We start from the raw sequence: 1116543 nt of genomic DNA, 5'->3' as shown, positions 1-1116543 counted from the left end.
GATGAATCCAAGCGATCGGTATGAAGGCAAGGATTTGGCAAAATAGAAGAAAGGTACCTAAAAGATATCCCTTAGGTTATTTGGTAGGGTTGAGCCGATGTGTCGGAAAGTGTAGGTTGTGTTATATTTACCGATACTCTTCTGGCGTTTTGATCTTTCGCTGGGTCAATAAAAATGCCGCGAGTTTAATTATCCTGGAAGTTATGAAAGGTCAGATTTTCAATTGAACCACCTATGTGGAAAAAAATCTATTTTGTAATTACATGAGAGTTTCTTTTAATATTTGAAAGCAAAGCTCTGGTAAAGTGATGCTTCTAATTGAAGTAGATTACCCACTCACTAATGTTAATCCATATTTTGAACAGTTTTCAATTGTTACAATTGAAGCATCGTGGTGGGAATCGATAAGAGTACTGGTATTGGTTTCGGTTCAAACTGGTTATCAGCTCAGCCTTAGAGTTTAGACAAACTGTAAGAAGAGAAATAAGATTATCCAGAAAATTGGAGGAAAGGAAAACTAAGATGAGGAAAAGGAAAACGTTATAAAACAGAATTCCTTCGAATGTACAATTAGACGAAAACGGAAAATGTACAATGAAAGGAAAACCAAAAAAAGGATTGTGAAATGGGAACAAAAAAAAAAGGATTGTGAAAAGGAAACAAAAAAAAAAGGATTGTGAAAAGGAAACAAAAAAAAAAGGATTGTGAAAGGAAACCAAAAAAAAAAAAAAAGATTGTGAAAGGAAACAAAAAAAAAAGATTGTGAAAGGAAACCAAAAAAAAAAAGGATTGTGAAAGGAAACCAAAAAAAAAAGGATTGTGAAAGGAAACAAAAAGAAAAGGATTGTGAAAGGAAACCAAAAAAAAAAGGATTGTGAAAGGAAACAAAAAAAAAAGGATTGTGAAAGGAAACAAAAAAAAAAGGATTGTGAAAGGAAACCAAAAAAAAAAAAAGGATTGCGAAAAGGAAAACCCCCAAAAAAAAAGGATTGCAAAAAGGAAAACCAAAAAGAAAAAAAGGATTGTGAAAAGGAAAACCAAAAAAAGGTTTGTGAAAAGGAAAACCAAAAAAAGGATTGTGAAAAGGAAAACCAAAAAAAAGGTTTGTGAAAAGGAAAACCAAAAAAAGGATTGTGAAAAGGAAAACCAAAAAAAGGATTGTGAAAAGGAAAACCAAAAAAGGATTGTGAAAGGAAAGAGAAAAATTGACGATGAAAGGAGAAAAACCTAAATAGACAATAAAGGAAAAACGAAAGTGTACGATTAAAGGAAAAACGAAAAATTTAGGAAAAAATGTAAAATAAAGAAAAAGAGGAAACCACTAAAAAGTGATGAAGAAGCAAATTTCATAGCTGAAACATGAGAAATTGGAAGAAATAATCCGCGATGAAAGCAATGTAATTGAAACAATAGACATTGATAAGCAATCTTCAAAGTTAAGAATAGGTATATCCAAAAACCTCACCTGGCTGTCGAGTCCTAGCGTGAAGAGCATGAGGAAGAAGAGAATGGCCCACAGTTGCGGAAAGGGCATCCTCAGCACAGCCTCCGGGTAAGCGATGAAGGCCAATCCGGGGCCCGACTTCACCACCTCGTCCACGGGGACCCCGAGCTGCAGAGCCATGAAGCCCAGGATGGAGAAGATGACGAAGCCAGCGAATACCGACGTGCAGCAGTTGGCCATGGACACGATCAGCGCATCCCTGCGAAGAAAGACAGGAGAATTAGGGGTGTTGGAAATCATCGTCATTTTAGCCAAAGGTTTCATGGTTTCATATTTGCACATTGCTTAGTGAGGGCAGTGGTCCTTCAGTCTGTTATGCGTCCGACTGTTACAAGGGAGAGTCGGGTTCGATTCTCGGGGTGACTGATTTCAGGTAGGGATACTTCCAGTAATATTCCTCCATAGAGCGACTCTAGGGTTCATCCAGCCTCTGCTAAATGTGTACCTGGAGGCGTAAAGGCGGCGACATTGTGACATGTGTGACATTGTGAATGTGTCGAGCTCGTACCTCCAACCCCATATGCCTTCACGAAAAACAATTGTGCAAGGGGTAATGATTTACCTTCTTAGTTTAGTGCTTACCAAATCTTTCAGGTCACCATTTTGCGACTATGGAAATCTCATTCTTATAAATATACCAGGTGGTTATAATAAAAGTGACGGTGTTCAGAGTGGTACAGCACGGGCTGTAATGAGAGTAGCAGTCTGAAACTTCGTAGATATGCTAATGAAGCAATGCGCTCGCGAATTATGAAAAAAAAAAAAAATAGTTCCAATTCTCGCCACCAGGGTAAAAAATGGCGCTGTAAGCAGTCAAAACTTGGTATAGTTACAGGAAAAACACTATAAATCGCAGAAAACAATACTCCTTGTAATAAAATATTGCTACAATTTCACTATTCGAATTACATGAACATTACTAAAGGAAAAAGCAACAAGCGTCACCAACAACAACCAGGGAGCTCACACAATGGTTAGGCAATTTCACCGACTTTGACGTCAGAGTTATGGAAAATTCCACGTTTTGACTGCTTACAGCGCCGTTTTTTACCCTGGTGGCGAGAATTGGAACTTTTTTTTTTTTTTTTTTTTTCATAATTCGCGAGCGCATTGCTTCATTAGCATATCTACGAAGTTTGAGACTGCTACTCTCATTACAGCCCGTGCTGTACCACTCTGAACACCGTCACTTTAATTATAACCACCTGATACATTTTGCAGGTTATTTTGAATTATCTTCCTAGCAGGAGCAAAGATTTTGATGTTATCGGATTATTCAGGCACAAGCAATTTCCATTGTATCTATTCGGCCAGTAGCGGCGATTACGGGGGGGGGGGGGTCAGTTGTCCCCCACATTTCGCCACTTTTGACCCCGCACTATGCTAAACCTTATCTACAAAGGGAAATATACTGTCTTTGCCCCCCCCCCAGTTTTGGCACCTTGCCCACCCGGTTTTGGAATCCAATCGCCGCCACTGTATTTGACTAATCAATTTTGTACTTAGTTCGTTGATCGGAACTGACAATTGAGTGTCAGGGAATACACAGAAAGACAACCACAGGCACCAACCTGGATTCCTAACTAATATTTGTAGGTTAATATCTAGAGTATACGAGTTGTATCTTTGTTGGTGACCTTTGCTACCTCACGCAGAGGGAGAGAAATGTAACAGGAAAATGACGCGCAGTGCCTGTATCTTCTCTCCTCGCTATTGTGCAGCCGGGCTTAGTCATGGTTCACCACAGGCCCGTAGCCAGAATTGATCTCCAGAGGAGGCTCACGAGATATCAGAGGAAGGTGCCTTTGTAAGCCAAATCCATTTTTCAAAAGTTTAACATTATTAAATGAGGATCAATTATCTGTGTGTGTGGGTCATTAAGTAAACATAGAATTTAGTTTTTACAGGTTTTATTCCATATCTTTTAAAACATCTCTTGAAGTGTTACTTGACTGCGACTGACATCTCTTACTATACATTCCATACTACTTTTCATAGTACAGATATTTATATCACACAAGAAACAAATCGCAATATTCAATAATAGTGCCTACTGTACATTCCACCCCTTACCGAAGCATTAAAACGTCTCCTAGTTCCCAAAACTTGGGGAGCTGTTGGCCTTTGACGCATTTGGAAGTCACAGATTTCTGCCTAAACAGGAGGCCGCAACAGGGGGCAGCGAAGGTACAGGTAAAGGAGCACCCATATTAAAGAACTTTCTTAAGTCTTGAGAATCTTCTAAATATTTTCCGCTATTTAGACCGGCTCAAACAAGGTGAACGGATGAAATAGCTACTGTTCATGTTCTGTGGATTTATCCTTCACCAAGTTGTGAGCAAAATAATATCTGCTGTCTACATTTTCACTCTTCACTGCAAACAAATTATACAAAATAGTTTTATCTAATATTAAGGTGGCTGACGGTACTGCCGAGAGGGCATGGACCCTGCTTGGCTAAGGGCCTGATTCACCAGCAAAGATACAGCTTGCCATCTCTAATCAAATTGTACTAGTTCCACTTTCGAACATTGTAGCATGAGGTATGGGACAGTTTTTAGAGCCATTTGCTTAGCCAAAAGTTACTTACTTCTTGATAATAACATGCGCAAAATAACAATAGTGATTCCATGACATTTAAAAAAAGTCGTTTACATTTAATACCTGTTAGACGTTACTGTAAAATTTAACAGTCTACCTCTTAATTTACAAAACGGGATGCAACCAGAAGCAGCACAGGTGCATACATGTAGTCACCTCTCTGTGCTATGGGTAGAGAACATGGCGTCGGTAACCTAATTTATCTTGCAAGAAAAAGGGACAATGATTATAAATTTCAGTCGTGGGCACCATGAACATATTATTTTTAAAACCGAATAACTAAATTTACATAAATTATGGTTAACTATGTGATAGTAGCAAATAGTACTTCAAAAAGGGTTAGTCATTTTTACGGTAATTGAGTAACAATAGAAATTGTCGATCTCCCATTTCTCCAGTAAATATTTACAGTTTGTGGCTCAGTATTAAGTATGATTATTATATTGCTGCTTGGGGGAGGAGGTACAGCTAAGTTTGTCCATACTCCATGCTTTTTAAGATGACATTTGTATCATCTGCATAAAGTATTGTTTGAGAAACTGATAAAAGTTTCTGATAATTTATGTAAAGTAGAAATAGAACTGGCCCCAAAATTGAACCTTGTGGTACATACACCTGCTTTAGGACCAGTTTATCGGATTTAATTGTATTAATATTTACATACTCACTCGTGGCAGGGAGAATCGCAGACAATGACGACACTGAAACCTAAAAGGGACATTCCGAAAGTAAGTTTCGTCATTTTTTCACAGGGAAGATGTATTACAAAGTGAGAGAACAAAATACAATTTTTCCTGAATTCACGACGGGAGGAGCGAGGGCAGAGAAGCGATGGCGCATGCGCAGAGTGCCGAAGAATAGAGATAAACAGCAGACCGACGTGCCCGAGCTCATTCGAGTGCAAACCAGTCTGGCAGAAAGACGTGTGCTGGAAACGTGGTCACAAATGGAAGTGCGTTCTGTCATTGCCAGTCCAGAGGCCTGCACAAGACCTGTAGCAGACCCGTTCGCGAGACATCGCTTCTGAAATGCCATGCACCCTGCGCAACACCCTCGCTTGAGCACCTTGCCTGACCATCTGCCCAGATCGTTCTTGGCAGGTATTGAAAACCCGCCGGGTACCCGCAGTCGTAAGATACCTAGTAGGTCTCAGTGCGTTCATTCAATCAACTGCACGCCCCTCCCTCTGCATGACGTAGTTGCTTCGAGTAGAAACTGCACCGGGCCCACACCGTTCTGCAGTGTTGCCAACTGCAATAGATTTTCACTACTTAAAAAAGGGAACTCAATGCTTCGTAAGCCACATCACCAATGAAATTAGATTTACGAATGTTGGTACCCTCCCCCCGCACACACACATTGAAATAGGTTTTCCGTGGCACAGGATCCATAAGTATATGTCGTAAACAACCAATATACGTATATATAGTGATATAGGGCAGGGCTGAAACATGTCACGTTCGACGCTGAGGTCGCGAGTGGAACAACACACTGTTCTACTGCGAACACCAGGGCCGTAGCCAGCCAGGGGCATTGCCGTTACCATCGTTTGGGGGGGGGGCAAGTACTTGGATAAACGTGCCAACAACAACAATCACAATAATAGTAATAAAGTAGCATGAAAGGCATTATTATCCTCATAAATCATGCAAAAAGGGGGTAGAAGTCGGTTCTCACGCATTTGTGTTGAAACAGAGGATTAGAAATATTTTTTTTTTTCTACACGTCAATTTCACATTAGCTAATAATGGAAGACAAGCACACAAACTGTTTTTGAAAGAAAGAAAGTGCATGATAAATGCATTCCGAATGTACATACAAATGGCATGTAAAATTTCCATCTACAATATTTTCTTTTCACATGGAGCGACGTAATACATAATCAATTCACCCAAGTCGTAACAAACCAACATTAATAGCAAATAATATCACGGGCCGCCATAGCATTCTCTGTTTTAAAACTTTTCTCACTTAGATCGGTCGGAGCTCAGGGCCGACTCCCGCTACCCCTTTGCTACGGCATTGAACTTGATGAGACTGTATAATATTTTATAATATATTTCTACTTTCATAAAATTTGAAATCAAGAGGTTGCAATTACCCCTCCATTCCCCCTCTGCAGGTGCCCTTGGCCGTCTGGAAGGAAAATGCAAGAAAAATATGAAAATTAATTCCATCTTGAGTACCCTTTAGCCTTGCTACTCTTAAATTCTGCCAGCCTGTTTTTTCTTGTATTTTAATGTTTGACCCCCACCCTGACCCCTCCGCTAGACTTAATTTCCGTCCAAGGTTGTGAGCAATGCACCCTGCCCCCTCTGGTTGCGCCACTGCGTGCCTGGTTAAGGCACCATGCAATGAAAAACAATTAGTTTTCAGTGAGGAGATTTTTGTTTGCTCGATCATTCATTTAGATAAATGAAGCTGTAATATTGCGTGCATTTCCTGGCAATAAGATAAAAACTGCTTACGCTGAACTGAAATCGCTAAGTATATAAATTCTCCTTGGAGGAGAGAGCTCCTCCTAGGACTTCGTAGGATTTAGGAGCTACGTAAGTAGGCAACACTGGCTGCAGCCGTCCACGTGGTGATGAAACACCTGGAGCGACACGCTGCCGGAGGGCTGTTTCCTTCCAGCAGGTTTTGCAGGCGCCCGGGTCTTGTTGAATGCCCAGTTATCTGGTAAGCGCAGAGCGCCTTGAATACCAAGAACCCGGGTAAAGACGCAAGTCGACTCGTTGCCGTGGGCAGGCGAGCAGGTATACCAGTCCTCGCGGGCTAGCGGGCAGTGGGTAGGTAAAAGGCAGACTATGCAGGCCTCTAATTGCCACACACTAAGCAAACTGAAGTCCGCCATTCGACGCAAGAGACCAGGGCTCTTGAGTCGAGGGGTTTTGTTCTTGGACGACAATGGAAGACCCCACACAGCAAGGGTCACTGCAAAACACATTCGTCGTCTGGGATGGGAGAGATTGAATCACCCGGCCTACAGCCCCGATCTTGCCACATCAGACTTCCACCTTTTTCCTACGTTGAAGTGAGCACTATCGGGACGTCACAACAAAGCAACAAACAAGTGCAACAGGCTGTGAACAACTTCCTAGATCGCTGGGCACCGATTTTTACCAGGAGGATTTCTTCAAATTGATTTCACAGTACGACAAATTTATCAATGTCAGTGGCGACTATATGGAAAAATAGCCAAAGGACTGTATTTTATTATGACATTGTATTCTTCAGTTTGTAATAAAGCTTCCCTGTGGAAAAAATGACGAAACGTACTTTCGGAACGTCCCTCGTACATACCTATTGGTAACTGGAAGAACATTGAACAAAGAACGTTCAAAACTGTATAATTGCAGTGCATACCTGTGGCAGTTGTTGTTGAACTTGCTGTAGCTGGAGAGGGTGATGAGAGACCCGCAGGCGAGACCCAGAGAGTAGAAGATCTGAGAGGCCGCGTCTCCCCACACCTTAGCGTCCTTCAGCGTCTCCCACTTGGGCGTGATGTAGAAGAGAATGCCGTCGTAGGCTCCTTCTAACGTGGCCCCTGAAAGTTTAATGCACATTACTAAGTGTTAAGACTAACAATATTCTAACGTTAAAATTTAACATCATGCCTGCTAAATTAAAAAAAGAAAGAATGCATCCGTTTTTGTCGAGAGCGTAGGCTCATTCATGACGTCATTTCTCTGTGTTAGAATGAGAAGTGAAGATGGCGCTTGGATTATTAAGCACATGTTTAATATAAAACACACATTTTGAAGCCTACAGAATTCAAATTTACTTTCGAGTATTTTGTCTTACATACAGACTAGTAAAATGCCTTAAGTAGGACCCCTTAATGCCTAAAATTACAATTGTAATTGAAGCAAAGGGTCGTTACTCTTTAGTAAAGTCCTTTTACATATTGTTTCAGGTGTTCAAGGGAAAAGCAATGCAGGTGGGAGAAGGTGGGATGTCCAACAAATGGGGCGATTGATGCAGTTAGGATATTGGTAGTTTATATTACATTACTTTTGTACATCTATATTAATTATGCAAGCTCAATAAATGTAATGTATTTACTACATATCATATATTTACATTTCTTTGCGTGTTTTCCAAATTTTGGAACTTGTTAATGGAGGGGTCCGCGTTTGGTCATTTTTTCTCCGTTGTTACGTTTCGTCCCTTTTTACAGAAATGCTTACTGGCAAAGCATCATGCGCTTTGAGGTGGATTAAGTTACTAAAAACGTTAGCAAACATATCAAAGAACCCATTTTATTAAATGTCTAATAGAAATAATATGCCATAATGACACCAGGGATGAAAAACAAAACAAGAGTCCTACCTTGGTCACTTTCCTCTACTTTTCAGTAGTTTGTAGTTGGATGGTAATTGAAATTGACGGTCTTTTACAGTCAGTCATTTTTCACTTACTTTTACAGCGCGAGTATGTAGAGGGACTAGTCATGAATTGGGGGAAATATTTCCAAAATCAACGAACAACCAAAAGCGAAGCGTCAAGTGGGACACAGTTGGGTCGCCAGAACTACCGCGAAAGGGATTCAGCGCGAAAGCTAAATTTTCGCTGTTAATCCGTTTCGTGTTTGTACCTGTTGCGCTTATTCCTTCGCGGTTATTCTGTTCGCGTTTAATCCGTTTCGCGCTTAATCTTTTCGCTCTTATTCCGTTCGCACTTAATCAGTTTCGCGGTTGTTCCTTTCGCGTTTAATCAGTTTCGCGGTTGTTCCTTTCGCGCTTATTCCAGTTTTCAATTTTGGTTTCGCGATTAATCAGTTTCGCTGTTATTCCTTTCGCGCTTATTCCAGTGTTCAATTTTGGTTTCGCGATTAATCCGTTTCGCGGTTGTTTCTTTCGCGCTTATTTCATTTCGCGCTTAAACCTTTCGCGCTTATTCCGTTCGCGCTTAATCCCTTTCGCAGTTTTTCTACGGCTCCACACAGTTCACTGTACAAGTGTGGTATAAAGTAACTTGTCTGTGGTAACACCAGGCTGGTCCTCCAAATCTTCTGACTTGGTGTGACAAAACAATCTTTTCACTGTTAATACAAAATTCCGAATTCCATTTTCAATACGCTTCTCTCTAATTGCAGTCAGTAGAAAGTAAACCATCCTTGCCCTCCCCCCCCCCCCGCACAGTAAAGACACCTAATCGCCGCTAATGTGTGCATACATTCTTAAACAACAAAAATAACATTAACAAACGCCACGTGAACGAAACACTGCATAAAACAATGTATTACGTTCTCATCAATATCATAATCGCGCTACGATACCATGGGTCTCCGATTCGAATCCCGGCCCGAGCATGGATGTTTGTGAGTGTCCATTCATCAATTTTATCATATCATCACTCATTCCCATCTTCGCAAGTTAGCCAAAAGTGGCACAAAAATGAAGTTAAAAAAATCAAATCATTCAATCAATTAAACAATATCATAGGAAATGGAACACGTAAATTTAGGGAGACACATGACTCTGCATTAAACTACATATCACCTCAACCCCTGGCTCTAAAGGCACGAAACAAAAACCAATATCTAGAGAAAATCATAAGTTATGAATTTGGTTCAGTGACTTTAGGACGTAAATGACATAGTTTCTTACGTATTTGCTGTTTTGTGTGTCAGAAATCAACTTTTACGCTAATTCTCAAAAATAAGGAAAATATTTGAATCTTTCTAATGCAGTTAAGATTTATGGTAGCTCTATCAAACAAAAACCATGATTTAGCACATTTTCTTTCATTTTGGTTATCGTCACTTTTTGTGTACAATGCACAGTTTTCGAGATTTTTTAAAAATTTTCAAGTTGATCTTCTGTCGCCATTTTCCAAGATGGCGGATTTCCCCCAAACATTTGAATGGCAGATTTTTAATATATTATTCACTATACCATTCCGCACAATCTGGCACAAAAAACATTTGTGTTGCAATTATTTCCGGGTGAAACCGTATATTTCCTCTACTATATAACTAGTTGTTGCAATAGAAATAATTCGGGGGCACAGAGCGCATTTGATGTAAATGATGATATTACAAAAACATTGGTAATTACGTGTCCGCTCAGGGTGAATTTGGGAGACAGGGATATTTGAAAACAAAAGTCTTCCAACAACAACCCCCTCCCCCTCAAGGGACTTAATTGCGTAACATCCCTGCTCGATATCGTGCATAATCTTGTCCAGACCTGTAGCTGGATTTTGCCCAGAAAGGTAGTTTTACACAGGAAGCGGAAAGACACTACCTGGGGAAGAGGTGAGTGAAGGCCAGGCAAAACCAGGAGAATCGAGGGGCAAGGGGCTTTTTGATTGTTGATCGCTACGAGGTGAAGACCGAGGGTGACAAGGTGTGCGGGATATCGAACAGGGTGAGTTATCATTATCCATCTATCTGCCATTCTCAGTCAGAAGGGTTGGGATAAATACATCTGCAATGTTATTTATTTAAGCTAGATCAGTTACGATGGGCCCCGGGAAGAGGTGGCTCAAATTCCTGTGTCCATGCTGCAATGTGATATGTAACCTACCAAAAGGACAGTATGTGGAACGAAATGGAGGTCATCTTAGGAATGTTATATTTAAATAAATCCAAATGAAAAGATTGTTTTTTTCTTTGGTATTTCTTCAATGAAAAATGTAGTTAATGTTGTCTTAATTATGTATGATTGATTGTTTGAGTTGGTGTTTTAAGTACAGTTTATGCACAGTAAGGATAATCGGGACTGGACCTACAGTTTAAAGTGGGGTTCGAACCACCGGATATAGAACCCGGGACCCCTTGATTGTAAGGCGACGACGCAGCCACTGCGCCATCGGAGAGGATAATTAATTGTGCGTGTGTTCTTGTATATTATGTATTATTTTGTTTTCTGTCAGGAGTATTTAAAATCGCCCGATTCATTGCCTCACCCTGTATAATTGGGATGAATCAATACCGAGAGCATTGTTGCCTCATCCAAACGTATATAACGCCGTTTTCATAATTTAAGACACCCCTGCACATACGAGTGTGGGAACATAAGTCATGGCAACTATTTTTCTTTTTCGAGAGAATATAGGACCGGCACAAAAATTCGAAATTACACGTGGAAGAGGACACTTCATTCAACTGAAGAATGTACGAACAAGACAGGACATGTGTATACCAGGGATTAGTATAGGAAAGTACAAAAAAAATTGCAAAAAGTTTCGTTCTACATGCGTGTATTAGTAACAAGCTCTATTTCTTTGCAAGTTGGCAATAATATTGCTTTAATAGGACCTAATACTTTCACACAGAGAGCCGCGACGTTTTGCTCTTGACCAACTTTTTTCTCTTTGGGTTCCCAGGACAACTCCACTCCACCCAATAGCTACGGGTCCACCTAGCTCAAAGTACAAAGTCCAGGTGCGAAAAACTGATTTAGAAGAGGAAGAGCCAACAAGTAGTGATTATTATTTTAATTAATAATAATAATAAGCTTACTTCACGAACTAGTTGACATAATTTTCTCTGCTTTAGGCAGATATACGTAAAATTAGTCCAACGTTCAGCAGCAACAATAATGATAATAATAAATTACAGTAATATTGTCAAGTTCAATAACTCACTCAATTAGTCGTTGCTAGTGCTTTAAGTCGGAAAGAATAGAGCAAAGTTTTTGTCTTGACCTGTCATAAAAATTTCTGTACTACACTGAACTGTTAGTTGTTATATTTTAAGCATATACTTATAAAAGTAGCAAGGAATGTAAAATTACCAAACATACTTATTAAAACCCTCATTTAGTGATTCCATGTAACTATTAATATTTATGTAACAACATAAGTTAAAAAGAAAGAAAAAAAAATTGTTGCAGTATCTCTTGCTTGCGATATACATAAGCAAGCATTCAGTCAGAAATCTGAGTTTATGAAAAAGCAGTTCCTTACTGCCATCTAGCGACAAGAATTTGTACTTCTTCCATGCTCAGACGCTGTTCTCGGTCAGTCGCGCTTTATATATCTTACACATGAATACGAATAATGTATAAAACAATTTATAAATCTACAGAATAGACTTGGTGAATTGAGTGACCTTGTATTTTCAGTGTTAACCAAGTGGCGTGTATCGGAAGGGCGAGGAAAAGGGGCAAATTCGATTGATTAAAATCACTTTAAATAAATAATTCAGAGTATAATGTACGTAAGGATTTTAAATATAGGAATCACTTTTTGTGTAAGTACATTAATCTCGTATTCCTTTAATAGTGTTTATTAGGCTCTAAGAAATGAAACAAAATATATGTTCTGATGGGAGTGAAGCTCATATGAAAGAAAATGTAATATGTAAACTGTAAACACACATACATTTCTCAATTTAAAATTCAATAACAACTTCTATAGGCAAGGAATAAAACTTCTTGTGCAGAAAAGTATGCAGTATCAGAAGCAGAAAAATGTGCATTTACAAACTTTATATTTGTTTTAATCAAATTGTTCAAATATTTTACAGGGCCATTTACTAGAAAAAGCCTTTCTATACACACACACACTCATGTATATATGTTTGTGTATGTATGGTGCCAAAAGCATAAGAGCAATTTTTAGTGTTTTTTAATCAAGAAAATCGATTTATATCAGAAGATACGATTGAAGTAAAAAATAATCAAAAATATCTTTTAAAATAAATATTATGATTTTTATCCACCCTGAGAGGGGTGATTCTTAAATTCCTCCATTGCCCGACTGTTTTAAACCACACACGAAATAGACAAAATGTAACTAACTACCTCAACCCTGAGTTCTAAAATTCTTGTGCATACAAATGACATGTACAAACAATAGGCCTTATTAATGTAATCTATGGGATGGGGCGGAGACAAGGCAGCCTTTAGGGGGCCCTCAGCCATTGGCATATTATAGTAATGGGTTCGTATATGCGCATGTAAAAAAATAAAAGTAGGTACTCAGGGGTACAGAAAATAATACAATATATGCGGTACAGGTAAAAAGGTAAAGTTCCCTATGCATATAGCGCCGTGCCAGGAAGGTACATTTAGGTACATATTTTACATGTCGGATATCTTGAAGGTGATGTTATCTGCACCACGATGCGGCCGGCTTTGCCACCCGACGGGTATCATTTAATTTGAGGCTGGGTGGGCCCTAGAGCCGCTTTATGCTGGGACAAAGCCGGAAGAATTCCGACCTTATATCACCCACCCTGGCTTTCCCGCGTGGCAGTCAGACTAGAATCATATCAGGGTAGAATTTCACGAGAAATGCAGTGGTGAAGGTTTCTTCAACCTATCTTTCATTAGGGAAAAGTTACGACTGCATGATTGTAACAAATCTACCATTTTCCAGGTGTGATAAAAAAGTGTCACATATACATCACATCACCCCTTCCCATTTAAAATTTTTGAGTTGAATTCAATATGGCGGAACACACCAATGTGGTTCCCCCTAAGCCTAATCTGTTTCTATCATGACCAATTGTACACAGCTTAACTCATTTACTTTTTATAGGGGTGTTAAGGGACTTTTGAATCACCCTCTAGGCCATTATATGTGACTTTGTCAACATGAGATCAAGAACTACACACACCCACCCACACCCATAATATGTATGTGTGTGTGTGTAAAGGTAAGTAGGTAGAGGGGGGCATTTGGATTTTGGCCTTTGGGGGCAAGATTTGTAGATCCGGCACTGCAGTCATGCATTGTTCCCATTGTCTGTGCCGAAGCAACATTTAGGATGACAATTGTTGCACAAGACCCATGTCAAACTTTAAGATGATTCGCAACATTTTGGATAATACGTGTATCTATAATTTTTACTGCGGAGGGGAATACAAACGTTTTGGAAGTATCTTGATCAGATTGTAATATTAACATTAAATGGTACTTCACAAATAGGACCAAATGTAGGACTTATTTTAAAACAGAAGGTACAATCCCTCATTACAGCCACTCCCCTTGACGAAATTCCTGGGGATGAGGGTGAGTTCTAGTCCACCACAAAATAATGCTAGCTCAGCCTCCTGTCTACATGAATGTGCTACATGATCAACAACGACAATTGATTCGAAAACGACAATTAATCGCTTAACATAAATTTATAAAAAAGGCACAGGGAATGCGAAGAGGAGGAAGTGAGAGATGAAATCAGAGAGAAAGGGAAGAGGAGTTGAAGGGTGCACAACATAGAGGCAAGAGGAGTTGAAGGATGCACAACAGAGAGGGAAGAGGAGTTGAAGGATGCACAACAGAGAGGGAAGAGGAAGTGAAGGGTGAAAGACAGAGAGGGAAGAGGAGTGAAGGGTGAAAGACAGAGAGGGAAGAGGAAGTGAAGGGTGAAAGACAGAGAGGGAAGAGGAAGTGAAGGGTGAAAGACAGAGAGGGAAGAGGAAGTGAAGGGTGAAAGACAGAGAGAAGAGGAATTGAAGGGTGAAAGAGAGGGTGAGGAAGATGCAAGAGAAGAGGAGGTAAGGGAAGGAGGAGCGAGAAAGGAGGATGTTAAGGAAGAAAGAGCGAGAGAAGAGGAGGTGAAGCAATAAGGAGCGAGTCAAGAGGAGGTGAAGGAAGAAAGAGAGAGAGAAGAGGTGAAGGAAGAAAAAGCGAGAGAAGAGGAGGTGAAGGAAGAAAGAGCGAGAAGAGGTGGAAGTTAAAAAAAGAGAGGGAGAGTAGAGAAGGTGAAGGGCGAAAGATGGAGGTCAATTGTAAAAGAGCGAGAAGAAAACCGTAAAAGCAAAATGATAGAACGAGAGAAAACTAAAAAGTAAAAGTTTAGAGCGAGAGAAGGAGATAAAGGATATAGCACGAGAATGAGCGGAAAGAAAGTTAGAGAAAGCAAGACGACACATGAGAAAACGATATAGATAGATATATATCAGAAGAGATCTTAGTATACAGACGACCGAAATAGATCTTAGCTAGTGTTCTGTACACTTTTAACCCCACCCAAACGAATTATTGTAGGTGCCATTGAAACATAGTCACTACGCTTGATAAATTAAAGAGGATTAAAGGTACTAACCTCTGACAAGCAATGCTACGAGAACGACATATGGAAACACTGCTGTGAAGTAAACCACCTTTCCCGAGGACTGCACTCCTTTGATGATGCATAGGGCTACAAGGATCCAGGCTAGTAACAGACACAGGACCATCTGCCACCGGATTCCTCCCCATTTCTCCCACGTCGAGTTTCCTATACCAAGCATGTACTGACTGAAAGAAAGTAAGATCATTAATGGACAGGCCACTGCAAGGATTCAGAGAATATTTTAAAATGAACACATTTCACCATGGCAACGCTATAACAACATTCTCGAGCCCAAATGATTGATATTCCAAATTCAAGTAAAAATTTCCAAGCATTTTTAGAAAGAAGCAAACTAAATTTTGAATGTAATTAATTTACTTGCTCGCCGAAAGTCGTGACACTTCTGGAACTATTTCGTCCCAACTAACGCAATCAAAGAAACTTATTTTTCGTTGAAGGTGCGCATCGAGTCTAATCACCGCTGTTTTCTGGCTTTCGATACAGGAGCTCGCTACTTCTTTTCAATTAGCTTCCAAATTGTCTTCACGATGAAACTCTTTTTTTTCTTTTAGCTCCCACCGGAAATCAAACCCGGGTTATCTCGCACCAAAAGTGAGAGCACTAATCAATTGGATATACCGGAGCCTTTTCTCTCTCTCTCTCTCTCTCTCTCTCTCTCTCTCTCTCTCTCTCTCACACACACACACACACACACACACACACACACACACACAAAAATGTATCCTTGTTGATTTTTAATATGCAATTTAACATAATTTACTTACTACTTGATTTCGTCACCATAATAACAAGCAGTGGCGGCTCGTGGTCTGGCTCTATGGGTGTGCACTTCAGTCTCGCGTCCAGAAGTCTTCCTACCACCCGTGTGAAATACTCGCACCCGTTTTTGCGTACATAATGCTGCTTGATATATTGGCAACCCAAATTTTGATCACCTTTCTCTGAAAATGAGGCTACGACAGTGTTACATTTTATGATTTTTTAAACACGAATTTTTTTTTACAAATTTCAAATATTTCGGAAATTATCCACCCAATCACGAGAAGAGCGATGTTATTGTGCAATATATAATTCAGCATTCGATAACCTGATAAAATCACTCAAAACATAGAAATACCGATCTACAATATCAATACCATTGTCGATTTGCAAAATATTTCGTGAAAACTTCCTCCCCTCTCCGCTGATATTAATGAACACGGAGAATTGGCGTCACCAAGGAAGCAAATCCAACTACCACATGGAGGAAATCAGTTGTGATCTATCTAGCAGTGTTTTATTTCTAATGACAGATTGATCGAACCAAGCAAATCAAGCGAAATCAAGAGAATAAGAAATCTTAAAGAAAATTACAGTACTCACTCAGTCCATAATGCTCTGCTTCGTACTTCAGAATTTTTCCTTCCCTTCCGCCGTATCGATATATGTATTACTTCAGTTGCTACAGACTTTGTAGCTAACTTCCCTCCAAAAATTCAACAACGTTAAATATTAAGTCTCCGCTTTTGCTATGTACAGTTTCCCTATTCATCATGAAATCAAACACTTTGCACTGAAATAGGGACGACCTTTTGACAGCACTAAACAATTTTGCAACGCAGTAACAGACGACATACAATGCAAAACAGCTGACTGATTTATGCACGCTCCCTCCGCGCCGGTTGATAATTCGGCTACTGCGCCACAGAGACCGTTTATTTTGGTCAAGATGCACGAAGCAAAGGCATGCTTAAAACACCCGTTTCGGTTTCAGTTGCCCTCCCCCTCTTTCCTCCTTTTCTTCCCCTGCCATGCTCGGGACAGAATGGGAGGGTCAATATACAATCGAAATTTCCCTTTTCTAAAAAATATCCCTCAATTTACAATGATGTATGGGTTGCCTCGACTCCGTCACACGATCTCCAATGGAATTTGTTTGCAACACTGCATTTGCTAACACACCGATCGCTGCGTTCATGGCTTTCCTAAATGATGCAACCTCCCCCGACACGGCGCTCAAGCAAAAAGACCCAATCAGCGTCCTCTACGCGACTGCTGCAACAGCGTTGTAACGGTCCGCCCTGGATCGTACTTGGTTCGATGGGTGTATTGAGCCTCGGCTTCACGCTCAGTATCTCTTCGGGGCTTGAGTCTCCTCGGCTCAAGGTTCGGGTTATTCCGGCTTCTTCAATCCTCGATGTAAGGTCCCTCGTAATTCTAGGTCATTCTAGGTCAAAGGTTCTCAATGTACTTATAGATCTTGACCAAGATTCTATAAGCAATCAACAATCCTTTTTCCCACTAGGTTCTGTCGATATTCGATTAAGTATCCAACTTCCTTTTCTCTTTTCAGCCTCTGACCAGAGAACTGAAAATTAATCCGTGACCACAGAATAAGAAAAGGTGTTCCCTGACCAGGGACACAAACGTTGACTACTAACAGTCTATCGACCGATCCCGAATTCTGGTATATCCTACGACAATCACAATCCTCTCAATTATATCTCCTGACCAGGAGCATAGAATCGAGAGAACATAAGCCTTCTGATCAGAAGAGCTAAGTAATTGTCCTAACGATAATCCAGAATAACCTAATTCCTAGTAGCGACGTGGAAGTAAGCGCAGAAATACGGGTATGAAAAGAAAAGACGGTAATGCGAGTTCCGTATTTATCTGGAATTCGAATGCAAAAGGCCACGGACCACCGAGCTTCGCTGCTTATATAGGATTTCTCGGTGCCGTGAAGGATTTTCCAACTTTTATCTTAACATCAATTTTACATTACAATAAAATACATATTAATAAAATATCAATGAGGAACATAATTAGCTACATGCAGAAATTACTATTTTTAACCTTTTGTGAATATTAAATATGCAATATAATTTTAATTGTTACACTCAGCATTTAATTTGACTAGGGAGTATGGCTTCTTCCAACTCCCCTCTCTCCCTGCATCGGCCACGCGAAAAGACAACAAAGAAAAGAAAGAAAGTTTACAACGTTAAAATGTTAAGCAAAATTTCTTTAAATACAGGTTTTGTCTTGCGCGGGCATAACTTTCGTTTACCTTAACATAACTAAATTCTGATTACACCGTCTTGCAGTAAAAGAATCAGGGATTAATATGATATTAGTTAAATTATTGTCCGCCAAGGGACACGACAGATATAGCGTGGGGAAGACAGCCTAATCTTTCGTCTTTTCCCCGGTTTCAACGTTTACATAAAGTTGAGTCTGCCTGGCTTCTACACAATAGCGATTGCTTTCTCGCATTGTTGTCCCCGATAATGAAATTCCAGCTCAGCTTGCTGGCAGAAAGAAACAAACTTATATTTATACCTGCCGCAAAATTAGTTTGGTATTGAGAGCTGAAGGAACAAGCGTGACGGTGTTGCCATATCATGCGGTACAGTACGCAATGCAGCCGTCTGACGCTGTGTCGAGGAAAACGTGTTATGAAAAGGAACAACAATGATGAAATGTGTTATTGTTTTTCGAGGAAAATGGAATAACAATGATGACAACAATGATGGATGTGTTATTGTTTTTTCTGTTCATTTCCATCTCCCTTACAACATGAACGAATTAATGAAACGAGCATTGTTTACAGGTTACCTTTTCAATCCATTCTGTATATACACTTTCAATAATCATTTCTTTCCGAAGTCGCCGTTAAAGTCTGCCCGTCTTTCAATTATACCGCAACTGATGTGCACAAAGTCCAGTTGGTGGGGCGTCTGACTTTCACGCGTGAGACCCACGGTGGTTTGTGGAACTTTTTCAAATATCCCGAGCGGCTCCGGGGTCGACTCAGCCCAAGTGAGTGCCTGGGGCAAACCCGTGGTAAAGGCGGTTGGTGAACCACATCACCTCCATAATATGGCCTAGGTCGAGAATGTGTGGAGATTTACCTCCACATCCCCATATGCCTCCATACTTTACTTTATTTTGCGTCCATTATTTTATTTTTTTTTGTATGAGAATCCAAGATATTGTATGACTATCCTTAAAGATGTTTCCCCACCTTGAAAAAATGCCGAATCTTTCAACGAAACGCGCAGTTTCCCAACAGTGGGATGATCTTTCCTCCTATAATAAGAGTAAATATGGCGAGAATAGCATCTTGCTGAAAAGTATCTAAATTTGTCACGCGTTTTCTTCTTTCCTGGGGTTTCCAATTTTGAAGCCTCGCATTAATGTATTTATTCATTTCTACCACATTATATTTTTCTTTCCCTGTGGTAACAATAGTGTTCTTAGACACGCCGAAAGCAGCAGCAGTCCTGTCCAGAACTTTGTTTACAGAAATGATTCGACCCCCATTGTTTTTCTCTTGCTCAAATTATTTGCGCTCAGAACAAACCATCTCTCGCGTTTGGCCTTTGAGAAGAATTCCTTTTTCTTTTAGTGCATGGCCTCTTTGGTACAAAAAATAACACACTAAAACAACACGCTATATACAACAAAGAATACTCTAAATTCAATAAACACTAAACAAACGGACTGGTTAAAATATCACAGTAACGCAACACAACAAACAATCAACACGTCCTCTCCCAAAAACATGAAATCTGATCGCAGGAAGAATCGCCCGATAAGCGGCAACAACGAGAAAAACGTTTTCTGTTGCTAGGTAACCAGGGCCTGGGTGAAGCACTGGGAAGATTTTGATTGGCTCGCATGCCAGCAACCCACCCTCTCGCAGTGACGTAGACCCGATTTCAACACGTGGTTCACAAGTGTCAATACCAAACTAATTTTGCGGCAGGTATAACATCTGGATGTATACTCTATATACGAGGTGGGTTCCACTTTTCTTGGTAATTAACCAATAACACCCAAAAATTATAAATACCAAACAAAGGAAAGTATTAAGTTTATATACATCCTTGTAACGTGAACACTGCTACACGTTACAGCGTCATAGGGAGCGAAAGTAACATTGTGTTCAAGCCCGGAGAGAAGCTCGGTCTACGCGGGTTGATCTCACTGATCGCAGACTTCTCCACCATCTCTCTTGGTGGAGCGGCATGAGAACAATTGAAGTTTTAGAAGGAGAGTGTGTTCAATAAATAAGTATAATAATAATGATTTGCATTACCGATTTATTTGGGTGTGCACGTGCCGCTACTGATAACAAGTAGTAAAAACTTGTAGGTAAAAAATCAGGAATCTCCTGCACAACTCGAGCATAAAAGTAGTCTGCTTTTAGAACTTACTTTTAATTATATATATATATATATATATATATATATATATATATATATATATATATATATATATATATATAAATGGATGCGTGTGTGTTTGTTCCAGCATAACTCTCGAACACCTGGAGCGATTTCAACCAATCTTGGTACACATATCACTTACAATCAGGAAAGAAATACTGTGGGGGCAAGACACCCCTGGCACCCCTAGGGGTGGGAAGGAGTGACATGTAAATATAATCGAAAACGACCGATATTAGTGTGGAATAAATAGTTCTCGCGGTCGCTAAGATAAATAGTGATACTCCCAATGTCGTTCAACTCCTAGACACCACTGGCACCCTTAGGGGTGATGGTGGGAAGGGGTGACATGTAAAACGACCGATATTCGTGTGGAATTCATAGTTTTCGGGGTCGCTAAGATGAATAGTGACACTCCCAGTGCCGTTCAACGCGAAGACACCCCTGGCACACCTAGGGGTGGGAAGGGGTGACGTAAAAATAATCGAAAACGACCGATATTGGTGTGGAATTCAAAGTTTCGGGTTCGCCAAGATGAATAGTGACACACCCAATGTAGTTCAACTCCCAAGTTCATTTTACACTATAGTTAGAATTCATTATTTTCCTGTCTAATAGAGCCTCCTCGATGGCGCAGTGGTAGCATCGTCGCCTTGTAATCAAGGGGTCCCGGGTTCGATACCCGGTGGAGGCACAAGTGGTTCGGATCCCACTTTAAACTATAGGTCCAGTCCCAATTAGCCTTACTGTGCATAAAGTGGACTTAAAACACCAAATCAATCCAGAATCCAATCCTGTCTAATAGTAGATTGGGATAAATAAATACCCAGGCAATGCCGGGCAATCAGCTAGTATAATAAAAATCAAAGGTATACGATTTTAAAAATTGAACAAGCCGTTATACGAATAACAACAATATTACTTAATACACAAAAAGTTGTAGGAATTTATTATCTCGTGAATGTATTCTGCAAAAATGTTTGCTGTATGTATAATAAATATAAATATAGTGCATTTTACTATACATGGATGTATAAGCACGTTGTCCTAAAAATATATCACTACATTTTTATGTCGTAATTATGGCTTGGAAGTTGATGAAGAATCATGTTTCTTTCTGAACCTTGAAAACAATGCTAAACCTTATATAGGTCCGTTTCACATAAGCTAGAACCAGAAAATATTGCTTTTATTTTGAGTTTTTTTTCAGGCCATTTTCAGTATTTTTTGTCGTCTTTATTGCATTTTCTTCATTTTTGAGGTTAATTTTTCTTCTCCCCTGTTGTTTCGTGAGTATACTTAACAGTTATGTATTTAAATTTCCTGACATGGTATTTTTAACACATTCGACATACGGGCAATGGAAATGCACAATATTATTTTCAACTCAAAGTTTGGTAGTGGGTTAAATAATTAATTGTGGTACATTAATTTTTCCTCGAGCACTTAAAATACTTTGTGTGAAGCCTATACTTTGAGGTTCCCTTGATGGTCACTATAATCGCTTTAATCTTGGGGTTTTTAGTCACAATATAAAAAAATTATAATTTTGATGTAAGCGAATCGCAACTGTATTTCAGATGCTGACTGACTACCGTATCGTGTAAAGGCCCACTTTGAAAGGAGGTGAATTACTTGCACAGAAAATGCTTTAAGTGAAAATAAAGAAAAGTACATTAGCACTTAATTGCTTCCCCCCCCTTTTTGCTTGTGCTTCAGTACTTTAAAACACTAAACAATTACTCTGTTACGTAGATTTTTCAGCGAAAAATGCAGGCTCGACCAGGACTCGAACCCGGGTCTCTGGTATTTTCAGCATTTTTCGCTGAAAAATCTACGTAGTACATCTCCTGTTGTGCCTAATTTAAGTAACTACTCTGTTGTAATATATGAAAAAAAATTAAGCTTTCATTCTAAATTACTTTCGGGTCACTTTTTACCAATTTTAAGGCTTAAATAATTTTAAGGTCAATCTTATAGGTAATTGTTTAAAAGGTTTTTAAGGTCATCAACTTCCGAGCCCTAGTCATAATCCTCAAAACACGCCAAGGTTTTTCTTTAATAGAGAGGATATGCACCATACTGAGAATGAGAAAGCTACGATTCTTTAATGATAAACATATGTTCACCTTACTTAAAGTAGTCTTCGCTGGCCAGGATCCTGCTGAGAAGGGTCTTGAGGGCCATGGGTTTCTGAGTGCCGAAGGGCGACCCGCAATAGCTGGCGTTGATCATCGCGAGGCCCTTCGAGTTGCAAAGGTCCTCCACGTAGTGGCAGCTGCGGTTGAAATATGTGACCGGGTTCTCTGTCGTTCCGTTCAGGTTTGCTATGCACTCGTTTTTCTGCTCTTCGCTGTAGCAATCTGCGGAAAGGAACAAGGATGAAAATGTAATCCAGGGTGCGAAATCATCAAAGACTGGTGGATATATACATAATCAGTAAATATTTAAAAACACATTATTATTTTTATTATTAAATACATAGAAATAAATTTGTTACTTTATATATATAATCAGATATTTATGAATAAGCAAACTAATTCCTTTACTAACTGGTTAAGGATGTCAATAAATTACAAAACAGTTGAAATTGTTTTATTATGTAATAGTTGAAATGAAATAGATTTTGTTTAGTTTTTGCTTTTTATTAATATAAATCTATTATAGTTCATACGTAAATTTGTTTTGCATTCTTGTTTTCCTTCTATTGGTGTAGATCTGTTAACGATATTTTGAAAGAGATAGTGTGCGTTTTCAATATTATTCTTAATGAAGTATATTTGAAGTTAAAACTAATTGCTCATCTTTCATTGTTGCAACGGAACTTTTTGGTGGGGAGATTTTTGAGGCCAAGCTTATTCGTGGGCGGGGAGGGGGGTCGTCTACCTTAATAGTTACCCCGTTTTATACCTAAAGCAAAGGTTTTCAAAGCAAACAAACGATAAGTTGTGTTCATTGTACGTAGCAAGTGGTGGGCATAACTAGGTAGGTAAATATGTACCAATGATGAAAACTAACCATAGAAGAAAATGGGAAAGATAAAACGATGATAAAGATGTGGAAAGTAAACAAACGTTGCAAAAAGAGGAAAAAAGAAATTAACACTAAAAGGCAAGGGGAATAAAAACGAAATGCCGGACAAACTAAAGTACACGCAGAAAATGTGGTGGAAACTTATAAATATGCAACGAAAAAAATGGAAAACTGTGAAAAGGGGAAAATAGAGAATAAATGATAGAAAATTGAAAGTCCAATCTTTGACCCCTAAAACAAAAAAAATATGAGGAAAAGATTACATACAAAAAAGGGTGGAAGAAAAAATACAGGAGAATATATAAACTGGACAAAAGATGAAAGAATGCCTTCACATGAAAGGAAACTGGACTTTAAGGAAAGGCTAGCCTCGTCAGAGAATAAATTTACATATACAATATTCTAATTCAAGACAACCTGTATTATTACCAATTCTTGCTTTTTATATGATTCTTCATTATAACATATACTTACAGTCCGTGTTCCATTCGTGGTCGCATCTTGCCCAACCCAATTCGCTGCTGAACGAGGCGAAAGTGTAGAAAAGCGTCCACGCAACTATCACGTTGTAGTACAAAGATACGATGAATATCACCCACACGCAGGCATATCCGACTCCTGGAAAGTAACAAGGAAACAAGTTTTATGCAACTTAAATGTAGCTATTAATCGAATAACTTACTTGAAATTGTCTTATTGGGAAGCGAAGAAATGTAAGACTACGTTACCACAAGAATTTTATGTTTGTCTCCAAGTTTTGATCAGCTTTATATTAATGTTTCAATTGTTGCTTTACACGTCAATCTACGGATATTAGTAATCTATTCGCGTGCATAAGCCATCTTTTTCTTCACTATGAACTACTAACATAAAATTCTTTCTATTTTACAAATCAAAGATATATGATTTAAAAATTTATAGTGTGAAATGAAACACTGAAAAAATCTGAAGAATTGGTAGACTTGCTTATTATGTAGGGAGGTAAAAATGCCTTAATATGAATAACACTGGGATCATTTAATAAACAAAAAGGTTGTGCCAATTTATAAACTAGTGAATTTATTCTGCAAGAATGTTTTCTGTAGATATAATCAATACCAATATAGTAGATTTTGCCATTTACAAACAAATTTGTACATTTTGAATCTCTTAATTTTGAAGTTTAATTTTGCAGTTACAGTCTATTAAGGTATAATTCGTATTATTGTGCATTAAAACGCTAATATACATAAACATACTATATTGTGAAATAGTTAATGATACTATTTGAGAATAACTATATCTACAATCTTTGGAAGGTCACACCTATAGCAATTTATGCGAAAAATATGGAATTTTCCATTTATTTTATTTATTCAAATAACGACGGTGTAACAGGTACTAAATATCACTTAATAGTGAAACTTTGTATTCATTTTCGAAGAGGAACAAATTAAACTCATTAGGTTTTGGTTATTGAAAAACCATATTCACATTTAAAAAAAAAAATCACATTTAATTCAACAATTATATATTATACAGGATCGTTTGTTATAATAATTTATTTCTCGATTCAAAAACACATGTCTACCAATCTTCTTAGAGAAATGTTAATTTCAACTCACCATGAAACACAGGAGCCATTTTCTGGAAAATTTTGTTTGGCCCGAGGCTTGCATATTGCCCAATTGCCAGTTCTACGAAGAACAGAGGCAGACCTGTTGTGAAGAGCATGATGGCGTAGGGAATGAGAAATGCACCTGAAAAGGAAGACACGAATTAGAAATCAATTGGTTTTTCAGTATTATTCAAATAAATAAGACAGTATTTTGCTTTATAGTTACTCGTTGACGTCTGAAAGCAAATATTAATTTCCACAATTTACTATATCAATGTTGCACAGTCTGACAATTAAGTAGATAATGAGACAGTCGCTATCAAATGAAAAGGAAACAAAATATTTGAACATTGTCTGATTATATTACTCATATACTCATTACTCATATTACACCTGTATCAATACAGCAATTGGCATAGTTGGCCAACGATTGATACGATATCTACCAAGTCTTCAAGTGGTATGACTTGAAGATAGAAAGTCACAACCAGTTGGATGTTCCTTTGTTCATCAAAAGCGCATAATTTCAGCAGTAGCCTCACTTTTGAGAACATGAAATAATCACAGATGTTAAATATGGGAAGTAGAAATGATTCAACATACTAACGTTTTTATGGACTAGGAATACTTAAGACAACTTCTTTTCGCTGCCACTGTACATTATCGTGGAGCGGAACTCAACTGCTCTGTGCAGGATACTAAGGTCAGATGCATTCAGTTCTCTTTCATAATTATTCAGAACACTGCGATAGTAATAGCCAATTACAGTTTCACCCTATGGATGAATAATGCCTTTACGTTTGCAAAGAACACTGTCTTCATTTTTGTTTTTTTGGTAAATTTAGCAACTTCCATTGTGCAATTTGTCGTTTCGCACATAGACCGTAGTAAAAATGATATGTATTGTCCTCCACAACAATGGAATTCAAGAAATGTTTATTCCTGCAAGCAGTCTTCCGAATATATTTAATCAAACTTGATGTTCACTCGTTGCTCCATGGCGATTACATAACGACACCCTTACACCTCCATCACGACATGGCGGCATGCACATCGCAAGTTTATGAGGTGTTACCAGGTTGTAGATTATGCACGACACTACACCATGAACACTTTACTTCATGGATAAAATCCACACGTGAGTCAACATAAAATTTATTTAATTGTCAGACTGTGCATTTGTACTTTGATTTGATAAATAAGTTATTCGTGATGGTGAAAATAACTAACTATGAAATTAAAGAATAAAAAATCACAAATAAGCATATATGTCGAACTCATGATTCGAACCAAGGATTATCTATTTAGCTATTACACCCCGGAGGTCGATATGTTATTTCAGATTCTTGTTTTATCTACTTAATAAGATTACGTACAAATAGATTAAGACCTTCAAAATTTTAATTAAAAGAAAAGTATGATTATTTTTACTCCTCTTTATGATTCATTGGTAAGAAAAAATTACAAAAGCAGCAACAGTGAAGAGCAAAAGGTGGAACGAAATAGATTTCAACAGGACAGGAGGAGAGTAGCTATTAGACCAATTTACTCCTCTCCTGTGACATGATCTCATTTGCTCTACTCCACCCTCAAATCCGTGTTTACATAATTTCATATACATTTGGAGAGTTTATGGTTAAAGGCCCCATTACATACACAGAAAGTAACGTTATACACCTGTATATGGACAGCAGATAAATCAAAATTTGTGTAAATTCCATGCCATTTAGACCAATCCGGTGTATTTGTGAAAGAGTTCTCTAGTACGCATGTCTGGACTGCAGAGCGAGCAGCGGTACTGTAGCGTTGAATGAGGCAGGAGGCTTCGTCGGTCCCGTCATCTGATTCATGAGTAACAGTGTTACAGAAACAGTAGGTTAGTTCTTCAGCAGTACATTTTACTTTTCAACGGAAGCGGCTCCAGCACTCGTGCTCTGCTGCATACTGGCCTTAAGTGCAGAGTGCAGGCCGGAAACTTACTCTGAATCAGAAAGCTCACCACTTCACGAAGCAGGCTAGTTTGCATCTTGCTCCGTATCTGAATATATTTACTTGTGCGCACGATAATTCTGGAGAAGCAATTTCAATTTAACTCAACTTCCATAACTTTATCAAATATTGCAGGAACGTGTGTACAGTCACCATCGATATAAATGGGACACGTCGATCCTAAAATACTCGCTTCCCTGCAAGACGTTGTGTGTGTTGCCTAACTCTACGGCGATAGGTGGATTTTAATAGCAAATTTTCAATGGCAACTTCTACCACAGCCTTAGATTTAGGTAACCCACATAACACCTTGCAAGGAAGAGAGTATTTCAGGATCTAGGTGACCCATTTCTATTGACGGTGACTGTACATAACTTACCGTTAGAATTTAGTTAAAATTACGGAAATAGGTTATACAATCAGCTAACGGCTAGAACTTTAGCTTTTTTAAAAACATTCAAGTGCGTTTACGAACAGTAAGATGTCTTTGACACAGCATGATGTTGACACTTGTTCTAGCCATCTATCTTATTTTTAAGTGCGTCCATAAATTGGTGTTGCAAGCAAGTAATTGCAGATAATAGAAAACGTTGCGAAATAAACTTAACATCGTGTTTGAGTTTCACTTTCAGTTGCTGGAAGGCCTTGGAACTGTACAGGGAAACTATAACTTTCACGTCAAAGAATTTGTCATACGTATTCTGATAGGGGAAAGCGAATAAACAGCATTTAAATAAATTGTTAAAGAAATAGTATTATGAAAGAAATAGAACTAATTTTAAGTTATATGGAATATGTTCTGGATTAGAATAATAGATGCGTATTACACAGGTAGTTTTCCAAATAGAAATAAAAGATACTTCAAGCGTGAAATGAAACAATTTCAAAACATGATTGAAAGCATAGTGACTTTTAGTAGTATTGCAATAAAATCTTTACATTGGCAATAGTACAACCGTATAATCGTTGGCACTGTGTTGCAATAATTAGTTTGTATAATTAAAACAAGAACTGCAAAGCTGAGTCGGTGGCAGACTTTCGATTCCGACACCAAAGTTGCCGGATTTGAGTCCCGCTCTGGATAGGGATGTTCATTGCGAGCATTCCTTCCTAACTTATATCTAATTATCACTTATCTTCATCTTTGCGATTATCCTAAGTATTAGAAAGACGACATAGTATAGCAAAAATGCTTCAGTGGACATACTTGCAATTTAGCACATACCACACTTCGAAAACAAATGACAAACAATTCAATAAGCTATGTAACCTAATATAATTATTGAACAAATATATAAATTCTGAATATAAAGTTTGTTCAAGTTTTTATTGTAAGTACATGTTGGGCGCGACTGGGACTTAAAAGTTGAATCCAAACCACTGCGAAATTTACGTACCTACACCGAGAGTCGACCGCGGGATCCCTTGATCACAAGGCGATAGAGATACTGGTACGTCATTGCCAAAATATATAGGTAAAGTTAGGGCAATAAGGCCTTGTCCTCACTTCTTTGAATTTTTAAGATTTTGCTGGTCAATCCTAGTTTCCTTTATTTCTTATATGGACTATTCATCCTCATTGTTTCAATCAACCAGAGGTAGAAAAACGACAGTGATTAATCCTACACAAACAATTTCCTTTCGAAGGTCACATTATATGTTACATATATACTAGGGCTGAGCCGATACCAATGACGATGTATCGGTATCGGTGTCGAAAGAATGTGTTAGAATTTATTTGCCGATATGGTCAGATAATTTTTAATCATTTAACTTTTTCACGGATTCCGAAAAAAATGTCTTGCAACAATTTCAATGAGTCTAATTATGCTACAAATTATGCAAGATTGTAAGTTTATTTTATTTTGCACCAGTTTTGTCTGAAAAGCTGAATTTGTGATTACATAATATTTAATTAGATAATTTGATTAAATTCTCGATTATTTTAATTCAAAAGTGCTAGTAAATTGATTAGTTTTTTGCATAGAGTGGAATACTTACACATAAATATTAACCAATATTTTGAACAACTCAATTATTTCAATTTATAGAATCGGTATCGGTGGGAATCGGTTCGATTATCGGCATATGTATTGGTCCAAAGTGGTATTGGCTCACCCCTAATATAAGCTGCGGTGGGTAGGGCGTCTTAAGTGCCACTTGGGAAAGCCGGGTTCGATTCCCGGGATGCTTGATTTCAGTCGGGAATTTTTTTTCTGAGTGGTGCGGATCTGTGGCTCGCCCAGCCTCTATCTAATTAATCTATAGGTAACCGAGATCATTAAAGACGGCCGGAGCGTGTTGTTAATCACGTCTTCATTATAGCCAAGATCAATAATGTGGGGTACCTACTTCTTCCCACCCTCCTATGTAGCCTCATGACACTGTGCAATGAGGGAGTATAGCTTTACACATACAAATGTGTGCGAGTATAGCAATCACAAGTTGCTAAATTGCATGCTAATAAAGCGATAAAATACATCTGACACAAACAGTCATGCTTTGCCAAGATTCGAACTCTCAACTTTCAACGGGATGGCGAGTAGATCCAGAGTCGGTAAGCTTCTGTATTGAAAGTTGGCAGAGTTCAGTCCGTTGGAGTGGAGGGAAGAGTCCTGCGGGAGAATTTCCCTTTCGAGGCCTCGAAGCGTGAAAAAGTGCATCTTGCGAAGACTCGGGAATTTCTTGTCACCTTCCCCCGTGTAATCATCCGAAGGACAAAGCGTGGGATTCTGTGGAGACGAGGCGGGGGAGGTGAAAGACCCGTCTGAGAATCTCCTTGCAAACGTTCACTTTCGGATTACGTCAGGGGTCCAAGTGGCACCTTTGAGTTCCCTCAGCTTAAAATCTTTCTGCAAGGATTGTCAAGTTAGCCTTGGGATGTTACTGGATTAGCTCCAGATCATCGTGAAATAGTCAAAATATTTTGAGTAGAGCAAAATTCACACACTAATAAATGAACAAAGAAAGAAGAGAAGGAAAGAGAGAAGATGACAGAAAGCGAAAGGGTGAAGGTGACAGAAAGGGAAAGGGAGAAGGTGACAGAAAAGGAAAGAGAGAAGGTGACAGAAAAGGAAAGAGAGAAGGTGACAGCAAAGGAAAGAAAGAAGGTGACAGCAAAGGAAAGAAAGAAGGTGACAGCAAAGGAAAGAAAGAAGGTGACAGCAAAGGAAAGAGAGAAGGTGACAGCAAAGGAAAGAGAGAAGGTGACAGAAAAGGAAAGAGAGAAGGTGAGAGAAAAGGAAAGAAAGAAGGTGACAGCAAAGGAAAGAGAGAAGGTGGCAAAGGGAAAGAGAGAAGGTGGCAAAGGGAAAGAGAGAAGGTGACAAAGGGAAAGAGAGAAGGTGACAAAGGGAAAGAGAGAAGGTGACAAAGGGAAAGAGAGAAGGTGACAAAAGGAAAGAGAGAAGGTGACAAAGGGAAAGAGAGAAGGCGACAAAGGGAAAGAGAGAAGGTGACAGAAAAGGAAAGAGAGAAGGTGACAGAAAAGGAAAGAGAGAAGGTGACAGAAAAGGAAAGAGAGAAGGTGACAGAAAAGGAAAGAGAGAAGGTGACAGAAAAGGAAAGAGAGAAGGTGGCAAAGGGAAGGAGAGAAGGTGACAGAAAAGGAAAGAGAGAAGGTGACAGAAAAGGAAAGAGAGAAGGTGACAAAGGGAAAGAGAGAAGGCGACAAAGGGAAAGAGAGAAGGTGACAGAAAAGGAAAGAGAGAAGGTGACAGAAAAGGAAAGAGAGAAGGTGACAGAAAAGGAAAGAGAGAAGGTGACAGAAAAGGAAAGAGAGAAGGTGACAAAGAGAGGGACAGAGAAAAGGAAAGAGAGGAACAGAGAAAAGGAAAGAGAGGGACAGAGAAAAGGAAAGAGAGGGACAGAGAAAAGGAAAGAGAGGGACAGAGAAAAGGAAAGAGAGGGACAGAGAAAAGGAAAAAGAGGGACAGAGAAAAGGAAAAAGAGGGACAGAGAAAAGGAAAAAGAGGGACAGAGAAAAGGAAAAAGAGGGACAGAGAAAAGGAAAAAGAGGGACAGAGAAAAGGAAAAAGAGGGACAGAGAAAAGAAGTGAGAAAGAAACAGAAGAGAGTGAGAACGACACGGAAGAGGGAGAGAGAAGAAGAAGGATTTGATTGAAGTTGAAAGTAAGAGAGAGAAATAGAGTATTAAAAATTATGGCCCATAAGGATGTTCACAAGTATCCGTGATTATAATGTGAGAGAGCATGACTGTAGCTGGTCATGTGCCCATGGAACTGAAAGAGTAATTCGGACATTTTTGTGCTTATCTCACAGGTACTAAATACGTGATCCTTGTTACATGGTGCAGCCAAGGTTTTAATTCCAACTCCCGTAGAGCACTCCAGAACGTACTCAATGGTTATAGGCAGGGGAGATTTGAACAAGTCAAGGAAAAGACAACTAGCTGATTACCCGGCGTTGACCGAGTGTTTAATGAATTCTAACTATAGCGTAAAATGTAACTAATTTTATTTACAGGTATTTAAAAGTATAAGTACAGTATACAAATTATAAAGTCATATATTTTACAAATTCACTATAATATAAATTTAACAACAATGTATGAACAACATTTTTAATTCCACCTCCAAGAGCAAGAATAAATAAATTGAACGGCATTGGGAGTGTCACTATTTATCTTATCGACCCCGAAAACTATTGATTCCCCACTAAAATCGGTCGTTTTACGTCACCCCTTCCCACCCCACCCCTAGGGGCGCCAGGAGTGTCTTATCCCCACAGTATTTCTTTCGAGATTGCAACTGATACGTGTTCCAAGTTTGCTTGAAATCGCTCCAGGCGTTTGAGAGTTATGCGGGAACAAACACATATCCATCCATTATTATATATCAGAAGAAGATAATAGTTCAGTTAATTTAGAGTTCCAACAGAATAAACAAAGTTCGATTTTAAAAATTTAGTGTAAAACGTAGGAACCAGAATTGACCTAAACGTTTTCATATTCTACCACTAAATCCAAAGATAATTCCACGAGTTTTCAAAAGTCCATAAAAATTATACGAGTTGCGTGAGAAGTCATGTAAACTTATGAATAAATATAAACTTTTCTCGCGAAAAGAAAAGCAGTTGTGCTATATAATCATTCATCTTCCCAAGAATATAAACAAGACTAACAATGAAAATAGTATATTATTAGGTTATGTATAATTCTTTGATAATTATTATATATCATATATTCAAGTTTATGACAACGGCCCTATATCAACATTCCTGGCAACGCTCGTGTGCACCATTTACTACTTTATCAGCTTGTCACAAACAGCGCAATCTATGGTCACTGAAGTCCGTAAACATTTGAAAATGAAAAAAAAGAAGAAAAAAGGTCTTACCTCCTCCATTCCTGTAGCACAAGTATGGAAACCTCCACACGTTGCCTAAGCCCACAGCAAACCCTATACAGGAGAGCAGGAACTCGCATGGGTTAGCCCAGGTACCGCGGGATGGGTGCTGATCGGATGGCATTGTGGTGCTTCTGCAGGATCTTCCTGGATTGCCTGTTTGAAAAACAAGAATAGATACATGTTATGAATGCTGCAACGGAACATTTAGTGGAAAGGATTTCAAGATATATATTTTTGTAATTTCTATCATGATGGATAAATAACCCACAGCGCGACAGCCCTTGAGAGCCTTGGCTTACCTACCGACTGCTGGTCTCCCTCCCTCCGTCACCTGTTATAGCGTGGTGATCTTAGACCAGTATTGGGGTGTCGGGTGGTCAGCCCGACGAACCCCCAGCCGTTGTAGGTCTTCTCGACCGGGTTACCGCTCACTCATTCGGAGCTCCCCAATTTCCTCACGATGGTGGGTTGCCACCGGCCCTATACGTAGGCCGAATAAATTCCGACCAGAGCCGGATTCGAACCTACGCCGTCCCGCAGCGAACGATATCAAGACGAGTGAACGCCTTAACCCGCTCGGCTACGGAGGAGGACATCATGATAGATTGAAAATTATAAGAAGTGCGTTCGCAATGGATGAATTTCCAATCTTCCTATACAGAGCTTTCCGAGTTCAAGGATACCAACTTTATGTTTTCATATTCAATATATATCATAAAGCAAGGCAGTGAAAACTGATTAAATGCCAATCAAAAATTCATACTTAGGTTTAAAGAGCATTTATTTATGCATAGGAGTATCCAGCTTGGGACAAAGGAGCACTTGCCACCCACCCCCTATCCGAAAAAGGAGTGGTGAAAATAGTCATTTCATTCACTGAGTTTTTTACGTTGGAAAGTGAAATATATGTTATTCCCTTTAAAAGAAAAGCATTGCCTCAATTCCTTGACCCCCCACCACTGGAAAAAAATGTTTTGTTACCCCTTTGAAAAAACTCTGGGTGCGCCCACATATTTATGTGGTTTTCAAGTTTGTCAAGGTGAGTGATAAGAGGGGGAGCCATAGTCGATCAGGAGTTTCAGCCCCCTGTCCCCCTCTGGCGTCATCACTGTCTCAAATGTAAGTGATTCGATTAGGAATATTCTGCAAATACTATTACAAGACGCCAGAAGGAGACCCCAGACTTTCTGAACAATAACAGTTTTATATAATTCATTTTTAACGTCAAATCGTTGACTTATTCTTAAAACGCCCTAATTGGACTAAAAGGCAGTACGGAACTGCTTCGTGCAACTTCGTGCGAGGCGCTGTCGTACGCCACACGAAAATTCCCGAACACAAGTGCCCTTTGAGCCATCCTGTATGTATTCAATCTTGGAGTTACTGTGCACGTTCTGGAAATTATTTTCATTATAGCTATCTGAATATGTTACACAATAATTTCTTTCGACGTTTTCGTCACGGAAACTGAGTACAATAATTCTGATATCCTCTTCCAACTTCTGACCTTCGTGGTAGTGGCTTTGATGAAATAAATCCATTGGTCAAGTTCACTTCTAACAAAAACAGTAACCCCGAAGCAATCATAGCTCTGAGCGTGATATCTAATTATACTGGACCAGGTATAGAGCTTATATGTTGTTGAAGTATGCCTAAAATGTTTTTGCTCGTTAAGAGTATGTACTACTTCAATGACTAACTCTGATGACTTCCGCTCTTCAAAGAAAATGCACATATGTTTCGCAATTATCTTTCAAGATTCTACAGCGAAGACTCTATAATTGTACAGTCCAGTGGCAGTTTGAAAGTTTTAATCGGAAGAGCTATTGTGGAAATTTTCATTCAAGGAGTTACTATTATTATTACAAGGACTACTTTTTTGTTATAGATGAGTGGCAACCTTGTTTCCATCGTATAGCTGTGGTATCGTACTCCTTAGAAAATCTCACGGCAGAGGTCCATTAGGTCTGCAGGATGGTGGTGCTTTAAACATATGTTAAGGACTTGTCGACACGCACATTTACCATTTCGGTCTCACACATGTGAACAGTTTCAGGAGGGAAATAGATTTGAAACACTAAAACTTTCTCATGTTCTAACCCTCCATGGCTTTTACCGTCCATTGGAATTGCCAAAAACGGCAACTTCCATAGTTTTGTGTGTTCAAAATCAAATCAGAATCCTGATGTGTCTTTTTTCTGAAACTTAAATTCATAAGCCCAGATATGATTCTAATCTTCATAAGGATTTTGCAGAAGCAAAACTTTTATTACGGACTATTATGTTAAAACTAAATATTTCTAAACAATATGAATATATATGTAGAGAAATAAAATAGTTAATATAAAGAAGATACATAACCAAGATTATAAAAATAAATGTACTAACGCAAAGGTTGATACATATAAAATTAATATGAAGACAAAAATGAAAAGTTCCGAGGAGAACTAAGCTAAAGATGAAAAGGATAAATGGAAATATAGCATAGCCGCCGACTTTGAGAGAGCAAGGTTCCTTCTGCCCCCCCCCCCCCCCAATTTCACGTTAAAGGACACACATTATGCATATTTACATATATACAGGGTGACTGGTAATTAGATGTATTCCCTGAAAGGGGTTAAAGTAGAGACAATTTGCAATAAATTTGACCATATGATACCCCGTCCGAAAATTAGTAGTTTTCGAGATAATCGAGTTTCAATTGTTTTTTTAAAAAATGACAATTTTCCACATAAAAAGATGAATTGAGAAAAAACTGCTCATTGTATGGAACTTATTTCAGCGTTTTCTGATAGCTAACAAATAAGTGGTTCATTGAAAAAAAAGTTTTTCCCAAATAATCACATGTAAGTAACGGGTGGGTCTAAACTTACAAGTGATGATAAAAAAATGCACTCTTAGTTTACTTGGCAACATATTAATAACAAAAATGGTATGACACGAAGCGTACAAATTACGTAAATTACTTCCTTGTGACATCTGCTATCCAACAAGGTACAAATGTTGCTAACATACACATTTGTGTACAAGAAATAATACTTCATTCATCTTCATGTGAATGGAATCAATGAACAATACAATTAAAGAACATTACACGTCTTGCTCAAAGTGGGCACCTCCGTTACGAATGCAGGCACGCAGGTTTTTACGGACATTTGTTCTCTTAACTCGTGATGTGATGGTGTCCTTGATGTGTTGACCAACTGTTAAGATCCTCTCCCTGAACTCTTCTTGCGAGTTTACCGGTGTCTTGTCATGTGGCTCCAAATGTAAAAGTTCCAAGGCGTCAAATCGATAGAGGGATCGAGCTGGGCAGTCACCATGATGATAAATCATATCACGTCTTGTAGCTAGAGGCACATCCTCCAACAACATTGCCATCCCGTTCCTCAAAAAATGTTCATAAGTGATGCCATTTAAGATTTTGGGCAGGAAAAATGGCTCGATGAAATGATTGTTGATTACGCCCATCCATACTTCTGCTTGGGCGTGCAACAGTGGCTGCATGAAAATTACCCAAAGAAATGGATTGGCCGAGGCGGTCCGATTCTCTGGCCGGCTCGATCCCCCGATTTGAAGCCTTGCGACTTTTACATTTGGAGCCACATGGCAAGACACCGGTAAACTCGCAAGAAGAGCTCAGGGAGAGGATCTTAACAGTTGGTCAACACATCAAGGACACCATCACATCACGAGTTAAGAGAACAAATGTCCGTAAAAACCTGCGTGCCTGCATTCGTAACGGAGGTACCCACTTTGAGCAAGACGTGTAATGTTCTTTAATTGTATTGTTCATTGATTCCGTTCACATGAAGATGAATGAAGTATTATTTCTTGTACACAAATGTGTATGTTAGCAACATTTGTACCTTGTTGGATAGCAGATGTCACAAGGAAGTAATTTACGTAATTTGTACGCTTCGTGTCATACCATTTTTGTTATTAATACGTTGCCAAGTAAACTAAGAGTGCATTTTTTGATCATCACTTGTAAGTTTAGACCCACCCGTTACTTACATGTGATTGTTATTTGGGAAAAACTTTTTTCAATGAACCACTTATTTATTAGCTATCAGAAAACGCTGAAATAAGTTCCATACAATGAGCAGTTTTTTCTCAATTCATCTTTTTATGTGGAAAATTGTCGTTTTTTAAAAAAACAATTGAAACTCGATTATCTCGAAAACTACTAATTTTCGGACGGGGTATCATATGGTCAAATTTATTGCAAATTGTCTCTACTTTAACCCCTTTCAGGGAATACATCTAATTACAAGTCACCCTGTATATAAAGTATTGTTTATGCCGATCTTGCTCCCCCCAAAATATCTTAAGTTGGCGCCTCTGGAATATAGTATTACATCTAAGATGTTATTTTCGGAAAATACCGAAGCTTTAAACTCTTTCCTCGCAATGGGCCATAAGATAAATATTCATGCAGGCTAGAGTCTCTCTGACGTCCGAAAGCACGGCCGGAATAATTACGAGGTTTTCCTTTGTGATGTCCTTTATTTCGTTTCTAGTTCCTTTACAGCCTGGAGTGTAAAGTTTCCTTTTAGTTCTTCGTATGTATTCATCTCCATAAGATTAGATTTACTACGTACATGCTACAAACAACATTTTGTTTCTTAAGCTGAAAGTAGCCTTCAAAAGTTTAGTATTTCTTTTTCAAATTTTTGCAAAAGTTTGTTTCAAGCCAGCTTCACGCTGAGATAGATTAATCGAGACTGGGCCTACAGTTTAAAGTATGACCTGAAACACTGTGCAATATGTTTTCACCCAGAATTGAACCCTGAATCCCCATGTTTTCAAGGCGACGGTGTTAACCATAAGGTGCTGGGGAGGCCTTTAACCTTAAAATACAACGACCATTCGCTGGTTATATATTAACAAGTATCACGATAGTAAATCTTCCAAACAAGTAGCACAGAATAATTCTCTACGCCTTCGTGTCTTTGGTAGCTGTGCCAGATCTTGAAAGAAGAAGTGGTTGTCCTTAAAATTGCAAATCTTTCCCTTGCGCTCTCTGAAGAAGTGTTTCTTCTCTTCTCACTGCATCTAGGATAATGGCTTGGCAAGAAAATGAGGAAAGGATAATGGCTTCATGGATGGGGCAACAACGACATCATTACGGAGACCATCAGTGTGTCTCTCAAGGACATACCGATTTGGCGGTGTCTTTTTCTCAGTGCTATTTTTTTGGAATTGTACGAAACGCTTTTTTGTATATAGAAAAAAGCTAATGTCAATTTGTTTCGCAGCCTAGAATTACAATGTTGTATCATTATTTCCGGATATCGAAGCGAGTTTCCGCAGAGGCGTCGCCAAAAGATGAGCAAGGGGAGGGGGGGCTCTAGACCCCGTGAAATGATCCACCGTATATGAAGAAATTTTGTAATTAGTTACGGCAGAGAAAGAATCACACAGAGTGATAAAGAAAGATAAAGAAAGGATAAATATGGAAATATCAAGTTAAATTATTAAAAAGGTTAGAAAAGAGAAATGTAGAAGGAAGTGATAGAGGAAGAAATAACGAAAAAGATGAAAGAAAAACTGAAGAAAGGGAGACAAAAAGAGGAAGAAGTAAATGCAGAAGTAAAGAGAAACATGAGGACAGAAGTTTATCCGGAGTTTTCGTTTTGGAGGTGTTAAATTCGTGTTTAGGGGGTGTAAGGGTATATTTAGAGCCAAAATGACCATAAATTGGGCCTTTGTGAAAAATTTTAGAAATATTTAGAAAAACTAGTACAAATTCGCAAATCTCATGTTCATAACACTGTCAGGTAAATTTATATGTAACTAATTGCTATTAAGTCTGTTGCAAGATTATCGTTCTAAATAATCAATTTGACGATCTGACGGTAAAATATCAATCTCCGGGAAACTTATTTCTTCAAATTTACAGGAGGAAGTACTTACGGAACTGAGTTTCTGTAGACTTTTGAAAGGTCGTGGAAGTGTTTTCTCCCTTCGTTCAATTTATTCAGCCGGTAAAGCATGTATTTTTCAAGATTAATGTCTCTCCGATTCACAAAAGCTGTTGCCTCTATGTCCTTCCACTACGTGAACCCAATGTTGAGTGCGTTTGATTATGTAACCCCCGGTCAGTGTTTCCAACCAAGCCGTTCTTTTGCAAGAACATGACAATTTTGAAGATGACAATTTTAACTATGTTTGCCTAACGTAACGTACCTAACCTTACCGTGCCGTGCATGGTTCGTGGGGCTATTTAAGAATGGTTTGTATGGCTACGTGCATGGCTCGTGGGGATAACCGTGCATGGTTCGTGGGGATAACCGTGCATGGTTCGTGGAGTTTTCGAACCCGAAAAAAAATACGAAATCAGTAACACCAAAGTAGTATTTTTCGGTGAAGAGGGTTGGAAACACTGCATACCCACTGATTATGGACAACGCTAGTCAAGATTGCAAGCGAAAAACGAATGAACATTAATTACTCGATATGTGGAAAATTGAAATTGTTTTCGGGAAAAAAAAGCGAAATCCAACTTCAAGAATCCTTAGCCATGCAGAATACGTAAGTACGAATGTGAAAAATAACAAAATAAACAAATTTGAGACGTTTCGCGGAGATTGAAATGTTAATGTATCCACTTCCGGTTGCTAGACTTTGGTAACAAACAACGCCGTAGAGCCAAAAATATTTAACAGACCTTTAGGTTCATTGGTTTATTTTACTCCCCTTTCCTGCCACCTTCGTCTAATCGCGAAGATGAGGGTGAGCGATGATATGGTGAAGTTGATGATGAAGGGGCACTCTAAAAGAACTCCCATGCCAAGGCCGGGATTCGAACTCGATACCACTGGCGTCGTAGCTTCGCGCTAACCACTCCGCCACGTTTATGAGTTTTTGATGATTCTGTGGCTGCTCCTTATAAGCCTACAAAATTCATGGCGACACTCATGTTTGATCATCACCATGCTTGCTATTTGATCTGGCTATTTTAACAATATCTTAACGGTGTCGTCGTTGAAGACGATTTGCAATGTTTATTTTCTTTGCAGCGCTGCTGTAAAGGCAGTCAAGTAGGTTCTGGTGTTGGGTTCAAATTATGGGTCATTTGTACCGAAGGCACGGAACAATTATTTCTCGAAACAATGAATCATTATCTCATTGTGATTGATTCCGTGCATAAACTGGAAGAGAAAATCTTAATTGTAGTGAAAAGGAATTTAATTCAGTCAGTAGTTGCATTGCGTTCAAGAATTTCGTACTGAAGAGAAATTACTCATTATGGGTGTTTGAAAGTAACAACAGGTTACTTGTATCAAAATTACAAGTATCCATTACTTTTCTCGAGTAACGCAAGGAGCGCGTCATTTTTCAGTACTTAAGTTAGCAGCACGTTACTGAAAGCACACTAGTAATTGTAACTGTACTTGCTACTTTGCATTACTTTCGGCGTCTTCATAAGTTCAGAAGAATTTATTTGTCAAGACGAAACATGCTTTGTTGATGTTTTTAACTTGTGCACGTTAAGTTGCACCATATAGGAAACAGTGTAAACACTTGTGTAAACATCTGAAGGTCTTTATTGTGTGACAAAGTAACGGTAACGCGTTACGTTTCGAAACAAAGTAACGGTAACGCATTACGTTTTTGAAACACGGTAACGTTAACGCATTACGTTTTGAGACAATGTAACGGTAACGTGTTACGTTTTGAAACAAGATAATGGTAACGCGTTACGTTTTTTGGTAACAAAACTTCGGCACGTTACTTTTTGTAAGTTTCAACTGTAAGGTACAAAATTAAAACTATATTAAACAAATTTTCACTTTGCTATACACTTTCTACAAACAATTGTCATTTGTCACGCAATTTTTTCAAGTAAGACTTTAGTTTGGATTTTCTTACCTCCATATTTCCATATATAAACAGTGTGTTAAAACTTCAGTTAGTGTTAATTTGAGATTGACACCAAGGGAAAGGGCAGCCCGCTCGGAGTTCATACACGCAACATATTCTACTAGTTCTAGAGATTCTACAAGAAAGTAACTCAGTTACTGTCAAAAATACCTTTCTAATGCCTGCCTATTATTTAGCAAACCATGATTTGTTTCACCTTTTCGTAGATTTTTTAACAAACAATGTCAGTTTGCTTCAACTAACCTTTGTGCACAGATAGGTAAATTACAGTAATTTTTTAATAACAAATGAGAAAACCGAAAATAAACCCATGATCTTTCCTAGAAGGTCAAATTTTGTCTTAAATCCATTTTATGCACAGATAGGCTAATCGAGACTGGACCTACACTTTCAAGTAAAATCTGAACCACGGTGGGGGCCGTTGACCCACTGTGACCCCCTCGAGAATTATGTTGATTTTTTTTAATCAATAGATTTCGATGTTTTACTTAATGTCAAACTGGTAACATCACGTGAAATAAACTACAGAGATATTTGATTCCAAAATATGACCCGCATAAGTAAAAACCTGAATTTCGGAGTACTTTCCCAGCTTTTTATTAGTAAAATCGTATGTACTCAGATAGCAAACGAACATATCTAAAATAACTATCAGACCCAATCCTAACATAGCGACGTAAAATTAAAGCTGTTGGTGTTGTGCGATGTTGTGTTTGGGTGCTATATTCACTTGCGCGAAGCCTTCGAGTTGTTCTGCTTCACAGTAACGTAACACGCGAAGGTAACAGACTTACTGTTTTTCAAAATTACCGAGATCTAAAAACAATGTACAATATTCATAAACAACAGAATCTTCATTAACTATGCAAAATATTTCACTTTCTCGAGGGAGTACAGAGGGTCTTCCTCCGGGAATCTAATTTTGATTACAAGCCGACAGCGTTAATACTATGCCATCGGGAAATCCATCTCGCTAAAATGTGTAGCCTTAATCACCACGCTCCCAAATTTCTGTGGCGATTCACTGTGAGGATAATTGGGTAGCTACCCAAAACCAAGGGACTCGTTAAGCTGACCTCACGTCATCTAGTGCTTGGTAGTCCTTGTTCAAAAAAGACAAAGGGCTGTTCAATACATATCTACATCGTAAACGCATAAATTCACTTCACGCACCTATGGACTAATCCAACTTGACCGCTTTAACGGGAAACCGAAAACTGAAATGAGTCTATTAAATGCAGAGATTCTTGATTATGTGAATATACGTTACTTTGCATATTTAAAAAATACCAAAAAGTTTGTCAAAGTTGGTGTTTATTTCGTTGCAATCTGGACGAGACCTACAATTTAAAATGACATCATAGCTACTCAATCAAAAAACGAACCTGCGACTTCAGATTGCGTTCCATTGTTAATACAAAAGCAAGGGATCTGAAACTTATAAACTTACCTCGTAGATGCAAAGTAATACAATTGAAATCACAATATACGATGAAATTCAGAGGCGGCCTTTTCTTGAGGTAAGGACAAATGTGTGCTTCCTGACATAATCATGTCCATATATAAACTTCCTCATCGTTGTCATTAGCCAAAAGTGGCAGAAAAGCGACGGTAAATAAATATACACAACACCAAGTCAACTATCCCAAGAGCTTTCACCAACTGTGGTCAGGAGAGAATTACCGTTATGAAAACTATTTCCTATAATTTATATTCTTGACCAACAACTCAGGTAATGGTAAAAATCAAGAGGCAAGGGTGCAACACTGTGCAAGGGTGTTCTTCAGGATAGGGTGTCAGTTGTAGAAATGTCGGCGTCCATTTAGTACGAGTTCGAACGATGGCAATTCCCCACCGCCGAGATCGTACAGGACGGTTGCGTGACCTTCCTTTCACCAACACGAATTTTTGCCCTTTTTTACCGAAATGGAGAGGAAGTAGGCGTCCAGGAAATAGACGGAAAATAGGTTAGGCAAGTCAGATCTGACCTTGCTTCCAAAATATTCCTTTACCTCATTATTTTCTGTACTATGGTGGCCAGATTGAGATATCTCAAAATACTGTTACATTTTCTGTTACGACAGTGCGTTAAATAGAACAATAACTGCAAGAAAATTACGTAAAACCTCGTTCTCCGGAATCGGTACTTCAGTGGTAACCATGTACCCTTCGTATCTCGTAACACAGAAAAGGGACCCCCCCCCCCCCAAATCCATCCGTACATATTGTTCCTACTGGAAAATTAGTTTGGCAATTGTAAAGTTGTCACAGTTCTTCGAAGCAGATATTAGTAATATAAAACATTTTTATCGTCCGTATCTCCGAATGCAGAAAATTCAAATTTTTTAAATATATATTCTGGCATATTTTCAATAGTGTGAGAGGTTTGAAGGAATCGGTTTCCGAAGCACGTTAAGCCAGAACACATTCTGAGCTCATTCCAAAGCCAAAGAAACTAAAAAGTCAAATGAACCAAGGACATGCTCTATTTGTTCAGAGATTACATCACTAATTTTGAAAAATAGCAATTTTTCACAATGTCCATAGTGGTTTGTTAGTGGAAGCAAAGATATTTTGACAATTTCATGAACATTTCAATAAAAGGAGATAGAGAGCCAATCGTAAGCTGAATCTCAATTCGTCCTCTAGTTTCATTACATAAGCACACGCACGAGATTTTTTAAAATAATCTTTGGTACCCCCACAAATCAGTTTCTGGATCACTGGTCGGTAAAAACAAGTCCATAATCCCTCAAGCTACAACCAAATAATCGAAGACCGAAAGTATTATTTTAATTTCTTACCTTATATTTCCCCCGGAATCCCGGCGACACGGTAAAAATATCCACGGAAAAATTGTGTCGCTTAATTTCACCACCAAACCACGATGCTATCTGCACTGCAGACATGAGCTCCAGGAAATATCACTTTTGACGTTTCGCTGCTAGGTGTCGCTGAAACAACTCGCGCGCGCAATATCTTGTATGGCACCAACTGCAGGCGGACAGACACTGACCACAACAGACCTGGATAGAGTGAAAGATTACTCACTCCGTTGAGGAAACACGGTGGATGTTCCACCAATGGCAGCCTAAGAGGTCTGCACCGGGTAACTCCCTCGGAAAGAAAAAGGTGTAGCGGTGAAAGTTTCTCCAGTGCCACTTAACAATGCACTGGATGAAGGTGGAAAGGTTGAAGTACGTCACGAAGTTATTTCCCCATTCTTGTTTTTGCTGGGAGTCCCCGGCTTAGTCAATCGCAAGGTGCTGTAGGCGTCGTGATGTAAGGTGGTTGGGGATTCACGTACCAATTTATGCAGGGACAGACGCTAAATCCAGTATTCTGAATCTGATTCAGCGCGTTGGTTGACTTTAGGTCTCGCCAACGAAGTTTCTGAGATTGAGTACCGGCCTGTGCATCAATTTTGTCAATCATCATCATCGCTGCGACTAGCCCAAAATGGCAGAAAAGCGACTCCAAATAACAGAAATTCAAATTCAAGATCCGATCTCCGGGCGGAGTCGTTAGCATAACGCGCTGCGGCACCAGGGGTCCTGGTTTCGAATCCTGGCCTTGGTATGGTTGTTCTTTGTGAGAGCCTCTTTATCAATTTCATCATATCATCACTCATCCTCATTTCGCGATTAGCCAAGAAGTGCCAGATAAGGGAAGTAAAATAAGATAAATCAATCAATCAATTTCTGAACAGTACAATCAATGTCTCCTAAATAGGGCGCTGATTGAAATATTTTTATGCTTACAAATATTGGCTCGCAACCGATTCGCAAATGCTCATCAAGATTTCACAAAAAATTTCATTTTCCATTTTTTACATATAAATACATATTTCTTAATATTTGCTCATAGGTGTACAAAACACATGTTTTGTCTAGAAAATTCCAAATAAATTTTATAATTGGGTAAAATTTTCTTAATTTTTGTCAAGAATTATCAGAACGCAGACGAATTATTACAATTCTAATGGCCTGATGCTTGATTGGGGATATAACAGTGCTAAGATTTGAGCCAGTTTGTCAGATATTCAAATTCAACCTACTATATGCCAGACTGAAATTTGTTATGTAAATTTGCTCCCTTTTTTGTTACATGCCGTTTTCTGCTAAAATTGTGTATCTATAGGTGAAAATGTAAAGATATTCTAATTAGGTTAGCGCCTATTTTAGCTTTCCTAGAAACAAATGTATCTGCAAATAAATGAATATGATTGACGTGAACAAGGAAAATCCTGCTTTTATGTGAATTACGTAGTTTAATTCTTTATTATCATTTTGCGGTGGCAGGAAGTATGAAATAAGCATATTTCGCGTTTACAAAGAAGTGAGGACACTGTGTCATCCACTTTAATTACGTTTGTATGAACATTGCCAAAGATGGTGAAAGTTCTGGAAGATATCAACGAAACAGTAGCCAATCATCTAACACATTGCAACACTTGACAGTGAAACCTTTCTAATAATAAAGTTTGGTTTGTATTTGATTATTTAATGTAGCTTGTCCACTTCCGCTTGTGACGCGTGACAGAGTCCTATTGCCGCTGTCTTCTGGCTCTAAATACCAGAATCTATTTTCAATTTCAGAATGTGCTTAGGAAGTTTAGTATATGCCGGGGTTGGGCCTGTAAAAAGTTAAGTCACAATGAAAGAATAACAGCAACTAAAAACACAACATTCACATGCATCATTATACAGGGTGATTCAAAAGTCCCTTATGAGTTAGAGTGGGCACAATTGGTCATGATGAGGGCTGGCAATGTAATTTACTCTTTACGTTCTTTACATAAATTACGCGTAATTTACTAGTAATATTCTTCGCGTAGGAAACCAGTTTTTTGCGCAGATGTAAAAAACTAATTTTCTTTTGTAAATTATTAATATAAGAACTACATTAATTATATTATACTTTAAACTTTAATTTTCTTAAATATTTCAACATAAAATCAATATTTTCTCAAGATTGTTTATACAGCCATGTCACACCCTCACCGCACCAACAGATTTTTAAATAATAGAACTGTTCTTTTACATATTTTAGAAAAATTGAACAACCTGCTCATATACGCCTTGCACATGAAATATCGATTAACGACAATTTATTTGAATTGGATTTCAAAGTTTTAGTAACAGCTTCAAACGCCTTTTTCATGCCATATTGTTCACTTGCATAGGATAATTATGATGTGAATGTGAACATGGTAGTTTGTTAAATTACGATACAAGAGCACATACACATTCGGAAGGATAGTGTTTTGAAGCCTTTTTTTCTACCACTGCCAACTGCTATACATAACAATAACCATCACAAAAATAAATTATTTCTTCTAATTTTTGTTTTATTCTAGTTTTTTACGTACTTTATGTTTTTTACGTATTTTACGCGTTTTTACCCGTAGTTTACGTGTCACGTAGAAAGCCTTATTTTACGAGTAATTGCACAATCCTGCTTATGATAGAAACAGGTTAGGTCTAGGGGGAACCATATTGGTGTGTTCCAAGCGGACGTCCGCCATATTGAATTCAACTCAAAAATTTTAAATGGGAAGGAAGTGATGTGATATATCAAATCAGGTTAGAATTTCAGGAGAAATGCAATGGTAAGAATTTTCAACCTGTATTTTATCAGGAAAAATATGACCGTGATTGTAACAAGTGTCTCAATTTCAAGGTGCGAGAAAACAGTGCGAGAATGCTCCTGATGCGTGAAGAACGCGTCGAGATCTTACTGCTGCCTGGAAAGAGAAGTTCACGTTCCATTGCAAATGATTTTAATCAACGACACCCCCAACGAGATCCAGTGTCGCATGTGACAGCTGCACAATTACTTCAAAAGTTCAGGGAGACAAGATCAGTCAACGACAGGCAACGATCAGGACGTCCCAGAACTTCCACCGACGCCTTAGGAGCATTCTGGCACTTTTTTCTCGCACCTGGAAAACGAGATATTTGTTGCAGTCATGGAGTCGAACCTTTTCCCTGATTAAAGATAGGTTGAATAAAACTTACCATTGCATTTCTTGTAAAATTCTAACCTGATTTAATATATCACATCACACCCTTCCCATTTAAAAATTTTGAGTTTAATTCAATATGGCAGCCACCAATATGGCGGACGTCCGCTTGGAACACCATGACCAATTATATCCAGCCTAACTCCTTTACATTTTATAGGGGGAGGGTCACGGGTGCCCATAGGGGGGTTTTATGGCGCAGGCTGCGCCATCGAGATTTTTTTGGGGGGGGATTTTTTCTCTTCAAATAATATAAATTCAACATTTATATCTCTTCCAAAATATATGTAAAAATTTTACACCTTAAATGCACCATATTTAATCCATTAGATGAAGAAATGAAAGTGTTTAGGGCATTATCGAAAGGGGGGGGGGATATCGAACTCGTACATATTAGCCCTTAATTGACACGTGAGTCCTGAGGGGGATTCTGAATTAAACTTTTGGGGGGGACAGTATCCAACTCTTGGTCTTAGCTTATGGCGAGTACTTTAGTTAGAGGGGGATTGAGCATTAATTTGAAGGGGTACCCAATTCTTGTGTATTACTATTGTCTTAGAGTGTTGTGGAAATTCTGGTGTGGAGACTGAGAATTAATTGTTTGAAGGAGGCAATATCCACTGTTCAATATTAACAGTAAGTCTAAAATTGGCATGAAAATTTTGGTGGTATAGGATTGAGTACGAAATTTAAAGGTGGCGATTTATCTTGATAAAGTGTTAAATCTTAGATTGTCAAGGGATTTTTGTAGTGGAGAGAGAGTTCGAACATTACATTTTGGAGACTGTATTTAGCGATAAGGCATCCACACGTTTTCGACCCCGAATGTGCCAAAGGAAATGCTGGCAAGGGAAAAGACTAAATATACTTATGAAAGTATTGACACCCCATTAAATTAATATTCTTCAAAGGTGTGAAGAAATGGATGTAAAAATTTTCTTGCCCGCATCGCTCTCAATAATTTGTTGCTACGATGTGTGTTTGGCGCTTTAATGAGATGAATATGAAATTTTTATACTAAAACTGCATTACAAGACAACCGATATTCTCGATTGATTGATTGATTTATTGATTGATTTGGTGTTTTAAGTTCACTTTATGCACTCTATGGCTAATCGGGACTGAACCTACAGTTTAAAGTGGGATCCACGCGATATTCTCGATTATGATTGATTGATTGACTTAAAATTTCTGGGTGCGTCGGCACTTAAGGCCATTTCGCACCCTTCTATGTATACGGGGAAATATCCCCTTATCTAAAATTCTGACTTAAAATTTAAAAAAGGGGTGTAAATAGCCTCTTGGGAAAAACTAAAAGTGCAAGGTTGTAAAAAGACCTGCACGAGACAAACACAACACATTAAAAAGTCAGAACAAACAAACTAAAAACCTCCTTACAGACGGTGGAAGAGTCCAGCTCTTCGCAAAAAACTAAAAACATTTGTTAAAATACTGCTGTCATCACCCAAGAGGGATGACAAACAGCCGGAAAGGTTAAAAGTCTGCCGGAGGTAAGCAAGATCGACACATTCAACGAGAATGTGTCGAATGCTTAATACAACATTGCAAACACGACATAACGGAGGGTCCAGCCCTTGCAGTAGGTGACCATGCGTTAGACCAGGGGTTTCCAACTGGCGGCCCGCGGGCCGCATGCGGCCCCCGTTGCCTCTTTTGCGGCCCGCAAAGCCAGTTTGCAAAAAACATTAATTTTATTAATTTTTATTAAAATACGTTCTATTTTTACTGAAGGAACGAAATCTCTGTGAAGAAAGACAATATCACAGGTAGAATTGATTTGGCAGTCAATAATGATCATCAAAAGAATTTAAAGTGACTTTCTCTTTACACCATGCATTCCACCCCTTCGCTATGCGAAATGAACTCCACAGCTTCCGCGAATGCTTCATTCACTCTTTGTGTTTAGAAACAAACTGCAGAGCGGCGCTATAGAGATCTGTTTTACTATGCACAAAATACGAAGAGATTTCCAGTGTTCCAACTCGGATTGTACTGCGACTGATTGTTCAAGTTTGTGCAAATATTGAAATGAGCAATATCTCCAAAAAACGTAAGATTGAAAATGAAAATAGCTTCTCTCCAACTTGAATTGTGTGATTTCCTTCAAACTAGGCAAGAAAAGGGGCCAGAGATTTTCAAATACCTTTCAAAGGAACGCTTTGCAAACCTTCGTAGTTTTGGACAAAAAATGACATCGATGTTCGGCAGCACATACACGTGTGAAAGCGTTTTTTTCTTCAATGAAGTTCATCGCTACAGAAGCCGACTGGCATATTCTTCACTGCTTCACCTTCTGAGACTTCCAAATACAGAAATTGAAGTGGACATTCCAACTCTAATAGGAGAAGCAGATCGGCCTCAATTTTCACATTGAACACTTACTATGAAGGATTCTTATTTGTATGGTGTGTTTTTCATTTCTTTCAATTCATCCATAAGTATTGGGTTTTTGTGAAATAAATTGTAATTATACAATTTTGATTTGTGATTCCATTGTTTTTATTGCCTCATTTTAGAAATTCAGGTCATGCGAAAGTACTACATTTTCAGTTCAGTACTTACAATTTTTGTAATTTTTAATCCCCCCAAAACAAATGCGGCCCGCCGACCAACTGCTGGATATAATTTTGGCCCTCGGAACTTTTGAAGTTGGAAACCACTGCGTTAGACGGCTGTGTCCTAGACGCATGCGGGTAAGAATAACTTCTTCTCGCCGAGAGGGACGGGACGAGGAACGCCAAGCACCTATGGTGGGCTTAACAGCGTGAAGCTTGTTCCCCGTTTCCGCATCCCACTCGGCCTGCCAAGTGTCAAGAAGGCAACAACGGAACACATTCCGCAGGTCGCTAGCTGGCAAAAGGTGGACGAGAACGCCGCCATCTGCATCAGCAGACTTGGCGGCAGCATCAGCTGCTTCGTTCCCCTGGATGCCCACGTGGCTAGGGACCGAACAGAAGTGTACATCCGCGCTGGCAGATAAGGACACAAGCCGTCTTAATATGCGTTGCACTACCGGATCCCGGGAATACGGCGAATTCAGAGACTGCAACACGCTGGTCGAATCGCAGCACACAAGGTCTTTCTTCAGCCCATTGATGTTTGCAAAGTCCAGTGCCTTTAGAATGGCGTACAACTCTGCCGTATAGATGGAACAGGCAGGATGTAGTGAGTAACTGGAATTGAGAGTCTAGGACGAAGGCGAAACCAACTGATTCGACTGTCTTGGACCCATCCGTGTATGATAAACGATTTTAGGGGTGATCTTGAGTGATGGCACCCATGTTTAGGGAGGAGGGGCAGATCAATTATAATGTTCAGTAAAGCTAAGAAACAGTTACTTTCGGTAGACACGCTGTTGTAATTAAATATTTTTTAAAGATTACGATGTGGTTTAAGGGCTCGAATGATATGATTTGGGGGACGCATGACATGATTTTGGGGAGGATGCGCCATTGGCCTTGGGGGGATGGGCACCCCTGAGGAGGGAGTTTGTTAATGGAATTTTGAATTATACCCTGTATTGTGGCACCTAACGACAGCAGACCGATATAAGAGCAAGCAAAGAACAGTTATTCTCCAGAAGATACTGCAGCCTAGTACCATACTTGCTTTGAACAGAAGCGTTAAGGTATGTTGTAAACAATGCTGTACGTATCGCATCACTTATTTATGCCTTCAGTAATTTATTATGTTCAAGTTTATCCCCATAAACCTGTTGGGTGTTGTTTTCTAAGTAAAAAAAAGTAGTTTTTATATAAGTAACTTACTCGGAGTGCGATAAGATTAGAAAAACATTTTGTGAACTACAAAAACAAAGTGAAACTTCACAGCTGGAAATATCTTGCTGGCGTAAAATAACTTACACACACACACATTATCAAGAGGCGTCTGTTACTATGTAATTTGTTGAAACGTAGCCACTCATAAGATGATTAAAACCGGGTTTGTCAATGGGAATAAAAATTAGCAATAATTGTGTAAAATACCGATAAAATATACATTATGTTCATTAGTAGGACTCGGATAATTATGTAATTACAGGTTTTTCCTGTTAACGTTTCATATCAAACGTCGGTGTTCCATGCCAAATTGAGCCTAAAGGCGTGCATTTTAGACACTTATAGGTTGTATCAAAAAGTAAGGTGAATTTGTCTGTAAAACACAGAGTTTTTTGTGTAGCTAATTAATTTTTTTGTATGTGTGAGATATCAAGGTTATGCAAGTCTGACGGCAATTATAGTCTTCTACGTCAACCCGTCTGGTACCTAGAGCAATTCAAAGATGGCGCAACGACATATTTATTCCATCATCACAAATATTTACACATTTCCTGACATTTGCATATTTAATGCATTTATTTAACACATTTAATGCACATATTTACCGAAACTTTTATATTTAATACACTATATACACGACAGAAGTTGCGGCAATTAGGGGGTTGAAGGAGGGAAGTTGCCCCCCACTTTTGCCCCTACACTACAGCATCTTAATGCTAAGCCATGTCTACCAAGAAGGTAAACTCTCCTTGCACCTAACGTTTTGGCACCCAATCGCCACTACTACACTAAAAAGAGACAGCCTTGAAATTCTTCAAACAGTCGCTTCTCCAGAATGTATGAAAGGATCAGTTGGGGACGCAGTGAAGAAAAAAATACCTTACGTTTTGGAGGAAAACTCAGGTGCAAAACAATTTTAGCTATTGACAGTGTGCTAAGTGGAAGCAATGATTCCAATGCCTTAGCAACTGAGTACACAGCAGACGATTTGTGCAAGTTTAAATATTCAGCATTGCTTCGGGCGAAGTGGAAAAAAACATTTATTCAACACGAAGTTCTGTTACGTGACAACAGAAGTTTCATATTTGAACATTTGAAACACGTTTGTTGTTCTTTGCTCTTAAGAGCATAGGCGTCGCCAGAAATTTTGTAGCTCATTGATAAAAGTTCATTAACAGAAATAATAACAATGATAATTAATACCACGGTTGCAATTGTTATATTGCAATAGTTATTACATAGATGGTGAGACTTTGCCACTTAAGCCACCAGATGAGTGAACCAGCGCTACTGTTTTCCATTATTTCTTTACTTTCAATACAATTATTGTACTGAAGTTCATAGTTATTGTATTTTCTTATTAACTTTTGCACACCTCGTTAAAGAGAAGCCATTAAAATTAATGGGGAAATTTTCTTCATAAAGTTTAATCTTGTGTGACCTCTCACATAAAACTATATATTTTTAAAATTTTAGAAACTGTAAAATCATTATTTGGATTCAATGGTAGAAGAGGATAATAGAGCCTGGTTCCTGTACTTTACACTAAATTATTTCGATCTAAAGAAATTTTTACTTTGGTTATTCTGTTCGAATACTAAATAAATGAATTTATTCTTGTAATTAACAATGAAAATAACAAGCTTCTGCATTCTTTGTAACTTGGAATGAATGGTGCCACTTTCCGGGGGATGGGAGGTCGATGGACCCGTTCGACTCTCCCCTTTCCGACGCCCATGCTTACGGGGATCGTGTATTCGAAAAGCAAAAGAAAAAATGAATTTCTCTTGGCTTGACTTGAACAACTGTTTAAAAGAAATAGGATGGTAATACTGGTAAGACAATGTTTTTGATGGTTGATATTTCCTACTTTTTGAATGGTTTCAGTACATACATTGTCCCAAAATAGTGTTTACGCTTTTTGAACGTTAATAATAGAAAAACTATTAAAATTAACTTGACTGTACTTCTTTTTGCCGCTGCAATGTCTACGTTGAGTGTGTGTGAGCACATAGACATTCTGTTGCTTTCGGTTGTCACAGCACACAAGGTAGTAGGCATTAGTGAACACAAAGTGTCAGAGGTGAGCAATTTTTCTTTCGAGCAACGTAAGAAGTGCCGAATATCCTTCCAGATCTCTCGTGAATTAACGCCATTAGATTTCTACCTGTGGGGAACTTTGAACAACGTAACGTAAGCCACAAAGCTACGCACACTGGATTACAAGAACATGCGATTGAGACTACTTGTGCTTCAGTGGTGTATGGTGACGTCAAGATCTGGACTATCTCATTACGACACCTGGTTCTAGAATATGTAGGAAGAGAGAAGACTAGGCCATGTATAAGTGGTTAGACACTCCCATATCGCTTGTTCTCGGCGTCACGTTACCATGTCAACGCCAATCAGGTTGCAAACTCCTAAGAAATGAGGTTGCCAACTCCAGAATAGCGATCATCTTCCTATTGAAATCAGTAATTTTATTCACAATTTCTAATCGATTTTTCTTCTGCATTATACTCTATAGGCTTCAGGCTTTGCAGATGGCCTAACTAGCCTAGAATATACGCCCCTGTTGTGCTCCCCTTTACGTGAAAACCAGCTTGTAACACCGCCGTTGAGTTCAGCAACAGACATAATGCCTTGCAGGCATTAAACCAATAAATTGAATGATGTGCCAATTCAATGATTAGTAGAGGAAATGTACCAAATGCGGGCCCCGTCCTTAAAGCGGGTCCCCTGTATTTCTGCTCTTGATGATGCTGGTAGTTTACGTTATTTGTCGCATGCAGTGCTTGCGCCCATGTTCATTACTGCCTGTGTTGTTCTCCAATCAGCTCGTGTATGATTTTGTGCAAGTGGAAAGTTTTGTTACTCCCACGTTCAATTGCAGTACTTCGGTCATTGCGTCAACTCATCTACATACTTAATCCTAAGTATATGAGCTATCTTTGCTTGTAATTCGTAAGTAATGAACGGGAATGCGCGAGGAAAAATTAGCATGAAAAAATAATCACGCGTGGTCCTAAAGTGGGCCCCCACGTTGTCCCTGTGTGTTCTGTGCTCTTTTTGGCCCCATGTGGATTGTGCAGGGGCTAACAAAGACATTTGGGTTTGTGATTTCTTTGTGGAACATGTCTTTGATTTTTTTAAAGTTTTCTTTGAAGATTCCATTCTTCTCTTTATTTGAGGTTATTTTCTTTAAAGTTTCTTGTGGTACAATGTGCTTAACATTCAGAATACTTTTTATTTTATTTCAGAGCCTTCCATGTATTGTATTTCAGCTTACAGCTTATATCACTATAATTTATGCTGTTGCTCTTTTTAATTGTACTAAATTTAAGGGGAGCCCACTTTAGGAATGTTTTTTTTTTCCAATGTTGCATCTATTCGAAAAAATAGGATTTTCACAATGAAGCCATTTTTTCTCACTATGGGAGCAGACATGCTACATAAGTACATAACGAACTATTTCAGGTTCAAGTTTCAATTATTTTGGCTTGATGGTTTCTTTGATATGCGGCAAGAACAAAATGGGGGGCCACATTTGGTTTACTTTCTCTACCAATGGAGCATATCGCAGTTACATAGTACTTACCTGAGGCTCCAACTTATTTGGTCATCTGATATTCGTGAGAGAAGCATGAACATGCACAGAAATCGAGAATCCTTTTAGAATAAATATCGTAGGGAGCATCTATATATGAATGAAAAGGTGCGCAGAGTGCGTAACGGAATATGATGACGTCAATGAGCAACTTTCTCCGTGCGAAATTCAGCAGGAAGGTTATGGAGAACGCCACGAGAGATGGCAGGATGGAAGAAAAAGCCGGTCAACGACCAACAACACGAGAGCCTCGCGGGCTGTGCAGAAAATCGCCCGTAACGGTTCATTGCCACCGAAATGCACACGTGTCTCAACAAGGGAAAGGTTCGGAAGAGTTGGTGTTGAACCAAAACAAGGTGCAGTTACTGTTTTCTTGCTTGATGCTGCAAATTTTGTTGACCTCCGTATCTTTAGTTTTCTCATTTTCTGCCATTTTCCCTCCACTTTTATTTAGGAAGAGAAATGATTAAGGGACCAAAGTCACCCAAATATCGGGATTCGAACCAAGAACGACTATCTCCGTGGCGGAGTGGTTAGCACAATACGACGTGTAGCAGCTTCTACGTCATAAAGGTCAATTCTTCGAAAAACAAAACAAAATCTTTAGTTTCCCAGAAGTAAAGAGAGAGGGCGTCCTGACAGTACAGAATGGGAGTGACGTCACTGGACTTGCAGGTGCGGAAGTAATCTCCTCTGATGGAGACTCTTGGTCTCCCACTCTCTCGTCTTTGGATTTCCTTACATTTACGAGGACTTGGTAATGTATGGTGGGGGTGAAGTGTCTTGTGTGCGTGACACTTCCTTCTTTTCTAATTATTGTAATTAGATGGGGTTTCTAGTTTCCTTCATATACTTTTCTTTACGCTAACATTGGTTACTTCATCTTACTTGCATTACTGAATCAGTAATTTGTCCCCCCACCTACATTTTATTGAGATGTCTTAAACGAGATAAATAAAATTGTAATGGTGTCTTTGTTTTAATTTAAATTGTGGTAAAGTTGATTTGAGACGTCACGGGTTCGAATCCCGGTCTAGGCATGGGTGTTCTTTGTGAGTGTCCATTCATCTTCGTGAATATTATGTAAAATCAATTGTTTATCTATCATGTGATTAGCGCGATCTCCATAAATATCAGCCTCTGTCTTGGTTGCAGTAAAAATAAATATTGTACAGTCAAGGACACTGCCGGCTTGTAATGGATACATTGACTTTCAATGGAATCGTTACAAGCCGGCAGTGTCCGTGACTGTACAATTAATGGCGGGTGTGTCTGCCCAGTTTTTGAGGTGACCAATATGATCACCTTAACAATACTCACACTCACATGCATGTGCTCACGAATTTGTCGATGACGCGTGAGGGGGTGACCCCTTTCGGAAGGAATTCAAATGTCGAATGTCAATTTCACTTACATCGTACGCAGGGGGCAGTTGAGAGAGCTACAGTCTCTCCCAAAAATTTTAGAAGATCAATTTTTTCAAATGAAAGTAGTAAAGAACTCGAGAATAGCCAAAGTGGTAAATGTAAACTCTCGTTTAAATTACTCTCGATTACCATTTGTTTCAGAACAACTTTTAAAGCGAAGGTTAAAAATGATAACTGAGAAATATTTTATAGTGTATACTCCCTCCCCCCAGAACGCAGCTATGTACAATATTCACCTTTATAAATCCAGCCCCTCCGGAATAAATTCCTGCGTACGCCAGTGCTTCCACGTACGTGGATGGATCAGAAAAGAAGGTTACAACAACAAAATAAACAACACAGTATGACCTGGTATGAATTGAACCACTTCGTGGCAGCATGGCTGGACGTCATCGTCAGACGAAAATCGTGTTTCAGACAAATGCGCTTCTAGTTTCAGCTTCGATAAAAGGAAAAATTCACTGGTGTCCAATTCCGGGATGTATGAGGGGTGGTTCCACACTTCCCACCTGAAACATTCCAGCAACTGTCGAGTCTCGCTAGCCGTGTGGGCTCTTGCATTGTCATGAAAGAAGAAAACACTCTCATCATACACTTCCATGAGTTGACGATGAATATCAGCTACCGGAACATTACTCACCCACAAGAAGCGTAAGACACTTCGTACTTCTACGACAGACCAATTCTGCAAGTGTCTCGTCATTGCATTGGCTACTACGCCACTGACGGTAAACGTAAAATTGTCGAAACTCGCCACACGTATATGACGCCATCTGTTGCATCTCCGGGTAAACCAATTACTTATCTCCTATTTCGTGCATTCACAGAATGCTTGTTGTAACCTTTTTTTCTGATCCATCCACGTAGTACATCCTGGACTGCATTTTGCAGACTAACGGGGCTCTGGCGCCTGGACCTGCAACCAAGATAATCCTCTGTAGGATTCGTGTTGTTCATATGTGTTTGTGATTGTTCCTTCATCCATCTGATCGTATCAACATTCATTCCCATAGCCGCGATTATCGAAAAGTGGCAGAAATGCGAAGTAAAATACATAAAATCAACAATGAAAGTTTCCATGTTCGAGTCCTCATATAATCACTAGTTCATCCTCATGGTCACGATTAGGCAAAATTGTACGAAAAGCGACGCTGAACGAGAAAAAGACAACGGGGAAGCAAAACAAGATAATGACTTATCTATAACGAAGACAACACGTCATCTGTTTTTTGCTGACGTTCTTTTCGGTTTCTTTTCGCACGTGCGGTGGGCAGAGGAGGAAAAAGGCCAGGAAGAGGATGCGGGTAACCTTGGCGCGAGTTTGGCTCCCTCTGCATTTCGCCCTCTAACCACGAAACAATCGGATGACTCGCTCTGGAAGGATCGGAACTTGAAAGGTGTTCTGAGCGGAACTTCCTTCTCGCTTCCTACGCTCGTGGGCGAACGTATGCATTGTTTTACACTCCCTTGTTGAAGAAAACAACTAATCGTATTTTCCTCTTTCAAGTTGAGGAAACAGGGTGCAACCTATCGTCTTCAATTCTGGGAAGGAGGAAAAAAAAGCGCATAAGTGATAGGGAAGAGTGAGTTATTGTTTCTTCAAGGTTTGATTTTTTCTTTACTTCCGTTTTCTGCCACTTTTGGCTAATCGCGAAGATGAGGGAGAGTGATGATATGATGAATGGACACTCATATAGAACACCAATGCCCTGACCGGGATTCGATCCCGGGATCCCCTGAAGTCGTAGTGCGCTGTGATAACTACTCCACCACGGAGATCGGTCCGCATGCGACTACTTGTTGTAACTTGTTTCCGTGTAAAACTGCCCTTACTCCGATACTTTTACTGCTCGCGGACAAGGTACAGTCATGGAAAGTAGTTCTTGGGCCACGAGACCTACGATATCGTAACATCTTAAAGCCTGTTGTCTATGCAACCCAAATAACAAAATTGTCGCTTGGGTTTGCCTGGCGGACCTCCATTCTCGGGAATGATTGAGTATTGACAGCAGCGTGAGTCATACCCCCAGGCCCAGCCATAAAAAATAACAGCTGGGTGCCGTGAGACCACCAGAAAAAGTTTCAGGAATTGGTTTCTTAACAACAGCTATTCGTAAGAATTTTTTTCTCTTTACTCATATTAGAGTCATTGTCAAGAAAGTTCACTGAAATGGTGGTTTTCGTCGAATCATCATCGCGCAACACACATGCTGTCAACCCAGAAGTCCTTGAAAAAGATTGGAGTTAAAAACAACTACTTGACTAATGATAAGACGAATCGCTATTCATTAGTCCCAACTTAGAATTTTGTGTAAGACATGGATCATCATGTCCTATCATCCATTTCATAACTTCATTAATCATCCTCATCGCCTTTGTTGACGCCAAGTGCTAGAAAAGCAATATAAAATAAGCGAAATTAATAAATGACACAATCCACAAAGTGCACCAAAGCGGCGCATATTATGAATAGGTAAACTATGTGATATTATGCTAATTTAGAATTTAGTAATAAAATGTGAATTTTGGGGGCTTCAGTTAAGTGGCTGCACATCCATTACGTAATCGCGATATCATCAAATTTTACGAAGCGTGTCTACATCTACGTAAAGTGTCAGTCCCCGTCATAGGCGTGCGCAGACCCTCTGATTAGGGAGGATAGCCTTGATTATATTTCATATTATATAAATACATACATACATATATATATATATATATACAACACACACACACACACACACACACACACACACACACACATATATATATATATATATATATACCAACAGTAAAAATCATATAAATTGTCTCTCAAATCTGCGAGTTCGTTTTCCTCCCAACAATTGTTCATGCACTTAAGAGAAAACCTTTTAGCAGCAGTACTTCTCTCCTTGGTAATACAATACAAAATGCATTACAGAAAACAAATTGCGAGCGAAGCGACCAATAAATTTTCAGATCCAAATTTTTGCAAAATAAAAACAATGTCGATTTAATATGGGGGAAAAAATTCATGGAGCGCCATATTATTCTCTTTTACAATTTTTTTCATTTAGATCGTTTGGCGTCTAGGGTTAACTCCCGCCGACCCCTAGCTACGGCTCTGAACTTGACTAGACTGCAAGAAAAGCAGACATTGCGAGCGAAGCGAGCAAGAACATTTTACAAAAGGTATTTATATTTTATAAAATTTGAAATCAAGGGGGCAATTGCATCTCTGTCCCTCCCCCCTCCCGCAGGTGCTCTTGGCAGTCTGGAAGAAATAATGCAAGAAAGACGTGAAAACAAAATCCATCTTGAGTATTCTTTTGTCCTGCTACTCTTAGATTCTGCTACTCTTGCTTTGCTTTACTTCCATGTTTGCCCCCTAAAATTGATTTCCGTTCAAGGTTGTGGGGGACTGTGGTTTCGCCACTGCACGCCCTTTCCCCGTAGTTGCCTTGAACTTTCATCGGTTTGAAAATACTTAATTTTCTTTAAGAGTATAATATAGTTTAATAACGGCGATAGGATTCATCTATCCTAAATTTCTAGGTGAAAATATAATAATATAGGGGCATAGATTTCTAAAAGGGAGGCAAGGATTGCCACATCTTCCCCTTAGAAAACGAATGTCAACCAAAAAGTACGTTTTCACATGTATAATTTGTTTTCAGTCATAATAATTTACATTAATTATTATAACGAGGATGCAGGAATGCGATAATGCAACACAATTATCGGGGTAATATGCCCCATGGAAAAATACCTTGCTTGTCTCCTCGTGGAAAAAATCTGCAGACGTCCATGATTAGGGGTGCATTTGCCCTCCCCCTGGCCTATGATCCCCGTGATGGAATATCTAGCTCAAAGCCAGGGCTTTCAGATCAAATTTGTTTTGATATTGTTTTTATTAGTAATTACCTCAGTTTTCTTCCTCTGAAGTTAAATTATTCATGACGACGATTTATGATTACATTAAAGACATGAATGAACATACACAATGGATCCATTTTGGTCGGAACTCGAACTCGGAACCTTGTTCGGCAAGAAATAAAAATATCCATAAGGCATGAGTGTTTCATTGGAGATGTTCCTCTACTCCCGTCATTTTATCACTAATATATTTCTTTAATATACAATAATAAGTCACAACTACCTAAAAATAAATATTATTTTGCATTTTCACATGCATATGTTTTTTTTACGGTTAGAGTGTGAACTGGCACCTGTTTATTTAGATTGTTCTTTATGTTTCGTGCGTAGTTAAAGATAGGAAAAATGCTTGAGGAACGATTAGGGCTATAAGAATTCCGTCCGTGACAGAGTGGTTAGCACAGTGCGCTACGATGTCTGATGTCCTGGGTTCGAATCCCGTCGTGCGTATGGGTGTTCTTTGTGAGTGCCCCTTCATCCTTCATCAATTTCATCATATCACTCATCCTCGTCGTCGCGATTATCAAGAGGTGAAAAAAACGACGCTAAATAAGGAAATAAAAAGACTTATAAGAATCATTCTTATTTCCGGACGTGTCCTACATTTTATATTTGTGTCTGGCCTCCGGAAGGAATTTGAAATAAATCTCAAATGTCTTATACGTATTTTGAGCATCACGTAACCTCAAATTAGATGGAGAAACAGAAAAACTGAGGGCCCTCCCCGATGGCGCAGTGGTAGCGTCGTCGCCTTGTAATCAAGGGGTCCCGGGTTCGATACCCGGTGGAGGCACAAGTGGTTCGGATCCCACTTTAAACTGTAGGTCCAGTCCCAATTAGCCGTACTGTGCATAAAGTGGACTTAAAACAACAAATCAACAACAACAACAGAAAAACTGAGGGAAGTCTAAGATAACGTGGTTCCTTGGAGAACTATGCTTAAATCAAAGAGTGTGCATGGTTGCTACTGGATGTTCGGAAAAACAATTACAATCCCAGCTCAGAAATTACTTCACGATTTTCTAGATCCGAAAAAGTCCGGATATATGTATAAAAATGCTTACTTTGTGAAGTTTTATCGATATAAGTGTCGGTAATTTGTTCGAAGTAACAAGTAATTTTTCTCCTTATTGGAGAAATAAGGCACACAATTCTGTTTTTCCCCAGTGTATAGTAGTTTTTTTTACATATTAATAAACAAGAACTTCAGACTTCGTTTACGAAATTGTGAATTTTTTCCTTTCCGAATTCATGGGTTGTTTTCTCTTCCTGGCCCCACATCGACGAAAAACGTTCTGTCTTACATACACAAGTTGAAATGACATACAGCCGTGCTATTAATTAGCAGTTGAGGAATTTTAAACTCAAGCGTTCACTTAAACATTAAGTTTTGAGCTGAAGATGTGTCATATTCTCGTTATATGCTAAGATGTCCTAGTAAGCTATTATATATTCACTGCAAATGCCTTCGTGTCCAACATTTTGAGACAATTTGTCCTACTTTGCGCTGAAGAGTGATCTGATAGCCCTATGTGTGATGAAAACTGTTTTTACTCAATTTCTGATAAAATTTATTTCAGCATTTTCTTCAACCTCCAATACCTTGTTATTACCTCCACTGCTTACACAACTTTTCCTTCGTGCTCGACCTTTGGGTTCAGAAATGTTTACAACACCCCCATCTCCCACGTGTAAATAGCAGGCAACAACACTCTAGAAAACCACAATATATACAACTTGTTTACTACATATTTTACGAAAATATTAGAATGTTAGCTTGATATAACTGTGAATTGGAACGAACGAAATAAAATACCTGTTTCATACGCACACTGGAACGAGCGCAGGCCTGCTGTGAGTCACTCTGGCAGTGAAGGTCACTGATCGAAGCAGTTGGTGCTTCCTCGCTACAAGCAGGCGCCCTTATCTTTCCTCAAGGAAACACGGAAATCTTAGTTACTTTCTTTCGCCAGACTAATGGTGAACATTTACAGGAACGTAAGGAGTAGTATCGTATTCTATTGGAATTAGATTTCGTGGTGTTTAAAATATATCATAACAATATGTAAATCTCTTTTGTGACCTACACTGAACTTATTTTAAAGTTTCATTGACATGTGAAAGCGGAAATTTAGAGATCCTTCTTCCTTACGATTTTTAAACAACCGAAGAGTGTGGTGAACGTGAAACTACTTATTGTTCGCATCAACGATATGCATTATACAAATGATCCTTAATCAAAAACCCTATTACATCACAGGAAGTGATATTTAAAACAATTCTACCACGTATCCAATGTAACCAATATTCAGATTGATTCCAAGCTTCTGTTTGGGTTATTTTGTGTCGCATTTTTACCTCTTGCGATAATCGCGACGACGAATATGATGGGTACTGATACGAATGCAATGCTACATCTAAGCCTTAACAGGTTTCAAAAATGGATCCTCTGGCTTTGTAGAGAGTTACGGTGATTTTTATTTTTATTTTCATTTGGTATTTTAAGTCCACTTTATGCACACAAAGGCTAATCGAGATTGCATCTACAATAAAGGGGGAACCCCCGAATGTTACCAAACCTCCATCCGTATGCATTCGAGGGCATACGCTTTGTCCCAGTGCCTCTGTGAATAAACTGGGACGTCTTTTGCTTGAATTACGGTTCCCCCGTTATTGTTTTGCTCTACCACTTTATTAAATTTCCCATTACAATATTTGAAAGTATACAAGAAAATAACATTACTACATACATGAAATTATTACATAAAATAGTGTATGGACACAGTATTACAGTACACAATTATTTCTTCGTGAGATGGAGATTCTGTATGAAAGTGTTTGCAGTTTATTGTAGTTTGGTATGGCTGTAAGTACCGGATTCTGTGGTACCAGAATCTAAGAAATTGAGGATTTGTATGGCTCGAGTGCTCTATTTAATATAATTGGTTTTTAAAGGTATGATTAGGCTCCTGGACCAGCCACCGAGAGAGGGTGAGTTGATGGTTGAAGACCATTTTAGTTTGTATTGTTTCGTCGTTTGCTCCACCCCAGAGGCTAGGTGTTCCGCCCTCGGTGTCCCGTCCCGTTTCCTTTAGGAGGAAGTGGACAAGGTATAGAGCACTCGAGTTCCATCACTATAGTGGAGTATTGCAATTTGTAGTGAGAAAGGAAAAAAAAAAAAAAAACAGAAGTTGTAGATAAAAGAAAAGATCGTCGCCATGTTGTGTATGTGTAGGCCGAAATGTGTGCACTTCAGCTAATTCATGGCGACGTGTATGATTACAATCAGATAAGTAGTAAATGTAAAGTAAAATAACTTTTAATAAAATATTAATGATAATACAAAAATAAGATACTATATTATTATGAGTATTAATAATGAATACAATGGTTTATGAAGCTCCGGATTTCCGGTGCTATGTTCTTACTGGCGTACCAGTACGTGTATCTACAGAGGGGTTTTATTTGATAATTTTATGAATTTGGGTTGTGTTGTTTTGAGGCTGTCTCCCTCAGAAGGTAGTCCTTGTGTATTTCTCCTTGCATTCACATGAGACGAAATCTTCTTCTTTCGGCTGCTTCACTTCTGCCTGTAGATGTCACGAAGAATTTCCTTCTGGGGGCATTTACTGGTGCGTCCTCCTTATCGCTCTTCTCCCCGGGAACTACTGTGGGTGATCTCTACGCGTCGAGAGAGCATTTTGGGACCTCGTCACCCTTCTATCTTGAGGCTGGCTGGGAGTAATGAGAGGTGTAGTAGGTCGAGTCTGCAGCTGTGAGTTGAACCGTTTCATTTCCTCCAAGGAAACTGCGTTTGTCAAGCATTTCAATTTGTCTATTTGTTGCTGACAGAGAAGGATTTTGATATTCGTCGTTGGTAGTTCCTTCCTCAGATTCTTGATGTAGTCTCCAGCTGCCGGGCAGAAGAAGACCTTATGTTCTGGAGTATCCTCTGTCTCTCCGCATGTGGCGCATACTGTTGTTTGCCTGCTGCCAATTCGGTGCAAGTGAACTCCATAAGGACCATGGCCTGTCAGCAGGTGAATAAGTCCTCTTATGGGGAGATCACCAGTAGGAATTTTGGCTCTTATGTTCGGGATGAATTCATATGTTCTTCTCCCGTTTTTCGCTCTTTCCCATTCTCGTTGCCAGTCCGTGGTTATTTTGTCGTGAATTTCTTGGAGTGTCGGGTGGAAGGTCCCTATAGTTCTTATTATGTCTCTTTCATTGCCCTTCTTGAAATGGTATTTAGTGGCTCTCCATCTCGCTTCCAGATCCATTGGCAGGTGTCCTGTGACAGCCAGAAGCGCCTCAGTCGATGTTGTACCAAAGGCACCTGTCGTTCTTAAAAGTATCCTTCGTTGTGAGCCTCTTAGTGTCCTTAAATTTTTTTGGTTGTTTAGGCCATCTACCCACGTTGAAGCCGCATATGTTACTATTTGTGCATATATGGATTTAATGTAAGATTGTATAATGCTAGGATGTAGATTAAAATTCTGGGAGGCCAACCTTGTCAGTTTATTCATGGCTAGCTCCCCTTTACTTGTAATAGATTGTATATGAGCTCCAAATTTTAGCCCCTCTTCCAATGTTACTCCCAGATATTCTACTGCATTTGCTCGCTGTATAGATTTTCCTGTATAGATTGCATCTACAGTTTAAAGTGGGATCCTAACCACTGTGTCTCCACCGGGTATCGAACAGGGGACTCCTTGATTACAAGGCGACTCCTCTACTACAGCGCCATCGGGAAAGGATGAGAGAGAGAGAGAGAGAGAGAGAGAGAGAGAGAGAGAGAGAGAGAGAGAGAGAGAGAGAGAGTTACGGTGACTACGATAATGAAGAATTGAAAGTAGCAGAACGCCTAAGATATTCTTTTGTCAATATTGGAATTGTTAATGAATGTTATGAATGTCAGTTCAAATTGAAAAAAAATAAACAAAGATTTCCAGAGTGCCGTTACAAATCGTTAATTTTTCTCTTTCCACACATTACTTTGCTACTATGTAGACATTTGCATGCTAAGATGTAGAAATTGCTGCATTTTCAGTGTTTGGAATTGCGATTTATTTCTGAGAATGGAGTGAGAAGTGGGAAAAGGATCACCTCACATGTTTGGATTATACCTCCCCACCAAAAAAAGACACAAAATATATATCGTCTGTTGTTCTTATAAGGAAATATAACATGTATGAATTGTGTCAAGAAATATTGGAGCCTATTCACATCCCTACGGAACTTGGAAGAGCCCACGTAGAGATTGGGAAGTTTTGTTACGACAAAATTGGGATGTATAGTAAATTAAAATTCAAAGTCCTACCTTGTGCTTTGCACCAAGCCATGAAGGCGTATAGGGGGTGTGGAGTTAGTGGAGTTAGGGTCCCACGCTTTCTTCATCAGGCGGAAGGTGGGAATGATGTGATCAGCACCACGCCCCTGGCCGCCATACCCCCTCCCCCTTCCCCAGAGTTTCCTCCAGGTACCGACTTTATACGACGCTGGGTGGGCACCGAAGCAGCTTGAACAGGTGGACAAAATCCCGATTATCCCCCGTCGAGGATCGAACCCAGATCTCTCGCATTGTAATAAAACGCTCTAACGACTGTGCTACTGCGGCACATACAGTAATTAAGGCAAGAATTGTTTTAGCGTTTCGTTCATCGTTTTTAGGGGAATCATTTTCGGAGATTTAACGTGTAGCTCTTGTCGGTTCTGCGACCTGGGTTGAGAAAAGGCGATTTTCTGACGAACAACATTCCACCTGACAAGTCACGTGACTTTCCTACATTTCCTGTGCCTGTTGGCTTTTGCATGAAAGACGAGTTGCTCTTGAGACAGACAGACAATCACCCGATCACCTAATGGTGCAATGTGTGTTGCCTACCCTTCCGGCATTATTTACTGCCATTAAAGTCTTATGGGGAAGAACTTTTTTCCACCACTGTACAGAGCTACTGAAGAGAGTGCCGACTCAAGAAAGGAAGCGAATTAGCAAAAATGACATAAACGCGGCAGTTCCTGTTAAGGTATAGGCGGCCCTTTTACCATTTTTGCAAAGAAATAGATACAAAATGTAAAAGACACATTTTATTTTATACCTATTGCTTAAAAAAAATGTTGTTGTACAGAACTTGTTCATGATCGTGTAACATACAAACGTCTTAGCGATTAATAAAGGTTGCGTAGGGGCGCGTTGGAAAATGTGAAACACATATTTGGAGCATTGGCTAGATATATAAAAAAAATAGATCTCCCCGATGACGCAGTTATAACACCGTCGCATTGTAATCAAGCGGTCACGGGCTCGGAATCTAGTGGAGGCACATAATGATTCGAATCCCATTTTAACTGTAGATCTGGTCTCGATTAGCCTACCTGTTCGTACAAATGAACTTAAAGAAAACGCAAATAAAAATATTCTCATTATTGACGAATGTCACTTAGGAAACAAAATAGACTTCTTTCAGGTATTGTTCGTTATATTATATTCAAAGCACGTTCGTATCATTTTTACAATGTTAAAAGTTATCAAAGAATCTTCACCCATTTAGGTTACCAAATTCATTAAGACATTTTGAGAAATTTGCACAGCTAGCATCATCATCTATGAACCCAACGTGTTTTTTTTTTCTCTCGTGAAATTGTACTCCATTTTGATGTCACATGACCCCCTTTCTATTCCAAATAATGAAGTTAACTCCAAGATGGCGGGCATAAAGATGGCCGCCATGTTGATTACTTATTCCAAGGTTTCCCTCTTTTGATTCGTATCTTTATTTTTGTTCTTTCGTGGCTCTTTTCTTCTGTTTTGGCTAATCGCAACGATGGTGATATTACATGAAATTGATGAGGAGACACTCACAAGAAACACCCATGTCCGGGATTCAAAATCGAGATTGAAAGAGGATATTTAACGCTCTCGGGTGTGTTTGAGAGGAGGCCCGTACCCAAGGGGAGCCAGGGGGCCATGCCCCCCCGAGCCATGAAAATTTTTAATTTGAACGTATAAAAACTACAAAAATTACGTTGTTGGTTTTTCAAACTTAGCATGAATTTCGATTTTGTCCTTCCACAAATTAATAGTTTGTTTCTTGACAGAGGAAGGATTTAGAAGTCTTCAGTTTGCAATATTGGGCTATTTTAGTTCTATGCAAGGCTATCAGACGTTCCGATTTAGTCGGGACAGTCCATTACTTTTAATCCAAGTCCCGACCTTTTCGCCTCGGTTCTGTCACAAATGTTTCACATAATTGGAATAGAGGAGAATTTTCTATACTCCTTACATTATGGAAGAAAGGTTCCTCAATGACTGCAATACACAACCAACCATATAAGGGCATTTGCTCTCCACCCGCACCGCAAGGTCTGTGGTCCCTTTTCGCCACCACTGAGCAGAAGGATAAAAAAAAACTTCGATTTCTTTCTCCAACATCAGGGTTTTTCTGCAACTGATGTCCATTCTGCCACTCAATGGCTTGGGTTAATTAATATTATGTAAATAAAAGAATCCACTTCCCAGCAGAATCGTTGCTAGATTTTTGGGGCAAAAAAATTGCCTGAAATACTTTTAACATATGCGTTTTGTAATTTGTCCAAGACACTCAAGAAATTAAGTACATTATTATTTACGAAATTCTGTCAATCAGAATTTGTTTTACTGCAACTTGTCTTCCTTTCTACTTGTAATTGTCTTGAACATGAATAGGGGAAGGGAGGGTAAAGTGGCCAGTGCGGGCAAAGTGGCCATGTGAGTTTTCTTCGCTGTATAGCGCTTCCGCCACGCGGGAGCCGGCCGAAACAGTCGCCACGGATGTTGTCAGTGTTGCCTGTGACTTTGAAGTGGGACGCTGCACTTTTGTAGATGTGAACTGGTTTTATTGTTTTTTCGCAAGTCTGATTTTAGCTAAGTGGTAAAAAATGTTGATTATAGCTAAATAATAGTAAGTGTTATAATTATATGCTCTTGTGCTGTTTGATCAGCGTGAAATAACCTTTTAAATTATGTGTGTTTGAAAACGCTAAGTCATTTAGGTTAGACCACAGTTTTTGTAATGGCGTCATTCCGGGTAAAGTGGCCACGAAACATACAGACTCGAAAGGCAATGAAGGATGGATTAGATTTTTAAAATGTAAGAAGTGGGCACATGAAGAGAGCGCCGGTTGTGACGAAGAAGATGATGAGTTTGAGTGCGAATTTTGCAAATAGGCCTATACCTAATCCTTTATTGATAAACTATTGATTACGAATTACTGTTTGCTTTATCTTGTAAAGATTTCATACTTAAGATAATACTTAAAAAACATAATGCTTATTCTTACTGTGTATTACTTCAGTTTGTGTTGATTAAATACACACTCTGAATCAATGTGATTTGTTAATTTACCTATGAAGGTAAAATGGGAAGGAGCTGGCCACTTTACCCAACCTAGGCGGGCTAAGTGGTCACTTCGTACTTTTTTTAAAAAAAGTAACGTGTACATTTCTAAACAACAAGAATTTAAAAAAATGGAAATTGGAAGTAAAGTTATTATACTTACTATTGGTCTATGTTTCTATAACTTTGGTGATTAAAAAGGTATGATAAGAATTCATCAAACCTTAGAGTGGTCACTGTACCTTTCCTTCCCCTACACAGTGGTGTGACCGGACAACAGACAACTTTCACAGTGTGCAGAAGACATCATAGCCAAATAATTCGATGCTACGAGCCGTTGATGGCATTTTCTATCCCACATGTATGCATCCCCATTTAATAGCTTCTTGCTTGCCACTGGCATTTATTTTTACTGTCGAATAAGATCCTAAAAGCAAAAACACGCCATGGAAACAATATTATGCCAGGAGACACACTGCCAGGGTGAAGTCACTTAGCCGTTCCCTTCAGATAATTTATTTACAGGATTCGCACTGACTCCAAAGTCCTGGACATGTGGAGGAGTCAGGAAAACAAGGCTAAGGTCATTGGAAACAAATGATTTTTTAAAATAGGTTTCGAAACCTGGAAAAGTCAGGGGAATTAAATGATTTTTGCTTGGCAGAGTTTGTAACCGGAAACAGGTTTCGTTTTATTTTCCAAACAATCCTCCTTCTTAGTTAATATTGCTTATATAAAGGTTCTTTCATTTTATTTTTCATTTATTTTCAAAAATGTTCAACAAACATGATTCATTTGATTAACTTACAAAGTTGAAGTGCTCTTATTTTTTAGCATGTTAAATCATTACACAGTTATGTAAAATACCTGGAAAAGTCAGGGACTTTGCAAAGTGGGCGTAAACCCTCATCTATCAACCCCACACACATATGTTGCTTTTCGTACGCTTTTTGAATTGTTTGCATTATGTACACATGTAGTCTACCCCTATCATACATTTTTTCCCCTCTCTGACAGAAACAAATGTCAGTGTTAACTGCAAATTGGTTGTCACGTGGTTGCATGCATATAGGTTGGAAAATGCTGTTCTTCAACATTTCGTAAGAAAATGAGCAAATTTCTCTACCCAGCTATCGTCTCCTCCTCCACATTTTCACATAATCCACCATGTGTGGACCTGAAAGAAGAATTGAGACTTCTCATTTCCAGTGTCCAGTAACTATATGCCTGGGTGGACAAAACTAAGGATAAAACTCAATTATTACAAAAAGCCAGGAACTTGACCCCCCCCTTATTAGAATAAAATAAGAACATGGTAAACAAATGACTTCATTAGAGAACAAATGCCACTAGACCTAGCCATGTTGCATAATCAGATTTGGAAACAACGATACATGCTCAAACTCAGCTGGCTTGAAGGTCAACAATTAAAAGGTGTACGGAGGTAAACAAGAAGCATGGTTTATGACGGCGCCGTGTCATGTCGTGATACTCTGTGATGTAACGTCGACATTGACGGACACGCTTTGTCTCCTGTGGATATTGTTATCTGGCACGGACACGTATGGCCAGCCTTGCAGCTCCGCAGGCTACGAAACCAAGAAACGTGGTTCGAATCTCGACTCTTATCGATACGAAGTCCACGAGCATAGTCGTAAGAACACTCAGGAGTTATTCAAGAGGAGTGTTTAACGGCTGAAAAGGCATTTTGAGAATTCTACTATGAATAGAAAGGCATGGATTCGAGTCCGCCTGGGTTCAATCTCTGGATTTTCGGCCTATGTATGGGACCGGTGGCAACCCACCAACGTGAGGAAATTGGGGAGATACGAGTGGGTAGCGTAACCCAGTCACGGATATCTCCTATAACGCCTGGGGGTTCGACGTGCTGACCCCACGTCACCCCATTACTGGTTGAAGATCTCCACACCTCTGGGTAGGATTGTGGGAGGGAGACTGGCAGTCGGGAGATAGGCCAAGGCCCTTCTGGGCTGTATAGCCGCGGGTTATTATTAATTATATCGGTCTACTTTTTCCTGTAAAATGTGTTATTGTTAATACCGCCTAATAATTGGATCACTCCATAATAAAACATTTCAATCTACTCATCAAAATGCCCTTTTCTCCGTGACTAAGTGAGTACTCCCCTGTTTGCGTGCTGGCCTAGCGCCTTAAGTGGTTTACTTTCGATCTCGTCATCGAAGGGCCTGGGTTCGAGTCCACGTCTGGGTATGGATGTTCTTTGTAAGTGGGACACTCATACAATTTCATTTCATCCAGTCGTCACTCATTCTTATAGCCGATCAGCCAAAAGTGGCAGAAAAGTGACCAAAAATAAATAAATAAATAAGAAAGCACACATTCACTACGCCTCTGGACGTCTTAAGACAATTTTTATTACGAGTAACTACACATGAAAGCGAATGTAATACATAAATGACACATCTCCCAAACCGTTTAGAAAGAACTGTAAATAGGATTTATACAGTATGGAAATTTTAGCGAAAAATGCAGGATCGACCAGGACTCAACACGGGTCTCTAGCATACCGAACCACGCTCCAAAGCAGTGGCTCCCAAACTTTTTCGTTTCACGTCCCTTAGTGTTTCAAGTTTTTTACGCTGCGCCCAGGTCAGAATGTAGGCCTATCGAACACTGGCAACGCTCAGTTAGTGTGGTTAGATTGCTTGCTTCAAGTTAAAAAATAAACAAATATTTCAAATTTAGAAACATTTTGTATAAAAAGTACTAAAACCATGTGTATAGACCAGTGGCGTAGCATGGACATTTCGGGTGGGAACGCCAAGTAATTTACTTATGGTATTAGTCGCCACAGGTATTGTTTATTTGCCTGAAGTCAGCTGGGTTTTCAATAAAATATCATCCATGCATGTTTTAGCTAGACAATTAGATGCCTCACTATGCCACAAACGTTTTGAACTCTGGTGTTTTATACCTTTTTTTATACCTTTCTGCATGACGCAAGTCATTACAAACCTACCTGAATCATAAGCGCCTCTGCACAACAGTAGACGTCATTGTTGTGGATGATCCAACTACTGACTGATTTGGTTTATTTTATTTCGCTTTTCTACCACTTCTGGTTAATTGCGAATATGAATATGAGTGATGATATTGATGAAGGGACACTGACAAAGAACACCCGTGTTCACGCCGGGATTCGAACCAGGGACCTCTGTCGTCTTGGTGCACTGTGCAAAGCAGAGTGGATGATCCAAATATCGTACACTCTACTGACGTAACAGTGCCGATTAGTAATTCAGACCAGTGTTTATTACATCTTGAGAATGCTGATAAACATTTTAAAATAATTTTGTCCAGAGACCATTCGATGTTAAGAGTTTTCAAATGAATGCTAAACATTTCCATTGACACAATATTAAGTAGTTAGATAATAACGAAAAAAATACAATAAAAAAATTAATAGTTTTGCGAGTTAAGTGGTAGAGCAGCCACAGGCTGAATTTCTACCACGAGGACTTCACCAACTTACTTGACAAAAACTGTGTTGATCTTTTAGTTTCTAATGCACATCGCTGTTCGTGCGATAAATCATACAATGCAGTGGCCATTAAGAAGCAGTATATTTGAGATTGGTAAAGTTACGTCAGTCAATATTGCGTATTGTAGCATCACATAGCACGAGTTGCATGAGGGCGAAGAGCGAAGAACCGGGTAGGAATTCTACCGCTGTCGTCTGCTTCAGAAGGCAGGAAGGGTCACATGAACCAATCACGGTAGACCTCTCTTCTCCTCCGTACGCTGGCGTAAGAGAGAGCACTTACGCGCTTGCTGTAGAAATCGAAGCTTTCCCTCCAGAAAGGCAGCAAGGAATATAGAGTCCTGTACGCCGAACCTGCTCGGCGTCCGGCCGGGAAAGGCATTGAAAAGAGATGCTAGAACGAGTGTTGAGAGTGGAGCGTTGCAAGCGGATCGCGAAAAATAGCTATTATAATGCCATGAAGGTCAAACATATATGAAATTAGTCACGTTTTACTTTATAATCACAGCATTTAATCATTTTTTAAATTTTAAATCTGGGATCGCCGGGCGTACGGGCGTACTATAACGCTACGCCACTGGTATAGACCAACAAGTAAGTGAGATTTCAGTGAAAATATTGGAACATTTCTCGGCGCTCGTGCAAGCCAGCCACGGTGAATCAGGGCGGCGCGGTGCACACTTTGGGAACCACTGCTCTAAAGTACCCACTCTCTTTCTGAAACTCATTTCATATATTATTTTTAATTTCTTGTTTTCTATTATTTACTTTTACTCTTTAATTTTCAACAAGACAGGCAAACACAAACATCTGTATCTTACTCGGGATTCGAAACCGGAAACCATGGCGTCTTAGCGCGCTGCGCTGACCACTGACCACTGACCGCATGGATGTCAACTATTGAGCTACCGAACCAGCTCTGGCTTCTTTTCATTTTTCACTTCCGCTGTTTTACCTCTGTAGGAAAGGGCTCAACAGGATTTATGTATTTGAAGCACTGTTGACGTCTATCTTGTCCAGTATTTCCCAGACTGGGGACGTAGAAATTGGTTGGCAGAGCAATTGCACGGTATGCCATATTTCGAGTCTGCGTGGTCTATATCCTGTGTGTGCCAAATTATAAGGATTTAGAATGTCAAACAGTTCCAACAGAAGATCCATTAAAAAAAAAAAAAATGCTGTCACGCTTAGTTTAAGACCACCAGACGTGGCATAGTAGCCGAACAGTCCCTCTTTTTAGTATCTCTCCCGATTACTTTGGGACTTAAAACGGGAGGTAGCCGGACATTTGCGATGAACACATTTAGAAGTGAAAGAGCTGGTGGACAATTACGATGACATCTTAAATCTGCTATCAATTGAAGGCTGACTTAACACCCCGTACAATACCTCTTGCAAGAGAATTATGTGAAATATTGATATTTTCGAATAGAACACCGATTCCTCTAACACTTCCTCCAGGCTTGAGACTGGCAAGGTAGCTTGTAAACGTCTGCGGCGCCTTTGGTTAGGTTAGGTTAGGTTAGGTTCTGATCGTCGCAGTTGTCTTACCATTAATTTGTAAAATGACCTTCACCGTTAAAATCATCGCAATTGTCCGTGACTTTGCCTTCATCGCAATTGTTCTAGATTCAAACGAGACGCCAAAATGTGCAATTTTTGTGAATTACTGCAAGAATACATCTTCTCTACTATTACTATGAACTATGGCATAGTATCATTCATTCACATCTGGCTACAGTGCGGTTTACATTAGAGGTCTGTGTCGCTGCAACTACGTGGGAGCATAAGGACTTCCGACGCTCTGCTCAGTGGTAAGGAGAAACCGAGGCAGGTCTGTTTTGAAAACACACTTAGCTAACGTGTAGTGCTTTGGAGTGCATATCACTGTATTATGTAAGTTCTATTCACAGTATTTATTTATTTAATTAGTTTCCAAACGTAAATATTTATGACGTTTCTATATTAAAATATGTACATTTTGCATCCAGTTTTGTCAGTGGCGGATCCAGAAATTGCAGTTGGGAAGGGCGAATTCCAGTCGGGTACCTCACCTCACCGCTAATCAATTCTTGTGGGAATCACGAACCTTACGACCTTCTGTAAACAAACCGTCTCACTTCGAGTAACGTATCACTCCACGTCAGCTGTTCGTGAATGGCGTGGTCATCATAAGCTGTTCACTCCAACTTCACCCGCCCTATAATTTTACGTAATCGAAAAACGTATTCCTATTTTAATTGATAGATCTACACATTGAAGTATAAGAAATTTTCCAGAAGTGATTAAATACGTGTTCTTTTTCAAGAATGGACATATTTTTCTACGCCGAAATTTCCATTTATCTGACACTGGGTTAACGGATCAGCCTTCCCCCTCCTCTCTCAGTATGGCAGACCAGGGGGTGCTCGTTCGGCGGCGCAGATCGTATGCGCAATTGTCCGTGGATGAATTACGTCATCATCGGAACGCTCGGCACGGGAAAGGCTGGTTCCTTATGAAAATATTGAGACATTTGACAATGAATATCTTCTAAAATATAGTAGCAGGGGAAAAGTTACAACTTTTACTGTTAAGGTTCATCTTTTCTAATCAATTTATCACAAAGTTGATTCAAATGTGTAAAATGGTTTTGAAGAAATCGTGTTACGAAGGAACTCCTGTTTTGTTCTCTCCAGGCTTCCAATGTAAGGGAGTTTTAACTTAAGCGCGTTGGATTTCTTTTTGCTCTATGTTTTGAAATAAGATTATTTTGTTCTTGTCAACTGAAATCATGCCTAAATGCTATGAAAAGCTGTGAAAACTATTATCAGAAAACTAACGGAAGAAATCTAAAATATCACAGCTTAATTGATATAAATAATGCGGGATTGCCCATTTTTGTGAAAAAGGCATTGTGCGAGATCTAAAAGCAGAACTTTTTAATATTGTATATAAATGTAAGGGTGTAATAAACGTGACTGTTTCCCGTAAAATATCACTGCACTCTCCAAGTTTCTCTTATGTCTTTTCTTTGGCGCCGTCAATAGATTCAACACGTTGTTTTTTATATATATTTGTCACATATTTGTTTCAATTAGTATTCTGCTCGTTCCGCCACCTGAACGCAGCAGCTAGGGCTCAAAGGGCAGTGCAGTTACACCGGAAGAAGTCTCGGAAATGGCAGGCTTCAGAAGTTAACTCATCCAAATTAAATTAAACAGGTATGTGCTCTCTAAATTTAAATCATAGTTCACAAATAATTTGTTTAAAAGTTTTAAAAGTATCTGTTTTATTTAATAGCGTATTAATTGGTGCATTCTTCTCCAGCATAGCTATAGGCATTGACCACACTACAGGGGGGGGGGGCAGGAACGCCCCCCTATTCTCGTTCGACAATTTCTCCCTCTCTCTCTTATCTGCCCCCAATAAATCGACAAAAATAAATAAATGAGTGAATGCTCTTTTAGCCAAAATATGCATTTTTGTGTCGTATGTAACGGAATAATAAACATGATTGCCTTGGAAAATATGATTTACCCCTCCATCTTTTCTATTGCGCCGTCACTAGCTACAACATGTTTTGATTTCTATTGTTCCCACATATTTATTTTAATTTTAGTATTGTGAATCATAGTCCACTGTGTTACCTCACGTAGCCCCCCCCCCCACACACACACACGTACGATTTCAGTTGTAAGTTTTAGACTAAGCTTGTAAAATGTCCACTTATATCTTTGTATTCTTGAGTCATTTAAAATAAATCGCCCCTTCTTCTGGACTATTTCATAGCAATGTTTTCCCACTGGAAGCCCCTTTGCAGATCGAGATCCGGGGCTATAGCCTTCCCAAGTCACCGTCCCCTCCAAATACCCTCTTGGCCTCATGAAAGAAAAATATATGTATTTCTACGAAATATTAATTTGACTTTGCAGTTTCTTTTTTCGAAGAAGTTTTTTCTAAGTTTTAAATTTTAATAGCTTATAAATTTACACTAGCAATTTTGAGTAAAAGTTTTGCGTAACCCTAAAAGTACATTTAGAGACTGCAAGGTCACTCTCGATATTTCAGATATCTTAATAATTTTCGTCACAACGTCTTGTAATAATTATTTGTTACTTCAATAACCTCCTCGCAAATGTTTCTCGCATATTAAAACATAGATGCCATTTTATGTGTATTTCCTTGTAATGCTGACCTCCGTGGCGAAGTGGTTAGCACAACGCTTTACGATGCCAAGGGCCCCCAGGTTCGAATCCCCGCCCGGGCATGGGTCTACTTTCCTTTCTTCAATTTCATCATATCATCACGTATCCTCATCTTTGCGATTAGCCATATGTGACAGATAAGCGAAGTAAAATAAACTAAATCTATTAATCAATTATTTTTTTAAACTCTTTAGTTCTTCTTTAGCATGCCACGTTTTTTGTTAAAATTATATTACGATTTGTAAAATGACGAAATTCTAAAGGAGAACACGCAACTTTCTTTGTAGCGCATCGGTCAGAAAGTTTCAGGAATATGGATTTTCAAAATACATTTTTTCACATGTACTTTGCCCCCTTTTAAAAGTAGCGCGTTTTCAATTATGTTACTAATCATTAAAAGGATGCCTCAATACCATCTTGGAGGATGACAATTATTATTTTCCCCCTCCTAAAAGTAATAATATACTTTCGCTCCTTGAATCTCCCATATAAATGCTAGGGGACGTCTGCTTCAGCTGAGCTCACTGCTTCTCCGGTGACGTCACGCGTTCGTGCAAGATCGGCAAACTTCGGATGGCTTTACCTAATCTCTATGTACCTTGATGGCAGACAGCGTCAAAGAAAAACTTACAAGAGAATCAGAGAATCGTTTCAGTAAATTCAAGCCTTTTGGTTTTGTTGCTGCCCCTTCCACCAAATTACTGCCCCACATTGTTGACATACAGAGTTTTTTTTTCTCCTTTGCGCAACAAATATACCGCCAGTTTTAACGGAAGCCAAACAAAGATAAGCCGAGGAATAAATGAGATTGTTTACCTTTCTTTCTGTTTCTCGTGCACTGGAAAACGAGAAGACGTTAATAAGCACATTCCCACGTTTCATGCAAGTAATGTATTTTGCTTGATTCAGCAGTTCCTTTTTGAACTGGAAGCATTTTCGCCGCTAAACAACAATATCATCCCTGTCAATGAATGCCGCCTGTAAAATTTGCTTCTCCGAAACGAACTCAACGTGCAACGTCGACCGCTAAAATTGGAGAGATCCTCATCATCACTATTAACATCCGCCAATATCTTCCCCACAGTGGACAGCTCTTTGAAAAAATACGAATTTACCTTGCGCCGTATTACGCTTATCTCAAAATCGATGTACTTGTTTATACGAGCAACAACGTGTTGTTTCTCCACGAGATACAACTTGACCGGTCCTTTTCCTTTTTCACCACACCGAAAACACAAGACGCAGACACACAACTACACTCGCACACTAACTTCATTGCTTTCTCAGGATACCACACCGACACAACGTCACATAAACGTTAAGAACAACCTGCTTCTCGCCACTTTTCAAACGGCTGTATTTCCGAAAGAAACTCGGAGAACACGGTGACCTTCCTGCATGCATGGAAGTCGCCATGTTCGAAACTGGCGCTATTTTCTTGCTGCTCTCGTGATCGATTGTAAGTTATACAATCATCACGTATTATTATTATAAACAAAAACCTTTAATGAAAATATATTTTAAAATGTTTGACCCAATGTAATTTACACATTTTTCTTGCATTAGCGTACTTCTATAGAACGGACTACATTCTGCGGAAGAAATCCGTTATTAGGCTGTTGCCAACCCCAATACTTCTCACTAAGTCAAGTACAGAAACGGAAGAGGTAATGTTGAATGTTGACATATGATAGTGTGATTACACATTGTCAGTGAGGATAATGCTGCGGTGTGTGAGGGGATGAGGGACGCAGAGTAGCTGATCTATAATCCAGAGGTGATCACCATGCGGAGGGTAACATCATGAAGGCATCCTCACACTCCGGAATAATGCGGTTGAAGGAGGGCGAGTCATGACGATGAGGGCGAGGGCAGGCCGTGAGGGTGAGGGAGGTTGATTTAAAATGAACGCCTCTCAACAAGAGAAGAAAAATGTGACAATATTTAAAAATTCACCCCCAAATATTCATTTTATTTTGTATGTAGGGTACAATAAACTGTGACTGCCTCAAAATATTTCTACACGTTACCGCCTACTTTCCCCACTTTTTTGACAGCGACATTGCTTCACTAAGTTGAGGTTTTAGTTTCCCTCGGTGTTTTTGTTGCATAACCCAGTATTTTCGAACGGGGTGAAAAGAACTTACGAGTGTGTTTTTGGATGATGTAACTTTAGAGACGTGAAGTACACTCTGGAGGAAAAATAGCGTGGCATTGAGGCGTAGATCGACCACGTTGTGACATGCACATTTGTCATTAGGTACCGAGACGATGAAGACGATTCAAGGGTAGACAATATTTGAATTCCAAATTAGTTATTTTCATTCTTTTTCTCTAATTAAAAATTATTAATTAAGTCAATCAAATCATAGAATATTAGCTTACTTTCATTATCACTAATAATAAATCATAACATTTTCAAACACCAAATACATTTAATCAAGAACCCTCGGTTTTAAAACGTAATTTATTTCAATGTGTCACATTCTTCTAGCAAGAGTTTTTTTTTTGTTTTTTTATTAGAAAAAGATGAGAGAGAAATCCTTTAGCAAGTAACCATCTTACCTCCTGGGGGAAAAGATGTAAATTTTGTATTTGATTTTCGTTATTTGGCGTCGCTTTTTTTTTTTTTCCACTTTTGGTTATTCCCGTCAATGAGGTTGAGTGATCATTAGATGCAATTGATGAAGGGACACTCACAAATAACACCCATGCCGGAATTCGAACCAGGGAACTTCTGGGGCGAGTCCGAAAGTCGGTCACCAAAGGAATGTCTTTGCACCTTGTAGGCCGTGGATTGTTTTATTTTCATAAGTTGGTAACACTGTTAAGGTACACGTGCTTTTGTTCACAGAAGGTCTTAAGTTATATATATATATAAACAATATTTGGTTCTTAGGGACCGACTATGCTCTAATGCTCTACAGATTAGCGTGGCGAAGGACTGGAATCGGTGGCGGCGATTAGGGGGAGCGAAGGGCGGGCCGTTGGTTGCCCCCATACTTTTTGGCCACTTTGCCACTTTTGATCCCGCACTATGCTAATACTTATATACCGAGGGAAAGTAAACTGTTCTCCCCCCAGTATTGGAACCCAATCGCCGTCACTGACTGGAATAGATGTTTATTAGCCGTATTACATGTCGTTATCGTCACAATTCCATTGTCCTGGTAACTGAACTTTCAGATATGAGGAATAAAATGAATAAACAAAGAAACAAAACCCCAATCTAAACAGTGGTCGCAGGTTCTATCCCTTTTGAGATTTCTTGCAAAGTGGTTAGGATCCAAAGTGTAGGTTCAGTTCCGATTAGCCTAGCATGTGGGCTAAAATCAGTCTTATATAAAAATATTCTAGAGCCTGTTAAACTTGGTGATTAAAGGTAGAACAGATGAGTCTTCAAAAATATGAGGGTTGGGGAGTAAGTGATGGCAACCCAGTAATAATTCGACAATCGAAGGATGTATTAAAAATGTGTTGTATACAACTGAAAGAGTATCCATTATGGATATTTTGTTGGTAGGAATTGTGAAAGAAAACCCAAGCAACCCTGTGACATACACATGTATTAATGTACAAGATACAAAAACCTGTCTGACCCTGTGACATACACATGTGCACTGTTACAAAAACTTGTCTGATTATGACAAACCTTCCAAATAATCTCCCGCATTGTCCATTGCACTATCGTGGAGTATGATTGCATTATCCAGTAGATCTGGACGCTTCTCCCTAACAGCACGTCGTAGATCACAAAAACGTCAGGCATGGTGAAGAGGATGGTGCTGCCGATGGTATTCGACGTCTTCCACATCGATGGCAGGGTGCTGTAGACAATGTGGGAGATTATTTGGAAGGTTTGTCATAATCAGACAAGTTTTTGTAACATGTGCACATGTGTACGTCACAGGATCAGACAGGTTTTTGTAACTTGTACATTAATACATTTGTATGTCACAGGGTTGCTTGGGTTTTTTTTCATGATTCCTACCAACAAAATATCCATAATGGATATAACAAATTTTTAATACATCCTTCGATTGTCGATTTATTACTGGGTTGCCATCACTTACTCCCCAACCCTCGTATTACACATAATAATATATCCAAAAACCTAGGAGTTAGGAGAGGGGAGATCGCCCCAATCGCCCTCCCCGTGGATCCTCACCTGCGTTTTGTCACCTTAGCTTAGTTATGCCAAATTTACTGATGGTCAAATAGATTAATAAACAGCGACAAATCCTGACTGCAAAAGCGAAAGCAGCGATTACCTTTTGGTTCTGCCAACCACCCATAAAGCAGTGCTTCGAGGTCAAGAACCTTGGTCTTGACGTCATCTCGTGACGTGAAGTGTATTCATTTGGTGCATGCCTTATGCCTGCAGCGTCGTCCAAGTACGCAACTCCCTGAAGACGTTGCTTTCCAGCTGTTACGCTTATCCCCGAAGGTCACACGACCTGTGATTTCTCATCGTTCCAGCGATTGCTCGTATCTAGTCCACTGCACGAGGTTGCAACTTTCCCCCATCTGGAACGCCCCACGTGCAGTCGCAAAGTTGCGTAGCGAAAGGCAGTGATGTGCGTCTATCAGAGTTTGCATTTTTTTTTTTTCGAAAGGCACAAAACTTCTTTATGATTAAGCTTGTTTAAAACAAAGAAAACGTTTACTTATTTTCTAAGGAGAGTGGTTGACAATTATTCTCTTAAGATTAAGAGTTTCGTACCAGTTGCGCATTTATTTCAATATCGTCGGAATGGGCACTGTTACCAAGAAAAACCTCCGCTGGACAAGAAAGTATGAATTTCTCTCCATGTTGCATGTGGAAGCGATTTTTTAAGTTCATTATTAAGCTAGACACGATGCTTGAAAAATATAAAAATAAATAATTACAGAATCCCATGCATTCCTTATGAGGAATGGCTAATCAAATGGGAGTTTCGACTTTTCCGACGACGAAGAAATTGTACATCGTGTCCTTTATCCGCCCTTGTACTTTTCTACGCCATTGGATGTTGGATATCCCCGAAAGAAAAAAAAAATAATGCTCCCATAAGCATAAAGCATTTCTCCTTGCCTCCTACAGCCATCCTGGCAGTGCTGCCAAACCCAATGCGCATAAAAGAGCTAAATTTCATGTTAAATGGAGCTAAAGTTAACTTTCAAGGAGCTAGATTTACGCAGGCTGGATAGAGTGCCTCCTAGGGTACTTTCAATTGTCAAAGAGGTGGGCGGCGCTGCTATTACCGTTAATTTTAAAGTGATGGAAATGTATTCTTAGTTTTTACCGTCTAGATCCGGCGGCATCACACATCTCAATAATTCACCGATGGTCGTATGAAATCGAAAATAAAGTATTCCTGGTTAACAATATTATGTGATCCTCACGTCAGCCACGGCGCTATAAAAAAAAATAGCTGAAGAGATAAGAGAGGTGTGGCGACGCGGCCAATATAACAATATCACGTGAGGTGCGAAATGTATGCTCAGGGCAAAAGTTGGTCTACGTGGGCAGTAGCCAGTAATGGCATCATATATATAGTGGAACATGGGGGCGAGCGCCCCAGTTCACAGCCAGACGAGTGCACGAGAGAGCCAGATGGCTCCCAAAGATCTAAGTTGGCACGAGGGAAGAGCCTCGCGAAAACTGTTCCTCATGCCGGGTTCGGGGATACATAGACTCATCAAAGGATTGTGTTTGTCGTTATATCGTACACTAATTTGTTAAAATGCCCATTTGCGTATTTTGAAAATATCTTATGAAGAAGGTGTGCGCTGTGCTAACTACTCCGCCAGGGAATTCCCAAAGCTCATGAAAGGTGCTCCTGAAGGTTCCATTGAAAGATGTCATCCATCTGGTTGGATACAGAGTAATCCAGACCCATCTATAGACTACCGTTTTCTGCTTATACTTGATGGCCACTGCACCCACTTCAGGGCGAAAATAAACATCGGGGATACATAGATTCCAGTTACTCCCATACAGATGACCACTGCCACCAATTGACCCCCTTCTGCTGAGCTGATTGCAGCCACCTTCTTTTTTTATGCCGAAGAACCCGGTTACGACTGCACAAATGCTAGTCCTGTCACATCGACGTTGAAGATGCGACCGGATTGGATGTTATTTTTATATTCGTCGGAGTGTCATATATCAAAGAAGTATTTGACCCTATCTCTGCAAAATCCAACTGTGCAGTTGTAATACGTTAAGCTTGGTTTTCCCCAGTGGCGGCGATTGGAGGGGGAGCAAGGGGGGCAGGTGCCATCACACTTTTCGCCACTTTTGTCTCTGCACTATGCTAAACTTTACCTACTAAGGGAAATATACTGCCTTTGTCCCCCCAGTTTTGGCACTTTGACCCCCCCCCTCGGTTTTGGAACCCAATCGCTGTAACTGGTTTTCCTAAATGAAAGCGTGTTTTTCACTCGTGACAAAAATAACTTAAGCAATGTCCTCTCTACAAACTGGTGATTTTTTGGCAGACAAGACCATTGGCTTCCGCTATCTGATACGCCATGGTTCGGACATCCTTCCTTGTTAAACCAAAACATTTTCTTTCCATAAGAAGTAAATACTACATTTTTCAGCTTATGCAAAACTTATTCCTATGGTGCCTGGTTTGAAGAAACGAAACTAAATAATGTTGTTCTGGGGTCGCTATGAAATTTTGTTGCCATTAGGTGCTGCATTTTGAAACATTTCTTACATCTTGAATTGCAGCTATCGTATTTCATTCTTCTCATACCTTTCGCTTCTTAGTTATCTGTAAGTAAAATGGCAAGACTCTACAGCTATATCTTTATGGAATACTATTCTATATTGCAACCCTTTATGGTATTGCATATTATGAACCTGGCTAATAGCTATCTTTGTTTTCATATCTCCAACAGTCTGTCTTTACTAAGAAAGAGCCATTGATAACTACAGAACAAAACCTCACGTGTATATATACATATACACACAAAACCCTTCGTTATGTTTATATTACGTCAGAAAAAGAACCATCAGAAAAACTCAAGTCCCATATAATCCACCAAACACAAATTAATGTGTCACCTATTCCACAATTATTTCACAACTGACTGAATAGTTATGCGCTACTCTACAGCTTGGTCATTAATTCCCACTACCACCGCATGGTTACAGCGCCATACAGGAAAGATATTCTATTGAAATAACCTATTCCATAATTGTGCCGGCCCCGTGGCGGAGTGGTTAGCACATCGCGCTACGACGCCAGGAGTCCCGGGTTCGAATCCCGGCCTGGGCATGGATGTTTGTCTGTCCATTCATCAATTTCACTCATTCCCATCTTCGCAAATTAGCCAAAAGAGACATAAGCGAAGTAAAATAAAGCAAATCAATAACAATAAAAATATTCCATAATTGGGTAGTACTCTCATCTATTATTTCTCCATTAAGTTCTATCTGCCCACATAAATTAAATGAACAATTTAACATAAAGGGAGTTGCTATATTTGAGCGTGCGCGTCAAAAGATGTGTGGGGGGGATCGGCCCCTTGCTCACTCTGTCCCCCTGCTGGCAACACCACTGATGTGTACCTCCATCACAGTCGCGTGGGACTCGCTGACACCATCCTGCGTTACAAAATCAAATATAATTTTCAGGAAGAGGGAATCACCTAATAGCCCCTTCCCCATTTTTTGTCGCATTGTAATTTTCGTCATCGCATGCTTACTCGTGTCCTTGGTGACAGGAAATACGAAACCGGGTGACAAAAAATAAGGTGTGAACTGTTGGTTGTGTCAGGAATTGCCACTCTCCAAACATGACGCGCAGTCAGAGCTAGGAAGCAACGCAAATATATTACTCGCCTAATTTTTTCTCTAACAGTACCTGGCGCTACTGCTTTACGTAAATAAACTCCAGGTACAGTCATGATTAGCCTATCTGTCCATAAAAGTGGACTTTTACAAGCTTTATATTCTTAAAGTTAACATACACAGTGAATTTTGACCAGACACATGTCCATATTGGTAGATTCTAATTTTCGTCACTTTACCAACTGATTGGGTGGACAGAATGTGTAACTGGCCCAACCCATTTTAATCTGGCCAAAATTTAGCGTGATGTTTTAAACTGGTCAAGTCCCGATCAGCTTATCATAGCATGAACGAACTTTTTTTTTATCTCTGCCAATAAACTTCTTACATGATGAATGTAAGTGATTTTATACAATTATTAGTTTATTACAATTTACAAGGTTCAGTCTCGCTTGAAATAGAAAGTGCAATCACTGTTCATTGAGCATGTAGTTTATCCTTTCGCCGCAGATGCCTCTGTCAGCTGCTCTGTGGCGTCCTCTTACGAGATCTCTCCGAACTACTTCCAGACAGTTAACTTCAATGGGTAACATTCGACAAGAAATTCCATGGTCTCCCATCTGAGCCAAATTGCTTGCTTGTTTCACTCTTTGGCTTGTTTCTTGTTTTCATCCCGCTTCGTCGATGGAGATGAGTGACGATTGGTTTAGATGAATTTATGAAGGTTGATTTAATTTGAGACACTCACGAAGACATGCTCAGGCTGGGACTTGAAAACTGAAACTTTGATGACGGAATACAAAGGATCTGCAAAAAAAAAATAAAAAAAAATCCGGGAACTTTTCTAACGGTGGAAGCAGCCCCGGCGCCTACCCAGCGTCGAATAACATGGGTACCTGGGGGGAAACCCTGGGGGGTAAAGGCGGTCAGGGGCGTGATGCTGATCACATCACCCCCACTCACGACCGGATCAAGAAAGTGTGGGGCGTTACCCCCACACCCCCTATACGCCTTCATGGCGTGGTGCTATGCACAGGGGAACACTTTACTTTTTTTTTACATGTTTATAACTTTTTATGAATATATAATTATTTATTTTATGAAAAATATGTATATAGAAGGTAATTAGAGGTACTAAACGCTATGCATATGGTTTTATATTTATTACTGCAAAGTATGTAATGTATAAAATGTTAATATTAATGTTTATAATATTGAAAATAAGTTTTCTATGGTTTATGAACCGCTATGAACGGTGGTAATGGGTGTAGGTACAGGTCCAATTACGATTGGGGACGGTCCCGGTACTCGAACCCGCGATATGTAATATTATTAATTAGTACTATGCAATAATTTCATTAAGTTATGAAACACGATGATCTCAGACGCTAGACAGAATACTGTCTCAGAATCTGAACTCCGCGCAGGTAGAGGAGAAAGGAATTTGGGGGAAGTGCGTTCAAGGTCAAATGACGTCACAACGTCAGAACAAACAAAGAACCCGATTGACCAATCAGAACCGGTTTTTTCAAGGTTAACCAGTACGCAAGAACAGGGGAAAGCTATGCAATACTGTAGGGCAGGGGAGGGATTCAACCAGACAACAAAGGATGTCTGGAAATGCGCAGCAAGGGTCAAATCTCTGAAGCTATGCGTCGCTTGTAGAACCGGTTTCCGCCGCCAATTAATATTCCGCTCAGGTTTGCCTTCAAGGCACAGGACGCTTTAGCGCAGGTTTTTTTATCTGTACTATGAAGAAGGGAGAGCTATTAGGGACGGGGCCTACAGTTTTCACCATTTGCTTTTATCACGGGGTAACGAACCTAGGACCCTTTTATTATTGATTTAGGTAGTAAATGTATGTTACTGTGTGCTATTTAACTTAATTTTGAGTTTATTTTTTACCAAACTTTGACTTTATGTCAAACATTTTCACAGCTTATCCTTATTTTTACAAAAATAACACTATTTGTACTATTCAGGCAACATTTTTTATTAAATTTTGGACTCACAAAGATATTTTTACAACTTTTTAACTTATTATTTTACAATTTTATGTTAATTTTTTACCAAAATAACACTATTTGTACTATTCAGGCAACACTTTTATTAAATTTTGGACTCAAAGACATTTTTTAAAATTTTAACTTATTATTTTACAACTTTAAGTTAATTTTTTACCAAAATAACACTATTTGTACTATTCAAGCAACATTTTTTATTAAATTTTGGACTCAGAAAGACATTTTTTTCTACGTTTAACTTATTATTTTACAACTTTATAAAATTATTTTTTACCAAAATAACACTATTTGTACTAATCAGGCAACATTTTTTTATTAAATTTTGGACTCACAAAGACATTTTTTCAACTTTTAACTTATTATTTTACAACTTTATGTTAATTTTTACCAAAATAACACTATTTGTACTATTCAGGCAACATTTTTTATTAAATTTTGTATTTACAAAGAGATTTTTTCAACTTTTAATTTATTATTTACAAGTTTATGCCTATTTTTTTACTCAAATAACACAATTCTATCTGTTCAGGAAAGACTTTTAGTTACATTTTCGACACACAAAGTGTGTGTTCTCAACTTCTATCTGTTTATTTCACAAGTTTAGGCTTATTATTACTCAAATAACACAATTCTATCTGTTCAGGAAAGATTTTTAGTTACATTTTCGACACACAAAGTGTGTGTTCTCAACTTTTATTTGTTTATTTTACAAGTTCAGCCTAATATTTACTCAAATGACACTATTTATATTATTCAGGCACCATTTTTATTACATTTTGGACTCTCAAAGACACACACACACACACACACACAGAGAGAGAGAGAGAGAGAGAGATTTTTTCCAAGTTTACAGGATTATTCTCTAGTTTACTCAAATAACACAATTTAGATGTGTTTTGAATTATATTTTGGATGCAAAAGTATGTTTTGACAAGTTCTACCCTTTTATTTTACAAGTTTAGGCTTATTATTACTCAAATAACACAATTTAATCAGTCAGGAAGGATTTCTTATTATATTTTGGATGCACAAAGAGAGGTTTTCAACTTTTTTATTGATTTTTGCAGGGTATGTATTAATTTTTATTTATTTTGTTTTGTATCATATATACATTTACAAATTTTTAATTTAGAGTTTAGTATTTATTTAATTTTTTCAAAAACACTAAAAAAAAGTAATTTTTGCTAAAATGTAAGCCACAGAATATATTATTATTATTATTATTATTAGGGTTTACTGATTTCCACTATGCTATTTTTGGTTCTGTATTTCTATATGTATTTATTTAGGGCAGGTTACGCCTGCCACGTAGGAAAGTTTGTTTCTTTTAGAGTTTGCTGAGTATTTTGTTACTGCTATACTAGGTAAAAGTTTTCTAAATATACCAGATAGAGCTCTATATACTTTTGTTTTTGCTATTTTGGAGATGATGCGATCAGCACCACTCTCCATCTGCTTTTTATTTTATGTACCCAATATTATTTTGAGGCTTAGTGAATTCTAGAGCCTATTTATGCAGGAGAGAGGAGAGAGGACTTGAAAATTTTGATCTCAGACAACCCACAACTATTTGTCAGTGTATTTTAAAGGATATTTTATACTTATTATGTGCCACTAGAATATCAAAGCTTGCTTAATTTTTATGTCTGTAACGCATTTATTGTATTTCTAGCTAAGGCTTACTGGATAAAGTACACGAAATGTTTAACATTTCAACTATTTGCTTTTATACGAGGGCAATTTTTTAGTGTAACGAAAATTATGATGTGTCTATGAGGTCTGAAACCCCTTTACCGAGGGTCCATATTTGGACGCTTACTAATATTGTTTTTTCCCCTTACATATAACAATTTAACAATATAATTACAATACGAAGTTAACAGACGGCTTAGGGGCCTAGGTCCACTTTCCAAACTTTTTTACTATTCTAGAAGAATTATTTAGCTTTATAGCCTTTTTCAAGGTATTTTTGAAGTATTACTGGCTTCTTTGGGTGCATCAACACTTGGGTTATTTCCATTTGGTTTATTATACGAGGTTTATTTTTTACTCTAAGATCAATATATGTCTCCGAGGACTAAAATACATTTATTGAAGCTAAAAGCTTAGGCTGTAACTAGGGACTTAGCATGTATATCGACAATTTATAGGACAACACGAACCTTACAAAGGATTATAGGTGACGTACGACCACACGCCAGAGCTTTGTTAATCTGCAAGAAGCAGTTGCAACTAATGCTATGAAGATATAATGTTAATTTTTCATTGTTTCACAAGGAGGCTATTTTTTACACAACCAATATTTGCTTTTTCAAGTAACTACATGTACCAGAAGCACACATGCCAACACTAACTAGATTTTGATTTATACTATCTCAGGTGCTAAATGTATCAAGAACACTGATTGTATATATTTTTGAGAATCCAACTATATCAGGATTTTTCTATGTAAGTATATTTTTATTGACTGGCTTATTTAACAGATCAAACAGAAAGACGGCAAAATTCACTAAATGTAGGTGATTGCATGAAAATAACTAGATCAAGGGGTGACCAACAGTGAGCTGAATGTATATATAGAGGGTTGCGATCTATTATTCTCACCTTCGCTGGATTGGCGAAGGAACGCACTTGTGGGCGGTAGAACCTGAACGGGCTCCACCATGGCATCGGAGACTCGAAGCAGATGTTTTGGAGGATGAACCCAAGTAGGGTCATAGGCGCTACGACCAATTTGGTCATTGCTTTTTATATGAGGAACCAATTTGGCCCACTCCCAAAATTAACTTAGATTGCTTATAACTTATGAAATTTGAAGTCTGCACAAGATCCGATGACAAAATCTAAAATTGTAACAACCCTGCCAGGGACTTGAACCCTGGACAGATAGGTTAAAAGCCTAGCGCTATACAAACTAAGCTACCTGCATTTTTAAAAAGTTAGTTATGTTAAGAAATATATTGAAACACCTGAGAACACTCTTGGTCTGGTTCGACAGAGAAGGAGACAACATTTCCAAATTTTTACAGACTGGGTGTATTTTTCCACTATAGAGGCCTTCACTATATGTAATTCGAAACGCTAAAGTTCAGCTAGCTTCCAAAATTGAGGTAAAAATTGTGTTTGGCGAGATTAACAAGTTACAATTATATCCAGTTACGGACAAATAAAGCTAAAAGTCTAAGATTTGCTGTACTAGCCAAGTTTTAGTAACATTTTCTTCACTTTAGTACAAATATCAAAGAAATAGGTATATTTTATTTATAATTTGACAAAATGTACTAGAATTTAATTCACAAAGTTAGGTAAAAAACAGTATTTTTTTAAAAATATTGTTACTGCCTTCAAATTTTATGTTATTTAGCCACTATCAACTGGTTTACACTGCTTGGCATTCTTTAAATAGGAAAAGAAGAAATTATTTGTTTAGTATTTTTACTACTTTATATTTATTTAAGAAAACAATTCTACACTTTAACTAATTTTAACAAATTGTTACTAATTTATATATCAAAGTTATGTTATTTAGAGTGCATAAAGGCGTATAAAGTTAATATTTGTACTTATCAGTTCAACTAACAATTATATTTTACACACAAAAGATACAGTTAAATTACTTGAATCAGAGAATAATATTTTACAGTAATTGATTCATTCAGCACTAGTCAGTACTTTTATGCATCAGAAAGTTTTCTTAATTTTCTATTACGCATGCTATTTTGGGCTATTCTTAAAATGTATTTCTAGGGCAAACTGGTTTAATTTTCTGCTTATAATGCAAAGTTGACAGTTTTCGCACAATGCATTGTACATTTGTTATATTCTCTACGTACAGTGGGATCCATGAGTATTACCTTGCAAATTGTCCATGACTATTTTCATTAATTTTTCTCTTACATCCTGTGTGTTTTTAAGCGATGGATTTTTATGTATACTGGTACAGAAGTTGTCAACAGCTTGTTTTCAGTTTTGTTTCAATGATTGAAGCTCTTGTTGGGTCAAATAAAGGGAACGAACATGGTGATGGACAATTTGCACTGTAATACTCATGGATCCCACTGTACAATCCAAATATTATGCTTATTTAATGTATAACTAACTAACTCTCTACCCTTCTTAAACCCGAAGTTTCATGGCTGCAGCAACACATGCCTTTCATCTGTCCCTGTTCTGAGCAAGATCTATATACTCCTTTCCTTCCCCACCAATTTCCTTTAGGTCCATCTCTACATTATCCCTCCATCTTTGTTTTGGTCTTCCTATTGATTTTTTACCATCAGGTTTCCCAACAAGAATCCTGTATACTCTTCTTTCCTCTCCCATTTGTACCACATGATCTACACACCTAAGTCTTTTTGATTTAATCATTCTAATAATATCTGGACATGAATACAAATTATGTACTTCTAATTTATGTAACCTTCTCCACTCATTTGTCTCCTCATCTGTTTTAGGCCCAAATATTTTCCTAAGGATTTTATTTTCAAATAGTCTCAATTTATGTTCCTTTTTCAATCTAAGGGACCAGGTTTATTTACTGTATTTAACTTTTATTTTTTGTAATTAACAAAAATTAAAAGCTTATACTGTAGTTATTATATCTTTTTCTATCAGCTTATTTTGAAATTAATATTATTAGTTATAGTCTTTGATTTATAACTATATTGCTTTTTTATCAATTTATCTAAGAGTACACGCAGACAAACACATGTGTACACACGTTTATGTAAATAGATATGCCTTTTTTCAATATTTTAGTATGAAGATTGCACTTCAGCTATTTAAGCAAGGGTAGGAAAGGTAGGATTTCTGAGAATTTGTTGCAGGATTTTGTTGTCCAAGTATAGATGAGAACTGAGCTGGGAGACTGTTTTGAACATTTTCATGAGAGTTTGCATGTGAACTGTATGCAAATTGAGCACTATTGACTGTGCATGCTTCTAAGTTTTGCTCTTATTTCACATCAACTTTGTGAGACTGTAGACAGTTTTCCTATTTCAAGTAGTTTTTATTGATTGTAAATGTTCAAAACAGTCTCCCAGCTCAGTTCTCATCTATACTTGGACAACAAAATCCTGCAACAAATTCTCAGAAATCCTACCTTTCCTACCCTTGCTTAAATAGCTGAAGTGCAATCTTCATACTAAAATATTGAAAAAAGGCATATCTATTTACATAAACGTGTGTACACATGTGTTTGTCTGCGTGTACTCTTAGATAAATTGATAAAAAAGCAATATAGTTATAAATCAAAGACTATAACTAATAATATTAATTTCAAAATAAGCTGATAGAAAAAGATATAATAACTACAGTATAAGCTTTTAATTTTTGTTAATTACAAAAAATAAAAGTTAAATACAGTAAATAAACCTGGTCCCTTAGATTGAAAAAGGAACATAAATTGAGACTATTTGAAAATAAAATCCTTAGGAAAATATTTGGGCCTAAAACAGATGAGGAGACAAATGAGTGGAGAAGGTTACATAAATTAGAAGTACATAATTTGTATTCATGTCCAGATATTATTAGAATGATTAAATCAAAAAGACTTAGGTGTGTAGATCATGTGGTACAAATGGGAGAGGAAAGAAGAGTATACAGGATTCTTGTTGGGAAACCTGATGGTAAAAAATCAATAGGAAGACCAAAACAAAGATGGAGGGATAATGTAGAGATGGACCTAAAGGAAATTGGTGGGGAAGGAAAGGAGTATATAGATCTTGCTCAGAACAGGGACAGATGAAAGGCATGTGTTGCTGCAGCCATGAAACTTCGGGTTTAAGAAGGGTAGAGAGTTAGTTAGTTATACATTAAATAAGCATAATATTTGGATTGTACAGTGGGATCCATGAGTATTACCGTGCAAATTGTCCATGACTATTTTCATTAATTTTTCTCTTACATCCTATGTGTTTTTAAGTGATGGATTTTTAGGTATGCTGGTATAGTGGAACCACAAGCAAAAAATCCTGCGCAGAAGCACATCGCGCCGGCGGGTGCAAGAAAGAGCAGGGGGAAGCAACATTCGCGCTGGCTCACGTCAGCGTTGCCAGGCCTTTTGATTTCTCGGGAGAATTCCTTAATAAACTATTGCTATGGAACCTCCAACGGCCAGCTTAAAAACACGTTTACTGCTCATCTTACTTGAACATGAAGGGGAGATGTGGAGTGGAACTCCACTCAGCCGTGAAAAGTGCTGTTTGAACTGTGAAATTATGTCAAACGCTATTCAATTGCACTAGGACATTATTTTATTACTTGTATTATATTACTATTTTAGATGGCTGTATTTTATCCCACCCTAAACTCTATTACTATTTTAGTTATTTTACGTCGCTTTTGTGCCTCTACGGGTAAGTACGACAATATGGATGAATGAAAAACTGATGAAATGGATGAAGTGACGCAAACACAGTGAAACGTCCTTTCCTTACGAGGTAGAAACACTGACTTCTTAGCGTGGGCAACTTATGTTATACATGTATGTGTTTTGGGTGTGTGTGTGTGTGTATATATATCTAGGATGAGTGGCACCCTAGCATAAGCGTTGCTATCTTGAATTATTGAGGAAGACATGCTGTCTACTTCACCAAATATATTTCACATACGTAATGCATTTTCTCATTATGGTGCAGGACGCGTGCCCACCCCTATCGATAGCTGTACGTGTACACCGAACACCAGCAGAAGGCAAACTGATTTGTTATTGTTAGCATTCGACTTGAAAGATTATGGAAAATCGGCGGCACGTTAGCTTCATCTGTGAACACAACTTTCTAACATTTGCTGTCATAAAAATTCCTCGCGATAATAGAGGCATCGCAAACCCCTTGTGTCGGTGCTGAGAAAGGGCAAATTTGAGGGTCTTTCCACGCACCCTCTAACCGGAAAATGCGGAAGAGGTGAAAGATGTTGGTCGGTTCCCTCGGGCGGTTTACTTTCTTTTGTTTGAAACATGTCCACTCCTGAAATGGAGATCTTCGGTTTATTTTCGCCAAACACAGGGTGCTGGGTTTAGCACCATTGTTACAAAAGTATCTGTGACGTTTACACCGTAAACAATGCGCGCCACTCGCCTTCACCCCCCCAAGAACGTCCTTCATCCGCTACTATTAGATCAACGGATTTTGTAGCAGATCTTCTGGTTTCCCAAGGAACAATCTCCCAAATTTTTCAAATCTTACCTGGCAACACTGCGCCGAACACCGATAACTGCAGGGAAGTTGCGCGAACGCTTTGGACGGAAGGTTTTTTTCCTTGTGGTCGAGCTATACAGAAGTTGTCAACAGCTTGTTTTGAGTTTTCTTTTAATTCTTGAAGCTCTTATTGGGTCAAATAAAGTGCACGAACATGGTGATGGACAATTTGCAAGGTAATACTCATGGATCCCACTGTACGTAGAGAATATAACAAATGTGCAATGCATTGTGCGAAAACTGTCAACTTTGCATTATAAGCAGAAAATTAAACCAGTTTGCCCTAGAAATACATTTTAAGAATAGCCCAAAATAGCATGCGTAATAGAAAATTAAGAAAACTTTCTGATGCATAAAAGTACTGACTAGTGCTGAATGAATCAATTACTGTAAAATATTATTCTCTGATTCAAGTAATTTAACTGTATCTTTTGTGTGTAAAATATAATTGTTAGTTGAACTGATAAGTACACATATTAACTTTATACGCCTTTATGCACTCTAAATAACATAACTTTGATATATAAATTAGTAACAATTTGTTAAAATTAAGTTAAAGTGTAGAATTGTTTTCTTAAATAAATATAAAGTAGTAAAAATACTAAACAAATAATTTCTTCTTTTCCTATTTAAAGAATGCCAAGCAGTGTAAACCAGTTGATAGTGGCTAAATAACATAAAATTTGAAGGCAGTAACAATATTTTTAAAAAAATACTGTTTTTTACCTAACTTTGTGAATTAAATTCTAGTACATTTTGTCAAATTATAAATAAAATATACCTATTTCTTTGATATTTGTACTAAAGTGAAGAAAATGTTACTAAAACTTGGCTAGTACAGCAAATCTTAGACTTTTAGCTTTATTTGTCCGTAACTGGATATAATTGTAACTTGTTAATCTCGCCAAACACAATTTTTACCTCAATTTTGGAAGCTAGCTGAACTTTAGCGTTTCGAATTACATATAGTGAAGGCCTCTATAGTGGAAAAATACACCCAGTCTGTAAAAATTTGGAAATGTTGTCTCCTTCTCTGTCGAACCAGACCAAGAGTGTTCTCAGGTGTTTCAATATATTTCTTAACATAACTAACTTTTTAAAAATGCAGGTAGCTTAGTTTGTATAGCGCTAGGCTTTTAACCTATCTGTCCAGGGTTCAAGTCCCTGGCAGGGTTGTTACAATTTTAGATTTTGTCATCGGATCTTGTGCAGACTTCAAATTTCATAAGTTATAAGCAATCTAAGTTAATTTTGGGAGTGGGCCAAATTGGTTCCTCATATAAAAAGCAATGACCAAATTGGTCGTAGCGCCTATGACCCTACTTGGGTTCATCCTCCAAAACATCTGCTTCGAGTCTCCGATGCCATGGTGGAGCCCGTTCAGGTTCTACCGCCCACAAGTGCGTTCCTTCGCCAATCCAGCGAAGGTGAGAATAATAGATCGCAACCCTCTATATATACATTCAGCTCACTGTTGGTCACCCCTTGATCTAGTTATTTTCATGCAATCACCTACATTTAGTGAATTTTGCCGTCTTTCTGTTTGATCTGTTAAATAAGCCAGTCAATAAAAATATACTTACATAGAAAAATCCTGATATAGTTGGATTCTCAAAAATATATACAATCAGTGTTCTTGATACATTTAGCACCTGAGATAGTATAAATCAAAATCTAGTTAGTGTTGGCATGTGTGCTTCTGGTACATGTAGTTACTTGAAAAAGCAAATATTGGTTGTGTAAAAAATAGCCTCCTTGTGAAACAATGAAAAATTAACATTATATCTTCATAGCATTAGTTGCAACTGCTTCTTGCAGATTAACAAAGCTATGGCGTGTGGTCGTACGTCACCTATAATCCTTTGTAAGGTTCGTGTTGTCCTATAAATTGTCGATATACATGCTAAGTCCCTAGTTACAGCCTAAGCTTTTAGCTTCAATAAATGTATTTTAGTCCTCGGAGACATATATTGATCTTAGAGTAAAAAATAAACCTCGTATAATAAACCAAATGGAAATAACCCAAGTGTTGATGCACCCAAAGAAGCCAGTAATACTTCAAAAATACCTTGAAAAAGGCTATAAAGCTAAATAATTCTTCTAGAATAGTAAAAAAGTTTGGAAAGTGGACCTAGGCCCCTAAGCCGTCTGTTAACTTCGTATTGTAATTATATTGTTAAATTGTTATATGTAAGGGGAAAAAACAATATTAGTAAGCGTCCAAATATGGACCCTCGGTAAAGGGGTTTCAGACCTCATAGACACATCATAATTTTCGTTACACTAAAAAATTGCCCTCGTATAAAAGCAAATAGTTGAAATGTTAAACATTTCGTGTACTTTATCCAGTAAGCCTTAGCTAGAAATACAATAAATGCGTTACAGACATAAAAATTAAGCAAGCTTTGATATTCTAGTGGCACATAATAAGTATAAAATATCCTTTAAAATACACTGACAAATAGTTGTGGGTTGTCTGAGATCAAAATTTTCAAGTCCTCTCTCCTCTCTCCTGCATAAATAGGCTCTAGAATTCACTAAGCCTCAAAATAATATTGGGTACATAAAATAAAAAGCAGATGGAGAGTGGTGCTGATCGCATCATCTCCAAAATAGCAAAAACAAAAGTATATAGAGCTCTATCTGGTATATTTAGAAAACTTTTACCTAGTATAGCAGTAACAAAATACTCAGCAAACTCTAAAAGAAACAAACTTTCCTACGTGGCAGGCGTAACCTGCCCTGAATAAATACATATAGAAATACAGAACCAAAAATAGCATAGTGGAAATCAGTAAACCCTAATAATAATAATAATAATAATATATTCTGTGGCTTACATTTTAGCAAAAATTACTTTTTTTTTAGTGTTTTTGAAAAAATTAAATAAATACTAAACTCTAAGTTAAAAATTTGTAAATGTATATATGATACAAAACAAAATAAATAAAAATTAATACATACCCTGCAAAAATCAATAAAAAAGTTGAAAACCTCTCTTTGTGCATCCAAAATATAATAAGAAATCCTTCCTGACTGATTAAATTGTGTTATTTGAGTAATAATAAGCCTAAACTTGTAAAATAAAAGGGTAGAACTTGTCAAAACATACTTTTGCATCCAAAATATAATTCAAAACACATCTAAATTGTGTTATTTGAGTAAACTAGAGAATAATCCTGTAAACTTGGAAAAAATCTCTCTCTCTCTCTCTCTCTCTCTGTGTGTGTGTGTGTGTGTGTGTGTCTTTGAGAGTCCAAAATGTAATAAAAATGGTGCCTGAATAATATAAATAGTGTCATTTGAGTAAATATTAGGCTAAACTTGTAAAATAAACAAATAAAAGTTGAGAACACACACTTTGTGTGTCAAAAATGTAACTAAAAATCTTTCCTGAACAGATAGAATTGTGTTATTTGAGTAATAATAAGCCTAAACTTGTGAAATAAACAGATAGAAGTTGAGAACACACACTTTGTGTGTCGAAAATGTAACTAAAAGTCTTTCCTGAACAGATAGAATTGTGTTATTTGAGTAAAAAAATAGGCATAAACTTGTAAATAATAAATTAAAAGTTGAAAAAATCTCTTTGTAAATACAAAATTTAATAAAAAATGTTGCCTGAATAGTACAAATAGTGTTATTTTGGTAAAAATTAACATAAAGTTGTAAAATAATAAGTTAAAAGTTGAAAAAATGTCTTTGTGAGTCCAAAATTTAATAAAAAATGTTGCCTGATTAGTACAAATAGTGTTATTTTGGTAAAAAATAATTTTATAAAGTTGTAAAATAATAAGTTAAACGTAGAAAAAAATGTCTTTCTGAGTCCAAAATTTAATAAAAAATGTTGCTTGAATAGTACAAATAGTGTTATTTTGGTAAAAAATTAACTTAAAGTTGTAAAATAATAAGTTAAAATTTTAAAAAATGTCTTTGAGTCCAAAATTTAATAAAAGTGTTGCCTGAATAGTACAAATAGTGTTATTTTGGTAAAAAATTAACATAAAATTGTAAAATAATAAGTTAAAAAGTTGTAAAAATATCTTTGCGAGTCCAAAATTTAATAAAAAATGTTGCCTGAATAGTACAAATAGTGTTATTTTTGTAAAAATAAGGATAAGCTGTGAAAATGTTTGACATAAAGTCAAAGTTTGGTAAAAAATAAACTCAAAATTAAGTTAAATAGCACACAGTAACATGCATTTACTACCTAAATCAATAATCAAAGGGTCCTAGGTTCGTTACCCCGTGATAAAAGCAAATGGTGAAAACTGTAGGCCCCGTCCCTAATAGCTCTCCCTTCTTCATAGTACAGATAAAAAAACCTGCGCTAAAGCGTCCTGTGCCTTGAAGGCAAACCTGAGCGGAATATTAATTGGCGGCGGAAACCGGTTCTACAAGCGACGCATAGCTTCAGAGATTTGACCCTTGCTGCGCATTTCCAGACATCCTTTGTTGTCTGGTTGAATCCCTCCCCTGCCCTACAGTATTGCATAGCTTTCCCCTGTTCTTGCGTACTGGTTAACCTTGAAAAAACCGGTTCTGATTGGTCAATCGGGTTCTTTGTTTGTTCTGACGTTGTGACGTCATTTGACCTTGAACGCACTTCCCCCAAATTCCTTTCTCCTCTACCTGCGCGGAGTTCAGATTCTGAGACAGTATTCTGTCTAGCGTCTGAGATCATCGTGTTTCATAACTTAATGAAATTATTGCATAGTACTAATTAATAATATTACATATCGCGGGTTCGAGTACCGGGACCGTCCCCAATCGTAATTGGACCTGTACCTACACCCATTACCACCGTTCATAGCGGTTCATAAACCATAGAAAACTTATTTTCAATATTATAAACATTAATATTAACATTTTATACATTACATACTTTGCAGTAATAAATATAAAACCATATGCATAGCGTTTAGTACCTCTAATTACCTTCTATATACATATTTTTCATAAAATAAATAATTATATATTCATAAAAAGTTATAAACATGCAAATACATAAATGTAAAATATTCTAAGTACTTGCAAATAAATTCTAAGTACGTGCAAATTAATTAAAACCCGTGCAAATTAGTTCTAAGTACGTGCAAATTAATTGCGAATATTAAATAGCGACCGTCCTTATCTAATTTCTATACTACTTTGGCTTTATGTAAAATTCGAAGATACAGATGTATACAATGAGGATTATATGGGGAGACCCTGAGGTCCTCCAATGACTCAATTTTTCTTTTTTAAAAAGTTGAATACATTGAGAATTCTGTACTGATTGCCTTTCCCAAAATAGGAGTTCTATGCTCAATTTACGATCATATATTCTCCTTTACAAACGGTGTAGTATTTAATAAATTTCCTGAGTAGGTGGTGTGAGAGAAATTCCAACAGCTACTCTTAAATCATTAGGATATTATAAACAAAAACATCGAGTTTCCCCACCACAGTACGAAGAACTATAAGGAAGGATGATGTAACTTGAGGGGGAGGGGGATTCCCCTTTCTCCTTGCATACTTAAGGGGCCTCAAATTTGACTCTTTGTGAGAGCACTGTCAGTAATTCGGACACCACTGTAAATCGAATCCAGAGTGCCGACGCCCACAAGAAAGCAAGTAAAAATATTCCAAATATGCATTTTGTATGATATTTAGGAATGTCAAATGTGGTTATCCTTCAAATAATATTCCACCTTTGCCTCTCCACTTGCCGTTGCTAGTCCAGTAACCACACCAATGGAGTGTGAGATCACGGACCCCGCCACAAAATGGCAAATACGCCACTATGATGTAGTGTTTATTTTCAAACACTTTCCTTTCAGAAGCCGGAGGAATGTTTTAGTCGTGTAGTCCAGTTTCGCCTAATTGATTATCAGCATAAGACGTGATTTACCACATGTCCTCCATTTTAGACAAAACAGGATATTTTTTCATAAGAAGGAAGAAGACTGATTATATGAATTGCATATGTATTAGAAGGTTTGATGCAGATGGCGTTAATATCGAGCAAACTGTATTTTTAGGATTTTTTACCTCAGCAGCTTCTTTATGCTTTATTGTATAAAATTTTTGAAAGTCTTATATAATTTCACTTTTTATGTATACCCTAATAAAATTTGCTTTTTTTCCTTGAAAATCGGCATAAGCAGCTAGTTTATTCGTTTCTGCTCAACGTGCTCTGTTTTGTTACGTTAATTCATCCTCAATTAGCACTTAAGGTTAGGTTAGGTAAGGTTAATAATATAATAACGTAAACTAATCTTACCTTAATTAGCGCTATCGGCGGTTATATTGCTGACTATTTCGATCATGTGACTGTTTATAATTAGCATAGGCACATGTTCCGATTTGTTTGATGTTTACGTTGATCACCGTCAAAATTTCCCTTACTTGCAATATTTCCGTCCCAACAGGTTTAGACGAAATGGGATTAAGCGAAACGGTTTGATTTGGTGTTTTAAGTCCACTTTGTGCACAGTAAAGCTAATCGGGACTGGACCTACAGTTCATAGTGGGATCCGAACCACTATGTGCCTCCACCGGGTATTGAACCCGGGACCTCTAGATTACAAGTCAACGACGCTACCACTGCGCCATCGGGGAGGATATCCCATTTCGCCTAAAATGGTAAACAGCTGTCAGATCTGATTGACAGGTGATGATAAGCCATTAGGTGAAACTGGATTAGACGAAATGGGATGCAGTCGTTTTAGTACATGTTGAGCTAGTACTGATGATAATAAAGACAACATTTAAAGCATTAATATTTTTAATATTGTCTCCGAAATAAAAAAAACGCTCACTAGTATGAATCCTATATATGGTCCGGCCTCAGAAAATGCCATCATAAGAATCTTCATCGTTGTCTTCTTTTAACACGATGGTTATAGGGGTAAGGGAGAATATGTCTAGAAAGGCTCTCTGTATCTCATGACCCTCGTCCATTTTCGCCACTGGCTTCCGCTTCATACGCTCCTTATTAATCTGCAATATTTCGGATTCGAAGAAGCCCAGTCCTTCCTGAAAATATATACAAGTTTAGTTGAAGTTTGGGAGAAAAGGTTGTATTTGTATTGCAATCTCTTCCATCGCCTTAGGCGCGTGCCAGGTGTTACGAAAGGGGATATTTATTTTTATTTATTTATTTATTTATGCTTTGCACTTCTACAGAGGATTGAACCTCCAATTACAGAAGGCGTACACTGTGTTTGATTAATACAATAGACATTACATGGAAATATACAAACACATATTCATTCATTCACGTACAATACATATAACATACAACATACGTAACGCATGAGATATATATACACTTATCTACATACATTTAGGCAAGATGTTTATACGTAATTCACAAATATTGCACACTGTAAATGGTAACATTTATATTAAACAATCTATATTCTATCAGAGTTTCTATAGCACTGAATCTATTATTCTTTTATATCTGTCAAATGGAAGTGAAAAATCTACACATTGGTTGTTTGCAACAAGGATATTGTAAGTGTGATACATTGTTTTTATTGGTGAGTTTCTATATTTCTGAGTTTTTGAAATTTTAGAAATTAGAATATTTCTATTACGCAGATTATTTTTTCTTATATTGAATTGTATTTGACCGAGAAAGGAGCTGTTGTCTAAGACACCGTTAATTGTTTTATACAAGTACAATTGTTCTAATATTTTCCTCCTATTACTAAGACTCTTAAATCCAAATATGTCAAGCAGATTATTATAATTCACGTTATTTTGTCGTGGGGACATATCATATTTTTTGTAAAAGAGATACCTTAGGAACCTTTTCTGAATTCTTTCTATGCTATTTTCGTATGATCTATACATTGGAGACCAAATAACGGATGCGTATTCAAGTCTACTTCTTACTATGCTATTATATAGAGTTGTAATACAATGTATACTATTAAAATCTCTAGAATTCCTTATAACAAAACCTAATGATCTGTAGGCCTTATTTACCATATATGATATGTGTTCTTTGAAGGTCAAAGCAGAATAAATGAAAACACCAAGATATTTGATTAGATTCACCTTTGGTAGTAATTTACCACAAAATTGAATATGTACACCTCAAATTATTTATTTTATTCGTTAGTTGCATAAAGTAGCATTTATTTGTATTAAATGTGAGATCATTTAAGCAGCTCCAATCATATAGTTTCTCTATATCTTTTTTGAGATCTATTGTATCGTCTAGACCATTAATTACTTTGTACAATTTAATATCATCAGCATACAAAAGAACTTGTGAGTTTTTAACACAAGTTGGTAGATCGTTTACATACAAAATAAATAAGAGAGGTCCTAGATTAGATTCTTGTGGGACACCGGAGTTTACAGTATATTCACATCATTTTGATTCTTTGTAAGTTACATATTGTCTCCTACCCTGAAGATATGATTTCAGTAAATTCAACATATTATTTGTCAAACCAAAGCCCGATATGTGGTCTTTAGGAGGAGTATACCTTCTTTCTTGGAAGTCAGATTGAAAATGAAAAGGATAATTTTTTACGTAGCACCAGTTTTTACCGTATTCTCTAGAAAAATTGTCATTTATTATTGTCATGAGTAGGGAGCGGATTATTAGATAAAACATAAGATGCCTGAGCCCAATATGGCCTACTTAAGGTTTGAGGTTGTTTCTATTGGTGTACAAAGTCAGAAAGGTAAAGCTAATTGCAAGATTCAAGGGAGGGAACATTTTTGGACATTTACCGAAAATTAGAGTCAATTCCAAATAATAACATAGGCTCAGGCAAGATTTTAGTAAAAAGTTACGTTTAGGCCATATTGGGTACATATGTACCCAAAATGGCCTAGTCATATATTTTATTCTTTCACATCAAAATATGCAACAGAAATTGTAAATAAAGTATTCACAATGTTGTTTTATAGGTATATTGACACACTTGCTCTTTGTTTAAATAATAACATGCGAGATTTGCACAAAGAAATGAAATTATTTAGAAACCAACAAACAAGGGAGTGACATGTCACAATTTGTTACCACAAGACCATGGATTACACATCACAATCTGGGTAAATGAAAGGTCCTTCATCATCCTGAGTTCCGCACACACTACGTGAACATAAGAGTAACAAATGTCACGTTTGCGCATGTCTTTCAAGGTATATTCATATGTAGGCCATTTTGAGTTCACCTTACATAGTGTTCTTTTTTCCTTCGTTACAAACAGTACTTTAGATTAAAGTCTAAACTAAGTATTTTGTTGTAAAGTACAAATTATGAGCTATCATAATATGTACTAGAGATACAAACACCTATCACTGGAAAGATGTAGTAAGTAATAACTTAACTATGCAATATTAGATTACGTAGAACACAATCACGAGGTTCAGCTATTTTGTTTCTTTGTCTTCAAGTTACTGCACTATAGGTACAGCCAACAGGTTCAATCAAGTCATTCAGACAGTCTAAATGACATACTAACGTCATCTGTTGAATTAACCATGTAACTACCTGAAAACAGCAAATAGGCTGTATTGGGTACTAGACCATATTGGGTTCAGCTACCTTATTTTTTCCTGTTGCTTCGGAAGTCGGCCAAACTCTATAGGAGTTCCGACCATATGATTGCAATGTAATCTTCGAATTCTTGTTTCACATAAAGATATATCATTTTTACCTTTAGCACGTAAAGCACATATTTCTATGAAACTAACATAAAATGTACATATTTTATACATTCCAGACAAAATCAAGTTTTTGGAACTCTTTGTGTAAACGCATATTTTGAAGTTAATGTGTAAAGTAGACTAAGCACACGGTAAATTAGTTAATTACTATCCTATTCGGGACTCCACAATAAATATATTTGAATCTTTTGCCTGTGCTGTGAATGAGTTATTGAAAGATTGATGTTTGCAAAACAATTTGAGGTTCCTGTCTGCAAATCTAAGATTTTTTGTGTGGCGTGACAGAAAACCTTTATGAGTTTGCCATTCTATCGGAATGAGAATTACCAATATTCGGTTAATTTCTATAACTTCTAAAATGTACGAGGGCGTACTGAAAAGTAACGCCTCCTATTTTTTTGTGACGGTGTAAAGACATTTTGGATTTTGAACAACCATGCATTGTACTCTTCAGACTTTCCCCCTTCTCCATTCCAAGTTTCAAATTTCTATCACCAGGGGTTGCTGAACTAGAGCGAGGAAAATGGCAGCCTGTAACCATACTATGTCTGTGCACCTGAAACTGCGTGTGGTGACCGAGTTTCTAACTGCAGAAAACGAGTCCCCCTATTGACATTCATCAGAGAATGAAGGCTTTTTATGGCAATGAATGTGTAACGTCAGTACTGTATGATGTTGTAGGCCTATTGGGCTGTTCATTCTCACAATGAAAACCCCTGCCGAGGAACTCTCAATGTGTGTGACAAAGAACTTCTTGAGAGTACAATGCATGGTTGCTCAAAATCCAAAATGTCCTTACACCGTCACAACAAAATAGGAGACATTACTTTTCAGCACGCCCTTGTATAATGTTTTATGGACTTGTGAATTACAGGGTATTAGAAACTTAATTTACAGGGACGTACCTGTTTTGACCTGATACCGTTGTAAATGAAAAATACTGGTATGGGCATCAGGGTAGACCATGCTACTAGCCACCCAACAACGTCCACCCACTTTGGAAATATGTAGTCTCCATAAGAAGCTGGTCGGAAATCTATGAAGTTCATGATCACCACAGCCTATTGAAGAAACAACCGTGTACAGTATTATATTTACATTATACAGGGTGTCCACAAAGGTCTATAACAAAGAACTTTTACAGTTACAGTTGCATGGATCGTGGCAAAAGAAAGAGTGTATTTGGAAAAATGGTAAACAATAAACATTAGAATCCTAGGCTTATTATTTTATTGCCTGTTCTTATTAGTAGTTACAATATGAAAATATGAAGCACATGCATGCTAAGAAGTTTATAAATAACTTTAATATTCATTTTTTCCCCCAGAGTTATTGGGAGAAATGAAGAACAAAAATAAATTTGTAAATAAACTGTCAAGCACAATTTTGATGTTTTTATTGTAAATCGTCAGGGTTTCTAGTGAGAAGGATGTGCCTGCATAGTCTGACACAGTTTCTTGATATCTGGTTGCGCATTTGAAACTTTCAGGCGCAAATTCGGCTACATATTTAGTTTATTATAGATTTTGAACGATTATTTTATTTCAACACATACGTATGAAACAAATCAGTGTCAGTGACAAAATCAGCCTTATTTTCCTGTTGAGTGTCAAAGTTATGAAGTCTGCTCTACAGACCTGCAGAAAAATTGTTGTCTTGGAATTCTCGACTTTTCTCTTCCGAGCTGATCGCATACCACCTTCAAGTCGTTCATGTACCCCTGGGGGTACGCGTACCACAGTTTGAGAATCACTGGCTTAGACATTCTGTGGACGACAAAGGGCGCGCATATGGAAGTATGATGACATTGTACAGTGTCTCTCAAAAGTTTTAGGACAACGACATTTTAAACTAGGCAACCCAATTTACACAAGGTGTTGGTGGGTTGCGTGTAGAGTTAGGCTCAATTTCAGGGTTGCCACATGCACAATAAATATTTTTAAAATACGCGAAAGAAATAAAAACAAGTATTAGTGTATAAAAAGTATTAAAAATATCAATATTATATCGCAAGTGACAAAATTCTTTCTGAAAGAAAAATAATAGGTTTTCTAGCATTTCATCGCTGATGAGTGTACACAAAGGAGAAGAGGTGAGAGAAAACGAGAGGTGACAAATGACAGGAGAAAGAGAAAGCGAGAGGAGAAGAGGAAAAGTAGAGGAGAGAAGAAAAAGAGGATAGACGAGGAGAGGAGATGTAGTGAGGAGAATGGAAAACAGATTCTAGGAGAGATGAGGAAAATGGAGCAAAGAAGAGAAAAGAGAAGGAAAACGAGATGAAAGAAGAGTGGAGAGTAGAGTAAAGGAGAGAAAAAGAGAAGAACGAAAAGAAGAGGAGAAAAGTGCGTGGAGTCGGAAATCTAAGACAGGAAAGGAGATACGGGGAGTGGAGATGAGTGGGATGGAGATAAGATGCGAAAAAAGTAGGGAAGGCGATATGAGATAATAGCAGAGCAGAAGGAGGGGAGAGAAGAAGGAGAAGGAGAAGAGAAGAACAGAAGGGACTGAAGAGAAGAGGTAGTTGCAGAAAATATCGTCTCAGCGTCAAGAATTGATGCATTGGTCAAATTATCGACATGAAACATTCAATAACATTTTGAAATGTATTGGAGAATGTATTAAATCGGTGCGAAATGCCTTTTGGCTTAGTTCAGAGCAAGGTAAAATCTTCCATGTAAGATCTTTGATTTTACCTGCGATTATACCACTAAAACATGAATGTAATTTGAATATTTATAAGAATTATCCAATTTTCGTCCAATTCTCGGTTCGTTGAAATGGAGATTTTGTAATTTTAATATTTCCCCTGCCCCCATCGTTAATTCCAAACTGAATCATTCCGTCTCACAAGGGGTGAACAATGAACACAATGGGATAAGTCTAAAACTTACGAAAATGTTCTGCCACAGGAAGGGTTTGAACCTACGACCATCAGAGTGACAGTCCTGAACGTTAAACACTACACTACAAGCTTTCGCTCCTGAAAGTAAGTAGAAGGAGCTGACCAATGTGAAATGTAGATGCAACTCTCCTCCTACGTGTAATGTGCAAACAATACTTGTTTGTAACAAAGAAAACGAAGGTAGTACGACTCGGAGAAAACATTTAATGGAGAATTGCACATGATGAGAACTATTCATTCGATTTTTGCGGAGGTATCCTTGCATTGAACTAGAGTGGGAAAGGGGTAAAATTAGTATGTCCTGAATTGCCACAAATATAAATAGTTATTTCATTAATATTTGTCAATGTCTTTGAAGCAGTACACAATTATCGTTAAAGTATTATAATTCACGATCTTATACTTAAAAATATCCCTTTGAACGTGTGTCAATTCATTTATTTGTTTATTTTTTTATAAATTCCATTTGCAGAACAATGTAGCTACTATACACTGCTATTCCAATTAATGTTACCATGCTCTTGTTTGTAATAAAAGGAGAATTAAAAAAAGAACACCTCCTAAGGAGGATCGAACCTGGGACCACAATCAATGCTTTCAAGAACTCTAACCAATACACTACGCCCTTTGCTTCCCTTGGAGAAACAGTTTTTAATTATTCTGTCGCGTCAATATTGTAAACGTTATCCTGCAAAAAAGAAGTTAAATACTCTGATATAGCTCTGTACTTCTAGAATTACTCTATACACATGCATTTGAAAATTAACTCTGAGTTTATTTCTTCGTTGTTAGTATATCTAAGCTTGTGAATATATTTTATTTGTAATTTTATAACGGTTGCATGAATATCTAGGAAATAGTTCCTTATAATAACCTCAGGTTGACCAACTTGCCAATACAAACAAATAGAATACAGATTGTCTTCGAGCTTACATTGTTAAAAAGGAGCGGGTACGCGTATTACTATCCTAATACTTATTCAATAAGGTTTCTTGGTTGTCAGAAATTATCACTTAAACTATTGCATGTTGAGCTAGTGCCCACCTAGCCGCCTCTGATGAAATCTATCATTCTTCAGATTCTCTTTAAAATTCGACTCTGCTCACTCGTAACTTGCTGGGTGCATCGACGGACAATGTTTTGCGATAAGAAGCGGCCTTAAATAGCGTGAGTCACTTGAACGCGAGCAAGCTACGCTACCAAGGTTGTCTGCCTTTGAAAACCAAGTCATTTTTTTTCACCGTTTCCGAACGCGATTGCTATTCGCGATTAGAATTACCACCTGAGCGCTAGTGTCGCTTCCAATATGGCCGCTCTAAGTAGGATAGATCTTTGTTTACATTCAGCAGTAGTACAAAAGAGCAGCGTGTTGTCATGACTGGTATGGTAGAAAACGTTTAAATTACGCATTATTTTTAAATATTGCGAATGCGATGTGAATTCCAGGTACTCTAACAAACGTGAAGCTGTACTGAGAACGAAGCATTTAATTATGATAGGCAAAAATAACACGGAAAATGCAGACGAAGCTATGTATACGCACTGGTTGTCCAAAGCAGTGCTGTATCATCTGCACGTCATGTAACTGGGGTTCTCGGAAATTATTTGAAAATAAAGGAATTGAAATTGACCTGTACTTGAAAAGCTGGGACAGGAGAAAATTGCGAACATATCGTTGCAGTTCTTTCTCGAAAGAGAAAGGCTGGTTTAATAATAATATTCACGATTTCATGACCAGGCTATACTCACTGAAAAAGGACATCGTACTGAATGAAACAGTAACATTAGCATATCCACTTTTTTTTCTAGTTATATTTGACATTAATTCATTCTCAAACTATTTTCATCTTCCCTCTTAATCGACTTGCACTTGTTCCAAATTTCACACATACGTAACACCGGTAATACATGGACGCATTGGTTAAGACGCTTCATGATTTTTCGGAAAAAAAAACTTTATTTATAAAGTACAATTTAAAACTTTACTTTCATGGAAATATATATTTATCTCTCGATAAATAAAGTAAGCAGACTCGTGCATTCTTCGTAATTTCCTTGCCGAATTGCAGTGTTATATCCCCCATACCAATCTTCTGTCAATTACGTTTTCCCTGATTTATTAACAAATTTCATTTTGTTGATTCCACGGGGTGGAAACACATGAAAACTTTTAATTTGTTCTGACCCATAAAACTATTTAGAGCAAAATAAACAAAAAAAAACCTGAACAGTAGACCTTACTTTCTCGCATATTCACCATGCTTTAAACGACTTCAACACAACGTATCCTACTTAGAGTACTTCCTGAAAATCCCGGCAGATGGCATATCGGTTAATTTTAATCGCGAATTGTAGAAGTATATATTCTCACAAAAGAGCAAGAAAGAAAATTAGACCAATGTTCTCCCGTCGTTTAAAACCAAATATTATCTATTAAACAAAAAGTTCACGATTGTCAATAAACCTATCTGAGCATAAGGTGGATGTAAATAATAAATTTAATACAAAGATTCTCCAAAATTTCTCTCCCACTGTCTACGTCACTAACGTCAGGCCAGTATCCAAGTGGAGGGGGCATGGGGGCCATGCCGCCCTCGAACCCGGAAATATTTAAATGTGAACCTATCAGTGTTGCCCACGAGACGAGACTTTGGCCTGTCTCGTCTCGTGGAGCCTCGTGGAAATGCTGTCTCGTCTCGAAAATATTCGTTTGTCTTATGACACATGGTCAATCTCGTCTCGTCTCGAATTTTTAAAAGCCTGTCCCGTCTCGTCCCGTGGGCAACACTAGAACCTATCAATAACTACGAAAATAACATCGTCGATTTTAGAAATGTGTAAACATTTCAATTTTGTTCTTACATAAATGAATCTGTTTCTTGCGGAAATGTCTTCAGGCTGCATATTGGATGGTTTTAGTTTTATAATGCAAGGCTAGCAGACGTCCGATTCACCGATTTAGTCAGGACAGTGCGCTACTTTCAATCCCTGACCCGACTTTTTCGAACTGCAATCGTGATGCGAGAATGTCTCTTTGTTATTGTTGTTTTCTTAACTCACAATTAGACATGTTCTTTATTGTAATAATAATTCCTAGTACGCAACATTTAATTTATAAATATATTATTTTCTAAACATAGAATTATCATGACTTTTGAATCGCGCTCTCACTATTTGAACTATTTTGTAATATCTGTCTCTCTCTCTCTCTCTTATCTATATATCTATATATATATATATATATATATATATATATATATATATATATATACATACACACACACACATTATGGTCTGGCCACTCCCTCAAAGAAATCCTGCGTACTGGCCTGGTCTACGTCAATGACAGAAATGCAAGCAATACTTTTATTTATATTTAACCAAATGAAAGGAATGTGGAAGAATTTAAAAGAAATAAGAAAGAGCGGAACTACTGTTGCTCTACTATAAAAATTGTTGTCCTTCGAGGAAGAAAAATAAGAAGGATTTACTCCAGCACCTTAACACAGTGTCCCACGAGTCTCTCTTGACTAATACTGTCAAGTGTGAAGAATAAAATTTTCCGCCTGTTTACGTCTAACGTTGCGCAGATTTGGTAGTTCGCAAACGGTGTAATTATTTCGTGTTACCTTACGCAACAGCAAATACATTTCATAAGACTGTTCTGAACACCAGACTTGCCTCAGTAAACAAGCATTTCGTCTGTTGCAGTATCACAGGAAAAGAACATCGTCCTGCAATGTTCAAACCTCTAGATATTTTTCATTAATAATGTCTAATCACAATAATAAGTTAGAAGAAATAACTCGCATTTTCACAACTACCAATATTCTCGTTTTTCTTCATCGCTTCGAAAATTATTTCTCGAAGATATCTGCTGTACTACAAGAAAGCAATCCAAAATTAAAGTAAAAGTTCAACCACATGTATACCCAACTTCATTTACAATATTGGAGAGACAGAATACTTAAAAATTGTTGTTTCAATCGAAAGTAAGGGCGTGATGTAATGGTTAGAGTTCTTGAAAGCATTGATTGTGGTCCTATGTTCGATCCTCCTTAGGAGGTGTTCTTTTTTTAATTCTCCTTTTATTACAAACAAGAGCATGGTAACATTAATTGGAATAGCAGTGTATAGTAGCTACATTGTTCTGCAAATGGAATTTATAAAAAAATAAACAAATAAATGAATTGACACACGTTCAAAGGGATATTTTTAAGTATAAGATCGTGAATTATAATACTTTAACGATAATTGTGTACTGCTTCAAAGACATTGATAAATATTAATGAAATAACTATTTATATTTGTGGCAATTCAGGACATACTAATTTTACATTTCCCACTATAGTTAAATGCAAGGATACCTCCGCAAATATCGAATGAAAAGTTCTCATCATGTGCAATTCTCCATTAAATGTTTTCTCCGAGTCGTACTACCTTCGTTTTCTTTGTTACAAACAAGTATTGTTTGAACATTACATGTAGGAGGAGAGTTACATCTACATTTCACATTGGTCAGCTCCTTCTACTTACTTTCAGGAGGGAAAGCTTGTAGTGTAGTGTTTAACGTTCAGGACTGTCACTCTGATGGTCGTAGGTTCAAACCCTTCCTGTGGCAGAACATTTTCGTAAGTTTTAGACTTATCCCATTGTGTTCATTGTTCACCCCTTGTGAGACGGAATGATTCAGTTTGGAATTAACGATGGGGGCAGGGGAAATATTAAATTACAAAATCTCCATTTCAACGAACCGAGAATTGGACAAAAATTGGATAATTCTTATAAATATTAAAATTACATTCATGTTTTTAGTGGTATAATCGCAGGTAAAATCAAAGATCTTACATGGAAGATTTTACCTTGCTCTGAACTAAGCCAAAAGGCATTTCGCACCGATTTAATACATTCTCCAATACATTTCAAAATGTTATTGAATGTTTCATGTCGATAATTTGACCAATGCATCAATTCTTGACGCTGAGACGATATTTTCTGCAACTACCTCTTCTCTTCAGTCCCTTCTGTTCTTCTCTTCTCCTTCTCCTTCTTCTCTCCCCTCCTTCTGCTCTGCTATTATCTCATATCGCCTTCCCTACTTTTCTCGCATCTTATCTCCATCCCACTCATCTCCACTCCTCGTATCTCCTTTCCTGGCTTAGATTTCCGACTCCACGCACATTTCTCCTCTTCTTTTCGTTCTTCTCTTTTCTCTTCTTTGCTCCATTTTCCTCATCTCTCCTAGAATCTTTTTCCATTCTCCTCACTACATCTCCTCTTCTCGTCTTCTCCTGTCATTTGTCACCTCTCGTTTTCTCTCACCTCTTCTCCTTTCTGTACACTCATCAGCGATGAAATGCTAGAAAACTTATTATTTTTCTTTCAGAAAGAATTTTGACACTTGCGATATAATATTTATATTTTTAATACTTTTTATACACTAATACTTGTTTTTATTTCTTTCGCGTATTTTATAAATATTTATTGTGCATGTGGCAACCCTGAAATTGAGCCTAACTCTACACGCAACCCACCAACACCTTGTGTAAATTGGGTTGCATAGTTTAAAATGTCGTTGTCCTAAAACTTTTGAGAGACACTGTACATAAACTTTATGCGTGTCTCTTTCTTTTGCCACAAGCTATGCAGCTGCAAACTGTAATATTTGTTTCAATGTAATAAATCTTTGAAAGACTTTATGGCCACCCTGTACTTCTAAGAGTCGCTGTGGTCCAGTCGGTAGCGCGTCTGAGTCACACACTGTCAATATAATGGAGCAGCTCAGGGTTGATTCAGGCTCCAATAAATGGAGCAAACCTGAGGGGTAAAGTTAATGTATGGGGACCTACCTCCCCACCCCCACCTCCATAAGCCTTCAGAGCATATTACAGAGCTCTACCCTTTTCATTACCTTATAATTATTGTTATTTTGCAATGCTAACTATTATAAGTTATTAAAATATACCAATTTCCATCCAAATTTATTGTTATTATCACATAAATTGAGATACTTTGCTACTCAATTCACCGTATCAGTGAATATCTAAAACAATTATTGTCCATTAATTTTCTTATATTTTGTACAGTTAGTGTAGTGAAAATCATAGTTATTGTATTTTGTTATTAACTTTTACACAATCGTTCAAAAAAAGGCTTTAACAGTTTGTGGTAAATTTTACTCATAAAGTTTATATTCTGTGACCTGTCACAAAGAAAACTATAAGTTTTGGAAGTTCTGGATACATTTATTCTTTGGATTAAATGATAAACTATAAAAATTTATTGGGTTCCTCTATTATACACTAAACTTTTTTGCAGTTTTTACTGTGGTTATAACTTTATTTATGTTATTAACAATAAAAATAGCATTTAAATTAGATATTTGTAGGATTTCGGGGGGGGGGGTGCTTCAGCCTCTTTAGCACTCCCCATGGCTACTTGCCAGGTTCCTGGCATGATCAAATTTGGTCACATATAGAGGGTGGATAATAATCGTGATATTTATCGATTTTTTTATTATCTTAAAACACACACTTAAAATTGCTTGTATGTTTTTTCACCATACACATCGATAATTGTTATTTAATAGAAAAGATTATCTAGTAAAGAATACTGTAACATATTTGAACCGTTTGATTAAGCAAATAAAAAATTATACGTAAACATACATTTTTCTGTTCGATACTGTATATATGAACCTACTATAAAAATGTTCGTTGAGTATGTGAATGAAATCACAATACAATAATTTCATTAACTTTTCTTCCAGTGAAAATAGAACGTTCTGGATGCACTGTTTAATTGTAACTTGAAATATTTTTACAGCCTTTGTAGCTGAATTTTGGCATTTCTTTAATGCTTGTTTGCAAAATATCAGCTGCCATGTACAAGTATATTTACAGTTTAATGATAATGACACATTTACGGTGTAACATGATTAGTATCTTCTATATTATTCTGCACAAAATATTTGCTTCTTTCTTTGGCCTATGAAAATTATTGAATTTTAAATCAAGATAAATTTAAGCATGTTTACAGTTTACATATTACATTTCCTTTCGTATGAGCTTCACCCAATCAGTACATATACTTTATTTCCTTTCTTTTCCTTTCTTAGAGCCTAATAAACACCATTAAGTGATCACAAGATTAATGTAGTTTCACCAAAAGGGATTCAACGTGATTTAAATCAATGCGCCTTGCTCATATATCTGTTCCTTCGTTTTCTTAGCTTTGATTAGTCTTCTATCTCCTGGCTCCTCCTCTATGGTACCGTCTTCCTGCTACGGAGGACCACAAAATCCGGATAACGGATATCCAGATTTCAAATTATCCAATATCCGTTTCGGATGCAACGGATAATCCGGATATAGAAACAAACCGGACATCCAATTACCAAGATAATGCGGATATCCAAATACCCTAATAATCCGAAATACTGATATCCAAATGGTCCGTATACGCTCTTTACTTTCAATTCTGGTAAGAATAGTTTCTGAAATTAAGGAAATATTTACAATACAAAGTAAAGGTTTAAAAAAAATCCTTGATAAATGATCAGCATTGAAAAACAAGAAACATGATAAAGCAACATAAACTCTACACTAAAAGACTTCACCTCATTTACATTTCTTTCCCTGCCTTCTGCCATGTTGAATATCCTCTTTATCAATATGAAACCACCGAAGCCGTCTTTCTTTAATTGTTATGACCAGCAGTGTGCCTGTCACCTGGTCATTCTGACAAGGAATGTCCTAAATATCCGATACTGTCATACAATAAGCGAAATCTTACCATTAGTGTCAGTGGAGAAATATACTTCCAGGTGTAGTACCAATAGTTTCTGGTCACCCCTGAGATCTCCATTCCCATCTCGTTTATGTCAAGGAAAATGTTCTCCTCACCTGGAAATATATTGAGGAATTACTGTCACTCGCAATGGCGAAACGAGGATTTTCGTACACCCCGCAGTTACAATAATCCAAGGACTTGATAAATGAAAACAGTTGGCAGATGAACCGTTATAAAGCCTCATGTAATTACCAAATTATTGTTATACTATGCAGTATTATGGTTTGCTCAAAGAAAGTAGAAATACAATACTCTTCATGTACACACATTAGTTTATGCAGATGTCTTGTAATGTTGTCAAGTATAAAGGCTCACTTCGACATTTGTTACCACTATATTTTCATATTTTAACTTGTAGTGAGAGATTTTTTTGAAAGATACATTATCATTATTACTGATATATGCAGGGGGAGCTGATGGGGCTTAAGCTCCTTCTGAAATTTTGAAAAACTAAAAATTTTCAAACAAAAGCAGCAAAGAACTCTGGAAAGACCTAAGTTGAAAATGCAAAATTTCTTAAAATGACCTTCAATTCCCATATTTGTCTTTGAACATCTTTCACAACGAAGGTTAAAAATTATAATTTCGAAATATTTTATTGTGTACCCTACCCTCTCTAGAAAGCAACTACGTATGTAATGGCCTCCTCTACAATTCCAGCACCCTTCGAAAACAAAAATTCTGGACCAGTACAAGAAATAATATAGATTTGGAAAAAACACATATGTGGAGCTCATATTTTGCGATATATTAAAACCCAAAGAAGAAATTGTATAGGTTTTAATTCATATCACAAGCACGGGCTAATTCTCTTATATGAAAATATGAGAAAACTTATTTCTTTAGCCTATTGTTTAAGACTGTATGCGAGTAAGACATTTCAGTTAGCCTACTCAGGCATACGCATTTGTATAATTCAGTAGTGTGTCCAAACGTGTTACCATTATTGTATATACTATGTCAACTGCATTAAAGGATGTGTATTAAACCACAATGGATGATATTCAGCGAACAACTTGCCCCACAATTCATTGGGCGAAAGCACACCCGCGACCATGATTCCAGCAAACGTTTCGCAGCACAGAAAACACGTCTGATAAGCATTGCACTCACAGCTTTTGTGGCAGTGATTCAAGGTACAAATATAACGATTATAAACCAAATGTACACTTTCACATTAGATTATACCAAACGTAGACTTCAACAATGACCAGAGTATGTAAAAATCTGCTATTTGCCACAAAACAACGTTGTATAAAGCTATGTAACGTACGAAAGAGATACAGGACTGTGGAGCCTGTTTCTCATGGAACCGATAGTGCAGTGGTTAATGCTATCTCCTTGTAATCGAAGGATCCGAAATTAGATTCCCGCTGGAGGGAATTTTAAAGAAAATGAAAAATATATTTTTAAAAAATGTGAATTAGCACAAATTTTGTCTCGTGAAAATGATAATTTATAGAAAGGCTCAGAAGTACAAAATTATGTACTATATTTTTTAAGGCTGTAACGTATCATTTTCACTTTTCGTGTGTGTATTGAGACAGCCATAGAAGATATGCTGAAAAGTGTATACAAATATACGCATACTTCGAACGCACCCGCTGATTGATAAGCAGTTTTTCAAATTTTATGTGAACATTATTAGAGATCGTACAGCAACTACACGCGTTGCAAAGCATGCGGATGTAAAGCTTGACGTAAAAATCATATAACGCTAGCCATAAACACAGTACCTGCCTTTCAAATACGATTCATATTTCACCACGGATTGGAAAAATCACACCATCTTAACCACCGACGAAACTGTATAAAGATATAATGTTCTCTCACAATTATTACATAAACAATGGAACACACACATAAACAACGCATTAATTCACCAAAAGGAAACTTCATTTGAAAATATACAATAATAGTAATACAATTTAAGATGTTAAACATCGGGTCATTTTCATGCGCGCAGCATTTGCTTCTCTTCACGCTTGCCGGACTGTGTGCAGGAGCACGTGCGAGTTGGTCAGATTTCCCATCATGCTCGGCGCCGCTGATCACATTGAATATCATCCATTGTTACTGTGTCCGTAGTTCCAGCTCCTTCGTAAAGCGTCCAATATGGCGCAAGCCCCAGAGTGAATCGCTACATTTCTTGCCCGACCCTGTGGCCGAGTGGTTAGCACATCGCGCTGCGACGCCAAGGGTCCCGGGTTCGAATCCCGGTCGGGCTTGGTTGTTTGTGAATGTCCATTCATCAATTTCATCATTTCATCACTCATCCCCATCTTCGCAAATTAGCCAAGAGGCACAAAACGCGAAGTAAAATAAACTAACTCAATCAATCAAAAACGCTACATTTCTTGGACCTACGGGACGGATTCTACAATCACCTATCGCTTTCGGCAACTCACTATTATATGTATATTATTGACAGAAGGATATTCATTGTCATTTAATTGTAACCAACACTGTATGATTGTAGAACTACAGAGTATCAGAGTCATCCAGGAAAAATACAAGAGAACATAAAATAAACAAACGGCAGAATCAGGACTCTCCCAACACATTTATTGTCATCTCTCTCAGCTCGCCGTGGTGTAGGACCGGGCGATATCAACACCGTGTTTCTAAGGAAAACGATGGAATCCCTGACTATCCATTCTGCATTCATTTGAACAGATGTTTCTAGGAAGGTGCCTTTCCTCACACTTGGAAACAAGCTAACATCACACCCATTCACAAAAGTGGTAACAAAAAATCTTGTTTCTTCTTACAGGCCAATCTCCTTACTCTCTCCTCTGTCCATCATCTGTGAAAAAATAATCATGGACAGGCTATATAAATTTCTTTCTACATACTTAAGCTCAAATCAATGTGGTTTTCTTTCTGGTAGCTTCTGTCTTACGAACCTCACTGTTTTTCTCTAACATGCTATGAAATGTATTTCAAACAATTCACAATTAGATGTAATATTCTTTGATCTGGCTAAAGCTTTTGATACTGTTAGTCAACATCTTCTGATTCACAAAGTTTGCAATAGATTCAACATTCATGGCGAATTTCTAACCCTACTCACAGATTACCTTAGCGATCGCCAACAATGTGTCGTTTCAGGGTACTGTATCTAACTTTCATCCTGCCCCCTCTGCAGTTCCACAGGGTAGTGTTCTAGGACCTCTCTTATTCATATTATTCGTCGACGACATTGACGACCATCTCACAGCTCCCTCTAGTAATTACCTTCTTTTCGCAGATGACTGTAAAAGTTTCAGAGAATCTCCACTCCCAACGATTCTCATCTTCTCAAGAATGACATAACAACATTTACTTCCTGGTGTCTGACATGGAACCTTACATTACATCCTGAAAAGTGCACTACTCTAACTATCTCTCTCAAAAAGAATCTGTTAAAGTCATCTTACTCCATCTCTGGCAATAACATCAAAGCAGTATCCTCTCACAAAGATCTTGGCATTGTCTTCGACCAAAATCTAACATTTGAGGAACATATTACAGGCACCAGAGAAGAGGCCATGCGTCTCTAAGGTTTACTGTATCATTTCGCTAAAATTAGTGGTATCTCAACCCTCACCTTGTACTTCAAGTCATAATTTTCTCCAATAATAGAATACTGCTCCCCAGTCTGGTCCATGGCATGTACCACGCAGCTCTCTAGAATCGCTTGAGCCTTCCACTTTTCCTAGCTATAGTTCGTTACAGGGTTACCTCATTAGACTACGCAATTTTTCAACTTGGCATCTCCTGTCCTATCTACACTTGCAGACTCTCTACCAGCGCCGTTTGCAGAATGACTTCAATTATCTATACGAAATTGTCAATGGCAAAATCCCCTGCAACACTCTCCTTCAGGAATTACACTTTCGAGTACCTATGCGCACAGCACGTAACATAAACCTATTTTACACAGAAAAATCTAGATTGGAAATTCAAAAAAGATCTCTCTTCTACAGACTTCCCACGCAATACAATGACCTCCCATCAAGTGTTAACATATTCAATACCGAGTACACCTTTCGGTCTTCCATTAGGAAAAAATGTTTGTAAATAATATAATGTGTAATAGTACAATCTTGACTTACTTTTGTTAATATTTTTGTGTTGTTTTGTTATTTTTAATTATTTTTTTCATTGTTGACAATTTCAGCGTAAAATGACCATTCGTGCTGTATCTAAAAGTTTCTCAATAAATTTTCTCAATAGATAAATAAATAAGGTATCGGGACATAACATCAATAACGTAAATTTTACATAAGTGTAAAGAAAGTGTGATAAAAGAAAACTATGAAATTCATCGCAACAGCCCAACACTAAATACAGAGCAACTGTGGCAACCAATTTTCAACGAAATCTCAAACTAATAACAAAAGAATAACAACGTAGATGCAAGTGACATCTGGCGAACCAGCCTGAAATACAGAAAAACACAATCCTAGGGGCAATAATGGTCATACATATAGTATTTAGTTGGACTGTTATGAAATCATTGAATGTCAACCAACAGTATTTTGTGTTATTTCTCTTGGAGTTTACGGTTATTACAAGCATAAGAACACAGTTTTTCGTTGTGACGTTTCAGGAGAACACACACTCCCTTCATCAAACTAAAAATAAATGTAATTGTAACTCAGTAACTTACAAAAAGTAATTTCCCAAAGACTGTCAAAAACTAATTATCCAGTCTTATAGAATATTAAACACTTGCCGTAAATCCAAGCGGCGACTATGAATTCCAGGCATCCAATGAATAGCATGTTCCAGGACAGTGTGTTCCAGTCTATAAGTGTGATCATATAAATACCTCCTTGGCAACACATAGGTATTCCCAGGAGAAAACACAGTATCGCAATTCCAACGAGTATGTAATTCTTCTGGGTTCTGAAGTTCCCTCTGATGTCAATGAATGCGGTCACCACGGCATCCACACCGGGACACTGGTAAGGAGAGTAAAGAAATGCCGTAAGATAATTCAGACAGCATATTTGGGCATCAATATAGTTGTAAAGATAACCATGTCAACGGGGTGGTTGGTTGATTTTCAACCTCCTTGTATCTATCTCTCTTTCTCATTTCACCCTCCCTCTCGCTCTCTCTCTCCCTCTCTGTCTCTCTCACTCTTCTTACTCCCTTTGTCTCTCTTGCTCCTTCTCTTTCTCACACACTCTCTCTCTGTCCCCTGCCTCTCTCTCCCTCTCGTTTCCTATTAGTATTGCCCACGAGACGAGACTTTGGCCTGTCTCGTCTCGTGGAGTCTCGTGGAAATGCTGTCTCGTCTCGAAAATATTCGTTTGTCTTATGACACATGGTCAATCTCGTCTCGTCTCGAATTTTTAAAAGCCTGTCCCGTCTCGTCCCGTGGGCAACACTATTTCCTATTCTCTCTTGATTCCTATTTCTCTCTCTCTCTCTCTCTCTCTCTCTCTCGTTTTCTATTCCTCTCTTTCTCTCTGTCTCCCTGCCGCCTCTATCTATTTTTCTGTCATTCTCTCATCTCTTCTATTTCTATTGTTTTTATTCCTCTCGTTTCCTAGTTCTCTCTCATTTCCTTTTCCCCTATCTTATTTCCTCTTCCTCTCTGTCTCTTTCTCTTTGTTCTCTCTTGTCCCTATGCGTCTCTCTCTCTCTCCCTCTATCTCTCTATTATTCTCTTTCTCATATTTTCTCCTCTTTTATATTTCTATTGTGTTCCTTACTCTTTCCGTCTCTACTTTTCTTTCTCTCTCGCTCTCTGTCTATCTCTCAGACTCTCTTTCATGAGAGAAAACTTTAACTAACCTACCTTAACTTCTAACATGATTTCCACAAAAAGCAAAGATGTAGCTAGCGTCCTCTAAAATGTCTCATATCCGTAATCATTACAATGCATTCTCTCTGCCTACCTGGCTGTTGATGCCCAGAATGAGAAGCATCAAGTATATCACGAACGTCCAGAAATTTGGGTTTGATCTGTGCAGCACGGTTTCCGAGTAGGCCACGTAGGGGAACGCCACCTTCTCTTCGACCACCGTGTCCACGCTGGCGCCTAGCTCGTTCGCTATGAATCCCGAGGTCCCGAAGACAGCGATCGCCGAAATCATGGACGTGAACCCACTGAAGAGAGCTACGAAAATGGCGTCTCTGCGAAAGAAGAAAAAATGGGGGGGAGTACTACAGTGGAACTGTTACAGGGTGGACCAAAAGTCACGATCGGATATTGATAGAATACAGGGCTACTATAAATGATTCATCGGATTTCAAAACACTATTTTCCAAAATATTCCACGCACGTGTGAAAAGAACAGAAACTCACCAGGTTTTCATGAGACACGTACCAGGTGGCAGCACGAGTGCAGTGCCGTTACAAAATGGCTATGGAATCCTTAACGGTTGGAATGTGTAAGGTGTTCATCAGTTACGGCAGTGCAAAGTGCATATATTTGGGGTACTTTAAGGACCGTGTTTGCATATCCCCACTGCCAACAACACTGGTATATCTCAGGGAACGCATCAATCTGCTGTGATGTCCATTGATGTGCTACAAAAGGTATGGACCGAACTGGACTACACATTGAACGTGTGTCGTGTGACCAACAGGGTACACAGCACATTTGTCATGTGTCAGGACAACTTGATGAGTTTCCGATTCTTTTCATGTATCAATCATTATTGCACTTGTAATACTTTTTTTTATTAAAATACAGTGTCTTGAAATTTAATTAATGTGAAATGTGGTTCCTCACACTAAAATAAAAACGTAAAGGCTCGGCTGGACTCTTGGCCGACGCCAGGTCAGCCTTTTTCAAATTTTTCTTTCCTTTCGGAAAACAGAGCTGTTTTCATAGCTGTTTCATAGCTCTATGATATTTTAAAATCTGAAAAATTACATCAGCTTAGAATTCCTTCAAGAACATATTCACGTGGATCTTCATGTGGATTTGCTTTCGTTCTTGTCTAGATAAAGGGTCTACCAATTTGAACTTCAGAACTTTGAAAGAGTGTTGTGGCAACACTGACTGGAATGACGAGATGGAACTGTGACATGTGTGTGCAGTAGTCTGTGGCAAGTTGTCATGGAGAGATACACAATGCAACAACGCATAGAAATTATTCGAATTTATTATCAAAATTCGTGTTCAGACATTTCATGCATTGAGAGGAATATATGGTCAATATAATCGACCGACAGAAGAAACAAAACTGTAGGATTTGGGCAGATTAAAATCCGCAAGTGATTCTGGACGTACCCCTTCATCCTAAGAAAGTGACTGTATGGTGTGGGTTTTGGACCAATGGCGTGATCGGGCCTATTTTTTTTAGGACCAACATGGAAATCACGTGACTCCATGGGGAGCGATACAGGAATATTGTGGTGCAGTTTTTGTGGCCTAAACTGGCAAATCTTGACATCAACAATGTGTTTTTCCGACAGGACAGTGCAACATGCCACACAGCTCGCCAAACAATGGAATTATTGTAGGAAAAGTTCCCCGGACGAGTTCTGTCCAGAAAGGGTGATGTGAACTGGCCACCAAGATCATGTGACCTAACCCCCCTGGATTATTTTCTATGGGGCTATGTTAAATCTAAGGTCTATGAGACTAAGCCACGCCCAGTTCGTGACCTGAAACGGAACGAACCATTAAGGCTATACCGCTCAATATGTGTGCAGACGTGCTGGAAAATTGAACATTCATAATCCATTCCACTCACCGAAGCAGAGGAGGACATTTGAATGACATATTGTTCAAAACATAATGCCATTGTTTGCTCTTCAAGATAAAAATATATATATGTCATTATCACTTGTGGTTTTCATTCTATCTAATTTTAAACACCTGACGTTCAAATTGGTAGACCCTATATTATCAATAGTTTTATGGACTTATAGACACGAAACTGTTGATAATATCTATGCAACAGCGAAAGCAAAACACATGAAGATTCACATGAAAGCTCTTGAAGGAATTGTAAGCTGACGTAATTTTTCAGATTTTAAAATATCGTTTGGTGTCCCGGGCACATAGCTACACATAAAATTCGAAATGCATCAAATCAAACATGATGAATTTTTTGTGCATCAATTGAGACATTAAACGTGTAATTTTTGTTTCGTTGAAATAAGAGTCTGATCTTCTGAATTCATGCATTTTAATGCATCATCATACGGAACAACTGTTGATAAAAGTATACGTTGATACATTTTTGTGTGTATTTTGATGCACTAAAGTTGCAGCATCAGCACTTGATGCACTTTAATCTGCCACTGGAGTCAACATACTTGTGTAAATTGACACGTTTTATGTTTTGTATATAGATTAACTCCCCCGGGTCCAACCAGCGTGCGAAACAAGGATTCGTCGACTCGAGTGCCTTAAAGCCGTCTTCACAATCTCGTCACTGAAGGTTCCGGTTCGAATCCCGGCGGGCACGGGTGTTTTTGAGAGTCCCTCTCTAATTTGATCCAGTCATTAGATAAAAGTGGCAGAAAAGCTACGTAATAATGGAGGTCATTCCAGGCAATTGGCCTAGGGGTCCCTGCTCAACGCTGCTGAACCTTCTACAGGTTGTGCATACGTATCCCACATGAAGACCTGCAAAGTTTCAGATTCAGAAATAGTTTGGTTGGGACGCCAGGGCTGCTTCTGTGAAGGTCACTTTTTCAATGCCGCGGCAAACAAGAAATTAGCTCCAAATTTGTGCATGCTGTAACTACTGAAAACAATGCTTTGAGAGACTGACCTTCTCCTCCAAAATTTAGTTCATGAATTTGAACCCATTTTCATAAGCTAATATCTCAAAACTAACATGTTTATAATTTGATCATTGTTGTCATTACTGGAAATTAAGCATCCAAGTTGTCCAGAAACCTTGTTTCATTTTGGCATTTAGCCGCCATATTTTTATACCCATTGTTTCTCGGCTATTTATCAACCAATCTCAATTTTCTTTTTGTAAGTTGAATGGTCTGAATAAGATCTTCAATTGTTGTTCTTATCATGTTTTCGCTCAAATCAGCAATACTGCTAGACATTTGAAAAATAAATATTATGTAGAAAATTTATAGTATTTTATCAATTTATGCTTTATGGGAGAAATTCACCTGTAATGCAAGTTATCTGGTTTCTTACCGCGGAAGGAAGCCGTTTATGGTGCAGGGTGCCCCTCGTTCTGATTTCGGATCTGGCCTGTTTCGGTTCTAACGATGGCGAAATCGGTCGTTTCCAGTTTATACCCACCGGATTATGTCGGCACAATGAAAATGTGGGATTAGGACATATACTCTATGCAGGGCCGCCGAAACTACGGTCCGAAGGCCATACCGTAAAAGGCAACTATTCTTAAATTCGGACAAGCATGATTTACCTCATCTATGAAACTATATAACCTTGCTTCGATTCTCACCTGTGGCAGTTATTGTGGAACTTATTGTAGCTGGAATGGAGAAACAAGGAACCACATGAAACGCTCAACGTGAAGAACACCTGCGATGCTGCGTCTGCCCACAAGGACAAACGAGCTAGGTCTTCCCATTTGGCTCTTAAATAATACTTAATACCAACGGACGATCCTTCCAATGTGATAGCTGGAATAATAATAATTGCAACAATACAGTGCTTAACTTTAAATACTGAGCATAAAAACAGTAAAGATATACGTAAGATATCCAATCCCGGTGGAGAGACATAGTGGTTCGGATCCCACTTTAAACTGTAGGTCCAGTCCGGATTATCCTTACTGTCCATAAAGTGGACTTAAAATACCAAATGAATCTAATCCAATAAGATATCCAACTGTCTCATAATACTGAAGATAATGTAAATGCATTATTTTCGACCTCCGCTAAGCTACGACGCCACGTGTCCTGGTACGAATCCCGGCCTGGGCATGGTGTTCCTTGTGAATGTATCCTCATGAGTTTCATCATATCTTCACTCATCATCATCGTCGCGATTAGCCAAAAGTGGCAGGAAAACAACGCTAAATAACAAAAATTAAATCAAATCAAATGCAAATGCATTTTTATTGAATACACATATTTCAAAAAAATAGTACTATTGCATGTAAGAATTGCTTATATTGTAAAATTCTTCCAGTGTACGGTTGTTGCAAGCATTGAAACACATTCTTTGATGTCACGCTTCAGGAAGACACACGCTCTCTTCATCTGACATTTTTCCTATGTTAGAGTTATAACAATAGCATCGTATTGTTATGTATTATTGTTATAATTATATCAATGGGGTTCTAATGTTATAACTGTAGCATTGATGAAACTACAGGGTGTAAATTTTCATAAGCATTTGCTTTCCCATGGTATTCATAGCCTCAATACTACATTTCACCGCAATCCATTGCTTCGACCGAGCTCCAGAGGGCTATGAGGAAGGCAACTTTTAATTGTGGCTACCCAGCACAAGTTGGTACACTATGTACAGTCACGGACACTTGTGGATAGTAACAATTCTATTGACTTTGAAAGGATTGTTACAACCCAGAAGTATCCGTGACTATATTAGGCAAGGTGGATTAATGTAAATCACGTTGATTTAAATCGCGATTTAAATCAAGATTTAATAGTGGTTATTATGCTCTAAGAAAGGAAAAGAAAGGAAACAATATATATGTTTTAATGAGGTGAAGCTCATACAAAAGGAAATGTAATGTGTAAACTGTAAACACAAATAAATTTATCTTGATTTTAAAATTCAATGATTTTATAGGCAAAAATAGCAAACATTTTGTGTAGAAAAATGTACAAAATATTAATGATGTTAAACCGTAAATAGTGTTAGTATTTGCAAACTATCGTTTAAAAAATACCAAAATTCAGTTACAAAGACTTTAAAAAATATTTTAAGTTACAATTGTAGAGTACATCCAGAATATTATATTTTACTGGAAGAAAAATTACTGAAATTATGTATTATAGTTTCATTAACACACTCAACAATCATTTCCATAATATGTTCGTTCATATGTAGACAGAAACAGAAATATGCACATTTACATATAATTTGTTTTTTATTTGCTTTAATCAAACTGTTCAAAAAATTTACAGAGCCGTTTACTAGAAAAAGAACTTGCTGTCAAAAACATATCTATATGTATGGTGCCAAAAAGCATACCTTCAATTTTCAGCATTGTTTTAAAAAAATAATTATTATAATATCGATTTAATTTTAAAAAATATGATTTAAATAAAAATCATCAAAATAGATTTTTTTAAATAAAAATCATGATTTTTTTCCACCCTGGTATTAGGTAAGAAATTTAGTAAAGCGTAAGTCGCTTCTTTGTGGATAAAATACACATCGCACCCCTTTCCTTTGAAACACTCATCCCGTTGTGATAGCATTGCCAGTGACAACTCCACACAGGTAAAACAGCGACATCGAAAAATCAGGCGAAGCAAGAGCTGGCTCGGTAGCTCATTTGGACCAGGGGTCCCGGCTTCCAGATCACGACGTGGATATTTGTGTTTGTCTGTCCTGAGGCGAAAAGTAGAGAACTGAGTTTTATTGATATGTGGTTGATGTGGAGAAAGCTGCCGCTTAGGTTTGTTTTTTAATTTACAAAATAAAAAAATTAAAAAAATTGATATAGAAAAGGCATAATATGCCAGAGGTCCGGGTTTGAGTTCCCGTCGAATCTGCATTTTTCGCTAAAATTTCTACATTTATTGTAATGTTTGTCATTTTCCAGCCGAAATATATGATTCAGTCTAACATCTCCAATATCATCATGAAATTCCTCCCTGTTACGCCTTGTAACCTTCCTCAGACTACAGAGTAGGTCGTAGCCTACAGATAAACGTAGTAAATTTACTGTTATTTTTCTTCTATGTACGCATTGGTTGCATTGTAGAATTTTCGTAGTCTACCGTTATTACAAGCAGAAAAACAGTTTTTCGTTGTCACATTTCAAGAGAACACACGCTCCCTTCATCAGACATTTATTTTTAGTTTGATTAAAGATACAGTTATGACAATGGTTGCAAATTTTTAACAAGAAAAGAATCAGTCATACAATGGATGTTAATGTTACATTGTTGTAATATAGCAACGTAACTGTGAAACAAGCAGTCTGTTTATTTTTATTTCAGATTTAAATTTTGATCACGTTTATTATGAATTCCAAATATCATGACGCAATTCAAAATCATCATTGCTTTCCCAGAGTTTCTGGAACCATTATTATAACTGTATCTTTAATCAAACTAAAAATAAATGTCTGCATGTAATAACCGTAGATTACAAGAGAAATAAATTTACTGTTGCCAGTGTAGGAAAAACTTAGTTGAATATTTCAACATTAAGTATTGCAATTCTAATTGGGCACTGTCTTTATTTAACAGCATGCATCTCAACATGTTATTTATGCTTGCACACTCCGTGTCGGATTGTATTGTATTGAAGTGAACTTGCTTACCTTGGAGAACAGAAAGCACGATGACGACAAGAGGAAAGACGGTTGACACGAAGTAATTCATTTTAAACGCAGTGTTCAGGCCTTTGACAATGCAAACCGTAACCAGGAACCACATCGCGCAGTTCGACAGTATTATCTGCACTTGCACTTTACCGAAGCTATCCCAGTCTGAGTCCCCCAAGCCTAGAAGATATTGCCTGAAAAGGAATATATATATAAATTACATTTTATTTCATTCGTGCTTGTCTGAAGTGGTAACGTGGTGAAAATTTTCTTTAAGCAAGGCATTTTGTTCCAAACAATGCAGGCCTAAATAAACACTCTTCAATTTCAAATTATAGAATTCCTGAGATGACCTGTATTAGTCCCTTTCAATAATTTCCCCAAATTAAGTTATACCTATGTTAGTATGAAATCAGGCACGTAGCCAGGCAGGGGCCAGGGGGGGGGGGGCTCAGCCCATCCCCCTGGCACGGCTATCAGCCCCCTTGACATTAGGTAAAACTATTTTGTATAATTTGTTTGCAGTGAAGAGTGAAAATGTAGACAGCTCACAACTTTAAGGATAAATCCACAGAACATGAACAGCAGCTATTACATTCGCTTATTTGCGTTATGAGCTGAAGTCTAAGTAGCTGCAAGTATTTAGAAGATTATCTAGACTTTGTAAGTTCTTTCACAGGGGAGCTTCTTTATCTGTACCTTCGCTGCCCCTGTTGCGACCTCCCGTTTAGACAGAAATCTGTGACTTTGATGTCATCATGCAAATTCCCTTCTCATCTGCATCAAAGGTCAACAACAGCTCCCAAGTTTTGGGAACGAAGGAGAGTTTCATTGCTTCGGCCGGGGTGGAATGTACTGTAGGCAGTGTGATTGAATATTGTGCATTTTTTGTGTGATATAAATATCTGTAACATCTAAAGTAGTATGCAATGTGTAAGGGATGATTTCAGTATCAACCAGTTAACACTTCAAGAGATGTTTTAAAAGACGGAGGAGAATGTAGTATTTGTATGATATTTATAAATTTTGTTTAACAATGACCCCCCCCCCCGACACACATAATTTACCTTCATTTAATACTGTTCAATTTTTAAAAAATGGACTTGGTTTATAAAGCCCCCTGATAACCCATGAGCCACCCCTAATAACCCGTGAGCCCCCCCTGGAGATCAGTTCTAGCTACGGGCCTGTATGAAATTTATAATTGAGGACTAAAAGTGGTAAACGTTGTAAGTGCCAAAAGCGAAAGTGTTGGGAAATCGCATCGTTCCGCACATCAGCCCGTAAGAACGTGCACGCTAGTGACCTCTTTACACGCCCTTTGAACTACTTAGAGGGCTACCAGCCACATTTCACATTTACCACATTATAAAGCATGGCACATTTCACAGTTTAACGTGGAAAACGGTGTTTGAATTCTTGTGGCACTTACAGCGTTTACCAATTTTAGTCTTCAATTACTGTCTAACTTTCGTTTTCCGGGGAGGGCGGAGTGTACTAAAAGAGGTAGTACGCTACTGCTGTGGAAGCATGATTGTGCCTGTGTTGTAGACTAGGGATAGCCAAATCCGGATATCGGATAATTTTTAAACGTATATCGAATAATCTGATATCCGGATTATCCGAAATGTACAGATATCCGAATGTGTGCATTATTCGGACAGTTTTATGGTTTTTCCGTTTTACGGACTGTACACATATTCTTTTATTTGTCATGCTCGTATTTCACTGTACGGATTTTCGACAAGTCCTTTATCAAATCTGTACTATTCGGATATCCGGATCATATGTTGCATTTCAAAACGGATATCGATTATCTCTAGCATGGACGGAGGCAGAGTCATAAGGTTCAACCCATTGTTGAACACACACACACACACACACACACACACACACAAACACGCACGCACATATATTAACTAAATAATGAGTTTGGAAATCTTGAATCGGGATTATACATCGGTGTAGCATTCTAATGTTAAAATGAGTGAATAATCTCACGAAATGTAAAATGCGAGTGTTGATACAGAATGAAACTCACTGAAAATATTCCTCGCTGGACATAACCCTGGGGAGAATTGTCTGCAGGCTGGTAACATAGTTGGAGCTGTTTCTGCAATGGGTGAAGTTCACGGCTTGAAAGTCCTCGTACCCTTCTTTCTTCTTGCACAATTCATCCACGAGATAGCAGGTATGGTTCCAAAAACTAAGTGTCACGTTTTCAACAAGGGACTGGTTTCTGCAGTCCGCGTTCGACCTAGTGTTGAAACAATCTGGAACAAAGACAATAAATTATTGTTGCGGCAGGGTACGAATTATAACAGTGAGCCCCCCTCCGCCCTTCAGTAAACCAAACATCTCTGACAACAAGGTGAGATCCCTGTGATATTGATCATAGCTGATTTCATCCCCTACCCGACCATAACAGTACAATTTGTAATACAAGTACCTCGAAGAGGTTCTTGAAGTAAATAAGTTCTCGTAGTTTCAAAGGCCACAAATACAATCACTGACATAACATTAAAATCTTGTGAAACTGTCAGTTTATTATAGGGTGACCAGATCCTTACCAGCAAAAAACAGTACACACACATACCATGACAAATTTTCTTCAAAAAAGGAAAGACGTAAAGGACAAAAGTTTTAAAAATATTTATTCTTTTAATTGATGAATCCCCAAAGTATATGAGTGGCATAAAACAAAAATGAAAACTAAATGTATTTAAAATTTGACATATTAAACAAACTACAGTTGTGAGCAAAATTTTGTTGAGAACATGTCACTTACACTTTAAGTCTTTAAAACAATTCCAATAACTTCAAATTAACAAATATTTCATAATCAAATGTACCAATATTTAAGTATTATCCTTAATGGTTCTGTACGTTTGCTTCGAGTGAATAGCATGTAATAAAATTTGTATTTTCCATAACCATATCATGGAATTCACTACAGGTACAACTGAAATTATATTTAGTTATTATTAGGAGTTTCAGAGTTTGTTTTCAATTGAGATTTCTCAGCAGTCCACATGTTATTCATTAATGAAAAAACTCTCTCAGTGGGTGCATTTGTGGCTGGAAGGCACAAACTGAACTCTACAATATCAAATACCTGATAAAAGGAAATACATTTTTCCTGAAAATATTTGAATATCTCAACCCATCTTAAATCTACTCTCATTTGAGCAGTGTTCCATGCTTTCAGTTTTTCAAGAGTAGCATACGCTCTTACATTTGAAATTTCATCAAAGACATAAGAATCATTAAGTTGCTTTCCTGACCATTAGTTGAAAAATTCGACGCTATTTTGCACCCTGTTCCATTCGATTATCGAATCCAGTTTTACCCAATCCAACACAGTCATTTCAGAAAAGGGAGAGGACCACTGCTTAATATATTCAATACAAGTTGAATAAAATGAACGGACATGTTCCTTAAAACTTGACATACCAACAAACCCATTTTCCTCCAGACTTTTCAGTTTTGACTGCACTATAAGAGGCAAAAAAAGGCAGTTATATCTGTCAACTAAATTTTGTTTAAGTTCTGCAATCAATGCAGAACCTTCTATCATAGAAACATATTGACCCTCTAGAAAGTGAACAAAGTCATTAAAAAGTGCTGCATTGGAATGGATAAAATAAAGCCATATTTCAGATAGGGGGTCCTCAAAGAACATTTTAATGGTTGTGGGCACTTATCCCGTGATAGAAAGTATGATTTCAATGCTGGATAGAGTTTAAGTATGCGCTCTACGGCTGGCAACAAAGAGAGACACCTAGTTTTGCTATAAGAAACAAGCTTTGAGAACTCTATCTCCACGAAGTCACAAAATTCACGTAAAGCATGTTCACGTACTGTATATATGTAAAAATATGAGTATATTTTGTGCACCACACTTTCTATGCAAATCAGTAGCGGCTCGTGCCTAAAATAACAGGTGAAGAAGTATATTTATAGGCAATGAAAACAAATAGTAAGTGCCAGTGCCCCCCCCCCCCCATTTAAAACGTCTTTTTTGTCTTCATCCGTCCATCTGGAAAATGGTGTCTGCAACAAATTACACACTAAGTCATTTACTGGGTTCATTGTAGAAACCACAGCTCAACACATGAACACAACACACGATAGGAAACGCGAAACACACACGCGGAACAAGATCTCGCGAGAACGCGAAGATTTTGCCACAAGCACTGGATGCGATGTTTTCTCCGACGAGAGAACTGATTCACGTAGAGGGCGACACCATGTTCAAGGCCAACGCTAGGTGACGTCACCGTTGCCATGACAACCGGCTAAGTCTTCCGCACCCTGGCGAGGTTTGCTCTTCGACGAACTCACGTGCGTAGCGCAGAGCGGCGTAATTTGAGTATTATCGCGTACGTTCTGCTGAGAAATAGTTTAATTTAACAAGCAAATGAAAAATGACAATATTAATTTGAAAATTAGGGGAAAACATCTGCACTTGTTGCACTTGGCCAGCCGCCACTGATGCAAATCGGTAAACAGTCCATCGCAGTTTGTACACAATTTATTCACTATATGTGCAGAACAACATACACCCACAATTGGTTTGTTTAAGCATTCCTGAACAATACTGAAAACATTTTTTTTACCTTTTCTTGCTGATCCTCCAAAGTTGCAGTTGGTGTTGTCAGCACATAATCCAACAACTTTAGTTTCAATGTTGTATTCATTTAATGTCTTCAGGATATACGAAGACACAATATCGTACGTTTCACCACCCACACTGATCTTGAAAATCCAGAACTTTAACGTGCACTCCGCTCAAAGGAAGGAAGTAGCGCACCAACGATGGAAACAATTTCGTAGCTTTATGGTTCGACGAATCTGTGTAAACTGTAATGTAATTTACCTGATCCAACTCTTTCTGAAGCTCTGCAATTGCATAGGGGCTTATCACATTTGTCACGATCGCTTCACATTTTGTTCTTGCACAAGCATATTGTGGTTCGAAGCACTTCTTAACAAGTTTCGAACTACAGTCTGTAGAACGAAACGATTGATTATGTTGCACTGTATGAAATGCAAAACATGCTTCTGCTGCTGCCAATTTTTGTTCTTTACGCCCAAAATTCTTGTTTCGAAAAAATATAGAAAGAGTAGCACTAGATGCGGCAGCAGCGTCGGCAGATTTGTGTTTTGCCGTTTTCAGATGTCGTGTTATTTCAGACCTTTCACTGTTTGCAATTGAAAACTCACCTGAACATTTTTCATAGTGAACATCACTATCGCTATTGCCTCTCTTAAGAAATGGATAAAGAGATTTCAGTTCTGAATTAAATGCACATTTCCTCCTAGGAGGCATCTTCACCCGACAGTGTTGAAATACTTGACTTGCACTTCAGGAACGAGACTTCCACTTTACGCACCCCACAATAACTAGACAGATCGGCGCCACCTGACACTTTTGTTCGCAACTGTCTACAACCCGCTCTCTGCGGTGGTAACTACGCATTGTTCTAACCGGATGTCCATTCTCTCCATCCCGACCACAACAGAACAGTATGTACTGCATAAACTGTTGACATGGAAAAAACAAAAGAAAATATAAATAGAAAATAAATATTTTGACTTTGGAAACCGGAGTAGAAATCAGGACATTTCGCAGGACATGTGTGAAAGAAAGGACATATCTTAATTTTTTACATGGCTTTGCATTGTGCAGGACAGCCCATCAAAAAAAAGGACTGTACTGCGAAAATCAGTACGGATGGTCACCCTAGTTTATTATCAATAAATATTTAAAGAAGATTACGTATACCCTTTGCCGCGGTGATGTTTGAATTACTATTTCAAGCCAGACTGTCTGAAAGACAGCTAATCAAGCGGACCGTCTCAACAAGACTGAAATACTACTTAAACGAACTAGCGGCAATCAGTATACGTTTGCCTACTTTGAAAAGAAAATAAGATTTCAAAACGAATTCTCGTAACTTTTTGACACACTCTCGTAGAATTCTCTGTTCTTTCATACTTACTGACGCTGTTAAAATCGTTGTCACAGGAACTCCATGCAACTTCGTAGTCTATCGCTGCATACATGAAATTCAAAGACCATGCTGAGAGTATGCTGTAATATATGTTGATAAAAAATGTAATACTCAATGCAGCATAGCCCACACCTGTAACGAAATATACAATAATGATAACACTGCATGCGTAATACTAACTCGGTAACGTTTTGCTTTTGAAGAGTTCGTTTCGCTGCTTCGCATTCGAAAAGCAACATTTTCTTCCCTGTATGTATGCAGTCATGCGACACAGATCCACGGTTGCCACTGGCATTTATTTTTTCTATCGAATAATATACAAAACGTTATATTCAGATACGACAAAACGAATTTCATAACAGCAGTGACTGACAATTTGAAGGAGGTTTAGTGGGTTGAGTTATTGTTTTAGGTCCACTTTATGCACAGATAGGCTATAGGGACTGGACCTACAGTTTAAAGTGGGATCCGTACCACTGTGTGCTTTCAGCGGGATCAGCCATCGGGAAGGTCCTTAACTGGTTTGGTTCGAGGTAATGACTGAAATCAGTTTAAATTTTGAGGGAAATAACTTTTTTCATAAAGTGATGCTGAAAGAGCTATAGAGTGTCTCAACCTTAAAAGTCAGTATGGAAGTAAATGGAGTACTTCCCTCTCTCTCTAATACATGAGTTTTGCCAATAGCTCTGTCCTTCTCTACCACCGCTGCGTTGCCAGATGTTACAAAATTTACAAAATGTAAAAGTCATCAATTTCAAACAGTGAAATCATTATCCTGTAGAGTTTTTATGCTCTATTTCTGACGAACGACATTATATAACCTGTCACAAATTCATGTGATCTGAAATTTCCATAATTATGCAATTTTGCATAACATTTGATTTTGTTCTAGTAAATACTTCAAAAGCCATAAATATCAAACCACTTGAAATATATATATATATATATAAACACACACACACACACATTGGATATTTTGTATAAATCATCATACCGTAACACGAAAAAGTTGGTTAGCGAGAAACTACACGTGCAGACCAAGCGAGAAAAGTGTTGGCCATTGTTTGAAGTTATTTTTAGAATGCATTGTTACTTCACAGCATCGTTATTTATTCCGCAATCGTAGTTTGTTTATGCGGGCTGTCTCGCGTATCAAATTCATTCCGCACCAACGAGGTTACAATTCAGTTGCACGCAGGTGCCCCGGTTCGTAGGAAGTGCAGTGTACTTTATTTTCCGTAAAAAATATATCACAATGTTTATTTTTCTATTTATTAATTCTGTTTATGTAAAAGATACAACATTCAACGAAAGAAGTAACAATAGTTGCGCGTGTTACAAATATAATGCAAATGTAAAATAGTAAATAGTTACATCGAAATATAAACATTTACATGCAAATCTTGAGGTAACTATGTTTTTTTCCAAAATGCATCAAATACGTAGATTTTGAAGATTTCCTATACGATATTAAGGAAGTAAATTTGTCGCAATCATTAGCGATTAACAGCGACTCGATGCGCCTCCGTTTGATGATCTGGCAACGGCGCGCTCCATTTAACCCATACTGACTTTTAAGGTTGAGACGCTCATAAGCGAAGTGCAAAAGCAGTTTGGCAAGGAGTGTCAAAGAGATACACTGACACACCATTACTCGAAATAGAAATGAGTTTGAAGCTGGTGGGATTGTTTAAAGATGCCAAGATACAGTATTCCGGAAGACTAAGGCCGTATCCGAAAGTTGCAAGACCGTACTTGAAGAGAGCATACTTCGAGAATGGTCTCGCAGTCTTGAAGCCTTGTGCTCGAAGTGAAAATCTTCCGAATTGCACTTCGACTGCAACGCCAAATGCGATCAGTAGATAGAACTAAGAACACATTGTTTTTCCCGCGTTATAAACATTTGCTTCTCACTATAGAAATCACATAGCCTTTTTTAAAAATCTTATAATTAAATTCCACGCATTAGAAGAAGTACAACCAACATCTGGCTGACTTTCAATTTTCATTATTTCAAACAAATGAACATCAAATGCACGAGTCAAGTATTCAAGCCTGCAACCTCGCGTGCTCCACACTATGGTCTCGAATGCTCGTTTCATTGGCGTTTTCGAACTGCACTAGATGACGTCACTTCCAAGAAGACCGTACTTCATTTCAAGACTGCCCTTTGGACCTTTTGGACAGAGCCTAAGAAGGTCCACAACATCAAGAGGGACATTAAGCTACTAGAAACGTACTCCAATCCCCCCTCCCTCGCCCCAATGTGTTCGACAAGTAGCTCTTGAACATTCATCGAATATTGAAACACATCGCATGAATCAACCATGCCATATATCACTGAGAAGTTTGGGGGAAAGTTTTATTTCCAGTAGAACTGACCATCTTTCCGTGATGTGAGGATTTATCTTTGTAGAAATCAAACAAACAGCCATTGAAAAATAATATACTAAAATTGCAAGCAAAACTATTCATGGTGTTTGTAAGCTCAATGTTCCGTATTATGATCAGTGCCTGGATCAGCTCGAACGCCTTGGATAACTTCATAAATGTTATTTAGACCATAAATTTGGATGTATCTTTATACACCTTGTCTCTAAAATAATTCAAATTGGGTATACAGTGTTCGGACTCCCTGTTTAAGCCATTCAATATTCCATTAAATCTGAGCTTGCCTTACCGTTAAATATAGGCGCCATATTGTTAAAGATGCTGTTTGCGCCCATGCTCATGTATTGCCCCAGAACCATCTCCAAAAAGAACAGAGGCAATCCAACGATAAACAACATCAAAACGTAAGGAACAAGGAATGTACCTGCAAATAGATAATCAACAAATCCATTGAATATATGTATCTATATCTACTGTACATAGCTATACACGCGCGGGGAAGTCTTTAATAAAGAGGAATTTTATTCAAAGGTGCATGGAAAAATATGCACAACGGAAGCACCCGTCATCTCTGGCCACGTAAAAATTCAAGATAGGTCTCTGCTTTCCCTTTCTCTTCTTCTTCTATATGCGACTCCTACTCTACTATGAATGAATTTATGAATTTATTTATGAATAATTTTGAACACAATGTATTTACAGTAACATTCACACACTACCTCAAGAAGTAATTGGCATAAAGATAACGTAACCAAACTCCTAACGTCTAGTCTAGACTCACTTCCAACGGTGACGCCAACAGAAGGGGAGGAAGGGCTCTAGCCCACCGAGGAATAGTCTTAGTTAATTTCTAATGTAAGCTAATTGGGTTAACTAAGATAGGGGGAGAGAAAGAAATAGTAGGCGAATTACCCACCACCATTTTCGTTCAGTCTGTTTTCCACATTGACAATGAATTGAAATACAAACGTCAATAGGCAGAGGACATGTTCAATAAAAAGCAATGAAAAATGGTGATGTGCAATTTTCCTACTTATTTGTACAGTGGTATCCATGAGTATTACCGTGCAAATTGTCCATCACCGGTTCGTTCACTTTATTTGATCCAATAAGAGCTTCAAGAATTAAAAGAAAACTCAAAATAATCTGTTGACAACTTCTGCACCAGCATACATAAAAATCCGTCGCTTAAAAACACATAGGACGTAAGAGAAAAATTAATGAAAATAGTCATGGATAATTTGCATGGCAATACTCATGTATCCCACTGTCCAGTAAAACCTTTTTGGTCAGTGTAAAATTCTAAAACCTACATTGACAGTACAAACACAAATTGATTGTTTCAGTCGCGTTCTGCAAATTGGTGACACAAATTTCGAACGTTGTAAGTTACACGTATAGAGACTAAAATTAACAACATTATCGCCTACCTCCACCATTTTTGTAACACAAGTACGGAAATCGCCAGATGTTGGCGAGACCAAGCGAAAAAGTGAGACAAGATGCAATGAACCGGAATGGGCTGATTTGTAGATGAGATTTCTCGTGACCAATAGAGAACCGAGATTGGAGCCTGTCTTGACGTCCAAGAATAAGATCTTCGGGTAAATCTGATTGCATCATCTTGTCTGAATCTGGAAAATAAATTATTACTATTATTAATAATAATAATAATAATAATAATAAAGTCGATTTTTTCATGGAAAAAGAACCTGTCTTAATAATAAAATATACGTATATTCCTCACCATTCGACCACAATGTATGTAATCTTTTTCAGTGTCGGCTCCAAAAGCATGGAATTCACTGCAAACCAATTTAAAATCAGCGACGAATAACGATAGTTTCAAATGTAAATTAAGATAGATGCTTCTGCGCGAGCAAAGACTGAATAGTAGCATATACTAACACAAAACTGGCATACTACCTTGAAATGCATTTCTTTCTTTTACCCTACCACACAAATAATATTAATACCGGGTGTTTCATAAATAATTGAGGGGTTACAAAAATTATTGCATGTAAAGTATTGGACTTACGGTAATGAAACCAGTCCAGAACGAACGACATGATAGTATTGTTCTTGCCACACTCGCATCGGCATGGGCCTATCGATAGTGCCTATCGCTGCGATGATACGCTCCCTTAGGGTTGCGATATCACGCGACATTGGTGAGACGAATACCCTGTCTTTGATGAATCCCCACAAAAGAAGTCACACGGTGATCTTGGGGACCAAAACATTGCACAAAACAATGTGAGTGATGTGGGTGATTTGAGTGTCGCCGGCAGGGATGTGAACCCTTGATTTCATTAACGCAAGTTCAATACTTAATTGCAATAATTTTTGTAACCCTCAATTATTTATGAAACACCCGGTATTAATGCTACACTGTTATAAGCGTATATGTCTTTAAACAGTGGCGTCGTATAAGGGGGGGCAGTTGCCATCCCACTTTTTGCCACTTTTGCCCCCTTACCTTATCTAACAAGGTAAACTGTCCTTGCCCCACCTCCAAGATTTAGAACCTTGTCCCCCGTAGTTTTGAGACCCAATCGCCGCCACTGCTTATAAATATGTTTATGTAAACCTCGTGTTGATACTTGCAAGAGTTAAGTGGTAACTAATTCTCTCTCTCTCCCTCCCCCTCTCTCTCTGGCATTACTAAACTTTAAAGTTTGTCTCCATATATCTTCCACCCGTCTCCTTTCGTGGACAAGATCGATCCGCCGACCACCGTGGGGGACTGGTTAATACAGCGAGTTACGACGGCAGGGGTCCCGGGTTCGAATCCCTGCCTAGGTGTGAGTGTGCCTTCATCATTTGCATCATATCGTTACTGATCCTCATCTTTTCGATTAGTCAAGTGTGGTAGAGAAGGGAAGTGAAATAAACCAAATGAATCATTCGAAACGATCAATACACTCTTGGCCATACCATTTGATTATATAAAATATTCCTAGTGAAACTAATTAAAGTCCATAAAATTTATCAATAAATTCAGACTGGTCAAACTTGCCAGAATTTTAAACATTACTTATATAATATTAAAATATGCAAGATATATAAAAGGTTGTGGGATAGAGATGCAGATAATGAAATCGAAATATAAATTGTTTGCATATTTTCTGTGAGGTTATAAATTGGTTCAATTTACTAATGGTATTAAGAGCACCAATAATAATAAATTACTACAATAGCCTGCTTTTTACTGATTGCTTGTACCTTTGAGTTTTCACCTCTTCTGTTCCTAAATAATTAGTAAAAGCAATTAAATGTTGTCCAGATTCGAAATCATGCAGAACGTTACGTACAATGATTTCCAATGCTCCAGATTCAAGTAGGGGCGGTTTCAGCACATTTCTGGATAAAACGTGTATACAGAGAATTAACCTTTGAACTCTATGGCTGTGTCCGAAAGGTACCAAGTACAGACTTGAGGCATCGTCTCCACGGAAGTGACCTTCTGTAAACAAAACCACCTGCATGCAGAAAGCATTGCAAACTCATAGAAGTAAAATCAGCCCTGGCCCAAAACCATGGTAACGGTTGAAGTTTTTGCGTGCGATGACGTGTGACCGGCCAAGTGAATGCATCACTTCAATGTGAAGTCACGTGAAATGACAAAACGACAGTGTTGCAGTATGCAGATATTAAACACCAGAACAAGAACAATGTCTAGATGAGGATGTGTACTACAGGCTATGGAAAAGGAGATGCGATAACCACTAACGCCGTCAAACGGTTGGGCGGGAACTTTACGTCACATACCATGAAGAAGTAATAGGATCTGAGCTGATTATGTCCTTTGCGATTAGTCCACTCAGAATTAGTTCACTTCATCAAATGATGTACTAAATCTCATCAATTTACATTGTCGAGTTCATTATTTGAGTTTCTTTTGGTTTAGGTACAACATCTTCACCGAAGAGAAAATTATGCTCATTTCTTTGTTTTCCTTGACCCTGTAAATCCAGGGTCAAGGAAGTCAGTAATAAGGTGTGTTATATACAGTGTACGTACAACTATAGATTGAATTGTATCTTCTCCAAATATGATGTATAAAGAAACAAACTGCCGGAGAACTAAGAAAGGTGAGTGTACAATTTTATATTACTATTATAGTGGAACCACAAGCAAAGAAACCTGCGCAGACTCGCGACTCCTGTGCACCGTACTCCAGTGTGGAGGGGAGGGGGAGAGTGGAGCATGCTCTCTTATAGCCCGAGTTGAACGGAAGAGGAGGAAGGTTATTTTTCTTGTGGTCGCTCTTGTAAGTAAGGGGAACTGTGATTGGCCATTCATCTATTTTATCACTTCTTCATAATCTCAATTGACTTAAATGGCCGGAAGAGCAAAGTAAATTTATCAAATATAAATATAAAACACGTACCGTTTAATAAATAACCAAAATGGAATGAAAAGTTAGCAGTTTGTATTTTTATTGCTTTATGTGAATATGTAGGGAAAAAGCGAGAGAGAATTGTACACCAATGGCAAAGAAATGGTAGGTGAAGTATTTATCAGGATTATACTCCCTACATTCCTGCTCATAATAAGGAGTCGAAGGTATCTTGCTTAAGGATCTTTCTTCGATGTAAACCTAAAAGTTGACTTTTCAGATTACGTACATAATCTTCTGGGCAGAAATGCGCACTGCAGATTCTAGCATTTACATGATTCACGTTAGCGTTTCCACACGAATCCAAAGCTCGGTGACCGAAGAATCCTTTTGAAAAACGTATATATTATGTTCAACGTACTTGGAAGATGTATCTTGTGCTGAACTAAAATAAATAATAATAACAAGTGGTGTGCGGTATCTCGGAAAGTCGGGACCGGGATAGGAAAGAAAAATTCCGTCCCTATCACGACTTCAGCAAATGACTTCCCTAAATTTCTGGATCCCGAGCAGTCGAGAAATACCGAATGGTCATTTTAAAACGGTATTAATTCTTGACGTTTTCTACATTGCAAGTGTCTGGAACTTATCGGAATTTGTTAGTTTTCATTCCAGAAATGCAAAGAAAATAACTTAAGGTGAAAATGAGAATTTGAGATTTCCCGACTAGTCGAGAAATTGCGAATATTTCCCGTCCCGAATGTCGGGATTTAAAAAAAATTCCCGTTCCGATCAAAAATATTCTGTCCCGCATAACAATAAGTACCTATCTATATTTATTTTCTATTTGTCTGAAGCCACAAAATGTAAATGGGTGGAAATGCTCATTTGTGTACTCGATTTCGTGTGTTCAGTTTCTGGCATGGTTTCCTATCTGCATAGTGCAACACTAGCGCATAGATTTGGAATTCATTTCATGGATACATTCACCTCTTACCGTCGTTTCGTCATTACGAGTAAACAACGGATTGGCCCAACCTATACTTCTAATAACCTTGAGTTATTAAATGTTCTGCAACACATATAAATGGTTTGCAGAACATTCACAAAACAAACCTTGGTACTACCCATATAATTTTCCAAGATCAGTTATTACTTTTATAATACGTCTACGTACAGGTCATGTTCACACTAATGATCATTTATCACGACTACATATTACAACAAAACAAGCCTGCGCATGTGGAGAAGATAATCAAGATGCTACACATCTCTTTTTACAATGTCCCAATTTCGACAGAGAACGAGATAAATTATATAGTGGTTTACGTCGAAATAGAATTCCATTCCCTACATCTCTTACTGCCCTGCTCACGGACCCTACTCCTCCCACCATATGGCTTCTTTATGGATATGCAAGAAGATGTAATTTGACGATCTAACAAACAGTATAAATAAATATCAATAGATGTTGTTTTTTTTTTTCATTCTTGTGAAATATAAGTGAATAGCGAACTAAATACATAAAAAAAATAAAAAAAAAACTCAGGAAGATGACTAAAATCGACTACCAGTTGATAGGGTCAGAAAAAGAAGAAGAAGAAGAATTGAGTAAAATAATCCACACGAAAATCCAGCGTTGTTACAGGATTCATTACGTAAGGTAAAACAACGGCCAATTTGTAGTATGGGATACGCTGCCGCAAATGACGTCTCACTTTAAACCCAATGCTCTTTCTCTTGTACTTATTGCTTCACCTTTATGGTTAACTCTTTGCACCAGTAATTATTTCCCATAAATTTGGCTTCTTTCTTGCATGGGAATTGAATATATTTTACTTGCATTTTTTTAGACAAAATGATATAACATGGTAATGTATATTTCTAAGGTTTGATATAGATAGAAGTGTATTTGAAATTTGTTTGTAGATTTTATGTAAATTGTATCTTATGTAAATAAAATGTATGGTAAATTTCTCGTATCGGACAAACGGATTTCTTCAAATTTACAGGAGAAATTACTTACCGAATGCAGTTTCTTTATACTTGTGGAACTTCGGGGAAGTATTTTCTCGCATCGTTCATTGAATTTTGCCGGTAAATCATCTATTTTTCGATATAAATGTGTGACCGATGCACGAAAGCTCTTGCATCCATTTACTTCCAGGTGGATGTAGCCTGTGTGTGATGACGTAATCCCGGTCAGTGTGTCCAAACACGTGTTTTTGTAACTGAAGAAGGTACGTTTCTGCAAATGGTTTGTGGGGCTATGTGTCAATGGTTCGTGGGGCTATGTGTCAATGGTTTGTGGGGCTATGTGTCAATGGTTCGTGGGGCTATGCGAGAATGGTGTGTGGGGCTACGCATATTTTTTATTTTCAGCATGACAAAAATAAATTTGCTATGTACATTTCTATTGCATATCATATGTATATACATATATATTCTCAAGAGAAGCGAATGTACATTTGCATCTACAAAATGTTATGTGAACCTTTAACATGTATTATGTGAACATGTATTTTTAAGAGATTAAACATTAGTACTCAGGCAGTTCTTTGAAATGCAAAATGAATTCCTGTTCTGCCAGATTCAACTTCAGAAACACGAGATTTGGAAGCACTTCAGGAAGTAACCTACTTCTCTTATCTCAAATCTGTTCAGCAACACTGAACACTCAATCACTGAATACTGATGCAGCAGGTATGCCCAAGTATTTTCTCAGGACTTGCTTCAGGTTTGAATATCCAATACAACAGCAGATCCTGGTTCAGCAATGTACTGTTTTATTTCCGATTTATAGTTAGGTTGATCCTCTGAATCAGTTTGCAATAATTTTATTACAAAAACTCTACAATAATGACGAATGATAACCAAATTTTCAATAAATCTTACAAAACTAGAATATAAAACTTATTATAAGGTAAAACTCTAGTATAATCTGTACCGGTTTAAATATCGGACTTTTGCCGATTCCGATACCGATGCCGATGTGTCAATCTCGGCCGATTTTCATACATCTGTAATCGGCTTCGGCACATCCCTATTTGAAATCAAGGAGAGTTGTTGGTTGAAGTTCTTCTAATGTGTGTGAAATGCATGTATAAGAACATTTGAAAATTCTGTGTGATTTATTTAGTGCAAACAAGTGTTTAAAACGCGGGGAAAACAACGAGTCCTCTGTTTTATCTACTGATCGGATTTGGTGTTGCAGTCGAAGTGCAATTCGAAAGACATTCACGTCCAGTCCACCCCTTCAAGACCGCACTGCAAGACCATAGTCGGAGGATGCTCGTTTCAAGTACGGTCTTGCACCGTTCGGACACGGTCTATAATAAAGGAGAATTATCTCACAATTAGCCCAATATTACTGGTGAATTATATTGAAATATAATGTTGGGTACAATATTTCAGCAAATAGAAATGACGTGCGTCTGATAGAGAGTAATCGTAAAGGTAGTTTCACCTTTGTTCCGTGCATATTGTGTTCAATGCCGTATACTTAAAAAATCGTCCAAGCACATTTCTGTCCAAGAGCCATACAGTAATTTCATTCATTTGCGTTCGAAATAAAAATCTCTACACTGACGCTAGAATTATTTTGGTCCCCTGTAGAAATGTGTGTCTCAAAACAATGATCTGTTTCCATCTGTTTTTGATGATCATTACTTGATGAAAATTATAATTATTTGAAGTAGAGATTGCATAGTTTTGTTAGTGAAATATAAGACGGGGTTTGATATGGCTACTTTCTGTGCTACAGTTTAGTTATTAATTTTTAAATATTTCTCACCTACTATAACTGAACAAAGGATTGATTTAAAGTACTTCAGTTCCCTTTAAATGCACAATGTATTTATCCCAAAATGGAAGATATTTAACACTTTTATTTCCACTCATTCGGAATGCATATGATTTCTGTGTCTTACGTGAACTTATCAGGAATTGAAGTCTGCAATACACACACGCACACACACACACAAGGATACAAACACATTAATAAATTTATTTTTTATTCTGTATATATTTCTGTACAACAAGGTAAAATAACACATTTAAAAAGTATGTATTTTTCTTCAATTATTTCTGTATATACAAAACATCATAATATTTACAATAAAATATGTTTAAAATTTCCCTGTACAAAATATACTGTATTTCTTCTGATTGTAACCTAAAATATTTTTGTTCAACGCAACAGTTAAAAAGCATAATTACATAATTTAGCACTATGATTACATTTGTCAATATACATATTAAGGTTGCTTCGGTATAACCACCCATTGGGCGGAGAGCATATACTAAGACTAGGACGGGAAATATATGTTCCCAAATGTTAAGAATGGTACAAACTTGATTCCTAAATGTAAAGTGGAGTCTAAAAATGTCAGCAGATTTCACTTGCAAGAAAATATAGCGGAAAGGGGAGAGGGAGTGCTAAACTTCAAAACTTTCTCGTCTCATTTCGAAACTATTTAGAGCACTTTGCAAATTAGCTGTGGGCCTTTAACAAACATTTTGAGAGAATTAATACGGAAATGATAAATCTTAGATTCTATAACAGTACAAATTTCTAGATAATGTAGAAAGATATGAAATTTACACACTGGAATCTTATGATTCAAAATTAATACATCCATACGTGTGTGTGTGTGTATGTATGTACGTATTTAAGGCGCTTTGAAAATTATTTCTTTATTATATCTCTTGTTTCATACGATGTAGGGCAAATGACCCTCTTGCCCCTCCCCCCTTTATGGCCGGCTCTAGAGGGTGTAAATTATCTGAAAATACTATTCGAGTAAATTAAAGTGCTTCATTATTTAACGTATATTATCCTGTTTATTTCATACTTATTTAATTATGTTTTTCAATATGTACTTTTATCAGTTGTGATGATTATTTAGTATGTGATGTTGTGATGATGTTTGCCATGATTTTCGCAAACATTTGAAATACCAAGATTATATGAGCATGGAATCTAGTTCTGAGTTGAGTCTGAGTTTCATTTTTAAGTCCATTTTGTGCACAAAATGACTACGGAACTGGACCTGCAGTTTAAAGTGGGATGCGATTCTAGTTTTATGTGAGCGTAAAGTCAGTACTAATACTTACAACCTTTCAGGAATAATATGAAAAACAATGGCAGAAACATTCTTTCCTCAATCAGGAACCAATTTCAAAAATGTCGAACTTGAGAGAATAATTATTCTCCATATTTCTAACAGTGACAACATATGATGTAATTTCTTACGACAAAATAGTCTTGTTGTAACTCCTGTCAATTTGTTCTTTTTTTTTCAATGCACATACATTCAATATAGCTACAGTCTTTACAACTGTCTTTAATATTGCTTTTAGTTGTAATCAAATATAAGAAATGACCTATTAATAATATAGCTTATTTAAAAAAAAATATAAACCATGATTTTTTAAATTATGATGAAATGGTAATAATTTTCCACGAAGGGTAGTAATATGAAAGTCTTTATATTCTGGAGATCTTTCTAAGTAATATCATATTTGTACACATTACAATTAAATTCAATAATTCCTCATGCCATTGATGCACACATGACAAAAGGTTTAAAAACTTATCAGATTCCATTTTCATTGCGTTTACTTCATACATAAATGAAGAATCTAAGTATATCTATTAGCAGGTGTATAAATATCTCTTCATGTTCAAAATATAGGTTTGCAAGCTTCGTCATATGCACTTATTGAAATGGTTGTTTAAAAATTACATCTGTTCAAACAAATAATAATACTGGCGTCAGGGATTATCAAAAAATATTCACACATATAAATACCAACTCGAAGTTAAAAGAAATAGACATTTCCAAAATAAAATCTTGAAATATTTAAACTCAACAACTTGAATTATGTAAAACTCAACACATGATTTTGTATTAAAATGCATTAATAATGCCTCATACAATTTTGCCAGTTGTTTACAAAATACAGCTTATAGCATACTCATTTTTATGCAACGCTCTGGTGTTATATTTCAATAGCAATTATTTACACATGATATCAACAAACAATGGTGTTTAGTTGAATATGATTTGATAGAATGCATGAAACAAACAAAATGCATGCAAATTAGAGATGTTCAAATCGGGGACGTGCTGACCATAAGGACAAAGGGGTATGTGCCCTCGGGGTCCAACCTCGACTCACCATACCCATCTGAATAAACAGAACAATAGCTACTGCTAATACTGAAATATTTTAAATAACGTGTAACAGTAATTATACGCTATGAAATCTTCTGTATTTGTACTAGTATTACAAGTTATAATTATACATTTTATCTGTCTCTTATATGCTAGTTTTAGCCTATTTATGATTAGTACATAAGTTGTTGTAAACCGAGTTTATAAATTCAAAGAACAACAATGTATTGAAAAACTCAATATGCTGACCAAGGCAGAATTTATTTTATATTATTTTATTTTAAAACATAAACGTAGGTAACGTTTAGTTTATGTTTTAAAATAAAATAAATTCTGCCTTGGTCAGCATAATGAGTTTTTGGTTATCATGGAAACAAGGCTTAATGGTGTTAACAATGAACTGTCAAAACATAGGTGCGCTGTATTAGGCTGTTTTTAGAGCACACAATGTAGAAATTTCACATAATTTTTAAGGTTTGAATTTTCTTTCGTCTTTTAAATTGGGGGTCGCTGTTGCAATTTACCTGAGCCAGTACGAGGTTGAATGTTATAACTGGGGCTAGGGTTTTCAAGACTTAGCATATTTTTTTTCGGTAAGGGTGATGAGTTGCCTAAATATTTAGAAATTCATATTATAAAGAAACTAATTGAATTAATACGCTTTTTAGGGCATATTTTGGCTTATTAGGCCATTTCTACGTGATAGAGCATATTTTGATGGATTTTCCGTCATATTCATCATATTTTTGCTTTTTCAAGAAATATAGTCATTTTCGAAGTGAATTCATTTTTTCTCCCATGTTCACTCGAGGGTTTCTTTTTTTGACAGCAGCAATTTTTTTTTTATTTCTATTTGAAAATTTATAGAAAGTATTCACTGTGCATTGCAACTCAGGGTCCATAGAGTGAACTAAAAATAGTACGTATGGGAAAATATCTCAGGTTATGTTAGATATTGGTGTTTGAAACAGTCCAGTTATAAGGGCATATTTTTCAAATTATAGTGCATATTTTGGTGATTTTTAGGTCATAAAAATCCTAGCCATAGTTATAACCTACTTCATAGAACAAACCATTTGGTGAACAGTTATTAAAATTCTCAGATTTTATTTTAGAGACGTATACGTACACTTCTTTCCATCTGTTTTTATTTTGTTTGACTTTATAGTAATCCAATTGTAACTGATTCTTCGTGAAATTAAGTTTCATTACTGCAGATTCTTGATGAATAGCAAGAAAACAATGATTGCAGAACATAAATTCCAGAGAGAACACGTAGAGCCTGTAAAAAATCCATAATGGAAAATCCTTGGCTTCCTCCCCCTATAATATGAACACTGTTGATTAGTTCATACTGTCAGCTAGTTTATTTATCCAGTTCATCCATTCGCTAATCACCTGTTTAGTTTTCACTAATTCCACTTCAATCCTCCTCATATCCTGGATTGATTTTTCCTTCATTTTGAAGCTCGATGCCTTCCTTTGTTTGTCCCAGTTCGTCCTGTTTGTCGAGTCCTTGATTTTGATAACCGTTCCTCGTGAACTGAACCCCATCGTATTCAAATTCGGGGTTTCCTGACTTATATTTCTCTACACTGATCTGAATATCACTGAATGTAGTGCTTGGTGATTTCGTGTTTCGTCTCCACTCTGGAGCCCACTCTTGCGTTGGACGGAGAAGATCTAGCCCCTTCTGAAATCCCAAATAAACAGTAAATAAGAAACATACTTTTAATTAAGAAACTATGCTATTGTTATGGTGAATTTGTAACCTTCAGACTTACAGGATAAATAAAATGTATGGACTCTTTTGATGCATATGAATTGTGTGCGTGTGTTAAATGTATTGTCTTATATTAAGAATATCATCATAATAATAAACGAATTATAATTTCCTTTTTGCTAACTTATTTATTGTTTCAGTCTATCTTCATACAAATTGGGTTATCTGAGTCATTGATTTGTTTTTGATATTTTGATTATTTAACATCGTTTTTCTAACTGTGAGTTAATCATAACGATGGAAATGATTGAAAAAATGGTGGACTTACACAAATATTCATGCTTTACCTGGAATTCGAACCTAGAAGGAGTAAATTTTCACTGCAACTGAAATGACTCTTACATTTCAGATAATCGTTTAGAGGTAATTGGATGAGGGGGAGACTGATTCAGATTCCGCATGATACTATAAATCTAATCCCTATTAAAGTAACTCAAAATTTTCATTTACAAATCATTTTCTTTAAAATTTAGTCTAAAATAACTTACGAAATTAACATGGGGTTAGTGCGTTATAGACTTAGGATTGAGGAGACACCTCTGAGTGCAGCAAACAAAAATGTGGTGTAAAATATATGTGCATAATGGCAGAGCAAATGTCTTCTGGATAAATAGAGTTCAGACCTCAAGCAATCATTTGAATATTCGATTTTATAAATGTGCATACATCTCGTTGCTAGCTACCATAAATTCGATAATATTTGAACTTTTAACTTTACATATAAGTACACATTTTTTAAAGTAGGAATCCATAAAACAACTACTTAATGGTCAAAATAGTGTGTGAACCAGGATATACCTATTTATTGTGATCTGATGACCCCATTTTGCTATTCATCTATGAATATTTTTTTTCTAAATGATGTATTCCTGCACAATGTTTCAAGTAAACTGCAAATGTTAATAGATGAACAAATGAATGCTCATTATTAAAAATGATCAAAAATATAACGTTTGTGATAAAGCAAGAAGCAAATCTTCTTCTCTATCTTACCTGCTTTCCCCTGGATAATCTGTACACTGCAAACACAGGCATCAGTATAACTGATGCAATTCCTAGCAGCCAACCAAGACCATCCACCCAATCAGGAAATACGTACTTCCCATAATAAGCGGGAGTGAAATTGTAAAAATTGAACCCAAGGATTGCCTGAAAGAAAAAGGAAATTCAATTAGTTACTCATGTAACTTATAATTGTATCATACCAATATAAATAAACTTAAATATTTTTTTCACTAGAAAACTCATTTTATTCTATTCTATTTAACTTATTACACAGTAAATTAACTTTGGGTTCAGAATTTTTACGAACTTGTCATCAGTAAGGTTTTTCTCTAAGTTATATTTTAGAATTCAAAATTATCTACAGTACTACTTCTCAATTGACGACCATATCATGCATCTATATAGTGTGACAGTAGTTATGCACCCGCGTAGAGTCCGATAAATCAATTGATTGGAAAAGATCGATCAAAGATCAATTGATGACCAAGCAGTGTGGGCAAGCAAGGGTGGGTGTTTTGAGCGTTGTGATTGGTTGTTGGGAAAAAGTGGGAGGGGCTTAATGATATGGACTTCCTGTTGTGAATGAGGAGATTGATAAGTGGGGGGGCGTTTTCGGGACTTTGATAAGATTGCGGGTTTCCTGTTGTTATTGAGGACTTGATAAGGGTTTCCGGTGTTGATGAGATAGGTGTCTATTTTTGGGGGCGTTTCCCGTTTGAGACCGTTGATGAGTCTGAGATTTCTGGAAATGTGTGTAACGGTTTTCTGTCTGAATAGAACATGTCCGCAGGAGGAGTGGACAGGTATTCCCGAAGAGTCCCCAGGCCCCCCATCGACACCTGATCCTGTATCCCGAGTAACCAAGGAGACGCAGGCATTCGACACAGGAACTAACGCTGCATCCAGATCACACCCGGAGCCTTTGCCAGGACCGTCATGGAGACCGGACCCACCAGCAGAACAGCCATCAAATGGGAAAGGTAAGAAAAGGAAACGTGCTTCAGTGTGTCGTGAACAGATAGGGAATATAACATTACATAACATTCAAGAACGTGAATATCCTAAATTCCGTTCCAAGGGACGACGTGTTGAATTCAGTTTCTCACAGCCACCAGAAAATGTCGATCCTCACACTTGGATTCGCGAAGGTGTTGAAAACCTTCTCATCTACGTTAAAAAAGACACCAAGGATGAAGACAAAATAGGTTTAACTTTGTCTAACATATCTGACCCAACTGTGAAAGATATTTACATCGGGTGGCATAGATGTGATCAGTTGCATAGTGATATGGTGTGGAACATTATGTACAAAATACTACAAAGTGCGAAAACCTTCACTGCTACAGATCGTTTAATTTTACGAGCAGACCATGTCAATATACCTGTTGGAGGTGGTGGGGGTAATCGAACATATTGTTTACCTAATTATATGTTAAGTACACAGAAAAGAAGTATCGTCGGTGTGCCAAATAGAAAAAAACCACTCTGTTTAGCTGAAGCGCTGGTCATAGGGAAAGCCTATGCTGATAACGATCCTTCCTATACTCAATACAGAAAAAACAGAAATCTTCTCAAACCTGTTTTCGAAATTATGCGAAAAGCAGATGTAGATCTGACAGACAATACGTGTGCCGGAAGTGGAATTCCCGAACTGAGAAAATTTCAGCAAGTTCTCCCAGAATATAAGATTATTGTATACAACAATCTTCGTGACGTTAAAGATGTTTTGTTTGAAGGACTGGTTGAAAACGCTTCCAAATTTATATACCTTCTCTACGATAACCTCAGACAGCATTATGATGTGATAGTGAACCGTGTTGGAGCATTTGCGGCAAAACAAGAATGTCGCGGGTGTAACGAACTCATATTTCAGAAAGCTCATAACCATCTGTGTAAACAGTTGTGTTCTATGTGCCGTTCAACTCCACCGTGTGTGCCTGAACACGGTGTTCGTAGAATATGTTAAACATGTAACAGAAATTTCAAAAATGAGAACTGCTTCACAAATCATGTTTCTACACCGTTCCGAAAAGGTACTGTCTGCAGCGAAATCCAACAGTGTCCCCGATGTTTCAGAATTATTCTCACGAACAATAGATATGAGAAAGTACATAGATGCAACATGAAATATTGTACGGTATGTAATTGTGTGAAACCTGTAAATCATTTCTGTTACATGTCTATACCGAAACCTAAACAGAACTCAAAATTTCTATTTGTGTTTTACGACTTTGAATGCTACACTGACATTCCTTATTTTGAGAAAGAAAAAACTTTTCTTCACGTTCCGAATCTTATTGTGGTGCAGACTGCCTGTCACGCATGTTACAAAAAAGAGGATTTAACAGTTCCGTGTTCTGTTTGTGGAACAAGAGAGTTTATATTCTGGGATGACCCTGTAGACACATTTCTGTCCTATTTGGAATTGCAGCATAAGTTTTCCGACATAATTATCTGTGCACATAATGCACGAGGTTACGATTGTACATTTTTATTACGGAGAATGTTGGAGAGAGAAATGAAACCTCGTGTCATCTTAGATGGTACCAAAATCATCAGCATGACATACCAAAATCTTCATTTTGTGGACAGTCTCAACTACGTTCAGACAAATCTTGCAGGCTTTTCGAAACTTTTCGGTTTGCCTGTTCAGAAAGGATATTATCCGCATTTGTGGAACACCTACAAGAACAGAAATTACATTGGACCGATGCCTCCTCCTTCTGCATACGGTTATGAATACATGAAAACAGTTGAAGATCAACACCGTTTCATGTCTTGGTATGACGTCGAATGCATGCGAAACGTACCTTTCAACAACAGAAACCAACTTCTCCAATACTGCATCAAGGATGTTACCCTGTTGAGACAAGGATGTCTGAAGCTGAGACAGAATTTCCTAGACATATGCAAAATAGACATTTTCAAGGATTGCCTCACAATAGCATCTGCCTGTTCACTAATTTACAGACAGAAATTTATGCCTGCTAACACTATAGGAATAATTCCTAAAGGAGGTTACCATCATGCAGATCAGATGTCGAAGTTTGCATTGAAATGGCTAACCTACGTTGAAGAACAGAATGATGTAATACTTCTTCACGGCGGACGTACTCGTGAAAAATATGTCATAGGAGGACGTTACAGAGTGGACGGTTATCACGAGGAGACGAAAACAGTGTATGAGGCCCTGGGCTGTTACTGGCATGGTTGTCAACGTTGCATATCCGTTAACAGGGATATGTATCCGAAAGATGACGATGAAACCGATCAGGATAGTAACAGTCAAAAACACAGTGACATGTTGAACACTGCAGCCTTCAGATACGAGACAACATGTCGTAAACTTGCGGCTTTACGTTCTGAAGGATACCATGTCGTCACTATGTGGGAATGCGATTTCAACAAAATATTGAAAGCAGATCCTGAACTGAATAGATATCTATCGACACATCCTATTGTTTGCTGCATTCCTTTGAATCCACGAGACGCCTTATATGGAGGAAGAGTTGAAACAGTCAGGACTTATTACAAGATCAAGGAAAACGAGAAATTGCAGTACAACGATTTTACAAGTTTGTACCCTTATGTGAACAAATACTGTGCCTATCCTGCCGGACATCCTACAATATTTCTAGGAAATTCTATTCCTCCGGTAAATGAGGTTTTGAACATGGAGGGACTCATCAAATGTACTATTCTGCCACCGAAAACCCTTTTACATCCTGTTTTACCTACAAAAATGCACGGAAAACTGATGTTTGTATTGTGCAAGGAATGTGCTTTTAGATTAAAATGTGAAGGTACATGCAGCCATTCCGATGATCAGCGTATACTTTCAGGAACTTGGGTCATAGCCGAGGTGCGTAAAGCTTGCAGTTTAGGCTACAAAGTACTGTCAGTGTCGGAAGTGTGGAAGTATGAAACATCGATGTACGACCCTGTCACAAAGACTGGAGGACTTTTTTCTGGTTATGTCAACACCTTCTTGAAAATAAAACAGGAAGCGAGCGGGTGGCCTTCATGGTGTGAGAACGACGAGGATAAGCAGAAATACCTACAGGAATATTTCGATAAGGAGGGTATTCTGTTGGAAGAAAACAGTATCGAAGTCAATCCCGGGAAACGTACTCTGGCTAAACTCTGCCTTAATTCTTTATGGGGCAAGTTCTGCCAACGGGACAATCTTTCCCAAACAACCATCATCAAGGAATCGAAGGATTTCCTCGATAAAATGACTGACCCAAATATCGTAATCGGAGGAGTCGTATTCATCAATCAGGACACCGTTTTAGTGAACTGGAAATATGTTGAAGAGGCAGTCAGTCAGAACAGGAAAGTAAACATTCCTATCGCTGCCTTCACAACATGTCATGCTCGTCTGAAACTTTATGAACTTCTAGAAAAATTGGGTGACAGGGTATGTTATTTTGATACAGATTCAGTAATTTACATAGATAGTCCTGAAATGGAATACCATCCCCAGACAGGTGACGCACTAGGAGAACTCACCGATGAATTGGCAGATTTCGGCACCGATGCGGTTTGTGAACAGTTTGTTTCAACGGGACCGAAAAGTTACAGCATGAAAATAACAAAACCGTTCTCCGAAGCACAGTATATCTGTAAAGTGAAAGGGATTACATTGAATACCTCCACATCAGAATTGATTAATTTCGATACCATGTGCGACATGATAAACAATGAGAAACCTGAAGTTATGGTCGAAAATATTTTCAGAATCAGAAGAACAAAACAGTTCCAAGTCATCAGTACAAATGAAAAAAAGCTGTTTCAGCCAGTATTGTTGAAACGACAATTGGACCATGAACATTTATCGTTTCCTTTCGGATACTGTGCAGACTAAAATATGTCTGTAACGGTCCAGAGTTCGAACCCTTCGGGGCTGATATAAAACGTGTTCGCAGACTGACAGACCTTCATTTTTCTTCAGAATCTGTAAGACGTTTCTTCAGCATGATTCCTAAACTTTCTCATCCTTTCACCATGATGGTTTGCGGAGCATCAGGAAGCGGAAAAACTACTTTTGTGACAAACATGGTCGATTCCATCGTTCATCTTGTAGAAGGATCCGTCAAGAAAATCATATGGTGTTACGATCAGGAGAACAGTATTCCACAAAGTCTTCGAGATGTGCAATATCATAAAGGTATCGTCGACTGGCAGTCGTGGAACGGAAAAACTCCTACACTCATAATCCTGGATGATCTTATGATGGTTGCACAAGGGGAAAAAGTCGCCGACCTTTTCACAAAAGGCAGCCATCACAAAAACATTTCGGTGGTGTTCATAACACACACCCCCTATACGCCTTCATGGCGTAGTGCAATGCACAGGGGAACACACTTTTTACTTTGACATTACCCCGTAATACACGTCATCAGTTACAGAATATCATCGATGAGTACCAATCCACGGCACAACATTTGATAGACGAACGTCAGGAAAAAACACTTCCGGATCCGAAAACATTGAACTTCTCAACGTCGTCAACGGAAAGCCCTGGACCGTCTCATCGACAGAAGAAGAAGAAGAAGAAAGTGACCGTCCGTGTTTCCAGGAAAACTACACCTTTTCTGAGAACACCTGACGCTTACAAACTGGTTCCTCTGAGAAAAAGCCGTAGACAGAGAGATCGGTCATGGGAGTCTCTAAGTTGAAACACGATAAAATTCTCACCAAAATATATTACGATCCCCGACACCATGCTTCATTCTCATCTGTAGATCGTCTGTGGAAAGCGGTACGGGATAAAAATATATCCCGCGATACGGTGAAAAAATGGTTGATGCATCAGGAAACCTACACTCTCCACAAACCTGCGAGAAAAAGGTTTCCTCGAAATCATTACAATGTATGGAACATAGACATGCTTTGGGAAGCCGATCTCAACGACATGACATCGATACAAAAACATAACGACGGATACAAATATCTTCTGACAGTGATCGACGTATTTTCAAAATATGCCTTTGCATTACCGCTAAAAAATAAAACAAGCAATTCGGTAACCGAAGCTTTCAAAACTATTTTCGAAGAAAACAGACGGAAACCTGTTACACTACAGACCGACCAAGGAACGGAATTTACAAATTCTACATTCCAGAAATTTTTAAAAAATGAACATGTACAGTTCTCGACAGCAACAAATTATCCTGTGAAAGCGAGTGTAGTGAACGTTTCAACAGAACATTAAAAGAACGGATGTGGAAATATTTCACCTCAAAACAGACAAGACGTTATGTAGATATTTTACCGCAACTTCTCGAAGGTTACAATACAGCAATCCACAGTTCCATAGGAATGGCCCCTCGAGATGTCAACGAAACAAACGTTTACATTGTGTGGAAACGTCTTAACAAACCTGACAAACATGTTTCACAACCTTCTTCAGATCTTAATGTAGGTGATATTGTACGAATTTCTGTCGTCAAAGGACATTTTGAGAAAGGATACGAACAAACGTGGTCACGAGAACTTTTCAAAATCCATTCCCTTGTTCAGCGAACACCTGTACCTGTATACATATTAGACGACTTAAATGAAGAACCAGTAAAAGGTACATTTTACAAACATGAACTGCAGAAAGTTTATTCGGATCCTGACGAAGAGTATAAAATTGATAAAATTTTGAACACCCGGGGAAAAGGAAAAAAATTGGAATACCTGGTTCGTTGGCTCGGATATCCGCCTAGTTTCGATTCATGGATCAAGGCATCTTCCGTAAAACAGTTATCGGGAAAATAATTTCCAAAACATATTTATATCAAAATATAAAGGTACTGCGATCCAGTGAGTCCTCTGTGTTCGGCGAGAATGGATGATAATTTCTACGTTTACCTCCTATCATCTGCATCGGAGGAATATTTTCCAGACAACACACTCACCCATTTCACCGTAAAACTTGCTAAACGGATCGATCTGTCTCCAGAATTGTGGGAAGTCGGATTGGCAGAACTACATTATTCAACTCTATACGACAATATTTTGGAAACTGATTCTGGAATGTTAACTCTTCCTGTTCGGACATATGCAAGTGCTGAGGACCTAGTCTCTACCATCATCGAATCTCTCCCCGACGACCTGGAAATAAGGAGATCCGTTCTCGAAAAAATTCTGGCATTTTTTGACGGAACCGCAATGGGGAACATTTGGATCTACTACCTGTACGGATAACACACTCTATATTAACGAACAACCATTTTATTTTCCTGCAACAACATATACGATAGAGGATCTGATTTATTTCCTGAAAACAGACCCTGCTAATGTAGCTGTTCCTACTCATCTCAGGTTTTTCTTCAAGCAGGCCGTGTACAAACATCTATCCGTGATAGGGGTTCCGAAGCCTGAACCTGACGATGCTCCAACAAATACCGTTACACTCATAGACGAAACTGATGACTATGCTAAATTTCGATATGACATATTGAAATCTATTTATTCTACGCACGCAATGTCCAATAGTGTTGTGGATAAAAACCCATACATATTTATTTACTCTGATCTGGTGAAACAACAATTGGTCGGGGGAGAAATGGTACGTCTCTTGCGTCTTACCCGAAAACAGTGTTCGGACACAAATACGTCTTGCACAGTACCCGTAGCCCATCAAACATTCGACCCGATTCATTACGTTCCTCTGGATAAAGCCTCTTTCGAAACAATAGAAATTGCGTTGTACGATAGAAAAGGAAATTTCTTACCTTTGAGAACTGGGTCCGTACCCACAATCGCTGTTTTACATTTTCGTAGAAAAGCAAAGTCCTTTTAAAAAACAGTAGACAGCTATTTCTCTCAGTCTTTGTCGAAAAGCGAATGAATCACCATGAATTCGCAGACCGAATATTATAGTAACCAAATCCGTGGAGGAATTGGGCCCATCTACCGTTCAACTAGAAATCAAAAAGGGAGAGGATTGGGGTCACTTTTCGCAGGACTGTTTAGAATGGTGAAACCTCTACTCTGGAGCGGTGCAAAGACGATCGGAAGAGAAGCTTTAAAAACAGGAGCTAACATTATCACCGACATTGCAACAACCCAACAAACTCCGAAAACTATTGTTCGTCAACGGGTACGTGAAGCAGGTCAAAATCTTCAAAGTAAAGCACAACGGAAAATCGACTCTCTGGTAGGTTCTGGTATAAGAACCAAACCTGCAACAAGAATTGCTCAGTTGATGTTAAAACGTTCAGCCACCCGTATTAGAACATCTACGATCCGTAAAAAACGAGCATCCAAAAAACGAAGGAAAACATCCGCAAAATCTAGGAGAACACGTAAAAGAAAAATCAAACAGAAGGTCTCAGGGAAAGATATTTTTGGATAATGATGGAGGATAACATGTGCATGATCTCGCAGTTCGACCTCTTCCGGAAAAAACCTATTCAGCAAAATGTGGAAAAAAACGTACACAGCCACCTACAAACCTATCGCTTCCATCGATAATCAGAATATAATTCAGTTTGTCATACCGGCGGCAGGAACTGATTTTCTCCATCTTTCATCTGCCTATCTTCGTCTGCAAACGCAAATGGTTAAACAGGATGGAAGTCCCATGAGTGCTTCCGAAACAGAAAATGCCCTCACAAAAAACTGCGGGGTCGTGAATTATCTTCTCCATTCACTCTTTTCCCAATGTACAGTGACTCTCAACGGCATTGCTGTAACAACCGCCGATAACAATTACGCATATAAAGCAATCTTCGAAGCAGCTATCAATTACGGAAGCGATGCCGCAAACACGCATCTCACGAATGCCCTGTGGTATTTGGACACACCTGAACATCAAGATCAAATCACTGCCGACAACACAGGTTTCACCACAAGAAAAAAAATTTTCCAGTATGTTCCGACGATCGGTAATCCTACGGAAGTGACAGCCGTGGTCGACCTTATGGGAAAACTTCACATAGATTTCTTCCACCAGTCTAAATACCTGATCAACGGTGTTGAAGTACGCATCGATCTAGCTAGATCACGTGACGCTTTTTACATCTGGGGAGACCAGACATCACCTACAGTAAGAATAAAAATTTTAAAGGCTGTTCTCGAAATAAATCACATCATTCCTACTCCTACCACCAGTTTGGCCATAGACAGAGCACTCACTTACGCTCCTGCCCATTATCCGTTTACCAGAAGCGTCATCAAAGCTTATTCTTACGTCGCCGGAACGCAGCAGATTTCGATCGATAATGCTTTTCAAGGTCCTTTTCCGAATGTTGTTCTTTTTGCTATGGTATCCACCGCCAGCTTTCTCGGAGACAGTAAGAAAAATCCGTTCGACTTTAGAAGTTTTAACCTATCTTCTTTCCATCTTGTGAAAAATGGAGAACTCGTACCTTCCGAACCTTTACAAATCACCACAGGAGGAAACAGCGGATTGATAACACGTGCCTATCAAACTCTATTTTCCGGTACAGGCATTCACCACGCCAATTACGGACACCAGATCACACGGAAAATGTTCGAGAACGGATTCTTTTTCCTGATTTACGACATAACACCAGACTCTTCAGGAAACGACACGCACACCAGTCTCCAGGAACAAGGCATCATCGGAGCCGAGATGCAGTTTTCTCCTCAGCTGTCGGAAAATATAACATGCCTTTTGTATGCTGAATTTGAATCTGCAGTAGATATACCTAAAGATAGAAGTGTCATCCTCCATCAGTGAGACCGAATTTTCCATAAATATGTGTGCCTGTGTTTCTGACTCCCAGTGTTACCGAAATAGCTCTTATGTAAACATTATACTGCTTGTGATGGAAAAACCCACCAAAGTGATAACCCGTACTATTAAGCATAGTAGTGTTTCTTCGAAAGTGACAACTTCAAAACCTGTGAACATACAATTGTTTCCCGAACTATTTGACAACAGCCCAGGAAGCATAGAAATGACCAAAGACAGACACATTATTATACATTATTGAAAACATAAGCAGCATGAACACGTCGCAGATCAGACAGATTCTATCTCGAAACTGTTCCACCAGAAACATTTTTTACGGTGTTTACCCGAGAGATCTTTTACCTCGGACGTTTCCTAAGCCGGCCTTGGTCATTGCAAACACTGACAAGTCCGACTCCCGGGGTACACACTGGGTGGCCTTCTATTTCGACAAAAACAATGTGACCGAGTATTTCGATTCATACGGATTTCATCCTTTCTATCAAGAATTCGTAACTTTCCTGAACAGTCATTCCTCGGTCTGGACTTACAACAGCATTCCCTTACAGGGGATATTGGCCACAACATGCGGTCATTACTGTTGCGTGTATGCTTATTACAAAGCACGTCACGTTACAACCAAGGATTTCATCCAGACATTTCCACCAGGTATCAGTAAAGATGGATATATCCTGCACCGTTTTCGTCAGATCTTCAAATGTTTACCACATTCCAAGTGTCCCAGAGGGGAACAAACGTGTTGTTCTATCCACACGATCCAGGCTCGTGTCATGAAGAAATCTATTTAAAATGTGTGCTGCGTATCTTTCTCTCAGTGCCATCGAGACAGTTCTAGTGAACACATCATGGAACCTCCTGCTGTTTCTATAATGGAGAAACACGACAAACTTGTGACGCGCATGACTAATCAGGATGATGTTTCCAAACGTAAACCTCGAAAACGTGTGCAACCCATTAAATTAGAAACCATTACTATCAAGAACGAGGCGGCTGACGAAGGAATGGATGTGACTACGGACTGTGATTTCATAAAGAGACGTAGAGAAATTGGTTTTTCCACAGACAAAATCGAGTGTCCTAAACTACATGACGTAGATGCATGTTTAGATCTCTATCTTGCAAACACATATTTTCTGAACAAGGAAAAAAACAAGTACGTAGCCATAGGATTCGAAAAGGAATCCCCTTTCAATTTGGTGTGGGAGTTTTCGCAACAGGGGAGATCACCCGTACGCATCCATTCTAAACAGATTAGAGAACTGTGTGCTTCAAAATCTGACTTACTGAATTACGTCGACACTGGTCGACGATTCAATTATTTGGTTACTGGAAATATCACCGTTAGTGCTGTAAATTTTTTCGGGAAACGTTGCATCTCGATGTATCAACATCATTCACCGGATGCTTTCATTTTCACAGCCTCTGAACTACATTTATTTATGTGTAATCTTTTCAGACCTCTGCAAAAATTAATGAACGAACGTTATCATAAATTACAACCCGAAATGGAGGCTTTTGTATATTGTATAAAAAAGAATATGGTTTCAGAAAAAAAAGAAGTACCCGATGTATTGAACTATTTTTATGTACTTTGGTACAACGAACTGATGATTGAAATATATCTTGAGAACAATCTTGGACACACATTGGTATTGTAAATAAAATCTGTTATATATTTGCTGTTGTAAACTATCCATTGTATTTCATATTGTAAATAAACCATTGTTACTTTTATGTATTATGTAAAATTACCATTATCGATGTCCATATGTAAATATATTTCACATCGTGATCGAATCATATTGTTAACCTATATCTACAATTATAAATAAAACATTTGTAAATGTTCAAAAAATCTTTTATTTCTTGTATTTATTACAATAGAAACTGTACATCTTCCAGACATTTTCAACTGCACAATTTTTTTTCACGTTCTCACATTTACTATGTTCTCTGCATTTTCCTGCAGTCTTTTTCACACTATCCAACTTTGGACATTCAAGTTCTTCGATGTTGCGCACAGATATTTTACCCATACGTTTTTCTCCAAGTAATTTTTCCAACCATTTAATTTTCTCCATACCTTTGACGTACACTTCCTGATTCACAAGCATAAAATATAAAACGTCTCCTAATTTCTCATACGGTAGCCACCCATCTCCCCAGTTCAGACCGTGTTTGTTGGTACGGAGCCAGTAATTCACCCGGCGATACTTTTCACTCAACAAGTGAAAACCATATGGAGATTTCACTAAACAGTCAAATGCGCTGTCGAAAGGAAATTTTAAAATCCCTACTTCTTTCCACACAAATTCTCCTCCTGCTCCGCGAAGACCTTGAATGTCCAAAAAACAGGCATCCATTTTGTTCAACAGGTGAAAACAGTTAAGGTATCTTCAATGCTGCCCCGGCATACGGCACACTTGTCCAATTGAGAGGCACAGAGACCACAGGCTACAAAATGTCGACACGGAAGAATTACCACACTGCAAGAGTTTTCAAAACATATTTTACAGAGTAGCACAGAATCCACACTCTGATTATCGGATGTTTTTTCAGTAGTTTCCACACTGTCGCAATATTTGCAACTTTTCGAATCACTGTGTAACGCTGCAACACTCTGTATGTAACTACAGTCTGGTATTGCCCGGTAATGTTCTAGAATCGGGCAATCTTCGGATGTCCAATCACACACTCCGTACCCACAATGGAAACATATTACCCTATCACTGAATCCTGAATAATAAAAACCTGCAGTGACTAATTCTTCAGCAGTCTGACGTAATCCTATTGGCCACTTTCTGTAAGTCTTGTATCTCGCATTCACCGACATATAATCGGTGGTAAAAGGACCGCCTGCTATCAGACGAGTATGGTAAGTATACACTCTCATATGTCGAACAAAGAAAACTCGTATGATACTGTAGGTGACGGCGTTGTAGGTATCGGCGATAAATGTTCAATCTGGTTATCCTCACCATCAACAGGAAACAGTGATCTGCGAACACCGGAAGAAAACACAGGGAAACACGGTGCGAGTCCAGCAATCGTGGTGAGTAAACACTCTCATACGAGGTAAAAACGAATTAAATCGGGTTCCGTAGGTGACAGGGTCCTTGGCATCGGGTATGAAGGTTCAGCCAGAATATTCTCAAAATCAGGTACTGTAGGTGACGGGGTCCTCGGTATCGGCGATAAAGGTTCAGCCAGAATATCCTCAGGATCGTCGGGGAACAGCCGTCTGCGAAAATCGAAACCTTCGGGAGGAACCACAGGGAAACAAGGATGACCTTCTAAGTTAAGTAACAATGGACGATCACAGCCAGAACACCACACGGAATTTCTGTCTGCCAGCAAAGAAAGCCACTCTTTCACTCTCTTCTTCAAAGCTTCGCCCAACTCTTCCTTCCTGCGACGTAGTTCGCAGATACACCCGTGACTCGGAAATCCTGTTCTCTCGTCAACTCTTCTTTTCCTCTCTTCTATTTCCTTCAAAGTCTCGCAGCGACGGTGAAGTCTTTTTCCTGAGCCGTTTACCACGTGACATCCACACCAGGGAGATTCAGGTATCGCTACATACATAAACGGGAAATAACTCAGCAACCGATCCAGGGCCGTTCGATCGCTGTCCAGATCGCCGCAAGACCGAACAAGTTCCCAGAACTCTTCGTAGCTGATCTCGTAGAAATTCACACCATTATCAGACAAACGTGTACCGCTTACATCCATCCTCACATGATACTAAGATCCTCTTTCCTTTCTATTTATACCATTTTCCCTCCTACGTCACCATTTCCGTTAAACAGATTTAAAACTACAAGGGTACGCCCAAAACATGTTCGGGCATGTTCACACAGAACCGTTACACCACCCAGAAATTGCAAATTCATCCAAACCTACGCCCAAAACATGTTCGGACATGTTCTATTCAGACAGAAAACCGTTACACCCATTTCCAGGAATCTCAGACTCATCAACGGTCTCAAACGGGAAACGCCCCCCAAAAATAGCCACCCATCTCATCAACAACCGGAAACCCATATCAATCACTCATTAACAACACATCAACGCCATCTGTTTTCAAACACCGGAAACACGTACTCCAATTTATATATGACGTCACACGCCAAAATAGCGTAACAAAAACAAAATGGCGTCAAAGAAATTAAAACAATTCATAATAATAATATTATAATATTTAAATTAATAATAATTTAATAATATAATCTGGTCACGTGACTTCCATTTTGTGACGTCACAGTCACGTGACTCTCAGAAATTGCAAATTCATCCAAACCTACGCCCAAAACATGTTCGGACATGTTCTATTCAGACAGAAAACCGTTACACACATTTCCAGAAATCTCAGACTCATCAACGGTCTCAAACGGGAAACGCCCCCAAAAATAGACACCTATCTCATCAACACCGGAAACCCTTATCAAGTCCTCAATAACAACAGGAAACCCGCAATCTTATCAAAGTCCCGAAAACGCCCCCCCACTTATCAATCTCCTCATTCACAACAGGATGTCCATATCATTAAGCCCCTCCCACTTTTTCCCAACAACCAATCAAAACGCTCAAAACACCCACCCTTGCTTGCCCACACTGCTTGGTCATCAATTGATCTTTGATCGATCTTTTCCAATCAATTGATTTATCGGACTCTACGCGGGTGCATAACTACTGTGACATTCAATACAGTAAATTACTGTGTATATCAACGCTGATTTCGCATAATAATTACAATTGAATAAAAATTTCAATTCAAAGAAAGCGTTTGCTCAATTGATGAAATGGAATTCTATATTTTAATTGAAGGAAAGAAAATATATATAACAATAAACTATGTTACAGAAAATACATTTCGATAAAAGAAAATATTGTGAAATAACGTACCATGTGTTTCAATTAGGATATTTATTGAAAATTATCCTGGAAAAATTCTCAATAGCGTAAATACTTGAACAAATATGAATTGACAACTTCTTTGCACATGGTAATGGTGTTGAATGCTTAAAGCCAACAACTTAACAATACGTAATACAGGTGATGAAACAAACCATTTTGAGTTGATTTTATCTTTGTTTTTTAGGAGAATATCAACTTACCAGTAAAACAGCTGGCGAAATAAATGACCATGAACATAGCCAGTACCATCTAACCACTCCTGTTAACTTCATTTTCATCTCTGCAATATCATCTAGGAATCTAGTGCATCCTACGAAAGACAAATTCTCTAAGAATATTGATATACAAATTTAGCTAAAGCATCATGTACGCTAAATTTTCACACGTCAATATTCTAATAAAAACACATTATTTTGCCACATTCCATAATTATTAATAGGGATTTTCTGAAGGAAATTTCTATTACTAAATAACAAATTTGGAAAAAACTTATATTATCATAGAACAATATTATTTGATCATTGATTATGATAAAAGGATTCTGATCTGTAGAGAGATTAGAGAGGTTATCACTTCATTGTATATTCATGATTAATAAAATGTTTTTAGTATTGAAAACTTTGTTATAAACGTATTCAGAGTTCGTTAGTTTTTTCTAAAAAATGACAAGGAAATACTTTTAAATTAAGATGATTAAAATATGTATAAGTGATTTTTGTTCAGGAATATAATATATCTTATCACATCGCGTGAAAAAATCCAGTTTGTAAATCTGGTTGGTTGAAAGTCATGCAGTAGAGCATGAAGTTCACGTGTTTGCTATAGATGTCTCTGTCCGATGCTGCTCAGTTGCGTCCTCTTATGCGAACTTTCGGAGCTTCTTCCAGACTGTTGACTTGGTAAGAAGAGGTGACCATGAACAGTCACGGCAGGCCCGTAGCCAGGCAGCCCCTTTGACATAGGTAAAACTATTTTGTATAATTTGTGAAAATGTAGACATCACATATTACATATTTCGCTTATAACTTTGGTGAAGTATAAATTCACATAACATGAACAACAGCTATTACATTATTTATCTGTACCTTCGCTACCCCTGTTGCGAACTCCCTTTTAGACAAAAATCTGTGACTTTGATGTCATCATGCAAATTTCCTCCGCATCTGCGTCAACGGTCAACAGATCCCAAGTTTTGGGAACGAATGGGAGTTTCCTTGCTTCGGCCGGGGGTGGAATGTACTGTAGGCACTATGATTGAATATTGTACATCTTTTTTGTGTGATTATAAATATCTGTATCATCAAAAGTAGTATAGATTGTCTAGTAAGGGATGATTTTCATAGCAGTCAATTAACACTTCAAGCGATGTTTTTGTATATTTCTAAATTTTATGTAACTTAATGCCGCCCCCCACTCACACACGCACATAATTTACATTCATTTAACACTGTTACATTTTGAAAAATGGACTTTGTTTACAAAGCCCCGCCTGATGACCTGTGAGCCCCCTCGAGATCAATTCTAGCTACGGGTCTGAGTCACTTCTGGGTTGTAACGATTCCACTGAAAGTCAATGTATTAATTACATATAACAAATACGAATAACCCCCTCCTGACCCCTTTAATTCGGATCCTGACCAGAAGACGTTGCTAATTCTTAGAAGTTATGGGAGAATTTGTCAATATTGACCGTGGGAATGAAACCATTTTCGTCCACACATAAACTAAGCAGAATTACTTACCGTACACCCAAGCCACCAGGCCTAGCTCTGCCAGTCCTATGAGGAGTATGGACCACGACGCAGAATTCCAGTCAAGGAGCGTGAACATGTAGACACCGCCATTGAAGCACATGGAAAGCCCCATCACGAAGCAGAGGAAACCCATACCAATCACCACCTTGTACTTATGTTCCCTGAGGGATGGCCACTGGTCCTCCACGGCGGTCACTAGTGTCTCCAATCCAGCGAACTAGAAGGGAGAAATAATATAATATCGGTGCCTAGCTCTATTGAGATTATCAAAGTACACAGGGACGTCGTTAGGGGAGGGGCCAGGGGGGCAGTTGCAATTATGCCCCCCCCCAAACAAAATGTTGATCTAATAAAAGTTATCCTAAATTAATACTATATATACTTTTCCGGTACCACTACGCGGGGAACACATTTCTTATTTTGAAGAAAATCGTCAAAGCAAATATAGAACACCAAAATGTCCACCCTTTCGTTGCTTACCGTTTTATAAAGAAAATCATGTAATCTTCCTGCCTTGCCCCAAGTTTCTATCAACCAGAGATTCGAACCTTTGTTGTAAATTACTCTTCCTTTATCGATGGAATCAAAGTCCCCGCCGAACGGTCAACAGTACGGGGCTCGTGAGATACACGGGGTTCTCCTAATTGATAATGTTCTGAGATTTAAAATTTCTCTCGAGTTGCTGTGAGTGCGGTCAAAGTGTATTTGCTGGTGTGTCGGAAGAGTTCTAAAGTGTTGTAGTGCGTTTCCATTTTTAAAAGATCAATTCATATTTTTATGATGAATTTTACATGTGAATCAATGAAATTCGACCTGGCCAAAATAAACCGCACTAACGCCTATGCAGGATTGATTGATTGATTTTACTTCGCTTCTTGTGCCACTTTTGGCCAATTTGCGAAAATGGGGATGAGTGATGATATGATGAAATTGATGAATGGAAACTCACAAACATCCATGCCCAGGCTAGGATTCGAACCCGGGACCCCTGGCGTCGTAGCGCGATGTGCTAACCACTCTGCTACGGGGGACGGCAAATAACGCCTATGCATTTGTCCGTTAATATATATATATATATATATATATATATATATATATATATATATATATATATTGAATCTATCCTCATTAATATTCGTTACAGTGCAAATACAAAGCATGGTCATTATTTAATAATGGACAACCAGGGTATAATTATTATGATATAACATTGCAACAATCGAATACACGATAGTATCAGATCCTTACATTTTTATCTTTAACGAACATGTTACTATATATATATATATATATATATATATATATATATATATATATATATATATATATATATATACTGGTGTGTGTGTGTGTAATTTCATAGGCCCAAATTTCAGATCCCCCCCAACAAAATGAATATCCTAACCATGTTCCTGAAAGTACACGTAAATAGAAAAATCTGGGAGATTCCCTATCCAATACTTTGTGTTTGAAGTTCGAAATGAGACCAATAGGTGGCAGACTCGTCAATGAATGTATTGCATGGAAATTTGTTGAAATACTTAATTTCTGACTCCTCTTTGTATTAACAGTTTGTACAAATTTTAATTCTAGGAAGAATTAGTTATTCAATGTCCGTAGGCTTGTAATCAGTTAATTCGGGTTTGACTCCTGTTTCGGATCCCACTATAAACTTTTCCTCCCGCTTATATTAACTCAAATTTCGTTCTTTGCTCCAAAAGAGAATTCCTTCCATTTATTTTATACAGTTTATTTTACTTCGTTTTTCTGTCACTTTTGGCTAAATGTGAAGATGGTAATCAATGACGATGAGATCTCTTGCATTGGTGGATTTAGCCCCCTCCCAAAATGGAGATGAGATGGATGAAAGGACGATCACAAACAGATATGGACAGCACACAACACAAGTCCCACAGGGGATTACACTGGCCATGGGTCTAGACGCCAGAGCCTCGTTAGTCTGCAAACTGCAGTTCATGGTGTACTACGTGGAAGTGAGGTTGACATTTTGGTGTCTTCAGAAAGGGTCCCCCTTACACCCAAGAAAATCACATGTTAAATTATGATTGATTCTTAATTGCATTCCTTTTCAACCGTGATTTCTGTGATTGCAATTTTTCACTCATTATGTATCAGAAACTAGGGAAAGGATTTTAAGGTGCAAAATTATGGTTGGGAAAAGGAAGGAAAGGTTCTGAAAGTGTTTTCAAAAAGATGCCGATAAAATGCCTTTATTCGGGTCTAAACCAGTTACATTAACATTCTTTATTCAATACTGTAGCATATAACATAATTAGTAATCATTAAATAAAGTAACCAGTATTCAGGAAGCAAACGTGGCATTTACTGGGTTTCAAACAACTTGTTATACTGGATTACGCTCAATATTTCTGTTTTCCAATGTGCTGACGCTTTGAGCTCAGGAGATTCTTATAATATGTGGAGAAACTACATTATCTTGGCAACTATTGGGGCGGCAATGATTACATTACCCCATTCTATAGCTCTCGTTCTGTTCTACAAAGTGAAACTATAGGGTTTTATATAGCTGCTCAAGAAGAGCGAAAATTATTATTTTTTCTCTCCAATTTTTTTAACAAAACGTGAAAGAAAAGGAAGGAAAACTTTCATATGATTCTTTCAAAGTAATAGAATAAGCAACTCGTACAGATCCAAGAACATTGCCATTGTGCAGTAAAACCCCTTTCAGGCTCGTTGCAGAAGAATCTATGAAAAGCCTCCATTCAGAAGTTGCATACTTCACACCAAGCCACGTTACAAGGTTCGGTATGTCATTGCAGAAGATCATAGACCTTTCTTCTGAAAATAAAGAAACTATTTCTTGTTCCCGGGATCTGTAACATGAAATTTTAGTGCCAGGTAACAATAAATGTCTGTCTTTCAGTTCAGAACTTTCCTTTGGTAACGTAAGATCACGTACCAAGTCATTCACTGCGGTCTGACTAAATAAGTGTGGGGTATTATCACTTATACTGATCCACTGATGTCCGTTGTATCGCTTACAACTTCCTTTCGAGGCAATGTACAGCTTGAAGATGGACGAGAAGGAATATAGGTAGACTTTCGTCATGTTTGATTGGTCTCATTGCAGATTGCAAATGTGTATACACTATGTCACTTTTGTTCTTGGCACTGAAACGTTGCACTTGAACTTGACAAAAATAATATTCATCCATATGGTTTAATTGTTCCCTCCATACCATTGGCAGAGCAAAATAGAATTTCTCTCTTTGTCCGTTCATCCAGAACCTCAAACATTCCACACAAGTCTTACATACTTTCTGGGGTGCCCATGGTTTATTTTCATCGCCAAGCACAAGTCCAAAATATGCAAGGTAGGTTTCTTTGGCGAATGGCGTTATCTTTAGTCTTTGTTTACACAACATGTACTTCCCACATATGTAACAGAAAGTGTTCGGGTCGTTCACAATTTAACTCTAAATACTCTGCATGCCCTCCTATGTATGGTATATAAACGGGATTTTAAGAAACACAAATTCCTGATTTTCTCGAAAACCTGACGTGATAGGAAAATACTGATTGCACCGTTGAACTCAGCGTGAAAATTCCATTTAGGAACACTCATTCATTTGAAAACCTCATTTTTGCTGCAGAGCAGTGTAATAGCCTAAGGTTTAATCTATCTATTTTCATAGTCATAACAGTGACGAAATAATTTAAACTGGATGTAAATAAATCTAACTAAAGATTTCTCTACACTCTTTGAGTTGAATATTACACTTAGTGCAATTCCAGTTCCAAATAATAGTTTGCGAATTCTAATATTTGTATAACTTTCAGTTTAAGTAACATTATAGCTAGGGATATACGCTTTAGATGTGACCATAAGAGTGATATGATATTGCTCAGGATTGTTCTAGCTTTCTTAATTATTTGTAACACGTTCAAACAGGGTTTTATACAGAATTTTCAATCTAGGGGCTGTAAGTTCGTGTTTAAGTGGTGCAAGGGTAAATTTAGAGCCAAAAATTGGTATAAATTGGTCATTTGTTGAACATTTTAGGGTGTTTTGAAGTGTTGGGGGTGTGTGGAATGCAAATTGATTTAACTGAGAATGAAATATATACCTGGCTTCCAAGACCCAGAGTGAACAGCATGAGGAAGAAAAGCACCGCCCACAGCTGAGGAACCGGCATGTGCAGAACAGCCTCCGGGTAGGCTATGAAGGCCAGTCCAGGTCCCGACTGCACGACATCCTTCACTGGGACGTCCATCTGATGCGCCATGAAACCTGTGATGGAGAATATCACGAACCCTGCAAACACCGACGTTAAACAGTTGGCCACTGCAACAATGACCGCGTCCCTGAAACAAAATGGTTTTGTTAGTTGTTGGAGTTGTAGGAGCGTAGAGCCAAACTATTTTCGGAACGTCTCCGGCTGACTGCCAAAATGTAGCGAGCGAGCCTATCTACAATGCCCAGCTCCAACAAGATGGTTAGTGATAGATACTGGGTCGAAGTGACGTCACCGGCTCGCTTGTTGATTGGAGCCTTCTGGAGCTGTAACTCGCTCCAAAGCTTCCAATGCAGAATAGCCAGATATGTTATGAAAATAATCTCACTTAACCAGGACCGGATTAAGGTGGGCGCTATTAATGCTGCAGCATTAGGCCCATTCCTGAAATAGGCCCAGATGAAAACAGACGAGAATTTTCCGAAAGCTGAACAGTTTTCTTTTGCTATATTGACCTGGGTAACGGTGCGATTTCGCACAAACGAATTTGTTCATTTTTACAGTTTCGATAGATTGTTGAAAGCCCGTGGATGTATTTTTTTAACATCGTTCAATATATTTGACCGCAAATACATGTATATTTCAAGAAAACTATACTTGCCTAACCTAACCTAACCTAACCTAACCTTGCCGGAAATGGTTTTTGGGGCTATCCGTCAATGGTTTTCGGGGCTATCAGTCAATGGTTTTTGGAGCTATCCGTCAATGGTTTTTTGGTGTTCGAACCCGGGAAAAATCCGAAATCAGTAACACCAAAGTCGTACTGTTAATGTGATAAATTGAAGCTATTTTCTTCACAAGAGCAAAATCTCACCTTCAAGAACCTTTCGCAATGCATAATCGGTAAGTACGATTGTTAAAAATGACGAAAGAAACGAGTGAAAAGTGTTTGTGCGAGATTGCACCAGTTACTTAACCTGAAAATTAATCTTAGAATGAAATTTGCGGCCCCAATTTCGGACGCCTAGACACAGGTAGTAAATTTTTCACCTTGAAAGTTCGTTGTACAGAAAAATTCGACGGTATGCAGCATTAGGCCCAATTTCGTCTTACTCCGGCTCTGCACTTAACAGTTTAATGAAATTATACTTTGGTTTAACTATAGATACACCAATTCACTACTAGTAAATACCTGCGGAGTGATTAACACAGCGCGCTACGACGCCAGGGGTCCCGAGTTGTAAGTGCACCTTTATCAATTTCATCATATCATCACTCATCCTTATCTTCACGATCAGCCAAAAGTGGCAGAAAAGTGAAATAAAATAAACCAAATCAAGTCAAAAGCAACGCCGGAGTGGGTATACCAGATACTTCAAAAGGTTGTGCATAAACTGAAGGAACACACAGAGAGGTCGAAATATAACAATTTTATAATAGGAATCCTTGAACTAGAAAGTATATATGAGCCAGTGCAGGGCTTTGATGGTCAGAAACCACATGAATGCAGGAATTAAGGCCCGACCACGTTTTATTTTTTTATTATTATTTTGATTTGCTTTATTTTACTTCGCTTTTTGTGCCACTTTTGCCTAATTTGTGAAGATGGAGATGAGTGATGACATGATAAAATTGATGAATGAATACTCACAAACATCCACGCCCAGGGCAGGATTCGAACCCGGGACCCCTAGCGTCGTAGCGCGATGTGCTAACCACTTTTTTTCTATATAATTTACATTACACTATATCAATAATCAAAACTTCACTCAAGTAATTAAGAGATATTACAAATTGGTACATAGTGAATTATACAATTTTTCAATGTGTATAGAATTTTACATAAGAGATTATGTTAATTACGTGAGTAATTCAATTTTTGTAATTCTACCTAGTAAGTTCACCATCATTTTCTTTTTCAGTATGTTCAGTTTACATATGAAATTTCATTATGAAGTAGCTACATTAGTCAATAATTATTAAGATACAATCTTACCAAAATTGCGCTATTTTTTACATTAGTACAATTTGTAAAAAGTTTGCATACAAACTTCTCTTGTCGTAATTGTTCAGCTGGAAGTATTCATTTTTTACATAATTCTGTAATGATTCTTCACATTTGGCTGGTTTCTTCTTTAAGGTTTGGGAAATAATCACCAAAACAAAGGATGTTGGCTTACCTTCTTGTTTATTCTAGACGAACACTACAGCTACACTACAAACACTGAGTAATACCGAAGGAAAACACTGAGTAATAACGAAGGAGACCGCTCCAGTCGTTGTCCTCGCGATGCCTGGAAATCTCCCTCTCTCTGTTTTTCGTCCCCAGTCTTTCACCCCTGCTTCCAGGGGTCAAATCACCTCGCGTCTGGTAAGGCGGTTCCTTCTCCCCCCGTTAGGTGGCAGCAAAAGTCAGCGGCTTTCGGTGGCTGTCGCTACACCAGCCCCCCACGGAGAAAAAGGGTTACACCTTGTGTGGGAGGCGAAATGTTACGCGTCGACCAGAACGGGTGACGTAGTCACCTCTTGGTGACGGACTCTCTTGACGTTGCGCCGATGGTGGTTGGTTGGTGGGGGGGTGCGTTGGTGTCTCTGAGGAATCCTTGGTGTGTGGGACGTCCTCCGTCCAGGTGTAGGCAGGTTTGACCCGGTCAATGCTGACGCGGGTCTCACGACCGTTGAGACGCAGGGTGAAGGTCTTGCCGTCTTTGCTTAGGACTTGGTGTGGTCCGGAATACGGTGGTTGGAGGCTGCCTCGTACGGAGTCGTCACGGAGAAAGACGTGGGTGCAGGTTGACAGGTCCTTGAATACGAAGGTGCTGGGTTGATAATGACGGGAACCGGATTGTGGTCGCAAGCGAGCCATGTGTTGCCGAAGTCTGGAAATCAGGTCGGAAGGGTCTTCCATCCGGGTGGCTGTTGGTGGCACGATGAGCTCTCCTGGGAGTCGGAGCGGTTCGCCGTACACCAGTTCGGCAGGCGATGCTGCGAGGTCATCCTTGATGGCTGCGCGAATCCCAAGGAGCACGAGGGGCAGGGCTTCTATCCAGGTGGAGCCAGGGTGGCACATGAGTGCTGCCTTGAGGTGGCGGTGAAAGCGCTCGACCATGCCGTTGGCGCACGGGTGGTAGCTGGTGGTGCGATGGCGCTCGGAGCCGATGGTCCGTCCTAGTTCGCGGAAGAGTTCTGATTCAAATTGCCGCCCTTGATCTGTTGTGATGCGGGCGGGGGAACCGAATCGCGAGATCCAACACGATGTGAAGGCCGTCGCGACGTCCGCCGCGGTGATGCGTTCCAAGGGGAAGGCTTCGGGCCAACGGGTGAAACGGTCCACGGCTGTCAGGCAGTACTTATAGGGTCCCGCTGATGGGAGAGGCCCGATCAGATCGATGTGCACGTGCTGAAACCTTGCGGACGGAGGAACGAAATTGCCCAATGGAGCGTGCACGTGTCGGGAAACTTTGGTGCGCTGGCAGTCTTGGCACGATCGGGCCCAAGCGCGACAGTCTTGCTGGACTCTGGGCCAGACAAAACGCGACGCGATTAGGCGCGCGGATGCTCGGGTACCGGGATGACTGAGGCCGTGCAAGGCATCAAATATGCGTCGGCGGTGCGCGGCGGGTACATACGGCCGGGGTTTCGCGGTGGAGGTGTCGCAGTAGAGCTTGACTTCGGTGCCAGGTATGTCCATGAGCTGGAGGTGGAGGTCGCAATCGCCGTTCAGGAGCTCACGGAGCTCATCGTCCTCTTCTTGGGCGGAGGCGAGGGAGCGCAGATCGGGGGAGGGGGTGTTCCCGCGAACTGCATCCACCCGCGATAGCGCGTCCGCCACCACGTTAGAGGTGCCTTCAATGTAGCGGATGTCCGTGGTGAACTGAGCGATGAAGGAAAGTTGGTTGAGTTGCACTGGAGGTAGTTTGTCACGCCGCTGCTGGAAGGCGTAGGTGATGGGCTTGTGATCCACGTATATGGTGCAGTGTTGCGCTTCCAGGATGTGACGAAAGTGCTGAACGGCTGCGTAGACTGCGAGAAGTTCGCGGTAGTACGGTGGCCACTCGGACTGCTTGGTGGTGAGTTTCCGGGAGAAAAAGGCGAGGGGTTGCCACGAGCCGTTGGCGAACTGTTGCAGGCATGCACCGACGGAGGTGGCGGAGGCATCGGTGAAAAGTCCAAGCGGGGCCTCGGGATGCGGATGGGCCAGGAGCGTGGCGTTGGCAAGGCTGGTCTTGCAGGCCTCGAAAGCTTGTTCTAGGTCCGGCGTCCATGGGAATGGCTGGGATCCTCGGAGGGTGGTGACGGCAGCATGCAGAGGAGCTTGGTGTTTGGCAGAGGATGGTAGGAAACGACGGTAGAAGTTGATCATGCCGAGGAAGCGACGCACGCCGCGAGCCGTGGCTGGTCGTTTGAAGTCCTGTAGGTCTGCGATGCGGTCGGGAAGCGGTCGTGTGCCGGCAGCGGAGACTTCGTACCCAAGGAACGTGACGCAGGGGGTCCCAATCACACACTTCTGGGTGTTAATCAGGATGCCGTGGTCCGAGAGACGTCCGAAGAGGGCGCGTAGGTGTTCGCGGTGTTCCTCGTGGTTGCGTGATGAGACGAGTATATCGTCGATGAATGGAAAGCAGAAATCCAGTCCTGAGAGCACTTCGTCGATGAAACGCTGGAACGTCTGCCCGGCGTTGCGTAGTCCGAAGGTCATGTATGGGAACTCGAACAACCCGAATGGCGTGGTGATCGCTGTCTTCGGGATGTCGTCTGGGTTGACAGGAATTTGTGTGTACGCCTTGACCAAGTCGATGACCGAGAAGACGGTGCATCCGTGGAGGTGGTTGCTGAAATCGTGGATGTGCCTCACTGGATAGCTGTCCGGAATCGTCCGGGCATTGAGGCCACGGTAGTCCCCGCACGGTCTCCAGCCCTCCGTTTTCTTGGGTACCATGTGCAGCGGCGAAGACCAAGGGCTGTCGGAGCGACGTGCGGTGCCTTCGCGCAACATGGAGTCAAATTCGGCCTTGGCTATTTGTAGGCGATCTGGAGCGAGGCGGCGAGGTCGGCTAGACACGGGGGGGCCCGGGGTCGTCCGGATGTAGTGAACCGTGGAGTGACGAACTTCTCGCGGCGTGCCGGCGGGACGCGTGAGCGTCGGGAAATCGGCTAGGACGTCGCTGTATGAAGAATCGTTCGACAAGGCCTTGATGCTGGGTTGCATAGTGTTCGTTGGCTGGCAGGGAGCCGAGAGTCCCGTTCGTCCATCGAGCAGGCGCTTGTTGCGACAATCCGGCAGCAGCTCAAAGTGGTCCAGGAAGTCCGATCCGATGATGGGCACGGAAACGTCCGCGACGACGAAACGCCATGAAAACTCGCGACGCAGGCCGAGTTTGAGGCAGAGGGGCAGAATTCCGTACGTCTTGATCGTCGAGTCGTTTGCGGCACTGAGCACGTAGTCGGTCGGATGGCGTCGGTCCGGGAGCAAACGTCTCGGGAAACAACAAATATCCGACCCTGTGTCGACGAGGAAGCGGTGGCGGCTATAGCGGTCGGTCACGTACAGGCGGCTTCCACCAGGACGGCAGCCGTTTGCCGCGACTAGCGGCTGCCGTTGGTGTTTGTTGTCGCGGGCGCGTACGTGCATGGGTCGTTGCACCTCTGAGCCTGGTCGCCGAAGCGGTGGTGATACCAGCATATTCCCTCATCTCTTCCTCTTGACGGCGATCTGCGGCCGTAGCGGCGCGGGCTGGTACGGTCACGCGATTGCGAGCGGCCACGGAAGGCGCGAAAGTCGCTTTGCAGGGACGCGACTTGACGAGTTAGCTCCTCGACGCGTTGGAGAAGCCGAACCGTGTCGGAGGCGGGCGCGAGTGGCGTCGCGGTCGCGGTCGCGCAGATAGCCGGCGGGTTGGGCGAGACGAACTGTGCGGCGATGTTGCTTGTCGCGGGGGTGAGCATGGGGGGGCTCACCTCCACGATGCGGTCCGCGAGCGTGGCAAGTTGGTCCAGCGGAAGTTCCGAAGACTGCACCTGCAGAATCGCTTGAACTTGAGCGGGCAGGCGTTGGAGCCACAACGTGCGCAGCAAGTCGTCACGCATGGGAGTGGTGCCTGCGAGTGACTGGAGGTGACGTAGGAACTGGGACGGTTTGCGACTGCCCATTTCTTCTTCCATCAGGATCTGCCGCAATCGTTGATTTTCAGACAGGGAAAATCTTCGCGTGAGTTCTGTCCGCAGCCGGGTGTAAGGGTCGGTTGCCGGTGGTGTACGTATAATGTCTCTCACTTCGAACGCGTACCGACCTTCTAACTGTCCCACGACGTATGCGAACTTCGTCTCCTCCCGGGTGATGTGGGCGATGGTGAACTGGGCCTCCACTTGGGAGAACCACAATTCCATGTCCTCGGGCCAGAATGGGGGGAGCTTCACACTCACTCGATGTACGGAGTCCTGTTGCGATTGTACTGCGTGCGGTGCTGGAGTCCTCGGTTGAAGTGCTTGCTGTCTGAGTTGCTCGTTTTCCCGCCTGAGTTGGTCGAGCTGCGCTTGAAGTTCCTCTGTCATCGCGGTGTAGTTGGTGCGTCCAGAACAAAGGGGGATTGGGCGCGTCGTCTAGCGTGAACTTGTTCGATCCGGCTGGTATGGTACACAAAGGGGGTAATCACAATTCACGGCCCCCAAAAAAAACGATCACGTCGGGGTCACCAGTTTGGGAAATAATCACCAAAACAAAGGATGTTGGCTTACCTTCTTGTTTATTCTAGACGAACACTACAGCTACACTACAAACACTGAGTAATACCGAAGGAAAACACTGAGTAATAACGAAGGAGACCGCTCCAGTCGTTGTCCTCGCGATGCCTGGAAATCTCCCTCTCTCTGTTTTTCGTCCCCAGTCTTTCACCCCTGCTTCCAGGGGTCAAATCACCTCGCGTCTGGTAAGGCGGTTCCTTCTCCCCCCGTTAGGTGGCAGCAAAAGTCAGCGGCTTTCGGTGGCTGTCGCTACAAAGGCATAATGCACATACTGAGCTATGATCCACTGCACAGCCTGTCATTTGGTTCTTGGGTAAAAATTAAAGTCTGAAAGTAGGATATGGTGTATTGTAATGTGGTTGGCAGGAAGTCGGCACATTTTCCCTAGTCTTTGGCAAAGGTATTGCCAATCATCACGTACTGAGTCTATGTTTCAAACTATCACTTTAACTGCAAAATCCGCATTCTTCGTTCCCTTCCAATTGTAGCCGGAGCGCCATCTGTTTTGTCAAGACTTTATCATGCACTGCTAGGTACCACATAGATCGCACAGGTGCAGGTATGTGTCGTGCAGTTACGCCATGCTTGATTTTTGATTTGATTTGATTTAGTTTATTTTACTTCGCGTTTTGTGCCTCTTGGCTAATTTACAAAGATGGGGATGATTGATGAAATTGATGAATGAACATTCACAAACAACCAAGACCGACCAGGATTCGAACCCGGGACCCTTGGCGTCGCAGCGCGATGTGCTAACCACTCGGCCACAGGGTCGGGCTAGTTACGCCATGCGTTTGACCATTTGATAGTAGGGTGAACGGCTAGAATTCTTGTCATCACTCGTCGACTTTGTAACTGCATTCGATATATGAATTTGCCAGTAATTGTTTCACTTTGTAATTGCGGCCATGCTATGAGTAAATACGTAAATTCCAACATCGTTGTTTGAAAATAGTTGAGAGTACTGGTTAATTTTGGCACTGAGACAGGGGCTGTAAGTTCTACATCTCTTAAGTAAGAATGTAGCACATGCCCTGTCAGGTTCTGTGTTGTACTTAATAACTGTTTTATGTTTCGGTGTATTAGAAGTGACTGTGCTTTTATTTTAACATTCATCAGGTTGAGTCCTCCAACTCGTTCAGGTAGACACAGTGTCTCATACGCGACCCGTAATACCTAGGTACATGTGCTTGCCAAATAATCTGTGTTGCTATACGACGTATTTCAGCAGCTTTTGGTTTGGGGAGTTCTAAGACTTGCGCTACATACCACATTTTAGAGAAAAGAAACATATTAACGTAGGTTACTCTGGCTATTATTGATATTTCCCGTCGCCGATCTAGAAAAGTTGCATGTCGGAGGCGTGTCACCACTTGATTATATGTTTTTACTTTGGTTTCTGTTAAGGTGGTGTCAAAAACTATTCCAATATCGTCACGTTCTTTACATTCTCATAGACAGAGCATCTATAACAATGTGCTGGGTCCTTTTCCAGTTGTAGAATTTTCGATTTTTGGTGATTCACCGTCAAGCCCGTTGTGTTGTATTTTTTGTGCTGATTTCAGATCATGTTCATCTTGAAGTATTATTGTCACATCGTCTGCATATGCAAGGATTCAATGTGTTTGAGAATATAGTTCTATTCCTTTTACCTCATCCTGTAGTCAGTTTATGATAGGTGTTACAGCTAAACAAAAGGCGAGAAGTGATTATGGACATCCCTGTCGGAGGCCTTGTTGCAAAGGAAAGTGTTTCGTCAGCATTCCATTTACGTTAAGTTTTACTCTTGCTTGGAAATAGAGACCTTGGATCGCCTCGATCATTTTGTCTCCTAGACCAATTTTGCGTAATAATGCAAATAGATGATCATGTTTTATTGAATCAAATGCACTTGCAAAATCTAATGCTAAAATTGCTGTTGTAGATTCCTTTTCATCTTGGGTTAAGGCTACTATTTCTCTCAATTGATTGATTGATTGATTTGTTGTTTTAAGTCCACTTATGCACAATAAGGCTAATCGGGACTGGACCTACAGTTTAAAGTGGGACCCTAACCACTTGTGCCTCCACCGGGTATCGAACCCAGGACCCCTTGATTACAAGGCGACGACGCTACCGCTGCGCCGTCGGGGAGGCCCTCTATTTCTCTCAAGGTAGTTAATATTTCAAATATTCTTCCTTTGGTTCTAATACATGTTGTTGTTTTCCAATTATTTTATCTGTATATAGCTGCAAACGGCTAGTAAGAAGGCGTGCGTAAATGTTATAGTCTACACTTAAGAACGTTATTGGCCGGTAATGTTGTGCAGATTGACAGCGGCCAGGTTTCGGTACCAATACCATAACTCCTAACAAGCTTGAGGGACCCATCCGTTGTCGCCGAAAAAAGTCATTTACCCATCTTGTCATTACGTCTTTCATCAGGGGCCAAAAGGTTTAAAATAGTTCCATGGGGAGGCCATCAATTCCACCCGCTCTATTCTTTTTTCCTGTAATTACCGCTTGCTTTACTTCGTCCATTGTAAAGGGTTGCACCAGCGTTTCGTTGTCTTCCTTTGTTATCTTCGGAATGTAATTGGCGAGAATCGATAAGATCTGGAGGTTCTGTGTTAGACTGGGCCCTAAATTTACTGGAAAAGAGATCGACAAGATATCGGTATATATCCGCTGAATTTGTATGTTTACACCCATTCTCGTCTTCTATTTCTGTGATTCATTTTCGTTCTTCTCTTCTTCTCTCTTTTAACATGTGGGATAATGTTAGTAGTTCCGTAGGATCGAACATACGTAATTGACTACGATAATTTTTCCCAGTAAATGTTGATTATACATCTTCAAGACAACAGCTTCAATTTTCTTGTATTCGGACAATTAAGAGGAATAACTTTCTATTTTATGGGCTAATTCACATAATACAGCATAATAAAAATTATATTTCTCTTAGAAGTCAGACATTCGTTGTTTACTGTATTGTTGACAAAAATATTTTATGGACCGTTTGAGGAAAGAGTCCCACCACTGAATCAAATCTTTCTGACGCAAACTCATGGATTCCCATTTCTTCCACTGACGTTCAAATTCCATACGGAATGTGGAATCTTGCAATAGTTGTATATTAAAATGCCAGTATCCTCGACCTTTCCTAACGTAAGCTATATTTAACTGAATGTCCATGTTTACTCCAAGGTGATCACTAAAACATGTTGGTTGTACAGTTATTATTTTAGTCTGTGAAAGTAAACTGTTGGGTTACGTAAAATCGATCCAGTCTACTTGCCGAGTCGGCTCTTATACCGCGTGAGGCACCTAAAAGTACCACCTGAAATAGCGAAGAAACCAGAAACAGTAGCGATGTGAGGTTTGCGGGAAACAATAATATCAAATGGGGCTCGTAAATCGGAGGTATGGGGTGGGTCGAAAAATATCGACAAATGGGGCATCTGGAGCAAAGTCATATTTTTTTAAATGGAACGATATACAATAACATGCATAATATAAAAGAGCACACGCAGAGAAACACAACGCCGTTGGTCTCATGCATCTACTGCACATAGGAACGAAGATATGGCCATGTGAAAATATGTAAACAAACTAACAAGTGGCCCACTTGACCGTCAGTACCACGGCATGTAAGACTTCTCAGGTGCCTGACAGAACTGCCTTTACGCAGAGCAAGTTTCGATAGCAGGTCCACGAGATCGTGTTAGTTCATAGCAAGCAGTCGTAGTGGTAAGAGCGAAGATTATGGTGTTCACAAACATAGAAAAAGCGGACATGATCCTGATTTATGGGGAATGTCGAAAGAATGCCTCAGAAGCCTACCGTGTGTACGCAGAGAGATATCCGGACAGACGACAGCAATCTCGACGTCTGTTTGGTAAGTTATTTATTAAATTAAGAGAGACCGGAAGTGTAACACCACGAGCACGTGTGCGGAACAAGCCAACTACAGGTGAGGCAGGTGCAACAAATGTTCTCGCCGCTGTTGCTGTGAATCCGCACGTTAGCTCCCGTGAAATTGCCAGGGATGCTGGGATGAGTCAGCGAAGTGTATTGCGCATTCTGCACACACAAAAGTTTCACCCATATCATATCTCCCTCCATCAGGAACTTCACGGGAATGATTTTGTGGACCGTGTTCGGTTTTGCACATGGATGTTACGACACGACACACCCGATTTGTCACGTATCCTCTTCACTGACGAGGCAACTTTTACCAATCATGGAAATGTCAACCTAAGGAACATGCACTATTGGTCGGTGACAAATTCACATTGGCTTCGCCAAGTGGAACGCCAGCGCCCATGGAGTGTGAACGTGTGGTGTGGTATAGTGGGTGAACATCTCATTGGCCCTTTTTTATACAAGGGACACTGAATGCTGACCGATACATACAGTTTTTACAACATGAACTGCCTGTACTATTGGAGGACATACCACTTCTGACAAGGAGGGAAATGTGGTACCAACATGACGGGTGCCCAGGTCACAGTGCAAGACGCGCTACAGCATGTGTGGAAAATACATTTCCAAATCGTTGGATTGGACGTGGAGGGCCTGTCAAATGGCCGGCTCGTTCCCCAGATTTGACACCGTTAGACTTTTTCCTGTGGGGAAAGCTGAAGGACATTGTCTACCGGGATGTGCCAACAACTCCAGAGGATATGCAACACCGCATTACTGCAGCCTATAGGAACATTCCCTACGAGATGCTACATTCTGTGCAACGATCTTTGCGTGGACGCCTCGTTGCCTGTATCGCAGCTGACGGCCACCACTTTGAACACACACTTTGACAGGTTTTCGCTCCTTACGCAGTGGTTCTTCGACATACTGTCATAGTCATTTTCATTATGCTGTAACACTGTCAAATACATGGTGCTGACGATGTCTACTGTATTTTTTCTTCCTTTAACACGTTCTGTCTTCATCTTGTCCAATGGCTTCCGACATCTCATACTTGTACATGCCGTGGTACTGACGGTCAAGTGGGCCACTTGTTAGTTTGTTTACATATTTTCACATGGCCATATCTTCGTTCCTATGTGCAGTAGATGCATGAGACCAACGGCGTTGTGTTTCTCTGCGTGTGCTCTTTTATATTATGCATGTTATTGTATATCGTTCCATTTAAAAAAATATGATTTTGCTCCAGATGCCCCATTTGTCGATATTTTTCGACCCACCCCATACCTCCGATTTACGAGCCCCATTTGATATTATTGTTTCCCGCAAACCTCACATCGCTACTGTTTCAGGTTTCTTCGCTATTTCAGGTGGTACTTTTAGGTGCCTCACGCGGTATATGTGAAGCCCGGCTCGTGAGGGTGGTTTTCCTCCCATACATCACTTAACTTAAACCCATTCACTAGAGCTTGCAAACTGTGGCAGGGATTAAATCCGGGGTTTTGGTCATCTTTCCGGAAGGTACAGTGTCTCTCAAAAGTTTTAGGACAACGACATTTTAAACTAGGCAACCCAATTTACACAAGGCGTTGGTGGGTTGCGTGTAGAGTTAGGCTCAATTTCGGGGTTGCCACATGCACAATAGATATTTATAAAATACGCGAAAGAAATAAAAATAAGTAATATTCTATAAAATTATTAAAAATATCACTATTATATCGCAAGTGAGAAAATTCATTCTGAAAGAAAAAAATAGGTTTTCTAGTATTTCATCGCTGATGAGTGTACAGAAAGGAAAGGAGGTGAGACAAAACGAAAGGTGACAAAGGAGAGGAGAAAGAGGAAGTGGAAGGAGAAGAGGAAAAGTAGAGGAGAGAAGAAAGATAGGATAGACGAGGAGAGGAGATGTAGTGAGGAGAATGGAAAAAGATTCTAGGAGAGATGAGGAAAATGTAGCAAAGAAGAGAGAAGAGGAGACGAGAAGAGGGGAGTGGAGAGTAAAGTAAAGGATAGAAAAAGAGAAGAACGAAAAGAAGAGGAGAAGAGTGCAGTGGAGTCGGAAATCTAAGACAGGAAATACGAGGAGTGGAGATGAGTGGGATGGAGATAAGATGCAAGAAAAGTAGGGAAGGCGATATGAGATAAAAGCAGAGCGAGCAGAAGGAGGGGAGAGAAGAAGGAGAAGGAGAAGGGACTGAAGAGAAGAGGTAGTTGCAGAAAATATCGTCTCAGCGTCAAGAATTGATGCATTTGTCAAATTATCAACATGAAACATTCAATAACATTTTGAAATATATTGGAGAATGTATTAGATCGGTCCGAAATGCCTTTTGGCTTAGTTCAGAGCAAGGTAAAACTCTTCCATGTAAGATCTTTGATTTTACCTGCGATTATACCACTAAAAACATGAATGTAATTTGAATATTTATAAGAATTATCCAATTTTTGTCCACTTCTCGGTTCGTTGAAATGGAGATTTTGTAATTTAATATTTCCCCTCCCCCCATCGTTAATTCCAAACTGAATCATTCCGTTTCACACGACGTGGACAATGAACACAATGCGATAGGTCTAAAACTTACGAAAATTTTCTGCCACCCGGAGGGTTTGAACCTACGACCATCAGATTGACAGTCCTGAACGGTAAACACTACCCTACAAGCTTTCGCTCCTGACAGTAAGTAGAAGGAGCTGACCAATGTGAAATGTAGATGCAACTCTCCTCCTACATGTAATGTGCAAACAATATTTGGTTGTAACAAAGAAAACGAAGGTAGTACGACTCGGCGAAAACATTTAATGGAGAATTGCACATGATGAAAACTTTTCATTCGATATTTGCAGAGGTATCCTTGCATTGAACTCGAGTGGGAAAAGGGGTAACATTTGTATGTCCTGAATTGCCACAAATATAAATAGTTATTTCATTAATATTTGCCAATGTCTTTGAACCAGTACACAACGATCGTTAGAGTATCATATCCCACTCGAGTTCAATGCAAGGATACCTCTGCAAATATCGAATGAAAAGTTTTCATCATGTGCAATTCTCCATTAAATGTTTTCGCCGAGTCGTACTACCTTCGTTTTCTTTGTTACAACCAAATATTGTTTGCACATTACATGTAGGAGGAGAGTTGCATCTACATTTCACATTGGTCAGCTCCTTCTACTTACTGTCAGGAGCGAAAGCTTGTAGGGTAGTGTTTACCGTTCAGGACTGTCAATCTGATGGTCGTAGGTTCAAACCCTTCGGGTGGCAGAAAATTTTCGTAAGTTTTAGACCTATCCCATTGTGTTCATTGTCCACGTCGTGTGAAACGGAATGATTCAGTTTGGAATTAACGATGGGCGGAGGGGAAATATTAAATTACAAAATCTCCATTTCAACGAACCGAGAAGTGGACAAAAATTGGATAATTCTTATAAATATTCAAATTACATTCATGTTTTTAGTGGTATAATCGCAGGTAAAATCAAAGATCTTACATGGAAGAGCTTTACCTTGCTCTGAACTAAGCCAAAAGGCATTTCGGACCGATCTAATACATTCTCCAATATATTTCAAAATGTTATTGAATGTTTCATGTCGATAATTTGACAAATGCATCAATTCTTGACGCTAAGACGATATTTTCTGCAACTACCTCTTCTCTTCAGTCCCTTCTCCTTCTCCTTCTTCTCTCCCCTCCTTCTGCTCGCTCTGCTTTTATCTCATATCGCCTTCCCTACTTTTCTTGCATCTTATCTCCATCCCACTCATCTCCACTCCTCGCATTTCCTGTCTTAAATTTCCGACTCCACTGCACTCTTCTCCTCTTCTTTTCGTTCTTCTCTTTTTCTCTCCTTTACTTTACTCTCCACTCCCCTCTTCTCGTCTCCTCTTCTCTCTTCTTTGCTACATTTTCCTCATCTCTCCTAGAATCTTTTTCCATTCTCCTCACTACATCTCCTCTCCTCGTTTATACTCTCTTTCTTCTCTCCTCTACTTTTCCTCTTCTCCTTTCGCTTTTTCTTTCTGCTCTCCTTTGTCACCTTTCGTTTTCTCTCACATATTTTCCTTTCTGTAGACTCATCAGCGATGAAATACTAGAAAACCTATTTTTTTTTCTTTCAGAATGAATTTTCTCACTTGCGATATAATAGTGATATTTTTAATAATTTTATAGAATATTACTTGTTTTTATTTCTTTCGCGTATTTTATAAATATCTATTGTGCATGTGGCAACCCTGAAATTGAGCCTAACTCTACACGCAACCCACCAACGCCTTGTGTAAATTGGGTTGCCTAGTTTAAAATGTCGTTGTCCTAAAACTTTTGAGAGACACTGTACAATTAAATTCACCCGCACAGATCAAGTGTTGGCGATTTCCCCCTAATGCTGTCGTTACAGGGGTATTAAAAAAGTCTGCGCGTTCCTTCCTTGCTGCAGTACCCGAGGGTGCATATACATTACATATTCACACCGCTCCCACAAACACTGAAGTGTGGTATAATACCTTTGACCACTCCGCCACGGGGGCCTGATCACGTGATTGCCGATAACACCTGACCATATATCACAGCAAACCTCTGTTAGTGGCAGTGGCAGCGATTAGGGGGTGTGGGGGCATTTCCTCCACTTCTTGCCCCCGCACTATGGCCTCTTAATGCTAAGCCTAGTCTGCCAAGAGAAAGTAAACTGTCCTTACCCCCAAGTTTTAGCACCCAATCGTCGGTACTGGTTAGTTGTGTTCTAATGTAGCACTGATTGTGATCCGTACACATATGGCTGTTATGGTAGTTAAAGAAACCATGTTTTGTGAATGATGTCTCAACCGTGAAAAATTCCCTACTCAAAAAGTTAGATCATTCACACAATCCCCAATTTCACATTAGAACACCGCCACCAATAGAGGTTTGCAATGAACATTTGGGCAGGTGTTATTAGCGATCACGTGGTCGAACCTTGTAGTTCCTGACTTTCATATAGCTGTGCTGACTCAGGTTAGCATCCTAGCCCACGAGTTCCTATTGTAGAATCGTTATAATCCACGATACTCTGCGCATGTTGTTCATACTAAATATTTCGAGACGACCGTGACGGAGTGCTTAGAACATCGTGCTACGACGCCAGGGATCCCGGGTTCGAATCCCAGCCTCGGCATGGGTGTTTTATGCCCCTTCATTAATTTCATCACTCATCCTCATCTTCGCGATTAGCCAAAAGTGGCGGAAAAGCTAGATAAAACCAAATCAATAACAATATTTCGAAACATCGAAACGGATGTTTATAAATCGAGACGAGAACGAGACAGGAATTGACAACTCGAGAAAAGACCGAGAAACTGTCAAGTCTCGATGACATCATACTCTGGAGGTAGTCGTTTCCTGTAAAACGATACGAGGGTCACTATTTATATTTTGAGCCTTGGCAACACTGATTGAAGTTAGGTGTGATTTGACGTTTGCACGGAATCGTCTGGCATTATTGACCATAACGTACCTTAAATGTTTTGTCAATAGCTTCATTTGTGTTGTTTATGTTGCCTTGGAGATTGCGCGACAACAATAAAATTGAATTAACTCGTGAACATTTTCATGCGATGATTTTTTACGATTTTCGACGTGGATTATCAAGACAAGAGTGCATCGATCAACTTACTTCCACATTTGGGGATGAAGCCCCATGCTTTGCCACTGTGAAACGCTGGCATAACGAATTTAATAGTGGCCGCCATTTGCTCACCGACGAGATTCGCGAAGGTCCTCCAAAATCAGTTGTTGTTCAAGAAAACATTGATGCTGTGCAAAACCTAATACTGCAAGATCGTCACGTGACATACTGTGAGATTGAGGCAACCATAGGCATTAGTTCCACCAGCATATATAAAATATTACATGATCATTTAGCTGTGAGAAAGGTATGTTCTCGTTGGATCCCACACAATTTGACAAAATCTCAAAAGACGCTCGCGTCAATTGGTGCAAACAAATGCTCAATAACATCAATCGTGGTGCTTCAAAAGATGAATATAAGATTGTAACAGGTGACGAATCATGGATATATGCATATGAGCCGGAACGTAAACAGCAGTCGACTGTATGGGTGTTTCAAGAAGAACCCAATCCAACAAAAGTTGTTTGCGCTCGCAGCACATCGAAACAAATGGTCGTCTGTTTTTTCGGGAAAACTGGTCATGAGGCAACTGTGCCTTTAGAGTAACGTAGAACAGTCAACTCTGAATTGTACACAACAATTTGTTTGCCAGAGGTCTTGGGTCAAATACGGAAAACAAACAAACGCTGTTGGATCATTCTTCATCAAGACAATGCCAGCTGTCACACATCTAGTCTAACAACCGACTTTATGAACAGTCAAAAAATCGAATTGATGGGTCATCCACCGTACAGTCCTGATTTGGCACCCAATGACTTCTCCTTGTTCCCGAATGTCAAGAACAAATTGCATGGACAACGATTTTCGTCGGCGGAAGACGCCGTTGATGCGTTCAAAAACCATATTATGGAGGTGTCTCAAGAAGATTGGAAAAACTGCTTTGACAAATGGTTCGAACGAATGCAAAAGTATATTGACCATAAAGGAGATTACTTCGAAAAGCAATAAAGCAGTTTTCAATGCCAAATTCCTGTTTTTTCATTGTTAGGCTCAAAATATAAATAGTGACCCTCGTATTAGGTACAAAAAGGCGCTGCTAAAATATACATACTACGTATATAACGTATACAGTACACGTATGAAAGCGTATTTTAGTTGTTTCAATTGTGAACACCGTGCACTCACCGTAGATGGTGTAACTCGACGTGCCTTTCATGCTGTCTATATTATAGTACATTGCAATCGCAAAAGGTAACCGAAATGTTTCCGTGTAAAATACTATCTGCTGTAAGATTTTTGAAGCATTTACATAGCATTTATGGGAGCGAAAATGTCAAAGGAAATGCTTCCGTTTAAAGCGTGCCTTAGACAAGAATAGGAAAAGCAATTCCTAATGTAACCGTGGTTGAAATAATTGTTCCTGTAAATCTATTGTCCGATATAGTTCATATTCATCTTACTGCTAGCATTTAAAGTACCTTTCTTGTTATTAAGTATTAGTATGATAGATTTCGATATTCTAAGTTTGAATTATGTACAAGGAAGATTCTTACTTGTGGCAGTTGTTTTCGAACTTGTTGTAGCTGGACAATGTTATGAGAGAGCCGCAGGCGATGCCCAAAGAGTAAAAGATCTGCGATGCTGCATCCCCCCAGACGTTGGGATCAAGGAGCGTCTCCCACTGGGGTGTTATGTAGAAGTAAATGCCGTCTATAGCTCCCTCTAATGTTGCTCCTGCAAAGGAAAATCATTGAAATCCGAGAGACTGATTTGAGCAAGGTGGGATTTACACAGGTGGGGTCAGTGCCTTCTAATATAACAAGGCCCTGGCCCGTATATGCTATGTTTGGTGACGTCATCACTGGTAGGTCGGGAATCGCACCAAGATAACACCATATTGGAATAATTACATTTTGTTCTCATATGCTGAGAAGGCCACGTTGAAACTATAGAATTTTTCCGTCTATTGAACATACTTTTACGACAATGATACTGATATATTGTTGTAATCCATGACCTACCAGTGATTACGTCGCGTGTAAATGAAACGTCCCTGCACAAGCTTTGTTATAAGACGGTATTGGAAAAACCTTTCGAGGTTAACGAACTCCTTAGATAACATAGCGTAGTGATGCACAGCTATATATTAATATTTGAAAAGCTTTGCTTCAATTAATGTTCTATATATGCGTTAATTTATGTTGAATTATGCTTGCAGGGCCATAATTGGAAATAATAATTCCAAAATTGTCGTTTCGTGCAAGTTTCTACGTCACATACCAAACAATTATGCCAAAAATTGCCGAACACAATGTGCTCACCTTTAACATTTCCCCTTGAATTTGAGGCTTAAATACACTGTTATATACCATAACATGTATTACTATGCATAGTGAACTGCCAGCTATGGTCAATTATAATCTATACTTCTAATTATGTAATGGTCTTTGCATAGCAAATACATTGAACTTTGTTTATGTGTATCTTTATGTGTTCAAATGTAAATCCATCTTGTTGTAAGTTAATATATATTTTATGAAGTTCCACTCTTGACATGTGTATTTCTGTTTATGTCATGAAGATTAAGACATAAGATGCACACATAAAAGTTTGATGACAAGATATCGTACTTAATCGTACTAAATACCAAGAACATCAACATCGTTTAGAGAAAATTATCAAAATAACAGTGATCGTCCCATTTATGCAATATAGGCATACCCAATAATTGTTACCACTATACATAAGATGCACTGTAGCTTAATAGATGATTAAATTTACGTCTTCAACTAATTTAATTTCAAATGTGGTTTCCGCAGGATGTGCAATAGTGGCCTACAATGCATTTTGTAAAGAATTTTCGTATTGTTTGACTGGAGAGAAAGGATTTTTGTATATACCAGATTAGCAATAACCCGTAGCGCAACAGCCCGTGAGGGCCAGAGCCTACGTACTGACCACCGGCCTCTGGGAAATCAACCAACCAGTTACGGTTTGACGTGTGGTCAGCACGACGAACCCCCAGTCGTTGTTGTAGATTTCCATGACCAGCTTGCGCTACTCATTCGTAGCTTCCCAATTTTCTCACAATGGTGGGTGGCCACCGGTACCGTACACAGACCGAAATCTCGAGGGGAAAAATTGTTACACTTTCCTCAGTTCGAACCTGCGTGTGTTCAGTCGGATCCAAAAGCTTGCACCTTAGAAGGCACAGACACGGTTCGGGACATATATAAGATTACTATTATTATTATTTGCATTGTACGTACATGGATTATATTGATAAATAATATGTAAACTATTCCATCACCTACCTCTGATAAGAAGAGCAACCAGCACCACGTACGGGAAGATAGCTGTGAAGTAGACCGCCTTCCCTGATGACTGAACACCCTTGATCAGGCACCCGACGATCAGCGCCCAGGAGAGGAAGTTGCAGAGGACTATCTGCCATCGCAGTCCTCCCCAATTCTCCCAGGTGGCGTCTCCAACCCCAAGAACATACTCACTGGAAAGATAATGAAAGTACTGATAAAATGTTGATGAAACAAGATTAGAAATGTTAGCATGCATGTTTGATTCGATTTATTAGTTTTCGTTCAACTTTCTACAACATCTTGTCATATTTACTGAATACAACTGAATAGAGCATACATCTAAAGTACAATGTAATGTGCTCTGCATGTTAGTGACAACTTTCTTAACATTACGTTTCGAGACAACACCTCTTCTCTCGTCTTTACGTAAATAATTTCTGTTTACCGAAGATTGGGATCGAATCTACGATAGGCCTATGATTTTGCTACAAATCCGGTACGCTAAGGAACATTAGGCAATGTCCAATTGACATTAGTGGCTACAATATGCTTAAAACTTACTGACACGGGTCATCTATCATTTATAGCCAAATATTTACGAATCTGTTATGTTGTACAGTTCTGGACATTATGAAAGAGACTCGTTCTTTGTCTTCTTCCCTATCTTGTCTATGCGTGAAGTGACACTTGTCCACCACTAGAGACACCGATGTTGCCAATTCCTGTAATAAAGGCGTCCAACAAAGTCTGTCGGTTACTTGTTTCCTTTGATTCTGCTTAAATCTCCTCAACCGTTTTATCCAGGGATTTAAGGAACTGAAGCACAAATGTACGGAAATTCTGAAAGCATAGCTCCACGCAATTCCCTTTTCCCCTCATCACCCTCTTGGGACCTGGAGAAGTAATGGATGAGAAGCTCTGATCTCCAGAAAAGATAAAGTTTCTTTCTGGATGTCCACAAGATGTCATTCTTCACTAATTTCATCAAATCATTATCGCTATTGGCGTTTTCTGAGAATTCGCAGCGTAGAAATGAGACCTCAACGAGCAGAACGTTAAGAAAAGTTGCTCGTTTTCATGTCCACTATTGCCTGTGCAAGTTTTTCCATTCTGTGCTTGTATTGCATACATGTGCGGAAACACTCTTTTGAAACGAATAGTTGATGGGTAAACAGGAATCAATTATCCTGATACATGATATAGGAAAGTTGGAAATCTTTTTCGGATGTGTTATCAGCATGGCGGCCATCTAGAAGTAAACTTAATTTTTTTAAATGGAAGTGTGTCACATATCATAATGGACTAGAGCAGTGATTCCCAAAATGCCCTAGGTCGCCGCGAGATGTTCAAGTATTTCACATCCTATGTACATTGTGAAATACAATCGTAAATTAAATCAGTGATATGATTGTGATTATTTAGTACTTTTTGCATACACGTACAATATGTATTCTGAATTTGAAATATGTGTTTATTTTTTAACTTAAGTGAAGCAACCTAACCACACTAACTGAGCATTGCAAGCGAGGCCTACATTCTGACTTGGATACAGCGGGAAAATCTTGAAACACTAAGGGCGCCGTGAAACGAAAACGTTTAGGAATCCCTGGACTAGAGTTTCGAGAGAAACATGAAGATGTCCTCAATTTCAAAGTAACTCTAACCCTTACGAAGTTTGAACCCCAAATGGACCAGTCTCTACATAAAGAGCCTTGGCGAGTCGAATATTATACAGGGTGTCATTTTAATGGCGCACACATATCACAGATTCGTATAGAGGACATCAAAACAAACAACCTTTCTCAGTAACACTTTTCTCATTGGTGCGGCGATTCGACGCTACAGCCGTTCAAAACCGTTTTGCCGCCTGGATGCTGGCAACAAAACAACATTTCATCGTATCTGTGACGTCATTTCCTGCGGCGAAACAGCGCACGGCAGGGTTGCAAGGAACACACAAATTTTGTGAAAATTGACAAACTACCAACCACACGATTAAGTGTAAAATGAATCGAGAAACGCGTACAGTAGACCGAACATCATAGCCTACCAGCCAGATGATCAGCAGTCATCTCAGGGGAAGGGGAAAGTGAACCAACGATATGAGAAATGGTAAAAACGTATTCAAAATGAAATGTCAATATCGGATTTTGTCTCAGCCTACATGTCAAATATCAACAACAATACATTTTATTGGACTTACAGCTTACATGTGGCTGTTTACGCCCGGCTACATGTCAAATATTTGCAAATCTCGTTGCAAGGTTGATATCTACAGGTTTGTGTCCAAATGCCTTGTGGTACTTTTGTGCTGATAACGAAAGCATCCAAGGTTCACGTTGTTACATTACGGCTAAAACACGTACAACCACAGTAACAATCTAATTATGAATCAGTAGCGAATATACTGCCCTGTTCACAGTTGCAAACTATTACATGTGCATCCGTGCATAGATAAACACAGTCGTCGGATAGCATGTATTACTACCTCTTAAATCCCTGTTTTTTCAACCATTTTTGTCACTTACCTCATAATGCCCTGAATATGCATTATACCTGTATTATGTGTTGCTTACCTCTGGAATTTTGAGTTCTTTCATTTCCATTTTGTCATCTGTTCAGTGTGTCACAGACAACTAGTATCAGAAGGACGAAGTGGATAGACTAAATTGTAGATGCCAACTTGGTAACTAGATTTGCAAATATTTGACATGTAAGCTGACAAATTTCGATATGACAACTTTCACTAGAATTCTATTTTCTTTCTACCATTTTTCGTATCGTTTGTTTACTTCCTGTTAGGTTAAAGAACGTGTTTTCTCGTTTTCTTTTACGATACATAATGTGGCTGATTGTAGCTATGTCATTTTTCACAGAATATGAGTGTTCCTGGCAACCCTGGAACTCATCGCTTCACGACGGGATATGACGTCACAAATGCAATCAAATGTTGTGTGTGGTTGTCAACATTCAGGCGGCAAAACGGGCTTTTTTGAACAACTGTGGCGCCGAAATGATGCACCAACGAGAAAAATGTTACCGATAAATGTTGTTTGTTTTGATGTTCTCTATACGTTTCCGTGGTCTGTGGGCGCCATTAAAATGACACCCTGTAAATGGTTTTCACGTATATTCAGATATACGGTACTTCTGCACAAAAAAATGAAAAGAAGAAATAGTTACGTAGATAGCTCACTTGTAATAATCCTCACTAGCCAAGACCCGTTCCAGAAGCACCTGCAGGCTCATAGCCTTCGAGGAGTTGTCCGTCGTCCCACAGTGGGTGTAGTTGATGGCCTCGTAATTGCTGCGACCCTTTAACTTGCATAACGTATCCACCTCGTAGCAAGAGTGGTTCCAATAGCTCACGTACGTTCCGTTGAATTTTGCGATGCACTCCTCGTTCTGTGATTGGCTGTAGCAATCTGCAATAATGATAATAATAATAAGGTAAAGGTTCTGAATGTTGAATGATTTTCGCAAAATTTGTAGGAGAATTCGAAAGTATGACAGAATACTGCAAATGATTGTGACACTACATTTGAAGCTTCTAGAGCAATTAGAGTTTTGAAAATACTGTTACAGGAGAAAAAGCTTCCGTAAGCATCCGCTAGGGAAGAGCTATTCTTCCTTGTTAGAAATATTTGGTTCTGAAAATTCTCATACTTAAATGTTCAAGGAATTTTTTTATACATGTTATAGTCTGTGATTTGACGCAATTCTTTCTTCTTCTTCTTCTTCTTCTTGGTTTCCGTCTTCTGAAATAAAACATGTAGTTTGCAGTTCGGCGTATTCTTTTCTCCATAAAGAAATGGAAAGTATTCAGTTTAGGATAATACCATAAATCTTAACATTCCTTCACTGTTGTCTTGGACACAGACTACCGCCATATTTTCATGCAAGTCTCGAAGGGATGTTGTGCTATTTAAAGTATTTTGGGACGTTATTTTAAAGCTAAGATGGCTGAACCTGGCCCGCCTAACCTAGCAATGCAAGCATGCGTTATTTTAATGCTAAGTCAGAAAATCCCTTCTCTCCTCACTTGAAGAAATGACAGCAGCAGTCCGTATCCAAGACAACTATAAACGAATGGCTGCTAGTGAGCAATTGATATCATTGGTTTGGTTTAGTTTACTTAGTTTTCACTTTTGGCTAATCGCGAAGATGAGGATTAGTGATGATATGATGAAATTGATGAATGCACACTCACAATGAACACCTAAGTCCAGATCGTGATTCAAACCTGGGATCCCTGATGTCATAGCGCGCTGTGCTAACCACTCAGCCGCGGATGTTGGCGGCTTCTCTACACTATTTCGAGTGAAAATATTAGGAGAAGGGTAAATGCACCCCCCTCCCTTAACTCCAGTGCACGCTCCTATAATGCATGTATTAGTCTCCAGTGTATATTTCACATGTACGCCATTTTTCAAGAATGTCACAGACAAATTACTATTTTATACTTTACTTTATAAGGTTACAAATTACATCGTTGCATGCAATAATAGTTACATCTACAGTAAAATCACAAGTTAAACTATTTGATATTGTTTACTAGTAAAGCTAATAAAAGTTAAATCCTGTCATTAGAACTGTGGCTACTTGTGAAGTATCCAATTGCAGACAACAATTGGATGTTTGTTTAAAAATGCATGTAAATAAGTGTTACTGCTAACGTGCAAAAATGCAAAAACCGGATTAGCAAGATCTACTTTTTGATTGTCCACTACTATGTTGTATGTTATCTTGACAAGACAGGAAAGTTGTTTCATCAACACAAAAAAGTGGACCGATTTGGGTGAACAGGTAGTACAGTGCAGTAATATGTCAAATAGAAATTGAAAAAATGGTGCATGTTCTGAATGCAAAGTTAATCTTTTAAGAAAGAATTTATGCACAAAGACAACATCGGTTTGATTTCTGTTATCTGTTCTTGTGTTACTTTCCCTTCAAGCAGTGGCGACGATTAGGGGGCAACTCCCCCCGCCCCACTTTTCGCCACTTTTGCCCCCGCACTATGCTAAACCTTATATACAAATGGAAATATACTGTGTTTGCTCCCCCGGTTTTGGAACCCAATCGCCGCCACTGGGGCATCAAGTTTATGTCGGAAGAATATTATTAAAACTTGATGCCAGGGTTAATGACAAAAGTGGCATACTTACTCGTCTTGATTTGCATAAGAATTAACTTTTGTGAGAGGGCAATATGACCTTGATCCAGAAAAGCATCATAAAGAGCATGCACGTGTTACGATTTTACGTGCACTGGTGCAGAAGTTGGCAACAGCTCGTTTGACTTTTTTTGTTTCAAGAGTATTTTTACAACAATTGGGGTACGCTATAGGTAAAAAGCTCGCGCCATACACGCTTACATCGAATTCTCTCAAATGTAATTCTGTATCACTACTCCAAGGTTCTGATTGTTGCAAGAATGTCAACTCAATACAGACACACACACACATATTAACATAATTCGGAGCACGTGTAATACATGAATACTCGTCTTTTTCTTCCCCCCCCCCTTTTGGCCAGTTCTGCAAAGTATCTAACTGCCATAACACTAGCCATTCTTCCTAGACTATGCACTAAATGTTTATTGCAAAATTACCCCACGTGATGCCTTAGAACTACTAGCTATAAGTTTCGTTTCTTAAGAGTGGCCTGGAGGTTGGCATGAAAAGAGTTTTCCTGCCCCGGCGCGATACAGAGACACCTAGCGACATATCAGGGAACTAGCAATTCTTCTCGCTTGTGTCCTAAACTAGAGGAAGAGCACAGGCCGGGGGCAGAGGATCTCCCCCCATGGTGGAAAGACTTGCCACCATGTCTCCCCCCTGCCTTCACCAACCCCTCCTCTGCGTGACCGCTGCGAAAGGGCACCACCTGTTTCATTTCATTCTGGTTCCGGCTTCTTTCAAGATTTCTCCATCGCAAAATATTCACTGCTGGCTGGCCACAGCAGATAGTCAGGACCTTCAAAAATGAGATTTGGATTGAATAAATTTTGTTGATTACAGTGGCTGCTATAATTATGTAGAATTTCTCTTTGAGTGATTGAGATTATAAATTGAGAGTAAAGAAGGAGGTAGAGATTATCAGTTGAAAGTAACGACGAATCAAGTAAGAATAACTAATTGAAAGTACGCTGTAAATGTATAGCATACCAGTGGCAGTGATAACAAGGCAGAGGCATACTGATCGCCATTTTCTTTTTTCTTTTTGTAGGGGGTTTCGTGTTGATACAAAATTTGTATCTAATCGTAATAAGCACAAAAAATAGTAACAGTTATTATTTTAACTACTATGAACAGTGCTGATAATAATTCGAGATGGACGGGAGCGAGACTATTTCGAATTTAAAGGAAAAAGTCTCGGATATGTGGAATGACCTAGGGATAATCAGAAGACGCGAAAGAAACCAATGGAACAAAATGTACAACTACAGTAGTAGCAATGATGTAAGATAACGAATAGGTAAACATTGAACTTACACTTTATGTATTACCCATCTTAAAAACAGCTTAAAAACTTTATTAATAATAATAATAATAATAACCCACAGCGCGACAGCCCTTGAGAGCCTTGGCTTACCTACCGACTGCTGGTCTCCCTCCCACACTGTTCCTCCGTCACCTGTTATAGCGTGGAGATCTTAGACCAGTATTGGGGTGAAGGGTGGTCAGCCGTTGTAGGTCTTCTCGACCGGGTTACCGCTCACTCATTCGGAGCTCCCCAATTTCCTCACAATGGTGGATTGCCACCGGCCCTATACGTAGGCCGAATAAATTCCGACCAGAGCCGGATTCGAACCTACGCCGTCCCGCAGCGAACGATCTCAAGACGAGTGAACGCCTTAACCCGCTTTTTTTTTTTTTAATTTTTTTTTAAAAAGGAAAGCCCCTATGCGGAAGCTTCCCCCATCACACTTCATTCACTCATATAATTTCATTCATATTTCAATTTCAAGACTTTTCAGGACAGACAATCACAAACATCCATGGCCGAGCCGGGAATCGAACCCGGGACCCCTGGCGTCGTAGCGCGATGTGCTAACCACTCCGCCACAGGGGCCGCCAACCCGCTCGGCTACGGAGGAGGACAATTATAACTTTATTAAAAAGTTTTAATATAACGGAAGACTGTAACTTTGCAAAATGGCCTCCACTTCCTTCAAAATATCAGCCCTTGTGTCACGGGGAGGAATCATTCAAGTAGTTTTACTGTCATATCGATATGAGAATCGCATCCACTAATGAAGGGAGCTAACCGAGCTAGCTCGCAGACGTTCGTAATTTCACATATTGTGAGAGAAAAGGCAATAACACGAACAATTTTTCTTTTCAATTGTTCGTTTACTAAGTCATCAATCCTCTCCTCAACTGTGTTTCTGATTTTTTTTTGATTTTTTATATTAGCGTTGCTTTTCTGCCACGTTTGGATAATGGCGACGATGAGGATGAGTAATGGTATGATGAAATTGATGAAGAGACACATACAAAGAACACCCATGCTCAGGCCAGGATTCGAACCCGCAACCTCTGGTGTCGCAACGGGCTGTGCTAACCACTCTGCCACAGAGGTTGGCAAATTTATTTCGTGATATAGAAATACTTCTGAATGAATAAACTTTATCAGGGTACAAATTTTCTACGCTTTTCACTATTCACTTCACAACAAAAGTAAGCATTTCACTTGAAAAATCTACATTCCTCTTCTATAGTCCTTTTCTTACTCCCACGAAGTTTGGGCAGCCATATGGTTCTCTGAAACTTTTACAGAAACTGACTTTTCTTCCAGGTAAATCCTTGAAAATCAAGAAACAGACTCATAGGCGACAGAAAGTATGCACGCTGCCCTCCCCCAGCTGGCAAGATATTTTCGTACTTCAGAGTAACATGTCCACCAGCTTGCTTAGTTGACACAACACCTACTCTATAATGGAATGTATACCTGTGTAGGGAAAATTGGTCAATGTGTTGAAGTTTGGATGAGTCTGGTCTTGTATCACGAGAAAAGAGAAAACGGGATAACTACAAATGTATAGATAATTTCAAGCATGAAGTGTTAACTGGGGCCAAGGCGGGCCGCATTAACGGATGCTGGGGCCTACATGCGGCCCGCGAGTTTGACTGGCCGAAATATCAGGAGAAAAGTTGTTACGCTTCTTCCAGGAGACTCGAACCTGCGCGCGTCCCGTAGCTGGAGAGCCCAAAGCATAACGCCTTAGACTGGCCCGTAGGCAGAATTTTATTTTGGGGGGGGGGGATGCTCATCCCTTATCAGCAGCTGCCATCTAAGGGCGAAAAAGTGAGGGAACCCCTGAAGATGAGTTTTTGTTTCCTAATTTTGATTTGGCAAACGGGATCTCTCTCACTGCACCAAGCGCCGTCAACCCTATGCCGGTTGTTTGAGTATCTTGAGTTTGAGTTTCTGTAAGTCTTCTTTATGTATAGATAGACTAATCAGGACTGGACCTACATTTATAGTGGGATTGAACTATTGGGCGTCCACCAGGTACCAAACTCGGGACCTTTTGACATTACGAGGGTCATCTTTACCATTACGCTATAGGGGAGGCAAAAATATCTGAAACTAAGAAGACATTTTGAATGGACATGTAGAATGTAGGAGGCAGGGTTCGCGCTGAAGAGGAAGAAGACGGAATTCTCCCTCCCCTTTCCTAACCTGTACAACTCTAATGTAATTCTCAACCAAGCCAAGAGTCTTGTCTAGTGTTGCCCACGAGACGAGACTTTGGCCTGTCTCGTCTCGTGTAAATGCTGTGAAATGCTGTCTCGTCTCGAAAATATTCGTTTGTCTCGGGACACATGATCAATCTCGTCTCGTCTCGAATTTTTAAAAGCCTGTCCCGTCTCGTCCCGTGGGCAACACTAGTCTTGTCCTTCTACATTTTATGTCGCTTTTGTTATTGTTAATGAAGAATTCAAATTAATAATTTGTCTTTAAATCTCAAGTTAGCAAGTCAGCCAAAATTATGTTTTTATACTAAATTTTAGATTAATTGAAGATTTGCAAAGAAACAGTAGACCTTTTCATGATCCTTCCACTCCAAAAACAAATGTTTTGTAAGAGTCACATCAAGTTTATGTTTGGAAATAGTGAAGTTTTAGGAACCACACACACACACACACACACATATATATATATGTAAGCAACAACGATAGTAGGCTATTGTAATTTGGAGAGGATATGATTTGTGAGCGGAACAAGCATGGGAATTTAACGAAGTTCCTTTGCGAATCATCAATTATGTGTGTCTGTGTGTGTACACGTATTTCCTATCTTCACCGTTGACTCGCAAAGTACTACATGTGAGGTAAAACTATCGAAATGTAAAAAGAGGAAGCGTTACCACCCTCCCCGCCTTTTCTACATTTTATTCAAATCGAACACCAGGCACGTATCGAGATATATATTTCGGAGGGGCGTCCTAACGTAATGTCTCAAAATAATAATATTAATAATGTTAAATTAAAATAAGTATAATTATATTAAATTAATTTATATATTTTTATTACATTAATAGATAAGAAGGCGATATAACAACAGTGATACAGTATAACATCACGTATTCATTATCTAGCTTACGTGTAGTTAAGGTCTGCAAAATTTTTAAATAAATAGAAACTGCCCTGGCAAGGAAATTAATGCCAAATAGATAAAGAATATAATATTTATTGAGTATGAAAAAATGATGTTAGATCCAGTTGACGAAAGTAAAATTCCTGGTAATATTTTGCATGTTATTATAAGTAGTAATAATTCTTGCATAAATCTTCTTTGGTACTGTCATTCAAAGTCGTATTGCTTTCCAATATGTTTGCGGAAATAAACAAATTGCGATTAGACAACAACCTTATTTTCATTACTTAATTGAAGTTATTTTATGATCTCATTATTTAATTTTTGTACTTGGTAAGTTTTTCGGGGGGAGGTTGGGACTCCTGGACCCCCCTGAATACGTCCTTTGCGGTAGGGATCGAGATAAAGTTACTGTGTCACTGGTTCCAATTCACGGTAAATATGCTCGGTTTCTCTACACTCAAACATACACAAACTCATGGCCTTCCTGCTTTCTTGGTTTCTTGCCTGGGAAAGAGGCAATAAATCAAGCAGTGACAGCTACGGGACCTTCTGACGAGGGGACGGAACCCAGCTGTGCAGAAGATTCAAACACCCGCGCGAACTAGCCCTCCCCGTCACCCTGGGGCAATTTTCGAACAGAGACATCTAGTGGCCAAGTGGCGAACTATGATGAATGAAATTCGCCAGAAGCGGCCGTATCTTTCGCCGTCGATAATACATGACATTTTTAAACAATCATTTTGAGCTGTGCAAGTGACTTTTGAAAGAAAAGCCCTCCCTAGCTTAGTCATAGAAGGATTGAGCATTACGTTAGTATGCATCATAATGGCCATTTTCGTTGGTGCTACCCACAAATCCTATAACCATTCTGTGCTTATTTACGTATTTCCTTATGGGAAATTGAAAAAAAATAATGGAATTTGTGCACATTTAACGAACTGAAATTGCATAAATGTGTCATGTACTCAAAGTTTCATAAACTAAGTTCACATCCACTGCGTGTTTTCCGGCAAATTTTTGTCCTAAAACGTTATATTCAACAAAATGCAAAAAAGCCCATGTTAAATTTAAGCGCTTTCCACGGCGACCTTCGCCAAACTCCACCTCCCTCTTAAGCTTTAAGACTGTAGTCTAGGCAGAGGCATGAAATTTCAAGAATGAGTAAAAATTGGAAATATGTTCTACATTAGTTCTTCCTATGCCTTAAGACGTCAGAGTCAAATGCATTCCTTGTTAGGTAAAGGGTCTTCTTCGTGGTAGCTCTACCAACTGAGATACCGCTGCCCATGGTTAGAGTATTAACACATTGAAATTGTTATGACGTCACAAGTCGAAGGACAGGGTAGAGCTCAACAGCGTGTGCTTAAATTGAGACCTATATAATATGATTCGGGGCTCAGGACTTACAATGCGGGTCTCCTTTGAAAAATACACTAAAAGGCGAATATTTAGATCGCGTGTGCCATTTACCAATAAAACTTTGAGACTTTTTTTAGCAGAGTTACAGCAGCACCTGATCCACGACAACATTTGTGTACGAGCGGCTAGCGACAGCATTGCCAACTTCCAAATAAATGCTAACAGCACCAAACCTGACCTGCCTAACCTATGCATATAATAGCTTAAATAAACAAAACTTAACTTGCCTAACTTATTTACATGCTTATTTATGATATTATATGTCTACATGGATAGGTTTGGAAGGTCAGGTTTGGTGCTGTTAGCATTTATCTCCCAAATTGTTTAGTCTGTCACTAAAAGCTAATCATTTGTGTACCTTTGGTCTGTAAGCAGGGCCTTAGTGTTGGAGATTTACCCGATAAAAGTAATTTACACTTGTAATTGCCTTAGTGGTAACTTGTTACTCTGATGGACTGTCAAGGACAAACATGAATCCACTCACTGAGCGTGTTGAAGTCGTGGTCGCACGTTCCCCATCCGAGTTCGCTGCTAAAGGAGGCGAAGATGTAGAACATGGTCCACGCCACAATGATGTTGTAGTATACTGTGATGAAGAAGATGACGACTAGTGATGAGTAACCGAGACCTGGAAGAATGAAAGAGGAATAAATCATTAAAAACGCCAATAGTTGACACTATATACTAACACTAAATAGAGGTACGTGGATTTCGCATTGTGCGGAATTTGTAGTTTGGACGTCGTATCGGTGACGATGAACTCCTTTGTCTTAACAAGCATTCAAAGATACACTGAAAATCGTTGACTGGAGAAATGAAGCTTAAAGGCAGTCAATTTCCGCTGCCATTCAACTATCATTAATAAAATGACCATGTCCGTTTTAAATGTATTAAAGATTAAGCCTGGGGGAAACCCTGGGGGGTAAAGGCGATCAGGGGCGTGATGCTGATCACATCACCCCCACTCACGACCGGATCAAGAAAGTGTGGGGCGTTACCCCCACACCCCCTGTACGCTTTCATGGCGTGGTGCTAAGCACAGGGGAGCACTTTTTTTATAGTTACCTTAATTAATGTAATTTAATGATTCAGTTTTTAAGACATTCCGTGACTGTCGCTACAGCAGAACGATCTTTCTCAAAATTGACAGTTACAAAGAACTACCTCCGGAGTGTATGACTCAGTATTCTCAGTGTTGAGATGGAACATAAATTGTAATCTACACATTATAATTCATAGGTACATGTTCGTCTTGAATAATTATTTAATCAAACTAATTACTTACATTTCTAGAAAGAAACTTTTGTTAGTGTCTGAACATGAGCCGGGGCCTTAATTTTGGTGCACCAGTGATTTTAACGTCAAAGTATTGTAAAATTGACGGCAACTTCCTCACAGTAGGATCAATGGCTTCGTATTGTCTTACACTAGCTACTATGTAGGCTCCGGATACAATGGGAATGCCTTCAGGTTGAAAAGGACCATTCAAATCAGTTGCGCAAACCAATTTTGTACAATTCTATGTATTTGAAAAAAAAAAACATTTAGTTGAACATTTTGGAAAACAAAAACCAAATTCGCCCTTATCACAGGGGAAAATTATTGGAGTGAAGAATTTCAAATCTTGAACCAATTACTTGGAAATGGTTTACAAGGTCATGTTCGACAACAGTCATTGACACTAATCCTATTATGTTATTTACCTCCACTTTTCTTCTTGGAAATATACCTTGAGCAATTACATTGCACCCAATGAGGAAGAACAGTAGGGTTTGCATAATTTGAAATAAACAAAGGAAATATAGCCATCGTAAAACTTACTTACACGTTATTTATATATAGAAAATAAAATTTACAAATTTGGAAAAAGTTTAGTTTTATTCTGTTAACTAGTAAAAACAATTTTGTAAAGTTATTATTTTTATTATAACTTCGCAATAGAAGCATGCTGGATAGTTCTGAGGTATTTTATCACTTAGCCTGAAGGCCATTAACTTTGCACATGACTTCTTCAGCGACCTTTCCAGCCGCTTTCAATCAAGTTCACAGATTTTACGCGTGACATTCAACAAAAGGCTCTGAATTCAATTTCGTCACATTAATCACGACATCCGGTGTCGCAAAATTGCTCAAGGTTGCCTTTATTATTTCCCAGCGGCTTTTTTTTAGCGCCTCTGTGGCGAATTTCATGGTTCGCTGGAGCTGGAGAAAAACCTGGAGTAATTCCGATTATCCACGCTGTTGTCATCCGGTCGTTGATGGAGAGTTCGGGTTCCAGGAGATTGATTGCTCCCCCAAGAGGATGATGGTGCACTTATAAAGATTTAGAGGACACCTGAGTATATGCTGTATTTCGATTCCTAATGGGGATAATAGTGTATCCTGCAACACTGTTGCTGTCTTATTTTGACTTGGTGATAGAAATTTGGTCAAGTTACTAGTTCGATAGTTCTTTTTGTATATGAGTTTGGATTTTCTTAGAATGTAAATATACTGTTTCTAAATTACGTGTAAATGTTATCAAAAAATGTATAGGCCCAGGCTAGAACCACTGCAAGACAATAGTTTCGTTTATTGACTGGTAACATACACAAATTTGCTATATATATATATATATATATATCCCTAAATGAAATCACAAGTGGGCATCCTTCCCAAAGCAAAAAGCTTAAGGCTCGGCTGGACCTTTGGCATGCAAATGAGCGATTTTTTTTAAATTTTCCTCTCCATTCGAAAAACTTCTTGGATATTTCAAAATATGAAACATTACATCAGCTTAGAATTCCTTCTAGAGCATTGACGTGAAATTTCGTGTAGTTTTCTTTCACTGTTGTCTAGATATTATCAATAGTTTTGTGATTACATAAGTCTATTAAACTATTGATAATATCTAGACAACAATGAAAGAAAACTACACGAAATTTCACGTCAATGCTCTAGAAGGAATTCTAAGCTGATGTAATGTTTCATATTTTGAAATATCCAAGAAGTTTTTCGAATGGACAGGAAAATTTGAAAAAATTCGCCCATTTGCATGCCAAAGGTCTAGCCGAGCCTTAATTCGCACAGTGCCAATATGGATATTTATCAGAATTGAAAAATGGAACCTGGACGCACTGGCGTACGCAGGGGGAACTGATGGGGCTACAGCCTCCAGAAATTTTGAGAAAATCGAAAATTTTTCAATTAAAGCAGTAAAGAACTCTGGAAAATCCATGGTGGTAAATGCAAACTTAGAGAGTCCCCCGTTTACCATTTTTGTTTTCAAACTTTTAAAATGAAAGTTAAAGATGGTAATTCTGAAATATTTGATAGTGTATCCCGATTCTACCTAGAACGTAACTTTGTGTTATCCACTTTGACAATTCCAGCCTACTCGGAAACAACATTATTCGTGCGGTAGCCGCTGGGTCTCTGTCTGTGCTGTCTTCACGTGATCTGGGCGTAGATTTCATTGACTTATTGTCTGCATAGACACGGTAAACTGCACTAGACATTATTTTGCAGTACTTGTTTAAAGGAAAATTGTATCCGAATGAAAACAATCATATTTACAACAGAAAATTCACACGTTTTCGTTTTGAGCGTCAGCTCTTGGGTAGACTATAAACAACATATAAAGTGTACCATTCTACATACATACTTTCGCTGTGTGTAGAAGTAAATTGGGGAAGCTATTTTTGTTACTCCCATTTTTCTGTTGGACACCTTCTTTCGACGCTACGAACCCTCGAAAAACAGCATTCTTATTCTGAGCCTATGCAACGAGACCGTACAGTTCACAATTCTCATTAACTTTGCAATTAAAATAAACAAAATATACGACTCGTGTATGAATAATGAGGTAGATATCCCATATCTCTTGATATCTTCTAAGAAGTCGCACAGTAAAAAAAAAAATTCAAATATCGTGAAAATTCTCGAACCAGACCGACAGTCTTGTAAGTTTTGTCTCGTCTCGTCACGATTCTACAGATACCTGTCTCGCTTTCGTATCGATTTATGAAAGACGACGTCGTCTCGATACCATCACTCTACATGACAAATGTACCTTACCCTTTTATTCTTCGTTCCACATGACGAAAAACACTGACATAGTGGTATCTTACTTCGGATCAAATTATTTGAGAAGGTGTCCCATTTTGAATTGAAAAAAATAATATGCTCATCCCATCATTATGCGAACGTATTTTGGATGTTCCTATGTAGTTGAACGACAATGATATGGTATGGACACACACACACGTGCCTGTCATGAGAACGCTATCTTGCTTGACCTCTCCAGATGAGGAAGGGCACACATGTGACCTTCGGAAAATGTCGGATGACCTCACATAATGGATACCTATCGTTCAACCAGAGGACGTCTGCAGATGGGGAGTGTGGCCGTGCGGATGTTCATTGCTGGTCGTACCCATCAACTGCTGCCCGATGTGCACGGATGATTAATGGTTTGCGATCTACAGCCGATTTGGATTCTGGTCATGTATGTCTGTGAGCTTTGCCCGAGGCTTTCGATAGATGTTACCATTGCTTTCAGAACTCGAGCACGCTGAGCGCATTTTAACATGGTTTTGTTAGTTGGTTAGCCAAAGAATTTCAGAATCATATTCCTAACACATTACAGTTGTTGTTTTTTTATCTTTTACGCTCTTCCTCACATCCGGTCTCCATCTTTGTGGTATATTTTTTGCTTCTTCTTTTTGTGAACGACCACAGAAAGTGCCAAGAGGGTCACTTCACCGACTACCCCCTAGGATAAGGAACAATTGACTACCTCTTCTTCCAGTATTCTAATATTTGTAAATCCCTTTCTTTTTCTTTTATTGTATTTTCTAGCTAGCTTTCGTTCTTCTTTTCTATTTTTTTTTGCTTTTTTTTTTGCTTTTTTTTGCTCTTGTTCATTTTCTCTCATTTCTGATAATCTCTTTTTTCTATATGTCGTTTTAATATTTTCCTTTCTTTCTCTCTCTCTCTCTCTCTCTCTCTCTCTCTCTCTCTCCATCTTCAACTTTTCCCTTCTCTCTCTATCCATATTCTACGTTTCGCTTCTCTCCTATCCTTCTCTCACTCTATTCATCTTCTACTTTTCCCTCCCCCCACTCTCTCTCTCTCTCCATTTAACTTCTTTATTTTTCTCATTCTCTCCGCTACTTCCTTGTTTCTTCCCTAAAAAACAGTTTCTTTCTTCTGATGGTATGAAAACGTCACGTCAATATGTCTCCCACAATAAACGCAACTTCACGATTCCCCCCTCCCTCTCGCGGACGATCATTATCTTTTACCTTTCATCTTCTTCTTTGTTCCCTGTCGCAGTTGACCGAACGGTATAAATAAGCATCATCAACTAACTCAAACACTCAAGTTGCCATGATTGCTAGCTACAGGAAGGGACCGGACAATTTCTGTTTTTCCAACAGTGTTTATCCCACAATTAGCACTCAATGGAACTATAATTTTAAACATTCGTATGAGACAAAATATCATATTTTTCTGTAGTTGTAGAATAAACGTAATATATTGTGATCGATGCTCAGCAGGAATTTTTGTGACTGCAAAAGAAAGTTAAACACTTCCCACCTTCTGTCATTAATTTTTTATGTGGGGTAAAATTGCGCAGTTTTTTCACAGGGGGTAAGTGGGGCCAGATCAGCAGGTGGGAGTACATATAAATTATCTCGCAAGATATTACTTAACAACACTTATTAAGTTTTTACACGTGTGTGGCCTCCTGATGGAGCAGCGTTAAGTCTATTGACTTCAAAACAAGGATTCCAGGATTCGATTCCCCGTGGAGGCGAATTGCACAGTGGTTCGTGTCCCTTGCATTATACATATAATATATGTTGTTTTTAGATGACAAGTTAATGCAGAATATATACATGGTAATATTTTGAAATGACTATTTTATCTGTAACTGGGGGCACATAGGAAATGATGCCGCCAGCGGGGGGGACAGAGGTGTGGCGGACCCCTTCCGGACCATCCTCCATTACTAGCAAACAAGATAAAGGGCTAGATAGGGGGGCCTCCCCGATGGCGCATTGTAATCAAGAGGTCCCAGGGGGCACATAGTGGTTCGGATTCCACTTTGAACTGTAGGTCCAGTCCCGATTAGCCTTACTGGGCATAAAGTGGACTTCAAACACCAACTCAATCAATCAATCAAGAGACTAGATAAATAAATCTACAAGCAGCCAGCGACAGCCTTAGAAACTTAGAAATATATGCTAACAGCACAAAATCTGACGTGCCTAACCTATCCACGTACGCATCTAATAGCTTAAATAAACATAACTTAACCTGCCTACGTTGATATGTTAGGCAGGTCAGGTTTGGTGCTGTTAACATTTATCTCCAAAGTTGTTAAGGCTGTCGCTAGCCGCTGGTAATAAATCTTCTTTTACCTAACTATAGTATTTAGGAATATAATGTGACAGCCTCTCAGAAAATATTTCCTGCCCCCTTGCCTCCCTGCTTTTCACTGCATGGCAGTGGCCAGCCAATATTTCGGTCATGACTCCCGACCCTACCCCCAACATCAGTGTCGCCACTGGTGAGGTAAAAATAATTTTTAAATATCTCATGAAGTCTCGTGTTACTTAAACGATCCTGGAAAAACCGTGTCCCCCCGCTTGCAACACCCGTATGCTCAACAACCCATTGCAAAAACGTACACATGCCTCCCCAAGGCGCATAACAAGATTGCGACTCGTCTGCAATAACTCTGTCATAGCGGTTTCTGTGCGGCGAACGTTGTCACGCCAGCTCTCGCACTCACTTCCGCACCCATTCGTCGCGACCGTTTACGCTCTCGGAAAAAAAAGGAACGGAAAAAAGCTCACTGGACTAGTTGGAGCAAGTGAGCAGCTGAAAGAGAACGGACCAGAAAGACAAACGGCTGTCTGAAATCGTAACGGATGCTGATGTAATTATTAAACCCTCATACAAGTCTTCATGCCAGGTCATCAACTTTTAACAGTAAAGTGACAAATGCCTGGTTATGGGCTTGCATTGGAAACGCCAGCAAGCTGCACCACCTTGCGTGGAATTATAAAATTACGGAGCAGCCTTCTAATGCAGGGTTCCCAAAACTTTTTCGTTTCAAGTTACCCTTTGTGTTTCAAGATTTTTCCACGGCGGCCAAGTCAGAATGTAGGCCTATTTAACACTTGCAATGCTCTGTTAGTGTGGTTAGGTTGCTTGGCTTAAGTTAAAAAATAAACACATACTTTAAATTCAGAAACAATTTATGTGTAAAAGGTACTAAATAAGCACATATTTGGAACAATCATATCATTTCAGTGAAAATATTGGAACATATCGCAGCGCCCCTATAAGCTAGCTAGGCACTTTGGGAACTACAGTTTTAATGTTTCGAGAAAACTAGAGGAGAACAGCGGGTTGCAACTAAACTCAAGTGAATTAATGTTGTATCAGAATATTCTATCTACACTTCTTCCTGTAGATATGCCTAAAAAGAAATTCCGTGGCTACATTATGATGATAATGAATAGTCTCCATACGAATTTAAGTAGGGCTCGCCTTACAACAAATATCCATAGGCGTGCAAAGACCCTCTCATTAGGAGGGGGTGGCAAAAGCCTTGATAAAAGTTCAATCGGAGAAAGAGAAAACACATTTCATCTCACTGTTTATAGTATTAATGGGTATGGAACAGGAGCGTATGTAGAATGTGTCCGGATTCGCCGAAAATCATTGAATTGCAGAATTCAAACTTCCGTGGGACCAATGTTCTCTGCCCTCCTTCTTTATATCCCTTCTCTATGGTTCGAGACTATTTTGCATATCAACATGGTTTCGTACAACAGATTCAAATCAACTACACATATTTTTTTTCATTTCCTACAGTGGCGGCAATTAGGGGGCGGTCGGCAGTTGCCCAACCCCCCCCCCCCTTTTTGCCACGTTTCGTTCCCTCACGATCGCCTCTTAATGCTAAACCTTGCCTACAAAGATAAAAGGAAACTGTCCTTGCTCCCTCTCCCCACATTTGTCACCCAAACGCCGCCACTGATTTCCAATGTATTCTGCAAAAGCATAGAGGTAACACAACTAACGAACAAAATGTGTGGTAATGTTAATAACAAGAAATTTGCTGGAGAACGGCGTTGGATAGGTCAATTTCATAGCAAATAATGCTCCTTCCTCCCCCTCCGTAGCTGCTTGGAACTTCCGTCGGCATTAAAATACTTTTTTTTTTAATAATATAATATTGTTTAATAACGGTTATAAGATTCATATACACTAAATTTTTAAATGAGCGTATTAGGGAGCAATTGTCCCCTCTTGCTCCCACCTCCGTGCACACACCTTTTTTCCATAAGGAAAAAAGAAAACCATCCACATTACTATTGCAAAATGCTGATTTCCTACCGTGGAATAGTGGAGCCATCTTCTGGAATATTTTTGTTGGTCCCAGGCTGACATACTGCCCCAGAGCGAACTCCATGAAGAACAGGGGAAGCCCCGTGGTGAACAACATGATCGCGTACGGTATAAGAAAGGCACCTGGAAGAGAAATATACGTTATATACACAAACACGATGCTAGAAGAGACAGGGGTTGCCGAGGGGAAGGATGGTATCCCCCAGCTAGCAATATTTTCACATTCCCGTCATGTTCAACCATGCCCCTCTCATAGTCCAATTCTAGTAATTAAAATTATATTTAAATTATTAATTACGTAGCTAAATAGTGTTGATGGAGCAATTTTTTGAATGGTTGTTATTATTAAACAATTGATTCATACTATTCCGTATATGACTTCTGGTATTCAAATGTGGAATGGAGCAGCTTTTATTTTTATCAATAATGCTATCCTTACGCTCGACAAACAACATCCTCCAGTTAATATGTCCCACTTCAAGCGTACACTCATACATACATACATACATATTATATAAGTATATTTATATATAATGGAAGTGAAGTATGTTTGCAGCAAATCTTTCAGAATTATTCCTTGTAGTCAAATCTGAAGGCTATATCCAAAATTATACATCACTATATTTTATTATCCATGCAAATTTCTTGCAACATTAATTATTTTCTCAATTTCATCAACTTTATGAAAAAATAGCGCAAAAGCAGAAAATACTGTGAAAATAACTGACTCATATGCAGGGTGGGCGGAAAGTAACTCCCTATTTTTAATTTTGTATTTCTATTGAAGTTATGTACATATTGCAATGAAAGTTATCTTCTTTTATAGACTAAAGTATGCCATTTGTTGCATATTTTTTCCAGATCTTCTGACGCCTTTGAAGTGCCCTTGAAGATAGAGATAGCAGTACGATTGAGCATTGAAGAGAGAGCCAAAATTGCATCAAGATTTGAGTTGTGGCAATCTGTAATTCAGGTGCAACGATGGTGGAGGGGTCAACATGGAAGGCAAGCTGTTCTGGATGCAAAAACAATTAAAAATTGCCACAGAAAATTAATGACTACCGGAAGTGTCGTGGATATTAAGAGATCAGGTAGACCAGTAGAGGAAGGTCAGTAAGGAAAAGGTTGTCACAGTGAGGGAGATGTTCGAGCGAAGCCCTTCAAAATCAACAAGACAGGCTGCAAGAGAGAGTGGCTTTACACGCTATTCTGTGCGTTCAATTCTCCACAAAGAGTTACATTACAGACCATGGAAGCTGGATAGGTCGCCGAGGTCCCACAGAATGGCCAGCGCGAAGTCCAGACCTCACCCCATGTGATTTTTTTTTATGGGGGTGGGTTAAGGAAGAAGTGTATCGCAGCAAACCTCAAACTCTTGGTGAACTTGAGAACAAGATCCGTGAGGTCATAAATGGTGTTCCTGCCGAGTTCTTGTGGAAGGTCTTAGCAAACCTACCTGTTCGTTTAATATAGTGTTTAGAAAATACTGGAGCACACATTGAGTTGTAACTTGAAGGAAGATAATGGTATACAATAAACTACATGTGTACAAAAAAGTAAGTTTCTACCTTCAATATCTTAGGAGGAAAAAAAATTAAAATAGGGAGTTAATTTCCTCCCACCCTTAGAAGTGCCCAGCTTACGATTATACAAAACTTCTGGACACGTCACTGAGAAGAAAGATGTGTGTAAAAACAAAGAGACAACATGGAAAAGTTCTAAATGTTCTAGATAAACTCAAAAATTGAAAATAGCCAAAATATAAAAACTGTCCAGAACGAGAAATCCGACAGCAATATTGTTTCAAGATAAAAATGCAATACTTGCCACCTCCATTTCTGTAGCATAAATATGGAAACCTCCAAACATTTCCCAAACCAACTGCGTAGCTCAAACAGGAAAGGACGAACTCGATAGGATTTGACCATGCACCTCGACTAGGATCTGCAACACTGTCAGTTGGTCCATTTTTCTGGGCAACGGTTCCATTTGATCCCATTTCTCCTGGGTCTTTCATCTATAAAGAATCAAAAAGTTAGATTGTTAGATTTTCAATAGAAATAAGTTTACAATGTTTAGCGTGGAAAATGCGCTTCAAAACATTATTATCATCTAAAATACATGTTCAGTGGAATGCATAAGTATTACCAATCAAATTGTCAATCACCACGTTTATTCTGTTTATTTTACAAAATGAGAGCCACAAGAATTGAAACAAAACACCAAACAAGCAGATGATAATCTCTGCACTAGCACACATAAAAATCTATTCCTTAAATACACTTAAGATGCAAGAAAAAAATAATGAAAATAGTCAACAACAATTTGCCGAGCAATACTTGTGCATCCCACTGCACGTAGAATTGAATATTATAATTTTAAATTGGTAAAATTGATAAGTATGATTCAGTATAATGACTCCCTCAAAATAATTGATTCGTATGATTCATTGCAATGGATTGAACAAGGGAATGAATTCAAATAATTGCTCAAAGGAATCGATTTACATGATTCATTACAAAAAAAAATGGCTCAAAATAGATACACTGCAAAATAACCAATTCATAAGATTCATTGCAATGACTCGCTCCTAAGAACAATTCATTCCACTAGTACGGAGATCAATGATGCAAGAAGTGGTTCATATTTCCTCGATGCAGTAGCAGTACGCAACAGTTGTTTTAAATGATCGAATTCTATCAGACACTTTCGCTCCGTGGCGTTCAAGGTGCAGAAAAGACAGGTTTCCCTGGAGTTGACTCGACAGGAAATTCTCTTTCCTCTAGACTTCACGGTAAAAAGCTGGACAGAACAAAGCAACTACCTGATCTGTGAAGATGTTAAGTCAACCTATTACGTAAGATTGTTTTGATCTTCCTACATCCTGGAAGTCACCAAACAAGATAGAATCGACGAACTTGCAGTATGAGATTTAGAAAATATATGTACTTCCTTTTAAGCAAATGCAAAAGTAAACGACATGCGTTTTATCTCGAACGAAAAGCGAATGTTTAGCAAAGCAACATATGTGATGAATGGACAATCGTTCGAGTTGGTATTCTAGAAACACGTAAATACAGCGTAATGTGATACATGTAGGCCTATATTTCTATTGTAAAGTAAACATATGTGTACATATATAAGGGTTGTTTGATAAATAAATGGACTGGGCTTGTGCTTTCGGTGTGTGTAGAAATAAGGAAACACGGATTGTGTTTATTCATACCCTTGTGTATTGCACATGTTACATGCACATTGGTCAGCTGTTTATTCGCAGGTAGACGTTCAACCCTAAAATGTGAATGAGTGTAGGGATAGATTCCTCCAGAAATGCGCAACTGCTTCTTCTCCCTTCCCGAAATTCTTTGCACCAATTAAACTCTGTTGTAATCGGCAAATCTTCATCCCTGTACACCGCATTTAACCGGCGAACAATCTCCGCTGGCTGCACACCTTCAGCATACAAGAACTGAATCACACATAGTTGCGCACATCTGGAGGAATCCATCCTTGCACTTCATTCACTTTTGAGGGTTGAACATCTACCTGCGAATAAAGCAGATGACTAACAATGTGAATGTAACATGCGCAATGGCCAAGTGTATCAATAAACACAATAGCTTTTTGCTTATTTATACATACACCGAAAGCACAGGCCCAGTCACAAATTTATCAAACAACCCTTATATTACGTATGCCGAAGTATACCAAAGTTAAGCCTACTTTATGCTCAGATAGGCTAATTAATTGTGACTGGTCATTCAGTTTGAAGTATGATTCAGAGAACTGTGAAATGTGTACCAGCCGTGAATCGAACTTGGAACACCTTGATTACATGTGCATTTCTTTCCCAATTATAGTGGCATCCCTCGCTCAAAGCGAGGAATTTTGATTCTGATGCACTATCATTATCTGACGGTTGTGTGTAGGTCAACACTTTCACAATTTTATACCGAAAGCATCTGCAATCTGTGGGAAAAAATAACCGTGATGAATTATATTATTATCTGACAGTTTGAAGACGAATTCCACATCAAACTTTAAATTCTACACGCTAATTTAGTAGGTTAGAACCTTCCATTATCAAGTCAAGCGATTGATGTTCACTTATATTCTATTTGCTAATCCAAATCTTCGCTCAGTTGTTTATGAGTATAGGACATTCGTGTGAAAGAGTTTGACAACGTCGCCCTTACCATTACACATACAGTATATATCTTATATATCTTAATAGAACAACACATATCAATAGCAAAGTAATGATTAAGTTGTAATTTGGCAAGGAGAATACGCTAAAACAGTTTGCTCTCCAACGAAGTGTGAAAAATTATGTTCGTCTGTATGGCCGTACATTTTCATTTACGTCCCAATATCATTTTTTTATTGTCTGGTTCGCTATGAAAACTTCCAAGAAACGTTTATGATAGTCAAGTTTCTTGCTCATTAAATAATCATGTCACGAAACCCGAGCCCACTTATAAACCTTGTTTCTTTTCAGAAAACGCAGATAGGTAAGGGAGACAATAAACAATGCTGTAATTACATTCTTCATCTCACGAAGTGGGTAACAAAATTTGGCCAGGCGAGTTTAGAGTTTGTGTTCCTTCTTACTGCCGGTGGCATCGCTAGTTGTTCATCCTAGTAAGACAGCAGTGTCACGTCTGCTTCTTTGATGTTCTTTGCTGGTGAATATTATCTTCAGTTCATCTTCCTTGTCATATTTTGAATTTAATGACGGTAAGATGTGTAAGAATTTTAAAATTTAGCACCAATCATGTAATTTTCACTTATATTTCCTTATACGTATATATCTTCGCCGTCTTGCGGAAAATCGTTTTTAAGGTAAAACTCATGATTTTTATATTTATACTCTTTATACAGAAAATATGTGTATACCGATTGTGTGTGTGTTTATGTGTGTGGGGGGACTTATTATTATGGTAATTGGTTGTCAAACTGGTAGTAGAATAATTGTCACAGTAGTTAGTACTCATGTATTTTGAACATTGTATAGAATTATCCCTTCCTACACGGGCCCAGGTCTTAGTAGAAGGTCTACTGAGAAGAATTTGCCCGCAATGAATGAGGTTGCTACAAATCAAGTAAACATGTTTACTCCATGTTGTGTGCTTGTGCTTTTATCACTAATTAATTTATTGCGTGATCGTGTTCCGCATGGAAAGTGTATATCCATTTACGGTACAATTAGCTTCTTGGCGCTTTCGAAAGTGCTTTAAGCATTGACAGAACTTCCAAATCAACAACACGCGTTTCCTCAATTTTGCATGAGAAACTATCTTAATGCCAGAAGCCTTGGGTCGTCGTTTAAGATAGCGTGTTAGCTGCAGCATGAACTTCGGCGCCAAGGGCGATGGTGGCGACGTGAGATGCAGCGGAGGCAACTGAAACTTAACGGTTCTGCTGCACTCGACCTCCCGAGATGACTACCGACTTATCGGAATGCAGCACGAGTTCTCTAGACCAATCAGCAGCTAGCCCTGTACCTGTTTTGTGCGAAGCATTGTTTAAATTATTAATTGAAGTTGAAATGAAGGAACAAATCTCTGTGACAACGGAGCTAACTAAATAAAAACTTGATGCAAGTGCAGTTAACAGTTGGTACAAAACATACTCTCTCTCTCTCTCTCTCTCTCTCGTACTTTGTCACTGTCAGATCGGACGGTGTATAATTAAAAGTCTCTCTACACTCTGTGACGTCACTGCTCAGAGTGGATTTATATGATGGGCCGGTTGGTTGCAGACGTGCCCTAAGTTTACGCTAAAAAAAATCCTGATAATTTGAATAAAATTAGTATTATTAAGACCCTGGTTACATTTCCAGTATGGTATATCACGTGGGGCAATCCAGGAAAATGGAAGCAGTCAGAGCATGGTGCTGATCGCATCACTTGGCCATGGCTGAAATCGAGAATATGTTAAACTCCACCTCCCTATTACCAGTGGCGTAGCATGGACATTTCGGGTAGGAACGCCAAGTCCGAAGGAAGAGTCGGCCCTTTCTTGCTTAATAATTTACTTATGGTATTAGTCGCCACAGGTATTATTTGCCTGAAGTAAGCTGGGTTTTCAATAAAACATCATCATTGCATGTTTTAGCTAGAAAATTAGATGCCTCACTATGCCACAGATGTTTTGAACTCTGGTGTTCTATACCTTTTTTTATATCTTTCTGCATGACGCAAGGCATTAAAAACCTACCTGAATCACAAGCGCCTCTGCACAACAGTAGACGTCATTGTTGTGGGCGATCCAACTACTGATTGATTTTGTTTATTTTACTTCGCTTTTCTACCACTTTTGGTTAATTGCGAATATGAATATGAGTGATGATATTGATGAAAGGACACTGACAAAGAACACCCGTGCTCACGCCGGGAATCGAACCAGGGACCTCTGTCGTCTTGGCGCACTGTGAAAAGCAGAGTGGATGATCCAAATATCGTACACTCTACTGACGTAACAGTGCCGATTAGTAATTCAGACCACTGTTTATTACATCTTGAGAATGCTGATAAACATTTTAAAATAATTTTCTACAGAGACCATTCGATGTTAAGAGTTTTCAAATGAATGCTAAACATTTCCATTCACACAATATTAAGTAGTTAGATAATAACGAAAAAATACAATAAAAAATAATAGTTTTGCGGGTTAAGTGTTAGAGCAGCCACAGGCTGAATTTCTATCACGAGGACTTCACCAACTTATTTCACAAAAACTGTGTTGATCTTTTAGTTTCTAATACACATCGCTGTTCGTGCGATAAATTATACAATGCAGTGGCCATTAAGAAGCAGTATATTTGAGATTTGTAAAGTTACGTCAGTCAATATTGCGTATTGTAGCATCACATAGCACGCGTTGCATGAGCGCGAAGAGCGAAGAACGGGTAGGAATTCTGCCGCTGTCGTCTGGTTCAGAAGGCAGGAAGGGTCACATGAACCAATCACGGTAGACCTCTCGTACGCGGGCGTAAGAGAGGCCATTTACGCACGTGCTGTAGAAATGGAAGCTTTCCCTCCAGAAAGGCAGCAAGGAATATAGAGTTCTGTACGCCGAACCTGCTCGGCGTCCGGCCGGGATAGGCATTGAAAAGAGATGCTAGAACGAGTGTTGATAGTGGAGCGTTGCAAGGGGATCGCGGAAAATAGCTATTATAATGCCATGAAGGTTAAACATATATGAAATTAGTCACGTTTTACTTTATAATCACAGCATTTAAGCATTTTTGAAATTTTAAATCTGGGAACGCCGGGCGTACGGGCGTACTATAACGCTACGCCACTGCCCATTACCTACATGCCTTCATGGGGATAGGTTTACCTTTTTCACCTGCCTATTTAATTCGTCGGGAGTTCAGAAGCAAATGACAGTATAGAGACCCCCTTTGGCAGAATATTCGTATATAGACTCCTACAAGAAGAAGCACTATTCTTGTATGTACAGTGAGCAGCAATAAATATAGGGCAACTAGATCCTGAAGTAATCCTTGCATGATTTACATGTGTTTCCTAGCTCTACGGAGATGGGTGAACTTCGGTGGTAAGTTCGGCCGCTGTCACACAGTTGAGCATTGTAACACGTTTTGGAAAAAATGTGGGTGACTTCCTGATCCATCGCTTCTCGAAAAGTGGGCGTGGTTTGTCCCGATCCATCGCTCCTGATAACAAAGTGGGTTTTTTTTCCCCGGATGAGGTGTTCCTGATCCATCGCCCCAGCCAAACAGAGTAAAAGACATTTTATGTTAGGTTAGGTTAGATGATAGGTTTTGAAAGTGCAATGATAACAGCTGTTCGCGAGATGTTCCCTGCGTGTAAGTTGCAAGGTTTCAACTTTCACTTTAATTAGTGTTTGTGGAGAAAAGTGCAGGATCTCGGGATGGTAACACTGTACAGAGATAATGAGGAGTTAAGGCAACATGTAAGGATGACGGCAGCTTTGGCTTTCTTGCCATCTTCGGATCAGACCCGTAGCCAGGCAGGGTCAGGGGGGGCTGAGCACCCCTGGAACTGCCGGCAGTCCTCCTGGCACTGAGGTCAGACCCCTTGACATTAGTAAAACTATTTTGTGTAATTTTGTTTGCAGCGAAGAGTGAAAAAGTAGACAGCAGATATTATTTTGCTCACAACTTAGGTGAAAGATACAGTCACAGAACATGAACAGCAGCTATACCTATTCGTTCATCTTATTTATAAGAAAAAGTCTAAATAGTGGCAAGTATTTAGAAGATTCTTTAGGCTTTAGAAAGTTCTTCCATAGGGGCACTTCTTTATTTGTACCTTCGTTGCCCCTGTTGCGACCTCCCATTTATACAGAAATCTGTGACCTTGACGTCATTATGCAAATTCCAGACGAAATTCCCTCCGCATCTGCGTCAAAGGTGAACAGCTCCCAAGTTTTGGGAACGAAGTTGAGTTTTATTGTTTCTGCCGGCGAGTGGAATGTACGGTAGGCACTATGATTGAATATTGTCCATTTTTCCTTGTGTGATAAAAATATCTGTATCATAAAACGTGGTATGAAGTGTGTAGTAAGGGATGGTTTCAGTAGCAGCCAATTGACACTTCCAGTGATATTATAAAATATAGGAGAAATGTAGTATTTGTGTGATATTTCTAAACTTTATGTAACTTAATGACCTCCCACCTCCGCACACACACACAACCTTCATTTAACACTGTTAAACTTTTGAAAATGGACTTGGTTTACCAAGCCCCCCTCTGATAACCCACGAGCCCCCCCCTGGAGATCAATTGTAGCTACGGGCCTGCTTCGGATGTAGACGATGGTTGGTTAAAAATAATGGAAACCTCACCGGATATAGAATTACTGCAAGACTTGTATGACTACTTTGTGCAACAGTGGTTTGACACTGTTAATGACATGTGGAATTGTTATGGACAGAAGCACAAAACCATAAATATGGTAGAAGGGTGGCACAGTAGATTAAGCAGGAAACTTACAAAATGTCATCCCAATGCTGTCGAACTCACCACTGTTCTAAAATAAGATGCTATACATTACGATGCACTGCAATTACGAGCGGAATTACACATGAATGACAAACAGAAGAAAAAGAAACATATGCATCTTGATAGAAGAATTGCTGCTGCTGTAAGTGATTATGAACTACATAGAGACTTAGGCCGAGTCTTTCGATACCTTGGATATATGGTTATTTGAATTTATTATTGCGAAATGCTCAGTTGTTTATTTACTTCTTTTTACATATTTATGTGTGTAACAACGTTTGTTAGTTTTTTTGTGCGTGTGGCAAAGATTTTTATATACATTCTGTGACTGTTCATTTCCCGGGAGTAAATCAAAAAGAAGTATTTGCTACGCAAAGATATTTTTAAAATCCATAATCATACACATAACTAATATCTTCTTGCTAGCTTTTCCTTGAGGAATTATTTAATTTTGTTTCTATAACTTTATTTAATCTGAGTCAGTAATAGCATTTCATTTTGAAATCTTAATCACTGATAAAACGTATAATGCGGGATTTACTGCTCAGTGTCTAATCTACTGACAGTAAATTATAAATATTTTTATTTTATAATTCTTCCCTATGTCAGCTAATGACAGCAGTTTCAACGATTGTGAACATTTGGGGTATGGCATAACAGTTTAGAAGTATGGAAAGGTACTCTCAGGCATGGAGAATTCATTTGTCATTTCAAAACAGCAAAAAATAAATAATTATATTGTCCGAAATGTAGGAGTAGAGTGAATTCTTTATTCGCCCTTTTGGATCAATAATTAAGTTATTGTAATGTCTATAGCAGTAGGTAAAGTTATGCATTAGCGTAGCCCTAAAATGTCACCCGTGATTTATTGTGTATTCACTAAATGAGTCAATTAACCATGTTTACAATTAAGGGGGTGCGACGTTGGTGAATGATCGTGGAAGTAAGGAGAATAAAATAGAATAGGCTTATGCAGGATTTGTGATACATGCTTAATTGGAAGAGAAGGGATTAATTGAAGACTAAAATTGGTAAACGCTGTAAGTGCCACAATAATTCAAACACAGTTTTCCACGTTAAACTTTGAAATGTGCCATGCTTTATAATGTGGTAAACGTGAAATGTGGCTGGTAGCCCTCTAAGTAGTTCAAAGGGCGTGTAAAGAGGTCACTAGTGTGCACGTTCTTACGGGCTGATGTGCGGAACGATGCGATTTCCCAACACTTTCGCTTTTGGCACTTTTAGTCCTCAATTGTTTTACCTGACCCCTGCAGGGAGCCCATACCTGCATGATACTGTTTGTCTTTGCATAGCTTATATCACTTTTAATACACACCCACACATACATATGTTCGTTTGTTGACCTTGCTTATTTTAAGTCACTTTGCTGCTATCTCCTTTTTGTACCGCATCTGTTGTATATGTTTATGAGACAACATAATAATAATAACTTTACTTACAAATCTTTAGAGAAGTCTATGCAGACCCACGCATTGCACAAACAATATATTTTTTAAAAAAGTGAAATTTTGAAGGATAATAATTTATTAAGTACTGGAAATACCACTCTGTATAGTTATTAATTCCATAACCACAATATGTATGTTTATTTGTCCTTAAAATATTAATGTTTGAAATTTGAGAACGTTTCGCATCTTGGTAGGCCTTATATTTTCTACACGGATATTTGCATATACACCACAAAATTGCAGGGAATTAGGTAAGGGAATGTGAAGTCTTGATCTGGTTGCAGAACTTTACTTTCTACTTTATGAGCTAACGCCAGTTTCCCTTCAGTTGTTTATACTTGTAAGTTTTAACGATCACCATAAACAGCCCAGTAGCTTCTCACTTGTTTCTACAATCAGTTTATAATGTTAAGTTCTACGCCCATGCCTACACGTGCACGACAGACCTTAAACACAATTTCGCGTCATCAGAGAAATCCCTCCATTTCAGAAAGTAATTACTTAATTTTTGCATTTGACCTGAGTTTTGGACTGGCAAGGTTATTCAGGGACGACACATTTCCTGACAACAAGAACGAGCGAACTGCTAGCAGGCTTGTGGAATTCACTTGTGTATGGAGCTTGCTTACTACGCATGACTGGCTCTCGTCATAAATTACCAAACAAAATGCTGTCTGGCGGCTACGTTTATATATGACGCTGTTCATTTAACACGAATTGGAAAGGTGTATTACGAGTTTCAGTACATTTTGCTCCACATGGGAGCTATTTATTTTTGCTAAACTTCTACCTGCTGCTCGTGAATTTGGTCTTGTTTCTTTCTATCGTGGTGTCAAGTTCTACGAAGATTAGACTTTTCGTGTGGTTCACAGTTGCGTTGGAAAATAATTTTGATCTCGTCACTGAAGTTCAAGGGTGCTAGACCGAGCCCGGACATGGATGTTCTTTGTCTCCTTTCATCGATTTTATCTAATCATCACCAAATTCTCACCGTCGCGATTAGCCAAAAGTGGCAGAAATAGCGCCGTAAACTACTTTCATGTATACGTCAACGTCAAGAGAATTTGATTCAAGGGTGAACGAAATATTTTGGGATGAGATCTGGTTCGTGGGCGTGGTTACCAAAATTATCTTTCTCTTGCTTCCCACTCTTCCCACCCCAGTCTCTCAACTTCTTTCTTCTCTTTCTTCCTTTTTCTCTCTGTTTTCCTTGTGTTTTCTTTCATTCTTTCTTCAACAGTTCTTTCTTTATGTATATGTTTCTCTTTCTATCTTCCTACCTGCTTTCCTTGCTTTTTCCTTTATTTTCATCTTTCTTTCGAATCGGTGTTTCTGCATCTATTTAATCAACTAGCCATTCACAGATTCTCATCATAGTGATTAACCTACAGAGGTAAAAAATTGCCACAATTAAAAAAACATACAAATCGTCCACTCAGAATGCAAATTATAAACAAAAATGATATATTTTTCCTGTAGCCTGTAAATTGTATTCGTTAATGCTATCGTTTGATATCCACATACAAGCTATACTGATATTTTGAGAGTGTGTTTGGTTTAGCTTCGAAATTTAGCAGCTGCAAATATTATGCCCCTTTCATAATTGACAAAATTCTTAGTGTGTATATATTTCATTTTTATTAAATTGTGGTCCCATTGACAGTGGTTAAGCCGCCGTTTTATATCCGCCGGCCGACCATCGTGACTGGTCTTCCCATCAATCCAGACTGTGATGTTACCTTTAAAAAAGACCATTGGCTTTTCTACACCTTTCTCCTTTTATATTCCATCGTTATCTAATTTTCTGATCGCAGATACAGCCAACGGCAAAGATAGTACGTAGTAAGCAAATTGTCAATCGTTATTTTCTTATTATTCTGTCCTGTGTTGTTTTAAGGAACGGTAATTCGAAGAAGATGTTGTTCTCTACTCATGGATGTATTTTTTCAATTCATGATCATCACATTGTGGAAAACAGACTGAAAGAAAATTGTGATGGACAATTCGTCTACCATTTCTGTTGCCGTTTGGTGTACATTCAGAAAAACATTTCCGTTGTTGGGTATATTTTAAAAACATTCTGAAATTCTTACAACTGACACCCCATCCAGAAATAACATCTTGCATCATGTATTACATCTTGGTTTTTACCATTATACAAATTATGAGAATTGTAGGGTTTCTTTTTAATGATAAACCACACTACAGAGCGATTTTCTCTTGACGCAGAGGTGATCAAAGAAGCAATTACATGAATTTCAATCATGGCCAAATAACAGTTGCTTGTGTCGACAGGCACACCTAGCGGACGGCTCACATTGCATTCTGTAACTTGCCAAACTAGGCAATGGGAGCTGTCGAACGCGATCTTCTAAATCTTCCTTCTACAACTTCGTAACGTCTTGGCAAGTTCAATAAATTCGGTCAACACCCAGATCCGTGTATAGAAAATTCACTTTCCCCGAGGCAACATTTTACGACACTGAGATATTCAGAACATAAAAACATCGCCTCGCCCACAGTGTAATGGCCTCATTTATTGGAGCGTTTAATAAGCACCATAAAGCCAAACAAAACTGGGCCAAGTTTACGGAAGAAAGGGGAAAAAGAGAAGTACATGCCAAAAGAAAAAGACGAAAAATTCCTGCGGAAACTGTGCTACACGATAATCTCACGTCAAGGAATATATTAACTTTGAGAAATTGTCACCCTGTTCGAACGAATGTGTTGAAATTGAGTTGCCCTAAATCAATATGTACAAATATTTGCGTGACATTTCATGTATTGTTAAGCTGTGATGATGTAAACTGAATTAAAATCACATTTTTAAAAAAGAGATAAGAAGATAACAGCATACACGGCATCTTAAACTGTAAAGGTGTGTTTCCCCGATAAGGGTGAAAATGTAATCTCTCTTTCTGACAATATTTTCCTTGCTGAACCTTCATTCCTTACTATTTAAAATTCTCCTTCTACAGTCGATAATCTTCATTGTCTTTAATCCTGGTTTTTACAAGCGTGTTACGAAAACCACCCCACTACAGGTAAAAAAAGGTAAAGTGCTCCCTTGTGCATAGCACCACGCCATGAAGGCGTATAGGGGGTGTGGGGGTAACGCCCCACACTTTCATGATCCGGTCGTGAGTGGGGATGATGTGATCAGCATCACGCCCCTGACCGCCTTTACCCCCCAGGGTTTCCCCCAGGTACCCATGTTATTCGACGCTGGGTGGGCGCCGGAGCCGCTTCCATCGTTAGAAATGTTCCCGAATTTGAACCGGCCGGGGATCGAACCCGGGACCTTTAGCATGGTAGTCAGACGCGTTACCGACTTTTTCTTTTTTTTTTTAAAAGGAAAGCCCCCTAAGCGGAAGCTTCCCCCATCACATTCACTCATATCATTTCATTCACATTTCTATTTCAGGACTTTTTCAGGACAGACAATCACAAATACCCATGCCTTACCCGGGAGTCGAACCCGGAATCCCTGGCGTTGTAGCGCGCTCTGCTAACCACTTTTTTTTTTTTTTTTTTTTTAAGGAAATACCCCCTACACGGAGGTATCCCCCACCATTCACTCTTTTTATCACTTTTTACACTTTTCAATTCTTACATTTTTCTTTGTTTCTTATCAACTGGACGAACACAAATACCCATGCCTTACCCGGGACTCGAACCCAGAACCCCTGGCGTTGTAGCGCGCTCTGCTAACCACTTCGCCACGGAGGTCGACTCCACTTCGCCACGGAGGTCGACATTGAGCCACCGCGGCCACAGACGTTTGCTATTCTGTTTTGGGGAAGGAGTTGGTCCCTTTCTAAATTACGCCTTTGCGTAATTCACGCCGTGTTTAGAGAAATTTCGAAATGAACAAATAATAATAATAATAAATATTGTGTTTCTTTCATGGCTAAAATTATTTAATTTTTAGAGCTTTTAAGTGTCTTAATTATTTCAATTTTCTTCATTAAAAGTTAAAGTGTCACTAGAATCATTACATGGTTATAGGCAAGTAGTCGTAGTAAAAAAGATTTTGTGTTAATTTTCTCATTAATAACTCAACACATTTGCTTCGCAATCCTTCAGAAATCACCCACATGAACGTTATTTAACGTCGTATTTCTTCGACGTTTGGCTAATCGCGCGGATGGAGATGAATGGTGAAAATATTGAATGGATGAATATATGGGCGACACAACGCAAGCCCCGCAGAGGATTATATTGGCTGCGAGCCCAGACGCCAAAGACTCGTTAGCCTGAAACGTTTTGGTTACCGGGTATACTAAGAAAGAGGATCCCATGGTTATGGAGAACCAGTGTGTAAAATATGTGAAATGGAATTATCCACGTTATACATTGCGAATTTGTTATGTGTTTGATCAATCTGCTTAATACAAGATACTTCACAATGATTTTTTATAGAGTCGTGTTCAAACTCGCCATTTTATTGTCTTTCAGAAAGAATCCACGGTTGCAGTCCGTAATCCTAGACCATAACTGGATATCCCATCAAGTTGTCATTCAATCCTCATCAGTGAAGTAAGAACATTAAATGGGGCAGATATCTATTGTATGCATTCTTTAGTGACAATGTATGATTGCGCAGGTTCCTTTTGTAATTTCTGCTGAATTAGTGGCGGCGGCAGGGTAAACCAGCCCCGCTTCAACCCCACAAGAAAATCTAGATTGCTCTTTGAGCTCATATATGTAATTTTCTGTAGTATTTTGGGGTATGTGAAATTTGAGTGTCGCATCAGAAAGCTTTTCCTCCCTATCTGCGTACTGCAACACCCCCTCCCTAACTTAACACAGACGACACTGTCCTATCAGGACAGAGCTTCAAATATGGTAACAGTGGATCAGCAGGAAAAACCATATCTTACTACCACAACACTAACGTAAGTCAATTTTCATAGGCTACAAGTTGCCTGTTAGTATCGCGTAACGAAATTAAATTGCCAGGAAGTAGCGGGTGGATATGATAACCCTCCCATCATGTTTGACGAGCACGAAGCAAGTAGCCCCTCAACCGTAACTCCCATTTGCTTCTTTGTAGTCTCATTCATATTGTGGGCTCCCATCCAGTTCCGTTGTTTCCCAGAGAACTGAGACATACACCAGCGCGCTTTACTGTTAAAGGCAAGTGGAAGATTTCGCACGTGCCCGTTATTTGGGTGAATGCGGCCAAGGAAGACCGACTCTGCTGGAAAAGTAAATATCAGTTCGTGACTCGGGTAAAAGGAAGAGAGTTCGTGGTGAAATCTTACAAAATTGTATCTCAGGTGCGGTCTGTAAGCAATTGTTGTCAATCCCGTTATAAGTTTAGTACAGCTATGGGGTTTGTTTCTGTATTTGTGTGAGCAAATGAGTGTTTTAGTGTTCATGAGAAAACATGATAATTTTGTTGCTCGTTTCCATTACATTGAATATTTCAGAAACAAAGATGACGTTGGATGACCAAAATTATATATATGTACTAGGAATGACAACGAGACGAGACCAGAACATGCGAGAATTGTCGAGACAAGACCGAGTCCTGGTGTCCTAAACTTTCTGTCTCGTTCGAGACTTTGGTACGATAATGAAAATGTACCTAAACCAAATTTACTTTACTATTCGACTTCATAAGACATACCTACCAACTGGATACCTACCTCATTATTTAAAGATAAATCATATATTTTGTTTATAGTAAATTGTGTGGATGTGATACAATTCTTTCGGAGGGATCGTAGTATCGAAAGGAGGCGTTATTAAAAAAAACTATTATGAAAAGTTGTTATCCTCTATACGCTGTGTGTGTTTGTGCGTGTGTATTTTTGTACACGTAATGTACGAAGCACATTATATGACCACCGCAGCTCCATTTCGTGGGGTTATATCTTTCCTTGTTTACTCAGATTTCCTTTTAAAAATACATCAAATGCAGAAAAATAGAACAAAATATAGGATCGAGTGCTAAAACGAAGGGTATAAACCATCCGCTTTACAGTTGCATAGCTTTTAGTGTGCGAAGTGGAAATTGTTAGTTAAGGGCGGGGGTGTTTGTTTGAGCCTTGGGGTTATCTTGTAGATGGTATTACGTTTTAATATGGGAGATCTGGGAACACTTTGCGTAATTTTTACTAGCTGTGGGATTATATTCCCCGCATCTTCCTCTACTTCGAGCACTCATAACTACAGCACGCCACTGGGTCAAACAAATCGGATGGGGTAAACGGATCTCTAAACTGAAGGATGAGGAAGCGTATTGAAGAAACTCTTATCTTAGTAGTCCATAAAATTAACATGATCATTTATCTATTCACTCACTCATTCTTTAAGAGATCTTTACAGCGTTTTCGCGTGGAGACAAAAGCTTGGAAGATTCTGAACTAAAAAGAAGATATCACCTAAACTAATAATTTCCTAGGGCTATCTACAGTGCAGTTACTCTCGTGACTTGCCCAACCTAAAAATGAACGACGGCTTTGTTTCAACGACACGACCAACTATTCTAATTCCCTGTTTCCTTTAATGAAGGACCCTTCAGACATCGCAAGACAACACGGTTGAAAACAGCACACACTCAGGTTGTCACTTTTCGTATGCTGTGGCACAGTTGACACAGTTCGAGGTGTTGAATATGCCTGTTGTTTGCAAACGTCGCCCACGGCAATCCAACATCAAACAGATGGCCATGCGCCAGACATTCACGCATGCATGTCACAAAATGTGAACAAATCATGCTGTCTCACGTACATAAATTGGACGAACGCTGGCCTTAGCGTCCCTTGCCTTACCGAAAAGTAGCCCATGTCTGATCTTGATATGTGTTTGCTCGATCACCACCTGAGGTAGCTCCTCACCGTATTTGTGCACCATAACTATGAACGTCGGCGTTGAGGTGCTTGGATCAACGAAGTTCGAAAGATTTCCAGATGTCTGGCGAATTTCTAACTGACAGAGTTCCACTAGGTTCTCAACAATATCCTTACTTCTTGTTTACAGTTTCGTATTTGTTTTATTTTACGTTTCCTTTCTGTCACTTAGGGTCAACTGTAACAATGAGGGTGAATAGTGATTAGACGAACGGACAAATGCACACACACACACGAGGAGAAAATAAAGAACGTTCAATTCGATTCCATCAGGGAAAAACTTTTCCATGAAATTAAATCTCCGACTCCAATTAGCATCTGTCCATACAGTTCAAACACTTAAAGTATACCTATGTAGGGTCATTTACAAACGATATTATACTCTGACGTTCACTTTTCTTCTACTTCCTTGAATGTAGTCCGGGTTATTAAAGTACTAAAATGACATTCATTATCCTTGGTATAATTGCATATATCCTGTTCACCCATGTTGAACATGGGTTCCTGATATTAGATAGTTAATGCTTGTGAAGAAGCAATTTTCATCACATACGATGTTCACCAACTCAGCAGGTTCTGTGACGCCTCTGTTTCCAAGATTTCCACTACATTTTTTTACTCTAATGTAATGCCATAGTGTGGTTCAGCACATTTCTTCATTGAATATGCTTGGTATAATTGCATGTTTCCTCTTTGCAAACTGTGTGATGAACATAAGTTCCTCGTAATTAGTTAATGCTTGTGAAGAAGCAATTTTCATCACGTACAATATTCACTAACTCAACAGATTCTGTCATGTGTCTCCAAGATTTCCAGTATATTTTTACTCTAATACCATAGTGTGTTTCAACACTTAATCTTCCAATCATAAACCACGAAATCTACTTTCCGAGATTCATTCGTAATTGTAATTTTGACACTAGCTTCAAAGTTAAAGAAAGCATTATTCACCAATTTCCTACATCTCTCTAGATTAACTGACTCGTTCATTGTTCATTCCCCCTTCCACACTAACGCTGCCTTTTCGTGTTCCAGGTTCATCATGTGGTTCTTCCTTTTGTGATTTATGTGGTTTAATAAGCATTGCATTAATATTTGCTTAAAAAATTAACATATTCTTCATCCTTGAGACGGTATGAACCTTTCTCATGTACTACCACATATGGTTCGATCCTACTCTCCTCTAACTTGCCTCACTTTTTGTAAGTTTTCCGATATTCTCCTTCAACACAATATCGCCTATCCCATACAAAAGTCCTTGTTGTAGAATGTCCACCGGAATAAGTACTATTGTACTACTGTAAAATGCTTCTGAGATGATTTTAGGGCCACGAGGAGAAAGAAAGGGAAGAAATGTATATTACGCTCAACCTTTTCCATAGCGTTTTCTGTATACCTGAATGTAGAAGATAGTGAAGCATTAATCTATTTCAATTTCTCTTTTAATAATAACCTCGGTCTGCATGGGTTTGGATGTCTCGCAGATGACTTGTCTCTGAATAATTTCAGCATGCTGATTCCAAAAATGAAATCCTTTTTTACGCATCACGTCAGTTTTTTTTTCGGAAAACAGCAATATATTAACTGCCTTATTTTCACAATTAGATGTGCAGTTCCATCATTTCCTCAATAGATGGCTCTGTTTAGATAGTGGTAAAATATTTGTTTTCCACAATACAAATACTCAATTTAGAACTGTAAATGCACTAAAATAATAATCATTTAATCTGCTTTCTAACTTCGCAGGACACATTGGCATAAAAATTTTGTGAACTTTGATTATGTAAGTTTCATTTTCGATATGGCTCATAAAAAATTCCTCCACAAAATGTCCAAAACTCAATGTTATAATATGGCGGACTAATTGAACTTGGTGACGTGGAGAAAAATTCTGACTTGATGGAAATAAATTTGTCATTTTCGCGATCAGCATTCAAAATTGTACTTCCAGAACCGCCTATTGGTTTGTAAACAACCGAAATTTCCCTTGTATAAATTTCCTTTGTTGCGTTCTGTAGACATAATGGAATGGCGAATATAAGAATTTTGATTCTGAAATTGTGAAAAATCCTGATGTGATGGGGGAATGTCATGTACGTGATCAGCATTCAAAATACTTCCAGAATCACCTACTAATTTGAAAACATCCGATTTTTTTTTAAAAAAAATGCAAGGCCGTGTAATTTTACCTAGTCTTTCTATATGTTATTCGTCTTATCATATATCTATTAATAGTTACTAGGTAATTATATTTAATGCAGCTTTTAATCGCGACGATCAAAGATGCGTGCCTTGAACATAAGGAAATTAAAGGGGGAAAGGTTCGAACCCGCAACCTCTGCTTTCGTGACATATTATGCTATCGCCAATTAATTATTATCCACAGAACAAGAGACCACAGCAACACAGGCTCCTTACCATGTTAGCCAAGAAATGACAGAAAATTAAAGGTTAATGCATGACAATATGTTATTATCTTGTCTCTTTGACCCTCTCCCTCTTCACGAGAAATGGCACGACCAATAAATCAGATGACAGTGTGGTAGTATGTTAATGTTCGTAATGCACAATTAACTGTCTCCTTTCCGAACGAGCAAAACATATTTAGCTAAGCACGGGAAACTGGAAATTCACCCCATCTGGTGAGCAATACGCCAAGCTTCCTCTCGGGGTCATTGAGCATTTAACCGTTCCTAATTGGAAACTAAACTCCTTACCAGCTAACTATAGACCAGGCGAACGAGAACAAGTATCTGCGCAAGTAGTGACGCGAGACGGCTCCACCAAAGAAACAGTGAGAGAAACGGGATTGTGTAATGGTAGACGGGAGTTACCCGATTTCGTCGAGGAAATCTGTAAGCGTTGCCAACTTTTGAAAAGGATAATACCGAACGCACATGGCAAACGGACCGTATTTTTGTCTCCAGGTCCGTACGATTGGTTTAAGAGTTTCTTAGGGAAATATTAGGGATAGAACTGCAAGAGCAAATTTTGACAAGCCGTGCATTTAGCGTACGGACTATGGTTTGGACCGTACGGTTGGCAACGCTGCGCTTTCACCACTCGATTTCCCTCCTCCTCCTCTGCCGATATGCGCGGCCCTGCTCTACAGTTCGCTGGGACAGGGTATATATGAAGATGCTCGCAATCTACGCGATACTTTTCCTTCCTAGAATCATGTTCAGCACATCGCGCTACGACGCCAGTGGTCCTGGATTCGAATCCCGGTCTGAGCATGGGTGTTCTTTGTGAGTGTTCCTTCATTAATTTCATATCATCACTCATTCCCATCTTCGCGATTATCCAAATGGCAGAAAAGCCTAAAATAAACCAAATAAATAAATCATTCGTGTCCAATAATGGTCCAGTCACCAAAGATTTCCATGCCGAAAAGTACGCAACCTTGTGGATTAATCAAGACAATTATGCAACTGACCAACCTCAGCGAATATGTATTAAAGTGTTCGCAAGAAACTTGTATAGGTAGGGAATGGAAATTTGGATGTTTTCGGTGTTACTAGTTCGATAGCTCTTTTTTGGAACGAGTTTTGGTTTTTCTTAGAATGAAAATACACTGTTTCTAAATTACGTCATAAATGAACTAGATTAGAACCAATCAATGTTCTGAGGTACTTAGAACCGAAAAGCAAAAGTTTTGTTTACTGAATGGGTAACATGTATACAAATTTGCATACCCAAAAAATCTACTTCCTAAAATGAAATCACAAATTCGTCACTGTGTGGGCCAACTGCGCCCCGTCCCCCTTCGAGATATCTAGAAATTCATGTAATTCGAATGGCGAAATTGTGGCGATATTTTATTGTTTTCTGTAATTTACAGGCTGTCAGTTACAGCAATTAACTGCCATGTCCAACAAAATAACGAGAGACCGTTTTCACATGAGACATTAGAGTCATGTTGACTGGCGTAACTATGAATGAGCGGGTTGGAAAATTTTGGGTCGAGACGGAATTAGGAAGGAAATATTAATAATTCGGACTGACGAAATTCTCCATTTCCAGACCAGGTCAGAAAATGTTCGGGCTGGGAAATTTTCGAAATTTCAAAACATTTGAGACACGTATAGACTAGCGGAGAAATTATCAAGAATTAGTCTAGTTTAAATAAGATCCTTTGGAATTTCTCGGCTGTTCGGGATTACGATTTGAATAGGGATTTGTAATGTAAAAATTATAATAATAATATAGAAATAATAATATTATAATAGTAGCAATAATAATAATAACAACAACAACAATACATGTTTTTATGACTGAAGGGCACGATATGAAATATTACCATGCTCCCCTGAGAAAAATCCTTCGGGCGGGCTTGAGTGGGGATCCCCACAAAGCAAAAAGTTTAATTCGCACAGTGCCTACAATTGGATCACTTGGCAATTTCAGAATTAGATTGAACAAGAAATTTTTCAATAAAAATTTACATTCGTACAAGAGAATATTTGTTTTTCTTGGCAGAGTATTACCATGGTGAATTTGTGTCACGTGTTAATGACAATATGTAGGTTGTTTATGTAGACTCGCTCCGATTGATTTATGTGTTTTATTTTACTCCGCATTTCTTCCACTTCTGTCTAATCGCGAAGATTAGGATGAGTGATGATAACCTATAATGAAATTTGTGAAGGAAGACTGACATGGAACACCCACGCCTAGGCAGGGATTCGAACCCGCTACCCACGGAGGTCGGCAGACTCGCTTCGAGTAGATATACTCATATATTAGCCTTCTTGGGTGGAAGAGGAACGCACTCTGGGATAGAAAAATCCAGGGATATCTCGGAAATACGAACAAATCTGCATAAGACGAGTAAAATCATAATTTGCAGACCCTCGATTTTAACTACAAGAAGAAGTTGGATTTTTTTTTTTACGTGGAACGAATAATCTGCATTGATTTGAGCCAGTATTTGGCTCAAGAACAGTCGGAATCCAATCAAAAAGTTATATTATTTAGTATATATATATATATATATATATATATATATATATAAAACCTTTTGAAATTGATAGCGGGGTTGGTCGGCGAAATATGTATAGCATCTAATCACATGTAAAATCTGGGATCCTATATTCAACCAAAAGCATCATCATCGGGTTGCCGAGGGTCGGCTCCAGCCCACCGTGATGTTATAAATTATCCTAGTCACTCAAGTAGCATGCCTGAGAAATTTTCAGAATCATTTATAGTAGAGTAGGAGCGATAAAGAGGGGAACGATACACTGAGAAACAGAAAGAGAAAAGTTATACAAGAAAACAAAGGAAGGTCAGATAAAAAGAAATGCAGAACATCTGGAGAAACGGAGAAAGAAAGAGAACAAGAGAATGAAAAACACAGGAACAAAAGAGAAAGAGAAGCAGGAAGAAAGATGGTGGCAGAAAGAGAGAGGAAGAGAAACAGGAAGAATGAGATAAAGAGAAACGGTGGAGGGAAGAGAAAGTAGAAGAACGAGGATGGCGGCAGAAGGAGGAACAGAGTGAGAAAGAGAGACACAGAGGAAAAGGAGCAAGAGAAATATAGGAAGTCAGAAAATGAAAGAAATAAAAGAATAAAAAAAAGATCAAAACTTTGTTACTGGCAGCCATGGCCAGTGAAACAGAGTCGTACATTGTGTTGCTTTTTTCGATTTATATCCTGCTTCCTGGTGCGTCGAAATGTCCTTGGGATCCAAAAAAAATGCTTGGATATTTGATAACATAGAATTGTCCATAAGAACCCAGCGTTAACGTGATTCCTATAGAGTGACGTCACATGCAAGAATTTCAACCTTGATCACAGAAGTCAATGGTGCCCTGGCAAACCATACTTACATAACAATAGAAGAGGGAGAGGAGACATGATTGACATTTCAAGGAGAAAGAGGTTCTGAATTACTAAGCCTGTTCGTGTAATGGTTAAGATGGCATTTCTTTAATTGTAATTATAAAGAATTAACATATAAAATTTTAAACAGCTCTAAATCTTGAGAGTTAATTTTATCTTGCACATTATTTCTCACACTCAGCCTCCTCTGTCATATGTTTGGGGAGGGGGATTCCTATATGGATCAAATTCCTAGGTGTGGTTATTACAGCGCTGCGACGCCAGAGGTCTCGGGTTCGAATCCCGACCTGAGCATGGGTGCTCTTTGTGAGTGTGCCTTCATCCATTTCATTATATCATCATTCATTATAATCTTGGCGATTAACCAAAAATTACAGAAAAACAACCCAAATTAATCAATAAAAACGAATTCCTAGCTAGGAGAATGGCATCTCCACGTTCTCTCCGCTTCGAGCTACTTCTCAACATTTGTCTCAGTTTTTTCTGAAAATTATATTTCATCGCTGATTGATCTTGAGTACACGCTTGCCTTTTTGCCCTCTCTGGAAAAAACAGTGTGCGCAGCCCTATTGGTATCAGTTGTTATTCTGGAGAACAATAGGATGTAATCCTCGAACAAAGCTAAAAACCTTTAGGGACATCTTGGGCAAAGTCCTGGATTTTAGGACACTGAGCTAAAAACATTTGTTTTGACATCGACGATAACATATCGGTTAAAGGTATTATCCTGTCATCAAGTTCAGGGTGTATCGAAGGCGGGCCGGGTTGGAAGTTCGACATTCCCCCCCCCCACTTACCCCCCACTGAATTATCTTTGAAATAGCAGTACTAATAATAACATGTGAACACTTGCTTTCCTTGCCCATCTTTTAAATATTACACTTTGTAAATAACGCTTTCTTACATAGAAATGTTATGTGAACAGCTGACTGTGCTATATTGTAATGAGAGCTTTTGTTAACTCTAAATCAGGCAAGGCTCGTGCATTATTTACCCGGGGGTTCACTGAAGTCATGTGACATATATTCAGTTTCCGCAAAATAAACTTCCTTCGCCTAACAAAAGGATTGGGGGCGGGCTTAAAAGATTTGTCCAGAATTTTTTTTATATGGGAGTATAAGGTTTTGTATTAGGGGTGTGCGAATAAATTTAGGGCTGAAACTAGAATAAATTGTGCCTTTATGAAAAAAGTTGAGTTTTGTTGGAATGGACGTCCTCAAGTAGGGGCAAGTAATATTTTTTTTCCTCAGGAGGAGCAAAAAACACTCCTTCAGTCTGAAGTTACTGCAACGCTTTTATAATAATTACCAAAAATTACTGTGACTGAAATTAAATTATATGCGTGTAATATATAATTTTTGGTTTTGCCCCCTTTTCCCCTTCCGGACGTCCATGCCGACTAATCAGAACTGGTCCTACATTTATTAAAGGGAAATGGCAACTAATGGCATGTGCATACTAGAAATCGAACCTGAGACCCTTTCATTGATACAAGATAGCTTTGTTCAAATTTGGGGCTGGTCGACCAGCACACGTTTTTTTTCAGTGGACAAGGAAGTTCGTTTACGTTAATTACGTGCATTTCTATCGGTCATTTCTTACCTGCGCGGACAGCAACGCCTACACTGCATCATGTGACATAACCTAGGTAAAGTCCATCCCTCGCTTCACTCGCAGCATCACTTAATACTTTCCAACAAGTATCCAAGCACTTCAAAAACTAACAAACTTGAGACGATTCATACCGAGCGACAGCGAGTCACGTCTTCGCGCCATTCTTTCTCTTTCGCGAACCCGAAGTGTTTCCACCTTTAAGGAAAAACCTCTGAATTCCTGCACGAGCTATTTTGGTAATGTATCTCCTTTACTTTAATTCATCGCATCTAATTCCAGCTTTTATTTGTTTCCACTCATCCATCTCTGCCACAATTTTGCATTTATTCCAAGAAGTTCAGTACAAAAATGATACAAAGAGAATATTGAATATGTAATGTGTGCGCTTCAAACTTGAACCGCACACAGCAACACTGGAAGGGAGGAAGCAGCGAGATCGGAGCCTTGTCCCGCGCCTTCTGCGAGAGAACGAACTGCGCATGACCGTTGGGTTGAACATAGGTTCTGCAAATCTCATCTTCCATGTATTTTGTCCTATACCCTCCTCGAGCTTCTGCTCCCGCACGAAGCTTTCACAATGGCAAGAGCTGTCCTGTGGGGGTTCAACTGAGGGTCTGTATCAGGGCGGCCGAATCGCGGTTTCTTCTTCTCAGCAAAAGAGTTCACCGTATTACGGGCACAAATACATGACTTATTGTGTAGAATTTTTAGCGAAATAATGTGAAAATGTAAAGACATTGTTTATTGTTCATTCTCGAGGTGATTATCGTATATTACTGGGGGTTCACTGATCCTGTGCGCTATAGGGCCAACCGCGCCTGCTCTAATCCACTCAAGTAATATGAATATGTGTACTTCTCTTGCGAAGTGAGAACGAATTTTGTATTTCCTACAAGTGTTACAGCAGATTATAGATTTCTTGAAAATCAATACGCTAACCACTTGATCTCCCCATCAAAGTTCTCGGATTAGAATCCTGACCTGGCATGTATATTCTTTGTGAATGTCCCTTCATCAATTTCACTTAATCCTCACTCAACCTCATCGTAGCAGAAAGTAAAGCGAAGTAACAAAATAATTGGCTACTTCTCAATCCACACTTTATACTTCTCCACATTGACGATAGTCCAAGAAGAACCAGAATATTGTTCCAGATAGTGCTGAAATAATAATGATGATGAGGTATGACGTATAAGATTTTTGCGATTTTTTTTCTGTTTTGAAAATATAGCATGTTAGAATGATACAGACTGATTCATTGTAAATTACGTATTTTTGGATCACTCATTCGGAAACCTTTGACCAAATCATTTTTTCCCTACAAAAGTCGTTTGAAATTGTTCATTAAAAATTAATTTACAACATTTGTTTGAGATGCAAGCGACGTTTTTAAATCACATTAGTTTGTAGTTGAAAACAATCATTTAAAGAAAATACGTCATTGGACCTGCTAACCTCTCTCCCCCTTTTCTAGTGGGACACCATATGTTTAGAATACAACCCCTCGCCTCGTTTCATGCGTTTTGGTAAATTTATTGACAGATTCTGCAATCCATTCATAAACCATTAGCCTGTCACGGAAGTTTCAGACTCGCTCATTACATGAATAGTGTTGTGACATTGCATTGCAACTTATCGCATTCCTTTGCACTCTGCTTTTGATAAGAACTCGGTTAATATCCCAGCCATAAAAATATTATACTTTGAAATATTTCAACCACCTCCTCCGAACACTGCCACTATCTCTCTCTCAGGTATTGAATATCATTTAGCATAAGTGCCAACTTCACATTAGGGGTCAGTTATGTCGAGTATTAGACCTTTACATTACAATGGCTATAAGTGAAGTTGTTTATGTGTTAGAAAATAGCAAAATATCAGAGTGCAGGTGTAGGCAGCTGGAATGTCAAACTTCTCGGATAGAAGCTATAAGGAAACTAATCTGTATAAACATGAGCGTTGTTACATTTGACATAGGTTATAGAGCTAGTCCTGGGTAGACGCGAGGTCTAAAACAAATAAAAATCACTAGACATATAACTAATATCAAATAGATCGATTCTAGGGAAAAATTGGAAATTTTAATTTGTAAATACCAGGCAACGGTGTTCATCGATTGATTGATTGATTTGGTGTTTCAAGTCCACTTTATGCACAGTAAGGCTAATCAGGACTGGTCCTACAGTTTAAAATGGTATCCGAACCGCTATGTGCCTCCACCGGGTATCGAACCCGGAACCCCTTGATTACAAGCCGATAACGCCATCGAGGAGGCCCTACAACGGTGTCCAACTCATTACATTATTATAATGTACAATAATTAATCAATTAATTTGTCTTAGATTTTATTGCCCTAATACAATTTTGTTTACATTTCTTCTTAATTCTTGCTGAATCACATGAAATATTCCCTGCAACACAAACAAGGCTTTCAATTAGAAATTATTTCGATTTTCTATTCCTTTTCTGTGCATAAGATATTAATCAGCCTGTAAGCTAATTTGAAATATTAGTTTCACTTAATATTTACATTCCTTACAAATAAACATATTTACATTTCTTACAAATGAACGGGGTGTAAGGGGTTCCCTTCCACGTAGGCGCCCAAGAGTCAACCTCACTTCAACGTAGTGCACCCTGGACTAAAGACTAACGAGGCTCTGGCGACTGGCACTATGGCCAGTATAATTTTGTGTGTGTTGTCCTGTTTGTTGTCCTTGTGTGTGCTGAGTGCCCGTTTACGGCCTCAGCTTTTAACAGAAGTCAGAACATTTTAACATTTTTAGTTATGCAACGCTAGAGTTGTTATTTGTAATGATAAGGGGCTGGCCCCCGTATAATGTGACGGGAGCAAAATAGCCTAAGTGCTGACACTCCCAAAATTTTAAATTCAAAATCAAATCAAATCTTACAAATGAACATACTTACATATTGTATATATCCATACTTTTATTAATATTAGAATATTTAGTTAATATGCTAGGAATATGACGATTTTGTTGCGCAATTTCCTAAACTGCTTCAAAGCTCCTTGTGTTATCGTGTTTTCACATCCTTGTGGAAAAGAGCAAAGTCTAAGGCGAGTGCCCTCTGTCGCTCCTCCCTAAGGCCGGCTGAACATCATCATACATGAGCTATTGGAAGAGACATGTCCTCTCCCACAGCCTTTAAACTTTCGCCACCTGTGTGTTTGCAAATACCCATATTTATGGCAAGATGCAAGGGAGTCTCGAGGGGGAAATGGAAGGTTTAATATCCCCGAAATATAATCGAGTAAAAATGAAGCATAACTGCTTGAAAATTTACCTTTAGTTGTTACTTCTTTTATATCGCAATATTTAAATGGAAATGTTATCAATATCTTGCCTGGAGATGGAGCAGAATTGCTATGTAAAGAGCTGACTTACAGTCTTGTGAAAACGTTCTAAAACTCTAAATCCACTAATCTAAAAGGTTATCTCTCGTGCAGAAAAAGTTAAAAGTAAGTTTGAATTTGCTGGAAGTGGCCTAGAAATTGTCATCGCACAGTTCAAGCTTTTGCAAATCCAGATGGGGAATCCAGAAATTTCGTAGGGGACAATTCGTGTCCCGATCCCTGTTCTGGGAAACCATTTACAGATTGTTGGTATCTCGAACAGTTGCAGAATTTTAAGAGTTTTCTGCAATATGAGTGTCCGGAATTTTTTTGGAAACGTGCAAATTTCATTCCAGAATTTCTAAAACGGTTACTTCCGGGAAAATAATATTGATTTTTATGTAGATAGGATACACCACATATATGTTATGAATTTCATGCTGAAATAATTTTATATATAGAGGGTATAACGAAAATGCGGGAGAAATCTTCAGGTATGGAAGAAATTAAGGTTATATCAATATGGATTCAGAAATGCGTAATCTCTGAGTTGAGTTGGTGTTGTAAGTCCACTTTATGCACAGTAAGGCTAATCGGGACTGAACCTACAGTTTAAAGGGGGATCCGAACTACTATGTGCCTCCACCGGGTATCGAACCCGAGACCTCTTGATTACAAGGCGACGACGCCATCGGAGAGGCCGGTGTAATCTCTGACCCTGTCAGAATATTTTTCCTGGTCACTCCCCTGAGAAGATGCTAGGCATGAGACGGGAATGGAAATTAATAATCATCCATAAACTTTTACACCATTTAAAATATTTATCCCCTCTGAACTCGAAAGAAACGACGCACTGAATAGTTTTTGTAAATATGCACAGCATTTCCTAACTAGCACAAATTTTCAGAAAACAAAAAATTCAATTTGTTTATTCAGTTATGGAGAAATTGTCAAATAATTCCATTCGTCGTCCCGCTGAATTGTAAGGAAAAGCTTATCAACTTTGAGATTCATGGAAGTAAATAGTCTAAACGTTCTGACGAATATTTGCTGAGACCATTACAAGCGGTTAGATCAGAAAAAACATTGTATTTTAGAATGTGTGAACAACACTTGTTTCAGCTGTGCGCAAGATTAACAGGTATAGTTCAACTGATGCGTTACTAATTGAAACTTCTGTTTAACGAACAAAACAACAATAAATGCTCTTCAAACTAAAGTTATTGTTGTTTCAACCGAGCGGAATGTAGTTTTAACGAACGAAAAAGTGATTTCCATTTTGTATTTATTTGACAACTTTCACGACAAAGACAAAATTCATGTTCCATTATCTTCTTGCAAAGCAGTTAAGATCGAGTTATATCATGTAACACTTGTTTTTCTCTCGCTGCCCAATGCCTACAATCAATTGAGGGTCTTGATTTTGGCTTTCAGGAAGTTGTCAGACACACTAATGAACTGCATATCTAATAACTTGAAACCAGGGGCGGTGATAGGGAGGGCGATGGGGGGCAATTCCCCCCATTTTCTCCCACACTATGCTAAACCCTATCTACCAGGGGAAAGTAAACTGCCTTTGCCCCCCTCCCCCCACTTTTGGAATCCAATTGCCAAACTGCTTGAAACTTGTTAATATTCAGTGCGGTTCATATCGACCTCAGAGGCTCCCCGATGAAGCAGTGGTAGCGTCGTTGCCTTGTAATTAAGGGATCCCGGGTTCGATAGCCGGTGGAGGCACATAGTGCTTTGGATACCACTTTAAACTGTAGGTCCAGTCTCTTTTAGCCTTACTGTGCATAAAGTGGACTTAAAACACTAAATCAATCAATCAAACATCGACCTCAGAGTATTGAAAACTCAATTTTATACCTTTTCTGGGGGACTCGAAACGCTTCACGTGTCACATGTCGAATTAACAAACCAGTTAAAGCAACTTTTCACACCAGAGTGTTGTGGCACTCAGAATGCGCCTCCATTTGATTGAAACGACCCGAAAGCTCCCTAACTTGTCTTAGGTAGAATACATTGAGGTCTGATTTTAGGGTCCTTTCTATAAATGTCACGTAGTTTGGAAATCCACACCACTTCAAGAGTTCTTTTCCCAAATTAATCTTCCCAGGAATAGTTCAGTGCATATATTTATTACATACACTTGTAATTTTCCATATTCTGTACATTTATAAAGAATTATCATAATTGTACGGCTTAACAAATTGATTCATGTAAAAGAAAAAGCTTTTTATTTATAGTTAGAGGCAGGGACGGCGCTACAGGGGGCTACGAAGGACTGAAGCCCCCCAAAACAGGCCTCAGCCCTCTGTAGCTCCCTTAGATTTTTATAGTACGTTAGACGAATTTCGACCGAGAAATAACAAAAATAGAAGTTTACGTACATAATGTTTTCCATTATAAAACTTGCATTGAGACAAGGTCATTGCAATGTTCAAGTGCATTTTGCTACTTCAGTTACTTTATTACGATGTCTTCTAAAATCCTAAGTAATTGGCCAATCATTAGTAGCCAAACTCACGAACTTGGCATGATACTCTGCTGCCTGTGTGGTAGGTGGATATATTCAGAGGCCGTGAAATTCTTCGTTGGTTGTTGGTAGTCCAAACAGCTACAACAATTAAATGGAACATTCCACGAAAAGTGGTCCGACTCCACTTAAATAACAAAATGAAGTAATAAGGAAATTATTATTGTTTTTAATTGCATTAAGGTTTAGATATTTTTGAATGCATGTAATTTGTACATTTCACCAATAAAAATTGCTAGCACCTGCAGCCTATATGCTTCACAGACAAATGAAGTCAAAATTTGCTACATTAAAGCGTCCCACGTAAAACATTTTCGTTAATGCTTTTCATGCATTTAGCCAATGTCATCAGTGTCATGTTTTTGTCATTTGTCAGCAGACACGACAAAGTACTTCCTAATTCCATAATATCAGTTCATTATGAATATTTTAATTCAATCTCACTGCTAGAACCTTAAATTTTTGTGCGTAAAATGTCACACACGTAACGCTGGAATGTCCCAAATGCATTTACAGGGTATTCCTCTAAGTCGTAGAAACTGCTGGGGGGAAAAATGTTAAATTAACTCCAATAAAAATTTAAATGAATTGTTTTTTTAATCAGGTTGAGTATATTGTTATTCCTGTAAATAATGGGGATCAGTGAATTAGCCCTGCCATAATGGGGAATACTGCCCCTACAGTTAAATGTGCACAATTAATAGCCACTATAAATCGTATCACTATATTTCGGAATAGGTCTAAGAAGTGTGAAAAATAAGTTGTTATAAGTAGGACGACGTTCAAAATCTAAAGAATTGATTAGTTTCTGTTTGTTAGCTCCTCATTCGAGTATCGACAATGGCATGAGTTTTGGCGATGTTCGTTCATTGGTTTCATCGTTATATCTATCCTTATCGTTGCAAATATTCGAGAGGTAGAAATACGACGTTAAGGAATCAAAGAGTACACACATTACTGATTCTTAAATGTTAAGAATTGGAAATATTAAAATTGGACTCCCAGCCCCGGTAGTCTAGCGGTAAGAAATCAATGGCTCCAGGATTCGATCCCGTTGGAGGCACATTTCATTAAATAGTCCGGATTCCACTACAAGTTATAGCTCTCGTCCCGATTAGCCAATATGCAATACGGTGCAAAAATCAGCACCCTTGGCTAATTTTATTGCTCGCAGGCTTACTCCTACATGTTAATTAATTATCTTGTTTTAGGTTAAAAATAATTTCTGCAGCACCGTCATAGTGGCAAAATTTGATTATTTCCAGGAAAATCAATCTTTTAATCACATTCATCCAATTCTGATCAGCCTTTATGCATACTACATTCTGCAATAAAATTATAATCTTCAGCAGGTATTTTCATTAATCAAGATGCCCAGTGAAAGAGTTGCAACTATATTCATTTCTTTTCTATCAATGTATTTGTCTCCTAGAAGAGGTGAATTTGTAGTGAAAATATGTTTGTTCTTTGCGTGTGGTACCTCATTTCTTCAGAAATGTTATCTGCGATATTTTTCGGATCCTCCCCATCTTTAGTAGTAAATTCTTAATTCCAAGAAAACGATGGATTCAAGTGTGGAATTGTTTATTTCATGCCTACTTTACTAAGTTAGTGCCGATTTTCTGAAGCACGAAAAGTTACAATCTTTCGCCGTCTCCTACTGCTGTGATTCAGACAGTTTAGAGTCCGAGCTAAAGCTGATGGCAGCTACGAGGCAGAAAGTGAACTCAAAGTAAGGACCATTCATCAGCTACTTGCAATAGTTGAAACATACAAAATTGCCTTTTACAAACTTTAAAAGCTTTGTGTTATTGAAATGTGCATATCCCATCAACAGCTGCTTGTGGTAAATCAAGTGTTACCTTCGTAATCCAGTTGGTAACGAGAGATTGAGTGCCCTAGCTATTCTGTCCTTTGAGAAAAAGATTGCAAATCTTTGGATTTAAATTAATTGTTAATAAAAAAACAGACTTATCTTATTGTAGTGTCTTGCTATGATTCATTTTCTCACTGATTTATCTTTGCATATGACTGTAAAATATATCATTGGTAAGGGCATGCATATTTCGTTTTTGACGAAAAAACGAAATGTGAAAAAATACATTGTAGTGTTAATTTTTCATGTATTTGAAAGGTGTGAGATGCATTTTGTGACCATGTTTTGTCACGAAACAATGCGAAATGAACTGCAAAAAACGAAATTAACTCTTAAACACGAAATTTACCGTTTATATACCGACGCGACACTTTCTGAAGTCTGAAGTATCCTGTGAGTTATGCAATTCACGGAAAATTGATTAATTCTGCTGTAAATATTTGAGAAGCAAAACTAAACCCCTTTACACAGGAATAAACTTAATACTCTGGTAACTTCATAAATGTGCTATTAGAAGGGATAAGTTTATATTGTATAATAAGTGCAGTTTTTAAATCAAACTTAGGATTATATTCACAATTTTAAAACCAAAATGTCATTTTATATAGCATTTTCATGTGATTATTCACCGCTATAACACCGAAATTTCATTTTATTTACCGCTTTTGAATCCGAAATCGACTCTGTTTTTGTACCGAAATTTTGCTTTTTTAATTACCAAAAATATGTGCCTCTAATCATTGGTAAAATTATACCGCAGTAAAGTAGTAAGTAAATATCTTCAAGCCGATAAAAGTTAGCCCCCCTAGAATTTGAAACCGAAATCTGTAGCCCCCCCCCCCCCACACTTATTTCAGGCTGGTTGGAGGATCAGTTTAAAGTAAACTGTAAGCTTAACTGTAACCCTACTTCACATAATAAAATTATAATAATCTACATATTCACATTGATTGAATATTCCGAATAGAATTTTTGAGTTATACTTTGTTTTTAAGTCTACTCTATGCACAAAAAGGCTTGTCGGTACAGGGCCTGCAGTTTAAAGTGTTATCCGAACCGCTTTGTGCTTCATCGAACGCGGAACACTTTGATTACAAGGAGTCGCAGGATCCCAATTGTGGAATTCCTGCTTGTGGTTTTATGACAACGTCAAGTCTTGCTCAGTAAGGAGTGCATATACTGTAGTCTGCAGTAGGGCGATCATTACACGAAATGAAATTACATCAGCAGGTTAGTATTTCCCACTAGCCACTATCTGGTAGGACTCACTGTTAAATCATACTGCATATTCTATATTGTTGAATATGAAATGTTACTTTCATATTTTAGGAATGGATTTGTAACGGAAAGAAAGCTTACTTGAAGATTGAAACACCTGAATGTAGGTAAGTGTAGTTCATTACTCATTCTGTAAGGAGTGCCGGGTTCAATTCCTGAAGAAGGTACATTAGACAGTGTCCCGATTAGCTCTTCTGAATATAAACAGATTTATGACAAACTTTTTGTCGCACCTTCTTGATAACTACAGTTGAACGTTCAGTTTATCTTGTCAGTAAAGTTAGTTTTAAATTTACTTCATGCAAATAGGTACACCAGGACTAGATCTATAGATGGTTCCAAACCAATACGTGCCATCACGTGGAAAGTAGTTAGTTACCTCTTGATTAAAAACGCTGTTTTGCTTCTGCATATCCTGCTCAATAACGAACAAGATGTCACGTTCACAGTGTAGAGTACAAAATAATATGATTATGAAACATGTTATGGAGCCGTTTCAGAATCGGTGCATTGAGACACCGATCAACCTGTGATCTGGTTTACAACATGCCTACACGAAGACTGCTGCCCCTGGGCAACCACAACAGACACCTCCTTCATGCTCTGAGGTGTTCCACTCCCTGATGTTGGGCACCATGATGGATTTGCAAAGTGCAAGGTGAGGTTCGCTATTTCCTCTCTTGCCTGTATGGGGCGGATGAATCAGCACTTCGCAAATGTAATTATTCTCCAGCCTTGATCACCCGGGGGACCGTATCAACTGGGCGCGTGTTGGGATGTCTTCGATGGCTCTTCGCTTTGTTCGCGAAGAGGGCTTGACGTGGAAGGTTCATCATTCATCTTTTCTTCGAGAGGAGCGTTCTTTCCACATGGCATCATCATCTATCTCGCTGTTGTTGTCTTATTTGGTTGTTTTAAGTTCACTTTAAGCTCAGATATGCTAATCGGGACCAAGGGCGCCAACATAGGGGGCCAGGTGGGGAATTTGCCCCCTTGAGATATTGGGAAAACTTCATTTAAGTCCAATAGCGAAATGAAAGCGTGAAGACATGGAGTACCATGAACGACAGCAGATTAAGTGGTCTCTGATATGTGCATGGTAAAAATGTACAAGAAGACAAAGAACTGTTGATCAACAAGTTGACAGATGTTTATGGAAAGGGAGCATATGTAAATAGTTGACTCAAGTCTCAACTTGACAATAACTTCACGGTATTTTCAATTCAATTTTTGTAAAACAATCATAATAATAATATGTAAAATGTGAGTTATTATGGCTGAATGGTAAGATATGAAATCTTACTCTGACTCCAGTGCTCGAAGTGGAAATTCCTAGCTGGAAGGGGGGGATGCTTTGCCCAGTTTGAGGGAAGGTATGAGGATGCATGTGTGGAGTATATGCAGTGGGTGAAGGGATGCCTAAGCAAATTATTCTAGTGTTAAATGAGAGAATGAGAATTTTCTTAACTGGGTGGATAGTATCATTCCCACTTTCCCCCCACTTTGATCACTGCTGCCCCCTGCGGGCTGCCTTGATCGGGACTGAACCTATACTTTAAAGTGGGATCCAAATGGCTCTGCATTTGTCCCAGTTAATGTATCTGTGCATAAAGTATACAAACTAAAACAAGCCTAGGAATTGCTGGTGTTTATAATCATTATAATGGGGGGTGAGGGGTGTGGTGAGAATTCCTTCTCTGATTTCAAATGTTTACCCCTTAGGGAATGGTATACTAATTATACATAATCCCTAGAAAGAATAGACCGAAATTCCCTTTTCAATATAAATTCTTCATTGATCTGACATTTTCAGAACGACTGATCCAATGATTTTCTACACCGGATTTCCTCGTAAAAGCAACGTTTGTGTATTTTAACCTTTCCTTTTTATCTTGCTTAAATGCCCTAAAAGTCAACAAAAAGCAAGAAGAATGTGTTCATATCTCGATCCTCTAATCTTGGCAAATAAAGTATGTTTTGTACGTTATGAATTAAGGAAGAAGAGAAAGCTTACCTCTATCTTTCGATGTCGACAGCGATAGAAGATATTGCTTCTGTCAATTCAAATCTATGAATGTGGCACGCTTTCCTACGGATCGGTTGAGGTAAAGTACACTGCGACAGTGTGATTTCCGGTTGCGGTTTCCTTGCTGCTAGAAGTAAGATTCCTAGTACAAGATGTCCACAAAGTCACGCTCTAATTTGAGAATTAAGGTGGATGAAAAATCGGCATACCGATCAATAACGTATAAACTAATCGATTTAGCTTTAGAACTGCACAATAATTATTCACATTTTCTATAATTACACTGGTCGACAATTGCTAAGGAACAAACACATATTGACCCATATCTTTTTTAAAAACAACTCCGTGTAAGTTTGTTTCCAGAAGAGACCAGTAGAGGGCAGCAAGGAATTGTTGCGCCCATTCTGCCCTCTACTGGTCTCTTTCTGGCAACAAACTGTCGCGGAGTTGTTTTTGAAAAAGATATGTTTGAATATGTGTTTGTTCCTTAGCAATTGTCGACCAGTATATTTTTTCAAACCATGTGGTTTCAAAAGCATCAAAAATGTTAGAAATATCAGAAGCAAGAGACATGTAACAAAATATGGAATAGACAAAGTACGTGTTTTTTTTTTCTCAGACACTGAAACTAATGTAAGTTTCTGTTCTTTAAAATTTAAGAGAAAAGTACTTTTTGGTATTCATATTCTGTTGTTATTTCATTCAACCTTCCTCACTGACAAAATGAAATTAATATAGGCTGTGAAAATTTGTCCTTGTATTCGTGAGTGTGTGTGTGTGGTTAGGTGTTCAAGAAAAACCCGCTTTCTGTCGAAATATTCAAGGTAGAATAATTGTACAGTCAAGGACAGTTATGGGTTGCAATGCCTCCATTTAATTTCAACAGGACCGTTACAACCCAGAAGTGTCCCTGATTGTACGATGATGTTTTTGTGTTTTGACCTTTAGCGCCACCAACGCTTCCTCTTCCCTTGGTTCGGAACGTCCTTGCCAGGAATTTTTGTCCATATCGAGCACACGTGTGCAGTCCGTTTGGAGGTAGGCGCACGCCCTGTAGCCAAGCTGAAGCACCCACGTGTAGAATCTTATAACGTGACTGCTCATAAATATTACAGTAGAAAAAAATAGCTATATAGTTATCCTGACAAACTCCCATAAGTGCCAATGAAAACTCCTGTGTATACAAGACACATTTATATTATTTGTGTTGTTTGAACTTACTTAAAATCACAGTATGATATTTTGATGTGTCCATACCATTTTCTAAGTTATTGAAAATTGACGCGCTACTGGTGATCGAAGTTATCTGGAAAATTCCTTGTGTGTGCGGATGAGAGGGGGGGAGCAGGTTCTCCTTGGATGTGTGCAGAAGCATCTTCCAGTGATGGGAAAAGTGAATAGCGAAACAGCCAACTCTTCCATGTCCCCCATTCCTGTAGGTTAACAGATGTGAAATTCATATTGCCTCCCTGATGACGCAGTGGTAGCGTCGTCGCCTTGTAATCAAGTGGTCACGGGTTCAAAACTCGGTGGATGCATATAGTGGTTCGGATTCCACCTTAAACTGTAGGCCCAGTCCCGATTAGCCTTACTGTGCATAAAGTGGACTTAAAACACCAACTCAATCAATCAGATGTGAAGTTCAGTTGAGTAGTGACATGGTGAAGTTAAGAGGCTGCAACCATGTGGTACATGTATTTGCACACTCACACACACACACGCGCGCGCGCACACAGACACACACACACACACACACACGCACACACACACGCACGCACGCACACAAACAGGAATGAATGTTAGCCAACTGAGTGTCACCGCCAGGTGAGAGTGTCTGGACTGTAGTCCACGTGAATTAGCTCATCCTACCTAGGTATAGTCTACTTCAGAAATTTTCAGAACCATTCACATGCTCACACACGCTATAAAACTATGTCTTAGAGCGACACGAGATGTGATCCCAGGTGATCCACACCACATTTTGGTCACGTCTACCCTTAGTGGTGGTAAAATAAGTGACAAATGGTTGTAATCGAAATACTTTTTTAACACCACTCAAGGTTAAACGTTAAACCAAAATATGGGGTGAGCTACGTGGGACCACTCTTTGTGTAGCTAATGTTTCTTCAGCGTACACATACACGTGCATAGAGGAAAATAAAGTAGGAAGGAATGAAAGAGAAATTGAAAAATATAGAGAGAACAAGAGAAGGATAGAAAATAGAGAATCAGAGGAAGACAGAAACTTGAAATGAAATGAAAAAGGGAGGAAGAGTAGATAGATATGGGCGAAGAAAGAAAGAAAGTAATAGATAAACAGAGGAAGGAAGATAAAAAAAGAGAGAAAGAAGGGGTTGGGACAAGAGGCCTAGCGCACAAGCCACCCAAGCAGAAATCTATGGTGACGTCAAGCGTATGTAAATGCTTCTTTTTTATTCTTCGAAAACATAAATTAGTTAAATTCTGAGGAATTAATTAGTAAAAATATATCGATTTTGGCTCAATATTTCCCTGATTTTCTCATAACGTTTGAAGGAGAGGAGTTCACACAACAGTAGGCACAAGATAGTCGAATCTGTGTCTCTTTGGAAAGGAGTACCGCAACTGAACGTGTGCCATTGAACTGCAGTTCAAGAGACAGGAAGTATACGGCGACCTAAAGGGTGAACCATCTTATGTCAGAGCGTGTCACTGACATACCGATAGTCAATCTTCTTTAGACGATTGAGGAGGATATTCGTGGGCACACCCAAAAGAATGCCAAATCACTTGGGACTTCAAAGAAATGTTTTTTCAAGCACCATATACTATATGTACATACTCAGACACGATTGCAAGAGACTCTCAAGGGTGTGTGCGACCTTTGTGTACCGAAGTAGCATTGTAAATAAGAGCCTGCTGAATTATTCAAAGGACAAAACCTTTTGTTTCTTGTGCTTCGAACCGCTGCACCAGATGTCAGTAGGAGTGTTCTGTTATATTTATATACTGTTTCGAACTTCATGTTACTGATATTCATAACTTGTTTCGATAATTCTTATTGCTGCATTTCTCGTAATTTCTCTCTGTGGTCGTCTGAAAGAACCTGATAGGAATTATAACATAAACAATTTCTCAGCTTACACATATGAAAGAGAGATACTCGAAATCATGTTTGTTTATTTGAGTTCTTTTAAGTCCACTTTATGCACAGATAGGCTAATCGGGACTGGACCTACAGTTGAAGTTATGTCCGTACCACTATGTACTTCCGCCGGTTAGAGAGCCCGAGGCCACTTGATTACATGGCGACGACGTTACCACTACGCCATCGGGGAGGCCCCTCGGAAACATGGAATCCTTATAACACTGTCTACATAAACTGTCATATCCGTCGGATATATTGTTATGGCATGACGTAATAATGTAATCAAAGAACTATGACACACTTGATCTTAGGATGGATAACGACTAACCTTGAATATAATCACCTGTGTGTTGTTGTTGGTGATTTACTCAATGCTTAGATGTGGTTATGCGATAACTTATCATCATTTATTTGAAATACACAATATATACTGAAATCTCCAAACTGTATTTGTGGTAATTCAAGAGACGATTCTCAATATATTATCTTGGAACGCCATATTTCCGCAACGAAACGAGTGATTTTATGAAAGCCTTATCAAAAATCAATTTGCACTCATTGTTCTACAGAACAGATATTTGCATTGAAAACGTTGTGCCTATACTTTCATTTCTGAGACAAATTAATTTGAAATTATAAGAAGATATAATCGAACAGAGCTGCATGAGTGAATAACCTATGTATGCAAACTTGTTATTTATAAGAACTAAATATGCTGACCAAGGCAGAAATTTATTTTATTATAAAACATAAACTAAACGTTTAGGTTTTATATCATGGAAACAAGGCTTAATTGTGTTATAATTGTTATTTATGAATATATTCGACTTATGTGTAGAAATTTGCAGCAAAAAAGTGTTTGTTAATGTATTCACAATGTATGCTGGGCCGGTCCTCGTGACGGAGTCGTTAGCACATCGCGCTACGACGCCAAGGGTCTCGGGTTCGAAACCCAGCCTGGAAATGGATGTTTGTGAGTGTCCATTCATTAATTTCATCACGTCATCGCTCATCCCCATATTCGCAAATTAGCCTAAAGTGGCACAAAAGGCGAAGTAAAATAAAGCAAATCAATGTATGCTGGGTATGAAATACAAATCTGTGAGTCCCATACGTATAAATGATGATGATTATGATGAGCAGTAGTGGGCTGAAGAACTGAAATTATGTTATAGTGCCAATTAACGATAATTTGGTTGATATTTTATGCTATCAGTGCTTCTGTGTTTTTTATAGGCCTATTAGCTATTTGTAATATTTATTGTAACCGTTAAATATGTTTAATGACAATAAGAGATGTTATGCTACTGACCTAACAGGTAGATGTTGTTTCATTCCAGCCTTGAGGGCAAAAAAGTTATAAAAAGGAGAGGAATTATAAGATGTAGTTTAAAATCTATTCTAGACGAGTGAAAGGGGATAGGATGGCTTGAGAAGTCTGATTTATAGGGAAAATAAAACAATATGTGTAATTTATTTCCCTTCCCATTCCTCATCTTACGACTCCAGGGGTTCGAGGTTCGAATCCCGGCCTGGGCATGGGTGTTCTTTTTATTCCTTCAACAACTTCATCACTCACCTTTATTTTCGCTACGATATAAAAGTATCAGAAAAACCCAAGTAAAATAAACCAAGTCAATCAATCAAATAAAAGTAGCTGTCCCCAAGAATAAAATCCTCCTCCTCTCTGCCAGCGTTTCTTCGTTTTTCTTGCCTTAGTAGCCTCATGTTCGCATTAATTTCCCGGGTTCGAGTCGCGATTAGACAAAAGTGGCAGAAAAGGGACGTAAGATAACACAATTACAAATAAACTATGCATTTCTTATTCCATTATTTTACATTCTGCAGTTCTAGAAGCTAACCATATCACTAAACGATCTGTTGCATTGTCACGGCGTTCTTGCTATGAAAACACGTACGATACACATGTGCTGCTCACACGGGTTATCAAAGCGACCTCTCAGTATACCCAATCCGTCCGACAACCCTTCCTCGGATTCGTGTAATTTCACGCCCCATGACTGTCCATTGTGAAGGGCGAATTAATGCCCGGATACCGTGAGCTTATGGTGCACTTCCGCTTTAAACATTTCACCTTACTTTCACGTCATCTGCATATTTTTCCCTCTCTGTTCTCGTTCCGTGACCATATATCACCACGCCAGTGAAGTAACAATACGGCCCATGCTTTACTATCTATTCGCGTTATATTGTATTGTTGATGCCTGAGTATTTCAACAACAGAAAGGACAGAATGAAAAGCGAACAAGGAAACAAAGTAAAATGAAGTAAAAATAAAGATAGACAAAAGCACAGATAATACGCTTATCTGTGACAAAATAAATTAAAGATGTGGAGACGGAAGTTGTGGCGCAACAATTCTTGGAAGACCAAAAAAAAAATTGAGATTGTCTATTTTATGCACAGAAAAGCTAATCGGACCTAGAGTTTAGAGTGATCCGAACCTCCACCGGATATCGAACCCGGGAGTCCTTGATTTCAAAGCGACGACGTTACCACTACGCCATGCGTAATGTCCTTAGAAGGAAGTCAAGAAAGATAATGGAAATGGTAAATTTGAGAGATGATGGGTGAGAAAAAAGAGAAATATGTTTGCATGTGTGCTTCTGTTTGTGTGTGAGAGAGAGATGGGGTGGGGGGGGGGTAAAAGGTCCCTTACATTGAAAGAGGAACATGAATTAAGAGTATTTGAAAATAAGATCCTTAGGAAAATATTTGGACCTAAAAGGGATGAGGAGACAGGTGAGTGGAGAAGGTTACATAATTTAGAACTACATCATTTGTATTCGTCCAGATATTATTAGAATAATTAAATCAAGAAGACTTAGGTGGCAGGCCATGTGGCACGAATGGGAGAGGAAAGAGGAGTTTACAGGATTCTTGTTGGCAAACCTGATGGTAAGAGACCTGTAGGAAGACCAAGACGAAGATGGAGGGACAACGTTGAGATGGATCTAAAGGAAATCGGTAGGGATGGAAAAGAGTATATAGATCTTGCTGAAGATAGGGAAAGATGGAAGGCCTATGTTGCTGCAGCCATGAACCTTCGGGGTTAAGAAGGCTAGAAAGTTAGTTAGTTAGGCATAGACAAGACAGTGTACAATGCACTCAGAAGCGGAGACAATTAGTTGATTGCAGTCAGTGGCGGCGATTGACTTTCAAAACTAGGGGCAAGATGCAAAAAGTGTATGTGGGGGGAGTACAAGGACAGTTTACTTTCCCTTGGTACATAAGGTTTAGCATAGTGCGGGGGCAAAAGTAGCAAAATGTGGGGGCCACTGCACCCTCTCGATCCCCGTAATCGACGCCACTGATCGCAGTATTAGTCTATTGCTCTTTCACTGCGTATGGTTAAAAGGAGGTGTACGTACTTTTTTCTGTTTTAGTTTGGTTTCCATTTGAGTTTTAAGTCCATTTTAAGCACAGTAAGGCTAATCGGGACTGGACCTACAGCTTAAAGTGGGATTCGAATCACTATGTGGCTCCACCGGGTTTGTTTCCTTTAGTGCGTTCTTATTCTGTGGCTTCGTAAGTGTTGTGTAGTAGCGTAACCAGCAACCGAGTCTCAACTGTTGTTACAAAAGATGATTATTTTTCTATACAATTTCCAGACCTAGTGTAGAGATATAGCTACATATTTCACTATTTTTTCTTTAGAAACTCTGCGGGACTGAGATAAAATATATTTTTGAACATATCTACAATAAAAGTAAAATTATAACCAAATGGGAAATTATGGTTGGAAGAGAGTAATAAAAAGAGAGAAGGGAAAGGATCTTGGAAAGAGAGGGAGGAGAAGAGGAGAAGAGATGAAGAAATGGAGGCAGAGAAGAAAATGGGATAAGCAGACACAGAGAAAGAAGCCAAAGAAGGAAGAAAACGAGTGATAAATAAAAATGAAGGATGTCAACCAGTGATCTTCCATGATCGCATAAGATATCCGAAATATTGCTGATAAGTGTCAGTATAAGAATCGTTAGTTTATCAATAAAGAAGCTGAATACTTAAGGTTACGGGATACATCTTTAGGGCATCCCTGCAGCTGGGATGAGCATTCAAAGTGAAAACGCCTGTTGCCCTTGACATATAAAATACCAGAGAAACTGGTCTGCGAGTCGCAACAGATCTCAGCTGATTTTCAAATCGTGTTGCGCAAGAATTAAATCCTGCAATTTTCCTCATTGGTGAACCGCAGGAGGACTGTTTATTTATCTTGGCATTTGCATCGCCCGTGCCCGAAACGCATGGAACCTTCGGAAAAAAACAGAAAACAAGGTAACAATTCTTGGAAACCTTTGAGAAAATTGATATTTATCTTTGTTGTTCTCTCGTGCACTTTCGGTTTTTACTTGTATACTAGTTGTTCTAGGAAACGTCCACTCAGCACCTGGTTACAATGTGGTATCTTTAAAACGACCACAAAAGAACTTCGGCCAAAAACCTTCGCGTATCTTCCCCTCCATCCGTTCAACTGGGCCCATACGGAAACGTGCTGCTCGCTATTCCTCCCCTCCACGCGCAAGTGTGATGCACAAGACACGAGGATCTTCGCAGATCCTTTTGCCTGTGGTCCCATCTATGACCTCTTCTCTTCTATTTGTTATTAGAGAATTTGCCTTCACTCACTTCATTAGGATGTCAGAGGTGACATTTCAGAAGGTACTTTACTATATCTCTTCCTCGCAGTACAGCCAGTGATGGCACTAGAGGAGGGACAGGGTTGGCTAACCCCCCACCCCCAGCAAACAAGAAAAACTAGATACATAAATGCTCTTTTAGCCAAAATGGGTTTTAGTGCAAATAGTTTTTAGGAACAGCGAGGAAAATCATCTATAGTATTTCGTGTTTGAGTCGTGTATTAAACTGTGCACTTAACTGTTCTGAACAATCTCAGCCTTAGATATGTTTTCTCAGCTTGTCTCTTGATAAGGAATTTATCTCTAACCGCAGTTTAAATATAAATAGACTACAGTTACTTTATCCCGCGTATTAGCCGTGTATTAAAATGACGGTTGCAATTGTATTTGATCGATCGTTTGATTTGGTTTTTAATTGTCACATTTCTGCCTCTTTGGCTAATCGCGGCGATGGGGAGAATAAGATGACACACGATGAAGGGAAAACCACAAACACGACAAAACACAATTCCTACATAGGATTATCCTGGCTGCAGATTCAGGCGCCAGAGCATCGTTATGTTGCATTTTTTTAATAAAATTTTTCACTATTTGTAAAGGAAGGAAAGTAGATTTATTTTACACGAATGAACGTTGCATTTATACTTATTTGTAAAATTTTGTTTCCAGGAAACCAAATAGCTATGGTGGAGGCAGTGGAGTTGACACTTGTCCACAGAGTACTTGCCAAATGAAACGGAGATGGGACTTCACTTTTACTTGCAAAATTCCCCTTGCTTATTTGCCACATATGCCACCACATGTTTGCCAATTGAAGGAAGTGTGGCATTTGCGAATACAAAATTGTAAAGGAATTGACAACTTCATCTGCTACGAAATTTGAAAAGAGACAGTTCAGGTGTTGCGGCGACGAAGCAAATATCATTGCTTCTTCATTAACACCATCTGCTACCTTGACACCGAGCAGGTGGGTGATGTTTCACACTGGTATCCGTAAAGGTAAACAACCTCTCCTTTTCATATCTTCAATCCAAAGACCCTGGTCTTTTTAGGCACCAGGACATAAGAACATACCCTCGAGTGTACGTGGGTGGAGGCTGGGCATTCTTCTGGGGTTTCACTCCCACCCCCTCTGTTGTACATTTGTTATTTTACGTCACATTTCTGCCACTTTGGACAAATCACACGGCGATGAAGACGAGAGAATTTCGATGGTGAGATCAAAAGTTGACCACTAAACGCTTTAGTGCTCTAGTAGAACCACACAACCACATAGAGACGTTGCGGAAATAACTAGAATCTTCTAACTAGACGACTAAGGCCGTCGCAGATGTAAGTAGCGAAACAAAATACATTTTGTAAAATATATATATATATATATATATATATATATATATATATATATGTAAACGTCTGCTCCACTGATTGCTTGCCGATTGACACTCAGGTGCTACACTGCAGTCTGAAGAACCTGAAAACTGCATTTTTTTCACCTCAGAGTGGTGGAGTGAGGACTTTATCTCGTGGAGAAAGGGGCGGGTGATATTTTCCTTAGCTGTTACTGCTAAATTGTTTCAAAGTTTATGTTCGTTTAGACATCAGCTGACAGCAACGTTCACTGTGTTGCCATATAGCACAAACACAAGCAAGTATCTGTAGTGTTTCACTATACACTTTTTATTTTTTTGGTTTCAATATATTTCGAAAACAAATCATAATTCTTAGTGCATATTTTGGTACCTTCAAGGTGATTGTTGGGTACAATACTTTTCAGTGAGAACATATAGAGAAGAGACTCAAAGTGCATACATCCACCCAAACTCTTGCGCAAAAACAGCTATCGAACTACTAACACCGAAAACTTGAACACATTTCTATTGCCCACGTACCTACACGTTTCTTGTGAACTTTACTACATGTAAAATATTAACACTATGCCATGAAAACAACCTGCTGTTGGCTAGGTGAGTTGTTCCGTTGCAAAATTGTGTTCTTTTTTAATTTACAAGGCTGCATACTCTTCAACAAGAAAATCTTTCATAACTGGACTATAAATTCACACGAATGACTTTGAATTGTGTTTGTTATATAGTTAAAAAATGATATACTACATGATTTAAATTTAATTTTCTTTGAGGAGGTAGAAACATCCTGGCAGGGATAATAATAATTGTTTTTTTTCCCGGGGATAACATTTTTTGTGTGGGGGAATCCCCGGAATTTCCCCATTAATGAACACACTGGATTTACATGTTATTAACTATTGAAATTCTGGTGGCGCATTTTTGGTGACAAACTCTACAACTCCCTACTGTTTTTTTAAACATAAATTGTACTTTTTTTTCATCTACAGATGTGCTTGCTCACTTTCAATATCAATTTAGTCCAGAAATTTGTAAGGTGGAGGATTGACCTTAAGGGAGAGGTTATTATTATTATTAGTATTATTATTATTTTTTTAATTTTTTTTACAGCTGGCAATGCTATAAGTTACCATCTTTCTTAGGCGTCTAAGACTGAATGAAAGATGGATGAAGACTGTTATAGCTCACCTCAGCCTTTCCTTAGGGCCTGCACTGTTGGTTTTGTGTGTGACTCTCACACGAAGGCTACATTATCACTCAAGACTTAGCGAAGCTGTCGGCAAACTTTGTATTTCTTGTGATTGTAAGAATGAGTGTAATAATTCAGAATATAATCCTCCTATCTCACTGTACTAAATAAGAACTGTTTCTGCGACTAGGTTTTCCCCTTCTCAGTTTCCAACCAAGATTCAATGGATTACACTTATCACATGTTTCTGCAGTATAAGTTAGTTTATCGACGTCTTTTCTCACGTGAGTTTATACAATTTTATTGTGACCTATATATAACCTGCATATATTCCCTATGAAGGCTTCTCTTGATAAATACACACTGTATATCCGAAATTTCGTATTTTACGGCGCGACTATGAGGGATATGAAGTGATGAACATTTGATATGGATGATGACGTGATAAACGCAATTCAATCGCCGATGTCTCCAACAAGGTTCGAACTGCATTACTTTGACCATTTCCCCACGGAGATCTGCAATCCAGGTTGGATCTATAATCTAGAGTGTGAACCTCCGTGCGATGTGCCTCCGAAAATCTTTGTCATCTTCTTTCCTGGAGGTGCATTCTTGCAGGCCTGCGAAGCCCTGGCGACTGGACACACAGGCAGTGCAGTCCTCTGCGTTCTGTCTGTGATTGTTCCGTTATCCGTCTCATCATTATTCATGCTTATCGTCAGGATTAGTCAAACTGGCAGAAAAGCGACGAAAACGATGTGTGATAGTAGGCTTTACTTATAAACAATTTACATAAGTTAGTCCCCGGAAGTGTGCACTATTGCTTATACTCGATTTTAGGCATGTTTACTCCTTCCTAGTTTTGCATTAATAATCAAGTTAGTTATTTATGGATAATGTATTGTAAAGTCGGTTATGTATAAGACTGTTGATAACCCATTTCAAGATATTGTGATCGTCCAGGGTACCGAGGTACAGATTTTTCCCGGACCTCAGCTTTTTGAATGTTGCCACATTTTTTCAGGCATTATCACACTTAATTCCTTAAAAATCCCGTAATGTTTTGTAATTTTCTTGTCTTGCGTTAGTTTTCTGTCACTTTTGGTTAATCTTCACGATGAGTCATCGAAGATGAGTGATGAAAGGACACTCGCAAAGGACATCCATATCCAGTCGGGGACGATGGTTACGTTCAGGGAAGTGTGGACTTCGAACTGGAGGTTCCAGGTTCGAGTCCTAGCCTGGATATGGGTGGTCCTGTATTCAGTTTGATATAATAACCGATCCATCCTCAAATTTAGCAGAAAAGTGCAGATTATGTCAGATGAAAACAACGAAGCAACAGCAGCCATGCAAGGACCGGGACTCGAACAGGAAATCTTCTGTAGTGATATCGTTGAATTGAGTTGAGTTGGTGTTTTAAATCCACTTTATGCACAGTAAAGCTAATCGGGTTTAAAATTGGATCAGAACCACTTGTGACCCCACCAGGTATCGAACCCGGGACCCCTTGTAGTGATATTGTAAGTCAACCCCTGAATGTGTATCTCCAAGAAAACAGGTGTGTATTGTAAAGGAGGTTTTGGGACGCCGTAGGATATATCTCTCGCCTAGTTCATTGAACGCTCGATACACCGAAAGATCCTGGTTCGAGTACCGAACTGTTTGGGCACCTTTATGTGTGTTGCTTACTGGACACCCGTACAAAATTTTCCAGTGGGGGTCAAAAAGGAAGGAAGTCAGGCACGTATCCAGAGGGGGGGCTTAGGGGGCTCGAGCCCCCCCCGAAAGTTTTAGGTTTACACTAGATAAAATGAGGTTTTTGATTTCTTGTGGTGTGAAATAAAATAATGTGACAATAATTTAAGGAGAGAAATAATTATCGAGACAAGACGGAGAATGTTACGTAACCCTGTTATTGATAATAGCACGTATCCAAGATGGGGCACAGGGGGCTCGCCCCTTACCCCAGGAAATTTTTCAGTTTACGTTAGATAAAATTAGGTTTTTGGCTTCTTAAATAATGTGAAAATACTGTAAGAAGAGAAATAATTATCGAGGCAAGACGGAGCATGTTTTTTACCCCTGTTATTGTTAATGGCTCGAGCCCCCACCCCCTCCCTCAGGAAATTTTTCAATTTACACTAGATAAAATTAGATTGTTGGCGTCTTGAATAATGTGAAGATAATAAATTTATAAATCTGAGAGAAATAATTATCCAGACAAAACGGAGAGTGTTCTATAACCCTATTATTATCAATAGCACGTATCCAAGGTGGGAATCAGGTGGCTCGAGCCCCCTTCAGGAATTTTTTCTGTTTACACTAGATAAAATTAGGATTTTGGCTTCTTGAAAAATGTGATTATAATTTGGGAGAAATAATTATCGAGACAAGATGGAGAATGTTCTATAACCCTGTCATTGTTAATAGCACGTATCCAAGCTGGGGTTGAGGTGGCTCGAGCCCCCCCCCCATGATTTTTTTATTTTACACTAGATAAAATAAGGTTTTTGGCTTTTTGAATAATGTGACGATGATTTAAGGAGATAGACAATTATCGAGGCAAGACTGAGAATGTTCTATAAAACTGTTGTTGATAATATTGCACGTACACTTTTCTTGAGCTTTCGGTGTTGTCGCAGCGCACTTGAGCACTATGTAGAAACTTGTCAGCATTTGGAAGCTGCACAACAAAGGTAGCGCCACACGTAGGGCGATTCGTTGTAATTTCTAATCTCTGGAAGGCGGGAGAGGGTACGTTATTGAATGAGAGAAGGAGTCAACTACTGGCGATATTAACGAATCGTTTTATCTGAGGAACGTTCTAGAATATAATGATGTAAATATGCGGATTCAATTTTTCGGTTGATATGTACAAAGAATCGGTTAATGAGATTTCAGAGGTAAGTGTGACAATTCACACAGTCGATTAGTGATCAGTCAGCGTCCTCTGGTTGCTTTATAAGATATAGTGATACGAAAATGAAGACATTGACGACAGCGAAACTTCCGGGGCCTCAGTGTAGCGCTAGTACGGTTCGAGGGCCGAAGAGATCAAAGGTCTCTCTCAAAAGTGAATATTTCAGCATTACCGGATATTGGAGTGGTTTATTAAAACAGAAATAAGCTGCATAGATCAACTGAAAGTCGAAGTTTTGAGTGATGATTTAGTTTTGCCAGAACAAAATTTCGTATATGCAGTCCGAGAATTTCATGGTATTAAGAAATAGATTTGTTTAAGCCTACTGGGTTCGAAACACATTCAAACACTTAACTACTATAAAGAAAGAGCCGAAAATTTTATGAATGTCGAGAAGAGAAAGCAAGATGATGTTGCATATGTAGACATTTTAGGCGGTAATTGCAGGCTCTGCCAGGACCCAAATTAGGACTCTACCAACTGAGCCACCTAGCCATCCTTGACTTCAACCGATTTTTCGTTAAAATGTCTACATAGTACATGTCCCGTTTATATCAAATTGTAAGGTGTTGCCTGTATAGTGAACAAGCATAGAAAATATAGGAGAGAGAAGAAAACTGAGGAGCATTATCACCGGTTGAGGATAATTTTTTCTGTGGTCCACAAGAGCTACTACTTCGAGGTGACAATGACAGTGGCCTAATAAGGGAGATTTCACACCGTGTCGCCTGAAGCTTAGGTTTGTGCGGCCTTTTGTGTCGCTACGGTGTGAAACGTTGCTGTTGATTGGCCCATTCCAATCGACATGTATCGCGTGTTCCTTCGGTCTGAAACCTTCCTAAGTCTTGAAAATCCAAGTCACAAGGATTTTTTTTTTTTTTAAGAATACTGGGTCAAATGGGGTTATTACCTCACCAAACCTCCCTTGGGCACGTCGCTACAGATAAATGAGTAAGCATTTCATCATACTGGGAGACGAAACATTAGATGTGTTGGGAACGGAAGGGTTTTCACTGTGCATTAATTGTTTCGTGATCCACCTGTATTCGAGAAGACTTCCTTTGTTTCGTGCCGATATATGACAAGACTCCGGAAGCTGTGAGAGGCATTTTTGAACACTTGTGAGTGCTAAGGCCTGAATCTGAACAATTTGTTGGGTTTCGGCTTTAATAAGAGCTGAAAAAATGGGAGGACAAGACACGTTAGTGGTGTTCAGGCTCGAATCAGAGATAAATATTCGAGAGCTGTCTGCGTCCAGTTCGCAGCCCACAATTTGAATCTCGCGTTGTCGAGTGGATTGTTCATTCCGTGCATGTGTAACACCTTCGTAAAAACACTCAAAGACACCATAGATGATTTTATGCCTGATGAGAAGAAATGGACAAACCCACATACTGAGATGGTTCCGGCACAGAGGAGTCGAGTGGTAAAAAATGTTCCGATTTCACGTTCTGATTAAAATGATAGCCTTACAGTGGCAACGATTTAAGGGATAGTTGCTCCCCATTTTTAATTTTTTTGCCTGAACATTATGACCTCTTAATGTTAAGCCTTGGCTACCAAGAGAAAGTAAACTTTCCTTGCAACGCCTTCCGCACCCCCCCCCCCCCCCGTTTTGGAACCCAATTGCCACCTCTGGTCTTAAACACACAATTGTGAGGTTCTTACTATACCCCTTTAAAAAATGGTGTTGAGCCCCCCCCGAAAGGAATTCCTGGATACGTGCCTGAAGTATGATATAGTTACTGACGTCAGTTTACGTGTTGTCAGAATAGAAAGAAAAGAGAAGAGAAATTAAAGAGAGAAAGATAAAGAAACGAGACAGGTAGAGAAGGGTTTGGGAAAAGGGGATAAATAAAAGCAATGTAGTGAAGAAAGTGAGAGTGGTGTGGTGGAGGAAAATGAATGAAATTAAGAGAAAGAGGGTGTGGGGGAAAGAATAGAAGTAAAGAAGAAAGAGAGATATACAGATACAGACATTAACAAGCATGACAGATAAATATGGAAAGAAAGGAGGAGAAGGCAAAGAGAAATTGAGGAAGAAAACGGGATGAGAGTGACGGAGAGAGGAGAAACACAGAAACGAGAAATCTAGATTAAACACGTCGTCCCCTGTTTCTTCCTGCGCGCCCTCACCGTTCCTTCATCATTATTCATCCTCATCGTCGCGATTAACTCAACAGACCAAAATTACAAATAAGACACACTTCACTTACCATTTCGGCAGCGCTTGATCCAAGATGCAATTCGCGAACGGTTCCGGAACTGTGCGAGAAAGAAAAAAAACACAAGCACGGCGCAGCACTCGGAGCTGTCAAAGCAACCTGCCGACTCGGAACATCAGCTGTGTGACTGACCCAAGCGAGCGGCTCACCTCTTCACATCACACTCCGCTTTCCCGCTTCACACTACATCACGAGTCCACACATTCAGTTCACCTGGAACGATGACGTCACCTCATGCTCGGCACACCTCGAAGAGACGACCAGGTGTTCGCGTTACGTAGTGTCAATCTCACGGACCATCTTGATTCAAATGTACGTCCCTTTGGTGAACATCAGATTATTTATTTTAAAAGTCACCTATAATCAGGGCTGTAATCCCAAAATTTTCAAAGGTTATACGCTGTTTCACGACCATGTTTACATTAACTTTGGATTCTTTTTTTAAAATTCGAGTTTTTAAAAAAAATCGTATTATGAGTCAGAACATGAAAGTTTTCGTGTGTTTCCACCCTGAGTGAATACATCAGAGAAAACAGAATTTCTTGACACAGGTGGCAAGAAAATTACGAAGAATACAAGAGTCTGCTCACTTCATTTTTTAAAATAAGATTATATATACATTACCAGGATAGTAAAGTTTTAAATTGTACTTTATAAATAAAACTTTTTTGTTTATAAAAGCCATGAAGCGTCTTGCCCAATGCATCCAGATAAATAATGCATTACGTATGAAATTTGAAATAAGTGTAAGTCGATTAAGTGCGAAAATTAAAACAGTTTGAGAATTAAATAATGTATTAAGTTATATGTAACTATAAAAAGAAAAGGGGAATGTTAATATTACTGTTTCATTCAGTATGATAGCCTGTTCATGAAATTGTGAATATTATTTTTAAACGGCATCGATATGTTTGCATTTTTCTCCTGCCCTAGCTTTGCAAGTACAGATGAATTAATGTATTTTCAAATCATCTCCGAGAGCACCAGTTACAACATGAGGTGCAGATGATACAGCACTACCCTAAATAAAAGGATCAGTACGTAAATATTAGTTTCGTCTGCGTTTCTTCGTTATACGCATTCGCAATAGTTAAAAAATATGGCGTAACTTCAATGTTTCTTCCACAACAGCTATGACAACAAGCCACTACTCGCTGTGCGAATTAAGCTTTTTGCTTGGGGGGCACTCAGTGGAGTGATTTCATTTTCGAAGGTAGGTTTTTAGGAGTATAATTTGTATATATGCTACCAGCGGGGGGGGGGGGGATCCAGAAATAAAATTTGGGCGGGGTCCATCTTGGGGTATCCATCCCCCAAGGCCAATGGCACGTCTCCTTCTAGGAAAGTTATCTCGTTTGTTTGTTTTTTACCATAATTTCAGAATTGAATGTATTTTGAAGCTTTTCAGAAGCATTTTGAAATACTTGGCTGTACTCTTCATCTGAAATCTCCCGAAGTTTCTGAAGCAGTTCTGTGACGTCGCTTGGGTAAGAAAGAGCAGAGGTTAAATTGTAATGGGGGCTCTAAATACTTTGACAACTGTACAGTGAAACTGCAAAACTTTTCACAAATAAAGAGTACGAGAATTAAGAAAGTCTCCATTTCAACTGTGGCTAGAAGATCACTTGATTGGGATGGTTCACTCGGACAGCTCCACTTAACTCGCAAGGTTGAAGAAATTTAGCAAAAACGTGAAGTGAATCATGTTCTTCTAGAAATCAAGTTTCACACACTGAAAATAGTTTGTTTTTACTCTCTGGTACATAATGCAATATATTTGTTTATTGTATGTCATCTCTGCATGTATTATTTATAAAGAAACACAAACTTCATTTACTGTACCAAAACAGGTTCTCACTGAAGCCAGATTTTCAGCTGATATATCACTACCCAGTGTAAAAAAAAAAAAATAGTGGGTCTTATTATCGGAATCAACAAATCGTGCAAACACAGAGAATGTTGTATAACTGCAACATCGAGTGTCTCACAGGAAAGTATGCTGAATCCACCCTAGTCTTTTAAAAAAGAAGTAGGGAATTTGGGGGTCCGGACCCCCTGGATACGCCCTTTGCTACCAGTCAGTAAACGCAACTATTGCCTTGAGTTCTAAGTACACCTTTGAATAATCTAAGTCATTAAATCTTATGATAACTTCTAGACGAAATTTAGAAACACTATATTTATATTTCTAAGAAAACCTAAACTTATTCACAAAGAGAACTATCGAAATAATAACAGAAAATTTGACCAAATGTCTATTGCCAAGTTCAAACCTAACGTCAATCTAATCTACCTCCAAGCTTATTGTGAACATTTTAATACATGCGAAATATCATCACTATGCCGTGGAAAACACAGCCTCCTGTTGTCTCTGCTCGGTGAGGTTGGTCAATTTGAGAATGGTGTCCTTCTTTAATCCTGCATTCTTTTCAGCAAGAAAATCTTTGCTGAATGGACCATTAATGAGTACTAATGATTTTTCCAGTTGTATTTTTTCCATAGTTAAGAAATTGTATACTCTATGTTATCAATCACAATTGTCTTTAGGGGGATAAAGATAAACATATCTGGAAAGCTAGAAAGGATAACAACAATTTTCTTTTGCCGTGTATATTTATACACTATCTACCAAAAAGTAATTGGGCACCTATGATGGTGGTTAATTTAGTATTTAATTTGAATTATTTAGTATCTAATTTGATTCGTGTGGCCTTCATGTTGTCCCGTGAGCAAGAGAACCACTTGTGAAAGAGATGGCGCGTAGTGCAGAGCTATCAGACTTTGATAAGGGCATAATTGTGGGCTGCCACCTCAGTGGGCTGTCTAGCAGTGCCATAGCCGCAAAGTTAAACAGGCTCAAATCAACAATGGCATTTGTGCTTCGTAAGTGGAAGGTACATGGCCATTGTGACAATGGTGAATGTCCCAGGCGACCAAAAAAACTGACTAACAGAGATCGAAGAACCCTAAAACGTGAAATTGACAAAAACAGGACACAGCCGATGGCTACCATCAGACAGTAGTTTACGGCAGCAACAGGGGTGTCAATTTCCATTGGAACATTGCGAACAGAGGCCCACCAACTCGGATATTCCGGAAGAGCAGCGGCACATAAGCAGCATATCACCAAGGTGAATAACGTCGAGTGATGAGTCGAGATTCACATTGTTTCGGTCTGATGGACGTGTATGGGTGTGACGGCTACCCGGGGAGCAGCTTCTACCAGAGTGTATAGTGCCTACCAGGAAATTTGGTGGTGGTGGAGTAATGGTGTGGGGTTGTTTCTCGTACTACGGTGTGGGACCACTGGTGGTTGTTCGTGGCACAATGAACTTACAGGCATACTGTAGAATACTAGACAATGAAATGCTCCCAACCTTGTGGCGTTTTTACGGAATGGACCCCTGTTACTTCCAGGATGACAATGCTAGGTGCCATGTTTCGGAGGCTACTATGCAGTGGTATGCCGACAACAATGTTCACCGATTGCACAGAGTCCTCGTCTCAATCCCATAGAACTCCTTTGGGATGCATTGGACTGGCGGGTGAGGTCTCGGAAGATGCGGCCAAATTCCGTTGTCCAACTGAGTGAGATCTTGCAAGAGGAATGGCGACACATTCCAATGGACGTCCTCCACAAACTAGTCGAGAGCATGCCTGACAGAGTGGCTGCTGTTATAGCAGCAAGAGGTGACTTCACGAGTTTCTAACAGGGTTCGCACCATCAGACAACCATTTTGTACACGTGCCCAATTACTTTTTGGAAGATAGTGTATATGCGGAGGCAAATCTCCGGCATCCCCCCTCCCCCCGTTAATTCGCACACTGATACTACTACTAACTGAACGTAAACAAACAAAGGATGTATACTACATGCAGCAGCCGTATTGGAAGCGACACTAGCGCTCGTCTAGTGCTAAAGTAGTAATTTTAATCGGGAATAGGGAAAATTGTTTTTTCGTTCGACACTAATAGCTCACGTAGTTTGTACTTTTGCCGTAGATGTCTCTGTCCGTAGATGCTTGGCAGTGTCCTCTTACGGAAATCCGCAGAACTACCTGCAAGATTCGTTTCGGTCACCTAAAGGAATTGATTCCTCCAACTCGTTCGTTCCTTCGTTCCTTTCGTTCCACTGGAAGTCGGTCTGGAATAATTTCCTCTCGTTCCGAGGAACGAGGCTCATGTTTCATTCCTCCTTGCCAGGAAGGGGAGGTGGGGGAAATTGAAAATAATGTAGGATGGAGTTTTGTGCTGACTGACCTGGTAATATGTGTGTGTGCAGGCGCGGAGCGTCCATGTAAGCCGTGTAAGCCGGGCTTACACTTTATTAGTTCTAGTAAAATGTATGTAATTATATGGCAAAATTCGTAAAAAGTTCAAAGTTCAACTCGGCCCGATACCAGTCTTCGAGATCCTGTTTGTTAGATTGCAACACTTCAGCACCAGGGGGCACATGGGAACTCCCGCCTTCTGCTTGCGGAAAGTTGTAAGCCGTCTGAATGTTGCCTTACAAATTTCTGACCGCGAAGGAGCAGTGCCTACCGTATCTGGATGGAGAAGAGCAAGGAATATAGGGAGAAGAGCGGGCCAAACCCTAGGTTTGTAAACTACGGCCACAAGCTTACAAAAGCGTTGCAAACCTCATGTTTAGAAAAAGTGTTGTTCATGGACGTCCGTAGTATTTCTTTCCACCTGGGAGGATTAAGCAAAGTATTTTTTTCAGGGGTTGGGATAAACTAGTTATTTTTCCCTTCTCAGTTTGACTGAAATGAAATTGTATGTGTGAAAATGGTTGACATTCATTTTTCAGGAAGTGTCTCCTTGCCTTCCCCTTCTGGACATCCATGGTGTCGTTTAAACTCCGAAATTATGCTACATACTACTAAATTGTTCTGTGATTTTCATATTATTAATATTAATTTATAACAAAAACATAAATATAAATTCGAATGGTTCAATCAACGGCATGGGTTCGACGTTATACGTGAAAAGTTTGAGAAAATTCAGCCACAATGAAAAGTGGCCCTCTTGTTTTATTTATATCCTCAACTTACAAACGACTTTTTAAACTTGTGCGAGATTTAGCACCATTATGCTTGGGTTGGCTTCACTGAATACGTGCCAGCGAGACACAGGTCCTGCAAGAGGAGGGGCTCCAGGGTTGTCGAGTATGAATGGTTGACTGCAAAGGAAATTTGATCCGGTGGTGCTTCGAGGAGGTTTTTTTCCATGAACATGAAGCAAAAATCTAACAGGAAGGGGAAAAAGGAGAAACCTAAAAATGAGCGGGATACGGGAAAACTAGATACACATTGATCTGCTAAATTCTTGTTTCTGTTTTTACCTTGTAGGAGAGCATAAACATCATAAATATTAAGATCTCTGTTTTCCGTTTATGTATGAACTCAGCTGGTAATAATTGAGCTAAAAAGTGCAAAAATAAATAAATGTTAATGAAAGCTGAAGATTGAACCAATATTACAAATCTCATGTCAAATGTGAACCAAATATTATTAATTACGTAGTCTGTGATTCAAACACTCTTCGAACAGCGTTCGAAAAGCCTGTTTATGATCTTTTAGGGGCTAGATTTGCTTTTACAGTATCCAGTGGCGTAGCGTTATAATACGCCCGGCGTTCCCAGATTTAAAATTTCAAAAATGCGTAAATGCTGTGAATATAAAGTAAAACTTGACTGATTTCATATATGTTTAACCTTCATGGCATTATAATGGCTATTTTTCGCGATCCGCTTGCAACGCTCCACTCTCAACACTCGTTCTAGTATCTTTTTTCAGTGCCTTTCCTGGCCGGACGCGGAGCAGGTTCGGCGTAAAGAACTCTATATTCCTTGCTGCCTTTCTGGAGGGAAAGCTTCGATGTCTACAGCACGCGCGTAAATGCTCTCTCATACGCCAGCGTATGGAGCAGCAGAGGTCTACCGTAATTGGTTCATGTGACCCTTCCTGCCTTCTGAAGCAGACGACAGCGGTAGAATTCCTATCTGTTTCTTCGCGCTCGTGCCACTCGTGCCATGTGATGCTACAATACGCAATATTGACTGACGTAACTTTACCGAACTCAAATATACCACTTCATAATGGCCACGGCATTGTATAATTTATCGCACGAACAGCGATGTGCATTCAAAACTAAAAGATCAACACAGTTTTTGTCAAATAAGTTGGTGAAGTCCTCGTGGTAGAAATTCAGCCTGTGCCTGCTCTACCACTTAACCCGCAAAACTATTATTATTTCTTTTTTTTTTATTATTTTTTCGATATTATCTAACTGCTTAATATTGTGTCAATGGAAATGTTTAGCATTCATTTGAAAACTCTTAACATCGACTTGCCTCTGGACAAAATTATTTTAAAATGTTTATCAGCATTCTCAAAATGTAATAAACAGTGGTCTGAATTACTAATCGGCACTGTTACGTCAGTAGAGTGTACGATATTAGGATCATCCACCCACCTCCGTGTCAGAGTACTTTGCACAGTGCGCCAAGACGACAGAGGTCCCTGGTTCGAATCCCGGCGTGAGCACGGGTGTTCTTTGTCAGTGTCCCTTCATCAATATAATCACTCATATTCATATTCGCAATTAACCAAAAGTAGAAAAGCGAAGTAAAATAAACAAAATCAATCAGTAGTTGGATCATCCACAACAATGACGTCTACTGTTGTGCAGAGGCACTTGTGATTCAGGTAGGTTTCTTAATGACTTACGTCATGCTGAAAGGTATAAACAAAAGGTATAAAACACCAGAGTTCAAAACATTTGTGGCATACTGAGGCATCTAATTTTCTAGCTAACACATGCATGGATGATGTTTTATTGAAAACCCAGCTGACTTCAGGCAAATAAACAAAACCTGTGGCGACTCATACCATAAGTAAATTATTATGCAAGAAAGGGCCAACCCTTCCTTCGGACTTGACGTTCCCACCCGAAATGTCCATGCTACGCCACTGACAGTATCCTAAGAAAGCACTTACATGTCCTTTGATATAAATTTCTGGATATGTCACTACAATTAGTGAGCATTTCTTTTATAATTAATATTGTATTTTTTTTTACTAAATATAGGGAATGTTAAGGCAAGAGAGGGAATTTATTTATATCCGAAAGGGATATTCCCCTCATAGTCCGAAAGATCACTGCTTAGAGCAGTGACCAATTTTGGATCTGGTATCTTTTTGTTTCCCCGTTCTTGTTGTCGAGGTATTGAGGTAATGCTTTTGCGAATTCCATCTATTAAAAGCGGACTGTGGGCCCTGTGCTGTGGTGTGATAGTGAAGTGCATTATAGAATAAAATGAGTGTGATTGTGCGGTGGGGTGGATAACTTGTTGAAGACGCCGTTTTCCAGCAAGGATTTTGCTGCCAAGAAGAAACTTGTGGATGTAGGTAGTAGGCCCACCCCTTCTCTAGCAGGCATAGTAACAGAAACGAAAAATAAAGTGCGCCGATTTTGTGATTCAGGGTACGAAGCGGTCGTAAAAAGTATTCAGCACTTTTCTGTTTCCTTTTCATTGTTATTGTTATTATTATTATTATTCATTTTATCTAACATTGCATATTTTTTATCGTTACGTTAGTCATTGTGATAGGAATAAGACTGACTTAATTATCAGTTGAAATGTAGGAGATACACAGCCTAGCAAAGAAAAAAACAATCCCAGGGATTTATCCAGAATTTTTAATTTGGTGAAAAATTCCAGGGAAGCGTTCTGAAAAAATGGGGGGGGGGGTTGATGTGTGTGGATAAATCACTAACCATGTCAGCCCAAAAATAAGCACAACGGGAAATAACCATCATGATAGGCTTACACTGTTGGAAAGGTCACGCTCCGCCACTGTGTGTGTGTTAATTACACGCGACTAAAGGGTGGGCTCATTCAATGTTGTTTTGCAGCGTTTAAACTTCGCGGTTGCACTGCTTAACAATGTGAAATTATACTTTACTTTGAAAGGAGAAAATTATCATCATGCATTTTATTCCCAGCCCATTTATTATTGATATTAGCTATAAAAATAGTAAATACACTAAAAGCGATGGAAATAAAGCAAAGAAAAATATGCCATGTGGTAAAACAAAATCTATCAAAGACATGGCCGTATTTAGAGGGGGGGTTTCTAGGGTTCAAACCCCCCCCGAAACTTCTGACATGTTGGATTAATGGAAGTTCAGAAACCAAAATGGTAACAAATTTTTAATTTTTTTTTCGAAGCATCACAAAAATACATGGAGACAATGTTGAAACGATCGAGCTAGAATTTTCATACATTTGGAATTCTTAAACTTGAGTGAAACAGGATTTATTCTCAGAATCATAGCCCACCCGCGAACCCACCATTATCACTTCTGCTGTCATCTTTCCAGTGTTGCTCCCGCGTCACAAGGAATATAGACTGAAGATTCCCTTATGATTGTCCCAAAATTCCCTTTCCAGCTTTGAAATTCCCTGTCCGATAAAGTCGAAAATCCCCCTTGATAGGAGTTCAAACCTAGGATCTCCAGTTTTGTAGCGCATTACGTTCGCGATTGAGGTTACAATCCATGCACCAGGCTAAGTTGTTAAGAAGAATATCTGGTTCCACACTTTTCAAAATTCCAAAAATTTAATTTTAAAGTCAAACAACAAAAACTTTATGACTAAAATTTCCATCTAACTTTTAAAGCTTTTCTCTTGAAGGTATCTAAAGTTTAATGACGAAGTATAATAATTGTGCATTTCAGTACACACTGTATGAAACGTAAAAAAAGAAAAAAAAGAAAATTGTGCTGGATATTCACTCATCTGTTGGATTGAGTAAGCTCCCTCAAGGATATAACAATAATATAATAATTATTATTAGTAGTATTATTATTATGGAATAAAATTGTTTTATTATTATGAAATTTTAATTATTATTGTGCAATTATTGTTATTATTTATATTATTTAAAATTTCTGGCGACGCCCATGGGAACAATTATGAATGAACCCCTCCCGAAATTTTTTCCTGCCTACGGCCATGATCAAAGAGGCCGATTGCGTGTAATTGATTCGTCGACGTAAATATGTCAATACCGGGTTTTTAAAAATGCACGTTTCTTTTATGTCGACAAGAATGGTTCATAATTCATATTTTCTTTTTATCTTGTATCACTTCTTGATAAAGGTTGTGTAATGAGAGGGAAAGGGGGGGGGGAGAATAATGAAAAATATAACCGTCGAATGTAATTAATAAATTAAATTGTTATGTATGCCAAATTATTACTGCGCTCTTCTCTCAATGTAAATGTATTTTTATCAACTTCAAATACATAGTTACGTCCGTTTCTTTTTACAATTCGATGTTCGTATGATTCAGATTTCAGCGAACAATTGATTTTACGAAGCGCAGGTGCATTTCAAACACACCCACACCCTCGCCACTCTTCAGGGTCCAGGCTGTTTTGTCGGAACGCTTTGTTTTGGTTCCATCACAGTTGCCAGGTCGACGTCTTCGATATGCCCAGTTTCCTACATAAAATTTCTCATATCACTTGACAAGAAAATGTATGTATGTTGGTTCTGTTTTTCTGAAAGAAACTTGTTCAAATAAAGCAGAAAAAAGACCCGTAGTAAAGCTCACAATTATTCAGACACAATAATCGAATCGATGTTGAAAAAAGAATATTTCGTAAATTTAGAATAATCAAAAAAACTATTATCGCTATTATTGATTATTTTATTTCGATTTTGCCCATTACTCTACCGATAGCGACAAACGGTGATAAACATTATTTTCATCCTTTGATTGAGTGTGTTTCATCTATGGTTTCATTAAACATGCATTCTATGGCATAACTACAGCGCCTAGAATAACGTAGTGTGGAAAACGGCATGCTTCTGCGCTCTCAGGCTGGTTCCACTCGAAAATGATCCGCTAGAGGCGCTGGTGTTGACCCCGGTGCTTGGTGTTCGACTGCTTATAATGGAAGTAAATGGTTTTTTTTTGCTGCAACGTCTGATTCTTTTACATGAAGCATTTCTATGAATGTGATATTTGCTATGATATTTGGTACACTGGTCGCGAAGATATTAACGAACATTCTAGACAGTCGACCACCTCCTGTTATCGTCATACTTTCGTTAATAATACGGGAGAAAAAATACGCGTGGAATGTTCTTGGCAACTAAATTTTTGTGTATGAATTAGGTTCATTATTATTATCATCATCATCATCATTTCTTTTAAAGATATACACACTGAAGCATTTGTATTTTGGATATTTATTGTCTCTTTTCTTCCGCTTTAAACTAATCGCGGCGATGATGATAATGATGATTGCATGAAACGACAAGGGGAACCCCACAAAACTTTCTTAGTGCCATCGACATGAGTGTAAGGCAACTTTCAAACCAATGGGAAAAGCGACACGGGATGTTCACACTGTCACACTAGTGACACACACTTCCAGACTGTAAAATAGCATTCGCCCGACCCTGTGGCCGAGTGGTTAGCACATCGCGCTGCGACGCCAAGGGTCCCGGGTTCGAATCCCGGTCGGGCTTGGTTGTTTGTGAATGTCCATTCATCAATTTCATCATTTCATCACTCATCCCCATCTTCGCAAATTAGCCAAGAGGCACAAAACGCGAAGTAAAATAAACTAAATCAATCAATCAATCAATCAATGTAAAATAGCATTCATTGCACATGAGGGTCCAAACAGCAAACGACAAGTTCATATGGCGTATTCGCGTGCTACTTGTTACTTCGGTCGGAAAGCTCCTTAAAGGAAGGGTGCTCAGACCGAAGCGACGCGCTACAGGGGGAGTTCCCAACTTAGTGACAAGCGACATGGTGCCTTCAGTCTATTAGCAAGCGTTGCTTGCGAACAACAGATAGGCGACACGATAAACCGCACAATACAACTACAGATCTAGGCGACACGATAAGCCACACGTGTCGTTTTGTCGCTTCTGCGTCGCTCAAACTGGGCCATTTCCTCAATAGCTTGCAACATGTTGCCGTGGTTTGTTGTTCGCGCATACGCGATGCAATGAGTGTCTTGCTTTAGTGAGATTGCGCACCAAAGCGACAAGCGGCACGCGACACTTATCGCTTGAGGATTTCACCAACCGAACGCTGGCCTGTGCTTCCCGTCATGCCGCTACGATGTGAAATGTTGCTCTTGATTGGCTCCTTTCCAAGCAACATGTGTCACTTCGGTATGAAAGTTGCCTTGGACCGAATGACCCGTGTCGCTTTGGTGTGAAATCCTCGTATCGTTTGTCGCGTGTCGCTTTGGTGTAAAATCTCCTTGAGGAAACGGTGCAGTCAGAGCTTTTGTCACTACGGTTCGAAAGGTTGCATTGATTTCCGACTGCTCGCTTTCAAGCGACATTTGTGGTTTGTCGCCTCGGTATGAAATATCTCTCTGGATACTATTTATATTCTAATAACATAGAAAAATAAACTCTAATACACAGTCCAAGACCTGACGTCCGGAATCACATTACGATGTTTCTTCTTGTGTTACGCATGCTATTTATTTATTAATTTTATTTTACTTTTCTTTCCAAATTAATGCCATTTCGTGACTGCAAATCACTCCACAAATATAACTGTTTCCATCAATTCACTTACCGCCTTTCTAGAGAAACAAATCTACACAATATATTCCAAAAACTAACTAAGCCGCATTACTTTCATAACAAAATTAGCACCTGGGTCGATCGCACTGCCATCTACTTGTCATCGTCTCGGGAACCAGTTTCTTGGGTCGTTTTCCACACTACGTTATTCAAGGCGCTGTAGCATAACTAACCACATATGTTATGTAATTTTTACACCACAGGCGCTGATTTCGGGGCGGGACAAGGCACTTTCCGCCCTCCTAAATTCACGTAGAAGGTCAAAAAATTATATTTTAATTTACCACCTATGATTTGCACATGATTTATGATTCTTAACTTGCATGAAGCACAGCACAGGTGAATGAATCAATCACGATGTAATATATACACAACCTTCATGACTAACATTAGGTTTGCATTTGTTCGTACTGTAATCATTATTCAGCAATTTAAATGAAGTTTATAAAGAGTGGTGTATTAACGTTTGTAGTGTTGTGTAGGTGTTACACCACGTTCACACAAAGTACCAAGGTCCATTTGACTGAACATTTGTGATACAATTGCATGATAGAGCAAAGGGGTAAGTTCTCTAAGTAAGTACAAGGGCCATGTGTAATATAATAGAAAAAATTGAAATTGTAGTGGATTGTAAAATAAAAAACAGTATTTTTTTCCATAATTGTTCAGGAAGCGAGAGAAGAACGAACAATAATTACTCGATATGTAGACAATAGATACTAATTTCGTTAAAAAAAAAGTGAAATCCCTTGTTAAACAATCGGTATACCAAACAATCTTTCGCAATGCAGAATAAGTAAGTACGAATGTCAACAATTACAGAATAAACAAGTTATAGCCGATGGTAAGACACTAGTTTACGTCCTTTTCCTAAGGAATGCGTGTCATATATCGTTGGAAAGTTTTATTTTATAAGGAATTCAACAACGTAAATCCCAAAGCGAGGAGAAATTTCCTGGAGGAGTAAATCGTGTAAAACCGATGTTGTCCGGATATGCGTAATTGAACGTACTGAGGATTTTTTTCGATGATGAAGCACATATTTAGGAACCTAACCTAACCTCGTAGGTATACCTCGTCCCGTGAATGGTTAGTGGGGCTATCGTGAACAGAAAGTGTAAAAGGTACTTACCCGAAGAGATGCCGGCTGCCGCACCACAAACAGAAAGAAGCAATCACCATGCAGATAAGGACGTAAAGTAGAGTCTAGCCCAGCCGATTCCCGGCTTTGACAGTTTTACCAAAAAAAAGGGGGGTTGAAACACTGACAGGGGCTTACGTCATGAAAGGTACGCAGCATCCGGTTGTCGTAGGGCAAGCAAATGAAAGCAATGGCAGTTGTGCTTCGGTGAGATATTTCTCTTGAAAATACATGATTTCCCAGTTAAATATATTCCACGATGAAAGAAAATACCTCGACGAACGTTGTAAACATTGGAGAAACTCATTTTCGTAAACATTGGAGAAACTCATTTTCGTAAGTAGTTTCTTGTGTAAAATTGAAGAAATGTGTCTCCAATGTATGAAACTGTTACCCATTTGTGATACAATTGCATGATAGAGCACAGGGGTAAGTTCTCTCAGTAAGTACAAGGACCGGTAAAATTTCAGTAACCGCCTAATGTCTGAAATCCCTTTATTTTCTTCTTATTCACATTGGTACTTACGTATTCTGCATTCCTAAGGATTCTTCAAGGTACCATTTCAGTTTTTTCTCCCAAATAATCGCAACTTTCGACATATCGAGTAATTCTTGTTTGTTCGTTTTCGCTTGCATTACACGCAATATGGTGGAGAAATCTTGACTAGCGTTGTCCATGATCAGTGTTTATGCAGTGTTGCAACCTTCTTCATCGAAAAATACCTACTTTCGTGTTACTGATTTTGTATTTTTTCCAGGTTCGAAAACCCCACATACCATGCACAGATAGCCCCACAAACCATGCATGGAGAGCCCCACAAACCATGCATGGAGAGCCCCACAAACCATGCATGGAGAGCCCCACAAACCATGCATGGAGAGCCCCACAAACCATGCATGGATAGCCCCACAAACCATGCATGGAGAGCCCCACAAACCATGCACGGATAGCCCCACGAACCATGCACGGAAAGCCCCACGAACCATGCATGGACAGCCCCACGAACCATGCATGGACAGCCCCACGAACCATGCATGGACAGCCCCACGAACCATTCATAAATAGCCCCAGGAACAATGCACGGATAGCCCCACGAACCATGCATGGATAGCCCCACGAACCATGAACGGATAGACCCACGAACCATGCACGGACAGCCCCACGAACCATGCACGGACAGCCCCACGAACCATGCACGGACAGCCCCACGAACCATGCACGGACAGCCCCACGAACCATGCACGGACAGCCCCACAAACCATGCACGGACAGCCCCACGAACCATGCACGGACAGCCCCACGAACCATGCACGGACAGCCCCACGGACCATGCACGGACAGCCCCACGAACCATGCATGGACAGCCCCACGAACCATGCATGGACAGCCCCACGAACCATGCATGGACAGCCCCACGAACCATGCATGGACAGCCCCACGAACCATTCACGGATAGCCCCAGGGATCATTCATAAATAGCCCCACGAACCATGTACGGCAAGGTTAGGTTAGGCAAACATAGTTAAAATTGTCATGTTCTTGGAAAACAACAGTGTGGTTGGAAACACTGACCGGGGGTTACATCATCGAACGCACGCAACATTTGATTCACGTAGTGGAAGGACATAGAGGCAACAGCTTTCGTGCATCGGAGAGACATTAATGTTGAAAAATACATGATTTACCGGCAAAATATATTAAGCGAGGGGGGGAAAAAACACTTCCTAGACCTTCATAAAGTATACAGAAACTCATTTCGGTAAGTACTTTCTCCTGTAAAATTGAAGAAATACGAAAATTTTACAGTTTATTTAATTCTTACATAATAACAGTAATCTCTCAACTTAAATTCCAACATGATCTTGCAACATACGTTTATGTTTCCAAACTTCAGGTTTGTGTGACTTACACACTTTTATATATATTCTTTTGTATTTCTAGAATAAAAATACAAAGTTATTTATTACTTAAGTAAAATGAGTATCTATGTTGTACACCGACAACGTTTCGGGAACCACTGTTCCCTTCTTCAGGTCCTATATCTCGGCTATCCGAAAATGGCCATAGCCTCGTCAGATCATACACTCATCAGGAAAAGGAATGGGGGGGTACTACTTTACTATAGGGGTGACACTTATAAATCATTTATTTTGCACTTTTTTACATTGCTAATGTACTATTCTGGAATGCAGAAGATTTCTTTAGGTGAAATAATGAATTTCTAATAAAAATAATGTCTATTTCTTACATTTACGAGTACTTACTGTTACTCGTTATTTCGATTGTGTAACACACATTATGGCGATAGCGTACTGATTCAGAGTGTGTTTTGTCGATTTATGCAGTGTTGCAACCTTGTTCACTGGAAAATACCTACTTTCGTGCCCGGATTTGAAAGTATGCTAATACCTAGTAAACATTAGCCCCACAAACCATCGATGTTAGCCCCACAAACCATTGATTTTAGCCCCAAAAACCATTCACGTGAGCCCCACAAACCATTTCTGTAAGGTTAAGTATTATATGTAAAAAAAAAAAAAAAAAAAATACTCGACACGTCATGTTATAGTGAAAATACAGCGAGTTTGAAACACTGACTATGGGACAGAGATTTTCACAGAAAACAGCATGAATTTGCATTAAAATGGATCAAAACTACATTTACGAACTTCCAAAACGCTAAAGAAAATGATTTGCGTAAGTACTTTCTCCTGTAAAAAATAAGAAATCCGTCACCCCTATAGTAAAGTGTTATCGGAATTGGTACAATATGGTCAAGGTAAAACTTGGAAAATGCTAAAATCTTTGCTAGATCCATGTACACTGTTATTTGTTAAAATAAACACTATAAAACCTTGCGTTAAAAGAATCCAGTGCAAGTTAAAACTTTTAAAACAAGAAAAACTGCCCTCTTATTGCACCATTCCCATGCGGTCTGCCTGTGCTATCCTTATCGTATCTTGTTTTAAAAGTTTTAACTTTCACTGGGTTTTTTAACGGAAGGTTTTATAGTGTTTATTTTTTTACTAATAACACTGAAAGTGGATCTAGCAAATAATTTTTTTCCAAGTTTTACGTTGACCATATTGTACCAATTCCTTTTCCTGACGAGGCTATGGCCATTTTCGGATAGCCGAGATATAGGACCTGAAGAAGGGAACAGTGGTTCCCGAAACGTTGTCGGTGTACAAAATAGATACTCGTTTTGCATAAGTAATAAATAACATTGTATTTTTAATCTAGAAATACAAAAGAATATACATATATGTTATGTAACAATTAATTCTTGTCTTACACAAATCCAACTATATTTAAAAACAAGGAACCACACTTATACAATCAGAAATCATGTTTTGGCACTACTCAAGGGTGATAACCAGGTGTTTGGCCCTTAAGCCACCCTTGGTTGAGGATCTTGTAAAAATTATAGTGCACAAAATGTTGTGTACCTAGTGTACATATGTACTGGAAACACAATGCCGTGAGAATCCACACCCAATACTTTATAAGGTAACGGTGCCGATTATTTTATGATTTCTCCTAGCACAAAGACTAATTATCGTAGAATTTTGGGAATCATTGTCACATGAAATTTCAACCTTCCTTAAAGTAATGAGCACTCTTTGGACTCGAAAAAGAGTTACTTATGTTAAAAAAAAAAAGTCAACATTACCTTAAGCACTTCTCATGGACAAGATATTCTCTGTCGACAAGCGACAGTAAATATCATAGAAGCGTGGGAATGAATGTAGAAGTAAATTGGAACCTTAGTAGAATGTATTTAGGGACTTTATTTTAATGCTAAAGAAACCAAACCTAACCACGAGAGCATATATTGAACAAAACCTTAAGTAATCGCTAAAACTCCACAGTGTGTGTTAACAGACATACATCGAAATCGAACCATGTAAAAATTGCATTTGTAGCATGATGAAATCACAATAAAACAAAAGGAACTTGGGCCCTTTGGGATAATGTGATAGTTGGAATAACACCACTGTTCATGGGCATCCTCTGCAATTTATGTTATTGATTGGAAGGATATTGCAAGAGCACGATAAATTCAAACTGATGATTTGTTTTTTGAGGGGCCTTACATGTGAATTTACATTTGCTGTTGTGTTGATGTCTTAACAGATTTAAAACTTTGGCTGATAACCACCATAAAAATGCTACTTCAAATCTAACATATTTCTTTGTATATTTTGTAGGGAGTTAATCCAGAATTGTGCAACTGGAAACACCTGAAGTGTATGTAAATTGCTACTCTATCGCAATGCAACCTGTTGAAATGAAAATTCCTGTTCCATGGGGATACGTAGCTGGTGAGTACACAAGTCTTTTGAAGCTTAGCTATATGAAGGTTGGCGTGAAGAACAATCCCCTTCTGGTTGCTAATTTGTAGCACTTGAGGGAGGAGTACATATATAATTTTTATAATACCATAAAAAGAGTATTTCGATTCCCTCTCACTGGCAGTATGGAAATGCTTGTTGTACATAACTTGCTATCATCCAAATATGTGGCTTAAGAAAAATTTCACTTAGGGTGTAATTTCTATTTCATTATTATGCACACATTTTTCACATGAATCAAATTATGTCTATAAGTACATATTAAACAGACTTACTGATTAAACTTACTTATTGAATCTTTTATTCAGTACAATTTTTTGATTCTGCTCTTATAAGATACACAACTTGCATTTGGTACTGGTAATCATCGTAATTAATAATGTTAATATTTATACATTTAGAGCAGGTTAGAATTATTGTTAACTTTGATTTTCTTATTATTTTTACTCTTTTGCATGTGTGTGTACAAAAATAAAAGGCCACTTAAAAATGTAATCACCTACACAACCTACCTTTTAGTACATAATTTCTCACAATATAATACTTGATGACTTTAAAAGCGGTAGGAATATTAAAAGCTTTCATTATCTTCCAGTAGAAGCTTGTAAAAATTATTATGTTGATTCAAAAAACACACTACTTGTGTTAATTTCAGTGTTCTGAACTATTTTTGTATTTGACATTTCCTGCAAGATCTCTATAAAGTGTTATATATACAGAGTGTCCGAAAAGTCATGCAACGCAGTGTTTACAACCGTATAACGGAATAGCGAAACGGAATGAGAAGAAACGCTTTCTGCCTAGAGAATGCCCTGTATATTGGGAAAATTTAGAGACACAAACATATGTAAGAACATGCATGTTTTAATAACAAGTAAGCAAAATGTTGCCAATGGCGGAAAAAAAATATTTGCAAATCGTGTGTATTGATGCACAGAACCCGTTGAGGTAAATTATCGCAACGTTTCACAATACCAACGAACAATTTGGATGGCCATCTAATGAATTTGACAGAAAAAGAACTTTGACGAAGTTTCAAAAACATTGCAGAAGAGAATAAATGGGCTGTTCCAAAAATCGATGTTTTCACAATATTACGAGGGACACTGGCAACACTGTTGGTGTCACGTGTCACTAACAGACGTGTTTCACCTCAGGCTATCACACTAAGGCACTTTTAACGACAAAGGAGAAAGTTGGTTATTCTCGAACATATGCAATAAATTACATACACCTTGCAACCCTGAAATGTGGGTACAGAAGAACGTGTATGTGTTCTGTGCCTTAAACGGCAGTCTACTTATGCTGACACATCGTGTGTGTGTTTTCAAAATGCCATATTCTACACAGAAAAGAGTGTTTATTGTTGATGAATATATCGGAACATCCTCAAAAAAAAAAAAAAGTGTGTTTATTGTTGATGAATATATCCGAACATCGTCATATTCTTGGGTAAGAGATGCATTTAGGGATACCCACATTTCAGGGTTGCAAGGTGTATGTAATTTATTGCATATGTTCGAGAATAACAAACTTTCTCCTTTGTTATTAAAAGTGCCTTAGTGTGATAGCCTGAGGTGAAACACATCTGTTAGTGACACGTGACAGCAACAGTGTTGCCAGTGTCCTGCGTAATATTGTGAAAACATCGATTTTTGGAACAGCCCATTTATTCTCTTCTGCAATGTTTTTGAAACTTCGTCAAAGTTCTTTTTCTGTCAAATTCATTAGATGCCCATCCAAATTGTTCGTTGGTATTGTGAAACGTTGCGATAATTTACCTCAATGGATTCTGTGCATCAATACACACGATTTGCAAATTTTTTTTTTCCGCCTTTGGCAACACTTTGCTTATTTGTTATTAAAACATGCATGTTCTTACATATGTTTGTGTCTCTAAATTTTCCCAATATACAGGGCATTCTCTTGGCAGAAAGCATTTCTTCTCATTCCGTTTTGCTATTCCGTTATACGGTCCTAAACACCTGGTTGGGTGACTTTTCGGACACACTGTAGTATTCATTATTTCCCTTCCAATTCTTTGTGCTTTTTATTTGAATGCCTTGGAGTAGAATTGCAATTCTAAGAGCACCTACTCTTCTGGCTACCTTCAAAGTCTACTGTTGGTACACTGGTTTAGTGTTGTTAAATTTACCCTTTCTGTTTCAGCTAAAGCATGGGGTGACCCACAGAAACCTCCAGTGTTGGCTGTCCATGGTCTTCAGGACAATGCAGCAACGTTTGACAGACTGATGCAAATGCTTCCTAAACAGTTCTACTATGTGTGCATCGATCTTCCAGGCCATGGCTTCTCATCACATTTGCCTGTTGGAGTCCCATACTACTTCACTGACTTTATAACAACAATAAAAAGGGTTATAGATCACTTTCAGTGGGAGGAAATATATTACATGGGTCACAGTTTGGGTGGACAGATCGGAACGTATGTTGCATTACTCTATCCAGATCACATAAAGAAACTAATTTTACTGGATGCGATATCACCAATTGTGCTACCTAGTAAATATTTTGCCGAAACATACAGAGCTAATTTCAGCACGTTAGTAGGCATAGAAAAGAAGCTGGCAAAAAACTCTGCCCCATGTTACTCATATGAAGAGGCTCTCCGACGACTGACGAGGGGACGGGTAAGTGAATTGACAGATGAAGCTGCTAAGAATTTGCTGGACAGATCCATTGAAAAGTACCAATCTGGGTACAGGTTTTTAGCCGATCAGAGACTGAAAGCATATCATATATTGCCTCTAAGTACAGAGTCTCACCTTGAAGCAATTAAAGGTATACGATGCCAGCTACTCATCATCGTGGCGAGTCAGTCCAGACGATACATGATGTTACGTGCAAGGGGAGAAACAGTTAAGGTGTACAAAAAAACATGTCCTGTGTTCAGATTAGTTCACGTTGAGGGCAATCATGATGTACATAATAATAGTCCAGAGAGCGTGGCCCAACATGTATCAAAGTTCCTTCTTTTTCAGAAAAGTTCTTTGTAATACATGGTTTGATCTGGAAGCTGAAAAGTAATCTGGCATTACTACACAACCATATTGTTGAAAGCGGAATGCAGGGTGTTGAACATCCCACCTTGGGGATTAGCTCTTATTGTTGAATTTATATTTACCAGTGTTTGCAAAAATACAATATTAAAAGTGACATCTTGGTATGGACCTTTATACTTTGGTTGATCTGTCTTTCTTTGGGGGCCACTCAAATAGCATGTCTGATAGTCATCATAAAAACATCACAGTTATCGAAATACACTACACTAAATATATTGGATAAAGTAATTTCAGAGGGCACAAACGAAATATTTTTGCTGCAGTACTTTTGTTTTATATATATATTGTTGATTAGTTAATAACAAATTCTGTTCATTTTTATAAGGGTTTGCATGAGAGCTTAGAATGTTATTTTTAAATTAAATGTTACTTATGTATTTGTCATTATTATTTTAATGTGTAATGAGGGGAGAAATAACACAATTTTACACAAAAATGCTAGAAATAAGTTGTTCTTTGTAACTAATTGGTGGTTACATTTTAATGAATTGTTTGGACTTTTATAACCACTGTGCTTGGCTTTTTATATACATGCCAACTTTTCACAGACTTGTTCTGCCTCAGTCCTCCGAGAAGTGTGGAGGGAGTTTCCAACTACTAGACAGTTTGGAGCATCAGGCACCACCAAATAGTCATCCCAGGTGTTGCTGCACATTTGACTGCATTGCAAAGGCACATCCTTTGTTCAGGGACTAACTACATGTAACCACATAGCGCTAGCCTGTAGACAGGGACTGAACCAATCTCTGAAACATTTGACATGAAAAATGAAGTTCAGTTTGTTAAAAGCCCCAATAATTCATAAGAAAAACTTTCAAAACATGTGTTATGGTGGAAAAAATGGTCCAAGATGGCATCTTTTGTATTTAACAGGATAATTAACTGATAAACTTACTTTTCATTTTTCTGCGTAAATTTTTCTCTCGCGATCGATTTCGCCACCCGTCTGGTGGCTTCGTCAGGCATGTACTGCCTTGTTGCGGGTGGCATGGTTCCTTATTACGTTTGTGCGGTGCTAGTTGACGCAGTTTTATTAATCAATATAGATCATATTAAATAGTTAATTTCAGTGAGAATTTTTCAAAGGCAACATTCCGTATTTTAATCGGGATATTTGAATCTAAAAAAAAGGGACAAAAAACGTGTCAAAATAACCAGAGGTAAACCACATATTTTTTTCAATCTATATTAAAAATGTGTCAGGAGTCTTTCCTTGTCTCAAATAGTTACATTTTTTTCAGGATATCGAGGAGTTTGAGTTTTCTTAAGTCCACTTTGTGCACAGATAGGTTAATCAGAACAGAATTTAGTTTAAAGTGGGATCCGAACAACTATGTGCCTCCACCAGGTATCAAACCTTGGACCTAGGATATCAAGAAAATATATATATATACGTACATATAATATATGTGTTATAACACCATTAAGCCTTGTTTCCATGATATGAAAAACTCAATATGCTGACCAAGGCAGAAATTTATTTTATTATAAAACATAAACTAAACGTAAAGTTTCAACCTTCTAAGAAGGTCTTCTTCAGACTATGTACCAAGTACAAATGTAACAAGGTACAAGAACAGGACGATATATATATATATATACACACAAAAATACTCCCCTCCAGACTATTAGAAAGTTGTTCTGGAACATTCTAGCAGGTGGCTTTCCCTTGTCAACTTTACTTTTACCTGAAAGTGAATGTGGTTGGACTCTTTATCTCACGCTCTATTCTTCTTCCTTCTTCTCTCCTCTTTCTCTTGTCCTTTCCACTCTTTCTAACACCTTCTTCCATTCTTTGTTTATCACCAGTCCCCCATTCCAGTTCATTGTGTCTTCTTCACCTTTCTTCTCTATTTCCTTGGCCTCTTTCCATTTTCTCACTAGCATTCTCTTCTCCCTTCCTATCTGCTTAGCCTCATCCCACTCTGTCATGTCCTGTTTCTCTTGTGTTTAAATATCTCATTTCTCTCTCTCTTAAGTCGTACATCATCCCTATGTTGTTTCGACCTGTCTTTCAGCCTCTTTTTCGTTTCTCCTATGTACATACTCTGACATTCTTTACATTTCACTTCGTAGATAATCCCTTCCTCTTCTCTCTTTTCCTTTTTCTTGTTAGCATTCTTCGCTATTCTTAAGATGCTTCTCCCTCCCTTCCTGCAAGTTTTAATGCCCGCTTTTCTAAGCACTTTGCATATCTTTTCTGTGGTCTTCCCCATACAAAGTAGTATATAGTTTATATAGTTAAATCCAAACACATCACTACACTTTCCTTGTTAGAAGGTTGAAATGTTACGTTTAGTTTGTTTTATAATAAAATAAATTTCTGCCTTGGTCATCATATTGAGTTTTTTAGTATATGTGTGAGTCTGCGTAACTATTTTTATTACATTTTATACATATGCATTTCTGACGAGGGGCGATGAATAAATTAACTCCCCAAACGATGCTCTGTTGCAACGATGCATCTCAACTTTACATTTTTTAAGTGACAATCGATCAGCTGTTTTAAATAGAGAAATATTAAGTGAAGGGCAATCTTGTGGTGGTCGTAGTCCTCTCCCCCAATGTTGAAAAATTAGACCATGTCTCTTCAACCTCCTCTAAAACTAAAGGATCACTATTCCCAAACTAACATTAAATCATCCATGAACACAAGAATAATTGGGGATGTACCAGCCCCGGACATGATGCCTAAAACTAACAGTAAAACTGTAATGTGAAACCAATCTAGTCTCTTTTTTGTCCTTTAACAAAGAGAATAAATATTAGTAAACTAAATGTAAGGGGAGAATGAAAACTTACCAATATCTTGCTTCTAATCAGGCAATTGACTTCAGTAGAGTGATATTCCGAAGTAACTTTGCTTTCAATATACTTTCAGCAAATGATTTCTAAGAAAATTATATGCATAGTTCTATCGCTCGACGTAGGAGAAAATCCAAACCACTCACTACACTTTCCAGAAACTAACTGCAGTCATCTGTCGTTCAAATTATTTCCCTGCCATGTTCCTTGTGCCGAAACATGCATGCTGAAACCCAGTCAGGACAAACAAAAGTTGGAAAGGAAAAGGGGGATTAGCCCAGGTATTTGAATTTCCATGAAAATGCTATGTACTGTGTCCGAGACACGTCCACCACTTTCATGGGCGATGACCTTTTCGACTGCGGGAAGTCACTAAAGAGAGGGATGTCCGCAAACACCAAAGAAAGTGGAAGGATTACCAACAGGTGCATCATTGGCTTTCGGGACTTCATTGGGGTTATTGTTACATGAGACCGCATCTGTACAAACAAAGCCTGGTAGACTTCGAAGAGAACTAAACAGAAGCAGCCAACTCCTATGGTGATAATTTCACGTTACGCTTGATTTGCAAGATACTTGACCTAGAGTCTTATCTGCGTACAGATCCTTGTCTTACACACTTGCTGTTCCCGGAAACTTGAATACAGGTTCATTTAACAAATGCACAACTGTTTTATATTTTTTCAAAACCAAAGGTAAGTTGGAAAAGGTGAACGAAACTTTGGAATGGAAAAAGACAATTTGTTTTGGCTGTGCCTCTAGCAACTCAAAAACAATGGTATCAACTCAGCCCTAGTAATTTACTTGAATATTCTTAGGGGCATAGTAGCATGGTGTGTATGATCGACAGAAAACAAAACTGACAAAGTTTTGCTTACAGTTCTAAATATATTCAAGAATTTTACCTGTTTTCATGTTGAGGGAAATAAACAACGCGATTGATAATATAAGATCTAAGCGAGTTACTAAAGATACACAGTGCAGCAATTTGAAATCGAGACTGGTGCTGTAAAAATAAACAAGTCTTCATAGAAAGTTACTTACCTTGGAACATTCAAAGTAGGACCCTCCTGCATCCACACACCGTAGTGCAATGCCTACCAGTTCATAGGAGGATTGCTGGAATTAGTTTTGTGTAACACTTTAAAATCAATGTCGTATCCTCCTTGATTGTTGGTACATCATAAAAGTAGGAACCTTTCAGTGCAGATTTTGGTGTAGGAAATAAAAAATAATCACAACCAGATCCAGTAAGTAGGCAGGGTGTGACAACACAAGCGTCGATTTAGGGTCAAAAAGTTCTTCGCAATCACAGTATTGTGACTTGGGGCGCTGTCATGAAGCAGACGCCAGCTGCCATCATCCCGATACTCGGTCCTCACAGTGTTATTCCTTGCACCAAACGTTTCAGTACCTCAAGATAAAATGCAGCAGTAAGTGAAATTTCAGTCTTCAGTAATTATTATCCTCACTTTCTCAACCAATTTTGGTGTTCTCACCGTCCCTGCTACACCTGGATGCTCGTCGTGTTCAATTGGCTCCCGACCTTTACTGAAATGACTGAGCCATTCAAATACACACATACAGAATAAACAATTGTCCCTATAGACTTGCTACAACATGTCAAACATTTCCGCAGCAGTTTTACCCAAGAGCACACAAAACGTGATGTTTGCTCTTTGTCCCATGTTGAAATCACGATGCACTTTCACGACACGTGCCCACATTCAACAACGCCACAAGAGGCAGTGTCGTTCAAGGTCGAGATCTGTGTTGATTGTTCGTGATATACCAGTTACTTGTTCCCACCACAGAAAGCTTGCAGAGTGGCGCCACCTATCGAGAAAAAAAATCTGTCTCTATTTCACATTGCCGCACTGTGTATATCCACGAAACTTACTTGTAAATGTTCTATTAATATAACATATATTAAACTTAATGGGAGAAAAGATCATACCTGATTATGCCAGAGGGACTGCCAGGGTCTCATCACTCCAACTGCAGTCGTTGTCCTCATAGTCACTGACCGCACTACTATCGCCCTCTGTGTCGTCCTTCAACTTTATTATAATTGGGTCCAAAATTTCATCCCGATCTATCTCCCTTACAAAATCGTTTTCCTGTAATTGTTGTACATGTTTAACACAAGTGGCCCATTGTTCTTGTGTTACATTGTCAAGTTCTTCGTTAACAAGTTAACAACACATTTTTATGTGTGGTTCTGTTTTACCCATGTCTCATCAAGATAAAAGATTGGTCTCGAATCACCAGAATTTCGTGCATTGTACGGAGGAATTTTACCCTTGACATAACAATGTCACTTCTCTCCATCGGAAATTTACGACCGTCGTTGATTTTCCTGTTGGCACTTCTTACAGTTAATTTTACTTCTCTATTCTTCACTCGAACATTATTTTAAAAACAGGAACGAAGGGAGAGCAAAAAGGATACAATGCAAATACGTTTATAATAACATTGCTTCTACAGAGGGAACAGTATAAGCTACAATCACGCTTGTTTTTCGTACATACTCGCAAATTCATTATCTTTCCATCTGTTGAACTACTGACACTTGAAATAATCTATTCATATCCGAGCGCCAGGTACACGATTTAGTAGCGAGGTGAAACAGGTTCTGAACTAGGCAACGCCGCACGTCTGTGATTCGCTGGTGCTGTTCAGCCGTTCAAGGCCATATGCAGGAGATTTGACGCGCACTCTAATAGAACATTTACAAATAAGTTTCACGGATATATCTTTAGTAACTCGCTTACGTCTTATATTAGCTTTTTCTTTGCAAAATTAAACTTGTCCATTTGTACCAACGCCAGCTCTTAAGGCAGTCTCATTTCCTAGTTACTTCACAGAATACCTAATCTCTGGATATGATAAAGAATTAAGCACCAACAACTATAAAATTTATCATTTCACTACAGCAACATGACAATGAGAAAAGGAATCAAGTCAATGTGGGTACACACTAATTAACAAGTTTACAAGTGGACAAATTCAAGTTTTTATTACACTTTTCTTTTTCAAAAATAAATATGAATCTGCTATAACACATTCCTAATTACAAAAAAAAAAACCTATGTACAACTGGTGCTTGTACACTTAACATGACAATGGTAACATTTCATATGGCATCACACAAATGTTAACAAGACAGCGGGAAGTTTTTATATACAAAAACTATGTACCAATGCTTATCGACATCTACACAGCATAGTAAATACGAAAAGTATTATTTATTTAACAACTGACAGTATGTCTGAAGTAACTGTTCATAACTTTTTAAGTTTTCAAAATTCCTTTCACAAGTTTCAAATAATCTGATCATAGGTTCTAAACAGTTTGGTTCCATTTTCTATCACAGATCAGAAGTACTAAAGGTTCAACAAGTGAATCTTCACATCCAGATAATCTATTCAGAACTAAATAATTACCATATCACAGTTGATTTCTTAAATATCCAATTTAATGTGTATTTCCTATTTTTTTAATTGCCAATGGTATGTTATATGTCCTCATTTAGAGAGAGGAGAAAATACTTTGAAGAGAATGCATATAAAGGTACACACGTGCTTACAACCCTTCCATGACATCACATGCAGAAATATAAGGCTCCACACCATATCAAAAAATAGAGGTATGTGTATATGGGCCACTATTTTGCATTTTAAATGTAGCATTCAAGCTTACATTTGTGGGTATATGAAGAAATAATATTTTTCTATCAGAGCACTATACATTTAAAGGAATGAAATAATGAGGAGGAGGAACGATCGAATATAATATTCTTACTATGCTTCATTTATCGCAGAATTTCAACCAAATAATTGCACACACATTACCTCCGAAAGTCATCAGCACCAAACTCTACTGTTTAAAGTGGTATCCAAACCAATGCAATGTGCTCCCATTAAAAATAACAGTCTGCGAGCTTTTGATTAAAAAGTTTTAGTAAAACAGGTAACTATCATAGTGCCCACTTGAGAAACATAATTTGTACTTCAAATGTACTATGAAACAAAACATATTTCTTTATCAATGTTACATAATAAATTAATGTAATTTTTTCAAATTAGAAAACAACAGACTTTCCAGAAAACTGAAATTACACCATTCGGATTACCAAAACAAGATTGCTACAGCCTTTGTACAGACATCCACAATAACAATGAGACACCTAAATCCTTAATTACTTGCCTTATTGCAATGCATTGTGCATCTTGCCTAAATCTGCGGCGATGGCCGAACCTGCTATTGAAGTTAGCTCATGGCTGTAGAATTCAGCAACACACATAATCCACTGCAGCGTGTCAGGACCTAGGTGTCCCATTTTTATTTAACTGTACATTAAATTAATTACTTGAAGCTATTACTCATTTAAACATTAAAATCATGACATAACCTGAAAAAATTCGAAGGAATAATCTGTACTCTTCGAGATGAACTGTCTTAGAAAGAGCGAAAAATGTATGAATATAACACACAACAATTAACAGTAGCAGATAAGGCCAGTAATGAATGTACTGTACTGTATTGTAGAATGCAATAAGTGTTCATCTACATAATACTGTATCTAATAACAAGTTGCAAGAATTGAACAACTTCGAGCCAAGAAACTAGTTGTTTTTAATTCATTCTTTTTCTTTTACATCCTATGCTATTTTAAGATAAAGAACTGCATTGATACAGTAGCAGATAATACCCTCCACTCCAATGGCGATTCCTCTCAATTTTATAATTCTGCATTCTTTAAAACAAAAGTGAATGAACATAATTTACCTACTACTATCTCTGTAACTGACTGTACAAGATATCTGACTAGCATAATAAAATATTTTCACAATTGTAAAACACAATGTTGCTGAATTGTGATTAATACTTAATAATGAGTATGTTTCTGAGCTCATGTTCAAAAAATTGTTTTGGGAGACAAATTTGATTTTCTTACAATGAGAGCATTACCACATACATAAGGAAAGGGCCTCTTCAACTTCTTTTTACATTTCAATAATCTGAGTGTGCAATTTGAAAACACGAACAATTTTCAAACTTAGAGAAGGGCTTTGAAAGTATACATAATTATGTGAGTTTACTGCCAAACTATCACGGTCTTTGTTTAAAATTATTGTTATTAATAAAGAGCAAATGCAAAATTATATGTTGTTATGCCACACATGTGAGAACTATCCTGTTAATTCTATATCCAAGATATAGAATGAATAACATTGATCAATTAAAAAGCAATCATACAATGGCTCTTTCTTAACTTCCTAACGAGAAAGAAAGCTGAAAACTCTTAGGAATGTACTATTTGGAACATCAGAAAAAACTACAGAATGAGGTGGTATGGAATTTGAGGAAGATGGGGAAAAACAGGCGAGCAAGGAAGGATTTGCACTAGACCAAAGTGTCGATGGCAACAATGTTAAATTATACCCCTCCCACCACATAGCAATTTAACAGGTATTTCCATTAAATTTTTTGATGTAAACTTGTTCATGATACAGTTTTGTCCTTTGAAATGCCACCAGTGTAACCATTGATAAAACTTCATTCCCAAGAAATACCTGACAATATTTTAGGTATTTTCTTACTGTTGACTAGAGAAAGAGTAATGGGAAAGCCATTGTAAGGCTTCTTATTTTGTCAATCTCACATTAAATCTTTGCATAAAAAGATTGAGCTGATGATCTGTTTTCAAATGGTCTCCCTCTCTATCTCTCTCTCTCACACACACATACAGACAGAGAGAATATCTGGAGATAATCTATGGCAGAATATAATAAGTCATGACGTAGCAGCCATCCCTGGAACAGTGAATGCCAGGAGAGAGTGCAAATATAAACCCATCCACTATATTGAAACCCAAATGCAATACCTTAGCAGTTATCAAATGTAGCTAGCAATTTTTGAATATCCAATTGAAAATCTCTAAATTTAGAGCAGTCACCTTGGTCACAAAATTGGTGTCTTTTTCCCCCTTGGCTTCCTGTTCCATCTTAAACCATTCACTACATTTCAAAAGTTTGAACTGCCAAACTGTAGTGCAAGTTACGTATTAACAATTCTACAATATATTCAACTGAAACTTAATTAATCACAAATGGGTTAAATTTTATCCTCAGAAACTGAACTTTCAATTTTAGTCATACAAAAAGAGTCCCCTTCAAATTATGCTTGGGCTTCCAGTTTCTGATTGGATGAAAAGAAAATGGAAGGGAAGAGATCCAGAAGAAAATCATGGGCAAGATGATGGAACAACTTGTAAAAGAAGTTGGTAAAAATTGAATTGGGAGGGTGGGGGGTGAAAGGTGGGGCCTGATCTCTATCTCAATCTGAACACACAACATGTAACACTGATGACTTTTACATTAAAATATATAAATATATTTATCTTGCAAAATGTTTTAAATTATTCTGTGTGTACTCAAGGTCAAACAGTTAAAAGAATACAATCTATTCTAATTCAAAACAACACCATTCATGGCTTGAGTCATCAACTTGTTAAAAAATGCTAAATATCAAACATGTAACTTATTAAGATACATTGTAATGCCATGTCCTGGAATGAACATGTTTATTATATCTTCAATAACTAAACAGCACATTGAAAGGCTTGTCCGATGTTTCAAAAAGATCACGTTTGACTAATATTCACAATCAAGAAAATGGCCAACTTTAATTAAAAGTACTATTTATTAGCTGAAGATATAATAAACATGTAACTTATTTCTAATACAGTAATTTATTCACATTCCCCTTACCCCCTCCCAAAAAGTTTGCACAAAGGCCTAATTTGCAATTATTTAGTATTTCAATTACCTTTATACCACCACCCCTTCTCAATATTCAAAATGCTGGATAAATCTATACCTCTAGCACATTTATCAAAAGTGTAATAGTCCGAGATGAACCAGCATTTGACAAATATAACATTATTTACACAAAATTAAGCATTTTTTATTTTATCTTTGGTGCAAGATACTTAACATAACACCTGAGCAAACAATGGTCGGTAATACAAAAATCTAACTTTCTACCCACTCTCTCCCCTCTTAGGCCCTCTAATCACAGACAAAATACATTGGGATGGCACAGTTAGCGTACAATAAAAGCACCCATAACACATTTTTATTAAATTAAATTATTTCTATTAATAAGCAACAAGTACTGGCCGCTTGTATGACCTGTGCCTGTGGCAAGGTCACAATTTGTACTCCTTTAAATTTGATGACTAATATCTACGACTTCCCTTCCAATAATATTGCTCTATTCCTCTGGCAATCCAAACCCTAGATGCAGACATACGGAAGGCATCAGGTTTTTGTGAAGTAAGCCTCAATGCTAGGAATAACATCATCTCTTTTCATCTGCAGTTCTTCAATGTTCTGATATGATGGCTGAAACCGTAACATGGTTGCTAAACGGTAAAGGGTCTCACTTCCCTGACTTAACATTAGTGAGTACTTCCTGTTCAAGTTCTTCATCTGAGAGGAAATCTACCGAGAGAAGTTGTTCAGGAAACCTCTCTTTGAAGATGCCCTGTGCTTCCTGCCAGCATCTTCTGTTGAGCTGCACAGCTTGCAGCAAGCAGTCTGCTGCCGGAAACAGGCCTGCCAGAATGCTGGAATATCGAAAAAACTCATAACACCCCTGTGACAATAATTGGAATGTAGAGAAATATATGTTGCAAAAATATCCATTGAAAGAACTGCCACAAAACCCAAAATCTATAACTTCATCTTCCAGAACTTGAAAATCCTTATAGAAGGTATTACTGGCAACAAAGCTCAATTCTTACACCCTAAAAATTAAATATTTCTTTCCATACTAATTTATTTATCTGTAAGGACAATAAGCTACCTACGTGTAAACAGGCATCACGATATGATCAAGGAACTGTAACTGCAGAGATGCAATGCAAGCCTTTTCCCTGTCCATCATCTCCAGTGGATCTCTGCCCATTGCTCTCTCCAGGTCACCTTGCGAGAAAAATTCCATGTAGACTAGTTTCTGAAAAGAAAGAGTGTGCTCACAATTGATCGAAATTATTACATTTGTCACACTCAGAAAAAAACTTCTGCTCAATTATTTTTATAGAATGCAAGATATGAATTCAACAGGTTTTACAAGCATACTACACTGACAAACTTTCACAGCAAGTATATATTAAGGGTAAACAACTATTCGTAATTCCTTACATGAGTATGATATGTACATGTAGATTTTACATTTTCCTGCATTATACATTTGATCTTGAAGGTTCCAATATAGCAAAATTTTACGAGATTTTCCATGCTTTTATATTTTCACACACTTTACATTTTTATCAGGTTGGTCCCCTGGAAACATAAAACCAAGCATCCATACTCCCTCTCACCTTCAGTACATTGTGGTGTAATGTACAACCATGCTGTTAAGCAATCTCTGGGTGTAAAAAGGTCCAGTCAAAGTTGCAACTCTAGGGCTGAGCCATTACGGATGCCAATATCACAAACATCGGTTGGAATTTTTGACGAATAATACGTATAAATAACCCGTAGCACAACAGCCTGCCTATAAACTGCTATGGCTTTATCTAAATTTCTCCTCACTCCCACCTGATCCTACTCACTCTCTCACCCAAGCTGAGAGATCATTCAACCCATTACAGGCAGTTACGGAGTGATGTGTGGTCAACATGACGGACACCTAGTCATTGTTATAGTTTTTCATGACGGGGTTACGCTACTCATTCGTATTTCTCCAATTTCCTCAATATGCTGGGTGGCTATCGGGCCATAAACAGGCCGAAATCTCAGGAGAAAAGTTAAGTTTCCCCCAGAAGAAGGGTGACCATATTATTTTGACCCAAAAACGGGACATCCGATTTTACCCCATCCTGAAAAATTGGTTAGGCCTATATATAAAATTATTATTATTATTTATTAAAGTATGGATCACATAAATTAGAAATCATACACAATAAATGAAATATGATCTGCTGACAACTGGTATTATTATAATCTCTGAATAACTTACATACTGTATCCCTTCTGATTAACCTTTAGTCCTATGCTGAAGTTGAGAAGTGCCACAAGTATTTATCAGAAGAACCCATCTTCTTGAGTATAGTTTTATTCTTCACCAACCATTCATAAAACTCCCCAAATGCCTGGCACATAACGCGAGATTTGTCTTTTGAGTTTGTGTCAAGATACATGAATTTAAAATCTTGTTGCAGGTCCGTATTGATACTACATATATGCTTGTTGGCCAATCTTATTCATTGCTCTACAAATAACGGAATACACACAAATAAATACAACTCGCAACGTGAGCTAAGTTAAACAGTAAACTGCTGTCTGCTCGAACATTCTCGACAATAATGGATAATTTAGATTCTATAAAACAGGACAAATGATGGGTTTTAATAATATCAACGGGATGACCGGGACATGCCTCTGAAACAGGACTGTCCCGGTCAAAACAGGACATATGGTCACCTTTCCCAGAAGACTCAAACCTGCATGCGTTTCACAGCCTAAAGCATGATGTCTTAGACTGCATGGCAATGGTGCAGGACTATTTTTCACCAATACCAGATATTTGTTGAGAGTTTTGGTCTTTAGCAAGGTGGAATACTTAATATCAATAATATCTTGAACAACTTTTAAATTATTACAATCTTCAAGTATCACTTAAAATGAGGAAGAGTATTGGTATTAGTAATGGTTGCAGACCAAAATGGTATCGACTTAACCTCTCACAGTCACAACTCATCAGAGATATCTCTTGTTTTCTTTCCAAATACCACACAAATATTAACTGTACTTACAGCTATCTTCTTTGAAACCGTCCAGTCCTTGGTTTGGTCACTAAGATCTGAGCATGTCATAAGAAGGGAAAGAAGCAAGTTCTTGTGCTGGTCATCCTCATTGTTGAACCCTGTTTCCACCATATTCCTTTGTTCACTGACTATATTAAGGTGATGAGCCAAATCTGTTGCTAAAGTTAATAAACAAAGGTACTATACATCCAACATCAAATGTGCATCGTAATAATTATTACCAAACACACACTGAAAGCTTTAACATAAATTTCGTGTGTTAGTGCTTCAGTATGAAGGGTGTGAATCAGTTGTGGAAGCTAAGGACCCCTTCCCCCACAAGACAAAGTGTCATTGAATATTTCATTATATTTTGGCACACACTATTGTTGTTACATGGTGAAAACTATATGGTCAGTTTGGAAGCACAGTTGGTTGATTGATGCCATAGCCACATGACATTAGTTTTTAAAAATTGTAACCAGCCATGAGTACAACAATTATGGCAATTAAATGTTATCATCTCCACACCCGACCCTCCAGTAGTCTTCGATCTGGGTTTTTGTTCATTTCGTAGTTCGGTGATGAGATCAATGGTCGACTACTTAACTCGATCAGCTGCCAAGTTGGCAACTTATACCATGTCCTCTTTTCTAGAGGACATCCAGATTCTATTATGTAAGTCTGTCTGCATTCATATGATATGTTGTATGTGCAATTTTTATTAGCTTGTTTCAGGATAGAATAGGTTGGTTGGTTGAGTTGGGGTTTTAAGTCCACTTTATGTACAGTAAGGCTAATCGAGACTGGACCTACAGTTTAAAGTGGGATCTGAACCACTATGTGCCTCAACTGGGTATCGAACCCAGAACCCCTTGAATAGAAGGTGACAATGTGCCATCGGGGAGGCCCCAGGATAGAATAGGCATGGGTATGTTAGAAAACTCTAAAGTAGAAGCACTAAACGCATGGCCATGAAATTAGGCAGGTTCACACTGTTGTCACGTCGGAGCACAACCCGTGTGTTTGGAGGTTTAAGAGAAACCAGCAACTTTTGTCCCCCTCTTGCTTTGCTTTCCCCATATGTGGCACCAGCGCAATTTCGCCGAGCTGCCTATTTTCATGGCCGTAAGTTTAGACAATGGATAAAGTCCAATTAACATAGCATGTTAATGAAATTTGGCGAGACATTGATTTGACTAAAATGCCATAATGAGTGTGAACATTTTTAGCCAATGTAAAAGTGTTATTATCTTCTTACAACAATCATTGTCCTGTGTTAGTTTTTTTTCTTCTTGAAAGCAGGCTTACTTACTTACTTTAGTGTTAACAAAAGATTAAAAAAAATCATAACTCCAGAGATATTTGGATGCTTTCTTTTTTAAATATTTAAATTCCCTCATGTTTAAAAGTATAGGGGCATATCAAAAAGTGAAATATATTAGTGTCTCCAAACTTTGGCAACACTGCATATAAAATTTTTCAAATGCCCTTACCTAAAATAATATCGCGCAGGAGGTCTAAGCATCTTGTATATTCCTTCTTGGAGAGGCTTTCAAATATATTGCAGCCTTCAGTATTTAATACACACATTGCTTGAGACAGATGATGCCTCTGTAAGAACAAAATACATGAATGAAATATAAACAGGAAACAAATTCATGGTTATGATGCCCTCTGTGTACATTTAAAAGGTAAGCTGTGTACAGAGATATTCTGCACATAACAAACATGTCAGCATGGTCATGATAAAGTGATAAAAGCTATAACAGTATGATATTGATTAGTACCATCTCCACTAGTAGATATATATTGTGAATTTCGAATGGACACACTGTGTCGTCTTACCTCCATAACGGAGCCTTCTGAAGAGTAGAGACTCGCAAGAACGGAGTTTGATGCAAGTTGATATGAATTCGTTGTTCCTCGATGGTCGAGATCATGGCACATACAAGCCACTAGAAATGCTAAACCTTCTAATTCCCTGCAAGACAAATAACAGAGATTCATATATGCTTGTAATTATGAAACGTAATCATTTTTCTGCCTTTACTACTGTATATATGTATTTTTTAATAATAATATATATATATATATAAACAAATATTCAATATAGTGTGGTGGTAGGTTGCAACAAGAAAGTAAAGAGAGATAAATGTGGAAAAATTATGTCACAGTCAGGTTTTGACTTGGAATACTGATATTCGGGTGAATACTCTAGTCAACTGAACTACAAACACAAGCTTGGGCAACTCAACTCTTTAATCTTTAAGCTTAAATAGTGAGGAAAAGTTAGATGAAATCTAAGACTAACTGCATACTGAAGTTGTGGGTGATCTTGAAATGCCATGCCAAATAACTATCACTGAGTTACACAGCAAATTTTCCCCATAACTTCCTCGACTGAGATCTAAGTTGTGAAAATTGTGGAGAGGCCAGTGTTGACTTCATAGCTCAGTGGTAAAGCACGTACCAAAGCCTAGGCTTGATTCCCAGCTGAGGCACAGTTTCACATAATTTTTCGAAGAAGTTACATTTTATTTATTTGCCATATTTATTCTAGAACAATTACACTTCTGTTGGTTGAGATACTGCAAAGAAGCAGTCGAGGATGCATCATTGGAACCTTGACCCCATCTTCTGCGCTGTCTCTTGACCAGCCCTGATGACAACTCCAAGATGGATTCAAAAGCTTGGACAGACTTTTAAAGTATCATGCTGTTTATTTGTTTAGTGTGGTTATTACCAAGAATGTTGCCGGCACGTGACTTTAAGAAATTTTAAATGTCAAAATAAAAATAAATGTAACTTCCATTCCACAATTTTGAAATTTGCTGTTTTACTACTAGTCCATGGTGCAACAGCACTCTGCGAGTCAAGGCCAACCATGCAGCTTTTCGTTGGGTTGTGTGCCTTCAATGCATCAAACCCCATGACTGCTGTTTTCTGGTTTTAAAGAGCATAACCTGATACTTCTTTTCAAGTAGTTCTCCCAGTCCTCACTAAATTGTCAACACCAAAATTTTGGAACCCCAACCAGGAATTGGAACGGGGACCACTCCCACCAAGGCAAAAATCAGTAACCATTTGCTTATGCATAACTCAATGAAATCTACACACATAAATCTAGAAAGCAACGATCATAAAAACCCACTTACGTCAAATGGCCATCCTTCAGCAACCTGAGATTTCGTAACAGAAGATAGGCAAAGTGAGTTGCTGAGAAAGCATGCATCCAATTATGATATGGAGGATCCCTGTAGCCTTTCTTCACAAACAGTATAAACCTGCAAAATAGAGGTAAAAAATATTACACCTCCTTCAAAACTCAACGTAGTAATTTTCTATATACCAGGTGCGTATATTCTAGGCCAGCGAGGCTATCTCCGAAACCCAGATTAAATACAGGAATATAATAGACTAGCAAATGTGACTGATGCTTCACTCTCAAATAACAACCGTGGGAGAAAACGATAGTACATGGGGATGGGCTTCTTTCCTTTAAAGCTACCACCAGGTTTCATTGGTTAAATTCTTCTCCAACCAGCACCTGGAGGCGATCGGTGACATACTTGTAGTAGCTTCCAAACCCAAGCGTGGACAGGAAAGTCTTTATTTTATAAAGGATGCCAATTCGCTAACCAACATGGAATTTTTCCCAGGTAAGGGAAATTTTTAAACAAAAATACTATTACAGGAACGGGAAAAGAGTGGCTGGCATGTGATAGGGAATTTGTCCTCTAGGCCAAAACAACACTGTCCCATCGAACACAGGGAATTTGTCCTCTAGGCTAAAACAACACTGTCCCATCGAACACATGCCACTGACCTTCAACCAACCACGCTTTACAATGCTGGTGCTTTGTTTATGACTCTCTGGGGGTAGACTGACTGACTGGAGATGACAAAGGGCATTTTGCAAGTGAAAATCACGTTGAAGGAAGTTTTAGACAATTAGGTTTCTTACTGCGTGGATTTTCTTAAGTGTGTTGAGTGAGTGAATTACGTATATATGTTTTGAATGATCTGTGCTGCGTCATGTAGTGAACGAAAATGAGTGACATAATTAACGAACTATTGATGAAACAATTTACTCGGTTTTTGCATGAGGATATGCTTCAAATTGTGAAGATATGCAGGCCTCTGGCATCACCAAGAAGATAAGAATGGATTTGATTTGTTATTTTGCATTTCTTTTCTGCCACTTTAGCTAATCGCGACAATGAGGATGAGTGACGATACGATGAAATTCATGAAGGGACATTCACAAAGAATACCCTTGTCCATGCCTGCATTTGAATCCGGGACCCCTGGCATCGTAGGGGGCTGTGCTAATAACCATTTTTCCACAGAGATCGCCACGAGAACAATGGAGTTCATGTTCAAATTAAATATTCAAGATAAGAAGTTTATTATACACGTATATTTTATTCTTGCACGTAGGCCTACATAAATATTTCACAATATGGGCCTCTATATTTTATAAATAGCCATGAAATATTTGAATGTTTTCCTTAGTGTTTCTATATTAATGAAAGTGATATTTCTATAATTATTAGTAAATTATAATGTATGTATTTTTAATCGCAATGTCACATCACCTTAAAATCCAAGATATTGAACGAAAAAGAGCCTCCCATTTGAACATTATGATATGAAGAGATAGCCCAGGTTTTGAACCCAGCGTACATCACTGCTATATACATATTCATGATAGTTGTTACCACCAAAACAACACAACAGACTGATTTTTTTTTATGCCTGCAAAAACCTTGTCCTTCCGCTATATTGTATACCTGAAACCCATAGTTATAGTATATGGCTATTGAGAGAAAAACATTTTACAGTAAGCCACATTTTCTGAAAAAGAAAACTGTATTGAAACTCTGTGTGGTATTAAAAAAATATGCGCAGCTTGTAAGATTGTGTTGCATTTTTTGCAACTACATGTTATTTTCTCTGCTATACTTGAAATGGCAATAACAGGGCGATTCAAAGATGCTGAATCAAAGGTGCTGAACAGGCTTTGTGAACAGCTGTTTTAAAAATATGTTTACCTGTTTACAATATATTTCATGTGCACTTCGCAAATTACATATTTGGAGTTTCGCAAACCTAAAAAATTGACAAATTTCTCTCTCATTGGGCATTATGAACTGACTGTCTCCATCCCAATTTTCGAGCAAAGAAATTCATATGAAGGAGGGAAAGTTTCATACAGTAACATATATTCTGCCCATTAAATGTTCCATCAAAACCAATAATACTTTTGATAGTACGTTTTTATTTTTTTATATAAGCTTGACTGATTGATCTATTTTAATTTGCTTTTCTGCCACTTTTGACTAATCGTGAAGTTCAGAGTAAGTGGCAATGATATGAAATGGATGAAGGGACAATCCCTAAACAACACAGGACACAAAATAAGAACCACAGAGGATTATACCAGACACTCGTTTTTCTGCAATATGCAGTCCAGAGTGTACTGTGCGAAAGAGAGGTTGACATTTGCGTGTCTTCTGAAAAGGTCACCCTTTACACCCCATTTTTTATACGCAGTAGTATCTGTGAATAATATTTTCCAAAACATATCAAGAATGCTTGAAACAGTGAAAAACAAACACCGTACACAAGTGGTTTTTTGGTTTGCACGCATATCAGTGCTTTTTTTCTGGCTGGGGCTGAGTCAATACCACTTTGAAACGACACCGATACTCTTATCGATTTCCACCGATACCAATACTTGGAACTTGCAAAAATTAAAATTTGTTCAAAACATTGATCAATATTGGTGTGTAAATATTCTTCTCCAATTATATGCATTAATTTACCAAAAAAATTGTTTTAGAATATTAAGAATTATATCAGGATATTAAAATAGATATTATGCAATCACAAAATATAGTTTTTCGTGCAAAATAAACAGACAGTTTGCATAATTTACAGGATAATTAGACTCTGCGAAAGTGTCGCGTGGCATTTTTGCGGGCCAAAGTGAAAGACCAATATGCCGTAAAAGTATCGGCTGGTATCGGTAGATGAATTCAAGCCGATACTTTCCGATAAATAATACTGGTATCGGCGGATACCGATACATCGACGTCGGTATCGGCTCAGCCCTATTTCTGGCGGTGCACAACAATATGCCACACTGGCACCTTTTTTGTAGGTGAGAATAAAACTAACGATATTTTATTGTAGCAAGAGAAATGTGTGTGTAACTACATATATGCACAATCATTTACAAACACATAGCACAGTATTTTGAGTAATTCTTTTAATGAATGGAGCAGTAATAATAAACCAAATTGAAGGGTACTGGAACCTTTCTTCCTAGAAAAAAGTAATGGTTATAATAAAAGGTTAAAAAGTAATTTACACACAATAAAACACAGTGCTTCCCACACCCATAGAAAAACTACTTTACTTTTGTACTTTGGGACCATTATATAAGAAAAAATTAATGGTTATATTTGCAACAAATGCTATGATAATATGAGGTCTGAATTATCCTGAGAGTTATGCTAATCACAGAAAATTGATTCTAGGGCTGAGCCGATGCTCATGCTGATGTATCGGTATCGAGCAATACCAGTGGTATCAGTATCGGAAAGTATCGGTTGGAATTCATCTTCCGATACCAGCCAATACTTTTCCGGAATTTTGGTCTCTAACGGAGTCTGCAAAAAATGTCATGCGACACTCTTGGCAGAGTCTGGTTATTCTGGAAATTACACAAAATTTAGACTTTATTTTTATTTTGCACTTATTTTGCACAAAAAATTATATTTTGTAAAGACATAACATCTATTTTAATATTCTGATGCAATTCTAGAACATTCTAAAGCAAATTTCTTGGTAATTTGATGCATATAATTGCAGAAGAATATTTACACACCAAATCAATATTTTGAACACTTTTTTTTAGTTTTTCAATTTTCAAGTATCGGTATCGGTGGGAATCAGTAAGAGTATCAGCATTGGTATCAGTTCAAAGTGGTATTGGCTCAGCCCTAATTAATTCTGCTGTAAAAATTTCAGAACCTTTACACAGGAATAAACTTAATACTCTAAGTATAGTTTTTAAATCAAATTTAGGTTTATATTCACCATGTTAACACCGAAATGCAATTGCTCTTGATCCCGAAATATGCTCAGTTTCTATATCGAAATCTTGATCTTTTGTTCAACATAAATATGTGGCTCTACCTACTGTTGTACCTAACTGTACATGATGTGATCTGATTTTATTATGTGAATTCACAACTAAGTATGCAATCAAATTAAAACAAAGCAGCTGAATAACAACACTTTAGCACAAATCTCTTATTAACATAAGACACCTGTTACAGCTCAGCAGTCCATTATAAATTAGTTGAATTATAATTTTACACTTTGAAGTATGCAATTGATTACCTCGCCAAACTCTGCCTTGTAATCCGCCAGCGGTCTACAAGGCCCAGATCTTCGAACATCATCATCAGAAAGCTCGGAGTTTTGCTGTCTGATATGTTGCGTGGAGTGTAACTGAACTCCAGGAATTCTTTGTTAAAATGTGCTTTGGGTGAAGCGATCAGACTTTCAACATCTTCTTCAGAAACCTGGTAATAAACAGTGAATATCTGTAAACTATGTGGATAAACAGTCAACATTTATTGATAGACATGTATTTGTTTCCTATAAATGATGATTTTTTTAAAAATCACTATTTAATATATAAACAGCACATCGGTTGTTTTTGTAGCAGGTAAAGTTTTCTTGATTCACAATTTTCTCACCTATCCATCACATTGTAACTTTTAACTTGGGTTCTGTAAACATAAAAAGAAAAGCAGAAAGGCTAGAAATAAAACCTGAAACATTTGGTGGCAAGAATGAAAGTAGATCATTTCAGGTACAGTAAAACCTCGTTAATCTGGATCCCGATAAGCTGGACTTCGCTTAATCCGGACAAAGAAAAAAAAAAGCAGAATGCAAGGTTTTAAATGTGGCTAGAAGTTAACAAGAGAACTTCCCAAAGAAAAGGCAGTCAACCACCGATGAAATTCTCTTTCCTGCAGACTTTGTACTGTACTGTATAGCGTATTTAGGCCTATGCCCTTTAAATACACCATACTAAACGTGTTTTGTTGCTATAAACAGAGTTTTAATGCACTTTCTACTGTTCTTTTAGGTTATTTAAGTTAATCAGGACTTTCGTTAAACCGGTCAACTTACCCGCCCCCCCCATTAGTCCTGATTAATGAGGTTTTACTGTACTTGGTCACCAAGATGGCATATTTTGCCTGTAAGAAATTTTAAGGAGTGAACAAACCATAAATCACTTCGTTCCAGTTTCAAAACATTCATATGTCACCTGTGACCAGGCATATTGACCAGGCCACTCACAATCATGATCTGCACCAGGTCGTGTAGTCTAACGCATCAAGTTTTGTGATCAGGCTGAGGGATGTGTGCTGATTTCAGTCTCCTTGGGGCGGAGAAGTGTAACAAATATTCTCCTGAGTTTTCACCCAGTCTATGGAACTAATGGCCACCCACCAGCATGAGGAAATTGGGGAGCTATAAATAAGTAGCGTAACCCAGTCATGGAAACCTACAACAATGACTGGGAGTTTGTCACACTGACCATGGGTTTTTACTATTTATTCACAATCTTGCTGATTTGATTGTGTTTATTTTACTTTGCTTTTCTACCACATTTGGCTAATCATGACAATGAGGATGAGTGGAAATACGATGAGAAAATCACAACGAACAACATAAAAACAAGGGCCTCCCCGATGGCGCAGCGGTTGCGTCATTGCCTTGTAATCAAGGGGTCCCGCGTTCGATGCCTGGTGCAGGCACATAGTGGTTTGGATTCCACTTTAGACCGTAGGCCCAGTACCGATTAGCCTTACTGTGCACAAAGTGGACTTAAAACGCCAACTCGCCCACACACAACATAAAAACAAACCCGCACAGAGGATTATGTCATAAGTCTAGGCACCAGCTTCGTTAGCCTGCAAAAATGCAGCCAAGGATGTGCTGGTAGTAGAGAGGATGACATTTGTAAGGTCACCGCTACACCCCACACATGATATTGAAACCAAAGTTTCTGGCTTTAAGCCTTGGCCTGGGTGATATTTTGTTGGTGTTCCTTTATCAATTTCATCTAATTATAATTGGTCCTAATCATCAAGATCAACCTAAACATGTAGAAAAGCAATGATTGTTTCATTTTCACTTCACTTTCCTTCCACTTTTTCCAATCGAAACATGAGGTGAAACTGATGAAAGAACAATCACAGACACATGAACACAACACAATGCAACCAAGATTCCGAAAGACGTGCATCTCTGCATCACCAAAAGACCAGGGTTTTCAACTGGGGTATAACTAATAGGTTTCGACCTACAAGTTATGTTGGGTAAATTGCCTGTTTGGAAGTTTATGTATATCGTCAGAAGCTTGAATAAGGCTCTAAAGAAGATATAATAATAATATTTTATTCCAAATAACTCTATATAAAAACCAATAAATCCTACATCACAGACCACGTAGGGGTTTGGTCCTACAAACTCATTGATACCCCATGAGAAGTCCAATAAGAGGTTTTATACAGACTAACCTAAAGCCCCATAGACAGAAGGTGCGTGACAAACGTGTACATTTTATGCCTTCCAAAAATGTCATCCATTTCATTCCAGGAAAGCAGTGAAAAATAAATAAATAAATAACAATCTGGTTCAATACATACCTGCATGTGATACATCATCAATTCATTAGATAGCTTATTTCTTATCTGCGAATCTTGCACCTTTTTGTACATTAAACTGTGCATAATGCTTATACCACAATAAATACTGAATGCAACAGCTATCTCTTCGTCAAACGAGTTGAAATGAAGACCATTCAATTTGTTGCACAATTCAGCAACTCCAATCACTTCCTTCTCATCTTTGATTGGTATGCAGAGGATATTCCTGGGGAAAAAAAAGGAAATTTTGTAATAAGAAAAGTTAACATGTATGACAAACAGATGTTCCAACTCTGCATAAAATTATGTGCCTATTTCTTTCCCTCTGTGTCACCACCGTATGGAGAGACATGTATCAAGAACCATTTGCAACTAACTGCAAAAGTCTCCTTGAAATAGTCACTGTGCACATGCACAAAGTTTTTGCAAAATGGAGCCAACCAAAGACAATGCATTTTGATTGGAAGAGTATGTAAACAATAGTGTTGACCAGATCTCCCTTCTAAGGTTCACAGGTCGAAACTCTCTATTGGGTTGGAGTGATCTGAAATCTATCCTGGGTTCCAGTGGGATCCTTTTTAATATATCTCCTTTTAAACTAGAGTACATTCATGTACAATTATTATGTCATAACATTTTAGCATAAACAGAAGACTTACGAAAGGAGCTCATCACTTGTGGAGAAATATTGCATACGGAAAACAAGAAAGCACTGAAGTCATGTGGAAAATTAATTTCATAAGCAATAATTGTACATGATGGAACAAAATAGGGCAAAAAAAATGTTCTGCTTCATGATAATAGTGGTTTCATTTGCCATAAGAAAACATGAATGTCTAAACACTGGTGTTGATGTTATTTTAATATCCTATACCTATCTTAACACCGCAGTGCACACACTAAATTCTGAAACATAACTACATGCACGGGCGGCATTGCGCTCATAGATATATAATCTCAAATAATGTATTAATATTTCAGCATCAATATTTTATTTTCTCATTTTACACACCACTGAACATTTGAATATACATCTGTAATCATTGTTTGGTATTTTTGTAATAATTTCCGTTGATATTTTCACAAAATGAATGTTGTGTGGTTTTGTGCTACTGTGCCTTCTTTTTCCGTAATCCTATTACATGCACAGGTGGCGCTGCGCTCACTGAAATATTTTGCTTAAAAATTATTAATTTTCAGCAATACATGTATGATTATGTTTTTGCTTGGTCACTCAGCTCATTTATCAGGTCCAAAATTTGCCTCTGCTCTGGCTCGCAATCCATTTTCACAGCAACAACTCAGGCAGGAAATCTTGGCACTATACATCCCAAAAAAAAAAAAAAAAAAATACCAATGCTTGCATACCGCATGGAGCCACATGCAAAGAAAACCTGATGTTTTGACAATAGCACAGGTCGAGGCAACTGGGCATTGTAACAAGATGGAGATGGCACTTGCACAAGAGAATTCCTGCAAGGACAGATCCATCCAACAAGAAAGTGCAATAATATCACAATTAGTTCTCTCCGAGCGGAGTTGCGTCGCCTGCGCATTCACTGCTGTGTTAATAACAGATATAAAGGGCTCCTTGCAACCAAGGATCACGACTGAAATTCATTTCAGTTCGAGTTCTGGTTCAACGATGCAGACCAAAATCGGATAGATAATTCAGACTCGAACTGTAATTGACGCTCGAAATTTCTACTCCAGCCCAGACAAACCAAAACTCGAAGCTTCTCATGCAAAATCATTCTGGTTCACACCACTTCAAAAACCAGTTTCGGGGAAAACAGTTCGACATATTGGTTTGAGAATACAGTCCACGCCACTGCAGAGTTGAGATTTAGTCTGGAATAATGGTTCGAACGAATGAAATTGGCCAAACTACTGCAGAGGAACAGTGATTTAATGTGTACAAAGTATAAAAGACCAAGACGTTTCATTCGAAAAACTCGCTGGTGTCATGGTTTTCTTTTATTTTTTTTTTAAAATTTTCAAGATAGAAACTTGAAAATAACATGCTGGTTATATGTGCTACTTTGAATATAGTTAAAGGGGAGAGTTTAAAGTAATTGGAAATGCAGGGTTGTCATATCTAACCTTATTTTTTTTTAAACAAGTACATTGTAAATCTGTATGCTGGATATTAATGCTACTATACATATAAAAATATAAAAATAGGGATGCTTTACAACACCAAAAATGCAGGACTGCCAAATTTTGTTTTAATTTTTGACGACATAAACTTGAAAAGTGGTATGCTGGTTATAGGGCTATGTCCTACTTTGAATACAGCAGATTTGAAAATTATAAATGATATACCATCATGGGCGTCCGGAAAGGGGGTTATAAACCAATAAATCCTACATCACAGACCACGTAGGGGTTTGGTCCTACAAACTCATTGATACCCCATGAGAAGTCCAATAAGAGGTTTTATACAGACTAACCTAAAGCCCCATAGACATAATTTCATTTCAATCACAGTAATGTATGTAAATTATTATAAATTCGTTGATGAAACATGATAATTTCAGACTGAAACAGTATTTTTTGAGGGTACATCACTATTTTTGAGGAAATATGTGTCCTTTGCCCCCCCCCCCTGGAAAAACAATTACCTTGCTAGCCCCTCCCTGGAAAAAATCCTGCGGACGTCCATGTATACCATGTTAATTTTATATTTTTAAAGCTATGAAGTAAAATCAGTATTTAATGGTTATTTATGCTACTGCGGAAACGATTTAATGATTTTATTAATTGATTGTTGTTATTTAGCGTCACTATTCTGCCACTTTTGGCTAATCGCGACAATGAGGATGAGTAATGATGAGATGAAGGAACACTTCCAAAGAATATCCATGCCTAGGCCAGGATTCGAACCTGGGGCCCTAACGTCGTAGCATGCTGTGATATCCACTCCGCAAGGGAGACAAAAACAATGAAAGAGCAAAGCTAAAGTACAGAAATGACGGGTTGCCATATTTAGCATTTTCATTTCTTAAGCAGAAACCTGGAAATTTATATGCTGCTTCCTTATGGTAATGTGGTTTTAAGATTATTGGGACAATTTGGAAAAAAGACAAATACAGTGTTACTGTATGTTTAACGTTCTTAATCCAGGAAACTGCAAACGGGGTATTGCTTAGCTATCAGAAATCTAACAAAATTGTGAAATGTTAAAAAAAAGAAAAATGGTTATGGTGGTTATGACTAACTTACTTGAAAAGTAGAAAGCCGAAATATTCATGCTGCTAGAATATGGCCTCCCCGATAGTGAAGAGGTAAGGTCGCCACCTTGTAATCAAGGGGTCACAGGTTTGATACCCAGTCGAGGCACATTGTACAGTGGTTTGGATTCCACTTAAAACTGTAGGTTTTAATTAGCCTGTCTGTGCATAAAATGGACTTTTAACAAAAACTCAAAACATGAACAGGAAAAGTGAAAGTGAAATTTATACTTAGAAGAATGGACAATTGATCAATGTTTCTACAATTACATGCAGAAATGAAATACGTGGTTTTGCTTTACATATATTTTTGTAATTCTATTTCTGTACTTCTCAATTCTCTTCTTGAAGAGGTTTAAATGAAAACTCGGTATGATTTCTTTTGTTTAATTATTTCTTCTATAAGCCTCCCATGATTTTCAACGGTTTTGATACACAGAACTAATGATATGGAGTTTTTGTTCTTTTATGTTGTTTGCAATAATTCTGGACATTTTGTAATTAAGATAAACCGAGAGTGGTTCGAAATTATTTCTCCATTCATTTTATTTTTTTCATCTCATACGTCACAGTTCACAGGACGCACAATACGGATGTACCTATGTAAGAGAACAAATCTTTTCAAAAGTCTTCTTGTTATGACAGAAAGAACGGTACTGCAAGCATTAAGTTTAAAAATGATTACCCTAGCCAGAGTTGATATACCATAATTTGAATACAATTGGCAACACTGGATCTGATTGAAAATGCAACAAGCAACAATTTGCCTGTCCGGATGAGAGATCATGCCGGGGTGTAACACACATTACCACGCAGCGAACCTTGCTTGCGATTGTCAAGACATTCCATTGCAGTTTCCTCCACTTTCCCTCTTGCAAGCAGCACACCACCACTCCATTAGCCGATAGCACTGACGTCAGTAACCTACAAGCTACAGATCACAAAACAAAACAGTGATCTTGTGGGAGAGGTTTGAAAACGGTCAACCTCGTCATGCAGGAAAACTGATTTCTTGAACTGGTTTACATTCCATTCCACATTGATCAAACCCGAATTAAATGTGCTGTGATTAATTTCACGAAGACTGGAACTACAACCTGAACCTAAACATTTCGGTACTTTCAAACTGAATCTTCCTCTCAAAAATTTCATTTCAGTGAACTGTTAATGTTCCTTGCAATAAACCAGTTCGAGGTACCGAAACTGAAATTATGTAGATGCCAATTTTAGTCGGAACCAAAATTCAACCAAAACTCCGCACTCACACGAGACTGAAACTTGCCTCTGCGTTTTAAGTACGTCGGAATCAGTTTTTATATTTGGGCTTAGTTTCAGTTGCAATCCCTGCTTGCAACTTTTATATGAGGAGAAATACATACTCTAGAATACTTAAGAGGAATATGTTTTCATTATTTTCAAGTAAATGCATTTTGAAATAAATATGCATCATATGTGTACCTACACCCTTACACCCACAGCATAAAGTATGTCGTTTACACAGTGGAATCCTGAATGACAGTATCACTGCAGTCCCAATAAGATATAATGCTATGCTTTCTTACCTACATATGTGCAACACATCAAACAACTTTCTTTCAATTTTGCAATTTGGTGCAAAACGACATTTCGCTGCCATATAAAAAATATATATCACTCCTGTATCACTTACCTTGTTTTGAAGCCAGTATTCTCATCCACTCCTTTATAAAACCATGGATGAGAGTATGCATCTCGTATGTTCAACAATTCACCTGTCATTGCCACATGGCCGACTATCCCCTTATCTGCAGATATTCTTATCTCTGAAGAAACCTGAACACAGAAAAGGAAAATACATTGTAAAAGTATAATGCATAATGCAAAAGCAAGATACAAAAAGACATTAACTTCCTCTTAGTATATCATAACTATGAGAGTTGAAAACTGAAAACAGGACTTATTTAGAGCTTTTTGCAAAGCTTAGAGAAATAGCAGAAACACTGGACAAAATGTAGAATATGAAATTGATGAAGGGACACTCGCAGGGACCACCCATGCCCAGACCAGGACTCAAACTCAGGAACTTTGATGGCATATACTAAAAGAGCTTGACCTTTGAGGCAGCTTACAGAAATATTGGTAACAATCTAGAACGATTGGTTTTCAAAAAAAGTCTTTACATTCAGAAACACAACTGATGATTGTGCAAGTTAACAAAGCAGTGTACATATTATTATAACTATCTATCTACAAGTTAGATCAAGATACCCCTCATTTCATTTACAATATCCAAGCTTACAAGCCTATGTTAGCCTTCATGTGAAGAAGGTTCTTTTTTGCTGTTGGTTGGTGTTGGTAACTAACCATCTACCAATCACCAGAATTAACCGAAAGCAGTAGAAAAGCAATGTTTAACAACCAAATACACAAATAAGTTGCATAATACCTGAAACTAAGAAACTTACACCAAATCCATTATTATCTGTTGATGAAGGGATTCCATCAAACACTTTGGCCACCAACTCCCAACGATCTCTATCTAATAAAAACAGGGAGCATCTCTCGGCCTGAGTCAGTTTCCGGGCTTCCATCATAATTTCCCTCAAGAGATCCGTAATGTTATCTGAAAGGAAGGATTTATATGTAATAATAAATTTGTTGCCTACATAAAATAAAATTTTGAATTAAAATTTTCGAGTGATTTTTACTGATAATTACCATTTTGTATGTGATGTATAGAGACCAACTTTTAAAGGGAAGTCCTTTTTTATTCTTCGGCATGAATCATGGAATAAATAACAATATTGATAATAATCTTCCACCAACAAGATTACATGGTTTCTGACTTCCCTTTTTTAAAACATTTTCCTTTCTGGTCCTGTGGCGATTAGATAATTGCTTTATTAAAATCTACCTACCACAGCTTCACTCTCCCTTTTTGTAGTGCGAGTGAAGTATATAAGTCACCATAAAAGTTCAGTATTTCCTATACATAATGGTTACTTTCCACTTGCACAAGAATCTCTGTAGAGGTCTCCCCTTTGGCCGATATTCTTGACCGCACATGCATGATTTCAATTCTGTCGATCAAGCTGCGCTTGTAACGGCACAGGCCAGACAGTACCAGCTAGAGAGGTCAAGTTCACCCACAAAAGTTCTCTAAGTAGCAGCCTGACTCTTTCCATTCATTCCCTCTTGTTGTGTAATTGGCAAGGCACCGAAGTGGCTGGCAAATGCCTTTTGCTTGAGCAGCATTTCTTCCATCTGTAAGTGGAATCTGCCAAACTTACGTAATGGGGACGGAAACAGTTAGTATGGGTTTTGGTCAATTTCTTTTTTTAAAAAAAAGTGATAATGCCCTGAAGCAAGATTTCTTGGTTGCGATATTGAATTGGGAGTATCGGGAATTTATTCATTTGTTAAAGAAGTCAATTAGCTTTTGTGGACTATTTTCTTCCTCCGAGGCTATGGAACAGTTAACATGGATTCAAAAATTCATAACAGTTGGTGACTTATTTACGTTATTGGTGTGTGTGTTGACTGTAAGTAAGGTTGATTTTCTTTCTCTGCATAACATGTACATAGATCTTCTTCGATGTTTTAGCTATTGCAAGAAATGGTGTGTAAATGAGTGAGTTAGTGTTAAGGTTTATATTGTTAAGAATAAAATCACTATTATTACCAGGCAGCATAAAAAAAAAAAGATACAAAAAGAAATGGGAGCGGCGTTGATAATTTTGAAGTGAGTTTAAATGTTTCTATATACGGATATTTTTATTGCTTAAGACTTTTTGTGGGAATTAACGTAAGTGTCATATATTATGATTCGAAATTTACTGTTATTAGTCAGAAGTGTAATGTACTTTGTCATTAATGTAAAGACCAAAGAAAAGAGGAACAGAGAGAGTCCTCATGAATTGGTGTTTATTTACTACTGTTATCTATCTGTGTTATTCAGTTTTCATAGTTTACAATAAAATCCTGTTAAGATTGGATTTTTTTAATCAATTAAGAAATTCTTCCTGGTAAAAAAATAGTTAAAATAATTAAGCAAGTTGAACAGTGGGTAATTAGGAATGTCTGTGGTTACTGTGGGCATACGCAAGTTGTCAGAAAGGAGAACTAGACGATTCCCCAATTTTCCAACAAGTTTGCATTAACCCAGATTCCAGACATTCGTGCAATAGGGTTCTGTTCTTCTGCAGGTGAACATTACTTTCATTGGGGCCTCAGTAAGGGTAAACAATGGGCACGCAGCATTATTACTGTAGCAGGTTTTTTTTCCCTACATAATCGCTTCCACTACTCCTGATAGTGACATTCAATAAATCAAGGTAGCATACTTCTGAATACGTAATTGTCACATATAGGAGTAGGTTTGCAAATAAAACTACATACTCGTTACAAATGATGGTAGCATAGCATACAAAAAAGAACTTGTTACTTTATTGACTAGTTTTTCAGCCTACATTCCTTTTTTCCTCGTTTTGAAAAAAACATCTTCCTTGGTCCCTTCATTGACAAGATATAAAATATTTTGTACAACTGTTTTTTTCCGTGCAAAACATTCAACAATTGTGTTTGGTATAGTTTGGAGGAAAGGAAGAACAAGCATCTTCTACTTTACAGTTTCTCCACGAGTGTTGGGAGTACGCTGCAACAAACGCGTTGTAAGCGGCACACCTGTTGGGTTGAAAGTGTACTTGTCTGCTACATTTAGACGATTAATGTGAAGTTTTTTAGAATAGTTTTAACTTAACTATGTGACAGTATTGAGTGTCAGTGAAATGGCAAAGCCAGACACAAGTGTCAGCAAGCTATGATATGTGGTAAGTTGTTGTAAGGAAGATTTCATCGAAATGGATGGTAAAATTATTTGCTGTACGTTACCTTCAAAAAAAGGAAATGAAGGACTATTGCTTATTTTAGCACTCCACTAAAAATACTATTTTTAAATGAAATCACAATATATACCATTCATATATTGCACTTTCATTTAAAATAGTATTTTTAGTGGAGTGCCCTTTCCTCCCCTTTTTTTGGGCAAAAATTTTCCCTTTCTTGTCCTTTTTAGATGAAAATTTTCCCCTTCAAAATCCTGTCTCTAGTGATGTATCAGAAAAAACAACAATATTAATAAACTTACTTCATTCATCGGCAATCAAAGTTGAAACTTTTCTACACGGCCACTGTCACACACCTCACTAATTTTGTACATGCCTGCAAATTGGTCCCTCAATCACATGGTAACTGTAAAGCCACAGGCACTTCTGAGTTCTAACGATTCCATTGAAAGCCAATGGGATTGTTACAATCCAGAAGTCTCCATAACTGTACATATGACTCCATTGTCACCTTTGGAAAAGAGTTCCACCAAGATTAAATTTTCGTTAGTTCCAAATCCAGAATCAATAGAGGCAATTAAAGATAAAATAAAGTTACCTAAGTGAGTGAATATATTCCTGGCTACATTGAGCAAAGACTGACACTGTATTTTGAGCCTTTTTTCTTCTTCGTAGGCCAAGGTATTGAGCAGCAAGCAAAGTGTGTACCTGAAAAATAAAGTAAATGTATCACAAGACTACACAGGGCAATTCAAAATTATTCAACAGATTTCATGGATCTTGAGTTCGCAATGTCAGTCAAGGAAAACTTCTGAAATTGTATATCATACTTTAAAAGTGCTCCATGCGACTTCCTGTAGTAACACAAGTTTCTAATGATATGGTTTTTGAGTTCATCCATAGTTGTTGGCAATCATGGTATGTATACAGTATCATTACCATAACTCAAAAGTAGACCTCGGATTTTAGGTTTTTAACCTATTTTTTCCTTTACAGGTATGTAAGAAATAATAAGTTATGTCAGTGTTTCGTTAAAAAATGCAACAACTGATGAAGTTTTATAGTGCCTAAAAAACCTATTTTGGTTTTTAGAACCTATTTTACGTTTATGCACCCAAATCAAGCCTTCTTTTAGGTTTTTATATATTTTTAAAGGTTTTACAGGATTTTTATATCATACAGAGGCATTTGCTTTGATCACGAAAGAATTCAATTCTATGTTTATTTCCCTTCCTCCAACCCCATGCTGATTTTTCAAGGCTTTAAACAAAGCAAAACGTCTGGTGCCACTGTTACCTGTACAATCCAAAGTAGTCTGATCTGTGTGGTCTTCCTCACTTTCACGTCACTTCGGTGCTTTGTGGCATTCACACCTTGCAAACTAACATTTCAGCATTGAAGTGTGACTTTGTCGTTGTTGAAAGATTGTTTTCGTCATATAAGATGATCCACACAGACAAAATTGCGGAATTTGACTGTGGATGACATGAAAAAAGATTGTTGCCTAACTATGTGGCGAAGAGTTGATTTTAATACCAAATTTCCGAAGGTAAGTTCTGCCATTGCTGTAGGGTTACGCAACACACATAACGTTATGCAAGGCAGTGCATATTTCAGGATATAGGTGTCCCATTTTCATTGCCGGTTTCATTTTTCAGGAATTTTGAGCCTCCCCAATGGCATCGTAATCAAGGGGTTCCGGGTTCGATACCAGTGGAGGGTTACTGAGCATACAGTGGACTTAAAACACCAACTCAACTCAGGAATTTTGAACTATTTTAAGTATTTTTTTAACCTACTTCAGGATTTTTCGAGCCTAACAAGATATTTAGGACCTATTTTAGGATTTCTAGAAACTATTTTAGGGTTTTTCGAACCTATTTTAGAATTTTTAGAGCCTATTTTAAGAACCTAAAAGTACACTCTTTAGAACCTAAAAATCCGAGGTCTACTCATAAGATACGAGTCTCATGGCATTGTACGAGGGTCACTATTTATATTTTGAGCCTAACAATGAAAAAACAGGAATTTGGCATTGAAAAATGCTTTATTGTTTTTCGAAGTATTCTTCTTTATGGTCAATACACTTTTGCATTCGTTCGAACCATTTGTCAAAGCAGTTTTACCAATCTTCTTCAGACACCTCCATAATATGGTTTTTGAACGCATCAATGGCATCTTCCACCGACAAAAATCGTTGTCCACGCAATTTGTTCTTGACATTCTGGAACAAGAAGAAGTCATTGGGTGCCAAATCAGGACTGTACGGCGGATGACCCATCAATTCGATTTTTTGACTGTTCATAAAGTCGGTTGTTAGACGAGATGTGTGACAGCTGGCATTGTCTTGATGAAGAATGATCCGACGGCGTTTGTTTGTTTTCCGTATTTGACCGAAGACCTCTGGCAAACAAATTGTTGTGTACCATTCAGAGTTGACCGTTCTACGTTCCTCTAAAGGCACAGTTGCCACATGACCAGTTTTCCCGAAAAAACAGGCGACTATTTGTTTCGATGTGCTTCGAGCGCGAACAACTTTTGTTGATTGGGTTCATCTTGAAACACCCATAAAATCGACTGCTGTTTACGTTCCGGCTCATATGCATATATCCATGATTCGTCACCTGTTACAATCTTATATACGTCTTTTGAAGCACCATGATTGTATTTATTGAGCATTTGTTTGCACCAATTGACGCGAGCGTCTTTTTGACTTTTTGTCAAATTGTGTGGGATCCAACGAGAACATACCTTTCTCACAGCTAAATGATCATGTAATACTTTATATATGCTGGTGGAACTAATGCCTATGGTTGCCTCAATCTCACAGTATGTCACATGACGATCTTGCAGTATTAGGTTTTGCACAGCATCAATGTTTTCTTGAACAACAACTGATTTTGGACGACCTTCGCGAATCTCGTCGGTGAGCGAATGGGGGCCACGATTAAATTCGTTATACCAGTGTTTCACAGTGGCAAAGGATGGGGCTTCATCGCCAAATGTGGAAGTAAGTTGATCGATGCACTCTTGTCTTGATAATCCACGTCGAAAATCGTAAAAAATCATCGCACGAAAATGTTCACGAGTTAATTCCATTTTATTGTTGTCGCGCAATCTCCAAGGCAACATAAACAACACAAATCAAGCTATTGACAAAACATTTGAAGTATGTTATGGTCAATAATGCCAGACGATTCCGTGCAAACGTCAAATCGCGCCTAACTTCAATCAGTGTTGCCAAGCCTCAAAATATAAATAGTGACCCTCGTATCAGGTTACCTGGGAAGCCAATTGGAACAAACAAATACACTCACCATTTGGGTATCTAGCAGCATAAGATGATATTTTACAAGTTTTCCCTTATACTGACATATCACTTGCTACCTTACTGTTGTACAAACAAAGAATGTGACCATTTGAAATCTGAGGAATTATTTCAAATTACCCTGTACATGTTTGGAATTACCTATTAAAAATGTTTGTGAAAATTTGGGACCTAGGAATCTAGCATTCAGTGTCAGAAATCTAATGAACTGAGCTAAGAAATCAAACTTGGTATCACCATAATTTTCTTTAGTTCAATTACACCTTTCTTTCCCATATGTAATAAATTTGACAAATTTAGAAAGAAGCCAATATGCAATTAACAGCCACGAACCTGGTATTTGATACAATCATGTGCTATTACACCTTTTCAATCAACTTCTGTATGTGATACATCTGTTTTCTTTTAAGCTCAAATATTCTCTAAAACACAATTAAAGTGCTCTTACATTGTGAAAGTAACCATACAATGTAATATAATTTCCACTCCTGGTTATTGTCATTAGTTAACACAATAAGTAGCTAATTTTTTTCTTACTTCATTATGATTTACAAAGAAATATAATCCTATCAAATACTTATATCTACATTCCAGAAAGAGGCTTTAATTCAGAAATAACTATTTACATTAAAATATCTTAAAACCCAAATTTAATAATCAGTCACAATTGTCAAATTAATTTCTATAAATAAAAACAAATTCAATATTTGTAAAAAATTGACAAACACATTTATGTTCTCAGCCTGTTTTAATGAAAATACACTTGTTTTGCATTATAAACTTACTGAAAACACTCCTCGACAGTTTGTACACAATGCGACACTATATCATCACTTTCAGGGTAGTCCACTATGCACACCAGAAGAGGAATGTGATCGAGGCTTGGATGCGTAATGGGAACATTTAAGAACGTAGATGGAGTGAAGCTTACAATGGCTGACAGTCTCTCCTGCAGTTCCGGCTGCATGCTATCCAGGGTGACGAAGGATTTCTTCTCAAGAGGTAGTCCCAAAGCATGCTGGTTAATCTGAAAATCAGATGTCATAGTTTAAGCACTTTTAGGTGAAGTATTTATTGAAGTTAAGTTTCAGGAATCTCAAGACTGATGTGCAGTATTGATCAAAAGTCAATCCTGGAAGATAAGTGGAATTAAAAATTCCCCTATTCAGAGTCGTCTGGAGCTCCATCAAAGCATGGGTGGGATTGTGGTGAAATTTGGTATAGAGGCTATAGAGACCATGGAGAAGCGAATGCTGATGAAAGACATAGTTCAAATTTTCACCACCAGATGGAATTTACATTTTTGGTATTTTCATCACAGCCTGTAAACATTATTGGGATATGATTTTCGTTTTTCTTACATGCGTATATTGGCATTTGCTCTTTCTTTCCTACTTCTACATAGATTGTGATGAAGACCTGCTGTTGTCCACTCGGTAGGGCATCTGACTGCAAGGCAGAGACCCCTGGGGGGGAAGGGGGGTTAAGGCAACCAGACGATGGTGATCACATCCTTGAAAAATATTTGCCAGTTTTCCCTGTTGTGTACCCTAGTTAAATTCTGATATGAATCTCTGCAGGTTTGTCTCCCCTTCACAAATGTCATCCGAAATCATGAATGTGTATCACTCTCCAACTCACCCCTCCCCCTCACATACCTTCACTGAAGGTTGCAATGTATGTAGATTGTAATGAGTACTGATGAGTAACGCTTTCAGCGTAAATGCACAGAAATGGTGACATCAGAACCAACTTGCAATTTTCTGATAATTAATTACTCTGTTACTATGTGCTGTACAGACCTCAAATTTTGAACACCTACACACAACGTTGGCAAACCCACGTTATAGAGGAGTGGGTGGAGGATGCATATTCTGTTTAAATTACTGAATAATTCAAAATATTCAAGTTCGAATTAAAATATTATGTGCATATTCATAAAAATAATAACACAATGGTAGAATCTTTGCATTAAACTACATGCTATTTATAGATATACCAGATTGGTAAAATTAACGCTAATATTATCAATAAATCAATATGCAATATCAATCGATAACAAGAGTGTACCAATTAATCTGTCTCATCCTTACTTTTCAGTGCTCAAAACAATGCAATCTGCACATTTGGAAAGTTCCATTACAGTTTGGCAATTATACTATTTTACATTTTGGTTGATTGATTTGCTTTATTTTACTTCGCATTTGTGCCACTTTTGGCTAATTTGCGAAGATGGGTGATGATATGATGAATGGACACTCACAAACATCCATGCCCGGGCTGGGATTCAAATCTGGGACCCCTGGCATCATAGCATGATGTGCTATTTTATATTTTGGAAATGACTGCTTGTTGCTAATCTGGAATCTTCCTATTTTTAAACTTTTTACTTCTGAACCAATTTATTGACTCCATTCTAAGGTTTCCAATGACTGGGAAAAGATTAAGAAGGTCCTGGAAGTGGGACTAAAATATCAGAACAAAGCCCACTAAGTATATTTTACTTTTTTACTCCTCTCTGTTAAATAACAATACAGAAACATACAGGTATACAGGAAATATAGACTTACGGGAAACCTCAGCTCATGTTCCAACTCCTTATCACCCAGCACATGAATGACACCTGCTTCCAAAGTGGCCAGAACCCTCACAAGGAACACTAACTTCGCTCCAGTCTGCTCCTGCAACTAAAGAACAAAATGTCAAATCTTCCAGAAATAGAAAAATAAATGTACTCTCCAAATGCATGTTACTGCCCACCAAAAGATGTGCAAAGCGACAGCTATCTACTGGAGATTAAGAAAAATATTTAAAAATCTTGTTTCTCAGGGTGGACACTAGAAGACAGGAGTTGCACGAATATAGGTCTTACTAATTGTTTGTATTACTACAGTGGATTACATGTAATAAGAATTTTAAGTCAACCACCTTGACAGAGTATTTAGCAAAGCATGCTACAACACCAGGGGTCCAGGTTAAAATCCCAACATGGGCACAGTTGTCCTGTGTGAGTGCTCCTTCACCAGTTTTATCACATCATCACTTTTCCTCATCACAATTAGCCAAAAGTAGCAGAAAAGTGATGCCAAATAAAAATACAAGATAAGGATTTGGAAGAGGAGGAGAGACGAAGGGAGAAAGAGATGATGATGATGTACAAATATGCCACAGTATCTTGAATTTTTCTGTTAAAAAGAGCAATGTACATATGTGTTTGGGGGAGTGGTAAATTTCTTACTCAGTGGTGCAAAAAATATACAATCCTCAAAATGTTATCTTACTAACTGACCCTCTGTACACCCGTGAGAAATTTGAAAATTTGTAGTGGGTTGGGAAGATTGTCATTCATATGAACATTTCTCATTGTTATTAGCTCACAGATGTGTTATAAGTGAACAATTAGCAATTTTATGTGGTATGATTTATGACGTCGCATACAAGGAACGCCTATGTTATTAGGTTTGGTTCTCTTCACATAAATATCGTTAAGGTGAATGTCATGAGTGGAAAGTTTGCTACCAAACATGTTCTCACGTTGTTCTACAATTTATTCTATAGAGAGCCTGCCGTGAGTTGCAGGCAGAAGGTTTAGTGGTCCAGAACAAGAAATGTGTGTACCAGACGTCATTTTTAAAAATTTACACATTTCTTTCTTTTTCGTTCGTGGATAATGAAAATTGATTACAATAAAAGGTGAAAGCGATAACATTTTTTATATGTTAGGACAGTTTCCTTTCATGGTGATAGTAATTATGCTTTATCTTTCGATATCCGGTGTTCATTTCTTGAGTGTATGACAAAAATTTCTTCAAATAAGTGGCAAAAGTGGTCCAGGATGCGAAGGATTGGACATGTATCGGTCATATTCCAAGAATCAATATCTCATTTATTTGTGGTTTCCGCATGTTAAAATCACTTTCAGGCAACTTAAAACATCAAAATGTGCAAATTGGAAATAAAAAAGTTGGAAATTTCGAGAGTGTACGGTTAGTCATCAGTCCCATATTTTCATTATTTTGTGTTGCTTTCCTGCTATTGTGATAATGTGGATGACATTTGTTTTACTGCAAGACTATAAGTTGACCACTCAGGATGTGCAGTACAGTATAAAAATTAGTGACTGAAGGATGAAACTTATGTTTGCTTAAAATTAATGTTTGCTTAAAATTAATGGCCTAAATTGTAAACTATAATGGTATTGTAAATGAAAATATCAGCTGCTTACTTTCTTCCCGGAGTTCCTGAAAGGTAAAGACATCATTTCTGTACAGTCAAAAAGTGCAAAATTTCTTGCAATTCAAAATTGGACATATATATATCATGCTAGCAGTATTTCTAGCTGTAAATTAGATTACTCAACTTACATAATTATTAAGTTTAATCTGAAGGGCAGATGCATTTGAGTCAGTCAAACTTGAGAAAAGGGTGAAAATTTTCCTTGTGCATTCACATACTTTTGCCTCGCATTTGGTGCAATTCTCCGTTGCAGATGTAGTGAACATTGTTTGTTATTTCTTCTACTGCATTAAGGCATCCAGATCATAATGATCTGTCATTTTTCATTGTTTAGTAATCTGCAAAATACAAAAATAACAAGGGTAAGTATAACTGCAACTATGAAATCACTTTTATATAAAATGTTTTGTTATCAAAACCATATGTTTCAAATCTGCCCCTTATGAGGACAGTTGGAGCGAATTTACAATACCAGACCCCTCCCCGATTTTTGTAATATTTCGTTTACTCACTAATTGAGACCTCCTAATCATCAATTTGAAATTAAAATGTGGGGATCACGTGTAGAAAATACAAAATAAGCGAAATTGAGCAGCGAATTTTAACGTCAGATTCATCATTAGCAGGCCTCAATTAGTAAGTATGCCAAATATGAAGAAACTCGGAGAGGGGTCCGGTCATCTTCAGTCATACCATCTAGTCATATGTACTGAAGCTCTGTCCCTGCTCATCAAGAAGTACTTTGATCACTACTGCTGCACACAACACATGAAGTGGTAGTATGTTCGGTAAATGTTTACTATCCTTCGGACACCTATAACTTCTGAGTTTCGTCAATTTTTGACATTTGTACTTACCTATCTGCTTCGCGGATCATTTTTTAACGTGTATTCACGTTTTTTTGATCATTTTTTTTATTTTTAAAAAAGTGTTTTTGTAACTGAAGAACGTACGTTTCCGCAAATGGTTTGTGGGGCTGTGTGTCAATGGTTCGTGGGGCTATGCGAGAATGGTGTGTGGGGCTACGCATGTTTTTTTCTAATCCAATTTTTGGTACTAGTTTACTATCCTTCGGACAGATTTCTTCATTTCTACAGAAGAAACTACTTACCGTAATAAGTTCCTGTAGTATTGTCTAACATCTGGAAGGTATTTTGTGTGATGTGGGAATGTTTCATAGCGGAAATTCAACCATTGACGCATAGCCCCACGAACCATTCATACATAGTCCCATGAACCATTTCCGGTAAGGTTAGGTTAGGTAGGGTCACAATAGGTTACAATAGTTAAAAATTGGGTAACAGTAGTATAAGCCGGAGACACATTAAACTGCAGCTCTAAGGTCTTATTTGAAATTAACCACAATAATACTAAGTTATAATTAATTAGTTCTATCATAATATGTCCAAATAACTGCATGCACACATTCTTATAAAAGAAATAAAAAGCCATACATAGATGTCTATATATTTAAAAAACAAAGTGATCCCTTTACATTTAATTTATAATCTAAAATACAATTTCGATAGATCAAATGTTATTAATATCATAATTGAGCTGAGCGGCGCACTTAGGAATTTTGTAAGGAGAGGAGGTATTATGTTATTTTTTAACAAGCAGTACAGTATTCAAATGTATTTTTAATTTATGAAAAGTTGGGCCAGAGAGGGAAAAAGGTGTATGCCCCAATCAGAGTCCCTCTGGGCATGGCACTTCACGAGATAGTATAATTAATTATAAGAAAGCTAAAAGCAATAGTAGGGCGTTGGTCACTTGCAAAATAGGGTGCATATTTGACCCAGTTCCTAAAACTTGGCACTACTCCATAAACGCACGAAATATAAAATAAATTTTGTAATCATTCAGTATTAATTAGTTAACTAACAAAAGAAAATTACAAAATAAAAAAATAACTTGCGTATGATGGAAAGAGGGCGTGCAGTATCACGAGTTTATCATTGAAGGTTAGAAGCTATTTTTTCAAATTATTACGACATACATTTTTAGGTTGAGAAGAAGCAGCGTAATTGCATTCAAATTAATATCGTATGAAATAATATTACCTGTCTTCAGTACAACAAACACACAACAGCATCACAGTGTTGAGTAATGATGCAGTACTCAGCTTAGTTAACACTGTACGTTATATTGCAACGTATAAATGTGTTTACTTACGGGTTAATAATGATATTCAATGCAGAAGCTTCTGTTGGAGAAAATTACACACTATCTTACTACTGTAAATACTTCAGAAAAAGATTCAGTCACGCATCCCGCCTCTTATAGTTTATCTACAATTGATAGGCACCCAGCTGATAGCGCTCAGCGGAACCGCAGCACGTCGTCAGAAAAAAGAGACAAAACACAAGCGATGGCCGTATTTGTCAACAGTACTGGATTGCCTAGTGTTGCCAACTTTTCAGAATGTTCGTCTTACTTTGGTGTTTTGAATAGAATTTCAAAAAATAGGAAAAGACAGGATTTTTAAATATAAAATGATAAAGATGTTATATTTCTAAGTAAAAAGAACTTATTGATAATTTCTGTTGTTACAAGAGAATGAAATATGAAATTCCCTTCTTATCTTCCTAATCATTACCTGCTATTAACTTAAAAAAAAGAGGCCTAACTCACATCACAGGTCTGACTAGGAGGGGAACGGAAGTCTGGATACACCAGAAGAGACTATTTTCAATTTATAGGTTTTGAAATTTATCAAATGTGATATACGTAAATAATTGGAATACTAGCTGACGTCAGGAAATTCAAAACATACGGGTCACAACATTTCAAAAGAGTGGGTTGAAGTTCAATAGCAGTTACCCCCAGTAAATACGCTGCTGTTATATTAATATTTTATTTCGATATAGATAACCTCCATCAATACAACCAAGTATTTAAGTTAAAGTAATTTTAACAAAGCATGTTGCAGGATTCAAGAGTTTTTTTTCCACATAAATTATTGTGATTTTTAAAATTGAAATTGAAGTTATAAATTATATAATTTTCAAATTATAATACCAATTTCTGTCACTAACTTGAATTTGAATGTTTAAGTCCACCTTATGCACCTGAAATAGGTTAATCGGGACTGGAACTACAGTTTAAAGTGAGATCTGAACCACTAGGGGCCTCCACTGGGTATCCCGGGGCGGCGGGGCCCCTTGATTACACGGCGACGTGGTAAAAATAATTATTGGGTTATATAATTCCTCATTTTCCACGGAATTTCAGGGCCGTGCGTTAATGTAGAGCTGAACAGGTTTATCTCTGTATGTAACGTTTCTTATCTTTTTATTGTTCACAAAGATAATTGTTGGATTCGTGTGTTTCAAAAACGCATCACTTCACACATGTGTTTTTGGGTTACATTACATCTTTCTTATTCTCAAAGTGTTGCATAAGTATTCGTGAAAATTTCTCAAAGAAGATGCGCCGGGATGGAAAAACCTTAGCTTTTCCTGCATTACGATATGTAACGCGAAATGGGGGAAGGAAATTACCCATGGAAATTACAATCGTTTATTTCAAATTATATAAAAAGAAAAAAATATTGTCTATTATTTTGATATTCGATAACAAAATATTCAATCGATCAGTATTCGAGCTGAGTAATCTAAGGTCACACAACGTAAGAACTTCATGACTAAAATCCCTCCCCAACTTTCGAACGCATTTCTTGGATGAGGAATGTAAAAGTTAATAACAATGCATTCCGATAGATTAGCTTATGAAATGTGAAAAGACAAATAGTTTTCCGGATATATTCAATCATCTGTTGTATCGTGTAGTTGAAGTAGAGTCTCTTGAAGGACATAATGATAGAGTAATTGTAAATAAAAATAGTAAATTGGCAATATTCTTTATTGCTGGTTTGTAATAGAGACGCGGTTGCCAAATCGATAGGACGTCTGACTGCCACGCAGGAGACACGGATTCGATTCCCGGGATAGGTGATCTCAGGTGGGAATTTTACTTGTATTTTCTACGACTTCAATGCATAATGCTGCTCTGGAGCTCACCCAGCTTCTAATCAATGTGTAATTTGGGGAAATCCTGGCAAGGTGCGTAGTGCTGATCACATATCCGCCAGTATGAAGAACGAGATAAAGTCTGGAACATATGTCTCAGACTTTCATGGCACGGTGCATTGAAATGGTGATACTTTAGCTTTACTAGTTAACAAAGAGAAAACTAAATATATGCTTACAGGCCGAAACCAAGTGTTAGGTAATAATCAAAATCTAATTATTGATAACAACTCGTTTGAACCAGTTTCCAAATTCAAATACTTGGGAGTAATATTAACAAATGAAAATTATATTAAAGAGGAAATAAAAAGTAGACTTAATTCAGGAAATGCATGTTACTTCTCTCTTCATAAACTTTTGTCTTCTCGTTTAATATCTAAGAAACTAAAAGTTAAGATATACAAAACCGTAATTTCGCCTGTAGTATTATATGGATGTGAAACTTGGTCCCTTACATTGAAAGAGGAACATAAATTGAGAGTATTTGAAAATAAGATCCTTAGGAAAATCTTTGGACCTAAAAGGGATGAGGAGACAGGTGAGTGGAGAAGGTTAAATAATTTAGAACTACATAATTTGTATTCATGTCCAGATATTATTAGAATAATTAAATCAAGAAGACTTAGGTGGGCAGGCCATGTGGCACGAATGGGAGAGGAAAGAGGAGTTTACAGGATTCTTGTTGGGAAACCTGATGGTAAGAGACCTGTAGGAAGGCCAAGACGAAGATGAAGGGACAACGTTGAGATGGACCTAAGGGAAATCGGTAGGGATGGAAAAGAGTATATAGAACTTGCTCAAGATAGGGAAAGATGGAAGGCCTGCAGCCATGAACCTTCGGGTTTAAGAAGGCTAGGGAGTTAGTTAGTTAGTTAGTTTATAAATATTACTTAATTTACTATTATTTGCACTATTAATCAATTAATATTGTATCAACAGCCTGACTCCTGACATCCCTCTCCCACTTCCCACAAAAATTACTCACTACGCTAATAATTACGATGCATCTTCATCTTCAATTTAAATCGATGAGCTTCGAAACCTCAGCATTTGGAGATGTTCAGTGACTACAGGTAGATCACTGCAAAGGATAAAGACCGGGGAGGCGTAAAACAACGTTATCACGCGCAATGAAATTCCAATTGCTTAATCGCGCGAACAAAATTAAATCCCCATCGATTGGCTATTGTCTCCTGTAGGCGCATTCACTTATACCCACGTTAATATTCGTTCATCCAGTCTACCACTTGCGCAATCCTAACGTCGAACACTTGCTTGTTTTGTTCGACAGCCAGCCTGTGTTGTGGAGATGCTTAGTGTGCCACGCTGTAAAGTCAGGGGTCATAAGCTCGAATTCTGGCATGGATGATTCGGTATGTTTTATCCACCTAATGATTAGTTTCCTTCACTCACCATGTAACATAACAGGGCATAAATATGCATGAAAGCTCACAAGCAAGGTCAGTCAAGAGGAGTTCACTTGCGCCCTCTTCCCTCGCCCCAAGAAAATATAAAAATGCTTACTTGTTATTCATTTCTTACTTATATTTATTCATTTTCCTTTTTTGTTGTTGTTGTTTCTATAAATTTTCGCCTTACTTCCTTCATTTTGATGAGCAGGCACAGAGCCTCAGTACATATGACTAGATTAAGTTTACTTGCGTTGAAATCAAAAGAAAATATATCAGGGGGCCTTCCTTCCTTCCTATTTTTTAGACTCTACTTCTTGCTTTCCCCCCCTTCCTTTCTCTCTATATACTATGCTAGAGAAAGAGTCGTGATTGTCCAGTAGGTAGGGTGTTTGACAATGAAATGTCCATGTTTCACCCGGATTCGAACCTTTCGGCTTTAGAGAAACAATACAATTTTAACAATGCAAATAAGAATAACGCATGCATCAACTTACGTTCAACCTAGAAAGCCTTATTTTTGGATGCACGGCATTCAAGAAATGTCGTTTTGTGGATATTTAAAAGACTGTCCAATCGATGTAAAATGAAAATTAAGAAAACCAATAAAATTGCCGACTTAATTACTCCAATAGAATATGCCATACTCTATTCTGCTAATTGGTCAAGTACAAACGGATATCAGAACCAAATCAAATCAACCGAGGCGACATCTGGGAGCCGGTTTCATTTCTGAGATCCAATATTCACTGTGTTCGGCACTGTTAGCAGATCATAGCTGGAAGAGGAAAATGATAACATGGCTTTCAACTTGATGCTTATTCTTCTCTTTTTATTGGCCTATCCTTGGTTACCTTCGTTGGACACAGGGGAAAAGAAACAGTTAACTTTCTCTTCAAGTTACTACCTACTCAGCAATGCTTTTAACAATTCGTATTGCCTTCTCGTTCCTGACGTCACTAGCCCAGCGGGAAATTGATGGGGAGCCGTGGGGGGTTCACCGTATGTAAGCTTGCAACCTAATTTGTTTTGGCTGGAACAATAAAAATCCTTCTCCTGCTTGAGCTAAATGGTTGCCCATTTATATATACATGTATGTTCCCTTTTTCCAATTCGTAGGTCCGGACAACAATCTGCTATTTCATTTATATTAAAAAAATCCGGACCAAAGTGCTCAATGTGATGGACTAAAAACGATAAATCTTATAATGATCATAATCAACAAAACTGAAAATGGGGTACTACCCCATTCTGGCCCCCATTGCCTTCGGACACTACCTACACTACTCTGGTTGTGCTACTGAGTTCAATATTAATGTTCAATGTTTTGGTAGGCTACAACATTTTGTGTTCTTGTTGTTTGTGTTCGTTGCTCCGCTTGTGCGCGATGTGCACATAACTCTAGTACAGGAACAGACACTGTTCTATTCATGCATGCGTGTTTTGAGATAAATAAGTACAAATGGATGATGTACCATTGCCTTAACTATCATAAACATTTCATTTCTCTATTTAGCTTTTCAATGTTAAAATTACATTTTAGAGAGGGTAAATGCAATTCTTGCCTATGGAGAAAACCAGGTCAAAATATATTTTTTCAAATGTTGGTTTTTAAACCAATTATTTTGTTAGTTTGAATCATCCTTGCATGTAAAGAAGTGTTCAATAAAGGAATTTCTATTTTAAAAGCTTTCTGTGAGTGATTTTGTTCTACATTTAGACCTGAAGTTTTACATTTTAGGACAGTAATCTGGTAACCCCATATAACGATACACACAAACACACACACTGCTTTTGCCTTCCTCCGTGGCGGAGTGGTTAGCACAGCGCGCTACGACGCTAGAGGTCCCTGGGCATGCGTGTTTGTGAGAGTCCCTTCATCAATTTCATCACATAAATCACGCATCTTCATCTTCGCGATTAGCCAAAAGTGGCAGAAAAGCAATGTAAAATAAACGAAATCAATCAATCAAACACAATGCTTTCTATCCTGGCAGTACGCAACAGTACGCCAACAGTACGCCGTACCGGTACCTTTTTACAAATGTTAATAACACTAATAAAGTTTGTTTTAAGAGAAGAAGTGTGTGTGTGTGTGTGCGTGTGTGTGACTACGTGGATTCAGGATCATTTAAGAATATACTACAATATTTTTAATAATTCCTACGGTGAACACAATAACAATAACAAATCAACTTGAAGAGTACCTTCTTCCCCAGAAAAATGCACTGTATATGTACGATATTGATTTATTGATTCGTTTGGTTTATTTTACTTCGCATTTCTGCCACTTTTGGCTAATCGCGAAGATGAGGGATGATATGATGAAATTGATGAAAGGACACACAAAGAACACCCATGCCTAAGCCGGGATTCGAGCCCAGGACCTCTGGCTGTGTATATATATACACTGCAGTGGCGTAGCTTTATAGTACGCCCATACGCCCGGCGTTCTCAGATTTAAAATTTCAAAAATGCGTAAATGCTGTAAATGTAAAGTGAAACCTGACTAATTTCATATATGTTTGACCTTCATGGCATTATAATAGCTATTTTTTTGCGATCCGCTTGCAACGCTCCACTAACAACACTCGTTCTAGCATTTTGTTTTTTCAATTCCTTTCTTGGCCGGACGCCGAGCAGATTAGGCGTAAAGGACTGAATATTCCTTGCTGCTCTTCTGGAGGGAAAGCTTGGATCTCTAATCACCAGCGCAATGCTCTATCGTACGCCAACGCACGGAGCAGAGAGCTACGTGATTGGTTTTAGGGTTCACGTGACCCTTCCTGCCTTCTGAAGCAGACGACAGCGGTAGAATTCCTACCCGGTTCTTCGCGCTCGTGCCATTCGTGCTATGTGATGCTACAATACGCAATATTGACTGACGTAACTTTACCAAACTCAAATATACCATTTCTTAATGCATAATTTATCGCACGAATAGAGCTGTGCATTAAAAACTAAAAGATCAACACAGTTTTTGTCAAATAAGTTGGTGAAGTCCTCGTGGTAGAAGTTCAGCCTGTGGCTGCTCCACCATTTAATAAAAAAAGAATAGTTTTGTGGGTTATTATTATTTTTTCGTTAGTATCTAACTGCTTAATATTGTGTCAATGGAAATGTTTAGCATTCATTTGAAAACTCTTAACATCGAATGGTCTGTGGACAAAATTATTTTAAAATGTTTATCACCATTCCAAGATGCAATAAACAGTGGTCTGAATTACTAATCGGCACTGTTACGTCAGTAGAGTATACGATAGTTGGATCATCCACCCACCTCCGTGTCAGAGTGTTTTGCACAGCTTGCCAAGACGACAGAGGTCCCTGTTTCGAATCCCGGCGTGAGCACTGGTGTTCTTTATGAGTGTCCCTTTATCAACTTCATAAATATCATCACTCATATTCATATTCGCGATTAACCAAAAGTGGAAGAAAAGCGAAGTAAAATAAACCAAATCAATAAGTAATTGGATCATACAAAACAATGACGCGTACTGTTGTTCAGAGGCGCTTGTGATTCAGGTAGGTTTCTTAATGACTTGCGTCATGCTGAAAGGTATAAAAAAAGGTATAAAACACCAGAGTTCAAAACATTTGTGTCGTAGTGAGGCATCTAATTTTCTAGCTAAAAATGCATGGATGATGTTTTATTGAAAACCCAGCTGACTTCAGGCAAATAAACAATACCTGTGGCGACTAATACCATAAGTAAATTATTAAGCAAGAAAGGGCCAACCCTTCCTTCGGACTTGGCGTTCCCACCCGAAATGTCCATGCTACGCCACTGATACGTGTATATATACGATATATATGTGTGTGTGTGTGTGGCTATATGTATATACACACACACAGGCGCGTGCCCAGGATTTTCGTAAGGGGGGGATATGAATCTAACACATTTTCCAGTTCACAGGTCAAATTTCTTGTAATAAATTAGATAATTAATATACTTGGATTTTACCCCAATGAACGCAATCAATGTATTTGCTATGGATGCTTCATGTTTTTATTGCATCATATAAAAGCACCTGCCTGAATATTTCCAAATTATTAATATTTTATATTTAATTGCTCAAATATAATTTTTAAACAAAAAGTATGTGCACTCAACATTGTAACAACATTAAAGAGATTAAGACTACTTGATGTCTTAAAGACAGTAATAAATAAGGTACCACAGTTCAACAATTTAAATTCTGAAATTTAGGCATCGAGGTTTCTGTGCGAGTTCTGACAGTATGTCGTCACAAGTAACTTTTATATCACGGTGAATGTTCAGAGCAGCTAACCCATTTAATCTTTCTTCGCAAATGGTATTTCGAAGATAGGTCTTCAACCGCCTCAAAGTTGAGAATGATTTCTCATTTGATGTTGTTGTTACCGGGATTGTACATAATATGAGCAAACGTGTGTTTACCCAGGGAAATATTACTTCACTGCACATATCAATTGCTTCAAGAGCATTTACTAGACGTCTTTGCATTGCTGTAAGATGACGATACCACAGTTTCATTTCAGTGTGAGCGTCGTCGCCTTGTAATCAAGGTGTCCCGGGTTCAATACCCGGTGGAGGCTAATAGTGGTTCGGATCTCACTTTAAACTTTAGGCCCAGTTCCGATTAGCCTTACTGTGCATAAAGTGGATTTAAAACATCAATTCAATCAACATTGTACTTGTTGTGGAGATGGTTTTGCTAAATATTGTGTACATTTTTGGCATTGTATTATTATATTATTGGTCAAAACATTTGTTTGACAGTCGACAAACAAATACGAACCGCTTCAGTAATTAACATTTTCTACTACAGTGTCATTAATGTGTCATATTCATTTTCATATTAGGTCTATGGAGAGGAATTTTGTATAATGTTAACGTTATGGAACTGCGAAACCAACTGTTGAAGGGGCCACTCCCCCCTTCCGCTCCGAAGCCCAGTACCGCACCACAAGATCTGTCACTGAGCCCGACAAAATCTTGCCAGACAGTGCTCGAAATGCAAATTCGTAGCCGAAAAGGGAGGGGATGTTTGATCGATTTTGGAAATACGAGGGGGTACATCCTTGTATGGATCAACATGGAGACAATACAGTAGGTGGAGGATGCTCAATATGAAAATTATTCTAATTGGGGGTATGATTTCTGAAACTTTCTTAACTGAAGGCAGCATCCCCTACTTCAACCACTGATGCCAGAAAAGATGCTTTCAGAAAATGAATTTATTACTGCACACGTATATTACTTATTGTATTTGTTGCGTTTGTACAAGAGAAATATTCAGAAGATTTGTAAGGAATATTTACAGTTAATAGGATGCCTATCTAGTCTATCCCGTGTCGTAATACAAACTTTATCCCTTTCCTACAAAATAATAAAACTGTCCATGCCAACCGTGATTTTATAATGTGGTTGCATACATATACACTAGCGACATTAGTGCCACTGCTCCGACGCCAGGGTTTCAAATACCTTGGTGGATCTATAAGATAGGTAATATCGTTTTTCGAGGGTTCGTGAACAAAACAAAAAGTAAATGATTTTAAAGTCCATTTTATATTCAGATACGTTAATCGGGACTGGTCTTAAAGTTTAAATCGGGATACGTACCACTGTGCAATGCACCTTCACAGGGGATCAAACCCAGGACCTCTTTGATTACACCACCATCGGTGAGGCCCCTGAAATCATTGAGGAAACTTGTTCATCATAATGTTCTCTCGCCCTGCGAAAGTTTATTGGTGATATAGGGTGACATCCTACACGCGTCTTCCAGACATACACACGCGGGCACACCCCTCCCCTGCACACACACGATTGTATGCTTACAGCACATGCTGTGCCCTCCCAGAAAAACAATTCTAAATCCGCCTATGGATATATCTGCTATCAAATAATGAACGTCACTTACCTCGACAGTTCCTTGACATAATTTTCCAACAAGGTTTGCAATATCTTCTGTTATGCATTCTTGTTGAATATCAAGAGTCTGAAAGTTCGCACGTTTCACTCTCGCAATTCGGATGGAATTCCTCTGAACTTAAATCGACCTTTTCTGACGTTCTATTTGTGGAAGGTGAAGCTTCAACTTCCATTTTTTGTTTCTTTTTGAAATAATCTAATAATGTATTTCTCCTCTTTTTTCTATCCATCTTTAGTTCCACCTCAAAAATCTATTACACATGCAGAAACGTAACACACAACACGACCACTTCGACTTGCTACCTTGCAGACTGCAACTCGCTACAACCCCAGTGAACACCAGGACTTGGGAGAAAGATACCGGGCGGTCGAATGTCTGAACCATGCATCCAGCTTGGTCCAGCTCAAATTACGTCACCAGTGTTGACAGCAACCAGTAGTGTCAGTGTCAGTAGTGTTGGCAACTGCTAAATTATTTACGCACAAATTCAAGCGAGATCTTTCACACATGTTACAAGAAAATTCAATAAACTGAAGGCTGGAAATTGGTTGCGAAAAAAATATCTAATTTGTAAAGAGCACAAGAGTAAAACGTATAATATTTTGGCATATTAATTGCTTTTATTTTGTTTATGAAACTGACTGGGCCAGTTGCGCTATATAACGCATCCCTCCCTTCCTCCCGGCATGCTATTGTACAAAACATCGATTGCCTACTTCGTAAAACCATGCCTCACTACTGCCTGCAACAATTATTATTATTATTATAATTATTGATATTTTGAAATAAATATGCATCCAGGTGCGAAATAAGATTTTGACTTACTTTGCTACTAATTGTAGTGATTCAAATCTCACAGAACTTTGCTCTGCTGGTATAAATGGTATAAGAAGGGGAAAGAAAGAAAAGGGAAGTTAGCAGCACTGTCGTAACAGGAAAGGGAGGGTCATTCTCCTAAGAGGGTCATCGTGGGTGAAAGAAAGGGAAGGAGGGATTCCTTCAGTTCGCATTCCAAGGGTTGCGGCTCTTTTCTTGACCATACTGAGAAGGAAATTCTACTTCCTTTTCAGTGACTAAGGAATGAATGAATGCTTGTGCATTGCTGTAACTCAACTCCAATATTATCAAAAGTAATTGAAGAAGCAATACATTTCTCATTGCCAAATGTAAACATTTTACAATATTGGCAATTTATGAAATAAAATGTATTTCTGCTTTGAATTTTTTTAAATGACGAAACCAATGGGGGGTTTTAACCCCCACCAACCCCCCCCTGGGCACGCCACTGCACACACACACACGCACACACACACACCCTATACACACTCACTCTCTCTGTGCCAAAATCTCTCGCTTTTTCTTGGGCACACCTTTGTCCCAAGAACGGCGATGGTTCAATATTGCTAGTAGATACAAAAGAAAACTGTCGATGCTCAAGATTAGCTGTTCACCAAAAGAAGACAGTTTCCGAGTTGAGATTAAAGGCAAAAGTTGTGACTGCCAGCATATTTGCAGAGCTAATGAACGCTCGAGCATCAGGCCGTGAAATGAAGGAAGCAAATGAAAGGGAAAATCAAGCATTCAAAGGGGTAATTGAAAAGCTGAATGAATATTAAGAAAAAGGAAAACGGACTTCCCGATTTACTAGCTGCGCTAGATCCAATTTGATACGTTCTTGTGTGAAAAGTGGAAAATAGAAAGTTTTTGCAAGCAGTGAATAAAAATTGTGAAAGCCAGACAGTTCTGCGTAAAAGTTAGAGAAAGATATTTTAATTAAACGAAAAGTTACGGTAAAAGAAAAACATGCTGTGGAAGGGTGAGATAATCAAATTTCGCTGACACAAAAGACCCACCAACTAGCGCTTTACTTTGAATGGAAAGTGAGCCGATGAAAAGAAGCGATTGAAATGAAATTCGAAACCAGATATTTTACGACAAATTGCACCTCCTACTGTCGGCGGCAGAGATTTTCTGAAAAGGAAGACGGAGCTTTGTACGTCCAAAGAAAAGCCCGACGTTTCCTTAGAACTTACGAGACGGGGGGGGGGGGGCACCCTAAGTAGGAGAAACATGTATTGAGCTCATGAAACAATCATTATGAACTTTGTTAAAATTACCAGGGTAAAATATAATACGTACATTAGTTTTGGGATAACATTACTGAGAATGGAAAACAAGGCATTCTTGAATATTTAAAACAGGATAGTCTAAAAGCATCCCCCCTCCCATCCGCATCCTTTTTGAGGATAGGGAAATGCATATCATTATAAACAACGATCATAAATAAAATAAGAAAAACACAATGAATCATTGATTTTCCCATACAAAATATCTTTCCCTAGTATTGAAGGTATCTTCTGAATTTTTGCGAATTGATACTTTATTAGCCATTTTCCCGTTTTAGAAAAAAAATAACTGTTTTAATATGACCAGTATTGAAAATAAAATAACATTTGTTGTAACTTCATAAGGGAATTACCAAGAACAATTCACCTACCTCCTGGAAAATATTTAATGGGAGGATAAAGGTTATTACCCCTTCTGATTCTTCTTTTTGCCAAATTTTAGCCTGTGCTTTATGTAATAATATCCCATTATTTAGAAACAAGTTGCTGGAATCCCCCGCTGCTTCCCCACGGGAAAATTTACAAATAGCAAAACAGTATCTCTTCTGTCTTCTTCACGAATGACGGAATAAAAAGCTTTGCAATTGTAGAGTTCTCGTCTTAAAAGTTTTTTGCCACAAATTTATTATATATTACTCTCTTTTCAGTAAACAAATAAGTATTAAGGATCCCCATCACGCGCTCTTCTGTTAATTCGCACCGTGCCGTGCCTTTATGCTCATACTCTACACGGCCATAGCACAGATAAACTTCATGATCTAGTAGGCTCGCTCGCTGGGCCAGTCTGATGATGTTCTGATTAGGGTTGTACAGGTCCAGGAATTTTAAATAAATTCAATTCCGGTCCAGGATAGAAAATCAGCAAGCGTAAATGGGTTCTGGACCGTAAATGGGTTCCAGGAACCTTTTTTCCGGATCAATTTAAATACGGTCCAAGTTCCGTTTTGAAGTGAAACCGAAAACTTGGACCGAATTTAAATTGTGCGAAAGTTCCGGTCCGGTCCCAACAGAACCCTTTAGAATGTATGCGTTTCTGGACCTTTAACAATCCTGGTTCTGATAATAGCCTGACTTTACCAACACACACAAACATCAACTTGTTTAACAAGTCAAAAATGTTGTGAAGGTGAAACTTAAGTTCTTTCACGCGATAACGTGCTGTTTGGACATAATTTAACAGACAGTTCTTGGTTTAAAGAAATATTTCAATGTTGGCTTATCATCCCAAGATCGACAAACAGATAACCACGAGTTAACATGGTGTGCTAAGAAAATACAAGGTCAGGCACAAGAGTGTTCTGTTTGTGTGTTTTCTTTTCTTATAAAATGGATAAACTTTCACAATGTTGGAAAAAATTAGCCTTGTAGAAGGAGCTGAAGTGTTTATTTGTGATAAACCTATTAAGAGTGACTGTGCTAGCAAGTCTCATCAACCTAAAAGCCTGTTTGCGGATCATGAAGTCACGGTAGCCGAGTCTAATCCGTGAAATAAAATTGCCTCGCAGGCCGGATAAGTAGAATACGTGCGAATAGATGGCGTTCCCTTCGACCTTTGGTTTTTAACGCGAAGGGAGCAACTGTGTTTGTTTACTTCCGCTCCAATACGCCAGTCTTTGAGGTCATTTTGATCTCCGTTTCGCCTTTAAAGGCGATGTACGCTTCCTTCTCATTTATACGACTTAGGAAGAAAATCTCAGCTAGTTACTGAAGCCTGACGTTCATTTCCCACTTAATGATTCAATAGCTGGTATGCATACAGGTAGGTTCATAATTAGCAGCAAACGGCAATTGGTTGCGGAAAAATGACGTTACGCGGTGGGAGCCTTAAGGGGCATGCGGGACTTTCATGACATAAGATACAGTGGCCCCTAGCAGCCAAAATAATCATATATCAACTTTTAAAAGTAGAAAGGTATGACATTATTAATATTTTTAAAATTAATGTTTCTTTCGACTAAAAAACAACATAAGTATTAAATTGTCCAGGTAGGTATATTCAATACAGTAAGCCAATAGTTCGATATGTTTGAAGTGGTTTGAAGTGTTCGCGACATACCGTAGTGGGTCATTTATAATTTTAATCTTGTTGATTTAATCACACACAATGACAAGGGTGATGGGGAAAGACACAATGAAACATCCAAGATTTAACCTAACACCCCTGCCCTCCAATTGTGTTACTGCAAAATGTCTCTCAGATAATTAATTACATTCATCATTCTATATTCATTCTTATTCATGGAAGAAGCAATATGAAAATTTTAATTTTTATCAAAAAAAAACTTTTCCCACATAGTGTAAATATACATGGACGTTCGGAGGATTTTTTCCAGGGAGGGGCAAGCAAGGTATTTTTTCCAGGGGGGCAAAGGACACATATTTTCCTCCAAAATAGTGATGCCCCCTCAAAAAACACTATTTCAGTCTGAAATTATCATGTTTCTTCAACGAATTTATAATAATTAACATAAATTACTGTGATTGAAATGAAATTATGTGTGAAATATATAATTTTCAGGTACACATTCATTTTCCAGGAGGGGGGGGGGGCGTGGCTCTCTTGCCTCCTTCCGGACGCCCATGTAAATATATCAGCTAACTGACAATTTTAAACTTTAAAACATGGACGCAACTTGAAAGTTTACATTTAAGATGTAGATTATAGCTTTAAAAATAAATCAGCATGCAGTTTTTACTATTCAACCGTATTATTTCACAGCAAAATGGTCAAGATTTCAATATTTCGCTGGTTCACGTTGTATATATTCAGCACACTTTGCTTATAGTGTGGAGACACTAAGAACTGATATGAATGTGTCACATCAGTGTGAAACATTGCAGAATATTCCGCTGTTTGCTTTTCTAGCGGCAACAGCAAAGGGGAAAATGTCTCCCATGTTTGCAAAGTTTCAATACAAGACCTTAGGGACAGTGTTTACATTGGATACTGTTCAAAACACAATTCCCTCAGATTTACGAGCCCTTCCTGGCTTGCATGTTTACCCTTTACATGCAGGCTTCGCTCCCAAAAGCACATTACCATAGACCTCTGCCATGTCAGTCATGTGGGAACGTGAAGCATAAATTCTTGGCATAAATTTCTTTATGATGGCTTCCACGTTTCAGCCCAGAGGTATCTTGCCAAGTTATATCAAGGTCTGCGTAAGAACGGCGAGTCAATATATGGATCGTACCCACAGGCTATTCCACCATCTACTTTCTTTCTTCCTCCTCTTTCCTTTTTTCAGCGCTCAGACATGGAGCTTGTAACGAACACAAAAGGCTTGGGAATGTTCGAAAGGAGGGAGATAAGAAGAGCATGTTGAAAGGGACATCGAGGGACTTTGCAGACAAAGGGTTTGCAGATAAAAGGTTTCATGTTTACCCCTCCACCCTAGATGTTACTACAACAAAAACATGCAAACGATATTTACATTCAAGAAGCTTGTATTTTTTTTCTTCTTTCGTTCTGTTTTATTTTTCATTTGCTGTTTTCCCTTTGACTTCGACTTCTTCCAAGGTTTAGCAGCTTTTCTCTTTTCACTATGAAAATGTTTTTGTAGGTATATATTTTACTTACGCATTCATTTTGTAGATCAGCTTTCGTAAGCCTCTTTTGACTTGCAAGTCAACAAGCTACAAGCACATGAAACAATTCCCCAAATATTTCCCTTTAGATGATATAATAATAATAGTTATAATATTTAAATACCCTGCTGAAGATGAACCTAAAGGTAAGTTATAAAATATAGACATCACATTCTTACAGCAAGACAAGATCAGCCAATGCTATTGTTGTGATGTCAAGAAGCAGTGGCGTAGATGACACGCCGCAACCTTCCTTTCGGCGTTAAAATATATTTTCAACCGAACACATTGTATTTCTACGCCCCTACAATTGCAAACTGAAAATGTTAATCACTGGAAAAGTAGAAAGTAAATCACCAGATTAGAAGAAAACCTTCATTAGCTGAATAGTTCAAGTCACTGTTTATTGTGAACCGTGCTGTTGTTTGCCGATAGGTTTGAATGGTGTAAAAGGAAATCTAATGATTGGAAAGGTTTAAGTAAAAAAAAATTAAAGAACACGAAATGTTCCGAAATCACATGTTAAATGCATGCATGCTTCACATATAGTGCCTGTAAAAATCATAAAGATGTTCAAACAATGTTGCAATAAGGCAGGGGCGCCGAATTGTCAAAATTATTGGGGGTGGGCCTCTGATCACTGAAATAAATTAATGAATCCCTCCCTCCCTTCTTTAAGTTTTGACCTTAGTGTTCGGAATCTCGTAAAAGCCCATGAATTCCACAAAAATATTAAAATTTTCATTTACAGTTCGAATGCAAAAATGTCAATTGTTCACGGATGGATATGTCACAAGTTTCGTCAACCATAATAGCAAAATATTCCCGACTTTTAATATCTGCTACCACGGAGCGCAAAACAGATCTCCCTAATATATCAATGATCACGTTCTGAATGTCATGCGAGAGCCATTTGTAGCCCGAACGTCCCATCCACTCTCCTAGTTCATGCACATCTTATTTTGAAACTCTTTTTAGTAAAGATGTTAACAATACTCATAATTATATTCTTAGTCATGTGTTTTGCTGTCTCTGATCATAGCCCCCCCCCCCCCCAAGTTGATGGTCTAGAACATTTCAAATGTGTATTTAAAGTTAAGTTCATGTGGCACAATTCAGAGTAAACTTTACAAGAGAAGCAAAATAATACATTAGTTTCTCTTAAGCAAAATTATTTGGGGCGGCTCTGCCCCCACATCGATAACATTGGGGGGCTCGAGCCCCACCCCCCCCAAGCCCCATGGAGTCGGCGCCTATGCAACAAGGTCTGTATAAGTGGCGCGAAGTTATTAGAAGAATTTTAGATGTAATAATAACATTATCCACCTGTAGTTTGGCTGTCAGGGGACATAGATGTGAAAAACGTACACGTATAAGTGGTTCTGCGAATTTTCTGAGCTTCATAGACATGTTACCGAGGTATGATCCACTTCTTAAAACGCATGTATTTTCATACATAATATGTAATATCCTACAGTTTGTCTTTTGTCTTGACCTTTCGTGCCAGTTTTTACATATGTATGTATTTTCATATTTGTATGAGCCTAATACAAAAGGAAGGCGTGTGTTAATATTTTAGAAAGGAAAGCTTTTGTTTTTAAAGGATTGGGGGCGCTCAACTGAAAGTTGCGGGGGGAGGGGGTACAGAGCGTGTTAGTTACGCCACTGTCAAAAAGGTAAATTTTGTGTATTATAAAGTGAAATTCATGTATGTATCGTGTAGGAAATTTGTTATTGCCACCTGGTGACAAGTTTCAAATTTCACAAAATATTCATATCAAACTACTGACCATAACAACAGAATGGTACGTAATCAGTGATTCATCATGCAATTTCATATAATATACATGAAATAATTATTGACTTTACAACTCAGTCAAAATAGGATTTATTAACAAATAATAAAGTGTTTACTTGCTTGTTTTCAATGCAATGTTTAATCCATTTAATCGACAGTGATGCCAGCTGAGACGAGAGAGGAGAGAACTATGTTCTCTCCTGGTCAAAGTGAAACATCAAGTTCTGACGTTAGTGGTATCTACTATGTATGGAAATTCAACGTATTATAAGGAGATGGAATGTTGGCAGAAGTTCTCAAAATTGTACTCATACGAAATGGATGATATTCAACTTGACGTCATCACGGAGTGAAATTTGGGCAGACAGTTTAATATGCATGAAGTCCTGTAAGCAGATTCGCGGGTATTAAGGAAAGCGTATGAGAAGCCTAGTAGCGAGAAAGTTTTCGATATTTTATACATAGCCTACACATTCTTATATGAACATGACAATCATACGTTAAATCACTTCGGCAAAACCAATGTTTCATGTTTTCAACGCAGGATCTGATCTGTTTGCCGGAAATATAGAGGCGGGCAGGATTTGAATTGAGGAGGATGTTGTTCGCTGAATATCATCCATTAAAATAAATATATCAAAACACCATATTTTACAATGTTCTTCTTCCTTACAATGTTGTTTTACATGTCAAACATGCATTTTAAGGCAAATAAACTTGTCAAAGTACAGTACTTGGCATGAATGCTGGAGTTGGGAGAGGGTGCTGGGGGCAATAATTGCCACTTACTAATATAGAAACATTGTATGATATTGGTGCATTACGCTACGCTCTCCAACAATTCAAAGGTAGTGACATAAGGAGAAGAGTTTGAGTCCAATTTATGTAGAAATATGCTAATCAGGAATGGAAGTACAGATTAAAGTGGAGACCTAACAACTGAAATGTGCCACTTAACTCGACATGATACAGAGACAAGTCCGACATACAAAGCCGGTATTGACCCGATTATTTATATATAAGTTGTATATTTTGTTAGTGGCCGTGCGGTCTAAGGTGCTGTGCTTTGGACTCCGACTGCGGGACGGCATGGGTTCGAGTCCGCCAGGGTTCAGTCTATGGGTTCTCGGCCTGTACATAGGACCGCTTGCAACCCACCATCATGAGGAAAGTGGGGAGCTACGAGTGAGTAGCGTAACCCGGTCTGGGATATCTCCTAAAGCGGCTGAGGGTGCGATGTGTTGACCCCACGTCACTTCATTACCGGTTGAAGAAATCCACGCCTCTAGGTAGGATTGAAGGAGGGAGACTGGCAGTCGGGAGATAGGCCAAGGCCCATCGAGGGCTTTCACGCCATAGGTTATTGTTATTAAATATTCCGTTTCTGCAATTGCAATTGCAAAGTTAACACTTTAAAGAGAAATTCGAAGATGTTCCTATGTGAACCTATGTTTGCAGTCAGGATAAAATTCCACTTTTCGAGAGCTCGTAGCGTCGAAGCGAAGCATCAAACAGAAGAAACGTTAAGAAAAATTGTTTGCCTTAATAATCTCTATGCGCTGGAATGTTTGTGCAATGACAAGCTTTGTATGTTGCTTATACTACATATTTCGAGACTAGAGACCAGCCCGAGACATAGACATGGGTATCGAGATGGAGACGGTTGTTTACAAATCGAAACCAGAATGAGAACTAGACCGGAGCGTGTTGCTGGTCACATCACTCCTACTATGGCCAACATCGAGAATGTATGAGGTAATTCCCACACCTCCATGGTACGGTGCAATGGACAGGAAGTTCCTTTATTCTTATTTTTATATCTTACTCCATGATTCGCTCTCTCTCTCTCTCTCGTTTCTCTATTTTCATTTTCTTCACTTCGCTTCTTTTCCTCCATTCCTCTCTCTCTCTCTCTCTCTCTCTCTCTCTTGTTTTGTATTTCCCTTTCTTTAGCTCCTATCCTCTCTCTCTCTTTCCCCTCTTTCTACCTCTCTCATTCTCTTTCATTTTCCCTTTCTCTCTGTCAGTCTGTCTGTCTGTCTGTCTCTCTCTCTCTCTCTCTCTCTCTGTCTCTCTCTCTCTCTTGCCGCCACCCGTGGCAAAGTGGTTAGCACATCGCGCTACGACGCCAGGGGTCCCGGGTTCGAATCCCAGCCTGGGTATGGATGTTTATGAATGTCCATTCATCAGTTTCATGTCATCCATTACTCATCCCCATCTTCGCAAATTTGCCAAAAGTGGCACACAAAGCGAAGTAAAATAAAGCAAATCAATCTCTCTCTCTTATTTTGTATTTTGCTTTCTTTCGCTTCTTTTCCTCTCTCTCTCTCTCTCTCTCTCTCTCTCTCTCTTATCCCTTATTTTGCTTTCTCACTGTATTTCTTTCCCTCGGTGAGTTCCTAATTACTTGATTTCCCTTCATTCATGTTTCCTTTCTCTTCCCTTAAATGTATTTTCCTTCTGATAACACAAACATGACGTTAATATGTTCCATGAAAGGATACAGCTTTTGAACTATGATCCCCCTCCCCATTTTTGGAAAATTTTCTATGGGTGCCCATGGGTGTATATAAACTAGGAGATAAACTTCGGTAGTGATATAATGATCACATTTGAGGCACTTATATTAAAAACGCGTGCTCGAACACTTACTACATTAACCACACTTCGCATAGAATTACACGGCTCGGCAACATTAACTATGCGTTTGGAACTGGAAGATCGTAATATGCAAATGTCTTGTCTGCAATTCAAACGATATTTAACACATAAGCTGCACTTGCGCAGAATAGAAAGATGTAACGAGTTAGAAACTCGTTAATTGGATGCTAGGAGCGCCTCAGGTGGCAGAACCATGAACAAAAGCTGTTCATAAAGTCTCTTTGATGAACAAACCCTTGAAGCATTTGTTCTCTGGGGGTGTGAAAGAACTTTAGAGATGATTAAAATGCTGTTGTGAGGGTTTTGCATTTCCAAAAAGCGTCAATGGCGGCTGGATGAATTCCTAATTAGCTGTCTTCCACAGAGACAAATGTGCAAATCTTGTGCCAGGGAAGTGACGAAGAGTGGGTAGAAGAGGGAGTGGGGGAGTGGAATTCCTTCCAGGTTGAGCAGTCTGTCCCGCAGCAAACTCATGTATGCATTTCTGCATGGTATTTAGGTCTCTCACTCACCTTTTTCTGGTGTCGTTGCATGTTGAATAATTTTTCGATTGTACAGACACAATAGCACCTTTGTCTGTGGTTAAAGAACAACTTCTAAGATTTCTCTGTGTAATTACGGAAGGTGACGAGACTAGACTTACGAGTGTCTCGGTCTCGTCTCGATTTGCAAATGCCTGTCTCGTTCTCGTCTCGAAATACGTAGTCTAAACAACATATACAGTGTGTCACCGCATAAACTTTCACAGTGTATAAAGGTCATTAGGACAAACATCTTTTCCTAACGTTTTTTTCTGTTTGACGCCTCGTTTTGACGCTACAAGCCCTCGGAAAAAATGGCATCTTATCCTGGATATATATGTTCAAACCATGCACACAAGCTTGCATACCAATGGATTGATTTTATAATCACTAAGGCAAGGCATTTGATGAATTTGCATCTTTTTTTTAAAAAAAGTTGAAAGATTGTTTGAATATATAAAAATGAGTATTATGAAATAGGCAATTTCTTTCCACATTTTTCATTTTTTGGCAATTTTTAGGTCATTTTAAGCATTTTTAATAGTTTTCTAAAGGGCAAAGTTATTTTTTGTTATTTTTTAAGATTCTATTTATTATTGAATATTTCTGCTTGTTAATGCTTGTCCACACATAAGGAAACAACTTTTCCAGGAAACAAAGTGAACCTAGCAATAGCTCCTACCGATATTTATCTTCTTGTCAGGTGAAAATTTTTCTCTTGCTGACTGAATTAAATCCAGGAGACATTATTTGCTTTCAGTATGCTCATGGAAGTAAAGAGGAACTTCTCCAAGTATAAGTCTTTACTAGCAGACAATAGACAATCTCTTTTAATTTGAGATTTCTCGCCAACTGTTTATTGTTCCTTTTAATTCAGATTCATTATGAAAAGCACCTCCATTAACAATAAGGAATCAATTACTCGTTCTAATTCAATTTTAAATTGCATATATTTGCCTGTTCTGCAGTAGTCAGCGTGTTTTTTTTACAGGGGGTGTTCAGGGGGCATAACCCTTCTCTCCCAAACGAGTTATAGAAAACACACATTTTCCTACTGTCATCTATTAAATTATTCTCTGAAATTAGCTAATTACATGTTAATGAACTAATAATAGGGAACCGGTTTTAAAAAATATTGGTCACTTTGGTAAAATGTGGGTCTATTTAGGTCATATTTGCATTTATTTATTTGGCACTTTTCTCATAACAATTATAGATCATTAAATATAAACAAAATATGACTTAAGGTACCTGAACCCAATATGGCCTAGTATCCAATATGACCTACTGTCGGATTAAAAATTATAGATACTCGAGTTTGAACTCCAATTAAAAATTAACCAGTAGAGCAACATAAAAACGAGTTACGTCAAAATTTAGCTTATTCAATTCTGCGTTAATCTACCTGTATGGTAACCATTTTTTTCCGAGTATGTCTTCTATTTTTGATCGTTGTGAGAACAAAAAAGTGCCGCTTTTTTCGGGTTTTGTAAACGATTGCTCTCTTTGAAATTCTATAAATAAAAAAAAGCGGGTGAGGGCCTCCCCGATGGCGCGGTGGTAGCGTCGTCGCCTTGTAATCAAGGGTTTCCAGGTACTGGTTCGGATCGCACTTTAAACTGTAGGTCCAGTCTCGATTAGCCGTACTGTGCATAAAGTGAACTTAAAACCCAAAAAAATCAATCAATCAATCAATCAAAAAAAAATGCGAAACAACTTTCTCTTGGTATTGAGTAGTCCTACAAATACAATATTAGTCTTGTTTTGAATATCTTTACATCTGTTTTTAAAACCCATTGTCATTGTCAATTCACATTGCGAAACCGATTTTATACATATTTTTACTCCGTTGAATGCGACGATTACGTGATGAAAGGTTACAAACCACAGAGTGGAACGATTATGCGGTGGCGATGATTATGCAGTAAAACACGGAATTCCCGCTCCCAAGACCTCCCCCCTTTCTTTTTCAGGCGCTGTCTCTGTACCGACTATTATGTGTGATATTTATAAAAAAAATTGAGACTGTTCGTTTGTTTGAATTTGTGTTTAAGTCCACTTTATGCACATATAGGCTAACTGGGTCTGGACCCTCAGTTTGAAGTGGGATCCGAACCACTGTACAATGTGCCTCCACCGGGTATCGAACTCGGGATCCCTTGATTACAAGGCAACGACGTTACCACTCGCTATCGGGGAAGCACTCCGTGACTTGATGTAGACATACCTGATTTTTTACAGATAGGTCATGTAATTTTCTCATCGTAATTGCAAAGTTAATCCGGTAGTGGCGACAGTGAACTTGTGCAGCATGGTTGTATATATTCAGGATGGAGATCAAAGTTTGCGAGGTATCGTAGCGTCCAATCGAGGCGTCTGGCAGAAAAATGTTATTAAGAAAAGTTGTTTGCCTCAATGACCTATGCACACTGTGAAATTCTGTGGAGTGGCAGTCTGCATATATTGCTTATATATGAGACGAGACCGAGAACGTGACAGACCTCCTCCCACTCCCTAGTAAGTCTCGCCTTTTATCGTCTCGTCTGGATGCCAGCTCTATAGGTCTATCACATGAATTCTAAGCGGGGCTGAACGTGCAGAGATTGGTTATGGACCCATACAAAATATTGAAACACATAAATGTATCACACTATGTACTGTTGAGTGCATAAGCATTACAAAGCAAATTATCCATCACCATATTCATGCACTGTACTTTATCCAGTGAGAACGTCAATAATTAAAACAAAATGCCAAGCTGCTGACATCCTCTGTATCAGCATATTTAAAGAAAAGCCCTTCCTTAAAAACACACAGAATGCATGAAAAAATTGCCAAGCAATACTTATTCATCCCACTGTACTACATAATTTCTTACATTACGTGCTGTTATTAGTTCGGAAGAAATCTGAGGGTACGGAATTTAAAATACTCTCTGCGTAAGAGGGTTGGGATAAACTATCGATTTAGAAATACAGACGAAGACGGGTGGGCGTCGGAAAGCTTGTATCAAATGACAACATGCTCCAAGTGTGCGAGGACGATTTCGCCTCACGATATAATAATTAGGCTGAAGTTTCCGCCGCACATTCACAATCAAGCACCGCCACGGCATTTGCCAACCGAACGTGTTACTGCTGCAACTCACCGCAACACTCGAAGCGCAACGACCCAAGGCGTTAACTTGCCAATTAGAACTAACGAGGCAATAACCGTGATGTCAAGTCAGGATGAAAAAGGCAAAGAAAAGCAGCACTCACCTAATATCGAACGTCGATGTTTATCTCGCCTATTCTCCTTCCTTAACGATGTATTCTTCTTGTGCAATTCACAGATGACAATCACTATAGATCGCACTGAAGGATAGAGCACCCCTTATCGCTGAAGCAGCGAAACGGATTGTACCAACAGGTGTGAAGGGACTTCGCTTCCCCGACCTAGCACAGCCGCGGTAGAGACGGAAAGTGTTGCATACCTGCTAGAGAAAGAAAGCACCAGAATTTAATGGATTGCGTGTTGTTCTTAAAAGAGAAAGATAAAGTCGTGACCTTCCAAGCGACGAGAGTTACGTCATGCTTAAACAATACTACTCAAGTTCGCAGCAAAACATTACATAGAAGGCAACCCTGAGTTTAATCTACATACACTGTTTATCACTCAATGTCTAAAGATATGGAAACCTCGGACTACTATACAATGAATTGTGCAGTGTTTTTGTTACTGTGCGTCGCATTGATTTGATTGAATTCGTGTTTTAAGTCCACTTTATGCACAGTAAGGCTAATCGGGACTGGACCTACAGTTTAAAGTAGGATCCGAACCACTATGTGCCTCCACCGGGCATCGAACCCGGGACCCCTCGATTACAAGGCGGCGACGCTACCACTGCGCCATCGGGGAGGTCACTGCGCGTCGCATGAATAAGGAATTGATGAAATGGACCAGAGAATGAGCAAAGAATCTTCGAATTAAGAAAGATCACTGGCTTCTAAGTTCATTAACTCTGTTCTTGCGAGTAGATAATTGGACACTACTACTACTACTACTATGTAATAGTACCGTGCGTCCAATTCCTTGCGAGGCCGAGAGATTGGGAGAAGTGTGACGGGCGGCGCTAGCGGAGATGCCGACATTTTCGACCCGCTTATTTTTATGGTCATATCTTTAGCATGCAGATATTTATATAAATATTTCAAAACGAGCACTAACCTGTGTTATAAGAGTTGTTCAAAGTGATGTCCACTCTATTTTGACACACCCACTTCCTGTGAAACGCGGTGTAGAGGTTTGTTTGGAGACCGTTCTAACGCTGCAAATTTCGTCGAGTTTTTTTTCGGTTAGAATCCGTCGTTTTTGCTTAGGAATTTAACGATCCAGTTTCTCGTAATGTAAGGACAAGGCGTATAACCGTTTCTCTACCTGGAGGTGAAACGCCAGGGAATTTTTATGTAAATTGCCTACACATGTCTCAACACGAGTCTGTTTTCACATAAGTGTCAGTGGCGGCGATTGGGTTCCAAAGCCGGGGGTTGGGGCAAGGTACCAAAATTGGTAGGGCAAAGACAGTATATTTCCCTTTGTAGATAGGGTTTAGCATAGTGCGGGGGCAAAAGTGGCGAAAAGTGGGGGCAACTGCCTCCTCGCCCCCCTAATCGCCGTCACTGGTAAGTGTCATACATAAAAAATATTTTGTTCGAAATTAACACGCCCTTGGCTCAAGGTCTGTTCCTCACTCCATTCGCAGCCCTGTCCAAGGTACCTGTACTCGCGAAGGAAAGAACAACTCAAGCTCGGAGCTATCAGATTGCAAAAAATGCTCACGAAAACCATTGACTTTGAACGGTTTAGTCTGCAACGTAATCTTGACACAGTGTTGCACATTCGAAACCTCCAAACGATTCCGAGCGAAGCAAAATGCTTTCGAGGTTAAACTTAAGCGGGGCGTTACTGGTCGAAAATGTCGGCATCTCCGCTTGCGCCGCCCGCCACACTCCTCCTGATCTGTGTATGTGTGTGATCTTAAGTTACCTCCACAACTCCCATATGTCTTCGCTGCATGCTGCAATGTGCACCGTGTAGCTTTACTTTTTAGTACCAGTAATAATAAGTATAACAAACCATTCAAATAATTATGCACAATGTTTAGCATCTTGCCCTGTGAAGGCAAATATGGGCTCAAATGGGCATTCACTTTTCTTCATTTCTTTCATTTTATTTATCATGGAATCCCATTTTTGCATTAAACCTCAATAAGCAGAAAAGTGAAGTACTTTCGTTGTGTCCTTGTGTCTTTCTTTGTGAGCTTGTAACAAACACTGTTAACAAATCATGAGAAAAAACAATCTTTTATTTTTGGCCATGTGTCATGTGGTCCTTCAACATATATTTTTTTTCAGCTGATTTCGAAATTCAAAGGTGACACATTAATTTCTTGCCTGTATGATTTGAGATGAAATGGCCCAGTAACAAAAATGAAAATACACAAAACAGTTCTTTATAATACAACTGGTGCCTTTAAAAATAAAGAATTGTTGACAATCCCATCAAACATATTCACTAGAATGAAATCACGTTAAAATGGACATATTTCTTGAATTGGCGATGTTTCAATACTTTTATCAAGTTATATGTCTGACTGATGTATGCTACAAGTAACAAGAAACATTGTTTAAGATGTCTCCCAAACAATGGGCTCTTGATGATATTTGGCGTTTAAACAAAATTTGTTTTGACTTTTAAAGTTCACTTCCTGCTCAGATAGGTTACTCTGGGCTAAAGTGGAATCGAAACTGTGCATTCTGCCTCCACCCGGGATCTAACCTAGGACTGTTTGACCGGAAGGCAATAACCTGACTGTTACCATATTTTTGGAGGCTCTGGCATTTAAGAATTTTATATTGTAATTAGTGGACTTTTAAAAAATCTGATTCCAATAAAGACACACATGTATATTTGCGTTCTCAAAGATTAGGCTGTAAGAACTACATACGGCAAGTATATACACTGTATTATCGAAAAAAAATGGTAAGATATCTTGTGAAGTGGCAACACTGCCACTCAGGCTCCGCCCCTGCGAATCTGCAAATGATGCTCCCGACATACTAGAAGCTGCTACCGTTGGAAGCCGATAGCCCTCGTCATCCGAACGCAGCTGAAGCCAACTAAATTGAAGCAACCCAATCACGCTCCGGCTAATTGAATAATTACTATTATCAGAATTGTGTTTAACTTAATGAGTAGCCACTAGGGCGATGTGCGTCATTTTTCGTACCATCATGCTTAGCTTGCACTTTTAACGAAAATATTACACTTCCTGACGCTGATGTCAATTTGTCGGGCTTTGACAAGGGTTATCACGTTTCCACTTTCATCATTCACCTTTCAAGAGGTAATGCTTTCGGCTTGTATTAAATGAAGCTTGCCTTTGAAATTGGAAGTACTTTCAAATTTCAATTTCAATCGCCCTTTGTAATTACCTTAGTCTCAATGTAATTATATTCGGTTATGTTTGGATTTGAACAGTTTCTCAAATGCACCTCTCTTTTAACTGAACTACATCTCTTTTCCCTTACTTTCAATCCAGCTTAGGAAGTTTTATTATTTTTTCCCAGTAGGATAGCATAAGAATGTGTGTGACTGCGGTGATAAGTTGTGGTTATCGAGAGAGATTTTCATTGGTTGCATTTGTGGGAAGGGAGTTGTATTACCCAAATGTACTGACGAAGTAGCCAGAGAATTTAATTTGGAAGGCTTAAAGATGGGATCTGCTTTTCTCTTTTTATCACTTTCTTTCACCTCTCTCTTCCTTATTTCCGCTTTATCAAGCTCTTTTTCTCTGCTTCATCATTTTTTCTTTCTCTCCTTCTTCTCCTATTTTTCGTCGTTTTCATTCTTTTTTTTTACTTAATCCTTTTCTCTTGTCTTTCTGCATTCTACTTCTTTGGGTTCTCTATTTATGTCTCATTTTTCCTCTCTTTCTCTCTCTCTTGTTGTATGTGTGCATGCGTGTGTGAGAATTCTACCATAAATGTAGCCTATTCGGCTGGGCAGAATGCTGGACTCTTTCAGGTCGGTCTGTGATGCCTACTGCCACCTACCCAGTGTCAGTTCTGTTTTATCTGACAACATCATTTTGTAGTTCCGTGTCACTTTGAAACAAGGAAACAATATAGAATAATCGCGACGCTCTCCAAAAAGAAGGCACCAGAAAAAAAATAATATGTGCATATCTTAACGTGAAACTATTCGATGAGGTTGCTGGAGTTCCTTGACGAGTATAATATGGAACGTTACTCGCATGGCAAGCAGTGAAATACGAAACTTTACTTCCGTAGATAATGTACGACATCATATCCATATCTTATTCAATTCAAAAACTAAAAGGCAGAGCAATGCTCGTATGATAACTCAATATACAAAACTGGATAGACTTCTAGATCCACTTATTTGAAAAAATAACAACAGTATAAACACGGTAGACTTCTGTGCTTGAAAATTTAACAACTTCAATTACAAACCATCAATAGATATCGTCTAGCAGAAACAATAACTGTAATAATAAAGAAAGGTGTGAGAAATGATTTGCATTACAAGCATGATTTCCACCAATATAGTTTCCCTGCATAAAAATATATTATGAAATTACAGTTGAGACGTAATTCAGCTCTGAGTAATTCTGTATTTATACATAAATTACTGTAGTTCCCGGCAAAATATAATTAAAAACTGTGTTAATTAAACCTTATTTGTACGTAATGCATTTATACTTAATTCGGTTTTAGACGATTTTTTCAAATTGAGTAGCAAAACCACAGTGTCTACTGTAATATTTCAGTATCAAATGTTCACTAATGAAGTCTTCCTATAAAGAGATACAATGGCAGTATTTTAATATTGATATGACATGGTATCTAAATCTGATTTGTAAGTAATTCTCAGTTATACGTATTATCTTTTATTCACCCTGACATACGTATAACTCTGGTTCAATTGTATTACTATTGTATTCTTTTACCTTATTAGGCACTATTTTCTGCTCCATCAGACAACTCTTCTTCGTCAAATGCTCAGATTGTCACGAGTGTAGTGATAATAATTCATAGGAAGCTGTGAATAGATGGCGCATCTATGTCTATTTACATTGTCCACTTGCACCATATTCCAAAATTGTGTTTTCTTAGTTACAATTAATGCAAAATTCTGTTTAATTAATGTAAAATTAATTATTGGCGTTACGAGTGATATAACAATTTAAGTGCGACACCATTGCGATCACAATTACGAGGTGAACTGTCAAAAGAAGTAGGTATTACTTTCAAAATCACAGAACTCAGAGCAAAGGTAATAGGAAATGTCCATAGTCTTTTTTTATTATTATTCACTCTATATTCTGCTATTTACTGTGTAAGAGTTGAAACACCAATAAGTAGACAATACTTCCATTCCATAAAAACTTAATATAGGATGTATAGTAGAAGAGAAAGGAACGACAGGAGCGATGGACAGTTAATCTTTTCCGACCAATTATGCCCTTATACATTTAAAAAGGGGGCGGCGCAGGGAACAAGCACTTCAAGTCCAACCAGACACCCCCCCCCCCCACACACACACACACAGAAACTGTATTGAGTAAATTAACCATTTCTTCAAATATGCATTTAAAAATGGAATTTCGAGGTGTAATTAAAACGACTCCATCCCACCAATTTCCCCCTTCTCCTCGGGGGTCTTTCTAACAATCTTTCACTGATGGTGTTACTGAAGGATAACCGTAAATAAATCAGTAAGGAGTATCCATATTTAATGATTATCCATAATTGCATTTCATATAAATCAGTTGTTAATAATATACATTCACTCCCAGTCATGGCAGTATATAAGGGGAGGGTTTAACGGATCCAAACGTCTCCCATTGGTTTAGTAAACATTTTACACTAATTATATAATCAAATCAAGAAGTAATGATTTCAGTATTATTACAATAATGTTATTTTCTTCATAGCATAAATATGTTTCAGAATTTGTCAAAGGAAAATATACTGTAATTTGCAATAATAAATTGTATGTAGTCTCCAATAGTGAAAATTCAGACATATTTTGATAGATTTTTCAAAAGTTGAAAATAGAAATCTGAATGCACTCCTACAATAAGCATAAATAATAATAATAATAATAATAATAATAATAAAAATATTAATAATGTTGTTAATAGGTTCACATTGATATGAGAATGTTTAAAAGGAAATATACGTATTATTGATTAATATTGTAAACTTTTCATTGATAATAATCATAATATTTAGTGACCCATTTACAAATATAATCATTACTATTACTGTTATTAACGGTCTATAAATGCTAAAATCTTAGTCTCCTTGGGCTGCTGAAAGTTAAACACCTCTCATTACTTCTCTATTTACACGACAATAGTAATAATGCCGTCCCCTTGAACATTTTAATTTAAAAGTAATAGGACACTTTCTTCATTTTCTTCTTCATCTTGAATGGAAAAGTTGGCCTTTTTTAGTTTATTTTTAAAAAGACGATTACCGGTAGTTTACACATCATTGCTATTTTATATACATGGTGAGATTGAATTAATAAAGAACTGAGAGATTCTTTACCTTAACCGCGCTTCTAGTTTGGCGACAGAATTCTTAAACAGAAGAGTGTCTCATAGTTGTAGTAGGATCAGAGGTCGGGTCGAACTCTGGTCGTTCTCTTGAATCGTCGATGCCGCCCCGAAGTCTGCCGCTGGCGCTACCACAACGGCAAGTGCCCTCAACTCAAAACGTATAGCTTGCCGCGGCTGAACGCGTAAAATCGATAACGAAGGCCTCATTATACAAATTGCAGGCTGGCATCCCGTGGAGACGATACAAGAAGAAAGGTTGGTCCTTTTTCACCTTTCGTCGATTCTAGCAAAATTGAGATTACGTGTCGTTAGCTCCTTCTTTTTAACCTTTTTCTTCTTCTCGTCTTCTTATCTTAATTTCCCCAGTGTTTCCTTTTCTCGAGCAGGGAAGTAGCAGGAAGGAAAGTGGAATCACGAAATATCGGCTAAAAGTTTTGGAGTTGTTTGCATATAAATGGAAAACTTGTCAAAGCATTAACATAGGTCGCAGAGGTTGATATCTGTGTACAATTACCTTGAACAGGCAGTAAACAGAGAGAATGAAACATTGTATTCCATTCATGAAACGGCAGACTCAAGATACTGTACTATATATATTATACAAGGTATAATAGAACTGAGATCTTACTGCTGAATGATATCTATGTAAATAAAGGAAATCATGTCCTTTTTTATTTTTATTTTATGACATTTTTACCTTCAGGTAAAGTTTGTTTTTTGGTTTAGTTTGAATTTAAAGTCCACTTTATACACATAAGGCTAATCGGGACTGAACCTACAGTTTGAAGTGAGATCCGAGAAAAGTCTATTTTTTTGTAAATTGGCTGAAGAACGTTAAATTTGAATTCTTGACAACATTGGACTGCAAAACAACGAGTCAAAAATGTCACTACGCGGTATGGTTATGGACTGAACAGTTCTGCAAGCGACATCTGAAAACTTGATTTCAAGCTCTCTCTGCAATCTCACTCCTGCAGAGCCTAAGCCTTACAAGCAGAGCCGTATCAAGGTGTGAGCGAAGTGAGCGAACTCCCGGAGCCTCGCGTCCCATTGGGCTTATTTTTTGTAAAATATAATGAAGAGAAGTGAGAAAAATATATAGAAAATATTAATGGTTGTGGGCAATACAACTAAAATAGTATGTTTTACCGGCTTTAAATTCTAGTTAACAGCTGCATTTTGAATCAAATATTTGGTATTTTAAATATACCGAGCGTTAGCTGCCTAACTTTAGTATATTCAGGAAGAAAAATAAAAAAACAATAGCGGGATCTCTTAGAAAGGTTGATAAACGTAACACAATTTTCTCATGACTTGGCGGTTCGAGAATATAGAGAAACATTATCCGCAGGAGGAACAACAGGAAATTCATAGATTTGGTTAAATTGATTTCGAAATATAACCAAATACTTAATTATGACCAATTATTATCTAAGATCTGAAATGGTATTGTTAATATAAAGTCAAATTAGCTACGTCCAATTTACGAAGTGAACGTTCAGTCAATAAGAATTGGCACCTCTGCTGGCATGGTGGATTCTAGTTGCTGACTACTTCGTCTCGCTTTGGAACAAGATTAGCAATGCCATGTTTGATCTGTGGATTTCATACATTTTAAGTCTGTTTCTTTTAACCGTACACATTTTAAATGGGATAACTTAATATGCTCACAACACTGCACTTTCACTTTCTGCCTTGATACGACTCTAACATATTCCACGTAGGACCTCATTGCTCATTACGATATATCGAAAGGGTAGCAACTTGATCCAAATAACACTTTGTAGTGGTTGGTAATAATGTTTGTTTACATTTTGCGTAGGTCAGTGAAACAAGTTAAATTGATCGAATTTCTATATCGGGGCTGCATTTTAGAGAGTAATTCTTAATCTGCATATAGTGCTATAGTACTTACAGTTCTCCATGTCTTAGAATATTCGCCATAACTCACTAAAAACTCTATCAATTACACAAAATTGCGGAGCACAGTAAAGCTACATCGTCCGTTCATTTGCCAAGGTTGCCAGGTTCTCAGTTATCCATAGAGATAGCCTCATCTCTAGACTCGTTAAAAGTCGCGATCGAATTCAGCTCGAGGAAAAGCAGAGAAATAAATTATTAGGATGAGTTGAAGTATTAAATATAATTGTAATCAGTAATTTAATTTATTATTATTATTATGTAAGTTTGATAATACTTTCTCTTACATATGCCTAATGATTTTGTAAGTATAGATTCACATTGAGATTTCAAATTTAAAGAACGTATTAGGGTCTCGCATTCTAATCTCGTCGAGGGCCCCGCGATATGTTACTGTGCCAATGATGACAAGATCGGTACAGACAATCTGCAGCGTAAAGTTGCAAATGTGTATTGAATAGAGAGGAAATTGGCGAAGTTCGATACAGCGATTCTGTGTGTATGAGAAAAAACAATGATGATGATATACATATTTCGATCCATGACCTACCAATGATGAAGTTTGCATGTAAATCAAGAGAGACTGCACAGGCTGTTACCAACATATTTTTTTCCCCCGTGCAAGGGAATGCATTCCTTTATTGAATGTCTACGTCAGTAGGTTATGTAGGTCAGGTTTGTTCTTGCATTCGGTTTCTGTCCCGTGAAGCATCGAAGCTTGTGTTTCGAGACCCCAGATAAGGCACAGAATCAAGTTTTCAGACATGTCTTGAAGTTTTTTTTTTCCAATAGATACTTTTACTTTTAATTACCTTTGTCTTACATACATCAATCGTGGCCATTTTTTTTAACGGGTATGACTAATCCCACAAAACTCGAACACCTCTTTGGTCAAGCGCCGTATTTTATCTTCTGACGTACTCTCGTAATGTTTACGTTGTTAAGTTTAAATCTCCTAGAATAAATCAGGATTGTTCAAGGTCCAAGAATTTTAAATAAATTCAATTCCGGTCCAGGGGAGAAAATCAGCAAGCGTAAATGGGTTCTGGACCGTAAAGAACCTTTTTATCTGTAAAGTATTTCAATTCGGTCCAGGATCCTTTCTTCCGGATCAATTTAACTACGGTCCAGGAACCTGAACCTTTTTCCGGATCAATTTAAGTTCGGTCCAGGAACCTTTCTTCAATGAAACAATACGTAATTTGGACCGAATTTAAATTGTGCGAGGAAATTCGGTCCTGTTGCGGAACCCAATAGAACCCATTAGAATTTATGGGTTCCTTGACGATTAACAAACCTCTTATAAATACAATACATTTAGCCTAACAACGAAAGCATTTAGGCTGACGTCAGAAAACGAAATACGCCGCTTGACCAAGAAGGTGTTTGAGTTTGGTGCGATAAATAAGATCCACAGGTTAACCACAAAGTCGGAAATAGGTGAATGAAAGGCAAATACAACTTATTGATTCAAGCGCAGACTCCTGCTTTCTCAATCTTCTCTATTATCTCTATTTGAAAAATAGAATTTCAAACAGATGAGACAAATAAGTACAAGAACATTTGATGTAAATCACAGTTTATTGTCTTTGTACAAATAGCAAAATATTTGTTTCTTAATCTTGTACACGATAGTTAACATGCAAGTATTCTAAGGCCACTAACATCAAAGATAACACGAACATAATTATAAATTATTTCGGAAACAGTAATTGTTCAATATATCTATCACAAGCAGTAGCATCGTTTACAAAAATCTATTGTCCACGAGATCAAACGTAGAATTTTTAATTCGTATAAAATACACTCGAACTTTAGGAAATTTTAGGATAAGAAATAGGATGATTGTACAGAAAAATATCTTTCCATGTAAAATTAAGCTTTACACATCCAACTGAATATTGTTAATGACAATCAGAACTTTTATCATAAGTTCGAAAACAATCGTGTTACATTATGACAAAGTTTAAATTATATCTCTGCGACAAGTAATACAAGGTACATCTTACATTACAAGAATTGTTATTTGGAATTTATACTCAAAATTATTACTATTTAATACATGTTATTGCATGAGAGGCTCAAAACAAACTATCGTTCTGTTAATACAAAATCACACTATTTCTATAACACCCACTGTATATACTTGAAAACCTGAATTATTATTATTATATGAATCGTTTACAATGGTTATTCTTTCATAAGAATATAAATATAAATGTAGTTTCTAGAAATCCAATGATTGAAACATGTCTACGTTAGAAAGTATAATTATTAAATATTATTGTAAATGTTGTTCAGTAATATCAACATACACATTAAACTTTGTAATTATTCCTAACTTTAATACATAGAACACGTTATGAAGTCTTCAATAAATATTTTATAATATTAATTTTACATTAGATTTAGATCCATATCAAATTGAATTAATGTCTTACAATCTCAATTTCAAAAAATAAAATGATATATAATATTATTCACCGAACAATAAAAATTCTTAACGCACTCCGTTCACTAAATCAATTTCCATAGAATTGAGATAATGCTAAATATAATCGAAGACTCAGTCTGCAGAAGACATTTAGCTAGGCAAGTTCAATGTAAATGTGTATTGAAGAATAATTTAATTAGTGAAATCCCTGTTGTAGGCGAGCACCTGCAGGGAGTTAAAAACCATCCGCCTAATTAAAGAAGAGGCAAAACTTTTAATTAAATCGCTTGTTAATGGAACGTTCAATTCTAGGACAAATTTTAAGCAAGGACAAATTTTAATCAAGGACAGAATCACTAAAAAGGTTGAATATATTGTACATGCGAATTAAGGTTTTGTAAAGGATATGCTGAGCACAGTACTACGAGGGGTCAATAGGAATATTTTTTGGGGGGTTGTGAGCATTAAAAAGGGAAATATCGACTATGAACCTACATATGTGGGGTATGACCCCTCTAGGTTAATTATCTTACCTTTTTATCATATTTTGGTGTATGATGCACTATGGGGTTTGAAACCATTGGTAAAAGTTTAATTCTTTCAATTATAGGATCTTGTATAATGCATCGACACTGCTACAGTTCCTCTCACGTCAGACTCAGTGTAAAATATGACAAATTACAATCTATATTGAATGGAGACATATGTTTGAAGCTACTTCGTGGCAGAAAGTAGATTATAGCTATATTAATGGCGACTATTATTCACTATAAAGAAATTTGATAGGGATGAATCCGAAAGGATAAAATGGTATTCTGAATGACTAATAAAACTGAACATGATGAGGTTTTTCTTTGTTGTCGACAAGCTCACTCAGATTCGTGAGTTCCTTAATCTTGTATCCACTTGGATGTTTTCCAAGAAATGAAAATAAAAAGAAGTTGATTTATCTCCTTCCTTCTCAGCGAGAACACTTCTTTCTACAGATGACGTGAAAGGAATCGCTAGTGATTGATTCTCTTCAATAGATTTGAAGGCCAACTCTTGATATAAAAATTGTAGCAAAGAAACAGCAACAGAAGTGAAGCTTTTGATGTCCCTCTCTTCTTGTATATCTTTGCTCTGCCAATTTATATTCTGTAGAAGTTTTTTTTTTAATAAATCAATTATTTTGTGTATAATTTACACAAAAATGTAGAAGCAAAATTTTAAATGTTTCTCTAGCACAATAACAACAATACGAAAATAATATTTAACATATACTAGGAACTCTTTCACTGATATACTTGAACTGATAAGTCAATTTTCACTATAAAAATATTCCAACAAAAAAGGTAAAGTGCTCCCCTGCGCTTTGCACGACGCCATGAAGGCGTATAGGGGGTGTTGAGTTAGGTCACCATACTTTCTTGATCACGGCCGAAGGTGGGTGTGCACCACGCCCCTGGCCGCCTTTACCCCCCCCCCAGTTTCCTCCAGGTACCCACTTTATACGACGCTGGGTGGGCGCCGGAGCCGCTTGAACAGGTGGATCGCTGCCGGGATCGAACCCGGGTCTCTCGCATGGCAGTCAGATGCCCTAATGACTGAGCTACCGCGGCTTACTATTCCAACTTAATTGCCGAAAATGCAACTTGACTCATTTAATAAGTATATTTGCAGGTGGGAAGGGAAAGATTTGACTAAGATATTATAATTTGTTTGCGTCCAAATATTCTTCAAATACTAAAACTAGTTTTCCATTCTAAGTTGCCGTTAACGTTACATACAAATTTGTCTTGTAGATAAAAGAAATTTTAGAGTATCAAATTTATTTTTGCCATAATGATTTTCTTTTGTTGATTGCAGTATCTATAACTTTTAAATTTTGAATTTCCAAATAGAGAAATGTATAGAAATCCTGCATTAATTATGTAGACTAAATATTTTTTAAACTGTAGGTACAATAATTTCAATATTTTTCACAGAACTTACAAATTTACTAAAAGAAACGTAGAGCTTTTGATTTTTTTTAAATGTCTCCTTTATATTTTTAGTTCGACCATCATTTAGAAAATTAGTAAATAAAGGAATTAGGTTTAGATTTTAAGAAAGCATTATTAGATATACAATATATTCTTATAAAATTTCAAACTTCTATATATATAACCATTAAACCATGCTTCTAATCTATCGAAAAAACGTACATATATGCATTTATAAACAAACATCTCTGTATACAAATAATCTACGACAAACATATTATTAGAAATATATAACTATTTGGTTATAATAATGTAACGTATTATATATATATATATATATATATATATATATATATATATATGGAACTCTTATGTACAAAAAACAACACAAACTCGTCATCACACAATATAAACAATTTATATACGATCATATATATAAGACAGCTTATTTTTACGTACACAAGCAGGAAAACTGCATTAATTTTGAAGAAGATACGAAAAGCACTTATATTTATGTACATCTTATAAGAACACACACATAGGGGCCTACAAGTATTATTTTCGTAATGAAAATATCGGGTCATTCCCTCGCTAGAGGTCCCAAACTTTTGTCTATAAAACTGCAATTTACTTAAAGTTTGTCTTGAAATTTTGTATGCACATACCTTGAAGAATGTAAAACAGGATCTAACCCCTCGCAATAGGTTTGAACTCTTCCAGTGACCTTCATTTGTTTTGTTCCGCGGCAATGCATCTCGGTAGTGCTGGCTAGAATGTATAGGGATTACAAATGTACACAATCTAAGAGCGTGTGTTCCTCGCTCGTAAATAGTGGCAAACTGGTTCATTTAAAGCATGTCAAAAGGAATTTCAGACTGAATTTCATGTGAGACATGTACCTTCAAAGTGTTGTATCCAGAAATTAGTAAGAAAGTTAGAGACAACGGGAAATCTTGTCACACAGCATTCAGGAAGCCGGAAAATGTCTGAAGAGACAAAACAGGATGTAAAGGAGCGATTACTGGCTTCACCAACAAAATCATTGCGAAGACTTTCCCAAGAAACTAATCTCCCATATTCCACGTGTCGAAAAGCTGCAAAATAATCAAAACTACACGCTTACCGTGTGTCATGTGTTCAAGAATTGCAACCGACAGACAATGAAAATCGTGGGCTGTTTTGTTTATGGTTTCAGAATTTTCTTACTCAGAATCCCGGGATTTTAGACCTCACTTGGTTTACGGATGAAGCATGGTTTCATCTGAGTGGCTATATAAACTCTCAAAACATGCGTAGATGGGCAGAAGAAAATCCTCGTGCAATACATGAACAGCCTTTGCATTCTCAGAAAATTGGAGTGTGGTGTGGAGTGTCTCGTAGGCGAATTATAGACCCTATTTTTTTTTAACAAAGGGATAACACGGAAGTCTACCTGCGAATATTAACTGAGTTTGTCAATCAGTTAACAGATGATGAACTAACTGATGGATATTTCCAACAAGACGGTGCGACATGTCACACTTTTAATGTCAGTATGAGAGAAATTAAAAGTTTTTTTGGAGGCCGAATTATCTCAAAAAATCTTTGGGCACCAAGATCTCACCCTCACGCGACTTCTTTCTTTGGGGCTTATTGAAGGGAAAAGTATACAGAAATAAACCGCGCACAATCGCAGCCCTGAAAGAAGCTAAACGTCAAGGGATTGAAGCAATTACCGACGCCACTTTAAGAAAATTATTCCATAATTTGGAGAGACGTGTACAAGAGTGCTTGCATGTGGAAGGGGACCATTTTCAGCATCGGATATGAGCAGATCCTGTTTTGCATTGTTCAAGATATGTGCCTACAAATTTTCAATACAAACTTTAAGTAAATGGCAGTTTTATAGACAGAAGTTTGAGGCCTCTAGCGAGGGAATCACCCTGTATTATTGAGCAAACAATGTTATCTTAACAGTTGCTATATGTACACAACCCGCTCTCTATTGTAATACTGTAATACATTCCTCGATGGATAGAGGACTTTACAATAAAAAAGTTTTTGTGTATCTATTTACATATATAAATTATTTATATACATTTTTAAGTATTCTAGTAGATTTTGAATTTTAAAAGAAGGTTCATGATATCAAAGTATTGTTAAAATTTTTAATGTTAATGTAAGTACTGTACTGTATTGGTTACAATCGTATTTTGACTCATTAACAATTCTTGAGAAATATGCTTATGTTCAATCTATTATTAACAAATAACAACTTTCCAAGAAAATTTTGCGTTTGCTTTGACGTGTTGTTTCATTATTAACACTAACTAAATGCTTAATACAATTCTATCACTGTAACTAAGTATCCAAATCTACATACTTAAATATATATCAACTGACACTCACCATCACAAACAAGTTGAAACACACAGACAAATAAAAATAATAAACACACGCTTGTATACAAGTATAATGGATCGACAGGAACAAATAGGAAAAACAGTAGTTTTGGTTACACAAGAATAATGCCAAATAGTGACATGTCCGAACTAATTAATCTCGCCTTGGTCCTCCTCGCTGCTATGAGTGGTGCTGTGTTCAGACTCTCCCATGAGAACTTTGTATTTCTTGGTGATATTGGCCCAGTCGGTCACATTCTCAATTCTCTGGCTGTTATTGAAGCTCATCTGAGATCCCAGTGGACTTAGATGGACCACACTCAAGGCCACAGAATCTGTTCAGGAAAAAAATTACAAACTGATCAAGTACACAAAAACAGCGAGCAGTAGAAAACATGACTACACATGAGGAAAGATGGTAGGTGTGGCACGTCCACGTTATTGTTGTGACTACCATAGATGGTTTTCGGCCTAAAAAAATATTACGTGAATGCTATAGAATTGACATAAATTCTATATAATCGTCTGAATATTGAATTTATTAAAGTTTTATTGTTTTCAAGTATAATTGAAATATCATCTCTGCCACAATATTAATATGAACATAACCTGAAGCCTAGACAAAGTTCGAATTGAATACTCTCGGCTCACATTTGTAAACAGTAGTTAATCCCAATGATTTCATTATTATAACATTAGCAACCAGTGACGGGCCCAAGATTTTGGAAAGGGTGGCTGCGAGTTATGTATATTTTGATTTTAGTAGTCAGTACTCATTTTGCCTGCCTTAGATGTTCTTTTCTTTTAGAAATACTCGGCCAAAGGAGGGGGGGGGGGGTCATGTAACATTAAAAACGCATTTATAAAAAGAAGCTGTTCATTCTTGAAAGAAAAATACTTACTAGTAACTACAGTTCCCGGAAAGATTTGGCATGTTAGTAATTCGATCATTTTCCTTACAATTCTTAATATTCTTACACAAATTTCTTTGGTTATTAAAGATTTTTCTGTTAGAACGAGACCCGTAGCTACGGGAGAAGGTGGGCGAGCGAGGTGGCTTTGTTCTTTGTACTCAGGCTGAAAGTCTCATTCATAGTTACCAATCGTGATACAAAACCATTTGGATCCCCCTAAAAAATCTCCACATTTTGTTTGGAGATCTCCACCCCTTGTTGCTTTTGATCAATGGATAGCAATCTGGTCACCCGGTATGATGAGACCATATGCATACCGAGAAATTTATTGAGGATGTGCTGAACACGTTCTTGGGTTGTCTTCAAAGCGTCAATAAATGGCCTGTTAGTGAGACACCGACCTTAAACTATATATCGCGAACTTTATCAACAATCTCATTGGATGTTGAGGTGCGATGTAGTCCTGCCCGAGGATCATCTTCAAGTTTGTTTATGCCATGCTTAAAGTTAACTACCAAGCGCACAACTTTTGTATATGAAGGTGCATCTGTCTCCAGCGTAGCCAGCCAGTCTTCATGAGTCTCATGCGTCATCATCTCCTTTTTGCGGAGGTATTGAAACACAGCTCGGTTGGCGATTCTCTCCATTTTGATAAAGATGCTGCGCTTGCCTCTATTCAATTAGTACAAAATAAAGAAAAGGCAACTGTAGGACACGTAGTTCATGGTATCTTCACATGAAAGCTGTGTAAAATATACACCATCTTCTTTTTCAGAATCAAAAGTTTTCAGTTACCTTTCGTAAAACGTATGCTGATGAACGGCGATTTCAAAAAAGAAATCAAGGTCTAAAAGAATAAGAATCGCCTTTAACTAAAAAAAACAACATAATCTCAAAGCATACCTTTTGGAGCCACTGAGCTTCCCTTCTTAACCTTCGACAACCACTTCGCTCCCATCTTTGTTCTGGCACTGACTCGAGTTCTCTGGATGCCCATCATTTGAACAAGGCTAGGCCTCTTTCTCGATTTCACTGTAAAAACAAAGGAAAATTGAATTTCTTTAGTTTATAAAAATCACCAGTAAATATACACAGCAAACATATATCAATACTAAAGGATGCAAAAGCACACCAGACCTAACCTAAACAATATGACCTAAGTGACCAGTGTCTTTTGAAGCACGGTTCAAGGCTTTACATATTCACAAATCCATACTAAGTCACCACACAGTAATTTCTCCACATTATAATCTAAATCTATGGATAACAACAATTATATTTGATATCAACTTCTTAGTGATATTCCACATGGCCAGAAGCAACAGTAATACGTATATACTGAAGCACAACGTTCAATAAATGCGGATAGAAAATTTAAAATTCACTTATCCTCCAATTTCCAAAAAACTTTTGTTTTTTAAAGAAGTACATTGGTGCAGTGCCACAGTTTAGAGCATTACAACATTCTCACACATTTTCTGTATTAATGCCCTTTTTTTATAATATAAAGAATTGATATGAAGTTTACGATCATATTGAAAAAAGTCTCTGTTGGATTAGTAGTATTTTCAATACTTTAGCAAAGTGGGAAGATATTCCATATCTTATTTTAGTCGTGTCCTATTTGACTATGTTATCGTGTTAATTTGAACCTCCTTCAATCCCTACTGACCACACGCCAATTTGGAGCAGGGTTTTTTCCTTCAAAGAGAGATTGAATTTCAAAATATCAGTGTACATACCTTTAGCATGGCAGGCTTTCAAGAAGTACATCAACCACGTCATCACAAGATTGAGTGGAGAAGGTGTCGTCGTTGTTCTGTGCATATTTCGAATAAGTTTCGCCAAGCCATACTTCCATTCGATGTCTGATTGAGCCTGGAATAGAAGATGCATGCTATTAAAAATAGAAACGAACTTAATCTAAAACTAATAGTTTTTCTTATCCAATAGTTCTTCCTGACAAATAACATTATTATTAATAATAATGTTAATTATAATATAATATGTAGATTTACAACAGAAATTATATTTAAACATATACGTAAGCTTACATCTTCCGGTACCGATGTCTGTCTGGTTTGTTAGCTTGCAAATGAATGATAATCTAGCAAAGTTATTCACAAAAGCCGGTAAAAATACTGTTATATTGACAAAGGATCATTGAGTTTTTAAGTCCATTTTAAGCACAGACAAGCTGATCGGGACTGGCAGTTTAAAGTGAGATGCATGCGAACCACTCCGGATATTGAACCCGAAACTCCTTGATTACAAGGCGACGCCAAAGGGTCATTATTTTCACATGTAGTTAAGTACTTTTTTGTTAACACAAACGATTGATAGTTTTACAGGGTGACAATTAATGAACTATATGAAATAAAACTGAAATTAGTGACAAACCACGTAGTAGACAAACTGTATTGCACATGTAAACGGCACTACAGACATTCGGATTTAGGTTACGACATGTTCGATATGTCTGCCATCTCTGGCGATGATGTGGGGCAGACGAACAGCAAAATTCTGCATGACCCGCTGAAGTGTCGAAACATCGATGACCTCCTGAATGGCAGGTTTCAGTTCACCAATGGTTTTGGGGTTATTTCTGTACACCTTGTCCTTAACATAGCCCCCTTCCAGTGGCCTCTGGGTACCCCCGAGCCAGAATACGGTCCCCAAAATACTCCTCCAGGACATTTTCACTTGCAAATGGCAGACATCAACACGTTGCGTGCGCATACGCATACGAATTCCCATCATGCCCTGTGGCCGGCCACGCAGTTTGGACGTCATCACGCGAACCGTTCAGAAAATATGACGGTTTTATTTCATATAGTTCATTAATTGTCACCCTGTATGTAGGGCAGTGCAAGCTGATTGTAACGTAGACCAAGCCCCATCAAGGTGTGTAGCGCCGAGTGATGCGTAAGTAATGGAAGTGGGACATTTCAAGAATGGGATTAATGATCAAGGAAGGTACGGTGTATTCCTTAGCAACGGAAAATTAAGATTTATAATGGCAAATGCGAAGAAAGAGGATTAAAGAAAACATGGAGATAACAAAATATATGATAATTTAACAAGAGTCAAGAGATTTAAAGTTAGTCACCTTTCAGACCGAAGTGACAAGCGACAGGCGACAAGCAACACTTGGAAACGAACTTTCAGAAATAAATGCAACATTTTGTATCGAGTGACACAGTAAACTATACATGTAGCTTTTTCGCTTGTGACATGCCAAAAATAAACAGAGGGTGAGGCCGAGGTCGACTTGTGAGGGTGAGGACCAGGGCGGGCAGAGAGAGTGAGGAAGGGAAAGGACAGAGTAAGGACTTGGGCGAGGTAAAGCGGTAAGGTAGTGTGAGGGCGAGGGCAAGTGGTGAGAGTGAGGGCGGGTGAGGGTTGGGGCAAGGGCGAGCCTGCAGGGCGAAGACGAACCTTACGGGTGACATATATGGGACATTCCATTGTCATGAGTGGGACGCCCACCAGTATACTTTTTACTTTAAAGTAACCATTCTACTGAGAGTTAAGTAACATTTTTCTTACAGTTTCTGTGCAATGAACTATATGAAACTTAACATCGTTCATTAAACATAACTACTCTTAAAATACTTTTCCCAATTTATAGCTATAAGTAGACAATTTTGTGTCACGGGCGAGAGATAAAACACTTCCTCTTTACTTAATAAGAAATTTATTTTTATTTTTATTTCCGTGAATTTTCAAATTATGAAAAATAATATAAATGGTTTAAGACACAGAGATAAGGTACAGGGTTTGTCCGGAAAGTAATAGGACTGATTTTTTTTCGCCGCGACTGTACTTCAGAGCGCGCGCGCACTGACTGTATTCGGTAGAGGGGGGCTCCTACCTAACCTACAAGCGGCTAGTCAGTTGTCTCCGACCACCCGGAGAGTCAGGACAGGCTTTTTCGCGCGACGTGTTTCTGTGAGTGGTGCAAGCCGAAAATGCAGCGTTCGTTAGAGCAGAGGTACGCGATTAAATTCTGTGTGAAACTCGGTAAATCTGCGACAGAGACGTTTGATATGATCAAGCAGGCTTACCCAGATGATACTTTAGCAAGAAGTGGTGTGTCACAGGTGACGAGTCATGGATCTTTGAGTATGATCCCGAGACAAAGAGGCAATCTTCCGAGTGGCACACGACGGCGTCTCCTCGCCCAAAAAAGGCAAGAATGAGCAAATCCAAAGTGAAAACGATGCTCATTGTCTTTTTTGACATCAAAGGCATCGTCCACCATGAATTTGTTCCTCCTGGACAAACCGTCAACGCCAAGTTTTATGTGGAAGTGCTCAAGAGACTCAAACGAAGGGTCAATCGGGTCCGACAAGACATCGCAGCCGACTGGAAGTTGCACCACGACAACGCCTCGGCTCACACCGCCTTTCTTGTGACCAGCTACCTGACCAAGGCAGGCATCCCAACGCTTCCGCAGCCGGCCTACAGCCCAGATGTGGCCCCCCCGGACTTCTTTTTGTTTCCTCGCCTGAAAAGGCCGATGAAAGGCAAGCATTTTGAGACGACAGAGGGGATCCAAGCATCTTGGACCGCGGCTCTAAAGGCTATTCCGGAGAATGCCTTCCGTGACGCCTTCAATGATTGGAAATCGCGCTGGCAGCGCTGTATCGACGCAGAAGGAGACTACTTTGAAAGTTTTTAAAGAATTGTAACGATTGGCTCAATAATTTTTTTTAAATCGACTCAGTCCTATTACTTTCCGGACAAACCCTGTAATTGACCTTTGAAAATTCTAGTCGAGTTGAAGGGGAAATGTAACAGTTAATTGTTTGTTTTCTTGGTGTCACAGGTGGGACACACTACAAAACAAAAGCAAATCAAAAAGTCAAAACAAACGAACAATATATAAATAAATTCAACCTTCTAACTTAATTATGGATAATACCTGAATTTTTATCAAAATGACAATTTTAAACTGTTCGATCACAAGATAGGATAAAGTTACAGCCTTTCATCAAATTTCAAAAATTGACATTGAGGGCTGGCTACTTTCATTGATTGATTGGTTCATTTGTTCTTTTAAGTCAACTTTATGCGCATTAAGGCTAATCGGGACTGGACCTACAGTATAAAGTGGGATCCTGAGGACCACTTTTACATGGAATGTCTCATATATACAAATAACACAGAAAATCTTCATCGAAGTTGTCTAGCAACGATGCCGTCTCTTCATCAGCTAAAGATTCAGTTGTTGCGCTTGGAACAGCCATACTCTTATGAGACATAGGCATCATGGCAGACGGACAGATTAGGTACGAAATTTTACCATTATTTCTTCCTTAAATACAGAGACACATCGTAGAAGTGTTCACCAACTTGAGAGTGACTTTCATGAGGGCAGACCTCGCCCTCCAGAAGACTTGTGAGGGTGAGTGAGGCTTTGGCGAGTCATGAGGGTGAGGGCGAGAGCTGACCGTGAGGGTCAGGCCGTGTGAGTGTGAGGACGAGGGTGGGCAGTGAGGGTAAAAGAATGTGAGGACGAGGGCGGAGGAGGTTCAATTAAAATGACCACTCTGGACTTGAAGTTTCTCTGTCAGTTGCATTGTCGCCGGTGTGAAGTTTTCATCGACTTTCGGACCTTTCGTTATTTCCAAGAACAAGCAGTGCGCAGTGGAAGCGACGTACCTGTATCCGCTGGTAGGTGTCGCTCATCATAGCAATGAGCAGGTTGATAAGCACGACGACTGACACCAACATGTAGATTCCGAAGACGAGTTTGAACATGTTGATCGTCCACTCGGGCTGGAACTTCTCCACCTTGAGGTCCTTGGCTCCAGCGAGGCCGAAGATGGCGAAGAAGAGATTCTCGAAGGCAGTGATTGGTGTCATGGACACTGGAAGACAAAGAGTACATTGTTGAGTGTAATTGTCGGCAGTTGAAATTGTCGTTATTTCCATAGATAGCGCTAAGAGTTTCGGCACTGACACACAGGAAATGATTAGATAATGTTATCCAGCACCAAAACGTCAATATTTGAGTGCCAGACGATATCTCAAATTACATTGACTGGCATCAAAGAGTGGAGCTGGCCAGTGAGCAATGAGTGCAGAAGGAGTAGAGTGGTGCAAAGATTGAAATCAATCGTCTTGGTTGAGGCAAATTAAACTGGAAATTTTGCCTTACTGCACATGCTAGCAGCCGACGTTGTTAAATGAGAGAGGCAATTTCCAACTTGCAGCTGCGCAAGAAACGTGGTTTCTTCCCCGTCAACAACTGGCTCCCTTACAGCCGATAATAAGTCACAACTTCGCACTGAATTTGCTTCAGGAAAAAACTGCTTCAGCCACTCTAGAAATTCTACAGTATTGGGTAGCAGACCAAGTAGAGCAGCGGAAAGCCTGCAATCGATCGTCTTTTGTTTAGGCAAATAGAATGTAAAGCCAGAAGTTGGAAGCAACCACAGAGAGGAAACTTGCAGCTGCTCGAGCAGGTTCCTTCCAGGCCTCCATGTCAAAGGACAGCAGGCTGTGTTCATAGTTAGTGAATCTTCTAGTCTTATTAAACTATTTGGTTCAATTATTTGCCTATGTATTTTGAGGGGGAAATGGGTCACTAGGTGCCTGGGCCTGACTATTGTTGATGGCGGCCTGGAAAATGGGTTTTGCTGAGAGGTTTAAATACAGATAGAGACAGAAATAGAGATATGAATAACAGAGAGAGAAGAAAAGAGAAGATAATTGAAGAAAGGATAAAAGAAGAAAAAGAGATTTGGAGAAAGGGAAAGAAAGGAAGAAGTAGAAACGAGCAGAGAAGAAAAGGGAATTATAGAAAGGGTGGGAAGAGAAATGAAGAGAAGAGAATTGATCAAAGGATTGGGGAGAGGAAAGGAGAAGACAAGGAATGAAAAAGATATCAGAGGAAAGGAGAAGAGAAGACATAAAAATGAAATGAGAGGAAAGGAGAAGAGATGAAAACAAATTTGATCAAAGAAAAATGGATGAGTCGAAAGGAGAACAGAAGACATAAAATAAAATAGATGAGAGGAAAGCAAAGGAGGAGAGAAGAAAACAAATTTGATCAAAAAGATATGAGAGGCAAGGAGAAGGGATGGAAATTGAAGAAATAAAAGAAAAGAGAAGAGATGGGAGAAAGAAAAAGGAGAAGGAAAGGAACGAGAAGTTAAGTTAACAAATGAGAAAAGAAAGAGGGCTAAAGATGATTGAGAGAATTTGAAGAGAGATAGAAAGGATAGAAAGAGAGGAAGAAGAAAGAGGAATCGATATTTTGTATTTTTTTTTGTACGTCACTTTCTTGCTTCTCTTGACATGAGAATGAATCAATTAACGAAGGGACACTGATACCCAGGTCAGGACCTTTCGGTGACGAGTTCGTGAGTGGAAAAGAGAACTAGAAGGGAGTTGGGTGAAGAGATAGAGTGAGAGAAAAGAGAATGATACAGACAAATGAACGAAGAGGGGGAGAAAGTTGCATCGGTAGATGCAGCTTCTGAGTTTCCAGTGTCATTAACTGAAAACGATTTGTGTAGGCAGGCACCTAATAAACTTAATGCAGAACTGCGGCTTGTGTTTTTTTTGTTTACCAACAGCCTGTCATCTAATCAATTTAAACTACGTACCTTACTTCTCATCAAGTAAATTAGATCCCATCTGCTGAATCTATACGAAACATGACGCTTCCATCCTGTATATTGGAACCATCTGATCACATTACATAATTTAGAGTTTCAGTCATCTACTTTTGTTTTAAACAAGAAATGTGTGAGAAATTAAAACATAAATTGAAGAAAGCGGTGATGTTAGAATATTTTGTGGATGTAATCCTACAAGTCACTTGTAAAAATTAATCTTTCTGTGAGGGGCAACAGTCTGCCGGGTGAAAAATATCCATTATTTCTAAGCCACAAGCAAGCTGAAGTTCAAAGATCGCCAACGATTAGCGATACAAGCGCCATGGCGCGGCGAAGCTCGTAAACTAACAGTCACGATGAAGGGAAAGACAGTGGGATAAAGAGGACGGCCTTCGTTAAGGTACCACCCGAGCATTCAGTGCCTGTGGAGGACCACGGAGGAATTTCAGTCGGGATGTCCGTTAGCGGGATTGAATCCGTGACTTCCAGAACACAAGTTCATCATTTTAACCATTCAGATGGTTACTGAGAGAACCTCAGGACCAAAAGAAACCTTAACGTTATTTGTAAATAGTAATGAGTGCAGGTTGACGAAGCCGTGGCGAATTGTAACACGTTCAGCCTTGGCGCTTGTTACTGTTTAAATAACTTCGCAATAGGCTTCCTTCCTATTTCAGCTGGCCTGTGACTGACTTGGAACGAGATCCTCTGTTGCACCCCTCCCCTTTAAGGCTGCCGCTGCAATACTCCCGTATGTTCCTACTGCAACATAGCACGGAAAGGTGGCAAGTATAGAAGCTAGGAGTGGAGTTGAGATTCTCATCTGGTGTAGAGATGCTGGAAGCCAATGGCGTACCCAAGGGTGGTTGATTGATTGATTTGCTTTATTTTACTTCGCTTCTTGTGCCACTTATGACTAATTTGCGAAGATGAGGATGAGTGATGATATGATGAAATTGATGAATGGACAGTCACAAACATCCATGCCAAGGCCAGGATTCGAACCCAGGACCCCTGGCGTCGTAGCGCGATATGCTAACCACTCTGCCACGGGGGCCGGCCCCAAGGGTGGTTGGTGGGAGTCATAATCCCCTGTTTGACACAGAATTCTTAAAATAATAATAATAAATATAGAGAACATCAAAGGGAGGAAATGATAGCTGAAGCCATCTTTTGTATTCCATAGGTTGTCTCCTGAGCCATAAAGGAAGAGGAGAGGGAGGAGAATGGACCCGGACAAGTAAAGAAATATAGAAGTGGAAAATAGTAAACGTTGACGTGCCCATGAAATTACTGCCGTCCTATAAATTAGTGTTACATTGTCAGTGACATCAAATTAATACTTATTGCTTAAAACAGTCTTTCATGGTCGTGATGATGTGGTGTACAAAGTACTGAGTAAGTACTAAGTATGTGCAGGGATATGTTGAAAGTTGGAAACTGTCAAAATCTGAAAGTAATGCGTTTCGATGAAGTTATGACGACATATACATACTGTAGTTACATTGCGAGGCATAAAACTATTTTCTATATTTTAAAATAACCTTAAAGATCCGCCTTTTGTGGAAACAATCGTACTGTACAGTAACCGCTGTAGCTGTAAATTACCCATAAAACAGAGTAACAGATTCGGTCGTACCAAAAAGAGAAAGACCGTGGTCAACTCGCGAACTAAAGTGGACAGTCATTTGTTTATTCATGTAGCACGGCAGACAGGTATTGCATAGTTATAACTTCCTTGCTTCGTTGTCAAAAAAATCAACAACGTTATGTACCTAGGTAGCTGGTACGTCTCTACTTTTTCTGTCTACGGTTTTTCTTACTCGTATTATCATACCAGCACTTGGCACTGAATAAAGATGACAACGATATGCTGAAGAACGCCGCACATTTTAACCACATAAGGGCAGGATTGCACGGCAAGCAGCTGATTGCATCGCCCAGTCTCCCTTCGTAGAAAATTCGACGAAAGCGCCGGAGAGTTTTTTTTCCTTAATAGAGCAGTACTGCCAAATGCACATTTCGAACTTTCCGTCGCAGAACAATTTTCACTTATAGTAAGTGAACTTTGCTACAGCTAAAGATACAAAATAATTTTGTTACAGAGAAACACACACACACTTAAAAACAAAGTAATGAAATTTTCATAACTCTGAGAGTTGCTGTGTGAGCGCGATTATTAAAAAAGAGTTGCAAACTATTGAGGCAAACAGGGAAAGGAAAGATGTCGAATTCAGTTCTCTCTAGATATCTCTAGTTACGTCACTCTTTGTCTCATGTGGCTTTCTTTTCCATCAGATACAAATCCTTTCAAGCTCCTTGAAATTACGTCCATAGATGGTCCTAGATCCACCGTTTCCTCATTTCTTCATCTTATCCCTTCCCTCTTTCACGCACTTCACCTACGCCGTTGTACTCCAAGCTCTTGAGCTTGCTTTTAGATGGTGCAATATCTTCTTCTCCAATATTCCTCATCATCCCATAAATTATTAACGAATTCCGATATTTCTTTAAAAAAATTATTTTACACAGATTATATTAATGGTTTTCGAGAATATTACAGCAATACTGTAATCTTTCCAAGGACAACATATTAACAAATAATATTTTTTGTAAAATAATGATGTCGTGACTCTTAAGTACATTACGGAAAATGCTATGCTCCGTGCTTTCTTTGTTTGCTCAGTAGATTATGCATCTGCAATACAACAGCCGCTTAGAAGTTTTTTTTATTATTATTATCTCAAAACTCATTATTGCAGTAAGTTTCATCAGCATAGGGGAAAAACCTCAAATGGAAAATAATTAAATATAACATTGTGGATACTTCAACCTGAAAGGTATGTTTACGGCTAGCTTGAATCTGAAAAATTTGAAAGGAAATTGAATTGCTCCGCGACAGACAATATCTCCTCCGCGCACTAACTGCATCAAGTGTATTTTACGAAGCTTGATTACGCTAGATATAGAGTTCGCCATATTGAAGCAAATCGAGCAATTTCACTCATCATTACGCCAAGATATTTAACTGTCGTACAAAATTCAGCTCAATATTCCTTCATTTCCATAATTTGGAACGTACATCGCCCGCCATGTTGAAGCATGTTCCTTCAATATATCTAGCTGGATTTGCCGAAGTTAAGATGATCACAAAATTAACGTCTAACTCCCCGCTTTGCACCCTTGACCCTCCTAAACCAGACATTACTTTTACTAGCCCTTTGTAACTCATGTGATGCTCTACAACTCCTATGACTTCTGTTCCGTAAGTTTAAATAATCTCTGAGTGATTGATTTACTGATTTGCTTTCCCTTACTTCGCTTCTTGTACAACTTTTGGCTAATTTGCGAAGGTGATGATGGGTGATGATATGATGAAATTGATGAACTCAAAAACATCCATGTCCAGTCCGGGATTTGATCCACGGTGCAGATTCCACCACGAGAATATCCACAATAGTACCAAAGAAGCTGTCAAAATATCTAGTACGTACAAAAATACGAAAACCAAAGAAGGGATCGTGTGAAATGTACGGAAAAAACAAAATGTCATGCAAAAGGCAGGGTTTTCTCAATCTGAATAGCTCACACGTGCAGCACAGCAAAACCATTCCTTGTGCTTGAAGAAACACACTCGTAAAGATCGAAGTTGTGATGTTATAGAATAAGACAAACGTGCATTTTCACACCACTCAAACGTGTCTCTCACAGAAGAATCAACTCTTCAAACAGTCGATCAGAGTTGTCAGGCCATATCTGAGCAACACTCTCGCTTGAGTAACTTACTAGGTCTGGTTCCGTTGAAAGTGGCATTATAGTAATCAAAATCGTCGTCGATGTTGTCTTTCTTATCGTTTGCTGGACGGTAGAAACCGCCAAATTTCAAGGTCCTAGAACGGAATGTTTCATTCCCATCTTCTCCTAGCAAGAGTAGAGCGGATTCTGCTTCAGACATGGCTTTAATTGTAACGTTTACATAAAAAATGCATGTTAATTCAATTGAGTGTGCTATCAAAATTAATAATATTAAGAGTGTACTAAAATATATGTAAGAGTATCTACTATGTACCATATACACACATATACATATGTGTATATGTGTGTGTGTGTGTGTGTGTGTGTGCGTGCGCGCTAAATATATGTAAGTATGTATGATTTTGTACGCATGATCGAACACAGTGAAATATTTGTTGCATTTTAAGCCAAATGTAATTTATTATGTTTATGTATTATTGTGTTAAATTATGAATTCTAAAGTTGTGACACTTGCAGGATGTCAGAGGCGTTGTACATTATTTCTACGTCTTGTCAAATTATCCATTTTTTTGTTTTCTTGAATTTATTGGTCAGTATTAGTAGGTGATAGCCAAAAGTGAGAGACTTCGCACATATATTTATATACTTATGTTGTCAGTGTTATGCTAACATATGATATATTTTTATATAAACAAAGATTTTAATAATATTTTTAGAAAACTTATGGTTCTACTTTAATAGAGCTTGATTGTAGTAATTGTTAGTAAAGTACTAAACACTGAGCAACCGTAATGTAATATTTAATACTGCAAAATTGTTGTCCCCAACAACAATTATTTTTCAAAACTTCCAATGATTATAGGGAATTATTGAATATAAAGATAAGTAATAAGTGTATGGTCAGTTTAGAATTCTGTAAGCGAATGGAACTTACCTTCAGCGAAGATGCTTGTGTCGTTTAGCACGGGTTTGTTCTTAGCGACTTGCTCCGGCGTCTGGTTCCGAAAGGGCTGGTTAAGGGCCACAACGTGCATTGAAAATCCGAACACAAAGATGGCCAACACGGCCAGAAACCTGGCCAAGTCCTTCATGAGATCACCGATGATGATGGCCCACGGACCGAAGAGATGATGGAACGAAAGGAAGTCCAATATCTGCACGCAGGCAAGGAGGAAGGCGATGGCGAACAGCTGGTTCCTCAAGTACATCAACGTCGGCCAGTACACACGCTCTATCACGAGTCCCAGGAGGTGCAACCCGACACCAAAGACACCAAACATCAGCAGGGCAACTTTGATCCAACCCAGTCCGCTTTTGTCACTAGGATCCGTCAATTCCGAGAGCAGAAGTCCGGACAACCACACCAGCAGCGCCCATTCGTACCAGTAAGGTACGACGCTCGGTCTCACGACGGGATACAAAGGCGTGATGCCCGTCAGCATCAGCAAGATCATGAGGTATATGTGCGAGGTAAGGTACGACATGAATTTGATGATGGGGACCTTGTTGAACTTGTGGCCCAGGGGAAGCGTGAAGACCACCCACACGGGGGGACAAACCAGGAACCCCATGAAGAGCAGGAGGGTCCTCCAAGCGGCCCACGTCAGTGTCCCTCGCCACAGTTCTTGCAAGTAGCGTTGAACGACCGTGTGGGCAATTACCTCTTTCTGTTCGCACTCGATGAGGACGTCGAGGAACTCGATGTTGCGACGGTCGATGGACGTCAGGATTCGACCTGCAGAATCCGCGCCTGCAGCCAGGGTTAGGAGCTCTGTCGCCATGGCCTCGCACTGCTTTCCTGCCGAGATGAGGTCCTTGGCGCGTTCTTTTTCCTGAAACAAGAAGAACACTGTAACCGAAGTCTATTCTTTTAAAAAATAGTTTCGTAAAGGTATATACAAATATTACTACACATAATAAAGATGCTTCCACGTAATAAAACCACATATATGTTGCGTAAACAAACATTTTTTCTTGAATTGGTGACATTTCAATACATTCAAAGAATTCTATCAGGCCATGTATATCACTTTTTCTACAAGTAACAATGTTTATCTCTTACACATGTTAATTAAAATACATCTTAGTAAGGATAGTCATTGGCGTAAGCAGGATTCTTCTCGGGACGGGCTGGAATTGTAAAGACAGAGTACGTAGCTGCTCACTAGGGGGACGGTATACAAAATATTTGATATATTTAAAACTTTTTACTCTAAAAAAAAAGCAGTCGGTTGTCATTTTAAGGGGGTTTTCATTTGCCACTCTGGTTTTTTCCAAGTTCTTCACTGCTTTTATTTGAAAACGTTGATTTTTCTCAAACTTTCGGAGGGGGCTTTAGCCCCATCAGCCCCCATGTTCGTACGCCAGTGATGATAGTTGAAATACAAAGTGGTTGTTGCTACAGATAAAAAAAACTGTTTGGAGTTTATGATTGGAATATTTAAAGAAAAATTTAATATTCATGTAAAAAATATAGTGTGTTTCAAAAATATAATTTGCACTTTCTAACTGACGTTTCACTTATCATAATTAACGTGTGTGAATGTGAATTGCACGTACTGACAGAGCAACATATATTTTTTTATTTTACTTTTTTGCTTGTAGTTCACTGCTGTAACACCAGGAGACCAGCCGTTGCCAAATGCCTACATCTCACATTGAGAAAGCTTTTTGTGTCATGGAATTTGAGAAAAGAAACGATACAAGTGTAATCCAGCCTATGATTACAATACGTTGTCAATTATTGCAAATATATCAAATTTCAATGCAAAACATACGTTACCTTTGTAGAAAGGATTATGAGAATGTTGGAAAGTTTAGCAGCCGTATCAACGGGAGCTGGGGAAACCAAGATGAACTCCTCGATCGGTTTGTTGTTATGGTTCTTGCTGCAGATCATCAAGTTGTACACGAACTGTAACGAAACAAAACTATTTAGTATATGCATAAGAAAACTCATTGAATACACTAAGTCAGTGGTTCTCAAACTGTGCTACGCGTACCCCCAGGGGTACATGAACTACTTGAAGGGAGTTCGCAATCAGCTCGGCAGAGAAATGTCGAGAATACCCACAAGACAACATTTTTTGCTTCATAGTTTTAACGCTCAACAGGAAAATAAGGCTGTATTGTCACTGACACTCTTCGTTTCATATGTTTTGTAATAAAAAACTCGTTCAAAATCTCTACCCATTGGATTTTGCAACTCAAAAACACACAAACATTTTATAAAGTATAAAAACGTCACGATTACGACAGGGATAATAATATACATTTGGAGACGAATCACTGCTTGCAAGTTTCAAGTGCACAACCAGCCATCAAGAAACTGTGTCACGCTATGCAGGCACATCCTTCTCACTAGAAACTGAGGATTTACAACAAAACTCCAAAATTGTGCTTGACAGTTTGTTTACAAACTTATTTTTGTTTTTAACTTTTTCAATAACTCTGGAAAAATATATGAAAATTAAAGTTTTTTTTATATATTTCTTAGCATACATGTTTCATATTTTAATTTTTGTAACTAAGCATAAAGATTGTAAACGTAGGAACCAATTATGCTCCACCAATTAAGCAGCCAAAAGAAATCCACAAAACCCACTGTTCGGAGGAAACCTATGGAGGGGTACAACAGATGTTTGGTTACGACTAAAGGGTACAATGAGAAAATAGTTTTAGAACCGCTGAAACATTCAGAGTTCCCTCATGTATTAATATCTTACCTTCACCAATAAACTTCATAGTATCTGAATTTACGTCCCCCTTCGGGTAGCGCAACAAAATAATTTTCGACAGTAAACTGACCTTCGGCCACGAAAAACATTACATCAGTTCTAAAACTATGAAAGTTGGATTTATTTACAGATTTACAGTTATCTACCCTCCAAACTAATTTACACCTTGCTTTATTTTTAACCATTCTAGAGTAACGTTCATGTATTTGATTTATAACTTCTGGAAGTTTAAAAAAGTAAAGGTAAAGTACTCCCCTGTGCATAGCACCACGCGTATAGGGAATGTGGGGGTAACGCCCCACACTTTCGTGATCCGGTCGTGAGTGGGGGTGATGTGATCAGCATCACGCCCCTGACCGCCTTTACCCCCCAGGGTTTCCCCCAGGTACCCATGTTATTCGACGCTGGGTGGGCGTCTGGAAGTTTACTACTGTTTTTTTATAAATTACTGCCTATTAAGTTTGTTAGTGTTTATTTACCTTATTTTAATAATTTAGTGCATATTTCAATATATTAACATATAATTTCCTGTTGATTTTATTAGTGCTGTTCAATAGTTTATTTGGAATTTGCGATAACAGAAATTCACCAAGAGGCATGTTGTGTAGATTACAAATTATAACATATTGACCAGTGGCGGCGATTAGGGGGATCGAGGGGTGCAGTTGCCCCCACTTTTGTTACCGCACTATGCTAAACCTTGTGTATGAAGTGAAAATAAAGTGTTCCCCGCCAGTTTTGGCACCTTGCTCCCCCCTCTCCCCAGTTTTGGATCCAAATCGCCGCCACTGATATTGACAGTGCACATATTACATTGAGACTCATTGTTCGTTGATCAGAATATAATAATAATAATAATAACAATAATACAGTTCCTCAACTTTGTTCAACATATTGAAAATGTTAAATTTTCCACAATTTTGAAGCGAATATAAGGCGGGTTTACTTTTAAACAATATTTCATAATTATTTGGTAACGAATTATATAATTAGATGTGTGTGTATGGTCTTTTCTGTTAAGCAGGTAAACACCCTTCATGTTTTGGATTTTTTTTATCATCGCTTTTCTTCCATTTTCGGTTAATCACGACGATGAGGGTGAACGTCAATTAGATTAATGAAGAGATACGCACAAAGTAATACCCATACCGAGGTCAGGACTCGAACACGGAACTTTCAAAGGCGAGTAAAATATTCAATGCTTTCTATAATCGAGACGATACTTTATCTGGTATTGCCAGCTAAATTTGGAATTCTAGCTATTATTATGCAAATTGACATAATAAACCAGTAACTTACCCTCCTGTCTTCCATGAGCGCATACGTGTCGTGCTCTTTGTGCATGAGATATGTGAGGACCTCGTAATGTCCCTCCGAAGCGGCGAACCATATGGGAGCCATGCCGTAGTTGGTCTCTGATTTCGGGGTGGCCCCACTCTCGACCAGAAGCTTCACCACATCAAAGTGGCCGGCCCTGGACGCGCAGTGGAGGGCCGTCCACCCGTTCTGTAACAGACAAAGAAAAAAAAACATCAGCCCACAGTTAAAAAAAAACGCACAAAAAATGTCCAATACCAAATGTGCTTCCGTTTGATTTGAAAACCAAACCTGGTTTTCCTTCCCCATCTCTTTTTTTTATTACTGTCCTCACCGGATCTGTTGATGGATACTGACGGTAGATTTTAAAATTGGAAATTATTTCGGAACGTGTTTTTATCAAGAGCGTCGCAAATTGTGACTTTCCCAGCTACGTTTGTAGTCGTTTAAAGCCATTTTGAACTAGAAGCGGCTTCGGATTAACGACCTTCGCTCGTCTACTGTAAAAAGTGTGGTGCAAAGTACACCACACAATAACAGTTATTACATAGCCGTAATTAAATAAAATTTAAAATATAATTATGGTTCACACAACTGCAATTATATCTTCATGCAAGATAAATTATTGAAATTTAAATCTTAAAAAAATTCGTAGGCTAAATGTCTCAGTTCCTAGACACACACCGATATATGTAACACGTATGAGTGTGTAATTTCAAGCGGATACCAACACCATGTTTATTTAACAGTCTAGTCACAGCACAGAGAGGGATGTCATGAATGCGGCTGTGCTCACGAAATAAACAGTTGCATAGGCCTCCCGTATTTTTTAAAAAATTAACATGCAAACTGTTAAATTTTAACGGTAGAATATTGTAAAATTTACGGTGACATCCAACGATTTATGAAGAAGGAGGCCCAACCTTCTTTCCTTGTAAGACCACGAAACAAGTGTGGTCTTACAAATCATCTACAAGACTTGGTGAAATAAACACTCTTTATGATGTTTGGTAGTAGTAACGCCAAAACCTTGAAATCGAGGGGTCTACCTAGTGGAGCCACATAGTGGTTCGAACTGTAGGTCCACTCCCGATTAGCCTTTCTGTACATACAGTGGATGTAAAATAAAACTAAAATCAAATCCAACGCCATGGTGTTAATGCGAAATTGGCGTTGTTAACCACAATCTTTGGTGTCTTTCTACACCATTGGCCTTGAAACGACACCAAGTACAGGTCGTCGCCTTGTAATCAAGGGGTCCCGGTTTCGATACCCGGTAGAGGAACATAGTGGTTCGGATCCAACTTTAAACTGTAGTCCAGTCCCGATTAGCCTTCCTGTGCATAAAGTGGACTTAAAACACCAAGAACAGTGGTTTTTAACTTCCTGTTAGATGTTGGGTTACAGTCAATTGTGGTGGATGCTACGTAGTAGCAGTTCAGTCGCCCTCCAATTTCATTCAACATTTAGTTTTAGATTTAGATGTTTTCCGGGGCTGATTGCTTAATTTTAGCTGAATGGACGAATTATTGTTAGCCTTGATTGTTACCAGCGCAAGAAGTTCAGAGCGTAATGATTCTTCCAGTTGCTTACACTGCAGATTACAGTCTCATACTGTGGCGTGACGCTGGCTACCAATGAGCAATGAACGCTGTCGTATCTGGTCGGAGAGGCAAGTGCGTTGCTTATATGTGTTTTACCACATCTGTTGCCATTATTGAATAGTAGGTCCACAACAAGCTAACTACGCTGATTAACACTTGAATATGTTAAATTTTGCCTTGTAAGATTACGTGCGGGATTAAATAATAATTTTTATTTGTCGACATTGCTTACAGTGCCATTATTGTAAGGTCATGTAGAAAAGTACCAAATGTGATATGTATTTTTAGAGCTCGTCTAGCATATAATGAATAAGTACCGTCGGGTGTAAGATATTGGTCACATCACCTCCACCATGGTCGAGATCGAGGGCGTATGGGAGCCTACTTCTGCATCCCTATGAGCTTTCATATCACGATTCAATACACATGGGGGCCTCCCTATGGCGCAGTGGTAGCGTCATTGCCTTGTAATCAAGGGGTCCCGGGTTCGATACCCGGTGGAGGCACATAGTGGTTCGGATCCGACTTTAAACCGTAGGTCCAGTCCCGATTAGCCTTACTGTGCATAAAGTGGACTTAAAACACCAATTCAATCAATCAATACACATGGATAACTTTATCTTTTTTTCAACACATCCTTCCAAATATCGAGGATTCGAGAGCAGAGTCTAATTACCATAGAAACTGAGAAATTAGGTTGGAAAAAAAATGTGTAAAATCATCTTTTGGGAAGGCCATCGACAATTTTCACTTTACAATAAAGTAACTTAATACGTGACTCACGAGAGAAAAGAATGAAAGGAAGCAAATTTAGGGGGCTTGGATAAAATACCAGGACCAGAATTTTTTGAACGTACCTCGTATTTTGAAACTGCAACATTACCTTATCTTTGGCATCAATCTCTGCTCCCTGGCCCAAGAGCACTTCCACCATCTGGTATCTTCCGTGCGTGGCAGCGATGTGGAGACCAGTTTTCCCGTGATTATCAGCGCTCTGCAAGAGATCTGCCGATCGACTGAGCAGGAGACCAACCACCGAGATGTGTCCCCCGTAACAAGCCAGATGGAACGAGTTGTAACCCTGGAAAAAACAAACATAAAATCGATACTCATTTAACACAACAGGACTGGACAAAGCAATGCCAATGTGTGTAGGGACAGAACGATTATATATATTAGAAATGAAGGTGAAATGCACGAACATAAATATTAAGCACACATAAAATGGTACTTGTAACGAAAATTAATATTGTAATGAAGGGTGACGTTTTGCATATTTTATCTATCCCTTTATGATCATTTTCGGATAACAGTCATCATTTGTGGACGTTGTCGTGACTTTGAAGAGTTATGGTCTCTAGATTATCAGTCTGGAACAAGATCGAGAGTTTCGGATAATAAGCAGTGGCATAGCTAGGGTGACGCTTTCAGGAGACCAAATGTAAAACGTAACATGGCTTAAAAATTAGATGTTGCTTTCTATATACCCTAGGTACAGTGCGTCCATTTCCTTCCGAGAACGAAAGATCGGGGAAGTGTGGCGGGCGGCGCTAGCGGAGATGCAGACATTTTCGACCACAAGTAACCAAAGACCACACTTTTTAACACGCTCTTGGTTCAAGGTCTGTTCCTCACTCCATTCGCAGCTCTGTCCAGGGTACCTGTAGTGACGAAGTATAGAACAACTCAAGCTCTGAGCTTTCAGATTGCAAACAGTGCTCACGAAAACCATTGACGCTTAACGGTTTAGTCTGCAACGTAATCTTGATACAGTGTTGCACATTCGAAACCTCCAAACGCTTTCGAGGGTAAACTTAAGCGGGACGCTACTGGTCGAAAATGTCGGCATCTCCGCTAGCGCCGCCCACCAAACTTCTCCCGATCTCTCGGCCTCGCAAGGAATTGGACACACGGTGTTAATATTATTTATTACATAATACATTAACCACACACACACCTAAATTGTTGTACCATTGTAAGTTTTCATTAATATATAGCAATAGTTTCTTTTAATATAGGCTATATAACTTAAATTATTATACATTATATATTTATTAGTCTATAACCCAACAAGTATAATAACTGAAAATATGAAGCCGATTGTGATATACATACAACTTTTCCAATATATCTATATCTATATATATATATATATATATATTTTTTTCAAGAAAAATTTCCTCTAAGTCATGAAAAATGAGGAGGGGGCACGTGGAAGTTTCAGAGGCCTTTTAAGAACTATGCTCAATAAGTTTCGTCTGGATCTCTAATATTAATAGGCCATCACGTCACCATCCTCAATCGGTAGATATTAGCAAAAATTAGGTGCGCAGTTGAAAAATCGTTTCCTGCACAGATTAACTTCCCTTTTGTGGTTGGCAACACTTACATTTTCGTTCGTCTTGGCTTCCACTTGCACTCCCGCCGAGTTCAGCAACAGACGGACGACATTTTCGTTGCCGGAGAACGAGGCGAAGTGCAGCGGCGTGAGGCCAGACTCGTTCCCGAGCTCGTCTGCGAGCCCGTTCCCCTGCGGAGCATCGGATTTCACCGTGCCCGGGACGTTCACCAGGAGCTCACGACATGTATCTGCAAAGAAGGAGGAAAATATACAGTAGACTATTCTTAATGCGAACTCAAAAGGAACACGAAAAACTTCGAATTATCCAAAATTCGAATTAACAAAAACGAGCATTTTTAAAGAAAATATAAAACTTGGACCTTATTGTAAATATTGCCGTATTTTGTGCGAGATCCTATTGTGCAAGCTAAAAACAATTCCTCTCACAATAGTAATTAACGCTACCAGTAAATGGAAAACACGTTTAAGTAAGTATAAGTACACTCTATTAACACACACGTGAGACATCATTAGCTACATGTTGTCATTTAAAGAATTTCTTGTTTTTTATTTTCTTCTTTTATTATTTTATTTTATTTTTACACGGCGTGAAACTAGTCATCAGTAACATTTGCTTGCGATTCAAAATGCCACGTAACGCAGCCTGACTAATCACAAGAGCTTAGGATGTTTCCCTTCTCTTTCGCTATATTTTCTTTCTTCTTTCATCATCTGTTTCTGTATCTCTATCCTTCTATTCTTTTTCTCTCCAATTTTCTTTCGATCTCCTGCCTCTCATTCTCCTCTATATATCTACTTCTATCTTTCTTTCTGCTTCTATATCCTTTTCATTCTATTTTTATCATATTCTTTTTTTCTATATTTATTTCTGGCTTTCCTTCTACATCTATCTCTTTCTATCACTTTATCTGTCTTTTCGTATCCCGCTCATTCTCTCTCTTCCTTTCTTCATCCCTCCATCTGTGTGATTCTTCCTCTGCTCTAAAGGATTCTGATAATTTCTAATGTAGGCTATTTGGCTGGGCTCAGATTAATTTACTGTGGACCAGAGCTCTTTAACGTTTCGAAATATAGCAACCCTATGAGTAGGCATCACGGATATACTATCGCGGATATACGAGCGAGACGAAAAGACAAATCTACACGTGAAAGGGGGAAACAAGGTTTCAGGTCAGTATTTTATTTGCATGTGGATCCCTCTTTAAAATGTAGGTCTAGTCCCGATTAACCTTACTGTGCATAAAATGGATTTATTTGCATATTATCGCTCGCTTTGTTGTTTTTGTGATTTTCGCTGGTTGTTACAACTCGTAACGTTCATCTTAACATATTTTACCGGAGACGTTACTCTGTCAAGGAATCTGCTTCCATCTGTGTTCCACTTGCAGCCGTCGCCCCCTATTTTGCCACTGGACTCTTCCATTTTGGCGCATGCGCACTTGCGTCAATGCTCTAGACCAGCGCAGACACTCTTCGCACCCAACTTGAAGTCTACTCGTGTTATGACGTCATTGCGGTGTCTTCGTTGTTAGGCTAGGCTTGTTAGGCTTATTTCTCTTTGCAAAAATAATAACTTTTTCGTCAATCCTCGAAATACTGCATTGTACAGGGTGGCCCAAAAAAGATAACCGAACACATAAGGTAACGGCACATTTCGGTTACCTTATTTTGGGCCACCCTGTATAAGTATTTTCCTAAAATAACTAAACCCAACAAGCCTAATTTAACAACGAAGGTATATCGCAATGAAGTCAGACCACATGTTGGGTGTGATGAGTGAGACCAGTAGTGAACAATTCCTGGTCTCACGTTGACATCACTGCTGTCACTTCTGACGTCATGATCCACCCCTTTCCTTTTTTTGTCAAATATACACGTCCGTTTCTCTTTGCCAGCGGTAACAAGCGTCACCAAACGACAACAAAGTGAACAGTTTTTCTATTACACCGTGGGAAAAACGACTGCAAATATTCCTATTTGCGAAATGTTGACTTAGCCTGCATTTCAAATGAAGCATGCCCTGACTGCTCCTCCTATGCGATGAAGGGGCCACGCACGGTGCTGGTGTTTGTGAAAGTAATTTGCCTCCTGTCGGGCGGAATTTCTGATCGATGAAGCGTTCAGCGAGAGGGCTCTAGTCGCTTTGTCGCGGCGGTAAACAATTATCACGAGAATCTCAGGCCATTTGCAATCTACATAACAGCGAGCAAATATTGCCCTTGTAACTCAGCGAGCAAAAGATCTAATTGGTGAGCGCCTAAAAATAGAGAGGTTCTGCCATAGGCGCACCGAAGGAAGAGTATGGGGTGAGAACAGCCCCCTTGGGACTTCATCTGTCACCATATTCATATTCGTACGCACAGAACTCGAAATAGGTAGTCACCGGCATTGAAAATGGGACACCTGGATCCTGAAATACTGACTTCTCTGCAAGGAGTTATGTGTGTTGCCTAACTCTACGGCGACGGAATAACTTTGTCGTGGTATGTTTGTTCTGTAGGAAAAATGAAAATGTGTAGTTTTGACTTGCTAAACTAGTAGACGTAATTATTTCACTGTTAGGTTTCATTCAACACGATATAACACTCAACACATAATACTTACTGCGTTGAATTTACGCTCATTATAATACACATTATATACACACTTGAATAATATATATTTTCACTAAAATGTTTCCGTTATGGTAATATAGATTACATAATGTCTTGCATACACTTCGCGCACATCTTCCCCGAGTTTTGCTTTTCTCACGAAATAACGCTCCCAGCGGGAGTAAAAGGAAATAAAACAAAAACAAATTAAAAACAGAATACGAATCTGCTGAATCTTGAACAAACTTCCTATTGAAGAGTTGCTATTGGAGTCGACTTACCGCCGTACAGTGAGGCAACTTCCTATTGAAGAGTTGCTATTGGAGTCTGCTTATCGCCTAGAGTTAAGCAACTTCCTATTGAAGAGTTGACATTGGAGTCGGCTTATCGACGTAGTGTTAAGCAACTTCCTATTAAAGAGTTGCTATTGGAGTCGACTTATCGCCGTATAGTTAGGAAACTTCCTATTGAAGAGTTGCTATTTGAGTCGGCTTATCGCCGTACAGTTAGGTAACTTCCTATTGAAGAGTTGCTATTGGAGTCGGCTTATTGCCGTAGAGTTAGGCAACTTCCTATTGAAGAGTTGACATTGGAGTCGGCTTATCGACGTACTGTTAGGCAACTTCCTATTGAAGAGTTGCTATTGGAGTCGACTTATCGCCGTACAGTTAAGTAACTTCCTATTGTAGAGTTGCTATTGGAGTCGACTAATCGCCGTAGAGTGAGGCAACTTCCTATTGAAGAGTTGCAATTGGAGTCTGCTTATCGACCTAGAGTTAGGTAACTTCCTATTGAAGAGTTGACATTGGAGTCGACTTATCGCCGTACTGTTAAGCAACTTCCTATTGAAGAGTTGCTATTGGATTCTGCTTATCGCCGTACAGTTAGGTAACTTCCTATTGAAGAGTTGACATTGGAGTCGACTTAACGCCGTAGAGTTAGGTAACTTCCTATTGAAGAGTTGCTATTGGAGTCGGCTTATTGCCGTAGAGTTAGGCAACTTCCTATTGAAGAGTTGACATTGGAGTCGGCTTATCGACGTAGTGTTAAGCAACTTCCTATTGAAGAGTTGCTATTGGAGTCTGCTTATCGCCGTACAGTTAGGTAACTTCCTATTGAAGAGTTGACATTGGAGTCGACTTATCGCCGTAGAGTTAGGCAACTTCCTATTGAAGAGTTGCTATTGGAGTCTGCTTATCGCCCTAGAGTTCGGTAATTTCCTATTGAAGAGTTGACATTGGAGTCGACTTATCGCCGTAGTGTTAAGTAACTTCCTATTGAAGAGTTGACATTGGAGTCGACTTATCGCCGTAGAGGGAGGCAACTTCCTATTGAAGAGTTGCTATTTGAGTCGGCTTATCGCCGTACAGTTAGGTAACTTCCTATTGAAGAGTTGCTATTGGAGTCGGCTTATTGCCGTAGAGTGAGGCAACTTCCTATTGAAGAGTTGCTATTGGAGTCTGCTTATCGCCCTAGAGTTAGGTAACTTCCTATAGAAGAGTTGACATTGGAGTCGACTTATCGCCGTAGTGTTAAGCAACTTCCTATTGAAGAGTTGCTTTTAGAGTCTGCTTATTGCCGTAGAGTTAGGCAACTTCCTCTTGAAGAGTTGCTATTAGAGTCGGCTTATCGCCGTACAGTTAGGTAAATTCCTATTGAAGAGTTGCTATTGGAGTCTGCTTATTGCCGTAGAGTTAGGCTACTTCCTATTGAAGAGTTGCTATTAGAGTCGGCTTATCGCCGTACAGTTAGGTAACTTCCTATTGAAGAGTTGCTATTGGAGTCTGCTTACCGCCGTAGAGTTAGGCAACTTCCTATTGAAGAGTTGCTATTGGAGTCTGCTTATCGCCGTAGAGTTAGGCAACTTCCTATTGAAGAGTTGACATTGGAGTCTGCTTATCGCCGTAGTGTTAAGCAACTTCCTATTGAAGAGTTGCTATTGGAGTCGACTTATCGCCGTAGAGTTAGGCAACTTCCTATTGAAGAGTTGCTATTGGAGTCGGCTTATCGCCGTACAGTTAGGCAACTTCCTATTGAAGAGTTGCTATTTGAGTCGACTTATCGCCGTAGATTTAGGCAACTTCCTATTGAAGAGTTGACATTGGAGTCGGCTTATCGCCGTAGTTAGGCAACTTCCTATTGAAGAGTTGCTTTTGGAGTCGACTTATCGCCGTAGAGTTAGGCAACTTCCTATTGAAGAGTTGCTATTGGAGTCTGCTTATCGCCGTAGAGTTAGGCAACTTCCTATTGAAGAGTTGACATTGGAGTCGGCTTATCGACGTAGTGTTAAGCAACTTCCTATTGAAGAGTTGCTATTGGAGTCGACTTATCGCCGTAGAGTTAGGCAACTTCCTATTGAGGAGTTGCTATTGGAGTTAGCTTATCGCCGTACAGTTAGGCAACTTCCTATTGAAGAGTTTCTATTGGAGTCGGCTTATCGCCGTAGAGTTAGGCAACTTCCTATTGAAGAGTTGCTATTTTAGTCGGCTTATCGCCGTAGTTAGGCAACGGTGCGTAACATCCGCAGATCTCCAAATACTGTCGGATTTCTACGTTGCGTGCAAAATTTAATGTGTTCACCCGACCCATTATCACATTGAAGGGGCTCCCAAGCCGCATTACACAAGCCGCTGCCGCCATAATACCGGCAATGCTCCAGAACGTATTTTGTGCCACTGACTACACATGGGGAGTGTGTCGTGATGTGGATGGTGCACATCTTGAAAGTAATGTGTAACGAACATATACCATGAAAAACATTACGAGTGAAAACACTATTTCAACAAAATAGATACTTAATTTATGGACACCCTGTATTATTTTCGGACAGAGTGCGCGAGTCTAGCTAGCAAATCTACCAACAGTGTAGAGCTTGACCAAGAAGGTGAACGATAGGTGCGCGAGATGACGTCATCGGCTCGCATGTTAATTGGAGGCTTCTAGAGTATTGACTCGTTCCCAAGCTCCAAATGCGTAACACTCAGAGATGTTACAGAAATTATCCCACTCTACACTCTTTGACAATCTATCTTTGCAGTGACGTAAGCTTGTGAAAAATGAAGGTTTACGGGAATGCAATTACATACTCGTGGTAGACCTTGACTGAAATCTCATGAAACACTGTCCGATAACAGATGGCGTATGATAACATTTATGCACTTAACACGGCTGGTTTAATTTCAAATACAAAATTACGCATACAAAGGCCTATTCGGCTTTAACTTTTGAAAATTTCTCACAAAAGCGTACAGAAATGCGTCTTGAAGCAGGGATTAATAGCGAAATATTTACTTATCGCTTCTCTCTCGAGGTAAAATGGGGTGGGTTTACTCTTAAATTTGTTGAAGAAATAAAATTATGAATTTTGTTTTCTTTTACTATTTGCGGCAGTTTGAAATTTTCAATTTGGTTTCGTTTACAAGAAAATATTAGTGTCTGTTATAGTGAACAATTAACGTTATAGTGTATATCACTTCACTTACCATGTTCCATGTATGCAAAAAATCTGCACCAAGAATGCTATGCAATTAGTTTCTTTTTTTAAATGAAACTATACATTTGGCGCAAGGCAAACATTTCCACCACGCGATAAATTATCGCATCACATTGTATAACAGGATATCTTATAAATACTTCACCCACATACGAGAGAACTACAGGAAAAATTTATAATGAACAATTTTAAAAGTGGGGTTGGTAATTCTGCTCTTACATCACTCCCAGGTAAGCATAGCTTCAGACAATTCATCAGGGATATTTCAAATTTATACGTGGGCCGGCTCCAAAGTAATGCATCTTTCTGTTTGTGAAGCATCAGTAGATGTGTGCTGCTATCTGTTCGGTAATGGAGAGCAAGTTTTATTGCTTTGTATTTGCAAATTGTTTATCTGACATAACGCGTATATATTCTGTAACATTCTGTTCAGTATATGAACTTTATTTTCGATTAACGTTGCAGAAAGCAATCCATAAATCTTAATATTGGATATTAGTTTGATGCTGACCTGACAACAGCCACAACGTCTATTAGCTGCACTTGCTAATACACAATAGCAAAACATCTTATAAATGCATGCATACATATACAATACTTTTGGCATTATTGACAATAATAATCAAACTGCAAACCTATTCTTCCAGTTGTGAGAATGTAAAATCATATGAGCTTTCTCCACATGTCATTTTGAAACATCCTGCATGTTGTGTTACTCTATGAAGAGACATTGCCAAGTGGCTCTGGGGTTGGAATTCGGTAGAGATATATGTTCATTGGTTTAAACTGTAGATCCAGTCAAAAGTTATTTATGAACTTAAAGTAAAAAATTACATTATTTAATGCATTAAATGCCATTATTTAGCTTGGGATAAAATTGTGGTAAGGAGTGAAACGTCGCAAAGAGAATATAGAACTTGCTAACATAAATACAATGGAAGTGTTAATGCGGTTTACAATGGGCACAGTCAGTGCCCTATTGGAGGGTGTGAGGGTGCTTTAAATAATACCACGGTGATTCGACATAAGTTATCGAGATAGGCTGTACTGGGAAATTTTCAAATACAGGGTGATCATGCATTGAGTGTACACATTTTAAGAGCACAACGGGTACTCACCTGCTTGTCCGAAGTATGCAGCTACGTGAAGCGCTGTGACTCCAAGCTTTTTACTGGTGATTCGGAGTGACTGGGATGTCCGCAGGACATCGAGCACCGTACCGTGGCCATTCTGGGCTGCCAAGTGAACAGCCGTGAACCCTGCCTGGAAGAAAAAGAGATTATGTTTTCAGATATATATAAAACCTAACTTGCAGCAGTTTTAGACCATAATTCGAGCTCCGATCTGACAATAAAACTTTGAAACGCTGCCTATGCTTGAAGTAGGTCGAACTACAAAATAAAATATGGTATATCACCAATGTTTTAATCACTCCAGCTGGCGTAAAAAATGGCATTTTGAACCGAAAATTTTAGCTGGATATCCGAAAGATCTGGTTTGGTATATATTTGAGAAAATAATCTGTCAAAGCGTCTCAAGATGGTGGTCTTTGGATCTACAATCCAATCTAAGTCCACTTTATGCACATTAAGGCTAATTGGGACTGGACCTACAGTTTAAAGTGGGATCCGAACCACTATGTGCCTCTACCGGGTATCGAACTCGGGACCCCTTGATTACAAGGCGGCGACGCTACCACTGCGTCATCAGGGAGGCCCTACAGACGAATCAGTTTCAGTTATAAAGTGCGTAGTAGACTAGGCCGACATATGTATCGAAAGCTTGGAAAGTACTCCTGATGCGCGGAAGGAATCCTTTACATTGTTATGGTTGGGTTTTTAATATTTCTAGCTTTGAAATCGTGCTCTGAAAAAGGTAACGTGTTAACTGCTGAAGCGTCACCCGAAATAGAAGTGTCAAACGGTGATTGGCGAAGCCGTTTCCGTAAAAATGGAAATAAGAGTTCCGTTTTTCCATCTGCGGACGTTTACATAATTGACGAAGGCGAGGTTCAACTTTTTTTTCTTTTTTTACTGAAATCGCAAATCCGCAAAAAGAGAATACGACCGGGGACGTAGTAATGTGTTTTCAATGTAATGTCAATCACAAATGAATTAGGAATGCCGCTGTCCAACTTTTCCCGGTTTTATCTAAGATTCTGATGCGATTGATTCGGGCCTCATTTCTATCATTGGGAGTTATTCAGCTCCATGTGACAAAATAATAATCAAGGGAAAGGTATTTTGATGTCAAGACAGGAAAAGCGAAGTATCTTCATAAATTTCCTCTACTTATTGTTCATCTTCATTTATTTATTTTTAACAGAGCCCAACAGGCCGAGCCCAGTTCATTGCAATTGTTACTGAGATTAATTTAGTAAATAATTTAACTAAGGCCTTTTCAATCTTTATTCCGAGTCGTAGCCAAAATATGGACAGTTTTGTTTTGACTACATTTATGTTAAAAAGATGTGCACGCTCTCTATAACGAAGATGTTGGCCCAATTGAGGTTTTCACGATCCAGCCGCGTCCGAATTCGCAAGCGTACGCTTACGTCCATCCCCGTCGCTTTGGAAGTTATCCGATTCGTAAAGCTCCCGAGTAATACAGTTGCCATTTTAGCCGCCAGGTGTCAGTTCGGACATCGCCTATTTTATTTAATAAATTATTGAAATAAAATTTTATTACATTTTTTGGGGGAAGTCCCTTTAAATGTTTATCCAATTTTATTTATGAAAATGATTATTTCACGATACTTTTTTTCAATTTTCTCAAATATGCAAACATTTGCATATTTAATTATCCACTAGCATATTCGACAAAATAATGTTTATAGCGAAGGGTATATGTTCTTTTTTTGGAGAAAACATACCTTTCCAGAAGCGAAACCCAAGAATACTATTTACACTTTTATTTTGTGCACGATCCAGAGTGGTAATTATCATAAAAGCATGGAAAACAAAATTTCTCAACAATTCGCATATCAAGTAAAGGCAAATTTTATCAATAAATATAGAATGCATTAAATAGCTGCTCGAGATAATAGAAGAAAGCAGGGTCAATGGAAACGAGAATCGAACCCAGAACCTTCGGCGCGTGAAACTCGTATGCTACCACGGAGCCATTTGGAAGTCCGACAACATCTTCACCTTCCGAGACCACTTGGAATCCTTTGAAACTTTGAAGCGCTTTTTTTTTAGTAAATCGCTGGATAGTGCGCTCTAGTTCCTTGCCATATCAATACCTATGGGTACCCTACCACTACACGAAGTCCCGTCCCAAACTGAAGTTTCTCAAGCCGCCTCTACTTGTTAGATTGGCAATGTGGCATTTGAGATCTTCTTTTACGTTTTCTAAATTCGGTGGTATCAATAAAATGTGTTTTAGATTATTCATTTAATAAAGGTTAGTTCTACAAGGTGATAATTGTAATATTGCCGCCGAAAGTAGCACTACAGCAAGTTGAAAAATGCACTTGTCCCCGGAGTTGTATTATAACGGTGAGAGATTCAGCGGGAAAAATTGTGCTCTTGGCGTCAACAGCTGCTTATCCGAACACTGTCTTTGACAATGAAATGCTTTATGTTTGAGGCGTGCTTTAGAAAAGGGACCATTAAATATTAACTGATAATATAGTGAAGTCATCCATCATACCGTTGTTTACTTTGTAGAGGAAGACCGACCAAAACCTTGTCGTCAGAGTCAAGAGGGCAGAGTAAGATTTAACATCTTGTCTTCAGTCATATAAACTTATATTTTACCTTTTAATATTAACGTTATTCTTATTAATTTATAAATCAGAAAACTGAAATCGAATTGTAAATACTTTGGCACTGTTGACAAGTTCAGACTTGAGTCCACTATTTAGGCTAAATAGAAACTGTATTCGCTTTGTTTCCTTTCCATAAACATCTATCATTTTATTCATGAACAGTTCTGTTTCTATTGTACGTTTTCACTATGCACACATATCAAACATACAATATTAGGACAATTATTCACGAAAGAATTGCTTCGAATAATCTTTTCCGACAGGCAGAAAACCATTATTCTTTGAAGTACAGTTACACTTATTGATATCAATCTATCGCTTTTTCAATTTTACAAATATAGTTTTACCATCACAAAAAAATTTCGCGATTACATTTCATCACAATTAGAATGACCAGGCGTTCTATTTTCTCAAGACAGACTGTGTCCTGCGGTCTACGATGAGACTCCAAAGGTCAAATATGGATTTTTTTCCAAGAGTATCCTGTGAAAACACGCTTCTGATCTGGACGATTATTTTTTTACCAAAACAAAGGGATGACATTTTATTAACGTGTTAAAGAAAGAAACACTTCAAACATCTGTTTAAAGAAAAATGTGTGTATGTAATTGTAGTGTTTGTGTCCAGTCACAAATACGTAATTAACGTTGTGGTAACGCCCTTGCCTTGTAATAAAGGGATGCAGGGTTCCATACCCGATGAAGTCATATAGTCGATGGGATCCCACTCTACACTGTAGGCCTTTCTGTGCATAAGTTAGGCTTAAAAGAAAACTCAAACAAATCAAGCACTTGAAATACATAAAATAAATTACATGCATTTTATTTTCCGTGTGAGGAGCAGACTACGAAGTTGGTTCAGCACAACGGACGGATTGACGGATCCGAAAGACCAGCACTTGGTCGTTAAGAGAGACGCGCGGACCATTTCCAAAGAGCATACAGTTTGATGGAAGCTTGGGCGTTACGAACGAGCCATTAATTCTAGGAGAGGGAGGGAGAGAGAGGTTTATAGCTAGCGAAGGAGCAGGTTTAGTGGTTCCCTCATTCACGGCACCAAAGCTTCAGGTAACGAACGCCCATTTCGCTGAGTTTGGGAAGTAAACGCTGTCTAAAAGAGAAGGGGGATCGCGATGTAAAAGTGACCTCTGCTTGGAGGTTTGAAGGAGGGCGTCGTTCTCTGTCTAGAGTTCCATTTTCAAAACACTGAAATGCTTGAAGCTCTGTAATAATCCTCTGGCAGGAGCTGGGGAAACCATGGCCTTATCTTTTGCCTCGCTCGTTTCCTTTTGCGTCATCGATCTGGTGCTGCCAGCTTCCAAAAAGAGAACGTTTGAGAGAGGAGGAAGGAGAGAAGGGGAGAGAGATAGAAAAAGAATACGGAAGAAGAAAAGAGGGAGAGAAGGAAACGGATAGAGAAGAAGAGAAAAGACAGTCAAACTGAGAGAACATTCAAGCAGAAAGAAGAGACAGACAAAGACAGGCTGATGAATGGGAGAATGGAAGCGATAGCGATCGACGGAAAGGAAGAGAGGATTGTTGCAAAGAGAGTGAAATAAAAATAGAGAGAAAGAGAATTAGAAAGAAAAATAAACAGAAAGAGAGGGAGATATAACAGTTAATGGAGGATGAGGAGAGACAGAAAAAGAGAGAGAGGTAAATAGAAATAGAAAGTGGAAGTTTGAAAAGAGAGAAGAGAAGCAGAGAGGGGAGGGAGCGAGAAGAAAAATAGAGATAGAAAGTGGGAGACGCAATGAGAAAGAAAGAGCAAAAGAGAGAAAATGAGAATAAAATTAAGAAAAAATGAAAAAGAAAAGAACTAGGCAGAAAAAGGAAGTGGAGAGAGAGAGGTGGGGGGAAGGAAGAAAGAAATAAAGAAGAATAGATAAAAAAGAGAATGAGATAGAAAGAGAGAGAGAAAATAAAAGATAAAAACTGGGCGTAAAGATCACGGTGTAAACAGGCTCCACCAATTTCTCTCATTTATCTTCTTCCAGTCATTAACGGCTTTATTTCCTTTTGTTAACATTTCTTCATATCTCACCAAAACAGAAGTATTGGCCTTCTTCTCCATGTGTCTTTCTTTCTCTAGATGTCCTTCTCTATCCCCGTCTCTCTCTCTCTCTCTCTCTCTCTCTCTCTCTTTATTCCCACCTTTTTCTCCCTCTTTTCCCCGTATTATCCCTTCTCCCACGCCTCTCTTTCCCCACCATTTCTCTTTCTATAACCCTCCCTCTCTACACATATTCCTATCGTCCCGTCTCCCCATCCCACTGCCCCTATTCTCGTTACCTTAAAACTCCTTCGTTAAAAGTCCCTTTTATCTCCCGTGTAAGAGACGCCGCCTGTCGGCTTTGTGGCCATTGCATATTCGAAAAAGAGACTTTAATATACTGTTTGTATTACAAACAAAGCATCTTTTACCCATAATACACAGCGTTCTATTAAGCTAAGTTAAAGAGGTGAAATTGTCTTCTAGAAAAAATAACCTCATGGGAATAAAGGGGGACTTTCTCATATCAAAACCAGCCTGTGTTGTACCAAATTAATTTAGGGAGAGGAAAGATAATAAAATATGGAAAAAATAACCTGAATATTTATATGACAAAATTGCACCATGCATTGCAACCAAAACAAATTAACTCGTTCAGAAAATTATATTCACGATTCCTATACGCAAAGCAATCTACAACCCACAAATTAAACATCGGGAAATTTTTACTGTCCAAGCAATAGTACCTACCTTTGTCTTTGTTTATTCTTGTAAGTACATATATGTTAATTATAAATTGTAATCATTTATGATTTTTTTAGAAACAGTCTAATGTAAAACATCCATTGCAATATGTATATTCCACTTTCGCAAAGGTTGATTGTAAAATTGGCATTTGAGACTGAAATATGCCCACTCAATAAAGGAACATTTTATTTATTTGTTTTACATCACAAAATTTCATGGAAATACTTCAGTGTTGCTAGCATTAATTTCTATCTATTTTCAAACTTTGAGAACTCTAGTTCAGAAATTTCTTGGTGAAAGCATGTTTGAAAATACACCAGATTAATCATTATCTGCTACATTTCACAACTATTAATCCTTCTAATTTCGAAATGCAATGGGATATATATTTTATTTTAAACACAATATACGAGTAGCCAGTTTACTTAACGAATTCCGAGAACTTTTGGCACAAGCTTCACAGTTCATTTTCTGAATGGCTGAAATAAATTGAACTGCGTCTCATTTCCCAATTCATACTCGGCGCAGCGGTAATTCCCTGATAAAAGGACTGAAATTAATCCATTTCCAGATTACTCTCGTAATTATCTTGTGCCCTTGGGCTGATGTACGGATGTTTTGTGATATTACGAATAGAAGCTCTAAAATACCAGGCTCTGAAAACAATATATTCTCAACTTACTTCGCGGAAGAGCACTTTTTCCCTCACTAAAATTCAACACACGCCCGCAGTATCCATGGAGATGCTTGTATTGATTATGACCAAGCGGTAGTTCCATTTAAGGACACCCCCTGATTAGTGTTCTATGGAACGTTTTTCTAGCAATTCCTAGAAAAAGGTAATTCGGTTCGCAGAGTAGGTTAACTTTCGGCAAGTGGGATGTGTTGGCGATATGCGCCACAGGTATTATTTAGGGGTAGGAAATATTTGAAAAGGATAAATCCTTCAATAACATAGGAAGATCAATAAGATCAATTAAAGAAGTGGTGGAAACACTAGACGAAAAAGAGAAGGAAATTGGATTACAAATTAACACAAATAAAACAAAAATAGTAGTCGAAACGAAGAAAGCAAAGTCAAAGGAAAACCATATAAAGATTGATGAACATGAATTGGAAGTGGTACCAATTTTTCCTTATCTAGGAGTATTCATCACCGACAAAAATGATGAGATAATATAAGTAAGAAATAGAATACAAAGAGCCAATAAAGCATACTTTGCATTACTACCATTGATTAAATATCATGGAGTAAACCGTAGAGCCAAATATCGAGGAAAATATTTGGACCAATAAAAGTGCAAGACATTTAAAGAATAAGAACCAATCAGGAATTTTTTGAACTTTACAAAGGTGTCCCCATCTCAACTTATATAAGAGCTGAAAGGTTAGAGTGGGCAGGACATGTAATCAGGACGGATGAAAGCCGATTTCCCAAGACGGTGATGCAAGGAAGTTTTAGGGGAAAAGATCAGTGGGAAGACTCAGAAACATATGGGAAGAAGCAATTGGAGCAGACGCAGTACAACTACTGAGAACTAGGAACTGGAAGAGAGCAGCCTTGGATAGGACAGGATGGAAGAGGAAGCTTAAGGAGGCCATGGACCGAATACGGACCGGAGCGTCATAGAAGAAGAAGAAATATATCCCCCGTCATGAAGATACGAGGGGAGAGTGGAAAGTTTTGAGCCTCACATGGAAGGAGTGATGCTAGGTAGTGATGAAGGAGGATGTAAGATTTCAGTTTTAGGACACTCTGTGCGAACGTTTATGAAATTCGCATCTTTTCTTCTATTTTTTTGGTAGGTTGAAAATGAATGAAGTGTCAAAGAAGAAAGTGGCCGACAGGGCCGTCGGTAAGGCCTCACTGCACAGGCTGCTTTGGTCGAGTGTGGCTTCACCGCACTTCCCCATCCACCTTATTCCCCCGACCTGTCCCGTCAGTTTTTCATCTTTCCCTGCTATGAAGAATTCACTTCGAGGACGTCACTTCCACACGAACGAAGGCGGTCATTCAGTGGTGTGTGACTCAGGAAAAATCCTTCTACCAGATGACTGTAAACAAATTGCAGCACAGAATGCATAAGTGCATTGATCTGGGGGGTGATTATAGAGATTATGTGTTTATGTAGAGAAATCAATGATAAACTGTAGCTCAAACACCCCTTCCCTGTGAAGCTCGAAACTTTTCACTCTCCCCTCGTATATAGGGGGTGTAGAAATAGAGCCCTGCACATTCGTGATCGTGGCCTTGGATGTGACGTGTTCAGCAACCCTATATTGCATTGAACTCGCCATACCTATATCAATGCGTCCTCTAGGAACAAAATTTAGAAAACAAGAAACTAAAGAATGAAATTGCTTTAAATACCGGATGTTTTCTGATTCCGATATACTACTTTCGACTGATATTCTTATTCGGTAATTTTCATATCATATTTGAAATGAAATAGCTTTAAGAAACTTGTATAAATTACTGAATTGTAAAATAAACCAACTCCAGATGTTTCTTTCTCAGAAGCAAAAAAAAGTGGGTAAACAATCTCATGTTAATTGGTTTTAATTTAACTAGCAGCAGAACCAGTCGGAGGACTTACAGCTAGATATTAATTTGATTTTCCTCATGTCGATGAAAATGATAGTGCTGATAATCTGCCTATATTATATTAGTTTTTAATTACTATTTTTCGTATTTCAAAATTATTTTTAGCTGCATTACTTTGAATGCCTATTTCTCATATTGTAAATATTTTCTACCTGTCTATTCTTCTTGTTAGTGCTTATTCTTCATGTATTAATTGCCTCGTTTTCCTGTATATCATCCTTTTTAGCGCTTACTGTTCATAGTTTAAATGCCTTTTTCTCCTGCCTATTTTTCTGTGCCCATATTTTAAATGTATTTTTGCCTATTCTTTTCATATTTGTGCTCATTTTTCATGCTTCTTTTATATTTTGAATGTTTTTCCTATTTTTAATATGTATATGCCTTTTTCTGCCTACTTACCATTTTAGTGCATATTTTTATATAAAAAAGGTAAAGTGCTCCCCTGTGCATAGCACCACGCCATGAAGGCGTATAGGGGGTGTGGGGGTAACGCCCCACACTTTCTTGATCCGGTCGTGAGTGGGGGTGATGTGATCAGCATCACGCCCCTGACCGCCTTTACCCCCCAGGGTCTCCCCCAGGTACCCATGTTATTCGACATGCCGGCGCCGGGGCCCCTTCCATCGTTAGAAAAGTTCCCGGATTTGAACCGGCCGGGGATCGAACCCGGGACCCTTAGCATGGTAGTCAGACGCGTTACCGACTGAGCCACCAATATGCTAGATGTCTTTTTTTTATATTTTCCTTATTGGTGCCTATTTTTTAAATATTTTCTCTTATTAGCTCCTCAATTTCATATTTTAAATGCCGTTTTTAACTGACTATCTTTTCCATCTTAGAGCCTGTTATTGGTATTTTAAATGCGTTTTCTGCTTGCCTATTTTTCCCCTTTTTAGTGTCCACATTTGATATTTTAAATGCCTTTTCTCATGCCCATTTTTCCTATTTGAAATTAGTCCATGACTTATGTTAGCCAACATAATGACTCAATATCCGGAATTTTGTTATACCATTTGAGTAAAATGCGTGTAATACGGTTCCCAAGGACCATTGCTGAAGTTATCTTTTGGTAATGATCCGTGTAATATAGCCATTAGAACATATCTATTTTTAAAATGTTTTTACATATTTTATTTCATTTATGCATTGTAACTTAAAAGTTTCATAGACGCTCATGAAGATAGTAGAGGATAAATGTATTTCAATATATATATATATATATATATATATATATATATATATATATATATTCAGGATCTAATTCATTCTGCAGGTTATATCTGAGGCTGAAAAGTTACTAGAAAGCAGTTCTATAATGTACGTGGAAGCCTTACCTTGTTCTCCTCGGTGCACGAAGCCCCAGCTCGAACCAAGGCCTTCACGACGTCCGCATGACCACCTTCAGCCGCCAATTGCAAAGGGGTCGCTTCGGTGATTCTGTTCCTTGCCGATATGACACCGTTCCTGTCGAATTTCATCAGCTCCTCTATCACCTTTATGGAACCCCTCATGGCTGCTATGTGAGCGCAAGTGTTGCCATCCTGAGGAAGAAGGAACAAAAGTTAGACATGAATTTAAGTGTGACTTCTTAGCTTGCTTCTAACATAGGCTTTCCTGTTGCTTTGAACTTCACTAATAAACACATCCTAGACTATTTGTAGTATTGAAGTACCGCTGGATTTTCGGCATGTGCAAACAATGAGTTCTGGAAAAGCAACGATACATTACGAAAGAAATAAAGTTATTGAGAATTATACTAGGGTGTTGCAGAATAAACTGAATACTATTAACGATTACGTCACTCAAGATGAACAAACTCTTAATATCATCCAAATGATCCAAATCGAACTTTCTGATCAAGAAATGGAAAATATTTAAGTTAAAAATGCTTCAATTTTCTTTTTGTCTGATTTAAATAATAAGAATTGAATATATACATGTATTATGTTCCTAAAATGATTATATCAATCAGTTATACATTTCTTACTTTAACTTTTCTAACGCCTGAGTACTAATCTTGCAATCTTCACAAATAAAAATTACTATTTTATCACTTTTGAAATATACGCTTTTATTTTATTTATATCTTCTAGGAATTCATGCGTAAATTTGGTCTTGAAAAGCAAAATTATTATTAAATCTTAAATCATGTCATTCTTTTCAAAGTTTATCACATGAATAGACTTTAATTTGAGTTTATACCGAATTGTGGCTTTTAGCTAGTTCACACTGCAACATCTCAACAGTTTATGTCGAGTAGGTTTAGAGCGAGTCTTTTTCGTGACGTTGTCAGTATGCTCCTCCCACAATATACTTTTTTTCCACTGCGCATGCGTGGAACTTTACTACGCACGGAACTGCCCAACTCCTCGCTTACCGAGCGTTCTGCTATGAGATCATAGGCTCGCTGACTCTCTGTACATGGTGAAAACTCAGAGAGATTGATCGTCTAAGCTAGCTCAAAGCACTAAACAGGATGTTTACATCCTACTTACCTTGGTACACGCCATCACAAGCGACGGATGCTGCTGTAGGAAGAGCTGGACCACTTCGGAGAAGTTGTTTTGTGCCGCCACGTGCACTGGCTTCTGCCCCATTTCATCCGTGGCGTCGATACTTGCTCCCAACTCCAACAACGTCTTGCACACTTGAAGCTGGCCATTGCCTGCAGCCAAATGTAACGGGGTTTGCTTTTTCTGGAAAGAAAAGTAGAACAATATTTACTTTTAAGATCGTGGAAGAAAATTGAGGTAACATACAACATTCACACACTGGTTTTAAGCAAGCAAATACAAAATTCTCAACAAATTTTTCGGTGCACAAGATTTGTACAACGCTTCCATGGTGCCATTGGTAGGAACAAAAAAAATCTGGATAGTACTTTCATTAAATGTGAAGATATTATGGATTATTCAATACATCATTCATTCTCATTCTCGCGATTAATGTAAAGAGATTGTTTCAATGACATGTTGCTTGGATAAATTAGGTAAGTGCATTTCTGCAGGCAAACGAAACTCTGATATCCGAACCTACAGTCAGTATAATCCTTTGTGGAGCTCTGTATTCTTGTGTTTTGCCCTTACATATGATGGGCTCCCTTTAACGGTCTCAACTTTTAAAGTAAGCAACTATTTGAGTGCTCACAGATCCGTTTTGAATTTAACTATGGTAAGGGACTTGACCTCGTATAATGTGGCGGGTTCAAGTGTTGACTTGCCAAAAGTTTTATTTCCAGCAATCAATGCATAAACATACTCGTATTCTAAACAGAGAACAGAGGCTCTAGAATGTCACGTATTAGAGTACAGATTTAGCCACATACATACTTACACAGGTGGTTCCGGGCCCGAATCTCGGCCCAGACATGGGCGTTCTTTTTGAGTGTCCCTTCATCAATTTCATCACATCATCACTCATCCTCATCGTCGCGATTTGCCAAAAGTGAAAGAAAAGCGATGCTAAATAACAAAAATGAATCAACCAATCAATACTTACTCGTGCACACACGTGAATTGTTGTTTTTAGTCAACTTCATGCACAGATTGGCTGATTGAGACTGGGCCTACAGTTTAAAGTGGGATCCGAACCACTATCGGGAATCGACCCCGGGACCTTTCTGCACACACACACATGTACAAAACATGTATAAGTTACACAGCACACCCGCACACACTTATACCTACAGATGGGCGAAGACATCCCCATGCGTACACAAAAATCAATATATAACAATATAACATTAATATACAGAGTGTCCCACAAAAGGGTTTACACTATTTGAATGTTAATAACAGAAAGTATTACAGATAACCTGATGGAACTTTTTGTATCTGGATCTGTCATGATTAGTGCTTGTTGCCATTTATTTGTTTTTCTTTAATTTCAGTTCAGTTGCCAGTAGTGACAAGTAATTGACAAGATGGCTTGGAACCTTTCCGTTGAGCAACAGAAGTGGATTTTAAAGTGCTTTTGGAAATGTGAGAACATGAATGAAGTGCAGAGACGATGGCGGGCAGAATTGGATACTGCGCCACCGTCACGTGTAACAATTATGAAATTACGCGACAAGTTTGAGAGGGAAGGAACTGTGTGTGATCTGGGACGGTGTGGCAGGAAGAAATCAGTATCGGACGAAAGAGAGATGGAAGCAGTGGTACAAACTTTCACAAGCCCCCCCCCCCCCCCCCAGAAGTCCATACATCAAATTCTGCCCGCCATCGTCTCGGCATGTATATTGCATGAATCTTGAATTTTCCGCTGGTTGCAACAACTATGCTACAATGGGGAAAGTCCTGGAAAGTCAGTCAGGTTGAACTCATTGGAGAAGACACTTAACAGTCTTCCCAAATCAAGTCACTCCTCATGGAACAATTAACAACCGCAGCGCGCTCTTGAAACCAGATCCTCTCCAGCGCCATAGAGCGTTTTGAGCAAACTCCAGTCTTCCAGGGGTTGGCAATTAGCAGAGCCGAGACGCAATAATAAACGCTCCTCCGTGAAATCATAACAGGAAGATTAATTAGCCTTCTTACGTACTCCAATGCGCATAGTCGCCTGCTTGTATGTCCAAACCAATTAGACCACATTGTCGATTTAACGAGGCAAGTTTCTACTATCTGTCATATCCTCCTACTTAGGCAACGTGCTTCACTTTCAAGCACACGGTTGCATGCATACCAGGATACTCAAGTGTCTGTTCCGACTTTGGTGGTTAGCCAGATGAAAAATCTATAGTGGCCATATCCAACTGACGGTTGGGCCATTATTATTATTATTATTATTATCATTATTATTATTATTATTATCATTATTATTATTATCATTATTATTATTATGTAACTATTATTTGTATTTTAGTAAAGAGCTGCCAACTTCAAGAGATGTCAAACGCTCTTAGCTTGAGACCCTGTGACCTGTGCGCTTATTGCCAATGCCGAACTAAGTTATGGCGCTGGAATTCGATAAAAGTCTATCTCCGCTTCTGATTGGATTTTGTGGTTGGGGCCAATATTGAGAGAATCTCTCAGGACTTCTCACAGCGGAAATCCAGGCCTGGAATGGAAGACGTTCAAATGACGTAACATATCTTGAAAGATGCCGATTGAAGATTTTTACAGAGAAGTGAAAAATTATTACTATTTAGGAAGTCCTAGCAACATTGTGCTCGTTGATGCCTCTTTTCGAAGCTATGAGTTGGCGAAAACTGCCATTTATATCCTGCACGTACACAACTATGCGATACAAAATCATGGTTGCCACTGACATATTTTTCTGTATGAAGACGACAAAAATTTTAGTATTTATGAACTAAATGCCCAGAGCCTTTCTTTAATGAAAAAGCACACAAAGTTCAATGCCAATATATACGGGGGTTAAGTCATAAGTCATGACAATTATTTTTTTCTCGCGAACAGGAAACAACACGAAAAATCTAAGATATACTTTTGAAAGTGTATGGAATGAAGCCACCAGATGAAGTCTGGATGCAGGAGACTCTCATAGGGAAGAGGCAGAACACAGGACATTGGACAACAGTGTTTTATTATGGCATGAACAACAAGTATACAAGACCAGACTGTTTAACAACCTTCAAAGTATTCACCCTGGTTATCCACTGTTCCTTGCCAGCGATCGGCCAGGCGCTGAATAAAATCCGCTTCAAGTGCAGCGCTAACGTGTGTCATCTCTCGTCGAAATATTGTTACAATCTCTTCTTTGTTGGCAAACCGTTTCCCACGCAATGGCTTCTTCACTTTGGGGATGAGATCATAGTCACATGAACTTAGATCAGGAGAATAAGGTGGGTGTGGAAGAACCTTCCATCCCCACCGTTGTAAGCGACGCCTAACAATGTCCGCCGTGTGAGCTGTCGCGTTATCGTGTAGGATAATTTTCGAACGCTGTCACTCACCGACTGAAATTGCGCGCGTGCCTACTACCCCACCGTTGTTCACATACACCATCTGGTGGCTTCTTTCGAAAGTACATTCCATACACTTTCAAACGTATATCTTAGATTTTTCGTGTTGTCTGCTGTTCGCCATGAGTTATGACTTAACCCAAGTGTGTTTATATATATATATATATATATATATATATATATATATATACCGGGTGGTCCAAAAGTCCCGGAACGGTCACATATCGTGAAAAATACACATCGCATAGAAAAACGAAGAAATACGTGTTTAATAAGTGAAAGAAATCTATTCAATGATATCATACTTGATTCTCCACCCCACCCCCCCTGGGGTTGGGCGGGGTCAACTGTACAATTTTAAACGGAAACTCCCATTTTGTATTGTAGAATCGGAAAGAGGACTTCATTTTGAGTCCAACGAGCTATCAACCATTCTTCTAGCTCAATTAGGAACGGAGATATGGCGATTTTAAATTTTCGGGAAGAAGAGAAGAAGAAAAAAGTTAAAATTTCATAAAAATCAAAAACATTTCAAATGGACGTATCTCTGCCCCTAATTGAGCTAGAGTGAAAGCAATTGCAGATTGGGAATCTGCATGTGATCGTAGACTTCCCCTTCCATATACTGTATTGAAAGGTCTTGACGAGGGAATGGCGGTGGTCGGTCTCGAGTTGCGAGAAAGACGTGTCACAGAGAAGGCAAGAAGAAGCAGGGCGCGGCATTAAGTCTGAGGGTAAAGATTTGCCGCAGTTGCTCAGAACATGAGACGCATTTTCTATTGTACACGTTAAAAATATGCCGATAGCTGACGTCAGTGTTCCATAATAAAAGCAGAACAGCGGTTCCTTCAGTGAACGTTTTCAGTTGCTACTGGTCGGCCATGGAGATCAGAAAGAGGAAGAGTTACCAGAAACTAAAATTTATACGAGAAGTGGGCGCTAATCCACATAAAACTTAAGAATCAAACTTTTAGATTCGTTAATTTACCACTTTATCATTGAAATAACCTGTGTTACATATATGTTGTTCCTCAAAATATATACAATTAAGTATTTTAATAATGATATGGCATGGTATCTAAATCTGATCTGTAAGTAATTCTCAGTTATACGTATTATTTTCTCTTCACCTTGACATAAGTATAATTCAGATTCAACTGTACTCGTAGATGGATAGATGGTAGTGACAGATGTGTGAATTCAAACCTTCAACTTCCGTATCTGCTGGGATAATGCTGTTTGCGTAACATACTCGTAGCATCGCTTTTAGTATGTTATCTCACAGAAGAAATACATGCCAGTGGCAACCAAGGTTACCAGAAGTGAAGAGGGTTGGTAAATTCCACGTTTCTTTGTGATGACGTAATCTCGGTAGGTAAATTTAGTCATGAAACTAAAGAGGAAAATCTTATCCGCCAAGTCTTACACTGTGCAGACAGGAAAATGTCTGACAAGAACCAAATACACGAAACCGAGTGCAAAACTTTAAATTTTCTCTTTCATTATTAATATCTACACTTAATTTTTTTCATAAATGATAAACGAGTTATGTACTCGTAATAGTGGTGTTGACTTTGGTGGTTTAAATCACTAAATCTAAGGAAAGCATACGAAATGACCTGTTATTGTACCTAACATTGTAATTGTTGTTTATACCTTGTTGTCTACAACGTTAAGTATTGGATTTACCCCTGTCTCCGTAAATGTCTGCTACCAGGCTCCAAGAAGATGCCTGTATTCTCTCCTCAAAATTGAACCCAAGAAAAAACGTAGAATTTGGGAGAAGCAAATACGACTAAAAACGACCATGAATTAACCAAATGCGGTAACAAAATTATTAAAAATGCAATAAAAACCTGAAGAAATTTTGAAAACTAAAGAATTAACTAAAAATTCTTATAAATGTCAAGATATAAACAATAGTTTCTGGTTCTAACTGAACGGTAAAGAACTAGTATTATGTTTATCATTGTCTTAAGATACCTCTATAACTTGTCGTCGATTTCAGTCTTGATTAAATAAACAAGTTTAACATCAGTCTGGGAACATCTTAATCACCCCACGGTGAAACCTGTGCGTAGATAGAATAGAAAATTCGATTGGTGGTAATTGGGGATCCCGTGAGCTTTAAGTCCACGTACCGCGTTCGTGAATATTTTATTAAGAGGCGGATCAACGACTGGAACTCAGGTGGAGAGCTCTCTCTGCTTTCAACGCTGCATTAAAGATTTATGCTTCGGCAACAAGTTTTCGCGTCGTCCGCAATCTTGCAACAAACTTTGCTCTTCACAATCGCTCCTTCAACAACAGAAGGGAACAGCAGTGGGAGGGGAGAAGGGCGTGGGGGAGAATAGCAAAAGCAGTTTTTCTCCTCTGAAAGACTTCTGGTGTAGACAAATCGTGGGAATGTATGCAGCATGCTAGTAAGATTTTTTTGGCCAGAAAGCATTATAGCGATTGTGGAAAGAACAGGTTAATTGTTGACTTGCTTAATGCTGCGGGTAGTGGAAAGAAGAAATTGCATTCCTTTGACCAGTAGCGGCGATTGAGTGTCAAAACTGGGGAGGGGTGGGGGCAAGGACCAGGGGTGCCCATCCCCCTCCCCCAAAGCCTATTACGCACTCCTCCCAAAAAGGTAGAACATCCCCGCCTCGCCGAATTATTTACTAAATTAATTTTGGTCAGACAGAATTTGCCGGACAATATAATACAGACATATTTAAGCAATATATGCTTACTTAAAGTACTTTAGGCTCATTTTCATGTTTGTTAACATAAAAAGTACAAAAATGCTCAGGCTCACTGCCATTATTAGTGTACTGAACCTTATTCTTAGCAGTTTGTCTGCATGACTAACCTTGTATTAATGCGAACAGCACATCGCCCCCTTTCCAAACCGATTCTAAAGACATAAGAAGTGGTGTTTCATTTCAACTCCATCGCAGCGGTCACCCACAGGTAGGTAGAGAAACTATACATAACAACCATAACTAAAAATCAATAACAAGTAAATCAAAGAAACGATCGCCCCATTTTTGTGTGGAGATATATAGAACTTGTATACAATTTTGTCCTCCCCCCCAAAATTCCTATAACGCAGGCGCGCCATGAATCCCCCTGTGGGCACCCCTGGCAAGGAAGGTTTACTTCTCTTGGTAGACAAGGTTTAGCAATAGGAAGCCATAGTGTGGGAGCAAAAGTATCGAAATGTGGGGGGTTGTCCCTCGAATCGCCGCCACTGTCTCACACGCTTCTTAAACTTTCCATACAAGCGACCGCGAAATCAAGGCGTCTGGGCAGAAGTGGACTGTAAAGACAAAACGAGCAAGGACCAAGAATCGCGGCGTCTTTGCGTCATGATGCAAGCGTGAACTCTCTCTCCAAAGGAAACCAACCTGGGGTAAGGCACTGTATCCCTCAATTTTCACAGAGTTTACACACACACGTACACACACAACACAAATCATTGCATAAGCTTTATTTCTCCAAAACAGATCTGCTCAACCCAGCTTATTTGTGAAAGAGCTCTCGTATGCACGTGTCACTGCAGAGCGAGCAGCGGTACTGTAGCATCGTAAGAGGGTGCTGAAAGAAGGGACTAAGTGACGCAGGAGGCTTCGTTGGTTGCGTTTGTGCAGTGAGAAACCTCTTGGCACCTGATTCGTGAGTGTTACAGTGCAGTGTGTTATTGTAATCATGGCGAAAGAAACCGGAAGTGGCTGGGCCTTCCCGCACAGTACCTATTTTTTTAACATCTCAACACAAGCGATTCCTTCACTCCTGCTCTGTTGCTTATTGGCCTTTAGGTGCAGTGTACAGGCGGGAAGCTCACAATGCACGGAGTCCTCGATGGCCTCCACAAGTGTTAGCGAAATGCTGTAGTCTGCTCTACAGAAAGTAGTAGAACACTTTCATTAGGCACCTTATTCGATTAACATATGAGCCCTAGGTACGTGTCTAGCGTACTCGTTGTCACATTTTTTGCCTAGTACATAGCACGAATGAAACAAACCACAGTAATGTGTGTTTATAATATTAACAATCTTTCACAAAAGAAAATAAGCAACGAATTACAGATAATTGCCGTTTTTCAAAGAATCCAATTTCATAGCTGAAGTCTAAAAGTGCTGATTTCTGAGTCAAACTACACTGGAACAATAATTCTTTGTATTTGCAGTATATGTCATTGCGGTGGATGACCCCTTCCAGCGTCACGTTCCTTCAGTGTGATCCTTTGGCCTCACTTCTTTACTTGTATTATTTCTATTTAGCTTGCTTTATCACTTTTGGCTAATCGCGACAACGAGCATGAGTGATAATGATTGATACTTCGATTTTGTGCCACAATTGGCTAATTTGCGAAGATGGGGATAAGCGATAACATGATGAAATTGATGAATGGACACTTACAAACATCCATGCCCAGGCCGGGATTCGAACCCGAGACCCCTGGCGTCATGGCGCTGTGTTAATCACTCAGCCACAGATGTCTGTGATTGTTGTGTTAAATCTGTGTAATTTGCTGTTTGTTTCGTACAACCTTGTTAGTGTGGCCGTTTCAATTTATATTAGGTTTTTTTATGCTAGGACTTGTATGTTTGCAGGGATAATGGCAATAAATGTGAGTTAACAGAAGAAACTGAGTTCAATATAGATTCACCTTATATTACAACGCGTTTATTTCTCCAATTTATATACCATTTTCGCTATCCTAAAGTTTCCATTACTGTGGTTTCGTTTTACCTGGAAATATTTCCAGTCTATTTCCGCCGCCCTCTGGAAAAATCTGTTTCTCCAGACTCCGGAATCTTCCGGAAACCAAAAAAAAAAAAAAAATCTCTTGTCATTTCCCCTCCCATCCACATCTTCGATCGCCAGATCCGTTACCATGGAGAAGGCAGCATGAGACACGCACACGCTGGAAACCGATCCCCGTCCATGCATTTTCCAAAAGGATAAGAGATTCTTCTCTCGCTGGAACTGAAAGGGAAGGAGGTGTCTAAACGCTGCCGCTTCAACGGAAAAGTGAGAGAGGTACTAACAAGTGAAAGCATTTTCAATTTCAGGAGATGTAATCGGGTTCGAAGTAAGGGATTGCTACATCAATTATCATGCTGCTGGTGTCAGAGGATGCTGTGAATGATAAATGAGGCCCTTTCAGTTTAAAGTAGCATTGGGTCAACATTTAGGTGGACATTTCACGTACAGTTTACACAATATTGTGTTTATTTCGAGGAAAAATATAACTTTTTAACAATGTTTTAATCAAGACCAAAACTCTTCGAAGGCGTAGTGGTAACGTCCTCGCCTTGTAACCAAGAGGCCCTGGGTTCGATACCCGGAGGAGGCACATAGTGGTTCAGATCCCACTTTAAACTGTAGGTCCAGTCCCGATTAGGTTTTCTGTTCATAAAGTAGACTCAAGAACAAATTCAAGTCACGGATAATTTTACGAGCAATACTTGTGTATCTTATCTTGAATTTTTGAAATGGCTGCCATGTTGGAATTTTGAGATGATTCTTTCAGGTTTATTCGCTTTTCTCTCCCCCGTGTTGATGGACATCTCAAACGGAGCGAACGACTGGACTTTGGACCTAGGTTGGGTGCAGTGGCCAGGGCGCGTTCGGGGCCCACGGGGGCCCAAAGCGTTTTGCACAGCCACGAAGGCTGTATCGGGGCCATCGTTACGGGACACCAACCGAAATTACAGACAGGGTCGGGCTCTCATCCGCCGGACCACAAAAGTCGCCCAAATGGTGCTACCTGCAACCTCCAGGGTGCCATATTGGAAAAACGAAAAATCAAGATGGCGGCCACCACGTTTGAGGTAAGAGTACGGCACGGTAAATAGTAGGCGAATTGTCAATCAGCATGGTTATTCACTGGATAGATTGAAACAAATAAGCAGAAGACAAGCGTACTCCTGAATCAGCACAATTCCATTTCTTTAAACAAGATAGAATGTGGAATAAAAATGATTGAAAATAGCAATAATGTACAATTTGCCTACAGTTATTTTCGCCACGAAATGTGTTACACAGATTTTCATATAGGTCTATTTTGATCCCCTCCCCCTTTTAAATTATTTTCCTGAAACTCATGTAACTAAGCTGCTGCAAATATATTTTTATTACACCAAGTATAGCTATGAATTTAGAAAATTTAGAGCAGCCATCCGACTACACCACAAGGATAAAGGTCACTGCTACTTTTGTGAGCATATAGGACAGTAAGCGACGACTTACACGCGTGGCAGAAAATTCGCAAAAGACCACAGTTGAAGGTCATACTCTTCGTGACCAATTGTCCAACACCTTGACATGCATTCCTCCCTCGAAATGCAGCGATAGCGTCTAAGCCTTGCGGACGGGACGGTACGGCACCTTGCTTCTGAGTCAATGGGCATCTCGTGAGGTGCATTACGTGGCTTACAAGAGCGAGCATGACGTTACCTACGAGTAATGTTCGGACACCTTCATCGGTTTCTTTGCAGGATATGCATCGATCATGCTTTGAGGAAAAATGTTCCGCAAAAATCTCACGAGACATGAAATCATTTCCTGTCGTATATATAAAGAGGGGGGTCAGACGAAGAGAGACAGACAAGAGGCAGAAAGATATATATATATAGGAAAAAGAGTTGGAGAAAAGAGGGAGCGAGAGAGACAGGACAGAGAAAGAGGAATAGGGGAAAAGAAAGAGGGGGATGTAGGAAGAAAGGTAGATACACAGAGAAAAGATAAGGAGAAAGAGAGAGAAGTAGAAAGAGATAGAAGGATATAAACAAAGACAGTGAGAGCTAGAAAGAACCAAAAGAGAGAGAGAGAGAGAGAGAGAGATAAACGGAGCAAAGGGAGAGGAAAAAAGAGAATCTCATAAACAGAGAGCAAGTCAGGAGAGATAAAGCAAGAGGAAGATATATATATATATATATAAACGGAGCGAAGGGAGAGGAAAAAAGAGAATATCATAAACAGAGAGCACGTCAGGAGAGATAAAGCAAGAGAAAGAAACACAAAGAAAATAAAAGGAGGGAGAAACAGAAAGAAGGATATGATCAGATAAAAGAGAACCAGGTGGCCAGTCAGAAGACAAGGACTTAATCAGAGAGTGAAGAAAGCAAGGGGGGAAAGAGAGAGAGAGAGAGAGAGAGAGAGAGAAACAATACAGAAACAAGAAGATAAGAAAAAGATGTAGAGAGACAACCAGAAAGCCAAAAAGTGAGTAAGCTATATGAAAAATGTTGAGCGAGTGAGGCAGAGAGATATGCTGATATGACCTACTGTTTTGAAAACCAGAAAAAACAGCGGGGATGGGACACGTATCGTTTGCCGCTTCGTTTTGAAAGCTACCTTAGGGAGAATATAACTTTTATCTTTACTTTAAATCGCTGGTAGGTAGATGAATATATAATCATAGGCGCACCCAGGAATTTTCTATGGGGGAGGGAGGTTCAACCAAATTAACAATGTGAAAAGTAAAAAAAAAGCCTTGTGTGGTTCTTATTCTCAACCAACAACATTGGTACAGGAAAAATTTGAAAGTCCTACAAAAGGGTGCAACGGTAATAAATGCAGTGATTCCTGTTATTTGAAAATAACACAAAGATGTGTAATTTTCCATTACAAAATTGTAGGAAAATGTTATTTTCTGCATAACATGATAGCCCAAGAAGGGAGGTGGGGTCTGACTCAATAACCTCCTCTTCCCCTTCGGTGCGCCCATGTATATACGTGTAATAATATTAAAACCAGCAAAAGAAAGCGGATTGATTCCATTTTAGAACATTTTCAATTATAACATTTTTGCCGACCCAAACTCGTGCACCCCTTATTATCCGTATATTTATGTGTCTCTGTATTTTTGTTATTTGTGTAAAAGTCAATGTGCATTCGTTTTCTTCTCACATTGGATCTGGTTTCCGTTGAACTATAACACTGCTTTGCCGAGTTAGAGTAACTGTTCTCTCGATGTGGTGGTCACGTTGTATCAGGAAAGCGTCATTGCGCTGGTAGAGTTTGATGTGCATAATGTAGCGAAATAACCGACGAGTTGGTACTGTTAGAAAAACTCATGGCTACAAATGTAGAGTACCTTTGGGAGATTATTTCCCTCTACAGCAAATGCTGAAAATGTCCTCCCTGCTGCTCCAAGCACAACGCAACACGTCGTTCCATGTTACTGGCCGCTCGTTGGAGAACGCTGTCGTCAATACCATTCATCTCGTGTACAATGTTCTGCTTCAAATCGTGCAAAGTATGGGAGCGTGTGGCGTAAACCCTGTCTTTTAAGTAACCCCATTGGAAGAAGTCCGGGGTTGTTAAATCCGGAGATCTCGGTGGCCACAGGTTCTTGAAAATTATCCGGTCGTCAAGAAAAATTCAATGAGTTCCATGTATTTGTTCGGTGTATGGCATGTGGCGCCGTCTTGTTGAAATTATCCTTGACTCGGCTCTAGCCTTTACGCAGAGCTCTGTCATTCAGTTGCTCAACAAGAAGCACGATATGAAGCACGTACTGTATCCTTGCAAAGACTGAGTCAGTTTCAGCGACGAAAGCTACCAGATTCTGCACAGCTGCGTACTCTCTTGAGGATGTATGAATCTCCTAGATGTCCTGCGTTATGTGAAACTAAGTTGGAGAATTACGAGGTGTTCTTGTTTCTATAAAACGGCAAAGAAATGTGTTAGTTTTATATGAATCACCCTTTACAAGCCATAGTTTCCTGGTTCCCAATTGTGATTCTTAATTGATGTACAGTCACCAACAAAAAAAATAGGACAACTACATCCTGAAATACTCGCTTCCATCCAAGACGTTATGTGTGTTGCCTAACTCTACGGCGATAAATGGATTTGAATAGCAAATTTTCAATGGCAACTTCAACCACCACCGTACAGTTCTGCAACACGCATAACAACTTGCAAGGAAGTGCATATTTCAGTATCTAGGGGTCCAATTTTTATTGCCGGTGTACCTTTAATGCTGTACATTCGTGATTGATTGATTGGTTGGTTTGGTTTATTTTACTTCACTTTTCCACCACTTTTGGCGAAGATGAGGATGATATGATGAAATTGATTAAGGGACACTCACCAAGAACACTATGCCCATGCCGGTATTCGAACCCGGAATCTCGGGCGTCGTAGCTCACTGTGGTAACAACTTCACCACGGAGACCGGCTGCGTTCGTAAACGTAACGTCAATAAAGATATCACGACACTACTGACGAATTCGCCCGAGAGAATCAAAATGATTTTGTTTCATTCGATGGCGGGTGAAACACGCCAGAGTACATCGGCGTCCACACTCGTGAGAAATCAAAGATGGACTTACCAAAGTGAGGACGTCCCTAACGGCGTTGTGGTCCTGGATGAGGAACTTGACGAGATGAGTGTAACCGTTCATCGCGGCCAGATGAAGCGCCGTCTGACCCACTCGAGACTTGCTGTTGATGAAGGCCTTGTGGGCGAGCAGCGAATCGCAGACCTCCAGGTAGCCCTTCTCGGCCGCCAGGTGGAGGGCCGAGCGACCCTCGTGGTCGAAGACGTCCACCCGGGCGTGGTTGGTCAGCAGCGTGTTGATCAGCTCCATGTGGCCGTTGTGGCAGGCGATCAGCAGCGGCGTCCATCCGATGTTGTTTTGTTTGTTCAGGGCCTTCTGGATCTCGGTGGCCGTCATGTGGGTCAGGATCTCCGCCAGGACGTCGTTGTTGCCGGCCAAGGCGGAGTAGTGGAAGGCTGTCTCTTGCGTCTGTGAAAAAAATATTGGTTCTTTATACGCTGATTAGGCCGCACCAGAACTGTAGGGAGCCAAGTTGCTGATGGAGCAATCCAGCGTTACGTGTGTGACATTTTAAGGTTCTAGACATGAGATTCGATTAAAATATTGATAAGGAACTGATTTCATATAATTATGACGTACTTTGTGGTGTCTGCTAACAAATTAGAAAATAAACTTGAGTATAATGGCACAGGCTGAATGAATGAAGAGTATTAAGAAAAAGTGCGTTACGTGCGTGACGCTTTTAAAATGTAGCAAATTTTGACTTCATTTGTCTGTGAAGCATGTAGGCTGCAGATGCTAGTAACTTTTACTGGTGAAATGTGTAAATTATATGCATTCACAAGCATCTAAACTTCAATACAATTATAAAAAAAAAATCCATATTAATTCATTTGTTATTGACATGGAGTAGGACCACTTTTCGTGCAATACCCCTGACAGAAGATTTGTTATATTATAACAATTTTAATAAAATACAACAATAATGAAATTTACTTAAACTAAAATTAAATAAACCTACAAATTTTCCTTGTAATGACCAAACCTCTTTACTCGAAGTTTTGACACAATTTTACATGTCTGTTTTTCAAGTTATAAAGAATGAATTGCAATGTGAGTTACAATAGATTAGATAATAATAACGAAAGGCTACACACTTCAAAACTAACTTCAATACTAACAATAGATCTCTTCGAATTTACATTTTACATAACAACTTAGTTTGCATGCGCAGTAATCTGACAAGTAGTTTCTGATTTGATTGTTTTTGCCATGTGGCATTGAGCTGCAGAACTGTACAATTCACGACAGTATTCATGCATTGGCCATACAATTGTTACATATAAATAACTGAAAGTTTGCAATTTGTGAATAGAAGTCTAATGAAAAAAAATTTAAAGACCAGTATTTTTAAAGTACGAGTATTAGTTACAAGTTTATTTTCTGTGCCCTTCAAATAAACAAGATGGATAATTTTTCCTATTTCCTACATCGTCATAATTCGAACACACTAGAACCTCAACCTTTAATAAAATAATAGGAAACAATGTATAATAACAATAAAAATAAATGAATATTATGATATCGATTTCAATTTGTTTGAAACGATAGGGAAATTTTGTGCATACGAAAAGTTATTTGATACATACTCATGTTTCATAATTTGCCTTAAAAATTATTAATGAATTTGTATACAATTGAAAGGGGCTGAGGGCCTGCTACTCTACTCCTTCAAGTAGTTCCCATATACTTGCCGTGTTGGTGGATTGAGAGACTTTGGCCCCAGCCTCCAGCAGGTACCGCGTGACCTCCTTGTCGGCGTTCGGTTTCACCACCTCGTTCTTGGTCACTTGCGTCGCATAATGCAGCGCCGTCGCTCCGTCCTTGTTCACCTGGTTGACGTACGACGTCATCACATCCTTCCCCTTGTTATCCTTCACGAAGGTGATGAGGTATTTCACGACTTCATCCTGGCAGCTCCTGCACGCCAAGTGGAGAGGTGTTTCGCCTTTCTGAAAGATGGAGATTGGATTACCCCAACTCACATTGCAGTGTGCAAGTTGTGACGTTCACAAGTCAATCATTTGCACGATTACATTTCGTTCATAAATATTTGAAACTAAAAAGCGAAGGTGTAGATACAACTTCTATGGGTCTATTCTATTAGTGAAATAACTGAACAATATGCAGTTCACTATTACCTATATTTCCATTTTTTTGTCACACACATTACCACATAATGACTATTGATTCTCGTTGCTATAGCAACGTTTGAATTCCAAATATCTCGTTTATACAGCGTATAGTGCAATGAATAACATAAAACATAATTAACGTTGTGCAAAGTAATAATTATACATTTTTTTGAACCGTTAATATAAAGTGATTTGTATAATATGAAATTAATAATTTCAATAAACATATAGTTAATTATATTGTGAGGATCCACAGGCCCGACACAAAGTAAAATGCAAGAAAAATATAAATGCTGAAAGATATATTTCAAGTGTCTAAATATGCTTTTGGGAATACATCAAGTGCCTAAATATGCTTCTGGGAATACATCAAGTGTCTAAATATGCTTTTGGGAATATATCAAATGTATAAATATGAATCGGTGGATACATTAGGTGTCTAAATATTCTTCAGAGGATACACCAAGGGACTAAATATGATTGAGTAGACAAAAGAGCATGGGCGCCCGCAGGGGAGAGCCAGGGAGCCACTTGCCCTCCTGAGATTTCTGGAAAGAGTTAATGTAATTCGAATGGTGAAATAGTAGATATATTTTATAACAAAAAGTATTGTTTTCTGTGACTAACAGGCCAGAAGTTAAAGCAACAATTATTATTATTATTATTATTATTATTATTATTATTATTATTATTATTATTATTATTATTAGAAATAGGGGTACATTTAAGCTTACAATCTCTTTTACACCGAGTATCCAACTATAAAAAACAGCTTTTTGTCCTACATGAATTAATGTTAAGTATACAGTTATGCAAATGATATATAGATATACAGAATATGAAAATTACAAATGTATGTAATTAAAAAACATAAGTAGTGGTAGCAGTAGTAATAGTAATCTAATAACAATAATAATAACAACAAAAATAAAAACAATAATAGCAGTAATAGTAGCAATATTATTATTATTAATAGTAGTAGTAGTAGTAGTAGTAGTAGTAGTAGTAGTAGTAGTAACAATATTAATAATAATTAAGGAGTTTCTGTGACTCTGCCCCCCTGAGAAAAATCCTGCCGGCCCCCTTGCAAAAGAGACGACTAAAATGCTTTAGAGAATACATCTAGTGACTAAATGTGATTCAGCAAATACATGAGCTGTCTAAAATGCTTTACAGGACACATCTAGTGACTAAATATGATTCAGCAAATACATGAGCTGTCTAAAATGCTTTAGAGGACACATCTAGTGACTAAATATGATTCAGCAAATACATGAGCTGTCTAAAATGCTTTAGAGGACACATCTAGTGACTAAATATGATTTGGCAAATACATGAGGTGGCTAAAATGCTTTAGAGGACATATCTAGTGGCTAAATATGATTCGGCAAATACATGAGCTGTCTAAAATGCTTTAGAGGACACATCTAGTGGCTAAATATGATTCAGAAATACATGAGGTGGCTAAAATGCTTTAGAGGACACATCTAGTGACTAAATATGATTCAGCAAATACATGAGCTGTCTAAAATGCTTTACAGGACACATCTAGTGACTAAATATGATTTGGCAAATACATGAGCTGTCTAAAATGCTTTAGAGGACACATCTAGTGACAAAATATGATTCAGAAATACATGAGGTGGCTAAAATGCTTTAGAGGACATATCTAGTGGCTAAATATGATTCGGCAAATACATGAGCTGTCTAAAATGCTTTAGAGGACACATCTAGTGACTAAATATGATTCAGCAAATACATGAGCTGTCTAAAATGCTTTAGAGGACACATCTAGTGACTAAATATGATTTGGCAAATACATGAGCTGTCTAAAATGCTTTAGAGGACACATCTAGTGACTAAATATGATTCAGCAAATACATGAGGTGGCTAAAATGCTTTAGAGGACATATCTAGTGGCTAAATATGATTCAGCAAACACAAATGCTTTAAAGGACACATTAACTGACTAAATAGTAGATACATGACATCACCGCGCACTATCGCAAGTTGTATGAGGTGATGTTATGATTTTCTCTTGCAGTTAGAAGGTGTTCCTTTCCATGTACCTAATTTGTAGTGGCTAGATGTGCTCAGTTTTGTGTGCCTCACATGACATTCAATCAATACAGCTTTAGCATGAATAAATGTCACATTCTTAGCTAATTTATACTTGTAGACAAATATCTCCCTTGAATTACATGCATTGTAGTTAAAGGAAGCAGGACCAAGTATTAACAGGCGTTTCTGATAATGAATGTCATTATCTCTAGAATGAATTATTATACAGTTCGGTTAAAGAAATGACAATTGTAATTTAAGATTGTTCTTGTTTAAGATTCTTTATTAGAAATCAAGCCATGCCTTCAGTAATTCATGAAACTGCACTAAATTTTCTACTGAGATTGCGTAATTTACAACTGAATCTTGTTAATATAATACATTATTAGAGCTTCTATATTTACGCGTATATTCTGACAGTATATCGTGTAAACAGGAATCTCTAGGTGTTACGGCTGATTTGATTCCGGTATGTAACCACCTTTTATTTGAACACATTTTAAAGTTAAGATGGAGATGCCTATAGCTCGAATCATGTAGAAATAGCTAAATGTGCATGTGCCCTTATAAATTTAACTACTTCTTCATAATATGATTTTCTGTATTTCAGGAGCATATAACCCTTACCGAAAACTAAAAATACAGTATTCATGAAAATCCTAGATCTACAGATAACCAACCTTATTTTGGTAGAGAGGGTCTCCTCTGTCTTCTAGGAGTAGAATAAGCGTCTGAATGTTCCCAAACTTGGCCGCCACGTGGACTGGAGTGTTGCCATCCTCCGTCGGGATGTTGGGGCTGGCGCCCGATTTGACCAGCATGAGGGCGCACTTGTCGCCATCCTTTACACGCGCCGCTATGTGGAGGGGAGACTCTCGATTGGCCCCACCTGCAGGAATTAGAATTAAACTAAATGTTATTTATGCACTGAAACCTGTTGATTGTAAAATATGAAATATAGTGTCAACAGTGAAATGTTCTAACTACATATAGTGTCATTTTGAGCTGTACAAATAAAAGTATACAGAAAGTCATAAGTCATAACTAATAATGCATTTACAAGGTCAAACTAAATATTAAGTAAAAAGAAAACCTATTTATAGGTAGTAATTCATGTTCTCAGTTTATGAATATGTACCTTAAGAGTTTGAAACGGTCGGCTATATCTTCCTGCTTGTACGTTCCATCAGCCCTCCCCCCACCCGAACAGAAAGACTGAATCCAAGAAAGAAGCTTTAACGATGTCCGTATCCCTTTCGTTTCATTAGCTTTGTTATTGTGTTACAGATTTTAAGAATTTGAAGTATTATCCACGTGAAGTAGGTCATGTACCAGTTGCCTATACGACCCCGTTAAAGCAGAACTCTACAAAGAAAAATATTAATGAATAAATACTAACGTAATTTTGCACAAAAGATGCAAATTCCCAGATCTCATCAAACAATAGACATTACACTGTTTTACCAATACGGCTTTGTTCTAGTTATTGTTAATGTACATTAGCAAGGTGCTGAAAAATTTAAAATACGTACGGCATTATATTGTTAGTGCATTGTTATCTTCATGAATGGCCTGCTGTCTAGAATTTTATGGAAAATATGTTTACAGCAGAGTGGCAACGTCAGAAGAAAATGAATTGGGAGCCTTGGAGGGCGGGAATATTTTCTAGTGGAGTAGCTATATTTAATATACTTCCATAAATCAAACAAAAGAATGTGTAGTCTATTTGGATTAATAGAACAATTTTATTGTAGTCTTTCATCTCTTGTTTACTCACGGACTTGTCCACCCTCTCTGATACGGCCTCACAAAAATGAGACGCTGAAGGAGCAGAAGTGACAAAATTCCATAATACGGTATACGCCAAAATATACAGTACTGAAACTCGCGCATTTCGAACACGTGGTTGCGTTTGTCGACGGGGCATAGCTCCAGCTGCACGTGTTCGCAGTAGTGAAAAGAAAGTTGTGTTGTGCAGTTGTTGTTCGAAATGGGTCTCTCGACGGAGGAAAAAGTATTCATAGTTGAGCATTATTTCCGCTCATACGGAAGCGGTCGTGAAGGTGGGCCGAGTTTGAAAAAGGTGACTGGTCTATATGCAACCCAAATGACAATCGTCCACTCCACATGCCCTAACCTAACTTAACCTTAGGTTTCCTGACAGTTATGCAACCCAAAAAGCACGATTGTTATTTGGGTTGCATATAGGCCAGTCACTATATTGTAACATGTCTTATACTTTTGTTCATCTTTTCATTTCAGTACTGTATATTTTGGCGCATACTGTATTGTGATGATAGCAAAATAACCATGTCAAGTTCTTTTGCTTGTTTATTTCATGACAGAAGCTATAAGGAACGGTTTTCTAGCGCTTGCAAGTGTTATTAATACAGACTGTGAAGTTAGTAGAAGTGAAGTATCATGATAACTAAACACCGTTAATAATAATAATAATAATAATAATAATAATAATAATAATAATAATAGGGTCCCGGGTTCGATATCCAATGCAGGCACATAGTGGTTCGGATCCCACTTCAAATTGTACGTCCAGTCCCAATTAGCCTATCTGTGTATAAAATAAACTTAAGACGAAACTCATACTCAATAATAATAATGTCAGCCCCATCCCAAAAAGAAATATCCTAGAGGCCCAAATATTATAAACCCCCCACTCTGCTGGTTAACGACATATCTTGAGAGAACATTCGATATAACTGTTAAAGTGTGCATTTTCTCGTCCCCTATATACATGTGTGTGTCTGATATGATCGTTATACTCTGTACGTACCCTGTACATGAACGTCAGCTCCATAACCGAGCAAAGTTTCCACGACGGCCGGTTTCCCTGATTCCGCTGCAATATGCAGAGCTGTGTAATTATCCTGCGAAGAAAGCAATGAAATAGCAAATTACGACTTGCGTGGTTGGTACCACAGAGATATAAATCTGAACACTCATCCTGTATTTTAAAGGTCAAAATTAATTAAAATAATAAATACTTTTCTATTAGGGGAATTAATATTACATGAACAGGAGCGATACAGAAACTGGATTCATTAAGTTTGTTACATCTACTATTTTAGATAAATGCCTCATCTCCAAAATACATTAACTATGTCGTTAACGAAGTCTGGAAAACATAATAATATAGTACAAATTAGCTACATAATCTAACAGCGACATCTGTAGTTCAAATTTCGTATAATTTCGTGCTGAACCGAATATAATAGAAATACACTCGCGTGCAAAGTAATAGACCCACCTCACACTTTTGACATAAGATATTATTAACATCATACGTATTTATTACTGAACTTTATCTACTTATAAGTAGGATTAGACGCTTCCATTTGGATTAACATTTTATGTGCCTCCAAACAGTTGGAAGAAGAAGTAAGAACAAATAAACATTTTATGCCAAAAGTGTGAGGTGGGTCTATTTCTATGCACGCAAGTGTACAACAAATTTAAAAGTAGGAAATAATTTATACGTAAATCATGAATTAGCTTTAGTTTTTCAAAGGAATCCTTGCTTCATGGCACGATTACCATTCTAATGTCTTCCCCTAAGGTGACAAGACAGTCCAGTAGATAGACAATAACAACCAGTGGCGGCGATTAGGACATTCCCTCCCCCCGAACTTTTTTCCACTTTTGCCGCCGCACTGTCTAAATCTGATCTACCAATGGAAAGTAAACTACTCTTGCCCCCCCCGCCCAGTTTAGGAACCCAATCGCCGCCACTGACAATAACAGAATATGCGTTGGGAAAGGGCTTTGATTAGATTTGATTTCCTAATAGCTTAATTTCATCACCAGCGTTAGGGATTTTTCAGACCAAGGTGTCAAGGGACACGGCCTCCTCCAGTCTATAAAATATTGATATTGTGTGTGACGCTGCGATCGTTCAGAGTGTAAGTGATCCGTACAATTTATAACACCTTTGGAAACTGAAATATGTTTGTACTGACAAATTGTGTTTTGTCTTTTATATGTGGAGTTCGTTTTATGTTTAGTGGCATTTTGGTGTTGAATAAATAATGTTAGATTATGCGGTGCACATCTATTAAAATCAACTCGATACCTTGAGTGCAACACAAAAGTATTAAATATATTCACTGCGCATGCGCGACTAATAGACGGACGCGACATGCTACTGTGAAAACGACCTAGTCCGAGTGACATAAAAGCAGCACGTGGACCTTGTGTTATACTGTGGCTTAAACATCGCGCTGCGAAGCCAAGGGTCCCGGGTTCGAATCGCGCTCGGGCTTGGTTGTTTGTGAATGTCCATTCATCAATTTCATCATTTCATCACTCATCCCCATCTTCGCAAATTAGGCAAGAGGCACAAAACGCGAAGTAAAATAAACTAAATCAATCAATAGTGTGGCTTAATATGGCACCACAAAAGTTTACATTGCAACAAAGGATTTATCTTGTCGAGTGTTACTTCGGAAAAAGGAATTGTGAAGAAGTGCGACGACGTTTTGCAACGAAATTTCCTGGTATTCCCGTTCCACATAGGACCACTATATTAAACCTTGTAAAAAGGTTTAGAGTAACAGGGTCAGTTCTGAATAAAAGTGGCAAGAAAAATGGGGAAATCTAAAAAATAAAGTATACAAAGACAATCCGCACACTATCCGTGAGTTAAAAGAGAGTATTGTACTAGAAATCGGGAGAATTACAGTAGACGAACTTGTATGTGTAAATGCCAATTTCCTTGGGAGATGCCAGGAATGTGTTACAGCAGAGGGACATCATTTTCAACACCTTCTGTAGTCAAGGTTAGTACACAATATGAAAACTGTAATTTTAATAGCCGACTCTACCGACTGTCGCGGACCCTTTCACTGGGAAAGACAAGCGCTGATGCCGGGCAGCTTTCCGCCGAGTCTCGTAGCGAATGTCAGGGAATGCTCTGTAGTATGGTACAAATAGATGCATTTACTTACGAAAATTCGTTTCCGAATGACATATGTCTCTTGTGGCTTGTCGCTTCGGTCTGAAACTCACTTTAACTCCCCTGACTCCCCTCCTCCAATATAAACATACACAAGGGCCTAATTCATTGTCCTGTTGTACGTAAACTTATTTTTAAACCGCAGAGATTACAAAAAAAAAGTTATGAACCCTGTTAAAAGTCATTGAGTCAGTAAAATTAGTTACTTCACAGTTATGCACTTATTAGTAGATCGTCAATGTAGTGGCTCGGACAATTGCAAACAATTTGAATACCAAAATCAGCTTGGGTTAATGCATATCACTCACAGCCAATAAACGCGCAAGTCAACCACTTGCACGTTGCTCTGCGGGTGTAAACATCGGTCCTAATGTGTTGTGCAGGTTAATTTGCGTGTCAAGGGGAATACCTTTGGCCGAATGGACTCCACGGATGCAATTCCACTATCATGATGCACTGGTAATTAAGTGGCTGCGTAGCCCGGAACGTGGAAACCTAGCAGGCGTTGATTTAGCACTAAAGCAAGGTCAACACAACCTTGTATCTCTGTAATCGAAATATTAACTATTCTCCATCCATTGTAAAAACGAAGCTAATGCAAACAGAAACAATTGACGTGACGTGTTAGTTCCTATGTTATCCTGAATATATTATGAATATGAGCTGTACATCTCATTATGCAATGTTCCACAACTTTGCTATCGTATCTGGGCTGAGTGGTATGGCTTTATCATTCGCACATCCTACACGCAAAATTCGGGCACAGCTGTCATCTCAATATCCAGTGGTTTTTCCACAAGTCGAGTGTACTTGTGAACATTGACTTCATTCTTACAACGGATAGAGAATAGGCCTAGTATAATCGTGAGAGCCATGTGTATAGCAAAGCTTAATATCGCCTTAAGCAAAAAAGAGGACCCACTGTGTAAAAATATGTAAAGAAATCTCATTTACAGTAAAGAATATGAGATTGACACATTGCCAGTTCGAATTTGCTTTCTTTTTTTAAATGAATGCATGCAGTCTAAGGAGTGTCCTTCTCTGATGGCACTCAAATGTCAATCTCCATTTGTGTTTGTGATTGTTCCTTCGTTCATCTTGTCTTATCACGATTCACCCTCATCGTCGCGATTAGTCAAAAATGTCAGAAAAGCAATATTAAAATCACCTAAACTAAATGAAATTAATACCAGAGCCCAAAATGTCCCAACTTCTAATGAATAACTATCACATGCGTGTTTGGTCAGGTGTATTGGACGATAAATTTTCAACATTTGCAGACAAATTGGGAAGTTTCGGTGCGACAACATTTCAAGATTTCCAGATAATGTGAAAATCTCGAATTCCATACATTATTTCTCCCTGAAGTGATCGTTTTAGCAATTTCTGGAATGAAACTTGCATTTTTACTCACAGACTCGAGAGGACTTGGAGAATATAGCACTTTTATTACACGACCCATCAAGGTATCCCAACTATTCACGATCCCGAAAATCGGAAAGGCGTTTCCCGAAGTCTGCATCGCGACAGTAATTTTTTCCCAGATCCCGCTAATGACTTCACACACTCCTACAAGCATACTTCTCGCAGCAGCCAGTTATTCCCAAATATTTTCTGAGATTTTCTCCTGACATTTGGTTTCCCCATTGGAACATCTATTTACTTTGATTAAATTATCTGATGTCCAAGTGAAGGATAGGATTAACATACAGGATATATAGGGCGCCTGGCAGCCCTAAGCAAGAGGGACTACCACTCTTTTCCCCCAAGATGTATAAAATTAACTATAAATCGTCAATAACATTAGAAATACACACATTTCTTCACGTTCAAAATAAAATGATCTCCCCAAGGACGAACCGAGAGAGCGCAGATAGTGCTGCAGCTCCCCCTCAAATGCATGACCAAAAGAGAAAAAAATGAGTAAATCCCAGATGACGTTACATGTAATTTTTAGGACTATATTCAGTGGCGCCAGGTTTTGAAAAACCAGGAGTTTAATGTAAGGTCTTGTTTAATAATTATATACAAAATAACATCTTACCTCCCTTGAATTTGTAGTGATTTCAATAAGCATTCGATAACAAGTATAATAATAATGATAATAGGAAGGAATATCAGTTGATGCCACTGAAAATATGTATCATGAATAGTTTACACAACTTATACAAAGAAATAGTCCAAGCAGAAATGTGTCTATCGAAAGCAATGTGTACATGTGTGTGTGCATATAGCAATTTGATTTCGAGTATTTTCACATATGGCATTTTGAGCACGTCTTTAAGTGCCTCTGCTAAAATTACTACCTACTTATCAACAATGATTTCCGAAGCTGAGATCACGTAACGTTTATCCAAATATATCATTGCATTTGCATCATTTGGAAGGGGTTGTGTATAATACGGCAATATTATATATGCATTCTTCTGGATTATTTACTGTGCCTTCGCCTATCACGCATCAAACAGTTCTAACACCTTCTGTCACATTCCAAATTCTGGATTTTCGAAATTTTACACCTGGGCAGGTGGTCTGAGATCTCTTCTTGTTCTGAAGTTACTATATTGAGTTCAGAATGTGTACGCACACACACATAAGTAATGTGTCATATCCACTGTACGTACTTTTATAAATCTTACCAACTTCCGAGTTCAGTCCTCAAAATAAAGATCTGAACACGTTAAGTACTCCTATTTAAAGTAATAACAAACCTTCAATAAACATAGTGGGTTGATTAAAATAACTGTCATCTGATCCCCCCCTTTCCCGAATGAAGGACCTTAAACCGCCACTAGTACCAGTAATGTTTTAGTTTTTTCGAATTTCGTGTGGTTTGGTACGAGCACTGGCTTCAGAAAAAGGATAGGAGGAGGCACCCAATATAGGAGTGCATATATGATACTGCTCTATTGAACATAATGACCCTCTCTAAATAATGCAATGACAATGATATATTTGAGTAAATGTTACGTGAACTCTGCTTCGAAAAGCATTGTTGATAATTAGGTAGTAATTGTAGCACAGACACTTCAAGAATCTCTAATTGCCATGTGTGAAAATGTCACATACGAGTGAGGAAGAGTAGCTCACAACCCAAACCTCCCCGTGGCATACGGAGCAAGAAATACCTTGAAATAATATTCAGAGTGTCGTTTATATTTTTGAAATGTCATAAGTTAAACCAGAAGATTTCATAAAACAGAGAGAGAAAGAAAGACAGGGAATATGTATACACTCACGAATATTACATTTCTTCCTGCCATTTCAAATATGACACCAGACGCATTTCACAAGTTTTCCTGAACTACAAAATGTCAGCGTATATATTGCTAGAGACCTTGAGGAGAGTTTATGGCCATCTATACGTTTCTTCATTACTTAGGAAAAATATGTCTGGGAGACTTTGTAGAGTACTTTAAACCTACCCACATACTTTCAGATTTTCGAGCAAGGGTTATTCTCTGGAAAACCATCAATACTTGGCCCAATGACTAAAACTGTAATACTCAATATTATGGCATATTTTACACGTGATTTTCTCAGTATCTATTCTGTTTTTGGCTCGCAAGAAAGATTCACTTAAATATACCAGGTGTATAAGCTTAAATCTGCTGTTTTGTAGTCAGAAAAACACATGGTTTGTTCATAGAAAGCAACAAGAAATTTATTCAAAGTACTTGCCCTCGCGAGCTACACATTTTGCCCATCTCTCGGGCAATTTGTGGATACCACGCCAAAAAAAGTCCTTCTCTTTCGAGGCAAACCACTCATCAAGCCATTTTCGGACGTCTGCATACGAATCGAAGTGCTGCTCAGCGAGGGCGTGGCCCATCGACGAAAACAGATGGTAGTCGGAAGGGGCCAGGTCTGGTGAATATGCGGGATGGGGTAGCACCTCCCAGTTGCGTGTCTCCAAGTAGTTTTGGACCCGTCTTGACGTGTGTGATGGGGCGTTGTCGTGGAGGAAAATCAGCTTGTCATGTCTTTCTTGATAATCCGGTCTTTTGTCACACAGAGCACGGTGCAATTTGATCAGTTGTTGGTGGTAGCGGTGGGCAGTGACAGTTTCACCAGGTTTCAACAGCTCAAAGTAGACGATGCCCTGTTGATCCCACCAAACACACAGCATCGTCTTCCGGCCGAAGCGATTTGGTCTCGAGGAAGATGTTGATGGTTGGCCGGGATCAACCCACGATTTCTTGCGTTTAGGATTCTCGAAATATATCCACTTTTCATCACCAGTCACAATCCGATGCAGGAAAGACTTTCTTTTTTGTCTGGCAAGCAAGATTTCGCATGTGTTTTGGCGTCTCTCCAGCTGCCGATCGGTCAATTCATGCGGCACCCATTTTCCGATCTTTTGAACCTTTCCCATGGCACGTAGACGCATGGAAATGGCTGCTTGAGTAACACCCAATTGCTCGGCAAGCATCTTTTGCGTTTGGGTATCGTCCTCGTCCAAAAGAGCCTGCAATTGATGGTCCTCAACCTTCCTGGGCCGATTTTCACGCTTCTTGTCGCTCAGGTCAAAATTGCCGTCTTTGAACCGACGAAACCAATCCCTGCACGTTGTTTCCGATACAGCACTGTCACCGTAGGCCTCCACAAGCATTCGATGCGATTCGGCAGCCGATTTCTTCAAATGGAAGCAGAAAAGCAGAGCTTCCCGCATATGCTCTTTTTCTGGCACAAAACTAGACATGCTTACCACAGGAACACTGTCTGTTGTTGTCTGCACCTGCTAACGATGTGCACTGATTTGTGTTGGCAGATGTCCAACTCATAAAAACACCAGGTATGGCGTGCTCATGGTAGCTTCATACGCTCACTAACGCCATCTATGAGCAAACAGCAGATTTAAGCTTATACACCTGGTAAGTAATGAAAAGGCTCAGTCGTACCAAATAGAGGAAGATTGTGGCCAATTCGCGAAGTATGGTGTAGAGTCATTCGTTTATTCCTCTCAAAGTCACAGCAGACGAAAATTTTCCACTTCGCTTGTGCCCAAGTGTCCCCACGTTGTCATATTTATAACTTCTCTCCCTTGCTATGTTCTCAAAATAATCAACAAGGTTAAATATCACGTCACGATAACTGGCGTACGTAGGGGAGAGCTCATGGTGCTACAGACCTTCCAGAAATTTTGAAGTCATCAATATTTTCAAAGAAAGCAGTGAAGAACTAGGGAAAGCCCGAGTGGGGAATTCAACCCCTTCCTTAAAATGACCCTATATTGTGATTTTTTTCTTGTACAACTTTTAAAACTGATGTTAAAAATGTGAATTACTAATATCTTTGGTCTATTCCGCCAACCCTTACCCTTGAAGGCAGCTATGCAATATCTACCTTTACAATTCCGACACCCTCCAGAAAAATATTTCGTACGCTAGTGATGACGATACAAACACTTGGCACTGCATAAATATGACGATGATGTGTTGAAGGACACAGCACATTTTGGCAACACAGGGGCAGGATTACACGGCAAGCAGCTGATGGCTCACTCACGCTCTCCTTTGCTCGCTTAGGATTGAAAATTCTACGACAGCACTATAGGATTACTCTTTTCTTGATACAGCAGTATGCTTTTTATTGCTGGCTCCTTACTGATATCATTCAATAGAACATTTGAGAAATTTACGCTGTACTAAGCCAATGGGAACAATACTTATTTAGCAATCCAACCTCTACCAAAGTTTCAGCCAAATACTTACATGAGTCTTGACGTCCACCTGCTCCCCTTTCTGCAGCAGCGTACTAATGATACCCACGTGACCATACCTTGCAGCTGTGTGAATACTCCTCGCACCTCCCTATAAGAAGAACAAGAAAATGTGTTACTTCATTGTTAATGAAATCTAAATTTCTATTATCTGTTTGAGAAAGTACGGACATTTCAAATTCTGAAGAATTACATGCGTTTAGAATTAATTCTAGAGCATTAAAGAGATTCGTATGATTTGCTTTCTGTTGTCTACATATATTTTTAATAGTTTCGTAGTGCCGGAGGCTATTTTCTATCATAGATAGAAAAGAGTGGAAAGCAATCATCATAAAGATTCTCTCGAATAATGTAGAAGGAATTTGGAATACGATAGCTGTTTTTCGAATGGAGAGAAATTATAGAAAACGACTTTTTCTGGCACCCTGTACGGTTTTAAAATTCGAACGAAGAATTTAATAAAAATCCGGAACGTGTATTTATTTTTTTAAAGGTATCTAAAAATCAGTGAGGAACTTTCCTTAGGAAGACAATTAAGAGAAGTAGTTTACAATATTAATCTGTTAAAAATCAATAGAATACTATATTAATATAGTTATTTAGTACGATATTTCATTAGAGTTTAATTTAATTTCAGAAGGATGTACATGAACCATTCAAATAAGCATTCAAGTTTCCATACCTTATTTGGCATGTGTAAGTAGACGCCTTTCTTGAAGAGCATCATGGCGCAGTCCGCATGTCCGTTTAGTGACGCAATGTGCATCAACGTGCTGCCATCTTTCGTCCTTTCGAAGATGGAAGCTTTGAATTTGTCAGCGAGCAACTCGATGATGTTGGCATGACCATATTCGGCGGCCAAATGCATGGGCGTGCGATCTGAAATGAGAAAACAGAAAAAAAACATTACCCATTTAAATGTTTATAAAACCTAGTAATAAAATTTAGTTTTCTCATCCAGTCTTCCGACTTTGCGAAACATCTGCAAATATTTACTATAGATGTCACTAGTGTCCTGCTTGAAAATGTTCCAAAATTGGATGGAGGGATTCCAGTCCACTCTTGGAAACATTGAGATATTATCTATATGTAAAACATGCTTCGAAGCAGTGGCGGCTTTGGGGGGGGGGGCGTGGAGGGCAGTTCCCCCCCCCCAAAAAAATGCCTCACACTATGGTCTTTTAATGCTAAGTCTTGTATACCAAGAAAAAGTAAACTGTCCTTGCCCCCCCCCCCCCAGTCTTGGTATCCAATCGCCGCTACACCTTCCAAGCAATAAAAATAATCAACAAAATTAGGCACAGGGGATGTGAAAGTAGGGTTCCCCACATTCTCTATCTCGGCCATAATTATGATGATAGGTAAACGTTCCGGTACCCATTGATTAGATGCCAGGATAACCCTAGAGCCACTTCATGTAAGACTATTGTCCGAAAAATTCCCCTATGTAGTATGTTATCCTCTTACCTCTTTAAAGTAGTATATCTATCACCTTTAGTAATCATGACAAACATCACGTCACGTCTTCTCATAATTGGATAGTTCGACTTTTAAGATCCTAAAATTAAAACAAAATATCCTTTCTGTGTTATGGCGTCAATTCTAGTACGTAACACAGTTTCAGTGGCGGTTATTCAGGTGAAGTAGGTGCAGTGCCACTTCACTACATTTTAATGTACAAAAGGTTTTTATTAAATTATCCTCATCACGTATAACTATTGGTATTAGAAGAAAAGTATTTGTGTATTGTAGTCTGTTGTGGTCTCTTACCCTCGGCAACAGCTTTTGATCCATCCCAAGTGCAGAGCTCTAGCTGGGGAAGGGATATCTATGCACACAAAAATAGCTGCATTACGTTGGTTGCAATGACAACCGTGACGTCACTGCACGCTTTGCCATTACGAGACTGAAGAGCTATGGGCAGAGAAAGCAAGCTCTGCACTTGGCCTTCGAGAAGTTGAACTGACTGCATACGTTACCTTTGCCGTTCCCTTTCGTGCAGTTTTAAGAGAAATATCAGTCCTGTTCATGATTTACTATGTGTTTTGTTTAAAAAAAATCTCGTTTGAAAGATGAAGATAAGAAGGCTAGTTTACAGTGTGTTTTACAGTGTTCAACTTTTTCTACTAGCCTTTCACCTAACTCCAGAGCCTCCAGAGCCACCAGCTGCACAATTTTTTAATTTCACGAAGTGGTTATGGATTAACCTGGATATTTTCGGTAACTGAGAGATTATTGTTTTAACGTTGATGCTTGGGGATGCTGGTCCAGGGTTGTTTTGTATTTTATGTGGAAAAGAGGCAACAATAAATGAAGAAAGGGAGTTCAATAATAATATTATTATTTACGTTAGTGTTTCCTTCAATGCGTGGGATATTTAGAACGAATATTAGTGTTTAGTGAAAATGGGATTGAATCATATATTCTATAGTTTTCGCACGTCTGAGGAGGTCTCAGAGTAGACTCATTTATGTCTCGGTAGCCGGTAAGGGAGCGAACCGTCACTTATATTACACAATATATATACATATTTATGTGAGTGTGTGTGTGTGTTGACTAATGGCAGGAAAAACATGGTAGCCATCATGCAATGCACTGGATTCGAACTCGGGACCGAGGTCGACTATTGGATACCGACTGGACCACCAAAGCTTCTTTGATTAATGATCGCTTTAATTTATCCACCCATTTACGCGAACGAATAAGGTGCTATTTTGCAATCCGCAAAGTGTAATTTCCATTCTCTCGAATACTAACAGATCATCCTACACGCAGTGTAGAACTATTGCGGTGTATTCTAATCAATAGCTGCACGGATTAGATGATTCGATTAATACCGCCATTTGCAGGCAAAGGTAATTCCAGAAGTAAATTGGCAACGGAATTAACGATAGTCATTTGTCGGTAAACCAATGTTAGCTAATTACATTAGCTCAGTTGTCAGTACATGGCTCCCTGCAAACGTAATAAGCCAGGCAGGGAAATGCACATACGAGTTGAATGTTGATCAATATCTGTAACAAAATTTATTAGCAAAGCGATATGAAAATTATCTTATTAACTGAGATCGGTAAATATTTAATATAGATAATGTTAATTTCAGGGTAGTGCCCAATAAAAAAAAATATCGAGGCGGGGTGTTCATTCTATTATATTTTGGTTATTTTACGTCGTTTTCCTTCCCTTTGGATGAGTCTCGACGATGAGGATGAGTTATGAACTAGTGAGATGATTAAGGGGCAACCACAATGCTTGACCAGGGTTCGAACCTGGGACCTTTAACATCATAGCGCAGGACTCAGATCTTTCCGCAGCGGAGACACACGCATAGTTATATTGTGTGTAAGTATTTGTATGAGTGTGTGTGAGAGAGAGAGAGAGAGAGAGAGAGAGAGAGAACGTTTTTGTTTTAGGTACATTTGTACACAAATAAGTTAATCGGTACTATAGACCTGCAATTTAATGTGGCTCCACTGGGTATCAAAGCCGGGACAACTTGATTACAATGCGACGCCGTTACCACTGTGCCACAGGACACCCTGTGCGTGCGACTGTGTGTGCATGTTTGTGTTATTATTTCAAAACGCACACACAATTTCAAATACACACACATGCATCAATTTCAGATAAGAAACCCTAGTCCGGAAACGACTTAGTCGAAAGTTATAAGCGAAAATCGGTGCATGAAGATGTAATACTTTTATTACCTGCACAAGTTTCTCAAGCTGCTACATTCACAACAGTTGTTCAAAGTGGCGTCTTCCAGCTTCGCTGCAGGCATGACATCGTCGCACAAAGTTCTAGCATACCCGTTGGAACAACCCGGGGTCGTTCGAACAATGTCACAGGAAGCGAGAATTCTTGCCAGGAGATCCTCTTTAGTCTCGACAGGTGTCTCGTACACAAGACTTTTCACATTACCCCACAAGAAGAAATCAAGTGGGGTCAGATCAGGTGACCAAGCTGGCCACGAAAGAGCTCGTGAAACTTGTGCAGGTAATAAAAGTATTACGAGTCATTCCATGCCAAATCAACACAGCTCTCAACCTGACCATCTCCGATTTTCATAAAATTTGGGGAGTTGAAACTATGCATGGAACTTAGTAACTTGAAAATTTTTAGTTTCGTTTGTCTTGTAATTGTTAAATTATTCAAGGTCAAAGTAGGCAGAAATTTCTCTTTTTGAGCCCGCTTAGCTATACTAAATGTGCTGTAACTCCGCCCCAATTTCGTCTAGGAAGCTCAAATAGAGCTTATTGTACAGGGAATTGAACAAGCTTTCCAGTGATATAACAAGCGTACCTTTGGATAAAAATATAATTGTATCACGTGACCTTGACTTTTGACCTTGAATATCTCAAAACATGTCATCACCAAAAATCGTGAAAAAAATATATTTGGTCCCTCATACCATACTCTAAAACATATCAAAAAATCATTTTGGGACTGCAATGGGATCAGAAGATACAAAATAATATGTGTAACTATGTGACTGATAAAAGCCTCATTACATGAACTATGACGAGTAAAAAGTCCCTTAACACCCCCTACAAAATGTAAAGGAGTTATCCTGGTCATGAAAGACATAGGTTAGGCACAGGGAGATCTCTAGCTGTGTGTGTCAAGCGCAGGTCCGGCTAAAGATAAGTTGAAAAAACCTTCGCTGCTTCATTTCTCGTAAAATTCTAGCCTGATTTGATATATCAGATCACACCCTTTCCTTTGAAATTTTTGCGTTGAATTCAATATGGCGGTCAACACTATGCCGGACCTGCGTAACTCCTTTACATTTTGTAGTGGGTGTTAAAAGACTTTTGACTCGTCATAGTTCATGTAATGAGGCTTTTATCAGTCACATAGTTACACATATTATTTTGTATCTTCTGATCCCATTGCAGTCCCAAAATGATTTTTTGATATGTTTTAGAGTATGGTATGAGGGACCAAATATATTTTTTTTCACGATTTTTGGTGATGACATGTTTTGAGATATTCAAGGTCAAAAGTCAAGGTCACGTGATACAATTATATTTTTATCCAAAGGTACGCTTGTTATATCACTGGTAATCTTGTTCAATTTCCTGTACAATAAGCTTTATTTGAGCTTCCTAGACGAAATTGGGGCGGAGTTACAGCACATTTAGTATAGCTAAGCGGGCTCAAAAAGGGAAATTTCTGCTAACTTTGACCTTGAATAATTTAACAATTACAAGACAAACGAAACTAAAAATTTTCATAGTTACTAAGTTCCATGCATAGTTTCAACGCCCCAAATTTCATGATAATCGGAAATGGTCAGGTTGGAAATTACACATATCTGTGTTGATTTGGCATGGAATGACTACATCTTCATACACCGATTTTCGCTTATAACTTTCGACTAAGTCGTTTAAGGACCAGGGTTCCTTATAAAAAATTGATACATGTGCCCTTCTCCATCATCACTGAAAGTTTGTATCATCAGCCCGGAAACACCCTATATAGGTACTGCTGAATGTATATATTTATTTATATGTATTACACACAGTTTATGCCAATCTCCCCCCCCCCCAAAGGAAAGAACCATTTGAAGTGTGTGCAATCTCCCTGGTATTATTGGTTTTGCGTTTCTGGAAAGAAAATTGCTATTTCTCATAAATTTTCGACTCTCTTAGTGAAAAAAGAACAGGGAGCATTAGGCACTTTTAATACACGACTATTAAAAAAATCGCAGCACTTCAGATTGTACCAAAAAAAGCAACGGGAACGTAGTGCTGATCGCATCCCCTCAAAAAAAAATGCCGAGATTACGAATGTGTGGGGCCCTACCATCACATTCCACCACTTACTTGCATGGAACGTTCAGGGATAGCTTGCGAAGGCAAGAAACAAAGACCATTGAGATTTAAATATTACAATGTAGAAGAAGCAATGACAGCTAATTTTTTTTTGCATTTTTAATTCCACCATGACGAGATATTGCTGAGCGTTGAGCCTCGAAACCCTCTCGGCACTCCCTTCACTAAATTGAAATTAGCAGTCTGAGTGACCGAGGGCGTTGAGTGGCATCACCCACTCACAATCCCGCCATTTGAAAATTCCGAGTTTGAGATTCGGCCTGTGCACCGATGTTCCTTTGTGTGATTTATCACTCTCATTGTCACGATTAGTCAGAAGTGGCATGAAGGCGACAGTAGTACAAAAAAGTGTTGCCAAACCAACCCTATGCTCAGATAGGTTAATCGTGACTGAACCTACACTTTAAAGTGGTACTCGGACCAATGTGCAATCAATAATGTAATGAGAATGGGACATCTACGTAGTTACTGAAATACTCACTTATTACCTAACGCTACCCGGTGGTAGAATTTTGAAAATTTTCTATTAAAATCTACTTACCGCCGTAGAGTTAGGCAACACACACAACGCCTTGCAGGGAAGCGAGCATTTCAGGATATAGGTGTCCCATTTTTATTGCCGGTTACCGTACCTCCAAGAAGACAGCGTTACCACTGAACTAAACGGAAGGCATTATGTTAAATAAGAAAATACAAATAAAATCGGAATTAATTGCAAAACTAGCGACATACACATCAAATTTGCAAAACATTATCACGATTACATTTTAAAAGTCCCTGAAAACTCTTAATAAAAACTTTAAAATTTTAATAAGTCCGTAACATTGAACTTTTTACGGGAAAAAACAACAAGCTACAATTTAAAATGATAACTTTTTCGTACAAAATATTCACTTTTACTGTGATACAATTTGGGTACCCACAAGTCCAAGTTTCCCTTAAAAACTGACGTAACGTAGCGTAAGTAGAAGTAAACAGTCTAGTACTCACCATGTGCGTCGATGAGCGAGGCGTTGGCTCGAACTCCGTAGAAATACTTGACCATGTGATCGTCGCCATTTTGCGATGCGATGTGTAATGCGGTTTGGCCTTCATTCTGAAATGTATAAAGAGGAGCATTATATATATATATATATATATTATATATATATATATATATATATATAATATATATATAAATATATATTGATACGCATTCCTGCTATAGTCGACAGTTTTCCCAATTGTCCCAGAAAGCTTGAAAATATAATGGGTAAAATATATGAAACATTCTATCGTTGCTAGTATCAATGCCACGCATAGAGAACCAGAGCCAAATTTAGATGGATATAGGAATTAGGACATATAATATAATAAGACAAGTGGCAAAAAAATATATTTTCTTTATCAACTGAATCGTATATTTCAGAAATCCCATCTCCACAAATCCGTATGTTGAGAAAACACAAAAAAACTATCATGCTCCTTCGAGTAAATTTAGATAAAAAAAAAAATATCAGTTTAAATAATAAAATTAGAAACATTACTATTGTGTTATTGCAAGTAGATGTCTATAAATCTGCAGATTTTCAATCGAGGAAAAACTAAAATGCATCTATATGGTCGATATGGGGTTATGAAATAAATGATTCGATTGAATAATGCAATATTCCAGAATATTGATAATCATCGGCTGATAATTTTACTCTATGATCTTATTAACCTTTTCTAGAGGTCCTTCAGGAACGCCTTCACCAAAACACTAAAGACAGCACCTCCTTCCGGACCCGCATGGATTGCAAATTCTGTTCTCTTGTCTTATTTCTCGATGTGAAGAAAGCTTTGTCATAGTTTTCACACCCATACAAGTTACAACTGCACCTCCCTACTAGATACTGTAAGCTGATCGCCAGTTATCACCTAGAAATAAGATGTGTGGCTTCTATCAATGGACGCACCTCCACGACAAGCCGTATGAACGCAGGGATTCTACAAGGATCACAAATCTTGTACGCCTTCGTCAATGATCTTGTCAATGACTTCTCGTTATTAAAAATATACACATAAAACACAATTCATCCAAAATGTCATCAACCCACTCCATTTTTATTTCAACAGATGGTCATCCAACATTAACATCTCGTCGGCCATTTTGATCAAACTCTACACACACACTAACCATTTTCCTGGTACAGTGTGAACACCTCCTCGTCAGAACGTCCGTCAGTCGAAATCGGTAGAACACGGCAGAGTAAAAGTTCTACCAAAACCGAATGTAACCATATTGAAAGAGGGTGCCTATAGTCTTCAACAGAATCCTGACTTCTGGAAAGATCTGTTTGGTCAATCGTCTGATTCCAGAAAGTGCAAAGGCTGCATATTTAGGAGCTATTTTAAAGAGGGAACTGCATCATTACACACATAGATGCCAAATGCAACAAGGCTAGAAAAAGGATTTCCCATGTCTCGCTCTCTGAACCTTTCACTAACCACAGGATTACATCTCTATCAAATGAGATGTAGTCAATCCTTTTATACGCTACTCCAGCCTGGTCGCAGACATCACTCTCCAACCTTCTGAAGATCCAACTCATACAAAATAGAGCTGCTCGTCTAATAGGAAATTGGCCACGTTCAACTTCTATCTCCCAGATACATCAAGATTTTTTATTTTTTTTATTTGATTTTTTAAATTTTTCTTCGCCTTTTGTGCCTCTTGGCTAATTTGCGAAGATGGGGATGATTGATGAAATGATGAAATTGATGATTGGACATTCACAAACAACTAAACCGGAGCTGGATTCGAACCCGGGACCCTTGGCGTTGCAGCGCGATGTGCTAACCACTCGGCCACAGGGTCCGGCACAGCAAGATTTTGAAATTGGAGATGATTTAGGATGTCTCTGCAAGGAATAAATATACCCTTTGGGCCAAGATCAAAGATCACAGCAACCCGCTTATCAAGAAGATCAACTCAGCCGCTTTCTCACCGTTGGTAATAATTGTTTACTGAACTTTATTTATCGACCATCAATAATAAGATTTTTGGCTTTTCTCTAATTTGAAATAAACGATACCAACTTCCGGGGAAGGGGAGGAGGGTCGACTTACTCGATGCATTGACCGGCCCTCAAAGGGATGTTATATCTTGGCGTTAATCTAAACACAAGTTTAAAAAAATACTTTATAATAATTTGTTAACTTATGTTCTGCGTTCAACATTACATGATTATGAATGAAGTTGCACCATTATGAGTTTTATACTGTGAAAGCAAATTATACTAATTGCACGGTATTTCCAGTTTTTTGACATTTTAATTGAAACTATATTTGTGGTAAACTTTAAATTTTAACCTGATATACCTTGCTTTTGAGATCCAGTTTCCTTTTTCGTAACTGAAAGACTACACGTATATTTAATTAAACATCCACTCTAGAGACCCTTAGGCTTGAATTTGTTAACAAGAGAACGTCTTAAGTGAGAGAGATCAGAGTTCACTTGAAACTCATCTGGGGCCAATTCATATGAAAGCAAGTGCGATATTTTCAGAAATTGCGCATACATGGAATTGTTCGACGAATGCCAATGTCTATAAATAGACTTCACTGCCTTTATAAGTTCCACCTACGTACATTATGGTCGTTGAGGACTGGAGTACTGCATCGGACCACTTGCGCTCGCTCAAACTCGTTCGAATCTCCCACGCTCGAGCGTGCTACGATCGAACGTAACGCATTCGTAGTGGAATGATTGGCAACGTCCAAATTTCGGACCCTAATAAGCAGCACTGTCAACCTAAAGTCCATACATGGAAGGAAACCACTTTATGCAATTACAATTCTAAATAATAATTCCGTATATGAGTTTTTGAACATAAGTTATTGTCGCTTGTGTGTATTTTTATTGTATATTAGGAACAATCCCTGAGAGACAGATGCTGGAGGTTGTACTATGTTATGTACCTTAGAATTATACTGTATTATTAAATATGCTCAGCATAGATTGGAGCCAGACAATGTGATGTTCAGGTTCAGACAGAAAAAACAACCTGCACCTGCAAATAATATAAGATAAATCCTAACTTGAGTATAGAATTCGCATTGAATAAGTATCCTGTTTGAGCTAGAACTTGCATAACTTTCCTTTCAAAAAGTTATAATATATTCTCTTTGCGTATGATCATTGTAGTGCTAGTTCCAAGATTTGAGCCTTGATTTATGTTCTTTCTCTCTACCCTCTCTATCCTCTGTCTTTAACATTCATCTGCCTTTTCTACCCTTCTCCTCCTTCTCTTTTCATTCTTCATGTCCTTTGTCATTTTCCCTTCCTATCTCGCTCTTTCCCTATTTCCTCGTCTTTCGCTCTCTCTATATCTTCCTCTTTATGTTCTCACTACCTGGTTTCTCTACTCTTTAGCATGCGTTCTCTCCTGTCTCTTTGCCTCATTCTATGTGTGAGTGTCTCCATTTCTCTGTTCCATCTTTCTGCCCTATTAAATCTCTCCTCGTCTCTTTAGATCTGTCTCTAGATCTCTCTCATTGGAGAAAGAGACCCCTACGAGAATTCGTGTTGACGTAATGCTTACGTGGAACTAAATCAAGCCGCCCGACCTTCATGGTCAATCAATACGTTCAGGAGCAGGGGAATCCGATGGCCCGGTGCAAGACCGTGTCATCTCCCATCTTGCGATTATCTTTCCCTAATCTCCCTTCTTTTCCTCTCGCAACTTCGTCTGCAATAACTTTCGTTTCCCCTCGCAACGGCTTCGGGGCAAAACCTTCGATTCCGCCTAGGCCCAGCGTATCGAAGACGCCTATCGTTTTACAACGTCCTATAGTTTTATACTGCCCGTAAAATCAATCGAAGCGCAGACATGAAAGGGGATTGGATTTTATTCATTGTCTGACAATGCAGCATAAACGTGTTCAAGGCACTGATAACATTGACTGCGAATCTTTTAATGGAAATTCGAATTACTTTTAGCAGTATCGATATTTAAATCAGCAATTGCAATTATTGTTATTGATGGTATCTACGAGCTATAGTGAATTTCTTGCATCGATCTAGAAATGTAAAAATCTCGATCATATCGTGAAACAATATATGTAAAATAAAAAGCTTCTGACAAGAGCTACCTGAATTAAATATGGGTTTGGTTTCCTCTTTAATATCATTTTCATTTCTTAATATTACTCAGAAATAAATGTTACGCTTTACTTTTTCGGTACTTTGGTTACTAACTAGTTACACCGACCTACGTGGTGGAGTAGTTATCACAGCGCGCTATGACGCCGGGGGTCCCAGGTTCGAATCCCGACATTAACATGGGTTGTGTTTGTGAGTGTCCCTCATCAATTTAATCATACAATCAATCACCCTCGTCGGCGCGATTAGCCAAAAGTGGCAGAAAATCGACGTAAAATAATCTAATAAATATTTGCTATACCTTAAAAAATGCAGATCTGGAAGTTTTACTTGTCACAACGAAACATATGTTGTTTTGTTTTAAACTTTGATTTCATTACGTTTGCTTTATTTTACTTCGCTTTTGTGCCACTTTTGGCTAATTTCGAAGATGGGGATGAGTGATGATATGATGAAATTGATGAATGGACACTCACAAACATCCATGCCCAGGGCGGGATTCGAACCCGGGACCGCTGCCGTCGCAGCGCGATGTGCCAACCACTCCGCCACGGAGGGTGGCTTGTTTTAAGATGCACCAGGAAAATACATGTACACAGAAAGGATGTGATACTTGTTTGAGTTTTTTATAGTCCACTTTAGGCACAGATAAGCTAATCGGGACTGGACCTACAATTTAAAGTGGGATCCGAACCACTATGTGCCTCTACCGGGTATCGAACCCGGAACCCCTTTATTATCAGGTGAGGGCATTCCTACTACGCCACCGGGAAGGCTCTATATACTGGGTGAGTCTTTTAAAAGAGGCCCCGTGGAAAATGTGCTCCTTGCATGTAGGCAAACCTGGTACACGGAGGAGAAGAGCGGGGTAGAGAACAGTCCAGGATATCGGTGCCAAGCAGTTTAGACAACTTGACATAAACGTAAATGAATGAAACATCTCTTCTGTAAATACAGTACAGCGTGACAACAACCTACCTAGAAGAGGTGCTGGAAGTGTCCTCCGTTGACCTCGAGGCACGTGTGCAGACGATACCACATGTTCTGAAAAGCACGGGCGAGGATATCCTGCGGGATGTCCTGGATAGCTGTGAAAATATTGTTTTGGAGTTCTTCGAGTGTGTGAGGGTTGTTGCTATACACCTGTCCCTTTAAAGCTCCCCACAAGAAGAAATCACAGGGTGAGAAATCTGGAGAACGAGGTGGCCAAGGTTGGTTCGTGCCACGGCTGATGACGCGATCAGGCGGGAACACTGACTCAATGCGCGTGATCGTTGCACATGTTGTATGCGCCGTGGCTCCATCCAGCTGAAAGTAAGCGTTCCTTCGCTCATCCTCAGTCAGTTGTTCAACAAACACGTTGAATATGTTACTGATGTAACGAGCCGAGTTCACAGTCTCATGGAAGAACACGGGGATGATGCGGCGTTACGACACGGCACACCAGACACCGAGTTTCTGGGCGTGCAGTGGAACCTCCATGAACATGTGTGGATTGTCACCTGACCAGTGTCGCGTGTTCTGGGAGTTTATGTAGCCTGACAGATAGAACCTTTCATCGGAAAGGAACAAGTAACCATCCTGCAGCACCTCTGGAGCAATATTGGACAGAAACCACTCACAAAACTGCACGCGAGCTGCCTTGTCCACATCCCGCACCTGATGCAAGTTCAAGTCCTGCTTCAGGATCCGCATAGCGGTTGACTGGGTCACCTGCAACTGTCGTGCCAAACGCCGAGATTATTTTCGTGGACTGCGCATCATTAGCTGCGCTGCGTCGCCCACCTTTGCCTCAGTGCGGACAGTCTTTGGACGCACTTTTGGCCTATTCAGCACGGATCCGGTTTCCCGCCATTTTGCAATCAGTTTTTGCATTACTGATTTGGTTGGGGCCTTCGCTGGAACTCCATTCACCGCGAACTCCGTCGTAAACAAATCTGCACACTGTTTCCAAGAACCGAGGCGTGCATACGTCTCGACAACAAAGATACGCTGCTGCACCGTTAACACCATGCTGACCCACGGAACCACACTCACAACTTTCCTCGCCGCTCAACTACACTCAACTGACCTGCACGCTGCCTGCCTCAAGGTTATCATTGGACACTTTCTTTTCAATCCCCCTCTATGTCATGTTGTCGTAACTACTTGGCACCGATATCCTGGACTGTTCACTACCCCGCTCTTCTCTTCGATGTACCAGTGTTGCCTACATGCAAGGAGCACATTTTCCACGGGGCCTCTTTTAAAAGACCCACCCAGTACTTGTGTATGCATTTGAATGCATTTCTTGTGTGAAAAGGCGAGGGTAACAAATTTTCTCGAGTACCATGCTTTTATCGTATTACGAAGTTATCATACTTGTACGCTTAACAGCACTGGGACGTGATTTCGTTTTGATACCACCCGTATTTGTTGTAATTATCAACAATGTTCAAACTTGTTACTATTAACACTCCATGGTGTCTTTCTGTGTGGAAACACAACTCAATACTCTTACCAGATGCATGTTATGAACGCTTATTTTGTGTACATGAATTAATAGCTTAACAAAACCTTTTTCAAGCAGACCTCATCTCCGGAAAGGTATCAAGTCGGGACAGGCCCCGGCACCTACTGACCTGTTTGGTGAGAATGATTGATTTGGTGTTTTTAAGTCCACTTTATGCACAGTAAGGCTAATTGGGACTGGACATACAGTTTAAAGTGGGTTCCGAACCACTATGTGCTTCCACCGGGAATCGAACCCGGGTCCCCTTGATTACAAGGCAACGACGCTACCACTGCGCCATCGGGGAGGCCGGGTGAGAATGAGTCAAGGCAAGAACTTAATAAACTTTTTCCTGCTCTCCCTAAAATAAGCAATAATTAGACTGGATAGTTTGATGAACTAACCGATCTCTAACTACATACTGGTAATGTTTAGGCCAGAGTTCAATCATGGGAGTAACTTGAGACCTAACTTTGGGGGATGGGGGGCAGAGTCGAACTTGGGGCTTACATTTGTAGTGGGGCAGAATCGAAAATTTTTCTATCCCATAAAAATAGCGTCCATGACTATTTTGCTAACTTTTACATTTGTGAAATCATAAAAATTGTTCATTACTTCGCTCCTCGGGTCCAAGGAGGTTAACAAAAGTACCATTAAAGTATACGTTTTAATAAACCTGAAGATTTGTGGGGGGGTCAGTGCCCCCCCCCCCAAGTTACGCGTATGAGTTCAATGACCTAACTGATCTCTAACCTGAGTACCTTTTGTCCGAATGAGGTTATATTTTGTGTATATGCACCCCTTGGCAAAGGTAGATAAAATAATATTATTAACCGAGATCTTAGAGAATTCTTCTCTTTCAGTTCCGCATCTTCGTGGAGAACAGATTCGTCGAAAATTCTTTCTCCAGCGTTGTCTGCCTAAAGCCTCTTGCTCTCATATTCTTTCAATCTTCCTTAACTTAGTCAGCCATCTCAGGAGACTCTTCCCAAAGTAGAAGCACCATCTGGTTTCAAGAATTTCAATTTTCCACTTGCGCCATCCTCTTACGTTCGACACAGGTGTTGGACATCCCTTTCTTATTCCTTCGGTCCTTTACTTACTGCCGCTGCCTCTCACATATCCATTTAGTTCACAGAGCTTCCGTCTTCTCCTCTAGAGACAGCAATAGGAAGTCTAGTTTATATCTATTTGAGGCTCATATGACACCAGATTTTTAGGTGCTAAAACTATATTAAATATGTTGTCATGTGCTAAGAATATGGAAAAATTTGCACTAAAATTTCCAAACTTTATTCATTTGGTTCATTTTATATTGCATACTGAATGTTGAATTAAAGTATCAGGTTGGATCAGAATTTGTAAATCGGTTTCGAGTACATATTTACACGCAGAAAAGATATTTGTTTAATTAAAAGGAAAGTAAGGAAGGAAAGGATAGAGAAGGAAGGGTGGAAGAAAGAGATAGTGACAAAAGATGAAAGAGATAAATATTGGAAGTGAAGAAACGTTAGAAATAAATAAGAGCAAGAGAGGAACAATGAAACAGAAAATAGGGTAACAGAAATAGAAATAGAAAGAGATAAAGAGATAAAAACTTAGGAAGAAAGACGGAGAGAAAAGAACTAAAGATGGAAGAAAAAAGAGGGAGAGAAAATGAAAAATGGAGAGAGATGTATGTCAGGAGGAAGGAGATAAATTAGAATGAAAAGAGAGAGAAGGAACCTGAATACTGAGGGTCGAGGGAAGAAATAAGGAGAGATAAAATGAACAAACGCAGAGAAACAGAAGAATGTGGGAAATCGAGAAAAGAAGAGGAAGGAGGGGAACCATGAAAAGGAAGAGAGAGAATGTGTGTGAAGGCTAGAAAATAAGAATCTTATTAGCCAGATCCACCGAAGCCAAGCATTCCTGAATTTCGCCTACCCGAGCGAAATTGCATAGGGACGTCATCGCACATCAAATCCTTGACAGATGCTTCACTGACGGGGGCATTTCTGATTAACCGCCCGATTAGCTCGTCCCTCCGGAGGCAGCGCGATCGATTCCCGACTCGGGTTCCACATTTATAGCCCAAAGGTGTTTGCCTCGCTTAATGACTTGTGTGTCTGTCGCCACCGAGTACACAATAGCTGTGTGTTTAATTTGAAGGCGCGGAAAGCGATCGCGATGTATTCATCGAGTTAAAGCAGGCGGAACGGTGATCGCTGCTGCCACCTGGTAGTAGATTTTGCAAATAGACCCGATATTTTGTATTTTGATGATTTATAGGCACTACAAACTTGGTGAGTATAACGGTCAAATATTGAGTAACAGGTAATTAACCTAATTGCCCGTTATTAAGAATTAATTACAATTGGTAATATTATAATCCGTCACGAATAACTGCCTTAGCCAACGGTAACTTACTCAACCACAGTTTTTCGCCCAAATCCGGATTTACATGCATTCATATAGGGAATAGCAGGAAAAGAGCAACTTCTAAACCAATGGACCGAATTGGATGAGATTTTAACCAGCGGAAGACCACATCATTAAAGTACTGATTCCAAGATTTGAGCCTAATCAGAACAGAACTACGGGAGTTATTAATTATTAAATATCCATCGCTGGATTCAATGGGAGACTGTATCCCTGTGGAGATAGCGCTCTCTGTCCGTGCCTGACACAATAGCGGAGGATTTAGCCTAATCTCTGCACGAAGGGTTGCTACCAGAGGTTAAGGACCGGACTGAGCGTTGACCAGGATAGGAGGACAACGGTCAAAGCACCAGAAACAATAAATAGGTACCTAAACACAGAGACTAGAGCGTCACCACGTTCAAATCTTGAATAAAAGGGATGATAAGGAACAGCGAAGAAACAGTTTGCCTAGAATCGCCACCGGAGTGTGAGCTACGCGCGACCTAGCTCCGAGTCGCGATCAGACCCGTGGTCTGGATTTGTCTTTTACTCGCGTGAGTGTTTAGAGCCATGGAGTAGAACAGAGTAGACCCAGGGGGATAGTTTCCCCCTCGCCGTCAACGCATCCGTGCACATACGTGTTGTACGTGAGAATAACGCCAGACACGTCCACCTGTGTTAATCGTCCGAAACAACGTCCTAAGTAGTAGAAGTTAATAACAATTGATAGCAAAGTTAATACCGAAGTGCATAACAGTCAATACGAAAGTTAATAACATTTAATATCCATGTGTGTCCATGGGAACCCGCAAATGGCTCATTACGTATGTTCGGCTCATCTCCCAAGCCACGTATCTCTACGTACGAGTGACCGCGAAGGACTGACCTATTACTGCGCTAGTTGTCGTATGGAGTCGACAGTGTACGTGTACCGTCATGGACGTGCCAGTGAAGTGAACAAGTAAAGCCAGGATCCGATGATGCCAGGCACGTATCCAGAGGGGGGCTTAGGGGGCTCGAGCCCCCCCCGAAAGTTTTAGGTTTACACTAGATAGAATGAGTTTTTTTTGTTTCTTGTGGTGTGAAATAAAATAATCTGACAATAATTTAAGGAAAGAAATAATTATCGAGGCAAGACGGAGAATGTTCCGTAACCCTGTAATTGATAATAGCACGTATCCAAGATGGGGCACAGGGGGCTCGACCCTCTCCCCAGGAAAGTTTTCACTTTACGTTAGATAAAATTTGGTTTTTCGCTTCTTAAATAATGTGAAAATAATGTAAGGAGAGAGATAATTACCGAGGCAAGACGGAGCATGTTTTATACCCCTGTTATTATTAAAAGCACGTAGCCAAGGTGGGGATGAGGTGGCTCGAGCCCCCCCCCCCTCTCAGGAAATTTTTAAATTTACACTAGATAAAATTAGATTTTTGGCGTCTTGAATAATGTGAAGATAATAAATTTATAAATCTGAGAGAAATAATTATCGAGACAAGACTGAGAGTGTTCTATAACCCTATTATTGCCAATAGCACGTATCCAAGGTGGGAATCAGGAGGCTTGAGCCCCCTTCAGGATTTTTTTTCTGTTTACACTAGATAAAATTAGGATTTTGGCTTCTTGAATAATGTCATGATAATTTGGGAGAAATAATTATCGAGACAAGATGGAGAATGTTCTATAACCCTGTTATTGTTAATAGCACGTATCCAAGGTGGGGTTGATGTGGCTCGAGGCCCCCTTCCCAGGATTTTTTTTATTTTACACTAGATAAAATCAGGTTTTTGGCTTTTTGAATAATGTGAGGATGATTTAAGGAGATAGACAAGTATCGAGGCAAGACGAAGAATGTTTTATAACCCTGTTGTTGGTAATATTGCACGTACACTTTTCTTGCGCTTTCGGTGATGTCTCAGCAAACTTGAGGACTATGTAGAGACTTGCCAGCATTTGGAAGCTGCACAACAAAGGTAGAGCCGCACGTAGGGCGATTCGTTGTAATTTCTAATCTCTGGAAGGCGGGAGAGGGTACGTTCTTGAATGAGAGAAGGAGTCAATTACTGGCGATATTAACGAATCGTTTTATCTGCGGAACGTTCTACAATATAATGAGGATATAAATACGCCGATTCAATTTTTCGATTGATGTGTACAAAGAATCGGTTAATGAGATTTCAGAGGTAATTGTGACAATTCATACAGTCGATTGGTGATCAGATCAGTCAGCGTCCTCTGGTTGCTTTATAAGATATAGTGATTCGAAAATGAAGACATTGACGACAGCAGAACATCCGGGGCCTCAGAGAAGTGCTAGCTCGGTTCGAGGGCCGAAGAGATCAAGGCCTCTCTCTCTCTTTCTCTCTCTCTCTCTCTCTCTCTCTCTAAAGTGAATATTTCATCAGTACCGGATATTAAACTGCATAGAACTGAAAATCAAAGTTTTGAGTGATGATTTAGTTTTGCCAGAACTAAACTTCGTATATGCAGTCTGAGAATTTCATGATATAAAAAAATACTTTTGTTTAAGCCTACTGGGTTCGAAACACATTCAAACACTTAACTACCATAAAGAGACAGCCGAAAATTTTATGAATGTCGAGAAGAGAAAGCAATGTAGACATTTTAGGCGGAAATTGCACGCTCTACCAGGACCCAAATCAGGACTCTACCAACTGAGCCACCTAGTCATCCTTGACTTCAACCGATTTTTCGTTACAATGTCTACATAGTACATGTCCTGTGTATATCAAATCGTAAGGTGTTGCCTGTATAGTGAACAAGCACAGAAAATATAGGAGAGAAGAAAACTGAGGAGCATTATCACCGGTTGAGGATATTTTTTCTGTAGTCAACAAGAGCTACTACTTCAAGGTGACAATGACAGTGGCCTAATAAGGGAGATTTCACACCATGTCGCCTGAAGATTAGGTTTGTGCGGCCTTTTGTGTCGCTACGGTGTGAAACGTTGCTGTTGATTGGCCCATTCCTATCGACATGTATCGCGTGTCCCTTCGGTCTGAAACCTTCCTAAGTCTTGAAAATCCAAGTCACAAGGATGGAAAATTAGGGCCTTGTTAAGGTTAGGTGGGAAGGCAGGCAGACGACAGCACCCTAAAGGATCATATTCAAACCTGCAGGAAGAACGCATCTTACTTCAATCTCCAATACGATGATAAAAACTTCTGGTGAGTTCATTTTTAAAAATGTGTCCGAGATAAAAAGAGGCGTGCCCAGGATTTTCGGAAGGGAGAGGGGTTACGCATACTATTGTTGGTGGTCAGTCCTGATTTTGCCATTTTATCACTGTCTTTGACGTTCCTCTTTTTTTTTTTTTTTTTAAAAAAAAAAAAAAGGAATACTGGGTCAAATGGGGTTATTACCTCACCAACCCTCCCTTGGGCACGTCACTGGAGATAAATGAGTAAGCATTTGATCATACTGGGAGACGAAACATTAGATGTGTTGGGAACGGAAGGGTTTTCATTATGCGTTAATTGTTTAGTGATCCACCTGTATTCGACAAGACTTCCTTTGTTTCGTGCCGATGTATAACAAGACTACGGAAGCTGTGACAGGCATTTTTGAACACTTGTGAGTGCTAAGGCCTGAATCTGAACAATTTGGTGGGTTTCGGCTTTTATAAGAGCTGAAAAAATGGGAGGACAAGACACGTTAGTGGTGTTCAGGCTCGAATCGGAGATAAATATTCGAGAGCTGTCTGCGTCCAGTTCGCAACCCACAATTTGGATCTCGCGTTGTCGAGTGGATTGTTCATCCCGTGCATCCATCGTAAAAACACTCAAAGATACCATATATGTTTTTATACCTGATGAGAAGAAATGGACAAACACACATACTGAGATGGTTCCGGCACACATTATTAATGCATGGAAACAGAGGAGTCGAGTGGTAAAAAATGTTCCGATTTCACGTTCTGATTAAAATGATAGCCTTACAGTGGCAACGATTTAAGGGATAGTTGCTCCCCATTTTTTATTTTTCTGCTTCAAAATTTTCTGCCTCTTAATGTTAAGCCTTGGCTACCAAGAGAAAGTAAACTTTCCTTGCAACGCCCTCCGCATACCCCCCCCCCCGCCCCGTTTTGGAACCCAATTGCCACGACTGGTCTTAAACATACAATTGTGAGGTTCTTACTATACCCCTTAAAAAAATGGTGTTGAGCCCCCCCCGAAAGGAATTCCTGGATACGTGCCTGGATGATGCCAGATGGAGCTGCCGACTGATCCACTTTCGCCAACCAGGATAACAGCGAAGTACAACGCTGGAGTGTGGACGTCTTCCAAAACTGTAGGACCACTTTCACCCGGCCCTGGTCAGAGGGAATGCAGCGAAGGTAAGATCCAACCATGTGCGTGTGTGAGAGAGATGACACCAATCTACCGCGAATCTGCATAAATCAAATCATTGCATAACTTAAATCAGTGCTATGGCATAACTAGACATCGTTATTCCGGCGGACTATTCAACGTTATAGATCAGAGTTTATGTTAACAGCAAACAATAGTTCATTGAAATATATTTGTACCTTCAGAAAAGATAAAAGGGTTCGCACAAATAACAATTATTCACATTATACTTAAAATCCTAAACGGTAAATGGTAAAAGGCAATGTAGCCAAGAAATAGCATGAGTATGGTCAAAGTATTAATTAGTCTAACCTTTGTAATTGTTATATTGTCACAATATGCCATGGAATGTGTGTATGAATGAGAGATCGAGTGAAAGAGGGCAAGATGTACTGTTTATTTATCTGTGTTCTAATATATGTGTATATTCTGAACCACCGTAGTACTAAGACGTCATTTCAGGTTCTTGAAAGCAAATCCTCCTAGGTTTATTCTCGGTAACTCCGACTGTAGGCAGGTGTCACGGGGAGCGATTCTGCGGTGTTGCGTTGCTTTGTCGTCGTCGCTCAGTTTAGTTTAGCTCAGTTAGTTTTGTTTTTTAAAAAAAGCACGTAACAAAGAGTTAGGCATTTTTCGACTTTAATATTTGGTATTCTATTATTTTTTCTTTATTTAGAGTCGCTTTCTGTTAGTTTTGGCAAATGGCGACAATGGTGATGAATGATAGGTAAACTAGTGAAAGAAATTACCTTCTGCCGCAAAGGTGACCAACCCACGGCACGAGTGGCACTAGTGGCCTTGTAAGTGACACGTGCAATGTAGCCACGCATATAAAGTTAATAATATATTAGACAATGAATGAAGTATGTGGATAATGAATTTAAATTATTTGTAAAAAGAAAAAGTCATTTAATTTCCAGGGGGAACAACCCCTCCCTCCTTTCCTATCTTTTCTGACAACCATGGCAGCTTCGCAAACTCCATGACCTTCCTTCATCCTCCACTACTCTCATTGCTGTATATTTCCGATTGCCCGTGACACACAGTCGTAAGATATAAAATTATTTTCCCCTTCTTCCAACAGTTAACGTTTGGAGGGGGAGTTACGCTAAGGTGGAGTGGCACTTCAAGACTGTGCACATAATAGTAGTATTGATTGATTGATTTGGAGTATTAAGTCTACTTTATGCACAGTAAGGCTAATCGGGACTGGACCTACAGTTTAAAGTGGGATCCGAACCACTGTGTGCCTACACCAGATATCGAACCCGGGACCCATTGATTACAAGGCTACGACGCTTCTACTGCGCCATAGGGGAGGCCCTCTGTGTACTGTAATCGAGCTAAAGTGGGGAAAGAGAGTGGGTTTATGCAAGAAAAATATAAAAAATGCATTTTTAGGCAAAATTTATTACCAGTCTCGATACAACATGGAATGAATATGAAACATTCATGCAAAGGAATAAAATAGGCAGACAAAAACATGATGACTGAATGAAATTTATGAAAGCACACACAGAGAATCAGGGACCCGAACGCGGAACCTTCTGTAGCGAGTTTGTGAATCGATAACTGAACGCAGTCGGCTGTTTGAGATTGTGACTGATACAATAATATAGAGCGGACCCAGACGTTTCCGTGTGAAGCGAACTGAACCTCGACCCAATAAAAATAAGCAGGCATAAGAGTGAAGGAGAGAGAAAGAAAACAAGAGACAAAATGGATTGAAAGAAAAGATAACGAAAAGGAAAAGAGATATGAAGGAATTTTAAAAAGCAGAGATGAAATGAACAATATCACTTGCTGTTAAGTCACTTTCAATTCCATGGCAAAATGTCCGATACAGAGCACAAAACATTGTACCCCTTGTTTCTTTTAACAATAATCCGTCCGCCGACAATGTATTTTCTGATAGGGGGAAATCACATTGTTTGAGCTGAATTGTTACACAACAGCTTGTATCAACAATACTGCACAGAATTTCTTTGTTTCTTCGAACACAGTCGTTCAGAACTGCGCTGAAGGCAATGAGAGCCGGGAACCTTACTGCTTCAAAGGGTTACATTTGCATGTAAAATGCCCCTTCTTTCACCAAAATTTAGAAAAATGCATAATATGACTTCTAAAAGGCCGAAAAATTTCGGTCAAAAATGCAAAAAAATGCCCCAACAAAGGCATCCCAATTTATTCAGTTACGTGTAAAACACGTTCCTATCTACTTATGCAATGTTTCAGCCTTAACAAAAAAAAGATACATTTGCATCAAAATCCTAGCCCTAGTGATAACCACTCAGCAGCGGAGCCCGACACTCTCTCGTGAAGAAACGTGTTATGAAAATCTATTGGAAATATTGTGAGCAGCCGATCCCCGTGGTGGAGTGGTTAGAACAATGTACTACGACACCAGCCTGGACATTGGTGTTCTTTGCGAATGTCCGTTCATCAATTTCATCATATAAATCGTCCTCAGCTTCGCGATTAACCAAAAGTGACAGAAAAGCGAAGTAAAACAAACAAAACAAAGCAATACTGTAACCACTTTGGTGGTGGTAGGGGGAGGTAAACTCAGCCCTGGCAGGGATGAAACTTTATATCTCTTGCTCCCCCGTGAATTCGTACCTTAATAATACCTGTTGAATTCATCTGAGCAGCTTTTGTTTGATATAGTCCCCCCTCGGGAGTCAATGTGCGTAGCGTGAAGTAAAGGAAGCCCATAGATCAGTCATGACGGAGAAGATGAACTGGCGGTATTTATTAGGAGCGAAAGCCACTCTATGACGCAGCCAATCGGGGTGCAGCCTCCAGGCATTGGGTTTCAATCAACGCAAGAAGCCCTCTCTCTCACCGACACTCCACACTCCACGGATTCTTCACATGAAAGGTTTCCCGGGAGCCTACAATCAAGTTCGATTAAGTTTCCGCGCCGTTCGGTGCCTTTAATGGAAAAACTTTGCAGGGCTATTCACGGAAGAATCCACCCGTGCCATGCTCTTATCCCCTTTCTGTCGTTTTTTTTGTTTTTATGTAGAGAAAATAATACTCGTGTTTAGTACTTTTCGATTACAAAGTTGCAGAAGGGGATTTACCGGGTGTAGGATCTGGCAACACTTTCTACAGCAGCAAATATCTTGTCTCGTACAAATACCTTAAAATCGGAGACCGTGGAAACTTTGGAAACATTGCTTGGTCAAGAATTATACAGGCTGATTCTCTCTCTAAGAGACCTAAATACTTCATACACTTACCTTGTTACAAAACGATGTCTGTATAGAGCAGTGGTTCTCAAACTTCGTGATATAGCGCCCCGATCAAAGCAATTTTACTCATAAATACCTTTCTAATTTTTAAACTTTATCCATTGATTTATATGTATATCCTCTTTCCTCTCCTACACTCCATCCTTCGTCTTTTTTCAGCCTCATTCTCTTTGCCTCTTTCTTTCCATATCCCTCCTCTCCATTTCTTCCTATGTCATTCTTTCTCACTTCCTACATATATTCGTTATATATTGTAGATGGCTAGGGATGCGGGTGCAGAACGATTGCTTCCTAGTGTACTTCTCGTCCGGTTTCCTCCGTCTCCTGGAATGCTCCGACTTGCAGAGGAGAATTCCACAGGAAACGGAGGTTGCAAAGTACAGCGGAACTGGCTACTATTTAAGCGAAGGGTGCCCTGTCACCAGGGCTTATTTCAGTTGTAATCAGTTGGTGGATCATTGATAGTAGCAGCCAGTGCCGCCGTCAGGAAGCAGAGGTAAGTGCTGGCGCATCCCTCAGCCACCTACCCTTCTCCTCCTAATCTTAATTGGTTAGCTCAGTAAACGATAAAACATCATCTGACCTTATCTCATTTCTCGCTTGGCTTGCGAGAGGTACTGGGATTGTTGCCCAGCATCTCCACCACTTAAATCGTCTACTTTACCATATTGATAGAGCACTTATTTCGGGAGAAATGAGACAAGGTCAGATGATGTTTTACCGTTTACTGAGCTAACCAAATAAGATTAGGAGGAGAAGGGTAGGTGGCTGAGGGATGCGCCAGCACTTACCTCTGCTTCCTGACGGCGGCACTGGCTGCTACTATCAATGATTCACCAACTAATTACAACTGAAATAAGCCCTGGTGACAAGGCACCCTTCGCTTAAATAGTAGCCAGTTCCGCTGTACTTTGCAACCTCCGTTTCCTGTGGAATTCTCCTCTGCAAGTCGGAGCATTCCAGGAGACGGAGGAAACCGGACGAGAAGTACACTAGGAAGCAATCGTTCTGCACCCGCATCCCTAGCCATCTACAATATACTTCTCTTCTTCTTCTTTATTCTATCCTATATTTCTTTCGATGTCTCTGCCTCTCTCACTCTCTAACCTATCTTTCTCTTGATCTCTCTTTCCTATCGTTTTTCGATTTCCCTCTCTGTCTATCCTATCCTCCTTTCGTTCTTTCTATCCTATCTTTCTTTCGTTTTTCTCTCTATCCTATCTTTCTTTAGTTCTTTCTCTCTATATATACTGTATTTCGTTCTTTCTCTCTCTCTCTTTCTCTATCTATCTACCTATCTTTTCTTTCTTTCGATCTTTCTTACCTCTTTCTTTTTCCTTCTCACCCCCTCTTGATCCTTAATTGCATTTTCTCTTTCCCTCCGCTCTATTATCTTTCTTTCTCCCATCATATCTTACTTTCTACGACATTATCTCTATCCTCCCCTCTGTTCTTTCTCTTACTATCCCTCTCACCCGGCTCAGGAGGAACCTCTCCCCCGAGCATCGTAGCAAATACGAACTATAAGAAAAGCAGTAAGTACTTATGCTTCTACTTACATTCTGGCAGTCAATGTCGGCGCCGTATTCAATGAGGATCTTGGTCATGTCGACATCGCGGCGCCTGGCCGCCAGGTGGAGCGCTGTGTCGCCCTTGTCCGTCTTTGACTTGAGTTGTTCCTGAGGGTCCACGGTCAGAAGCTCCCTGCACATGGACTGGTTCCCAGCCTCGACGGCCAGCAGCAAAGGGATCTTCCCTGACTGGAAGGACAAAAAGGTAAAACAGTCACTAGCGACATCTCTACCAGATAGAGAGAACTAATGTGAACATTTTATATCATCGAATTGCATTATATCTCTTCAGAAGGAGAAATTGACGAGGAACATTTGTTTTCATGTCTGGTACCAATAAATAACCAAAGAAAGAAGACCAAGCGGTATATATTTGTTCAAGTTATTGCTACTACAAGAAATGACGGTGAAACGTTGTTTTTTTTATCATGAATTTAACCCAGAATAACTCTTCCGTGCATCAACCACGTCAACTATATTTTCCAAAGTTTTTGTTTTGAAGTCTGCTGTTTTGACACACGCTGGCCGATTTCGATCAATTACAGTCGCTGACCAGTTTTTCGAGGTATCTAGCTGCTATGAGAAATTTCAATATCAAAAGTTCACGATTTACGACAGTTAAATTGATCGAAATAAATGTTTTAGGTGCGTCAACACATAGCTTATTTTGCACCCCTTAAATTGTACGGGGTCCAACCCATTATCGTAACTAAAATGAACACTTTTCTCTGAGGACTTGCTTATCCATGTTAAAAATTGAGGCTGTAAATGGGCACTCGGCAGATATAAGGACAAAACACAGGACAACACAGCCCTACAAAAGATTTTACTGGCTTCAGGTCCAGTCGCCAGAACCTCGTTGACCTGCACAAAGTAGTTACCTGGATGTACTACGGGGAAGTGAGGTTGACTCTTGGGTCCGTTACCAGAAGGCCTTACACGCCCTACAACAGTAAAAGTCTCCAATGTACGCAACCTCCTTAACCAAACTTTCATTGACAAGTTGCAGACCAAATGATGCGCTAAAATTGCTAGGAGTTTATCCAAAAACGCTGTCTGTGCCAGTGAAGCTAAACCTTCGTGAGACGCAGGTTAAATGTTATTTTCAAAGTCGATGCCCAATACCAATTTTACTCCTAAATACCCTCCTAATTGTTTTATACATTAATTAATATGTACCAATGAAATTATATATTATTAAATAAATTATAGCGCAATCATCAAGAGTAATCGTTCGATTATGTCTAGGCTTCTTGGCAAATATAAAATGAGGTTTAAACTATGTCAACCAATGCATCTAGTGAAATTTGTAGTTTGCTCAGGCCGGCATCATTAAATGAATTTGTTCAGTGCTGATTTTTATTGCCATGTTGTATTTTGAAATACTGTAGGACAAAATTTTTATGCATTGCTACTCACCAATTCTGTCAGAGAAGCAGGGTTAGTGTCAGAACGACACCAAATTGTCGACGAAATATTATGAAATTTACAGGCCAAGTATGTATATGTGGAAAGTGTTTTGGATTTTTTCATTTTTATTGTAAGTTGCAAAGCGACGCTAACTAACTAACTAACTCTCTAGCCTTCTTAAACCCGAAGGTTCATGGCTGCAGCAACACAGGCCTTCCAACTGTCCCTATCTTGAGCAAAATCTATATACACTTTTCCATCCCTACCGATTTCCTTTAGGTCTATCTCAACGTTGTCCCTCCATCTCCGTCTTGGCCTTCCTACAGGTTTCTTACCATCAGGTTTCCCATCGAGAATCCTGTAAACTCCTCTTTCCTCTCCCATTCGTGCCACATGGCCTGCCCACCTAAGTCTTCTTGATTTAATTATTCTAATAATATCAGGACATGAATACAAATTATGTAGTTCTAAATTATGCAACCTTCTCCACTCACCTGTCTCCTCATCCCTTTTAGGTCCAAATATTCCCCTAAGGATTATATTTTCAAATACTCTCAATTTATGTTCCTCTTTCAATGTAAGGGACCAAGTTTCACACCCATATAATACTACAGGCAAAATTACTGTTTTGTATATTTTAACTTTTAGTTTCTTGGATATTAAAGGAGAAGACAAAAGTTTATGAAGAGAGAAGTAACATGCATTTCCTGAATTAAGCCTACTTTTTATTTCCTCTTTAATATAATTTTCAAACTGGTTCAAATGAGTTGTTATCAATAATTAGATTTTGATTATTACCTAACCTAGATAGCGATTTACGTACACAATACTCCAATAAATATGATAAATTAAATGGCAATTTACTTACATTATTATACTTCATTTACATGACGAAACGCCCAACAATGATGTTTTTGTGAACTATAAAGTAAATAAACACTATACTACTAAAAGACGTAATAAAAATAAAATTGTTTTACTTATACGCGTAGTTCATGGTAGTAAAGGGAAATGCATATCTTGTGTCTCAAAATTTGTGTACTTTTTCCTTCAGCAGTTCCTGTCATCTATCCACACTTTTATGAACTAAAAGAAATAATTTAAAGGAGTCAAAAGAACCGCTGTGCCAATTGCTCGCTTCCTATTTGCAGAACCGTAAGCAGTACGTGACGTATAAAGACCACACATCCTCCGAGATAAGAGTCACCTCTGGAGTAGCTCAGGGGCCTAACCTGGGGCCACTTCTTTTCACATTAGCCTACTTATTAACGACTTGCCTGATTCATTTGAAAATTCACACAAATTGCTGTTTGCAGATGACCTGAAATTTTACAGGAAAATAAGCAAATAAGATGACTGTGTTCAACTTCAAAATGATATTACAAAGTTAGAAACGTGGACAATAAACAATGATTTAACACTAAATATCAATAAATGCCATTTTGTAACATATACTCGAGAGAAAAACCCAGTTGATTTTCAGTATCAAATATACAACCATACTCTAGCAAGACATTTTATAGTCAAGGATTTAGGGGTTATTTTTTATTCAAATCTTACTTTTAATAAACACGTAGAACAAATAATTAGTGAAGCGTTCAAGAACCTTGGGTTTATTCTTAGAATGGGGAGGGACTTCAAGAGTATAGAGGCACTAAAAGTTTTGTATTATTCATATGTAAGACCAAAACTCGAATATGCATCTGTTGTATGGAATACAGACACAGCAAAGTACAGTGTAGCAATTGAAAGAGTCCAATCGAGATTTCTTAGATTTTTAAAATACAAATTTCAGAAAGTTTACCTCTCATTTGAACACTACGACAACCTAATATATGAATGTCGGTTTACAAAGCTGCGTCGTAGACGAACGTTACAGGAAATAGTATTCTTGTGGAAGTTGTTAAATCACGAAGTAGATGCTGAACATCTACTCTGCCAGATAATTTTTCGAATCCCGTCGTCGAAAACTAGACTCAAGAATGAAGTTTTTCTTATAAAGAAGGCTAGATCGGAAATTAAAAAGAAATCTCCATTGTGGAGAATGTGCACCAGTTACAATAAATTGCTAATCAAGAATAATACCATTGACATTTTTTCTATGAACCTAATGGACCTCAGTGAAGCCACTATTAACACAATGGCCTAAGCTTAAACACATAATTTCCTAATAAAATTATGTGATAAAGTATATATATATATATATATATATATATATATATATGTGTGTGTGTGTGTGTGTGTGTGTGTGTGTGTGGTGTGTGTTTATATATATATATATATATATATCATTTCGCTATATATATTACAGAAATATATGTAATTGTATTCACTATGTATCCTTCATATGGGCTCTGTAATTAGGTATGTACCTGTTGATTTCAATAAATAAGTAAATAAATATTTCTCCAATAAGCACGTGCGTCGAGGATTCCGCATAGAGGCAAGAAATAGAAAGGAAATTTAGGGTGTGTACAGAATTAAAATTTTTACATGAAACCAATAAATAACTCGGGGAAAACCATAGTCGTAACTGAAACCCCGCCTAAAAATGACCCACGATTACATTTTTTTGGGTTTGAAGAATCTCTAACACGAAGGTTATGAATTGTAATTATGAAATATTTTATAGTTTATTATTCCGCCCCCTAAATTAAATTATGAAATATCCATCTTTACAATTCCAGCGCCCTCCTTAAAATAAAACCTGCGTACGCCTGTGGCACAGAAGGGTACTTTCATCGGCTGATATTCCGTGTGATACTCTAAAAATGCGTAAATTGAGAAGATGAGACACGATCGCCTCAAAGAAAGCAAAATTATTCATTTAACTGTGTCAATTGATATACGAAAAGCGCATCAACCTCAAGTCGATGCATTTCGAGTTCTGCGTGTGCATTTTTAACACTCGACTCGGTAAGTTGGTTATGTCTATGTAAAAATAAGAAAACACAATTTTGTCGCTTTGGGTCTAAATGTATGTGTAGTCATCGGGAGATGCGGCGATGACAAAGGAAAAATAATATAAACATTGCATTTTAAATATTTTAGAGAAGAAGTGAAAAAATTAGTCAGAATTATTCGCGTATTTGCGCGAAATTAGTCACGTGACACCATGAAACCGCTAGAAATACGCAAGAGATTCCCTAAGTTTAGCGTATCGAAAGGAGAGCCCAGTTCTACCCCCTGTGACCAACCCCCCCCCCGCTACGTTTCCTATTGAGTGCAATGGTGTCAGGCGGCGCAAGTCCTCGCAGAAGGTCTGTGAATCTAAGGTCCCGCCGCTCCCAAGTGTCTGTTATTCCCAGTATTGTAAACTTACACAGAATACATGAAAGTAATGGTGCATAGAAAAGAAATTATAAGTAAGCAAAAGCATCAATTTACCCACGGTTAGTGCTGGAAAGAACTGGAAAAAGAGCAGTTCCGGATCCAATACATTTCCTTCATAGTATTTCCCTTATTTTGTTTCGATCCTGCGGTTCAATTTTATCGATTTCGAAAAAAAAAACGTTCTTGCTTTACAAAACACGGAGTACTTTCTATTGTTGTGAGTAATTCGGATTTTAAATCACGTTCGTAATATTATAGTAAAAAATGTTAGAAACCTAAAATTTTGTATTTTCGATAGAATTTTGTTTTCCAATTTCGGAACTTCTCATCGGACGGAAATGTATGGTAAACAAACTCAGAATTTGTCATTTTCTTTGAGTGTGGACATACGCTTGCAGCACCCTGAGATATTATTATCACTCAGATACTAGAATATGAATCGCATCGCATTACTTTGGCGTATACCGTGGAGAAATGTTGCCCCCTTTCTCTGGTTGAAAGATTTACCATTACGTGTGGCAAGTCTTGCGATGACTACGTAAAAATGTCACACTTCGCCATTGGTGTACACCCAATAAAAACATCATCACGCACTCCTCGGTATAAAATTATTGGTTCAACAGAGCGCTATTAAACTATTTCTAAAGACGGAGATCCTATTGCATATACTTACGCAAAACTATTCAAACTTCGCTTTTTCGCTTCGGTACCACACAGATACGTCGCATGGAATGTCTGATGCTAGTCACAAGGCAGTGGACCTCTTATCGTGACTGATCTCCATCGAAGAGGGCGTAATTTTCGATCCAATAGGATACCACGAGTGTCGTGTCAGCCAATGGGAATTCGAGAACAGAAGTTTTCCCACACCGTGCGACCATGGACTCAAAAGTCATCAAACTGATAAAATTTTGACAGAATTGAAATCTTGGAAAGGCGTATTATAGAAATGTCATAATTTAGAACAACCTACTTATTTCTCTTATGCAATTTAAATATCGGGCTCTTTCTCGTTTTTTATACGTCAGAAATTGCTCGAAACTCTATTTCTATTATCAATTTGAGAGCTGCATATATACACATTGCACTGATAATTATAGAATAGAATAATAATAGAATACGCGTTGATTCCACGCATTTTAGATCAGGCCTTGTCAACACACTGTAATCGTGCACATATGGTCTGCAGAAGGTTTCGTCGCTTGCGTTCATGCAAGTACAGGCGGGAAGCTTACGGAGCACGGAAACGTTTGCTGACCTCCACAAATGCAAGTTTTTGGCTGCAGCCATTTTTAGACATTAAAAATGTGAAGTATCTGTAAGAGAAAACTTCTACTTTAGAAAATTCAATTTCGTTTATGTACGAATTTCTTCAATTATTTTCACTCGCATAAAACTAAATATAATAAACTCATTTAATGAACAAGACTATTTTAAATTATGTTTTCATTTCTTAGCAATGTTTGTGATGGAACTAATCTTGTAATATTGTGCCACCTAATATCAGAAAATACGTGTAGGAGTGTCCTAAAAGACTACAGAAACGTACTACGTATATGGATAATATTGGTGTAATAAGCACTGTATCATACCCGAATGATTGAAAGTTAATAATAACGCACATTCATTTGAAGACAAATTTACGATATTTTTGTTATTTTTTAAAGTGCACTCAGAGGAAGAAAACAAGAAGCCTTGGAAATGTGGTTCTACCAAAGAAGTTCATCTTGAGTTTTTGGACTTTTATCTACTGCATAAAATATTTAAATACGTACCTACGTTTCGGAGGCTAATTCTGCCTCCGTCCTCAGGGTAGTGTGTATATCTAATGAATCATTGTTCAGTCCCTGGGCATATGATGTGTTGGGGGACGGCATCTACTATGGGGTGTAAGATCTGCTGCCTTGGAATATTATTTCCAGTGGCCAAGGCTTCACCTCGTTTGCTGGTCATAAAGACCTGTTGTTAGTGAGGGTGCCGGGGTGAGGGCAAATTTATCTTAAGTCAACTTCATACACACATGCGGAAGGCTAATCGGGACTGGACCTACATTTTAAAATGTGCCTCCACAGGGATCGAACAGGGTACCCTTTGACTATGTGCCGACAGTTCTACTACTACGCCATCGGGGAGGCCCCTACGTGTACATTGGAAAATCTACGGAGAAATTGAAACATTTGCAGAAGGTAGAAGAAATTTAGAAATACAACAAAGTAAGAGTAAGATAATGATAAAAAAGACAAAAGCAGGGAAGAGAAGAAAGAATTGCTCGTATGAAGGGTTGAAAGAAGAAAGTAGAATCATAAAGAGTTGTTGTTGAGTTGGTGTTTTAAGTCCACTTTATGCACTGTAAGGCTAATCTGGACTGGACCTACAGTTTAAAGTGGGATCCAAACCACTGTGTGCCTCCACCGGGAATCGAACCCGGGACCCCTTAAAGAGATAAAGAAGAGAATGATTCATTGACTTGATTATTTCTTCTTCTCTTTTCTGCCATTTTGCGAAGATGAGGATGAATGACGATAAGATGATGGATGAGGAGACAATCATAAATATTCATGGACGACACAAAACGAGCCCCAGAGAATATTATATTGGCTATGAGCCTAGGCACCAGAGCCTCGTTAGTCTCCAAAATACAATCCAGAGTATAGAAGGGAGGTTGATATTGGATGTCTGCAGAAAGGATCACCCCCTTACAACTCAATAAAAGAGAAGAAACGATGTCCGACAAAGAGAGAAGTGACGAAACGAAAGAAAGAGGTGAAGAGGAGGAGGGCGTACGTTTCATGAGGGAAAACGAAAAGCTAAGATCTTGTGCTCCTTGGGGTTGAGCCTTTCAGGCATACTGATACAAACCAATAAGTTATTGAAGCATTAGAACAGATAAGATATTCACAAATCGCAGTTTAAGCATCTTGGCGAAGCTAGGATGTAGCAAAATGTTTCTGGACCAAATGACTTACGGTTTTGACCAATCGCGCGGCGGCTACTTCCGGCGTAATCTTCTTCTTAAGCTTCTTCCACATCCTGGCGGGCAAATCCCTGAAGCGCCGTCAGCCGGGCTCCATCGCACAGAGGCAGACGCGGCCATTAAAAAAACACGAACCCAACCTCAGTTCCCAAACCCTCGCGTTTCATACAGGCAGCGCCATGAGACCCACATCACCTGACAAGTGATGGAGAAGCAACTGGGGGAAGTCTCTTCCCGGGCGCCATCATTGTCCGCCATATTGGGAAATAAGAAAAAAAGACTCGCGCCAGGCGTGCAGAGCTAGCGTGACCTCGCTCTGATTTTATGACAAGCCCTCGTCTGTTTCTGGAACTTTCGCAGTGTGTGTGCTTGGCGGTGTAAGCCTTCTTCTTCTATGGAACCACGTGACAGTATATCTCTATTTCCGCTGAGCAAGAGGGAGGGAGGACAATTGACAATGTTAAGAGCTTTGGAATTGGGGATGGATCATTGTGTCGTGATATATAGCACGGATTCCATGTTTTAACAAAGTAAATCACGATATTTTATTACTAAGTTCAGACCGACAATTTTGGATTGCTGGACTATGATATTAGAGCAGCCAATTTATAAATTCCACTTCTCAGAATATGACCAAATCACAAAACATTTCATTTCTCTCTTTCTGCTTGGGTATCTTCCACCTTTTGCTAATCGCGATGATGAGGACGAATGATGAGTACTGTAGATAATAATGGTGAAAGGACACTTACAAAGGAACCCCAAGTCAAGGGCATGAACCTAAAACCTTGAATACCGAAGTACCAATTTTTCAATTCATAGGAGCAAGGAACATGTTATTCATACACACATACGGAAGGCTAATCGGGACTGGACCTACATTTTAAAATGTGCCTCCACAGGGATCGAACAGGGGACCCTTTGTTAAATGCTGTTAAATGCATGGCTGTTAAAGGATAAAGGTCCAATACCCATTAATTCTACATTGATCCGGAAAAAAGGTTCGTGGAACATACTTAAATGCATACGCAAAAAAGGTTCCTGGACCGTATTAAAATCACACGGAGAAAAGGTTCCCGGACCGTATTTAAATTGATCCAGAAAAAATGCTCCTGGACCGAATTAAAATACTTTACAAATAGAAAAGTTCTTTACTGTCCAGAACCCATTTACGCTTGCTGATTCTCTCTCCTGAACCTTTGACAACACTGGTACGGATGACGGTTGCTGCTTTGATCAAACTCCTCTCAAACAAGTAACGTCAAACGTTACTCGACGTGCTCCATGCATAGATGTCGCCAGGAACTTTTGTAGGGAGATCAGACTGTTGACATAAAATAGTGAAATAATACTAATAATAAAAGTACTATTATTACGAACTAATAACTAAAAGTCTTATTGCCTATTAGTATTAATATTATTATTTCGGGGGGATATACTTATACGCTGTGAGCTATTGTTTGATAGGTCTAGCCGTCTACCAAATTTTGATTTTATCGTTCTTGTAGTTTCTGGGCTATAGCTAGTTGACACAGACGGACACGATCTCAGCATAACGATACTTTCTTCCATATTTTAGTAATTAGTATTCTATAGAAAACGGGGAGCGTTCTGATTATTTTCTTACACGTATAGGCTATGATAGTGAGTTTAATAGAGGTTATTGACATTGGTATCGGTGTTGTAGCTGCTGGTGTAACGTAATTTCCAAAATTGTTTCAACTCGACTCAGAACAAAGTTACAACTAACATACATCAAATTTCACAGATTAAGCATAATATTCAGCTATATTGTTTTCTTTACACGATATGCTTCCAAACAAAAATTTATGGTGTAGAACAGGATGCCATCTGTTTATAAAATTTACCAGTAATATCACGCCCATATTCTCAAAATTAGAACACCGTTTTTCCATATCTGCCACCATAAACGGTGGTTGCAATGTTATTCGGTAGATGACCTCAATCGGTTAATAGGAACCGAATATGGTATATGCTAATTGCATATAAGGCCTTAATAGCTTCCTCCCCGTATTGTCCCAGTTATCTTTCATTTAAGATACAAAGCATCATCAATATATAATCATAATTTTGCAATAAATCTCTGTGGTGATGGCAATAATCTTGTTAACGGCGAACCTATAGCAAAATGGCACCGCGGTGTGGAGATGCGATCAGTGATTTGTTTCCCGCATGCCGAAGGGGTTAAACCGACTCACCATTGTTAACTTACGAATAGGATTATCCAACATCCCTCCTTACTCTCCAGACTTAGCACACATCCTCCTTATTTTCCAGACTTAACCCACATCCTCCTTACCCTCCAGACTTTTGATTTTGATTTGATTTGATTTAGTTTATTTTACTTCGCGTTTTGTGCCTCTTGGCTAATTTGCGAAGATGGGGATGAGTGATGAAATGATGAAATTGATGAATGGACATTCACAAACAACCAAGCCCGACCGGGATTCGAACCCGGACCCTTGGCGTCGCAGCGCACTCTCCAGACTTAGCCTACATGCTCCTTACTCTTCAGAGTTAGCCCACATTCTCCTTACTCTCCAGATTTAGCGCCTAGCGACTATTGGCTCAACATACCTCTTAAGGAGGCTCTCTCTGGAAAACATTTCACATCAGAAGATACACTCCTGGTTCAGACAGCAAACATAAGAATTTCTTTTCCAAGGACATCGACTCACTGGTGTCGCGTTGGCAGAAGTGCGTCGATAGACAATACAACTGCATTGAAAAACAATATCACTGACGCAAAAATTCAACTATGAGTAACGATATTGCAAAACTCTGGTTATATATTGAATATGCATCGTATGTTAGTCAAGAAGAATTGCTGCAGCCGTTCTGAGAAGAAGTTAAGGAGAAATTTCAATATTTCAACATCGACTTCCAAATATTTATACGGTCATCGGCATATAGGATGTTTTTATTGCCTTCGGGCATTGCCGGATATATATTGATGTGGAGCAAGGATGCGCGTATATTGTACCACTCTCTACCCAGCGCTGCCTGGCGGTGATGGGATGAATCAACACGCAAAGTAGCCGGGATCCAGCCTAAGGGTTGGATAACCAACCGGAAGAAGGACGAACAATCACGTGACGGTGACGGGGATTGATCGGCCGTAAAAGGTAGCAGTGCGTACGGTTCTTATGGGTATTTCATCATTCTGCGTAATTTAAATTTTGAAATGTGTCGGCTCTTTAAAAAATTCTAACTTCAATGAGGACGGCAGGAAAGTGGGTTGTTATTTGGTACGAAATTGTAGCAGCGTTCTTCTTTTTAAAAATCCGGTGTGGTTTTAACGAGAAATTCTGGAATGTGTCCACACTGAGAATCGAACTTGGGATCGGATCCTTGATTTCAAGGAGACATTAAACACTTTATTATCGGGGATGATACACAGACACACACTACCAGCTTGTAACAAAGAGGTCCCATGATAGTTCGAACCATGGGCGTAACTTGGGACCTAACTTTGGTGGGGGGGAGAGCAGAGTCGAACTTTGGGGCTTAAATTTCGAAGACAGGGGGCAGAATCGAATTTTTTTCTGCACCATAAAGATATCATCCAGGACTATTTTGCTAACTATTGCATTTGTGAAACCATGAAAATTACTCATTATATCGCTGCTCGGGTCCAGGAGGTTAACAAAAGTACATTAACTTCTAAATTTTTTAAAAAAACGCAAAATTTGGGTTAAATTACGCCTATGGTTCAATCAACAGTGGAGATACAGTACCATCCAATTTAAACTGTAGATCGAGTCTTGATTAGCCTATCTGAGCATAATGGACTCAAAACTTTCAGAAGGGAGAAATGCCCCTTATCCATGCCGGGAACGAATTTAGAAATGTGGCAGAGCCTAGCAAAGAACTCATAGCATGCACTCTCCATCCTATAGACTTCGGTTAAGCCACGTACGCGAAGACAATCGGGAAATTACCTGGCTTAGAAAGCCAGGTAACACTGGAGTTGAGACTCGATGCGCTGACCACGTAATCATACAACGGAAAACCCGCTTGGCACGTCCTTACCCTCAAAAGGCTTTGCTGCCGTGGCGTTCATTGGGGAAACCCTCTGATGGTTGTGCACCATATGATATGCATCGATCACGAGGTCTAGAGCACGAACTGACATCAGTAAAAACCTTTCCATCTTTTGCACATTTGACGTTTGTATTTTTAAAAAATATACGTGGCATTGGTAAGCTAATCGCTGTGATGAGGATGAACCATGAATTTGATGAAACTGGTAAGGGAACACTCGCAAAGGAACATCCATGCTAAGGACAGGGCGTAACTCGTAATCTTCGATAACCATAATCGATATATTTTCAAAGAATTTTTTTAGGAACTTAAGAAACTAAAGACACTGACAGTTTAGACTTCACTTACGCCTCAATTTGGTAATTCAAAAGCCTTTGTTTGTTTAGGAGGGAAGGTGATCTGAAGGGGGGTATCACCAGTTTTGTGACAGCAATAGAGACTTCTAAGAAAATGTCTTTCCTGTGTGTTAGTTCTTCACTGTAAAAAATGACTGGAGAAACACTAACACAATCAACTTACGCTACCATTCAACTACCATAAAACTACCACCATGAACGTTTTTGAAGTATTAACAGCCAATTCATAGTTACCCTAATTAACATAATTTTTATGTTTCAGTTTATTAAAACATATTTATAGTGCATGCTAATGTAATTTATAATCATTATCTTTATTTTATGCACGATAAAATAATGAAATTTAAATAAAAAACATAAGTTTGTAAATTAAATTTTAACTGTAAAATATTGTAAATGCTTCGGTGACTTCTAACATTGTTGATTTGGTTTATTTTACTTTGCATTTCTGCCAATTTTGGATAATCGCGAAGATGGTATGATGAAATTGAAGAAGGTACACTTTCAAAGAAACCGGGACTCCTGGCGATGTAGCGCGCTGTGCTAACCACAACCCCACGGAGACCAGCGGTAACTTCTTAACATTGTGGTGTTATTTCTGTACAGCTCATAATATAAGATCCCATAACTTCAATACAGCCAGGTCGAATGGTATGGCTATATGACATTAACTGTATTCTTACGCTCTAGATCCCTGCAAAACTGCCACTGGAACAACCAATGGGATTTCTGAGAAGCAACGTGCATTTGCTTACATAGGCTTCGTTCTTACAGCAGACAGGGAATGAATGTTTTGAGGGCGGTTGATTGATGTATTTTATTTCATTCGCTTTTCTACCACTTTTGGCTAATCGCAAATGAGAGGATGAATGGTGAGAAGATGAAAATGATGAAGAGACAATAGCAAACATATATACACGACACAATTCCTGCACAGGATTATCCTGGTTGCAGGCCCAGGCGTCTAGCTTCGATAGTGTGCAAAATGCAGCCCAGAGTGTGCTACATGGAAGAGAGATTGATATTCCGGGTGTGTTCGAAAAGGGTCATGTTTTAAACCCCTTTTCTACAACAGGTATATTGCTTGGAACTAACTGTCTTTGAACGAAATCTGTCAACACGCTTCAAGATGACATTAAATGTACCGAAACCAAGCTTTGGACAACGCAATGGGCGATGTCAAAGGACGCACTGTAAAAAAAATGCTGTTAAAGTGACACAGGCGGTAGTCCCAGAAGGTAGTCTCAGTGTCGTTAAAATACCACAGAAAAATGTCTGTAACCAACACCAGTTTAACACTACTGTGGTTAAGCCTTGACGAAAATGATGTGGACCTCCTGGACTATAGTCTGTGTTGCTATAGCACCACAGTTTTTTCAGTGATAACTTTTATACTTTATTCTTATGCTGTAAGGTGGAGAGAAGCACAAACGGAATATTTCCATTTACCTTGTTTCCTCTTACGGTTCTCTTGATGGCGGCCCCAGGCCTTATGGGTGGCAAGATGTCGGTCTTCTGCCTCCTCATCTTAAGAGGAGCTTTTGGAGACTTCTTGGGCGACGCTGTCTCCTTCCGAGATTTCTTGGGCGATTCTGTCTCCGGCGTTTCCTTTGCCTCATCCTTCGGCACCGGCTGAAACTCATCATCCTCTTCCTCTCTTTCCCGCTCTTTATCGACGCACGTTTGGCATGTCCTGGGAGCCTTCCTCATCGTGACAAACCAAGCGTCCGAATACCTCTGGTACGTAGAGAGTGTCACACTCCCCTTTTGATGACTAAGCGTCGACCAATCTCTGCTATTAATCGCACTCAAAACGCACTTGCACATGGAATCGAAATTCTTAATGGAAGTACATTGTACCATGAAAGTGGAGCAGAGGATCAACAACCAAACCAAATAAAAATACATAAATCGATGTCTTTGTCGTTTCGGTTTACCATCACATGACTTATTCATCCACAGTACACATATCGCTGTCATAAAGGTGCTTTGGAAACCTAAGCAATTATAAAGAAGAACTGCTTAAAGCCTAATGTCGAAGTTACAGTCCATTATCTGCACACACTTCTTTTATAAGTACCAACCGTCTTAATCAGATAGCACAAGTCACGAAAAAGCCCATCAGAAACCAAACAATCAAAGCTGTTAAAAGTTACCGTGAAACTTCGAATATTCTGCAGTTAAAGTTTAACAGCTTACCTGGTAATTTACAAAAACATGACGCAACAGTCTTTTTTTTAATGAACATTTTATCATGTATAAGGGTAGATAATTATTATAAATTGTAGTTGAATCACGTGAGTGTAAGTGTCCCTTAATTAAATTCAACATATCATCACTCATCTTCATCGTCGCAGTGACAGAAAAGCGGCGCTAAATAAAAATCAAATGAATCTTTGAAAATTTCATTAAGTTAGAATTATGTAATAGTCGTTAATGTTTTAAATATTGTCATAGTAAACTTTTTACGGTATGGTAACTATAACTAACGGTCTTGGAGCATCATTTCTCCAGGCAACTTTTAAGTGTACCCTTTTTAATTTGAAGAAACATTTTTTCATGAATTCTAGCATTTGCGAGAACGCCATGGGTTCTCTCTTGATAACTTCTCCTACCAAACAACCTTCCTGTTCCTACACGACGTAAAATCCTTCCACAATTCTGCTAGAAGGTTAATAGCAAGGGCGGTGCCATGATCTGGAATCTAGAGATGCGGAGCTGAGCCACTCTTGTTTTATCGAAAACATACTATGTATTTATTTTGATGGAAACATAACTTACATTATAATTAGTACTCTTATCATATTATATGCTCGTTTTTAGAATATAGCGGAGTGGTTCTTAATCTTTGTAAGCCTGCGTTCCGGTAAATTCGTTTTTTAAAAGTCGATGACCGGATACCAACAATTTTACTCGTAAATAGCTTTGTTAACTTTATACATTAAACTAACATGTAACGTTAAAATTTAATATTAATAAGTAAATTATGGCATAATCATATATAGTAGTTTGATTATGTATAGGTTTAAATTAGTCGACAACGACCGGATGTTATTAAATCTTTTAGTTTGCTCAGGCCAATATGATTAAATTAATTTGCTAAGCGCTGATTTTCATTGGCATGTTCCATTTTGGACACCGGACAAATTCCAATTAATCAGAATATTTCTAAGTAAATATATTTATTAATGAAAATTGCTGCGAAAACTAAATTGACGGTAGTGTCCGTCCGTCAACCTCCAAATTTATAGCAGTGGAAATCCGAAGGAATATCATATCTTTCCAGGTGGTTGCCAGATCGGGCTGCAAGTCACAAACTTCAGGAGAACCTCTATCGGCCCGGTATAATTGACGCCAGAGCCCGGTACTGGGCCGCGCCCTGGAAGTTGAGAAACACTGATATATCGGGTTTTGCCATGCATTCGATGCAGTCAGTCTCGTTTAGTCGCGAACATTGGCGCAATATGCGCATGCGCTAACTGAACGAGCCCAGTGACAAAATAGTGGAACAAACAAGGAAACAGGTTCTCTGAAAATCGCCAGCTGCAGAAACAGGATTGAAGTTTCACACATAGTAATGTCACATGCATAATACATAACAGAGGATGTTACGAGTTCTAACTACGCTTGCTAACCTTCCCGGAAGGGCCCCGAGTCTCCCCGAATCGAATTCCTCTCCCGGTCCCCCGGACAAACTTTGTCATCACCCTGAATTATGAGAGTTTGTATTATTATATTTTTATTACCTTCTTATTCTGTTTCGGTATGCATTTGCCGAGCGAAGAAATTTGTTCTTGCCAACCAAACAATTAAACTTCACAATATTATTATGAAGATCGTGACAAATGAGTCATTGTTTAAGTAAATGGGAGGGAGAGAAATATGAAGTTTATACTCATTGTTGAACCATACACAAAGAGCTACAAAAAACTAAAACAAAGGCATTGTTGCGTCAAAGTCTTTAGATTTCTCTATTTCCCTCCACCCAGTTTTGCTTCATTAGATCCATAGCTCTAGTCGTAGTATGTTACAGTGAGATTAAGTGCGTTTCAAATGCTAATTTTTCAATTTAGTTTTTGGTAAAAATAAATTTAGGTATTTATTTTCAGGAATTCTGTTATAGTATTACGGCCTCAGAACAGGCCCGTAGCCATGCAGGGGCCAGGAGGACTCAGCCCCCCTCCCTCGCACTCACTTCTGCCCTCTTGACATTAGGTAAAACTATTTTGTATTCTAATTTGTTTTGCAGTGAAAAAATGAAAATGTACAAAAAAGGTAAAGTTTTCCCCTGTGCATAGCACCACGCCATGAAGGTAACGCCCCACACTTTCTTCATCCGGTCGTGAGTGGGGTGATGTGATCAGCATCACGCCCCTGACCGCCTTTACCCCCCAGGGTTTCCCCCAGGTACCCATGTTATTCGACGCTGGGTGGACGCCGGGGCCGCTTCCATCGTTAGAAAATTTCCCGGATTTGAACCGGCCGGGGATCGAACCCGGGACCTTTAGCATGGTAGTCAGACGCGTTACCGACTGAGCCACCGCGGCCACTATGAAAATGTATACAGTAGCTATTATTTTGCTCACAACTTGGTGAGGCATAAATTCACAGAACATGAACAGCAGCTTTATCTTGTTTATGTCTAAGTAGCAGCAAGTATTTAGAACATTTTCTAGACTTTAGAAAAGTTCATAGTGGAGCTTCTTTATCTGCACCTTTGCTGCCCCTGTTTTGGCATCCCGTTTAGACAGAAATCTGTGAGTTTGGCGACATCATCCACATTCATTCCACATCTGCGTCATAGGATAACAGGTTTATTTTTTTCTTCGGCCGGGGGTGGAATGTACGGTAGGCACTATGATTTAATATTGTACATATTTTCTTCAATGATATAAAAAATATCTGTCCCAACAAAAGTAGTAGGGAGTGTGTAGTAAGGGATGATGTCAGTAACAATGAATTAACACTTCAGGTGTTTTAGAAGGTGTAGAAAAAAGACTGAAATATTTATTTGTATGATATTTCTAAATTTTATATTTTATATTAGCTTAATGACACCCACTCACATGCACATAATTTACCCCCATTTAATACTGTTAAACTTTTGAAAAATGGACTTGGTTTTCAAATCCCCCACTGATAACCCGTGAGCCTCCCCCCGCCCCGGATATCAATTCTTGCTACAGGTCTGCTTCAGAGGAATCTGTATCAGTATATTGATTTTGTTTTGTTTACTTGCACATTGTGGTTGATAGGTTGCAGTGGCGGTGAATGGGTTCCAAAACTGGGGGGCAAGGGCAGTTTACTTTCCCTTGGTAAATAAGGTTTATTACAGTGCGGGAGCAACTGAAGGTTGTTTTGATCAAGTTGATTCGATTTTGCATTTACAGTAGCAAGACCACAAACAGGTAACAGCTGATATTCAGGAAATAAGTCTTTCCGAACATTTAATCTATAGGGTTTGGAGGCTGTAGAGAAAAGCTCCCGGAATCGTTCGTATTCCTTAAAGTTGGCAAGCCTTGTTGTAACAGCCATTGCCAACACAAACACAACAAAACGAGCGATAATAAACAAAATAACCCTGTGTACAAGCAAATAATGTTCTGAAACCTACAGCATTCTTTCGCAATATAGGCGGAAATATAACCAAAATAGATAATAGAATGTTAAACGAGACAGAAGCATTAATATCAAGGAAAATATAAATAATTTTGTAACTAATTTACACAGAAAGCTACAACAGAAAGAAAGAGATCGTTTGCGCAGTTCCTGATTGTGAATGTAGCCGTTACTAGACCAGTGTAGAAAAAGTCGTCCTTCCACAATTCTTTCTATGGAGGTATTGTGCATACACATTATTACTATCAGATCTAAATGCATTTTATATTAATAAAAAAAAATCAACAATCATGCGTCACATGTTTCCTTCAGTTTTATGAATACCAGAAGGTTAGGTAATTAATAGGGAATGTAGTGCAGCTTACCGCATCTGTGCGTAGGCGAATGTCCTTGTTGGACGCGTTGAGAAGACATCTTAGAATACTGGTAGCAGTTCCCGTCTGTCGACTCGACACCATGTGAACAGGAGTCTGGACCTTTTTCTGAAATTGAAGTATACGCCTTTATTTCAAAATGGTCATTTTTACACTGTTTACTAATATCTATAACAAAGTATGTTTTTCCGGTTCTAGTAACGTCTCAAGGATCACGTGACGATGAGGACGGATTATAAAGTAATGAAAAAGATGAGAGAATAATTGAATATTTATTCTTTTCACAATGGAAATTAATAAATGATTTCCTTCATTCTCAAACCACTATAGTCCTGGTGAGGAGAAGAGAGATGTAAACCGTTCACAAGGGGAGAGAGAGAGAGAGAGAGCAGGAAACACACAAAGAGAGGGAGAGAAATTGGGAGTAAAGACTCACACGAAGAGTAATATAGAAGTAGTGTGAGAAAACACAGAAAAAGAAAGAGGGAAATAGATATTAAGACATACCCAGTAAAAACGAGAGAATAAAAGAAAGAGTAGTAAAGAAGCACAGAAAAGATAGAGGATAGAGGATAGATAGAAAAGAAGAGAGATTAAGAGATGCCAAAATAAAGACAGAGAGAAGTAAATGTATACAGGAGAAGAGAGGCAAGATTAAAGTTATTAAGTGATACGACAGAGAGAGAGAAATTAATTGAAACATGCAGCGAATGCGAGAAAGAAGAAGTAAAACACACACACATACATGCATACATACATATATGTATATGTGCGTTTAACTTCTTTCTCTGTCTCACTTAATCTGTCTCTCTCTCTCTCCCATATTTTTGACGTATCAGTTACCATTTTTCTCTTTCTCTCTCCTTCTGTACACATTGATTTCCCCATTTCTCACTCTCGCTCTGTCTTGTAACTCTTACATACTTGTGTCAGTGTGTAAGCTTATACGCACGTTTATACAAGCATGTTAACATGTAATAAACATTCATAACAGTTCTTACCATTTCTTTGCCACTAATATACAAACACACATTTGAAATACAGTTTATGATCATAATGTTGCTCATTTATTTGCACGTACAATCACAGGCAATAAAAATGAGCTACCTAGATCCTGAAATACCCTGCGAGGCGTTGTGTGTGTTGCCTAACTCTACGGCGATAAGTGGATTTTAATAGAAAATTTTCAATGGTAACTTCTACCGCAGAATATGCGACGGGGAATAAATAATTATCTGAGATCGTTAATTGGCCAGGAGAGGCTAAATAATCTCTCAATATTTTCAATTGAAAAATTACAAAAATGGTAAATTTTGATAAGATAATTGACGATTTGCTTCATTCAAAACAAGGAAAGTTAAATTCTAATTCTAATTATTATTCTTAACCGTTTTTTTTGTTTCACTTGTAGGCTTATATTCTGGCAAGGCACTGCTGAAATTTTCGGTTTCTGAAATTAGTACTAACAGTACGTTTTTAAAGATGTTCTTCAGACACTGACATAACTGAAATATTCTTAAATATGCCAAACTTTATGTGAATCAGATATGGAAATCTCGAATCTTTAAATATTATAACTAGGGCTCGGAATTTGAAGACCTACACATTGCCAAAAGAAAGACCTATAAAAAACCTAAAAATGTCAAAAAAGGACCAAAAAACGGAAAAAAAGACGTATAAATGTGATCCAAATTAATTAATAACTTCAGTTTTAATTCCATATTTAATGAATAAAGAAATACAAAATTCTGGTGGTATGGAGCACACAGTGCGAAAAAGCTGAAACCTTCAAAACAAGAGACAGTTGCCACTTGCAGCGCGACCTTCCAGACAAGTTACGGTTAAAGGACCTTGTACCGTACCTGCTTCAGTCGTCCAAAAATGATTTTCTCTCGTTTCAGGGATGGTTCAAATACATTTCTTTCTTTTTTTATTTCTTTACTACAGAAAGGATGTTTAAGAAGTGGTGAACTGATGATGATTCGAATTGAGAATGGGCAGTAAAAACGTAGTCGAAAGAGGGTGAAGTTGAAGAAAAAAAAGGCGTTAAGACCTAAAAAAGGGTAAAAAGGGACCAATAAGCCGAAAAAGGCAAAAAAGGACAAATAAAACCCACCTTTTTCTGGCCTACAATGACCCAAAATGAATATATATTATGTTGGGCCTCGTCTTCGGACACTAAAAAAAAAAAAGATTTTTCCTCAACTAACGAGACCTAATTATAACCTATATTAATTTTAAGGGTTTTTCCTTTGTTTCCTCATTTCAACATTTGTAGGATGTAAATGAACATGACATAAGAAGCAAATATTCAAGGACACACATAAAGTCGCTGCTTGGTAGTGCGGAGGGAGGAAGGAGGCAAGGGACCGAAGCTCACTTCTGGCTAGGACGCCACGGGACTGCTTTTTACACTTGGCGTCTTGCAATGGCGTGCGTAGGATTTATTTGGAGAGGGGCTGGTATTGCAAAGGTAGATAGTACATAGTTTCGTTCTAGGGGGGCGGAATACATAATAAATATTTCGTGTGTTTGGAACCTTATACTCTATTAAAATTGTGCTCAAGAACAGGTGGTAACCGGGAGTCATTTTAAGGGGGTTAACATTACATATTTTCTTTTTTCGTGTTCTTAACGAATTTTCATTTGAAAATTTTAATTTTTCTCAAAATTTCTAGAGGGGCTGTAGCCCCATCAGCTCCCCTTCTGCGTACGCTAGTGGCGTCTTGCGTTGTTTTTGGTGACAACAGTGGACAATAAATGTTTTACTTACGAACCATCAAGAGATATTACAATCAGAAGCCAGGAAACAAAAATAACAGGGGGACTGCAATGCACTAAGGATATTTCTTCATATAAAAAATGTGTACGAATAATAAAAATTTCCCAAAATCTCATTAAAGCATTCCGATCACCCTCTCCGATATTTATTTTCCACAGGGTATTTTCCAATGCAGCATGTCAAACTCTACCAGCACACTGACGATTATCCAGATGCCATGTGAGTACCGCGTCTGCCGAAAACGGAAAAGTAATAGTTTGGCCGTAACCGAATCCAATGTCAGCATAGTGTAAGTGAAAGTCACTTGCACGGAGTACACTTGCACCGTACACGTGGATACTCTCATTAGCGATCTGAATCTAGGCACAAATTTCCAATGAAATGCATTAATGCTGAAGCACCATAGAGCTCCGATAAGAGCTAGGCCTATTAAGAGCGGATATATGCTTTGTGTGACCTCCGGGAAACATATTCATTAACTCTTTTACCCATTGGTGTTTCTGCGGGCAAAAAATTGTAAGGGTGGGAAGGGGGTTAAACAGCAGTATTCCCTTAAGGGTTAAGGTTATTCATAGCGTAATCACATTCATCGTTTCTTCTCTGTGTGTTTGTGTGGAAAGAGAGACGTTTTCTCTCTGACTAGATATATATCTCTCCCGTTCCTACCACTTTTTCTATCTATGTCTGTTCGTGTCCTTCTATCTATCTACCTACCTACCTATCGTGTATATATTTTAATTTCTGTCTTCCTCTCTGTGGCTAAATTTTTCTCTCTTGTCTTTCTATAATATAGATATTATCTTCCTTTCTTAATTCCTTTCTCTCTCTCTCTCTCTCTCTCTCTCTCTCTCTCTCTCTCTCTCTCTCTCTCCTTTGATTGATTTGGTGTTTTGAGTCCACTTTATGCACAGTAAGGCTAATTGGGACTGGACCTACAGTTTAAAGTGGGATCCGAACCACTATGTGCCTCCACCGGGTATCGAACCTGGGACTCTCTCTCTCTTTGAAACTTCTCTTATAATAAAGAATATAATTAAAGTAAACCTGAAGGGATATCACATTACAATTACAAATAAAAATACATAAAATCAAATAATACGAGGGGGTATCAAAAAGTTTTGCCTGTTGAAGTATAATTTTTTTAATAATGGAAAGATTGAAACAATGAACATACATATAGTTTGCCTGTAGTGTCCTCTACTCAGAGTTACCCTTATACATAGTTCCCATCACGCTTGATGCATTTTGGCCAGCGTTTTATCCAGCCCTCAAAACCAGTTTGGAAAAATTCCACAGAACACTCAACAAGCAAAACTTTTTGATACCTCCTCATATAAACTATCAAAAATAATTAAACCAGGTGGGAACACTCGACTTGTTCTAAATCTTAATTTACATTATTTTCTTAGATACGTAAACAAGAATTATCACTTTCTTATTTTTGATAATATAGTTACAACCATTTTTGTTATAATAACAATTTAGGATTTGCGTTTACAAAAATAACAAATACTTTAACTTCTCCAATATTACTTGGCTCGAGCCAGTTACTTTAAGTAGTCTGAATCCATCTTCTGCCCTTTTGTTGGTTGTTACCAGAACGTTATTAGATAGTCTTCCTTAAGGAATTATTTGAAGTTCTATAACAATAAACACTGTAAATGCAAACATTGTGAACAACCATGTACTTACTCCTCCTGTTGCATAGACATCGGCATTCTTTTTTGACAGAATTAGCTTCACAACATCCTCTCTCGAACTTGTAGCTGCTATGTGCAAGGCGTTCAAATTGTCCTGCAAAATAAGCAAACAAGATCAAATTAATTTCATACACACAAAACAATTGCTATGAATTAAAAGTAAGTGCTACCCGACATAAAACATAGATGATAATACCAATAATATGACAGTATAAATTTATGAAACCTTAATCATAAAATTTCAATGGCCAGAAGACGAGATGATGTTTAAGGTTCATATATAAGCTCGAATGCATGAAAAACAGAAACTACTGGTTAGTTTACCCTATACCACGATAATGGCGGATTAACTACCTTCTCTCGTGGATTTAGTTGGTCTTTATTTTAGCTGTCGTCCACTAAACCACTAGGTTCGTTCTTATATTAGACGTCGTTTCAGAGTGATAGTTTCATTTTAGACGTCAAAGGCGAGGTGGAAATGTAGAACGAGATGGTCAACGTCACAGACACATACTAACCATAATATCCCCCACCCCTCTCTGTAAGCTTGTGTGTGTGTGCCTGGCTCTCTTTAGGCCTCCCGGATTGTGCAGTGGTAGCGTCGCCTTGCAATGAAGGGATCACGGGTTCGATACCCGGTGGAGGCACATAGTGGTTCGGATCCCACTTTAAACTGTAAGTCCAGTCCCTATTAGCGTTTTTGTGCATAAAGTGGACTTAAAACAACAAATCAATCAAATCAAGTCTGGCTCTCTTTAATTGTTCTAGTTTTATTTCTTGCTCTCTTGTTCCCTTTGCCTGTTAACATCTCAATTCCATCTCCTCTCTCGCTCACTCTTTCTTCTCGCTTCCTTTATATGATTATATTTCCATCTTCTTCCCTCGGCCACTCTCTATCTCTCTGACTTTTTCCCCATTCATCTTCATCTTTCTCTCTTTCTCCCCTCTTCCCCTTTCTCATATTCTTATTCTCTCCCTCTCTCTCTCTCTCTTTCTCCCCTCTTCCACTTTCTCATATTCTTATTCTCTCTCTCTCTCTTTCTCTCCTCTTCCACTTTCTCATATTCTTATTCTCTCTCTCTCTCTCTCTCTCTCTCTCTTTCCCTTCTTCCCCTTTCTCATATTCTTATTCTCTCTCTCTCTCTCTTTCTCCCCTATTCCACTTTCTCATATTCTTATTCTCTCTCTCTCTCTCTCTCTCTCTCTCTCTTTCCCTTCTTCCCCTTTCTCATATTCTTATTCTCTCTCTCTCTCTCTCTGTCCCAATTTCAAGTCTAAACCATGCCCATGTATGAGAATCGATCAATCGATCTTCATTTGTCCGTATGCAGATACATCCCTATAATGGTTGCTTGATTGTCGCCACCAAAATTTGCCATTAACCTTGATGCGAGGGGAAAAATCGTGTGTTATTTGCACACGTGTTGCGTATTAATGTCGGTCCTTACAACAGTATGTACATAAATCAAAGTCACGTCAAAACACCATTATACACAAGTCTCTCAGCGCAACTGAGTGATTGATGGTGTATACCAAATCTGTACGAAGCCCTTTGGCTTTGCTGGTGCACCGAGAATCTTGTCAGACATGCGATGGAACACAAAGAACTGATGGTGTGATCCTTGATTTACGATCAGCACAAAGAGCTTGTAAGCAAGCAATGAGGGCATTATAGAAAAGGTCTAGAACCTAAGGCTCGCGGATCGATACTCAGCACTTCGAATCCATACATGTGTAACCAGACATGTGTAGACCTCGGATTTTAGTTTTTTATCCTATTTTTTTTCCTATGCAGGTAAATAGGAAATAACAAGTTGAGTCAGCAAAAACGAAACAACTGACGAAGTTTTATAGTGCCTAAAATAACCTATTTTGCTTGTTAAAACCTATTTTAGGTTTATGCGCCTAAGTGAAACCTTTTTTAGGTTTTTATATATATTTTAAGGTTTTTCAGGATTTCTATGTCACACAGAGGCATTTTCTCGTGTTTGAAACATATTTTCTGTCGATTTTCCTCCCTTTATTTTCCACGCAGATTTCTTTTCCTTTCCTTCTTCGATAAAAATAAATGCTAAACTGTGAAAAGCGTCAGGGCATTTATAAATATGTACAAATTCAATGAGATTTGGATTAATAAAAGTTGGACAATTTCCGGAATTCAAGGAATTCCCAGTGACTAGCCACCCTTGTATTGTGCAGCAAATCATAGATACTTAATTCATTCTTCAGATCATCAAGTAACTTTTGCTAACACTACATATATAGGATTTCAATAATTCATGGATAATTTTGAAAATAATGTATGCAAATGAAAATTTGGTTAGAAAATTAATATTTGGTTGTTACATATAGGTATTAAAATTTCTTAAGGTTCAGTTGAAATTTTGTTTTCGAAAATGTACCAAATCAGTATTATTCAGGAATTTTGAAGCATTTTAAGTTTCTTTTGGAACTTACTTCAGGATTTTTCTCGCCTAATTTAAGACTTTTAGAATCTATTTTAGGATTTTTAGAATCTATTTTAGGATTTTTAGAATCTATTTTAGGATTTTTTAAATCTATTTTGGGAATTTTAGAGCATATTTTAGGACCTAAAAATCGAGGTCTAGTAATCAGACACGCATTAAAAGAAATAAATGGCGTGCCAGATAATTAGTAAGTCCTGTTAGCGAACAATAAAGCGCATGGTATCTACATCGTTCGTTTGTTCCCACATTTTGAATTGAGCCATCTTGAAATACGACACCATGTTGAATTTTTAGGAGCCAACGTCTTCAAGCTCATCATCTCGGGAACCAGTTGACCGATTTTTACATATTCTGGTTTAAATTAAAGAACGAAGAATTCTATAAATGTGTTACATATAGTTTTCTAAATTTTGATTATATTCTACATTTATTCTTCCTGTTTTAGATCTCCTGGCAGTTGAATTCTGTTAAGTGTGATAAAGTGGCTTGCACATGGATCTATTTTTTTTTCAGACAAAACTATGGCGTAATAAGATATAAGTTGGTTGACATGCTCAACACCACTTTCGTGTATGCCACGTCTGTGCATATATTAAAGTGAACTTATGCTCTCGATCGGCAAATTTTATGTTTGTCAAGCTGTTTGTTGAAGATATGTTGACAGAAGGACGGGTTTGTCTCTAGTAGCTTAAACACATTTGCGTCTCAAGAGGGAAATCACGAGACCGGTCTTTTCTGAATTTGTCGAGTTGCGAACGAGACGACAAGGTGTAAAATCGAGACGAAATTTACACTTAATGTCCCAGAGTGTAATCTAGTTCGAAACTTCATTAAAGTATAATGTAAAAAGATACACACACACATTACAAAAAAATATGCAACTGAGGTTTCAACAAAAGTGGTGGCGACAGCCAATTGCTTTTAGTGTTAATGTGGAGTTAGTTCGCTGTGATAACCACTCAAAAGGTGCGCGCGCGCGCACACACACACACACACACACACACACACACACACACACACACACACACACACACACAAAATGGTTTGGTTTCATTATTATTATTATTCAAGCATATCATAAAAAATTGCCAGTTTATTTGTAAGGGTAAATCAAAATTATTCATTCGATTGTAAATGGCCACATATATTTTTTCGTTTGTAACGTTGCAGTAGTAAAATCGGATGAATTGCATATAAGTTATTCTCTTTGATGAACCAATCTTTGTCAACTTTTTTTAAAAAATGCCTTTGAACATTTATGTACCAGGTGGTTATAATTAAAGTGACGGTGTTCAGAGTGGTACAGCACGGGCTGTAATGAGAGTAGCAGTCTGAAACTTCATAGATATGCTAATGAAGCAATGCGCTCGCGAATTATGCAAAAAAAAAAAAATAGTTTCAATTCTCGCCACCAGGGTAAAAAATGGCGCTGTAAGTAGTCAAAACGTGGAATTTTCCGTAACTCTGTCGTCAAAGTCGGTGACATTGCCTAACCATTGTGTGAGCTCCCTGGTTGTGGTTGCTGACGCTTGTTGCTTTTTCCTTTAGTAATGTTCATGTAATTCGAATAGTGAAATTGTAGCGATATTTTATTACGAAGAGTATTGTTTTCTGCGATTTATAGTGTTTTTCCTGTAACTATACCAAGTTTTGACTGCTTACGGCGCCATTTTTACCCTGGTGGCGAGAATTGGAACTATTTTTTTTTTTTTTTTTTTTTTTGCATAATTCGCGAGCGCATTGCTTCATTAGCATATTTACGAAGTTTCAGACTGCTACTCTCATTACAGCCCGTGCTGTACCACTCTGAACACCGTCACTTTAATTATAACCACCTGGTACAATATGTCCCGGGAGTCTGTGGGGCAGCGCCACGCATAACGGTAGAGAAAGGTTAAAAGAGAGCGGGGAGAGAAAAGCAGTGCCCGCCGATGCAAACGGCTGGTAGCTGCAATCTCGTTCCCCCCCTTCCCATGCAATTCCCTTCCCTCTCGAGTCACTAATTGAGGAGAGCGCTTGTTTTCATTCGCTTGCTCCACATACTCCTAGGACAGTCGAGATTAGAGAACGAGTTTCAACTCGAGCGAGGCCGAGAACGAGATACGTTTCCTAATGAGACGAGAAGGCACCAAGTCTCGTTCGTCTCGCCTCCGTAACACAATCCCAAAATAGATGGCAGCAGCAGTAGCAGTATCTCAGCTGCCATCTATTGTAGGAAATATGAAACAACTAGCGGTACTTTCAAATTCACATGAAGGGACTACTGCACTTTATAAATATGGATGCACGTTTCATAATCTCAACTTGTAAGTCTCCAGGTGAGATATAACCTTCACGCTGACAGATCAACATAAAAACAAGAGACTAAATGTAAGGCGCTGAATATTTTTACCTTCATCTTTAAAAATAGCAACGGAACTTGTCGCTTGCGTCGATGCAAATTGCGAGCGCGAATGTTCGCATGACCCGCATCTGTTTGCGCGATAAATAGAAAATGGCGAACGTATGCTATCAGCTCAGTGTTCCACCTTAACGACCCCTGCTTTACTTCCTTACGATTTGTCAAATCGAAGCAAGGGTAAATAATTAAGTTAGGACGCACACTGGTAAGTTACTGGATGTCCATATTTCAACTCGGTTCGTTACGCAGTGTTTCCATCCGTAGATATTAATTTGCCACGGAAGTGACGAATGTTGTGCTAAAGTCTGTGTTATATATCTACTGTGCTAGGCTAATTCGGACTGACCGTACGATTTGAAATACATACGAACTACTGTACAATATACCACCACCTGACTTGCCTAACTATCCCGGCTGAGTTACCTAAATTATCATCGGAAATATTTCGTGAACAACAATGAATATTGAAAAACTTCTTTCGCAGATATATAGGTATGAGAGGGGCTCATGAAATTAGTTGACACAATATATTAAACTACGTAAGGAAGTACGATTTTCAACACAAACTTAGTTTTTTTAAATGGAAACCCCATTTTATTTTCAGCTCATTTGAAAGTACGGAAAAAAATAATAAAAATGGCATTTGTTACATTGTAATACGTCAAGTAGTTCTCAAGTAATTGTAACGTGAAGTTTACGCTTGAAAGAAACATTCTTACAAGTTGATTCGTGTCTCGTAACATACATATCCCCCTTTGACGCCATTCGTGTATCGTAAGAAACATGTTACTCTTCTGGATACTATGTGCTGTGCTTAGGAAATTTGTTACGTTCCAACAACTGCGGATTACAATAAAATATGTAGTTTGTAAATTCTCAAATATCTAAAAGGTTCTGATGCATCTATCTGAGTTAACAAATATTTGTTAATTAAAAAGTATAAAATTTAAACATTATGCCATCAGTTACATACATAATAAACGTTAGTACATTAACATCTTTCTAATTTTTATTTGGTGTTCATTCATTTACGTCATAATTTTTAGTACATTGGAACAATAAACTCTTCTCGTCAAGTTTTTCAACTATCAAACTTTGCACCTTATACATTTTTCATTCTTTCTTTCTTGATTTACAAAATTTATCAAATAAAGCAAGATACACTGTTTAACCAAACGTTTGTGATAGTGTACTTACATCAGAACTGTTGCTGAGAAAATAGTATTTTCAAACTCTGAAAAGGCCGAGATGATACTTATATATGGCGAGTGTAGAAAAATGCAGCACAAGCATGCAGGCTGTATGCAAAACGGTATATAAAGGCTCTGCCGACAGGCATAGTGGGAATGCACCTTCACGCTCAACTTCACGTTACAATTATCTGAGAACTACTTGACATATTACAATGCAACAAACGCCATTCTTAATGAATTTTTCCGTACTTTCAAATGAGCTAAAAATAAAATGGGGTTTCCATTTAAAAAAACTAAGGTTTGTGTTGAAAATCGTACTTCCTTACGTAGTTTAATATATTGTGTCAACTAATTTCATGAGCCCCTCTCATACCTATATATCTGCGAAAGCAGTTTTTCAATATCCATTGTTGTTCACGAAATATTTCCGATGGTAATTTTAGGTGACTCACACTGTACCTATATCAACATTCTCAAAGTCCACATGACTTGGTTATGTATTATTCCTAGTATTCTTAGGTGTAATATTAGTTCTATTTATTTATGCATCAAGCCTTACACCAAATGAAATATTTAAATTAACAGTAAAAATATTAATTCCAATAATATTAGCGACACTATATATACTTAGACTCATTATTAATTCCATCTATTTTACAAAATATAGATACTACCATAACATGAAATATTATAACGCCCCCTTCAGGAATAAAATTATATTATGAATGCATAATAACGTCCCTGGGTTATAAAGAGACAGTGTTAACCACTATACTATCTGAGAGTCCACCGTGACGAATAGCAAATCGAAATGATACAAAGTTTATGCAGAAATTTCCATCGGTGGAGGGGTATATTGACCATCAAAATCAAATTTAAGTGAGCGTAGTAAAAAGCATTAATAATTGGGGTGGTTGGGAGATTGTGGTGAAGGTTGCAACTTTCTGCCTTTTGGGCAGGATGCGCTATAAAGAAAACGCCACAGATTAGTGATGGGCGAACCCGAATCGAATTCTAATGTATTGGGATAATGAAGATTGGTGTATATATATGTATAATCCAGGGATGATGTTTTAACGAGACTGTGACGTTCCTCTTCGAGTCAATATTACTACGTCACGGTAATCTGCCCAATCTCCTTCCACGGCAGGGTTATAAGAGTCTCCTTAAATTTATGGCTGCCCCGAGTCTTCTCAGAAAGTGATGGAAAAAATAAAAGCTTAATCTCTTTCTTTACTGCCAAGGTTAATTGAGGTCGTATCACTATTAACTCTCGTATATCGTATCTTATTCTGTCTCTACGAAAAAGAAAAAAAAAGAAGAAAAAGAAAAAGAAGCTGCTGCACTTGGACACTGATCCCAACATAAGAATGTCTCGTTCCTAGTCTCAGAGGGTCTTGTGTTATTCTTGTTACAAGACCGTCTCGGTATAATCCCTACCAGGATTCATGTTGTCGCTTTGTACTCAAGAGGTCCCGGGTTCGATACCAGGATCCCACTTTAAACTGTAGGTCCAGTCCCAATTAGCCTGTCTGTGCATATAGTGGACTTAAAACTCAAGTCAACAACAACTCAAGGAGGCCTGGGTTCGATACAAAGTGGAGGCATTTAGTGGTTCAGATCAGAGTTGCTTTATTTCATAAGTGAAAATGCTGGACGTTGCTGGCCGGAAGCTTCTTTGGGGAACGAAGGGGGAGGGGGCTAGACTGAACGAAGTAGTATGTAAGTACACCATAATTATTATGTACAGTCCCATTATCATATTCTTTACCTTCTTTAAAAGGAAAAAGACAGAAATTCACTTCGAACTCTATTAAACTTGCAATTCCTATTCGGTGCCAGAATGAACCAAGTTGCTATCTCACAATGTCGAAACTTTATTCCAAAACTAAACTGCGGACCCAAGTACTGACTGTTTACAGCAAGCAGCTTACCATATAATGGTAGACAATCTTAACTGACATTCAGCGCTACAAGCAGACGGAAATGAAAGTAACATTATTACTAATTGTTGTCGGCGAATGCAAACAAACACTTACCAGGATTCCAGACAAATTTCGAATCCAACACTAGATCACACGCTCATTAATGTAAAATGCAGAGCGCTATAAGAAAGTCGTAACATAATCTTTAGTTGTAATATCTTGTAACGAAATGTCTGTCCACGTCAGAGGGTTGTTTTAACAGGCAATAAGTTGGTTAAGTTCAAGTTCAGAAGTAGTACACGCGGCGGTAAATAACCAAGTACAAGCCATTTCTTTAGACGCTGGACCCAGCGACGTAGTTGCAGAGTTGGCAACAATTTCATACGCAAATCCCCCTTCCCTTTCTCCCGCAAGATCTCGGCACGCATGCTTTTTCTCCTGCTGACGCATTTCACAACACGAATTCGGTTCTTTAAAGCCTACCGTCTTCGCTGCTTCTAGTAATTTATTTGTTCCCGTCTGTAGTCTTCTTCTCGGTATTTTCTCATTCTTCTCGTTCTTTCTCCCGTCTCTTCTCACTTGTCTTCATTCTGTTTGTCTTTGTTTTTCTTTTCCCCCATTCTCTCTTTCCCTTTATCTGCTTTAGCTCTTACGTTTAATATCTCTCTCTCTCTCTCTCGTCGCCTTGTAATCAAGGGGTCCCGGGTTCGATACCCGGTGGAGGCACATAGTGGTTCACTTCCCACTCTAAACTGTAGGTCCAGTCCCGATTAGCCTTAATGCGCATAAGGTGTAACAAAACATCAAATCTCTCTCTCTCTCTCTCTTTCTCTCTTTCAGAAAAACACACACACTTTTTACTACATCCTATTTCTCTCTCTCTCCTCTATTTCTCTTCCGATCTATATTTTCTCTTTGTCCCGCATATCTCTCCTTTCACTTTTCTTCTCCTCTCTTTCTTATTCTTTCCTTGTCTTCACTCTGTTTCTCTTAGTGTTCTCTCACTTTAAAATTTTCTCTATCTTTTTTCTTCCTTTCAGTCACATGCTTTTCCCTTTTTGTTTCCTATTTCTATCTATTCCTCATTCTTTGTCTTCTGTTTTTCTATTTCTTTGTTGCCTCTTGTATTTTCGTCCTCACTCCTCGCTTATCTTTCCTCTATGTTTCTTCATTTTCCAATCTTTGTTGATTCTTGTATTTTCGTTCCCTCTCTTCTCTTTCCTCTTAATTCTTCATTTTCCTTTCTTTGTTACCTCTCTTTCCTAACCTTTTGGGACAAGAAAGTCGTCAAGATATGACTCAATTAATCTTCCATCACATTTGCAAGCTATTTAAAATTATAAACTGAACTTTGACTCTTAATGGTGCCTTATAGTTTCGCCCTTCTGTTCTTTGTTGCCGCTGACGTTCTTCTACATACCCATGACAGATAAAGATGCAAAAAAATCTGAAGAATTCAATTAGAAAACATTTCTAACTCGCATGAACTCATGAATTACCCATTGCTTCCACCACACTTAGCTAATTGCTAACTTAAACAGCAATTATAGTCACGCCAATGGCTTAATTTTTGCATGTGAATGGGGAGGAGATGTAGATAAGGTAGTTAATTGAATTGTCCTTGTTACGTGAGAAAAATTGACGTCATAATTGATTATCAACATTCATTTGTTTGTAAAGTTCATTATAGGAAAAGTTGAAGTTCAGACAGTGTCAAGTTGTGTACTAAATTGCTTTCATTGAATCCTCGCAATGATCAATATTTTTAAAATATAAACGTCTGATATGGGCTGTTAGAATCTGTACGGAGTGATCAAAAAGCATCCGGAATGGCGGAATATGCATGTATGCTAGGGATTCACATACTTATATAAACTAAGCCACGTGCCGCGACAGCCCTCTTAAGACCAGGGCATGCTAAGCGGCTTTTCATTGGGTGACGCATGGTCCGTGGATCGAGTCCCATCGCCGCTGTTTTCTGGCTTCCGAGACTGAAGATCCGCTACTCATTATTTTTCAAGTACCTCCCCAATTGTTCTACCGATGCTGGGTGAAAACTGAAATTTTGGGAGCTCACAAAGGGAATCGAACCCAGAATCGATTTTACCAAAATCGAAAGCGCTATCCATTTGGCTGCGAGAAAGCCCTCACATACATATTTACACACTTAAAATATATATTAGTGTGTCTGTGTGTGTGTGTGTGTGTGTACAGAGACAAGCGCGCCAGCACGACACACGGGGTGTTTCCGTGCAACACTTAGGGAGAATTCACACCGAAGAGAGACATAGTTACATATATAAACTAAGCCACATGCATGTCGCGTCTCTCTTCGGTGTATATTCTCCCTTAGACTTTCACAGCGTGTACACTACGGTAAGGCAAAGAAGTTCTGCTCACGTTTAGCTCGCAGAAGCCTTGCTTGCTGCGAGCCCACGAGAGATGGAAATGTTTATCCTATATATTTACAGCCATATATCAGATATTCGTGGTTGCGACTGTCGTGTAATTCTTCCGCCAGAAGACATATGAAAGAGGTTGAAATGCTATTTAGAAATATTTAATTATCGTGCTATCAGAGAATATCTTTATGACTTCATATAGATGGGAGAGAAAATTGAGTTCATCTAGGCCTCGTAGAGAGAAAGGCCACAAATAAATCAATAGTGAGAATAGTTGTTCCCACTTGATATGTGTGCGGCATTAATATGTGTATACGTACTGACTTTTTAATTGGACGGACTACTACAATTTAATGGGGAGATTATACATGGTTATTATTGTTGAATAAACTAAAATGTTGTTCTTAGGTTGAATGAATATTAAGCTTTACATTAAATAGATTAATTACCTACTGAATGATAATTAACTTCCACTGCGCCGATAATATAATCCACGTCTCCCTTCTTTATTATTTATAAAGGGGAAATAAGAGACGTACAGGATTATAGTGTGTGTGTGTGTATGTTTGTTTGTGTGTGTAAGCGAGTACGAACATGTAAAGTGGCACTGCAAGATCCGCTTAATCTTATAACTCTGGAAGTGTAAACTTATTGAGATTACACAAATACCGTAGATACTTCAATTTAAAAATAGAGACGGCTACAAAATCGGATAACGGATATCCGGATTTCAAATTATCCGCTTTCGTTTCTGATGTATCGGATAATACGAATATCCGGTTAATTCGGATATCCAAGTAGTACTGATTTGATGAAGGATTTGTAAAATACGTACATTGAAATACGAACATGACAAATAAAGGAATATGTGGATAGCCCGTAAAACGGACATGAGATAAAACTGTCTGGATAATGCACACATCGGATATCCGGACATTTCGGATAATCCAAATATCCGGCTATAGGATATCCGGAAAACTGGGATATAAAAATATTCGATATCCGGATAGAAAATCATCCGGATTTGGCCCTCCGTGAAAGTGTATAAAAGGGGGAAAGGATGGGTTGGAAATGCCTCCCCACCAATGTAAGCTCCTATGATATAAACAGTGAGAGTGAGAAGCCAACGACAGTAAATATCTATAAGTTATGAATTCCCATTGAAGGAGTTGTCAGTGTAGATCGCCACGAAATCAAGGATATTAGGTTCAAATCTTGGTTAAGACATGGCATTCCATCATGTTTGATATTTCACCTGTTTCATCAATTCACCATTCCTTCTCATCGTCGCCTTAACCTGAAATGGTAAGGGAAGCGACATAAACTAATCCATTACAGCGTGTTCCGTTCAAACCTCCCACATTTCAATTCATCATTTCTAAAATATTATGAAACAAAATGGAATGCGAGTGGTACTAGACGAAAGAGAAACTCAAAGAATTTTATTGCATGACCTCGCAGTTCACCGTTCTCTCACTATGCAGCGCCACAATCGCATAAAACACAATGGCGACTCCGCAGCAGCGCGCAATCTGTATTCTGGTGTGCAGAGACCAAATCAATCATTACAGTGACAAGAAATTACCGGAGAGATTGATTGATTGATTGAATTGTTGTTTTAAGTTCACTTTATGCACAGAAAGGCTAATCGGGTCTGGACCTACAGTTTAAAGTGGGATGCGAACCACTATGTGCCTCCACCGGGTATCGAAACCGGGACCTCTTAAATTACAGGACAGAATATGGAGGTGAAGCACCTGATGGGAAAACCATTATGGCATGGTGTGCGAAGTTGACTGGAAGTGTTAAATAAACAATCCGGAGGTTCTCGTCGACGTGTTTCGGAGGAGAAGGTGGAAGAAATTCGAGCGGGATTTCAGAGAAGCCTGCGTAAATCACTTCGCCAAGAGTCCAAGCAGTTCAAAGTTCAAACTTCGCACACCATGCATAATGGTTTTTCATCAGGTGCTTCACCTCCATATTCTCTCCGGTAATTTATTTGAACTGTAATTATTGATTTGGTCCGTGCATGTCAGAATACATATTGCGCGCTGCTGCGGAGTCGCCATTGTGTTTTATGCGATTGTGGCGCTGCATAGTGAGAGAACGGTGAACTGCGAGGTCATGCAATAAAATTCTTTTAGTTTCTCTTTCGTCTAGTAGCACTCGCATTCCATTAAGTTTCATAACCTTTTAGCAATGATGAATTGAAATGTGGGAGGTTTGAACGGAACACGCTGTATATATGTATATAGGCACACACATTACCACATCTGCTATTCCTTTTTTGCAGGAGACTAGGATGAAGAATTCACAGTCCGAAATTAATGTAAAAGCAGGGAACGTTAAATCGGGATTTCACTGTAGTTAGCGCTACAATCCCATGACTTCATTGTAGATTGCGAATCGTCTCTCAGAGATTGGAGACCCCGCAGCTTGAAATCATCACCACGCACGGCTGCAACTTGATGCGCGACCAATATTTGATGGATTAATGGGAGAAAATTGAAAATCCCGTTTAATTAGGTTCTTTATCAGAGCGGAATAATATGCATGAATAACAAAGAGAGTAGCCATGGACAGTGAACTATGTTTGTTCAGCAACGAACAGAACTCCAGAGCTTGTTTATTGGGAACCTGGGACTCGACGATTCAAAAATGGCGTTTTTATTACTGTTGTCATTGTGGAAGTATGTCAAGAGAGTGCACGTACATATTCTTCGTGTGTGTGAAAGAAGAGGGTACAAAAGCGTGTGGAAGATGTGGGAGCATATAGAGATAGATAGAATGGTGTAAAAGATAGACAAACGGAGAAACAGAGAGATAAATGCAGAGATAAGAAGACAGACAGAAAGAGACAAGGGGGATTTGCCACTAGGCTATCCTAGGCTCGCAGGTCCAGGGGGCCGCACAAAAATGAAACACTGAAGGGGCCCAAGTGTCAAAGACCATCGACAATTAAATTCCATAATATTGTGATAATACGTAACAAAATAAAATAACATGTCAAGTTCTTTTGCTTGCTTATTTCTTGAAACTAATGAATAATTTTTAATCAGATGTGTAGAAGTACCCATGATATCAAAACTGTCAGTAATAATAACAATATCCAGGGATTCCAGTTTCGAATCCCGGCCTGGGCATGGGTGTTTGTGAGTGTTCATTCATACTTTCATCATATCATCACTCATCCCCATCTTCGCGATTATCCAAAATTAGTAGAAAAGCAAAGTAAAATAAACCAAATCAATCGATGATAATAATAATAATAATAATAATAATAATAATAATAATAATAATGTCGGCAGGGCCCAAAACAAAGGATAGTTTAAGGGCCCAAACTGTATAAATCCACGCCGGGAAAGAGAGAAAGGTAGACAGACTAACAAACGGACGCCATGATTGAAAAGAGGAAATATCGTCGAGAGATGTGTACTCAGAAAGAGATACTCCTAGGGAGATCGCACAAACAGATAGACGGAAAGATAATAGGAAAAGAGAAAAGAAGGGAGAGGGAGAAATGGAAGAGGGGGAAAAGACAAGGGAACAAACAAAGAAACAGAAAGACTGAAGAAGACGGACACAAACAGACAAAGACAGAGACTGGTAGAGTTGTAAAGGAAGAATGAAAATAAAGCCTAGAGAAAGGGGGAGTCAGAGAGAGAAAGAAAGAACAAGACAAATGTGTGAGCAAAAAGAGATACTCTTAGGAAGACAGGTAGTGAAAGAGAAATGGGTAAAGGAAATGAAAGGAAAACAGGAGAAAGAGATAAGGAAAAGGAGAGAGAAAGAGAGAGAGAGGTGGGTAAAATATAGGGAACAATTCAAAAATCTTTACTTCAGATTAACATAAGAAAAACTATGAACTTGGAACTTGGAACTTCTGTTCGAAATATTGCCATTAGCAATTATGCTGTATGCACATATCCGGCGAAGTTTGCGGCCATGGTTATTCTTTTGTAAGTGTCCCTTCATCACTTTCATGTAATCATTACTTATTCTCATCGTCGTGATTGTCAAATATGATAGAAAAGCGATATCTGCTTTTACCAAGTTTGCTGGTAAACTATCGAGACTTATCATGCAGTGGTGCAACATACCGTGAAAGCATATGGGGCATGTGCAGGTGAGGCTCCACGCATTCACGATCCTGGCCATTTACGGAGATGATGTGATCAGCACCACTAACCGGCCTCCTTCACCCCCATGGTTGCTTACAGGTACCTAAGCTGGTTAATCCCCAGCACGTAGGAGAAATATTCCCATCTGATATCGCCCAGGCCAGGAATCTAACTTGGGTGTCCCGCGTGTCAGTCAATCGTCCTATCGACTGGATAACCACGGCTTCATATAATGCAGAGGACCAACTCTAATTAGCAGAAATAGTGCAGTTCCTCTCAATGTTTCATTAGCAATAAATTCTAAATAGGTCGTTATAATCCCCATTCTATAAAAAGTGAGTTAAATGCCCATTAAAACAGCTCCCATGGACACGCCACTGCCTATAAGGAAGAAGATGATCCATCATCATTCTGCAGCAGCATCATTTTCGAAACTCTGAGCTGGAAGAAGGATCACTGTAATCTCCGCGGGCGTGGGCCACAGATAACAAGTGCTGTTCGTATCTTGTTAATGCAGCGAAGAATCCCCTGGTATAAATATAAGCAAAGTTGCGCCTGTTGACTGACACGTGAAGGGATCAGTGAGATTAAAAAAACGGAGGCAATTTCCGATTGGAGCTAAAAGGTCCGCAAAGGGAGATGGGTGGTCGCTGGTCAGGGTAAGCCGCGCCCAAATTTGAAGGAGTAATATTTCATGACTTGATGTTGACGTCTGTCCGTCGTCATCATTCATGAGATGCGGAGAAAAGGATAAAGAGCTAATCTCAAAGGTACAGAACTAACAAGACCTTGCCTGATCCGTGGCAGTAAAGCAATGAGGAAATTTGACACTAGACACGATACGTTATTAATCCACTCCCTGTAACCAACTAAAGCTGGTAGAACAAACCTAACAGAACCAGAAAGGCTAGAGTACACATCACTGGAATACATTCAGCATACGCCATCTTTGAAAATCACTGGTTCTCAGAAGAACTGCTGTCTAATTTTCAATTCTACAAAGAGTGACAAGCTGTAGTTAGAAGAGATTCGCCGTAGACATCTGCGAACAGCATAATAAAAGTCTGCCGTGAGCAAACATGGCAATAAAACGAGTAGATGGACAAAGTAGGGGGGAAGGAATATATTTTAAGGGTGCAGCTTCATTAAATATACGAGGGGAAGTCAGTAAATAGGTCACAAACTGATGTGGGATAAATGAAAATAGCAGTAAGCAGTTTCTAAAGGTGTCACTAGGTGGCAGCACAATCCAGCTTGATGATATTCAGCAGTTGCTAGATAACAGTTGCACGCATGGGAAGATCAGTTTTAACCGTACTCGAGGACTGTACGTGGAAATAGTACAGGTGGAGGAGGTGATTCGAGCTGACAGGCGAGTGACGATAGACAGGACAGTAACTGAAATAGGGTGCCCACATGGTTTATCCTACAGCATAATGCATGATCGTTTGAATTCCCGGAAAGTGTGCGCACGGTGGCAGCAAACGTTTCGCGGATGATGAAGATGTTGAACGTGAGGTGTGAATGTAGCTGGGACAGCAGCCCAAAGACTTTAATGCAGCAGATTTCGGTTGACTGATAAAGCTATGTAATAAGTGTATCAATGTTGGTGGAAATTCTGATGAAAAAGTAAAACTGTTATTTTTATATGTATATATATATATATATATATATATATATATATATATATATACACACACACATACATACATACATACATACATACATACATACATACATACATACATATGGGCCTTCCTGATAGTGTTGTGGTTACGTCTTCACCTTGTAATGAAGGGGTCCCAGGTTCGACACTCGGTGTAGGTCAGTCCCAATTAACTCAGCTGTCTGTGCATAAAGCGGACTTATAACAAAATCTCAGTCGGTAATGCATCTGACTACCATGCTAAAGGTCCCGGGTTCGATCCCCGGCCGGTTCAAATCCGGGAACCTTTCTAATGATGGAAGCGGCCCCGCCGCCCACCCAGCGTCGAATAACATGGGTACCTGGGGAAACCTGGGGGGTAAAGGCCGTCAGGGGCGTGGTGCTGATCACATCAACCCCACTCACGACCGGATCAAGAAAGTGTGGGTCGTTACCCCTTAAACCCCCTATACGCCTTCATGGCGTGGTGCTAAGCACAGGGGAACACTTTACTTTTTACTTTATATATATATATATATATATATATATATATATATATAAGCCTATAGGCCGACCCCGTGGCGGAGTAGTTAGCACATCGCGCTACGATGCCAGGGGTGTCCCGGGATCGAATCCCGGCCTGGGCATGAATGTTCTTGAGTGTTCATTTGATCATGTCATCAGTCATCCACATCTTCGCAAATTAACCAAAAGTGACAGAAAAGCGAAGTAAAATAAAGCAAATCCATCAACATAGGCCTATATAGTATAATTTATGTGTATTCAACTGTGTGTGTGTGTGTGTGTGTGTGTGTGTGTTTATATATATATATATACATATGCGTGTGTATGTGTGTAAGTACGTATGTATCGAAGGCTTATGTACACACATAACAGCAATCCCTAAAATATAGTGCACGGTCCTGGAAACAAAAATACTGTCCGTTTGACATGCATGTACGGTTTTGGCGGGCTGAGAGGTTGATAACGTCACAAACATATTTCTTCTCTAAGAAGACAAGTAAGTGGAGTGGGATAAATAGGAGTGAGATGAAAGACGGCAAACAGATAAGAAGACATTGGTCGATAACTTTTACTTCTTTTTAAAACAAAATTGCCTTCGACCAGTGATACCAGCAGGAGACATGCAAGTAGAATATATCCCTTGAAAGGGTCATAATCCGTCAAAAACATCAACGACGGTGTGGGAGTCTACACAAGCAGTTCTCCCTTGAAAATATGATCCGCTTGACTTCCCTTTGTTGCTGCGGAGACTGACATGAAAGAAGCTCTTTGAAAGCAGTGGCCATGATGGATGGACAATTCGCGAGACCACATACAATGCAATTATGATTAACCTATCAGAAACCTTGTGTTGACGGAAATCACACGCCATGCATTTGTCTGTTAAGACCAGGCAACTTTGCACAAGGTCACCTTTTGATGGTCCTTCATGTCCATCACTGCGAGAGAAAATTTTAGAGTTTTCGTGCCAACTTAAATGCTGAAGAATTAACGTGACGTATGCAGAGATTAATGTTATTTTCTAGCGCAAATTTTGCAGTTCGTAAAGTCCACCGTTGCATTTCAGTTTTACCTCATGTACTGCTTATAATAGCTCAACAGAAGCTTAAGAAAAGATTCGAAAAGTTGTCCTTAAGTTAGCTGTGTTGTCAAGTTTATGTAAACAAATGATAGAAACATTTTAAAAGGGAGAATAGTGGACTGTAAAAAACGGTAGAGAATGAAAGAAAGAAGCAAAATGAAATCCAGAGAGAGAGAAGGAAATAGGAGATATAGAAAGAGCGGAGAAACAGAAAGAGGAAAATAGGCAACACAGACAAAGAGAGAAGGGGAAAAGCTCAAGGAAAAGAAAGAAATGAGAGAGAAAGCGATAAAAGAAGTAATCGAGAAAAAGAAGTAAGACAGGCAGAAGACGGGAGAAAACAGAAAAGAAGAAAAAAAAAGAATATATAAAATAGAACAGAAAATATGAGGAAACAAAGAATATCAAAAGGATAGATACTACAACAAAGAAGATCAGAACCTAACAAAATTAAACAAGAACATTAAAAGCGAAAAAGGAAGAAGAGAAGAATGAGTAGCTAAATCTTGCTGCGGGAGTCCACGAAAGGGGTTATATTAAATTTTCAAATTCAAATTTAATTTATAAATACAAGTTCAGATTGCATATTTTCATTATTTACCACCATTTCCCTAGATCTCAAAGTTTAATTTGCTTAATATATTCTTGTCACTTAGAAAAGGACGTCAAAGAAATATACGAGAGCAGTGAAGGGGAGGGGGGATGAGCAAGTTTTTAGGGGAGACTTGTCATGTACTTTACAATCTCAAATATGTATGTGAAACAATAAACACTGTGATTTGTTCAGCATCGTATAGCAGAACAGAGAAGTAAATACCACCTAATTAATGCAAGGTGAAAGATTTTATTATTCATTTCAGAGTGGGCTAAGATGCAGTAGTTTTACATTAATAACTTCTGTTGAATGCTCCACACCACAAACTAAAGATTAATTTATTTCTACCCGCGAGATTTTTCTTCCATAGCTCTGTGGTGTGGGACTACTAGTTGTGATTCTACTGTACGTAATGAGTTAAGAGGTGAAATGGGACTTAAACCCGCGGATAGAACGAAATTGCAATTTACTTTGGGGTCCATCAAACCTGATTTGCTTACTTAATCAACACTGCATACGCAACCCAGCGCATGACAAACTGATAGCATAAGCAGAGCAAATGAAGAACTATTATCAAACAGGTATTGGTCAGTCATTCCCAACTGAATTGTCTCTTTAAACAGCTCTCAAAATTGACATCAATTTCATCTGTACATGATTTTGCAAAATTATGCATGAGAAGCACAATACTAAAACTACCTTTCTCTTCACAGGTATACCGGGTGGAGGAACCTAGTGGTTCGGATACCACTTTAAAACTGTAGGTCCAGTCCCAATGAGCATATCTGTTCATAAAAGTGGACTTTATAAAACTATAGAGTTATACCGACCTCCGTATGTAGTGGTTAGCATAGAACTTTAAGACACCAGGAGTAAAGGTTTCGAATCTCCGCCTTGCCATAGGTGTTCTTTGTAAGTATTGCATCATCGATTTCATAGCTTCATCCTATCATCACTCATCCTGATCATTGCTATTATGCAAAAGTGACAGAAAAGCGACCGTAAGTGACAAAAATCAAATCAATTCTTTCACACACACACATACATGTTGAAGAAACTGAATAACATCAAAGTTTTGACATTTCCTTTCACAAGTATGTGTATCTTATACTGAAGGGCCTTAAGTAATACTTTGTTCGAGGGTCCAAATTTTGTAGCTCCGGCACTGACCAGAGGAGGGCAGAAGAATACCTGAGTGGGTTGTCACATTCAATGTGTGCAAATATCAAGCAGAAATGTATATTTGGGACAAAAAATGTTTTTGGGGTGCGAAGGGGTTAAACTGATGAAACTGAAAAATTATCCATCCCGCTTGACGTCAGAATAGAGCCTTGGTTATAGAATACTTCCTACACACACAAAAGCAAGTCTGCCCACAGATCCGAGAGCATTGATTTCAAAAGACTAACACGCGATCCACCATTGCATTGCAATACACAAGCATATTCTGATAGCTTCCTGTCCGTTCATGCTCAACATGCAAAAAGCATTAATATCCATTTAGAAACAATGCTCCTTTATTGTTCAAATCGCAACAAAAGACCTTCAGCAAGCAACCCAAATCCAACAGAGTATTTGTTGCACCATTGTTGTGATTCTGTAAGGAAAGAAATCCGGCATCAATGTTCATTGTTGAAAGCCTGTTTGTTCGCTAACCTTCAGGATCTCGAGAAAGGTACAAAGGCGAGCATCGGTTACGATGTGGGAGTTTTAGAAAAATGACCGCTGGAGAGGAAATGGGGAGTCGTTAGCATCCGGCGTTATGGCAGGAAATTCCAAGGCCAGAAACTGGGAATCAGTGTTGCTAACCCAGTAGACTAGAAATAACCTAAAATGAAAATAATTCTTGTACAGCTACAGGTCCGGGTTTTGAATTAAGCTGGAGGCTAAGGTTAAATCAAAATTTTGAGATAACGTAAACGTTTGACGCAAGATAAAAGTTTTTTGAGCTGAAAATTTCCAAATCGTTCGATAAGAAAGAAAATTAAAATGTTCAAGAATGTCACAACTTGGATATTTACCAAATAGCGCAGGGTTCCGTGACTGATTAGTTAGCGTCAAGAGCTGGGAAGCCAGAGGTCCCGTGTTCGATGCTGGTTAGTGCATGCGTGCATCATTGTGTTTGTCCATTTTGACTGTTCATTCTCATCGCTGCGATTAACCCAGGAGATAGAGAAGGGACGTTATAGAAATGATACAGAATTATCCTGAGTTTCAATTGTTGAAGAAGTGAACGTACTATGTGCTCTTCTTCACAATTACAAACAATTTTCCACCAAATATCAAACAGAATGTATGAAACATTGTTGTGATTAATTGAAAAACAAATACTACTTTCTTCTCACGATTGCCACGAATTTGTTGTCTGCATTTTATTCTTTCCAAACAGTTGATGGTTGGAAGAGAATGTTAGAAGTGTTTGTTGTAAATAGAATTGTTTTCAGATAGTCATGAACAAACAAGATTAAAAAATAGCTCTTAATTTTAAAAAAGTGTAATTAATTAATTAATGTTTATTGAAGTTTAAATTGTCTACGTAGACTGTGTAAACTATAAACTATCGTAATCTGCATGTGGATTACGTGTAGTCAACGCATATAGACTTAGGATTATAGTCTAAGTCACATCTCTGGTGTGTACGCATACGCACATGATATGCATCGGTTATTTGGCTGTTGTGTCGCTAGAACGCGCCCGTGTAGCGACTGGAATCACGCCACTTGCCGGCGAAATTACGTATCCCATCAACTCAAGCACATAGAGCATTTTGTAGCATTTCAATGCGAGTTTCGTCAAATTGCTTCCGGTAAGCACACTGTGGTACACCGCAATGGAGATAACTCTCATCAACAACATGTTTTCGAAGCTTTCATATGGGCGACGTGTCGTATGGGAGAATATAGATTCACTTATGTGTAGTTTCCTAAGCTGATAACTGATAAACCGATAAGTGTTGAGTGTTGATTAATGTTATTAGTGATGTTAAAATGTCGCCTCATAAGTGCACTTCTTGGATACGACCTCATGCAGAACTAATGCTCGCTTGACTGCATCAAGTCATTTTACGTAACATTTCTACAACCTTTGGCTAAGCAAGACGATGAGGATGAGTAATGATATGATTAAATTGATGAAGGGACACTCACAAAGAGCACCCTTGCCTAGGCCGGGATTGAAACCAGACCCCTGGCGCTGTGCTAACCACTTCGCCACGGAGGTGGACAGAAAACTAATGCGTGTGAATCAGATCCTAGCCAGGATTTTATTTCTGTGGGGGCTCATCCCTTATAAGCAGCCGTCATCTAAAGACGAAAAAGTGAGCGACAGAAGCCCTGAAGATGAATTTCTCAGTATATTGCAAATTATTATTCAAGATGTTTAATCCTGGTAAGGAAGTAAAATTATTTACTACTGTACACTATTTAAATTATATATTTGTAGGATTTCAGAGGAGTTACAGCCCCCTTAGCCCGTCACCTGGCTACGTGCCTGGCGTGAATGCAAAGTTTCTCAATGGGTGCGAAACGTGTGTGGCAGGACAAGAACATTCATCTTCTGTGACGAAATTCACGTGTTATTTTGAATTATTTTAATTTAAATAATGAAAATAAATCTACACGGGACGCGTTATAGCGGCTCAACAACCAAATAAAACACTTACAGTGACTTTTCTGCAAGACTGTGGTAAAAAAAAGTAAATGTTCCCTTTCTAAGACAGAAAACCCAAAGTAGAATAGACGTAAGAGAAAAGCTAGATTTAGGACCAGAATAGGCAAGATGGCAACCATGCGTTGATTATCCAGAACGGGGAGTGGTACCACCAGGCAGAAATTCCTACCAAAGTCTCGAACTTTGTCAATAATTTGAAAGAAATAGGAACCGAGGGAGAGAAAGAAAGCAGTTAAGTCTTTCAGAATGTGAATTCGCAAGCAAGGAATTTGCTACGGTTGTCAAGCCATATTATTGCAATATGTTCTCGCTGTGCATAGTGTTCCCTTCCCTGAATTTTCCTACGTACACTGCACGATAAGAATGATACATGGACAATTAATTTTAAAGACATGTTGAATTATTCCATGTCTTCTCATTCGTGATATAAGACATAAAATCAGCTTGTCACGAGTATACATGTAAGACCAATGCACTGCCAAAGGGTATAGATGGAAAGTATGAGCAATAAAAAATGTAAGTAATTTTACAGGCTTGTGCAGATGTATATATGGGATGCACAATTGTATATTTTAACTTTGCGTCCGTATATGTGTATGCGTACAAAAGTACGAGAAAAAGAATGGAATGGTGGGCAGGCGATTTTGATCAATCAGAATAGCGCCTGAATCTCTGCAACCAGGTTGAACGTTAGATCGTGAGGGTTGCATAACAAACAGGTTAAAATATGCGACACAGTCTTCCTTCCTTTTCTCTCTCCCTTCTTTCTAAAGAAGAGAGAGGATGAAGAGGAGAAATAGAGAGAGAGGAAACTGTTTTCTTATTTGCTGGCATCTAATGAAATTTGGTTCAAATTATGCCATTATTATGACTATTTAACATACTGAACTATTTAAGACAAATTTATTCAAAACCATAGGACATTTATAAGATTCAAATCGTTAAAAATTTTAAATAAATAGAGAAGATTGAAAGAAGATATGCGATAAGGACATAATATAAGAAAGAACTGGGGAGTTGAGAGAGACAAAAATAAATACTCAAAGTATAACTGATTAGAATTAGGTAAGACGAAGACGTAGTTTTATAGTTTGTTTTTTAAAGTTTGTAAAAGCAGGCGGCAGAATGATGGTCCTCGTGATTACGTATCACGTGACAAAAGAAGACTGTGCTCATATAGGGATAGTAATTGTACATTTCCACTGAACAAGAGTCATTATTTGTGATTTATTCTGTACATTTGCAAGAACTCAAGACAATAAAACTGATACCTACGTCTCCCCTGGAAATGTGCTGTTAAGACGTGACCTTGCAGCAAGAGTACAAGATGTTAAAACGCGATATTGTAATCAAAGCCGACGACCCCCTCCCCTTTCCATTCCTCCATGAAGGTTCGCGGCAATGACCGGGGATGCCGTGTCGAAGGTTCTGACCCAATGCTTGCTCGGGGCGAAGAGGGAAAAGTGGGTCAAGCAAGTCCCCCTATTCCGAAAACAAACCTCAAGGCAAATGTGGCATTAAGATGATAAACCATATAGTTTCAGAGTGCCACGAAGTCTGAGAACTCCATTATAATGCATTGTTGAATTTCGCCTTCGCATGTATAAACGTTTAAGTTTTCAGGTAAGGGGCGAGCAAAGTTGTTGGAGGAGAAGGTAATGATGTTAGGGCCATGCTCGTAACGCCCTACTCGTTTCAAGTGTCTATGGCGTGGAATGGACTTCGATCAACAAAGAATAAGGAGTCGATTCAGATGTGCTCTAACGGTAAGACTGAGAAAAAAGGTAATAAGACACTGAAGTTTGGAGACATAAATGCGCTAGAGCACTAGAAAATCAAAATGACACTAAAACACTTTTGTCAAGAAATAAAATGGACTAAAACATTGACGTTTGAGAATAAGATTACGATAAGGATAAGAATAAAAGACAAATAGAATAAGCAAAATAAATAAGGAGAAGATATAGAAAATGGAGAAATAGAATACAGAGTAAAGATAGACAAAAGAAGAGAACCAAAAAAGAGAGAAAAGAAACCACACGTGAAATAAAGGAAAATAGCCAGAATGTAGTAAATAAAGAAATCCCTAAGAATGCCTATTTTTAGAGCATTGACGTTTCAGAATTAAAATGTACTAAAACACAAGAGGCCAAAAGGTTGTAGAACAGTGTTTCTAAACCGCCCTGTACCGGGCCCTGGCGTCAATTATACCAGGCCTCGAGGGGGTCTCCTGAAGTTTGCTACTTACAGCCCGATCTGGCAACCACCTGGACAGATGACCTTTCACCAGCTATTATGCCATAATTTATTTATTAATATTAATTTTCTCGCGGGTACGTGTTAATTAATAAATTAAGTTTAAAATATTATTAAGCTATTTAGAAGCAACATTGTTGGGATCGGCTAATCGACTTTTAACAAACTAATTTCCCAGGCCGCGGGTTTACGAAGAGTTGAGTTGTTGTTTTAAGTCCACTTTATGCACAGTAAGGCTAATCGGGACTGGACCTACAGTTTAAAGTGGGATCCGAACCACTTGTGCCTCCACCGGGTATCGAACCCGGGACCCCTTGATTACAGCGGGTTTACGAAGAGAATCACTGCTTTAAAACACTTACGTAGAAAGGTAGTAGAACACTTACGTCGAGACGTAAATAGAACTAGAACATTTAGACAGAGACGCAAAAATATACTGCCACACTTAAGTAAAGAAAGAAATGAGGCATAATTCTTAAGTTAGAACACTGATGTTGAGACTCTAAACTGTACTAAAATGACAGGTACGTAAGAAGGCAGTAAAACACTTACGTAATTAATCAAAAATTGCAGCAGAACACTTAAGTAGAGAAAAAAGGCACTAGAACACTAATGTTGAGAGCCATAACGACACTAGAACACCAGGTAGGTAAAAAGACACAAACACTTAATTAGAAGAACAACAACATAAGAAGAGAAACATAAACCTATGCAAGGAAGACAAAATATACTAAAACACTAAAATATTTAGTAACAATTAAACATTACGATAAGAAACCGAAAGCCAATAAACATTACTGAAGATAGTAAAAAACACTAATCATAAGTAGGATGAAGAAAATAGACGTAAACATCACATAACTATGCTTACAAGTTGTTACTAGTTCGCCGTGTAGAAAACAAGCTTCAGAAATAATTATAAATTCACTGTTCTTTTATCTATTAGTAAACGTTCCATACATAGTCATCTCCAAACTAATCGACTACAATGAAATGGAGATAAACACACGATTTTGTGATTACGTAAATAATGAGTGTTAAACAGATAGAAAGCGGAAAATAGTACGGAATTATCATCTCCTAATTAGAAATTATAATCTGGAAAGAAGAGGCGATTTCATATTACTGTATCCTGTTCTACCTTTCTCGGATCAAATCAGAAAAGAATATAGAAGGGATTTCCCTTGCAAAAATAGAAAATTATGTTATGCAGTTTAACTACTCCTATTTTGCTGTTTGTTTATTTTCTACATATTCTTTCTAGCTTCATATCTTCTTTTGTTAGTTCTCCTATCACTTTCTTTGAGCTCATTTCCTCTTGTTGTTTTAATTCTCTTCCTTCTCTCTCTCTCTCTCACTCTCTCTCTCTCTCTCTCTCTCTCTCTCTCTCTCTCTCTCTCTCTCTCTCTCTCTCTCTCTCTCTCTCTCTAGGGTATTCTTATATTTGTTTTATTTATTTCTCTTCCATTTCCTCTTTCTTTCTCTGCATCTGATTTCTTAATTTTTCTCTCTTTCTCAGTCTCTTCGCCCTTTCTCTCCCTGTATGTCTTTTTTATTTTCTTCTTTCCCTCTTTCCTCTTTCTCTCTCTCTCTCTCTCGCTTTTGGACCTTTTCAACATCTGGTACACGTAAACATGACAATATATTCCACTTATGGGTATACATTTTCGATTTTGATCCCTTTCTTTAAAGAAAAGTTGTCTTGGCGCTTATGATAGTCAGCTTCAAAATATAATGGAAAGTAAAACGTCGAAATAAAGTTCTCGTATATGCACTTACAAAAATTATAAAGCATAATTTAAGAATTCAACTCATTAAGTATGGATATCTTAACTGTATACCAGTGCGTGCTGATTGCATTTGCAGCGATTGGTGGAAAGGATGAAACCGGAGCGTAAATTCCGTAGTAGCAGCAATAACACCTCTCGAAAGGCGTTCCCATGCACTGAGATAGGAACCTTCTCTTCTGCTTGCGAGAGGAAACGCAATTTCGCCTCCAGGATGCGGTTCCCAGAGGACCCAGATGTGCTCCTGATCCTGCATTAAGCCTCTACGTGATGTTCCTCCAGGGCAGAGAAATGATCCAGGAGTTCGGGCACGGAAGACGGAGGGTAAACACATACAGAGAGAAGAAATAGAAAGGATTACAAGACACGGGGAGAGAGGCAAAAGAGGACAAATAGAGACGCAAAGGGCGATGGAGAGATAGAATAAGAAAGAGAAAAGTCGAGAGAAGATAATGATAGCTATACAGGGTGTCCAAAAAATGTATGCGCAATTTGAATAAATATAGAGGCTGATATTATTAGATGGAGCCGCGATGGTCTAGTCAGTAGGGCGTCTGACTGTCACGCAGGAGACTCGGGTCGATTCCTGGGGTGGGTGATCTAAAGGTTGGGAGTTTTTCCCGGCCTTGTCTTTGCATAAGTGCCTCTGAGGTTCGCCCAGACTCTAATGAATGAGTACTTGAGGGGAGGGGAGAGGCGGACTAAGCGTGGTGATGATCACGTCACCTCCAACTCTACAAATAGCCGAGATCACTATCTCCTCTGAGAGCCTTAAAAATGACACTGAGTAATAAAGACACAAAGAGAGATGGAGTTAAGAGCGAAGAGAAATAATTTAAGAGGAATTGAAGAAAGAAGAAATATATACAAGACAGAGAGAAGAGAGACAACGGGTGGAGAGAATAAAGAGAGGGGTGGGCGTTCTAGTTTAGCGAGACCAGCAGAGTCCCAACCAAAATGCTGAATACCACATATCGATGAACGATATTTTCAGTGCCCTCGTGAGGATGTAACTCTCTCTCTCTCTCTCTCTCTCTCTCTCTCTATATATATATATATATATATATATATATATATATATATATATATATATATATCTGTGTGTGTGTGTGTGTTTTTCACATATTTCTGATAACATATTGTTATAGGAAATACTAGTACCATGTTCTTATATCGTTACAATTACCTTCTTTTCGAAAATATATCTAATATACTTTACTATCGTAAAGTTTTGACAATCACCATGAAGTTTTTTAGATATAAGCGTGAATTTTTGTCTGTAAACTTTTAAACCCTATGTAGCTAATGGTGCAAAAACCAAGTGATTGTGTTTTTTTGTTTCTCTAGAAATCGCTTGAGTTAAGAGGAAAGTGTGAGATGGATAAAATTGAAGCCCGAAGTGTGATAAAGTTCCTGCATTTGAAGGGGAATAATGCCCGGCAGATCCATGTTGAAATGAAAGCTGTCTATGGTGATGATTGCCCATCATATGAGACTATTGCGAGGTGGAAAAGGAATTTCCAAACTGGCCACATGTCACTCACAGACGAGTCAAGAAGTGGGAGACCGTCATGCACAGACGACGCTGTCAATGTGAAGAAAGTGGAGTGTCTTATTCTGGAATTTCGACGTGCAACCATCCAAACACTAATGAACAAACGGGGGTTAGTTATGGTAGTGTGTCAAAAATAGTTCACGAAAAATTGCACATGACAAAGGTGTCTGCACGCTGGGTTCCACGCTACCTGACTCCTTTTCAAAAACACACACGATGCGAACTTTAGAGGCAGATGTTGACCCTTTTGGAGCAGGATGAAGATGATTTCTTTGGTCGTCTGGTAACCATGGACGAATTTTGGGTCTACCAGTACGATCCAGAAACCAAAACCATGAGTAAGGAGGGAAAGCATTCCCATTTCCCCCCCACCCAAGAAGGCAAAAGGTGCAGAAGTCGGCAGGGAAGGTCATGCTCTCAGTTTTCTGGGATTGTCGCGGGGACGTATTCACAGACTACCTTGCGAAGGGTCAGACGATATCTGGCGACTACTACTACACACTTCTGGACAAGTTGCGAGGTGCTCTGAAAGAAAAACGGCGCGGCATGCTCACGAAAGGCGTTCGTCTCCTGGTCGAAATGCACCCGCTCACTCTTCGCAAGTTGCGATCGAGAAGGAAAGGCAATGTGGCTAGGAAATCTTGCAGCATCCATCCTATTCTCCCGATCTCGCACCAAGTGACTTTTTCTTATTCCCTGAAATGAAAACCCGTTGCGAGGTCGGCGATTTGACACCACAGATGACGTCATTGTGGAGGTTGAGCAATGGTTTTCGTCGCAATCCAGGGAGTTTTACAAAGAGGGCCTTCGGAAGTTCAAGAAACGATGGGAGAAATGTGTGGCTATGGATGGTTACTATGTACAGAAGTCCTAAGTACCTCAATATAAAACACCAATTCTAGCTCGTTTAGAACAGGGTGATTGTCAAAACTTTACGATACCCCTCGTATGATTTACTTCTTAAAACTATGTCTTTTTAGTTATGAATTTTTTTGTCAATAGTTTTAATATTTTTGTTGTTTTAAGTCCACTTTATGGACAGATAGGCTAATCGGGACTTGGCCTACAGTTTAATGTGGGTTCCAAACCACTATGTGCCTCAATCAGTTTTTGAACCCGGAACCTCTTGAGTGCAAGGCGATGACGTTACCACTACGTCATCGGGCAAGCCCCAATAGATGTAACATGTTGTGCTTTCTACCAATATTTACAATGATAGTGCATTGTGTCTACATTGTATTTCTACTATTTTGAATAATGTCGATTTAAGGAAGACACAAAATATTATCACGAAGTGGGCCTAAATGGCAAATTCCCGTTGCTTTAAGTGCCAGTTCGCTTCTGAAGAGAGGGAAGAGGAGGAAAGACTGCTATGTCTCATCTCTAGAGCAGGGTTTTCATCAATTCCCGCTGTATATTTACTATTTCTACTGCTTCTTTGTTTGTGGCATCGTTCGTCTAGGATATTCTTTATCTTGGCCAAAAAAAGACTCCAGTTCTTCCATTATCTCTGTTGTTGCAATGGTCCATGCCTCCTACCTCGACTCGTAATCTCTAAAGGTCAAAGTTCGAATCGCGACACAGTCATGGATGTTCATTGTGAGTATTCTTTCATGTAACCACCATCCATCATCATCGTCACGATTAGCCTAAATAAGTTGTAAAAGCAGCGTCACTTTGATTTGAAATGCTCTGTTTCATGATTTCTCATGTCCCTTCCCCCATCCTGCCATAACAGCATAATGGAAGACTGATAAAACGTGCAAATTATAATTCGGCGAGAGCTCGCACTTAAGGTGTGGACGCTAAGTATTACGCAGTGATGGGAACTTTTCGGCCAATAGCAAAATTACTATAATTATGTCTGACGCTTTGCACGTACAGATACCTGTTACTCCACTTCAGGCTTCGAGTGGAGAATTAAAATTACCAGATACCGTGCCTACAGACACCTTAACCCTAATTATATGAAGCTTTTTACGACTATTTATAAAGCCCTATTATGCAATAACAATTACTCTCGTGATTTATCACTCCTTGAAAGATGCAAGGCGTTATAGCCTTTTAATATATAAATTACAACCTTGGCTTACATCCCTCCTTTTGTTCGTCTAATGGGAGTCTATTTCTGGAGCAGAAAAGCCTTTTCGAAAATTATTGCATCTGCACTCTTTGGATCTGGGCAAATTTAGTTACCCGCTCGCCCCTATTTGAATACCAAGTGTTTTACGGGTAGGTTAAAATAACGCATTGCGGAGACGCTGAAGCACGAACTTCGACACGCGAACTCCCCTCCTCATCAACTGCTTCTTCGTAAGCGCCGAGTCTCAACCTGATGACGCGTGTTCCGCGGTGTCTGAAGCGGTGTAATCATGTTGTGACGCGGGCTGGGGGCTCCCAGGATAAACGTATGGCTCTTTTGTGTGACCAGCCGGCACGCGATTGGTATAAGGTCAATAGGTGGTGCTTCCAACTTTAGAGCTGAAATCTGTCTAGTTGGAACGTAATTTCTCTCAAGACTAATGTATTTTCTGTGACATTTTTGCTTAGAATATACCCGGTTATTAACAATTCTTGTTTCGGATTAAATTTCTATTATGCTCCTCTTGTAACTAATGAATAGCACTAAAAGCACCTAAAATGCAATTACCTGCGTTCTATATCTCTAGTTTGTGCCTTTTGGCGTGAGGAAAAGAAATGATAATACATTAATAATCGCAATTACAGGACGAGGCATGTTTCTTGCATTGTTAAAAGGTAAACAACGTTAAAACTACTCCCTGCACATTGCGACATGCCGTGAAGCCCTATGGAGGAGGAGAGGAGGAATTTCCCACATATTTACAATCTCGGCTATTTCGTGAAGATGATGAATAGAGCCACGATCTGACGACCTTTACCCGCCAGGGTTGACCCCAGGTACCCACTTATTACAGGCTGGGTAAACTCCAGAGCCGCACTATGCAGGGCAATCGAACCCGGATCACCCACGTGGCATTCAGTCGCAGTACCGACTGGTCCAACGCGGCTCTTTTTTCTTGTATTCTTGCTGCATAATAATAGTAGTAAAACAAAAACTGTGCCTAATTTACGAGTTCGAAGGTACCGTGTCCCTATCTAGAGGTTAAGGCCATGGCATAAAATAATTTACATTATTAATTATAAAATATTAACAGCATGAATTGCGAAAAAAAATAGTTGTCGGCTATTTACGTATTTTTCTGGTGTATCGGGTACAATGCTGCACAATAATATTAATAGTTTATAATAATAATTATTATTGCTTTTTTATTATTATTATTTCTGCGATTCAATTTCATATTTACAGCCTGGCCACACCCCAGCTTCATAAAATTTTCTGGTGGCGACCATTCAAACAAGAAGAAACTACATTTTTAGGAAAGATTTTGAAAAGTTGTCATTAACCTTTGCTGTGTGGTTTTTACGCACACCGCTGGAAATTGGAAAGTATGTATGTAAAAGTGCATTTCTTTGTAAATGCTTTGGCCTAGGTTGCTTTTTGCTTGGTAGTCGGGGAAGCCAACGGTTGTGTTCCCCGTTTGAAAGGTAACAATAGGACCTTGCCCCGGCGGTTTGGGGGCGGTTCGTTTGTCGGGAGGTATAAATACCGGTTCCGACTTGTTACGATCTCTCTTATGCTCTCAGAGTTTCAAAGTAACAACGAAATTAATTAAAATCGTTAAATCCTATGTTTTAGTACAAGGCATGAAAAATATAATGAGGAAAACATCCAGCCTTAGCAATATGCACAAGTTATTGCGTGTATTGGAAGAGTCACACACAGAAAAATCACAAAGGTATTTGAAACGCACATGTAATCACTTATTAGTGGCAATAATATTGATAGAGCATATTTCAGTGTGAGGTTCTGACTTTGTAACAGGCTCCCATATAGAGATAGAAACTATTTCAAATAGTGTATTATGAGATGCTCATCTATCAGGATTCGTTACTTGATTCAAATTTTCCAGATAGTCCAGGGTAAGCAAGGTGGAACATTTCCTACAATGCCCCTGCAGGACTGGATGATATAGCTACCTGGAGGATAAAAGCTGCCAGAGTGTGGTGCTGTTCACATCACCTCAATTATGATAGAGAATGGGAAGAAACGGAGCTCTATCTTCACATCGTCATGTATGTGTCTTTCTTTCTTCCCTACAGTTTCAGTTATTTTACGTCCTACTTTTCTACCTCTTGAATTTAATCGCGACGATAGAAGATGAATTGAATCTGTGGGACGAAGAGAGATAAATAAATAGAAGAGAAATAAAAGAGCGAGGGAGACAGAGGTAGATAAATAAAAAAATGGAGAGAGAGAGAGAGAGAAAATAAAGACACCTGGGAGTGAGAAGAAATTAAGGATAAATAAAGAAGTGAGAGAAAGAAAGAAAGATATAAAAGGGATGGCGCGAATAAGATAGGAGAAAGAGAAAATCGCGAAAGAAAAAGAATCAAGAGAGAAAATTGAATGAGAAAGAAAAGAGAAAATAGAGAGAAAAATAAAGTGAAAAAGAAAAGAGAAAGATAAGAGAAAAATAGGGAGAGAAATGAAAGAAAGAAAGGAAAATAGATAGAGGAAGGAGCGAGAGAGCGATAAGAAATAAAATCTAAATAACAAAACGACAGAGAGAGAGAGAGCGCGAGAGATAGAGAGCGCATGAAATAGAGAAAAGAATGGAGCGAAAAATACAGAAAGAGAAAGAAGATAAAGTATAAGGCAAAGAAGCGAAAGAAAGATAGAAGCGAGAGATACGTAAAGAAAGAGATTAGAGAAGCAAGAGACGGTGAGAAAGAGAAGTAAAGAAGAAGAGACAGAATGTGACATTTTCCTCATTGTTTTACAAACAGCAATTACGTATACTAACATGATGTAAATGCGCAAAAGGCGTGATGTCCTGTGTTGTTTTGAGGAAATGTGTCATTTGATGAATTCAGCCAATCGGATGTTTCGTGGTCGATCTAAGCTTTCAGGCAACGAAGTGCCGGAGGCGTTTTCGAGATAAAGTGGTTGATATAGTGATTTCTAGCCAGGCGCGTGCATAAAGGGTGAGCACCGTAATTACCCCATCCACCTTCATATCCTTTCCAGGCTCGCAAAAAAAGCGTCGGGCATTTGTCCGAGCGTCTGAGGGGAATTTGTCTCTGGCTTGTGTTTCTGACGCAACAATTTGTCATTCCTACAGGCAGATGTTTCGCGTTACAAGTAGAGGACCAACTTTCTTGCCGTGTGATATGACGACAAATTGCATTTTCCGTTATAGTAGATCTTTTTGGCAAATTTCAAAACACTCTCCTTGTCTAACAAGTTGCGTTTCTATTTATGTAATACCATAGAGGCAATGCCCCAAATTTTGCCCATTTTCATTTATATAATACCATATAAAAAATGTCCCAAATTTTGACCATTTCTATTTCTTTAACACCATAAAGAGATTTCCTAAAATTTCGTTCCACGATATACGTATATCAACATCAAGTACGGAGAGATTTGACACTGGGTTTGGTATTGTGTTATACTACCACTTTTAGTGGTAACTCGGTAGCATTTTTTGAGTGTGCAGGTGCTGCATGCATCCCATCCTTCATTCTCTCATCGTCACGATGGTTTCAAGAGATGCAAAAGCGTAAAATAACCAAAATATAGATAGTATCATTTCTTTGTAAAAAATGTTCTGCATTATTACGCATTCAAAATAAAGATATGAACGTTGCTATTAGTAATATTAACAATTTTGTGTCATAGTGCTATAATAACACCATTAAGCCTTGTTTCCATGATTATGAAAAACTAAATATGCTGACCAAGGCAGTAATTTATTTTATTAAAAACATAAACTAAACGTAACGTTTCAACCTTCTAGCAAGGTCTTCTTCAGACTCTGTATCAAGTACAAAAGTGACAAGATACAAAAACAGGGCATTATATATACACAAACATTACTCCCTCCAGACTATTTAGAAAGTTGTTTGGAACTTTCTAGCAGGTGACTTTCACTTGCCAACTTTACTTTCACCTAAAAGGCTAAACACAATTACTTCCATATAGAATGTGGTTGGACTTTTAATCTCACGCCCTTTTCCCTTCATTTTTCTTCCTTCTCCTCTCCTCTTTCTCTCTTGTCCTTTCCACTCTTTCTAACATCTTCTTCCATTCTTTGTTTAACTTCAATCCCCCATTCCAGTTCATTGTGTCTTCTTCACCTTTCTTCTCTATTTCCTTGGCTTCCTTCCATTTTCTCACTAGCATTCTCTTCTCCCTTCCTATCTGCTTAGCCTCATCCCACTATGTCATATCCTGTTTCTCTCGTGTGTTTAAATATTGCATTTCTTTCTCTCTTAAGTCGTAATGACCTGTTTTTGTATCTTGTTACTTTTGTACTTGATACATAGTCTGAAGAAGACCTTGCTAGAAGGTTGAAACGTTACGTTTAAGTTTTTAATAAAATAAATTACTGCCTTGGTCAGCATATTTAGTTTTTCATAGTGCTTTAATATTATCGATTAGCTTTATTACCCTCCAAAGAGAGAAATTGCGTTTTTCGCTATTTATACTTCTGAAACCTAACAGAATGGGGAGCGCGATTCTTACCCTATTTCATGATGCTCCTATAAATTTTACTTTATTTACAAAAAATATGTAATTTAGGAATGCTGTCTGAATCCAAGACACAAATCAGTGAATATTTAATCATATTAAATAAAGTCTTCAGTTAAGAAATATACACACTGCAAGAATTATTAATCCATGTTCGTCTGGTAAAAAGAATTGGCTACCAGCATTTCTTCTGTGGATTCAGTGGTCGAAGTGACGCGGGAGGGAGGCAGGTTAGATAAATTTTCGAAAGAATCACCCAGTGAGGATAATATGCATAAGCATTCACCACCTACCATATTATCTCCGTGTTGATCCATACAAGCAATCCCCTCTAACCTACCCTCAAACTCCTCAAACATTCACAAATTTTCAATTTCCACTTCGAGCACTATGTGGTGCTGTTGAGAAATGTATAATTTTACAACAATGACGTCGCAGATGAAGCAGAGAGAGTCAGCTACTTAGCTCCTCTAAAGGCAAGAAAAAATTTATATGTAAACGTAGAGATTTGATTACACATCTCATATTTCCTCCATATCTTGATGTTGTCTCGCGTCTTTTTATCATTTTAGGAGAGGTGTTTGACCCCCACAATCCCCCTTAGGCACATCCTTGTACGAATACACGTTCAAATACCCCATCTTCACGACTGAAGTTGCCTTAAGGGGACAGAGCTCGTTCAAGTAGTTCTCAATTCTGCCCATGGATGTCGCCACCGTTCAGCAGATAAAGTAGGCGTATGGGAGAGCTCACGCGGCTATCGTTTCCGATTTCCCCCGACAGGAACAGACTCCGGATATTAACCGTTGTTGGCCTTCATCGGCTGAGCGGAATTTCTAGATCTGTGGCTCGCAAGGTCTATATTTATACAGCGAAGGCCGTGCCGGGACGGATTATTGACTGGAATGGTGTGAATTTCCCAAAGTTTCTGTACGATTAGGAATATGTAAATTGAATGTATCCTCTCCTATCCAGAAGTTAGCGTCTCTCTACAAATTACATCTCTGCATGCCTATATTTAAAATATCATATCTGCTCATCACCAAGTTAAGTTTCCAGTTTTCTTACGGAGAGTTTAAAGAGTTAAAACTTGCGGACCGCATTGATGAAACGTGCAAAGTAGTATTTTATTTTGAAAAACAAGAGAAACGATGAAGATTCCCTTACTGCAGAAATTCTGCTCGGTTTAAACAAATTAAATGTAATTTTGTGCGAAGTTTCGACACAATTCAACTGAATCAATTAGCATATTTTTTTTCCTTTTCAGTAGGCAGGGAAAAAATTCTACCAAGAGTGAGACAAGCTGCAGATTGTGCAATCATGAAACTGTACTCACTTTCTAAACATTATAAATACAAAAATAATTTAGCATTACTTTTTGTAACTATTTGAAAAGAATTCATACTACACAAGAATCTTAGAAGAAAGATAATTTCTTAAGCAATAATTGGGATATGACTCTGCCATCTATTTTGAATAGTAGAGATTTTTTCCCACCACATTTAGTCAAATTGATTTTAGCAGTGGTTTTCTCAGGGGAGGTTTGCGAGCAGTGGCGTGAGGAGATACATAGAATGATTTACAAACGATTTGGATGCAATTCGACTTTCTATATTTTAAGAAAAGAATGCATTGAAAAATTGTTAGGGGAAAATAGTACTGAAATAACTATGTGTAACAATTGTGGTTACTGTTTTCATAGAATCATAGGCGTAGCTAGAACTTTATATTTGGGTGTGCACAAAGGCAAAAATGAGGTCTTGTACCTTTTTAATAGCATATTTTGCAACACAATCACTTGGCTCTTTAACTGCACTGATGTTTGTAAAGAAATATAAATTCACTAAATGACAGTGTTGAAAATTTCTGAATATATGTAGTAGAAAAATCGAATTGCATAGAATTTACACACACACCAAATGTTCATAAATGTTACAAACAAATACATCAAAATACAAGTCATCTATAACAAGAGACGTCTGTCAAAAGGTACAATTTTCTTAAACCCATCAATAACTTCATTTACATCAATAGACTAAGCTTTTTCCTGTTCCTCAAATAGCAAGAGCAGGGTTTCCAATCTATCCTGCTTCTGAGTTGCTCTTAATTTAGTTTTAACTTGGGTAAGGTTGGAGAAAACTCTCTCTCACACGTGCAGCTTGTGACAGGTATAGAAGAAAAGCGCTGTAGTGCAGAGTAGAATGCAGTAAATATCTTCTTTCTCCAATGACATGGAAAATCTATAGATACCCGTTTCATCAGCGATAATGCACACGTTTGTACCAAGTAATGACATTTTCAACTTCTTACAAACTGCCGCTTGTTTTCTCTCTTATTGAAATATCTGTCTTTAATTCTCTTTGATAAAGCAGCCATTAGGGTGTGCCTAGGCATACCCGGCACACCCCGTAGCTACGCCTATGAATAGAATACCATACGAGAATATCCATAAAACGTTGTGAAATCGGCGAGGAACACTTTAAATCATGTAAAATGTTAAATGTACAAGATTTTGCATGCCACGTCATCCACTTTTAAGAAATTTGGGAGAACGGTTCAAGTTTCTCGGTACTATTTCAATTGTTATCTAGATCAGTTCTCCCAAATTACTTATAAGTGGAGGACATGCCTTGCATTTGGAAATGATTTCAGTTACGTTCTGTCATTGCATGAAAACAAGTCACTTAACAAAATGTAATGTAATGACTATTCAGCACCGTAAGATCTAAAAAATGAATTCATACTTTTGTTTCCATTAAATATTAATCCTAGAGTAGAGGAGGCCGGGGTTGGTTATGACGGGGACTGGTTGTAACAAGCACTGTTCCGTGAAAACTATTAGTGATATTTGTTTGCTGTTGACAGTGGTGGCTCATCGGCACGCGAATTTCTTATCCATTGTTTGCCAGTTGTGTGCTTCTCCCCATAGAAGAGCTAGGTGGGTGTTTTCTTGCATTATTTATAGTCAGTATGTAAGAGGTTTTGATTCAAGTAAATTTAAACTTGAAGTTGAGATTGAAGGGTTAGAAGTGAAAAACTACATATGGAGCTAGTTGTGACAAGGATTAGATGTGAAATAGTGCATATGGGGCTAGTCGTGACAAAAGTAAGGGGTTGGTTGTGACAGGTGTCAAATTACATATGTTTATTTATTTATTTATTCCTTGTTTTGGATGGCGAAGTTAAGGCACAAGCCTTTTCTTCCACTTAACCATCTCTATTTTACATTTTATAAATTGATTTTTATAGCTAACTGTTTGTGAAATATATAAAAAACCAAAAACCTTAAGATACCAAATAATGAAATATATAAAAACTAACAACATTAAGATACCAAAAAAATAAAAAAAATAAAAATAAAAGAAAAACACGCAAAAAGACATACAAAATAAAAACAGAAAAATACATACACACTAAGAAAAGTAAAAAAAATACACGTAAAACATAAACACACACACAACAAACATACTCAAATTACAGAAAAGGTCGCTGGGTGTTGATCCTACAAGTTTACACAAAGCTTTTATTTTATTTCCCTGAAAAGAGGAAAAGTAATGAAAATGAGCAAAGTTCAGATAATGATGATGATTGTTTTTTTTACTTGTGTGTACGGAACCATTTTCCAATTCTAAATCTCAAGAGAAGTGGGTCCAGTGCCTTGAGCGTAAACAGTGGGTGATTGATGTTTGTACGTACTGAGGAAAAATCTGTTTATATCCGTCAAAATTGTGACTCGGATGGTGATACATAAAGCATCTTGAATTTCACAATTCATTTTTTCATTGTATTATTATGTTGTTAACAATTATTACATTTTTATATTAGACTAGAACTACATCATACTTTTCCTGGCATGGTATTATAGATATCAATAATTAGAAAATCAGATGGCGAGGCAACATTTTCATCCTAGCGGTGTAATTAATGAATCATCTAACAATTGAAATTATTTTTACTGCACAGTGATGATACCCAGTTTGTCTGTACTATAGAATTCAGAAGTGCTAGATACTGTCATAACTTGCCCCCGGCATGTCACAAGTAACCCCATACCGGGGCATGTTGTGACAAAACACTCCTCCTTCTGTTCTTGCAAATACTGTCCTTATGCTGTAACTTGAACAAATATAAAAAGAAGATCATGGTAGTGCTAAATGTATACACTTCCGTTTAAGACGAAAACATTGCGAAAATAAAAAAAAATGTTAGGAAAAGAAAAAAAACTATCCTCATTTTGTCACAACGAACCCCATTTTCCTCTAGCGTAATTTAACAAAATTTCTCTCCACATAAAAATGTCTTGATATTTACATTTTACAAAGAATGTTCCCACTATATTTGTTATTATCTACACACTATTGTTGAACTTTTATTACGAAATTTGTCTATTACATTTTGAAAGGGTGGATCATGACCCGCACTGTCCCACCTGTGGCGTCGCCCGTGTTGGTGAGGGCATTGGCGTAGCAACATATCGCGGTGCCCTGGGCGAGATTAGAATGCGAGGCCCCCCATCTGTTCTTTAAATTTCAAATCTCAATGTGAATAGATACAAAATCTTCAATCATACGTCAGAAAAAGTATTGTCAAATTTGAATCATAATAATAATAAAGATTAAACATACTTAATAATTTCACTCGCCCTACAAATGTATTGTTCTCCTTTTCTTGGAGCTCAATTTGATCACGACTTCTAACAAATCTAGAGATGAGGCAATGTCGTTTTCTATGAATAACAGAGAACCTGACAACATTGGTCTTGGCAAATGGATGGGTGACGTAGCTTTACAGAGGGTTTTAACCCCTCATTTCGGCCCAACATTACAAAACAAAGAACGTCGAATTCACGAAAATATGGTTAAATATAAATAACACTGACTACGTAAAAGAAACGAAATTACGTATACCCCGGCGCCATCTTTAAGGAATTTCTGCGACTGGCACAGATCAGCCGAAGAGCCAGAAGTAATCATACAGAAGTGCGGAATGCAATTTAGTGGGCACGGTGTTGAAAATAAAGTATACATGAAACAAGGTGTAGTAACTACATCAAATATCCATCAACTTCTTAGAGGCTTCTTTGAAACTATACCAAGGAAGCTGAAAACTACTTGCGACCTGCATCATCTTTTGACCAAAACAAGCACATGTACAGGAAAGTAAATTCAGCGTTGCTTGGTTTGAACAGTAATAACGGTTTCACTTCAATACCTAAAATTCTACGCAAAATATGACGACACTGCAAGGGTTATTGTGTTTTCGGTTCAAAATAGGTTATTGAAAAGGTGGTACGAAAGACGGCACTGAAGAAAATTGAGCTTAAGCTCTCTAGCTTAGTCGCTACTATGAGGATGACTAACAAATTGATGAGGTGCATGATGGGATAAACGCAATGAGAAACCAACATTCGAATGTGAAACCCCCTCTAACCTGAACAACTTCTACAAAGATATGTAAAATATAAAGAATGAGCAGTTCAAAAAATTAACCAACAGTGGACAGGAAATTAGAATTAAAAAAGAAAATCCCATATCCATCGATTAACAATCTCTTTAAACTCTATATTCATGAAATTTGAACCTAAAAATTACTTTTCTATTATAGTAACTGATACAAAAGTATTCAACACGAAATTTGTAATTTGCGCCCCCTTTTATTTATTATTCTTGAAATATATAACTTATACAACGTTCTCAATAACAAGCCATATAACTAAGGACAGTTTTCTACCTACATATGAGGGATCATTAACCAATAATTACCTTTATTCAACATGAATATTGGTAAATGAGATATTCTAATTATAGGGCATGCCCTGTGAAATGAATTTCAATCTTCTCTCAGTAATATGAACACCTCAATTGAATTTGTGTTTACAATTAATGAACATTCCACATGCAGTAGTCGATGCTGGAGAGAAAGCACCTCCTCGTTAATGTTTACATCGTGCATTACATCCTTCATTGTATCTCGACAAGGAATATAATATACTGAAATTATAGATTTGCGTACCAGTGTTGATTGTTTACGAATATGAAGTGGTTTATTTTTTAAATTCAGATAATATAGGGTGCCCTACTTAAAATCTCCGTATTTTATTGTTAGAATAAATCGTCAAGTTGAGACCTCTTTTCAATGTTACTACAATAAATTGTGTGTGTGTGTGTGTGTGTGTGTGTATGTATATATATATATATATAGATATATATATAAGGTAATTCAAAATGAATGGTGCAACTTTACACAGTTATGACGTTACTATTTATGGTAGAAAATCAGACAAGGCATCAATAAAAAGGGAAACTCTGGAAGTTTTATTTCCACTTAGCGGGCTTATTATGCTTAGCCGATGCTCCACCAGGATCGCCAGTGTCGCAAAATGGCTAATGACCAGTAGACGGCGTATTGTGTGATGGAGCTATCGAGAACTGATTCAATCACAATGGTGCAAAGACATTTCCGCATGCGTTCCGGTAGTAATGCATATGTTTCACTCTTCCGAAAGATTTGCCGAAAATTACAACTGCGTATTGTTATAAGTATTTTCAGTACTTACGGCGGGCGCTCTAGAAGCTGGCAAGGGAAGTGGAGAGCGTGAAATTCGCCGCAGACCAACCAGACAACAGCGGTGGAGCCGAGAGATATGACGTGGCGGAAATAAGTACTACGTGTACCTCGTTCTACAGGCTGCTGCGTTTCTTATCGCGCTGAATTGGTCGCTTCCCCGCTCCCCATTTCCCTTGCCAGCTTCTAGAGCGCCCGCCGTAAGAACTGAAAATGTCTATAGTGCCTTCGAACGGTGGCGGACGAATAATCAATTTATCTTATCTTGCGGTAATTCCACATTCCAACCTCTATTTGGGCTCTATTGATGGAACCTATGAAAATAAAGTAATAGTAATCTTAGAGCATTGTTTGTTGCATCGTGGTTAATAAAATTTAAAAATATAATAGCATAGTTTTGTAGAGGAGTTCGGGCACTATAATTCACGTTGTAAATATATAACTTTTACGCTGAAATTCTTAGAGCATCTAAAGACCTTAGACACTTGTTCTTGTGTTGCACTTGATGAAAATCGATCATACTTTCCAAGATGGCGGACGAAAGAAGAAACGAAAATTCCAGCAGATTTAGGGGCAGCACTCAAGGTAAAAGCTTTTAAATAAGAAATTTGATTTCTGAGGGGCATCGCACAATTTTGTGAACACAATTACTATAGCAACAATAGAAGCAAAGCTTAAGCTGAAATTCATATAGGTATTGGACACCATTAATTGTTATTACATTTCAGCAAAATCACTCGAAGCGTTTCAAGATGATGAGCGAAAAATTGATTTTTCCTGTCTTACGGGTATTTCAAATTCTCCTATTTTTCAATCTCTACCCAGTCTGCATTTTTAGAGAGTAAGTAACATGTCTTGAAAAAAATATGGCATCAGTAAAGTGTTAATTTCGTAATGGAAGCTTTTTTTAACTAAAGTACATTGTTGGTGAGAATCGGACAACAAATTTGGAACCACAAATCACAAGTGTTTTCACTATTTCTTGTTCTAAACAATTTTCACAGAAGCCAAAAACTTTTAAAAATAGTTCTGAAAACCAGTAAGGCGATTACACACGTCGGGCTGTACCAAAAGTCGCGGTCGATGGCCGGATGATATTGTGGGCGAGGGGCAAGTGTGTAAAGTTTTAGTTCTTGTTCAATTGTTTAGCTGCTGATTTGAATGTCAAAGACATAGAAGTAGACATTTTAAAGTTTGTAAATGTCTTTCTTAGGGTTGTTTGTCTGGAAAAAAGTCTGCGCACGCCCATGGAAGAAGTACTGACTCATCATGACAATGAGAATAAGATGCTGATTACATTGATTGATTGGTTTTATTTTACTGCGCTTTTCTTCAAGTTTTGGCCAATCGCGAAGATGATGAGTGATGATATGATGAAATTGATGAAGGGACACTCACAAAGAACACCCATGCAGACGCCCGTAGCCAGGCAGGAACTACCGTCAGCCCCCCCCTGGCACTGTGTCATCAAACGTAGTATGGAGTGTGTAGTAAGGGATGATTTCAGTAGCAGCCAATTAACACTTCAAGTGAGATTTTAAATGATATAGAAAAATGTAGTATTTGTGTGATATTTCTAAACTTTATGTAACTTAATGACCCCCCCCACACACACACACATAATTTACCTTCATTTAACACTGTTCAACTTTTGAAAAATGAACTTGATTGATGAACTGATAACCCGTGAGCCCCCCCTCCACCTGGAGATCAATTCTGGCTACGGGCCTGCACCATGCCGGGATTCTAACCCGGAACCCCTTGAATCTAAACACGTCGATCTAACCACTTGAAGCAAGTCTTTCACACACACTTCAACGAAACATCCTAGTATTTATCTTTATCCAAATCTACTTACAGTTTGTTAAATTCAAAGAAAACTCGGACGTCACTATATATAATTTCAATATATTTTTCACTTATTGATCTACTGTGTTTTGTTTCTTTTTCGTTGCTATGGTCAAAAATAATATAGAAATGTATACATCGTAATTTTACATTATGAAGAATGTGATTATAATTAATTATACATCATATAATGCAACAACATTTTCCAAAATATAACAAAACAGAAATTGATAACATAGATATATCATCGTGCGTATTAAGCACAAAATTAAACAAAACATAATAAATGAAATAAACGAACATCTTTGGGTCAGTCACAATACGCACCCCTTCCGGGTGAAAATTTTCGACTTATTTAAGTTCTGTAAATATCGAAAATTTTAAACACATTTAGTTGCAAACTTATGAACATTGCATTTTTAAATTACAACATAAATTCCTTTTATTGAACAATATTAATTCAGTTCATTATGAACTCCATGAATCAAACATGACTGACACATTTTGTATCGCACTTTGTTGTAATTCCATTCATTCATTACACTAAACGAAAGAACAATATTATTGACTATGCAAATATCCAACATTTTTCATTGTAGAAGTGTCCGTAGTTACCTAAACATAACTACATACAAGAATAATTTAGGCAAATTTAAGCAACTCTGTTTTCCTGTCGGCTGAACAATTAAACTTCTTTACATTAGACAAATTTTGCTTATGTACAGATTTCTTCCCATCTAGAGACATAAGTTCCACATAATTGTTCTTAACATTTTTAACTAAGTAAGGACCTAACCATAAATCCAGAAATTTGTGAATTTTCTTATTAAGAAAGCTGCTCTTCTCGTGGTTTTTAACAAGAACAATATCGTTGACTGCGATTGTGATACTCCTTCCATCCTCTTTCTTCGTTTTGGTTATAGCCCTTTTCTTCATTCTTGTTTTTGCCATTAGACATTTATTCTGCCATGTCACCTTCTCCAGTTAAGATGGCCAACGAATTTGATGAAATACTGTATTCTTGACATTATCATGAAGAAACAATTCATTCGGCGTAAATCCTGTAACCTCAGATACCGAACTGTTTAAAAGTCCAATGATTACACTTAAGTGTTTAAACCAATGCTGATGATTATCCTTTGTGTATAGTCTTAGTAGCCTGATTATTTCCTTATTGTATCGCTCAATTGGGTTGGCGAAAGGTGAATACACTGATGTTGTTACATGTTTTATTCCATTCGATTCCACAAAACTCTTCCACTCAGCTGATCGAAATTGAGATCCATTGTCAGACAAAATTACTTTAGAAAGTGGATAGTGATAAAAATATTGCAGTTGGAACTTATTTATAATTTCCTTGGTTGTAGCTTTTCTCAAAGGGTAGGCCATTATAAATTTCGACATAACGTTCACTATTGTTATAATAAAGCTATAACCTTGTGATTTCGGTAAAGGTCCAATAAGGTCTATAGAAAGCATACTGTGAGGGGTTGTAGTATGTACATGCAAAATTTCTTTATCAATTTTTAAGACTGCCTGCTAAGTCTTTGCACATGTTAAGCAGTTTCTGAGATATTCCTTAATAGTATCTTTCATTTTTGGCCAATAAAAACAATCTTTGCATTTATTATGAACCTTAAAATATCCAAAATGTCCTTGCTTATCGTGAAGTTGATGTAAAATTTTAGGTACCAACTCCCTTGGAACTACCAGTTTCCACTTATCGTCTGGAAAGTGCTTCAGAAACAGAAGACCGTCATGGAATGTGTAAATCTCTTTTGATCCTTTCGGAGTATTGACTTCCTTTAAATGCCATATAATTTCAGAACAGCATTGATCCAGTCTTTGACTCTCCTTCCAAAAGTCAACCGTGTTCTCATCAACAATATCTAGATTCAAATAATTAATGTATAATTCATTGATGAGAGGAACGCCTGTAGATAAATCAGGATACCTACTAAGAGTATCGGCAGCTTGGTTCCAAGTTCCAGGTATATGATGCACGGAATAATCAAATCCTTGTAGTTTTAAGGACCATCTGTCAAGTCTCTGATTTAATGACTTTGCAGACTCCAGCCATGATAATGATTTGTGATCAGTATACAAATGAACTTTGGTTCCAGCAACATATATATAAAATTTTTCAAAAGCAAAAAGAATTGCCAAACATTCGATCTCGTGCGTACTGTAAGTCACCTCATTACCGCGAAGAACTCTGCTTGCATATTGTATAATTTTGAGATCCTCTCCTGAAGTGTCGCCATTTTGCCATAAAACCGCACCGACCCTCTTCTTCGAGCCATCTACATTTATGTTGAAAGGTTTTGAAAAATCAGGTTGTGCTAAACCCTCGGGAGATATAACTAACTCACGTAACTTCTCAAATGCCTTTGAATGCAATTCCTTCCACATCCAAGGAACAAATTTTCGTCTCCAGTTGACCAAGCCAAGGAATTTACGAAGAGCTCTTTTGTTATTAGGTGTCGGAAAATTTATTATTGCAGAATTCTTGCTTGAATCAACTTTAATTTGGCTTCCAGAAACTATATGGCCAAGAAAAGAAATTTCCTTACATGAAAATTTGAACTTCGAAAACTTAATTGACATATTAGCCTCCTTGAGTTTCTGAATAACAGCTTCTATATGCCGTAAATGTTCCTGCCAAGTTTTACTGAAGATCAAGAGGTCATCCAAGTAGCAAACAACATAATCATTAAATTGCCTTGTGAATATCTTATTCATTCTGTCTTGGAAAACAGGAACTGCAGATTTTATACCAAAAGGAAGATATCGAAAAAGATACTGCCTTCCACGATATGAGAAAGCAGTATAAATATATGAATCCGGACTTAACGGGATCTGAAAATATCCACAAGATAAGTCAATAGAAGAAAAATACTGCGCTCCTAAAAAGCGTTGCAACATTTCATTGATTGGTTCCACTCTAACTTGCGGACTAATAACATGCTTATTTAAATTCCTAAAATCCACAACTGGCCTCCACAGACCCCCCTGTTTCGGTACTATGTGCAAAGGATTTAAATATGGCGAAGATTCTTGGTAAATTATGCCCCAACTTTCCCATTTGGCAAGTTCTTCTTCCAAAGGTTTTCTTCTAGAAATCGGAATGGGATATGGTGCAGTATATACAGGTATTTCTGTGTCCAATTGTATCTTATATACCTCTACATTTGCATGTCTTGGTCTATCGGAAAATTGGTTATGATACTTCCATAAAAGTGAAAGTAAATCTTGTTTTTGTACTTCATTTATGTCATTAATTTCAAAAACTTTATTGTAAATGTCGCTCTTAGAAGGCATGTATTCGATATCTGATACAGGCACATAATTTAACAATCCACAACACTTCAATTTATTTGCTTTGGATTGAGGTTCATTCTTAATCGTAGAGCTACAATATTCATCACATTTAGAGTGTAACAAATTAGAATCTTCATTATTTAATGAAGCACAAATTTCCTTACCTGAAGAACTTACTAAACTTATCTGCTGTGACCTGAGATCTACTATAGCCTTATATTTTCGTAAGAATGGAACTCCCAAAATAACATCAGCGTTAAGTTCCTTTGTAATAAAGAATTCCATAGGAAAATATTCAACATCGATTTGAAGGCTTATCGTTTTGCAACCAGCAATCTTGCACCTTTTACTTCCAACAAATCCAGACAATCCGTCGTTGCCTTGTAATCAAGGGGTTCCGGGTTCGAACCCGGTGGAGGCACATAGTGGTTCGGATCCCACTTTAAACTGCAGGTCCAGTCCCGATTAGCCTTACTGTGCATAAAGTGGACTTAAAACACCAAATCAATCAATCAATCAATCAAATCCAGACAATCTGATATCTTCAACCTCGTCTAATCTAAGATTACCAATCAATGATGTTATTTTGCACCAAACTTCGTAATTTAAAACATTTGCTTGACTTCCAGAGTCTATTATACAAGTAATAGGTAATTTACATATGAGTCCATGTATGATTGGAACTTCCGTTACAGGAATAAGAACACCATCCTCATTAAAAGTCCAATCGGGTTCATCGTCGAACCACTCTAACAGAAAGTTTATTTCAAAAGTTTTGAAAGATGAACTCGCATTATTTACAACATTAATACGATCTTCCTCACTAACACTATCATCAATTGAACGTTGCCTCTTAACAGGACAGCAGAGGGACTGAGGCACTTCCTTCTGCGCAACTAATTTAAAGATGCTGAGTTAGGAATTTGTTGCTGTATCGATCCTTGTACTTGATCTATTCGCGAAGTATTTTGTTCACGTGCCATTCTTGTAGAATCAGAATTAATTTGTGATACCAAACCTGCTGCTTCATTTTGAGAATTTAATGAATTTGAATTTGCAGGAAAACTCTGATATGGCATTGTATTATTACTAGCACTGCGATTTTCATTCCTGTAATAGAATCGCGATTGATTGAGCAAATTTTCATCATTAAATTGTCCTGTAGGTGAACGAGAATTATTTTGCCTGTAATTATTTCGGAATTGTCCTCCGTTTCTAGATCTCAAGCCATTATAATTGTTTCGTGCAGTAAAATTTCCATGATATCCATTATTATTAGAGGTTCGCCTAAAATTGTTGAAATATCGACCTGGAAGATTGTTTCCCTGTCGATTTTCGTAACCTTGATTGATAACAGCATTGGCATCTACCTCACTACTAGTTGGAGTCTGAGTACAAACACTAGTGGTCTTTGAATGTCGAACATTAACTTGCCGCACATTTAACTTGCCTCTATTTTGTTCAGAGTTCTTAAAAATCTTTGGAATATTTTCACGTTCGTTGTCTTCATTAGGAAGGACAACAAGCCCCTTTCTACTAAATTTTATTACATCTAATCTTCTTAACATGCTGGTCAGTTGATCTACTGAACGAATTTCGTGACAAGTAATGTGATTGGCAATATTATCAGGTAATTGGCTAAGTATTAACTGCACATCTATATCTTGAGGATTTTCTACCAAATGACAATAACTAGAGTGAGTTTTTAAAGCAAAAGTCTCTAAACTGCCATGTACACTGGGATCGTATTTGCGATTCCTCAATACGGAGAGTTGTGATTGGATAACTTCCGAAGAAGCAAACTGATTAATGAATTCTTGTACAAACTGATCATAAGAATTAAAATAATATTTATGAGTCCGAAACCAATAACCAGCTCTCCCAGTGAAGCATTGTTGGATACTTTGCAGTTTCATTTCTGTTGGCACTCCTACAACATTTAATATGTTATCCAGCTGCTCAATATATTCTCTCGCTGATTGTTGCTCTATCTTTCCCGAGAACTTAGGCAATTGAGATAATTCACTTAATTTTAAACGTCCACTTCTTGCATTTCCTTCTCCATTGGATGTATTTCTAGTTATATGATGATCACTACTTCCTCTCAAACTATACGGTCGATTATAGCAAATATGATTTGGTCCGTTTAACCCTGTGTTACTACAGTTATGCAATCTCGAACCATTTACAGAAGAATGAGGATCATCGTGATTGTTCGAAACTGAACATGGTACACTTGCATCACGATAGATATTACTAACACAATCATTTTGTGGGTTAGGTTCTGATATTTATGGGTTTAAAATCACACCACATACAAGGAGAATTACCGCTTTGATCCAGATGACAATGTGGATTATTATGTACATTACTAACATTGTCATTATTCTTTGTAAGCACAAAACTAGAAGTAGGATGTGAATTTGTACCAAACAGCCGATAGCAAGCGTTAGTGTAGTTATATTTCTCAGCACCTAACTCTCGTTTTTGGAATGGACCTTCTGAGTCGTCACTTCGGAATTTCTTTACGGAAGTTTCTTCAGAGCTAGATCTTACAGATTTATTATACTTGTGCTTCCAACGGACATGTTTACGAGCACGAGTGTTAGTAACATTCTTCTTACCGGAAACTGTCCTAGAAGAATCATCTGATACATCACTAGACGAAGTACTGAGTACAACATCACACTGAGTTTTTCCATTCCTACATGTATTAGATTCTGTATTATCCACAACAATTGATTTTGTTCTACTATTACTATTTGTAACAACAGAATTATGAGCAGAGGAATTATGTGTAAGGGCTACGCTACCTTCATCATTGTCGTTAACCTTGGCTGTTAAATCCTTGCCATCAGCTTGAAGCTTTATGATATTTTGTTCTATACCTTCAATATGGGAATTAAACTGTTGGAACCTTTCTGTACAATGAGAAATATGCTTATGTACATCAGCATTAACATCGCTTTTACTTTCTAAAATAGTGACTCTAGATATAAGATCAACTATATTAGCAGAGCATTCATTACAATTTGAATTGAGATTATCTAAACGTTGGTCATAATCAAGAACGTGTTCTTTCAATGATAATTGTACATTTTCAAATTCAGATAGTTTGACATCAACATTACGACATTTATTATCAAACACAGATTCAAGACTTGTAGTTGATTTTAAACACGCTGTACTAAACGCATCTATTTTGTCCTTAAATTCAGACATTAAAATATTGAGCCGATTGTTAACATGACTAATATCATGATTAACAGCTTCAAATTTGACATCAAGCTGTGAAGATAACTGTGTATGTGCACTAGATAATTCAGCTTGTTTTAAAGATATAACGTCAAGTTTAACCTGAATATTTTCATTAGACAGATTTAATTCTGATCTAAGTTCCTGATTAGACTGTTTGAGATCCTGATTAGACTGTTTAAGTTCCTGATTAGACTGTTCAAACTGAGTCTTAAGTTCCTGATTAGACTGTTCAAACTGAGTCTTAAGTTCCTGGTTAGACTGCTTAAGTTCCTGATTAGACTGTTCAAACTGAGTCCTAAGTTCTTGGTTAGAACTTACAACAGCTAATTGTATGCTTCTAATGCTGTTTAGTATGTCATTTAAATTAGGATTTATACTTTCCAAATAAGCTGGCAATTGATAAGGATCGTAACTGGGATCACATTTCTTACAACAATATTTTTCCTTAGTGGTAGAATAAATTGTCCAATGTGTGACGGAAAGCTTCAAACATGAAACATGATACCACGAATGACAGTCGAAACATTGCACATACCTCAGGTCATTATCAAGTTTATCACAACACGCCACTCCTTCAATCTTACCTGACTGTACATCACAAATGTCCCCATCGTGAGAATTACTACTATTTAAGTAGGTTCCTTCATATGTAACATTAGACTTTAGCCTACGTGAATGTCTAGACTTAGTTTCTTTAGTTTTATCTACCATGACTGCACAGAATAATAATAAACATAAATAAAATATTTAGGGTCGCCAATTTTGCCTTCGCAACATGTTCAACAAATTGCAACTCGAAGACAAAATAAAATTTTAAAAGTCTGTAACAACCATTGCGCAAACCTCAAACCACGCATCAGAAGATTGTCCTTTTCTTCTTGAATCCTGGCTGTAGGCGCCAGATTATTGAAGCAAGTCTTTCACACACACTTCAACGAAACATCCTAGTATTTATCTTTATCCAAATCTACTTACAGTTTGTTAAATTCAAAGAAAACTCGGACGTCACTATATATAATTTCAATATATTTTTCACTTATTGATCTACTGTGTTTTGTTTCTTTTTCGTTGCTATGGTCAAAAATAATATAGAAATGTATACATCGTAATTTTACATTATGAAGAATGTGATTATAATTAATTATACATCATATAATGCAACAACATTTTCCAAAATATAACAAAACAGAAATTGATAACATAGATATATCATCGTGCGTATTAAGCACAAAATTAAACAAAACATAATAAATGAAATAAACGAACATCTTTGGGTCAGTCACACACTACGACACGGAGACTGGTTACATGACATATTCCCTCACAAAGGATCTGATCACATTTTTATAGCTATATATTTTTAACTGAGATCGATTGGCCACCACAGTTTATTTCCAGTACTGAGATTGGTGCAGTGTACTTCCCTATGATTCTGCGTGCCTCCTAACGTTAGTGATAAAGATAAAAAGAAGAGGAAGAAGAAGTTTGTCCTTGAATTGAGGCTGTGGCTGCTACTTGTTGCAAGAGTCAGATAAGCCGAGGGGAGGCCGTTAAAAAGAAACTGCGATATGTTGATAAGGTCCACAGCCACGGAGCGAAATCAAGTCAAGGTGCGCCTGCAAGGTCAGTCGGCGCAGTCACGGCATCTACAGGAGCTCACACAAGGCGTCTCGCTGCGGCGGGATTTTCAGTCTATTTTCTCCACGTGGGTCTGTGCTGCTAAGCAGCCCCGAATTTATATGCATAGAGACCCGGAGCTAACATCATCGTGAGCCTCTCTCTCTCTTAAGGAATTTCAGTTAAAATTTTATCGCCAAATTAGCCAGACGGTTACCATATTTGCCGGCGTATAAGTTGAACTCTTTTCCTTTAAAAATAGGACTTCATTTCTGGAAATTTTCTCTGTTCTGAGTTAGACGGTTTATTTGTTGCTTCCTTGCGGTGTGTGAGAGCATTCCAGTCACGTAGAGTTCATATGCATGTATGCGCTGTCAACGACAATGGATGAAAATACATTCTTTCATAGTTAGATTACATATTACTTTATATTTGAAATATTGTAAATTCATTATAACATTTAGTGACAAATCTTTTTCCTCAAAAATATTTACAAAAAATAGAGTGCGTCTCATATGCCGTCAAATATTTTTACCACACATCAAATTTTAGCAATATTTCTCCAGTGGAGGTCCCTTTACTCAAGAAGGCCTGTTGCCCCAACCACCTTTCCTCTCCTAAATATGGCACTGAAAAATGTTCGAAATCTTTCAATGTGTTTCATATACAGTAGAGTCTCAATAAACCCACATTCTGTATAATCCGAGTTTTAAAAAATTAAAAAAATAAAAACAAAAATTATTCATTCCGTTCTAAGTGTCAATGGTCTACGACAGGTAACACTAGCGACAATCTGTTATTCACAATAATACTGTGTATCCCATTTTTCACATACTGCATGCTTTTGTTACATCGTTTCTTCTTTCGGCTCTTCCGATTTTTCCTAGGTCAGTGATTCTCAACCTCGGGGTCGCGGCCAAAAACCGGGTCCTGGCATGAATTTTAGGCTGTTAAGTCAAAGAATGCAATTTTACAGCAGACATTTATTTATGTTTTTCTCTTTTAATAGCAAATATTACAGACATGTAATAAATGTTGGATCATATTTTACACATGTCCAATATAAATTTATACTTATAATATTTTCTTTAATTGATACAGTGCGACTTAATTGAAAGAAACAGTTTGTGACTTATGTGCCTTTTCTCGAACACCCTAGAATTATTATATTGGGTCGTGAGACGCTCTCAGAGACAGCTTCTCTACAACCAACATTATTGAAATCAAAATAATGATAATAGTCGTAGTTATTAGTTTTCCGATAATATAATCATCGATTTAATAATTCTCTGAATATTAGTGACAATGGTTCATTATTAGCATTCATCGTTAATTGGACATTATTAGAAGAGCGAAAAGTACTGGACAATGGTTATTCAATTAACATTTACATACTAATCATCGATTTCTGAATGAGTATTAATTAGAATTTTTTGATGTTCAAAATGTGACATGTCAATGAAAATCAGCAGTTACTAAATTAACTTAATGATGTTGAGCTGAGGGAGCTGCAAGATTTTATTATTAGATCCAATGAATGACAAACTAATTCAAACCTAATTTATATTTGACAACAACACTGGGTATAATCAAATTATTAATCTTTACGATTGTGTCATAATTTAGTTATTATTTAATTCAAAAGTACGAGGCCAATTTTGAATATGACTTAAGGAAAATTATTTCGCTATCTACATTAAGACATTAATTCATAAAGTTCAATAATTAGAGAGATGTTTACGAGCAAAATTGTTGGGATCAGCACATCGAGTTTTTGAAAAGAGAATTTACCGGACCGCGGTCTCACCCAGCAATGCCAATTTCGTTGCCTGTATCCTCACTGACGCAACAACCTAGGTGAAAGGGGAGGGTTCACGATGAAAACTACAACAGCTCTGATATAGGGGACGAAATTTTATGACGTCATATTTTTTATCCCGCTTTTTTATTAATTTAAACATATTTCTAGCCCTTACGACGCTGGTTTTATTGGTCATATAAATTCACTTTAAACATATTTTTGCTTTAGGTCATATTTTGACCAAAACATGTACATACAAAACAAAACAATAATAAATGCACGTTATTGGTTAGTGCTTTTTTTTCTGGCGGTACGTAACGTGTCAACAAATTAATGGTATCTCGATGTTATATTGTTCAAATCAGCTTACATTTTATCTGCACAGAATCAACATTAATACGATTTATGAGCACTTTATTAAGAAAATTATTTCTTACAACAATTTAAAAAATGTATAATTTGTAATTTTTAGCAACTTCATTAGGTTATATTTTTAAGTTTTAGGTCATATTTTAATAATATGTAGGTAACATTTGTAGGAAATTCGAGGAGGAAATATACTATTGCGGAGAGCATTGTGGTTGAATGTGAGGCATGGGCAACGTCTAATGCATTGATATCCGGGTAGAACACAAATATATGTGGAAAAATCAAGAAGTTGTCTTTTTACAAGTTATAAAATAATTCCATGTTATCGTGTTATCAGAAGGAGGGAACGTTTTAAGGGAAAGGCAGAAAAGAAGTTATGAAAGAAGCGACAAAGAACGTGAGAGAGGAAGAGGATGAAAAGAAGCGAGGTACAGAGAGAAGAAGAAACTAGAGGAAAAGAGAGATAATGATGTTAGAACAAGATAGAGAGAAGGAAATATTAGTAAAGAAACGAGAAGGGTAAAGATAGAGAAGAATTAGGAGAGTAGGGAAATAAAGAAATGAGAGAAAGAAATATAAAGAAGCAAGAAGGAGAAAGAGGAAGAAAGAAATTAGAAGAAAAAGTAATTGGTCTTTGATTCATTCATTGAGTTGGGGTTTTAGTCGCACTTTATGCACAGTAAGGCTAATCGGGACTGGGCCTACAGTTTAAAGTCGGATGAGAACCAGTATGTTAGAAGAGAAGAGAAATATGAAATGAGAGGAGGGCAATGTAAATATAGAAGCAAGAAAGAGAAATGAATTAGAAGAGACGTAAAGAAATGAGAGTATAAGAAAGGAAGAGATATATAGAAGTGACACAGAGAGAGAGGAAGAGAGAAAGAGAGAGGGAAACACGAAGAGAAAATTTGACACAAAACTGGAGGAAAAATATATGAAAAAAATAATCATCGAGAAGAAAAGAAGGTTACCCAAACATATCTTAAGACTCAGAAAGGAAGAAGGAAAGTTAGATAAAGGCAAAGATAAGCAGTATATAAATACAAATATAATGAAGGGAAGAATATGTATTTATTCATAATTTCTTATTTCACGTCACTTCGTTTGACCACCTGACTAACAATGTCCATGAAGATTGTGAGTATTGAAGAAATGGACTGCTGTAGGAATGCATATATAAAACCCACTCTCCTGCCAGTCATTTGCTGAACGCGGAAGAATACTGGACCGACTATTGAACAGTTCAGAAGTAAAGAAGCAGGAGCTATAAAAATGCTATGTTAATATCGCCCTCGTTGTTGAGATGAAACCATATCCCAATGCCTTCCGGGAGGCAGAAAGACTGAGTTTACTTATAAAACGAAGGCCCCCTTTTGATTTCGTGCCTATCACGTGGATCTCGTGACCCGCGGGGAATATCGGAAAGATGAGCCCAATATGGTTCAGGGAAGGAGGAAGAATCGGGAAGGGTTCGTGAATGGAAGGATACACGGGTTGTGGGCCCTTAGAAGTAGGACGGCGGTGCACGCCTGTCCACGGATCAAAGTTTCCGATTTATTGGAGAACAGCGGCGTCTCCACTGGGTGAAGGGACGACTACACTCCTTTTGTGAAATCCCCTTAGAGCACCTTTTGACATATCGTTTCTTGCAGAGCAAAAATCACACACACAAATTGCGAGATAAAGAGTGGGAGGGGAAGATAGAAAGAAAAAGAGATAAGTGATACGATGAAATACAGAAAGGGAGAGAAAAAAAGAAACAAAGAGACAGAGAAATCGACGAAGATAGAAAGACACGATAGAGACAGAGGAGAAGACAGAGTACGAAGAAAAATAGAGAGAAGTGAATAGAAAAAATAGAAAGGAATATATAAAAACCGAAGAAGAAATAAAGAAATAGACGAAGAGCGGAAGAAAAAAAAGAGGAAGGAAAAATTAGATAAGAAACTGGTGAATAAAAAGGAAGAGAAAAATGAAAAAGAACCCAAGGAAGAAAAGTAAGAGGAAGATAAGAAAATAGAGAAAGAGAAAGGATGAATTAGAGAGAGAAAGATTCTGAGCGGAAGAAAGAAAGAGGCAGAGATAAAGATTCTATGGAAGACAGAAAGAGAAAGATTTCGTTAACCATTGAGCCCACTACCCTCCCTTCAAAAATTCTCTGGCGACGCTACGTCCATGGCTCCAATACGTAGCAAATTATTTATGTTAGGTCTGGATTATTCCGTTAATCGTGTAACTAGTTCTCCATCTTGAAGAACTGTCCATGTAACAATTTTCTCTCAAACATTCTCAATTTTTCGAGAGGAATTATTAGCAATGCTTTCTTTCAAGAACAGTTATTTTTATAAAGAACAGATGTGGAATGTTCATATTCCCCTAATAATAGTTAACTTTTATAAGAACGAATTTACAATGCTTAATTTTTTCAGAGTGAATCCAGAATGTTAGATATAATTCCATCCAAAAATTGTTGTTGATAAAATATGTGGAACGCTTTATTTTTCACCCAAAATAGTTATTGTTTTTTTTTCAAAAAGAAAAAGTCCAGAAAGCTTTAGTTCTAATCCAAAGTAGGTAACGTTCTAACGAGTGGATCTAGATATCTCTATTTCTAAGAAAAATATGTAGTCATTTTGGAAAATAAAGATTGGATCCAGAACGCTGTTTTCTCTTCAAAGCAGTTAAATTCTATAAGAACTGACGCGTTGACTTAAACCCCAATGCAGTCGTATAGGTGGTATTCATGGATTGAAATACATAGCATTTGGTGTTCCTACGAGATTTTATTTGATTTGTTTTCTTGTTACTGAGAGTAGCTTTTCTGCCTCTTTTTGCTATCGCGACGATGAAGATGAGTGATGATATGATGGTCTTGATGAAGGGCTACCCACAAAAAGCATCCATTTCCAGGTTGGGATTCGAACCCGGGACCCCTGAGGTATTTGCGCGCTGTGCTAACCACTCCGCCACGAAGGTTGGCTATTCCTATAAGAACGTGGTACCAGTTGACAGTTGAATTTTCTTGAAGTTTTTCTGTAGAAGCATCGTTTCCTTGACTCCCATCTGTTTTATAGTTTTGGTAATGGCGTAGTGCGATGAATTGGTTTCTGTTACCTCTGCAACTGTCGCTCGAGGTTCGGTCTGTGATGGCAGTTCAGTTACGAACTGAGTGTTGTGGTCCTCAAAAGGGCCGACAGAATTTTGGTCCTCAAAAGGGCCGTCAGGATTTTGGTCCTAAGAAGGGCCTATCATTAATTGTTGGTCCTAAAAGGGCCGTTTTGCTATGACATTTCGTGTTATATCTGAGTTGTTTTGGTTGTCTATTTAGACCAATTCTGTGACGATGTTGACTAGTGCCTGTAGGACTATGAGTGTTCTTTCTTTGTCGATCTTTGAGTTTTCGATCTTGTCTTTCGCCGTTTTGATGAGCGTTCTTATTTTCTTGTCTTGTAGTTTTTCCAGCAACCATTTGATGCTTTCATTTGCCTCTTCTTGCTCTTCAGTTGGAGTCTGGAGTGTCTGGCTATAATTCATGGTAGTCGGTGGTGTAGTTTTCGCAGGTGGCTTCTCTTGTGGTAATCTGAATGGTAGTTGTTTCTGTTGTTCCTTCCCATCATCTGGCTTGGGTTTTGGATTCATCTGATGTACTGATTGGAACATTTTACAGCCCCTGTAGTTGGCCGGATGGTTTCCTCCACAGTTGCAGCATCTTGCAGGGAGTTTTCGGTCTTTCTTTTGGCATTCTGCTGTGAAATGGTTGTTCGCACATTTCACACATCTTGGTTGAGCCTTGCATTGGCTCTGGGAATGCCCTATCCTCTGGCATCTGTGGCATTGCAGTATACCTGGAGAGCGGTATGATTCCACTTTCATCTCATAGTTCAGAAGGTGATCTTGGCTGTAGATATTTCTTGTTGACTCGCCTTTCTTCAATGTAACTAAGTACAGTGGCATCGGTGCTTTGATGAAGGTTTTCGGATCTCTTCTCTTCATCTGTTGAACTTGTTCTACTTGGTAGTGCTGCGCTGCTAGCTCTGTCTGTATTTCTTTTGTGGGTAGGTCGATTGGCAGATGTCGGAGTAGGTACCAATATGAATCACTAGCTTATGAAACAAAAGGGACAACTTCCTGGAATTGAGTCCGAGTCCGTGTGGGTATCATCACTCTTTTAGACCCTTTTTCTCCCGACCAAAGTGAAAAGCGTTATAAATGTTCTTCCTCTATTATTTCGCAAGATGTCTCCACTCCACCTGCATTTCGCTATTTTAACTTTGCACGCCATTCCATCCCACGTAAAAATAGCAAATTTTCAATATCATTGTCACGATGTATAAAAATACCATTCACTTTCATTTTCAACGAGCTATCTTCTGCCACACACACCGTGCACATTGCAACTTGAAGGCATGTGGGAGAGTGTGAAGGCAGGACACGACACATTCACAATTTTGGCCATTTCGTGGAGGTGATGTGATCAGCACCACCGTCTGGCAGCCCTTACCCCCAGGAACCCATTTATTAGAGGATGGCTGAACCCCAGAGCCGCTCAACGCAGGGACTTTGCTATAAAAACTTTCACTTGAAATCCCTCACCCCAAGAATCGAACCAGGGTCTCCCGCGTGACAGTCAGACGCCCTACCGACAAGACCCCTACAGCTCTCATATACGTATGTATGTATATCCAGAGATAGAGTATTAAATATATGGAAGCTTGATAAACCAAAAGTTAGTATGTATATAGGGCAAGTACAATTTTATCTACATAAGTAAAGGGTCTAACACAGAGCAAAGAGGTATTACTGAACATGAGTTCCCAGAGAGAGGGCACAAATACATAGTTCAGTTTGATTTAATCCTTACGTTTTAATTCCATCTCCCCTATTAAAGGTTTGTTTGTATGCTGGGAAAGGGAATAACGAAAAAGATACAACTTTAATAAGTTATAACCCGTCAGTTTTCCTTTTAACATGGCAACGAATCTTCAAAGGATATAACATGAGAAGATTTATATGTAGCTGGGAGTATGTAGGAATGTATATGTAACTATATAGTTATAGATAGTCACCTAGAAGCATAGGCTAACGCAGTAATTTGTAAAGAGGGCGAGTTCAAATTCGGAAAAAAACATTTTGAATGTAAATATGAACAGATGATTGGAGCGAAGCAATTATATTGCCCTATTTACTTTAGAGAAACGAAGTTGGTGGGGGAGGTGGCTCCTTAACCTTCTGTATGATGTAGCCAAAAATTCTCATAAAGTTGGTATACTATAGAAATAAGAATTATTAATATCCATTACGTAATGAAAGTGTTAATTATATTGGCATATGTGAAATACGGATGTTGTCGGAATTTGCTCTCACCAAAAAACATCAACCCTTTAAAAAGGAGCTCTGTGATACCAGTTGATGGCCCTGTGTAATGCATTAGCTTTTAATTAAATAACTGGTGACAGAATTCTACAATAAACATCACATTTTTATGTCCATACAGCTTTGGATATTATTTTGTCCGAATGATCAGAATTCTATTGTAGAATATTAACTACAGTGTTAGAAGTTGTCGGTAAAAGTTTCAATATTCTACCGTTAAAAGTTAACAGCCTGTCTATCTTTACAGACTCAACCTTTCTTTGTGGGTGTGAGCTCAAATATATTCATGACATCAGTCAGCTCTGTGGTGTGGCTACAAGGACAAGTCAACAAGGTGCCGGGAGCCACTGGGTATATTAAACACACAGACACTCATACATGTTATGTATATATAGTACATACAGCAACTAGAGCCCTATATAGCCTAAGAAAACATTCACATTGAATTTGACTTATTTACCTTCCATAAAGATATATAAATTGCAGATGTATGCACCATACATAAAAACCAAATCACATTACATTAATTATTCTTAACTGTATAATAGCTGTTAATACTTTAAAAGTAGTTATTGTAATTTCTTTGCGGAATTTGACGGCCTTAGTTTTTAGTGTACACTTATTATGGATTATAAATTTATATAACGTGAGTCAAACTTTATAAAGTTTGATTATTATATAGGGTGTCTACCTGGTTGAGACAAGAAAGGTGCTTGCTAAAATCTTCGTGCAAAAATTACGACAGGGGGAACATTAATTTTTGATCATCCCTTCCATTTTAAATTCACTGATGTTAATCGTTTTGAGCTGACTAAGTTTCCCAAGCTTGGGTATATTATGAATTCATTATAATTTTAAAGTGGCTAAGTCGTTAAGGAAGTTTTAATTGAACGATCACGCAAGTTTCTGCAGTGTTTCAAACTTCCGCAGATGTACTGGAAATCAATACAGTAGAAAGAAGTTTCAATGTCGTCTCTCGTAGTTGCTCTGAGGTGTGTGAAGTCTTCTAGCTTGCTGGTTCAGAGTAGCATTCTTGAAACAGTTTTCCGCAGTACAGCAGCAGGGAAGCATTTTTTTAGATCGTTCGGAAAGTAAGGTAATATTAGTCACAAGATGATGAGTTTCTTTGTAAGTCCACTTTATGCGCATATGTGCCTCCACCAAGTATTGAATCAGGGACCATTTGATTACAAGGCAACCTTACCACTACGCCATCGCTAAGGCCAGGCACAAAATGACAGGATTCTGAACTTTAGAGCGTAATGAGCTCGTACATTGACATTTTTCACCATTATTAGTTAATTTTCGAAAGCATCGAATGCTAGGAATTGGATATGTCATAGAAGAAATGTATAATCTCTTGATATATACGAAGGCTTACAAGAAAAACAAATGCTGCAGAAAAGAGTTTCAATGCACCCAGGAATCGTCAGTACCAAGATTGTTACTGGAATTGCATTTTCCTATAACAATTTATCCTATGAAAGTACTGGAAACCTACGAACTATGAATAATTATTGCGAATTCAATAATCGTCATATAATGGACAGTTAAGAAACATTACTTCTTTCAAAGTTGAATATAATATTGAAACAATCACTTCATTCTACGATGAATTTTACTGGGTTACCAGTACAAGTAAATTTCATATTGGTACCGGTAAATATATATTGTTTCATCTTGATAATTACTAATAATTAAACTTTGGTCCTCGTTAGACGGCAAGTCTCGAGTTTCAAATGCTCCTTGTCCGTCTCGTCTCGATGTCCAACGTTCAGCCTTTGTCTTCTCGACTTCGAAAAACAAATTTCGATATGGGGAATTCCATTGTCACGGGTGGGACGCCCAAACTACATGTTTGGCATTAAATTAACTATTCTACTGATAGTTAAGCAACATTTTTCAGCTTCTGTGCAATGATATATGAAACTGAACACTGTTAGTTAAACATAACTACCCCCGAGATTTATAGCAACAAGTGGACAATTTTGTGTCATGGGTGGAACAGGAAAATACTGTCTCTCTACTTAATAAGAAATGTATTTCAATTTCTTGAATTTTCAAATGATTAAAAGTAAATAACTTAAGACAAAAAGAGAAGGTATTTGACCTTTTAATATTCTAGTGGAGTTGAACCGGATATTTAACAGTTAAAGGAGTCGCGGTGTCACGGGTAGGACAACACAAAACAAAATTAAATCAAAAAGTTAAAATAAACGAACACTACATAAAATACATTCTACCTTCTAACTTCATTATGTTTAATACTTACTTGAACTTTTATCCAAATGTCATGTCTAGCTGGTTGACTTACAAGATGGATTAAAGTGGCAGCATTTTATTTTATTTAAAAATTAGATTCAGAGTCACTTCGACATGGCTTGAAATAATGTTCAAGAATTTAAATAAAATACTAATTAAAACAAATAATTTTAGCTCATTAAATAATACCTACAATCGGGCAGTCAAAATAAAACGGCATACATTACACCCCGACTTGGTAAAGAGAGAAATTAAAGAATACTCTCGGACAGTATGTCTCGGTCTTGTATTGTTGTTACGGGTGTCTCGTTCTCGTATCGACAAGTATGGAAGAGTCTGATCTCGTACCCGTCTGGATAATTAGATTTATTGATTGATTGATTTGGTTTCTTTTACTTCGCTTTTCTGTCCCTTTTGGCTAATCGCGAAGATGAGGATGAGTGATGATATGATGAAATTCATGAAGGGACCCTCACATGAACACCCATGCCCAGGCCGGGATTCGAACCCGGGACCCCTGGCGTCATAGGGCGGTGTGCTAACCACTCCGCCACAGAGGCCGGCATCATAATTAAAATTAGGCCATGGTCTCTGTCTCATCTCGATACATCTCTACCTCAAAACCGTTTGCTTCCATGAAATCTGCCAAGTTTCTGCTACAAGCCAGATAGCCACTAAAGACGGTTCCTTAGCAAATCATTTAAGATGATTGCTTCACTCAGTGACAGCAATGAAGGTATTCGTTACCACTGCGGTCTACTTGCCCCACCACCCCCTTCCTCTCTCCCTGCCAGAAAACAAAACAACGACCAAACCGCAGGAAAACCAATTAAGTAGCTGCCTCAATACACAAGCACAAAGCCACCTCTGCTACGTCACTCATTCCAAGTTTTCAGCAGCTGTATTCTTACCCCACTCCTCTCACTCTTTCCACCCCTGCAGTCTAATAACCTTCCGCCTCCACACGGTGCCGTGCCGTGCTGGTCACGGAGATGCAAGGGGCAGATATCGCCTGACCTCATTCAGAGGAGTTGATGGCTTGCTGCTGGGCGAGCCACAACAGTCAAAGCGGCTTGGGTTAGCACGGGCCGTATGAACCAGCAGAAACAAGCCAAAGAGCTGTCACGTTATGTACATTATCAAACGCTTTCGTAAAGTCTAAAATAAGGGTTACAGCATAAGATGTATACTTGGATATTCGAAGATTTATTACATTGGATTTGGTGTTTACTGTCAGCATGTGAAAGTTAAGTCCGTTTTTGCCACTTTATACACAGATAGGCTAATGTGGACTGCCTGCCTACGGTTTAAAACGGGATCCGTACCAGATTGAGTCTCTACCTGGTGTCGAACTCGCGCATCCTGGATTACAAGGCGACAGCATTACGCCATAGGGGAGGCCCAACATGTAAATAAAGAGTCCAGTGGATTAGCGTCTACTTTAAAGTATAGACCCAGTCTCCATTAGTGTGACTTTAAAAATAAAGTTTAAAATGTTGTTTGTTACATAACATTGTTTTCTACCTTTTTAAGTTTAAGTAACAATCGACATACATATATTTTATAAACGTTTAGCACTCTCGCATATGGTGCTAATGGCCCTGAGCTCAATTCCCATTGATAGGCCCAAAAGGTCAGTGTTGATCCAGTATCTGGGATGACTGAGGAGCTACTTGAAAAGGAGACTTAATCTACTCTTGCCTAGATAACCAGATAACAGCGGTTATGGGATTCGACACGCTGATCAGGAGTATTCGTGTTCGATAACCAAAAGTTTAACATAATTAGCTAAAGGAAAGATCGTGAAACAGAACAACTCAGGAAGAGTGAATGAACGTGTGAGTTAGGTTATTTTATGTTGCTTTTCTGCCACTTCTGGCTAATCTTGATGAGGATGAGAAATGATACGATTTAATTGATGAACACTCACAAAGAACACTTATGCCGGGATTCGAACCCGAACCCCCGGCATCGTAGCGCGCGGAGCTAATCACTGCGCCACAGATAGAGACCTGCTCAAGTGTGTTGAAATCGATAGACGAAATTAAAATGTCGTACTTGCAAAACTAAACCCTTAAATTAATATTTTAAACACATTTTTACAAAATGGAGGGAAAATGTGTACTGTTGACTAAGGCTTTTTTAGTATCAAATTCTATGAAATTGTGACCGAATAATGTGAGAACTTAGGAAAATTAGAAATATAATTACAATTCAGGGAACTTCTGGTAGAGAACATTTGTCTGTACTTGTGTATAATGCCTAAAAATTCAATTCCGACATGTTCACAAGAGAAAGATAAGATTCCAATACTCGAAGTATTCTATACTGACTCGGCACCTTGAGTGGATTGGAGAAAATTCCTGAACACACATAAAAGATAAACAAATGGACACGAACAAAATAAATTCCAAGGATTCATGAAAATAGAGAATTTTAAGTGGGATATTTACGTGCAGTAATAGCGAAAGAGACAGATGAGAAGTGAAAGAAATGATGGGGAATGAGAGAAAAGATATAGCAAGATAACACAGAGAGAGAGAGGGGGGAGAGAAAGAGAACGAGAAATAAAATGTGCGAAAGAAAGGAAGTAAAGAAACAAGATTGAGATAAAGAGCAAGGAAAAAAGAAGAGACGTGGAGAAAGAGGGAGAAAGAAAATAGGACAAAAATGAAATGGAAATATGGAAGAGAAAATATTGGGAAAGCTAAAGAGAGAGGAAGAGTAAATGAACAAGAGAGAGAGAAGAAGAGAAGGAAGATAGAACAAGAAGGAATAGGCCGCTCGGTTGCCGTTAAATGGTCGATTTCCGACCTCGCCACCGAAACTTCCAGGATTGAGTCTCGTGTGAGTGTTCCTTCATTAGTTACATCTAATTATCATTTATGAGATAAGGGGATGTTTCCCGCATTCATTGAATGGTGCAAAATGACCTGATGTACCGACGGACCCAAGAATTTCAATTCAATCATTCAATCAATTGTCACTTATAGTCACGATTGGCAAAAAAGTGGCAGAAAAACGTAAAATAACAAAAATACATACAAATACAAGGAGATATTTTTAAGACAAAAGAACATTGAAAAGAAGATGCACGAAAGAGAGATACAAATGTGTGGAAGAAAAGATTGGACATTATTTACTTCTTACAGAGGGGACGCTGATGACGCTAATGTACTCCAGTCGTGAAAGCTCGAAAAGGAAATTGAATGTACTGACCATGCTGGCATAGCCCTTGGTCCCCAAAAATCTATTACATTGTGAGGTTTCAGTTTCATTTTTCAGCATCCAGTTAAAACCTGAAATTCCTATCGCAAAGCCAATTCTGAACCGAAGACCTTCTGCGCCTTCAAGAGGCTACCCTTGACTTATCAACTCCCCATTTGTGTGCCAAGGGTACTCAAGCGCAAATCCTCCACCAAATGTAATCGCTGAATATTTATTAGATGCTCGAATTTCGTGACGCAAGCGGTTTATCCGAAACCTTCATCTCCAAACACGAATATTTGGGGAGTGAAATTCGTTGTATGTCGATGCTACATTCCAGATAGCATTTTCTCGCATTCTCTACGCCATATGTTCAATTTCTGTCAGCTTTCACGATTGCATTCTTGATATGCACTTGTTTTCTACACTGAGGCTGTTAAATGGAGCATGATTTTTAATAGAAAGTGTGCCAATGACGTTTTGTATGTCAAAAACATATTAGATTTGCCTTATTTCAGTAACATAGAGGAAAAGAAATATGATGCAGATGATATTTCAGGAACATAGAAGATATGCTGATAGCATAGCAAAAGCTTTGTGGGACGTAGAAAATCAAGGGAGAGATGGTCTGAAAGGAGATACAGGACTGTTGTTGAAGTCCAAATCTAAGTAGGTTGCTATCTGCAAGGTTAACAAAACCATTCCATTTTGCCAGGCTTTTAATGGTTCATTATGAAGAAAATCTTCAAATTGAGCAGGAATGCGGTGGATCATATTTGAAGATGTTCTCTAATTTGTTAGCCCGTCGCGAGTCCATCTCTGACGTCACTGAAGATGCTTCAACCCACACAACGTTATTTTTTTTTTCGATTTTCCGCGCATGCGTTTGCGCAAGCGCATTTGATATAATGTAATATAGGCTCACGGAAGCAAGAAACAAATATACGTACATGTGTAGACAACAGTGGAAATACTACACACCGATTCTCATGCTCTAAGAATTCCAATAAGATTTAATTTTTCAGGATTCTTCTCCTAAACTAGATTCCCGGTAAAAATAATCTTTGCTCCGTCAAGCCCAAGACTCAGAGGGAAAGTAATAAAATAAATTGTTTTCAATAAAACATCCATCTTTGAGCGTAAAACGCATCGTTCTCCCGTAACTCCTTACTCATGCTTATTAATTCTCTGGAGTAAAAGTACTAAAAAGCGATCACATATAGCCTAACAGGTTTGCCTCGTGACTGAAAGTTGGTTCTGATTGGCTGATTTTCAGTAGAGAAACCAAAATCAATTTCGCATAAATTGTGCTCCAGAAAAAGAGTAAATAGTTGCTCGACTATTTTGTAAAAAAAAATATTCTTTGTATATTCTTACTTGATCAGACCTTTTTCAGGCCTTTTATGTGTGTATGCATATACATGCATAATATATGCATTTTTGATATTATAGAGCTTTGCGGACATTGTATTATGTCAACCACTGTTGCTCGTCGAGACATAGGGTAAAACTGTTCTTTTCAGTAACGTTTACTCGTGTTATAGTTTCAGTACTTTACAACTAATCAAACGTTCATCATAATTTAAAATATCTATTTTTAAAAAGACGGCATTTTGGGGCAAATTTTTTTCAGTACAATTCGGCACTTAAAACGACAGGATCCTGCAATAGAGCTTAAATGAAGGGTCTGCGATTACATATTTTGATACATTAAGAATCCCTAATTTGTCAGTTCTTCACTCATATAAATTTGGGTTCTAATAGTAATTGTAGACTCAATGGAGGAATGAGATAAAGTAGGTAGTTCAATTTAACACTAACTTAGTTACCTTCCGAATTACTGGACAAGTGTAATGCAAAATGGTGTGTTTGGAATAAAGTATGTACTTACCGCGTTCCTCGCTGCTATGTCACATCCCATCTCGATCAGCCGATCCAGAAGATTTGTTCGGTTCTCCTTGATGGCGTACATCAAGGGGGTCATCCCCGTCACCTGGAAACAAAGACCAATGGTGGAGTTAGTCATGTTACTATACAGTACGATGTGGGGCTGACTTCGAAAAAAATAGAGCGAGATAAGATTTACATAAAGTTTGTAAATATCGATGAAGGGGGGGGGGGGGTAAGTGAGTGAGAAAAAGAAAAATACTTCACATGCTAGAAGTATGAAGTAAGTTCAAAAAATGAAAATTACTTTTTTTTTAAATGTGTTCTATGAGAAGCATATAAAAATATACACTATTCATTTCCAGCGATGAAATAATATGCCTGCTGCAAAAATATACTCTCAGAAACATAATATACTCTGGAATTGGTATTCTCTACTAAACAAATATTAAACTCGCCAATATACATACACACACTCAATTAAAATGCAAATTGGTAACACAGTAAATATTAGGGACAGGAAAATATCTTACAGTCTCTGAGGTATTGCTTGTTGGATTCTATACATCAAAATTGACAATATTTTTGTCTTCCGCTTGTGGTTAAATAATGTATGAGATCTATAAAATATTTCCAAACGTTTTATGGGTCTGCGAGTTATTTGATGTGATTAGATTGGATTTTTGTTCTGTAACATCGCTTTTCTTCCATTTGTGGCTAATCGCGAAATGAGTGATATGATATGATATGATATTCATAAAGGGGCACTCACAAAGAACACCCGGGATTCGACCTCTGGCGTCGTGTAATTCCAATAATTTTAACACTGTACATATGCGGAAAGGAGGGATTGTCTTAAATGTATTAAATATTTTGGTGTATAAATATGTGTGTGGGAGGGGAGAGAAAGAGAATATGTCACACAGCTTGGCTGGAAAATATGTGTCCAGTTTATGGTCAGATTGGCTAAGGAGAATTGGAAGCCAAATCAAGCCAGGATACCTAGATTACTAAAGTTAATAGTGTAAAACACTATGCAATAAGAGAAGCCACTACCACACCAATGTAGTTGAGATGTCAGATTTAGAGTAGTAACAACAAACAGAATTATTAACTCAAGGGATAACTGCCTCCAACATGGCGCAGTGGTGGTGTCATTGCCTTGTAATCAAGGGGTCCCGGGTTCGATACCCGGTGGAGGCACACGTGGTTCGGATCCCACTTTAAACTGTAGGTCCAGTCCCGATTAGCCTTACTGTGCATAAAGTGGACTTAAAACATCAAACCAATCAAGGGATAACTTTTGTCTCTGCACTCGATACAAGCTGAAACGCATACACTACGCAGAACCGCTTGAAGGGGTCAAAGCTCCATCAATGGGTCATTATCGTGCGACCACACAGGGGGAAATTGTTTTTGTGCCAGGAACTGTCCGGTACCTCTTTCATTGATGCAATACGACACGATATGGTCCACTTATCCTAGGTTCGGACTGAACGAGTTCAGCAATTTTATACTGTTCTCGTTTTCCGTTCATTAGCCTCGTGGTTTTTCAGCTAGAAGTGTATAATTACGTTCTCTATTAAGTGGAATGTCAAAGCATACGAAGGACGTTCATGCCAAACCAGGACTTTTAGTTCCATAGGCATAAAACCATAGGCGGTCCTTGCTTTTGGGTTCGTGCCACCTTGTGTACAACAACAATAACAAATAAAACATAAAGCAAGTGCGTTGTATTAGATATTGCAATATTGCTACCCCCCTGCACTCTGCAACATGCCCTGAAGGCTAATGAGAAGATATGGAAGTGATGCGATCAGCAGCATTTACCAGCAGCCTTTGTCCAAGTTGGGTGAACCCCGGAGACGCTCCTTCCAGGAACGTTTCCACAGAAAATCATCCACCAACGAATCAAACCCGGATCTCCTGCGTGGCAGTCATACACCCTAACAACTGGAGCAGCGCGGCTCTGAATTAAGTGATATTCTCCTCCACTTCATGGCAATAGGCAAGTCTGAAGTATGGACTAGTTCCCAATAAATGAGTAACTATTGTTTTTCAACTAAAATCCAAAACAATTCATTTGAAAGTAAAAAAGAGCAATTTGTATAGGTTGTAAGTTTCATATTTCTGTTATTGTTTCGTTTCATTATCTATAGTTTCGTTTTACAATATACTAGCAACTAGTCAGCGACTTCGCCCGTCAAAATTTTATAATGCACACATCATCATCTGCTGAGGACTTTTTTCATATTTAGATTCAAGGGTTTGGGCTGTAAATGTATCAAAATAAAGAAAGTTTAGCATCTCTCATTTTTCTCAGATGGCCTGCATGTCCGTAGTGAATACCATAGTGAATCATTAAAAATGGCGGAACACTGTGTCAAGAGGTCTCTTGTGAAAGATGGTGAGAAACCGGTGGACATTTCGAGCCCAATACGATAATAAGACAATAACCTGCAGCTAATCATTTGAACAGTCCATATCTTGTAAAGAGCGATTATCTCGCTAGGAAAATGATTCCTCATTAATTTCTAAATATTTTGTATGGTTCCGTATCCAGGGGAGGGCCCATGGGTGCCATGCACCCCCTCCCCCTCGAACTACGAAATATTTAAATGTGAACCTACAAAAAGCTACGAAAATAACCGATGATTTTTCAAATTTTTAAACATTTCATTTTTGTCCTTGCATAAATTAATGTGTTTGTTGTGTAGAGAGGCAGGCTTAACAAGTCTGTAATATTGGGTAGCTTTAATTGTATAAGTATTGCAAAGCCTTGATACAAAATATGATCAAAATTAGAAAAAAATATTGCAGAAATGCTCAAATTTTTACTGAAAAATGAATAAAATGGCTCGAAATCCGATCACAACAAGTGCAATAATTGCAGAAAAGGTAACATCCTTGCAGAAAAATAAAGGATGCAAGGCTACCAGACATCCCGTTTTGGTCGGGCAGTACATTACTTTCAATCCCTGTTCCGACTTCTTTTTAACTGCATTCGTGATGCGAAAATATCTCTTTATTTAGACTTGTTCTTCATTATAATAAAAATAGCTAATACGAATCATTTTCTAAATATAGAATTATCATGACCGTACAATGGTGCTGGTATAAGAAAATTAAAGGAAATTTGAGAACATAGTTAATTTGTGGATCACAGAACTATTTGAATACTTGGGAGAATTGAATGTACACAATAAGCACTAAGCTGTACGCCGTGTGACACCTTTATCTGTAAGCGACTGTGTGGCTCATTGTTGGTATGGGGAGGGACGGTTTAATTTTTTCCCGCTACTTTGGACCATAATGTTGCAACTCTGCAATTGTACCTTTAGCTCTAACTGTAATATTACCATAGCATTGGTGACAACATATAATACTCCAATAGCCTATCATTTCTCCGACCACCGTGGTGGAGTGGTTTCCACAGCGCGCTGCGATACCAGGGGTTCCGGGTTCGAATCCCAGCCTGTGCATAGGTGTTCTTTGTGTGTTCCTTCATCAATTTCACCATATCATCGCTCATACTCATCATCGCGATTAGACAAACTTACAGAAAAGTAACGCAAAATAACCTAATTCAATCATCCTCACAGCGATCTTCTCTTTGTTCCTCATTTTCGGATCTTCCCCCTCCCCCCTTAAAAAAATTCTGAGTACGGACCCTATATTAACATGTAGAACTATTTTGTAATAAAACATTTTCGGATGTGGCCCCTCCCTCAAAAAAATCCCAAGTACAGGCCTGGTCCCATATAAAACTTACAGTGTAAGCACGTATCAATGAAATGAATTGACCCTGTGACCTTGAGACGAGATTCTGTGTAGAGTTGCCGCGTGTGGCACAAACATGTACTCGGTTCAACAGCTCGTGTATATTGGTCGTGAATACTGGCGAATGAGTTCTTTATACAATGTCAAAGAGCATTTCGAAACACGTATAAATACATATAAATGGAGACACAAGTATGATAGGGATACGTGAAATGTTCCCAAAATGTAGTGAACTCTTTGTTTGTAGTTTCATTATCTACGTTGTTTTTTGCCTCTTATAGTTAATTGTGACGACGAGGCCGGGATTCGAACCGTAACCTTCAGTGGCGAGAACGCGAGTAGACCGTTCAACATCTTCGGTCATTGAAGCAGTTAGGTGAATGCTTCGTCAAATAAGTCTCGCGCATCTTCAGAATGCTGTTTCGGTGGCCGAGCACGCTGAGGATCGCCACCAAAGTGAAGCTGATTGAAGGGCATTCACGAAGCAACACCCTTGCTGCACAGACCAAGATTCGAACTCTGAACCTTTCATTTCCATTCTTTCCGATTCGCCGTGATTAGCCTAACAAGAAGAAAAACCGACGTAAAATAAGGCAATTGACAAATGCAACATCATGGGGAATCCCCATGGCGAAACGGCTTCGGTCTAGCATTCAGTCAACTTGGGCAGTAAAATGCAAATTCGAGCGAATGGCCGCGCAATAACATTGCTATTCCGTGTTTTCCGTGATTTGTCTGCTCCAAGAAGGTGGACGTCGCAACCAGGAATTCTGGCACCACTGTTGCCATCTAACAAGCCTTGCACGCGCAGTGATACAGACCGGCTATCAAGATTGCTTCAAGGAATTTTTTTTCTCCACAATTTGAGCATATACTCCCTGACCTTGACTTTTGTAAGTATAGTTCGAGCCTCGAATGCAGTTCTATCTTCTCTGGCGATCGCGATTTTATAACATCCGGGGGAGTGGAAATATGGTGAATATTCGCGTTTATCAGCGCCACCCTTTCGTGTTGCGTGTGAAGTGAGCAGCAGGCTACCACCTTTCCTATTTACATGTATAGATGTCGCAAACGTCACTTTATATTACTACAAAATATATGTAAGGGTAGTAATCAGGGTTGCTAAAGGCCAGGAACCCATAAATTTTAATGGGTTCTATTGGGTTCGGTATGGTTCGAGTTCTTATTCGAACGCCAGTTCAGTATCTTTGACATAGCTCGAGAGGAAGCCGACCAGACGCGCATCTGGTTTCGAGCCAGCACCTGTTTTTCCTGAGAAGCGCTGTTGTACCTTTTACCTGCAGTGTTTAGACATCCAACATGAACTACGACGACGTTACACTCCCAAGGTCTCCACATAGTATAAAAATAACACAACCTAGAAAACATAACCGCAACCTCACGTTAAGTAATCTAAAGAAGCTGAATTGGAAACATCTCATTTATTCCACGTGAACTTGACAAGTACTGTCACTTCCTAAAACGGACGCTATTGGTGGGAAAGATTTGAGGGGAGGATTTACTGGGCTCCGCGTGGACTTGACATGTGGTTGCAGAGGAAAACTGATCTTTCGGAACATTCTTCGAAGTAAAGTGGCGTTCCAATGAGGACTGGAACTTGAACAGAGACCGGAACCTTTTTCCTCTCACAATTCAAATACGGTTCAAGTTAGATATTATTTCTTTTCGGTACCGAACTTTGACCGTTTTTAAATGGATAAATCTGTTCTGATCTAGGATAATTTCGGTTTAGAATAGAATATAATGGTCTTTATTTAAGCAGGCTTGTTTCGGCCTCATGGGCCGTTCTTACAACCAACCCTTGTCAAAGGTACAATAAATGAATAAAAACAAAAAGAAAGGGAAAAAACACATAATGATCATGATAATACAATAAAGATAATATAAAGATTATACAATGATAAAATAATACATTGAATAGATTAGTATATACTGTGGAGTAAAGATAAGTAATAAGTCTTCGGTAGTTCAATGTGTGTGCGGGGGGAGGGGGGTAGGTTAGGTATGCATTATATGATGTATAAGTGTAGGTGCAATTGTTAACATATGAAGGTTAATGAAGTTGTTGGGACAATAGTAAGTTCTTCAGATTTTTCTTAAAACTTTGATGGCAAATAATGTTAGTCAATGGTGCAGGCAGTTTGTTCCGAATTGATTCTCTTCTCTACATGGTCGCGATATATGAATTGGCGTTCTAAGTAGGTCCGCGAGTATATTTTGTGCTGGAATAGCACACACTGTGGTTTTAGATAGACGTATAATGTAAGGAAGTAATGACTGTCAACTCGTGAGCCACATTCATAAACTCCCTTGGTGAAGTTATAGCCCAATGTGTAAATCTGATAAAGAATGAAATGTGAAAAATGGGTGTTAAATCCGCTTACCTGAAGTACAGCATTGCAGCCGCGAACTAAGCATCTTCATTGGAGTCGTACTCAAAATATACTTCCGCACGAAATCCAAAGGTCTTCGATCACGTTTCGCTACTGGTTCCCATCTTGGTGCGAATTTATGGGTGATGAAGGATTGACGATAAAATGGGACAGCTAATATAACATGCCCGAGCGAGGCGAACTTCCACTGTCGGTGGTAAACCTTTACCTATCCACACATCCCTCAAACAAATTTCCTCGTGCGTGTTGCCAACTGCGGTCTCGAAAACCAGAAAACCGCGGTGATGTGACTCGATGCGTTGACTACGTGTCGCCCAATGAAAAGGCACTTGGTAGGGTTTGGCCCTCAGAGGGCAATTCCGTCATGTAGTTTAGTTGAGTTTTAGTGTTGCCAACTGTCGTACCATCCTGGTTGAAAGCAAGTCTCCAACACAACCTCCAGTACAAAAACTTCAAACGCGTTCGCGAAATCACAATTAATATTCTGTAACTCAGAGGTCTAACAGTTCTGCACCACCACTCGGCTTCTCGATGATAGCAAGCGACCCAGAATCCGAATGACGGCTAATTATTATTATTATTATTATTATTATTATTATTATTATTATTTTATGTTAACTATCGCTCACACTCGCTGCTTTAGAAAACAACAAAACAAGTCAGGTTTAGGGTATATTGCAAAACAAGAATAAAAATAAAGTATTTATCCTTATGGGCAAATAAAACATTAAAATACTTGTAATAACTTTGTCTCACATTTACAATGCATTAAGGTGCATTACTACGGGGTATGTCTCAAGACGAATTAGGCAAGCATTACGTCGGAAGAAAGAGTTAATGCACTGTCAATTCTCTCCCTTTAGAGAAAGAGTTTCCTCGTCTCTAGATTACGGGGAGCTCATTGAAAACTTTGCATCAGAGAAGACCAGAAAAGTTGAGTTCTGGTATACAAACTAATATAATGCCAATAAAGGCAGTTGAAAGCGAAAGTGGAAGTCATAAATGATACTAATTTCACATTATACAAAGTATGTAATACATAAGTATTTATAATTAAGGAATCGACTTTCAAAATGAGAAAGAGTTCATCCAGTATTTTCAATTTTGACGGGTGTATGTACGATTTTAGGGGAGGAAAATTATCAAATTCGCACCAAAATGTTAATAGATTATTCCCTGTAAAAGAGTTTATGGAGGTGTATAAAAGTCACCGATATCTCTGATTTTTCAAAATAATCTGAACAATTTTCGTTGTAAGGCCCGTGCACGTTATGTGCCCTAGACCCCGCACCCACCTATGGCCGGCCCTGTTGCAAAATATCATACTATGTGCTGGCGTCTCCTCAGCCGACAACTGAAGCAGTCGACCTTGCTCACGAGTGAATATTTCTTTTTCGTCAGGCCCATACTGATGTTCAATATATCGTCAACCCAAAATGTCCCAGTTACGGTTTTCACGAACATGGACCAATTGATTGATTGATTGAGTTGGTGTTTTAAGTTTGGTTTATGAACAGTAAGGCTAATCGGGACTGGATCTACAGTTGAAAGTGGCATTCGAACAACTATGTGCCTCCACCGGCGACGACGCTACCATTACTCCATCGTGGAGGCTCGAACATGGATCAAAATAATATCTCTTTCCAGAATTATGGTACCACTTGCCGCAGAGAAACAAGTTAGAATTGATTTTGATGGAACCTTTTCTTTGGAACATTTTTAAATTGCTGTGTGTGATTTCGGTTCCGGGACCGAATTTATATATTTTAAAGAGAAATCTGTTTTTAGCGGCCGCGAACCCATTTACACTTGCTGATTTTGTCTTCCGCACCGAAAGAAAAGCTCCAAGACCTTTATTAACAGCTCTGGTAGAAACAAACACTTATAATTTGGCCCCAGAATTTTACTATTGGCGTTTGTTGCTAATGCTATCACTAATAACGGAGATTTTGCTGGTTGTTTCTACAGAGCATTCCCTGACATTTGCTACGAGACTCGGCGGCAAGCGGCCCGGCATGAGCGCTTGCCTTTCCCGGTGAACGGGCGCGCGACAGTCGGTAGAGTCGACTATTAAAATTACAGTTTTCATATTGTGTACTAACCTTGACTACAGAAGGTGTTGAAAATGATGTCCCTCTGCTGCAACACATTCCTGGCATCTCCGAAGGAAATTGGCATTTACACGTGCAAGTTCGTCTTCTGTAATTCTCCCGATTTCTCGTACAATACTCTCTTTTAACTCACGGATGGTGTGCGGATTGTCTTTGTATACTTTATTTTTTAGATTTCCCCATTTTTCTTTCCACTCCTTTTCAGAACTGACCCTGTTACTCTAAACTTTTTTGCGAGGTTGAATATAGTGGTTCTATGTGGAACGGAAACACATGGAAATTTCGTTGTGAAACGTCGTCTCACTTCTCCACAATTCCTCTTTTCGAAGTAACACTCGACAAGATAAATCCTTTGTTGTAATGTAAACTTTTGTGGTGCCATATTAAAAAACCATCTTCAACACACTGACACGACACAACACAACTTCCGAGGGAGGATTATACTGGCGTCAGTCTGCAACGTCAACAGAAGAGGAAAGAGAGCGAAGGCAGGGAGGGCGAAAAAAACAGACTAGCGAGCGACTGTCGCGGACCCGTTCACCGGGAAAGACAAGCGCTGAAGCCGGGCCGCTTGCCGCCGAGTCTAGTAGCGAATGTCGGGGAATGCTCTGTAGTACACGGATTCGTAAAGAAACAAAAGACTGTCGCCGAACGTAGCAGTTCAGTTCATTTTCCTCTATTGTTAGTGTTCTTTACATGATGTTAGCCAAAGAAGAAATAATTTTCGCTTTCTTTCTTCAATATCTTAACCAGGGATCGAACCTGGAACCTCTGACTCGTTTGCGGATAACCATGGCCGTTCCGTCATGCAGGTTTGCATGTCTGTGTGTGTAGAAAATTTATCATGTGGGCAGTTTATGTGGGCAAGACGCCGTCGTCTTGTAATCAAGAGGTCCCGGGTTGGATACCCGCTGGTTCGGATACCATTTCAAATTGTAGATCCATTCCCGATTAGCCTATCTGTGCATAAAGTGCACTTACAACAAAAACTCTAAAAATGGTGGGCAGGAGCAATGGTGGGCCAAGATTGTTTCACGATGGACCAGAGCCCATTCCGTTGTGACGTTGCAACCGCTCATCGCCTTTCTGTCATCTATGTAGGACACTTTAAGTCGAAACGGAAGCGCAGTAAATTATACAGCCATTCTCGGCAAGCTTCTCATACTTAACTTTATCTCGCCTGGAATGAAGTTACGATTTCCATCACACCTTTACAACGTACACACGTACACTGCACTTTACACAACAATGAAGTAGTTTTCTATCGAGTGATTCTTAGAAGGTATGAAATTTACATGAGTATCGTGCTTCAGTTTTTATTATTGAGTGACCTTTTTCGGTATGCACCTGAAGTTTGCGAGAAAGCGCCTGGTATAATGATTGACATATTCTCGATTTTTATGTAATATCAGCCGATAAATGGTAAAATACAATTCACACGCTCTATGTTTATCTGTGTGTGTTGGGGGGTGTGTGTGTGATGGTGTGTGTGTGTGTGATGGTGTGTGTGTGTGATGGTGTGTGTGTGTGTGTGAGAGAGAGAGAGAGAGAGAGAGAGAGAGAGAGAGAGAGAAATATTGGCGGAAGGAAATTTTGGTTAGAGGTTTTCCTTTTAAAGAGGAAAAAATAAAATAAAAAGTCGGTAGGATGTCTAACTGCCACGCGACAGACTCGTAATCGATACCCTGGATGACTTATTTCAGGTGACAATTTCTCTCCGTGGAGCAGCAATGGGGCTCACCCAGCCTCTGATAAATGTGTATATCGGGGGTAGAAGGAGCCGGAGCGTAGTGCTGATCACATCACACCCCACCCACCCAAACACATAAATGGCCGATACTGTGTGTGTAAGGGACAGTATCGTCAAATCTCTCCCATACGCCTCCGACGCATTTTTCAATATACACAGGGTAGCTTTACCTATTGCCTTTTCATATTGTGAATTCAGCAAACTGCTGCAGAGAGGACAGAAATACAGCTGAAATCTAGAGAAATAGAGGAAAAAGTATAACGTAAAAGCGACAAGGGGGGAAGAGTAGCATTTAGGCACGACGGCAGATAGAAACTGAAGAAAAATATTGGTGTTTTTATTTTGTAACGCTTTCTAACTACAATTGGCAATAAGCAAGTCAGGTGTTCTGGAGTAAAGAAAGAATGTCAATTCCATGTTTTAAGGCAAGAAATAGATGCTTTAAACTCAGAACGGGTACATTGAAACCTAAATTTTCAGCATTCGGGAAGCAAGTTAGTTCTCTTAAGCAGATAATTCTCAAGCCGAAGCTACACAGTAAAAAAAAATACACCATTTCAACACTTTTGGTTCATTTTCTTCCATGCAATGTGTACAAAATTTGTACTGAAAGCAAACTAAAAGCGCACCAGATGGGTACGACCGGATGGAAACGATTTAAAGTACACTTGTACACTTTTAGAACGCATTTGAACTTAGGTACACATTTGGAACACTCTCTGCACAATTTTTAAAAAGTAAATCGGTACACTTTTGTAACACTTTCGGTATACTTCGTATCTCAGGAAAGATGACCGTATTTGGTAATTAGAAACCTTTTGAACGAAATACTAGGGAGAGTCAAAAATTATCCACACTTTTCACAATAACTTTCTTTAGGTTGGCCACACTGTCTACAGCTCTGGCATGCTGATAAGTGGTTCTCTGTCCTGCGTTGGTGCACACTGCCAGAAGAGCGGCCATGTTTACTCTGTTACAAAAGAAAGAAAAATGGAGTGATTAATATGAAACCTCGGCCACGTAACCATAACAGTACCACCTTTCAGCATGCGAGCTCTGAAGGCAGTGTGGCCAACCTAAAGGAAGTTATGGTGAAAGTTCGGATAATTGTGACTTCTCCTCGTAGAATTTGAATTGCACTTGATATCCTGATGTTATAAAAAAATGTTTAAAAGGGAAAGGCATCAAAACATCCACTATTGCAAATTAAATAAGTCTTAGATTAATATAGATCTATTATAATGATTTGTAATGCAAAAACTTGGACTGGAATTTGCAGTAATATTATATTGACCGCATTCTCATTGAGATATATTACGAATTTCAAGTTTTAACAGGATTTTTTGTCACTCCTGCATTACTACAATTTATATTGTTCCAACTGAAAGTTGTGGTTTCATGGATTATTCTGATTTAATCTGCATGTAAATGGCAATTTGCTTAAACATAGAATAGCCAGTAAGAAAGGTCAAATCAGATTTTATTTTTCAAACCCAGAAAGTTATTGATTACAATGTCTTATTGTCAGTAAATAGGAGTCTCTTGAGAACACATTTGTCCACTTTTGGAACACATTTGAATTGAGATCACTTTTAGTGCACCTTTTGTGTACTAAAAGTGGTCAAAACGTAGTTTCTAGAATGTGTGCAAAAGGTGTATTTTTTTACAGTGCAAACATCGGCTTGAGAACTATCTGCTAATAGCGTATAGCTGCTCTATTGAAGTTGTGGGATAATATATTATGAGCTGCACAGCTACGACCAGATGGGCAAAATAATACCATAGCTGGCGAGTAGGAACTATTTCTCAGTCGTCACATAGTTTTGCTTACATTAACTTCATGCTTACAGTGGACGGAGAACAGATACGCTCCATGTAGGTCACGAAGTCATTTACCGTAAAAAGCTCCATATTTCAGGCAAGGAAGAACAGTGTCACAATGTAATTTGCATGTTAACAAAAGAAGGATTAGTGCGCGTAATGCATATGTAGAACCCTCTCATAACAGCAGAAGCCGCTCGCATCAACATATTAGGTCAACGACACGATGGTCCACAAGATTACCCCTACCTTGTAAATCATGTACAAATACATTGCAAAATCCTTTCGAATCCACGTAAACCTATCTCAAGGTCAGCGTTCGGGAGCAACACGGCCCAGATATGTCCAACATGGAGATCCCGGTTGCGATTACGCGGCCATTACTATTCCTGGATCTGTTCTTGACCCCAATTGGCCGGCGAAGGCCTCTGAACTTGCAGGTGGCGTGACGTCACAACCGGACGTTGGGGGCGAGTGTAGATGGGAGGCTCACGAAACGTACGGAGGGGAGCTTTATCTCGGAACCATTCTCCCTTTGCCTGGTGCTATCGGCAAAGCGTTCGTCTTCGTCCGCCTGACCCCTAATTACGGTTGCTCAGGCTCAGTGATTCTGCAATGCCTTGGGTTAGTTCCATGGCCTTATTTGCGGAAAGTTATGAAAAGAATAGGTTGAACGGCGTTTCCATACCGCAGAATCGATTATCGAAAACCCCTAATGTGACTTCCGGTTTTTGATGTGAACAGGCTTATTAAGGTCCGGATTCTTTTGTAGCAAGAACATGCGAAATATATAGAATAAATCACTAGAATATTTAACATATACTGAATATGCATTTTGACTTCGCATTTTAGTATATAGCGCCGAATTTAAACCACTTTTGGATGCGTATTATGAAAATTAGACTTGGTTTACTGCAACAATTATTATTTAAAGTAATATTTATTACTTATTAATTAGATACAATAGAAATAAAACACCATGCAGGTTTGCAAGTAAAACATAATCAGAAGTGTGACAGCTTCAATTTTTATATATACAGGGTGTATCATAAGTAATAGCGCAAACTGACACAGTTGAAAGTACACGATAATAGAAGCAAAAAAGTCTCCGTAAACATGGGTCTGCAAACGAGCCGTTTTCGAGATAATTGCGAATGTGTGATTACGTGGGCCGTTCAAGTCAATCGGGGACTTTTTTTTCCAGGTTTAAATAGACGCCTAGGCTGGAGGTTTTGTATGCAGTAGAAACTGGCAACTGTGTGCTGTTACTGGTAGGCGGCGCTCATTTCCCGCGTTTCTGCATAGATCGTTATTCAAGATGGCGGACAACAGTGTGAATGTCTACATGGAACAGCGTGTTGTGATGAAGTTTTTAGTGAACGAGGACAGAAAACCTGCAGAAATTTACAGAATACTTCAGGCTCAGTACGGTGATGAGACACTCTGTCGCAGTAAGACATTTGAATGGTGTAAGCGCTTCAAAGATGGCCGTATCTCTATTACTGACGATCCCGGTCGTGGTGGATCACAGCCCACGGCAATCATTCCTGGAAACATTCAGCGCGTGGAGCAGCTGATCCTGGACAATCGTCGCATAACCTGTCGTGAAATTGCAAGGGTGTGTAATCTGTCGTTAGGAACAGTGAACACAATAATTCATGATCATTTGTTGTTCCGAAAAGTGAGTGCACGGTGGGTCCCAAAGCAGCTGTCCGCTTTTGACCGACACAGAAGAGTTGAAGTCTGCAGATAACTCAAGGACCGCTATGACATGAAAGGCCAGGATTTTCTGAATCGCATCATGACATGTGATGAAACATGGGTTCACCATTTCACTCCAGAATCCAAAAGAGCATCGATGCAGTGGAAGCATACGGAATCACCACCTCCCAAGAAATTTCGAACAGTTGCGTCTGCTGGTAAAGTGATGGCAAGTGTCTTTTGGGATAAACAGGGGATTATTCACGTTGATTTTTTACCCCATGGTGTCACTATCAACAGTGAGTATTACTGCCGTGTTCTGCGTGATGTGCATAAGAGTTTACGGAAGAAACGTCCGGGTTTCATCACAAAGGGTGTTCTCTTTTTGCAAGACAATGCACGACCGCATACCGCTCAACACACATTCCAAACATTCCAGGAAATCGGCTGGGAGATATTACCACACACCCCCTATAGTCCTGACTTAGCGCCAAGTGATTTTCACCTGTTTGGACCCCTGAAGGAATTCCTTGGAGGAAAACATTTCAACACTGATGATGAAGTGGAGAATGCTGTCCTACAATGGTTCCGCCGTAATGATAAATCCTTCTATGCGGAAGCATTCCAGGCGTTAGTTAAACGCTGGGATAAGTGTATAACTGTAGCAGGAGGTTATGTGGAAAAATAAATCCAGTTACCACACTTTGAAATTTGTTCTTCTATTTTTTTTAAAAAAAAGTCCCCGATTGACTTGAACGACCTAGTACAAGCCGCCACTGACTTCATTGTTTGTAAACGTCGTCCTAGTTAGTAAAATGCTAATAATGTGTGTAAATGTGTGGTTACAAGCCGTCACTAGTGTTGCCCACTGGACGAGACGGGACTGGCTTTTAAAAATTCGAGACGAGACGAGATTGATCATGTGTCCCGAGACAAGCGAATATTTTCGAGACGAGACAGCATTTCACAGCATTTCCACGAGACGAGACAGGCCAAAGTCTCGTCTCGTGGGCAACACTAGCCGTCACTCATTGCAATTTGTAAACACCGAGTGCTTTACTCTTTGCGCGTTCCGAGGTTTGCTCTTTGTTTACAAAACAGAACATTTCCGAGAGGTGGCGTTGTAATCAAACAGGATAAATACAATCAGTACACAGTCTAATCGTACTGTGGGAGTCACGTCAGTTGTGCTGGACTGCGTAGTGAAAACGGAACCTTACAGCAACGAAGAGTAAATTTTACCAACTAGGACGACGTTTACAAACAATGAAGTCGGTGGCGGCTTGTAACCACACATTCGCAATTATCTCGAAAACGGCTCGTTTGGAGATCCATGTTTACTGAGATTTTTTTGCTTCTATTATTGTGTACTTTCAACTGTGTAAGTTTGCGCTATTACTTACGATACACCCTGTATATAAGTTGGTTTACCGGCGGTGTACCAGATAACATGGAAGAATACGCCACTGAATAATCGCAACGATGTGGATGAGTGATTCTTTGGTTTAATTTACTTATCTTTTCTGCCAGTTTTGACTAATCGTAAAGATAGGGATGAGTGATGATATTATGAAATATATGAAGGGGACACTCACAAGGAACACCTATGCCAAGACCGGGATTCGAACCCCTAGCCGACCCTAGCATATCGCGCTACGACGCCAGAGATCCCGGGTTCGAATCCCGACCTGTGCATAGATGTTTCTGAGTGTCCATTCATCCGAAGTAAAATAAAGCAAATCAATAAATCACACCCGGAAGCCCTGGATGTGGATGAGTGATGATTAGGAAAAAATGACGAATTTATACTAACAAGAACACCTATGTCCAGGCTGACATTCGTCATTTCGTATCAATCCATAAGATTATATTTTATTTAAAGCCTCTCTGGATGCTTCATGTTGACCAGGGCATTCACTTGTTTACTTCAGTTGTCTCAACCTCTGTGGTATGTAAATAATGCACAGTGTTGTGCTATGCAAACCTCCTGATTCAGGATATAGGAAGTTCCATCAGCCTATGGAGTCAGCGGTTTGCAACAGAGGTAGTAAAAATCGCGATTCGGCATGGAGGAAGGCAGGGACGTCGTTAGGGGGGGCCTGCGGGGGCTTTGGCCCCGGCAGTTGTAACTCTGGCCCCCGCAAACAAAATTTTGATCGATTAAAAATTATCCTAAATTAATACTACATATTATTTTCTGGTAAATTTGCAGCAGAGTTGGAAACACTGTTCCGAAGAAAATCTTCGGAAGCAAATGTAGGACAGCAAAATTCCACCCTTTCCTTGCTTACCAGATTATAACCAAGGTCATAAAATCTGCCTGCTTAGAGGTTATTACCCTTGCCCTAAGTTCCTGGAAACCAGAGATCCGACCCTTTTGTTGCAAATGACCCTTCCAATACAGATGGAATCAAAGACTCCGCCGTGGCCGAGCGGTCAACAGTAGGTGGTCGAGCGACATAGGCTATGGAGAGAGTTCTCCAGTACTGACATTGTTCTGAGATTTAAAATTGCTCTATGCTTCAGCTTCAGAGCCACAGATTAGCTTTGTGTTCTTGCTTGCGAGGAAGGTCTCGGGTTCCTACGGTCACTGTGTATTTGTTCTTGTGTGGGAAGAGTTCTAGCGTTGTTGTGCATTTCCATCTTGAATGGATAAATTTATCAAAACCGGATATTTTAAAACTATCTCAAAACATGTGGAAGATGACGGCAATGAAGAGGGTGTTGGTCCAAGTTCTGACGTTCCAAAGTTAGACAAAACAAGTGAATGTACTAATGTGAAAACAATTACTGATCTTGGGGTAGATAATCCTAGGCAACCACTTTTGCAAAACTATCCAAATACTACGTTTCAAAAACACTGGTTTGCATCTGCGCCGTGGCTAGAATGTAGTGTGGAACTTGACGCATGCTTTTGTTTTCCATGCCGTAAATTTGGCACAGATTCAGGATATGCAGAACCAAATTTCAGGAAAATAGGGATGCGCAACTGAAAGAAAGCATGTGAAAAAATCAAGGAACACAAAGGAACGTCATACTATCTAAAATGCATGGAACTGTGGGCGAATTACAAAGTGAGTACCAATCAGTTTTGTAAAACAATTATATGTGTGTGTGGGGGGGGGGTGTATGTTCGTAGATTAAATTTAAAAAATGAAATATGTGTATGTCTGTATCCAGTGTTCAAATTGAAAAAATGGTGAGGGAAAAATTTCACAGCTTCCCTATTCTAATTTTGAGAATTGTACCTGATAGAAAGCCAACTGTGTTGGGCAGAAATTTCTCTAGGGGAGGGGTTTCAAGAATCCCGTATCTAAAACATACGGACTGATTTATATAAATTTCTTGGGTTCAAAGTAAATAACACAAATTTTCCAATTAGTGTACAAGGTTTCAGTAATCACTGATCTCGTCTCAGTGGACTTTTATTTAATATCAGAATTATTTTTCTTAGAGGAAGGCAAATTAATCAGGAAATATTTTCTCATTAAATATATATTATAATTTGCAAACCAACAACAGGATTAATTTTAATGTAAAATTTAGTTCAGAAACTGACAATATATATGTTGATATTAATGTAACATTTACTTGAAATTGAAAGAAATGATTGCGTCAAATTCTGAGCAATGGCAAAATATGATCTAGAATATACTTATGAGGGTAAATTCTTTACATGGTCAGGAGTTAAATTAAAAACTCCCCCCCCATTTTAATTCGAACACTGGATGTACTTTGATTTTCGTCAAAGATATGCAACGGTGATACAAGAAATTAATGAATGGACAGTAACAAAAGACACGCCTGCCTGTCCAGGGGAGGACATCGCGTAGTGGTAATGTCGTCACCATATAATTCCATATATATCCTTGGTTCGATATCTAGTGGACGCACATAGTGGTTCGGATCAAACTTTAAACTGTACGTCCAGTCCCGATTGGCCTCCTATTTGTGCATGAAGAGGACCTAGAACATTTGGGGACAAAATCGTAATTCGGGAGCTAACGTGCTCAGCCACTGAGGCGGCTAAAATTCAATAGGTTTCCATTTTGGCTATTTTACCTTTTTTCCTACCTCGTAGATTAATTTTTACGACAAGTCGATGTGGATTGATGAATGATGGACGGATGGAAAAGTGATGGGAGCATAGACAAACAGAATGAGTCACCAATGACTGGTGGAGGTTTGAACATGGGATCTCTGATTTCGTAGCCCTTTACGCTTACCACTCCGCCACGAACACTGGAATAAATTAAATAAGTAATGCCATGGTTTAGAATGAATGTCGGAGAGAGTGGAAGCCGAGATAATAACATGTACACTAATGCATTGTTGACATTGCTAGCAGATGTTAACTTTCTACCGATACCTCGCAGAACGGAGAAATAATTTTTACCTATATTTGCATTGTTTTAAAAAATATATACAGCACTGACGAACGAAGGAACAAAGCTAATCTCCATTGTCTAGAGCAGGGGTTCCCAAACATTTTCGTTTCACGGCGCCCTTCGTGTTTCAAGATTTTTCCACAGCGCCTACGTCATGAATGTAGGCCTATCTAGTACTTGCTTTGATTGACTGAATTGATGTTTTAAGTCCATACGTAGTAAGGCTAATTGGGACTGGACCTACAGTTTAAAGTGGGATCCGAACCACTATGTGACTCCACCGGGTAACGAACCCGGGACCCCTTAATTACAAGGTGGCGAACTCTAACACTACGCCACCGGGGAGGCCCTATCTAACACTTGTAACGCTCTGTTAGTGTGCTTACGTTGCTTGCCTTAAGTTAAAAAATAAACATATTTAAAATTCAGAAACATTTTTTATGCAACAAGTACAAAATAAGAACATGTATTTGGAACAATCATATCGATGACTGAATTTCATTGAAAATATTGGAACATCACGCGGCGGCCCCGTAAGCCTACCAGGGCGCCGCGGCGCACACTTTGGGAACCACTGGCCTAGAGATTACAATTTCTGTAAAACTGAGTCCTAGGTTTGAATCCTGAAGGAGATATTATTTTCTTTCATTATTACAATAACTTGTCATCGTAATTAAAAATAGTTTAAAGTCCATTTTATGCTCAAATATATTAATTGGAACTGGATTTATAATGTCAATTGGACTCCGACCCATTGTGTAATGTGCCTCCACCGGGACTTGAACCTGGCACTCTTTGGTTATAAGGGAACGTGGTAAACCACACCTGGGAGGCCCGCCGTGGTGAACGTGTCGTTATAAGAAATATGCAATATAAAGCAAAAATGTGAATTTATTCTTGAGAATGTTAAAAAACAACAAGAAAAACCAGAATATTTGAGTCGCTAATAATATTCTGCATATTACATATAATTGTGATGGCCGGTTGCGAGTTTTCCTTCATTAATTGCCATTCATAATCGTCAACATTGCGATTAACTAAAAGTAACAAAAAAGCGGTACAAAATTTGAAAAATAAAATATACATAGAATAAAAGTAAATGGCAATTAATGAAGGAAAACTCACAAATGAACTGAAAAGAAAAGTAATAACAAGTTGATATTTACTACCTACTTTTGGGCTTTTTGAAGTTGTCATTTTTGGCGCCAATTTACCTATCTATTTAGCATGGTTTGTGGCTATTATAAACGCGCTCCCTACTGATAACACGAACTGAGACAGAAATAAACAAAGTGTGAAAATACCTAAGTCAGTGTCTTCATGACACTTGTACAAACCACCAACGTCGTTTTGCGATAATGCAGGGTGCAAGTTTAGAGGTGCACAATTTTCGAAAGAAAAGTGGCACGCGTCCTATTTTTCCTATTACATCTCGAGGCATTGGTGTACATATGGGGGAGCTGATGAGGCTACAACTCTCCCGAAACTTTGAGAAAAACAAAATTTTGAAATGAAATCTGTAAAGAACTCGGGGAAAAAAACAAATTGGTAAGTGCAACCCCCACACCCCCTAAAATGACCCTAGATACCATTTCTCTCTTTGAACAACTTTAAAAAGGAATCCCAAAAGTGGTAATTTCCAAATATTTTATATTGTCTCTCTCCACCTCCCCTCCGAAATAAAATCCTGCGTACGTTTGTGTCTGGAGGAGAGTTACAAATCACTCGCGTAATGTACAGTGCTGCTTGCGATGGAATACTGCTAGAATTTAAATTTGAAAATAATTTCTTCAATGTTAAAGGCGTCATCATTATTACTATTATTAATATGATTTTGTAACGTCCTATTATTGTTATCATTACGTCCCTGCCTAAATTCGCAGCCAGAAATACGATTGATTGATTGAGTTATTGTTTTAAGTCCACTTTATGCACAGTAAGGCTAATGGGGACTGGACCTACAGTTTAAAGTGGGGTCCGAACCACTATGTGCCTCCACCGGGTATCGAACCCGGGACCCCTTAATTACAAGGCAACGACGCTACCACTGCGCCATCGAGGAGGCCCAGAAATACGAATAAAACGCGATCTTCTATCTTCAGGAAAGCAACGTCTTGACAAGGCACAAGGCGGTCCTAAGACCAGCACAAAGCTTGAATGGAGACAATACAACAAGCTTGTTCAACAAATGTTGGCGCGAAGGTTGCGGACAACCAAAGGCGGCACTGCGTCCCAAATACTCTCTGAACTTCCTGTCATAAAATATTCCTGCGAGAGGACAGTCGTCACCTGTCGAACCTGACAAATTGCAAGGAGCGGTCTTTCTTGCTTTAAGGGAACAAGGGAAAGATGGAGAAGATAAAGGGAAGGAAATGACAATCAAATGGTAGAGAAGACTTATCCCTGGGTTGTACCCCTGCTGTAAGAGAGCACAGTTTCTGAAAGGCAATACGCAAATATGGTTAAATTTTCCCTTCCCCAGTAAATCTTTGTTTCCGATTCATTTTGTTCATTCTGCTAGATTTTGCTTCTATCCAGGGTGCCAAGTACCAGAACGGTCCAATGACCTCGGTGCCCTCGAGCAAGGAATAACTTGAGTGAGGAGGCAGGAGGGCTTTGGGGGAGGGAGGCGGGGCAGATGCAAGAGGACGAAGAAAATGTAGCAGTTTACTTACATGATGACTCGTGAAAGTAAAATTGTTATTGCTTGCTTGAAAGAATGAATCGTTGTACTGATTTTTGCATGTCTCAGCAGAGAGGAATTTTCTAAAACATCTTTCCTCTGAAAGTGCTAAGCAGATTTCGTAAATTCTGAAAAATGAATATGTAAGATTTCATCTGTAGGTTTGTTTGTTTGATTTGTTGTCTTCACTTTATGCACAGAAAGGCTAATCAGGACTGGACCTACAGTTTAAAGTGGGATCCGAACCACTGTGCCATTATCTCCACCGGATATCGAACCCGGGACCCCTTGATTACAAGGCGACGACCTTACCACTACACCATCGGCGAGGCCCTTTCACCTGTAGGTTTGGAAGAATCCTCATGATGGTTACATTTGTAGCTGTGTTGAAAATAAATGTAGTAGTTTTGTCTTTCCGGAAACTTAATATCAAATATCTTGACAGACAATAATGCAATCCATAGGACGATTCTCCAGAATAGCTAAATAGGAAAAATCCTGCACAGAATAATTTATCAGATTTCAAGAAATCAGCTTAGCACTTCCACAGTAGTTTCGTGGCCGCTGTGGCTCAGTCGGTAACGCGTCTGACTACCATGCTCAAGGTCCCGGGTTCGATCCCCGGCCGGTTCAAATCCGGGAACTTTTCTAACGGTGGAAGCGGCCCCGGCGCCTACCCAGCGTCGAATAGCATGGGTACCTGGGGGAAACCCTGGGGGGTAAAGGCGGTCAGGGGCGTGATGCTGATCACATCACCCCCACTCACGACCGGATCACACCCCCTATACGCCTTCATGGCGTGGTGCTATGCACAGGGGAGCACTTTACCTTGCTGATATTATACCTTTACCTTTTACAGTAGTTTCGATAAAAAAGAAGAAGTTGTCATTGAGACAGGCAGAAAGTAAAATACATTAAGAAAACTGTAAAGTAATAGTTTAATAGTAGTACTTTCATAAATTGATTTGCTTCCTGAAAATTCTTGAACTCTAATGTTTATTTGACCTCCAGTATTAACATATATATTATATACACTTCGTAGTAGTTTTATATACCAATGCACTATATATGTAGCAATATTATAATGTAATATAATGTACATATAAACATTATATATGTGTGTGTGGATGTGTGTGTGTGTGTGTGTGTGCATCACACAGAGTTGTTTAACTCTTTACTGTCGGGTAATATTTGCATAGGAACAAATTTTAGATTTGCCCCCCCCGAACTGATCAACCTAGCTACGTCCCTGGAGGAAGGTCTCCATGGCCTGGGTGATATAGAGGTGAGACAGACTTTTGATTTGGATTGAGGAGAGAGAGGAGCTTGGAGAAAGGAGTTGAGGGAAAGTGAGGAGAGTCCTGGTCAACCTGCAACGAAGCTTACAGAGGACTTTAAATAAAATATAATCTTATGAATTGACACGATTTCTTGCTTGCTTCATAAAAAAGGGGAAAATATGTATACCTAAAAATCCGAACCCTAATGGTCATGGCCGTCGCAATGGGAGGGGTGTTGAACCTCGTTCATTCCGAATAAGCAGAACAAAGAAAAAACAAAAAAAATATTATTTTGATAATTGAATCATAGAAATAAAGTTCAAATAATCAGTGTTACAACAGAATAACTCCCCCAAAAAAAAATATATTGTAAAATGTAAGGACCAGGAACTTATTCCAAAGTAGGTTCCACGAGTTCTAAAAATTCCAAAAATTAAATTTTTATGTTAAAGGTCACACAACGTAAACATCGTAACTTCATCAGTAAAACACCATAATTTACAATGTCTTTCTTGAACAAGTGTGAAACTTAATGAACAGTAGAAAAATTATAAATTTCTGTATAATAACAGTATGAAATGTGAAGTAATAAAGAAAACAGCTGTCTCCGCAACGATAGAATAATAATTATAACAATCTGCAATTATTGAAGAACAAATACGTATGGATAGGAAACTGTTCCTTAAACAGAATCATGCAAGACCACTCTTAAATGATTGGAATATAAAATATTAGATAAGACCACTATATTATTAACTAGATAAGGGCTAGATTGATTTACAGGAACATATTGAAGAGGGCAACATGTAGTTAGTTGCATAAAGGCGCAACATGGTAGTAGATAGGACAAGTAGAGAGAGGATAGAGGAAGCCAAGATTCATGAAAGAGTATTGACAGAAATATAGATCAAGGAAGAAGAAGATCAAGACTGAGATGGGTGGATGTTGTTCAAGAATTGAAGATAAACGGAGAGAGGCTACAAAAGAATTGGAAATAATAAATATTGGAGGTTGGTTGGATACCAAGACTACCAATGGCTGTATTTTATGTGAGAGAAATATAAAGAGTAGAGGCTGGAAAAGGATGGTCGTAGATAGAAAGGTTTGAATAGGGGTTGTAAAGAAGGCCAGGGGTTGATAAGAATTGTAGTACCAATGCACACAGAGAAAAAGAGAGAGAAGAGGGATGAAGATTGTAAACAACACTGCAAGTTGATTGTTGATATGGATGAACATGCTGTGAAGGCATATTCGAAATATGTGAATGTGATGAGCACAACGCTTCGGTAGCTTTTGTCCCCATTCATTAGAGATCGGTCGATCACCAGAAATGCTTCATGGAGAGATATTGCTAGAATTCTCCATCTAAAGTCACTCACCGCGGGAATCGAAACAGTTTCTCTTTCGTGACAGTCATACACGCTACGGAATGGGTCGCCAATGGAGAGACACTAAATAGAAATTTCGGCGAATACTGCAGACTTGACCAGGACTCGAAACCGTGACATATCGTGCCATTGCTCAACCAACTCTGATTTTTCCTATGAAAATTCTACATAGTAGATACACTGTGTGTGCCAAGCGTCTCTACGCTGGAAGAAACTAGGCAACGTCGACGTCATCGGTGCTTCAAAGGCAACAGACGTTGAGGTAGCACACACAGATAAAACCGCAACAGCTAAAAATCAGGGGAAATCAGGACTGTCCCAGAGAAAAGGCGAAAGAGATGAAGACTTACATCTTCTACGCATCATTCCAACTGATTTATGTCCTCCTGACTTATTAATACATATTAAACGTGCCATTTTGACATTTCTCTCTGCACAATACCAAAGTCATGTTGATCCCTCCAAAAGCAGGTTCCGCCAGTGCAAAGTCCAGTTCATCAAAGACAAACAAACATTTCCTCTTCGATGCAACTTGAATCACATTGCGACGACGTTCGCCGACGAATACGCTCTTTTTATATGAATAATAAACCTAACCATTGTCGCGCTTGCAGATAGCGTCTGCATAAACACGGCCAATGTCAGTTGCAGTTTTTGTTTTAAATCAAAGTCGTTTATGACTGAAATAGCGGCCATGTGGTGTGTCAAGAGCTGGTGCCTGGTGGGCCATGAAATGAGTAAAATTAAACTACACGTCCTTGGATTAATCAAACAACGCCATTAGATAGTATATAGTATCTCAATTGATCCCTTTGATACCTCATTTATAAAATAACCATGTGTTACAAGTATACAACGTGTAACAATTGCTTCACAAATCACACCAACAAAGTCACAGTATAAAAACCTCAATTTATCAAATCTGCCCTCGCTTCCTAAAGCATTTAGCCATCTTTAATCCTGACAGTAGGCAAATCGTGGAAATTTCGAGGGGCAATTTTGGATTTTCAAGGACAGACCTTTTGTGTTTTGACAAAATTCATCTTATAAGTAAATAGTGAGAATCAAGTTTGTTCTTAGCAATTCTAAACGTATATATATTTCAGCCCTGTCACACTGGGATGCCATGGTATAGTCAGAGGCGCTCCTCATATCGGGTTTTCCTATTGGACTTTCCATCAGCTTTGGGAACATTTAAGCTGATAGAGGTTTAGGCATTCCACATTTTGTCTAATACAGAGTTGGTCAGGAGTTGATGGTTTATCCATGAAAGCTTTCTTCTTTAAATAGCCACACTAAAGGAAGTCTGAACTGTTAAATCTGGTGGTTTTTGAAGCCAACACAAATCAGCTAAACAACAAATCAACTGACCTGGGGATAGGTTATGACAAAGTCCCTATTGTTTCTTTGTGCCTTCCTGTAAGAATACATACTGACCAAATCCTGTTCTTGAATTTCTCGCATAAAAAAAGTCTTGAAACATAATCGATAATTTTCACCACTAACAGATGTTTCTCTATACTTATACAATTATATAATAATTTCTTCAATTCTTTTATTTTTTACTTTATTCGCCCATAGAATGCAGTGACTCGTTGTCAGTATGCCCAAAAGGCTGCTCTCTGATAAATATAACTATTGTAGTCCAAGTAGACCCTATAACAGGGTATATGACAATTTTTGTCCAAAGCCGTGTTTCTCCATTTCAGGGTGGTTCAGGCCTCCCGATGGCGCAGTGTTAGCGCCGTCGCCTTGTAATCACGGTAGAGGAACATAGTGGTTTGGATTCCACTTTAAACTGTAGGTCCAGTCCCGATTAGCCTTACTGTGCATAAAGTGGACTTAAACCACCAAATCAATCAATCACAGGGTAGTTCACTAGATTTACTTCTGTCTTAGATACACATATTATTTGTTTGTTTGAGTTGGGTTATAAGTTCACTTTTTGCACAGACAGGCTAATCGGGACTGAACCTACAGTTTTAAAGTACAGGGTGATCAAAAAGAGACGCAGCCTTTTGGGTAAATGATTTATTGTACAATATTTACAATAAGTGTTGTGAGATTCCCACAAGTGAGTACGGTGAATCGTGTATTCAAAGGCTGTTCTTGAAGTTAGCTCTGAACTTGCATCAACACTTTTTTATTAATATTTGCTTGCAATTCCAGAATAGTGTGCAACAATTTTGCCTTATCAGTTGTTGATGCAGTTAACATCCTCAATTAATGCAGTTTTCACTGTTACTCCAAACCTGAAACGCAAAAATATAGTAAAAATAATAATCAACTACATTTCCCCATAAGGTTGCGTCTCTTCTTGATCACCCTGTAGGATCCAAACCACTGTGCAATGTGCCTCCACCGGATATCGAAAATGGGAACAAGACGACAACGTTACCACTACCTCATCTAGGAGGCTTCTTAGACACACATATGCGTATATAGAAATAGAGAACGAGAGAGAGGCAGATATATGTATATCTGGGGTTTATTTCGGTCCGATAGAATAATGCTGTTTCATGGTGTTTTATGTCCCCGGAATTGCGCATTTTGTTTACTGACACTGATCGATTGCGACTGATTGTTTGCAATGTCTTCGATATTCACGTTCACACAACTAACATAGCTTTTAAAATAAAAAAAATCACAATTTCTGAACATTATTGTGTTGTGTGTCGATGCATGGCGAATTTCTCGCTATTATATTTGACACATGTAAAAATAGTTTTAAAATTAACATCAAAATACAAAATGACAGCAGCTCCAAGTAGAAGCATTAATTTTTGTTCTAACCTGTATTAATGAAAAATAAAGGGAAAACAGTTAGCTATGTCACGTATTGGTTAACTTGATGTTTTGACTGATTGACCTGTTTTTTCCTTTATTTAGCTTTTCTGTCACTTTTGGCTAATCGCGAAGATGAGGACGAATGATGATATGATGAATATTATTACTACATAATCACTTTTTGGATCAGCGATCTGCCCCCACACTGACGTATTTAGAGACGCCAGTGGATATAGATATTTACTATTTTTCACAAATAGCATAATTATTGGCATTTTATGGGAATGCAACAATTTTCTCACCTCTCAGTTTTCCCACGAAAAGTTTACTTCGCATAAATATTCATATACATTCTTGGTATTTAACAGTAAAAATTATATTTATTACTACTTCTTGAGTGTTGACAACAATTATAGCCTCAGAATATCGTACAACGTTTAATTTATGTTATTTCTGGATATTATAATAAAAATATAGGTACAGTGGGATCCACTAGTATTGCTCGGCAAATTGTCCATGACTATTTTCATTAATTTCTCTCTTACATCCTATGTGTTTGTAAGCGATGGTTTTTAATGTATACTGGTGCAGAATTTGTCAACAGCTTGTTTTGCGTTTTCTTTTAATTCTTGAAGCTCTTAGTGAGTCAAATAAAGTGCACGAACATGGTGATGGACAATTTGCACCGTAATCCTCATGGGTCCCACTGTACAAACTATACTACATTCATACTGCATACAATTTGCCATTCCTGTGCAGTCTTTTTAATTTCGTTCACGTAAATTCTCGCCTAAACCATCCATTTTATTAAAACCTGCTTCGTTTTCTTAATTAAGAAATCGATTTTTGCTTCATTTGGAGGTCAATCTGCTAATGCGGCCCCCGCTGAAAAACACCGTGGTGGGGGGAAAGAAAACGCCGAGACCTAGACCCAATAATCTCGTGACTTAAACTGTAAGATGCATGACGGGAGATTATGACGTCACGCGTCGTGAAAACCTCAAATAACCTTAGCACATGTGAGGAGATCGACACGCCGAGTAATAACCTGGTGATTATTAAAAAATCAATAAACAAAAAGCGATGTTTACTCTTGTCAGCAAAATATGCAACTAAAAATCTATATTTATTGGGCAATTGAGAATCAATTTTGAAGTTGCTTTTATGCAGCAGCAAGAAGTACAAGGTCACTAGTTCTTGATATAAATAACAATTTCTCGATAAAAAAAAGTAAAAGTTTCTGGGAGGACATAGCCTTCTCGTTGTAGGAAGAAACTTTAGTTTGGTATAGATTATATCGCAACCTAACTTAGATAGTTAAATGTATAAATTGAAAAATGTCACACAACCTAGGAAGCTTAAAAGACCGAAGCGACAGGCCACAAGTAAAATGGGTCACTTGCAAAAGAAACCTTCACTTTTCTGTAACGAAGGAACGCGACAAGTTGTGCGTGTCGCTTGTCGCTTGTCGCTTGTGTGTTGCTCAGACTGCGCCGTTTCTTTCAATATCGTGCATCCTGTCCCCTCGGTTTGATAGTCGCGCATGCGCAGTGAATTTGTTTTTACGGACTGAAGGTGCCTGTGTCGCTTGTCACTTCGGAGTGAAACTCCCGTGTCGTGTTTCACCTGTCTCTTCCCGCTTTGGTTTGAAAGCTCCTTTAAGCTATCTACAAAACAAAGACTGGTGGTTAAAAATAAGTGCAAATATACGATATATTTATGACTATGTTAGTATTGGCATACATGTGTGGAGGTCGCAAACGGAGGGTGAGAGGGAGAGTGTGCCCCATGTATATGATGTAATATTTACTTTACATAATACCTCAAAGTTTTCAAAAGTAACTACGATTATGTGAATATATAAGCGTGTGTCGGAAAAATATCTTAAACCTTGCTTTTCTACCACCTTTAGCTAATCATGCATGGTGATTAGATGAAACTGATAATGCGAAATTCACAAAGAAACAAACACTCATGTCCAAGTCAGGCAGCCAGGCACTCGGTCTCTCTCTCTCTCTCTCTCTCTCATAAAGATCATCGTCTGCAATAGTACTAATCCCTCATTGAATAATTTCTCAGTCATATTTAGCTTATTGTATTTCTCACCAGAAGGGTATGACATGATATAAATGTCATGTCACATTCACACATGCACAAATACTTTCAACTCATATTGGCTGCACGTTTATTGTTCAGTAACAAAATTTTCCTGAATTCAGTTCCCGGGAGAGACACATTTCGAATGCTTGGGATCGCAAATTTAAAAAATATACTTCTTGATATGTTCTGTCCACAAATAAAATATATAACAAACTTTTTGCACGGCTATATTGATTTCTGGTTTTAAACAGTTTCCAAATTCAATTTCTATTTTATTTACATAAAAATAAAACATGGTATGTTATGTTTCAAAATTAACTATATCAAATTAGGCCTTAAAGAATAGTATTTTAACATGAAACACAGGAGATGTCTTTTGCTACTGAAACATAACGTTTTGAATCCAAATCTAATATTAAAATATCGATAAATAGGAACATATTGATGTTTCAAATGAATCTATTTATTCAAATCTAGAACATTGTCTGATATAGCGCTTGCATTGAGGATTCACACAAGTAGTTACTTTGACTTTTATTTGTATTTCTGTAATTCTTAGAAATAATATAAAAATTGTTAACAGTTGCTACACAATTGAGTTGGCAATTGGTGGTGATTTTTATCAAGCGTATTTATCAGAATTCCTTGTTATTGATTTCCTAGTATGGTTTATTTATTTCAATATATATCGTAAACATGCCTATCATGTCTTTGTTTAATTAATAAAGATGATAGTGACAGTTTATGCTGATAAAGTTTTATTTATCTCTGATATTATTATTAACAGATTCAAAGCTTCTGAACTTTTCCCTATAAACTTTACAGTTAAAAATATATTCCCAATACTGTATTGTGTTAAACTGGAAATATAATCTGTTCATCACCAGAAGTAATTATTAGTGAATAAACATTATTTACAAGCAGTTAGATTCTTGGAATATCCTAAGATATTAGAAAATAGATTCGTTTTAATAGGTTCGTTTATTTGTCTGCTTAAGTAAATCAAGTTATTGGCGAAATTTCTTGATATCTTAAGAAACCACTGAATAATGGCCAGGCACCATTCCAATTCCTTAATTATGTAATATATTAACAAAAAATATTCCCCATTAGAAGATACAACGTGCTTTTCCGATGACGTAGAGGCAACGTTGTAGCCTTGTAATCAAAGGTTGCCGAGTTCGATACCTGGTGGAGGCACATAGTGGTTTCGATCCCACTTTAAACTGTAGGTACAGTCGCGATTAGCCTTTCTGTGCATAAAGTGAACTTAATCAAAAATCAAACTCAAGGGAAAACAATGAAGTGAGGCATCTAGAGAAACACAGTAATGGATATCCATGAAGCAATTCAGAATCAGTACATTGTATACGTATATCCTGATCCTAAATTTCACGCTGCAACGGCCCTCTTCATACATATCATGTGTGTGTGTAGCTATTAGCCTGTTGTCCGAATGTATATCATCAGCCAACCAGGATTACTGCCTCTAGTTACAAAATTTAGCACTATATAAACAATGTTAAGAGCAAACTGTATCGTTCCTATAGACACCCTATCCTTAACATGCTTTATTTTGCTTCATAATTTCCAGTTTTAAGTAGCTTCAAACATGTTATAAATTTGTCAAATAATTAAACTCAGTGGCGGCGACTGGGTTCCAAAACTGGGGGAGAGGGCAAGGACAGGTTACTTTCATTTGGTAGATAAGTTTTAGCATAGTGCTGGGTCAAAAGTGGGAGAAACTGCCCCACTAATCGCCGCCACTGACTAAAATTAAACAATTTTATGCTCCTTGTACCTTTTTACAACTAACATTCTATTCCAACGTCTCTTTCCAAACTCTTTAGGCTAATGGAGACTATGACGATAAATGATGAATTGATTAAATATACATCATGCCTTACCAAGATCCGAACCAAGAAACTCGGTACACCACGATAACAACTCAGCCACAGAGGCGATTTGATTGATTGAGTTGGTGTCTTAAGTCCACTGTATGTACAGTAAGGCTAATCTGGACTGGACCTACAGTTTAAAGTGGGATCCGAACCACTATGTGCCTCCACCGGGTATAGAACCCGGGACCCACCACTTCTATATTAAATATGAATATATGAACATAACTTGTAGCAACAATTTTTTGTACGTTTTGGCCTCGGTGTTAAGTTTTTCCTTGCTACTTATTGTAGGTGTTTACACATTAAAATACAATCATATCACTTAATTTATTATTAATAATAATTATTATTATTATTATTATAGTGCGAAAATAACCTACTTGGTTTTATGTTTACAATTTATTATCATGAATTAATGTGACTGCAAATTAATATAGTTCTCTTAGTTGCATTCTTTATTGAACGCTGACGTAGATATCTAATGTTATTCACTTCCCGTAGTATACCCCAATAATCTGCATTTGTGCAGGCCAACGAAGCTCTGGTGTCTGGACAGTCAGTATAATCCTATGTATGACTGTATGTTGTCCTGTTTTTTTTTTTGTTTTTTTTTTTGCCTTGTATGTCCTGAGTACTCTTTTACAGCCTTGACTTTTAACCTAGTAAGAAGGTTTTTAGTCCTCAATCACGTGTTTATTTTAGTTATGATAAGGGACTTGGTGCAAATAACCCAAGTGCTGACGCACCCAAAGTATTCATTTCAATCAATCAATCAAAAAATAAATATAATCTTTTAAGTTTTTAACAAAATATTTTAAAAAATGACAGTTTATTTACAATTCAACTTGTGCAATCCATTAGGTTTTATAATACTGAAATTTTTCAATTAGTTCTGGGTAAATTGTCTAGTTTATTGAGCCAGTTAGGACAGTGGATCTACAATGCAATAGATGAGGCCCTGTCTAGTATCCAAGTTTCATATTTCGTGTTCTTACTGTTGCCTAAAGGATTAACTGTTGATATGGGGGATAGACCTTTTCTTCGGTGATGAACATTTCATGTTCAGGTTTGCACATATTGGTAATTCAAGGTTAGACATGCAGTTTAATGTGAGATTCCCAACAATGAGCTCAACACCATTATGATGTTGGATGTTGGTTTTGCTTTTTTAAAAAAATTGCCAACTAGTATCTCTCTCTCTCTCTCTCTCTCTCTCTCTCTTTACATAAAATTGTGCAGAAATCATTTGGAGTTATTCAAAGTGCTAATGCATGCCTTCAGTGCGGTGCAACTAAAACTCACCGGATCACATATACCATTGAGGGGGTTGGGGGGTATATCCTCCAAACCACTGGCCACTATCTTCTCTAGAAACCTCAGAGCAGGGTCCATAGGGGGCCAGTCCCCCTTTTGGGCTATCAGAAGCACCTTAAGGGCCCCTTCCCTCCAGTTCGGACCCGCACTGCTGGTCCTTTCGCCCTTCGCAGAAGAATCCTTTTCACCCTTTTCTCCCTTCTCGCCCTTCTCACCCTTTTCGCCCTTTGCGGAATCTTTCGAGCCCTTCGCGGAATCTTTCGAGCCCTTTGCGGAGTCCTTTGTTGGGGGCTTCTTCTTGTCATCGTCCTTTTCTCCGGGGTCCTTGGCTCCCTTCCCGTTGGCCCCATCCGCCGGCGTCTTCTTTGCATTAGAAGACATTGTTGTTTATTGTTGTCACTTTAAAACACTAACAAACTCCTGCACCACCACCGGATAAAAGAGAAAACGCGCCGATATGACTACATCGTTGTCTTCCAGTAAATCCTGAGGACCAGGACAAAGATATGGGCAACTTCTTCGCAGGGAACGTAGTCTCGACAGCACCCTTCGCGCATCGTCAACCGCAAAGCCCGTTCACGGCCAAATCTTGGTAACTGACTGATGTGTTTTGGTCTCAAGGATTCAAATCTTACGGTTTATTACGGCCAGGAGTCATGCAAAATGCTTTTTCGGCTGTTGGGGCCGGCGAGCCAATGAGAAACGTGCTGGGAGGGGCTTACGGCGGCACGCGACTTCCGGCGCTGGATGTTGGGTACAGATTAATCCCCCCTCCCCTCCTCTTGTTGCCATTGATCTTATTTTCTCTCCCCCCTTCATTCTAAGGAAAATAAAAAGTAAGCCAAGTCAATCTCAGCCAAGTTCACACGCGCGGACAAACGCCCACTGACCGAGCGTAGGGTAAGGTGTGAATCAGGAGGTGCTTACGGGAATTCATGTTGACTCACATCCTGCCTTTGAAAAATACACTGTGAGACTTTCCATTACACTTACTCGCAATGTGCTAATAAAAACAGCGATCGTAGCGATACGGAATTCTGAGCAAGACGAGGCCATTCCACCTCTAACCACTCGCACTGATCAGGAAAGGAACGAAATAATTGTCCCCATGGTATCCAATCTCCTCTTATCTTTCGAGTCCCATTAATACCAAAGCTGTAATCATGGGCAAAAGAGAGACAAAAGATATAGAAGAAAAAAAGAGTAAAATAGATAAAAATAGAAAGAAAGGGAAGCGAGGTAAAGAAATGGAAGCAATGATAAAAGGAAAATAGAGAAGAGAATGCAATATACAAGTGAAGAAAGGGGGAAAAGATGCGAGAGTAAAAGAAACAGAGAAAGATAGAAACAAGAGGACGACAAAGTTAGAATGAAAGAAATAAAGCAAGAAAAGAGAGAGAAAAAGAAAGACAACGAAAGAGACACAGAAAATTAAATAAGAGGAACAGAGAAAGAAAAATCGAGTTAGAAAGAGAGAGAAGGTAGCAAAATTCATAGAAAAATAGAGAAGAGATAGAAATATAGAAAGCAAGAAAGAGAAAGATGAAGAACGTTAAGAGAAAATAGAAAACAAGAAATAAGGAGAGAGAGAAAATAGATAACGGAGGAAGAAAAAGAGAGGAAAAGAAATAAAAAGAGAAAGAAAGAGGACAGAGCGAACTGAAGAAAGAGAACAAGGGACAGACAGAAAGGGGAGAGAGAATATTACCGAAACAGAACCCACTATGCTCAGAAAGGAAAAAAAGGTTCCATGGCTTGCTCTCGAGAGCTAAGACCTTGACTACTAATATGTTAGGACATCGCAATCTTATCGCATACGTTGTGTTACGTAACAACACAATTTAGATAAATGTGAAAGTTTTCGAGAGCTCTTTGCTTGCATGATCTGGCAAAGCTGAGAAACCATTTCCAGCGTGTTGGTGATGGCGAACAGCAGCTCGCTCCTACATTGCATTGTTCGGAGGTAAGGATCTGACGTTTTCTGTTGACTTATACACAAAACAGTGTGGTTCACGAACTTATTGTCTTTTAAATTTAGTTAACATTTTGAACGAGAGCCAAATAAGCTTTTGGAACACTTCCTTGTCGCTACACTCAAAGAGATACGAGTACATAAACACCAGGAAACTCAAACAGCAGCCATGTTGGAGCCATTTTGAGCTCCCAGCCAGGGGCGGACGGATCGTTTAGACCCCGCATGTAATTTTGAAAGTGTTACAAGGCAAATTTTAAATTGTAGGACCGGTTTTTAAGAATAAAAAAGAAGTGACCCGAGATGGTCTAGTCGATATGATGTCTGACTGCCACAACAGAGACCCGGATGCGATTTCTTTGTCAGGTCATCTCAAGGGGGGAACTTTTCAGACCAAGTCCCTGCATGCAGCAACTCTGGGGTTCACCCAGCCTCTCATGAAATAGGTACCTGGGTGAAACCCTGGCACAAGACGGCCATAGCGTGGTGCTGATCACACAATCTCCACAAAAGTTGTGAATGTGTGAAAGATACCTGTCCTTTAACTAATATTGAGCGGATTCGAGGAGTTTGAAGATTTCGGAGATCGTACAGTTTGACCAAGATAAGAAAACCCATGCGGCGCTGTCGTCGAATTTTCAACAGTAAGCGAGCGGAGGGAGTGAAGGATAATGCAATCACATGTTTGCCATTCAATCTAGCCCTTCTGTTGCCCAAATGTGCTACGTTCTTTTACACATCGTCATCACTTTTATTCAGTGTCAAGTGTTCATGTGATCATGAAGGAAACCGTACACAGCGAAAGCAGAGAAAAAACTGCCCACTTCAGTTCGACAGTTTACCGATGTTCGTATCTTGCTTGAGCTGTGCTTTCTAAGTCTGATGCATTGTATCTGTATTTAAATGTTTTAATTTTACGGCCCTCCCCGATGTAGCGTCGTAACTTTGTAATCAAGAGGTCCGAGTTTCGTTACCCGATGGAGGCACATAGTGGTTCGGATCCCACTTTAAACTGTAGGTCCAGTCCCGATTAGCCTTATTATGCATAAAGTGGACTTAAAGCACCAACCCAATAAAAAATTACATCTCATTTCTGCCATTTTGGCTAATCACGAAGATGATGATGAGGCTGTTCAGGCCGAGACTCGAATTCGGGAACTTCAGCAACGAGATCGAAAGTTTGCCGCAGAGCTGGCGTAGGTTTATAGTTTCCGAAATGTGCAGAGGGATTCATATGTTAATAACAAATGTATCAAAGTAAAGTACGAATTAGATTTTTTAAAAGACGTTTTAGCTTCCAATTAAGGTACTACACCCAAATACCCACAGGTGTTTATTCACTATTATTATTCGCCATGCACTGCATTTTGCAGACTAACGAGGCTCTGGTGTCTGGACCTACGGCCAGTATAATCCTCTGTAGGGTTGCTGTGTTCTTATTTGAACTATGCAAGCGTATCTTATAACTAACTTTCTCGTCCTCGTGTGAGCTGACTGCCCCTTTACAGCCTCAGCCTCAGCCAAGTAAGAATATTTTAATCCTCCGACATTAGAGTTATGTTATATTAGTTATGGTAAGGGGCTGGACCTTGTATAATGTGACGGGTGCAAAATAGCCTAAGTGCTGACGCAACCAAAATTTCAAATTCAATGAATTAATCAGCATTATTATGTTATTATTGTTTTTGTTGTTGTTATTATTATTATTACTATTATCTTAGGTTTGCAACATGCAGCGTTCTCCCATCGCAAACGAAATGGAGTTACTGGCATTGCCCGGGTAACGAACCACTGACCTCGCTGACCATCGGTCAGCTGGTGGATGTAGCGGCCGATCGTTGGGGAGACAGAGAAGCCCTTGTCTCCCTACACCAAGGGCAGCGGCTGACCTTCAGTCAAATCAGAGAGAAGGTACGTTTCATCTAATATCCACAACAATAGGATAAACAAGGTGCCATGCACGAAACTTACAGACAGATGTATCATGATTTAAGGGTGAGAGGTTAAACATTGTGACTCAACTTGCAAGCATCGCTGTTGCACAATGTCAAATTTCATGATTATGTTTTGTAACTGAAAGAAATAAGTAACAGTGGCAATCATGAACTTGTCCAGCATAGCTTAATGCATACAGGATACGAAATGCCGTTTTTCGTGGCCTCAGCGCCAGAAACAGGCCAAAACATTATTCGTCTTCATGCCCTCTAAAAGCTGTGGAAGTTTGTGGATGTTGTTTGGTAGCATCCTGTATGCAAGAAATATAATTTAATTACTAAGAAGTTGGAATACAAGTGCAATTTTCTAGATTTATCGCCATGTTCCTTTGAACGGTGGGCCACAGTAACAGCTTTCTCACCCGAGGAATTTGCAGCACTTATCTCATTATGAGTTTTGCTATCCAAGCAACGTAATCCAAATTTCTTGTCACCCTGTAGTGACCTCACACTATTCATCAGGGAAGTGCCTAGGAAAACTATCTGGAGAGGGATGCGTGCAAACATTTTCATCATCCTCCTAACAGAACAAGCAATTGCTTGACAAACAACAACTAGTTAGTAAGAACCTTTCAAACGTCATGTTAGGCACGATAAACAGGTTGTACGTCACGTCAAAAAGATCCTATCCAGGTATTATAACTTCTTTATTCCACAGGTAAACCGTATAGCAGGAGGCCTATTGCGTCTGGGGCTACGTCACGGCGACCGTATTGGACTTTGGGCCCCTAATTCGTCGGAATGGTACCTCACCCAGTTGGCGGCTGCAAGAGCTGGCCTTGTATTGGTAAGCTATCAACATTTTCTATTATACAGGGTGAGGCAGTCAAACGGGAAGATTTAAAAAAAATCGCAGAAAATAGAGAGAGCAAATATTAGTTATTTTTTGAACATGAATGTACTGTACATGAGTGGAAATTACTAGTGTACCTGAAAAATGTTCATTTTTTGAATATGGTGTCAGTAAGATGGCGTCCTTGGTTTGGCACACATTTTCGGAGTCTCAGAGTAAATCCGCCCATCCGAAATTAATCCACACACTCTCCGTGAAACGCCTTTCCATTCAGAAAAAGTAACAGTGTGTTGTGCATTATCATCTTGTGGACTCATCGAAAATTAAAACGGTAACACGGTGACGGTAAACGCTGGACGTTATGCTGACATGTGGTAACCTTTTTCCTGCCTGCCCTCGATGGCTATGGCCCAGTTGAAGAAACACTCTTCCAGCAATATGGTACAACTAGCCATACTGCCAGAGTGTCTATGGATGTGCTTAGACTCGCTTTTCCTGGTTGTCTCATCAGCAGATTCGGCAATATTCCGTGACCTGCCCGTTCACCCGATTTGGCGGCTCTTGACTTTTTTCTTTGGGGTTACCTCAAATCCAAAGTATTCAAGGACAAACCTCCAAGAACCAGGGATGATTTGAAGGAGTGAATTCGGCAAGAGATCCACAACATTCTGTTGGAGATGCTACGAAGCGTCATGGGCGGATTTACTCTGAGACTCCGACAATGTGTACAAAACCAAGGACGCCATCTTACTGACACCATATTAAAAAAATGAACATTTTTCAGGTACACTAGTAATTTCCACTCATGTACAGTACATTCATGTTCAAAAAAATAACTAATATTTGCTCTCTCTATTTTTTGTGAATTTTTTAAATCTTCCCGTTTGACTGACTCACCCTGTTCAAGTTTGAAGGATCAACAAGAGTGTAGTATAATTTGTATTTCGACATTGTGCATCACAATCTCCATGGTACCCAGATAAAGCTACCATATCCTGTGGTTTCCTATAATTCAGGGGCGTCGGGACAAGGTGGATAACGGTGGGCCCAAACCCATATTAGAATTTTAAAAAAGGAACAATACAATTCTTTCTTATGTTGCGTTTATCGTGACTGGACCTACAATTTGACGTAGAAATCGAACTGCTGTGCAGCATGCTCCCGCCAGGGATCGAACTCAAGACAATAGCAATAAGAATCGTAACAGTATTGAGATAATTACTAACTATACTCGTCCCCCTCCGCGTCGCGCTACGACGCCAGTGGTCCTGGGTTCGAATCCTGGCTGGGTATGGATGTTTGTGAGTGTCCATTTATCAATTTCATTATATCATCACTCATCCCCATCTTCGTAAATTAGCCAAAAATGGCACAAAAAGCGAAGTAAAATAAAGCAATTCAATCAATCAATTGTCCTCCTCCGTGGCCGTGCGGTTTAAGGCGCTGTGCTTTGGGCTCCGACTTCGGAACGGCATGGGTTGGAGTCCGCCTATATTCAGTCTCTGGGTTCTCGGCTTGTGTATAGGACGGGTAGCAACCCACCGTCGTGAGGAAATCGGGGAGCTACGAGTGAGTAGCATTACCCGGTCACGGATATCTCATATAACGGCTGGGAGTTCGATGTGCTGACCACACGACACCCCATTACCGGTTGAAGATCTCCACACCTCTAGGTAGGATTGTGGGAGAGGGGGAGACTGGCAGTCGGGAGATCGGCCAAGGCCGTTACGGGCTGTAGAGCCACGGGTTATTATTATTAACTATACTCTGTCCCAGGAGTCTGTGGAGCAAGGAAACGAAAACAAATACTCTGAGCATTGGTAACCCGACGGGGTGAACGCGTGAAAGGGAAAGAGATTGCATGGAGGGGACAACGCGGCTACCGCTATCATCCGTTTGCAGAAGCACGTACCATTTTGCTACACCCACTCGATTCTCCTTAGCTCTACCGTTATGCGTGGCGTTGCTCCAGCCTCGTGGGACATAGTATACAGGGTGGAACCGAACTCTACCCACAAACTTTCACAGGTTGTTCAGGGATGTTGGCTGAGTGTTTGGTATGAGGAACCTATGGTATACGGTACCTTATTACAGAGTAAGGTGATCTTGATGTGTTATACTTGTATTATGATTTGATTTGAATTTTATTTGAATTTAAAATGTTGGGTGCGTCAGCACTCAGGCTATTTTGCACCCGTCACATTATACGGGGTCCAGCCCCTTATCGTTACACAGAACAACTCTAACGTTGCATAACTAAAATCATAAAACATTAAAATCTTCTGACTTTCGTTAAAAGCCGAGGCTGTAAAGGAGCACTCAGCACAAATAAGGACAAAACACAGGACAACACAAACAAAATTATACTGGCCATGGGTCCAGTCGCCAGAGCCTCGTTAGTCTGCAGTCCAGGGTGTACTACGTGGAAGTGAGGTTGACTATTGGGTGCACTACGTGGAAGGAGCACCCCTTACACCCCACTTGTATTATGTTCTTTGGACCGTGATAGATGGGTTATGATAGATTACAAAGAAAAAATAATCAATTACTCATCATCTTCTGTAATACATCATTAATAGCAATACAAACAATACAAAAAAATACATGAATAAAGAAACAAACCTAGGACAAAACTCGTAATAGTTTGTTAAGTAACTGCACTGTACGTACAGTACAATACACTGTGAATTATTCAATAGTACGAGCCCCATTCGGCAAGCCAGACAACAGCAAGATGCATCTGAGAGGAAACACGTGATTACCAACTTCCGGCTTAAGATCATCTGAGCTGAATCGCCGAACGACAAAAAAAAAAAAGTCACACGCGGTTTGTGGATGAAACTAGTCAATGCAACAACTAGCATACAAGCTGCAAAGGGGAAAATTACGGAGAATATATATATTTAGGAAAGAATTAAAAAAGTTGCTACTATTCTCTGAAAGGGGGTAAATATGAAATATCATCTTTGGTCATACGATTAATTGCATTTAAGTAATTAAAATCGATTTTTGAGTTCATTTTCATATTCAGCTTCATAATATTTCTAGTTCAATCAAAATATTTGTTCTGGATGGAAAAGAATGTTACCACGTTAGGTCTCATTATGGATATATACTTGTGCAGACGAAACGAGTCAACTTTTAACTTTTCCTTGACTTCCTCCGGCTGCAAGATGGCTGTAAGCCGTCTGAATGGCCGAAGCTTTCACTCTGCAAGACGTGACGTCAACTTCCGCCCGCCGAACGCTAAACGTGCAAGATCTTAGAGCCGACTTGAAGTCGTCTCGCCCGCCGAACGGGGCTTCTGTTTCTTTAAAGCAACTGTTCAAAATGTCGACCGCCATGATCACGACAATCTGCACAGCGATGCAGCATTGACTGTCGCACACGCTCTAGCCTCCCAGGAGATTGAAGCACATCTTCAGCGGCTGCGATAATCCTAATACCTTGGCAATCAGTCAAATTGGTAATGTGCCGAGTAAGCATACGCAAAGGTAGTTTAACTCGAGAAACAAAGGAAATTCCGTGCAAACATACACAAAGGTAGTAGAGTTTGAACAAACGAAAGAAATGCAATTACTCTGTAATATAGGACCATGGGTTCCTCGTATCAAAACACTCAACCAACATCCCTGAACAACCTGTGAAAGTTTGCCGGTAGAGTTCGGGTCCACCCTGTATATGCAGTAGGCAGAAATAAGGATAGAGAAAAGATGGCAGTAAGAGAGAAAGAAATAAATGAAAAGGGAAGATACAAATAGAAATATAAAGCAAGAGAAAGATAGATTCTAAGGGAAAAGCAAAAGAGATAGAGAGAAATGGAAAGAAGTGGAGGTAAAACTAATGAAAAATAAATTGATATAAAGTAAGAGAAAAAGATATATAAATAGAAAAGAAGAGATAGAAGTGGCAAGAAAGAGAGAAATAATATTAGTAGCATTAAAATGTTTCTTCTGCCCGTCCAGCCAAACAAGATTCTAAGGAGACGCCATTGTGTAAGCCTACTGCAATTATCTACAGTTTAACATATTTTCCCTGTATGTTTATTTTTCTTGCAGATATTTATATCACCATTTCCTGTACATATTTAGGTGAACATCAACCCAGCGTATCAACCAGCAGAGCTCGAGTTCTGCATCAACAAGGTTGGGATGCGAGCGTTGATAGCGGCAGATTCCTTCAAGACGCAAGACTACCACAAGATAGTTGGGTCCATAGCCCCTGAACTACAAGAAGCAAAGCCTAGTCAGTTGAAAAGCAGTCGAATTCCGAGCCTCTCCACTTTGATCATCATGTCCGACTGCGACCTGCCGTAAGTTTCAAATTACACAAGGAAATTAATTATAGACTAGGGTTCGAATCTCAACTTTTGGTACCATTTAGTGACTAACGTACAACGGCACTTGAAAAATTGTTTACTTCTGGGCTAGTTTTTGAAGACTCGGATTGTAAAACGCTCAAAATGCTGACCAAGGCAGAATTCATTGTTAAATAAACACACTTTATATAAACGTCTCGTTTCAAGCTCTTCTCTAGACTCTTCTCCTCAGAGTCTGAGGAAGACCTTTGCTATAAAATTGAAACGTCACGTTTATATAGTGTGTTTATTTAACAATAAATTCTGCCTTGGTCAGCATTTTGAGTGTTTTATTAAACATGGAAATAAGGCTTAATAGCGTAACACTCAGATTGTGATTATCTTTTTACATAGTGTTTCAGATGCTTGAAGCAGAAGTGTAGTATTTTACATACCTACATTTCTTCCCTGTAGAATCCATATTACTAATCGGGTTTTGCATGGGAATTTGAACCTATGCGTATGCTACCATTGGTGAATTTATTAAAAATAAACGTTTACTTTGCCGATAAATGTTTTCAAAAGTGAAACAGCTTTCTCAAAAAATAGATACTAAAGCTGTGATTACCGGATTTAAAAACTGAAGTAAAGCATTCCTTCTGCTTTGTTCTCAAGCATTTCAGCTAACTGCCAGTAACACTCATTATCTTGACCAAGTTTGGGAGGCCTAAAAACGAAAATACAATGAGATGTAATACAAAATGCTTGGAATCCCGAATTACCCACTGACTATAAATATGCCTATTCAAATTCGTTCGTTTGAGTTTAGAACATTGTTTTGAGATGTTGTATATATTTCAAATTAGTCAAAATTTTTAATTAAATCATTCATATTTCTTTTTGTTTCGGATCTTCCTTATAGTTTATAGTTGTCTTTGTAATCCATTTCTTTCAATTATATATGTTTCTCATTGTGAAACTTTTCACCAATCTACCAATTGCAATTATTTCTCCAATCTATATAACTAACTCTCTCTTCCCAAATTTTGATAATTTCCAATTATTTTATGTATATTATAATCACGCGAATCATTCTAACTTAAACCCTCTTGTCTTTTTTTTCTTTCTTCTGCGTCCATACAGAGTTTGTAGGCCTTCTGCCTCTGCCTGTCATACGGGGGATATTGATTCGATTCCCGGGGTACATTATCCCAGTTAGGGGACCAGAGGAATAAAGATTGTCGGAGCGTGGTGTCGATCACGCCACCTCTAAAATTGCAGAGATCGAGACTGTACACGACTCTCCCTCTGTAGTCTGTAGTAACAGAAGATCAAACATTATAAATAAATCACCTATCAGGAGAATGTGTGAACTGTACAACAGATGTTCCGAAAGGGAACCAAAATTAGATATATTTCACATGCCTATTCAGACATTCAAAAAAGCTATTCAAAGGATGGAAGAATAAATGTCAACCATGTAAATATGAACGTATTTTTTTACAAATCTATATTTCTTTCGTAGTTTGTATTCAATTATTTAGAACAGTGTAATTGGACATTAGCCTGTTGTGTTCAATGAATAAATAAATAAAATAAATAAATATTACTGTAAATTGTTGCTCTTAGATTTATAAAATTAATAAAAAGGAACTGTAAAATTATGCTAATATTAATTAATAATTTACCTAATGTTTTGTTTTAAATATTAACTCATTCAAATACTCAGAAAGAATGAGGACCTCAGTTCCAAAATGAATTTTTATTTCATTCACTATAGTTCAAAATGTAATAAAGACAAGCCCCTAGGTTATATCTTCCATCCTTGAATTCTACTGTGTTTATATCAATTTCATATTCCATGTAAATTATAATGCATTATGTAAGTATTGGGTTGGTGCGAATGAAATGTCCGGCCCAGATGCGTCATTGCCAAAGGCCAAAAAAATCAAAACTACAATACCTGGTTAATTAAAATAGTCGCCGTCTGCAGCCACACACTTTTGTCATCGCTCAGCCAACAATTGGATTCCATGGCGAAAGAAGTCTGGAGTCTGCGACGCAAAGATCTCCTCAACGGCATGTTGCACCGCCCGATCATCAGCGAAGGTCTTCCCTGTCAGGAAGTGATCGAGATGCCGGAAGTGATGGTAGTCAATGGAAGAGAGGTCGGGAGAATATGCTGGATGAGGAAGGGTTTCATATTGCAACTCATGGAGAGCCTGCACCGTCCTTTGCGCGACATGTGGGCGAGCATTGTCGTGCAACACGAGGACACCATGTCTGTGGACCATTGCTGGATGCTTGTGGAGAAGTTTGTGGTGCATTTCATGGAGTTCAGCACTGTAACAATTTGCATTGATGGTTTCACCTCGCCTGAGAAAGACATTATGGATCACACCCACCATAGACCACCATACCAGCAACAACACCTTCCGTGGGTAGAGAGGTGGTTTCGGAAACCGCCCTGGACGTTGATCACGATCCAACCGTTGTCCTGATCGTTTATGATTGTCATAGCAGATCCATTTTTCATCTGAAGTGACAATCCGATGCAGGAAACCATCCAGGTTATTCCTTACACTCAGAGAACTGCACACCTCCAGACGGCGAGTCTTGTTGACCGGTGTCAAATCATGTGGTACCCATGAGTCCAACTTTTTCATTTTACTGATCGCAGGGAGCCGCCAAACGACAGTGGTATGGTGTATGCCTAACTCGTCTGCAATGGCACGAACACTTTTCCGAGGGTCCGCTTCCACGGGGTTCCTGAGGAACGCACCCGAACATGATGTTGGTCGATGGCCACTGGGTTCATTTTGCAATGCTGTGTCACCGGAACGAAATTTGACAAACCAACGGCGAATGGTGCGTTCATTTACCATTCCTGGCCCAAATGCACTGTTAGTGTCTTTAGCGGCTTGCTGAGCAGAATGTCCAAGTTTGAATTCATAAAGACAAATCACTCGCAATTGTGTGTTCTCCATGGTGCACTTTCAGATGACCCTGTTCAGCAACACACTGCCTCCTGACTGTCTGGGTGCTCCAGCCTGTTTGCTGGACGTATACAGAGTTTATGACGTTAGACCTGTGACCTCAGTCAATCCCTGTGTTGTGTGGTTGAGCTGAGTTTCCGACCAGACGTCAAAGCGGACATTTCATTCGCACCAACCCAATATCTCTTTATATTTTGTTTTGTCCGTGGTGGTACAGATCTGAAACATTGAGTGTAAAGGTATTATTTGTACATTGTAATATTCAAAATTTTGTGTACATCTAGGCAATTCTTGTATTGGATAGTTACGTCTGACATTTTATGTTACTCTTTCAATCATACTTATATTATTATTTTAATGTTTTTGTTTTTAGTAACTATACTTTCTTTTGTGTACATTTACAATGTACTTTAGCGTTGACATACTTCATGTTTATCAGAAAATATGGAACACTGTAATTGGGCATTCGCCTATTGTTTTCAAGTACTATAAATAAATACCTATTTATACTGGCACGATACGTTGCACAGAAGATAACTTTATATTTTCTTTTTCGGTTTCAAGTTAATTTATAAATAAAGGGATACCTATTATTTCTTCTCTCTGAGATGTTGCCAAAATCGTTATAATATATTTTCACAGGGGAGCATATCGTTTCAAAGATCTCGAAGATTGGGGCAGAAAAGACATCGACAACGTTCTTGACCTCCAAGGAAAGATCCAATGCGACGATCCAGCTAACATACAGTTTACATCAGTAAGTACTGGGAAATTTTGTATTATTTCCTACACAAAGTCTCATCACTTCTTTGCAGTGCACACTGCAGTGAATATATTAAACATTTTGCTGGCTTGGATGCCATCTGTTGCTGAGTTTTATTTCTAAGGAAATACACTTCCGGGTTCCCATTGAATTAACTAAAAAAAATAAACTCAAATAGACTAAAAATAGACTTAATTCAAGTAATCGTAAACGTTTATCCTCTCAACTAATAACAAAGATTGATTGATTGATTGATTTGATGTTTTTAAGTCCACTTTATGAACAGTAAGGCTAATCGGGACTGGACCTACAGTTTCAAGTGGGATCCGAACCACTGTGTGTCTCTACCGAGTATCGAACCCGGGATCACTTCATTACAAGGCAGCGACGCTACGAATGTACGTGACAATAATGATGCTAAAAGTGGTACATAAGCGTTTTTCAAAATAAAAAATTAAGAAAGATATTCCATCATGAAACAACAGGAGAGTGGAGAAGCTACATAATCAATGTCTGTAACCTGATTTTATGAGAATAATTAAATCTGGAAGACTATGGTGTGTATTCCATATAGCATAAGCGGGAGAGAATAGAATAGTTTGCAAGGTTATTTTGGGAAAACCTGATGGTAAGAGGCCTGTGGGAAGGCCAAGAAAAAGATGAAATTACAATATTAAGATGAACGTGAAGGAAATTGGGGTCGAGTGAATTGATGTCATCTAAGATACGGACAGGTAGAAGACATGTTGTTGCGTCAATGAATCTTCGAGTTTAGGAATGCCAGTGAAAAATATGTTTCATTTATAATGTCTTAAAGTATAAATAATTATATTATCTTCCTGTACCACACTGAATTGTGACGTATATTTCAGTGACTGTGACATTGCAGGGAACAACAGGAAAGCCTAAAGGTACGACCCTCAGCCACCACAACATTGTGAACAACGCTTTCTGGATGGGGAAGAGGATAGGTTTCCATGAACAGGTAATGAGCAATTTCTGTAACTTTTTTAAAAGGTTATTGCTATGTTAGCATTGGAAATTAAACGATACATTCGCCGGAAATACAAACGTACGGATTGTACAAAATTTCACTTAGAATTTTCCAAATTTACCATAGAAGTAGTAACGTTACGGATGTCAGTACGTACAGGATTATTTTGAAAAAATTAAACAATTCCATCAGGCTTGACCAACTCGCGTGCTTTGTGGAGGCCAACAACGGTTACGCCTGCACACTACTCCTCAAGTCCAGTAAGCAGCAGAGGAGTTGCCACTTGCGTTCAGAGGTAAAAAAAAATACTGCGGGTGAAGGCGCCCTCCTTCCATGCTTATAATGCCACACGCCCTGTTACTACGAATCAGATGAGACGTTTCCTACTCCACGAACGCGACCGACGAAGCCTCCTGTCTCGTTGACTCCCTCTTACAACACTACAGTAACGCTGCTCGCTCTGAAGTCCACATGTGCATGCAAGAACGCTCTTTCACAAATATGGCTGGTTGACCAGGCCTGAATTATATGATTCTCCAAAATATTAAATACAGTAGTTAAAAAGGAAGTAGGTAGTAAGTAAGAAAAGAATGAAGTTAAGTATTGGTATCAATATTAAAGACTGTGCAGGTATGCACTGATATATTAACGAATTACTTAAACAAACCATCAGTTTACTTCAGATTCGCCAAAATTTGAGAAATAAAATATATTTGTTTTCATAAAAAATTTAAATGCAACAGAAATACTTATAATACTGCCACTTCAGTCTTTATTCATAATTGACTTCCAGCACCACAAGCTCTGCATGCAGCCCCCGTTTTTTCACTGCATGGGCAGTGTGTGCGGTAATTTGGGCGCTCTCCACCATGGCGCTACTGTCGTACTGCCTGGACCAAGTTTCAAGAGTAGCTTATCCATAGAAGCCATTGAAAAGGAAAGGTAAGTTGACTCCCCTAGTCAGGTTAGATTAACTATTCTCTATGTGTCAGTAACTATCTCTCTTTTTATATTCTTTATTACCTGAATTTCTCTCTTTGTTTTGCTATTTGTCTTTTTACCACTCTGCAACACTCGAGCCCCACGTTATGGCGCCAAAAACTTGCAACATTCACGCATGCCTCACGCTCGAGGGAGGATCAATAGCTTAGTTAGCTAAGTGTTTCAAGTCTACCCATAATGCTAACCTTTATCTCCAGCATGAGAATCTATTTTACTCAGGGTTAGGGAAAAACAAGCACTTAGTGGGCTATGACCTAACTGACCAGTTAAGTTCATTGACAACTCAAAATTAACTAAACATATAAAGGTTTATTTCACCACAAACTTAAGCAAGAACTGAACTTAGACCCTTTTACAGTAGGTTTATACATCCAACTTATAGTTTCACAGATGAAGATATATATATATATATATATATATATATATATATATATATATATACAGGGTGATTGGTAATTCGACCTATTCCTGGAAAGGGGTAATACTATAGCAAATTTGCAACAAATTTGACCCTATGCACCGGGGGTCGGAAATCAATGGGTTTCGAGTTATTGCAGTTTGTAGATTTTCGTGACTTATTCCGACTTGCGGCCAAAAAACTACTACTCCCTGGGCACTTAATCGACACGTTGCTAACAGCTGACGAATGAGTGACTACTGGGAAAAAAATTCATGCCCAAAATTCCCATACCCACAGAAAGAAACACTCATTGGAGCACACGTCATGAAGAAATTTGGATATTATCGTTTAAATCGAAAAGGATTAGGTACTCAAAAAAATGGTAACACACTTAGCGTTAAAATTATAGAAAAAACTTCCTCGTTTCATAAGCTCTCCAAAAAGATACAAATGTTGTCAACTTGCACAAGGGTTGGTAGAAAAATCTGAATATATATATTCATATTTGGACCTCCCTATATAGTTATGGCCTCTTGTAGTTGAACTATAAAACTTTTAACCCTTAAAGAAAAGGGAACAGGTAAACCCATACAACTTCGTATATGATACCTAGTACTCTTGTTAGAAAACAATCACAAAGGGTTTATAAACAAAGCATCTAAAAGAGAAAGATTAGTGTAACCTTAGAAATGGCTCTTTGTTTCCATGTAGGAGTAACAGGCCAAAAACGAAAGAATAGATTCTACGAAGCGAATTTCCCAACATCGGGGAGACGGGGTTTCGCTGTTACCATCCCCAATGTCGAGATGACGGGGTTTTATGAAAGAGAAAGGTCTGGTTACCTAAATATATCTTGCCCGAAAGCGGAGTGGGTTTCTCTCACACTAAAGTGGAGTAAATTTCTCTCACCAGAAGGTGGAGTGGGATATCTTTTTCTCTCTCCTGTTAGGAGGAGTTTACCTCTTGCCCGTAAGCAGAGCTCTGCTTCTCTCGTCCGCAGACGGAGTCAAACCACAGATTAATGTCAAACTGAGATGCTAGCCCCGCTCTCGCCTTTATATTGAGTCGGCGACGCTAGCGTAAGCAAGTGGAGGAAATATAAACTATTAAAAGTATATTCTTACATTAAATATTAAGAAAGTTTACCAAATTAGAGGTGTAATTTGGTTTTAAATTGGTACATTTCTTATTACATATTTTTATCAGAAAGGTCACAAAAATAGAGGTGCGACTCGTACACATTGTGACGAGACGGGTTTGTTACAACTCTTTCTTGCCTATGCATCCCTTCATTCACTCTTTTTCGTATTATTGTAAAACAAACTGCAGTATTTGGTTTAGAGAAATGAAATTTCGAAAAAAGTACAAGATATTTTTCGTAATAGTAAACAAATGTGTATTATAAACACGCTGTATTAAACAATGTGATATATGCGAATAATTAAAAGGCTTTTCAGTGAATTTTAAAGTAAAAATATTTTTTCCTTCAAATTCTCTCTATTTTTTATCGCTCAATTTCCTTCCCTACAGCTCTATCACCTTCTATTTCGCTCTTCTCACCTCAGATTTCTGGATATTTGCTACCATTATCTAATTATGCTCGGTATACGAAAATAACGTCAAGAAACAGTTTGTTTGATTGATTTGGTGTTTTAAGTCCACTTTATACAAAGTGAGACTAATCGAGACTGGACCTACAATACAATAAGGGAGGAACCCCCGTATACAACCAAACCTCCACCCGTATGCATTCGAGGGCATACGCTTGTCCCAATGCCTCTGCAATAAACTGGGACGTCTTTTGCTCGAATTACGGTTCCCCCGTTATCGTTGTGCACTACTATTTTATTGATAATTGCAGATACATAAGACTGAAAATAAAAAGAAAACAATACAAGATTAAATAACATAGTTAATAAATTGAGTTACATTACATTACATTTGTAGACAGTACAATGCTATACATTTTTCCACGTGAATAAGTATCTTCCGTTACATATTGTTTGTATTACAATTTTAGGTGATATGCTGTAATGTGTGGTGATCTAGCATGTACCGGATCCCGGGCTCCAGGATCTATGAATGAGAAGTTTTTGGAGCTCGCACGCCCTATACATTACATAATATTGTTTATTGATGCATCTTGCATCAGGAGCCGGCAACCGAGAGCGGGTGAACTCTTGGTTTAAGACCATTTATTTTTACGTTTGCAATTATTGTTGTCAAAGAATGCTCCACCCCAGAGGCTAGGTGTTCCGCTGTCGGTGTCCAGCCCCCATCTGTACAAGAGTTTGGGATTTGGAGTTGGTAAAGAGTGATTATAGCGCGCGCGAGTTTCCTTAGAACGGGTATGTGTGGTTTCTTAATGCTTTGAGATAAAAACTATATATGAATTAATAATAGATATAAAAATTTAAAAGAACATAATAAAAAAGAAGAAGAAGGAAAATTTTTTAAACACTGGAGTTGCAGCGTAGTGAAAACATGGTGCTGAAAGTGTAGATATATGGTGATAAATATGAAACTGAAATATAAGACACTGGAGTACCAGTGCAGGGATAAAATGTGTAAAGTGCACTTTAGCATGGCAATTTAAAGATATGTGTTTTGTTTGCGTCTGATGAGGATATTTATATGAGTTAGAGGATTAGTTTACATGTTTGATGTTCTGGATGCAGCCACCCTTATAAGGTAGTCTTTATGTTTCTCACCAGGCATTCTGATTGGACGAATTCTCCTACGCTCCTCAGCTTCCTGCCTTCCCAGTAAGACAGCGAAGAATCTTCTTCTAGAAGCATTTTCCGGAGCTTCCTCCACTTCTTACACTTCGTCTCCTTCTGCCTCCCGTTCGTCCAGCCGAGCCGGTGCGGGAGGCACATTCCTGGTGTGTGAATTCCTTGCCGGTTGAAACCTGATATTCCTTACTTCTTCATTGTGTCTTGCCGGGATGGGCGCTTCCGGTTGGGGATTTTGGAGCCGAGTATTAAATTTTCTTTGTTCTTCTAATGATACTGCGTTCGCCAGGGCTCTAAGCTTGTCCAACTGCTGAGGACATAAGAGTGTTTTGATGTCAGTGGTTGGTAGTTCCCGTCTTAGTCGTTTGATCTCTTCGCCAGCTGCCTGGCAGAAGAAGACTTTGTGTTCTGGCGTATCTCTTATCACACCACATGCGCTGCACGCAGGTGTGGGTCTGCTGCCTATTCGGCAGAGATGCGTACCATATGGGCCATGGCCTGTCAGAAGATGTACGAGTCCTCTTGAATATTGATTGCTGGCTAGTTTATTGTATCTGATGTTTTGCACAAAGCTATATATTCTTCTTCCATTCTCAGCAGTTTCCCACTCCATTTGCCATTCATTTGTCAATCTTGCTCTTATATCGTGTAGGGTAGGGAGGAAGATTCCAACACATTTCGTCAATTCCTGTTCATCTCCTTTCCTGAACTGGTATTTGGCTGCTCGCCATCTCACTTCCTTATCTAGTGGTATGTTACCAGTTACGGCAAGGAGCGCCTCCGTGGAGGTCGTGCCAAATGCTCCCGTCACTCTCAGGAGTATTCTCCTTTGTGAGGATCGAAGTACCCTAACATTCTTCTACACTGGACCTACAGTAAGTGGGATCGGCACCACTATGTGCCTCCACAGAGTATCGAACCTGCCCCCCTTGGTTACAAGGCGACGACGCTACCAATGCGCCATCGGGGAACAGCAATTTCTTTGCTGTAAGAATTCATGGAGACATTTCATAAGAAAAAAATATTTAAAGTGAATACCAAAATATACGTATTAATGTAAGCATATTATTTTTATCTTTATTCATGGGTATTTGTTACGCTGTATAGCCTACACTGTGAGAAGTAATCGTAAAACTTACAGAATTCAACAGCGAGAAAAACAGGTTCTTTTTTTAATATTGTAATATTTTATCATGCATAAAGGTAGATAATAGTGTTTATAAATTGCAGTTGCGTGTACCATAAATAAAATCCTTAACATTTCGTAATTCGGTTAACTATGTGATGGCATTAATACTTTAAAAGCTATTATGCTATTTTTTTTCGGTAGTTGAATGGTAGTGAACAGTGCAGGGGGGTGGCATGGTGGGCAGTTGCCCCCTCACTTTTTTTAAATTTTGCCACCGCACTATGCTAAATCTTATGTACCAAGAGAAAGTAAACTGCCCTTGCCCCCCTAGTTTTGGAACCCAATCGACGCCACTGCTAGTGAAAATTAACGGTCCTAGGGTGTCATTTCTCCATGCAACATTTTACAGTATAAATAGGTTGGTAAGGGAATTTATAATAGCTTGCGATGTGTAACAAGATCTTCCTGGCCAAAACAAACAAAATATAATTCTTCTCTAACATCCATCCAGTGTCATAAGAAACTAAAAAATCATCTACTAGCAAGGCAGCTAAGCACATAACCACGAACAACTTTTCTGTTATAAATATACGTATATCCATCGTAATAATTGGCAACTCTGTTCATGTCACTTGTTAAAACTATTAGCATTCTAAATTTCATAATTTTCTTTTGTATTTTCAATTTATTATTATTATTATTATTGCTATTCCTGTTTCATTCATTGTTCGAGCTGACTTCATACATGTATTGTGTACTAAAGATGAAAGCGACGAACATTAGATATTATATGTCCATTAGTTTATACATATAGGGGAAAGAAGGGGAAAGTGGCCAGTGCGGGCAAAGTGGCCATGTGTGTTTTCTTCGCTGTATAACGCTTCCACCACGCGGGAGCCGGCGAAACAGTCGCCACGGATGCTGTCAATGTTGCCTGTGACTTTGAAGCGGGAGGCTGCACTTTTCTAGATGTGAACTCATTTTATTGTTTTTTCGCAATTCTGATTTTAGCTAAGTGGTACAAATTGAGGACTAAAAGTGGTAAACGTTGTAAGTGCCAAAAGCTAACGTTTTAGGAAATCGCATCGTTCAGCACATCAGTCCGTAAGAACGTTCACACTGGTGACCTCTTTACACGCCCTTTGAACTACTTAGAGGGCTACCAGCCACATTTCACGTTTACCACATTATAAAGCATGGCACATTTCACAGTTTAACGTGGAAAACGGTGTTTGAATTATTGTGGCACTTACAGCGTTTACCAATTTTAGTCTTCAATTGTTGATTATAGCTAAATAATACTAAGTGTTATAATTATATGCTCTTGTGCTGTTTGATCAGCGTGAAATAATCATTTAAATGATGTGTGTTTGAAAACGCTAAGTCATGTAAGTTAGACGTTAGACCACAGTTTTTGTAACGGCGTCATTCCGGACAAAGTGGCCACGAAACAGACAGACTGGAAAGGCAATGAAGGATGGATTAGATGTTTAAAATGTAAGAAGTGGGCACATGAAGAGTGCGCCGGTTTTGACGAAGAAGATGATGAGTTTGAGTGCGAATTTTGCAAATAGACCTACGCGTAATCCTTTATTGATAGACTATTGCTTACCAATTACTATTTACTTTATCTCTTAAAGATTTCATACTTAAGATAATACTTAAAAAACATAATACTTATTCTTAATGTGTATTACTTCAGCTTTTGTTGATTAAATACACACTCTGAATGAATGTGATTTGTTCATTTACCTATGCAGGTAAAATGGGAAGGGACTGGCCACTTTACCCAACCTAGGCGGGCAGAGTGGTCACTTGGTACTTTTTTTTTTTTTTAAAAAAAAGTAACGTGTACATTTCTAAACAACAACTATTTAAAATAATAGAAATTGGAAGTAAAGTTATTATTTATACTTACTATTGGTCTATGTTTCTAAAACTTTGCTGATTATAAAGGTATGATAAGAATTAATCAAACCTTAGAGTGGCCACTTTACCCTTCCTTCCCCTAATCATTTTCTCCTTCTTATTCTTTTTCCATTTATATTTTTATATTCAGTGTTCAACCAGTTTGCAGGGGTATGTTCAGGGTATGTTCATATATTCCATTCTTACTATATTTCTACTTCACTTTGTAATAATCACCCAGACAAGGGTCTGTTGTAAGAGCGACGCTCGAGGCCGAAACACGCCCGCTCTAATAAAGACGATTTTTATTATTATTATTATTATTATTATTATTATTATTATTATTATTATTATTATTTCCCCATATGATAAATATTTTGCCGCAAACCCTAATAAAATGTAATTAAAGTTTCGTTGTGTTAAAGAATGAAATAGTTAATTAACACAACAATGACAAAAAAAATAACATTGTATATTACAGATGTACTTGTATCCTTGGTACCCCAACTATGTATGTAGACCTTGTGAACCAGGAAGATATAGCGTCACGTGACCTGAGCAGTGCCATCGTAGCTCTCATTGGTGGGTCGCCCTTAGATCCGAAATTGTTGAGGACGATGCTTGAGAAACTTCAGTTGAAAAGGATATGTGTGAGTAAATAAACGAATCACTTGTTACATCCTCTTTCCTACCTCTAGACGAATATACAGGGTTAGCATAAATGACGTTCCAGATTTGAAACATACCGGGTGATCCGTTTGATATGTCAGATAAGTAAAACTTTATACTCAAGAGGTTAATGTACGTATCTCCGAGCAGCTTGTTGTAATATAAGCAGAAAGGATCTAAGTTTCGAATGAGTGGAGGTTTTCAGACTTCAGCCACATGGCGGCTCTAATGTTGACTTGCAATGGTAACATGCATGTGCATGGTAACAAAGGTGGTGATCACGTCACAACAGCGCACACAGTATGTCGTATGGTATGCGAAATATTCGAGTATTACATGCATGCTATTGCCGCCACGCAGCTGAAGTAAGTAAACCTCCACTCATTCGAAACTTACGCCCCTTGTGCTTATATTAAGTACAACAAACTGCTCACAGATACGTACATTAACCTCTTGTGTATAAAGGTTTACTTTTCTGACATCTCAAACGGATCACCCGGTATATTACATTTGACTGAATCCTGTTGCACAAGATTGGTACGGGTGGAGGGATAAATTCGAAACATATGTGTTCATCTAACCACGTCATCACTGAGATGACGGAGTGGTATTTGAAGGGGGATAATGGGGAATTTCCCCTCTGGTTACTGCGTCCGTCCTCGTTTGAAATTTCAGCAAATTACAGTTGTATGTTTTACGGAATCTTTTGAAAAAACCGGAATTGAAATATGTACATGATATATTTAGAAGTCACTTCTCAAACAACTTCACTTCAAGAACACCCAAGCAGGGAAAAGAAAACATGTTATTACTTAAAGCGAAACGTGCCAGTTTCGCACCAGGTGTGCATTTATTTCAATATCGACTGAATGGTCACTGCGACTAGGGGAAAAAATGTACAACAGAATATGAATTGGAAGTGGAAGGTTTTTTTAAAGTTGATTATTAAGCTAGGTACGATCTGAAAAAAGATATGATAAATAAGTATTTACAATTATTTTCAGTTGCTGTTTTGAAGTCCACTTTATGCACAGTAAGGCTAATCGGGACTGGACCTACAGTTTAAAGTGGGATCCGAACTACTATGTGCCTCCACCGGGTATCGAACCATGATTATCTGACCCCTTGATTACAAGGCAACGACGCATAAGTATTTACAGAATCCCATGTATTCCTTACGGACAAACAACTTCAAGTTATGCCTAATCAAATAGAAGTTTCGACTTTTCCCCACCCCAAAAATATATATATTCAACCTGCCCTCTTTCCGTTAATGTGTTTTTCTACGCCATCGAAAGTTTGATATTCCCAAGAGAACAAGTAAATATAATACTCCGATAAGCGTAAGGCTAAAGTTTTCTCCTTCTCTCTCTCTCCCGTGGCGGAGTGGTTAGCACATCGCGCTACGACGCCAGGTGTCCCGGGTTCGAATCCTGGCCTGGGCATGGATGTTTGTGAGGGTCCATTCATCAATTTCATCATATCATCACTCATCCCCATCTTCGCAGATTAGCCAAAAGTGGCACAAAAGGCGAAGTAAAATAAAGCAAATCAATTTTCTCCCTCTCCCAGAACCATCCAGCGCACAAACCTCCCCTTCTCCAGCTCGCCTCGCCGCAAGGGTCGGTAAGGAGAGCCGGTTTAGGGTCTTTCCAGAACCTCGAGTCCGGCTGGACACTGAAACTGTTCCTCGTGGCTTTAAAGGGCAACGGTAACATTTATTGGATTGTAGTTTGGACTCAGACACGAACACACGCCCTCTCGTTTCTGTGATGATGAGTGACCACTGGTGACGTCAAAGATTCTTCTTCTTCATGTATACATGCGCTGACTATATGTGCACTCTTTTCCTTTGAAACTATGTGTAGATCAGTAGCAAACGTGTGCAACCCGACATGTACATATATCTACTAGATCTACTAGTGTGTGTGTGTGTGCGTTTATGTGTATGTATGGAAGATATGAGTGAAGTGCATCCTCTTCTACTTTCGCCTCGATTCTCGCGCTGCGACACACTTTTTATACTATTTTTAAACCGACTTCTTTTACATATATTGTATTTCTTTGCATGCTGCCACCTCCCTTCCTCTCTCGCTGTATCCACAGCCCGTGCAAAGAACCTCCAAAGACGAGGAAATAGGTTAACAGCGGTTTTTCACAGACACGATCTCCGCTCGCATGTCCTCCTCGGGACGCCCCCGGTGGCGTGACTGGAATCATCCCTGCTCCTTTCTTTTACGGAAAAGTGGACCAGCCGTTTCTGATGCAAATATGGAAAATACACTCTCGCTTTCTCTCTCGGTTTCGGGATTGAGGTGTCGGGGAAAACAGACGATCCTTATCTTTCTTCCTCTTTTTACTTTCATCGCACGAGCAGCCGTGGAAATGCCAATCGAATCTTGGGAATAGAATTGTGGTAATTTTGGCATTGTCGTAGGCTATGGTAATATATTAAGAACTCGACTTTTTGATTATACGTATAATGTCGAACTTCCAAGGTTGAGAAGTAGAAATGATGTCAGAGAATTTCGTTGCGGTGGGTTCAACAGAGGATGAATTGTCTTCATATGGACTCATGCTTTCTAGCCATGGTTCCAAAGGTTCTCTCTCTCTCTCTCTCTCTCTCTCTCTCTCTCTCTCTCTCTCTCTCTCTCTCTCTCTCTCTCTCTCTCTCTCCTTTCCTCTACTTCTCTTTCTGTTTTATCTTTCTCTCTCTCTCGTCGTCTCTTTCTCTATCCATAGGAACGCTAGAGGGTTGCGAAAGGGGCCTGTGCACCCGCTTGTGTTATGTCCCTCACCCTTTGCACACCGCCTCTTTAATAGCAATAAACCCAACAAATTAATAGAGGATGGAGCAGCCATATTAGTAATTCTTAATATAAATCATCATAGATTTATTGCATTGCATTGTTGTTTTAAGTCCACTTTATGCACAGAAAGGCTAATCGGGACTGGACCTACAGTTTAAAGTGGGATCCGAACCACTATGTGCCTCCACCGGGTATCGACCCCGGGACCCCTTGATTACAAGGCGACGACGATACCACTACGCCATCGGGGAGGCTAAAATCATGGAAGAGAGCCCATTTCCTATTAGCCTATCTGTGGCGTGCCCAAGATTTTCGAAAGAGAGGATTATGTCTTACTTTTTAGTAGTCAACCCTATATTTTGCCATATTTTCCAGCATTTAAAGTAATTTTTTTAGAAATGTTGAGCCAAAAGAGGGAGGGTTATAACACCGATGAACTCACCCCCCCCCCACGAGGGCACGTCACTGCCTATGTGGGCTAAAGCTACTGCTATTTAACAACAATTCACAACCATTTTATTTTCAAGCAGCAAGAAGAACGATTTCTTTCTTTGTAAGCCTACGATATAAATTATGGATTAACTTTTTTTATAATTGTTATTGTCTCAGTTTACCCTCTATATTTTCGCAGTTTTCAATTATTTTTATTCTATCAGAATTTGTATGCAGAAAAAAACTGTTATTTGTGCGTCATAATAGATACAAAAACAAGCTGGGAGACTTCAAGATGACCATCAAGTTGGTCACATAGCCTACCCTATCAGGTATCATGTATCGGTATGTGTGTTTGTAATTAGAGTTTCCATACTTATGTATCACCCTGTACTAGGAAACTGTGAGATCCTGAGTTCCAGTCTTCAAATATTGATCATCATATTCACTATCATCTATATACTTTAATTTTACCTTTTTCACGAAATGTGCCTATTTTAATTTGACAGGCCTCTCTGGTCCACTCTTAGAGCTGGCCATGCCATTACTTCTAATGGCGTTACAAGCAACTCATTACTTCGAAACACTGATGCATAGCATGGCCTTGTCCTGATATCCCACAGCATATAAATCATTGTTCATATTAAATGAAGCTTTACTGCGATACGCTGGACACCACCTCCGTGCTGCATGGGGTAATTAAGCATTAGTCTTGATAAGCAACATGTTTTACCGATAAATTCGAAGATTCATATTTGATGAGGAAAGAATGAAGCACGATATATCACGTTCATAAATTTGGGCGCGGCACATCCTGACCAGAGACCACCTATCTTCCTTTGCAGATCTTTCGGAAATTGCCTCCGTTTTTTTAATCTCGCGGATGCCTCCACATGTCGGTCAACTGGCGCTGCTTTGCTTATATTTATACCACGGGTCTATATTCTTCGCTACATTAACGGAACTTAAACTACGCCCTAAAGATTAGTATTTCGTGATGCAATCAGTAGAATGCATTGTAGCTGAGAAGATTATGCGTCGTCTTTTACGTTAGTTTACCTTATTTTCGGGTAATATTCCATGACAGCAAATAGGACAAGACAACGGCTGTGGGTTCGTCGTTCTGACCACATGTCACCCCGTAATCCCGTCCGCAGTGAGAGTGAATGCGGCAGTCGGTAGGTAGTCGTAGCTCTCACGGTCTGTTTCGCCACAGGTTATTATTATTAAATAGGACAAGAATGGTCTATAGTTCACGTTTAGGTCTATCCAAAGGTTCCATAATTAGTTCATTAAATTTTATATATTTTGTATATATTTTGTATTTGCACATGCTTATAGCTATGGTCGTATGCAAAGGATCGTTTAAAGGGTCCAAATCCGTCCAATTGGCTTAGTAAACATTCTATACTAATTAATTAACATTACAGACACTCAAATCAACAAATTAAAAGCAACATACACTTGAAAGAATTATTATTGGCAATCATAAACCGTGTAGAATTTCCAAAAATTGAAATACACAGACATATTTTCAAAACTTCAAAATAAATCATTACAAATAGAATCATGGAAAACTAATAATGTTATTGTTAATGAAATTAGTGCACACACACACAAACACACACATCCCCTAAATATGCCTTAATGGCACGGTGCTATATACACGGCGATACACACAGATTGAAATTGTGTAAAAATAAATGTTTTATTGATTAATTGCAAACTGGTTATTGATATTAACAATAATTACAACAATAACATCAATAATCAATAGTTTATAGTTATTATTATTTCAACTACTTCGGGTGGAGGTGCGTAGTGCTTCTGATTCCACTTTTTACTGATGTACCCCTAAATATTGTTTCTAACGTTGGAATTTCATATGCTTTCACGTAGAAAGAAAATTTTCGCATTTTACAAAAGATTTCGCTCTTTATCGCATCGCTTACGCATCGCAAAACTGTGTGACAAGGTAATAATTCCTCTATAAACAAGAAAACGCAGCTCCGAGATTTGTCACGCATCCTTCTATACGAAAGAACACAATGTAGTTCCGAGAAATCGCGCGAGAGAACACTACCAGGCGCCGGTGTACAGAGACATCTACGGCAAAAGTTCCAACTATTCGAAGGGGACTCGATAATCTTATATATTTATTTACTCAATATTATATTTTTCGGATTATTTGGAGATGCGTCCCCCCCACTAACGATGTCCATGCAACCAATGTGCTTTTCAACCTATTTTGTCTAATCACGACGATGAGAATCAGAGAATGAATAATGAAGTTGATGCAGCGATGCTCACGGAGGAACGAACTTACATGCCCACTCAGGGAATCGAAGTCGGAAGGATCGTGAATTAAGTACTCAACGTTTTCCGCCATGCAATGAAGTGACTTTATAATAATAAAAAAAACGATATCGTTGATTGATTGAGTGATTGAGTTGGTGTTTTAAGTCCACTTTATGCACAGTAAGGGTAATCGGGACTGGACCTACAGTTTAAAGTGGGATGCGAACCACTATGTGCCTCCATCGTGTATCGAACCGGGAGATGAAGTCAGCTAGCTCGGGAATCGAACCTGTTTCCCCGGCGTGGAAAGCGGCTTTGTACAATTTATTAATCAATACATATAACTTACGTATAAAGCACAATCGTTTGTTTTATATATGTGTAATATTTTGAGTTTGGCGAAATTTGCATATAAAATTTAGAAGTCTCTTTTAACTCTCGGTCTCGTCTCGACAAATCTCAAAAGAGTTCTCCTTTGATATTTGAGAGTTCATCTCGGCACCGTTTCAAATTTCAAGGCGTGAGGGAGATTTGTCTTCTCTCGGTATCTCCCTTATTTGATGTTGTCAGTGCCTTGTTTTTATCGACGCAAATAGCCAAAGTGCTGACTCGCTTTCTTATCTTTCAGCCTCTGTATGGACTGACAGAAACTAGCACCATGGCATTCCAGGCGACTACTGAAGATTCCATCAACTCATTTACAACCACTGTTGGTTGCGTGGGAGAACATATTGAGGTAGGTCGTTTCGAGTTTTGGCCATGGGAAAGGGGGGGGGGGTTATGGGGATCAACATGGAGACAATTTAGCATGAGGAGAAGCGCATGGAAATTATCTTAGCTGAGAGATATTTTATAAAAAAATTCTTAAGGTCATATCCAGCCCCGATATTTCCATCTTCAAGCCTGTGTAAGCTTATGGGGAAAATTTGGTCACGATTATCTCGAGAACCAGTGAACAGAAAATTTTCAAATTGTACCTGAGCACTGAGAAAGGATGTTTCTGGAGCATCACTTTTAAATATTTTCATTTAGTGCATCAATGTCCCGACAATTAATTCATTAATTTTACTCTTGAAATATCACTTTTTTAAAAACATTTCTTGACGGGGCAACACTGCAGAGGATCCAGTGGGCTCTCCATGAGCGAGGGTTCTTGTAGGGATTAACATGGTGACAATGAAGTTCCTTGGAGAATTGTCTTAAATTATCCTAGCTCCGTCTTTTTGTCTACCAAACAGGCAAAGGTGGTCGACTCACAAGGAAACATACTGCCATTAGGCACGCCTGGAGAGCTTTGGGTTCGAGGCTACTGCAACATGCTCGGTTACTGGAACGACGAAGAAAAAACACAAGAACTGATTGGTACTGACCGATGGTTGAGAACTGGGTAAGAATGTTTTCTTGTAATTTACCGCTGTACGATAAAAATCCTAGAGGTTAAATTCCGTGATTGTAAATGGGAGGTTATTTTCTTCCTATACAGTGTGTTTTAAAAAGTCCTGCAGGATTCTAAAAACCAATAACTTCTTAAAGTAATAGGTTCATTATAACGAAATATTGTTTGTTACACAGAGGAAACTTTAAAATTAATGTTTCATGTGGTTTGGTTCATCGCCAGATCTGCAGCTGGGCACCATTCACATCCAAACACTCTCGCAATCTTAGTTTGAATCCGAGAATTGCGTTCTGACGGTGCTCGTCCGCAATGTTGCGAATTACATCACGTATCTTAAATTTTTTTGCCGTCTCTGGATACTTGTCTCCGCTGGAGGCGTTTTTCCAAACGTTGTTGTTTGTTGTTTGGAACCTTCTGCTCACCAAAGCACAAGATTTTAACTCGGCAAGCCATATCACGCACTGAGCTTTTTCCTGCATGGATGCCATCTCGGAATCACGTGATCACCTACACGCATGGCATTCAACAGTGTGGGCAGAACGAAATTTAAAATTTTCCTCTGCGTAAAAAACTAAATTTCGTTGTAATAAACCTATTACTTTAAAGTTATAGCTTTTTAGAATCCTGCATGACTTTTAAAACGCATTGTATATAATTGTCTCAGTGTGTAGAAGACATCAAGAGAAAACGTCTTACTAGTTAATGGCTCGTTTCGACGCTACGAGCCCTCGGAAAACGGCATTTTCCTATCCTGTATGTATGTATGTATGTATGTATGTACCCATGTGGCACAGATTCATGGTTGCCAGTGTCATTTATTTTTCTGTCGGATAACATACCAGGTGGTTATAATTAAAGTGACGGTGTTCAGAGTGGTACAGCACGGGCTGTAATGAGAGTAGCAGCCTGAAACTTCGTAGATATGCTAATGAAGCAATGCGCTCGCGAATTATGCAAAAAAAATAGTTCCAATTCTCGCCACCAGGGTAAAAAATGGCGCTGTAAGCAGTCAAAACTTGGTATAGTTACAGGAAAAACACTATACATCGCAGAAAACAATACTCTTTGTAATAAAATATCGCTACAATTTCACTATTCGAATTACATGAACATTACTAAAGGAAAAAGCAACAAGCGTCACCAACCACAACCAGGGAGCTCACACAATGGTTAGGCAATGTCACAGACTTTGACATCAGAGTTACGGAAAATTCCACGTTTTGACTGCTTACAGCGCCATTTTTTACCCTGGTGGCGAGAATTGGAAATAATTTTTTTTGCATAATTCGCGAGCGCATTGCTTCATTAGCATATCTACGAAGTTTCAGACTGCTACTCTCATTACAGCCCGTGCTGTACCACTCTGAACACCGTCACTTTAATTACAACCACCTGGTACTAAAAGTAAAACTATGCTGCCGGGACATCATTATACCAGCAGACACGCCGGCAGGATGAAGTAACAGAATTTAACCCCTTACCTTAAATTAAGCATTATACTGCCATTTCTATTTTATGCTATTGCAGCAGACAAGGTTTGCATAGGCCTTGTGTAGAGGTTTTCACGCTTCATAATTTGGCCATTGCCTTGATTGATCTGTCGTGTACTAAAAATTTTATCGCTTTCAGACAGAAAATATAATTGGCAGTGGCAACCATGAATCTCTGTGGCACGGCTGCATACATCCAGGATAAATAATGCTGTTTTTTGGAGGGCTCGTTTTGATCTTTCTTGCCAGGATTTCTTGGGGCCAGTTAATTTGCACAGTGATGTCGAGGACATCAATGCAAACAACTTTTCTTGCTCATTGAAGACTTGTTTGAACACTACGAGCCTTCAAAAATATGGAAGTTTTCTCCGGGATAAATGCAACCTTGCGTACTTATATATTTTTTTCTCTTGTAGGGACCAATTTGTAATGCTGGAAGGCGGCTACGGACAGGTAGTCGGCAGAATCAAAGACATGATCATACGAGGAGGGGAGAACATTTTCCCACGTGAAATAGAAGAATTTCTCCAGACTCATCCCTCAGTCATAGAGGCTCAGGTACGCAAAGCTTTAAAGTAGCACAACAGGGGAGGGGTGTATGTAATCTAGTTTGTTCATTTTTAGAAAAGTTTTGAAAAGTTTAAAAATTCACCAAAGCTACATTGCAACATGCCGTGAAGACATGGGCATCTCGGTCATTTGTGGAGGTTATGTGATCAGTATCACGCTCCGTCGACCATTACCCTCCAAGGTTGCCCCAGGTACCCACTTTTTGAGGCTGGTTAAACCACGGAGCCGCCTCATGCAGAGACATTGCTAGACAGATTTCTGTCAGAAATTATTATCCAACCCTGGAATCGAATCCGGATCGCCTGAGTGGCAGTCAGACACCCCTTACTGACTGGACCACGGAGTCTGATCTCAGTGAGGATGTCCATACAAATCGTAGAATTTTATATACATATAAAATACTATAGACGTAATGAAATTAAATGTATATCCCTGTTCTTGAAAATTTAAATATATATACGAGTGTGTGTGTGTGTGTGTGTGTGTGTGTGTGTGTGTGTAGTATATATATGTTATGTTGAATTTAAGATTATGTTCTCTCATGTCAAAAATATTATAAAGTGAACATACTTTGGACACATGGGAACACAAAGTGGGGATTTTAAAGATAAAAAATATTCTCACAATTTTAATAATTAGCATTTAGTGCAAGAAAGCAATATGGTCTAAAAAAATCAATGCAATAGAAATCTTAAAGTAATTGCGAAAGTAATTTATTTTCGTTCCTAGTTGCTTGAAGAAATAACCGAGTTACTGTTACTGATTTCAAAATGTAACCAGTTAAAGTTACCGTTCAGGTAACTCGTAACTTCCAAGCGTGTGTATTCTCTGTACATATCTTTTACATACGATAAATTAAGCAGAAGTCCTCGCACCAATCCAAATTGAAATTCCGAGTAGCTAGAACTTCCTCCCTAACCACGTTTATGTGCTTATTTGCAGGTGTTTGGAGTCCCCGACGCCAGGATGGGGGAAGAGGTGTGTGCTTGGGTCAGAGTTCAGAAAGAACGTAGCTTGACTGAAGAACAGCTACGCGACTACTGCAAGGGAAAGGTGAGCTCGGTTTCAGCTATACTGCTTGCATTTCCAGATGGCGTCTTGTAAACAACGAATCAGCGATCAGTTTAATTCTCTTCGACTGACATCGGGCATTTTCGTGTCACAAGGCACCGAATATTGCTGGCGGGACGAAACAAATGAGCGTCGGATACGCAGCATTGCCAAACGTACTGTAAAACGGGGAAGATATAAAAAATGATCAGCGCAGTTACTGGATAAAAGTTGTACAATAGTACACAAAGCACGGAAAACGAGTACACAAAACAGTCAAACACTGAACAAACAAGCTAATAAAAACAATTGACAGAAACAGCGTACGCTTGGCAACAGTGTAACGAAAGAGTGACGTCACCCCTACAGCTTTTATTTCGCAACTGGCATTGTTGACAACCATCGATTCAAACACTCCCAAAGACGTTTGGTGGACAGTTGGCCCGCAATCAATATAAACGCGAGGCGGATTAAGCTCGAACGGAATAACAGCGAAACAGATTAAGCGAAAAAACAAAATTCAATACGGAATATGCGCGACAGGAACAACTGCGATACGGATTAAGCACAAAGGAATTAGAACGAAAGGGGCTAAGCGCACACGTAATAAGAACGAAGTTAAGTGCAAGATGATTGAACGCGAACGGAAAAACCGCAAAAAATATTAAACGCGAAAAGTTATTCTGGCGACTGTGTTTCGTGCTGAACTATGTATCTACGTGTATTGTTGTTTCTGGAATTATCATGTTGTTTTTTTCCTGCTACAAATAAACTCGATTGCGAAATACTCGTTTGAGGGCTAAGACAGAAAGATACGTCAACCGGTTCTCGTTATTAGGTGTGCACGTGGTCGGTCCTATCGTCGCTGTTATCTTAGTACAGTCAAATTAGGCATAATTGGAGGTCATCCTGGACATTCAAAAAAATGAAACGAAACTTGCTAGTATGAGTAGTTGTACTTGAGTTGTATTTGTCGCAAAAAGTTCCAAAGAATTCCGTTGCGGGTTTCGGAGAAATGACGTCAGGGCCGAGATAGCACGTGACTGCAGACGGCGAGTCATGCACAGATGCCGCTGTTGTAACGCTCCGCTTATTCTTACGCACATATCTTTAGCATGCAGACAATTATTTAATTGTAGTTGTAGTTGTCTTCTCCAATTATGGGAGACTTGCATACAGTTTAAATATACATACATAATTAATAATATATAAAAACACACATACACACAAATAAAGAGATACTTCACACAAATAGATATTTACAAGACAAAACAATACAAAGCCATACCTACACTCATAGTAAATGGTAACAATATACCTCACCCATGATATATATATATATACATGTTTAGAAATTCCTAAATGTCTGCACTTACAAGACAATAATTTCTATAATTTCTTGCGCAAACCATAATGATTGAAATTTTGTCTTGCAAACATTCAGGGAATACAAAACAATACAAAGCCCTACATACACTCATAATAAATGATAACAAATAAATACCTCACCTATAACATATATTTATATTCAGAAATCCCAAACATTTGCACTTATAAGACAATAATTTCTATAATTTCTTGTGTAAAACATAATGATTGCAACTTTGTTCTATAAATATTCAGGGAATACGAAAAATCTAACTCATTATCTATCATTGATAACTTATTGTACAAATCTAACATTTGCTGTAACGGAGAGTTTTGATACTTCTTAGTTTTAGCCATTTGACAATTCAGCAAGTTTCTATTTCGAAGATGACAACATGTAGTATTATATATATATTTCAAAACGAATACTAACCTGTGTTATAAGAGTTGTTCAAAGTTATGGCCAACTGCATTTGGAAACATGTAAATGTAATAAAAATAATACAGAGAATCTTTGAAAATTAGCTCTTACTACACAATACAAAAACACAGAAAATCCCCATTAACTTCTCTGTTTTTGCATTTCAGATTTCACACTTCAAGATTCCTCGCTACTTTCATTTTGCAGACGATTTTCCAAAAACCGGCTCTGGGAAAGTGCAGAAATACAGAATGAAACAAGAAACTATGCAACAATTAAAACTATGAATATTATGTTTTTGTGCAAATTATAGTTACCTTCAGAGAGAACTAAAATATATTATTAATAAAACTCTACATACGTGTATGTTATTCAATGATTAGTTTCTTACTTCAACTTTCCAATATACCTAGGTGTATATATATATATATATACAATGTGTAAAGAAATTGAAAAAGAGGCCTAATTATTCGTACTTCGTTATTAGTACTATTATCTCGAAGATTTTCGGCAGGATTGGACCCTCTAAAAACTCTCCTCGAAATGTCGTTGTATGTAGTCGGAAATGTGCATTAAGTTACATGGAAATATTACTGTTGACGAAAAGACGTAAAGAAAGGGAGAGTAAGGAAATCAGCAATATTACACAAAGAAGCAATGTATACAATTGAATCAAGGTTGAGGGAAATACTAGAATGAGTGAATGGTATTCATCAGAGGTTATACGTATATGTAATCGTTGCGTCCTTGAATTGTCTACAATCATTTCAATTTGAGTGCATTTTGTGTCTTATTTTGGCATAAATTCACCTTAATTATACACATTTCCCATAATTGACTTAAATTCTCATGTATTGTGATACCATTATGTTCGTAAATAACTATTAATTGCATTAAGGAAGGAGAATCTTAGGTAAGTATGAGTATGGGAAAACATGTTGTGCGTTCTTCCTCAACAAAACATTGTCATATACGTATGTGACATTCTATTATTGTAGGCGTAGTCTTTTCAGGACAAACACAGACACACATATACAAAGAGGGTGTCACCATGCAAGACAAAAATTCACATCGTATTACTTATATATTATATTATAACATATATGTAATACAATATAATATGTATTATATAATATATTATATTATCTATATTATACATAGAATATTTTACATCCAGCTGAATAACTTTCCTTTACATAATTTTCTTCGTTGATTTGTTTTGATACAATGGTAATTATTTATTTAATTTTTATTACGTAGCGTGGCTTTTCTGCCACTTTTGGCTACTATGATTGATTGATTTGGTATTTTAAGTCCACTTTATGCACAGTAAGGTTAATCGGGACTGGACCTACAGTTTAAAGTGGGATCCGAACCGCTATGTGCCTCCACCTGGTATCGAACCCGGGAGTCCTTGATTACAAGGCGGCGACGCTACCACTGCGCCATCGGGGAGGCTCTTTGGCTACTATGAGAATGAGTGTTAATATAATAAAATTGACGAAGGGACACTCACAGAAACACACACGCAAAGAGCGAGATTCGAATGTGGAGCCCCTGGCGTCGTAGTGCGATGTACTAACCATTCTTTTCTTGTTAACGTTTTAAAAGGAAAACTCCTAGGCGGTAGTTTTCTCAACCTCAACATCACATCAAGTTATATGAAATTTTCTACCTTCTCATTCAGGACTTCAGAACAGACAAACACAAACATCCATGATTTACCCGGGATTCGAATCCGGGACCCTTGGTGTCGTAGCACGCTGTGCTAACCACTCCGTCACGGAGGTCGGTCGGTAATTTCTATATATACAGGGTGTACAGCAGAACGTTATAGGAAGTTGTTGGACGAATTTGTCCTACCATCGTTGTTGTCTGAGGATGGATCATTTCTCGAATTCTTCCAGCACGATGGTGCCCCAACACATATCGGTTGTGTTGCCAGAGAATACTGTGATGTGCAGTTTCCCCACAGATGGATAGGCCGCAGGGGTGCAGTGGAATGGCCACCACGTTCCCCAGATCTAACGCCTTTGGATTTCTATCTGTGAGGGTCACGTCAAGGCACTTATGTATGCGTAAAAATCCAGGACCTTGATCACCTGAAACAGCGAATTGTTGAAGCGTGTGGCAGCATTCCGCAGGAAATGTTGGTAAGGGTTCACGAGGAATGGGCACGGAGGATCGCCTTAACACTCGAACATGGTGGCCACCACTTTGAACATCTTCTGTAACACTTTTCTCTTCAGTCCAGACGTTTCAATGGTTGAAATGTACCTTTGATTCTTTGTTTCATCAAGGTCCATAAAATGAACAATAACATGAGAATGAGTAAAGTTATGTTAAAACTGAACACACCACTGTTTTTCTCGGGAAAATCTAGCGTCATTTCATATGTCACATGGCCCCATTCCCATTTAAGAAAATATGATTCTATTCAAGACGGCGGCCATCTTGGTTGCATGATCTGGAAGGTTTTCCCCCTCCTCTACATCATGTGTCGGGACATTGCATTCGTGTGTGTCAGCCTGTTTGTGTTTTATTTGGGTGGTTCCACACTTTTGGCTCACCCTGTATATATAGGCTATATACATTACCTTGCTATGCAGAATTGGGGTTTACAATAACAGGTTGCTAAAAGTGTCAGTCGTAAGTCCAAGGGCGCCCGCAGGATTTTTTCTAGGGGGAGGGGACAGAGTAAGATTTCATATCTTCCCTTTCAGTCATAGAAACTATTATTATTACCATTATTATTATTATTATTATTAAAGTTGAATTGAAAATACTTTGTTGTTGTATGCAATTGATTGATTGATTGATTTGGTGTTTAAGTCTCACTTTATGCGCAGTAAGGCTAATCGGGACAGGACCTGCAGTTTAAAGTGGAATCCGAACCACTCCACCGGGTATCGAACCCGGGACCCCTTGATTACGAGGCAACGACGCTACCACTGCGCCATCGGGGAGGCCTTGTTGTATACAACTCCAGACTCCAATCTACTATTTATATAGAAACTGGATTCGCCTTGATTCCTTTCCATAAACATCTATCACTTTGTTGATGAACAGGTCTTTGTCTTTTTTTCACAAATAGAAGCTATCAGACCACTTAATTGAATGTCCTTCATGATACCTCTGATCCAAGTTTTTACGTGCAGAAGCGTACTTAAAAAGAATGACTGGATGTGAATTTATCAAGATCAGATCACGACTTCGGGAAATAATTTCCCGACTTTTCGTAATCCCGAACACAGAGAAATTCCAAAGGATCTTCTTGAAAATAGGTAAATTCTTGATATTTTTTGCACTATAAGTGTCTGAAATTTCTTAAAATTAACAGTTTTTTATTGCAGAAGTGCAAAAATAATCACTTGAAGGGGAAATAGTGTGTACAATTAAAGATTTTCACGGTATTGGGAAATTTTGAAAATTTTCCGTCCCGCACACACCCGTTAAGGCAGTCAACATGTTTCTAATGTTTCTTGTGAAAACGTGCCCTCGTTATAGTGTTGGACATGGCAGTTAATTGCTGTGACTGACAGCGTGTAAATCGCCGAAATCATCGTATTTGTAATAAAATAACCACAATTTCACAATTCGAATTTTTATTATTATTTTTTTTTCAGTTATCTCGTGAGGGGAACAAGTGCCCCCTTGCTTAAGTCAGTTTTTGGAGCAGTAATTAGACTTAGACCTACAGTTTAAATTGGTATCAAAACCATTGTAATGTGTAGTACGTATTTGAAGGAGGTATGGGGGGAGGGGCTGTTTACATCCTTCTCTCGTTGTGTGTGATCCGAGAGGTCATCTCGCCCCTCCCCCCCCTCTACTGGAAAATTACAATACCACATCGCACATATTAAATGTAATGGCTCAATCACAAATCATTTTCCGTTCATATAAATTTGCCACTTTGTTTTAAGTCCATTTTATGCTCGAATAGGCAAAGCTAATCGGGACTGAACACACAGTTTGTAATTTTCTGATTTTACGTCGCTTTTCTTCTTACTCAATCTAACCGCGACTGTGAGATCGAATGATGATTAAGCTGATGAAGGGACTCTCACATCCATGCCCAGGCAAGATCTCGAACCTGGGCCCTACTGTGGAAGATGTACATTCCTTTCTATAGAAAAAAGTGCATATTCTTGCTTTATTTTTACAACTCCAAGACTGCATAACTTTTAATTATTTAACGGCTGTTGTATAAAGTTTTTCAGTACGTTTATGGTATGCCAACACTCACGGAGGTTGCGAAGAGAAATAAAATGTGCGATTCTTCCACCTTATCTGAAAGGCTTTCGGCATATAAAAGAGATAAGGGATTAGAAGGTTTGAGTTGGGTTGATTTTTTCCCCTTTTTATTACGCAATGCGTTGCATGAAAGCATAGGAAGGAGGCAGTTCGTGGCGTCATGAAGTGGCCAGTGGACGTAGACGCCTGCAAGGGAAAAAGGAACTGACTGCTGGATTCGAGAAGTACGCTTCTATTCGCCATGCTGCTTGATAGACTACAGAGACCTTGACAAGTGTGCGTGTTGTTGTTGGAAATCAGTTGGAAGGAGGTGTTCCAGACGAATAAGTGCTGTGTAACGCAATGCGCAACGTGTACTCACTCCGACTTGTGATCAGAAGGTAAGTAGTACGAGAGATTTTGTCCTATTCGCTTGATACAACTCAACTTGGTCAAGGCCAGCCACTGCTAGGGCATTCCTTCAATTACGTAAAGTGGCAGTGTGACAGAGCTCGTCCCAAGTTATTATGGACGTGTGATTCTGCGGTGTACGTACACTGCCGTGGTGTGAGCTTGCGCGCTACGCTTCCGAGTGTCAAAGTTGAATACACTTAGTAACTGAGTTCGTATTACAATAAGTTTAGTGCATATTTTCCAAGCATCACGATGCAGACTGATTCGTGCCCGATGCAGAATTTCCCAATTCAGAAAATATAGAAATACCAATGAAAACACTGCCATCTCAGAAACATATCTTTACCAGTTCGATATTTCAGTGAATTGAATTGTTGTTTTAAGTCCACTTTATGCACAGAAAGGCTAATCGAGACTGGACCTACAGTTTAAAGTGGGATCCAACCAAACCACTATGAGCCTCCACCGGGTATCGAACCCGGGACCCCTTGATTACAAGGCGACGACGGGATATTTCAGTGAAATGCTTTCGCATATCTGGAAGTACTTCTAATTGCCTGGGGGGAGAACAAACTGGCGTTTGAAATAGTTGACATTTCGCAAACAGCGGGTGAAAGTTTGTCTGTTATGAAAAATATCCCTTTCGCGGAATACACTGTGTATATTTCCCTACGGACGTTTTAATTTAATATTGTTCCTATAACGTGAGTCACCCGAATTGAATGGAAAAAGCAGAAATGTAAACTCTGGTATTTTTCTAATCGTTTTAGTATTACAGTAACATGATCGTACTAGCTACCCGTGCGCAGAGCGAAAGTATTAATTCACTGCAAAAGGGATCCGGAAATCTCACCGGAAGGGATTAAGGATATCTTTTCGCATGTATTCTAAATGTTAGAACTTTCAGTCATTGTGATAGTAATATTATGTCTTTTAAAGTTATATTTGTCTCCAGTGGTTAGCAGATATCACATATTTTGAATAGCAGCTTTAAAACTAAGCTACGAAAGAATTAAAAAGGATATTTATGGACAAAAACAATACATCGAAAACTTCACTGAAAAACTTCAGGCCGATTGTTTTAAATTTTCTCTTGAAATACTTTTTAATAAATACTATGTTTTAGAGATGAAAGTGAGAAGCAGGGTGATATGTGTTTCGGTATGTCAGCAAGAGCGCGAGGCGATTTTGCAGTGTTGCTTCTGTATTAGCACGTGCGAATGTCCTAATTATAATGCCATAAGCAATGCTGAATTATTTAAAATTTGGATTCAGACCTTTTATCGATGCCCTAACAAATTTAAAATAACGAGGTCTCTAGTTATGATGGAACATAACAAATTACCAATAGCCACCAGCTCGCCACTGAAGTTCACGGTTCGAATTCCGGTTTGTGTGTACTTTGTGAATGCCCCTTCATCAATGTGATTGAGCATCATTCATCCTCATCGTCGCGATTAACCAAAATAGGAAGAAAAGTAACCTCAAATAAAGCAAACGAACACAAATAACTATATATTTCTACTTTAGTTATTTTGCATTGTTTTTCTACCTCTTGGGTAAATCGCGACGATGAGTATGAATGATGAACTATGAAATTGATGAAAGGACGAACACAGTGATACATGTCTTGACCAGGGTTCAAAGGGCGCTGCTGACCCCTCCGTCACGGAGACATATATTCATATCTGGCGAGACTTTCTACAAACTAACTGGATTATTCTTAGCTTTGGCTAACGGTATCGCCTTGTAATCAAGGAGTCCGAAGTTCCATCCCTGTGAACCAGTGCTCGAAATTGGAGAGGAGGGCGTGGTATCAAGTATGTATGTATTTTCTGTGTTATGTCAGTATGTAAAACACTTTATCTTTCTTTTCACACTATGTTGACAAAAATGTTCAATATTCGCTAACTACCCACAGCCTAGATCCGGGGTATAGCCCTATGGAGGAGTGTCCGCCACTGAGTAGAACAATAGTACGGAATGTTTACCTCGAGCATGATAGTCCTGTACAAAATCATTTTTTAGAACAGTCTGCTTTTTTAAAAAACAAATAGCATAAGCAAACGTAAAACAAAGCCGTCATGCATGTTGATAGATTTCTGTTGAGTGCCAGAACAGAATGCTAGTGAAAAAAGTGAGAGATGCGCATTCCAGACTCTGCAATATCATAAATCTGCCTTCAAAACGACTGAAATCGGATAATGTTGCTGACGAGATGAAGACTGTAATCAAGGATCGGTTCTAAAAATTTGGCAAGTAGCTATACCTGATACAGAAGACGGCATAGCACAGCAGTGAGTTCCTTTGAGATTGATGGTTACCTATCCAAGTCATGAAAAATTTAATAAATGGTAAATTTCTCAACCATAGCTTTAGCTTTATGTACCTAGCTAGTAATGAAGTTGGTATTATTTGCAAGGTGCAGTGACGTGAGACAGCTGTGAACAGATGCGGGGAAAAGGCTGAAACTTAAACTTTATTTTTGTCAGTACACAAATTTAAATCGGCAATTTGGCAATAATTACAAAAGGATTACTCATATTTGTTTTAAAAAATGTTTTGTACAAAGCTTTATTTGTTCATGTTAATGTTTATGTTAATTTCGTTGGTTATGTAATTGATTTTAGAGTCATACATGTACTGTAACTTGAACCTCTGTCTGTAGTAAATAAAAAGACTAAGTTTAACCCCATTTAAAATTATCGAGGTGTCCCCTGCATTCCCTCTATAGTAGCATGCACAAAGATATATATTACAAGTAAAAAAGAAAAACTCACCAGACACTGCGAAAATTAAAATTTTCACGGCCGAGAGCTGCCCGCATCTTCAGCTGCAAAGAAAATTAAAATAGCGGGAATGGAATTCGACCTGCATAGTTACCAGCTCTAGATCGAAGTTACAGTGTAGAAAAACGTGGTTCTCTCGCCACGCTTGTCCAGTGAGCGGTATGATGTAATGTGGGAGGAGGGGTAGAAATGGAAGCGAGGATGGGGAACGTTACTGCATGGCCTTGATCAGGCCAGGGGGTGTGGTTGCAATCATGGCTGCTCTAGTGCTCTCCCATATTATATGTACCGAGGTGCTGGTCTCTTCATTAATTGCACGTCATCACTCATTGTCACGATTAGCTAGATGTGGCAGAAAAGCAACGCTAAGTAACAAAAATCAAATATCAACTCCCTCTCTCTATCACATGAATCGCTATTACCAAAAGGTAGAGTTGGGAAACAAAAAAATATGCTGTTTAAACTTCATAGCAACACATCCAAGAAAAACATCCAAATCGATCGAGACGCTGTGTCAAAGTCGTAGTTTTTACGTTATAACTTTTCTATTTTTGGCTAGAATTTCGATTTTTTTTTTTATATATTGTTCCTAACACATGTATTTAACAGAAATGTTTCCTGCACCTTTTTTTTTTCTTCATGAAAATGGAGGTGAAAAGGCGGGAAAAGGGACTTCTCTTTTGCGTCTCTTTTCAAGGGAAATTTTTTCCCGACAAAGGAAAACGGGCTTTGTTGTTCTAAAAAAATGTTTTTCACTCCCGCCTGTTAACTGCATTCGAAGGAAACTTGTTTATCAGTATCCGATGTCAAAATGAAAGTTTTCCGTGAGGGCGCAAGCAGGGGGTGGGGGGTGGGTGAGGGGGAAGACTGGTTGTTGAATCTACGTTGTGAGAATGGAATTTCGAAGCGCCCTGAAGGAAACCTTTGTTGTTTTTTTTAGCACAAGTGTCCACAAGTTGCGACAGGGGTTACCCTGCATTGTCTAAAAATAGAATTTCAAGCAGCTGCAAGAATCGGCGCTCATTTTTCACTGCGTTCTAGCTTTTCGTCCGTGAATGTTGTGCGTAGGTGTCGTTTTGTGCCCAAGTGCGAGGACATTTTTTGGGTGGTGACAATTTTTTAAAATAATTTTTGGGTGTTCTCTCCCTTCCCCCTCCATATATACGCCAAATTTGCATAAATTTTGCATTTTGTGCATTTTGACATTTTTTTCGGGGGGCGGGGGGAAACACCATTTTCTTTTAAGAAAAGTATTTTTGAGGGGATTTCCCCCCTTTCCCGCTCCATATGTACGCCGAATGTGCATAAATTATATATCGTCTGAATCTGTGATTCATTCTGCGTACAACGGTATATCTTTCATATCTCTAGGGCATTTAGTTTCTGAGCTATAGTCATTTCAATGTAACTCTGCAGTTCGCTCAATTCCGAAGCTTGAGACAGTGGCGTACAAGCCTTTCGTTTCAGGGGGACAACTCGCGTTACATTGGTCATACGACAATGATGCAAATATTTTTCTGTTTCTTACATGCCAGCGATAATTTTTATGTGCATTTTGAACTTTTCATATCCTTTTTTTCGGGGGAGGCGGGGGGGAGGCGAAACCCCATTTTTTAAAAAAAAAGTATTTTCAGGGGATTTCCCCCTTCCCCCTCCATATATACGCCGAATGTGCATAAATTATATATCGTCTGAATCTGTGATTCATTCTGCGTACAACTGTATATCATTCTTATCTCCAGGGCAAATAGTCTCTGAGCTAAAGCCATTTCAAGGTACCACTGCATTTTGAAGCTTGAATCAGTGGCGTGTCGACCATTCCTTTTTGGGGGTACAACTCAAGTTACATTGGTCATATGATAATAATGCAAATATTTTTGTGTTCCTTACATATCAGCGATCATTTCCATGTGCATGTCGACACTGTCATGTACTTTTTTCTTGAGGGGAGGGTGGGGGAACCATTTTTTCCCCGAAATTTTGGAATTTTGAGAGTTAGCCCCCTCCCCCCGCCACATATACGTCGAATTTGCATAAATTTCATATAGTCTGAATCTCTGGTTCATTCCGCGTACAACACTCATCTCTCTAGGGCAATTAGTCTCCGATCTACACTCATTTAATTGAAACTCTGCATTTTGCTCAAAATCGGCTCGGTACCGAGAGGCTTACTTGTGAAAATGGCCTTGGGCGCCAAAAGGAGACTACTCAAAATGTCACAACTGTTCTAGGTACTGAAAATTACGAAATCATTTCCCGAAGTCTGAATCTGGAAGGGAATTTTTTTCTCCCAATCCTGGTACGACATTATACGGAATCCCACACACATTAATAAATCACAAAATCAATAAGTCACTTTGTTATGTTGCTAGAGTAATTTCGGATATAATTGTAAAGATTAGTGAGAATTCCAGGTAGGAATGTGTTCTGTATTTTTCACAGAAGGGGCAAAGCAGGCTCTCAGAGGAGGTCAGTTGCCCTCTGCCCCCCTCTAGCATGCGCCACCAACGCCGAGGCGATACGATGGACGGTATTAAGAAAACGGCCCAGTCTTAGCGACACGTGCAGCTTGGCGTGTCGCTTCGGTTCGGAAGGTCTCATTTATTTCTGATGGTTGCTTTCCAAGTGACACGTCTCTTTTTTTCCATGTCTGAAGCCTCTCTTTGTTCCTTCAATGAATTTACATTCCACAAAGTTCTCAACACGTATAAACATTTGCAATAGTTAACTTTATGAAACATGCGAACGATTTTCGCTAATTCGATATGCCACAATTTTGAATTTAAAATTTTATATATACCGTTAATAATAATACCACTAATAAAATCACAACAGAAATGTATGTATAATAAACGTAAATATGTTGTAAGTATGTTTATTTGGGGACTTCTCAATTCCTTCTTTTTTTTAAAAAAAACAAAAACATTTCTTGCCACTTTTATTGTTGCATCCGAAAGCTGCGCACAGAGACATAGCTTCTTATTTATTATCTACTCGCAGTGTCACTGAAATGTACAGATAGTATGCACTATAAACGAACATTCCACGCTCAAATCCCTACTGCCACCACTATATCAGCTGTAACTGTGGCACATCCCAAGATGGCAGTTTTACCTCACCCCCTTCCCCTCACGGCTTCATTCCCCTCGCCCAGAAAACACGCTTGCGCTCTCTCTATTCTAAGACCTGGAAGCAATCCTGTTGGTATGAATGGCAACAGTGCAGTCCAGTTTTGGGCCGCTCTGCTCCCAGGCTAGACAAGTGTTTTTAGAAAGTGATGGACTGTGGGGTAGGACCAGGTTGGTATTTGTAGGGGGGATTTTCCCCTCTCTGGGTACTTGTGTCCCCCCTCTGCTTGATAAATTTTATCCATGGAGGGGGGAATGTTATATGGCATAAAGTCATTATCTCATGCTGTCCCTAGACAGTCAGTAGAATTTCCCCCCACTGGAAATTTCTTAAATACCACACTGGGTAGGACGTTACTTAACATTTAACTTGACCTTCTTAACATCTTTGTATTGAAAACTTAATATTTTTCTTCATTTTTACAAACCATTAAAAGATTTTGAGATCACATATTTTTTTCATGGTAATTGTGTAAATGATCCAACTTTTGCAAAGCATCAAAAGAAGAATTTGCAAAATCAAAATTTAATGTAAAATAATCTTCGGAGTTTTGAAAATGAAATTCGGACATTAGTAAGATGAACAAATTATTAATTTCAAATATACTTCTACTAGGGGTTTATCCAGAAATTTCCTTTTGGCAAGTGTAAGTTCATTTTTAGGGGAGTACAAGGCTTTGAAAAATTTTAGCAGGGTTTTGGGGGTGTGTGGATAAATCACGGTAAACGTAAGAATGATAACAACAAACCTAACTGTCCTAACATATTCACAAAAGAATCCAGCAGTCTGAAGTTGGACCATTTTGTAACAATATATAATTGTATGATGATAAATATTCAATAAATTATTTTCCAGCTTCAGCACTCTCAAAAATTTACGTACTAGTACTAAAAAGCCCAGTTACTTTCACCATCCAGGTGAAATTCCATTGACATGGTTAACCATTGGTCAACTAATAGATAAAGCTGCTGATAGATGGGGAGACCGTGAAGCTGTGGTGTCTATGCATGAAGGACAGAGGCTCAACTTCTCACAAGTGAAGGAAAGGGTAAGAAGAATGGTTTGTTAATCAAAATTACCACAAATGTGATTTTGTATATAATGGCATGGATCAATAGGGGAAAACAGAATTCCCGTTTCATGCATTTTCCTAAATAAGTAAGTGTGTGTAAAGTGCTCCCCTGCACTTTGCACCACGTTCAGTGGCGGATTACCAACTAGGCCCACTAGGCACGTGCCTAGGGGCGGCAAATCTTTTTTCTTGAAAATCAAGAATAATAAAAAGTGTCTTACTTACACAGTGACAATATAGACCTATGAAACCAATGTTTCAAATCAACGGTTTGCAACACTTTTGCTTCATACGAAAGAAACCTTCATGTATCGGATTTATGTGTTATCAAGAAATGTTTCGTTGCTCTGCCTCCTTCAGGCGCCAATCAATTTGTTTTTAACCCGTGCTGTGGCTTTTATTGCTTACAATGACAATGCAAGCCGGCCAGCCTTTGTTGATTTGTTTTTGTAAATACATACCCCTCGATCTTCCACTAAGCGTTCCTTGATGGCTTCTATTTTCCTAAATAAACATTATCATTTTGTATATTCTTAGTTTCTGTCTGAATTACGTATTTTAATAAAAGCATAATTTTCTTTTTGTTATGGATCTCATTCCTATATTAAGTATAGGTGTTAAATGACTTAAGTGCTAAAAATGTAGTTTAATTTTATCATGTGTATCCACTATGTAAAAATTAACGTAAAGGTAAACCGAAATCAATTAGAACTTCGGCAATTGTAAATTTTGACCTGTTCTATATCCTTGTACCTATCATACTATATATGATTTAGAGGATAAAATATATCAATCAATCTATCAAATTGCCAATTTCACTTCTATATGACAATATATACTACAAACGTTTTGTATTTTCACTGTTTATTTTTGTATTTTTTCTCAAAATTTAATCTTCATATTTTTTATTCTTTAAACTGCATTTCTTTATATGGTACAGGTTGATAAGCTTGCAGCTGGGCTGCGAAGCTTGGGATTGCACAGAGGAGAGACCATAGGTCTGTTGGGCCCAAATTCAACTGATTGGTATCTTGCATTCTTGGCTGCAGCTAAAGCTGGACTTATAGTGGTAACTATTGTACATTATATTTGTTTTGCTTAGAATCTATATTTAGATACATGTATTGCTTACTTATAATATTTGTTCTGTTCAGATGAATTAGTGCTAGTGCCTTAGGAACTAGAAGTTGCATTATACCTGGAATGGGCATAAGCAAATTTAAATTTTGTTTATTATGTAAGTGCAGTATGTTCTGTGGGCAGTGGCGAAGCATAGTCTGAAGAAGGAGGCAAGCAATATTTTAAATACATGCGGTACATTGGCATGTGCAGGGATGGGAGGGAATTACATCGTCAAATTGCCTGTTTCCCTAAGCAAGGAAGGACATTTGGTTCATCAAATGATAATAATAATAGTAGTAGTACCCTACCGGACCTCACAAATGGTTTAGTGCTAACGTCATAACTAGGGAACGGATTTCTAGGTCCATATCTATTTTCATTGCTACATCCTAGATGTGTGCTATTTAGAGATCTTTGCGTTTTATGTATACAGCATCTCGCTGCTGAAATTCTATAGGGCCTAAAAATGCCTACATGAACTATGAATTCCTATAAATGCCTAAATGAACTATGAATTCCTATAAATGCCTAAATGAACTATAAATTCCTATAATAGTCTAAATGACCTACTCGTATTTTGGCTTGAGAAACGCCGCTTAGACCATTCCTTAACTTTAAAAATAACATTTATTAAGAACAACTCTTAATTTCCAATACAAATGTTGGAGTCTCTTGAAATTCGAGACCTGGAAAGAATCCGAGCAGCAAGAGAAGCAATGCAACAGCAAGGAGTGTCAACGTCTGTGCAAATTTCCGCCATCTTCCAGCCTGCATCATGAAATTGGAAAAATGTGGAGTGAACTGACTGGATGAGGCGTTCTCTGTTAAATGCTGTACTTCCCAGGCAATTAAAGGGACCATAGGTGTAGCATACCAAACAAAAATGCAGGCTGTTTTGAGACGGAATCCTAGTTACAAAATCGTTCAGTTGTTAAAACAGGGCCGGCATTATTCTCGGCCTCCAACAGTAAGAGCACGGGAAGATTCCAAAAATACTTCTATCTGATTGGCTGTCTCGAGTGCCTGGTGTGACGAGTAGGAAGTGCAAGTTTGCAAGTGACCAATCACGTTGGGTATTTCCCCCAGTGACACAACAGTTAGGTGAAAGGGGAGGGTTTCTCTAGTATAGAGAAGACCACTGCGAACCTGCTTGCTGTTGAGTTTTGAGGTTGAGTTTTTTTGAGTCCACTATATAGAATAATCGGGACTTAGTGGAATCTGAACCATTATGAGCCTCCAATGGATACAAACCTAAGACCTCCTTGTTGCAAGGCGACGACGTTACCACTACATCTCGAGGAGAACCAAACCTGCCTTGGGAATCAGGAGCAGTTGCATTTATGAAGTTTGAACCAATAACTTCCTGTGGCATAGAGAGAAGGTTATCCATGGACACTTCTGGCTTCTGGGCCTTCCTAATGGTGCAGTGGTATGGTCATCGCCTTGTAATCAAGGGGTCACGGGTTCAATACCCGGTGGAGGCACATAGTGGTTCTGATTCCACTTTAAACTGTAGGTCAAGTCCCAATTAACCCTATTGTGCATAAAGTGGACTCAAAACACCAACTCAATCAATCAATCAACTTCTGGGTTGTAACAATCACATTGAAAGTTATTGGGATTGTTGCAACCCTTGAAGTTTCTGAGACTCTAAATGCACTTACTCACGGATGACTAGAAGAACTTCACCACAAAGAACATTGAAAAGCATATGGTGGTGCACGACGTACTTCAAAATATAACATTTTTACATTGGAGGAATTCTATATTTTTTATAACCAAAAAATAGTATTCTATGATGCACTAGTAATAGTAACTTTTGTTTACAAATTGCATCTAAAACTAGTTATTTCATAAATTTATTACTAATTAATAATTCTGACTATTAATTTATTATAAGCACCTACAAGTCATATATTGGAGTTTATAAACTCCTAAATCTCTCTTTTTTAGCACCTGAAAATCTGTTCCCTAGTCACAACCTTGTAATAAAGGTGTCATGGGCTCCATGCCCAGTGGAGGCACACAGTGATTCATTTACCACTTTAAACTGTATGTCCAGTCCCAATTAGCATATACATATGTGCATAAGGTGCACTTAAAAACTCAAACCCAGTCCTTACCCTTCAAAATTCTTTATTGACATAAAAGTTAAATTCTTGCTATTACTTACAGCTTCCTGTACACATCAAAAAATATCCGTGTTCGTTTTGGTAAAGTCACACCACAAACAAGAGATAATACTCACTTCACCATATGTTATGTCCAAAACTACATTCCAAAAAGCTCTGAAACTAACAGAAAAGTGACACCAACCTTGTTTAAATTATTGCTCACAACACTGGTTTGAATCTAAAAATGAAATCTAAAAATAAACAATTAAGCTATGAAATCATGTCATTATAACAAGAAGAAAATGCACCCTGTTCATTTTCTAGTTCCTCCAGAGTACACTATTTGCATAATGATGTCATATTAATAAAAATAGAGTTACAATTTGATTGTATCTTGAACTTTGGCACTGTTTGCAGACCTTGAGAGGGAGTTCATTGCTTTCTTCACCTCCAATTTTATCTAAAGAATATATGTTTGTTGAATTTGCCTGTATGGCGACTCACTATAAGTATAGTGTGAATAATTCCCAGGGTGGCTGGTCTGAGGAAGGAATTTTTCTAGTAATGTGTGTGCATAAAGGGACTCCTGTGCTCACCTATTCTATAATCAATATGTACCTCAGGGAAATCCCTGGAGGGTAAAGGAGGCAGGAGCATGGTGCTGTAGTATGTGAGAATGTGTATATGGTCACTCTGCCTCCCCCATATGAGTCTTCATAGCACAGGCGATAGCTTTACTTACATTTTAGCCAGTTTTCTTTTTAACAAAACATATATTTCTTAGCACTAAGGAATTTTTAATTTTTATCAGATATACATTACAGCCAAGCTACAAGTAAATCATTATTCATTATAGGTAAACATCAACCCAGCATTCCAGTCAAAAGAGTTGCAGTACTGTGTGAACAAAGTAGGCATCAAAGCTCTAATCTCTGCTCAAGAATTCAAGACTCAAGATTATTTTAAGATTGTGGAATCTCTAGTACCGGAATTAGAGAACTCATCACATGAACTAAATTCAAAGAACGTGCCTAGCCTGAAGTGGATTTTTTTTATGGGTAACAAGAAACGGTAAGTTTTAAGAGTTAAATAAAAGCATGACAAATAGTCAAATCTTTTCTAGTTTACAGTTGTTACAAACATTTGAACACATTTTTATGTAACATTTCACTTCCATCAAAAGAGATTTATTTGTAGTTGATCAATGTGCATGCATGTCTGATGAAGGGAGCAGGTGTTCTCCCAAAACAAAACATTAAGAAAATGTGTAAATGCTTGTAATAACCGTAAACTAGAAGAAGAATTCTAGATTGAGAGTTAAAATGCAAGCAGAAAAGCCCAATTGCTAGATTTTAGATTAGATTAAAATTGCAGGTAAATCAGTATATCCCAAATTACTGTTCTAAATTTTGTTAACACTAGAAAAGCTGCAACATACGTATATCTAGAATGTAGTAATCCCCCTCTTAAATGTCTTTGCCTCCACCCTCATTGGGGGACTTTTTGAGTCTCATCTCAGTATTTGAAGCCCTATTCTACAAAGGATTGCCATTCTAAGGTAAGAGAATATGATACATGGACTGTGTAAGTCAATACAGGGTGTACAAACACACACTACACTCCCTAGTATCAACACTAAATAAATTACTGAACCATGGCTTCAAACTTATACAAATGAGAAGGAACATTTACATAGTTTCTGTAAAAACAACAAGAAAATAAGGTAGACTTTTACATGTTCTTCTGTAGAAATACGGTGAAACCCTGATTTTTACATTTTCTGACATTATAGATTCAATTTTGATGGTCCCAACACAGCAAAAGGTTATAAAATTATCCCAGATTTTAAATTTTTCTGCATTTTAAGTTTTACCAGCTTGGTCCTCTGAAAAATGTAAAATTGAGGTTCCACTGTATTTGCAAAAATATAAATTAAATGTACATATACATGTGCACATCTATCATCTATTTTTCGTGTTAAGATATTGTCTTATTCATCATTCCAGTAATGGTTCTTTGCTATTGGATGAGATTATGGACAATGCCACTGACCAGATGGTGAATGATATTTATGTGCTGCAGGATGAAATTCAATGTGATGATGGTTTTAACATTCAATTCACATCGGTAAGTGGTGTTACCTTCAAGAAATGGATTTGTAGGTAGAAATTTTTCTTCAACAAAATAAGTTTGTAAAAGTCAGTGATGTTCTAAATTTTGCTGAAAGAATGAAGTTGGGGCATTTCTGGGAATTCCCTGACAAGTAGTTAGTTACCTGGTACCCTGTAGTTACCTACCATACCTGTAAATTTTAGAAAAAAATGGGAGAAAGTTATTCTTTCAATTGATTGCACATTCTACTGAACCAATTCACTTTAGACTTCCTTTCTTTCTTTTTTCTTTCTTTCTTCATCCAAGGTTATTCTCGCGAAAAATTGTGCTACAGCTGTAAACTTTACAATGAAATTCAGCATAGAAGTAATCACTCCCCTATGCATTAATTTGCACCCCAATATTGCACTCTTGAAAATTTTTAACTAGAAGACATTAATTTTCTTAAAGCCAGTGTAAAGTACTCTAATTGTGCTCAAAGTACATTATCACTCTTCGTTAGGGAACAACTGGACAACCAAAAGGCACATTGCTAAGTCACCACAACATTGTCAACAACAGCCTGTTCATTGGAAGAAGAATTGGATTAAACAATCAGGTAAAACAAACTTCAAATGCATATATGAATGTATATGAGTGTGTTTGTGTGTCTGTATAATATACAGGGTGTCTCATCTAACATTGTGACCTGAAATATTTCATGAACAACAACAAATATTGATAAACTAATTTCGCAGATATATCGGTATGAGAGGGGCTCATGAAATTAGTGAACACAATACGTTCAACTACGTAAGGAAGTACGATTTTCAACACAAACTTAGTTTTTTTAAATGGAAACCCCATTTCATTTTCAGCTCATTTGAAAGTATGGAAAAAATGATTAAGAATGGTGTTTGTTACATTGTAATACGTCAAGTAGTTCTCAAGTAAATGTAACCTGAAGTTGATGCTTGAAACAAACCTTCTCACAAGTTGATTCATGTGTCGTAACATGCATATCCCCCTTTTGATGCCATTCGTGTGTTACACTTCTGCATACTATGTGTTGTGCTTTGGAAAGTTGTTATGTTCCCAACAACTGCAGGTTGTACATAAGTAAACTCTGACAAATGATCTAAAAGGTTCTGATACATCTTTCTGAGTTATGAAATAAGGGTTTATTAAAAAGTATAAATTTTAAACATTCCGCCATCAGTTACATACATAAATGTTAGTACATTAACATCTTTCTAATTTTTAATTGGCGTTCATTTATTTACGTCATAATTTTTAGTACATTGGAACAATCAACTGTTCTCGTTTGGTCATGACAAATCTTTAAGTTTTCAACTTTGAAACTTTGCAGCTTATACATTTTTCCTTCAAATTGATTTATCAAATTTATCAAATAAAGCAAGGGCGTAACAAAGTACACTGATTAACCAAACGTTTGTGATAGTGTACATACGTCAGAACTGTTGCTGAGAAAATAGTATTTTCAGACTCTGAAAAGGATGGGATGATACTTATCTATGGCGAGTGTAGGGAAAATGCAGCACATGCATGCAGGCTGTATGCGTGATGACATTTGCGCTCGGCTCTGCCGACCGGCATAGTGAGGGATGCGCCTTCAAGCTCAACTTCAGGTTACATTTACTTGAGAACTACTTGACGTATTACAATGTAACAAACGCCATTCTTAATCATTTTTTCCGTACTTTCAAATGAGCTGAAAAAAAAAGGGGTTTACATTAAAAGAAAACTAAGTTTGTGTTGAAAATCGTACTTCCTTACGTAGTTGAACGTATTGTGTCCACTAATTTCATGAGCCCCTCTCATACCTATACAGGGTGTCGCAAAACTCTTTCAACAAGGCTTGGGTGCTGGTAGATATCATAAAAATAAGTAACTTTTTCCTATAAAGTTTACCTCAAAAGCGCTTAGTTTCTGCCCTATAAGCACTTAAAATCTATCCTGTACGTATGCAACCCAACACAGCAAACGCTTGCTCTGACATAACTACCAGGGGCGCGTGGCAGGGTTGCCACTATAGTTCCTCGTTAAGAGAGACGACTTCAAAACAACAACTTTGGAGTTTTGCCTGAGCAAAATCCAAAACATTAATGAACTTGCGATGTTGTAAGAAGCATTGACAGTATTTTTAAACTGACCAAGACAAATAATGGGCAGACTGAATTTCAAGATTACTCATTCCAAAATATCTCCATAATTGATCGATTGATTTGGTTTATTTTAATTCGATTTTCTGCCACCTTTGGCTAATCGCGAAAATGAGGATGATATGATGATGTAACAAATGACACCAATGTGTAGGCCAGGATTTAAACTCGAGACACCTGGCGCCATAGCAAGCTGCGCTAACCACATCACCACGGAGTGTTTCGTGTATCATCCAATATCAACAATTGCAAGTGACTCGTGAGATAGGGGAAATCCATGAACGAACAAATGTAAACATGATGTGTTTGATGCCTCGTTTCGAACACACACACTGTTATGTTATTACAATTTATTTGAAAATTATTCCTATCTGTGCTAGCGTTATTGCTAATCGTGTTCATCTCATAAGGAAATAATTGCAAGGCTCTTTTAATTTAATGATTGATTGATTCATTGATAGATGGATTTATTTTACTTCGCCTTTTGTGTCACTTTTGGCTCATTTGGGAAGATGGGGATGAGGGATGATATGATGAAATTGATGAATTGACACTCATAAACATCCATACCCAAGCCGGGATTCGAATCCAAGACCCCTACCATTGTAACGCGATGTTCTAATCACTCCACCACAGGGGCTGACTTTCATTTTAATGAAAAACGTCGTTTAGACATGAATAAATTCACACATTAAAACTAGTGCTTATTAAAAACCAAAGCCAAGAAATGCATACTTATATCAAGCGCTGAACTGTAAAGGGCACTCGTATTGCACATTTGCGTATTATTTACATTCGTTCGTTCGTGGATTTCCCCTATCTCAAGTGTCCCTTGCAATTGTTATTGCATGATACACGAAACACTGTGGTGATGTGGTTAGCGCAGCTCGCTACGGCGCCAGGTGTCTCGGGTTTAAATCCTGGCATAGACATCGGTGTAATTTGTTATTTCATCATATCATCCTCATCTTCGCGATTAGCCAAAGGTGGCAGAAAAGTGAATTAAAATAAACCAAATCAATCGATCAATTATGGAGATATTTTAGAATGAGTAATCTTGAAATTCAGTCTGCCCATTATTTGTCTTGGTCAGTTTAAAAATACTGTCAATGCTTTTTACAACATCGCAAGTATCATTAATGTTTTGGATTTTGCTCAGGCAAAACTCCCAAGTTGTTGTTTTCAAGTCGTCTCTCCTAACGATGAACGCTAGTGGCAACCCTGCCACACGCCCCTGGTAGTTATGTCACAGCAAGTGTTTGCTGTGTTGGGTTGCATATGTACAGGATAGATTTTAACCGCTCATAGCGCAGAAAGTAAGCACTTTCGAGGTAAACTTTATAAGGAAAAGTTACTTGTTTTTATGATATCTACCAGCACCCAAGCGTTGTTGAAAGAGTTTTGCGACACCCCGTATATCGACGAAAGCAGTTTTTCAATATTTGTTGTTGTTCACGAAATATTTCAGGTCGCAATGTTACATGAGACAACCTGTATATAGTTCCACTCTGTGGCCATGTAGTCTGAGGTATCGGGATTTTGGTGTGGGCATCAGAAGAGGTGGGTGATCATCCAACCATTGTGGTCAGAATGACAAATCCCCATTCATTGTTGTAGGTTTCCATGACTGGGTGGCCACTGGTCCCATACACTGGCCGAAATCTACAGAGAAAAGTTGTTATGCCCCTCCTCCAGGGAATTTGAACCAGCATGCATCCCATAGCGTGTGCCCAAAGCCTGATGCCTTAGACCACATGGCCACAGTTGTGGGACACTCACGCTTCACAAAATTGACAACTTTCATTCACACAAACCATTATTATGTTGATTTTTGTCCAATTTCTCTGTATCTAGTACACAGTTATTTTCTGTTGTGTTAATTAATTTACAATTGAATTTGTAATGCCTGAAAATCAGTATGCTGATATAATGATGCATGAATTGTGCCTTTGACAGTGTCCTATAAATTCTACATTTTTTTATGAGATTGGATTTTTAATGATTAAACATTGTTTAAAGAATATAATGCATACCTTTTTCTTTTAAAGTACCATCGGCTTTGCCTGCAAGTACCATTGTTCCACTGCTTTGGTTGTGTGATAGGGGTCCTAACAAGTTTGCATTATGGTTCAACCATTGTTATGCCAGGTCCCAACTTCAAGCCAAAAGACTCAATAGTTGCTATTGAAGAGGAAAGGTGAGATATATATATATATATGTAAGTGTGTGTGTGCATGTGTTAGGTAGATAGGATTTATTCATTGTAGAAAATGGTATCAGTATCATTACTATGGATGGACCGGTAAAACATTTCTACTAATATGCAATATCAGTACTGATCCAATATAACATGTTCCTTGAAGAACATGAAGAGTTTGGCAACCAATTGACTGCAAAGATAAGCATGTTGAGAGCTGGTCTCATAATGTTGCCACTGATGGTCCCAGGTTCAAGTCCTGGCATGGGGTGTTTCATTTGCGAGTGTCCGTTAATCGTTTTTTACTAATCACTATTCACCCTCACTGTTGTGTTTCGACAAAAGTGGCACAAATCTAACTAATGAGAAAAATTCAATTAAATGAAAACTACGAGGGGTGATCAGGTTGCTCTGACCCTAACATAGAAAGAGCGGCAATAGGGTTTCAATTTTTTTCAACATACTCCCCTGCAACTCCAATGCACTTCTCCCATCAGTGCTCCAATGCCTGACCTTGCAAAAAAAAATTCTTCCAACTGGTCCTCCAACCATGAGTCCACAGCCCTTATCACCTCAGAATCATCAGAAATTTTTTGCCCACAAATGTCATTCTTCAAATGTTTGAACAAATAGAAATCACTGGGGGCCAATCTGGGGAATAGGGTGAGTGGGGCAACAATTCGAACGATGCATCTGTGATAGCGGCCCTCGCAATGCGTGAGGTGTGAACAGGTGCATTGTCCTGGTGAAGGAGCACACCACGGGTCAATATCCCACACCTCCTTTTCTTTGATGGAATCACGTAATTTCTTGATTAGGTCACTGTAGTATGTGCCAGTTATGGTTTGGCCTCTTTGTAGATAGTCCCTTGCAGTCCCAGAAAAGTAAGGCCATCACCTTCTTGGCTGACGTTTGCACCTTGAACTTCTTCCTTGGTGGAGAATGTGGGTGTTTCCACTCCATGCATTGTGATTTTGTTTCTGGGTCGAAGTGGTGGACCCATGTTTCATCCATAGTTACAAATCGGGCAAGGACATCGTCTATAACAGCACGAAACTTGTCAAGAAGTTCTTGACTGATGAGCACTCAGCTGCTCTTCTGATCTGGGGTGAGGTTTCAAGGGACCCATCTTGCAGCATTTTTTTTTCATTAGCAATTCCTGAGTAATTATGTTTTGCACAGTGCCATATGACAGGCCACACATCTCAGCAACATGACGGATAGTGACTCGACGATCCTTCAGCACGATATCGTGGACTTTGTTAATGTTTTCGGTCGTCATGACAGTTTTTGGTGCTCCACCTGCATGTTCATCCACACACGACTCTCTCCCACAATTAAACTCATGACACCATCTCTTCACCATACTGTATGAAGGAACAGTGTCCCCTAGTATATCCACCAAGTCCTCATGAATTTTGGATACCATCCACTTCTTCTCCACAAAATATTTGATCACCGCTCTCACCTCAGTTTTCTCCATTCTGGCACATTGACACAACTTCACTCAGTTATACCCCTGTAAAAAGAAAACTGTACATTACTCAGACTTGCAATTCAGAATGGAATCATATAAAGGATCACTAAACAATAACAAAATAAGAAATCAATCATAACGTCATTCCTTCTATGTTAGTGTCGAAGCAACCTGATCGCACCTCATACAATGAGCTTTACTTTTGAAAAAAACTGCACATTTAGACATTTACTATACAAAACCATGTCATGTTATTATAAGTTTACATTTTAAAAAATCATATGTCAGTCAATTAGACTTGATAGAAAAATCGGATCAATAACATTATCAGTAAGTTTTTTGCTAAAATCAATATGGTGATGTGGATGCTGATCAGGTTTTCATCCCTAAAAATTACCAGTATTTTTCTTCTAAATTACAGTTGCTACAAGCAAGTACACACCTTTTTTTAACGTAATATTTGGGAAGAATTCATGCACCCTTTTTTAGACATTTTTTAATTGCATAATGTCTAAAGAAGAGAGTTTGAGTTCTCCTCAAATATTACATCGAAAAACATCTTTACTTGCTCCTAAAATTATAAATTAGATGAATATTACGAATTATTTTACTCGCCTATTTTGATAAGATTACCAGAAACTTGCTTCACAAGTGACCTGTTATTTTAAAAAAAATTCAGGAAAAACAATGCATGTTCTTGGTCTCTCATTTTAAGCTCAGTTATCTGATTTGTGGGATTGTCTCGAATAAAATCAAAATATGTACACATATATCTATGTTTGCATGTCTGTACATAGCTTTTGTAATATCATATTCATAGAAACATTATTTGCATGCAAATATAAATTCATTTCAGATGTACTTTGCTGTATGGAACACCAACGATGTATGTTGATATGTTAAATTCCGAAGCAATTAACGAGCATGATGTAAGTTCTGCTGAGATTGCGGTGAATGGAGGTGCTGCATGTTCAGAACAGTTGTTTTTGAAGATGCTGGAGAAGTTTAAGCTCTCGAGAGTCTCTGTAAGTATTCAGTTGATACTGTAGTTCTCTATACTGAGAGTTCTTGCTATTCTCTGAACAATGAGAGTTCCAAACTGTCGGTGAACATTTGTCACTTGCATAGGCAGGAAGAAAGAGACTGTTTTGGCCCTAGAACCAAAGAAAAGTTTTGTTACCATGGAGATGAGTTGTATTTGTTTTGTACTGCATTACCGAACTCAACAGCCACAGTCATGGTTTAGCATTACGGGGTGCGTAACTTTGATGTGTCTTCTTGGTTCAACTGCAGGGTGTATAAGGGTGCCTTTTGGAATTTACCTAAATGTAAACCTCTCTTCCATGTAGAACACCATGGACTGCATTTTTTCAGTCTAGCGAGGCTATGGCGCCTGGACCTGCAGCCAGGATAATCGTCTGTAGGAATTGTGTTGTGTTGTCCATTTGTGAATGTCTATCACCATTCATTCTAATTAGCCAAAAGTGGCAGGAAAACTATGTAAAATAACCTATTTCATTCATTCATTCTTGGTTCAAATGCATCAGACTCCCACATAGCCAAATTTTTACCATTCTCATCTTTGGTGCAAGTTGTCCCATGGCTAAATTTTCATTGGGAGCCCTGAAAATTTCAGTTTTGAGCCAGCATCTTCAGGACAATTGGGAGAGCTACTGGAAAAGAAGTAGCGAGCTCTGGTCTCAAAAGCCAGTAAACATTAGCAATGGACAGCTTAGCAGGCCCTGGCCTTCAGAGGGCTCTTGAGCCATGGGATTTTCTTGAATTCTCTAAATTTGTTCGAAGTAAAAATATACATTCCTATATATTTAAAGGGGATCTTCGTATCATTATATGGATGTGAGTAGACTAGTGCTCACTTGCCATTTAAATTTTAACAAATAATCACTGAAAAGTACGAATTAAGCCAATGATTGCCAACCAGGGTGCCGTGGAACCTTAAGGTGCTGATCGCTTAGGGATAGTCTATTTTAAGGATAAACGAAAAAAAATAAAAGAAAAATTAGGAAGTAGGCCTGATATCAAACATTTGTGTTCTAACCATCAATCGCAAGTTTCATGTTAATAAAAACAAAACTCTTTTGAGTGATTTCCATTGTAGTAAACTGTATCCTATTCTGATACTTGTTCCTTATACATTGTATTATCTTTCAATAAATGAATAACATAAGTACTGGAGTAGGTATTTATTTGACAATAAATTAAACTTGATAACATATTCCATTTCGATTTAAGATTAAAAATTTTAAAAAAATCTAACAAGGGTGCCCCAAGTTTTTAATCTCATATCCAAGGGTCCCGCGAATGTAAAAAGGTTGGGAATATCTGAATTAAACTCTTCCCAGATTCGGTTTATATGTAACATACTGGAGCAATCACTATTATCTATTACATTCATGACCTATTTCTGTATCTGTACAGTTTCATATCCTATCCATACTATTGATACTTGCTGGTGTTGTAGTGCCTGTTCAACTTAAAAACTATCTTCTTTTCAGTCTGTATTTGGTATGACTGAGACAAGTCCAGTGAGCTTTCAGTCACTGCCAGGAGACAGTATGAAGCACATGACCTCTACAGTTGGGCACATCATGGATCACGTTGAAGTAGGTTTTCCAAGGTTAAGTTAGGTACCTAGCACTTACTTTTCAAAATTTTGACTGTTCAATATTTGTACCTGTCATGTTGGAAAGTTGTGGTTTTGAAATTTGTAAAGCAACTTTTTTCTTTGTTTCAAGAAAGTTTGAAATGATATTTCTCAATAACTATGGGACTAATATGAAATGTTAACCATCACTTGTAAAGTACAATAACTGAATTGCATATACATATCTACACATATACATATACATACAAGTTGTATCTAACCTGTTCAAAGGCAGGGAGTGCATGCTCGAGCAGCTGCAGGGTGTAATGGGCGACCATTTCAGAAAGTGCCCAATTGTCAACCTCTCTTCCACGTATGACACCCTGGACTGCATTTTGCAGACTAAACAAGGCTCAGTACCATTCTCTGTGGAGATTGTGTTTTCTTCTGTTCACATGTGCTTGTGATTGTTGCTTCATCCATTTTATCTTATCACCATTCACATCTTCACGATGAGCAAAGAGTGGCAGAAAACAAAGTAAAATAAAACAAATCAATGACTATCCACCTGTGTGAGAGGTGCACAGCATAATGAGGTGAGTCAGACCATGGAGAAACAATACCAGTGTGGAGCATCGCATGTCATGTGAATGAGGCATATCTCTGGCATCATGATGCTTCTCAGTGCAGTGCCTGCTGTGTCTTGTGAATGGAGCCTGTTCGGATGAACACCTCCACGACTCGTGACAACCAGCAAACATACCATGGCAGACATATTGTGAACCTTATTGCTGCCTAAGTATGGGAGATTTCCTAGATCACCACCCTGTATTTCGAGAGGCATGCAGCCGTGGCATCTAAGGATAAAATGGTACGAGATTTAGTGCACCGACTGCAATTGATATATATTATTAATTTAACCATCCTTCACTTCTTTCAGGCTAAAGTTGTGGACAGGGAAGGAAGAATGGTTCCCCTGGGTGAACGAGGAGAGCTCTGGATCAGAGGCTATTGCAACATGCTTGGTTACTGGAATGATAAAGAGAAAACAGAAGAAATATTTACATCCGATAGATGGCTGAAGACAGGGTAGGTCCTATGTTCAGCCTTATGCAAGTCCTGAGCTTGATAAAATACAGTGAAACCCTTGGTTTTACATTTTCCTGAATTATACATTCAGTTCTCTGTTCCAATAGATCAAAATTCTACAAAATATTCCCACACTTTAAGTTGTTTTTTTTTTTTTTTTTAACCTTTGTCTCCTGAAAAACATAATTGAAATTGGCTTCTATACCATTTGCAGCATTTGATTCTAGTCTTTCAGAACCATCTCAAAGTGACACTGCCAAGAGATATGTAGGTATATAATGTCTGTATATTTAACCAGCCATGTAAGTGTGCACATTGTAACATCCTGCTCGAGGGAGAGGAAAGAGAGATGACCAATAGCTTAGCTAGCTAAGTGTTACAAGTCTACCCATAATGCTAAACTTTTTCTCCAGCGGTGGCATGAGTCTCTATTTACACTCAGGGTTCGGGTGTATGTTGCACTTAGTGGGCTATGACGTAGTTGACTAGTTAAGTTCATTAACAACTCAAAATTAACTAAAACATATACAGGTTTATTTCATCACAAACTTAAGCCAGAAAGGAACTTAGACCCTTTTACAGTAGTTTTATACCTCCAACTTATAGTTTCGCAGATACAGATATATACTCATATTTGGGGCCTCTCTATATAGTTACGGCCTTTGGTAGTTGAACTATAAAAACTTTTAACCTTTAAAGAAAAGGGAACAGGTAAACCCATACAACCTCGTAAGTGTTATATGACACCTAGTACTCTTGTTAGAAAAACAATCACAAATGGTTTATAAACAAAGCATCTAAAAGAGAAAGATTAGTGTAACCTTGGAAACAGCTTTTTGTTTACATGTAGGAGTAACAGGCCAAAAACTAAGAAATATATTCTAAGAAGCGAAATTCCCAGCATCGAGGAGACGGGGTTTCGCTGTTAACATCCCCAACGTCGAGATGACGGGGTTTTATGAAAGAAAAAGGTACCTAAATATCTCTCGCCCTAAAGCGGAGTGGGTTTCTCTCGCCCGAAAGCGGAGTGGGTCCTCTCACACTAAAGTGGAGTAAATTTCTCTCACCAGAAGGTGGAGTGGGATATCTTTTTCTCTCTCCTGTTAGGAGGAGTTTACCTCTTGCCCGTAGGCAGAGCCCTACTTCTCTCGTCCGCAGACGGAGTCAAACTGAGATGCTGGCCCCGCTCTCGCCTTTATATTGGGTCGGCGACGCTAGCGTAAGCAAGTGGAAGAAATATAAACTATTAAAAGTATATTTTTAAGTAAGTTTACCAAATTAGAGGTGTAACCTGTTTTTAAATTGATACATTTCTAATTACATATTTATATCAGAAAGGTCACAAAAATAGAGGTGCGACTCGTACAAATTGTGACGAGACGGGTTCGTTACAACATATCTGTATATTGTTTGAAAATATTGTAATATTGAATAATGGTTAGACCTTCTACAACTTTCTGTACATTGTTACAATATTTGTTCTGTTATCATGGACATCCGCAGGATTTTTTCCAGGGAGCAAAGGAGGCACATTTCTCCCTATAATAGTGTTGACCTCTCAAAAAACACTTCTTCCTGCAACACCCTTCCAGTGACTGAAACAAAATATATGTGTATAATATATAAGTTTAACATTCATTTTCCCATTTTCCAAGTGGGAGTGGGTGTAGCCCCTTCTTAGAATACTTCCCATCAGTACTTTTGCATGTTCTATTTTATAATAATGCATTTAACATACATTTACGCTTCTATTCACAGAATCTTTTTTTCGATTGGTCAGGCCTCCCAGATGGCACAGTTGTAGCATCGTCACCTTGTAATAAAGGGGTCCCGGGTTTGATACCCGGTGGAGGCACATAGTGGTTCGGATCTCACTTTAAACTGTAGGTCCAGTCCCGATTAGCCTTACTGTGCATACAAGTGGACTTAAAACACCAAATCAATCAATCAATCTTAGATTGGTCAATGTGTTTTTGTGACATGCTGTATGTACAGTTATGTACAATTCTGGGTTCTAACAACCTTATTGATTTTCAATGTATTCATTATAATCCAGAAGTGTCTGTGACTACCAAACTCTCAATTTCCTTTCTTTCTATTTAAGTTGCTTTTATGTTGCTTTTCTACCTGTTGTGTTTATCGAGAAGGAACTGATGAATGGACGACAAAACAAACACAGTGAGACGTCCTTGTCTTAACCAGAGTTCGAACCTGGAACCTCTACTATTGGAACAGGTTAGTTACTGTACACAAGTTTGTTCAGTTATTGGAAAATGATTCCTCTATCTTGTGTCCTTGTTACAGAGATGAAATAATACTGGGAGAAGATGGCTATGGACAAGTTGTCGGAAGAATCAAAGATATGATAATACGAGGAGGTGAAAACATCTTTCCAAGGGAGATAGAGGACTTTCTACAAACACATCCATCAATTCTTGAAGCTCAGGTAATGTATCAGGTATTTTCTTAGCATTTTGTATTAACATATCTGTATATATTTAATCTGTAACTTTTATAACTTGAATGTAAGTTTGCTGGGACTGGGCAAACATATGGTAACTCATTCCTTCCAAACAATGCTAGAGATAAAGATTATGGTTTTAATCAAATTCTATTCTAAAATCTACATTATCTGGTATGTAATGCAAAAACAGAGGGTTTTAGGTTTGAATCATGGATAAGGCATAAATGTTTGCTTTCATATTTATTATGATTAACTTTGAGGTAGAAAAATGTAAATATGAATCTGAGTAGTGTATTCCAATATTATTCTTGTAGGTTTTCGGGATACCAGATCAAAGAATGGGTGAAGAAGTGTGTTGTTGGTTGAGACTCAAAGATGGAAAGCATATAACAGAGGAGGAAGTGAAGCAGTTTTGTAAGGGGCAGGTAGGTTGAGAAATTCTGAACATGAAGCATTAATTTTCACAAATGCTTCCGTTACTTCGACATATATGTTGTTAGATGATTGCAGAGATACCGGTAATTTGGTTTTGTGGGTTGTAGGTAGAGTTGTCAAATATCCAGTATTCTACATTTTGTTTTTATGTGCTGTGCAAGTTTAAATTATATAGTATTTTTTTTCTAGCATAACCCGTGGCTCTACAGCCATTGAAGGACCTTGGCTGATCTCCTGACTGCCCTCCCACAATCCTACCTAGAGATGTGGAGATCTTCAACCGGTAATGGGTGACGTGGGGTCAGCACGTTGAACACTCAGCCGTTATAGATTTCCCAGACCGGATTACGCTACTCGCTCGTAGCTCAACAATTTCATCACGATGGTGGGTTGCCACTGGTCCTATACACACTGTGTATGACATGACACAGGCTGAAAACTCAGACTGAACCTAGGCAGACTCGAACCCATGCCATCCCGCAGTCAGAGCCCAAAGCATAGCATCAGTGGTGTGCCCAAGGGGGGTTGGTGGGGGTCATAACCCCATTTCCTCTTTGGCTTAGTATTCATAAAAAAAAAACTCAAAGGTAGGAAAAGATGTCAAAAGGAAGTCTGGCTACGAAAGAAAAAAAGTGTACGTAACCCATCCCTTTCAAAAATCGTGGGCACGCCACTGATTATTTTTGTATATGTACAGTGTGATGTCAATTTTGTTTTACAGGGGAATGTTGATTACACTTTATTCTTTTGAATAGCAAATGCACTTCAATACTTAAAACTGTTTATAAGCACAAAGCACTGCAAAAGGATCTGGAAATTTATTTTACACTAGGTTGGGAAATCTGGAAAAGTCAGGGAATTGGCTTTAATAAAAAAAGAGTGGGAACCATGTACTTACTTTACAACTGATGGGCAAAATAATTTTCAAAAATAACAAAATGATAGAATTTTGTATAAGGTTTCAAGCTACTTATTGCAGTGGCGTATGCTAAGTCCAAGATATGAACTATCTCACTATGACACATGGCTATGGAAGGAGGAGGACCTCAACACCGTGTATAAATGGATACACACAATCATTTTGCTAGTTGTGTCTCTTCAGGGAAGTATCACTGCCATGCCAACAGCGGCTAGGTTGCCAACTGATAAGATATCAGGTTGCCAACTCCTGAGAAATCAGGTTGCCAACTCCAGAATGAAGTGAGTAATTTTATTCACAATTTATAATAAATTTCTTCTCTATTCTACGCTCTAGTTTTCAGACTTCGCAGCTAGCCTCGAATATACGCTCCTGACTTATAGAAATGTTGGCTCAATACAATTATGTACAAATTTATCAATACATATAAATCAACCAATCCCAATAGAAGAGAGAGTTAGTCTGTCCACTCCTAATACATTTAATTTATTTTGTTATTTTTAAAATTGCAGATTGCTCACTACAAAATTCCTCGCTATGTACACTTCGCTGATGAATTTCCAAAAACTCTTTCTGGCAAGATTCAGAAATTCAGGATGAGAGAAACAATGATTGAGCTCCTCAAGTTGTGACTATCACCACTGCAAGACAGAAATTTAAGGGAGTAAAATATATTGAAGTTGCAGTATTCTTTGTTAATATATTTTTATAACGTTGTTAAGATACATACACAATATTTTCATTTTATTTTTGTCTTTCATTTACATAAAAAGTAATTTTAATTAATTTAGATGGAAACATTGGCATTACACTTTCTTGAGTATGTGTGTAACCATTAACCCTTTACTGGTACGTGCGAGCACAGTGGATATAACGGTATTACTTTCTGGCCTCATGTAGCTGTCATTTGTAATGCCTGTGGACAGACTGTATTAGTTGTAGGTGATGGCACTGTCATCATTTTGTTGACAGTCCATGTGAGCACCACACTTACACATACGACAGTGTAACTATTTTCTTCAAAATATTTTTGTGCCCATTGAATTTGTGTTGCTTCACTATTTTCTGTTTTGATATTTTGGTTATTATTTTGTTATTTGTCACCATTCAACTATTACTGCTAACATTTCCTGCTAAATAAACGATGAAATCTGCCAGCATGAATGAAGAACATCATAAACGAGAATGGCTTTCTGAACCAAGTGATGAGGAAAGAGAAGACCTGAACAGAGTGATTCTCAGGCCCCAGAAAATAATGTTGTTCAGGAGCTATCGAAGAGCAATCATAATAATAGCCTGCCTGTAAAGATGAACCTAATTTACTTGTTCTTTCACCTCAATATATTGGGCATGATAAACTACAGGATGGAATGTACATGTCCCTCATCAAATTATGGAAATAAATTATGGTTCAGATTTATTACTAATCTAATGCAATAAATTATCAAAAGTAAATTGCAAATAAAATCATCTAAATTGTTTTTTTTTTTTTATAATTGGCTTCTTAGACTATATGCAGCAATATTGCAGTACAAAAATATTATTGTCATGCTGCATAAACATTTATAAATAATTTTAAATGCGATGAATGTTGGAAATTATTGGAAAAAAACAATGAAATTCATATATGAGCACCATGCTCATGCGTATACTAACTACGTTACTCTGGAACCCGTATACCAATGAAGGGTTAATATTTTCCTTCTAGATATGTAGAAAGAGTGCACATATGCAAGGGCTGATTTTTTAGTAGTGGCAAACATTTACTTTCTAGACACATAGCATACGAGGGGGTATCAAAAAGTTTTAATTATCCCCATGAAATAATTGAGACAGAAAGTTAAGTTTTATATCCTTTTATTGTGACTTCTCTACATAGTCACCATGCAGAGTTACACATTTCTCCCAGCGTTTTTTGATCTGTCGAAGACCATCATTGTAGAACTCTGCAGATTGCATGGCAAACCAGCGCTCCACCTCCAATATGACATCGTTAGTGTTGTCAAAATGGCGACCCCGAAGTGGATTCTTCATATGTGGGAAAAGGAAAAAGTCACTTGGTGCTAGATCGGGAGAATAGGGCGGGTGCGGTAATAATTCATAGCCACAACGGTGAGCTTCAAGAACCGCTGCTTGCGATGAATGAGCGGGTGCATTGTCCGCAAGGAGACGGATCCCTTTGGAGAGCATGCCGCGACGTTTTTCCTTCACAGCATCTCGTAACTTCCTCAGAAGTGAGCAGTAGTATGTCCCAGTGATAGTTTCTTCCTTCCGAAGGTAGTCTGTAAGGATGACCCCACGACAATCCCAAAACACTGAGAGCATGACCTTCCCAGCAGACTTTTTCACCTTTGCTTTTTTGGGGGGAGGAGACGAGGGGTGCTTTCATTGTTTGCTCATCTGTTTTGTCTCAGGATCATATAGGTAGATCCAACATTCATCCATAGTTATCATACGGGCAAAAAAATCTTCCTCGTTTTGTTCCAAAATGTTCAACATCTGACTCGACATGTCACGCCGTGTTTGTCTCTGAAGAGGAGTCAGAAACGCGGAACCCAGCGGGCCGACACCTTAGACATATGCAATTCCTTATGAATAATATTCCAAACACTACCATAACTGAGTCCACTTTGTCGCATGATGTTTTGGATAGTTATGCGTCGATCTTCCAGTATCATATCCTCGATTTTCTTCACTGTGGCGGCGTCATCCGTGGATGATGGGCGTCCAGATCTAGGTTCATCTGTAACAGACATGTGACCTGTTTGGAAATGTCTCTTCCACCTCACAATAGTGTCATAGGATGGGCAATCACCACCATACACAACTTTTATTTCTTCATGAATTTGGCGGGCGTTGTGACCCTTCAAATGCAGAAACTTAATAACGCTGCGAGCTTCGATCTTCTCCATTTTGCACTTTACTGACAACTAGCGCCAACTATAAAGAACAGAAATAACACACATTAATAATTTTCACTACAGAACACATAGAAGGTCTAATAACTACAGAAGCAAAGTTTCATCGAAATCACTCAATAAATTCTGGGGGATAATTAAAACTTTTTGATATCCCCTCGTACATACATGGTTCTAAGGTTTAAAGACATTCGATGTAGTCCCCAGCGTTGAGTACAATGTATTACCAACAATGTGGAAGCCATCGGATGCCGTTGGCACTGCCTAATCTATTGATAGAGAGAGGAGAGCGATCTACTGCCAGAAGAATGTCTAACTGTTCGGAAGCGAATCCCACGAAGTGGTTCCTTCATCTTACGGATTAGGTCAAAGTCGTGGTGGTAGAGCACTTCCCATCCCCAGCGATTGAACAAATCAGCCACAGCTCCTGCTGTATGTGCCCGAGCATTGTCATGTAGAATGAATGCTGGGTTGGCTATGCATAAAGTGTCGCAGTTTTCTTCTCAGAGCTGCTCGCAGGTTGCTTTGCACTGTTTGTGACACTGTCGTGCTGTGCAACATTATTTTTTTAACCAGCTCCGCTGGTCCTGCTTCGTAACATCGTGACTACACTCTGTGATGGCTCGCTTACAACTGCCCTGTTCTTGTTGTCACTGCGCATGGGCATGGAGTGGGAAGAGTTCATTTGCTCCGAGGGAAGGTACGCATGTAACTAACATTTGGTATAAACGACATTGCCTGTCTCTGTTGTATGGCATCACTATAGCATAGTTCCCACTACTAAAATATCAGCATGCATTGCACAGTGGTTCGGATTCCACTTTAAACTGTAGGTTCAGTTCTGATTAGCCTATCTGTGCATAAAGTGGACTTAACAATTCAATCAATCATAAAAAATCAGCATATGTAAATGTTTTCTTTTCTAACTAGCATTTTGCATCTAGAGTACTTCCTATTTTTTAAAAAATGACAGATTACACTTCCAATGTCTGTCCTTGAAGAATGAAGTACATTTGTTCTAATTTACTTCTGAAAGGCAGTTTGAGGCTTGACTGATTTTATGCAAACTAGGAAGAATTGCCTTGCCAATAATGGTCGAACTGATTTTTTTTCTTCTTTCAGTGCAAGTGAGAGACTTGTGGCTTTCTATAGCAAAGGGGTTGGATGACTATTTTTTGCTCCTGTTGTCTGGCAGGTTCATCGAAGGCTTGTTGTTAGTTTTAGATGAAATCTCTGCAAATTACAAATTCCCACGAAGGCACATGATCAGCACCATGCTCTAACAGCTTTTCCCTCCCTGTACCCACTTATAAATATAACAATATAAATTCAGTTTTACTTACGTTTTTTGCGAATATAGTTCGATCTTCAATTACGATGTTTCGAGAGATAACTTCTCTCTTCTTCAGGTTATAAGCAATTCATAGGGTCTTAGCTTTGTTCCCCATTTGCAAGGGAAGCTCGTTGCGGACAACTTGACTGGGAAATAGTGAACCGTTTTTAGAATTTTAAAGATTTTTAGTTTTTTAAAAATTTATACAGGAGGACCAATAAGTTTTTATAATAGGTTTTAACTTTGGTAACGATGGCTTTTAAGAACGTAAATTGTCAGTGTGTAATCGATCTTCCTATATTATTCCCTGCTCACATTTCACCTAATCCTCGATCCTGTTGACTATGGAGAAATATTTGACAAAGCTAAGACCCTATGAATTGCTTATAACCTGAAGAAGAGAGAAGTTCTCTCTCGAAACGTCGGAATTAAAGATCAGAGACCTGCACAAGACCTGGAGCAGACCCATTCGCAAAACATTGCTCCTAAAATGCCATGCAACCTGCGCAACACCCTCGCTTGAGCAGCTTGTATGCCCACCTGCCCATATTGTTCCTGGCAGGCATTGTAGACCCACCGGGTACCCACAGTCTTACGATACCTAGTAGGTCTCAGTTCGTTCTTTCCATCAACTGCAGGCCCCTCCCTCTGCATGACGTAGTTGCTTAGAGTAGAAACTGCACAGGTCGCACACCTGTCTGCAAGTGTTGCCAACCGCAATAGATTTCCACTACTTAGAAAGGGAACTCAAAGCCACATCGCCAATGAAATGAGATTTAAGAATGTTGCTACTTTTGCCCCCACACACACTGAAATAAGTTTTCCGTGGTATAGGCTCCATAAGAATGTGTCGTAAACCACCAATAATCCAGGGCACTACTGGAACATGTCACGTTCGACGCCGAGGTTGCGAGTAGAGCAACACACTGTTCTACTGCGAACACCAGAGCTGTAGCCAGACAGGGTCCAGGGGCATTGCCATTATCTCCCCCCCCCCCCCATTTCTGAAGTTTGGTAAACTACTTTGTAAAATTTGTTTGCAGTGACGAGTGAAAATGTAGACTGCAGATATTATTTTACTCAAAACTTGATAAAGGTTAAATTCACAGAATACAAACAACAGATAGGCGTAAAATGATTTCATTTGATTTACGAGCCAAAGTCAAAGTAGCAAGTAGTAATTAGAATATTTTCTCTCGGCTTCAGCTATGAATGGGAAGATATTGAAAACATATTGTAAGTATTTGAACAATATTTCTAGATTTTCTGTCCTATATTAACTTAATGATTAGGCAACACACACATACAATTTACTTTCATATAATACTATTAAACCTTTGAAAATGGACTTGGTTTATGAAGCCCTCCCTGATAACCCTTCAGCCCCCCCCCCCCTCCCCCGCCAATCAATTCTGGCTACGGGCCTGCAGAGGCGCAACCCCTTTTGGAGGGGCAAGTACCTGGATAAACATGCCAATAACAATAATAGTAATAAAGTAACATCAAAGGCATTATTATTCTCATGAATCATGCAAAAAGGGGGTGGGTAGAAGTCTGTTCTAACGCATTTGTGTTGAAACAAAGGATTTGAATTTTTTTTTCTCAACACCTTAATTTCACATTAGCTAATAATGGAAAACAAGCACACAAACTGTTTTTGAAAGAAAGAAAGTGCATTCCGAATGTTCATATGGCATGTAAAATTTTCATGTAAAATATTTTCTTTTCACATATGAAACATGAATTTGAATTTAAAATTTTGGGTGCATCAGCACTAAGGCTATTTTGCACCCGTCACATTATACGGGGGTCCAGCCCCTTATCGTTACACATAACAACTCTAACGTTGCATAACTAAAATCATAAAATATTAAAATCTTCTGACTTTCATTAAAAGCTGAGGCTGTAAAGGAGCACTCAGCACAAGTAAGGACAAAACACAGGACAACACAAACAAAATTATACAGGCCATGGGGCCAGGCGCCAGAGCCTCGTTAGTCTGCAGACCAGGGTGTACTACATAGAAGACATATGAAACATGGAGCGACGTAAAATAAGAAAATACATATGCAACATGTTAACACTAAATTGTGTACGTGTTCAAAGTTTCTTTAATGCATATTTAAATACATTACATAATCAATTAATCGATGTCATAACAAACCAACATTGATAGCAATGTTGGCATTGGGCTGCCATGGCATTCTCTGTTTTAAAATGTTTTTCATTTAGATCATTCGGCTCCCAGGGCCGATCTCAGCTACCCCCCTAGCTACGGCATTGAACTTGATGAGACTGTATAATATACTTTAATATATTTCTACTTTCATAAAATTTGAAATCAAGAGGTTGCAATTGTACCTCCGTTCCCCTCTGCAGGTCCCCTTTGCCATCTGGAAGGAATAATACAAGAAAAATATGAAAACTAATTCCTTCTTGAGTATCCTTTAGCCTAGTTTTTATTGTACTTAAATGTTTGCCCCCCTTGCCCAACCTCGCTAGACTTAATTTTTGTCAAAAATTAATGAGCAATGCCCTCTGTCCCCTGTGGTTGCGCCACTGGCTGCCTGGTTAAGACACCATGTAATGAAAAACAATTAGTTTTCGATGAGAAGCTTTTTGTTTGCTGAATCATTCATTTAAATAAATGAAGCTGTAATATTGCATACATTTCCTGGCAATAAGATGAAAACTGCTTACAATGAACTGAAGTCGCTAAGTATATACTGTAAATTCTCCTTAAAGCAGAGAGCTCCTCCTAGGACTTCATAGGATTTTGGAGCTACTAAGTAGGCAACACTGGCTGCAGCCGTCCACGTGGTGAAGAAACGCCTGGAGCGGTATGCTGCCGGAGGGGCTGTTTCCTTCCAGCAGGTTTTGCAGGCACCCGGGTCTTGTTGAATGCCCAGGTACCTTGTAAGCGCAGAGCGCTTTCAAGATGAGGAACCTGGGTAAAGACGTAAGTCGACTCGTTGCCGTGGGCAGGCGAGCAGGTAAACCTGTTCTCGTGGGGGCAAGAAGCACGGGTAGGCAAAAGCTAGACTTTGCAGTACTCTGTTGAAGATCGAACTATACTCGCAAAATACGTAAGTAAACTGAATTTATATTGTTAATCTTGTGAGTAATTCGCACATAGTAAATATGAACATGAACGTGTACCCACTTATTAGAGGCTGGGTGAACCCCAGAGCTGCTTCATGCAGGAGCATTGCTGGAAAAATTCCCACCTGAAATCACCCACCCTGAGAATCAAACCTATCAGGTGTGGCATTTTGTTTTCAATTTTTTAGTAGTCAACACTATATTTTTTTCTGCATTTGATGTTTTTTTTTCAGGAATGCTGGGCGAACGGGAGATGGTTATGATGCTCACCCTTTCCCCACCCCCTCTTGGAACCAATTAAATGCAATCAATTACAACAACATTCCACCCACTTCACCTGGTATTTACAAACAATATAAAGCAAGAATGAATAATTATATTAGACAATGAATGGCATGCCCAAAAGGGGTGTCATAACCCCCTCCCTTTGGCCCATTAAAAAAGGGAACGTCAAAGGCAGGAAAAGTAGGCAAAAGACTGACCACTAAAACAAAAAATATACGAGGGTAAATCAAAAACTAAAGACAATTTTGTGTTTTCGCAGGAATAAACTAAGACTGGGTGTGTGTGACGTCACCACGTGTATACTTGGAGTGACGTTGAGATGATTGAGTTAGCATTTTATATCCACTTTATGCACAGTAAGGCTAAACGGGACTGGACCTACAATTTAAAGTGGTATCCGAACTACTATGTGCCTCCACTGGGTACTTGGAGTGACATAGAAGGAGGAGTATCCATCATTGCCCCATTTAGTAGTGTGTTGCGGAGCAAAAAGGTCACACGTATGGACGCACCACTACTCCACGAATGCACCATTGAGGAACAGCTTTCTGTGGTCGAAGGGGGTTAAACCAGCAGACATCCACATGGAGCAAGCACCATGACTCAACAAAAGGTGTATGAGTGGGTGGACTGCTTTAAAGCGGTACGCACAATTGTAACATGCGAAGATGACGAGGTCCTGCAGACGTGGCTTCGTGAGCAACCAAAAACCTTCTTCGCGGACAGGATACAGAAGCTGATTGCACGATACCAAAGTGCATTGCCGTGCAGGATGCATATGTGGGAAAGTGATACATGTAGTCAGTAGCGTACGCAGGATTTCATCAAGGGGGGTGTTATTTCTAAAACTTTTTTCCAATTTCACATTACCATTGTTTTATTATACTTTAATTAAATAATAATAATCACAATTAATTAATAATATTTATAATTAATTAATTATCTAAATTAATACTAATAATACTACTAATACCACTACTACTATTAAGTAGTAGAGATCTACATAAATATAGTATTTATGTTCTCGTCATTCTATTTTTATCAAATCCTGGGAGCATTTTTTGGTTTCTTTGTTACGAAATAATTGTCTGGTCAACGAGGTGAGACATTTCAAGGGTGAAGAAGATCCATAAATACAAGAAAATAGATTAAAATAAATTGAAATAATCAAAGTATGGAACTCATCCAAGGAGCTGCGATGGTCTGGTTGGTAGAGCGTCTGACAACCACGCGGGCGATCTGGGTTCGATTCCCGGAATTAGTAGGAATTTTTCCGGCTTCTTTCCCGCCTAAATGTCCCCGATAATTCACATCTGAATTGTCTCGCTGTTCTTACCAACAAAATATTTTGTAATAGTTAAGCTTATTGTCGTTTGAATAATTGTCTAGTCAACAAGGTGAGACATTTTAAAGGGAGAAGACATTCAAACATGCTGCGGTAAACAATACAATGGGAAGGCGGACTGGTGACTGTATTCTTGTCCGCCTAGCCTTTGTCTACACATTAGCCTCTTACAACATACCAAGAACTTTATTTAGTTAATTCTCATTGTTCACACACAAAAAAAATACATGTTCGTTGAATACTGGCGTACGTAGAGGGGTGGCTGATGGTGTTCCAGCCCCTACCGAAATTTTGAGAAAATCAGAATTTTCAAATAAAAATCCGTTAAGAACTTTAAAAAATCAAAATGTGTAAATGCGAAACCGCTTTTAAAGTGAATTCCGATTACCATTTTTGTCTTTGAATACAATTTGAATAGACTGAAAAGCTCCAAAAATACAAAATATTTTATTATGCGTCCTGCCCTCCAAAACGAAGCCATGTGCTATCCACATTTACTATTCCAGCCCCTCCCGAAGAAAAAGAATCCTGCGTACAGCAGTGTATTGAACATTGTTGCAAGTGAGATACAAAACAACTTTTTTTCTCTTTTAAATAATAGTTACCCTAACCTAACCTCATAAACTCGTGTTTATTTTCAAGGCATCACTCTGAAAAACGTGTGTGTTTGGAATGCTGTGCTTTTCTCCATGCTGAATGGAAATAATAATTCAAATTATTATTATTATTATTATTATTATTATTATTATTATTATTATTATTAGTAGTAGTAGTAGTAGTAGTAGTAGTAGTAGTAATAGTAATATTATTGTCCCAGATCTTTAACTGTGAAAAATTGGTCATTTAATTTTTTTTCCACAGCATTTTTCATAATATTTCACAAGCTCAAGGGGGGGGGGTTTAAACCCCGTAACCCCCCCCCCTTGCGTACGCCACTGCATGTAGTAGTTCTTCTTGTGTGGAAATAAAGATATGTGAAAATTGCCTTTACTTTTTGATATACCCTTGTACATAACTCCTCCTTCCCTCCCTCAAAAATCCTGACCTTGGAAGAAATAGCCTATGTGAGAACAAAAACTTCCTGAACATGTATTTGAAGCATTTCTTTATTTCTGAACAGCAAAACCACAACAGAAACAACATGCAAACAAGTCTGGTGGTAAAAATATCCAAATAAATATGGCAGAATACAAGCTTCACATGTACAAAATGTGTGGCTTCTTTTGTTTGTTTTCTATTACAGACCAACCAACAGACACAAGAAATGAAATAAAAATCTGCATTGGTACAGATCCTCTTAAACAGCTGTCTTTTTACTGCACCCACCAAACTAATCACTGGTTCACTGTACGAGGTACTCTGCCTCTCCATGAATGGAACGTCACAACAATAATACAGCATTGGAGTTGATTAACTTAAGTTTTCCTTTGTTCGATCATGTTACATCTTAAAATAACCTGTCTGATCTTAAAACTGGTATAGTCTCCGTCTCTTGCATATCTTGGATAGACTAAACCTTACCCTCAACTTGCAACACTTTAAGTACAGTACAGTATACTACATTGCACCATCCAATCGAGATGGCCCTGTTCAACACTTACCTGAGGAAACAAATCTTTTCTTATATATATTTATATTATTTAAACTATCTTTACAAACATCGCAACTGGAGTATTCCTTAGCAATTCAAAATAAATTCTCAGTAACATTTTTACCATTCCTTTCACATCTTCACAAATAATTCTAGTGACAATTTATTAAAAATATGAAACAACAGAACTGACGTAGGAAAAGAAACATGAATAATATTTGCCCTACTTTGCATATCCACCTGAAAAATGAAAAATAGACACTAAGTTTATTATTTTTCTTAATGGTGCCAAAAACACAGAAGTGGTTGTTGTTCTCTTTGCTATTTTGCAATGGGAAGAGCCTTTGAAATGTCATCACAGATCGTTTGCTTGTTGTAACACCACCACTAGATTTCATCAAAGACCCTGCTTAAATATGTGGCTGATTAACTTCTAAATATTTCACCACTTAAACTCAAGAATAGGAGGTCAACGTGGGCCTCGATCATATTATCTAAAGAAACATTACAGAGTAACATTTAGAGAAAATGCATGAGTTCATAGTTTTACTTTGATTTGACTCTAGTGGTATTTTTTCTTACTATATTAATTACAGCACTAATATTACTTTTAGCGCCAGTTTATATATTATAGCACCAAGTCATAAACTTCCACATTCAATGGTGCAACATTTCCACCATGTTGACACATGAGTCAACATAAAAAATAACTCTCATACTAAATTGTTACACATAAGCCAATCCTTACTCTCCTGTACAAATTAACACATCTAAATTGGAGACTAGAAGTAAGTTTTTGCAAATATGGTACAATTTACTGAATGATGAAATATCCTGGTTCTGAAAGACCCATCATACTGGTATCAGATATGACTATCACTCCTGGCAGTCTTATGTACTAAAAGTTCAAGTGACCCCCCTTGTGCCCATTAAAAAAAAGTGTCAACAATCCATTCAACCTTCGGATTCCGAGGGCATCAACTCCATGTCTTCAGACCAGCTTAAGTCCATTGCTGTGGAATCAGTCTGCACGACACCGTGGCTCAAGTCTGGCGTCGGAGATAGAGGCTGCGGCCTTAACATTGCAGCACGACCACCTGTAGCAATGCAGAACGTTCCCCTCCTGCAGTCTTCGCTTTCATGCTCTGTGTACTTATCACTGAAGAGGGACTCTGTCGTGGCCTGAACAAAGCTGGATCCTTCAGACGATGGCTCGCTGCCGGCTACTTCGCAGTCAGACTCTCCCTGCGTGTCGTCTGATATTTCTTCTGAGATCATAGCTTCACCTGCACCTTCCTTAGGTAGCACCGAGCCACCGGGCAACTGCGATCGAGAGATCAGGTTCAAGACGTGCGGAGCAGAGTCGCACGAAGCGTGGCATGGGACACTTGGCTTCTCGGTGGCAGAGACTGCATACTTGGCATCTAAGGAGTAAGAAGTGCTGTTTGTGGAGATGGACATGGAAATACTGGTAGCTTCATGAAGAGAATTTATGGATTCACGTTCTCCAGTTTCCTTTGAGCCTGAAGAGGAGTCTTCTCCCTCACCGTCCCCGTCCACTCCATCCCCTTCACCTTCCGAAAGGTTCAGTAGCTCCGCAGGCTCATAGAGGGGCGAACTGCTGCGTGACAAAGAGTCAAAGTCATCCCTGACATTTCCCAGAAGACGCGACTGGATCTTGGATGCCAGCTGCTCCGCTTTCACACTCGAGTCCAAGCTACAAAGTTCAACAGTCTTCCCACTTTCACCCTCAATAATACTCATCACATTATCCTTGGCATTCATCGAGGACAGAACCCTCCACTTACCCTCCTGCACCACATCTATAATCTCAACACCACTCTCACTGCTGGAAACAAGCAAATCACTTTCTTCTACTTCACGAAACCTAGTTTCATCTTTGGAATTCTCACTGGTTGTTTCCGGCCTCTTCTCACCTGATACCTCATCCCCAACTGTCGCGGAATCATTTCTGCCTGTATGAGGCTCATCCTTTGCCCCATTTACCATATCGTCCCCAAATTTCTTCCCCAAACACCTTCCGTTAAACTTTTCACCCCAACGGGATTTGGAACCTTTTTTCTTCTCTGTACTCCAGTCTTTGTCAACTTCAATGTCCAGGCTCTCGGAATCGGTGGAAACCGAACGGGATCTCTCTGTAACGGGACACGGCTGCCTCGTTCCTGGCCTGGATTCCCGTGGATGAGTCACCTTGCCACGCCTTGCAGGTGGCATCTGTTGCTGCTTCCCACACTCCAGTCGGGTCTTCTTCGTGGGGGGCATTGTCCTACCAGGGGAAATCCTTAAACGAGCATCTGCGGGATGTGAAGGTGAAGGTGATGATGATGAGAGAGGTGGTGTAGAAAGGTGGCTCCTTCTGACTGCAGCTTGCAGTTTGGCCAGAAGAATCTCTTGGGATTCGTTCATATCCAGTACCCAGGAAACTGAATCATTTTTCTCAACAATTGCTTTGACTTTTGGCGACTGGGGTGGCGATGAGTCTGTAAGATCCAGGTGAGTATCTATATGAGGAGATTTTGGTGACTGATGAGGTGATAATCTGAAAAATTAAAAGAGAACTATTAATAATCATAGAAACTGATTGAGAAGAATACAATGTTTGCTGAAACCAGCGAACTTTCTTACAAGCAAAAGTTGCCATTACAGGCAATACAAAATCGTAGACAAATTTTACAATGTATGTTCTTTCTTCTACACAAAATTGTTAATTTCTGAAGTACAATTTTCTTACCTATCTACGGTACTCAAGGAGTATTTTGGAATTTAGACTAGGTTAGGTTATGGGACTTGTAAATTTTATCAATTCCAGTTTTCTAATTTTATTTTGAAGATAATATAAGTCAAACTTAGCAAAATGTATAACAAACTGGAGAAAAAAAAAAGATATGGGCAAGTGATTTACAGTTTCTATTAAAAATTATAAAATACCAGCATTCAAGAGTAGAGTACGAGCCATTGACTAAGTGCTTGACTCATGATCTTGTCACCGAATGTTGCCGGTTTGAGCCTGGTCTAGGCATGAGTGTTCCTTTGTAGGCACACCATCATTTTCATTTAATAACCATTCATCCACGTCATTGTATAAATAGGAAGAAAAAGTATGTAAATGAAAATATACACCAACTAAAGTTTATGTGCTCAAATTTGTTGTGTAGTATCAATGTCTGAGGATGATATATTTATCCATGCACAATTTCCATTCTTTCATGTTGAGCTCAAAAGAAAAGACCCCCATTGAAATATTTTCAGAGCTCTTTGCCTACAAATTAATCTCCTTCCAACAGGGACAGGGCCAAGGATGGCTCACCCTATCAAAATGTAATAGGTGAATTTTGTGATAAAAATAAAGTACGATAGGAACTATTCTTGTTTGGACCCCATAATAACAATGTGGGTATCAAAATACATTTTTTTTGAAGATGTGGACCACCCAAATTTCTGGTAGTCACCAAGTAATCCACTCACACTAGAAAGTCTGATGCCATTGTCAGCTTACAATTAGTTCCAAAGGTTTCTATTTTCTCAATAGATTATCCTAGATCTTGCACACAAAATTTTTACATTCCATGTTTTCATGCAGCTTACAAATCTCTGAGAAAGCAACAAATATTTATTGTTTGCAAACAATGAAGAAATCCTTGCATTCTGAAGAGTCAATAAACTGACATGCTCGCAATCAAGAAATAAGCCATAACACTAATACAAATTGTCCTTGCTAATCTTTAAGTCATTCATAAAGCATAGCTTTAAAAGATTCCTCCTTATGAGAGGTTTAATAAATCTCATATTTCCTTATTTATATTTGAAGTGTTACCAGATATACCCACTGCAGAAGACAAAGATTTTGTGATAACAGTTTCAATTATTCTATTATAATGCTTGCAAGTAGACATAAGTGTGACTGGGGTCGGCTCACCCTCCAATCATATAAGTACCTGGATTTAAAGAAGCTGTTGAAATACGCATAGTCTTACACCCTGCGTACCCAGTGAAATTTTATTACAAAACAAACATCTGAAAATTTTCTGTCAACGATTATTTTTACAACACATCAAACTACTTCATATCTTGACCTTCAATTCAGCTTGAACAAAATCGTATTTTTTCAAAAAGTATCACACAAATATCTGTACCAGTATAAAATAAAGCAAGCAGATTTTCAGCCCTTCTCTTTCATATAAATGCTGTACGCGAATAAATGTTTTAAAAAAGTGTACAATCTAAACATAGATATGTATGTGTCTGCACATTAGGTTGTGATGTGATAAGTATGCAATATTGCCATAACACAATATCATGCAACATACCCCTTTCAATCCTTGAAACAGTGAAAGTTTTTTTTTTTTTGTTTCTTTTTTAAAATCAATCTTTTGAAAAGCAGTTGCGTGTAGCGGAAAAAGTAATTAATGATACAATCTCATATTTTTGGAAAACAATTAAAACAAGTAAAAATGAAAGTAGAATGGATATTTTCTGTCAGAATACCATATTCTTCTTTATTTTTTGTTTGATCTATTACTTGCATTAATGTCAAATTATTTATTCATATTTCAGACTGTTACTGCATTACCCAACCATTTGTATCTATGAGGAGGAGTTATTGTCGTAAAAAAATAAACAAGTATCAAGATTTTTAGGATAAAAATAAAATGTTTATGGACAGGGCATATACGTGTGAAAATCACAGATAGTTTTTAATTTATATCATAAAATCTACTACTTGAATACTATGAAACATGAATACATTCGAAATATTTATCTGAATATTGAATAAGCTAAGTTTTATAGTATTAAAGTGGAAAATATTATGATACCTGGCAGTCACATGCACAACATGGACACATTCTTATGCAAAATAACATCTTTAAGGTGATTTATGTGCTGTTTGTGATTCAATAAAATATATCTGAGTAACTCTACATATTTCTGCACTAAAATATCAATACTTTGAATACTATAATGTGTATCATTATTTCAAAAACTACACAGTAAAACCAGTAATTTGTGCTTGCTTATAAACAGAATGGAGTATCATTCCTTTCTAGGCAGCACAATGGAGGGGAAAGAAAAAAACTTTGGAGAAATCAATTTTATAAAGTGACACTATTGGGGAAGATAATACATAGCAAAGACTCGCATTAAGATCAAACTCATGTGCTGGCAACAATGGTTAAAATTTTGTTTACGAGGCACCTTTAGATAATTGAGCTCTGTTGGTTCAACAATGGAACAGTGAAATTTAAGAAATAACTCTGAATGTATCTTCTCACAAAAAAATCTGTTATGTTGCTGAATATTTGTTTTTATATTTGCAAATTCAGGTAACATTTGCACTAACGTGAAAAAAAAAAGAAAAAGAAGAAAAAAGAAGAAGATACACCAAAAAGGTTGGTTTAAAAAGAAATAAATTGCATCCCAGTTGAACAACATTTGATGGTTATGAAAACTAATACCAAATGTGAACTTCACAATACTTACTGAATTTAATGTGCAAAATAAATGAAGAAAGGGGAAAAAAAACCACTGAGTTATTCCAAGTGCAGTTTTTCACTATGTGACATATTTTACAGTTACAATATATTGACAGCTGCACTACATGTATGCAATTACTTTAGGTATGTAAAAAAATATTTGCTTATTGTGCATTTTAGTTCATGTTCAGTCTTAAGTGTCTACATCATCTTGGGTCCATCTGAGCAATGAGTTCTTCAAAAATGTATTTCTTTTTAGCAGAGACGTACTATAATAATTCTAAATTCTAAAGAATTAGCTCTTCTGAGAACTGCTCCCAGAATGTTAAAGAGGAATTGTGGATCTAGGAGTAGTTTAAACTGATCTAATACTTCATAATGTAGAATTATTACCAGGATTCTTCAAAATGGACATTATTGAATGAGTTGCTACTAGTGGGTCAAATATCCAGCAAAATCTTACACATAATACAATAGTTAATGATTGTGAGCAACAGAGTGCAAATACCATTCACCTCCTGTGTATTTATATTATTCTTAGTGGCTTTCTGCAAATCTTTTTTATAGTGTGTGTGCGAATTTATACTTATCTACTTGGTATGTTTCCCACAACCACAACCGTAAAGTTAATTAGTAAACTTACATATATATGAACAATCAAAGGTGGCTAGGAAAGTCATTTTTCCAATTTGACAGTATACAGTCTGAAACAGTACAAAATATTAATCTGTAGATTGAGTGACTCATGAAAATTTTGTTTTCCCTTTAAAACAAACAAAAATGTGAAACAGTACGTCAACAAGCAATTCATTGTGAAGCAACAATTATAAAATCAACACACAAAAGACTTTCAATTGGACGAAATTTGCAGAACGAAACGAAACACAAGGAGGACTGCACCTAGTGAAGTGTCTCTCTATGCTAGATCACAAAATGTGTGCAGACGTGTGAGCTTATTAGTAATCAAATGTGAAACTTTACCCATTCATATATCCAGGGAACGGACAGTTCCTATTACGCTATGAAGATTTATCAGTCCTAAAAACAAAGTGAGAACATTCTTCTATTGAAGGTAAACGAACATAAAACTTAAAATTAAGCCCGATACAACAGCTTTCCAAAAATTTTGATTTTTTTCTGGCTTTGTACTTGAAACAAATGAAACTTTATTTGCAGGTAAGGTTAATAAAATGCAAGTGGATCTTGGTACTACTTCAGTGCCCACTTCTTTTTAGAAACAACTCTTGTAGATTTATTTGGAATTACGTCTAAAACACTGAAGTGAGTTCTCATGTGAGTATCATTGTTGTCTTCCTTCATAGTATTGAATGTTTCAAGTCGTGCATCCCCAACTTTGATTGCTTGCGGGTAAAAACTGCAAGAGATATGTACACAGAGTTCTCTGCACCGTGAAGCATTGTCCTGCTATCAAAACAATACAACCCCACTCATTCCAAATGCACCTGCCTCCCACCTTTCCAGGAATAAGAAGCCACACCAAGAAAAAATGCCATCCATACTTGCATTACAGTAGGAACACCCATCCAGATCATAGAAGATGACAAGTTCAGAAAGAAAGCCTGCGACAACTAGCACCTCCAAATCCATCGACGGGAGAAAGAAGAACTACATTAAACCAGTACATGCCTTTAGGAAGCTGCAGGGAGGCAGTGATATCGTGGATCAAACTTTCATGCAGAACAAAGAGAAAGTTGCATGCAGCAGATTATCTTCTTCCAAACCAATAAATTTAAATATAATGATTAAAAATACTAATAGTTTAACTTTCCCCTACTCAATAGGAAATTCTATAAATTAACGTCTCAGTTTGGTGATTTTTTCCATAATGAAAATTTGGGAGAGAAAAGGATAAAATTGTCACATGAGCATATTTGAAGTTTTACGACTAAAGTTCAAATCACAAACCCTGAGACCTTCTGTAAACAAAACCACCTGCATGCAGAAAGTATTGCAAACTCATAGAAGTAAAATAATCCACACGAAAATCCAGCGTTGTTACAGGGTTCATTATGTAAGGTAAAACAATGGCCAATTTGAAGTATGGGATACTCTGCCGCAAATGACGTCTCACTTTAAACCCAATGTTCTTTCTTTTTTTACTTATTGCTTCACCTTTATGGTTAACTCTTTGCACCAGTCATCATTTACCATAAATTTGGCTTCTTTCTTGCATGTGAATTGAATATATTTTACTTGCATTTTTTTAGACAAAATGATATAACATGGTAATGTATATTTCTAAAGATGATATAGATAGGAGTGTATTTGAAATTTGTTTGTAGATTTTATGTAAATTGTATCTTATGTAAATAAAATATATAATGGGCATAAACAGCCATATGCATTGCTGTAAGTCCAATAAATATATTGATGATGATGATCAAAACAAGACAAAGAAAGTTCGTAAATGTATTGCGGTTGGAAACTTTGACAAGCATCCTAATAACGATTTTTGTTCCGCCAAATATAGTGCACTTCGTAAAATAACTTGGTGACATGGCAAGGCAAGATAAGTGTGAACATTTTGTAGTAACATGCATTGTAACTTTCAATGAGCTTAGAGATTTGTGTACATAATGATATTTTATAACATTGGTTATTTTCTAAAAATAATCATGTGAACAGCAAGGAAGTAGTGCAACTTAGTAATATTGCCTGAGTTATCCTTAGAAAAATAACATGCCGAGTTCTATGCGTGCGGGAAGGTCTCAGTGTTCTCAGAGCTTGTTTTCAAAACACCAGCAAGGACAGCCTTTGAAAAGGGGTGAGAAATAGATTCTACTCAATATTTATGTAACGTTCTGTCAGTGGTATCCTGAGAAACCAGTAAATGAAGTGGTTAAGTTGGTATCCCAGTGCAGTGGTGTGTCAGTGTCTGCAGTTTTAAGGGTTATGAAAGAGAGAATGACCAGGAGATTAACAATGTATGCGGCTGCATATTCGTCTGATGTTTTGAGAGCGGGTTCTCACATTCAGAGGCTCTTATATAAAATGAATAGGTGCGGCGAACTATGAGTGTAACAGCAGATGATTGCGGTCATGAATCAGCTGACGCGGAGTGATACATCGAATCGGTGAGACCGTTTGTTTACAGAAGGTCTCAGGGTTGGTGATTTACACCTTAGTTGCAATGTTATAACCTGTGGTCTGTGACCAATATAGGTAATGGGCAGCGCACAAGGAGTTTGGGAATAGCAATTGCCTGGGTGAAGTAAAAACGGGAGCCAAGAGTATATTTTATAATATCACAATGGACGAAGCTTCAACATTTAGAAAATCAGTGTAAATATCTCTTACAGTTTTCATGCTAAACAGGATCAACGTTAGGGTTGTGAAACGTATGAAACATACAGGAAATATCAAAATCAATCAGCATGATGATTATCTTGAACTAGGTGGAATTCTCGAAATAACCTTCCTCTTACCCCAAAAATATCTCGAAACATGAGAAATTTTTGGATAAGTTATTACTGACAAATAGCCAAGATCCAGCCACGCAAAGAACACTGAAACAAGATATTTTATTACGTAGATATTTCAGTACATTTACTGTGTGTGCCTAATTTAATAAAGATATTTTATGTTTGAAAAGAAAAATACAGTATCACATTCTGTACGAGAGACTGTCTATTATTATGCTAGCTAGACTTACCTTCATTAAACTAACCAGAGAACAGTTGATTTGAATATTACATTGCTTTAGTGCAAAAATGTCTTTGTAACATCAACAATATTAGATGTACATGAATATTTGTGAAAATTGTGCCATATTACTTCCCCCCTTCCCCCTCCTTTCCTTTATCCTGACAAAGCATTTTAAGAAAGCAGTCAATGAGGGAGATTCAAAACCTAGGGCAATTGAATTAGAAATATTTTATAATAACCACTACTTTACAAAGCACAGTATATAACATGTATTTCCGACACAATTTCATGTCAGTTGTAAATGTTACCTCTAAAAGATGAAACTTTTAACAGTATCAAACTGCACAACATTTCTTAGCATTAGTAACTATCCTATATTATAAGAATAAAATACCAACTCATTTTCGTCAGACAAATTTCTAGATGTGTTCTAGTAAGTTCCAAACCACTATGATTTTTAGATGTTACTAACATAACGAGGGTAATGTGTGTGATCCACTGGCACAGTATGGAATCTTTGGTGGAAAGTAACTTTGAATGCAATTATGAAAAGCGGAATTTAGCAAATGAGTTATATTATTACCCTAAAAAATGAAGTTCTGAGTCACATGCTCTCCCCCACCATTTGGTACACTACTGAAGGGATCTAAATCATGAAATGTATGCACCTGATAACCTGAATCATCAGGCTATCAGAGAGAAGGGGAGGGGCCCAAAAAATCCACATTATTTGTCTATTTTGCACTTCACAGCATTACAATATATTAATGTATTTGTTCATTTAAAATCATGGGGATACATAGGAGACAAAATTTAATACTATCGCAGATATGTTAGTGATTCACATGCATCCATTCTATAAGAACTACATCCGTTCATATGCCCACACATGCATACACAAACACAGACATGTGTATATACACAAAGATGCAAACTCTTTGGATACTAGTAATTATTTACAGACTAAAAACTAGAAGCCTTACAATATTACGGAAAATGACCATTTAGAACACATACTTTCAATTTCTTCTTTTAATCAAATAGAATGTAGACTGATTTCACAAGGAAGATACATTGTTTTATTATATTCCTAAATATTTGATGTTATTGGAATATCATTAGTTAATTTTAAATTTGCTACCAATAGTTTTAAAAGTGAATTTTATTATGGATTATTATTTACTTCATCCGAAATAAAACCTGTATTTTGTTTTAAGTAAGTTTCAAACCACCCTGCAGTATTTTTAGATATAACGAGGGTGACAGGATTTGTTTCTTACCTTGGGAAACTATGGGATGGTGGGGAATCCGGGCTGCCTCTGGACTGTGGTGTGTCGTTGGAACTTTTCCTTCCATTGGTTGGACTTGGTGGAATGTGGAGAGCGCCAGGCAGAGTATCTGGGACAAAACAAACATTCCTGTAATTAACTTACTTCTCCATATTAATCATCATAATGAAGATGCTCATATTTAAGGTGTGTGCGACTTAACTCACGATGATATAATGAATGCAATAAAAGGTACTTAAAAAATACTATAAGATGAACTACTTACGATTTGTGAGTATACGTTTTATAAAAAACAACGTTTCAAGACACAACTGGTCCCTTCAGCAGGTTCACAATCTTGGCGAGTGGAATCACTTGATGGCCACGTCAATTAGAATAAAAGACAAGGAGTAAGGCAATGGTAAAAACATGGATAAAAAGGTATTACGTAACATTGGCGTCTGTACACACAAAACTTCATATTCCCTTCTTTCCCTTGTAAGAACTTCGGATCTAAAAATGAACCTTAAGAAATTTCATGGCATTAACACGTTAAAACCCAAAACCCCCACATCGTGCCACGCATGACCATATGGTGACTGGTTTGGTTTCTCGTTGAATGCTGGAAGTTGCCAGACTCTTGCCCCTGCCCACTTTCCTCCCGCTCCTATCCCCCCACTACTACATCATTTTAAACTCGAAATCCTGGATCTCGTGGGTTGCGTTGATTACGGCCGGAGTTACCTGAAAACCGATACTTTTCCCTTTACTCACATCCCATCTCTTGAACATCTTTATCCATAATTCATCAACATTTCCATCTTCCCTATTCAAATTATTATTCCTGTCTTTGCAAATAAACACCGCTTCATACACGTTTCTACTTATTGGTTTATTTTTAATTCTGACCACCTCTCTTTTCCTAATTTTATGCCCTTCATCAATTACATGTTCAGACAACATGAAGTGATTCCACTCGTGAAGATTGTGAACCTGATGAAGGGACCAGTTGTGTCTTGAAAAGTTGTTTTTTATAAAACGTATACTCACAAATCATAAGTAGTTCACTTTATAGTATTTTTTAAGTACTTTTATTATAATGAAGATGCATGAAAGAGATGAGCATGGGTAGCACTTTGCTTTTGGTAAAAGTAATCCTATGTTTGATCCCTGGAGGGAGTTACAAAAGTATTGTGCTGATCCAGCATCATTAAGATGGCAGATACTTTGAAAGAAATACAGTGTGATCCGTTTGAGGTGTCAGGAAATTAAACTATTACATATAAGAGGTTAATATATGTATCCCTCAGTAGTTTGTTGCAATATAAGCAGATAAAATTTAAGTTTCAAGTGAGTGGAGGTTTACAGATTTTAGCAGAATGGCAGCACTAACATGCATGCAACATTCAAAGATTTGCATACGATACAACACACTGTATGTGCTGTTGTGGTGTGGCCACCATATTTGTCTACCGTGCATGCTAATGCCACCATGCAGCTGAAGTCTTTAAATTTCTACTCACTCGAAACTTACATCCTTTCTGCTTATATTACAAAAAAATGCTCAGAGATATTTACATTAACCTCGTATATAATGGTTTACTTTTCTGACATCTCAAATGGATCACCCTCTAGTGTCATACTACACCTCGAAAACCAGAAAACATTGTCGATGGGACTTAGTGCACTGGCCATACTTCACACGGAAAAAAAAAGAAGAAGAAGAAGAAGGTGCTTGCCAGGCCTTGACCATCAAAGGTCTGTTGTGCAACAGAGTTTAGTTTTAGCTTTAGTTTATATTTTAATCATGATGAAGCATCTCATTGAATCACATAAGATGTTAAATCTAACTATAACTTTACCAGTACAGGTTTGTTTTATCTAATTGTTTCACCTTTAAGTAATAAAAATACAAAGGGGTGTTGATAAGTCCTCAGCCTTTGTGCCTTCTTCTGTTTTGTAATGAACAAATTACAGGTTGGTATGAACTGTCATCCTGTAGTTTCTTATCTCCAAAAATGAGCATTCTCACATAATTATATCTTTGTGTTTTTAATTTGAGAACTGACCATGTCAGCAATTCAGGAAAGTTTCAGTAGAAACTACAACAGGGCAGTGATAAAGTATCTTTTCTGCAAGGAAAGTCCGTAAAGTAAATTCATAGACATATGGCACAAACATTGGAGAACCATAGCACTTGCTATCCCATCGTGAAAAACTGTTGCCAAATTTTGGACTGAGCATTTCTTCAGTTGTCAATGTGCAAGAAACTGTGGACGCTGTGCATCAAATGATCTTAGATAAGATAATTTCTGCTAAACTGACAGATGAGACCCCTGAAAATCCTCTGTGAAAGAGTTGGTGTAATTATTCATGGCCACCTTGACACGAGGAATCTTTCGCAAAGTGGATCCCAAAACTTATTTGTGCAAGTAAAAAGCATGCTTGGGTCATCGCTTCCAAAGAGCAGTTCTTGGAACGGTGATCGTTTTGTTTGTCGATAAGACCTGGCTCTATTTGTATGATCACGAGGCAAAGGAACTGTCACATGCATGGAGGAATAGTGGATCACCACATCTACAGAGGTGCAGGCACAGAAATCAACTGCTAAGGTTAATGTGACTGTCTTCTGGGACAAGGATAGCATGCTGTTAGTTTGCTCCAGATAGCAAGTGCAATATTACACATTGCTCCTCGATCAGCTGAAGCAAAAACTGACGTCAATACATCGCAAAACTTGTCCAGACGAATCATCTTCCTCCAGGACAACACATCACCACACCAGGTTCACACTCACAATGCAGAAAGTGGCTGATCTGGGGTTCAAAGTGCTGGACAATCCAGTGTATCATGCATATTTAGCCCATACAGTTTACATCATCTTTCCAAATAAAAATAAAAAAAAAAACACCTGAAGAGAACTCGCGCTGGCACCATCGCTGGGACTAACCAGGCTGTAAATATGTAGTTTCAGGAGCAATCGACAACATCTTTTTAGATGATCTTCAGAAGTTGTTAGAAAGGTCATACAAGAGTGTTAGACTCCAGAGAGAATATGTTGAATAAAAACCTCAACACCATTTGCCAAATCTAATTTGTTCTAGGTAAAGCTAAAGACTTATCAGCACCCCCTTGTAGTACAATTTATAGAATGTACTTTGCCTATGACACAGGTTACACATGAACAGAATATCTATGAAGAATTAAGTATTGACACTGTTAAAGTTATTTGTTGTAATCACAATCGAATGGGAAACATGAAGTAAGATGATGCATGTGCACTGTGTACAGGAAAAAAATTATTGCAATTTATATAATTATCATCATTAGTGTATATGGCCAAAGTAATAATAATAAAAGAAAAACTTACTTGATAGATCTGTAACTCCAGACATAGCAGCTAAAACTGTGACGACTTCTGAATTTTGTTTCAGCTTCCACTGAAGCTCTTCATTCTGAAGTGACAGCCTCTTGTTTTGTTTAGATTCTTGATGGAATGACTCGAGGAGAGATCTATTCTCTTGCGACAATTGTCTGCAAATGAAGAGGTGTAAATCTTAGAAAGGACTGCAAATAGCAAGGTAAATTTGCAAAACAAGTCACACAAATTTGCAGCAAATATTCACTGCAACTTTGCCATAAATCACCTGCAAATAATGAGCATATAAAATCACCTCCATTTTTCAAATAAAAACTACTACTAACTTAGACATGAAATGAAAAATCATTAGTGCAATATTTGCATTTGTGTATGTTCTCGTAGATTCAAGGAAAACTACACTTCTCTTTTTGTATTGTGGTTATTTTTTATATTTCTTTTCTTTCAGGTTAATTGTGATGATGAGGATGAATAATAATATAATGAGATAGGTTTCAGATCACTGACACAAAGGCAGTTATCCTCTCCATTTCTGATCTAATGAAAGAAATACAGAGTTATGAACCTGAACATAATTGAAAACTGTACTGTAAAATGAGGTAGATCTGTATCCACCTTGAAAGAAACTAGCCACAGTTTGATTTCTGGAAATTTCTATCTCCAGTCCTTGGTTCAACATTAACACACAACATGAGAATATTTACTTTATTACAGCATATTATTATTATTATTATTATGGAGAAATTATAAAACTATACATGGGAAATATTCATACAAAACTATTTTCTCAGAAACAAATACATAAATATTAATATTTTGGGGGTTTGTATATTTTACAATAACAACTAAGAGTATTATGTAATTTGATGTTAAATTTGTATTTTTATGGACAATACATGAAAATAAGTTTCATTGGAAGCATTTATTAAAATATCTTATATTCTTTAACTAAAATCCTCTTAACAATAAAATAACTTAAAATGTTAATATCCTTGTGAAAATGAAAGTGAAACTCTTCCCAGTCCAGATCCATACATTTACGCATACACACAGAACAGTCAACCAACACATCCTTTCTGAAATGGTGCAAGAGACTTTACATATCAGTTATGCATGCAACCATAGCCTCCGGACTCAACCTAGCCATTTATTAACCATCCCAAGCTTGACATGTCCTTCCCGGACATGTTGAAGTACACCATCCCACCTGATAGATATGAATCTTGTGCTGGGAGTTACGAGATTAATGGAAGTGCATGGGAGAAAGATTGTGCTGTTACTGTGATTTTTTTTGTGAGTTTCGTTATGATGTATAACTTTGGTTCTTTTTAAATTACATAATCAAGATAAATAGATTCTAAATCTATATGTTAAAACGTAAGTCCTGAGTTTTGTTATTTTACTGCAAATCTTAATGTTTAAGGTATCACGTGTATACCAATATACAGTCTCATGTTGCTCATTCTCGATTTGTATTGAGACAAATATATTCTTATGGCTATTAATATCCTATGGTTGAACCTGGCATGACCATGTCAAGCTTCACCCCTCTGATTCCAATCATATATTTCAGACCTTTTCCATCCCACCCACCATCCAAACAACAGTTCAACATTGGTGAAAGTGTCTTTCAGGGGCGGCGCCAGAAATTTTCGACCAGGTGGGCAGAAGCTGTATATTGATAGATTAGGGTGGGCAGGTATATATATATATATATATATATATATATATATATATATATATATATATACTATGTATATATAATGTATGTGTGTGTGTAAGACACATATATGTATGACATACATGCGTAGAGTAAAGACGCCTAATATGAGGATGGTCCCTAATATGAGATAGCGGCCGATCTCGCATATGTGACGCCACAGGCAATCAATGACACATCAGATACATAGCACTTGGCAACTGTGTTAGTCTCTGAGAAAATGTGCTGTGGTCGTTGAACAGTGTAGATGTAGGACGTGTTGGAAGCATTTTGTCAAGGCAGAATATTTTGCAGAGGTGGAAAACATTGCGGGTTTCGCAGGTAAGTTAATTGGGAGACATAAAATCATTGATGTACAGTTAAAGGTAATGAACCAAGCAGTGTGCTGTCAGTTTTTGAAGATTCGTGATGGCAAATTTAAATGAAAACATGGCGGTTGTTTATTCGTGTACCAATGCTCCAAATATGAGACAGTGAGTGGTTCCCAATACGAGATATGTCTCATATTGAGGTAGCTTAGATTTATAATGTCTCAGCACATCGAGATTAAGTGAATGTTCTGATTTAGGCAAAAGTATTTTTATGATATGTAAAGGACCCGAGACCACCTGAACAACTAGTGTTACTCACCTTAAGCAGAAAACCAGTTCTTCCACCAGAAATTGAAGATGCATTGGAGTCATATTGCATAGAAATGGATAAAGGATACTTTGGACACTTCATGTGCATGCAAGACTAGTGTGCTTCATGTGCGTTATGTATCGTATGAATTGAAGTAACCAGTGCTTACTTCAGTGATGACTTACTTGCAACTGAATGTAGTATCTCATATTAGCACCCCATTTTCTCAAACCTCATTTTTACATAGTTTTGTATTTTGTATCACTATGTTTTTCAATAACATTCTAGGGCAATTTTAGTTATTGAATTTCAACAACAACATGTCTGGCCATTGTATGCATTTGTCACATTCACATTGTTACATGATTGTTGGCTGTAATTGTCACATAAAAAAATGTGTCTCATATTAGGCGTCTTTACTGTATGTATCCCCTTCTCTCTTACACTCCAGATTTCCCTTCACTTCTTTTCCCTTTACTTTTCATCTATTCTGTTTTACTCCCTAATGCCTTCTTATATCTTTCTTTCTCAGCTTGTTACCTCTTTCTCCTTTTAACTTTCTCTCGTTCCATTCTTCAAATGTTTATCTTAACTGCCATGCACAACGACATCACATGTATGTGTGTGTGTGTGTGTTTGGTGTCTTTCCTCTTTCTTTTCTAATCTATTCTCGCATCTTGTTCCACTTCTTTTTCTTCGATGGACACAATTATTTGAAGGAAGTGTTTGTGTGCGCGCAGCCATACGTTCTCTTCTAAACACATTTTGTCCTTCAAGTGTAAAAATAAAAGGCACATACATACTCCATTTTAATTAGGGGACAGTGCTAGAAATTGTGATGGGGGGCAATGGTGAAGGATTAAATTACTTTTTCGTAATTTAAGTGCATGTTCCTGATCATATTATTTTCATCATATGAGTTCTTGACTGAAACTTGGGGGGGCAAGGACAGTTTACTTTCTTGGATAGAAAAGTCTTAGCATTAAGAGGCCATAGTGCGGGTGCAACATGTGGCAAAATGTGGCGGGGGAAACTCACTGGATATTTGGATTGAAATGAATGTCTTATTGGGAATGTAAACACACACACACGAAAAAAAAACAATTCTTTGTTCATTCTGCATAAAGTATCCCCAGCCTTATGAAAAGCTATTTTGACAAAATATCACCCAAAAGTAATATAATCAAGTAACATTGAAAAATCTGTTAGTTAAGTTATTATTCGTTTTCTGAAGTAAATCTTCGTTGCTCATGCGGAAGAAGTGATACATGTATGGTTAGATGACCACATGCACCGAGGTAACAAATAGTTTAATTTTGTAGAATGTGATTTTAGACACAAGGAATTCATCGAAATTGATCACTATATCCGGTAATTCATATCTTTTTCACAGACGACTTGGGTTGTATGGCGTGACCTCTCGAAAGCGCTCAAATGTCAACCTCTATCTTGCGCAGTATACCCTGGAAACTTTAATCTTGCACACGAACGAGTCTCTGGCGCCTGGAACCACAGTCAAGATAATAATTTGTGGGGGGTTGTATTTTCAATGTCTACGTGTATTTGTTTTCCCCCCTTCGTTGCTTTCATCTAATAACCATTGAACCTCATTGTCGCCATTAGCCAAAATTAGCAGAAAAGTGACTTCACATAGAACAAATCAGTCAAATCAGTAACAACTTACTCTTCCAAAAGTGGAGTTTCATTAGTTCATAAGTTGAGATAAGTTGAGGTGGTAGTTTCAGAGTGTTTCATTGTTGGATCAAGGCAGCTAATTTCCTAAACAATAACGTTGTTTTCCGAAAGTCTCAAATATTTGTCTCTGGCAATACACCCTCTTAAATTAACGCATCTTTTATTGTGATAATACACGTTCCCTGCGAGTTCTTTCTGTACAAATTTTTCTCCAATGGCATAACGTTGTCGCCTTATAATGAAGAGGTTCTGGTTTCTACTGCCTCCTGCCCTGGTGGAAGCACACAATGCACACTGGTTCGGACTCGACTTTATATATTTTAGTTTTAGTTCCGATTAGCCTATCTGAGCATTAAATTCGACTTAAAAACAAATAAACAAAATTTTCTTACGGATACTTCGTGACATATTTTTCTTCTTTACTTCATCTGCATCTACAGATTATGTTGACCTTTTCGGCTAAACCTCTGATGCTTCTAAACTTTAAACCATTCTCATCGTGATTGATTAGTTCTCTGACGCTCTCAAAACAAAAATCTCCTTCCAACCCCCTTCTCCTTTTAATTCTAAATAAGTTAATCACAAGAAAAATAGCAGGATTTCGTAGCTGATAGGCAAAATTTATGTGTGGAACTAGGATTTTTAAATAGAATTAGCCACCCATTATCAATTCAATAATTCTGTTGCTTTCTCCAAACCCACATAACTGTTACATCAAAATTACTATACCTCGGCATTGTAGTGGTTATTGTGATTGTATTCGTTCTACTAATAAATACAAATAAGAAGCAAAGTTGTTATTTTATGTAGAACGTAGATATTTGAAAATAACAGGTATGTGAAATAGAAATATACAAATTGTAATGAAATAAAGAAAGAGACACTTCTGGAATTTCAATGTAGACCTAATCGAAGAGTCGAAATAATTTATTGTGTTGCTGGAGGAAGCAACGCTGAAGTTTTTTGTTCATTTAGAGATTATTTTAATCATACGCAGGCTGGGATTTATACCGTGCGTCCATTTCGATCTTCAGCCGAGAGATCGGGAGAAGCGTGCCGGGCGGCGCTGACGGAGATGCCGACATTTGCGGCCTGTAATGCCCGCTTATATTTATGGACATATGCATACATTTATGTAAATATTGCAAAACGAGCACTAACCTGTGTTATAAGAGTTGTTCAAAGTGATGTCCACCTACATTCACACATTCCTGGCATCATTTGATGAAATTTTGATACACACGCAAAAGTTCTTCTTCCGTAATTCTTCCAAGTTCTGCCCTTATATTGTCTTTTAGTTCGTCGATGCTATGAGGGTTATTTCGGTAGACTCTATTTTTTAAGGTTCCCCACAAATAATAGTCACATACGCTATGATCTGGCGAACGTGAAGGCCATAAACCTCTAGAAATTATTCTGTCATCAAACACCTCCCTTATAGCGTCCAAAGAATCAGCGGCGGTATGGGCTGTGGCCGAATCTTGTTGAAAATATCCATATTGTCTCTCATTATCTGATAACAACTGAAAAAACGGCGCGAGTATTTGTGTGCGGTACCTCTCTCAATTTATTGTGTCTTCAAAAAATATAGGCCCTATTATTCTTCTTGCACTTACAGCACACCACACACTAATTTTTGCATCATGTAACTGAACTTCGTGTATTATTCGGGGATTTTCAGTGCTCCAGTATCTATTGTTCTGTGAACAAACATAACCACGCAAGTGAAACCATGCCTCATCCGAAAAAAATATTAACTGTGGATCAACCATACCATCTACAATATTCTGCAAAACCCAATTACAGAAATTTACTCTACTTGCGTTGTCAGAGGGCCGTAATTCTTGCACTATAGAAACACTGTACGGTTTTAATTTTAATAGCTTAGTGGCTGTAATTTTGACACGCCCATCTCCTGTGAAACACGGCGTAGAGGAGAACGTTCTAACGTTGCACCAATTTCATCGAGTTTTGATTCGGTTAGAATGCGTGGTTTTTGCTTAGGTGTTTTACAATTTAACGATCCAGTTTCTCGTAATTTAAGGACAAGATGTCTAACCGTATCTCTACGTGGATGTGAAACGCCTGGGAATTTCTGTACAAATTGCCTACACACGTCTCGACACGAGTCTGTTTTCACGTAAGTGTCATACATAAAAATTATTTGTTCTACGGAGGGAAGGGGGGTGGGGGCTGATAAGTTCTCGGCCTGACCCCCTTCCGCACATGTCATCCTGAAATCATGCATTGCATTTGAACCATTGATCTTTTGGAAGTTTAAGTGTCAGCTGGGATGATCGTATCAGTGTGAAAGGTGGGAGGCCAGTATCAGTGTGAACTCTGGAAAAAGTGGATGAGGTTCATGACCTGATTTTGAGTAACTGACGAATTTGTCTTCAAGCGATAGCTGAGACCTTGCACATATCCAAAGAACGTGTCTGGTCAATAATCCATGATCAGTTAAACATGCACAAGCTTTCCGCGAAATGAGTGCTTAAACGTTTGAACGCCGATGAGAAACGCAAACGTGTGGCATCTTCTCAGGTGATTTTGCAGTATTTTGCGAACTCTAAGGACGATTTTTTGAATCGGCTTGTTACCCAGAATGAAAGTTGGTTCCACTACTTTGATCCTAAGACCAAACAGCAATCATGCGAGTGGCGCCACTCAGGATCTCCCAGCCAAAGAAATTCAAAGCACAGAGGTCCGCAGGTCTGGTTGCCTCAATATTCTGGAATAAGGATGGTGTTTTGTTATCGGACTACCTTCCAAAGGGACAAACCATACATAACATCAGAGGTATTACTGTAGTCTTCTGGCTAAGTTAAAGGACGCTATTAAAGAAAACCGCCGAGGAAAATTGAGAAGTGTGTTGTTTTTGCAGGACAATGCTCCGTTCACAAGGCTCTGGAAGAACAATGGACTTTCTGAAGGACCTAGGGTTTCAGTGCATTGACCACCCACCTTACTCACCAGACCTTGCGCCCTCTGATTATTATCTCTTCCCTAGACTGAAAAAAATTCTGAAAGGACAGAAATTTAGAAGTGATAACGAGGATATAGCAGCTCCCGAACAGTTTATTGCAGACCAGGAGAAATCTTTTCTTTTTATTTCGGAGGGGTTAGAGAAGTTGGAGCAACAAAGTGCAAACTGTGTAGACTTTCGGGGAGAATACGTTGAATAGCCTGAAACTTTCGTGCCTGTAGCTAAAGTCCTTCTGGGTCAGGCCGAGAACTTATCAGCCCTTTCGTAACGTGAACCTTGCGGCTGGCATTCCAATCGTCTCACTGACACAACACACAAACACACTGCAATAACACAAACAAGTAACGGCAAGTAACCAAGAATAACACTCTTGCGCACAGTACGAAATTAACACGCTCTTGGTTTACATCTGCTCGCCACTATATTCACAGCTCTGTCGCGAAGGAACAAAAAACTCGAGCTCGGAGATTTCGGATTACAAGGAAGCTCACGAACACCATTGACTTTTAACGGTTTCGTCTACAGCGTAATCTTGATGCAGTGTTGCACATTCGAAACTTCCAAACGATCGACACAAAACTATTTCAAGGATATAAACTTAAGCAGGACGTTACTGGTCAAAACTATGATTAAAATGTTTTATTATCTGTGGCTCTTAACATCGTTTCTAAAGCATATTTTTTTGTGTATATAAGGGCAGAACTTGGATGAATTACAGATGATAAATTATAACACAGGTTAGTGCTCGTTTTGCAATATTTATATAAATGTCTGCATATGTCCATAAAAATAAGCGGGCATTACAGGCTGCAAATGTCGGCATCTCCGTCAGCGCCGCCCGCCACGCTTCTCCCGATCTCTCGGCTGAAGATCGAAATGGACTCACTGTATATGTGAAGATCCAGAGCTTACAACACCAAGACCCCACCTCAATCCCCTCCACAGTTTCAGTTATAACTTTTCGACAAGCTACATCACATCCGAAATACCTAATGTTTTCTTTATGTGGTACATTTCAAAGCAGTCCCCCCCCCCCCCAGTGAAGGCCCAGAGCAACATCCCTCAAGGTCACCCTAAATCCTGATCTCATTTTGACCATACCCTGCATAATTTTGCACCTTATAAGCCCACTACCTGCTTCTAATCATAGAAGAATTCATTTGGTCACAGTTCTATTGTTTCAAGATCTCCAGTAATTCCTTTTGCTTTCTAATGACAAAGTTAAATCCGCTTTTTATGGGAAGTATATGTACTTAGTGATTTGATTGGGTGGGCAATCGGGTGGGCACAGGAATTTTTGGGTGGGCGCTTGCCCACCCGTGCCCACCCCTGTCGCCGTCCCTGGTGTCTTTTCATTCCATGTATGTTGCTATCTTCTCACATTATGTGGCAACACGAATAACACCACCATATATTTTCCTTCATTCAAAATGCAGCCGGGCAGTAAAATTTCAAAACTTTCATCTTGTGTGGTAAGCGTTTACTGTTTCTTTCTGTTATCACATGCATATAAATATGAACATGAAAACTGGTGAGAATCTGAATAGAAGTCCCAAGTAATCACAACCGTTTGGCCAACGTCAGTTTTTACATGAGAAAGGTTAGCTTTATGTTGGTTGCAATATGACGTTGGTCTTACGCCCAACCATAAAAAAATGTGAGTCAAAATCAGTTTTAAAAACAACTTTTTCATGCTGACTACTTTCAGGAGTATGCTGTAAATTATAGAGTGTAAAATAAGAGACAAATAACAGTTTCTTTTCGAATATTTTAGTCACAGTGCATACTGGAAATATAATATATTTTTAATATATTATATAATATATTTAGAAGCAATTTTTAACTTGCAGTCACTCACCAGTCCTTTGTCAGCTGCCATGGATGAAAGATGTGTTGGGAATTGCTTATTGTTTGTCTCTTTTGCTGTAGTAGAACAAGAACACTCTTACAGAAATTATTGTGAAGGTGATTAAACAATGCTATGTGCAGACTAAATTCCATGAAAGGTGGAAGACGAAGTAAACTCTAGAAGGTTTTTGTGCTACCACTTCAAGGTATTGTTGCATTGAAAACAATGATACCATGTGACAGGCAGTTTCTTTTTTCATAAATAATTTGTACTATTGTTTACATTTGGCCTCACAATAAATTATGTATATATCAGAACACAAACCTATCCGTTCTTTAGTTTTCAGTACATTGATCCAACGTTTGAACCAATGCAAAAATTACCATTCCCCGTCTTTGGGCCAATCACTTTGGTTACTTGGGGTCATGCCTTCTAGTCCTACGGAACAACCAAACAACAAAAATTTACCTTTCGAAGCTTGATTTCCTCTGAAGCTGCACCTGCAGATCTTCTACTCTTGCCTGCAGAGCCTGGACTTTTTGAGTTACTACAGGGAGTTCGTCAGAGTCCCTCTGGAGGATTTCATTCTGCTTCCTCAGCTCATGTAGCTCTGTTCGCTTTATGTCAAGAACACTTTGCAGTGAGTCCACTTCATCCTGTAATTCCTTACAACGTGCTGCTGTAGCCTGTAAAGGAATGTTTTAATGCAGTTACCATACAATGAACGAATGAAGGAGTTAAATTTTTTTGGTGAATGGCCATTTTGCACCCTTCAAAGAATCCGAGGAAAACATCCTCTTATCTAAAACCCTTACCTAAAAGTTAAAATGGGGATGTAAAGAGCATCTTGAGAAAAGTTAATAGTGCAAGATTGTAAAGGCACCTGTACAAGATAAACACAACCCATATAAAAGGTAAGATTAGCCTAAAAACTTCCTCAGAAACAGTGTAAAAAGCAAAAAACATTTGTTAGAACATTTCCATCATCCTCCAACTGGATCATAAACAGTTGGGAAAATTAAAAGTTTGTCCGCGGAACATAAAATAATCACATTCAATAAGAATATACCAAACACGTAAAATAAGCTTAAAGAAACAACACATTGCAGCAAGTGGCCATTGGTAAGATAACTATGTCCCATACAAAACCAAGTTAAAATTACTTCTCGATGGGAGGGGTGGCATAAGGAACACCATGGTGGGCTTGATAGCATAAAGCAGTTGTTCCCAAAGTGTGTGCCATGGCACCCGGGCACCATGGCCGGCTTACAGGGGTGCCACAAAATGTTCCAATATTTTCACTGAAATGTCACTTACTTGTTAGTCTACACATATTTTTTACTCACCTGTCTCATAAATTACAATTGTAAATTCAATCCATGATATGATTGTTCCAAATATGTGCTTATTTAGTATTTTCTTACTAATACAATTTGTAATGATGAGATCATTACTGGATCCTTTTTATGTTGTAAATTGTATGTGTATGTATCTCTGTATTGGCTTTCTTTGAATGCTTGGCCGTTCGAATAGGCAGGTGTGTAGCTGGACAACCGACCAGCGGACGTTTCCAGTAATGAATTAGGTCATTAGCGGGGAGCTATAAAGGGAACAAAGCAGTGGACTCTTAGATGTTTGGCAGAGTACTGTGATGTACCTTCTTCTCCAAGGGGAGTGGCTGGGAGAGCTTTCCCTTTTACTATGGAACCGACAGATAACTAACTTTCTTTCTTCTCATACACACACTTGCTCTTTTCACATTATTTCATGTGGGAAACCGGGTACACACGCACGTACCTTCGGCCACAATTTTTGGTACTGAAGGGTTATTTCTTTACTCGTAAAGCCAGTGGCTACACAAGTCTACATACTCTCTTCGGGACAGGGGACAGGACACACTGAAATGGGAATTTTTGTGAATAACGGCCAAGTTTTAACTTCTGTAAATAAACTAATATGAATAAACCTCCATATATCAAAAGATAAATGGGTTATGTTATGATTTGAAGGAATGCCTGTCTATTGCCAATAGTAACTGCTATATTTCCACAGAACTTCTGATTCTATATATTTGTTGAAACTAGAGACAAAGTTATAAAATGTATGGGAGTATATGTTGAAGGTGCGAGGTGTAAATCACAAAAATACACAATATACATTTAATGCAAATGTTTCTAAATTTGAAATGTGTGTTTATTTTTTAACATAAGGCAAGCAACCTAACCACACTAACTGAGCATAGCAAGTGTTAGTTAGATAGGCCTACACATTGACTTGGGTGCAATGGAAAAATTTTGAAACACTAAGGGCACCGTGAAACAAACGTTTGGGAACCCCTGGCATAAAGCGTGTTCCCCGATACATCATCCCACTCTTCCTGCCAAATGTTATGAAGGGAGCAATGAAACACACTCTGCAGGTCTCTGGCTGGCAGAAGGTGGGAATAACATCGTGGATATTTATGTTATGCTTTTGTAACAATGAAACCTCAACAATTTGACTCCAAATATTGTGCCGCTCCAACTAGAATCAAATCCCCTGTGCTTCTCTTAGCAAAAGCAATTGACCTAGAAACATGCTATCAAATTAATGAAAATTGCAGACACTAACACTGAATGGTGAAGTTACAAACTTAAAAAACTTGTTCTTTTTGTATGTGAAAGTTTTCCTAAGTAGCAAATTCCACATGTATTACCAGAGATTCATTTTAGTTGCTTTATATGATTTCTCCATTGCATTTACAGTTGTATAGATAATAATTTTTCATAACTTATAATAGCAGTGTTTATATAGCAACGCACTGAAAAACAATAGATTTTTTTCCAATAGAACACAATTCATTACAATTCACCAATTAGTTCCAATTGAACACAATTCATTACAATTCACCAATTGGTTCCAATAGAGTATCTAAAACCTCATATTGGCTATTGGAACAAATTGGAAAAATTTCCTGCCGGGAAATGCAAACGATATTGATGGATTTCCATGATATATATATAATTTTTCAATTCCATGTCACGAGTGTGCCATGAATTCAAATTAATGGCACAGGAACAGGGAGGTACAGGTGTACAGTGTGCCCTCTAAAGCTATAAATACACACTGTACCTCGTGAAAACTTAGCCAATAGCCACCGTTGGTTGAAGTAGATTTTAATAATATAAAACACATTTTTTACATCTTCAAAAAGCATGCAATTTCCTTCAGTAAATATAATTCAGTCTTAAAAGAAATTGGCATGTTTGCAATATAGTGATTTTTGTGGATGAAGTTTCAAAACATGTTAATTTCCAAAACACATTAGGCCAGATAACATGCCCATTTGAAAAACCAAAAACATGAAAAGTCAAATTAACTGATAGCATGCTCTATAGTTTTAATTTGTTAGGAAGTTAAACCAGTTTAATCTATTGAATTTATTTACCATTACTACCACTCTTGCTATTTTTTTTCCTATTATTCAGTCACACCAGGAATAGAACCATGCCTTACTCGCCAAATCGGTGTATGGGGGCATCAAAATCTATTCCCACCCTGAGCATGGAAAAATCTAGCCACAGCTCTGTATAAAGATGAGTACGGTCCAACGCAAATACCTGCAGCTTTGTATCCTTGTCCTTCAGCATGCTGTCCACCACTTTCCGAGATTTCTCCTTAAGGTCAGAATACTCCTTCTCAACAGTCTCCAGCTGGCTCTGCAGATGGTCCTCCCGTTCGGTCCATTCCTTCTTAAGGAACACAACGGCCTTCTCGTGCTCGGCTTTCAGCAGATCGAGTCGGGCCTGGCTATCAGACAGGAGAGCCTCTACCTTCTCATTATGAAGCATCTCCAGCCTCTTCAACTCCTCTTCATAACGGCATCGAGTTTCTTCCACCTGAGGAAGAAAAAATTTCATTTCTTAGCATATTCTTAAGATTTCACTTGTACTTGGGCCAGTCTCCCCAAGGAGCGATTTTAAAGAACCACAGTGACAATGTAAAAATATAACAATAGTGTATCTTTATTCAGCAGGTGATATTCAGCCACTGGCTGCTCTATCTACATGCTAGAATAATAGTGATTAAAAGTTAATGTAATATATATAAATAATAACAATAATAATAATAATAATAAAAGTGAGTATTGGAGTGAGCAAGTTTTGGTTTTCAGGGCAGCCTTTACATCATCTTGTTGCTATTAAAACTAATAGAATGCAAAACAGAAAAAGAAAACATTGTTACAAAGTTCAAAACAATATAGGGGGGGTAAAAGCTTTGATGAAAGTTCAGTCAAAAAAACAAACTAATTTTATCTCGCTGATTGTATTGATGGCTGTACACCCTCCATATATACGTAATCGATTCATCCGACCCATAACAAACCAACAGCAAAAATCATATAAATTGTCTCTAAAATGTGCGCACTCCTTTTCCTCCAAAAAATTGTTCATGAATTTAAGAGAAAACCGTTTAGAAGCAGTACTTTCTCTACCTGGTAATTTACAATGCATTACAGAAAACAAACTGCGAGCAAGAAAATTTTCAGATCCAAATTTTTGCAAAATGAGAACAATATTGATTTAATTTAATACAATAATTTTTACAGAGTGCTATGGCATTCTGTTTTACATTTTTTTTTTTTTCATTTAGATCGTTTGGCGTCCAGGGCCGACTCCCGCCTACCCCTAGCTACAGCTCTGAACTTGACAAGACATCAAGAAAAGCAGATATTGCGAGCGAAGCGCGCAAGAAAATTTTACGGAATGTATCTTTATTTGTATAAATCGAGGGGGTAATTGCAGCTCTGTGCCCCCCCCCCCCCTTCCTTGCAGGTGCCCTTGACCGTCTGGAAGAAATAATTCAAGAAAGACGTGAAAACTAATTCCATCTTGAGTATCATTTTGTCCTGCTATTCTTAGATTCTGCTAGTCTTGCTTTCCTTTACTTCCATGCTTGCCCCAAATTGATTTCCGCCCAACGTTGGGGGCAACGCCCCCTACGTCCCTGTGGTTGCGCCACTGCACTCCCTTTCCCCGTAGTTGCTTTGAACTTTCATCGGCTTCAAACTTAATTTTCTTTAATAGTATAATATCGTTTAATAAAGGCAATAAGATTCCTATATCCTAAATTTCTAGGGACATGGACGCCTGGAAGCGGGGCGAGGATGGCCACAACCCCCCCCCCCCCTTAGAAAAAAAAACAAATGTGAACCTAAAAGTACATTTTCAAGCGTATAATTTGATTATGCGATAATTTCAAATTCAAGGTGTGTTTCTTGAGGGGGCAGCACTATTATCGAGGTGAAAAAAAAGTTGCTTACCCTCTGTGGGAAAAAAACCTTAGGACGTCCATGATTAGGGGGTGCATTTACCCCCATTGCCCCCCCCCCCCATGCGTACGCCTATGATTGAGACTATTAACTATGGGAAAGGCTGATATCGCAAATATCCAGGTCCTGGGTAATGATGGACGTGAATACTTGATTTTTTTGCTTCCAGATCCTAGTACCTGATTTTTTGTTCCAGATCCCTAATACTCAATTTTCAGTTCTTGGTTTGGGTTTATGGAGTTCCATTCCGAATCCAGTTATCTGATTTCCGCAGTTTTAGTTTTGGATCAAGGTATTCTGGATTCAAAAGTGTTTGGCTGTCTCTAGTAGGAAAATGATATGGGGCTTGAAAGCTCACTCTGCATGAAAGTTTGATCATTGCAAAATACAAAGGACCAAAGTTGAAACCTCATATTGGGCCACCATATTTCTTTCTTACAGCTAAAACAACATCACATTTGAGAGGAAGTCATAAATAAAATACAGGGTCTGTATTTTAAGTAATGAGAGCGCGCTGGGACCAGTTGGAGTTGGTAGTGGGGAGTGTGACCTTAAAAGAGCTCCAAGCGGCAGTTGCCTGCTGGCGTCCGTTGAGGCATGATCACGCGTGGCGTGGACGTCTGCAAAGTAGTGTGTGCAAGAGCAAAATGCAGCAAAGCATGGAACAGCGGTACGCGATCAAGTTTTGTGTGCGCCTTGGAAAATCTGGTGCAGCAACGCTGGAAATGATTCGGCAAGCGTACGGCAGTGACAGTTTATCACAAGCGCAAGTGTTTCGGTGGCACAAAATGTTCAAAGAAGGCCGGGAGAGCGTGGAGGACGAACCCCGCGCAGGCGCCCGTCAACATCAAGAACCAGAGACAACGAACAACATGTGCGAGATTTGCTGAACGCGAACAGCCGTGTCAGTGTGCAGTTTATCGCGGATACACTAGGACTCGATAAAAATGGTTGTTCACAAAATCATCACAGAGGATCTTGGGATGAGAAAAATTTGTGCCAAGCTCGTCCCGAAAGTTTTGACGAACGAGCAATTGCACAATCGCGCGGTCGTGTCGGAAGATCTTTTGGAAGGCATTGAAGACAACCCGCAGTTTTTTGACAATGTCATTATCGGAGATGAAAGTTGGATCTTCGAGTACGATCCCGACACAAAACAGCAGAGCACCGCATGGCACACTCCGCAGTCTCCTCGACCAAGTCCAGAATCAAAGCATTGCTGATTGTGTTTTTCGACAAGAAAGGTGTGGTCCACGTGGAATTTGTGCCTGCAGGACAGACAGTCAATGGCTCCTTCTATGTGGGGGTGCTAAAGAGGTTGAAGAGACGGGTCAACCGAGTGCGACCAGAAATTGCCGCCGCTTGGAAGCTCCATCATGACAATGTGCCATGTCACACGTGCTTCGTGGTTAGAGAGTTCCTGACGAAATCTGGCATCACAACGATTCCTCAGCCTCCCTACAGCCCAGACCTTGCCCCTGCAGATTTTTTTGTCTTTCCCAGAGTGAAAACAGCCCTCAAAGGACACCACCACAGAACCCTGGATGCGGTCAAAGCAGCTTGCATGCGTGCTCTGAAGGCTGTTCCAGTTGCTGACTTTCAGGGAGCGTACGACGCGTGGAAATCTCGCCTGCAGAAGTGTGTTGACGCTCAAGGGGCATACTTTGAAGACTACTAAAGGTTTGTAGCGATATCTGTAATAAATTTTGTTTTCTGGATTTATTCTCATTACTTAAAATACAGACCCTGTAGTGTGGGTGAGTTAAATGTATGCACGTACCTGTTCTAGTAGTTTCATTTCGAGTTCCTTCTTGTTTGTTTCATGCTTTGTGGTGGCTGCAACAAAAAGAGAAGCCAATGAATATTATGCAACTGTCAAGTCCAATATAATAAATATGAGTAAATCGGAAAATCATGAATTTGTAACTTCAATGCATGGACTTAGGTTAATGGATATTAAAAATTATAGAGCATTCCCTGACAATCGCTACGAGCCTCGGCGGCAAGCGGCCCGGCATCAGCGCTTTTCTTTCACGGTGAACGGGTCAGCGACAGTCGCTAGAGTCGACTATTAAAATTACAGTTTTCATATTGTGTACTAACCTTGACTACAGAAGGTGTTGAAAATGATGTCCCTCTGCTGCAACACATTCGTGTCATCTCCGAAGGAAATCGGCATTTACACGTGCAAGTTCGTCTACCGTAATTCTCCCGACTTCTCGTACAATACTCTCTTTTAACTCACGGATAGTGTGCGGATTGTCTTTGTATATTTTATTTTTTAGATTTCCCCATTTTTCTTTCCAGTTTTATTCAGAACTGACCCTGTTACTCTAAACTTTTTTACGAGGTTTAATACAGTGGTCCTATGTGGAACGGGAACACCATGAAATTTCATTGCGAAACGTCGTCGCACTTCTCCAAAATTCCTCTTTTTGAAGTAAAACTCGACAAGATAAATCCTTTGTTTAATGTAAACTTTTGTCGTGCCATATAAGCCACAATCTTCAACACAAGGACACGACGCAACACAACACAACTTCCGAGGGAGGATTATACTGGCGTCAGCAGTGGCGCGGCGTGGATTTTTAAAAGTGTTACCGGTTATCAGTAGGACATTTAAGGGAGACTTGGGCGCCTCCCCACCTCATGCCCCCCCCCCCCCAATGTCTTCCAAGTAGTTCATATAATATTAATCTGGTACGTATGCAATTCAATACTAGATTTTGGTAAAGTTATTAATCAGGGAAAAAAATGTTGACATAAGGACTAAAGTGAAATCGCAAACATTGGTTGTTGACACAATAATACGTAATTTGATACTTACAGAAACATCGAAGGCTACTTATAGAGCAGATCAATCCGACTTTGAAAATAGTTATATGATGCTGGGATCTCGGGTTCGAAACCTAGCTTGGGCATGGCGTCTGTGATGTCTATTCATCAATTTAATCATTATCATCACTCATTCCCATCTTCGCAAATTAGCCATAAGTGGCACAAGCGAAGCAAAATCAATCAAATCAAAAAACTTCTATGATGCTGTCATAAAGAGAAGTTTTTCATTTGAATTTGAATTTTTGGGTGCGTCATGGTCATGGTCCACGTTATCCACATCTGAATTCGACACTTTTTTTTCACCCGAAAATAGAGTACATGGCTAACAAAAGAGTTTCGACAACTGCACACATCCACATAACCACGGATAGTCGTTATACCACGAAACATTGAAATGTCGGTCATATCCAGCAGACGACTTGGTTTTTAAATCGTTCAAAATAGGCTTTAGCCTCCCTTTCGCCACAATTTCGATTTTTTCTGCAAAATAACGAACCGAAAGATTGCTTCAAAATATCTTCTATCGCACGATTACACACACTGTCCAGATAGGATGAACCCGCCACCTCGGAACTCTGAGCAAGCTTCATTAATTAATTGACAATGCTCGAAAACAACATAAAGACGAAAGACACCAGTCACAAAACTCCCACTGCACAGTCCCTCCCACAAACTTTTGTTTACTTTTGTAACACGTGAAGCACCCTCCTTGCCCTCTTCCCTCTCAGCATCGGCCCTTCCCCAATATTTCCTTCCGAACCTGCAAGAAGTCCAGTTCTACTAATGTTGCCATCTAAGTTCTTTTGAAACCAGATTTGCCCAAATCTCGAAACTTTTCGTTTCAAATAAGACGTATGTAGAGTAGATGTAGTCTTCATCTGTTTCCTAACTACTCCCACTCCCATGTTTCGCTAAATCCACTGAAATCTCATTTCTGACACCACTACTATTTCGTATATTTTACGTCCTTTGCTACCTTTAAGGCTTTCGCTTTATAGGATAATCGTGACGATGAGGATGCATGGTGAATTATTGAAATAAAATTATTATTTCTTTGTATATGTAATTATTAATTTTTATAATTATGTAAGTAAAATAATAACAACGAACATTGAAATAACCATTTCTTGCTGAGGATTCGAACCTGCGACACCTGACACTTCAGAGCGTGCTAAGATAACAATCGGGAAATTATGCTTGTAAGTATTGTTTTCACCCAAAAGCAGTTCTACCACCTCAAAAACATTGCTTCAATCCGAAATTATTGCATTCCTGCGACAACGTATGTCAATCTCAATCAGTATTATCAACAATTATCACAAATTCCTGTAACCGAAATAATATTATATGTGTGAAATATAGAATTTTAGGTTGACATTTTTAGGACAGCGGACCCCTTGACCATACCCATCCCTCTCCTCTCCTTCTCGCCCATGATGTCGAAGAAGGACAAAGAGGACTTTCATAATCGCTGATATTTAGTGTAAATACAAAATATCACTTGGTAGTTTGCTTTTGCCCCAGTGTGATTTGATTTTTTTAAATTTTGATTTGGCGATTTAAGTCCACTTCATGAACAGTAATGCTAATCGGGACAGTTTAAAGTTGGATCCGAACCACTTGTGCCTCCACCGGGTATCGAACCCGGAATCCCTTGATTATAAGGTGGAGACGCTACCACTGCGCCATCGTTCCCCAGTGTGACTGGACACCTTCAGAGTAAGATAGACCCGATTAGGCAACTTAGCTCTTTTCTGTCAATTGAATATGGCAACACTGGTATGTTTCCGGTAAGGATCACCGGCAACTGCGCCGGCTAAACAGGCATACCATAAACCCGCCTCCTCCTCCCGCGGTCAGTCTTTGCCGCAACGCGAAGTCTTCCTTGCGTGGGCTCAGGGCCCTTTCCTCGTGTTGCCTGTGGAGGGTACCGGATCAGTCCTCCTCTTCGCTTTTGCCGGTGTCAGAAAAAATGTCAGTCTGCAATGTTTACTTTACGACAATATTACCAGTTTATGTACGTAATAATATTTTAAGACTGGTTCTTCAATTCTTTATATTTTGGTGTTACCTGCGGTAACAGCGGCTACATGCACGCCACGCCTCTGGGCGTCAGTCTGCAACGTCAACAGAAAGGGAAAGAGAGCGAAGGCAGGGAGAGCGAAAAACAGACTGTAGCGTGCGACTGTCGCAGACCCGTTTGCCGGGAAAGACAAGCGCTGACGCCGGACCTCTTGTCGCCGAGTCTCGTAGAGAATGTCAGGGAATGCTCTGTATAAACGTAACCGTTTATTTATTAAATAGTTTTGTATGCAAATATACTTCTATATGTAATAATATACAATCATATAAATTATACAACAAAGTTATGTCTCAAATACAGGTTAACAATCAGAAACAAAAATAACAATTCCTTCCACTGAGGAAGGAAAATTAAATCTGTCCTTTAAATCTGGTCATACTATCATAAAGAAAGCACAAATTACCTCCATTAAGTTCCTCTTCATGTCGTGCTTGCAAGTTTGCAACTTCCTGCTGATGTCCTTTCCCCAGCTCTTCCACTCTTTGCTGGTGCCTCTCCACTTCTTCCGACAGAGCATCTTCCAGTCGTTTGTAGCTTGCCTTAGCTTCTTCTGCAGAACGAAAATAGAAAAGCATTTTAACAATGGTTTTCATTTATCACATACATGTTATAAGCAACAAATAATCCCAAAATGATTGGATATAACATCAAGTTTTCACAAACCAAGTAGAATGGCGAAACTTGGTGAGCACATGAAGCTCCCAGGAACAAATTAGTTCCCATACAATCCAAGCCAATTTTTTATAATGGGACGATATCGGAAAAGTTGTTCAAATTTAATACCAGACACCAGCCAAAACTTTGTCCTGGTATTCTATGAGGTAGATGCACATAATGCAGTTCAGCACTTCATGAATATCCTAGGGATTATATGTAAGATGTGTAATTGTTATTACAGTGGAACTCCGATTATATGCTTATAATGTGAACTTATGATATAATGTGGAACGTTGGGAAAAGTATAGTTCTGGACATTATAACATTTGGTTTCATTGGGGCAAAGTATAAAGTGGTAATATGTAAACTATGAGAATGTAAAATCGGAGTTCCACCGTAACTACCAAAATCATGTGCAAAAGCTGATTTGGTGATTAATAGAAAACCTCAGAAGTGAATCTAAAAATATTTCATATCAAAACTCTGGTAGGCTGATGGCACTGATCACTCTTGAACATGTACATGCACTCAGGTGAGAAACTATCGACCAACATTAATTTAATTGTGGGTTACAAGAATGACTCTTAGATCATCATCATCATCACAGTTTTACATTGGCTACTGATAATTTATTTTTCTCATTTTCAACATCAAGCATTTTTGTTAAATGGAAACAAAATATTTATTATAATGAAGGGAAAGTCAGACCAGCCTTACCTAATTCTAGTTGCGTTTTTAACCATTCAGTCTTCATACTAGCCAAATCTTTCTTTAGATGTGGAGTTGCAAAGGCATCAAGCTGAAAAGAAAAAAAAATCATATTACAACAAATAAAATTAAATACAAGAAAAAATAATTAATTCCTTTATGGGGGTCATGAATATTAGATTGGAGTCCATGACTAGCAGAAAATTCTTGCAGAATGCTCAGATATGTGTTTAGCTTTAGCAATAAGCCAGCCCCGTGGTTAGCACATCGTGTTACGACACCAGGGGTCCCGGGTTCGAATCCCGGTCTAGGCATGGATGTTTGAGAGTGTCCATTCATCAATCTCATCACTTCATCACTCATCCCCATTGTCGCAAATTAGCCAAAAGTGGCACAAAAGGCGAAGTAAAATAAATCAAATCAAATGCTTTAGCAATAAGTGTGGATAAGAAGCATGATGTCTGTTTAGCAGAAAAGACGTGTCGAAATTTCACATTCTTCTCCAATGTAAAGAAGCAGGGGATTGCCGTCTAATGTAGGCGATTATGATGAGGGAAGGGTGTGGATGGGAGGAGGCTTAACATGGAAGCCGGGAACCTTCTTACAGTAAATTAATCTGTACAAAGATGATGAGTAATTTGAGGAAGAAGTGTGAAAGTGAATGAGACAGGTTTACTGAAACCAGTGTTTGGAAGTAACAATTACTTTTTTTCGATTTAATAATAGCGGTAACTAGAATCTGAGTACCGAGAAATTTTTTAGGAAGATGAAGTTGCTAATATGAAATTTATTACACAATGATGTCTCCTTGGGATACTTTCACCCGAAATACAGCGAATATCTGATACAAACTATTTTCCCTTTATTTTTTAACGTGTCAAACCATTAATTAAAATACACATTTATTCTCATATCTTATTACAACTTTTATCCCTCGATCGAGGAATATATTTGAAAGTCAGGAAGGAAATTTGGTCATGAAGTTCATATTTTTGTGAGAAGTCGCACATCATATTTTTTGAATACCTGCTCATCGAACCATTTATTTACTTACTTTAAATTAACTGGTAGAAATTTGAAACATCAACTTCTGACTCAATGGATTTAAATCAGGAAACGTTTATTGCGAAGTGTAACACTGCATATCATATTTTGAGAAGCATTTTTCGTGTTGCATTTTTTCCAAATATCCTGGATGATGATAAAATATGGTGGGGAAGGCTTTGGGTGGTTGTCGTTGGTTTTAAGCCTCCATGGACAAAAACACTTGCTCAATAACAATGTACTTTTCAAGCGTTTTCTCCATTTGTGTAAATTTGGTGAAACAAGCATCCACGGAAATAGTAGTAGTTCCAAATTCTCTAGACAGATGTCATATCAGATAGGCAGATCAAGAATGGAATATATGACCACAGCAGGGGCGCCGACTTGTCAAAATTATTGGGGGGGCGGGGCTCTGATCACTGAAATAAATGAATGAATGACTCACTCCCTCCCTTTTTTAAAATAAAAATTACGTCTTCGTATAGCAGTTTTTAAGCAGCTATTATATTCCTCATGCAAATAAAATGTAACATGAAAAACGTTTAGAAAATGTTTCAAAGTCTCTTTATGTCTTTTGTGTATGCTCATTTGTTTTTTAGATAACAATTAACATTTTTATTGAAAAGTATGATATGATATGATATGATTTATTTCATTCCTTTTGACCATTGTACAGTGGTTGTTTTCCACACATGGTATGGAACATGTCAGCACATTACCGTTAATAATTATTTTCAAATAGGTACAAGTATGAAGATATTATACATAACATTTAAAAAAACATTGATTACATTATAATTGATTCTCCTTGTTCTTGCTGTTAGATGCAAGGTTTACATTAAATTTACATACATATAATAGATAAAATCAATACATACATATACATGTCCTAGGAGTTATTTAGGATGTGACAATTTGCAATTTATTGTCAGGTACTCTTTAACAGAATAAAAACAATGATCTAATAGGTATTTTTTTACATGCTTTTTATATGAGGTAGCTGATTGTATTATTTTTATGTCACTCGGAAGGTTATTGAAACAGTGAACAGCCATGTATTTAGGTCCTTTCTCAAATAATGTGGTGTTGTGTGATGGTATTGTGAGATTGCTGCCATTCCTTGTATAATATTTATGTGAGGAGTTGTTACATTTGAAGGAATCTAAGTCAGTTTTTACATACATCAGCAGATGAAGTATATACAAGCATGGTGAGGGTAATATGCCTAAATTTTTAAACAGTCTTCTGCAGGGTGTATTTCTCTTAGCTCCTGCTATTATTCTGACAATTTTCTTTTGCAGCACAAAAATTTTATTACTATTAGTGGAATTTCCCCAGAAGATTATACCGTATGTTAATAAAGATTGAAACATTGTGTAATATAGTATTTTCAATGTTTCTAAGTTTGATATTGTTTTCAGTGTATTAATGCCAAATATAATTTTACCTAGTTTTGCGGAGAGGTGATCTATGTGTGGGTCCCATTTTAAGCTTTCATGAATCCATACTCCCAGGAATTTGACTGTTTTAGCGTGATTTACTGTCATATTACCTAATGTAACATTTGGTTCATTTATCATTATATATACTTAACAGTTTTATGCCGGCCTCGGTAGCCGAGCATGTTGGGTGGTCGACTCAACTCGCTTTCATCTGGTGGTCTCGGGTTCGAGTCCCGGCGAGGGCATGAGTGTGTTTTAATGTCTGCAACAGACATGTGACGGGTTGCAAATAACCCATAAAATAACGAATATTTAACAGTTTTATATAATTATTTACATAAATGCTAACACAAATCGCAGGAAAATAGTTTTACTTTTTTGTTCTTGCTACAATATTTTACATTTTAAATTTAATTTTGCAATAATAAAAAAATAGCATGTACACTAAGATATAAAGTGACATACACAACAAAAACATATGAACATGATTTAAAAATAAAGCAAAAGTTGCTCTACGCAGTGGGTTATTTTTTATGAACTCATTAACGAGTGGTCTCAAGTCCAAATTATCAAGCACAAATTGATGTATGTGGAGTACCGCTAAGCTGCTTAGTCTCTTCTGGCTCATTGTAGATCTCAAATATGTCTTTAGTCGGCAAATAGCACTGAATGACCTTTCGGCTGTGGCTGTCGTCACTGGCAAGGTGCGGAGGACCATCATGAATTTGGCTCCTGGAGGGTGCTGTCTTCCAAAAAAAAATTCCTTATGTCACGTATGGTAGTCAGAACCACTTTCTTCTGTTTGGCGATATCACCAAGCATGGACATGTGTAAGGAGAGCCTATCAGCATCCAAATCTTGGCGAAAGAATTCTCGCGTTTGCTGAAAGTTTGTTGTGCAACTGTTCACAGCTGAGATGCATTCTTTCTCTACGGCTGTTACTTTTTGTAGTCCTGTAGATTCTTGTCCTTGTTTAACACGTGATTTTGCTGTGTCACACACGTCAGTGTATATTGATTTATAATACTATTGTGGAGTGTAGAACTTGTGATGTTAAGCAGCATCAGGATTTTCAAGTCTCTCAGGGACGTGACGTTGCCGGGGCAATTCTGGCTCATCAACGAGGCTGGGTTTGCCCTCTGTGCATTTCAGCCAGAACTGCTCAAAACACATTCGCTTTTCTTGAAAGATGTCAGTCAAGTATTTTAGTTTTGATTCCACTTCTGTAGCACCAATGCGTGAAGACTGAATCTTACAGTTTACCTCTTCTATTGGACCCATCAGATGGCAGTAGAGGGAGAGAAAGAAAAATGTCTTGAAGTGAAGCAATGTCTCCAAGTATCCAGCACATTTTCATGCTGCGTCAGTAGAATCTTCTTCAGAAAATTTCACAAGAAAATTGAGAAGGTTTTCATAGTTCCTTAAGATCAGTTGCATACTGGAGGCTCTCAACGTCCACCGACGAGGGCAAAGTGGTCCCATTCTAGTATGACCAGCCTTCTCATTCACATCAATAATATTCCTAAATATTTGCATTCTTTTAGTCTTTAACAAGTCGTTGGCTAAATTCATTATGTCTCTGATTAATATATGTATAATAGTAAATAATAATTATATACTTAGTATATAGTAATAAGTCATGTGTTTTGCTGTCTCCAGTCATAGCCCCCCCAAAGTTGATGGTCTAGAACATTTCAAATGTGTATTTAAAGTTAAGTTCATGTGGCACAATTCAGAGTAAACTTTACAAGAGAAGAAAAATAATACATTAGATCCTCTTAAGCAAAATTATTTGGGGGGCTCTGCCCCCACATCATTAACATTGGGGGGGGGGGCTCGAGCCCCCCTAAGCCCCATGGAGTCGGCGCCTATGCCACAACGATTAACGAGTGCACATTTTTCGACTCAGTCGCCGACGTGTTCCTGGCCAAGACATTCGTTTCCAAAGTGAAACTTCTATTAGTTACTAGGCTTGATGAGGCTGCCATCCACCATCAAAAACCTCAATTAATCTAGCCACCACCCTGGCGTTACCACCAAAAATACACCCCACTTCAGTCTGGCCGACGCCGGGCGTTTTGGAGAACTAGTTGCCCTGACGAGTTAGGACAGACTAACGACGGTAAATCCTTCAACTTTTTACGGCGCTCTTCAATTAAATTATTCCAGTGACGGATCACAGGGAAGAGAACCAACTTCTGGAAAAAGATGGCGTCAAAGAAAGAAGCGTCTCTCGGCGAAAAATTATTCAGTTTGTTTCGGCTGCGACGGTAACGTGGCGTGGAATTAGAGGAAGGAGCGGGTTGCCAATTAACCCCTCATCCTCCTGTCTAGAGCCCCAGTTCGTCATTCTTGACGGACGCCCATCTTTAAATCTTCCGTGTGAATATTTTAACAGCAGTCGGGCAACTACAAGGAACCTCGGAATTGGAGCGGGCTAAGTTAAAAAAGACCACACATAATGCATTGCTCGTTGGTGGGCGGTTCATTCAAACATGTGTGGATTTTCAGTCTTCCGCCATTTCTCGAGTGGGGAAAAAGCTTGCAATTTGTGTCTACGTTCACATTTGGCAAGGAGGTTAATTGGAAGCCCACAACCAAGGGCGTGCCAGAATTTTTTGTAGGGAAGTCGGGTACATTACACAAACTTATTTACGCTATAATATCAGATATAGTATAATAAATAAAACTATTAATGTTGTTATCTTTCTGGGAAACTCGTTTCACCTGGAATCTGGCAAAATATTTATTATATACACTTTTTCATTTTTAGAACAATCAATACACTGAAATAGTCATTGAGTTATTGTTTTTAAGTCCACTTTATGCACAGATAGGCTAATCGGGACTGGACCTACGAATTAAAATGGGATCCGAATCACTATGAACATCCACCGGGTATCGAACCCGGGACCCCATCATTACACTAACATAGTCGTGGTCATATTTTGTTATATCTTTTTACCGGCTCAAATTAGTCATGAAATTTATGTTGTGTAAGAGTGCAATTATTACAATCTCGAATGCTCTTTCGTCGGAACCTGATATTCATATTCTGCAACTTCTTTTTTGAAAAAAGTTCTGACCTGGTTGTTGCATATACTCTTTCCAGCTAATGGAGGTTATTTTTGCTGCAATACCAATTAATTGATACTTATTTCATCCATTATCATAAATATAAGAATTTTTATCTAATTATAAAGAAAATCAATTTATAATTTTAATCAAATTATTATACTGATTGTAATCAAACGATTGATGGGAAGACGGGGCTCAAAACTCGAACAAGTAGTGAAGAAGTACTGGTCACTTTACGTTACGAGGAGTCTTGTATGTATGTAACCACATAATCTCGCTTATCCTTCGTAATCTTTGCAGCTCTATCTTACAAGTAAAGTGCGGATTTATAGTTACTCAAAAAATTGTAAAATAGGCACTTAAAATCACTATAAAAATGCACCAAACAGGCAGTGAACATGAACTTATTAATGTCCTTACTCAGTTACATACTTAATTCATTTTTCAAATTCCTTGTATAACTTTTCTGTTACTTTTGGCTAATTGACATTTGAAATTTTAAGTCTGCTTTAGGAACAGATAAGCTAATCGGGACTGGAACTACAGTTTAAAGTGAGATTCGAAGCACTGTGTGTGTCTACCGGTAATTGATTACAAGGTTACCACTACGCCATCAGGAAGGTCCTACTTTTGGTTAATCGCGACAATGATAATGAATGAATGAATGGTGACTAGATGAAATTGTTCAAGGAGCATTTATCATACAATAGATTCCCTTCTACAATGTACTTCACAGAGAATTATTGTAGCAAATGAAAGCGGGAGTAAGCAAAAAATACCAAAAAAAAGGGCCTTTTAAGGCATTTTTGGGCACAATGAAGATGTATTATCAAGCTAGAAAGAACATGAAACTAATTCAAAACATTAAAGCGTATGTTTTCATACAAAGAAATAAATAAGGCAAAAATCTGTACTCAGTGTGAAGACCCGAGGGTGCGCATTAAGCTAGCTAGGTCCAATCCAAGGTTGCCACATTCTTTCTTTGCAAATACAGGGCACACACTGGGATTGCGAGAAAGAAAAAAGTTCATACATGAACACACAACAGTGACATTTTATATTCTAACCCATACTCAATATAACATTTCACAGGGCATAAAAACAGATTGTAGAAAACAGGACGTCTTGCAACCCTAACTCAATCGCAAGGTACTCACATCTTCCACCAGGTACTGGACGAGGACGCTCAAGGCTTCGAACCCCGCAGCGGCATGGCGCAACTCCGGAAGCAAGGACGGGGGAGGGGGCGGACGTTGCACGCTGATTGGTTCGGATTTCGTGTGGTTGGATTCCGATTTGATGACTCCAGTTCCCGCCAATCTATTGTGATCTGTCAAGGAGAAAGAAAATACATTCGTTAAAATTACAGAAAGTTCAACATGAGGTGATCGGAAGTTATGCCTCACGTGTACAGTCAACGGCAAAGATAATGGTAGGCAAATTGTCCACCGCTATTTTCACTACTTCTTTATTCTACATCCTGTGTTGTTTTAAGGAATGAAACTATATTGTTCTCTACTTATTGACGTATTTATTCCAATGCATTGTCATCACATTGTGTAATTCAGGCCGAATGAAAATGGTGGTGGACAATTCGCCTACTGTTTCTTTCGCCGTTGGGTGTACCAAAGGAGTGGCCGTCCGAATTACTTATGGATAGGTTGTGCCAATCAATGTACAAAATCTCAAGTTGTTGCTTTTGGTATTGTTTCCCATTTATATTGGCTCTAACAGTTTAGCGATCTCTGTTCTACAGTATCTACAACTCGTGGTTGCATGTATAAACACCAAAATTACTGTTCTTTCTATACTGATAAACATCTAAAAATCGCATTAAATTTCAAAATTGATATTAAACCGGCTACAATTACGTATGAAAATGTAAGGTGAGAAGATTCAGAGTAGACTTTATGCTTGAAAAAATGTATACGTCATGGAAAACATTGCATTGTTAACAATAACATATAAATATGAAGCAGGATAGCCGTTAACCGCGTTATTGATATATGTAAATAACACTGCCTCAGGAAACTATGGAGCAAGGCCGCGTATAACGGTAGAATAATTTTTGAATAATTTTGATTTGATTCATTTTTACCTCGCCCTTTGTGCCACTTTTGGCAAATTTGCGAAGATTGGGATGAGTGATGATATGATGAAATTGATGAAGGAACACTCACAAACATACATGCCCAGGCCAGGATTCGAACCCGGGACCCCTGGCGTCGTAGCGCGATGTGCTAACCACTCCACCACCGGGGCGTATAACGGTAGAGAAGAGAAGAAAGCGAGTGGGAGGAGCAAAGTAGTGAAAACTGCTGGTATCTACAGTCGCGTTGCCCTCAATTTTCCTCTAACGTGTTCATTGGTCGGGCGCTCTCGTGTCTGTTTGCGCAGAGACTTGTTTTCGTTCGCTTGCTCCACACATTCCTGGGACAGAGTATAGGGAACATAAATCTGAATCAGGATCCCAAAAGGCTAAGAGGTCAAAAAAGGATGAAATTTTAAAAAGGCAGAAAACTGCTTTCGAAATGTATTTTTACTACTTTAATTACCGTTTAACATTTCATGAACCGAGCGAATCGGTCATTCATCCTAGCACAATCCCGTTTCCGTAGAGTACAATTAACGACATGTTAGCTGACGGAAAACATATGAATCTATAGTGCATGGCTGCATACAAACATGATAAAATATGCTTTTTGATTGATTGAATGAATGAATGAATTGCTTTATTTTCCTTCGCATTCTGTGCAACTTTTGGCTAATTTGCGAAGATGGGGATGAGTGGTGATATGATGAAATTGGTGAATGGATGACCAGGCCGATATTCGAACCCGGAACAATATGCTTTTTGAGTGCTCATAGCTGCGAAGCAAGCCCACAACTAGAAAAAAATGCAGGAAAAGTTGTATTAAATTTTGTCGGTGGTTTTAAACACGGCGAAACCCTGTGTATCATTGGCGTACCCAAGGGAGGGTTGGTGGGTGTTGTAACCCTCACCGTTGCCCCTTTAGCTCAGCATCTCTAAAATAAATAACTAAATGCTGGAAAACATGAAAATATATAGGGAAGACCTCTAAAAACTAAAACGGATAACCCCCTTTTTCAAAATTTCTAGGCAGGCCCCTGCTGTGTTTGAAAACAATATGTAATAATTACACAATGCTATAAACATATTGCTTTAAGTGTAAACTTTCTACAAGAAATGGAAATGGTCTATATTTTCACTTTTCAAAATAGAAGAGCCTTGCTGATATTGTTTGCACAGTGCCCCGCGTTTCCTAGCGGCAGCCCTGCTATGAAGATTAAAATAGTATTTATATAATTTGTAGCAAACCATAATTTTGCTCATTAATGTTGAAACGCACAGTCACGGACACTTCTGGCAATCCAACTGACTTTGAATGGGATCATTACAAGCCACAAGTGTCCGTGACTGTACAATGAAGTGTCCAAATAAGTAACTGGTTTCTTACTTGAATAAGGTAGCTGAATTACACTTACTCAATTCAAAAGTAATTGTGTTACAGATATTGGGAAAAAGGAACTACAACTTAAGTACGTAACTCGTTATTTCCAGACACAGGCTCACTAGCTACTGTAGAGGAATGCCTCGTGCTCTAATAACGAAACCCAAAAAAAGACAAGAGGTGCGTACAACGTTGCAGCTTACGCTACTGCAGCCCCTGGCCTAAATCAATAGGAATACGGGGGGCGAGGGTGGAAAGGAGGGGGCAAGTGGTGGTTTCGGGCGCTTGAAATATCAGTGTTTATTTGCGTAACTGCTCTCTGGGTATCAGAACACTTGTTACATCAGCGAAACCGCATCCAAAATGCGGCGCAGTTAATCTATTTTTATTCCTGATGAGAGAGGAGGAAGGGGGGGGGATAAAGCAGGGAACACATGTTGCGTTTATGGCAGGGAACAGCGGTCGGTACTTGCAAGTTGCATGCGCTTCAACGCGGAGGGAACACGTGCGTTAACTGGCTGAGTTGAGTTCCGGCGGAATTAAAAACAAAACTCTGGGGAGTGAATTATCGCTTAGAAGCACTTGAGGATTGAGTGGAGGAAAATAAAGAAAATGTAGGAAGCATGTGAAGTAAGGACCCCCATACTTGCGAGCACATGCTTTCGGTTTTCCTGAAATAATAAAAAAGGTACAAAGTAAAGAAACATGTCACATGAAGAGACATGGGGGGGGGGTGCGAAGGTACGGCCACACACATTCACAATCTGTTATTTGTGGAGGAGATGTGATCATTACCAAGCTTCTGTCGCCTTTCACCCCTCATTTACCTGTTTATTACACGCTGGGTGAACCCCAGAGCTGCTCCTCGGATAGACATAGAAAATTTCCCCGGAATTCGAACCAGATACTCTCTTTTCAAAATGAATTTCATAATGACTTTTATTAGGGCACCGAGAGGGCTGCGGCAAATGTGGCCCGGTGTTACGTGGTTGCACATATTTCAGGGGGGGGGAGATAAGTTTTTTCGAGGGTCCGTAGCGTCGAAAACTAGGCGACAAGCAGAAAAATTGTATTTTAAAAAAAACGGTTTTGTCTTACTGGACTCTTTACCCTGTGACAGTGTGTAGAGTGACGACGGAAAGTACGTCCACGTGGGAACCGAACCACTACGTGCCTCTATCAGAATCGAACCCGGGACACCTTGATTAAAAGGTGACAGCGTTACCACTACGCGACTGGGGAGGTCCTACACACGACACACCACATGTGTTGTTTGTACTATATATTCAGTGGGGAGCGGGCGCGGAGAGATGTTATTCCAGTTTTTTTTTTTTTTTTTTTAATAAACATCCATCACTCAAACTAGAATAAATTCCTACTGTCGTCTTCATGTTTAATCATACAAGCATCCCCCCAGCTAAAACTTTCCAGTCAGAGCACAGCATATATTTCGAGACGAAAGCGTAACGGATATTTATAAATTGAGAAGAGACCGAGAACGAAGCATACAGATGGAAGCAGAGGCGAGACCGAAAAACTATCACGGAAAGTATGGTATCATACAGTATGTGATTATTGCAATTCACCGAAAAGTTGTGAAATATCCTGTACGTTCTCAAAGCTTGCACCAGATTGGTCTTTTGCTTAAACACTTAGGAATCTTGACGAAATAAATGACCAGGGAAATTAATTACAGGGTTCGTGACCTACCATCCTCAAAGATGGTGATTATAAAGATTAGATCCAGCTACAAGTATCCGATTACAACTGCCGAAGGTCTGCGTTCATTGTTTCGCTGGCCCTGAAGCAATGAATCGGTCGAATCCGCTCGAAAGTAGGTTAAAGCGTACATGAATTCTCTTCCTTCCCTCCGTATGGTCTTTGGTGCAGGACATCTCCAAATCCATTTACGTTTCTGCTGATTAACTTCGCAGATGCCAAGTGTTTGCACGGAGATCTCAAGAGGAGCTGAGAAACGGTCGCAGTGAGGTTGGTCTTGTTTCGTTATTTGCGTACGACGTCGCCACCTGGTTGTTCAGAACGGTGGCTCCCTTTCGAAGGAATGTTGCCGACAACACCGCCCAGAATTTTCGCCGCCGTCCGAAAGTTAAGCTACGAAGGCCATCGCTGGTCAAACAAGGAGGTAAGGTAATATCTGTGATGATAACTGCACCCAACTGCGGGCTGGCACCATTGCCTTATGTAATGATAAATACTAGGAGTGGTTCAACTTTCAGCAGCCCAAGGAGAGTAAAATTTTAATAGGAATAGACCGTTAATATTAATAGTCTCATAACTAGGACTCGGAAGTTGAGGAAAAATTCTTTTTTTTTTCCCTAGTGTCCGAAGACGAGGCCCAACATAATATACAGGGTGGGAAATAACCTTTTGCTAGGGGTCTGCAGGAAAAAGTAACAACAATTAAGAAATTATGGTAATGCCAAATGTTTACTACGACAATTGTGGTTACAAAAACAAAATTAAAAGTTAGTTCACGACAAAGCACCTTGCTTCAAGGCAAATGCCAAAACCAAGACCTTCTTCGGCGAAGTGGCATTGACTTCTTCAGCATTTCTGAATGGCCGGGTGCATCACCGGACCTGAATGCAGCGGAGCACTTTGGGGCTATTCTGAAGGACGCAGTTGAGTCCTTGATGATAGTGGAACGCGGACCGGACCCTATTCCCGGCCAACACTCCTTGCACATCTGGAACAAGTCCTCCGTGACATGGAATGGAATACAGACTGTTTGCGAATCTTCTGAGCTCCTACCCTGATCGTCTTCGTGCTGTGAGAGAAGCAAACGGCGGACATACTAACATTTAATTTTGTTTTTGTAACCACAATTGTCGTAGCAAACATTTGGTATTACCCTAATTTCTTAATTGTTGTTACTTACTACTGTGGACCCCTAGCAAAAGGTTATTTCCCACCCTGTATGTTCATTTTGGGCCATTGTAGGCCAGAAAAGGTGGGTTTTATTTGTCCTTTTTTGCCTTTTTCGGCGTTTTTTGGCTTATTGGTCCTTTTCTATCCCTTTTTTAGGTCTTAACGGCTTTTTTTGCAACTTCACCTTCTTTCGACTAGTGTTGTCCACGGGACGAGACGGGACAGGCTTTTAAAAATTCGAGACGAGACGAGATTGACCATGTGTCATGAGACAAACGAATATTTTCGAGACGAGACAGCTTTTCCACGAGACTTCCACGAGACGAGACAGGCCAAAGTCTCGTCTCGTGGGCAACACTACTTTCGACTACGTTTTTACTGCCCATTCTCAATTCGAATCATCATCAGTTCATCACCTCTTAAACATCCTTTCTGTTGTAAAGAAATAAAAAAAAGAAAGAAGGAAATACATTTGAACCATCCCTGAAACGAGAGAAACGCTTTTTGGACTGAAAGATGCATTTCATTCACATAGTTTTTTCGAACTGTGTGTTCCATACCACCAGAATTTTGTACTTTTTTATTCATTAAATATGTAATTAAAACTGGTTATTAATTAATTTGGATCACATTTATACGTCCTTTTTTCAGTTTTTAGGTCCTTTTTTTTAATATTTTTAGCTCTTTTTATAGGTCTTTTTTTTTGGCATAACTACTGCTTGATGTTATAGTAGCGTAGCACCAAGCTTTCTGAAACCTCGGAAAATATGCGAACTATGTATGCTCTCATGCTAGAGTTTCAAATGTGGTAGTGGAAAGGATCTACAATTATTATATTTGTAAAACCATTACTAATCATTATCACTAAAGAGTTTACAATTAATCAATAATATATTTCCTTTTAAACAATCCCATTGTACATATCAATGTGCACATATTAACAACAACGTTATTAATCTTCACAAAGTTTATTGTAGGAGTGCATTCATATTTCATTTTTCAACTTTTGAAAAAATATGTCTGAATTTTCATTTTTTGAATTTTCATTAATTATTGCCAATTACAGTATACTTTTTCCATAATAAATTGTGAAATATGCTTAGGTTACGAAGAAAATAATATTGTAAATGAGGAATACGTCACACTATTAAATAAGCCTATTCACCATAAAATTCGCAAGGGCGAATGCCTTATGCTGCACTTTAACAATGCTCAATCTGGGTTTATATAATCCCTCTCCATCTGTTCGCAAGAAAGTGAATGAATGAATGAATTACTTAATGTTCTTGGGCGCATCAGCACATATGGCCATTTTGAAACCTTCAATGTACACGAGGAAATATCCCCCCCCCCCCCCCCCACCATCTAAAATCCTTACCCGAGAGTTTAAAATGGATGTAGAAATCCCTTGAGGAAGGTTAAAAGGACCTGCATAGGACAAACACAACACATTAAAAAGGTAAGGAGAGACTGAAAACTTCCTCAGAGAGTGGAAAAGCCTGCTCTTCTTAAAAAAACTAAAAACATTAGTTTAAGCACTGTCATCGTCTCCCAACATGCATGATAAATTGTTGGGATGGTTAAACGTGTTTCTGAGGGAATTAAAATCGGCACATTCGAGAAGGTTTCAATATGGAAGTAAGAATGCTAATTTTTCCATGCATTTATTATTAGTACCACCATGTCGAAGATATTTCGCAAGATTAATTTCACGCACCCTCCCTCTCGTACACCCTTCAACAGAAACGTTTTCTTTCAGCAAACGTTTCCATAGACCAGACAAAAGTGGAACCAAGACGTTGCCAATATGGCACCATATTGATCAAAGTGTACCGCGAGGGCGTCTCGCATTTATGTAGTCCACCGAGACGCCCTCGGAAGATGCTGTTCTTGCGCCTACACTCGGTTGCCATGGGAACGAGACTCGGGAGGGAAGACAGATGAGTCACGTCCATCTTCTTGAATTTCGTAATTTATTGTGCTTGATCTGGTGCTGAATCAGTTCAATCATTCCTCTTTTCTCTCTGCCGTTATTTACTGGCAACTGTCTGTTGCAAAATGTGCTTGTAAAAATGTATACAGCACGTGGAATGTTCTTGCAAGACTCCAAATTCCGCAGATCCTTGATGGAACATGAACACAAGAATAAAATGCACCAAATTTAACTTGTGCACTTCAAATGCATCAGTTGATAAAACTCTGCGTGGTTGGTTCATTCGTCGTTGATCGGAATTTCTGATTCGATGCATTATAATACATCAAGAAAATCACGATAGACATTGGAATGCTTCCTTGTATTTGAATCAAAATTTAATGCATTTTCTTGCATTGCATCATTAGTTCAAACCATTATTCTGCTTTGCATGAATTTTCCGTTATTCTGATTACAGTTATTGCTGAAGATTTGAAAAAGTAAATATTCATATTAAAAAAAACATGGGCACTGAAAAAGCGTCAATTAATATAGCAGTTAAGAAAGTTGATTCTTCATTCCCTTGAAATGTAAAATTAAGTGATTTGTCCTACTAGATATTTCTGAAATTGACAATATATAATCAATTAACACCGCGGCAAGTGGTTGACAGCTAGAAAGTTTCCTGTTAAGTCCACTTTACACTAAGATACGCTAATCCGGACTGGACCTACATTTAAAATGCGATTCTAACTGTTATGATAAAAAGTGGCTAAATGTTTTAAGGAGCGAGGCCAGATTTGAAGAAATAGGTTGATATTCTGTGACTTGGTTGTTGATATGAAATGTTGTACGTGCTGTACAGGTTTATTTAATAAGTAGTAGCTGATGAATCATTTGAAGTAAGATGCAAGGTCTTTCGGCATTGTTTGATTCACTCATGGGTGTGCTTCTTAATTTAACAAGAACCAAACCGTAACGTGCCTTCAGCGAGGATTAAACCCAGTAGTCTTTGATTACAAGACGACAGCGTCAGTGTAGAGGAACATAATAGCTCAAAACAAAATCCAACCGCCCCACGAGGAATGGTCTCTACTCCGCCCCTAGAGGAAAGCAGAAGGCTTGTAATGCATTCGGAACACACACTCGTTTGCCTGCAGCCTTGTTTTCTATCCTCCGACCGTTTGTCCGTCTTCCTGATGCATTTAACGACCCGAGAATCCCACGCAGGTAAAAAACCTCAACTTCCTCCGAAGAGCATGTCCAAACATACTCCCACGGAACAGGTTTGCGGCCACTCCACGATACTAGGTCGATGCTTTCTTACGCTTTCTCGCCTCCATTGACTTGTCTCGGGTACACAAGTTCCGACAACTCGCTACGTCACCTTTCCCAACACTGACGAGAGGGCATTCCTGTTATAAACACAGCCCACTAACACACAATGCAAATCAAAAGGATCTTCCTATCGTCAACCAAGGTTGTCCAATTAGAAATTACCCACGGGCTACAAAGCTTCGAAGAAGAACTACCATACAGGCAAACAACGATACTAAGGGACATTGTCACGAATAGGAGACTTGATTTGATCGCACCATAGATTTTATCAGAATAGTGGGATTTGGGGAATTTTTGACTACCTGATTGGTGAGGCGTTATTGATATGTTGGAGGCGTGTATCTGCAACAGCAAAATGGCATTCGGGCTGCATGTGAAAAGATGACAAACAAATAAACATTTGAATCCTACGTTTATTACTTTATTGGGTGTTACTACGTTTACAATATTTACAGTTAGTTACAAAAATAAAAATGTGAAACACATACATGCCAAGAAGTATATAAAAAACTTTAATTTTCATATATATTTTCCAGAGTTGTTGAAAAAAGTAAAGAACAGAAATAAGTTTGTAAACAAACTGTGAACACAATTTTGGAGTTTTTATTGTAAATCCTCAGTTGCTAGTGAGAAGGATGTGCCTGCATAGACTGATACAGTTTCTTGATGTCTGGTTGTACACTTGAACCATTCAAGCAGAGATTCGGCTCCAAATTTAGTCTATTATAGATTTCGAACGAGTAGTTTGTTTCAAAATGCATGAAACAAAGATAAGTGTGTCAGTGACAAAATCAGCCAAATTTTCCTGTTGAGTGTTAAAAGCTATGAAGTCTGAAACAATGAAGTCTTTTCTACAGAATTGTAGCAAAAATGTTGTGTGGGTATTCTCGACATTTCTCTTCCGTGCTGATCGCGTAGCCCCTTCAAGTCGTTCATGTACCCCTGGGGTACGCGTGCCACAGTTTAAGAACCACTGATATAGGGCACACGATTCAACATTTTCGGGTGGTTGGAGTTTCTTACATAACATCAAAATGTTGTCGATTTCTTTATTTTCGAATTCATCACTCACATACTGGTACTTTTGACTATTTCAACGTAGATTTCATTGATTTGGTTTATTTTACTTCGCTCTTCTTCCACTTTTGGCTAATCGCGACGGTGAGGATGAGTGATGATATGAAATTGATGGACAGTCCCATGCACAGGCCGGAATTCGAACCCGGAGCCCCTGACGTCATAGCGCGCTGTGCTAACCACCTTGCGACTGAGGTCGGCAACTCCATCGTAGAACACCGTAATTTGGTAGCATTTCTGGAGTGCCCCTCCCCCCTCGCGAGCTTATGCCTAGCTTCGTCCGTGTTTATGAGATTCGTGGATTGGTATGGGTACGTTCAAGAACATCCGTATAGTAACGAATCAACCAACTGGCCAGCTACAAAGTACAAAAAAAGTGTAAATATGCGAGACTTGCCATAAGCCTTGGTTAGTCTTCGATGTACAACCCACCTAAGTCCACACACTAAGTGACATGGCTGTACAATTGCTGCATATCTTCTTTTGGGATTGTGTTTAGGTGCCTCGTCAAAGCTTCTTCAATTTCCAAAGTAGTGTACGAATGTTGGCCCATCAGGTGGGATTTCAAATTGGGGAATAAAAAGTAGTCAGCCAGTGCCAAGTCTGGCGAATAAGGCAGGTGGTTTAACACAATCGCTTCTTTCCGTGCCAAAAACTGCTGGACAATAATTGCCTTGTGTTTTGGCACATTGCCGTGCTGCAGGTACAAAGCACCAGATTCAACCAACTCTGGTCTCACTCGTAATCTCTTTAGCAAGCGCTCCAAAATGGATCTACACACAGCTGCAATCACTGCAATCATCATCAGCAATCATCCTCAGTGACGGTGCTCGGTATTCATTCAGCTTTGTCGAACTTTTTCAACATTACCGCCAGTTCGACTGGTGGAGAAACGATCCTCACTGGGATCATCCGCCACATCTTCCTGAACATCACGGAATCGACGATGCCAAATTAAAACATTGGAATGACAAAAGGCTTCATTGCCGTAAGCAGTGTTCAGCATTTCAACGGTTTCTGAAGGGTTTTTTACTGAGTTTTACATAAAATTTAATCGCCACTCGTTGTTCTGTTTTCAAATACATGACGATAAAAAAAACTGCAATAGTTTAAAAGCTGTAACTCACTGAATATTGCACAGTCACATATTTCACTACACACTCACTACACTTGACATAAATTATTACATGTGCCAAATGCCGGATTGCAGCATTTATCTAGTTACATTGTTGCCATTCTAAAAACTTAGTACACACACTGTGTATATTTAATTATATTCTTCAGTTATGCAGAGAAAGGCAATATGAAAAACAAGCAGCAGTCAAGTAGGGCAGTGTAGCAGGCATTAGGTTCTGATGTTAGAGGTCACCAGATGCTACCAAATGCTCCACACGAATTTCACGCCGACACTTCCTCATCTGGACCACGAGGAAAAGAAAAGAAACAGAAGCAGCTTCGCCCTTGTAATGACCTCAATGGCTCCTAATGGATATGTCCACCCTCGCTCGTCACCACCACCAACATTCTGCGCGTGACTCCATCGCCAAGTGCGCAATCTATCCGATTACACGACACAATTCCATATCCACCTCCGTGCATCTTCTGTCTCGCAGCAACTAGTACCATGATTGAAGCTTACGGAAAAGTGGGTTCCCTAAAAATTAGTGTACTCTCTTCCAAGATGAAATGAAAGCCATCTGGTCAAACACTAGCCACTCCGGAGTTGCAGGTGGAAACTGATTTATTGATTTGGTTTATTTTACTTAGTTTTCCCGCCACTTTCGGTTAATCGCGAAGATGAGGATGAGTGATGACATAATTAAATCGATGCAGGCACACTCGTAAACACGCATGCTAAGGCCGGAATTCGAACCCGGAACCTCTGGCGCCGTAGCGCGCTGTGCGAACCACTCCGCCAGAGACCGGCGACAGTTGCAAATTCATCAATGATTTAGCGAGATAATACACCAAATCTTCCAATTTTATCACTATGGTCATGATCTTCATTGCTGTTCTACGTACAGTTATCTGTCTCTCTTGACCCCCCCCCCTCTCTCTCCCCATATTATACATATACAAGTTTTCCTACAGTCTTCGTGTGGAATCTCATTTATCCAGCTCTTCTTTGCACGCCTCTCTCTTTTTCAATTCTTTCTGCTTCGCCATTCAGGCATATTACACTTCCTATTACCTTTTCCTACTTTTCATAGTTTAGTATTCTCCATCGTATGTGCCTGAAAGTAATTCTGAGTTGCGAAAATGGAAAATTGGCGGCCAAAAAAGGGGAGTAAAAACTTCAAAATACAGAGTAATAAAAGGAATATGAGTGGCGTTTAAGGGGAGGGGGACAAACAAGAAAGAAGATAGGGGAGAATCTTTGAAAGGTCAATGGTGGCTTCGATCTATACCGAAAGACGCTGAGACCAAGCTTTCATGTCACACTTATACAGGGTGACCATAAAGACTAACTAGTTGCGATATTGCTTTCGGTTTTCAGCTGACGAGAGAATCCCGAGTGGTGACGAGACGGATGGACCTAGAAGGGAGTGGCGATCAAGATTAATAACACACACCCAGAGAGGGCAATAAATCATAGCGTAGTTGGAAAATTGATTTAAAAAAAATAGCGAAACAGGATTGGTTCACGATAAGTGGCCAGTCCTACGAAATCAACGAGGCGTATGAAATCGGTGCAGCAGAGGATTTTGAAAAGTACCACCTATTTTCCTGATGAAACTCCTGTATCCTCAACACATTAGGAAGTTTGCTTAACGCTTAACTGTGCAATATTGAAATACCACAGAGGGTAGACGACTGGTGTAAACAAGTGAACGCCCTGGTCAATATGAAGCTTCCAGAGAAAATTTAAATAAAATACGATCTTATGGATTAATACGGTATCATTGTATTGTAATGAACTATGAAATAAAAGAAAAAAGAAAATGGGGAATCATAAAATTCCGCGGATATGACGCCCTGGTTTATCTTAAAGGCACCAGGGCACTAAGTGCATACCCCTGAATGTATGCGGGCGGAGGTTGGGCTACTTCGGGGGTTCCCCCTTTTCATTTTATATTTATATCACACACGCATAATCCTGCTTCGAAACTATCCTCCTAATTCAACTGTCGTGTGGTTGAAAGCCGACAGCATTATCATCCTTGTTGTGTGAAGCTTTCACAAGTTGCCATGGAAGCTAGTCTCGGATACGGACTGTGGATTTTGCGAAGTCGGGGATGAAGTTTTCTCCTCCGTTGGCTCGCGATGTCAACAAAAGCGATCCCGGTGCGTGTCTGCGAAGGCCAGAATTAGTTCCCGCAGACCAGGAACATATCCAAGCACTTGACGCAACCTTGGATGCAGGAACCACGTGACCACTCGCCGGAAGTGTTCCAAACACAGTGACCCAACGCGACCTTCAGGATTCGAAACAAACACCTCGCAGACATGCTGAATTTTTCACGAACTAACGGAACTGACAGAAAACACATTAGGTCTGAAAATCGATACACCAGTGAATGCAAATCTGCTTGTAGGTTCGCAACCCTATGTTTGGTTTACTCGTGGTCCTTTTGCCATTCGAAACATTTACTGACCCCGTTATTTCCTTCCTATTTTCATTCTTCTATTGGATCTTCATTTTTTCCGGTGCCTTCGTGTTAACAGAAGGAGTGTGTCGAACCTGTTTATGATATGTTCTTTGTTGTATTTCTCCATGTGTTATGGTCTTCTGCTAGTCTCAGTTTGTCTGTAGCTCTCGCAATTTAATCTTGAGCGATTTGTTTGATATGCTCGTATGAAAACCAGAGGAACGTTCACTCCAAAAATGCGGTTTTCAATTTTGGAAAAGATCTCTACTTGGAGTCAGATCAAGATAGCTCCGCTTCTAATGTTAGCAGTAGTGGAGTCACATATCTCCAATTTACTGGCACTTTTTAAGAGTCAGACATATTCCTAAAAAATACATTATTTCCTCTCGCCTGTAAGTTTGATAAACCGGAGTTACGTTCCTCTGGTTCTCACACGACCATTTCATCCCGGAACTATCAATGTGGCTGTTGCCTTCTGTTTTTCTTTATTTGCAATCTTCATTATTCTCGGGATATGGTCCACCATCCTGCATCTTCTCTGGACCATCGTGCACGTCTCAGGACATCCATTTGATCTTCGACACCTGTAGCACCACATTTCGAATTCGAAGGCATCCAGTCTTTTCCCTTTAGCTTCAGTCAATTGTCCAATCCTCGCATCCACAAGTGTGCACAACTATGCACGGTATAAATATATGTGTACATCGCGCTACGACGCCAGGGGTCTCGGGTTCAAATCCTCGCATGGGCATAAATGTTTGAGTGTCTCTTCATTCATCATATCATCACTCATCCCCATCTTCGCAAATTAGCCAAAAAATAGCACAAAAGGCGAAGTAAAATAAAGCAAATCAAAGCAAGGGTATAAATATATGCAAAATAAGGTTTTAAGCACACATACGTCCTTAAACTAATAGTAAAACATTTACATATAAATTAGCACAAAATTCCTTCCGCTCTACTAACGAAAGTAAATATAGCTCTTGAAAAAAAAATCCACCAGTGCCTGTAGTGTTCCAGTCATAAATTCTGTTGTAGTACCCTCTTCTGAGGTAATATATAATAATTACTTTCTCTCCCGCTTCCGTGCTTGTGATATACAGCCATTCCCTGGAATATAACTATGCTAGGCGTCAAATATTTGACTTTCCTGTAGAAACAGGTTGTGGAAACCTGGAGAGAAAGCCCTTCAGAATGTGGAGCAGAGGCTCATCGTAAACGGTTGAGAGGTTTTATAACATTTGCTTAAACAGTCAAATGGCCGTTTCCCTCCCGGACAGGAATTCTACGGAGGCAGTTGACCCGGTTGATCTGTGCCCAGGGACCGAGTATACCTTTCTCTCCGTATTGGTATTGGAAGTATGTCTTCACCTGTCAGCATCATGGCTGCATACCTTAAGGCGAAATGTAATAGTAGGCAAACTGTTCATCATTGACTGATCTGGTTTTTACTTCGCTTTTCTTCCACTTTTGGATAATCGCGAAGATGAGAATTAGTGATTATATGACGAAATCGATGAAGGGACTCGCAAAGAACACCCGTGCCCAGGCCTGGATTCGAAGACTACTCCTGGCGTCATAGCGCGCTGTCCTACCACTCCGCCATGGAGGTTGGCAACAAATTGTTCATCAATGTGAGAGGATGACCTCTGTACAGTCAACAACACTTCTGGATTGTAAGAACACTATACAAAGTCAATGGGGTAGTTACAACCCAGAAATGTCCGTGACTGTACAATTCGGTTCCTGTACAATTAGGTTCCTTAAAAAAACACGTAGGATGTTGGATGAAAAAGTGATGAATAATTTACCGAGTAATATATATGAATCCTACTGTACGTACGAAGACCGATAAATTAGAATATAAGGTGATACAATTTTCTTTAATCAGAACTGCTTTACTGATTGGTTGATTGATTTGGTTTATTTCACTTCGCTGCTACTTTTGGCTAATCGCGAAGATGAGATGTGATATAATGAAATTGATGAAGGGACATTCACAAAGAACACGCATACCGGGATTCGAACCAGAGACCAGCCCGGTGAGATAACCACTCCGTCACGGCAAATTGCTTTAATATGAGAAGTCTTTGGCATATAAAGGGATAGATACACAAGTCACAGACGTTGTTTAACGTGCATAAAAACATATACCCTCCTAAGTGAATGTGTAACGATGGAATAGGTGAGAAGACTACGAATAAATATCCTTGTAAATTCAAATCCAGGACTATTGGTTTCGTAAAGCACCGAGAGCGTAGACGATCTTTGGGCATTTTCTTCTAGATTTCTTTGATGGTTTCAGCCCGTATATTTCTCCAAACCCCTTACCAATCAAATTTCACGCAGGTTTGACTGATTGATTTACTTTATTTTACTTCGGTTTTTGTGCTACTTTTGCCTAATTTGCGAGGATGGGGATGAGGGATTATATGATGAAATTTATGACACTCACAAATATCCTTGCCCAGGTCGGGTTCGAACCCGGGACCCCTGGCGTCGTAGCGCGATGTGCTAACCACTCCGCCGCGTGGGCCGGCGGAAATTTCATTGAGGGAAGTTATGTGTGGCCGACTATCCGTTCCTCGGTAACTGCAGCCGTCATTTGCAGTCGTGAGATTTCAAGTCTCGTAAGTGGGATGGACGCAGCCTGAAACTCATTCTCATGCACCGCGTTGGCCGTCTGCTGGCGAGGACTTCTTGCACGCCAATGTTCTAGTGTTGGTGACCGTCTATATTCGGAAAAGCCATTAGCGCTTGCGGGAGATATTAATTGAGGACGCCGAGTGATTTAAGCAGAGGCGGACTCTTTGGGCTTAATAACTGTCGCTTAGCATTCTGGGATGTATAAGGACTCCGAGGAAGAGTTATGTTCGTGTGCGCTTTAATTAGTGATACTACTTTTGTTCCCTTTCGGATATGCAAAACTTTAAAAGGTATGAAATGGAGAATTATTGCGAATTGTATGAACATTGTTGTCAACGCCATGGGATGCGGAGAATGTGCAGAACAGTTTCCAGGAGGAATCCTAATATGTAGCCTGACACCCATTCTTGTACTCGTGGTGTGGTCGTCACCAAGCAAGCTACATGATTAGACGAGCAGCATATACTTTGTAAAATAAGGGTAGCTTAGGGGAGTGGGAAAAGAGTGGAGGATCGCCAAATTCCATTGCATTTAAAACCAATACAGGATAATCCGAATCCAGATATCTCGGCAATCCCTTGAAGAGACTTAAATTAGCTAATAATATAACAGCCTTCGCACTTGGTGCATTTGTTCACAACTGTCAAGAACCAACGTTCTTCTCTTGCCGGCGTCCGTAGCCGAGTGGTTAGCACATAGCAACGCCAGGGGTCCTGGGTTCGAATCTCGGCCTGGGCAAGGATGTTTGTGATGTGAGTGTCCATTCATCAAATTCATCATAACATCATTCATCCCTATCTTCGTAAATTAGCCAAAAGTGGCACAAAAGACGAAGTAAAATAAAACAAATCAATCAATCAATCAATCAAACCAACGTTCTTCTCCAAACAAATTAGTAGAGTGCGAACATGATAGGCATTTCCACCGCCAATACTTTCCAATGGTACTGAACTTATCCAATATGCCAAATCAGGTCTGGATATACATATGTGGAGGTCCAAGACTAAAAATATTGTTGAGTCCCCCCCCACCAATACATAATTTCAGTTATTACTTTTGGTCCAGTTATGTCAGATGATTAATTTTTTTTTTTAATTATTACACATATTCCATCCTTTTTATTTTGTTGCCTTTAGAAAGCAATTTATTGTCAGTGGATGCGCCTTTGCAGTCTGAGCCTGTCTAATCCATTGGCAAGTTTGAAATCACACCATTTACGTGCACAATCCCCATCCACTAAGATGACTGAAGTCACTGTTCGTTTTCTCAACATCATTTAAAGAAGTAAAAACAAATATAGCAAACAGAACTTTACACATTTTTTTAGAATAGATATAAAATCATAAAGCTTATATTTCCAGGAAACAATTACACCGTATAAAAGAGCGAAAAATGGGGGTCGTTTACTGTTATGGAACTTAAAGATATACTATGAGCTTCGGGAACCAAGGAGGTGGCCCACTATCCCATGTCCCCAAGGAAGGTCCACTAACCTGAATATTAATTTCATTTCGATTTTGTGCCAATTTTGGCGAAAATGGGGATGAAAAGTCATCAGATTAAATTGATGAAAGGACAAACACACATGGACAATCTCCACAGTGGATTATACTGACAGAGTCTAAACGCCAGAGCCTCGTTAGTCTGGAATATGGAGTCCAGAGAGGTTGAGAAGAGAAGTTGACATTTGTGTGTCTTCAGAAAGTGTCACTCCTTACACCCCGAATACTGGATATGCTTTGGGATAGATATAATCAAGTGCAATTGAAAGAAGCACATTGAAGGTTTGGAGCATTCATCACGAAAGTATCGAAAGATACCTTGCATACAACTTTATATTCACCAGTGAGATAGAAAAAGTAGGGCCTGTGACCGTGGAATTTTGCGTAACTATCGGCGGGGAAGATGTCAAGAGTCTTCTGCTCACGTTCGGACTGCGTAAGTAGACGACGTGGTTTCTTCCCCTCCGATAGTTAGTCACAACTTCGCATGCGACACGCTGCAGCCGAGACACCGCCTCTACATCATCGGTATACATCAATGGCATCCTAACAACTTGCTAGCCGTACTTGAAAACCCCGCCCAGAAGATCTCGCCGAGAAGAACCTGGAATAATAGAGTAAGCTGAAGATTCGAACAATGCTCACTGTTGGAGCCATAACTACTGTTGATTTAGGCAAAACTCCTAATCCCTCGGCTAACGTCGCTCTCTAAAATGTAAACACGGCAGCAGAGTGCAGAGTGCAAATTCCGAACGGAAGCCTTAAAGCGATTTTAAGCATGCAAGAAGTCAACGGAACCTCAATGTTCGAAACGTCCATAAATATTTTCATTCGGAAGTCGTGACTCCCGCTGCATCTTCCATTCCGAGCGAGCTTTCTCTTACGCAAATTATCTGGAGTCGCGTCGCAGAGAGGTACGAAAATATCTACCTGCGCACGTGTTCGCAACCGAAATCACCAGCGATTGCATGGAATCACTCTCAGTGTTGACCACCTTCAGCAGCCCCACGTTTTCGATAACGTGTGATTTCACGAGCAAGTAACAATCATGGGCCGGTGAATGTTCTTTCCCCTGGCTCGACGGACGCGCCTCTCTATCTTAAGCTAAACTTATGTAGGAGTACATTTCTTCGTCTTGTCTTTCATATAGTGGGGACTAAACTGGAAATAGGTTAGGAACCAATTACATGGAAATCACGAATACATTACTAACACTTATAAGAAGATTACAAATTAAAATTATCAATGAACGTCTGGTTGTCTCATGGCAGGAGAAACAAATGTCGGGATGTGACCACTGTCGTCTTGTTGGTTTATCTTCTGAATGGAATGGAAACTTTCTCTCTCTCCTTTCCCTCTTTCATAACCCCTTCCCTTTTTTTTCTCTCGTTCTCTTTTCTTCTTCTGTTCGTCTCTTCCTCTCTGTATCCTTCCTGTTCATCTCTCTTTTAAGGATGGTCATTTTCGAGAAGAAAATATGTTCTTAGATTTTCGAAAGTGAAATTTTTTGATTTTTCGTTTTTTCGCTATTTCGATTTTTTTCTTTAGTTTTATTTTTATTTTTAATCGTAACTGGCATCCATCCACATGGCACGTTTTGAGAACTCGACATTCGAAAATGTTTTTTTTTTGTTTTTCACTTTTCAGTCTTTTTGGAAGAAAAATTAAGCTTCCTTTTGCGTTTTTTTAAAAATATTTTTTCGATTTTGAATTTTTCGAAAAATAGCTCTTTCACTTTTCTATCTCTGTGTCCGCCTCCTATTTCTATGTGTGTTTTCGTTGATGGATGGTTGTAAGTGTGAATTTAATTTGATACATTTTCAATTCTTCGTGGAAGCATTCGATAATTTCAGCCTAATCCTTTGAGAAATTCATATCATTTTAATATACGAAATTACCAGAGGTCATAAATTTGCCCCCCCCCCCCTCCCGTACTGCGAGGCTTGCACCACCTCTACTTGGGGCTTTCACGCACACATTCGATTTCTCATGTCCTTCTCCTTAAAACCACCAATTCATTACTTCTGCTTCGTAGCCAATTACATAAAACAGTTAAAATACCTTGCCGCCCTTGACTTCTAAGCTTTGCATGAGGTTGGGTGACGTCGGAGAGCTTCGGAAACGTCACGCCATCTTCTAAAACCCAAGCAACGCTAGTAATTAAGTCGGGACAGGAAACGGATCGCCTGTCTGCTAAATTCACATGGACAGAGCCCACTTGCACCAGTGCAAGGAGAAGGCAGGAAATGGCGGGGGAAGATACAAGAGATAACGTTTACAATGGGACAAGCTTTAAAACCTCACTTGTAAGAGTTGAGGATGTGATCTTTTTTACTGATTTTATTGCCACCCGTTTCAAAGTGGAACTAATTTTCTCATGGGACTCATTGCTGCTTGTCGCGCTTTCGTGATAAATTCAATGTTATCACGCAAAATTGGTATTAACTTAAATGCTATATTCTGGCTGGGAAAACATTCAAACTGAAAAAAAAACAATCTTTTTAAAGCAAGCAAAAATGCCATATGATAAACGAACCAAGTACCAATCATAGAAAATAGCAAACCAAGTACTTTTTTCACGCTAGGTAGGGTAATCAGTGACACGTACTTTTGTGCTGTCCAACCAAAAAATCTTACAGCGTTTCATCACTGGACATGATGCCGAAGATTCCTCACACCAAAAGTTCGCCAGTTTGATTAAAGTTCACTTTTTGCACTGACAAGCTAATCGGGACTGGACCTACAGTTTAAAGTGGGACCCGAACCACTGTGCAATGCGACTCCACAGGGGATCGAATCCGGAACCGCTTGATTACAAAGCGATAGCGTTACCACTGCGCCAACGGGGAGCCTCTGTTCCTTATACCGCTGTGATTTAGATTGTTAACAAAAAATTCCAGTGGAATTCCTACCATATTATTCAAGATAAAGATCTGTTACTAATTTATGTAAGCGACTTGCCATATGGAACGGAAAAAATGTTCGTGACTGCTTTAAAATTATTTTTGAATGGTGACAGAAAAACAATATAATATTACACAATTGGCTATATAGTTATTTTATCTTTTTGGACATTTCTGTAGCGAGATAAAATGGAAGAGCAGATCACATTATTGCAATATGTAGTACAGTAAACTTGTTTTCTTACATACGTACAATTATTTTTTTGTTGTTGTTATAACTAGCGAGATGAAAATTGGGGCAAGCGGAAGAGGGGGCTGACCAGAATACGAAGTGTGCACCCCTTCCTTCCCATTCCCCTTGCGTCACATATGGTCGTTTCTGGGCCACTAAGCTCCCTTCTATTGGAAGAGCCACGTTGGCAACCATGGTCTATTTACAAAACTGTTCCCTGTGTCTTCGCTTCTGTTCGCACTGCTCCGGACTTAGCGCCGGACCACGAAACAGCAGAGACAGATAAAAACACGAAATTACGTCTGTTACGCAAGAGGCAAGTTGGTGTGACCGCGCCAGCCGCGAGAAGCGGCGACTCTAGGCACCGAGACAATGGCCTTTCCTTCGTGCTCGGGAACCGTGGGAGGGTATTATTTTTTTCACAAGGGGCATTATGAATCATCACACGCGACATCTGATACAATTGCACTGGAAATTGTACACCCTTGGACCAGAGCAAGACAGTGGTTGCTTTCGCTTTTCGCTCCTTTTTGAAAACAAACACAAGAAGCCTTTTCCTATGCTCCGTGGTATTGAATTGCTCAAATGAAACTCCTAATCGTTATCCCAAGTTGTTATGATATGTACGGCGTAATCCATCTACATTTACAACAGAAATTTTTCCAAGTGAGGAGGTCAAATTCCAAGAGTTGCCTATCCAAGTCGAATAAGAATGAAACGTGTCAAGTAGAGATAGAGAGAAAAATAGAAGATAGAAAAATTAAAAGGTCAGATAGACAGACACAAACAGAGAGAGAAAAGGAAGAAATGAGACAGAAAATTGTACTGAAAACATAGAAAAAGGAATGATCAAGCACAGAGGAAGTAACTAAAAATATCCATTGAGTTTTAGTCCATTAAGTTTAATAAAATGTAGTCTGCCACAGTTCTGTCTGCAAAGAGGTCTCCACTGGGGAAAAAATTGCTTTGGAAATAGCAACAACAACAACAACAACAACAACAACAACAAAAAGAGAAGTTTAAAACGTGGTTAAAATATAGGGAGGCCTTACGATGTAGCTAGCCTCGGGCGACCGGACCTGTGTCTCCGCCTTAGACACACACTAAAACACAAAATTCAGCGAGGAAACAACCTCGACACCGAGTTAGCGCCCTCAACGGTAACATCCCACTTCTGGAGGATGGTACTCACCTCTGTTGTCCAGGAACATGGTCCCCGACCGCAAGAGAACTCAACCGAAAACCGGGCCAGGGAACATCCTGGCCAGCAGCTTCAAAACAAACTGCTTGGCACCTCCTGCGAGAACCCGGCACAATCTGCAAGTGACGTACCCCTCCAGATTCGTGCCAAGGCTGCGTGACGTACTTCCTTTTGCCAAAATTGAAGGCTCGGCCGCCGCAAAGAGCATCCAAGACGCGAGCGCCGAGACGCGCCATTCATCGACTGCGTGACCCTACTCGCAATGCGACCTCTCCTAGGCGTGTGGATGTGTGTAAACAGGGGAAGCCTTCTCTTTTTGAGTGCCATCCTAGCGGCCCCACCCACTGTCGTTGACCTCACCCACGTTGTCTCTTCATTTCTTACATAAACAAGTGCCTATTGTGTGTCGGGATGGGCCTTCAAACCCGAATTATTCGAATCCCGGATCCGATATACGGAGCCTACATATCCGAATGATAATGTGCACAGAGACGGTCTTTTAAACATCGAGAACACACACTTCGAGATGAGACATCTGTACAATTAAGTTAGAAGCTGTAGATAATTATGAAAATTATTCGGCTTTGCCAATGGGATGGCCAACTGATTATTTACAGGTAGATCATACCTTTTTTTATCGTAATTGAAAATTTAATCCAACAGTGGCAATTCTGAACTTGTACATCGCTGTTGCATACTATTAGAATAAAATTCCTGTTTTTTGTGGGTTGGGTTGGGTTAGGTTAGGAAGCGTAAAAGAGGAAACAGTTATTGAGAAAAGTTGCTTACCTTAATAAACTCTACAAGCCGTGGAAGTTTGTGCGCTGATACGTTATATATGTTGCTTAAAATATTGTATATTTCGAAACTCAAGACGAGACGAGAGGAGTTTGTAAAATTTCGCCTCGTCTCGATACAAAGGGTATCTTATTTCTTATGTTCTTCCATCTTTGTTGAATTTCTCCATTTATCCTTCCTTCCGGTAATCTCTTCATCTCTGTAGCTTCGCAATTCACATCTTGAACGATCTGCTTTATGTACTCCATCCTGGGCCTACCAATGTGGTTTCTCCCCACTACGGTATTCATCCTTGAACTACACTGTTTTCATCACAATTTCCTGTCTAATCTTACTTCTTTGATTTCAAAAGCTGAGATATGCACGAATTTGTGGTGTCAGGGTATTCAGCAAACCCAGAACTCTCCCTGCACACATCACGCGCTCCCCGCAAATTCTCTTTTTGAACCCTTCCCCCTCCGAAGGTAACTTTATGATGTTCAGGTGTCTGAAGAAATCAAGACTTTCATCCAATCCCATTGTGATCGAGTAAAGACGGCAAAAGCTCATTGTAGGCAGTTTTCATTGCACCGTTCTCAGTTTACAGACCAAAGAGCACGACAAGAGTTTCACTTTCCGTGTACTTTATGTGCGAGGGACATGAGTTTTCACCTTCTCGTAATCAGCTCTGAGCCCTACATTTCCCAAGCTTTCATCAAGCATTATATAAAAAAAAGGGAGAGAATCAAGAAATGTAGGACAACAAAACGCACGTCATACCATTGGACTTAAAAGTCAAGTAAAAGATTCGCAATTTTTTCACACTTAACCCCTTCCTCCCTCAAATATGACAAACCTTGCCTCTGCTTGCCTGTACTAATATGTCAAGAAAGCTGACTGAATACTTTATTAAAGATCATGAATGTTCAGGAAGGAGATAAATTTGACATTTAGAAGCCATGATGTTAACACGCACCTCATTTATCTCATCGCCTACCTATCACATTACTGATCAGAATACGAAATTGCTTATAGTAGATATGTCTATTCTCACTCTTCTATTATCACCTCCACAATCCGCGTGCTTGTAATCTGCTATATTTGAACATTTACAACACTGTAATTAATTTGCTACCTAAAAATCGTAGGTCAAGGACCATCGGGGAAAGTGCCTCGCCCGATGGCGTAGTGGTATCATTGTCGCCTTGTAATCAAGGTTCCCTCGGTGGAGGTATATTACACAGTGGTTGGTTGGTTGATTTATTTATTTATTTTACTTCGCATTTCGTGCCACCTTTGGCTAATTTGCGAAACTGGAGATGAGCGGTGATGATATGAAATTGATGAATGGACACTCGTAAACATCCATGCCCAGGCCGGGATTCGAACCTGGGACCCTTGGCGTCGTATCGCGATGTGCTAACCACTCCGCCACGGGGGTCGACGCACAGTGGTTGGGATCGAACTTCAAACTGTAGAACCAGTCCCGATTATCCTATCCGAGCATAAAGTGGAAAACAAACTTTGTGTAAGGCAACCCAAAAAAAGGTAGGTACAGCAAAACAAAAGAAAGAACAATAATATGCAAGTTTAGATTGAAACCTGCAGTTAACTATAACATTATTATTATTATTATGTACTGAACAGAAAAAGCAAAGGTGTCTTCAAAGTTTAATTTTACATAGCGATGCTACTGTAAGATAAGAAACTAGGCAGATTATCTCCTTCCCGATCAGTCTCGTCTCGAGATACAAAAAAAAATGTGAAAAAGTACTTATTAAACCAAGGCATAAATAGATTTAACTAGTTCTTGCAGCAGACAGTTCCTTTAGTAATGTCTGAATTGAGGACTAAAAGTGGTAAACGTTGTAAATGCCAAAAGCGAAAGTGTTGGGAAATCGCATCGTTCAGCACATCGCCCCGTAAGAACGTTCACACTAGTGCCTCTTTACACGCCCTTTGAACTACTTAGAGGGCTACCAGCCACATTTCACATTTACCACATTATAAAGCATGGCACATTTCACAGTTTAACGTGGATAACGGTGTTGAATTATTGTGGCACTTGCAGCGTTTACCAATTTTATTCTTCAATTAGTCGCAAGAGGAAGCAATTTTGAGTTCTGGAAAACACACTCACAATTCACTAAATTCTCGAACAAGACGAGATTCTCAACCAGCAACCCTCGTCTGGTCTCGACACCATTCTTAACTTGAGCCTTTCCTAATTCACATCCCATGCTGATTACGCGAAGCGAAAAATTTCCATATTAAGATTCATCTTCGGAAACCATCTAGCAGCTTGAATATCGTTCCTTGATTAGCGAAAAATCACCATCGAACAGGCGCTGACCGAATCGTGGAAGAAAGCTCCTCCGAGGTGGCCTCCTGTTATTATTTCCGGACGAATAAGTGCTTCAGTCCTGCGTAAATCCCGGAGAGAGAGAGTGAGGCGAAATCGTCGCGATCTGATTCCGCGTGTGTCCTTGTAAGTCAGGCGGGTGGACCCGGCGCCACGCGACTTGCAATCAACATCTGGAAGAGAGGGTCTCGTAGGAATTTATCTTTGAGGTGAAAGGGTATGGCTGGATTAGCAGGCCGGTTGGGAAATAATTGCTTTCAATTGGGTCGGTCTCGAAACTTTTTAAATAAAAATTGGTTAGTCGTGAAACAATTGTTTTTCATTTTACTTGGTCCCAAATATGATAGATCTAGAAACATTGCTCTTCAATTTTGTTGATCACAAAACAATTGTTTTCGTTGGAAGAACTATTATTTTTCATTTTTCTCGTTCCAAGAAAATTATTTCAATTTGGTAAATCTCGAACAATTCTTTTTCATTATGGTAAGTCGCGAAACAATTATTTTCAATTCGGTAGATCCCGAGACAATCGATTTTCAATATGGTTGGTCGCGATGCAATTGTTTTTCATTTTAGTAGTCTTGAGACGAATATTTTCAATTTGGTAGATCTCGAAACAATTGCTTTTCATGTTAGTAAGTCTCGGGACCATTATTTTCACCAGCAACAAATGTTCTATATTTCTTCATTTTATTCGATGAGAAAAATTTGTTGTTCCATTTTGGTCAGCTGCGTAATTTCTAATCGGTTTTATTTTTTAAAAAAATATAAGAGGCTGCAAAACTTTTTCGTGTTGGTATCCAAAGAAGGAAAGACAACAATAAATTTTAATAAAATAAAAACTCAGAAAATCTTTCCAATTTTGAAAAGAAAATTCCCATAGCAACAATGATAAAATATATATTTTTAGTAAAATAAACGTCCACTGGGTGATTCAAAATTCAAGCTATTTTCATTAAATTTATCGATCTACAGGTCCAGTTTCCAGTATCAGTTTTACACATATTTCTCGACCAGTCAAATTTTTGAGTCTGAAAATAGTTCCATCTCTGACAGAAGGAAAAACTTCGTTTTTAGACATTCTGACACCCACATGCTGTAAACTTAAAGGAAAAAACAAAACAAAAACAGAACCGATAAGTCCTGGCGAGGCTCCAAAAACTACGAAAGCTAACACCAACTGATCCCAGGAGTAGATTCAAAAACCTGACTCACCGACAAAAAGTGACGTCACGGCAATCAAAGACGTCTTCCTCCGATCGGTTTCCGTCCGCTGATAATCCCTGAAAATAGCATCTAGCTTCCCGAAGGAAGACATACCGTTCAGTGAACCTCTCCTCTCCAACAACAAGCGCCTTCTTCTTCCAGTCTTAAGATGCCGGAGCGCGTGATGTGTCCGCCGACATTTCATCTGCTAATGTCCCATTGTTATTTCTGGCACTTCGAAAGCTCATCTCTCTCTTTCTCTCGCAGCACTTTCACCGAACCAACATGACAGATCCCGCGGTCGGGGCTATTCACACGGTCTTCCACGCGGATTTTCACGTCTCCCCGCATCTGATGGGAGCCCAAAGAGAGTGAAAACATCTCGCGTATGGCTAGAGAGGGCAATATGGAACGACATGCTACTTGCTGAAAGGAACTGCGATCCGAACACTTTCTATTTCTATTCTGGTTATTTTACGTCGCTTTTCTACCTCTCGGGCTAACGGCGACGATGAGGATTGATGGAACAAATACATGCCTTGACCAGGGATCGAACCTGGGACCTCTGGCTTCGTGGTGAGTTACGCCGACCGCTACGAAACTGAGACCGGTCCAAACACTTTCGTACAGCTTAATAAAAAAAATCAAGTGTGGTTCTTTCTAACAGAGATGATATTGAGACAACACAAGTTTCGGTATCATCTCGATCTCTTCTTTATATCCATCCCCCACCCCTTTCTTTTCCTCTCTCTGTAGGAATGAGAGAGAAGTAGGAAGAGAAAGAAAAGAGAGAGGGAGATGGAAAGAGGAAGAGCAGAGAGGAGTGTGTGTATTTCTCTCCCTCTTCCATTCTTTCTCTTCCTGGGTTTAGTTTCAACAAGGATGAAGACGAGAGAGAGATAAACAGAAGAATTGTTTCTATTTATTTATCTCTTAATCACAAGTTCACGTGTTTGATACAAGAGATTTTCTTTTATTTATTTGGCGCCAAGAGAGAATCTCGAAGCAAGAGATCAATTGTGCGTCCTATCCTTTTCACTAGCTCTGTCGTGGACCTGGGGTTCTACTCCCGGCAAGGGCATATTGTGTGTGCTTGATGTACAATTACTACACTCCTGGGGTGAACTTCCCGGAAAGCACCCTGCCAACTTATTGTTTTTGGTGGCTAAAAAGGGCCTGGCGCCTGGATCAACGGCAAAGAAAATAGCTTGGCGGGTGTGTGTGTTGATTTTGTCTGGTCCATTTACGTTCTGAGTGCAACGATGGAGGCAGAAACACCTAAGAGTTTAAGTTCGTGCAAGTAATGATGTGATGCTGATATAGACTTCGTAATATTTTAATTCGTAGTCAAGTTCCTTAGTCTTTTAACTTGCTGGTTCATATTAGTTTCCTTGGTGTTGATGAGGGTCTTGTCTCTATTAGCAGAAAGGTGCAAATAGTTTCAGTGTTAATGCACCAATAATTAACTTAAAAAATAAAGCCAAAGCAGATGTTCCCCATTGTCGTGATTAATCTACAGGAGGAGGAAAGTGACGAAATACACATTTCGGCGCCTTGACTATATGCAACCCAACGATAACCTTGCGTGCCACCTGGAAGAATAAGCAACAGGATACATTTATATTAATTTACCAGGGCGGAGGTTTGGGTCACTGGTGCACGCCCATGGCAGGACGAAAGGGATCAACTACCTGACTGATGTGATAGGTCAGGGTCACATCAACAATGGCATAAGTTTCACAAAAACATTGCCGTCCGCTTGAGAGCGCGAGAGAGTCGAGGCGACAGCCAGGAAGTGCCAGGACGACGACAGCTGCGCTCGCCCACACTCATCGACGCTGCCGTGACGTCACGGCGATCTCAAAGTGTGTCGAGGAACTCTTCTCTAGTCTTCCCGTAGCCAGATGCCCGAGGGAGGGAAGCACGAAACGACTTCGAACCAGAAGAACGCCGATTCTGGCCCCGATTCCGAACATCCCCCACCCCCCTCATCTGTAACATCACGTCAAGTGTCAAGGGCTTTCTCCTCCATTTGGAAACGTACTTTCTCTGCCATTCATTCACAAGACTCGAACACCCACTCTGAGGACCGGTACTTTCCCGGGGCTTCTACGTTACGCGCCTGACACGCTATAAACCTGTTAAAATAGCCACCAGCAAGAACAAGAGCAGGCACCACGTGGAGAGACAGATTAAAACAATTGTACGCGCCCATAGGCGGATCAAGACTGGTCTAAACGTTTCACCATGAAGACGTATTATGGCTGAAGCAAGTATCAAACATGAGTATTTGCGGTCAATGCTCTAACACTGTAGTAGCAAGTCAAGCTCTAGCTTAGATTCGAACGTACCTTTACCCGGAATTGAACCTGGAAGCGTCTGATGACCATGCTAACGTTATTTCTACTCTAACGGGGAAGACTTTGTAGCGATTTTTTTGGTCACATGTACAGTAATAGAAAGAAATACTTCCTCCTCCACACACACACACACACAACGAGAGAGAGGGGGTATGAGACAGAGAGGGGGGTCGTATTTTACAGGCGAGGCAACATTTTTGTTCAAAACGTCTTAGCACTTGGTTGGTACCGCTGCGGATTCTTGGAATTCAACATTTATTTCTGGATAAAAAGACATTATAATGATGAAAGTGAATTCCTAGATTGTTCAATCTCTATAAAAATATACGAAACTTTAAAAGACTGAAGAACGATATACGAAACGGTTGATTTAACAATTGTCACTTTTTCGTCTAGCCGCTGCAAGCAGGTGAGGTAATAATGGAAAGAAACAGCCAATGAACGACAAGATGAGTCTGTGGTCTTCGATTAAGGACTCCATTGAAAATGGTGACGAGACTTCTCCGGTTAATAAAGAAGCCTGTCTCGTTCTCGATCCCGTCAGGAAGTAATATATACATCAGTATAGCGATCCATTATTCACTAAAGTTCGTTCAATTTAAACAACACAAATAACCTACATATACATAAACCTGAATAATTCGCTAAGTAAAGTAATTCTGAACTAAGAAAAACTTTCACATATACCTACATATATATATATATATATATATATATATATATATATATATATATATATATATATATCTTGCATTCTAGTTTACTATTCTCGGATAGTAAGTCTGCCTCGTCTCGATCTTAGACACGTCTGTCTCGCTCTCATCTTGAAGGGCCTTGTCAATTTCTATCAAACAGCCATAGCGAAACCAGAATTGAATCTCTAAAATAAAAAATACACTACTAGTAGGGAGGACTATTTTACCTCGTTAGCAACATAGAACCGCTGTGAAATAGTCGGTAGGGCGTCTGACAGCCACGCGGGAGACCCGGGTTCGATTCCCGGGGTGGATGATTTTTAGATGGGAACTTTTGCCAGCAACTTCAGGGTAAGTTGCAATGTGCTGACGGTAGCTTTGTTCTTTTTAGTAACCGGGTTAACCGGGAAAACTAATTCGAACCTTCGATACTTACAAAAGACTATAAACAGCGCGCAAGAGTGTAAAAGTGTGTCAACTTGAGCGTTAAATGTGCACACAGCACTGAGTGACATGGAAAGTACCGGATTTCTTCCAATTACTTTCAGCACGCAACACGTGTTGAGGATTCCTCACACACACACACACACTCCATCCCTGAAGGGAAAAAAGTTTGTTTACTTAAAGCAGGCCCGTGCATCTTCGTCATGGAAACTACACTAATTTTAACAGCCATTTCTCTGCTCCCGAACGACGCTGGAAGGAACGTCACGCGACAAGCTGATCACTCCAGCAAATCCTGCCGTTTATTTAATTCGCTTGTTCGTCTTCAAAATACTTCGCCGTGCACAAGAAGGATTCGTAAACAACCGTACGTTTCCACTGTCTTCGCGCAGCTTCCTCAAGTTGTGGGTCTATTTTGGAGCATCTCTCTCACGCTCGCATCTACGAATTTTACTTCAATCCGAGGGTTTATTCAAGAGCTGAGTTGAACTTACCAAGACGGTCTTGTAGAATCGAAATGAGAACGTGACCACACACTTCGAAACTAGTCGAGACGAGACTGGTTTCTGTAAATTCGAGACGAGACCGAGATTCTCGTTTTGGATCAAGAATTTAGGTGAAATATTCCTACTTCTACTTCTTACTTTTCTTACTGCGTGTGTTTTTTCTCATGTGCTTTTTTTTTTAAAAAAATATTTAGTATTTACATATATTTCTCAAAATTAAGAGGCGCCAAACAGAAAAAAACAACCGTTAAGAAAAGTTGGTAAGTTAAACATCAAGTTTCTGTTTATTTCTACTTGACGAATGCGATTCCAGATGAATAAACTCGTGAAGCTTTGACAGGTTGAGTAAAAAACAATTGAAATCTTATTCAATTTCATCTAGAATATTTTTTCCCAAATCACGAATTATTACATTTTTTTTACATCAAAAAACTCCATTTTGTAGCAAACCTGTTTATCCGAGATAATTAAGCAATGCACTCGCTTCTAATTCACAGTTTGCATAAGAACCATATATTGGACTAAAGTTCATTTATCTTGAAACTAAGCTTTCCGATTTATTTGGACTTTCTATTAGTTCCCTTCTCTGTACCCACGATTGTACCCAACTACAAAAATCCTCTTGCGCACATCAAACTTGGAAAACGCTGTTACCGATGCTTATCAGATAGATTGGACCGCACGCATCCGAAGTCGCTGGAAATAAACCGAGCCAACGTGTCCGCACCATCCGCCGAGGCACCACAAATCAAGTCGATTGCGGAGTAAATTTACCCGAAACGCTCGAAAACTTTTGATTGCAGTCTCGCATAAATTGCAAGAAAAAAAAAGTGCGATGGTATTTTTAGGCATCCACTTACATGAAAGACGCTATTCCTCTTCCGGCGCGAGACGGTTCGGGTCTCCTGGAAGCAGTTTCCGTGCCAGTCGAAGGTCGGCGGGACTGCCTGGAGGATAGACTTAGCGAAGGAAGTTTGTTAATTAACTTCGCAACTGCTGTTAATTGGACCACCTGTGTGGCTTTCGTGCAAGGCGGGAAAATGCTTCAGCCTTGCACTTGCGGGATGGTCTCCGGTTCGTAGAAGTAAATGTTATTTATTGAGTACAGTAGGTGATAATACGGAACAGACGTAAAACATACGTGGGTGTGGATGGAAGACGACACACACTCGGCCACTGCAGCGGAGAAAGGGTTTTCAAAATCGAGAGGAGCGGGGGGGGGGGTCAACCAAATTAAAAATATAAAAAGTAAAAGTAAAAGTAAAACAAAAAACTTGTGGTTCTTACTCTCAAGCAACAACTTTAGTGCAGGATGAATTGAAAGTCCTACAAAAGGGTGCAACGATTGATAAATTCCGCTGTTTCCTTCCAAACAGTGATTCGTGTTGTTTGATTGATTTGATTGATTACCTTGTTTTATTTTACTTCGTTTTTTTGTCACTCTTGGCTAATTTTGCGAAGATGGGGATGAGTGATGACATTATGAAATTGGTGAATGGACACTCACAAACGTCCAGGCCGGGATACGAACCCGGGGCCGCTGGCATCGTAGCGCGATATGCTAACTACTCCGCCACGGGGGCCGTCGTGTTTGAAAATCATACGGAGAAATTTCCATTATAAAATTGTGAGAAAAATTAATTTTCTGTACTAATCATGATCCGAGGAGGGGGTCTGACCCCCACAACCTCTCCCCTTCGGAGCGCCCCTATTCCGAAAGTCTGTTTCGTTAGAGACGGATAAATGTACCTACCAAATTTATTTTACACCTTTTTACAGTTAGGCGAGGGGTCAAAATCAACCCTGTCAGGGATACTTGACCTTTAGTTTACTGTGGGTACCCGATATCCCTCCATTAGTTTGCATTCTGCTTTCAATTACTACTAAAGAATCAGCAAGAGAGTGTGTGTGCGTACTTCTTTTCCCAGGCCTATACGACCTTACTCAATCCCTCTTCCTGCCGAAGCCACAGTTGACAACTGAAACCGTTGTCTCACCTTCGCTCTCATCTCGGCTGTCCGTCTCTGGGTATTATTTGTGCATCTCCGTGGGAGGGGGATGAGATGACACCAAGAGTAAAAAAAAGAACCATCATGCAACGTCCAACCGAGCCCCCTGTGCTGTTAATGGAGGGATGGTGGCAAAAGATTTGTCTATTCCGAACTAGTCTTCATTTGTCAGTGTGTGGAATTCCCTTGGACGAGGGAAAAAGAATTACGTTATAAAAAGTCCCACGGCTGTACATATCACCGGGCAAATGCTGTTTGGTCGTATCTACACTTGATGACGTTATGGTGTACCTTACAGGTTAATGCGTGACATTCTGAAGCAATGTATCTGGATGTCAAGTAGTGTGAATTCTCAACATTAATAAAATGTTTGCGCAAATGTTGTAGTGTATTCAAAATCTACATACGTCAGACTTTAATCTGCAAAGTCAGTGCAGGTGGCCATATAAGCACACGTGAAGTATTTGGGGATTTGAACTCCTAACCTTTCCACTGCGACTGTAAATACGGACCTGATGAATTAACGCTTTCCAAACAACTATGCTGAAGCCTATTTGTACACTTCATTCAACTATGCGCGTCCCCCGTCACCCCTCAAAACACGCAAGGAGCGGCAAGCGTTCACAAAGCCCGAAAGTCGGTCAATAATAATAAAAAATAGCAACCTCTCTCTCCGCATAATGGACCCGTTTGCCGTGGACAATTCGTTCGACAGCATGGTTAGGAACTCTACACAAGGCTGGGCCGCGAAAGTCAAAAGCTCCACGCTTATACGCAAGGAAGAATATAATCAGACGCTGCGAGAATCCTAATGGCGGATTTTTCTCCCTCCTCCGCCCATATTTGGGAGAGTCAGCGGCGGAGTTTCCAATGATGGCACCTTAAAGCATGCCTTCGGGTTACCGCAAGTCTTGCCCAACTTGTTTTACTACTGTTTGCGAATGCGAGAAGGATTTTTGTAACAATTTTACACGCAAGAAAAGGTCGCGTATGCTTATGATTCTCTGTTTCGCAATGGCAGAAAACCTTGTCCTTCGCTTTTGAATATTTGTAACCTCTCTCTACCTCTTGATGATCGTTTCCTCGGATGATCAATCTAGGCTACAGATGCTGCAGAACATTAAAATGTGAGCACGAAAATGGTTATGGGGTGCGCTGTGGCAAGGTCTAAAGGAAAAGGTAATCGGCCAACAATCAATGATTGTTCCATGGGATAGCCGGCCAACAATCAATGATTGTAACATGGGATAGCAACAAGCAGTGTAAGGAATGATCTCGGCTATCTTGAAGATGCTGTTGAAAAGACATTCTTACTAGCAACTGATTAGCAATATTTCTCAGCAGTGGCACAGGAACAGAGGTACACTGTATATCTCATTCTAGTTCGGTTAAGTCGTTTCTCTACCTCTCTACCATTAACTCGATGAAACGGATGATGGAGCGTACAGAATGATACATCCATGCCTTAACCAGGGTAACAACTTGGCATCTGCTGGCTTGGTGGCAGACTTTCGATTTGCCACCGAAATTCATAAGTTCGAGTTCATGCCTGAGCATGCGTGTTCTTTGTTGAGTACCCTTTCATTAAATCCATCTAATCATCACTCATCCTCATTTCATAGATTAGCCAAAAGTGGCAGGAGACATGAAATAAGCAAAATACAAATATAATCTGGGACAACAGATTCGTAGCAAGTACGTTAACCAAGGAGGGTTGTCTCCTGGAAAGTTATCGATCGAAAGTGTATTCCAGGTTTTTCTTCGTCCCTGGATGGTTTACTCTTTCACACTTCGCAAAACAAATGTCGAGGCAGCGATGGACTAATATAAATCTTCCCACGTGATACTATTTAACGGAATTATTATAAACCTTCGGAAGACGATTTATACACAAATACAATTACTTTAAACACTTTTGGGTCCTTTCTTCATATATTTCCTTGGAGATGTCTTCTTGAATGTCCTCTCGTTCATTGCCCACTTCTATTTACATGACTTCTTTACTAAGGCCTGTTAACTCTTCGCATTTCAAATGCGTATTTCTCAGATAACAACGTACAAGTCTGTCCACTACGCTCACATTTGCTCTCGTGTTCATAATATGTATGTTATTCATTAGGTCATACCAGATACATTGTATCATTTGTCTTCAAGCTTTGTAACAAACATAAAATCATCTTCCCATCTGAACGTAAGCGACTGTGAACTGATCAAACCTGAAATCAAACATTTAATAAACAGAGTTTGTCTTTTTCTCAAATTTCTTGAAACCTTAAGGCTTTTTAAACTTGATTTAGAATATAACATGTTTCTGCAATTCTATTAAGAGAGGTTTATCGCAACGAATCTGGTCTCTGGTTCGAACCTTGGTTAAGGCATGACGGATATATCACCGTGTCCCATCATCTATTTCATCAGCCCACCATTCACCTTCATCGTCGCTATTAACTCGAGAGCTAGAAAAGCGCCGTAAAATAACCGAAATAGAAAAGTTTATGAACGAAAACTGTATGGAAAAAACATTAAAACATCTCAAGCAACGTAGAGTTCCCAAATCACTAACAGATGTTAGGATAACGTTTGTGATGCTGTACCCAGGCGAACAAAAAAGTAATATATTGTCTGCCGGTTGCAGCCCCTTGACAAACACACTAATGATAAGCTCACGTATTAACCTGTCGCTCCCTACATAAAAATAATATACTCACGAAAGCGGCTTCTAGATAACGCGACACATTCCCATGCGGGGGGAGACTGAGTTATTGGCATCTACAGCGGCATGAGAGACGCCAAATGGCTACCAGGAAAAAATACATATCTCCCTTGCATCATCCTTTAAAGACAAAGAGATGGAAACACATTAAGGCATTGAATCATCTCGAGCAACGTTGGGTTCTGCTGCCAGCGGGGGCTTTTGCTAGCGTGTAACGTGAAACCTGTTGCTGCTGAGGAAGAAATGAAAGTGCCACTTCCCCAAATAATGTCTCTCCTTCTCGAAAGATTTATCTGCGGAGCTGAGCGGAAGGTTTTTGAATTGTTTCCCATTCATTATCTTATTAGAGACCTTTTTTCTCTTTCTATCTGGCTCCCGGTACGTTTGTTCTCTTGATGTTTTGCTTCGTTAAAGAAAGAGAAATTGGTTCTCATCGTGGGTTAAAGACAAAAAGGCGTGAAAAAGAGGGAAACCAGACTTGATTTGTTATTTTGCGTCGCTTTTCTATCCCTTCTGGCTAATCTCGACGATGTGGATGAGTGCTGATATGATGAGAGACAAAAAGAACTCCCCTGTCCATGCCGGAATTCGAACCAGGTACCTAAGGCGGTGGTAGAAGTAGTTTCCATTGAAAATTTGCCATTATAATCCACTGATAGCCGTAGAGTTAGTATTCCAGGATTTGGGTCTCCCCTTTTTATTGCCGGTGACTGTACGTAACTAGCTGTATAGACATCTGCACTCAAGATGGCTTACACGCAGCGTCCATATCAACGTGAACATACATAGACCAGCTGTGCACCTCTGCTGCTTTCGCAATCACCCTGTACATCATACAATAAAACATTTCATTATACACGGTAGAGCGAGATATTAGGACACTGGCCATACGAAACAGCAACAAGAAAAGTTGTGAACAGCTGCTTGTTAGCAACAGTGCACAAAGGAGAAGTTGTGACCCACATACAACAAAACACAACCTTGCGGACACAATTTTGCCGCATAAACGTCCTCATTTTTAATGAAAAAAGCACGCGCAGAATGAATTTATATTAATCATGACATAATAAATCACGGGTAGCGTACTCCCTGCAGGCTTAATCAAGGCTTTAGCAACTCGTAATGGAATTTACAATCACGGTTTCTGTCAGATCTTTAATTTATCAAGTCTCAAAACACCGACTCTCTAATTTACCAAGTGTTATACATATATAATAGAGTCTTTCAGGAAATTAGCAACATCAATCACATTGATATATACTTGCAATGCAAGTACAAATTGTTCTTTTGTGTCATCTGCGTATGGTAACAGCCAGTTTCCAGTTTCAATATTTGGCATTCTCAGCGTCACGTTCGAGTTTAATGACATCGAACAGTGAATCCAGCTTATTCTTAAGTCAGGAGCAGTGGCGCAATACTGACTTTCGGTGTCCCCCTCCGGCAAGTTGCTACTCGGTTTTGAACATTAAAAAAATCTAACGCAATTTAACTCTCAAAATGGCACTGTTAATATGCAAGAAAATTCGAATGATTTAACTAAAGAAAATAACAAGGTTACATCTAATACACTTTGATGAATACGATATAAATAGTAAGACTTGAAGCTTTCCTGGCGACGAATGATTAACAGATTCTATCGGGCTATCGACCAGGTGAGTTGTGGAAATGATTCCAAGCTTTCGAGAGCTAACATCACTCTCATCTTCAAGGTAGAAGTGCAGTTCTGAACGTCAACTCGGTGTATATACGTTCGTGGAGGGGGGATCCCGATGAAGATGGAGGACCAATCGAGTGACGTGTCTGCTACGTGCGAGTTTCTGGATAACTAACGCTAACCAGGCTGGGTCCAGATCAAGCCCCGTGTCGCGATTAAGATTGTCTTTTTGTTCATAAATGGCTATTGCTTCCTTGATAATACGGTCCCAGTAGTTTGAAGTTTTGGCTATGATTTCTGTGTTGCTGAAATCTGGTCTATCACCTCCGAAGATCAGACGACTACTACGCAACCCCAAGAATGAGTTAGGACTCAAAACACTGGGAGTCTACCGTATTACCTGAAAATGCGTTAAAGCATACATTGGGCAAATAGGTAGGACAATAGAACAGCGCTATAAAGAACATCAAAGCTCCATCAAGTATTTCCACCCTGAAAAGTCGGGACTAGCAGAACATTCAATCAACGAGGGACAAAGACCAGATTTCAGCAACACAGAAATCATAGCCAAAACTTAAAACTACTGGGACCGTATTATCAAGGAAGCAATAGCCATTTATGAAGAAAAAGACAATCTTAATCGCGACACGGGTCTCGATCTGGACCCAGCCTGGTTAGCGTTAGTTAACCAGAAACGCGCACGTAGCAGACACACCACTCGATTGGTCCCCCATCTTCATCGGGATCTCCCCCTCCATGAACGTATATACACCGAGTTGATGTTCAGAACTGCACTTCTACCTTGAAGATGAGAGTGATGTTAGCTCTCGAAAGCTTGGAATCATTTCCACAACTCACCTGGTCGATAGCCCGAGAGAATCTGTTCACGATATAAATAGTAAGGCAGAAATCCAAATATTGCCTGCTGGCGTCTTCGACATTGTAAAACAAAACAGCTCAGTTTCTGCATGCCGATCAATTTCCAAAATACTGTGTGTATTCTTAGTGTAAATCAGGTACCCACTACACATTCAACATGCCATTAAGCCACACGAAAGGATGTGGAGGTAGAGCTCCACAGTTTTATTTTTTGTTTGGTTTATTTTACTTCGCTTTTGTGCCACTTTTGGCTAATCGTGAAGATGAGGATAAATGATGATACAATGAAATTGATGAAGGGACACTCACAAACACCCATGCCTGGATTCGAACCCGGGACCCCTGGCGTCGAAGCGCGCTGTGCTAAACACTCAGACACGGAGGCCGGCTCCACAGTTTCACAAATCTCTGCTATTTGTGTAGTTGGTGTGACCAGCACCACGTTCCGCTCGCCTCTCTTTCCATGCACAGTAACACGTTACATGCAAAGAACTGTGTGTGCTGAATATAGAACCTACCCCTGCTCTTTAGTTTACAGAAACTTTCGCTACACTTTTCTCATTTAATTTTTGAAAAGTTAATATTTTTGAAATATAGAAAATAGCCAATGGTTAGAACAAAACTTCTTAATTACAGTTGCACGAAACTAACCAACCTAGATAGTTTTTGCAAACTGTAACATACACTTTAAGTTTTTTTTTTTTATTAAACATACAAATTATGTTGAACAAGTACTGTAATTCTTTCTTCAGTACGCTCACACAACGCTCTTTTAAGCATTGCAACACATACACACACACCCACACATAATATATATATGTGTGTGTGTGTGTGTGTGAATATATATATATATATATATATATATATATATATATATATATATATATATATATATATATATATGAGAGAGAGTATTATGTAATGTTCAATATATATTAAATATCTGCAATATTAAATATCTGCAATATATATATATATATATATATATATATATATATATATATGAGAGAGAGTATTATGTAATGTTCAATATATATTAAATATCTGCAATACCGACCCCCGAAAATTCTAAAAGGGTCAGGGGAGGGGACAGAGAGACAGATGGAAAGGTATATGAAAATTTCCTAAAATTAAAAAAGTACCGCAACTGTAGCATTATATGGTAATATCGAAGCGATTATACACTGAGAGTGAAAATATTTATCTACAAAATATGGGGTCACCGTGGGACCGACTTAATTTGGACCGGTGTGGTCAACATAGCCCTCCACTGTTCTGATTCACCGGTACGTCGCTGGCAAAAATGTTTCCGCAAGCTCGGAGATTGTACGGGAAGACAATGCAGTGATGTGAATAGAAGAACAAAAATCCTTGCGATACACTAGTCGTGTAAGACTTGAATGAGTTCTCAGGCCAGCACGAATGCATGACGGACGTGACATGCTCAGCGTAGGAAAGACTTCTTCCAGCAATCAAGAAACACAGCACATTCAAAATCCGTAGCAAGGGACCAGCAGGCATAAGAAACGAAAGAGGAAGTGACAAGGGGGATACCTACACGAACGCAATCTACCATATCCGGTGAACAACCCGAGCCTTGCAGCCAAGCTGCCACGTCACGTACTCCATTCCCGCCACAGAGACGAAAGACAAAGGGATTGTGAAGCTACTACTACTCCCTGGACACAACATGGTTCGCGAATTGCAATGAAATATATATGTTCTAAAGTAGTGGCAATAGCAATATCAGAAACGAATTAGAAGAGTTCAAGGGCAGTGGGGACAAAGTGGTAGATGGGGGTTCACAAAACAATATCCTCAGGGGTTCGTACGTGAATACAAAATACGGTTAGGAAGCCTTAGTCTATTGTTTAATAGGGTGATATTACGATATATGCCTCGATTTTTAGTGTGGTGGTTTTATTAAGTATCACTAATATGGTAACACGACGGAAGTCAGGAGGGCCAAACAGCTTTTCTGGAGGGTATGGCCCACCATGACCTTCCTTAAGGGCTGCTATGAGTGGGCGCTCGCAGAATGGGGCCGGAGGGGGGGGGGGCACTTGCCCTCCGACCTGAGATATCTGGAAAGGCTTCATACAATTCAAATTTTGAAATTGTAGCGTGAAAACGTAGGAGAGAGGTGCCGTGAAAGACAGCAGATTAAGTGCCTATGCAAATTATCTTAGTGCTGGGGATGCTTTGTGAGAATTCTCTTAACTGGGGGAAAGCATCACTCCACGTTTCCCCCACTTTAAGCAGTGCAGGAACAGCAACTTAAAATATAAATGGACTTTGGCTGTGAATAAATAGTCCGTAAATAGAGTCATCGTTACTATTGTTATTGTAATGACTAAGTCAAATTATGTAATTCTGCAGAATTGTTAATAAATTGTGGCCACTAAAGTAATATTTTGTTTATAAGAACTGTCTAACTTAAGTTGTCCTGCATATTTTTCTTCACTGCGCGAAAAAGAATAAGATAAAACCCTTCTCACACCTTTTACACTTTTAGTGGGGAAACAATTTTAATTGATTTCCATTAGATGAATAATAACGCTTCAGAATTTTAAAAAATATATATCTAAATGAAAAAGAAATTTCCAAAGCCGAAAGCACACCCCGCCACCTACATTTTCTCCTATTAAAAAACTGGTCGGCGCGAAAGCATCATCAGAAGAAGAGTCAAACAGAGAGCGCCACTGAAGCAGGTGCCACGCTGGTTAAGAATCACGTGTATGCTATTACGTCACAGTTTTGGCGGGAAACTAGCAGTAATAACTCACGGGCTACAATAAAGAACCACTCATAACAACAAGAAAAAACATTATGTTTTCCATGTACAGGTAAGAATCTGCCCCGGTACATTTGAGACCCTATAACCTTTGGGCATATTGACATAATAAAAAGAGCGTGCAAACTAGTCGATAAACTAATAATCGGAGTTGCAGAAAATATTAATAAGCATGCTGCTTTTGACACAAAGCTACGCACAAGCATGGCTGAAAATGAAATTAAAGGTGCAGATATTATATATTTCAATGGGTTGTTAATGAGGTTTGCCAAAGAGCAGCATGCTTATTATTAGAGGATTAAGAGCAGTATCCGATTTTGATTATGAGTTTCAAATGAGTTGGGTAAATTATAAGCTTCTTCCTGAAATCGAAACCATATTTCTTCCTGCCTTTGAAGATACTCAATTTATCTCATCACGTTTTGTAAAAGAAATAGCAAGATTAGGAGAAGATGTTAGCAAATTTGTACCAGAAGGTGTTCAAAACGAATTGATTAACCTAAATAGGATAAAAATTAGAGAATAGTGCTTCTTGTTTTTATTTCTAAATGGATATATTCAATATATAAAATGTTGTAAATTAAAGGGTCAACATGTAAACACCTTTCAATCCACTCGTTGAAATCATTGTTTGATTGATTGATTTGGTGTTTTAAGTCCACTTTATGCACAGTAAGGCTAATCGGGACTGGACCTACAGTTTAAAGTGGGATCCGAACCAATATGTGCTTCCACCGGGTATCGAGCCAGGAACCACTTTATTACAAGGCGACGACGCTACCACTGCGCCATCGGGAAGGCCCCACTCATTGAAATCAGACCGCCATTAAGTCAATAGCACAACAGACTTTAAAAATGGTGACAAAGGTACAGAACCTGGCATGCATGCATGCATGTACTCACCTCTAAGGGGAGTTGGCTTTTGGCTTGGGCTGGAGACTCCATGGCGTGACGTCTGCTTCCGCACTGCAGGAGTTTTCATGTCGCCACCGATGCTCTTCTCTGAAAGAGGAATGGGTTAAATGAGAACTCTCGAAGAAAAAGAACCACTGAACACATAATTATGTAGTAGCAGAGGAAGTTTATACTACATGTTACCCATTAATTTTGCAAAACCAAATTCCCCGACTTTTCCAGGTAACGTTCCAGGCAAATCAGTAACGATTTATTGTACTAATAAATAAGTGGCGTGTCTGCAACGTCACATATTAATCAAACGAATCAAGTTTATTCAACATAAATGAGAAATAATAAAAAAACATTTTTATGCAAAATATTACCAAAAAAAAAGAAATCAGTAAGGAGGAAAAAGTGGAATATATTTTGAGTTCCCTGATTTTTCCACATTTTTCACACAATTCCCGAATTTTACCAGACTTTGGCACTCCTAAGTTGATGTTCATAATTTTTCCATTCTTTACAAGATTTTCAGTTAAGTGGTAAACCTATACTATTTTGTATGGTGATCAAACCTTCTGGTTTTAATATTCTCCAGGCAAACATTATCGTACGCCAAGAAATCTACAACGCGCATTGAAACAACATACATCGTTATTTTCAAAGCCAAAGAAACTATTCTTACAGCGTATTTACGAAGGCTATAATCAAACTGATAAAAATATTAGTGAATAATGAAGATATGAAAATATCACTTTCAACGGGCTAGATTTATGAAGGTACAAGAGCTCCAAAGGTGCCCCCAGCTTTATACATGCTCATAGTGCAATCCGGAACATAGAATATTGGGTTCGAACATAGACAAATAACTTCAAGAGCTACTTAATTATCAGTCGAAAAGCAAGTTTTTCTCTCGCCCTGAATATGATGGTCAATCTGAGGATTTGCCCTAAAATGCCAGTTTTTGGTTCCCTGCTAGAAAATCTCTTTCTAAAAGGAATACACAAGTTTTACAGACCCCATTATTTTCAATTTCAAAGGTAGCTTTACTTTTGAGGGCTTAAAAAGGGGAAATGATGAATTGGGATTCAGATTTTTCTCTTTTACCTGTGTCCTTCAGTTTCATTGCTTTATGCTATCGCACGGTACATATATTGTCCTTCTGTTGGTAACAGAATGGAATATAATGGAGGGAAAATGCTACTACAACAACCAAGCAGAATATAATAAGTCTAAGGAAAAGTAAGCCAGTTGGTCTACGGAAAATTTCAAAGGATAATGAAGAAAAATAAAGGGTGCAATCAGTTTTAGAAGATAGCAAATATTCTGTTAAGAAAATTTTTGCCACTTGCAACAAAGTTCACCATAGTAGAGATTGCTAATGTTAAGCTGAGCTCTATTCCGTCATGAGAATTTGAATTAGCATCTTCTAAATTCAGGATCGCTTTTAACGCCAATACAGATTCGTAGAAGAAAATTTAGGAAAAATGTTTTCTCCTTATTTGCAATGTACCTTACAAGTATTAAAATGTGTTAAATTGCTGCATATGGTGCTTGTGATTAAAGTAAATTGCATTCACTATGTTAAATTTGTTGTATTTTGACTTTGTAGAAATCTTTAGTGTCTATTTTAGGGCAAGAGCTCGGTGAAATGAAAACAGATTTAACTCCAAAAAAGGCAAGGTGGCAACAGTGGGCGCAGCTATTACTAACATAACTAGGCATTTCGAAAAAAACATGTTAAGACTCCAAATAAGTGAGTTACTGAAATTGCAACAATGCATATGAAATAAAAAAAATATTACCATGACGTTCACCCACACGGTTCAACAATTACATAACATTAACGTCACTTCTTCGGCCCACATTTGAGAAAAACTGGGTTGGTCTCATGAGTTATGGGTACAGTAGCTGTAAACTTCACACAAACAGACGAGAAAGAAGCAAATTATGCTACGGAAAACAATGCAAACGGAAACTAAGCTGGCGCGTACGTCCTATTAACGAGAATTAAGAACAAATGAATAAAGAAAGCAAAGAATACACACACAACAAGGAAGAAACTGAACATGACTACATTACAACACAGAGAAAGGCGACGACGTAACGAACGGACTATGACTGACGTGCGACTTCTCTCTTTATTATCTAAGTTTAAAACAGGTAATGTCTTTAATTTTTTTTTCTTTTCTTGCCAGTTAGTATTTGCCTGCACACTCCACAATTACACCGGACTTGTTAAGTATCTTAAATTGGGTATTACATGTAACTACTTTCCATGGATTTTCCTGTGGGGAAACAACGGGTGCGTCTAATAGCTCTGTCATTTTGCCCACGGCATTTTCCGGACTATGCATCGTAACTGGTAACACGATAGAAACACCAGGTCTTCTACTCTCCCCCACAAGACGGCACTCATAAGATAAAATGATGGGGAAATTGAAGCCTTTTATAACAGCAGGGTTAGATCAGATTCTCCATGGGAAAATCCATGGAGAGGAATACTGGAAAGTCATTACACTGACACTCCCCCCTTCACACAACCATATCAGAGCAGTGTTTTACAAAATAAAGAATTCGTACGGAAATAAGTTACTAACTACAGCCATATTTTATGTAAAAATTATTTGCAACATTTCATAAAGTCCTCAGCGGGTATGGAGGTGGGCCCCACACATTCACGATATCAGTCTTTCACGCCGGCCGCCTTCACCCCAGTGTTACCACAGGATAAAGTTGGCTGTAAGATTGCATGTGATTAATTTATTAAAGATTTTCATATGTACCTAGGTACTAACATGAGCGGAGGAGAAAATACTGCTACAACAAAAACTACCACTATTACTGCTAATTATAATAATAATAATAATAAATAATAATAATAATAATAATAATATGGTTTCTTTATATGAAGGGAAAATTAGGCATAAAAGGGACATCTTGTTCCTTGGGAAAGGAAATTGTGCCCTCAGATTGTGGCGACACACTTTACCCCATAGGCGTGCGCAGACCCTCTGATTGGGGGGAAGGCAAAAGCCTTGATGCTGAGTTGGTGTTTAAGTCCACTTTATGCACAGTAAGGCTAATCTGGAGTGGGCCTACAGTTTAAAGTGGGATCCGAACCACTTGTGCCTCCACCGGGTATCGAACCAGGGACCCCTTGATTACAAGGCGGCGACCCTACCACTGAGCCATCGTGGAGGCCCTCAAAAAAGCCTTGATGAAAATTCAGTTGGGAAAGAAAAAACTAATGTTATCTCACTGTTTTAGTTTTATTGCATTGGCTACATATATACACACACACACACACACACACACACATATACATACATACATACATTATATATATATATATATATATATATATATATATATATATATATATATATATATATATATATACATACATACATATATATATATATATATACACATACGCATACATACATAATCAATTCATACGCCCCATAACGGCCTCCCCGATGGCGCAGTGGTGGCGTCGTCGTCTTGTAATCAAGGGGTCCTGGATTCGATACCCGGTGGAGGCACAAGTTGTTCGGATCCCACTTTAAACTGTAGGTCCAGTCCCGATTAGCCTTGCTGTGCATAAAGTGGACTTAAAACACCAATTCACTCAATTCATACGCCCCATAAAAAACCAACAGCAAAAATGATATAAATTGTGTCTCAAATGTGCGCGCTCCTCTTGCTCCAAATAATTGTTGATGCATTTAAGATAAAAGAAAATGCGAGCGAAGCGAGGAATAAAATTTTCAGATCCAAATTTTTCCGAAATGAAAATATTGATTTATATGGTGCAAAAAATTTCATGGAGCACCATGGCAATCTGTTTTACAATTTTTTTCATGAGGACCGTTTCGGAGTCCATGACCAACTTCCGCCGACCCCTAGCTACGGCTCTGATCTTGGCAAGACTGCAAGAGAAGCAGACATTGCGAGCGAAGCGAGCAACACAATTTTGCGTTTACGAAATGTAATTTTATTTGTATAAAATTTTAAATCGAGGGGCAATTGCAAGACGTGGCCTTTGCAGGTTCTCTTGGCCGTCTGGAAGACATAATGCAATAAAGACATGAAAACATCTTGAGTATCCTTTTGTCCTGCTACTGTTATATTCTGCTAGTCTTGATTTCCTTTACTTCCATGTTTGCCCCCTAACATTGATTACCGACCAAGGTTGGGGGGTAATGCCCTCTGCCCCCTGTGGTTGCGCCACTGCACCCCTCCCCCCGTAGATGCTTTGAACTTTCATTGGCTTGAGAATACTTCATTTTCTTTAAGAGTATAATATAGTTTAATAACGGCGATAAGATTCCTTTATCCTAAATTTCTAGGTGAAAATATAATAATATAGGGGCATGGACGTCTGGAACGGGGGTAAAGATGGCCACATCTCCCCTTTAGAACACGAATGTCAATTTAAAAAGTATATATCTCACACGTATAAGATTTCCGTCACAGTAATTTACATTAATTATTATATGCAGGAATGCGATAATTTCAAGTTCAACAGGCGTTTCTTGAAGGGGCAACATTGTTATCGGGGTAATATGCCCCATGGAAAAATACCTTGCTTGTCCCTCCGTGGAAAAAATCTGCAGACGTCCATGATTAGGGGGGGGGGGCATTTGCCCCCTTGCCCCCCGTGCGCACGCCTATGCTTTACACTCCAGGCTTGCCGCAAGGTACTCATCTATTAGAGGCTTAGTGAACCTCAGAGTCACTTAATGCACTTTACTGTTGCAAAAATTCCAGCCTGAGAACATCCAGCACGGAAATCGAATCCGGGTCTCCCACGTGGCAGTCAGATGCCATACCGACAGGACTAGCGTGGCTCTATAATATACTTGTGTTTCTCAAGTCTTTGATTTAAGTCCACTTTGTGCACATATAGGGTGATGGGGACAGGACCTACAGTTTAAAATGAAATCCGAACCACTGTGCAATGTGCCTCAACCGGGTATCGAACCCGGTACTTCTTGATTACAAGTCGACGACGTTATAGTTACGTCATCGAGGAGGCTCGCTCTAGAATATTTTATGTAGTATTGTATTAACCCCTATTTACAATATATATATATATATATATATATATATATATATATATATATATATATCCCCCTTCCTCCCTATCCAGCCTGCAACATAATTCATCAAATTCTCAATATCCCCTTATCTTGGTGTTCCCGTACGTCTTCCTTGATATAGGATTTCCATCCGGTTTTCTGCATATGTAAACACCGCAATCAGTGTTTATTTATTGTAAGACAGCGAGACTTTAAAACCAGCACAAGGAGCATTCATACATGACACGGTCTCCTCCAATACTGTTGCTGCGTCTCTCTCGCCACTACAACGTAACAGGCCTCTTGTCTTTCCCAACGCAACCACACGGATAATCCGTTAGGTCCTACGAATTAATGAAGACTTTCCCTGTATTATTCGCAGCACCGAAGACAATGGTGAGAAAGACCTATGGGAAAGAGGGCATCAAGATATTCCACCGAAGCAGCCAATTCAAGAGGTCCGTTCCACAAGCGTAACAGTTTTATGCACGGAGGTCCTCTCCGAATGTCGAAGCCGCAAAACCCACATAGCAGTCCAGAAGCGGCGCAAGACGAGCGTAACAGCTGCCACGGCCATGGAATCCTTTGAACAATGAAAAAAACCTGCAAGTCAATGTCTTTTCAGACTGAGACGTACCGTTATATGGGGTGCCTTTATTTCTTCGGCTCTCCGAATCCGTCAGCTAAATGTAGGCTTTTGTTTCAGAGTGAATGGTAACGTTAGGCGTCGGTCGTACGTTGAAGGTAGATGCTGCAAAAACTTGTTCCTCCCTCGCGCGTCCTGCGTGTACAGTAAAGCTTCTCGTGAGGTCAACTATTTTATTCTGTGAATCACTCAACAACAGGTTTTCACACCATTTTGGTTATCATGCAATGCAACAAAATAGTTTTAAAATGGCTTCTGAATGTCCTAGATGGAAATCTAAAAAGACTTATTTTTTCCAATAAAAATATCGCATTTTAAGAATGTCTGTTGATGAGACAGTCCTCAAATATAAGCCCAGTCTACATTGCTGCACTTTTTGACACTCGGTGTAATGCAGGTGTACCCCGGTGTCAGGCTGGTGCAAGGAAATGACGTTCGGCCAAGTAGACGAATAGAGGTGTTCAAGTTCAGAAGATTCAACAATGCCTGTATGCTGCTTTAAACGTTCATTTGAGTAGTTAGCACGCATCACGTGACCAAACACCACATGTTACACCAAATTGACGAAGTAGACAAGTCGGTGTTGCACCGTGTCACGAACTATAACGCTTCAGTGCAGATAGAGTCAAGAAGTGCAGCGAATTAGGATGCTCAAAGTGTACAAGGGGGTAGGTATTATGCTGATGACAAAATATTAATCCCAATTAATTACGTATTTCATTATGACCAAGAGGCATAAATGGATTTTCGGAACAGCAGATTGACGTGGTTAGTAGAGGTTAATCATAGACCAGAGATAGCACACGAAAATCAGCTCAGTTTATCAATAAAGCGTAGGAATGTAAAGTGTCGTTTCAAAAAAATTCACATTGCTTTACAGACTATCTGATGAATGGTGTCATGCACAGGCAAGAGAGAATGTGTTGATTTTTTACTTTTAGAAACTTGTTTCATGTCCTTGTAGACGTTCAACGCATACTTTACATCCAAGATTTATGAACGAGGTCTCCCCGATGGCGTACTGGTAACGTCGTATCATTGTAATCAAAGGGTCCGTGGTTCGGTGCAGGGTGGAGGCACACAGTGGTTCGGGTCACACTTTAAACTGTAGGTTCAGTCCCAATTACCATACCCTATCTGAGCATAATGGTCTTAAAACAGACTAAAAAAATGTTTATGAACACCTGGTAAAGTTTCTTTCTGGCCATCCCCAAGAAAACTGACCACTATAAAAAATATTGCAACAACTTATGAACACCCTGTACATCTTACAGTAGCTCTCGGTAGCATACCAATTAACGGAATGTAGCCTACTGCTGAAAATGAACCGTTATGTGCTCATTTATAGCTAATTAATACGCCACGCCACTGAAAGAATGGATAAATATTAATGCACTGCATGGAATTACTAACTTATCTAGGTCAGTAGATAGGTGACCCAGGAAATATAAAAACCTTCAACTTTACTGCATAGAAAAACGGCATTACTATTCATGAACTAGGTGAGTGTGGACGCGTGTTTTCATTTTATTGAATCGTTTCCTATGGTAATAAAGCACGAATGTGTGATATACAAGTTTCGTTTAATTTGCTTGATGATCATCATTCATAAGAATTCCATTCAATTTTTTGTTGCGTATGGAATGCACTAAGAGCCAAGTCTAAACCGGTTTCTTTGATTAGGTTGACTGAATGATATATTTCTCCACATACGATTATTTGCAACAGAGAAGTTTCCCAACTTAACGGCGTTAATTAATCTCCATAAAGGTGTATCGAGGTAAGACAGACACGAATTTGTAAAATCCGGACGAGACCGAGACACAGATTCTCGGTTGATACTTTGCTATGATATTGAAAATTTCATCTAAACCAAATTTACTTTACAAGGAGTATTCCTTAAACCATGCCAAGCTGATTGTACCCTTTTATTCATAGCAAAGTCACATATTTTGTATATACTAATTACAAAGTCTCGAAACGAGACGACAAACAGAAAAAAACCTGTACGGCGTGTTTTTGTTTTACGTTCACTTTAGCCACAGAAAGGGTAATCTGGACCCGACCTACAGTTTAAAGTGGGATTCGATTCACTATGTCCCTCCACCGACTTTCGGACCGGGACGACTTTACTACTATGCCATCGAAGAGGCGACGCTCTGTGTATCAGTCACCACTACAACGTTGCAAAATTTCAAATCGGATAAATCATTCTGAATTATCCTCCCTCCCTCCCCCACCTCTCTCTGTATAGAGACGAGATCAGACGAGAAAGAGTACACTCCTATCACTATATTCTGTACCTAATTCACTGCACATACTAATGCAGGATACAACGAAATGTTCTCTTCTGCAGGCACTAGAACGATGGGTTTCAATATGGGGTCTCGAGTTAAGTTCCTTCGTTTATGTCGAGCATTCTCTCATGATTTATTAATTAACACATCAAAATAAGTCAGTCACGTCTGAGGTACAGCGTTTTGATCCTGTTTAAGTCTATTAGCGGAGTCTCTACTTAGTATTTCTACAGTGCATCAGGCATAATCCGTACTCCCAAGATAATTACAGACTTTTGAGCATATGCAAGTGAGTTTTAATTATTTGATGATGATATTCTACCCCTTTAGTTCAGTTCACCGAATATTATGTTTCCATATTTAGTAGTTTGAGAAATTGATATCTATCGATTAGTTTGGATTCTTCAAATACCCCTTGGAAGAACCAAAATGGCCGTAGCTGAAACCATGAGGATATTGTGCAAGTTATTTAATTCAGTTTCTAGAATAACCCAAGCATTGACCTATTTAAATGTAATTGTAACATTAGATATATTCGCTGAATTTCTGTATGTTTTGTTTTGTTCATTGAATTTTGGTTTTCATTCAGTTTAGCGTCATTTATTATTGTATTATCTCTGTTTCCTTTGTCTCTATAATCTAATAATTAAATTATTCTCACACTTGTTCTTAAATGTAAAATGTATATTGCGTCATTGATATTTCTTGTTGATTTTCTTAGTTATGTTCTTATGTAATTGAACACTGTAATTGGGCATTAAATAAATACATTGTAATGGCAAGGCAACTCAAAGATATAAATAACGCATCCAGTTGTTTCATTGCAGGTGTCTCATACTTATGGCTCCAATGATTTCGATGACATCGCAAAATTAAAAATATGGATTGTTGATTATCAATTATTTGAGCGCCACAGACAGACGGACGTGCCAATCAAAATAATGTATGTCACGTTAAACTAGGATTTCCTAGGTTATCGTTTGTTGAAAATTTTAGATCTTCGCCTTTGTTAACTTCAGAGATATCGACTAGTCACGTTTGATCGATTGTTGCCTATATCGGCCAGATCAAGTTACGTTTCTGTTGCATTAAGCTATCATCTATCAAGTTTATGGTCGGGCGAAAACAACAATGTTGTTATTTTTTTCAGTTTTTTTTGCAGATTAGTGCACTAAAATCCAAAGACAGGCTTTACGCAATATACTATTTTACCATGACAGCGTTTCAAGCGTTACCACCGCCTCTTCATCATTGCGGCAGGTGGTCAACACCTGCCTCAAGACGATGTTCCAGAGGGCCCGGGAAGCAGATGTGGTCTTTATGCCAGCAGGAGCTTCCAAAAAGCAGAGCACGCGATGAAAAGCTGCTGGCATTAACTGCAAGAGCTGGTGAACGAGAATGCACGCGGACTAATACAGCTAGAAAGTTTTTCCCCATCTTTCCTTGAAATACATCCTGGTTTTGCAGCCCTCTGCTCACGAGTGTAACTGGTGAATTCCGAACTGCCGTTCACATAACTGCAGAATCAATGGCATACAGTTTTACGTGGGATCAGAAACACCTACCATTGGAATTTAAGGTCAACAAGACGTAAATGCTTGAGGTTTGCTGAAGCACTTTTACCCCACTCTCAATCATTTCCATGCTCGCTTTACATTTGTCTTCCCTTCTTTCCTTACCATGCTTTCGTATTTAAGGAAGGTGGGTCGTGTTACTGGTTTTACGACTTCTTATCTTTTTTGTATTTCTGCATCTTCCCTCGTCTTCTCTCAAGTTTTCATTTCTCTGTACCTTTTGCAATTTCGAAGAACTACATCTTGGATCTACCAATATGTTCGTTCAATTATTGCTGTCGTTATCCATTCATACCTCACGATATGTCTTACCATTCATTTTCAATTTTCTTTGGGGATAGATTTACACAAATTCCTCATGCTTATATCGGGATATTCTCGTTGCTCCTCTATTTTGCTGTCCATTTGATGAACACGCACTTTCCCTTTAAGCTGCACATATTACCCATGTTTCGCATGCAAATGGCTTTCTATTCCGTACAGCCAAATCGATGTTGCTGGATAATAAGAAGTACTTGACTGTGTTACTTCTCACTGTGATAAATCTCCCATCATGCAATATTATACCTTCACAAAGAAGAATTATTTTACTTCATCGACCATGTTCTCTCCAGGCATGAAGTGTTCTTCGGTATACCATAATCTCTGTATTCATTACACTTACATGTCTGGAAAAGTATACTTCCTACAGGCACAATAGTGGAGTAACAATGTAACTTAGTAAATCGGACAGGTATATACGCTGGAATCCGCTACTCACCCTGAAGAATTCTTTTGTTTGTTTCTTCTCTCACAAACAAAAATACTGCAGCTCTTCCTTAAAATTTGAATAGTAAATTCCCTTCCAAAATAAGTATGTTAAATTAATCCATCCATTTCCAAGAATTTCTAGCAGTAAATTTTCTAAATTTTGATCAAGAATGGCGTGCGATAAGCATGAGGTTTTTTATTTTAAGTTCAATCTATGCACAGACAGGCTACTTGGGAGTGGACCTACAGTTTAAAGTGGGATCCGAACCATTATGTGCTTCCACCGCAACCAATTGATTACAAGGTGACGACGATACCACTACACCATTGAGGCGTAGCCTTAAGCCGTTGACTATCCTTTTTCAATACTCATTGCAAATGCGATATGTATGGCACTATATTAAGGCAAACAAAGGAGAATTTATTTCCGGTAAACTGGTAGCGAAACGAAATTAACAACAACAAAGGAAAGTTTCGGCGACTGGAGATCAAGGTTCGAGTTTATGCTACAGTTCTTTCTTTCCACCTAAAATTCCTGCGTCACAAAAACGTCATGAATACCACATATTGGTTTAACCAGGGGTGCCCATCGACCCAAGGCCCATGACGCACTCCCCCCCCCTTTAAGCCGAATTAATTACTCAAATAATTTTTGTCAGACAAAATTTGCGGAATATATAATACCACAGGTGCAACCACGAATTTTGGTCGGGGGGGGGGGGGGGGGCAAGTACCAGGATAAACGTTCTAATATTAATATAATAATAATATTAATAATGGCTTTATTATTACTACTACTACTACCACTAGTAGTAGTGGTATCAATGACGTTAATATCCTCATAAATTACGCAAAAAGGGGGTAGAAGTCTCTGCTAAAGCATTTGTTTGGAACAAACTATTTGAAATAGTTTTTCAACACAGTCAATTTCACAATAGCTAATAATGGAAAATAAGGACACATACTATATTTTCGAATGGAAAAAATGAATGATGAATGCATTACGAAGATACATGTGTAACTTTCATGTACAACATATGTTTTACACATATTCAACATTGAGCGACATAAAATAAGAAAATACATATTCAACAAGCTAACACTAAATTGTGTACGTATTCAAAGCTTATTCAATGCAAATATACAACACATATTATTTAAACACATTATATTACAGAAAACAAGCAGATTGCGAGCGAGGCGAGCAAGAAAATTTTTATATCAAATTTTTGCAATTGAAAACAATATTGATTTAATAGGGCGCTAATAATTTCACTGGACGCCGTGACATTCTCTATTTTACAACTTTTTTTTAGATCATTCGGCGCCCATGGCCGACTCCCGCCGCCCCTAGCCACAGCTCTGAACTTGACGAAAACGAGAAAAGCAGACAATGCGAGCGAAGCAAGCAAGAAAATTTTACAAAATGAATTTTTATGTGCCTAAAGTTTGAAATCGAAGGGGTAATTGCTTTTCTCCCCCCCCCCTTGCAGGTTACCTTGGCCGTCAATGTTTGTCCCCACTTGTCCCCCTACAATTGACTTCCGTCGAAGGTGGGGGGAAATGACCCCCTGACCCCGCCTGTGGTTGCGTCACTGTATAATACAGACATGTTTAAGCAATATATGTTTACTTTAGATACTTGAGGCTCACTGCCATTGTTAGTCAACCTTATTCTGCACAGTTTGTCTGCTCGACTAACCTTGCATTAATGCGAATACCACACCCCTCTCCATCCAAACCGATTCTAAAGGCAAAAGAGATGGTGTTTCATTTCAACCCTATCGCCGCGATCACCCACAGGTAGGTAGAAGCTATACATAATAACCAAAACTAAAAATCCATAACAAGTCAACCAAATGATACGATCCCCCCATTTTTGTGTGAAGATACACAGAATTGGTATAAAGTTTGTCCTCCCCCCCCCCCCAAAAAAAAATAATTCATGACTCGGGCGTCATGAAACCCCCGTGTGGGCACCCCTGGGTTTAACAGTGGTTAAACTTTCTCACTACGTCAGCAGTTCCATGGTTCTTGGTGTATATATACAATCCTACGTATTAGGGGCATCCAAATTTCTTTCACAAAAGGCTTCAAATGCCCGTCCAATGATTAAGATGTTTGTTACCCTTCATCAATGGAGGTATGAAGAGGTCGAAATACCTTTTCCTGTCTGCTCTTCTTAACGCCTACCCAGCAGAGAAGTGAGGCTTTCATCATTTTGAGAAAAAAGTGTGTTTCTGGAAGTCTTGAATGCTGATTCCAAAAATGAAATCCACTTTTCCCCTTCACGTCAGAATTTTTCACAATTTCACAATCAAATTATGATATTTGCCATTACAGTACATTTATTACATAACGCAACAAAAGGGAAATTTCGGTTGTTTCCAAATCAATAAGTGATTCTGAAGAATTTGCAGAGCTGATCACGGAAATGACATCCATTTTTTCCTATCACGTCATGATTTTTCACAATTTCACAATCAAAATTCTCATTTTCGCCATTACATCACATTTATTACACAGGGCAACAAAATAAATTTATTCAAGGGAAATTTTGGTTGTTTATAAACCAATATGTGATGCTGAAATTATTCAGAAACAACAGTCATCTGGAAGACATCGAAACCCATGTCGACCAGTGTACATTACCGAAACCACGCGATTTGTAGGTGGTATTTACGGAAAAATTAACTTCACTGTTCCCCTCACAAAAACATTTCCGCCCAGGGAGCGAAATGGTTAGGGGGGGGCAGATCCTGTACACACATGTATATTTGTGTTATACTTTTATTGCATATATATTGCTGTATAGATACATGATTGGTCTCAACAGGAAATTTCTCGTTACCAGTTTAATTTGAAGTAATTTGCAATTTACTCTGTCAAAGCACTGGCAACATTTATTTTATATATATATATATATATATATATATATATATATATATATATATATATATATATATATATATATGACATAGAATTCATTATCTCCCCGGAAGATTATAGTGGGGTAAATCTCTATCGTCCCATTCCCCGGGATTTCGCACCTTACTTTCACTTCCCCCTGCCTCCCTATTCATTCTTTTCTTCCTGATAATATTGATGGCGCCATCGTGTTTGCCCTTGATGGTTACGAATATAAAAAGACAGCACGTAAATTGTTTTGAACTATCATTCAATGAGGACTCTACAGAAAGAAAAAAAAATTAATCGCCGCGTATGAAATCTGGAATAAAAGCAGAACACGCGGCATGCGTTCCACTTACGCCAGACATGAGCCGAGGAGAAAATGAACTTTCTCCGGGTATTCTATCTATTACGATCGCACCAGATTTCCTCTCGATGGCGCCTCGCGTGCTTCTTTCAATTTTGCACGGAGTAAAAGCAAAGGATTTCCCTCAGAGAGCGAGAAAAAAGGTTGTTTTGAACTAAAGACGACACGTCAGAAGAGTTAGGAGTCGTTATTTTCACTACGGTAGGCGTCGACTTTGAATGGGAAGGGGGACAAGGGACTTCGTGGCTCCGCCCCTATATCCAGTTTCAGTTAATATTTATTGTAAACGGACAATATATATATATATATATATATATATATATATATATATATATATATATATATACACACACACACACACACACACACACACACACATGTTTTCGCACCGTGAAAAACGAGGAACCGGTCACAGCAACGGCAAAGTTGGGAACCAAAAAAAGTGCTCCAATCCGCTTGAGATTTCGAACAGTGAACTATTATCTCACTGGTATTCTCCAGTTGGCGTGTGGCTGGCGGTTTATGCTTAGAAGCTGAGATATAGACCACCAACTGGGATCCCACCAAACGAGGAACTTACACCCCGAAACGAGGACCCGATCGTCTTTTGTCTTGTTGAACACTGACACGTTATGTAACGTCCATTGGGGGAACCGCAAAAGAAGGAACTTTGTTCTTGTTCACACACTTGGTTGCACACCAACCTTGTGAGGAACAAAAAACAAAGTTATTTTAAGATATAATAAAATAAGTCTGAAGAGATCTCTATTTTTCGTTCAGGTTGAAATGTTTTGAAAATAAGGAGATAAGTTTAGGGCAATTAGTTATTTTATTTAATGTCACTTGTTTGAAGATTTAATTACATTGTGATGGAGGCGAGGAGAGATGAAGAAAAATAGCAAACAAGGACATATAATGAATCGCACGTGACGTTGGTTAGAGTTGTACTTGAAGAATTACCCTGGACTAGCAGAGAAGTCATAAGAAAAAAGCACAACCATGTGGGATGATTGCTGGATATAAACCCTCTCTTCCCTAATACATTTTGTAAATCAACTTGCAGTATGACTGTAGTCTGTATGTTCTAAAGCAGAACATTCTAAAAAATCTGAATCAAATTCAAATCAACAGATAATATTATTAAGTAATTAAACGGTATTATTGAGAAATATGCCTACGTTGAGTATGGTCCTTTTTATGTTTCTATGTGAAAGCAACTTGCCTTGGTATGAATCTTCCTGTTGTATCGATGGAAGTTAAACAACAAGAATTATTTAACTAGAATGCTTGTTTGTTTGAGTTAATTTTTAAGTCCACTTCTTGCACAGAGAGGTAATATGGGTTGGAATTACAGTTTAACGTTGAATCCAAAATACCATGTGCTTTCACCGAGTATCGAACCGCCTTCATTGCAAGGCCAAGCCGTTACCACCACGCCATCGAGAGGCGCAGGTATTTAATTAACGCGTTGTGCAATATAAGGATTAAATATTTTAGGGCAAAGTTAATGGATTGTTTGGCTAGAAGAACTTATATGTGATGTGCCTGAAGAGTGTAAGAGGGTAATCTTCACCGAAGACACACTTTTCCTACACAATCTAGTCTGTATTTCTTGCAGGCTAAAGAGGCTCTATCGCCTGGACCATAGTATAACAATGGATAATGTACATGAGGATAACACGGAACCATGGTCATGGCGACTGCGGAAATCACTAGGCGTATAGGGAAGTTGCTACACTATATTTGCGTTGGAGACGGAAGTAACTAGCGCTCTCAAAACGTATGAATGAAAACTAACAACTTCAAAATGATGGTAAATTAATAAGGATCTGCCTTGACAAGGTGTGCCATAAGTCCATGACCACAGACTACTTCATACAAAATCGTATAAATTCAAGTGATTCATATCGTAAACTGTGTGTGTTGCATTTTGTGCAGCACTGCGTTACGTAATGCACATGCACACACTTAAAGTGTAGAAACCACATGTTGTAAACATAATATATATTACGATGTCATGGGGGATTGTGAGATATCATCGTTGCTTCTTTTTTATTGAATGTTATGTTATGTTTGACGCTTCATGAAAGCATAATACAGAAGAAACTAGGGCTTGGTATTCATGCTCTACGTAAAATGTTCTCATTACAGACGTTTTACATGAGTTGTTGCTTTAGAGTATTGTGTGCGATTGCCCTAGTTAGAAACTTTAGTGTATAGTGAGAAAATAAATTATTTCTGTAGCCTACAGATCAGTTCATTCTCCTCTATAGTTTATTTATTTATTGAGAAAATTTCAGATACAGATCCTAACCATTTTACACTGAAATTAGTAACAATGAAAATAACAAAATAAAAAATAACAAAATTAGACAAAATATTAATATAAATAAGTCAAGATAGCACCATTAAATATGATTTAGTAAGATATGTTCTATTGGTTGACCGAAAGGCGTACTCTCTTGAAAATTCACCAGCACTTGATGGGAGGTCGTTATATTGGGTGGAAAGTCTGTGGAAGAGCGATCTTTTTTTGAATTTCCAGTCTAGGCTTTTTTGTGTAAAATAGATTTGAGTTGCGTGTTGTTGTGCGCATAGGTACTCGAAAGTGGAATTCCTGGAGAAGCGTGTTGCAACGGATTTTGCCATTGACGATTTTGTAAAGATACCCAAAATCATTCAGTAAACGGCGCTGATAGGGAATCTGTGAGTTTAGAATAGACAGAAGATGCGTTGTTGAAAAATTGCGTAAAAAGGGAACCCTGTAACGAACTATAGCAAGGAAAAAGTTAAGAACAGAATCGATTCTGGAGAGCTGAGTGGGACATGCCATGGACCAGACGGGAGAGCAGTATTCTATTATTGGAGAAATGAATGATTTGAAGTAGAAGGTGAGGGCTGAGATGTCATTAATTTCGGTGAAACGATACAATAAACCTAAGAGACGCATAGCCTTTTTTGTCGTGCCTGTAATATGTTCTTCAAATGTGAGTTTTTGGTCGAAAACAATGCCTAAGTCTTTGTGAGAGGATACTGCTTTGATGATATTGCCAAAAATGGAGTAAGATGACTTTAACAGGTTCTTTCTGTCTGTCTTGCAGAAGAAAATGTCTATTTCGTTTTGCTTAATGAAAACCTAGACATGTGTACAGAATTTTGGAATAAAGATCGGATTTTTACTGTCAGATGTTGAAGTTCAAGAAAATGTTATGGTAAATGGAATCTAAAACATGTGTATTGTGAAATTTATATATTCTTGCCATTCTTGTGGTTATGTTCTCCCTTTCTATTTGCATGTGATAAATTTTCATTATAACTCCACAGAACAATATTCCCTCTATGGTAAAAATATACTGGCTGCATTCTGGGTAGTTCGTTACTTTCAGTGCAAGGGAAAACAATACGGTTCTGTTTTGGTTTATTTCATTGAACATCACGTAGTATGTAAATAACAAATGAAGAAAATACATTAAAATACTAAAGCATTAAGTAAGATTTGAAAATAAGAATTTAAAATTTATCTTGCTTCCTTGTTACGAAAATCGGAAAGTGACCCAATATCATACTTATTTAGTAATTGTGTACGAGATTGGGACATTTTCCATGTATCTCCTTTGCATAATCCAAGACAAGACGTAACCCTTTTAATAATTGCATGTTGATACTTATTACATTACATTTCAATTGTTGGTACGATTCCAAATGAAAAAGTCAATTTTCTTTTCAAATATCGAGCTTAAATATTAATATGCGTACTGATCGATAGTTCCTCACTGTTACATTGCATTTTCAATATGCTCAGTGTCCCATCCTGTAAAAGATTATCCTTGGTATTATCCTCTCTAGAGGTTATTTTATGCCGTCGGTATATACGATTATTACTTTGTTTATCTCATCCTAACGCCATTCTTCATGCTTATAGTCTCAATTAGCCAAGAGTGGTGGAAAAACGACATAAAGTAAACTAAATTAATTAAAAAAATAAAATTAAGTCATTTAAGGTAAATAATGTTTAAATGACATTAATCAGTAGCGGCCCTTTTCCACGCCAAGTTGAGTTAATTTGCATTTGCTCTAAAGAATTTCCCAAGGAATTTTGACTGCTCAAGAGCACTCTCCCTTTCATTTTTTTCCCGCATGGCACAAGCTTACTTCTTGAGAGGTAATTCCGTTCGGCTTTGTTCAAAGGTGGATGGCATATTTTTTAAGTGAGTTTTTTCTAAGTAGTCGTGAATTCTCAGACCACTTCCTTATCATTTCTTTCCATTCACTCTTCTCTCTCTCTATCTATCTATCTCTCTCGTTCTATCATTCTATCTTCCTCTCTTTCTCAATTCTCTCTCTATCTTCCGCTGTTTCATGTCGAACGCTAATTTTCTTTATATATCCATACATTTCTCTCTTCGTTTCATTCCCTCTTTGTAGTTTAATGTATGAATCTCGATTATTTATTTTTTATCCTTCGAGTGTGTATCCTTTATGATTGATTGATTGATTGAGTTTATTTTACTTCGCTTTTTAAGCCACTTTTGGCTAATTTGCGAAGATGGGGATGAGTGATGGCATGATGAAAATGATGAATGGATACTCGCAAACATCTATAACCCAAGCCGGGATTCGAACCAAGGACCAACACTATTATTACTATTAGTAGTGGTAGTATCAAAGACGTTATTTTACTCGTAAATTACGCAAAAAGGGGGTAAAGTGTGTGCTAAAGCATTTGTGTTTGAACAAACGATTTGAATTTATTTTTTAACGCGTTCATTTTCACATTAATAATGGAAAACAAGCATATAAACTATTTTTTAAAGACAGAAAATGCTAGATAAATCCATTCCTTTTTACATTAACTTAACTTTCATGCACAATATATGTTTCACTTATATGCTACGTGGAGTGACGTTGACACTCAATTGTGTATGTATTCAAAGTTTCTTTAATAAATATTATATACAGCATATGTTATTTAAATACATTACACAACAAACTCATCCATCTCGCAATAAACCAACAGCAAAAATTACATAAATTGTCTCTCAAAATGTGCACGCTCCCTTTCCTTAAAAGAATTGTTCATGCATTTAGAACAAAATAAATTAAGACAAGTCTTATTTCTCTGTCTGTTGATTTACAATGCATTATAGCCAAGAAACATAAATTGCAAGCAAAGCGAGCAAGAAAATTTTTGGATCCAATTTTTTTGCAGGCTGAAATTAATATTAATTTAATAGGGTGCAAATAATTTCATGGAACGCCATTGCATTATATCATTTAGAACTTTTGTACTTCTCCGATGGTGTAATGGTAACATCGTCGCCTTGTGATCAAGGGGTCTCGGATTCAATACCCGGTGGAGGCACACAGTGGTTCGAAACCCACTTTAAGCTATAGGCCCAGTCTCAATTAGCCTTTCTGTGCATAAAGTAGACTTTAAAAAACACAAATCAATCAATCAATTTTACAACTTCTTTTAATTTAGATCGTTCGGCGCCCAGGAACGTCTCCCGCCGTCCTCTAGCTATGGTTTTGAACTTGATAAGATTAAGAAAATCATGTGTTGCGAGCGAAGCGAGCAAGAAAATGTTACGAAAAGTCTATTTATTTGCATAAAATTTGAAGTTCTGGGCGGTAATTGACCCCTGCAGGACACTTGGCCCTCAATGTTTCTCCTCCCCTAGAACTCATTTCCGACCAAGATCGGGGGGTGGGGGTTGCAATGCCCCCCTTCCCCCCCTGTGTGTGGTTGCGCTAGTGCAGAAAACCATACCTCACATATATGTATTGACAAACAACTCTTGATTTTTATTTTGAGTTTGTGTCAAGACGCAGGGAATTTAAATTGTTGTTGCAATTCCGTAAAGGAACTGCAAGCTTTTTCACTGCTTTATAAATAATGGAACACATACAAAAGAATAAATATTTTTTTAGCATGAAATGTCTCAAATTTAGACTTTGGTTCCAAGATAACTCCTGGACATCTATTTGGAGAGATGTGTTCATATATTTTTTTTTAAAAGCAATAAATAAATTGATTGGTACTTTGAGGTTGGACTTCACTCAGCTGAAATCCTTTCTTTATCTTCGATATGAAATCGAAACCGACAAAGTCCTATGACAAGAGAGCTTTATAGTGGAACCACAAGGAAAAAAGGAACCTGTCCAGACCCGCGACTCTTGTGCACCGCACTCCCGCGTGGAGGGGAGGGGGAGAGTGGACCATGCTTCTTTATGGCCCGAGCTGAAAGGAAGAAAAAGAAGTTGCGCGGAGACTTTTCGCTCTATTACACTCACGTTAACTTGCAAGAGAAGACCATTGTGTAAACACAGAGAATACTGACAAACAAATAAAACTTTTAGTCGTTACGTACAATAGTTCATTTTCATCTGAATGTTCGATTTCAAGCTAAAAGTCCTTCAGAATTCAGGCGGCATGTAGCGTCTTGTTTGTCATTTCGGTACGAAATATCCCCTAAAGTTAATGAAATACTGTTATTCAAGTTGGGGGGAGGGGTGAGATAGAAAGAAGCGTATTGAATAGTGATGTCTTCTAAAACAAGCCAGCAAGCTTTGCCCGTTCCATCTGCATTTTAAGCGCAGAATATCCTCCAATATATTTTTCCACCGTCTTCCTGAGAATAATAATGTCTCACTGTTCACAGAGAAACGTGATAATTGGCATTAAGGCAAATCTGGAGACAATTGCAATCACTGGATGAAATATGCAGTTACAGATCACACAATTGCAACCACGCCGACTGGTTTTGGGTGCAAAGAAATTGAAAATCCACCACCATCATTCACGATGCATCGCAATCCACTTTCAATTGAAACATTTAGGTTGTATGTGAAACATAAATCATATGGTCAATTTGGATATAAAATATAGAATTAAAAACAAATATTTTTATTTTTTTGAATTATACAAATTTATTATCATCCAGATTTAAAATTTCATCCTTTAAATCCTGTTTTATCTGATAATATCAAACATTTGTTATTAGTGCTCGTCCCGTAGAAAATTTTGAGAGAAATCGGTAGGTATCATGCAAGCCAATCTCACATTAGAAATCGAAATATTCGATACTTCTATGCAAAAATTTATATATTATGCAAATTTTAAGTGTAATATGTATTACATATATTGCGTAAATTATACAGAAACGTATTACGTTATATTTTCATCTATCCCTCTCTTCCAACATTTGGTAAAAAAAGGAACGTCAGATAGTTGGAAACATATTTTAGATTACATGACAGGACTCACTGAGAGCGGTCAAGGGGCAAGCAGGTTGGATACCTCAGACGCTGAAGGAAGAACGCGCGGAACAAAAGAAAATTGCGGGATAGCCAGAAAGAAAAAAAAGAGTAGATGCGATGCCCTGTGAAAGTATTTGCAACGAATTACATTAAACTTGTTATCGTTTTCAAAAAAATAGACTTAGTGAAAATTTTCTTCTTATTGTAATTCAGAATCTGACAAGACTTGACTTACAGTATGTGTTCGATGTTTTGTTACAATGACGTTATTTAATCTAATAGCTTTCCAAGACAAAATTGATAGCATTTACGTAGGTATTCCTGTCAGAGTAGAGAGATTCCTCTTTGGAAGCGATTATTTGAAAGTAGATTGATTGATTGATTTGCTTTATTATACTTAGTTTCTTGTCACTTTTGGATAATTTGCGAAGATGGGGATGAGTGACGATATGTAGAAATTGATGAATTAATACACACAAATATCCATTCCCAGGCCAGACCTGGAACTCCTGGCGTCGTATCGCGATGTTCAAACCACTCCGCCACGGAGGCCGGCCATATTTAAAAGTATAGAGAAAACCAGGAGAGCACTGATACTTACGTAAGTCATCACTGCTCAATTTACAGTAAAAGTTTTTATCGCATTGCCTTCGTTCAACAGACATGTGGCAGTTGTACAAACAGCCCCAGCGGGAAAGAAGCAGTGCAGTGGTGGGGTTGAATGAGTGGCGCCTGCATGTCTGGAGCTCTGGGCAAGGTCTGCCCAGACAACGAGCATCGACTATCTATTGCTGTTGTATACCGACTTGAAATCGTGGAGATTAGAAAAGTTTTCGGAAGTCTCGTCTCGCCTCGTTCTTGATTTCTGAACATTGATCTCGGTCTCGGTTCTGTACGATCGTTTATTATTATTATTATTATTATTATTATTATTATTATTTTGTAATTGACCAGTAATGTTGCTTTTTCTTTTTGTTTGTTCTCTTGTTTATTAAAGTAGACATACATAATTAATTTGTTTCCTGACACATAGCAAGTAAAAGAATATGACTGCATACAATCTTAGACAATGCTATGAATTTGTAATTAAATAATTTCAATTAATTACCCACGTAAATAATTTCCAAGCATTTCTTTTTAATTACTTTAATTTACATAGACATAGACATACTCACGATGGGGAATAAGAAGGGGCAGTTGTCCCCCTAATACTCTCACTAAGAAATTTAGTGTAGAGGAATCTTATCGTTATTAAATAATATTATGCTTTTTACAAAATTAAGTATTATCAAGTCGACAAAAGTTCAAAGGAACTATGGTAGATTGGGGGGGGGAGGTGCATTATAAACTACGAAATTGAACTCTCCCACTAACACACACTTTATTCCTTAGTTGTGTTACCTTTATGTATGTAGAATATACATTCCTCATACATTGTAAATCAGTAGCGGCGATTGGGTGGTAAAAGTGAGGGAGGGTGAAGGACAGTTTTCTTCGTAGACAAGGCTTAGAATTAAGAACATAATGGGGGATAGAAGTGACAAAAAATGTGGGTTTCACCTAATCGCCGTCAATGTTGTAAATGAATAAATTACGTTTGGTTGTTTTGAATCTCGTGTACTGTTCATGTTGTCAGTACATGAAAAATAGTCTCTGAACCCAACCATGGAGAGAAAAAAAAATGGAGGTGGGCCCCGGATGCAACTTCGCAAACTCTACATAGCGAAGCACAAGTCTCCTTATTCCATTGCCGTTATTAGCTGATTACGACATGACGTCATTCGGTCTGGCAGAACGCGTAGAACCACATACTCGTTGGATCCTATTTCAGCAGAATTTTTACACTGGCGTGCACGGCAGAAGACTGTAGAAAAACAACATCTTGTTAATAAGCATGGGCGGTCACATTGGCGCATTGGAGAATAGTATTTATGCTTTCCTTAGTTTAATAATTAGTGTTAATATTATTTCCTCATATAATATAATAATAATAATAATAATGAATTGTCTTTATTAAGCGGGAGAGGTTCAGCCTAGAGGTGTCCTGACGCCTAACCCTTGTCAATACCCTTACATGTGAATGTAATGATTACATTTCGTATCGTAAGTTGATCAAAAATCAAATGTGCATTTAAATAGTACTAGTATATATGTAAAATTTAATATTTTTTACTAGATAATAACAATGCTACACATATCACTATCTACGTAAGAATGTTTTCCATTCTGTATACAGCAGTACGGAATGACATAAATACTGATGATTTTTGCAGTTCATATGAGGGGATAAAATGATTTGGGTGACAGGGATGAGCCGTGCTTGATTCAAATGTCATTCTCGTGAATTAAACTACAAAGCATCCACTGCAACAACAGATCTTTTCGTTCCCTTACAAAACAAATGTGCAATTGTTATTATTTCCTTCCCTTTTCTCTGGGTAATTTACAATGTGTTTCTGTGTGTAGTCTATTGAGAGTAATTATTATGGGTTAGAGAATACCGTGAATTATATTTCTAAAGAGAATATTACAAAAAATACGTGCTTTATTGATTTATTTTGTTTACTTTACTTCGCTTTTCTGCCACTTTTGGCTAATCACGAAGATGAGAATGAGTGATGATATGATGAAATTGGTGAAGGGACACTCACAGAAAACACCCAAGGCAAGGCTTGATTCGAACCCGAGACCTCTGGCGTCGTAGCACGGTGTCATTACCACTCCGCCACGAAGGTCGGCTGTGTACTTGAAATAAAACGCACGAATAATATAATAACATTATTATTTAATACTGAGAATATATTTGTGTCTCTTAATACTTCATATCACTTTTCCCAAATTTTCAAACTCGTCTAGGCATGTTATCATTAGTCGTTACTTGGTATCTTGTATACGACGTTATTATGAACAATTATGCACAAAAACTCTTTTTCAAGGAACACAATAAACTTGTTGCTTGCGCTCGGTGCGACTGCCTTTCAGCCCCCCAAACCCTAATAGCTGCGGTTTTGTCATCAACAGACTGAAGCATCTCGAGCAACGAAATAAATGTGCATACCTGCCAGGGATGAATTTATTTCTTACCTTATAAAACGTAATAATCAATTTTGAAGTAATATGTTCCATTCTGTTCTCTGAGTTTTCCAGAATGCTCATTTTTTTCCAGAGTACTCAATACACAGTACACCGCAACTCGATATTTATTTTGCAATGATCTCCTCAATTTCCTCTCAGAAGAAAGAACTGATTTTGATCGAAAAATAAATAAATAATATTTCGTAATGTCAATCCGCTTCTATTGAAATATTGAGAAATGCAGGACACGAACTGAAGCTAACAATCCTTGCGATAAGTGGAACTGCTACTTAGGGGTGGTAATGAAATATTTGCAAAATTTTATAAACATTTAAGAGACCACAAGGAGAAAGAATCTACTTATATATACAATATGTGTATGCTACAGATGTGAAAATTGTGCAAATCCAAATGCCCAAAGATATTCTTATAATTTATTTAACGGAGAGAGAGGAATGTCTGCACGTTATATAGATGCAACGGGTAACTTGGTGTTTGTCAGTGGCGTAGCGTTATAGTACGCCCGTACGCCCGGCGTTCCCAGCTTTCAATTTCAAAAATGCGTAAATGATGTAAATATAAATTTAAACTTGACTAATTTCATATATGTTTGACCTTCATGGCATTATAATAGCTATTTTTCGCGATCCGCTTGCAACGCTCCACTAACAACACTCGTTCTAGACTTTTTTTCAATGCCTTTCCTGGCCGGACGCCGGGCAGGTTCGGCGTAAAGGACTCTATATTCTTTGCTGTCTATCTGGAGGGGAAGCTTGGATCTCTACAGCACGCGCGCAAATGCTCTCTCTTACGCCAGCGTACGGAGCAGGAGGACTAGCTACGTGATTGGTTCATGTGACCCTTCCTGCCTTCTGAAGCAGATGACAGCATTAGAATTCCTACCTGGGTCTTCGCGCTCGTGCTATGTGATGATACAATACGCAATATTGACTGACGTAGCTTTACCAAACTCAAATATACCACTTCTTAATTGCCACTGCATTGTATAATTTATCGCACGAAAAGCGATGTGCATTAAAAACTAAAAGATCAATACAGTTTTTGTCAAATAAGTTGGTGAAGTCCTCGTGGTAGAAGTTCACCCTGTGGCTGCTCTACCACTTAACCCGCAAAACTATTATTTTTTTTTATTAATATTATTTTTTCTCGTTAGTATCTGTCAATGCAAATGTTTAGCATTCATTTGAAAACTCTTAACAGCGAATGATCTCTGAACAAAGTTATTTTAAAATGTTTATCAACATTCTCAAATTGTAATAAACAGTGGTCTCAATTACTAATCGGCACTGTTACGTCAGTTGACTGTACTGTATTTAAATCACCCACCTCCGTGTCAGAGTGTTTTGCACAGCGCGCCAAGACGACCGAGGCCCCTGATTCGAATCCCGGCGTGAGCACGGGTGTTCTTTTTGAGTGTCCCTTCTTCAATATCATCACTCATATTCATATTCGCGATTAACCGAAAGTGGTAGAAAAGCAAAGTAAAATAAACCAAATCAATCAGTAGTTGGATCATCCACAAGAATGACGTATACTGTTGTTCAGAGGCGCTTGTGATTCAGGTAGGTTTTTTAATGACTTGCGTCATGCCGAAAGGTATATAAAAAAAAATATAAGACACCGAGTTCAAAACATTTGTGGCATAGTGAGGCATCTAGTTTTCTAGCTAAAACATGCATGGATGATGTTTTATTGAAAACCCAGCTGAGTTTTGGCAAATAAACAATACATGTGGCAACTAATACCATAAGTAAATTATTAAGCAAGAAAGGGCCGACCCTTCCTTTAGGCTTGGCGTTCCCACCTGAAATGCCCATGCTACGCCACTGGTGTTTGTAGTCTTCAACTGCATGAATTTATAACTCCCTTTTTATCTTTACGGTACGAAATATCCACATCCCAGAGGCACACGCTAATGTTAGCACTTCCATTAATTGCATTCGTCATTTGTCTCTTTTACGAAAAAATATCTTGAAACAAAATAATCTGTAACGTAGGCTAGTCTTCTGCTCTGACGTGCGAGCCTCGGACAATAAGCACAGCGGCGTCAAGACCGTGTCATTGTAGGTGTGACGTCATCACTACGGTAGCCAATAAGACGGCAGAAAATGCTTCACTATGTAGAGTTTGCAAAGTTGCGCCCCGGATGGTGCCACATATCTTTGAATTTTCCTAACACAGTGATTTTCGCCGTCCCTGTTCCAGACCCATGAATACAATATAACAGCGAGATGGAATTGGTGTTTTCTTTCTCTGATTGTACTTCCATCAGAGCTATTGCCCCTTTAATGTGAGGGTCTGCGCACACCCATGTCATTAGATTTGGGTGCCAAAGAGAAAAATGCCTGATAAAGAGGAAGGTTCCATTACACGGCACCTTCAAGTCTGGGTGAACAGGCGGCAAAGAACAAAAACCAGGAGCTAATAATCCATTTCTCTCTGCTGCTTATTGGGCTTTCTGTGGTAAACATTTACCTGGATTAGCTTACTATATGATTTGCAAATGGAACAGTTGGCAAGTTTCCCTTTTACCTTTTATTTTATGCAAGAACACCAACGAGCCGACAACAATGTCAGAATGCAAAATAATCATTAATGCCATGACAACTGTAGGAGGGGATGTCTATTCTCTAAGTGATTCAGTGTTTCACCTCACAAGGGGACATTCTGCCTCCATACGATTGTTTATTCTGATGTTCTTACTGATGGAATAAAAATATGTATATGCGATTTACTTTCCATTACACTTGACACGGACTGTACCGACTTCATACATTCGATCGTAATAAAAAAAACTTTTCCCAGCATATTCATGCAGTCAAGGTCGAGTCACGCAGGCATAATTACAAAGCCATCGCACATCTCTCTCTCTCCCTCTCTCATTTAAAGTGTCAAAGAGCTCATGCAATGTAAACTTAGACATGGGCTGACTTGAGGGCTTCCTCTATCCTAACGTCTCATGTTATATATAAAAAAAATACTCCAGTGAGTGAGTGAAGGGCGGTTTAAAAAAAAAAGCACTACACTCCCTCTCCTTCCTTTCGAGGAAGTCTTTAATCCGCCACCGAGACTGTACAAAGTACTCTTCTTCATGCACAGATTAGTAATCGAGTATATTCCTACAGTTGAAAGTGTTCCTTTACTGGGACCCCTTTTTAGTATCAAGTAGTAGATACAATGTGTGAGATTGTTTAATAAGGCAGGAAACTAATCTGCGATCGAACACTTCATTCCCAGCCTTTTTTCCTTCGCTTATGCTGGTTTCCGTGGCGCAGTGGTTAGCACATCGTAGTTCTAGGTTAGAATCCTACCCTCCATTCATCAATTTCATCACATCATGTCTCATCCCCATCTTCGCGATTAGCCAAAAGTGGCAGAAAAGCGAAGCAAATTATACCAAATCAATCAATCAGCCCCAGCATTTTTTATCTTTTTTTCATAATGACGATCAAATCAAGAAATGTTAGAATGTCTAATTTTAAATTGTTAATCACGTAGCACGAAACTGAAGGGGCAGAGTGCTGGAAGTGCAAAAGTAACCTTTCGTACTCGTACTTTATTCTCGGACAGAACGTGCGTAGTATTACGAATGACATTCCCAATGAATGAGTAATAATTGTGACAAACCTAAACCCAAATAAAACCTGGCTTACTTCATAACATAATCAATAGAGTGAACTAAGCTTTCAAATAAACAGAAGTTGATTATTTTCCTTTTCTGCCAATTCCGACAATAATAATATTGTTCAGAAGTACAGCTCAACAAAGATGTGGAGAATCCGGCAAACTCGCGAAATAAAGTGGACAGTCATTTGTTCTCTCCTCGCGCTTCCCCATAACTTGTGCCCGAATATCGCCTTGTTGTCTGTCATGTCTATAATTTCCTTTCAGTGCTTCGTTCTCAATAACATTAACAACGATCTCGTATTACATCTCTACTTTCGATATGTACAGTTTTCCCCCTTCATGTCACATATTTTGGTAAAACATGACGAGCAGCTGATTGCATTGCCCAAGCTCAAACTCCTCGCTTACTGTTGGAAATTTGACAACAGCGCCAATGCATTTTTCACATGTTGCTCAATCTGTAACATAAAAATCTCTCTGCATTTCTTAGGTGAAGTTCGACGTCTAATATACTTATTATTTTCCAAAGAAGAGACGAAATTGGTAAGAGGAAGATTGGAGAGGACATTTCGTGTAAATTTTGTGCGTTCTACAGCACCGTGATCAAGGCATCACGTAATAAAAAAAAAATATGCTGTCAGCAGCAAATTTAAACCTCGTAACCAACTAGCATATATTACTTTCACAGTTACGGTTCTAACAGTGTCTGCATTGTTAGGTTAGGAGGCCAGATTTAGGGCTCTTAGCAACCAATTTTCGCCACGTGTGCAGGTCGCGTTACACTACCATTTCTCTCTCTCTTGTCGCCACGGCACGGCCTGCTGTATTCTTTAACAATCTGACTGTCCAAGGTTTTCTTCGAGTTCTATTTTCAATCCTTCATTTTTTAATTCTATATAACAATATGCACAATGCTTACAATGACGGAAAACCTGCCTACTACTGCATTTGCAAAATTGGAAGTAACAAAAGGATACTTAATGTATACTGCCATAAGTTCATTTTGTTTAGGTAAATTGTTATATTCCCTTGTTGATCCACACTCTTTGCCGCCCTCCAGACATCAAGGCGCCATTCAATGAAACAGCTCAGCGTTCTTCCCACGCTTGTTTCCCTCTGAAGTTCAAGTGTATGGAAAAATAATGCTTTGAATTCATATCATTTTAAAGAAAAACTTTACATTAAATTTTGAATGTAATTCTAACGATATTAATAAAAATAATTAAACTACATAAACATGTGATTCTGAAGTAATTCACTTATCTTATTTTATAAAAGTGACTGTTCCAGGATATTCAGCGAAAGAGCTAAAGAGTTGTTGCAAGTTCAGTTTGTGAACAGATAGATTGTAAAAATAGTGTAAAATAATTGTAAAATTTAAGAGCGATTTGAAGTTACGGAGATTGCCGAACAATATGTGGGTTTAATGTGACGTCAGAAATAGTACCACCGCCATCTTCGTGGCCAAAGTGTTTGTCGTCTGCACGGAAATAGCCACCACGTAGCGTTCCGTTACACTTGCGCCAAAGGTACGTTTGTTGTTAGTACTGTGTAAAATGTCGGTAACATTGCATAAAATTAATGACAATGTTCTGCTATCTGAAAACAGCGGTAAATTTTCACGTGTTCAAGCTCTTTGCTCAGTCGACAGAAAAAGATATGAAGAAAAGGGGAAGAATTGCGGTGTAGATCCAGATGAACTGGACTATAACAAAATAAAAAGGGGCCTAAACATTTGGCCAATTATAGTTCACGTCTGTTTATTTACTTGACCCAGTTACCTGGAATCAATTTGTTTTCGTATTTATTAGTGGTTCGGATTCTGCATGAAATATTTACATCCAGTAAAGATTAACCGTAAATTCCAAGGCTCTGACATTACCGTCTGTTTCCCTATAAGTTTGTTCAAGCTCTGTAATTTAAAATGTTTCGTTGTCGAAAACAGTAATTTCACTCCTAACTTTAACAATTTCGAATATGCCAGTCTTCGTGGCGGAGTGTTGACACAGCGTGCTACGATGCCAGAAGTCCCGCGTTCGAATCCCAGCCTGGGCATGAGTGTTCTTTGTGAGTGTCCGTTAAACAATTTCATTGTATCATTACTTATCCTCATCTTCACGATTATCCAAAACTTGCAGAAAAGCGAAGTAAAATAAACCAAATTAATCAATCAATTTGTTAATATGTTTTAACCCAGCAGTGCTTCATTTTTCTGACAGTACGCAAAGCGTACTACCGGGATCTTCTCTCATGTATCGGATAAGAATTAATAACACTTTGTGTTAACGAACGAAATATAAATAAGCAAGTACAAACGTTCAATTACCAAGATGAATTTAACTTTGTGTTATCGTTTCTATCGTATCAGCACCCAAAAATCAAACAAACAAGCATACTTGTAAGTATGGTTAAACAGAGTTCGATCCATTTCTACTAAAAGTAACAGAGGAAGGTGATGTATAAACTTTCCTGAAAGGAAATGTTCATTAATGTTGGTACAATTTATTCTTGCCAACCAGAGACGGCTTCCTCTGATCAACAATTATCGAGTCCTTTCATATTCCGTGTCGTGAAGTACACCTTCTCTTTTTCGAAAAATTCGAGGATAAACATGAGTTTCTGTTAAACAATAAAATACTGCATAATGTACCATCGTAAACCAGGTTATCAAATCTCCCGCCCGCCCGCTTGAATTCCGTATGTTTACAAGAACCTTACTCAATCATGGCTGCAGATCCAATAGTGCAACAGTTTATGACGTAGATGAAACACACTTATAGAGCTGTCCTATGTTCTTTGCCTAATAGGTTAGATTTTCGAAGGACAGTCCTTTTTTGAGAGCCATGTCCTTCGGTCCACGATGCCACTAAAAAAAATCCTATTATTCAGCAGCGTCCTGCAAACCATCCAGATGACTTCTTTAACCGAATAAAGTCTTCCCTTTCATTAACAAATAAACTTTTCTATGTATGAATAAACTGGAGGCATCGTGTGTTTGTACAAGCTCTTTCCCGGTTCCCTGAAGGAGTAGCTTCTCATCCTTTTTCATTCGCATGAAATGGAATTAGTGCTAAAAACTGAAGAACATTCTTGCTCTGAGTTCATAAATCTCTAGCTACATGCCCTACTTATAAGTGATAGCTAGAATCGTGTGTACCAGGACAAATTCTCCAACCAAAAGAGTGTTAGGTTACTTAGCGACAAATAAAAAAAAGCGAACAAATATCTTACTTCATCACAGAACTTACTAAGTGGGAACATATATGTTCCTTTCCCTAATACAGAATTATCATTTCCCACGCACCACATGAGTGCTTCCAAAGCTCTCCCTTACAACAAACTTCAACTAAAAATTACAACACAAGTATCTCTCTTCGTCATGTACTGTTGAGCCTGATTAACAAAAAATGCCAGATCTAAATTTTACTTTCAGTCCTTGCGCTCAAGGGTGGTTTCAGGGTTCGAATTCCAGATAAGCATGTTTTGTACTTGTCCTTTCTTGCATCATAACAAGCTCTACAAATGCCTAATTTCGATATAACAACTGCAGAGCGCTTTTCCTGCTTTCAACATGTGAACGTTGTTATCTCATTCAGTAATCTAAAGCCCTTGTTCCACTGGTTTGGTTGCTACAAAGTATTTGACTGGTATCTATATTTCGCTGCAGGTTGCAAGCAAGATGTAACAAAATAATAGTTAATGGCATTCGCATAATATGTAATGAAACATGGCCATTATTATTCGGAAATTTATTATGATTCTTCTTTCGCCGAGTGAAAGAATTCACTTTTACGCTAAAATTAACGACACAAAATAGCAGAGTACTGAAGCGGGGCTGAACAAAACGAATAAACAGCGTTCGCTTTCCGTTAACTCCTGATGTGTTGCAAAGCAATTAGCTTCTCTGCTGTACATTCCGTGTGTAAATGAAAGCAGTATTCCAGCTCCCCCCCTTAAAATTGTATGTTTCATTTCTCTCTTATACTTCATTACTTATTCACCTCATTAGGCAGATGAGTATTTAATTAATAGATGGATGAAACTGGTATAGCGATTCGAACCCAATGGTTTTGGTGTTAACAATATTTAGCAATGATGACTTCCTTACACTTTTGCCAGCAGTCAGAACTGAGAGTTAAATTTCTTACTGTGGGATTTTTTTTGTAAGTAAGGACGATGGCATGGAAAACAGCTGATTGCATCGCCCACGCCCCAACCGCCGGATTACTGTTAAAAATTATACACAGCGCTAATTGATTTATCTCATCTTGGTCAAGCCGTAACATCAAAATCATTATATCTATTTTTCTTAGGTGGAGCTGAACGTCTAATCACATCTAGGCAAATATACTTATTTCCTTCCTTCGCTGCTGATAAAGCGTTTTCGCCTTTCAAGTCTATGCAGGAAAATCATGCCTGGTGTACAGACTATTAAGAGAATTAAGAACGTTTCTGCTCTCCCCCTCTCTCCCTTCAAGAAAACAATAAGAATCGCTTTCTTCTTTCATTTCGCAGAACTATATTGAGTTAATCATGATGTACTTGTTACGTGAAATACAAGAACTGTTTTCGGGTGGTCGACTGCAGACAGAGTGAAAGGTTTGATATTAAAAATGTAACAAAGAGGAACGTTTAATACACCATTCAGAGATCAGAGAGGGGGTGACAGGGTATATATGCGAAAGTTTTCTTTGGCAGGTACAGCACTGTTCTTTCGAGCGGAACTATTGTTTAATCAGTGTGATAGTTCCAGATAATTCAAATCATTCGTTGTCTTTGCAATTACAATCGCACACCTCAATGTTATGAAATTAGAGTGACAACACGACCTATCGAATCGATTCTCATGTTTCATTGCAATTGCTTTTTCAAAAACAAAACAAGAACAGAACCATTAAATACCAAAGTAAAATACTTTCTGGCACTCTACAAGTAACAACACCGTTTGCTAAATATTTTAAATCTGTGTACCAGCAGGATGATGGAAAAAATAAGATGCTGAATATTCAATCTTACAGTGAAATTGGTAAACTAAACCTGTCAGATATTAGTATTAAAAATATCGAAGATGCCATAAAAAATCTTAAGCCGAAAATCTACTGGTTCCGATAAAATTCCGCCTTACATACTTATGGGATGTGGATAGATACTCAAATACACGCTGTTGAATCTAGTGCTCTCCATCTCAGCATTTCAAGATATTTGGTTCGATCGATTGATTGATTTTGTGTTTTATGTCCACTTTATGCACAGTAAGGCTAATCGGGACTAGACCTACAGTTTAAAGTGGGATCCGAAGCACTTGTACCTCCACCGGGTATCGAACCTGGAACCCCTTGATTAGAACCCGAAGACGCTACCACTGAGCAATTGGGGAGGCCTCAAATATTTAGAAACTCTTCATCCTCCAATGAAGTAGAACCAACCCACTGGCAATATCCCCAATTCGAAATATGTGTAAAACATTTAATGATATAAATGAAAATGAAAACAGAAAACTCCAATATTGAAAAGAAAAATATTAAAATTACATAAATTACGATGGAACCTTAGACGTGTATGTTTGCTTAATGTGTTGTTTGTCTATATATTTTATTATATTACATTGATCTGTGCAATTATTCAATAATGGTATCTTAACTAGTGTATAATGAACGCAATAACTGGGTATTAGTCTATATCTGTATTACATGTTCAATTTCTGATACAGTATAAATAAATAAAGAGGTTTACTAGTAATTGTTTACTGCAAACATTTACTGCTGTGACTGTGATAACTTTATCATCATTATTTCCGTACTTAACCCATAATTTGCAAGTTCCATGTTATGGTTGGAGCTTCCAACTAGCCGAATGGTTAGCGCTCACTCATAGGGTCTTCCATATATGGAGTATACTACAGTTGTAACGTCGTTGCCTTATAATCAAGGAAATCCCTTTTCGATACCCGGTGGAGGCACGTAATGGTTCGGATTCCACTTTAAATTGTATGTCAGTCCTAATTAGCCCATCTGTGCTTGAAGCAGACTTAAAATAAAATTCAAGTTAGCGCTCACGCCTTTCGGTTCGAGCAATCACAGGTTCCCTTACCGGTGGTAGCTGGAAGATTATTGTTTCTTCAAGGCAATAGGGGAAATACGTGAAAGCAATACTAGTTGTGGAGATAACCAGATAACAGCGACAATGAGATGTGATGTGCTGGCCACGTGTCAACCACGATAAAACAGATTGGCAGGCCTCCCTTATTCAAATGCTGTTTCCCTACAGAGTTTAGTCTTCGTAACTGTCATGAAGATAATAATAGATAAAATGGGTGGGAAAATATTAACAAACATATGTATATCTTGATAATTTTTTTAGCTTACACAAGCACAAGAAATTTCTTATTTCTGTAATATCTAGGGTTCAAGCACGGAACGAGTTGTAGTCACTTTTATATCATACTGAAAACGTTTGTTATTCCGAAAAAAAAATATTTCTTATATTGAAGTCAAGATCCTACGAACTCCAGGAATTGAAGGAAAAATAGGCACGAAATCACATTTTCTTAAAATTTAATAATAACAACAATAATTTATTGTTTCAACAATAGTTGAATAGCATTCTCGCTCAAGAGGAATAGACATATTCACTCATCCCCATCTTTGCAAATTAGCCAAAAATGGCACAAAAAGCGAAGTAAAATAAAGCAAATAAATCAATATTCATTCCCGAAACGCTCGAAAAAAGATTTTAGTTCCAAAGAACATTGCCATAGCTACTCATGTCTGGTGCTTGCGTGCATTAGAAAACCCGTTTATCTTCATTATTTTGATAATAAAATATATTGATTTTATTACATAAACTATCAAATGAACGGGAAACAAAGAATTGATTATAACGCCATTAAGCCTTGTTTCCATTATATGAAAAACTCAAGATGCTGACCAAGGCAGAAATTTATTTTATTTTAAAAAATAAATTAAACGTAACGTTTCAACCTTCTAGCAAAGTCTTCATCAGACTCTGTATCATGTACAATTTTTTTATTAATTTGTACTTGATACAGAGTCTGATGAAGACCTTGCTAGAAGGTTGAAACGTTACGTTTAATTTATTTTTTTAAAATAAAATAAATTTCTGCCTTGGTCAGCATCTTGAGTTTTTCAAAGAATTGATGGTGGAAATAATTTCAAAATTCATGGTAGGGCAAAAATCCGTGGAGTTTTTATGATGAAAATGTAGAAGTGGCGTTGTGTAAAGTATGCAAGGAAGCTAATGATAAAAAACCATTGAGTTTTGCATCAAAGGAAAGAGATCCTTTGTTTAATTTCTACTGTCTTTTTCCAACTGAAAACATGATTTAAGAAAATTCAGCCATGAAACCTTCCGGTGTCGCAAAGAATATTCTCAGAAAAGATAATTTTTTCCGCGAAGTTGTAACCGAAGTGTTTGAGCCCCTGCCAATGTTTTCTAAACGTTAGCGACACTGAGCCGCATTAACAATTCCCCATCCGGAGCAATCGAGACAGCAGCGACACAATTTTGCCGTTTTTCCTTGCAGTTGACGTTAATTATTTGTACAGCGACCTTGAACCAAACTGGAAGTACTTAGGTCGCCACCAACTGCTCCCGTGATTTTCACTGTTGCTGCTCTTGTTTGGAAGAGAACCCGAAAAGCGAGCTCTCAGAGATCCAGCACACAATTCTGGGCGAAAGGATTCCAAACGCTTTGGCGCCTCATAACGGTCATGGGGTCTTTGGTAGAGACTTCCATTTAAAGGGCACATCAGTTTACTGCAGCGAGGAAACAACGCAGCTGCAAGGGTTCTGATAAATCCGTTACGAATTTAACAATCATTCGTTATCGTCATTGCAATTTACGCGTACAATAAATCACTAACCTTAATCCTCATACGTTTTATACTTAAGATTTCGCAAGCGAACAACACACTGGCGTGTGGATGAAGTCCTCTGTGGAGTTTGTGTGCCCTGTCCATGTGTAATAGTGAAGGCTCCCTCATCACCCTTTGATTACAAGGCATCGCAACCTCCCCGATGGTTTAGTTATAACCAGGGCCCGGATTTTGATGACATGTCATCTTTTTTTCCTTGTGTAGTATGCATTGCTCTTTAGTAGGAAAATTCTAGATGTGACGCCCAGGTTACAAAAATGCAATTTTTATTATGCATTTTTTCGTCATATTTTCCATGTTTTAAGTTTTAGGTCATTTCTGCAAGTTTTAGGTCATTTTTTGGTCATTTTTCGCGTTTCACTCACAATATAATTATTCCATATTCAAAAAAACGTACTTACGCTCAAATTTAATTTCGATAAGCATATACGGGCAGTGCAACTCGCAAGTAAGAAGAAATCCACGCAATTATTACTGCAACAGAGTACATCCATGAAGGTGAATAAATCGTCCGATTTTAACAGAAACTTTTGTGAAGCTCTAGTTTCTGCTAACATCCCGTTTTGGACAGTAAACAATGCTAAATTTAAGAGCTTTCTCGAAATGCATTTCGGACGTCCTATCCCAAACGAATCAACTCTTCGGAAGAACTACCTGGTACAATGTTACGACAGCACCATGAACAAGATGCGGGGAAAAGTACATGGGAAGAAGATCTTCATATCCATCGATGAAACAAATGACGTAGAAAATCGTTGCGTGGCTAACGTTGTCATTGGTACGTTGGAGATCGACGGACCAGGTGAAGTCTTTCTGCTCACGAGTGAAGTGTTAGAAACTGTCAATCACTCCACAATATGTAGACTGTTTGAAAAGTGTATGTTTTTGTTACGGCCTGAGGGTATCAGATATGATGACGTCTTGCTTTTTGTGACTGACGCCGCGCCATACTTTGTGAAAGCTGGGAAGTCAATAAAGGCTTTTTACTCGAAAATGGTGCATATTACTTGCTTAGCACATGCTATGCATAGGGTGGCAGAGGAAGTTAGAGCAAATTTTCCTGAAGTGGATGCCCTTGTGTGAAAGACGAAGAAAGTTTTTATAAAGGCTCCTGCTCGTAAAGTGCTGTTCAAGTCCATGGCTCCCGGTGTTCCACTCCCTCGAGAACCTGTCATCACTCGGTGGGGTACCTGGATAGATTCAGCAATTTATTATTGCGATAATTTCCAAGCCGCTAAAACACTATTTTCAAACGGTGAAATTGAAGGACAGCTAGCCTTCATAAAGGCAAATTTCAGTTCCTTAACACATGGGATCACAAGTGTACGGGAGCAAGGTGCAAGCCTCTAAAGTTCTCTAACTGCAGTTAGAAAAATTGCATCTCATTTGCAAAGTGTAGGAGGAGAAGTTGGTAGAAGCGTATCGAAGAAAGTGGAAAGCGTTCTTGACAAAAACTCTGGATACAAAACTTTGTGTCGCATTTCTCAGGTGTTGGCCGGTGATTCATTTCATACTTCGTGCATTGAAGAACTCACTGCCACCGATTTAGTGCATTTCAAGTACGCTCCTGTAGTGTCGGCAGATGTGGAAAGGAGTTTCTCCAAATACAAAAATGTGCTGTCCGACAACAGGCGTTCACTTACTTTAGAGAACCTTCGCATGCTCATTGTTAAGTACTGCAATAACTCTGAATAAGTAAGATTTTTTTATCTAAAATTTAATTACAGAAGTAAGAATTGTGCCGTGCCGTACACTGTCATACGTTGAAACAGAGAAAAATTGTAAGTATTTTTTGTACTGCCATACCCTGAAATAAATAAAAAAAAAAATTAAGTTACTTTTTCACTTTATAACTATCATACCTTGAAATATAGACAAATTTTTAAGTCATTTTTTATGTCATTTTCTTGATATTTAGGTCATTTTATAGGTCATATTTCAGATTTTTTTAGGTCATCAAAATCCGGGCCCTGGTTATAACATCGCCACCGTGTAATCAAGAGGTACCGGTTTCGAGGTTTCGATACCTTGTGGACGCACATAGTTATTCGGTTCGATGTAAAATAAATCAAATGAAAATCAACCATTGTCAATTATGTAAGCTCCTTGCTTATTTTGCTTGAGAAACGAGCTAGTAAATATTCGCCCTCCCCCTATCCAGATTATTTCAATTTCAAGACAAGGTTCGACTGCTTCTACTTTGACATATTCAGCTCAGAGAAAGCAGACGATTCTACAGCCATTTTTACATTTTGTTTAGTTTGTTTTGAATTTATGTAGTTAAATTAACCCTAAAACAGGAAAAGTGACAGTGATATTCAAGGAGTAAAACACAGAACATTCTCAAACATCGTCATTCCAAGAGAGGACTTCATACGTCCTATTGTCTTACTACACAACAGTATCTGACATGTAATATACTTACAAACATCCGCATAACTATGAGTTTTTAGAGCAATACAGCATTAACTGTCAGTTATGTAAATGAAACAGAACTAAAACTTCCAAAGGAAAACAAGGATAATATGCTTCACAGAAACTAAGAAACCGAAAGCACCTTTAAAATTTTCAGGCTGATTTGTGTGTTTCCCATGTAGCTACTTTTTGAACTTTGTTATTACAAAATTTTAAAATTAAAACAAGCAAGTAATAAGTCAATAGTTTTTTGAGAAAAGAAGAAAAGATAGTAAAACTTCTTCAATACAGGAGGTCTGAATGCTTCTATTTTAAAATCATTCAACAATATTTGACTACACGGTGAGAGGAGTGTGATCTGAGCGTTACTTGAAATTAGTTTGGGAATCAAGCTTAATAGGTCGATGCCCTCTTTTCAGTTTTATTACACTTATTTCAGGAAACTTGTAATATCATATGGAATATCAGTTTATTACCTTGTCAAATATAAAAATTCAATCAGACGACGGTCCACCTCCAGTTTGCTCCAATTTGGTTATTTCGGTACGTTCATATCAGTATGAACAAACATGGTACCCATTATCACCCCAAATACGTCAGAAAAAAGAAGTTCAAGAGCGCGTTCAGTCTATTCAGTCTATTTTCTTAAACTTCTTTATTTCAACAAGTTTGTATCAATATAATAAAGCTCTAACCCGATTATCAGCATACAACTTTCAGAAGTAGAGAAGTTCGAGTAGTTTTTATTACGGCAAATCCCACTGAACAGTATACCAGAGTTCGTTCATTCTAAGACTATGCATTGCAAGGCTGAGCCACAGTTCTCCGTGCCATGAAGACACATTTACGAAATTTGGTCCTACCCCCACATTCTCCCGGCCACTTTGAAGGTGATGCAATCAGCAACACATAAGGTTGTCCCCGGTACCCATAGATATAAGGCTAGGTGGACCCCAGGGCCGCTTTGTGCGGGGAAAAGGCCTGACAAATTCCAACCTTTGATCACCCACCCCGGGAATTGAACCCGGTTTTTCCGCGTGGATGTGAGACGCCCTACCGTCTAGACGACCGCGACTCTATAGACTATGTAGTAAGCAGAATGAAATAGTCAGAAACGGTGGAGACTCCCCGATGGCGTAGTGGTATCGTCGTCATCTTTCATCAAGGGATCCCAGGTTCGATACCCGGTGGATACAGATAGTGGTTCGGATCCCAATTTAAATTGTAGGTCCAGTCCCGATTAGCTTTATTGTGCATAAAGTGGACTTAAAATACCAACTCAATCAATCTATAATATAATCAAGGCAAGCTTGAATACAGGCTGTACGCAGGATTTATTTTTTTCACGGGCGGTGCAGATCAGAAAATATGGAACAAACAATATAATCTAAATGCTGCTGAATTGATTGAAGTACGTTATTTTACGTTGCTTCTCTGACACTTTTTGTTAATGGCGACGATGAGAGAGGGTGATCTGATGAAAATGATGAAGGGACACTTACAAAGAATGCCCGCCAATGTTCAGGCCGGAATTCGAACCCGGGACCACTGGAGTCATAGCGCGCTGTGCTAACACTCGTCACGGTGGTCAGTGAAATGCTGTTGGAACATTTGATGCGACCACCAAGAATGGAGTAGTGTTGCACCTAAACGCACAAGTATAAAGTTGAAATATTATGGTCCAAAGTACAGAAAAAAAATAAACATCCAGTCCGATCCGACAATCGGCAATCGCCAATCTGCAATCGACAATCGCTTGCAGACAAACGCTGTCACAGAGCGTACAGCTTGGTGCTTACTGTATACATTTATTTCTCGGATTCTCTATTCGAAGAGTATAACAATGTTTTCAATTTCCTTTGATTTTCTTAAAAATCGAAAAACCATGATAATTCCATGTTTTAAAAATAATATACAGAGTGAACCAAAAGTAGGTGGAGAGTAAGTCTACAACAAGAGCCTCAGCAGAATTGAGTATTTCACAAACTTCTATTATACGAATCCTGAAATCTATTGGGTTGAAACCTTATCGTCCACGGCTAATTCATGGCAGATTGGAGGATGATCCAGACAGTAGCGAGCGAGATCATGCTGAAAATTATTATTTCCTGTGCACCTACTTTTGGTTCAATCTGTATTTAGAAATTAAATGATACGTATTAGGAACTATTATTAAAACAAAGAACATACATAAATTTGAATTAAACAAAATAAAAAATATATATACTAAGGTTCCAAGAAGTCTGGACAGAGATTAAAAAAAAACAAAAAAAAAACAACTCAAACTCAACTAAATCGTGACGTTGCATCAATGGTTATAAAACTAAAATAACTCAATATCGCATACTGCAGAGTTCAGGTGCTTGTTTCTCTCCACAACAAACCCATTGATTTATACAAATAGAAATTCTTTCAAAATCTAAAAATTAAAAAAAAATTAAATATTTTTTTAAAATATAAATGCCTGTATTACCTTAGTGGGATTATATAGATTTCCATAGTTCGAGAGGATTGCGTGGTCCCCTTGCCAGGCATGTACCATGATCAATATTTTATGCATATTATTATAAATAGTATTGTGCATATATTTTCTTTGGTACTGTCATTCAAAGTTATGATCCCAATATAATACTCGCCTTCCAAAAAGTTCGGCGGAAATAACCATTGACTAAACAACAAATATTAAAGAGGTTTATTTTCACTCTTTAATTTTAGAATTTCATAAATCTTTAGGGGTGTCCGGATCACCTGGACCCCCTTCTAAATATATCCTTGCCCATGCCACTCGGCACGAACCTGTTTTAACCAGTTTACTACTTGCAGAGGTGTAGAAGTTCAATATGGCGACTATCCATTTCCGTTTTTTTTTTTAACTCGCATATTTGAACGAGTTCATATTAAGAATAGGAAGCTTCATAGCTATTATGAATGTACAGGTTTCAGTAATAAATAACTTCAACATGGTCGTCTTTCCCTTACTTATCGTTTCGCCATATTAATATACCCAAGGTAACATAAACTAGCAGCATATTGCTTTTTAGTTAATTTAATTATATATACAGGGTGTCCGGCTTAGACCTTTAACATTACAAAACAGTATAACTTTAGTTACATTCAACTTCAAATAAAACTTATTGTTTGTATGGGACGGGCAACTGTGGCCATTTGCGAGAATCACCAGTACTTCGAGTTGACATCACGCGCATGCGCGTGTAACGCATAAATTCCAAGATGGCGGAGTGGACGGTTCAGCAGAAAGTGTTCTGCGTTCTTTCACTGGCAGCAAACAAATCTGTGAAGCTTTTTCAACGTGCTTTTCGGCGTGAATTCAATCTTCAACGTCACGACAATATTCCTTCCTATTTGAGCATTGCTAAGTGGGATAAACAACTAAGAGAAACTGGAAGTGTTGTGTCGGTGCGCGGGAAGTACGCGAAGCGGAAGGTATCAGGGGAAAACATTGAAGTGATTTGCACTGCGTTCACAAGAAGTCCAAGAAAATCAATAAGACGTGCAAGTTTAGAGCTCAACATTCCTCGGTCTACTATCCATGACGTTGTGCACAAAAGGTTACGTCTACGGGCGTACAATATCCAGTTAGATCCAACGAAATTATCCTGATGATAAACCTAAAAGACAGACGTCTTCGGGCAAAATTGACAACAACAATGCTTTTCTGGACAAGGTGTGCTTTTCTGATGAAGCTGCATTCCACACGTGTGGCTAAGTGAACAAGCAAAATTTGCCGTATTTGGAGAAGTGACAATCTTCATGAGTTTCGTGAAATTATGAGAGACTCTCCAAAAGTTAATGTGTGGCGTGGGTTAATGAAAGAGAAGATAATAGGCCGTTATTCTTTGCTGAAGAAACAGTGAGAGGAACGAATTATTTAGACATGCTTTAGAATTACGCTGTGCCTCAAATGCCTCCAGAAACCATTTCCAACAACACGGAGACCCGGCACATTTTGCTATCATTGTACGAGAATTTCTCGATGAGCATTTTCGCAGAAGATGGATAGGAAGAGAATCTAAACCACTTACTTGGCCTCCGCGCTCGCCGCATCTTTCCCCCTAGACTTTTTCTTTTGGGGGTTGATCAATTACCAAGTCTACAGTATGCCCATCGAGAACTTGGAAGATCTGAGTAACAGAATTCATTAGGCGATTAACAATGTGACTCCTCAAATGCTAGTGAATACCTGGACGGAATTGGAATATCGGTTCGACATCTGCCGTGCCACAGGGGGGGCTCATATCGAGGTTGTGTGAAGTGCTGGTGCTGGGACAAAAAAATGCATGAGTTTTTCTACCAAAATTTAAATTTTGGTAATAAAATTGGGTTTCTCTGCAAAATTATGCTCTTTTGTAATGTTAAAGGTCTAAGCCGGACACCCTGTATATCCATACTTTCATTGTAGACTTGGTTTTAACATAAAATCTTGTGGTAAATCAGTCGCCTGAGGTTCCTCGTTTGGTTGGTCTCCTGCTGGAAATTTTGTTGCACATTGTTTCGATGAGTCATCCGTCACGTGATTTTTAGTTCGCAGCGGGTTTCACACACTCAGATGTCGCCACCGTCGTGTTGTTAAACACAAAGTGTTTATGCTGACTGGTGCCAAACATCGAAATTTGGAACCTTTCACACGAGTGTGTGGCTTTGACCGGTCTGTAACCCCGAAACTAAACTGCGTTAAAATTAAATTTTTCTGGTGTAATTTAGCCTGTAGATTACGAAAAATTAATTAGTTCAAAACGAGGAACCACGAAAAGTTCCTCGTTTCGAAAAGTTCCCACAAGTGTTGGTGTTAAAACCGATTTGGTTCCTGCTTTTTCACGGTACGACAACGCACACACACACTAAAAACGTTGGTCAGGTTTCTTCCTCTGAAACATCTATTCAACACATAATCTCAATGATTTTACATTATAAGGGGGCGAATTAATACGGCATGATGGCATAAAAATAAATCTTTAAAAAATAAAACTGTCCTATAGAATGACTTTATGATCTAAAAATAATTTTCACTCTTAAAAAGATACTTTTTTTCAAAAATTACAAGAGCAGTTGAATAATTCGATAAAAGCAGTTGTTTGGCAGTTTAAACTGCAGAAGCAAAGGGGGAAGGAAAAAGCCATCGTGCTAATGGAGTTGCATCCTTTCCCCCCCTTTTTTTACTTCAAGGTTGCATAAAAAAAGCATGGTTTCTCTGTATACATCATTCACCTCTTTTCAGAGTGATCCTTGGACGATACAGTAGTCTGTCAGCACCTGAAAATACAGTTGTGTTTCGCGTTCATCAGATTATATATATATATATATTGAAATGTTGTGACTAATTTTTACTTTAAAACCATAGATTAAAGCGATAATTGTGACCAGGAAGGTAGCCTCAAAGTAGGTTTCCCCCAAATTATTTTAAGTTTGCTGGAGAAAAAATAAATTTACCACAATTAATTATTAAATCCATTATCAAAGATTTCAGTTAGCCTAACAAAAAATATTTTCGATTAATGGCGTACTTGCTGAAATGCCATGTTAGGAAATTTAAATATGTAAGTTATTCAAGCAAATGCATTTAAAATTCTCAAGACAGGGAAGGAGCAAAAAGAAACCTCAAAAATGATTTTAAGAAATGCAACAAAAAAAATGGAAAAAATAGTGAAAAATTACACAAAAAAATCCAGAAACTACAAAATAAAAAAATGTTTTCTGGTTTTAACTGAAGGGAAGTGGATTACTACAAGGTTTAGCATTTGTCTTCAAGGCCCAGAAAAAAGATTTTTCATGAACTTCCGAGCCCTAGTGATTATAGTAGAATACTGCAGGAAGCAGACGAGTTGATCACAAGAAGAGAGGACACAAGAGCAGATGCTCCATCAGACAAATTATTTTAAAAGCAAGTTTTATTATAGCACTTGCTTTTACACTATCAGAATATACACGTAAAGTTACCCCTGTACTATTACACCGTGCCGTGAAGAAACATAAAGGGGATGTGGAGATAGGAAATCACCTACATTCATGGGTAATATGGTCGGCATTACGTTCCAGTCGCCTTCTCAGGTAGCAATTGATCAGAGATTGGGTGTACCCCAGAGCTGTTTTATGCAAGGGCATTGTCGAGATAATTCCCACGACCACACACCCTGAGAATCGAACCCAGGTCTCCCCCGAACCAGTCAGGCTGAATCATCGGGGCTACTATCAGCGTGTGAATAATTTGTAATCCACATTAATATTTTCATTATGCCATGCACAAACACACTATATTGTATACATTTTACAATTTGATATCTTAGTACCCAAGTACTGATTGGACCTCAAGTCGACAAGTCTAGGTTGTACAACGTGGAAGGGTTGACGATTGGGTGTTTTTGGAAAAGAGTTAAAAGGGTCACTATACCCCCAGTATCCAATGAGAAATCTTGCACAGCAAATTCATTTGTAAAATTTGGGAGTGGAAGTTTCATACCCAGGTTGACTCTCCGATGGCGCAGTGGTAGCGTAGTTGCCTTGTAATCAAGGGGTACCGGGTTCAATACCCGGTGGAGGCACATAGTCGGTCGGATTCCACTTTAAACTGTAGGTCCAGTCCCGATTAGCCTTACTGTACATAAAGTGGACTTAAAACAGCAAATCAATCAATCAATCACAGGTTGGCTCATCGGGATGGACACGCCATTCCTATTGTTTATGAAATCTCAGTCAACACTGGATTGAGATATCTTTATCGAAACGAGAAAGGTATTTACGACACGAAACAGGCTTCCTCGTTGAAGAGGCGACGCTGCTAAGTCTCGTCCCGTCTGGTTCAATCTCGAAGTACGAGTCACTCTTAACAATTCATTTCTGATACGTCGTCTCTAAGCAGCGTGCGATATTCGTGCGTTCCCCCCGCATTCTCCGATTGAGCTTGGAGATCCGAGATTCCGTCGGCGGCGAATAATTAGCTTTCCTGAAAGATGCTCCGCCGAGATAACCGCAACGGCTGGGAAATAATCATAATGAGCTGGTAGAAAAGCAACCAGCCGGAGAGGGCAAAATCCACAAACGTTGGAACGGGTGACCCGTAGTTGTTATGTAGGAGGGCGTAGGGAACAGAAAGATTGGGAAGATATCCAGTCGCTGCTCCCACTCCTGCGCTCTATTGTTCAAATGCAAAAGTTATTTCTCAACAGTGATCATATAACTAGGCAAACGAACCCTTCAAATATTTATATCAAACTGGGACGATAAAAATTTTGATAAGGGAAAATCCGAATATTATTGCCAACCCAAATAGCTATGCCTATCCAAGCCCTGCTTTAGGAAAGGGTCTTCGGGGAATTAATCCGAACCTTCGTCTGCATACAAGCTTCTACCGGGGAATGGGAAATGACCGTTAAATGGACCAAAAAATGAAAAAAACAATGCAATACAATTAGAAATAATGAACCATCTGAATATTGTAGTTACTAATTACAATTCTAAATTTGCGCATCATGTTTGTTATTGAAAGTAAACTCATGTACTCGCCATCCATTTATGGGGCATTCCACGAAAAGTGGTCTACTCCATGTAAATACCAAATGAATGAATCTGCAAATGTTTAATGTTTTTAACTACATTATAGTTTAAATGTTTGTGAATGCATATAATTTGCATATTTTAACAACACAAATCAATATTTGAAGCCTATATGCTTCACACACATTTATATTAATGCTTTTTATGCATTCAGCCTATGGCACCACACTCGTCCTTTTTTTTTCAGCAGCACCACAAAACACTTCATAATTCTATGAAATCAGATCAATATGAATATTTAATCCAATCTCATGTCTAGAACATTACATTTTGTGAGGGAGAGGGGGGAGTCGTTGGGCCAAAAGTAGGAGATTCGCGTTAGACTTCTGGAGAGGGTGGTCCTCTGGTGAGAAATTTTGTCACAAGTGTCTTTGAGGCTCGCCGACTGCGGCGTGGTGGTCTTGTCTCGAGTTGAAATTGCTTCTCTCGATCAGCCTGGTCCCGAAATGTAAAGTACAAACAACATACACAAAGTGTTACCGCACACAAGTCCACAGCATAAGAGGGTATTAAAGAAGAAATCTTTCTTGATAACGTTGGTTTTGCTTAATGCCTCGTTTCGACGCTACGAGTCCTCAAAAAAAATCCTAAATATGCATCCAAACACGGAGTACAAGTTCACAATTTCCACCAATACATCGACTTTACAATTGCTATGCACAATATGATTTATTTATCCATGGATTATCAGGTAAATATCCGCCTGGAACGCCCGAACATTTGGTTACAGGTAAGTTTATTCAAAGCAAAATCTGGAATGGTAGAGAGAGTCTGTCACTACGACTAATCCTAGTTTTCATTTTACACACGTTTTGTCTCCTCGGTTCGTGTCGTCAAGCCGGCATCTGTGGCTGAGTGGTTAGCACAGCGCGTTACGACGCCAAGGGTCCTGGGTACGAATCCCGGCCTGGGCATTGATGTTCTTTGTGTGTGTGTGTTCCTTCATCAATTTCACCATATCATCGTCTCATCTTCGCGATTAGACAAAAATGACAGAAAAGCTAAGTAAACTAAATCAAATCAAATCAATCGTGTCGTGAAGTATCGAATGTCTGGTCCGGATCTCGCCTACATTTTTCAAGCCACGGTCACGGTATCATCCTTGTAACCCAATCTGCCATCAATGGGTAGCTGGAGGGGGGGGGGGTAAAGGCGGCCACAATGTGGTGTTCATCACGTCACTCCCACTACAGCTGAAATCGAGAATGAGTTTCTTACTTCGTCATGTTCTGTCACGGCACTATAGTGAACAGAGAAAGAAGTATGTATGCTATATATACATAATACATGCATAATAAGCAGCGAGTAAGGAAAACACGCGATGTCATTATCGCTTGCCTTTCACATACTCTTATACACATACACACAGCGCACGCGAGAGAGACGCAGTGATAGAGTCGGTATGGTGTCTGAAAACAACGTGGAAGGTACGAGTTCGATTCCTGGGGTAGGTGATTTCAGATGGGACATTTTCCAGCACTGTCCCTGTATGGAGCGACTCTGGAGTTCACCCAGCCTCTAATGAATGCGTACCTGGGATGTAAAGGTAGCTGATCACATCACCTCCATAAATGGCTGATAAGGTGAATGTGTGGCACTGCCGCCACAAACCCCCCCTTTTGCCTACACATCCTGGCCTGAGCCGAACCATACACTGACCAATTTACTGCTGGAAACCACACACGACCTACAATTATGTGGACGAATGCATTTAAAAACATGGGCTCACCACGATAACACTTCACAGCATCCTAAGGCCGAAACGTCGGTTCCATGGGCTCCCGGGAGTGAGAGGTCCGTCACGCAACATATGTCACAAACACTCACTGCCGCACACCACCGTACACAAGAACGCACTGACGACTGTGGGAGCAGAAGTTGCCGCCGTCACAGTCGGTGACCAACTGAATGAGCGCCACTTTCCTTCCACTTCCTCCGCCTCGCACCTGCCACTCTCCGGCGAAAGGTCAAGGGAAGCCGTCGGTTGGCCACTCGACTGTGGAGGAACCGTCGAGCGTGGCAAAGCCCCCTACAGCCCCTCCTGCTACTACGCTCTTTCGTTGCGGCATTTCGGAGACTAAGCACGTGTTGCATTTACGATATGTTGCTTTGCTATTTCTCCCTCCTACCCTCTGGGTTTTAATCGCAACTCTCCTGGCATGCCAACCCTTTGATTGGATTCGAACCCAGGACCGCTACGTCAAGGGTTCCCACGGGGAGTGATAAGGGTACAGACAGCGCCATCACAATTTGGGGGGCCCTTAAAATGATAAAACAGAGCATGTATATATTAGTCTAAAATATACGTAAAAAAGGTATGAGGCGGGGGAATGTATTTTCTTAGTAATTCACTTACTTTAGATGGTTCTAAGTCCCTCTTGCTACTAGGTGCACCTATTTAATCCGTCAGATTAAGAAAAGTAAGAAGGAAAGGCAAATAAAGTTTGGTAAAGATATATATATTTACTTTGGTAATAGGATTGAGTTAGACTTACATGTTATACTTATTGGGAGACGCATCATTGGCCTTGGAGGGGGTTGGTATAGACACCCCTGCACTACGCTATAGCCTGACAAGTTAAGTCCCGATATGCGCAGATCGCTGCGGAGCTCTTCCTATTACGTCATCCTCCCCACCACTCTTCTACTCACTGGTCTGGCCTTGAGACTACAAGTGGTGCCAACTCAGCAAAATTAAGCTAAAACAAATATGACAAACAATTTTCACTGTTTAGCGTGACGGTGCATGCAGGCTCCTATTATATCAGTGGTTCATTTTATTTAATCCGGCCTTTGAAAATGCGTGCGGTGCGCCGATCGTAAACTGTAGTATTACGCACGTGCGTTAAGGTTTATAACGAAGAGAAACTACAGGTCGAATGACTTCATTTTCTGAATGCGACATCGAACAGTGGCCTGTTTTTGTTTTGTTTTTTAACTAGTGGGCTGGTGGTTCGTTTGTTTATCGTACAACAATCACTACGAGAACGCAATCTGATAACACGCTTGCCTGTGTTCTTTTCTAAAGCATTAAAATGTTCATGCTCTTTACTCTGAAAGATTCTTACTTTGAAAGAGATGGACTTATGGACGATCGTGTAGATGAACTGATAGACTTGGTGAAGCCGATTCAGACACGGACACAGATTCATCGGTAGACACAGACTCGGATGAGTGGGAGAGTGAAACTGAAGAAGGAGAACTGGAAAACATTTACAAGGTGAGCTCAGTTCTATCGTTTATATATTTTTCATTTTTCTATCGTTTTATTTCATACATTTCTTATGCTGGTAAGAAATATCCCTAATATAACTTAATTCCTTTAAGGTTTAAAGGGAAAATATCAAAATGTATTTAGAATTTAGCGTAATCAATAGGTAGCGTAGGTGACGGATACTAATTCATGCCTTTCACATTCAAATTTCGTTGAAAATTCTCAGACAATTCCGCTCCCTCCAGGTTGCAACACTGCGAACGAACGTCGCCGCAGACAATGGAGTGGGGAAATGTGATGTGGGGTGCGCAAACAATGGATTGCAGCGTCTTGTTTTTAAACTTGTCAAGTTATAACAACTAAACCACGGTGAACAGGAGAAAAGTCCATCGCGTCAACGATGCTAGTTTCTTTGAATTTACCATGTATCTTTTCTTTACATAAATTCTCTTTTTTACACTGTTAGCTCAATCATGAATGATGGAGTAGATGAAACAGAGGAAGGGAAGAAGAAACAGTGGATCACCACTCATGCCTGGGCGGGACTCGAACATTGAACCTTCGTGGGTGACTAAATGTTAACCTCTCTTCCACGCAGCACACCTGGAATGCATTGTTGCAGACTAACCAGGCTCTGGCGCTTTGATCTGCAGCCAGGATAATCCTCTGTAGGATTTACCTTTTGTGCCGTGTGTGTGTGTGAGTGAGAGAGTGAGAGAGAGAGAGAGAGAGAGAGAGAGAGAGAGAGAGAGAGAGAGAGAGAGATTATTCCTTCGTCTATTGTATCACCATTCATCCCCATTGTCGCGATTTGCCAAAAGTGGCAGAAAAGAGACGCAAAGTAACCTAATTCGTTAGAACCCTCGGTGCCTAGTTTGTGAGTCGAACACTCATTGTGCTGCGCTTCCGGGGCTGCTTGAAGTCTGGCGAAAGCAGTTCGATAAGTGTGTTTCGACTTATTGATCACATGTTCAATCCCTTCAAGGATATTGGCATACTGGTGCTACAAACGGAGGAAACTAGAAAGTACCCACACTTCATCTTCACTGCACTCTTGGCTTTTCTATCGCCAAACTACAATCCTACAAGGCTAAGCTGATCAGGAAACAATGAAGAAATCCGAGCTGCTAGCTTGCTTGCATCCTGCTTGCAAACAATGGAAACTTCTGGCGTGAACTTGGCTAATTTATTGGTTCATAAGGTTAGATGCGCACCATTGCCTACTGCGATAAGCAAAGCCATGAGCATACGGTACACATTTTATTACCTACCTTTTCACACAATGGTACCTTCACCGTTAACACTAGTCAACTCCGTTACTCTCAGATTTTACGTTTGTATTATTCTTTTCGTTTCGAAGAGTTTGTACACAGACAAATATTAATTTTTACGCGCTAAACAATCCATATATGACCGAGTTTGGGACTGTTTGACGAGACAATGGTAACGTATCGACGTAAATAATTTTAAAAATGCGATCTTCATTTTTTATACAAAGATATGCAATTTATACAGATGCGTCCGTCCGTGATATTAAGGAATACCGATTAGCAGTTTAATACAATTAATTTGAAAGATATATTTCTGTGTGTGTGCGTGTGTGTGTAAACTTAGGTTGAAATATAATAAGGATAATTATCCTTGTGAAGCCTTAATTGATAAAAAGCAGTTCAGAAAGGCTCATGTCGTGAATATTTATGGAGACATCTAACGTCCAGCCCTATATCATAAGCTAATCAATCTAAAGTATCCTTCCAAAATGCAACGTGCCAATTCAATGTGTCTACATGCAAGCGGTCAATTACTGACAGTGAACGGAGATTGGTTGGCGAGAAATGACGTCAAGAAGCAAAGTGAGTACAAGCAAGTAATCGACTTAAATAAAGTGCGAGGTCCTGTTAACAAACGATACAATGCAATGACACAATTGCTAACGCCGATATATTTTTATCAGCAGATTAAACGCAAATTAGTATTGTATGGATGTTTTACATGGATGTGAATCTTGGTCCCTTACACTAAAAGAGGAACATTTGAAAATTAAATCTTTAGAAATCTATTTGGACATAAAAGGGATGAGAAGACAGGCGAGTGGAGAAGGCTACAAAATTTAGAACTGCATAATTTGAATCCACGTATGGATATTATTAGAATAATTAAATCAAGAAGACTTAGATGGGCAGGCCATGTGGCACGAATGGGAGAGGAAATAAGAGTTTACAGGATTCTTGTTGGGAAACCTGATGGTAAAAGACCTGTAGGAAGGTCAAGACGAAGATGGACCTAAAGGAAATCGGTAAGGATGGAAAGGGTTGGATTGATTAGTTGGTTGAGTTGGTTAGTTTTGGTTAAAAGCGAATTGGTAGGATAAAGTTGAGTATAGAAGGAGGAAAAAAAAGAAGAGAAGAAGGGTCGCTGGCACCTCTTAAAGTACTATTCAAATATTTGTGTGAGGGCAAAAGAACTGAATGACTGACCGCTGGATTCATTATATATTGTTTGTTACTCTATTATATTTTGAAACCTTATGCATTACGTGTAAACGGGTGACCTCTTCGAAAGTCACTCAAAATGTCATCCTGGAAACTGCTTTCTTGCAAGCAACCGAGGCTCTGGCGCTTGGGACTACATGTAGCATAATCCTCTATGGGGTTGCGTTTTATCCTGTATCGTGTTCACGTGTGCGCTACACGCCCCTAGGCAGTCCTTTGTTCTATAAAATAAGTGCTGCCTCGATGGGGAGGTTCGAATCCTGTGATGGGCATAGGAGCTTTCTTTGTGACTGTCTCTTCGCTAATTTTTAATAAGTAGTTCTTCCACATAATATTAGTTACATATGGGATCTTCGCCGTTTTCATTTGCTGAGTCGTGTGCTGTGACAAGTACGAACAGAATTAATGCTGACTCATCCATATTAATTTTAAAAATCAATAAATATATAGCATATTTAACTTACCTTACAATCTCTTCGAATCTAATTGTAGGATATAAATAATTAGTAAATAATAATTAAGTCACTAGTTTCTTCGCGATTGCTGAAATACTTCCATATCTACTCGTACGTCATATCATAGACAGTCACCGAAATACCTTACTGACCAACCTGTTTCTAGACATCTTGGTTTCTGGCTAATGAATTCCGGTTCGAAACCGCATCATTAGATCACGTCCTCGAGAAAATGAGGAAAGGAATGTCCCGTTCCTTGAATTATTGTATTTTCCAGCAAGTCACAGTTCGTGGAGATGTGGGACAGATTGAAGATGTACCTCGGCATTGCAGAAGGGCTCTATGTGGTTACGGTAATTAGAGCGTGTCTTGCAGTCCTCGAATAGCCAACTACCAATTCCCGAACGTCACGAACATGTAACAGATCTTCCCAGAAATAGATTCGCAAATATCCGCAATCCACGTGCCGTGCTGTTAAAATTAATCGAGATTACGTTAAAGAGTAATTTCGAAACAGTAAACTGATGGAACACTAGTTATATCTATAGGTTTATGTAGAAACTACAATTCCATTTTCTCTGTACAGATATCAAATACGACGTTGTCATGAAATATCGTGCAAGACTAGCCAAAATGGGAGGTTGGGTTTCAAACCTATCAAGAACAAACTAATTGATTGATTGATTTGGTGTTTTAAGTCCGCTTTATGCACAGTAAGGCTAATCGGGACTGGACCTACAGTTTAAAGTGGAATCCGAACCACTATGTGCCTCTACCGGGTATCGAACCCGGGACCCCTTGATTACAAGGCGACGACGCTACCACTGCGCCATCGGGGAGGCCCTAAGAACAAACTAATTAAAATTAGGGATGTAAGGCGAGATATCTGATCCAAGATTCGAGATTCAAATAATCCGGACCCGGGATTACAAGTTATAGTAGCTGGGATTAGGTGCCAGGATCCTTCATTTGTATGCAGGATTAGGTTCCCGGATTCAGATTCGGAAAATTATGATCCAGGATTTGGGATTCGATTCTACAATTCGGGATTCGATTCTTCAATTCGGGATTCGATTCTTCAATTCGGGATTCGATTCTTCAATTCGGGACTTGGGATTCGATTATTCAATTCGGGACTTGGGATTCGATTATTCAATTCGGGACTTGGGATTCGATTCTACAATTCGGGACTTGGGATTCGATTCTACAATTCGGGACTTGGGATTCGATTCTACAATTCGGGACTTGGGATTCGATTCTACAATTCGGGACTTGGGATTCGATTCTACAATTCGGGACTTGGGATTCGATTCTACAATTCGGGACTTGGGATTCGATTCTACAATTCGGGACTTGGGATTCGATTCTACAATTCGGGACTTGGGATTAGGTTCCAACACCATTATCCAGTTTCAGTTAACGGGTAGTTCAGTTCAAGAGTTGGGATAATGATTCAAGATTCTGATAAATCGATTCCAATAGCCATGATTCGGGTAAATCAGATTCAGGATTCATGTAACTGATCCACGATTTATATACTTAGGATTCTGAGGCCACGGTGAAATGTAAGGTCACTTGTAGCTACAGAGGTAAATTTAGCACACCAACATCATCATGCACAATTTTTTTAAGGGCTGTCGAAGAAAATTGGGGAGTTATTGGAAGGGTGTGAATAAACTCAACGAGACAGAGGATTTACGGCAATAACCTTCAGCAACGTGCATGTGTGTCCTACGTGCATTGGAGCGCGTTTGTGGACTGTTTTCACTGTCAGCACGGCGCGAGGATATTCTAAATTGAGGATGTTCCCTTTTCACTGCCGTGTGGGCGTGACGTGAGTTAAAGGGGAACACTGATCGTGGGAGATCACGTATCAATTTCTCAAGTCCAAAGAACCCAACGACAGATCTTCGCTTTACTCTATTGTCTACAAATCTCTACGATTACTCTGCTTGGCAATCGAAGAACGTCGCGCTTGCTGGTGGACGTGAGGAACTAACTTCAAACTGTCCACTTCCGGTTCGTGAGACTCTTCCTATAGTTTACTTACCAGTTCAGGGATAGCGTTGTATTGATTTCGCTCGAGCGTATCGAATTGAAATATTCTGGTAGTGGAACATTCATTCATTCATTCATTCATTCATTGGTTGGTTGATTTAATTAACGTCGTTTATTTGCAGTGACAGGTTAATCACCACGGTGAGAAAATGACGAAAACAGCAAAGGTAAAAGTAAAGCAATCCCTTTTGCAGTACCCTGTGCCATGAAGACTCGTGAAGACTTACACAAGTATGGAGATACTACATACATTCACAATATCGGCCATAATGCAGGTGATGTAATCAGCCCCACACTCAGGCCGCTTTAACTCCCTGGCTCGGTGAAGCCCAGAGACAGGAAAGGCAAAGAAATTCGAAATTATCTTGGCGTTCATTAAAGGTATAACTCAAGAATCTGTTTGCGCTGACAGACAACACACTGTGACAACCAATCGTGACAAAATTTGTGCATTGTTAAAATATGCTTAATATATATAAGAGATTTTACCTAAAAAATCCCTAGAATATCCGATTTATGGACATTTTAGGCGAAAAGTTACCTCTACAAACCTTTAAAAAAAATCCCTTCGTTCAAAGCCGGGAAGTTTTGAATACATTACTGGCGCTGGCATATGTTAAGCGTTACGTTATCAGATAGATCTCACTGTAACACACTGACACAATGATTCAGATTAGATACTATGCAAAGAAATGTTAACAACAAATGTGAAAATGACTCTCATAAGTTAAAAATAATTCATCACTACAAAATCTACACCTAGGAACCTATTTTTCATCTTCCTGCAATTTTGTTTCTCCAAATAAAAAATGTAGGTTTCTTGCTGCAAGTTATGGGTTGCCCAAACTGCAGGAAATTTGCCATTCCTTCAACTTGCTTCCGAACGTGGGGTATAAAACACACATGTAGCACATGCCGGGAAAAACAGACGTGTGCTAACTCTAGAACTGCAAACTATTCGGGTATCGTGCAATAACACTTCATTCTGTAATGGCATACGAACGCAGTTCTCTGGTTATCAAGTCAGCTGTTGCATTAAGTAGTTCCGCGAATAGCCACGGCAAGGCGCCACAGTGCAGGCAGACACTCGCAAAGGTCAGCTGTGCATGCTTCTTCCATCTCACACCTGGGACAAATAAAAGCATCTCAAAACCTCAAACGAGTTTTATCCTAGCTTGTAGATGCCGCTAATGCTAATGCAAAATGCCCATAAAGGAGGAACGATATCATAGTTCACGTCCAAGGAAATTACGTGCGAGATAAATACGAATTATGCTAACGGACCAATTTTTTCCATTACCTTCTAGCTTGTGTTCCTATCTGGTCCCAAATCCTACATTGCTCATCCCCCCTTTTAAAGTCCATCTCCATTCCTATGCAGTCAAATGCTTGTTTGCTGTAATACATATAGCACACATGGGTGCCGGTAGAGTGGGTCACTTGCCCCCTCGATTATTGGGAAATTTTACTTTTTTCTACTTTCTCCTTTTACATATGAATATATATTTTTTATAATATCCTATTTCATTCTTATCTACTTATTTTCCCTCTATCGATCTTATTTCGCTTCTTTATTTATTTCATTCCTCTCTCCCTCTCCCAGCCTCAATTCTTCATCCTTCTCTATCCTTCGCTTCCTTCTCTTGCCTTTCCTCTCTCTCTCGCTTCTTTTGTTTTCCTTTCTTTCTCTCATTCTCGTGAGCTTAGGGACGGGTCAAACCGCTCCGTCGAAACAGTTTAATTCTAGCCATGGGATATTATTACACAAACATATTTCATTACTACATTACAGTGTGTATTAATGCCTAACCCAAGGATATAAATTGTGAAAGTTGCACGTGTGAAATATGAAACTATACCTGTTTTCTGAAATTATTTGTCTTGATAATTTGTCACAAAGTGTAAACATAGTACCTTGCGAGTAACCGAATTAACATCCCAAGCTAATTAATAGATTTACTATAATCTAGTTGAAAATAACATTTTGACGTATTTTTCATTCAAGGTACGATCACGCTTTTTCCTAAAGTGACCGAGAAAGGCGACGAAAAAACTGAGTAGGCCTTCTTTCGCATTTCCAGGTTTGGCCAGTCAGGTGAAGAACATTATGAAATACTAACAAGTAACGTACTGGGGCGAACTGACCTCAAAACAATGTCTGACAGTAGGGTTCAAGTCAGGAGCCTGATGGCAGGCGGACAGATCAACTGGACTGCTTGACTCCCCGACATTAGATACAGGAGAGTGGGAGAGAACTAGCGCAGCATGCATGCATATATATATATACATATATACACAAGGTGTTATCAGTTTTCCAAATTTCGTGCAAGCCAAAACCGTACCTACAGAGCATTGTTTATTACTTCAGGATCTTTGCCGGATCGAATAAAACCCGACAGTGTGAAAGCTGGAACAATATGGACGTTCCTATACGCACGGCCATGAAAATAGGCGGTTGGGCAGAGTTGCGCCGGTGCCACACACGGGAAAAACAAAGCGAGGGCGGGACAAAAGTCCCTGGTTCCCGCGCACTGTGTGGCAACGTCAACCGGGCTGCGTTGCCTAGATCGAGCGTCAGACCTCTCGCTCTCTCTCCAGGGCACTTTGGTGTCATTCCTGACCTTTCGAGCAAATACTGTCAGTTTGTATCACGTGGATTACAAAGACCAATTCTACAACGACATCTTTCACTCTCTTAATCCTACGAACACATGGGGTTGTGTCCCGACGTGGCAACAGTGGGAACTTCTGCCACCCGCCTAACTTCATGACCGTGCGTTTAGAGAAGGAACTGGCTCTTCCTCTTTACATCGTTGAGACATAGGCAACGAGTTGTACTTCCTTGTAAGGCGAGACTGTATAACCAGAAGGATGAGATGGAATTAATTCCTTGATCCAGTCCTAAGTTCAAAAACCCTGCGTGGGGCGCACAGGTCCTCATTGCCAACCTCCCCGGACCAAAATTCTTGCATCGTTACTTCGTGACCAATCTAATGCAGGTAGTTAACGCGCCAGCTTTCCCGGACTGTACCTGAAGCCTGCTTCCACTCATTAATCAGAAACGGCCACGCGTGAGACCTCTGCGATCGGCGCACAAGGCTTTTATTTATTTTCCCTCGCACGGGCGTGAAACGCGTGACGTCATACGTCTGCACAAGGAGCAATTTCATTTATCACGTGCTAGTCACGGAAATAGACGCTCTCTCTCTCTCACCACCAGACGCGGTTATCAAAGGCGTATGTTACGTATTTCCTCTGCCCGGCCTGCCAAAATTTTCCTGGGCACGTTTCCGTATTTATAGCCCGCGTGGTCTGCTCTCAAGAGATGGAAGTGTGTGGCCAGCGTCGGCCAAGACACGAGGGAGCATTGTTCTAGACAAGACGGAAGGGAATCTCGACACAAGATTTTCTACAGGAGGAGGGCTTTGCTCTTTTATCATGGTGAGCATCGAGTTTCAACTTTAGTGTGCCTTATTTTCGACGGTGCTTCTTAACGTTTTCGTATATCCTTAAAATTATTTTGGGAAAGACGAGAGTATTAGGTCAAGCCGTACAGAAACTATACCATGTCCTAGAAGTCTGATGCAACGCCGCGCATATCGATAGAAACTGATAAATCGACTGGTAGCTGCAGTCGCGTTGCCCCCTCCATGAAATCCTTTCCCTCTCGCGCATTCATTGGTCGAGCCCTCTGGAGTTACTACTTGTGCAGAGCACTTGTTTATGTTCACTTACTCACGAGTCTCCTGGAACCTCATACAGGCGAGGAACTCCGAGTTCACTTAACAAAGATTAATGAATATGGCATTTTTGGTAAGAATTATACATACACGTACGTTCTCTAACCCTCTTCCTTTCTGTCCGTTCTTCTACTGTCACTTTGCCCATTCTCCTTTAATTTTCCTGCTCCCTCTCTTCGTGTCATTTTCTTCCCTCCTCTCCCTCCATATCTCTCTAGGGGTGTAAAGGGGTGACTGTCGGAAAGCACCCAAATGTCAAACTCTCTTCCATGTAGTACACCATGGACTGCATGGTTGCAGCCTAACGGGGCCGTGGCGTTTCGATTCACAATCAGTATAATCCTCTGTAGAATCGTCTGTAAAATTAATTCCAATAAATTTACCTTTAATCCCTTGAACACTAAGCAAAGTATGGCCTTTAATCATACGCATGAAAGTAAAACTGCTGTCCATGTGTGTTGGTAATGGTCTCTTCATCACTTTCATATTATCACCGTTCATCCTCATCTTCGCGATTAGCAGAAAGAAAAACTAAGTAAAATAAACCACCTCAATGAATCAGCCTATCCTCTGTACCATTTTCTCTCCCCGTAACTATATCTCTGCTTTAGCTCCATTTCAGAATCTGTTCTCTCCATAAATCCCTCTGTCTTTCTACGTAATCGATCTCCTCTCTCCGCGAGTGCATTCTCTCACTTTTCCTCCCCCTTCCCCACCCCCTACTCTGTTTTGGCGAGATTCAGGATGGATTGCTGGGGCGATCAGAGTGAGGTCAGGCACGGTCAAGAGAAAATTGTCATTGTTACGGAATCATTAAATTTACCGAGAAGCCTTGTAATGGTAAAAATCAAGAGACAATACATGATGCAAGCTGTTTTTTGGGGGGAGGGGGTATGGTGTAAGTTGAAAATTCAGCATGGTTTCCAGTAAGTCCCTAACAACAACAAGTTACTACTGACTTTACAACGCTCCGGCATCATTTCACCAGCTCTTTTTGGTATCGAACTTTCTTGCCACGCAACCAAAACTATTACTTCCTAAAACATCAAACGAAGTAAGTCCTCCTGATACTTATTTCACGATCACTGAAAGTTAAAGGATCACACATGTACATATATACTCTCACGGCACAAATAACGGAAACAGAAATATCAACGAACACTATGCATACGTACCAACCCCAGGTGCTTTGGTGCATGTGTCCTTATCTTACATTAATATGTGCTTCCAGCTGAGCGATGATGGTGCAGCAGTTGAGTATTTCCAAAGCCAAAGCCAATTTCGTGCCGGGTCCAAATAACCTTTGTGCTGCTGTACCCATTGGATATTGCGCACCAAACGACTCAAGTTACGGAGATATTTATTTTAAAAAATGTACACAAGACACTGCTTGCTATCTCTAAGGAAAAGCTCTAGACTGAAGAACATAGAACAGGTAGACTATACGATGCCTAATGCCAAAGTAGCACATGCGCTCGGACAATAACGGGTTGCGGTAGAGAACTGTACACCTGCGAGAAGTGGAAGTGTTGGGAGTTCTACTGTAAATGCAGTCGTCTTTGGATTTGGTCCTCGTGTTACAGTAAGCCGAGGACTTAAAAAATACCGTGAAAATGTCAAATGGCTGTTGTTTATAATATCTTCTGTGGAATGAATTCAAATAAATTTACTTTTAACCCTGTTAACACTGAGTATACTTTATTAGCCATGCATACGAAACTGAAAATGATTATTTGGAGTATACGTTCATTAAAATGCCAATGTTTTTCTTACCAGTTTAGGGCGATGTGCTATTATGTGTGTGTGTGTGGGGGGGGGCTTCTCTCCCTCCACCATCGTCATTCAGTCCTTATATTCTATCCGCACCTCCTCTTTTCATAACGAACTTTGGTTTGTTGACATTGGGTAATAAAGTGATATTTTACATCTACTCCCCCTTTTTTTCTGCTTAAAAATGTGTATATCCACACCAACACCTCAAATTTCCTCAACACCCAATTAAATATTTTCACAAAGCCCCAATTTATGGTCATTTTGGCTCTGAATTTAACATTACGCCCTCCCTCCAAGATGGAGAATTCTGGATAAACCCACGTGTGTGTATCTAGTTACATTCTCCAAATTGAAAGAAATCAAATCTTTGTAGAGGTATGAAACAAAAAGAACTGATCTTGTTACGTTATATTAATGTGATATTTCATCGTGACTTTTGAAGTTGTATTTCAAAATTATTTCAACATGTTGGGGGTTATTTTTCTATATTTATCCGGATGAAGCATATAATCTAATAGGAACAGGACGTACAGGTCAACGTGGAATTCGAGCTACTGGAGAGTGCTTCTGTTGGGAATCGAGCCGAACTCCTTGGTAACATAGTGGGATAATGTGTCAACTCCAAATCTCGCCACCAAAGGTTCAAGGTTCGAATCCTGTGCATGGCAACGCTGTTCCTGTGTGTGTGTTCCTCATTAATTACATCTAATCTTCATTCATCTTCATTGTCACGACTGGCTTAAAGAGTGAAGACGTAAAATGTGAGAAAATATAAACACAAAGTAGTCTCGTTAGTCTGCAAATTGCAGTCGAAGGTGTACTACGTGGAAGAGAGGTTTGCATTTCTGAAAGGCAGGGGTAAGTCTTTCTTTTTAAGTCAGTCCTTTGTTTTAATACATTTTCCTGAATTAGAAGATGCTGGACCAATGAAGCGGAACTAAGCCCCATCAATCCCTCTTTGGGCACGCCACTGATGTATTATGATTCCAACCTACCGCCCTATGTTAACCACTCAACTACGGAGAATTGTTTTACCCAGTGGCAGCGTTTAAGGGGGGCGTGGTGGGTAGTTGCTCCCCCCATTTTTGCTTTACGCAGTGGCGGCGATTAGGTGGGTCGTGCGGCAATTTCTGCTCCCTTGTCCAGTAAGAGCAAGAAAACTGTCCTCGCCCCCCAAGTTTTGATACCCAATCGCTGCTACTGGTTTTACATATATAGGGATTCAAAGTATATGCTTTTTATATACTTCTATATAGAGAGAATGCATTTACTGAATGAGAAACATTTCCACCACAGCGCAGGTGCACACGCTCAGACAGTAAACCGCAAAAAAAGAATGGGCTCGGGCCACAACGTGTGTAGCTCGACAAGAATAAACAAAAGACGACACATGCAGAAGGCCAGTGGGCAAGCAAAGCTGTCGGCAACCTAAACTCCAGGGTCAACACTCAAACACCGTGGGGGAGAAAGATATAAAAGGTCACGAGGGCTACCTGTGCTGCTGCGGGATCCAACCGCCCGCTTGTTCGACAGTAAGGCATTTCGCTGGTTCCGCTGATGGACGCTGGCGGCGCCACTCGCCTTGTCTCTGGCACGCTCTCTGGCGGAGGCTGCGAAAAAGAGCACAAGCAGTGTGTAGCGTGGCGGCAGCGACTGACGTTGGCTGGTGCCGTGAACATCGAACACGTACATCAATGTGCTGAACAAAAATAAAAGTTTCTCCAAGAGGTTAACTTAAAAGAGAACACTTAGGAAGATGCACAGATAAATTAAGAAAAGGTGTAGTTCCTCTTAGTTGTACATACGAATATATATACATACACGTTTTTAAGCTCTATTTTGCATTGTAAAAAGCATATAATTAATGTTAAGTACGGAGAAAATTGATAACATACTATGTACAGGGCGTTTCAGAAATTATCAACACATTTGTATGGATATCTTATCATATTCGTCCGGAAATTTACCGACAGAAATTTGGGGAACTATCTCTGACAAAAAATAAGTGGAAAATAGGAAGACAGAGCAGATAATATGAGAAGAATATAGTGGAAGGTCCTTTAATATTTTTTAAAAGCTGCTGTTTGGCGCACACGCCTTAAAAAGCTGAAATCACTGGATTTTTAATCGCCTCGATGACATGGGAGAGAACGAATTCAAATGCCTTACTATTGTACAACATAGGGCGCCTGGCTGCCACAAGGGAAACCCTGGTTCCATACCAGGTGATCTCGGGTAGGATATTTCTCGACTGATCCCCCGCTTGAACAGTTTTGAGATTCGCCCACCCACTAATGAATTCATGTCTGGGGGTAAAGGTGGCCGGGACCATGGTGCTGATCACATTTCCGGCATAACCTGGATTGAAAATGTGTGCGACCCTACTTTACATACCCTCACATGTTCCCCAATGAAACTCCTAGCCCCGGTGGAGGCACAAGTGGTTCGGATCCCACTTTAAACTGTAGGTCCAGTCCCGATTAGCCTTACTGTGCATAAGGTGGACTTAAAACAACAATCAACAAGAAACTCCTAGCATAGGGGATTGCTCTTCCCAATGATATTAGTTGTTCTTGCCCGCCGAATGTACTTTTTCCATGCACAACAGTCATGGTAATTGACTTACACTGGGGCGTTTACAAGCTAGAAGTGTGTGCAACATTACTGAAACGCCCTGTATAACGTTTAACTAGACTGAAGGAAATGTAACAATTAGTGGCTTTTAGCGACAGTATATTTTAATTGCAATTTACACATATTGAAGTAGAAAACATGCATCACTATGATTCTTGCTAATCGGATTAAAATAAATAGGAAGCAACTGATAGAACAAATTGTTTCTAAAAGTCAACTACAGACAGACGGATGGAATACTCACGTCCTGACTGACGGGTGTGGGGATGCTGGTGGTTGGGTCGCGAGATTTGTGAGGTTGCCGAATTGGTGGAGCCATCGCTGAGGGGACTTGCCGAGCGGCCTGGATCCCGCTTCTTGGAGGACCCTGGAAAACAAATGAAAGAAAATTAAGCATGGTTTTCACACACGGTAAATACAATACACTATTTTGACATCAATGAAGGCGTACATCTTTATACATACTGGCCAGAATTTTGTTGGCCTTGACCTTTGGCCAACGCAGCGAAGCCGTTTCGAGATTTCCTCTGATTTGGAAAATCCGCAATGGTATTCCAAAATCTGACAACTCGAACAGTCATGCGAATCTGTTGTCTAGATATTCGCAATAATTTCGTGGTTATGGCTAACGATGACGTAGTAGTTACGTCATCTCCTTGTAATCATGGTGTTCCGGGTTAGATCCGGGTGGAGGCACATATAGTGGTTCGGATCCCACTTAAAACAGTAGGTGCAGTCCAGATTAGCCTAGCTGTGCATAAAGTGGACTTAATTACTGATTATTTACTACAACTGACAATTATTTTTCATTATGTATATAGATAGCTCTCTAATTAAAAACTTTACTCGCTACACGTACAGATTGATTGTTGGTAGTACGAACAATGTGAAACAACCTCGTTGGAGCTCATCCTTCTCCTTCGTGCTCTACACGCACTTAAATCACGTTCTCAATTTGCGTGCAAGCTACGCAACAAGTGCGTGCGTGTCCTTGCCTCTGCAGCGAGTCCACTTCACGAGCTCAATCGAGCTCGTTGAGAATATGATATGATGATGCATCGCTATTTCGGACACCGAAGACTTAAGTGAGCCTACTGTACTACATAATGTGCGATTTTCGCTTTGACAGTGCGTGGCCTTATCTGCAAACCGGACTCTGCAGTACGGTCTAGGAAAAAACAAAATAAGGGGTCTCGTTGTTAGAAAAGCTATTTGGGACGAGATGAGTTAGAAGGAAGCTGATCTTATGTTGTTATGTATATTCCCATTGCTTCATTTCTGAATGTGTTGAACATAATATCCATGAAGAATGAGAGGGGGCCAGTCTTTTAGTCATAGAAAGTTTCTAACACTTTAATAGCCGTTTCATTTTGTTATTATTAGTATTAACGCGGTTGCAGTTAAATAATGAGGTAACTTAATAGTAAACACTGAATTTTGATGTACTGGGTGTTCCATAAGTCTGAAACCATAGGTATTTGTCATATTACCCTTATTTCTGTTACAGGTAAGCCATAGCACTGACTAAGGAGGAGAGAATCCAAGTTATTTTGCTGGTGGGGACTTTAAACACATTATTTAATTGTGTTGCACAATAATAAGTTCCTAACATTAACTTGTATATTACTTCCAATGTACATAAAAATCTCATTAGTTATTACATTTGAAATTTATTTATTGGACATTATTTTTTAATTATAAGAATTACTGCCTATCAAAATATATCTGTACAGAATCGTGCAATAAAAGTGGGGCATCTACACCCTGAAATACTCGCTTCCCTGCGATGAGATTTGAGGGTTGCATAACTCTAAGGCGATAGCCGAACTTTCTATTGAAGGCTTTCTATTAAAGTTCACCCATGGCCAAACACACATTCCCCCTTGATGGAGACCATCAGTATTCATGAGATTGTGAAGAAAATTGCGTAACTAACGATGAGGAAGAAGAGATACATATTTAAATTAATTTTATTGGGTGCAAATGTAAATTTGGAACAGAGATCATTTGATAATAAACAATTAGAAGAGATTGTATCTGTCGTATATATCGTAGGCTATCTACTACATCATACATAATGTTTCCGGTTCGCAACTGCCGTTAAGTATAAAAAACAACCCTGTCATGACAATTTTGCGGAGACAAAAGGACTATAGTGCAATAAAATAAAGTAAAATTAAATTAAATTTAAAATAACATTCTCAAAATGCTACGAAGTGGCAGATCTCCGTAAGTTCGTAACGCCTTTATGGTAAGGACTGGTCAGTACACCAGTTTTAAACGCCGGGGGTCAATGATTGCTGAATCCCTTTTAAAGGGACCAGGAATAGCTTGCAGACAGACAACAACCACGATGCATGTACGGCTCTATGCCGAATCAGTTCTCCAAATTAGGAAAGATGCCCGAGCCCGGAAGGTACTGAACTGGACTGACAAGCCCCAGCGCTTGTAGGCCTAGCATTGTTAGGAAGAGTCAGTCAGTCGGTTTCTCTGCGATGGAAGCTTCAGAGCGATGCCAATCGTTTCGATTAACCCTAAAAGAACACCGGAGTCAAGTAACTCATAGGCAATAACTCACCGGTGACCGCTATAGAAATACCCACCTCCTCCAACGCTAAAATTTGAAAAGTGACGCACCATATGTGTTTGTCCAACACGAACCACTGTTTAGTAAACAATTTGCGTTCATTACGCAATCCAGTAAAGGTTTTACGTTATTTTACGTCGGTTTTGTAATACAATAAACGTTTTGCGTTATTTGATGTAATGCAGTGAACATTTTCCGTTAATTAGGTAATCCACTACATATGTTACGTTAATTAATGTGATTCACTAAACACTTTGCGTTTATTTATTTATTTAGCATTAATTATGCAATCCGGTGATCATTTTGCGTTAATTACGTAATCCAGTAAACATTTTGCGTTAATTAGGTAAACCAGCAATCCACTAAACATTTTGCGTTAACCTTGTAATCCAGCTGAGCATTTGCGTTATTTATTGTACTCTAGCACACATTTTGTTGGGTTAATTCTGTTACCCACTAAACATTTTGTGTCACATGTAAAAACACCTGTACGTGTAGGGAAGGCTGGTTAATCATCCTGACGGGAATCCAAGAAACGGCGAGTCGACATTTGTAGCACATGCAAAATGCTAAAATGACATACGTTTTTTAAAAATAAATAATAAATAAATCAAACAACGATCTTTTATTCGTGTTTTAAAGTAGGCAATGAGGCTTCACGTTAAATAACTTCCCGCAAGGGTAGCAATTTTTAAAATGTTAACAGTTCCCTCAAAGTAGTGTTTTCGTCATGTACAACATTTAGCCTTGAAGGTGGAGCGTTAAAGAAAATTCGACACCCACTTCACAGCTCTCTCGATCTCTGGTTCAGCTTCCAGCGAGACTGAGAAGCGTGGGAATATAACCAAGGCCCCAGTCCCCAGAATATCTCTGCTTCGTTGTTTTCACTCCTACTCCTTGCAGCCTGCTCTTCCACCGCATGTACACAACTTCTCTCAATTGACGATTCACAAGCTAATTTCAATTTCAAAATAATCTTGCTGGAATATTTAGTTTAGTTCCATTTTAATTCTTGGGCAGTTCCGTGGAAGGTGAAACGAAAATATCAAATTCTCAGATGTAGGACTTACGTCAATCATGTTATGCCTAACTATATAATGTTTGAAGGAAGCTGATGTAATTGTATAAATTATTCTTATTGCTGCGATATCGGCAGAAAAGTTACATCCTTAACGTAAAACTGATAATTAGGAAATAAGAACAATTGAATTCATTCTGTCCAATTTACAAAGCTTGATTATTTGCATATAAGAACTTTTCTCGTTAGCCTGTTCATCTTACAGAAATATGGCACTTATTTAAGTGAAGATTTGTTTCTTCTATTATTTCTGAATTATGCCTGTAGTAGTAGTATAATTTTTTGTCAATATATAACGAATAATTACAGCCCAAGTCTCCAAAATATATCTGTAAAATACATGTCAATGCTACGTTTGTAAAGTAAAATCAAACCTTTCAAGTGATTCGTTTAAAGAATACGCAAGATAAAAGTTTCGAAATATTTATGTCCGTAAAACTATGGAATTGCTCTCTTTTCTATCTCCGGGGTTAAACGCTACGATGAAGATGTACTGATGAAATAGGCGACGAATACAAGCATGACAACAGCATACTCATGTCTTAGGAGTCAAACTTACGTCCCCTGCATACGCAAATTAATACATTTAGTTGTGCCAGATTAAAATTTGTGCACAATGCAACACTACCGCGTGGCTTTCCGCGTCTGTTTTCGTGGGTAAGTTCACTTTACATCTAAATAGCAAGATGCAAAATGCACCACCTTTCCTTTTCTTTGCATTACTACTAGCAGGTTGTATCTCGTAACTGCAGGACTGAAATATAACATTATAGAAACAGCGTCACCTATAGAGCATATTAATAAGCGTTTTTATCGTAAACAGAACGCGCACTTCTCTTGGCTTGGGCAAGTGCAGGTTAAAGAGGCTACGGCGTTATCACACTGGACATTCTGTTAACATCGCCACTGTTCACAACATTCGGAAACACTTCGCGGTCACTACTGCCACCGAATACGCCCCCGAAAAACTCTCAGTGAACGCATCGAGTATATTTTCCAGATGAAACCTGGCACTTTCAAAGCCTGAACAACACTAACTTTCCTTGCGATGCATGGATTCGCCTTCTCCAACCAAAACGAGCATCTCTTCCAGGCGATCACGCTCTTCCAGAGCCGGTCCCCACAGGCGCAGAAGGGAACGAACGGGGAATTCCCTTGACGTTACTGTATCGATGCCTCCTTTACTCCAACGGGAGTCGTAACGTTTTCAGCTTCGTTAGACCGCTAAAAAGATTCTCCCAAGTGTTGTGGACGGTATTGGTTGACAAATCTTTCCGAGTGAAGCCAAGAAACAGTCGATTACTTCTCTGTGATTATTCATTCCGAGTATACGCACCCAAGGCATTATCATTGGGAAAAGTAAAATAATTTTTTCCATGGATTTGCATGAAACTTCGAGAGTTTATGACTTGCACACAGGCTGCAAATCTTTACTAAGATTAATAATAAAGGTTCTTTAAATGGTCCTAGAAAACCTCAGGAGTCCTGGAATAATACTAGGTATTATCATAATGTTGCTCATAAAGCGTGTTCAAATTAAACTCCGTCGCCTTTGAGGAACTGACCTCTGCAGAGACGCGCTTGCTCGAACAACTCTTGCCATTGCTGGAAGTCCTTCCGAAAAGCGTCCTTTGGTACGCACTGCGCAACAGTTGTCGCATTCGCTTTGATGCGTTCGATTCTTGGGAAACGTTCACTGGGTAGCTCCATCCAGAGACTTGGAAACAGTCAAAAGTGTGCTGTCGTCAGATCAGGCGAGTAACTACAATGTATAGTCATGGTGTAATACGGAAAAACTTAGAAATAAGATTTCGAAAACGAATGTATTTATTAAATTAAAGGTACTCTAAATGGAAAATACACCAAAGCAAAGCTACAAATTGAGGAATAATGTCCCCTTACCCCTACTCCGATAAGCCAGTGCGCCCCTGATCCACTGTATTGCAAATTGCATACTTTGACACCTAGCGTGACGCTGCATCACGAGATGGTTCCATGCAAGTCCCGTTGTCCTTGTCTGGCAGTTACAGGAGAGGATCCGACGCCAGGAAGAGAACCATTAATAAAGGGGCCGCAAAGAGCAAGGGTGACGCTCCGTGGAAGCAGGATGGAGCACCGGAGGACGTGATCAACGAAGGTCTTGAGGTCGCTCCCACCTTTAAAAAGGTAATGAGGGACCGGGAAAGGTTTGCAAACAATTGGGCGCCAATACGGCAAATATTTCTCTGAACAGTGGGGAAGGGTCACTGAAGCCACGCGATCATTCGACCTAGAATTTGTATTTTTCTTATATTCAATCTCTTCAGGCTAATCGCGACGATGATGATGTTTGGGATTAGATTAAATTGAAAAAGGGATAGTCACGAATTAGCACCCACGCACAGCCCAAGTCTCGAACCTGAATGCTACGTAGTGAGATCGTGAATAGGCCAGTCGAGAGTTCGACCATCTATGTGGTATTAGAACAGTCACATTTGTTGAATATCATTATTAGAATTCTTGTGAATATCCTTAGTTTCACTCAACGATCAAGATACTACACACACACACACACACACAGGGTTATTCAAAATGCGTCGACAACTACACACCCTTGTTGCAATAAAAGTTTCCGATTATTTAAATGAAAAGGGATATCATATGAAAGCTTACATATGAACACATGAGAGAATGTACTTATAATGACAACTATAACGTCGTGTGAGAACCAGATGCTTTTATCAAATTTACAGGACAGAGGAAACAATGTATTCTTAGGAATATGTCTGACTTTTAAAAAGAGCGTTCCTCCATCTTACTGCTAAGGCTTAGAAGTGGAGATAAGTCGATCTACCTCCAAATAGAGCTCTTCATAAACGAATTTAAACAAAAGTGAAAACGGCATCTTTGGAGTCAAGTTCCTCTGGTTCTCAGCACGATAAGATCTCTACATGCTCCACGGATAATCCTACATAAGTCAAGACGATAGTCGGATTCAGGCCATAGTTTCTCAAACATCTCTCAACAGACTTGTGTACTGCCTCCAGTTATGCGTCCTTGTAAGATCACTGAAGCAATAGGGAGGGGTGGACAAACAGCAAGTCTTTAAGGAAGAAATCCATCGGCGTAAGATCGGGATTTCTTCCCTCAGTGCCACAGTTCTAAGGAAGCTTTAGTAAATTGATTTTCCGCTATGTTGTCAACTTATTTTTAAATTACCCTGTACTGACATTTATAATTGTGTTATATTTCAACCGCTCTTCTACTTCTAACACGTGACGATGGGGATGAATAGTGAAGTGATGAAGCAGATGTAAAAGTCCATGTGTTTTCAAGATTCAAACTTAGGACCCTTGCTTCGTAACGTGTTAGCGCTAATCACTCCGCCAAGGGAGCTGGCTGTGTTAAAAGATCATGTAAGGCTACAATTTTTTTTTTTTATTTGAACGAGTGTAATTGTATTTAAAATACTGTTTTGATTGATCGAATTGGTTTATTTTACTTCGCCTTTCTGACACTTGTGGCTAATAGCGAAGAGGAGGATGAGTCATATGATGAAATTGATGAAGGGACACTCACAAACAACCACCATGCTCTAGGAGGGATTCGAACCCTAGTCCTGTAAATCCTAACAACTCCGCCACACAGGTCTGGTAAAATATGGTTTTGAAAAACTTCAAATATGTTTATTCCTATTGTCTGTTGGTACTCTTGCGTATGACAAATGTGGATAGTAACATCACTTCCTACTAGAATAATGTGAGTAATTTTATTAGAATTGTAAACTACTACTTTGTTGTTCGACACAATCACTTTACAGCCCACTTGCGGACTAGATCGGTGGTGCTTCACCTCCAACATCTACGCTTTCGTGACCATTGTCAATGTGGCTCTCAGATCACTGCGAAAACATCCCATTGTGCTCTTGTTCAAACAAGCATTTGGTTCTTGCGAGGTCTTTCTTTTGTCGCCGATTCACTCCTCGAAGTCACGACTGCTACATGACAGCCAGCATCGCGTGACAACGGCGGCTGCCCTCCCTTCCCACTTGGTTGGAATCCGTCGCGACACGCTAACCTCTTGAAGCTAGCGGATGGCCATCGCAGTCAGGTCCCTCTCGATGCGCCCAAGGAGAACCTCTCCTAATAGCTTAAGTTGCACGTACTGAAGCCTTATAAAAGGGATGTTAACGCAAAGACGCGTCTCGCCTCGTGAATGACAAAGCCCAGACATGTAGATATTTTTTTCTTTCGGGTCAGGCCCTATCTTCAATTGAAAAAAAAAACTGTTGTGGGAAAATAGTACTGGAGTACAAGCAACGTATCTTGCACTATCATATTTTGACAGCCGACATCAGTGTCGGAGTGGTTAGCACAAGGAATTCCAATCTCGACCTGGCTGTTCTTCGTGAGTGATCCTTCATCAATTTCATGATAGCATCACTCATCATCATCTTCGCGATTAACCAAAAGTTGTAGAGAAACAACGTAAAATAAACCGGATGAATATTGTGACTACTGTATTCACAAAATACTAGAATGTTATCTAAAACTCGTGTGACAAATCGTCATAAGTTAAGTTGTTCCCTTTTTTTAATCGCTATACCACTTTATGGGAACTTTTGTGCAAGAATAGTACAAGCAGTGTTTTGATTTGTGTGTTGCCTGCCATGTTTGTTTATATTTGTAATGTTGTCTTGTTGCATGTGAGACTTATTTTTCATCAGTTTTAAAATCGAGACAATCATGCTGCTTCTATTTTAAAACCGCTGCAACATGGCATAAAAGTGGTAAAAACGTTTTACAAAAAACTAAGTTTTGCATGGAAGCAATCATGCTATTGACTTTCAATAGGATCATTCCAACGCAAGGGTCCGTGACTGTACGATGTATGTAATGTGGAAAAAAATGTTGTACAACAAAGGTTTTTGGTGGCATGGACCAGTTCCGGTGATAGTTCTACAATATACTGTAAACTATTTATTGTTATACACGGTATTTGCAAATGAAACGTTACATCGTTTAAAAGTTCCTCTTATTTACAGTGAAAAAAACACTGTAAAATTAACCTACGGTGAACCAATGATGACGTTACAGAAACTTTTCACAGTGTAAATCGGTTGTCAGTAAGTCAGAGTCATAAGTCAGTGATTGAACCAATACTACTGAATAGACGTAAAATCTGGCCAACGAAACGAAAGGAACTTGGTAAGATAACTATAGTAGAAATGAAGTGCTCCCGAAATATAGAAGTAAAAACACAAGAGAGTAAGAAATTAAAGAATAAGGGAAGAGCTGAAGCAAAGAAACTAAAACACAACTCGTCAAAAAACAAATTACATAGTTTGGTCACCCAACCATAGTGGAGGAGGAAAGGAAACCAATGTAGTTTCTGGATTTTTTTTTATTAAGTTGATGTCTTAAGTCCACTTTATGCAGAGTAAGGCTAATCGTGACTGGTTCTACAGTTTAAAGTGGGAGGCACTATGTGCCTCCACCGAGTATCCAACCCGGTACCCCGAGACGACGCTTCCACTGCGCCATAGGGGAGGCCCCAAAGTAGTTTCCGGAGGCACAATTAGGAGCAAGAAGGTCCAGGGGTAGTCCAAAGAAGTCACATGAAGACATGGGGGAAGAAATAGGAGGAAAATGATGGAAGACATTCCAAGAAATAAACAAGATGGATAAGAACAGAGCAGAATGGAAAAAATGGGTTGGGACATCCTCGACGCTGTAGAGGCGCAAGAGGGAGAGAAAGAAATAGGGATGGGGAAGGCCAATGTGGATACGACGAATTATCTACTTTGGTCAGAAGATAATGAAATGCTGGTGGCAACATGCTAAAACCATAAATTCATGTCTCTATAAGGGTACATTTTCCGGCTCTAGGAACTTGAATGTGCCAGTGTTTCGGTGAAAGCATTCACTCTAGAACGACCCAGTTGGTTTGCCGGAAACTAAAAAACCAATATTTCCCATTATTTTAAGTTTCTCTTCAATTCCCCAGTATTCGTGAAAATGAAAGCTTCCGTGCGAAAAGACAATCTGAAGAGAGAAAGCTGGAAACCGCTTGGAAAGATAATTACAATATACAATGAAAGGCATTAAGAGGCAAGATGTTAAAAGCGATAAAAGAGCCCATTAAGTGGTGTTAAATTACAAGCTTGTAAATTACCCTCCTTTTTTTCGTTGCTGAGAAAGGAAAATACGCGATGACGGTCAAAAATTAGCTTACGTTCTTTTTCCTCGGGGAACCATTAGGCGGCACTTACAGCTGTGTATTTTACACCGTTTTCCCTACATTTTCCCTCCACTGTCATCCGATGATAAAAATGAGAGAATGGAGAATACAAATTGTCCGTCTCATTTTCTAAATTCGAACTCGGGAATTGTTTCCAATAAAGGTTTTGACATGAAGCACTTCCAGCCATGGACGTCTGTTTTGTGTGAAAGAATACACTGGTTGGTTGATCGATTTGTTGTTTATGCACAGATAGGCTAAGTGGGGACTGGACCTACAGTTTAAAGTGAGATCCAAACCATTATGTTCCTCCACCGGGTATCGAACCCGGGACCCCTTGATTACAAGGCACTACGCCATCGGGGAGGCCATGAAAGACAATATTAGGCCAGAAAGGTGCTGTTCCGATGTTTTAAGGAACGGGGGAAAAATGTGCAGTAAAACCCAACATTCATACATAACAATCCACATTTGCAATACAGGGCGTGTGAGGGATGACCTTCTGACACCCAAATGTCAACCTCACTTCCACGTAATACACCCCGGTAATTGCTGTCTTGCAGGCCAAGGAGGCTCTGTGGTCTGTCTGGACCAGTGTTGTGTAATTCTTTGTAGCGCTGTGTGTTTTGTTATTATGTGTACTAAGTGCCCCTTTACAGCCTCAGCTTTTAACCCAGGTAGGGATATTTTACTCCTCAGACACGGTTTAATTTAGTTTAATTTTAGCTATGGTAAGGGGGACTTCATTGACCTTCTGACACCCAAATGTCAACCTCACTTCCACGTAATACACCCCGGTAATTGCTGTCTTGCAGGCCAAGGAGGCTCTGTGGTCTGTCTGGACCAGTGTTGTGTAATTCTTTGTAGCGCTGTGTGTTTTGTTATTATGTGTACTAAGTGCCCCTTTACAGCCTCAGCTTTTAACCCAGGTAGGGATATTTTACTCCTCAGACACGGTTTAATTTTAGCTATGGTAAGGGGGACTGGGCCCCGTATAATGTGACAGACGCAAAATAGCCTAAGTGATAACGCAGCCAAAATTTTCGATTCAATGAATCAATCATTTTCGAATACAGTTATTTCTTTCAAAGAATGGAATAAATTATAAGAAATACCCAATTTCTATTGGTGTACACGGGCTCCCTTAACATGTTTGGTACAGGTGTGTCGCACGGAAAATGTGGCATGTGAAGGGTGGCGCGGACTCAAAAAAAAATTGGAAGCCCCAAGCCATCCACCCCGCTACGATAACCGCCACAATACGGAGACGAGCAAAGTAATAAAGCGAAGTAAAAAGACAATTAAAAAAATGAAAGATTCTGGGAATCGTTACACTTCTCTAGCCTCCACACTTTCTACATCGACACAAAATGGCTTGCAATCTAGTAAAATTATCGTGCACAACATTCCAATCACAGATAATTTCACTTGTAAAGGTAAACTGTTAGTTTAAAAGGCTTCACAAGCAATTAACGCTTTGGTCCAAATGACACTCAGTTCGAGTCATTAACTAAGGTAATGCTCATTTCTCACGCCACATCATCGCTTTCTCCGCTAAGGAACGACTATCGTCTGTAACGCATACTCATTGATCATACTGATAGCAATCGAGTACAACCCAGTGAAGTTTGACAATTTAAGGTCCCATCGACGAACGTAGCAACTTGATATACGATAACGACTAAGGAAACCTACAGGGGGTAGACAAAACCAAAAGTAATTAAGGCGCCAACCCCTTTTTCTCGGGAGCCACATTTTCTGTAGGGCTAATAGAACAATGAAGCTAATATAAGCTAGGAAATGTAATCTTAAAACATTTATTAATTAATACAAGATTGGATTAAAAGTAAATAATTCTTGCACCGGAGTGGCCTTCCTAAAGAAGGCTCAACTAGTAACAGCATAACAACTACAACTACAGTGCAAAACTTTATTATCGCATGTTTATTATGATTTATGATTTAGTGATGCAAGTGATACAGAAAACACATACTGTATTCGTTATTTAAAAAAAAACGTAATGGAAATTTCCGTAATCGAACTCGAAATATTAAAAATATATATATATTTTTTGGAACTGGATTCAAAAATTCAGTCGCCAGGTGAACATATCAGGCACCATGGCGATCGGGCGCCCAATATTTTTCTACCCTTGCTGGGTTGGTGCGAATGAAATGTCCGGCCCAGGTGCGTCATTGCCAAAGGCCAAAAAAATCAAAACTACAATACCTGGTTAATCAAAATAGTCCCCGTCTGCAGCCACACATTTTTGTCATCCCTCAGCCAACAATTGGATTCCATGGCAAAAGAAGTCTGGAGTCAGCGACGCAAAGATCTCCTCAACGGCATGTTGCACCGGCCGATCATCAGCGAAGGTCTTCCCTGTTAGGAAGTGATCGAGATGCCGGAAGTGATGGTAGTCAATGGGAGAGAGGTCTGGAGAATATGCTGGATGAGGAAGGGTTTCATATTACAACTCATGGAGAGCCTGCACCGTCCTTTGTGCGACATGTTGGCGAGCATTGTCGTGCAACACGAGGACACCATGTCTGTGGACCATTGCTGGATGCTTGTGGAGAAGTTTGTGGTGCATTTCATGGTGTTCAGCACTGTAACAATTTGCATTGATGGTTTCACCTCGCCTGAGAAAGACATGATGGATCACACCCAGCATAAACCACCATACCAGCAACAACACCTTCCGTGGGTGGAGAGGTGGTTTCGGAAACCGCCCTGGACGTTGATCACGATCCAACCATTGTCCTGATCATTTACGATTGTCATAGCAGATCCATTTTTCATCTGAAGTGACAATCCGATGCAGGAAACCATCCCGGTTATTCCTTACACTCAGAGAACTGCACACGGCGAGTCTTGTTGACCGGTGTCAAATCATGTGGTACCCATGAGTCCAACTTTTTCACTTTGCTGATCGCACGGAGCCGCCAAACGACAGTGGTATGGTGTATGCCTAACTCGTTTGCAATGGCACGAACACTTTTCCGAGGGTCCGCTTCCACAGGGTTCCTGAGGAGTTCATCCGAACATGATGTTGGTCGATGGCCACTGGGTTCATTTTGCAATGCTGTGTCACCGAAACGAAATTTGACAAACCAGCGGCGAATGGTGCGTTCATTTACCATTCCTGGCCCAAATGCACTGTTAGTGTTTTTGGCGGCTTGCTGAACAGAATGTCCCAGTTTGAATTCGTAAAGACAAATCACTCGCAATTGTGTGTTCTCCATGGTGCACTTTCAGACGACCCTGTTCAGCAACAAACTGCATCCTGACTGTCTGGGTGCTCCAGCCTGTTTGCTGGACGTATACAGAGTTTATGACGTTAGACCTGTGACCTAGGTCAATCCCTGTGTTGTGTTGTTGAGGTGAGTTTCCCACCTCACGTCAAAGCGGACATTTCATTCGCACCAACCCATATAATTACGACCTCAGTGCAGGGAAAATGGGTATTGGTAAATAATACGGAAGAGCGGAAGGAGAAAAATATATTACAGCTTGCCCACAAGTAATTTCAGTACAATTCCTAGTTTTCCAGGAATTTTTTTCCAAATATAAACGATAAAGCTTATATTTGTATTATCACTTATCTAGGTTAAACGCAACGAAGAAGATAAGCTAAATTGATGAATCAGGTGAAGGAAATGCAGTGGTGGGTGATCTCGGGTAGGAACTTTTATTTTACTTCCACCAAATAAATCAAACATGGCGGCTGTCTCGCCTCCAGATGACGACGTCGCTCACGTGACTAGAACAAGACATTTGTATTGTCAAACTCTGGGCTCCATTCGTTTAAACTTGCTGGAATGATAGGTAGGTATGCGTAGTGTTACTGCACATTCATTTACCACATGAAATACAAAATATTTTAAGCTTCCAAGTGGGAAAGAAATCAGTGGTGCAAGTGGGTTAGTGAAGCTTGCCTTTTGCAGCTCACGTGAGTGGTGCAGCCTTGCCGACGTTTTTATAAATACGAGTAACGAGCGGTACGTCATGTTAATTTGAGCTTTATAGAGTATATTATTTATCTTAAGGATTTCATGTGAGAGAAAGAATGAAGGAATGACTTGATTTATTTGCCACTTTTGGCTACTTGCAAAGATGAGAATGAAGGACGATAAGATGAAATAGATGAAAGGACAATCACAAACACACAAGGAGAGCACACAAAACAAGGCAAGAATTATACTTGCCATGTGTCCAGACGCCAGAGCCTCTTTAGTCTGCACAATGATTTGAGAGAAGGAAAGCTCCCGAATGCCTAAAATTTTGTTCTCAGTATGGTGTACTTGGGTAGAGGAGTGGGGAACATTTCCACCAAGTTATATCTACAATGGAGAAACTATATCAGGCCCACTGGAGCAAGTCTATGCTTGCTGATTATTGTAGGACAATCGCCAGAGATGTTCCAGAACCACAATACAACCGACAGGCAAAGAGGCGCAGTTTGTAATATCCATGTAAGTAATGTTTTTATAACTTCCATTTTGTACACGTGTTAATGTGAATGTGAATTGACAGTGATAAAGATTTTTTTAATCACTTGCAAAGAACTTGAAAACATGACCAAAATCATGTTTGTAGGACTACCCAATACTAAGAAAACGTTGTTCCACAAAATTGATAAGAACCTTTGAGGCAGAATTTAAAAATCTGAAAATTGAGAATTGTCTTTAAAACCTTTCTATCCGCACTGTATTTAAATTTCATCACGATCGGGCCACAAGATTTTTTATTTACAGAATTGCAAAGGGAGGGGTCATTTGAAAAACAAAATAAAAATGCACTTTTTCGTTCTCACAACGATACAGAAATCTAAGGTATGCTCGAAGAAATATTTGGTTACCATAGCTTAACGCAGAATTGAATAAGCTAAATTTTGATGTAACTCGTTTAAACGTAGGTCTGCTGGTTAATTCTTACTTGGAGTTCAAACTCGAGGATCCATAATTTCTAATCCGATAGTTGTTCCTTCTTAGTTTAGCGTATCCACTATAATCGATGCTATCATGCATAAAACCCGTGTTGTGCTAGGTTCACCCTCCACTGCTCTTACAGCACTTGCCAGCTGTCGCCGCCTACCCCGAGGAAGGAGCCTGATGAAAACAGCTGATTATCGATCTGGAGCAGACTGCGAGCGCCCGAAGCATTCGAGGCCCTTCGAGAGGTGGCTGGGGGCCATAAAATAACCGCTTTTGTTTAAACCCTGGTTTTTATTGTCGACGGTGAGGACACGCAGAATGTAAGCAAAAGACGCTCTTTGAGGCGCGGACCGTTTCCACAGTCACAGGGACGGTACCGAGACGAGACCATGGCTAGTTCAGGACTTCGGCATGATTGAAACATTTATCCAACCAATTTTACTTCACTCTGAGCCTTACTCGGACATACAAAACAGATATTTATCTAATTAAGTCATGCATTTTGTTTATAGTAATTGGAAAGTAAAACCATTGTGAGGTTCATAGCGTCACACGGATTTATTTTATTGAACTTCATATTTTTGTAAAATATGGGCATGTCAGCACAAGGCTATTTGTGACCGTGTCACAATGCGAGGATAAGCCCTTTAACTGAAACAGAACTAGGAGCAGAAACCTAACAATAAATTCAAAGACTTTCTTACTCAATTTCTAAAACTTGGGACTCCTTACCAATAACTAAAACTATATTGTCTCGGAGGATAAAATCCTTGTAAGTAGGTTAAAAGCTTAGACTGTAAATGGACACTCAGCATAATAAATACAACCCGACCCCCACAGAGGATTACGTTGGACGTGACTCCAGGCGGAGAACCTCGTTGGTCTTCAAGGATGCAGTTACTAGAGTGAACTATGTGGAAGAGTCTAATAGAAAATCATTAAGTGGCCTGCCCTAATGGCGGGGACGAGAACGATACAAATGTTTATAAATCGGGACGAGACCGAGAATGAGATAGGAATTTGGAGCAAGTCTCGTCTCAATACAATCCATACACATTAGCCTCTTGCTTCCAATTCAATGCTAGGAAACGTAAAATTGTTTCCAACATCATAATTTCAGGCAAAAAAAAACTCCAAATTAAAAAGAAACTAATAATGTCATTCGAGAATATATATATATAAAATACCAGTTTCAGTTTCAAGCCACATACTGAATAACACTCCAATTATATATGCATGACCTATATACAGGGTGGGCCAAAAGTCTTAGGACAGTCTAATAAAATAAAAAATACGCGACAGACAGGAATGAAATGTCCCTACACATGTTATAGGCGAGGGGGAAAATGTCATAGACCATACCGAGTTTCCGACGGCCATCTTGAAATCCGCCATCTTGGATTCAACTTCAAAATTTCAAATGGGAAGGGGGTGATATATCAAATCAGGCTAGAATTTCACGAGAAATACAATGGTGAATATTTTTTCGACGTATCTTCAACCAATAAAAAGTTATGACTGAATTCTTGTACCAATTTGCTCCTTTTCGAGGTGTCAGAAATCAACATTAAAATGTCTTTAGCGCGTCAGTAACGCATCGAGATCAAAGTGACGTCTAGGGAGAGAAGTTTGCATGCCATTGCACACGATTTAAATCGGATACATCTACGAAGTGCTGCGCATTACGAATGGTACAAATTTTCACAGCGTATAGAGAACATTGAGACGAAAAAATAGTTTTGGTCACCAAGGCCTCGTGTCGGCGTTGCGAGACCTCTAAAATTGCACTTGATATCCTTCCATCCTTGTACGTATGGTACATACAGCACAGATGATACTCCACGTGTTCAACTCTTGATGGTTCGGTCGGTCGAGTTGGTGTTTTAAGTCAACGTTATGCACAGAAAGGCTACTCGGGACTGGACCTACAGTTTAAAGTGGGATCCGAACCGCGGTGGGCCTCCACCAGGGATCGAACCCAAGACCCATTGATTACAAGGCGGCGACGCTACCGCTGCGCCATCGGGGAGGCCCATCGATGGCTCGACCCAGCCACCCTGATTAGCCTATCCGTGAACTTAAAACGAAAACATTTGTCTGTATAAAAGTACTGAAAGAGACTAGGAGAGTAGAAAGTTATCCCGCAATGGAAGGAAACTGTCATGCATGTCTTCCCTCAGCGTTTAAAACCTTTTCCATGCATTTCTCAGGACGGCAGTAATATACGTCGGAAGACTGGAAACATAAGACGGAGTCTCTCACGTAGGGTATTGACACGCCACGTGAGGCGTGAAGAGACAAGAAGAGGAGAAGAGAGAAAAAGTTGACATCGTCATTCTTTTTAAAGTCTCATTCCTCCTCCCGTTCTCTCACACACACCAGCAATCTCTCTCTCCGGACGAGCGAAGATCTTCCGCCCTGGAGGACTCCTTTGTCAGTCCAATACCGGTCTCAATTGCGCGGAGTCATCTTTCTCGGTAGTTCTTCCGCCTTCCCCACCAATCCCACTGCGGTACGATGCTGCGTTTTACGAGAGAATTTCGTAGAAGTTGGAATACTTTCGCACATATGTGCAGGTGGAAATGGTAGGATATCCAAGAAGGAGGAGCCACGATTTGAAAAATCGAGGCGAAAAAGATTTCTGTCCAGGGTTATAGCTAGGATTCTTTTCTCGGAAAGAGCCAACTTTCGATTAATAAAACAGTGTTGGACAATGTAGCCGCCGCTATTCACATCAATTGTCACAACTATCCCAACCCAGGAACAAATATCCGAAGCGGAATCTCGAACTTCTTCAGTAATGGCTTACGCTGTCCCAGGTTCGATTCTCGGGGGAAGCACATCGTGTTTCGGACCCAACTTTAAAATGTAAACTGTAGGTTCAATCCCGATCAGCCTATCCGACCTTCGGCACACTAAAAATAACCTTTCTATATCGGAATCTCAAAAGCCCGGATTCTATATCCGGTCATTTTTATTAGGATCCCGAGTGTTAATCTGCATAGATTCGGATACGCCCAGCTATATCAGAAATTTACTTCACGAAATTGAGGAGCCAGGGCCACTGCCGATAAATACATGATGACGACAGTTCAATGCAAAATCAAATTCAAATTGTCTTTATTAAAGGGCGATAAGACAAACACACACATACACGTAGACTAAAGACAACTCAAGACACATTCACGCACGCGCACACACACACACTAAACATTTCTGAGCAGGAGATTCATACAAGGATATTGAAATTGATACACGTAATTAAGCTATTATGGAAAAGGTTAGATAGAACAATACATATGTAGTTGAATTGTTGTTTGAAGTCCACTTTATGCACAGATAGGCTAATCGGGACCGGACCTACAGTTTAAAGTGAAATCCCAACCACTGTGGAATGTGCCTCCACCGGATATCGAACCCGGAACACCTTGATTACAAGGCGGCGACGTTACTCGTACTATTACGCTATATTAAGGATATGTCAAGGGTTGGCGAGGCTGGTATGCAGCTTAAGATGTAGAGTTTGGTACAATTCGTGGGGGTCTGAACAAAGATATTGCTCATCTAATAGTAGATTCTCTAGCTAATGTTGGGGAGGGTCGTTATGGAAGGGGAGGAGTTAATTCCATGCTTTTGCTGCAGAAAATTAAAGACTATTTGAAAGGCGATGAACCACTACTATGAGTGCATTACGAGCAAAATATCAACTCAATCGGAGCATATATTTTCGACAGCAGACGAGGGACAAATTGGGGAGCGGCGACAACAGTTCCCTTTCCAAGTCTGGAGAGCAAGAGGCTGTGAGGGCCGCTCCCATCATGACCCGCTGGCAAAATGAGCCAACTATTCAGGCCATCTTCCTGGTCTTGTAAGGAAAGGCGGCCTGCTCCATGATAATCGATATATCGACCAACAAGTTTAATCTATGCAGCCGGCCCACAAGCTTTTATATATATATAAAAAAAAAAGATCGCAAGGAACTATTGCTAACATCCTAGAGAAAGTTAATGAATTTTTAAAGCGACGCGGATGGAAGAACAATCTATAGTAAAGGTAGCATGGAGAGATGTTAAAGGTTATCACGTAACAATCTCAGGAACGAATAATGTATCGCATAACCCACACAGAAGAGACGTTAATAATTCATTCTATCGCTGTCAACAGGGAGAGTCTGTACCAAGCACGGGCGCATAAAAGAAGTAAAAACAATCGCGGCGAAAAAGAGTGGTTTAAATCTAAAGGCACGAGCAAAAAAGGGTGTTGTCGAAGTTCTGAAATACATAGAACAATAAAATCTTGGAATTTGTACTTTTCTCGCTGTGCGTTGCTTTTCTGCCACTGCTCGCTAATGACAATACTGAGGATGAGATCTTTTCTTGTTTTAAAATTTATAAAGGAACGCTCTTAAAGGAACATCCATACCCAGGCCGGCGTTTGAAACCCGGAATCTTCAGTAACGAGATCTACTACTCATCCCTTCCAAGCACATAATGAATTGCAGATCGCACAAAATGAACGGGGCTATTTCGGTGGCGCCATTCTCTCTCTCATTTATTATGCGCTAACTGAGTAATACAGGCAATATGAGGAGAGAGAAGAAACGCACAATATCTTGAGAAAGAACACCAAGGGGAAGCGCTTTGTCAAAGGATTCATCTTACATTTCTTCGGTCATTTTCATTAACCATGGTAACGATTATCCTTGCGTGCTATGCAATGCACAAATACGCTGTGTGATCCTGGTTGCCTAAATGTAAAAACTGAACACATTCACTTTTAATTCTTATTGCATTATACCGTGCTTCGGTTCGCACCTGTACATAAACACAGTATTTGAATATATTGCTTTCCTTACGCCGCATCTGGGCCTCCTTACTTTGATCACGACGATAAACAATAATTAAGATTAGACTTTAATCTGGATCATTCTGCAGCGAGATCGTGAGTCGACCAAGGTGACGATATGTACAATATGAAAAGTTATGCAAACACTACTTAATTATTGCATGCATATTATTCTAGTTTAACTTGTTTCGTGAATTAATATTTACTGACACTGATAGGCTATTTTGGTGTTTCTCTGTACCTTATTTTACAGAAAAATTACGTATCAATATTTTTATTTACCAACTAAACCATTAGCTTTTTCACTACCAGTCCGAACAGTGTACATATCAAATGTCCGCAAAGGGTGAGTGGGGTTTTAATTCTTTCATGATTCCACACCTGTTGTGCGACCATGAAGTCTTCTTATGTCCACTATATGCACAGATACGCTGATCGAGACTGGGCTTACAGTTCAAAGTTGGATCCGAACTACGTCACTTCCACCGACCAGGAATCCCTTGCTTACAAGACGAGCCAACGTGTTCAGTAGATGAAGAAACAGATGCAATGAAATACCTATGACTTACTCAGGATTCGAATACGGAACCCGTGTGTTCGCCAATCTAACCATCTGACCTGGGATCGATTCCCTGGGTGAGTGATTTCAGGGAAATTTTTCAGCAATGTCGCTGCATGGAGTGGCTCAACCAGCCTCTAATAAGTGGGTACCTGGGAGAAAGGTTAATGGCGGCCGAAGAGTGGTGCTGGTCACTTCACCTCCACAAATGGCACCCTTACCATTTAGTAGACCAAACCCTATGCCCAGTAACAGGATCAATTAGAGCAACCACAGGAATAGTTAAGATGATTGCACTAACAAAGAGATATTCTAAATGTGTGTGTGGGACCTTACTACCACATTACCCCATGAGCCTTCTACACGCTATGTTGAGAACAGAGGGTAGCACATAAATACACTTGGTGATTAGCTTATTGAACTCCCAACTCCATTTCAAGAAAAGAATATACATCCAAAAATGAGGGAGGAGAAAAAAAATAACTCCTTGGCCAGACGATACAAACGACAAGGTTAAGAAACATGAAGAATAGTTGTATTTTTTCTGACTAGCATTCGAAATGAACTCAATTGTGCTCATCATCTTAATGAAGATGACAAATCATAAAGTGCTGAAGCTAAAAGCTTCACAGATGGTGGACACTCTGGACATTGCAATTTGTACAACAGTTGACACACAAAGAGTTAATTACATCATAAATGCACCTCGTGTAAAATATACATGAAAACATAACTGCCAATTCCGCTCCGAAAATTGCTCGTATGATTGGTGTATATTAAAGCCACGAAGCGACTCCCAGTGGTCTGATGCAGATGGCGGATTCATAAAAGTCATTCCACGACGGCTACGCTCTTGGGACGGCGCATCCAACACATGTTTCTTGTTTTGTTGCTGCGTTGATATGGATCTTGGGGAGGAGAAGGCAGGGGGGGGTTGATGAGTTCCTCCCATCCCGCCCCAGTTCGTTTTATTGTTCCGCCAGTCCGTGTTGATTTCATTTCCAGTTTTCTTCGGTCTCCCCCTACACTGCGGTGCCTGTTACTCGGTTACAAACGACGTCGACAAAATAATAATCTCTGACAAGCAAAAGAGTTAACAAATACTTTGCTTGTTTCCTTCAAGGTTTTATCCAGAATTTTCCATCCTGGAGGGAAAAGGGGTAGAAGTATGAGTTCGTGTTTAGGGGTGGATGTATGCAGTGCAGGTAATAGAGCCAAAATGATCATAAATTTGGCCTTTGTGAAAGCTTTTAGGGGATGTTGAGGAAATGTTAGGCGGGATGTTAGGGGTGTGTGAGAATATATCACTAGTTGCATTCGTTCGTATTTTTTGCTTATTTTACCTCGATTTTCTACCTGCTTAGGTTAATCATGACGATTGATTAATTAAAATTAGAGAACACTGATATGGGATGGTATGGAGAGGAAAAGAGACTTGGTCGAGTTATAAATTCCTGTCTCGTTTCAATCTCCTCTCGATATATAAACAGCCGTTTCGTTCTCGTTTCGATATCGTCGAGTCTTGCATAAACAGGAAACTTTCACAGTTTGTAGAGAATCTGAAGGCAAACAACTTTTCGCGATAAAATTTGTGTTTGGCGAAGCCTCGTTTCGGCGCTATGAACCCCCGAAAGAGTCCGTTTTAGCCTGAATATATGCGACCACGCTACACAGGTTCACAGTTGCTACCAATGAGTTGACTTTTCAATTACTACAGATTTGATTGATTGATTGACTGATTGATTTGGTTTATTTTACTTCGCTTATCTTCCACTTTTGGCTAATCACGAAGGTGAGGATGAGTGATGATGAAATTGATGAAGGAACACTCACAAACACCCATGCGGGCCTCCTCGATGGCGCAGTGGTAGCGTCGTTGCCTTGTAATCAAGGGTCCCCGGGTTCGATACCCGGTGGAGGCACATAGTGGCTCGGATCCCACTTTAAACTGTAGGTCCAGTCCCGATTAGCCTTACTATGCATAAAAGTAGACTTAAAACATTAACTCAAACCAAACAAACACCCATGCCTAGGTCGGGATTCGAACCCGGGACCCCTTGCGTTGTAGCGCGCTGTGAATCACTATAGGTAATCAGGTATATAAGAGATCTCAGGTACGTACGAAGAAGTTTCGTTGTAAAGTTACCGTGGTTTAGGTAATTATTTTTCAATATCGTGAAGCGGCACACCAAATATGCAAAAACGAAACGAGTGTGTCGCTACTGTACACCTGGTGTTGTCTGTTTAGCCAAGCTTTATCTAGGTTACTCTATTATTCAGGATTCCAGGATAACGGATATTCAATGAAAGACGTATCCGCCATTCGGATACGCTAGACGAATCTAATTAAAGGTGGAAGGGGACGAGGATAAATTTATGTTTCCCAGGCTTTAGATCGATGAAGGTCATCAGTGGCTTGGTTCGTTAAAAAAAAAAAAAAAAAAAATAAGGTTCTGCTTGCGTCGTCGGATTCTAAGGCTTTATTAGGGCCATTTCCCTCTACGTCACGCTCCCATTGAGAGGAAGATCTAACAGTCATCTGAATGTCATTTCTCGATACACCTCGCACCACCCTTAGGCTTCATTCTGCTAGGGCGAGCAGGTTTTTATCATCTCCGGGTATCGCTGCAAGTAATTGGGAATACCTTGCACGCATTCGTGGCTGAAATCGGCGGGAGGCAGCAACTACCTTGCTTCACATCAGCACGCGAAGGAAGGCAGACAAGTCCACTTTATGCACGTCAGGGTAATCGGGTCTCGACATACGGTTTTCTACTCTCTGTCCACCGAGAGAATGAAAATGTAAACAAAAGAACGTGACTTGAGACCTTCCTGATCTTGCGGTTGAGAAGAACCCATGAAACTTTCCTGCTATTCCACATATTCACCATGAAGTCCAACACAGTTGGAACATCGTGTTTCTAGTTTCTTTAACTCTTCCAAAAATAATTATTTTGTCAGGTCTGCAAAAATACTGCTCTGTTGCTGCTATCGCCTCTGAATCTTTGCAAAATTTTAGTTCTTCCAGTGTCATTAAAGGTTAGAAAATAGGTCATAGACGGAGCAAGATCTGGCGAGCAGGGTGAATGGACTATGCACTACATTCTTCAAAAACAGACAACCTTATGAGAGGGAGGATTGTCCTGCAAGAGCAGAATACCTTCACGCATTCCATTTCGCCGTGTTTCCTTAAATGAGTGAAAACAAATGGAAAAATAGTGTTATGATCCTGCAAATTGACACATTACGCTACGGAATAGCACTCTTTACTGCGACGACAAAATACCTACTTATTTTGGGAAAGGGGTCGAGCTTTTCATCCGCTCTCCCCCTCCCCATCGTATAATGCTGTGAACAGTGCTTGGACAACTGCAACACTTTTTCACAGTATATAGTTTGTGTAAGCAGAGTGTAGTTTCACTAGAATATGCGAGCTGAGAATACTTTACGGTACAAAATATAAGATAAAATATTCGTATATTCTTGAAGTTTGTAGTCGTTAGAATAAAGGAATATAAAGGTATCAGAATTATCGAAGAAGGCACTTGGAGCTACAGTGGAAGGAGTCATATTTCTGAGAACTCTGTTCCCAGAGCTGACACATGCGTGGAAGGTCCATGATGATTTCGCATCTTCCTGGTTGAGTTGTGATGTCATGAATCGAAGGGTAGAGCCAGTGCTGTAAGTACGAAAAGACAGAGTGGTTGAATGTGGCTAGAGAACTGTACCAAAGTGTCCTGGGTTCGATCCCAGGTTGGAACTCCCAAATTCAATAGTCAGCTTACATCGGCGAAAGGACTCTGTTCGCTGACCACACCCCACACAACGAAAATGAATCCGCTCTTGTTCATGATTGACTAAAACCGAAGAAAAACTAAACCTATTTTTAAACGACATATATATACTTTCCTACAACGTCCTAGGAACATAAACAAAGATCTTGCTTCTCCGCATTTGTCTTCGCAACCTTCCAACCTCCCCAGCGATTTTATCAACGCATGACACTCGTCAACAGTGCAAGGAACTCTTCACAGACAGGACAATGCGATGGTATCATCACCTCACCTTACCGGATTGTCAAACAGCGTTTATCGGTTCCCGCTTCTCATGTTCTCCTTCCCTGCTTGGCGGGGTTCCAATGGAAGAACCGGTATCTTTCCTTTTCCGGTCTGTGGCATGGAATCACACAGAGTCCTGAAAGAATAATAGAGTAGCGGAAGGACTCTCCCGGTTGAGGAAATTTGAGGCTCCGTCCGCCATGATATGACACGCCCGACACGCTAAGGTAACACGAGGTAAAGCTACCCCTCGCAATGCAACATGGTTAAGGTGTTGGGGAGAGAGGGGGGGTGAAGGTTGGATTCTTCACACATACACAGTGTCGACCATTTTGCGGAGGTGATGTGATCAGTACCACGCTTCGGCCATCTTTACCTCCAGGGTTGACCCACGATGCCAATTTATTAGTCTGGGTGGGCCCCAGAGTCGTTCCTTGTGGGCACACTGGTAGAAAGTTTCCCATCTGAAATCACCCATCCCGGGAATCGAACCGACAAGCCCTTATAAGAGCAAATATAAATTTTAGTGTTGATATTTGCGAAAGAAGATAAAATAACATGTGGCGGAGAAAATACGGTCGTATACCTTATTTATAATGTGTCATGTCGTTTATAGCAGATTTGGAAAATACGTAGATTTCTCCTGTTTCATTGAGACGGCTATAGGATTTTTGTTGTTGGTTTATTTCACTTCGCTTTTCTGCTACTTTTGGCTAATTGCGAAGATGATGAGTAATGATATGATGAAAGTGATGAAGGGACACACACAAAGAACACCCATACCCTGGAGGGGATTCGAACCGGGACGCCTGGCGTCGTAAGGGGTGACAGTAGCTTCGGATACGGATATAAATGTGTTGCCTTAAATGTAGCCCTCTAGTAAAATTCGGACATACACATGGCGGAACAAAGGGGGGTTGATGGGGCTACATCCCAATCGGCCTAATACTTTCTTTCTAAAAATACGTGAAAAAGATTGTAAAAATGTATTTATTAGCGAAAAGGATGTACCATTATGGGTCATTTTGGGGATGGTATGTTTTAAGTTACCGACTTTCAGTCAGAACATCTCAGACCGAAACTCACAAACCATTTGAGACGCTGTCGTTGTTGTTTTAATGTGAAAAGTTCTGCACAATATGTATTTAGAGTGAGTCTTATCTTGAACTTGTTGTGTACGCATGTGTTGTGGAGGCAGCCGACTTAATGCCTGCTTCCTCTATCACCAGGAGTACATGAACGGAATTTTAAGAACCACGTGGAGCGCATAAGTAATATTTCCTCCCGACCTTTTACCGTTAGAACGCTCAGAACTCGGCTGTCCCAACTGGAGGATGCATCAGCAGCGCAACCTGCTAACGGGGGAAGGGGGATCATAAACACTGGAATTTCTAATTAACCAACAATGTCCGTTTCCACTGAACGGCCCGAGAGGTAAATGAGCTGTGAACGTTACAAGGGAGAGACGGGAAGCTGAACTGTGGCGCGGCAGAAGGTAGCTGTCGGAGAAACGTGTTGCGCATATAGCAGATGCGGTAAGTATGCGTGGGCAACAAATTTCAAAAGTGCGTTGGCCATTTAATTTCCACGCCACCTTTTCACGAAACGCATTGTCTGACGCTAACAAAAATGCACATTCAATGTTTCCCTCGGTTGTGACGCTAAGGAGGTTCTGGGGAGACCACGTCCTCCAGAATATAAGGGTGTCCAGTTTTGTAAACAAAAATCATTTAAAATGGAGATGCGCTAGTGTGCAAAGAAAAGCAAAAAACTGGGCGACACTTAGTCTCAGTAGCTCGGGTGGTATACAAGAAAAGAGGGTTCGAATCCCGATCGAACTACCATCCTCTACTACATTTCTGCATAATTCTTGCACAAGAGCCGTAGAGGTGCGGTCGGTCGGGCGTTTCACAGCCACTTGGGGGATTCGGGTTCGATTTCAGGTATGATTGATTTCAGGTGAGATTTTCCCGCAATGTTCCTGAATGAAGAGATTCTGGGTTTCACTAAGCCTATAATAAATGGGTATATGGCGTGGCGGTAAAGACGGCTGAGGTATGGTGCTGATCACATCACCTCTACAAACGCGTGAGATTGTGTTTGTCGAGCTCTTCCTCCACTCCGCCCTGTTGTGTGTTCACGGCATGATGCAATGCACGGAGCAGCTTTACCTTGTACGATGCGTACACGTGGGTTAAGTCATAAGTCATGGCAACTATTTTTTTTCTCGCAAACAGGGGACAACACTAAAAATCTAAGATCTACGTTTGAAAGTGTATGGAAAGTACTTTCGAAAGAAGCCACCAGATGATGTATGTGAAGAAAGGTGGGGTAATAAGCACGCACCCAAGTTCAGTGAAGCAGGAGCAACGTTCGTACGTTAAAACAGCAGTTTTTCCCGGCAGAAATGCACGGGAATGCCATACAGAGCTACGGGAAGCACTGGATGTGCATGCCATGCCCTACCGAACAGTGGATAACCTGGGCGAATACTCTGAAGGTTGTTAAACAGTGTAGTCTTGTATACTTCTTGTTGCCATAATAAAACAATGTTGTCCAAAGTGTTGCCCACGAGACGAGACGAGACGAGACTTTGGTCTGTCCCGTCCCGTCTCGTGAAAATGCTGTCTCGTCTCGTGTCTCGTCTCGAAAATATTCGTTTGTCCCGTCTCGTGTCCCGTCTCGAAGGTTTCTGTCCCGTCTCGTCTCGTCTCGTTTTGTCTCGTCTCGTCTCGTAAAAGTGATCCGGGATATCATGCCAACAAAAGTCAAAAGTAGCAGAAACACGAAATATTTTTCCGGAAAGTGGGATAAAGCTCCAAATATTTTACCCATTGAGTGGTGAGAATAAATAAGGTTCGTTAATCATGAGGACATTAATATTAAAAATGCAGTTTGTTGGTTACTGATTGCTAGGTATCTTATGAAATCTACCTTGTGATTTTTCTGGCTTCCCTACAAGAGTGCTCTTTTTCATTACTGCTATACCTTTTTGGAAGTCTTGAAATGTTTTCCACTAGACCTTCTTTCTTTCTGAATGTCGAACTTCCGTGCACTATGAAAATGTACATTTTTTGTTTAAATTCTAAGTTTGGCGCTGGCGAGCTACAAAAAAGTTTTTAAATGTGTAGTACGAACACAAAAGACTATTTAAAATTTCAATACTTAGTATATTACAAATAGAAAGCATTTATTGTTCTTAATATTGTTAAACATATTCTATCACATAAGTTTCAAAAAGTGGTTCTTTGTGATTGTGCTGTTTCTTATGCTCAGCTTATGACGCACATAGTTCTTTGTTTTCCCTTTAGCCTCTAAGTCCGGTACCACCACCGCTTGATCTAATTTATCCTTCGGCAGGCACTCATCTAGAAATATATGTCGGGGGAGGGTGTCCGAGCCAAGTTTTTCAGAAAAAAATATAATAATAACATTAACGACAACAATTAAGCAAATGTTTAAATTAATACATTAATATAATTCATAGGTCTATTCACTTGAATATGTAAATTAATCAATTATATTATTGTTATTGCATGAAATGTTACAAAGATGGTAGAAGAATAGTAATATAACAGCACGAATATTAGCTAATATCTAGCTTACGTGTAGTTAATAAGATCGCCCAAAATTTGCATAAAAACAGCTGTCCTGGTAAGAAAATTAATGTAAAAAAAGGTGATGAATTAAATATTTGCTGAATAACAAAAAAAGATGTTACATCCAGTTGACGAAAAATAAAGTTCCTGATTAATATTTTATGCTCATTATTATAAGTAGTAGCGTACATAAAACTTCATTGATACTGTCATTCAAAGCAGTATGATCCCAATAGAATCCTTGTTTTCTAGTAAGTTCGGCAGGAATATGTAACCCTCGATTATGCTAAACAAATATATTTTTGGTTTAGCTAGAGCAAGGCCCCAGGAGGATGCAAGAAGCCATTCCTGCAAAAGTGTATGTTTTACGAAGCGAAGAAACGTGACAAAACCACCACGTATGGAAGGCAAACTTGCATATATTTTATATCGCACATTTACAGAGGCGTGCTTCCTGAAGTTACATAAATCCCAACTTCAATGATTCTTTTAGATACTATAGTTGAAAAAAATATATTTAGACGCACCAAAAGTACGTCATTATCAGATTATGCATATAACGTGTTATTGGAATCAACATATTTGTGTAAATTGGGTGCCTCCCCGATGGCGTAGTAATAACGTCGAGGTCTTGTAATGAAGGGTCCTCGCGTCGATACTCAATGGAGGCACAAAGTGGATCGGATCGCACTTTAAACTGTAGGTCGGTTCGCGATTTAGCCTATTTGTGAATCAAGTGGACTATAAAAAAAAGAAAAACAATATCAACCTTAAGAATATTAGAATCCACTAATTCACCCACAGGTAAGTCAAATTTCACATATCCCTCTTCATCCTCGTTCATAGACTTCCTGCAGTACTCTTGTGCATGTGTGTTGCATCCCACCAGGTGCGAGAAATGTGAAGAGTTATTCTTTCCCTGTACAGCGTTATTTCTTTTCATAACAGTAAGGCTAAATTCTCGTTTTATCTGAACTTTTAAAAAATGTGCAAAATAAGTCTATCTTTAAACAACCACCCTTTCTCGTGTATGTGTAAAATAATCCCACTCTGTCTCAGAAAACCTCTTCGTACGATCAAATGAAGGAAAGAACTCTCAAATCTCAACAATTATAAATTCTTGCTTAAATTTCCTATAATTTATACAAACAGTAGCACATATCACCGAAACACTGTCAACAGCTAATGTTACTTTCCTCGCCCTAATAAATTTACTTCCAACCAGTGACGGCGCTAGGGAAATGTGACTCTTTTTATTGCCCCTCCCTTGCATCAACCTTCATTCCTACTTTAGGCCTGGATTTATGGCACTTACCCGCTACTGCAGGTCAACCTCGCCCCTATGTTTGGTGTTTGCCTCCTGAAGCAACGGTGTTCATTGTTCAAAGCGAAACCTCTGTCAGTGGAGAACGGCGAAAAATAGTCTCGGAATACACCCTGGTTGTAAACAGGCTCCCGCCACACTGACATTGCTGTCAGCTTCCCTCTGAAGTTCGATAAAACTACTTTGTGAAATGTGTTTAGTAACAAGTGAAAATATATACAGTAGATACTACATCTATTTTGCTCATAAACTTGAAGGCTAAATTTACAAAATAAAAAGAAAAGCTACAACATTCCTTCATCTGATTTACAGAAAGGCTAATCGAGACTCGACCCACAGTTTAAAGTGGGATTCAAATCACTATCTGATATCGGGTATCGGGTATCAAACCCGGGACCCCTTGATTACAAGGCGACGACGCTACCACTGTACCATCGGGGAGTCCCCTCATAGAACAAAGTTTCCTTCTACGACGATTATGCAGAACTTAGTGACCTTGCTTCATTTCAAATCTATTCTATATCAGCCTCAGTATTTCGTTATTACAATCCAAGGAATAAATAGTATTCTCCTTAAATAAGAAATAAATAAATAAAAAAAACATTGTAGCCTAAATAATCTTCAAACGGACGTAAAAGATCTAATCCAACCACCTGTAGAATGCCTGAGGTAAACAACAAGAATTTTTTCAACAAAGACAGGGCCTCCCCCATGGCGCAGTGGTAGCGTCATTGCCTTGTAATGAAGGGGCCCCGGGTTCGATGCCCGGTGGAGGTACAAGTGGTTCGGATTCCACTTTAAACTGTAGGTCCAGTCCCGATTAGCCGCACTGTGCATAAAGTGGACTTAAAACAGCAACTCAACAAAGACATTTCCGAAATTCCCATAACATTCTAATAATTTCGCAACCCGTGCAAATAATCATGTGGTAAAATCTTGTCATGGTTCCCTGTAAACACTAAAAATCACCAAATTACTTCTCTCTATATTTCCCGTATTTTCTCCTCCTCTTTAGCTCTCAGCTGCTCGGAGTGGGATAATGTAGGATTACTTATCCCTAATTATCTCCTTCTCTTAGTCTTGCTAATATCTTGGACTCCATAATAACTTTCCATACAACTCCTTATCAATTTGTACTGCCATGTTTCCTACAATGTTTTTCCTACTTCCTAATAACAATCACTTCTGTACACCCTTTGATGTAAAAATTAAATAATAAAAATAAACCATATCCGTCGGTCCGTTTATCTTTCCAACCTATAGAGCTGAGACTATTTTTACAAGATAAACCTCGGACGCAGACATTCCACGATCTTTTGGCCCCTCCTTCCACCTTCTCTACCTGCCCTTTTACTTGATGTTATTCAAAATTGTATTTGTATCTGGAGTACTATCGTAACATAAAATTAATAACCTGGAATAAATTGAAAAACAAAAATGGGGAGTAACTCTGTGTGTCGAAATAGTATTGAAAATAAGTTTAGGTATTCATTCATTACTCTCTCTAGAATAGTCTTCTTTTGACTTAATACACGCTTATTAACGTTTCTAATTTAAATACTTTATTCGAAGCAAACAAGTATTTGCAACTGATTAAATATTTTGCTTTTATTTTTTCGAGACATTCGAGACGAGACGAGACATTTCAAAAGCCGTCCCGTCCCGTCTCGTGTCTCGTCTCGAAAACGAGACGAGAAAGGCATTCCGTCTCGTCCCGTCTCGAATTTCAAAAGGCTTGTCCCGTCTCGTGTCTCGTCTCGAAAACGAGACGAGACACGAGACGAGACGGGACATGTCCCGTCCCGTGAGCAACACTATGTCCAATGTCCTGTTTTCTGCCTCTTCCTTACGAGAGTCTCCTGTATCCAGACTTCATCTGGTGGCTTCATTCGAAGGTTTATTCCATACACTTTCATACGTATATCAGATGTTTCGTGTTGTCCACTGTTCGCAAGAAAAAAATAGTTGTCATGACTTATGACTTAACCCTCGTATTAACTGTATTAACCAACGTACTAACAATACTCTATAAAATAGAATCCAGGGTATACTACGTGGAAGGGAGGTTGAGATTGTCTTCAAAAAGGGGTCACCTCTTACATCCCTTCTTGCACTTCTGCGTACTCCTATGAAGTGTTGTATTTTTTTATTATTTAGCGTAGCTTCTTGATTTTTAAGTTAATCGCGTCGATAAGGATATGTTAGAAGAAACTGTGAAAGATACACACCAAATCAACTCGGAATCTTCGATGGCGAGATGGAAGTCAACCACTGAACGCGCTCGGGCACTATGGTAGCTGTGGACATAGTTCACAAAACCATACATTCTAAATGCCGACACAACTAAAATCGCTGCTGTACAGTAGAGTAAATCCGTGCTCTTCAAAGACACCGATTTCATTCCGGAGCCTCGCTAAACGAGACCACTCCGCGAGAGAAGTCATTGGCCTTTGTGGGACTTCCTCTGCCCGGGGAACGGGACCGCTTCCGACAAGGAAACAGCAGAAGACAACGATGCTCTTAGGTAAACAGACCGGGAACTGTCCGAGGGCAGCAGAGGGTGATCCAAAAGGAAGCATCTTCCACGGTTTCGGTGCAAATTTATGTCGCTGCCGAACAGAGCCGAGATTGTCGAGGTGTCGGGGGAAGGGGGGGGACACGAAGAAAAACACTGCAGCTTCAAATAATCCACGACCGCATTCTCTTGGCTGTTAGAGGAATAACTGGTGCGTGCCTATAAAAAATAACTAAAGAAGTTGGAGCTGTGCTCACGACAACATTTCATCCTCATTAGCTAGCAAGCAGGCCACAATTGCCTCGTCGCAGATTGTATGCACAAGTCTCAATTAGAGGCGAGAAGGTAAATTATGAGTATTTGAAAATAAAATCCTCAGGAAAATATTTTCGACCTAAAAGGGATGAGGAGACAGGTGAGTGGAGAAGGTTACATAATTTAGAACTTCATAATTTGTATTCATGTCCAGATATTATTAGAATAATTAAATCATGACGACTTAGATGGGCAGGCCATGTGGCACGAATGGGAGAGGAAAGAAGAGTTTACAGGATTCTTGTTGGGAAACCTGATGGTAAGAGACCTGTGGAAGACCAAGACGAAGATGGAGGGATAACGATGAGATGGACCTAAAGGAAATCCGTAAGAATGGAAAAGATTGGATTGATCTTGCCCAGGAGAGGGCAGATGGAAGGCGTGTGTTGCTGCAGCCATAAACCTTCGGGTTTAAGAAGGCTAGAGAGCTAGTACGTTAGAAGGTATCTCCTGATATAGCTAGAAGCCAATTGACTTCTTCGGAATGTTACGCATAGACTGAAGCGACAATTGCCACACCCCTCCTCAATCTAAAAAAGCAGTCACTGCGCATGCGCAACTAACAGACCGATGCGGTGCAGTCCGAGGGACACGCAAGCTGCAAGCGACACGTGTAGAATGTAGTGTCATTCCGGTGCGAAAGGATTAATTTATTTCTGAAGGTTCGTATCAAAGTGACAAGTGTCGCTTAACGCTGGTGGCTTGTCATTTCGGTCTGAAAGCTCTCTTACGGTATACCGTCGCCATATCCACACTGAGCATCAGTAATTCCATTCTGCTCTCTAACACTACCCTACCAGTACGAAACCATTCTATACGCAGAAGGGATTAAAATAAAAGTGAATAAATGTTTGCTTGTTTTTCTTTTTAGTCTACTTTATGCACGAATATGCTAATCGGGACAGGATCTACAGTTTAAAGTGAGATCCGAATCGCTATGTCTCCACCGGGTATCGAACCCGGGATCCCTAGATTAAAAGGCAACATAGGCCATCCGGGAGGCCGCAAAAGTGAATAAAAATGGACAGTTTGGGCTCTCAATGTTAATTGATTTGGTTTATTTATAAATTTTACTTCGCTTTCTGCCACTTTTGGCTTATCGCGAGGCCCTGGAGTCGTAGCGCACTATGCTAACCAGTCCGCCACGGAGGTCTGCTCTAACTGTGTTGAACTTACTGTACCTAATTATAACCAGAAGTGCACTTAAGTAATCAATTTAGTTACTACACACACTATTGAAAGTGACGCAAGCTTAAGGGCGGTGGCTAAAAAAGAGTGTGCCAGTAACTTGTGGATTGCAAATAATAACCCCTTTACACGTTTCAAATCTTTGTGGAAACTGTGCACACTGCAGTTGAATGTACCCGCTGTGCAACTAAGTGGAATGTTCAACACAGCGCAAGGTCTCTTTTTAAACCGAAAATGAGTGAAAGCTAGGCTTCAAATGTCAATCTTAAGATCAACAGAGAGTGATCGCTTGTTACCTAATAGACAAACAGTAGTTTGTGGCACACGACCAGAGAAAATAACAGTTATGTTGCAGTCTGGATGAATAGCAGAAAAGATTGCCGTAACTAACACTTACCAAAAGATCATGCGCATGTTAAAAATCGCATTTACCTAGAAAATTATTCCATGCAGAGTCAGAATAGGAACTACAATGGGGTGGTGGAATGTCATTATTCTCCATCCACAACAAAGACGAAGTTAATGCAAACAAGACCACGTGACTTATGAGAAATAGTTCCTTAATTTCTTAGTTCTACATCTTATCTTGCGATTAAATAAACTATTCACTTTTATTTCACATCCCTTCTGCGTATAGAATTGTTTCCTGGTGGTAGACTAGTGTTAGAGAACAGAATGGAATTAGTGATGCTCAGTGTGAATATGTCGACGGTATACAATAAGAGCTTTCAGACCGAAATGACACACCACCAGCGTTAAGCGACAATTGTAACTTGGAAACGAATCTTCAGAAATAAATGCAACATTCCGTATGGAGTGACGCGGTATTCTACACGAGTCGCTTGTCGCTTGCGTGTCCCTCGGACTGGGCCATTTTCTCAATACGGTACGGTGCTACAACATGAATATAGCAGCTACGCTAATATAAGTGCTATGGCTCCATCCCGTGCCCTGTATCCCTACTCGCAAGATTCCCGCACAGTTGTCACTAGAACAGCCAATAGGATTTCTGAAAAGTTACATGTATTACCTACATTGACTTCGGTTTTACAACGGGCAGAGAATAGAATAGTTCCGTGAGTAAAATACCCGGCCTGGAAACAAAAAGAATAGGCAATGCTTAATATGGGAATACAGGCTGCATTGGAGTAATCTAAGCTCGGTTAAATGTACAGATGTGGAAGATACACATCAACTGGAGAAGTTTCTTTCCATTATTTAGCTATAGCTCTGAGCACATCGTCCCAGGAATTCCTTTCAGGCGTAGTTAAGAAAGATGCGTGTCAAAATTACTTTTCGACTCCAAGGACCTTCCTCAGAGCTTTCGTTATGAATTCGTGACGACGATGATCATTGAGGAGAGTTGAATGCAAACCGACAATTATTACTATCAAATTAATCACATTTTGTATTTTCACAGATCGCATTGGGCCCAGTGAAAATAAAGCTATAAAATATACAGAAATGATTGATTTTCTTTTAATCTTGATTGATTTTGGTAATCAATAAGAATTTACAATCCTGTACTGCCATCTATGAACGAATATACAAGGTGACGTGTGCGACTTTTGTACGAAAAATGTGAAAGTAATTTGTTAATAATTCATTTCATATATTTGTGAATAAAGTAAGTTTTTTTTTCTAAATTATTTTGGAGTAAGGGTCACATATTGATCATGAAATATTCCAGTGATTATTGCGTGGAAATTAGTATGTGACGCCTTTGTGCAGTGACAAAACGTCTTTGAGTCATTGATTGTGAAGTGTTTGTTGGTATGTTGCCCATATTTTTGTCACATGTTCCAAACAGGCGCAGTTTCAATTTCATGCAATTTTGGTTTTGACACACTTTCATCTTTTCTTGTGACAGAATTATGTTTCTAGTGACGTGTGACAATTTTTGTGACGTACGTGACTCAAATTTTGCCAACTCTGATTAGGCAGAATAATTTAAATACAGCATGTTCACACAAAATGTTTTATTTACAAACTAAACTGGAAAACATAAAAGAGGTACTTGCCGACCTCCGTGGCTGAGTGGTTAGCACAGTGCGCTACGATGCCAGTGGTCCCGGGTTCGAATCCCGGCCTGGGTATGAGTGTTGTTTGCGGGTGTCCCTTCATCAATTTCATATCACCATTCATTCTCATCGCCGCAATTAGCCAAAAGTGGCAGGCAAGCGAAGTAAAAAATAATAATAATAATCAATAAAGCATTTCATTTTCCTTGTTTGTAATTTCAATGATATTCCAAAGCTTCTCTAAAATTTACATGTGTTAGCGATAATAGTGTGTACCAGAGTTTTCGATTTCCTAATGGAAGTAGGGTGTCGAGGTCAGCCTGGTGACCTGTTGGCCAGTCCCACGTTGCTCCATACGAACATGTTTATGTGCCTCTCATCCAGAAATTTTATGATTGATTGACTGATTTGGTGGTTTAAGTCTACTTTATGCACAGCAAGGCTAATAGGGACTGGACCTACAGTTTAAAGTTGGATCTGAACCACTGGGTATTGAACCTGGAACCCCTTGATTACAATAAGTAACTTTATAAGCAGAACAGACTTCATAGAATCGGGTATTCATGAATTCGTGATATCATAATTGGCGCGTCGCTGTACAAGAAATACTATGCGAAAATTTATGCACCTGGTTGTACAAAAGAGATTAAAATATATTAATTTTAAGAAATATATAAAAAATATTACTGCCGTATTCTTGCAGCACATAAAACGTGCAATATTTCACTTTCTCTACAAATTTATATGCTACTAATTTCACTACGACGCCAGAGGTCCCGGGTTCGAATCCTGTCCGGGGCATGAGTGTTTGTGAGTGTCCATTCATCACTCATCCCAATTAGCCAAACGTGGCACAAAAAATATTAAAATAAAGCAAATCAATCAACCGGCTAGGTGGTAGAGCACGTTAGGTTGTTGACTTTCGATCTCGCCATCGAAGTTCCTGGTTCGAGTCGAACACAGACCCGCTTCGTCAAATTCATCTAATCATCACACATCGTCGCGATTAGCCAAAAGTGGAAAAAGAGTGACGAAAAATAACACATACATACATTTGAAAAATCTATTCTTTGAATGTAAACAAAGGCAGCGACTTGTGAACTTGCTTACTGGTTAACTCTTGACGCCTGTACGAATGCATTAGCCATCTACATTTGCCGTCAAGTCTGTAGGGAGGGTGCTGTAAGCTTAGAAAACAAGAAGCTAAAAAGAACGGTGCACCATATGGTAAGAACAGCATAAATCCCAAGAATGGATCCTCTCAATCACCGCTCTCCATTCGCCAAACCAGCTACAGTAAACATTACAGCGCATGCGCCTCCCTTACCGAGATTTTCAGAAATAGAACAGTTAAGAAACAGAGCTCTAGCATGATAAGCATTGTACATGTGGAAAGTGTAAAGGGAACCAATCTGGAACTGCTTGATTACGGATATGCAGTTTTAACCTTTCAACAGCCACGCTGCCGTGTAATTCAATCTTCACATAGTTTGTCCTTTGCCTTAAATACGTAACACAACGTATTCTCTGAAGATACATAATGGGCAGAAAGACTACACAGAACAAATTGTTGGAAAACAATGCGCACGTTGACGTCAACAGCATCGTAAGACAGCAACTTCGTTCTTCACGCAACTTGAGTGCAACGAATTCCACCACTGTGCATGAAGCCTGTTGTTCGACACAGATACGTTCACTGTGAGCCAAGAAACATTTCACATCCAACAATTTTCAGCGAAACAGCACATAGTTGAGTGACGTCCTCTCGACAGTAACTTATGTAATGGAACAACTGACGGAGAAGATAGGTCACGCTGAGATCGCAACTCTGTTGTTATGGAACCGTAGAAAACGCTACCTGCAGCTGATCCTTTTAAAGATGCCCCCATTCATTTCTCCAGGGATCCCAAGTGAGCCTCTGTCATTGTTCTTACATTCACCTGCAGGTTGCTTTCTCGTGCAGTTTAGTGGTGTTCGGATAGCACTCTTGGTGTACTTTCCAAGGGGAAATGTGCACATATTTATGGTGAATAAAGGTCAAATTTTAGGCACAAAAACTGAACACATCTTGAGATCAAAAAAAGTTATTTGTAAAGTGGCAAATTTCGACTTGGAAACTATGCTTATTACACAAAATAAGAGTGTTGTCTCCAATAGCACATTCCTGAGCTTCATCTATGTGAAATCCAAGGTTCTCTGTCTTCATTGTCTCATTGAAATTCATTGAAATATCAAATTAAAATAATCTTGATAAATTTTGTAATGTTAACTATTTTGCATTAATTAAAATATTAGAGTTAAACAGTTGTTCTAAAAAGGTAACTAACAAATTAGATATTGATAACCCGTGAAAAAAAACTCCTCATTGCAAAATCATAATGAAGTAAAGTTGAAATGTTACATAAATGTGCTTGTTTATTTGAACTGAAATAAAAGTGTTCATAATAGTAACAAGCAATGGACCCTATCAAGGAAATTTGCTGTGGTGATAAAAAAAAAAAAGCTATTTTACCAAGTTTAGCTACGTGCACACGATGCCCAGGATCCTGAACGTTTATGCCTCATGAATAAGGAAAGGATTTTAAGGTGCAAAATTATGGTCAAGAAAGGGGGGGAAAAAGATTCTGAGAATGTTTTCAAAAAGGTGTAAAAAAATTGCTGATAAAATCTGTATATAATGCGCGCGGACCGCATCGAGAACTGTGGCTCTGCCGAATAGGTTTTGTTGATGTTCGTGTTTTCTCTCGCGGGTTTTGCCAGATTATCTTGGGAACTATTGGGGCTGCAATGATTATATTATACCATTTTGTAGCTCTCATTCTGGTATACAAAATGAGACTTAGGATTTTATGTAGATGCTCAAGACAAGTGAAAATCCATTATTTTTCTGTCCAATTCTTTTAAACAAAACATGGAAGAAAAGGCAGGAAAAAATGTGCTGAAGCATCAAAAAGGGAGTAAAAAGTGAATAAATGTGCTAATCTCACGAAAAGGTTCAACAAAGTGTGTTTATTTTACTTGATTCCATGTCCTGAAATACATACCTCGAAGCATCGGTACGAAAACAGCTACATTTTCGGAAAGATGCTGCACCTTAAAATCTCCTCCCTACTCATGAATATATTATTTCATAGCACCAACTTGGGATGAGACAAGACAACAGTAGGCAGATCTCTGTCTTCACTCGAGTTGTAAATGCCTCTTGCAATCATCTCGGTTCTGAAGGGCGAGTCTGATCTTGTCTCGCGTAGTATAAATAACACAGCTAACAACAGATCAGTGCACAAAACTTTCACAGCCTTAAGTCATTAAGCAAACATTTTTTCCTAATAGTGTTTTAATGTTTGACTCCTCGTTTCCACGCCACAAACACTTGAGAAACGGGACTTTTGTCCTGAATGTATTCATATTGCACAGGCTCACTTTGTAATTGCTATATACATAATATGTGACTTTCATATAAATAATCAGATAGATAATCCGTTTGGGGGTCTCATAGTTACATAGTAAGATTTGGTTTAAATAATGTTTTCAAATATATACCAACCGAGAAATTTAATCTCGTTTCGATTTTACAGAGGTTCATCCCGTTCTCGTCTCGATAAATGTCGAAGGGTCTGGTCTCAGCACCGACATAATAAAGTCGAGGAAAATCTACAGACAAAACTATCAATCAAATTCCGTCGACGATTTGTTCACGGGCTTTAGCCAATCTCGAAGAATTCGAACCAGGAACCAGTCACTTAAGAAAAGTGACCGGGGGGGGGGGGGAGAGGATCCCGGACTAATCTCTCAAGACAAGATGCACCAGGGAAAGGGAATCCACCAGGGGCTTTAAACCGTTCGAAGATTCCACGCAAGACGAAAATTCCTTGGCTGCCGTAATTTACAATGCCTGGGGGTAAGAAGCCCTTGGGATGAGCGAAGGTAAAAAAGAAAAAACAAGGTGCGAGCGCATTGCACTGAAAAACCAGTTGGAGAAACGAGTTTTCGGGACTTGAAACTGTTGTGTTCTTCGTGATAAAGAAATCAAGGCCTCGTCCTGTCTCTCCCCCTCAATCCACAGGATTAAAAGAACTGTTGGATTCTCTCCGATCTGCATGCTTCGGTCTTCGGTAATTGTGAACGTGCCTCCGCGTACTTTGCTACAACTGCAATCCTTCGAGAAAAAAAAAAAATCGGTCCTGAACAGTGTTGCCAATTGTGTTAAAATTCCACTGTAAACAGCAACATTTTGAAAATCACCTTTTGGCATTCTTAGTGTACAGACACAGACGTAAACTGACAGACAAGTGTTACTGCAGAGAAATAATTGACAAAGCATGTCCCATTGACCATCCTTTTTCCCAGAATTGATACCCAAGATCAGCGGTTTATCCACAAACCACAACACTTACAAAGGCTCAATTTACAGTTATTCTGGCTCTAAATTTACCCTTGCACCCTCCTAAATACAAACTTACACCTCCCCCCGATGGAAAATTCTGGATAAACCCCTGCCCAAGATATTCCGTGATCATCATAGGCACGAAATTTGACAGAGGGAAAGGCAAGGTTCGTCTATTAAACAAATTCATCAAATGTGAGGCAGAGTATCAATTGGCCACACGAAATCACTCAGATAAGTTGTTTTTTTTTTTCAGTTTTCTTTCCTGAAGAGTTTACACTCGCACGGTTACAAAAGGCTCATTAGAACAGAATATAGCAGGAAGCTGATGATTTAATCCGAAAAATAGTAAGTGAATATTTTCCATTTCGCATCATTTTTTTCACTACATTCTTTCTTGTTCCCACATGCACAAAACAGAGAAAGCTTCCACAACAGGAAAGCAACTTTTCTTGAACATTTTTTGTCTGATCTTTCCGTTCAATGCTACAAGACTTCCTCTTGATCCATGTTGTGTGTAAACCTACGATACAAATCCAATATTACCAATTGCAAATACTGACAGACTATTCTCCATTCACTGCAAGAACAAATTTAATATTAACCAAGTGTCATCTGAGAAATGGTTCCTTTTCCTATGTGCTAGTTCAGTCCTAATCTTGCCAATGAATATATTATTTGTCGTAGCTGTACAGCTCTAATACAGGTCTAAGGTCAAACAGCTTCAATATAGCAGCTACGTTGAGTGAGGTGGCTTTATCATCTGCAATATAATCCTACGCGAAAAATTCCTGCACAGTTGTCATTCAAATAACCAATACACCAGTCACGTGTGTTTGTTTACGTTGACTTCATCCATACAATGGACGGAGAATGGATATTTTGAGCTGATTCTGTGAGAGAGAGCCTGTTGATTGTAGTAAGTAGGGCTACGATTTTCATGACTTAGCATTTTTTTTTTTTTTTGGAAAGGTGATGTGTTCCCTAAATATATAGAAATTCATATTATGAAGAAACTATTTGAATTAAGGTGCTTTTTAAGGGCATATTTGGCCATTTCTATGTGATAAAGCATATTTTGATGGATTTTCGGTCATATTCAGCATATTTTCGCTTTTTCAATAAATATACAGTCAGTTTCCAAGTGGATTCGTCCTTACTCCCATGTTCACTCCAGGTTTTTTTTGGACTGCAGATTTTTTTTTATTTTTAATTGAAAATTTACAGAAAAGTATTCATTGTGCATTTCAACTCATCAGGGCCCACAAAGTGAACTAAAAATACTGGGTGTCCCACTTAAAAGTGGTACGCCTAACATTCATTCTGGCGTTCACAAATAAATGGGTGGAATCAGATTAATGTAGTTGCCTACACTGAAATATCGCATTACTTGAAGTCACACGTAATTGTTGAGTTGCGTTCGACAGTTTAAAAGTGATTGTTTGCGGAGATTATTATGCAAAAGTTTGCGGAGAAATGGTGCAGTTCGCAATTGAACACCGGATAGATATTGTTGAATTTTACATAAAGACAGGGTCCATTAAAGAGACTAAAGAAATGTTTGTGGCGAAATACGTCGGTATGAAGCCTCCCACAACCAATGCAATTCAAAAGATGTATAACAAATGGAGGACTACAGGATCCGTTAGTAATGTTTTGAAGAAGAAGCGTCCCACAGTGACGACCCCGGTGGTAATGGACAGAATTCGCAGTAACATATTGAGAAGCCCCAAGAAATCGATACGAAGATTATCTCAACAAGTTGGTGTATCCCGCACAACATGCCATCGTGTACTAAAAGAGCTCCACTTCCGACCATTTCGTGTGACCGTAGTGCATGAATTGAAAGAACCAGACAAAGCTAAACGAGTTACTTATTGCAACTGGATGTTATCTTCGATTGCTGATGGTTACTTGGATCCAATGCTCTTCTTCATGACAGATGAAGCTTGGTTTCATCTTTCTGGTTACATCAACTCACAGAATTGTAGATTTTGGTCACAGGATAACCCACACGTCGTGCATGAGGAACGTCTTCACCTAGAGAAGATAGGCGTTTGGTGTGCAGTGTCGAGAACACGCATTATCGGACCAATTTTCATTGAAGAGACTATCAACAGCGAAAGATATCTGCAGATATTTGAGTCGTTCTATGCACAGTTAACAGAAAATGAAAAAAGACACGGCGTCTTTCAACAAGATGGTGCCACTGCCCACACCTCCAACCAGAGTATGACCCGTATAAGTGAAGTGTTTCCCGAAAACAGGCTTGTCAGCAAAAACCTTTGGCCTCCGCGATCGCCGGACTTAACATCTTGTGATTTTATTTATGGGGAGCTCTGAAAGGAAAAGTGTACGCTAATAACCCTCATACAATAGACCAACTGAAAGAGAACATCACAAACGAGATAAATAACATCTCCCCTGAAGAATTACGACGTGTTTCTCAGAACATTGTACTGCGAGCGCAGCGATGCCTGGATGCTGGTGGATGGCACTTTCAGCATTTGTTATAAACCAGACAGTTTTACAGTTTTACACAGTAAGTGTACCTAACCTAACATAAGATGTGAAAATGTAATTATATGATGACACATGTCTTGAAACTCTGCAGTATTTACATATGAAAAAACAATTCAACTAATATGAAAAGCAGTCAGTGAGTCGTACCACTTTTAAGTGGGACACCCGATAGTATGTATATGAAAATATTTCAGCATAAGTTAGATATTGATGTTTGAAACAGTCTAGTTATAAGGGCATATTTTTCAAATTATAGTGCATATTTTGTAAAATTTTAGGTCATAAGAGCATATTTATTTTGTATATTTTGGCGATTTTTAGGTCATAAAAATCGTAGTCCTAGTAATAAGATTACAGCGACCATAACAGTTGGAGACATTTCGCCTTGCACAGTTGGCAACGCTGGATGCAGGCACCCTTTACAGAACAGACTCTTTGAACGCTTGAAGTACTCGGTGAAGAGCATGCCTCATTGCAAGAGTTCCGGGTTATTTGCGCGACGATCAATCCGCCCTCACAATTGATAACAATTCAATCACTGCCTGGGAACATCGAGAATAGGACAGCGCAAGCAAGACAATTAATGTTATATCCAAGACCGGCTGGAAATCGGGGCAACGTTCCGTTACGTCTATCGGCAGCAAATTTGCGGCTTCGCAGATAACGATGCTTCTTGCCGTGGAGGAGGAAGTTCGCAAGGTAGTCATTTGGCGAGGGTAACTACTGGCATGAGTCTTTAGTTGTGTGGGGCCCTTCCACGACTGTGGGCGGCCGTTGTTAAGGATGCAAGAAGTGACGACACTGAGATGGAGTCCCCCACCCCTAGGCACATACACGCACTTAGAAATTTTTGCTGTTCTTACTGCATGAGCCGCGGTGTTCTAGTCGGTAGAGAGCCTGACTGCCTCGCGGGAGACCCGTGTTCGACTCCCGGGGTGGGTGATCCAAAGTCGACATTTTTCCGGCCCTGTTCCCGCATAAAGCGGCTCTGGGGCTCGCCCAGCCTCAAATCAATGGGTACCTGGGGACAACCCTTGGGGTAAAAGCGACTGTAGTGTGGTGCTGATCACATCACCTCCAAAATGGCCTAGATCGAGAATGGTCCACCCTACCCCACATCCCCTAAATATGCATTCAAGGCACGGTGCTATATGTACCGGGAATTTTACCTTTTATGATGTGTCGCTTTTTCTACCTCTAAGCTAATCGTGACTGTGATGAACAACCCAACCCAGTTTTAAAAATATATTCACAGAATGGACTCTTTTAAAAATATATTCACAGAATGGACTCTTTTAAAAATATAACAGGATGTAAGGGGTGATTCTCCGAGAAAGCTCCTAAAGTCAACTAAAAAGTCGACTGGCTAACTGCTTCTTGTAGGCCAACGAGGCTCTGGCGACTGGAACCGCGACCAGGATAATCCTCTGTGGGATTGTATTGTCCTGTTTATCCTTATGTGTGCTGCGTGAACCTTTACAGCCTTGGCTCTTAATCATGGTGTGGAGGTTTTATCTTCAGAGACAGTATAGCTTTAGTTGTTAGTAGTCTATGACAATATTACTTTTAGCAATTGATCTGGGTTTTTTAACAAACTTTATTTTTTGTATTAAGTTCCTGTCTTCTACTTTGTTTTAGTTAAGGGATTATTCCCGTATTGCGTGACGGGCACAAATTTAGGGTATTGGGGAAATGGCACATAAGTCACAATCTGTTGCTTTCACTTAAGTGACACTGAATCAGTTAAAGAAGAGATTATAACTATAATTTTATGTTGGGCATGTGTAAATATTATAAACAGTGATGCAACACATATATCCTGTCTATAGTACTATTTGCTATTAAAAGAATAAACGTCAAAAACTATCTGCTGTAAAATTGCATTTTTTGACTTAAGTGCTTTTCCCCGAACAGCCTAGAAATAGCCTATGTGGCTGACGTTCCCATAATTGTAAATCAATCAATCAATTAAGAATATCAGGATGCAATTCCTCCATATCCACGTAAAATACGACACTGAGGAGGTGAAAACTGCAAACTGTTACCAGCACTGCCACATTTTGAAGAGGGTATCGGCGTATTCTCCCATAAACCGCCAAGGATACAAAAATAATTTCAGCTAGCACTTGTTTTCCGGTGTAAATCATTTCGTAAAATTTAGTTATAGATGCACTGCACTTTAGGATAGAAATGGTGAAGTGAATGAACGGATCATACACTTCACGCACGCACAAGAGCCGTCACTAGAATCCGCACGCGCAAACGTACGCACAATGTGTTTCCAAAAAAAGAGCACAGACCACAATGATAAATTGCATTTCGCATCAAATGTAGGAGAATGGGGGGCTAATATTTCTGAGCACACACGAAAACGGTTAAGAGGCAGAGACCTCTGGCGGCGCAATGCGGAATTCACATGTCGCAGAAAAGGAGCACTCCGCGAAAAGGGTGATGCTTTGCATAAGGCAATAACAAACAAAAAGTCGAGACACAAAAAAAAACAATAACAAATGATCACCTCGTTTGCTGAGCCGGATCCTTCCATTGGAGCGGGCTTCCTTGGAGGTGTTGGCTCCCATGGTACATATACACGCAGTCAGGAGGTTCCACGCTCGTTGCTGTACACTTCCTCCTCCATCTCTTCTGTTCGTCTCGGCCACTCTTCCACCAAGAATAGAGCCGCGATTCGCAAGCGGTGCCACATGGCCGAACAGGACACGCTAGACCGACCCGATCCACGCCGGGCTCAGAGATGCACTGACTGGCTTCGCCGGTCGCCTCCGTCACGGCTCCCCCTCCTCTCTTTCCACCCGGCGCGGCGAAGGTGGAAGCACGCTGGCGGCCCCGGTCGGTTCCCCCACTCTGCCATTCTTACCTAGTTCGTCTGGGGGATACCTTGAAAAGCAATCTCATCGGATGTTCTGGGTCGCAGCCTGCGATATCAATTGGCAATTGTACCGGAGTCGTCAGCTTCAAAGTTTCGTCTTTTTGTGTTTGATGAGATGTCGACACTGCTAGCGAGTTCCGGAAAATATAAATGCTCAAAATACACTTCCAGAAAAAAATATATATTCCTTCCCGAATACAAAAAACAGCAGAATTAACATTCCTGGAAACATATAACTCTCAAGAATTTACTTCCAGAAAAATAATCACTGTAATTAGCTTCCTTAAAAACAGTTTTTCAAATTTACAAAATACTACTTCATCGATTAATATTCTTTTCTGTTATTATCTATTTATTTTTTCAATTTTCAGCGCCATTTTTAGTCTAGTCAAGCGGGTTAAATGGAAACTTAATATTAAATAATCGTTCAAAACTGCATTGCCTTCTAGGATGTCACTCTGGCACCACAATATCTAAAATCTCATTTCAACTGGTGCAGAACGGTTGGAAAAGTACAGCATTATACTTCGCTAATGTAAAATTTGAGATTTTTTTAGATCAACTGACGCACTGTTACTATAAATATGCATTTTAAATATAATTTGGATTGTTTTACTTAATTGCCAGGTCTTTGATAAATCATCATCTATCTGTCATCAACAAATTTCACTAAGCACCGTTCACTCATATTATCCACCTCCACCACACTACATTAACAAATTCTCATCTTCTATGAAAACTATCAGGTGCTGCAATATTTTCCTCTGCGTGATCCTTCTTTGTTTAACTTTAGAGGGACACTGTATTAAAAAGTCTGACTAAACTCTCTAATACCCAATCCTTATGTGGACCTTAAAGACTTACGTGATCCAGCGTGATATATAAATTGTGTGAAACCCTTCATTGCCGCACCTTTTCATTGGCCGACAAGGCAAAACCAACATAGCTTCATTGGTTAGCTTCTCAGTTTTCATTCCCTGGTATAATACAGATATTCGTAGCATGGGAAATGCTAAACAAGTCCAAATTATGTTTACAGGGTTTCCAGATAGACCAACTGCAGTGTATTCAGTGACTAGATAAGGAAGAGAATTGTAGGAACACGTAAAATAAAGGATTCAAACGCGAGCTACACCTCGATTCTTTCCTTCTATGAAATGTTTCTGTATTTTGCAACAGGTGACGTGAACATGGAAGTTGCAGCTATGTAACGCCGTGATGTATATGCTACCAACTTTACTACAACCAACAGCCTGGTTGCATATACACAAAGGAGCAACGAAACTTGATTTCAAATACTGAAACTTGTGGGAAAATAGTTATATATATTCAGTGGCGTGCCCAGAGGGGCACCCACCCTACTAGCTAATCTTTCCTTTACTTCTATCACTGTGAGGAAGTGTAAGATTTAGTGTGGTCATATGCCTAGATTACTTAAAAAGAATGCAGACCCACAAAAAATTCGCAAAATGATTTGACTGACTGAGAAAAGGGAAAGGTATACGCCCCCCTCTCCTTTCAGTCTTTGGCAGGGAAGAGTACAGTGCAAAATTTGTTCGGAAATAATTAATGTTACTGAAATAATCACATGCTGCATAATACTGAATATACTATCTCCCATTTCATACAATCAAATGCCCTTTTCTACTTTAATCATCGGATTTGCACAGTCAGTTGAATCCAACTTTAAAGTGCTTGAAACAATCCTTGCCTTTTCCAATTAAGAAAAATCGCATTCGAAAATCTCTCACGAATGGTGTGATGTTTTGAAGCCCTCCATTCTGATAGTAACAAACAATATACTTTGGTGAGGATTGGTGCTGCCGTTAAGAATGGTATTTTCCACCAGATCATTGTTTTTTCACCAAACCGCAGCTTATCTTCTGAGACCCTGAGCTGCTCTTTCAGAGTAAGTGATGACACATAACCTTCCCTCAGACCGGAATCCAGTATTGATCACTGTCTCGTACCCTCCACCAGAGAGCAGCACAGGCAGTCTCGTGCAATAAGACTAGACCGAAGCAGACTATCCAGTCGCGAAAAAAGCTATATCATGCAACAGCTGCTTCACGACCGAGTAGAGCTGTATATTAACGACAATTACTAATTGCAAGATAACAACGTCACGCTCAACTGCGTTATGCACTTCTGCACTTGGCACGTATCTTTATGAACGAGTTAACGTGTATGTTTGAACTTATTAACGTGTAATAATTTCGTACTTCACACTTCTTACGACACTCAAAATGATTTTGACCGGAGCTCGAAAATTACCGGTGGAAAGTCGCAAAATGTGACTAAGTTTTTACCTTTGGTTCTAACTCAATCTATCAGATCTCAATTTTCCGCGACTACACAATTCTGGTCCTCACAAACATAACTGAAATTCCTTGTTGTGTGATCCTAAAAATTTGCAAATGTGTGTTTCCGATACAAGAGTCTGCATCTGTTTTCGTGCTATTTAATGACATTTTGGTGTGTTTATGTTGTCATCTTCAAAGAGAAAAAACTGCAAGATAGGGAATTGGTATATCAGGTATTGAGAATGCAAATAACTCAAGGAAGACGTGAGAGATGGGGGAAAGATGGCGTAAGAAAGGTTGATTGACAAAGTTTAAAGGGAAATTTGTTGGTTGAATGCATTATAATGTTTCATATTATTATGAACTTTTATTATGCTACAGTTATTTTTAAACAAAACCCATTGTCTATTGTTTACATTGTAACCATTTCATTTGGATTGTTAGCAACAGATTGTACTTTAAATTTCAAAGAGATAAGTTGTTTCATAAATCGGCAATAATATTAACACTGTCACACATGTTCCTGTCGATGCGCGATCTTGAATCCATTACGTTATTTCCTGTTTTCTTTTGTAGGCCGAGCCAGTGTAAACATAATTGCCTGAAAATATTTTATATGCACTGTAGTTGTCAAAAACAATGACAAATTAGATACGCCATCATGTCTTCCTTTCAGACAATTCACCATCAGAACAATTATATAAATTCAATTCTCAACAATGGAAAGAAAAGTTTTCCCAAGCATGCATTAAATGCTATGTAATATAAGTTTATTAAACGTTAAAATGAGCAATAAAATAACTCAAAACCAGAGAAGGTGTGAAAAGCACAACCTCAGTACATAAATTTCAATCTCTCTGGGTGATATAAACAATTACACGCCCACTCACATTTTCCGAACCTCTGTTAGGCGAAGGTATTTCTGTTTTGACTTTCAGATATGGTGCTTGCCAAGTTAAGAGGTAAGCAGTCGTGACTATAAGAGCCTTGGAGATTTCACAATCAGTTATCGCACACAGTGTTGCTTGCAAACTAGCTGCAGGACATATTTTCACTTCCTAAAAGTGCAAAACGTCTCGACTGGCATATAGCTTTGGCACAGTTGCTAACAGATCAGTGTTTAGAATGCTCGTGGGATTTTTCTTCCGTTCAGCAGTTAAATCAAACGCTGCGCTGCTGAAGAACATATCAAAATGCTGACTACATGTTGAAAAATACTGAACACTAAGAATATGAAACACATGAAAATTCTGTAGGTGAGACAAACTAAAACCTTGTCGAAGATATACAGGAAAGAACACAAAAGAACACTCAACAGCAAGAGCAACGAATGCATAAAAAATGAAAACTCAGGATCGTATTGAACCGTGATAAAAAATTCAAAACTGCATTGAATTCAGCAGTGTCTACTTTAACCGTAACAGAAGCAAGTCTACAAAGTTCTGGGGGCCGTGGCCAAATTTATTCTAATGAATGGCTGTGCCTTGAAAAATCGAATATCTTAATTTGGTTACAGATACTCCTTTAGTGGAAATATCAAGCATTTATATTCATGATCATCTTGGAGTTAATTTAGCATCTTTTCATGTAAACTTACATTTTCATGTGGTATTCTGCAAATCAATGTACAGTACGTATGCACTATTTTTGTTAATGTTGAAGTAGTTACAATAAGCTTTTATTCTCTTTTTTTAGTATTTTCACAACATTACAGTACATTATTAAACTGCGTTGTAAAAATATGTTCTCTATTTTTTTCCACGTGTGAATAATCTGGCGCAAGGGCTCTTCTTCAACCGTGGACCTAGTGTGAGTGCCCCTCTTGCCCTTTCCTAGGGCTTTCTGTTTTCTCTAATTATTATATGTGATTTGTACACTTAGTTCGATGTTTTAGGAATATTTTCTGTATATATGATGACGTTAATGGGCTATTGTGCTACATTCATTTCGGGTTAATGTGAATCCGCATTACCTAGTTCGCCCCTCCCCAGTTTATAAATATTTTGAGAGATCTCTCTCCAGTTATGCACTTCCTTCTAGCATCCAGCTGTTCAAAGTTTCTATTAAGTCCCCTAGAAGCAGACAACAATATTTCTTCTTTCAGTAATAAAGATTGAGGAAGATAAACAGGCAGAAAATTGGAATTTGTTTTGGCAATCTACTGGTCACTGCACTCGTAAAAAGTACAAAGTTGCTATAATGCAACTCGTATCTGCAAGATTGATTACCAAAAAAGCTTTTCGCTGTCCTATACCAATATTCAGGGTTCATACATACTTATCCAAACAAATTCCCGGACTTTTCCAGGTTTTTTTATTATATATATGAAATTTATGCAGTTTTCTATTGCTTTTTATAGCCCTAGGTCAGTTTCCTGATATTTTCAGTTTTTCAAAGATTTTCGCCTCACTGGGAACCCTGATGTTTTACAACTACATGCAGAAATATAGGCTGCATTCTACAACTCCATGCAGAAATATAGGCTGCATTCTACAACTCCATGCAGAAATATAAAATTAAGCGGATACTTACTGGAAGATGCTGATTTTGTCGAAGCTTTGCTGATGGTCTGGGACTGACTGATGCTGACGTCACTCAGGGAACTGTGAGGCGAGCTGTTCGGGGATCCGGTGTTCTGCTGGTGTCCGCCGTCTCGAAGGGATGACTCTGTGGCCCTGGTGCGGACTCTCCGGCTGGGGACAGAAGATTAAATTACAGCTAAGGACAAACCAGGGCAAGTTATCGTTGTTGCATTGTACACAAAAGTACACCCTCGATTAGAAGCTACATTTATAAACTTGGTTTACAAATATTTCCCTCCCTTTGTAAAGAAAACAGTTTGGAACAGAAATAGGGAAAACGAATGGAACCGGAAAAGAGGGCAAACAAAGAGTTTGGAAAGGAAAGAGAGAAAAATATCTGAACGAAGAGGGTCAAAGAAAATATATTAGAAGCGAAAGAAGGTAAAATAAGTGAGTTTAGATCCAAAAGAGGGGGAAAAGAAGAAGTATAGAATCGAATGAGAAGTGACGAAATAACCGAAAGAGAGGAAAAGAAAAGAGCTAAGTACCGCAAGAGGAGGAAAGAGTCAAGAACATAAAGAGGGGGGAAAAGAAGAACCTAAAGAACCAAACGGACAGAAGAACCGAGAGAGCAGAGGGAAAAAGAAGATCCTAGAGAGCAGAGGGAAAAAGAGAAGATCCTAGAGAGCAGAGGGAAAAAGAGAAGATCCTAGAGAGCAGAGGGAAAAAGAGAAGATCCTAGAGAGCAGAGGGAAAAAAGAGAAGATCCTAGAGAGCAGAGGGAAAAAAGAGAAGATCCTAGAGAGCAGAGGGGAAAAAGAGAAGATCCGAGAGAGCAGAGGGAAAAAGAGAAGATCCGAGAGAGCGAGGGAAAAAGAGAAGATCCGAGAGAGCGAGGGAAAAAGAGAAGATCCGAGAGAGCGAGGGAAAAAGAGAAGATCCGAGAGAGCAGAGGGAAAAATAGAAGAGCCGAGGGAGCAGAGGGAAAAGAGAAGAGCCGAGGAGCAGAGGGAAAAAGAGAAGAGCCGAGGGAGCAGAGGGAAAAAGAGAAGAGTCGAGGGAGTAGAGGGCAAGCAAGGGAACCCCGAGAGAGCAGAGTGGAAAGAGAAGCTCGAGAGAGCAGAGAGGAAAGAGAAGCTCGAGAGAGCAGAGAGGGAAAAGAGAAGAACTGGGAGGGCAGAGGGGAAAAGAGAAGAACTGGGAGAGCAGAGAGGGAAAAGAGAAGAACTGGGAGAGCAGAAGGAAAAAGAGAAGAACTGGGAGGGCAGCAGGAAAAAGAGAAGAACTGGGAGGGCAGCAGGAAAAAGAGAAGAACTGGGAGGGCAGCAGGAAAAAGAGAAGAACTGGGAGGGCAGAGGGGAAAAGAGAAGAACTGGGAGAGCAGAGGGGAAAATAGAAGAACCGAGAAAGCAGAGGGAAAAGAAGAACGGAGAGAGCAGAGGGGAAGAGAGAGAAACCGAGAGACGGAAAACAAAAGATAACGGAAAGATAGGAAAAAGAATAGTTACAAAGTATATGATGAATGTCGGACAAGAAAGGAAATAAAAGTATAAATTTATCCATAATATCGGTTCTTCAGTAATGTCATACAGGTCCATAACAGTTATTAACGGTGAAATTCTGTCGTAAAGAAGGGGTTGGGGGCAATTCTCAAAAGAAAGCAAAGTGTGAATTGCTGAAACGTTATCATCAGATTGGCAAACAAACCAAGTTCGCTTGCAAATTATGATTATTAACAGCAAGCATCTCATTTGCAGCGACGAAACTTTCACAATTTTGCTTTCTGGCCGTAAGCATTCACCTACCAGTTCCGTTGATGTAGCAGATTTCCACGTGTGCCTTGTAATCAATAAAGAGAACAAACGCTTTGATTGCTTCGGTTCCGCTCACGGCAGTGTTAAACGCGAGCTGAAACTTACTGTTGCATACATATCACGTGATAATCTCTCCACGCTGGCTGCCTTGGGAACGCGCTGGCATGATCAAAAGAGAAGGTCGATGTATGTCACTATTTCAGGACAATTAGCTGCTCTGTGGCGGACCTGTGATCTACTTCTCGTGAAACATGGTTTCATCGAGACGAGATTCCCACCTTGTGATGGGTGCCGTTTCTCTGCTAGGGCTACGATATGCAATTTAGGTACTGATACAGGACAAAGGTACATGCATAGCCGGCCGGCCCTAGGGAGGGGCAACTGGAGCACTCGCCCGAGGCCCCGTTCCTCAGGGTGCCCCGCGCCAGTTAAAAATAATTGCTTGTGTACTGTATATTGCGACTTATAAAAACGCTGGTGCTTCCAATTACGTAACTGAACTGTTTTTTATTCCTTCAATGACTGTTTTGACTCTTTAAAATATCAAAAATTAATGAAATTACATTCTAAACGAAAATGGAACATAAACATCGTATTCAATTACAAGCATAAATAGTTAATATGTACTGTTCGTTTAATTTTGGAATAAAATTAAAGTAAAAATATTATTTTGTAGAAAAAAAATATAAATCACTATAGCGTCGAAGTTCAATTAAAAATAAAAAAAGAATTATGATACAGAATGTTATTGGATATGATTAAAAATTGTCACTTTGAAACTTAAAATAATAGTTTGATATTGAACCCACCAATTTTGTAATTAAATATGACCAACGTCGCACAGGTGAAAAGAAACACTAAATTAGTAGCTTTTATAGGCCTCCCTTAATTCTTGGTTTTAAACTTCAACATGTTTTGCACTTAGGTAACAATACGAAATATATACATTAATTGTTTGTTAATTCTAATATTGCTTATATTGTGATTATATAGGACACTTGTCCTTCAGACTAAGCAACAAAATCTGATTTTTTTTTCAGACCTCTGAAAAATGTTGCTTATAGGTCCTGCGTATATTACGGATAATTAAAAATAAGTGCCGCTAATATATGTAGAGATCCCACTTATAATTCCCATTGCCAATAATCCCAGACAAGAAGACATCCCCAGTGTCTGTGCACTCGACTGTGTGACGTAGATTTGGGAAGATTATGGAGGAGCGTTTGCAGAAGGGATTTTCGAACAGGATCGAGTTTCTAAATCTGTTCCCGTGAGGGTCTGGGAGCAATTTTTTTTCCAAGTTGCGCCTGGGCGGGGGTGCTCGTATGCGTGACGAAGGGAAGGTGAACCAGTGACTGGGTGAACCCACAGCCACCTACCTGGCACTGTGCCATGCCCTCGCCTACTTCCATGAGTAGCAGGCTATACTTCATCTCCAACCCAAACCTTTCTCAACGGAATTCCTGCAAGGAGCTCTTCCGTGAGGGTAGTGTAAACAAGTCTTGCTCCTGCTAGGGTGCTGGCGGGTACATTATGCACAAAATATTGGGAGATATGCACTAATACACAAACACGTGGCGTTTTATTTTTCTATTTAGTGCAGCAAGAGCTAGGAAGGTACTGAGACCATGATTTAAAAATTGACACGAGAACGCCACAAGACCCTTCGAGACGAGACAGAGTTTTATTGTTCGGTACTTTCGTATTACATTTGAAAAATTTACCTAAAGAAAATTTACTTGAGTAGATGGGACTTCTTCAGACGTACTAAGTAGATAAACACATGATTATTTGCAGATAACTTGATTGATTGATTTGGTTTATTTTACTTCGGTTTTATGCCACTATTCGCTAAGCGCAAAGATGATGAGTGATTATTCGTTATTTAAAGTCGTTTATCCGCCACTTGTGACTAATCGCAAAAATTAAGATGGGTGATATGAAATTGATAAAGGTACACTCATAAAGAACACCCATGCTCAGGCCGGGATTCGAACCCGGAACCTGTGGTGTCGTAGCGCACTGTGCTAACCACTCCGCCACGGAGCCTGACATATGCAGATCAGTAGTTTACTTTTATTTACAGTAATTACAAGTCAAGCTTCCCGTAATCAAACGATTAGCACTGTCGTCTTTGGTACAAGCTGTCCCAAGTTAGATTCCCAGTGTGAATTCCAAAGGAGGTCTGTACTGCAAGCATCGTGAGTACAATTTGAGAGTTAGTTACCTGAAAGAAATAGTAACGGATTCGAGTCTCCGAACGTGGAAAACACCGGCTGACCACGTACACCCAACGAAAAGCTCTTGGCTGAACTTCGCCCTCGACGGCCTGTTTCCGCCATGGTTTTTTTCACTTTTTAATTACAAAATCAATCTGTTTGTGGCAATTATGAGCCTATGCTACCTAGATGCATGTATTCAGGACAAAATTCAGTTTTTCGAGGGTCCGTAATGCCAGAATGATGCATCAAACAAAAAGCTTTACTATGAAAAGTTGTTTGCCTCAAATGATCTCTATACACTGTGAAATTTTATGTGATGAAACGTTGTATGTCTTGATTATGTTATAAAATTCGAGACTCAAAACGAGACAGATACTGATCTTTATAGATCGAGACAAGATCACCTCACCTGAGTTGTCTACATTTAAAAAAAAAAATAAAGTTAGTACCGATCGCCTCCATTAAGGTTAGAATTAACTGATTACTCCCGACATATCAAAAATAATAAGTCATTCATTAAGGGAAGATTAAACAGCGATTGTCCCTCCTCTTCTGACGCCGAAAGTCAAGTGAATGTGCCCCCTCTACATGACGTCTCAAAGTAGTAATAATAATGAATGGATAAAAGATAACATTACCCCCCAAAAGGTGCAAAAGTGCATTTTCAATTAAAAATGATTTTTCACGTCTGTGGAAAAAAATCATGCATAATTCCACGAATTCACCTTATCCCGATTTTACTTATGCAAATGTCTATGTGGAAAATATGAATTGACCTTTCAGCGAGTTCTCTCTAAATATAGAAAGAATAACATCAGTCACCCAACAAAAATGAAAGATCAATAAGAAAGAAAAAGTAGGCTACGACTACAGGGTTAGATCAGCAATCGCCTGGTTGAACGAAAGGAAGTTCACATACTACAAAATGATACGAAACAACTCGCAAAGGAACTTCACGCTCATTAAACTACGCTCTTGATGATAAGAATAAATGGAAGTGCTTATCATGGCAAACGCTCATGAACAATCACGTAATGCGAGTTATGATCTCTTGTGCAACAGAAAGTATAGGCGCCTTGCACTTGAATCGCAAAGAGAGGAATCGCAGACTCTTACTGGTAGAAAGGCCCACATTCGAGCGTGTAACCGTGAGAAGACACTCTTGACCTACTCCCAACGCCGAACATGATTCCCATATAAAAATCCGTCGCCAAGAAGGCAAAGGTTGGGTCAGGCTGAAAGGTTAACGTCTGCTGACGGAAGAACAAGAATGTCCCGTAAATGTTGTGCGTTTGATTTGCCTTCACTTTATAGGGTGAAACGTTTTAATACGCTACGACTCATCATACCACTTGGGAATGTTGTGCTACGCCCATATGCACTAGAACGGATAGAATGCACTAAAATCTCTAAAGCAGCACTGCTGAAAGAGAAGCGTGACGAGAATTTCATAAACAATGATGAGGCGTCACAATTTAAAATAATTTGTGCTTGGTTCATTTGTATAAAACTTTATGCACATCTACAAGATATTCATTATTCATTAAAATAAATTATCTTAAGCAAAGCATATAAAATGTTACGAAGGCAAAGAAGAGAGACTTGCATATACACAAAAAAACCTTTAGTGGTTATCTACGAAACGAACAGATTTTTTTCAGCAGTTCTTTAAAGAGACAGCAACAATTCTGTTTCATCCCTGTTTACCCCTCAAAAAGCAAAAACAAAAAAGTAAAAATTCAAAATAAATTACTTTCACACGAAAATTGTCATTACTTTTTTTAAAACATAATTGGGTTTGTGTATAAAACTCTCGCCAAGTTTGTGTTCATGCATTTTTAGACGTGGGATCAGGTGTGTCCCTAAATACGTACAACAAAAAAATTGAGCAAGAATATTTTTTGTAATTTGGTAACATATCTTAATTTTATCCTTGAATTATGATTAAAACTTCACAATTATATCGCTCACCAAAACTAGCAGATACAGAAATTAACACATTTCATAATTTGACACTGAAAATATTTTAGTCATATCCTTTAAGTGTACTTTTCCAATCAAGGCACGCAGCATTCTTCGGTACTATTTCAAACACGGAGAAGACAATTCGAGTAACAAATTCTGTGCCTTAACTTCAACGAATTGACTATTCGGTTTCATAATACAGATGAATATACCACAATAACAGGAAAATATGCGAAGGTTCAATATGAATAAATCGTTATAGTACGTTGTGTCTGATCTACCTCACTGCTCAAATGACAAACGTTCCAGTTTTAATAACACACTGTGTATACATTAACAAAGATAGCACATAATTACGCGATTGTTCTGAGCAGATCTTGTTTACAAAATAAGCATTATGATCAGAGTTAAATGCAGCCATTATACACATTACTGCTTACCTAAGATGAAGAAGTATCCAATCTATGCTATCACACATTTTGCCAAGGTTATTAGAAGTATTTTGCCAGCACAAGTCACAATTATTTTGGTAAAAGTTTAAGAAGCAATGAATGAGTGGAGATGGAGATCAACATTATAAACCAAAAAACAGTACAAATTATTCTCAACGTCTTTTGTTGGCTAAACTTGACTGAGGCGTTTTTAGTCCATAGTTGTCAGGACTTTGTTCTGAACAGACAACTTTTCCAAATGAGAACTCGAATAGGAATTTTGGAAAGTGGGAAGAATGAATCAAAATAAGAAAGAAAATGAAAACCTCTAAAGATTATTACTAGCATACATATACAGGATTGGTGGAAATCACACATCACTATATTTACATTTAACGAAATGATGCTCTTGGTGACCATGTGCGAGACACATGTTAGAGCAATCTTATCGTCATTTTGAAAGATTTAAGTTGACTAATGGTGAAAGGGCAGCATCTTCCAGTCTAATATTAGATATATTTGACTATTAGTGCAATTAAATTTTCTTTCTCTTATTCACAGACATCTATCACCAGAACGGCAGAGAAATTATCAATTAGTTAGCCCTATGAATTTAATAGCAGATCTCTGTGCATGACCATTGTTAAAGTACTTCCAAGACACTAACATAGTGGATTCTGGATATTTCTAGACAGTTAATATTGTATTGTAAATATGGTTATATCTTATACGTTTCGGATCATCTTGTATGTAATATGCAATACTGAAAGATACAAGAAAAACTCGAAAGCGGTAAGCAATTGGTAAACTACAAATATCACACGATTATCGCAAAAGCGTAAGATTAACCACTTTACTGCAAATTTTTGCAGACATATCTTTGTATTATATGTCTAAAATTATGAGTTCTAAAGAATGTGTCACCTTGTAATCAAGGGGTCCTGGGCTCGATATCCAATGGAGGCACATTGCACAGTGGTTCGGCTCCCACCTTAAACTGTAGGTCCAGTTTCGATTAGCCTATCTCTGCAGAAAGTGGACTTAAAACAACAATTCAATTCTAAAGTGTGTCATTTTGAGAGTCGTTTTGGAAGCTTAGAAAAGAGTAGTTATAAATTTAACCTGAGCTAAGATAAATAGGCCCCGTTTAACCCTATAGCATTGTTTCACATTGAAAATCGACAATTCTTGTCTAAACGTTGAATATATTGTTAGATAATTGCCTGGCATCCTGGTGATCGAAGAAAATAAACCTTTCTGAACTAGATCCAACAAGTCGATGGCCCTTGGAAGCAATCTTTTTGTCTTCAACTTGCAATTACTTCCTGCTACACTGGCCCATTAACTCTGAATCCAAAGACCTGAAGATGATTTTCTGCTTGCTTTATTAAGTGTAACATCAACACAACCTCTGGCATCTGCAACATTGCGGCTCTAGACTTAGGAACATAATTACAATTATATATGCTAATTGTGATGGAACAAGCATTGTTTAGTCACTACAGTTTTAGCGCTTGAAGCCCTGAGGGGGAAAAAAAGTAGTATGACTAGAAAAATTTTGCAAGGAACCAATGCTAAATAGAGGCCAAGTACTATGGTAACCTGCAAGAAGAATGCCGAGTTTACGTTTACACGTGCATTCTTGTTTGTTTAACGTTGCACTCGATTTTACAAGATTCGATGAACTTGCCATTATTATTATTATTATTCAAGGTTGTAAAAATGTGTAGGTTGCTTTATTCATAATTATTTTAAGCATCTGCCACATGATTGGCACAAAGTTACTCAAATAACGTTAGTAATGTTTGTAAATGAAAGTATTCCGTAAAATTCATATTGATCTAATGGTAGATTCCCTATAATGTTTTCTTACATTGCTGACACTTGTACACTGATAAAATGAATTTAATACTGCACTGTCGAGGAAGTTACAAGTCTAATTCTTGGTGTTATGTACAGTTGTGGAAATAAATACTTCCCCCATAAGACTACTGGTATTAAGGCTCAATGGGGCAAGATTGTTTTCCTGACTGTACACGATCTTAAAACCAATATAACGATATTGTATTGTACGGTTAATTGTTACATTATGTTGATGTACAGACTTCCAATAATAATCTGAATTGTTTTTCAAAACAGTGAAAGATATTGCAGAGCAACTCGATACATTTTGTTCACGTTGTATTAAAAAGAAAAAAATGAAACGCGAGTCGACTCGAAACGTGTGCATCATTTTAGTAAACACGAAATGACACTTTACACACAGTGGGGTGCTGCTTGAGGGAGTTATATCCTCCCTTCACATTCCCTTAATAATAGGGTACAGCCTGACCCTGTGGCCGAGTGGTTAGCACATCGCGCTGCGACGCCAAGGGTCCCGGGTTCGAATCCCGGTCGGGCTTGGTTGTTTGTGAATGTCCATTCATCAATTTCATCATTTTCATCACTCATCCCCATCTTCGCAAATTAGCCAAGAGGCACAAAACGCGAAGTAAAATAAACTAAATCAATCAATCAATAATAGGGTACAATATAGCCCACACTTCTAAAATACTTCAACTCCCTTTACGAACTTCCTGGACACGCCACTATTTACACACCATTCTAGTTCATCACTCTAGTACTAATATTAAAGTGAGAATGTTTATGAATATTATTATTATCGTTTACAAACGTAATGAAGATAGTGTGTGAAAGTATTCCAAAGAATTCTGAATATGTTCTTGATGGAGAGCTATTTTGGGGGCTCGAAACCGCCAGCACATTACGTAGGCACAGACGAGCATCCTTGACCCGAGGAACTATTCACTTGAGGATATCGTGAATTGAGATTTCCCAACGGTGGTCAATGAACCATGAGAACCGAAATAACCATAAGGATCCTGTTCACAAGACCATCCCACTCAACCAAAATGGTCTCGAGGCTGGAACATGTGCACGGCAGAAGAGTTGCTCTATCCTGGCCACTATTCATGCTACGTAGTCACCCTTCGCTGCACTGCTGGTATTAGACTGAACATAGTTGCACTAAATATGGCTAATCGGGTTGCTTTAACATGGCATGATTCTCGTTAAATTGATGGGTGCACAAGTATTGCTAGGCAAATTGTCCATGACTAATTTTCACTTGTATCCTGCGTGTATTTAAGAAATGGATTTTTATGTATGCTGATGCAGAAGTTGATAGTTGTTTGTTTAGTGTTCTGTACAAATTCTTGTAGGTTTCATTGGGTAAAAGAAAGAGAAGTAGCATGGTGATGGACTTCTGCATTATCCCATTATACATGATGTTCAGCGTGGATGGAAGATTCCAAGTGACGTCAATTTTACTATATTTCTCTACTGACACCAATATGGACCACAAGCCACGCCCTTCAATGAATGATGTCACAATTACTGTCGGAAGGCTCCAGCGCCCACCCAGTGTCATATAAAGTGGGTACCTGGAGGAAACTCTGGGGGGGGGGGTAAAGGCGGCCAGGGCGTGGTGCTGATCACATCACCGATATCTTTGGCCGTGATCAATAAAGTGTGGCGCCCTAACTCCACACGCACAAGGGAGCACTTTACTTTTGTACTTTATTACTGTCGGGAAACACACATTCCTGCGCTATGCACGTTAAGCAAGTTGCTATTAATACTTTTTAAGTAGATTAGGTTTGATTGCCTTAGTTATTAGTGTTAGCAAAATATTATTAAGTAAACTTGTTCGTCTTGATGTCCTCTGCACTACAAGGTATCAAAGTTTGTCGATGTTGTTTGAAAATAAAGACCCTTCCGACCACAACATTTTTCTAAGTATTTCCCATACTGTCAACAATGGTGTTAGCTTATGTTTCTCTCTGGGACTTGAAGCTAGTAGACAACTAGGGCCATTGGGACTATTTGAGCACAAAAGCCAGTCAGAGCCCAGCACACGCCTCCTCGACGTTAATTCCGATTTAGACCACGAATCCATCTGGAACTTTGCCGAACACGTGTAGTAAAGGATGTGGTGCTTCACGGCACGGCCAAGTTAAACACGTTTCAGTCAATCGTGAGTTTAACGTCAGTATAAATAACAGCTGATTTAGAAAGTGATGCAGTCAGCTGTGCCTCGTAGAGAGTACAGTAGTAAGTAGAAGGCAACTAATCATTTGTCGAATTATTTCTAAAACTTATTTACAGTGGGATAAAACCTAACAGGATCCAGATAGTAACATTGAACATTTCCATTAAATTTTCCTACTTTTGGACTTTCTAACGATATCGACCAAATAAATCAACTGAGATTTTTGAAGTTCCTTTGCAGCAATAATTTCTTCCGTTGCGTATCAAAGACACAGTCGAAGACAAATCCATTAAAAGCAACATACTTATGAAAGATATATTCTAGACAATTATTTTCCCTTATTTGCGAGAATATTTCTTGTACAATATTTTAAAACTCCGTATCCTTCGGAACATGATATCCGAAAACTAATTGACGTATTTGAATGAACTTTATGGACAGCTGATTACAAAGGATAAATCTTAAGTCAATATTTCAACTTCATTATCAGTACTTTATCTTCAAATACGAGTATATTAGAGGCGTGGCCATATGTATATAAATAGGAGAGGTTCAAATTTCGGAACACGTAATATTAATAATAAATATTAAATTATGGAAGTCATTCACTAAAGAAACCTGTTAATAATTACATTACTTCTATTTCTAAAGAGTTTACAAATAATAAAAATGTTACTTTCTAAATATTTGAATGTGCATATCAATGTGCTAATTATATGAATAATTACAATTTGTATAATCTACATTTTAGATTTAGATTTGCTAAAGTTATTGTACTTAAAAAATATAATATTTGCAAAATAATTTCGAATAATACAGTGATTTGATCAAGTGTTGATGCGCTTACATAATTAATGCAAAATGTATAACTAATCAAAGGGAGAAATTTGGATCCGTTAATTGCCGTACAGTATATGATGCTAGCTATTATAGGTTAATATAAAAATTTAGCTTTTCTCGTGTCTCTTGCATTCATTCTAAGTTTTGGTGCAAATATACTGACCCAAACATTAATATGCATTTTGAAATACGGCAAAATCTCAAATTAAACTTTCAACCCTAAACTGTACCTAAGGTCTCTCAGACAAGTTGGAACAGTTAATACGTAAGTTCAAACTATGATAGTCTTACAAGAGATGGACATAAGGGACCTACCTCTTCACTTTCGAAGCAGTCGTCTCCCTGCGGGACCGCGCAGAGCTGGAGCCGAGGTTCTTCCGGTTCGCCGCCGGCGACGAGAGAGAGGAATCGCGGCGAGGAACCGGCTGGGGAGGAGTGAAATTCGCGAAAACTTTGCTCTTCACTTCCTTCAGTTTGGGCTTCGTCTTCTGCTCCGCCTGGTTCTGCGCTATCTTGTTCATCACGGCGTCCCACCTCCCCTTCTTCGGCGCTTTCGGAGGCCGCCTGTTCTCTTGATTCTCGTCTTCCGTAGTCGCACCCTTCGCCGTCGACTCTATCATGGCTTTGATCTTCGAGACGACGTTCCGCTTCGGCATCTTGTACTTCTTCAGCTGGTGGTGGTGATCCTCTTTGGACTTGCTGCCGGACGGTGGCCTACCGGAGACTGATGCCGGTGCCGATGTTTCCGTTGTTGATGGCTTCTCCTGTTCGGTGCCCGACTCTGGTGTGAGCGGTTGCATGTCCATTGTCTTGTTCTTCTGGTTGTTCTCTGACTCGATCAGTCCTGGGTCTACTTCGGCAGAAACTTCCTTGGTGACTTCTGATAAGTTTGGTGCTGCGCTTTCGGTAAGGACAGTACCGACGGTGATCTGCATTGGTTCCTCCACGAACAAGGTCTTTGCGAGCTCTTGGGTGCAAGACACCGGATCGGTGGGTATGAAGGTGTCCGAAGCCAGCGTTGTCATCCCGGGAACGGTTTCTTTCAGTTCCTCGGTCTGCATCGGTTGAACGTCCACCGTCACTGCCTGTTCCTCGTCGGACTTCAGCCCGAAGGCCCCTCCTTCGACCCCAGAATCGGTACCGTCAGGTTTCCGGTCGAAGTCGCTGAATATGCCGCTCGAGTCCATCTCCTCGGTGGTTGCCGTGGAAGCGGTCATCACCCCTGCGAAGCTTGGACACCGCTGGTGGTTCGAAGGTGGAGCAGTCCCGTTGCTGGTGCCATACAAGGTACCATCAATGACCTGAGCTCGGCGGTCTCCAGGTGCCATGGCGTCCTCGTGGTCGACGTCGCTCTCAGTGCCGGCGGCTCCCGGATCGCTGAAGAAATCAGAGTCAGTCATGGCGTCGAACTTCAATTTGAGCACGTCGACGGTCAGAACCGCTGACGCGGACGCCTGCTGGTGGGAGGAGTTGCCCGTGTTCGTGCCTGGGGACGTGTCCGTCCTGCTGGCAGGCCTGCTCCATTCGCCATCGCCCTGGTAGCCGGTATCCAAACTTGTGATGCTGGTAACACTGGTGACGAAGCTCGGAGCCACGGTGGTACGGGCAGCAGTTGCCCCCTCTGTAAGACAAAAGAAAAGGGAGAAATTAATTTATAACAAAAATCAAACAGAAACAGCAAGCAATATTAGTATCACCTGCCTTATATTAATTACAGTGGTTCTTTAGTTTGGCACTATCACCCACTACTTTTCCTCTTTACATATTCTAACACTACAGGGTGCGCCTAAATTATGGGCCCTTCAAAAGACAAACTGGGTGACACACACACCAGTCCAATGTGAGAGAATCCGTCTAGGCCAGTCTACCAAGATGATTGCCATCTCGAAGTCAACATTATTTTCTTAAATTGAAAGGTGATCGGTCATGTGGCATGTCAAAATGAGCTAGAATTAGACGAGAAACAAGATGAAATGTTCAGTTCTGTGGTAACTTTAATCGTTCTCACGTAATCATGTTACTGTTTACATCTTAGATTAATCGCGACAATGACGGAGAATGGTGAACTGTGTGACGATCCTTTTAAGATTAATAATGAAATGGGTGATGTGACAAACACAATGTCTTACTGAGGATTTGAACCTAGCACCTCTGACTTAGCAGTGCGTCACGCTAACCGGAAGTGGCCTATTTTTTTTTTCTCAGATATGGTTTTGTACCGTATTATACAGTTGTAAGGCTTAGAAATGACATTTTTTTATAGGAATATATAATATTTCAAAGTTCTGAGACCTTTGGATCGACCCTCGTCTATACGGTAACCTGACAAACAGTACTTCGAGGAGCCGCGCGCTACGGCAGGGTTCGAATCCCGACCTTGGTATGCTCATTCCTTGTAAGTCTCTCTTCATGAATTTCATCATATCACTCACCCTCATCTTCGCGATTAGCTAAAAGTGGCACAAAGCAACGTAAAAATCCACCAAATCAAGTATTTCGAAGACAAATTTGTATCGTGCCAGTGATGACTCCAGGCTCAATCGTCGTGTTCTCCTCAAACTGGCGAGTCGGGAGTCGATTCGACCAGTCTATCCTTCTTACCGCCACTCAGCAGACACGAAAAAAATTGCGAACTCAATGAACTTCGTTCTAAATACACTTGGGAAAAATCGCCACCCTCTCTGACGTCGTACCAATTCACCTTCTTTCGCAGATGAAACGTTCGTGAAAAAAAGAGGACAACCACAGCAGGTTGCTGATGGCTGCGGGCAGGATGATGATCAGTAGCCAGAACAGAAACGGGACTAAATTAGAACCTTGATTTATGCCCCGTGCACTGTTATTTCCCGCCTGCTTTGAGAGATGGGGGGCTGCAAATTAAACCAGCTCAGCCACAAGCCAACTCCCGATGTTCCGAGAAGCCACATGCAGATGCAATCGCTGCACAGCGAAGGAACCAAATGAACCATATTCAATTAGGTATCTCTCGCTGATCGACGATATTGATGGCTACTTGGTAACATCCGCAACACGTAGCAATTTTCACAACGCTTGATCGCTGAAATACCCTCAACTCACTTACTATAATGGTGGCTTTAAAGTTTAAACGATTTCGGTCTAAATGTGAACGTTTCTTCACATGCTTCAGGGCCACATCCTGAGAGATTCCGAGATCGAATCAGGCATGAATATTTCATCAATTTAGCAAGTTCGTTATTCATTGCAGTCTTGATCGGCGACGAAAAATACCGTCAAATAACCAAAATGCAAATAATGAATAAACAAATATAGCTAAAGCTATTTGTACGTAAAAGTACTTAAGAAAAAACAATTTGGACTACGTTTAAGAATACGTAATCGTGTTTGGTGTTGGTTTTTAATTTTAATAAATACATTTCTTTCTAAAATACATTTCCTTTAATTTCAATACTCCCAATACAAATTGAGCTTGATTGTTGAATGTTCGATTGTCACTGATAGAGCCCTTCGAGATAAGTTTGGATGCACCAAATTTAATCCCATTGCGTTTAACAGCGTTTGAGTACTCAGACAACGAAAATTGCCCCATTAACAACGCTATTCTTAGCTTGGATGATACCTCTTATGGACAAATGAGTGTGTTTTCTACACACTGAAACTTCCGAAGAACAATATTCAAGAAAAAGCAGTATACTGTTGGTTATACTGATTGATTCATTTGGTTGTTTTACTTAGTTTTTTTCTGCCATTTTGACTAATTTCGAAGATAAGGATGAGTGATGATAAAGGGACAATCACGAAGAGCTATGCCCAGCACGGGATTCGTACCTGGAACCTTTGTTGTCCTGCTTCTGCGAATATTGGCGTTTGTTGGTTACAAACTTTTCGTGTTGCCGATTCTGATACTAAATAATAGTCGTGTGAACGTATGATTTTATACTAATATCATTTCTATGGATTGCTAGCAATTCTATAAACAACAACAGTCTCTACCTGGTAGTCTCAACGGTGGTAACACATAATTAAACCTTTAAATAATATTTGAACATATCTACTCATTACATGTTGAGTGTAACATAAATAATAATATACCATTCTAAAATATTACATTGACCGAGCCCAATTCTCTTGCATTGGTCGGAAAGACATATAAAGTAGATGTCTGATGGCTCTAACACTGGTGTCAATACAGTAGCGTATGGTTAAATAGTGCAGAATGATTGAGGCCCTAGGAGATGTGCAGTGTTGCTAGGCACTCTTATTAAAAGCCCCTGGCGGTCTTATACAGTTATCTCAGTTGTGGGTTTAATTTCGGGACTAGTCAAGAGTTACATAAGTAAAACGTAGCTACTATATAGCAGTGTTTCTGAAGGTTCATTCGATTCGGTGGTTGATAACTAAATCAAACCTAATTTTATATTTGTCTGCCATCCTTAGACATAATCCAATTATTGCTCTATATGATTATGCCATTACTAATACTTAATTTCAAGTGTATATATTAATTAATGTGTAAAGTTTTAAAAATTGGTATATACGAGAAAAATTGTTGGGATCGGGGCATCAACGTTATATACAGGGTGTCTCATAAGTAATAGCGTAAACTGACACAGGTGAAAGTACATGATAATAGAAGCAAAAATGTCTTAGTAAACATGGGTCCGCAAACGAGCCGTTCTCGAGATTTATTGCGAATGTGTGCTTACAAGCCACCACTGACTTCATTGTTTGTAAACGTCGTCCTAGTTGATAAAATGCTTATAATATGTGCGAATGTGTGGTTAGAAGTCGTCAATGATTGCATTTTGTAAACACCGAGTGCTTTACTATTTGCGCGTTCCGAGTTTGCTCTTTGTTTACAAAATAGAACATTTCCGAGAGGTGGCATTGTAATCAAACAGGATGGATATAATTAGTACACAGAGTAGAATGTTCAATAAAAGCAATGAGTCTCCAATGACTTTTCTTACTGTATTATTAGCATTTTACCAACTAGGACGACGTTTACAAACAATGAAGTCAGTGGCGACTTGTAATCACACATTCGCAATCATCTCGAAAACTGCTCGTTTGCAGACCCATGTTTACTGAGCCTTTTTTTCATCTCTTATCGTGTACTTTCAGCTGTGTCAGTTTGCGCTATTACTTTTGAGACACCCTGTATATTCACTGCTCCACAAAACTTAAGCAACTCCGTACAACGTGGAATATTTGAGATGTGGTGCCAATTCAACACTTGTATGAGACATGTACAAACATAAACAAGCACAGGCAGTGTGAGTGCCCTCTATAATGGGTGAGTAACACCTTATAAACGAAGATTAACAGCTTGTGCCTGCCAGCGCAAACCACAGCCTAGTATTGTCCCAGTCCTCAATCAGTGAAGTGGTGGTTCTTGTGTGGGATATCAAGTGTAGACACCTTGAAATGAATCGTAGACATCATTTGAGTGATGTTGACAGAGCTCGAATAATTGGAAGACTGGAAATGGGTCGGTCCCAAGAGGAAGTGGCACGTGAATTCAATGTGAATAAAAGTGTCGTGTCAAGGTTGTGGCTTCACTTCCAAAATGGTCCTACTGTCAGTAGACGTCATGGAGGAGACCGTCCAAGGACGACATCAGCAGCAGATGACCGGTTTCTCACAATCACTTCCAGACGTAACCGCCAAGAGTCATGCTCTAAACCGGCAAATGATTTGTTTCAAGCTACGGGACGACGTGTTAGTCGTGAAACTGTTCGTAGGCGGCTGAATAGAGGAGGACTGTATGCCAGGAAGCCTGTGCTGTGTGTGCCATTGAAACGGGAGCACAAACGTGCGAGATACACATGGTGTCAGGAACATGTCGAATGGGGAGAAAGCCAGTGGGCACGAAAAAAGTTCTCTGATGAATCTCGATACAGCCTGTCGTCTGATTCTGGTCGGATATTAGTGTGGAGAGAGCCAGGAACACGATATCACCCTAACTTCATTGTTGAAAGGCTGTCCTTTGGAGGTGGTTCCATCATGGTGTGGAGTGGTATCATGCTGGATGGGAAAACGGACCTCCGTATTGTTGAACATGGAACTTTGACGGCACAACGTTATCGGGATGAAATTCTCCATTTACATGTTCGCATTTCTGTGGAGCATTTGGTTCGGACTTCCTTTTTATGGATGACAATGCATGCCCACACCGTGCACATCTTGTGTCCGATATCTGGAGGCAGAAGACATTACCCGTATTGAATGGCCTGCATACTCTCCGGACCTTAATCCAATCGAGCATGTTTGGGATGCTCTTGGGCGAAGAATAGCGCAGCACAATCCACCATCACAAACAATTCCTGAACTGCGGACAACCCTCTTAGAGGAATGGCCCCGTCTTCCTCAAGAGTTGATAAACACTCTGATCCGCTGCATGGAGGCCAGATGTCGTGCCTGTGTGTCTGTTCGAGGTGGCCACACACTGTATTGACAGCCTGTGCCCTCTCAGATTCCAGCTTTTCATGTAGGGTTATAATGGTACTGAACTTTCTGGCCACCCTGTACACCATATCTGCATTGTTGGTGTTCATTTGTGTTGCATTGTGCATCTGTACCTTCCTTATGTTAATTAAACTTGGTGAATTGACATTTTCTTTTCATTTAGTCCTACTTCGTTCGAGTTGCTTAAGTTTTGTGGAGCAGTGTATATAAAAAAAAACCTTAGCAGGTCGCGGTCTTACGAAGAACCACTGCTATATAGATGGTTATAAATACAATGTGGTTTCTACGGTATAATAATGTTTATTATTATGAAAATATATAATCTGAACACTTTCTAGGTGCTTCATTTAAACTTCTGGCGCATATTATTTATTTCTATTTGAAATATTTACAATATTTGAAATACATTCATCAGTTGTTCTCAGATATACGAGTATTATCACAGTTTAGTTTACACGTTGAAAGTTCATTCACAGGATATGTAGATTTTCTGCTTTTTCTGTATTGAAATTAGCAAGTTGTAATATTAAAGGCATTGTAATATTAAAGGCAGTTCAAACATGATACAATTTAATCAACGTTCATAACTACTTATTTCTTGTACGATTGTTGTTTCGTTCATTTCAAGAACAGATTTGCTTGTTTAATCATGGGGATCGTAGTACGCAGTTGAATTGTGATAAAAGAGGAAATACGAGGCGCATCCAGAAAGTAAGTTTCCCTATTTTTTTAAAAAGAAACCCAACACAGTTTCAGGAAACCATTTATTGGCAACAGGTACAGCAAAGGTTCAGCTATTTTTCAACATAGCAACCACCAGAATTGAGACACTTGTCGTATCGTGGTATCAACTTTTGGATCCCACTGTCGTAGAACTCTGCCACCTGTGAATGGAACCAGCGTGTGACAGACGTCTTCAGCTCTTCGTCGTTGCCAAAACGATCACCGGAGGACAGGAATTTCTTGAGGTGCAAGAAAACGTGAAAATCGCTGGGAGCCAGATCAGGACTGTAAGGTGGATGATCAAACAACTCCCAGCCAAATTCCGTCAAAACAGCTGCTGTGCGCCGAGCCGTATGTGGACGAGCATTGTCATGGAGGAGCACAACACCTGCAGTAAGCATGCCACACCTCTTGTTTTGAATGGCACGTCGCAATTTCCTTAGTGTTTCACAGTAATGGTCAGCGTTCACCGTTCCACCTCTGGGGAGGAAGTCAATGAGCAAAATGCCCTTCCTGTCCCAAAACACGGTGCACATCACTTTCTGTACCGACAGCGTCTGTTTGAATTTCTTCTTGACCGGAGATCCACTATGCCGCCAATGTATTGACTGATGCTTGGTTTCCGGGGTGAAGTGCGAAATCCACGTCTCATCGCCCGTGACGATCCTGTCGAGGAAATCATCGCCGTCATCATGGTACCGTTGCAGGAATGTCAGTGCTGCTCCTGAACGTTTCATTTTGTGTTCGGGTGTCAGGTTTTTCGGCACCCACCTGGCACACAATTTTTTGAACAGCAAGCGCTGCGTGACAATCTCATGCAACACGGATCGCGATATCTGCGGAAAAATGCTACTCAACTGCGTAATCGTGAAGCGACGGTTCTCTACGATGCGCTGCCGCACCAGCTCAACCAGATCATCAGTGATGAGGGACGGACGCCCACTGCGCTCTTCATCATGGACACTTTGACGACCTTCCGAAAACTGCCGACACCAGCGACGCACCATCTGCTTACTCATAATGTTCGGCCCATAGACCTCACAGAGCTGACGATGAATGTCAATTGGCGCAATGCTTTGTGCATTCAGGAACTTTATCACCGACCGAACCTCGCATGCGGCGGGAGAAGGAATACGAGCATCCATTTCGGACCACTGCTGCCTCGCTACTGGCGCCGGGCGGGATCTGTCCGCCTGGCATATGATTGATACGTCTTAGCTCTGCTGCGCATATGCAATTTACACGGCTCATTATGTTTACTTTCAAGGGAACAAAATAGGGAAACTTACTTTCTGGATGCGCCTCGTAATATGTGACAGGATTATAATTAAAACGCACAGTACGTGCTGAATATCATAAAGCACATGTAGACTGTGTATTATTAATTGTATACCAGCAGAGAATTGGCCACATAAAGGGTGTCTCAAAAAGACGGGAAATTCCTTATGGATCCTTTCGAATAGATCTGCTACAACTGAAGAATCGCCCAGATTTATGTGGACATGTTACCTCAAGCAATACTGGATGTCCCTCGACGACTGCACGTACGTACGTACGTTTGCGCAGAAAAGGTAATCTACTGGACGTTATCTTCTAGACATAAACATATCCATCTCTTCAGCGGCTTGTAATTATGTAATGGCATCCTCTGTACTATTCATTTTCATGATTAAACCTCCTGCAACTATTCTCTTCTCTACACCTCCGTTTCAAAATTTCCTGTCTTTCCGAGACACTCTTTACTTATCTCAGGGGTAGCAAATAAATCATCATTATATTCATGCTTGAGAGTAGATACTGTAAAGAAAGGAGCTGGGCCTTACCTGGTTGGCCTGTATCTTGAGTGGGAGTGGCCTTCCTCTGCTGCTCTGGGGCAGCCTCCTCCTCCTCTTCCCCCACGTGGAAAACCTCGTGGTCGTGGTGTTCAGGGAGAAGTTCCTCGCCCAGGAGTTGAACAACGTCTTCCGAGGAAGGCGTCCTCCCGACGCTCCCGCTCTCGACCACGCTTTCGGCGCACATGGTGAAGTCGGCCATCTGGTCGGGGGTGAGGATACCCAGGCTGTCGTCCAGCTCGAAGGAGTTCTGCTTGCTCAGGGCCACCGGCTCGCCTAACTGGGGACCGCGTTTGGGCTTTTCCTCGGATTCCTCCAGAGAAGTCACCGAGCACGATCTCTGGCCAGGGGCGGACCATTCCCACAACCCGCTGGGGGTCGGGGTGCAGCCCGGACTGGGGTTCGAGCTCAGATCCGTCAAGTTTAGTGCCATCTGGTCCGCGCTCAACCCTGCCGATAAAGGAGGAGACGGGACGACGTCTAGATTCTGATCCTGGCCTGGAATAACTCCCGCTTCGCCGGCAGGAGGAGTCACTTCTTCAGATGGCGAAGAGGAGTCTTCCACATCATCTACTTTGACCTCGATCTCGGAGTCCCGCGAGACTTCCGGTGTATCTTCCATAGGCTCTACCTCAGCTACTCGACCGATTTCGTTGGGAGGCTCCGGTGGCGGTTTGGCATCAACGGGGCTAGACTTGCCAGACGGTGGCTTGTCCTCAGGATCGACCGGACTCGCACCGCGAGACGTGGACTGGTACGTATCGGTCCTCTGTCGCTTAACGGAGACCGGTTCGCGAGCCAGAAGTGGACTCGGCACTTCGGGGGACTTCTGCAGGCACTGGCTGGGCCACGACGCCCTGAAGGGTGCGGAGGTGGTGGGAGAAGGCGAATTCAAGCTCGGCTGCGACCTGCGGGAGTTCTTGAACTGCGAAACACACCCCTGAGAGACGGGACTCTGCGCGGGGCTCAGCAAAGCTACCTTGCTCACGGGCGCTAGAACGCCATACTTGGGCCTGCACGTGAAGTACCGGATGCCCTGAACGCAGCCGTCGTGAAGGCCGGCCGCCTCGTCTAGCTCGACGCCGCACCACAGACCGGACTCGAACTCGATCGGGCCGTGGTAGCGAAGGGTGCCGTGCTTGCGACCTCCGATCAAAACCCGGCAACCGACGTGGGCAGCGCTGAGTTGGCGGTCGCTGGGGGCTGTTCGGGGAGACTGGAGGCCCAGGCCGGAGAGGTTGGAGGGACGCGGTACCCGGCTCAGCAGAGGGGAGCTTGGTTTTGTGAAGAAAACCGGGATCCGGCTGTCTCCAGGGCCCTGCAAAGAAAAAGAAATCAATCAGCATTGCACAGCATTTGAGTTTCAAATTACAAGAACATCTCATCTCAATCACATCTGAACTTGAGAACAAGAACACGAGGATAATAACTAAGGACTAAGTCGATCAGGTGACTTGTGGAGACGTGTACAAACTTTCTGGAGCTAATGCCACTCTCGTTTTCAGGCAATTAGGTGCAGGGCGTAGTGGCGGCACCAGAATTTCCGCTGTGGGTTGGGCAGGTGGTTATCAAAAGATATAAATGGCCAACAATTTCAAAGAAAATGTGTATTTATTGTTATTTTCATTTTTAACAAGAAATTAACCTACTCCATTTTGACAGGGTGGGCCGTCTCTGTAACAATCAATCTAGTTATATGTGCAGAAAGTCTTTAACTTATGTGTTAGATTGTAGGCTAGTCGCGGCAGCGTCTTCTGCGCAGTCCGCGCTCTTCAGTATACGTGTACGGAAACAGAGTGACATTAGCCACAGAAAGCTCGCATTTTCTATAAATTCACCCGGATTATCGTCATTCGTAGACAGAGTCTCACGTTCGACATAAATACAGTTAACCAAAAGGTAGAAACAAAACACCAAAACACCGAATCAGTGGACTGTCTTAGTGAAATGTGTGTAAATTCTGTAATGCATGGCTGCATATTTCCTTGTTTTGTTAACATTATCTGTGCTCAACGTTCTACAATTGTGTTTTATTAATGTTGCCAATTTCTTATCAATCTCAACCAATCACAAAAGAGATATAACGCATCAGCTTTACACACGAACCATTCAGCAGCCCAAGCATTTCCTGCAAAAATGTGTTTGTCAATATCCCGGTCAATAATGAATGCACTGCTTTGATGCAATGGTGAAAGCAAAACATATTATAAAGTTACTTGAATGATTGTGTTAGATTTTTCAGTACGATTAGTCAGTTTAATAGTTTTCGTAAGGTGAATGTAATGAAGTAATTGTCAGAAGAAATGAATGTAAGAGAACATGTGTCATTGAAAGCATTAGTTTTTGCTTATATAATGATAATTTGTTTGAAGCTATTACTGTCGATAAATTTAATGTAATTTTAAAATCCTCACTCGATAGGCTTGGTCACAGTCATACAGTATACAGGCATGGTATCGAAGCAAGGCGGAAGAAACTTTGGCAGAAAGTCTTTCTCGTCTCGAGTTGTAAATGGCTGTCTCGTTCTTGGTCTCGTATCGGTTTATAAATATGTATTGTTCTTGTCTCAGTATCTTCGCGATAAGCAACATAGTATACAGAGTATCACTGCACAAACTTTAATACGGCGACCGATTTTCCAAGATGGTGGCATGTTCCCTACGTGGAATTTTCTGGAGCTTTAGTCCGCTGTTCAGAGCTATACACATAACACAATCCTAAATTTTCAGCTTATCTAATTTTCCTCACTTTTGCATATCGTTCCTGAACTAAAAGTAGGTTTCTTCAATGAAAAAAAAAAACATGTTCTGAAGGAATGCATCACAAATGAATTTGCTGAGATCGAAGGCAATTATGAATATCTACTTCGCTAATGATTGACATAACGTTGAAAATTGCCATTACTTTAAAATGTACGCATTTTCCTATGTGCCCAGGTTTTGTGCCCACACACTATAGTATATGGGGAGGTACTGTCTCTAGAAATTTTGGTTACAAAGCGCTTGCCTTTGAGAAACCAAGTCAAGTCTTCGCGACGTCGTAAGTGCATATTTTACTTTTTTACCACGAAAAATCCGTTTCCCCCGGGTTTCTTCCCTTTTACCCTAGTTCTTCGTGGTACGTGAAAAATGATAGGGAATGTTCACAACTCTGTTTTTGTGCAGTTTTTTTAATCTTCCGCGCCCTGAGCTCCAAACTAATTGGGTGTGTAAGGCTCGGATGTGGAGAGAGACGTACGTCACCAGCGTTGTGTTAATGTTAGGAAGAACAGAAAAATTGCAGTTGGACACGCGCCAACCATCTAATCGCACGTGGCGAAGCTCAATTTGTACTGCCTTCAGGAATCGATAACAAACCGAAACAAATCTTTACAGCACGTACAGTACATTACAGTCCATAAAGCTTATTCCTCTTGTAGCAACAATTCTCGCCATTTTCTAACACATGTTGCGAAGGCATTGCACATGTTTTTAACGAACTGTTTCAAGATCGTTAAACTATTAACGCCACGGACTTGAACTCCACAGACAAATGACTTTTGTCAATATGCATGCGTATTGTACATACTTACAGATATTTGAAATATAAAACTATCAGTATTGGATATACTGGGTTGTAAGTTGTAACAATGACACTGACTTTCAACGAATCTGCTACAACCCAGAAGTGTCAGTCACTGTATGATAATGACTTTAATGTCAAGTACTCCAATTTACAGCTTCCATCTTATAAACAAACTAACCAACAAAAGTATGATGATATCCAACACTTAACAATAATCAATTATTAAAATTCTAAAGTGCTGATAGAAAGAGAATGTTGGCCAAAGTCGACAGCCTTTTGTTTGACAGGATCAAAGAAAAAGAAGATGAGAGAAAAATATAGAAGTTTTCAATAAATCCGTACACCTGGCAATATTACCTCTCTATGCATGCGTAGGAGGCCTTAAAAATAAATATTTCTATATACGTTTCAATTCCAGCACACGCTAATAAATTATCGCAAATTTACTCCTAGCCTACCCCTTGTGGGAGGTCGTTATGAGTCTCGGAAGTTTTCTTTTTTTTTTCATTAGAGGATCATGTGGATATTCTGTTCCAAATTTCATGTTGGTACCCAATTATGAATTATCAGTGTACAGTGGGATCCATGAATATTACCGTGCAAATTGTCCATGACTATTTTCATTAATTTTTCTATTACATTCTATGTGTTTTTAAGCGATGGATATTTATGTATGATGGTGCAGAAGTTGTCAACAGCTTGTTTTGATTTTTCTTTTAATTTCTGAAGTTTTATTTGGTCAAATAAAGTGCACGAACATGATGGACAATTTGCAAGGTAATACTCATGGATCTCACTGTACTAAGAACACGCACTATTACAGCAAAATCTATGTTCCATGATAAGTAATCCTAAGATACAAGTGTGATGTGAAATTCTTTCACAGTAGATAAGCCAGGCTTCACACGGCCGCTAAAACAACATAGTCCTCCGCAAATGAAATTGGAAACAATGCATTGCTTTAAAAGTATCCATGAAGCTGCTAGTCTGTTCAAAGGTTTGAACAATACAAATGAGGCACATTTTGGCGTGATGTCTCTTAACGGTATTCGTTGCAAACTCCGAACCTTCTATGTATTAAACCTTGGTACCGAATAAAACTTTAAAGCTAACTTGAAGATCTTCACAGTCAATTTCTTAAGTGCACTTACTATGTTGGCAAAGAAATATAGTGCAAATATTACTGCTAAATAATGGAAGTACTGGTATTTTTGGCAGGCTACTTACATTTCACTCAAAATGCACCTGGAAATGACTGAACATCATTCTACGTTTCTTTTTAAAATAAACTCGCCACATAATGAGGCCGCTACCAGGTCCGTTACGCGATAAGTCGATTGCGTTCGCAGTAAACGTGAACGATAAGGTTCTGTTCATGTTAGGCTTCGTGTGGAATGGCAGAGGACTGAAGGCAATTTTGTGCTGCCTCTTTTGAATCTCAAGCTACTTGTAATTGAAGTAAACAATCATTGTAAAGACTGTATCTTCAGTATTTGTAATAGCAAGTAATTTTTACTTTTTCAAGTAATTGTAGCTAGTTAATTTTACAATTAGTAACTAACGTAACCAGGTTACTTTTTCAAGTAACTAGTAGTAACGAAATAATAGTTACTTTATTTTTAGTTTTGTTTTCACACGAAAGAAAATTTCCTTCGGAGAGATTTTTGCAATATCTTGAACCAAATTGAATGAATGGACGAGTTGGTGATTGTTAAAACTGTCAGAAAAATGTTATTATTTTATCGCCAAATTGTGTTTATTTTAAGATACTTTGGGAACTATAGCATATTCCCGATAATCATTGTACACATGTCATAGCAGTTTGGTTCAACAGTAATTATAAAATTTAGGGTTCGCAAAAATTAATACATATAAGTGTTATCTTCACTTTCAAGATTCAAGTGCAAGGGTTTATTTTTAATTTTATTAGTTCTATATTTTTATGTTTCAAAATATGAGGATAATCACAATTTAATGGAAATCAATTTTAACTTTATTATAACCAGGGGAAAAATAACAGAAGGGGCTGGTTAGAATTCATGGACGAAATTTGTTATTTGAGTTAACCGTGAGTTACTTTGCTTATGTGAATCGGTAGATGGTACAGTCATGGACACTTCTGGGTTCTGACAATCCCATTAACTTTCAATTGAATCGCTACAACTCAGTCCATGACTATATAGTAAGATTCATAATTGCGGCAATCACAGCAAGTTACTGACAACAAGGCTGAATCCATTTTAAAGAATTGTATCAATGGCATGTGTAGGAATTTTATAATGGGCGGGGGGGCTTGTGGTATCGTTTTTTTAGAAATCTGTGGAATATTTTATGCATCCGACATCTAGTTTCAAGTAAGTTTATCCAAAGGAATGGGTTATAACCCTTACTCAACCTCTCTTGGTAAGCCAATGTATTATATTCTATTGTACTGATGTTTATATGTGACGTGTTAAAATATTTGTAGCTTCTCCGACAGAAAAAAATGGGCAATGTTGAGATCTGCACGTATTATAATTCATAAAAGATGGGATTTTCTGCAGGAAAATTCTTTCCATGAAAATTCAACCAAACATTTTTTCAACAACAACAACAACAACAAAACGAAAAATATATAAATAAATGCTGTTCTAAGAATAACGTAACTCCATTTGCTGGCCCTCAACTTTCAAGAATTAACAGGTGTTGATTTCTTCATGTTTGACCTGGCATCACGGACATGAAGGCGGGAAGGGGACGTTGTAATTTAATTTGCGAAACCAAACGGAGAGGTTGTGTTGTGGGAGCAGTCCTTTCTCGCATGTGATGGATGGAGTGGAGGCGTCTTCCGTCTGTCAAAATCAGAGGTGTGTTGCTCGCATTTCACCTTCGTTTCCATCCAAGAGTGTCCAATAGTTTCTCATTTTATACTTCAAGGACAACTGCTTGCTTATAGTTGGCCAAAATTGGTTCTGTTGTTTAGACCTACGTGGATGGTAGGCTGTGGACAAGGTCCGTCCTCTCATTGCTGCACTGTTCTTTGCCTTCTGGATAACTTTTGACCAACTGTCGTCCTATATCTCTCGTGCATTGCTTCTTCCACACAGTATGGAAAACCTTCGATAATTCGGAAAACTTGAACTGAATTTAATCACTGGGGACTTGTAGTCTCCCATCATCACCAACCTTCATTGTTCCCTTTCTACAGACTCCAGGTTCTTCATTCCACCATTTGTCTAGGCACTTATTTCACAATTATTTCCTTTCAATTTTGCTTCTGGACTTTCTCTGCATATCTTCCATTCCATCTTCATTTCACGCATCTTCCTTTCGTGGTCTCTACTCAATTCTTCCTATTTGTCTGTTCCCATCCATCTTCATTTCACACATCGTCCTTGGTAGCTACTCCATTATTCTCCTTCTACCTTCATTTCATATGTATCTTTGTCTCCTACTTAATTGTTCTACATTTCTTCCCCCTTGTCCTCTCTATTCAGCCTAGTAGTTTTTCAGCATATTACGTTTTCGCTTCTTTACCTTTGTTAAGGAACACCACCTCAATTATTTCCATATTCGCCTAACCTCTTACGTCACTCTCCAACTTCCTCAATCATGTGTTACAGTTAGGACATAATACAAATTATACGAAACTTTTTTGTGCTTGAATGGCACTTCTACTCTATTGAACCCCCAGTTCTTCACAAAATGTGTAGTCAGCATGTAAATGCGTAAGAAATTAGTTTCATGTGCTTTCTACTAATGAAGAAACTTTTTATCTCAAATTTGTTAGGATTAATTGTGTGGGGCTAGTGCTTTTTACATGTCTCCTTGCAACTGGCTCTGTTGAACTCAGCAGAAGCAGCTGCTTAACACCTTAAGGGTCAAGGTCACCGTTCCGAGTGACCGGGCGGAGCAGCAGGTGCAGTACAAGATGCTTCCTGCTTCTAAGGTTTCCCAACGACTCGATTTTTACCTATCTTCTTGTTTTCATTTGTATTAGGTTCTTGCCCTCAAAGACAGAGGAAGCTTTATCTCATATTCAGTCGCACACACTCGTGCGCGCCAGGCTTCATTTCGACACTGCGAGTTCTCTTTAAACGGAATTTATCTCTCGTACGCAACTACGCGGAACAGATTTACGATTTTACCGAGATGTAATTTGTTATTTGGGTAGCGTACTAAGTTTTTAGCACTCTACGAAATGCCATGGTCTGGATGAAAAACCGTCTATCTTTTCTCAAAGAGCATAAAATAGGCAAAGAAACCTACATGTCTAATGTTCCATGTATGATATGATATGATTTAGATTATTTTACGTACTTCGCTTTTCTGCCACTTTTGGCTAATTGCAAAGATAAGGATGAAATTGTGAAGGAACACTTACAAAGAACATCCATATTAAGTCAGGGATTCGAACTCGAGACCCCTGGTGTTGAAATGTGCTGTCTAACCACTCCGTCAAAGTGGTCGACATTTATGATTGGAGAGAAATTGGTCGACGTCTCCGTGATTATAGAGTGTACTATTTTTTTTTTTTAGCACGATTTCCCACAGAAAAAACAAAAGCTACTATTTAGCTACCTTGATGGTGCTGCGTGGTTGCTTAGATGTGGGATAAAACTTAGTTTTGCGAGGTGCTTGTAGCATCGAAACGAGGCTTGAAAGGGCGAAACTTTAGTAAGGAAGTTTGTTTTTACATTTTCCCCTGATGTCTTGTACACATGGGCGTCCGGAAGAAGGGGGGCAAGGGGGGCCGTGGCCCCCCTGGAAAATGAAGGTCAACCAAAAATTATATATTTCACACATATAATTTCATTTTAGCCACAATAATGTGTGTTAATTATTGCATGAACACCATAAATCAAATTTAAATAAATCAAATTTAAGTAATGTTTTTTTTTTAGGAAACAACACACTTTTGGGGTAAAATGTGACTTGTTTGCCCCCCCTGGAAAAGATAATACCTTCCTTGACCCTTACAGAAAAAAATCTTGCAGACGTCCATGCTTGTACACGCTGTGCAAGTTTGTCGATACTAGAAATTACAATGATCTGAACTTTGAAAAACAGACGAGACTGTGGTACTTTAAGGTATAAGAAAACCAAAACTGCTTTACTGTGCGACTCTTTAGGACATACCAAGCGGGTATCATCTACCTGATAATTTATAAACTGATCTTATATTTTGTTTATCGTGATTGGAAAATTAATTCAATAGTGGCACTCTGAACCTTGATCGTTCACAATAACCTGAAAAATACATGAAAAAATATAGAAATTTTGTCGCCTGAAGTAAATCATATGTAAATTCACCACAGTCTATACATTTAGCACTGAAACACCAGGTTTGATTTTAGAGAGAGGTTTTACAGGGTATCCAATTTTGTCGCTTTCCTATGGACATGTGTTGGCTGTAAGAGCGGTCCACGTTTGCTTTAATAATAATAATAAATCGTCTACATCAGTGGTTCTCAAACTGTGGTACGCGTATCCCCAGGGGTACATTAACGACTTGAAGGGGGTACGCGATCAGCTTGGAAGAAAAATGTCGAGAATACCCACACAACAATTTTTGTTGCAGGTTTGTAGAGCAGACTTCTTAGCTTTAACACTCAACAGGAAAATGAGGTGATTTTGTCATTGACACTCTTATCTTTGTTTCATATGTGTTGAAATAATATACTCGTTCGAAATCTGTATAATAGACTAAATTTGGAGCCGAATCTCCCTTGAAAGTTGCAAGTGCACAACCAGACATCAAGAAACTGTGACAGACTATGCAGCCACATCCCTCTCATTAGAAACTGAGGATTTACAATAAAAAAAAAACTCCAAAATTGTGTTCACAGTTTGTTTACAAACTTATTTTTGTTCTTTACTTTTTTTCAATAACTTTGGAAAAGTACATGAAAATTAAAGTCTTTTTTTATGTATACTTCTTAGTATACACGTGTTTCATTTTTTTATTTTTGTAACTAATTAAAAAGATTGTAAACCTAGGAACACCCAATAAAATAATAAATGTAGAGTTCTAATTTTTATTTGTTTACCATATTCCACATACAGTTCGAATGGAATTTTGCTCTGTTGCAGATACACGCCTGCAATATATCAAAAACCAATCATGATTCCCGCCCGTATGATTTCCGCCTTCAGTTCCAATAGGGTTCGTGGTTTTTTGGCGTACACCTGTGATTTCACAAACCTCCATAAAAAGAAATCACAGAGTGTAAGATCACACTCCACCTGCCAAAACCCACACCACACAGTCGTTCTCAGCGGATGGATGGATTTCACGCTCCTGGATTATTCGAGGATTTTCGGAAGGAAACCGCAACAAACGAGTCAAAACAATTGAGGCTAATTAATCAGCATGACAACAGATGCCAACATTGGTAAGAACAGGTCTGCCAACCTCGAAACAAAACAATAGCACTCGATTCAAATTCGGCGTCCTATACGGAACACCCTTTATATGGAATTAATAAAAAGTGGCAATAATATAAACAAAAATACACACTAATGCGAATAGTGATATTTATGGTAAAATAATAATATTAAAGAGGAATAAAATAGGAGAAATAAAATAAAAATAATAAACTATTATTATTATTATTTAAAAGGGATAGTACTAAAAATAAATAACAAGGACTTTATCAGTAGTCAAAGTTTTATGAACATTCCTTTAAAAGCAGCACATTTGGACCCAGTGGGTTTCCAATAAATTCGTGCAGCTGGCAATATTGCTTCGCTTTGCATGCTTTGGAGGCCTTTAAAACACTTCCCTCGACGCACCGTTACGTGGGTTAAACAGGTTCATGGCACAGGTCTCCTCTCGTATGTTTATGGAAGAGCAGGAAGGAGTATCTGGCACACGTGTTCCGCACAAAAACTGCGAGGGTGGTGCGTTTCTTGCGTGTGTTTGTGCGTGCCTCAGGAATGACTGACGACTCGTGTATAAACTCCGAAGGGTGTTTCGAGTCTGGCGTGTATCGCTTCACACAAACGGCTCTTAACGTCTTCCTTGCAGGAGTGAGGCAGGTCACGGAATAACAAGGATTCGAGTGGGAAGAGTACAGGTTACTGATACATGTACTCAATACTCCTCACCAGGGGTTTAGGCAGACTTTTCTATGGGGGTAAGGGGGAATTTAAGGTCGAAATTACCATAAATTGTGCCTTTGTGAAACAATTTGGGGACGTTCCTTGAAGGAATGTTGTTGACTGATTGAAATAAAGTTTCTTGGTGCGCCAGCACTTAGGCTATTTGCTCCCGTCGCATTATACGGGGCCAAGCCCCTGTAACTGTCAAAGTAACTTAAGGTTACTTTATGAAGTAACAGTAATTGTAACAGAGTTACTCTTTGAGCAAAGTAACTTGTGTCGCCCCTGTCAACACATGCTTTTTCAAGCAAAAAACTATTCAATCAGTATTGTATTAATCTATGTTGGAATCTTTTCTTTAAGAATGTGTTATTGTTAATAGGTAATGAATTGTTTAACTTAAATCAGGAAAAATGATGAAGCTATGGAAATACTAAACAACTATGTAGTAACCTTGGTAAATTGTAAACAACAATATGATATAAAAGAGCTAGACTTTTGTAAGCCTACGGGACATTCTCCTGGTTGCCGAAAGGTTGATGGTTCAGGGGACGTTGGGGAAAATCTTGCTTCAATCTTCGGATTGGCTGGAGTACTTGTACTCCATTTTGGCGGATATTCTACAAACCCAACTCTGAATAAGGTGTTCTCCTGCATCATCAAAAGACCAGGGTTATAAACTTCGGTATATCTAATAGGTTTAGGCCTACAAGTTATACCGGGTGAATTGTCTGTTTGAAAAAGTGTTTGTATAACATCGGAAGTTAAATAAATCTTCGAGTAAAAGATCTTAAGGATCTTTCATTTCAACCTTGCATAGGTGATAATTAAAAATAAATCCTGCACCACAGACCACGCAAGGGCTTGGTCCTACTAACCCTTAGAAGCCATTGAGAAGTCCGATAAAAGGGTTGTAACCGGACTAACATAAAGCCCTAAAGGCAGAAGGTGCGTGTCAAACTATAACACAGTTTCATTTAAAAGTAACTTACCAAACACTGTATTACAAGTGCGCACAAATACAGAGCTCGAACCCAAAGTTGTTCACTCACAACTCAATGTCTAATAAAATATTTTTCTTGATATCGTCAGGTCAAACTAGAAATATGCCTCTGTTTTTTGGGGATCCACAAATCGGAAAAGAAATAGAAAAATAAGAAAAACTTTAAAATAAATTTCAGACATTTGCTCTTCGATACATACGAGGTGTGGCTAGAAAAAAACCGGATTGATGTTGCTATCGACAAACGACAAGCGCGTCAAGGTCAAGCGGTGCATGAGTGACTAACGTGATATCCTGCCTATCCACTGTGTGATTTTCCAGGGTGGGCGCCGCTCAGTTCCGCTGTAGCTTGTGGACGAAGCGAACCGTATGTCTGTGTTCCGTCGGAAAAATGTTAGAAAGTGGAACAGCTAATCAATTTGAAGTTTCTTATGAAACTCGGAAAATCCGCCACTGAAACTTATGATTTGTTGAAGGAAGTATACGGAGATGAGTGTTTATCACGCACGCAAGTGTTTTAGTGGTTTCAAAAGTTTAAAGAGGGACGAGAAGTGATCGCGGACGACTCGCGTCCTGGACGGCCTTGCACGTCAAAAATGGAATCAAACATTGCAAATGTCTGTGAATTGATTCGAAAAGATCGTCGCTTGAGTATTCGAGCTATTGCAAAACAACCAACATTATTACATTAAGGTGCTGACGACCCTTCGTGAGCGAGTAAGACGACGACGACCTGATTTGTGAAAAAACAAGTCATGGATTCTTCATCAGGACAATGCTCCTGTCCACATGGCATTGTCAGTCAAGACTTTTTTGGCCAAGCATGGAATCCCAGTGTTAGAACATCCACCCTATTCGCCGGATATCACTCCGTGCGACTTTTTTTATTCCAAAAGGTCAAATCAGCACTGAAAGGAACCAGATTTACGACCGTAGAATCTGTGAAAACAAAAGCGACGGAGGTCATGAACATGGTTTCAGAAAATGATTTCCAGCAATGGAAGATTCGTATGGAGCGGTGTATCGATAGTGCAGAGGAGTACTTTGAAGGGGATAGGCTAATGTTCGTATTGTACAAAATAACCAATAAAAGATTCTGTAGCAACAGTCCGGTTTATTTTCTAGCCACACCTCGTATATCTTATTCAGAGTAACACGTTGCGCGCAATCTTGACTGTTCCGTGACTCAAGGAAAGGTTGCAAATAAACCAATTCACTTTCCTCTTCAAACTTATTAATAGGAAAGCGAAGTTCTTCTATTCATGTCTCCCAAAATGTTTGACAAGAGCCAAAAATAATATCTTTCAAATCCAGCTCGAAAGGACGAAGATGGCCCAAAATGAACCCTTGAAAAGAATGTGCAAATTATTTCAATCAGTGTGTAAAAATAATCCCAGCAGACATAAATGCAACTTTAATTTAAATCACTGGATTTCTTTTTTGAAATTAAATTGGTTGAATTTCACGTGGTATATCTATTTTTTCGCTTTAATTTTGTAATTACGTCAAAATTTCTCTTTCACCCTGTTGTTATTAAATGTAAATTGCAATGTCCTATTCCTAGATTCAAATTGACCTTCACTTTATGTACTCTTGTAATTGCCCGTTGTTTGTGAAATACATAAATGAACGTGCGAGGGAACTGGACAGATTATCTGAACGTCACAGCTCAACCAAGGTAAGAATGTGCTCGGAAAACTCGCGAGCTAAAACGCACAGTCATTTGTTTTGTCCTCTCGTTTCTCTTTCTCCCGTGCCTTGTGACAGTGCTGCACAATTTGTCAACACAGGAACAATGCAAGCAGCTTATTGCATCGCCCACTCTCCTTCCGCTTGCTTACGGTTGAAGTTCCTTAATCTCTACTATCCTCCCGATACAGTTTCAATAATGGTAACTTCGGAACCAACTTCACATCAATCTGAAAGCCATTCATGTTTAGCAAACTTCAGTGGCGCATATAGCTACGACAATTGGGAAAGGTGAATTTCGGTCTGGTATCTCATCGAGTCTAGGATCTATTTTTTTTAATTTGATATGTTTTATATTAACAATATATACTAACACTAAAACTAAAATCCGCGGCTCCCAACAGCCCTCCGAGTTCCAGGGCATACCAAGCGGATTTTTCATTGGGTGACGCGTAGTTAGAACATCGAGTCTTATCGCCACTGTTTCCTGATTTTCGAGACCAGAGCCTGCAACTTATTTTTCAAGTAGCTTCCCAATCGCATTCACGATGCTGGGTAAACATCGATATTTTGTTGCTACCGCCGAAAATCGAACCAGGGACCGCTCGCAGCAAAGGCAAGAGCGCCAACCATTTATCTACGCGGGAGCCAATGTACAGCAGTGCAAAATCAAACAAACTAACCTCGGTGGTCTAGAGAATAGCGTATCGAAATACCACAATGGATAAGTCCACATTATGCACAGACAGGCCAATCGGGACTGGGCCTACAGTTAAAGTGCGAACCATTATACGTCTCCGCCTGGTATCGAACCTGGGACCGCTTGATTACAAAGCGAAGCCGTTACCATTACGCCACCAGGGAAACACTGTCATATTGATGAATGTATGAATATTAATTGTAGTGCTCTTTGAACTTTCCCAAAATGATCTCATTGTCGTGACAAATGTAATTGTATAAATACTGACGTAAAACAAAAAACACAAGAACAGTAATTTACTCTTCAGAATGACCACCTGCCACCTCGGTGGCCGAGCATGTTGAGTCGGGCTGAAGGTTACGGGTTCGAGTTCTGGCCTGGGGACAGGTGTGTGTTCCTAATCTCTCGTCAGTTTCATCTAAGCGCCGTTTATCTTTATCGTCGCGATTAGCCTAAAATTGGCAGAAAACTATACAAAATTAAGTACTCCCTCTGTCCCATAATTATTGTCCGGTACACTTTTGTTTGTTGTCCCATAATAATTGTCCGATATGCAAACCGTGGCATTGGTGTATACAGAAGAAGAAAATGAAACACGGGAATGTGTCATACAACGTTATTACTCAAGGTTCAGTACAAATTGGCCGATCAAGTATCCAAAATAACCTAAATAAAAAGTTACCATTTTGGCATACCGGACAATAATTATTGGACAGAGGGAGTAAAATACAGAATATATATTCAAGAACGACACTCGTCTTCATCGTGCCAAGCCAGTTAAATATACAATCAAAAAGGACGTAAGAAGCAACAGTGAAAAAAATCCGTGAAAGTTTGTATCGAACTCGTTGCTCATATCCTGGTTTTCGCAGACATATCCTTCGAAACTAAAAATAGAACAACCTACATTTTTTTTACAGGTAACTTTCCGATCCCAGCGCTCTTTCGCTGAGCTAGCAGGCGAGATTGTTTAGATACGCCGACATTTAACAACACTGTCCCCGTGACTTACATGACACGCACTTCGCATTCTCCTCCCCGTAACACGCAGTCCTGCTGGTAGTTCCAAGGTTACCGCATGGCGGCAGCACCTGCCACGTCAGTTAGAGCAGCAAATATAACTTTCCCGCACTAGATGGAGCTAGCGTGCAGAGCAATCGAGGAGAGCATATTTGTATGGATTTTATGTTATGTAAGTTGCATTTCTACATGAATAGCATGGGCTTCGGGCGGGGGAGTCGAACAGGTCAGACGTTGGTATCGTTCAAGTTGCAAAAAATCAGAAAGCGTGTTATCTTGATTATTATTAACATAAATAAATTTCAGTTAGTATTCGAACAGAGTGATCAACGTAAAAATTATATCAGAATGAAAAGGTAGTGTAACATAGAAGAACCAGGTTATGTTTTTAAAAAATTCTATCGTTTAATTCAAAAATAACTTGATCCACTGTTTTCAAAATTTAAAAAAATGACTTTTATGCCACAGGTTACATAACGTAAATTTTGACAAATGTCTTTTGTGTATGAAAGTTAAGAACAAAAATAGAATAAATGTGAATTTTAATATACTAACTACATGCATTATAAACAAAATAATGAAAAACAGCTGTGCCAGATATTCACTCATCTGGTGGATCGACTAGAAGTCTCTCCCCAAGGATACAATACTACTAATAATACATTTCTAATAAAATTGGTATATTTCTATTAATTTATAATATTTATCATTGTATAATAACAATAATATTCATGATAATAATAATTATTATTATTATTTCTACTATATAAGTTTCATCGATGGCCTGACCCACCCCCCTACAAAAATTTCTGGCGACGCCCATGGTGAATAGCGAATCATGGAAGGTAGGGTAAAATTACCAAGACTACAGTTTAACAAACTGCAAGATTATTAATTTAAGACATATGACTTGACCACATACAATTATTTAAATAAATTGACAGAATATGTTCATACATATAAAATTCACATTTAACAATTTCTTGAACATAAAAAACTCATACCTTCTAATTGAATCTTATCAGACAATTCTCGTAATATCAAGCAGAGTCCCTTACAGAATGCTATTTTCAAAAATTCTTACAGAAACCTGGATTTAGTCCTACTGAAATACGTACTTAGTTTGCGCACTTTTCACATCGTTTTGGTCAGCGTACTGGGTATTGGACATACGTAAAAAGAACGGAAATCGAACATAAGTAACTTTTGTAGTTAAATGTCATGATATGCAAACAAATTGTACAGTGGGATGCACACGTGTTGCTCATCAAATTGTCCATGAATATTTTCATTAATTTTTCTGTTACATCTTAACTGTTTTTAAGGAATAGATTTTTACGTATGAAGAGGGGTGTAAGTATAAATTTAGAGCAAAAATGTTCATAAATTGGGCCTTTGTGAAACATTTTAGGGGGAGTTAAGGAGGCTGTTGGGGTTATGTGTATAAATCACTGTAATACAGGGTATTTTCATTTGTTAATTTCGTAAACCGGGTATAGAACTGAAGTTCTTAAAGCATAAAACCCAGGCAGGTGTTGTATTGCAATCTGGGGCGTACCAAAGGAGGGGCTGATAGAAGTTCGGCTCCACTGGGTCAGTACTTCAGATTTAAAAAGGAAAGAATGTTTGATATGTGGACAAAAAAGGTTAATCTCCTATCCTTCAGTGACGACGCCAGAGGACTGGATGCCCTCTGGGTAGACCCCAGCCTCCCAGCATACAAGAAAACTACATCATGATGTTTTGGTCCAAATATGCGAATTTGTAGTGTTTAAAAGCTCATTAAATGTGATGCCCCTCAGAAAGCATTCCCGCACCTTCTGCCTCCCCCATTTTTTTTCTACCTCTGGACAAGTTGCTGGCCTCTGATAAGACAACACAAAACTGCATATCCTACAGTGACATGATTTCTGATATATATTTGTATTATTATTTTCAACTCTTCTCAGTCTCTTTCAACTAACCGCGACGATGAGGTTCAATGATGATACTATGACAAACACAAAGTTATGCCATGCCTAGGTGGTCTTCAAATACAGAAAAACAGTTAAGAAAAACAGTAAACAGACTCATTTATCGAACTAAAACTACTGTTTGCATAGACTCTAAAGTAAGGAAAAAAAATGAGTTGTGCATAGATGTTTCGTATATGGGAACGCGCAAAAAAAAAAAAAAAATTGCACAAAACTTTATGCAATTTGCCTCGTAACCAGTCTCCAGATGCTATAAATACCTACGTCTACCGAACCAAAATAGATAGCGAATGCATGAGCTCATTGTTCAGTTCAATATGTGGGTCAATATGACGCGGTGGCAACAATGTTTCTTGTGTGTTTTAAAGATCAAAATAATTAACTCAGAATATACTTCCTTACACTGGTTATAACATCAGCTGTTCCCGAACAATCAGCGGTCTTCTGACAAAAGACAGAGGGAAGAATACATGGCACTGGCTTCTATTGCAACATCGCTCTCCCAAAGAATAGGAAACCAAAAGGTTTATTTGACAGTTTGCCAATGCGAAGTTATGATTAGACGACAATGAGGCGGTCAGATAACTTAAAACCAGTTTCTTCCCGATGTATTATTAGCTTGCCCAGCTTCTAAGATGTCTTGTCGCCTGTGTGTTCAAGGTTGTTTATCTTGTCACACACACGCCTCCCTGTTATAGACTCGCAGAGAAGCTAGAAAATAATATATTCCCTGTAGTCCTTAGTGAAGTCTAGATTCTTCAGAATTTTCGAGAGTAGTATTTTGGGGAGTGGGGGAGTTGAGCGGAAAAGTAGTGTTTGCTTCAGTTATGTGTGGAAATGTGTAGTGGGGGCATCGGGAGGCTCCATCGTCTCTGAACTGTAAACATGTGACTGCCAAACTCTAACAATTATTGAAAATTTGGACAGTGGAATCAGTTGCTGCATTTAATTAACGCCTCTTGCTTACACCGTCAGGTTACCCGCGAATAAGTAAGAGGGCGTATGTGGTGCAATGAAGAGGAAGGAACCGGCCGTGTCCGTTGTTAAAGGTACCGTCTCGGCATTCGCATACAGCAACTGAATGGTGAATGGTATCAAGAGACTTTGAGACTTGGTAGTCTCGTCTCGTGTGCAGTCTCGTCATCGGACTCGGTCAAGTCTGGGTTAAAACTTAAAAGATTTTACCTGGACAAGTTCTGAACTGTCAACAGTACCTCCCCTTTTGATGGACAGGAAAATCGAGCTCGGGGATAGGTTCACGGTATTGCATCATTTTTGTGTTGTAAATAATTAACGCCTCCACTTCACCGATCCCTCCCCGGCCCATCTGAACTTTCCTGAGGAAAGTGAATTCTCCATCGTCCACCACAGCCTGTTCGTGGCGGGTGTCCTTACAAGAATTGGCAAACACATCTCTTTAATCTCGTCACCATTGCAAGGAAGATACGGTCCGAATTTTGTGTCTGAATTAGTCTGATAGTAATGTAATTTTGGTTCTGAAGTATCCGGAGCCGCCGTGAGGAAGCGCCAGATCCTTACATTTCGAAAAGTCCACCTTCCATTTCTAGTAAAATTCTACAGTAAAGTCAGCATTGTTATTAGTATTACGTAATTATTATCTGCTGATATACACTGGAACATCGATTTAACGTTTCCCAGGAACCACGGTGAAAAAATTAAAATATATGAAAATGTAATATCTAGGGAAATGTTCTCCATTGGGACCATGAAGAAGGTATTATAATGATGGAAAATATAAAATACGAAAACGTAAAATCGGGGTTCCATTTTATGGGTAAACACACTTTCGCCGTGAACCGGCAAGATTTGACAGTGTAGAGAATGTCAAGGCAATAACTTTATGCTGCTTAGGAAAATCATCATACGTTATCCATTGTGTATGCAGTCATGCATCACAGATTCATCGTGGCTACTGATAATTACGTTATCTTTTTAACATACTAAACGCTATTATACTACTCGGGTTTCCTTTTTCTCTTCTGGTACGTTCTCCTGATTACAAATGGAGCTGTGTCGTTAATTTAGTTTCTTTTATTTTTCCGCCTTCTATCCCGATAGCGACTGGACAAGAAATGATTGGATAAACAATTCAATAACGTTATACGGAGCGCGAGGGCCCTCATAGCGCATGGTCCTGTGTGATAGTATGCGTCGCACACTTCTACTGCAAGTATCTTGATACGTAATTGATGAAAGTCTTGTCTGGATTTTTAAAAGGTCTTGACTCGGTACAGTCAACGGCAAAGATAATGGTAGGCAAATTGTCCATAGTTATTTTCATTACTTTTTCTTTTACATCCTGTGTTGTTTTAAGGAATGAAATTATGTTGGTGCGAAACAGGTATTGCCCTCTGCTTATTGACGTATTTATTTCAATTCATTATCATCATATTGTGCAATGCAGACCGAATGAAAATGGTGATGGACAATTCGCCCACTGTTTCTTTTGCCGTTGGGTGTACCACCTATATTCTGGTCTCGCTCTTGTATTTTTGTTATTTAGCATGTTGTTTAGATGAAACTAGTGACTGAACACTCGCACAACCCTGCCTGGTCCGGGACTCGAATCCGGAAACTTAGGTGGGGAGATCGAAAGTCAATCACTTAACGCGCTCGGCCACCGAGACATCCATATCCTAATCTCTGCAGCCCAATTTTAACCAGTATATTCTAGGAGTAGTCGTCAATAACGCGTTGTGGTAATCTTCATATCATCAAGGCCTGATTAAATAGCTTCTCCCAGCAGATTCATCTCCACCCTTACACACACAACCACAAGAAGAGCATATTAATATTCATTACAAAAAAAATATACAACCAGGATATCGAGCGTGGTTCTTCCGGACTTCCTGGATCGCGATGTAGGCCGCGGCAATAAATCGAAGTCCCCGGGCGACCAGCTGCTCGCCGCCCCACTATTCCCCCGACTGAGTTAATGAGAGGCCGCGCCGAGCTTTCCACAATCGAGTTTATTCCCAGCAAACCAATCAGCTGTTGCCGGCGATATGACCAAACGAAGATTAAATGAACGGAGTTAGAAGCAGTGCACCGCATTCCAGCGCCTTACTTATGAAGTGGGGTACAAGAGCAGAGGTATAAATATATGATCGACTCTGGTTGCCATCAGCAGCGTGGTGGATTACCAAGAAGGGAGCTTGCCGCCTCTCTCCATTTCTCTCTTTTTCTTCCTTCCCCTCTCCATATCTCTCACCTCCATCTCTCTCACGGGAGAGGATATAAGATGACTATTCTCTTTTCTCGTTCCGTTTATTCCTTTCTCTTTCTCCCTCTCTCTCTCTCTCTCTCTTTCTCTCTCTCTCTCTCTCTCTCTCTCTCTCTCTCTCTCTCTCTCTCTCTCTTTCTTCTCTATCTAGAGAAAGATAAATAAGACAGCGAGATAAAAGTGAGAGAGAGATAGAGAAAGAGAAACGGCTAGCAGCATAATGCTTATAGCAGTCTTTCCTTCTTGGACCTAAAGCAAAAGAAACGAACGTGCTGTTTCTCTAGTTGTCCTAAAGATGTCTCTAGTTGCAAAGGCCTGTCAAGTTCTCGGTTTCAAAGTTTATTGAAGACCTACTAAAACAGGTTATAACTCTGTATCCCTTGATTACAAGCGAACAGAATTAACACTATGCTATCAGTCTCGTATCGATATCCAAAACTCGATAAGTTGATATTAACACGAGAACTGGTAACTATTGCATATATTCGCCCTTGAAACTAATTTGGAATAAACATTTTGCCGTCAAAAATTGCTACAATACGCAGTAACACAGTACTTCCGCTTATTTTATAAATTTTAAAGAGGTAAAACTAATCCCTGTGAATTGCATCGTGCCACGAAGACACACCAGAGAGGCGTGGAGGCTGGATCCCACACATTCTGGATCTCGGCCACAGTGGTGGTGATGTGATCAACATCACGCTCCGGCCAAGTTTACCCCAAAGGGTTGTCCCCAGATATCCATTAATAAGTCTGGGTGAGCTCCAGAGCCGCTTTATGCATGGATATTGTCAGGAAAACACACTAGCTCCTCAAATCAGCCACCTCGAAAATAGAACCTGACTGTTCCAAGTTGCAGTCAGGCGCCTACCGATCGAACAACCGCGGCTCATTTGTTTTGTAAATTGCATGTATACGTATTTTGTAGGAAGTATTACCAATTAAAAAAAATTGGGCCCCTCAATTGTACCCTGACACCGGGTGTCAGACACCAATGCTCTTAAACAATTTTAACAAAACGCTCTTAACAAGAGTTGGTAGCCCTAAGCTTTATTACTTTGGCGCAACCATGTCAGCACGCCCGCACTTCTATCTTCTGAAATTAATGACGACCTTCCCCCCACCCAATTCCGCGCAGCTAATTAAAACGTCTAAGACAGCGTCGCCAAGAATTATGAAAAGGCTTTGAGCCAAGAACTGCCAGCGACATCCAGGCGCTTTTTTAATTCCGCAAGTTGGTAAGAAAAAAGGCGGGACTGCACAAGTACACAAGTTAAATTTACGACTCTTAGCTGCAGCAAAACTTGGACGAAAGACCTAAACTCCTGCAGAAACTGAATAAACCAAGGGCGTACGAAGTTCTGAAGTTCAGCACCATCTACCGGGAACTCTGAACAGCTGTATGTTCGTTAAAAACGGCCGTATTTTCCTTGGAAATAAAAATCCTCTTTTTTCCCCTCTCTCAGCGAATGGTGAAGCTGTTCACATATTCTGGACTACAACGCATAGGCGCAACTTGGTGGTGGCGGGGGGGGGGGGCGCATTTGCCTCCCCGCAATAAATGTTCAGGTTTATTAACATTTACAAGTTTTTGAGTTTCATTGATTTGTTATTTTAAGTCCACTTTACGAACAGATATGTTAATTGGGGCTGGGCCTTCACTTCTTTAAAATGGGATCCGAACCACTGTGCAACGTGCCTCCACCAGTTATCGAACCCGGGACCCCTTGATTACAAGGCGGCGACGTTACCATTACGCCATCGGGGAAGTCAATTAGGGGTATTTTATTAACCTCATGGAACCTGAGGAACAAAGCAATAAACAATATTCTTTATGGTTTCTCATATGTAGCAGTTCTGTAGCAAACTAAGCCCCCCACCCCCCAAGTTTGGACGAAAGTTACGCCCATGCTACAACCAAATTTGACCATTCAAAATTTGTCGAGGCGAAATCGTGAACGCGACTTGCCTGCAAAATCGATTGAAGACAGACTTGCTCTCCACTAATCTTATCTGGTTCGAGACTTATAAGATCAGGATGTCAAGTTCGTGAAAATTACACCTTAAAGAAAAAATCCCTTTACTGTGTGAATTATTGAGCTACACTCTATACCAAATGGGTGGCTGCGGTACAATTATATCCTGAATCTATGCAACGTCGCCTTTTAAGATTCACAGTGGTTCCCAAAATGTGGGCCGCGACGCCCCTCGAAATATTTCAATATTTTCACTGAAATGACAGTGATTGTTCTGAACATGATTGTTCCAAATATGTGCTATTTAGTACATTTTACATGTAAAATGTTTCTGAATTTGAAATATCTGGTTATTTTTTTAAAGTTAAGGCAAGCTACTTGCAAGTGTTAGATAGGCCTACATTCTGACTTGGGTGCAGCGGAAAAAATCTTTAAATACTAAGGGCGCCGCAGAACGAAAAGTTTGGGTACCCCTGTAGTGGATTAAGTTAAAAACACAATAAACAAAACATAGAAATAAACTTATCGATAAATGATTATTTAGCCAATCCAATCATTGAGTTTTTGTTTTAAATCTACTTTATGCACGGGTAGGCTAATCGGGTCTGGACCTACAGTTTAAAGAGGGATCCGAACCACTTTGCAATGTGCGTCACGCCCATTCATGTCCAAATAAATTTCATAATAAAGCATTTTTTTGCTTTTGTACTTAAAACATTGGTGCATGTGAGTTGTATGTAATAAATAGATCCCGGAAGTTTGGCAAAATGCCTCTTTTTATCTACTGCATATATTGATAAAAAGTTTCCGGATATACGTTTTTTATGTTGTTTCGAATGTTTTAGAAGCCTTTTCATTTTGCCTATTTGGGACCCCACTGCCTATTTTTAATTATAATGCCTTTTTTTTGCCTTTTTCAATGAAATTTGAGCATTTTTTAAAAAAATATGTTGGCATTTATTTTTCTTCCGTTTATTATGCAAATAATTTTCGCCTTATTTAAGTAATATTGAAGTCGCGCATGTTTCAACATTGCTGAAGGAGAAAAGTTGAGAAAAAAGTATTTCATGCTCAGTTAGGATATTGCCTTTCGGTTAACATTTCCTTGTGCATGATTGACTGCTGAAGTGGAGAGGTTGATTTCGAACACAAAGAAGATATTCCTGAAATTTCCCTCTCAAACCCGAAAATTTCAAGAAGTTGCGCCTGAGCTTAGTTTACCTCCGCAACCAGTCTCGACAAGATGGGGAACCTGGATATCAGCAGCTATATATTATGCTAACAACCTTGAAAAAAAAATCAGTGAGGTGATCGATGCTCTTCCAGAAAATGAAGCGGCTTCAATTCGTGAAGTGAAAAACTCCTGTGCTATTCAGAACTGAAGAATGAACTGTCGTTTATTTTTGCACATTATGGTGCTTTGCCAGAGACAATTACAAAGCTAGAAAAAAGAGGTGAGACTCTTGTAGCATCCATGAAAATCTTCGAGGAATCTATGCAGCAGATGATGGAATTAAATCTTCGAGGAATCTATGCAGCAGATGATGGAAGTGCCAGGAGAAAAGGGGTCAGCTGTTGCGGAAAAGTGCAAACGTGTAGTGAGTGCAAATAAGAACTTGAAACAATTGAAAACAATTTGTGATATTCTAAAAGGTGAAAATGCTGTTACCAAAATGAGTCCAGCTACATTAGCTTGTTTTATGTATGCTCCAATAACTTCTGTCGAAGTAGAAAGATCATTTTCTATTACGAAAAACATTCTCTCTGACAGACGACTATCAATGAATGTTGAGAACTTAAAAAAAAAAAAAAAAAAAAAACAGCTTGTAGTTATGTGTAATCAAGACGGGAGAAAATTGAAATGCTCTTCCCAATGTAGATTTTAACATTTTGCCAGAGATTATAGATAAAAGTAAATGACTTCCAAATGTGCCTTTCTTCGCTTTATTTTGCCTTTTTTTTTCATTTTTAGTGCCTATTTTCCACATTATAAATGCCTTTTTGCCTGCCTATTTTAACGAAAATAAATGCCTGAACTTCCGGGCTCTAGTAATAAATAAACCTATCTCGAAGAATGTCTACTTTTTCAATATCATCATGGTAAATGGTAGTTGTGTAAGACATTTTCTCAGAAAAACTGTGTTCCGAACGTAGCAAAACATTTTCGCAGCAATTATTGCCCGTCGAGTTCTACTCGTTAACCAAGACTTCACACGAAACAGACTGGTTAAAAAAAATAGATGATACACTCAGAGTACAATGTCATACTTTCATTTCCGGAATGGAGAGTTATTATGCTCGGGAACTGTTGGAACAATGAACACAATTACTCTTCTCACACAGCAGCAAGAATAACACGCAAAGTCAAAGAGAGAAAAGACACGAAGAAAGCTTACGATACGCCACGATCATCACCATTTAAAAGTATTTTCCGAGGACAAATTGGTGCCCTTTATTTTCCACGGAAACTGTTTAGAATAATATATTTCCTGTTCCTTATAGTAAGCTCATTGTAGAGAAAATGATGCTTTTCGAATAAATGTCTAACCAGAAGGGTTAAAATAAAAAGATGATTATTCTAAGATGATGAGTTTTTCTTACCGTAATTCTGAAAATGCTAAGGTACGGTAAATGTAAAGTTCCCCGAGCATATAGCATCGTACCATGAAGGCGCATTTAGGGAACGGGATGTGCCCCACACATTCTCGATCTTGGCCATATCGGAAGTGATATGATCAGCAGCACGTTCCGACCGCCGTAACCCCTCCAGGGTTGCCCCCAGGTACCCACTGATTTGAGGCTGGGTGAGTCGCAGAGTCGCTCTATGTGCAGACAAGGCCGGAAAAATTCAGACCTTAAATCGCCCACCCCTGGAATCGATCCCGGGTCTCCCGCGTACCAGCCAGACGCCCTACCGACTAGAGGTTTTAGTAATCTTGTGAATTTCTTTACTAGTAGAACTAGAACTTTATTAGTGAAAAAGATTGCAGTTAGAGAGAATTAATAGTTACAAGACTGTAAATCTAAAACCAAACAAGACTATAATTGAGCAGTTTGGTATAGTTAGTTACCTTTCCTATTTCTTCGCAAAAACATAACAATCACTTGCTTATTTTGAACTTAGTTTTATTTAGTTTTCTACAACTTTTTTTTTTTTTAATTTCTCTTCGTGTTCTTGGATTTTACTAAACAAACTTATTCTCGTGAAAAATTTACCAAAATTGTTCTAAATTCCTTCCATAAGATATCTTAACCGCCGCTCTAAACTTGACCCGAATGACGAATTCTGACCGTCAAAAAAAAGGCACTATACAATCTACACTTAACATTATACTTCTTGGACCTGCCTTAGCCACAAAGATATGCTCTGGCAATCCCGATCTTCCACAAGGTGGCACTAAGTTAGTTGTGCTTGATGACGTACTGGCAGCAAAGTTAATATATCACTAGAATGTGAAACGTCGGTGTGTGCAGATATATTATTAAACACTGGGTAAGGAAGCTTACCGTCGTCTATGGAAAAGCTAATATGGATGTCACTAGCGCCCTCGACATGAAGCTCAAAGTGACTTTCTGAATTTCATCTTATTGTAGTGTGTATTATTTGTATTTAATTTTGTGTTTATAACATAAATACTGAAACAAAAAATTACGTTTCTCATTTTAAATATCTGGCAATAGTTTATATTTCATGTTATGTACCTGTTAGTATTTTCAATTTATCTGAAACCAGAAACAGTACATGGGTTTATTGCTTTTGAATAAAAAAAAGCCAAGTGATTTCAGGTGCCAATTTGTGTACAAGAAAATCTTAATTTTCTATTGAACCTATATACTATTAATAACCTTGTGTTCTGGTACGTAATCCTGCTAAAAATGACCACATGTTTTCAGCATGCGAGTGTTAAATACGCACACAATGCGTCTGATTAGCGCCTGTTTCACGAGCCAATCTGATTCTGCCAAGCACGTGAGAGGGGAAAAGCCTTTCTCGTGCGGGAATGGTGCATACCTTGGATTTCCTGGAACGAAGGGGAAGTTGGGTACGCAGGAAATTGGCTTCCGAGCACCATTTCATCTTTCTTTACAGGCGTATTACGCATTGCGTATGCTAAATAACTAGTGCAATTTCCTGCTCCACTGCCCTGGTTCGCAACACAATACACAGTTCCTTTTCAGTGTGCTTTATCCCACAGCCTGCCTCCACTGTCATGGCTGTTAGAGAATAATACTCTGGTTACGATTTCTGCATTCGGTTGGAAGTGCATGCATGATACTGTGAAAGGAAGAAGCCTACAAATTCCGATACAGCTATTTGAAACGCCTCGAATATAATGTAATGTATATTCTTCGGAATAAATCTAGTCAAAGTTACATGTCTTTGCATTTCTACATTTAATCTATAAATATATTGTCCATTTATATTTCATTCACGACTATCATAGATTAACAGCACAAATTGTTTATTTTCCAGTTTCCTGATATACACATTGTGTGTTATTCAAATACGGTGAGAAGAAATTACCACCAATTGCAGTGACTTGTTGCTCCTGTTTTCAAAAACTGTCAACGAATTTGCAAAACTGAAGTTGTGCTTGGAGCAAGTAATGTGGAAAATGTAATTTTTTTAAAAAAAAAAAAAAAACTAATTGCGTTGCTTTTCTTCCTCTAAGCAAATCGCGACGATATGTATGAATGGCGATGACATGAAACTGATGGAAAGAAACACCCAAATCTAGACCAGGATTCCAACCTAGATCCTAGTTAGCGGAATCGTTGATCACTAGCCGCAATAAAACGAAGTGAAATAAAAAAAAAAAGAAGTAAAGTGCTCCCTTGTGCTATGAAGGCGTATACGGGGTGTGGAGTTAGGGCCCCATACTTTCTTGAATCCGCCGAATGTGGGGATGATGTGATCAGCACCACGCCCCGAGCTGCCTTTACCCCAGGTACCCACTTGAACAAGTGGAAAAAATCCCGGTTCCCCCGCCGGGGATCGTTAGTCAGACGCCTTAAGTTATTAACGAATCATAATAAATTTCTCTTGCATTTATGATAACATTTTGTGAATAAAAAGGTCCATCAAGCTGTGCAGCTTCCTTATGAATTACCACACGATGGATTTGGGCATGTCCTTTCCTGGCACATCTACAGTACTGACACATTAATATCACAAAGCCGGCCCCCGTGGCGGGGTGGTTATCACATCGCGCTACGACGCCAGGAGCCCCGGGTTCGAATTCCTGCCTGGGCATGGATGTTTGCGAGTGTCCATTCATCAATTTCATCATATCTCACTCATCCCCATCTTCGCAAATTAGCCAAAAATGGCACAAGAAGCGATGTAAAATAAAGCAAATCAAGTATTAATACCACAAAAAAAAAGCCCGTAAAGTAGAGGCCGTAATCCTCAAATGTAGATCTGGCAGCACTTTACGTTGAAACCTGTTGTAAAGTTACTACAAAACTGCCTTAAGCCTTACTACAGCCTTAAGATTCCTACAAATTATCACATAGAGATAACCCTGTTCTTCCTTATTCAATTATTTAGCCATACCCTCCCAACACCCACATTACAACCACATATTCCTACTAAAATATTGCACTATCACGATTCTGGTGCAACATTTATCTTAACATCTTAAACGCAACTTGAGATGACTCTGGAACAAACAGCACTTGAAGTATCAACCCTGAATACATACATTCCCGTGTGTGTGCGTGTGTGCGCGCGCGTGCGTGTACATACCATACAGGTTAAGCATGCTTCTATACAACTCTTTTCCCAGTTCTACAACACAAATACATTGCATTTTCTTCCGCATCGTGTACCGCATAAAACGAAATACAGCAAGAGAATGAAGTTGAACTGTAGAATTCAGCTTCCAATGCTGGCGAGAGAAGCTGCTCTTCTGCTATCATGCAGCAGTGACATCACACTACAGCGAGACGCCTGAGAATTTATACCGCGTCAAGTGGACCATGACGCCAATAGCCAAAGCTTGGTCTTGATCAGCAACAAGGGTGAAAGTCGCTGTACAAAATCTAAAATCAGGCATTCTTCCAAGCTCGGAGACTGAGGTTAACGGCACCGTGCCAATGTACTGTCTTACAAGCGTCAGTGATATGGTATATCGCTCACTCTCTTTTAGACGTACTGTGAAACAGCTAGGTATCATTCATATCGGTCGCTTTTGTAGTGGTGGAATGGATCGAGAGAAAGTAGAAAAATGATAGAAACAGAAATGTAAAATTAGAGAGAATGATAAGAGGAGAGTAAAGAGGGTAACTGATACAGAATATAAAGGAGAGAGAAAAAGAGAACCTACTTTCAACTGAGTCAATTAGATCTAGATAGAAAACTTGTGTTTCTGATATGTACTTCCATATCCTACGTCAGTAGCGCATTTATGTTTTAATTTCTGTGAGCAAAGATGTTTATGTTGCGGACATCTGTATATTGGCAACATCCAATATAAACAATAATAGAATGGAGTGTAGATATTTAGCTGTACAGAAGTTCTTTAAATTCGATGGTAAGTTTGTCAACGGTGGTATTTCAAGGAGCGATGAGGGGGAATGCCCCATTTTTTCCCGCATCCCCATCTCTGGCTTTAAATTTTTGGACTTTGGGAAGGGAAACTATTGTAATTTATTTATATATTGATAATCTGAAAGAAGTTACTGAATCCCTCATCCACCGACCGCTGGAAATTTTTCAAATACAAATTGGGTTTGTCAGACCCATGTGTAACCAAATGTGTAGTATATTTAGTGCTGGGAACAACCAAGTAACATAATTGTGTGTAAATAGCACAGAATTTAATGCCACTCAGCTGGGAAAGTAAGAATAAAAACATATCACTCGTGTACAAGTGGAAACATCCACAAACTTAAAAGTAAAAATAATTTATATTTTCTAGAAAATCGAGTCAATAAATAGTATATCTCAATTCATTCTACAAATCGCGACACTCGTGATATTATGCAGTTTGGTGTTCACATCGACCATTAGGTAGGGCGGTCGCCCCACACAATTTGAGGTGGGCGGTCAGCAGAGGGAAGGCGTTTAACACGTAAACAGCAATGAATAACTAAGTCTCTCCCCCTCCCTTCCCCTCCCTGTATCTCTCTCTCTCTCTCTCTCTCTCTCTCTCTCTCTCTCTCTCTCTCTCTCTCTCTCTCTCGGAGAGAGAAGTAAATAAGGGAAAAATGCTGAGACAAAGTTTTATAACAAAGAATAATAGAATATATGCAACCTTAAGAAGGACAACTGATAAAATAACTCTTGGGAAACTCGCCACTCTTCATTTCCGAAGGAAACGCCAAAACTTCCAATTTCAAATTCAGTAATTTCCAATCCACGCGTACTTCCTGAAGCCAAGGGTACGTATTCAGAGGGGTAAGGTATTCTATTCATATAATACAAACACGCCCGCATACATATACACACACACACAGACAAAGAAAGCCCATTGCCCAAAGCATTTCGGCAAACATTGGCGCCATTGGTTCCTTGAGATCGAAGATTGTTGTGTGAAATGCCTGATTACGAGGACTGTGCAAAATTGGATCGACACACTTCACGAGAAATTGGCATCGTAACGTAAACTGGAACTATTTTTCTGGCACAGGGATAAAGATGAAATACTTGTGTAGTCGCAAAGATATGGATGTCACAGAAATGTCATTCAGCGACATCTTCCTCCTTTCGTTTGACGTCTTCTTTACGACAGTTTCGCCTACGCTGCGATTTCGGGACAAGTCCTTCTATTATTATTTTTTTTAAAAATAAAGATGTTTGAGGAATCAAGAACAACAAAGTTACCTTTTCCTTCCTCCTTTCTTGACCATTCATAGAAGATATTGACACACTTACAGCCAAAGCTCCTTGACAAGGTAAAGAAGGACGATGTTCGCTTTGAATTGAACAAGGCAGAGTTGCCAGATCCCTCGCTGAAAACGTCACAAATGTTCCGGCAAGAAAGCACTCAGCAAATGCACGATAACTGTCAGCCGTTCACACTTAATGAATCGTTAAACGGCAGAAAGGCATTTCCCACCTCTGCCAGGTGCACATAGAGCGTGCATGTTAAGTTCTTTTAGGACAAACGCAAAAGTTTCTCTCCGTTGTTATTGGACGACTTATGTTCCAAAAAGACACGTGCGTTAAGTTACAATCACAAATTTAAAAATAACGTTCTCTTCGTCCTGCCAGATTACTTGTTTTATTTTCTTTGTTGTAGATCTTGTCTGTGCAACAGTTATACCAAGTTATTATGAGCATGATTTACACAGTTATATCGCAACAATCATCTGAAGTTTGAGGTTTGCACATTGTCATGAATCAAAGTCGGAGACATTTATGTATAAAGCCTTTGCAAATGTCGTCGCCTTGTAGTCAAGGGGTCGCGGGCACATATTGGTTTGAATTTAGTGTTGGGCGATATATCGTCCAGACGATATATGGCGATATTGAAAAAATATCGTCCGGCCATATCAACTAGACGATATATCGTCACGATATTTCGGCGATATATATCGTGGCCACGATATGTATCGTCTCCACGATATTTTATGGATTGAATGCTTGTTGTAATTTTACTTATGGTAAGTGTTGGAAAAGTATGAAGATGGTATGCCTACTTTTGTGTTGCTCCAGTCCTTATTCTGTTTCATCTTCCTTACACACTGCACTTGTGAGGAAGTTTGTGCTGAAAGGAAGGTGTGGGCGCGAATTATTTATATTGAATGCATCTATCCATCTATCTATCTATCTATCGCTATATATCTCTCACACTTACTCACTCACTCAGTATTTCGGTAAAATTTGCACCATTGAACTATTTGCAGATCGGAAGATTCCACACATGTACCACGTGATATGTATCTTGTCAACCATATAGCATCCATCCAGGGCCGGACTGTCCCACAGGGTCACCGGGCAAAATTCCGGTGCGCCCCCTCGTCTCGGCGCCCTTCCGAACACACAAATTCGGTGCCTTTTTTTCCTACTGCTTACAATCACAGATATATAAAGCAGTGGTGAATATACATTTTCTTTTTTGTGTCATCCTGGACTTCCACTTATTTATGATTACATAAGCGTGGCTATTGTTTGTTAGTTTGAGTTTATTTTTAAGTCCACTTTATGCACACAAAAGCTAATCGGAACTGAGCTTATAGTTTAAAGTGGAATCGGGACCACTATGTGCCTCCACCCAGTGCGCTGCTAAAAATTTGAATTAATTGAAGTTACTACTGGCCTACTACATAATACATTAACAGTATATAAACTGACAATTCACAACAAGCAAAATCAACATGTAAATACAGTACGATATCATTCTGTACTACAGTTTGTAAATTACCATAGTAGCCTTTATGTTTAAATGATATCATTAAAATACGCGTTTCATACTTATTTTATTTTAAGAATACTTCCGCTATCAGTGGGGCAACCGCAGGGGTGCAGGGGACATTGTCCCCCAACCTTTGGTGGAAATCAATTCTAGAGGGGGCAAGGGGGGTCACATCGAAGTAGAACAAAAAGCAAGACTATAGCAGAATCTAAGAGTTGCAGGTCAAAATGATTCTCAAGATGAAATTAGTTTTGCCCTATTTCTTTCATTTTTCTTCCAGACGGCCAAGGGCACCTGCAAGGGGCAAAGAGGGACAAGGAGGGGCAACTGCCTCCAATCGATTTCAAATTTTATACAAAAAAGAAAATACATTTCGTAAAATTATCTTGCCCGCTTCGCTCGCAATATCTGCTTTTCTTATAGTCTGAAGTTCAGAGCCGTAGCTCCGATACGATATATATCGTGGAGACGATATATCGCCGATACGATATATATCGTCTCCTGGAGATGATATATCGGTGATATCACGATTCGGAAAAAAATATCGTATCGTGTGTGACGATATTTTCGTGACGATATATCGCGATATCAAATTTCCGATATCGTCCATCCCTATTTGAATTCCCTATTTGTGAATAAAGTGTATTTACACTTCCAAAATCTTTGTGAACAACCATTTTTCGTCTATACTGTAACGGATACGTTCGAATAAGTATAATATGTAGATATGTATAATAAAGTCAGATGTTACATCAACATTCAAGAAAAGGTGTTGAATTTTCAGCTAAAGTTTGTAGTTGGCGCTTATTTAAAGAATCTAACGTATTCATTAACGTTAGTTACTTCGAAACCATGGAGGATTTCGATGCACAACTGTTTCTCTTCCCATGATTCCCAGCTTTACGAGTAAGCCACAAAACGCTGCCTCCAAGACACAATCTATCACAAACGCCATAAACATGCTCTTCCTACATGGAAAACAGTGTCAACGAGCAATGTGGTATCTGTTGTTAATGGCTTGTGCATTTTTCTTAAGCTTGCTCGCCAACCTTCTTTTCTTCGCAGATGGGCACAATAATAAAGGAGTCCTGCCCAACCAAAAGATGCCGCTTTTTGAATTAGATTGACCTTTGCTCAGTCTCTGCCTCCATACTTCTCCCACGCTCACACGACCAACTTTTCCTATTGCTCTCTCTGGCTCTTTGCTTTGATACGCATATTCTAAACTTCCTATTTGGCTTTGTTTCTTTATTAGAATGCCTCAGAAAAGAAGACATTCTGTTAAAATTTTTATTTTATACGTGGTATTCGAAAGTTTATTTCAGTGAAGTGTCTTCGTCCAAACCTTCCGTATTTCACAGTTCGTGGACTTTTACAGCAGCGGTTTTAACAGAGAAGGTGAAAATGGAATGGAAGAGATTACAACAGAACAGCAGAGTGGTGATCAGGCCACTTTAGTGTAAGGCCAGAGTGAGTATGTGTGCCCTCTAAAATTACGCGAACTACAAGGCTTCTCCGTGGCTTGACATTCGACACTAGCACCAATGCTTACTGACCAGTTACAAATATGGTGACAGACAAGTACTCCATTACTCTTAAGATACTATGATAAAATTTCACAGATTTCACACACTGAAAATTACAAGAAAGTGTTCAACAACTTGCCTGATAATATTTATACATTGCACTGGACAAATATAGACATAGTAGTTTGTCAATGTTTAAATTTACCAGGCCAATCAATTTGTATGGACCTAGAGTATATCCCAGGGTGAGATCTGAACCTGTGTGTGACACGCCTCCACATGGGACTGAACCCGCGACCCCTTCATTACATGGCCACACCGTTAACCACAACACTACCTGGGAGGTCCTACAGTACATCTCCCCGATATTCAGCGTATTTCACAAGAAACATAAAAACAAATCGTAAATGAGGGAATGGCCCTGGTGCCATCTTGAACCTAGCATGTTGCGCAGTGTATTTACTTGTTGCGTTGTTGGTAGTCCAACTACAGAGTGATTTCTTAGATTTTATTTCTCCAACATACATTTGTTTGTTACTGTACTAGATGTTTGAGGGTAAAACTCGTTTGCGTAAAACTGACAAAGCCTGGCAACGCTGCCTTTTATGGGAGCACCGATTTCTTTTTCCTCCAACGTCATACCATGTATCACAGTATGTCACGACTGCGTAAAGAGCAACCATAAATAATGGATACAGTGTTATGTAAACCAGACCGAAAGAATGGTATTCCTGGCAGTGCGAGTATGTCTCGACATTCATTAAGATTGCCAAGTTCAGCTTACTTCCTCCCTAAGAGCGCAGACAGAGCCTTCCTCTATTTCCAGCTACAGAACACAATACCTTTTTCGATGATTCGTTTATTTACAAATGGGTTATGAACACAATATCTGGCAACGCCTTCTTTCAAGCCGACTTTATGCACCACCGGTTATTTTCTCATTTATACTTTTTCTTTAGGTAGAACCAAACTGTTTAGTTTGCTTCAATGCCTATTATTGTCGAGACTCGACAACAAGATCGAGACATTTTCCTCGATACCGAGAACAAGAATGGAGTTTAAATGTAGAATTTTTCACAATTTAAACCACATTTTGCGATTTTTTTAAAAATCAAACACACATAATCAAACAATGTTGTTTTAAATTAGACAAATGAGACAGACATTTGAAACTGACTCAAGATAAGACCGAGAACAAGACTAACTTTCTCATTCGCTAGATGAGATAACTTGAGATTGTGGCTAATCTCGTTTAGTTAACTTTGTTAAGCTCCACGGTCAGATTTCCTAAAATAATGGCCATCGAAAATGTGGGGGGATAGGAAATGTACACGAAATTCCTTAGCAAATTACTTGGTGTCCACATGATGACCAACACAGAAAGCATAAGCATTTTGTACCCAACAATTGAGATTTAACACTGTTTAATACGCTTCGAAGTCCAAAGAAAGATTCAGACTTGAAAAAATATAGCAAAAAGACTATATACAATCCTTAATAAACATAGTATACTCATTCTTTAAATAAACTTCCTCTTCTCTTTCGCTTCAAAGAATTTGTGAGCGTTAACTGGCTAAAGGATTGGCTGGCAAAGAGGAAGAAAAACATCACTTGTCAGATCTTTCACCAGAATCTTGTTAACCAGGGACTTTTAATGCTTTGCATCCAGACGCATCAGAAAGATTTTCACGCAAAATGTCCTGTTAATGCCCTTGTACAGCGCTTCTCACATACTTCCTACGCTCAGTCACACTTCTTGACACAAAACAGGGCTCCTCTTGTACCAGATCGACCCTACTTCTGTCTCAAACTTATCTTCCATCTGAAGTGTTGCCAATTGCGTGACAGCATTTTTCCACCGGATCGATTACGGAAAAAATCATCAGCCGGCTGCTGACCTGAATTCACGAAACGTTTTGAAAAAGTAACATTATATTTGTTTTTAAAAATCTAAGACGAAAATGCCACTATTATTCCGAATAGTTTAAATCGGGAAAGCGTGCAAACTCTGTACAGAGAAAACCGTAATGTGTGTGTAATTTCAATCAAGAAAAATACATATCTACATATCTCTGCCTCTAACGTTCAGTTTTTCTTTTTCATTCGATTATTTACTTCTAATGACAATATTTCTTAATCCACATCACAATATTCTGTGTTTCTGTGTTTAGTCAATTCGTGAAATATAGATAACCATTTACATAGCTAAAAGATACGGAATTTTCTTTGAACATCTTTAGATATTCTAAAAATATCTGAAATACTAGAAAATTCACCCAGCAGGAAAGTACATAATTTGGTGTTAAGTCACAGGGATGGTAACACTGCCTCGACAAAAATTAAGACTGCACTTGTCCTTTTTTTTCTATTTTCCGTCTCTGTCAAAGGAAGAAGAGTGCTTTCTTGCATATCGCATCAGACGTGTAAGGGCTCCAACACGGCTAAAAAACCAAATAGCCTACATTCATTAATTTAAACGAAGGGAGAAAAAGTAGGTTTAAAAAAGACTCAAGAAGTGGGTTTCCTGTTGACGCTCTTGAATATTCAGTGGTCAACGACGTACAACGGTGCAACAGTGGTCGTTCACTTGAATAGCATCAGTGGCCTAAGTGCTTTTTTCTTCTTTAAAAATCACATCATACAGGGTCAGGTCGCATCATCGACTCCGATGTACCAGGAGATCGAGTTGGTCAATGGCCTAGATCGGTGCTTCCCGAAGTATACACCCGGTGCCCTTGGGTCGCTAAGAATTTTTCTAAAACACCGTCACTAAAATAGAAATTATGTTCAGGGTATTACACGAAACGACTTCCTCATTGACTTGTACTTGTCCACATGAATTGCTCCATGGGGAAGTTGATCGAACTCTGATGCTATTACTAGGGTTGCCAGACATCTTGTATTCTACAATTTGTATTGTCCTATAAAGAGTTTATATTATATATAATATTAATATAAAATAGTGTATATTAGAATATATAAAATATATCACTGTCACTGTTGTGTGTTGGTATATAAATGCTGGTTGTCAATGCATAATACGCATCAACAAACTTCATCATCATGGGCTGGACATCTGCTTCGAATAGGTTTTTAAGGGTCAACACGCGTTGTCATGTTAAAAATTGTCTTCTTTCATTTTAATTTAGGGTTGTCACAAGCATGTAAAGAAGTTTTTTTTTAAGTAAAGTTTCGAGAGAACACACGCTCCCTTCTTTAGTTTTTGTTAATTTTTTGCAACTTTAACACTGATCAAACTACATATAAAACGTCTGATGATAGAAGCGTCTTTCCCCCGAAACGTTGCATTAAAAAAAAGTGTTTACTTGCTTGTAACAACAAGAAATTGCAAGGAAAAAGTTATAGAATGTAAGCCATACGTACGTACATTCAAGAAGAATTAAAAATTGTGGTCATGCTAAATTCGCATTATTAAGTGTCCAAACCATATAATATTTATCGAGAATTTTGATATTTAATTAAGCCCTTAAAACTCAATCTGTCATGAAAGAAAACGGCAACATGCAGTAAAGTCATAAGTAAGTGGGGCCCGACGCATTCACAAATTATGGGAATTTGTGGATGTGATGTGATCAGCACCAAGCTCCAGCCGCCTTTACCTCCAGGGGTTGCCCTCAGGCACCCATTTGTTAAAGCCTAACTAACGCTACTAACCTAACTCTACCCTGTATACATATCTGACGTTCTTTTGCAAGGGAAGTCGAGACAAAGATGTATGAACTATTGTATCCACCCCATACATGCAAGTTTACAGTTTCCTAAGACTTGACCTGTCACAAATTCTTCCATCTCAATGACCCACATTGAATAATTTTCTCCTCTCGCACCCTGAACAGCGAGAGACTTACCCACTACTAAACTACGACCGTAAACAAAACACGCGAATCAAAGTGCTCCTTCAGGCGTACAAATTGCCCTATGAATGAAAGGCGGAGGTCAAGATTTCGCAGATACCATTGTCGACTGCTTCTGCAAAACGCCTCCGTCTGCGAGTCTGGAAAAGACGAAAGAAAACAAGGTGGGTGGAGCGCTTTTTTTTCGGAGGCTGAAAATAGAAGCTCTTCCCACGGTGTCTTAAAGAAACAGCTATACAAACAAAACGGAGGTCCTAATTGTTGTGCACTTGACAATAACTTTACTGTGAAGCATTCCTATGCATTTCTGTCATGTCGCAGCAGGATTCTGGAGAAGTGTGACAAGGTATGGTGCGTTAACACTGAGGTTATTTACGCGATCCACCCAATTTAAATAAGGTCCTGAGAACAACCTGGCAATGTAAAGAATTTCTCCTTGGTACGTACAGTGGGATGCATAAGTCCAAGCACATCGTCCGTCACTATGTTTATTCTTTTTGTTTTACGTAATGATAGCTTCAAGAACTGTAGAGGATCGAATGAGCGAGACAAAAATACGATATGGGATATATAATATAGAGAAAATGAAAGTGTGATTGTAACACAGGAGTTAACACAGAAAGAGAAAGAAAGGGAGGTTGAAACATGGCAGTTAAAACAGAGGAGAATAAAATGAGTTACTGAAACAGTGCAGTTAAAACAGAGAAAGGGAATGAAAGTGAAACAGAAGATTAAAACAAATATTTATTTCGATCAGTTGCGACGCGAGAAGAATTTTAGAGGGGACCGGGGGGAGGGGCGATGAGGGTATACCAAATTGTCAGAAGTTCGAAGAATACGTATTGTACGAGTATATGGTAATCATGATGCCATTGTGTTTCCAAACTCATTTCGTTCTTCTTTTTGAAAAAAATGGGTGGCCAGAGACAGAGGTCAGCCGCTTTTCTGGGAGGTGGGCTATACCGTGGCCCCCAAAGTAAAACAGGCATGCGTATGGAAATTCTAGTTTTCATATTAGTTTTCAATTCCGGCGCCAATTTACCTGTTGCCATAAACTTCTACAACAAACATTTATCTCGGTGGATTTTCCTCGACAAGAACGAAAACAACTCTGCTTGTCTAAATATTTTTCCTATCCAAACAGCAAACTGGAAAGTTTAATTTCTCCCACAAATTGGAAATCAGTCGCCTGGAAACGTGGGCGTTCAATTACGCTGCCGACTGCTTTGTTGACCTTGGGAATTCTACTGCGCTGTTGCAAAAGCAACAGAGAAGATATCCTCAGTCGTTTCTGGCAGATTCGTCTATTCCACTTCCTGTATACCGATTCCTCATAAATATCTCAGATTACAAAAAGATTACGTTTGTACAGGGGGAACTTCAAATTACAAAACGTTCACTTTTGGAAAGGAGGAACTTCAAATTACAAAACTTTCACTTTTGGAAAGGAGGAACTTCAAATTACAAAACGTTCACTTTTGCAAAGGAGGAACTTCAAATTACAAAAAGTATACTCTGGCTCACGAAGTACTTCAAATTTCAAAGCATTGACTTTTGCTCAGGAGGAGCTTCAAATTACAATAACTTTACTTTTACTCATGATAAACTTCAAATTACAATAACTTTACTTTTACTCAGTAGGAACTTCAAATTACAATAACTTTACTTTTACTCAGGAGGAGCTTCAAATTACAAGAACTTTACTTTTACTCAGGAGGAGCTTCAAATTACAAGAACTTTACTTTTACTCAGGAGGAGCTTCAAATTACAATAACTTTACTTTTACTCAGGAGGAGCTTCAAATTACAATAACTTTACTTTTACTCAGGAGGAGCTTCAAACTACAATAACTTTACTTTTACTCAGTAGGAGCTTCAAATTACAATAACTTTACTTTTACTCAGGAGGAACTTCAAATTACAATAACTTTACTTTTCCTCAGGAGGAACTTCAAATTACAAGAACTTTACTTATCCTCAGGAGGAACTTCAAATTACAAGAACTTTACTTTTCCTCAGGAGGAGCTTCAAATTACAATAACTTTACTTTTACTCAGGAGGAGCTTCAAATTACAATAACTTTACTTTTACTCAGGAGGAGCTTCAAATTACAATAACTTTACTTTTACTCAGGAGGAGCTTCAAATTACAATAACTTTACTTTTACTCAGTAGGAGCTTCAAATTACAATAACTTTACTTTTACTCAGTAGGAGCTTCAAATTACAATAACTTTATTTTTACTCAGGAGGAACTTCAAATTACAATAACTTTACTTTTAACTCAGGGGAACTATAAATTACAAGAACTTTGCTTTTACTCGGGAAGAACTTCAAAGTACAAGAACTTTACTTTTACTCAGTCAGGAACTTCAAATTACAAGAACTTTACTTCTGCTCAGGAGGAACTTATTCATATAACAGAAACTTTACTTCTGCTCAGGAGAAACTTCAAATTAAATATAAAAACCCCTTCTCTTTGGGTGGTGAAAGGGACTTTTCAAGATGTATGTGACCAGTACCTGTGAGAGATCTGGAACCAAAGGAGGACTCAACAGCCTATTAAAATATTAATATTCCGCAGATGCAAAAGCAACAAAAAAAACCATCCCGTGCAAGATTAATAATGTGCAAACAGGTGTGCTACCCCACCCACCCACGGGGAGATCCGAAGCTTCAATTAAGTTGAAGGGTGAGGACATAAATCACGTGTTCAGAGGAGGTCAAGACAAGGGTAATAAAGAAGAGGCTAGCCGCAACATATGTACTGAGGTGAATTACAAAGTTTGTAAAACACCGTGTAGGGTTTCCACATCAATTTAGTAACCGTGAAGCTCGGATGAATGTCTGCTTAAGGTTTGCAATTACTGTGAATTTATGGCGCTTGCTCAGCATCACTAGCGCCGCCAGCGGACGTGTCGAGAATCTCAGTTTGCAATGCTCGAAGAAGTCTGCTGGATATTCCACGACGAACTAGAGGAAAAATAAACAAGGTTTTTTTTTCCGGGATTTGCCAAAATATTACATGCATCAGAGCCTAGAATGTATATGAGGTGTGCTCCAAATGTAATGGCACATGATTTAAAGAAAGGGAAACAATCAATATCAGAAATCGGTTATGCGATCAAGCATCACACTAAAGGACAAACAAGTATTGTTATTTCGAACCTTATCGATACAAGAAATTCTAACAAGCAAGTATCTGCTGTTCCTGTCTATCTAGTTTAATCGCAACGGTAAGGATGAATGATTAGCAGGACTGGATTTATACATGTGATGGTCCTGACATCATCATGAGGTCCTTTACATGTAAATTCAAGAAAAACTTTTTGTTGCCCTTCACAAAGATATCCTTTGGGATATGGAGGTACGGGGCTGAAGGTCCGCCAAGGCACCGCTCTAAATCCGGTCCTGATGATTAGACACGTGAAGGACTAACACGTTGTCCTGGCCGGTACACTAACCTAAAAACTTCGGAAATTGAATCGTGAGACGAGAATATAACATTTATTTGTTTACAATTGAAACTCTGTGCGAGTTTGTAAAAGTGTTTTCTGTTATTGAATGGTAAAAATAAAGCTTCAGTATTTTGTGTATTTTTGCAGTTTTATATTTCTTTAGTACCTTTAAATATATTTTGATTTATTGATTTGCTTTATTTTACTTCGCTTTTTGTGCCACTTTTGGCTAATTTGCGAAGATGGGGATGAATGATGATATGATGAAATAGATGAATGGACACTCACAAACATCCATGTCCAGGCTAGTATTCGAACCCAGGACGAATACTCCAGCACAAGTAAGGGAAGGAGCTCGATTATCGGATAGGGTCCTAGTATCGGATACCACTGTTTCTCACCAACCAAGTGTTGCACTCGACCGGCAGTAAGTGTGAAGAATAGGTCTTATGCCACTAAGGAGTCAGTGTTTGCGTGAGGCGAATGAGTGCTACCGGAGGGTTTCTTTTGAGAAAAATATTGGATTTCCTAGTTGGGAGTTTTTGCAGTCTCATTTTCACCTTCATTTTTGACTGACAAGGGTAGTAAGAGTTTAGTATTATAAGTGTTCAATGTAAAGAGTGAAATGTCCACTTTAGGTTTAAAGATTTCTACCAAGTTTCGTTTGCGTGGCATGGTGTTGCATGAATAGGCAGTGCTCTAATATCTGATACACAGGGGTGATAGATATCCGATATTTGATGTTCTTTATTCTAGGTGCCAAGGAAGATGTGGTATCTTATATGAGAGATATACATCGTTGCTTCTATTGCTTGACTGTTCCATGGATTATGGTAATGTGTCAATTTCTGAGGAACCAAGTACAATCAAATCAATCACACCCAAAACACACACAAAAAAAAACAGTATTTTCTTCTCTCTTGATATTCTTTCCCTGATCATGTATAACGTCTGACTTCACACATTGCATTGTACAATAAATATGTATTTTCATTATTCAGTAATTTATTATTTTCTCTTCAAATTACCCTGTTGTTTAACTATCCGATATTAGGGCACATTTTTTGGATGTCAATTTTTTCAGTTTTTTTCTTATATTGGGCTCTACGCAAGATAAGAAACTTTTCAATAAAACCAGCTTGGTACAGTGGGATCCATGACTATTACCAAGCAAATTGTCCATCACCAAGTTTACTCTATTTTACGCAATGACATTTTCAAGAATTCGAACAAAACGCCAAATAGGTTCCTGGCAACCGCTGCATCATCATAAGTAAAATTCATTGCTTACACTAACAGGATACACTAGAGAGAAATTAATGAAAATAGACAGGACAATTTGCCGAGCATACTTGTGGATCTCACTGTACATTGTAGTAAGGGAATAAATATGTCTGCTGCAAAAAGCGCATGGAATTTAGTGGTTATTAAGATATCAAACTTGCGTAAACAAAAAGTAGCCGATATTCGAGCACCTTCCCTTACAATTGTTTTCTCTGAACACACATCGAACGAAGTAGCAAAGAGAACAAATATATAGCTACGGACAATTTGCCTTCTGTTATCTTTGAGGCTGATTGTATCTCGGGCCTGGGAGCAGTGGCGCTAGTGTCGAATGTTTAAATCACTTGGAAGCCTGCAGTTCGCACATTTGGTGAACACACAGATAACGTGGCACAACAGTCTTTGCTACCTACTTAACATTCCTCAACATATTTACATCACATCTTAAAATCTTTCCTCGATATTCCTCTTCAAGGAACTTCGACACACTAAAACTTTTAAATCTTACCCAAAAATCCGCGGCAAGATGGCATATTAGTTTTTAGCGCAGTTCGTGAGATAAATAAATGTTGTCGGTATACGCGAAAGCACTTCAATATACGATAAATGCAGCCGGTGCGATCAGAATGCGAGAACAGGCAAAATGCGTAGTATCGAATGTAAACACTAGGAACTCTTGAAGCTGCTATACAGCCCAGGGTCGACCCAGCAATTTAGAAAGTTGGTGATTCTCAAAGGATGCCTACAACACGTTAATTTACAAAGCCGGCGAGTTGCATAATGTTCATAAGGGAAGTGTAAGTATCTGTTTAACTGTCATAAATCCAGCTCGCGCTTTCTCTTAACATTAACACGAAGCAGAACGTTCAGGGCACTGTACGCCAGTTATCTGTTATTAATCTATGGATACGGTGCTCAGTTTAGATGGAGGGAGTGTCTGCAAAATTCTTTTAGTTTATCTTGCTTTACGTATCTCCGCTGGAAAATTGCTTTGATAGCAGAATTGTGCACACAACTCTTGACAAATGGACTACGTGCGGCACAAGCTTACTAGGAACATTTACATTTGATGTCCCGATAGATAATTCCATGTGACTCACTTATAAAAAAGGGACTCTTAACTACATGCATTATGTGAACAATAAAAAATATTTCATATTTATGCTACAGAGTATTTCAAAACTCGCGCAAACCCTATTTCCACCGCTTATAATATGAAAACTTTGAGAGATATTCATATCGGGTTCTCTGCATTTTAAAGCCTCGTCTATATTTTAATACTTTGGTTGCCAGTTCATTACATACAGGAAATTCTAATAATTAATTAATGACTTCATAATTCAGAAAGACCTCGTAATACAGAAAATCCGACCTGTGAATATATTTCGTTTACATATTGTAACAGAGTAAATTTTTAGGGTCGAGTGACTTCTGAAATACTCTGTATATATGCATCTTACAACAGTCAAGAACGTATTGAGATGCGGTTTGAAATATAGATAAACTCATTACATTTACAGATAAATTTTAAAATTTAAACATACCATTGTTCATTTTAAAAACTCAAATTGAATCATGCGAGCATACTTAAAAATATTTTGAACATTCTACAATATATGCAGTTAATATGTACCCGAAACAATCAAAGAAAGTTGCCTATAAAATGAAAAAAAATCTAATTTCAAGTCATATTATTGTTCTCTAGTAATTTCAAAAAATCTGACATAATATTTTTATGTTCCCATTATTCATTTACAAAATTATTGGCGTGGTAACTTTATTTTTAGAGAGAGATACGGAAATTACCAACATCAAACATTCCAATCTTAAGGATAAAACGGATTATGGGCTGTACAGTCACAGACCTCCTGCATTGTAACCATACAGCTGAAAATCAGTGTGTGCTTACAAGCAAGAAGTACCTGTGACTGTGCAATGATAAGTTGCTCGTTCCTGCAAATTGCAATAAAAAACTGTACATGAACTGTAAATATTACCATTCTCACGGTTTAGAATTCACAATTGGTGCGCGTTTTGCCGTACAAAATGGCTCACGAATAGCTTCACGTCTCAAGTCGATAGTTAGGCATGAAGCACAGCAAATAAAAACAACAGACTCCACATCGACGCTAATCGAGATGCCTTAGCATATCTCCCTTCTAGGAGTGTCCAACCTTGATAAGCAGAACCAAACGACAGTCATAAATTGACCCTCTGAACCAACAACTTGCTTCTTTTTCTTCCTGCCACCTGGTGGTAGAGCCTGAACCTTCCTTCGGCTCCCGTATGCCAGTAATCACAGCATCCAAGATCATGTTCTGTGTGTACCGCGCGTTTCCTTTAATGTTGGACTGAGCAATATTTTATGCTAGTTTAATCCGGTACTTTCCATATTTAGTAGCACTTTGAGTGCATTTGTTGTTGACATGGATGTGATGTGAATATTTAATATTCTCAAGAATGCCAAGGTCATACTCGAGACTAATTTTTGCACGATTATTTTTGGAGCAACCATCCAATTCGTTAAAGGAACTGACGAATATTTTAAAGTTCTCCTCAGGGCACGAAATAATACTTGCTAATTTTGTAAGGAAACTGATTCCAAAATTCGTTTCAATCCTCCCTTCCGTTGCTCTTTTAAGTTCTTTACAGCTTAAGAAAGCGTTTACAGCAAGTAGTACACGAAAAAACGGCACCATATGCCTGTGATGACGTTAACAGGCAGTGGCGAAGCGTGACATTTTTACGTAGTCATCGCAAGATTTGCCAAACGTCATGGTCGATCTTTCAACGGAGGAGGGTGGGGGGGGGGGCACAATATATCTGCGATAAACGCCAAGGTCATTGCCAATTCAATGTAAAAGCTGTTTTTGTAGTTACAGATTCTACGTAAAGAAAATTGTAAGCTTAATTGCAACCCTACTTTAATAATAATACCACAGACCTTACGACTACAAAAGACACATAATTCTATCTCATACGACGAGAATTATTAAATATGATGTAAACTGAAATGCAAACACCTCAATTGTCGCGTTTAAAGGTAAGAAGAACCTTTATGGTTCGCAATCAATTGTTGTTTTGATAATGAAAAGCATATTCATATCGTTCAATGTCTGCTTTTCCTCTTAACAAGTGGAAATAGCAGACATTCGAGTGGTGTGCCCGGATTTTCGAAGAGGAGGGGGTTACGTGAACTTTTTACTAGCCATTCCTGAAGTCCTCATTTTGCCATCTTTTCCTGCCTTCTCTTTCTTCTTTTTTTCAAAGAATATTGAGCCTAAGCAGAATTATGATCCTCACCACCCCTCCTTGAGCACGCCACTGGACACTCGGAGGAATCTTGATGACTCCAGACAAACCCTGCCGTGGCTGTAAACATGGGGATGGGGGCTGTAAAAAGAGCATGTTATGACCCAGACCTTCAAGAGTGTGGAAAGTACAGGTCGTTGGACCTGTCTGCCTGTTCGGAAGCGTTCGGTTGTTCTCGGCACCGGCAGAGACCAGAGAGATTCGCACCGTTCTGCGATGAGCTGGGCCGACGAACACCATTGCCTTCAATAAGAAATTTGGCGGGAAGGTCGGCGCGAGGGGTAGTACTGATGCGCTAAGATTGGCGAATCTCTTGCGTATTTCGAGCTGTTTCATGCTGTCGCTTGGCTTATTTCGCACAAATATGCGAGTATTCTGACTTATTATTTTTGATGCTTCTCTAAAATATATAAAATGCAATATTTTCATTATTTTGTTTGGTCATTGCCGCATCTCCCGATGACCGGACGCCTCGCCTCTGATAACAGGTTAAGAACAGCTGTATATGTACATATCAGAACAATATAATCATTTCAGGGGGATATCTCCAAAAAAGGAGCTCTTAAAATTCAAGATGGCGGCCATGGTCTCACAACATGTCACATACTGCACATGGACGTCCGGAAGGCGGGCAAGAAGGGCCACGCCCCCCTAGGAAATTAAAGTCAACAAAAATTATATATTTCACACGCAATCATTTCTGTTAATTATTAGGAAGGTGGTGCAGAAACATGATAACTTCAAACTGAAGGAATGTTTTTTGGTAGGCAACACTATTTTGGGGTGAAATATACCAGTTTGCCTTCCCACCCCGGAAAAAAAAAATCCTTGCTTGCTCCTCCCTGGCTAAAATCATGGGGACGTACATGTTCCTACATATTCGGGGCAGCTAGAATTAATGGAACCGGTTCAAATATTATAGCTTGAAAATATTCCATTACAATAAATGTTTTAAATTATTTTTTCAAAAATATTGACGTGAACAAGCATAATGTAACGACTAAAGTAAGGCATTTGTAGCATCAAATCTTATGCATTTGGGGATCCTCTGATCAATAAGGCGCCCAAAATGGTGGTATGATGCACCTATGAATATGGCGGAGAATTGTGGATGTAAACTTGAGAGAATAATTTGTACACTATTTGCAACTGTCTTCATGGGCATCTAACGGCGTTTGTTCCTACGAGTACTTCTGCTTTCAATGCAATAGGAAATTGCACAGAGAATTTAAAAAACCTCTCGCTAACACTTCACGCATTTTCTGGTCGGAGGAAAATGGAAACAATTAACTTCATAACTGGAAATTTTAAGTACGTGCTACTTACTTACCTGCCCCAAATTGAAAATCAATGGTCAGAAGTGAGATCTACACAGCATGACACTTACCTGCAAGCAAAAAAGTAATTATTCAGTAAAAGAATTCCGAAATGTGAAATCAAAGCATATCACTATTGTTAGTATGTTAGTGTAGACTAAAGTGCACTAGCGTACCTCTGTGGTGCATTTGTCTAGTACTGACTCTGTGAATCTGAATCTCAACCTGTTATTTGTAATCATAAAAGAAGGTTTGAAATTATGACGTCATTCAAAGATACCAATTAGGCCCTTCCTTCAAATCAACGTAAATACCACGGTCTATATTGACCTAAGGTAAAGATGTCAATTCAAAGTGTCTTGTATTCAAGGAGTACCTGGTTCGATTCCGATGGATCCGATTTTCCTTAGAAGTACGAGCGATATGGTGAACTTTTAAGATACAGAAGTAAAACTCTGCAGTAAACGTGAAAGGCATATGCACTAGCACATGGGGAAATATAGTGGACCATGGTATCTTATTATAGAAGCATCTTATACTTACACCACTGGCTCTGAAGAAATTAACAAAGGTCATGGGTATTTTCAAGAGAAATATCCATACATGTACAACTCTTGTATTTTCAAAACCGTTCTTAAACATATGCCCGGAATATATTTTTACACATACATATTGATAATTTTTAGTATATTTTTTTACATTAAAAGAAATAATGTTATGTGCTTACGAATATTTATAAAATCACCCCGGAGTGTCTGCATATTTTAATAAAAAAAGTGGCTATTGCAATTAAGAAACTGCTTCCAATTTATTTGTCTTGCTTCACTACTGTAATACACCCAGTACAATCCATAAAACTGTTGAACCAGAATTTCCCAACGCGAATTGTTTCATGCCCTTGCGCTTGCACTCTTACAAAGGCTAGTCTTGGGGTCTCTTAACGCCGTCTACTAAACATTTCAGGCAATTCTTAACGAGCAAGACAAGAGGGAAAAACATATGCTAAAGAGTGTTTTCTTTTATTAAGCACTCAAGTAAACTATTTCCTAACTGAATGCAACTTTGTCACAATCTTTGCTTGCAAGTCACGTACAATTCACCTTGGAAACAACAGGCAAAGAAAATTAGACATGTATCGTACGAACAGGAATAGAAATAGAAATACTGCTGCTCAGCGTTCCTGTTGTGCTGCTAGTAATGCCTGTTTGCATTCATTCCGGACAGAACAGATTACGATTGAGAACCTGCCTCCACACATTCTTGAGAAAGCTCAGCCTACTCTTCCCTTTTTTCAGTCGTGGCAACAACACAGCCGAAGGTATCTGCATAAAACGTATTTAAAACTTAGGTCATGTATACAAGGACATTTATATCTGTCTATGTTGTTCTGTACGCAAGTCATGAACAATGGTGTCTGAAAATTACTTTAGTCATGTACAGTGGGATGCACAAGTATTGCCCCGCAAATTGTACACGACTATTTTCATGAATTCTTTTCTTGTATTTGTACATGTTTCCAAGATATAGATTTTTATTTTTATGTATGTTGCTGCAGATGTTGTCTATAGATTGTTTAGCGCTTTGTTTCAATTTTTGAAGCTCTCATTGTTTAAAACAAAGAGAATAAACATTGTGATGGATAATTTGTTTGGTAATACTTATGCATCCCACTGTACTTCACTGACTATATTTCGGAATAGAAGGTTTATCATCAAGACTATTGTTTCTTTTTTGGCTAAGAACAATTCTGTAATAAATTATGACACTTTCAAAAACACTTATCGAACACAAATATTAGTTGACAATTAATAAATTACAATTTCGTGCACATCAAACTTGAAAATGTGACTGAAAATAAATTATAGCCAAAAATAGAACTTTCAGAAAGAAAAATCGATGATATTCTGATTGAGGTAAACCACGTATACTTTTTACAATACACTTTAAAATATTTGTAAACCCGTTCAAATTAGCAATATGCATAAAATTCAAAACAAAGTACTATACGTTTCAGAACACGATGGGCTCTGGAAATCGCTATTAAAAATGATCTTTACTGTACGAAGAATTGTGTGCTTTCTATTTGATTAACAACACTTTCCTACTTCTTTAGGGTAATCCGACGATGTATGGGGATTTGATCCAATTGGTGAAGGTACAGTAACAAGGTCACGACCGATCCCAGTTCTAAATGTCCAAGTTCATTTATAACGGGCCGAAGGTGTGATCTGATATAAATCATAAATGGTTATATTGGAACTATAACCACAAGTTTTCAAAAATAGTGTGTTCCTGTGTGTGTTTGTGTATACTAATTCAAATAAGTTTCATATTATTGTTATTATAATGAAGCCATTTGAATACATTTTCTATGATGTCAATTTACCTAGAAACCCTTCCGGATGTGTTGTTACCTAATGCACTTTCGCCCAGAATTGATGTAGTTTATCCCAAGCGAGAATATATTACATTAATTGGCAAACCAGAAACATGCGGAGCTACGTACAAAACCACATATACGTACTGTGCGTGCCAAGAAATACCAGTGTGTTGGTTACAGTTATTGCGTCGAACGAAACCTACCTCAAGTAAGAACTCGTTGATCAAATCACGAGATCATTATCTATGCAACATCAGTTTCATAATAAGTAAGAATATAAATTATCGTTAATTATCTCGATTGGAAACTGGAAAATAACGGTTCGAAGAACAAAAGGTAGCAAAATGCAGACATCACAGAGTATGACGTTTTCGATGAAGAGATATGGGACACGTAAACCCAAGCTAATCAAAAGTTTCGAAGAAAAACCTAACTTCCACACTTGTTTCAAAACTTTCGAAAAATATTTGTTATGAAAATCAAGTTTCACTTTGACGACAAACAAAATTTATGACTTTTATTCATATCAGTGCAATGCAACTTCCGCGAAATTCAACGCCTTTCTATCCTTTCGTAGCAACTGAATATTAAGATATTTGAATTGTATTAATTCCGTGCAAGGGGTTCAACGCTACCACCTCTTAATAAGTAATGTATTCAAAAACTGAACTCGCGTAACAAACGATTTATAGCAAATGCCTGAGTAAGATTTCTCACCAATATTTGTTTATTCTTTCCTTCTAAAAATGGGAAAAGTAAAATCTCTAATTCAGAGCCAATATTTGCGATCAAAAGACATTAAAAGAAGCTGGTATCTTGTATAGACCACAATGTTGTTTTATGCACCATATTCAAATGATCATTAATACGAGGGTCACTATTTATATTTTGAGCCTAACAATGAAAAAACAGGAATTTGGCATTCAAAACTGCTTTATTGTTTTTCGAAGTATTCTCCTTTATGGTCAATACACTTTTGCATTTGTTCGAACCATTTGTCAAAGCAGTTTTTCCAATCTTCTTGAGACACCTCCATAATATGGTTTTTGAACGCATCAACGGCGTCTTCCGCCGACGAAAATCGTTGTCCACGCAATTTATTCTTGACATTCGGGAACAAGAAGAAGTCATTGAGTGTCAAATCAGGACTGTACGGCGGATGACCCATCAATTCGATTTTTTGACTGTTCATAAAGTCGGTTGTTAGGCGAGATGTGTGACAGCTGGCATTGTCTTGATGAAGAATGATCCGACGGCGTTTGTTTGTTTTCCGTATTTGACCGAAGACCACTGGCAAACAAATTGTTGTGTACCATTCAGAGTTGACCGTTCTACGTTCCTCTAAAGGCACAGTTGCCACATGACCAGTTTTCCCGAAAAAACAGGCGACCAGTTGTTTCGATGTCCTTCGAGCGCGAACAACTTTTGTTGGATTGCGTTCATCTTGAAACACCCATACAGTCGACTGCTGTTTACGTTCCGGCTCATATGAATATATCCATGATTCGTCACCTGTTACAATCTTTTATACGTCTTTTGAAGCACCACAATTGTATTTATTGAGCATTTGTTTGCACCAATTGACGCGAGCGTCTTTTTGAGTTCTTGTCAAAGTGTGTGGGATCCAACGAGAACATACCTTTCTCACAGCTAAATGATCATGTAATATTTTATATATGTTGGTGGAACTAATGCCTATGGTTGCCTCAATCTCACAGTATGTCACATGACGATCTTGCAGTATTAGGTTTTGCACAGCATCAATGTTTTCTTGAACAACTGATTTTGGACGACCTTCGCGAATCTCGTCGGTGAGCGAATGGCGGCCACGATTAAATTCGTTATACCAGCGTTTCACAGTGGCAAAGGATGGGGCTTCATCGCCAAATGTGGAAGTAAGTTGATCGATGCACTCTTGTCTTGATAATCCACGTCGAAAATCGTAAAAAAAATCATCGCACGAAAATGTTCACGAGTTAATTCCATTTTATTGTTGTCGCGCAATCTCCAAGGCAACATAAACAACACAAATGAAGCTATTGACAAAACATTTGAAGTACGTTATGGTCAATAATGCCAGACGATTCCGTGCAAACGTCAAATCGCGCCTAACTTCAATCAGTGTTGCCAAGGCTCAAAATATAAATAGTGACCCTCGTATATGTTCCATAATTATACACATGTAGAATTCTAAATAGATAACATAATGAGGAAAAAGATAACATAAGCAATTTCACAACTTAATTTGCTTTATACAGTATGTGAAGAAAATATCGATGCACAGGGGTAGTATTATGGAGGTAAAAAAGACAAGACAGATTTCCTTGTACCAGTCGAGTAGAGAACGGGACAAAATCTTATCGTGACCTTGACGTGGTCATCTGACAAAGTGGAGCCTGGGCCACTGATAATCTTACATGGCAATTTTTTGTATATAGAGGTCCTTGTGACCGACAGACTCGGTGGAGCCTAGGCCACCAAGAATAATCCTCCTAGGCAACCATTTATGTGATCTATCAGACTACACGCTACCCTGAAGACGGAGGCAGATTCAGCCTCCGAAAAGTAGGTAAATATCTTTTAAAAAATAAGAGTGGTTAAAAGTCCAAAAACTAGAATGAATAAATCACCACTGATTAGCTACAACAAAGAAAAATCTTTCCAGACTTAGACAAGATCTAGATTCTAGAACAAGACAGGTGATCGAGACTTAGCTTCGACGGATCGAGAATTAGCTTCAAAGAATCTGTAAAGTTTGAGACTTGGGTGTATGTTTGAGAAACTTCTCTTAACCAAATTTACTTTTCTACGTGACATTTTCAGACATACCAGGCGAATATCTACCCGATCATTTAAAGTTATATACTTTGTTTACAGTAATTAAAAGGCGAATCCATTAGTGGCAAGTGAGACTGAGTTCAGTGGTTCCATATAAATTCTATTTTACAAGCTTTTCTAGCGTCAAATCGAGGTGTCAAATTTGAACTGTATCGAGAAAGTTATTTGGCTATACGTCGTCTATACGTTGTGAAAGTTTGTACGGCGACACACTGCATATTTTGTTTTGTATCATATATATATTTCGATACTTGAGACAATACCAAAACGAGCTGGATGATTATAAATCGAGAAGAGAACGAGTCAGGAATTTCAACTCGAGATGAGACTGCCAAGTCTTGTCTCGGCGCCATCCCTACAATATTCACTGTCCTATGCACCTTATTTCCAAAATAATCTCATTAATGTGTGTTCCCACAATTATAAACATTAAGAATTTGAAAATTAGACAAGAACAAAACGAAGAGATAAGATAATATAATCCACTTAACAATACAATATATATAAGAGTGAGACACTGTGGAACAGTGTTAGTATTCACATGCCAACATAATAGCTATACGACGTACGCTTTTAGAAGGAACATCAGTTCAGCCAATACGCAGCGAGTGCTGTCGCGCTGCTGCCAAACCAACTGCTAGCGGAAAGGAAACGCAGAGATTTCGCCGTGTCCAATATTCAGCTTTTTATATATAATGCATGCACGTGATATTTGAGTTCAATGAAGTATATAGTAAAGAATTCTACACAGGATTATATCATATCACTGCAGCATATAAGAGAAACTCGTACCTGAAAGAAGTTTGAAGGTATTTATTATAGAGGAACTGCAAGACCATCATCATCACTCTCGTTTCTGTTTTCTGGCATGTTTCCCAGAAGATTTGAATAGGGGTTCACCGATTTCTGTGGTAGATACGTTACCCTGTTTTATAATACGCAACACAATATGCACACAGACACCACACGCTTTAGCCGTAAGTTCTCGACTCGGAGAAAACACTGTTTCAGCACGCACTTCTTCCGACGCCAATTCCTTGAAGGAAGAATACACTTTAAAACTAAGATTTCTGTCTTGTGAACGTAATATTTTACCCTTGGTGCCTGTACTACTTGTAATAGGTTTCGAAAGCGACATTATTAATTTGATTTGATTTACTTCATTTTATTTAACTTTTCTGTCACTTTTGGCTAATTGCGAAGATGGGAATGAGCGATGATATGATGAAATTGATGGATGGACATTCACAAAATCCATGTTCAGGCCGGGATTTGAACCCGGGATCCCTGACGTCGTAGCGCGATATGCTAACCACTCCACCACGGGGGCCGGCGCGAAAGTAAGACTCGCGGAACACACGCTATTGCATGACTATCGAACATAAGGGCTGGACTTCACAGCACGCTACCACGCCAGGGGTCCCGGGTTCGAATCCCGCCTCGGGCATAGGTGTTTGTAAGTGTCCCTTCATCAATTTCATCATATCATCATCCATCCTCATCTTTGCGATTAGCCAAAGATAGCAGAAAAGCGAAGTAAAATAAACCAACATTTAATCAATCAATAAGGGCCATATTGAATCGTCTCACAACTGTTCTTCGTGGCGTACGAGTACAATTATCTTGCACAGCCCTTGTTACGAAAACGCTGAACTGAAAGTGACTCAGACTCGCAATGTTCGTAAACGCCAACGACAATGAAGGGCCATTGTTCATATTCAGCCGAATTTGACACCCATAGCTTTACCAAGACGCAACCAAGCGGGGTTAACAAGGTGGCAAATAATAAAAAAAAACAGATGGAACACTGAAGGAAAACGAAGGGCCATGGTGTGTGTGTGTGTCATAGGCGCCGACTCCATGGGGCTTGGGGGGGCTCGAGCCCCCCAATGTTAACGATGTGGGGGCAGAGCCCCCCCAATAATTTTGCTTAAGAGGATCTAATGTATTATTTTGCTTCTCTTGTAAAGTTTACTCTGAATTGTGCCACATGATCTTAACTTTAAATACACATTTGAAATGTTCTAGACTCAACTTTCGGGGGCTGAGACCGCCAAACCATCAACTTTGGGGGGGCTATGACCGGAGACAGCAAAACACATGACTTATTACTATATACTAAGAATATAATTATAATATACTAATCAGAGACATAATAAATTTAGCCAACGACTTCTACAAGACTGCTTGGGAATCCCCTAAAAGAATGCAAATATTTAGGTATATTTTTGATGTGAATGAGAAGGCTGGCCATACTGGACTGCGACCACTTTGCCCTCGTCGGTGGACGTTGAGAGCAACAGATGAGTATGCAACAGATCTTAAGGAACTATGAAAACCTTCTCAATTTTTTTGAGAAATTTTCTGAAGAAGATTCTACTGACGCAGCATCAAAATGTGCTGGATATCTGGAGACAATGCTTCACTTCAACACATTTTTCTTTCTCTCCCTCTACTGCCATGTGATGTATCCAATAGAAGAGGTAATATGTAAGATTCAGTTTCCACATATTGATGCTACAGAAGTGGGATGAAAACTAAAATACTTGACTGACATCTTTCAAGAAAAGCGAATGGGTTTTGAGCAGTTCTGGCAGAGGTCAAAATGCACAGAGATCAAACCCAGCCTCGTTGATGAGCCAGAATTGCCCCGGCAACGTCACGTCCCTAAGAGACTTGAAAAACCTAATGCTGCCAAACCTCACAAGTTCTACACTCCAAAATAGTATTATAAATCAATATACACTGACGTGTGTGACACAGCAAAATCATGTGTTAAACAAGGACATGAATCTACAGGACTACAAAAAGTAACAGCCGTAGAGAAAGAATGCATCTCAGCTGTGAACAGTTGCACAACAAACTTTCAGCAAACGCGAGAATTCTTTCACCAAGATTTGGATGCCTATAGGCTCTCCTTACACATGTCCATGCTTGGTGATATCGCCAAACAGAAGAAAGTGGTTCTAACTACCATGCGTGACATAAGGAAGTTTCTTTTGGAAGACAGCACCCTCCAGGAGTTTCTGCCTGAAGTTGCCAAATTCATGATGGTCCTCCGGACTGTGCCAGTGACGACAGCCACAGCCAAAAGGTCATTCAGTGCTGAAGACATATTTGAGATCTACAATGAGGCAGAAGAGACTAAGCAGCTTAGCGTATTCCACATATATCAAACTGTGCTTGATAATTTGGACCTGAGACCGCTCGTTAATGAGTTCATAAAAAAATAACGCAGTGCGTAGAGCAACTTTTGCTTTATTTTTAAATCATGTTCATATGTTTTTGTTGTGTATGTCACTTTATATATTTACATGCTATTTGTTTTTTTATTATTGCAAAATTAAGTTTAAAAAGTTAAATATTGTAGCAAGAACAACAAAAGTAAATCTATTTTCCTGCTATTTGTGTTAGCATTTATGTAAATAATTAAATAAAACTGTTAAATATTGTAAATATTCGTTATTTTATGGGTACGTCAACACTAAGGTTATTTGCAACCCATCTCATGTCTGTTGCGGACATTAAAACACACCCATGTCCTCACCGGGACTCGAACCCGAGACCTCTGGATCAAAGCGAGTTGAGTCGACCACCCAACACATTCGGCTACCGAGGCCGGCATAAAACTGTTAGGTTGACCTCTTAATGTAAATACATACTTTTCAATAAAAATGTTAATTGTTATCTAAAAGAACAAATGAGCAGACACAAAAGACATAAAGCGACTTTGAAACATTTTCTAAACGTTTTTCATGTTACATTTCATTTGCATGAGGAATATAATAGCTGCTTAAAAACTGCTATACGAAGACGTAATTTTTATTTTTAAAAAAGGGAGGGAGTGAGTCATTCATTTATTTCAGTGATCAGAGCCCCCCCAATAATTTTGACAAGTCGGCGCCCCTGGTGTGTGTACAGACGCGCTGTTTCCCTTGTTTCTTCGAGAAACGATATCTCCGACTGTAGGCGACGGAAATGTATGGGACTTGGACAGTCAGGTTCATAATGCCGTGTCCCATGCAATGATGAACCTTAAAGTGGCGAGTTTTATAAAGAACTTCTTGCGCGCAAAAAAATTACAGAACACGGCGCTTAACTTGCTCGCCGCAGTTTCCTAACTGTACAACGTTGCACTCCTGCTATTGGCTGGTCGCCAAGGACACGCTCTCCGTAACTCCGCCCGATATCGCTTCTAAAACCGTGCGTCGTATAGTATTTTAAATAAGGTTGTCTCCAAGCTTCGCAACACATCGTGGAGAGAAGTGAAAAGTCGTCACAGAATCAAAATGCAATACGGAACTGTTTTCTTGTCATGGAACGGTCAATGGAAATTTGATTCTTCCGCAAAAAGCACCTGGCGTTGACCTCCATTCTGTTCTAATACCAGATACGTAGCAGAGCTGCGATGTGGAGTAAGGCGGCTTTCAAAATTATTTACGGTACCCTAGAGAAGAACACAGTTTCCGCATGGGCGCCTCGCTTGAAAATGCGACCGGATTTGCTTCCAAAGTTCTGCAACAGCTGGTCCCCTATCTAGGCAGTGACTGATTCCAGAGGTCTGCAGTGACTAATGCTTCCAATTCCTGTGTCTAGATGCTTTTCTCGCTGTGGAACAACATCCACTTGTTTCCTGCTCTTGCTTCAGAAATTCTAAGTTTGTTTTCTTCGTTTTTTGCAGAGGGGGGAGGAAGGAAGGAACGCGAAATCAATTCCTAAGTTTGTCTTGCAGAAGAGTGGCGGTGTGGAAGGGGGACTGCGGTGTGCTAGGCTCCTCCCCTGGACTGTTCTTTTTCAGTCGACGATTTGTTACAGATAAAAGGTACATTTTTTTTATTCAGCAATGCATTTGTAGGTGCTTTACTTATTTATGCTATTTATAGCGAAATGCCACACAAGGTGACACAGAGATTGGTACTTTTGACATTGCTTTGGTGGTGCACCCTATCGTTCTAACTGCTAAATAAACGGCAGGAATTTTCCATCATGGCGTACAAGATAAAATCTTCCCTTTGACAATTACTGATATGATAGTTACAAATGAAGTAAACATTTCCAAACATGGTGGATTTTGCAATAGAAACCCTTCAAAAAAAATATTTGTAAACACAGCAAATTGGAGAATAGGTAATTTTCGAGATGTGCCACCTCTTCAAAGTTGGCGCAGTACTTTCAAGGTCACTGCGGTAATGAAACATTCAACTACTGTGGCCAGCGTTACATGCAGGCATGTTACGACATATGCTAATTAGTAGCATATCCCTATGTAGCTTATCAAAAAAAAAATTTAAGGTGGTGGCATTTTCCAATACAATGTTAAAATCATTGACTCATGTTTTATATACAGGGCTGAAGCACCAAGTCCGAGCCCAAACCTCGCAGATAAGACAAAACTTAGTAATGACATTAACATTTAACACAAATACTAATTTCAATGTGGTATGTAAGACTTATAAGATACTACATGTTTCCACTTGCCGTCACCTTATATTATACTCGTATACTAATACATGAAAATTTATTGAAACTACAATGAAAAATGTAAGATCATTATTTAAACTGAATTTGAGATATAAGAAATTTAAATTAATTTAAATGGGACATCTAACCTCAACTACTCTAATCATTCATTGACTAATCAATCAATTATGGTTTTAAACTATATTAATATCCAATTGTGAATTGAAATATATAAATGATGAAAGGGAATACTTCTGTACCAGGAAATGGAAAGGAAAAGCAATCTTAACGATATATCTAAGATTCGAATCAGTCTCTCCTATACACGAGTCCGTTGCCCTAACCTTAGTGCTTGGTTCTTTGCTAACAAGGAACATAAGCAAAAGTCTGGAATCAAATGGTGCACCCATGCATCAAGTCCCCTAGGTGAGCCTTTCAAACCATGACTATCGCAGCATGTTTCCCTCTAATCAAGCCACAGCCGTCAATTATATTTTACCTAACAATCTGTTTTTAACAATGAAAGATAACGAAAGATCAAGTTAAGAGAATCAGACAATTAATTAATGTGATTTATGACGTCAGTTGAAGCCACTAGAGATCGTTCACATAATGTAGTGGACTATATTTAATTGATTCAAACGCTTACGTCACATCTTTTTATAGATTTAAGCCTTAGTAATTCATTTCTTGCCAACTCTAAATAAAAGATCTCATTCTGGGAGAGCTTAACTCGCCCTACCACAATCCCCTCCAAATGGTTTCATGAATTACGAGTCCTCCTTGCATAAAAAATAAATAAAATAAAACAATGCTTCGAATGTCGTGCTCTCCACCATTTTCCAGCATTGTACAGTGCGATGCACAAGTATTGCTTGGTAAATTGTCCAGGACTATTGTCATTAACTTTGCTCTTGTATTCAAAGTATTTTAAAGGGCTTGATTTTTACGTATGCTGGTGCAGAGGTTGTCAGCAACTTGTTTAACGCTTTGCTTCAATTCTTGTGTTCTCACTGCGCAAAACAAAGAGAATAAACATGGTTATGGACAATTTGATGGCAATACTTATGCATCCCACTCTACAATGATTACGATGATTAGTACCTGACCTTTATTTATTGAAATATAGATTCTGTAAACACTTGGGCTTAACAACTTTACATTTGGCTATTTATGCTCAGAATATACAATATACATTTTTATTTATAAAATTCACCAGGAATGCATCAATAAATAACAAGTTTGATTACAAAGATTCATCACACAAATATATCCATGTTTAAAATTATTTCATTCTAATTCACTTTTTACAATTTTCCGCTTGACTTTCCGTACGAATTTCAACATTCACTTAAAATGAAGTTTTACAGGTGGGTCTGGATATTCATTCAAGGCAATATGACGTCATGTGTACATACTTGATTATCTGAATAGCAGTAGTATTAAAATTTCGGAAATTGTAAGTCTTAAAATTATATTTTATTTCAAGTAGAATCACCCCTGAAATTATCCTTTTGAAAAATGCTAGAAATGATTAACTATCATGTGTTAACGTAAAACGTACATGCAGTGATTACATGCAGAGTTAAAACTTCTTGTGTCTACTACATGTTGGGAAACATTATTTAAATGTTGAATGTGATGGCATATTGCATACCAATAAAATATTATATGGAACTGAACTTTATAATGCAAAATATTGTCCTCAGAATAACGCAAAACTTGAATAAACTTTCAAGAATCACTTGGTAAAAGTTGTGCATTTTCAATGTCTTTTGAATTGACAAATATATTATTATGGATGGAAATCTGGAGGGTCTTACAAAGACATCTCTTGGAACTCTCCACCAGACGACAGAACAGTCAAATAAACCAATCACTACTATACTAACATCCAATATTTATGGTTGACAGATTGAAATAAAGCTTTTGGGTGCGACAGCACTTAGGCTATTTGCACCTATCGCGTAGCGGACAAAGCCCCTTACCATATCTAAAATCCAAAATTGTCTCTGAGGACTAATATCTCCTTACCTAGGTTAAAGCTGAGGCTGTAAAAAAGCACTCAGCACATATAATGGCATAACACAGGACAACACACAGTCCTACAGTGTATTATACGGACTGTATGTCCAGACGCCAGAGCCTCGTTATCCTGCAACATTGCAGTTACAGGCGTGTATTAGGTTTACTTTTAGGTGCCTTCTGCCTTACATTCCCAGTAATTATGGAACTGGTCAAATTAGTTTGTACATGGAATTTATTGTAGTTATTTTACATTAATGTTGGGCAACAAGCTGTTTTTATAGTAAAATAATCAGTGTAAAATAAACTGTAAGCTTAAGTGTAACCCTACTTCGAATAATAAAAATATTAATTTACTTAGAGAAGGATTAAAGAGGTTAAACGTAATTGGGTTGTGATACTGCATATGAAATTAATGACACAGGGGTTCTCGAACGGACTGTCAACATGCTATATGCGGAGATTACTGTACGAGAAAAGGATTTTGGGATCGTAGTTCATTCCATATAACCATCCTATAACTACACAATGTCAATTCGCGTGTAATAATTCCTTGGAAATCCCCCGCGAAAATTCCTTTGTTATTTTCAGCCTGAGTAATCGTTGGTCCCGCCTGAATGGTTATGATTGTAGTCACGCGAATGTCAGATTTCATTCTCTAGTAAATCTGTTTCTTGCTTTCTTTGTGCATAGCCTTTGCTAGGTTCACATGTAGAGGGCATGAAAATATAATGGCGGATGGCTACATGGTCAAAATAATAATGTGGCAAATAAGAAGGAAAGGAAAGACAACATTGAAGTGTACGTATTATTACAATGTAGGTTTGGTGGTGACGAAGATTAGTGGCTGCAATAGTGAAGATTATAGAAGAAGGCAAAATACGTCAAGGCTGTAATGCCAGACAGTGAGAGAGACACATGTAGAGGCAGAGAGAATGAGAGAGAAAAAGAAAAGGCACGAAGAAGAAAAATTATATGAGTCATAGAGACTTAAGTAGTTTTAGTTTTCGACGTGAACCCTCGCCTTTCACTTAGGCTGTTGCGTCACTTGGAATGTGGGTTTGTTTCATTGATTGATTTAGTGTTTTACAGTAAGTCCACTTTATGCACAGTAAGGCTAATCGGGACTGGACCTACAGTTTAAAGTGGGATCCGAACAACTTGTGACTCCACCAGGTATCGAACCCGGGACCGCTTGATTACAAGGCGACGACGCTACCACTGCGCCATCGGGAAGGCCACTGGGGATGTGGGAGACGAGACTGGTCACTCGCGGGGTTCTCTTTCCTAAGCGTCACAGCAGGCGCTCGAAACAGCCAATCACACGAACGTGTTCTTCGAATCCTCTCGCGCTCTAGTGTTATTGGAGGCCAGGAATAACGCTGGCTGAACTATAAGAGGCTGTTGAAGAAATAAGATAATACCTGTTAATCTCGACATATAAGTGATCGGTTAGTTCGTGTGAACTTTCCAGCCTGATCATTACCAGTGCGTAGTTAGAGATCGGTTAGTTCATTGAACTCTCCAGCCTAATTATTGCCTATTGTTGTGGGAGAAGGAAAAGGTTTATTATCCATTTTGCCTTGACTCATCTCACTCAACAGGTCTCTAGGTGCCGTGGCTTGCCGCGAGTTGATAGCTTCCTGGAGATGAGGCCTTGCTCGAAAAGGTTTATTATCCAAGATAATACTTGTTAAGATTGGGGAAGGAAAAAGTGCGTGCGTATATGTGTGAGTGTGTGAGAGAGAGAGAGAGAGAGAGAGAGAGAGAGAGAGAGAGAGAGAGAGAGAGAGAGAGAGAGAGAGAGAGAGAGAGAGTGAGAGAGAGAGAGACACTGTGAAATAACGCGATGCTGATAAAGATAAAGTTACATCAACAAAGATTATTTGATTCGCTCACTCCACCCCCGAACAATATACCTAATGTAACAAATATTTCCAGAAGATTTTTCCTGTAAAACTTTCCCCCAGTATCATTACGTGATTTCCAGCGCCATAAGTTCAATGATACAACTAACTATTGTGATACTAGATGTTTCTAAGTATTTTTTAAAGCTGGCTACCACACGGAAGATTCGGGTTCGAATCCCGGGGCAGGTGATCTGGACCAGGATTTTCGTCCAATCATTTCCCTGTTTCTGCGCGGCGATGAGACCCATCCAGCCTCGTATTAATGGTTACCTGGGGCCAACCGTGGGGGGGGGGGGGGGGTAAAGGCGGCCGGGTGTGTTGCTGGTCACATCATCCCAACTATGGCCGAGAACAAGAATATGTGGAGCTCTACCTCCACATCATCCCATATGCCTTCATGGCTTGTGTCCACATGCACAGGGATACCTTTACCTTTTAAAAAAACATTTTATTACGCATATTCAGGCATGGTGGTATTTGGATGGGTGGAAATTTCCCCTCAGGTTGTGAATTTGTACTACTTGGGGAGACTTTATACATACAATTTATATACCGCACATTATGTTGGTGTTAGAAAGAGATGTTCAAATCAGGTTTGTAAACACAAAGCTTCGAACAAGGTCAACACATTACTCGAGGCAACAACAAACGTGTGTTTCGTAAGGTGATTGTAAGATATACTGCAACATTGATCCAAAGCTCAACAAATGCAGTCTTGCTACATGTATTATAGGCAAATTGGAATTCCGACTAGGTAACTTTCCGCACCTTTATCTTGAAATGTCAGAACGGCCTCGCTCGTAGAATGTGATAAACAAAGGCCCATTGTTTCATTAGATCAATTCCACTGCCCGTCACGTTCTTCTCAGTTTACATAACCAATCTGCGCTGCCAATGTTCACACCGAACGGAGTTGCTAAGGCGTTCTTTCCGAGAATATTGTGCCACTTCCAAGTTTGGGTATTCTGTTCCTGGAAGTTTTTGCACATAGCAAGTAGAAGAAAAAAGTTTAAAATTATATTAGAAGTGCATTCAGTGGTCCTACACGGAGGTGGGGTGGGAGGCGGATGATGGAAGTTATATTCTTTTTATGAAAGCTTTGGTTTTCATATACAGTATTTCACCGCATAATCCATGTAGATTTTGTGCCAATTTTTTAATACAAAAAAGTGGGGGGGGGGTCAACCATTACACGAAGCTTCTTTTTGTAATTGTGCCGATATTACCAGTACTTTCAAGTTATATTTTTAGATAAAGTGTCTTTGGAGCAAAATTAGGATGCACAGATTTATCGCGAATATACCTTAAAATTGAATAGTCCAAATCGACGCACATCATTTCTTCGTGACAGTTTAGCGAACATTTTTCCGATCGGAATAAAGTTAACACATTAGTTTGTCAGGGAGTTGTGCATTATAATAGAAATATTACACTTGATAAAATTGACTACAGTAGGCGAAGTACGTACTTACTAAATTTAATCATATGTGTCCGAAGATTCTCCGCCGCTACAATTGGTTTCGTTGTATGACGCGCCGAGAGGTTATAAACCAATTTTTGGACTGAAAAACAGGGTGCGACGATTATGCGGTGAAATACGGTAGTGCTGTACTTGGGTCTGAGCGTGACCTACGTCATATAACGTAGGCCCTCGTTTGAGTGCATGACGTAGACAAACTCTATAGCTTACTGTGTAAGGTTATTTTAACACTTCATTTAGGCATTGCGCTTGAACACACACAGTTAGAACACGTCTGTGATTATTTTTATTATTCGCGATGTCACTTTATGTAATCTGACTGTTAACAGAGAAATATATCACTGATTACAGCTTGTTGTACGATTGAATCTCAGTTCTGTGATCATCTAAACACCACTACTTCCAAAACACAATTTATTGTGCATTTCATTCTAAAAATAAGACAATCTGAGAATCCTAGATAAAAAGTTCTGATAACCTCATACATTAGGTATAACGTAAAAAGTTCTGATAACTTCATATATTAGGTATAACGTAAAATGTATATCAAATCAAAACACTGTTGAGGAGTACAAGAGATAAGGTAGAAAAAGTAAACTGGTGCATGATATTTTCAAAACTTGACGATTTTCCCGGAGAGATAAATAAGAATTTTCCGGATATGTCAAGGGACACCTTGAGGAACACGAAATGTCTCGTTTTCTTGTTAATTTTGAAAGGATTCTAGTCTAACTTGCGATGGCCTATAGACCCTCGTCATATCGTGATTTTTTTAAACGGAAAATATCCTTCCAGTATATGCACCATAGTAACTCGTAGTGTAATTCGGGTTGCTTATTTCTTAAGAGTACGATACGTGTTGTGAAGTAACCGCGCCTTTCTCTGTTCCCAAGAACAAAAGATAAAATATCACAGACAGACACGGATAAGCACATCCCTTTAGTAAAACCAGCCGTCTTCCACTTGACAGGGAACATTATTGGGCCATGTAGCAGTGCACGGAAGGCTCGATACGCTATTGCCAACTTAGGTCTCTTGCGTCCAGATCTGGTCCTTTCCTATAGTCTTTCAGCTTCATTCCCATGAGGCCTCTAGGTATTCTAGGTAGGCAGCCATTGTTCTGTGTAACCACCATCATCATCATCAGACATATTTACTAGACTTACAAATTTTGCATCTCGTTGTCTTTGCCTAGCAAATATCGTATCATTACGGAGATAGAGGAAAATTCCAATGCTAACAATTAACTGCAACTCTTTGCATTTCCGAAAAAAATGAAAAGGCCCGCATCAACACCACGTATCATTCTACAGAATGATGGGGATCAGAACCAGTCACTTCCACAATTAATCAATGGGTGATGTAACTTATTCATCCTTCATCCTCGATGATGAGAGCCCTCGTCATTAACATGACAAGTTAAACGCTTGGCAGTGCGAAAAGCACAACTAAAACTAAACAGCTTAACAATTAGAAAAGACAATGGTCACTCATTGGGTATTATGAACCTTTGAACCTGAATCATGGCTGGGTTAGGATAATTACCTGTCTATCTGAAGAGTGATGATAAATTCGAAGAATAAAATGAACTAAGTCCTCTCTAGGCTTCGTTGCTTGTTCACCAGGACTCGCCTCACTTTCCCTCAACTCCTTTCTCCAAGCTCCTCTCTCTCCTCAATCCAAATCAAAAGTCAGTCCCTTCTCAGTCTGTCTCACCTCTATATCACCCAGGCCATGGAGACCTTCCTCCATGCCGAATCGTGATTTTTACTACCTCTATTGCAAACAGCTGACTCCATAGGCTGATGGAACTTCCTATATCCTGAATACATCAGGAAGTTTGCATAGCGCAACACTGTGCATTATTTACATACCACAGAGGTTGAGACAACTGAGATAAACAAGTGAATGCCCTGGTCAACATGAAGCATCAGAGAGGCTTTAAATAAAATACCGGGTGGGGCAAATAAAAGTGGCCCGGAGATTGTACCATGGAACTGTGTTCTCCGGGCCACTTTTATTTGCCCCACCCGGTATAATCTTATGGATTGATACGATATTTTGAATGCTTAAATGTATACTTTAGTATTTAAATACATCTAGAAATATCATTGTTTACACATATACACTCACTCATTCATCATACCCATCCAGTATGTATTTTAAATTATTTAATTCTAATTCCCATTTTTTGCATTGTCATATTCGTTAGTGACAAATCCAATGTAAATATTTAGCCGTGTGTAAAGAGATTCCAAAAGGTGCAAGGCGAGACAATTATAGCCAGTGAACGATCAGTGGTTGACGAAGTGACGTCACTTTGAAGCGCATGGAGAAAATACAACTAACACAAACTTAATTCTTCACTAAACTGAACATGCAAATTATAATGTCTGCCAAATACCATTACGAAGTATGTTAATGAAAATTATGCACACTTTTTCCGAGTTGTGCCCCATTTTCCACCGGCTTGACGACTGACTTGTTCAAATCATCTGATCGGCGGCGTTCGTCACTTCCGTGTTAACATTTCAGACGTGAGTGACGTGAATTGGGAAGGACTCCAAAATACGCCCTTTTAATGTAGACACATCCCACACCCGCAGCTTTATTCCAATTAAGAACACTGGAGATGAGGATCTGAGAATGTGTTACGATCATATTTTAGACGCAGACCTGGTTTCTTGCTACTTTGTAAATGTTCGTTGAAAAGTGCTTTTATCTCCACTTTAGGCGCAATCCAGTGTATCAATTTGGCAACACTGACTCGATAGCAGATGTTTATAGGCAATAAAGCCGCGCCGAGAAGGAGATAGAAACAGGAATTATTGGCAACTTGGGAAGAAATTCAGACTGTCAAGGCAACGTTCAAGAAAATTATAACCATTCGAATGTTCCATGACTTCTATAAGTACGCTAATGCATGGGTTAAGAAATTGAGGAGTTGCTTCGTGGTGCCAAGATATAGACCCTACAGATACCCAATTGGATTCTAAAACGAACAGGAAGTCCATTCTCTCAGTGGTAGGGATGGTTGCACAGTAAAATAATTTTGGGTTTCAAATAAAAAGTTTAGAAAAGTCTCGAATACCAAGTCTTGTCTCGATTTTAAAACTGCTGTCTTGCCCTCGTCCTAAATTCATCTCTACAGAGGAGAACAGATTAGATACAGACACGTTATCCACAATGAGAAAGCATCGTCGAATTTAGCGGCAGGGTCACGGGGGCATACATGCTCCTCGTGAACAGAATGATTACGTATTGTAAAAAGTGTAGATGGCTTTACATTACAACGAACAAAAATGTTCGAGAGCATGGGAAATCGACTCCGGGAGCTATTGGTTAAAAGTAAATATGGTTAGAGTGCGCGTCAAATCCTGTACTTGAAGCCTAATTGTTTCAATATTTTCAAGGTGGAAGTTTAGAGTCTTTGTAAGATATTTTGTCCCGTAAAGGGTACGTTATATTTTTGGCAGTAGGAAATTCGCCACGATCGTAAAATTCAAAGTCGATTCTACGAACTACGTCTTTTTCAGTCATCTAAGTTTGTCGTTCTTTTCGGTACGTTAATGTGCTTTCTAAGTGATTGAAACATTGGAGCAGGCCCCGATCCACATTGTTTTGCCCCCGAACATATCCGAGAAACGGTAGCTTGATTCACACCACACGCTTGAGCTGTTAAGAGCCTGGCACTTCTTAGTCAATTTTACTTCTCTCTTCTTCACTCGAATATTTTCTTTAAAAATATTGTACACCTGAAAAATCACCTGTCGTGCCTGGCTTCGTACAACACTGTATTTTTCTCTCTTCTCTCGTTACCACTATCACTTGGTTTACTCAACGACATGCTGCACACACCCATTAAACACACGGAAAAAAAGAACAGTGACGGTATCCTCTTCGTCAACTACTTCTTCCACCATCATTGGGAACGAACGTGTCCTGTTCCCTTCGCTAATCGGAAAGTTTCGGAATGCAACAGGAACGAAGGGAGAGCAAAAACGATACAATATAAATACGTTTATAATAACATTGCTTCTACAGAGAGAAGGGTATAAGCTACAATCACGCTTCTTTTTCGTACATACTCGCAAATTCATTAACTTTCTATCTGTTGAACTACTTACACTTTAAATAATCTATTTATATCCGAGAGCCAGGTACACGATTTAGTAGCGAGGTGAAACAGGTTCTGAACTAAGCAACGCCGCACATCTGTGATTCGCTGGTGCTGTTCAGCCGTTCAAGGCCATATGCAGGAGATTTGACGCGCACTTCTAGCAGGTTAACTAATGACAAAAAACGAAATAATCGTAGGTCAAATACAGTGGCGTGCCCAAGGGGGGGTTACAAACCCCCCCCCTTTGGCTCAGTATTCCTAAAAAAAAACGTCAAAGATAGGAAAAGATGGCGGAATGAGGGATGACTACCAGAAAAAGTGTACATAACCCCTTCCTTTCGAAAATCCTGGGCACGCCACTGGTCAAATATATCCGATGTTTGCGACAGTTTCTCCTGACGAAATTAATTCTCTAGTTCATATCCGGGTTCGGATCCCACCTTAAACTGTAGGTCCAGTCCTGATTAGCCGTACTGTACATAAAGTGGACTTAAAACACAAACTCAATAAAAAAAATCAAGTTCATATCTTTATTTGTGATCATCATAATACAAATAACGTATTACTACTCTAATTCACAAAAATCGACTAATGTTATCATATGAGGGGTTCAGAGCACAAGTGCCTTAACACCATTCAAGACAGTTTTGAGGAAAATGACCATTTAAATAACTTTGTACTATCTTTAGTTTTTGGAGAACAAAAACATAGTGGTGGCTCTATGAGCAAGAATTTGAAACTTAGAGATACTTCTAGCACTGAAATGTTGGTACTTCACACATGTAACTACACGCCACTTGTGCTGGAACCCTCATATTATAACATGGGTTCGTCTCCTGGTGGAGGTACGTTGTATACCGCCGTTCGTATTCCACTTTGAAGTTTATCTGACTACAAACTGGACTTAAAGCGAATCCTTGTGATCGTTTTGATGTGAATATACAGGGTAATTCAAAATGAATTGTGCAACTTTACACAGTTATTATGACGTTACTATTTATGATAGAAAATCAGACAAGGCATCAATATAAATAAAAACTCGGGAAGTTTTATTTCCACTTAGCGGGCTTATTCTGCTTAGCCGATGTTCCACCAGGATCGCCAGTGTCGCAAAATGGCCAATGGCCAGTAGACGGCGTATTGTGTGTTGGGATCTATCGAGAACTGACTCAATAACAATGGTGCAAAGACATTTCCGCATGCGTTTCTGTAGTAATGCATATGTTTCACCCTTCCGAAAGATTTGCAAAAGTTACAACAGCGAATTGTAGTGCCTTTGAAACCGTTGACAACGATTTTCTGTCTTCTGCATAGCAGTACTTGATGATCGTTTGGATCTTTTCCGCGTTACACGTGGTTCTCATGTTGAATCTTTATAATGTGAGTCATGCGAGTAAAACGTCCAGAGTTCTTCTTTATATTGATGACTTGTCTGATTTTCTATCATAAATAGTAACGTCATAATAACTGTGTAAAGTTGCACAATTCATTTTGAATTACCCTGTATATTTGGGGTTATTTTCAATATCTAGAAAAATATGCACATTGTATTTTCAATGTTACATTTACAGCATTTACTGTGCCCCTCTCTGAAAAAATCTAGATCCACCTATGTGAGAAAGGCATTAGATGAGACCAACAAGGAGAAACACCCCAGACAGGGTATTATCAGCGAACTGAAAAGCTGTGGTGGAAATTTTAGACCCGTAGAGGCCCTGAATTGAGAGACTTTTCGCTATGTATGTACCCTGTCACGGTTCGCGTCCCAAAACAGCGAACGGTTAGACAAGTGGGCGTGCCTTTGCTTTATCCACCTCGATCCACTTTCAGAAAAAATACCACTTTCGGAGTCGTTTCCGCAATGCGTCAGCCCCGAACAGACTGCGATCACCATTCGCGCACTGGTCAAAGAGAAGAGTCCAGCCGAATAAATTCGACCATGAATAATCTCCCGCGGCTCGGGACCCACATTTTCCGATTCGGATTCAATGGAAGGATTTGGCGCGTCGAACTAGGACGCGAGCCTACATTCTCCAACCTCTGCCCAGCCGGCAACCGTCTGTTGCTTCTAATTGCCTCGCCCGAAAAGCAGGCCGTCTCCCGCCTATAGCCACAGACCAGCAATGATGTAACATGGTCCCATCTTCAAAGTTGAACGAACCTTCTGAAAAAAATATCACTTCCGCGCATCAACCGCATCAAGTTGTGACGCCCTTGCACGTACAAGTAAGAGGCCTCCCCGATGGTGCAGTGATAGCGTCGTCGCCTTGTAATCAAGGGGTCCCGGAGTCGATTCCCGGTGGAGGCACATAGTGGTTCGGATCCCACTTTAAACTGTAGGTCCACTTCCGATTAGCCTTACTGTGCAAAAAGTGGACTTAAAACAGCAAATCAATCAACGTACAAGTAAAGGCGCATATCGTTAGTGAAGCGAGGCGTTATCATGCATCCAACCTACATCATAGATGGTGAACTTCAAAACATGGTGGACTACCTAAAAATACTCGCCTGGGAGAAAGGCATTAGATTTGATTTGTCATTAAGCGTTGCTTTTCTGTCACTTTTGGCTAGTCGTGACGATGAGGATGAGTGATGAAATTGATGAAGTGACATTCAAAAATAACATCCACGTCCAGGCTAGGATTCGAACCCGGGCCTCAGACGTTGTAACACGCTGTGCGTGAAAGGCATGTGAACAAGCTTGAGCACCTGGCTTGCAGTTTTGGAGGCCAGGAAGCGCTCCGTGCAGTGCGAGATTCCCGCCTGCACACTGCACCTCAAGGCCAGTGAGCAACAGAGCAGGAATGCGGGAGCTGCTTGCTTTAAAAGTTAAAAAATACTGCGGGAAAGGCGCTCCTCTTCACGGAACCACCTCCAGTTTCTTCTACCACGATTACAATGCCACACTGCACTGTTTCTCACGAATCAGATCACGATAGGTTTTCCCACTGCACGAACACACCTTCTCGCAACGCTCCAGTAACGCTGCTCGCTCTTAAGTCAACGCGTTCGCATGATAGCGTTCATTCACAAATACGGTGGGTTGACAAAGCCTGAACTTGAACGTTTCCAGTAATTCTTTCTAAACATATTTTTCAGTTATTAGAGATGCGGTATCTTCTCAAATCTGCAGGGAGTAAAGTTATAAGTCTCCGTCCATATAGCACCGTGCCATGAAGGCACTTGTAGGGGATGTGGGGGTAGGGCCCCACACATTCCCGATCTCGGGCCATTTTGAAGGTGATATGATCAGCATCATGCTCCGGCCTCCTTTAACCCCCAGGGTTGCCCCCAGGTACCCATTGATTTGAGGTTGGTTCAGGCCCAGAGCCGCTTTATGCTGGCACAAGGCCGGAAAAATCCCGGCCTTAGATAACCCACCCCGGGAATCGAACCCGGGTCTCCCGCGTGGCAGTCAGATGCCATACTCTACCAAAGCGGATCAACTGAGTGGGGGCTCCTAAAAAAGGAGATAAATCTGCAGTAAAATTAAGACCAAGTGCGACTTCCGAGATTCTCCGTCTCTTTGGAGACTGCTAAATTATAATGTTTCGATAACAACAAAATTACTTTACTATGGGACTTACTATCGAACGGAATCTCCCATATTGTACCCTATTTGTAGTAAGGTAAACAAATCGGGCACGCAGAAAACTGTAAATGAATATTTGTAAATGTAATCACCACAATATTAGGCAATAAAAACATGCACCTAACAATATCACAGAACACCACCTGCAAAACCCGAATGGACAAAGGAATACATGCAAATTGCCTACGGACCCACCTCAAAACAATTACGTAATTTCATGCCACAAGCGATCCACAAATAACCGAGCTCCGCCTAATGGTTGGTTTTGTAATTAATTCCTCCCACTCTAATCTCTGAGGGACAAATTATTCAAACTTCACAAGCCCGAAATAGTTTGTATTCCACTCACAACCGTGAAACGAAGCTGTGAGAGCTTCTCGGTCATTCGCAGCAAGAAATTTTGTCACTCCTATTGCAATAGAGTTACAAGATGCTGTGAAGGTCTAAATTCGCACAGAAGGGCAGCGTGCGCGTATCCATGAGCGGGAACAGCGAAATCATAGTTATATTTGTGTGCTACTGCTAGTGCTTGTAACGGACTTATTTTGGGTCGGAGTGGTACAGAGATCATTGCTTTAAACTGGGCATAAGTACGAGAAATCTTGTAAAAACGTGACGAGACCGAAATGTAAGATACATGAAAATTTGGTGTAAATCAAAATTGCCTCACTATGCAACTTATTCGATACATACTACATGATATTTTATTTATTCCCAGATTCGAGCTCTTAAGACTGTACGATTCAGTCTAATTGTAAGCGATCTTGTATATAAATTTTACAACACAGAGTGTACCTATCTCTAATAAGAACATGAGATACGAAAAACTTTAATAAGAAAAAGTAGGTTAACAAAAAAAATATATATAACAATAAGTCGAGAGAGAGAGAGAGAGAGATCTCAATTCTGGCGTCCTATCAAACATTAACAAAAATTGTCCACTTGAACTTGCGGGGAGCATCCCCCTTTTTACGGCCTATACCTGTGACACTGCACTCTAGCCATCACTTACCGTGTAATGTCCCTCCACTCTCTTTAACGAGCCTTTGGAAATATTTTTGCAAATGATGTTTTAACATTCAAGACAGAAATGAGAAAGAAACACGAATTCGCAACCCGTGACGAAACAAAAAAACAAGACAATCTTCGTCAAACACTAAACAAGATAGTTCTACCTAACTTTTCACTTAATTTTTATTTGCCCTTACTAAAATAGCTGGAAATAGCAATATACAGTATATATGTGCGGAAACTTTTACCGATGTCCAAAAATATTGAAATCTGGACATCAGCAATAACATATCAATCATTATCCTTGGTGGTTAGGTGAGATAATATTTCAACTTTTTATATGATACATATTTACTGAAAAAAAAAATTCAAAACTTTTCCTTCATGAAATACCGAATATTCTTCTTTTGAAGAAACCCCAAGTTAAAAGAAAACAGTCTGAAATAACAATAAACCAGTGAAGAAAATTCGCAAATAAAATTAGAGAAATCCAAAACCAAAATTACCCCGGAAGGAAGGAAGGCAGAAACTTTCCTTCCGTTTTCGCAGTTTGTCAAGTCAAGGGCAAGCAACTGTTAATGGACTCTTAGTAGAATAACAGTTAATTCAACAGTCCTCATTAGAGTTGATTGCCAACCAAGATAGCGTTGGAGTGGCAAAAGTGTGTATTTTTTTTTCAATAAAAGAACCGAATTTAGTTCCATGGCATCCAGCAAAACGTGGCTTATTAATGGAACACGTCATTATTTCTGACTGTCGCACGTTTTAAGATTGTGATTCTCAAGCTAATTACGCCGTGATTCCTAGTTTTGAATTGAGCCGCTCGTGAGCTCCAGTATAAAGGAATAGAGAGCTTGAACGCTCATTACCGCCACCAAAGTGATAAAAATGAACTTTAGAACCCATTATCTTTCAACTGTACAACGACTTGACATGTTACCTAGACTCCATGTTCGGATGAAAGCAATTTTGTAACCACAATCGACGAGTCTAGTACATTTCTATGAATTATCTAATTACAAGATTTGCTTGCCTTACAGCTTTGTTAAGTGATGGTAACAAGGCGAGAATTAGTGTCAGAGACCCACGATTTTGACCCTTTGGTATGAAATTTGTAAAAACTTCCTAAAACACACTTACTTCACTACTTCTTCAGACATATCAAGGGGATATCTACTTGATTGTATTATAATTCAGCATTTTGTGTATAATGGACAAATGTGACCTGTGCTGCATGGTTGTACAAGTATGTGTATTTAGGATACAATTAACTCTTTTCGAGGGTTAGTATCATCGACACAGGGTGGCAAAAAATGATATTGAGAAAATGTTTTGTCGTGAAAGTTTGTGCGGTGACCCGTTGTGTTCACACTACTTCGAGACTCGAGACAAGAAGGAAACGGGCATTTGAAACTCGCGATGCAAAAGTCGGCCAAGTCTCGTCTTTTCTTGTGAATCAATAAGCCTGTCTCCTTCTCACCCTCACCTCGAGCTGAAAATACACCCCCCCCCCCTTCCTCGATGTATCTGAATTACTCGCATATTAAAGCTATTTTGATTTAGGCGAAAAAATTATGTAACAAAACCAGAATCTCTGACATGAAATCCAGTTCTCATCTCGATTTTTGAACCAAGAACTCCGTAGCTTTTACTAGCTTTCCCGGTTAGTAACGTGTCTCAACTCCCTAATCCATCAGCTGAACGTTAATAAACACTAACTAAATATCCCTGAATTCATAAAAAACAAGAAAACAAAAACTAAAATTTTTACATACTTAACAGAGATTTCCACTCACAAAACTTCAGATTCTGAATTGGGAAGGTAATAATTTTATGCAAAAAGAAAACTATCACCTTTAATGGTTACAAGAGCAACTCTGGAGATGCACTTTACTCTCCCAAATATGTAGGTTAAAGTCTCTACGGTCATGACGAAGGTATTGGAATTGTGAATTCCAAATATAATTAGCAATTCCGTAGATACACAGTCCGTCCAGTGGGAAAGGTGACTGACTAATGAGAAATGAAAGACAAGACGTTGTGGACTGGTAGTTTACAATAACGTTTATTCAAAATAGATACCTTGTGAGTCAATACGTGCACTGAAACGGTTGTAGAACTTTGTGAAACAGTCTTGGTACTCCTGTTTCGGAAGTGCCTCCAAAATCGCGGTCAAAGCCTTTTGGATGTCTGGAATGGCATCGAAACGCCTTCTTCTCAACACCAATTTCAGTTTTGGAAATAGCCAGAAGTCGCATGGAGCTAAATCTGGAGAATATGGGGGGTGATTGAGCTCCACTATCCCTTTTTGGGCCAAAAACTGGTGAACCAACCTGCTCTTGTGTACGGGTGCATTGTCGTGCAACAGAGACCATGAGCCCTGTTCCCAATATTCAGGCCGAACTCTACGAATCCTGGCCAATAGACGATTCAAAATACCCACGTAATACTCAGTGCTCACAGTGTGACCGTCTGGAGTGAATTCCTTGTGGATGATGCTCTTGGAATCGAAGAAAACCGTGAGCAGGGTTTTGATTTGGCTCTTCTGCATGCGCACTTTCGTCGGTTTTGGAGAGCCTGCACCCTGGACCATCACGAAATCTTACATACCACTTAAACACGTTCTTACGGCTCAATGCCTCAATACCGTAAACAGTTTGAATCATTTGAAACGTCTCTGTTGCACTTACACACAATTTGAAACAGAATTTAATGTTGGCACATTGCTCCGTTTCCAACCGACGTTCAGCAGGTACTGTCACTCACAAGATCCGTATGCGTCGACCAACGACGCTAGAGTGCACGTCAAATCTCCTGCATATGGCGATAGCCAATAGCAGAGCACTGCAGCTGTGCCATGTCGAAATCATACACCGGAAAATAGACAGCGTGGTTAAGCGAAACGCCTTGTCACGGAACTAGGCAACGCCGCACGTCTGTGATTCGCTGGTGCTGTTCAGCCGTTCAAGGCCATATGCATTTGACGCGCACTCTAATGATTTGCAACTTTGCCGGAAGAAAGTTGAAATGTGTTGCTACGTAGTACATATACTTCTCCATAGATGGCACTGGTGGTTCGGTGGCAAAAAAATCAGTCACCTTTCCTACTGGTCGGACTGCGTATGCTTAATTCCTTATCGCATATACACTAAATATGTATTTGGTACATATATTTAAAGAAGTCATGCAGCTTGCTGTTTGTTTCACTGCAAGTGTTTTGCAGTCTTGTGGCAAGTATTAGTCTTTGGCTTATTGATCACTGATCTGAATAGCTAATAAATGTCTAGAATGACGTGAATGTGCGGCAAAGTTGAATGCTCGAATGGAAGTTTTATTGTGTACAACAAATCTTTTAGGCGCATTAAAAGTAATCAACTGAAAAATCTTGTCATGGTAAATTTGGAACTAAATATCAATTTTTAGAGCAGCAGTGATTTTAGTAACAAATTCGATTCTAGTGCTTTCTAAACCTCATTCAGAGTTGTTACTTAATGCATGTAACCTTATTCTTTTCTGACAAAACTTCTATTCAAGAAGAAAATGTCATCTTTTAAGAATTACAATAAAACACTGCATCAAAACTGGCAAAATAAAACGGAAGGTCATAGAGAACCTTATTAATACGGGAATTGAAAGAAGAGAGAGTGAAAAAACGTGTGGAACCTCCAGACTGAGTGAATCCCTCAATTCAAGGACAAGCGTAATTCCTTTATGCCGCGTAGTAAAAATGCTTCGTGCATTACGTCAGTCACGTCTGTAGGGGTCTCTCTTTTGTTACGAAACTTGGATGTGCAACTCTGTCACGATCGAATCCAATTGCACGCAGTCGCGTTTCCTCTTTCGTGTGCTTAAATTGAAGCCCCAGTACCGATTCGCCTAACTTTTAAGACAAACTTTTTTAAACTTTTGTCTATCCCTCTCACGCATGCGTGCGTGGTGTGTCTGTGTGTCACTAGAATCCTCATTTCTAAGCATTAGAAACCTCCAAATAGGCAGGCAAAAGCAACTAAAAATTTTGGAAAAGACGATAACATGGAACAAAACTTCCATAAAGCCAAGATAATAGGGACTAAAAATACAAAATAACAGTTAATAATTTGCAATATTGTGAATAACAAACTCTATATAAAAAAATCTAACATTGTAGCTACTAAAACTGACAACCCACGTTTTCCTAATATGGACAGACTATTGTGCATACTTTATGCACAGTATTACGAAATTATCATACATTTTTATTAGTTTTCAAAACCGGAAAATGTTAAAGGTTTGCTGTTCTATAACTTTCTGGCACATTTGTCCAGAGCTACTTCGCAATAAGGAATGTTTTTATCATATTTTCCTGTAAAATATTACAATATATTAGGACATTTACATAGTCCGAAAGAACGGTGTTTACAAGGTCTATCTCATGAATAACTTTCTATTTCCAACATCGGTACACACGAATTTCACAGAGTAAGGCGCAAAACACAGGAAAACACGCTTCCAGGACAGCTTCACAAGAGTATCACTTTGCAAATGCTGTCAAATACAGAATAGAAGGCCCTTTTCATTTCCAGGACTTGACAAATTGTGATGCGGGTACTATCATCGATATGTCTTTGAACTAAAGAAACTAAACCGGAAGTGACACCACTAAAAGTAGGTTACTACTGCCTCATCGTGTTGGAGAATAATCCTTTGAAGCATTCAGATTTAATTTTTTTTCTCCGTAAAGGTTTCTAGTTAGGGCTTTTCATAATTTTTTTAACGTGTGTGTGTATAGCAGTGTATAAACCAACTTTACAGAAACAAAATCGTGAAATGTACAGTATGGGTTAGTCTGTGGTGTTATATTGTTATCAAGGATTTCCGGGGTGGAGTCAAATTGGACAATTGTTCGGATCCCATTGCAGGTCTAGTCCCGATTAACCTATCAGCACAAAAGTACCTCTAAACAAACTCTGATGTGTTGGATATTTAAGGATGCTTCTCAACGTTCTTAGTTTTCAGCAACTTTTGACTAAACTCTACATTCAAGATGAGATTAGATGAAAATTGATGAAAGGCAAGTTACAAAGCGAACCATGCCGAGATTCAAACTCGGAACCTACGGCAAAGAGATCAGTAGTCGATCGACCACTCCTAGCGCTCGGTTATCGGAAGGTGATAGTCATTTGCCTGGACATCCCAATACGAACGCTGAAGTCATCTTTATATAGGAGGCTTATGAGGAGTGTACCTCCGGAAAACACTGAAATGTGCCCCACCAATACAAGTATTCGTGAAGAAGTTGCACATAATAGTTTCCAACAACAATGAAGCTATTCAGTAAAAATTAAGCTAAATTCTGTCTCAATTAATTTCTCCATCAACCCACTCCTAAATAATATGCTTGTTTCATCTCCAAAGTTCTCTTCCGACTACCACACTGGTCTGATAAACCACATTCCTTCGCCAATTTCGTTTCCACTAAGTTCCAGATCTGACTTCTGTGAGAAATCCTTTGAAGGCATGTTTTGCTCCCAAGCTCTTTCGTCTTGCATGTTAATATCCGTTCGAGCAGAAAAAACAGCTGAATAACGCCACGGAACGGGGTTTCGGTCAGCAATACTGGGTAATTAATTAAATAATTACTCAGATGAGCTCGACCAACCAGCTGTTGATTTTCAGACACCGCCAAAGGAGAAAGGCGCCTTCCGTCTTAAAGTGAAGTCTGTGGCCGAACAGTTGAAAAAAGGGTAGCTCAGATAACGTTATTTATATACGTTCCCCCAACCCATCAAATTCCTAGTAACACACACAGCGGGCCCCTAACCCGTTAACACAATCACATAATTTTCCATTTGGAATATTCACCAACAATACCCAGGAACCTCATTTAATAAGTATTATATTATTCTTATAAAAGAGCAGAACGTTATGGCTAGGCTATTTGCTGCAGAAAACTTTTCCACTCTCAAGATCTATTCTTTAATTGTGTAATGGAGTAAACAATTAAATAAGACTTTTCAATATCAAATGCATAAATCCTTACGTCATGTGGCACACTAACAATTATAATTGTTATCACTTCCCGTCCTTCCAATAGAGCAACAATAGTTGCTGGTTGTAGTTTACACAGACTACGTAGACAATTTAAAGTGCATTGAAATTAATTTTCAAGGGTTTCATGAAAGGAAAGTGACATTTTCAACTATATTGGTTCCTAACGAAATGAAAAGAATCCTATTTACAACAAAATTTCTCTTCTCTTCTATCATCAACTATGAAAGAAGATAAATAGTATGCAAAAAAGACAACAGATGGCAGTCGTGAGCCAAGAGTGGTCTTTTCCCCATAAAACACTAGAAAATTTCCTATATTAGGTTTCTTCCTAGGTGAGAAATTGTTCGAATTTTGAAGAAAGAGTATGAAAAGTTCTCTTCACACATCAGCAACTGATATGCAGTATAATTTTCTTTTAATTCCATGGAACCCTTTGCTAAATTATCACCTTTCGCTATGTTGTTTAAATAGATTACGTAATCGACGTGTATAAAATAGTCTACGTGTAGAATGTAGACTATCGTTGTTTACAAGTAGACGCACATCACTGGTTGTAACACCATAAGCCCTCCCTCCCCCTAAATCTGGGCGTTTTGTTGACATTCGGCTATTCTGCATCAAAGGCCACGCCGCTTTTTGCAAGTGTTTCAAAAAATGAGACAGACTGTCACAGTTGATTTTATTATTAACATAAATCAGTTATTCATTCTCTGATACGGCACGCTGCATTAATTAACTAAACACATGAAAGGAAACATTAAGAAAGAAATTGAATTCTGAAATTTAAATGGATTATTATTTACTCATTTACATGTGCTGATATAAGTTTTACATTTCAAAATTATTTTTTTTCCCCAGAAAATCAAAGTGAAGGCAAACAAGTCATCCTGGGAAGATTCAAAACAAAGTCTGGTGGGTAGTCTAAACTATGAAAACTAAACGATCTCAGTTAAAATCTTGGGTCAAAATTATTCTAATCTCTGTTCGAACACACAAAACGTCTTTATAAAATGCAGCAACGTAAGGCGAGGTTTGGAAATGTTTTATGCACACTGATGTTTCCTACAAGTTGAGTTCGAATATACTAACAATTGCTAACAATGTTTTCCAACAGTCTACGAACATTTAAAACCTGTTTCGAAGTTAAAGATACCGTATATCATATTACAAAGTTTAAATGTAAGAAAATGTGGGCGTTCAAAAAGTAGTTTCAAACATAACAAATTATATCAATGGCTCTGAAGCGTCTACAGTGCATAGAAACAACTCGGTACAGGTTATTTTAGCAACCACAGCATTGGCATTAACCTCTGGAAACAATCCAAAATGGAAGAAGCAATGTATTTTTCTAAAACTCTTCTTACTTTCACTTCTTAGCTGAAGCACGAATGCGTGATCTTACAAAAAGTGTCCTTGCACAGAAATTTAATTTTATTTACGGATTATAATAAGCGGAGGAAAGCTAATGATCAGCCTAACCTCCAAATGTAGGTAAGGCTGAAAAAAAAACTACCATATGTACACTCCTGTTCAGATAAAGTGGCACAAAACTCAACTGTTCAATCTTATAAAATGTGCCACGTGACGTGAACAGGGGTGTACCTGGCAAGTTTCAGATCTACATATACTGCCTGACTTTGATATGGTCGCAGCAATTATGATGTACAATATGTTGTTAACGATGAATTAGTCGACCACCACCGAACTCTATATACAAAACATGTTCTGTTGTTTCATCGTTACAGTTTTCACTTATCTCGTTCTTTCTTTCTTTTTTTTTTTTTTTTTACGATGTTGAAAAGAAAAGTCTTGCTTATAACGAGTGATGGAATCTCTAATATGCAGAGGCGTGGCGTGCATGTAGCCGCTGTTACCGCAGGTAACACCAAAATATAAAGAATTGAAGAACCCGTCTTAAAATATTATTACGTACATAAACTGGCAATATTGTCGTAAAGTAAACATTGCAGACTGACATTTTTTCTGACACCGGTAAAAGCGAAGAGGAGGACTGATCCGGTACCCACCACAGGCAACATGAGGAAGGAAGACTTCGCGTTGCGGCAATGACTGACCGCGGGAGGAGGAAGCGGGTTTTTAGCATGCCTGTTTAGCCGGCGCAGTTGCCGGTGATCCTTACCGGAAACATACCAGTGTTGCCATATTCAATTGACAGAAAAGAGCTAAGTCGCCTAATCGGGTCTATCTTACTCTGAAGGTGTCCAGTCACACTGGGGAACGATGGCGCAGTGGTAGCGTCGCCGCCTTATATTCAAGGGATTCCGGGTTCGATACCCGGTGGAGGCACAAGTGGTTCGGATCCAACTTTAAACTGTCCCGATTAGCATTACTGTTCATGAAGTGGACTTAAATTGCCAAATCAAAATTTTAAAAAATCATATCACACTGGGGCAAAAGCAAACTACCAAGTGATATTTTGTATTTACACTAAATATCAGCGATTATGAAAGTCCTCTTTGTCCTTCTTCGACATCATGGGAGAGAAGGAGAGGAGAGGGATGGGTATGATCAAGGGGTCCGCTGTCCTTCTAAAAATGTCAACCTAAAATTCTATATTTCACACATATAATATTATTTCTGTTACAGGAATTTGTGATAATTGTTGATAATACTGATTGAGATTGACATACGTTGTCGCAGGAATGCAATAATTTCGGATTGAAGCAATGTTTTTGAGGTGGTAGAACTGTTTTTGGGTGAAAACAATACTTACAAGCATAATTTCCCGATTGTTATCTTAGCATGCTCTGAAGTGTCAGGTGTCGCAGGTTCGAATCCTCAACAAAAAATGGTTATTTCAATGTTCGTTGTTATTATTTTACTTACATAATTATAAAAATTAATAATTACATACACAAAGAAATAATAATTTTATTTCAATAATTCACCATGCATCCTCATCGTCTCGATTATCCTATAAAGCGAAAACCTTGAAGGTAGCAAAGGACGTAAAATATACGAAATAGTAGTGGTGTCAGAAATGAGATTTCAGTGGATTTAGCGAAACATGGGAGTGGGAGTAGTTAGGAAACAGATGAAGACTACATCTACTCTACATACGTCTTATTTGAAACGAAAAGTTTCGCGATTTGGGCAAATCTGGTTTCAAAAGAACTAAGATGGCAACATTAGTAGAACTGGAATTCTTGCAGGTTCCGAAGGAAATATTGGGGAAGGGCCGATGCTGAGAGGGGAGGGGGCAAGGAGGGTGCTTCACGTGTTACAAAAGTAAACAACGGTTTGTGGGAGGGACTGTGCAGTGGGAGTTTTGTGACTGGTTTCTTTCGTCTTTATGTTGTTTTCGGGCATTGTCAATTAATTAATGAAGCTTGCTCCGAGTTCCGAGGTGGCGGGTTCATCCTATCTGGACAGTGTGTGTAATCGTGCGATAGAAGATATTTTGAAGCAATCTTTCGGTTCGTTATTTTGCAGAAGAAATCGAAATTGTGGCGAAAGGGAGGCCAAAGCCTATTTTGAACGATTTAAAAACCAAGTCGTCTGCTGGATATGACCGACATTTGAATGTTTCGTGGTATAACGACTATCCGTGGTTATGTGGATGTGCGCAGTTGTCGAAACTCTTTTGATGGCCATGTACTCTATTTTCGGGTGAAAAAAAACGTGTCGATTCAGATGTGGATAACATGGAAAATGACGCACCCAAAAATTCAAATTCAAATGAAAAACTTCTCTTTATGACAGCATCATAGAAGTTTTTTGATTTGATTTGATTGATTTTGCTTCGCTTGTGCCACATTTGGCTAATTTGCGAAGATGGGGATGAGTGATGATATGATTAAATTGACGAATAGACATCACAAACGCCCATGCCCAAGCTAGGTTTCGAACTCGGGATTCCAGCATCATATAACTATTTTCAAAGTCGGATTGATCTGCTCTATAAGTAGCCTTCGATGTTTCTGTAAGTATCAAATTACGTATTATTGTGTCAACAACCAATGTTTGCGATTTCACTTTAGTCCTTATGTCAACATTTTTTTTCCTGATTAATAACTTTACCAAAATCTAGTATTGAATTGCATACGTACCAGATTAATATTATATGAACTACTTGGAAGACATTGGGGGGGGGGGGGCATGAGGTGGGGAGGCGCCCAAGTCTCCCTTAAATGTCCTACTGATAACCGGTAACACTTTTAAAAATCCACGCCACGCCACTGCTAATATGTTTTGTAACCCGAAGAAGGGAACAATATTCTCCAGCTTTGCTTGTCTTATTTTGAGAGATCAAGTACAAGGATAGTCTGTGCCGATCTAGTCCTAGATGCATGTGGTCGTTTAGCTATCCTTATTTAGGTTCTAATATTTTCAATATACGTAAATCATGAAGGTTAGAAACTGTTGGGACTATACTGTGATTGTACCAAGATGTGAAACGTGTTACGATATCTAACTCCAGTCTCGTTCTCGAATTGGTCTCCAAGCGAAAGTCTCGAAACAACGCATACTACAAAATATTAAAAACACTGATTAAACAAAATAATACAACATACGTTATAAACTTGCAACGTCATCGCCTCGGCATGTCTGAGTAAGTCCACAGTAATGATATATTAATTTAGGTAATCTATTTTCACTCACTTTACAATGACCATTCACGAACGAGACGAGACAACGACTTTACTGACGCCAGTCTCGTTTTCGTCTCGACAAATCTCGATTTCTACATGACCGTCTCGGTCTAAGGTACCATCTCCAGCAACTTGTATCAATAACCTAACTGATGTGATTAAATGTTCGCCATGTTTAATTACATGATGCATCTTATAATAATTTAACCAAGCATTTTTCTTCACTTTTGTTGCAAGACTTACCTACGATTGATTGATTTGGTTTATTTTACTTCGTTTTTCGCGAAGATGAGGATGAGTGATATGATGAAATTGATCAAGGGGCACTCACCCATGTCTGGGATTCAAACCCGGGACCTTTGGCGTGGTAGCAAAATGTGCTAACCACTCCTCCACGAAGGTCGGCGACTTATCTATCAGCCAAAATGGTATCTCGATTTTAAGAAACTGGGCCTCAAGCTATTTGTTGCAAATTCAAAGAACTGTAAGAGCACACAATACTGCAATTTTGAGCTTTCAAATTACATTCACGGCGGGATGGAAAGGGGCAGAAGAACGTGGAACATTTTCTGTTACAACATTACGCATTGAAAAGACGGGAAGTTTAATTTCTGAAGACCCATTGTTAAACTCGCACCCTCAAAGCAGCTCGCTGAATAGACGTACAATCTCCCTCCGCTCTCGGAATCGGAACGGAATATGCGGTTTCGTCTTGAATCGTGAATAATAGCATACCGTGCCAATGCAATTTCGTCGTACCGTTAGAAGTGCACTGCTCTGTCTGTTCCTCATCCACTTCTTTTCATAACCTCGCCTTCCTTCGGATTTCGTTTGTTTACGTCTAGAAAGAAGAAACGAAACAGGGACTCGCTTCTCGCACAATACAGAGTTAACTGTCTTTGTTCTTGAGAGCACGACGACTGGTTCTTTATGTCCAGAAATGGATTTAATTTCCTGAGAACAGAAGTGTGCCCAAGCATGCAACACAGTGATGCAGGGATCACTCATCGTCCGAGAGAAAATTAAAATATAATAGTATGGAATGTACTGGGGGAAACTTGCAACTTGAATGAATTTAAACGTAAACTACGAATTCCACCACACAACTCGAAAGCCAGAACATTAACTTGCCGAAAATTTGGAAAAATGTTATTTTGTTATGGATTGAACTTATTGATAGCTGCTTAGCTAAAGCTTATGTTATAATGTTTTGCCTGTTTTAGCTCTCACTGCCTATTTCAAAATGAATACCTTTTTTGGCATTTAAGTATTTACTTCAAAAAGAATAAGTATATAAAGATTTTTGAACGAAATATATTAAAAGGCTGTAGTTTTTATTGTTTTCCGAGTTGAAAAAACAAAATTGCAGAACTTTCTTCGTACAAATTTTCTGAAGGTCTCTTACTTATATCAAAATTATAAACACAGGGCCAACCCCTACATATATTATATCTCTTTAGGACTACTAATCTTGGGATTAGAACAATAACTATTTTTTCCGTGGTTATTCCTGCACAACAATTAACAACACACAAATGACAGAAAATGAAAACAGGAGTTACCAACATAACAAAATTGACTCAAAGTATCGAATTATTATGAACTTCCAGTAAGGTATTGTCAATTACATATACGTATATTAAATAGAATTTATTGAATAAATTTACGAAGTTTTCAATCTTCTTTCAAAAAGGCAGCAGCACATAACCAATTTAGATTCTAGGTTCATCCAACAAATTAACTAAACTTAAAGCTGATTGAACTTTACTTTTTATCAGATCTTTATAAAAGGCTATTTCGGCATATGATTTAGTTTTCCTCAGATTGTCCGTGTGGACATTTTGGTGAAGTATCAATTCTGATATTGTGTAGATGTTGAGCGATTTGTAAGCTCTGTATGTTCCACCATGATGAAGCGTGAAGTAAATTTCGAGCAAGGTTTATAGAGTAAGTTGAAACATACAAGTATTTTCAGTCCCTAAGTTCACGTCTATTCATATCACGCCTCTTGCTTAGCCAGTAAAACAAATCTATGTAAGTTTTAATCCTGATAAAAATCAGTTTCAAAGAATGCGTGCTGAGTTAAAGAAATAATAATAATAATCATCGCAGAAATTTAATTTCATATATTCCCACGTTCTTTAAGGAATAATGAGAGATTTTTTCTTAAAACAACAAAATTTCCCACCTGAGCAAAAATTTCTCGTTCAGTGCCACCATGGCGGCACTTCAGTTTGTTACCTGGATAAGCGTTCCTGACAAGACAAAAAAAAATATAAACTTCCCGCTAATATCACGCCAGAAAGTCGCTCTAAAATATAATAATACAGGGGTGACACTTGGAAACCAACGCAGCCTTGCATAAAGGTTAGTGCCAGGAAAGACCAGAATAGCTATTCCACAGGCTCGAGTGTTTGCACAAGCAAATGAGGAAATTGTGCCAAGCTGCAGAAAGGTCTTCAGCATTCGGACTGGCAAACAAAGTGGGCTTTACACAGGATGTGTCACCACGGAAGACAAAGTGAAGGTAACATATCGGAGTCAACAGACCCTGTGTTTTTATCCTCCATTCGACGCAGAACATAAAAGCGTTGAATGGACAGTAAAAGAATCAACAGGAAATAAAATCTCCCGGGTTCAAAATCCTCTTCAAAAGATAATTTGCACCAAGTGGCGAGTTGGCAAAGAAATAGCCACCCAGGAAATAATTTTAAGTGTTATAAGGAAACAAAATTCAAGCTGAAAGTTACTGTGCATAAAGTGGACTTAAAACACCAAATCAATCAATCAATCAAGCTGAAAGTTGGTACAGATTGCAGTACCAACTGTTGTGATTGGTACAGTCGACGACAAAAGTAATAGGAAGATAATTGCTATTTGTTTAAATGAAGACCAGGAGAAGAGTAGCTCGACCGTACGCTGCACTTTTCAAACAAATAATTCTAATTCTATTAAATGCACATGCATTTACCATAGTATTTTTATTTGGATTTATGCTTAGTTTTAGGCTCGTTAGAAATCACATTTGAGAAGATTCTACTGTTGCGGCGGGTGGCCTATATGCTGGCAAGGGAAGTGGGGAGCGGGGAATACGTAGCAGACCAACCAGACAACAGCGCCGAGAGTGGAGGAGGTGCTGCCCCCACTTCGTTCTACAGGTTGCTTATCGCACTGGATTGGTCGCTTCCCCGCTCCCCTTGCCAGCATGTCGGGCACCCGCCGTAAAACTGGAAAAGAGCTCTAGCAGAAAATTGCAAAGTTCAAGATAACGTAATGTTCATATGCGAATCAGGACGACTGGACTTGCAGGCTAAAGTAGGATCCTAACCATGTACCTCCACCGAGATTTATACACGGGGCACTTGATTACAATAGGCTAGCGAAAGTGGGGATAATAAACGAATTTATACTTACTTTGTCCCTGCCTAACGAAAAGGATACTGTAAACTTTGTTTCAGGTAGACAAAGTATGGAAAATTTGGAAACTAAGTACGTAAACTAATTATACGTCCAAAAATGACGTATAATACCTTGGCATATGGGACCTTGTTCTAAAGCAAGATTCTTCCAACAAATTGCCATTTACACGGATTCTATACTGTTTCAGCGTCATTTCATTCGTTCATATTTTCTAAATTTACAAATGTAACAAATTTCAAGTACGCGTCATGAAAATCCCTCTAACACAAAAAGTTGCCCAAGAATCACCCGTAATATTCAACCTTGCACAAAAATACATTGTAATTATCACTGGTGGCGCTTTACCACATTATTTACGTTTTGATGTTACACTCTGCGTTTTTAATGTAGGGAAAAACTTATGTATAGTTTTAAGAAATGCACAAGCATACAAGAAGGTAGGCCCGTAACCAGGATTTTTTTGAAGGGGGGGGGGCAAGACCGAAACTGTATAATATATATATATATATTATACAGTTTTTTTATACAATTTTTATATATATATATGTGTGTGTATATATATAAATAAATAAATTCATTATATTCATTCATTATATTTATAAACTAGCAAATTTATTCCTTTAACAACTGGTTCAAAATGTCAAGAAATTGGAAGAGAAGTGAAATGTTTCTAATAAGTGTTAGATTTTATTTAATTAATGCTTTCTATTAATAATGATCAATAAAATTTCATACTTTTATAGTGTGTACGTTCCTATAATTGTGTAAATCTGTTAGGTCTCTCGAAAGGAAATATTTCCTTATCAGAGCTGTAGCTAGAGATTTCAGCGCCAAGGACGAGAATAGATCTTCGCACCCCCTGCCTAAATGTAGCTACTAGATATGGCATACTTAGGCACTGAAGAAATATTATGTACCTACTCTTTTCCGTTGAATCAAAACAAAAAACAAAAAAAACATAGCATTCATGAAATGTTGGTTGTGCATTCCACCTCATCTTCATTCAAGCAGTGTGGTAATGTTCACATCTGCAAATTCGATTACAAATTGAAGATTCTAATAGACTATTGCTATGAACAATGTTTTACGTAACTAAGTGTTGGGGAAAAAAATAAGACACATTAAGAAGATTTACTCTATCATCTTAATGTTAAGCATTGTCTCCTTGCCTCCGAGTTTTGGTACCCAATAGCTGCTACTGCCTGATTGTAAGCACAATTACGCCAACCAATCTTATTGAAACTTTATTGAGGAAGATGGAAGTTTACCATGTTCTTTGCCTTTGAGTTAGTTTTTAAGTTCACTTAAGGCCCGTACCCAGGATTTTTTTAGAGGGGGTATATTTCTATAATAGTGTAAATCTGTTAATGGTCACTAGAAAGGAAATATTTCCTTATCAGAGCTGTGGCTAGAGATTTCTGCACCCAGGACGAGAACAGATTTTCGCACCCGTACCGAATTTGCACAACCCCATGCTTATATGTAGCTGGGATAGTTAGACACTGACTTTTCCGTTGAAACCGGCGAAAAGAAAACTTAGCATTCAAGAAAGGTAGTTAATAAAATGACAGTCGGCTGTGCATCCCACCTCATATTCATTCAAGAAGTGTGTGGTTTTGTTCACATCTGCAAATTCGATTCCAAATTGAAAATCTGATAAAGGAATGATATGATCAATGTTTTACGTAACTAGGAGGGGAAAAAAAGACATTAAGAAGACTTAGTTTCTCAATAAATTAACACGTAAATGTTGCTCCCCCCCATTTTTTGCCACTTTTACTCCAGCACTATGCTAAACATTATGTACCAAGGGAAAGTAAACTGTCTTTGCCCCCCCCCCCCCCCCAGTCGTGGCACCTTGCACTTCCAGTTTTGGATCCCAATCGCCGCCACTGCATGTTAATATACCGGCGAAAGGAGAGACGTGAAGAAGAAATAACAGGTGTTATTTATGTCTTCCAGAGATACTTGGGTTCAATTTCCTTATATATTGGTCTAGGGTGACAATCCCCTTAGCAGCTACAGCTTTGTTCCTTTCTAGTCCAATTTGATATAATTTTAAAATCTTATCTATGTCTATAGTAGTACGTTTTATGGAGGAGGTCACCACACATTCACAATCTCTGCCATTTGTGGAGGTTATGTGAACAGCACCAAGCTCCGGGTACCCATTTATTAGATGCTGGGTGAATCCTAGAGCTGCCTTCATATGCGGGCATTGCTGGGAAAATTCCCACCTGAATTCACCAATCCCGGAAATAGAACACGAGTCTGCCGCGTAGCAGTCAGACGCCGCCCTACCATTGGCATATACAGAAAATGACACCTGTAGTATGCAAAGTATTCGCAATATTGCATTCCTAGAATTTAGGAGCTTTGCATTCCTTATCGGAACTCAATGAAACAACATTCATGTGCCTCGTATAGATTCAATATCTGCATGGCAACTTGAGATTGTTTTCCTGATGTGGTATTATTTGGTGCCTCGACACTTATCAATTACAGACTTCTTGTATGCAGTAGTGATATCGCTGATTTGTACAACATGCACGAACCACCACAGTGATTGATTTATTGATATTATTTTACTTCGCTTTTCTGCCACTTTTAGCTAATCGCGAAGATGGGGATGAAAAATGATATGATGAAATTGATAAAAGACAATCGGAAACACACATGGGCTGTACACTACTCTCACAGAGGTTTATACCGGCTTTTTCCAGACGCCAGATCCTCGTTAGTCTGCAAAAAGCAGTCCAAGGTGATTTACGTGGAAGAGAGGTTTAAAATGTTGGTGCTTAGGAAAAGTTACCCCCTTACACCCCACACACAATGAACCAACGACAAAGGGAAAAAAATGAGGCCAGAACACCTTCTGTGCAAGATCGCGAGTCTACCATTCGGTTATCTGGACTTTCCGGAGTCTCTTGAAAATACGTAATTTTCCCGGTTCCCGCAAGGCTTTGTGGAAAATCTTTGGAAACCTCATACAATTTAGCAGACAATATTTCACTTCTTAAATATAGGTATAATGGGCTGCTACATTTAATATACTGCTCACACATGTAAAATACGCTACTTGAGGTAAATTATCATTTAACAACCAAGTTCCTCTTGCCTGTTGTCGTCACTTTTCGATTACATTTTGCTAGGTTATCAACGTGTTCGGTGTTGTTAATCGAGTTAGATAATTTAAGTACATTCTAAAATGCCTACGATGGACACTCCTTATTTAGCAGATAACACAACCAAGAGTAAAAAATAACTGGTAATATACCATCTATCTTTCAGCAAAGGGTACAAATTCTAAGTATTTTTAACCCAAGTACCGAGAATTTCACACATAGACATCTGATTACATCAAGAGCAATAGCTTCTTCCTATCAATTTCCACCTAATATGATATAAATAAAAGAAGTAGGTTCTTGATTACTTGAAACTGGACTAGCAAGACAACATACCTCGTTTATTATGGTCAGTAATCAACCTTACCTGTGGTGTCTTACAATGTCACACGCACGTGTAGGTACAGTACGGAAGCAAATTTTATATCCTATTGTTCCATACAAGAGAAAAAAAAGCATGAAGTCCAAGGTCGTCAAGAAGCACTTACATTGCAAACCCAGCTCTTTGGAGAAATACCAAATATTGGTGTGTACCTTAGGAGCATCTACCATTGTAAGCAAAACTTCTTGTATGATATTAAGATGGATTTTTTAAAAAATCATCCGACCATTAACAACGATCCGCTTACGGAATTGGTTTAAGAAAAATATTAAATAAAAATATGGTTGTATAATTTGGAAGTTACCGCCCTTGTATAATCTTTCTATTTTTGTCAAGGATTTGTCCCAGAGCTATAGCGATCCAACCGAAATGATCAGCCGCTCAAATTTTTGTGCTTGTCATTCCGTTCGACCTCACTGTTCCGATCATTCTAACAGTTTTTTCGCAACGTGCAGTATCAATCATAAAAAAGCTATTGTTATACATTTTATAGAATGTTAACAGTGTTTCACATTGTTATACAGAATCATTCTTCGGTTATGATAGACAGCAGGGCATTGAGGAAAGTTTTCCGGTTTCGAATCCCAGCTACGGCGCAAACGTTCCACTGTGGTTCTACTTTCATGTTCAATGTCGCGATTAACTTAAAGAAGCTACTAAAAATCGATGTTACACTTGTACATCACAAAGATTTCTGAAGACGTAAAAATTTACTTTCACGATAAAATTAAGTTGTGAAACAACTCCCACTTACATGACAATGAAGTTTGTGAACTAAAGTTATGTACGTGAATTTACAAGTTTACTCGTATGATAAGTTACATAACAATTTGCCTTCAATTCTCCAACTGTCAACTTTCTCAAAGCGTATTGTTTAGGTAATAAAAATGGCGCAAATACTTACATTAATAATCCACTTCCATCACACCGTCTCTCGAAAAGTGTATGATCCTACGCACCTCATGAAATTCACACGACGCACCGAACAGTACAAATCGCTTCACACAACGCAGTTCGCACACGATCCATGCTTGACGAGTTTCGCGTAACTTCCACGCACTAACACCCTCACAAGAGCCGAGACCGATTCGAAATAACTTTTGCTTGGCAGTCTACTTCGGAGCACAACACAGGTGATTTCTTGACGACGTTGCCACATCGTTGGTAAACACGAAGTGAACCAAATCATTAACGTGGTGCCACGATTGTATATTAACCACAACGATCAACGATCATTTCCTTCAATAACGTAACTATTCTTGAACTCTAATCCTTAAAGTCCAGTTTTAAGCTTACAAAACAACATTCAGTCTCACTTGGCAATCGTCGGACCGAGCAACGCTTCTGCTTCTCCAAGACGCCAGCACCACCTGTTGTCGATCCCAAGAAGTTAATCCACGAAGACTGATTACGTAAAAGCTACAGCAGCAAAAAAGAATATCGCGCAATGGTCTTGGAATTCATTCGCTTCACTGCGGTTCGTCACCATGCATTGGGTGAAGGACCGCGAATTCAGATTCACGTTTATTTTCGTTGGAAGGCAATCTGTGGCTATAACTACGCAATTTGTGGTGTGGTTATAACTCCTTGTCAAACCTTCGACTTGGACCGAGACTCCAGTAGTGTCTCGGGGTGTAAGGGGTGACCTCCCACGCAGCACACCCAATTGTCAACCTCTCTTCCACGTAGTACACCCTGGACTGCATTTTGCAGACGAACGAGGCTCTGGCGACTGCCACTATGGCCAATATAATTTTGTGTGTTGTCCTGTTTTTTGTCCTTGTGTGTACCGAGTGCCCCTTTACAGCCTCAGCTTTTAACGATTTTAGTTATATATGCAACGTTAGAGTTGTTACTTGTAACGATAAAGGGCTGGACCCCGTATAAAGTGCCGGTGCAAAATAGCTGACGCACCCAAAATTTTAAATTCATATTCTAATCCAGTAGTGTCTCCTGTAAACTTGAAAATTTAGAGGGAAAATGCAAAAAATTGAGACTTTCAAATGTAGGGGGCAGGCCCAGATGTACTTAGAATGATAGGCCAGGGAATATATATTCAACACTAATACAAAAATGACTTTTTTATATATATAATTACATTTACAGACTTTCTGTTCATACGTCTAGCTATTACAGAAATAAAAAATGCAAAAAATTGAGACTTTCAAATGTAGGGGGCAGGCCCAGATGTACTTAGAATGATAGGCCAGGGAATATATATTCAACACTAATACAAAAATGACTTTTTTATATATATAATTACATTTACAGACTTTCTGTTCATACGTCTAGCTATTACAGAAATAAAAAATGCAAAAAATTGAGACTTTCAAATGTAGGGGGAAGGCCCAGATGTACTTAGAATGATAGGCCAGGGAATATATATTCAACACTAATGCAAGAATGACTTTTTTGTATATATCATTACATTTACAGGCTTCCTGTTCATACGTCTAGCTATTATAGAAATAAAATGTAAAATAATGTAAAAATAATTTTATATGAATAAACAACAGTTATCTTCCCTTTCTTATTTGTTTCTTGAGTTTGAATTAAACCTTTGATATTATCCTATTTTAATTCTAGTAGATTTAAAAATTTGCTATTTGCCACATATGCTAGAGATGCAAGCTTGATGATACGAGTAAAAGTGAGATACCGCCAAGTCTCCTTGGTAAAGTGGTAATCAGAGCATTACGACGCAACTAGGGCAGAGGCTCACCCACGATTTTTTGTCGGGGGGTGGGGGGCAAGTACCAGGATAACGTACCAATAAAAATAATAGCAATAATAGAAATAATAATAACAATAATATTATTAGTAGTAGTAGAGTTGGAAGTGATCGGGAAAAACTGCTTTTTGGTGGGGAATTTTTTTTTTTTTAAAATTGGAGTTTTTTCCGCGGCTCTTTTGGTTGGGCTCTTTTCGGCTTTTTTCACAAAAATGTCTCAAGTCAATGAAAATACAGGAGTTGGCAGTATTTTTCCTATTCCATTGTTTTTGTTTATCCCCTACTGTAATATTGACACTCATTTCTAAATATAAAATACAATTTACATTCGTAGCTAGACATAAAAGTGTTTTCAAGAAAGTTTGCTTTTTTGAATGGGCGGTTCTTTCCGAGTGTTATCTTCATATTTCAGTAGGCTTATTAAATATATCTATGTAGTATAAACATATTCACATAACTAGAGTAGTTTTGTATGTCTTTAATAGAACCTAATAGTATTATTAGTAGAGCCCGGAAGTTTGGCAAAATGCCTCTTTTTATCTACTGCATATATTGATAATTTTTTTCCGGATATACGTTTCTCATGTTGTTTCGAATGTTTTAGAAGCCTTTTCATTTTGCCTATTTGGGACCCCACTGCCTATTTTAATTATAATGCCTTTTTTTTGCCTTTTTCAATTAAATTTGACCATTTTTTAAAAAAAAATATGTATATAAATTATTTTTCTCCCAAAAAAACGTTGTTGGCATTTATTTTTCTTTCGTTTATTATGTGAATAATTTTCGCCTTATTTAAGTAATATTGAACTCATGCATGTTTCAACATTGCTGAAGGAGAAAAGTGTGAGGATAAAGTATTTCATGCTCAGTTAGGATACTGCCTTTCGGTTAACATTTCCTTGTGCATGATTGACTGCTGAAGTGGAGAGGTTGATTTCGAACACAAAGAAGATATTTCTGAAATCTCCCTCTCGATCCCGAAAATTTACATCTGAGCTTAGTTTACCTCCGCAACCAGTCTTGACCAGATGGGGAACCTGGAAATCAGCAGCTATATATTATGCTAACAACCTTGAAAAAAATCAGTGAGGTGATCGATGCTTTTCCAGAAAATGAAGCGGCTTCAATTCGTGAAGTGAAAAAACTCCTGTGCTATTCAAGTTTATTTTTACACATAATGGTGCATTCCCAGAGACAATTACAATTACAGAACTTAAAAAAAACACCTTGTAGCATCCATGAAAATGTACGAGGAATCTATGCAGCAGATGATGGAAGTGCCAGGAGAAAAGGGGTCAGCTGTTGCGGAAAAGTGCAAGCGGGTAGTGAGTGCAAATGAGGACTTGAAACAATTGAAAACAATTTGTGATATTCTAAAAGGTGAAAATGCTGTTACCGAAATGCGTCCAGCTACATTAGCTTGTTTTATTTTTGCTCCAATAACTTCTGTCAAAGTAGAAATATCATTTTCTATTATGAAAAACATTCTCTCTGACAGACTACTATCAATGAATGTTGAGTAATTAAAAAAACACCTTGTAGTTATGTGCAATCAAGATGGAGAAAATTGAAATGCTTTCCCCAATGTAGATTTTAACATGTTGCCAGAAATTATAGATAAAAGTAAGCGACTTCCAAATGTGCCTTTTTTTTCGGTTTATTTTGCTTTTTTTTTTTTCATTTTAGTGCCTATTTTCCACATTATAAATGCCTTTTTTGCCTGCCTATTTTAACGAAAATAAATGCCTGAACTTCCGGGCTCTAATTATTAGTATGATATGATTTCCAATGTTTGAATTTGTTATACAAACATGTACATAAAGCAAAAAAGAAAATACTGCTCTACCTTTTGAAAATCTAGCATTAAATATCTTTTCATTAAATGTTGTGTTCAGTAAAATATATTTGTATTCTGGCTTTCCAGTACATCATGTATAATTTGGTTAAATGGCTGTTAAACCTGGTCATGGAGCAACTAGAGATGAAGTTTGGCTGCTTGTTGCAGTGGTTCTCAACCTTTGTGAGACCACAGCCCAGTCAATTTATTTCTTACAAGCTATGCCCTGATCCCAACAATTTCACTCATAAATACATTTCTGATCTTTAAAGTTTATATGAAAATTAATGCACCCTTAATTGATGTTAATATATCAACTAGTTCAATTATGTATAGACTTGCTGTCAAATATAAAATTAGATTTAAATTAGTCAACCCCTGGGTGCAATGGACCTGAAACACATTGGCACTAAAACTGAAGCACAAGTAAATCAGACTGGCTGCAAATGGCCAAAAAAAATATTGAAGAAATCTGGACTGAACCTACACTTTGAAAGGCCTATTCATGATTATGAAAGGAACCTTCTATAGAAAAGTCATGATTATAAAAGGAATCTTCTAATAAAAGAACTGCCTTTTTCCACACTTGCAATTTGTTCTCTGCGATTTACAGGCTAAATTAAATCTTAATCTTCTTGAGTATAGAGAACATTCAGATGGAAGCAACACATGACAGTGGGGGCGGGGTCACATTGAAGTGACAAGCGACATGGGCCCCTTCAGTCTGTAAGCAAGCATCCACCACACATGCACAAACAAGACCGAGGTGACATCATGCGCATCATTGAAGGAGCTTTCGGACTGAAGTCACAGATGACAAGCGACACAGTCTCCTTCAGCATAAAGCAAAACATTCACCGTGCATGCAAGAAGTACAGACCGAAGCGGCACGATGCACGACATTGAGAAAACAGTCTAGTCTGAGCAACATACAAGCGACATGTTTAGCTCGTTGTCACGCTTCGATTCAAAAGGTTGAATGGAATACTGAGGGTCTGCTTCCAAGTGACACATGTCACTTGTTGCTTCGGTTTGAAAGTTCCCTGAGAAAACTGTACAGGCCAAGTGACAAGCGACACTTGCAGCTTATGTTGCTTCGGTTCCAAATGTTGCATTTACATCTAAGGCTTGGTTTCCAAGAGCCGATATCATCTCAAAGCTCCGTTAAACATGATATATATTACATTCACGCAATACGTATACTTCTGCATAGGAGTATGTATTGTGAACAGTAAAGATTTTTAATTATTCGGAAACATCGAATATTTTGATATTAACATTTGTTTCATATTTTATGACATCAACATTTAAATTGAGACACAAACATGTAAAAAGGTTGTTTTAAGTCCATTTCAGATGTGCTCATCAGGACTACACGTTTAGTTTTAACCCTACCCTACCTGTGAAGTACAACAAACTTACATACTGGGAGGGACCCTCGCAGGCCCACACCTTTTCTTTTATCACTAAAATTCAAGAATATTGAATCACTGCTTCCTTTGCTGATTATATATGTGCAGTTATTTATTAATTATAATAATTACAAAAATTACTATCATTAATAAAAAGATAACCAATTATTGCACGAGTCTCTCGCATATAGATCATCATTCACTAAAACTCACAAAATCCATAATAATTTGGTATTAATGCTTTTTTTGTTTGTAGAAGTGCAATTGTTTATTAAATATAAAAATTACAATAATTACCATCATTACAACCAATTGTACACTGTCACTCGCATGATATGCTCACCAAGTGCATTTTGCCTCCTAATTACATTACATTTATGTTTTTATGAACAAAAGTAATACAGAAATATTGGGAACATCCTAGAGAAGAATGTAATTTATTTTCAAACAGTTGAAAAATCTAAAAAAATAGATGTGGTGGGCCTGCCAACCCTCCCCCCGCCTCGGTAAGCTAGGGTTAAAATTGTATCTGAACCACTATGCAATATGTGTCCACTGGGATTGGCCAATATCTCTCTCTTGGCTGCTATATCATGTAAATTTTCTTTAGCTAGTTGAAAAATATGTCGCTACAAACCTGTAAACTTATAATGGTAACTTCAAGTGAAATAGGTTAGCTGTAACTGGTAAAAAGCCAAAATTTCCTGTTTTTCTAAAAAAGCCGGCTTTTTGCAACTCTAATTAGTAGCAGCAGTTGTAGTAGTATCAAAGATGTTATTATCGTAAAGTACGCAAAAAAAGGGGTAGAGGTCGGTGCTGAAGCATTGTGTTGGAACAAACGATTTGATTTTTTCAAAACGTTCAATTTCACATTAATAATGGAAAACAATCACACAAAACTGTATTTTTGAAAGACAGGAAACGCATGATAAATGCATTCCGAATATAATTATTTCTTACATGTAACATGTATAACTTTCATGTAGAGCATACTTTATACACATGCAACATGGAGCGACGTAAATTAAAAAAAAATACATATGCAACTTTTCTAACAACAAATTGTATATGTATTCAAAGTTTCTTTAACACTGTGTATACAACATATATTATTTAAATACATTACATAATCGAATCATCCACCTCATAATAAACCAAGAACAAAAATTATATATATTGTCTCAAATGTGCACTCTCCTTTTCCTCCAAACAATTGTTCATGCATTTAAAACAAAATCAATGAAGAAAAGTCTTTCTCCCCTCTCTGATAATTTACAATGCATTACAGAACACAGTGAAATATTGCGAGCGAAGCGAGCAAGAAAATTTTTAATCCAATTTTTTGCAAACTGAAAACAATATTGATTTAATAGGGTGCAAATAATTTTACGAGGCGCCATGGCATTCTCTTTCATAATTTTTTTCATTTGGATCATCGTTTCTCAACCCATGGGGCGTGGGACCCGAGGGGGCGCTTGGTGGGTCGTGAAGTTGGGCTCGAAAATTTATTTACTGTGTCTTAAAAACGTATTGTCGGGCTTAGGTGCCGAATAATCTAAATTTTAGATCGTTCAGCGCCCAGGCCCGACCCCCTCCGCCCACTAGCTACGACTCGGAACTTGATAACACTGAGAAAAGGAGGTAGTGCGAGCGAAGCGGGCAAGAAAATTTTACGAAATTTATTTTTATTTGTATAAAATTTGAAATCGAGGGGGGCAATTGCCCCTTTGTGCCCCCCGCAGGTGCCCTTGGCCGTCAATATTTGCCCCCCTGGAATCTATTTCAGTCCTAGGTTGGGGGGGGCAATGCCATCCCCTGCCCCCCTGTGGTTGCGCCACTGAACTAGGGGTCCTTGATTCGAATACCGGTAAGTCATTGGAGTTCTATAGTATTTGGGGCTTTGCCTATTTCATGAAATCACCGTTCAATCGCATTGTTTCGATTAGCCTGGAGAGGTAAAAAATTGAATATTATAATTTTAAAAACGCGGTTTTTCCGACATAGGAGAATAGAAAGATGAACTATTAATATAAGACTGAAAAAAACTCAATCCCTTTCAGTTAGGCAACCCAGATTGCACACAGTATTAACACCACAAACAAACGAATAGTTTCTCATGTTCCGTTCAAGCATTTCTTTGTATTTGAGATTATTTTATAATGCTGACAACATATTACAACCAGAAATCATTCCTGTACGCGGATACAGATAGGGGTGGTACTGACAACGTATCCACCTTATCAAAAAGACAAAAGAATCACTCACAAGACCTGTCATCTTAGCCGTCTCGGTGGCTTAGAGCATTGAGGTTTCGAAGGTTCCTGATTCGAATCCAGGCCTGGAAATAGGAATTCCTTTATGTCAGTTTCATCTAAGCATCAATAATTTGATAGTCGCAAAATAAGAAAAATTGAGTTGTCGTGCTGTGTAAATTCATAAGATTCGCCATACTACAACACACGAAGATTCCTAAACTCAAAATGTCTCGGAATTCCCAACCTGATTATATTCACCTTGATATTCACTATTGATTCGCAATCTGCATCATAGTTATCTTTGGATCACCCCTTGCTATACTTAAGCAAGCCGAGCGACTTGATTTAGAAGTTATGTCCAGTCTGGAGCTCGATATCCGTGATGAAACGCAACGCTTGTGTTTTCCAAGAAAGTGAGACACCGGTTTCAATTCCACACTTTTCGAGACAATATGACGTCACGTGGCGTGACCGGTATACTTTCTCGAGTGTGGAAAGAGGCTTCCTACATGATGAGAATCTCTCTGTAAGCCAAGACGTCACGTATGTGCTGCAAGGTCAGCCAGTGTGACCTGCCCGTGACTGTGGTATATAGGTGCTCTGGGTAGAAGTTTTCATTCTCGTGGAATATCAAGGAAAATTCCACGCTCTACATAATCTCCGTGTGTGTGTATCTCAAATCTGATAATTTTGTTTACAAACTGTTTACAGTTCGAGTGAGAACTTTCGAGCGACACAGTTTTTAATTAAAGAAGGCACTGGATGCCGATTAAAGTTCACGAATGTTATGGTTATTTTCTACGGGAGGAGGGGGACTTCAAGGTATTTGCTGTCAAAAAAAATCATGTGGTCCTGCCCCAAACTAGAGGAAAATTGAAAGAACCCTTTCAAAATTGACCTCATTGTCAAAACAATAAAAATAATAAAATATTAATATGTCTGCTTTTCCACTATAATACAGGCAAAAATATGGAACAGTATGATGAAACGGGATGTATGAAAATGCACAGTCATCGGTTTATAAAGATGATCTTTTATTAGTAGTATTACATTATATATATATATATATATATATATATATATATATCACACACACACGTATGTCTGTGTTTGTGTAGTAGACTCGTATCAAAATAAAGTTGCAAATTTTATTCAACTAACATTACTGAATTCACACACACACACACCAACAGGTTGGCGAAATATTGGTATACATCCCAACTGAACAAAAGTAAGTCGTAATTATATGAGTTTATTGAATGCATACATGCACCAATAATAAAATGATATGAGAAGTTGCGGCGAATAGGTGCCAAAACCGGGGGAGCAAGGACAGTTTACTTTCTTCTTGATTTAACTTGGCTTAGTATTAAGAGGCCACAGCGCGGGGCAAAAAGTGGCCAAAATAGAAAAATGGGGAGGGCACCTGCCCACCCATACCCCACTGATCGCCGTCACGGATTGTGTGTTTGTTTGTAGGATGGGTTATTATGTATGAATGTCTCTTAAATACGTTATCTATGGCGATTAATAAGTTTTTACAAATTCCAATTCACAGAAATGTTGATACCGTTATCTTGCGTTGCATGGATACGCTGCAAAACATGACATGCCACGTTCCCTAAGGAAAAAGGTGCACATAAAATGTTCAACTTAGTTACCTGTGAATTGCCTGTGCACGACAATCGATGCTGAATTTCTGAAAATCTGTGGAAAGATATTGTAGAGTTTTTATTCACACACACACACACACACACACACACACACACACACACACACACACAAAAACACCTACCTCCAAAAGTTTTTTTTAAATTTTTTTATCAGAAGACAAATGCTGATTAGGTGGTTGATTTTCGATCCTGCCACTAAAGTTTCCTGCGTCAAAGCGCGGTTTGGGCATAGGTGTTCCTCAATCTCATCACATCATTGTCGCGATTAACCAAAAATTACAGAAAAGCGACGCTAAAAAAATACAAGCACAGGAGGCAAACACTAGTATTCAGAGACTAAAATCGATACCTTACCCCCCCTAAATACGCCATTTAAATACCATATTAATTCCCTTCACCTGTCTGGAAATAAGCGTTACAATAATTCATTGAACCAGCAATAAAAAATAGATAGATTTGAATTATTTAATTGAAACATGTCATTAAAGTAATTATACGTGACAATTATACTTGTATTACTGCCTCTAAATCGTTCAAGTAGTCATGGTATTAAAATTTTAATAATCTTATGCAATACATTTATGTTTCAATCATCACTTGGAATATTGTAATGAAGAACGTTACAATTTGAATTGTGGAGTGTATAGGAGTGGATCCGTTACAAGATGAAAATGTTGCCAACACGTGAACGAGAACCTCGCTCAGCGATCAAGAAAAAATTCACTACTGCAAAGTAACTGAAGTCCTGCTATTTTTCTTGCTCACGTTTTTAATTACTGCTGTCTAGTGTATTAACCTTATTTGTCAGATAAAAAAGAAAAGCAGCGAAGCCATGTTTCTTTAAATTGCAAGCCACTTTCATACATTTCTTCGCCGCAATATCAAAAAAGGAAGTAGGTTGGTTGAAACAGAAAGTAGGCTTGCTCCAGTGATCATTCGATCACTGCCAGGTTTTGAGTTCGTCCTGCCGTTTCGATGACTGAAAGAGACATGCAAAAAATACTTTCCATTGACGTCGGCTGTCGATTGTCTTCCTTCACGACACCGTGAAAAGTTCATGTCCTGTTCCCTAATTAACGATCGGACAGCAGAAACGGACTAGTTTCTAGTGTTCCTCCTCCTCGGATAAGCTTTCACGCATCCGCTCCACTGGCGAAGAACGTCGAAGATCCCTGTCATTCGCCTCATAAACCTCCATTGACGCTCTTGTCCGAGTTCATGAAAGTGATAGTTGCTTTAACTGAGAGTGAGAAGAGATGTTTTTCTTTAACTGATAACTCCGCGTATTCCTGCTTCACCTAATCCCGTTTCGCCTAAAGTCAGTATGGTTTATTACTTCTTTACAGTTGACTTACATTTCAAGCTACAATTTCTTTCATTTCCAGTTGTACGCACAGCTAGAGATATAACTTTGGACACTCAAAATCTGAAATACTTGTTCGGTGTTTTGATTAAATGATCTGAAAGTTTTGTAGTGGCATTGTGCAAGGCCAGATTTATGTCCAAATGTAGAGGTGCATGAATTTGGACGGCAAATTTGCACTATCGTGTAATGCGATCAGAGTGTTACTTTCGCTTTTTGTTGTTGTTGTTGATGTTTCAATTTCGTTATTATATTTACTTTCAAGTTATTTCGGTAAGGGAGGCGGCGTACGAATCGGAACTGCCCACGTACTTCCTAACGAAAAATTGGGTGTTGATCAATAATATTATTATTTTTGTCTTAAAGTCCACTTTATGCACAGAAAGGCTAATCGGGACTGGACGTACAGTTTAAAGTGGGATCCGAACCACTATGTCCTCCACCGGGTATCAAACCAGGGGATCCCTTGATTAGAAGGCAACGACGATACCACTGCGCCATCGTGGAGGTCTCAATAATATGCTTTACTACTTAACTTATTGTTAAATATTCTATCCTGCGAGTCTTGCAGCTACGAATATAAAAAATTGAACAACTATTCGATATTTCGACCTACAGGATTCTTAGCCGTGTAAATGTGCTCAATTTCTCACCTCAGCAACAAAAGGGTGAGACAAGGAAAAAATTGTTTTCAGTCGGTTTTGATCGGTAGGAAGTATTAAATGAATTTTTACGAACACTGGAAATGTGTGAAGTCGACCTTGTGACGCAAACATTTTTGATGCATTCAAATTGCATTTAGATCAATAGCAGTAATTGTAGGAAAGGGGAGGGTGAAGAAACGCGCTTCTCTAACTATTAATGTATTGCTCTACAATCCACCAACACTTTCACAGAAAGAAATGTGGAACTATATAAATATATTCTCAGTATTAATTAATGTCAGTTTAAAAATAATACTTGTTAACATAAATATACATGTAACTGTATTAATTTTAAAGGGGCATCTTTTGAAACTATAGTTACAAAATAAATTCGGAATTCTCCTATAACTGGTTCCGTTCTTTTAAAAACATATATGAACATTTCGCCTAAAGAGTGGGGGTACGACGGGAGCGAGAACAAGACACGTGCCTGCAGCAGGTATGACGTCCAACTTCAAGCAGGAGACGCGGTTCGAATTCCTGGGTAGAAATTATTCTGGGATTATACCTATGCAAAACGGCACTTGATCTTTCCCACCTGTATAATCAATGGGTGCCTGGCCGAAACTTTATGGTGGTAGTTGCGGCGGAATGTGATTCTGATCACAACTTACCCAGTATGGTCGAGATCGATATGGAGAGTAGGGTGGGGGGCTCCACACTGTCGCCTTGTAATCATAGGGACACAGGTTCGGCCTACAGATAAGGCACAATGATGTAATCCCATTTTGAACTGTAGATGCAGGGAGGCTATCTGAGCATAAAATAGACTTAGAAGAAACATTGACAAACATACTTTACTCTTTTTTTCTTGTTTTGTTTCTTTAATAAAAACCTACAGTCACTTTTTCTATAGGGTGCAAAACTCGTCAAAATAACCATTCTAGAGGAAGGCCAAATTGTGATCCACCAACTTTGGTAACAAGAAACGTAAAGCACGAAGTTCCCTCCATTGTCTTCAAATCAAGCCCGACAAGGATAAACTAAAGTCCAAAAAACACAAGGGATGAATCACCAGCCAACCAAAATTGCTATTACTTTTTTTTCTCCTTCAAGGTGAAATCATCTAATCCAAGATGGCTTTCGTCGTTGCATGCTTCACAAGTCCGTTCGCTCGCAACGTGTTACCTAACCAACAGATTCCTTTATGCCTGCAGAACTCAGCAAACTATAGTAGCATTCGAACTGAATTCAGATTCTGATTAGATTGGTGTCATGGCATGCGAATGAATGACTTAACAGGACAGTGCCTTGATACTCAAGCTTGATGTCTGTAATTTTGACTTCAAAGTTAAATCAATGACAAAAGGATTTGCTGTTCCGATCTGATACTGTGGCTTTATTATTATATATATATATATATATATATATATATATATATATATATATATATACAGGGTGTCATTTTAATGGCGCCCACGGACCACAGATTCGTATAGAGAACATCAAAACAAACAACTTTTCTCAGTAACATTTTTCTCGTTGGTGCGTCGATTCGACGCTACAGCCGTTCAAGAAAGACGGTTTTGCCGCCTGGATGCTGGCAACCCAACACAACATTTGATCGTATCTGTGATGTCATTTCCTGCGGCGAAACAGCGCACGGCAGGGTTGCAAGGAAAACACAAATTTTGTGAAAATCGACAAACTACCAACCACATGATTAAGTGTAAAACGAAGCGAGAAACGCGTCCAGCAGACCGAACATCATAGCCTACCAGCCAGAAGGTCAGCAGTCATCTGAGGGGAAGGGGGAAGTGACCCAACGATATGAGAAATGGTAAAAACGTATTCAAAATGAAGTGTCAATATCGGATTTTGTCTCAGCCTTCATATCAAATATCAACAACAATACATTTGATTGGACTTACAGCTTACATGTGGCTGTTTACGCCCAGTTACATGTCAAATATTTGCAAATCTCGTTGCAAGGTTGATATCTACAGGTTTGTGTCCAGATGCCTTGTGGTACTTTTGTGCTGATAACGGAAGTATCCGAGGTTCACGTTGTTACATTACGGCTAAAACAGGTACAACCACAGTAACAATCTAATGATGAATCAGTAGCGAATATACTGTCCTGTTCACAGTTGCAAACTATTACATTACATGTGTATCCGATGCATAGATAAACACAGTCGTCGGAGGGCTTGTATTACTACTACTTATATCCCTGTTTTTTCAACCATTTTTGTCACTTGCCTCATAATGCCCTGAATATACATTATAGTATGTGTTGCTTTCCTTTGGAATTTTTGAGTTCTTTCATTTCCATTTTGTCATCTGTTCAGTGTGTCACAGACAACTAGTATCAGAAGGACGAAGTGGATAGACTAAATTGTATATGCCAACTTGGTAACTAGATTTGCAAATATTTGACATGTAAGCTGAGACAAAATTCGATATGACCACTTCCACTTCAATTCTGTTTTCTTTCTACCAGTTTTCGTGGCGTTTGTTTACTTCCTGTTAGGTTAAAGAACGTGTTTTCTCGTTTTCTTTTACGGTACATAATGTGGCTGATTGTAGCTATGTAATTTTTCACAGAATATGAGTGTTCCTGGCAACCCTGGAACGCATCGCTTCAGGACGGGATATGACGTCATAAATGCTATCAAATGTTGTGTGTGGTTGCCAGCATTCAGGCGGCATAACGGGCTTTTTTGAACGACTGTAGCGTCGAAATGATGCACCAACGAGAAAAATGTTACTGATAAATGTTGTTTGTTTTGATGTCTTCTATACGTTTCCGTGGTCCGTGGGCGCCATTAAAATGACACCCTGTATATATATATATATATACAGGGTGTCATTTTAATGGCGCCCACAGACCACGGAAACGTATAGAGGACATCAAAACAAACAACTTTTCTCAGCAACATTTTTATCGTTGGTGCGTCGATTGGACGCTACAGTCGTTCAAAAAAATCCCGTTTTGCCGCCTGAATGCTGGCAACCCAACACAACATTTGATAGCATTTGTGACGTCATATCCCGTCCTGAAGCGATGCGTTCCAGGGTTGCCAGGAACACACATATTCTGTGAAATATGACATAGCTACAATCAGCCACATTATGTACCGTAAAACAAAACGAGAAAACACGTTCTGTAACCTAAGAGGAAGTAAATAAACGATACGAAAAATGGTAGAATGAAAATAGAATTCAAGTGGAAGTGGTCATATCGAATTTTGTCTCAGCTTGAATGTCAAATATTTGCAAATCTAGTTACCAAGTTGGCATCTACAATTTAGTCTATCCACTTCGTCCTTCTGATACTAGTTGTATGTGACCACTGAACAGATGACAAAATAGAAATAAAAAACTCAAAATTCCAAAGGAAAAACAACACATAAAAATATAATGTATATTCAGGGCATTATGAGGCAAGTAGCAAAAATGGTTGAAAATACAGGGATATAAGTAGTAGTAACACAAACTCTCCGACGACTGTGTTTATCTACACACCGGATACACATGTTTGTAATAGTTTGCAACTGTGAACAGGAGAGTATACTGCTATTCGTTACTGATTCGTCATTACGTTGTTACTGTGGTTGTCCGTGTTTTAGCCGTAATATAACAACGTGAACCTCGGATACTTCCGTTATCAGCACAAAAGTACCACAAGGCATCTGGACACAAACTGTAGATATCAACCTTGGAACGAGATTTGCAAATATTTGACATGTAGCTGGGCGTAAACAGCCACATGTAAGCTGCAAGTCCAATCAAAGTTATTGTTGTTGATATTTGACATGTTGACTGAGACAAAATTCGATATTGACACTTCATTTTGAATACGTTTTTTACCATTTCTCATATCGTTGGTTCACTTCCCCCTACCCCTGAGATGACTGCTGATCTTCTGGTTGGAAGGCTATGATGTTCGGTCTTTTGGATGCGTTTCTCGCTGCTTTTTACAGCTAATAATGTAGTTGGAAGTTTTGTCATTTTTCACAAAATTTGTGTGTTCCTTGCAACCCTGCCGTGCGCTGTTTCGCCGCAGGATATGACGTCACAGGTACGATCAAATGTTGTGTTGGGTTGCCAGCATCCAGACGGCAAAACGGTCTTTTTTGAACGGCTGTAGCGTCGAATTGACGCACCAACGAGAAAAATGTTACTGGGAAAAGTTGTTTGTTTTGATGTCCTCTATACGAATCTGTGGTCCGTGGGCGCCATTAAAATGACACCCTGTATATATGTGTGGGGGGAGGGGCGTTGTCCCCCTACTTTTTGCCACTTTTGCCCTTGCACTATGTTAAACCTTATGTACCAAGGGAAAGTAAACTGTCCTTGCCCCCCACACACTTTTGGCACCTTGCTCCCCTAATTTTGGAACCCAATCGCCGCCACTGTAATATGTATACTATATATAATTTACATATTTATAAATACATATAATATTATTCCCCACCCTCCAGAAAATACCATGAAGATTCGGTAATAACAGAGCAAATCGTAAATCCTGGCAAGATGGCAAGGTTTATACAAGGTGGTTATAATTAAAGTGACGGTGTTCAGAGTGGTACAGCACGGGCTGTAATGAGAGTAGCAGTCTGAAACTTCGTAGATATGCTAATGAAGCAATGCGCTCGCGAATTATGCAAAAAAAAAAAAAAAAAAGTTCCAATTCTCGCCACCAGGGTAAAAAATGGCGCTGTAAGCAGTCAAAACGTGGTATAGTTACAGGAAAAAGGCAGCAAAGATCAAACACATGAGAACAATGGCTCTGGCATGTTTATTAGGAACTATGGTTACAAGAACTGTTCAATATGGCCTCCCAATTCAGCAACATGCTGCATTCGTAACACGGCATGGTCGACGGTTGCTCGCAGCATGTCTGGTGAAATCTGAGCGACATGTCGTTGTATGCTAGCCTTCAGATCAGGCAGAGACCGGACATGTCCCTGATAGACACGATCTTTTAAATATCCCCACAGCCAGAAGTCACATGGATTAAGGTCGGGGGATCTGGAAGGCCAATCATCTGGAAACTGCCTAGAGATGATGCAGTCATTAGTGAAGGTTTCTCGCAGCAAATCTTTCACGTGGCGAGCGACATGTGGTGTTGCCCCATCTTGCATGAAAATGGTGGTGTGTTCACAGTTCCGTTCTTGCAAAGCTGGAATCACGTGTTGCAGAAGGAGGTCCCTATAACGTGCAGATGTCACTGTACACCTAACAGGCCCTCGAGGTGTCATCTCCTCAAAGAAAAACGGACCAAGAATGAAGGAGCTAGTGAACCCACACTATGCAGTCACGTAAACTGAGTGCAATGGTTGTTCCTGCACAACATGTGGACGAGTGGAACCCCATATGCGACAGTTCTGAGTATTCACTGTACCGACCAGAGTAAAATGCGCCTCGTCAGTCCACAGAATAATCCCCGGCCACATGTCATCCACTTCCATGCGTGCCAAAAACCGATGGGCAAACTCACGGCGTTGTGGAATATCTTGGGGTTTCAATTGGTGCACAATTTGAATCTTGTAGGGATACCAGTGTAAAATGCACCGCAATACCTTGCGAACTGTTGACCAGGGGAGTGACAATTCACGTGCCACAGCTCTAGCACTGGTTGCAGAAGTTGAGGCATGTGCTGCACGGTCAGCTACAGCTACAGCAACTTCGTCCACAACTTCCACGGGGATGGGCCGCCTTCCTCTCCCTGGTGCAACACCCAATTCACCTGTTTCCTCGAATTTCTTCATCATCTTCTTCAGCCCATTAATTGACATGGGCCCTCTTCTCAGCCCTTTCTGTTGGCGATATTTCCGCAGTGCAGCGTTACTATTGCTCCCATTCTGGTAAAACAACTTCACTAGCAGTGCACGGTCTTTCTTCGCAATAGCCATTGCTTTTTACACGGAAAAAATCAAACTTTTAATGTTCGGCGAACATTCACATCACTAAAGGAAAAAAAAAGCAACAAGCGTCACCAACAACAACCAGGGAGCTCACACAATGGTTAGGCAATGTCACCGACTTTGACGTCAGAGTTACGGAAAATTCCACGTTTTGACTGCTTACAGCGCCATTTTTTACCCTGGTGGCGAGAATTGGAACTTTTTTTTTTTTTTTTGCATAATTCGCGAGCGCATTGCTTCATTATCATATCTACGAAGTTTCAGACTGCTACTCTCATTACAGCCCGTGCTGTACCACTCTGAACACCGTCACTTTAATTATAACCACCTGGTACCTGTTTATCTTTTGGAAGGATAAGCTGAGGACGAACTTCGACTTGGCAGGAACTTTCCAACTCCTCAAAAACTTGAGAGAAAGATTTGTAGCAGGAATCAGAATCTCGGGGGCCTCTTTAGGCTCCGTATTGATCCCTGTAAGCAGATCTCCTCCTCCCCCTCCCCCTCAACCTCCCCCTTCCTCCCACAAAGACCTGACGGAACAAATTTACATCTTCTTTTGGAACGCAGCTCCCGATCCGCAATTTATATCTTTTACGCTGCAACCCGGCTTGGGAAATTTCTACCCCATGTACAATTTACTGAGGTAGATTTATGAGAGTCAGAAAAGAAGGAAGACAAGAGAGACGCAATTTGCATTTCCTTTTCCAAAGAAAAGACTTATCCCGAACAGAGGAACGGTTGGTCGAATTAAATTACGTAAGTTTCAACCCTGATTTTTCGCTAGAAGATTTCAAATCTCCTCTTGTTCTAGGAAAAACTAGGTTGTTCGTGATGTTTGGGGAACTGAACTGAATGAATATGGAAACAAATCTTAGGTATTTTGGCACAAGCACGACTCGTAAATGGAATTCAATTTCAGGATAACAGCCTTTAAATTTGCACAAGTCTTTTGAATAGCAAATATCTGGTTTATATATCTTTTTTATTTACGCAATTATTAGTGCTGAGCAAGACTTATAATAACAGAATACAGTTCTTACAAAAAAAATATATATATATATTAAAAATAAAGTGTAATGCAGCTTTCAGACCAAAGCAACATGACAGTCCACACAAGCCTACTTTCGATTGGTGAAATCCTCAAACGTCACGCGTTGCTTGTCGGTTCGGAGTGAAATCTCTACAAGACTACATCAATAATAATGAACATCCTATTATTCATCATTCCATTACAACTAAAAACTAATTTTTGGAATACTTAGCTTTATGGTAGTTATCACTGTTAATACACAGTTTAAAGGTCTCGACATCATAATGTGTTGGAATCTCTCCTGTGTTATCTTAGAAAATAAATTATTTCACAAATTTTATTGGCTAAGATTTTAACAATAAATGTTTCTATCGAAGTACTCTCGTTGTTGCCCAATGAATGAATGATAAGTTTTCTGGAATAAATTTGTATACTCAAAAGCTGTCTTATATAAGTCTTTTGTACATTCCCAATGACAATGATATCAACAAGATTATTATGTCCATATTGTATGCACTTTATATCATTATAAAGAACTATATAATTTTAATATTACGTCTTTTAAAATGTCCATAACGCACTAAATAGACTTGAAACAAAAAAGAGGACCCCCAGATAAAATGACAATTTATGTTTAAAGCATATTGTGTAAACATGATGTTTTAATTTTCACTGAACGCACAGTGTAAATTTGGTACACTCAACGGCAAAAGAAATAGTAGGCGAATTGTCTATCACCATTTTCATTCGGTCTGTATTGAACAATATGATAATGAATTGAAATACAGACGTCAATAAGCAGAGGGCAATGCCTGTTTCGCACCAACATAATTCCATTCCTTAAAACAGCACAGGATGTAGAATAAAAAAGTAATGAAATTAACGATGGACAATTTGCTTACCATTATCTTTGACGTTGACTGTACATAATGTAGTAAACCAATATTTCTGAAGTAAAAAAAAATCATTAAAAGTTGGAATCAGTTTCATAGCCAGGTTCCGTAAGACTCCTAAAATACGCGTATGAACACTTTCGTGATAGAAGTATGGGGTGGGAGAAAATAATTTTGATTGTAGAAATCTCATTTACACGAGAAAGCCACGACGTGCCTTTTTTAGCCCTTCACACTCACTCTCTAGCCTTCTTAAACCCGAAGGCTTAAACCCTAGATTCCAAAATTATATTTGTGCACGAAATTTGTCATCTGGTTTCTTACATATTTTATAAATAACGGCAAATCATTTTTCAACTATGATATCAACAGTTTCTAAGAACTTCATCAACATTGTGCACTAATCCTCTACACATACATATATCATCACCTTATATTTCTTCCAAACACTAAAATAAATGTATCCAATTCAATTAAGAGCAAATGTGCACTGGTAATGTGAAGAGAAGTTAAAGTTTTATATGTTCAGGCGGTCCATTCAATTCTGCCATGAGTTAAGGACCTGTTCAGTGGAGTGTTACCATCAGAGGAAATAAATTTCTCCATTACGATGTGGGTCGCGCCCGGCAGAGGGAGACGGCGTGCAGTGGGCAGGCTCTAAAATTGCATTTCAGGCTGAAAAGGGGGAAAACCGACAAGTCATCACACGAAGCGTAATGGTTTGTCGCAGAGAGAAGGTACGCATGCGCATCTGCTAAAATTTATCTTCCTCACCGAGAAGCAAGCTTGTGGGGCAAGCTCGGTTAACAGCAGGGTGCCCAGTATAACATGCAATGCATGGCTAGTGCGTTGTGCACGAATTCCTGCAACGATACAAAAAGGCTTAATATCGGCAGATTGAGTTGTTTTTATTTTTATACAAATGTTCTTCGCAAGGTAAAGAAACTAGCAATGTCTTTCACAATGACGTATCTGCAACGTTGTAACGAAATTTTGGACGTAGTGTTCGAACTGTTAGTGAAATAATGTGAACATGCACGTTCAAGTTACCTGTCTTCTTTTCACATCTTTCCTTGTTCACTTTCAAATCAACCCTGACATTTGCGATGCATCGACAGAATTCAGATTTAAAACCTAACTATTCTATGCTCTTATCTCGCAGTGGTTCTTCAATTCAATATAGACTTATTTCAGAGCCACCATGATCCAGTTGGTTAGACATCTGACTACCACGCGAAAGAACCAGGTTCGATTCCTAGGGTGGGTGACTTCAGTTGGGAATTTTTGCTGCATGGAATGGCTCAATTTATTGTACAAAACATTCATATTTACACATGGATTTAAAATAACACATGGAATACTGTGTGTTTCCTAATAAGGTACAGAATTATCATTTTATAGTTATTTTACCGAAGTGAAAAACAACTTTATGGTGCACCTCAAGATTAGATCTAAATACGTTCACTTTCAACGTCACCAATTTGAATGCTAACAATGCAATTTCGCTCCTTTAGTTACTGGGACCACCCCTGGTCTTGACATTTAGGTATCAGACGTGAGTGAGCCTTAGAAAAGCCCTAAACTTACTGACATTTAGCAACATGTTCCCGGAATGCAAGATCGCCTCATTAAACAAAGTGTAGCGCGAGACGCCATGTTCCACGCAGAAGAAAAAAGCAGGAAGGTAGTCGGTACGCAGCGCCACAGCGGCGATACTATCGACACTGCTGATGCGAATCTTGCCATGACTTTCATTTTCATTGCCTCGCTCCTTTTCAGCACTTCCCTTTCTAGTTACTAACACCAACTTTCGCTTTGTTGAGTTTCGTTATGTAATTCATAGCGAGAATATGGAAATACCATTATTTGTAAATGTATCATAACCTGTAGAAATCCATCGGGATATCGGCTATCATCAACAATGCGTATCTCATATAATTCATGTGTTCAACTGGAACGTATGAAAATTAATAATAAAGATATGTTGCAAACAATGTAATATAAGCGTGTATTTAAAGTTTTAGTTTTCATATAAGAATAAAAAATAAGTTTAGTTCATTGCTCTAATAATTGTATTTAGTATGTGTATTTAGTACTGATGACATAGATTCTCGCGGAATTATAATTTTAACAATTGTATGTAATTGTAACCGAAAGATCAATCTTATGTTCTTAACCTTTTATGTTTAGTGGGAATCAACACTGTTTGCTAAAATTCTAACTACATGCTATAAATGTTGAAGACGAGACAGGCTGCTTTATTCGCGAGACAAAAATGTGCCAAGTCTCGTCTCGTATATTTCATATTCTACGGATGCTTTTCTGCCCCGTTAGGCTAGTCGTAACTATGAGGATGAATGATGATTAGGTGAAACAGACGAAGCAATATATGGATTCGAAGCCGGAACCTTCGGTAGCGAGATCGTTAAGTCCAGCACTCAATACGCTCGGACAAAAAATAGTATTTTGCCTTGTCTGGATACCCTGGAATACAACGCTTTCGGAAACGCAGAATTGTGTTGCGGGCGTTTCTCTCGACCTTGACCCATGCAAAGTGAATAAGCGTGCTCTAGAGCAGGTGAGGGGGGAAAGAGAAGCCAGAGGAATACATTTGAGATGCAATTACGCAAATGGGAAGAAACGCTGACACAGTCCGTGAAATTAAACATTCATGGCCAAAAAGCCAAGGCAATTCTCTCCAGGTTCATTAACATCCCTCGAGATGTCACTTTTGTCGAGCTACGTACGTTCGTGTGTCCTCCCACAGTAAGTTATTTGCCCATTTTGTTTAAATCTATCTACTTTCTGTCCACCGTAACAACGAAGCCAATGTAAACAAATAGGCTACACGTGGCTTTGGGGAAATCCTATTGGTTGTTCGAATGGTACCTGTGCGTGAATTTTGCATGTACGAATACAATGCAAAGATGAAGCTATCTGTACCACTCAACATAGCTGCTACATACATAACATCAACATTAAGAACTATAACACCTATGAAAAGTAACTGCCTCTGAGAAGTCACGTGATTTTGTTTAACTTCGTTCATACAGTGGATGGAAAACAATATATTCATAACACTACGAAAAAATATATACGAAGTTATTAATAATTCGATTACATAATATTAGTGAGTGCGATAATTGGAGAGTAAAATACAGTATCAGTTGGTTTGATTGGTGTTTTAAGTCCACTTTATGCACAGTAAGGCTAAGCGGGACTGGACCTACGGTTTAAAGTGGGATCCGAACCACTGTGCAATGTGCTTCCACCGGGTATCGAACCCGGGACCCCTTGATTACAAGGCGACGACGCTACCACTGCGCCATCGGGGAGGCCCTAAAATACAGTGTGAAACCAGAGAGATCACTAGATATTCTTAGATACATAAAAGCATAGACCATGATAATGAGCATTAGAATAGGGAGAATTAGAGGTTGTTTGCAGAAAATATCAAAATTCACAAAGGGATGTAGTTTCAGAGAGAGAGAGAGAGGCAGACATGAAGACTGGAAGAGAAGGAATACTGTAAATAGGGTGAATTAGAAGTTTGTTGGAGAAGATACTCTCGAAAGTTTGTAGTGCCGTAAATAAAACGAAAGAAATGCAACAGTCCTTCGACCACTTTCTGTGCTTGAATTAAATCGGTCACACGAACAACTTTGTAACCAAAATAACCAAAAAAAATGTCACAGAAACTGCACAACACTTGTGTCATATTACATTCTCGCACGTAGGTCTTCCAAACGGAAGTTCGATTGTAGTAAAAAGGCTCCCATCTGTACATAAAAGGTGCAACTAATATCGCTACTAATGTAGTTTCATTATCTATACTTCTAACGTTGTTCGTGTGGCCGATTAAATTAGTGATTAGAATATATTTCCTGAAATTTAAAAAGCGCGTAAAAGTGTATTTCAGTTCATTCCCGTAACTGTTGTAAATGATCTCTCCTTAAAAGTCGAATTGGTATACATCTCAACAAACCTGTCCTTTCTAATTCCATACGAAAGCTTGAATCGACCGCGAACACTTTGGCAGCTTCAGTGGGTGAAGTCCGTATAGTAGAAACGCTGGATCTAACGCACAAGTGCTAATGTCTAAATGTACAGAAATGTTTGAGAAAAACCAAGGTTTTCAAACTTTGTGCCAAATTGCACGTGTTCTGGAAGGTGAAGTAGAGGAAGAGGAAGCTTTCGAAAACTTCAGTGTTAGTGACATTTCGTGCTTCAAATATGCAATAATTGTTTCTTGTGGCGTGGAGCGATCTTTCTCACAATATAAGATGCTTTTTAGAGATAATCGTCACAGATTTACAATGGAGAATTTGGAAAAACTATGGTGATCCACTGCAACTCTTCCACAAAATAGCTCGCTAAGAGGTAAGCATTTAGAGACTGATTTCATGTGTTTAAAATGCATGTAATATTTTGTTTTTGTTACCAATGTTGTTGTTTTTTTATTTTTGTCACATATTTTCCTGTTTTTATAACATATTTTCAACATTTATGACACATAAAAAAAAAAAAATTTCTGAGTCTTTTAGCACAAAGTTCCGTTCCCTAGTGGTAAGATTAAATAGATGAAGGGATATCAAACACACACATGGACAAGGCACAACACGAACCCCACAGAAGATTATACTGGCTGAGACCAGACGCCAGAGCCTCATTAGTCTGCAAAATGCACTCCAGGGTGTACTACGGGGAACAGATGGTGACAATAGGGTGTCCTTAGAAATGGCCACCCCTTACACCTCCTTTGAGAGGTATTAAATCGATGTAAAACAATCAAAAATAGTACAAAACGGTAGCGGATTATAAATTATATTTCTAGTGGGTGTCATAATAGAAAAAATTTATTCTGACCTATAATTCCTATCACATACATGGAGGAACTATTATTTATTCTGTGTGTTTCTCAGTTCGAACTGTCTCCCTTCAGAGGGACCAAAGTCGTCTGCACTCGATACATGCCTGTCTCTAGGAGATAAGTTTTCATTTGGGCTCTCAGCTTTTTATATTCAGCGTCCATATACAGCGGGGCACCCTTTATAATGGGAAAGCCGCCATAATCGATAGGCCCAGGAGACGAAGAACTGGAGCGAGAGAGATCGATATAATTGAAGTGTCGTTCGCTTACAAGCGCCTTCGCGAAAGACGCCACGTTGACGTCCGGACTTTTTCCCAGCCTTCGAGTTGGCTCAATATACTGCGCAATTTTGTCAGAGAACCGTCAGGAAATGTTTACACCTTACACGCACAGTAACAAGGAACGCTTTCGTTAGAATGGATCCATGAACTTTTTGACACACTTATGAAACTAACCATTCTTTCTCGCTCATATCCCAAAGTTACCGATTCCATTCTTAATCTATCAGCTCACATATTTACAAACTTATTCTGGGAGACCTTGAAGTCTAAATGTTGATAGGAGTGAAGTACGTACTAGTGGTGAGAAGCTGCAACAGCCGTATCAACACATAGAAACAAACTGATGTAACCACTTTCCGTTTATAAACTATGCCACTTTTACGAGGCCAGTAACATTTTGACTGAATAATGCACCACAACCTGTATTTATCTTGGACTATTATCCACCCAAAATAAGTAAGAACTCGATGTAAACAAAGACACGTGACCTGGGAGAGATCATACTGGTTGATTTCAACGACAGCTGTTTCACGAACGATCAGTAAATATAGGGACGAACTGAGGTTGAGAATTAACTAGTGCTGAGCCGATACCGATATATCGGTATCGGAAAGTATCGGTTGGAATTTATTTACCGATACCATTCGATACTTTTCCGGCATTTTGGTTTTTCAAGTGGCCCAGCAAAATTCTATGTGCCACTTTGGCGGAGTCTAATTATTTTGGAAATTATGCAAAATGCGATGTTTCTTTTCATTTTAACACCTTTTTTTTTGTAAAAAAATGAATTTTGTGATAACATGTAATTTAATATTGTAATGAAATTCTTGAATATTTTTGAAGAAATTTTACAAGTCTTGGTAAACTGATGCATATAATTACAGTGGAATACTTAGACACTAATATTAATCAATATTTTGAATAACTTAATTATTACAATAATAATTACATTGCAAACATAGGTATCGGAGAGAATCGGTGAGAGTATCGGATCAAAGTGGTATCGGCTCAGCCCTAGAATTAACCAATGAGCAAGGTCTCAAGTCACGTGCTTTTGTTTACCCTGTCTCGTTCTCGATGACACATCAAGTTGAAAATCCTTTCTTTTTCTGTGTCTAACTTCAATCACGCTCTCCAAGAGTGTCTCCATCTCATATCGAGATAAGGCAAAATGTAAAATACACTTAATTTAAAGTAAAATAATAACATTTTAAGTACTTCACATTCCAGAATACATATAAATCTATTATAACTAAACATACGGCAACCCAGTATGTCTGAATAGTAGCATAGTAAATAAATTTTGATTCTGGCAAATTTATTATTGCTTGCCTTAAATGCTAATGTAGAAAAGTATAGAATAACGCGAAAATCTCGAACAGCAACTCTCGCACTCGTCTCGATTTCACAGACGTCTGTACAGTTCTGTTGACAAAAGTCAAGGGTATGGTCTCGTTATCGGTAAACAATAATATCGGCCACTAACAAGAGAGCGACAGAGAAATCAGGGTCTAGTTAGTCTAGCAATGGCACGGTATGCCAGAAAGTCGGGTTCGAGTCTACATTTGTGCGGAAATGACTACGTGGTACATAAAGTATGTGTACCAAATCGTAAGGTGAGGTGTAACCAAAAACCTTCTGGTAACTGCAACTATTTGCTATTTTTGGATTTACACTTCGGCGTTGGTGAAAACCAGTGGCGCCGATTACGGGGAACGTGGGGGTACAGTTGCCCCTTACTTTGTGTTACCTTTGCCCCCGCGCTATGCTAAATCTTTTCTACTAAGGGACAGTAAACTGTAGACCCCCAGTATTGGCACCTTGACCCCGCAGTTTTGGTACCCAATCGCCGCCACTGGTGAAAACTCGATCCACATCGACTTCTCTGAAACTGATCCATCCACATCTAAGTGCGTGACAGACTATAGTCTTCCTTTTTCTAAATAAAGAATAAGATCGTTCTAATTGTGTAACACGTCAACTACCTACGCCAACTGTGTGCTAGGCAGTCACGAAATCATGTAATATTAAAGGCGAGCAAAGCAAATGTACATCCACTAACAAACGTATGGATGCATCAAACATACGTGTCTATTCTGGAGTTCACGAAGTTTGAAAAGCAAATGTCCTGTCTTCCTTCGATAGGATCAAGACAAGTCTACGATTATAATGTTGATTATGGTGCATGCAAGCTCAATGATACACATGCTCAGATTTTCCATCACTATGTTCAGCTTATTTTGCATAATGTGAAGTTATGGAATTAAAACTAAAGCTTCCAAAGCAGATGATTCCCTCTCCAACATAAACAGTACAAAACTAGATGTGGCACGAAGATTACATTGGTACAGTACACTTCATTTCGCGATTTCGTCTCAAAACAATGCATTGAGAACGTTAAAAAATAAAAGCTCAAAACAACTTTAAGCAACACATATAAGGTATATGCCTCCTAGCGAACTGCCAGTCCCTCCCTCCACATGAGTATGTCTGTCAACTTTAATTAAGGAACACGATGTTGGTGTGTAGAATGCGAAAATGACTCAAAACTCTACATCACGCAGTAGTTTTTCATAATTTTCATTTATCATCATCTCAACGTTCCTTATTTTTCTGCAATTGTGATACATATTAGTACATAAACGCTCTGAGCAGTAATTTCTAAGGCTACAGAAACAATAGGAACTTTTAACCTACACACATTCACTATTAAATTATAAAAAGGCCAAGTTTTCCAAAAGTCAGTCAGTAACGAATGAAAGATATAGGGAATTTTCCTAATCACGTTGTATTCATTCAATAATAACCTTTCCACTTTGTAACGAAGTTGCATTTGCGTTATTATCTAAATTAACTTTTAACGATGTTGGTTAGTCTAATTTCAGATGTCGCATTGTGAAAGCTCATGTAGTAAAAAAAAAAACTATTCATAATTTTCGACGTACGTTTTGTGTTAATAAATTTCATCACAAGTAAACAAAACAATAGAATTCAGAACAATCATCCGCTTTCATAATAAAGACAAATATCTGTGTATTTTTAATGTTCCACCTGGAAGCATAACACTTCACCAGTCCATTACTAAATAAAACCTGATAAAACTGAAGTTACAAAAAGCTTTATTCTTTTCATTTATGCGCTATCGTTTGATGGTTAATGGAGTCTTATCAAACCGTGCATCCACCATTGAAAATCGGTACCTCGTTTCAATGGACAAATTTATTAAATCGACTGACACCAGTTATTTATTCTCGCTCGGGCTTGATCTTTGAATATTTACGTATATTTCAGTGACGTTGATCCTTTGATTGTGGAAGAAAAATTGAATAGCATTGTTATTGGAGACAATGGCGAATGAGATCGGTCAGGCGCCCGATACACCCGACTGATTTTCAAATCCGTTTTGTATTTTTTTTTCTTCCGACGTTCAATTGGAATCAGGATAATTGCGTCCAGCGATAGGGGTGACATCTGTATGAAGTGACTCGTTTCGTTGGTGGTTGGCTCTGATTTTATGTTCTTTTGATTCTTTTTCATCCGGTTCTGCAAATGAGCGGCATTCTTCTAGTTTTAGTACTTCGTGTCGGAACAATTAAACCATTCAGATAGACGAAACTAGATTGCCACAGCCTGAAGAGCGGTATTTTAAAAATTCTAAAAACTTCTTTCCAAGCTTTGCGATATTATATAGATTGCGACATCACGTGTATAAAACATGTGTAGCATCCTCCCTATCCAAGCAGGAGCGGATCCACGGGAAGGGCGATAGGGGCGCTCGCCCCTCCCAACTGTCCCTTTTTTGATATAATATATGCCTAAAATTTTTGAAAACAATGTTCAGTCTTTTATCCCCAAGTTTAACAGGCTCGAGAATATTTCTTTAAAGTTTCATTAAAGTCCACTTTATGCTCATGACAGGCTGATGGGACTGTACCTACAGCTTACATTTGGATCCTAGCCACCGTGGAATATGCCTCAAAAGGGGATCGAACCCGAGACTCATTGAGAGATTAGGTTTCTGTCTCTTTGTTTATTCACTTTACTTCTCGTCTTTTCCTTCTGTTTAGCGTAGCAATGGGAGGAACTACAGGGTAGCCACTCCAGGGCCATGATAAAATTTAATTATAATGTCCGGTTTTCAAGGCGAACTTGACAAAAATTCAAGAGCACAGGCAAGTGTTATCTATAATTTCAAACTAAGGTTTTATCGTCTCTCACCTCCCACACACAAATACTTATATTAACAATATAAATGGTCTGTGCGATTCCAATGAATCCAAAAATTCCAATTCAATTCAATTGAACGGTACATATATATAATTTAAGGTGCGGGGTTTACATTTGTTATTTCACATAGCTACTCGGGACTATAAATACATCTACAAACACAAGTCACAAATGTTACGGGAAAGAGTAATCGAAATATTGTTAATTCTATAAGAATTACAAATTTTACCTAATCAACTTCAAGATATTTTATCTTGTGAAAAATTAAAAATAAAATCTAAACTGGGAAAAACTTGTCTCAGGTCATTAATAAATATGCATAAATTCAATGGAATTGGGATTTTAAAAAAGTTGCAATTATTCACGTCTATGGAGAAAAATTCAAGCAGAATTCACGCACAATTCAAGGAGCCAATAATTCACGCATAATTCCCGGAATTCCCGGTGAGGAGCCACCCTGAACCATGATAACACAGTAATAAACATTTGTGGGCCCCTATTTTTCCAAACAATACAATAATCTCTAGAACATGGAAGTCACCTTGGCTCCTATCCACTGTACTATATATTGTTTATACACAAAACGGTGCAAGTGTAGGTTAGGTTGATTCTCTGTGATGTGAGTTACCCAACTAAAATTCGCCCCTCCCAACTGTAACTTCTGTATCCGCCACTGTACCAAAGGGCCAAAAGTGTACAAAAGGAAGGGTAGGATAGCCAGAGGGGAAAATCGCCTCATCTTCCCTTAAACACCAGCCTGGCCTCAACCTCAACTCAAAAATGAGCCCACAACTGAAGTCTCTGCTTAGTACATCGAGCAAATTAAGAATTTCAACTACTGAAGGGAAAAAAATAATTTGTGTTAACTTTTGTAAGATAAAACTGAACGAGTCCTGCAAGTATGTGACTTGCATAAAATGTGATCAAATAAAACAAATGTCCATAAGCCAATCGTTTGGTTTCAAAGAGCTCTGGAGCCATAATACATTTATTTATTTCATCAAGCTCGAGAGGCATAAATGGGAAGTCACCTGGAAATCTCCCGCTCAATTTTAGCTATCTTAGGACGCCAAACTATTGAACGTTAGGATAATGCAAATAGTAGCTAACCCAAAGTCAAGAAGATAGAGCTGATAAATCATTAAAACCTGAGTACTGATTGGTTTGCTCGTGTTCAAAAACATTCCAGTCGTGCTATAAAAAAATCTTTCGCCTCGGTGAAATGGACAAGGAAAGTCTCAAGAGCATATAAGACGATGGATTTTCCGCATAATTTAAAAATGGCAAGACGTAACAATCAATATAAAACATCTGAGAAAGAACGCCTCCGAGAACGACGACAACGCCCTGAATCAGAAACTATTCAGGATTCCAGGAACCGCACTTGCTTCAAAGAAAACACCTGACTATGTGTCACTGTCACAACTGTAACTAGAATATAAGTTAATTGTTTGGAATTCAGGAGTCTCTCCCGAGAAAAATTCCGAGGGGGTTAATTTTGAGTCATTACTGGTCGATCTTAGATGTGTATGTGTTTGCGTGTGATCTTAAAATGGTACCCTACAAATGTGCCTTAATGGAAGAATATTCCGTGGCATCTAACACAAATATTAATGTAATTATACTTGAATATAGGACATAGCATTCAACTTGGTCATTTTTTCAGTTTGTTATACACACTAATTTACAAATTAAATTATTGTACATTACTGTATACCCAATTTCTCGTCTTGAAAAGCATTACACTCCGATGCTGGTAACAATGCAAATATGATGTTCCATGTAAAACATTTGCATGAATTATACAAATTCAAATGAAACCTTGAATTTCTTATGCAGATGTGTACATCAAAATGACGATGTTTTTATGATGATATTTCCACGACACATTTTTCATAATGTGTACGGAAATGTAACTTTAATGTTATTTCATTAAAAAAACATTAAATTCAACAATAACTTTTATAACTGTGCTACAAAATGATTCAGTTAGTACTTTGCTTATTAGCAAATTGCACTTGATTCGCTTTGCTAATGTGGTTTTATGTGCATCATAAATGAAAGTTGGCTAAAGAGTCTCGTGTTCTAGCGGAAGGCAACTTGGAACACAGTCGCAAATATTCAGTAGCAGCCTATTTTTTTCTGGTCAATTTCAAGCCACAAAAATTCGATGCTGGGCCATCCAAACATGGCCAACATATACTGTATGATTAAGGTTCATCTAATAATGTGTGCTTCCGAACATTATGTCTATGGTTTCCATTCATATAGATTTGAATGGTGCGGTCACCTTGTAATAATGGAGTCCTGGGTTCGATTACCAATAGTCACAAAATGGTCCTGATTCCCAACTTCAAACTGTACGTGCAGTTCCGATTAGCCTGTATGTGCGTAAAGTAGACTTAAAACAACTTAATTCGAATAGTGCACACACACTTTGGCTCACCTTTTTTTATGCGTGCGCGAGTAATCAGAATTGTCCATTGCAAAAAGAACAAAAAGCAAAACATGCGTGTACGGATACAACTATGAAACTATTATTTCCGATCTGATACTAGATATCTGTGATTGCACAACAGCAGAATTTGCCTAATCTTTCCAACAAATATTGATGTAAATTTTCTATTGTGTATTATTAAGACAAGACTGCAAAATGAAAACATACATTGCACTAAACCTCTCAACAAATCCAGCAATGTAAAAAAAAAGTCTGAAAAAAAAGCTGATCTGTATATTCCGGAACGTCTTTCCCCAGTTTCCTTAACTGTTAATCCATATAGAACTGTTACACTAATTGTACATGTAACATGCTCGACTTCACTACAGTTGTATCACGTTGGTTGTATTGTGGCACACAAATAAAGAGGTACGACGGCAGATGCTGTGGTTTGCAAAATATATGTATAATACGCGTATGTATAGTTGTATGTACGCTTTCCAGCTGTAGAAATTCTTATCCCTGCTTGAAAATACTTGATTGTAAACAGCAATCGCTGGAAAGTTGCTTTCACGGCATTGCTTCAGGATATGTCCTAACACTACATCGAAAACGATACATTCTTTAATAAAACAAGTGAAAGTTCGAACATACTCTTACATTCTTCCTTCGGATTTCTCACAAGAAAAGTTACAAGATTGCATGTGTTGAGCTTTTTCGCCCGGTTTATTCAATTAACGTCACCATTTCCATTTGTGACCAGTAGGTTCATCTTGACCACCACAAAGAGAAAATTTAGAAACAAATGACAAAACTGTGAGGAAAACGTTCGTGGCCTTCATTAAAGTTACCCAGCCAATCATTCGGACATTTGCTATTTTATATCGCTGAACTAGTTTTTAGTTGATAAGCAGATTGTTCCCTGCATTGTTGAAACAGCCCATAATAATTTCAAAACGCACGGTATAATTATGTACTTCTACCACAAATAATATTTTTCTTGGCTCGTTCCCAGATACAAAACCTGGGAATATATACAAGTTCATTGTGAAAGGGGCCAATGTCAAATTTTGATGAAAATAAGATGTTACTAGAATTCAAATTTCTTGTCTGATTTCCTTGTGCCAAAGGGATAAATTGTGTGTTCAGTTATTGTCAGTGGAGCACTCATTTCGCACCAGAAAATTAGTTATTTTATTTTATTATTATTGTTGCTGTAAGAAATTATTTACTAAGCAAGTGTGTTTCGGACGCTTTGGATGTTCCAACAACCAAAGCTTGCCAATAAGGAAGTGAGAAGAGGGAAAAATGAATGCACGAGATATAATAAATAAAAAAAAAATACCAGGGCAATAAACCGTGGTAATCCCACTGAAATCTCATTGTCATCCAAATCTGACATTGGTCCTTCTGGATCCTAACCACAGAATGAGTTTTGGCTATGCGACTTCAGAGAATATGGCACATTCACAGAATACTTTGCAAACAAGCAAGATCACAATGTGACCTTGTGAAGGCATTAACCGGTCAAGGATAATTGTAAATATCTCTAAATTTCAAAACACACTCCAACGTTAAGAAACGCCGCAGAACCAGCAGTTTCTATCCGGCTTTCTTGGCAACAATGGGCATTGGAAATGCCATCAAAGAATCCTAATGGCCTGCTCAGAACGGTGCTTAGGTGCGAAAGCGTTTTCAGAGTCGCTATCGGTCACCTTATCTACCTGGCCATTTTTATCTTCGGCCTAATGGCTTTTGTGACACGCACACATGCGCTAGAATTCTACGTCATGGTGGACGTAGTGTTTCTGCGTTAAAAAGACCGAAATGAAATCTGACGTGAAATGGTAAAATGCACAGTGATTAAGGTAACAAAGAGTTCACATTTTGTAGAAAGTTATTTGGACACAAGAAATTCAACAAAAAGATCAAGGTACTGAAGCAATTTATCTTTGCCATTGTTATATTTATCTTCGTCACTAATCGTGCTGAGGTTGTGATACTCAAACTAATTCATGGTCATTTTGGTGAGAAATTTAACTTTGCAGGTCCTAAAAATGAATTTACAATCCCTCATACTTAAAAAAATATTATAAATCATCTGACTACAGCTATTGCTAAGTTCATGTTTCATTGTTTTGAAGTCAACTTTATGTTCAGATAGGATAATTTGGACTGGACCTGCAGTTTAAGTAGAATCCGAACCAATGTGCACTGTACCTCCACTGGGGTATTGAACCTGGGACACCTTGGTTTAAGACAAGAGCATTACCCACAATGACATCGTTGCCACCCAGCTGATGCTTTGCGACAAATGCGTGTGGACGTCCTGAAGGGGTGGGGGCGCCTCAACTGGAAAATTAATGTCCATTAAAAATTATATTGTAACGGGTTTGACCATTCGTCCGGGAGACCGAAGTCCCCAGTTCGAGGTGCCAAACTACTCTACCGCTGGTCCGTAGGTTCAGGGTTCCGCGACCGCTCGATTGGACGGTCGCCGGTCCTTGGTTCGCGTCTCCGGTTAAGGAAACACGAATCCTACCACCAGCTAACGGTTTAATTCCAGGTTCATGTCACCGGGTCGGTTATTTACACCTCCGGCGGTAAGCCACGTCGTGCATAAAGTGGTGCTGTTATTCATTTTATAGCAATAATAATAATAATAATTGTTGTAATAATAGAAAAAGCTATAACCCTTCTGGTCAATGGAGACAAGCTATACAGCTTCAAACTCAGGACTAAAACCAAAAATATCGACCATACGAGGATATACATCTATACATACATATAAATGAATCAAGAACACCTGTAGGATAACGAATATATACGTGTATTCGGCAAAAATAAACACAACAATGATAATATAACACATTCCTTGTACATATCCCCTCGCTCTCATTCCATCATGCACACACACACACACGCTGCAGGGGTGAACACAATATACCATTACATGATAAAATATCTAACCGCCTCTTTGGTTTATTTCCCGTGTACCTTCGAATTTGAGATTTCTATTAGCCCCTTAGGCTTGCTTTCAATGTAAATAAGCGCGGCCAGCGCTCTGTCACGTATGAGACGCGATTAGCTAGGCGTCATAGTTTCCAAAAGTAAATAATAATTGACATTACACTTGTTGAGGCACTACTATGCAAAAGAATAAGCATACACTAAATGAATGACAAGAGGAAATTAACTTGATTACAAGTACACGAGTGCTGATAACACAAACGACCGTAATATAAACTAGGATATATTCAAAATGATTGACTCAGCTATACTATTGAGTACCTAGTTTTCTAATACCTATATATATCAAAGAGCACGGTAAAAATCAAATAATTAATTATATAAATACTCGGCGCGAGAATAGGAAAACAATAACAAATAGTAGGTCTTTTACATTTATAGAATTTCGAAGGGTGAGCGAAATAGGTTCTTAATTTTTTAAGATTTATAGTACTTTTGATTGGATTGGCCAAAATAATTAGTAATTGCAGGCAACATTGTTCGATTTCATCTCGCTTTGTGTTATGACAAACCAGTGGCGACGTAGGTGGACAAATGTTCACTCTCACACATAAAGAGAAAAACTGGAGGATACTATACCGACTCAATGGCGGCGCGGTCCTCGCTGATGTCAACTGTCCTCGTTGCGGCGTCCCGACGATACTCGTGGCTATGCCAGTCTGTCCTCCTGGCGGGCAAAAACTGTCTCTTCGACTTAGACGTAGCATTCATTTTTCTTCCTATTTTCCATCGCGGCGACGAAGATGGGCGGAAAAGCACCTCGCTTCCATCTGTCTGCTCGGGGCGTTGCATCCGATCGTGGCTTCAATGGCCGTTCGGGGATACGCAGGGCGTCGGGTCGTCTAAGGGCGGACGTCGTTTCATCTCTCTCTCTCTTTTTCTATCTCTTCTCCTTTTCTCGACGTAACATCCGTCTCACTGTTGTACTGTCGTCTCCCACTTGGGTTGGCAATGCGAGTTGTCGCTGCGGCGTGGCTTTCATCTCAGACGCCGTTATGCAAGCGTCGTGGTGCGGTTCTCTTGACTTAAGGCGTCGTAAACTTAAGCAGGCGTCGTGGCTTCTTCTCTTGGCTTCATGGCAGCAGTAATCGGAAACCCGAAGGTCCCGTCCCTCTTAGTTTTCAGCCGCCCATATTGATTCAATGTCCCTCCTTACAAAAAAAAGGGAAAAACACCTGGAGCACGTGAAACACGTAATTAACACGGCCTCAATTCCTGGCACTGTCACTGTGATCACACAATCACTACACAGGGTGGCTACAAACATGCAGAAATGAAATTCCCTGACTTTTCCAGGTTTTCCAGGACAAAATTTAAATTTTTCCCTGACAATTACAAACTAAACTAAATCGATGTTTTTGCAAATGGAAATAATAAACTCATACAGATCCATGTATGGTTTTGCTAAGTACCAATATCATCTTCTATGAAATTGACTTAATTTCTCTATTCTCTATGATTTGAATTCAAACTGCAAAATAGTGAATTTGGAAAATTATTAAAATTCACGAACTAAGGAAGGATTATGGAATTTTGTCATACACAGTAAGTTTAAAATAAAATACTTGATTATTTTTAAAGTTACGACTAAATGAGATAAGAGTGAAGAGTGATTGATTAAGAAATACAATTTGTAATTTATCATTCTCCTTATACATTCTCGGTATTATATCTTGATATTTCCACTGAGGTTTGGAACCCTCTGCTTGCAAAAACTATGAGTGCGGACTCATTTTTCAATGCATAAAGCTACTTCTCTCTTCTCTGTACAGCAAACAACTTAACTCTTGCATATAAGTGAAACAACTGAATCAAACAAAAGAAAGTGTCATATTTCCTTACATTATCGATGGGATTTTTGCTTCAGTACAGTATATCCAAGTGAAGTGCTGTGAAACTGACAACATGCAGTTATACCATTAATGCTGACGAAAAGGGTATGTAAGTATTAGAAATTTAACGCAAGGAATTTATAGAATTGCATTGTATAGGTACCTGATTTAGCTAACCAACACATTAAAACAGGAACACTCTAATAATAAAAGCTTCTGAAAGTTCATATACGAGGGGCATCCTGAAAAAAGCTCCAATACGCAGCACTAGTGGTCGGAGAGCGACACACACACACACACACATGAAGGCAGGAAGAAGTGGCATGTAGCTGTAATCTGGTACAGTTGCAATGCAGCAGGTTTAGGACAGTTCTAGGTTAAAGATTACAGCTCTCATAAAGTCTCCCACCGACTGTGATGTAGCCTACATTGCACGCTCAGAATTTGGCACAGAGCCACCAGCAATCGTGTGAGTTGTGCAGACCGGACATCGTGAGTGATAGTATGGTCAGACGATGGTGCAGACAATTCACGGAAGGCCAATCAAATGTGCACTAACCCCTAACAGCGGAGTACACACGGGCCCTTTGCATCACTTCAGGTGAGAGATCTTAGACCACTCCCTGTACAGCCCTGGCCTTGAATTTACCGATTTTCATCTCTTTGTTTAACTGAAGAGGTTTCTGGCAAGGCAAGGATTTGACAACTACACTGCGGTAGAGATAGTTCCAGTCTTTGCTGTCACACATATATACCATGGGCATACAAAATTTAGTGCCATGCTACGACAAATGACAGAACAACGGTGGTAATTATGTCGAAAATTAGGTTAGGACTCACTGTTACTAATGCAATAAATTACAACTGATATTCTTGTTTTATTTATGCCTAATCGGTAGGGACCTTGATATTTTGTTATTTTTTTTTCAAATTGGTGTATTTTCTTATCTTTTATTTTTTACTATACGGTGTTATTTTTCCCAAAATTCACATTTTCATTTTAGCGCATTTTCTGGCAAATATTTGAAATTTTACCTTCATGGTGTTTTTAAACTACTCTTTCAAATTGTAAGTCACATGGCTTACGCCTCTTCGCGAGAGTTTGATATCTTGAAAGTTATTTTGGGAAAGTTATTTTCCATACCCCTTTATTAATTTTAATAAATTAATGGCCACGGTGGCTCAGTCGGTAACACGTCTGACTACCATGCTGATCACATCACCCCCACTCACGACCGGATCAAGAAAGTGTGGGGCGTTATTCCCACACCCCCTATACGCCTTTATAGCGTGGTGCTAAGCACAGGGGAGCACTTTACCTTTTTTTACCTTTATTAATTTTAAGGTAAGGATTTTAGATAATGGAATTTTGGTGTGGAGTTAGGGCCCCACACTTTCTTGATCACGGCTGAAGGTGGGGGTGGTGTGATCAGCACCACACTCCTGGCTACCTTTATCCCTCAAAGTTTCCTCAAGGTACCAGCTTCATATGATGCTGGGTGGCCGCCGGAGCAGTTTGAATAGGTGGAAAACATTCCGGTTCTCCCCCGCAGGGGATCGAACCCGGGTCTCTCGCATAGTGTGCACTTAGCTTGGTAATACAAAACATATCTCGTGCGACAAATACGAAGATGTGGCTCCCGTGCGACGGTAGATACGCAGTCGATCTCCTGTTAGAACCATGCCACCTTGCTCTGTGATGCAAATGGTATTGATAGAAGTTGAAAAAATCGTGGGAAATAAATGATTTAATGTGGCTGTCGGAATTATTCCACGTACGTACTATAACTCTATAGTTTACTCTTGAGTAAAATGTTGGAAAACTTGCATGTTCTATGTACACAAACATGGCCTAGAAAAGACAAGGATGTTGGATTTCATGGAATTTTTCGTTGTTTTAGGACATTTCTTTAAAAAAATCGCCAAAAACGCCAACAATTCGCATTATTTCGATATTTTGAACGGGCGAACAAAGTGTCCAGATATCACTGCACATTCCTAAACATAATTTCGCAGCAATTACCATTTTTCACGGTTCTTGCGTTTGCGAAAAATCAATGTACCATCTAATTGGAAATTACTTTCTGGCCACCCCTCGTATAAATCAGTAGATGGAAAGTGAAAATTTAGCAGGGATGGCAGAGAAAAGTCAATTCTTGAAGGAAGTGATTTGCTGTTATGATTGAATGATTCGAGTAAATATGATATTAAAATATTTACGTATTTATTATTAGTATTTTATTTCATAATATTGGACATTAACTTCAGTCAGTGAGAGATTTAAGACCATCTCTCACGAGATTAAACAGACAGGACAGAGAGTGGCGTTAATTTCATTGCAATACTAGTGCTGCAGTAAATTTGAGGTTGGGAGCATGCACTTGCCAATTTTTAAAACGTTCACCAATGCAGATTTATGTTTCACTTTTTCATGATAGTATTCAATCGTTTGGTTGGATTCTTCTTGATATCTAAGAATATTGCAATGTCATTGTAAACGTATGTTAACTTGTGCGAAACCAGTAATACGTCAGGATGATAAAAGAAAGCCTTCGTAAGCACTGCTACATTCAATACGGTGAAGTGAGCCAGAAGAGTAATAAAATTCCAGCAGCATATATGCAGACTAAAACTCTTCTTGTTTATGCATGCGATTTTTGTTGGATGTTGCAGTCCATGCAATTTCTGTCGCATGTTGTAGTGAGATACTTTGTCAGGTGGCGACATTCGACAAAAATCGTATGTATCAATGGAACATATTTGTTTCCATGTTCCTTCAGTTTGCCCAACAAAATGCCTTACTACGACGTTCGACAACTATCGGACGGCGCCACCCGCTCTTATCCCCTCCATCTGTTGACAAGTCCCCTTACTACTCCCATACGGACAAGAAAAAAATGATAATTCAATGCATTTTGCACCTAATATTGAGAGGCTTAACCTTTACTCCTCCGATGATACCAACCATATGGTATCATGGTGCTCATTACGAAATGAATGTGCTTTTTGGACCTTCATACTCTTATGTTTGGGTGGAAACTCTGACACAGGTCTGTAGCAAGCCTGGGAAATTCATATTGATGACCAAACCTCGCCCCTCTCCGCAACATATCCATGCCACATTTCCGAACAGAGTTTCACATTTTGGCTCATTATTCAACTTGTATGGCACCCAGGAACATGAAACATGTTTCAATCTGTTTGGAAACGTCCATTCTTTGAAGAGAATACTAAGGTTTGCGCCTTCTCCCCAAAATAGCGGGAGAAGAGGAGGTAAACTCCAGATTTTCATGTTGTTTTTTTCATTGAAATTCGGTGGTCGCGCCCCCAAACCCCCCTTCCTCGGTTCGGTGTTCTGAATTGTACACGGTTGCATGCTCTGATGTTTTAGCTGCAAAACAAAACTTATCCGAAGTAGATTGCTCCCATAGTGCCCAAGTTATAACAATTTTCCTCCACAAATGCAAATTACCTATTTTTCGTAAAAAACTTTCACATTTTGATTATTATTCAACTTGTATGGCACCCAAGAACATGAAACATGTTTCATTCTCTTGAGAAATGTCCATTCTTTGAAAAGAATATAGCAAACTCCAGATTTTTGTTTTTTTCCATTGAAATTCGGGGGTCGAAACCCCCCAAACCCCCCTTCCTCGGTTCGGCGTTCTGAATTGTACACGGTGGCATGCTATGATGTTTTATCTGCAAAACAAAACATATCCGAAGTAGATTGCTCCCTTAGTGCCCGATTTATAACAATTATCCTCCAAAAATGCAAATTACCTATTTTTCGTAAAAAAAGAATTCACATTTTGGCTTATTATTCAACTTGTATTTCACCCAAGAACATAAAACATGTTTCATTCTCTTGAGAAATGACCATTCTTTGAAGAGAATACTAAAGTTCGCGCCTTCTCCCCAAAATAGCGGGAGAAGAGGGCACACTACAGATTTTTGTTTTTTCCATTGAAATTCGGGGGACGTGCCCCCCAAAGCCCCCCATCCTCGGTCTGGTGTTCTAAATTGTACACCGTTGCATGCGCTGATGTTTTAGCTGCAAAACAAAAGTTATCCGAAGTAGATTTCTCCCATAGTGCATGTGTTATAACAATTTTCGTCAAAAGAGTGTTCGAAGTCAATGAAGACGAAATTCCCTGACATTTCCCTGACTTTTTTTGACACCTCAAATTCCCTGACTTTTCCCGGTTTTCCAGGTTTTCCAGGTCTGTCGCCACCCTGCTACAATTAACACGACGCGGTCGAAAAGTTAAAACAAAGCAAAGTTCCGTATCTCGCGCAAAGTGACGCGGAGATGGTGTTCGGTCTGAATATGGCGCTAAACTGTGTCGGTCCTCTGGAGTCCAGGGGTATTTAAGGAAAACTTGAAACTTCAAAAATCAACCGCCTCGCAGTTCGTTAGCTTAGAAAAAATGCTGGACGGTGGTCTTTCTTCCAGGCTCGTTGTCCACTTGGGAGGTTTGGGGGTGAAGAAAAAAAACAGAGCAGTCCTCACACGTGTTGCGACAGAACTTCCCCTCGGTCGGCAGCTCGGACGTTGTTCCATTCGTTGAACAAGTAAAAGTCACCCTTAGTGTCAAAAATTCCACAACTCGGTATTGTTTTCCTACCCTCGCCGTCTAGAACCGAAAATCCAAGAAAAGCCAAAAAGCACAACTGGCTACAGAAAGTTGTTAAAGAGTATTTGCGAAATTCTAAAATACACTCACATAAACTACAAAAAGACTGGTGACAAAAGTAATTGTCACAATATATTTCACACATAATTTCAGTCACAGTAATTTATGTTAATTATTATAAATTCGTTGAAGAAACATAGTAATTTCAGACTGAAAGAGTGTTTTTTTGAGGGGGCATCACTATTACGGGGGAAAATATGCCTCCATTGGCCCCCTGAAAAAAATTACCTTGATTGCCCCTCCCTGGTAAAATTCCTGCGGACTTCCATGGAAATACGTTAAAATAATATATCTTTACCAAAATGTTCACATCGTTCTCTGTTAGTAGCACTGTATTTTTTATTTACTTCCTGTTTTATTACCCTCAACGTGTATTTTTATTTGGCCTCATTGTAACAAATTCAAAGTTTCAAGTAATGACAAGCTCAATCAAAAGTAAACTGTGAAGTCCAAATACTAATTAAAGGCAGGGACTGGATACACATTCCATACAATCTATATATAGCCTCGGCTACACAATGCATTCATAGCCAGTACATTCAGATAATAAATTAAACCCCTTGGCACAATAGTTCTTTGACGGCCAAGGTGCTAAAGCGGCTTCTCTTTGTGGGATGTGTTGTCAACGAAGAGAGTTCGATCGCCGCTATTTTCTGGCTTTTTAGAGACGGGAGTACGTACTTCTTCGTTTCACGTAGCTCCCCCAATTGTCCTCGTGATGTTAGGGGTCCACACCGAAATGTTGGAGCACTCACCGGGGATTGAATACTGTTCCGCTCACATGGAAGACGATATAGTTAACCATTATGATTCCGACTACCATGGATCTCTGGATTGAGGTAGTACAAAAGTTTAAAGATCACAAATATACTTATTTCAATAGTAAAACAATCATCAATTCTGAAGTATAATTATATTACTCTAGAATTTGCGCGTTGAAAATTATTGAATTTATAATAATTAAATATTTCATCGTTCAACCGATGCATATAAAATGCTGAATATATAGTTATATAAATATGACAATAAGTATAAAATATTTAGGGTGTTTAATTCAGTGACGAATGAACAACTTTCTATAAGGGGAGCGCTCCCCCTTCCCTAATGCGCTCATAGGCCTACTCAGTTTATACAGGGATCACTAGATACAGATTTATGAACCCTTTTTCTGCAAAGCAGTTTCCACAGGAAATTAAATTTTGCGATTTCGCACAGGCATCATGTAAAGGATATTATTACCCATATCATCGGTCGTAATCGGTAATTTGCCAACCGCAATCTCAAATTACGCCACGGTGTTTTCAAAGATGGCTGCGCCGCAGAGAGGAAACCGCAAGATGTGGCGTCGATATTTCCAATCAATTGCCGAAGCACAACGAAAATGTGGCGACGTTTGGATGACTGGAATCGATCTGTTGTCTGTCTTGCAGTTTACACACGTAATTAAAAGGGTCGTTATAGTGTGACTGTGTGCAGAAAAAAACCTGTTATCTAAAAGGAATTATATCTCTTATAAGTTAATGTGATGCATTTGGATGAAGTTTTGGTGAGCACAATACTATGTACAGTCTTGGACAGTTCTGCGTTGTAACGACCCTATTGAAGAAACACTCAAGCAAGCCAACCATGTCTGACCACCAAGCGCCTTGCGACTAGACAACCCAAACAACATTGTAATTCTGCGGCTTGTATACCAGTCACGGGTATACGTTTCTGTAAATTGAGTAGTGATGCTAAAGAGAAATACGAGATGAAGATTGTCGGAAGTAATGTCTCGTGTTCTCGACATGGAATAATACTCGGTCCACGTTATGTTCCATTAATTAATGTTGTTTGGGAACGAACCTGACGGACTGGGTTTATATTTTCACTCCTTGCATTACAGTAAATTCTATATTTTACAATTATATTCATGCTTTGAACGAAAATAATACCTAGAGTAACATCAAACACACGTGCACACCACTCTTCTCACACACATGCACGTGAAAACAAACACACAAAGCTAAGTTTTAACTTCCAAGTGAATATCCAAATAACAGTAAACGGAGAAGCACGATGTGCGAAACATGGGATATTTCACAGAAAGAATGTGTCTATTTGAGACATACGTTGTTTCTATTAATAGACAATGAAACAATTATCAGAGAAATTAGATGCATTTGCTTTTTCAGGTGTTGAGGAAGGAAACAGACTGACTGGAAAAAAGAAAACGTAGTGTTATTGATAGTGTGTTGGTTAGCGTGCAGAGCTTTCATCAACGAGGCCTGGGTTCGATCCCCACGATGGGCAAAACATTTTATTATTTTCTATCAGAGAACAAGTATATTATATTGTTTTCTAGGCATTTTGACTAAAGGATACAAATCAAATTTAATATTTTAATCTGTCTTTTACATTCTTCTGATAGGTTCTCTATCACAAGGGATATAGAGATTCTCTATCTTGGCGAAGGATATCTTCTCAATGGTTCCGTAGCTACGATTCTCCAGTCCCTTGCATCCACTTGTCTTATTTATCTACATTCTTCATATCTACTCACGAAACACCATGAATGTAACGAAAACACACAGATATAGTTAGAACAAGAAACACACCTCGCATCGAAGGTTCCAAGCTCGAGTTCTGGATTTTTTGCGAGGGTGATTACTCCTGTGTGTCTATTTATCATCTTCGTCTAAAAAAAACATTCCTCACTATTCTCGTGATTAATTAACCTAGGGAGAGACCAAAACTACTCAAATAAAAAAAAATACACTGACTGGAAGCTAGGCAGTGCAGTGTTATTGTTAGTGTTTGTTAGCGTACCGGGCTCTCACCAGAGGGATCTATGTTCGATCCCAACCAAGGACAATTTTTTTCCATCAACGAAGAAATGCGTAATATTGATTTCCAGGCATTTTGACGAAAAGACACACATGAAATTTGATCTATTAATGTATCAATTTGTTCTAATAAATCCTCTGTCACAAGAGGTCATAGAGACAAATATATGTAATATTTTCTCAAAAAATTCCACAGCTACGATTTTTTACTGCCCTTCACCTGTTGGCTTTATTTACATCGTTTGTTCAAACTAACTCACGATATATCTTACAAAAATACACACAACAATGGGAACATTATGCCTCTGATAGTGAGAACCATAGAACCCCGAAAATTACCAATATAAACAAAATACTCCAGAATAGAAAATATTTCAAAGTAGCACGTTTTACAGTAATATCCGAATTATTATCAAAATAGTTTTATTCAGTCCACTACTTGACTACACACGTCACCGTGTCTCTTTTCGAGTGTTGGTTATCATGTCAGGCTACCATCCGGACAACCTGTGTTCGATTCCAAGAATAAGCATGAATTTGTTTCCTAATTATCTCGCTTGTAATACTTTTAAAAGTGTGTATTTTAGTTGTTTTTTTAACTTTTAATTTATGTTGCACTTCGCATGTTGGCTATCTAAAACCTGTAAAGATGAAAATTTGCAAACATGTGCATCGTCCCGATGAAGTGAATGAAAAGTTGCAGTGTATTCATGTAAGTGCTGGAACAAGATAATGATTTATTAGCGCAAAGGATGCAAACACAATTGAGATTCTCTCCTGGATGTGGGTGGTAACATCAAAGCGAAAACGTCATCTCTAGTGACGATACTTCACTTAGCACTGACAGTAGCTTTCTTCTTTCAACTTATCATTTTCCACTTCACAACGAAACCTTTAGGGGTTGTGAGGAGTGGTCGTGCCTGCTACGGCATCGAACTTCCATGCTCACGATCGCAGGTTCGAGTCCAACTCTGCGCGAGTGCTCTTTTTCTTTCTTAGAAAATCACGTGGGAACTATTAACGATTTCTGCTTTTTTAATATTTTTTTTATTTAACCAAATGATGCGCACCTCTACCCGCATACATTCCGTGGTAAGCGCGTATTGCCCTAGCTGCTAATGTGGTACGCTAGGATGTCAGTTTTACATCGTGTTTTGTTATATTTTCCCCTTTTTTGGTTTATTTCTTTTGCATAGAAGATTCAAGACAGATTTAGATACTGGTTTGTATAGTTTGTTTAATGTCGCATTTTTACAACTTTTAGCTAATCACGACGAGGAACCATTAACTTCTTGCAATGTGTTTTTGATATAGTTTGAAAGATTAAAAGGAGAACTTTGAATAAGGTTTCTTGGAGTTTTATTCTGTGAGAACTCATGAGAGAATGTCGTATCTCATCTAGAATGAATAGAAAAACAGTATAAGGATATAATATAATTGTTGTTGTGTTGCACAATCGTATCCTTACCGGTTCGACCTTATAATTTTCAAACTTGAATGTCAATAGTTATGGAAGAAAAAAATCATGTATCTGCTGCACTTTTGCACTCACAATATGACAGTCGATATTTGATACACGGAAAACATAACTTTGCTTAACATAAGTACTTTTCATTTTATTAGAAGCAACTCATCCTTCCAGGGTTTGAATTCAACTCTTGCAAGCTACTAATTTACCCAAGCAAAACGTCAGTACCACTAGACGCATGCGCTTTATTCGTACTGCGAAGGAAACCGGCAAACTTAGTAGCTTCTTCCTGCCTGCTAGTAGACAGGTTCTCTACGTTAGACAGTGAGTCACGTGGTCGGTTCTTATCGTTGGAACCAGGCGCGGAGCGTCCATGTAAGCCATGTAAGCCGGGCTTACAGTTTAATACATCCAGTAAAATGTATGTAATTATGTGGCAAAATTCGTAAACAAGTTAAAAGTTCAACTTGGGTCGACACCACTGTTCAAGATCCTGTTTGTTAGATTGCAACACTTCAGCACTAGGCGGCACAGCACATGGGAACTCCCGCCTTTTGCCTGTGGGAAGCTGTAAGCCTTCTGAATTTTGCCTTACAAGTTGCTGACCGCGAGCGAGCAGTGCCTACCCTCCTTCTCTCTGCCTACCCTATCTGCGTGGAGAAGAGCGGGCCAGAACCCTAGGTCTGTAAACCTTCGGTCAGAGGCTTACAGCAGCGTTGCAAACCTCATGTTTAGAAAAAGTGTTGTTCAGGGACGTCCGCAGTATTTCTTTCCACCAGTATTTTTTCGAGGGGGTGGGGGTAAACTAGGCATTTTCCCCCTTAATAGAGTTGCCTCCTCAAAAGATACTAAATCAATTTGAAGTTTAACATTTTTCTGCAATGCCCTTACAATAATTAACATAATTTGCTGTGACTGAAATGAAATTATATGTGTGAAATATATAATTTTATGGTTGACATTCATTTTCCAGGAAGGGCCTCCCCTCCTTACCCTTACCGAACATCGATGGTGTCGTTTATACTCTGAAATTATGCTACATGCTGCTATATTGTTCTAGGCTCTATATATTATTAATATTAATTTATAAAGAAAACAATAATTTATTATTTTCCTAAGACTAGTTTCAAGTTCAATTTATGCATCTATTTTAGAGTTTTAAAATTGCATTATTAATTAGCTACATACTATAGTTATGTAAAATATGGAATTTCTTCCGTATAATATAAATTAGAATGGTTCAACCAACGGGATGGGTTCGACGTTAACGTGAAAAGATTGAGAAAATTCAACCCCCACGAACAGCGGCCCTCCAACGACTTCTTAAATTTGTGCGAGATTTAGCACCATTATGCTTGGGTGGCATCACTGGCTAACCGTGAATACGGTCCAGCGAGACACCGATTGCCCCGCAAGAGGAGGGAGCCACAGCGTTGTCGGGTTTTAGCCAGGAAACAGTGGAAACTGGCCAGATGTGCATTCTGTAGTAAGGCGATCTTGATATTGCTGGCGTGTTAGCAACTCACATTGTTCAAGACCACACTTGACAAAGACCAATAAGCACATCCCCCTGAAGGAAAGATCAGAAAGCTAGCAACCACCGCACCACCTCCCCTCCTCACTTCAAGAACTGTATGCAGTGCACTCAGCCAAAGAGTAGCAGACGACTTTCTAAGTCTCTATCGTAACTGCAGCATCTGCAGCATCTGGCAACTATGTATGAAGAGGTGGTTGCAAAGGAAATTTGAGACGGTTGTGTTTCAAGGAGTTTTTTTTACAGGAAAAGGGAATTTTGAAGCAAAGAAATTAACAGGAATGGGAAAAAGAGAAACACCTAAAATGAGCAAAAAAAAAAGAGAAAATGATAAAATATAATAATATATACATTAATGTGCTTAACGCTTGTTTTTGCTTGTAGGATTAGTATATACATAGGAAATATTAAGATCTCTGTTTTTAATTTGAACTCTGCTTGTAGTAATTGAGCTAAATAGTGCAAAAAGTTGTTTTTTTAAGTTAAATATTTGATGAAAACTTAAGATTGAACCAGTTTTACAAATTATCATATCAAATGTGAACGAAATAACATTCATTAATTACATAGTCCGTAATTTAAACACTCTCCGAAAATGCACGGAAAGCTGTCTCTCTTTTACACTCCCCTTAGAAATCACTTACATCTCCTTTGATAGAAATTTCTGGATAAACTTCTACAATTAGTGAGCATTTATTTTATATTTTATTTTTGAATTTATTTTTTCTTCCTCTCTGTACGAATTATAGGGAATTTTAAGGCCAGAGAGGGAATTTATTTATTTCCAAAAGGGATATTTCACTCTGATTCCGGAATATCACTGCTTTGGGCAGTGGCTGCTTTTGGGTTTGGTTTGTTTCCCCTTTCTTGTTGTGTGCATCGTTAACTTCTCGTTTTTTTTTTTTTTGTTTTTTGTTTTTTTTTGTTTTTTTTTGCGAATTTCATCTATTGAAAAGTGGGCGGTGTGGTGCAGTTGTCCCTGTACTGTGGTGTGATACGAAGTGCATTATGGAAGAAAACGAGTGTGAGTGTGTGGTGGAGAACTTGTTGAAGACGCCGTTTTCCAGCAAGGATTTTGCTGCAAAGAAGGAACTTGTGGATGTAGGTCCACTCCTTCTCTAGCAGGCATGGTAACGGGAACAAAAAATAAAGTGCGCCGGTTTTGTGACTCATGGTACGAAGCTGATACTTGGTTATGTGGTTGTAAAAAGTATTCAGCACTTTTCTGTTGGCCCTGCCTTCTCTTTTCAACAGAAAAAAACTGCTTGGACAACAAAAGGTGTCGGCGACGCTAATAATTATCATTTATTAAAGAAAAGACATGAGATCTCCGTAGCACACGTAAATTCAAAGATTGCGTTGTTGAAATTTGGAACTACGCGAATTGAAAATTGTTTAAACCTTGCCTTCAAATTAAACCGAGAGAAACACAACGAAAAAGTCAAAGCAAATAGATACATCGTTGGTTGTTTAATCGACACTGCTTGTTTTTTGGCGGAACAAGAGCTCCCTTTCAGAGGTCATTTGGAGGGTTCAGATTCAAACAATAGAGGTAATTACGTAGAAATGCTTCATTATAGGGCAAGCTATGATGAAAAACTACGTCATCATTTGGAATCATCTACAGTTTTTGCTGGCACTTCTCACGATATCCAAAATGAGTTGATTGATGCAATTGCAACTTTGATGATGAAAAAAATAAAAAGTGAAGTGAAAGAAGCATTATTTGTGTCTGTCATCGAAGATGAAACAGTAGACGCCTCTCAGAAATCTCAACTTTCATCGGTGCTACGTTATGTAACTTCAAATGGTAACGTAGAGGAGCGGTTCATAGGTTTTAAGGATGTCAGTGGGGATCGCACGGCTGCTGCCCTGGCAGACCATGTTTTTGGTGTAATAAATGACTTCCAGTGTGGCGAGAAATTAGTCGCTCAAACCTATGATGCAGCAGCTGTCATGGCTGGAGAACACAATGGTTTGCAAAAGTTGATAAGAGACAGGTATAAGACAGCGCTGTTTGTCCATTGCTATGCTCACAAGTTAAACTTAGTTCTCAAACAATCTGTGGAGGGCATCAAAGAATGTAAAGTATTTTTTGAAACTTTGTCGGCTTTTGCAGCATTCTTTTCTAAATCTTCAAAGAGGAAAGCAGCGCTGGACAAAATGGTAAGCAGACGTCTGCCATCAGTTGCTCCTATTCGATGGCTCTACGCAGAGAGATTGGTTGAAGTTGTTTCCCAGTTGAAAACAGATCTAATTAATTTCTTTGAATCAGTGATACAGAACCAAGAGCAGTGGGATGAAGAAACACGTCTCTCTTCTCGTGAATATTTTGCTACTCTCCATGATTTTGATTTCAATTTTATGTTAATTGTATTTTCGGCCATTCTTCCACCAGCTAAAATACTTTTCGAAATTTTGCAAACCAGAGTGAATGACATTGGCTACTGTACTCGAAAAGTACAAGAATATCAAAGTTTCTTGAGTACTAAGAGGGAAGACTTTGAAAAAGTGTGGTCCGAAAGCGACAGTGCCAGGTTGGGAGAAGAACACTTAAAGGTGCCAAGCAAAAGACAGAGAATTGTTCTCATCAGTAATGAGAGGAAAGCTTCTTATCGAAGACTTTACTATGAAATTATTGACACAATGAAAGTCCAATTAGCCAACAGATTCTCCGATATCCAGAAACTAGAATTGCTCTCCTTGCTAGATTTTGATAATTTTCAAAATTATTCTCTGAAATTTCCAATAAATGCTTACGAATCATTATTGAAATCATATGGACGATATTTTGATCCTCTAATTTTGAAAACCGAACTTACTGCTATTTATTCGTCGCAGGAGTTTTTGAAACCTTCAGTGTTAGACCTCCATAAATATTTAATTTCAACAAACCTGTGCAATGCTCTTCCAGAAACAACAAAGCTTTCTGCCTTAATTTTAACCATACCTGCAACTAGTGCATCTGTTGAAAGAACATTCTCTGCCTTGAAGAGGATACACACCTACCTGCGCAGCACACAGACCCAGGAGAGACTTACTAAGCTATCGCTGATGGCAATAGAGAGAACTCTCTTGAAGGATTTAAAGAAGAGCCCTACCTTTCATGATGCTGTGATTGACATCTTTGCCGAAAAAAATCGCCGCCTGGATTTGAACTACAAGTTGCAATGGAACAGTAGCATGTAAGAGGTATGTTTATTTTAAAATTCATTTAGATAGGTTCTGAATCGAACTATTTTCGTTCTATATTTTATCTAACTTTGCGTTTTTTTTATTGTTAGGTTACTCATAGTGATAGGAATAAGACTGACGTAATTATTAGTTCTCCTCTCAATGTATTCGATACCTGGTGGAGGCATATAGTGGTTCGGATCCCACTTTAAACTGTAGGTCCAATCCCGATTAGCCTTAATGTGCATAAAGTTGACTTAAAACACCAAATCAACCAACCATTCCTCTCAATGTAGAAAAACGCAGCCTACCAATGAAAACACCACGCTCATGGATGTTTCCAGAACTTTTAATCTGGTGTAGTGTCACTTTCTTTTTAAGGGGTGTAAGGTTAAATTTACTGCAAAAATTAGGCTTATCTGAACAATTCTAGGGAACTGAAAAAAATGGAAAAGGGGGGGGGGTCAATATGCCAGCCCCAAAATAAGCACAATGGGAAATAGCCTTCATCATGCTAGGCTTACACTGTTGGAAAGCTCACGCTCCGCCACTGGTTGGAACACGACCTTGGGCATGCAAAAACACACTCCCACCAAAAGAGAGAAATCTAAGGAAGTTGTTTCGATTTGTGTGGAGAAACAGAACATTGCACGGGATATAACCGATCGCGGTTTGTCTTCAGCGTACTTTATAAAGGCAGAACGACGATACGGGACATAGCAAATATAATGTGAGGCAATTGTGTGTCCATTTTCCTATACGGGCAACTTTATTGCCTTTTCGGGAGTTATTCGTCATAGTAGCTGTTGCATTATTATTGAATTTCTTCAGTATACTGACAACATTTTGAGACAGGAAAAGCAATTCATCATATTTATACTACCGCTTTAATCTGCTTCCTTCCCCCACTTCATTTCAAATACATACGAGCGCGCGCGCACGAACACACACACTCACATAATACAGTTATGACATTGGTTTTATTAACAGCTGTAATAAAAGCCTTCATTACTAAATAATTAAGTAATAATTGGAAGGTATAATTCGCAGTTCAAAATCAAGTCATAAAATTCAGACCACGTGCAAGTAAAAATACCTCCTCCTGTCCATCTAACTTCCTGAACAGTTGCGATTTCTAATTTAGGCGTAGCTACCACAGTAGCTACCATAGTAACACACAGTAGTAGTCCACTTACATCGTCATCTCTGCCATTTGTGAGGCATTCGTAGAGGCATAGCAGACATGTCCTACACACATATCGTAACGAACCGTGAAGTTCGTGGGATCTTACCAAGAACATTAACCAATTAATCAATGGGTGATGTAACTTATTCATCCTTCATCCTCGATGATGAGAGTATGACGAGTTAAACGCTTGGCAGTGCGAAAGGCACAACTAAAACTAAACCCCTAGCAACTCAAACTAACAACTAGAAAAGACAATGGTCACTCATTGGGGTTTATTAACCTTTGAACCTGAATCATGGCTGGGTTAGGATAATTACCTGTCTATCTGAAGAATGAAGATAATTTCGAAGAATAAAATAAACTAAGTCCTCTCTAGGCTTCGTTGCAGGTTGACCAGGCCTCACTTTCCCTCAACTTCTTTCTGAACTCTTCTCTCTCCTCAATCCAAATCAAAAGTCAGTCCCCTCTCAGCCTCTCTCACCTCTATATCACCCAGGCCATGGGGACCTCCCTCCATGCCGAATTGTGACTTTTACTGCCTCTATTGCAAACAGCTGACTCCATAGGCTGATGGAACTTCCTATATCCTGAATACATCAGGAAGTTTGCAAAGCACAACACTGTGCATTATTTACATACCACAGAGGTTGAGACAACTGAGATAAACAAGTGAATGCCCTGGTCAACATCAAGCATCAGAGAGGCTTTAAATAAAATATAATCTTATGGATTGATACGTTCTACCGCCGCGGAAAAAAATGTTCCATTTTGAAAATTTAAAATTCAAATCTCAAAGCTTGACATGGCCCAGGTTCTCCAGTTTGATATATTTTCTTAAAAAAAGACAAACAAAAAATATAAAAACAACAGGATAAAATTAATTGAATAACAAAGTATAACTTTCTCTTTGCTTCCTTACCCATAGGAGATGGGTTAGCTGTTGAGTTTGTTTGTTTTTAAGGCCACCTCAAGCACAGATAGCCTAATCAGGACTGGACTTAAAGATTATAATAGGATCCAGAGATGGGTTCGCTCCACTCAACTAAATATCTGCTCTTAGGTGCAATAAAAATTAAACTGTGGTTTTAATGCCAAATATGAAACTTAAGTTGAGCAATACTACTACTCAATCAATAAAATCCAAAATATGTCACACACCATCTAAGAAATTGAAACACTGCACGCAACTTTATGATTTCTCAAAACCATGTCCCCTATCTTATCCATCTTATCCATAAAACTAGAATGAAAATGTGATATTTAAGGACTAAGAAAGAAGATATGGCACAATCGATTATTCTGGTTGTAGTTATGAAAAACACTGTCACTATCAGAGTGCTGCAAAGTGTAGCTTTTGCCTACCCGTGCTTCTTGCCCCGTGAGAACAGGTTTACCTGCTCGCCTGCCCACGGCAACGAGTCGACTTGCGTCTTTACCCGGGTTCTTCGTCTTCCAGGCGCTCTGCGCTTACAAGGTACCTGGGCATTCAACAAGACCCGGGCGCCTGCAAAACCTGCTGGAAGGAAACAGCCCTCCGGCAGCGTGTCGCTCCAGGCGTTTCTTCACCACGTGGACAGCTACAGCCAGTGTTGCCTACTTATGTAGCTCCTAAATCCTACGAAGTCCTAGGAGGAGCTCTCTGATTTAAGGAGAATTTACAGTAAATACTTAACGATTTCAGTTCATTGTAAGCAGTTTTTATCTTATTGCCAGGAAATGCACGCAATATTACAGCTTCATTTATTTAAATGAATGATCGGGCAAACAAAAAACTCCTCATCGAAAACTAATTGTTTTTCATTACATGGTGTCTTAACCAGGCACGCAATGGCGCAACCACAGGGGGCAGGGGGCATTGCTCATTAACTTTCGACGAAAATTAAGTCTAGCGGGGTTGGGCAAGGGGGGCAAACATTAAAGTACAAGAAAAACTAGGATAAAGGCTACTCAAGATGGAATTAGTTTTCATATATTTGTTGTATTATTCCTTCCAGACGACAAAGGGCACCTGCAGAGGGGAACAGAGGGGCAATTGCTCCCCTGATTTCAAATTTTATGACAGTAGAAATATATTAAAGTATATTATACAGTCAAATCAAGTTCAATGCCGTAGCTAGGGGGTAGCTGAGGTCGGCCCTGGGAGCCGAACGATCTAAATGAAAAACTTTTTTAAAACAGAGAATGCCATGGCGGCCCAATGCCAACATTGCTATCAATGTTGGTTTGTTATTAGATTGATTAATTGATTATGTAATGTATTTAAATATGCATTAAATAAACTTTGAATACGTACACGATTTAGTGTTAACATGTTGCATATTTTCTTATTTTACGTCGCTCCATGTTTCATATGTCTTCCACGTAGTACACCCTGGACTGCAGAATAACGAGGCTCTGGCGACTGGCCCCATGGCCAGTATAATTTTTTTTGTGTTGTCCTGTGTTTTGTCCTTATCCGTGCGAGTGCTCCTTTACAGCCTCAGCTTTTAACGAAAGTCAGAAGATTTTAATATTTTATGATTTTAGTTCTGCAACGTTAGAGTTATGTGTAACGATAAGGGGCTGGACCCCGTATAATGTGACGGGTCCAAAATAGCCTTAGTGTTGACGCACCCAAAATTTTAAATTCAAATTCAAATTCATGTTTCATACGTGAAAAGAAAATATTTTACATGAAAATTTTACATGCCATATGAACATTCGGAAAGCATTTTTCATGCACTTCCTTTCTTTCAAAAACAGTTTGTGTGCTTGTTTTCCATTATTAGCTAATGTGAAATTAAGGTGTTGAAAAAAAATGTTTCAAATTCTTTGTTTCAACACAAATGCGTTAGAACCGACTTCTACCCACCCCCTTTTTGCATGATTTATGAGAATAATAATGCCTTTGATGTTACTTTATTACTATTATTGTTATTGTTGGCATGTTTATCCAGGTACTTGCCCCTCCAAAAGAAAATTCGTGGTCGCGCCTCTGCAGGCCCGTAGTCAGAATTGGTTGGCGGGGGGGGGGGTCTCATGGGTTATCAGGGAGGGCTTCATAAACCAAGTCCATTTTCAAAGGTTTAATAGTATTATATGAAAGTAAATTATATATGTGTGTAGTCTAATCATTAAGTTAATATAGGACACAGAAAATCTAGAAATATTGTTCAAATACTTACAATATATTTTCAATATCTTCCCATTCATAGCTGAAGCCGAGAGAAAATATTCTAATTACTACCTGCTACTTTTACTTCGGCTCGTAAATCAAATGAAATCATTTTACGCCTATCTGTTCTTTGTATTCTGTGAATGTAACCTTTATCAAGTTTTGAGTAAAATAATTTCTACAGTCTACATTTTCAGTCGTCGCTGCAAACAAATTTTACAAAGTAGTTTACCAAATTTCAGAAAGGGGGGGGGGAGGATAACGGCAATGCCCCTGGACCCTGTCTGGCTACGGGTCTGGTGTTCGCAGTAGAACAGTGTGTTGCTATACTCGCGACCTCGGCGTCGAACGTGACATGTTCCAGCCTATACCACGGAAAACCTATTTCAATGTTTGGGGGGGGGGGGGGCAAAACTAGCAACATTCTGAAATCTCATTTCATTGGCGATGTGGCTTTCAGTTCCCTTCCTAAGTAGTGGAAATCTATTGCAGTTGGCAACACTTGCAGACAGGTGTGCGACCGGTGGAGTTCCTACTCGAAGCAACTACGTCATGCAGAAGGAGGGGTCTGCAGTTGATGGAAAGAACGAACTGAGACCTACTAGGTATCGTAAGATTGCGGGTACCCGCCGGGTCTACAATGCCTGCCAGGAACGATCTGTGCAGGTGGGCATACAAGCTGCTCAAGCGAGGGTGTTGCGCAGGTTGCATGGTATTTTAGGAGCGATGTCTCGCGAACGGGTCTGCTCCAGGTCTTGTGCAGGCCTCTGGTCACTATGTAAATAAACGATAATATTGTTGCTTTTTCCTTCTTGTTCGAGAATAAAGAAAAGTTTTAAAATAGTGACCATTAAAAAGAATTTGATTTTCATTTGATTCTGTTACATGTGATCCATGGGCGTTTCCTCTATTTTTTTAAAATTTCAACACTAGATAAAACATAACCTTCTTCTTGAATTGTAAACTATCTATTGCCATCCAATTCTTGGATCATTGTTTATTTTGGTTATTTTGTTATTAAGGAGAAAAAGAACAATCTTACCGATATTTGGGTAACTTGAAATAAAGGACCCTAATTGTTAAGAGAGGTCGGCGTTTTAACTGAAAATACATATCTTGATGACATCACTTTCTTTTGTGAAGCAACTCTCATATAGATATACGGTATTATCCGCGATATTAATAACTTAAATAAATCAGCCAATCCTGGATGAAAACATGATATATATTGTGTCCGTAAAACTATTTTCTGGCAATCCCTTTGACATAATTCAATTGTCACAGATATTATAACACAAAACAAATGTATGTCAACATAAATGCATATCCCCTTGCGACAGAATCCATGTGCAAAACTCAGAATATACTACACTAATCCAATTCTTGAGAGCAGAATTTACAAGCCAGTACTGTTGCTATTTTTAAAGTTGGCAACTTATCACACAATTGTAATTCCAATTGCACGCGCCCAAAAAGGAAATTCAGAGCAAAATAATTAAAATATAAACACCTAAATGGAAAGAAAATAACCTGAGGAAGTGTTTAATAATGGGTCCACCATCCTTCATTTTCGATTACTTCCTGCAGACGTTGTGGCATGTTAGACACCATCCTCGAACATAGTTGAGGACGCCGACGCATACTGTCCCAAACATCGTGCACGTGTTGTTTCAAATTTTCCAAAGAATGGTATTGCCTTGGATCCCAATCCCTGCTGATTATTCCCCATATGTTCTCGATGGGATTAAGATCCGGTGACTTGGCTGGCCATTTCAAAAGTTCAATTTCAGGATGTTCCTGGAACCAATTTATCGTGCCTCGTGATGTATGCACGCTACTGTTATCTTGCATGAAGGTTATAGTTGGCATTTCCTCTGCTGGAAAGAGTGCTCGAACACTAGGCATCATAGAGTCCTCTAGTAAACTGGTGTATTAATCTGTGTTCATGGTAGAACATACATCGACAAGTTCTCCAACACCAGAGGCAGAATCCATCCCCAGCAACACAGTGATATCCTTCCCTGTCTGTAGGTGGGCACTACGTGTTCGGCCTCGTATCTTGTATTGTCTGGCCGCCAGAGTGTTAACTGTCCAGATGAATCGGAACGGAAAACTTTCTCATCTGTCCATATTACCTTTTCCCAGAATTCTAGAGGTTTATTAATATATTCTCTAGCAAACTGAAGACGAGCCTCTCTGTGTCTTTGTGTGAGATTGACCTGTAAGCAAAAGGAACAGTACTTTTAATATCATACCCACCAATCTCATTACGCGGCAGTGTTATGTTATGAGACTAAAATACGGGTGCACCGTGTCTTCTCAGAATTTGGAATATTTGTCTTCAAACCAAGCTTTGTCGAACCATATTATTATTACAACATATAACTTTACAACAATCCCCATGAAATAGTCTTCCATGTCTCTTCTGAACACTAAGTCTTGGAGTATTTCTCTAATGTGGTAAAAAGAAAAGTGTATTATTGTCAAGCATTGTTTTTCGATCTATCATGGCAAAATTCTAATTTATTGTTTGTGTCTAAAGTATTAAATAATATATATATGAAATTTATATTAAATGCAAACTGTGTAATCTCTGAGAATAATAAAACCGTTGTCCCATTCGGCATCAGATCTCGGAACCGCAAGCAATTGGCGGCGCCGCCGCTGTGGTCACGTGAAGCTGCTGTGCTCCCAGTAGCCTCCACGGAAGCGGGCAACTAGGTGGAATGCAGGTACGGGATCCGGTGGATGGCTGGTGAGCCAGGAAGACATGCATATTGAAATTAACTCGACAAATTGTAAATAGCTACATGTCACGAGACAACGATATAATTCGAATGGAACTTGCCCCATTTTAAAGACAAAATTTCCTTCTCTTTCCACTCCATGTAATAAATATTCAACACAACTCCAATAATGATGAACTCAAAAATAACAGTAATAATAACATGTATTACTAAACGTAGTAGTAGCAGCCCGAAAATGAGCAAAGCGTAACAGCTTTAATTAAGAAAAGTGATGTTAGGATATTTTGGGTCTGAAATTCGCTTCAATGAAATATTCTGTATCGGATTTTGATGACTGGAAAATGAGAATATAAGCATTTTTAGTATTAATTGGGGAATTCAGGATTATATACTCTTGAGTGTATTCTAATTAGATATGACAGAGCATTCATTCAATTTAAGGGGTAATATCCAGCTCTTGCACATTAATATTAATTGTAGTGTAATATATGTAGAGGGTGGTTTATAGTTCAATTGTTGTTCAGTACTATTTACGTATTGCTCTTTTGTGTAAATAACATAGCAATCTCTACAGAAGCAGACAAAGATTTAGAACGAAACTGAAGGGAGATACGTAATATCAAGCATTGCATTCAAAAAATAATATACTCCAAGAATAATTTCTAATTTGCGGAAGTTAGTGAGAGATTTACTACACGTAGAGAAGATTAATATTATTTTCATATGTTGATTACAGAGTTTCTAGCAGATACAGTAGACCATTTCAAAATGGAGGTCTTTGGAATTGGCAACGAGTAAAAGATAACAAATAAAAAAAAATATTCTATTAGTGAAATATACTGGGAATTAATATGTTTACACCTGGTTATGTAATAGATACCTACGATTTTCGTTTGTCTAATAACTGTATGATTATCTGAAAAGAAGGAACGGCAAAATACCAGGAGGTTAGAGAGAGATGTCATGAAACACTGGAGACTAACTACAGCACTAAAACTAAATTTCACAAATACTTCTTATACTGTACTTTGAGAATTCAATTTCACATCTAAAATGAAATGAACCACAATGGTAGTTAGAAATTCTTATTTCTCTACGAAACACCAGATATCCTACACATGACGTCTCTTTCTCATTTGCTGACGTTGGTATATCAAGCGAATCAAAACTAAATTACATTTATTGTAATGTCCTGTGGTGAAACATGTTTCATGAAAATGTATCTCCCCTCGGAATTTATTAGACTAAAATAACTCTCTATCTTCCATCTATCGTACCGATTAAAGACCAATCAGAGTGCTTCAATAGTTACCTAAACCTTGAAAGTACACAACTAGTGTGACGATTTTTATGTTGTTTTTTTTTAAATTTATTTTTCCACTTTAGTATGTCACACTTCAAGACTTCCTAGAGCTTATTATTGGCAGGTCTACTGAATGGTAATACCTTGTATTTGTAGAATGATACGGCAAATATTGGCACAGAGAATTATAAGGGAACAAAACGTGAATCTGCAAGAATTTTGCTCACGAATGGTGCACATTTATCCGCAAAATGTAAACAGTTGCAAAAAAACTTTCGTAAACTTAAATATTTGTAACAAAGAGGAAATTCAAATTCTATGCATAACATTTTATCCTTTACGATCTGATCATTTAAAGGTAAAACATACAAATTAGTAACTTTGTTTGTATGGGTGTAAAACGTAATCCGTTATACTATATATATGTAGCTTAGCTTACATTCAAAGTCTTTAGAATAAAATGTTAATAAACAAATGTAGACATGGGAGAGATTAAACAAGACGTGAGTAGAGAAGGAGACATAATGCTGCACTAAGTAATCTGTTTGCACGCCCCCCACCAAATTAGAATATTAAAATTCAATACACCTTGATGTATGTCCTAAAAATATATAGCAGCTAGGTTGATCTTCCAGAGTGTTTGGGAGTATTTTCGCTTTGGTTTTATGTTTTTTTTTCTTCATGAGATTGTAACAAAAATATAATTGTTCATTGCTACGGAAAATCTAAACTGTTACTAGCATCTGATTTTTATTAACTTTTTTTAAAAAAATATATTGTTATGATTTCTATTTTTTTCCCTGATACTGGATTATTGACCTGATGTTGCGAAATAATATTACTTTGAAAATCTCATTCGTGAAACATGCCGAAATATTCAGTCCATTTTTATTTACGATTTAGTTATAGCGTACTTGCATAACCTAAAATTATGGCGTTCAGTCAATGACACCTATACATTGCTTATGCCAGAATTTTATTTCGGGAGAGGGATCATCCCTTATCACCAGCCGCCAACTGAAGGCGAGAAAGTGGGGTAGAACCACTGTAGCTGATTTTCTCCGTGCATTATAACTTATTATACTACAATATGTTTAATCAAGGGGTTGCGAGTTCGTTACCTGGTGGAGGAACATTGCACAGTGGTTCGGATCCCACTTTAAACTGCAGATCGAGTCCCGATTAGCTTATCTGTGCATATAATGGACTTGAAACATAATTTCTATTCAAACAAGATGTTTAATCCTGCAAATGAAGTAAAATTAATTACCACTATACACTATTTAAAGTAGATATTTTATAAGATATTAAGAGGGGGCTTGAGCTCCCCTTCGCTACGTGCAAGATTACTTACCTTCCTTGCAGCAATGCGTTTCCGAAGCCCGTTCTCCCTTAGTCTTCGTCGGACAGTCCGTTCCGAGCAATCCAGTTGCAAAGACCGCAAAATAGCTGTTGCGGGCTTAAAAGGATCTCGCCTACTTTCCTCAACAATTGCATCTATTTCCTGTTGAGTGGTTGACTTTTGTCTGAAACGCCTCTGTTTGGTTTTCAATCCACCTTCTCCTTCTTCTTCATATCTCCGTACCCACTTACACACAGTGTTTAAAGATATCCCCATTTCTTCCGAGATACTCTTTTTGCTTCGGCCTGCTTCCCATTGCCCAATTATTCTTCCCCGAGTCACCAACGATATGTTAGCCATTGCTGTGTATCACGAACTGATTGCGATTCACTTTCCTTTGCTGCATTCGTGTCATTGCCCTTCTCATCACGTGGCTTCCGAATTCACCAATGAATTATTTTCTGTGGTTCATAAATTAAAATTCAATAAGTAAAAAAGTACGCACATTGTGAACCAGATTCGAACGTACGACCATTGACACCCTATGCAGGTGCGCTAACCCTCACGGCTACTTTTACCACTACCCAGATGTATCCACAAAATCGAATGAAAGCAACTTATATGTATAACACATTGCAAGAAGTTAATGGTTCCTCGTCGTGATTAGCTAAAAGTTGTAAAAATGCGACATTAAACAAACTATACAAACCAGTATCTAAATCTGTCTTGAATCTTCTATGCAAAAGAAATAAACCAAAAAAGGGGAAAATATAACAAAACACGATGTAAAACTGACATCCTAGCGTACCACATTAGCAGCTAGGGCAATACGCGCTTACCACGGAATGTATGCGGGTAGAGGTGCGCATCATTTGGTTAAATAAAAAAAATATTAAAAAAGCAGAAATCGTTAATAGTTCCCACGTGATTTTCTAAGAAAGAAAAAGAGCACTCGCGCAGAGTTGGACTCGAACCTGCGATCGTGAGCATGGAAGTTCGATGCCGTAGCAGGCACGACCACTCCTCACAACCCCTAAAGGTTTCGTTGTGAAGTGGAAAATGATAAGTTGAAAGAAGAAAGCTACTGTCAGTGCTAAGTGAAGTATCGTCACTAGAGATGACGTTTTCGCTTTGATGTTACCACCCACATCCAGGAGAGAATCTCAATTGTGTTTGCATCCTTTGCGCTAATAAATCATTATCTTGTTCCAGCACTTACATGAATACACTGCAACTTTTCATTCACTTCATCGGGACGATGCACATGTTTGCAAATTTTCATCTTTACAGGTTTTAGATAGCCAACATGCGAAGTGCAACATAAATTAAAAGTTAAAAAAACAACTAAAATACACACTTTTAAAAGTATTACAAGCGAGATAATTAGGAAACAAATTCATGCTTATTCTTGGAATCGAACACAGGTTGTCCGGATGGTAGCCTGACATGATAACCAACACTCGAAAAGAGACACGGTGACGTGTGTAGTCAAGTAGTGGACTGAATAAAACTATTTTGATAATAATTCGGATATTACTGTAAAACGTGCTACTTTGAAATATTTTCTATTCTGGAGTATTTTGTTTATATTGGTAATTTTCGGGGTTCTATGGTTCTCACTATCAGAGGCATAATGTTCCCATTGTTGTGTGTATTTTTGTAAGATATATCGTGAGTTAGTTTGAACAAACGATGTAAATAAAGCCAACAGGTGAAGGGCAGTAAAAAATCGTAGCTGTGGAATTTTTTGAGAAAATATTACATATATTTGTCTCTATGACCTCTTGTGACAGAGGATTTATTAGAACAAATTGATACATTAATAGATCAAATTTCATGTGTGTCTTTTCGTCAAAATGCCTGGAAATCAATATTACGCATTTCTTCGTTGATGGAAAAAAATTGTCCTTGGTTGGGATCGAACATAGATCCCTCTGGTGAGAGCCCGGTACGCTAACCAACACTAACAATAACACTGCACTGCCTAGCTTCCAGTCAGTGTATTTTTTTTATTTGAGTAGTTTTGGTCTCTCCCTAGGTTAATTAATCACGAGAATAGTGAGGAATGTTTTTTTAGACGAAGATGATAAATAGACACACAGGAGTAATCACCCTCGCAAAAAATCCAGAACTCGAGCTTGGAACCTTCGATGCGAGGTGTGTTTCTTGTTCTAACTATATCTGTGTGTTTTCGTTACATTCATGGTGTTTCGTGAGTAGATATGAAGAATGTAGATAAATAAGACAAGTGGATGCAAGGGACTGGAGAATCGTAGCTACGGAACCATTGAGAAGATATCCTTCGCCAAGATAGAGAATCTCTATATCCCTTGTGATAGAGAACCTATCAGAAGAATGTAAAAGACAGATTAAAATATTAAATTTGATTTGTATCCTTTAGTCAAAATGCCTAGAAAACAATATAATATACTTGTTCTCTGATAGAAAATAATAAAATGTTTTGCCCATCGTGGGGATCGAACCCAGGCCTCGTTGATGAAAGCTCTGCACGCTAACCAACACACTATCAATAACACTACGTTTTCTTTTTTCCAGTCAGTCTGTTTCCTTCCTCAACACCTGAAAAAGCAAATGCATCTAATTTCTCTGATAATTGTTTCATTGTCTATTAATAGAAACAACGTATGTCTCAAATAGACACATTCTTTCTGTGAAATATCCCATGTTTCGCACATCGTGCTTCTCCGTTTACTGTTATTTGGATATTCACTTGGAAGTTAAAACTTAGCTTTGTGTGTTTGTTTTCACGTGCATGTGTGTGAGAAGAGTGGTGTGCACGTGTGTTTGATGTTACTCTAGGTATTATTTTCGTTCAAAGCATGAATATAATTGTAAAATATAGAATTTACTGTAATGCAAGGAGTGAAAATATAAACCCAGTCCGTCAGGTTCGTTCCCAAACAACATTAATTAATGGAACATAACGTGGACCGAGTATTATTCCATGTCGAGAACACGAGACATTACTTCCGACAATCTTCATCTCGTATTTCTCTTTAGCATCACTACTCAATTTACAGAAACGTATACCCGTGACTGGTATACAAGCCGCAGAATTACAATGTTGTTTGGGTTGTCTAGTCGCAAGGCGCTTGGTGGTCAGACATGGTTGGCTTGCTTGAGTGTTTCTTCAATAGGGTCGTTACAACGCAGAACTGTCCAAGACTGTACAATAACTATAGCACCAAGGCTATGTATATGAGGATGAATGAGGATTTTGTGTTTGCGAATTTTTTAAAGGCCGAATCACACGGAGCTGGATATCCATTTAGCTGGCGCTGAACTATAGCTACTTGCCCGGATGTGATGGCTGCCTGGCTGGCTACTTGACTGGTTTGGAGGAATAGGACATGTTCTAATTGCTACTGTCTTTCCTCGACTGGATTCTGTGGAACAGCCAATCAGAGTTTGGCCACGTGAAGATAATCTGTGAGTTTGCAAAAGGGAGTTCTTGCCTGTGGTTTCCGAGTGTTGGCCGTTTTTTTTTTAGTCTCTCGATAAAAAAAGGAAAGAGATGACGTGCAGTGCATTCGTGTTCAGTTCATTAATCAATGGAAAAGTGTGACATTTTTACGTAGTCATCGCAAGATTTGCCAAACGTCAGGGTCGATCTTTTAACGAAGGGAAGGGGGGCACAATATTTCTCTGCGATAAACGCCAAGGTCACTGCCAATTCAAAGCTCATACCACAGACCTTACGACTACAAAAGACATAATTCTATCCCATACGACGAGAATTATTAAATATGATGGAAACTGAAATGCAAACACCTCAATTGTCGCGTTTAAAGGTAAGAATAACCTTTATGGTCCACCTCCAGTTGGTTGTTTTGATAAAGAAAAGCAAATTTCATAGCGTTCAATATGTGCTTTTCCTCTTAACAAGTGGAAATAGCAGACATTCGCAGTGGCGTGTCCAGGATTTTCGAAGGGAGAGGGTTACATGTATTTTTTAGTAGTCATTCCTCATTTTGCCATCCTTTCCTGCCTGTCTTCTTTTAAGAATATTGAGCCTAAGCAGGGATTATGACCCTCACCAACACCTCCTTGAGTACGCCAATGGACACGCGGAATGATCTTGATGGCTCCAGAGAAACCCTGCCGTGGCTGTAAACACGGGGATGGCGGCTTAAAAGGGCATGTTATGACCCAGGTCTGTCTGTTCGGAAACGTTCGGCTGTTCTCGGCACCGGCAGAGACCAGAGGGATTCGCACCATTTCTGATGAGCTGAGGATTCTAACGCCATTGCCTTCAATATGAAATTTGTCGGGAGGGTTCGGCGCGAGGGATAGTACTGGGCCCACATTTCGATGCGCTAAGATTAGCGAATCTCTTGCTTATTTCGAGCTGTTTCATGCTGTCGCTTGGTTTATTTCGCACAAATATGCAAGTATTCTGACTTTTTTTTACTTCTTCTCTAAAATATTTAAAATGCAATATTTTTATTATCTTGCTTGGTCATCGCCTCATCTCCCGATGACCGGACGCTTCGCCTGTCATTAATATTTAGATATTTATGCAAAGCGATGCGATGTGTACGTGACAAATATGATTAGCCGAAAAATGAAAATCCTTATTATTGCTTACAAGTGTATTAAATTAAATGTTTGATTTTGTTTTTATTTTTTCAAGCCAATCTAGTCCATATTTTTCTTTTTTAATTTTCAATAAAAGCACAAAGCAGTAATTCTCCTACAACATTCTTCAAATTGCTCGTCCATCTTTACTGGCAATGTCTTATGGGAACAAAAGGCTATCGACAAGTACGGTAACACGCATTGTGCGAGGCGAAAACTAGCAAATGGGTAGCCAGTCCAGCGCCAACTAGGGCTTTCCAAGTCCATCCTGAAAGGACGCAGTTTCCTGATGCCATAAGATTTGCTACGGGACCTAAAGGATATTCCACAAAACAGCTTACCAGAACGCTTTCCAACAGTGGAAGAAATGCTGAGGATGGTGTAGTAACAGTGGAGGGGACTACTTTGGAAGGGATAAATCTGATTAATCTGTACGACAAGTAAGTGAAATATTTTTTGAAAATGTTAGGCTTCTTTTTGGACAGACCTCGCATATACGTTGTGTTTTCTGCTGTTGACGACATTTCGACTTCGGTGTTATAAGGATCCGAATATTGAAATTCGATACATAAACAACTGAAGTCTGTGGTAAATAATTAGTGTCTATATGAATAGTTTATTTGTAGACTATTATTATGAAGTTTACTTCTCAAAAAACGGAAAAATTAACGTCACCCAATTGATCCAACTTAGGTCAATGTAGTTGGAATTCAAATTTAAAAAAAGTATATAAGCAGAAGGGGAAATTTGAACCCTCAATCTTCCGAATACGAGCTCGTTCTCAGTTCCCTTCACAAAGTAAGAGGTCAAATGAGCTTTGTATTTTCTTATGATTTGTGTAGTTAGAAGACAAAAATAAATTGAAACAAACCGAATATTTGTCAAAGGGAATGAGACACAGCAACAATACTCAGCAGTGTTCATTCCGTATCAGATTCTTCAAGTTCCAAAAGTGAACTTTTCAATCACTCTAAATATAGTTACCTCACCAATTTAAGTTGCTTCACTACATCGCATAGAGAATAGTTTTTCTCCCTTTCTTGATAAGCAAATGTTTTTTGCCATACGACTTAGATAACGGAAGTATAGATAGGTATGTTCTGCATTATCAGGGAACTGTCTGCTGAGCTTGATCTTCGCAGGAAAAACTCCCGAGTGAAAGAACAAACAATTTATAACCACCGATAAAAGATACTGATCCAACATTAATGCTTCATTAAAACAAGCAAGTGAAAAAAATGAAGGCAATAAAGAACGTAATTATACGCAACTAATTAACTTACAGAAGAGCGTTAGTTTCAACTATTTACTACTAGACAAAAGTACGCCAAAAAGACGAAAGGATTTTTCTGGTATTTCGTACAGGTATGAAATGTATGAGAAATTTTCCGTTCCAACTCACAGAGAATACAATTTGGAACATAATTATGATTATAGTCAATGACAACAAACATTTTACTGTAACGAGGAATTTGAAAATGTATTTTCGCTAAAATTTTCAGGTTTTGGCTATATTTTCCAATGTTCAAAGAATTGCAACATTTAAACTCCCTAAAACCTCTGGGAAAATGACGTTTGATTAGCACACAAAAAATTGCAAATACACGCTTTGTCGCTTATCGATAACGCTTCTGCCTATCTTCTTAACCTAGTTGCATACTCTCCCACTGCGGCGCTGACTTCGTGTGGTCAATGGGCAGGAGCAATTAGTTTGCCATGACAGAACTTCCTGTTTTTATAGTTGCGAATCTTTCCTTTACACAGTTCCGGAAAACATGACCCGACGCTATACCGCTTCGCTCGAGTAACTGCAGCGTCCTACATGCACAAATCCAAACAGAGTAATAGCTTTAGACAACAACGTTACATCTCTCAAATCAAACAAGTTCTAGTTTTCAGCTGGGAAAATGTTCTTCCGCCAAGACGATTCTGAAACAACTGGCATGTAACCGACTTTCCTCAATATATGAAACTGAGTTTAATATTATATCGATTTCACATTTTTATTTTACAAAAACCGAACTCTAATTATCAGAAAAAAACGAAACATTTTGTGTGTGAAATGTAAGCGAGAAAATCCATACCAGACATACTTCTACAGCCAACGGTAAAGATAACAGTAGGACTAATTGTCCATTACTATTTCGGGGCACTTATTGTCCTCTGTTTATTGACGTTTTTATTTCAATCCATAATCATTACGTTGTGGAAAACTGACAGTGAAAATGGTGATGGACAATTCGCCTACTATTTCTTTTGCCGTTGGGTGTACGAGAATACAGCAGTTAAAAATTGTGACATACTTTCAATATAATGTTACTTGATATTGCATTAGGTAATACAGTGGGATCCATGAGTATTACCGTGCAAATTGTCCATTACTATTTTCATTAATTTTCCTCTTACATCCTATGTGCTTTTATGCGATGGATTTTTATGTATGCTGGTGCAAAAGTTGTCAGCTTGTTTTGAGTTATCTTAATTCTTGAAGATCTTACTTGATAAAATAAAGTGCACGAACATGGTAATGGACAATTTACACGGTAATACTCATGAATCCCACTGTACACGGGCATAAAGTGTTACTTTGTAATTACCATTTTGAATGTCTTTAGACTTATGAGCTAGCATTCTGAAATCAATTTTCTACTTCTATGCGTTAACTTATGTCATTGGATTAATCGCGAAAGTGTGAACTGATGATGCATGTCTGAACTTTTCCCTCTCCCCCAACTGCCGTATATTTTCCGATAAACGCGTCTGTCCATAACTTTAGCACATTTAAACAAAACCTAACAGGTCAACAGGTTAGTACTAGGAAATACATTACTAGAATTTCGGACACACGGAACATCATTTTATTATGGTTATGATTATTTACTATATACCGTAATTGGAAATAGTTCGTCAAAGTTGAGACATATCGATAAAAAGTACTTGGGCGACCAGTGTTGGTATATTGTGCTTCGATAGCCTGAACTCTTATTTAAATAGCGACGGTACAAGCCCGTTCACATAAAGTGACACACTTTATAGGGTTTAACATTTGAAGAATGTACTACTTTATCTGAACAGGAGTGTACATTGACGAAACGAGACTAGTAAATAGGAACTCATAACTAGAATATTTTATTTCTGTGAAATCAAAAGCATGGAGCAAGTCCCAATGGCAAATATTGGTCACTCGGCAGCTCTGCAGGAAAGGCTCGCTGGCAGGTTCTACATTGAATGGCATTGTGCTGACCACTGGAATGAATCTCATCGAACGAATATCGCAACGCAACTGGTTGCTCGTCAAATCGTGAACGCGCGTTATGCGTAGGTTGGTCGAACACAGTTTTATCGATTCTAACATACTCAAATCGATTACGTTCCTTTTACTGGCCTCTGCCCCAAACCAGGAAGGACAGACTGAAATTTCTTGATAGTTACAAAACCACCCAGTGTGAACAATCATCACAATTTTACACATAAAGCTCATATACACTCTCAAATACCTTGGTTTTATATAACTTACATTCACTAATTCATTATTTTTTTTAAAAAAAAATACAATTTCATATCATCTTATCTCAAAAAAGCAAGTATAATATATCCCATAACACAATGAAGTCAAATTTATGGGAAAAGGCACATTAACTTTTGATAATGTTTGTATAAAGCCTTTCGTTTGTCTGCGTGAATAAAACATTCCAATATAATATGATGAGCATCACCCCTTAAATTACCAGTCACAATTTGGAGATTTTAAAATGTGTATTTTAAAGAAACTATAGGCTGTGTTCTTGCATGACAGCTTCTTAGTCTATTTTTACAACTATTGCATTTCTTGATCCTTTACAATTATGAAACCAAGGTTCTTTTTAGTGTGCTCAAAATAAGGTCTCTAAGAAGCTGAGGCGAGACTGGACTTACTGTCAGAGAGACTGATAAACTATAATGGAATGGTATGAAATGTCAAAATTTTACCTAAATCAAAATTTACTATGCGACTTATTCAGACGTATAAAGTAGGCAGCCACTTGATTTGTAGATGGTCGTAGAAACTCAATACTGGGAAGCTCTATTGTATGCTCATGAAACGCTGCCCATGCACGCTACTCAATGCGAGTACGAAACTAGCGTTATGGTATCGTACTTTATTTTTTGTAACGAAACACCAGTAAAAGCTGTGTTTTTACTGGTGTTCCTCCAACGGGAGGATATTTTATACTTGGACTATTTAAAATAGCAATTGTTGGGTATCCTTTAATTAAAAACTATGCAGGAAGAATAAATAATCCGTGACTTGATAATAAACGTAACAACCTTTTCACTTTGTTCGACAATTAGAAGATTGGAATCGCGAATTAAATTAAATCTCAAGAAGTGAAAATTCGCTACATGCGGAAGTACATGGTCCTGCCTTATTTGAAAGCGTTTAGATTCCGCGCTGTGACAAATAACTCGTCGCATCTGCATAATTGGAAACTAAATGGGTAATTTGTTTTGAGGGTTTGAACATGCATGCTGCTTCGTCACTGGCTGTAAAAAAAAATGTTAGCTGTATCTGTAACGACCAAAAGATATGAGGAATACTAACTTTCCCGTTCTCATTAACACCCATAAAAATGAAATGGCAAAAGATAAACACGCTGGTTTTGCAGTGCACATTAAGAGAAATGGCGTGCCCAGGAATTTGTAAACTATGACTTTTTTTTTTTTTAGAATTTCCGTGCTGTTTTCCCCATCTTTTCGTGTATCTGTGTATTTAAAAACTAAGTTGGACCAAAGCAAGAGGGGTATGACATCTGTTGTTTCTCCCTTGGACACGCCACTGATTAAGGAGGTTGAAACACGTGTACCCCCAGTTTTACAATGAGTTTCATCCTTCTACCACCTACCCTGGTAGCTATAGGGAAGGTCACTGGTAAACAAGAAGACAGGAAGACAATTTGCTACAAAATCTCCCCATTCTAGGAAACAGCATGCTTGTTCAAGAAAATAGGTGCAGTTATATAGTCCGATATACGCAAGATTAAAATAGATATATCATTATTTTTTATGGATTGTTTTTTTTTATCATTGGAATGGATTTGCTGAAACCATTATAGTGATGTTCGTATTTACGATCTATCAACCCAGAAATGTGTTCGAATTTGAACATACATTATATATAATTTCTTCACTTTAAAGCTCTTAATTTGTATAGGACTACCCCATATATTAGGCTATGGGATGTCCTGATACATAAATGAAATGCAATGGTTAAAGGTGTGGGCCGGAATCCAAATTTGAACAATTTAAAAAAAAAAGCTTGGCCTCCCCTAAAATGAAATCACAAATACGCCGCTTGAGTGTTTGCTTACTATAGAAAATAGCTGATATTTCTACACCCAGCTTCCCAAAGCCAATGTATGACTTTCATTGGATATTTTAAGTGACCATAGCGCCTCCCCGATGATTGTCCCCATGAGCATGTCGGTTAGGGGCACACAAATAACAATGGATTCCTGCAAGGAGTGTTATGCGCATTATTAACGCAGCCTATAAGAAATGGGTCAAAAAATACAAGAGCCATTGTTAGCATTTGAACATCTAATTGTTGCGCACCTGTGTTAATTCTCCTTTAGACTGTTCGGTGAGCAACAGATCTGTCAACGATTTCAGTCAGCAAAATTTTAAACAACGCACATTACTGCTACAAGTTAATTCTGAATAATGCATGTGAAAAAATCCATAGAATAACAAATTTAACAAGACTGGAAAATCTATGAACGCTGATTACGTTATTTTTATAAGAGCACAGTTGCCTTCATTCGTGCAATAAGAATAACTGAAATGGCATCTCATCGCACTGTAAGTATTCTATTGTTCCACCTATTTTGTTTATTCTCATACAGTAATTAATATTATGTATTATACGTGTATGTTGGGCATACAGCCAAATGTAAAGCCCTAAGTCCAATAAAGTTATGTGATGATGAGGGGTATTACATTAGCTAAGGCGTACTTTATTTTAGGTGCAAAACTGCCGTGGTTGTTACATCAACTGTCATCCAAAGCCAATCCCATCATTCCATAAGCCCGCTGAAAAGTGAAAAAAAAATGGGGGGGAAGCTGACGATCAATGGACAAACGTAGAGATCCATAACATGTGGAACCTCATCATTAGACATAAGTAAACCATTGGGTGGATTTCAGCAAATGATAAATATAAATATTATACTTAATTAAATATACATTAATGTAGCGCCCGCAAAATACATAGTTCGAATCTCACAGTCTGTAAAAGCTACAGGTGTGTTTCTTCGAGCTTGTTGTTTCGTAAATTGAAATTCAATCATTTTCGTCGACGCTATTAATCTGAATAAATGTAGCAAAACTGCGTAAAATAACCAAAAAACAAAAAATTCACTGGGGGAGTGAAATTCCTCGCTGGGGGGAGGCTGATCGAGTTTGGGGATAGGTTGGGGGATGTCTATGCAAATCAGTTGGGGGATGCTTAATGAAGATTTTCTTAACTGCGCCCCCCCCCCCCTTTCGAGCAGACTGCGAAGAAAAAACATGTTCATTGTACGCCACTGGATTAGAGTGGATTATCTACTATTTAAATTCCAAACAAACTTAAATTTTTTATCTGTTACGTAAAGCCTATCTTATCAGTGTGAGGCAATCGCCTACATTGTTACACAATTTCATTGTTTTTCGGAAACTATTCTGAAAAAAAAACTGCCTAAGGTATGCCCTGACCACTGAGAGGATACAACTACATGCAAAGTTTCTTGTCTTACTGAACACAAACTTATCGGGAGGTTACACTAGATGTACCGAACATGTGTTCATTATCTCAAATGATAAAATCGAGGTCTTCGTAATTGAAACTGTGTGTGTGTGTGTGTATGCAAGGAGGTTAGTTGTACAATTTCTCATACAAATTTCTATTACAAAACCAATATCGTAAGATATCTAGCTGAAAAACGATAACAAATATTTGGCAGCGAAGTCGCACTTATCTTTAGTTATATTTTTATTATACTGGCTGCGAACAGGCTTGAACAATAATTCTTAATAATTCGGAAAGAAAGTCGCGAGCCAGCCCATACTAGTGAAGTATGGTATCTTTAACGTTTGCTGGTTATTCCAACAATTAATAACGTGTTGCGTTCTTTCAATTTGAACGTCGGTTTTCTATTATTTGGGATAATTACAACGACAAGAATGAACAACTTATTCATGTCTTAATTTGGATTCGAACATGGATTCGCTTGAATCGCAACACGTTGTGCAACCACTATACACATCGTCAACGTTAGATTCACTGTCATAATAACTCGCTAATGTAACGCAAATAATAACTCGCTAAATGTAACACGCCATTTCAATTAAATAGTAAATGCCCTATTTTAGTAGTAGTGTTACAGTACAAATAAGTTAATTCCGCTCCAGAATATAATCCACGCTTTCTTTTAATGTTATCCAGCACCGGATGCATTTGACGACTAATGTTATCAATCAATATGTTAAGCATTTTATTGTAATGCTAAAAGTATAAAGTAAACAGTCGTCGCTACAGCCATATTGAATAATGTATTCATTAAGTTAATTGGAATTAACAAAAGGTAAGTTAATGAAGCACCACGCTTTCACCAGCAACCAATATGGCTATAAAGTTAAATAATGACGACTACGCTTGAGGTAAAATTGTACTCGAAGGGTTTTGTTATCAAATAGTAATTTGTACTTACCCTAGCCATGTTTTAAGTTTTTGCTGATGGTCTTGACGCAAGCTCCTATTCAGTACGAAGACTCAGCTGGAATCCACACTAGAAACAGCCATAACGATACTCGATTTGCTCTTACTTTTTAGCACCAAACACGAGTTTCCCTTCACGTTAACTAGCTCCACAATTGCGAATCCACACTTAATGATGACACAGGCCTGTCCGACCGCTGTCAATTCGATGTTATATCGGGCACAGCTACCAAGGACCCAAAACTGATGTTTTCGACTGGAAGGGGGGGAAAAGAAAGACAAGAAAAACGCCTATATCAGATTCGACTAGAGGGCTTTTCCCAAAGCAGGCGTCTGTTGCGGCGCCGACTACATCACTGCACACGCGCGCCGTCCGTGGTGGAGGAAGGGGAGGGGGATTGACCGTCGATCAATACATTTTGCCAGCTTCCTGCAAGTTTGGGGGGACCTCTGTATGCATCTGATTGAGGGTCGAGAAGGGGTTTTCGTAACCACTGCACTAGCACACAACTCACACGCAAAGCATATCGCACACGCTGAAGGATATTCGCTCAGCTGGTTACTGCAGAACGTTTTTTCAGGCAAGAAGCCTGCCTTCAAACCACCTGCCCAACTCACTACACCTGTGCAGCACACTCGTTGTCCATGACGTCAACAAGCGATAACAACATCCATCCTATCTCATCACTCGCTTTGCCTCTTCACTTCGGCAAGCACGAATCCCCTCGACGTGGAGTGTTTCACCATGCGTTGTTAGCGAACAGAAGCTACATGAATATTTTTCTCCCCCTAGCAGGCAGAACAAATTGCACCTGCTGCGCCCTATGTTCAGGACCGAAACTAGAGCATGAGTCAAAAGAGTCGAGGATACTAATTGTCGATAAATTAAATATAAATGTTAACGAATTTTGCACATTAAGGTTTACTAATAATCCTGATGCAAGGAAAGAAGGGAACGGTCATTAGCGAGTTTGCATGTCACACTAAAGAAAGGAACTTGGTGGATTATTTTTTCATTATATTTTTATCTTACAGAATGAAATTCCACCAATGGTAGTGCCCAGTCCGTGACCCGTACAGTTCTATGGTAATGGATAATTTGTCTGCAATGTGTGTCTACATTGTAGAGAATCTTCTTTTAGAACAATTTGTATTTTTTTCTCTATAAGTTTCCTGCATTTAAACGCGACGATGAGGATGAATGATAACGTAAATGTGTCACACTGTTGCCTTGTAATCAAGGTGTCTTTGGTTCAATCCAAGGTAGAAGCACATACTTGTAGTTCGGATCTCACTTTAAAGTATAGACCCAGTCCCGATTAGTCATACGAGGGTCACTATTTATATTTTGAGCCTAACAATGAAAAAACAGGAATTTGGCATTGAAAACTGCTTTATTGTTTTTCGAAGTATTCCCCTTTATGGTCAATACACTTTTGCATTCGTTCGAACCATTTGTCAAAGCAGTTTTTCCAATCTTCTTGAGACACCTCCATAATATGGTTTTTGAACGCATCAACGGCGTCTTCCGCCGACGAAAATCGTTGTCCACGCAATTTTTTCTTGACATTCGAGAACAAGAAGAAGTCATTGGGTGCCAAATCAGGACTGTACGGTGGATGACCCATCAATTCGATTTTTTGACTGTTCATAAAGTCGGCTGTTAGACGAGATGTGTGACAGCTGGCATTGCCTTGATGAAGAATGATCCGACGGCGTTTGTTTGTTTTCCGTATTTGACAGAAGACCTTTGGCAAACAAATTGTTGTGTACCATTCAGAGTTGACCGTTCTACGTTCCTCTAAAGGCACAGTTGCCACATAACCAGTTTTCCCGAAAAAACAGATGACCATTTGTTTCGATGTGCTTCGAGCGCGAACAACTTTTGTTGGATTGGGTTCATCTTGAAACACCCACACAGTCAACTGCTGTTTACGTTCAGGCTCATATGCATATATCCATGATTTGTCACCTGTTACAATCTTATATACGTCTTTTGAAGCACCACGATTGTATTTATTGAGCATTTGTTTGCACCAATTGACGCGAGCGTCTTTTTGAGTTTTTGTCAAATTGTGTGGGATCCAACGAGAACATACCTTTCTCACAGCTAAATGATCATGTAATATTTTATATATGCTGGTGGAACTAATGCCTATGGTTGCCTCAATCTCACAGTATGTCACATGACGATCTTGCAGTATTAGATTTTGCACAGCATGAATGTTTTCTTGAACAACAACTGATTTTGGACGACCTTCGCGAATCTCGTCGGTGAGCGAATGGCGGCCACGATTAAATTCGTTATACCAGCGTTTCACAGTGGCAAAGGATGGGGCTTCATCGCCAAATGTGGAAGTAAGTTGATCGATGCACTCTTGTCTTGATAATCCACGTCGAAAATCGTAAAAAATCATCGCAAGAAAATGTTCACGAGTTAATTCCATTTTATTGTTGTCGCGCAATCTCCAAGGCAACATAAACAACACAAATCAAGCTATTGACAAAACATTTGAAGTACGTTATGGTCAATAATGCCAGACGATTCCGTGCAAACGTCAAATCGCGCCTAACTTCAATCAGTGTTGCCAAGGCTCAAAATATAAATAGTGGCCCTCGTATCTTAGCATAAAGTGGACTTGAAACAAACCTTCTGTTGTACCAATTAATACGGGTCATCCAGCTGGCGTAGAGTTAATACTGTCGTCTTTAATCAAGGGGTCCTGGGTTCGATCTATGGTTGAAGCCGGCAGTGGCGGCGAAGGGGGCAGTTGCCCCCCACTTTTCGCCACATTTGTCCCCGCACTATGCTAAGCCTTATCTACAAAGGGAAATATACTGTCTTTGGCCCCCCACCAGTTTTGGAACCTTGCCCCCCCCCCACCTCCCACGGTTCTCTAACTCAATCGTCGCCACTGGAAGCCGGCTTAAGGGTGGGCGACCACATTCCTGCCTACGGGGATGAATATTATCACGTTGATTAAACATATCTGGGAAGATTTCAAAGGCTAATCCCACCAATCTCCTTCTACCAATCGCGAGAAACAAGCATTACGTCACTCTTTCAGGAACACGTGATTTATGTTTATCTTGTCAGAAACTCAAGGAAGTAAATATTAGCTCACCACTCCACAGTCTGGGCTTAGGCTGCTTGAGTAAGGAAGGAGTCGTAGAAAACCGACGAAATGTTGTATGGGGAGTCGAATGCGAAATGGACAGTTTCGGCAAAATTTTATTTCAAGGTAATGTACAGTGAGGTCCATGAATATTACAGTGCAAATTGTCCATCATCATGTTTGTGCACTTTATTTGACCCAATAAGAGCTTCAAGAATTAAAAGATAACTCAAAACAAGCTGTTGACAACTTCTGCACCAGCATACATAAAAATCCATCGCTTAAAAGCACATAGGATGTGATAGAAGAATTAATGAAAGTAGTCATGGACAATTTGCACGGTAATACTCATTGATCCCACTATACAGAGTGATCCCAAATTCGCGCAACCGTAACTTTCCGGTCAGCTATGTACAGGAAGCTGTTGGAATTAATTGATGACGTAGGTCAGAGCGGAAACTTTTTTTTTCGAGTGTTCAGTTAGCGAAAGTAGAAATACCAAAATTATCGCTGAGGTGTAATTTGCAAATTGGTGATAAGTGTTATACTGTGGTTTGTAATCAATACGGTTCATGTCAGCAGGGTAACCCTAGATATGTTGGGCGGTTTTCTTGTTTCACCCCCTTTCACTAAAATCTTCCTCTCCCCGTCCCGTCTACCTTAATTTGGAAGGGAGAGATACACAGAGAAGTATCGGTGGTGTCTTTTTATAACCGTTCCTTCAGTGTGTTTTTAACGGTTTTTAATTTTCAGTCGTCTGGCGGACGAAACGTTAGTGTCTACATACACCAAAACTTCAACAACTTCGTAAGATTTTGCTATCATCCTGAATGTTGAAATGCAAAAAAAAGAAAACTAATATAGATGCTCAACATCAACAACAAAGAAGGAAAATGTGTGCATTCTGATATCCTCAAGCAAGAGGAGGATGACCAGATTCTTCTGCTGCCATTGCTCTAAAGCCATATGTGGTGAACACCAGCCAAAGTGTTGTTTTGAATGTACACAAGACTTATAAAAATGTAATTTTGCATTCCTGCCATGCTTTTCATGTATTTTGGAAGTAAATACTAACTTTTGAAGCCAATAAAATAGTTTTTGCACATCGCCTGTGTTTCATACTAAGGGTTAGTAGCGGCGATTAGGGGGCGAGGGAGGACAGTTGCCCCCCACTTTTTGCCACTTTGTCCCCGTTATATGCTATACCTTATGTACCAAAGAAAAGTAAATTGTTCTTGCTCCCCCTAGCTTTTGCACCTTGCCCCCCTAGTTTTGGAACCCAATCGCCGCCACTGTTTAGTATTAGAAGTACGGACTCTTTCATTATATGAAAAACAAGGACTATGTTGAACATCTCTAGCACACGCAAGAATACACAGATTCTAATTGTTTCTTTTCTATCGTTTAGGCAAAGAAATTGCCTTTATTTTGATGTATAACACATGTATAGTAAGACCAAAAAATAAATTGTTTCACATAGCTGAAAATCACATAAAATGCCCGGGTTTCTGAGTTATTGCCAATTTAAATACCCTGGAATTCAATGTGTTAACGTTTGGCACAGCACACGTTAGCTTTCTAGGCTTAATCATTTTGTTTCGTGAATGGGAGGGGAGGGATGCCATATCCAGTACTGAATTCGGGAAATGCATATATTTGTAAGGGGATCCTCTTTTGAAGGGAGATAATATATGTTATTATTATTATTATTACAAGAAAACGTTCCAATAATGAGAACTGCAAATGGGATAATTAATTTGTAAAGGCTGTACAATGGGATCCATGAGTATTACCGTGCAAATTGTCCATCAACATGTTCATGCACTTTATTTGACCCAATAAGAGCTTCACGAATTAAAAGAAAACTCAAAACAAGCTGTTAACAACTTCTGCACAGCATACATAAAAATCCAAGGCTTAAAAACACATAGGATGTAAGAGAAAATTAATGAAAATAGTCATGGACAATTTGCATGGTAATACTCATGTATCCCACTGTACTAAAGGCAATTTTGTGGTATCCTTTCGATACCAGATGGCAGCACCGGCATGGCAACAGAGTGTCATATTGCCAGATCGACGTTAGATTGTTTGTTTGATGCGAGTTTCTCTGAGGTCCAGTGCTGAAAGCTCCTCCTTCATCTTCCTGGACAAATATCTGTTCAATCGCGATGATTGGTTAAACCACGATAGTTGATGACAAGGAGGGAGAGAGAGGATCAGTCTTCCTGCAAATAAATGTAGACGGTCTTCTAAGGATATTGTGAGAAATTGAACGGACTACAGTCAGCGGCGGCGCCAGGATTTTTCATCTAGAGGTGCTGAGGGGGTGCGAGAAGAAATTTAGGGGGTGCGATGCTGAAAATATGGAAAACATGAAACACGCGTGCAACCTTTCAAAACTGGGGGAGCAAGATGGCACAACTGGGAGGGGGCTAGGACAGCTTACTTTCCTTTGGCAGATAAGGTTAGCATAGTGCTAGAGCAAAAATTGTAAAAAGTGCACCCCTAATCGCCGCCACTGATTAACATAAATTAAATTATATGTATGAAATGAAATATATAACTTTAGATTGGCATTCGTTCTCCAGGGAGGATGTACCGGGCCCCCTCCCCTTGCCCTTTCCACGGACGTGGTCATACGGTGTAAACATTCAGATACACGTTGCAGTCTTGAACTATGTAGTGAAATACAAAATAAAATCATCCTTGCCTTTAAATCACAAATTTTAAACCTTTTCAATGTAACCAATGGAGGTTCAATACATAGTACATTATACCTTCCGTCTGCCACAAGACAAAACGCGAAGAGCACAGCAACTTCGTCTTTGTTAAAATTCCTTCTGCCGCACTATGCCCAACAACGAACTGTAAAATTTCGTGAACATTGAGTCTCTTCCTAACAGTTTTTAAAAAGAGCCTGAAATGGTACTACGTGGAGCAAATACATAGAAGGTATTAACAAGAAAACTATCCTTCACGTTACAACTCGCATTAAATAATTTCCTAAACACGACCTGGTGATACCTTGAAAGCAACTGAAATTCTTGCTCCAGTGCGAGGAAGAACAAGCAGACGGAAAATAAACCATTTATCAAAATGCAAAAAAGAAAAAGAAAAAAACAGATAGGCAATTATAAAAAACACACGAACAGACCACTTGAAGAAACAAAAGAAGAAAAAAATCATAACAACAATGCTGACGAAAGAAAAAACGGTCCATGATCTTTATTGAGCCTGCCGCCAGTACAGGAAAGTATGTTAATCGGTATCTCTTTCAGCGTTTCCTGTTCCGTACAATAATAATGGTCTTACTTCAGTACCTAACATTCGGGCGCTGAATATGACGACATGACATAATATGACACTCTAAGAATTAGTGTTTTCAGTTGAATGTAGGGGGTGCGGAAGCACTCCCTCGCGCCCCCGACAGTCTCAGTATTTATTGAACAGTGCTGCTGGCATTTATAAATTTATCCGAGAGTTCACTTTCGGTCAAGGTTTCCTGCTAGGAAACGAGACTAATCAATAAGTGCTTGAGAATGGTTTTGAAGGCTTTTATCGATAATTTCGTGACGTGCTACCGAATGGAGTGACACGACAGCTACAGCTTAGGAAGTGGGAAGCCCTTCTTAAATATCTCTAGAATTTTCCAATTCATGAAACGGCTTCTTTCTCAAGTGTGTTACCGAAATTGATCCAGTTTTTAACGAATCAGCAAACTTTTTAACTCTCAGGTATATTCTAACTAGCGTCTGGAAGAAATGACTTACTTCTAACGCGGTTAGAAGTACAGAGGTTGGACATAATTATGGAAACACCTGGGAGGAAAAGCCGGAATGCTGTAGCTAATAAGGTGCAGGACTGCCTTTAGATTCCAAAACAGCTTGCAGTCTCCCAGGAATGGACAAGTAAGTACAAGTCCTGGATGCTGGATAATGGGATCTTGCACCATTCTTCATGTAAAACATGGTCACAATCCTCCTCAGTGTCCTTCTGTGTCTGTCACTCAGTGTACATTTTCGTCCAGGCAGGTGTTTAACTGATGATGTCTTTCCGGACACACTATTATGTCATCATGATCTTGGATAGAGTCCCTCTCGATACGCCAAATAACATGGCTACTTTGGTAACAGAGCTGCCTGCAAGGCGAGCACCAACAATTTGTCCTCTTTGAAACACTGTCAGCTCGGACATGATTCAGTATCAACTGCACTGCACGCTATCTACAGTGCAACTGTTGACTCCCAAGGAATATAGAGATTAGGTAAAGCCATCCGAAGATTGCCGATCTTGCACGAACGCGTGACGTCACCGGAGAAGCAGTGAGCTCGGCTGAAGCAGACGGCCCCTAGCATTTATATGGGGGATTCAGAGAGCGAAAGTATATTATTACTTTTAGGAGGGGGAAAATAATAATTGTCATCCTCCAAGATGGTATTGATGCATCCTTTTAATGATTACTAACATAATTGAAAACGCGCTACTTTTAAAAGGGGGCAAAGTACATGTGAAAAAATGTATTTTGAAAATCCATATTCCTGAAACTTTCTGACCGATGCGCTACAAAGAAAGTTGCGTGTTCTCCTTTAGAATTTCGTCATTTTACAAATCGTAATATAATTTTAACAAAAACGTGGCATGCTAAAGAAGAATTAAAGAGTTTAAAAAAAGTAATTGATTAATAGACTTAGTTTATTTTACTTCTCTTATCTGTCACATATGGCTAATCGCAAAGATGAGGATCCGTGATGATATGATGAAATTGAAGAAAGGAGAGTAGACCCATGCCCGGGCGGGGATTCGAACCTTGGGGCCCCTGGCATCGTAAAGCGTTGTGCTAACCACTTCGCCACGGAGGTCAGCATTACAAGGAAATAAACAGAAAATGACAATCATATGGCATCTATGTTTTAATATGCGAGAAACATTTGCGACGAGGTTATTGAAGTAACAAATAATTATTACTAGACGTTGTGATGAAAATTATTAATATATCTGAAATATCGAGAGTTGACCTTGCAGTCTCTAAATGTACTTTTAGGGTTACGCAAAACCTTTAGGCTACTCAATATTGCTAGTGTAAATTTATAAGCTATTAAAATTTAAAACTTATTCCTGTTCGAAAAGAGAAACTGCCAAGTCAAATTAATATTTCGTAGAAATACATATATTTTTTTTCATGAGGCCACGAGAGTATTTGGAGGGGACGGTGGCTTGGGAAGGCTATAGCCCCGGATCTCGATCTGCAAAGGGGCTTCCAGTGGGAAAACATTCGTATGAAATAGTTCAGAAGAAGGGGCGAAATGATTTTTTTAAATGGCTCAAGAATACAAAGATATAAGTGGATATTTGACAAGCTTAGTCTAAAACTTACAACTGAAGTCGTACGTGTGTGTGTTGGGGGGGGGGGGGGGGTGGCTACGTGAGGTAACACAGTGGAATATGATTCACAATACTAAAATTATAATAAATATGTGGGAACAATAGAAATCAAAATATGTTGTAGCTAGTGACAGCGCAATAGTAAAGATGGAGGGGTAAATCATATTTTCCCGGGGCAATCATTTTTATTATTCCGTTATATACGACACAAAAATGCATATTTTGGCTAAAAGAGCATTCATTCATTTATTTATTTTGTCGTTTTACTGGGGGCAGATAAGAGAGAGAGAGAAATTGTCGAACGAGAAATGGGGGCGTTCCTGCCCCCCACCCCCAATAGTGTGGTCACTGCCTATGGCTATGCTGGAGAAGAATGCACCAATTAATACGCTATTAAATAAAACAGATACTTTTAAAACTTTTAATCAAATTATTTGTGAACTATGATTTAAATTTAGAGAGAGCACATACTTGTTTAATTTAATTTGGATGAGTTAACTTCTGAAGCCTGCCATTTCCGAGAATTCTTCTGGTGTAATTGCACTGCCCTTTGAGCCCTAGCTGCTGCGTTTAGGAGGCGGAACGAGCAGAATACTAATTAAAACAAGTATGTGACAAATATAGTATAAAAAAAGAACAACGTGTTGAAGCAATTGACGGCGCCAAAGAAAAGACAGAAGAAAAACGTGAAGAGTGCAGTGATATTTTACGGGAAGCAGCAGGCACGTATCCAGGGATTCCTTTCGGGGGGAGGCTGAACACCATTTTTTAAAGGGGTATCACAATTGTATGTTTAAGGCCAGTGGTGGCAATTGGGTTCCAAAATGTAGGGGGGGGGGGATGGACAAGGAGACAAGCATTAAGAGGCCATAGTGTGATAGTGTGGAGGCAAAAGAATGGGGAGCAACTATCTCCTAAATCGTCGCCACTGTTGAAGGCTGTCACTTTAATCAGAACGTGAAATCGGGACATTTTCTACCACTCAACTCCTCTGTTTCCATGCATTAATACTGTGTGCCGGAACCATCTCAGTATGTATGTTTGTCCATTTCTTCTCAAAAGGCATCAAAACATCTATGTACCAGAAGTGTTTTTACGAAGGTGTTACACATGCACGGAATGCACAATCCACTCGACAACGCAAGATTCAAACTGTGTGCAGGGAACTGGAATCAGACAGTTCACGAATATTTCTCTCTCATTCGAGCTTGAACACCCCTAATGTGTCTTGTCCTCCCATGTTTGCAGCTCTTATAAAAGCCGAAACCCACCAAATTGTTCATATTCAGGCCTAAGCACTCGCAAGTGTCCAAAATTGTCTGTTGAGTGTGTGTCGAACCCAGTAGCCTTAAATAAAAGTATTTTTTTATGCCATGAAATTCTCAGACTGCATACACAAAATTTGGTCCTGACACAACCAAATCATCACTCAAAACTTTGATTTTCAATTGATCTGTGCAGCTTATTTCTTTTTTAATAAATCGCTCCAATGCCCAGCCCGATACTGCCGAAATATTCACTTTAGAGAGAGAGACCTTCGATCTCTTCGTCTTTCGACCCGAACTACTCGTAGCACTACTCGAAGTTCCGCTGTCGTCAATGTCTTTAGCTTTGGGTAACTAGTAGTAAACTTCGTTACTTTACGGTATTTAGTCCATTTCATTTTCGAATCACTAGATCTTATAAAGCAACCAATGGACACTGACTGATCACTAATCGACTGTATGAATTGTCACACTTACCTCTGAAGTCTCCACCTATTCTGTTGTACACATCAACCGGGAAATTGAAGGCGCGTATTAATATCCTCATTATATTCTAGAACGTTTCGCAGATAAAACGATTCGTAAATATTGCCAGTAGTTCGACTCCTTCTCTTTATCAAGAACGTTCCCTCTCAAGCTTTCCAGAGATTAAAAAATTACAATGAATCCGATTCGCCCTACCTGCGGCGCTACCTTTGTTGTGCACCTTCCAAATGCTGACAAGTCTCTTCTACATAGTGCTCAAGTTCGCTACGACAACACCGAAAGCGTAAGAAAAGTTTACGTGCAATATTATCAACAACAGGGTTATAGAACATTCTCCGTCTTGCCTTGATAAGTATTTCTCTCCTAAAATTATCGTCACATTATTCAAGAAGACAAAAACCTAATTTTATCTAGTGTAAAATGAAAACTTTCCTGGTGGGGGGAGTCCACGAGTTACGATCCCCACCTTGGATACGCGGTATAAACAATGACAGGGTCCGTAGAACATTCTCCGTCTTGCCTCGATAATTATTTATTTCCTTAAATTATCGTCACATTATTGAAGAAGACAAAAACCTAATTTTATCTTGGGTAAACTGAAATATTTCCTGGGGGAGGGGGCTCGAGACACCTGATGCCCACCTTGGATACGCGCTATTAACAATAACAGACTTATAGAACATTCTCCGTCTTGCCTAGATAATTATCTCTCTCAAATTATCACCATATTATTCAAGAAGACAAAAACCTAATTTTATCTAGCGTAAACTGAAAATTTTCTGAAGGGGGGCTTGAGCCCCCTGATTCCCACCTTGGATACGAGCTGTTACCAATAACAGGGTTATAGAATATTCTCCGTCTTACCTCGATAATTATTTCTCTCCTTAAATTAACGTCACATTATTTTATTTGACACCACAAGAAACAAAAAATCTCATTTTATCTAGTGTAAACCGAAAACTTTCGGGGGGGCTTGAGTCCCCTAAGTCCCCCCTTGGATACGTGCCTGGGAAGCAGTCACGTTTATTACACCCTTACATTTACATACAATATTATAAAGTTCTGCTTTTAGATCTCGCACAATGCCTTTTTCACAAAAATGGGCAATCTCGCATTTTTTATATCAATCAAGCTGTGCTATTTTAGATTTCTTCCGTTAGTTTTCTGATAATAGTTTTCACAGCTTTCCATAGCATTTAGGCATGATTTCAGTTGACAAGAAAAAAACAGTCTTATTTCAAAGCATAGAGCAAAAAGAAGTCCAACGCGCTTAAGTTAAAACTCCCTTACATTGGAAGCCTGGAAAGAACAAAACAGGGGTTCCTTCGTAACACGATTTCTTGAAAACCATTTTACACATTTGAATCAACTTTGTGGTAAATTGATTAGAAAGGATGAATCTTAACAGTAAAAGTCGTAACTTTTTCCTTGCTACTATATTTTAGAAGATATTCGTTGTCAAATTTCTCAATATTTGCATAAGGAACCAGCCTTTTCCGTGCCGAGTGTTTCGATGGTGACGTCATGCAACCACGGACAACTGCGCATACGATCTGCGCCGCCGAACGAGCACCCCCTGGTTGACTCCTACCAGTCCGACAGGGCCATATAATCACGGGTCTCACTTATCGCACAACATTTGAGCAACCTTGTGTTCTGACGTCACGGGAGAAGGCTTTTTAATTTTAGGCTAGATGCCTACGTTGTTAGGTTAGGCTAGATAGGTTTAGTTCTCTTAGACTAAATAAGGGGGGGGGTTAGTGGTGGTCATCCCCCTACCCTTTGGCTCAGCATTCTTTAAAAGAAAAAACGTCAAATGCAGGAAAATATGACAAAATTAGGACTGACTATTAAAAAAATAGTATAGCTACGTAATCCCCCCTTTCGAAAATCCTGGGCACGGCACTGGAATGAAGCCAACAATTACTTTTATAGTTATTTCCCTTAATGTTTCAACAACAAAAGTAGGGTGTAACCTTTCCGCACAGGACTTCCTCCACCGCACCTTTCTCCGTGACTGAATATAACAGTTCCGCACACCAGATTGCCACATTTTAACTCTAGCTTTTCTGATTAGTTGTTGTTACGCAAAATATACTTTATGAAACGAAGTCGCAAGATGTTGAATAGTGTCCTCAGGCTAGCAGTCGTCTACGGCAGAGCCCGTGTATGCAATATGAATTCCTAAACTATCATACTCAACGAAAGGTGTACCGTGTTTGATCTTGAAGGATGGATACAAGTAGGGACGTAGCTATAGGTTGATTAGTTTGGAGGGGCCCAAATGTAAGAATTATTTCTATCAAACCATTAATATAACAGTTGGGCTGAAAAGTTCGTAGGCTAACATAGTAAAAAATATTTTTTTGACAAAATTCGATTTTATTATTCAATATAGTTACCTTCGAGGGCGATACAACGATTATAGCGGTCAGACAATTTTTCGATGCCATTTTTATAGTACGATTTCTCTTTAGCCTCAAAATAGGCCTCAGTTTCGGCGATTACCTCTTCATCAGTGATAAATTTCTTTCCAGCGAGCATTCTTTTAAGGTCTGCAAACAGGAAAAAGTCACTGGGGGCCAGATCTGGAGAATATGGTGGATGGGGAACCAATTCGTAGTCTAATTCATATAATTTTGCCATCGTTTTCATTGATTTGTGACACGGTGCATTGTCTTGATGAAACAACACTTTTTTCTTCTTCAAATGGGGCCGTTTTTTCGTGATTTCATCCTTTAAACGCTCCAACAACGCTATGTAATAATCGCTGTTGATGGTCTGGCCCTTTTTGAGGTAATCGATGAATATAATACCATGCGCATCCCAGAATACTGATGCCATAACCTTGCCAGCCGACTGTTGCGTCTTTCCACGCATTGGATTCGGTTCATCACGTGCAGTCCACTCAGCTGACTGTCGATTGGACTCTGGAGTGTAGTTATGGAGCCATGTTTCATCCATTGTAATATATCGACGGAAAAATTCGTGTTTATTACGGTTGAATATCGCTAAACATTGCCCCGAATCATCAAAACGTTGTTGCTTTTGATCGATTGTGAGCACGCGCGGCACCCATTTTGCACACAGCTTTCGCATGTTCAAATATTCATGCACAATATGTCCAACACGTTCCTTTGATATTTTTAAAGTCTCAGCTATCTCGATCAACTTCACTTTACGATCATTTAAAATTATTTTGTGGACTTTTTTGATGTTTTCGTCGGTAACAGCCTCTTTGGGGCGTCCACTGCGTGCATCGTCTTCGATGCTCATTTCGCCTCGTTTAAATTTAGCAAAGCACTTCTCAACGGTTGATTTTCCTGGTGCAGAGTCCGAATAATGTTTATCAAGCCAAGCCTTGGCTTCAACAGTATTTATTTTCGCCAAAAAGCAATGCTTTATTAACACACGAAATTCTTTTTTATCCATTTTTTCACAATAACAAAAGCTGCTTCACTCACAATGCTATATCTCACGAACTAATTATCCGGCAGCTGTGAAATTTATACACGTATCTTTTGAAGGTTAGTACTAAGTAAAAATCACATGGATTTAATTCTAGTAACGCCATCTATGAGTCAGCCTACGAACTTTTCAGCCCAACTGTTATATATATATATGTGTGTGTGTGTGTGTGTGTGTGATGGTGTGTGTGTGTGTGTGTGTGTGTGTGTGTGTACAAAAACACCCGCAAGGGACACATGGTGGCGCTTGCCCCCCTAAGGTATTTGAGAAAAGTTTACGTACGTAATTGGAATGCATGGCCGTAGGCAGGAAATTTATTTTTTTTGGGGGGGGTTCATTCATAATTGTTCCCATGGGCGTCGCCAGAAATTTGAATAATAGAAGTAATAACAATAATTGTACAATAATAATTAAAATTTCATAATAATAAAACAATTTTATTCCATAATAATAATACTAATAATAATAATTATTATATTATTGTTATATCCTTGAGGGGGCTTACTCAATCCAGCAGATGGGTGAATATCCAGCACAAGTTTCTTTTTTTTTTTTTTTTTACGTTTCATACAGTGTGTACTGAAATGAACAATTATTATACGTCATCATTAAACTTTAGATACCTTCAAGAGAAAGGCTTTAAAAGTTAGATGGAAATTTTAGTCATAAAGCTTTTGTTGTTTGACTTTAAAATTAATTTTTTGGAATTTTGAAAAGTGTGGAACCAGTTATTCTTTTTAAAAACTTAGCCTGGTGCATGGATTGTAACCTCAATCGCGAACTAAATGCGCTACAAAACTGGAGATCCTAGGTTTGAACTCCTATCAAGGGGGATTTTCGACTTTATCGGACAGGGAATTTAAAAGCTGGAAAGGGAATTTTGGGACAATCATAAGGGATTCTTCAGTCTATATTCCTTGTGACGCAGGAACAACACTGGAAAGATGACAGCAGAAGTGATAATGGTGGGGTCGCGGGTGGGCTACGATCATAGGCGCCGACTCCATGGGGCTTGGGGGGGCTCGAGCCCCCCAATGTTAACGATGTGGGACAGCGCCCCCCTAATAATTTTGCTTAAGATGATCTAATGTATTATTTTGCTTCTCTTGTAAAGTTTACTCTGAATTGTGCCACATGAACGTAACTTTAAATACACATTTGAAATGTTCTAGACCATCAATTTTGGGGGGGCTGAGACCGCTAAACCATCGACTTTGGGGGAGGGGGCTATGACCAGAGCAGCAAAACACATGACGTATTACTATATACTAAGTATGTAATTATGAGTATTGTAAAAAAATTTACTAAAAGGAGTTTCAAAATACGATGTGCATGAACTAGTATAGTGGATGGGATGTTTGGGCTACAAATTGCTCTAACATGACATTCAGAACGAGATCATTGATATATTAGGGAGATCTGTTTTGCGCTCCGTGGTAGCAGATCTTAAAAGTCGGGAATATTTTGCTATTATGGTTGACGAAACTTGTGACATATCCACCCGTGGACAATTAGTATTCTGCATTAGAACTGTGAATAAACATTTTTGATATTTTTGAGGAATTCATGGGCTTTTATGAGATTCCGAAGACTGAGGCCAAAACTTAAAAAAGGGAGAGTGAGTCATTCATTAATTTATTTCAGTGATCAGAGCCCCCCCCCCCAATAATTTTGACAAGTCGGCGCCCCTGGCTACGATTCTGAGAATAAATCCTGTTTCACTCAAGTTTCAGAATTCCAAATGTATGAAAATTCTAGCTCGATCGTTTCAACATTGTCTCCATGTATTTTTGTGATGCTTCGAAAAAAAATTGAAAATTTGTTACAGATTTTGGTTTCTGAACTTCCATTAATCCAACATGTCAGAAGTTTGGGGGGGAGGTTTGAACCCTAGAAACCCCCCCCCTCTAAATACGGCCATGTTGGAATGGTGAAAGTGTAGCAACATTTTATTATAAATAATATTGTTTTCTGTGACTTACAGGCTGTAAGTTACAGCAATCACTGCCATGTCTAAAACAAAATAACAAGAACGTATTCAGTACAAAAATTGGAATCATCTTGTCTGTGATCATAATCAGGGGTGTGTAGGAAGAAAATTTTTGGTCCGAATTGGATTGGGAAGGGACATTTTTATAATCCCGACGTTCGAGAATTAAAAAAAAAAATCGCCATTCCCGACCAGGTCAGGAAATTTTCTCTATTAATTTCAAAACATATTAGACACTTTTAGTGCAAAACCACACTTTTAAATATCATCCTGTGGAATTTCTCCGAATGTTCGGAATTTTGAAAAGTTGGAAATAATTTCCCGAAGCTGGGATCTGACCTTCACAATTCACGCGCCATCATTTTGAATTACTTTTTTTTTACACAGTAAACTTCGGCGAGTGCGTATTGGTGCATCGCGGAAAAGTAGAAAAAGATTAAGAACTGTTCATCATGTTCATGGAAAGGAAACAAGGCGAATCCAGTTTCTATTTAAATGGTGGACTCAAGTCTGAACTTGTCCACAGCACAAAGGTATTTTCATTCAACTTCAATTTTATGATTCGTAATAATAATAATGAAAGGCATAGTACAGAGCATTCCCTGATATTCGCTACGAGACTCAGCGGAAAGCGGCCCGGCATCAGCGCTTATCTTTCCCGGTGAACGGGTCAGCGACAGTCGCTAGAGTCGGCTATTAAAATTACAGTTTTCATATTATGTACTAACCTTGACTACAGAAGGTGTTGAAAATGATGTCCCTCTGCTGCAACACATTCCAAGCATCTCCGAAGGAAATTGGCATTTACACGTGCAAGTTCGTGCAATTCTCCCGATGTCTCGTACAATACTCTCTTTTAACTCACGGATGGTGTGCGGATTGGCTTTGTATACTTTATTTTTTAGATTTCCCCATTTTTCTTTCCACAGGAAATTTCGTTGCAAAACGTCGTGGCACTTCTTTACAATTCCTCTTTCCGAAGTAACACTCGACAAGATAAATCCTTTGTTGTAAACTTTCGTGGTGCCATATTAAGCCACAATCTTCAACACACGGACACGACACAACACAACTTCCGAGGGAGGATTATACTGGCGTCAGTCTGCAACGTCAACAGAAAGGGCAAGAGAGCGAATAAAACAGACTGTAGCGTGCGACTGTCGCGGACCCGTTCACCGCTAATGCCGGGCAGCTTGCCGCCGAGTCTCGTAGCGAGTGTCAGGGAATGCTCTGTATAAGTTTGTATGACTGAAAAGCCAGATATGAAATCTTACTCTGCACCCGCCCTCTCCGCATTTTAGAAAGGTCCTACGGGCGCCCTTGTGTATAGCTGCGGTAGTTAGCCATTAGCGGTTGACGGTTAGCCAAAAGTAACAAAAAAACAAAGCAACGTAAAATAAATAAATAAATTATTCATTCAAGATAAAAGTCTGATAAAAAAAAAAAATCGTATCATTTGATGGTGCCGTGTGGCCGGACTACTGTCTTTTGTGAGGTAAGAAGAACACGACGAAAAAGCCTTTGCTAATATTGCAGTGGTGCAGCCTGCGTATTCTGATAAGTGAACACAGCGAGGAATGTGTAGAATAAAGTCGTGAAAGTAAAGAAGGGGCACACGTCGTATTTCCCAAGAGCCATTCCTGTCACGAACAAGGATGGAATACATGTTATGTAAGAACATAAAAGTTGTTACGACGCATCCAAATCCTTCGTATTGGTGTCACGTATACACTTTTCTTCCCTTTGCTGTTTTCGTCTGGAAGAGAACAACGTTGCGAGTGGTTGAACAATGAAGAAATTCGATTGCCAGGAAGACACCCTTCCTATCAGCGTTAAGATAACTTTTATACATCGTGTAGCTTACGTTGTTCGGATTCCGATATCTAAAACTTCTAGGTGGGGCACACGGGTGCACATCCACCCCCTAGACCTATGACGCACTCCCCCTAAAAAAGGTAGAACATTCCCTCCGCTCCCTGTATGCCGAATTATTTACTCTAATTATTTTGACCAGACAAAATTTGCGGAACAATATTATATAGACATATTTAAGCAATATATGGTTACTTTAGGTATTATTTACAATATAGACATTTCCATGTATGTTACTTTGACATTGATTGAAATAACATTTTACGTAAATAATAACTTCTGACGTTGCAAAGTTATTGCAGAAAAATTACTGATAGATTCCTCATTTTGCACCACTTTTTAAAATATCGGACTCAAGATGAATAATATTTCCACACCACGGCCCGCCCTTTGCAAACCGATTCTAAAGGCATAAGAGGTGGTGTCTCATTTCAACCTCATCGCCGCGATCACCCACAGGTAGGTAGAGAAACTGTACATAATAATCGTAACTAAAAATCAGTAACAAGTCAATCAAACGAAACGATCCCATTTTTGTGTAATGATATATTGGTAGCTAAACTTTAAATTTTGTCCCCCAAAGAAATTCCATGACGCAGGCCCGTCATGAATCTCCCTGTGGGCAAAACTCGCCACAGATAGTGGCTTGCCCACTTATTGTAAAATAGAAGCTGGGTCACGCACCACTCGAAAATTTTATGTTAGATTCGCGGGCATTTTTACATTGCTGAAACATACCTGAAACATCACAGTAATGTTTCGCATTGTTGCTGCAATGTTACAATGTTTCACGAGTTACGTATCCGTAACATATTTGAAACCATGTTGTGCTGCATGGGAAGTGGTTTAGCCTATAACAAATATTTACTATGAATAATATAATGGCATTAACAGAAGACGCAAATTAAAGGTGGACGCCAAGAAAGATGTTAAGGGAGGCTGATGATTAAATGTTAGAAAGATAACGTGCCCCCAACGCCTCTGCTGTTTCGATTATTTTACGTAGCTCTTCTACTCTTCGTGCAAATCGCGACGGTGAGGATGAGCGATGAACAGGGCTGTAGTCGAGGGTATACTCCGTATACCCTCTGGCTAACCTTACTACTATACTGAACGCAACTCCAACTGGCGGCTAACCTTGACGGATATTTCTGGCCCTTTCTGTCCCCAATCGTCTTCGGGGGGCGTGGCTCGATGGGCGTCAACAAACTCAGTTGCGAAGTTAGAGCTGAAGGGATCACATCGCTCTCCCGAAGCAACGTTGCCAAGCGTACTTCTGTTTTTGCCAGTTGTCTATTTGAGTTTTTGCTTGTGAAACTCCCTCGTGTAGGACCACGTGTGCAGTTGTATCATTAACACCCGCAGATTTCTGGTGCTGGCAATAACGTTGCACGAGAAGACTCTCTCACGATTTGCAGTACGTTTGGCAACATGTGGTGAACCCAACGCTCATTTGTTTCGTCGCGCGAACAACGTTCGGTACCTTGTGACTCGAAAATGGCCGATTTCAGTCCTGACTAGGGATGGTCAAACGGATCCGGATCCAAAAGTTACGGATCTCGATCCGGATCCGAAAATTCCGGATCCGGATACGGGTCTGAAAGTTTCGGATCTGGATCCGGATCCGGGTCCGGAAATTCCGGATTTTTTGGATCCGGATCCGAGAGTTTCGTATTTCAATCCCATTATAATATTACCACACCTTAAAAGGTATTATGATCTTCGATTACAAAGAAATTTTTCATTAGTTAGTCATACAAGAATTTTTTTCAAGTGTTGTTCCTAAAATACTTTGCTACGCATCGCAACACACTCGCGCACAAAAATAATCTTACTTGTTTAACATAAAATGTCAGAGGTGATTTTGTAAATGCCATTGAAACGAATATGTATTCATTCGAATGTATTGGAAATGAAAACATACATAAATGTGAGACATTTAATTCCAGGATGAAACCTTTAACACATATAACAAGATAGAAATGTTATACAAAAATTATACAATTGTTCTACAGTTACAGTTTTACAAATTAAAATAAAACATTATAATATATGCAGTGTTATATAATTACAAAGTGTAAGACTAACAAGGGAGGTTATCTAAGTGTCCCCCTTCGATTTCCATGAAACTTGGCAGGCGTATAGTGGGGCCCAAAGGAAGAAATACGTGTTTTTTTGTTTCAGCTAAAAAACGGTTTTAGGGGGCAAGACCCCCTCAAATGTCAAGATCAGGACAAATTGAAGTGAGGATCTGAAACCTGTGTCCCCCTCCGATTTCCATAATACTTGGCAGGTGTGTGCATAAACGGGCCCAAATGAAGAAATACGTGTTTTTTTTTGTTTGGGCTAAAAATCTGTGCTAGGGGGCAACCTTCCCTCAAATGTCAAGATGAGGACAAATTGAAGTGGGGATCTGACCCCTGTGTTCCCTTCCGATTTCCATGAAACGTGGTAGGTGTATAGAGTGGCCCAAAGGAAGAAATACGTTTTTTTTGTTTCAGCTAAAAAACTGATTTACAGGGCAAAACCCACTCAATTGTCAAGATGAGGACAAATTGAAGTGGGGGTCTGACCCCTGTGTCCCCCTCCGATTTCCATGATACTTGGCAGGTGTGTGTATAAACGGACCCAAATGAAGAAATGCGTGTTTTTTTTTTTGTTTGGGCTAAAAATCTGTGCTAGGGGGCAACCTCCCCTCAAATGTCAAGATGAGGACAAATTGAAGTGGGGATCTGACCCCTGTGTTCCCTTCCGATCTCCATGAAACGTGGTAGGTGTATAGAGGGGCCCAAAGGAAGAAATACGTGTTTTTTTGTTTCAGCTAAAAACTGTTTTAGGGGGCAAAATCCCCTCAAATGAAAAGATGAGGACAAATTGAAGTGGGGATCTGACCCCTGTGTCCCCCTCCGATTTTCATGAAAGTTTGCAGGTGTATAGAGGGGCCCAAAGGAAGAAATACGTGTTTTTTTTGCTTCAGCTAAAAAACTGTTTTAGGGGGCAACCCTCCCCCCAAATGTCAAGATGAGGACAAATTTAAGTGTGCATTTGACCTATGTGTCCCGCTCCGATTTCCATGATACTTGGCAGGTGTGTGTATAGAGGGGCCCAAATGAAGAAATACGTGTTTTTTTTTGTTTCGGCTAAAAAACTGTTTCAGGGGGCAACCCCCCTCAAATGTCAAGATGAGGACAAATTGAAGTGGGGATCTGACCCCCGTGTTCCCTTCCGATTTCCATGAAACGTGGTAGGTGTATAGAGGGGCCCAAAGGAAGAAATACGTGTTTTTTATTTCGGCTAAAAAACTGTTTTAGGGGGCAAAACCCGCCTCAAATATCAAGATGAGTACAAATTGACGTGGGGATCATCTGACCCCTGTGTCCCCCTCCGATTTCCATAGAATTTGACAGGTGTATAGAGAGGCACTATGACCCTCTGTTTCTTCCTATGCCATATTTACGTGGTTTCGGGGTCAGATCCCGACTTCAATTTCTCCTCATCTTGACATTTGAGGGGGGGGAGCTCTATACACCTGCCAAGTTCCATGGAAATCGGAGGGGGAGACTTATACCTCCATTGTAAGTGTATTAATTAATTACAAATCGCGCACGCGCGTAGACACACTATATATACGTATATGTGTATGTATGTATATTATATACAGGGTGACTGGTAATTAGATGTATTCCCTGAAAGGGGTTAAAGTAGAGATAATTTGCAATAAATTTGACCATATGATACCCCGTCGGAAAATTAATAGTTTTCGAGATAATCGAGTTTCAATTGTTTTTGAAAAAAATGACAATTTTCCTCATAAAAAGTTGAATTGAGAAAAAACTGCTCATTGTATGGAACTTATTTCAGCGTTTGCTGATAGCTAACAAATAAGTGGTTAGTTGAAAAAAAAGTTTTTCCCAAATAACAATCACATGTAAGTAACGGGTGGGTCTAAACTTACAAGTGATGATAAAAAATTGCACTCTTAGTTTACTTGGCAACGTATTAATAAAAAAAATGGTATGACACGAAGCGTACAAATTACGTAAATTACTTCCTTGATTCATCAGCTATCCAACAAGGTACAAATGTTGCTGACATTCACATTTGTGTACAAGAAATAACACTTGATTCATCTTCATGTGAATGGAATCAACGAACAATACAATTAAAGAACATTACACGTCGTGCTCAAAGTGGGCACCTCCGTTACGAATGCAGGCACGCAGGTTTTTACGGGTCATTTGGTCTCGTAACTAGTGATGTGTTGGTGGCCTTGACGTGTTGACCAGCTGTTAAGATCCTCTCCCTGAGCTCTTCTTGCGAGTTTACCGGTGCCTTGTCATGTGGCTCCAAATGTAAAAGTCGCAAGGCGTCAAATTGATCGGGGGATCGAGCTGGGCAGTCATCATGCTGGTAAATCATGTCACGTCTTGTAGCTAGAGGCACATCCTCCAACAACATTGCCATCCCGTTCCGCAAAAAATGTTCATAAGTGATGCCATTTAAGATTTGGGGCAGGAAAAATGGCTCGATGAAATGATTGTTGATTACGCCCATCCATACTTCTGCCTGGGCGTGCGACAGTGGCTGGATGAAAATTACCCAAAGAAATGGATTGGCCGAGGCGGACCGATTCCCTGGCCGGCTCGATCCCCCGATTTGCGCCTTGCGACTTTTACATTTGGAGCCACATGACAAGGCACCGGTAAACTCGCAAGAAGAGCTCAATGACCAAATGACCCGTAAAAACCTGCGTGCCTGCATTCGTAACGGAGGTGCCCACTTTGAGCAAGACGTGTAATGTTCTTTAATTGTATTGTTCATTGATTCCATTCACATGAAGATGAATCAAGTATTATTTCTTGTACACAAATGTGAATGTCAGCAACATTTGTACCTTGTTGGATAGCTGATGAATCAAGGAAGTAATTTACGTAATTTGTACGCTTCGTGTCATACCATTTTTTTTATTAATACGTTGCCAAGTAAACTAAGAGTGCAATTTTTTATCATCACTTGTAAGTTTAGACCCACCCGTTACTTACATGTGATTGTTATTTGGGAAAAACTTTTTTTTCAACTAACCACTTATTTGTTAGCTATCAGCAAACGCTGAAATAAGTTCCATACAATGAGCAGTTTTTTCTCAATTCAACTTTTTATGAGGAAAATTGTCATTTTTTTCAAAAACAATTGAAACTCGATTATCTCGAAAACTATTAATTTTCCGACTGGGTATCATATGGTCAAATATATTGCAAATTGTCTCTACTTTAACCCCTTTCAGGGAATACATCTAATTACCAGTCACCCTGTATATGTATATTAGCAGGTAACAATATGTTATAAGCACATTCTTACTTTCCAAAGAAGCGCATGTGGGATGGCAAAACGGATCCGGATCCTTAGGATCCGGAACCAACCGGATCCGGATTTCGGATCCGCTAGGATCTGGATCTGGCCATCCCTAGTCCTGACCACTGATTCGCTGTAACCCAGCCGCCAGTTGGAGTTGCGTTCGATATAATTAGAGCAGTGGTTCCCAAAGTGTGCGCCGCGGCGCCCTGGCTGGTACATGGGCGCCGCGAAATGTTCCAATATTTTCACTGAAATGATATGATTGTTCCAAATATATGCTTATTGGGTACTTTTTACATGTAAAATGTTTCTGAATTTGAAATATGTCTTTTTAACTTAAGGCAAGCAACCTAACCACACTAAAGCCTGAATCACACGGAACTGAATATCCAGTAGGAATGCTCTAGTTGACGCTGGACTGGCTACCCATTTGCTAGTTTTCGCCTCACACGGTACTTGTTATACCGTACTTGTCGATAGTGTTTCGTTCCCATAATGGCGGCCGCGCGAGATGTAAACAACGTATCACTTCTCGCTTTTAAAATACGATAACTATTCAAACGGAAGGAATATCGCTTAGTTTTAAATGGTTTTAGGTAGAGAAGAACGGCGCTGATGAAATACATACATTACAACGTGTACTATACACGTACGGAAGAATATTTTAGCTTTTTCAATTGTAAACATGACTTTCGTGCTGTATGCACTCGGAAACCACAGACAAAAAAGGCTACTTTGCAAACTCACAGATTATCTTCACATGGCCAAACTTTGCTCTGATTGGCTGTTCCACAGAATCTAGTCGAAGAAGTTAGTAGCAATTAGAACATGTCCTATTCCTCAAAACCAGTCAAGCAGTCAGCCAGGCGGCCATGATTTCTACCTAGAAAGTCAATTCATCACCAACTAGGGCATTCCAACTAGAAATCCAGTTCCGTGTGATAGGGGCTTTACTGAGCGTTGCAAGTGAGGCCTACATTCTGACTTGGGCGCCTCGGAAAAATCTCGAAACACTAAGGGCGCCGTGAAACGACAAAGTTTGGGAACCCCTGAATTAGCATACCTTCTGTTATAATATGGTTACTTTTACTTTCGTTTCGTTCACAATTCTGTATGTAATTCGGACATTACTCCAGTGAGCTTATTACCACAGAAAAACGTATTATGCGTTTATCTGCGTTATTACTGTCAAATACTTCTTGCTTCACGTGATCGAGTACGTAATGCCGAGAAGGTTTAGTCCAATTATGGATATATGGTATTCATCTTCAGTATTCTACCATCAATTTTTGCACAAGTTAAATGTTTTCATCCGTATTGTACCTGTATTTTTGTTATTTGCCATTTCTATACAGCAACTTTTGGCTAATCGCGACGATGAGGATGAGTGATGGATGATATGGTGAAATTGATGAAGGGGCACTCGCAAAGAACACCGATGTCCAGGCTCAGAGGCGCAACCACGAATTTTTGTCTGGGAGAGCAAGTACCAGGAGGAAAGACGTGCCAACAATAATAATAATAATAATAATAATAATAATAATAATAATAATAATAATAATAATAATAATGACATTATTATTATTATTATTGGCATTTTTCTTGGTATTTTTTCGTCACGTTCAATTTCACATTAGTTAATAATGGAAAACAAGCGCACGAACTGTATTTTTGAAAGACAAGGCTACTTTTAGCCCACTCTGTACAGTCAAGGAATGTCATTGACTCTCATTGAAATCGTTACAACCCAGAAGTGTCCGTTACTACAACGCAACGAAAATACATGTCAACACTAAATAGTGCACGTATTCAATGTTTCTATAATACATATATGTTATTTAAATAACATTAGGCCTAATCAATTCATCCACCTCATAACAAACCAAACCAAGAGCAAAAATTATACAAATTGTATCTCGCATGTGTGTGCTCCTTTTTCTCAAAACAATTGTTCATAATTTAAAACAAAACTGTTTCGCAGCAACAGTCTGAAGTACATATTTGGTCTTACTTCTCTATCTATTAATTTTACAATGCATTACAGAAAAGAATCACATCGCGAGTGAAGCGAGCAAAAAAAAAAATGAATCCATTTTTTGTAAACTGAGAACAATATTTGATGTAATAGGGCGCAAATATTTCTCATGGGGCACCATGGCATTCTCTCTATTACAACGTTTTTCATTCAGATCGTTCGGTGCCCAGGTTCGACTCCTGCCGTCCCCTAGCTACGGCTCTGAACTTCATGAGAATGTAAGAAAATTTTACGAAACGTATTTTTATTTGCATAAAATTTGAAATCGAAGAGGGTAATTGCCTATCTGTGCCCCCTCTACAGGTGCTCTTGGCTGTCTGGAAGAAAAATGCAAGCCATGAAAACTAATTCCATCTTGAGTATAATTTTGTCCTGCTACTCTTAGATTCTACTAGTTTTGCTTTTATTTACTTCAGTGTTTACCCCCCCCATTAGTTTCCGTCCAAGGTTGGGGGGCAATTCTTCTCTGCCCCACCCCACGGTGGTTGGACCACTGTCCAGGCCGTTACCCCTGACGTCGTCGCGTTCTGTGCTAACCACTTAATGGAAACATAATAATCCAAAATTTATGTAAACATGGTCTCCCCTTAACGTTTCGCGAAACTTATCAGTGCCCACGGGGGGGTTTTATGGCGCAGGTTGCGCCATCGAGATTTTTGGGGGGGATTTTTTCCCTTCAAATAATATAAAATTCAACATTTATAAATTTTTCCAAAATATGTGTAAAAATTTTACACCTTAAATGCACCATATTTAATCCATTAGATGAAGAAATGAAAGTGTATAGGGCATTATCGAAAAAAGGGGGGGGGGATATCGAACTCGTACATATTAGGCTTTAATTGACACGTGGGTTCTGAATTAAAATTTGGGGGGAACAGTATCCAACTCTAGGTCTTAGATTATGGCGAGTACTTTAGTTAGAGGGGGATAGAGCATTAAATTGAAGGGGGTATCCAATTCTTGTGTACTGTTGCGGAAATTCTGGTGTGGAGACTGAGAATTAATATTTTGGAGGAGGCAATATCCACTCTTCAATATTAACAGTAAGTCTAAAATTGGCACGGAAATTTTGGTGGTAGGATTGAGTATGAAATTTAAAGGGAGAGAGAGAGAATGCTCTTGATAAAGTGTTAAATCTTAGATTGTCAAGGGATTTCTGTAGTGGAGAGAGAGTTCGAACATTACATTTTGGAGACTGTATTTAGCGATAAGGCATCCACATGTTTCGACCCCAAATGTGCCGAAGGAAAAGCTGGAAAATGAAAAGACTAAATATCTCGGAATCTTAAGAAAGTATTGACAACCCATTAAATTAATATTCTTCAAAGCCTGCAAAGAAATGGATGTAAAAATTTTAATGCTGGCTTCGCTCGTAATCTCTTCTTGCGTTTGGCGCTTTAATGAGGTGAATATGAAGTTTGTATACGTACTAAAGCTGCAAGACAAGCTATATTCTCGATTTATTATTTGGTGTTTTAAGTCCACTTTATGCACTCTAAGGCTAATCGGGACTGAACCTACAGTTTAAAGTGGGATCCACGTGATATTCTCGATTATGATGAACTATTTTAGGGGGTGGTCTTGAGTGATGGCACCCCTGTTTAGGGAGGAGGAGCAAATCAAGTATAGTGTTCAGTAAAGCTAAGGAAAAAGTTACTTTCGGTAGACACGCTGTCGTAATTAAATATATTGTGTGGATTACGATATGGTTTCAGTGGGATATGATATGATTTTGGGGGGGATGGGCACCCCTGAAACTTAGCGTGTAGGCTACCCTCTAAGAAATTTAGGACTACAGCGCTGGTGATGAACTGACGAAGGAACGAACACAACGATACACACATACCAGTGTTAACCAGAGTTCCAACCTGAACGTTGCGGTGATAACTCCGCCACGGAGGTTAGTTTACATATTTCATGTGTGTGGTACACTACCCAACCCCCAATAAATCATAAGTATTGATATGCCATGTTAGCTAAGAGATGATGTAGAACTGCGTTAATTGCAGTACATTTTTAGTGAATGGATGAAAAAGTGGAGAGAAATATTATTTACAATACAGAAACAGTGGCGACGATTGTGTTTCAAAACTGGACGGGCAAGGACAGTTTCCTTTCCCTTGGTAGTTAAGGTTTAGCATAGAGCGGGGGCACAACTGCTTTTACACCTTGGAACCATGCTGCTACATAATGCGATTAGGTGGGGAAAAGGGGAATCTGAATATATTTCTTCAGTAATTCATATATACTTTTGCTAGTTCAAAGTTGCTCTTGCTATCATCATATTTAATCCGTTAAATGAAGAAAAGGAATTTAGGGGGCGACAGATCGAGTAGTGTTCAGCGGAAAAAAAAAACTTTCAGTAACAGGATAGTAGTAGAAACGCTGTCATAATTTAAGCAGGGGCGCTGACTTGTCAAAATTATTGGGGGGGCTCTGATCACTGAAATAAATCAATGAATGACTGACTCACTCTCTCCCTTTTTAAGTTTTGGCCTAAGTGTTCGGAATCTCGTAAAAGTTCATGAATTCCTCAAAAATATCAAAATTTTTATTCACAGCTCGAATGCAGCTGTCCTGTCCACGGATGGATACGTCACAAGTTTCGTCAACCATAATAGCAAAATATTCCCGACTTTTAATATCTGCTACCACGGAGGTCAAAACAGATTTCCCTAATATATCAATGATCTCGTTCTGAATGTCATGCGAGAGCCATTTGTAGCCCGAACTCCCATCCACTCGCCTAGATCATGCACATCGTCTTTTGAAACTCCTTTGAGTAAAAATGTTAACAATACTCATAATTTTATACTTAGTATATAGTAATAAGTCATGTGTTATGCTGTCTCTGGACATAGCCCCCCCCCCCCCAAAGTTGATGGTTTAGCGGTCTCAAGCCCCCAAAAGTTGATGGTCTAGAACATTTCAAATGTGTATTTAAAGTTAAGTTCATGTGGCACAATTCAGAGTTAACTTCAGAAGAGAAGCAAAATAATACATTAGATCCTCTTAAGCAAAATTATTTGGGGGGCTCTGCCCCCACATCATTAACATTGGGGGGAGCTCGAGCCCCCCTAAGCCCCATGGAGTCGGCGCCTATGCCTTATGGGGATTATTACATAATCTAGGGGATGCGCCATTGGCCTTAGGGTGGCTGTGCACTCATGCTGAAATATATATTTTTGGTTCTTTCCTGTCGCTTCCATGTCTATTTAGTTTGAGTTTGAGATAGTGTTTAAAGCCCACTTTATGCACAGTAAGGCTAATCGGGACTGGACCTACAGTTTAAAGTGGGATCCGAACCACTATGTGCCTCCCCCGGGACCCCTTGATTACAAGGCGACGACGCTACCACTGCGCCATCGGGGAGGCCCTCCATGTCTATTTAGGTTAATTGCGACGGTGAGGAAAAATGATAAATTGATGTCATAGATGAAGAAACAGTGAAAGGCGATTCCACGTGAACCATGGATCTCTGACTAGGCAGTGTGACACGGGAGACACACAAAAGGAAAAGGGGCGCTTGCAGAGGGTCACAACCACCTTATTTGCCCCATCATTCCTAAATAAATAAAAGGCCAAATGCCGAAAAAATGGCACAATATAAAGAACTGACTAAAAAAGATTGCCCTTAGCGAAAATCATGAGCACGACATACTGACAATATACCTGTGTAGCAATTTTAAATTACATAAAAATATGACCACTTCTCCCAAACAAAAGTTGGATGATAGCAAAATTACAATGACACTCACCAAGAAAAACATATTCTCTGTCTGTGCCACAACCAACACGTCTCTATGGCTACAACGAATTCCAATTGAGTTTCAAGACAGTGTAGCCAGGTCTTCTATATAGAAAAAATGATGAAATATATACGATACTGAGTAAACAAACGGCCTAATCCGTTGTTGCCAAGGGGCTAGTATCGTAGACTACTACACTGGATTTAAGTTTTATTAATTTAAATGCATATTAAACTTTGTTGCACCCTTCTTATAGGCATCGCCGTTTCAAGGAAATTTTAAGCTGGCGGAAGTGCATCTATTTTAATGTTAACATGAAGATTTGTATACCCAGTAACGCCGCCAGCTCCTCTCATGCTCTCCTATTTCTGTGATTAATAACAGAGAATATCATTTCCCCCCCAATTACAGGTACATGCACTATCCTGTTATATGAATAGTGACATTAAAGAGCAATACAAAATAATTTGGACTGGACCTACAGTTTTACTTGGAACATAAACCACAAGAACTTACAATATTCTAACAAATAGGCTGTTGAGGGTTGTCTTATTTAAAACACTGTTAAAATTGTATGGTATATGGATGAAACAATTTTGAATCCTCACTTGACACACATTGTCATTAATGTCTTCCGGAAAACAGGAGTAGCTACCAGTAGTGGCGTGCCCAAGGGGCTAGGGGGTTGATGGGGGTTTTAACCATCCCCTTTCACTCAGTATTCCTAAAAAAAAAAAAAAAGAATGTCAAAGGTAGGAAAATATAACAAAATTAGGGCTGACTACCAAGAAAAAGTATACATAACCCCTCTCTTTAGAAAATCTTGGCATAAATTACACTGGCTACCATGCTGATAAGAGGGCCAGGGCAACCATGAAATATGTAGTACTGATGATACACCCTGCGCAGGAAGGCCAAAAACGGTGACAGTTCCACAAATCATCGATCAAGTTCATGGCCAGATTCTAGTAGACTGCTGCATATCAGCGAAACATTTGGCAAGGAAGTGGGTATAATTCACTATGATCTGGGAATGCACAAACTCTCAGGGAAATGGGTGCCAAAAAATATGTCCATGAACTCAATTGGCAAAAGGATTGTGGCATCCTGGAAACTCATGTCCCATTTTGAACAATTCCTGTCCAGATTTAATTACCATGAATGATCACCATGATCAGGAGACAAAGCAACTGTCGATGGAATGGTGGCATTGTGGTTCACCTTGCCCGTATCAGGAGGCAAATACTGACTAGGAACATTCGTGTGAGGAGCAAAACTTCAAAACTATTTTTTAATTGGTCTGCAAAAGTTGGAGCAACATGCCAGAAAGTGCAATGAGCTTTGAGAGGAGTATGTTGAGTAATTGAAATTTCATAATTCCTACTGCATTCCTTCTGGATCGAGCCACAAACTTCTCAGTAACCCTGTAACCCGAAACAGTTCTTATCATTCTTCTTAGAAAACTAGTCTTCCTGACATTATGTTTTAAAAGTTTTCTTTACATGTTTTTTTGTTCTTGTTAAAACAGTTTAAACAAATTTAACGCTTCATTTTGTTTCTTAACAAATTTTGCCAACCCTGCTGTAAACTCTTTAAGGAGCGTCTCCACCTGAAGCACTGAATAAAACATTTGAAACCCCAATTTTTGTCAATATTTAATGTCAAAAAGTTTATCTGAGAAATTCAGTCAGAATGCATCCAGTACATTGCTCCACTTCTCAAGCTTGAATGTCATGAATGTTATTTTATGCATCTGCCAAATTAACCCCTACAAAGTACTTATGGGTTAATGTTCAAATAAGATCCTGAGTGCCATGTAAAATATGCAATACAGGGGACCAATAGAGAAGCATAAAGAAAAGCAAACATTACACTGTTTCATACATTTCCATTTATTTTTTTCATTAAAAAAAGGCATTAGGCTGCAGGTACTTTATAGGTGTGCTTGACGTGAAACAAGAAACTGCAGGCCGAATCTAGTAAATGCTACAAAGAAATACAGAATAGTTTAAGCACAAGAATGTATCGATACTATGCAGAAATCTAATAATAAAACAAAAATATCAGTGTTTCCATCCACTGATTTTTTTTTTTTATACATTTACATCATCTCACGAGACAAAAGAGGCTAGCCTCAACAGCTACGAACTGTCTTGCAGTAGAACATTGTCAATGCCACCATAGAAAAATATACTTTAAGCACCCTATTAGCACATAGAAATGTTCTGCTTGCTTATTTCTTTTTTTCAAAACAGAACCTGTTACATCAAACCAAAAAAGGTTTATAGACAAGTTCGATGACTTGAGACCTCAACACATTTGGTGAATGGGTTGTTAATGTACTTTCAGTCCCATTAATTTCAGGCATTATTTCATGGTTTACTCTATCTAAAACAACTTTTATAGCAACAATTGAAGTCTATTGCTTCAGCAACAGAAATAAGGCAACTCCACTGAACACATTGTATCAGTACAAAAAAATAACTTATAATCTAAACAATGTAACAACATAGTTGCGTAATGAGTTAGCTTCCTTACGACAGAACAGGCATGTGCTTATCACAGATAGCATTAAGACTAAATGACATTATGAACAAACTAATTAGTATTTTGTTTGGTGTCATGTTCATAGAACATTGAATTACACAGCAAAACTAATACCAGCGTTTGTCAGACATAGAATAATATTATAGTCTGTTGTATTTATGAACAGTTAAAATAAATTGTATATTGTTCCAATCATGATTTTAGAAATGTGAAAAATAAAACAAATATTTGCGACCCAACTGTTATAAAAAGCATAAGTACTTCGAGTCTAGAGAAAATGCATATCATTACTTCATACGGAATACATATTTGGGATTGTCTGTTTCACATCAACATTCATTTCCACGATTATGTAACTTGTAACCTACTATGTAACTTAATATACTTAAAATTCAAAACATACAAATTTTAAACAAAGCATATACAGTGCGATCATTTTTATCGCACACATTGGGATACATAATTTGTCTTTAGCACATTGACATTGAGTGAACACGCTGCCGCCACCTACCATCTCAGTCTGGGGGGAGGGGGGGGGGCACGAACGTGAAACCGGGAGTTTTGCTGACAAGAAGAATATGTATCGCTTGACCTCAAAGGGTCTGTGGCTCCCTCGTTCCTCTGACTTATCGTCACCAGACTTCTTTCTCTGGGGTTTCTTCAAAGGACGTGTATATCGAGCAAACCCATGTACTCTACAAGACCTGAAGCGAGCCATTACTCCAGAGATGAATTCCATTAGCCCTGATGTCCCATGAAGGGTGTCAACAAATATGGTGCGAAGGGTTCGGACCTGTCTTCAGGAAGAAGGTGGACATTTCCAACACTTGCTGTACGACATTTCATGTATCAAATCAAATGTGAATATCTCTGTATCACCCGTTACAACAGTGGTAAAACTGACAACAGTTATAATATGTTCAATGCATCTATGATGCCACGATCTTCTCTGTAGTGCATTACATAATTAACACTTCAAAATAAGGCAAGTGCATTTTTTTAGGAAACAAAATGCAAGCTGAAAGGCAAAATCAATTACAAGATATAATCTTCTCTTTACAAAATCACATTCTTAATTTCATTTAATAAAGTTGACATGCACAGAAACTAATTTTCAATTGTAGTGAAAAAGTTGGTCCCTTAAATATTAATTGTCCTTAAAAATAATAATAATCACTGGACCTAAAGTAGACTAGGAAATGAAAAGTGGATAATGAATTGTACCAATGCTATTCACTTTTAACTATCAAATATGACTATTTAGTCCATATATGCAATTAACAGGAAACTAAGAGGCACTGTAATGCAAAAAATTACAAGAAAAGTTCACCTATGGAATTGTTCTGCTTGTGGTAAGGAGAAAATGTTTGCGTAAAATTGCTAATGAATATTGGCAGTCCTAAACCAGAAAGACGTTTCTTTCTGCAGGAACACAAGTCTTGCTTTCAGGTGCATCTCAACATTATCTTTCAATTTTTGTCTGTATAACAACGACAGATGGAATACTTGAAACCAAGGAGAAGCATAATGTAAAAAGATTTACAAGGAAACTTCCAGACATACACTAAGCATTTTAAGGGATAATTACAATCTGGATCATCCTTAACGAATTTCATAACGGACATAATTAGATCATAGTCAAGTGCGCAAATATAGATATATATATATGTATGTTTTCAGCATCAACCAATGGTATACTGCACATTATGAAAAAATGCTCAAAATCTGATTACTTCTGCGGTTACAATGTGACAATATTTTAACATGTCCAAGAAACTGACAGTAACTCAATTGCCGAAATACTCAAGAATTAGTTTTCTGGGTCTGCCTTTATACTAATAAGTGATTTAGGAATTCCACATTCTAAAGATTCACGATAGCATGTCACTATAATCATACTTCTGCATAAGAGAAAATATGTTTTGGTCAATTTCAAGGTTACAAGGCAATCAAAGTACGGGTTGCATTATAGATGTCACACAAGTTTAATGGCTTATGTAATTTGTAAAGCCACTTTTTGTGTGATGCATGAAAATTAGAACCTACTTGCAGACAATGCAAGTGCATGATACTTCTGTGATATAAGGGTCTGTAAATTGTCTTATTTTTTAAAAACAAAGCTTTTAATAGCGTTAGTTTCTACCAGAGACCATTGGACTGTATGCAAGATTATTCTGCATTTTACAAATAAGCCACATTAAAGGAATAGACAGTAATGGAACATAAGTTTTCTTCAATTTGCCATCATATGAACACCACGTGGGAACTTTCCATAAACAAAACAGTCCCACTTTTGCCCATAGTGTACCTGAAGTTGGTAAAATAACCAGTTTCACCAAGGCCAGTTACTTTCATTCAATTTGTGCATTTTGTTTAAATGTGCCCAATATCTACCAAATACTGTTCAAGGTAAGCTCTGAAACAAGGTATCTGTTTCCACATGGAGTGGTGGAGCAGCTATAGCTGAACCTTTCCCAGCAATAAAGTATAGTGAATTGAACTGAAAATTGACACATGCACATCTTAAAAAAGCTTAAAAAGGACGGACGTTGTTAAATTATTATACATTAAATTTATAACTTACAAGTTCACAGAACAGGAAAAATATACTTATTCAATATCCATAAAAAAAGGCAACACTGCATTAAATGTTAAAAACAGTTTTGTGGAGCTACAGTACTGCTCAGTACAATACTACTGTACTTTCATGAAAATCAACATATTGAACACGATTATTTCACTTGCTGTAATTACCATTGAATATCTAATTTAAAAAAGGATGTAAGACAATCTGACAACGATACACATTGTACATAAAAAATCCGACAAGCATACAGTCCGATACAGAAGTGGAGTGTACAAATGTAGTTCATATTTCCAGATCTTTTATAATTGTCCAAAAGTAATGGACATAATATGTGTTAGGTGTCTGTAAAGCTTGTCTGCTTACTGAGTTTCTAACTTTGAGCTCCTTTGTTCATGACTATCAGTTTTTACACAGTGTGTAATTGTTTACTGTAAAAGTGAACATTAGGGAGGATCTTAGGTTCTGAAAGCTAACAAGAATGGAAGAGGAAATAATTTTTATACCGAAGTCACAAAGCACCAGACTGGTAATCTGATATCAGAAAGGCCAATTGTGCAGATAAATTTGGGCTAAGGTTATTTTGCATATAATTACTTACAAGTAAATCACATTAAAGCAACAGACAACAATGCAATGTATGTTTTTTCATTTACCATTACATATAACACAAAATTATTTCATAAATTGTTTCTGAAAGATACTTGCGTTATTTTTCGGCACTGAATTCACACTGAAAGCAGGATCAATTTGTATTATTTAGCATATTCTTTCTCACGATTAATCACAACGACGGGAATGAGTGATGATTAGATAAAATTGATGAAACATGCACAAAGAACACTCATGTCTGGTTTTGGACTTGAACCTGGGAACTTCAGTGGCCACATCAAAAGTCAACTACTTAATGTACTCAGTTACAAAGTTGGCAGAAGCAGGTTAGAATACAAACGGATTGAGGAGAATTGCTGTTTGCTATTATGATGCTAAACAAGAGTGAATTTAGAACAAGAGCGAGAACATTAATACTTTCTGACATATGGCATACCACATACTCAAAAAATGGGTTATACTAGCACATTGTTTCCGAGTAAGAATTTTTGTTCAGGTGGAATTTTGAAATTAGTATCAATGCTTGGGTTTTGAATACGAACACCATCATCAATTAACCATTGGGAACACCAAAACCACTGATATTACTCAATATTTCAAACAACTTCTAGTTGATAGAATATTCAAGCAATGGTATCGCTGAATATGGGTATAGGTTAAAATAGGTCGGCCCTAGTTGTAGCTTCATTTGCAAAATTACAGGCATATAAGCACTCTCCTTTGCGTATACAAGAAAAAAATACCAAAAAAGAACAGATCATAACCATCACAATGCAGAACAAAAAATGTTTCTTTCTTTAAATTCATGCTTACTCAAATATATATAATTCAAAGTGAGTCACTGAAACCGATAAGCAAATCAAGTAATTTATCCAAAAAGTGACACAGAATTAACAGTACTTGTGTTTGAAGAAAAATCTTTCATTCACAAAAGACAAATGCAGTTTCTTTTATATACTGTATAACATCATGTTTACATAAGGCTTGCCTTCTTTAATATTCTTGAAATTTAAAATAGGAAACATCTCACAGACAATTAAGTGTATAATGCATGCACCAAATTTAGGCCACAATATTTTTAAGTTCAGCAAATGAAAGGAACTAGATACCAAATGTGTTGAGATCTCTTCTATGACTATAATTCAATATAAAATAGTTTGCAACTACGTATGCCCACACTCTCTTATTACAAACAGTAATTGCAGTAGCATACTTTTCTTTATCTTTTTCAAAATTGAATAAATTACAGCTCAACATATTCCACATTATCACACAGGATATCGAACATTTATATTGACAAATATAACAAAATTTTTTTTAGCTTGCATGGTTGTATTAAATGTGCATATAAACTTAGTGTTTTATTACTGAAGTATAAAATGCAGTTACTTGATTGAGCATATACACCATCTTTTTTTTTTTTTCCTTTCTTCAAAACATGAGTCCATAGTTCACTGTTGAACTAATGCAAGAGCCCACAGAGAGTACATTTATTGAATAATTACACATAGCATTTCTACTGGAACTTTTAAAAAAGTCACAGTCCAGAGTTTTAAAAAAATTGACATTTGTCCTGTTACTTGTTGGATATCTTCAGAGTATATTAGCTAGTCTAATAAAAAATTAAGGCATTCACATCCTTATCGTGAATGCAATCGACATACAAAAATTAAGAAACAATATTTTCTAATTCAGATACTTTAAAAACATACATTTTTTACCATTGCTTTGTCCATATTAATTATACTTAAGTGTGCTCGGAAAACATCTACTGTACATAAATTTCAAGGCTATTACTGTTGCAGCTGAAATATATGATTGACAGGTGTATATTTTGGCACAATAAGATTCTAGAAGTGGTATGTACACAAACATTGCCAGGAATTTAATGTTACACAAAAGCATAGGCAAAAAGTAACAAGTTTTGTTTTTATGGTTTTCTAGTGAAGAGACACCAAATTTGGCCCTAAATTTGTCATAGATGATAACCTTTCAAGAACACAAGAAATAAATAGTGCAGATAAAAAGAACTATTCCAATTTTGGGGAAAAAAAATATTTGTTGAAACATAGCTGGGATTTCTGTCAATATAATTACTGGTCTGACACTTTACAAGGGTCATATTAAAAGCAGAGCATTTAGTTTTTTTCGGGCAAATCTGTAACAGAAGAATGAGGATTGTGTAGTAGGTGGTGCCATCTGTTGTGTATCCTTGAGTTTCATAAGACAGCAGTAACTTTCATCACATGACCAGTATTACTCTTAACATGGCATACAACTATATTTAGTTTTGTCAGTGAATTTATTGAATTTCTCGTTAAGAGGAATACTGCTGCAGAAATTCACCAGACTTCAGTGTGCCTACAGAAATTTGTGCATGGGTACTATTAGTAGAAGATGTGTAAAACATTTTAAAGATGGGAACATGAGCATCCAAGATCAGTGGTGGTTGTAATGGTCACACTCGAACAGCATCTGAATGGAACAAGGAAAGGGTTGGGGAGATTTCCTTGAACCTGGGCAAACAATTAATGATGCTCATTATGTCCAGACACTGTACAATCTCCATTGCGCATTGCCCAATCAAGCCTTGGAAGGAAGATCATCCTCCAGCATGACACTGATCGGCCCCACTCAGCTCCCTTCACATCAGAAGAAATTGACAAAACACTCCTCCTACATTCCAGATCTAGCACCATCAGGTTACCATCTGTTCGGATTTGTGAAGGATCAGATGTGAGGCCAACGGTATGATACAATGGATGCAATTCAGAAAGAAGTGTGTCAGTGTCTTCGGTAGGCTTGATCTGATTTCCAGAATGGTGGGAAAATATGTACAAAGAAGTGGAGATTATTTGGAAAAGTAAATAAAAAAAATTAAGGTCATCTACTTGGTTTTTCAATAATACATCATGATAATTTATGAAAAAATTGTTGCTCATTACTTTTGATATGACCCTCGTAGTAAGGAGGTATGGATGAAAATCAAATCTCTTTTTTTTTTTAAAAAAAAATGGAGGCTTTACAATACGAACTATTTTGGTGCAACTTACATTTTGAATATTGCAGTTGTGCAAAAGAAATAGTTTTAGGAAAATTCTGAGGCAAGTATTTATCTAGCTTGAAAGTGGAACACAGGATCTTTCATAAGTATAGATCAGTGGAATATGTTACATAATGAATGTTCACTGCATTATCTAAAATTAACGAAATCTACATTTTGCCATAGGAACAGTCTGAAACCTGTCTTTGCACAAACAAGAATATTGCATTTAGGAGTGTGGGGAAGATGTGTATAACATAAAAAATATGTACGTATTACCCTCCCTGTTCAATTATGTACAGCCAAGGAACTGTAGTAATTCTACTTTCCTATTCATATTATTACTAGAGTTGTATTGGCAGGAAAGTATCAGTTCAAATTTGATCATTAGTGCTGGCAGTACTTTTTGGAGTTTGGGTATCTTGTGTACAGAGTAGAATTATCCTGAAATTTCATTTCATTTTGCACCAAAATTGTGGTAAAAGCGAATCTCATACTTAAAAGATGAGAATTTTAATATTTTCGTTATCTCTTATGTAATTTATTGAATACTAATGCCAAAGTATATATCATATACTAATTGCAACTGAAAAATTGTATATTAATATTTTTAGAGTATAATTATAATTTAAATACTCTAATTTTAAAAGGAGTATTGGTATTGGTTCAGCCCTAATTATTACAATAATTGAGATCAACATCCGTGGTAAAAAGTTTAAATAAATGGTGTGGGACCTGCTAATCAAAAAGGTGTCGAAATCTAACAGGTGGGATTAAGATACACAGGGTGTCTGTCATCTCTTCTTGTTTTACCAGACTGATATCATCAGCTACAATTACACACACTGCGTTTGAAATTCAGTCTAACTAAAGTGCAGTGTGTTCCACAAATGTGTACTCAGAGTGAAAGACAAGAAAAAAAATTATCAAAAAAGGTGAAGCCATGTTACAAAGGTCCAGGTATTGAACCTCAAGAACTATGAATGAAGACATCTGAATTTCATGTAGTTGAATTGAATATCCCAGCATGTATTAAAATGCTCATTAAGGTGAATCATAAATACATTTTTTTTAAATTGTTTTGTAAAACTCAGCTTTTACTTTGTGAAAACATGATTAATTTCAACATGATCAATCAAAAAAATCAGACCAGTAAAACTGTTAATTTGCCAACTAGCTTTCAAAACTATAATTTCCAGCTTGCTTCTTTTCTCATGTAAAACATGATAAAAGTTTTCACAAGTGCTGCTGCCAATTACCATTATTGAAGTAAAAAATCACAGAAAAAAAGGTCAAAATAATGATAGTCACAACTGCATGATATAACTGTCACCATTGTTGTAATCGAAATCAAGATGATTTCAATTGAATCAGACACATTTTGTACTAATAAGTACTCATAAATAATCATGGAACTTTACTTCAATAAAGGATCAGAGGGAAAGAATGATATGTTCACTATTGTAAAAAAAGTGGATATATATATATATAGATATACACTTCCCTGTCACTTGAATTTTCATCTTTCATGTTACTGATTGTTAACAGAATATTTTAGTGATGAAGCAGATCTCAATGCCATTGCTCCCTCAATACAGTAGGACCTTGATTTCACATTTGCCAAGGTATACAGGTAAAATGTAAAATCAGGGAACATGGAATTGGGGTTCCACTGTATTTTGTTTCTTATTCTTACTATTTTGTCAAAGCAATCCTTAGTACCTCAGAAACTTTCTTTTTTTACTTTTGAATACAGGTTTTTACCTTATTTAAATCAAATTGTTGCTACTACAGTTACAGACATACTATGTATGGAGGCTGATTGATAATATATAATACAAACCAGTAATGTGGTTTCTGAATTTATGTGTAACTATTTCATATGGACTTCATGCATAAATATGACCTTTTTTGTTTCACTCTCTGGATATGCAAAACGATAATTTTAATCCTCAACAGATTGTAGCAGTGATGTGATAAGTGTGTTCTTTAATCAGCCAGAGACATGGTGATACAATCACAATTACTTTCTATTTTTTGGCAGTTTGCAAAATGATCACAACCTTTCCAAGTCCCTTAGTATGTATTTCTGCACCAGGTTGCAACGGTATATGGAAATATACTCTGGGCAGTTGCAGGGTATGTGAGTACAGAAATCTTGTGATAAATCAATATTGATTAAAAATTATATTATATAAAATATTCACTCTGTTACAAAATGTGTTGATATTGAGTTCCCCCCCTTTGTATCATATTACCCCTTAAGTGTAAACATATGGAGTGACCTTAAAGCACTGTGCAACAAATTAACAGAAGAAAACAGCCCAAAAAAGGGTAAGAGGGGAAAGCAAATGTGTATAGCTGATGAAAAGCAATGAAAGAAAAAGGGGCAATAAGCAGGCAAAAATGCCTGTTCTGTAATGTCACTTGCTATAACAATTCATTTCAGGTTTTAGCGGAGAACTGAGAGCTACAATGGTCACACGCTTAAACTCTAATAATGTTCATTTAAAAGTAGAAATAAACTACCGTTTCATAAAAACAATCTCTCAACAATATTCACAGTCACTAAAAATGAATAATAATCCAGTCTTTGAAAAACAAATGCACATAACAAAAAATCAGCACTTCTGAATGTCTCTCTATTGTTACTCTGGCTACAAACTACACTAAAACATTCTTCTCAACAAAAATTGCAAAAGCTCCTACAATTTACTCTGGTTTCCTTTCACACACACACATATCCTGTACACATTACCACACACTCCACACGATTGCACGTTTTTTTCTGCGTATGTAAGCTAGAGAAGGAAAAAAAGATTTGCTTAGGTATCCACAGCTGTGTCTCAACAGCAGCCACCATCGTGTTTCACCAGAAACAACATAAGCAAATGTGTTCCTCTTATTTCAGCTCAACGTTACATTACAAGAACCATTTATCCTGTTTTCACAAAGCTTATCTCAACATGCGCAGTAATTTAGAAGTCGCTTGCACAATATATAAATTATATATAAAAAAAGAAAAGAAATTAAAGGACTAATCACTTAATAGAAGTGCTTAAAAATAAAGAGATCACCGCTCTCTTCTCTCGATGTGCAATTCTAGACAAAGTCCTGTCATCCAGGCTGAGAAAGGGCTAATCTTGATGGAGTTCCTCAAGAGACTGACGAAATAGGATTATGCGGTGAGCCCATCTGAGTAAGAACTTTATCCAGCCACTGTAGTGGACCATGAAGATGGATTTCTATCCAGCATGGCGTGCTTGTGACGTCTTGTCTGTGGTATTCTGCTCCCCACCCTTTGACGAATGACATCCTGAAATGAATACATAAGCAATTACAGCGATGAAACCAATAAAATACCTAACATAACTAGGTGCTACAAAATTTTCATGTCTGAGAACGAAATTCATGCACAATTACAAGAATTCCTGGTTAGTAGATACCTGGTTATATATACTGCTGGACAAAAAAAAACAGACACCTTAATATTTGACATCTCAATTGCTACTTATGAACTACACTCCAAGTTAAGTATTGAACAATTGAACATTCATTATTGAACATTTTCCATACTTTTTCCGTTTATTATTTATTTTAGGGATGGAACCGATTAATCGGTACTCTATCGGTATTGGCCGATATAGGCATATCGGTGTATCGGTAGAATTACCGATTATTTTACCGATCCGATATATTGATCAATATCTGATAATTTAGTGCAAAATTCTGCCATTTTGTTGTAATTTTTATGGATAATATCCATGCCTTACTTTCTAAAAAGTAAATGTCTAAATATGCAACTTCTTTTGCACTGCAGTTGCCTTGAAACACACATTTATTATGGAGGGCAATGAACCTTTCAGGTTCTTCAAGGACCATTTCTAATTTTATATCGGATCGGTATCGGTAAATTTTATATCGGTATCGGCCAAAATTTCATATCGGCCCATCCCTAATTTATTTACTCGTATTTACTTATTTGGAACACCTAGTAGGCTCAAAATCAATTTCATGCAATTTTGTTCTAATTTATTGATTTTCAATTCCTGTTGATGTTATTTTGTTTAATGTCTAGAGACATGAATTTTGGTTCATAGTAACCACAGTAACAGATATTACTGACATTGTCATTGCTGGTGTTTTTCTTGCAAGTGTATTGTAAGTTTGCTAGCTTGAAACTTGAACGTGAAGAGGTAGTAAAAGCAGTAGCTCTTCGTGATGATGTTCGTAGTGTGCGCCAGCGGCGGCTCAAGGGGGAGAGCTGCCATGCCATGGCACTACCCTCAGAAGAAACGCATACCCCAAGTATTGTTAAATTAATACGAGGCATATTTTTAAAGTAAGTACCGTTTTGAAATTCCGCCGCTGCAGCGTTGTGGTCGGTGTCCCGTGCATGCACACTGTGTACCTACATCTATTGGCAAGCCACAGACGCCATTGCGGCAACAATCGATTGTGTAAACATTTGCTTTTGCGTATTTAAAATGCCTCCGCCGATTGTGAAATATGCGCTGTTATTCGTTTTCTTAGTGCTAAAGGCGTGAAAGCAGTTGAAATTCACCATCAGAATTGTGAAGTTACGGACAAAACATTATGAGTAATGGAATGGTACGCAAATGGGTAAGAGCTTTCAAAGATGGCCGAAAGGATGTTAATGACTAGGAAAGGAGTGGGCGACCCTCAGTGATCACTGTCGATTTGGTGCAGAAAGTCGACGAAAAAGTGAAAGAGAACAGATGCTTCACGATTTCTTCGTTATCAGAGGAGTTCCCTGAAGTTTCAAGAAGTGTTATCTACGAAATTGTTACCGAATGCTTAAACTATTGAAAACTGTGCTCATGATAGGTACCAAAAATGTTAACTGAGCGCACAAAAGCAAACATTTACTTGTGCGTTATGAAGCTGAAGGTGACGCGTACTTAAGCCAAATTGTCACAGGCGATGAAACATGGGTGGCCTACGTTACACCCAAAACAAAACAACAATCCATGGAATGGCAGCATTCAACATCACTCAAGAAAGTGAAGTTTAAGCAGACGATAGCCTCAAAACGGCCATGTTGCAGTGGCTGTCAACTCAAGCGGCAAACTTCTATGACGACGGAATACAAAAGCTTGTTGTTCAATATGATAAGTGCCTTAATATTGGTGGCAATTATGTGGAAAAGTAAATAAAAGTGTGGTCTTTCATGTAACAATAAAATTGTTACAAAAAGTTTACTTGTTTTTTGTACATATCAAAACGGTACTTACTTAAAAAATACACCTCGTACATTGATAGTTTACAGACAAGGACATTTGAATCTTGCAATCGGTCAAGCTGACATGACGACCGCCTCAACCACCTCACTGCATCACCAGCTGTTTTGTACCCTTGTGAGGCACCGGTCCGTGCTGCCCACGAAATGGCCTTAACAAGTTGAGACACGTGCAAAGGGTTGAAGAAGTCTCAGCGAGGAACATTTCCACCATGAGCCGCGAACAAGGTGGCAGGAGGTGGGGTTAGCCCATAAGACAGCAGTCGTGCCCGTTTTTGCCTGGCACGGCAAGGGAACTTTCGCAGTGTTGACACAGTTGCCACCTTCAGAGATTAGTTGCTAAATATGATGGATTTGTAAGACCTGTTGGGGAAGAAATTCGTGCTATCTACTATCTACTAGGTACTATCTACTTTTGTTTTACTAAAGTAAAAAAATCCTATGGTGATGCGAGTTTCCTTTGACATATTTTTACAACAAATGTCTAGGATATTTTCGACATCCAGTTGGAATATGTGTGCATGGGAGAGGAGAAGGTGAGAGGATTTGTTTTTCCCTTCCTCTTGTAATTGTTGCGTTTTTAGTGAAGTGTCCTGTAGTGTATAAAGATAGTTTAGTGAGTGAAGATGAATCGAATTAGTGCATTATTACTTAAACACTCACTGCTTTCCACATTACCAAACGAGGATAAACATCTTGGACAGTGGCGCAACCTCAAGGAGGGGGTGGGGGTGGGCATTGCGGAGGTTTTTTTTTTTGATTTCTTGATCATGTTGGCACTACCCATCAGGTCCTAGGTTGTTAGCACGTCACCAGAAGCGAAGACTAGAATTTGCTACACAACACTTACATTGGAATGTGGAGCAGTGCGAAAAGGTTTTATTCTCCGATGATTCAAAATTCAACCTATGTTCATCAGACGGGCATGAACATGTGTATAGAAGAAATAATGAGTGTTATGCGCAATGTTGCTTCGTTGAAATAACACCCATTGGAGGTGGCGGAGTCATGGTCTGGAGAAGTATCTCTTTACAAGGACGTATAGAGTTGGTTCTTGTAGAGAATAGGGCAATGACAGCTCACAGGTATATTACAGAATGTTTGGCAGATCATGTAGTACAATATGCACCATTCATAGGCCCGAACTTTGTTTTTATGCATACCAATGCCAGTCCTCACATTGCGTATAGTCACGGAGTACCTGGACGAAGTTGGGATTACGCAAATAAAATGGCCACCACAAAGTCCAGACCTAAATCCAATAGAGCACGTCTGGGATCAACTGAAACAACATGTCAGAACCTGCATAATAGTTCCAGAAACAATTGAAAGCTAAGACGTGCTATTCAAGAAGAATAGGAGCAATTGGACCAAGAAGTGATTGCCAACCTTATTCGAAGTATGTCACGGTGGTTACAAGCTGTAATTGATGCCCGAGGAGGTAACACCCGCTACTAGACAGCTTATATACCCCACCAGTACCAGTTAACAAATTTTAAAAAAATAAAAAATTGCTAAGATTTCCTTCTTTTTTTTTTCTTGTAGTTTTCTGTTTTAGTTTTTGTTCTAATTTAACTTATTAACAATAAATTTTAATTTGTTTTCTGTTGAATATATTCAGGTTTTCTTATTTCCAATAATTTCTGCAACATTTAGTTAGCCTTCGAATTAGAATTTATGCGCTTTCACAAAAAATGCAAGTGTCCAGTATTTTTGTCCAGCAGTGTATTTTAAACAGTCCTTAATTTAGAACTCTTATAAAATAAGTTGGAAATAAAACATTCCAGTTGTTATAATAAAACAGAAGAACAGTGGAAGAACTACTAACCGTATAGTGCACATCTTCGTAAGTTCATAAACTGCCTCAAATCCATGGTTTACACTCTGCGAGAGCAACTGCGCAAATTCCTGGTTATTGAAGATCTTCAGTGAGCAACCAGGTGGTATTTTGCACACAGTACTGGGGTGGAATCCATGGTGGTGGTTGCAATTTCTTGACTGGACAAAGATGGCACTATCTGACAAACACTCTGCGTAAACTTCACCTCCAACATAGTACAGATGGACTCCTGAAAAAAATTCAACACTGCAATGTAATTTCTACAAGTTCTGTTGCCCCTCCCCCCCCATCTGCATGGCTAATTCCAATTTTACCACTGCCATCATACCTTAATATCAATGTTAAAAACTTTCAACACCCAGGCTTTTTTCTGTTATTAGCCTCGATGCCCAGCCTCTTTTCGGTGCAAAATTTGAAACTGTGCACTGTTCTAAATAAAAATTATAGCTAGGAAAGTAATGATAATATAGGTACAAATGATGCATCATTTGGTTCAGCATCAATCAGGCTTACTAAATCAAAGCATGTATACCTTAGTAATTAGAAGCAGAAGGAAAAAAAAACTTATGAAACTCATAGTCCCACCCCCCCTGGACATTGTGCTGAAATTCTGGCTGGTATGTGTTTCACTCTCACACAAAGTACTAGTACATGAGTTATTTTTACATTTTTACACAATAAAGAGAGAAAAGTACAGGAGTTTCTATTTCAAAAACCGTATTTACTCATGTATAATGCGCACTTTTTTCCTAAATTTTTGCTCCCAAAAACTGTGGTACGTATTATGCACAGAATAATTCAGACAGCCAACATGAAACCAAACGGGGTCATTCCATGATTTTGGGACACTTGCATTGATTTTTCATGTTTACGGAACCCTATCATGGTATATATTGTTGTAAAGCTTAAATCCTGCAGTTTCTGAATATGGCAACAGTATTCCATTCAAGATAACGACACTAATGTGAAATGCGGTTGAAATAAGTTCATCACAAAATGAAGGAACGTTCGGATTTCTATGGTGCTTTGAAGAAAGAAAACTGACCAAATAATAATATATATATATGGAGTGTGTAAATCCCTTAATGGAAGAAATCTTGTGCTGCTAACTGCTAGTTTGAAGGTCCTGAATGTGCCTCATATAAATGTTACATTAGTCACGGAAAAAGTATATATTTTGAAGTTCTTTTAGAAAAAGTAAAGATGGAATGAGCAAAACAATTTAAGGCCATTTCATACGATTTTTCACTATGTACTGTAATGTTCTGCAACACCAAGAAAAGCAGTGCAACTCGGGCAGAATTCGAGCATGCACCTTCAGTCACATGGGATGCATATCAACAGTATTTGTGGGTAAGAAATAATAGAAAATAACTTCCTGCACACTGCAAATCCGTAATGTCATTTTGATCTTGCTTTCTACTATTACAGAATAAATATGGTGGTTAAAGAGTGAAAGCTTTGGGATGTTAAACACAGTGGAGGGAGAGTGGGGAGGTGGCATGGATTGGAGACTTATTGTTTACACAACAGGATATTCTCCTCTTGGTCCACATAGCAACAGCTTTACGACCTACAACTAAGGAAGCCATTTCTTGAAACTGGATTGTACTGCAAATTATATAAGAGATATAATTTTTTGTAACTTTTGTAACTCATCAAAAACAAGGGTGCACATTATACACGCATAAACATGGTAATTCTTGAAGCTTTCCTGGCAGAGAATGATGATGAGGTTTCCTCTGGATATAAACCAGGTGATTTCCGGATAGGCTTCCAAGCTTTTGAGAGCTAACATCACACTTCAATCCCTGAAGATAAGTGTGATGTTAGCTCTTGAAAGCTCGGAAGCCTATCTGGAAATCACCTGGTTGATATCCGGAGAAAACCTCTTATCTTGTATCTATTTATTAGAATGCAACTTTTGGGGAGAAATAACATTGGATAAGGTCACTACACGATTAACAATGAACTGTGTTCAAGTCTCAAAAATGGCACAGTTTAAAAATGCAAGGTTGTAAAGGACAAACACAACGCATTAGATCCTCAAAGACAGTGGAAAAGACCAGCTCTTATCAAAAAGCTAAAAACATTTGTTAAAACACTGTCATCATCTCCCAGCAGGGAAGATAATTATTTGATCACAAATTCCAATTCTCCCCAGAACGTTGTTGCAAAAATAATGAAAATTATACATTTTGTATAATTTCCTGAATATTTAGACTCCACAAAAGACTCACATTCCGAAGAATGATTAAATTCCAACACTACTGCAATCTGCCAATACTGATACACCAGCATGAGTTCAGCCCTAGCTATGATATAATAGAACAAAATATTAATGCGGAAAAAATTATGAACACTGCTGTTTGTGAAAATTGCAACACCTAGAAAGAATGACCCGAATAAATCCAAACTCGGAGGATGTGTAGAACAGTGTACCAGCAATAAGTGATTAGGATTGCAGAGAGATGGCGTGCATGTAGGCCCAGCAGCGCCCTCTCTTGTGTGACCGGAAAGGTCAGTGTTACGCCAAGCTCAGTCAGTGAAGAGCCGTCAAACGAAGTGGAAACATGAAAGCAAGTGCTGGTATGCCTCGTCGACGTCAAAGGGTGCAATATCATCATGTGAGTGAGTTCAAACGGGGCAGAATGATCGGTGTCCGGGAAGCGGGTTTGTCATACCGTGACATTTCGGTTTGTACAGGGCATGCTGCTACGACAGTGATGCATGTGTAGAACCAGTGGATAGAAGAGGGTTGTATGCAGCGACGGACAGGTACTGGACCACGCGATGTGACCACAGCACGGGATGACCGCCATCTTGTCCGCATGTAGGTAACGGACCGTACAGTTTCGTCCACAGTGTTGGCTCGATGTTGGAGCACTGCAATGGCTGTGGACCTGTCTGCGTCGACGGTTCAACCACGTTCAACGCCGTCTGCTGCAGGCTGGACTGGTGGCACACATGCCATTGCGTCGGCTTTCACTGTCCAGAAACCACAAACACCTCAGACTACAATGGGCACGTAAACGCCGTCGCTGGCGTGCTGAGTGGCAAAATGTAGTGTTTTAAGATGAGTCCCACTTCAACTTGTCCTACAGTGATGGCCGCATACGTGTTAGACGCTACCGTGGTGAACGCAATCTGGCAGCCTGCATTGTTGAGCGGCATAGCGGACAAACGCCAAGTGTGATGGTTAGGGGTGTCATTGGATACAACATGCGATCTCACCTCCTACGTATTGAAGGCAATCTGTACAGCAACCGCTACATGAGGGAGGTTTTAGAGCCTGAGGTACTGCCCCTCCTTCAGGCAACTCCACATGCCATATTTCAGCAGGACAATGCTCGACCACATGTGGACAGGAATGTGCAAGCAGTCTTCGAAGAATGACGGCTACCACTGCTTCCCTGGCCAACACGTTCGCCTGACATGTCGCCCATCGAACATGTCTGGCATATGGTTGGTCGGCAACTTGTTCGTGATGGTCCTCCAGCAACCAGTGTGGATGCTTTGTGGACTCGCATACAAACTGCGTGGAGGGAGATTCCCCAGGAACATATCCAGACCCTCTTTGATTCCATGCCACAACCTGTAGAGGCTCTGTTTGCAGCATGTGTGGGCTTCAAACCATACTGAATTCTCAAGGTCAGACATCATGTACAGTTCTGTAATCCTAATCATTTGTGTATTGGCATGTACCTAATCTGTGATATAAATTTCATTCCAATCACATGTATCCTTCTTGGTGTTGCAATTTTCACAAACAGCAGTGTATTTTCCAACATGACACACTTACCTTTTCCTATGTGTCTCCTAGTATTTTCAATTGTCGAGTTCCGATTAACATTTGAGAGTTGTCCGAGGCAAAATCTATCAGAATTGTTACTTGGGTTGGTAAAACCATCCACAATAATGGAGTGCGACTGACAATGGAACACTTCACCAACTCGACAATTCAACTCGTAATATGCAATACTTGCCCAATATGGGGGTTCCTGAAATAGAATTCACACGTTCAAGAAAATGCCCCTATTCTACATCATAAACAATTACAAATTATGCTAAAAACAGCACAAAAACAAATTAAAAACTCAGTTTCAATCCCTCCACAGGGTCATCTGAAAGGACATCAAACAGGAAGGGAGCTAACATGATTGTCCAGGCATGTATAAAAAGTTTTCTACCTATTCAATAAAATACAAACAGTTCATTCATGTTATGACAAGGATTGTCATATGGCATAATATCCTATCATTTTGAATGTGGGTGCAGGGAAAGATAATTAAATGTTCACGTATAAAGTTATACTTACTCGTAGTGGAGAGAATTCACGATGGAAGGCGTGCCAATGCTGAAGGTAGATATTACTGCTTACCAGTAGTATCGGATTACACCGCTAGATGGCAATGGTCATTTTTCATTATTAAAATGTATTTCCTCCAGTTAAGTCTAATCTGTCTGACAATTAAAGTCATAATCAATTGTATTATTGTTCAAGTTTCTCTGTCTCGTTATGACCGGAGGCTATCGAAGTATATATATTTTTTAAAGTTTGAGCCCCAAAAGGTTTGTTGTCGCCTTATGCAAAGGGTGATTTTACGGGATGCCGTAACTTGCCCATGAAAAATTATAATAAAACATATACAGCACGTTACGCTCCATGCAGTTATAAAAGCGTATATTCGGCTTTATGCATTAAATAAGCATCAAGGGGTCCTTGATACACACACTAAGGTATACAGTGCTCAATTAACGAGGAAAATAACAGTAGAGTTTCTTGGGTCGAATGTGGTGTGCAAGGAAGAAGAAGAGAGACGTGTTGTGGTTCCCGCAAAAATATGGATGTCATAGTACTTGGATGAAAATATCAAGTGGTGTATATGTTGGCGATATTTGCTTCCGCACGTTATACATGTGGTTGTGATGTCATGATCTTCAATTTTGGATGCCACGCATTCAAAGGTGGTGCATATTTTTGGCTTCTTTCACATATAAACTAATATGTACTAAAAAGGTTGAACTTGTAGACATGTTATCAAGGTTGCCACTTCGTGACGTACATGATGATGATCCTAGGCAAGAAGAATTTGTGTACCAGGTTAAGCTTACGCCAAATACAAAGCAGGCGATTTTGACATATTGTAAACGAGATAAAATTCTTAAGTTAACGAAATCTTATTGCAAGAATGGATGGCCACAAGATGTGAAAGGGTTTAAAGGAGATGAATGGGAGGATCTGAATCGATATTCAATTGTTTGTAAAGTTGTTATTGATAGAAATGTGTGTTCAGCCATCTTATAAATGGTTATTGTACGTTTAGTATTAAATTGTTGTTATTTTGCATCCTCGTGTGAATCATTTAACCTCTGCGTGTAAATACACGACAAAGTGTTTCGTTGAAAAAAAGTTTGTCCCAAATAACAATCACATGTACGTAACGGGTGGGTCTAAACTTAAAAGTGATGATAAAAAAATGCACTCATAGTTTACTTGGGAACATATCAAAAACAAAAATGGTATGACACGAAGCGTACAAATTACTCAAATTACTTCCTTGTGTCGTCTGCTATCCAATAAGGTACAAAAGTTGCTAACATTCATACTTGTGTACAAGAAATAATACTTCATTCATCTTCATGTGAATGGAATCAATGAACAATACCATTAAAGAACATTACACGTTTTGCTCAAAGTGGTCACCTCCGTTACAAATGCAGGCACGCAGGTTTTTACTGATATTTGTTCTCGTAACTTGTGATGTGATGGTGTCCTTGATGTGTTGACCAGCTGTTAAGATCCTCTCCCTGAGCTCTTCTTGCGAGTTTACCGGTGTATTGTAAACTAAGTCTTTCATGTGGCTCCAATTGCAGTTGTCTGGCTTGCCAAACATGGCAATTGAATGTGTTAATGAACCAATTCATAAAAATAGGCAAATTACAGTAAACAAAATTGCAGCTGAAGCAGATATTTGACATGAAAGTGTGCACTACATCATCACAGAGAGTCTGAAGCTCCTCAAAGTGTGTGTGTCTCAGCTATTGGTAGACCAAGAAAAGGAATGTTTTCACAAAGAGCTCTCACATTTTTCGATCATTATGTGCAAGGAGATGACTTATTAGTAGGGGCATGCATATTTCGTTTTTGACGAAAAAACTAAATTTGAAAAAACACATTGTAGTGTTAATTTTTCATGTTTTTGAAAGGTCAGAGATGCATTTTGTGACCATGTTTTGTCACGAAATAATGCGAAATGAACTGCAAAAAGCGAAATTAACTCTTAAACACGAAATTTAGGGTTTATTCACCGACGCGGCACCTTCTGAGGTCTGAATTATCCTGAGAGTTATGCAATTCCCAGAAAATTGATTAATTCTGCTGTTAATATTGGAGAAACAAAAATTGCCTCCTTTACACAGAAATAAACTTAATACTCTGATAACTACATAAATGGGCTATTAGAAGTGAAATGTTAATTCTGTGGAATAAGTGTAGTTTTTAAATCAAATTTAGGATTATATTCACAATTTTGAAACCAAAATGTATTTTTATATACCACTTTTGATCCAATTTTTCACCGCTATGACACCGATATTTTATTTTATTTACCGCTTTTGAACCCGAAATAGACTCAGTTTTTATACCGAAATCTTGCTTTTTTATTTACCAAAAATATGTGCCTCTACTTATTAGACAAAATACTGACCGGAGACGAGTGTTAGATCCACAATTTCTCACCGGAAACAAAACTGGCTTCATGGGAATGAAAACATCGCGAATCACCACCTCCAAGTAAGTGTTGAATGGTTCTATCTGCTGGAAATATCATGCTGGCACCTTTCTTTGACAAGCAAGGGGACCCACGATTGCTGGGGCATCCTACTGTAAAATTATGTAGAGGTTGCGAAAGGCAGTCAGGGAAACTGGTAAAAGGCATTGTGCTTCTTCATGACAATGTAAGACGGCATTCAAATTACGTTTTGCAAATATTTAAGTGGAAAATGTGGCAGCACCCTTCCTATGGTCCAGCCCTCGCACCCTGTGATTTTGTTTCCTTGGACCTATGAAAATGTGAAGCAGCAAGACCACTCCGATGAACGAGTAACGGCTGTGTAGACTGTGTGATGCAAAGCATGAGAATTTGCCCACGAGGTAAGGCCATTCGTTCTATCAAGTGCAGTGACGATCGAGACAAAGAAACCAGCGTCAGGTAAACCAACCTTCATGATAATCGCGACGAGGGAAAATAAAATAAACATTGCATACAATTTTCAGTTATTGTACTTAACTTTCATAAGTGTCATTCTCACAACTGGATAGCAATATTAGGCTTAAATCCAGGAATGTGTGTGGCTCAGCGGTTTTTGAAAACGAGGTACCTCAGGTATTATATCATACTGCTATCTGATCAAGTACATTTAAGTTAATGTCATAATTTGTAACTCAAGAGTTTTCAAACATAAAGTGTAATGTAAAGTTGGATCCATTTTGAATAAATAATTGAATGTGCGAGTGAGGTACTCATGCATGATGTTTAGTTCTCTATCTTTGTGTGTTCACTAAACATATGATTTCTTCCAGGTGAGAGAGATAGATGTATGAGTGCTTGTTAAATAGTGGTGACATTTTTTAAGCATGGTACTGAACTTGTATAATTCATAAATCATAAGAGTGAATGTGAATTGACAATCACATTTTACCGTGAACTGATCTTACAGATTTATCAGGCATGATGCAGGGAAAGAGCAGGAACATTAATGTTGAGGTATTTTAAATCTCCTCTGGATCCTATTTATTCTTGATAGAAATTTAGAGGGTATTAAGGGCTATTCAGTAACCACTTTGTGCATTTTCCTAGTACAGGGCAGTTTTCTAACAGATGGGCAAATTTGGAAATTCTCTCATTTTGTCTTAAATTAACGGGAACTTGAAACATAGTTATCCTATTTCATGCTAGCAGGGATTGACTTGTTGAGACCAATCAATCGTCGCCAACGCAACCGTACGGTTATTCTATGGGATGGAACTGAATTGGAAAGGACGAGTTGCTTGAGTAGGATGCGTGATGTGGGTAAGGTTTGGAGGAGCAAAAAGTAATCTCACGGAATAGTCAGGGTTGGGCAGCCCTGCTAGAGAGGACCATTAAAGGACAGGAATTCTTCAAACAAGGTATAGAGAAACTCGTGTCATGCATTTGACAAATGTTTGAACATACTTGGTGATTATGTAGAAAAAATTAGTTTCGGTAGTATACTTTCATGTAAATACAAGAATTGCTCTCAACATTCCACATGCTATTTCTTTCATGCTAGTGCGACTAACTTTTTGACTGACAATAGTATTTTATTACTGTACCTGGTATGAAACAGGAGCAACTTCAGGGAGTATACTATTTGATGTATCCATGGCTGACTGGTCTCCTGGTGTAGCTGGCTGACCATGCTGACTGTCATCCGGTGGACTGTATGCAGGAGGTGGAGTTTCTGGTGAAAAAAGAGAAATAATTAATTTCCTGAACAAATAACATCATGTTATGTTATATGTACGAACATTGTACTGGTTACAGGTGGTCAAAAATTAACTATGATGACAACCAGAATTTCCAGGCCAATGGAAAATATTGATCATTAATACCAACGTTCCTAACAAGGTATGGTGTGTAATATCATTTAGACCTTGATTTTTCAGTGATATTTTTTTCCAAAATTGGTATTTTTTTTATCTTTTGGCGTTAATCTCTCCAAAAATGAATGACTTTGTTTTAGCAAATTTCCTGTGTGCCTTTAAACTAGTACTTTTAATTCCAGGCTGCATGGCCTACATCTGCTCATGATGGTTTCATACACTGGAAACGAGTTTTTAGAAGTTAATTTCTGTTATATCTCGCACAATAAATACTGATGTCTATGATGCAAGTACACAATCAATCTCTGTCAAAATCATGCCTCTTTCCTCTGTAAGACAAATGTACATTATGTATCAAATGCTGATGTTACGAGTCATGTGTGATTGTAGGTGTGCACTTCATCTCCACCAAAATTGTGCCACCTCCGTCATTAATGCAAACTCTGTCTTGTGTAACGGATAGCAATGTTACAGCAGTTCGCATGCAATAGTAGGTGGGTACTTAATAATATCTGTCAGAACAGCACTACTTTGCCCAGTGATGTAAGCCTTTCCAATAGAAGATGAAAAATCACAGGTAACATGAATTACAAGTGGTTTCATGCAGCTGTAACGCCTACTCCACAAAAACAGGAGTGCTGCTATCTGGAAGATAAAACTTTACCATTTACTCTGGCAAAGTTGTTCAGTCGAGATGGAGTCGTGGATCAGTGAACAACGTGCATTCGTTGTGAAGGCATTTTACAAAAACAACGAGTTATGTGGCGGCACAGCATGCATTTCGTCATCACTTTAATCTCGCATGTAATTCATTTTTCAGGTTACATGCATTCGCAAGGAAGCCATTGACTATCAACATGTGAGGCCAGAGAGATTATTTTTTAATAAGTTGTAACAGAGGGGTTTTAATTGATTTTAATAGTAGGAAAATTTTACTTAGCGTTTTTAATATAAGAACAGGTCAGTTGTGATGGAATCCCAATATTTTATCCTATCCATGTACGCCTAATCCTTGACATCGACGAAGCTTCGTGGGCAACCGTGAAGCCGATTAACCGACCTGAAGAAGAGGACAGTGGTCCTTGAAACGTTGCCAATTACTCAACACATACTTACTGAATGTAAGCAAAAATAAGTTATATTTTATTTATACTCGCATGTAATGATTCAATTTCTTCTTTTCATGTAGGTCCAGTCCCAACTAGCCTAACTGTGCATAAAGTGGACTTAAAACATCAATACAATCAATCATGCAATCAAAGTATTAGTAAATAACTTTGAGGAAACAGGTAACACTGTGAGGAAGAGTGGTGGAAGTGAATTGTGTGATGGAAAATGAGGGACACCTGCGTGATGTCATTTTCAAGTAATTGGACATTCTGTGCCGTGACATGTATGTACAAGATGTTTCTAAGCATTCATCCCAAATTATAAGCATTCTGCTTTCATTTTCTATAAAGTAAAGTACTCCCCTGTGCATAGCACCATGCCATGAAGGCGTATAGGGGGTGTGGGGGTAACGCCCCACACTTTCTTGATCCGGTTGTGCATGGGGGTGATGTGATCAGCATCACGACCCTGACTGCCTTTACCCCCCAGGGTTTCCCCCAGGTAGCCATGTTATTCGACGCTGGGTGGGTGCCAGGGCCGCTTCCATCGTTAGAAAAGTTCCCGGATTTGAACCGGCCGGGGATCGAACCCGGGACCTTTAGCATGGTAGTCAGACGCGTTACCGACTGAGCCACAGTGGCCTGTTTCACTGCCACACCCTGTATAACATGCATCAATATGGAACATTTTATATTTAAGCCCAAAATGCAAGAAAGTTGGATTTTAGTGATGTTTTTTAAGCATAAAATTTCTTGAAATTCGAAAAACAAAATTGCATTTTATGTTAAATTAGCATTATCTTGTGATTTCAAAATGCATAAATGTGTTTAGAACATATCACTGAGCATACATATATGACTTTTTGGCAAAAATTAATATTTTCAGTGTTACCGCATTTGTAAAAAAATAAGGTCTCTACTGATCATCCATCCAGCTTATCACCATTAACTTAATTACAGAGAAACCGCAATTTTACATTTTCTTGCAATATACAGTCAATCTTCATGCTCTCAGTAAAATAACATATAATATTTTTTTTTACAATTTTTTCACTCTTTTACATTTTAAGTGTTTCCTCTTGGTCACCTGAAGGGCAGCAAATTGAGGTTTCACTCTACATTTAACACTACAAATAGGCACAAGAACATTAGCTCACCAGGTAATCCATTACTGCCATATGGGCTTTGTGGGTTAGAAGTAGCACTGCCTGGACTCGGTACGTTGCTGATGGGCGAATTGGGACCTGGGCTAAGATGCGGGTGCGGATGAGTGGCAGAGCTGAAACCACTTGGGGTGTACGATACATTATGTGGCATGGCTGGTTCCGGCAGCTGCTGAAACGGGAGCAAGGAGTGTCCTGGTGCGAACTCACTATGTCGAGGTACGAGTACCGGAGGCAGAACTGCAAAATAATGAAAATAGAATTTATTAAGTAAAGTTTAGATCAGTTGGTGCATTACTGTGTCATTATTTTCCTGTAGTTTACAGTTATTACAAGCATAAGAAAACAGTTTTTATTTCTGATGTCATTACACAGATGGCTTATTGAGATGAAGGTTAACCCAGTAGAATCATGGGAAATGGTTCGATGGTTTACTGTATGCGCAAATTACAATTACTTTATATTTGATGGCAAAATCTATCAGCAAAGTAATGGCCTATTAATGGGAAACCCAGTATCCGGAATCATCTCCAGCATTTTCCTTCATTACATAGAATCTCCAATTGTTAATGTGATAGGTGCGGATATCAAACTCTACATCACATAAGTAGATGATGTGCTAATTATTGCTAAAAATGAGAACACCATCATCGACGTATTTAAATTGTTAAATGAATCACATCGTCGCATAAAATTCACTTGCAAACCCATGAATAACAATGTAATTTCTTTCCTTGATCTGCAAATTAAGACAGCTGACTCAACAATTCAAACATCAGTCCATAGGAAAAAATTAGCGGGGGAAAAATACATCCATGCCAATTCAGAACATTCGCATATAACAATGGATAACATATTTTTTCCTGAGAGCACCAAGACTATGTTCTAATAATGAGGATATCAAAAGTGAAGAAGAAAGGCTTTTTAATATAGCAAAAGAAAATGGCTTTCACACTAACAGAATAAACCAAATCAAAAAACAAGTCAAAGAAAACTAAAGGAAAAGAGAAATACAGACAAAGATGAAAAATCTGTTGAAAAGAAATTTGTGTGCATTCCATTCCACAAGGGATTCTCACATAAAATTGCAAAAATTTTTAGAAGTTTTAATTTCAAAATTGTTTTTAAATCACCAAGAAGTTTGGAATGTACATTTAATGAATTCAAAATGAGAAACTCTCTACCAGATGTGGAAACCACAGGAATATATAATATAGGGTCTTTCATTAAGAGTGATACTTTTTAAAATTTGAATAAAAAATAAACCACTCAACGTATCAAAGTAAATTGTGCTTTATTTTGAAGCTTAGACATTGCAGTTATGTTCTGAACAAAATATCGTTCAAATGTCCACCACGTCTTTGAACACACTGACGCACACGATGGCTCCAATTGTTACTCACTCTGTCCAACATTAGTGGCGTTATGTCAGCGATAGCCTGACGAATGTTCACCTCCAAATGTTCCAAAGTTCGTGGCTTGTCAGCATAGACCTGGGCTTTGATGTAGTCCCAAAGAAAAAAATCCATGGGTGTTAAATCACACGACCGTGGCGGCCAATTCACACATCCACGTCTTGAGATGATCCGGTCGCCAAAGTTCTCCCTCAGCAAATCGAGCGTAGCATGAGCTGTGTGGCACGTAGCGCCATCCTGCTGGAACCACATGTTTTCAATATCTATGGTCTCAAGTTCTGGCCACAGAAATTCGTGTAACATGAATTTGTAGCGGTTGCCATTGATGGTAACGGTTCTTCTCTCATCATCTCGAAAGAAATAAGGTCCAATGACGCCGCCACGTCATAAACCGCACCACACAGTGCGTTTTTCTGAATGCAATGGCACCTGATGGACCACTTGTTGTTTTCTTCTCGCTCCAATAACGACAATTTTGCATATTGACGAATCCACTAAGACAACAATGCACCTCGTCTGAGAAGATGATTTTTCCACTGAAATCAGGATCAGTGGAGCCATCGTGTGAGTCAGTGTGTTCAAAGCCATGGTGGACATTTGAACGATATTTTGTTCAGAACATAACTGCAATGTCTAAGGTTCAAAATAAAGCACAATTTACTTTGATACATTGAGTGGTTTATTTTTTTAAAAAAATTAAAAAAGTACCACTCTTAATGAAATACCCTTTATAAGTTGTTCATGTTCAAAGGATTATGTGGGACAAACAGCAAGGAAAATGGCAATAAGATGGCTCGAACACGATTTGGACATTATAAATCTAAACCCAAGAACAGGTTTGTCAACTCATATCATCGAAGAGAAGCATTTGATTAAAAAGAGAAGGGTTTTAAAAAGATTAACGGGAAACACAGAGTTGAATGTCTGGGAAGCTTCGTTCATTGCAGAAGAACACTGGAATAAATTAATAATGAAAATGGTAACGTAGATCCAGTATGGAGTTTTCTTTTTCACAAATGGAGTAAGCCACCATTTTTAAAATTTAATGTAACAGAAAACATCAAGAGACTGTGAAAACAATTATGAATTTGAATTACCTGATTATATTTGGGATTCATAATTTAAAAAAAATCTGAAATAAAAATAAAACATGACTGCTTTTTTCACAGTTAAGTTGCTATATTACAACAATGTAACATTGACAACTTCCATTATATAACGGATTCTTTTTGTTTAAAAAAATACTAACCATTGTTATAACTGTATCTTTAGTCAAAATGAAAATAAATGTCTGATGAAAGGAGCGTGTGTTCTCCTGAAACGTCACAAAGAAAAACTGTTTTCTTATGCTTGTAATAACCGTAAACTACAGGAAAATAATTCTATAATGCAATCAATGCGTACATACAAGAAAAACTATTACTGTGTCAATTGCTCTTTCTTTCGACTTTAGCTAAACATGTTTATTCCGCTAAGTAGCTGAAGACCAGTTTTAGCATGTTACTCTAGGTTTCGCCACATCATTGTGGCTTCTTCAGGAGTTCAGACAAGAATAATCAAAGTTTAAAACACGGGAAGGTAAGTTGGGTTAAAAATGTTAAAATAGGTAACTTGGGTTAAAAAGGTTAAAATTGGATTGGTTACCTGTTGCTGTTCTACATGAGTAATCGGTTATGCATTTTACTCAAACAACATGACTTAAATTTGTCTAACAAACCAGGAAACAAAGCATGTCATTTAGTGAACACACATAAGGAAGGAATAGTCACTAAATAATTTCCGAATATGTACCTGCAGCTAGGACAAACCAAGAGGAACATCTGAACAAGAATTCATGATAAACTAGATACCGTATTTATGCATGTATGTATAATGTGTGTGTGTATGTATCATGTGCGTTTCGGATGGGGAAAATCAACAAACTATTATGTCTCCCTGATGAGGGTTGGCTGTAGTAGAAGAAAGAGGTCAAAATTATGTTATGGATTTGCAGCACTCAGGAAGTTAGTTTCTATTATTTCTTGCCCGACAAATACCGCTGATGTACATCCTGTGTAATGGGAAGTGCATTCTTGAATTCTGCCGGAATGGCACAGTTTTTTCTGAAAAATCATGGAAAATGGCTATTTCACTTTTATAGTTGTTTTTTTTAATAATTATTATTACTAGAGATATCCAACCTGTTAATTTGTATTTGCACCTGTTGATATATCCTTTTTTATATGCAGTGTCATAGTGAAAACATGCGTTGTTTCATGTTGGCTGTCTGAATTATCCCTTGCATAATATGCACCACAGTTTTTGGGGTCAAAATTTTGGAAAAAAGTGAGTAATATACATTAATATTAATAGAAACAAAAATCAGGTTTGTGTTTTAAACTTGGACTATTCTTGTCTCAACTCTTGAAGAAGCCCCATAATGTGGTGAAAGCTAAGTAAGTATGTGCCAAAACTGGACTTCAGCTACTTAGCGAAATGATGGCATTTGGTGTAAGTTACGCCTTACCTAAGTTCCCTGGCATATTCAAGCAATTTTAAAATTATTTTGCAGATTATTCTGTGTGTCTTAACATGTTAATAACCAAGTTCTAAGTCTTACACTGCACAAGAGAACCAAGTTTGCTGAACACTGTTCAATATAAATTAACAAAAATTAAAAAAAAAATTTATATGTAGAATATCTTTCCTTGAGAAGATGATAAAAAATGGATTTATATTTATTTCCAAATCTATTTCACTAATGTGTTAATTTCCTGACTTTTTCCACATCACTGGGAACCATGTAATTGGTCCCAAAGTTATAACATAGTGTCAAAAATTTAAAAAAGAAAGCAGAGGACATCACAAAAGTGCACCATTTCAGCTCATGTACCCATGATGATTACATGAAGAATAAATTTCTTGTAGATGTAACAGACAAAACTAATTACACAAGTAGAAAATACAGTCGAAACCGGTTATATTGACTCCGAAGGGACCGCCAATTTATGGTCATTATAGCCGATAGTCGCACAAACCAGTTTCTTTATTTTTCCTAAACATTTCAAATACTTAAGTTTTATGTTTTAAACTTGTTGTATGTGCTATAATAGTCGTGAATGAAACATGCTCGTTCCAGTTACTGTATTACAAAAAATTATTACAATACAAAAATGAAAATACAGTACAGTACTCTTGTTACGTTACGTGCCTGAGCAGCTGAACCCAATGACAAACATAGGAAGAAACAGTTGGCGGAAACAACGATACATGGCAGCACGACTGAAACGCGGAAAGTTAATTTACTAATGAAATAACAGGAGACAGAAAGTGATTTAAATTAGACAAAACAAATGAAAGATAATGAGTGAAGATTAAATCATTGTAAATATAGAATAAGAAACAAAGTAATAGAGGAAATATAATGATTAACATATGAGGGTCACTATTTATATTTTGAGCCTAACAATGAAAAAACAGGAATTTGGCATTGAAAACTGCTTTATTGTTTTTCCAAGTATTCTCCTTTATGGTCAAAACACTTTTGCATTCGTTTGAACCATTTGTCAAAGCAGTTTTTCCAATCTTCTTGAGACACCTCCATAATATGGTTTTTGAAAGCATCAACAGCATCTTCCGCCGACGAAAATCGTTGTCCACGCAATTTATTCTTGACATTCGGGAACAAGAAGAAGTCATTGGGTGCCAAATCAGGACTGTACAGCGGATGACCCATCAATTCGATTTTTTGACTGTTCATAAAGTCGGTTGTTAGACGAGATGTGTGACAGCTGGCATTGTCTTGATGAAGAATGATCCGACGGCGTTTGTTTGTTTTCCGTATTTGACCGAAGACCTCTGGCAAACAAATTGTTGTGTACCATTCAGAGTTGACCGTTCTACGTTCCTCTAAAGGCACAGTTGCCACATGACCAGTTTTCCCGAAAAAACAGGCGACCATTTGTTTCGATGTCCTTCGAGCGCGAACAACTTTTGTTGGATTGGGTTCATCTTGAAACACCCATACAGTCGACTGCTGTTTACGTTCCGGCTCATATGCATATATCCATGATTCGTCACCTGTTACAATCTTATATACGTCTTTTGAAGCACCACGATTGTATTTATTGAGCATTTGTTTGCACCAATTGACGCGAGCGTCTTTTTGAGTTTTTGTCAAATTGTGTCGGATCCAACGAGAACACACCTTTCTCACAGCTAAATGATCATGTAATATTTTATATATGCTGGTGGAACTAATGCCTATGGTTGCCTCAATCTCACAGTATGTCACATGACGATCTTGCAGTATTAGGTTTTGCACAGCATCAATGTTTTCTTGAACAACAAATGATTTTGGACGACCTTCGCGAATCTCGTCGGTGAGCGAATGGAGGCCACGATTAAATTCGTTATACCAGCGTTTCACAGTGGCAAAGGATGGGGCTTCATCGCCAAATGTGGAAGTAAGTTGATCGATGCACTCTTGTCTTGATAATCCATGTCGAAAATCGTAAAAAATCACCGCACGAAAATGTTCACGAGTTAATTCCATTTTATTGTTGTCGCGCAATCTCCAAGGCAACATAAACAACACAAATCAAGCTATTGACAAAACATTTGAAGTATGTTATGGGAAAGAGAAAGTAAACGAAAACCTAAGACGCGATTTAAAAAATGTAAGAAAATGGGTGAAGGCGAATAACGTATTTCTAATTAGGTCTGATAAAGAAAACAAGATGGTTATCATGGACAGAGAGGAATATCACCAAAAATTAGAAGATAGCTTTAAAGGTAACGATTTTGAGAAAATAGAGAAAGACCCTATTAATAAGATTAGAAGAGAGATCAAAAAAGGGGTAGAGACAAGCATTACATTGGGCACAAGCGAAAAGAAAATCCTTATTAAGGAAATTAAAGTTGGCAACATACCAATTGCTTTTGGAATACCTAAGACACACAAACAAGGCATACCACTTAGACCTATTATACCAACATACAAACATCCTGGATATGGGCTAGCAAAATTGCTGGTAAAAAGAATAAGGAAGGTAAATGAGAACACCCAATATAGCGTTAGGAATGCCGTAGAAGTTAAAGAATGTATAGAAAATCTGGAAATTGATGACGAGGATACAATAAGTAGTTTTGATGTTGTTAACTTATACCCAAGTGTACCGAGGGGGCGGGCGGGAGATTGTTTACTAAGGTGGCTGTTAGAAAAAGGAATAGACATCCTAACTGCTTGGGAATATGTACGATGGTATAACCTTGTAACGGAATATAACTTTTTCTATGTCAATGACAGTATTTATAGACAAAAAGAAGGCTTGGCGATGGGAAACCCCATTTCGGGTATAGTAGCGAGCATTTTTATGCACTTCATTGAGAAGGCAGCTTTGGAAAAAACAGGAATGGGTATTAAATATTATGGGAGATACGTTGATGATATCTTGATTATAGGAAAGGGGGTAGCACTGAACAAGGTCTTTGAAGAATTAGAAAAACAAGACGAAAGAATAAACTTCACTAGGGAAAACTTAAGCGATGGAAAAATCAATTTCCTGGATCTTAGTATCTTGAAAGAAGGGAATAGGATTAGAACAGGAGTACATCATAAACCCCTATCGGGGAACTTATATTAACAAGGAATCGGCGCACCCCGAAATAACAAAGAAAAACGTATTCCTTAACTTTTTTATTAGGGCCGGTAGACTATGCAATAATGAAAAAGAAAAAGACAACGAAATTCGGTGGATAAGAAAAACAGGATTAAAAAATGGATACACAAATAGAGAAATGGATAAGATAGCGGAGAGAGCACGGAAAATTATTAGGAAAGAAGGGGATCAAAAAGAGGGGGAAAAAATCGAAAATAGGAGGGTAAAGTACGTTGGCATCCCTTACCATCAATCCGTATCGGAAAAAATCGGAAAAATAACGAGATTTTGGAATCGTTTGCGGGATGAAAGCACCAAAGAATGTAGAGAAATACTTCACCGATTATAAGAAAGGAAAGACAACTAGGGAAATACCGGAAAAACAGAAGGGGGTTTATCGAATAGAATGCCAATGCGGGAAGGAGTACATAGGACAGACGGGCCGAAATATGGGTAAAAGATGGAGCGAGCATGAAAAGGACATAAGGGAAAAAGTTCCCAAAACGGGTCTCTCAGAATATATTTTGGAAAGTGGGCATAGAATCGCAAAAAAAGAGGTAATCAGAAAAGAGGGGAGGAAATTAGGAAGAAACGTGTATGAAACAGCGAGTATTTGTAGAGGGGGGAAGAGTAATCTTAATAGGGACGAAGGAAATTTGGAAGAAGGGTGGATCAATTTCCTCAAAAAATGGGATAAAGCCTGGAAGATTGAACCCAATATCGGTTTCCACGTCACTCCGGAAGTTATGCAAGCTGCAAGAGAGGAACGTGAATTCACGTTGGATTTGTGACGTAATAAGGGGAAACGAGAAAATTAAGGGGAGGGGAAATATTCGTTGAGAATTGACCTTCATGTGGATAGATAAGCACAGTTGGGTAGGAAAGGCCAAACCTGCAGGTTGCATTGTGATTTATGCAGGTTTTTTAGAATTTTAACTTTTTTACCTGTGAATAGGTCTACTGTACAAGTTTTATTAGGGAACGGCTTGGTTTTTACGTACTTCTAATAGCAAAAACTTAATATTTTAAATGTACCCTAACCAACCCTTAACCACAATCCTCATATTACATTTTTGACGCAGTACAATGCCAAGTACTTAGTTTTTATACGAACCTGAGGAAAGAGATAGTCAATCTCTGAAACGTCGTTCTACAATAAGAGCACTATACTCACATACGTAAGTACAATTTTTAACTTTCCTTTTCTATATTCTGGATTTGTGAGTAACACGCGACAAACCTATAAAATGCTATGTTATGGTCAATAATGCCAGACGATTCCGTGCAAACGTCAAATCGCGCCTAACTTCAATCAGTGTTGCCAAGGCTGAAAATATAAATAGTGGCCCTCGTAATACCCGTGAACTGTACATATAGGGGATTAAAGAAGTCCAAGATGCTGATTCGAATCCGTGCCTTTTCTTTCTGGTGAGAAATAAACCTAGTTAGATTTTTGGTTGTTCCTCTTGGAACTATATCAATATTTGTTGCCCAAAGCACTACGGTTGTGCTATTTGACTTTAATCGCATTGGACCAAAGGTAGCGTTGCTATATTAGCGATCCTTGGTTGTCCTCTGGTCGTCATCTTGGTGGTGCTACATCAAGATTTGTCGCCCCAAAATACATCAGAATCTTTTTAGGTATATTTGGACTTCATGCCAAAGAAAGGGGAAGAGAAGGTTAATCTTTCCTAGAAGAAAGAACAAGTTGATCTTTCTAAAAAAGAGGTAGTTAATCCTTCTACTGAAGAATAGAAGTAAGTAGTTAATCCTTCTACAGAAGAATAGAAGAAATTGAACCTTCTACAGAAGAATACTAGTAGGGTCATTCCATGCCATTTCAAAGAGGTCATGGCACCCACCAACTCAGATTTCCATTAAATTTGTTATACACCCTTCCTTTATGGTTGAAAGAAACCCCCTAAATTCATTGGCTTTCATTTGCAGAATAGGTTCATTGATCGGCACATTACTTGTTCTTTGCTGCTTAAACTATGTAAGTAAATCTTCTTCAATGGCTTCGTGTTCAGATGATCTTGCCCACTTGATTTTTAGAGAATTTTGTTCCTTTTCTTTGGCGACATCTTGACAGCGATGCTTATCTGGACTATTTAACAGACATACTGATTTGAAATCTACAATCTACTGAAAACAAGAGTTTGAAATAAGCGTTACATAGTTGTCCGCAATCCCCAAAAACGTAAAAAAAACAACAACATTGGACATTATACCTGATACATTTCTCTGAAAATGTGATAAAAATACGTAGTTTTATGCGATATGTCGTAATAACAGTGTTTATATAGGATTTAGACGAGACCGTTAGACTTTGCCCTTATACACAATATGTCGTTACAAGCAATGTCGCTATAAACGGTTTCGACTGTATATGTTTAACACCAGACATGAAACAGAAAAAAATAAAACATATGTACCAATAAAACAAATAAGTATTGTGCAGCAAGGCAATTCCTAAAAACTTACACCCTATCATAAAAAAACAACATTGCAGCACTTATTACATATTGATTTTGTCATTATGTGAGTTATCTGTCAAAAAATGCATATTTTTGAAGAATCTTAGTAAGATTTTCTAACAGCAACAATTTTATCCAGACTACTATTAATACAGAGCTAATTATTTGGATACTTGTACTGCAACTTTCAGTTATTATTGAACGTGCCATCTCTCCAATTAAGGAAGCTAATCACACTATAATCACATCATAGAAGTTACCTATTATGCTTTCTAAATTACAGTTCATGTTACAAATGATAAGTACCTGGACTCTCCACACGCTTATAATGGTAAGGGTTTATACAAACTTCCTTCTGCTTCGCTGAAAAGGGATATTGGCAACACTCGAGGGGTTTGAGTTCATGATGTGACTGAAGATCAGGCCACCTCCAAACTCTGCAATATATTACGTGTGGCAGACCTTTCCTATGCGATACCTAAATTGCAGAATACAAGTTTTAGATCTTAGCACCCTGTTTCTTACACAGCAATGTAAATAAAATACACTTATAGGTTGATACATTGTTTGACATACCAAAGAATTAAAAATATTAGAACATGTTCCTATATTACATATTACTAGGGCTAGGATTTTCATGACATAGCATGTTTTTTTTTTGGTAAGGGTGATGTGTTCCCTAAATACAGTAGAACGTCGTTTACTGGGACCAAAGGTTATGCAGATAATCCAACATGTGTTTATTTAACAACGAAAAGCAAGTACAGTATAGGTTTTACATATTTAATAAAGAAAAGCATGTACAGTACACAAAGAAGCACTCTTAAAAAACAGTACTGTACTGCTAGTTTCTGATAACAATGCTAGGTTGACTAATTCGAAGTTGCTTGGCAGGTGTTCCCACCCCTTCAACTTAATTGTTGAAGAGTCCCTTACTCAACTTTCTTTCTGCAGGGTTGCCGGTCCATTTAAAAAAAACTGAAACACATCTAGATCCAATGTACAATTGAAGAAATTGCTAAAATTTGTTCAAAACTGAATCTTGTTTTTTTGAGTGTGCAGATAACTAATGACGTTCTACTGTATGTAGAAATTCATATTATGAAGAAACTAATTACATTAAGGTGCTTCTTATGGGCATATTTACACGTATTTGGCCATTTCTATGTGATAGAGAATAGATTTTCATTCATATTCAGAACATTTTTGTTTTTTCAATGAATATACAGCCATTTGCAAAGTGAAATCGTTCTAACTTTATGTTCACTTAAGTTGTTGAATTTTTTCAATTATATGTCCCAGTTTATTTCCAGAAAAATTGTGAAAACCAGCCTCCTTTTCTAACATTTCTTTGGAGCAATCTGGAGTACCACTAGTGGACCAGGAGAAGTTGTGGATAAAACTGTGAATAACTTGCATGGTGCTTGTGGCAACAAATGTCAACAAAAATGAGGAAAGTTTTGGAAAAAACAAATGGTATCATACATTGTGCTCTAATTGCGGGAAAAATTTTCTCTCAATACTAGAGAGCTTGAGCCGAATGACATTGTTTACATTAAATATGCTCCTCTTGTGTCAACCAAAGTAGAAAGAAGCTTTTGTCAGTACAAGGCTTTGTTGGCTGACAATAGGCAATAATTTTTATTTGATAATTTATAGAATGTATTCACTGTACATTTCAAATCAGGGCACATAAAGTGAACTAAAAATAGTATGTAAAAATATCTCAAATAAACAACGTTAAATTGTATAAGTTAAGTTTAACACTACTTACGTGAGTGAGTATGAAGCTTTTTTGGAACAATGTTTCAGGGTCCTACTGCCCCCTTCATCAGGTTCGTTAACGCGGCACTATGTTCAGTGCTTAGGAAAATATTTACAAACCTGATGAAGGGGGCAGTAGGACCTTGAAACGTTGTTCCAAAAAATTTAAATTTAACTTAATACAATGTAATGTTGTTTATTTCATTTAATAGTAAGTAATACGCACCAATCTATAATATGATAAAATATCTCAGCATATGTTAAATATTGATGTTTGAAACAGTTCAGTTGCAAGAGCATATTTTTTTAAAATTTTAGGTCATAAGAGCAATTTTTATTTTGCATATTTTGGTGATTTCTTGGTCATAAAAACTCTAACCCTTAATATTACATTGGCAATTTACGTATTTTGCACTTTAATTAGTTTCACGTTTGGTCCACAGTTAGGAAAATTCTGTTTTATACTCACTACACCTAAACCATTTATCCTTTATCATGCATAGCACCTGGAAGTATGCCACTTGCTGGCGAAATCTGACATACATATCACTTTAACTCAAGCACATAGTTTTCCAAACCAAGGTTTCTCTTTAGCAAGCATACTGCAACTCTGATCAACATGTTATTAGAATGCCGTGAATGTCAGTATTATATTTTATATGTGCGGATGTAATGTGCTGAAGAAGGAACTTGCTAAGGTGATAGATGGTAGACCAATACATGTTAAGTTATAATGCTGCAACATAAGTACATATTCGAAAAATAAATGGATTAAAGGAAGGAGGACCACAAGGGCTAATTACCAAGTATTATGAAGTGTTAGAGGGCAATAATGGAGGAATGGGGGGTACACTCATGGCTGATATGTAGGTCCTCTCCCATCTGTTATGTACCGAGCGGTGTATTAGGGTAGGACGTTGATGATCGCTATCCGAGTCATTGAAGGGGATATTGTGGTGGCTGGTATGCAAAAATAATATTTATACACATTTTTTGATAATAACTGACACAGGAGAACTAATGCATGTGAATGCAAACATTCTCATTTGAAAAAAAGAGTGAGTGGCAGTACAAGGACAATGTTTGAAACATCTGCGACAAACCTACAGAATAACTTTACTTGTAATTGTGAAATTTTTAATTAAAATAGATCTGCATGCAAGAATTAAGGGATTAGGTACTTCTGCCAGCAGGCATCTCTCACTCCAAGCTGCTATATGCACTGCATTCAAGAGATACAAATGAACGCATAGTACTTTCCTTTTTCTGTAATGTCATTCAGTCTTGACTCCTTTAATCAGATAACCCTAAAGGCTTGGGTGGACCTTTGGCCAATGCAAGGGCAGCTGTTTTAGACTTTTCCTCTCTTTTCGAAAAACTATTATGAAGCATTCAAGTGAACCTTCATCTAGATTGCTTCCGCTGCTGTCTAGATATTCTCAATAATTTTGTGACTATGTAAGTCAGCTAAACTATTGAGAATATCAGACAACAGCAGAAGCAACCGGACAAAGATTCACGTCAATGCTCTAGAAGGAATTCTAGGCATATGTAATTTTTTAGAAGTAGCAGATTTTCAAAATGGCATTAAGCCAAGCCTTAATAGTGTTTCCGCTTATCTCTATATATATCAAAAAAATGAATATTGCGTTGCCTTTTGGCACACAGATGAATTAAGAAGAAATTTAAGGAAAAATACAAATGTGAACCAAACTTGAGCCTGGGTCTCTGGCATACCATGCCGAGAGGTACTTTGCAACATCAAGGCAACAGATTCAAATGGAGTATCACTGACACACCATTCCCACACAGGCAACAGCCAGTGATGTGATAGCACTTACCCAACCAGTTGCAGGGTGACATGTGGTCAGAACGACGAATCCAAAGTCATCGTCAAAGGTTTCCATGACCAGATTACGTTACTCATTTGTAGCTCTCCAATTTCCTCATGGTGGTGGTGGTGGCCACCGGTCCCACACACAGGCCGAAATCTCAGGAGAAAAGTTATGCTTTCCCCCTGAAGACTCGAACATGCATGCATCCCGTAGTCGGACCCCAAAGCATGACTTCTTTAACCACACAGACACGGTGCAGACCCACACAGGTAAAGCAGAGGGAATAGTCAGACAAAGCAACCACTGTTGTGATAAATCAGTGAAGTAGAACAATGGTACAGTATTCTCAAAACCGAGCTTAGATTCTTGGCCAAGTCTGCACAATTTCTATATTTCCTTATGTTACATCTCCAGTGTGTGCCAAAAAGAAAGGATCAGAAGGTAATACGGTACTACTTTACTATACCAGAGACACCTATCAATGATTTATTTTGCAATTTTTTACATTGCTAACGTACTATTCTGCATTGCGGAACATTTATTTAGGTGAAATAATGAATTTCTAACGAAAATAATGTCTATTTCTTACATTAACGAGTACTTACTGTTGTTCCTTATTTCCCACAAACCATCCACGGCTAGCCCCAAAAACCATTGACATTAGCCCAAAAATTCACGATAGCCCCACAAACCATCACGGGGACGAGGTATGCCTACTAGGTTAGGTTAGGCCTGTTAGGTTAGGTTCCACTCCTTTCGTTCAATTTAGCATATACGGACATGCTCTCGTGCAGAAAGCAAATGGCGGCAGCAGCAATAGCGCGTCGGAAATAGATTTTCGTATAAAACCACATGCATTCGCATTAAAATGGATCAAAACTACATTCCCGAACATCAGGAACGTTACAAAAAATGATTTGCATAAGTACTTTCTCCTGTAAATTTGAAGAAATCCGTCTCTGGTATAGTAAAGTGTTACCGGTAACACATTTCTATTATAACCCACACCCTCCACACCATTTTTTTCTAATGTCGCCACTGACACAAAGTCTAGCACTAAACAGGTTAGGGTTCAAGAGCACTGGAAAGAAGGGTCTTGTCAACCTTTAAAACTACATATGGCACTATGTATGGCATGTTGTTGTAGCACTCATGAATAGTAAGAAAGCTGCAAGAAATAAACCACAAAAACAAATATACCTAATTAGTGCTAATCGAATACATTGCACAACTTTTACCTGTAATCTGCCATCTAAACTTCTCGGAATGGTGACACATTTACTTGGTTGTCCTGGGCAACTAAGTGCCTTTTCCAATTCTTCAATGGCACCTTTCTTCTTTTTTAACTTTTTCACAAGAGAGTCCACTGCCTTCTCTGCCCACTTTTCTTCCTCGTCACCTTGCTTCCATCCCAAGAGTTTCTTCACAGCAGGGCTCGTGAAACTAAAAAGGCTATTGAGGGAGGACATAGGTCCAGAACCTGATGACTCTGCTTCTTCCGGGTCCATGATGGACAAGGGCATTAAAGACAGCAATTATCGAAGATCAAGAACCCTGTAAAAAAAAAAAAAAGTATGTATTTTACTAAGTTTTAAAAAGTAATATTACACTGGTAAAAATTTACTATCCTTCGGACACCTCTAATTTTTTCATTTCGTCAATTTTTGACATTCGTACTTATGTATCTGCTTCGCGGAACATTCCTGTAGGTGTATCAACGTTGTTTTGATGAAATGAATTGCAATTTTTCATATTACCAGTACGTCTTCCAATTTCTAGATCCTGATACTAACACGACACCAAATTTTAACTATGTTTCCTAACCTAACAGAACTAACCTAACAACGTGCCAATGGTTCGTGGGGCTAGCGCCAATGGTTTCCTTTCTTCACAACCGCGTGTTCAATTAGAAAATCCACTGGATCCTCCACACCCGGTACAAACTTCACCACGCATCCAGGACATGTCATCCTTCTAACTCTCGTTGCAAACGCAGGCAGTTCGAAACACTGGATACCCAATGAACATGAACAAAACACAATCACGACGCGTGATGGTATACGAAGGTGTACGCGCCAAACGCTATTCTCCGTCGGAGAATAAATTTTCAATGAACAACATGAATTTCAGTTATGAAACATTCCCACATCACACAAAACACCTTCCCGATGTTCGACAATGCTACAGGAACTTATTACGGTAAGTAGTTTCTTCTGTAAAAATAAATAAATGTGTCCGAAGGATAGTAAACAAGTACCAACTTATTTTTTGTATGGTAAGGATATATATGATAAGGTCTTGCAAGTTAACTAAAATAGACAGAACATCAGGAAATCTAAATTTTGAAATGTGTCACAGTAAAGCAAATCAGAGCAGCTTCTTTCACTAGTAAATGCACCTGTGGGCTATTAACACACAATACACTGTAGCAGGCTTAAAAAAACTATAGGCTACAAAGTTTCTAAAATTTGATTCAGGTGATGAACATCCAAAGCAGAACGAGAGATCCAAAATATCTACACTTGCATGGACATCTTGTACATATGTAAGCTACAGTGTTTAACGAAGCAGAAAATCGAATCAGAATGGAAATTCATATTAAATTTTAAACTACATACTCCACATGTGGGTAAAATAATACGGCCGAACACTTGTATCTAGTCAGTTTCATGACTTTACTACATGGGTTTGGCTATTTATTATTTTTATAAAGCAGGTACCATATTTGAGCAATTGCTAATTATTATCTACAAGTTACAAACCCATTGTACGGTGTACATTGGAATTTTCGATGATAGTGCACATATTGCCTAATTTTAATGACACGATTCTCTGAATGTGCGTCAAGACAATGTCGATTACTCACACACTCATTTTAAACTAATCGAACTCAAACTTAGGCATGCTGGTGGTGTACATACTCCTGGAGTTCAAAGAAAAAGAAAATACAACATGCCTACTAAAGTTTGGAAATTGAAGCTTACAGGCTTCCTATATGTTCACTCTGTTTATTTTTTCATTGTTTAGATTAATCAGTCAAGTTTTCGCACTAAACATTTATCTACTCCTCACTGGCGACATTATGTCTACCGACTTTATCTCGGAATATAAGATTTCGAAATTAATCAAAACTACGTTCCACTTACCATATAAAGTGTCCTTATTCCCTTACACACCCGGGTTTATGTATACATAATATCAAATTACTGTTAAGAGAATCATTAAACTTAAGGCGGACTGCTATATAACCGATGCTACAAATTTCATTTGGCGACTGCAAGACGGCGATCCTGGCAACAAAAGTTAGTATCACTCCGCTAACGGAGCAAAGAACAACCACAACAAAGCTGAACTTCTACGAAGAATACTAGACTTGCAATAAAGTCCTCCGTTATTAACTGTAATACTAGAGAAAAAAACATTTTATTCTTCTGATGTTACATCATCGTATGAGAGTTCGAACAACATTCTGTTTCATGTCGTCTACTTTCTGCAGCGGATTTACTATATTAGAAACCTCTTGTGACGTCACACGAAGGGCGACTTGATGTCGGTGTGAATCTGTGAATGCTGTTTCTCTTCTAGCGTTAACTAATGTCAAGCCTCTGTAATAAAGAGGATAGTTACGGTAGATTTACAGTTACCTTTGCATACATGAACTTAAGCGTAGCGGAGTGTTGTATTTAATCAATGATATAATATTGCTTTATATTTTGGTAATAAATGACAACGTTTCATTGATCTGCAGATTCAATAAATGAATTCCACATCGCGTTTGTGGCGCAGATTTCAAAACTAACGAGGTGAGAAACATCAATCTTCAAGCATTAACTTCTTCGTACATCTTCATTTACTGCACAAGTCTCTTGTCTTAAATCAACGTGAAGAATGATTTCACTGGCGTAACATTTAGGGAAGACGTAATCTCTTAGATTCGAACCCTCGCCTCACCAGAAAAAACAAAACAGCGAGTTCGAATTACAAGTCTACAATCTAATTTCACTGGGGGAAAATAGCTAAATCATGTCCTCTTTTCACTTTTAAAATTCAATAACATTTATCATCTTGCTTATAAAAGAACTTAAAAGCTAAAGAAGCTAAACATTCTTGTTTTTAGTATTGTAAGGCCCTCCAAACACAGATTTTCAAGTTTTATCTTTTCTTGTGTTGATGGTCAATGGCGCAGGAACGGGGAGTACAGGGGCCATTATACCCCAAAATTTTTTTGAAGGGGTACTGTACCCCCGTAAATCGAATTGTACCCCTTGTACCCTCCCCTTGGTAATTTGACAGCAGGGACTCAAGATAGTACTGTTATAAGAACCTATTTTCAGTTCGCCCAATAAAAAAGTGTATAGCCTATTGTTTATAACTTTCTCTAGACAATACGCTGCGCCTGTGCTTTCGCCTAGAGTGTCCCATAATGGCCGTGTGCACGAACGAAGATCAAATTTTAAACTCGGATCGGGAAAGGATCACTGGAAAATTCCATTGCACGAAGACGGTTCAACACTTGATCGCGATCTAGGAACATCAAAACGAGTTTATCTTCTGAGCGGCCATTCGCCACCGTTTTGGTGGCCGATCATGGTTCACGATACTGACGCTTCGACTGCAGGCAGTTGTTTTTTAATATAAAAAGAGCGGAAAGTGATATCGAGGGCGTGCAAACGCTAGAGATGTTGGATGTACAATGCTGATAATTCGAGAGTTGTGTAAAGTAAACTAAAAACTGCCAAAATAATAATAATAATTTGTGGTTCTGTGGTGCAAAGTCGAAATGTTTCTAAATACTGTACTTTCTATCCCAGAACACAAAACATGTGCAAGTCCAAGGTAAATTAGAACAGAGCAATGTTACGATATTGCTACATGCTGTTGCTACACATGACAATATAAATATATAAGAATTAAGAAATGAAAAATTCAAATACTTACCACAATACAGTAATAATAATAATAAAATATCTTTATTGAGCGGGCGAGTTTCAGCGTACGCTGTTCTCTCGCGAATGCATTTCGTAAGGCATTGAAGTCCCGTAGAAGAAGGTTCCATGCTTTCTCCTTATTCTTTTGTCTTATGCCGTCAGTTCTTTTTTAAGATTATTATTTCTTTACACCCTACTACATCCTTGTACTCGTCGACAAGGTTGATCAGTACATTTCTCAAATTCAGATAAGTTTGCGGCCCGAATTACTTTCTTCTCCTACACGCTGATACTTTAACACATCACACTATTCGGTGGGGTTCTTGATTGTCATTTGTTTTAGCCAACCAATCAGGTATAGCCATACAAATTAATCTCGGATCATTTGAACGGAATCTCTTGAACGTCGTTTTTCGTTGGTGCAATGCAAATCTTTAAACCAAGTTCATTTAGAGTGGATCAAAAATGATCCCGCTCATCTGAACTTCCAAATAATCGGCGTTGGTGCACTCGGCCATGTAAAATAACTGGTTTCACCCAGTGGCGTACGCAAGGGGAGGGTTACCGGGTTTAAACCCTGCCCTTGAGCTTTTGAAATATTATGGAAAATGTTGTAGAAAAAATTAAAAATGGCTAATTTATCACAGTCAAAGATCTGCGATAGTAATAATAATAATAATACTAATAATAATAATTTGAATTATTATTCCAATGCAGCATGGAGAAACACAACATTCCAAACACAATCTAAGCCGCCAAAAAGTTCAATTTTGCAATTCTATTGCAAAAAGTCGCACAGTCTCTCGCGAGAATTGTGAAAATTCCTTCGTTCGTCGCAGCGTGCCGACGTTATTGCAAACATTCACATCCCCTTGTGAACTCTCAAGTGATGCTGAGTCTACATCCACGTCATTAAATAATGTTGAAGAAGTGCTTTGTGAATCACCTAGAAGTGATAAATGTGTTGGAATGTCTATAAACGTACTTTTGAACGAAAACATAGACTCACAAGGGAGATTATCTAAGTGTCCCCCTCCGATTTCCATGAAACTTGGCAGGTGTATAGAGGGGCCGAAAGGAAGAAATACGTGTTTTTTTTATTTCGGCTAAAAAACGGTTTTATGGGGCAAAACCTCCCCTCTAATGTCAAGATGAGGACAAATTGAAGTGGGGATCTGACCCCTGTGTCCCCCTCCGATTTCCATGAAACTTGGCAGGTGCATAGAGGGGCCCAAAGGAAGAAATACGTATTTTTTGTTTCGGCTGAAAAACTGTTTTAGGGGGCAAAACCCTCCCTCAAATGTCAAAATGAAGTGGGGATCTGACCCCTGTGTCCAACTCCAATTTCCATTAAACTTGGCAGGTGTATAGAGGAGCTCAGAGGAAGAAATGCGTGTTTTCTTGTTTCGGCTAAAAAACTGTTTTAGAGGGCAAAACCCCCTGTTATTGTGAATAGCACGTATCCAAGGTGGAGTTGAGGTGGCTCGAGGCCCCTCCCCCCCCCGATTTTTTATTTATTTTACACTAGATAAAATTAGGTTTTTGGCTTTCTGAATAATTTGACGATGATTTAAGGAGATAGACAATTATCGAGGCAAGACGGAGAATGTTCTATAACCCTGTTGTTGATAATATTGCACATAAACTTTTCTTGCGCTTTCGGTGTTGTCGCAGCGCACTTGAGCACTATGTAGAGACTTGTCAGCATTTGGAAGTTGCACAACAAAGGTAGCGCCACATGTAGGGCGATTCGTGTAATTTCTAATCTCTGGAAGGCGGGAGAGGGTACGTTCTTGAATGAGAGAAGGAGTCAACTACTGGCAATATTAACGAATCGTTTTATCTGCGGAAAGTTCTAAAATATAATGAGGATATAATACGCACATTCAATTTTTCGGTTCATCTGTACAAAGAATCGGTTAATGAGATTTCAGAGGTAAGTGTGGCTTGGTTTGGTGTTTTAAGTCCACTTTATGCACAGTAAGGCTAATCGGGACTGGACCTACAGTTTAAAGTGGGATCCGAACCACTATGTGCCTCCACCGGGTATCGAACCCGGGACCCCTTGATTACAAGGCAACGACGCTACCACTGCGCCATCGGGGAGGCCAGAGGTAAGTGTGGCAATTCATACAGTCGATTAGTGATCAGTCAGCGTCCTCTGGTTGCTTTATAAGATATAGTGATTCGAAAATGAAGACATTCAGGACAGCAGAACTTCCAGGGCCTCAGTGTAGTGCTGCTAGTTCGGGTCGAGGGCCGAAGAGTCAAGCCCCCCCCCCCTCTATCTCTCTCCCTCTTTCTCAAGTGAATATTTCAGCAGTACCGGATATTGGAGTGGTTTATTAAAACAGAAATAAGCTGCATAGATCAACTGAAAATCAAAGCTTTGAGTGATGATTTAGTTTTGCCAGAACTAAATTTAGTATAAACAGTCCGAGAATATGATGGTATAAAAAATACTTTTGTTTAAGCCTACTGGGTTCCAAACACATTCAAACACTTAACTACCATAAAGAGACAACCGAAACTTTTATGAATGTCGAGAAGAGAAAGCAAGAAGATGCTGCATATGTAGACATTTTAGGCGGAAATTGCAGGCTCTACCAGAACCCGAATCAGAGCTCTACCAACTGAGCCACCTAGCCATCCTTGACTTCAGCCAATTTTTCGTTAAAATGTCTACATAGTACATGTCCTGTGTATATCAAATCGTAAGGTGTTGCCTGTATAGTAAACAAGCACAGAAAATATAGGAAAGAGTATAGAAAACTGAGGAGCATTCCCACCGGTTGAGTACATTTTTTTCTTCTGTGGTCAACAAGAGCTACTACTTCGATAGTAGCCTAATACACACCGTGTCGACTGAGGATTTCACAATTCGAAATTAGGTTTGTGCGGCCTTTTGTGTCGCTACGCTGTGAAACGTTGCTGTTGATTGGCCCATTCCAATCGACATGTATCGCGTGTCCCTTCGGTCTGAAACCTTCCTAAGTCAAATCCAAGTCACAAGGATGGAAAATTAGGGCCTTGTTAAGGTTAGGTTGTAGTGTTGTCCACGAGACGAGACTTTGGCCTGTCTCGTCTCGTGGAGACTCGTGGAAATGCTGTCTCGTCTCGAAAATATTAGTTTGTCTTATGACACATGGTCAATCTCGTCTCGTCTCGAATTTTTAAAAGCCTGTCCCGTCTCGTCCCGTGGGCAACACTATTAGGTGGGAAGGCAGGCAGACAACAGCACCCTAAAGGATCATATCCAAACCTGCAGGAAGGACGCATCTTACTTTAATCTCCAATACGGAATGATAAAAGTTCTGGTGAATTGATTTTAAAAAAGTGTCCGAGAAAAAGAGTGGCGTGCGCAGGTTTTTCGGAAGGGATAGGATTACGCATACTACTTTTGGTAGTCAGTCCTGATTTTGCCATTTTTTCCCTGTCTTTGACGTTCTTTTTCTTCTTCTTCTTCTTTTTTTAAAAAGGAATACTGGGTCAAATGAGGTTATAACCTCACCAACCCTCCCTTGGGCACGTCACTGGAGATAAATGAGTAAGCATTTGATCATACTGGAAGACGAAACATTAGATGTGTTGGAAACGGAAGGGTTTTCACTGTGCATTATTTGTTTCGTGATCCAGCTGTATTCGAGAAGACTTCCTTTGTTTCGTGCCGATATATGACAAGACAGCGGAAGCTGTGACGGGCATTTTTGAACATTTGTGAGTGCTAAGGCCTGAATCTGAACAATTTGGTGGGTTTTATAAGAGCTGCAAACATGGGAGGACAAGACACGTTAATGGTGTTCAGGCTCGAATCAGAGAGAAATATTCGAGAGCTGTCTGCGTCCAGTTCGCAGCCCACAATTTGAATCTCGCGTTGTCGACTGGATTGTCCATCCCATGCACGTGTAACAGCTTCGTAAAAACACTCAAGGACACCGTAGATGTGTTTATGCCTGATGAGAAGAAATGGACAAACACACATACTGAGATGGTTTCGGCACACAATGTTATTGCATGGAAACAGAGGAGTCGAGTGGTAAAAAATGTTCAGATTTCACGTTCTGATGAAAATGACAGCCTTACAGTGGCGACGATTTAATTAAGGGATAGTTGCTCCCCATTTTTTTTTGCCTCAACTTTATGGCCTCTTAATGTGAAGCCTTGTCTACCAAGAGAAAGTAAACTTTCCTTGCACCGCCGTCCCCCCCCCCCCTTTTGGAAGACAATTGCCACCACTGGTCTTAAACATACAATTGTGAGGTTCTTACTATACCCCTTAAAAAATGGTGTTCAGCCCCCCCCGAAAGGAATTCCTGGATATGTGCCTGAGGATGGGGGGTGATATGAAGAAATCGATTAACACTCACATGCCCTACCTGGGACATCTGACGTCAAAGCGCGCTGTGGCAACCACTCCGCCAAGGAGGCCGCCGAGGTGGGAATCTGTTTTGGATTTTCTTTGTAGATGGGAAAATCTTAAACTGTGACGCGCTCATGCTTTTGCTTACATTAAAGTTTAACTTATTGACATAAACGACAAATTGACATGCCACCCTAAAATACTTATTAAATACTACTACATGCGAAAAGAAACCTTGGGCTGCTCTTCATATTGTCCACCAAAGATTGAAAAGAAAAAAAAAACAACTTTTGAGCGTATGACTTTCCTTGCTTCCTCTGACATCTGAAGGATTTCGGTTTTGTATATGTAATGATAGCCTAGTACTTTCAGTGCTTGAAGAGTGTCATTAGTTACAGTTAATTATATAACAAATAAATGCTTTGCCAAATGTTTCACAAATATTTCAAAGTTGGACTTTTTACGAGTAGATCGGAAACCATCTCAAAGCAGTCTTTTTCTTTCTTCTAATAACCTTGCTTAATACAACGCCGCCTTACAGATGTCTAAGTACCAAATACATGGCTTCTAAAATACATTGGATGTGGTACACATCTGCCATAAATTGTTTAAAGGTATTTTTATGCGTAGCTATGGGACTTTAAAATTAGAATGAACTGAACTGAAGTGCAACTCTATAAGTATGATATATTCAATAATGTGGCCTCTATATTCAGTGGTGGGAGATGATTATTCCTGGTTGGGGTGGCTCAAGATCCTCCTCACCCCCTTTAATCTCAACTTGCATTAAAATGAATAGATGTATCTTTGTTCGCAATTTTCACATTTCGAACTCCACATTTCCGTTAAATCCAAATAAGCCCAGAACGAGGTCCAGAGTTTTATATGTTTCAGAATTGTTATCTGGTTTCAAAATCCGATTTTTAAGAAAAACAAATTCTAAGAAAAACAAAGAAAAATATTTATGCAAATTTTGCATTAAATAACAGGACATTCGTGTGTGCTGTTCTAAAATAGAATATTTTCCATGGCTTCACATTATACCTAGGTATCAAGGACGTATTTAGGGGGATCCAGGGGGTTCGGATCCCCACCCTTCGAAAGACTTACTAAGTGGTAAAAGTAAATAATCAAAATATGATTAGTTAGCATTTGCTATAGTACAATCGATGGTAATTTCCGCTGAACTTATTGGAAGGCAAGGAATTTAGCTCATACGGCTTTGAAGGTTTCCAAAGATGTATGCACATAACTAAAGATAATATCCATAAAATATTAATCAGGAACTTGATTTTTCGTTAATTGGATCTAACTCCTTGTTTGCTATTTAATAAATATTCAGTTCTTTTCTATTTGGCATTAAATTCCTTTCCAGGGCAGTTGTTTTTATGCAAATCTTTGCTATCTTAACTACACGTAAGCTAGGTAATGAATACGTTCTGTTATATCTATATTGGTTTGGTTTGAGTTGGTGTTTTAAGTCCACTTTATGCACAGTAAGGCTAATCGGGACTGGACCTACAGTTTAAAGTGGGATCCGAACCACTTGTGCCTCCACCGGGTATCGAACCCAGGACCCCTTGATTACAAGGCAATGACGCTCCCACTGCGCCATGGGGGAGGCCCTGTTATATCTATATTCTTTTACTATATTTTACCTATTCATTCAGCCGGCCTCGTGGCGGTGTGGTTAGCACATCGCGCTACGACGACAGGGATCCTGGGTTCGCATCCCGGCAGGGGGAGGATGTTTGTAAGTGTCTCTCCATCAATTTCCTCATATCATCACTCATCCCCATATTTCGCAAATTAGCCAAAGTGGCACAAAGAGTGAAGTAAAATAAAGCAAATCAATCAATCAATTTTACCTATTCATGTAATAACAACAATACAATATTAATTTATTTACATATTTAATTATTATTTTAATTTAATTAAATATAATTATATTTATTATTATTATTATTATTATTATTATTATTATTATTGCAACACTTGGTTGAACACCCCGAAATGTATTTCTAGGTGCAGTAGTATGCGTGAATTTTGTAACCCCCCCAAATGAAAAACGTTCCTGCGCCACTGTTGACGAGTGTTCTCGCTTGAATTATTTTCATACTTTCTTTCCCAGTTCGGGTATCATCATCACAGTAGAACTTGTGTGTATTGCTGTCCTTTATAATCACCAAGAAAATATAACAAAGATTGGTACTTACAATGCCAAGTTCTCTTTTAACACTGATTTTTTACAAATTTCAAATATTTCTGAAATTTTCCAGCCAATAACGAGAAGAGCGATATTATTGTGCAATATGTATATGTATTTCAGCATTCGATAACCTGACAAAATCACTCAAAACATAGAAATACCGATCTGATCTACAGAGCATTCCTTGACATTCGCTACGAGACTCGGCGGCAAGCGGCCCAGCGTCAGGGCTTGTATTTCCCGGTGAACGGGGTCCGCGACAGTCGCTAGAGTCTGCTATTAAAATTACAGTTTTCATATTGTGTACTAACCTTGACTACAGAAGGTGTTGAAAATGATGTCCCTTTGCTGCAACACATTCCTGGCATCTCCGAAGGAAATTGGCATTTACACGTGCAAGTTCGTCTACTGTAATCCTCCCGACTTCTCGTACAATACTCTCTTTTAACTCACGGATGGTGTGCGGATTGTCTTTGTATAGCTACCTTATTTTTTTAGGTTTATTTCTTTTTATTTTTAGATGTAAGAATTTTAGCGGCACAAAATGCTGTGGTTTTTGAAACACCCGTTTCTTGTGAGAGGCGGCGGATAGATTTCCGAGGAGACTGTTCTAACCTTTGTCCTATCTCATCGAGTTTTTCCACTTTTATTCAGAACTGACCCTGTTACTCTAAACTTTTTTTACGAGGTTGAATATAGTGGTCCTATCTGGAATGGGAACACCAGGAAATTTCGTTGCAAAACGTAGTCGCACTTCTCCACAATTCCCCTTTCCGAAGTAACACTCGACAAGATAAATCCTTTGTTGTAATGTACTAAACTTTTGTGGTGCCATATTAAGCCACAATCTTCAACACACGGACACGACACAACACAACTTCCGAGGGAGGATTATACTGGCGCCCAGGGACGTCGTTAGGGGGGTGGGGGGCACTGGCCCCCCGAAACGTTCACGTGGCCCCGGCAAACTGTTCTACATTCTCTGAAAATTTTACTTTCATGACAAATATTGCAAAATAGTTTTTCAGTAATTTTTTCTTTTAGTTAGAAACACTGTTCTTAATTTGAGTGGCACGAACCCAAAACCACATTTCTTTCTCGTTTTCCTGGTGGATGTCAGTGTAGGAACTAAGAACTTCGTTGTTTCTCGGAATTTTGAGGGAGCGACCGCTTGTGCAGCAGTAAACCACATATATGCAAACAGTTACAACTGGTCCCGAATCAGAGCGCAATACACGCTAAATAAAAATAATGGTGGCAGGATGCCTCATATCTCCAGGTAAGTAGTATTATTCGCACCAAATATCTATTCTATACTATTGAAACAGTCTAAAACACGCAACGTGTTAAAAGTAATTATCTTCACAAACTGTACGATTTCTCGATATCGTGAAGACCGATTTTGAGAATCCTCCTTAAGAAACGATGCCTCCCCGTTTGCACAGTGATAGCGTTGTTGCCTTGTAATCGAAGGGTCCCGGATTCGATACATGGGTGGAGGTACACAGTGGTCCGGATCTTACTTTAAACTGTAGGTCCAGTCCCGATTTGTCTTACTGTGCATGAAGTGGACTTAAGAACACCAACTCAACTCAACTCCTTAACAAACTTTCGAAGAATCGAAAATTTAAACAAGAACAACTAAATACATTTTTGTAATTTTGAAGTAAATTATTATTATTATTGTTATTATTTTGGGTATTTTTGGTTCGTAATAATCTGCCTCACACAGTAAGTTTATTTTGTTGAATCAAGTACAATAACAAACCCTTGCAATAAGTCACTGGAAAGACATGTGAGGTTGCACATATATTTAAGCATCTATAAATAAATAATAACCCGTGGTTCGACAGCCCTATCTCCCGACTGCCAGTCCCTCCCACAATCCTACTTGAGGTGTGGAGATCTTTAACCATGGGTGACGTGGGGTCAGCACGTCGAACCCCCAACCGTTATAGGGGATATCCGTAAAGAATAATTATATTCTTGTGGTAAGGAGTCGTTGTCATTTAACAAACTGTATTGATTTATTCCATCAGCATTATTTAAAATGTAGTGCCATACTGAACTTACCAACTTAACAAAGGCACATTGATTGCTAAATGAGGCATTTTCTTGTGTTGCAGAGCAGGTTCAGTTTTTGGAGTATTGCAATGTTTTACACAGTCCGTTCGAAGAATTTTTAGAATATTGATGTTTTGTCAAAGAGACCACCCCCGAATAAATATCTGTGGATGTTTTACAGGTTTCATCGTATTTAAAAAGGTAATTTTTCCTGGGCAACATGTCTTTTGCCACTCAAGCTGAAGAGCCTATTCATAGGTGCAACGACCTTGGCAGAAAGAAATTCTGATTGGCACCATGTAGGAAATGCAGTGATTTTATGGGCCGTCCCTTTCTGGGAAGTCGGAGACCTTTTGAAAACACACTTTCCCTTCATGCACACCAGGGGGCCTAAGCCAGGTCACCCCTTCCCACAAAATCTTCTCTTCATCTGGCTCTGGTTATCGGCCGCGCCGAAACGCACTGCAGGTAACTAGGACTTTCTGGGTTAATTACTTTATGGTTCAGCATGGACATGGACTTTTCAAATTGCAAGAGACAAAATTCTACTGTTTGTCCCTTTTCTGGCGGGAGATGAATGACAAAGATGTCGCGGTTCCTTCAGGTTCCCACACTCAACCCTTGTGCTCAAAACTTGCAATGAAGGGAAAGGCCATAATAAGCCTTTGTAATGTACCGACTTTATATCCTTCTGCTTCTTTTTGCCCTACTGTGTTGATTGGTTGACAGTTGATGACTGTCAGCTAATTCGAAGAAGAGTTTGATCCGAGAAGTGGTTTCAAAGTTAGCTTCTGTAAACGTGAGATTCCGGTAGGATGACGGAGTACTTGAGATGCTCATTTTCATGCATTGCGAGTGAAATTTCGATCGATTTGGTTCATTTTACTTTGCTCTTCTGCCACATTTGGCTAATTGCGAAGATGGGGATGAGTGATGATATGATTAAATTGATCAATGGACACTCACAAACACCCATGCTCAGTCCGGAATTCGAACCCGGCACACCTGGCATCGAATGGGATAGGCGAAGTGAAATTTCGAGTGTGAAGCTGCCAGCTCGGTTTCCTCTCGAAAAAATTGAAGTAGGATCGACTGATCGGCCAAATGTCTAACACATTGACTTTCTAAATTGGTGTCCGACTACCACACAGGAGACCGGGTTTGACTCCCAGGGCGGTTGATCTCACATGTGATGAAGAATAAGTCACATTTCAATGAAGGAAGGAAACGAGGTACGTAGTCAACTTTATATAGTAGTGTGCATGCTCTAGAAATAATATGTTTCAAAATTCTGCATATTTAGTGATTTTTCTTCATTTAGCCTTCACATGGGTTGTCTATAACTTCTCTGGGTTCTATTAGGTTCCGTTGCAGGACCGGAACCTTTCTTCTCGCACAATTTAAATTCGGTCCTAGTAGTGAATTGTTTCATTAAAAAAAGGTTACTGGATCGTATTTAAATTGATCGGGAAAATATTCCTGCACCGAATTTTAATTGATCCTGGAAAAAAGGTTCTTGGACAGTGTTTTAAATTCAGCCGCAAAACAAGGTTCCTGGACCGTATTTAAATATTACCGAAAAAAAGAGTTCCTGCACCGTATTTAAATTCATACGGAAAAAAGATTCCTGGACCGAATTGAGGCCTAGAACCCATTTACACTTGCTGATTTTCTCTCCCGGATGGGAAATGAATTTATTTAAAATTCCTGGGCCTTGAACAATTCTGGCCTCCACCCGCAAATGCAGACGCTGTGGCTGCTGCTTAGGCGTGAAAGTTGACTAGACATACAAATAAAATTAATCCAAAGTTATATAGCCTAGCGAATAATAGTTACTTCCATAATAATATCATGAAATATGGAGAGCCAAATTACTTATCAAGCATTTTCTGTTATTTGTCTATCCTAGTGGGAGCGAAAATCTTTTGCGCTTGCTGGTGAACTCGGTTGCTGCAAATTCAAGACGGCATTTTCTAATTTTCACTTGTATTTGGGCCGACAACTCCGTGGTGGAGTGGTTAGCAGGTTAGGCTATGAAGCAGAATGTTCCGTGTTCGAATTCCGGCCTGAGAATGTCTTCTTTGTGATGGTCCTTTCATCAAGTTAATCTTCTCATTCTCATCTTCACGATTAGCCAAAAAGTGTCAGAAAAGTGAAGTAAAATGAACCAAGTCAATCAATAATTTCTATTTCGTTATTTTACGCCGCTTTTCTACCTCTTGGGTTAAATGAGACGAAGAGATTGAATGATGATCCGAAGGAATAGCGATGCGAGACATGATGCAACCACACCTGTCCAAGGTCCGTACCTTGGACCTCTGGATTCGTAGTGTGTCATGCTCATGCTTCGGGAGTGGAATTCTTTGAATGAAAAACTATAAAAGTAGGGTGCAAGAAAACAACATTGTACTGTGCAAAAAAGCCATGTTTAGGTCCTCTAAAGAAAACTACAGTTATTCAGTAAGATTAATTTTGAAGGACAAAGCCTCCGAAGTGATTTTCCATTCGGTGACGCGTGGTCATCACATCGGGTCCCATCTAGTTTTGAGAGTGGAATTCGCTTACATATTGATTTCAAGTAGCTTCCCAATTGTCTTCACAATGTTAGGCCATCACAGAAATTTTGGAGTTCCTACCAGGGATTGAACCTTGAAAGACTAGAGTGCAATAATTTCAGCGTGCGGGAATTTTGTTGTTTCTATTGCCATCATATATTCAGTTTTGCATGTGCAAAGAAGAATACTTTTAAGAAATTAGATGTGTGCATAAAATTTCATATATATAGTAATCATTCTCCAATGTGTACAGTACGACGCCACAAAAGACTCGTGCATGTCCCATAGAATAGTGGTTAAGGGTGCACTAAAGGCCGCCGGATTCGATTCTGGTATAAACAATATACCTAGTACATGGGATGCCTATCTTGAACTCATAACACAAACATTTCATTTTCGCACCGTTGTCATACTTGTGCACTGATTCAAGCACCTTTTTATATCTAAACTGATGGAAGAGGGTTTTCTCTACTTCTCAATTTCCTTCGAGTAAAATTTACAAATCCAAGGAGTAAGGACTAAGGACATTGTTCTCGGTGTCTCAAAAATCTGACATAAGAGAAAATACATGGGTTTTTAAAGACTGTCTAGATGCCATTAAGTTAATAAGTTCATTCTGCATTTAGATTCCCGAATAATGGCTGTGGATTTCGCAAGTCTATATCTGTAAATTTTTGGGAGCTACAGGAGAAAATAATGTTCTCTTCCAATAAGATTATATATATACACACTACAGACAAAAAGTTTAAGACCACCATGAAAAACGGCCAAAAGATCAGTATGGAGTGTTGTATGGAACCAATGGTTCCTGTCCAAGAAAGACATGACGCGAAACCAATTTTTTGCCCAATGTGTAGCATGTGGTTGTCAAAATGGAAAGTGGCAATAACGTTGCTGAAGCTGGCAACATTGCAGCTGTGTGCGTGAAACCAGTCAGTACGGTAGCCAACCTCATGCACATCCTTATCAGTGGCTCACGGTCAGTTGCTGTTTATGCAGGCGACATTGCGAGCCCATTATTGTGTGTGAGGTGTGCAAGGTAAGTGGAGCTGTGTGAAATGGCCCGTCGTCGTGGGGAACAGGCGATTTCAGTTGAAAAGTGTACTGTGATATGTGCACTGAAAAATGAAGGTTATTCGTAATGCGAAATAGCAAGAAAACTGAATATTTCCAAGAATGGTGTTCATCGTGCATTGGACAGATACCATAAAACCAACAGTCATACTGACTGTGCACGTAGTGGAAAAGCTCGTGTAACGTCTGCAGCTGACAATAGATATTTTACAGTAACTAGCAAATGGAACAGGTGCCTAACAGGACCAGTCATCGTTGCTTCCTGAATAACAGCAGAGTGACGCCCGTGTCTGTGTCAACAGTGAAGAATAGGTTGCGTGAAGAAGGGCTGCATGGTTGATTAGCTGCTAGAAAGCCATTGTTACGACATGTGAACAAGATGAAACGATTGGCCTGGGCTAAAACGCACCAAGGTTGGACTGTGGATAACTGGAAATGGGTACTCTGGACCGACGAATCCAAATATGAATATGGCAGCAATAGGCAAACCTTCGTGTGTCAAAAGGTCGGCGAGAGAATGAAAGAAGTGTGTCTTGTTCCCCCAGTGAAACATGGGGGTGGAAGTGTAATGGTATGGGGATGTTTTGCCGGAAACCAGATGTGGGACCTTCATAAAATTCAAGGAACATTGGTAAAAGTAGGGTATCATCAGATATTGGTGCACCATGGCATCCCCTCTGGTTGTCGTCTTGTTGGTAATGGATTTATTTTTCAACAAGATAATGATCCCAAACATACATCCAAATTCTGCACGCGGTATTTGGAACACAAGGCAACAGAAGGGGCATTAGTTCTCATGGCGTGGCCACCACAGTCTGCTGATCTTTAACCAATTGAACTGCTATGGGACCAAATCGATAGGGACAACAGGAAGAAGTTACCCAGCAACACTCAACAGCTATGGGAGGTCATCAACGATGCCTGGCGTAACATTCAACCATCCTATCTGGAAAAATTATTGGAGCGCATGCCACGTGTTTGCGCTGCTGCTGTGTGATAATCTCTATGCACTATTTACTAATACACCACCCTCGCAGAAATCAGTGTACCCTCTTAAGGAAAAACCAGAAAGTGAAGTGTGTGAAGTGCAGTGTGATACTAACCTCGTAACTCCAAACAAAAATGATGATACGGTAAAAGTTGAAGAAAAAATTAGTGTCAGTGTCACGGACAGGCCTCTGAAAAGGAATATAAAAAAACCAATCAAACTAAGGGACTCTTTTTTATGGTAAGTGAGAGTCGGGTGGTGGACAATCCAATTCATAATCATGATGCGAGATTAATCCACGAAAATATTCAAACACGATTATTACGGCAAGCCAAGTTAGGGATACCACCTTGTAATGGAAATGATATCTTACTACTGCATCTGAACATTAGATCCATTAGAAATAAATTAGATGAACTAGAAATATTAATGGGGGGAATAAATAACTGTATTTTAAGCATAAACGAACACTGGCTACGGGATGAAGAATTGCAAATATATGTACCTCCAGGTTTCAGGTTAATTACTGGCTATTGCAGATCAAATATGAATCATGGTGGTGTATCACTATATATCAGCGACAACCTAGATACCAGCTTTAAAATCTTAGATGTTAGTCAGTTTTGCATAGAATGGTGTTTTGAAGTGGCTGCTATGTCACTGCCAAATTTAAGAACAATTGTTATCTCAGTGTACAGAGCACCTGAGAGTAATGTAGAATTTTTTATCGAGTGTGTGCAAAATATTATTTCGTACCTAGACAAAAACTTTAACAAACATAAAATAATTATTCTTGGAGACATCAATTTTGACATTCGAAACAGTACCCCTAAGCAAATACATCTTCTAAATGTTTTAAAATCTTTCAACTATTACTGCGCAAACAATAGGCCAACAAGACTAGACTCTTGTCTAGATAACATTTTAACAAACCTAGATAAATACTGCTATGAGATAGGGATATTCAATACATTTTATTTAACGGACCACAAAGGCTTATGGTTAAAATTGAACAATAATATACCTCTGAATACTATACATAAACAAATTAAATCTGTTAGACTAATTAATGATAACAGGCTGAATATACTAAGAAACAAATTAAAAGACGTTGATTGGATTCATTTAATTTTCTCAAGTGCAAATGTCGATGCATTATTTGAGAAATTTATCAGTACCATCTCCGATATATATAACGACTGCTGTCCTAGAGTCCAAAAAAAAGAGAAACCAATTAAAGCTAAACGCGAACAAAGACACTTAGGTCAATGGTATAATCCACACTTGAGTAAATTAAAAATCTTGCTTATGATGTATTATAATGGATTTAAAAATGGTAACGCAGATAAGAACAGATATATCAAATTAAGAAATATTTACAGATCAGAAATTAGAAAAGCTAAATGCACAGCAAATGATAAATTTATTAATAACTCCAATAATAAATGCAAAGCAGCTTGGAATGTCATTAAGGCAGAATTAGGCAGAGGGAAACCCAGAAGAAAAGAAAATGTTCCGATTACTCCAAGCGAATTTAATGATTTCTTTGTCAGGGTAGGTAACAAATTGGATACAAACCACAATTCTATGAACCAATTTGATAATGAATATAATAATCTCATGTCACAAGACATCTGTAACATTTTGACTGACTTCCGGTGGCATGAGACCCAACCTGCTGATATTTTAAAAGCAGCACAAAAACTAAATAATTCAAAATCGGAAGACTTTTATGGAATGTCGAACTTTATTTTAAAAAGAATCATTGATATTCTACAGTACCCACTTTGCATTCTCATAAACTGGATGATGTATTGTGGGCACTTTCCTTCCTGCCTCAAGCTCTCGGTTGTCATACCCGTGTATAAAAAGGGTGATAAATCGAGCCCCGACAATTACCGTCCTATATCACTTGTTCCCATTGTCTCAAAAATTATAGAACACTGTTTATATAATCAACTCGATAGCTATTTCACAAATAATAATTTATATACAAGTGCACAATATGGTTTCAGAGCCCATTTATCCACTGTGAAAGCGAATGAAACCATTGTTTCCACAGTGTTAGATGCATTTGAATCCAAACTTTCTGTAAGTGCAACACTTATCGACCTGAGTAAAGCCTTTGACTCTGTTTCCCATCAAATATTAATAAAAAAATTACACTTCTATGGCATCAAAGAAACTGAACTTGCTCTAATAAAATCCTACTTATCAAATAGACAACAAATGGTCACTGTAGACAACATAAAATCAGAATTCTTAAATATAAAAAATGGAGTTCCACAAGGTTCTGTCCTCGGCCCATTGTTGTTCAATATTTATATAAATGACTTACCTAATATTATTCCTCATAAGACTGTTTTATATGCAGATGATACCACATTCCTTACAGTGGGGAGTGACAAATTTACAGTTGAGAAGCTTGATAAGGAAATAGAGGAAAGGTCCACTTTTTGGTTTGAAACAAATCAACTTACAATTAATGAAAATAAAACAGAGAAAATATTTTTTACATTAGGAAATGGCCATGAATGGACTTCTGTAAAACTTCTTGGTTTACACTTAGACTCCAAACTATCTTGGGAGTCACAAACAAATCACCTATGTTCCAAACTTGCCAGGGTGGTATTTCTACTTAAAAAGCTTAGAACATGCATTAGCAAGGACTTGTTGCTGCAATCATATTATGCATATTTTCATAGCCTTCTGACTTATGGAATTCTCTTGTGGGGAAACTCATCTGGTGCTGGGGATGTATTTATCTGGCAGAAAAAAGCTTTACGAAGCATGGCAGGAGTCTTTGATCAGTCTGTTTCCTGTAAAAATCTCTTTAAAGAACTAAAGATAATGACTGTGCCAAGCTCATATATATTTACCTGTCTAGTGTATACAAAAGAAAATGTACATAATTATAACGCAAGACACACTGTGCACAGACACAATACAAGATTCTGTTACAAGCTCGACACACCATCAATCAGATTAAGTAAAACACAAAATAGTTACAAGTATTTAGGAATTAAGTTATACAACATGTTACCAGAAGCTGCTCACAGTGTCTCTCTTAAAAAATTTAAAAGTGTACTTCAACCCTGGTTAAAAGAAAAGGTCTTCTACAATCTAGAAGAATTTGAAATCCATCCCAAAAATGATTTAATATTCTAGAATGTATTGTATTGTTTATTTCCTGTTTTATGAATTATTGTTGTGTATATTGCCACTGCCATATTTATATTATTTCATCGTCACTAATATTATAATTGTCTAATGTCTATGTACTCTTACTTTATATATGCATATACTCTCATATTAGTATCTATAACATATTGGAGTTCCATGTAATCCCTCTCTCTATATATAATTATATATTTACATATATACAATAACAAATATGTAACCAATAACTGACGACATCTATTGCATTGTACAATGTCTAACGATGAATAAATATATTGTATTGTATTGTATTGTATTGTATAAGGCCCATGGCGGACATATTGATGAAAGCAAAATATGAACTGACATTAGTATGTATAGTGGATGTACCTATGATTGTACATTGCCAAGAAGATTCTTACATCTGTTTCTTGTACATTAATTATGAAATACATTCATTTCTACTGATTTTTGGCACTTTTTCCTGGTGGCCTTAAACTTTTTGTCGGTAGTGTGTGTGTATACTGTACATATATTTATGTAGGCCTATATGGTATATTAATAGTTTGTTAGTTTTTATGGTTTGATTGAAAAAATCGTAAGTTTTGGGCCCCACCGAACTGATCAACCTAGCTACGTCCCTGCTGGCGCCAGTCTACAATGTCAACAGAAACGGGAAAAGAGCGAAGGCAGGGAGAGCGAAAAAAACAGACTGTAGTGTGCGACTGTCGCCGACTCCGTTCACCGGGAAAAACAAGCGCTGACACCGGGTCGCTTGCCACCGAGTCTCGTAGCGAATGTCAGGGAATGCTATACAATATCAATACTATTGTTGACTTGCAAAATATTTTGTAAAAACTTCTTCGCTCGCTCCGCTGATATTAATGAACAAGGAGAATAATAACTTTGAAGTTGACTGGATTTAACCACTGACAAGCACTCGCTGTCCCTCTCTAAAGGCATGCCAGAAACAGTAACAAACTAATGCAAGTCACAAATTGGCAGGGTGATTCATAAGTTACCTGACAGCATAGGAGTTCTGAAATTGGCCTGGTTATGAACAATCTGAACATGAGACTGTAACTAGGAAAGAACCAACCTTAACAAGCTAACAAAACATTACTGTAAACTTTGCAATTTTAAAAATAGGAATAGGATTAGCTGACATCAAAACAGAATTTCACCAGTAATGAAAATCTGCAAAGAGTTTTAGCCTAGGTGCAATGGTTGACAAGTTATCAGCTGTTAAAGTTACAAGTATGTTATGTGGTAAGTAGACATAAATTGCATTTACAAAGGAGGAACACATTCAAATCTAGGGCCACCATTAGGAACCATGAGGCCCCGTGTGAACGAGGCCACAGACAAATTTCTGTGGCGAGGCTCTTATGTTTTGAAAAGTGAGAATAAAGAAAACTGCTATTCTTAACAAAAATACTAAATCCACTAACCAAGGAAGTTTTATTTACGTAAAAAACGTTTTGACCTTGTATCACAGTCTTCTTGGAAACATAGTGTTAGAATAATTGTAGTTTATAAATCACTAGACAATGGATAATGCATGCTAATACAGTCTGCATGTAGCACAGTAAAAAATTTTGTCACTTTCCGATAGAAAATGACTTTCAGTGGCATGTGAATCTGTGAAGCACGGCTGCATACATACAGAATATAAAATGTTTTCTTTTTTCTCAAAGGCTTGTATCATCAAAAATAGGGCTCAATGAGCAAAAAAGTATCTTCTTCATGTACTCTACATGTTCTGAAAGTGTCAGTGTTGCATTGCACACAGTGTGTGCACATACGTGTAGGATGACCAGACATATACATCCAAAAAAAATAGGACAGAGCATGGCGAAAAAGTAGGACAAAGTCATAAAAAAGAGAACACCGCAAAAAATGGCAACACATTTGCAATTACTTATAATTTAATCAATATAAAAAAATCTTACCAACACTTTGCTCACAGATACTTTTCAGGTGCTCTCTTTCAATAACTTTCTCTTACCTTTAAGCAAAGGGCCTCCCGAATGGTGCAGTGGTAACATCGTTGCCTTGTAATCAAGGGGTACCTGGTTTGATACCTGGTGGAGGTAGATATACTACTATAGTGGTTCGGATTTAATCTGTAGGTCCAGTCCCAATTAGCCTTACTGTGCATAAATGGACTTAAAACACCAACTCAATCAATCAGAAACCTTTAAGCAAAGAAAGCAATCTCCTAATCTGTTATTTAACAAATGCCAAAGATTACAATTTGAAGCACACAATTATACTCCTTTTCTAATTATCCTGCAAGTGAATACAAATGTAAGAAGTAAGATTCGCTTTAACTTATTTCCAATAACCAAATAAAAATGTTAGGTAGTTTAGATTTGATAGAGAAATATGATTTCAACGCCATGAACATTTCTAGCACTCTTTCAACAGCAGGGGAAAGATACAGCCACCTTACACTTTATCCATATTTGCTTCTTACATCTAGGAAAAGCTGAATATTTTCTGGCAAGATCATTGTTGAATTTACACTTTTGCTCCATTATTTCATGAAAGTAAATACTACATAATAATCAAAATTCTCAATACGTGTTTCTGTATCGGGTATGTATAACTCAAAAAGAAACTGGCCGAACTCTGTGGTGGAGTGGTTAGCACACAGCGCAACAACAGCAGCGGTCCCAGATTCGAATCCCAGGCTGGGCATCCGTGTTTTTTGTGATTGTCCCTTCATCAAAATCATCATATCATCGCTCATACTTTGCGATTAGTCAAAAGTGGATGAAAAGAGAAGTAAAATAAACCAAATCAATCAATTTTATAGTGCCTATTTTGCTTAATCATGCCAAAAAAAGGCTATTCTGCAATTTTTGTATACTTCAGTCTTTTTATGTGCCTTTGGCTTTCCCTACAGTGAAGGATGAAAGACTTTGCTGATGTTGTACCGACTGAAATCCATGTGCCAGATTTGAGGGTCTCAATTGGACCATTGTTTAAAATATATTTTTGTTACATGCACATTGTTTATTCATCATTTGTTTGTTAAAATTCATACAGTTGTTAACACAAGCTCTTTTTGTGAGAATTACTTTAACTGACGATTCCCCGCAAATGTGAAATTCGATAAAAATAGTATTAATAGTTTGTTAATCGTTAGCACACTTTTATGTATAAACTGAAGTGCTAATACAGTATAAGAAGAAAATTGAAATAAGTTCATATATATTGCCTATTTTAATGTCTTTTTTAAATTTTAGGGTGCCTTTTAAGTGCCTATTTTCATGCCTTTTCTTAGTTTATAGTGTCTTTTTAAGTGCCTATTTTCATCATATTGGTGCCTATTTGAGAGGTTTTTAATGATTATAAACCCACACCCTACTAATGCCTCAGTCGGGAAAGTGATCGTGTTCAATTCCCAGATGCTAGGTGAGCATTACTCGAATACTTGATGCGCCCCAAGTGATGTGGTGATTGTTGTGTGTGGCAGCATTCTCTGTGCAGCACATTTGCTATGGTCTATGCTATACTCTTTCCAAAAAAGGAGGGCATTTACAGATTTCTAAAAAATCCGCCAGGATGCCGGACAGACACCTAAAAAGGAGGACATCTGGTCACCCTATGTACGTGTGAATAAGCATACACAAAGGTTTCTGCTGTGACTCATCGGCAAAGTTTGACAGTGTGTAGAGGACATCAAGGCAAACAACTTTGCTTGATAATTCTTTGATAGAGAGAGACCACAAGCAAAAGAATCCCTGGCCAAAAGCCATCGTGCATCTTTCCCTCCATCCATTCAACTTGGACCATATGGAGCATGCTTCCTAGGTCACAGCTAGGGTGACCATACGTCCCATTTTGACCGGGACAGTCCTGTTTCAGAGGTGTGTCCCGGTCATCCCATTGATACTATTAAAATCCACTATTTGTCCCATTTTAAGGAAGTCTAGGAGTTAGTTTGAAAATCAAATCCAAATTTGAGAGACATTTCATGTAAAAAAAATGTTGATGGGAGTTTTTAAATAGTATCATGGCTACACCATGGCAAAACAGCTCTACTGTTTCAAGCACTTCATAACAGTCAAAATGTCGTCGAGAATGTTCAAGTTGTACTGCTTTGTGTGTGTTCCGATATTTGTAGAGCAATGGGTAGGCATACTTTCAATACAAACATGCAAATAGAATTTAAATTCCTGCATCTTGACACAAACTGAAAATACAGATCTCGCGTTGTGTCAGATATGTGGGGAGTTTTATCATCCATTGGTGAAAAAAAAATTGTTCACAAGAAGAAGAAGATAGATTCTTCTGACGAATACTTCTGGCACTCCTTAACTACAGCATCAGGCTAACATCAAAAGTCGATCAGAAGAGATCAGAAACACTAAATCACACTGAAATTATAATAATACCTACGGACAACACGACATTGTATTTCATTTATTGCTTATGATGTATCATTCATGTGATCCATACTTCAATAACAAAAATTTTATAGCTACCCTTATAGATATTTCCAAAAACAGGGGGAAGGGGGGTAAACTGACTTTCCTGGGATTTTTTGGGACAAAATATTATGGTCACCCTAGTCGCAGCAGATTAAATTGCTCTCCACACACGAGTACGATGCACAGGACACACAGTTCTGCACAGATTATTTTGCCTGTGGTCTCACTATAACCCCAAACAATAATGACTTGAAACTTATTACTACCTTGGCATAGTTGCAAAATCTGCAAGCTCTCCTTCTCTGAGAGGAATTTCAAGAGATGTAAAAATAAAACTATCTACAGTTTGTTAATTTCCTTTCAACTACAGACAGTGGCGCAGGAACGAGGGGGTACAGGGGTACAATGTACCCCCTAAAATTTTGAAGGGGGTACAGTACCCTCCTAAATCCTTGATGCAGGCTGTACCCCTTGTACCCCCCTCACGTAATTTGACAGGAGCAAGGCGCTGCTGTTCAAAGAAACTGTTTTAGAAGATGTTCAATGAAACTATTTTTTAGAAGCTAAACACAAAATGTTCTTTGTTTTCAAACATTATCTCCCTTTCGAACAGAATTAAAACCACTGTAAACCTAGTTCACTTGATCTGCACTGCGGGAAAACTTTTCTAAGGACATGAAAATGTTGTAAAATGGTTGATTATGATAAAGTTTGGTTTTAGGAAACTAGGGGGGGGGGGGGTACACAATTCTAAAGAAGTAATTGATTGGAAGAAAATATATAAATATGCTTCAGAAGAGTAGCGCTGAGCTTCACTTTCGAATTTTTCAAATGGAATTTTCAGACACTATGTACTTCCACTATAAAATGAAGAGCTTAAGTGTAAAACACGGTATATGTGACATTTTAGTCATTTCTGAGTTCATTAAGAAAAAAAAAAGGTTAGTAGATGCTCTGCTGTAGATAAATTGTTTTCGTGTTGTGTTTATCAATTTCAGAAGACTTCACTACGTCCAATGCAAATTGCATAACATGGCAATTTCACTCGAAAATTAAAGGATGGCAACATTTAACTTTGTAACTCAAAAATGACCCAAATGTCACTTACCATGTTTTACACCCGAGCCCTTCAAATATTGTTACATTTTATCGAAACTATACAGTAAAGTTTGAAATTTGAAATGTTTGTCGAATAAGTTTCAGGAAATAAATGTCACATCGGAATGAGTAAATGAGAAAGATTATTTTTAACAGAAAAAGAGTAGGGAATCATGGCAACATTTTAACATACTCTAAAATGTTATCAAGTCGTGAAAGTATTAATCGTTCAAAACTGAACAACTAAATACATGCCTATGCCTTGTTTTGACAATTTAGCCACAATTACAATAGGAGAAATATAAGTGACTGTTCTTGCATTTTAATGCAATTCCCTGATGCCAGAAAGTTGTTAGTCTCAAATGAGACTCAAGCATCACATGATCACAGACATCAAGGACGGTAGAGAGAGCATGTTATTTTGTTTTCTAACTTCCATAAAACCATAAGATAGTAAAACACACTAACTATTTAATAACAAAAATTCACTTTTCAAGTCACTCTTGGTCAAAAATTTTCTTTTTTCCCCTCTTTGATGCAATTGTCACAAAAGATGTTGATTTTTAATACTTTCGAAACAGACAAATTAAAGATATTCATATTCCATTATTATAAACAGAATTCAAATTTCCTCATTTTGCCCCGAAATAATAAAAAAAATAATGCTCTGAAAATGCCATGTAATTTTAACAAATAAATAATTTGCAGATATTTCTATGACCTTATACAGTCAACTTGGAATAATGAAACTACAGACTGAAATATTCACATCGTAGTATGTCATATTTAGCATTCAGCAGCTAATTTCTTCAGTTTTCCTAAGGAAGCTCACCGATTATCTTTTCTTAATTTGTCAGGGGATCAGTGGCGTAGCGCAGTTCTCTGCCCCCCCTGAAAGTAAAATATTGGGGGCCTCTTAGTGAAAAAAAAAATCGAGAAGATGCCAGAGTGGGACGGACGCACAATGGTTGTAAAATATATTAACTTTTACCGCAAATACTCTGCCTTCCCATTCTCATCGACTCAGGATATATATCAGTGTGGTAGTTTCTCAGAACTAAATAAGGATGGTCTGAATCACTGTTAAATAACTGGAAGAAGAAATTAGAAATATTTTCTCTTATTTCAACGCAGTGGCACAGCTAGGAATTTTTTTTTTTTTTTTTTGAGGAGTGGGGAGGCTTCACACAGCCAAATATTTTGTTCGTGATCCTTTCTATTCTTTGTTCGAAACATTTTTTTACAAATTAGGTTACATAATACATACATTCAAAAATTACTGTTTGGGGAAATTGTTTAAAGGGTACTAAACACTCCTCTTTTGGACTTTGAGGTGGATGCACCTTCAGCCCCAAAAGCCATCCCCTGGCTACGCCAGGCAAAGATTCAATGTAAGAGTCGCTCACATTAGCCTTATAATACTAATAGTGAGTTATATACTCAAACAAACTTAGCATTTCAGTCATGGGGGTTGATCTGGACCTGTAGATTGTTGATAGAGAGCGACTTATCATCAAAAGGTAAATTTCAATCTGCTACGAAGAAATAGCAGCGGACTCCAGTCTTGAGAGATAGATAATAAAGCGGCGATGGGACTTTATTCACTGAAAATGTGTCACCCGTTGAAATGCTCATTGGAAAGAGGAAAGGTTGTTGCCGCTTGGGCACTATTTCATGTTGGTGTTAGTGAACATCAATATTATTATTCATAATTTTAACCATGCCATTTCTTTTCGATAGACCACTGATATTTATTAAATACTTTTCATGAAACAAGAACCATTTTGTTAATAGATCATCAGTGCTCGAAGAGTGTGTGTGAGAGTATAAGGGACATGGGGGATGCTATTCCCCCAACTAAGAAAAAAATCATGAAGCATCCCCCCACGTGGATAATTTGCATAAGCATCCTCTTCCCCTAACTCGAACAAGGAAATTCGCCGCTAGGAATTTTCACTTCGAGCACTGTATCTGCTGTATACCCTGCGTGGCGAAGAAGGGGCTACTGGACACAAGGGCAAAGGGATAATTGTCCTTGGGCTCCACCTCCTGAGGTTTTGGGCCCCTTTGAAGTAAAACGTAACAGGCGTGGACAATGTGAGAAATTTATCTCGGATCTTATTTCAATTTCATATTGCATAGCTATAAAGGTATGAGATGAGAGAATTTTCCTATCTATTGCCATCTGTGAGGAAGTAAGTTAATTCTGCATTTCGGATGACACCCATATGTCAATTTGCCCGGGCCCCTCTGGCTGAGACAACACGCCACTGCTTATTATTGCAGACGTCATCATATGATATGTTAATGGGAACCAGATTTCTGATTCGCAAATATTTTTTTTAAATAAGCGACACTATTTGTTGATTTTTTCGATTATGTAGAATTTCAGGAGCACACAGAGATAGAACATTGCCTACACCTTGGAGCCCCCTGCATTGCGTGTGTTGCGGGGGCGGCCGCTACGCCACTGCAGGGTATGTTTGGAAAAGTATAGTTAAACCTATCTATAGAGATTATGTTGAAAATAAATATGGTGCTGATACTTACAAGTTTCGAATTCCTCTCAGTTTCGCCTCGAATTTACGTAACTATGTGAGTTATTCAGACATATAAAGTGGATATCTACCTGATTATTGACAAAGAAGTTATATATTTTGTTTATTGCAATTGCAAAGTTAATCAGTCAGTTACAGTTGCAAGTCTGTGCTGCCTGGTTTCATACGTGATTCAGGATAAAATTGGCATTTCTAGGGTTCACAGCATAGAAATGATAAATCAAGCTGAAAAAAAATTATTAAGGAAAATTGTTTGCTACAATGACCTCTATACGTTGTGAGACAATGTATACATTGTTTGTACTATATATTTCATGACTTGAGGCGAAATAAAGAGTCTCTTCGTCCCTCAAGCAGTCCTTAGATCGATTCAGGAAAGAGGCACATACACAGTGGTTCCCAGTGGCGGCGATTGGGTTCCAAAATGGGGAGAGGGAGTATGGACAATTCACTTTCCCTTGGTAGATAAGGTTTAGCATAGTGCGGGTGCAAAAGTGGGAAAAAGGGTGGTGCAAGTGTCCTCCACGCATCCCCTAATCGCCACCACTGGTGGTTCCAATCCCAATTTAAACTTAGATCCTGTCCTGATTAGCCTATCTGAACATAAACTGGACCTAAAATAAACTTTGACCAACTTTTGAGTCGAGACAGAGACGAGAATGAGAACAAAGATTTACAACAGGTTTAAAAATCATATATTTAAAATAACGATAAAATTATAAATATCTGTATATAGCCTACATAAAAACTGTGTGTGCAAAATTTGCATTATAGAACAGGAAACCTATGTTTGTTGTTCTAAAATGGTATTTACGATGATCCCCCCCCACCCACACATATTATCCATGTACGCATGTGTGTATAGAGCTCGAATTTTGTACCCCCCTAAATGAAAAACGTTCCTGCGCCACTGACTACAGATATGTTTCACACAAAAAGGAATTTGCAAACTTGCGGAGAGTTTCCCTACTTCCTTCCTCTGTCTATTCTCTTCTTTAATCATTTCTCAAATTAGCTACATCATAAAGTTCAAGAAGGTGAGGGGCGGAACATCCTCGAATTTGATGTGCTTCAACATTGACACAAAGCACGTTATGGTGACTGTCCTCTCTTGAGGAGTAGTTATGAGGAAATCTGTAGGAAGTTGGGATCACAAATAAAACAAACATGCCCTTGTTTCTTGTCGATAAATTTTGGCCTGGTGACATGACACACGGGAAAAAGAATGGACACATAGTTGTATCTAATAAGAAATTAAACTGCGTTACAGTGGATTTTTTCTTTCTTCCTGTTTGAAACATCAGATTCCTTTTATTGTATTAGTTATGTTGATCATAGATGCACCTGTTTCTTTCCTTTCATTTCCTTTGTTCTATTCAAGCGTGATCTCGCTTCCACAAGATCTGAATGGATAAATTATTCAATAAC

General features: G+C 38.8%; 11 protein-coding genes and 1 pseudogene across 17 annotated transcripts in view; 4 read left to right on the top strand and 8 right to left on the bottom strand.

The window, feature by feature from the left end:
* The window catches only part of LOC145988000 (sodium- and chloride-dependent glycine transporter 1-like), a 55066-nt gene extending 11754 nt beyond the window's left edge, over positions 1-43312 (bottom strand). Inside the window, exons 1-8 of the mRNA XM_083122838.1 lie at positions 43036-43312; positions 32330-32494; positions 24991-25125; positions 23861-24004; positions 22488-22716; positions 15111-15304; positions 7472-7652; positions 1466-1703 (exon numbers count right to left, since the gene is read on the bottom strand). Of these exons, the coding sequence (XP_082978964.1) occupies positions 1466-1703; positions 7472-7652; positions 15111-15304; positions 22488-22716; positions 23861-24004; positions 24991-25125; positions 32330-32462 (1254 nt within the window). The 5' untranslated portion in view covers positions 32463-32494; positions 43036-43312. The remainder of the gene's footprint in view (positions 1-1465; positions 1704-7471; positions 7653-15110; positions 15305-22487; positions 22717-23860; positions 24005-24990; positions 25126-32329; positions 32495-43035) is intronic.
* A 55544-nt stretch (positions 43313-98856) lies between these two features.
* On the bottom strand, positions 98857-136743 carry LOC145988337 (sodium-dependent dopamine transporter-like). 2 transcript variants are annotated; one of them, XM_083123205.1, is made up of 12 exons: positions 136593-136743; positions 134798-135001; positions 133657-133791; positions 130965-131108; positions 127001-127232; positions 124957-125153; positions 121930-122110; positions 118428-118665; positions 117254-117482; positions 112477-112586; positions 102686-102841; positions 98857-99119 (listed from the first exon to the last, which is right to left on the bottom strand). In XM_083123205.1, exons 2-12 carry the CDS (start codon positions 134988-134990, stop codon positions 98931-98933), a joined length of 2004 nt encoding a protein of 667 aa, XP_082979331.1. In that variant the 5' UTR covers positions 134991-135001; positions 136593-136743; the 3' UTR covers positions 98857-98930. The 2 variants fall into 2 exon arrangements, with proteins under 2 accessions (XP_082979331.1, XP_082979332.1); XM_083123206.1 differs by lacking the exon at positions 102686-102841.
* Positions 136744-141744: 5001 nt separating this feature from the next.
* On the bottom strand, positions 141745-257789 carry LOC145987777 (sodium- and chloride-dependent GABA transporter 2-like). The gene is made up of 12 exons (XM_083122463.1): positions 257610-257789; positions 208105-208294; positions 206266-206400; positions 198353-198496; positions 190038-190266; positions 186839-187032; positions 185078-185258; positions 167169-167406; positions 163048-163276; positions 161506-161615; positions 146665-146820; positions 141745-145581 (listed from the first exon to the last, which is right to left on the bottom strand). Exons 1-12 carry the CDS (start codon positions 257610-257612, stop codon positions 145312-145314), a joined length of 2079 nt encoding a protein of 692 aa, XP_082978589.1. The 5' UTR covers positions 257613-257789; the 3' UTR covers positions 141745-145311.
* An 11838-nt stretch (positions 257790-269627) lies between these two features.
* Positions 269628-278276, top strand: LOC145987778 (serine hydrolase-like protein 2). The gene is made up of 3 exons (XM_083122464.1): positions 269628-269814; positions 274606-274719; positions 276919-278276. The coding sequence occupies exons 2-3, from the start codon at positions 274671-274673 to the stop codon at positions 277761-277763; spliced, it is 894 nt and encodes a 297-aa protein (XP_082978590.1). The 5' UTR covers positions 269628-269814; positions 274606-274670; the 3' UTR covers positions 277764-278276.
* Positions 278277-283626: 5350 nt separating this feature from the next.
* Positions 283627-341322, bottom strand: LOC145987776 (cGMP-dependent 3',5'-cyclic phosphodiesterase-like). 2 transcript variants are annotated; one of them, XM_083122462.1, is made up of 15 exons: positions 341133-341322; positions 315946-316155; positions 314152-314268; positions 312367-312608; positions 308852-308961; positions 305875-306032; positions 305100-305242; positions 300198-300423; positions 297871-298055; positions 293613-293741; positions 292303-292438; positions 291951-292068; positions 290464-290633; positions 288514-288659; positions 283627-288270 (listed from the first exon to the last, which is right to left on the bottom strand). In XM_083122462.1, the coding sequence occupies exons 2-15, from the start codon at positions 316081-316083 to the stop codon at positions 288084-288086; spliced, it is 2205 nt and encodes a 734-aa protein (XP_082978588.1). In that variant the 5' UTR covers positions 316084-316155; positions 341133-341322; the 3' UTR covers positions 283627-288083. The 2 variants fall into 2 exon arrangements, with proteins under 2 accessions (XP_082978588.1, XP_082978587.1); XM_083122461.1 differs by lacking the exon at positions 341133-341322 and adding an exon at positions 317993-318150.
* A 13161-nt stretch (positions 341323-354483) lies between these two features.
* nompC (no mechanoreceptor potential C) lies at positions 354484-568147 on the bottom strand. 2 transcript variants are annotated; one of them, XM_083122460.1, is made up of 24 exons: positions 567704-568147; positions 536302-536403; positions 470544-470645; positions 466061-466177; positions 447927-448127; positions 429714-429819; positions 423569-423765; positions 422879-422977; positions 414987-415080; positions 412876-413084; positions 409694-409951; positions 407991-408407; positions 395225-395425; positions 394064-394270; positions 384732-384876; positions 377554-377753; positions 376048-376245; positions 373543-373749; positions 371289-371420; positions 369441-370338; positions 362787-362995; positions 358862-358997; positions 358023-358151; positions 354484-356540 (listed from the first exon to the last, which is right to left on the bottom strand). In XM_083122460.1, the coding sequence occupies exons 1-24, from the start codon at positions 568094-568096 to the stop codon at positions 356356-356358; spliced, it is 5142 nt and encodes a 1713-aa protein (XP_082978586.1). In that variant the 5' UTR covers positions 568097-568147; the 3' UTR covers positions 354484-356355. The 2 variants fall into 2 exon arrangements, with proteins under 2 accessions (XP_082978586.1, XP_082978585.1); XM_083122459.1 differs by lacking the exons at positions 466061-466177; positions 470544-470645; positions 536302-536403; positions 567704-568147 and adding an exon at positions 461526-461571.
* A 1454-nt stretch (positions 568148-569601) lies between these two features.
* On the top strand, positions 569602-601541 carry LOC145988336 (medium-chain acyl-CoA ligase ACSF2, mitochondrial-like). The gene is made up of 13 exons (XM_083123204.1): positions 569602-569678; positions 571409-571598; positions 572340-572468; positions 576566-576786; positions 580410-580524; positions 581420-581515; positions 582318-582466; positions 589180-589348; positions 595536-595643; positions 596146-596294; positions 598210-598351; positions 599306-599416; positions 601370-601541. The coding sequence occupies exons 1-13, from the start codon at positions 569638-569640 to the stop codon at positions 601487-601489; spliced, it is 1740 nt and encodes a 579-aa protein (XP_082979330.1). The 5' UTR covers positions 569602-569637; the 3' UTR covers positions 601490-601541.
* A 4049-nt stretch (positions 601542-605590) lies between these two features.
* LOC145988335 (medium-chain acyl-CoA ligase ACSF2, mitochondrial-like) lies at positions 605591-632275 on the top strand. Its single transcript, XM_083123202.1, has 13 exons — positions 605591-605836; positions 612623-612815; positions 613780-613908; positions 616932-617146; positions 618082-618202; positions 618690-618785; positions 622398-622546; positions 624880-625048; positions 626540-626647; positions 627569-627717; positions 630022-630163; positions 630496-630606; positions 632048-632275. The coding sequence occupies exons 1-13, from the start codon at positions 605799-605801 to the stop codon at positions 632165-632167; spliced, it is 1740 nt and encodes a 579-aa protein (XP_082979328.1). The 5' UTR covers positions 605591-605798; the 3' UTR covers positions 632168-632275.
* Positions 632276-634075: 1800 nt separating this feature from the next.
* Positions 634076-634447, bottom strand: LOC145987997 (protein GVQW3-like). Its single transcript, XM_083122837.1, has one exon. The coding sequence runs from the start codon at positions 634445-634447 to the stop codon at positions 634076-634078; it is 372 nt and encodes a 123-aa protein (XP_082978963.1).
* A 7159-nt stretch (positions 634448-641606) lies between these two features.
* On the bottom strand, positions 641607-1017777 carry LOC145987773 (uncharacterized). Of its 4 annotated transcripts, none has more exons than XM_083122457.1 (17): positions 1017032-1017777; positions 856048-857374; positions 847370-848675; positions 835742-835902; positions 786109-786231; positions 784724-784840; positions 724012-724110; positions 683104-683276; positions 676392-676473; positions 675421-675567; positions 671877-671932; positions 668385-668663; positions 665254-665471; positions 655906-656069; positions 652548-652665; positions 648245-648305; positions 644570-644669 (listed from the first exon to the last, which is right to left on the bottom strand). In XM_083122457.1, exons 1-16 carry the CDS (start codon positions 1017038-1017040, stop codon positions 648278-648280), a joined length of 4407 nt encoding a protein of 1468 aa, XP_082978583.1. In that variant the 5' UTR covers positions 1017041-1017777; the 3' UTR covers positions 644570-644669; positions 648245-648277. The 4 variants fall into 4 exon arrangements, with proteins under 4 accessions (XP_082978581.1, XP_082978582.1, XP_082978583.1 ...); XM_083122458.1 differs by lacking the exon at positions 648245-648305 and adding an exon at positions 648583-648639 and having other exon boundaries at positions 644581-644669; XM_083122455.1 differs by lacking the exon at positions 648245-648305 and having other exon boundaries at positions 641607-644669; positions 1017032-1017775.
* On the top strand, positions 836334-837212 carry LOC145987556 (uncharacterized; annotated as a pseudogene).
* Positions 1017778-1047631: 29854 nt separating the features above from the next.
* Positions 1047632-1088967, bottom strand: Mad (mothers against decapentaplegic homolog 1). The gene is made up of 8 exons (XM_083122454.1): positions 1088827-1088967; positions 1086919-1087234; positions 1082388-1082559; positions 1072545-1072790; positions 1070009-1070136; positions 1065452-1065650; positions 1061638-1061878; positions 1047632-1057865 (listed from the first exon to the last, which is right to left on the bottom strand). The coding sequence occupies exons 2-8, from the start codon at positions 1087201-1087203 to the stop codon at positions 1057706-1057708; spliced, it is 1431 nt and encodes a 476-aa protein (XP_082978580.1). The 5' UTR covers positions 1087204-1087234; positions 1088827-1088967; the 3' UTR covers positions 1047632-1057705.
* Positions 1088968-1116543: the final 27576 nt, after the last annotated feature.

This window comes from Lepisma saccharinum, chromosome 5, assembly GCF_977018435.1.
Source record: "Lepisma saccharinum chromosome 5, izLepSacc3.1, whole genome shotgun sequence".
Classification (NCBI taxonomy): Eukaryota; Metazoa; Arthropoda; class Insecta; order Zygentoma; family Lepismatidae; genus Lepisma; species Lepisma saccharinum.
The sequence above is the reverse complement of the archived record's forward strand: the minus strand, read 5'-3'. Positions and strand labels throughout refer to the sequence as shown.

Excerpts from the sequence above, each read along its gene's own strand:
- LOC145988337 (XM_083123205.1), bottom strand. The coding sequence starts at position 134,990 with ATGATGCAATCAGATTTACCCGAAGATCTTATTCTTGGACGTCAAGAC. Across the intron at positions 117,483-118,427 it reads TTCTGGGCATCAACAGCCAG|TGTCCCGGTGTGGATGCCGT; the intron begins GTAGGCAGAGAG and ends TCTCCTTACCAG. Across the intron at positions 112,587-117,253 it reads AGTCGCCGCTTGGATTTACG|GTGAGGAGAACATTTTCCTT; the intron begins GCAAGTGTTTAA and ends ATATATTTCCAG.
- LOC145987777 (XM_083122463.1), bottom strand. Across the intron at positions 163,277-167,168 it reads CTCTGGGTCTTGGAAGCCAG|TTCGCTGGATTGGAGACACT; the intron begins GTATATATTTCA and ends TCTCCCTTCTAG. Across the intron at positions 146,821-161,505 it reads TTTCGCCAGCTGTTTTACTG|GCAATCCTTGGGTTCAATTT; the intron begins GTAAGTTGATAT and ends TTTTTCTTTCAG.
- LOC145987778 (XM_083122464.1), top strand. The coding sequence starts at position 274,671 with ATGCAACCTGTTGAAATGAAAATTCCTGTTCCATGGGGATACGTAGCT. Across the intron at positions 274,720-276,918 it reads TCCATGGGGATACGTAGCTG|CTAAAGCATGGGGTGACCCA; the intron begins GTGAGTACACAA and ends TTTCTGTTTCAG.
- LOC145987776 (XM_083122462.1), bottom strand. The coding sequence starts at position 316,083 with ATGTTCACTACATCTGCAACGGAGAATTGCACCAAATGCGAGGCAAAA. Across the intron at positions 314,269-315,945 it reads AGATTAAACTTAATAATTAT|TTGCAGGAGCAGACTGGAGC; the intron begins GTAAGTTGAGTA and ends TTTGTTCTTTAG. Across the intron at positions 290,634-291,950 it reads CCTGCGCGATATTATTTTAG|CAACAGATTTGGCTCATCAC; the intron begins GTAAGGGCATTT and ends TATTAACTTTAG.
- nompC (XM_083122460.1), bottom strand. The coding sequence starts at position 568,096 with ATGTCTTCTAATGCAAAGAAGACGCCGGCGGATGGGGCCAACGGGAAG. Across the intron at positions 448,128-466,060 it reads TTCGCCTACGCACAGATGCG|TCAGGGAAGATCCCTTTGCT; the intron begins GTAAGCTGCACT and ends TTGTCCTTCCAG. Across the intron at positions 423,766-429,713 it reads CTCGCTCATCGACGCACATG|ATCGCACGCCCATGCATTTG; the intron begins GTGAGTACTAGA and ends TTCTCATTTCAG.
- LOC145988336 (XM_083123204.1), top strand. The coding sequence starts at position 569,638 with ATGGCGAACAGCAGCTCGCTCCTACATTGCATTGTTCGGAG. Across the intron at positions 571,599-572,339 it reads TCAGTCAAATCAGAGAGAAG|GTAAACCGTATAGCAGGAGG; the intron begins GTACGTTTCATC and ends TTTATTCCACAG. Across the intron at positions 599,417-601,369 it reads GCGACTACTGCAAGGGAAAG|ATTTCACACTTCAAGATTCC; the intron begins GTGAGCTCGGTT and ends TTTGCATTTCAG.
- LOC145988335 (XM_083123202.1), top strand. The coding sequence starts at position 605,799 with ATGCGCAACGTGTACTCACTCCGACTTGTGATCAGAAG. Across the intron at positions 625,049-626,539 it reads TTAAGCTCTCGAGAGTCTCT|TCTGTATTTGGTATGACTGA; the intron begins GTAAGTATTCAG and ends TCTTCTTTTCAG. Across the intron at positions 627,718-630,021 it reads GATAGATGGCTGAAGACAGG|AGATGAAATAATACTGGGAG; the intron begins GTAGGTCCTATG and ends TCCTTGTTACAG.
- LOC145987997 (XM_083122837.1), bottom strand. The coding sequence starts at position 634,447 with ATGGAGAAGATCGAAGCTCGCAGCGTTATTAAGTTTCTGCATTTGAAG.
- LOC145987773 (XM_083122455.1), bottom strand. Across the intron at positions 724,111-784,723 it reads TGGATCCCGCAGCAGCACAG|AGAAGAGCATCGGTGGCGAC; the intron begins GTAGCCCTCGTG and ends TTCCTCTTTCAG. Across the intron at positions 671,933-675,420 it reads TGAAGAGGAACTTAATGGAG|CCACCACAAAGCATGAAACA; the intron begins GTAATTTGTGCT and ends TTTTTGTTGCAG.
- Mad (XM_083122454.1), bottom strand. The coding sequence starts at position 1,087,203 with ATGCCCTTGTCCATCATGGACCCGGAAGAAGCAGAGTCATCAGGTTCT. Across the intron at positions 1,072,791-1,082,387 it reads TAAGCGTGTGGAGAGTCCAG|TTCTGCCTCCGGTACTCGTA; the intron begins GTACTTATCATT and ends ATTATTTTGCAG. Across the intron at positions 1,070,137-1,072,544 it reads TGGCAGTAATGGATTACCTG|AAACTCCACCTCCTGCATAC; the intron begins GTGAGCTAATGT and ends TTTTTTCACCAG.